This window comes from Neofelis nebulosa, chromosome 3, assembly GCF_028018385.1.
Source record: "Neofelis nebulosa isolate mNeoNeb1 chromosome 3, mNeoNeb1.pri, whole genome shotgun sequence".
Classification (NCBI taxonomy): Eukaryota; Metazoa; Chordata; class Mammalia; order Carnivora; family Felidae; genus Neofelis; species Neofelis nebulosa.
This window is the reverse complement of record NC_080784.1, coordinates 47,375,393-48,528,825: the sequence shown is the minus strand read 5'-3', so window position 1 is coordinate 48,528,825 and position 1,153,433 is coordinate 47,375,393. Positions and strand designations below refer to the sequence as shown.

Sequence of the window (1,153,433 nt, the reverse complement as noted above, 5' to 3'; positions counted from 1 at the left end):
GTGGAATACAGACAAGGTTCTACAGTTTCTTGGCTTCCAAATTAGAGATAAAAAGTAATGTGTTGACTTCTGCTTTCAGCTCAAACATGTAATAAGCTTGAAATCTGGAAAGAGAAGGAAGCCAATAGAGTCTGCTCATAACCAAAGCAAAGGTTTCTGGAGTCAGAACTCCTAGAAACACACAAAGGAAGATATTACTGAGAGCTGTAGTCTTAAAGGAATCCCCAGATTTTGTGGGGTTTACCTCCAATAATCTACTACTTTTCCAAAGTAAAGATCTAAGAAAGATTTTCTCATAGTGCCAAGAGGAAAATAGTCACTGTGAAATATACCTAAGAGTATTGTCCATAACAAAGACTTTCTCCAGGAAAAAAGATCTAACCAAAGCCTTATTTGAAATAAGGGGAAAATATTACTTCCACTCTAGGCCCTCTAGCTTTCCTGTCTCCTCTAAGGGAAGAACAGAGCTATAAAAATGGAGAAATCCTTGTAAAAGTTACAAACCGGAGACCCAGGCCCTTGAAAATGAGATTAAACTATAAGATTATTAAATGCTTTCTCTCCCCTCCTTACCACCACACATAGTCATGATGGAAATTGTCAGCAAAGTAGTAATGGAACAGAATTTCCTCAAGTTGATAAAGAACTTACACACACACACACACACACACACACACACACACACAACCCTACAGCTACCATTACACTTAATAGTGAGGTACTGGATGCTTATCCCACTAAGGTCAGTAACAAGGTAATGATGTCCTCTCTCATTTTTATTCAACATAGTACTGGAAGGCCTAGTTACTGCAATCAGATAAGAAAAAGAAATAAAATGTATTGGCATATTTACAAGGAAGAAGTAAAACTCTCATTATTCCTAGATGACAGGATTGTCTATGTAGAGAATCCCAAGGAATCAACAAATATGCTCCTGAAACTAATATCAAGTATAGCAAGGTTGCAGGATACCATGTTTATATTCTAAAATCAATTGCTTTACCATATGCCACCAATAAACCATTAAAATTTAAAATAAAAGAAAAATACTAAAAATTAACTCTTAAATATAAATCTAACAAAATATGTGAGGATTTATATGTGGAAAGCTATGAAACTCTGATAGAAAAAGAATCAAAAATTTATCTGAATAATTGGAGACATATCTTGTGTTCATGGGTTGGAAGGCTCAATATAATTAGGATGTTGATTTTTCCTAACTTGATACAAAGATTAAATTTAATCTCAGTCAAAATCCCTTTTAGGTATCTTGTAGATATTAACATAAACTGGTTTTAAAGTTTATATGGAAAGTCAAAAGACCTAAAATATCTAGCACAATACTGAAGAAAAAGGACATAGTTGGAAAATTCACAATACCTTGATTCCAAGACTTAGTACAAAGCCACAGTAATCAACACAGTATAATACTGGTGAAATAATAGATACATGGATCAATAGAACAAAATAGAGACCCATCTAAATGTAGTCAACTAATGTTTAGCAAAGAAGCATGGAAAAGTCAATGGAGAAAGAATAGGCATTTTAACAAATGGTGCTGGAACAGTGGATGCCCAAATTAGCAAAAAGAAAGAGAAAGAGAGAGGGAGGGAGACTAGAGAAACATCTTACACCCTTCAAAAATTAAGTCAAAATGGATAAGAGGCCTAAATGCAAAATCCAATACTGTATAACCTGAAGAAAAAACATAGGAGAAAATTTAAGTGACTTTAGACTTGCCAATGAGTTTTTGCATTCAACACCAAAAGCAAGATTGAAGAAAAAAGTAAGTAGGACTTTATTAAAATAAAACAAACAAACAAGAAGAAAACAAAAAACTTAGGTTGTGTGAAAGATACTGTCAAGAGACTGGAAAGATAAGCCACAATCTGGGAGAAAATATTTGCAAAACACATATCTGACAAAGAACTTATATCCAAAATATACAAAGAACTCTTAAAACTCAACAGTAAGAAAACAAACAACCCAATTAAAAAATGGGCAAAAGTCCTGAGCAGACACATCACCAAAGAAGATATACAGATGGCAAATAAACATATGAAAAGATGTTCATCATCGTTTTTGTTAAGAAACTGCAAATTAACACAACAAATGAGATACCACTAAAGCCTATCAAAATGGCTAAAGAAAACAAAGGCAATACCAAATTCTGGCAAGGATGTGCAGTAATAGTAATTCATAGTAACTCTCTCATTTACTACTAGTGGAAATGCAAAATGTACAGTCACTTTGGAAAATAGTTTGGTAATTTCTTACAAAGATAAACACAGCTTTATCATATGATCCAGCAATCATGCTCCTAGATATTTACCTAACTGATATGAAAACTTATGTCCACACTAAAACCTGCACTTGAATGTTCATAGCAGCTTTATTTATAATTACCGAAATCTGGAAGCAAGCAAAATGTGCTTCCATATGTGAATAGATAGGCAAACTGTGGTATACCTGTACAATTGAATGTTATTCAGCAATAATAAGAAATGAGCTATCAAGCCACAGAAAGACATGAATAAATCTTAAGTACATATTGTTTAAGTGAAAGAAGCCAATATGAAAAAGCTACATGCTCTATGATTCTAATTATAAAGACATTCTAGAAAAGCCAAACCAAAAAAAGAAGACAAAACAATAAAAAGATCAGTAGTTCCAGGGGCTTGGGGAATGGGGAGAGAAGGTTAAATAAGTGAAGCACAGGGGAATTTTTAGGGGAGTGAAACTATTCCATGTGATATTGTAATGGTGAATACATGACAATATGCAACTGTCAAAACTCATAGAACCGTACAGCACTTAATATATGCAAATTAAATAAACAACATGTAGGAGGTCAGGAGAATTCCAGGATAGAATGCAAAATGTGACAAAATGATCTAACTCTATTACAAATGTATGAAACAACCTCACTCTAGAGGATGGGGGAGATTGCTGATCTGAGTACCTTTAGAAATGAGTAGAATATGTCAAACTAAAGGCAAAACAGGCTATATGTAAGAATTGTATTCTAGTTGATAAAATTGTTCCATGAGGAGATAGATTAAACATTGATACTTCTTCTTGCATACTAGAATTGAACAGATAAGTAAATGAACAATGATAGTGAGAGCCAGGTTTCTTCACTGTTTGGCTAAGTTACAGACAGATAATGAAGGGGACAGACTAGAATGATCCGTATGAAAATGGATTTAGTTGGAGGTATCAGTTTGTACTCTTGTTAAGGTTAGTATAGATACTGATTGTTACATACAGTAATATTCTTAGCTCTGTGTCTGTCAATACATGGATTAACACACACACATATACTAACTTGTTCTGTCAGCTAAGAGGACCTGGAAGCAAGGACATACCAGCAGCAACAAACACTCCTAGTCTCTACACCTTGGTTTCTAATACTTTTCTCCAATAAAAGGAATGAGGGCAACTTTGAGAAATGGCTGAATCTAGAGATAGGTTAGGTGAAGACAATATGAGCCTGGAGTAACTTGAAGTGCCCAAAGGTAAGGAATTACTAAACACACATACACACACACACACACACACACACACACACACACAACCCCCAAAACACATGAAGGGATATGTCAAAGAGATACCATAGCTATCTGAAAAAAAACTCACAATAGCTAAAGTTCGAACAATTTGAGCAACAAAATAAATGAAATTGTATTATAACCCAAAGTATAAAATAAATACCCATGAGTGCATACTGATATAAATAAATGACAGATTGAATAAATACATAAAGCAGAAGAATTCGAAATAATTTATGTGCGTATTCTCCCTTCAAGGAGATGGAGTATAATTAATTCTCTCTCCTTACATTGGGTTGCATATAGTGACTTTGTTTTCAAAGAGTAAAGTATGGGGGCGGGGCATGGATAATAACTTTGCAGGGGAGAAATCTGACAAACACTACAAGGTTGTGAACAAAGTTCACACCAACAGTAACATCATGTTCCTTGTATGTACCCTTGATATGATGTGATGGAAATAACATTTTATCAGTTGGACAAAGCAAAAATGTCCATGGAGTATGAGGACCCTAGGCTCACCTCATCCCGTGAATACAACTAGATAACTATTATATCATCCTAAATATTCCAGAAATCAATCTGAAGACTAGAAAAACAAACTCCACAACTAAAGGTAGAGCAAAGGCCACACTGAGGAAGGTAGGAAGTATGGAGACATGGCTAGGGAGAGAAACAGATTGTGGCCACTGTGGTGGGGAGGAAGCCACAATCATGGAGAAAGGCAAGAAACGGACTAATATACAGGGATAACAAATCTCCATAACAATTGGCTTGGAAAGCAAGAGGGCCTAAATTTTATGAGTTCTTGCAAACAGCAGGGCTTAAAGCCTGGAGTTTTGAAGGTCAGTGTGCTTGGCTCTAGGAGAGTTCCAAGGACATTGGGCTTCTCTTGGAGAAAAAGCAGGCAAACAGCCCATGGTCATACAGCATTGAAACCATAATCTGAAGAGCACCTGGGTCACATAGTGGGAAGGTTATTTTCTTGTCTTGGAGTATGTCCCAGAGATACAGCATTCACAGAGAATCTCTACCAGGAACAAAGGAATTGGCAGGTGCCATTTACCTTCCCTGTCCTTCAGTATAAGCACAGGACCAACTACAGGAATCAGTGCAGTGCTAACACTTACTATCTAACTTGCTTACACCAAGCCCCACCCACCTGTCATGTTCTGGTGGAACTGCCCCTGCCAGATATGCATAGAAGAGTCAGTAACAAATATAATGGAACTAATTAATAATAATACACTAGTAATAGAGGACTTTAACACCCAGTTACATCAATAGATGGATCATCTAAACAAAATCAGAAAGGAAACAATGGCTTTGAATGACACACTGGACTAGATGGACTTAATCGATATACTCAGAACATTCCATCCTAAAACAGTAGTATACACATTATTTTCAAGTTCACATGGAGCATTCTCCAGAATAGATCACGTATTGGCCCACAAAACTAGCCTCAACAAATTCAACAAAATCATACCATGCATCTTTTCTGGCCACAATGCTGTGAAACTATAAGTCAATCACAACAAAAAATCTGGAAAGACCACAAATACATGGAAGTTAAATAACATGCTGCTAACCAATGAATGGATCAACCAGGAAATCAAAGAAGAAACAAAAAATACATGGAAAAAAATGAAAATGAAAACAATGGTTCAAAATCTTTGAGATGCAGCAAAAGCAGTTCTAAGAGGGAAGGTTTTAGCAATACAGGCCTACCTCAAGAAGCAAGAAACATCTCAAATAAACATCCTAACCTTACACCTAAAGGAGTTAGAAAAAGAACAACAAACAGCCCAAAATCAGCCTAAGGAAGGAAATAATAGTGATTAGAGCAGAAGTAAATGATATAGAAAATTAAAAAACAAACAAACAAACAAACAATGGAAGAGATCAATGAAACCAAGAGCTGGTTCTTTGAATAAAATCAATAAATTTGATAAAGAGAAACAAAGAAACAAAGAAAAAACCCCAAATAAGTAAAATCACAAATGAGAGAAGAGAAATAACCAACACCACAGAAATACAACCAAATATAAGAGATTATGAAAACTATATGCTAATAAATTGGACAACCAAGAAGAAATGGGTAAATTCCTAGAAACATATAACCTACCAAAACTGAAACAGGGAGAATAATAGAAAATTTGAACAAACCAATTACCAGCAAAAAATATTTAATCAGTAATCAAAAAAATCCCCACAAACAAAATTCAGGACCAGATGGCTTCACAGGCAAATTCTACCAAACATTTAAAGAAGAATTAATATGTATTCTTGTCAAACTATTCCAAAAAATAAAAGAGAAAGGAAAACTTCCAAATCCATTCTATGAGATCAGCCTAAACCAGAAAAAGACAACACATAAAAAGAGAACTACAGGCCAATATCTCCAATCAACATACATACAAAAATTTTCAACTAAATACTAGCAAACTGAATCCAACAATACATTAAAAAAATCATAAACCAAGGTAAAGTGGGATTTATTCCTGGGTTACAAAGGTGCCTCAATATTCACAAGTCAATCAATGTGATAGATACATCACATTAAAATGAAAAAGGATAAGAACCATATGACCATTTCAATAGATGTAGAAAAAGGATTTGACAAAGAACAGCATCCATTCATGATAAATGCCCTCAACAAAGTAGGTTTGGATGCAGCACACCTCAACATAATAAAGGATATATATGGGAAAAAAACACATCTAAAATCATTCTCAATGGGGAAAAACTGAGCACTTTTCTTCAATGCTCAGAAACAAGACAGGGATGCCCACTCTCACCAATTTTATTCAACGTAGTACTGGAAGTCCTAGCACAGAAATCAGACAACAAAAAGAAAGAAAAGGTATCAAATCAGTAAAGAAGTAAAACGTTCATTATTTGCAGATGACATTGTACTATATATAGAATGCCCAAAAGATACCACCAAAAATTGCTAGAACTGATACATGAATTTAGTAAAGTCCTAGGATACAAATTCCACCTACAGAAATCTGTTTCATTTCTATACATAAATAATGAAGCAGCAGAAAGAGAAATTAAGAAAACAAGCCCATTTACAATTGCACCAAAAATAATAATATACTTAGGAATAAACCTAACCAAAGAGGTGAAAGGCCTGTACTCTGAAAACTATAAAACGCTGGTGAAAGAAATTGAAGATGACACAAAGAAATGGAAAGACATTCCATACTCATGGATTAGAAAAACAAATAGTGTTAAAATGTCTGTACTATCCAAAGCAATCTGCACATTTAATGCAATCCCTTTGAAAATAGGAACAGAATTTTTTACAGAACTAGAACAAACAACCCTAAAATTTTTATGGAGCCACAAAAGACTCTAAATAGCCAAAGCTATCTTGAAAAAGCAGAGCAAAGCTGGAGGCATCACAAATGTGGACTTCAAGTTCTATTACAAAACTATAGTAACCAAAACAGTATGACACTGGCACAAAAATAGACACAGATCAATAGAAGAGAATAGAAAACTCAGAGACAAACCCACAATTATATGGTTAATTAATCTTTGACAAAGCAGGTAAATATCCAATGGGAAATGAATATTTCCAACAACAAAAGATATTTCCCAAAAAAATGGTCTAGGGAAACCAGACAGCAACATGCAAAAGAATAAAACTGGACCACTTTCTTTCACCATACACAAAAACAAATTCCAAATGGATTAAAGACCTAAATATGAGACCTACAACCATAAAAATCCTAGAAGAGAACATAGTAACTTCTTTGACATTAGTGGTAGTAACTTACTAAATATGTCTCATGAGGCAAGGGAAACAAAAGCAAAAATAAACTGCTTGAACTACATCAAAATATAAAGCACCTGCACAGCAAAGGAAACAGTCAACAAAATTAAAAAGCAATCTACAGAACGGGAGAAGATATTTGCAAATGACATATCTGATACAGGGTTAGCATCCAAAATCTATAAAGAACTTACAAAACTCAACATCCCCAAAATAAATAATCCAATTAAAAATGGACAGAAGATATGAACAGACATTTCTCCAAAGAAGATATACAAATGGCCAATAGACACATGGAAAGATGCTCATCATCATTGATCACTAGAGAAATGCAATTCAAAACTACAATGAGATATCATCTCACACCTGTCAGAATGGTGAAAATCAATAACACAGCAAACAACAGGTGTTGGTGAGGATACGGAGAAAGAGGAGCACTCATGCAATGTTGGTGGGAATGCAAACTGGTGTAGCCACTTTCAATTGTGGAAAACAGTATGAAGGCCCCTCAAAAAGTTAAAAATAGAACTATTCTATGATCCAAGAATTGCACCACTCGGTATTTCCCCAAAAAATACAAAACCACTAATTCAAAGGGATACATATACTCCTATGTTTATAGCGGCATTATTTACAATAGCCAAGATGTGGAAGTAGCCCAAGTGTCCATCAATTGATAAGTGGATAAAGGAGAGGTGATAAATACACACACGCACACACACGCACACATATATATATGTGTGTGTATATATATATGTATATGTATAAATATATATTTATACTTATATATAAAGCATAAAGTATTTATATATATTTATACATATGAAGTATAAAGTATTTATATATATATATTTATACTTATATATAAAGTATAAAGTGTACTTATATATAAATATATATTTATACTTAAAATATTCCATTCTACATATGATGGAATATACTCAGCCATAAAAAAGAATGAAATCTTGCCATTTGCAAAAACATGGATGAAGCTAGAGTATTACAGTAAGCAAAATATAACAGAGAAAGACAAATACCATTTGATTTTACTCATATGTGGAATTTAAGAAACAAAACCACAGAGAAAAGGGGGGAAAGGAGAGAGAGACAGGAAGCAAGAAACAAAGTCTTAAGTATAGAGAATAAACTGATGGGTAGCAGAGAGGAGAGGGGGGTGGGAGGAAGGCTGAAATAGGCAATGGGGATTAGAGTTCACTTGTCGTTTTGAGCACTGGGTGAATAAAATAAAAAAAAACTCTTTTTAGAAAAAGAAATAAAATGTCACTTTATCTCTGTGCCCTTCCTCTCAAAAACCCACACCCCTGTCTAATCATGAGAAAAATACCAAATTCCAATTAAGGTACACTCTACAAAAGACCTGATCCATCCTCCTCAAAACTCCAGGTCATTGAAAAGAAGGAAAATCTGAGAAATTCTTACAGCCAGGAAGAGCTGAAGATCACATGATCTAAACAGAATGTGGTGTATTGGATGGAATCCGGGAATGGAGAAAGAACATTCACAAAAAACAAAAACAAAAACAAAAAACAACTAAAGAAATCTGAAAGTATGGATTTTAGTTAATTATTGCAAGATAAACAAATGATTAATCCTACCAACAAATGGTATAATAAGTTCCACTTCCAAGTGTTTATTCATCCTAATCTCCCAAAATGAAATACCTCTTCCTTCAGTGATTTGAAGTCCATTCTTTAAAATTATGTTAGAAACTACCTTTTTCACCAATCATCTGGCCCTGCTACTCTAAACCTCAATGACCTCCCACACTAAGCACGTAGTGTTAGGGTAGTTTTGAGGCACTTAACCCCTATATGTTATATATCATATATATATATGATATATATATATATATATCATATATATATCATATATATAAATATAACATATATATGTATATATATCATATATATAAATATAACATATATATGTATATATATATATGATATATATATATATATCATATATATATATAACTTTACTCCCTATTCTCTTTGTATCAACATATTGACTCCTTGAATAATTTCAAGTCAAGTGGCTATGTCTACAAACTTCCTTTATACAGCAATTATCTTTTTTTTTAATCTTTTTTAAACGTTTATTTATTTTTGAGACAGAGAGAGACAGATCACGAATGGGGGAGGGTCAGAGAGAGGGAGACACAGAATCCGAAACAGGCTCCAGGCTCTGAGCTGTCAGCACAGAGCCCGACGCGGGGCTCGAACCCGAGGGGCTGGAACCCACAGACCGCGAGATCATGACCTGAGCCGAAGTCAGCTGTACAGCAATCATCTTTGAGTGCAATTCTAAGCTTAAGGTATGTGGCAATTAAAATTTGTTGATAATTCACAAAAATCATAAGTGATGTATCCCAAGATACTTTTTCAAACCCAAGAATGTGTCTATCACTAAGTACCATTTTCCTCTGTGTATGACCTATCAGTTTTGAGATTTACAAGACTGCCAAAGACTAACTGATCTTTTCCTTCAAAGGATTCCGTAGCCTTCCAATGCCTAAAATATGAAATCTCAACTCATCTCTTCACAAACTAAATTTTGCCAACAACTTCGGTCTTAATCCCTGATGTTCTCCACAATTTACATTGTGCTTCAAATAAATAATTCAGTTTATTGGTGGGGGTAAGGAGGATTTTCATGATCTTCTCCACCTCTAAATACTTAGAATTGAACTTCGCTGCTGAAACCATTTCCTCAATAAACTCACTACTAACCCTTCAGCTAGTAAGACTTAGGTACTTTTTCCCTCGCCTTTCTATATTATTTCAAAGTATTGTACCACATTATTTCAAAGTAACTATCACAATACTTATTACATTGATGTAATTATGTTTACCTATCCATCTATCCAACTATACTATGAGACTTTCAGTAATAAGTACTATATTTTCTTCATATTTATATCCCCTGTAACTCAGAGTGGTTGGCACTTAATACATCTTCAAATGAGAACTTATTGAGTAAATGAATAAATAAATATGAACATAGTGTGCAAGAAAATACTATATTCTAGCCAGTATTATTCTCAGTGCCTAAAAAATCCACAGGAAGTTGGCATTGTTGATGTATTTCCTATACATCAGAGAAATCAACCCTTCTAAGAAATACCTTGTGGAAACACCTGCGATCCTTTTCAGTGAAAGATGTGAAGCTTTAAAGCACATATTCCATGGATGATATGCTGTATATATGGCTTTTCTTTATTACTTTACATTGTATATCCTTATAATTCACCTAACCTTTTTTTAAGGACCTATCCTGTGCTGTACACAAATCTTGAACAAACCATCTATTAGAAGCACAGATTACTTCTTTCAAATCTCCCTTTGAAATTTCAAACTCCCTTTGAAATTTCTCTGTAAGAATTTGAACTACCTGAAAATGTGACAAACAAGTAACAGATCATTGCTTTCAAGATGCACTGATTGTCATAGTATGGTAAAGCTGAAAGAAGTCTCCCTTTCTTCAGTTAGCACACATTCGGAGGCAAACTTACTACATGCAGGTGTGATGCTAGTCTCTGGGACATTATAGCTCCAGACCAACAGTTTCATTTCATATGAGTAAAGGCAGAGGTCTAGACAGGTCAATTCTCTGCAGTCACCACGCTAATTATCGACAGAGTAAAGACTAGAAATCAGGTCTCCAAGATTCTCCATTCACTGGTACTTCCTAGACACTTTTCACTGGTGGAGTTCTCCAAAAGGAAACGTCTACCCTTTCTAGAATGCCCTCAGCACTGAAATTCCACCATCCATTCCTTTGGGCCTCTTCTCTTTCAAACTCACCTTGAGAAGTAAGAAATTAATATTAAAATTAATATTTAAGTGTGGGGAAAAATGGAACAGCATGGAAATACTGGGCACCTGGCAGGGAAATAGATAATAATAAAAAAAAAAAAAAAACAAGAATAAGGAGCAGGAAGGAGAGAATATCTGTGTGATGCACCAACAGATGCCAAGTACTCAAAACCACCTCAGGCCAACCTGGCCTGTTTCAGAATGGAGTAATTAGCTTGCTGAAGTCTCAGCCCTTGGTTCCTCTGTCAGAAGGTTTCCCTATGGTTTGTAAGCTTCATCCTTCTGCGTACTCGTAAGCAGACCTAGGGAAAAATCACCTCTGACACAGAGTTTGCTGCTGATTAACAGGATTACTTCAGGACTGCTCACTCTGGAGTCCAAAGAACAGAGTTTCAAGTGTTGATTACAATGCTCTCCCTTCTTGGGGGTCAGAAACATCAGCAGGAAGAAAGAATACTTAAGAAAGGTTTGTTGTTTTTTTTTTAATTGTCAAGACCAGAAGAAATTCCAGTAAGAGCAGAAGCTTTCTGATAAGAGACAGCTAAAAAAAATGACTTAGCCTAGCTGCCTGAATTTTTACCCATAAATTGATTAGGAACAGTAGGTGGACTCTGGATGAAAGCAGAAAAGAACCACTCTGGACAACCCAAAGGTCAAGTTTAATAGGGCTGTGCTTGGGCAGGTGGCCAGATGGGTGAGTGCCTTCTATTTAGAAGAGAGTATCAAAGAGAAGGGAACAGAAAGGCTGATAAATTGCACTTTAGAAAGCCATTTTTCTCCAAGTTTCATACAAAATCCAGCCACTAAAATCCAGGGCCTAAAATGGTAAAAATGAACCTACTCACTTAGCTTGTGGAGGGTCCCGTGAACATCAGAGGGTGCAGCTGTTACTGCCAATGACCCTCTCGGTTGGAAGCATTTGGTATCAGACGTCGTGACTGCAAAAGCATCCTTCACGTGAGGACTTCGCCAAATCAATCTTATGTGGCCTGCACTGTCTTCTTTACTCAGAATCCATTTGAGCGCCAAAAACTCATCCTCAGAAAAAGTCTAAATACATTTAGAAGCCCGATCTCAAAGAGGTCAACAAAATAGATAGATTGGATACCCTTTGATGCTTTTTCATTTAGAAATGAGAACTTGTCTCTCAAAAGAGAAGCACTTGTCAAAGGGGAGAGAAGGTTTAGTCTTTGGTTTGGAATCTATTTGCTGTGGGTTTTCATTAGAAATGAAACACCAGACAACCCTAATTTACAAAAAAGCTACAAAGTGTTTGGCATTCTATTCTTTTGTTTTCTTTTCTATTTTTTCTATTCTTTTCTATTCTATTCCTTTTTCCTGTCTGTCTGTTTCTTTCTTTCTTTTGGCTTTTAATTGTGGGAGAATTCAAACATAAATGTATAGAAAAGAGTGTACATGTGTGCATTCAAGTACCCATCACTGAGATGCAAAATAGCAATTGTTTGCCAACCTTTCCCTTCTCCCTTCTCCCTACATCTGCTGGGTGATTTCAAAGCAAATCTCAGATATTATAGCATTTTGTCATAAATAATTCAATGTAACTTACCTTTATAGAACATGTATTTCTGAAGATGTATTTACCTGGTACAGAATAAGGTAGCTGGTTCTTCTGGGGATCTGATGCTACATCCTTAAAGAGCACTCCCTCTTCTCTGTGCCCAAAAGCTTCCTCCACTGATGGTGATGTGCCAAAGAGCCTCTGATGTGGAAGCTCAGGAGGTACAGTTAGAGACAAAGGGAGACAGCCAGCGATAGCATGGTGACTGCTTCTGCCTGACCCCTTTGAGAGAGTTCAAGTCTCTATGGTTTGAGTAAGGGCAGAAAGTGGATGGAATGATTTCCATGTGAGGCTGAGAGTCTGAGTCTGGGGCTAGCACCTGCAGAGGTTGTTGAGGGGAACATAGAGAACACTCATCAAAACAAATACTCTTTGGGGGCCCAGGTGTGAGATGGGGCTTGGCAGAAAGTCACTCTTCCAACTTTTGCATGGAACTCAGCTGCACTCTGACATTCTGAAATTTATGAAGTAATTGGAAATAACTGCATTGACAGGGTTGTGGGCATTTACACAAGGGGTATGCTCAGCTCTGGCAAGGGCAACTTCACACCATTTGTTCATTGTTTTGTTTTTCCTTTTGTTTTTTTCAAGAGTGTATGAAGCCCCTACTGGGTGCCAGATGCTGTTAATGTTACTGTGATCATAGCAGAGATCAAGATACAAAAATTTGCTCCCATTTTAGAGGGAAAGAGAAACAATATGCCCTAAATATATAATATAGTGTCAGATATATAAATGCCATAAAAAAGTAAAACAAACCAAATTTTTAAAAAGACTAACTTCAGGCTGAGGGTGGTCTTTCACACAGGCAGGCATGGAAGATCTCTATGAAGAGATTTTTTTTTTAATTTATTTTATTTTATTTTTTAAAATTTAATCCAAATTAGTTAGCATACAGTGAAACAATGATTTCAAGAGTAGATTCTTTAATGCCCCTTACCCATTTAGCCCATCCCCCCCCCACAACCTCTCCAGCAACCCTCAGTTTGTTCTCCATATTTATGAGTCTCTTCTGTTTTTTCTCCCTCCCTGTGTTTATATTATTTTTGTTTCCCTTCCCTTATGTTCATCTGTTTTGTCTCTTAAAGTCCTCGTATGAGTGAAGTCATATGATTTTTGTCTTTCTCTGACTAATTTCACTTAGCATAATACCCTCCAGTTCCATCCATGTAGTTGCAAATGGCAAGATTTCATTCTTTTTGATTGCCAAGTAATACTCCATTGTATACGTATACTACATTTTCTTTATCTACTCATCCATCGACAGACATTTGGGCTCTTTCCAAACTTTGGCTATTGTTGATAGTGCTGCTATAAACATGGGGGTGCATGTGTCCCTTCAAAATAGCACACCTGTATCCCGTGGATAAATGCCTAGTAGTTCTATTGCTGGGTGGTAGGGTAGTTCTATTTTTAGTTTTTGAGGAACCTCCATACTGTTTTCCAGAGTGGGTGCACCAGTTTGCATTGCCAAAAACAATGCAAAAGAGATCCTCTTTCTCTGCATCCTCACCAACATCTGTTGTTGCCTGAGTTGTTAATGTGAGCCATTCTGACAGGTGTGTGAGGTGATATCTCATTGTGGTTTTGAGTTGTATTTCCCTGATGATGAGTGATGTTGAGCATTTTTTCATGTGTCGGTTGGCCATCTGGATGTCTTCCTTGGAGAAGTGTCTATTCATGTCTTTTGCCCATTTCTTCACTGGATTATTTGTTTTTTGGTGTTGAGTTTGATAAGTTCTTTATAGATTTTGGATACTAACCCTTTATCTGATATGTCATTTGCAAATATCTTCTCCATTCTGTCGGTTGCCTTTTAGTTTTGCTGATTGTTTCCTTCGTTGTGCAGAAGCTTTTTATTTTGATGAGGTCCCAGTAGTTCATTTTTGCTTTTGTTTCCCTTGCCTCTGGAGACGTGTTGAGTAAGAAGTTGCTGCGGGCAAGATCAAAAAGGTTTTTGCCTACTTTCTCCTCAAGGATTTTGATGGCTTCCTGTCTTACATTAAGGTCTTTCATCCATTTTGAGCTTATTTTTGTGTGTGGTGTAAGAGAGTGGTCCAGGTTCATTCTTTTGCATGTCACTGTCCAGTTTTCCCAGCACCACTTGCTGAAGAGACTGTCTTTATTCCATTGGATCTTCTTTCCTGCTTTGTCAAAGATTAGTTGGCCATACGTTTGTGGGTCCATTTCTGGGTTCTCTATTCTGTTCCACTGATCTGAGTGTCTGTTCTTGTGCCAGTACCATACTGTCTTGATGATTACAGCTTTGTAGTATAGCTTGAAGTCTGGGATTGTGATGCCTCCTGCTTTGGTTTTGTTTTTCAAGATTGCTTTGGCTATTCGGGGCCTTTTCTGGTTCCATATAAATTTTAGGATTATTTGTTCTAGTTCTGTGAAGAACGCTGGTGCTACTTTGATAGGGATTGCGTTGAATATGTAGATTGCTTTGGGTAGTATTGACATTTTAACAATATTTGTTCTTCCTATCCAGGAACACGGAATCTTTTTCTGTTTTTTTCTGACTTCTTCAATTTCTTTCATAAGCTTTCTATTGTTTTCAGTGTATAGATTTTTCACCTCTTTGGTTAGATTTATTCCTAGGTATTTTATGGGTTTTGGTGCAACTGTAAATGGGATCGATTCCTTGATTTCTCTTTCTGTTGCTTCATTGTTGGTATATAGGAATGCAACCCATTTCTGTGCATTGATTTTATATCTGCAACCTTGATGAATTCATTAAGCTGTTCTAGCATTTTTTTTTGTGCAGTCTTTTGGATTTTCCATATAGTGTATCATGTCATGTGCGAAAAGTGAAAGTTTGACCTCCTGGATGATTTGGATGCCTTTTATTTCTCTGTGTTGTCTGATTGCAGAGGCTAAGACTTCCAATACTATGTTGAATAACAGTGGGGGGAGTGGACATCCCTGTCTTGTTCCTGACCTTAGGGGGAAAGATGGCAGTTTTTCCCCATTGAGGATGATATTAGTGTTGGGTCGTTCATACATGGCTTTTATGATCTTAAGGTATGATCCTTCTATTCCTACTTTCTTGAGGGTTTTTATCAAGAAAGGGTGCTGTATTTTGTCAAATGCTTTCTCTGCATTTATTGAGAGGATCATATGGTTCTTGTCCTTTCTTTTATTGATGTGATGAGTCACATTGATTGTTTTGTGGATATTGAGCCAGCCCTGCATCCCAGGTATAAATCTCACTTGGTCGTGGTGAATATTTTTTTAAATGTATTGTTGGATCTGGTTGGCTAATATCTTGTTGAGGATTTTTGCATCCATGTTCATCAGGGAAATCGGTCTATAGTTCTCCTTTTTAGTGGGGTCTCTGTCTGTTTTTGGAATCAGGGTAATGCTGGCTCCATAGAAAGAGTTTGGAAGTTTTCCTTCCATTTCTATTTTTTGGAACAGTTTCAAGAGAATAGGTGTTAACTCTTCCTTAAATGTTTGGTAGACTTCCCCTGGAAAGCCATCTGGCTCTGGACTCTTGTTTTTTGGCAGATTTTTGATTACTAATTTGATTTCCTTACTGGTTATGGGTCTGTTCAAATTTTCTATTTCTTCCTGTTTCAGTTTTGGTAGTGTGTATGTTTCTAGGAGTTTGTCTATTTCTTCCATATTACCCATTTTATTGGCATATAATTGGTCATAATATTCTCTTATTATTGTTTTTATTTCTGTTGTGTTGGTTGTGATCTGTCCTCTTTCATTCTTGATTTTATTTATTTGGGTCCTTTCTTTCTTCTTTTTGATCAAACTGGCTAGTGGTTTATCTATTTTATTAATTCTTTCAAAGAACCAACTTCTGGTTTCATTGATCTGTTCTACTGTTTTTTTTTTGGGGGGGGGTTGATAGCATTAATTTCTGCTCTTATCTTTATTATTTCCTGTATTCTGCTGGTTTGGGGTTTTATTTACTGTTCTTTTCCAGCTCCTTAAGGCGTGTGTATCTGAGATAACCTTTTTGTTTTAAGTTTATTTATTTATTTTAAAAGACAGAGCAGGGAATGGGCAGAGAAGGAGGGAGAGAGAGAATCCCAAGCGGACTCTGCACTGCCAGAGTGCAGAGCCCGATAAAGGGCTCAAACCCACAAACCGTGAGATCATGACCTGAGCAGAAATCAAGAGTTGGACACTTAACTGACTGAGCCACCAAGGCGCCCCAGGCAATAACTTCTGAGAAGAGGCCTGAATAAAATATGAAGACAAGTTGCTCACAGGTGTGGGTGATGAACATCTGAGTCAAAGGCACAGAAAGTATAAGCTGAGATTTAAATAAGCTTGGTGTGACCAAAAAAAAGAAAGACCAGTGTGGCTATTGTGTTGTGATCCAGGTGGAGAGTGATAGGAGAGGAGCCCAAGAAGCCAGTCAGACTCCCCTTGGAGGGCTCTGGAGACCACAATCGTGTATCTTTTTTGTGTGCACTCAGCAGGGACTCTACATTGTTTAATGACAGAACCACCTTTCCCAGCCCCACAGTTGGTCAGGACACAGTCTGCACGAGTACAGGCCATGGGCCTGAGGCTAAGGGTTTCAACTAAGGGAGTAGGTAGCAAGACCTTCTTAGAAATTTAAAAATAAGGCCATGGATTCTATGTAAGCAAGTGATTCAGAGCCGTACAAGAAAAGGTAAGACCTTATAAAAAGCCATTGGGATAATCTGGCAGAGATAACAGGCTAAACCTAACAAGGAGATAGTGAGATATGTGTGGATTTAAGCTGTATTACCAGATGGAGCTGATAGGACTTGCTGATGGATCAGAAGGGTGGGGTGTGGGAGAAAGACACATATCTTGTGTCTGGGCAGCACGATGTGCAGTGTGCACTTTGCTAAGATGGAAAAGAGTAGGTTTATCTCTATAAACACACCTCTAGTTGCTAGCAAACCACCTTTTCTCCTCACTCTCTTTCTTCTGCATCATCAATTTGTCCATTTCTACTGATCATCCCGAGAAGTAAACAAATGTACAGTAACAGTTCCCATCTCATATCTACTCCCTCGGCCTCCCCGGTTCTGTAGTGTCTGGCCCTAACATGCTGCATTCCCCATGCTCACAGGTTAGCTGGCCTCTGCTGGCTGTGGCCAGTGAGAGAAAATGGAGAGAAGATGGTAGGACAAGAGAAATGAGTATCAAGATGCTTCTCCAGACCCTCTCTCTGCCTCTGGTGGAATCACTGGTAGAATCAAGGACTGGTGCCTTTTGCACCTTGACTCTGTTTAGAGTTCAGAAAGGCCAAGAAGATCCAGTAAAATGGACGAAGATGGAGTAACCAATAGAAAATGAGGAACCCCATAAACCAAATGATAAAAGCTTTTCAAAAAGAGAAAGTAATCATCTTTGTTAAATACTGCCAAGAAGTCAAGGAAGATAATGACCAAGAGTTGTCTGTTATATTTCACAACTGATTCTATGAGAACAGTGGGGTTGGATTGGTGAGGGTGAAAGCCTGATGAGGAAAGATTTATGAAATACGTGAGAAGAGGAAGTAGAAACAAATATTACTAAATTTCAAGAAGAACAGAGGAATGTGACCCTAATTTAAGAGAAATTTAGTGTTCGGGAAGGAATTGTCTAAATATGGGAGGTCTATCGGTCAGAGTCCAACCAGTAAAACAGAAATAACTAGAAGCATTTAAAAGAAAAGTAATTTAACCAGATAATGCAGAAGCTGAGATGCCAGTCAAGGCAGATGAAGAAGCCCCAGATTGGTGCCTACAGGCCACTACTCCCTTCTGGCTTAAGAGGACAAAGGAAAGATGTTACTAGACCCAAAGTTTAGGGTCATCTACAGAAACTGGAATCACAGCCATTGTGTCCATTTGGAGTTAGAGCCAGGAAGACTCAGCTTCTATTAGGTACATACTAATCATTCAGGATTCTTCTTGCTGATGGCTCAATATTGAGAATCTTGGAGAATCTTACACTGGACAGTGATTCTCAACAACGTCTGTAAATACAAATCATCTAGGGAGTCTTTAAAAAATACCAGTGCCCAAGATGCATCCCAAGCTAATTAAATCAGAACTTACAAAACGGGGAGCAAAGATTTTAAAAAGATGTTTTAAAAGATAGCCAAATAATTCTACTGTATAGCTAGGGCTGAGAACCACTGCTCAAAATTCTGCATGATAAAACAGGATCGAATGCTTCCTTGCCCAAAACTGCTACCAGTTCTTGAATCTAGTCCTAAGGTATCCATCATAGCAACAAATGGTAAAAGCCCAACTGGTAAAAGCTCCCTGTTATCATCAAATTAATTTTCTTAATGAAATAGGCTGCCTGAGAGTTTCTATCTTTTTAATGCTCTTTTGAGGTTAGAAGAGCAAAAGATGAAAAGCCCAGAAACAACATTCTCTGTGTTTCCTTTCGCCGTAACAGAATAATTAAGTGGTGTGGTTACCCACATGCCACTGAGAGACACATTTTTCAGGATGCGATAGGTCACAACTGATAGAAGCAGAGGGGCTTACGTTAGCCACATGGCATGAGGACTTAACACACCTCATCTGTTTTCAAACCACCAAAATGCATTTCAGAGTGGCTCGTGTTTGTGCTTCTCTAATTTGGAATATACTATGTATCTCATAATTAGGACCTGTCTCTTCCTTGGAAGCTGAAACATTTGTCACTTTTTGTGGAATTGAAATCTTGAGTCTGTGGATCAGAAATAAGCTCCCAGTCTTTTATTGGGAACCCTGCATTTCGGGTTAGTAATTTCCCCAAGCAGCTGGGATTTAGTCAGTGTTCTTAGTTATAATTAAATGATAAATCTTCACATGGAAGGCATCCAACACCAAATATGTCAGTTCCATCAAAGTGGAATAGAGCACAAGATACATTTACCTAGGAAAATGATTCCACTTTGGAAAATTATATTCTCTTGTCAGAAGCCAGATGACAAGCAGTTGCCTGCGAACAGTTGATAACAAAAGGCTCTTTAGTGACTCGTGATGCATCTTTCGGCTCCTGCATCCATGCAGTTTTCTGGAAATAATGAGTGACTCCCTCCCTGTCTGACATTTCCTTATTGGCACCAACATCACCAGTGTCCAGATAGGCTTAGTGCTCAGCATTGATTTAGGAATGCTGTAATGCCCAGCTGGAATGTGAAATATATCACAGCCAGCTCTTCCTGTGGCACGCAGATCATTCTACATTCCGGACTGTTACTTATGTTCCTTCAAATCTCTTCACCAAACAAACATTTGTTAAATACCTACCATGGACAGGGTTTGTACTAGGCAATGTGGGAGTACAACCCTGACTGTGACAGGTTTGATCCACTGGTCCAGTCAGACATCAAGAATTCATTAAAATGGGGGAAGCAGAGAGCTTGGAGTTGATGATTCAAAATTGTCCTTTCCATGTTGACAATGATATGGCTCTGGGACACCTGGGTAGCTCAGTCAGTTAAGCTTCTGACTCTTGACTTTGGCTCAGGTCATGATCTTGTGGTTTGTGAGATCGAGCCACATGTTGGACTCGGAGCCTGCTTGGGATTCTCTCTCTCCCCTTCTCTCTCTGTGCACCCCCCTGCTTATTCTCTCTCTCTCTCTCTCTCTCTCTCTCTCTCTAAATTAATAAACTTAAAAAAATAGAAAATTATATGGCTCTGTTTGCATATGCTTATGTATATGTGTGTGTATATATTTCTCTATGTATATTTATATGTTTAAATATAGTAGTTTAACTTCCTTCTGTATCCTATGTGTCCTAGCACAAGGCACTATAACTACTAAGAATTCAATAAGCCTCTGTTGACAGTGCACTGCATGAATGAGATAATTAATTTTGATCATTAGAAATGCATAGCATAAAAATTTTAAATGGTAACTAACACATAGTTCGCTTACTGTGTGCAGAACACTATTATAAATCATTTAATCCTCAAAATAACCATAGGAGGTAACTATTATTATCATTTTCATTTGGGAGACACGTGGAAATCAAGGAACCCATCCAGGCACACATAACTGGTAAGGGGCAGACAGAGGGTACATACTCAGGCTTTCCGGTGTCATTGCTACACCAACAAAACTACAGTCTAGAGAGCTGTTGTAAGTTAGAGTTTGACCTATGCAACATTGTTTTTCAGAAGTAGAGAAACAGGGGGTCCTAGAAAGATCTTTGTCTTTGGGATCCAATACACTTAGCTCCACACTGAATAGCCATGTGACCTTGGGCAATTTCATGGATGTGTCTGAGCCTCAATTTCCTATTCAAAATTATAAGTGCACCTATTTTGTAAAATAGTAAACAGACTCTGAAACCAGACCCTCTAACTGCATCACTAAGCAAGCTACTTAACCAATCTTGGGCTTCAGTTTCCTTGTTTGTAAAAGGAGCATGGAAATTGTAACTATCTCATATGGTTGTTATAAGGGCAACGTACCTATGTATGAAATGCTTTGAAAAGTGCCTGACATCCAAGTGCACACCATCAATGTCAGTTATGATTATATAGCAATAGATATTACTATTATTATTTGGCTTTACTAGAGATTGACTATTTTTATTGCTACCTAAGGCAAACTCCCAATTTGTAGTAAATCAAACTCTCTCTCTCACCTACCCAAGGGTTCATTCCAGGAATGCCTCCCTCTTTGTCTTATATTATCCTTCCTACTGGATCATTCCAATCAGTATTCAAACTTGCTACGAATTCTCCCATGTTAAAGAAATAACTCATTTTATCCTGTTTCCATCCAGCTATCACCTCGTTTCTGCTCCTTGTTGCAGCAATATTCCTTTTTTTGTATTTTCTTCACATTTTTATTTAAATTCTAGTTAGTTAATATATAGTGTAATATTGTTTTCAGGAGTAGAATTTAGTGACTCATCAGTTACATACAATACCCAGTGCTCATCACAAGTGCCTTCCTTGGTATCCATCACCCATCTGGCCCATCTCCTACCCACCTCCCTCTGCCAACCCATAGTTTGTTCTCTGTCATTAAGAGTCTCTCATGGTTTGGGGGCACCTGGGTGGTTCAGTTGATTAAGCGTCCACCTCTCGATTTTAGCTCAGGTCATGATCTCATGGTTCATAAGATCAAGTCCCGCATTGGCTCTGCACTGGCAGTGCATTGCCTGCTTGGGATTCTCTCTCTCCCTCTCTCTCTGCCCTTCCCCTGCTCATGATCCCTTTGTCTCTCTCAAAATAAATGAACTTAAAAAAAAATAAGAGTTTCTTATGGTTTATTTCCTTCTTTCTTTATTTTCCCCTTCCCATATGTTCCTGTGGTTTGTTTCTTAATGCCACATATGAGTGAAATCATATGGTATTTGTATTTGACTGACTTATTTCACTTAGCATAATACACTCCTTGCTCCATCCACATCATTGCAAATGGCAAGATTTTGTTCCTTTTGATGGCTAAGTAATATCCCATTGTATGTATGTATGTATATATGTATATATGTATATATATACACACACACCACATCTTCTTTATCCATTCATCAGTCGATAGACATTTAGACTCTTTCCATAGTTTGGCTATTGTTGATAATGTTGCTATAAACATCAGGGTACATACACCCCTTCGAATATGTATTTCTGTATCTTTTGGGTAAATACCTAGTAGTATAATTGCTGGGTAGGCTAGTTCTATTTTTAACTTTTTGAGGAACCCTCATACTGTTTTCCACAGTGGCTGCACCAGTTTGCATTCTTACCAACAATGCAAGATGGCTCCCCTTTCTCTAATCCTCACCAACACTTGTTTTTTGTGTTGTTAATTTTAGCCACTCTGACAGATGTGAGCTGCTATCTCATCATGGTTTTGATTTGCATTTCCCTGATGATGAGTGATATTGAGCATCTTTTCATGTGTCTATCAGTCATCTGGATGTCTTGTTTGGAAAAGTGTCTATTCATGTCTTCTGCCCATTTCTTCACTGGATGATTTTTTGGGGTGTTGAGTTTGATAAGTTCTTTATAGATTTTGGATACTAAAATTGTCCAAATTTGTTGCTGCCCATTTTCTCCTCCCATTCTCTCTTTTTAATTTTTGTGGTACGATATATATAACACAAAATTTATCATCTTAATCATTGTAAGTGTACAGTTCAGTAACATTAAGTATATTCATATTGTGCAACCATCATCACCATCCATCTGCAGAACTCTTTTCATATTTCTAAACTGAAACTCTATGTCCTTTAAAGAATAACTCCCTATTTGCCATTCCCCCAATACCAGGAAGCCCCCATTCTATTTGCTGTCTCTATGATTTTGACTACTCTAATTACCTCACATAAGCAGAAGTGTATATAATTCTTGCTCTTTTGTGGTTGGCTTATTTTACTTAGCATACAGTCATCAAGGTTGACCAATGTTGTAGCATATGTCAGCTTCATATATTTGATGTTCTGTTATTAGATGCATGCACATTTATAATTATTGTATCTCTTCACTGTACTGAACCTTTTAATAGTATATAATATCCTTATTCACTTGAGAGATGCTTCAGTGGCTTAGTCGGTTGAGTGTCTAACTCTTGATCTCAGTTCAGGTCTTGATCTCAGGGTTGTGAGTTCAAGCCCTGTGTTAAACTCCATGCTGAGTGTGGAGCCTACAAAAAATACACACACACATACACACACACACACATGTATATATATAAATCCTTTTTCACTTGAAAGTTTGACTTTGAAAGCTTGATTATAATGTGTCATGGTGAGGGTATATTTGGGTTCATCCTTCCACCTATGACACAGTTCAAAGCTGCTTCTACAGTTTCAGGTGTTTATTACAGCAGCATACTGCTCATGAGACCCATTCCTTTCTTAGTACATTTAGGATGCTATAACAAAAATACCATAGATTGGGTGGCTTAAAAAAAGAAAAACATTTATTTCTCACAGTTATAGAGGTTGGGAAGCCCAAGATTAAGGTAAACTGGTGTCCACTTAAGTGTCCAGTGAGAATATGCTTCCTGATTCATAAATGGCCATCTTTTCTGTATCCTTACAAAGCAGAAGGGTGAGGGAACCCTCTGGGTTCCTTTTATAAAGGGACTAATTTCATATACAAGGGTTCCACTTTCATGACAATTACGTCTCAAAGTTCCTGCCTCCTAATGCCATTATAGGGGGTTAGGATTTCAACATAGGAATTGGAGAGGTGGAATACAGACATTAGGTCTACTGCCCTCCACCTTTCCTCTTAAAATGGCTAAGAAAAACAAAACAGGCAATATCAAGTGCTGGTGAAGAAGTGGAGAAACTAGGACTCATACATTGTTGTTGGGTAAGCACAATGGAAAAGAGATTGTAGAAAACCATATGGCAATTTCTTATAAATTTAATCAAATGTTTAGCATGATTAGCCCCAATCTTGCACATTATTATTAGATTCACCTCTTAACATTTAATATTTTTAATAGTATTGTGAAGGTACTTTTTAAATTCCCAGTTGTTACTGCAAACACTTAAAAATGCAAGTTTTTGTTTTTGTTTTTTTTTTAATTTTTTTTCATTTTTTTTAATTTTATTTTTGGGACAGAGAGAGACAGAGCATGAACGGGGGAGGGGCAGAGAGAGAGGGAGACACAGAATCGGAAACAGGCTCCAGGCTCCGAGCCATCAGCCCAGAGCCTGACGCGGGGCTCGAACTCACGGACCGCGAGATCGTGACCTGGCTGAAGTCGGACGCTTAACCGACTGCGCCACCCAGGCGCCCCTGTTTTTGTTTTTATATTAAGCTTGAATCCTGCAACTTTGCAAAACTTACTGACTAGTAGGTTTTGGTGCATTTTATGAGATTTTCTACGTAGGCAATTTTATTGTCTGTGAATAGACATGGTTTTATTTATTTATTTTTATTTATAGTATGTATGGCTTTTATTTCCATTTCTTGCCAATACTGCCCTGGATATGACCTCCAATGTAATGTAGAATAGGATTGCTGAGGACATGCATCCTTGTCTTAACCCAGTGATAAGGAGAAAGCATTGAATCATACACTATTAAGAATTCACCTACAGGGGCACCTGGGTAACTCAGTCAGTGGATATGAGGCCCACATCAGCCTCTGTGCTGACAGATCAGAGCCGGGAGCCTGCTTCAGATTCTGTGTCTCCCTCTCTCTCTCTGCCCTATTGCTTCTCTCACTCTGTCTCTCTCTTTCAGAAATAAATAAACATTAAAAAAAATTTTTTTAAAGAATTCACCTACAGATTTTTCATGAGGAAGTTATATTTAATGTATAGTTTTCCTAGAGTTTTTATCTTGCATGAATTTTGTTTTGTTAAATGCTCCCTTGTTTTGGCAGCATCTGTTGAAATGATTATATTACTTTTCTTGTCTAGCCTATCAATAAAGTTAATTATATTCATTGATTTTCAAATATTGAATCATCTTTTCATTCCTAAGATGAACCCCAGTTAGTCATGATATATTAACCTTTCTATATATTGCCGGATTCAATGTGCTAATATTTTGTTGAGAATTTTGTGTTTATGTTATTGAAGGATATTGATTTATAGTTTTCTTTTAATGTTTTCATCTAATTTTGACATGACGGTAATATGCAGGCCTCATAAAATGAGTTCTGAAGTGTTCCATTTTCTTCTATTATATGGAAGAAATTATGTAGAATTGATAGTTTTTAAATGTTTGTTAAATGTATAAATGAAACCATCAGGGTCTGAAATTTAAGTGTTTCAGTTATCCAAATAGATATATGACAATTCTAGTTATCTATTACTTCTTGTATGAGTTGGAAAGTTTCTACCTTTCCTGCATCTGTCCATTTCACCTAATTTGTTAAATTTATTGACATAAAATGAATTGAATTTTGCCTTTTTTAGCCTTTTAACATCTATAGTACCTCTAGTGATGCTCCTTCTTTTATCTCCAATGTTGTTAATTGATGTTCTTTCTTTCTCTCTCTCTCACTCTCAGAGGTTTCTAAATTTTATTCCTCTTTAAAATTTTTGATCATTGTGTATCATTGATTATAAACAATATGATTGCAAGTGTCTTCCTACTGGTTCCGTCAATTCCTTTGTTTCTTTTCCTTCTTCTTTGATCTGCTTTTGAATTGAGTATTTTTATAATTTTATCTTCTCTCCAAAATTGGTATATTAGGTATACTTATTTTTAAAAATATTTTAGTTGGTTGCCCCTGAACTTATTATATGCAACTTTAGTTATTCACAGTTTGCCTTCAAATAATAGTATACCATTTTATAGAGAGTGCAATAATTTTAAATCGCTATAATTATAACTCACCTGTCTTTTGTTTTTTTCACCGTTCTCATATATTTTGCTTTTACATTTGTTATAAACCCTTAAATATATCATTACCACTTTTGCTTTAGATAGTCGATTGTATTTCTAAGTGATTAAGGATAAGGAACAAAATGACTCTAAATTTACGTCTAGTTTTGTTATTTCCAAAGCTTTTTTTTTTCTTTTCTAGATCTATGTTCTTGTCCAATATAATATTACTTCCACCTGAAGAAGTGCCTTTAATATTTCTTTTAATGTAGATCTGTTCAAAGGTTGTCTCCTATTTTTTTCTGATACAGTTTTTTACTTTCACTTTACAAATACTTTATCCCTGAAATAGAAATCTATGCTGACATGTTTTTGCAGCACTTTGTCTTTTAAAAGTGTATTTATTTATTTTGAGAGAGAAAGAGAGAGTGTGCACATGTGAGTGGGGGCAGAGCAGAAGGAGAGGGAGAGAGAGAATCCCAAGCATGCTCCTTGCTCAGTATGGAGCCTGACACAGGGCTCAATCTCATGACTGTGAAATCATGACCTGAGCAGAACCAAGAGTCAGATGCTTAACAGACTCAGCCATTCAGGCTCCCCTTTCAACCCTTTTAAATGTGTCATTTCATTGTCTTCTGGCTTATAATGAATATTTATCTTTTTTATTTGCATATTTATGAATTTCTCTATAGCTTTAGTTTTCAGAAATTGAGAAATGTGTATGTATAATTACATGTGTATGCATTTTGGTTTTATGTTGTTTTGTATTTCTTTTGTAGATCTCTGGTCTTGGCTCAGTGGTTTGATGTTTTTCGTTATCTTTGGGAAATTCCCATCCTTTATCTTTTTAAATACTTATTGCTCCTGTTCTCTCTCTCTTCTGAGATTCTAAGTACTTGTATATTAGACAATTTGCTACTAGTTCAAATCCTTTGGATGCTCCATTATGTGTTTTCTTTTTCTGCAATTTGGGTGATCTCTATTGATCTATCATTAACTTCACTAATTCTTTCTCAACTATGTCAAGTCTACTAATCAGCGCTTTGAAAGGATACTTCTGATGTTTTTAATTTCCACCGTCCCATTTGTCTATTTTCATAGTATATATCTCTGCCAAAATTCCTCATCTGTTTATGAATATTACCCATGTTTTCTGCTAGATAGATATTTAAGATATGAATCACAGTTATTTTTAAATTGTGGTTTTATAGTTCCAAAATCTGAGACAACTCTAAGTCTAGTTCTGGTGATTACTTTTTATCTTGACAATGGATTGTATTTTTCTTTTAATTTATGTGTATGTCTCATAACTGTTTTTGAATCATAGGCATTTTATGTAGAACAGTAGATACTGGAGCAAATAACATTTATGCCTATATATAGGTATGTCTTTTCTTCTATTGGGCCATTGGAGAAAAGGCCCAATTGAATCAATCCAGCCAGGAGGTGAGCTGTGTATATGCTTTGTTGTTGCTATGGTTATGTTCAGTGTAGAACTAGTTCTAATTTCTCTAATGGAAGACTTCCATTGACTTGTGCTGAGCATCTGGTCTAGGGTCCTGAAGAGTTTTTCTCAGTGTTCCTGCTTAGCCCTTTTTGCCTTTCCTACAGGCCTTGGTAACAGGGAGACTCTCTCCACTCCTCCCCTATCCCAGTGGAGTGGGTGCTTTTTGTCATTCACTGTTTCCTATGCTTGGGGCAGGGCAGGATAGGTGCTTTGTTGTACTAGCCCAGCCTCCATTGTTGGCAAACCCCCTATTGATCACCCTCAGATGTAGAGATTTCTCAGCATTCCTGCTTCTCCTCCCTGTGACAGCCAACTTTGCCTTGGATCTGTGGTAAATCTTGTGCAGAAGAGTTTCATGCCTCTCAGGAGACCTTGAATATAGGATCTTCAACCTAAAACTCTCCTATTCTTTCTGTAGGACTAAAGGTATTTTTCTTCTATCCTTTCCCCAGAAAAAAAAAATTAAGATTCACTGCCCCTTCCCAAGAAGCTTAAAGCTTTTATTTTGTATGAGCAAAGGGGCTTAGGGAAATGTGTGATGTTTTATGCCTGCTCTACAGTGGCAGTCAACTCCTCCTATAGGCCTATAGCCCTGTGGGAGAGGCTCTGGTCTCTTACTCTGCCATTCATCTTTCTACCAAGCATCTGAGTGATGTCCATGAAAAATAGCATGTAAATGGGTATAAAACCCTTTGTGTCTGGGGTTTTTAGGGGATCTATACTGTATACTAGCCTACATTCAACTACTAACTGCTCATTATCATATTTATTGATTTTTTTTCTTACCCATCAAATGACAACTGGTACTTCTCCCTCCCATTCTGTGTTACTTCTCTCTCCTTAGAAGGTCCCGTCCTTGACTTTTAGGCTACTTGGTTGCCCTATACATCAGCTTTGTGATAAGTTGCAAAAATTAATGACTTTGTAATTTATTTTTTTACTGTCTTGGTGGAAATGACACACTTTCTAGCTTGGCACATTCTCATTAAAAGTAAAACTTACCCATTATTTTTTATACTACACCAATTAGGATTTTGCCTTCACCTCTCCACTGACATAGTCAAAGTCATCAGGCATCTCCACACTGCTAAATCTACTAGATAATTCTTAGTACCAATCTTTCTTCATTAGTAACACTAGGCTGAGTTGATCCCTCTCTTATTCTGTGAACATTTTACTTGGTTTCCAATACACAATACACTCCTAGCTTTCCTCTTTCATTTCTGGAAGTTCCTTCTCCATATATTTTGCTGATTCTTCTTCTTTTCAATGTCTTAAAATTGGAGTACCCCTGGGCTCAACCATTGTACCTCTTTCCTTCTCTACCCACACCCATTAGTGATCTCATCCAGTCTTGTGATTTTAAGTGTTAGTCTAACATGAGGGATCTCCATATTTCTGTATCTAGCCCAAACTTTTTCTATTCCACACCCATATTAGTTTATTTCTTGACTTCTCTACTACAATGTCCATTGGCAGTTCAAACATCTTGTCAAAAAATTAATTCCTTATTTTCATATTTTAATCTATAGCAGACACATTCTTCTCCATCTCTCCAGATCATAACCTATTAGTTCATACCCCAAAGACAAAAACAAAAACGTAGCCCTTGCCTTCTTTCTTACATACACATCACACAACTAACTCTTTAGCAACTCATGTTGGCTCCACTTGGAAAAAAATAAAATAAAATAAATTTAAAATTAAAATAAAAAATTCACTTTCTTCTAACCATTTTGATTATTGCACCCAAATAATCATCATGTATTGCCTGGCTTATTGTAAGTATTTTCTATCCAGTGTCCTTCATTCCACTTTTGCTCCAGTATGCTTTCATCATGGGATTAAGAGTGAATTTTGGGAGTATAGGTCAGATCTGTCACCATCCTGCTCCAAATCCTCTAACAACCCCTATTTAAGTCAAAATAAAGACCAAATATATCACAAAAGATCTTTCTCTGGACCTCTCTATCTGAATATCATCTCTTACTGCTCTTCCTCTTACTGCCTAGGATGAATAATAAATTTAGTCTACTAAAATAAAAAATAGGGGTGCCTGGGTGGCTCAGTCGGTTAAGCGACTGACTTTGGCTCAGGTCATGATCTCACAATTTGTGAGTTTGAGCCCCACATCAGGCTCTGTGCTGACAGTTCAGAGCCTGGAGTCTGCTTCAGATTCTGTGTCTCCCTCTCTCTCTCTCCCTCCCCCCGCCCCTCAAAAGCATTAAAAAATAAGGTAAGATAAATAAAATTAAAATAAAATATAATATAATATAATATAATATAATATAATATAATATAATATAATATAATTTCCAACTATACTTGACACTTTACTGTTCTTCAAAGTACCAGATATATTCCCACCCAGAGCTTTTGCACTACATGTTTCCTCTGACTAGAACGCTTTTCTCCTGGATATCTACAGAGCTTACTCCTTCACCTTCAAATATTAACTCAAATGTTATGTTTTCAAAACATTAACTGACCCACTTCCAACAAGGGCTCTCTGTGCTTCTTACTTTGCTTAATTTTTCTTCATAATACCTTTTCCCATAGTATACGATTATCACCTCTACCAAAGTATATAATGTACTTATTTACTGTGCTTAGTGTTATGTTTCCTCACATTAAAATGGAAAACAATAATTTTGTCTTTTTCACCAACGTAACCCCACTGTTTAGAAGAGTATCTAACAAAGAGTAGACAATCACTAAATATTTTGTTAATGTTTATTTATTTATTTTGAGAGAAAGAGAGCACAAGCAGGGGAGGGGAGAGAAAGAGAGAGACAGAATCCCAAGCAGGCTTTTCCTGGTCAGCATGGAACCTGATGCAGGGCTCAAATTCACAAAACATTAGATCATGACCTGAGCCAAAATCAAGAGTTGGTACTCAGCTGACTGAGCCACTCAAGTGTCCCAATTGCTAAATATTTCTTTAATGAATGATCAGGGTTGATTGTATGAATTAAATTAAGTCGGGGCGCCTGGGTGGCGCAGTCGGTTAAGCGTCCGACTTCAGCCAGGTCACGATCTCGCGGTCCGTGAGTTCAAGCCCCGCGTCAGGCTCTGGGCTGATGGCTCGGAGCCTGGAGCCTGTTTCCGATTCTGTGTCTCCCTCTCTCTCTGCCCCTCCCCCGTTCATGCTCTGTCTCTCTCTGTCCCAAAAATAAATTAAAAAAAAAAAAAAACGTTGAAAATAAATAAATAAATAAATAAATAAATAAAGTCACATAGGTAGAACACCTGATATCCAAGAGGATCTTACTAAATACTTTCCATGAATAGTACAAGCAAGGATGAGCACATAAATATTCTTTGATGAACTAGTGTGACTTTTCAGTTTTTAAGTTTTAAATCCCCTGTTCTGAGTGGAAACAAATAATGAATAAGTATATATTTAAAAATTACATTCTTGGGGCACCTGGGTGGTACCGTTGGTTAAGCATCCTACTCTTAATTTCTGCTTAGCTCTCCCTTTCATACAAAACTACTTTTGGCATGTAGTTTTGTGTTGTTGAAGCAAAACTCAGACTTTCAAAAACGTCACACACAAAAAAGATAAAATGCACATTGTTCTCTATTACCTTGACTTTCTCACTTATAAGAATATAACTTTTATTTATTTTTTTTTAATTTTTAATTTAATCATTTATTCAAGGGCGGGGGAAGAGTGTTAAGGAATTGGCTGACATAATTATGGAAGCTGTCAAGTCCAAATCTGCGATGTGGGCCAGCAGTTTAGAAACCCAGGACAACTGATGGTGCAAATAAAATCCAAATGCCATCTGTTGGATAATTCCCTATTGCTTGAGGAAGCCAATACTTTGTTCTGTTCAAACCTTCGACTGACTAGATGAAGCCCACCCACATTATGGAGGGCAATCTGCTTACTCAAATTTTAAATGTGAATCTCATCCAAAAACATTCTCCAAGTTGACACAAAAATTAATTATCACAACAGGTATTTAGGCACACTAAACATACATTAAAAATGTACACAAATGTTTACAGCAGTTTTATTCAGAATAGCTAAGTCTGTAAACCTCATTTGTCCATCAGCAAGAGAATAGACAAACAGTGGTATACTTATAAATTATACCGTAAAAAGAACAAATTCCTTAACCACACACACCAACATAGATTAATCTCAAAAACATTAAGCTGAATGGAAAAAGGCTTACATAAAAGAACACATAATGTATGATACCATTTATATAAAGTTCTAGAACTGGCAAGGCTAATCTACAGTGGAAAAAAGAATCGTATTTGAATCTGAGGGCAGGTGGGTAGGTATTGATGAGCAAAAGGCATAAAGAAATTTCCAAGTGTAATAGAAATTTTCTGTTTCTTAAAGGAATTTTGGTTTTCATGGATGTATGCAGATTCCAAATCTATCAGTCATACACTAATTTTTTTCACATATAGTTATATAAAATTTTTATCTTAAAAACAATAAACAAATGTTGAACCATAGTTAATGCTATGTATGCTTAAGCATTTAGAGGCACCTAAACACTTCAGCATGCATTTCATCAAACAGATTTTAAAATTTATTTATAGTCTACAACCTACTTTAAAATGCATCAAAAAACTTAAATGGATTTGTGGGTAAGCAATGGGACAGATAGTTATGTAAGAAAGCATATATAGTAAAGTTAACCGAAGAACCTATTGGTAGTTATACTGGTATTCACTGTACCCTTCTATGTTTTTCTATGTTTGAAACTTTTTATAATAAAATATTAGGGGAAAAAATAAAATGTAAATAAAATAATTATTTGTAAAAGTATCTCCCATGCACTCAGTATAATTGATCCCTTTTTGGTAAAAATGAAAACCTGTTTTCCTAATTAATTTATATTTAAATAGAAAACATCCACAAGGAAAAACTGAAATAAAGTTTTCATGTAGCTCTTTAAATTATATTTTTTACTGTAGATCAGAAGCAAAGTATAATAAAAACTAAAGCATTGCTTGTCAGGAAATACACATGATTAGTCCCTTCAAGCAGGCATGAAAGGGAGAATTTTATTTTATTTTATTTTATTTTATTTTATTTTATTTTATTTTAACGTTTATTTATTTTTGAGACAGAGAGAGACAGAGCATGAACAGGGGAGGGGCAGAGAGAGAGGGAGACACAGAATCTGAAACAGGCTCCAGGCTCTGAGCTGTCAGCACAAGGCCCGACGTGGGGCTCAAACTCACGGACCGCGAGATCGTGACCTGAGCCGAAGTCGGATGCTTAACCAACTGAGCCACCCAGGCGCCCCTGAAAGGGAGAATTTTAAAGGAGGGTCTCATCTCCCTGTCTAAAGTGTCTTATTATTGCTTTTTCTTTCAGAACTGTAGACCTAAAAGTCATGGACATATTATTGGATACAAAGCATCCTTTGCATTACTGACATTCTCCAGTTGAAGGGTCCTGAGTACTTCCTATAGAAGGCAAATGATACCTATAAACCTTTTACTCTGATCCCTGATTTTAAAAATGAAGGTCTGACTCTTCACCACAGATTTCCTAATAATTCATATAAACCAGTCAGTGCTTTTGCAAACTGAGGTTTGAGAAAAGAAACAGTAACACTTTTAAGTTTCCAATGGCAATATCAGAGGTAAAATAAAACAGCACCTGTGTCTGAATGACTTATATTAAATTAACAACTCTGAACTAATTATGATGAACTTGACCATCGATATTCCCCATTATCATCAAGCAAGGACTCAATGATCTCTTCTAAATGGGAAGCTTTCTGGATCCCCATCCCACTTTTGCCTCCTTCCATTATCCCACTTCCAGAGGGTCCTCACTCAAATACACCTACACTAATGCACATAGACACAGCCTAATAATGTTGAAAAAGTATTTTCCAATATTTATACCTCAATGCCTTCCATTCACATAGTGCCTTACATTTCAATATGCCTTAGTAATAGTAGTCCACTAAGACTTAATAGGAAATGCTGCCTCCAGCTTTAGTTCTCAAATCATTGTTCAAATAGAGCAGCATGAAAATCACTGGTGGCTATTTTAAAACCAGGTTTATGAGACCTACCTTACAACTACTCAAAGAGAAAAAACAGAATTCTGTAAGATGGTGCCCAGAGCTGTGTGTGTGTGTGTGTGTGTGTGTGTGTGTGTGTGTGTACCCTTTCACTCAAAATTTAAGAATCACAGGGTTCTTACCAATTATGCCTATTCTTTGGCATGAGAATCTTGATTGAAATCATTACCTGGGTTCCAGCTAGTTAAGATAGCTATTTATAACAATATATGTAGAACTTTTTAATTGAAAAAAAAAAAGGATTAACTGAAAATTCTTTAATGTCCGTGATGGATTGACTTTACTAGAGCATGTGTGTGTGGAAAAATGAAAGGACAGAAGTGCAGACTGTAGAATAGGCAATACTGAGAGTAATATTTAACATGGTTCTGGTTGTATTGCCTAATCCCTTCTTTGTAGAAATTAGTAATAATCCTAGTCAAATGTCCTTCACAATAGATCTTTGTTTGGTCATAGTCTTTCTTTTCTTTCTATGTTATCCTGGGTCATTCTTCCTTATCCCTGATTTCCAATAGAAAGTGGCTTCATTATGGTGGCCATGAAATTTCAGTTTTGGGAGACAATTATTCATAGGTTTCTTATTTCTGCATATCTTATAAGCAGAGACACTGACTGCTTATTTTTTTGAGCTATATTTTCAACAATGTTTGCATAGCAAGCAGCATTGGAGGATATAGTGTCTTCCTTGAGAGAAACAGGAAGGTTTGCTTGGTATCCAGTATAAAAGATGCATGTTTCCTAAATTCAAGGTTTCTTTCCTGTGATATAACCCAACACATATACAGGTGTCACCCGGCTCTCTTCATATCACCTTGTGGAAACTGGGGTGTAGGGCACCAGTGCAAGAAAACGCTGAGTCTCTGGCTACTATGAGTAATTAATTGTCCTTTGTCTATAACCCAGAGGTTATTTGTCTTCTTTCTGCAGCGGGATAATTTACTAGCTTAAGGGTATGGTAAAATCCCAGGTGCTTCACAGTTTTGATGGTAAATTGCATAACATTTTCCATTTCTCTCTCCTTACAGAAAGTTCAGACTAAGCAATAAACCCTTAAAAACTTTATTTGTATAATTCTAGTTATCTCCATTGTAACTTCCAAAATTTCAAGAGACTCTTTCACTGTGTAGGAAGTGTAGAGAATACTTCTACAAGTAATTTGTAGACCCAGACATGACATCCTTGTTCTAACCAGGCCTACACTGTCATATGTTGTGTCTCCTCAGAAGTCTAATATACATTACGCTGAAGGGAAGGGCTGGCATTTTATCTCACTATGGTCTCCTATATGCAGCAACTTGCAGATCAAATCCAAACTAAAACTGATTTTATGATTGTTTTTCTCAACATGTCTAATAAATCTGACTGTAGCTTCCTGTGCAAGTGGAGAGGAAGGAGTTCCTTACCAATTTTATCTCTGTAGTCATATATAGACTTCAAAGTACTTTTATTTTGTTTTCTGTTTTATGTAAGCACAGTATCATAGACTTAACTTTTAAAGTTGACAAAGATCTTAGAAGTCATCTCTGTGCAACCTCCAAAACAAAGCATATACACAAAATATAAGCAGACATTGCTTAATAATCTATAGTGATTGGAGCTTACAGAATTCACAGGAAAGTGCTTACTTATCATGATTGAGTTTATTTAATATTTAGAAATGTCTTCTTATCCCAATCATCTCTAACCATAGTCCTAGGATCATCTTCTAGAGCTTCCACTGCACTTAACTATCCTCTCGCAGATATCATAAGCAATTTCCTCCCCAAACCAAACTTATCATATTATTTTTTAAATGCCATGACTTCAAAATCTTTGGGTATTCTGGCAAAATCCATACTAAAATGTACTTTATAGCTGCTTCTCCCACAACAGCCTAATAGCAAAACTTAACATTGTTTTGGTCTTTTTTGTGCAGATTAATCATATTGTTGATTTATATTATGTTCATAATTATTTAGAAATGTCAGGTCTTTTTCATATGAATTCCTGACAAACCAAGTTCATCACGTGTTAAATTCATACAATTGATTTTTTTCTCTTATCTAAAATAATCAAAAAAACACTGTGCTAACTTAGTTTGGTGGGCTTTAATCCATTTTCTATCCTCTTAGGATTCTTTTTAAATGTTATTTCTGTAATCAAAAGTATTGGTATCTTTTTCAAGATATGTCATTACAATATCTGAAACAAATGCCTTTAAACCCTTATCTAAGTTATTGATTAAAACATCAGACGGAACAGGACCAGTAACATAACCTTTTGATCTCTAGCTTTCTCTCATAATTGACATGATCCTTAAGATCTACATTTTTTAAGTGTGGTTATTTAAAAGGTTTCACATTTACCTTACTGTATTGTCAGCTAGGATTATTTAGTTATCTCATTCCCAAAGTTACAATGACTTGAAAAAAATGTAATGTGCCTTGCTGAAACTTGGGGAAACTATTTGATTAATCCTTTATTATGAAATGTATAAATATTTCTTGTAGAAAATTGCAGAATCGCATGGGAAATAGTGCAGTTGACCATAGTTTAAAGATGGTTATCAGAATCAGAATAGGTTCACAAAGTCTGCAAAGTAGCAGAGACACAAATGAAGTGCAGATAAAACCACCCTGAAGCTGGGAGAATACTATGGGCTTTAAATTATCTGTATATAGAGAAATCATTATTAAATACCAATACAGCTACTATTAAACTTCTGACTATCACCTCAAGAGATTGTGTCTGGAGAAAAGGGCTAAGTCTGAAGAAACTGCATAGAAAACAGGAAAAGAGAAAAGGGGGCATGGGCATGGACAAAGCAAACCTAAAGTTACCACAGAAAACTCCAACACTGAACACAGATCTGAAACATGATGGGTGAAAGTCCTAGATATAGTAAAAGATTTGAAAATACATAGGTCCTGAGGTGGAAGCCTTGGACAAAGAACATTTCGGGGGGAGAGGCAGGTAAGTAGAATGGAGAAGACATCCATTTAAACTGGTAGTGAAGCCAAAGAAGGAATTAAGAGAAACAAATAGAGCTCTTGAAATTTAAAAAAAAAAAAAAAAAAGACATGAGTCCTTTCCTTCCACCACCACCAACATAAAATATATCCATTTTTAAAAAGTAACTTTATCCTAGTAACAGCAATCAGACAAGAAAAAAAAATAAGGCATCCATATTGGTAAAGAAATTAAACTGTCACTTTGTACAGATGACAAGATACTACACTTAGAAAACCCTAAAAACTCCACCAAAAGACTACGAGAAGTAACAAATGAATTCAGTACATTTGCAGGATACAAAATTAATAGCCAGAAATTGATAGGATTTCTATATACTAATGATGAAGTAGCAGAAAGAGAAATTAAGAAAACAGCTCCATTTACAATTACACAAAAATAATAAAATACCTCTGAATAAATTTAATGAAGGAGGTAAAAGAGCTATACTCTGCAAAATATAAAACACTGATGAAAGAAAGATGGCACAAACAAATGTAAAGATATTCCATGCTTGTGGACTGGAAGAATTAATATTGTTAAAATGTCTACCCAGTGCTCGCTTAGGCAGCACATATACTAAAATTGGAACGATACAGAGATTAGCATGGCCCCTGCACAAGGATGACACGCAAATTCGTGAAGCATTCCATATTAAAAAAAAAAAAGTCTACCCAAAGTAATATACACATTCAATGCAATCCTTATCAAAATACCAACAGAATTTTTCACAGAACTAAAACAAATACTACTAAGATTTGTATGGATTTCTAACCAAAGCAATTTTGAGAAAGAACAGCAAAGATGAAGTTATCACAATTCCAGATTTCAAGATACACTACCAAGCTGCAGTAGTCAAAACAGTATGGTACTGGCACAAAAATAGACACATAGGTGAGTGGAAAAGAACAGAAAGCCCAGAAATAAACCCACACTTACATAGTCAATCTGTGACAAAGGAGACAAGAATATATAATAGCGACAAGACAATTTCTGTAATAAATGATGCTGGGACAACTGAACAGCAAAAGAATGAAACTGAACCACTTACTAACACCATAAGCCAAAATAAACTCAAAATGGTCTCAAGACCTAAATGAAAGACTTGAAACCATAAAAATCTTAGAAGAGAACACAGGCACTAATTTCTCTGACATTAGCCATAGAAACATGTTTCTAGATATGTCTACTCAGGAAAAGAACCAAAAACAAAAGTAAATTATTGGAACTACATCAAATTAAAAAGCTTCTGTGCAGTTTAGGAAACCACCAACAAAACAAAAAGGCAACCTATAAAATGGGAGAAGATGTTTACAAATGATATAACCAGTGATGGGTTAATATCCAAAATATATAAAGAACTTACATAATTCAACACCAAAACCACAAACGATACAGTTTAAAAATGGGCAGAGGACCTGAATACACCTTTTTGCCAAAGAAAACATATAGCCAACAGACACATGAAAAGATGCTCAACATCAGTAATCATCAGACAAATGCAAATTAGAACTACAATGAAATATCACCTCACACCAGCCAGAATGGCTAGTATCAAAAAGTCAAGAAATAACAAGTGTTGAAGAGGATAAGAAGGAAAGTGAACACCCATGCACTGTTGGTGGGAATGTAAATTGGTGCAACCACTGTGGAAAACAGTACAGAGACTCCTCAAAAAATTAAAAGTAACAATGTCTCATGATCCAGTAATTCCACTAGAGGGTATTTATAAAGAAAAATGAAAACACTAATTCCAAAAGATGTATGTATGTTTATTCCAGCAATGTTTACAATAGTCAAGATAAGGAAGCAATCTAAGTGTCCATTAATAGATGAATGAATACTATCTTGTGATATATATACACGATGGAATATTACACCACCATAAAGAACAAGAGGACTTGCCATTTGTGACACCATGGATGGATCTAGAGCATTTTATGCTAACTGGAATAAGTCAGACTGAGAAAGACAAATGCCATATGATTTTCCTCATAAGTGGAATCTAAACAATGAATGAAAAAAACAAAAAGTAGAATCAGACCTATAAATAACAGAGAGCAAACTGATGGTTGCTGGAGGGAAGGGGTATAGGGGATGGATAAAATGGGTAAAGGGGAGTGGTAGCTATAGGCTTCCAGTTATGGAATGAATAAGTCATGGGACTAAAAGGCACAGCATAGAGAATATGGTCAATAATATTATAATAGCATTGTATGTTGACAGATGGTAGTTACACTTGTAGTGAGCATAGCATTACATATAGAAAAGGTGAATCACTGTATTGCACACCTGAAACTAATATAACATTGTCAATTATGCTCAAATTAAAAAATTTTAAATTTAAAAATTAATATACAAAGTAACTTTATTAAACAGAAAAGTGTGCTTTAGAAATAGGAACACTGTTTATAAAATGGGTAAAATAAAATTAGGATATTTCCATGTAAAGCTACTATAAGATAAAAACAGAAAATGACAACAGTATATCTAAGGAAAATTCCTCCAAAAGAACAAATCATGAAGCAGAAATTAGAGTTATAAGACAACACTCAAACTGAATAAAATACCCTAAAATAAGTGTTTGAAGATAATGCTTATACAACAAATTCACATTTTAGGAACAAAATAGACAAATCAGCAAGAAAAGAAATGAGTTGATTGAAATCAACAAGAAAATTAAAGAAAAAGTCATAGGAACTGGTTCCGGAAGATGGCGGCGTAGGAGGACGCTGGGCTCACCGCCCGTCCTGCTGATCACTTAGATTCCACCTACACCTGCCTAAAGAACCCAGAAAACCGCCAGAGGAGTAGCAGAACGGAGTCTCCGGAGCCAAGCGCAGACGAGAGGCCCACGGAAGAGGGTAGGAAGGGCTGCGAGGCGGTGCGCGCTCCACGGACTGGCGGGAGGGAGCCGGGGCGGAGGGGCGGCTCGCCGGCCAAGCAGAGCCCCCGAGTCGGGCTGGCAAAAGCGGAGGGGCCGGACGGACTGTGTTCCGACAGCAAGCGCGACTTAGCGTCTGGGAGGTCAGAAGTTAACAGCTCTGCTCAGAAAGCAGGAAGGCTGGAGGACAAAGGGAGGGAGAGCTGCTGAGCCCCCGGACGGCAGAGCTCAGCTTGGCGGGGAACAAAGGCGCTCGCCAGCGCCATCTCCCCCGCCCATCCCCCAGCCAAAATCCCAAAGAGAACCAGTTCCTGCCAGGGAACTTGCTCGCTCCGCGCAAACACCCAACTCTGTGCTTCTGCGGAGCCAAACCTCCGGCAGCGGATCTGACTCCCTCCCGCTGCCACAGGGCCCCTCCTGAAGTGGATCACCTAAGGAGAAGTGAGCTAAGCCTGCCCCTCCCCCCCCGTGCACCTTGCCTACCCACCCCAGCTAATACGCCAGCTCCCCAGCACCACAAGCCTGGCAGTGTGCAAGTAGACCAGACGGGCCACACCACCCCACAGTGAATCCCGCCCCTAGGAGAGGGGAAGAGAAGGCACACACCAGTCTGACTGTGGCCCCAGCGGTGGGCTGGGGGCAGACATCAGGTCGGACTGCGGCCCCGCCCACCAACTCCAGTTATACACCACAGCACGGGGGAAGTGCCCTGCAGGTCCTCACCACTCCAGGGACTGTCCAAAATGACCAAACGGAAGAATTCCCCTCAGAAGAATCTCCAGGAAATAACAACAGCTAATGAACTGATCAAAAAGGATTTAAATAATATAACAGAAAGTGAATTTAGAATAATAGTCATAAAATTAATCGCTGGGCTTGAAAACAGTATACAGGACAGCAGAGAATCTCTTGCCACAGAGATCAAGGGACTAAGGAACAGTCACGAGGAGCTGAAAAACGCTTTAAATGAAATGCAAAACAAAATGGAAACCACGACGGCTCGGATTGAAGAGGCAGAGGAGAGAATAGGTGAACTAGAAGATAAAGTTATGGAGAAAGAGGAAGCTGAAAGAAAGAGAGATAAAAAAATCCAGGAGTATGAGGGGAAAATTAGAGAACTAAGTGATACACTAAAAAGAAATAATATACGCATAATTGGTATTCCAGAGGAGGAAGAGAGAGGGAAAGGTGCTGAAGGGGTACTTGAAGAAATTATAGCTGAGAACTTCCCTGAACTGGGGAAGGAAAAAGGCATTGAAATCCAAGAGGCACAGAGAACTCCCTTCAGACGTAACTTGAATCGATCTTCTGCACGACATATCATAGTGAAACTGGCAAAATACAAGGATAAAGAGAAAATTCTGAAAGCAGCAAGGGATAAACATGCCCTCACATATAAAGGGAGACCTATAAGACTCGTGACTGATCTCTCCTTTGAAACTTGGCAGGCCAGAAAGGCTTGGCACGATATCTTCAGTGTGCTAAACAGAAAAAATATGCAGCCGAGAATCCTTTATCCAGCAAGTCTGTCATTTAGAATAGAAGGAGAGATAAAGGTCTTCCCAAACAAACAAAAACTGAAGGAATTTGTCACCACGAAACCAGCCCTACAAGAGATCCTAAGGGGGATCCTGTGAGACAAAGTACCAGAGACATCACTACAAGCATAAAACATACAGACATCACAATGACTCTAAACCCGTATCTTTCTATAATAACACTGAATGTAAATGGATTAAATGCGCCAACCAAAAGACATAGGGTATCAGAATGGATAAAAAAACAAGACCCATCTATTTGCTGTCTACAAGAGACTCATTTTAGATCTGAGGACACCTTTAGATTGAGAGTGAGGGGATGGAGAACTATTTATCATGCTACTGGAAGCCAAAAGAAAGCTGGAGTAGCCATACTTATATCAGACAAACTAGACTTTAAATTAAAGGCTGTAACAAGAGATGAAGAAGGGCATTATATAATAATTACAGGGTCTATCCATCAGGAAGAGCTAACAATTATAAATGTCTATGCGCCAAATACCGGAGCCCCCAGATATATAAAACAGTTACTCATAAACATAAGCAACCTTATTGATAAGAATGTGGTCATTGCAGGGGACTTTAACACACCACTTACAGAAATGGATAGATCATCTAGACACACAGTCAATAAAGAAACAAGGGCCCTGAATGATACATTGGATCAGATGGACTTTACAGATATATTTAGAACTCTGCATCCCAAAGCAACAGAATATACTTTCTTCTCGAGTGCACATGGAACATTCTCCAAGATAGATCATATACTGGGTCACAAAACAGCCCTTCATAAGTTTACAAGAATTGAAATTATACCATGCATACTTTCAGACCACAATGCTATGAAGCTTGAAATCAACCACAGGAAAAAGTCTGGAAAACCTCCAAAAGCATGGAGGTTAAAGAACACCCTACTAACGAATGAGTGGGTCAACCAGGCAATTAGAGAAGAAATTAAAAAATATATGGAAACAAACGAAAATGAAAATACAACAATCCAAACGCTTTGGGACGCAGCGAAGGCAGTCCTGAGAGGAAAATACATTGCAATCCAGGCCTATCTCAAGAAACAAGAAAAATCCCAAATACAAAATCTAACAGCACACCTAAAGGAAATAGAGGCAGAACAGCAAAGGCAGCCTAAACCCAGCAGAAGAAGAGAAATCATAAAGATCAGAGCAGAAATAAACAATATAGAATCTAAAAAAACTGTAGAGCAGATCAACGAAACCAAGAGTTGGTTTTTTGAAAAAATAAACAAAATTGACAAACCTCTAGCCAGGCTTCTCAAAAAGAAAAGGGAGATGACCCAAATAGATAAAATCATGAATGAAAATGGAATTATTACAACCAATCCCTCAGAGATACAAACAATTATCAGGGAATACTATGAAAAATTATATGCCAACAAATTGGACAACCTGGAAGAAATGGACAAATTCCTAAACACCCACACTCTTCCAAAACTCAATCAGGAGGAAATAGAAAGCTTGAACAGACCCATAACCAGCGAAGAAATTGAATCGGTTATCAAAAATCTCCCAACAAATAAGAGTCCAGGACCAGATGGCTTCCCAGGGGAGTTCTACCAGACGTTTAAAGCAGAGATAATACCTATCCTTCTCAAGCTATTCCAAGAAATAGAAAGGGAAGGAAAACTTCCAGACTCATTCTATGAAGCCAGTATTACTTTGATTCCTAAACCAGACAGAGACCCAGTAAAAAAAGAGAACTACAGGCCAATATCCCTGATGAATATGGATGCAAAAATTCTCAATAAGATACTAGCAAATCGAATTCAACAGCATATAAAAAGAATTATTCACCATGATCAAGTGGGATTCATTCCTGGGATGCAGGGCTGGTTCAACATTCGCAAATCGATCAACGTGATACATCACATTAACAAAAAAAAAGAGAAGAACCATATGATCCTGTCAATCGATGCAGAAAAGGCCTTTGACAAAATCCAGCACCCTTTCTTAATAAAAACCCTTGAGAAAGTCGGGATAGAAGGAACATACTTAAAGATCATAAAAGCCATTTATGAAAAGCCCACAGCTAACATCATCCTCAATGGGGAAAAACTGAGAGCTTTTTCCCTGAGATCAGGAACACGACAGGGATGCCCACTCTCACCGCTGCTGTTTAATATAGTGCTGGAAGTTCTAGCATCAGCAATCAGACAACAAAAGGAAATCAAAGGCATCCAAATTGGCAAAGATGAAGTCAAGCTTTCGCTTTTTGCAGATGACATGATATTATACATGGAAAATCCGATAGACTCCACCAAAAGTCTGCTAGAACTGATACATGAATTCAGCAAAGTTGCCGGATACAAAATCAATGTACAGAAATCAGTTGCATTCTTATACACTAACAATGAAGCAACAGAAAGACAAATAAAGAAACTGATCCCATTCACAATTGCACCAAGAAGCATAAAATACCTAGGAATAAATCTAACCAAAGATGTAAAAGATCTGTATGCTGAAAACTATAGAAAGCTTATGCAGGTAATTGAAGAAGATATAAAGAAATGGAAAGACATTCCCTGCTCATGGATTGGAAGAATAAATATTGTCAAAATGTCAATACTACCCAAAGCTATCTACACATTCAATGCAATCCCAATCAAAATTACACCAGCATTCTTCTCGAAACTAGAACAAGCAATCCTAAAATTCATATGGAACCACAAAAGGCCCCGAATAGCCAAAGTAATTTTGAAGAAGAAGACCAAAGCAGGAGGCATCACAATCCCAGACTTTAGCCTCTACTACAAAGCTGTCATCATCAAGACAGCATGGTATTGGCATAAAAACAGACACATAGACCAATGGAATCGAATAGAAACCCCAGAACTAGACCCACAAACGTATGGCCAACTCATTTTTGACAAAGCAGGAAAGAACATCCAATGGAAAAAAGACAGTCTCTTTAACAAATGGTGCTGGGAGAACTGGACAGCAACATGCAGAAGGTTGAAACTAGACCACTTTCTCACACCATTCACAAAAATAAACTCAAAATGGATAAAGGACCTGAATGTGAGACAGGAAACCATCAAAACCTTAGAGGAGACAGCAGGAAAAGACCTCTCTGACCTCAGCCGTAGCAATCTCTTACTCGGCACATCCCCAAAGGCAAGGGAATTAAAAGCAAAAGTGAATTACTGGGACCTTATGAAGATAAAAAGCTTCTGCACAGCAAAGGAAACAACCAACAAAACTAAAAGGCAACCAACGGAATGGGAAAAGATATTTGCAAATGACACATCGGACAAAGGGCTAGTATCCAAAATCTATAAAGAGCTCATCAAACTCCACACCCGAAAAACAAATAACCCAGTGAAGAAATGGGGAGAAAACATGAATAGACACTTCTCTAAAGAAGACATCCGGATGGCCAACAGGCACATGAAAAGATGTTCAACGTCGCTCCTCATCAGGGAAATACAAATCAAAACCACACTCAGATACCACCTCACGCCAGTCAGAGTGGCCAAAATGAAGAAATCAGGAGACTATAGATGCTGGAGAGGATGTGGAGAGACGGGAACCCTCTTGCACTGTTGGTGGGAATGCAAATTGGTGCAGCCGCTCTGGAAAGCAGTGTGGAGGTTCCTCAAAAAATTAAAAATAGACCTACCCTATGACCCAGCAATAGCACTGCTAGGAATTTATCTAAGGGATACAGGAGTACTGATGCATAGGGGCACTTGTACCCCAATGTTTATAGCAGCACTCTCAACAATCGCCAAATTATGGAAAGAGCCTAAATGTCCATCAACTGATGAATGGATAAAGAAATTGTGGTTTATATACACAATGGAATACTACGTGGCAATGAGAAAGAATGAAATATGGCCTTTTGTAGCAACGTGGATGGAACTGGAGAGTGTGATGCTAAGTGAAATAAGCCATACAGAGAAAGACAGATACCATATGGTTTCACTCTTATGTGGATCCTGAGAAACGTAACAGAAACCCATGGGGGAGGGGAAGGGAAAAAAAAAAAAAAAAGAGGTTAGAGTGGGAGAGAGCCAAAGCATAAGAGACTGTTAAAAACTGAGAACAAACTGAGGGTTGATGGGGGGTGGGAGGGAGGGCAGGGTGGGTGATGGGTATTGAGGAGGGCACCTTTTGGGATGAGCACTGGGTGTTGTATGGAAACCAATTTGACAGTAAATTTCATATATTAAAAAATAAATAAATAAAAAACAAAAAACAAACAAAAACAAAAAACAAAAAAAAAACAAAAAAAAAAAAAAAAAGAAAAAGTCATAAATGAGGAACAAGGTAAAAACTAATGAGAATTTGTTTTGAAATGAAAATAAGTGAATACAGACAGATTAACAAATAAATGAAATAAAGAAAAAAAGAAAGAAAATTATTAAAATGGAATATAGGCAGAGAAGATCTAATATAAAAATAAATAGAATCCATAAAGAAGATTGTCAAACAATGTATTGTTTGTGTATAAAACTGTAGTCCAGAGAGTTTTACTTTTGGCCCCAATGGGTGAACAAGACCTAGACTTACATTCCAGTCTTAACAACGAGAAAACTGGAGAGAATAAATGACAGTGTTTTCACAATTCATATACTGAAGGAGTGTAATCTGTGTGAGGAGTAAAGCAAATGAGGTGAACCTTATGATTAGCCCTGAATTGGAGTGTTTCTAGAAGAGTCCTATTGTCACAACTGAGTTGAGGAAGCTGACATTAAAATTTGCCTAATATCTTTGCTGACCACAAATTATGGAGACACACACATGAGATTGCCAGATGGAACTTATAAGAGAAAAACTAAGATATCAACTTTTTCACATGTGAGGGAGCCATTTTTTTTAATTTGAACCCAGGTAAGTTAACTGTTAAAATAAAAAGCCAACATTCCTCAGAAGAACCCGACAGAATTCATAGTCACTATAACATATCATCTACATTATCCACTTATCAAAGAAAAATTGTGAGACATGAAAAACAATTAAGAAAAATGTGACTCATACCCAGAAAAAAAGGACAGTCAATTAAAACATAATCTGGGCAGAAGCAGCTCTTCAATATAGCACACAAAGGCTTCGAGGCGTCAATTATAAGTATATTCAAAGAGTTAAAAGAAAAATATACAAAGAACTAGAGGAAAGATGATGAAGGTGAGTGAACAGATAAGGAATATCAATAGAGAAATACAAAAAATTTATCAAAATACATATTATATAACTGAAAAATACAGTAACAGAAAGTTAAAACTCACTAGATGAGAAGTAGCAGCTGACTGGTGGACTTCACTTGACTTTGAGACTTACACTAAAGCAAAGTAAAAAAGAGTAAGGTTTTACCCTAAAGGAAAAAAAGGATATTTACATCAATGGAACAAAAAAAAGGATTCAGAAGCAGGCCTACACATTTATGACCAATTGGTTTCTGACAAAGGCACAGAGGTAATTCCATGAGGGAAAAGATTAATTTTTCAGCCAATGGTGCTTGCATGAATGGATATCCATCCATTTAAAAAGCAGACATCAAGGTTTACTTCACATCATACACAAAACTAATTCAAAATAATGTCTCAATGCACAGACCTATTATAAAAATTAAAACTATACAAATTATAGAAGAAAGCATAGAAAACAACCTTATGATCTTGGACAAGGCAAGACTCGGGTTCCTTAGGACCTAGGAAACAGGGAACATAAAATAAAATAAAATAAAAAGATAAAGTGGATTTCATCAAATTTTAAATGCCCAATCTTCTAAAGGTAATTAATAGGCTGCACAGACTGAGAGAAAAATATTCGTAACACATATATATGATACAGGAGTTGTATGCAGAAAATATTAAAAAAATTACAACTCAATAACATGAAGACAAACAGCTCCCCAAAGCTGGCAAAAGATTTGAACAGAAACCTCACAAACAAGCTATACAAGTGGCCAATAATTACATGAAAAGTTGTTGAACAGCATTAGTCATCAGGGAAATGCTAATTGAAACAATTAGATACCACTACAGACCCACTAGAATAGCTAAAGCAAAAAACAAATGAATAACAAAACACTGAAAAGACAAAGCACTGGCAAGGAAAAAGAGCACCCAGAATACTTATACACTGTTGGTAGTAATGAAAAATGGTTCAAGAACTTTGCAGAACAGTTTGGCAGTTTCTTATAAAATTAAATGTGCACTTACACTTGCAGGATCTAGCAATTCCACTCCTATTTCACACAAGAGAAAGAAAAGCCTATGTTCACACAAAGAATTGTGCACAAGTGTTCATAGAAGGCTTAAAAAAATTTAAATTTTTTAAGGTTTATTTATTTTTGAAAGAGAGAGAGAGACAGAGTGCAAGCAGGGGAGGGCAGAGAAAGAGGGAGACACAGAATCCAAAGCAGGCTCCAGGCTCTGAGCTGTCAGCAAAGAGCCTGACATGGGTCTCGAACTCAGGAACTGTGAGATCATGACCTGAGCTGAAGTCAGACACTTAATGGGCTGAGCCACCCAGGCACCCCTCGGGCTTAGTCTTAATAGCTAAAAAGTGAAACAGCACAAATGTGTATCACTGCGTAAATTCATAAACAAATTGTGATATATACATACAATGGAGTACTACTCATTAATAAGAAGAAACTACAAACACATGTAAAAATATGGATAAATTCTAAAACCACACTGAGGAAGAGAAACAAGATAAAACAGAAACAAGATAAAAACAGAGGCCAGACACAATACAGTTCATACTGTATGATTCCATTTACATGAAATTCTAGAAAAATAAAATTTAATCTCTAGTGACAGAAATCAAATCAGTGCATATTTACAGCCAAGGAATGGAGTATTAGGATGTTGCAGGTATGTTCAGGGGAAGGTGTTGACTAAAGTTGGGGCACAAAATAACTTCCTTGAGTTGTGAGAAAGTCCTACATCTTGGTTGTGATGGCTGTTACATGGGTTATACAAGTGGGTACATTGTCAAAAATCATCAAACTCTACACTTAAAACGGTTGATTGCATTTTGGGGTGTTGGATTTTATGAATTCTTTATATATTTTGGATACTAACCCTTCATCAGATATGTTACTTGCAATTATCTCCTCCCAACACCCAAAAAAACAAATATTCCAATTAAAAGTGGGCAGAAGACATAGATATTTGTCCACAGAAGACATACAGATGTCCAACAAATACATGAAAAAATGCTCAAAATCACTCATCATCAGGGAAATACAAATCTAAACTGCAATATTACCTCACACCTGTCAGAATGGCTAAATCAACAACACAAGGAACAACAGGTGTTGGTGAGGATGTGGAAAAAGGTGAACCCTCTTGCACTGTTTGTTAGACTGTAAACTGGTACAGTCACTGTGGAACACAGTATGGAAGTTCTTCAAAAAGTTAAGAATAGAACTACCCTATGATCCAGCAACTGTACTACTAGGTATGTACCCAAAGAATACAAAAATACTAATTCAAAGAGATACATGCACCCCAATGTTTATATCAACATTATCTACAATAGCCAAAATATGGAAACAGCCCAAGTATCCAATTGCTGAATAGATTATATATATAGCTATATACACGTATAGTTATACATATAGTCATATTTCAATTAATATATATGTTAAACTATATATAAACTATACATATATATAAAATATACATATATATAAAATATATGTATACATAAACTACGTATAATAACCCAGAAAATCACCAGAAGACTAGCAGAACAGACTCTCCAGAGCCAAGCGTAAACAAGAGGCCCAGAGAGAAGGGTAGGAAGGGTGGAGAGGTGCTGCATGCTACACGGACTGGTGGAAGGGAGCCAGGGCAGTGGAGGGGCAGCCCACTGGGCAAGGCAGAGCCCCTTGCAAAAACGGAGGGGCCAGACTGCGTGAGTTCTGACAGCCAGCGGGACTTAACATCTGGAATGTTAAAAGTCAACAGCTCTGCTCCTGGAAAGCAGGGAGGGCAAGAGGACACTAGGAGGGAGAGTTGCTGAGCCCCAGATGACAGAGCTCAGCTCATAGGGGAACAAAGGTGCTGGCAAGCGCCATATCCCTCTCCTACCCCCAGCTGAAATTCCAAAGGGAACTAGTTCACATCACCAGACTTGTTTATACTGCTCAAACACCCAACACTTTGCTTCTGTGGATTCATCTCTCTGTCAGCTCTGCCTCCCTCCCAGTGCTGCAGGGCCCTCCCACAGAGGACCACCCATGGCAAAGTGAGCTAAGCCTGCCCCTCCTGCCCTTCCTGCCCCTGTGCACCTTGCGGATCCACCCCAGCTAATATGCCAGATCCCATTGAAGCAGCACCACAAGCCTGGCAGTGTGCAAGTAGCCCAGACAGGGGCCACACCACTCCACAGTGAGTCCTGCCCCTGGGAGAGGGGAAGATAAGGTACACACCAGTCTGACTGTGGCCCCAGCAGTGGGCTGGGGGCAGACATCAGGTCTGACTGCAGCCTTGCCCACCAACACAAGTTACTCTAGACAGCACAGGGGAGGTGCCCTGCAGTTGGGAGCCACTGCAGGGACTACCCAAAATGACGAAACGGAAAAATTCTCCTCAAAAGAAACTCCAGGAAGTAGCGACAGCTAACGAATTAATCAAAAACTATTTAAGCAATATAACGGAACAAGAATTTAGAATAATAGTCATAAAATTAATCGCTGGGCTTGAAAAAAGCATAGAGGACAGCAGAGAATCTATTGCTACAGAGATCAAGGGACTAAGAAATATTCATGAGGAGCTAAAAAAATGCTATAAATGAGGTGCCAAATAAAATGGAGGCAACCATAGCATGGATTGAAGAGGGAGAGGAGAGAATAGGTGAATTAGAAGATAAGATTATGGAAAAAGAGGAAGCTGAGAAAGAGAGATAAAAAAATCCAGGAGTATGAGGGGAGAAAACTTAAAGAACTAAGTGAAGCAATCAGACGGAACAATATCCATATCATAGGAATTCCAGAAGAGGAAGAGAGAAAGGGGCTGAAGGTGTACTTGAACAAATCATAGCTGAGAACTTCCCTGATCTGGGGAAGGAAAAAGGCATTGAAATCCAAGAGAAGTCCCTTCAGACGTAACTTGAATCGATCTTCTGCATGACATATCATAGTGAAACTGGCAAAATACAAGGATAAAGAGAAAATTCTAAAAGCAGCTAGGGATAAACAGGCTCTAATTTACAAAGGGAGACCCATAAGACTAGTGGCAGACCTATCAACTGAAACTTGGCAGGTGAGAAAGGAATGGCAGGAAATCTTCAATGTGATGAACAGAAAAAATATGCAGCCGAGAATCCTTTATCCAGCAAGTCTGTCATTCAGAATAGAAGGAGAGATAAAGGTCTTCCCAAACAAAAACTGAAGGAATTCATCACCACTAAACCAGCCCTACAAGCAATCCTAAGGGAGATTCTGTGAGTGAAATGTTGCAAGGACCACAAAGTACCAAAGTGTGTCTATATATATATATATATATATATATATATATATATATATATATAAAATATAATATATATAATATATATATATTATATTATATATATAATAGTGTAATATTACTTAGCCATAAAAAAGAATGAAATTTTGCCATTTGCAATGACATGGATGGAGCTAAAGAGTATTATGCTAAGCAAATTAAGCCAGGCAGAGAAAGACAAATATCATATGATTCACTCATATGCAGAATTTAAGAAACAAAACAAATGAGCAATGGGTAAAAAGTGAAAGAGGCAAACCAAGAAACAGACCCTTAACTATAGAGAATAAACTGATAGTTACCAGAAGGGAGGTGGCTGGGGAGATGGTTTAAGTAGATAATGGAGATTAAAGAGTACACTTGTTGTAATGAGCATTGGGTGATGTATGGAATTGTTGAATCGCTGTATTATACACCTGAAACTAATGTATGTTAACTAATTGGAATTTAAATTAAAACTTATTTTGGGTTGAATTTTATATATGTAAAAATATGTAATTATACACCAGAATCAGGAAAAAAGTTTTAATCAAAGAAAACTTTCTTGAAATAAAAAAAAAAAAATGACCTGCATCTACATATTAGAAGGGTCCAGTGAGTTCCTGGAAAGATTGATTTTAAATAAATGGTACACCCTAGTAAAACTATTACAATTTAAAGACAAAAATTTTCAGGATTTACACACTAACAGATCAAAGTAAGAAAATATTATTAAGATCAGACTTCTCAAAATCAACATACAAAGCAAGGCTTCATAGAACAGCATTTTTAAGAAACTCAAGTAAAAGGGAGTATGAGCCAAGGGTGGTCTACCCAAGTAAGCTACTGTTCAACTGTCAAGGCCATTGTCAATGATTTACACCTGAAATAACTCGCACTGTTCTTAAGAGTCTTTCTGGAGGAAACTACCAGGTTGGTCTTCATCCAACCAGAAGATAATGTGAAATCTGGGGCAAAAGGATGGACAGTGAGCAATCAGTATATTTAATTAGAGATGTAAGACTAAATCAAAGATGTGGGAAAAGCTGAAAGAAGAGCATGTAAATATGATCTCACAAAGTACAAAGAATTCCACTTTTAAAATTAATTTTAAAAAGGGAGTGAAAATGGGAAAATAATGTAAACTCACTGATGGTTGTAGTAAAAAAAGATAATCATTTTACTGGAGGGTATTATGCTAAGTGAAATTAGTCAGAGAAAGACAAAAATCATATGACTTCACTCATATGAGGACTTTAAGAGACAAAACAGATGAACATAAGGGAAGGGAAACAAAAAGAATATAAAAACAGGGAGGGGGACAAAACAGAAGAGACTCATAAATATGGAGAACAGACTGAGAGTTACTGGAGGGGTTGTAGGAGAGGGGATGGGCTAAATGGGTAAGGGGCACTATGGAATCTACTCCTGAATTCATTGTTGCACTATATGCTCACTAATTTGGATGTAAATTTTTAAAAATAGAAAACAAAATTAAAAAAAATAGAAAACTAACATGCAAAAATCTGTTCCATTTCTATAGACTAAACAAATTTTCTGAAAAAGAAAAAAAATGATCTCATTTATAATACCATTAAAAAATAAAATACTTAAGGACAAATTTAGCTAGAGAGGTGAAAGATATCTACTATGAAAAGTACAAGGCAATGATAAAGGAAGACAGAAACAAATGGAAAGGTATCCAATGTTCATATATTGGAAGAATTAATATTGTTAAAATGTCAGCACTACTGAAAAACATCTATAGATTCAATACAATCCCTCCCAAGATTCCAACGGCATTTTTACTTCTGTAAAATGATAAAGCAGTCAAGAATACTCAATGGAGAAATGATCATTTCTTTAATAAATGGTGCTTGGAAAATTGGATATTCACATGCAAAGGAATGAAACTGGACACATATACTACATCACTCACGAAAGTTAACTCAAAATAGATTAAAGAGCTAAATATAAGACCCAAAACTATGATACTTCTAGAAGAAAATATAGGAGCAAATCTCTTTAACACGAGTCTGGGTAATTATTACTCCTGAAATCGTTGTTGCACTATATGCTAACTAATTCAGATATAAATTTTAAAAAATTAAAAATTAAAAATTAAATTAAAATGAATGAATGAATAAATAAATAAATAAAAGATAATCATTCTAAACTGACAAGTCAAATAATAAAAGGAAGGTAAGAACAAAAGGGGAGTAAGGGTACTATAAAAGGTAAAAATTTTTAAAGTAATTTAATAATTGGAATTCTTCTAACATACAACAAGAAACTTTTTTTGGAAAATATAATTTTGTGATAAAAAAAGACACTCCTATATAACTTTCCAGAAATAGTGAATGTTGACTAGAATTCTTTCCAACCTTTCCTTCCCCATTCCCTCTCTCCTTTTTTTCATTCAGTCTTGGCTCTCTCTGTGTGAATTATCAGTACACACTTCTGTTGTTGGATTGAATTTTCATTTAATATTTCATCATGAGTATTGTCCATACCAACAAATGTTCACACAAAAACCATGACTTTTAATAGATTCTTATATATTCCATGTAATGGATGAATTTGTATATTTGTTCTGAAATCTTGCTGGCTCATTCTGTATTTGTGATCAAGCATGCATCTATTATTCAATCACTTAACATGCATTTATAGGATGTCTTTTGTATACAATACACCTGTGAGCAGGATAGACATATTCTCTGCACTCCTTGGAGGGGCTGTTAAATAGTTACATGTGTGATTAATGTTAATAATGCAGAAGCCGAGAGAGGTGTGGGAGTTCAGGCTTAGGGGATTTATCTCAATCTGAAGATAAAGTCTTGTCCCAAATTAGCCCCCCCCCCCCACCCCATGGAAGGAAGTGAAGCTTAAAATGAACTATGAATAATGTGAAATGGGCCTGGGGACAGGAGATGGGGACCATTTGGTTAAACTTCCTTAATGTTTCCATTTGTCTATCATTTTTAAAAGTTAAATTTTCTTTGACTTTTTTCCTCTCTCTAAATTAGACTATATTTACTTCTTATTTCTAGAAGCCTTGAATTTTTTTTTTAATTCCAGTATAGTTAACATACAGTGTTATATTAGTTTCCAGCATACAATATAGTGATTCAACAGTTCTGTAGATTACTCATGATATGCTCATCATGATATGTATATTCTTAATATCCTTCACCTATTTCACCCACAGAAGGCTGGAAGTTTTTACAAAGCATGTTGAACCTATTTTTCCCTTCTAATCATGGTGTCTTAACTCTTCCTTGTACTAAGATGAAAAAGTACCTAACGTTCCTTGTTTCCTTTTTGGTTGCTCCTTCTCTATCCGTTTTGTTGTTAGGAGCTGAAATTTTAGATTTGGATTTTATGAATAATAATGTGTATTTTGTAATGTATCTTCTTTAAGAATTGTTTTAGATGTTTGCTATAATTTATAAACATTTTAGTGATGATTAACATTGTGTGTAATTGGTTGTTATTTTATGCCACAACCTGTCCATTTTGAGTTTCTTATGTTGGACTAATGTTTTAGTTTACTAGAGTATTTTAAAAGTTTCCCCCCAGGAAAGTAATACCCTTGTTGATATTTACATATATCTTAGGCAAGGGAAACAAAAGCAAAAATGAACTATTGAGATTTCAAAATAAAAAGCTTCTGCACAGCGAAAAAACAATCAGCAAAACTAATAGACAACTGACAGAATGGGAGAAGATATTTGCAAGTGACATAGCAGATAAAGGGTTAGTGTCCAAGTCTATAAAGAACTTATCACACCCAAAAAAACAAATAATCCAGTTAAGAAATGGGCAGAAGACATGAATAGACACTTTTCCAAAGACACCAGATGGCTAACAGATCCATGAAAAGATGTTCAACATCCCTCATCATCAGTAAAATACAAATCAAAACCATGATGAGATACCATCTCACACCTGTCAGAATGGCTAACATTAAGAACACAAAAACAAGTGTTGGCGAGGATGTGGAGAAAGGGGAACCCTCTTACAGTGTTGTTTGGAATGAACTGTTTGTTGGCATACACCAGTTTTGGTGCAGCTACTGTGCAAGACAGTATGGAGTTTCCTCAAAAAGTTATAAATAGAACTACCATATGATCCAGCAATTGCACTACTAGGTATTTGCCCACAGGATACAAAAATACATATTTAAAGGGGTACATGCACTCCAATGTTTATGGCAGTATTATCAACAATTAACTGTGGAAAGAGCTCAAATGCTGATTGACTGATGAATCGATAAAGAAGATGTGGTATATATATACAATGGAATATTACTCAACCATCAAAGGGAATAAAATCTTGCCATATGTGATGATGTGGCCATGGAGCTAGAGTATAATAAGTGAGATAAGTCAGTCAGAGAAAGACAAATACCATATGATTTCACTCAAATGTGGAACTTAAGAAACAAAACAAATGAATGTATGGGTAGAGGGGGAATAGAGAGAGGGAAACAAAACATAGGAGACTCTTAATGATAAAGAACAAACTGAGGGCTTATGGAGGGGAGATGGGTGGATGGATGGGGTAAATGGGTGATGGGTGTTAAGGGGGACACTTGTCATGATGAGCACTGGGTGTTATATATAAATGATGAATCACCAAATTCTCCTAAAAACAATTTTTAAAAGAATCAGTTTAAATCCCATTTATATGAAATATCCAGAATAGGTAAATCTATAGAGACAGAATAGATTAGTGGTTGCCTGGGCTGAAAGGACTGTGGAGATGAGGTGTGAAGCTAAATGATATGGTGTGAGGTTTCTTTCTGGGATAATGTCAAACTCACTGTGGTGATGGATTCACAACTTTATAAATGCACCAAAGGGCACTGAATTGTACACTTTGAGTGGATTATGGGGTTTGTAAATTATATTTCAATAAAGCTGCACTAAATTAATCAGCATTGTCTTCAGTAGTCTATTATAATTTGCTGAAATTTATCTTCTTTTTTGAAGCCAGGGACATAATTTGCTAATCTCCAAGGTTTTTGGCATCTCTCCTCTTCACTGTGGTTTCAAAATCAAAAGTCTGACCTAGATGAAAATTCAAAGCATCCATAATAATTTCATTCTGACATAGCTGGATATAGTAATATGGATTTAAAAATAATTTTCAATATTTAATTTTCATTCTACTTTTTTTATCTGTGTCTCGGTTGTCTAATGTTCTGTCCTCACACGTTCACCCCTTAGACAAATAACCTATTATGAACGTATCCGATCAACTGTTTTGTGTGTTTGTATAAAGGCTTACACTGTGACCTGGGAAACATCACAATGGCAAAAGCCCTTAAGTCAAACAGCAAAAGTTCTAATGGTGAAGTTTAAGACAACAGTAGAAATTTGAGAAGCATTTGGGAATACAGAGATTTTCAAGTATGGTGAAATCAGGATACGTGCGTTTCTGTGGCCATGTGTCCCACTGAGGCTGACTCTTGAGTGCCCCTGGTTCACACTTCCACCTTGTGCACTAGAATTCTGAAAGCTATTAAGGCTTGTTTTTCTCCAAGGACTTCCTCTCGCCTAACCTGGGATAGGTTTAATGACACCTTTATCCTTAGTTTGGTTTTTTCTCCTCTCCCTCATGATCCTTTCCCTGCCAAATGTAGATGGAAAACATTTAAGACCAATGCCATGAAGAAAGTAGTAAGTTCAAATCATTCTTTTTCATTTATGTTAGTTTATTGAAACCTTTTATAAACCTTGGCTTTTTTTTTTCTTGTCTTTCTCTAAACTAATGCTTCAAATACTTAAAATTTCAGATGAGACATTTATATGAAGCCTTAGAGATAAAAATAAAACTGGGGAAAACGTGCCTTTTAAAGATTACCTGTATTTTCTGGGAATTGTTCTTCTTTTTTTTAATGTCAATTTTTGAGAGAGAGAAACAAAGAGACGGAGGAGGTGAGGGTAGGGGAGAGGCAGACACAGAGGGAGACAGAGGATCCAAACTGGGCTCCATGCTATTAGCAGTGAGCCTGATGCAGGGCTTGAACTCCTGGAACCATGAGATCATGACCTGAGCTGGTCAGAAGCTCAACTGACTGAGACACCCAGGCGCCCTCTTCTGGGAATTTTTCTCGGGAACTAGAGGAGGAGGACAAAAAGCCATATAAGCTATTTTTCAAATTAACTCAGCACCACTCATTGGCATCTGGAGGTCTGTGGAAGTGGAGTCAATAGGGGTGGCCCTTCCCAGTGAGCACCAGCCTCCTTAGGAGCTGAAAAAATGAAGACGGAATCTAGGGCTTTGGAGGAGCTTTCTACAGTCTGACCATTCATTGCCCTCTGCCTCTCTCCAGTAGTGAGAGCTGTACCAACCCCCCCGCTCCCCCCCCCTCCCCAACAATCAGATCCTTTTTTTGGAGAAAAAAAAATGATACTTCAATCCCAGGTAGTCTGCTGCTATTTAACCAACACTAAAAATGAAATTTTTAGCTCTTTTTGGACTATCTTTACATTCCTCAGCTTCAGCATAGCCCATAGCTCTTCCGTCTCCCTTTACTTGTGTACAGTGGAAATGAAAGTTTATCATCCTTTCTGGGTTTCAGTGCTGTTCATTGTGGATTTTCAAACAAAATCATCTATCTTTCTGTTATCTTTACCTTCTTTATCATTTTTTTTCATGTAGGTCATTGGAAAGTTCTAGAATTCTATCTCTAACTCAAGTTGTGGAGTTGAACTGTGTGTCCTCTTCCAGGGTCAGATGCCCTGCTGGCATCATGTCCCAGCACTTCTGAGCTTACAGACCCTCCCTCACATCAGCCTTGCTGCCTAATGGACTCTGTGCATTGTTGACTCTCAGTAGGCTAATAGTCCGCCATGGCCCCTCAGTCTTTCTCCATCTCGTTTGCACACAACTTCCTCCTGCACCGACAAAGTTTGGTTTGACTTAATAAGAAGAACCTTTTCTTTGTTTCCCTTGCCCTTTTGCAGCTTTTTCAGGGAGACACGAGTGTCAGCTGTTGAGGTGGTTTTTAATTACTGACTCATCAACCTTGGCCTTCCCCGGGGGAAAGGGAATATGCTTTTTCACATTTGTGCTATTGAGGTCAATGTCTAAGATATGATAAATAAATAACTGCGCATGATGAATGTCTCATCCTCTGCAGGCCACAAGAGAACACTTCTGTCCAAGCAGCCATGCCTCTTTCTCCTTTTAACAAGGCATCATTGCTGAGGCAACCCCAGATGCTTCTGTGGAACAATAAGCAAGTACTTAATTCTTCCATTTTTCCTGTGCTGGGACAAAGAGGGTGGCAGGCTTCATAAATCCTAAACTGTGGGGCTCGTCTGTTTTCATCCTTTCTTTGGGCCATTTTAAAGGAAGAAGAATGGAAGTGAGGGCTCCTCTCAGGGGACCTACATGTATGTCCTTGCTCATCATTGTGGGACTCTCAGCCACTCCCTGATCTTTGGGTTCCTTACCTAAAAAATAGAAATAACTACTGTGCTCTGTCTACTCTGCATCACTGTTACAAAACCCCAATGGAATGATATGCATGGAAACTATACAAATATAAATGTTTATTAGCAGGGGGTATTTTTCTCTTTCGCTCATTCTTGCATTGGATGAATATTTATTTTAAGGTCTATGAAAGCTGGGCTCTATTTTGCTCACTGCTATTTCTCCAAGACCTAAAATAGTGGTTGACACATGGCAAGCACTCATTAAGTATTTGGCGAATAAATGGATGAAGGAATGAAGAAATGAGTTAGGCTTCTACTATGTAGTTACGGAGGCTGATACTGGCTAATATAAAGGGGACTAAGGTAGGTGTGACTTCTGCCCCAGTGAGATGTATAGATGCTATACAGATCATACATCATAGAAACTATATAGACTACTTAGAGCAAAGATACTGAGTTTCCCCTCAAATTAGACAGACTGGAAAAAAAAGAAACAAGGATAAGGGGGAAAAAATGAAACCAAGTCTAGGTCTAAACTTAACTGAACTTTGGAAGCCAGCAAAGTCCTCTTGAGGATCCAGCTTTTCTCTTGTATGCTCTCAGTGCTCCTCCTTAGCGACCTTCTACCTCGCTGTTCTCCCCTGTGAGATTACCCCCTTATGGTGAATTCTGTTTTCAACTCTTCTTATGAAAAATATACTCGTGATTTTCATAATATTAATGCATTTCTCCAAGTAGTATGCTAGCAGATGTCAATATTTGCTTCTAGGAATGTGGATTTTGGTGTTGAATAGCTCTGGAAAATGGTTGGTTACATGATGTTAAATAGGATGTCGTTTAATCGATAGATGAATTTGGTAGGAAGTGACATGTTTGAATAAGTCTTCCCATCATTGATATATATATATTTCTCCATTTACATTAACCTAGTTTTTTAAGTCATTTTATTTTTTCACAATGATAAGTATATTCTGTAATCTCCATACCCATTTTCACCCATCCCCTGCCCACCTCCCCTCTGATAACCATCAGTTTCATTCTCTATAGTTAAGAATCTGTTTCCTCCTTCCTCTCTCTCTCTCTCTCTCTCTTTCCCTCTTTCCCCCTTTGCTCATTTGTTTTGTTTCTTACATTCTGCATATGATTGAAATCATAGATTTGTCTTTCTCTGACTGACTTATTTCACTTAGCATTAAACTCTCTAGCTCCATCCGTGTTGTTGCAAGATTTTGTTCTGTTTTGTGCTGAGTAATATTCCAGTGTGTGTGTGTGTGTGTGTGTGTGTGTGTGTGTGTATACCACATCTTCTTTATCCACTTATCTATCAGTGGACACTTGGGCTGCTTCTTTATATGGGCTATTGTAAATAATACTGCAGCAAACATCAGGGTGCATGTATCCCTTTGAATGAGTGTTTTTGTATTCTTGGGTCAATACTCAGTAGTGCAATTGCTGGATCATAGGGTGGTTCTATTTTTAACTTGTTGAGGAACCTCCATACTCTTTTCCACAGTGGCTGCACCAGTTTTCAGTCCCACCAACAGGGCACAAGGGTTCCTTTTTGTCCACATCCTCACCAACCTGTTGTTTCTTGTGTTGTTGATTTTCACCATTCTGACAGTTGTGAGATGATGACTGATTGTAGTTTTGATTTGCATCTCCTTAATGACCTGTGAAGGTGAGTATCTTTTGATGTGTCTGTTGATTGTCTGGATGTCTTCTTTAGAGAAATGTCTGTTCATGTCTTCTGCCCATTTTTTTAATTGGATTGTTCATTTGTGGGGGGATTGAGTTTGTTAAGTTCTTTATAGATTTTGGATACTATCCCTGTATCAGATATGTCATTTGCATATAGCTTTCTCATTCCATTGTTTGTCTTTTTGTTTTGTTAATTGTTTCCTTTGCTGTGCAGAAGCTTTTTATTTTGATGTAGTTAGAATATTTTTGCTTTTGTTTCTCTAGCCTCAGGAGATCTATCTAGAAAAAAGTTGCTATGGCCAATTTCAGAGAGATTATTTCCTATGCTCTCTTCAAGGACTTTTATGGTTTCAGGTCTCACATTTAGGTTTTTAATCCATTCTGAGTTTATTTTTATATGTGGTGAAAGAAAGTGGAACAATTTAATTCTTTTGCATGTGGCTGTCCAGTTTTCCCAACACCTTTTGTTGAAGAAACTATCTTTTTCCCATTGGATATTCTTTCCAGTTTGTCAAAGATTAATTGACCATATATTTTCGGGTTTATTACCGAGTTTTCTATTCTTTTTTTTTTAATGTTTATTTATTCTTGAGAGAGAGAGAAAGACAGAGCATGAGCGGGGGAGGGGCAGAGAGAGAGGGAGACACAGAACCCAAAGCAGGCTCCAAGCTCTGAGCAGTCAGCACAGAGCCTGACACAGGGCTCAAACCCACAACCTGTAAGATCATGACCTGAGCCAAAGCCGGAAGCTTAACTGACTGAGCCACCTAGGTGCCCCCCCAAGTTTTCTATTCTATTGCATTGATCTCTGTGTCTGTTTTTATGCTAGTAACATACTGTTTTAATTACTACCACTTCGTAATATGACTTGAAATCTAGAATTGTGATACCTCCAGTTTTGTTTTTCTTGTTCAAGGTTGCTTTGGCTATCATAGGTCTTTTGTGGCTCCAAGCAAATTTTAGGATTGTTTGTTCTAGTTCTGTGAAAAATGCTGTCAATACATAAGTTTGTTTAATTCTATTCAGCAATATTTTGTAGCTTTCAGTGTAGGAGTCTTGCACCATTCTTTTTAAATGTATTCTTGAGTATCTTGGGTTTTTATGTTATTTTAAGTATTATTTTTTAATTAAATTTCAAAGTTTGTTACTAGCATATAGAAATACAATTGATTTTTGTATATTAACATTTAAAATTCTGACTTTAAAAAAATTACTTGCTTCTAGTAGTTTTTGTAGATTTGGGGGATTTTTTTTTTTTTGGCAGATGATCATGTCATCTGAAAATAAAGAAAAATTTTTTTCTTTCTAATAAATGTCTTTTATTTTCCTATATTACCTTATTTCATTGACTCAGACAGCCAATTCCATGCAGAATAAAATTAGCAGGAGTGGACATTATGGACATAATGTACTCAATGTTTTATCTTTATCCTGGTGCTGTGCACTCTTTTCTAGATGCCCTCGGTCAGAATAAGGAAGATTTCTTCTATTCCCAATTTGCTAAAAGTTTTTACTGGAATAAGTGTTGGATTTTGCCAAATACCACTCTGCATCTAATGAGATGGCAGCATGATTTTCCTTCATTCTATTCTATTAATATATCAAATTATATATTGATTGGTTTTTAAATGTTGAAACAATTTTGCTTTTCTGAAATAAGCCTTGCTTGCTCATAATATATGATCATTTTATATATTCCTGGATTTTATTTGCAAATATGTTTTTAAGGTTTTGTGTCTATGTTCATGATGAATATTTGCACATAACACTTTTATTTTTGGAGTATCTTTGGCAGGCTTTGATATCAGTATTTGGCTGACCTAAGAAAAGAACTTGATATTTCCTCCTCTACTCTCTCAAAATATTTGTGTAAGATTGCTAGCATTACATTCTTCAATGTTTGGTAAAATTCACCACTGAAACAAAGTGAACCTGGAATTTTCTTTGTGGAACAATTTTGATAAATATTTGAATTATTTTAATGGGTATATGAGTCTTCAGATTTTGTTTTATCTTGTACCAGTTTTTGGTAAGTTTTAAATTTCAAGGAATTTGATCATTTTGTCTGAATTGTCAGATTTAGTGGCATAAAATTGTTCATAACATTCCCTTAGTACTATTTAATATCTGTATATCTATTCTGTTATACTATATTTCATTATTTATGTTTCTCTCTCTCTCTCTCTCTTTCACACACACACACACACACACACACACACCAGTCTTTGTACAGATATATCAATTCTCTTAATACTTACTTCTAAAAACAGCTTTTTATATTTATGTTATTTTCTATTTTTTCTTTCCCCTCTCATGCATATCTTCTCGAATCCTTATTATTTTCTGGTTGCTAATTACATTGTATTTACCTTGTTCTTCTGCCTTGTTAAGGTGTACCTATGCATCATTGATATTAGGACTTTTCTGTTTTCAAATATAAGAATTTAATGCTATCAAGTGTACTCTAAATTTAATTCCATTCATTCTGATCTTTTATCTTCTCATTATCATTAGGTAAAGAGTAATTTCTAATATCCCTTGTGATTTATTTATTCTTTGGCCCGGAGGTTATATAGCTATCTTTTTGTTACTTAGTTGTAATTTAATTCCATTATGAACAGAGAACATTGTCTATAAAATTTCAGTCTTTTAACCATATTGAAACATTCAAAACTTTTGCCATATCAAAATCTTATAACCCAGGGGTGCCTGGGTGGCTCAGTTGGTTAAGCATCTGACTTTAGCTCAGGTTGTGATCTCCCGTTTCATGGGTTGGAGCCCCGCGTCAGGCTCTATGCTGACAGCTCAGAGCCTAGAGCCTGCTTCAGATTCTGTCTCCCTTTCTCTCTGCCCCTCCCTGCTCTGGAGAATAAATAAACATTTAAAAAAATATTCAAAAGTTTATAACCCAGAGTATGGTCTATTTTGGTCAGTGTACAAAGAACATGAATAGAATATGTATTCTGGTATAGTGTTCTATAAGTTATAATTATTCAAGGATGTGTATAGGGTTCTTCAGAGCACTTATGGGCATACTTTTCTTTGTCCAGTTGTTGTATCAATTACTTAGAGAAAAGTGTTAAAATTTCCAATTGAATGTATAGATTTTAGTATTAACCCTTTCAGTTCAGTCAGTAGTTACATTATGTATTTCAAAACTCTTTTATTAGCCATATACATACTTACGATTGGTATGGCTTCCTGAAATAAATGATATATTCATCATTACAAAACTCCCTTTACCTAATACTCTTTACGTTGACATCTGCCTTATCTGACATCAATATAGCCACTCCAGCTGTCATATGCTTACTGCTAACCTTGTATATTTTCCATTCTTTCTCTTTAACCTCTCCTTTTATTTTTTTTTATGAAGACTTAGTTTTCTTAGAGCAGCTGAAGAAAAATCAATGAGAACGTACAGATTTACCCTCTGCCCCCACAGATGCATAGCCTCCCCCATTATCAACATCACTGACTAGAGTGATGCACTTGTCACCACCAGTGAACCTACACTGACACATCATCATCACCAAGAGTCCATACTTTGCATTACAATTTACTCTTGGTGTCTGTACATTCTATTGTTTCAACAAATTCATAATGTCAAATATTCACCATGATATGACACAAGAGGATGTTCACTGCTCTAGACATCCTCTGTGCTCCTCCTCTTCATCCCTCCCACACTGCAACTCCTAGCAACCACTGATCTATTCACCAATGATTTTTTGTTTCAGTAGTTTTGCCTTTTACATAATGTCATATAATTAGAATTATATAACATATAACCTTTTCAGATTGGCTTCTCTCACTTGCAATATGCATTTAAAGTTCCTCCATGTTTTTTCATGGCTTGATAACTCATTTCTTTTTAGCGCTGGATAATATTTCAGTGTCTGGATATACCACACTTTATATATCCATTGACCCATTGAAGGACATCTTGATTGCTTCCAAGTTTTGATAATTATGAATAAAGCTGCTATAAACATTCATGTGCAGGTTTTTGTGTGGACCTATATTTTCAACTTCTTTGGTTAAATACCAAGGAGTGCAATTGCTGGGTCTTATAGTAAGCATATGAGTAGTTTTATAAGAAAATTCCAGACTGTCTTCCAAAGTGTTTGTACCATTTTGCAACCCACCAGCAATGTATGGCAGTTCCTGTTGCTCCCAATCTTCACCAAGATTTGATATTTTCAATGTTGCAGATTTTGACCATTCTAATCGGTATGTAGCAATATCTTGTCTTAAATTTGCATTTCCTTATGACATATGATGGGGAACACTGCTTACATGCTTATTTACCACCTGTATATCTTCTCTGATGAGTCTCTGTTAAGAACTTCGGCCCATATTTTCATCAAGTTTTTGCTTCCCTATTGTTGAGTTTTAAGAATTCTTCATGTATTTTGTATAACAATCCTTTATCAGAGGTGTGTTTTGCCTAGTCTGTACCTCATCTTCTTATTCTCTTAACACTTTCACAGATTAGAAGTTTTTAACTTTAATGAAGCCCAGCTTATCAATTATTGCTTTCATAGATTGTGCCTTTTTTGTTGTATCTAAAAAGCTATTACTATACCCAAGGTCATCTAGGTTTTCTTCTATGTTGTCTTTCATGAGTTTCATAGCTTTGCATTTCACATATAGGTCTATTATCCTTTGGAGTTAATTTTGTAAAGAGTGTAATGTCTGGCCTTAGTCTTGTTTTTGTTTATTGTGTGGATGTCCAGTTGTTCTAGAACCATTTTCTCAAAAGTCTACCTTTGCTCCATCGTATTGTGTTTGCTCCGTTTTCAAAGATCTTCCAACTTTCTTCTTCTCCTTCAGTCTTGTGTGGGCTATTCTGGGTCTTTTGCTATGTCATATAAACTTCAGAATAAGTTTGTCAATATCTACAAATAACTTGATGAGATGTTTATTAGGATTATATTGAATCTATAGATCAAGGTAAGAGTAAAAGACATCTTTACAATTAGGGTATTCCCATTCATAAACATGGAATATCTCTCCATTTATTAAGCTGTCCTTTGATTTCATTCATCATAGTGTTGTAGTTATCCTCATACAGATCTTGTAAATATTTTGTTAGATTTATTCATGAGAATTTAATATGTGGATGCTAATATAAATGGCATCATGTTTCAATTTCAACATCCACTTGTTAATTGGTGTTAATTGGTGGTATATAGGAAAGCAATTGACTTTTGAATATTAACTTTTTATTCTGTGACCTTACTGTAATTGTTTATTAGTTCCAGGAGGGTTTTTTTGGGTTTTGTTTGTAAATTCTTTCAGATTTTCTCCATAAATGATTGTCATTTGTAAATAAGGATTTTTTTTTATTTCTTCCCTTCAGATTTGTATCCTTTTTATTTTTCCTTTTTATGCCTTATTACATTGGCAAGGACTTCTACTAACATGTTGAAAAGGAGTGGTGAGAAGGGATATTTTTACCTTATACCTGATGTTAGTAGAAAGCTTCAAGTTTCTCACCATTAAATATGATGTTAGCTGTAGGCTTTTTGTAGATATTCTTTATCAAGTTGAGAAAGTTCCTTTCTATTTTTAGATTATAAGGAGTTTTTATTATGAATGGATGTTGAATTTTGTCAAATGCTTTTCTTCATCTATTGACATAATCATGTGAGTTTTCTTCTACAGCCTGTTGATGTGGTGGATTACATTGTTTCTTGAATGTTGAGCCTTGCATACTTGAGATAAATCTGGTCATGTTGTATAATTATTTTTAATATTTAATATTTCAATAATATTTTATTATATCTATATTCATGAAAGCTATTAGTTTGTAGTTTTCTTCCTTTTTTTTTTCTGGTTTGGGTATTAGAATAATGCTGGCCTCATAGAATGAGTTGGGAAGTATTCCCTCTGTTTCTGTGTTCCAAAAGATATTGTAGAGTATTGGAATAATTGTGTCCTTAAATATTTAGTAGAATTCACTAGTAAACCCATCGGAGCATAGTGTTTTACCTTTGGGAAGGTTATTAATTATTGATTCAGTTTCTTGAATAGATATGGACTTAATTAAATTCTCTATATCTTCTAGTGTGAATTTTTGCAAATTCTTTCAATAAATTGGTTCATTTTATCTAGGTTATTAAATGTATGGGCATAAAGTTGTTCATAGTATTTCTTCATTAGTCTCATAATTCCTATGGAATGTGTACTGATGTTCCATCTTTCATTTCTGATATTAGTAGCTTGTGTCCTCTCTCTATTGTGTCCCTAGTTTTCTTAGTCTGGTTAGATGCTGAGGGATTTTATTGATCTTCTCAAAGGACTAGCTTTTAGTTTTATTTATTTTTGCTATTGATTTTCTATTTTTAATTTCATTGCTTTCTGCATTAATTCTTATTATTTCTTTTCTTCTGCTTGCTCTGGATTTATTTTGATCTTCTTTTTCTAGTTTGCTAATGTGGAAGCTTAGATGATTGATTTTAGATCTTCTTTCTAATATATGCACTCGATGCTATAAGTTTTTATCTAAGCAATGCTTTCACTACATCTCACCAGTTTTGGTAAGTTGTGCTTTCGTTCAAAATATATTAGGGGTGGCTCAGTTAAGCGTCTGACTTTGGCTCAGGTCATGATCTTGCAGTTTGTTAGTTTGAGCCCCGCATTGGGCTCTGTACTGATAGCTTAGAGCCTGGAGCCTGCTTTGGATTCTGGGTCTTCCATTCTCTCTGCTCCTCCTCTGCTCATGCCCTGTCTCTCTCTCTAAAAATAAGTAAACATTAAAAATTAAAATATTTTAAGCATTTCTCTTGATTCTTTGTGTTACTTAAAAGTGTGTTGTTTATATCGGACAAAGGGCTAGTATCCAAAATCTATAAAGAGCTCTCCAAACTCCACACCCGAAAAACAAATAACCCAGTGAAGGAATGGGCAGAAAACATGAATAGACACTTCTCTAAAGAAGACATCCGGATGGCCAACAGGCACATGAAAAGATGCTCAGCGCCACTCCTTATCAGGGAAATACAAATCAAAACCACACTCAGATATCACCTCAGGCCAGTCAGAGTGGCCAAAATGAACAAATCAGGACACTATAGATGCTGGAGAGGATGTGGAGAAACGGGAACCCTCTTGCACTGTTGGTGGGAATGCAAATTGGTGCAGCCGCTCTGGAAAGCAGTGTGGAGGTTCCTCAGAAAATTAAAAATAGACCTACCCTATGACCCAGCAATAGCACTGCTAGGAATTTACCCCAGGGACACAGGAGTACTGATGCATAGGCGCACTTGTACCCCAATGTTTATAGCAGCACTCTCAACAATAGCCAAATTATGGAAAGAGCCTAAATGTCCATCAACTGATGAATGGATAAAGAAATTGTGGTTTATATACACAATGGAGTACTACATGGCAATGAGAAAGAATGAAATATGGCCCTTTGTAGCAACGTGGATGGAACTGGAGAGTGTGATGCTAAGTGAAATAAGCCATACAGAGAAAGACAGATACCATATGTTTTGACTCTTATGTGGATCCTGAGAAACTTAACAGAAACCCAGGGAGGAGGGGAAGGGAAAAAAAAAAGAGGTTAGAGTGGAGAGAGCCAAAGCATAAGAGACTGTTAAAAACTGAGAACAAACTGAGGGTTGATGGGGGGTGGGAGGGAGGGGAGGGTGGGTGATGGGTATTGAGGAGGGCACCTTTTGGGATGAGCACTGGGTGTTGTATGGAAACCAATTTGACAATAAATTTCATATATTGAAAAAAAAAACGTTTGGAAATAATAAAAAAAAGTGTGTTGTTTAATCTCCACATATTTGGGGGAATTTTCAGATATCTTTCTGTTACTGATTTCTAATTTAATTTTTTTGTGAATTGAGAGCAGGTATTGTGTGATTTCTATTCTCTCAGATTTGTTAAGGTGTGTTTCATGGCCTGTAATGTGGTCTACATTGGTGAATGTTCCATATGAACTGGAAAAGATGTGTATTGTTGGCGAAAGCAGTATATAAATGTCATATCCAGTGGATTACTGGTGTGTTGAGTTCAACTATCTCTTAACTAATTATCTGGCTGCTGGATTTGTCTATTTCAAATAGAACAATATTGAAGTCTCCAATTAGAGTAAAGAATTTATCTATTTGTCTTTACAGTTCTATTAGTTTTTCTACGTGTAGTTGGATGTTCTAGTGTTAGGTACATACGTGTTAAGAATCGTTGGAAAATTGGGAGCACCTGGGTGGCTCAGTCCTTTGGGCATTCTACTTCGGCTTAGGTCATGATTTCATGGTTCCTGAGTTAAAGCCCCCCATGGGGCTCTGTGCTGACAGCTCGGAGGCTAAAGCCTGCTTCAGATTTTGTGTCTCCTGCTCTCTCTGCCCCTCCCCCGCTCTCTCACACTCTCTCTCTCTCAAAAAATAAACATTAATTTTTTTTTAATTATTAAAAAAAGACTTGTTGGAAAATTGGACCTGTTATATGACAATCCCTATCTTTTAAGTGGTGTATTTAGACCATTGATGTTCACAATGATTATTAATATTGTTGGATTAATATCTACTATATTTGTTACTGTTTTCTATTTGTTGTCCATGTTCTTTGTTCCTGCCTTTCACTCTTTTTCTGCCTTCAATGGTTTTGATTGAATATTTTATGTTTCCATTTTCTCTCCTTTCAGTTAGCATATCAATTATGGTTCCTTTTTTTAACTTTTTTTAAATAGTTGCATTAGGGTTTACAATGCACATCACAAGCAATTCAAATCCAATTTCAAATAACACTATACCAGATGAATGGATAAGAAGAGGTGGTGTATGTATGTGTATGTATGTACATTATTATTCAGCCATAAAAAGGAATGAAATCTTGCCATTCACAACATGGATGGAGCTAGAGAATGTTATGCTAACTAAGCTTTCTCATTTCAGAGACAAATGTCATATGATCTGATTCATATGTAGAATTTAAGAAACAAAAGAGCAAAGTGGAAAAAAAGAAGAAAGAGAGAGGGGATAAACCAAGAAACAGAGTCTTAACAATAGAGAACAAACTGATGGTTACCATAGAGGAGGAGGTGGGGAGGGGGTTCAGTGAAATAGCTGATGGGGATTAAGGAGTGCACTTTTCCTGATGAGCACCAGAAATATATGGAATTGTTGAATCACTATATTGTACACCTAAAACTAATAAAACACTCTATGTTAACTGTATTGGAATTTAATTTAATTTAATTTAATTTAATTTAATTTAATTTAATTTAATTTAATTTAATTTGATTTAATTTAATTTAATTAATAAAAACAGCTAGGGTGCCTGGGTGGCTCAGTTGTTGAACATCTGACTTCAGCTCAGGTCATGATCTCATGGTTCATGAGTTTGAGTCCCAAATTGGGTGAGCACAAACCCCACTTCAGGTAAACAGAAGCCCCCCACTTCAGGTGAGCCCTACTTCTCTCTCTCTCTGTCTCTCTGTCTCTCTGTCTCTCTATCTCTCTCTCCCCCTGTCTGCCCCTCGTGGGATTCTCTCTCTGTCTCTCTCTCTGCCCCTTGCTTACTTGTACCCTCCCTCCCTCCCTCTCTCTCTCTCTCTCTCAAAAAAAAACAAAAACAAAAACAAAAACAAAACACTATACCACTTCACAGGTAGTGTAAGTACCCTATAATACCAAAATAATCCTAATTCTTTTTTCCCAACCTGTTCATTGTCATTTATTTCACTTATATATACGAATATATAGATATGATGCATACATAAGTACACATGGAGTATGTTGCTACTCTTGTTATTTTGAACAAACTTATCTATTAGATCAATTAAGAATAAGAAAAATAAGGGTTTTTTTTACCCTTAATCTTTTAATCCCTTAATCCTTCTTTCATGTTCTTCTTTTTTGTGTGTAGATCCAAGTTTTATATACTTTACATATCTTGTATACATAAAGTACTTTTAACATTTCTTTCAAGGCAATTCTACTAACAACAAATTCCCTCATTTGTTGGTCTGAGAAAATCTTTTCTTCTTCACTTTTAAAGGATATTTGTAGGATACAGAATTTTAGGTTGGTGCTTTTTTTCCTCTTACTATTTTTAATATTTTACCCCACTCTCCTCTTGCTTGCATAGTTTCTGAGGAGAATTCAGATGTATTTATCTTTGTTTTTCTATAAGTAAGGTGTGTTTTCTTCCCTTTGGCATTTTTTATTTGTTGTTTTTGTTTTTTGGTTTTTTTTCTTTGGTAATTTGAAAATTATATTCTTAGTGTAGAATTTGGGGGAATTGTTATTGGCACTTGTGGTGGTGTTTTGTTTTGCTTTTGTTTTGTTTTGTTTTGTTTTGTTGTGTTGTGTTTTGCATTTAGCATTTATCCTACTCTCAGTGTCCTGTATCTCTGGTTCAATGTCTAACATTGATCTGGGGTATTTGTCAGTCATTAGTGATTGAAACATTTCTTCTGTTCCTGTCTCTCTTCCTTCTCCTTTTTATGTTCCCATGTGTGTATGTCCCACCTTCTGTAGTTGTCACACAGTCCTTGGATATACTGTATTGTCTGGTTTGGTTTTTAGTCCTTGTTCTCTTTGCTTTTCAGTTTTTGAAGTTCCAACTGAGATATCTTCAAGCTCAGAGAGTCTCTTTTCAGCTCTATCCATTTCTAAGCCTTTGAAAGGTATTCGTTATTTCTGTTACAGTATTTTTTTTTCACCTTTAGCATTTCTTTTTAGTTCTTAGAATTTCTGTATCTCTGCACACGTTGCCCATTGGTTCCTGCATCTGTCTACTTTATCCACCTGAGCCCGTATCATATTGATCATGGTTGTTTCAAATTCCTCATCTAATAATTCAAACATCCATACCATGTCTAGTTCTCAGGATTGTTCTGTCTCTTCAAACTGTGTTTTTCTGCATTTGGATATGTCTTCAATTTTTTTTCTTTTTTTTGGTAGCCAGACATGCGGTACTGAATAAAAGAAACTGCAGTTCAGTAGGCCTTTAGTCATGTGGTGGTGAGGTGTGAGGGGAGAAAAAGCTCTGTGTAGTTCAATGGTTAGATCTCAGCCTTTTTGTGAGGCTGGGAGTCTGGACCGTGAAATTCACACATGTTTCTCAGTTTATTTACTCTCCTCTTGGGTAGGAGAAGATGGCTAGAGTGGGCTGGAGTTGGGTATTTCCCTTCCCGCAGGTCAATTAGGCCCTGATAAAACACCAGCAGATTAGGTTCTGGTTAATTAGTTTCTCTTGAGGGTAGACCTTGTTAGGAAGGACAGAGTGCTCTCATTATTTCAAAATGGTTCCTTTTCCCTTCTCCCTGCCAGACGCTTGAAGGGTATTTTTCTTTATTATTTACCATGGGAATCTAGTTGAGTTCCTGGAGGTAAATTTCACAGTATTTGGGGGGCCTCCCTATGATTAGGTCCCTGCTAGAGTTTTTAACTCTCAGAATTATGCATACTATGCCTCCAGTAGTTCAATTACAGTTCAAGGTTTCTCTGCCCTGGCACTTATTCCCTGCAGCAGTTTCCACATGAGTCTCTGCTCCAGTAAATTGTTATTCTCTGTATTTGCCTGTCTCTCCAATATTGGGGGCAGTGGTTGTCCTGTGTCTTCCTCTTTTATGGGTCCTAGAAAAGTTGCTGATTTTTCGGTCTGTTCAGATTTTTACTTGTTACCAGGAAGGAGTGGCAACTGCCAAGCTTCCTACCTGAACCCAGAAACCATAATTCATAACTTCCTGTTTTAATGCATCTTTCCCACTCACAGCCACCCATGCTGCCATTCTCTTAACTCGGCATCCCTTTCAGAAATCATTTCTCTCTTCCCCTTTCCAAGAAAACTTGTTTAAAGAGACATTCTCACTGCAGTTATGTTCCTCCCATTTCCCCAGTGTCCCCGCCCCCCACCCAGGAGAGCTTTTTGCCTGCAATACTCTTCTGAAATTGCTCGTATCAGATTCATACAAGCCCTCCATGTTGGTAGGTCTGATGAATAATTCTCAGTTACCTTACTTGATGCAACACTAATACTTTGCATAAGCAATCACTCCTTCCTCTTGAAAATATTTCCTTTGTTTGACTGGAAGGATATCATACTCTCTTTTGCCTTTTCCTTCTCTGGCCTCTGCTTCTCAGTCTCTTCATCTGGTTTTCCCTCATCTCCTTGCCTTCTAGGTAATCTAGGACTCACTCTTTGGACCTCTACCCTTTTGTATTTATTCTCCTCATTACATGATTTCATGCTACCTTTAAATAGCAACTGTATGCCGATGTCTCCCAAATTTGTATGCCAGCTTTGTCTCTCTGAATTCCAGACTTGTAATTCCAACTCCCAATGGTTGCACTCAGCACACCCATCGGTAAATAGGCATTTCAAATGTAACCCATCCCTAGCCGAGCATATGAGCTTCCCCTGTACACATACTCCACTCACAGTCTCCGTTTCCATTGGTGGCAAGTGTGCGCCTCAGGCACCTTAGGAAAATCTGTCAGAGTATTGGTTGGGAAAACCTCTTGTCTCCACCACAATATAAGCCCCCTGCCAAAGCAGCCATTTGATCTTCCCTGAATTATTGACATACTTTTATAACTTGTCTCCATTTTTTCTCTTTGCCAAACCCCAATATGCAGTCAAGCCATCTACATCATGTTACTTCTCTGCTCCAAACCCTCCAATGGCTTTCCTCCCAACTTAAGGTAAAGGTCAGAAATCTTTCAAGAGCCTAGAAGGTCCTACACAATCACCCTCATCCATTACTTCTCAAATCTTATCTCTTACCACCTCTGTTTATTCTGCTGGACTTTTTGATACAGTGTTCCTATTTCCTGGAATATCTTCCTCAGATAGTGGTGTGCCTTGTGTTCCTCATTCAGATTCTTACTTAAATGTATTATCAGTGAGGTCCGCCATGATCATCTTATTTATAACTGGAATCTTTCAACATCTCTAACTCCCTTCTTTATTTTTCATTATGGAACTTAACACCTCCCACTGGGCTATGTGTATCTATTTTTTGTTTCCCCCTCAGTTCTATTTGTGGATAGATTTTTGCTTGTTCCATTCACACATTTAAAACAAATAAGCATTTATGGCCAAGTATTAATTTTTCCAACCAATGGAAGATGGATCTCAAGTATAAGTAATGAGCAATTTTAAATGTTGAATAATTAGAATAACCCTTATGTATTGAGGATTTATAATGTGTCAGCCTCTAGATTAAGAGCTATATACATAGTATCTCTTTTTATTTTCACAACAATCCTTTGAGGTAACATTGGTTTTCCCAGTTTTTCAGGCAAGGAAACTAAAGCAAGAGATGATAATTATCAAATAACATATTGGTGATTTTAGTATTTAAACCCAGGTGTTCTGATTCTAGAACCCATACCCTTAGCCATCACACTAACATCTGACCCAGGGCTGCCTTTCTACCAGGAAGTCCTCCTGAGTTTTGCCTTTGGCTTGCTTTGTATGGGATGTTAGGGATATTTGTGAACAAATGTTGTTTATTTCTTCTATAGATTACAAACGCTTGGTCAGAGATCCTGTCTTAGTCAACTTTGTATATAGTGCGCAGAGTAGGGTCTTTCACACAGAAGGAGCTCATTAAATGTTGGCTTGAGAAATATAAACTGATGTGTGACAGTTTGATGGTTGATTGAAATTAAAATGGTTATTTTGCATTATGAAGCTTCTAGAAACACAGGGAAGCTGTCCCATTTCTATCCTTTTTCTTTCAATTAGTCCTTAGGATCTATTGTATGCTGGGAGATAGAGGCAGTACTTTCTCTGAATGATGCCAAGTTTATCTTCTTTCATATGTTGTAGAACACAGTTTTCTATATAATTCATAAAAATAGAAGGGGTGATGTCACTAAAACTATAATTACACAGGTTAAGGACTTCATAATTAATTAACGGCAAAGCACTCTTGAAGGCTTGTGATATGTAAAAAGATGATATAAGTAAATTTGTCTTTCAATTAACTTGAAAAAATCTAATTGCCAATAAGATAGTTATCTCATCCTAAACATAAATTTTCTTTAAATATTATTAACCAGGAAAATAAAAGCTTACTGTCGTACTTTGAAAGGTTCCCCATGAGTTATGCAATTGTTAAAGTTACATTTTTTCTGTCATGGGCAGCTTTGAATTTACAGCTCTTAAAAACTCCTAAAAGGACACAAATAAAATTTTAATGGGCATTTCAGCGAAGTCTTCCTGAATTTTGTATTAGATTTCCCTTTAGCCTTGGGTAAAGCCATAAAAAAAATTGCCTGCTTAAAAATGTAATCATCACACAGGAACCTTCCTAAAGTCAGCATCAAATAGAATAAAATATATTTTATTAATGATACAATTCACAAAATTACCAGCCCTGCCACTCTCTGCCCTCCAGGGACACCTCCTCCTCCTATTACATGTACACCAGTCACTGGTGTTTGTTCTGTGTAATTTAACCTTCTGATTGCCTTGAATGCTTAATGAACTAGATTAAGTGAAATGATGATTAGGAGTGTTGACTCCTGTTGGTAAAGTGGACCAGTGAAATCCCTTTCTTGAGATACAGCCCAAGCAAGCCCAGTCCTGATGAAAGTACTAGAATCAAGAAAGGACATGCAAGCTTTGTTTTCACTTCCAAAGTGAAATTCAGTAAATAAATGGAGTCCATTTTCAAAGATTCAGTCAGACCTGGGAATCTGGGCCCCTTGGAAGGTGCAGTCACTTTGTTACACTTAAATGCTTTATTTCTTCCTCGACATGTATGTCTAGGACTCATACCAAATTATAACTTCTCTCTCTCTCTCTCTCTCTCCTCAATTTTGTTGGTTTGTTCTTGCCTCAAAATGAAATAAGTTTCTTCATCACATGTGTCTAAGGGCGGGGGGGGGGGTGGTACCACTTTGGGAGACTAGTCCACAAACCTAAGATTTGCTCCATATTGAAGCCAACACCTTACTTTTACAAAGACTCACAGGAAGGTTCTGTGGCTTCTGAGAGAGATATAGAGAAATGCTATTGGTTAATGTTTATCATTTTGTAAGCAAGATTGTAGTGTTTTAATCTGGGATTCATTAAACACTGAATATTATTTGTTAGATATTAAAATTTGATTAGGCTTTGTGGGTGAACCAAAAAAAAAAAAAGATAATTTTCTTAAATAGTTCATAGCCTCAATAACACCAGGTAAATGATGACATAGTAATTTGGAAATAGCAAGTAAAAATTTAAAGTACTATTGACATGCTTGAACTTGAGAATGAAGATACAATATATAAAACCAGGGACATTTACAATAACAATATCCTAATATCCATCATCAGCTTTACTCCTGGAATAGAAGAAATGGTAAAAATGGTATGTTGACTGTTCTGAGAGTAAATTTCTACTGGCTAACTCGAGTTAGAGAGAAAAATAATGTTATTTACTAAACTTATTTAATCCTCAGTGAAATTATATCTCTACTTCAGAGGACATAAGCCAAAGAGAAGGTAAGTTCTTATTTCTGAAGTACCTTAGAGTGGAAGAATAAGCTAGAAGCTTTGTGTGTATGTATGTGGGGACTGCTAAGAGCCAAATATGGCAGCAAAGCCATAGTTATACACTAGAGCTTGTGGGAGTATCATTATTTCCACCCTGTTCAGATAGAGCCCTAAAGACTTGGCTCTGCACATAATAAAATCATGTCAGATTCAGAAGAAGCTTTTAACAAGCATCACATTTGCTGTAAGATACATACTTCACAAGAACAGAATGTCTATATGATAATTCTACCCTTGATATATGGGTGGGAAATTAGGAAATAATTAGCACTACTTTCAATTATCCCTCTATTCAAGTTCCCCAAATAAGGTGGATTGTCCTTACCTTTCACTGAAGGAAATATAAATGCATATTACTAAATGAAAGGAGCCAATCTGATAAGCCTACCTTCTGTATATAACCCAAAAATACAACCTTCTGGAAAAGACAAAACCGTGAAGACAGTAAAAAGTCAGTTGTTGCCAAAGGTTGGGGTGGAGGAAGGATGAATAGATACAACATAGATTTTTAGGAGAGAGAAAATACTCTAAAAAGTATTATAATAATGATACACATCATTATAATATTTGTCAAAATCCATAGAATAGACAACACCAAGAGTAACACCAACTGTAGAGTTTGGGTAATTATATGTCAACATAGGTCAATCAGTTTAATGAATGCACCACTCTGGAGAATGATGTTGGTATGGGGAAAGGGCCAGGGAATCTATGGGAAATTTCTGTACCTTTATCTCAATTTTCGGGTGAATCTAAAATTACTCTAAAATAATTAATTCTGTAAAAAAGTAAAGAAAAGGGCACCTGGGTGGTTCAGTCAGTTAAGTGTCAGACTTTGGCTCACATCACGATAGCGCGGTTTTGGGGTTTGTGCCCCGCATCAGGCTTTCTACTGGCGGCAGAGAGCCTGCTTGGGATCCTCTGTCTCCCTCTCTCTCTGCCCCTCCTCTCTCTCAGAAAATAAAAAAAATTAAAAAAAATAAATTTAAAAATTAAAGAAAAAATAAAATTATTAGTGACTTTGGGTGAGGGTAAATTACCATAGTGATGTCCTTGGGGAGATGAGATGAATTCTAATGTTAGGAGTACCTAGTATGGTAAGTGAAGTGACAGGACATTGTGGAAATTTTATTCTGATTATTTAGATTTACTCAGAGCATTATTAAATAAGCTATAAGCTGAGAGCATTTAAGAGAGAGGAGAAAGTATGAAACATTTTCTAGAAGGGTGTTATTTTTTTCTAATCTTTTAGTAATTATAATAAACTGTCCCGTGTGTAGGTCCTGTCTGCCAAGATAGTTGGTCATCTCAAATTGTCATTTTCTTTCTTTGCTGAGATGATTCAAAGACTCACTTTAGCCATTATACTGGGTGTGGGGGGTTGTTTGTGTTTGTTTTTTTGAGAACAAGGATCATGCCTTTATATCCTTGGCATCTCTTTCAGTGTCTGGCACACAGTGGACATTTATTCAATGCTTACCAAATCAGTGAATCTTTTAGGACCTTTCTACATTTGTGTATATTGATTTTTTTACAGATATATTTTTGAGGGTGTGTGCCATGTTAGTCCTAAATACTTCCGAGCACTAATTATCCAGCTCTATCCAGTATATTCTTTCTTCTAAAATTGGTAAAGAACTATGCTGTCTTTTAGAAAATATTTTAATGGCCCACACTCTAAATATTCACATTAAGAAATAGTCTTGTCACTGATCTGTATGCTAGGGCAGAAATTCCAACTGTATTTAGTGTACTATCAGTATGAAGGATTCTGACATGGAGGAAAGAACATACTGTTTGAAATCAGAAAGATTGTAATTGGAAATTACAGTTCTATTTGGAAAGTTTTTTTAATAGTTTTGTGGCCTGTGTCTACAGATAGGGATCACACGTTAAATGAGATATGGCCCACTTCAAGGTCAGTATATAGTGGGCATTCAATAAATCACAGCTAAAGACTACAGTGTTTGCATATTATATTTCTATTTTCAAGACAAGTTGTCACTGAAAGTTGTCCAAATGGAGATCACATGTTACCTTTAACTGTACTTCGATCAAGGAAGAATAACTCAAGTAGAATCCTATCGTTATATAAATGTAAGAGTCGTAGTCACCTACTGACCCAGGAAAAGAAACTGTGATCAGATTTTTTTATGTAGGCTAAAGGCCAATTACAGTCATTGGATGAGCTTTGGACAAGAAGGCAAGCTAAAGAAAATCAACGGGCAAATGGATTTTTCCTATTGAAAACCACTGAGGCTTCTACAAGTGTTTGGAACAGAAAGAACATCATCATACCAGTGAACAAGATAGCTTCAGATAGCTGTAGATTGGTTGGACCAATACTACACTGATTACTTAGAGTATAAGCCACATCAGTGAAGCAGCCCTCCCGCGGATTTATTATATCCTCCATTGTTTTACCGTGATGCAGAGTAAGCATCATTCGTTTCACAGACAATTCTGCCCTACTGTCAAATGGAGGTTCAAGTCAGTCGTAATCAGAAACATTTTTAAATGTGTAATCTTATTTGAATTAGCCAGCTAATTAGGTTGTGACAATTACATTATTGTTACTAATAACATTCTAATCATTATTAGGTGACAGCTTCACAGAGAAACTCCAAGGGGAAAAGAGAGTGGTCACTGTTTCCCTCTTGTATGTGTCCCTTGAGTATCAAATGTTTCTCTGGAGCTTTTTTTTTTTTTTTTCAATATATGAAGTTTATTGTCAAATTGGTTTCCATACAACACCCAGTGCTCATCCCAAAAGGTGCCCTCCTCAATACCCATCACCCACCCTCCCCTCCCTCCCACCCCCCATCAATCCTCAGTTTGTTCTCACTTTTTAACAGTCTCTTATGCTTTAGCTCTCTCCCACTCTAACCTCTTTTTTTTTTTCTTCCCCTCCTCCCTGGGTTTCTGTTAAGTTTCTCAGGATCCACATAAGAGTGAAACCATATGGTATCTGTCTTTCTCTGTATGGCTTATTTCACTTAGCATCACACTCTCCAGTTCCATCCACGTTGCTACAAAAGGCCATATTTCATTCTTTCTCATTGCCACGTAGTATTCCATTGTGTATATAAACCACAATTTCTTTATCCATTCATCAGTTGATGGACATTTAGGCTCTTTCCATAATTTGGCTATTGTTGAGAGTGCTGCTATAAACATTGGGGTACAAGTGCGCCTATGCATCAGTACTCCTGTGTCCCTGGGGTAAATTCCTAGCAGTGCTATTGCTGGGTCATAGGGTAGGTCTATTTTTAATTTTCTGAGGAACCTCCACACTGCTTTCCAGAGCGGCTGCACCAATTTGCATTCCCACCAACAGTGCAAGAGGGTTCCCGTCTCTCCACATCCTCTCCAGCATCTATAGTGTCCTGATTTGTTCATTTTGGCCACTCTGACTGGCCTGAGGTGATATCTGAGTGTGGTTTTGATTTGTATTTCCCTGATAAGGAGTGACGTTGAACATCTTTTCATGTGCCTGTTGGCCATCCGGATGTCTTCTTTAGAGAAGTGTCTATTCATGTTTTCTGCCCATTTCTTCACTGGGTTATTTGTTTTTTGGGTGTGGAGTTTGGAGAGCTCTTTATAGATTTTGGATACTAGCCCTTTGTCCGATATGTCATTTGCAAATATCTTTTCCCATTCCGTTGGTTGCCTTGTAGTTTTGTTGGTTGTTTCCTTTGCTGTGCAGAAACTTTTTATCTTCATAAGGTCCCAGTAATTCATTTTTGCTTTTAATTCCCTTGCCTTTGGGGATGTGCCGAGTAAGAGATTGCTACGGCTGAGGGCAGAGAGGTCTTTTCCTGCTTTCTCCTCTAGGGTTTTGATGGTTTCCTGTCTCACATTCAGGTCCTTTATCCATTTTGAGTTTATTTTTGTGAATGGTGTGAGAAAGTGGTCTAGTTTTTTTTTTTTTTTTTTTTTTTCAACGTTTTTTTTTTTTTTTTTTTTTTTTTTGGGACAGAGAGAGACAGAGCATGAACGGGGGAGGGGCAGAGAGAGAGGGAGACACAGAATCGGAAACAGGCTCCAGGCTCCGAGCCATCAGCCCAGAGCCTGACGCGGGGCTCGAACTCACGGACCGCGAGATCGTGACCTGGCTGAAGTCGGACGCTTAACCGACTGCGCCACCCAGGCGCCCCGAAAGTGGTCTAGTTTTAAACTTCTGCATGTTGCTGTCCAGTTCTCCCAGCACCGTTTGTTAAAGAGACTGTCTTTTTTCCATTGGATGTTCTTTCCTGCTTTGTCAAAGATGAGTTGGCCATACGTTTGTGGGTCTAGTTCTGGGGTTTCTATTCTATTTCATTGGTCTATGTGTCTGTTTTTGTGCCAATACCATGCTGTCTTGATGATTACAGCTTTGTAGTAGAGGCTAAAGTCTGGGATTGTGATGCCTCCTGCTTTGGTCTTCTTCAAAATTACTTTGGCTATTCGGGGCCTTTTGTGGTTCCATATGAATTTTAGGATTGCTTGTTCTAGTTTCGAGAAGAATGCTGGTGCAAATTTGATTGGGATTGCATTGAATGTGTAGATAGCTTTGGGTAGTATTGACATTTTGACAATATTTATTCTTCCAATCCATGCGCAGGGAATGTCTTTCCATTTCTTTATATCTTCTTCAATTACCTTCATAAGCTTTCTATAGTTTTCAGCATACAGACCTTTTACATCTTTGGTTAGATTTATTCCTAGGTATTTTATGCTTCTTGGTGCAATTGTGAATGGGATCAGTTTCTTTATTTGTCTTTCTGTTGCTTCATTGTTAGTGTATAAGAATGCAACTGATTTCTGTACATTGATTTTGTATCCTGCAACTTTGCTGAATTCATATATTAGTCCTAGCAGATTTTGGTGGAGTCTATCGGATTTTCCATGTATAGTATCATGTCATCTGCAAAAAGTGAAAGCTTGACTTCATCTTTGCCAATTTTGATGCCTTTGATTTCCTTTTGTTGTCTGATTGCTGATGCTAGAACTTCCAACACTATGTTAAACAACAGCAGTGACAGTGGGCATCCCTGTCGTGTTCCTGATCTCAGGGAAAAAGCTCTCAGTTTTTCCCCATTGAGGATGATGTTAGCTGTGGGCTTTTCATAAATGGCTTTTATGATCTTTAAGTATGTTCCTTCTATCCCGACTTTCTCAAGGGTTTTTATTAAGAAAGGGTACTGGATTTTGTCAAAGGCCTTTTCTGCATCAATTGACAGGATCATATGGTTCTTCTCTTTTTTTTTATTAATGTGATGTATCACGTTGATTGATTTGCGAATGTTGAACCAGCCCTGCATCCCAGGAATGAATCCCACTTGATCACGGTGAATAATTCTTTTTATATGCTGTTGAATTCGATTTGCTAGTATCTTACTGAGAATTTTTGCATCCATATTCATCAGGGATATTGGCCTGTAGTTCTCTTTTTTTTACTGGGTCTCTGTCTGGTTTAGGAATCAAAGTAATACTGGCTTCATAGAATGAGTCTGGAAGTTTTCCTTCCCTTTCTATTTCTTGGAATAGCTTGAGAAGGATAGGTATTATCTCTGCTTTAAACGTCTGGTATAACTCCCCTGGGAAGCCATCTGGTCCTGGACTCTTACTTGTTGGGAGATTTTTGATAACTGATTCAATTTCTTTGCTGGTTATGGGTCTGTTCAAGCTTTCTATTTCCTCCTGATTGAGTTTTGGAAGCGTGTGGGTGTTTAGGAATTTGTCCATTTCTTCCAGGTTGTCTAATTTGTTGGCATATAATTTTTCATAGTATTCCCTGATAATTGTTTGTATCTCTGAGGGATTGGTTGTAATAATTCCATTTTCATTCATGATTTTATCTATTTGGGTCATCTCCCTTTTCTTTTTGAGAAGCCTGGCTAGAGGTTTGTCAATTTTGTTTATTTTTTCAAAAAACCAACTCTTGGTTTCGTTGATCTGCTCTACAGTTTTTTTAGATTCTATACTGTTTATTTCTGCTCTGATCTTTATTATTTCTCTTCTGCTGCTGGGTTTAGGCTGCTTTTGCTGTTCTGCTTCTATTTCCTTTAGGTGTGCTGTTAGATTTTGTATTTGGGATTTTTCTTATTTCTTGATATAGGCCTGGATTGCGATGTATTTTCCTCTCAGGACTGCCTTCGCTGCATCCCAAAGCGTCTGGATTGTTGTATTTTCATTTTCATTTGTTTCCATATATTTTTAAATTTCTTCTCTAATTGCCTGGTTGACCCACTCATTCGTTAGTAGGGTGTTCTTTAACCTCCATGCTTTTGGAGGTTTTCCAGACTTTTTCCTGTGGTTGATTTCAAGCTTCATAGCATTGTGGTCTGAAAGTATGCATGGTATAATTTCAATTCTTGTAAACTTATGAAGGGCTGTTTTGTGACCCAGTATATGATCCATCTCGGAGAATGTTCCATGTGCACTCGAGAAGAAAGTATATTCTGTTGCTTTGGGATGCAGAGTTCTAAATAGATCTGTCAAGTCCATCTGATCCAATGTAGCATTCAGGGCCCTTGTTTCTTTATTGACTGTGTGTCTAGATGATCTATCCATTTCTGTAAGTGGAGTGTTAAAGTCCCCTGCAATGACCACATTCTTATCAATAAGGTTGCTTATGTTTATGAGTAATTGTTTTATATATTTGGGGGCTCCGGTATTCAGCGCATAGACATTTATAATTGTTAGCTCTTCCTGATGGATAGACCCTGTAATTATTATATAATGCCCTTCTTCATCTCTTGTTACAGCCTTTAACTTAAAGTCTAGTTTGTCTGATATAAGTATGGCTACTCCAGCTTTCTTTTGGCTTCCAGTAGCATGGTAAATAGTTCTCCATCCCCTCACTCTCAATCTAAAGGTGTCCTCAGATCTCAAATGAGTCTCTTGTAGACAGCAAATAGATGGGTCTTGTTTTTTTATCCATTCTGATACCCTGTGTCTTTTGGTTGGCGCATTTAATCCATTTACATTCAGTGTTATTATAGAAAGATACGGGTTTAGAGTCATTGTGATGTCTGTATGTTTTATGCTTGTAGTGATGTCTCTGGTACTTTCTCTCACATGATCCCCCTTAGGATCTCTTGTAGGGCGGTTTAGTGGTGACAAATTCCTTCAGTTTTTGTTTGTTTGGGAAGACCTTTATCTCTCCTTCTATTCTAAATGACAGACTTGCTGGATAAAGGATTCTCGGCTGCATATTTTTTCTGCTTAGCACACTGAAGATATCATGCCAATCCTTTCTGGCCTGCCAAGTTTCAAAAGAGAGATCAGTCATGAGTCTTATAGGTCTCCCTTTATATGTGAGGGCACGTATATCCCTTGCTGCTTTCAGAATTTTCTCTTTGTCCTTGTATTTTGCCAGTTTCACTATGATATGTCGTGCAGAAGATCGATTCAAGTTACGTCTGAAGGGAGTTCTCTGTGCCTCTTGGATTTCAATGCCTTTTTCCTTCCCCAGTTCAGGGAAGTTCTCAGCTATAATTTCTTCAAGTACCCCTTCAGCACCTTTCCCTCTCTCTTCCTCCTCTGGGATACCAATTATGCGTATATTATTTCTTTTTAGTGTATCACTTAGTTCTCTAAGTTTCCCCTCATACTACTGGATTTTTTTATCTCTCTTTTTCTCAGCTTCCTCTTTTTCCATAACTTTATCTTCTAGTTCACCTATTCTCTCCTCTGCCTCTTCAATCCGAGCCGTCATTGTTTCCATTTTGTTTTGCATTTCGTTTAAAGCGTTTTTCAGCTCCTTGTGACTGTTCCTTAGTCCCTTGATCTCTGTAGCAAGAGATTCTCTGCTGTCCTCTATACTGTTTTCAAGCCCAGCGATTAATTTTATGACTATTATTCTAAATTCACTTTCTGTTATATTATTTAAATCCTTTTTGATCAGTTCATTAGCTGTTGTTATTTCCTGGAGATTCTTCTGAGGGGAATTCTTCCGTTTGGTCATTTTGGATAGTCCCTGGAGTGGTGGGGACTTGCAGGGCACTTCCCCTGTGCTGTGGTGTATAACTGGAGTTGGTGCGCGGGGCCACAGTCAGCCCTGATGTCTGCCCCCAGCCCACCACTGGGGCCACAGTCAGACTGGTGTGTGCCTTTTCTTCCCCTCTCCTAGGGGTGGGATTCACTGTGGGGTGGGGTGGCCCATCTGGGCTACTTGCACACTGCCAGGCTTGTGGTGCTGGGGATCTGGGGTATTAGCTGCGGTGGGTAGGCAAGGTGCACGGGGGCGGGAGGGGCAGGCTTAGCTTCTCCTTAGGTGATCCACTTCAGGAGGGGCCCTGTGGCCGTGGGAGGGAGTCAGATCTGCTGCTGGAGGTTTGGCTCCACAGAAGCACAGAGTTGGGTGTTTGCGCGGAGGAGCGAGCAAGTTCCCTGGCAGGAACTGGTTCCCTTGGGGATTTTGGCTGGGGGATGGGTGAGGGAGATGGCGCTGGCAAGCGCCTTTGTTCCCCACCAAACTGAGCTCTGTCATCCGGGAGCTCAGCAGCTCTCCCTCCCTTTGTCCTCCAGCCTTCCTGCTTTCCGAGCAGAGCTGTTAACTTATGACCTCCCAGACGCTAAGTCGTGCTTGCTGTCGGAACACAGTCCGGCCGGCCCCTCTGCTTTTGCCAGCCAGACTCGGGGGCTCTGCTTGGCCAGCAGGCTGCCCCTCTGCCCCAGCTCCCTCCCGCCAGTCCATGGAGGGTGCACTGCCTCGCTGCCCTTCCTACCCTCTTCTGTGGGGCTCTCATCTGCGCTTGGCTCCGGAGACTCCGTTCTGCTAATCCTCTGGCGGTTTTCTGGGTTATTTAGGCAGGTGTAGGTGGAATCTAAGTGATCAGCAGGACGCGCGGTGAGCCCAGCATCCTCCTATGCTGCCATCTTCCAACCGCCCCCCTGTTTCTTCCTGGAGCTTTTTTTTAATCTCAGTCATCCTAGCTTTTGAACCCAACTTCCTACCCACTTTCAGTGAACTCTTCTACCCCACTTCTTTTCCAGAATACTCCATAGACCGCAAAATATTAAAAAAATAAAAATAAAAAATAAACAGCCAGATATTTTCACTTCCTCTTTGGAGAAAATTTCCATCATGTCTTGCCTTCCTAGAAAAGCCATAAGCTCTTAGTAGATAGGTAGTATTTTATGCTTGATTTGTGGTTGATTCTACATAACATCCAGCACAATGAGTAGATGAATGATTGATGGATTGGTTAGTTGTGAAAACATATTTTCTAGCGGGCAGTGAACCCAGGAATTAAGAAAGCTCTCTGTCACAGCTGGAAGTTCCAATATCCTTGTGGTGCTAATCATGACTTTCCCATTGACTTACTTGTCTGATATATCTGTTTCTCATCAGCATTCACCTAGTGCTACCATTGATGTTTCACCGCTCTTCACATAGACTTTCTTTGCCACCATCCCGTCACCACCACCCCCTAAAAAAGAAAAACACACTGTAGAGATATTTTTAGTGGTATAGTACATATATACTGGTTGCTGTTTATGTAAAATGGCAAGTCTATGAAAATTTAGTTTATACAAAGACCAGAAAGAAAGAAAGAGGGCAGTTGGCATAAAAACTTTACCTGATGAGCCCTTCCCTCCAACACTAACGTTCTCTTTTGAGCCTTTCCTGTTGCTTTTGTTATTCTATTCTGTGACCACAACTACATTAAGTACATTGGCCTATCTTAATTCTTAAAAGCAAAGAAAATGTTGTGTCAAAGGTTAAGCATCATTTAATTACACTTGTTAAAGAATGTTAAAGGCATCGAAAATATTTAACCACCAGGTGAATTTCAGTAAAGTAACAAGGTTAGATAGTACAGTATTTCAATTCAATGAGCAGCAAGCTGGATTTAAAGAATGTAAGTGAATGGAAGAGAAAATCTGATTTAAATGTCAGTCCTGCCAATGGTCAATTATACTTTTCCCAAAAATATAGTAATAGAGTTCTTCTAGCAGTTTATTGTGCCTCTTATCGCCATCATCACCTTTCTTTTATGCACAAGTAAGGCCTCTAATATGATTTCCTAAATAGTTTCTTACTACTGAACAGACCCTAAGTCTTCAAAAATTATGTAATTATTATTTGAAAAGCAGGTGCTTGAATTTTCTCTCCTGGTTTATCTTCCTAATAGGAATTTCAGCCCTAAGACTTTCAGCCACCCAATTATCTGACTCAGACTCCTAATGGACTGAAAAAAAATTGGTGTGGGTGATTGGGTAAATGGAGTAGAAATGACTCTTAAGTGTTGCAGCTGTAGTAGGGGAGGGTAAAAATTGGTATCCAGATGAAGTCCAAGGCACAATGAATGGGTACTCACTCACCACCATACCCTTACTCTGAAGAAGCTTCTCAGATATCAAACAGTAACACAAATAACACCCACCACCCTCATCCATTCTGTTCAAATTCACCAAGTTTATATTTTAAGTCTTTTTTTTATTATCTATTCACTTCAGTCATCCAAAAATACACATGCTTAGCACCCCTCCAAGCCAGTTATCATGTTAGGGAAAATGATTTAAAAACCAGAAGATATTATGCTAAGCGAAAGAAGTCAGACAGAGAAAGACAAATACCGTATGATTTCACTTGTATGTGGAATGTAAGAAAAAAAAATGAGCAAACAAGACGCTTCCAATACAGAGAACTAATGGTTGCCAGAGTTGGGGGAAGGTGTGGATAAAATATATAAAGGGAACAAACTTCCAGTTATACCATAAATAAATCACAAGATGAAAAAAAGCATAGCATAAGGAATATAGTCAATAATATTGTAATTATATGGCAATAGATTATGACTACACTTATGGTGAATGTTGAGTAATGTATAGAATTGTCAGGTCAATATGTTGTACAGCTGAAACTAATATAACACTGTTAATTATACTTCAGTAAAAATAATTAGAATATACAATAGGGAAAAAGAGTCTTTTCAACAAATGCTGCGGGGAAAACCAGACAGCAACAGGCAAAAGATGGAAACTGGGCCACTTTCTTACACCATACACAAAAATAAATTCAAAATGGATTAAAGACCTACATATGAGACCTAAAAACATAAAATTCCTAAAAGAAAACATAGACAGTAATCTCTTGGACATTGCCCTTAGCCATATATTTATGAATATTTCAGGCAAGGGCAACAAAAGCAAAAATAAACTATTGGAACTACACCAAGAAAAAAAGTTTGTGCACAGCAAAGGAAACCATCAGCAAAACAAAGGCAGCCTCGTGACTGGGAGAAGATATTTGCAAATGATATATCCAATATGGGGTTAATATCTAAAATATGTAAAGAACTGATACAACTGAACACCAAGAAAAACAATCCAATTAAAATGGGCAGAGGATGTGAACAGACATTTTTCGAAATGTCAGTTGGCCAACAGACACATGAAAAGGTGCTCAACATCACTACTCATCAGGGAAATGCAGATCAAAACCACAGTGAGATATCACCTCACACCTGTCAGAATGGCTAGTATCAAAAAGACAAGAAATAACAAGGATTGATGTGAATGGGGAGAAAAGGCAACTCTTCTGAACTGCTGGGAATGTAAATTGGTGTAACCAGCGTGGAAAACAGTATGGAAGTTCCCCCCAAAAATTAAAAATAGGAATACCACATAACCCAGTAATTCCACTACTGGGTATTCATTCAAAGAAAACAAAAGCACTAATTCAAAAAGATATATCCACCCATGGGTCACCTGGGTGGTTCAGTCGGTTAAGTGCCAAACGCTTGATTTCAGCTCAGATCATATCTTAGAGTTTGTGAGATCAAGCCCCATATCAGGCTCTGCACTGACAGTGCAGGACCTGCTTAAGATTCTCTCTCTCCTTCTCTCTGTGCACCGCCCCCCACACACAACTTGTGTGCACATGCATGCACTCTCTCAAAATAAATAAATAAATTTTTAAAAAAGGTACCCACCCCTGTGTTTATTGCAGCATTATTTACAATAGTCAAGATATGGAAGCAACTCATTGACCATGACCATGAATAGATGAATCAATAAAGATGTGGTAGATATACACAGCCATAAAGAAAAATGAGATCCTGTCATTTTTGATAATATGGATGGACCTGGAAGGTATTATGTTAGGTGAAAAAAAAGAAGGACAAATACCATATGATTTCACTTATATGTGGAATACAAAAAACAAAACAAATGAACAAACAAAACCAGACTCTTAAATGCAGAGACCAAATTGGTGGTTGCCAGAGGAAAGGTAGAGGGATGATGGGCAAAAGAGATATAGGAGATTAAAAGTACAAACTTCCAGTTATAAAATAAGTCACCAGGATGAAAAGTACATCACAGGGAATATATACTTAATAATACTGTAATAATATTGTGTGGTGACAGATGGTGACTACACTTATCAGGGTGAGCATTGATTAAAAAGAAGAAGAAGAAAGAAAGAAAAAAGAAAGAAAGAAAGAAGTAAGAAATAGCATATGACCTTTTTCCCAAAAGGCTCACACAGTCTTCCTAGGCCAAATTCATGCAAACAAACCAAAGCCTGCACCTAGTGCAATGAAGCATAGAAGAAAGAATACCCAACTCTATGTGGGGTAACCAGCAAAAGCATCACAGATACACAAAGTTTGAGCTTTGACACAATAAATGAAGGATACAGAACACATGCCAGTAAAGAGAATAACAAGAACAAATGCACGATGGTGTGAAAGAAAATGGTACATCCAAGGAAATTCATTTGTTGTGATGGCAGTAGTGTGGGGTGCATAGAGGAAGGGCAGGAATCACAATAACTGAAACTGAAAAACAAAATGTAGGTTGGACACAGACCATAATAAAAGACTGTATCACTGATGGGAAGCTACTGAAGAAGAATTTTGTTAAGGAAATTATGTGATGGTTTAGACAAGACTCAAATCAAGGAAACTAATTAGATAGTCATCCCAATTGTTAAGAAAAGAGAAAATAAAGCCTTTTGTGAAGGCAATGGCAATGGTTATGGAGAAGAGAAAAGAAGTGGAAGAAATATCTGAAGTTAAAATACACATAATTGAGTTATACAAAAAGATGGAAAGGAGACTAGAGGGTCTCCCTGGTTTCTGATGGGCTTCTGGGTAGCATATGGTGTCTTTAATAGAATTGAGGATATAGGAGGATGTGCAAGTTTGAGTGTAAAAGATATCATTCCTGTTTGACCATGTTTATGTTGAGTTATTTGTGGGATTTCCCAGGCATTGGCACCCAGTAGGCAATTAAATATACATGTCTGTAATTCAGGAAAGGGTCCTGGTCTGGAAACTTGAATGTAAGAGTCATCACGAGACAGGCACTAATAGAAGCTGTCTTTGTATGAAAAAGAATTCAAGGTTCTTGCCAACCCACCTCAACCTACAATTCTAACATTATCTATGGTATTTTTCTAATCAATTCCTTTCCTACAGAGAGCATACTCTTTTTACTACCTCAACCCAAATTTTATGCATTTTTACCCCCATGTTCACGTTCATACTATTTCATTTTTCTAAAAAATCCCCTTCTTCCTTCTTGACTCCCAACATGCTATTTTTCCTTTAAAATAAACCTAGGTCCCTCTTAGTCTGGGAACCCATTCCTGGATAATTCAATCAAAATTTTTATCATTCCTTTCTAATCCCTATAGGATAGACTGCCTATCTCAACTATTAGCTAATTATATCCTAGTTAGCTTGAATTTATAGTTACATAATAATTTATATTAATGTTTAATATAACATACTTATTCATAATATAAATATAAATATTTCTGTTTTATAAACTGATTACTTTTGAAAGCAATGAAGTATACCCTTTATGGTTGTATGTAATATATCACATATATAATTGGATGTGCTCCTAGTTTTGTAATACACATGTTGTAACAAGTGTACCACTAATAATGCTTACAAGACCCCCAAAAACCGTTGTGAGGCTCAGGTGAAATTTAGGAAAAGTACTTTGTAACTGTAAGGCATTTTATAAATTTGAGAAAGATTATTAGAACATTACTTAATTGGTAAGTAAAATTACATATATGATTATATCTTCAATGCACAATGAATAATTATAAGAAGTTTGGGATCAGATAATGTAACATCCCAGGCCAGGCCTTGTGAAATATTGCTTCAGAGGCTTAGACCATTGGCCTTTAATAGTAGGACCCCTGTTTTATGATGAGAGAAACATCTGTGTTCTGAGCTAACAAATCAGAAGAAGAGAACCATTCTAAGATCACAGTTGTTCTGGTGAATGTCAAGCTATTTCCCTCTTATACTTCCTTAGAATTACATTTAAAAAAAATGATGTCCATTTGTACACATTCTGTAGAAAGTACAAATGACCCCCCCAAAAAAAAAACTTTTCAAAAGAGAAGAAAGTTGGAAGTTTATACTTCTAGACTTACTGTCGAATTTTAGTAATGAAGACAGTGTAGTATTGACATTAAGATAAGAAACTATAGAGGGGCGCCTGGGTGGCGCAGTCGGTTGGGCGACCGACTTCAGCCAGGTCACGATTTCGCGGTCCGTGAGTTCGAGCCCCGCGTCAGGCTGTGGGCTGATGGCTCGGAGCCTGGAGCCTGTTTCCGATTCTGTGTCTCCCTCTCTCTCTGCCCCTCCCCCATTCATGCTCTGTCTCTCTCTGTCCCAAAAATAAAAAATAAAAAATAAATAAAAAAAGATAAGAAACTATAGAACAATGAGAGCCAATAGAATATCCAAAAATAAACTCACACTCATATAGTCAATTGCTTTTTCATTATGATACCAAGAGAATATATGAGAATAGCTGTCAACAAATGGTGCTGGAACAAATAGATACCCATATGCAGGAAATGAACCTTAATCCTAACCTCACAGCTTAAACAAAAATTAAATTGAAATTGAACATAGGCTTAAATGCAAGATGTTAAAACCTAAAACTTCTAAAAGAAAACAGAGGAGAAAAATCTTAGAGACCTTGGGTCTGGCAACAATTTTTTAAATAGTACACAAAAATGGTGAGATGTAAGTATAACAATCAATAATTTGGACTTTATCAAAATGTTTTAAAATGTTTCTCTTCAAAAGAGACTATGACAAAAGTGAAATAATGAGCCAGAAACTGAGAAACTATTTGCAAACATGTATCTGAGAAAGGCTTTGAGCCTAGACTAAATAAAGAATACTGACAATTCCATGTTAAGTAGATGAGCAGCCCAAGTTTTTTAAATAGGCAAAAATAATAGAACAGACATTTCACAAGGATATGAATGACAAATAAGTCCAAGAAAAGATGTTCAAATAATTAGTCATTAGGAAAATACAAATTCTTATCTCAACTAAATATTACTACATGCCCACCAGAATGTCTAAAATGAAAAGGAATGATCTTATCAGTTCTTGATGAGAACATGGGGCAATTAGAACTCACATTCATTGCTGGTGGGGATGTAAAATGTTTCACCTACTCTGGGAAATGTTTAACACTTTCTTAAAAAGTTAATCCTAGGCATAACATACAAGGCAGATATTCAACTCGTAGATGTTTACCCAAAAGAAGTGAAAATATATATCTACACAATGATTTGTACATGTATGTCCATAGCATTTTTATTTGTAATGGGAAAAAAAACAATGGAAACAAGTAACATATCCATCAATATGTGAAGGAATAATTTACAGTATTTCCATACTATGGATATACTACTCAGCAGTAACAAGGAATAAATTATTGATATATACAACAATGTGAATTTATCTCAAAATAGTTATGCTGATTAAATAAACTAGACAGCAGAGGTCATACTGTGTGTTTCTATTTATATAAAATTGTAGAAAAAAACAAACAGAACTCTAGTGACAGAAATCAAATCAGTTGTCTAGAGGTGGGGTGGGGAAGCAGGGAAGGAAGAGAAAGAAAGGAGTTACAAAGAGGCGTAAAACCATTTTGGAGGGTGATAGATATGTTCATTATCTTGATTGGAAGGTGTACAGATATGTCAAACTTATCAAATTGTACATTTTAAATATAGGAGTTTATCGGATGTCGGTTACACCTCAATAAAACTGTAAAAAAAATACATCACAGGCCAAATGTCTACCTCAAACAAAAAACATGCCTATTTGTATACATTCTTGAGAAAGTAGAAATCACCACCCAAACTTCAGCTATGTTAACCAAAACACCTGCTTTGTTTCGTATTTCTCTTGTTGAGCTTCTGACAAGTCCCATTTTAAATGCTGCATATTGTGTTGGGTGAGTGGAAGAAGAAAGTCCGTATTGTACTTAGGGGTTAGGAAAGTCATGGATCTGTCTCTCCAGCCTCACACTGTCCATCAGTGCCCAGAATCGCACTGTGTTTGGGTGAGAATTTTGCTATCTCTATAAAGCAGGAAAGCTTTCTACTTACCAATATTGATTAATTTCACTGACCAACCCCTTTTGTTTGAGACCAGAACTTTACTGCTGAACACTTAGAAACCACTCAACACAACAGGACCTATACGAGACACTTTTATCATCCCCTTTACAAAGTGAATTCTGAACCTTTTCCTGCCATCTAGAATTCAATTTTATGATATCTGCGTGTTTCCAGGTACATCCACAGATTGTAGAGATGTATCATATTGACCACAATAAGAGTTACAAACATAAAGTTACAATGACAATATGAATTGTCTCTGTAAGCAATCTGAGTTTAGTTCAGTTGAAGATGTTATGTGCTATATATCCAAGAATGAAAGAGCTTAGTCTTCCTTGGAGGAAAAAGATACTTAACCAAAAGAGAGTCAGAATTGGCTACTTGCCTTCACTAGGCTTTTTTGGTCTCATGCACAGAGACGATCACTTGCAGACTGAGTTATGAGTCAACTCTGACCATGAATAGTAGTATATCAAGAGATACCTTCCCACCGGCCAAGAGCAGTGAGTCTAAAATTTCTTTCTTCATTAAATTTGGTGTCAACTTTGAACACTTGTGTAATCACTGAGTTGTAGCTTCCCATCACCCATCTATAAATGGTTTGCCTCGTCCTGAGGTTTGGTTTTCTGAATTGTCTGATTACATTTCAATTCACTTCAGTGAAGAGTCACTAAGTTTTACTCTTAGTAAATTGAATTCTGTTAAATCAAGGGTCCGCAGGGATAAATATTGACTTAAAACTCATCAGTTCATGAAAACAGAAATCTAGGAAATACGTGGACCTTGATCCCAATGAATTCATCTAAAATGGGAACCTAACCATCAAGCTTCCTACTAATCCTGGTCACATACCTATTTATTGACTGGTTCCACACATCTTCCCCTGGGGCCACTTTCTTTTACTCAACCAGAATTCTTGCTACCATACCAAGGACCATCTTGGGCTCCTTGAGTCCTGATCCACTATGTATGTTTTCCAAAAGTTTGGATAATGTGGTTTGAATAATTGGTGAACAATCTTGGGATCATCCCTTCAGTCAATTGTTACTATAGACCATTCCTGCCTTCTTTATCGTCACTACCAGCTTTGCACCCAAGCCTGACATGCTAAGAAACTAGTCAATATTAGCTCCAAATATCATTTTGGCTCACTTTAGTATTCAAACCTTGTCCTTGACTTACCAGAAATTTAGGGAAGGCATCTAAAGTAAGTGCAAATAGCAAGGATCACGAGTTTGAATGCCAGGCAGAGGTAAAAACAAAACAAAACAAAACAAAAACAAAAAACACACACTCAAAAAAAAAAAAACACAAAAAAACATAATTTTATCCAAATGCTACAATAGAATAATTTGGGCATTGTAGAGAATGAACAAGAAAACTCTTAATTTTTCTAGAATAGTGGAATCTGGCCTTGCTCTTTGACACAACAAAAGAAAGGAAGTCATAGACAGGGAGACACTCAAAGAGAGGGTTAATCTACGGAAACTGATGCTAAAGACAAAGAAGGGGTTATGATCAGGTGTACACAAGGAAATTTTGGCAAAGACGAGGGGTACAATTTTATGTGTAGGAAGAGAAGATGACAGGAAGGACACTGATAGGTATTGAGATGTTGAAGAAAGTAAAATAAAACTCAAGTCAGAAGTTTTCAATTCTGCCAGTATCGTAACTGTGTTTAGAACCTTCAGGTGACATGTGTAGGGGTGGCAACCTAAGAAAATTATAATGTGGAATAATGTGGAGCAGTGGCTGTGGGGGATGCTTTGCTGTATCCCCCACATATAAATAAATAGATCAAGGATTACTGCACAGCACGGAAGGCCTGACTGTGTTTACTTAGCATGAAATTGCAGTGGACCCAATTATTTTAGTTTTGTGACTTCTTTATCTACTGCTGGCAGCTCAGCAGAAAGAGTAGAGAATGCTTGATGGGGTTATCCTGGGTTAGGGATCTATAAAGTAGGCTAGACAGAAGGTTGGGAGTGGTGGTGGAGAATTCTAAGATGTTAATGAGATGTCACTGAATTGTCTGACCATAGGTTCCAAGTTTTGTAGCAAGGCAAGTGAATTCAGAGAAAATTGCTGGACTACATACAAGAACTGGGCAAGTTTCAGGGATTGACATTTATGAATAAGGTGAAAAGCATATCAGCAAAAATAAAGGAGTAGAATAAGGGTCTGATAAAAAAGATGAGTTACCAACAACAACAACAACAAAAAATCCCAGAGACCACAAACTTAATGATAATGAGCTCTATTAGACACCCTTATGTTATGTATGCATTATGAAATAGAATGTAAAGTTCAAGGCAACTGCAAAAAAAGAGAGGAAATGTTTAAGTGAGATACTATGTTCATTGTAAAAGATAGAGAAATATCATGGATGTTGATCTATGGTGAACGTTTGGTGAAGGTTGTCAGTCACCTAAAGGATGCTATACTTCCTTTAAACTTCAACAGTAAACAAGTAATTGAGTGAAGCCATAGTCTGGAAGTAGCCATAGCCTGAGGGAAGTTAAAAAAAAAAAAAAAAGTCTGACTCTATCAGCTTGCCTTAAGAATTGTCAAGGCAAGAGAACAAAGAATTTGATAAGGAACCCAGAAAAAGTAAGCCATTGGCAAAAGCCAATTTGCAATTCAAGCTAAGAAACAGAATGAGCACAAACAGAAAAGTCTTAGATCATAGGGAAATTTCCTTGCTTAAAGTACTGCAAAGTTTCCATATAAGAAACTTCAGGAACCTGAACAAAAGTGAGAGTGTGGAAGACAGGAAGGAAAGGATTTGCTCCTGCAACAGAAAGTGTTGATTTTTGGCCTGAAGGAAGTGTTCTTGAAGGATACTTAGCTCTACCCAACTCTTCTTTGCTAAATTCCTTACACTTCCACGTTACTACTTAAAGATAGTACTCCACTATTGAAAAATAAAAGAAACCATTAAAGGTTGATGGAGAAAAAAAGGTTAAAAGTAATGTGAGTAATGTATGTAGAATTCAATCAGTTCTTACAGTAGAGAAAGTGAATTTAATGAAGTTAAACTCCTTCTAACCTGTCTAAACTTCTTCAGCTTAGAACTAGAATTCGCATCTTTTACTCATCTGCCCCTAATTAACTGTCAGTCAAACAGACTCATATTTTTGCCCCATTTATGCTGTTAGCTAGCTTTCATTGCTTTATTTTTAATCACTGCCTGCTCTTTTTCTTTTATTATTATTTTTTATTTTTTTTTAATTTTTTTTCAACGTTTTTTATTTATTTTTGGGACAGAGAGAGACAGAGCATGAACAGGGGAGGGGCAGAGAGAGAGGGAGACACAGAATCGGAAACAGGCTCCAGGCTCCGAGCCATCAGCCCAGAGCCTGATGCGGGGCTCGAACTCACGGACCGCGAGATCGTGACCTGGCTGAAGTCGGACGCTTAACCGACTGCGCCACCCAGGCGCCCCTATTATTATTTTTTAACATAGAAGTCACACAAAAGTGCAGAGTTGCTGGAATATCCTAGGATCTCTTGCTAGTAGGTTGAACTCAACCTGAGGCCATGTGCTAGCAATACTGCATGGAGCTTCATTCCTTTATTCAAGCAGAATGACAGGATGGACTTTTAAATTTGAGTTCCAGATTCTCACATTTCCACTGGCAAGTTTTGCCAAAAATCTTATTTTATTAAAATTTCACACAGCTACAGGGGTCTCATTCTAGGTTGTTCTTTCCCTTTTATTTCTCATACTTTCCATGTGAAATAGTATATAAAACATTAGCAGACATTGCCACGGACAAATGTTTGAACTATATCAAGTCACTTCCTCTTTCTGGGTCTCTGAGTCAGTTTAATGTGAAATAAAGAAGTTGTACCACACTATCCCTCAAGTCATAAAAGCGGATATAAGAATTTGCCAAGATGGGGCGCCTGGGTAGCTCAGTCAGTTAAGTGCTGGACTTTGGCTCAGGTCATATCTCATGGTTCATGAGTTCGAGCCCTGCGTCAGGCTCTGTGCTCAGAGCTCAGAGCCTGGAACCTGCTTCAGATTCTGTGTCTCCCTCTCTCTCTGCCCTTTGCCCACTCACGCTCTGTCTCTGTCTCTGTGTCTGTCTCAAAAATAAACATTAAAAAATTAAAAGAATTTGCCAAGAAACTCTTCATCTTTCCTATTCTCTCTTCCCTTCCCCCACAAAGTTTCAGGATTCTTCCCAATCCCTATGGGTTCAGAAGTCTGTTTAGTTATGAAATGTGTAGCAGACAGAATCTACCCTAATGCAGTGCTGTGGTAACAAATAGCCCCCAAAGTGCAATTTATATCCAAAAGGGCACAAAGTTCCAGCTATGCAAGACCAATAAGTTCTGGCTATCTAACATACAGGGGTATGACTATAGTTGACAGTTCTGCACCGTATACTTGAACTTTGGTAAGAGGTCGTATCTTAAGTAGCCTCACCACAAAAGAAAAAGGTAACTTTGTGAGGGGGTGACTATGTTCATTAGTTTGTGCCAATTACTTCACAATGTATATGACTATCAAAACATCAAGCTGTATGCCTTAACAGTACACAATTTTTATTTGTCAGTTATAACTCAGTAAAGGTGAGGGAGAAGTCGCTCATTCATACAGAATCCACTGTGAGTCTGAGTGAATCCCAGATTAACTTTTTTCCATATGAAAACTCAGCATTCCGGACACCTTGTATCTTGGGGTGCCTCCACCTCAGCATATGCTATCAAGATCTCTGGGTGACTAGCTAGTTCAGCATTGAAAACAAAATGCCTTACAAGAAGGTGACATTCAGTGCTTTTGCTCTCATTATATAGGCCAAAGGAGTCTTATGGCTTTGCAGAATTGCAGGGGGTGGGAATGTGCAACCTTCTGTGTCTCCTGATGAGAGAACCAGTTAATGAGGAATATTTGAAATACCAACTATGGAATGGAAAAATAGCATTCTGGTTCCTTTTTCCCCCACTTAAAGTGCTTATAATAGCTGAAAATCATTCAATATTCTAAGCATTCTTATATTAACATGCTACTAAAATGTTAATGTTATTACACAGGTGCTCATGTCTTAGTTTAAATGTTAGCTAAGGGAAATCGGTTGCTTTTTAAAGGGTTGTAAAGAATATTTGAGACTCATGAACTCTAAATCACAAATCCCATGGATTCAATTCTCTGTATTTTCAAATTCTGGCAGTTTTTGTTATTTGTGAAATTGGGTTTTTCTGTTTGGTTTTTGGTTTTGTTTTTCTTTTGGCCTGTAAAAACATGTAGAATCCCAAAGTCACTTACCCAATATAGATATCTGTTGTATTAAATAATATATTACAATAATATAAAAATAAAATTTTACCCAGCATGTAGTGTCAGTGCTATAGTAAAGAAAATGCTTCTAGAAGTACTGGTAAACAGGGAAATAGGAAAGAATAAATTCACATGGAAAAAGTTTGAATGTCTCACCATCTGTGTGATAAAATTATCCAAAATTGATGCAAAAATAGCAAGGCTAAGATAGGATGTCTGGATCTGTGCTTTGAGATTTTTCCTGAAGGTGCATCTTACCACTGACCTCTTTATTTTCCTTGATGTGTACTTTATCTACGGAGAGATGGACGTATTTACCAAAAGCCTGCCAATGCGTACTGGGTATTTTCTCAGCATGCTTCACGCTACAGTTAGTAGTTAATAAACAATCAATGTATATAGTGTGTATAGTCTCTTTCTCATATCATAGATTCCCATAATAATTACTAAGTGGACAAGTGGGACTTGATTGTGAAACTTTACCCACACTTGATTAGACCAGGGACAAAAGGCCATCTGACCCCCAAGAAAATAACAGAGCGTCTACCTTGAAAATTCTAAGGGCTTTCTGAGTCTGGCTGAGGAACACCCTGAAAAACAGCTATACTTCCCTCTCTGGTTTCCATAAGATAATCACTTTAACTTTGAAAAAAAGAGTGTAATTTTTCATGTATTTGCTTTGCTTAAGGTAGCTTTCAAACTTTTATGTCCCTTTGTAACCAAATTATCCCTGATGGAGACAATAGGCATATGCTTAGGTAATAAGAATTACAATAGCAGGTAATAATTTTGAGAATTTACTATGTTTCATGCACTGAGTACTTTATATATATTAATTCTTCCAATCCTCACAACTGCCTAAGATAGTTATAAATATTATTCCCAGTTTCTGTAAAGAAGCCAAGGCACAGAAAGGTTAAATCACCTGACAAAATCACAGAGATAATCAGTGGCAGAGCCAGGACTCAAACGTATGAAGTCTGACTCTAGAGAGTGTGATTCAGCCACTGTGTTATAATGCCCTGGTAGGTGATAGTGCTGGGTGCCTCTCTGCTTAGGCTTACAGTCATGCTGAAGGCATGAACCTTCAGAGGTGGTGAACCTCTAGAATAAGACATCTGGGAAAGCATTGGGAATGTGAGAGATGATCAGGTCTGGAGATGCCAGGGACTAATGTACAGTTATTAGAAAACTCCATTAATTGCCTGAGAAGTTTGCTGAAATCCTTGCTTAGAGCAACGGTGTGGAGTGGAGTATGAAAGGCATGCCTGGTGGCAGCAAGAGGAATGCTTTTGCTATTGCCTTTGAGCCCCTTAAGTAAGAGTTTATGAATTAAAGCATCAGCTAATATACATGAATCATTTGCTGAGTGACTGGGTTCAGTAAGTTTTTACTTTTCCTGGAAGATAATTGAATCAGATGTATTGACCTATATCCTTTCTATTGCTAATAAATTCAGTACCATAGTGACAGAAAAAAAAAAAACCTTAATTATTGTAAGTTTATAATCAGGTAGCGCCCACAATTGAATTAGTTCCTAGCACTTCATCGCCAAGGCTAACATAGGCTAAGCATCTGCCACCTGAACAGATTTCTGCAAAGGTACAGCCCCATGCTTCTCATTTCCTCCCCCTTGACAAGAGACATCAGGTGTATTATGAAGTGTGGCTGATTTTTATCCACTGTGTTAAGCAAAGCCCCTTTTGTTACCTCAATCATACTCCGTTCCTTCATGGGAAGCACTCAACATGACTCATGGTACCTGATGGTGCTCATTACCTTGGGCTGGGGAAGAAGTGAAATAAAAATGATCAGATTTAAAGGGCCAGCAGTAATAAGGAAGCAGAAGGAGAATCATCTGGAATAAATGGTTTATATGAGGACCTGGCAAGTGCCCAGTAGCTAAGCCTTGGCAGTGCTTCCAGGTCCCCACATCACATAAAGGCAAAACCAAAATTCCTACATTCTAAGCAGTAGGAAACAAATCAGTGACCCTGCAGGGAGAAATGCTCATGATTGCCCTGCTGCTCACATCGAGAAGTGATAAGCAGATGCATCAAAATCGTTGCAGGATATCGAGAATGCTTTACTCCTAACGGGGTGAACATAAAGTGTAGTATCCAGGCTGGGATAAACGAGATAGTGTTAACTAATAGAGCTATATAAAATGGTCACAGATGGAGGCTACGAAGAGATACGATTCACTTGTCTTTTTACCAGGGAAGTCAAAATGCTTTTGAAAAACTGGGAAGCTGAAATTATGGACAAACTACTTGTGGAACAATGCGTCGCTCTCTATACCTTAGAGGTGCAGCTCCAGGAGTCTACATACCTTGCATTCAAATTTGGAAATTTCATAAGTCCGGTGGCCCTTGTTGGAAGACTTTAAATTATTGCAGTAATGGCCTCTTTTCATCTGCTTGGCCTTTTTTTTCTGACAATTCTAGAGGATTATCCATCACTTTCATGGGGAGGGGGAGCAGATGTATCCTATCAGGCAGTTGTACAATCTGCAATTTCCTTATCTGTTAGGCTCTTCTGTCACTGATCGAGGTTAGGGATTCCCAAACATTAGTGAATATAACAATCACTTGGACACATAAAACTTTTATACGAATTCCTGGAATTGCCCCCATAATTTTGGGTGGGGTCTGGAAATCTCAATTTTTTAACAGTGACTCAGCTGATTCCCATGTAGGTGCTCCAAGGACCACACTTTGGGAAACACTTCCCATGAATCACCAAGTCTGCAGGGCCTGTTCCTTGGGAATAACCCTGGCTAGGGCTCTGCTTAATACCTATTTGAAATTGGGTTCAGAGGAGAGCTGGAGAAGAAAAGATAGATCAACAGGAAAGTCTTTTGCAAGCCCATGATGCATCTATCTCCCATGCATGGGCTGATGTCCCTACAATGAGAAGCAAGTCTCATTCTTGATGACTAGAAAAGAACTCAAGAGCAATTTTCTCGGAAAATGGAGTTTCCTAATGTCTTAGACCTATCCATTCTAGTGGTCAGAATCTTACCTGTTTCCAGTAACCGAGATCATTCTGGGAGGTAAAATGATCAGTCTGCTCTCTGAGATCTGTAAACTCAAAAACGGTAGCCCTGCTCCTCTCTGTTTGTGGCTGAAAATCCCAGAGAAGAGTGTCACTTACTGATGCTGTCTTTTGCTTAAGAAAGGCATACCAATACATTTTGACAGAGTTTCGGGGTCATGGCTATCAAATTCCCGAAAGTTCCACTTTTGACCAGCATGATGTCTAAATTCCAAGAGAAAATCTGTGATAGTTCGGTCAGTTGCTGAACAGCTGTATCTCATGTGGCTGAATTTGTTCCCTTCCCCACCTACTTGTGTATACAAAAAAAAAAAAAAAAAAAAAAAAAAAAACTCTACTGCAAAAAAATCAAATAACAATTGATATTTTATAAATGTTTCATGGTAAAAATGGATGAGCAAAACTATTATGTACAATATATCAGTTTAAAAAAAATTCTTTTCCCAAACAATTTGATAAAGCACCAGTTTACACAATCTACTAAAGTCCTCTGATACTAGTATTTAGGAGAACTAAAAGACACTCAAAGGTAAATGAGGAAGTTCTCTTTTAAGAAGTGGACCTTGTAATTTGTTAAGCTTCAAACCCCTGCCTGCCTTTGTGAATTAACAGGAAGATGCTTCGATTCTTATTAACCACGAGCTCCTATACGTTCCATTCCTTTGGAATCTGCAATAAATGAAAATGGGAAATATTTTTGACTCCTGAATTGATTAACTGCTTAACCAACATTTACAGAAGGTATCCATTAGGATCTATGGGAGCAATTTCTTAAAATAAGTACTTATAAGTTGCTTTCTATTTGCCCAAAGTGATCCTTCCCCTTAAAGTATAGTGAGGTGACTGAATGTCAGAGCTATTTCTTTGATGGCTAATAATGAGCTTTGCTCTAAGGGCAGTGGCCTGGTCCATTTTAAATGACATTCCCTAGTAATACATCATGTCTGACACTTAACCCTTTTACAATTCAGTGGAAATACAGGCCCCTGCTGTTTTAATGCCTACAGGAGAATCAAATGTGCTCAGGGATGTAATTGCTCCTTCTTAAGGGAAGTCTTAGCCTTCAAGTAACCTGTTTTTAATGTTTTTCAAAAGCTCACAGCTGAGAGTGGACAAACCTGCCAGTAAATTGCTCATATTAAAGTTTAATTGTATTATTTCTGCAGAACAGTGGGCTACTTCCTGTGAACCGTGGGCTACTTCCAGCGTTTGGCTTTCTCCTACACCAAATATGGGAACACAAGAAGCAGAAGTCACAGAGATAAGAACAGAATCTTGGAATAGTAAAGTGTAATAGGAATTTAGAGATGATAATGTCTCATCTCATTTTACAGATGAGGAAAGTGAGGTCCAGAGAGATCTGTCACTGCTATTCCAACGTGTCACATTTTCTAATGACTCTCTTTTCTCTCTCTTCCTGGAAATCTCAGCTTTCTTTCTTCCATGTGACCAGCTTCTAGATACTCTAAGCAGCAGCTCAATGCTGCAAGTCCATAACATTTTGTTGTTATGATAACCACTACTGAGGGCTAACACTATTTTTTAAATAATTGGCTGCACCTTCATGTCTTTAGGGGCAGTACCTTAATTATCTTTTGCCTCTCAGTTCCAACTATAATGCATTGTACAGAGAAGTTACTAAAAAAAAAAAAAATCACAGTAACTTGCTCAAGTTCACACAAGTAGCCATGAAAAGAGCTACTTTGTTTACTGTGGCTTGATAGTATGGTTTGAAATCAGGATGTGTGATGCCTCCAGGATTGTTCTTCTTTCTCAATATTACTTTGGGTATTAAGGGTCTTTTGTGGTTCCAAACATTTAGGACTTTTTAAAGCAATTTTTTTTTTCAACATTTTTTAAATTTATTTTTGGGACAGAGAGAGACAGAGCATGAACGGGGGAGGGGCAGAGAGAGAGGGAGACACAGAATCGGAAACAGGCTCCAGGCTCCGAGCCATCAGCCCAGAGCCTGACGCGGGGCTCGAACTCACGGACCGCGAGATCGTGACCTGGCTGAAGTCGGACGCTTAACCGACTGCGCCACCCAGGCGCCCCAAAACATTTAGGACTTTTTAAAATATTTCTGTAAAATAATTCCATTGAAACTTGAAGACAACTGCAGTGAATCTATAGAGAGTTCTGAGTAATATGGAGATTTAAACAATATTAATTCTTCTGATCCATGAACATGAGGTATCTTGCCATTTGTTTGGGTCTTCTTCAATTCCTTTTATTTTTTTTTTTATGATCACTTAAGTATTGTTATTTACTAATCAGTTCTTTTTAAATTTTTACTGAAGTATAGTTGACCTATAATATTATATTAGCTTCAAGGGTCAACATAGTGATTCAGTCATTATTTACATTATGAAATGGTCACCACAGTAAGTGTAGTTACCATCCATCACCACGCAAAGTTATTACATTATTGACTATATTACCAATGCTGTACTTTTCACCCTGTGGCTTACTTATTTTATAACAGAGTTTGTACCTCTTAATCCCTTCACCTATTTCACCCCTCCCCCTTCCCCTCTCTTCTCTAGAAACCACAAGTCTGTTCATTCTATTCATGAGTCTATTCCTGCTTATTTGTTTGTTTGTTTATTTTTGCTTGATCATTCATTTTGTTTTCCAGATTCCACATATAAGTGAATTCTATGGCATCATCAAAGTCCTATAGTATTCAGTGTACAGATCTTTCATTTCCTTGGTTAAATATATTCCCAAGTATTTTATTGTTTTTATTGCTATTGTAAACAGGATTGTTTTCTTTATTTCTTTTTCAGGTGTTTTGTTGGTGGTATATAGAAACATGACTGATTTATATGTGATGATTTAGTGTCTTGAAAGTTTACTATATCCGTTGATTAGCTTTAACAGTTTTTTGGTGTTAGTTTAAGATATTCTATATATAAGATCATATAATTTGCAAACAAAAACAGTTTAACTTCTTCCTTTCAATGTGTTTGCCTTTTATTACTTGTTGTTCCCTGGTTGTCCTGGATGTGGGTTTATCATATGGCCTATATTCTGTTGAAGTATGTTACTCCTATACTCAGTTTGTTGAGAATTTTTATTATAAAAGGATGCTTTATTTTGTCAAATGCTTCTTCTGAATCTGTTAAGATGATCATATGATTTCTATCTTTCATTCTATTAATGCTTTTTTTCATTGATTTCTGTATCACATTTATTGATTTGCTTATGTTAAGCTGTCTTTGCATCCCATGAATAATTCCCATTTAACCCTGATATGTCCTACATGAGGACACCAGAAGAAAAGTAAATTATAGAACAATGCCACTGATGATTATCAATGTAAAAATTCTCAACAAAATATTAGTGAACTGAATTCAAGAGCATGTTAAAAAGATTATACACCGGGGGCGCCTGGGTGGCGCAGTCGGTTAAGTGTCTGACTTCAGCCAGGTCACGATCTCACGGTCCGTGAGTTCGAGCCCCGCGTCAGGCTCTGGGCTGATGGCTCGGAGCCTGGAGCCTGTTTCCGATTCTGTGTCTCCCTCTCTCTCTGCCCCTCCCCCGTTCATGCTCTGTCTCTCTCTGTCCCAAAAAAAAAAAAAAAAGATTATACACCGTGTACATCTAGCATGTACAAAAATTATGCCAGGAGTAAGGAGATACAAATTGAATGAAGTACTGATATATCTTTGAGGAACATGAATCAAGGAACCAAAATCTATAGGAGAGAAGGAATAGAAAACAAATAACCTACATGTAAGCAATATAGAGAAAGACATTCCCAAGCTTGAATCCCAGATCTACAAAGTAATAGCTGGTGACATTGAGCTAGTAAATCCATCTTAATCAGAGGTTAAGAATATTCTGAAAAAAATAAATCTTTTTTCATAAGGGTGTTTGGAAGATAAAATTCAAACAAATTTAAATTGACATGGGTGTAGGAAATTATTGTGGGTAAGAACTCGCCTCAGGAGCTTACTGTCTTGGTTCATACTCTACCTCTCTCACCACTAGGTCTGTGACAAGTTATATAATTTGTCAGATTGGATAATTTAGTTATTTTCTTAGTTCTTTCTTAATTTAATCACTTCTGAAATAGAAAAATGGAAAGATCAGAAGACTGGACAGGCTTACAGTGTTACCAAGAGCTCTGATTTATCTACTCTAAGTTTGTTTTTCCTTTAAGAAGTGGTGGGGTTATTGCAGGGAGAATTGTGAGGCAGAGGAGAGGTATAAGTGTAAAGTTTTAGGATTCTATTAAAGTTAAGTTGGGGGCGCCTGGGTGGCTCAGTTGGTTAAGCATCTGACTTTGGCTCAGGTCATGATCTCACAGTTTGTGGGTTCGAGCTCCACATCAGGCTCTGTGCTGACAGCTAGGAGCCTGGAGCCTGCTTCAGATTCTGTGTCTCCCTCTCTCTCTGCCCCTCCCCTGCTTATACTCTGTCTCTCTCTTGCAGATAAATAAAACATTAAAAAAAATAAGTTGTTATCATCTTATAATAAGTGTTTATAAATTGTGATATTTTACATAATCCTAATGGTAACCACAAGAAAAATCTTTGGCAATTACACAAAAGAACATGATAAAGAAGTCAACATATACAAAAAGGTATTAAAACAGGAAAAAAAGATAGCAAGAAACAAGAAACAATGAATCTGCAAACCAACCAAAGAGCAATTGACAAAATGATAATAGTCTTTATCTATAAAAATTACTTTAAATATAAACAGATTAAATTCTTTGATCAAAGACAAAGAATGGCATAAAAAAATACAATGATATGCTGCCTACAGAAGCTTACTTTAGCCTTAAAGACTCACATACACTAAAAGTAAATAGATGGAAAAATTCATTTCAAACAAATGGTAACAACCACAACAAATCAGAGTTAGATATACTTATATCACACAAAATTAACTTTAAATTAAAAATTAAAAAAATAAAAAACAAGAAAAGTCATTACATTATGACAAAGGGATTAATCCATCAAAAAGACATAACAATGGTAAATATGCATGCTCCCAACATCAAACACCTAAATATATAACACAAAAACTAATAGAGCTAAAAGGATAAATAAAAAGTAATGCAGTAATAGCTGGGAACTTTAATATCCTACTCTCAATGATGGATAGATCGTCCGGACAGAGAATCAATAAGGAAATGGCAGATTTGAACAGCACAAAAGACCAAATGGACCAAAGAGACATATACAGAACATTCTCTCCAACAACAACCGAATAAACATTCTTATCAAGAGCACATGGATCGTTTTCTAGCCCAAACCACATGTTACTCCACAAAACAAATCTTAGCAAATTCAAGAAGATTGAAACATCTTCTCTGACCACACAGTATGAAACTAGAAATTAATAACAAAAGGAAACTTGGAGATTGACAAACACATGGAAACTAAACACTCTCTTCAACAACAAATGGATCAAAGAATAAATAAAGAAGAAATAACAAAGTTTCTTAAGACAAAAGCAAATGGAATTACAATGTACCAGAACTTATGGGATGCAGCAAAAGCAATTCTAAGAGGAAAGTATATACCAGTTAATGCCTACAATAAGAAGCCAGAAAGAGTCCAAACAAACTAACTCTGCTTTAAGGAATTAGAAAAAGAAGAACAAACCAAGCAGAGTTGGCAGAAAAAAAAAGGAAATAATAAAGATTAGAAAACAAATAAATAAAATAGAAAACAGAAAAATACAATAGAAAATATTAACCCAACTAAGAGTTGCTCTTCGAAATGATAAATAAAATTGAAAACCTTTAACTAGACTAACCAAGGAAAAAGTGAGAGTACCCAAAGCACAAAAACATAAATGAAAAAGAAGATATTACAATTTCTATCAGAAGGATAAAGGATCATAAGAGGCTCCCATGAACAACCATTTACCAAAAAACTGGACAGCTTAGAAGATATGGAAAAGTTCTTAGAAGAATATAACTTACCATAACTGAATCAGGAAGAAATAGAAAATCTAAACTGATCAATTGTTAGTAAGGAGATTAAATCAATAATCAAAAAACTCTCTCAATGAAGACAACCCCAGGTCCAGAAGGCTTTACTGGTGAAATTTACCAAATATTTAAGGGAGAATTAATACCAATTCTTCTTAAACTTTTCCCAAAAAGATCAAAGAGGAAGGAACACTGCCAAACTACTTTTACAATGCCAGCATTATTCCAGTACTAAAGCCAGAAAAGGACACAACTAGAAAAGAAAACTACAGGCCAATTTCCCTGATGAATATAGATGCAAAAATTTATCAATAAATTACTAGCGAACCAATTTCAGCAGCATATTAAAAGAATCATTCACCATTATCACGTGGGATTCATCATTGGTATGCAAAGATGATTCAACATTTGCAAATTAATCAACACTACATCATATTAATAAAATGAAAAAAGTATCATATGATCTCAATAGATGCAGAAAAAGCACTGGAAAAATTTCAGCATCCATTCATGAGGTTAACATTAATACTCTGAACAAATTAGGCATGAAAGAAACGTATCTTAATATAATACAGGCTATATATGACAACCCCAAATCTAATATAATACTCAATGGTGAAAGGTTGAAATTTTTTCCTCTAAATCAGTAACAACACAAAGATGCTCACTTCTATCACTTCTATTCAATATACTGGAAATCCTAGCTAGAATGGTCAGGCAAGGAAAAGAAATAGTATTATAACTGGAAAGAAAGAAGTAAAATTTTCTCCATTTGCAGATGACATGATTTTATATGTATAAATTCCTAAAGACTCAAGAAAAAATATAAGATCTAATCAATAAATTCAGTAAAGTTGCAGGATACAAAATTAACATACAAAAATCAGTAGTGTTTTATACACTAACAATAATTTTTTTTTGAAAAAGAAAGCAACTTATTTCATTTACAATAGCATCAAAAACTATAATATACGTAGGAATAAATTTAATAAAGGAAATGAAAGATCTCTACTTTCATTTTACTTTCAATCTACTGAAAAAGTTTGAAGAAGATACAAATAAGTGGATATGTATTCCATGTTCATGGATCAGAAAACTTAATATTGTTAATGTGTCAGTACTACCAAAAGCCATCTGTAGATTCAGTTAAATATCTATTAAGTTTTCAATGGGATTTTTACAGAAATGAACACACACTCCTAAAATGTATGCAGACTTGGAATAGCCAAATAAATCATGAGAAAGAAGAACAAAGCAGGAGGCATCACACTTTCTGATTTCAAGCTATAGTAATCAAAAAAGTATGGCATAAAAATAAATAAACCAGTAAAACATAATTAAGAGCCCAGAAATAAAGCTAAGGACATATGGTCAAGAAAGAGTTGACCAGGGTGCCAAGTATACTCAGTAGAAAAATATAGTCTCCTTGATAAATATTGCTGAGATATTTGGATGTTCACATGCAGAAAAATGTAGCTGGACCCCTATCTTCCACAGATCACAATTAACTGAATGGATTAAATGGATTAAAGATTTACTGTAGATATTAAACCATAAAACTCCCGGAAGAACACATAGGAATAACATTTCTTGACATAAATCTTGGCAATGATTTTTTGGATATAATATGTAAAGCAGAAGCAACAAAATCAAAGCTAAACAAGTGGGACTATATCAAACTAAAAAACTATTTTATAGCAAAAATAATATCAAATTGAAAAGTTGACTTATGGCGCAGAAATAAATATTTGTTAACTATATATCTGATACGAGGTTAATATCCAAAATATATAAAGAACTCATACTATTCAATAGCAAAAAGAAACAAATAACCCAACTGAAAACTGAGCAAAGGACCTGAAAAAATGTTTGTTTGTTTTTTTCAAAGAAGGTATATGAAAGACCAACAGGCAAATGGAAAGATGTTCAAGACCACTAGTCATTAGGAAAATGCAAATTAAAACCACAATGAGATATCATTTTATGCCTGCTAGAATGGCCATCATCAAAAAGTCAAGATATAACAAAAGCTAGCATGGATTTGGAGAAAAGAAATTCTTGTGCATTGCTGCTAGGATTGTAAATTGGTATGCCACTATGGAAACCAGTATGGAGGATCCTCACAAAATCAAAAAAAGATCTACCATATGATGCAGCAACTCCACTTCTGGGAATATATCCAAAGTAAATAAAAACATGAACTTGAAAAGTTATCTGTACTCCCATGTTCATAGCAGTGTTATTCACTATGGACAAGACATGGAAACAACCTAAGTGTCCACTGATGGATGAATGGATAAAGAAGTTGACTATATATATGTGTGTGTGTATATATGTATATACACACATATTATATGTATATACACATATATATTTACATATATATACATATGTATGCATACATAACATATATATACACATATGTGTATATACACATACATACGTATGTGTATATATATATGCAATGGAATATTATCCAGCTGCAAAAAATTAGAAAACCCTACCATTTGTAACAACATTAATGGAACTTGAAGAGCTTATCAAAATAAAATAAAATAAAATAAAATAAAATAAAAGTCATATGCTGTATAATCTCACTTATATGTAGAATCTATAAAAACATACGTACATAGACAACATACATACATACCAAGCTCATAGAAAAGGGATCAGACATATGGTTCCCAGAGACAGAAGGTTCAGGAAGGCAGAATTGTGGGAAGGTGATCAAATGGCACTAATTTACAGTTACAAGACAAATAAGTACTAAGAATGTACAATTTGAGGACTATTGATAACACTGCTATATGATATATAGAAGAGTTTTTAAAAGAGTACATCCTTATGATGAGTCCTCATCATAAGGAGAAAATATTTCTCTTCTTTCCTTTCTCTTTATTGTATCTGTATGAGAAGATAATGTTAGCTGAACCTATTGAAATAATCATTCCATAATATATGTAAATCAAACCATCATGCTTTACACCTTAAATGTAGACAGTGCCATTATGTCAATTATTTCTCCTTAAAGCCAAAAAAGAGTCTCTTCACCATCTCGACTGAAAAAAAATTTTTTTCTATTCAAATACAATTTGAATCCTACAGCTGACTTCAAAGACAAGGCCTCTGTATCCACTAAAAGCCAAATGTAGAGATGAGAATCTATCCATTACAGAAAAAAAAATTTTTTGCAACAGCATTAGCTCTTTATGAACTAATTTATATACGAAGTAATTCAAAGCCCTAACAGAAAGTTAAAGTAGCAACAGATACCATTCCTTTAGGAAAATACTAATATCAATACTGATCTCCCCCCCAATTTTTTATTTAAAATGCTAAAAACCATTCAGATATTTTTGATTAGGGATTCTCTGTTCAAAATTTGAATGCCATTAGCATAGACTTCTAAAGAGGTGATCACTTCTCTTCAGGAATACATGGATTTTGCTTTCTTTTAACATTTAGTTACATAAATTACTAAAAGGCCTAGGTAGATGACATAGCAAAAGGAAACTAAACTTTGGAACTTTGTTCTAGGCTTTCATTTCTGAGAAATTTAGCATGTGTAGAGATTGTGGGCTTAGCAGTGCTAGGGCAGAGTTTTTTCCTTTTTTGTTTCATTTCGTAAACCTCCTTTTCTTTATCCTTCCTTGTTTTCTTTTACTCTTCCTTCTTCCTTTTCTGTATTTCTCCTGTCAAACTAAGTGAAGACCAAACAAATGAGAGAGGAGAAAGTTGAATCAGAGTTTGCAATAGCAAGAGAGTCAGCCACCATCACCTGCGTTCTGGCAAAGATGCAAAGGCAGGCAGCAGAAAGAGAAATCCTTAGAATGGAAAAAAGGGAAGTCTCAAGTGGGACCTTACTGGAGGTTGTTGGCATGGGAAGCTATAGAGAGGCAAACTAGAAGTTGATACTACATGATTAGCTATGGGTGCATATTTAGCTTTCTCTGGTTGGTCAAAAGTTGGAAGCAGGGACAAAATTTAGAGAAGTTGTCAGTTATTAATCAAGTCCTGGCCATTTGGCACTAGTTGTTACAGAAGTTATTGTTTCCCTTCCTGGATTGTTATTAAAGATACCAAGACTGGAATACTGGCTGGCACTGGGCATGGACTTCTAACATAGGCAGCCACGAAGCCCAGACCAGAGGCGGCTTCCCTGTGGGGGTCTACACGCTTCCCAAGCCCGAGGGTGGACAGGTGGGTGCCCTGAGCCCACCTACAAATCTGATTTATAGAAGACTGGCTTCCGGAGCTATTCATTATAGATAAAGGGATTGGCTTCCTGAACAAATTGCTGTAGATTGTGGGTCAGATTTTTATTTTTCCATATGTTCTGGCCATTGTTCATTTGCATATTCAGTCTCTCTCTCCTAACTTTTTCATCTCCTTTCTCCAAACCTTTTTTTCATGCTTCTTTATTCTTCTTAATATTTATGCATTTTCTCAGAACTCAGTAACGATTCGGGAAAGGGCAGGTGAAATGTGGACAAGGCCCAGTCTGTAAGGAAACAGTTTGTTCATTCACATCACATTCTGAATAGCTCTTGCCTTAAATAAAGGATGGACAATTTGGGTAATTTTGTGATCCAGAATGTGCAATAAACTTTGTTCTTATGAACAAATATTAAACACCATGCTATTATTTGGCTATTCTCAAACGTAACAGTGAAATGCTTTTCTGTATAAGTTTCCCAGAAAATAGAAACTTAAAATCAGAAAACATGATTCAGTATCTTCTGGAATTGAGATTGAACTGAACACTGTTTATCTTGCCAACACATGGAACTATTTTGAGATGAGACAGCAGAAAAAAATAACATAGCCTTCAATATGTACCTCCAAAATATTTAATTTTTTCATTTAGGGACTATGGAATGAATCTTAAATGTGGCTATTTGGTGCACCATTTCTTCCTATTTGAAGTTGCATTCAATTTAAAAGAAAATAGCTTTGGAAAAAGTGGATGTTTGTTGTCTTTTTGGAATATTGCCAACTGGAGCAGTAAAGCATTAAGTGAGTCAGTGAGAATCAAGAAAGGGAAACTCATTTAAATTAACAGCCAGATCTGATATTTTTATAGGACACCTGCTCCTGTGTGCTGAAGATCTATGATCAAAGTGCTAGGAATATAGAAATATTTTATATTCATTGCAGATTTGCTAAGTTTGTGGATCACACTTTATGGAATTTATTTTTAATGGAACTCCTTCTCTTCTGGATTGTTTAAGCCAATAAGGCATTGATACCTTTAGCTGTGAACATCTATAGCATCCTCTCTTCTCCACTCTTCACCTAGCATAATACTGGATCTTTCCAGGGGAAATTAATGTTGCTGTATGTCTCCAAACCCAAGAAGCAGGGAGATGGTTTAGGCCTCCAGATCATAACAGCCTCCTACTGTACAAATGTGCCCAAGAACAGCATTTTTGAAGGTAATACAGCTGTGCAAGCTGAATCATTGCTCACAGTAATTTTACTAATGCATTCCATCCTAAATTTAAAAAGCCTGATGAGTCACCCTGTATCGCCAACTGCTTACATTATTAAGCAGAACATAAAAGCATTTACATACATTGGCATAATCCATTGCTGGATCAAACACATTAACTCCTACTTTTATAGCCCTTCAAACTTCACATGGACAAAATAAATGGTTCTTTAACCAATAGAACGTGCTGGCAAATATAGAATTAAAATGTCAGCTGTTCTATCTCGTATTTTATATCTATGTTGTTCTTCTGTGAAAGTAGTTAACGAGTACACCTGAATCTGAAGGACAACAAAGGACTAGGTTATGTTGTCTAATGTGCTAAAATGATACCCATGTGAGAATATAGGACATTTAGCTGGCATGGCTTACCAAGGGAGTATCCATACATTAATTTAAAAGAGGCAGAGAGTGGACTAAATTCTCTGTGCAGAGTCCATTGCGTCTAGAAAATTTTCAACTTCAGGAGAATCAGACCTAGATGAGATGTCTTAAAATCCTTTATTCTAAAAAAAGCAATGTTACTGTTTTTTAAAAGAAGAAGCAACCTTTTCCAGGTAACAATAGTGTCTCTGTTCCTGTGGCCATTCTCTACCATTACAGTCATCACTCATCATTTATAGTACATGGCACTTTTGATCTTCAGAACATTTGCGGTATTTTATCAAATTTTCCACACATCACTAGGAGACACAGCTGCTTGTAACAGTAGATATCACAGTGGATATCATACTGTACTTTTGAAAAAGTATCTTGGGATTTTATTTATTGAGTCATTAATGATAGGAACAGAACATCTATATTTATCATCATCTCTAAAAGAACAATCAGTCATTTGTTCAAGACTCTAAAGCATTTGCTTATAGTCTCTAAGGAAAAGATGTGATTGTTTCTCATGCTGTACTTCTTTTGTTCATGTAGTGCTTTCTCATTGTGCCTTTTATATGTTTGTTTCAGTATCCATATCATGTTATCATGCTTTGTCATCAAACACCTAGTATGGTCACTGAACATTTTACACTCAATGTTCTTGAGATAATGATCTCAAATAAACAATACAAGAGTAACAGTGCTAGATAGTATTTATATAGTTTAAAATCATCTTAAAGTTACAGGGATCTTGAAGAATCACTAAGCCGTTTTTACAGATGCTTGAATAGCTCCAACAATGGGTTAACTCACTACCTGAAGCAACTTGAGGAGATGTCAGTTTCCAAACCTAGTACAAGAACTAGATTATCAACATGCATGAAAGAGTAAGAGATAAGCCTTGGCCTTTTCAGGGTACAAAGGTGAAACTGAGATTTCCATATGAAATCAGAACTTTTGTAGAATTACAGACTTAGCACTTAGGTATACTAGAAAAATATCTGGACACCAGTATAGGAAAAATCACAGAAGTTTGTTTTTTTGGGTCTTCTTTCTTTTATTATGGCTTAGATTCTGTGCTTGGAAAGAATCCCTCTCACTAAGAATTTGTATTATATGCATTTGAGACTTAATTTATTATATATGAAGGGTTAAAGAACACCTATCCCAAGCTAATAAAAAAAATAGTCCTTGACCAGTGACAACTCTCGGGGAGCTTAACATAAAACACAAAACCTCTCTTGGGGCGCCTGGGTGGCGCAGTCGGTTAAGCGTCCGACTTCAGCCAGGTCACGATCTCGCGGTCCGTGAGTTCGAGCCCCGCGTCGGGCTCTGGGCTGATGGCTCAGAGCCTGGAGCCTGCTTCTGATTCTGTGTCTCCCTCTCTCTCTGCCCCTCCCCCGTTCATGCTCTGTCTCTCTCTGTCCCAAAAATAAATAAAAAACATTGAAAAAAAAATTAAAAAAAAAAAAACACAAAACCTCTCACATATCTTGAAGCAACCTAGAAATCCCTCCAAAAATCTCAACAGTGAATCATTTCATGAACAAAAAGTATAAAACATATAAATAAATCATCTACTGTAAGTGAGAGAGAGAACTATTGGAATTAAAAAGCCCTAAGATCCTTGTATCTTTCTCAAGGAAGGAGGAGTATACTCTATATTAATTGTTGAATTAAAAAGTCAAGTATGCATGTTAAAAATTTAAGGACACTTATAAAAAATAGAATATATGTTAAATAAGTGGTGGCTCATGGTAAAAAGAATAAATGTTAGAAGACAGAATAAAAAAGGAATCAAAAAGTACCAAAAAGCAAGTAAAACAGATAGCAACAAATAAGATAGAAGAAATAAATCCATGTATATTAAAAATAAGTGTGGGAAATTACATTTCTAAAAAAGAGTATTCCTATTTCCCTTTCCCTCCCACTAAGTACAACTAAAAACTTGGACATTATAAATGAAATAAACATAAGAAGACTCTGAAAGATGGAGAGAAGATAGGTTGGCTGAGAATCTCAGAACATAAGGAACAGCACAACAATGATTTCCCTGAGTTTTCTTATTGTTTTATATAATACATACAGAGAGTTGTGATAGACAGCAGTACAGAACCACCAACACATACAAAGAAAAAGAGCCCCCAAAAACCTTCCTTCTTTTCTCCAAGGACCAGGAAAAACAGAAAACTTTTAGACAAAAACCACTCCATTCCAGTCAAACACCACAAGAAGAAAAAACAAACAAACAACAACAGCAACAAATTGTGACCATATCCCCACCTACATTGGAAAAAGCCAAAAGGAGAGCCTAGATTTGCACTTTCATGACACTATAGGCTGGTATCTCAGTACCCCCACCAAAGTGGTATCAGAGATGACCAAATGGTAGCTTGACTTTGAATCCTTTTGACTAATAACAAGTCCCCACCCATGAAGTATCAGAGGACATTACAGAAGAAACCTGAATTTCAGTACCCAGCCTCCACTGAAGAGGTGCCTCAGTTGGTTTCTGCTAGGGTGGCATCAGAGGAGGCCCAGTCAAGAGTCAGGACTTCCACCATTGCCCACAAGGGGGTTCCTCCAGCCTCAGCTGTCAATGAATGGTGAGTAGGAACCATGGACTTCTAACTCCATCCAGTACTAAGAAGGCAGCATCCAGCCACCCCCAAATCCCCCTGCCAAAGCGGCATCAGACAAAAACAACTAAAATAGAAGGTTTAAATAAGAACCAGAGTCCTGTAATATAATATGAATATGTCCAAGTTTAAATGGAAAATCATTCATCATACCAAATATCACAAGGAACTCAATCAGAATGAAGAAAGGCAGCCAATATATATCAACACTGAGATAACAGAGATGTTATTACCTGACAAAATTTTAAAGCAGCTATTATAATAATGTCTCAATGAAAAATTACAAAAAATGCTAGAAACAAATGGGAAAAAAGTAATAAAGTCTCAGCAAAGGAATAAAAGACATAAAGAAAATGCAAAAGGAAACTTTAGAACTGAAAAATAATCAAAATAAACCTGAATGGGCTCAACAGCAAAATGTAGTAGACAGAAAAAAGAGCCAGTAAACTGGAAAGTAGAAGGAATAGAAATTGCCCAGTTGGAACTACAGTGAGAAAATGGACTAAATAAATAAATAAATGACCTGAAAAGCTAAAATACAGGTGAGACTATAACAAAAGCTTTAACATTCATTCCATTTGAGTGTTGGAAGGATATAAGAAAAAAGGCCAAGTTGAAACAATTCAAAGAATTCTTTGCACAAAACTTTCCAAATTTGCTAAGAGACACAAACCTGCAAATAAAAGAAGTGAATGAGACCTAAGCAGGATAAAACTAAATAAAGCCATGTTAAAACACATAATAAGTAAGCTTTTCAAAACTAAAGAAAAAGAAAAGATCTTGAAAGCAGCACCAAAAAGTGACACCTTGGGTAACCAAGATGACTCAGTAGATTGAGTGTCAGACTCTTGATTTCAGCTCTGGTCACGATCCCAGGGTCATGAGATCAAGCCCCGCATCAGGTTCTGTACTGAGCATGGAACCTGTTTAAGGTTCTCTCTCTCTCTCTCTCTCTCTCTCTCTCTCTCTCTCTCTCTCTCTCCCTCCCTCTGCCCCTCTCCCGTTCCTGCTCTCTCTCTAAAAATAATTTAAAAAACAAAAAGTAAAAATGACACCTTATCTATAGAGGAAAAGCAATTAGAATGACAGTGTATACCTTGTCAGAAGTCTTGGAGGCTAGAAGCAACTGTCACAATATTTTCCAGGTTTTGAAAGAAAAGATCTGTCAACCCAGATTCCTCTACCTCGATAGTATCCTTCAGGAATGAAGGGATAATCAGGGTATTCTCAAGTGAGAAAAACAAAAAGAATTTGTCATCAGCAGACCTTCCCTAAAAGAATGAATAAACAGAAATACAATGACATGAGAAGGAAACTTGCAATATAAGGAAGGAATAACACAGTAAACAAAAATATAGGTAAATACAAAAGGCTTTTCCTACTTCTGAGTATTCTAGATGATATGTGACAATGAAAGCACAAATTATAGCACTGTCAGATGTAAATCTTTGTGGGCAGAGATAAAATATTTAAGATGATCATATTATAAAATGAGAAAGGAATAGGGACATAAAGTAAGGGGTGCTTTCTGCACTTCACTCAAATTGGTAAAATGTTGACATGAATACACTGTGATAAGTTATGTGTATATAATGTAATACCCAGAACAACCACTAAAACAAGCTATCAAAAAGATACAGTCAAAAACACTGTAGATAAAACAAATCAAAATTCTAAAAAACATATTCAAGTAACTTAGAGGAAGACAGAATAAAAAAAAACAGAGAAACAAAACAAATGGAAAACAAAAATTATAATGGCAGACTTAAGTGTTTATCCTAGAGAAATAGATTTGTGTTCACACAAAAAAACCTATATGGGGATATCTATAGCAGCTTTATTAGTAATAGCCAAAAAATGTAAACAACACAGATGCTCTTTAATATGGGAATATTTAAAATATAGTACATACACAACATTGAATACTACTCTAGTGATTAAAAAGGAGCAGCCTATCAATACACACAAACTGGATGAATCTCTAGATAATTTTGTGAATGGAAAAAGCAAATTCCAAAAATTATACATGGTATGATTCCATTTATATAACATTCTTGGAATGACAAAATCATTCCATGACAAAATGACAAAAAGTCTTTGCATCATATATCTTTTTTTTAGTTTATTTATTTATTTTATTTTGAGAAAGAGAGAGCATGAGTGTGGATAGGACAGAGAGAGAGGGCAGAGAGAGTGAATCCCAAGAAGGCTCTGCATTGTGAGCACAGAGCCCAGCTTGGGGCTTGATCACACAAACTGTGAGATCATGACCTGAGCCAAAATCAAGAGTTGGACATTTATCTGACTGAGCCACCCAGGTTCCCCTGCATCATATATCTTTCCTCATCCTCTTACTTTCAACATGTTTGTACCTGTGAATCAAAAATGTGTCTCATGTAGGCAGAATAGGCTATGTCTTTTTATTCACTATGACAATCTCTGTCTTTTAATGGCTGTATTTATACCACTTCTATTTAATGGAACTATTAATGTGTTAGAGCTTAAGTCCACTATTTTATTTTCCATTTTGTGTTCTCTCTTTTTCTTTAAAAAAATTTTTTTTAACATTTATTCATTTTTGAGAGACAGAGAAAGACAGAGTGCAAGTGGGGGTGGGGGAGTGGGGAGCTGAGACAGAGGGAGACACAGAATGTGAAGTAGGCTCCAAGCTTTGAGCTGTCAGTACAGAACCCAACATGGGACGCGAACCAACCAACCATGAGATCATGACCTGAGCCAAAGTCGGATGCTTAACCGTTGAGCCACCCAGGTACCCCTGTGTTCTGTTTATCATTTTTGTTTTCATTTTCTGTGTTTCTGTGAGTTATTTGAATATTTTTTTAGTATTTCATTTTGATTGGTCAATACAGTTTCTGAGTGTATGTTTTTCTATAGCTTTTTAGTAGTTGCTGTATTATATTATATATACATAAATTATCATAGTCTACCAATGTTGACATTTTACCAATTTGAATGAAATGTAGAAATGATGCCTTAACTAACATTTCCCCCTTATAATAGACATGTCAAATATCTCCTCTATATCCATTTAAATGCACATCAGAGTGCTATAATTTTTGTTTCAATCATCAAACATAAATTTAAGATACTCAACTAAGAATAACCTAATATTTTTATATATTGTCACTGACACCACCCTGGTGGTGAATGATTTTTTTTTACTTTTTCCATTATTTATTCTTTCTTTCTTTTTAATTTTTTTTAACATTTATTTATTATTGAGAGACAGAGAATGAGCATGGGAGAGGCAGAGAGAAAAGGAGACACAGAATCTGAAACAGGCTCCAGGCTCTGAGCTGTCAGCAGAGAGCTGGATGTAGGGCTCAAATTCACAAACCGCCAGATCATGACCTCAGCAGAAGTCAACGCTTAACCCACTGAGCCACCTAGGAGCCCCCATTGTTTCTTTTTGATGTTTCCTTCTTTTGTCATTTTCTTTTTGTTTAGGGGACTTCCTTCAGCCATTCTTTTAGTGTAAGTTCACTGGTAACATGTCCCTTAGTCTTCCTTCTGAGGATGTCTTGATTTCCACTCCATTCCTAAAGAATATTTTCACTGAATATAGAGTTGGGGGTTGAAATTCCTTTTCTTTTCACATTTTAAAATGATGTGTTGCTGGTACAGCCACTCTGGCAAACAGTATTGAGGTTCCTCAAAAAACTAAAAATAGAACTACCCTATGACCCAGCAACTGCACTACCAGGCATTTATCCACGGGATACAGGTGTGCTGTTTCGAAGGGACACATGCACCCCAATGTTTATAGCAGCACTATCAGCAGTAGCCAAAGTATGGAAAGAACCCAAATGTCCATCGATGGATGAATGGATAAAGAAGATGTGGTATATATATATATATATATATATATATATATATATATATATATATATACACACACAATGGAGTATTACTCGGCAATCATAAAAAATGAAATCTTGCCATTTGCAACTATGTGGATGGAACTGGAGGGTATTATGCTACGTGAAATTAGTCAAAGAAAGACAAAAATCATATGACTTCACTCATGAGGACTTTAAGAGACAAAACAGATGAACATAAGGGAAGGGAAACAAAAATAATATAAAAACAGGGAGGGGGACAAAACATAGGAGACTCATAAATATGGATAACAAACTGAGGGCTACTGGAGGGGGCATGTGGGGGGGATGGGCTAAATGGTAAGGGGCACTAACAATCTACTCCTGAAATCATTGTTGCACTATATACTAATTTGGATGTAAATAAAAAAAACAAAATTAAAATAAAATAATATAAACTAAACCAAAAGAAAATAGTTAAAAAATTAAAAAATTAAAAAATAAATAAATAAAATTATGTGTTGCTTCTTCCTGGCATCCATGCTCTCTGATAAGTAATCTGCTGTCAGTTGAATTGTTTTTCCCTGTAAGTGGTAAGGTATTGTTCCTTTCTCACTGTTTTCAAGATTTTTTCTTCGTTTTTAATTTCTAGAACTTTGACTGCACTCTGGTTGATGTGAATTTCTTTAAGGTCATAATGTTGGGGTTCTTTCAGCTCCTTGAATCTGCAGGTTTATGTCTTTCACCATATTAGGAAGTTTTCAGCCATTATTTCTTTAATTACTTTTCCTGCCTCACTTTGTCCTCTTCTAGGACTCCAGTGATGCAGATATTTAGTTATAGTCCCATTGGTTGCTAAAGTTCTGTTCTTTTTTTTTTTTTTTGTATATTTTCTCTCTGTTTTAAAGAAATTCCTACTGTTCTATCTTCAAATTTACTGATTCTTCTCAGTTCTGAACTAAGAATGAACACATTCTGCTGTTGTGTTCATTCACTGGTACTTTTCTTTTAGTTAATATATATCTCAGTTCTAAATTCTTTCATTTGATTCTTTTTACATCTTCTATTACTTTGCTGACACTTTCTGCTTCTTTGTTCCATTTTTTTCATTTGTTTTAAGCATTTTTTTAACTACTTGTTGACACATTTTTATGATGGCTGCTTTATCACTAGAGATAATTCTAACTCTGCATCTCATTGTTGGCATTAATTGATTGTCTTTGTCTTTTTTCATGCAAGTTGAGATTTTCTTGGTTATTTTTATGATGAACAGTTATCAATTGAAACCTAGATTTTTTAAAATTTAGTTTTATTTGAGAGAGAGAGAGAGAGAGAGAGAACATGTGAGGGGGGAGACAGGCAGAGGAAGAGAGACAGAATCTTTTTTTTTAATATATGAAATTTATTGTCAAATTGGTTTCCATACAACACCCAGTGCTCATCCCAAAAGATGCCCTCTTCAATGCCCATCACCTACCCTTCCCTCCCCCCCCCCCATCAACCCTCAGTTTGTTCTCAGTTTTTAAGAGTCTTTTATGCTTTGGCTCTCTCCCACTCTAACCTCATTTTTTTTTCTTCCCCTCCCCCATGGGTTTCTGTTAAGTTTCTCAGGATCCACATAAGAGTGAAAATATATGGTATCTGAAGAGAGACAGAATCTTAAGTAAGCTCCTTGCTCAGCATGGAGCCTCACTTGGGGCTCGATTCCATGACCCTGGGATCATGACCTGAGCTAAAATGAGTTGAGTCAGATGCTCAACTGACTAAGCCATCCAGGCTTCCCAAAACCTAGATATTTTCATATTATGTTTTAAAACTCTGGACTTATTTAAAACTTCTTTTTTTTTTTTTTTAAATCTGGCTTTCAATGACACTCTCTTGAAAAGGAAAGGGGGTGTGGGAGTGTGCTGTACTATTGTGGCCATATCAAATAGAAGTCTATGTCTATGATTCTTCGTTGGCATTCAATGACATCCAGTTAGGGGTGGGCAGCTCCTCATTACTGCTGGGCAAAGGTGGGAATTCCAGCTCCCCAGTAGGCCCTTACTGATACCACCCTGGCTGGGACAGGAAGGAGTACTTCATTATTGCTCCCCATGCGGCTTCCACTAATTCACTAAGGGGATGGCTTTGTTACTACTGGATGGTGGGTGGTGAAAGTTCTGATTCCACTAGGCCTGTATTGACACCATTTCAGCAGGAAATGAGTAGGTTTCCTCATTATTGCTGGGCTGAGTAGGGGGAAATGTCCAGGCTTCCTGCATCTTTTCTGCTGCCACCATAAGAGAGGAGGGAGGGATCATTTTACCATCTAAAATGGATAAAACTCTTGGCTTCATACTCAACTTTCTCTGACACCACCACAGTGGTAAAGTGTTAAGGTACCTCATTTCAGCCTGATGAGAATGGAAGCCTAGACTTCTGATTTGGACATTGTAGTTGGGTGGAGATGAAGTATGTTCCGTGCTGTTTGACTGAAAAAGAGTAATTATTGCCTTTAAAAAATTCATTCTGTTATGCTCCTTTCCCTGGGCCTTCATCTAAACAGAGCACTTTTTTTTTTTTGTTCAGGCTGGGTTTTGTTTGTTTGTCTTTTTGTCTTTTTGTTCTGTGCCCATTTTCAAGTTACTGCTCCCATCTGAGACATACGAGGCAAACTGAAAACCTAGGGGATTCACCATGTATTGTTTGTCAACTTGAGAAAGAGAGCCGTTCTACCTCCCCCTGCCCCCGCAGTCTATCTGAATCTCATGGCTGTGTTACACATAATGTTCAACACATTTAGTTGTACCTAATGAGAGGAATAGGAAAAAGTACATATGCTCCATTTTCCTAAATTCAAACTTCTTTAGATTCCTTTGTGAATCTTCTTGTTCCCTGGAATAAAATATATTATAGCCAAGAGAACATAATATTTGTACAGCAGCTTGTTATTCTCTCATACTCTGTTTGCTACACTTGTATTTCTGTTCTCCCATATTTAGCCCAGAGGTCAATATCCAAAATAGAGAAGGAAAAGAAAAAAATTAAAGTTAGGTTGTACTTTCCGTATTATATATCAATATTACATATTGGCAACTTCTCTCAACCTCTAGGCAGCAGGCATATTCCTTTTTTGGTCTTCTGGTTTCTAATGTAATTTTAACATGTGCTTACTCTTCTTAGCAATTTTAGAGGCTTGCATATTTTCAACCCTACATGCTATAATTTTTAATTTTTAAAAATAATTTTTTTCATTTTACACTACCATGTATTTCGTGTCCATTATGTATTTTACCAAGTGGCATGTGTTTTGGCAGGTGGCTGTACTATTGTTAATTTTTAAATGATGTGAATATAGGCTTTAGAGTTATTTATTCATAAAACATATTTATTCATAAAACATACTGACTACACAGAAAAATAAACAGACGTAGTCTTAATCTTCATGGATTTTACAATCTAGTAAGAGAGGGAGAGAGAGATAATTAATAAGTAAGCAAACAAAAATACACAGTAACTGCACGTTGTGGTGAATTTCTAAATGACTTGAAAATACATAGGTGGAGAATAATAGAGTCAAGCAACCTAGAAAGTTGAATCATCAAGGAAGGCTACACTGAGGAGGCCATATTTAAACTAAGCCTTGAAGGAACAAAAAGAAGTCAGCCCTACAGAGCATGAAATAGAGGATGTTCTAGGCAATGAAGGGCAAGAGAAAAAGTAGAATATATCATCAACGGACACAAGAGGTATAGTGAATGGCCCCTGTACATTCCAGGGACCATTTTCAATTTGGCTTTCTTCAACTTTTCAAGATGTTGTTTCTGCCTACCATCTGCTCAAGCAGAAGGTGGTCAAGCCTCAGGGATGTTGGCAGCACCAGTTTCCCTAGAGCTCCAGAAGCCTCTGGTCACTAGCTGATTACCCATTCCATCTGAATTCAAATATCTCAAAACAATAACATTTTCTAATTTATCCAATCTCCAAAGCCCAAGCCACAAGGAAAGAAATTAAATGAAAAGGAGTGTTTGGATGGGACAATTATAGATGGGGAATAGAAGGCCAGAGTTCCAGGGCTCATTCTGCCATGCCTCACTTTTTTTTACATGTACAGTCAATTGCCTTCACTTGACAAATTATTCCTTTCTCCCTGGGAGGATAAAAGTCTTATAGGTAGAAAAGACCTTAGAGATTCAGCAGTATAGCTCTCTTAGCAGCACAACCCGGTATAAACCAACGTTCAACCTTTACATCCGTTGATCTACTTACACCTCACAGCTGTTACACCTAAAACCTGCCTTGTCTGAGTTCCCAGGAATTTAAACTAGGATAAATACTAAGTGATAAGTCTACCTGTGAATGTATGTATACAGTATTGATAAACATAATCTATACGTATTTTTTAACCACAAGTATCAAATAGTTGCACAAATGCTTTGATTTCCTCAGAAGAACAGCTATACATATGCAAGGAAATGGTAATGTTAAAGAAGAAGCCAAGTACATACAGTTTTTCTACCTTGATATGTATTCTTACCTTTATTCTGGTAAAGACAAAGATGGTTAACTAGTAATTGCCTTGGGAAAATGAGACACAGAGAGCATTTTCTCTTTTCAGATAATGCTGAGCATCTTTCCAGAGAAGAATAAGTCTTACAAGAGGGAAAAGCATGGAAGAGACTTGTTTTTAAGGAATCCAAACACCAACTGTCAGCCTCAAAGGAAAATAATATGCAAGACAGAAATAAAAATGAATGATGACTTAATTATGGCATTATTAGAAAGGGCACTGAGAATTTTAACTATTCCACTTATAAATTGTTCTGCTTTCCAGAATCAAGGCACAATCTATGGCCAAAGATGGATCTTGCAAGAATTCGGGTCAACTTTATGTTTCTGAGATTTTAAAATATTTTTCTTTTTTTTTTTTTTTTTTTTAAATTTTTTTTTTTCAACGTTTTTTATTTATTTTTGGGACAGAGAGAGACAGAGCATGAATGGGGGAGGGGCAGAGAGAGAGAGGGAGGCACAGAATCGGAAACAGGCTCCAGGCTCCGAGCCGTCAGCCCAGAGCCTGACGCGGGGCTCGAACTCACGGACCGCGAGATCGTGACCTGGCTGAAGTCGGACGCTTAACCGACTGCGCCACCCAGGCGCCCCTTAAAATATTTTTCTAATTTAGCCATAAGTAATTTCCATAAATACATTTTGATATCAGTGACATCCTCTACCTTATCCATTGCCTACTGAGCTTATCTGACCTGACAATACCCACCCTACCTCTTCCAGGACCAATATCTTCCAAAGAATCTTCTGTGGGTTCCATTAAAGTTTCAAGATGTATCTCAGAAAAAAGATTCTCAGAAAAAATGATTCCATGTGAAGTTAAAGTCAAGACGTATAGAGTGAAACAAAGCTACATGCACATCTTCTTTAGAGATTTTAGCAAAATGAGCTCCATTTCCCATGTCCATCTGAGCAAAGAACACCTCTGTGTATCAAGAAAGAGATTCTAGTGTTCCTTAAAACATAACCTGGGAACAAAACCCGAGGCGCTCTAATCAAGCTGCAATATCAAACCACAATTCATGCTGGCTTCAGCAACACAAGTATTAAAATTGGAATGACAAAGAAAAGATTAGCATGGCACCTGCACAAGGAAAACACACAACACACAACTCATGGCATCCCTGTGTGGGACCAAAAATTATTTCTCCTTTCGTATTGCAAAAATGTTCCATGGGATCTGAATTGTGGTACCACTTGCCACTTAAGGTGCACGGCTTTGTGCTCTTATAACTTTCAGAAGCAGAGAGTGCTTTTCCTTTTTCCCCTTCTAATCTGCCTCAACACCTGGATCCTACAAAATGATTATCTAGTCTAGTTTTGTAGCCCAGAGAAAGCACCAGGGAATTTACCCTCAATATTGTCACCCTTTTTATTTTTTTGTCTTTTATATTATGTATCTTTTACTAGTTATAAAAAACAAATTCATGTTCATTGTGGAAATTTAACCAAAATATAAGAAAATTAAAATCATGTGATTTGATATTGTATAAAAGTATCTTAAAGTGGATGTTTAGTTATAAATACATAAGAATAAAAACATCATAAAACAAAAAAGCAGGAAGAAAGTTAGTATAGGAATTTGCCTAACCAGATATCAAAATATACTAAAAATTCACTTTAATATGGTCAGTGTGATAATGCATAGGAACAGACAAAGAGATTATGAGAACCAAACAGAAAATCCAAAAATAGATCCAAGAAAATATAATAACTTAACATGTGACAAAGGGGTATTTGAATTCAGTGATGAAAGGTGATATATTTTACTTTTTAAAATGTTTATTTTTTGAGAGACAGAGTGCGAGCCAGGGACGGGCAGAGAGAGAGGGAGATAAAGAATCTGAAGCAGGCTCCAGGCTCTGAGCTGTCAGCACAGAGCCTGATATGGGGCTCAAACCCACGAATTATAAATTCATGACCTGAGCCAAAGTCAGACGTTTAACCTCCTGAGCCACCCACGTGCCCCAAGGTGATATATATTTTAAAAGGATACATGGACAACAGGTATACCTTAAAAAGAAAACAAAATTATATCCCTTTCTCACACCATGTACAAAAATAAATTACAAATGGATTATACACTTAAATTTATTTTTTAATGAAAAAATAAAACCCTTTGTAGAAAACCTAGAATATTACGTGTTAAAAATCTAAAGAAAAGAAGACATTCTTTTTTATTTAATTTATTTTTTTCGAGAGAGAGCATGACCAGGGTAGGGGCAGAGAGAGAGAGAGAGAGAGAGAAAGAGAGAGAGAGAATCCCAAGCATGCTCCTTGCTGTAAGCTCAGAGCCTGGCGCAGAACTCGAACTTAACCGGGAGATCATGACCTGAACTGAAACCAAGACTCAGACGTTTAACCAACTTGAGCCACCCAGGTGCCCCTTAACAATTAATTTTTTCAAAAGAAGCATGGATCTCACTAGCAATGAGAAAAACCTGGATCAACTAAAAAATTCTAACTTTTCCTGACCCCAGTAGAGAAGTGTGAGTGACCAGAGATGGACAGGACCCTCCCAGGAGAGACAAAATGGACAGACTGACTTGCTTGTGACAGAGCACAGGGAGAGGAGCTGGCTATTCAAGCTTCTCCTGTGGGTTCATGTGGAGGCTCTTTTGAACTGAACCTCATTAGGTGTTCATAAGAAATACTGGTGACAGGATGGGGGAATAGAATGACCCTCCCCCACACACCTGCTTTGTAGTGCAGATATGCAGGAGGGGATTTGGAGTCTGTAGAAAAGGCCCAGAGCCTCACCAGGCCTAATCCCCTGCCACAGACATTTTTCTCATTTCAAACCAAAGCCTTAAACTTCTAAAAAGGCCTTTAAAATGCTGTTACCTGCAGGGTACACATCAAGACCCATAGTAGCTGGTGAAAGGATATAAGGAAAAACAAAACAATTCCACTGTTCTTAGAAAAACAGAAAAAATTACATGGGGTCCTAGATTCATTACTAATGCCATTAAAGGTTACTTCCACTGAAGAGTAAGTCATAAAATCCCTTCTATGCAAGATTTTCCACAGATACAGAGAAGGCTTTGGTTGCCATGGAGAGGAGACACAAGAGGACCAAGAAAGCCCCACCCTAAGACACACTAGGCCAGCCTATGGGGCTGGAGCAGAACCACCATGATTAGCCTGGAAAAGTACTGAATTGCAAGAACCATAGTCTAGCAGTAGGGGATAGGGGAGAACTTAGAGACAGACCTTCCTCTGAGCAAGTGCAAGCCTATGTAGGATAGAAGGTAAGAGTAGAAAACAAACACCTAGAAAAGTCCTCTGGCACCACAGCTACTGCCCCAAACCCAAGGCAACAATAAATAAACACTTGAGGATTTTCTTTTTGGTAACAGCTTTATTGACATATAACTCACACAACATACAATTAATCAATTTAAAGTGTACAGTTCAATTATTTTTTACTACATTTATAGTGTCGTGCAGCCGTCACCACAATCAATTCTAGAACATTTTTATCTCTCCAAAAAGAAACTTGGTACCATTTAGATATTATCCCCAACTCTTCCATCTCAATGACACCCCCAACACCAGCTCTAACTTACTGTTGCTTCTATGCATTGACCTATTCTGGATATTCCATATAAATGGAGCTATGTAATTTGTGGCAGTTTGTGACTGACTTATTCCACTCAGTGTGTTTTCAAGGTTCGTCTATGTTGCAGCATGTGTCAGTACTTCATTACTATTTATGGCCAAACCATATACCGCGTTTTGTGTATCATTTCATCAGTTGGGAACATAGGCATTGTTCTGACGTTTAGGCTATTATGAATAATGCTGCTATGAATATTCAGCTACAACTTTTTGTGTGGATATATGTTGTTTTGTGGGAGGTATAGACTTAGGAGTGGTATTGCTGAGTAATTCTATGTTTAATTTTTTGAGGAGCTGCTAAACTATTTTCTAAACGCTTCCATTATTTCCATTCCTGTGAGCAGTGTATGGGGCTTCCGATTTATCTACAATCTTGTCGAGATGTATGATCAATCTTTTAGATTGCAGCCATTCTCGTTGATGAGAAATGGCATCTCATTGTGGTTTTGATTTGCATTTCCCTAGTGACTAACGATGCTGAACATCTTTACCTATATTTACTGTCCATTTATATATCTTCATTGGACACATGACTATATAAATCCTTTGCCCATTTTTAATTGGATTATTTGCCTTTTTATTATAGAGTTATAAGAATATTTTATATGTTTTATATATAACTCCCTTATCAGATATATAATTTGCAAACATTTTCTCCTGTTCTGTGGTTTACCTTTCACTCTTTTTCCAGCTTTATTCAAATACAATTTACATGTATATATTGTGAAATGTTTACCCCAATAAGGTTAGTTAACACATCCTTCACCATACATAATTACAATTTTATTGTTGTTGATACAATGGTTAGAACACTAAAGTTCTACTCACATAGCAACTTTCAAATATATATTGCAGTATTGTTAACTAGAGTCCCATGTGGTACCTTAGATCCCCAGAACTTATTCATCTAATAACTGAAAGTTTGTGCCCTGTGACCAATGATCTCATTTCCTCCATTCCTCAGCCCTTGGAAATAACCATTCCATTCTCTGTGTCTGAGTTTGATGTATTTAGATTTCACATTTAAGTGAGATCATATACTTTTCTTTCTCTGTGTGACTCATTTCACTTAGCATAATGCCCACAAGGTCCATCCAAGTTGTCACAAATGGTAGGATTTCCTTTCTTATGACTGCATAATATTCCATTATATAAATATAAATCACTTTTTTTTTTTTTTACCCATTCATCCCATCAATGGACACTCATGTTTCCATGTCTTGGCTATTGTGAATAATGTTGCAGTGAACATGCAGATAATCTCTTTAAGACAGTTATTTCTTTCCTTTCTTTTTTTCTTTTTCCTTTTTTGGGTATATACATAAAAGTGGGATTGCTGGGTCATATGGTAGTTCTATTTTTAACTTTTAGAGGAAACTCCATACTGTTTTTCATAGTGGCTATACCAATTTACATCCCCAAGAACAGTGTACCAGTTTTCCCTTTTCTCAATTTCCTCACCAATGCTTGTTATTGCTTGCGTACATGATGACAGCTATTGTAACAAATTTGAGGTGCTATCTCATTTTTGTTATGGTTTGCATTACCTGAAGATTAGTGACATTGAGCATCTTTTGATAGACTTGTTGGCGTTTATGTGTTTTATTTGGAGAAATGTTTATTCAAACCTTCTGCCCATGTTTTAATATGTTTATTTGTGGGTTTCTATGTTGTTGTTTCATTTTGGTTTCAGGGGGGTTGTTTTGTCTCTGTTTTTGTTTTTGTTTGCTGTTGACTTGCATGAGTTCCTTACGTATTTTGGACATTAAACCTTTATCTTATAAATAGTCTGCAAATATTTTCCTCCATTCTATGACTGCATTTTCATTTTGTTGATATTACTTTTGCTGTGCAGAATATTTCAGTTTCATGTAGTCTCATTTGTTGATTTTTGCTTTTGGTGCTTGTGCTTTGGGTATCATATCCAAGAAAACCATTGCCAAGACCAATGTCAAAAAGCTGTTTCCATGAGTTTTCTCCTAGGAATTTTAGGTACAGGACTTATGTTCAAGTCTTTAATCCATTTCAGATTAATTTTTGTAAGTGGTATAATACAGGGGGCCAATTCCATTCTTTTGCATATGAATATCCAGTTTTCCCGGCATCATTTACTAAGAGACTATCCTTTACCTATTGGGCATTCTTGGCTCCTTTGTCAGATATTAGTTAACCATATATATGTGTCTTTATTTCTAAGCACTCAATTTTGTTCCATTGGATTACATGTCTGTTTTTTTGGCAATACCATATTGTCTTGATTACTATAATTTTGTGATATAATTTGAACCAGGAAGTGTGATACCTCCAGTTTTGTTCTTTCTCAAGATTGCTTTAGCTCTACAGGGTCTTAGGTGGTTCCATGTGAATTTTAGGATTTTTTTTTACATGTATGTGAAAACTTGGAATTTTGATAAGAATTGCATTGAATCTATAGATTCAATGTATGGACATTTTAACAATATTAACTCTTGAGATCCGTGAAGAAAGGATATCATTGAATTTGTGTCAGCTTCAATTTTTTTTTCATCAATGACATAGTTTTCAGTGTGATTGTTCACTTCCTTGGTTAAATTCATTCCAAGTATTTTATGTTTCTTATGTTATTGTAAATGGGATTGTTTTCTTTATTTCTTTTTCAGATAGTTCATTGTTAGTATATTAAAACACAACTGATTTTGTATGTTGATTTTGTATCCTAAAACTATTGAATTTGTTTATTAGTTCTGACAGGATTTTTGGCAGAGTCTTTAGGATTTTCTATATACAATATCATGTCATCATCAAACATACACAATTTTACTTCTTCCTTTTTTATTTGGATACCTGTTGTTGTTGTTGTTGTTGTTGTTGTTGTTGCCTAATTGCTTGGGATAGGGCTTCCAGTACTACATTGAATAGCAGTGGGAAGAGTGGGAACACTTCTCTTATTCCTAATCTCAGAGGGAAAGGTGTCAGCCTTTCACTACTGAGTGTGATGTTAGCGATGGGTTTGTCATATACAGCCTTTATTGTGTTGAGGTATGTTCCTTCTACACCCAATTTACTGACCGTTTACATAATGAATGGATGTTTTATTTTGTCAAATACTTTCTCTGCATCTATTGAGATGGTCATATGATTTTTGGTCCTTCATCTTATTAATGTGATGTATTACATTTATCGATTTGCATATGTTGAACCATCCTTGTGTTCTAGAGATAAGTCCTGCTTGGCCATGGTATATCATCCTTTTAATGTAGCATTAAATATGGTTTGCTAGTAATTCCTTCAGAATTTTTGCATCTGTATTCATCAGGAATATTGACCTGTAGTTTTCTTTTAATAGAGCATATTTATCTAGCTTTTGTATCAGGGAAATGCTGCTCTCATAAAATAAGTTTGTAAGTATGCCCTCCTCTTCAATTGTTTTGAAGAGTTTGAGAAGAATTGGTCATAATTATTTAAATGTTTGGTAGAATTCACCAATAAAGCCATACATACACTCCTGGGCTTTTTTGTTGTTGTTGTAAGACATTTGATTAATGATTCAATCTCTTTACTTTTATTGGTATACTCAGATTTTCTATTTCTTCATGATTCAGACTTGGTAGATTGTAAGTTTTTAAAATCTATGCATTTCTTCTAGGTCATCCAATTTTTTGGCTGATAATTATTTATAGTAATCTCCTATGGTCCTTTGTATTTCTGTGTAATCTGTCTCTTCTTTCATTTAAAACTTTATTTATTTGAGTCTTCTTTTCTTGGTAAGTCTAGCTAAAGATTGTCAGTTTTGTTTATCTTTTCAAAAAAAAGTTTGTTGAACTTTTTATAGTTCTTTATGGTCTTTATTTATTTCCACTTTTATCTTTATTATTCCCATCTCTCTGCTAACTTTGGTTTAGTTTGTTCTTTTTTTTCTAGTTCCTTGAATTATAAAGTTAGAGTTTATCAGTACAAATTTCTCCCTTAGCCCGGTTTTTGCTGCATCTCATAAGTTTTTATACATTGTGTTTTTATTTTCATTGGTTTTAAGATTTTTTTTAATTTTCCTTGTTATTACTTTTTGACACATTGGTTGCTCATAAGGGTGTTGTTTAATTTCCATATATATATATATAATATATATAATATATACATATATATATATATATATATATATATATGTATATATTATATATATATACATGTGTGTGTGTGTGTGTGTGTATGAACAAAGATGTCTATAAACAAAAATAGCTTTATTGGTTCATGCTTGGGGTGCCTGGATGGTTCAGTCAGTTAAGCCTCCGATTCTTGATTTCAGCTCAAGTCATGATCTCACAATACATGGGAGAACTCCACATCAGGCTCTGTACTGACAGTGCTGAGCCTGCTTGGGATTTTCTCTCCCTGTCTCTCTGTCCCTCCCATGCTCTGTGCAAACTCATTCTCTTCCTCCCTCTCTCTCTCAAAATAAATAAATAAACATTTAAAATAAAATTTAACAAAAAGATTTTTCATCTGTGTTCATGAGAGATATTGGTCCATAGTTTTCCTTTTCTGTAATATCTTTGCCTGGCTTTGGTATTAGAGTAATGCTACTCTTATAGGATGAGTTAGGAAGTATTCCCTCTGCTTCTCTTTTCTAAAGGGATTATAGAGAATTGGTATAATTTTTTTCCTTAAATATTTGTTAGAATTCAACAGGGAATCCATCTGGGTCTGGTGCCCTCTTTTTGGAAGTTTATTAATCATTGGCTCATTTTTTTATTCTTACTATTCTTTATTGAGATAAAATTGACATACAATATCATATTACTTTTATATGTATCTACATATACATATATATGATTTAGATTTAGATATATATAGATATAGATAGATAGATATATATATGATATAGATTTCACATATAAGTGAAATATTAGGGTATTTGCCTTTGTCTGCCTTTTTTCACTTAGTATAATATCTTCATGGTCCAATCATGTTGCTGCAAACGGCAAGATTTCTTTATTATGGCTCAATAATATACCATTATATATGTATACCACATTTTCTCTAGCCATCTATCCTTTGATGGACACAGGTTGCTTCCTTATGTTGACTATTGTAAATAATGTTGTGATAAACATGGGAGTGCATATATCTTTCTGAGTTAGTGTTTTTGTTTTCTTTGACTAAATACTCAGAAGTAGAATTGCTAGCCATATGGTAGTTCTCTTTTTAATTTTTTGAGAAACCTCCATAACTGTTTTCCACAGTGGCTACACTGATTTACATTCCTACCAACAATGCACAAGGATTCTCTTTTTCCATATCCTTGTCAATACCTGTTACTTCTTTTTGATAAAAATCATTCTAATGGGTGGGAGGTAATATCTTATGTGGTTTTGATTTGTATTTTCTTGATTATTAGTGACATTAAGCCTATTTTTACATACCTGTTGGCCATCTGCATATCTTCTTTGGAAAAATGTCTCTTCAGGTCCTCTGCTTATTTTTTACATCAGGTTGTTCTGTTGTTGTTGTTTTTGGTTTTTTGTTTTATGCTATTGAATTGTGTGAGTTCTCTATGTATTTTGGATATATATGATTTGCAAACATTTTCTCCCATTCAATAGGCTGTTGTTTAATTTTGTTAATGATTTTCTTGTTGTGTAGGAGCTTTTTAGTTTTATGTGGTCCCATTTGTCTTTTGTGGTTCCATAGAAATTTAGGATTGTTTGTTCTATTTCTGTGAAAAGTGCCATTGTGATTTTGCTAGGGATTACATGGAATCTATAGATTGCTTTGGGTATCATGGTCATTTTAACAATATTACTTTTTCCAATCCATGAGCATGGGATAGTTTTCCACTTATTTATGTCTTCATCAATTTCTTTCAATGTTTTATAGTTTTCAGTGTTCTGGCCTCTAACCTCCTTGGTTACATTTATTCCTAGACATTTTATTCTTTTGGATGCATTTGTAAATAGGATTATTTTCTTAATTTCTCTCTCTGATAGTTCATTAGTGTATAGAAATGCAACCAATTTTTGTATTTTGATTTTATATTCTGAAACTTTACTGCATTTGTTGATTAGTCTGTAGTATTTTGGTAGAGTTTTTACAGTTTCCTATATATACCATTATGTCATCTGCAAATAGTGACAGTTTTACTTCTTCCTTTCCAATTCAGATGCCTTTTTTTTCTTGCCTAATTGCTCTAACTAGGACTTTCAATACTATGTTTCGTACAAGTGCCCAGAGTGAGCATCCTTGTCTTGGTCCTGATCTTGTTTCATCTTTTTGTCATTGGGTATGATGCTAACTGTGGGTTTGGTAGACTCAACTTCTCTACTAGATATAGGCCTATTCAGAATATCTGTTTCTTCTTGTGTAAGTTTTGGTATAATGTGTCATTTAGGAAATTAGTCCATTTCATTTTGATTATCAAATTTGTGGGCATAGAGTTGTTCATAGTATTCCTTTACTATCCTTTTAACATCCGTGGGGACTTTAGTGATGTCTCCTCTTCCTGATATTCATGGTATGTGTTCTCTTTTTTCTTACTTAGCCTTGCTAGAGATTTATTGATTTTACTGATTTTTCAAAGAACTAGTTTTTTTGTTTCATTGATTTTCTCTATTGGTTTCCTATTTTAAATTTTGCAGATTTCTCCTCTCACTTTTATTAACTTTTTTTCTTCTTCCTACTTTGATTCCAATTTGCTCTTCTTTTTCTATTTTCCTAAAGTGGAAGCTTAAATGTTTGATTTTCGATCTTTCTTCTTTTATGCACTTAATGCTATGAATTTGCCTCTAAGCACTGCTTTTGATATACTCCACAAATTTTAGTAAGTTGTACTTTTACCCTCATTTAGTTCAAAATATTTTTAAATTTTATCTGAAATTTCTTCTTTAGTCTGTGTGATATTAAGAGGTCTATTGTTTAATCTTCACATATTTTTTATTTGTTGCCCATTCTTTGTCCCTATTTTTGTCTTTAAGACTTTTTCTGCCTTTTATCATTTTAATTGAGCATTTTATGTTTCACTTTTCCTGCCTTTCTTAGCATATTATTCATGCTTCTTTTTTTTAAGTTTATTTATTCATTTTTAGGGGAGGGGAAGGAGCAGAGAGAGAGAGAGAGAGAGGGAGATAGAGAATCCAAAGCAGGCTCCATACTGTCAGCACAGAGCCCAATACAGGGCTTGAACCCACGAACCACAAGATCATGACCTGAGCCAAAACCAAGGGTCAGATGCTCAATATGACTGAGACACACAGGCACCCCTCTTTTTTTTAAACTATTTTTACTCATTGCCACGTAGTATTCCATTGTGTATATAAACCACAATTTCTTTATCCATTCATCAGTTGATGGACATTTAGGCTCTTTCCATAATTTGGCTATTGTTGAGAGTGCTGCTACAAACATTGGGGTACAAGTGCCCCTATGTATCAGTACTCCTGTATCCCTTGGATAAATTCCTAGCAGTGCTATTGCTGGGTCATAGGGTAGGTCTATTTTTAATTTTCTGAGGAACCTCCACACTGCTTTCCAGAGCGGCTGCACCAATTTGCATTCCCACCAACAGTGCAAGAGGGTTCCCGTCTCTCCACATCCTCTCCAGCATCTATAGTCTCCTGATTTCTTCATTTTGGCCACTCTGACTGGTGTGAGGTGGTATCTGAGTGGGAGAGAGCCAAAGCATAAGAGACTGTTAAAAACTGAGAACAAACTGAGGGTTGATGGGGGGTGGGAGGGAGGGCAGGGTGGGTGATGGGTATTGAGGAGGGCACCTTTTGGGATGAGCACTGGGTGTTGTATGGAAACCAATTTGACAGTAAATTTCATATATTAAAAAATAAATAAATAAAAATAAATAAATAAACTATTTTTAGTGGTTGCCCTAGATTTTGCAATATATATTTACAACTAATCCAACTCCAGTTTCAAATAACACTATACTTCAAAGGTTGTACTAATATTTTATAATAACAGAACAATCCTAATTCCTTCCTGTCTCTTGTGTCATTACTGTTATTCATTTCACTTATACATAGGTGTGTGTATATGTGTGTGTGTGTGTGTGTGTGTGTGTGTGTATTACACCTTTTAAGCTATCTCATAGTTTTATTATAGTCTGCTCTTGTTTTGTAGTCTATTTTCTTTGCTTTTAAGTCTTGGCAATTTCTACTGAGACATCCTCAAGCTCAGAGATTCCTTTTGCAACCATGACCTATCTACTATTAAGCCCATAAAAGGCACTCTTCACTTCTATTACAATGTTTTTGATATCTAGCATTTCTTTTTCTCTTTTTTTCTCACAATTTCACTCTCTCTGCTGAGATTTCCCATCTGTTCTTGCATCCTGTCTACTTTATCTACGAGAGTCCTTTGTATATTAATCATAATTGTTTTGGGGTGCCTGGGTGGCTCAGTCGGTTAAGCGTCCGACTTCGGCGCAGGTCATGATCTCGTGGTTAGTGAATTCAAGCCCCGCGTGGGGCTCTGTGCTGACAGTTCAGAGCCTGGAGCCTGCTTCAGATTCTGTGTCTCCCTCTCTCTTTGACTCTCCCCCATTCATGCTCTGTCTCTCTCGGTCTCAAAAATAAATAAACATTTTTTAAAAATTAAAAAAAATTAAAAAAATCATAATTGTTTTAATTCCAGGTCTATCAATTCCAACATGCCTGGCATATCTGAGTCTGACATTGATGCTTTTCCTGTCTCTTAAAATTATGTTTTTTGCCTTTTGGTATGTCTTATAGTTTCTTCTTGATAGGCAGGCATGATATACTAAGTAGAAGAAACTGTTGTAAATATGTTTTTACTAATGTTGGTAAGGTGTTAGGGTAGGGGAAGTATTCTATAGTCCTATGATTAGGTCCAATTCCTTTAATGAATGTTTGCTTCTGGACTGTGAATCTCACTAATTCTTTTTGGTTTATCCTTTCCTTAGATGGAACAGGATGGCTAGAGTAAGTTGGCTTTGCAAGTCAATTTTTTTTTGTTAATGGAAAAGGATTTGGATAAATATTTCACAAATATTATATACAGATTGAAAATAAACACATGAAAATATGGTCAACACCATTAGCCATTAGGAAAATATAAGTTGAATCTATGAGTTACTACTATATACATTACATGTTACTCCATTTATAAGACATTCCCAAAAAGGCAAAATCAGTAGGACAGAAAACATATCAAGGGTTGGTATGGACTGAAGGGTGGGGAGAGGATTGGCTAGGCTTGATAAAACATTTGTGGTGGTAGAAATGTTCTTGTTTGTAGTGGTGACTATACAACTATGCACTTGTCAAAATTCCTAGAATTAAAGACCAAAAAAGACAAATTTTAGAATATATCATATATATATATAAACTTGACCCTTAAAAAGTAAACATTAATAATTGAAGCCATGTATAATGGAATTTTTGAATAAATTATGTACATACATATGATAGAATAATATTAGTTGATGTAAGATAATTTCCACAAGGCAGTGAATGAGAAAGGCATCATGCAGTAATCAAACATAAGTGAAAATGAAGTTCTTCAAAAGGAACATTAAAATACTGACCAATTTTTTAAAATACTTAAAATAATAATTTAAAAAATAATCCTAGAAATCAAAGAATATTGGAATATACAGAATAATGGGCAAACTATGTCCCAGGAAGATAGTCACAAAATGACCACTTTTGAAACCCATCCCAGTAAGTTTAATAAAATTTCCTAAAATAGCCAGTCAAAAGTCTATTCACTAACAAAGGGGGGAAATAGCAGCTGGCATGAATTTTTTCCAAAGAAATACTCAAAGATAGAAGACAGTAAAGCAAGGCAAAACAGATAGAAATATTGGTAGAAAAAGACATTCTATCTATGATTGATCAACTAGAAAGAAAAAAATGTTACCTTTGGGAGAAGCTAGGTGAAGAATACACAGGGCTGCACTATTTTTACAAATTTTTGAGGATCTGTAATTATGTCAGAGAGGGCAAGGAGACAAGACATTACCTAACCTGAAAAAAGAGAAAAAGTAATGAACTAAAATACACAAAATAAGAAATGATACAGCAGAGATCACCAAATAACTGTAGATACAGGAAAAATTCAAATTCTGAGTGTGGGTTTTTCCATCTTAGGGAAGAGAATGTTGGATGAGATTGAAAATTGGGGCTAGGGGTATAATTTATTGATGCACATCTCAAACCTATGTGGTTTTTTTTCTCCACCAGAAGCCGCTACATTCACGTATGGCACCACCATTTCTTACCTGCACGCTGAGATAGCCTGCCAGTTCAGCTCTCTGATTCTACCCTATACTTCTCAATCACTCTCCACACAATAGCCAAAGTAACCTTTTCAAAATGTCAGCCCTATGGGTCACTTGGGTGTCTCAGTCGGTTAAGCGTATGACTCTTGGTTTCGGCTCAGGTCATGATCTTGCAGTCTGTGACTTTCAGCCCCACATGGGGCTCTGTGCTGACAGTGCAGAGCCTGTTTGGGATTTTCTCTCCCTCCTTCTTTCTCTGCCCCTCCCCTGCTCATGCTCTCTCTCTCTCTCTCTCTCTCCCTCTCTCAATAAATAAATGAACTTAAAAAAAAAATAAATGTCAACCCTATCACATCACAGAAAAAGTCCCTTCCCTATCTGTATTAAATACAAAAAAATAATTCTCCTGAGTTATCTTCTGTTTTTTTATGGTTTATTTTTTTCATTATTTCATTTTCATTATTTTTTAAAAATTTTCATCTTTATGTAAGTTATGGAATCTGGTTTTTTCCCAAACAGTTAACTATTTAAACGTTTAAACAGCTAGCTAGACTCAGGTATTAAATAAAACTTTCTCAACATATTTATTTGTGATGCCAGTTTTATCAAACAGTCAATCCAGTATGCTCTTGTGTATCCTGAGCTCTTTATTCAGTTGATCTTTCAGTTAATTTGTGGGCCATTATCATATTATTTTATTATCTTTTTTTATTTTAATTATAGCATATTAGAATACCTGGTAATAGAAATCTCCCTTATCACTTTTAATATTCAAAATCTTTAACATTAATTTTTGAATACTGAATCAAACATTTTGCAGGGCTGGCAATCATTGTATTTTCACAGAATTCTTTATTCATGCTTTCAAATTCCAAAGAAAAGAACTTTTAAGCTTTTTCAATGCATTTGCATTGAAATATATAAAATTAAGTCAGCAACATCCTTCAAATAATCATCGTCTTGTCCAAGAATGGAATGAGCCTCCTAGATTAATTCCTGATCATTTCAATATTTTGTATTGATGATACTTCCAATACAGAAGCTTTCAGTTACTTGCCCTTTTCTCCTCCAATGGTCTTCCCTTCCTACCTCATTTACTCACTCCTATAAACATATCCTAGGCCTTTTATGCCAATTACATCTCTTCTATATCCTCAATTCCAAGCACCACCTCCTGTCTTTCCAGTTCACTGCCTTTAGAACCCCAACTGCAAAGGCCCTTAAGTCATTAGGTCTTATAATCTTTTCATTTTTCTCCATACTTTTTACACTTTTACTTGTTTCCTTACACAGTTTAGATGCTAGGTTCTTATTATAATGACGATTATTCTCTTGCATAGACCTAGTCAATTCATTTGCCCTTCTCTCCATTGACCCTATTTGCTTGGAAATTTAACCCTGATTAAATTCAATTCTCTTTCTATTCATACCAGTGCCCACGTAGCAGAATGTGGTTGGAGAAAAGCATACACCCTGCTGATTATCCTCATTCTAAATTCATGACCACCATCCACAAAGAGCTCTCAATTCCACCTGAAAGTCCTATTTCATTTCCTCATTCCATTCCATTTCGAAATAGCTTAGTAGCTACTTCATACCTTGGTCACAGCCTCCAATCGTCTTCCCCATTCTCCTCATTTTCAACTGATGATGTTGCTTTACATTTATTAAGAAAATAGGGTTTCCTGGGTGGCTTAGTCAAGTGTCCAACTCTTGATGTTGGCTCAGGTCATGATCCCAGGTCGTGGAATTGAGCCCCACATCAGGCTCCACCCCGAGTGTGGAGCCTGCTTAAGATTCTCTCTCTCTTTCTCTTTCTCTTTCTCTCTCCCTCTCTCCCTCTGCTCCTCTGCCCCTTTCCCCTTCTTGCATGATCTCTTCTGTCCCTAAAATAAAAAAAAAAAAACAAATAAGAAAATAAAAAACAATTAGAAAAGGTGTTTCACAAGCTCCTGTCAGTACAATTTCCAGCTCACCTACATCTGTGCCCATATAGCCTGCCTTCCATTCTATTTCTAGAGTTCAACTCTTTGTGTGGCTTTCTAAGACCACACAGTGGTAATAGAAATCTACCTGTAAACTGAATTCCATTTCTTCTTGCCTACCCAAAGACATTTCTCTAGTATTTGTTCCCTACTTCTCCCATATCACAAAATTTCCTGTCTCTATGTATTTATTCCAATCAGTATACAAACTTTTTCCTATATCAACAAAAAAAGTGTTAGCTCCTAACATGATGTTATATGAACTAAATATTAGAAAACTTCACAAAATTTGACTTTCCATATTGATCGAGCTGAACTTTCTGCCATACAAAATCATTGTAGTTCTATTTCTCCAAGTCATATCACCCATATACTCGTATCTTAAATTATGGACAGGCTTCATCTTCTCCCTGGCATCTATCACTGTTTGTTCATGTGTCCCTGCTTTTCTTCTTTGGACTCCAAAATGTTCAAAATCTTTGCCACAGACTGTGTTGACATCCAAATTTAAACAGAAATATCACTATATTTACAGTCTTTAAAACCTCTATGACGATTCACGATATAAAGTTTCTTTAATAACCACAGGTTTCCTAAATCCAGTTTTACAAAAGATGAAATTTCTTTAACTGATTTTTCCCCTCTCCTTAAACTTTTTAGCTGACACACTAAATTGATGCAAGTCATGTGACGTACTGGAATATGAATCTGCCATCTATCTTGATACATCCCAATTCAATGTGTCAGCTGAATTCATTTTCAAAAGCCCTGCAGCTTCACAGAAATGTGGCTTTTTAAAGTCACATAAAAATAATAAAAGATTGAAGGTTGGATGTTAACTTTCCAAAACACCACAAGCAATAAAAGGGACTCCTCAACGTGATCTCCTCCATGCCGATCCCTCACAATGGTGCACACCACTCCACAATGATATCCAGGATAAGGCTCATCCATCTTAGACTTCTTCATGCTCTGTTTCGACTGTAATCCAAAAGTCTTTATAATAAAGTGATCTCACATGTAGTGTGCAGTCCCACACACAGACATCAAAGCTGGCATAGAATATAACATTTGAGTGTAAGCAAGTATCTTGCTCTCCACTCCTTTGAGTATCAGTATTCTCTCTAGCCATTCCAAATGAGAGATATATAACTGACAAATGTACCTGTCTATATATAATAGAAATAAATTGTGAAATGAGATGTTATACCTTTTTTTTAAAGTTTATTTATTTTGAGAGAGAGCACAAGTGGGGGAAGGGCAGAGAGAGAAACCCAAGCAGGCTCTGCACTGTCAGCACAGAGCCCAACATAGGGCTCAACCTCACGAACCATGAGATCATGACCTGAGCAGAAATCGAGAGTTGCACACTTAACCTACTGAGCAACCTTCAGATGTTGTTACATCTTAAATGTTCATTTACTGGCTCTATATTTGGGTACAAGAGGTCAGTGTCTCTTCTGCCAAAAACAAATGCTCAGAAGAAATGTTCTCATTGTGTGATGGTTAATTTTGTGTGTCTAAACATTATTTTTTTTCTTTTAATTAAAATGGGGTACCTGGGTGGCTCACTCGGTTAAGCATCCAACTTAGTCTCAGGTCATGATCAAGCCCCACATCGGGGCTGCTAATAACTCAGAGCCTGGAGCCCACTTTGGATTCTGTGTCTCCCTCTCTCTCTGCCCTTCTCCCACTCATTCTCTCTCTTTCTCTCTCTCTCTCTCTCTCTTTCTCAAAAATAAACAATTTTTTTTTAATTTGTGTGTGTCATCTTGGCTAGGCCATGATATCCAGATATTCAGTCAAACACTTGTCTAGATATTACAGTCAAAGTATTTTTAAAATGAAATTAACATGTAAATCAGTAAACTTTGAATAAAGCAGATTACCCTCCATAATGTAGGAGGGCCTCTCCCAATTAGGTAAAGGCCTTGAGAGAAAAGATTCATGTCCTCAAAGAAGGGATTTTTTTGCCTGCAGTCTGCCTTTAGACCTAAGAAATATAAGTTGGGTCTCTAGCCTGCTGGCCTATACTAAAAAATTTGGATTTGCCAGCCTCTACAATCACATGAGCCAAGTCCTTAAAATAAATTTCTCTCATGCTCCTCTCTCTCTCTCTCATAAACATATAGTACATATATGATACAATATATATAATATCATACATGCATTATGTATATATATGTATGTATACATCCTATAGGTTCTGTTTTTCTGGAGAACTCTGACAAATTATACATGGCATTTAATACTACTAAGAAAACAATGTTCCAAAATAATATGAAAGAAAGTTAAAACCTGGTTTTGTTTGTTGATCCCCTCTTTCTTAAACTAAATTTGGTATCAGTGAAACAAGGAGCTTATTTCTTTGGTTATTTTTAAGAATCAGTGCTTCTAAGAAGGAAAATATTCCCTAACTTTGAACTAGCAAAAGATTATATGACACTTGACACAATGGTACCTTTCATAGATTTATTTGTTTTTTATTTTGTTTTAATGTTTATTTTTTTTTGAAAGAGAGAGAGAGATAGAAAGAGAAAGAGAGAGGGAGAGAACGAGCAGGGAAGGAGCAGAGAGAGAAGGAGACCCAGAATCTGAAGCAGGCTCCAGGCTCTGAGCCGTCAACACAGAGCCTGACATGGGGCTCACATTCACGAACCACGAGATTATGACCTGAGCCAAAGTTGGACACCTAACCAACTGAGCCACCCAGTTGCCCTTATTTCATAGACATAAATGTTTCTCCTTGCTAATATAGGCTCTTAAGTGTCTTTAACAAAATGGTTTTAGAGAGCACTCCCCTTGGATGACATTTGGAAAATTGTTTGTTTGTTTTTTTAATCAAAGTGTTTGAAACACTGGGCTTAAAATTTATTCTCAACAGTTTTTGGTTTTTTGTTTTTTTTGGTTTTTCCAAAATAACCTAAGTAGGAAAAATAAGCTTATGTCAGAACATGTTTAATATGCTTGAGCCTTAGGGGTGGGGAGAAGTAAATTGTTTATCTGAGTGAAGCACACTGTTTCTTATAATCAGGAATCAAATCTGGCTACCCCTGCTTTGCATTCAGCAAAACTCTATGACCAAAACAATGTGGTAAATTCCTTAAATTTCTTTTTGAGTCACGGTTTAATAAAAACTGTAAGACATCAATATAGTGTGGTGGTTACAACTGTGTCTGAGTTTGAACCCTAATTTTACCACTTAACAGCCATGAAATATGGGGTGAGTTTTAAGCTCTCTGGGCTTCTCTTTCTCATCCGCAAAGAGGGAAAATAATTATATCTTCCCTCCTGTTTTTGTGCTGCTTAAATGAGTTGAACACATGTAAAACCCTTAGAATGTAAGAAACACTCAAACCATGTGGTCTTCATGTATAAATGGAGAGGCTCTAGTTTCTATTTCTGATTGTGTCTACATATAGTACTAGTTGAAACGAAGAGACACATCTGAGTTCAGTATAGCAAACAGTATAACAAAGAGTTAACTAATAATTGATTCTGCAAGTTTTGTTAGCTACAGATTGGGTGGGACCTAAGTGCATCCAATTGCCAGTGTTGTACTTCATCTGTGGATGCAATCCATTGATGGGAGGCCTCAGACTTTTCATCATGATGGCAAGTAATCAGCTCTCTAGGTAGAAGGTATCCTTCTGAGAAATTTTCTGAAAGCCATTCTTTTCTGCTATCTTAGGAACAACCTGTAGGCAAATAATTCATCTTCAAATTCATTTCAAAAATTTTTTCCACGAAATACTCAATTTTTTTCCTTTGTTCATCCACCTTCAGTCTCCTTCCCTTGCCATATTCCTGATGAGTTGCATTCTTTCTTCGCGTTTAGATTTGACATCATAATTTTTGTTTGTTTCTTTTTGATCTGTCATCATAATTTCCTACTGTAAAGGAATGGGATTAAATGCTTACTTTTCATTTTACTTTGGTTTCTTGTTATTGTGTTCACTTTTTCATTTTTTGTGTTGTTGCTCCTTCTGTTTAATGACAGAAAGTAAAACTAAACATCACATTCATATACCACAATATGAATATCTGAAACACAAAATAATCCATTAAACAATTTCCTCCCAAACAAAATAATTGGACCTCAGTTGGCTGTTCAACTCATATATTTTCTATTGTCTCTTTAATCCATAAAATCAGACTAAATTTTTATCCTACCCTCAATTACAAGGGGAAAAAAATCTCTATGTTTTCCCCCACTGTATCATTTTTATGTAAGGTAGTTGCCATATGGACATGTTAAAAATCACATCTAAAATTGTATGTATGCAGATGTTCCACAAATACTGGTTTGGGAGAAATATATTTTTTTCTGAAAATCTGGAACATCAGACATGTTCCATCTTTATTTAATGGAACAGTCTAAACCTTGCTAAAATTATAACTTTCATGATTGATTACATCATTGATCAAACCAAAGCTATTCTGGCATTAACATCTGTTAATCAACCAGATGTTTTCAATGGTCTCAGTGACTAAAGAAGATTCTTTCCCTGCTGGCTATGGACTAGTGGGGAAGTGCTTTTCACAAGGGACATTTCTCAATGCTGAAGAGGAACAATATAAACTCTAAAAAAGAGAGAATGTGTGATAAGTCTCTTTAGATTTGTACTCTGGCACACTGGAGTTGAATATATACAATCTGTGTTCTTCTTTGGGTTAATGAGTCACTTTCTGACATCAAATCCAGTCTTATTTTAAGGGAGTGTATTTTGACTCCTTTTCATTGAAACATCTGCAATACACACACACACACACACACACACAAATAAGCTACTTGTAAACCAAAGATCTTTACCTATTTGATAACTCAATCTCTTACCAATCCTTCGCTTTTCCAAGTGGAATGTCAATACAGAAATTTACCTAGTAGCAGTAATGCTAAGCTCTCAGTGACTGATTCATGATCAGAATCTCCTTAGTGACTGGGGCTCCTGTTTGGCTCAGTAGGTTACACGTCCAACTCTTGATTTCAGCTCAGGTCATGACCTCGTGGTTCGTGGGTTTGTGGGTTCGGGCCCCATGTCGGGCTCTGCACTAGCAGTGCAGAGCCTCCTTGGGGTTCTCTCTCACTCTTTCTGTCCCCCCCCCCACTCATGCTGTTTCTCTCTCGAAATCAATAAATTAAAGCTTAAAAAACTAAGAATCTCTTTAGCAACATCCATGCAGCTTAAAAGAAAATGTCCCAGTGAACTTAACTGTAGCTTTTATATTTAAAAAAGAAAAGAGAGGAAGAAAGAAACAAGGGAAAGAAAAGAAAGATCATGGTTTTTGATTTATCTTATCCCTAAGAATGTCTTAAATTGACATAGGGCCCAAAGTTACCCCTAACAAGTATGAGGTCAGAAGGAAATTTTAATTTTTTTGATCTTCCCTTCTACTTCATTCCATCCCTAATGTCTACATAAGATCTGCTTTAAATAAACCCAAAAGAGCATCAAAAGTTATGGTAAGTTACAAAGCACTTGAGCTTTAGAGGTCTAAGAGTACAGGTAATTCCCAAAACTTAGGATTGGCTTTCATGTTAAAGGAAAGCTCGGAAAATATTTGCAGGATTAAGCCCTGGCTTGCTTTAGCAGTAGTTCACAGATCAGCCTTGGTTCCCTCACCTCCACCTCTCTCCTTGGCCACCCCATGCATGTAATCCCTGTCCGGGTAAGTGGGCCCATGGCAAGGGAAGAAGCAGGACTCAACACACCTACCCAAAGACAATGCAATTAATACCTCACTAGAGCTGTATGATGCCCTAGCTGTCACTGTCACAGTTTTTCCTGTACATCCTCTCGTTTTTGTCCTGACAACAAACCTGTAAGATAAGCATGGTAGCTCTGATTTCGTAACTAAGGGAACTAAGGCTCAGAAAAGTCAAGTGGCCACCCCAGGGTCTACACATACTGAGGGGCAGCTGGAATTCTAACCAGGTCTTCAAATCTCACGTTAGAGAAGTGCTTCCTCTATTCTCCAGAGTAAAGAAGTTGGCTCACTGAAATGACAGAGAAAGGTCAGAAAGGATCAGTGCTGAACAAGTTGCCACCTCTCCTTCCTCTGTATCACTAATTCTCTCAGAATAACAACGTACACGGACCCACAGACACACACTCAGTTGCCTGGATCCCTAATCGGGGGGAGGACATCTCCAGAGGCAGTAGCCCAGCCATGTGTCTCCTGTCTGTCTCTGTATCCATGGAGAATGAAGGAACACTGATGAATTTATGCTCACTAAAAAAACAAGAGCCAAAACAATTCATCTTTGTGAGTGATTCTTGCTGGGTGGGACAATTACTGACCTCTTCCGAAGTCACGCACCCTGTGGAGCTTACATGCATCTGTGTTTCACCTTAGAAAAATCACAGTGAGAATTAATAGCAGCTCTCTTGATGGTAAGAGGGGTGAAGAGACTTTGATTTTACAGCAGGAAGTTGGCAGGACGTTACCATTTTGAGCTTCTCATACAATATTCCAGAGTTAGGAAAAGCTGACTTTTTCAGGAGACAAATCTCTTCCTTTCCCAGCTAAGTAAGTTTCCAGCTGCAGCCAAAATTCACATGGAACATCTCCATTTCTCCATTTTTGCAAACTGACCACAGATTCCTGTGGTATGAAAGAGAAAGAACTCCATGAGGCCAAATGATCTACCTACAGCTGAGAAGTAATAAAAATTGCTTCTAGTTCATAATATGGCCCCTATTCACCTTCCTATCTTCTGTCCAGCATGGGAGAGAATTCTTCAGCTACGTTGCTTCATTTAAAAAAAAAAAAACACAACAATTTTTCTAACTCCCTTAAAACTTTAGAAAAAGCAATTCTGCATAGATCCTATGAAATTCCCAAAGACAAGCTCAGCTAATTGTTGACACAAGATTCAGCCCACCCTTAGTCTCAGTCTCTCCGAAATTAATCCTTTTTTGGGTTGTTTTGTTTTGTTTTTTGGATTTTTTGCCTTTTAGTTTTTGGTATTTTTGTTTGTTTGGTTTGGTTTGGTTTTCTTATGTGGTGACTGATAAGCTATGTAGCTTTGTGATTATAAAATATGCTGACTTGGGATATAAGAGTTTGTGTTCAAATAGCAGCTCTTACCAATTCTTAGCCTCGCTGTTTTCATCTGTGTAGTGGGGATTATGATAACTATCAGGGTGAATATTAAGAGTATGAGAGTAACATATACAAAGCACTTAGCACATTGCCTAGCACATAGCAAGTGCTTAATAAAGAGTAACTCCACAGATAGCATAGGAATATATGGATACTACAAAGAAAATTAAGGAATACATCTCACACACTGAAGAAAGCTAAAGGGGAAAAAAAACCACTAAGTAAAGATTTAAGGCACAATGGAATTTTAATTCTTTTTAGGTCTTTCTGAAGAACTTCAATAGCTTTAAAAATACTGATTGCAGCTATAATACTATATTCCTAGTCTTCCTTATACTTCCTCAATCAGCTCAGTCTCAATCCCCAGCTCCAGCATTAGCCCTTCTAATTGAACTTGTTAATGCTATTGGCTTGAAGGAACAAGGTAATAGCCAATCAGGACATGGAAGGAAAGACTCTCTTACATTGTCCTTTATAATTTAAAGGACTTGAATGCCTTGTATACTCAATGGGCAATTCAGAGCAATGTCAGGTTGATTTCCCAAAGGGTGGAATTCAATGTTATAATCATCACACATACGGAATCCAGCTTCACACACTTGAAAAAGAGCAAAGCTAGAATGTATTCCTTGTTTGAAGTTAATTAAAGTAGTAGTGAAACCACCCATAAAACACTGTCTACAGCCAACTAATTCTATAGCGAGGATGTTGATTTGTCTTGCTTCTGGTGCATATATTTTTTTTTCCAGTTCTGTTCCTCAAATAAACAAGAGTGCCTTTTTTGTGTGTGTGAAAAATTACCAGAGGCATTTAAAAGTGGATATTTCAAGTGCTTACTGCTGGTCTTTTTCAGACTGCCTACTTCAGGCTACACAAAAAAGAAACAAAACTCTTTTCTGGTGTTATTTCCCCTCTGTATTTTAGTAAGCCTTTGAACGCTCATACAATCATTTAGAGAACAAGATTATTCTCCATTGTTTTAAGACCATGTAGGGTAGAAACCAAAGGCAACTTAGACATTTACACTGTATAAATATGGAAACTAGACTTTTCACTCCTTATCTACTTCTCTTTTCTTCCCTGCACCAAGAACAGCCTGAATAGGTTATAAGTCTTCATGAATGTCTGCTGCAAATGCATGTATAAATTTCCAGTCTTGTTTTTTAACCTTGTTAGGCCCACACATGTTCTCTTTGTATAATCAGTAAGAATCAGACAATTCCTAGATGCTACAAGCTGTTCTTTTTCCAAAATTTCATGCCAAGAACCTCCTCTGAATTCACTCTCTCTCACGTCCATCCCAATGGCCTAACTATTCTCCTAGTCTTGCTAGCCCACACATTTAGAATTATTTACTAGATATTTGGCATTATTCTATGCGTATTGTAATCAGTAACTTTTTAAAAGTTTATTTATTTTTGAGGGAGAAAGAGAATACGGAGGAAAGGCAGAGAGAGAGAGAGAGAGAGAGAGAGAGAGAGAGAATCCCAAGCAGACTCCACACTGTCAGCACAAAGCCCAATGTGGGCTCAATCCCACAATCCATGAGATCATGACCTGAGCCAAAATCAAGAGTCAGTCACATAATTGACTGAGCCACCCAGCTGCCTCTAATCAGTAACTTAAAAAAAATTTTTTTAATGTTTACTTATTTTTGAGAGAGAGAGTGTGTATGCACATGTACTAGCTAGGGAGGGGCAGAGAGAACGAGGGAGACACAGAATCCAAAGCAGGCTCTGCACTATCAGTGCAAAGCCTGACATGGGGCTCGAACTCATGAACCGTGAGATCATGACCTGAGCTGAAGTCAGATGCTCAACCGACTGAGCCACTCAGGCTCCCCTGATCAGTAACTTTTTTAAACCTTAAAACACTCCTAAGAGGTAGATGCTATTGTTATCATTTCATAGAGGAGGAAATGAAGGTTAGAGAATTTTAATGATTTGATCAAAGCTGCATCACAGGAATGATACTAAGGCAGAGCTCATTTGTTCATGATTATACTGCATTGCCTTAACTAATAATTCAACTCAAATATGTAAAGAGAGAAGGGTCTTAGAAAACATAGAGTCCAATTGCATCATTTCACATGTGGGGAAACTAATTGAGATTAAATGTTTAACCCAAGGAATCAGGGATCAGCAGATCTAAATTAGAAGCCGTAATCCAAATTCAAGTCGATGCTCTTTTCACATTTCTGGAATCCACCATCTACTGTATAATTCAACAAAAAAACACGCTTTGGCAGTATTTGTGTGCATTGCTAATTAGTGCCATCCTTTTCCTAGTCTCCTGCCCCTTTATCTTCCCTGTACTTTCCAGCAAGTGTGTTAATCTTCACCAATTCCCATTTCTTTGTCTTTCCTCTCCTCAGCCTCTCTCCTGCAGTATGTGATGGCCTGCACTCCTCTCCCTTTTTGCTCTAGACTCCTTTGGCTCCCTTGGCTTCCTTCTCCATTCTTTGTTTCCTCACATTTGACTGCCGTTTTTCAACCTCCTTTGCTTGTTTTATCTTATGTGGCCCCTACCGGTTCATCCATGGTTTTCCCTTTTATTCAATAACAACTTTGTTTATACTACCACCTCTGTACTAATAATTCCCACATCAGAAACTCCACCCTGATATTCAAACTCAAAGTTAGCACAACCTGCAGAATATTTTCAGCAGCACAGAGCAACGCTAAACATGCATGCAATACTAAACATGTTCAACCGTGAACTCTTCTTTGCTTCCCATCAAACTTGCTTTTTAAAATTTTTGGTTCATGCCATTGCTATGTACTGATCATTGTAGCAGAAATGAGCCAATTGTTCACCAATATCCACATTCTATCCCTTCATGTCACACATTTCCTGACTCCCTTGAGGTTAAATGGATTATGCGACTTAGATCGAACTAATGGAATTTGGGTGGAAGGTATGTGAACCCTTGAGTCTGATCCTAAAGCCTTATGAAATATTCCATTCTGTCTTCCTCTCTTACCTCATCTGTTGGCCAAATGCAGAGGCTTCAGTATAGGAATTCAAGATCCTGGGTGTTTGTGGAGCTCCAAATGGAAGGAGCCTGGGCCCCTGAATTATTTCATGGAACAGAACTGATCACTCCTTTGTCAATTCTTCTTAGAATGTAGGTAAAAAAAAATGCATTCTTATTGTGTTCAGTCACACTTTGGGGTTTATCACAGAAACTAGCTTACCCTGACCAACGGCATCTCATAAAGGAGTAACTTTAGTCATTAATCACCCTATAGTTTTAGTTCTTTAATATACCAAATCATTCCCAATTCCCATTACTTGTTCGTATGTAGCATTCTTTTAATCTCTCCATTTTTACTACCATAGTCCCAGTGTAATTGTTCCCATTTATTCCATGCTTCATATCTTCTACTACAACTAATGCACTTTATTCTCAATTGTTCTTTGCTACAAATATCTGGTCAAATTCATTTGTAAACACCAGTCAATATCAAAAATATCAAGACTCAAAATCATTCCAATTCATTGCAAAAAGGGTGAAGTCCAAATTCTCTGTCTTCACGAAAGATTGTTGACAATTTTCTTCTCTATTATTTTGATGCTCCAAATTATTTAGCATCTTACTCAAGCTATTCACACACTTATTCCATCGATTTACTTATTCTATGTATAAGTATGTAATTATAAAGAATTGTAATTCTTCGGGTTTTTTTTTTCTCCACTGTCAAAATTCATCAAGGACCAAAGTCATATCCTCTAGGGTATTTTCTCTAATCCCAAGGTCAGAAATGATTCCTATACCCTTTGTAACTATTCTATCACATTGTTTACCTTAGTTCTGAATATCCTTGTCTCTTCCCTACTTTGAGAGTAATAAAGTATAGCCAAATATCAGTGTCTTTTCATAGTGTTTGTTTTCCAGTTCATTACACCAAGTTTATCCCTAAAGTAAGTTCCCTTTCCCCCAACAATAATAATAATAATAAATAAAGTAACTACCCAATAAAGATTTGGCAATTTGGTGGGGGCAGGGATAAATATAGGTATAAATGCAATATCAAACATACTGCACCTGGGAACCACTTTGCTAGGCATTGGTATTTATTAAAATGACTTTCAAAACAAAGTCTAGTGGTACCAACAAAGATTTGTTATTGTTGCTTCTTATAGTTGTTCATTTAACTCCACTCTTTGAAGAGGTTGGAGTTCAAAGATGCCTTTTAACTTTTTTTTCATTTTTATGACATGTTTTAGGCTTTTTGTGAATCAAGATCAAGATGCATAAAACCACTTACCTTAGAAAATGCATGAGATCAAAGTAAGATATCTCTGGAAAGTACACTTAGGAACTAGGAAAAGGCAGTGATATTACCATATAATCATTTAAATTTATCTATTTCTCAAAGCTAAAAGAATCCTCCTTCACTTTTCTAGACCAGCAGTGACCACTTCTTTCTATAAACACATAGGACATGATGTACCATTCATTTGTTAATGAATTACTGCCTTTTTAACATTCTATGTTGTTGCCTACTACTACTATTATTTTTATGCTATTTAATTTTACTAAGCATACACCTTATTTCTTTGCTAGATTTTAAACTTTTTAAGCATAAAATCTCCCTTGGAATTGAATGGTCTCCATATATTATTCAAATAATAACTCAAATTTTGTTTGGTTTTGTTTTAATCCATAGAACATGCAGTGAAATATTCATGCTTTTTGAGCTTTATTTGGAGAAGGGGGTACATTTCTTTTGCTTAGTTTGGTTAATTTAACTCCATTTTACATGTTTGGACTTTGCTATCTCTTACTTTTGTGATGGTATTCAAGTCACTTAATGCCAATAAAGTCCACTTGGTGTATTTTGATTGAACAGGAGCTATTTGGTGGAATGATATTAAAAGAAATCATTTGTGATTCCTATTCTTTTGCTTAGGGCATGAGTGTTTAAGTATACATGGATCCATGGAAGCAACCAATCCTAGGATTGGTTCTGGGAAATGATGAGAGAGAGAGAGAGGGCAAATTCACTCTGTGTCACTAACAGTGGAACTGAAATGCCAAGTCTGATGTTCACTCATAGTTTCCAGTCCTCTGTGCCCTGGTGCAGTCAGCCATCACTTAACCCATTTCATTGTTTTTGTTTACTACATATACTGTCAGGAAAGAATGTGCTTCCTTAATGGCTAGTTACTTGCCTCAGATTCTTAGATTCATATCTTATTTAAGTGAGGGAGAGTTAAAAGCAAATAGGGGCCTGCAACTGGGTCCTTGACGCTATTTAGTTAAGAAATGAATTATTATGGGAGGTCCTTGGGTGGCTCTGTCGGTGAAGTGTCAGACTTTGGCTCAGGTCATGATCTCACAGTTTGTGAGTTCAAGACCCATGTTGGGCTGTCTTCTGTCAGCATGGAGCCTGCTTCAGATCCTCTATCCCCCTTTCGCTGCTCCTCCCCCCTTCAAAATTACATAAAAACATTTTTTAAAAATGAACATGGGAATCATGTTTATGTGGTGGCGATAAACCTGTTCCAACTTAGGGTATGAGAGCACACCAAAAAGAAGGAGAATAGTGTCTCTGCTCCTTACCATCAGCCTTGACTGGATCCTGCTTAGAACACCAAAGTGGTCCATCTGTCTTCCTTTCCCTTCCATTTTGAACCAGGGAGAAAGAAAGAGGAAGTAGTCAGAAGGAGGGGGAGAAGTAAAGCTTATTAAAAGAAAATTAGACTGAGGCGCCCAAGTGGCTCAGTAGCTTCCGACTTTGGCTCAGGTCATGATCTCACAGTCTGTGAGTTCTAGCCCCACATCAGGTTCTGTGCTGACAGCTCAGAGCCTGGAGGCTGCTTCAGATTCAGTGTCTCCCTCTCTCTCTCCCCCTCCCTTGCTCCTGCTCTGTCAGTCTCTCAAAAATGAATAAACATTAAAAAAAAATTTTTTAAAGAAAAGAAAATGAGAGCACGAGTGTTGCTAAGCATCCCTTTCTTTTCCTCCCCATAACAACAACAAGAAATTGCAAGTGACTCCAGTTACATTTGGAATGAGAAGGTAAAGATGTATTGGTAGTCTGTGTTTTTCTGTCGAGAGGCTCCATTCCAACAGCAACACTGCTATAATGCCTTGCCGAGCACCCACTAAAGTAACCATCTTTCCAACTACCATCACCCTCCCTGGGATGTGGAGGGTGGACAGTTTTATATGTTGGAATGTCACTAGACAACCTGCTTTCCAAGGTCTGTTTGCAGAAAGGAAATCCATTTCATCAAATGTTCAAAGCTCATTACCTCTAAGGAGGTCTGAACTTTATTCCCCCACGACCACCTGACAAATGGGAAAAAAAAAAAAAAAGAGGGAGAGAGAAATTTACTGCCAGTGTCTGACGGATGAAAATCCTTAATATTTGTCAGCAACATGAAGCCTGAAATCCTCAGACAGTATTTCTCTTCATTTAGTCTGCACATCCCCTCACCGTCCTTTTATGTGTAACAGAGTTAATTCCCAGAGCCAGCCCTTAAAATAACACACAATGACAGCTTCTCTTTCAGCCCAGTTTGGCGAACATGTAGTGTCAAGTTCAAAATGGCGGTCCCACTTCCTGCTGCCCTCTGTTCCTTAGCCTTGAGGAGCACGACAGTCAAAGTTCATGAAATCTGCCTTGAAGTCAGTTTGCATTGGTCTGTCCCCTGCCCTTTGTTACCAATAGGTGGAGCTGCTGCAAAGCAGATCAATATATATACAGTGCCTAAGGGATTGTGTTAGACCGACAGCTGCAGAGACGTGTATGCGCTGGAGCATATGCGCTCTAGTGCTCCTTAACAGCAAAGGGACCAGCCTTAATTCGATCACCAAAAATGATAGTTATTCGTTAAGCGGGTGATCATCTACAAATTAAAAGAACATATCTGCACAGGACCCAAACTTTGACCTATATTTAAATAAATCTAGGCTCTCCTTTAATCACTTCTGAATTCTTTTCTTTACATGAGCTTAACAGTGATTTACCTCATTAAAATATTTTAAATATTCATTGCATTACAATTCCCTGAGCAAGTCCTACTGTTAGAGTATTGTTGTCTGTTTTAAACATGAGTAACATGTTTTCATTTTTCTCCCTTTTCCCCCTTACCCAGCACTGTCATTCTTGGCTTGGAGAGAAATAGCATCTGATAATGTCATGGGCCATGGACAAGGAAAGTAAAATCAACACTCAATCAAAGAAGATACACGGACACACACACATACATACCCGTATTTACACATACATATATATGTGCATATGTGTATGTGTGTGTTTATCTTCCCTACAAAATTCATCCACGTTTTATTCATCAATGCTTTTTCATATCTTGTCAGAGAAAATATAGTCATTTTATTAAAATGATGGGCATAAAGTGAGGTTAAAATAACAGCAACATGTAGAAAATCACTCCTAGGCATCTGAAATGATTGGCTAATCACCTAAAGAGAAGCTTCCAGGAAGTAAATGCTAAATAAGGACAAGAGTCCTAGCCGCACTATGCTTGACCGTCTTTCTTTCACAATTGTGGGGATCGTTAGCTGGTGAGTGATATTGGAGCTCTGCTTCTAGAGAATTATGATCCCACAGAGAATGTCATGTGGACCTATACAAACTCTTCCGAACTCACGAGACATCTCTGAATATTTTTGCTCATAATTCTGAGAAAGCATTCATTTCCAATGACACCCAGTATAACTTCCCCTCAAATCATTCCCTTCCCCGAGAGGCTCCTAAACTAAATGGTCTCCAAAAGCCAGCCACATACTTTCTACATCATTAAGTAAGAACAGGCAAATGTTAATTTCATAAGCTGGGAAGAACCGGGAGGGCAATAGTATTCAGAATGCAGAGCAGATATTGAGAGCGATGGTCCCCATATAAGTTACTGAAACTCACTGTTCTCTAGTTGCAACACCAGTGAAGCTTATTTGTCCCTGCCAAGCTCAGCCATTGTAACAAGGGTCATCTCCCCAGAAACAGGTTTAGCACATTCAGCTCAGTGTTCAGTGCATCTGAAGCCTAAGCTGAGCACCATTATGAGTTTCTGGGCATTCTTAGGATATTCTAGTAGCTAAAGTTCCATGATTAATGTTTTAAAATATCTGGTTTCGGGAAGTCTGTTGCTTCCTATATTGGATAACAATGCATATCTACATAAGAGAAGCATGATGGTATCAGGGGAATATCCCTGACACCCTGACCTCTATCCACATAGAAAATTATTGAACCATAAATCCAATATTATGAAAATCAATTGCTAAATCTCCTACAGCTAAACATTAAGTTGTTCCTACTTCCACACATGATACTATATGTCTCTCCAGATGATTTCATAAATTAATTCATAATTTTCTTTATAAAGATATATTGTGGGAGCACCTGGGTGGCTCAGTCGGTTAAGCATCCAACTTGCACTCAGGTCATGATCTCACAGTTCGTGGGTTCGAGCCCTGCGTCAGGCTCTGTGTTGACAGCTCAGAGCCTGGAACCTGCTTTGGATTCTGTGTTTACCACTCTCTTTGCCCCTCACTCACTCTCTCTCTCTCTGTCTCAAAAATAAATAAACATTAAAAAAAATTTTAAGATATATTGTGTCTTACAGTTCTAAAGACACAACACTTGTAACCCAATTGAATTATTTCTCCTTGATAGTAAAGACATTTTTTAAGTCAACTTTCAAAGCAGGGTCTATCTTAGAAGACTGAAGAGAAATTCCCTCTATTTCAGATCTCTCTTCCCCTCTACTCCTCTACTTTTTATTCTCCAAATTACATTTTTAAAAAACAAACAAACAAAAAATGCTTGAGCCTGTTCCAAGAGATCCTTTTCCACTTGATATCCAAGCAAGAGACACTAGGATCAGAAATTCAGCAGAAGATTATAGTTTATTAAATTCCCTTGAACAACACATTTCCAAAGCATCATTTCAGAACACCCATTACACATTCATTGGTGTCTGTGAATTTTTATTAAGTTCTTAGTCAGTGGGGCAAATGAAATTTTAAGGCTCTAATTCCTTGAAGTGATTCATCTCAATCATTGAACAATATTGTTAATGGTACTCATCACTCTTTAAAATTATTTATTTATATGCACATGTATTTTCTCTCTTACAACCAAATTAAATCTTTATTAAAAAACATTTGAAAACTGTTTGATACACAAGGACTCAATAATTATGAATAAGTAAACAATGCCCGTGTTATAGGTGAAAATAATATAAAAAGTTAATTCACCTTCATCCGTTGGTTGTGGGAATGTCAAGTGGTATAGGCAGTTTTGAAACCGGTTTTCCAGTTTCTTATGAAGTTAAACATATACTTGCCATATGACCCAGCGTGTGTGGGACCCAGCAACCCCATTTCTAGGTGTTTACTCAAGTAAATTGAAAACTTGAATTCACAAAAAATCTGTACACCAACGTTTGTAGCAACTTAATTCATAATAGAACTGAAACCTGAACAACCAAAATGTCCTTCAATAGATACACGGCTAAGTGAACTTTGGTGTGTCCATACAATGGAGTATTACTCAGCAATAAAAAAGGAATAAGCTACTAATGAAATTTAAATTCATTCTTGAATTTAAGTGAAAGAATCCATACCCCAAAGGCTACATATGGTATGGTCCATTTATGTGATGACATTCTTGAGAAGGCAAAACTGTAAGGGTGGACAACAGGTAAGTATTTGAGGGATTTTAAGAGGGGGGTGGTGAGTGATGGATTCACAGGGGCTCGCAAGGGGATTTCATGTGATAGATCAGTTCTGTACAGCACTGTGGAAGTTTATAAACGACTTTGTGCATTTGTCAAAACCCATGGAACCGTACACCACAAGTGAACTTTATTCCACGCAAATTAAACAAATAAACAAAAAATGTCGGGAACCCTCGATGGAATGCAACCTCTGGCAGATGACTATAGCTATATTACAGATTTGCAAGAAAATCACTCTGAAGGGACTGGAGTATAAAATGAGCCGACCCAAGTAAATTTGACACACACAGGTTTAACTGTAAAATGGAATTCTGAAGACAAAAAAGAACTATACCTAAGCATTGTACTGTGGTTGGTAAGTTTGTTTTTCAGGAGTACAGTTTAACAGTTCTGGAACTACTTTATATGTGTGCTCTAGTGAGTTTAACACTCAGGAAATGATTTGTAAGTAATGGAAGCCAAGTCTCTCACTGCCAGATAAAGAAGTGGATTAGAGTAAGAGATGTGTGTGTATGTGTATGTTGTGCACGTGTGTGCATCCATGCAGACGTACACGGAGAGAGAGAGAGAGAGAGAGAAGTGGGAAGAGGGAGGGAAGGTGCTGAGATATGGATATGAGGATATACACAGAATAGTATCCGTACAGATATATTTCCTAATTCTGCACAAAGGATCGTAAAACAATGATAGGCCAGTAGCAATAACACACACAGCTAGTGCCCAGATCTTGGTTTCTAAAAGCCATTCTCTGATAATAAGAACCAGGGCTTCTTGGAAAAATAGTCAATTCTAGGGTTCAGGAAATACAAGATGATGCTGGAGCATCTTGAGCTTCCAGAAATTAAAGAAGTGGTCAAAAAAATAAGTAAATAAAATGGAGGCTTGACAAAAATACACGAGCTTCCAAAGGCCAACACTGGAATGAAATAAAGAGCATATTGGATTATAACACAAATAATATAAGCATCTATGATATACTAGTACAAATAAATGATTGAGTAAATGAATAAATGAGGAAATGGACAAATATTCCATATGGAAGAATCCCAAATAATTAATATAGAAGAAATGAGAGAAACAGGAAAGCACCTTTAGACCACCATAGTAATAACTACTTTTTGCAAGATTCACTGATAATGCTAAAGTTAATGAGCAAATGTTAAAAAGAAACAGGATAAATGAAGAACCTCAATGTGTCTTTCCCATAACACTTACTGTCATCATCATCTTTAATATATTCCCAGAAATTCTTTGGTACTCCTTCCTCCAGGAAGTGGACTTTAATTTCCCACCCCTGAAATGTGGGCAAGACTTAGTGACTCACTTCTAATAAATAAAATATGTAAAGGAAAAAAATTGTAACTTAGTAGAGAAACCCAGCAGACAAAACTTAATAAAATGCTCGAGCCTAACTTTACCAGTAATAAGTCACAATGGCACCATGTGCCCTCAGGTATAATGTAAAGTTAAAGACACCTCATCTCTTTGGTATTCTTCTTCAACATCCATAACCTCCATCTTGTCATGAGAAAACCCAAGAAAAATACAAATAGAGGCGTCCTTCAAAAGTGTCAATGTCACACATCAGAAAAAAAAAAGTGTGAGAAACTGTCACATATTGGTGGAGGCAGGATGGCATAATGATGGCATGATGATTAAACGCAACGTGGAATCCTGGATTGGATCCTAGAACAGGAAAAGGTCGTATTAGAAAAAACAGGGAAATCCAGATCAACTCTACAGTTTAGTTAATAGTATTGTACCAAGTGAATGTCTTAGTTTGGATAAATATGCCATGATTACACAAGATGTTAACATTACAGGAAACTGGATGGTGGCCATACAGGACTCTGTATTAGCTTGACCACACTTTCCGCAGATCTACAATCATTTCAAAATGAAAACTTTAAAAAAGAAAAAGCCAATTAATAATACATGCCAAATGAGTAGCAAAGACCAAAACTGAGAAGGGTCATCATCGTGAGCATGAATGTTATTAACATTCATGAATACGATGAGAAGTTGGGTGTTGCAGGGTGGTTAGGATTTGGACGTGGAGAAACTAAGAGGAAGGTGCATCATGAGCACAGTTAGAGCGGGGAAACGCGCAGCTGGCTTAGGGTGGCCATGAATGAGCCATTGCAACTAAATCTCAGGCTGGCTGAGTTAGCAGGGCTCTCCTGTTGTACAAATCATGACTTTGCGGTGTAGAAATTTGATTTAATTGCTTGCAACATTCATTTATCTCATTGAAAATATCTTTACTCTTATTCCTAGATAAAAGGGTGAGTTCCTAAATATAATCCAGACATTATCTCATCAACTTGTGACTAGTAAAGACATAGCATTTGTTGTGATTTGATTTAGGACATTTTTTCAGCTGTCAGTGAATTCCTTATTGGTCCAAATGGCTGGTAAAACATCTGTTTAAAAATTATTTTTGAAGTTTACTTATTTGTTTTTGAGAGAGAGAGAGAGAGAGAGAATGTGAGAAGGGGAGGGGACAGAGAAAGAGAGGGAGACAGAATCCCAAGTAGGCTTCATGCCATCAGCACAGAGCCCGATGTGGGGCTTCAACCCACGAACACTGAGATCATGACCTGAGCCAAAACCAAGAGTCATATGCCTAACCAACTAAGCCACCCAGGCACCCTGATAAAACATCTGTTTAAATCAGTGTCTCAAAAGGAGGTTAGGTGGAAAAATTAAGATCTTTGAGTCTGATTGAACTCTTTACGAATGGGCTACAGCACTTGAAATGATGTGAGCTTCCCTGAATCACTATGTTTTTTATGCAGCTGTCCGTCAAAGACATTTCCAGGGCTCCAGAGTCACTGCCCTCAGATATTGGCTATTTGTCCTCACAAGGAGGTTCCTACCTAAAAGTCTTCCCATCTTTACCAGAAACACAATAGTGCTTCTATACAATTTTACATTTATTATAAGGAGTCTGCCTGGAATGACTATGGCATTGTGTATTTTCACATCCCCTCTGATCCCCATCTAGAAAGCTTCCTATGGCATTCAAGAGCCCTCTGTGGTCTTCTTTAGCATGCAACATCTTTCCACTTTGACATTTTATGGGAGAAATACAAAGCTAGTCCTCTAGGGGACTAGCATGCTGCTTAGCTGAAGTTCAACTAATGATAGGAACTGTAAATAAGACATGGAAGCTAATTCCGGTCACTGTCTTTGTTTCACTGACAATCATTCAATGCTACTGGCAAGATGCTTCCAAGTATCAATCCCGCCATCCAATGCAAACACACATTGACCCTCCTCATTGCCATCAGCCCTTATACACACATGGGCACACCACAGACCGACCCACACACTTTGCTTCCAGCACAGAGAATCAAGCCTGGAAACAATTGTATGCTTCTGAAGAGGAAAATTCTTCCTTTCCTGCTAATAACAGGAAGTGTAAAAATGTGTCCATGAAAATTCTGTCTCCTAGTAATTCACTGCTGCTCGAGCCAAGATCTCACTGGTCACAAATTACGGAGGGGCATTGCGGGGGGAGGGACTTTGGATGTCTAAGGTGTCTTCATCAAATCCCAGGCTAAAGTCTGAATAACTGGTGCCAAAAGAACCCTAGAAAGTGACTATGTATTTTGCACCTCTCCCAAACATGATCAAATATAGATAACTTTTAATAATTCTACTTTTGTTCTTAAAATTAATTATGGGCTAGTCCGGAGAGCACTGAAGATTAGCTCTGCCTGACAAGAGCCTTATTGTAGGGGTTGGCAGGAAAACATTTTCTAGGATATGGACTTAATTAAACTGAAAATACAGAATGTTAACATTAAATCCTTAGTCTCACAGTGTGGTTTGATCCAGCAAGGAAAAAAAATTGCCTTTTAATCCATGCAAAAAATAATGGTGCATAAAAATGTGGATTTGGTGCCAATGAGGGGTTCCAGCCAGAGTTCCAGAGGCCAAAAGAAAACCCAGGTAGTTGTAACCAGGAGCCCTCGCCAGATCCTGGATGTACCATCCTCTTTACAGAACAGCACGATGCTACGTTCAGACTTTGGCATCACTGTGGAGATTCAAACAAACACTTCTTTTTAGAAGTGGTTTTCAGCCTGTGGACACCCCATGGTCTGCAGGGATGGGGCCAGTCCTTCAGTGCTGGTTTTTCCTCACTCTGCTGCACTGATGAATTTACATGATTCTTTTAGCTCTCCTCATGCTCTCAAATCCTTTGTCCTTGGCACACACACACCTGAAATTCATTAAAACTGAGTCCCCAAGAAAACTGAGACACAGGCCTCCTTTTTTTTTTTATGCACGGAGCCAAACAGGAGCAAACACTGCTCCTACTCATAAATTCTGTTTCATTTCAACAAGAAAGCATGCTCTTTCTCTGTCACCGTCTCACACACACACTTGCACACATCGACTCACAGAAGTGTTCTTCCTTTCAGCTCATGATCAGTGGGAGGATACACTGCTCAGGAAAGTTGTGGAGTGGGCTTCCCGCATCTAGAAAGCAAGGGAAAGTCTGGCAAAGCTTTTCCTGGAAGAACCCTCTGAGGGATCAGCACGAAGCCTGATTTCAGTCACCAAGAGAGAAATTGAGTGAGCATTGACCAGGGTGACTGGGTATGCTCCCAGTCACTTCACCAGCTAAACTTGTTACTGGGTGTCCTGACGTGATAGCTTGACATTAGACAAATAGATACGCAGGATAAGAAGTCACTGAGGAAAATAATCGCACCTGGCAGAGCGGGATGGTGTGACATTTCTGAATCCCCAACCGCCTCTTCTAAGAAATCATTCTCCGGCATCAGAAAGTCTCAGAGTTAAAGTCAGAGAAGGTTAAGGGATTTCATTCTCTCTAAAGAAAACAACAACAGTCAAAAAATTTTAATAGGAAAACAATGGCATGGTTTCTTTCTCACCTCAGATGAGAAAGTCAAAAATCAATTTACAAAGGAAGTCTTGCTTTTCTTGTGAATTAGGAACTCTGCAGATGAAAAATTCCCCTCTTTGACTTCAATTTCTGCTGCAAACCTGAGAAGCAGACAGCGGATGTTCTTGAAAGTTCCCCCTGTTGAGGACATATAATATCCAAATTTTTGGATAAAATGACCTTTTCCTGACTTATGCATACACCTTTCCTTTTCTCTGCCTTGGTGGGTCAGAAAATACAAGCCAGACTCTGCATTCAAGAGGACTTTGGGGGTATCTGGGTGGCTCCGTCTGTCAAGCATCCAATTCCTGAATTCTGCTCAAGTCATGATCTCACGGTTCGTGAGTTTAAACCCTGTGTTGGGCTCTATGCTGACCATGTGGAGCCTGCTTGGGATTCTGTCTCCCTCTCTCTCTGCCCCTCCCCTGCTTGCTCTCTATCTCTCTCTCAAAATAAATAAAAATAAACTAAAAAAAAAAAGAGGGCTCTGTCTTCAAGTTCTCTTTAGACATCATGCTGGAGTCAAACATGAAAAATTTCAAATACTGCCTAACGAAATGATTTTCTTTGCTCAAAAAAAAAGGGGGGGAGTCTCAAGCTTTGAAATGTGATAATTTTGTTAGCTCATTACAGTCACCCTCTAAATAATCGGCAATTACCCTCTTTTAACCTTTAGTTTTATCTTGGGCTATAGCTAAAGTTTTCACAAAACTCAGAGGAAAGGGTGTTCTCACTCTCCAGGTAGCAATTTGTTCTCCAATGTGTCTTCCAGAGTGCACTGTCTCATCTGCTGGCACCTTGCTTTCCTTACTTGGGTGGCTTTCGCTTCACTAACATGCTCATTTGTAAAGAATGGTGTTTGTTTTAAAATGAAAAAGTGACTTCCAGAATCAGGAAAACACTACCTCAAGAGGAAGAAAAGAGATATGGAGCACACTCCTACTCTATCATATGTCATTTTGCTTTCTCCTTGTAATAAGCATATGCCAGGCATCACTGATCTCAAGTAGCAAATATGGAGCCTGGGCGTGAAACACACACAGCTCAGCTGAAAGCTGGGACCCCAAGCCAAGCTTCTGTTACTGCTGAGCCTACCTTCCTTCTGCAGCACCGCACTGTGCCCCTCCCCCCGGTCATTTAATAGGCTTGCAAGGGGGCCCCTCAGTGTCTCAGTCTGTTAAGCGTCTGATTTCGAGTCCGGTCATGATCTCAGAGTCCATGGGTTCTAGCCCCACCTTGGGCTCTGTGCTGACAGCTCAGAGCCTGGAGCCTACTTGGAATTCTGTCTCCCAGTCTCTCTGTCCCTCCCCTGCTCACACTCTTGTCTCTCTCACTCTCAAAAATAAACATTAGGGGCGCCTGGGTGGCTCAGTCGGTTAAGCGTCCGACTTCAGCTCAGGTCACGATCTCGCGGTCAGTGAGTTCGAGCCCCGCGTCGGGCTCTGGGCTGATGGCCCAGAGCCTGGAGCCTGCTTCCGGTTCTGTGTCTCCCTCTCTCTCTGCCCCTCCCCCATTCATGCTCTGCCTCTCTCTGTCTCAAAAAAAATAAACGTTAAAAAAAAAATTTAAAAATAAACATTAAAAAAAATTAAATGAGCATGTGAGAATAAACAGAAAAGGCCCAGGACGTTTGAAACTGGGCACTTTTTATTGCCTTGGTTTTCCAATGAAATATTAAATCCTTAACAACTGTATTTATATTGTTTAATCTTTAGTTTAATGGTAATACTGTAAGTTCTTTTTTCTAATGAGCACTAGCAGAAATCAGCTAATGTAAAACAATCTTTAGAAACTAATAAAAGTGTATGTTTTGTTCCAAGAAAAAATAGGGAAAGTTTCACCTCTCTTTAAGCATCTTCTGGATCTTTTTAAAAAATGCCAAGACAAGGAAAATGGCAGTGCTGAAAGCCAGAAACTTAATAGAACGAATCTGGCCCTTTAATTATGCAAGCCGTATGGAATATACAAGCACACCATGAATGGTGAAAAATCTTCTTCCTGTTGGGGAAAGAAATCTATCTTATGTTAGTAAGAACAGCAAGAAAGAGTTTTCAACTCTTTGTGTAAAGCATCTACGATTATACTTAGATCAACAAGCAAAGAATCATTTACCAACTGCAAATATAACGTATACAACTCAATTTATTGACAGTGTGAAGTAAAATGTTGTCTATGCTACAGGAAGAAACCTGAGGAATCATAAATGTGAAAAGCTATATACCAATGACTACATATGAATTTTGTAATTATAATACTTTTCATAGAAAGTCATTATCAGAGTACTATTACAAAGACCAGCTGAATATCATACCAGTATTAGAAATAAATTATATAGGGGCAACTAGGTTACTCAGTCAGTTAAACATTCAACTCTTGATCTCAGCTCAAGTCTTGATCTCAAGGTTGTGAATTCAAGCCCCACATTAAGCTCTGCACTGGGTGTGAAGCCTACTTGAAAGAAGAAAGAAGAAAGAAAGAAAAAGAAAGAAGAAAGAAAGAAAGAAGAAAGAAAGAAGAAGAAAGAAAGAAAAGAAAAGGAAAAGAGAAGAAAAGAAAAGAAAAAGAAAGAAAGAAAGCAATATATAGAAAGTAGAAAGGAAATAGTTACATATTGCACATATCTGGTTTTAAACATATAATGTATATGTGTGCTTGTGTGTGTGTGTGTGTGTGTGTGTGTGTGTGTACTGCTTCTGCATCAGGGGTTGGCAAACTACACTCAAGGGCCAAATCCTGCCCCATTGCCTATTTTTGTAAATAAAGTTTTATTGGAACACAGTCACACTGGTTTGTTAACATATTACCTATTGCTGCTTTCATGCACAAACAATGGCAGAATTGATTAGTTGTAAACAGAGGCAGTCTGGCCTGCAAAGCCTAAAATATCTACTATCTGGCCCTTTACAGAAGTTTGCCAATCCCTAATCTATGTATGACACATAACTACTTATCAATTTTTATGGGATTGAGTTTCATTAAGGATCAAATTGTTTAAGTTGATGAACAGATGAATATATATGTTTGAATAAACTCTGTGACTATTTCTGTTCAACATGATAAAGGTGAAAAATTATTATATCTATAAATTATATATATATAAACATATATTATGATATAAATATATATAATATAAATTATTATGTATAAATATAGATGTTGTTTATAATAAATTTATTATATATAATGTATAAGATTTATTTATATATATAGTATTATGTAAGTAAATATGTACATCTACAGGTAAAAGTTCATATGAACTTTCAAGGAAGATTAAAAGTTGCTCCTTATCAGCTCTGAGACCTTGACCTTTCTAGGCCTCAGTTTCCCCATTGGTAAAATGATGACAATAACAGGCATATTATTGTATGTTAACATAATATTACTGTAAAGATGAAAGCAAACAAGTGCTTGCCCAGCACAGAGTAAGTACTTAATAAATGTGAGTCACTAACATTTTGTTACTGTTATAGCTATTATTAGGAAACTTGGCCCACAAGAAGGCACCTCTATCTCTGAGAGAAGTGTGTAATCTTTCATGTAGGGAAGACTTCAAATCATTATCAAGGAACTTTAGACCTGCCGCTTAGACAAGTATGTAAAGCAGATGGATATGCCTTAATGTGCCAACAGTCTGGATTCCAGATTCTTGACAGAGTTTAATCTAGAGAAGCTCTTATTGAATTTCTGTAAAAAGAAAATTCAGAATTACTGGGATATGCTAAGGGTAATATAAAGAAAATGCTGATCAACCATTCTTACAGGCTTTCTTGAGTTCATTTTGTATAAAGTTTGCTGGTAATTACAACACATACTCTAGGCTATACTCCTTCACCAGGCATCAATTTACCAGGTGCCAGAGAATGCCTTTGGGGCATCACAAACACTAGCCTAGCCTTATAAAAATTACTCTAGATTGGTGGTTTTGTACATCCAATGACATTTGGGGTCTACTTCTTTCTTGTACCCTATCTTTCATCAACTCAACATGATTTTTGAGTTGCTGATGCCCGGTAATAGTTTCTTGGATCCAGCTCTGGTTTCTATCTTACATGGCTTTTATCACCTTCTATATATTCCATCCTCTTTTTACTTTTTACTTAACTACGGAGAATTAATAAAAGTAATTTGCTGCTTCTTCAGCAAAATTTCACGTCTGTTGCTATCACACAAGATATAGTAAGATACTTACACTGAATTAAAAGCTAACATTACAGCCTTGCTTTTATATGGGATTATGATAAGATATGTGTTCATGGGGGAGTCTGGTTGGCATGGGGGTTGGCCTGGTTGGTAGAGCGTGCAACTCTTGATCTCAGGGTTGTGAGTTTGAGCCCCAGGTGGGGTGTAGAGGTTACTAAAAATAAATAATTTTTCTTAAAGAAAGAAAAAAAAAGTGTGTTCATGAAGTAAGTTTTTGCATCTTCTAGCAATTCTCTTTTGAAGGATTTTTCTGTTATTAATCAGGAACTCAAATGGGAGAATTTGTATTAAGTTGTTCTGCACAGAATTTAGTGTCATATATTGTCTCTTCTAAATAACTGAAATGCATGTTTTTTCAGGCTACGAAGGCAGTGCAACCTTTCTGATCTATCTACCTATCTATTTATGGACTATCTGGAATCTCTGACTAAATCTGACACATAAGTGTAATTACTGACTAATCCAAGTTTCTATGAGAATTTTTATTCCATTTTCTGTAAACCCACAGATCTCTTTTGGGGACTTAAGAGCAACATGAAAACAACCCCCCCAAATACATATTTTTTACTGTGAGATTTTTCTGACTTTTTGTTCTTATGATTTGTAGATGAGTTGGATTTAGTATTAATATAGCATATGTTCTCGGTAAGTAATCACTACTTTAAAATATGTTATGATTATGCTTGTATACATGTTTGAAAAAAAGAGTATCCCTTTGTGAAAATGCATGGAGAGAAAACCAGATGGTTTAAAATCTGTGTGTTGTTACGGAGATCCATTGATATAGTATATTGGTATTTGAATTTAATAAAAATATAGAAATACCAGTATACCTATACATAGTGATTGTTGCAAAAGGTAGGATGCTAGGTCTTGGGAAATACAAACCATGAAATAAAGTAACACTTGCTTAAAGGAAACCCTTTTCTGTGGCTTCAAAGAAAAATTCAGTCTGATCCCTCCTGGTTGTGGGAGTTGACCCGGTCCACATGGAGGTTTCACTTAGCGGGCTTTCCCTCGGCTGCAGTTAGATGGTCATGACGCTGGAGTCATCTGGAGGCTTTTTTGCTCATGTGTGGTGCCTGAGTGGGATGTCAGGATATCTGCTTGGGCAGTGTCTTTCCCACTCTCCTGCTTTCTCTCCATGCAGCCTTTCCACATGGGTTCCTTCATGCCATGGCAGCCTCCGAGTCACTGAACTTCTCACCATGGCAACTGGCTTCCCCTAAGCAAGTGTCCCAAGAGCTTAATTTTAAGAGATAAAACAATAGCAATATTAAAAAAAAAAAAATTAAGGGGCACCTGGGTGGCTCAGTCAGTCAAGCGTCCGACTTCGGCTCAGGTCATGATCTCACCATCCATGAGTTCGAGCCTCGCGTCAGGCTCTGTGCTGACAGCTCAGAGCCTAGAGCCCGTTTCAGATCCCGTGTCTCCCTCTCTCTCTGCCCCTCCCCTGTTCATTCTCTGTCTCTCTCTGTCTCAAAAATAAATAAACGTTAAAAAAATTTAAAAAAAAATTAGTGTTGGGGCGCCTGGGTGGCGCAGTCGGTTAAGCATCCGACTTCAGCCAGGTCACGATCTCGCGGTCCATGAGTTCAAGCCCCGCATCAGGCTCTGGGCTGATGGCTCGGAGCCTGGAGCCTGTTTCCGATTCTGTGTCTCCCTCTCTCTCTGCCCCTCCCCCGTTCATGCTCCGTCTCTCTCTGTCCCAAAAATAAATAAAAAACGTTGAAAAAAAAATTTTTAAATAAATTAAAAAAAATAAAAAAAAATTAAAAAAATTAGTGTTTATTTTTGAGAAGGGGGGTGGGGGTTAGAGAGAAAGAGGGAGGCACAGAATCTGAATCAGGCTCCAGGCTCTGAGCTGTCAGCACAGAGCCTGACATGGGACTCAAACTCACGGACTGCGAGATCATGACCTGAGTGGAAGTTGGAAGCTTAACTGACTGAGCCACCCAGGCGCCCCTCAATAGCAGTATTTTAATAAGTTTTTATGCCAGCTATGGTGAATATATTTTTTTATTTTCGTAATAACCTTCGAAGTGAGTACCATGATTTCTCTTTTAAAGATGAGGAAACCGAGGTTCAGAACTGTTACCTAATTGCATCAGTCCACGGTAGCTGTAAAGTAGGCAAACACAGTTGTCCTATCCAGTTGTTTGGTCCAATTTAATCCAGGCTCTTCCCTCACTACAACCCACATCCTTTTTCCTATGCTCATAAAACCATCCAAAGTTAAATGGCACAAGAGAGAAACAGCAGTTCAGTACACAAGACACATGAATCCGGTATGATTAATTGCCAAATTAAAATACAGATAACAAGTACTCTAGGAGTAGAGCAGAGGGAGAATTCCCTATGAACTAGCATTTCAGAGGGACTGTCTTAGATTAAGTGATTGAAGTACCACAAAGTTTTGTTCACAAACTGAAGATAATTTAACAAGGCATGCATGCTGTTTTTTGTTTATCAGATATTTTTGCTTACCTCAAAATTCTGTAGACATATTTTTCCCTTACATAGATATTAAAATTCCAGATCTGTAAAAGGCAGAGCAGATACCATTTACTTTAAGTGTCTTGGATAATAACTCTTGGTCATCTAGATAGTTTTGCTGATTTCCTTTTTACTGTATTAGATTATATGACCATTATTATTTAAGCCTAAAAGAGAGTCCAATCCGCTGATTAAAGCAGGAAGAAAGAACTATTTCATTAGAAGAGGCAGTTGTACTTTCCTTTATAGGGAAAATGATGATCGCAATGCTATACTGGAGGAGTAGTTTCTCTGCTGGTTGCAGAGAGAGAGAGAGAGCAGGCAGGAGGGCAGAGACAGAGAGTCAGAGAGACAGAGACAGGGAGGCCTTGTACAACCCCAAAGTGCTCTTCAAATGCTGCTTCATGCCTGCTGGATGTGTTAGTAACAAGTTTAGTGCTCCAGCTTGTGTTGACTCTGGTTTCCTACCACACCCCTTCTCCCCAGTGAGAGCTCCAATGAGGGTTTGTTCCAACAAATACAGATTCCAAAAAAGAAGGGAGAGAAATGACGCATGCTCATACGAGACCTGCAGCCAATTCATCTTCATGCTGATTAAATTGCCCAAATCAAATAAAGTAGGCCCATGACAAATTAGGCAGTGGAGCCTTTTGATGGGTTTGCAAGCTGGAGTTTCATGGAATTCAGTGTTGCCAGAGGTAGAGATCAGGGGAATAACGTTGCCCCAGGAAAGTCTACATACACGTCTTGTCCAGATCATGGTTTTCTCATGATGCTTTCGATTCCTGGACTTACATATTTTTTTAAGACTTCTGGGGCACCATGCAGACCAGAGTCTTTTGGTTTGGTAAAAAGAATAGTCCCGTGATGCAGTCAGGCACCGAGAGTCTAAGTTGCTGGAGGCAAGAGTGTAGGCATAACAATCAGATCCTTCCAAGCGTCTAAGGTGGCACTTGCCCACATTATATTTGCTTGCAAGTCAACACCCCTTGAACGTCTGCCTGCTTGCACACTTTATACTCAAGTGATATCAAACTCTGTACCTTGTTTATGTCCTTTGCTGTTCTTCCCTTGCCTTCTTCCCACTTAGCTTCACGTTTCAGCTCAGATATCTTCCCCATCCAGAAACTTTCCAAAGCCCCATTCCCCTCCATGCACACTTCTAATCACGTCCCTGAAATAGTCTGTTGGAGGCTTCTGTGTATTATATCTGGCTCCATACGCTCACTGAGAATGAAGATCATTTCTTATTCACCTGCACCTCTGTGCCCAGCTCCCTGCCTGTCTTGTAGCTCGAGCTCAGTGGAATCTGCTGCACTAAAGAACGGGGATGAAACAGGAACTCAGTGAGCCAACCAAGGGAGCTGGGCATCTCAGGGGCCACCAGCGTCTTCCACATCCCTTGGAAAGGGTTTCTTGTGCAGGGGTTTTGTTCAGATGAACTCCATGCTGCCTCACGGAAACACAACTCCCTTATTTTTAACGTTTTAAAACTCAAAACTGCTATTGAAAGCAGAATTTGGGAGGTTCTTGCAATTAATTGAATCTGTCCTCCCTCCCTTAGGAGGGGTGGGAAGACCCGTGAGGAGGAAAGAGGTGGAGTCTGATACAACCAGAGGGGCTCTGTAGGTCTCAGGGCTGGAGTGCGAGATGCTGATTATCACCGGAGAAGCACTGAATCCAGAAAAGCAGACAGAATGGAGTGATCCTGAACTAAAGGGGTATGCCATCCTGGAGGCTCAGGAGAAGGGACAACAAGCCGAAGAGGTTAAGCATAAATGGAAAGGAATTGAAGTTAATTTCCTAGAAGAACTGACACCATTTGAGACTTGCTTGGACCTGCCAGATTTGAAACAGCCACAGGCTGAATGGCTGGTGATGTTGGCTGCCATGCAGTGCTTTCCAGAGATCAGCTGCCTACGCCGGCCTGCTGCTGCTACATCAGATCAGACGGGAGAAAGCGCGGGATGTTGGCCATGCCGTGAAGACTCCCAGTGCCCATCAGGAGATCACAAATCTATTTAAGGCAAGAGGAAACAGAGCAGGTGTCAGGGCCCCCTAAGGCTTCCTGATCAGCTCTCGGGAGGCCAGGCAACCACAGTCCTCCAAAATCAGTGAGCCGTCACTTGCATCTCTTTGGGGAACAGGGGATGGTGCCAACCTGAGAGGGCAGGAGGGCATTTCCATCACTGTCCTGCTGTGAAGATGCTGGGAGCTTAGTCCCAGCATCACTTGCTCCAATGCTATTTGAATGAGCTCTTCTGAAAAAAAAAATGCTGCTTTTGCAAAAGATGGTGCTAATGTTTCTTGTGGAGCTTAAAGAAAAGGCATTAAAGAATTGCTTCATCTTCCTTAGCCTCATCACCAGCAAATGGGATTCATGACCCCGGACGGAGCGAGGTGTGGGTTTCTTCAGGTCAAGTACTGTCCATGAGAGCAAGGCTTGTGGGTTGCCCTGAGCTATTGAGGATGATCCTGAACAGAAGAGAACCATGAATTGCGGTTCCCAACTGCATACTGAATGTTTCCTATTAGCTCACTATCCTTTGCAGTAAATCAACTTAGTCTCCGTTACAATAGATGGCAATAGTGCACTGGTTGTCAGCAACATGCCCCAATAATAAGGCTCTTTCAGGCTGCCTCTCAAATACCGATTGTGATGTCTGTGCAGAAATAGAACTGCTTTTAGAAAGAATATGAGCAATAGCTCTGTAAGAAGGCCAGATCCAGTATTTCAACAGGAGGGTTTCTGAATCTTCTTACATCATGACAAGAAATGTCTTGCAAAGGGCATGATAAAAATTCATTATTTATTTGAAAACTATTTACGAAATTAAGATCCTATTAATTCAGCATCAAAGATATAGCCTCCAAAATGTTCAAAGCCTACAGAGACTACAGGTTATCTGGTGGACTCTGGAATCAGCCAGAAGGATTGGCGTCAAAGCTTGCCTCTACAGCTTACCACCCATGTGACAGTAGGTGGGCTACTTAGACCTCCCCCTAACCTTCTATGTCTAATGGAGGTCATAATAAGACATCTACACAGGACTGTGTGTTAAAAGGGATAACATCTGCCATGTGCTGTAAGAATGCCTGGAACACACATGTCTGATCATTGTGATTCTCTATTATCTTATGCCCAATATTTTAAGTTTCTAACACTGTTAAGACCAGATGCACCATTTAATTCAGGACACCCGATGCCTGCTCCTCATTTCTTGCCGTTCCCTTCATGCCACTATAGATTTGAATTCTCAGAAAATATTCCAGGAGGATTGAATTCTGAGCTTCCCAAAGGAAGAAATAAAGAGCCCAAAGTCAGCTTGTCCCCACTGGGTTGGCATCTGACAAAGATTTGAAGTGGCTCTGAGGCATCACGGAGAATGGCTGAAAATCACAATGTCAGCCTGAAATGCCTCAAAGCTATTTGCTGGCTTGAGCCAGCCCTGGGGAGAATCTCCATTCAGCTTAGTCCGTGCAGGATCACGTTTAGCCCTGGCGGGATGGGAGCTAACCTACCATCCCCTATGGCACCTGGTCTGTAGCAAGCACTTGATGAGAAAGAAGTAATGATAGTAATAACCCCTCTTCACCCACCAACAATACTCAGGGACATCCGTCACCAAGAATGGCACAAATTCTGATATTACTTTGTGCTGCAGAAAACCTGATGAAGCTCTTCACTTTGTCGCTAATAAGGAGGGTATCTTGCCTACGCCGTGAGCACTAAGGAGGTCCACCTGTGGCATCAAGCACACCCACTCTCGGGGGTGTGCTGTTAGCACACACACAGAACTGACACATCTGCTTCAAGTGACTTTTCTTGTGCTTCAGTCCAGTTCATTAGCCAAAATCTTCCTTGCACCTTAGTACAATACAGATTCAGCACCACCCTCGTATTTCCTGTTGGCTGGGTGATGAACGTGCCCCCTCCTACCAGAAACTTTGAGAGAAAGTTACAGCTAGTCCCCGACTAGTCTCTCCTTGCTGCTGTTACACTTGTCATGTGAGGCTTGAATAATTCAGCTTCTTAGCAACCAGGGGTAAGTGTTCCTGGGACAGTGGTTTAGAAGAAATCTGAAATCGCTTTTAGTTTCTTCATAGATTTTTTTTTTATTTTTTTAAATGTTTATTCACTTTTTGAGAGACAGAGACAGAGTGCAAGCAGAACAGGGGCAGAGAGAGAGGGAGACACAGAATCCGAAGCAGCCTCCAGGCTCTGAGCTGTCAGCACACAGCCCGACATGGGGCTCGAACTCACAAACCATGAGATCATGACCTGAGCCGAAGTCAGATGCCTAACCGACTCAGCCACCCAGGCACTCCAGTTTCTTCATAGATTTAAGGTTGTGCTACATTGTGGGCTACCTGTACACAAAATGAAGTGGGTTAATGAAAGAAGGAGGCAGTATTCCAAATTCTTCAGAATTTGACAAACATCAGCCCAAAATAGAGCCCCTTTTTTTTTTCTCGTAATTTTTTAGCAGGTCTTGATATTCTGGTTAGCTAGGAGGAAATAAAATTTCCATGCCTGATTACTTCAAAGCAATAAGCAAGTCAAGGCCCAGGGAAATGTCTTCAATCAAGGCAAACACAATCCACAACGTAAGTGATGAGTGTTAAATCCCTTCCTCCTGTTGCTTTGGCACTGATGTCTTCTGGCAGAGCCTGGTTAGCATCTCTCTTTTTGGTATGTGCTTTTCCTCATGTACTCATCATTTTGCATAAAAGATTGGTCTAATGGTAAAATATTCTGAATCCCCAAATCAGCTATTTTGAATCTAGTTCTTCTGTTTGTCACTTAAAATTGTTAGGATGCATGTGCCCAATTCCATAAAAAAAAATTGATACATCGATAATATATTATTTATTATGTCTATTCCAAAGGGGTCCAAAGGCAAATGTTCTAAAGGCCTGAAAACAAACACTGAGGCTTAGATGAGTGGAGTTATTGCTGACTAGTAAGAGATTGAGTTTCATGCCCTCTTTTCTGTTCCCTGTGTTCAGGTGAACCCTTCCACCCACCCCTCAATTTACCTGTCTTCTGTAAGCCTCCTTTGTCATCTCTAAAATGAGGGAAATAATCTTCCTGTCTCATACAGTTATCATCACGATTAAATGAGCTAATCCACAGATGACATTTAACCTGTGCCTACCACATTAAGTCCTTAGTGAGTGTTACCCATGATGATGATGTGATGATTCTATTTCACTTGGCATTTTACTAAACATTTCCATGTATATGAGCTTATGGGATTTTCTTCCCCATTTCACTTCTTTTGTTCTTCATTACTAAAAGGAGAGGAGTATATGAAAGATGGCCATTATCATCAGGAACAGCTCTTCAATGCCTTGGAAAATGCTCCACTCTAAAGGAGGTGAATATCCAGGGCAAGAGATGAGAAGTTGCAGAGATTTGTTTTTAAGCAAGGATCCTATGAACAGCAGTAGAAAAGGAAGGGGATGGTCTCAACTGGGCAGGGGGTACGCAGAACTGCCTTTCTGGGAGCCCATAAGCCAGTGAACTTGTTAGTGATTAGATGGAGACACAAGAGAAAGAAGATGATATTTACACCATTGCCTCGGCACACAGTCTGTTCCCAATTGGCTGCTAGAAAGAGCACAGTTCTTAGGGAATGGAACCATGTAAACACTTCTCAGATGTTTAGGACACAAAGGCAAGGTTACATAAGTTTTACATCAGTGTTTCAAATGATCACCAGCTTCATTCTCTGAGGGAAGTAGCATTATAATCCACCTTAATAGTGTAGAAGTTCCTTCCTTAACCTCTTTGGGGATCACACTCAGTTTTTAACTGTGATAAAAAGTATAACAAGCGACCTATCCTCTTAACAAACTATGAAGTGTACAGAACGGTACTTAACTATAAAAAAAATGCGATACAGCAGATCTCTAGAACTTTTTCATCTTGCATAACTGAAACATTATGCACAAAGAACGGCAGCTCCCCGTTTCTCCCTCCCTCAACCCCTTAGCAACCATCATTCTATCGTCTGTTTCTAAGAATTTGACTACTTTAGATACCTCACATAAGTGGACTCAAGGCAGTATTTATACCTCCCTGGTCTACTTGACTTTGCATAACGTCCTCAAGGTTCATCTGTATTATTGCATGTGGCAGGATTCCTTTCTTTTTTAAGGCTGAATAATATTCTACTGTATGCATATACCACATTTTCTTTTTCTATTTTGAGACTCTAATAAAAGCTCAGGTATCTTCTTCTTTTTTTTTAATGTTTGTTTATTTTTGAAAGAGAGAGACAGAGCATGAGTGGGGGAGGGGCAGAGAGAGCGAAGGAGACACAGAATCTGAAGCAGGCTCCAGGCTCCAAGCTATCAGCACAGAACCCAATGCCGGGCTCAAACTCACAAACCGCAAGATCATGATGACCTGAGCTGAAGTCAGATGCTTAACTGACTGAGCCACCCAGGCGCCCTTCCAGTATCTTCTTTAGAAAACTTCTCATGCGTGTTAAAATGTTGCATACAAATTTTAATAGTCCAGATGTCACCTAAATCCCATTCATAAAACTCCTCTAGGAATAATGGAAAGAACCAACATTTCTCCCTGACAATGGATGAGCTGCTTGAGCATATGAACTGTGTCTTTTTTATCCATCTCTCCATCATAGCTGCCAGAATGGATATGTGAGAGGTGGTTTTCAATGGAAAAATAAATGAATGAATGTCTATCCAGGCCAAGTGTTTTACAAACATTAGCTCATCTAATCTGCATAGCATCCTATAAAGAAGAGATTATGATCTCTATTTTATAGATGAAGAAACAGGGAAGGATTATATACTTTTTCAAGATCACACACAGATCTTATACATCAGAAATTCAAAATCTGAATGCAGGCCTGACTTAATGCCCATGTGTTTATCTTGTACTGTATTAGCCAGCTCAAGCTGTCATAACAAAATACCACAGGCTGCACAGCTTAAACAATAAAAATTAATTTTCCACAGTTCTGGACTCTGGGAAGCCCAAGATCAAGTGCTGGCTGATTTGGTTCCTCATGAGATCTCTCTTCCTGGTTTGCAGAAGGCTTCTCCCTGTGTCCACACGTGACAGAGGGAGAGAACTCTGGTGTCTCTTCCTCTACTTAGAAACCTTATTTGGTTAGGGTCCCTCCCTTACTATCTCATTTAACCTTTATTACATCCTTATAAGCCTTACCCCCAAATATGGCCACACAGAGGTTGGGGCTTCAACATGTGAATTTTAGGGGAAATAAACATTCTGTCCATAGCATGCACCATTCCACATGTAGAAGTAAGTAGTAAGAAACATTTGGGTTTCTTGTTGTACCAGAATACCGAAGGCTGTACATTTTTTATGCTGCTCAATTTCTGAGAGACATTCTTGGGTAATTTTTGCAAGCTTAAATAGTTGATTTCTTATCAAAAAGAAAAAAAAGGTGGGGGAGGGGAAGAAAAGCCATGCTAGGTTAGTGGTATTCTCTGGATCTGCCAGAGTGGTTTTCTTACGTTCAGTCAGCATGCGGTTTCCTTAGGACAGAACTCTTCACATGCTGCTAATCATATGTCAACGTTGATATACCATAGGAGTTTCAATATCTGGGACTGATGGGGCAAGTGAAGTCTTCCATTTCTATTCCCACTGGATTGACCAGCTTTCACAGGCTGGTGGTTGAGAGTTTATGCTCATGGGACTTTAATGTAACTTTTGATCATAATAAGAACAAGAAGATTCAGAAGCCGTGGGTGGAAGCAGCTGGACCCAAGTCTTTCATTCAACTACCTTTCCACCTTCACCCACCTAACTAGTCTTCAGGCGAGAAAGGAAGTTCACTTACCAGTCTCAGCAGTCAGTAACACTTCCGGAGATTCTCTTTGTTGTTTTGTTTTGTTTTTTAAGTTTATTTATTTTTGAGAGAAAGAGAGAGAGAGAGAAAGACAGAGCATGAGCAGGGGAGAGGCAGAGAGAGAGAAGGAGAGAGACACACAGAATCTGAAGCAGGTTCCAGGCTCTGAGCTGTCAGCATAGAGCCCAAGACAGGGCTCAAACTCACAGACCACAAGATCATGCATGACCTGAGCCGAAGTTGGACACTTAACTGACTGAGCCATCCAGGCAGCCCCAGGAGATCCTTTTTGTAAGTACAATGAGCCACTTTCAAATCCCCAGAAATGGTCATAAGCCACCTCCTCTTCCCAGGGCTGTTTTATGGTGTGTGTAAGTGTGGGGGGGGCGGGGGGGAGTGGGGAGTGGAAGGGGAAAAGCACAATTGCCTCTGATTTCTCAAACTTTTTATGGTTTTTTATTAAAAAATGTTTTTTACATTTATTTATTTTTGAGAGAGAGACAGCGTGAGCAGGGGAGGGGCAGAGAGAGGGGGAGACACAGAATCTGAAGCAGGCTCCAGGCTCTGACCTGTCAGCACAGAGCCCGATGCGGGGCTCGAACCCACGAACCATGAGATCATGACCTGAGCTGAAGTTGGACACTCAACCGACTGAGCCACCCAGGTGCCCAAAACTTTTTTTTTCTAAATATAGAACATATAAATGCTCTTAGTAATTTTTTATTATTTATTTTGCTAAATTAATATTTCTTGTCTGAGGTACAAATTGAAAGATATTCCAGGGCTTAACTGATCTTGAAATAACAGGATTTGAGATGATCCCCTCCATGCCAGACTGCTTATAGCTCCATAATGTGTTTTTTGTTTGTCTTCCAGTTTTATTGACATATAATGGACATATGACATTGTATAAGTTTAAGGTTACATGTGTATATTATGAAATGAGCACCACAATTAGTTTGGTTAACATACGTCACCTCACATAGTTATAATTTTTTTCTTGTGATTAGAGCTTTTAGTATCTACTATCTTTGCAAATTTCAAATATACAATACAGTATTGTTAACTATAAACTCACACATATATAGTAAACAGATATTTGACAAGGAAGCTAAGAATACTCAATGGAGAAATTCTCAATGGAGAAAAGACAGTCTCTTCAATAAACAATGCTGGAAAAATTTGGTATTTGTATGCAAAAGAATGAAACTAGATTCCTATCTTGTACCATTCACAAAAATTAACTTGAAATAGACTAAGCACTTAAATGTAAGACCTGAAACCACAAAACTCCTAGAAAAACATAGACAATGGTCTTAGCAATGATTTTTTTGTGACACCTAAACCACAGGCAATAAAAGCAGAAAAAACAAGCGAGATTACATGTTTTATTAATAACATTAATGATGAACTAACATTTATTTGTCCTTACTATATGTCGGTAATATGCTAAGTACTTAATATGGCTTGTAACATTCAATCTCATAACAGCTCCGTAAGTCGATGCTGAGGAAGTATCATTATTATGTAGATGCAAAAATTAAATTAAGAGAGTTTAATGGCTTGCCAAGTGACAGACAACAAGAGATAGTAAACCTAGATGGGTCCAAACTCCCACTGTTACTTGTAACCACTAGTGTTCAGATGGTACTCCGATCTAACATCCTTCTTGTCACACCTTTCTTCTTCCTTTACTTTATTTCCTTCCCCTACATCTCAACAGTGCTAGCAATTGGAATTAATTGTGGCATAAGGCATTCATTTATTGAACAGATATTTATGATGGCCCATCAGTGTGCAAAAGCGATTGCAACTGGTAGAAAGGAAATAAAGTGGGTACACGAAAAATTATTTTCTGAACTCCCAGATTATTTCTTTGTCCACATGTTCTGTATTAAGTCTAATCTCTCCATTCTGTTCTCTCCTCTAGAGGCTCTGTGGTTTTTTTATACTTAACAACCCCTATTTTAAACTATGCAATGCTGTGCAAAACAATGTATAAGATGTTTTAAAGACCACCTTGGGTAACTTCCCTGCAATGTTTGAATATGAAATATTTTCCCCTAAACCCACAATTTTCCATACAGTCAAGCTGCTAAATTGCCTCTCTGAGACGCAGAAATTACCCTGTTGGTGTGATTTCTTTTGTTTTCTTAAGCAAGTATAAGATATTACCGATTTCTTCTTAATCCTGCCACTATTGCCATGTCTCCCTCCTCACTTTTAAAACTCTAGACAATTCACAATAAGAACTTGTAGAAATACTAACTTTTAAGGGATGAGGAAAAGGTATGTGCTCTAATGTGTTAATCAGCATCCTTAACCCTCTTTAAGAACTTTCCAGCCTGGTGCAAGTCCTTGGGTGGGTGGTTCAGTCAGTCCGACTATTGGTTTTGATCAGGTCATGATCTCAGGGTTCATGACTCCAAGCCCCGCATCGGGCTCTGTGCTGCCGGTGTGGGGTCTGCTTGGGATTCTCTCTCCTTCTCTCTCTCTCTTTCCACCTCTCTCTGCACCCCCTGCTTGTGCACATACTCTCTCTCTCTCGCTCTCTCTCTTAAAAATAAATAAATAAACATTAAAAAAACTAACTTTCTAGCCTGATTTTATTTTTTTAATGTTTATTTATTTTTGAGACAGAGAGAGACAGAGCATGAACAGGGGAGGGTCAGAGAGAGAGAGGGAGACACAGAATCTGAAACAGGCTCCAGGTTCTGAACTGTCAGCACAGAGCCCCACGCGGGGCTTGAATTCACTAACCACGAGATCATGACCTGCGCCGAAGTCGGACGCTTAACCGACTGAGCCACCCAGGCACCCCTCTAGCCTGATTTTAAAACAAAACAGCAACAACAAACAAGCAATCATGGCAGCCAGGAGTCAGCATACGTCTTCTTGTTTCTATGCTTCTATGTCTACTGCTTGTCAAGCTGCTATTGTAAGGCTGCCTTAAAGGTTCCCCTTAAGAACCAGAGGCAGATGTTTTCTGAAAACTTTTCTATGGGCTAATTAGGCAATATGAGAAGATACAGACCTTTGTGTTAAGAAAATTTGTCATAAAGGTGACACTCCTTCTGGTGAAGAAGGAGTTGGACTCTTGTTCTACGTATATCAGAGTTATTTAAAATTAGAAGCAAGCAAGTAGTTAATGACTAGCTTCTTCCACTGAACCTGGATCATGACACAATTAAGTCAAGAGAATATCAAGTAGGGATAATTTCTCTCAGTTACAGAACAAGTAAAGTATTATAAGGATTTATGCCACTTCTTTAAATAACCGAATCCGATGATTCGAGAGCTTGAATTTGATTATGTACTTGTGACCAGAATCCCATTGTACCTACTCTACTGAAAATACAACACCTCCTTATGTTTCTGCTTTGCCTAGAAGTGTCTCCATAGAACTTAGTCAAATTCTGAATGTCTGTTCCCTTTCATTTTAGAATATTTTGCTTATTCACTCTCAGAGTTGGTTTATGAGTGATGCGTAAATTGGCTTTATTCTGTGCCGTCTGATTTGGGATATTTCAGGACTTCAAAGGTAAAGATTTCATCACAGTTTACATGAGATACATACCAGGGAATGAAAGCTTGTGTGCTTCCGTGAATAAACAGACTGCTTAGAATTTTTCTGATTTAAACACACATGCATGTACACACACACAACACAACCTAAATTTGATGCATACCAAAAATTCACTCTCCCAAGAAAATTTTGGCTTTATTCAAGGTAAAATAGAAAGGGCTATAATATGCTGTTGCAATAAAGTGATTATTTTGATGCAGCATGTTTTAACTGGTTTTTATATACCTGAAATGATTTTCATATTGAGATAAATCAGAGCACTTAACTAAGTAATAGAATGAATGCTATTGGTCATGCAGAATTTTAGACTTTAGATAATATTTATGTGGATGCTCATAAGTATGAAAAATAGGCAGAGAAGTTAATTTGCCTTTATCTGCTACCAAACCTTCTTGCATATCATGGTGCAAGTCTGGCTGAATGGAGCTGTGGTGACCTGTTGTATGAAGGAGAGAGCCTCTGGTAGAAGCTGGGGTACTTATCAAGCACAGACCTTGTGGTTACCGCATCAGCACAGCCTTCTGGAGCGTTGTAGAATCTCCCATCGCCCCACGATGGTCTGCCATTCCTGTACCAATTCCCAACTCTGAGCCTTCCATCCTGTGTTCTCCTGATCTTTTAAGTCTCAGCTGCTGAACGTGAGGAGAAAAGTCATGGAAACGTATTCTCTGTCATCTCCTAATTCCTTGTCCCAGCACAATTAGACTGCCTGGACCACCCAGAAGAAACTTTTATTTATCATTTCTTAACTCCTTTAATAGCCCACAGCAGGTGACTCTACATCCTTTTCATAGCCTTTGGATACCCAGGATCATCTCCATATCCCCAACTCTCAAGAGCTGACCTTTTTTCCTCTTTACCTCGTTGAGAAATTCTAGCTCATCCAGCTTCAATTCCTAATCACATTTCTGCTTCACCTGACCATTGCTTCCCATCACTTCAAGGTTCCCCTGAATGTTGCCCTACACTGTCTTCCCTCCTGTCATGGAGAGCAGAACATCTCTGTGTGTGTTACCGACACTATAGTCTTTTGCGCCTCTTGAGAATTTCTATTTCTTTTTCGTAACAATTTTACTTTCTGGCTTTCTGTTGGCTTTTTTCCTTTTTTTTTTCCTCCACTGTGCTCAAGTCTCCTCATGTATAAAAATAACTAGAAGCTAACAAATAAAAAGTGCCCTGGCATGTAATGGCAAGAATTTAAATCAGAATCCACCCCCCGCCCCAACCTTTTTCCTCTAGGAAGTCATAGAAAGAAATAATGGAAAAAATAAGTGCACACAAAAAGATATGCACACTCCACTTACAGGGCAATAAGAAGACAGAAGGCTGCTGAGGCAGGGAGAGAGTTGTCAGGGAGCTGACAAAGTACTTGGAGTCAAGGGCAGCGGTATACCATCAACAAAAGAAAAGGATCTCAATGCAGGAGTCCCCAGAAAGCACTGGCAAAAATAAGTTCCAAAGATAAAGGTCATATCTGAAGGTCCAAACGCTGCATAGGAATGCTGAGAACAGAGCCAGGGTTATCCAGAAGCCTCGGTGAACAAAGATGGAAACAAAACTGACAACAGAGGCTGGAACAAGCAGGGGCTGATGTGAGAAAGCATTTAGTGAAATACCCCTGTAATAGATCCCATGAACACAGCCACTTGGGAACCCAGAGCAGACAGAAGACACTATCCTGTATGAAATTAATTTCAGAAAAGGGTGGATGTCTCTTCAGAAGTCATATAGAGAAGCACACAGAAGTGTCATATTGGAGTAAAAGACAGCCCCTTGAGTTGTAAGGCCTTTTACTTGCCCCGCGCTCCCCTAGCCCCACCTACCATGGAAACTTCCTACAAATGGCTGCTCTGGAAAACTCTAACCCAGTTCACCTTGAATCATAAAAGAACAGTGGCACAGAATCCATTCAAAAATACCATTAAAAATGTGTAAAGGAGCAGTAAAACTTTCCAACAGGAGAATGGTCACAAGAAAAATATTATCAAGTTGTAGCTGAAGATTTAGCCAAAGATCCCACCATTAAAATGAGTTATGAAGCAATCACAGCAAGAAGGAAGACCACAAAGCAGGAAAATGAGAGCATGCAGGAAATGGCCACACGATAGAGACCAGTGAAACAAGAGCCTATGACACTCAGGGAAAGAAGAGAAGGAAGACAAAAGGATTACACAAATGAGGATTATTGGAAAGAGCACAAGGAGAACAGTTACTGTGGCCGTCAGCAGCCCCGAGGGGACAGTAGAAATGATAAAAGAAAAGAAATAAAATGGATGCACTCTTTTAACTCTAAGGAGTGTGGAGGAGAAAGGCAAAGGGCAGGCAACATATTCATATTTGGAATCCTTAACATCCAACAACAGAAACAATGGAACAAAACAAATGTTTTAAAATGTAGCCCAATAAACTTTTCTGAAAATAGAGAAACACAGCCTACATTTTGTTCCAGAAAAAAAACGGATGAGAATAGTCAACTCTATGACTACTAGTAAAGTTACTGAATGCCAAAAACAATGAAAGTATCCTCCAGAGAGGAGACCCCCCCCCAAAAGTCCTAAGAATAAAAACCTCTGTAGACTCAAGCTAACATCAGACTTCTCTCTCTGCCGAAATATCCAACTCCAGAAGACAGAAGGTGGTGAAGTCACACCTAAAAAAATACTAAAGGCAGATAGATTATGAGTCAATTTTATATCTAGCCCAGCTATCTTTTAAGGATATAAGATATAAAGAGCTGTATATAATAACTACAGACAGTTTAAAATGGAAGAATTCCGAGAATACTGTTTCCATAAGCTCTACTTGAAGAACCAGTTTAGGACTTTTACTCAGCAAAGAAATGGCTGCGGAAAGTTTAGCAACAGACTGGTAGTGCACTATGAATGTTTTGCTACAACTGCAATTGAAACAAGTGTGGGGATAAGGGTAACAGCATCATATGGAAATACAAGATGGCTTGGTAACATAGAGAGGAAACAGCTTGCGAAAAGAAGAATAGAAGAGTACAGACCTAGGAAAGAGGAAGCACTGAAACAGAAGAGAGGCATGTATATGGGGTTTTAGAGCACAGAGTCAAGTAGAATCCCAAAGTATGTTCCCTTGACATAAAAGCCTTTATTAGCAAATGGTAGAAGTATCAGGAAATGTACACAAGTTTTTTTCCCCAAAACTTATGATTGGAAGATAAAATTACATTTTATAATTTATTGGTTTTCTGAGTACGTTATGACAGTCACTAGGAAAATATGCTTTGGAGAATCCAATTTTTATCAAGAATGCAGGTGTTAATAGTCTGTGTTCAGTCTATGCCTTTACCCAGCTCAGTAGTTCAGTGTAGTATCTGTTTCAGATGGCAGAATAAAGTTTTAGTCCCTCAAAATAGAGTCTCCAATGATCATAGAGCTTCAGAGGCTCACAAATCAGAGGGTACAGGTGAAATAAACTTGCTGATGCCTCCTTGTGAGTAGTTGGGCAAGAGGTAGCATTGAAAGCTGGCAAATCAAATAACAGAAATATAAGCACAGGGGTGCCCAGGGGGGCTCAGTCAGTTAAGTGTCTCACTCTTGGTTTTGGCTCAAAATCATTTTAGTCATGATCTCGCAGTTTGTGGGTACAACTCACATCAGTTTCCATGCTGACAGGGCAGAGCCTGCTTAGGATTCTCTCTCTCTCCCTCTCTGTGTCTGCTCCTCTGTCCCCCCGCCCTCTACCCCAGCTCTCTCAAAGTAAATAAATAAACTTTGGAAGTGCCTGGGTGGCTCAGTCTGTTAAACATCCAACTTCAGCTCAGGTCATGATCTTGTGGTTCATGGGTTCAAGCCCTGCCATGGAGCTCTCTGCTATCAGCATAGAGCCTGCTTGGGATTCTCTGTCTCCCTCTCTCTCTTTCTTTGCCCCTCTACTGCTTGTGCATGCTCACACACTCTCTTTCTCTCTCTCTTAAAAATAAACATTAAATATATATATATATATATATATATATATATGCATATATATATGTGTATATATATATATATATATATAATAAGTAATTAAATAAATTTTTTAAAAAAGAAATGTAAGGAAAATTACAAATACAATGATAAACATGAAGGGAAAGCACTATTAGGTAACTTTGAGGGAGGAGAAGGTAAAAAAGGGAGAGGAAGGTGGATGAAGAATGCATGAAAATATCAGTTGATTTTCCAATGCTCATAAAAAGGAAAATAATAAATAGTAGGTATGATGATAGTGATAATCTCCTGAAAAATGCAAACTTTTTAAATATCAGAAGGTGTACAATTTTTTAAAAGTAAATATTAAACATAGTAGAGCATACCCTCAGGAAAAAGAGTTAACCAAAGACTAACCAAACTGGGGGAAAGAAATACCCAACTTGAGGCAACTCCAGCCACCCTCCACTACTCCAGGGGAGAGAAAAAAGGCTTAGAAACACTTCTGAGGGCCACAGTCCAAGCCACAGGACTCCCTGAAAGACTGAGCTTTGACCACAGCATTATTGAACGTTCCCCTTTCTCCCACACCTCACTACTAGGTCACTAAAAGCCCACTGACAGCAGTAAACACAATGGATGACAGATATTCATATTTCCTTATATTTGCATGAAGACAAATAAGGACAGAGATTCAAGAAAATGATACACACTGTTGCCTGTTAGAGGCCAACAGGCAAAAACCAGAGTAAATGGGGAATCATCTTAATATTACACTCTTCTCTTGGTTTGGTTTTTCCTTTTACCAGAATGAATATATTACCTGTAAAAATATATATTTATTATTCAAAATAAAAATGTAAAACTTAAAAATTGAATATTTCAAAATAAGATAAATTACCTTCCAAAGGCAAACATTTCATCAAAAAACTGTCCTTTGCTTCTGTTGTACCTTCACACTATCATCCTACTTCCTTTTCATGTACACTCCAACTTCTTAGACGTAATAATAAATATTATTGTAATAAAAGCATAAGTAAATTATATCAGCTTTCTCCACTTCCTCACCATCTTCTACTTACCGCATAAACATTTGCAGTTGACTTCCCAAGGTCACCAATGATCTCACGTGGACAAAGCTATAAAAATTATCATCATTGATATACCTACTTTTACTTAACAGTTTCGTACAATGCTGTTGCTAAGTCAAATGTTGGTGAAGTCAGAATATTAGAGAAGCTTGCTGTTTAAAGAGAAATGACTCTTTTTTTTAGTAAATAATTTTTTTTAATTTTATTTGAGAGAGAGAGAGAGAGAGAGCATGAGCTGGCAGGGAGGGGCAGGAGGAGAGAGAATCCCAAGCAGGCTCCATGCTCAGTGCAGAGCCCAATGCGGGGATTGATCCCATAACCCTGAGATCGTGACCTGAGCCGAAATCAAGAGTCAGGACCTCCACGGACTGAGCCACCTAGGTGCCCCTTGGTAACTGGTTTTAATCTCCTAATGTATTTGTTTCTTACATTGCAATTTTTGATAGTTTCAATTTTATTCAAATATTAGGTGGGATGATTTTGATTTTTGAAATGAGATTTTACTAAGAATATTACTTTTTGACTCTGTTATTTACAAAAGGTTCATGTGTGTGATTAGGTGTGCATTTACACAAGGCTTCACAAAATGTCCACGTTCCCATTCAAGGGCACAGAGTCATGCACTGCAATCCAGCCATCCAGTTCCATACCACAGAGTGTCCACTCACAGAAGCTCCTTAAACACCCACCCCCAGGCCTCTTCTTAGATCTTCCCCACCCACACGCCCACCAGTTCTGAAAATGTTTGTTATCGAAACAAGTTCATTGATAGGGACTCGCTTCCCCTCTGGTTAATGCCAGCACCATCTTCCAGACTTGGTGTGAAGAAAAAGAATCTGAAATTTATTTTTTCTGAAGTAATAAGGGATGACTAATGTTCCTGACACAATTGAAAGAAAATGCATTTTAAAAACAAAGAAAAAGAACATATAACCTGGAAAATGGCCTTTATTTTCCTCTCGGTGCCAGAGTTTACTTCATTATGCTAATTCCAGAGGGCCAGCAAAGGAAAACAGACTTCAATTGAAGAGTAATCCATAGCAAAATTGACTAGTCCAGTTTCGCTTATTACTGGCTCTGTTAAATGCAAAAGTAGTACATTAAATTGAAAATCACAAAAGAGCAAACAGTGTTTCTAAATTGCTAATACATTGGAAAGCCAACATCTTCCTGCACCACGGATGCATGCGGCCTAAGGGACATGTGTACAAACAGGAATTTTGTGACCTGTTTTTATAAAAACCTGCATGAAACTCTATCAGAATTCAAAAGAGTAATCTTCGACTCAGACAAGTCGGAGCATTTTTTATCTGGCAAAACCAGGCACAAATAAAGAAGGTCACGTAAATGGCAATTAAGAATTTCATTAAGAAAAGCCATAAAACAATAGAAATGTTCACTATACTGTGTAAAGAACTTCAGCTTTAACAAATACCCACATCCACACATTCCCCGCTCTCATCACACAACAGCTTCTGGCATGACAGGCTGTCTTCTTAAGTCCTATCTCAATTCCAATTAAAACAGCATTCTCAGAAACATAGGAAAGTGTCTACAGTTTGCCATCATTCATCTAAGGGGGGAAGAGAATGCAAATGTGTGCGTATACATATATATGTGTGTGTGTACATACACACATAATTTGTATGTTTGCTTATATTGTTAAGGGCACCTATTGTGCGTGGGTGAGAATAAGGTAAAGGGAACAATGATTCAAGCTGAACTTCTTTGAATGCACCTTGTTTTATAAATTAGAATTTGAAGTCATGTATATGCACTATATAATTATAAAACAAAATTAAATTTTAAAAATTTTCCAAGAAACAAAAAATAAAATGAAATAAATAATAGCTGTGTAATTCAATTTTTGGCATAGGCAGTCAGACAGGAAATATTTCAAAGGACTCTAAAACACCGTAATTTGGCTGCATGTCCATAGTGGGATCAATCCCAAGGGGGGAAACATTGTAAAATGAAACATGTAGCTGCTTTCAGTAATCATATTGTTGGTGGTAATGTTGGATTATTGTTATGAGACCACTGTATGTATAATGTGAGATAAAGCAAATGAGTAATTACATTGGTGTTATTGAAAACTGAGATTTGGGGCATGGGAAAGTGAAATACTGATATGAGGTCATTGATAATAAGTAAAATCTCTACTCTTGATTTTTTAAAACATTTTTAATGTTTATTTTTGAGAGAGAGAGAGAAGGAGAGAGAGCATGAGAGTGGGAGGGGCAGAGAGAGAGGACAGAGGATCTGAAGCAGGCTCTGAGCTAACAGCAGGGAGCATATGTGGGGCTTGAACCCATGAACCATGAGATCATGATCTGAACCGAAGTCGTACAATTAACTGACTGAGCCACCCAGGTGCCCACCTATAGTCTTGATTTTTAGTTGGAAATGTCAGTATAAATTCACAATACATTTTGGTTATTTTAAAGGTATATTTTCCAATTCTGTCCTTAGAAAAGCCTAAAAACAATGAATAATACCCCTAGTGCCCAGTTGTGGTCTTGACATGCCATCACCAACTGAAAAGAACCAGGAGTCTTTGAAGACATAGCTGTTACCAGGAAGAAAAATATATCTTGGATACTTTTCAGAATAATCAAGGAAGGGAGCCTGGGTGACTCAGTTGGTTAAGCGTCCTACTCTTAATTTCAGCTCAGGTTATGATCTCGCAGTCGTGAAATCAAGCTCCACATTGGGCTCCGCACTGAGTGTAAGCCTGCTTGAGATTCTCTCTTTTCCTCTTTCTCTGCCCCTCCCCAACTTGCACTGAGCTCTCTCTCCTCTAGGAAAGAAAAAAATAATCAAGGAGAGGGTACCTGGGAAAGTGGTAGGAATATGGAAGAAACAAGGGGAGCATTTTACACCAGAAAGCAAGGAATCTGACACAACTAAACTGTGTTAAAAGAACTTGGGAACCAGCTTAAACAGTCTCTTGCTGGTCAGAGATGAGACAATTTGAACATCAATAAAGGTAATGACCATAGTAGCTTGAAAAATACTAAACTGTTTAAATCTATGAGTTCATAACGATACGTAAAAAGTCAGTCATCACCTTTGGAAAATATTAAGACTCACTATTTTGAAAACTCATAAATGGAAGAAAATAACCAAGCATTTAACCTTTAAGAACTATACCTTAGGGCAACCAAAGAGTTGATGAAGTTAGATTTCTGTATATAGAAGTATTCACAGTAATGATTGAAGAAGGAATGATGGAATATTACCCTTCCATAACCTCAAATGAATTAATTCAACTAATTAGTGATTTTCAATTGCTACTACTATCATAACAACAGAGAAAACTAGAAATTAGGTACCTCCTATGGGAAGAACACACCACCACCTGGGAAGCACTCTGGAAAAAAAATATATAACTTGAGTATGATGATTACCAATGTAAATGAAATACAGAAAACAGAGCATGTTAGCGTTATGAATATAAACTCCACAACACAATCTGTAACAAATTCTACAGGAAAAAGGACTGGATTCTGGTTTAACAAGAACAAAAAAAAATGTAAGAAAAAAAGCGAGATTGAGAAGACACTTAAGGAACATGTTAATCACAATGCATGGACCTTGTCTGGATCCCAGTTCATAAACAAAGAGTGGAATTTGTGACAAGTGAGTGATGTATCTGATGCTGACTGCACTTCAGGAGCATTCCCTCAGACTATTCCAGAAACAATAGTTCTCAGGCCTGCCAGACTCTTGCTGCATCTCTGAGGACATTTTTCTGGCCCTGGAAACATTTTCAGTCCCAGGACATAACTCTCAACCAGTGATATGAGACAGAGGATAAATGCCCAGTCTTCTTGACCTTCTGTGGGACAATTCTGACAGGCGCTCCACACAATGTCTCAAGGATCTCCAACAGGATTGGATCCCACTTACACCCAATAGCACCTCTCCAATAGCACACTCTTTATTCACTTTCATTCCCTCGACTTGGCCACTTCCTCCCACTTGGAAGGTGCTTCCTGGTATCACCTCCCAAAGTAGTTCATAGTGGCATCCAAATGTTTCTCTTGGTGTTTGCTGATTTGGGGAAACTTAGGCTAAGGTGCTGGGAATTTTATAGAAATAATGTTATTTTTCAGTAGTGTGATTATAGGGTTGACACATTTTAAAAAGAGGTCCTTTCAGGGGCGCCTGGGTGGCTCAGTCGGTTGAGCGTCCGACTCCAGCTCATGTCATGAGCTCACAGTTCATCAGTTCAAGCCCCGCGTTGGGCTCTGTGCTGATGGCTTGGAGCCGGGAGCCTGCTTCAGATTCTGTGTCTCCTTCTCTCTCTGCCCCTCCCCACTTGCACTCTGTCTTTCTCTGTCTCAAAAATAAAATAAACATTAAAAAAAAATTATGTATTTATTTATTTATTTATTTATTTTTTAATATATGAAATTTACTGTCAAATTGGTTTCCATACAACACCCAGTGCTCATCCCAAAAGGTGCCCTCCTCAATACCCATCACCCACCCTGCCCTCCCTCCCACCCCCCATCAACCCTCAGTTTGTTCTCAGTTTTTAACAGTCTCTTATGCTTTGGCTCTCTCCCACTCTAACCTCTTTTTTTTTTTTTTCCCTTCCCCTCCCCCATGGGTTTCTGTTACGTTTCTCAGGATCCACATAAGAGGGAAACCATATGGTATCTGTCTTTCTCTGTATGGCTTATTTCACTTAGCATCACACTCTCCAGTTCCATCCACGTTGCTACAAAAGGCCATATTTCATTCTTTCTCATTGCCACGTAGTATTCCATTGTGTATATAAACCACAATTTCTTTATCCATTCATCAGTTGATGGACATTTAGGCTCTTTCCATAATTTGGTGATTGTTGAGAGTGCTGCTATAAACATTGGGGTACAAGTGCCCCTATGCATCAGTACTCCTGTATCCCTTGGATAAATTCCTAGCAGTGCTATTGCTGGGTCATAGGGTAGGTCTATTTTTAATTTTCTGAGGAACCTCCACACTGCTTTCCAGAGCAGCTGCACCAATTTGCATTCCCACCAACAGTGCAAGAGGGTTCCCGTCTCTCCACATCCTCTCCAGCATCTATAGTCTCCTGATTTCTTCATTTTGGCCACTCTGACTGGCGTGAGGTGGTATCTGAGTGTGGTTTTGATTTGTATTTCCCTGATGAGGAGCGACGTTGAACATCTTTTCATGTGCCTGTTGGCCATCCGGATGTCTTCTTTAGAGAAGTGTCTATTCATGTTTTCTGCCCATTTCTTCACTGGGTTATTTGTTTTTCGGGTGTGGAGTTTGATGAGCTCTTTATAGATTTTGGATACTAGCCCTTTGTCCGATGTGTCATTTGCAAATATCTTTTCCCATTCCGTTGGTTGCCTTTTAGTTTTGTTGGTTGTTTCCTTTGCTGTGCAGAAGCTTTTTATCTTCATAAGGTCCCAGTAATTCACTTTTGCTTTTAATTCCCTTGCCTTTGGGGATGTGCCGAGTAAGAGATTGCTACGGCTGAGGTCAGAGAGGTCTTTTCCTGCTTTCTCCTCTAAGGTTTTGATGGTTTCCTGTCTCACATTCAGGTCCTTTATCCATTTTGAGTTTATTTTTGTGAATGGTGTGAGAAAGTGGTCTAGTTTCAACCTTCTGCATGTTGCTGTCCAGTTCTCCCAGCACCATTTGTTAAAGAGACTGTCTTTTTTCCATTGGATGTTCTTTCCTGCTTTGTCAAAAATGAGTTGGCCATACGTTTGTGGGTCTAGTTCTGGGGTTTCTATTCGATTCCATTGGTCTATGTGTCTGTTTTTATGCCAATACCATGCTGTCTTGATGGTTACAGCTTTGTAGTAGAGGCTAAAGTCTGGGATTGTGATGCCTCCTGCTTTGGTCTTCTTCTTCAAAATTACTTTGGCTATTCGGGGCCTTTTGTGGTTCCATATGAATTTTAGGATTGCTTGTTCTAGTTTCAAGAAGAATGCTGGTGCAATTTTGATTGGGATTGCATTGAATGTGTAGATAGCTTTGGGTAGTATTGACATTTTGACAATATTTATTCTTCCAATCCATGAGCAGGGAATGTCTTTCCATTTCTTTATATCTTCTTCAATTACCTGCATAAGCTTTCTATAGTTTTCAGCATACAGATCTTTTACATCTTTGGTTAGATTTATTCCTAGGTATTTTATGCTTCTTCGTGCAATTGTGAATGGGATCAGTTTCTTTATTTGTCTTTCTGTTGCTTCATTGTTAGTGTATAAGAATGCAACTGATTTCTGTACATTGATTTTGTATCCTGCAACTTTGCTGAATTCATGTATCAGTTCTAGCACACTTTTGGTGGAGTCTATCGGATTTTCCATGTATAATATCATGTCATCTGCAAAAAGCGAAAGCTTGACTTCATCCTTGCCAATTTTGATGCCTTTGATTTCCTTTTGTTGTCTGATTGCTGATGCTAGAACTTCCAGCACTATATTAAACAACAGCGGTGAGAGTGGGCATCCCTGTCGTGTTCCTGATCTCAGGGAAAAAGCTCTCAGTTTTTCCCCATTGAGGATGATGTTAGCTGTGGGCTTTTCATAAATGGCTTTTATGATCTTTAAGTATGTTCCTTCTATCCCGACTTTCTCAAGGGTTTTTATTAAGAAAGGGTGCTGGATTTTGTCAAAGGCCTTTTCTGCATCGATTGACAGGATCATATGGTTCTTCTCTTTTTTTTTGTTAATGTGATGTATCACGTTGATCGATTTGCGAATGTTGAACCAGCCCTGCATCCCAGGAATGAATCCCACTTGATCATGGTGAATAATTCTTTTTATATGCTGTTGAATTCGATTTGCTAGTATCTTATTGAGAATTTTTGCATCCATATTCATCAGGGATATTGGCCTGTAGTTCTCTTTTTTTACTGGGTCTCTGTCTGGTTTAGGAATCAAAGTAATACTGGCTTCATAGAATGAGTCTGGAAGTTTTCCTTCCCTTTCTATTTCTTGGAATAGCTTGAGAAGGATAGGTATTATCTCTGCTTTAAACGTCTGGTAGAACTCCCCTGGGAAGCCATCTGGTCCTGGACTCTTATTTGTTGGGAGATTTTTGATAACCGATTCAATTTCTTCGCTGGTTATGGGTCTGTTCAAGCTTTCTATTTCCTCCTGGTTGAGTTTTGGAAGAGTGTGGGTGTTTAGGAATTTGTCCATTTCTTCCAGGTTGTCCAATTTGTTGGCATATAATTTTTCATAGTATTCCCTGATAATTCTATCTCTGAGGGATTGGTTGTAATAATTCCATTTTCATTCATGATTTTATCTATTTGGGTCATCTCCCTTTTCTTTTTGAGAAGCCTGGCTAGAGGTTTGTCAATTTTGTTTATTTTTTCAAAAAACCAACTCTTGGTTTCGTTGATCTGCTCTACAGTTTTTTTAGATTCTATATTGTTTATTTCTGCTCTGATCTTTATGATTTCTCTTCTTCTGCTGGGTTTAGGCTGCCTTTGCTGTTCTGCTTCTATTTCCTTTAGGTGTGCTGTTAGATTTTGTATTTGGGATTTTTCTTGTTTCTTGAGATAGGCCTGGATTGCAATGTATTTTCCTCTCAGGACTGCCTTTGCTGCGTCCCAAAGCGTTTGGATTGTTGTATTTTCATTTTCGTTTGTTTCCATATATTTTTTAATTTCTTCTCTAATTGCCTGGTTGACCCACTCATTCGTTAGTAGGGTGTTCTTTAACCTCCATGCTTTTGGAGGTTTTCCAGACTTTTTCCTGTGGTTGATTTCAAGCTTCCTAGCATTGTGGTCTGAAAGTATGCATGGTATAATTTCAATTCTTGTAAACTTATGAAGGGCTGTTTTGTGACCCAGTATATGATCTATCTTGGAGAATGTTCCATGTGCACTCGAGAAGAAAGTATATTCTGTTGCTTTGGGATGCAGAGTTCTAAATATATCTGTCAAGTCCATCTGATCCAATGTATCATTCAGGGCCCTTGTTTCTTTATTGACTGTGTGTCTAGATGATCTATCCATTTCTGTAAGTGGGGTGTTAAAGTCCCCTGCAATGATCACATTCTTATCAATAAGGTTGCTTATGTTTATGAGTAACTGTTTTATATATCTGGGGGCTCCGGTATTTGGCGCATAGACATTTATAATTGTTAGCTCTTCCTGATGGATAGACCCTGTAATTATTATATAATGCCCTTCTTCATCTCTTGTTACAGCCTTTAATTTAAAGTCTAGTTTGTCTGATATAAGTATGGCTACTCCAGCTTTCTTTTGGCTTCCAGTAGCATGATAAATAGTTCTCCATCCCCTCACTCTCAATCTAAAGGTGTCCTCAGATCTCAAATGAGTCTCTTGTAGACAGCAAATAGATGGGTCTTGTTTTTTTATCCATTCTGATACCCTATGTCTTTTGGTTGGCGCATTTAATCCATTTACATTCAGTGTTATTATAGAAAGATACGGGTTTAGAGTCATTGTGATGTCTGTATGTTTTATGCTTGTAGTGATGTCTCTGGTACTTTGTCTCACAGGATCCCCCTTAGGATCTCTTGTAGGGCTGGTTTCGTGGTGACAAATTCCTTCAGTTTTTGTTTGTTTGGGAAGACCTTTATCTCTCCTATTCTAAATGACAGACTTGCTGGATAAAGGATTCTCGGCTGCATATTTTTTCTGTTTAGCACACTGAAGATATCGTGCCAAGCCTTTCTGGCCTGCCAAGTTTCAAAGGAGAGATCAGTCACGAGTCTTATAGGTCTCCCTTTATATGTGAGGGCACGTTTATCCCTTGTTGCTTTCAGAATCTTCTCTTTATCCTTGTATTTTGCCAGTTTCACTATGATATGTCGTGCAGAAGATCGATTCAAGTTACGTCTGAAGGGAGTTCTCTGTGCCTCTTGGATTTCAATGCCTTTTTCCTTCCCCAGTTCAGGGAAGTTCTCAGCTATAATTTCTTCAAGTACCCCTTCAGCACCTTTCCCTCTCTCTTCCTCCTCTGGGATACCAATTATGCGTATATTATTTCTTTTTAGTGTATCACTTAGTTCTCTAATTTTCCCCTCATACTCCTGGATTTTTTTATCTCTCTTTCTTTCAGCTTCCTCTTTCTCCATAACTTTATCTTCTAGTTCACCTATTCTCTCCTCTGCCTCTTCAATCCAAGCCGTCGTGGTTTCCATTTTGTTTTGCATTTCGTTTAAAGCGCTTTTCAGCTCCTCGTGACTGTTCCTTAGTCCCTTGATCTCTGTAGCAAGAGATTCTCTGCTGTCCTGTATACTGTTTTCAAGCCCAGCGATTAATTTTATGACTATTATTCTAAAGTCACTTTCTGTTATATTATTTAAATCCTTTTTGATCAGTTCATTAGCTGTTGTTATTTCCTGGAGATTCTTCTGAGGGGAATTCTTCCGTTTGGTCATTTTGGATAGTCCCTGGAGCGGTGAGGACCTGCAGGGCACTTCCCCCGTGCTGTGGTGTATAACTGGAGTTGGTGGGCGGGGCCGCAGTCCGACCTGATGTCTGCCCCCAGCCCACCGCTGGGGCCACAGTCAGATTGGTGTGTGCCTTCTCTTCCCCTCTCCTAGGGGCGGGATTCACTGTGGGGTGGTGTGGCCCGTCTGGTCTACTTGCACACTGCCAGGCTTGTGGTGCTGGGGAGCTGGCGTATTAGCTGGGGTGGGTAGGCAAGGTGCACGGGGGCGGGAGGGGCAGGCTTAGCTTCTCCTTAGGTGATCCACTTCAGGAGGGGCCCTGTGGCAGCGGGAGGGAGTCAGATCCACTGCCGGAGGTTTGGCTCCGCAGAAGCACAGAGTTGGGTGTTTGCGCGGAGCGAGCAAGTTCCCTGGCAGGAACTGGTTCTCTTTGGGATTTTGGCTGGGGGATGGGCGGGGGAGATGGCGCTGGCGAGCGCCTTTGTTCCCCGCCAAGCTGAGCTCTGCCGTCCGGGGGCTCAGCAGCTCTCCCTCCCTTTGTCCTCCAGCCTTCCCGCTTTCTGAGCAGAGCTGTTAACTTATGACCTCCCAGACGCTAAGTCGCGCTTGGTGTCGGAACACAGTCCGTCCGGCCCCTCCGCTTTTGCCAGCCCGACTCGGGGGCTCTGCTTGGCCGGCGAGCCGCCCCTCCGCCCCGGCTCCCTCCCGCCAGTCCGTGGAGTGCGCACCGCCTCGCCGCCCTTCCTACCCTCTTCCGTGGGCCTCTCGTCTGCGCTTGGCTCTGGAGACTCTGTTCTGCTAATCCTCTGGCGGTTTTCTGGGTTCTTTAGGCAGGTGTAGGTGGAATCTAAGTGATCAGTAGGACGCGCGGTGGGCCCAGCGTCCTCCTACGCCGCCATCTTCCGGAACTTCCTAAAAAAAAAATTTTAAAGTGGTCCTTCCAGAGATGCTTTCTAAAACATTTATAGATAAAATTATATGATGTCTGGATTTGTTTCAAATTAATTTATATGTTGCTGGCAAAGTAGGTGGAGTTTTAGACATACAAGATTCCCTGTGATTTGTTACTTTATGATAAAGTTATACGGTGGGTGTATGGAGGTTTATTATACTGTTATAACTACTTTTAAAGATGTTTAATATTTTCTGTAATAAAAAGTATTATCAGATTCAGTCCACGCTAATGGCATCCCTGGAAGGATTCAAAGAAAATAGGAAAATCAGTTGCCTCTAGTACAGGTCACCAGGAGGTGGGAAAATACAGTGGAAGGGAGATTTTTTTCACTGTATATATTTTTTTAATCTTTTAAAATTTGACTATGAGACAGTATTACATTTTCAAAAAAAAGTTCTATAATATTAAAACTACAGAGTTGAGAAGAGAACATGAAAAGCAGTGAGATGAACACATCAGTTCCTGCTTAAAACACTTCATATGTAGCCCATTGGTATAAGTGTAAAGACTAAAATCTTTAACATGTCCTAAAAGTCCCTGCAGGATGTACACCTCTCAAGTTTTAGCTCCTTATAACTTGGCTCAGTATGCTCCAAACAGGGGTGCCTGGCTGGCTCAGTCAGTGGAGCATACAACTCTTGATCTCAGGGTTGTGAGTTTGAGCCCCATTGTTGGGTGTGGATATTACTTAAAAATAAGACCTTTTAAAAAATGTATGTATATATATATGTGTGTGTGTGTGTGTGTGTGTGCGTGTGTATACATACATACACAAACACACATACATGAACATGGTTTGCTGTTGTTTGTTTTGGTCAATCCTCTTCCTTCCTCAAACACTTTGCCCGAGCAATTCCCTCTTGTAATTGCCTCTTTCTCTTCCTGGGCATTTTCTAATCCCAGACTACATCCTCCTTTCATACATATTCACAGTATCCTAGGCCCCTGATAATCATAATTGTAATTTCATTATTTTTATATTATATATAGAACCCAGCTCGGTAAGAAGAGACATATCTTTATTTAGGACCTCTTTCTCCCCTGTTAGGACTTCATCTTGATGAGAACAGGTACATTACCATGGTCCCTTTGAAAACTCCAGCATGTGGTAGACACTTGCTCAATATTTATTGTATGGAGTATGATGGATGGATGCATGGATGCATGGATGAATTGAAGAACAAATTAGTAAATGAATGGATGCATCCATGAGCAGAATCTTTTGAATTTTGACCATCCTCATTGTTGCCCAAAGATTTGAAGTAACATGTGACTGATCTTTGTATTTCAGAGTTTATAAAACCAAATGAAAGCCTTGGTGGTACACTGTGAATAAGGGGCAAGGGAAGATTCTTGGTTGAAAAGGGTACCTCTAAGTTGAGGCCACCCCACCCCCACAGGTCAGAGTAAGTATCACTCTCTTTCAAGATTTTAATACTACAGGCAGTGCAAAGGGGACTCTGTCTCCTCCACTACAACATCAGAATGCAAAAACCTCTTTGCAACATTATTATGAGTGCCAGTGTGTAATAACATATGTCAAAGAGTTTTGTAAATATCAAGGATTTGAAAACCTAAGTTCGTCTGTACTTTAAATGATGTTAAAGTTTAAAAAAAAACATGAAAGCCATTCTTGGGCAGGAGAATTTTTACAAGAGGCAAAAATGCAGCCATGAAACATATCTGGAAGGGAAGGAGACCATGTTGACTATGGTTTTTCCAAGGGACTTCAGTTGGCAAATTAGTTCTTCTTGTTCGTTACATCTCATCTCTTCAGATCAGCCTGTCCATTGAAAATGTAGCCTTTTCTGAATTCAAGATGAGATCCTCACTGAAGCACCCTTCTGCTTCGTGTTTGTAATGCATTTATTCTGTAACCCAGCCAACATCATTTCATATTGTTGGGAATTTGGACCACCCTGACAGCTTGTTTTCATTACTCCAGCTTTCAGAAGGAATTGACGTGCCTACAAGGGAGGGACTGTGTTTGTAACCTGGAGGGAGACAATTTAGGAACAAAAAGTAGGCACCTACAGACTTCAGACCTGAGTATTTTGTGTTCATACACATCCACATTGCTGATTTACATCACTTCTTTTTCAAATTGTCATGCAAGATCGGACCCCTGTCACCAGGCAGGGGTATTTAAGGGAAGAGAAGTCACAGGCCCTCACCCACACTATTCCACAATAAAGCATTCAGGGCATATAGACACTCTACGTGGGTTGGCATTCCTGAGGACAGTCTCCCTGGTCGATTGCCTCCATCTTTACAGGGCAAGCTTGCAAGCAAGCAACATAGTGAGGGGTACCTACACAGCCTAGACTCCAGACAGCACAGATATGATTGCCGGCAGTTTACAGGGATTGCCTGGAAATGCTCACTGCCCAGAACCTGGGACTCTTTGTTGTGCCATCTTTGCTGTAGGAAAAATTCCATGAATCCCAAGGGAAGCTGACCTGGGATGCAGCCACTCTAGCTTGGGGAACAACTCCCCACCCCAACCTGTCCCGCTAGCTCCTTGTCCACACCACCTGGAGGAAGCCCAGTTTCATTTTTATTTATTTTTTAATATGTTTATTTATTTTTGAGAGAGAGACAGAGCGTGAGTGGAAGAGGGGCAGGGAGAAGGAGACACAGAATCTGAAACAGGCTCCAGGCTCCTAGCTGTCAGCACAGAGCCCTACGTGGGCCTCGAACCCGCAAACCGTGAGATCATGACCTCAGCAGATGTCAGACACTTAACCGACTGAGTCACCCAGGTGCCCCGCCCGCTCCCCAGTTTCATTTGTAAATGCTCTTGCTTCTTGCGTTCACCCAAAGCCACACTAACATCTATTCACATTTGCTGTGAGTTAGCAGGGACATCAAGCACATGAAGCCAAAAGTGGGGCTACCTGTACTGGCAATCAACCAAAAAATATAAACTGACTGAAAAATAAATTTAAATAAGCAGACATTTTCCAGGCTTTCCTACCTATGGATTCAGTTAAAGGGCTCACATAAAAATTCCCTAGTTTTTCTCATGCTTATATAACCCAAGGCCATCTCTTCTCAATTAAAAAATGTGTGTATTCATATGGCCATGAAATGTTCTCTCATTTCTCCCATATAGAAAAGAGGAACGGTGTGCTCAGAAATGATGAAAGATCTTGAACTAAAGATCCAATTTGCTCCACAAATCGGAGCAATAAAGAGCAACCATATATTCGCTGCCAACAGAAGGTATGCCCTGTCTTCAGATGGTTAGCAGAAGTTTTCTATGTTCCAGACCCGTCAGATGAAAGGGAGAACCGGGAAAGGAGCCTGCAACGTGCGAACAGAGGTAAATGTTTCATTACCAATTTCATGCCCATGGTGAATTGCAGTGTGCCCCCAGCAAGGTAAGGGGGCGCTGTGCACTAGGAGGTGGCCACTCTTTGTTCTGCTGGGGTTGCGAAAGGAACAGCTGTTGGCCAGGTAGGAGTTTCAGGCAAAAATGTAAACCCTTTACGGAAACAAAATTATCACAAAAATCACAGAAACAGCATGACCGTTTTGAACATGGCCTCTGGTACTGTGTATACTGTCAAAACCAACTGAAAAAAGACTTAATTTCTAGGCAAAATCTTTGTGGCAATTTCTTTTAAAAAAATGTTTCTTCATTTATTTTGAGAGAGAGAGAGAGAGAGAGAGAGAGAGAGTTCGCGTGCATGAGCAGGGGAGGGGCAGAGGGAGAGGGAGAGAGAGAAAATCCCAAGCAGGGTCCATGCTGTCAGCGTGGAGCCCAAAGCAGGGCTCAGTCTCATGAACTGTGAGATCATGACCTGGGCTGAAACCAAGAATCAGACACTTAACTGACTGAGGCACCCAGGTACCTCTTTCTGGCAAGTTCTTTTCTCCTTTTTTTTTTTAATTTTTTTAATGTTTTATTCATTTTCTGAGAGAGAGAGGGTCAGGGGAGGGCCAGAGAGACAGAGGGAGACACAGAATCCGAAGCATGCTCCACAGCCTGGAGCCTGAAGTGGGGCTCAAACTCACGAACCATGAGATCATGACCTGAGCTGCAGTCAGCCTGCTTAACTGACTGAGCCACCCAGGCACTCCATGTGGCCAGCTTTGGATGGCATAAGATATAATATATGCTCATGGAAAGTATTTTCTTTTAATAGACCCTTAATTTTATTTTTTTAACGAACATAGCAAGTGCAAATTTATCCTCATATACTAAACTATATTTTAAGTTAATTTAAAAAAACTTTCTGAAGAGATTGAATATGTTGATTCCCCTTTCAGCTAGATGTCATGACTCACAGAATCATTCTTTCTCCTTTCCTGTGGCACTAACCCATACACCTGACTCAGCTACAAAATCGGTTGAGTAATCAAGCTGATCTATAATGGCTGCTGGTTCTCATTCATCTTATGATGTTTCTTTGGAGTACCTGACGCCAGACTCTGTGCTTATGGTGTCACTAATGTTTTGTCTCTCCTTCATCTATTTTTACTTATTTATTCAAATGAGGATCTTGACCTTACACCTCAAACAGCTTCTGAAAATTAAATAAGCTTCAAATGACCAAATCCTCAATTCCTTGAGAGTCTGCTAAGATTCTTGACTGTTAGGGTATCCAATTATGTGTGACTTGACTCCTCCCCTTTTACTTGATGGTTCAGGAAGCACAAATAGTGTGAAATTGGTGTTTAAAAATTAAGTGTTGGGGCACCTGGGTGGCTTAGTCGGTCAAGCATCTGACTTCAGCTCAGGTCCTGGTCTCATGGTTTGTGAGTTCGAGCCCTGCGTCAGGCTCTATGTTGGCAGCACAGAGTCTGCTTTGGATCCTCAGTCTCCCTCTCTCTGCTCCTCCCTCACTTGCACTCTTTCTCTCTCTCTCTCAAAAATAAATGAACTAAAAAAAAACTAAAACTTTAAATAAATAGTAGGTACATAAATTTTTAAAAATACAGATTAAGTGTTGTGCAGTGTCCGTTGTCATTGAACTCCATCTACTTCCATTACACAGTCAGATAAGCATGGTGACTGCTATTGTATCTGTGGTTTTGCAGGATGACACGATCCAGACATATGAGAGAGATTTTTCTGTGGAATAACCCACGCCCCAAGTCTTAACGAGAAGATGAACTGAATTCAAACAAGGCCCAGTCACTCCCACATCACTAAAGCACAAGCTGGAGAAACCCCCCACAAAACCAAAGGCAGATCTTTTAGTAACTATACTACCTACCATTCAACTCGGTTCACTCTCCATTGTGCAATGGATTAATTTATCATTTTGACAAGTTTTACACCAGCAATTGTGACTATTCACTAGAGAGTCATGCACACTCATGAATTCTTTGGGCAGAGCTTTGTTTTCCGGTCTTATCTGGATCATGACAATAGTACTGTGAGGGGAAATACACCCAAGATATCAGTTGGTACCAAGGCAGAAAGATATTGCTAAGTGATGGGTTGGTTCAGTGTGGACATTTTTATACCTCTTATTACTCTGGGTCCTAACTCCAATAAGGCAAAGCTCGTCCCTTCCTCTGCATCTAAACTGTGAGGGGAGAAGAAAGAGTCTAGATATAATTTTCTCTCTCTTGTATACATAAGAATATATATATATATATATATATATATATATATATATATATATATATATGAATAGATGAATCTATATGATTTTTGTATCTCATATACATATATACATTCATTATGTATACGTATATACATATGTACCTATATATTTATTGTACATATATGCTCATATGTGCGTTTATCTAACATATATATATTATGGCTTTCTGATAGCCAATCAGTAGACTTGCATTTTTATTGGATTGCTCGATTCTGTAACTGAGCACCTTGGAATACTTTGCATCATTTAATTACATGCTGGTAATTAAATAACTACATTCCGGGAGAAAAAAAACACCACCAGGCAGATGTCGTATACTCAAGGAATGTCATAGTTGCTCTACAGATAAAAATGACTGTATTAATTCAAAGTAGATAGATGTTTAGTGTGGTCTTTCCCATGCTGTGTTTGTGCTTTTTCTCCAACTATATGTACTCTATGCTGGGAGTATTTTTCTATTTCAATCCTAAAAGCCTCTTCCAAGGTGTCAGTAAAGAATCATCCGTTTTCCCTTGTCTGTGGCATGATAAGCAAAGATCTGAATGAGCAGGTCATTTTCACAACCAACACAGACCATTCTTCTGTTTCTTGTTCTGTGATTTGCAGTTCACACTTCTTGAGAAACAGAATCCTCTTACACAAATACTTATGCATCATACGATTCATTTATTTTTACCAGGTGGCTTTGCTCCTACTTGTTTCTCAGTGCTTGAAATGCTGCCTTGTTTATATTTATCTTTCTGGTACATTTTGTTTGTGTCATGGTTATCATAAGAACCCCTAGACGATAAGGACATTGCCTGCCTTGTGTTAAAGAAAAATAAAAACCAATTGGTTAAATTGTCAAGCTTGCTTTCCTGGAATGCAGCAATAGCAGCCTTGACTGTGGCCAAGTTAATGTTGTGATGCACAATGTGTTCATTCTTTGACAGAATATTTGAGCAATATACAATACAACTGCTTTAAGTTATAAGGTAAAGGGCGCCTGGGTGGCGCAGTCGGTTAAGCGTCCGACTTCAGCCAGGTCACGATCTCGCGGTCCGTGAGTTCGAGCCCCGCGTCAGGCTCTGGGCTGATGGCTCGGAGCCTGGAGCCTGTTTCCGATTCTGTGTCTCCCTCTCTCTCTGCCTCTCCCCCGTTCATGCTCTGTCTCTCTCTGTCCCAAAAATAAAATTAAAAAAAAAAAAAACGTTGAAGTTATAAGGTAATAAGCATGTTGACCTGACACAAACAACAAGAACACACAAGTGTTTGTTTCTGAAATGACATTGAGCGTAATGTAATGGTACTAGATACTGCTTTGGTACAAAGCTAACTGTATTTTGTTTTACTGGAATTAATTGCTGTAGGTATATTTTTATAGAGAGTGAAAAGTGCCCTTAAGACTGTATAAAAGGACTCCCCATCCCCACTCAGGAATTCAGTTATAAAGCTGGAAAAGGTTCTACTCTAACATTTTTTTACAAAAGACTCAACATATATATTTTAGGTTAGCCATTCAAAGAACCTTCCAAAAGAAAGTAGTCTAACTGTGGGTGATGACATTTGGGTTATTTCCCCAAATCATTTTGTATGGGGACTCGTAGGAGGCTCAGTTGTTTGAGTATCTGACTCTCGATTTCAGCTAAGGTCATGATCCAGGGTCTTGGGATCAAGCCTTGCATCTGGCTCCATGCTGAGTGTGGAGACTGATTACGATTTTCTCTCTCTCTCTCTCTCCCTCTGCCCCTCCCCTGCTTGTGCTCTCTCTTTTTGTCTCTAAAAATAAAAGAAAAATAATTAAATCATTTTGTATGTACATTATTTCATAGTGTCATAATACCAGAATATTTTTAATATATTTTTTAAAGTTTTTCTTCTTTATTTTGAGAGAGAGAGAGAGAGAGAGAACATGCTGGGGGAGGGGGAGAGAGAGAGAGAGAGTGAGAATCACAAGCTAGCAAGCTTCACACTGACAGCACAGAGCCAGACTCAGGGCTTAAACCCACAAACCATGAGATTGTGACCTGAGCCAAAAACAAGAGTTGGACGCTCAACCAACTGAGCCACCCCAGCACCCTATACCAGAATATTTTCTTGACTCAAACAACAGAAAAACAAAAGAAGCCTGTGAATTACAGGATTTGCCAATGAGGTTTTTTTATATTTTCCAACATAGCCATTGTGGAGGAGGATTCTATTGACCAGACTTCCTTATGTAGCTGAAAGACCCTAGAATGAAGAATGGTAATTTATGATGTTATGCTAATGTATTAGAAGTACCTCTCAGGGTCCTCCCTCACTTCAGTACTATGCCTGTCTACAGAATGGAGTTCACTAATCAGAACTCCAACGTACACATGGAACACTGCAATCTCACAGCAACAGGTAGCATTATTTATTTAGAAATTCCCAGTATTCGTTGTAATAAACAAGCATTCTCATCTATTGGTTTAATATAGACTTGAAATTACAAAGCAGCCAAATCATTTCAGGTCAAACCACCAAGAATAAGTTCTTGAACCCACCAAGGTGAGACAAGACTTTGATTTGCATTGGCAGAAATAAAATGCAGATGATCCTTACAACCATGCTTTAAACTGAATGCATGAATGATGGAACATTCTTTCCATCAATGTAGCCAATTGTTTTAGTCACATCCTAGTTAATAAGCAGTTAAGGGAAATACTTATAAATAATGTTGTTTTTACAAAGCTAAGAATTTAGTTTCTATATCCTTAATTCATTTATTCTAAATTTAAGCATCAATATTCAGAATTTCTCTAATACCCTATATTTCTTTATGATATCAAAATTATCATCATCACATTTGTATAGACAGTAGAGCCACCTCATGATTCCATAGGCAAAGAGAAAACACACTTGCAAAGAAGTAACTCCCTTTGAGGCACCTGGATGGCTCAGTTGGTTGAGCGTCAGACTTTGGCTTAAGTCATGATCTCGTAGTTCCTGAGTTTGCATCCTGGGTTGGGCTCTATTGAGCTGACAGCTCAGAGCCTGAAGCCTGTTCAGATTCTGTGTCTCCCTCTTGTTCTGCCCCTCCCCCACTCATGCTCTGTCTCTCTTTCTCTGTCTCTCAAAAAAATGACTAAACATTAAAAAATACTTTTAAAAAAAGTATTTTCCCTTAAAAAATTCCCTTAAATTTTTTTTAATGTTTATTATTTTTGAGAGAGAGACAGAGAGCAAGCAGGGGAGGAGCAGAAAGAGAGGGAGACACAGAATCTGAAGCAGGATCCAGGCTCTGAGCTGCCAGCACAGAGCCTGACACGGGGCTCAAACTCACAGACTGTGAGGTCATGACCTGAGGTGAAGTTGGCTGCTCAACTGACTGAGCCACTCAGGTGCCCCAAAGTAATTCCCTTTACTGCAATGGAATCAAGGCATTGTTTTCTCTCTAATGGAATGACCACAAGTCCAAGGGTTGGGGTAATTTACCTATGACACAGACTCAAACTTTATATTTTTGGCAATTGAATAATGTTATTTACATAAAAAAATAAAATTCAATTTTTCAAATGACTTTTAATCAAAATATAAATTATGTATCAAACATATTCAGTCTTATTTTGCTTAAGGGGGTTGACCTCCATAGTTCGAGAGTTTTGGGGGGACACCTGGGTAGCTCAGTCAGTTAAGTGTCTGGACTCTTGATTTCAGCTCAGGTCATGATCTCATGGTCATGAGCTTGAGCCCAGCATTGGGCTCTGTGCTGGGTGTGGAGACTACTTAAGATTCTCTCTCTGCCCTTCCCCTGCTTGTGCTCCCTCTCTCTCTCTCTCCTTCTCTCTCTCTCAAAAAAAAAAAAAATTTTGTAGTGTGGAATTCATCTGTGAACTTTTGTCACATGATGTGTTCTGTGAATATTCATACTTTTAAATTACCTAAGAGCACCTGGTTGGCTGAGTCAGTTAAGCATTGGACTCAGGTCAAGCATTTCAGCTCAGGTCATGATCTCACAGTTCTTGAGTTCAAGTCCCATGTCTGGCTCTGCGCTGACAGTGTGGACCCTGCTTGGGATTCTCTCTCTCCCTCTCCCTCTGTCCCTCCCCTGCTCGCACTATCTGTCTCTCTCTCTCTCTCTCAAAATAAATAAACTTTAAAAAAAATAATAAAATAAAAATAAAAAAATAATAATAAAATAAAATAAAATACTTAGGTAATTGGCTGTATCAAAGCATGAAGCACCTCTTTGCCCTGTCAGGAAAGATATAATTGCTTCTTAGGGCTTGAAAGAAATATGTCAGTTGTTGTATTAAAGATTTAAACAATAAAAAAAAAAGGTTTCATCTCCAAATAGTAACCCATGGGAAGGAACTTACAAAAGGTGACCATTTAAGAGAAAAGGAGAATATGAATATGTCTACCTTTCAAATTTATGAATTTACAGGTATGGGGAGCTGGAGTTTCATAAATGTTTTCTATGTTATTTGACATAATATTCTATTATTAATCTTTGAGAACCTGGAGCACTGCAGAAATTATTAAAATACCAACTTGAATTATTTTCATTGGATAAGAAGCAAGAAACCCTGGTATATTCTGAGACCAGAAAGTAAGACTGTAAATGAAACTTACAAACATTTACATGCCAAGTAGTTTGTAGGATAGGGGAGAGCAGAGGGAGACTGTAGGCAAAATCATGCTAAAAAGACATGAGAGCTCTCCCGTGAGAGTTGTATTTTTTGTGACAGTGATAATAAAGGAGACACCAATAATTATTTGTGCATCTTTTATTGAAAATTCAAAAAGGAGTCTTTATTCAGGCATAAAATATGAAAAATTCAGAAACATAAAATTAAAATACATTCTGAATATAGGTAGGATATAAGATAATGGTTAAGGATAGGAGCTGCAAAGTCAAGGAAGCCACTTGCTATTGTTTAAGCAATTTGTTGAGTTTGAAATTTTCTTTACTGGGGCACCTGGGTGGATCAGTCCGTTAAGCATCCACTGTTGATTTTGCTCAGGTCATGATCCCAGGGTCATGAGATCAAGCCCTGCATCAGGTTCTACACTCAGTGTGGAGCCTGCTTAAGATACTCTCTCTCTCTGCCCCTCTCCCCCACTCATGCTCTCTCTCTCTCTCTCTTTCTCAAATAAAAAAATAAATAATTAAAAATTTTAAAAAAAGAAGTTAAAAAAACTTATTAATAAACATAAATTTCTAGAAATTTCATTCAGTCATTTTTAATTTATAATTTATGTAAGACGATCTCCACTTATTTTAAGCATACAATTCAAGATTTTGAGAAAACTTGTGGAGTGGTGTAATCATCATGATGATTCAGTTTTAGAACAATCCCATGACCTCAAAATCTTACCTCATACAAGTTTACAGACCATCTATGCTGTCACCACCCTCTGCAGCCCTAAGACAAAGCTACCTGAGAGTAAAATTGCTAGATTGGATGGTTAAGTGAAGGCTAAATGTTTTAGAAAACTGCCAGTTTTCCAAAGTTAGCTGTACCCACCAGCAATGTATGAGGGTTCTAGCTGCTCCTGTTCTCACCAAAAGTTGATATTGTCAATCTCTTTCACGTTAGCCATTCTAATGGTTACATAGTGTTATCTTCCGTAGTTTTAACTTGCATTTTCCTAATGACAAATAATGTTTAACACATTTCCATATGCTTATTGGTCAGTCACGTATTTTCTTCAGTAAAGGTCTGAACTAAAAATGGACAATGGCCTGACCACATATGACAGTGCATTGACTGACAACTTCTGCTGCAACAAGTCCAAGAAGCCAAATAACAACACTGCACCAATGGGCCCAGAAAGGTCAGGAATTGGTCAATAATTGCCAGCTTTCCTTATTTATGCCTCCACTTTCAACTCAGAACCAAACAGAAGGCCAAATATTCTCCCAAACCAATTACAGTGGCTGCCCGACTTCCAGTTAGCCCCCCTCCAGCTTTTCCATGCCAATAATCTCTCATCAAAACATGTCTGAAACCTTTGCCCTTTTTCACTATAAAAATTTCCCATTCTTTTGCCTGCCTTTAGTCTCTGCCCAAGTCAAATGATGGTGGCTAACACCCTTTGCAGTAGCAAACTCTCCCTATTAGGTGTCTTCTGTGTTGTCTTCATTTATTTTTGAACTGGTGAAGTGACTATTCAAACTTTTGTGCATTCTTAGGGGGAGTTTTGTCCTCTTATTATTAAGTGATAAGTTTTCTTTAATTATTCTGGATATGTCTATAATCAAATACATGATTTGCAACTATTTATCCCACTTTGTAATTTATTTTATTTTCAGATGGTATCTTTTGAAAATCAAGTGTTAAATTTTGATGAAGTCCAAATGTGGTGATTTTTATTTATGAATGATGCTTTTGGTGTTATAGTATGGAAATCTTAATTAATGTATAGTCACAAATTGTTTCTCTATATTTTTAAAGAAATTTTAGTGTTTTAGTTCTTACATTTATTTCTACAGTCCATTTTGAGTTAATTTTACATAAAGTATGAGGAGACAGACCAAGTTTTGTTTGTATGGATATTCAATTAACATAGCACCATTTATTTAAATTATTATCTTTTCCCTATGTAATCTTCTTGGCACCTTGGTCAAAAATGACTTGATCATAAATGTGTGGACATACTTCTGGGCTCTCTATTCTGTTCTGTTTATATGCCAACCTGTATGCCAATGCCATTGCCTTGATTATTGCAACTTTACCTAAACTTTGAAAAATGGAAGTTTAAATTCTCCCAACTTGTTCTTTTAAAAATAGCTTGATTTTTGTAGGTTCTTTTCTTTTCCTATATATTTTAGGATTAGCTTGTTAATTTCTACAAATAAACCTACTGGAATTTTCATAGGGATTGTATTGAATATGTAGATCAATTTGAGGAGAATTCTATTTTTATGTTGTTAATTGATAGCATATAAAAATACAACTTTTTGTGTGTATTAGCCTTGTATCCTGCAACCGTCCTGTACTCACTTATAGTTCTAGCAGATTTTTTTTTGATAGAATCCATAGATTTTTGTGTACAAATTTGTGCATCTGAATGATCCATCCATTCCAATCAGTATGCTTTCTGTCTTCTTTTTCTTTCCTTTTTTTATGTTTTACTTATTTATTTTTGAGAGAGAGAAAGAAAGCAAACAGGGGAGGGGCAGAGAGAGAGGGAGACAGAATCCCAAGCAGGCTCCATGCTGTTAGCACAGAGCCTGATGCAGGACTTGAATTCATGAACCATGAGATCATGACGTGGGCCAAAACCAAGAGTCGGGCACTTAATCAACTGAGCCACCCAGGAACCTCTCTGTCTTCTTTTTCTGTTTTTCTTTTTATTTCACTGACTGTAACCATAACCACAATGGTGAGTACAAATGGTAGAAGTAAATATGCTTATACTACTCCTTATCTTAAGGGGAAAGAGTTGAGTTCTTCACTGTTAGCTATGATGGTAGCTGTAGGTTTTTTTTAGCTGTCCTCTAACCGATTGAAGAAGTTCTCTTCCATTCCTAGAGTGCTGAAATGTCCTCTCATGAATGGCTATTAAAATGTTTAAATGTTTTTGTGGTAAAATATACAAAATATAAAATTTACCTTTTAGCATTTTTACATGTACAAGTAAGCACCACTAAATATATTCATATCGTTATGCAACAATTACTACCATCCATCTCCAGAACTTTTAATTTTCCCAAGCTGAAAGTCCAGACCAATTAAACATTAACTCCCCAATCCCTCTTTCCCTCAGCCCCTGACAACCATTATTGTATTTTCCGTTCTGGGTACCTCATATATGTGAAATTATACAATATTTGTCCTTTGGGTCTGGCCAATTTCACTTAGTGAAATGTCTTCAAGGTTCATCCACGTTATAGCATCTGTCAGAATTTCATTGCTTTTTAAAGTCAAAAAATATTTCATTTTATCACATTTTTTATCCATTCGTCTGTCAATGTACATTTGAGTTGCTTCCACCTTTTCGCTGTTGTGAATAATGTTAACATGAACATAGTAAGCAAATACTCATTTGAGTCTCTGCTTTCAATTCTTTTGGATATATACCCAGAAGTAGAATTGCTGGAGCATATGGTAAGTTTATTTTTAAATTATTGAGGGGCCACTATACTGTTTTCCCTAGAGATTGTACAATTTTACATTCCCACTAGCAATGTATGAGGATTCCAGTCTCTCCACATCTTCACCAACACTTGTTATTTTCTGTTTAGTCTTGTTTTTTGTAATAGCCATCCTAATGAGTGTAAAGAAATAGCTCATTGTGGTTTTGACTTTCTGCATCTATTAAGATGTTCATACTATTTTTATCTTTAATTCAATGCATTAATATAATGAAAGATTAAAATAATACATCAAACTGAAAATCTTTTGCATAGCAAAAGAAACAACAAAATGAAAAGACCACGTATGGAATGGGAGAATTCCATTATCGTAATGACTTGCATTATCCTAATGACTAGTGATATCGAACATCTTTTCATGTTCTTATGAGATATCTGTATATTTTCTTTGGGGAATGTCCATTTCTTTTTCAGAATCATTGAGATGATCATGTGTCATTTTTTCCCCCTCCATTCTCTTAATGTGGTATATATCTCTGATTGGTTTTTCTGTTGAATAATTCTTGCATCCCACTTGGTCATGGTATATACTCCTTTATTATGTTGTTGAATTTAGTTTTCTACTATTGTGTTGAGCATTTTTTTCATCAATATTGATAACATCTTAGGTTGTTTCCATGTTTTAGCTATTGTAAATATTATTTCAATGAATGTGGAGTGCAGATACCTCTTTGAGATAGTGATTTCTTTACCTTCAAATACATACCCAGGAGTGGAATTGCCTGATCATATTCATTACTTAATTTTTAATTTTTTGAGGAACTTCCATTGTTTTTCCACAGTTGCTATACCGATTTACATTCACACAAACAGTGCACAGTGTTTCCTTTTCTCTATCTCCTGGCCAGCACTTGTTATCTCTTGTCTTTTTGATAATAGGCCAGTCTAACAGATGTGAGGTGGTTATCTCACTGTGGTTTTGATCTGCATTTCCCTAATGATTAGACTATTCAGCACATTTTCATGTACTTTTTAGCCATTTGAATATCTTTTTCAGGAAAATCTCTGGACAGGTCCTTTGACTATTCTTAGTTGTATTATTTGTTTTTTGACTATTGTATAAATTCTTTATATTTTTTAATATTAAACACTTATCAGACATGTAGTTTGTAAAATATTCTCCCATTCCATACGTGGTCTTTTCATTTTGTTGTTTCTTTTGCTGTGCAAAAGATTTTCAGTTTGATGTATTATTTTAATCTTTCATTATATTAATGCATTGAATTAAAGATAAAAATAGTATGATCATCTTGATAGATACAGAAAAAAACCACACTTGACAAAATTCAAAATCCATTTATGATAAAAACTCTGAACAAACTGAGTATAGAAGGAATGTACCTCAACATAATAAAGGCCATATATGACAAGTGCATGGGCAACATCATACTCAATGGTAGAAGGTTGAAAGCTTTTCCTCTAAGATCAGGAACAAGTCAAGTTTGCTCACTCTCACCATTCCTATTCAACATAGTGCTTGAAGTCTCCAGAGCAACTGGGCAATAAAAAGAAATAAAAGGTATCCAACTAGTAAAAGAAGAGGAGAAGTTATCCTCATTTGCAGATGGCACAATTTTATATAGAGAAACTCCTGAAATTCTACCAAAAATCTGTTCAATATAATCAACAACTTAAGTACATTTCAGAAAACAAAATCACATAAAAATCAGTAGTCTTTATATACACAACAATAAATTGTATGTAAAATAAATAAGTAAAGCAATCCCATTTATGATAGTATCAAATAATAACATACCTAAAAATAAATTAAACCAATGGAGTGTAAGATCTGTACACAGAATACTACAAAGTGCTTATAAAATAAATTTAAAAAGACACAAATAAATGGAAAGATATCTTGTGTTCATGGGTTGGAAGAATTGATCATATTAAAATGCTTGTACTACCCAAAGCTACCTATAGATTCAATGCAACTCTTAATCAAGATTCCATTAGGTTCTTTTACAGATAGAAAAAACAATCCTAAAATTTGCTTGGAACCACACACACACACACACACACACACACACACAAACAATAAACAAAGCAATCTTGAGAAAAAGGAACTGGGGTATCTGGGTGGCTCAGTCAGTGAAGCGTCCGACTTCATCTCAGGTCATGATCTCTCAGTTCTTGGGTTCAAGCCCAGCATTGGGCTTTGTGCTGACAGCTCAGAGCCTGGAGCCAGCTTTGGATTCTGTGTCTCCCTCTCTCTCTGTCCCTCCCCCACTCGCACTCTGTGTTTCTCTTTTTCAAAAATAAACATTAAAAAATTTGTTTAAAAAAGAAATAATGCTGAAAGTATCACACTTCAATTTCAAAGTATACTACTGATCCATAGTAATCAAAACAGTAAAGTATTGGTATGAAAACAGACATATAGACCAGATCAAATGTCCAAAAATAATCTCAAGTATATACAGTCAACTAATATTTGACAAGGGAGCCAAGAATACTCAACAGAGAAAAGACAGCCTCTTCAATAAATGGTGCTGAAAAAAATTGGATATCCATGCACAAAGGAGTGAAAGTAGACCCTCCTCCGATGCCACTCACACAAATTAAATTGAAATAGAATAAAGACAAATGTAAGACCTGAAACTATAAAACTTCTAGAAGAAAACAGAGGGTAAAATCTCCCTGACTCTGGTGTTTGCAACGAGCTTTTGGATAGGGCACCAAAAACACAAGTAACAAAAGCAAAAATTAGTGAGACTACGTCAAACCAAAACATACACCTTTCTTAAATCATTTTTGTTTGGCTTCAGTAATAGAGTAATGATTTCATAGAATGAGTAAGGAAGCATTCCCTCATCCTCAATTGTTTCGGAGGTATTAGAGAAGGTTCAATGTTAAGTTTTCTTTAAATATTTGATAGGATTTACCAATAAAGCCAGACAGTACTAGGCTTTTCTTTGTTGAGATGCTTTAAATTACTAATTCAGTTTCCCTACTAAAAGGAGATCTATTAAGATTTTCTATTTCTTCATGATTCAGTCTTGATAGATTGTGTTTTTCTAAGACTATGTTTATTTCATGTAAGTTATATAATTTTTTGGTGAATAATAGTTCAGAGCACCCTCTTATAATCCTTTTTTATTTCTGTATAATTGGTTAAAATGTCCTCACTTTCTTTTCTGATTCTAGTTATTTGACTTTTCTCTCTTTTTCTCTTAGTCAGTTTAGCTAAAAGTTTGTCAATTTTGTTGACCTTTTTGAAGAACCACATCTTGGTTTCACTGATTTTTCTCTAATGTTTATTCTCTATTTTGTATCTCCCTGCTGTAGTCTATGTTAACATTACAACTATAAATTTCCCTCATAGAATTGCTTTGGCTGCATCCTATAAGTTTTGGTATATTGTGTTTTTATTTTCCTTTGTCTCAAGATATTTTCTAACTTTATTTATGATTTTTTCTTTGACCCATTATTGGTTTGCATGAGTTCTTAAATTTCCACATACTTGCACTTTTGCAGTTTTCCTTCTTCTATTGATTTGTAGTTTTATTCCACTGTAATCAGAAATTACTTTGTATGATATTAATCTTTTTAAATTATGAAAATTGTTTATGGCCTAATATATGGTCTATCCTGGTGACTGTTCTACATGCACAAGAGAAAAATATATATTTTGCTGTTTTGGGGAGGAGTACTCTGTATATGTTTGTTAGGTTCAGTGTTCATGTCTTCTATTTACTTATTTATCTTCTACCTAGTTGTTCTATCTATTATTGTAAATGGGGTTTTGAAGTTTCCTACTATTATTGTAGAGCTATTTCTCACTTAAATTTTGTCAGTGTTTGCTTCATATATGTTGGAGCTTTGATGTTTGGCACGTATATGTTTATAATTGCTCTTTCTTCTTAGTTAATTGACACTTTAATCAATTTACAATGTTCCTTCTTTGTATTTTATCTTGTAACAGTTTTTGACAGTCTATTTTCTCTGATTTTAGTATAGCTACCTTTACTCTCTTTTGGTTACTATTTACGTGAAATGTCTTTCTCATCCTCGTACTTTTAACTTAGCTCCATTCTTAGACATAAAATGAGTCTCTTGTAGACAACACATAGTTGGATTCTGTGTTTATACCCATTCTACCAATCTAGGTGTTTTGATTGGGAAGTTTAATCCATTTGCAAATTTTAAAGGAATCACTGATGGTAACTTATTTTTGACATTTTGTTATTTTCTGTATGTCTTGTAGAGGCCACTTTTAGGCAACAGGCTTCAGCAATGGAAAAGTGAGTAAGGTAAAAGGTCCCACAGTGACCACAGGGCTGAATGCAAATAGGCCCATTAGTGACCCATAGCCCTAGTTGACCAATGAGCTACTTACAATCAGGCACAGATACCAAAAAAAGAAAATTCCATGTCTCCTCAACTTCCCTCCTTTACTACAGCCTCTAACCACTGCCTCCTGGCAGATAGTCTCTCCTTTGCTCTTGCTCATTGCTTTCTTGCAGTGTATTCAACTAACTTCTATCTCCTTTGTTCTGCTTTGGGTGAATTCTTTAACCACCCATGCCTCCTGACTGTACCTAAGAGTCATGTTTCTATTTCTCCTTTGGCATTCAGTTGCCTCTTTTCTGAGTCAATTTATTGTATTTTAATTTCAGAGCCCTGAAATGGTTCATTTTATCCAGTTTGAATGTTTTTTTTTTCTTTTCTTTTTTGCAGACAGGATTCACAGAATGTCTCTTCTTTGAATACATTTATATGTATTCATATAACTGCTAAAAACTCTGCTAAATCCAACCTCTTGGTCCAGTAAATTGCAATGACTGTCCTTTTTTCTGAGTAAAGGTTACACTTTCCTGTTTCTTTGGGTGCCTCATAACTTTTGTTAAAAAAATGGACTTTTAAAATAATATATTGTAGCAACATCCTGGGTTCTGTTCTGTTTTGTTTTTCCCTTTGTTTTGTTTAGAATATCTTGCCCAGAATGAAACCATGGAATCTGTCTCCCACTCAGTGCAAGTGATGTTTCTTCTCAGTTTTTGATTTTTCTATTTTATGTTCTAGTCTGGTTCCCTAGGGTTTGCCCTTGTGTCTGCATAGCTTAGTGGTTAGGGAGTGATTTGGAAGGAGCTTGTAGCCAAATGCCCGAAGCCCATAAGGCTGCCATCCTATGCATTTAGATCTCTTTGTGGTTTAGGGAGCACATTCAAATTTACAGCCAGTTTTTTCATCTCCTTTGCCTGTCACTTTTTGCTGGATTCTCTCAGGTCTCCTTTGCTCCTACGTGGTTTCCCAGTCACCCAGCTGTGTAGAGAGAACTTATCAGCACTTCTATGGCTTTCACCTTTGCAGAATCTCACATTAATTTCTGCATGATTGCTTGCCACAACTTGGGACCTCAATCTTGGGATGGCACAGGTACAGCTGTTTCCTGTTCATTTCCTATTGAGCTTTTCCACTTAAAGCTGATAAAGCTAGAAGATGTCACCCCTGCTTCAAATTGAGTCTCCCACTCTGGTGGCAAAGCTGCTAGGATGGTTGTCACTCTTATTCTGGCAAAGCTAAAGCTCTTACCAGTCAAGTTAGAAGGAGGGATAGGAGTGTCCGTGACCAGAAGGCCACAGACTCCCACTGTTCTTACCCTCAAACTCTTCTCATTTTGTCTTCTTGGTTTGTCTCACTTCCCCCCACTTTTAGAGCCTTGAAATGGCTTATTCTTAATCCAAAATCTTTTTTTTTTCAGATAGGATTCACAGATACTCAGTGCGTACATAGGCATAGGTTTGTCTTCTTTATCAATTTTGAATACTCTGAAATAGTTGTATTCTGCAGTCCACCAAGGTAAGTTAGATAAAACAATACCTCTATGGATTGTATTCTATTTTGCTTCTTAATTCTATTTTCATAAATTCTGTCTTGCAAACTTCTGTCTTCAGGTATTTGGGGACAGCTATATCAACCAAACTCTTAGCAAACATCCCTATGTACTAATTGTGTGCTGGGTTAAAAACATATGGAGAAGAATGACACATCCTCTGTAATCTTCCTGAGGGAAATCATCTATTTAGTCTTTTTGTAGGACATCTTGTTTCTTGCCCATGTTTTCAATTATGTTATTTCATGAAATCTTATAAAAAGTCTTATTTAAATTGTATAAATGAAATTGCAGTATCTGAATTTTTCTGTAATATGATTCTTCCTTTTGCTGATTTTGTTGATGGACTCTCATTGAAGGTATTTGTCACACATAGAGTAAGTTTATATTTGTCTGGATTTTATGGGAAAAAATCCTGGTGTTCAAAGTTTCTCTTTCCAGAGAGGACATTCTTTTTCTTCTTCCACATACCTTGGGATACTACCCCATCTAGCACCAGTTAGTTTCATGGTTTCAATTTTCTATAACCACCTAGATAATATAATTTTGACCCTCAAACCTACATTAGCAAAGGCCTCATTTAAAATTCTTAGAAACTTTTTTCTTAACCTGGATTTTAGGCCAAGATAGATGAGTCTTTTTGTGGCTTCTTTTTGTTGATAAGTGGATATTTCTGGTCCACATTTTCAGTTTTGCTGAAGTACTTAATGGGTCTCTGGTTTGTATGCAGGTCTCAAATCTGATTCCTTCCTTTTGGAAGACCCAAGAGTTAGCCTCTGGTCCTCAGAATTAGCATTAAAATGCAAGTCCATTGGGGCCCCTAGGTGGCTCAGTCAGTTGAGCTTCTGACTTTGGCTCGGGTCAGGATCTCATGGTTTGTGGGTTCCAGCCCCAGGTCGGGCTCTGTGCTGACAGCTCAGAGCCGGCAGCCTGCTTCAGATTCTCTGTCTCCCTCTCTGCCCCTCCCCCACTCGCACCCTGTCTCTGTCTTTCTCTCAAAAATAAATAAACATTAAAAAAATTAAAAAAAAATGCAAGTCCATAGGCTGTAGACTTTCTTAAAGTCTACAAGACAGCCACAGCCTCAAAGCTTATCATTCTGATTCCCAGGTCTTTATTTTTGGCCTCTGCATTTCCCCCTTAATTAGAAGGGACTTGACCACACACAATAGAAAAGTTTGTGATATTTTATCCAGTATTTCTAGTTTCGTTTTCTTTTTTCCAGGTGCCTGAAGCAGAAATCGCCATAGTGGTTTTAGTAACTTTTAAAGTTTAGTTTCTACTTAGAAAATCATACGTGTATAAATAATGTTTGTTCACTAGTCTCCATTCAAGTAAATATAATTTAAAAAATACAGTTAACCTTTGAACAATACAGGCTTGAACAGTTTGGATCCATTTATATGTGGATATATTTTCAATAAACATATTTTTAAAACTTTTGGAGGCTTGCAGCATTCGAAAAAAGTCTTGCAGAGAAACCGCATTGCCTAAAAATGTTGAAACACGAGTAAAAAGTTATGGCATGAATCCATAAAATGTATGTAGATAGTGGTGCCACCATAAAATATACACAAATCTATTATAAAAAGTTAAAATTTACCAAAACTTACCCACACACTTACAGGCCATCTGTGGCACCATTCATAGCTGAGATAAATGTAAACAAATGTAAGGATTCAGTATTAAATCATAACCATACATAGTACACAACTGTACTACATACTGTACTGTTGTAATTGTGTGGCCACCTCCTGTCACTATTACAGTGAGCTCAAGTGTTGTGAGTATCTGCTTAGAATGTCATGTGGTACTAATCATCTCCGCATGAACAGTTCATGTCTCCAGTAAATGTGTATCACGTAAAAAAGTGATTTCTTGCATTTGTTGTATATTTTTCCTTGTGTTTAGCACGATACTGTAAATTTTGAATAACACCATGGGACCCACACAAAGTGCCACCAGCAATTCTGGAGGTACTCAAGGAAGCAAAGGAAAGTTGCAACATGACAAGAAGAAGTTGAATTGCTTGATATGTACCATAGATTGAGGTCTACAGCTGTGACTGCCCATCATTTCAAGATAATAAATCCAGTATAAGGACCACTGTAAAAATAAATAAAAATAAATAAATAAATAAATAAATAAATAAATAAATAAATGGAACTTTGTGGAGCCATCACTATAGTTAAGCCAACTGGCATGAACACGTGGGACTTTTCGTGTCTTTTTATCTCTTACTGAAAATGCATCATTTAAGTGGGTGTGCGATTGTTATGAGGAAGGCATACCTGTAGACTCTAATGTGATGCGAGAGAAAGCAAAGTCATTATATGACAATTGAAAACAAAAAGAAGGTGAGGGATCTAAAGCTGGAGAATTTACTGGCAGCAAAAGATGGTTTGATAATTTTAGAAAGAAGTTTTGTGGCTAGGTTGACTGGGGTAACACCAGGTCCTGAAGCCTATATCCAGCCTGTCCCCTGGACGTTGCCAGAGGCTCTTGGTCACATAGCAAGAAAGAATTCAAGAGCAGACCAGATACAACATTAAGCAGCGTAAGTAGGAAAGTTGATTAAGGAGAGAGTACGTCCATTATCAAGATGTGAGAGTGGGCAGGCTAGAGAGATGTGCCCAGGGTTTGGGTCTCTATTTCTTATTGACAGTTGTTAACTAGGACGTGGGGTATTTACTGTTAGGGGAGGAGATTTTTTTTGAGATCAGGGTTCACACCTTTTTTTCCCTTACTTGGTCAGGGTTCCTTCCTTTCTTTGTCTTGGGCCTGTCTTGTTTGATCCAGCTTCTTGTGGCTCTGATTTTGGAGAACTGCTAAGACAGGTCTCTAACTTTCCCTATAGTAGGCCATGACTCCTCCTTTGCTGGCCCCCCAGACCTCCTGTTAAAACCTAACTTACTGCCTACTCTAACAGTTTGGCTTAAAACTGCAAGATAACAGGGCGCCTGGATGGCTCAGTTGCTTAGGCCTTGATTTCCACTCAGGTCATGATCCCGATGTCATGGGGTCGAGCCCTGCTTTGGGCTCTGTGCTGAGCTGGGAGCCTACTTAAGATTCTCTCTGTCTCTGCCCCTCCCTCCTGCTCATGCTCTAAAAGAAAAAAAGTAAAATAAAATAAATTGCAAGGTAACAGTAGCAGTAGCTTCTGCCAACCAAGTGGCAGCCAACAAGTTCCTGGGTGCCATTAAGAGAATCATTGAGGACAAAGGATATCTTCCTGAACAGGTTCTTAATGCAGACTATTCTGGGGAAAAAAATGTCACAAAGGACATTTATTAATAAGAGAGAGAAATGAGCACAAGCATTTAAGGTAGGAAGGAATAGGCTAAGTCCAATGTTTTGAGCAAATGCTGTTGGGTTGATGATCAAGACAACCCTTATCTACAATATATAAAGCTGCTGACCCTCCGGCCTTGAGGAGAAAAGATAAACACCAGCTGCCTGTCTTTTGGTTTTACAATAAAGAGGCCTGGACAATGAGAACCTTTTCCTGGATTGGTTATGGTGATGCTTTGTCCCTGAAGCCAGGAAGTACCTTGCCAGTAAGAGACTGCCTTTTGAAGTTCTTTTGATATTAGAGGATGCTCCTGTCACCATGAATTCAACACCAAAGGTATCAAAGTGATCTATTTGCTCTCAAACACAATGTCTGTAATTCAGCTTCTAGATCTGGGGATCATAAGGACCTTTAAGGCATATTATACACAGTAAGTACTGTAAGAAAAGGACGGATTATCAACCCTATGGAAGAGAACCTTGATAGAGAGAACATCATGAGTCTGAAAGGATGACACCATTAAAAATGCCATGAACGTTATTAAAAAAGCCATGAAAGCCATCAAGCCAAAAACAATAGATTCTCACTGGAGAAAACTACATCCAGGTGTTGTATATGACTTCACAGGATTTGCAAAACAAACAATCAAGGAAATCATGAAATGGATTGTGGATATGGCAAAAAAGGTGGGAGTTGAAGGGTTTCAAGACTTGGATTTTAGAGGAATTTAATAGCTAAGAGACACTACACTGGAGGAATTAACTAAAGACAACTTGATGGAGATGAGGGCTTCTGGACTAGTGCCAGATAATGAGGAAGACAAACGCAATGCCAAAAGAACAAACCGACATTAGACAACTTGGCAGAAAGGTTCTGATTGTTCAAGATTCTTTGTGTGTTCTTTTAGAGCATGGACCCTTTTATGATATGGGCACTGAAACTAAGGCAAATAGCAGAAAGATAGGTACCGTAAAGAAATATTTTTAGGGGTGCCTGGGTGGCTCAGTGGGTTGGGCGTCCGACTTCAGCTCAGGTCATGATCTTGTGGTTCATGAGTTTGAGCTTCACATCAGGTTCTGTGCTGAGAGCTTAGAGCCTGGAACCTGCTTTGGATTCTGTGTCTCCCTCTCTCTCTGCCCCTCCCCTGCTCGTGTTCTGTCTTTCTCTCTCTCAAAAATGAACATGAAAACATTTTTAAAAAGGAAACATTTTTAGAGACATGAAAAAGCAGAAAACCCAGGCAGAAATTATGACGTATTTCTGTAAAGTTAACACCGAGAGTGCCTGCCCCTCTCACCTCCCCTTCCGCCTTTGCCACCTCTAAGACAGAAGACCAACCCCTCCTCCCCTTCCTCCTCTTAAACCTGTTCAATGTGAGGACAATGAGGAGGAAGACCTTCACGATAATCCAACTTCCATTTAGTGAATAGTAAATAATGATCATGCCATACAGTTAAAAAAAAAATCTGTTGTATATGTGTGAGTGTCTTTGTGTGAAAAATCTACTAACTGTACAGCAGGAACCATATGAGACATTTTGTGCGATCATCATCATCTAAGTATTCATTGTGGAAAACATGATGTATATGACTCACGTGGAAGCAGATAGCCTGTCTTTACATAGGCATAGGTGAGTGATATTATATAATTAATAATGTGTTCATTTTTTAATGTTTTATAACTTTGCTTTCAAAGAATTATATTACTGGACTGTAGGTCTCTCTCTCCTAATCAGAGAAATTATGTATCGTCCTAGCATCATAGGTAAGTGGTTTTAAAAAATAACTATTTCTCTAAAACTGTATTATGAATGTGACTGTATTACTGTATTTCCTAAAATTTTATAATGATTAGTTCATTAGTGTATAGGCTAGGCTACCATGAAGCAATCATATCGATTGCATAAGGCTGCCATACAATAAACATACTGCTGTTGTTTTATTGGTGCATAAATCGTTATTATACCTGTAAATAAATATGAATTTCTTTTTCACATTATCTTTTCAATTTTATGTCTAGTGTTAGTAATATGTATGACATCTACACTGTTTTGTATTATATAAGACAATATTGATGTAGGTACTGACAGACAATTCATCTTGTAAACAGATGAGGTAAACTTGCGGTATTGATAAATATACTACAGGACTGTGAGTGTATTTTATCTTACTTATGATTTTCTTAACAACATTTTCTTTTCTCTAGCTTCATTTGTTGTAAGAATACAATATATAATACATATAACATATAAAATATGTTTTAATCAACTGTTTATATTATCAGTAAGGCTTCTGGTCAATAGTAGGCTCATGGTAGGTAAGTTTGGGGGTAGTTAAAAGTTATACATGGACTTTTGACTATGTGGGCATTCTATACTTCTTTAAAATTTTTTTTAATGTTTATTTATTTTTGAGAGAGAGAGAGACATAGAGTGTGAGTGGGAGAGGGTCAGAGAGAGAGGAAGACACAGAATCTGAAGCGGGCTCCAGGCTCTGAACTATCAGCACAGAGCCTGCATGAACGGCGAGATCTGATCTGAGCCAAAGTTGGATGCTTAACCAACTGTGTCACCCAGGACCCCCTGGCATTCAATACTTCTAACCCCAGCATTGTTCCAAGGTCAACTTTAATGCATTACAGTGGCTGAATCATCCTGAACCTTGTTAAAAAATTAGAATGATAGCATTGTAGTTCATTCATAGTTTTAATGAGAATGGGCATATTTTGCTTTATAAATTTGGCTCTGAGTTTGGAATAATCAATGATAAGAGTGTCTTCTTCTTTTTAATTACTTTTAGTCAGAATATATATGCAAAGTGTAGCAAACATATTTTTAGCATCTGTAGAGATGACCACAAAATTTCAAGTATTCAAGTACTAGAATATTTTTGTCCAGCAAGTGACAGGTGATATCACCTTCAGGCAAGGAATCTCACTCCACCAGTACCTAGTTCCAGGATGTCAACTCACTCCATGGTTTGATGTGGCAAGAAACACACGAGTCACACAAACATTAGATCAAACGAGGTTTACTCCCAAACACAAGACACAGAGCACATCAACTTAGGCCCCCACACCCAGTAGGTCTCCTCCCAAAGTGACACAGAGTGACGGTCTGTGTGCACCCTTCTCCTGGAAGCAAAGGACCTTGGCCCCTCCCCCATGCAGTCTGAAATTCCGAAAGCTGGGGGGAGCATGGCTTAGGGTCACATGATGCACACCCTTAATCAGAACAAAGAAGCACAAGTCTAGCCATGAACAGGGAAGAATATTCTCAAACAGGGAGATATGCCCAGTACAGAATGTGGGGGTTCCTTATTGTTCCATAAGGAAATGCTTCAGGCCCAAGGCCACTCTTAAACAGCCATGCAGGGTGGAAAGATTGCATGCATGAAAGGAAACAAACTGCCTTTCCCAACAATTTTCTTGTATTGAACCTCTTTGCATTCCTGAAAAATCCCTACTTAGTCATATTTTACATATATGTGGGTGTATATGTAAGTGTATATATTTTAAATACATATTTTATTATATTTACACACACATATACATGTATAATACATTTGCTTTAATTTAGAGCTTTGTAGGTATATTCATATAGAATTTATTTGATATGTAATTTTCTGTTTCTGGTACATACTGTACATTTCAGTGAATTATGCTAGTTTCATAACTAGAAAGGAAGTTTTTCTTAAACTTCTTTGTCAAATTTTGAATTTCAAAAGAAATACATGCTCAGGTGCCTGGGTGGCTCTGTCGGTTGAACTTCCCACATCAGCTGAGGTCATGATCTCACAGTTCACGAGTTTGAGCCCCGCGCCAGGCTCTGTGCTGACAGCTCAGAGCCTGGAGTTTGCTTTGGGTTTTGTGTCTCCCTCTGTCTTCCCCTCCCCAGCTCGTGCTTTGTCTCTCCTTCAAAAATAAATAAAAACATTTAAAGAAATAAAAAAATAAAGAAATACATACATGAGTATTTTATCTAGTGGAATAATGCAAAGATGAATAAAATAAAGTTAGCAATCTCTTCCCACAATCAAAGCTTTCCCCACTTTATTTGTACGTTTTTCAGTTTATAAAAATACATAAATACTTTACATCTTTAAATTTTCTTGTTTTTTTTTTGTTTTGGTGCTTTCTTGTTCTTATTAAAATGGAATCCATACTATTCATGACTTACTTTCCTCACCTGATGACATTGGATATACTGGGTATTTCTTCTTATACACATGTATAGACGGAGCACACGTTTTTTAATGGTTACACAATATTCACAATATGGATGAACTGCAATTTATTCACATTTTCCTCCAGTTGATGAATATCCAGATAGGATTTACAAAGAATTTGTTATTGTTTTGTTTTTATTTGCCTCTATAAAAAATAAACATCTTTGTATATATAAGTTATATATGAGGATTTTCAAGTTTATAAGATAAATTTATCGAAGTGCCACTATAGTTCAATATATATTCTCAGAAAAGTTTCCCAAAAGGTTTAGTAACTCACACTCATCAGTAAAATATGAGTGAACATTTCTTCTTCATATCATGTTTTGTATAGTATGTTATAGGTGAACAGTAGAGTAACATTGTATATTAAAATTTTTTTTACATTTATTCATTTTTGAGAGACAGAGACAGAGAGAGAGAGAGAGACAGAGTGTGAGCGAGGGAGGGGCAGAAAGAGAGGGAGACACAGAATCAGAAGCAGGTACCAGGCTCCAAGCTGTCAGCACAGAGCCCAACGTGGGACTCGAACCCATGAACCCCGGGATCATGACCTGAGCCGAAATCGGACGCTTAACCAACTAGGGTTAAGCCACCCAGGCGCCCCTTTATATTTAATTGGCTTTTCCCAGACTACTAATGAGATTGATCACTTCATGTATGTATTTTCCATTGGATTTTCTCCTTTAGATAATTGCCTTTCTTGGGCTATAATATTATCAAATTCCTTTCAGCTATCAATATACAGAAGCATGTTATTATTAGAAATAGGAACTTTTTTGTCATTTAAGTTTCCCATTTTACTGTTTGTTTTTTGATGTTATGAAGTTACAGTGTTTGGACATAATTTTTTACATGATTTTGTGTATAACTTACATAGAGAAAAAGGCACAAATCACAATTGTATAAATAATTCATCACAAAATGAACACAGCCATGAACCCATCACCCAGATTAAGAAATAAGACAACATCAGCAGCCAAAATTCTCCCGTGTCTCCTTTATTCATCATGATCTCCCTCATGCCTCACTTTTAACAACATGATTTAGTTTTGCCCATTATCAAAATGTATATATGTAAACATATTTTTTAAGTTTATTTATTTATTTTGAGAGAGAGAGAGAGAGAGAGAGAGAGAGAGAGAGAGAGAGAATCTCAAGCAGGCTCCACGCTGTTAGCACAGAGTTCTATGTAGGGCTCAAACCCACAAACCGTGAGATCACGACCTGAGCCAAAACCAAGACTGGGACACTTAAACATATGTACACATATTTTGAACACATTATAATTTCATTGTTAGGTACAATTTTCATGTTACTAACATTTTCATCTTTTTATTGCTTTTCTTCTCTGTTTTCATATTTGTCCTTTCATATGGTTTCTTTTTCCTTCTTCCTGAAGAACTCCCCCTGTTAGCACTTCTATTAAATTGTATGTGCTGATGATAAATTGTCTCAATTTTTATTTGTTTAAAAAAAAAGTGTACTCACGTTACTTTCATTTTGAAGGGCTTTTTCACTGAATATAGAATTTAAGTTGGCCTATTTTTCATTTTTTTGATGATACTTCTCCACTGTCTCATAACTTCTTCCATTGTGTTGAGATAGGAGCAATGATTATTATCATTACCCTGCCATTCTTTTGTTTTTACTGCTTCCTTCTAAAAAAATTTTTAGGCATTCTTTTTTTCCCTTCTTCTTTGAACGGTTTTCTTTGCTATGGTGTGGTTTTATTTTGTATTTTTCTTCAGCTTTTTGACAGTTTTGAATCTTTTTCTTAATGAGTTTCATTGATTTTATCAAATTTCCATGCATTATCTTTTCAATATTGCACCTGTCCTTTCTTTGTTCTTGTCTTCTACTACAGAAATTCCAAATCAGAGCTTTCTAGAATTTAACATGTGTCTTATACTCTTTTCTCCATTTATTTTTGTTTGTTTCTCAGTGCTTAATTTTGGATATTTTCTTCTGATCTCTCTTTCACATCACCAATTATCTTTTTCTCTGTGTCTATTATAATGTTACCCACTCAATAAATTCTTAATTTCAATTACTATATTCTTTAGATCTAGAATTTCTATTGGATTATTTTAACTTTTCTAGTTCACTGATTAAATTTTCCATATTTTCATGTAATTTGCTAAAAATATCAATCATATCAACATATTGATCTGTGTCTCTTAATCTTTTATGCATAAAAAAATCACTTAAAATATTCTATACTATAAATTAAATTAATTACATTACATAGATACTTATTTCAGACTGATATTCTGATGATATCATTCCATGGATTTTGGCACCCACAATGGCTGATGTTAAATCTGTTTCTTTCCATGTAATATGTATTTTTTTAAGTTTTTTTTTAATCCCAGAAAATTTTCATTTTCTGTATCCCAGAAAGATATTTCTCCACCATTTCCTTTGTGATAATTTTCTGTAACTTTACTTTTTTTTTTTTATTTTAGAGAGAGAGGGAGAGAGAGAGAGCATGTGCGAGTAAGGGAGATAGAGAAATTATCTTAAGCAAGCTCCACACTCAGTACAGAGCACGAAGCAGGGCTCTATCCCATGACTCTGGGATCATGACCTGAACCCAAATCAAGAGTCTGATGATCACCCAACTCAAGCCACCCAGGTGCCCCAAATTCCTGTAACTCTTATATTTGTTAGAGTATCTCAATCTAGCCTCAAAGTCTCTTAAGGTTGCTTAAATTTTGAAATTAGACTTGCATTTTCTTCTATATTTGATGTCTCTTCAGTATTATTTTCAAATTAACTAATTGTGTCTTCATCTTTGCCAGTCTTGAGCCTTGAGTTTATTATTTTTTCATTACTTGACCATAACATCCAATTCCTTAGATTTATATTTTTTCTTAGTTACCAATACTTGTTTGATTTTGTTTGCTTGAATTCACTTATTATTCATTTTTTTTCTATTTTTGTAATAAATGTAGTTCTTTCTTTTTTACTTGGAGCATCCCAGAAAAATACATTTTAAGTTCTATGATGATTTTTTTTTCTATAAAGTGTGAACTGATGTTCAAATATTGTTTTAATTTTTCTGTATTTTTTAACCTTATGTTATCTGCAAGTGTGTTAGGACACTGGTTAGTATGCTCATTTTAAGGGAATGAATTATTTTTCTCTCCCCTCCCCACTATCATTTCTCTCCTTCTGGGATTACCACTCTTTGAATTGCAGATTTGTGGCTACCTCCACCTAAACCCAAGGAAATCTAGGTCTTATAAAAGTCATTCAGGACATCTGAGTTACAATATTGTTGAGAAATATGGTCATCCCTTGAGTCAGAGTGCCGTTAGGTTCGGTTCCTAGTGAAGAAGCTGTGTCTTTGTTGCTTCCTTAAATAGCAGTCTTAGACTGGCTGAGTATTTTTTTCAGGCAATCCCCTCAAGTTGGGGGATTCCCTGCCAATCTCTTCTTTAAGGTGTGCAACTGGCTCTGATGTCTCATTTGTCATGGAGCCATTTATTCCCTATGACAGTGCATTATTTAGACTTCCATATACCACTGCCTGCTTCTAGAGCCAGGATTTGGAAAGTACATGGATTTAACCCACTCAGCATTTAGCAGTTTTGTTCTATTGATGATCCACACAGATATTTATCCCGATTTTGAGCCAGGTTATGTGTCTTCCATATTCTTTTTGATATGCAGCCTCATTCTTTTGTGTCTAGAGCAGAGAAGCGTTAAGTAAAATTATGAGGGGCACCTGGGTGGCTCAGTTGTTAAAATGTCTGACGTTGACTCAGGTCATAATCTCACAGTTCATGAACGGGCTCTCTGCCGTCATTGAGGAGCCCACTTTGGATTCTCTGTCCCGCCCCTCTCTGCCCTGCCCTGCTTGTGCTCTCTTTTTTTCTTTCTCTCTCCAAACTAAACATTAAAAAAAAATTGTGAGGTTGTCTTAGTAAGAAGTCATCTCCTTTTCTGAAAAAGTCTTAAAAAATACTTTGAAATATATCAGTCCTGTTTTCACACACACACACACACACACACACACACTCACACACACACACATACCCCACGCTCTAGGTAGATATGCCAGTTCATTCATATACACACATACACATGTATGTATATATGTGTGTTCACATATGTGATATACATCCATGTGTGTAGAGATAGAATTCATTCATCTATATACACACAGTTCATTCATGTATACATATTTATAAACATTTATTCATATATATATAAATGAAATAGCACATCTACTCATAGTATGTATGTATGTATGTGTGTGTGTGTGTGTGTAATTTGCTTTCTCTTCTCAGTAGAGAAGTATGTTGTCAGTAGGTTGAGTGCAGGAAAATCAAAGGAGTTCTTGTCTGATTTTTTTGTTTGGATTAGTTTCTCACCAAAGCAGTAATAATGACCATGGTCTTCTAGCGATCCCCCCAAATCTACTCTAGAACTAGATCATCTGTCTCTAGAGAAATTGGTACTGGAATTGGGATGAAGTCATCCTTATACCTGACAAGACGAGTGGAACATGTGGTTGAATTAAATTGCAAATGGTACTCTCTTAAATTTTATTTTCAGTAAAATACTACTTAACATGTAAAGCAGATCCTTTCTCCTTCCAAATGCATGACAGCCATTTACTAATGAATGCTTTTAAATCTACTGCCTGAGCCTTAAGATATAACAAATTATAAATTCATAGGGTTTTGTGGGGGGTGGGCTTTAAAGATGGAGACGGGAAGCAGGTATGGTAGAAGTTGGGCCATGAAAGTCAAAGCTACTTGAAAATTGGAAACAATTCTGTTTGTTAAGGTATCATTTTCTCTTTGCACATCTTCGGTTGGAATCATGTAACAGTTATTTAAGTCCTATTTTAAAGAATCTACTAGAGTTGTCATCCTCCTAGTGACAGGGATTAATTTATAATATCTTATTCCAGATGAGTAGTCAAGGAAAGTGAAGGAAAAGGGAGAAGGCAAGCAGAAAATAAAAACTAAAATGGAAGAAAATTTGTTGCTCTTCTTCTCCTTCTTCCTCTACCTCTTCTCTCTCTTCCTCCTCCTCCTCCTCCTTCTCTTCTTCTTCTCCTTCTTCTTCTACCTTTCAGAGAGCCATTCCTTTCTTTTCTTAGTGATTTCTAGTTAGCACTTGTTCAAATGGCTTATTATGGTTCCAACTTTTAGATCAATTCCTTTGATAGTACAAGCTACACCTAAATGTGCACACTAACATTCTGTTTGTCAGATTTTGTTCCAGAGGTCAGAGACCTCTTTTGGTTTCAGTACTCTGAACAGGTGCATATTCCCTTCTACTCTCCAATTCTGACATACAGATATTCTCCTGTTTCTATCTGTTCCTTACCCCTTTTCTGGGAGAAAAATGGGTACCTTTAGTTGAAATAGATATCTGCTGACCCTAGTCATGTCTGGATACCGGAACCTGCATCTAACCCTACTTTCCCACAACAATTTGCTCTGGGTGTTATGCCAGAACCAGGAAAATCAAACACCCCTAGATCTCATAATGTTCATGAGGGGATGGGAAGGTTGGAATATGAGTGTGTTCAACTTGTTACATTTTTGACTCTTGACTCGATTCTTTTTTTTTTAATTTTTTTAATGTTTATTCATTTTTGAGAGATGGAGAGAGACAGAGCATGAGTGGGGGAGGGGCAGAGAGAGGGAGACACAGAATCTGAAGCAGGCTCCAGGCTCTGAGCTGTCAGCACAGAGACCGATGTGGGGCTTGAACCCACAGACTGTGTGATCATGACCTGAGCTGAAGTTGGACACTTAACCGACTGAGCCACCCAGGCGCCCCACTTGACTTTATCCTTGACCAGAATAGGGCAAGCATCACCTCCAGCCTCAAGCCTTTTGATTGGAGATAGCTGTGTGGTTGACCTGTGTGTTCTGGTCAAGACTACATGGCAGCTATGACTTTCAACTATAAACCTACCTTATCTTTGGATGTCTCTTCCTTTGCCTCCTCCAGCAGGCACATGGCCTACTCTACTCTAGATAAAGAGGAACAAATGAATGAATAGTTAATTGATGTCCCAAGGCAGGGCATGAAAGGAACAGAGTTGAAACTGAGCAGGAAAAAATCTGTCCCAAATACACACCCCACAAAGGTTTGGCAGCACCTTCCACTTGACAGGAAGAGCCATGGCATTTTCTCCCAATGTGGGAAGCTATCAGGCTGTCCCTCCGCTACCCCTAAGTGGTGGGATGTGTAAATTGTCACATTTCTGATGCTAACTGCCAAGGTCAGGTAACTCAGGGGCCGCTTGTTGTGCTGTCGTCCGAGGCTACATCTTTTATGAGTTAATACATCTCATCTTTCCTCCCCAGTTTATTATTTTTTTAAGCGCTAACACATTAATTTTACTGCCAAAGAATTGTGTTTCTTGTTATTATTTTTAAGTTCTTTCATTCGTCTGTGTCAGCAGCTGAAGCTGAAACTCCAGGATGCACGATTCCAGGAAGAATTCCCTGGGTACCAAACAGAGAAGGCACACTTACAATGTCAGGAAAAAACTTGTTTAGTTAGACTCTTATCTCGGTGCCCTGCTGCCCTTTTTAAACAAATGTATTGGATTTTTGCACTTTATTGCTGCTTCATAGCCCAATATCTAAAATGGACTTCTCTCATTTTGTGTGAGAGGGTTTACTTAACAAACGATCCCATATTGCTTTTAACAGGGCAGACCGTTAACCTGGATTATTGTGCACCGATAGAACATGATGTGTGAAGAACTCCCAGCTCCCGGCTTTGAACATCCTTTTCTCCCCATGCTTCCAGCAGGTTCGTGAATCCTGAGCTGGGCCGTGAGCACGCGGTGCCAAATAAAATTTAACATGTTCTCTGAAAGTCGCATGCATTTCTAAAATGTGCTGCTCCGATTGAACAAGACCTTCCTGGGGAAATGACTGGCACAGAATATTCCCAATGGAAATATCACTCGTAGAATATCTCATTTACTTGTCTCGCCAAGTTCACCCGTTGAAGCTGGCAGCTGTTGCCCTTTAGTCCAGTTGATTTTTGGTCTTCCCTATTTATGATCATAATTGTATGATTCATAGAAATAGTGGCTTTTATCAGAAACGTCCGGCATTGGCAGAGCTAGAAATAAGTTGGGTCTTCAGAAACAGTAGTCAGGTTCTGGGAGGATGGAAGAAGCTAACATGTTAACATCCCAAATGTGGGAAGACCGTCCTCTCTCTGTAACCCATGCCTATGAAAGGAGGGGAAGACTGCTCTCTCTCTTTCTATCATCATGCTTAGTAGAAAAGGATCCGCATGCAGCATAGAAAGGTCCGAAAAACACTAAGAGAAATTCTCAGAGCAGTTATAACTAAAATTTGCCCATTTAGTTCAGAAAGTTAGATAAAAGCACGGTGCAGAAATATATTGTGGAATTTCTTTCCAGCTCTTCTTTCCCTTAGTCGTTGGGGAACGTTCCTAAGCCCATTTCCTCTCCGTTTCAGCTGCAGCTGTGTTCTGTTCCCAAGGGTCTGGATCTCACTGACTTCTGACACCTTGCTTTTGTTCAGATTTTAAATGAGGCACTTCCTGCTCCTAAAAGAATCCAGGTCTGTGGTTTAGGAAAGCCCAAAAATATCTCCATACTTTTCAAAAGCTTCCATGTCTGGGGTCCTTTTTCTCTCTCCTGAGTGTCTGTTAGGTCTGCAGTAATCTAGATGCAAACTATAGTCTCTTTGCCATTTTTTCATAAAGCCACTTGTCTCCATATCCTTAGTGATGATTTGGAGCTCCCAGGAGAAAGGCCACATCTTAGCAGACATGGCTTTCCACCAACTCCTGGGCTCCCCTCTTCCTTCCCCAAACCCTAGAACAACACATTCTCCCTTACTCATGTAGAATATTTCTACTTTCTTTAACTTCCCCTCGAGGTTTACTGTTACACCAACCAAGTAGGTTGGTTAAAAATCCTTAAATATTTTTTTCCAGGCAAAGACAGAACTTTTCCTAAGGAATTGTAAGCTATTAAAAAAAATTTCATTATATTTGGAAGGATGTATGCCCGGTCTCTATTTCTCCTTCTCCAAGTTTGACTTGACTCAAACATTTTCTATTTTTAGACTCGTTGGGCTAACGATGACCAAAAGGCAATGGAAGTAGAAATGTTCTACCTCTTTATCTTTGTGTATAAAGTGAGAGGCATGGTGCATTCAAACAACAAAGAATGGATAAAAAAACTTTACCAAGTCTGTTCATGGAGTTAATATTTCCTGGTTACATCTAATACCTTTAGGGTGGCTGGAGTCCCAAGTAACCTGGTCTGGAACATATTTTGCATTTGTTATATAATTGCCCCAATTCCAGAATAGGTGGCTTAATTTCTGATTTGTTTGTACTGAGTATTCAAAATCATAATGTGGTATAGTTGAAAATGATGGCTCTTAAAAAGGATTGATCTTAAAGTCATCTAGTCAAATACTCTCATCTTTCAGATGAGGAAACTGACACTAGGCAATGTTGACTTGCCCCAGGCTACACAGCCAGTCCCTGGCAGTGTCACTGGCCTGGTCCTTTGGTGTCCTGAGTCTCAGGCTAGTTCTTCTACTATTCTTTGCTCCTGTTCCTTGGCTGGAGACATTGATTTTGGGCAGTGACTATTCAGTTTATTTATCCAAATGGAATGGAATACAATTCACGCCTGTTTTAAAATAGCCAGAATTAGATTAATACAGGGTGTACTAATATATAGAACTTAATACATGGTATATAATTCATACCTGGTATATAATATGTGGAGGTAATGCTGAAGATCCACTGTCTCCCAACCCAGTATTTAAATCGTACTGAGAAGAATGAGGTAGAATGTCTATTTCTGGACACCTGATTGAAAGGACAGTACCTCAGCCTTCATCTTGGGTTTACAGTCACACAGACTGGTGTCTCATTTTTGATGTTTAGCCACTTCCCTATGTGATCTTGGGAAAATCACTTTTATACTCAGCCTGACTTTCTTTGCCAAACAGGGATAATAATACCTACATTCTTGGGTTTGGTTCGGCTATGAAAACAAAGTATGTATGTGAAAGATCCAATCCTTAAACAGGGTATGCACTTAGAGCTTCTTGGTTTCTCTCCTTCTGTCTCATTTGTCATTGCAAGTTGACTTGAATTATTAATTAATATTAGCTCATCTATTTCCTACATACTTAAAAAAATAAAATTGTTTTTACTATTGCTCTCCTCTGGGGACAGTAGTAATACTTCAATACTATCTTGGAAACATAGTAATTCTTTTCTCTTTTTTTTTTTCTCTTTTCTTTTTTCTTTTTTAGAAAATACTCATTTGTGACAGAGCTGCCACATAGTCTTGAAGAATAAGGAAAGTCAGAGGATGAATGACTATTTTCCAGAAGACAGGTAAAGCATATTTGGTAGATTAATTCTCAATTCACCTTCTCAGAGGAAAAGGACAAAACACTCATTTACCAAGATTCTAAAGAGATTTTCCGGCAAGTCCCTAGCCGGCCCCACATTAGTCTTTGCTTTGAAGCATTCATTCCCCAGAGCTTGGGCTTCTTGACCAGGACCCACACCTTTTATTGAGCTACAAGAAGACTGGAGGAGACAACTGGCTCCTTGCCCCGGACATTCACACGCCTGGTGGCACTCGGGAGAGGGACTGCACACGTGCCTATCGGGGAATCAATCCTTCTGCCTACCATCTTCTTTTTCTTTAGAAGAAAGCAAGTTAACGCAATTACCTCATCCAGAACAATTACCACACTAAACTGTTTATTCTCCAGAGAAAGGTGTTTGGGAGCAGGGAGCACTTTGTCAAGACAGAGATGGATTTTTTAGAAGTACTACTTGTATCAATATCGAGTGTGGGCAGTGAGGGAACTGTTGGGAAGGTTTTCTTGCAAGCCAAGACTTCAGTTGCTGTTGGGGTCACCCAGGCCAAAGGGGACCCATATTCTAAATAGTTGAGTTGTGGCACCATTTGGGGGCCCCAACATTGTGAGACATGATGCGTGCTCTGCCTGTGGAGTTTTGGACTCAGGGCCAATTCCTCAGGTGCGTTCTTTGCTCTGAAACTGTGTGGCCTAAGGCAATCTCTCTTAAGTTACTACAGCGGAGGGAAGAATACGAGGCAACCATGAGGTACTTTTAAAAGCAGTTAAATAAAGCTTTGACAGTTTATTCAAAATAAACCACACTTTTAAGAAAAAGTCTTCTTTCTTTCTTGTTACAAAGGCCAGCACGACTCTCCTTTCCTTGATACTTAGAAGAAAGGCGATTCCCAGGTCCCAGATGAAAACAAACAAAACCAGGAGGCATCAGAAATACGGACGCTTTCAGAAAAGTTAAAAAAAAAAAAAAGTAGAAAAAAAATCTGTCACACACCCCTCAACGCACCCCTGACTGTAATTTCCTCCACCTCTTTATTTATATGCATACATATTTCGCCTAGTTACAGTAATGGGTTTATTCTACTGTTATTTCCCCCACTTGGCGTCTAAGTCTTTTTCCTTTTGCTTTGACTATTTTAGGCGTGCTGTCTGATCGGATGTTAAAAAATGGAAGAAGGAGGGGCAGGACTGAGAAAGGGCTCGAAGTTGAACGAAACAGAGGTTTCCGGGAAGCAGCCGACCCCGAGTCGCCCGCATCTTTCTGCGCCGGGTTCGCCTCGGAGAGGCCCGCAGGCGCTGCTCGCTCGCGCCCATAGGCGTGCGCTCGCGTCCCCGAACTGGCCCCGGGCCCCGCAGCCCAGATCCGCGAGCGGGGGCTATTTGCCGAGAGCGGAGATACCCGGGAGCGCGTGCGGCGGCAGCGGCGGGGCTCACCTGCGCCCCCCGGCCTCCCGCCCCGCGCGGCCCGCCGCCGCCCCGCCCCGGCCCGGCTCATTGGCTGCAGCTCGGAGGGGAGGAGAAGGGGCGGCCGCGGGCATCTCATTAGCGATGCGGACTCGCTCCTCCGCCCCGTAGTCCCGAACCCGGCAGCGGCGGGAGCGCGGCGAGCGGTGCTGCGGGAACGACGCGCGACTCCGGTGGCGGCCGCGGCGGCAGCGGTCGCCCCGCCGCGGGAAGCTATGGGGGCGCGTGCAGGCTCCCGGTGCCCGGCCAGCGGCGGCTCGGAGCGCGCTGCCCCGAGGCTGTAGGGAGCCGCCGTGGATCAGTCACTCGCTGAAGACCTCCGGGATCCGCTCGTCTCGGCCCCCGGCTCGCCGTGCCTCTCCCGGGCACCCGGGGCGTGGAAGAGGAGCCGGACTCCGAGCGGGGCGAGGAGCATGGGGAAAGCGGCAGCCGCAGGAGGAGGCGCTGGAGGGGCGCGCCGGTGGCTCCCGTGGCTGGGGCTCTGCTTCTGGGCGGCGGGGGCTGCGGCTGCCCGAGGTAAGCGCGGGGCAGAGCGGGCGGCGGGGCCGGGGGCGAGGCGAGGGGGCGCCGGCGAGACTGAGCGGGACCCGCGCCCGCGGCGTTGTCTTCGCAAGTTACGCCCCGCGCCTTTCCGCGCGCGGACCCGACAGGGTGGGAATCGGGCGGAGGACCTCCGAGGGGACCCCTGCCTTCCACCCCAAGTTTGCGATCAGCCGCAATCCTACAGGTTGCTGTGACCGGGGCCCCTACCCTTGACGCGCATCGCCTGCTCCATTTTTCCGATCCCTCCGCAATTGCTGCAGACCCGAGTACCCACCTCTTCGCTCCAATCTCTCTCCCCTGCCCTCTCCACTTGTCTCCAAGGCGAGAGAGATCATGGGTGGGCGCGCAGAGCAGTGTCCGAGAGTTCCTGCGAGAGGGGCGGGGTGATAGAGGTCTCCCTCCGTAGGGTGGGCTTGAATGGAGAGGGCGCCTTTTCCTTTTGGGGAGCAACACCCAAGCTAAAGTCCGCTGAGCGTGACACTCCTAGGGCGACACTCGCTAGAGGACCTAGACAGCACTGGGTTTTCTTTCGAGGAGGCCGCGTGCGTGCGGGAGCCCCGGAGAGCCTTGTGCACCACTCGCGTTAGCTGCGCCTACGGTGCGGAGCCGGGATAAGCATTTGGCCCGAGGCCGGCTCACCCGGCGCCTCCTCTTGCTACCAGGTGCCCACTCCAGCTAGGGAGCTAGCGAGCGCGGGGCTCCACCGAGCCGCGGGGAAACGCCGCTCCTTGCTGACTTTGAAACGTAAACCCCATTTTCCTGGATCCTCCGGACTCCAGTAGAGTGAAATTTTGCAACTGATTTCACCTGCACCGTGAGCGAGAACCGGGAGCATCAAGTTAGAGATAAATCCCGCCGACTTGTTTTGAAGATGATCAGAGACAGTTTCAGACGTAGCTTGAGTATTGTGGCTTTACCTTGGAAATAATCCCGAAGCTTCTCCTTCCCGCCCGTCTTTAGCTTTCTCCTTCCCCGTGTGCCATCCATTAGGTTTAGAATATGTAATTGCGTTGAATGATTTACTTAACGCTCCTCCAGCTGGAAGCGGGGACTGAACTGACCACCTCACGTTCTGCTCTCTGGCTATCCTGAACATAATGCGTTAGCCGGGAGTGTGGAAGGGGTTCAGGATGATCACACAAGAACCTCTGTAATCTAATTTTTATGAAAGCTAACGGTGTGTTAAAAACAGTCTGGGTGCCTAGAATGAAGAATTAGAAAAAGGAAAAGAGGTGGATAGAGGCTTTCTGCTTTATGATCCTGTTCAGTGACTATTTGCTTTTCATTTCCTGAAAACTTTTTTTTTTTTTTGCTTTTTTTTTTTCTTCCTTTGGTGAAGCAGGCTCTTTAAAAAGCAGCAAAGGTTTAAAAATGAGCCTCAGTGATTGCACACACCGGGTTATGGTGAAGTATAGTTGTTTCCCTTGCTGGAAGAAGCACAGGCTTCAGCCATCTAATTTACTATGGAGAATGCCTCCTTGCAAAGTCAGCTCAGTTGTTTTAAATATACTGTTATGGAGAAAAGCCGGCTTGTTCTCAGTTATCTAAATGTCTGAATTCCCACCTGCTATTTGGTGTGGAATACCCAAGAGTGACTGGCTCCCTGTCCTGACCCCTTGGAATTTGGTTGGTGGAGTTGTCTTGAAGCCAGCTCCAAACAAGAGGTGGGGATCTGCCAGAAGCCTCTTGGATGGAGTTTTGCTGGCTGTAAAACTAAGGCTAGCACCTCTTGTCTGCAAGCTGTTCCTTAAAGGTCTCCTAGAAAACATACTGTACACTCTGCAGGCTTATTTACAACAAAATGTCTTGCACGGATCATAGTAATGTTCAAGACACATGGTGCGGAGCAGTAAATCTGACTAATATTTCCCTTGTAGTATGTTACGTTTTGGGGTGTGAAGCCCATTACCCTTAGCATCTGTCAGAGATTCTGTAAGAAATGAGTAGTAAGCCAGGCTCTGGAATCTGTGAAGCTACATGCACCTGGCTTTGGACAAGTGGGCTCAATTGTAGTTTTCAGAACAAAGGGTGGGTTTCAATGTTACCTAAGTTCTGCCTGCTTGGGCAGGTGCCCCTTCATTAAAAGCAAGAAGAGGTGCGCTCTCGTGGCATGTTTGCTGAGTAGTCTGACCAGCCTCCATACGATTGGCCCTAGGTGGTGGTTCTTTATCCAAAGAAATAGTTTTGTTTTGTTTTTTTTTTTTTTGTTTCCCTGCAAGCCTTTCCATGTTGATTTGAACCAAGGTGTTCTCCCTTCCCTAAACAACAGGCTATATAGAATTATGCTTTTGCTTTGATGATTTAGGAATATTTAACAATTCAGTAGCATTTTCTTTACAGTTATTTATCCTTTGTTTCTAAGATGATTGCACCAACTTTTTTTTTTTTTCCCTTTTCTTCTCCATACCTAATGTAAAACCCACTAAAAATCAGAGGGGGGGGGTGGTTTCAGGTGATTGGCTTTAAGTGAATGTACTCAAAGAGGAAGATACTTGGGGCAGGACACTGCCTGTAGAAACTAGTAGTGAGTAGCCCAAGGAGCAGTGTTCTGGTTCCTTCCTTTGCAAACAGGACTGACTTCTTCAGATTTATGTTCCTGACTTCTGGCATACTGTGAGGAAGGCACTTTGGTGCCATGATTACTGTATATTTTAACACTTTCCAACTTAAAAGAAGGTTGTTTAAAAGTTATTCATGACCTGCCAAGTGCAAATTGAATCCACATCATGTTGTCATGTTGATTTGTTTTGTTCTTTGAAAAACTGGAGTGGCGCTCCAGATCTGATTGCGATTCCTGTATTAGATACTGTACCTAAGATACCCTCATCTAAAGGCAGGGAGGAGATGATCTTAGATAGGCTAAACTTACAGTTCCTTGCTTTAAAAAATTTCCTGGACAATGAAATCTTCCTAATAATAGCTATAGAAATGCATTAAGGGCATGAGTGGTACATGTTCATTATCTAGGCATAATAGGGTCAGATGGTTTACACATACTTAAAATCCATTTGTCTATCTGGTTCATACATCTTAAATTCTATCTTAATTTCCTCCCTAGTGACCATTATATGCACCCACCCCCACCTTTTTCATTCTGTTCCTTTTCCTCAAAAAATTGTCCCTCCATAGTGCTATCAGGAAAGAGTGTTTTCTCCCAATTTTCTGCCAGGTTGGTCTTATTCTAACTCTTGGGTTGTGCTCGCAGCTTGAGCAGTCCAATGGCACCTTCTTTTCCTACCCAACAAAGTGTGTTCAAGGAGTGTCTTAAGTATCTCAGCCCTTAACAAGAGGTTAGTTGTTCTGATCTGGCCCTTAAGAAAAGCGCTTGTTGTCCTTTTTCATTGTCTTACTATGAAAAATAAATGTCCTTCCTCACTCTTTGAGTGACCTGTGTGTGCTTTTGTAAGCGGTGCCCCTTAGGGTGGGAGAAGTTAGGGGGCCAGGAATCCTCCGGGAGGTCTCTGAACTGTAGCGGGAAGATTCCAGACCTTGCTGTCTTACTAGATAGGGAAGCCCTTTTCTGTCTGTATCGCCTCAATGACTTTGTCTTCCTTCTACCATATATAGAACCTAATTTAAAATACCGCCAACTCTAAAGATTTCTCGAGGAATTTGTTGTAGAGGAGATAGTATTTGATACCACTCCCTTGTGCCTTTTGTTCTTTAATATGAAGGCTAGAGACTCAGACCATATGCGTTAAAATCGAATCCCAAAGGCAGGTGTCCATCCAAAGAAAGATTTGTGCTGTAACATCCCCTTAAGGAAGGTCATAGTGGGAGTAGAGGCATCCTCTTAATGGACAGGCACACACGTTTGCAGAAAGCCCTGATGGGGATGCTTCTTGATTGCACTTTGGCCCTGAATCTTGATTGTCTCATCCTCAGGGAAGTGCCACTTGACCAGCCATGGCATTGTCTTCTCATTCTGATGCCTTCGTGAACTACTGACTTACCTGAATACCTAGCGGGAACTTTCCTGTAGTGACAGCCGCAAATTCTAGGTGAAGACACTGACCAGCTCACCCCCTCATTTGCTAAGTGGCCGCTGTTGGCATGAAAACTACCGTTGTGTTGCTACCGCTCCTTATATCATACCTGTTCCTTAAGAGAAGGCATTTTTGTAGCCTTGAGCGAGAAATAATAATAGCGATTATTGTATTTAGCGTGTGCCATTGATTATTCCAAATGCTTCACGTATGTTAACTCATTTAGTCCTTAAAATAACACTGTGAGGTAAGTGATATTCTCATTTTTAACATAGGGAAACAAGGTCAAACAAGGGTTAAATAACTTGTTCAAGGCCATAGAGGTAGTATATGGAGGGGCCTGGATTCAAACCTGCCCTGTCCTCCTCCAGAGCCTTAAACAAGGACTGTTTTCTAAACTATGCCAAAAATAACGTGACCCTTACATTTTGGTGACAAAAGCGCTAAAATGATTTCTCTGTAACTGTGAGAGTTGTAGAGGCATTTAGAGTAGCTTCAATAAATCTATAAATATATTCAGATAAATCTCAGAGATTTATGTTGTATGAAAACAACCACCCTCTCACCATTCAGCTTAATATACTTTGGGATTGGATTCACACTTAAAATTCTGAACGCCCGTTTCTAATGTGATAGCTTGCTTTTTTTTTTTTCAATTTTGAATTTCAACAGAAAATATTACTCTGATTGAATACGCCATCCATGGAATGGCAGATCCCAAGAGACTATTTGTTGCATGTCTTGTATTTTTAGCCTTGTTTGCCGGGGAAATGTGGAGCATGAGATTGGAGAGTAGATTGTTAACACCAGAGGCTGCTGTTTCTGCTGTTTTGGGTACTCCTGCTGCTGCTCTTTCAAGGCAGATGGCTAGATTCATTTATAGAAAATAGATATTCGTTCTATTTTGCATTTCCACTTTGAAAAGAACTTCTAATTGTTTGGGCCACATTGCCTCGTATGGTCTCATTGTGCGCATACACATGCTGTGCGTAGATAATTTTCAGAATTAGGTGGATGTTAATGGATCCACTTTGGACTGTATTAGAAATCCACTGTGAACTCCGTTGTGCTTCTGGAGTATTTCTCCCGAAAGTGGGTGTGTGTGCAGTACAGGGTGTATCACGGATTTTGTGCTCAGCACCTACCCCTCCCCACCGACTTTGCTGACCCAGAAATTAGGGGCAGAAGTACTGGGTTGTGTTTCTGGGGCTAGAGGAGAAACAACACTCCCATATTATGCTTCTCAGCTACATCAGACTACTGCAGGACTGAAAAACACTTCCTGATACTGTTTCCAAAAGACCAGAGTAAGGTGAGGCCTGAATTCTTCCCCTGTGAGCAGTTCCTTCCTTCATAAATAAGGAACTCGGAAAGCCAAAAGCTGCCTTTCGAGTGAGGTCAATGACAGCTTCACTTAATGCAGATGTTGACTGTCTGTCCCCAAATTTCTAGTTCGTAAAGTGCAAAAGAGCCTTCCTTTCCAGAAAGAGAGACCTCGGCAGGTGTATTCCACCGACCCAACCTGGTCTTGTAAGGTTAAGAGGAATCATGGGGGAAAACGTCACTGCAGCCATGTGGAGAATGAATTTGGCAGGTGTTTTGTTGTCATCTAAAATCAAATGTTTGTGATTTCTCCATCAGGTAAGTCCAGGGGAAAATGATGTTGCAGAAATTCCAGAAGGTAGGTGATTGGTGGGCAGGCATAGGAAGAAATCATCCCGAATTCTTCAGAGGCTCAACTAACGCTGGCACAGCTATGTTTTGTGTAATATCATTCACAGATTTTGATAACTTACTATAAAAGCAAATTTATTTTCTAAATATTGGATGAGAGATCTGCCTGTGAATATATTTGTGCGCGTGTTGCTGGGAGTGGTGTGAAAGTGATTGGTGGCTTCTGCTAGCAACAGCACTTATTCAGGAGTTACCATCTTCATTTGAATTTAATTTAATAAAATCCAGGAGAGGAGGGGAAACTGAAACGCTCATAGGTTATGGGAGCTATGCTGGTGATGTCTTTGAAACTCCCAAGTCAGTGCTCTTCAGATGTTAGTGCACATTTCAGTCACTGCAGATCTTGTTAAACTGCACCTTCTGATCTAGTAAACCTGGGGAGGGGCCTGGGATTCTGCATTTCTGACGGGCTCCTGGATGACCCTATCCATGGACCACACTTTGAGTAGCAGGGCCATAGATGAGTGTAATTCGGGGTTTTTTATTTGCAGTATTGTTTTTCACTTGCAAGTCTGTATGAAGTGGAATTCAGTGCGAGGCTGTTTTTAAAATGCCAATAGAAGAATAGGTAAACACAAATGTCAGTTTAAACTCAGGCAAACATACAGCCAGTCGTAAAACTAACACATTCAGGAGCACTGCTCTGAGATGAGATAATGTCTTGTTTCTAGCATCTGTAAACAGTATTTGAAAAGTCTTTCTATTGTGAAGTGATTGAGGACTTATGTTTGCATCTAATTAATTGCAGGTAATAAAGACGAAACTGAGTCCCTAGGAAGTTGAACAGTTTGCCCAAAGTCAGATTTTTAACTAGGAAGCTTTTCTACTCATCTTGATCACTTCTTCCTTTTATTGTATGTGTCGACTGCACCTGCACTTCAAATGATGCGGAGTTCAGGATAATGAGAGGACGGGGCTATCGTTAAGTAAGAGGTAGAGAAAATCAGTCGGTTCAGAAAAACAGTGCTGTTCATACAGGGTACTGAGGCTCCCCAACCTGATGGATTGTGGTTGTCACAACATGGTGTATGAGCTGGTGCTGGGGTCTGTTGTATCTGCTGCAAGATAGTTCTCTGCACCTGACAGGATCCATTGTGCTTACTATTAACTCTTACCCAGTACCTGATACTTCTTGTCCAATAGCATATGCCAACTAGTATTTTTTTTTTTTTTTAGTTTGTTTATTTTGAGAGAGCGTACAAACACAAGTGGGGAAGGGTCAGAGAGAAGGAGGGAGAGAGAATCTCAAGCAGTCTCCATGCTATCAGCACAGAGGCTGATGAGGGGCTCGAACTCATGAACTGTGAGATCATGACCTGAGCCAAAACCAAGAGTTGGATGCTTAACTGACTGAGCCACCCAGGCTCCCACCAACTAGTATTTTTTACTCCAGCTTTATAATGTAAGGTATAAATACTGCTGAGACTAAACTTTCTGAAACGTATTTGATCCTGTGATAAAATACTCGGGGAAATTTAATTGCCAGAGGAAGAATTAAAGAATTATAAGATAGTTATGTATGTATTTTTTTAAGTTTATTTTATTTTTTTATTTTGAGAGCGTGAGCAAGCAGGGGAGGGGCAGAGAGAAGGGGAGAGAGAATCCCAAGCAGGCTCTGTGCTCTCAGCTTGCAGCCCAGTGTGGGGCTCGAATCTACCAGCCCTGAGATCATGACTTGAGCTGAAATCAAGAGTCAGACGTTTAACCAACTGAGCCACCCAGGCACCCCTATATTTTTTTCCTTAATAGATTGTAAAGCCTATATTCCTTTTTTTTTTTTTTTTTAATGTTTTAATGTTTTATTTATTTTTGAGAGTGAGGGAGAGAATGTCCTAGGGGAGGGACAGAGAGGGAGACACAGAGTCCGAAGCAGGCCCCAGTCTCTGAGCTGTCAGCACAGAGCCTGATGCAGGGCTCAAACTCACACAGTGTGAGGTCATGACTTGAGCCAAAGTTGGACACTTAACCGATGGACCCACCCAGGCACCCCAAAGCCTACATTACTAGATAGCCTATTCTAGGAAGATGGTTAAGTAGAAGAAGGACACTATCATGGATGGCTGTTATGAGTAATAATTCATTTGCATGGAACTTGATACTTTTAAGGTATGTTCACAAGTATGATTGCTTTGTATTTTCACCTCCACCCTGATATCGAACAGATGATAAAATTAGATGTAGAGATTTTTCAACCAAGGCGACACAGGCAGCAATAAGGAGTACCAGGACTCAAAGCTGAGTCTCCAAATGGCTTCTGGGTTTTGGACTTATTTACCATGTACTTCTGTTTTCTGGCCCGATAGAGTCATTAGACCTGAGCTGAGTGATAAAGCATTTTGCTCACATTATATTTGAGACCAGGCTCTGGATGCGTGAGCACGTGTGATGGAGGAGAGTAACTGAATAAAAATTTTGAGTGATACCTGTGTTGCCTTCTTGGTCTGTTGGTATTATGTTCTCATGGTTATAAGCAGAGATGCCCCTATGTGGGAAATGTGTCGGAAGTGATTGGAGGGAAGTAAAACTGTGACTAGATCTCTCATGGCAGACTGTGGTATGGAATAAGCTGTATGTCAAACATTCGGAGGAACTTGCTAAGCAATAATATTTTCTTAATCAAAGGAATTAAAGTGTTCATTAAAGTAAGTAAAATCACAAATTAGTTCTCCGGCTTTATTTTTAAAGATGCCATTACAAACCAGACAGTTTTTAGAAATAGAATACTAGCTCCTCAGTCTGCATGGCTTTCTAAATACCTTGTCTTTATTTTTTTTTTAAGTTTATTTTTTATTTTGAGAGAGAGAGGGAGAGAATCAAAAGCGGGCTCCGTGCTGTCAGTGCACAGCCCAGCATGGGGCTCAATTTCACCAACTGCGAGATCAAGAGTCAGTCGCTTAACTGACTGAGCCACCCAGGCACCCCTCTGCCTTGTCTTCATTATTAATTTTGCCTGTGCTTTATTTTTTCTTTATGTGTACACTTGTAAAACAAGATTAAAGTCTTTAAATTTGTGTTTGGAAGTATTGCCATGGCTCAGTGCAAACGGACTTCCAATAACAGTTTTCATTATGTCTTTGAGAATTATCCAACCTATTTGGGGTGGCTGAGTCAGAGTCTGACTTCAGCTCAGGTCATGATCTCGGGGTTCGTGAGATCGAGCCCTGTGTTGGGCTTTGTGTTGATGGCATAGAGCCTGCTTCAGGTTCTGTGTCTCCCTGCCCCTGCCCCACTTGCACTCACCCTCGCTCTTTCTAAAATAAACATTAAAACAAAATTATCCAACCTATCTTAGAAAGAGATTCGGAAAAAATACAGACCATCAAATAAGATTCTTTGCCAGGCAAATTTTAAGTGTGTGATAAGCCCTTTGAAAGGGGCTGGGAGGAGTTGACTGCATCTAAATCGACAGCCCTTGTATCCCCTTCAGTCTTGGGGCCAGAAGCTACACTGATTGCCAGTAGCCTGCATCAGATTTCCAAAGTTGTTTTCCTTAAGACAAAACCAAAAACAATCAGGAGATTCACAGGTTTTGTCCAGGTGAGGTATGTGGGTGGGATGTAAGTGTTTCTGGGGTTTGCTTTAAGGATGTAAAGCTGAAAAAAATGTGTCATTAATTTTTTTTTTTTTACATTGGGGCAAAAAGAAAGCAAGAAAACACACAACCCATTTGATATTTTCTCAAATTTAGCAGACAGCTTGAGATGCATTTCAGCCTCTGCAATGGCAGTGTGAAAAGACAGCTGTATCGTATCACATCCTGCAGCAGAAAAGACCATCACCTGTAGAGCCCATTATTAACAGTTGTGAAGGTGATAAGTGCTTTAATGCATGGGTATCTGTGTATGTATTATATATTAGTAGAATGTCATATATCATCATTATAGCAAACTTAGATCATTAAAGTTCTACACTATTAATTTAAAAGGCATTAATAACACACTTGAGATGTGGATACCATTTTGACTTGAAAGTCAGCTTCTTAATTCACATATTCCCATTTCTCTCTTTCTCCATGGTATCTCTCATTTAACCCCCAAATCTTTGTTTCTTCCTCAAAGTCACTCCCTTCTCAGAAATTCCCTTCTCATTTAAGCAGTGTGGTGAGCCTGGGGAGTTCGAGACCACGTGTCCTTCAACCTATTACTTTGTTCTCTGATACTTTGTATCTATCTGTCTTGTCTATTATTTTGTCTTTTTTTTTTTTTTTTTGAGAAAGAGAAGATAGGAGAGGGAGGGAGGCGGGAGAGAGAGAGAGAGAGAGAGAGAGAGAGAGAGAGAGAGAGAGAGAGAGAGAGAGAATATGAATGAATGAATATGTACGCCTATAATGTGGAGCCTGACTTGGGGTTGGAGGCTACATCTCACCAACAGATCATAACCTGAGCCTTTTCAAGAGTCTCATGCTTAACCGACTGAGCCATCCAGGTGCTCCTGGTTCTTTTTATTCATAAAGTGAGAAGAAAGGACTAAATTATTTTTTTCTTTTCTTTTTTGAGAGAGAAAGAGCGCACAAGTCAGAGAGGGAGAGAGAAATCCCAAGCAGCTCTGTGCTTTCAGTGCAGAGCCCTGTGGGGGACTCGAACTCAAACCATGAGATCATGACCTGAGCCAAGATCAAGAGTAGGACAGACACTTAACTGAGCCACCCCGGTGCCCCTGGTTGTTTTTATTCCTAATGTGAGAAGAAATGCCTAAATTGTCTTTAAAGCTCCTGCATGCTCTCACATTCTGTGATGCTCTGCTTTGTTTTCAGTACCTTTCATCCTCAGTATGAATAGGACGCCCCTTCTCCGCCATAGCTCATGTTTGCTCACTTGGGTGTGGGGCCCATGGATGCTTACTTTCCCTTTCTAATAGAAACCAGACTTATGATATTTTCTGTCTCTATATTAGAAGTCTCCGAACACTGTGTTAATAACACACTCGTGATAAAACTCACTGTGTGTTAGAACACTCCGCTTTCAAGTTTGCCTCCGTGACTTTGGTGCATTTTGTAAAGAGATTTAACAGATCTGGGAGCTGGTCAATCCTCGTTTTCAATACTTGTCTTTGTGCTGTGCTTCTAAAGCTTCTAGCTTTGTGGAGGGGCATTGTCTAAAAGCAGAAGATAGCATCTATGTGGCCTTCCGTTTAACATTTGATGAACACTGATTTGATCACTGAGTTTCTATGTATTTGTTTCCCATTTGTAGAGGAAAATTGTACAATTATGTTGCTGAAGAGAATCCTAATATTTTTAGGGTAAGACCCACATCTTAACATGAACAACCAAAGTCTAGAGAAGCAATGTAGCTTTCTTGGCTTCTGTAGGTCATTTCTGTCGGTGCCTGCCCATGAATCCAGATCTTCTCTCAATGTCACTCTTCCCTCTTTTCCTTTCCAGGCCTCTAATAACAAACATAATCAATAGAGGCACAAAGAAATTCAAAAGAAATGATACCAGAAGACTAAAGACTATTGATCATTGTTTTTCTCTGTTAAAGGATGTTTTCGTTTTATTTAAAATGTTTACATTTTTCTAAATACCTTTGAAATAATAGAGATTTCTTGGCTTAGTTCTTAATCATTGAATGTTGGGGTTTTGATTTGAGGCACTCAAGCTAGTTCAGTGTAGCAGAGCTAATTAATTTTGTAAAAGGGGTCTACATTATAGATTTGTGTTGGGATGAAATCTGGAGTGTTTTTTTTTTAATTTTTTTCTTTTAACATTTATTTATTTTTGAGAGAGAGCATGAGCAGGGGAGGGGCAGAGAGAGGAAACACAGAATCTGAAGCAGGCTTCAGGGTCCAAGCTGTCAGCACAGAGCCTGACGCGGAGCTAGAACTCACAAACCGCGAGATCATGACCTGAGCCGAAGTCGGATGCTCAACCGACTGAGCCACCCAGGCGCCCCTCTGGAGTGAGTCTTAAGCTTTTGTCCCAATTACTTCTGCATCCTTGTACTAAATGTGTGCAGTATGAACGAACACATACTGAACTAGCATTAAGACTCTACTACAAACACCAGTACATCCTAAATACTTGTTAAGTGTAATTATTTAAAAAACCTGTACATAGGAAAGAGTATATTAACTTTATTTCCACTAACACTATGTGATGTTAGTGCCGTGCATTATACTTTACCCAAAGGATACAGTTTTAGAATGGTATTTGCCACATACCTACTTACCTGGGCAAGTAAATTATTTCCAACTTGCATTTTTCCGTGTTTAAATCTGTGTATTCAGGTGTGGTGAGAAGGGAACCCTTTCCAATTTGAATGGTCAGCTGGGCCTGTTAGGTGGTGTTATTCAATTGCTCATGATGGTGGACACACTGAGGACACAAGCTGGAGCAGATTTCAAATGTGCATAAGCGTTTAACTGGTGCTGCTTCTTACAAGGCTTTCGATGCTGGCAACAGTATGCTGGTGATACCCTCAAAAGGCTATAAATCTACATTCAGAGTCAGTGACTGGATGTAATTTTAAAAGCTTCAGTTGCTTCTTCTCATGCAGCCCCTATTGTTCCTTATTTTAAAGTGAATTCTGCCCCTCTGAAGGCCACGAGAACTTGCAAAAAGCAAACCCTGTGGTTAAGTTGGAGCTTGGAAACTCCGGTGACTGGATCTTGATGATGATTCATGGCAAAGCCAGCTCGCTGGAAAAGTGTTAAACACGTAGGGTGTTGAAGACTTCTGATTCTTGGAGATTAGGTGTCAGAGCTTTCGGGGTTTGATTATTTTTAGTAATAATCAGTGAAGGATCTTGCTCCTGGAAATGGTGGTCGGGTTTTGGATGTGCAAATGGCTGGTCATCACCTGGCGCCATTCCCACCCCCCTCCCCAAACTCAGCAGAAAGTCGAACATCTCTAGCATTGTCAGCCAGGATGGGGGAGACCATCATATGCAGGTACTTAGAATGTGTGTGGCCATTAACTCTTTTTTTGAGCTGAAAAGTGATGTTTAACAGTTTAAAGTATGTTTAAGTGGTTTTATTGAAACACAATAGATCGAAAGATGAGCACCAAATGTGTAGCGTGACCTGGGTGTGTAGGAATCTACGTGTGTGATTTAAATGATGAGGATCAACAGTGTAATTCTGATGTTCTCCGCTGTTGGCAGGGCCTCTACTCGGAGCAAGCACATCGGAATCCCCTGGGGGATGACCCACTGGTATTTCTTTAAGTTCCCCAGGAGATTCTCAGCTTGAGAACATAAGATTGAGAACCGTTGATTTAATGGGTGCGCCGATTGTGTATAAATGTAGATTCTGATCGTGTTTTGAAATTTAGCAAGGTAATTTGAAAATCACTGTCCTCGCAAAAGTAAGGGATCGAAGGTGACTGATCCTAGTTTGCTTCCGCTTCCATGTTAGGCCTCCTCCTTCCACATGGTGTCCCAGGTGACTTGGATGAGTGAAATTGGATGATGGCACAAAACATTTCAGCCTTTGGGGGCTAGACGTCTCCTGCTTGGGAACAGCTGAGGTATTACTAAAAGGAATGAGAATCGTTGACAGTGGTTATGTATAAGGGCTGGAGACTTCTAAGAACCCAGGTTTGGAGGTTGTACCATGTTTCCCTTCTGGACACAAGCCCAGGACCCACAGATGTAGATTCCTATCCTCTTAACACATCATCCAGCTTCTAGGCCCAGGATGTAAATGATAAGTATTGATCTTTCCGAGTGGATTAATGTCATCATCCTGGTCTTCATGTCTGAAGGATAGAAGCAGTGTAGAGCCTTCCTATAGTGTCGGGCAGGGTCCCGGGTACCAGCAGTGTTGCTGACCAAGAGGGGTAGGTGGGGACATCGTTGCCGCAGCCATGGCAAGAGTTTTTCTTTCTATCTTTCTCTCTCTTTCTTTCTCTCTTTCCTTTCTTCCTTCCTTCCTTATTTAATTTTCTTCAGTGTTCACCTGTGTTTGAGGAAAGAGACTGTGTGAGCCGGGACGGGGCAGAGAGGGAGGGAGACATGGAATCCTAAGCAGGCTCCAGGCTCTGAGCTGTCAGCACAGAGGCCGACACGGCACTCAAACCCATGAACCTTGAGATCATGACCTGAGCCAAAGTCAGACACTTGACCCACTGAGCCACCCAGGTGCCCCACAAGGGTTTCTAACACTACTGCCCTGTTTACAACTGCCAGCGGTTTCTTATTTGTCTGTGAAATCAAATCCAAACTGTAAGACATTTTGTGATGGTATTGTTGCGGATGAATAAGTAGTTTTTTAAACATGAAACTAAAATGGGTATTTGTGTGCTTAACCACCGCACGTAAGAAGTGGAGCATTCTCAACACTTGACTCTGGTGCGTTTCTCCCGTAGTGCACCGCTGCGATTCTCCTTTAGAAGTAATCATGCTCACATTCTGCGCTCGTCATTTCCTTGTTTTTAACAAACCGTTTAAACAAATATGTATGTACTTCTACACAGTTTACTTTTACTTCCTTTGGAGATGTATTTAAATTAGAGTCTACGTATTTCTCAGCAGTTGTTGCTTGTCACGACCAAGATTGTGTTCTATCTCTGTTATTAACATGTGCCGTTGTTGATTCACTTCCCTCAGATACAATATTCAGTGGTGTGACTCAACCATAATTACGTTGCTGTCGGTGAAATTTGGGTTTGTTCAGATTTTTTTCTGTTCCAAAAAGTGCTAACTAGGAGCGTTGTTACGAGTGTCTAATGGTACCCATTTTCAAGTGTTTCTTACATACCTAAGACAGTTCTGAGACCTCGAACACCAGCATGTTGAATATTCCAGATGGCGCCAAATCATTTTCAGCAATTTATAAGCTCTCGTCATTTCACGTTGGCCGACATTTGGTGTTTCTGGGCCTGGAGGTTTCTGCTGCTTTTTCGTGGTTTGAACGTGATGATCTCTGCATGGACTTAATTTCCATATTTCTGATTACTAATGAAATTAAAACATTTTTTTCATATACCTCGTTGCCAATTGTATTTCTTCTGTGAAACACTCAAGTATTTTGTTCATTTTTTATTATCTTATTGAATTATAGTAGCTTTAAGTATATATGTGTCAAAAATATTTTATAGAAGCCTTAATGTGTTAGGTGTGCTTGATATTTCTCCTAGTGTTTTATTTTTATTTATTGTTTTACTTTACAGTATTTCTTGATGACTTGGATATTTTACCTTATTTTCTCATGAACTTAAGTTTCAATTTTAGTGTTACCATTTTATGCTTAGCTCTTTGGTGTTGTGCTTAGGAAATCCTTCCTAAATGCAATTGAATATTCTCCTATATTCTAAATTGTATAATTTGATCTTTCCTATTTTGGCCTTTAATCCACCTAGAATACATTTCATATTTTTCTGCATAGAGTTTGAGTTGGAAGTTTCACTTCTTTCTTTCATGTGAATAACCAGTTGTCCCAGAACCATTTACTGAGAAGTCCCTCTTCTTTCTCTGATGATCTGTGATGTCACCTTTGTAATGTATGAACATTTCCATTTTTTTTTAATGTCTATTTATTTTTGAAAGAGCGAGTGTGAGCAGAGGAGGGGCAGAGAGAGAGGGGGACAGAGGATGCAGAGTGGAATCAGGGCTTATAATGGTGAGCCCAGTGTGGGGCTTGAACCCATGAACCTTGAGATCATGACCTGAGCTCAAGTCAGACAGTCAACTGACTCAGCCTCCCAGGTGCCCCTGTATGAACATTTCATACCTACATGGACATTGTTTAGTGTGGCATAAAATGTTCTTCAGAACACTTCCAGCAAACCTTTGTAGGGTTTTTTGTTTGTTTTTAATTCCTACTGTTTCTTCGTGTACCTTCTACTTAAGTAGACTCCTTTCTGTGCCTCAAAACTACCCCACAACTTCCTTTGTCTTGTGCATTTTGTGCTTACACTTCTGCAATGTTGCCTTGAGTATTGTTTTAGGTATATTTATTTCTCTCTTGCTCCCTGTTATGTGGAAACTTCTGAAAACAGGCATGGTGTTTTAATCATCTTTCATACCTTTGGACGGAATATGTTCTTTTACTGAATAGATATTTGATAAACCATTGAATGAAACTGGGATTTGTAAATGAAGGGCTGTAGGAGATTATCCAGTTAATCTCATTGTATTATCCTCCCCATGATGACTAAGATTTGTGGACCACACAAATCTTAGACGGTCAGGTGGTCCCTGACCCTATTTTTTTCTTGAGCTTATTCCAGAACACCTTTCATTATCCATTCCACAGGCAAAGAACTAACCTATTAGACATTGTCCAGAAGTATGAACTAATGTGAAGATACTGCGATCAAGGTAAAGAGATGTATGTGGCAGGTTCGAGATTCTTAGACTGGTTGAGTCCATTGCCAACAATGACATTCACTTCACATCCAGACACTGGGTATTTCCCTAGCATGCTGTGTGGACTCACATCTCTGTGCCATTGTTCCTGCCCCTTGTTGAACAAATCTGCCTTTACAGACCACTATCCTCGAATCTTCCCCCCTCCTAGAGGTTAAATTCTTCTTGTTGAATGCTGTATTTCCATACCTTGACATCACTTCTGGTGCTGCACCAATCATACCATGTTCTAGTTCTTTTTTTATAAGTGTTTCTCGCTCCTGATTTTTCCCACCCAAGGTCAGAGATAATTTTTTGTTTTAGTGTACCTTCTCAACACCTGGCACAGGGCCGTGTTTGGTATAAGTTGGGTTTTAAGGTGTTTTAACTGCAAAACCACTATTTAGGTGTATAATGTGTTTTGGTGAAATCATTGTACTACCCCATCTAATAAAATACAAAACCTATGGGAATGATAACACACTTCCACAATATTCGCTGTTATCTTGGTAGCCTAAATTAGCCAAAGAACTTGGAACAAGTGTTTAGTGGTCCCATGTTAGGGAAGTTTTGCTAGGTTGAAAGCATGCTGGTTTTCTGATTGAATGAGCCTGGATAGTTGGGAATTTGTTTTATCAGAAGAGAACTTAAGGATCCTGGGTATTTGAGTTGAGGGTTCAAAAACGGGAAATGATAGGAAAAAGACTGGAGATAAGAGGGTACCAGCTATACATAATAACTCTTTGGCCCAAGGCCCTGTGATGGTTACAGTTCTGGAGGAAGCATCCCGACTTGCTCTTTGATGCAAGTCATTGAGGTGAACTCTCAGTGCCCCCTTCACTCAACTGTTTACTGCTGGGAGCTTCCAGATGGGAGAACATCAGGAAGCCCAGTCAGTGAGCCAGCAGGCCTGGCAGTGGGAGTTTTAGGAGCTGGCATTCTTGTTTCCGTCCCAAAAGTCATGAATAGGCTAAATGGTTAAGTTCATGCGACTAAGCGCAGGGAAGTTTAATTGTATTTCCTCTAAGTAGTTCTTTTAGGTGAAAGTACTTTTTTTTCCCTTCATTTGGAAAATACTATGTGTTTATTCTAAGAAATTTGAAAAGACAGGAAAGTATGAGAGAATAGAAAATAGAGAATAGAAAATCCCAGGAGATACCCAACCACTCAGAGGAGTTCTCCAGGTAGAAGCCATATTCCTCACGGTGACTCTGTTAGCCTGTACATCCCCATTGGTTCCTCTTTGTCTCTACCATTTTGAGAGAGGAACAACAAATTATCTGGGTATGAACCAAAAACTTGAGTTCTTCTATTTTTTCAGAGTGTTACCTTCTTGGTAGCAGATTCTGAGTATATCCCTGTGACATCTCTTCAGTGCTTTGGACAAGTGTGAAAATAGCACATATTTGTTATTTTTCAACAACCGCACAGGGCTAGTGGTCGCACCCATTGTGGCTGTAGTGCCCCATGACCGCTGGCAGTGAGCTCTTCAGAGAACTTCTATAGTAGCTCTTTGAGTTCATTGAGCTGACTAGATAAAAGACACCCAGTCTTTTTTTTTTTTTTTTTTTTTAATCTCTCAGTAGGAGGATGGTGTGTGGTTACCATTTTGAAATTCAGAATGCTTGTTTTGGTTCATTTTTTTTTTTTTTTTTGAATACTCCCAAGACAACTTTGAAGGAATGCGCTTCTTTCTTTAATTTATTTTTATTTTTATTTTTGAGAGACAGAGTGAGTGGGAGAGGGGCAGAGAGAGGGGGAGACAGAGAATCCCAAGCAGGCTCTGCACTGTCAGTACAGAGCCCAATGCGGGGCTTGAACCCAGGAATGTGGCAAGATTATGACCTGAGCCGAAACCAAGAGTTGGACGCTTAACCGACTGAGCCACCCAGGCGCCCCTGAAGAGGGGTTTTTCTATACCTGGTCTGTTACCATGTACGGATTTCATCTCAGCATCAGAATGAATCAGACCTCGGCTAGAATGAGCTATTCTAACTATTGTGGGCTTAGATAAGTAGGGATACACTTACTTAGAATATTTACTTTTCATATGTGGGTGCAGGCTGTCTCAGCTGTGGTGAAGTCGTCTCTAGTTAGCCAAGAGCAATCATCATTACATACACTCCTATTCTGTATTTTTTTTTTTCTTGGATGGAAGCAAACAATTACAGGGAATTTTCATAGGCAAAATTAATTAAGATTAGAGCAGTTAGTCTTTGCCAAGTCTCCTTCCCACCTTCTTCTTAAACTGATTTATTAATGAAATGCATCTGAAGTAATTAAGATGCAGAAAATAAAAATCTGAAGACCATATTTGTTGGCAATCTGTGTGACTTAACATGTTCTCAATTCATCTGTTCCTTCACCACCACCAGCACCTCTCTTAGCTAAAGTCCTCACCTCCAGAATGAAAGCTTCTACAATTCCTAATCTACAAAAGTGTTTGCCCCATGTGTGCATCTCTGTAATGGCATCAGTTTCATAGCTGGAAGTCATCTGTGTAGTGAGTTGAATGCCTGTTTATGTTTCTTTATAAAACACCTTGATGACAGGCGTGTTGTTTCCTGAATCATTGCATACTTGTTGTTGGGCACATTTTAGTAATTCAAGGAATTAACGAGTAGATGAATGGATGGATAGTTATCAGCTACAATGAATATTTGTGTGCTGAGCTATGGCTTGCTAATTATATGTGACCATGTGAATGTCTGCTATGTGCCATTCATCATGGTAGATGCTTGACATACATATGCTTTACTTCCTACACTAACTGTGTAAGATAGGCATTATTATCTGTCTTATACATAAGGAAATTAAAACTTGGATATTCTGTCCCAAGGCCATCCTTACCTGTAGTAGTGGAAGGGGAGGATTTGAAGCACAGGTCCATTTACCTCCATTTCATATATTCTTTTCTGTGTCATACCAAGGTGCCTTCCAACTTTATAATGGAGATTCACATGAGTATCCAGGATTCTTTGGGTAGAATACTCCCTTTAGACCCAGCTATAGTAAGTGCCCCAGAGTGGCTTTCCCGGCCACCTTAGTTACCAGGTTTGCTCGTGGTTCCCTAAGCCAATGTGTGTTGGAATCTATCCTTTGGTTCTGTCCTTGGCTGTGGTCTCTGGTATCAGCAGTTGATCGATTACAATGTTTCCTAATGTGTAAATGCCCTTGAACACCAGCTCTGTTTTCCCCTGTGGTAAAACAGTGGAGGAAGCAAGCTCAGAAATGATGAACTCTGGCTCTCTGGGGCTTTGGTGAGCCAGTGAGTCCCCCTCACTGGTCTTGCACTGGCTGGTGACCAGGCCGTAACTTGTATGGTCTTTGCTGTTTCGGGGGCTAACTTATGCTTCCTGTACATCAGGGAAAAATTGCAACAGTAAGCCTTCTGCCATGGAGTCGGTGTTATGTATGACTGACCTTGCTTTGGGCAAAGATTATGCATGAGTTGATGTAGGAACTGATAATAGTTGGTAATATTAATTATAGGCCAAATAATCACCTCAGGTAAAAAATAAGTTACCTGCATTTCTAACTGGGCTTTTATTGCCGGAGACTCACCAAGAGATTTAGTCCCATTAATGGGTATTTAGGTAGGAGAATTAACATGAATTTAACACATCCATGCATGGGGCTAGCCAGATTATAGGGCCTTTTTTTAACTTAGCCTCAAAAGGAAGAAATAGAGATTGCAGAGAAGGAAATAAAATTGGAAGATGTATGATCCGAAACGAGTTACTTTAACATCTTGTAAATGATCTGAATTTTTTTCTTCCAAAAAACATTTGAGTATATTGATTGTGTATATATTTTTGAAAGGCAGTGGAGAATAGTTCCTATAACCTCAGACTATTTGAGTTAGAACTCAGTTTTTAGCACTAATTATGTGGCCATAGGAAAATTGCTTAACACCTCTGTGTTTCTGTCTCCTTACCTGTAAAATGGGGATAAGTAATAGTACCTACTGCAAGGAGATATTTTGCGGATTAATCAATACATGCAAACTACTTAAAATCATTCTGATACGAAGTTATATTTCATTCTACTGTGTTTGAGTCACTGTGTTAGAAACTAGGTTCTAGAAATACAAGCTGCAACTACCATCAGGGATCTTACAGTCTACTGAGGGACATGCCAGAATAAACCTTACAAGGCATTGTGGGAAATGCAGGGAAGGAGATATCACAGGGTGCTCTGGCCCCACAGAGAGCAACCTCCTCTCCCCTCCCTCAGCCGTCCAAATCTTGGAAGTGGGAGTTTACCCAGAGGAAATGATCCCCAAACTTAGTGATGAATTTTGGATAGGAATGTTTAGGGGATAGGACAGTCAACACTGCACAAATAAGAGCAAAACTCCTTACCCTAAGAAATACTTTTCTCCCTTGCTGGCTAGGCCTGAGATTGTGCATTTAACAGAAGACAAAACCTTTATTTCACAGAGAAAGGAAAAACACAAATGTCCTTGGGAGAGGTAACTGTTGGTTTGTTCTGAGAGGTTAAGTTCTGAAGTCCAGCTCTGTAAGTAATTTTTAATATTAAAAATTTTTTTATGTTTATTTTTGAGAGAGAGACAGATGGTGAGTGGGGGAGGGGCAGAGAGAGAGGGAGACACAGAAGCAGAAGCCGGCTCCAGGTTCTGAGCTGTCAGCACAGAGCCTGACGTGGGGCTTGAACTCATGAACAAGATCATGGACACTTAACGGACTGAACCACCTGGGTGCCCCCTTTTCTTAAAAAATATTTTTAAGTTTACTTATTTTGAGAGAGAGGGAGAGAGAGCAAGCGAGCGCAGGAGTACGTGCGTGGGAGGGGCAGAGAGGGAGAGAGAATCCCAAGTAAGCTCTACACTGTCATTGTGGAGCCCAGTGTGGAGCTTGAACTCATGAACTGTAACATCATGACTTGACCTAAAATCAAGTCAGATGCTTAACTGACTGAGCCACCTGGGCTCCCCAGTAATTTCTTTCTTTCTTTTTTTAATTTATTTTAGAGAGAGAGAGAGAGGAAGAGAGAGCAGGGGAGGGGCAGGGAGAGAGGGAGAGAGATTATCCCAAGCAGGCTCTGCAATGTCAGCGTGGAACCAGGCAGGGGTCCATCCCATGAACCGTGGGATCATGACCTGAGCCGAAATCAAGAGTCGGGTGCTGAACTGACTGAGTCACTCAGGTGCCCCTAGAGTCATGTCTAATAGTGGGATGGGGAAGGTGGAGAGAAGAAGCCATGTATTAAGGAAAGACTGGACTTCAGAAAGACAACCCGCACACCAGGGATGAGCCTTCATAAGGAGAGCAGGTGGTTGACGGCAGCTGGCTGGGGGTAAGGGTGAGAGGGTGTAGGGACTGGGCACAGGTTTTACCCACACTGAAGCATCATCCAGGGTGGGAGTTAATACTGGCCAGGTGTTCATCATTGCGATAGTAGTTAGGGAAGCGTTGCTTCCTTTAGAAACGGACACCACAAAGGCATGAGCGGAGGCAATGGCTGGTGTTTTGTTTTCCAGCCCTGGACTCCTGAGTGCTTTTTCTCTATAACTCCAGGCTCCATAGCTACTTCTCATCACATCGGTGGTTCGTTTTTGCCTTTTCCAAGTGAACACTGTAGGCAGACTGATTTACTTTTTTCCTCGTCTCTGAAATCGAGAAGTGCTCTTTAGCACTTTTACCCTTTGAAAATATAAAATCACTCAAGGGCTTTCATATTTTCAAAGGGCAGAAGCAACTTTAGCGCAAGAGAAGGGTGCAAAAAGCTGACTGATCTTTTTTTTTTTTTTTTTTTTTTTAAGTGCTATAATGAAAACATGTATAAGACATATCCTCCGGGCCCGGGTGTGTGGATGCTGGTGAAAAGGTAGAGGAGGTAAGGAAGAGGGAGGAGAGAGGAATGCATATTGGAAGAGTTAACGACCGCTTTCTCTGTGGCTGGGGTTTTCTTTTCTTTTTCCCTTTTAAACTTATTGGAGAAGAAACAGCCCTTATCCCTGTCTGTGCCAAACCCTTGCTAAGATAAAATAAATGGTTGTCCCTCAAGATTTTAATTAAAAAAACAAAAACAAAAACAAAAAAACACCGCTTCCCTCCTCGGCATCGATTTGTGAAATGCCTGACCCCTGAGAATGAAATCCTAACCATCAGGAATTTGGCAGTGGTATTCCTGAGTGCGCTTTGCCTTCGGAGTGACAGGTGTAGTTATGTCTCCTCGAAAATGCAGACAGAACAGTTCACCTGTCAGGTGAGAAACAAATAACTAAGCTACCAGCCAGGCCCATTATCTTCGCCCTGCACCACACCTGTGCTTGGGAGACACCTCTGGTGCGTCCATCATTCGAAAGGGCCATATTTTACCCAATGAGATGCTTCCTACGTGCAGCTATAGAAATGATCTACTAACTTGGCTTCGTTGGCAGTGCTGAATGTTGGCATTCTGTGCTCGATGGGCTGTTTGCCTTCTCCCAAAGCACGTACAACAAAGTATTATTTGCAGGCAGGATTTTTACTTATTTATGTTTATTAAATACAAACGCAAACAGTGGCATATGAAGTTTGTGGCCGTTGAGATTCTTACATGCTATTTGCTAGGAATGGTGTCTTCCTTGGGGTACCCAGGGGTCCACAGCATCAGTCAGTGTCATAGGCTCTGGGTCTGGAGTTCTCTCTAGTCCAGCAAGAGAGTGGGACCCAGGATTAAAATGTGAGAGAGGACAATGTCTGGTAGGAGACAGGAGCCCCTGAGTAACGGTCCTTGCTCTGTTTTTATTAGTATCAGAAGGCTTATAAGGGTGATGGGCGTGCAAAAAGAGACAGTGAAACCGTTAACATCAAACTCATGGAGCATGGGAAAAGGGGGTTTTGTAGATATGCGGTGTTAGGGGTTTGGGTCAAGACAAAACACAATTCTGGTGCTTGGGGGGAAGATTGTTTACAGCAAGTGGGGCGCCACCTCTGTTTACCTGAACTGGTCTAGGGGACAAGAAAGAGCATGCTTCCTGAGGGTCAACAGAGCACCTTTATTTTGCTAATTAGCTCCACTCTAGGCAACTTCTCCCTGCTGTGGTCTAAAGTCCTGTTTTCCTGTGAAAGCAGCTTTCTGCTATTGTACTAAGTTGGGGGGCATTTCTGCCCTGAATACCTAACCTTGTTTACCTCCTCTTGGATCCTTTCATCTTGAGATTTCCTAATCCTATACCTTTGTCCTATACTGGGGGCCTTTGCCCTGTTTAACTAATCTTGTTTACCCAAACTTGGCTGTGTTCATCCTATGGCTTTCTAATTCTTTATGCCTTGTTAACCCACTGCTGCAAGCTCAGGGAGTTCCTAAGCTTATTCCCTACAAGTCAGCAGGCTAAGGGACTGCCCCAGATCCTCATTCTAAGAATACACCCAGGACATCACTGGCTGTTTCCAGAATGAGTTGGGTTGGGGTTTGCTAACATCTAAAGCTGATGAGGAACATACTTTGCTATTTCAGTGACTCACTAGTATCATAATGTCTCTCTCTCTCTCTCTCTCTCTCTCACTCTCAGCGTAGTCAGGGGACAGGGAGAATGTTCTGAGTAGTAGAATTATACTCTTCCTTGAGTTTACTACAGAGAAGCAATTAATTGTGAAACCCTGTAAGAGTTTATGATCCTGTTTCAGATGGACTTGCCCATCAAAGGGCCCCTTAAAATTCATGCAGAGTAGCAACTGTGAAGGAATACCTAAGACTCATAAATAAAGCAAACCTATCTTAATTTATTGCCAGTACCTTCTATACCCATTGAGCTATTCAGAACCCTGCACAATTGATGTTTCTTTCCTCCAGTTATTTCAGTAAAAAATGAACTCTATTTTATGCCACACAAGCATACTAATAAACCAGTGTTTTGCTGCTTATAAAGGCAAACTGTCACCTGTTAAAATATGTAACTGTCATGGAAAGATAAAAAAGGATCATTTAATAATGATGAACAATGTGCATGTGGCATAAATAGAATCCAAAAGGTAAACAGCAGTTTATTATGCTATAGCCAGTCAGAGCTATTCCTCAGTGGAGGGCTCTCTCTGCTCATCTCTGTACCCTTCCTTTTAAGGGAAATAGAACCTGGCTTAACAGTGACTTGCGCGTACACCCCCCCCCCCCGTGTGTGTGTGTGTGTGTGTGTGTGTGTGTGTGTGTGTGTGTGTGTGTGTGTTTAGCGTAGGCTTATTACTGGTGCAAAATATGGATTGCTGCTCTTACTACAGGGGGAAAATGTTTTTCAGACATATTTTCTTAACTCTGATGGGAACAATCCTAAGTGCTCTGTGTTATTGTTTTCTAGTGCTATATAATAGGGAGTGTTAAGAAATTAGATTTTGCTGGTAGGTTTGGGAAGGAGGATGTTTTTAATTAAGCTCTTCAGCTACTCCCCGCCCCCCTGGCCCAGTGTTGGAAGCCAAATATATCTCTATAAGAATGTATCTGATGCTACTAAATAAAACCAGTGCTAGCAAAAATAAAAATGGGCTCATTATAGCTACCTGGGTTTCTTGATCTCTTTTTATTGACCTGTGCAAATAATATCTCCAAGGTACAATGTTGAAAACGCTCCAGATTTCCTTTGTGATGTAAGGGGATCATTGTTGGCAGTGGTACCATGTTAAACTGATGCACCTGCACAGTAAATTTTAACAGTCCTGGTTGGGGGGAGGAGGGTCTGGGTTGGTGCAACTATGAAGAGGTTATAATGGAACTTTTTAAATTAAAAAATACTTAAGTTGTAATATATTGAACTCCAGGGAAATAAAACCAGAAGAGTTACCAGGATAAGAGCTGTTTCTCTTCTGGAGTCCATTTCTAGCCCCCTATTTCCAGTTAGCATGTATTTACATTGACTGATGTCTTAGAAACGACAATTAAGGCTGGGTGAATAAATATTGAATGTTTTAAAGATTGTGTAAATATTTGCCTAGTAGACAGCCCTGGCTTCTTAAATATTTGGCCTTTTATATTAGGTCCAATTTTAAATGATTTAAAAGCTTACTTAACTATTGAACACAGGGATACCAGCATAAAAAGGAAAAAAAAAAAAGTGCCCTTTCAAGCATAGTTAAATTTAAAGCATTGTCTTGGGTAGGAAATAGAATTTTACCCAAATCAGAGGAGCCAAGATTGTATTGAAAGAATTAAGAAGGGCTTCATTGGAAAGCCACAATCAGCTACTTCCTGGGATTGGGAATCACCGTGGCTTGCTTCCCAGCTCCACACTACGGTGCTCCCCTCACAGTATAAGGTTTCTTGATCTGGAAATTTCATTTCTCAGCAAAGTGCTTAAAATAACTGTGTTGTTTGCCAAAGTGATTTATAGACCTAGGAAAAACAATCGCTTCATAAATTCAAGGTAGAATCTCGTAATACTAGGTACTAGAGCAAGATTGGGCTACCTTCCTGCATCCCATAGTCCAGTTAATCTTTCTACCAGAAATCTCCTTCTCAAATTTTTAAAAGTATTTTTAAGTTTGTTTATTTTGTGAGAGAGAGAGAGAGAGAGACAGCTTGAGTAGGGGAGGGACAGAGAGAGAGGGAGAGAGAGAACCCCAAGCAGGCTCCGCACTGTCAGCGCAGAGCCTGACGTGGGGCTTGAACCCATGAACTGTGACATCATGACCTGAACTGAAATCAAGAGTTGGACACTTAACTGACTGAGTCACCTGGGTGCCCCAGAAATCTATTTCTAAAAGCCTCATTTTTATTATTCTCCCCAAGTTGACTGCAGTTCTGTTGCCTTTAAGCTGAAGTACACATTCCTTGATAATGTAATTTGGCCTAGTGTCCTCTTCCAGTTTCATCCGGCAGCACGATCCACTGTGTTCCTTACACTTCAATCACAAAAACATGCCATGAACTTTTCACAGCTCTGCAGTTATGCATATTCCAGGACACCAACTTGCCTGCCCTTTCTATCAGGCTGCTGAACTCCTACTTTGTCTTCTAAGCCCATTTCAAAGGTGGGACCCACTGGAGATTCTTCTAGTGATTCCATTGAGCAGAATAAATCTCTCCTCTCTGAAGCCAGTATTTAAATAGGCATTTGCTGTATTAAGTTGCAATTAATAGAGTGCCTATTTCTGTAAATTTGTATGCAACTTTAAGGGATTGTTTTTTTTTTAAAATTTATTTGTATAGCACATCATAGATAGTTAATAAATTATTATTTTTCTTTTTAACTGATAATGGACTTTTTCATTCAACCTAATGGTGTCAAAACTCCAAATCTATGGCTTTGTATCTATACACTGTGACTTTAGGCTTTAAAAGAGCATTTGAATATTAAGCCTCTCTAATAGTAGAGTAGATGTAAGAACGCAAACCAAAGAAGTGAACTGACCTTAGGTGTGAGAAGTACGTGACTGATGTTTTTAGTTCTTCCCATCCTCCTGGACGATCCATATTTAACCACTGACTTGCCTTATGACTGTCAACAAATGTCCTAGCCTGTAACATTATCATTTGAAAATTGAGAGTAAACAATATTATTCTTTTATACCACTGGAAACAACTCCAGTGGTATAAAATTGTCACAAATTTATCTGAAAATAATGTGACTTTTTTTTTGTGCTATAATTAATACCAGCATTCAATTTAATACACTTCCCAGAAGAAAACCAAACCATTTTGTATTGTTTGAGATAAAGCTTACCTGGGTCATCTTTTATTTGGTTCAGGGAAAAACGTAATCATACTAGGTCATGTGATTTATAAGGTGTAGTGACATTTTGAGGAGTGAAACATGGGCCCATTTATATCCAACCACAGAATATACAGACTAAATTTACAGCACAAGCTGTAGCTTATCAATTCATTGATCTATTTGCTTGGGCACTGCAGATGTTTTAAGTGTAAATGAATAGAGTGATAAAATTCCTGCACAGACCTTCAAAGTGGGGTTTGCAATATGGATCTCTTGAGGGTGCAGAGCAAAATGTTTTTCTGTGAAATGTTTCAAGTATACAAAAAGACACAGAAAATACTAGTGATTATCCATGGTGCCTGCACTCAGCATCATCAAATATCTAAATTTGTATCTAGAAAATAATAAAAGACATAAAGCCTTTAAAATATGTAAAATGCAAATTGACACATGTGCATGTTCAGGCTACAGGCAGAACCATCCCGTGGTGCATGAGAGGCTGGGAAAAGTAGGGTCAACACAACGCAAAGGGCTTGCAGGGGGCTGTTGAGTGATGTTTTGGTTTTAACTGGTCTATGTAAGATGGGTCCTAGCTGTTCTGCAAACAAATTGTACATTGAAAATAGCCCTCGGGCGCCTGGGTGGCTCAGTTGATTGAGCATCAGACTTCGGCTCAGGTCATGATCTCACTGCTTGCTCGTGAGTTCGAGCCCCACGTCGGGCTCTGTGCCGACAGCTCGGAGCCTGGAGCCTGCTCCAGATTCTGTGTCTCCCTCTTTCTGCCCCTCCCCTGCTTGCATGCTCTCTGCCTCTCTCTCTCTCTCAAATATCAAATAAAACATAAAAAAAAAAGCCTTCATGAGGCAAGCACAGATGAAACCAGAAGACAACCGCAGAGATGCACTTCTTCAGGTCTCCCTGCATGCTCCCCGTTTTCTATATTGTGAGGAAAAACAGTAACAATCAAATCCGGTTTGACAGATCCTTTTAAAGTGCCCTGATTTGACTGCAGTTAATTATAAATTCTACCTTTTAGTTTGTACTAAAACTCTTACCCAATCATAGTGTGAAGCTATTACCGTGATCATATTACCATATTACCAATGTAAGTATGGAACTATTATAACGAGCAAGGCAGTTTATGTTACTATTTTAAAAAAAATTCTTTATCTTTTACAGCAGAGGTTGGCAAGCTTTTCCTGAATAAGAGCCAGATAGTAAAATTTGGCTTCACCATACTTAGGCTGGGGCCATAGATTCTCTCCCAACTACTCAACTCTGTCGGCGAAAGCATCCATAGACCATGACTGAATGGTTGAGTGTGGCTGTGTTCCAATAAAAGTTTATTTATAATAGGCAGCTGGCTGGATTTGACCTGCAACCTGTAGTTTGCTGACCCCTGTGTTAGAGATGCATATAGAAATGCTTATGGAAATGATATGATGTCTGGGATTAGCATCAGAATACCCTGGAAGTTTGGAGAGATCTCGATTAGGAAAGATAGGCCTTGTGATGATAATTGTTGAAGTTGAGTGATGGATGTATGAAGGTTAATTACATATTTTTGACAGTATGTGTTCCAACTTTTCATAAGAAAACAAGCCTTCAGAACTATAAAACAGACCTCCAATTTTTTCCCTCTCAGAACGTTTAAAATCAGCATTCAGTCCAGTACTTCATAAAACTTCACTATTTTTGATGATGAATGCTTAGAAGCTTATTTGAGGCTTCTGTAAGCCAAAGGTATTTGGCTGTATACCACTGGAAGAAAAGTTTATTTCCCTTTCTCTGGTAAAAATGGCCACGTAATATGCTCCAAACATTATGACATTCAATTGAAATGCATTCCTTTGCTGGCAAATACTGTTGGAAAGCAGATAGTAAAAAATACTGAAGCTTTCAAGGAACAAGTGTTTGAAGAAACTGTACCTCATGGGAAGTTTGTCTCATAGTTAGGTAAAAGTACAGAAGTTTCAACATCTCAGAACTTATGTTGTTTGTTAGATTATATTCTTTTTTTTTTTTTTTAACGTTTGCTTATTTTTGAGAGACAGCATGAGTAGGGGTGGGGCAGAAAGATGGGGACAGAAGATCCCAAGCAGGCTCTGCATTGACAGCACAGAGCCCAATGTAGAGCTCAAACTTATGAACCAGGAGATCATGACCCAAGCTGAAGTCAGGCACTTAACCGACTGAGCCTCCCAGGCATTCCTAGATTATGTTCTGATAGTGAAATCTATAAAGATCTGTTCCAGTGACCACTGTATAATAAACCATCCCCAATTTAGTGGCATAATACAACCACCATTTTATTATGCTCTTGGATTCTCTGGGTCAGGAACTGAGCAAGGTGCAGTAGGGGTGGCTTGTCTCTTCTTCATGATGTCTGGGGCCTCAGCAGGGACAACTGGGAATACTTATGACAAGAATGGTTGGGGCTGGAATCATCTGGATATTTCTACACTCATGTGACTGGTATGTTGGAAGCACCTCCACATGGTCTCTTTGGGTGGCTTAGCTTGTCACAATAAGGCAGCTAGGTTCTGAGAGGAAGCATTCCAAGATGGAGCCCTTGGAGAGTGAGTGTTCCAAGAGAATCAGACAAAGGAACCCCACCGAAGACAGAATTTTATGACCTAACCTCAGAAGTCACTTTTGTCATACTGTATAGATTAAAGCCATCATCAGCCCACCTGGATTGAAAGGAAGGGGACCTAGACCTCACTTTTAGATGAGAAGAGTGTCACAGTATAGGGGAACATGGGCAAATCTGCCACAAGGACTGAATTTTTCTTTCGATGAGCCCTTAATGGAGAATCAGAGTAGATAGATTTATGGCTTATAGTTGAGAATTTATGTGAGTGTAATCACTGAGGAGCAGCCGTTTTGATGGGGATACAAATAATTTTTCAGGGTAAGTTTAATGAGAAACCACCAATAGGAAGTTTATTTCTCTAGCCTTCAAGACTGAGCTCTTTAAAAGTTGAGAACCTTATACCAGAGACATTGACCAGCATGTTGCATTGATATATCTTATTTTATGAAAGAATAGATACTTGTTAAATTATTGTAGAATCTTGACAGTATTTTGTGATGCATTTGGAAATGACAGTGAATGTTTTCTGAGCCATGTGGAGATTCTTTGGTTATCTTGAGCAAAGTAACCTGAAGACTTGTCAAACTTAAAAATGAATATCCTATCTTTCTTTTCTAAGAACAAGATGGTTCCAAGTTTGCTGACCTTTTCTGTAGTGACAAGAGAGTAACCACTAGATTCCCAGCAGTTATTTTGAAAAATATTAGATGTTTCTCATCATTCTAAAAAGGAGTGAAAACAGAAGTGATTTTAAAAATAAACTTCTACAACATACAGAACATTTGGAAATGAGGCTTTGGAAATGAATTTATTAATTGATAGTTTGTCACCAAATACTATTTATGTTTCCTAGAAATTCTATATTCATTTAGATAACAGAGAAACAGAATTTTACAAACCTACTTTTAAAGTCTTTCAAATGATAACACTTTCAGTGGCTTTCCACCTTTTGTTAAAAATAGAAAATTTTGGTGGGGCACTTTGGGTGGCTCAGTTGGTTGAGTGTTCATGGTTGATCTCCCAGTTCATGGATTTGAGCCCCTCTGATGAGTTGGGAAATGTGCTGACAGTTCAGAGCCTAGAGCCTATTTGGGATTCTTTGTCTCCCTCTCTCTGACCCTCCCCCCACTTGTGTGCTCTCTCTCTTTCAAAAATAAACAAGCATTTTAAAAATATATATATAATTATAGTATCTTCTGATTCATTTTAAGAACTGAATGACACCAGCAAAAATGAAAATTTCCTGGATGAAACTGACAAAAAATTACTGAAAGACAGGTAGATGAAACTGAACGGTGATTCAACTACTTGGTGAGGGCATGTGGAAATGTAACTCTGCTTTTTGGTCTCCTTGTTTTCCTTGGGGATCTGTCATGACTCTAATGGCTATTGTCCAGTTAGTGATAAACAGAATTTAGAACCAGAGCCATGAATTCCTTCATTACTAAGTTTGGGGATATATTTTACAATACCATCATAATAGCTAACTTGTATTTAGAACTTCACTAGATTCTGGGCACTGTTCTAAAAATGTTGCTTATGTGAACTCATTTAATCCTCATAATACCCCATGAAAAAAGATGCTGTCATTATCTCTACTTTGGAAATTGAAGCATGCAGAAATATCTGTTGCAAGGTCCCACAGCTAAACTATGTAGATAATAGTGAAATATCACTGTATACATCTTATTTTATTTACTTAAAATTTTCAAAAAAATTATTCATTTTTGAGAGAGGGCATGAGCAGGGGAGGGGCAGAGAGAGAGGGAGACACAGAATCCGAAGCAGGTTCCAGGTTCTGAGCTGTCAGCAAAGAGCCTGACACGGGGCTTTCTCACGAACTGTGAGATCATGACCTGAGCTGAAGTCAGACGCTTAACCGACTGAGTCACCCAGGGACCCCTCAAATGCCCCCTTCTCCATACTGTCCACTCCACCCCCACACTGACCACCTTTGCAAAATTCATGATTCCCATGTGCACTGTTTCCACTTTATGTATTGTAAACGTATTCCTGTATTTATTTATCCATTTGCTTACCTTTCTCATTTATCTTTCCCAACAGAATATAGTTCCACAGACGAAGAACCATGGCAGTTAGATTTTTTAGTCCTCACTGGTTGGTACGATGCCAGTCACACATCCTGTCATGGTCTCTACCACTGCGGGACTGGTACTCCTCTTCCGGATGCTGATTTATTTATCGAGCTCTGTGTGTTCAGCACTTGAATAGATAATTTCATTGAATTTGAATGATAACCCAATATGGTAGGGCTCATGGGAGCCTGAGTCACCCAGGTAGATGAGGAGATTGAAACTCAGGCCAGTGAGAGTGAAGTACTGGCCCTCACTGACCGTGCTCGATAAAATCCTGTGTTCAGTACAATGTTGATGACACCTTCCAACCACCAAAGTTTGAGAAGTCTTTACTGGTACAGAGTAGGATTGTAAAGCTTGGGGTAGGATGGGAGGAGAGATTCTTTCCAGCCATTTTAGTCCGAATGTTTTCTCTTCTGGATGGCGTAAGAAAATTGAGGATAGGGGTTAAGAACTGAAATGGAGGCAGACTGAGAGGTGGACTTGCCTTTCCAACAGCCTTGGGATCTAGCCTAGTTTCCCTCATAAAAACATCTCCTCATTTTCTTCCTGTTGTTTTTCTGTCTGATTCGATGCTAGAGGATGACCAGGTAAACTCATTATGGGGTAAAGCAGTGCATTTCTCAAGCTCTAGATACAACACTGCATGCAGTTGTAGCTCTTTGTACAATTAGGCGCTAGATACTGCCGCACCTGCTACCCTCAAACCATTGATTTAATTCAACGAGTGGCCATCCTTTAAAGAGAAGCAGTTTCTGTTCCTTTTCTCAGTAGACCAGCTTTATGACCAGCAATTTTCCCATTCTGGCTCTGGTTATATTGAATTAGTTTTAAGCCTTATTCACCCAGCTTTTGCCTTTTTCTTCTGAGTAACTTTAATAATAATCATAACAATACAACAGGCTGTCTTACTTAGTTGCTATGACAAAGTGATAGACTGTAATTATCTTTATAGTAGTGGTTGGTGCCATTTATATATTCTTCAAATTAAAAGTAAAACCATGTGTCCTGTCAGATCTTAAATTATAAGATCTAAGACAGAGCTCCACTGTTCATTTATATTTTTATGAACCTCTTAGCTTTGTGCAAGTCTCTAGCAGACACCTGCTTCGTGGCCATTTAAAACAGTGCTCATAACATATAGTAAATTTATAGGCAGTCATTTCTTGCATTTGCCAACTTCTGATACTGTACTTGTGACAGCAATAAAAAAAATCACTATTTATTTCTTTAACTTTTAACATTGAAATGTGCCTCTAAGGTACATGATGGATATGTTACTTTATTACTGGGGATGGCCTCCTGCCATTCTCCAAGAGCAGAGCACATCTGTTTGAGTGAGCTTTGTTTTTAAAATACACACATGTCACAATAATCACAACTGATCTTATAAAAGAGATGAATGAATTCTGTCCTGTACTTAGATTTCAGAAAAGTAACCATCCTTAAAGACAGTGTGAAAACTGGATTTCAGAGATTCTTGTATTCAACAATAGATACAGCTATCGAATTCCTATAATTTGCTATGCATCGCTGTAGGCACTAGGGTAAGACGGACAAGTTTCTTCCACATGGGGCTTCCCTTTGCGTGGGTATGTTTAAAATAAATTGTATCTCTAAGGGTAGCTTTTTAGAAGTCCTTTGTGTCATTGCTATAGATAAAATTATCATGGAAAACACAAGATCGAGGCTCTTTTTAGCTACATGTGCAGTGTCGCGTCAGTGAGGTGTAACATATGGACAGTCTGCCCACCACTGAAATAATTCCAAAGGATCCCAGCAGCTGTGGAATGGAGTTAATGCAGTGCTGGTTTTCATATTGTTGGAATTTGAGGGAAAAAAGGGAGGTTAAATTGCTGGGTGTTTATGCAGCCCCAAACAAAACTCAGAAATGATATAGAAAAATAAATACTACTTAAAGTAAGATTTCAGTTGTCTAGCTGGAGAGGGTAGCATTCTCCTGCGTTTGTGAATGTTTCATCTTAAGTGACTGTCACAGGTTCGGTTTCCTGACATGTGCACGGAGTGGTGCAGACCAGCATGCAGGAGATTCGTTGTGGAACATTCTGGGAGTCACCTCAGGGCAGAGAGGAGGGACAGGACTGGCAGAGGGAGAAGCTGAAAGGCAGTGTGGTTGCTACCGAGGCCTCCGATGCTTCCTGGGAGCTCGGAAACTGGAATAACCCCTTAAAATTGTCCCAAACTGATGCAGGTGCTTATGACTTTAAGTATACTCCTTTGTCCTATTTCTGCCCCAAACAGTCACCAGCTCTGGTCTGCCCATGGAGAAGGGGGTGCTCCTTTGAGTGCATGAGACCCTATGAGTGACAAATCACCCCAAGGACTGGTTTTCAAACTGCCCCTAAGTGCCCACGGCTCTCTAGTGGATTCACAGGGACTCTGCAGGAACTATGAGCTTGAGAGAGTTCTCAGTTCCCATGCTGGATTGCAGTTGTCCTTTCAAAGCTGGTTTCAGCAGTCAGTATGGAAAAAAGCCAGTACCATGTGAGAAACGATGCCGAACAGCAAACGAAGGTAGTAGTGTCCAGCTGTTGAAAGTTCGAGAAGTGTAGTGCCCAGTGGGCGCTAAGTCATTAAGACATGAATGTGTGGGGCGCCTGGGTGGCGCAGTCGGTTAAGCGTCCGACTTCAGCCAGGTCACGATCTCGCGGTCCGTGAGTTCGAGCCCCGCGTCAGGCTCTGGGCTGATGGCTCAGAGCCTGGAGCCTGTTTCCGATTCTGTGTCTCCCTCTCTCTCTGCCCCTCCCCCGTTCATGCTCTGTCTCTGTCTGTCCCAAAAATAAATAAAAAACGTTGAAAAAAAAATTAAAAAAAAAAAAAAAAGACATGAATGTGTGTTAAGTTGTTTGACCTACTTCTAAATGGCAGGGTAGGCATCTCTCTTAATTTGAGGGGTGCCATGAAAGGCACATTTGAGGGACTCTGGATCAGTGCTGGGAGAGGAGGGCTCAGCTGCAAGCCATCAGCCACCAGTGATCCCAGTAGCTGGGGAACACATGCTTCTGTCCTAAAGATGGAATCTGGTCACAACACATGGCATTCGTTATAAGGACAAAGAATCTCATGTCTCCTAACCTTCCTGCCAGACACATCTTGCAAGTCTACAGACACAAAGTCAAACGAGACACTGCTGCTTCTATTAATCAGCTAGAGCCAACTGGAACACTTAGGAAGGTGTGGTGACACACTGTGTATCTTCTGATCTCGTGGATGCTCTCCATCATGTGAACGTATGCAGACACGGAGTGGTGAGGAAACACGGAGATGTTTCGGGATGGAATCAGAAGGTATGATACAAGTACTGAAGTTCCTTACCCCAACTTCGTGCTTTGGATCTCCACGTTGGATCTTGTTAGGATGGGAAGCTGAGGGCCAGGCCTCTTTTGGACTGACGGTAACCCCCCTTCCCTCAGCGGGGGTGTCTCTGAGTTCTGGGAAATGGGGTAAAGAGTCTCTGGTATGTTTGGAAAGCTCCCCAGAAGGTTGACTTCAGAATTATTTTTCTCCAGGGAATTTAGACAAAAAGAATAGCAAAAAGTCAGCAAAAACATACTCAACTTGATTATGATAATTTTACTTTCATATCCTGACCATTTCAGGTTGGTAGATATTTAAAAACTTGCCATGTGACTGATGGTGTTAATTGGTTTCCCAAATCCAGTTGCTTTTCCATTGTAAGAGTGAGTCAGAAAAGTGTCCACAGAGCCTGGAAAGGTTTGTTAAATATAAATCTCAGATTCTCCCCATTAATTTTATTTGTAACTCTGGGAGAAATATAGCGCTTAACCACCCAAAGCATTTCATTTTTTCCCCTAGGTTTCCTAGTGTCATTTTTAAGCCTATTATGAACTTTTAATTCATTGTGGAGTTAAAAAAAAACAAAAAAAAAACCCAACTTTCTCAGGAAGGAGGACTCATTTGTCTACTTTAACTGACTGCACATAATTAGGGTTTGAATGGAGCCCATTGTAACCTTTGAGAATCTCAAATCTTGTCTCTGTAAAGTTCAAAAGAGCTTGCTGGTTACCAGCTGGCATTTAAAGAGTAAAATCTTTTCTTAGTCATCATAATATTATGTAGGTTTTCCCGGATGGTGATGTGAATGCGAGGCTTTAAATATACCACGACGCAAAAGGGCTAGCTGGGTGAAAAGCCAAGAGTGAAATGCTTTCTTCAGATGATTTAGCAAATCTCCAGGAAGGATTTGTCTTAAGAACCAACCCATTGCGTCAGTCCTGCACAGCAGCAATCACGTTCTCAGAAACTAAACTGCCTCAAAAGGGAGAGAAAATGATTCTCCAGCTGACTTGACTCTGTAATCTGTTTACCCAGCAAATATTGGATGAGGTCCAGCACCTCTGGGGGTTTGGTGTGTGTGTGTGTGTGTGTGTGTGTGTGCATGCGCGCGTGTGTGTACAGGTGTGCGCGTGTCTGGCTCAAATGGTTATGACAGGTGGTTTCATGACAAGCAGTTTAATCAGCCTGGAAGAGAACCTTCAAACCTCAGTGCTTTATGATACACCCCATGGTGTCCTTTGGTGGCAGAGTTTAACAACATTAATTCATTATTTATTCTCTCACACAGGTGCGCTAAGCAACAGTTTTATCATTTCAAAGTTTGTGTCTTTGTGTCTGAAATATTGACTATGTATTTTAATCATAGGTCACCACAGCCAGAGGAAATTTTAGTAGGTAAAGTGACTTAATATATTGTGAAAGCGGTTTAGATTGATCAATTCTAAGGATCTTCTTTTGATTAGAACATAACAAAATAAGAAAATAAATCTGTACTTCTGTTTCCCTGCTCTCCCTCATCTACCTTCTGTATTTTGACCAAATTTCTCTTCATACTGTTCCTCTGATACCTTTTTTTCTTACCACCCCTCCTCCCAAAGACCTCGGGCAGAAGGAATCTAACATTTTTAGATTAAAAGTTGATAACGTATGTCAGCATCTGTTATCAGTAAATTTGTGTGTGCTAATTTCAGGCAAAGCGCATTGAAAAAAATAGTTTTACAAATACAAATCAATATTGTGACAAATCGATGTGGCAAAACATGTCTTTTCTATAGAGGAACCTGACTTTTCTTTTGTCTGGGACAATATAATTGAAAATTAGTATTCGTTTTCTTAGGTATGTTTTTTTTTCCCTCTGTTGATGTTCAGCTCCTTGAAATGATGCTTATTTGTCTTCATTATTTTTGAAATCCAGCTGATATTTTGACAACCAGTGTGAAGTTCAGAATCTGGCATGTGTAGAATCTAATCTCTACCGTTTACTGTGTGACCTGGAGGCAGTGTCCAATGGTCTCTTCATCTGTAAAATTGGCATTATGATAACTTCCCTCCTAGAGCTTGAGATCGTACATAAAGTACTATTGATTTGCCTCTAATTGCAGTTTTGTTCGTATGCCCTTTTATATATCTGATCTCTGTATGATATCTGGTTTTCATTTGTAGTTCTGAATTTTTTCTCACAGCACCATGCCCTTTTGTTTTAAAAAAAAATTTTTTTTAACGTTTATTTATTTTTGAGACAGAGAGAGACAGAGCATGAACAGGGGAGGGTCAGAGAGAGAGGGAGACACAGAATCGGAAGCAGGCTCCAGGCTCTGAGCCGTCAGCCCAGAGCCCGACGCGGGGCTTGAACTCACGGACCGCGAGATCGTGACCTGAGCTGAAGTCGGATGCTTAACCGACTGAGCCACCCAGGCGCCCTGTACCATGCCCTTTTGTGAACAAAATAATTGTAAATCTCTGAGGGATTAGGGGCATGTGGCCAGAGAAATGGGCTGTGTGCAAGTTCTGATTTTACTTTTTGGAAGATGGGTGGATAGAGAGGTAAAATTCCCTTTGTGGTTTAATAGGTGATCAGTTTTTTGTTAGTGATTCATGGAAATTGAAAATAAAATATCTGTTTTTTTTTAATAGGCAGGTTATAAAGCTTTCAATGCATAGCCATCTAATAACCCTTCACAAGTTTTTTTTCAAATTCTTAAGTTGCCGGTACAGGGGTTTATACTGATTTGCCTCATAACAACGGAGTTATAATGGCAGTAAGTTTGTCCTCTGTTAAATTGAAAACTGACATGTAACAGATCAAAGGTCAAATATTTGGGTGGCTCTCTACCTACTTACCTGTCTATCATCTATCATCTGTCTATCATCTATCATCTGTCTATCATCTGTCTATCATCTATCATCTATCTATCATCATCTATCATCTATCTATATCATCTATCTATATCTATCTATATCATCTATATCATCTATCTATATCTATATCATCTATCTGTATCTATATCATCTATATATCATCTATCTATATCTGTATCATCTATCTATATCTATATCATCTATCTATATCATCTGTCTATATCTATCATCTATATATCTATCATCTGTCTATCGCCTATCGCCTATCTATCTACTGCCTATCTACCGCTTATCTATCGCCTATCTACTATCTATCTATCTATCTATCTATCTATCTATCTATCTATATCTATCGCCTATCTATCACCTATCTATCATCTATCTATCTGAGTTGCTTCTGGGCCAGAAAGATTTGGTTTTGACTGATTGATTGAATTAACATAATAACCCATTTAAGTGTCCATCAGACTCCAGTGCATGAACATGTGACATTAAGGAGCTCCTCGTGACCAGTGTCAGTACAAGCATTCCAAGTTAGAGTAAGCTTTTCCTGGTGGATTTGAGTGTTTTTGAGCCATTAGTATGGCGCTATATAGATATTAGATGGCTGTATTCAATTACCTTAAGAGGATACTATTAAAGTTTTGATTTATCCATTTCCACTTGTTTTGGTCCCACACTACTGACTGAGCAGTGTTTTAAGTTATGCTACAGTTCCCTGTATAGGTCTGTGTACATGGAGAATCCAGGTAAATTTTGCATGATACAGTGCTTGGGACAGTTATTTATCACTGTTAGTTAATAAATCAATATTGGAAATATTGGTTCATTAGTTGGCATGAATATATTCTTAGGGCAATATTTTAAAGACTGGTAAGTGGTTTGCCTCCCTCCCTCTCTAGGGCTGAGAACAGACTGAGGGTTGATGGGGGTAGGGGAGAGGGGAAAGTGGGTGATGGGCATGGAGGAGCGCACTTGTTGGGATGAGCACTGGGTGTTATATGGAAACCAATTTGACAATAAATTATATTTAAAAAATAAAAATAGAAATATTTGGGAATTAAAAAAACACAAATTTTATGCTCTAATTTCTGGATTATTCATTAAAATTTTCAAATGAAAACTGAAAAAAATAAAGACTGGTAAATGGATAGTGTATCTTCAGAGCTTTTTGTCAGGAAAGACAGGTTTTCAATTACTTATTCCTTTGATAAATCTGTTCTGATGTCGGCTCTGTTCTCTGGCCAGTGTTCCTATAATGTCTGCTAGCCAAGCCTGTGCCTGCCTTCATTGTCCTTTAGCTTTTATTTTTAAATTTTCATCTCTGGGTGGGTCAGTCAGTTAAGCATCCAACTTTGGCTCAGGTCATGATCTTGTGGTTCATGAGTTAAAGCTCCACATTGGGCTCTTTGCTGACAGCTCAGAGCCTGGAGCCTGCTTCAGATTCTGTGTGTCCTTCTCTCTGCCCCTTCCCTGCTTATGCTCTGTCTCTGTCTCTGTCTCTCTCTCTCTCAAAAATAAAAATTAAAAAAAAAATAGAATAGCAGGGAGCTCTGATGTCCTGCTCAGAGTGCCTTCCAGCCACTTGTGCCCCCAAGATGCACTAGGAAAGTTACGTGTGCTTCTTGCCACACCCACACTCCTCTTCAGCCCTGCCATCGCTATCTATTGGGCATTAGCAACATTAATTTTTGGGGATCATTTCTGCAACCATCCCAGGTATCTACTTCCTTCACATGTAAGTTTCTTTAATTTTGAATATATCTGCATTATATCTAGAGGAAACTCCTTGAAGTGTCTGGTGTGAAAACTATTAGCAGATTATTCCTTATTTTAAAATACCCAGTTGTGGGTCATTTAAGTGGGTGTCTGAATTAGGGAATGGATCTTTGTGTGTTTGAGGCTGTATATAACCTAGAGAATGAAATACCTTTTAAAGACAATCCACTAAATGGTCAATTCTGTGCAGCATGGTAGATACCAGTTCCTGTCACCAGTAGTGAGTGAGCATCTTCTATAAGAAAGATGCAGGGTTTAAATAAACCCAGCCCAATCCTGGGCTCCCTGCTGTGAGCCCTAGACCAGAAGAATCTGTAGAGCCCCAGTAGAACCTCCCTCACCCTACAGGAAGGGTGAGGAAGAGGAGGAGTGTCTCCTGAGTGGTCATGATGCTGTGTGGACCCCACATCTATGTGCACATTCATTTTGTACAGAGTGACTGATGCTTACAGAGTTGAGGTGTTATTCCCTGTTTTCCAAAAAGGAAGAAAAATCCATGTAAAAGGAATATGTGGAACTTCACTCAATTGTCCACCTGTACCTTGGTGCGTTTGTATTTATTTCAGGGGGCGGATGATGTTGGGAATAATAGCCTGATCTCTATGAGCTATAGTGATGAACTTGTAAGCTATTTGGAGAACATGAACATAATATAAATTTTATGTGGGTGGCAAATTGCTCCCAAGCTGGCTGACCCTTTGCAGTGAAGAAGAAACTTGTCAGCATTGTATTTTTGTCGTGGGTCAAGCTGGTGATTAATGAATGCAGATCCCAAATGTAAAATGTGGAGGAATTAGTCCTCCATGGCCAGTTGATAACCAAGTCTACCACCATAGTAAACCTCAAGGGATGACCGTGGTTTCCCTCTTACCTTCACCGCAGCGCCCTCCACGCACGTATCTACATGCTCTGATGAGAAACCCTTCTGAAATGACCTGGCTTTGTTTCAGAGAGACATTGGGGCAGAGATGGGCTCAGGCTGTAGTTGCTGTTGGCTCTCCCATAGGCGAAAGATCCCCAGTTTCCAATTAGCTAGAGCAGGTCGAGCCGAAACAGAAGATAGAATTTACGTGGCCTTGTAAAATCAAAAAACATTCAGAATTCTAAGTGCTGTCGTAGAGGAAACGGAACATAATCTTTTCAGTTGTGCGGTTAAAGACTCGAACAACCTACTAGTCTGTACGAGGGGATGCTGCCTTTTCTTTGTAGGGGATCATCTGTAACTCCCCCACTCTGCAAAAATACCTGGGCTGGAAGATATTTTTGAGAAGATAGTAGTGAGGTCTTGGTATTTCATCATTTAGTACTGGATGAGAGAGTCCAACTGTGTCCAGTGTTCTATATTAGGTCAGAGTTGACCTTCCCAATAATATCTTTATTCCCACATCTGCATGAACCTGTGAAATTGTGTGTGAAATGTGTGTTGGGGGTGGGGAGACTGTTAATATGAGGATGCTGCACAGAGTAACAGGAATACTCCCTCCATTTGGCAACTCCTCCTCCCTGCTATCAGCCAAAATGGAGTTCATTGGCTTGATGATACTTGCGATATGCCCTGATGCTTCGCAGAACAAATTAGGAGACTGTGTATTCTGACTCAGAGCTGTGCCACCGTTTCGTTCTCATTGCTGCTTAGCTCTGTCTTGCCCAGAAGAGGGTGTACGAGTGGGCGTCCATGCTTGGCGCCATCTTGCACTGGTTCATTCTGTACTGGGTTGCCAGGTTCCTCTTCCTACTGTTGTACCCTGTGGCTGTCTCTCCCTTCTCAGGTTCCCTCTCTGTTTCCCCATTGCCTAGCGAATGAAGTTCCAGCATGATACTTCACTAAAGCATATGTGTGCCTGTCTCCCAACTCATTATATCTCACAGCTTGATTCCTTTTACCTGTCACGGCAGGCACAAAGCCTCCTCTCTGCTCCCCCAGCCAGAGCTCACTCGGCTCCTCACCAGCTCACCTGGCCTGTGCTGTGCCTCAGATCTCTACTCTGTGATCACATCTCTGTGTATCTTCTCCCTGTGGGCAAACTCCTCTTTATGCTGAAGCCCTTTTTTCAGATACTCTTTCGAGTCCTGGCCCTCATGAAAATTTACCTCTTTCCCAACAGTGCTGCGTTCCCCTGTTTTCTCTTTGCCCTCCTTGCCCTGATTCAGTGAAGGAGAGATGTTTCCAATGCTTGCTCCCTGGCTGCATGGGGTCCAGGACAGTCACCACTTACTAAAGAATGGATCTTTCATCCCTGGTCTCTGTGTGTGAATGTTTCTTGTAGTAAATGAGTACTTATGAGTAATTACAGCTCTTTCTCTCCAGTACTTTCTGTCACACTCTACTTTTTGAAATTCTAACATAGCCATACCTCCTTTCCAGAAAACACTCTTATGGGCCGTGTAAAGGATTCTTGTAGGATGTTCTCCTGTGAACATGCCTTAGGGCTGATGTCTAGGGCAGCCTCGTTTGGCTGTCCACATGGGCTGCATCTTCATTAGTATGGGAAATAAATCCTCTCATGCCTCTGATGCTTCTTAGTAGACGTTGCTGTCTCCACTTCTAGCCTACATCCTTGTTTTCATTTGGTGAATCGTGTCAGAATAATATCCTGAATCTAGGTAACCTTCTCAGCTTCTGTATTCTCTGTTTTGTGAATTACTTTTTTTTAAATGTTTATTTTTGGGGGAGAGAGAGCATGGGGGAGGGCCAGAGAGAGAGGGAGACACAGAATCCAAAGCACCCTGCAGGCTCTGAGCTGTCAACACAGAGTCCAATGCGGGGCTTGAACGCACAAACTGTGAGATCACGACCTGAGCCAAAGTCCGACGCTTAACCGACTGAGCCACCCAGGCATCTCAGTTTTGTGAATTACTTTTATATCACTTCTTGAATATCCATGTTTAGTGACTTGCCCCTTTACATGTACTTCGTTATTCTTTTAGCTACTAAAATATTGGGTATTTTGTATCACTTAATAGCCTTCTACACAGGATTCAGTTGGAAAGAACAGTTCTCAATCTCCAAAGGCTCAGAGGAATTTGCAGAGGCAGAAATTTGGTCTAATTTTTTTTTCTTTTCTTAAAATAAGAAGGAAAAAAAAAAAAACTAGTGCTCAATGGCCTCTTTTTATAAACAACTCATGAAACAGTGGTCGCTCTCTGAATACCGCTGTCGATGTTACCACAGCATCCAAGACCACAGAACAGCATGCTCTTGGCTTGTTGGCTACCAGCCCTTAGAACAACCTAGCATAGTTTCCCTTCCTTTTTACCTGTTTCCTGCTAAAATTTAGTTGCAAATTGTGTAAATGTAGTCCAGTAACTCCCTCTCTTCTTATAAGAGACAGTAAACCAAATATAGCTCCCAGACCCCCCCACCCCCACCTATACCAGTTGTAATTACTTCTGTAAATGCATTATCAGAAGTTTTGTCACACGTGAGGTCTCTTTAACAAGGAGGAGAGGTTATCAGGGAGAGGATAGGATTTCTGTAGTTTTGTCCCATGTGTATAACTTTGCATAGACCCTTCTAAATTCCTGAAGTTGATATATGAGAGTTTATAAAACTTGGCACCATAATTTCCGAGGTAAAAATACTTCCCTTTTTTTTTTAAGATGTCGTTTCTGTGCTGAACTTTATTTTGCTACTCTGACAGGTCGGAAAACAAATGACCTATTTCCATCTCAATGTTCCTCCTTAGAGCAGTAGTATTCATCACCTAACATAAAGTCAGCTACTTCAAATAATACTAATGCCACCTTCCAAATATATTGATTATGGATTTTTAGTTTTCAAATCTAGAGTGAAGCATTTTATAAAGGATTACCCCTTTTTTAAGCAAATCTTGCCTTCTATGAGAACATCAGTTTATCTGAACAGACTTTCAGTCTTGGCAAACACTTCTGATGTTTTAAGAACTCTCAGGTTGGCCAAGACTAATACTATCCATGTACACGTGGTTTGCACCAACATCATTCACTTGGTGATTTAATGCTCTTTGGAGGTTATTTAGAGAGGGTTTCACTCTTGAGATTGTCTGTTGTAGAGAATCTAATATGTTTGTCACAAGAAAATGGAATAGGCTGCGGTTAAGATTGAGTAAGGTACAGTGGAGAAAGCTCTGTGAGTCTTTCAAATATTTTTCTTTTTTTTTAATGTTTATTCTGAGAGAGAGAGAGGAACACGAACTACTAGGGGAGAGGGGCAGAGAGAGAGAGAGGGAGAGAGAATTCCAAGTGGGCTCCACACTGTCAGTGCAGAGCCCGATGTGGGGTTCATTCCCACAACATTGAGATTATGACCTGAGCCGAAATCAAGAGTTAGATGCTTAACCAGCTGAGCCACTGAGGAGCCCCTCAAAGGGAAAACTGCTTTATAAACAAAAAAATGCTAAATGGAAGTTCAAAATACTTTTAGTGACATGTTTATGGAGATAGTTTTAACACATTAAAAGTAAAAATACCTCATCATGTACAAGGGACGATAACTTAATTGGAGAAGATTTGCTCAGGTAGTGATGTTCTTTCTCCCCCTCTCCCTTTTTTTTTTTTTTTAAACTATTTGATGTTTATTTTTGAGAGACAGAGTGCAAGCTGGGGAGGGGCAGAGAGAGAGGGAGACACAGAATCGGAAGTAGGCTCCAGACTCTCGGCTGTCGACACAGAGCCCAACATGGGGGCCCAAGCTCATGGGACTGCAAGATCATGACCTGAGCCGAAGTCAGATGCTCAGCTGACTGAGCCACCTAGGCGACCCTTTTCTTTTCCTTTTTTAAATAGAGTATTATCTATTGGGGTCTTTCTGATTCCCTTTGTCCCCCAAATATAAATAAAAGACTTGATTTCTAAGTATTCCTAGTAGAGTCAGTGACCAGCATCAGCCCTTAGCAGTGTGCTGTCTCTGTGAAGATGCCTGGAGATAGTGAGATGTGCCATGTTAAGTCAGCATTTAGCCTGTGGAAGAAGTTCCCAGATGTGGGCTGAAATCACTTGGGGAGGTTTAAATATACGGATGCCCAGTTTCCAACATCAGAGTTCTTATATAGTTTATCATAGAATGGGGCCCAAGGATAAGTATTTCTTAAGAGTTTTCCAAATAATGCTAGCAGATCCAAGGTTGAGAACTACTTATATCAAGAATCGTTCAAGTACCTAGATTCTTCAAAAAGATCGTGAAACCTTTTCATGTGAGTAATTTCTATAGGTATAGAAAGGGACTCTTACTGGGAAGGAATTCATTTTAGATTGAGGAATGATTTAGTGAGAATACCAACAAAAAATCTTGGTCAGATCTGGAAACAAATAGAAAAAGATAAGGAATACATGAAGCTATATCAAAGTATATTATGCTTATGTATACTTTTTGTTGAGATAATTACACTGAGTGTAGAAATTATATATATGAACCAGTTACAGACTCAGAGGGCATATGTGGCAATTATTAAACTAATAGCAAATACTTATTTTTTAAAACCGACAGGTTGTAAAACCGTTTTTTAAACTTAATTTTAAAAATTGCTGCTTTTGTGGACACCTGGGTGGCTCAGTCGGTTAAGCCTCCAGCTGCAGCTCAGGTCATGATCTCGCAATTCATGAGTTTGAGCCCCGTGTCAGGTTTTGTGCTGACAGATTGGAGCCTGGAACCTACTTCGGATTCTGTGTGTCCCTCTCTCTCTCTCTCTCTGCTCCTCCTCTGCTTGTGTGTGTGCACGTGCGCGCTCGCTCTCTCTCTCTCTCAAAAATAAACATTTTTTAAAAATTGCTGCTTTTGGAGCACCTGGGTGGCTCAGTCAGTTGCGTGTACTACTCTTGATTATGGCTCAGGTTGTGATCTTGTGGTTCCTCGGATCGAGCCCCGAGGTGGGCTCTGTGCTGACAGTGTGGAACCTGCTTGGGATTCTCTCTCTCTGTGTTCCTCCCTCACTCATGTGCATACTCTCTCTCACAAAATAAAGTTAAAAAATTGCTACTCTTGCTGACAGGGATTTACTTTGCACACGAATGTCAAAAATATCGCCTTCCAGGGCACCTGGGTGGCTCAGTCAGTTGGGCGTCCAATTTTGGCTCAGGTCATGATCTCACAGTTTGTGGGTTCAAGCCCCACGTCGGGCTCTGTGCTGACAGCTCAGAGCCTGGAACCTGCTTTGGATTCTGTGTCTCCCTTTCTCTCTTCCCCTCCCCTATTCAGGTTCTGTCTTTCTCTCTCAAAAATAAATAAACATTAAAAAAAATATAAAAATATCACCTTCCGTTGCCACCTCCAACACTATTCCATCTAAACTCCCAATTCATGCAGTGAGTTGGAGGTATATTACATCCTGAAAATTTCAGTGATCTGTAGTATTTATCTCTGGTAAAGAAACCACATCTATTTTTGATTTAGCATTAAAGAAAAATCTGGGAAAAATTATTTAACAATTTAATGTGTATTTTCTATAAGTAAATCCTTTCTTGATCTGAGTTATATACTGTATAGTATAGTTGTTTTAATCATTTTGCCTTCATTGACCTAGAGTGCATTTTTCCTTTTTGTTGCCCTTTTGACTTGTGATTTTAAAACAGACTCCTTCTGGTTGGCTTTGAGATACTTGTTAGCACCTAAATGATAGTCTCACTACATGGCAACACTCATTTCTGGTGTTTTTTTAAGCTTATGCAGTCATACAGTATTGTATAATTGGAAGACTTTAGCTTCTGTGGCCTACAAACCCAAACTGTAGCGGGACAGGTGTGCAGATGTGTGACAGTGATGAGAGGCTCATTGTTAGGTTCATGGATGAGGAAAAGGCCTGTGGGTTTCCCCAGCCCATTCTGTGAAGGCCAAACACCTTTCCCTAGGTCTTCCTAGGAGAATGATAACATTTGTTATAGGACACTCTGTAGCACAGGGAAGATACCCATATAATATGTAGTATATATATTACATATATACCATAGAACTATAATATTGCTTAGAAGTAGTAACTGGTTTTAGATGAAGCTTCAAGTGAATTTGATTTCTAGGGTCCTATGAATCTGTAAATAAAATTAAATTTATTCTTAGGGATAATCAATCTGAGTGAACCTTCTGGGGAGCATTTACTTTGCTATTATATGAGATGAAAGGGAAGAAAAGATCAAGTTGATTTATCAATTACAGTTACTTAGTGATTTGGGGTAAACCGTTTGATCCAGAGCACAGAATGGTAAAGAAACTGTTTCACGTCATGTTAAACTTCTTATTGAAAAAAACTTCCTTGGTAAGACCCAGCAAAAGTGTTTCACTTGGAGAAAAGTTACCCCACAGAGGACTGGGGGAATCCATAGATCTATTTGCTCACCCATGTACCTGACAATGAGGCAGTCAACATTGTCTGGTTTCACATCTGTTTACCTGTAGTTTGGAGTTTGCAAGCCATAGATGTGAAAGTCTGGTGATGATGTAGTTAATAAGTTTTATATGACACTACAAATTATAACATTAGAAATGGAAACATTAGAAATAAACCATGATGAGCACTGGGTGATATACGGAATTGTTGAATCATTATATTGTAAACCTGTAACTAATATAGTGCTGTATGTTAACTATACTGGCACTAAAATAAAGTTTAAAATAGACTTAGAAAGGGGCACCTGGGTGGCTCAGTTGGTTAATTGTTTGACTTCAGCTCAGGTCATGATCTCGCAACTCATGAGTTAGAGTCCTGTGTCAGGCTCTGTGCTGACAGCTTGGAGCCTGGAGCCTGTTTCTCTCTCTCTCTCTCTCTCTCTCTCGCTCTCGCTCTCTTTCTCTGCCCCTCCCTTGCTCTCTCTCAAAAATGAATAAACTTTAAAAAATAAAAAAAAAAGATTTGGAAACAAATTAAAAAATAAAATTTAGACCAGCACTCAAAAAAAAAAAATGAACAATTGAGCGAGCATATCATTTCTAAGGAAGCAATTCAAAATAATAACTATTCATGGGGCCCCAAGTTTTATATAAAGATGAAAAAGCTGTTTGGGAATTATGAATTACTGTAGCCTTCTTTTAAATCTGTCTTGACAACTGTTAAAAGGCATTATCATCAAAAATAGGGCTGTGTTTCACTCTGTCAAATATAACCAACATATGGGACTTTAAGAAAGTGTGACTAGAAGGTGTTTCAAAGCAATTGGAAGAAATAACCAAAGATCAGCTCTTCTCACTACTGTTGGGGAGAGGCTTTAGAATAAAACCCCTAAACCAATGCCCAGTACCCTAAGTGAAAATTCAGTTGTTCAGAATTATCATTAGTAAGCTAAGAGAAAATAGAATGTAGGAATTTGAAATCACTTCTGTATTGTATGAGTCAGCCAACCAACTAGTCTAGAAGTAAGTACCATCAAGATAACGTCTGTACAAGTTCACAGGGCAGTTATGACCCACCATGTACAGGGGCCTTTGGAACTGCTTGTGGCTGAACAGGCCACTTCTGAAGTGGGAAAGCATTGAACTGGAAAACTCAAGACTTGATTCTGGACCCAACTTGCCCTGTCTCTACAGTTGGCTCTTAGATAATTGGGGTACTTCTGGGCTCTGCTTCTTTATGCTTAAATGGAGTGTATTCTGTGACCTTTAAGGCCATTCCATGTCTGAGATGCCTTAATACTAAATTCGGTTTCTTCCATTTCTACCTCTTGCATTGTTGAACTTCAGCTACTATGTAAATAGTAGCTTGTAAATATCAGCTAATATAAATGCTAAATATTGTATATTAAATATTCAGTATAATCTTTATCCTATGAATATTATGTATTAAATATTAGCTTGTTAAATATTAAATACATTAGAAGTATATAATCTTAAATAATATAAACATAATTATATATTAAATAGTAATATAATATATACTTATAATATTATAAATAGTTACATTTTTATATATATAAAATTTTAAAAATCAGTGCCTGGTCAAACTTGAAACTGAATTTCATCTTTAGAGGAAATGATGTCTCTCTGAGCTACATCCGTATCTGGTTAGTTGAGGTTCAGTAATGCAAAAGGTATATGTTTAATGTATTAAATATAAATATTATTTATATAGCAATGTATAACTAGTATTTATACTATATCTTACACTATATTATTATACTGTATATTATAAATAGTATAATATATACAGTATATATAGTGTATATATTATATACTATACATTATACTGTTATACTAGATCATGGAATATAAAAATGTGTACTATAATGTATAGTAAATATATTATAATTATATAATACGTAAAGTATAATTATATCATTAAAGGTATAAATCAAATAATATATATTGTATATAATAATGCTCCATGTAATGAACCAAATTGATTCTTCATATACTTACCTGAAATGTTTGCTGTTAGTTATGAGAAGATAGGTGTAACCGTGTCAAAAAGGATACGTTTTTCCCTTAGGCATTCACCCACTGTTTTTTTCTAGTTCTTGAGACCACCAGTTGTCTTTCCCCATTTTGATAACCTAACTAAAGTTAGGCTGTTTTCTAAGTGGAGAGATTCATAGGTGGAAGCTGGCCATTTTCTTGGGAAATTTTGGAAAGTCAGAATAGCTGGAAGGAGTTTTAACAATTTGCAAACTCCAAATCCCTTTGTGATTGATACGGTTCAGTTTTTTTCTTATTCTTTTCTTGATTTGTTATATTTCCTCTCTTCACTAGTTTCCCATTTTTGAGGGGGATCTAAAGTGTCCGAATTCCATGCAGTGCATTTAAAAAGAATTTGTTCTGCATCTCTAATTACCTTTATTATGTTAGGATTTTACTCATTTTGCCAAATTGCCTTGCTACAAAGCCCATTAGAGATTTTAAAGACCAGGATTAGTGCATGCTGCATATTCAGAACTTAAGTTATTAATTCATTTCTAGGGAAATTTTTTGTTCTAATTATTATAGCATTGCAATATAGGACATGGTCAAAGTTTCCAGAGATGGTTAAAGCAACTTGAATTTATTTGAAAACAAACTAATTGGTTATATTCAAGGGTCAAAAATATCATACCAGTCCCTCATACCACATAGTGTCTATTGTGTGATACTCACATTTAAAAAAAAATTTTAATGTTTATTTTTGAGAGAGAAAAAGAGAGTGTATGCCCAGGAAGGGCAGAGAGAGGGAGACAGAGGATCCAAGTAGGCTCTGCGCTGTCAGCACAGAGCCTGATGTGGGGCTCAAACCCACGAACCATGAAATCATGACCTGAGCCGAAGTCAGACACTTAACTGACTGAGCCACCCAGGCACCCCAGTAATACTCATATTTTTAAGTTGAAGGGCATTCAGCAAATACCGTCATGCCAGTCTGTGATTTTCACAGTCAGCCATGTAATAGCATTGGTATTGGTGGATTCCTTAGAGTTGAAACTCCTACATATGAAATTAGTTGAGTTAAAGACACTTGTAAAAGCAATTTTGTAAGTTGTGGGAGAAACCGATGTTTAAGCAATGAACATCGGTGGGAAGCTTATGTTTGTCTCCATTCATTTGAATCAACACGATTGACCCCAGGCAAAATAGTACTCTGTGTGACCATTTTTTGATGCCTCTCAAAGAGTAAATGTTTTGCATCTCTCACTTTCCTTCTCTACTTAGAAAAATTTCTCATAACTAGTTCTACAGATACTCCTTGACTGATTTAAGAAAACAGTTTATTCTAAATTGTGGCTTAATCAGCTTTCTCATTTTTCAATAAATAAGCATCTAGATATCAGTAAAATAGTTTGATAGGGTGGAGGTGTTTCTGAAATGTTGTGTCCATTTTCTTGGACCTTCATTTCTAGTGATAAGAGTGGCAGAGGGTGGAAGGATTTATATAATGGAGTCACATCCCTTTAGGAGATTGTTCTCCTAAATAAGTTGGCTGAGGCCACACTGGGCAGTTGAAGAGCCAGAGGGAGCTAGAGTTCACTCCAGCAGTTCCCACTAGGGCATAGGCCCAGCCTGTCCTCCAGTGGACCTTATCTTAACTTCCTTCATCACTACTTTGGAGGATTATTGATGAAACTGCATAGAAAAGTTTTAGGCCTTTCCATATTAGCATTTATTAGGTGATAGCTGTGACAGGTGTGAACTGTGTTTTCTAAACTCTTCTCTATGATCTTTTTTTTTAAATTTTAATAAGTTGAACAGGTGCAGTATCTACACTCAGCAAGGTAGTAAGAATACTAAGACCCCAGACTTGTTTAAATTTGGCAGAATCCCTTGACTTCCATTGGGTGGGTTAAGAACTGGGGACATCTTTGGTGGTGACAGCTGAGGGTAGGAGCCTGGTCTTTGGCCAGTGGCATTCTCCCTTAGCTTTACAGTCAGCACTGGCGTTCTTTGTGGTCAGTCTCAGAGATGCTACTCCTGGGCTGCTCTCCTTGGGGTGAGACCATAGGCTTAGCCACAGGGGCCTCTTTTGCTGCTCTGGAAGGTCACCTCTAGGCAACAATATCTGCTAACTCTCTAGAGCCTTTCCCCACTGATTTGAGCTCTGCATACAAACAGGATCCAGGACTGTTACAGAAACACCTTCCCTGGATCCTTCCTAGTCCCAGAAAAGCCAGTCTTTTCTCCCCAGTTGAGCCATTCTTGCCTTCTTCCACCCTTGGACATTACCATCCCGTCTCACCCCTAAACTTTGGCTCCATGGCCTCCTTGAATGCGTTTTTTTTAATCTTTTTTTTTCTTTTTTAATGTTTGTTTATTTTTGAGAGAGAGGGAGAGAGAGAATCTAAGCAGGCTTCACCCAGCCAGAGCAGAGCCCGATATGGGGCTCAAACCCATAAACCTGTGAGATCATGACCTGAGCTGAAATCAAGATTTGGACGCCCACATGACTGAGCCACCCAGGCGCCCCTGAGTGTGTATTTTAAAAAACAACTGTTTTAATTCTCACTTGGGAAAAGAGAAGTCCACTTCTCAGTTCCAAGGGCTTAAGTGGTCTTTTGAGAATGTGTGTTGGAGGTGGGGTTGGAGATGGGAATGGAGTACTCCTATGGCACCAGAACAAAACACAAATTAAAATCTTAGTCAATTATAGTCTTCCCTAATTCTTTGTTAGAATGAAGAATAATTACTTAGACTTTTATATTTTTGATTGCCCTACTTTCTTTGGATATTACCAGGTGGAGGAAAGGAGGGAAGCTGATGAGCAAATGTGTGTCGAATAGGTTTCAGACACGTGCATTCAGTGGCCCCAAGGGTTGCTTTAAGAAAATAAAACAAAGAATGGGGTGCCTGGGTGGCTTAGTCGGTTGAGTGTCTGACTTTGGCTCAGGTCATGATCTCGCAGTTCGTGAGTTTGAGCCCCGCATCGGGCTCTGTGCTGACAGCTCAGAGCCTGGAGCCTGCTTCAGATTCTGTGTCTCCCTCTCTCTCTGCCTTTCCTTTGCGCGCGCTCTCTCTCTCTCTCTCTCTCTCTCTCTCTCTCTCTCTCTCTCTCTCTCTCTAGCGCTCTCTCTCTCTCAAGAATAAATAAACATTAAAAAAAAAATAAAGTGAAGAAAATAGTGCAAATATCCAAATACTGTCAGGAAAATTCTTGGAAGGACATGTATCGGGCAGTTCTGGATATAAGCATTGGTGTTGGCTCCTTCAGAGAATGATTATCAAGAGAAGGGACACTTGAACATTAATAAAACTCTTAGACTAGAAGACATGTGAGAAAGTTATGTATGCTTTTGAGTAAGAAGCTGTGTTCTTTTCATGTCTTATTCATGTTTATCCATTTGAAAATTTGTATGCAGTATTGAGCTTCAGAGTTGAGTAAGATAACATCCCCAATGGTTGAAGACTGAACCCTTGTACAAAGAAGTCAGATTTGCTGGGAGCCAACCACAACACAGTGGGTTCAGTACAGTCAAGATGGTGTGAATGGAGCATTTCTGGAACGCTGAGGAATGGGTACAATGCAAACCTGTTCTGGGGGAGCAGGACTGACCTTTGATCTTGTAGGGTGAATGGGTGTGAAGTATATCAGATAAATAGTAATAGATGGAGATGTGGAACTCCAATAAAAGGAAGAGTGTGAGCAAAGCGAATAAAATTATGACCTGATTATGGAATGTTTGAGGAATGGCAGGTCCCTGGTAGAGTGAGTGTCAGGAAAAAGTTGCTGAAGATGAGGCTAGCCTCAGATCTAGAGTCTTGTAGGAACTTTTAAAAGCATGAATGCTTCATTTCACAGACACTAGCAAGTCATCAGTTATTTATTATTATTATTATTATTATTATTATTATTTATGTTTATTTATTTTTGACAGAGACAGAGCATGAGCGGGAGAGGGGCAGAGAGAGAGGGAGACACAGAATCTGAAACAGGCTCCAGACTCTGAGCTGTCAGCACAGAGCCCGACGCGGGACTCGAACTCACCGTGAGATCATGACCTGAGCTGAAGTTGGACGCTCAATTGACTGAGCCACCCAGGCACCCCAATCAGTTATTTTTAAGCTGGAGAGTGATATGTTCAGATTTCTGTGTCAGTACTTTCTTCTTTCTTTTCTTCCTCCCTTTTTTCTTTCTAGGTGATTCAGGTGCCTTGTAGAGAATGTAGGAGAACAAAAATTAAAAACAAAAAACATACATGGAGCCTGGCACTGTCATACATTGCTGGTAGGAATGCAAACTAGTACAGCTCTACTGAGGGAAAAGTTGGCAATATATAACAAAACTACATATGCACTTAGGATCCCACTTCTAGGAATTTATGCGAAAGAACCACCTCCAACAATCTGAATAAGATTATTTATTGCAGTATTGTTTGTAAGTGCCAAATGCTAGAAACAACCTAAATTTATACACATGGGAGAATGATTGAATAAGGTATATCTACACAATGAAGTACTACACAGCTATAAAAAGTGAGAGGGATTTCTGTGAACTGATTGCTATTGAGTTGTTTCCAGAGTATGTATACTGTTAGGTGAAGTACAAATAAATTTCTATATGCTACGTTTTATGTAAGAAAAACAGTGTTTGAAAATATGCACGTAACTGCTAATTTGTACTAAAGAAATTGAGGAAGCATAAGTCAAACTAATGAGATCAGTATTAGGAGGGGGATGAGGAAAGACTAGAAGGAAGAAGGGAGCAGGAATAAGGTGCTCTGATTACAATACTTTTGTATTCTCTGATTACATACATGAGTGTATGTAATACATACATACTTCTTCTGATTACAGAACAATACTTCTCTGATTACATACATGAGTGTTGTACTGCCTTTTAGAACCAGAATAATGTTTTATATGTTTAAAAAGATAATTAGTTAAAATTTACTGGGATGTGAGTGGAAGCCAAAGGGAATACAAGCAATATAAAAGCTCCTAACTGTATCATAAGTGAGTTAAATAACCATCTGAAGGAAGAAGAACTAACCTAAGTAACTTTGGAGAATAGCATTTTGACTATTTACTGTAAGACCAAAGGTAAAAAAGTCTTCTCAAATGCCATATTTTACTTAGTAAATTTGTTTCCCACAGAGGTATAGGTTAGCAATTGTGTAACTGCATTGGGTATTTCAGGATTGAACAAATGGGTAAATATTTTTTAGATAATCATTGGATTTTTCACTATTGGAAAATAATTTACGAATAAGGAGAGGATGAGGTATAGAATAATTGGTCTTTAATATACAGACAGATATCTACAGAAGTATAGGGGTGTGTGTGCTTGTGTGTACATGTACCCACCTTACTCTCTAACTTCGTCTAAGGGGGACCAGAGGCAGTGACAACCCAGTAGCAATGAGCACACCTGACAGCCAGATCCTGGTTTCTAAATACCATTCTCTAATAAAAAAGGAACTACACTTCCTTGGAAAACTGATTCCAGAACTGTAGCAGAGACAATATGAGTCAGAGTTATTTTGTAGTGCCAGGAACTGTTTAAAAAAACAATCGTGGGAATATTTTGAAAGGACACAGAAGCCAACCTGAAAGAACTCTCAAGGGCCTAAGCTGGAACAAGTTGGGCAAATAAATGAATAATTAAGACAGTTTACATTATAACCCATAGGATAAATGTCCATAAGTCCATACTGATACAAATATTTGAAAAAGCAAATAAATGGGGGAGGAGGGACTATATTCTTTAGAGAATTCCATTTGATGAATGTAGAATGAGGGAAATAGAAAATCACCACTGGACATACAGCCCTATAACAAGTATTACAGGCCAGATCCAATGATGGAGGCTAAGATTTATGAGTGAAAATTTGAATAGAAACAGGATATTTGCAAAGTCACAAGGTATCTCCTCCAAAGTATTCACTAAATTACAGAGGAAAGCATAGAAAACTTTGGAGAAATCCTGAAGGTGTCACTTCCATGAAGTGATCAAAGTTAGTATCAGCAATAATAAGACATTAGCATTGTGTTCTTAATATGATGCACTGAGAGGGACCAACCATCATTTTTGTGGTTTTCTTGCTAAAAAATACATAGCCTCAAATCTAATTTTGAGAAAACATCAGGGAAACATTGAGGGACATTCACAAAGTCACTGACCAATTTTTTTTTTCTCCAAAAGTGTCAAGGTTGTGAACTATAAGGGAAGCCTGAGAACGTCTATAAACTGAAGGAGAATAAGGAGCCATGACAGCTCAGTACAATGTGGGATCCTGGATTGGATCCTGTAACAGAAAAAAGACACTCATGGGAAACTGCTGGAATTTCAGTAAGATCTGTAGTTTCAGTAAATTGCATTGTACCAACATTAATTCCCTTGGTTTCATAATTATATAATGATGTTATAAGCTATTAACATTAGAGGAAGATGAGCAAAGTGTGTAAAGGAATTCTTGGTACGACGTGAGCCTAAAATTATCAGAGACCTAGTGGGAGAGAGACAGATAAGGAGGCTGGGACATGATCTGAAAATTTCGGCAACGGTTGAAGAGCGATGGGTTTGAGAAACATAAAATTTTGTGCCTGATGAAATGGAGTGAGAGATAGTGGAGGCTGAGAGGAGGGAGAAAGGGTAGAATTTGACTCTTGTTAATCCAGTTTGGATAAATTCCGCAGCTAACCCTTCTCCTTGAAATATTTATTTAGCATTGAGCGGCTCAGTGGTGCCATTGGGTTTTGAGGAATGAGAGAAACTCCAAATCTCCAAATGGAGATGGGCCAGGAGCCAAATCTAGAAAATACTTCCATGGGAGAAATTCAATCTCTCCACTCTTCCTTCCCTTAGGGTTCTGGATGTTTTCTGCATAATAAAAAAGGAAAGCTACACCAAATGCAACTCAAGTGCCCTGCAACAAAATGACCTTATTACCAAATGGAAGAATTGCATGTCTCTTTACATATTTTTTTTTTCCTCTGATGCTGTGCAATATCAGGACTTTCAGGATTTTCAGAAGCTTCTTTAAAGAACCTTCTTTCCAGGACCAGGGTTTGTGTGTGTGTGTGCGCGTGCATGCACGCATGTACACACAAGGTAGAACAAAGAGCAAGAATTTTGAAGGGATACTATATGAAGGCAGGATAAAAGATGAGATTTTAAAAAATTCTTTGGAGAACACATATTAAGCATTAATGAAGATCTTGTATTTGTAAAGTATTAAAAAATACTAATGATTGAGGAAATTTAGATATTTAGGATTTTAAGGTATTAAATGTTCACGATAAATAGGCCATCCTCTGTACTGGGTAGTAAAATTAATAGAAATTACCATTTATTGAGTGGCATGCCAGACACCAGGGAATATTTTTAAATATGTGCATTTTAATTTTTGTAAAACCCTACAGTGTAGTTATTTGACAGGTGAACAATCTAATATTTGGAGCAGCTTTGCCCAAAAGAAACATAATGCAAGTCATAAATGGAAGCCATATATGTAATTTTTAAATTTTTTTCAAGATTTTACTTTTAAGTAATTGCTTCACCGAATGTGGGCTCCAACTCACAACACCGAAGTCAAGAGTTTCCACCAACTGGTGCCCCTGTGTTTTAACTTTTAGTAGCCACATTTAAAAACCTAAAAAGAAAGCAAGTGAAATTAATTTTCGTAATATGTATGATTTAACTCAGTTCATCCAAAATACTTCAATATGTAATCATACAAACATTACTAATGAGATATTTTACATTTTTGTAGTATATTTTTAAATTGGAACCTATTTATACATAGAAGACATCTCGGTTCAGATGCACAATTTTCATTGGAAATACTTGATCTATATTTAGATTTTATAAGATATTTAGATTTTATAAAATGTACAGTTGAAACATTTACATACTCAAGTTGTTCCAACATGCTTAAAGTTGTTGCAATAATTGAATAAAGTTGTCTGGTTTTAAATTTAGATTTTAATCAATGAAAATGAAATAAAACTTAAAATTCAGCTCCATTGTCACACTTGCCACGTTTGACGTGCACAGTAGCAACGTGTGGCTAAATGGCTATCACGTGGGACAGGACAAGTTTAGAGAATGACAATTAATTCCCCAAGACTTCCGAGTTCATCGGTGCTGGAAGTGACATTTAGTCTGAATTAACATAACTCAAAATTTCATGGTCTTTATTCTAACTTCTTGCATGAAAATATGGTTGCTTAGCAGAAGTTGGGTAGTCATGAGAGCTCACTTAGTCAAATGCATGCTCCCCTCTGCTTTTTGATAATTGTACTTCGGCTGATGGGCTGGATGCCTACAATCGATTGTCCACTGTGGGGCAGCTTGTTTATAAGCATGAACAGGCAGGCCTTCAGAGAGAAGCAAGCAAACACACTTCACAGGCAGAAATGCTAATGTATTTCTTAGTTAATCTCCGTTATTGCCACAGTGAAAGAACAAAAATGCAAAGGGTTAGCTGAAACCATTTCACTGGGGAGGCTGGTTCTCTTTTACCATGGTTTTCTAGTTGTACTTCATTAAGAGTCTGAGTTGATTGTCCTTGTCATACTGCTTTTAATTTTGTATATTTGGGGGCTTTTTCATGTTACAAAACGAAGGCTATTAGATTCCTCTTCTCGAGGGACTCACATTGATCTCCCCAGCGAGGAGTTGTGGCTTCTAAAACAAGGGAAATCTAGACAGACTCCTTTAATTGGCAGAGAAAATTGCCAAGGACTTGATTTTTCCCCCCACTCAGCATCATTAGAGAATCATTTTGAGGTTTCCTATGTTTCACTATTAATAATATTTTTTTAAAACCCTGCAAATGCACTGGTTTCATTTCTGGATGCTGGTCTATTACAGACATGGGTCCTAGGATAGATGCTTGTTAGTGATTTGCATTTTGACAACAGGTTTTCCTTAGGGGGGAAAATGTGCTGGGCAGTGAAAGCATGAAACCCTGTTTCTTGACTGTGGCCATTCTTCAGATGGTGGATAATTGTTTTTGTACAAAGAGAAGGAGAAGCGTAAAAGAAGAGAAATTGAATGACATGCAGGCGACTTTAATTTCATAATAACTTAATCTACGTCAGACAAAATAAAATGAATCACAACCTAAAAGGAAATGACTTTCTAATGAAAATTATTCAGGCATGTCATTTACACTGTGTATGTGTGTGTGTGTGTGTGTGTGTGTGTATTCCTATTTCAAACAGAAAAGCCATTAAACAGGACAAAAAAAAAAGTGAATATTAAAGCCTGTAGTAATTTTGTAAGCCAGGGTTTTGTTTTTCTCTTTAGTTTTCTATATGAAATGTTGGATGCAAATTATATGGGATAAAATAATTGTTCTCTCCGTGAACTATAGTCACAGGGTGACCTATTGGGTTTGCTCTATTTACTGCGTCTGCAGAATAATTATGAAGACTTAGCTATTCTCCCAAATAGTTACAGATGTGGGAGAAAAATAAATTACTTTTGCATGCTAGCCCTGGAAGTCGTGCTGTTGTAATATAATGTAATCGGCCATGAACAAAAGGAAGTTATTATATTCATTTATATTAGTTTGAAAGCCAAAGAAATGTATTATATTATTTTAGGCTGAAGAATTGAAGCAGTGCCATTGATGATTTTCCCCTCCTGATCATCCAGCTTGACTCTCAAGGTCATCTTCACGACCTGTGGTAATTTCAGCCTTTCATGTTACTTAAGATAGAAGCAAATCATGATAGCTGTCATGACATATTTGAAGACTTCTGAGAGGGGTTATATTTGTTCTGTATGACTTCAGGTGGGAGAAACTGGATCAATGGCTAAAAGTGACAACAGGACAGAGTTTAATTAATTGAGTGTAAGGAAGACCTGATCGTGGTCAGAACTATCTAAAGGTAGAATTGAATTCCTTGAGAGCTGCGAGTTCCCAGTTTCTTAATGTCCTTGAAGATCTTTTCCTTTAAGGCTAGAGATTCTCCAGAAGTAGATAATCAGACAGGTGGATTTAGAAACAGCAACAAAAAAGCATCTAAAGTCCTTTTACTTCCAACCCCAAAACCCATGGAATCAGACCTCTAGAGGGAGCCTGGGTTTGTAGCAAAAGATCATAGGATTGTGAATGAGCCACTTGGATATCATGACTTTGGGAAGATTGCTCCTACCTCTGTCTTCCTATATGTATATGAATCAGATATTTAGAAGATGTAAGTAGGAGGAATTTTAATATATAAATATATAAATTTTAATATCTATTTAAAAATGTAAATATATTTAAAAAGAGGGTAATGATACTTTTTTCCTTCACATGAAGAAATACAATTAGCGTGGCTTTCTGTGATATATATATAGATCTATTTGCTAAATTTTAAATAAACAGCACTTTAACAAAGATAGTGAAGTGTTTCACGCTTCACCTGAAATGGCAAAAGAATAACAGGAAGTTCATTTGAACTGCACAGGGGAGCATGTAAATGATGCAAGGTAGGCAAAAAATAGTTATGAACTTTGAAAGAGGTGGCAGATTTTTTCCATTTAAAAAAAAATTATTTAAAAGATGTATTCAGTATGTTCTCACCTAATGATCACCCTTTGACTTACTGGCTTAAAAATATCCAGTTTTTCTCAGTTTTCTCAAGGTTACCAGTTATGTTTTCAGGTTTGAAATACACTTATAAACCTAATCTTAGTCATTTTTTAAAATCACTCCTTTTTAAAGGGGCAGATGCTGTAAGTGGTGTCATTTTGTCTGAATACTATGGAAAATATTTATTGAGACATATACACAGAGAGCGAGAGGCAGAGACAGAAATACCTGTCCCTTCTAAGGGGTTATTTTGAGTGAGCTTTCTTCATTATTTAGGTCTTATTTATTTTTTGTTTATCTTTTATTTTTTAGAGCGTGTGAGTGGGGGGGAGAGGAGCAAAGGGAGAGAGAATCTTTTTTCTTTTTTTTTAAAGTTTATTTACTTATTTAGAGAGAGAGCGCAAACGAGGGAGGGGCAGACAGGGAGAGTCCCAAGCAGGCTCTGCACTGTAAGCATGGAGCCCTATGAGGGACTCAATCTCATGAACTGAACCATGAGATTATGACCTAAGCCAAAAAATCCAGAGTCCTGTTCAACGACTGAACCACCCAGGCGTTGAGACATCTTTAAATTCTTAGCAAAATGTTGGTAATTCTTGGTTGCTAATCAGCTTGGTAACACTTATGAACTACCTCTGGAAGGGGATTACTTTAGATTTATTTAGTAGCATTAGAGGAAGAAGACCTTCCATCATAAATCATCACCATAATGAATCATCTCTGAAATGTGACATCTCAGTTGTTTTTTTTTCTTACATAATTTAGCGAAGTTGGGATTCACTTCGGGGGTGAAGAGACATTTTTTTTTTCTAAGTCTGAAGTTCTATTTATGTTTGAAATAGTGTAAAAACGGGAAAGTTGAAACATTGATTACATTCTATTGTGTGGTTTGTTGTTGTTGTTGTTTGTCATTTGGGATTTCCAGTTGAAAGACAATTTGGCAGATGTCAAATTTTGTTAGGAAAAGGTATTCACCGTTGGGGAAACAGAAAACAGTACCATAGCTTAAAATTCAAGGGCAGGACTTAATGTTGAGTAATGATACACTTTGCATTGTCTCATTACTACTTACTGGTTCTAGGTCATCTTCAGATTTGTTATCTACCTGGTGTTGTCATTCCGCTCTTTCCCAAGGGATTCAGGTGAGGGGGTATCATTAAACTAAGCAGCTGGTATTCAATATCTCCTGAGATGGTTGCCACCCAGCCATTTGCCTGGTTGTAGTTACTAATGGGACGGTGAGAAGACTTACAAGTTATTCTTTGGTTAAGTGAGCAGAGATTCAAGAGAGAGTGAGAAGGGATGAGTAGGGGAAAGGGAAGTCCCCTTAGTACAAAATCATTTCAGTTGCCTTAGATTGCAACAAGTTGGGAATAGAAGGAAAAGGCAATGCATCCTCATTTGCAGTGTTCCTGGTTTAATTAACCTTGCATTTCCACTTGTGTAGACTTTTGGGTAGGTGAGGAGAGAATGCTCTGGGATAAAATTGACCTTGCTCTCCTACACATGCATATGGAAATGCCATGCAGGGACTTTACAATTAATATTGATTCAATGTCAGAAGCACAACATTGATTGCAATGGAAAAGACTGTGGGAGGGAACCTCCTGAAATTTTCATTTGGAATGTATGAAAGTGTAAGCCCCAATTATTGACTTATGTGGAGATATTGAGGGTACATGCTGAGGCCTGTGATAATCCACTTCTCCTTTGCTACAGAGGCAGCTTTTTCATACCACTTTATGTCTTATGTATTTCTTACTAAAAAGAAGGAAATGTTTGCAACAGAAGCAATAGAGTTACTTTAGCTTTTTCCATATAATGACATACATGTGTCTGTAAGTAGCAGCTTAGAGGGCAGATTTTACTCTAGCAGTGATTTTTGTGTATCATGGGTCTCCGTCAAAAAGATGTCCTGTTAGTAAGTAATTAACAAAGCCTTACATGGAGTAGACACCGCCAAATTTTTACCAGTTAATACAATGCCATTCTCACCTGGGACACCATTCTGTGACATGAATCCAAGGACATTCTTACAGTGAGACTGTAGACACGTGAACATGTTTTATGACCAAACAGACCTGGGTTAACAACTACCAAGGGGAAGTCCAATTAACAAATTTATTCATTTGGGCCCTATTTACACTTCTGCTGTCAACTCTAATTACTTATTTTTGAAATAAAAACTTTGGCCTTCACTGTGGTCTCCGGTGCCTGTCAGTGAATGATAATCTGTTTGAATCTTCTCAACCATATTAGAATTTCACAGGTCGGCCATCTGGTCGTAGGAACCAAAGCTCAATCAATATGTATACATAGAAAATGACAGCTCCTGAGAAGGGGTAGTTTCAACTTCAGTGAACGCATGGTTAATGTTTACACTAGAATTACATACATAGTTGTGATTTGTGAATCAGTAATTATGATTGCATGCCATGGATGTTTTAGTCTTCCTTTCTCTCTTTTCCTTCCTTCCTTCCTTCCTTCCTTCCTTCCTTCCTTCCTTCCTTCCTTCCTTCCTTCCTTCCTTCCTTCGAGGTCGCAATTGAGCAAGGGGCAGAGAGAAAAAGAGAGAAAGGGAAAGAAGCAGGGCTCACCTGAAGCACGGCTTGGGTTTTACCTGAAGCAGGGCTGGAGCTTACCGGATGCAGGGCTTGAAGTCATGAATCATGATCATGACCTGAGCTGAAGTCACATGCTTAATGACGGAGCCACCCAGGCGCCCTGGTTTAGTCTTTAATAGGAAAGGGCCATTATGCTATTAAACTTAGAGGACCTGAAGCCTGTGCCTTGACTGCTTGAAGGCAGGAGAAGGGAAGAGAGAGAGCCCAGTTGGATAGATGATTTGCCTACAGCAACCCTGGGGATCCTGATGGCAAGATTGCCATGCTACTTACTTATCATTTGCTTTATACTTGGTGCCTTCCCTACAAACTGCTGTCCACAAGAACACTGACTGAGAGCCCATCCCAGCTCAACTGGGCTTTTTCTCATTCCTCAACAGTGAACAATTCTGGAACCTTTAAATGCTTGGGAACTTCTCTCACAATTTTGGTAACAACAGACGATGATGTTTGCTGATGCGTAGAGCTCTGTTTCAGCCTGTGGGTTTAGAAATGGAAACATGGCTTGGATGAATGACCTTGCCACCCAAAGGCCCAGAATCCCAGAGTAGCAGGGATTGGCAGTGATTGCTAGCCCTGCACGCTCCTGTTGACACGCGACACTGAGGTGCGTAGGAGTTCAGCTGATGTGAGACGGCATGGTCACAGCCTCATGGCTCAGGGACGACACCAGAGTTGCCTCCTGTCCAGTCTTTCAGCCTGGTTGCTTTTTCAGGTTCCTAGTTCTCGTGGATCTTTGACTGTGTTAAAGGAGAATTATGTGTCTGGAAACAGAACTTTTCTTTGTCAATGTACATATTGTTTAAGGGTGAGTCCACTTGGAAACAAATTAACACTAAAGCATAAACATTAGTTCCACAGGTTAATTGTGGGTAGTTATTTTTTAGTGGCTTTCATAGCTTATTCTATGCTAAAATATAGAATTCCTCTGAATCATCTCACATTTTTGTCAATAAAGCTACTGTTTCCCCCTAATAATCTAGAATGTTCTCAAACTTTAAAAGGCGGAAGCTTTCCCTGGGAAGTTTATGTAAATTGCAGATTCTGAGGTTACAGCCCCCAGAGATTGCTACTGGGTGGTTCCGGAATGGGGCTGGAGACACTGCTTGTTCAACTGGCGTTCCAGGTAGTTTTGTTACAGAAAGTCAAAGAGACATTTTGGAAATCGTCAACCAAGTGTGCTGGTTTTGAATTTTGATGATTTTTAAATTTTAGTCGTCATTTTTTGAGAAATTATGAATTACAGTATTGCCTTGAAATGAAATACATCTAAGTGTTTCATAACTTGGTGCTATTCAAGATTCTTCATGTGTTACCTTCTATTCTGGTAATTTGATTTGTAGACTTAGACACTTTACTCAAATACTCCTTGAAGTTCTGTGTCTTTTTTTTTTTTTTTTTTTTTTTAGAAAGACCACAGTGCCATAACAGTTAACATGTTACCTTTTTAATTTTGTGTGTGTTTTAGTGTATAATCCAATGTGAATGTGAAATCCTATTTGTTTTTATGGCTTTCTAAAAGAAATATCCCAATAAATAGAATAAATGAAAGATGTGGAACAAAGTGGGGGCTATCCTTAAAATTTTCTGAAATTATTAGGCCTTTAGGAATTTACAGCTGATTTACAGAGTTCTCTAGGGGAAAAGGCATTATATATGCAGCAGTTAGAACGGTGTTCTTCACAGAACTTTATATATTTTTTAAGTTTATTTATTTATTTTGAGAGAGAGAGAGAGAGAGAGCGTGTGCAGGGGAGGGGCAGAGAGAGGGAGAAAGACAATCCCCAAGCAGGTTCCTCACTGTCAGTGCAGGGCCTAATGTGGGGCTTGAACTCACTAAGCCAAAATCAAGAGTCGGATGTTTAACCGACTGAGCCACCCAGTCACCCCATCACAGAGTTCTAAGAATAATTTAGAAAAAGAGGGAACAAAGGATGAAAAAAGGAAGTAAAAGGGAAAAGAAGGAAAAGTACTGAATACTTATACTGTAAATGTATTTGCATACTGGTGTGGCTCTTGCTGTATATGGAGTATGTCATGAATTCTTTTCTAATTTATCTCACCAAGCGTAAAGTGTCTTCTGTGTATGGGACAAACTATCCTAGATGCATTCGTTTGCTAGGGCTGCCGTAACAAAGTGCCAGAGACTGAAATGAATTTTTGTGAAGTTTTGGAGACTGGAAAATACCTTCAGGGTTGGTTTCTCCTGAAGCCGCTCTCCTTAGCTTGCAGGCTGTTCTCTGCTCCCTATATTCTCACACATGGGCCCACACCCCCTGGTGTCCCTCTCTGAGTTCTAATTATCTCTTCTTAGCAGTTGGGTTACATTAGGGTACCACCTTTATGATCTCCCTTAACCTTAGTTACCTCCTGACAGGCACTATGAATCAGTCATCTTGGGGATTAGGAATTAAACAGTAAATTTGGGGAGTGTGCATAGTTCAGCCTAACAGTGAATGCAAATCTTAGAGGATGACAGAGTAACAGGTCTTAAGATACAAAATTTAGTGGGCAGATTGAGCTATCCTACTGTAATGTGAATGATAAGGTGATGATTTTAAATAGAGCCTATGAAAGCCTAGAGAAGAACAAAGCTGTCATAGGGCCCGGTCAGGAGAACTTAGTGGAGGGGGTTATATTTGAAAAAGGTCTGTGGAGCCAGATATAGTTTTGTAAAAGGAAGGGGGGGGCGTGCAGAGTATTGAGGCAGGGTACATGGCAGGGGGGTTGCTTTTTTGGGCATCTACAAGTAGAAGCAGTGAAAGTGAGAAAGTGTACAGGGAAATGATGGGTCACAAAGCTCTTTCAGAGAACATTAGAAAAGGTCTTGACACTGTGCCGGTGATTTGGACCGTGGATGACAGGTGTTCGTTTTGCGCAGAGGAGTCATGTGATCACAGGGTTGTAGCTCCTGTAGGAAGAGTCGGAAGTTCAGACTCAGAAGCAGGGTTTTGCATGATCTTGACTGGGTAAATTAACCTCAGAAAACCGTAGATTCCTCATCCGTAAAGTAGAGATAACACCTCCCCACCTTCATGAGGCTCTCGTGAGGACTGAATGAGAGAATGTATATAATGTGCTTGCCTACGGCAAACACTCAAAGCTAGAGAGGAGATCTTTGGTTTTATTCAGCAAATACCTATATGCCAGGCATGGTGCTCCAGCTGGGGTTTAATAATATGAAAATGATTAACATCGTATAGGATTTAAGATACAATGTTAGACCCTCAGCACCTACATTCAAAGCAAGTAGTTTGAGGACTTGATGGAGGAAGGAGTTGGGAGAGGTGCTGGAGGCAAAGGAAACAGATCAGAGCTATTTTTGAAATGTACAAGGAAGGGGTGCCTGGGTGGCTCAGTTGGTTAAGGGTCTGACTTCGCCTCAGGTCATTATCTCGCGGTCCGTGAGTTCGAGCCCCGCGTCGGGCTCTGTGCTGACAGCTCAGAGCCTGGAGCCTGTTTCAGATTCTGTGTCTCCCTCTCTCTCTGCCCCTCCCCTGTTCATGCTCTGTCTCTCTCTGTCTCAAAAATAAATAAACGTTAAAAAAAAAAGTACAAGGAAGAGAAATCCGATCCTCAAGAATTAGTGGGATGTGTTTTGGGGCACCTGGGTGAGCCTCGGTTGAGCGTCTGACTTTGGCTCAGGTCATGATCTCATGGTTCGTGAGTTTGAGCCCCACATCAGGCTCTCTGGTGTCAGCACACAAAGCCTGCTTCAGGTCCTCTGTCCCCTCTCTCTCTGCCCCACCCCCACTTGTGCTTGCTGTCTGTGTCTGTCTCTTTCTCTCTCAAAAATACTTAAAAAAAAAAAAAAGATGCTTCATTCCTGTTTAAATCTAAAGAATTCTAATTTACCAGTAAACAAGTGACAACATTTGTACAACAATTCGTTGTTGTTGTGAGTTCAAGCCCCTATCAGGCTCTGTGCTGATGGCTCAGGGCCTACCTCAAATTCTGTCTCCCTTTCTGTCTCTGCTCTTTCCTCAATTGTGCGCATGTTCCCTCTCTTCTTCTGTCTCCTTCTCTCTCTCTCCCTTTCTGAAAAATAAACATTAAAAAAAAAATTAGTGGGATGTGTTGTAACCTGTCTGATCTGCAATCCTTGTATCAACACTCCTGATTCCACACTGGCGTGATACATTTCCATCTGTTTCCTAGAGAAAGGGGGGGGGGATCTTCTTGTTTTTTTAATTTCCCCATTCTTTTTAAATTCTGGGCTTTTATGCTCACGCTGTACTCCATTCAATCAGTATTTCATTCTCGGAGGTAAAGTCATGTTTCCCAAACTAACATTATTTTTCAATTAATTAAAATCAGTTAAGAACAATTTAATTGAATGCTGTCACAAGCACCATAAATCACTGTGATGCTTGCTGTCATCACCCGCTTCTGGAAGCACCTCTCGTGGCAACATCCGACACAGCTTATAGTAATATCCAAAATGTTTAACCAGGATGACATAATTGTCTAATATGTAATTGTGCTTTTACTGCCTGTAGCATTCACTACCATTTGAAAATGTCAGGAATTACTACTGCAGGCAAGTTGAACATTTAAATATATGTCCAGAATACATCCTCTGCCAAGATAAAGCATCCCTTCTCCTTGGTAACTTTAAAGTTTAATGTCCTGTGTATCAATAAGCATCTTCCCGTGTGTTCACATGACATTTCAAGTTTGGGAAGAATGGAGCATCGTCCAGCCCCGACTGTGTGACCAAGAATTATTAGATGTGGAAATGGGATAAAAGGATCTTTTGATGGCAATAAAGATGGGTTTGTCATACTGGGTAATATTTTAAAATGAATTTTGACATGTTCAATAGACTTCCTAACAAATGATTAGCATCTCCGAATACTTACAGACTATAGTGACATCAACTGTCTCAGGATGGTTGTCAGATCATAGCACAGAGTCGCTGGAATCAAAGGAAGTGTTGAAATTGTGTGGAATCTCCTCCTCTGTATTAGCAGTTCCTGTTTCAGCTTAGGACCGTATTCCCGAAAATAAACTCGCACTAAGCTGTCACTGTGGTCTAACATTTATTTGCTCTTTGGCCTCATAACAAAAATCGTCAAATTAGTGCCCTCTTGCCAGCCTCCTCCTGGACCAGCAGAGTAGCTAACTGTATCAATGCGCACTTAATTGACAATTTAAAAAAAAATTTTTTTTAACGTTTATTTACTTTTGAGACAGAGAGAGAGCATGAATGGGGGGAGGGTCAGAGAGAGAGGGAGACACAGAATCTGAAACAGGCTCCAGGCTCCGAGCTGTCAGCACAGAGCCCAACGCGGGGCTCGAACTCGTGAACCACGAGATCATGACCTGAGCCGAAGTCGGACACTTAACTGACTGAGCCACCTAGGCGTCCCTTACTTGACAATTTTGTATCAGATGGCAGAACAATTCTAACAGCTGAGTAAGCACATGAAAATAATTCAACAGGTCCTTTGAAAGGAACAATCAGTTCACATTCTTTGGAAACGGCTACTTAAAGGGAGTATAACAGTTACAACCAGAATAGATACCAGTCCACGTTTATTTTATCAGACTTCACCCATGATATGTCATTAGTATGGACAGCACTTTTTGTTTTTTTTACAGTACAAGAAGTGCAAGCCATGTAAATTGCAAATATGCATCCATTTAGATACTTATCTAGAGGGATACAGTTCCTGGAAATCTTTTCTTTGTCATTGAGTACAATAATGCTCTTTAATATCATGGTGCTTTGTTTCTGTGATGCTGCATTTGACTGTGCTGAACTGTGGCGCAGAAAACATTTGAGCATATTGTAGACTGCTTATCAAATTTTCTCTTCCATGAAATGAAATAGAGCCATGTCCCAAGTGATAGAAAATTACTATAATTATTCCATTCTACATGGAAGTTTTGTCATTATTGCAGAAAGAAAATCCAAGGATCCTTCAAGCCAGCAATGGGCAGACTCTTTTGAACATGGCTTTTTGAACTCTTTTGACATGGCTTCCAAGTGAGGTAAGGCAGGTGGGAGGCTTGAGGGATCACATCAGTCATCAGAGACTTGAGTTGTCTTTTTGTTGTCTCCATTGTAATTAAGAGGATGGACACAGCATGGGGCCACCGGGGTCCAAATACTGACTCTGCCCCCTGGGAGCTATGTGATTTTGGCAGTTTACAACCTTTTTATAATGCAGTTTCTTCATCCCTTACAGAGACACAGTAGTAGTACAACCCTATAGGATTGTTTCCAAGATTGAATGAGTTTATGTATCTTTATATCTTGAAGAAATGCCTGACACATAGTAAGAACTCAGTAAATTTAGCCATTATTATTATAACTTCTGTTAATATGAATTGATGTGTTGAAGTTAAGTACTGTTCAATTTTTTGATGCTTCGTTGAGCACGAGAAAGGTGTCAGGAGAATGGAAATGTTCTAATTTTCTAAATTGATGGAACATTTGGATTCTGAAAATAATAGATTGTTACAGTTCCTCCTTTGAAAAATTCTAGTCAAAATTACTAAACAGATGGTTCATGAGTGCTCAGAAGAAAACTGTGGTGGTCACTAACCATCATAGTGTGTTAATTAAAAGCAAGTCATTTCAAACTAGCCTAATCTCATTTTTTGGAAAGAGTTACTGGGTTGTCAGAATAAGAGATGCCTTACTGGGATTTCTGCAAGGTATATGGATTCTTTCATTACATATTTTGATCAAAATGAAAAAAAACCCGTAAGAGTGATTAAGTAGAGTTACTATTTTTGTAGGTAGAATACTGTAAGAATGACTTTTATTCTCAAGGGAGGTGTCTTGGCTTAAAAACTATAGTTATTTTGCCCATTTTCATTCAGTATTTTTATCTCTGGCTTCTGTGAAGACTTGGAAAACATGTGCATTATGCAAGTGACACACATTTTGGAAAGGTAGCTAATGTCGATGACAAAAGCAAATTTCAAAAAAAAAGTGATAACAGTGGTTGATACAAATGAGGTAATGTTTAATGGAAACGTAAAATTATTATTTTATGTTTATTTGTTTATAAGTTTTGCCAGCTGGCACTCAGTGATCCTACTGGACATTATTTATTTTTTAAATGTTTATTTATTTTTGAGAGAAGGAGAGAGTGTGTGTGCAAGCGGGGGGGGGGGGGAGAGAGAGAGAGAGAGAGAGAGAGAGAGAGAGAGAGAGAGAGAGAGAGAGAGAAGGAGACAGAATCAAAGCAGACTTCAGGCTCCGAGCTGTCAGTGTAGGGCCCAATGTGGAGCTCAAACTCACCAACTGAACTGTGAAATCATGACCTGTGCTGAAGTCAGATGCTGAACCGACTGAGCCACCCAAGCGCCCCATTAATTTATTTAAAAAACACAATACTAAAGTGGTCTAGGCTTAATAGAAATTTATTTGAAAACACTTCGAACCTTTAAATGCAAATAATTTTCTTTTGCAGAGTCAACTCTCATTGGTTGACCTAAGTAAAACAGTAGCTAATATCCAGTAGTGACAGAATCCCTACTTTCCAGGAGCTTATAAAAAAGTATGGGTGAGGGGCGCCTGAGTGGCTCAGTTGGTTGAGCGCCGACTTCGGCTCAGGTCACGATCTCACGGTCCGTGAGTTCGAGCCCCGCATTGGGCCCCTGTGCTGACAGCTCAGAGCCCGGAGCCTGTTTCAATTCTGTGTCTCCCTCTCTCTGACCCTCCCCCATTCATGCTCTGTCTCTCTCTGTCTCAAAAATAAATAAACGTTAAAAAAAATTAAAAAAAAAAAAGGTATGGGTGACAAGACTACAAGTAGTAACAGTACGGAATAGAAATACCACAGAGGGGTACGCATAGCATTTGAGAATTCACAAAAACGACATTTAACACCACATGAAGGTGTCTGCAAATGATCCTCAAAAGAGGATATAATTAAACTCAGAGGGTTAGGAGTTTGTGAATTTAGGGTAGGGGCATTGGTATTCTAGGTTGATAAACTATAGAAAGGGCCAAAGATGTGAGCACATGTGTATTCCAGGATTGTAAGTACCAGTGGTCCAAGTAACCATAGAATGGGAGGTAGAGACCACTGAGTTTTTAAAATTTTTTTTTTCAACGTTTTTTATTTATTTTTGGGACAGAGAGAGACAGAGCATGAACGGGGGAGGGGCAGAGAGAGAGGGAGACACAGAATCTGAAACAGGCTCCAGGCTCTGAGCCATCAGCCCAGAGCCCGACGCGGGGCTCGAACTCACGGACCGCGAGATCGTGACCTGGCTGAAGTCGGACGCTTAACCGACTGCGCCACCCAGGCGCCCCGAGACCACTGAGTTTTAACAGCTTATATTCATGTATGCTTGGTACTTGTAAAAGTGTATTTTACTGTATTAACTCATGACTATAATATAGTAACGAGCGTTGTGTCCACAAGCTTTTGCTGCATAACAGATAAACCCACAGGTTAGAGACTTAAAACAATCACTGTGATTCATGGGTTTCAGATTCAGCAGGGTAATTGTGCCGGTATGGGTCAGGCTTGGATCGCCTTGGCTGGATTTGCCAGAGATTCATCTCTGCTCAGCTGGTTGTTCATCTAGTAGATAGTCTAGAAAGTTCTCTCATGTCTAGCGATCGCTTTGGTTTTGGCTGGGGTAGTGGAAGAGACCTGACCCCATGTCTCTGGTCATTGAGTGGCAAGCCAGACTTCTTCACGTGACAATCAAAAGGTTCCAGGGTCAGCAAGGAGACCGATCTCAACGCTCAAGGCACCTTAAAGCCCCTGCTCATGTCCAGAGCAAGTCACAGGGTCAGCCGAGATCAAAGGGAGTGAGAAATGGGACTCTGCATCTTGAGAAGAGTGAAAACATGTAGGAACAGTTTTGTAATCTGCTACAATTTAACTCACCTTGAGGTAGGCGTTTTTATTGTCAACTCCAATGACCTTTGAGGTACAGGGAATATTTAACTTGGTCAAGGTCACATAAGTATCAAGGGCAGGTCCGGGATTTGGCAACAGGGCAGTCTGTGTCTTGATTCTTACCCACTGTAGTCTGCTGGCTCTTGAGGGAAGAGGTAGGATAGGTCCAAGACTATGAAGAACAATGTATGGTGTTATGAGAAGTTGGGTTTTTATCCTGAGGGAAGAATGATCAGAAAGAAGTCTGACACGGTCCCCTTGACAGCTTGGAAAGATCAATTGAGCTGCGTGATGGCGAATGCATTGTCTGAAGGAAGTATTGAAAATTGACAAGTTGACTCCTTAGTACATTAGTCTACCATGATGCTGATGAAGACTGACCTAAGGTAGTAGTAGTTGGATAGCTATATAGTTTTAGCTAAATTAAGGAAATGCCATGTTAAAAATAATCATGTGTGTGTGTGTGTATATATATATGTATATATATATATACATATGTACATATATACATATACATATATATACATATGTATATCATATACATATGTATATATATGTATATGTGTATATATATATATATATATATATATATATATATATATATATATGACACTATTGACTGGATGTTAGCAGCTTGGGAAACTGGAATCATGGATTTATAACACATTTAGAGAAGTACAATTATTTTGTCATTTGTTAGTCAATAATGAGTCATCAAGGCAAAAGATTTTAGTTGATATAAGTAAGTGATTGGAGTTGACAGTAGAGGTGTGAAAAGGATGTCTGTGAATACATTTGCTAATTTGCTTTGTAAAGTTGTAAGTCCCCAGTCTGTCTATAAGTGAAACATATAGGTGGTACTTATTCAGTGAACACAAAACTCCTTTGTGATTGTCCATCTGCCAAATGAACTCACAAGGTGTGAACGTATATTTGTACAGAAGACTGACTTACTGTCCTAGAAAAATCATACATTGACCTACCTACTTGAGAATGAAAGAGGGATTTTGTTATCTGATTTCATTTAGTGATTCCGAGTCTCTTGATTTCTGGGATGGCTCGTGAGCCTGAATGAAAATGATTACAGATTTAATCGAGAGTATAATTATTTAGGTTAAATTTGTATCGAGCCTGCATTTTGGTATGATGAGTAAGTAAGGTCAGAGATAATGCAGAGACTATGGAGATTAGTTTTCTTCATTGCCTATATTATATTGCACTTTCAGGAAATATACTGTCAGATGGGTTGGCAATATTAGGGGCCACCAGAGGACATTCATTTAATCACTGAGAGCAGCCGTAACAGCCAAAGAGCCAATATTTGAAAGAAAATGAAGTCATTTCAGCATAAAATAAATGCTCTGACTTGTATAGGATCAGCTAACATTTCATCTTAAAACTTCGAGCTTTGGTAGGGACCTTGGACAGCACATTTTCAATATCTCCATTTACAGACAAAGCTATTGAGGCTCAGAACACTTAAATAACATTTCCAAGGTTCTGTAGCTAATTAGCAGCCTGGTTAGGAAAATAATCCAACTTTCTAGTTCTTGTCCAATGCATATTCCATTATCATTTGCTATTTCAGTGGCCCATAATAGTTGGGATTAATTTATCCCCGAATATCATGTTCGAAAGAGTGTGTGCCCATTACCACTAAAATAGAGAACTTGTGGCCATTTGCTGTTAGAGAACATCTCTTCTTGAATAGTTACAGGAGTTGTGACGATATTTAAAAGCAGGCACTTTGAGTTGTTTTGGTTAGCTGACCTCACTGGCTACAAAGACTTTGTAACAGTATCTAAGTTTGTCATGGTTAAAGGTGTAATATTTTACTTATCTGTCAAAAAATTAAATGACGGTATATCAGGATGTGCTCTGACTAAAGGATGCTAAATCCCATTAGCAACACCTCAAAGACACAGGTGGAAAGCAGAGTGTCCATCTCATTACGTTACAATGAGAGATGTAACCATCAGTCAAAGTAGACATTCTTTTGGACCTACTGTGTGCACTCTCCTGCTAACAGCGACCTGGGAAAACAGATTACTTGGCAAACTCAGAATCAGGCTGAGAGTAGGTGTTGATAATGGTCAAATACTTCACAGGTCCAAGCTAATACTGCCTCTTAACATCTGTGCTCACTACCTTCTGCCAGGACAGGAGAGCTTGGTTTGGTGACATGGATAACACATCTTCCTGTCTGTATGAGGATCAGCATGGCCAAAGCTTATTCTAGTGACCATGTTCCCATTTGCTCAAGTTCTAAACTGTCATCCTTTCTGGTTGATACTCCTGCCTCACCCCAACCACCACATATACTAATACTTCAAAATTTTTTTATATGTTTTTGTTTATTTTTGAGAGAGAGAAAGAAGGAGCAAGGCAGGGGCAGAGAGAGAAGGAGACACAGAATTTGAAGCAGGCTCCAGGCTCTGAGCTGTCAGCACAGAGTCTGACACGGGGCTCGAACTCACAAGCTGTGAGATCATGACCTGGAATGAAGTTGGATGCTTAACTGACTGAGCCACCCAGGCACCCTATATTAATACTTTTTCAAGTCTAGTTGGGCATCAGAGATCTCTCTGAAAGGGGACTTTACATATCTCTGATCTCATTTTATTATTTAACTTTTGGAAGGCAACCTGATTCCTTTTACTTCCCAATTCTTGGGCAATACCACATCACCTCATTGTCATTTCTGTGTTCTGCCTGTAGCCCCACCTAGGTTGGAGTCCAGATTCTACATAAATGTTGAAATACTTTGCCAGGTTTAGCTGGGCTAATATGTAAAGATCGGTTACCTTCCCGGTGCTCAGCAAAGCTCTGTAAGTAAATTCTCACTTACCTATGAATAGTAATGAAGCTGACAGATTGTTTCTTGTAAGCAGTATAAAAAGTAAGCACATGATAAATACATGAATCCCTAAGGAAGGTACAGAAAGGATAGACTAGGAAAGCATACACTGGGTTTGAAGCAGGCCTCACTGCTTAACAACTCTGACCTGAGCAGGTATCTTTACATCTGATTCTGTTTTATCATACATAACATCTTAATGATACCTGCCTTTTAGGGTTGTTTTAAGATTTAAAGCAGTGTGTACATTAAAGGTTTTATTAATATGGCTACCACATAGGTGTTTAGTAATTCTAGATTTTTCCATCTGAGAACTGTAGATTATTGATATTTAAAGATGGAAAAAGTAACTTCACACTGGTTATTATCCTTAGCGCAGTCAGAACAGCCTGAACACCCATCAGGCAGTGCGTTAGTGCATCACGTTCTCGGTTATGTTAACATTAAAAATAAAACTGATATTTTACCAGTAAAATGGGTTCATCATAAAACAGCGGAGAATTGCAATTCGCGACATGCAAGCTGTGGTAAAACCATAGGCAAATCCAGCAAAGGAGAAGAGCATTATTTTATGGAGAAGGAGGAGGAAGTTGGGAGGAGTTGTTTTGAATGACAGTCCGTTGGAGAAAAGCAAATGTTCAGGATACAGACGGTTTCTCATTGGCTGAGTTGCAGGGGTAGTCAGTTCCTTATAGGGGAGGCAACGTGCATCTTTTCCTGTTGGGTCCTGTAATTGATGATTTTTTTTTTTCCTATTGAGGATTCTTCTGTTGGGGTCTGTAATTGACAACTTTCTGTAATTGACGTCTGGTTCCTCTCCCCCTTGTGGCCTCCTGGCTCCATTTTAGTGAGGTTTCCTTCATTAATTTTTACCTTTCCCCCTTTTGGTGAAGATCTTTCTCTGAAAGCACCACTAATCAAGAGTTAGGTTTTCTTAACTCTGTGGTCTTTTGGCCCTTAGTGCCAGGAAGGACCTTTCTGGGGTGTCCTGTTTCATGTTGGAAGAAAATTGTATAGATTGCAAACCAACTGAGGTCGCATTTGAGTAACAAGGAGGAGTAGCAGGGAGGACTGTCAGGCACTTCCCAGTATACTCCGTATTTATCAAGTTAATAAGCATTGGAGATCATTTTATGATTGGGGTACGTTGTTGTTTTTCTTTTTTTCTTTTTTTTTAAAGGTTTGACAGGCAGCAAGTACAGAATGAAAAGTGACATGATCCAAACTATATGACGGTTCTAAACCAAGGCCCTTGATCTGAATGTAGCCAACCAGAGATACGTTTTTGGCCTTATTGTGACTTATGAGAGCAAAAGGTCTCTTAACTGAGGCCAACTTAGAGTCCCGTGTGCCCTTAGGAAATCATCGCTTAGTGTCCATGGAAGCAGAGTAGTGAAGGCTGCAAGAATACACTGAAAGAACAAACCAAGTGCGTTTGGGAAGATACGGTACAGATAGAAACATGAAGCAGTAGTTGATGAACATTTCACCTAACAACAAAACCTCAAAGATGTTTTGAAACAGTTTTATGGGTGTGCCCGGGGGGCTCAGTTTGTTAAGTGTTTGGCTCTTGATTTCGGCTCTGGTCATGATCTCACAGTTGGTGAGTTCGAGCCCCATGTCGGTTTCGTGCTGACAGTGCAGAGCCTGCTTAGGATTCTCTGTCTCCTTCTCTCTCTCTCTGCCTCTCCCCTGTTTGTGTGTGTGCTCGCTTGCTCTTGCTTAAAAAAAAAAAAAGGCATTAAAAAAATAAAAATAAATAAAAAATAAAAAAAATGAATTGCAAAAGAGCTGTTTGGAACCGAACGTGTATCAATAATACAGTCTGTAAAATTATAAATTTAGAAACCATGAATTTGGATAAAAATCCAAAGTCAGTTAATAGTTTAGATGAAAAGGAGACTTTTGTGAATCCAGAATTACAGAACCTTGTAACCCTTCAGAAAAAGCAAGGGAAGAGATTAATTTGTCACGAGATCATGATGAGGCTGTTTCTGAAATGCCATAATCAAAAGAAGAGGTTTCCCCCTTTCACAAGGGTTTGGGAAACATGAACAAAGACATTGCCTTTCCACAAAAGAGAGAAAAGAAGCAACAGTAAGAAAAGGGAACATAGGCTGGGCTGGACATCCTGGGAAGGTTTTCTTACCACACACCATCTGCTTCAATTCCAGGTAATTGTTACTTTCATGTCCTTGGATGGTGAGGTACAGTCAGGGTTTGGTGCTTTCTTTAGATGTGCCACAGGAATTCAAGAGTTTACTTCCTGGAGTTTGGCAGCACAAGGGCTGGTTAGCAGTACCTCATAAGAGTCCAGCGAGATTGAAGAGTCTTTCTGGAAGTATCTTTTCCAATAGAGGAAATCTTCGGGTTGCCAGGTGTGATTCTTAAGGTCCTCATCTCTGGGAGTGCACTGTGAAAAGATGGTTCTACCAAAGCATGGTAATTTTTTAATCGAAGCTGTTGTACGTTTGCAGTATCGATGTGTATCCCTTCTTATCCCCTGTGGGCCAGAGGAGAAAGGGTCCGAGTATATTGGACATCTTGCAACTATCTTAACAGGGTAAGAGTTTATAAATTACAGAAGAGGTGGGTCTGAGATTTAGGACTGCCAGCAATGCTTCCAGCCAGGGTAGTTGAAGAGTCTCTACGTATTTTGCCAAGTGCGTCTTGATAGTGCCCACATCGCATTCCTAACCCTGAGGATGGAAGATAGCATGCGGTCTGGAAGTGTTATAAGGATTTGTTGAAACACATGCTGAGTAAAACGGGTTCCTCGATCACTGTGAAATTCGAGAGTGGCTCCCCAGGTAGGGATGATCTTTTCTAACAGAATTATAACCATAAAAGAAGCAGTGTGGCCTGTCAACAAGAGTAAACTTCACTCCAGTGAGTCAACACAAGCCATGACTAAAACATGTTTATATCCATGAGATACAGGGGAAGCTGTAGGAAATCCATTTGTATGCACACATTTCCCTGGTATGTGCTTTGGACAGGTGGGACAAGTAAGGTAGGCACTTTTGGTGGCCTTATTATCATTTCCCTGCCACTTTTGGTTTATGAACGCTATGGTTTTGTCAGTAGACCAGTGGTTTAATGCACATACAGGGGTAAGTAGTGGGAATTTTAGAATTTGGGGGAGGGCTGGATTATTTGGTCCAAACCAGAGTTCTCTCTTTTTGTGGAACAAGCAGTTCTTAGGTTTTCTGTATCGCCTTTCTTTTCCTAGGGCCAATTGTTGGGCATCTCTGGTCAGTTTTTCCAAATTATCATTTGGGAGAGCATCTTTTTGGATCATGACAGAAGTTTGGCTGTTGGTTTCCTTGAGAGCAGCATTTTTGGCAGAAATATCAGTGAGGTAGATTACTTTGGTCTCCAGGGAGTTGAGTCTGGAATGCCCAAGAACCTTAATAATTGCCAGAGCAGCTGGCAAAAGTATGGCATTTAATATATTTTGGACATGGAAACCTTTTCTAATGTTATCCCCATTGGAGGTAAGGAAAGTCCAATTTCCATAACATTTTAAAGTCATGACCTACCTCAAAGGCATAATGACTATTGGTATAAATATTTATGTTCTTATTTTTGGCTAAGGTACATGGCTGGGTACAGGGGATCCCATGATTATTTCTCCAGTGGCCTTAACTAAAAGGGCAGTGGCAGGCATAGTTCTGAGGCAACAGGAATATTCCTGTGCCACAGGGTCTAGTCGTTGGCTATGTTACCCGATGGGGCCATGATGGTCCCCATGTTTTTGGTAGGTACTCCCAGGGCATTTGCTTCCCTCTCATATACAAAGAGAAAAGAGGGAGCCCCTGGGTGGCTCAGTCAGGTAAGTGTTTGACTCTTTATTTTGGCTCAGGTCACAATTTCACGGTTTGCGAGTGTGAGCCCACATCAGGCTCTGTGCTGAGAGCACAGAGTCTGCTTGGGATTCTCTCCCCGCCCCCCCGCCTCCCGCCGCCACCTCTCAAATAGAATAAAACTTTAAAAAATAATAGAGGAGGGAAGTTAATAATTAGGATGTCCAAGATTAGGGGCCTTTATTAGGGTTTTCTGTAAGGTCCCCAAAGCTGTGTCTTCTTGATCTTTCCAAATACTAGGGTCAGGTTTGTTGTTTTTTTTTTTTTTTTTAATAAAGCATATTGCGATTGAGGCATAAGAGACAAGTTTGGAATCTAATTTCAACAGTAGCCAACCAGTACAGGAAAACTTTGTAATTGGTGCTTAGTTTTAGGCTTTGGGAAGTTAAGGCTGCCATGAAGTCTGTCTGGATTCAGATGTGATCCTTGTTCTGAGATCACGTGTCCTAAGTATCAAACCTCAGATGGAATGAACTGCAATTTTTGTTTGGAGACTTTATATCCTTTTTCTTTTTTTAAGGCTTATTTATTTATTTTGAGAGAGAGAGGGAGGGAGAGAGAATCCCAAGCAAGCTCTACTCTATCAGTGCATAGCCCAACTCCGGGCGTGATCTCATGCACTATGAGATGACCTGAGCTGAAAACAAGTCAGCTGGACTGACTGAGCTACCAAGGTGCCCTGAATTCATGTCCTTTTAAGGCCAGAAGTTTTAACAGGTGGATGCTGGCTTCCTGTGAAGAGGTTAGAAAAGGTTTTGCTTTGCAGAGAAGCAAATCATCTACCACTGTAACAAAATAGAGCTTGCATAAAACTTTCTATCACCCAAATAAGTCTTTAAGTTTTGTGAAAAGTGAGAAGGACTCTGTATAACCCTGGGGCATTACTGTGCAGGTGTATTGTTCTTCCCAAGTGAAAGCAAAAAGATATTGGCTGTCTTCATCAACTGAAATATTTTTTAAAAATGCAATGCATACATCAGTTATAGTAAAAATGCTTTCATTGAGAATGGATGTCATGGAAATTAGGGACAAGAGGATGCCAAGGGATAATAATGTTATTTACTGCTCAGAGGTCCTGGGAAAACCTTTGTCGTCTGCCATCAGGTTTTCTTACAGGTAAAATAGGGTTTTTACAGCGACTAGTTGGGGGATAATGAGACCCTGAGCCTTGGAATATTCTATTGTAGGCTTGATGCTTTGAAGGACTTCTTTATTTACAGGATATTGATTAATTTGGTGGAGAGCTTTTGAGAGATCTGTTTGAATCTTGATCAGAGGTACACTGTGAGTTCTCCCAATATCAGTTGAAGATTTCACCCCTAAAGAGGATGGTAGCTAATCCCATTGGGACCAGTGATCAGTGTCCCCAGACTCAGCCATAGTGCCATGAGTCAGAGCAAATAAAAGATGCTCAGGAGTCATTTAATCGCTCTGGTTGGCTATTTTGAGTACTACTCTCAAATTCTAGAGTTATTTTCACCTTTTGGGAGAAAGCTAATTCTGGCGTATTTTTCTAAGAAATGTTAGCCCAATAAGTAAATAAGAACAGAGAAACTAAAGAAAAAAGAGTGGGTGTCTCTCAAAGGGCTCAACCCAAAGGGAATAAGTTCTGAGACAGGAACTTGTTGCGATAGTTTATCAGAGATCCCCAGTATTTGAGATATTTTGGTACCTCAAGGCAGAGGCTGCTTTATGGCAATGGGGTTGAGCATCCAGAGGGTAGTTCTGGTGTCAACAAGGACAGAGTGAAAGCTCCCCAATGTGGAGAGTGGTTTTTCTGAGCTGATTAGGAGGGAGGATTGGGAAGAGCCCTTGTAGTTCTTGGAGCCTCCTCATTGGGAATTAGAAAGACATTGGAAAGACTGAGTAGGGGGCCGAAGGCACTCAGTGAGGTGCTTAATGTTGTAACTGTCTCTAAATGTCCTGGCCCTTTGCAATAATAACAGGTACTAGGAGGTTTTTGGTTTCATTTGCCAAAGTTGAAAATTAAGAATTTTAGAGGTCTTTCTTGGACTCATCTAAGGTGTGAACAACCTGGTTTGCCAAATGAATTAAGTCTGAAGTGGACATAGTTTCTCATTCTATCCTGGTCCCTTTAAGGAGAAAGATCCTGTTTCAGCCCATTAATAACCATAGAGGGGTAAAGAAGACCAGAATTTTCTTTAAACACAATTTAGAAGTGATTGTAATAGTAATGAACAGATTCACTGGGCTTTGGTGTGCAAGCCTGAATTTTGTTCCAATCAGTAGGCTTAGGAAGAGCTCCTGTAGTTGCTCAGTGGAGATTTCCAGTGAGTGTTCTAGCATATTGCCAAAAGATAGGCATAGTTTCTCTAAACCCCTTTTAGGATGTTCCCACTGGGCTGGTTTCATCCAGTGTTTGGCCTGACCCTCACCAACAAGCATGTGGACTAAAAGATCTAAATCTGAGAAACCAGGCTGGTAAGGCTGCTAAGTTTGAATATGCTAAATTTTTCTGAAGACCTGTGTGGGCCCTCAGTCACATTGGGAAACTCTAACTATGGTCCACAATTCAGCTTTAGTCTTGGGAACAAAAGAAATTTGGGGTTTCCTTGGATCTTAAGGAGACGTCATTTTTATTTTGTTTTTTAATTTGTAATTAACACACAGCATCTTTTCATGTGTTGTTTGCCATCTGTATATAGAATACTTGAGTTCATGGAGAGAATTAGAATGGGGAAACTGAGGGCGTAGAGGAGGTGGAGACATGCAGAAATGAAGGAGGAACGTGGTAGCAAAGGTGGAGCCTGAACAGCAGGTGGCCAAGAAAATGGGGGAGGGAAGAGAGGAGTCTTTTTGACTTTTTCTTTGATTGTTTATTTGCCTCAGTCCAGTAATTGTATTTCTCAGAGAGCCAGTTTTAGATTCGTAATAACATTTGGAACCTTCAAAATACCAATCAAAATGGGCATCTCATTCAGTTTTTTCAAAGAAATATTCATTCATTCATTCATTTTTGAGCTGTGACTTTCTAATTTAATTTTTAGGAAAACAAAATTGGAGATTTCAATCAGAGAGATTGAAAGGTCCCTATATGGCCATTGAAGTTCTAAATGATGTTTGGTTGAATCGGCCCATTTAATTAGAAATGTGCATGAGGAGGGACCACAGTTTTTAAACATAAAAACTGGCCAGGGTCGCAGGCGGGGTGTGTACCCTCAAAACATGTTGATGACAAGGATCTCATTTCTTAGAGATTTTTCCTCTAGAGCAAAGAGAAAAATTCCTAAACTGCTCAGTTGCACACAGGAAGGGCCTGTTTCCAAAGTAATTGGATGAAAGGCTGGCACAGTTTTGTAGGAATAGTCTGGTTCTAGAAACGAGTTGGACCAAAGTCCTAACGAGTGCTTTTGGAAAGGACAAAGCCTTAAAATGTAGCCCAAGTAAAGCTTGGAGGGCTCAAAACTCAAGGAGGGTGGAGCTTGGACTCTGGGAGAAACTTCCCTGGAAACTCCAGGGTCAGCAACAAAGCAAAGCACTCATTGGGCCTTAGGGACACTGGCACCTGTTTGCTTACCAGCCTTGGAATTGTTGGCCGTCTTCTCTGGATTCTGCTGCTCTGACACCAAGTCATGCTGATCTTAAAAATAGTTATTTTTATCAGCAAAATAGGTTTCTTCAGGAATAGCAGATTTACAATTCACAATAAGCAAGGAACAGCAAAACCATAGGCAAATCCAGCACCCAAAGGAGGGAAGTGTTACTTGATGGAGAAGAAGGAGGAAGTTGGGAGGGGGTGTTTGGAATGAAAGTTGATTGGAGAAAAGCAACGGTCGAGGGTGATAATAGTTTCTCATTGGCTGAGTTGCATGGGCAGTCGATTCCATGTGGGACATACAATGTGCATCTTTTCCAGGTGGGTCCTGTAGCTGAGGATTTTTTTTTCCTGTTGAGGATTCTTCTGTTGGGGTCTGTAATCGACAGTTCTTTGTATAATTGATGTTGAGGGGCACTGCTCCCACTTCTGTCCTCCCAACTCCATGTTCCTGAGGTTTCCCTTTCCTAATTTCTGCAGTAAGAATATAAATTTTGACTGCAGGCCTTTGGACACCTAAACTGCAAATATGGGAGTTTCTGGAATAGCTGCAACTTACCCATTCTGGGTGTACCAGAGTGTATCCTTATAACACACAAAAATTAATACTCACTTAGGAGTTTCCTATAACAGCTAATCTGCCTAAGTACATAACATCTTAGAGAAAGACCTCATCAACATTTCCCTGAACAAGAGTCCTCTGTTCTCCTTTCAAGTCTTTAGGAAAAGAAAGGATTCTATGATCCCCCATGGTAGCATTCATAACCATATGTTGTCTGTTTAGTACTTAGCTGACAAGGCATCTTCGAGCTCAGCTGCACAAGTGTGGTGATAAAGTTTGGATTTTTTCTCCCTTGTATGAAGTGTACAACTACATTATAACTTCCTATTAAAACATACCCTTCAGGCCGACTTAACATCTCATTTTTGGAAAAATGAAACATATCTCCCTCTGCCTCTCCTCCCACTGGCCTCAACAGTTTTGACTTGCTACAGTGTTTAGAATACATTTTTAATTTGCTCTTCTATTTGTCAGTTTTTGTTGTTGCATAAGCAGCAGCCTGAGAATCTTTAAGGGCTGCATGCAAGGCTGCCTGAATCCTTGATACAGTGTGCACTTGGATAAAGGTCAGATTCATCTTGTATTCCTTAATAAGATTGTCTATTTCCCTATGATATAGAATAGGTTTTATCTCTCGGAAATGTGTATTTCGGTTACTACCACTTTCCTGTCAACTTACTTTCCATGAGCTCCTGCCTTTTTCTCCTTGAAAGTGGTGGTTAGCTAAGGGAGCCACCAGTCTGAGATAAATTGATTTCAACTTACATAGTGAAGAAGCCAGAAGAGAAAGAACAAGACTATATTTTGGCCATAACGTTGTGGTATGATTGAAACGTTGTAAAGCAACCAAAGGTATGCCTTCATAAGTCTCATGTTCTTCTAGGATATGTCTGTAGCATCTGGAGACCAAAGAGAAGTGGGGACTGTCTGTTCCTTGCACCATGACTTGCTTTTGGGCAGTGGGCTACAGTGATTGTAGGTCTTAAACCAGATTCTGTTCAACACACAAACTTCTGTTATGAGGCAACCCAAAGCTATCGCACAGTCTTTCTGTAAGCTCACGTAGGACCTCATCAACAGTCCTCATGACTGCAGCAGGCATTGGGCTTGGAAGGTTAACTCTGTAGCAGGTTCAGTAACATGCAGATGCTAGGACCAGGCAACCACATTAGCAGATCAGAGACCAGAGTCTCCCTTGAAGTTGGGGTCCCGGGGTAACCAGTGTTTAATATTGTAGGTGCCGTCTCTAAGCTGCTAGGAGGCTGCTGGCTTTCTGTGCTGTGATCACCTCTCATTTCACCATCCCTTAAACTGATTAACAAATGCCGTGATATAAATTTTAAGGAAGCCTTTTGAATTGCTAAGTGGATGTTTGTATCTGTCTTGTAGGCAGGAAACAAAAACCCACAGTACTTGCATCACAGGGTTTCTTGGGAATGCATTAGGAATATATATGTGAAGTGCTGAGGGTGGTGGTGCCTTCAACATAGTAGATGTTTGCTTTCTTATCATCCACGTGGTCGATCATTGGTCGTAGGAGGAAAACTATTTTTAATAACTGCTATGAACCTAGGACATAATATTGTCATATGAGCAGATTCTAGTGTTAAGAGTTAGCCAGAGTGAAGGGTTGTTTGTTTACTTGGTTAAGGATTTTTTTCTTCGTCCCTCCCTCCCATCCCTCTTTTTTTTTTTTTAATTTTTTTTTTTAACGTTTATTTTACTTTTGAGACAGAGACAGAGCATGAACGGGGGAGGGTCAGAGAGAGAGGGAGACACAGAATCGGAAGCAGGCTCCAGGCTCTGAGCCATCAGCCCAGAGCCCAACTCGGGGCTCGAAGTCACAGACCGTGAGATCGTGACCTGGGCTGAAGTCGGACGCTTAACCGACTGAGCCACCCAGGTGCCCCTCCCATCCTTCTTTGAATGGCACATACTAATATTTATTACCTGCTCATTTCTCAGACTAAATTTCAATACTTAATGCTTCTTAGTCTTTACATAAAGAATTGAAAAGTGTCCCTTCCCTCCCTCCCTTCCTTCCTTTCTCCCCCCCCACCCCCATCTCAGTTCCTTTAAATTAGAAAACATTGTGTTTTCTGCTAGAGTACCTCATAAATCGACTAAGACAAAACATGTGTAAATCTTCATTTTACATACTCACCTTCTTAGTTTCTTGGGATTAGCATCTGTTTTGGATACATCCCTTTCCTTGTGGTCACATATTCCCTGTGTCAATCTGTTGCATTCACACAGTGATACAGTTTTGGATTCCCCCAGGGGACTAAATGGAACATTGTGCTTTAATCCCCTCCCTGACCCTGCCTCCTCAAGAGGATTTAATCATGATGTGAATAGGGAATAACTGTATGTGAATGTCCCTCATTTGCAATGCATGTTGTGTCTGCCTCTTTAAATAAAGTAAAGGTTAATATGTTGATTTCCTATTTATAGGTAACTTAATGCTTCTAATTTTTCCTAATCATGGCGCAAGGTTTTGGCTCAGTACTACGATTTCTTAAATGATCTTTCTAAATCATTATAATGATTTGATGAGTTTACTACTCTCCGAAGAGGTCGGATTGACAGGTTTAAAGAGACAAATCATACAGTACTTTTTTTTGCCACATAATATCTAGTTACACCAGCAGGTCCTTCTATTAAGCAAACCATATTTCTGGTTGATGTGTCTTCCGGCTTTTTCTTTTGAGCCCAGACTTTTCTTCTTTGGCAATCCAGTTTAACAGTAGTGCTCATATGACCTTCACATATATCAGAAGAGAATCGCACAATATTTAATCTGAAAGCTGAACTAATACTATCCATCAGAGAAAGTAGATATTAATTCATTACATCATTTCCCTTTCTGACATTAGAAAAAAAGCAACTTGACATTTTACTGCTTTTTCTTCCTTCTTTCCTTTTGCACATGAATTAAACTTTAGAAAAAAGCCTGTCTTCAGACAGTATGAGACCTGGAACCATCTTGAGGAGCTAACCAGTTACTAATCTTTGCCTCAACAGACTAGGAACAGGCTACCTAATTAGTATCTTTTTGGTTTTGTTCTGTTTATTTGACATAGCCTTTCTGGGTCAGTTGGCCTGTAAGGCAATGCAACCAGTGCACCATCCGTAATGAGCTGCAAAATTACTCATCTGCCCACCTTCTAGTCCTTTATTAATTTTGAGTTGTTCTAGACAATGTAAACTATGAAAAGAAACAGTTTTTCCAGGTAGAATCAAGTCTGGAGGATCATTCACTTAACAAATGTAACTTTAGCAGCTCTTTGTGACAAAAATATATTGGGCACTGGAAATAGTGCTACCACTAACTCCAGACACGTATGGGATGTCTATAGTGTGTGAAGCAGAGTTCCATGCATTTTTACATATATTAATTCTAGTTTTCCTGGAACATCCATATGGGGCAGGTACTATTATCATTTCCATATTAGCAGTAAATAAATGGAAGCACAGGAAGCTTGTTACTTCTCCAGGGTGGAGCTGAATCTGTACCTAAGCAGTTGGTCTCTGGAATCTACCCTTTTAAACTTGTCAAAAAGTAAAATTTAACCGGTAAACTCGAAGATCTAATTGGCTTTATTCAGCAAGGCTTGAATTCTGCAGCATCCAGTCTAGCAAGTAGAAAGGAGCTCCTAGGAGCTGTCTAAGGTGGAAGGTTTTTAAGGATGTTCTTAGCAAAAGAGAAGAAGGGATTGTTTCTGGCAAGGTAACTTTTCCTCAGGGGGGAAGAGCAGAGGTTTTATCATGCAGATTAAGGCACCATCCTTTGGGGGCTAGAGAACTGCATCATTGTGACAGATTACTTCTTTGGTAGGGACCTGAAAATTCCTGACTGGTTAAAACTCCGTTTTGGGGGTAGGTTGAAACTGCAGTTAGGTTAGGTATGAAGCCTGCTTTTCTGCCACTTAGCAGAAGTGACTGCCTTTTGAGCCTGTGGTTTTCTTTTTGACAAATTCATTGGACAGTTAACCACTTGCACATGGGTGATTGATGGCAAAGTCACTGCCTTCATCCGGCTCATGGGTTGGGCTGGCAAGGTGTCCAGTTTTGTTAGGTACAGTCCTCTGTTCACTGCTCCCGAGAACATGCCGTGTGTATACAGGTTCTGTGCACACATAAGAATAATGGTTGAGTCATTCCATTCTCTCTTCGTTAAATGGATGTTTATTGAGTACTTACTATGTACCAAGTACAGTATAAGACCCTGGGAGCCATAAAGAGGAATAATAAAAATCTTTTCCCCAATTTCATACGTAGCTTCAGTTGTTCATTACATCATTTTCATCTTTCATTTTCCTGCTGCTTTAAAGTACTTAAAAAGGATAATGTAGATAATGTAGATATTAAAGAGCATTCCATAAATTCCAAACCGCTGTGCAAATGTTAGGTTTTATTTTTATCATTGCTTGTTTTATTGAACAACATTTCATGTGCCCTTCTCATAGGTGACTTTAGCCATTTGTTAATTCCATTTATATTCTTTCCTAATGATTAAACTTGGTGTTTGTGGTTACTGGGTAAAAGACACATAGTCAATTAAAATTTCAAAACTAATATTCAGTATGAGATGGCCATGTCGCTAAATGAAAATGCATTTTATATGATGAAGGGAAGCTGCAAATTTACTTGGATTTTTCTATCAAATTAGCAGCTTGCTTGTTACCGAAGATGAATGCTAATTAGTTCTCTGTTCTGCCAGAGGCATCCCATCCCTGCCCCGGGACGGTGTTTGTAAAGCAGTCTCCATTCTGCAAGGATTATTCTTGCCCTCTTTTTTGCTGGCTCTGACATGAAGAAAGGGCAGGAGAGAATTATTGTCGTGTGCCAGGAGCTGTGTTTAATGATAACCACTCATCACCACATTTATTGGCATGACTGAACCTGAGATAGTCCTGTCTTCCAAAGTAGAAGCCAGCCTTGGAAAGCCCGGGGGTTCCAAATGAAATGGGCTGTTCCCTGCCAGGGAAACCCTGAAACCGATAAAGGCCAACAGATGAGGGGACTCTTGGATTCAGGGCTAAGACAGGCAAGTGGAATCCAGTAGGGAAATGATAAAGCAGTCTTTATTGTTGAGTAAAGTATTTTGGGCTTTGGGGTCAGTGGCAAAGCAGTGAACTTTCATTTATTTATTTATTTATTTATTTATTCATTCATTCATTCATTCATTCATTCAATATATGAAATTTATTGTCAAATTGGTTTCCGTACCACACCCAGTGCTCATCCCGAAAGGTGCCCTCCTCAATACCCATCACCCACCCTTCCCTCCCTCCCACTCCCCATCAACCCTCAGTTTGTTCTCAGTTTTTAAGAGTCTCTTATGCTTTGGCTCTCTCCCACTCTAACGTCTTTTTTTTTTTTTCCTTCCCCTCCCCCATGGGTTTCTGTTAAGTTTCTCAGGATCCCCATAAGAGTGAAAATGTATGGTATCTGTCTTTCTCTGTATGGCTGATTTCACTTAGCATAACACTCTCCAGTTCCATTCACGTTGCTACAAAGGGCCGTATTTCATTCTTTCTCGTTGCCACGTAATACTCCATTTCTTTATCAATTCATCAGTTGATGGACATTTAGGCTCTTTCCATAATTTGGCTATTGTTGAGAGTGAAAGCAGCTAACTTTCAAAACAGATCCTTAAAGCACAGTTAAGAGGCTGGGGGTTCATCTGGGTGGAGCAGTCACTTAAGTGTCTGACTTTGGCTCAGGTCATGATCTCATGGTTCGTGAATTCTAGCCCTACATTGGACTCTGCGCTGACACTGTGGAACCTGTTTGGGATGTTCTCTCTCTCTCTCTCTGCCCCTCCCCTGCATGTGCTCTCTCTTTCTTAGGAAAAAAAATTCTAAAAAATAAAAACCCAGATTGACCTGTTGCAGAATTCTCACACAGAGAGTCATGACAACAGGCTTTTCTTTCCAGGAAGCAACTTATTTTGTGCCAGCACAGCTCAGTTGGGTTCCTGCCAGAAGAACTGAGCCCCTAATGCCATGTGGAGTAGTTTTTTATACAATTTCTTTCTCTTTGTCTCCCATACTGGTAACACACAAACATGCAGTCTGATTGAGTGGTCTCCTGTTGCAAGGTCGTGAGCAATGTCACCTATGCTCTATAGCCAGGTTGCCTTGAGGTTTTGTCTTTTTTTTTTTTTCATTCCTTAAGGGACCCTACCACAGGGTGTCCAAGTGTGGTAGCACATCGGAAATGATGGAGGGAAACTGAAGGCGGGAAGACAAAAGACAGGTCAAGGCAGACAGTGAGAAACCAGAAGACACTTTTATTTTTAATTTTTTTAAATTAAAAAAAAATTTTCGATGTTTATTTTTGAGACACACACACACACACACACACACACACACACACACACACACACACAGTGTGAGTGGAGGAGGTGCAGAGAGAGAGGGACACACAGAATCCAAAGCAGGCTCCAGGCTCTGAGCTGTCAGCACTCAGCCCAATGCGGGGCTTGAATCTGCAAACTGCGTGATCGTGACCTGAGCCAAAGTTGGATGCTTACCTGACTGAGCCACCCAGGCACCCCAAGAAGACACTTATAAAAGGCGAGGCAGGGAGGGCCCAGATAATGGTTAAAGAGCACAAGATCCACAGGAACCCCAAGAGCAGGGTTTCACATGGAGGAGAAATAAGAAACAGGCCATCAGTGGGCCCCTGTGTGCTGGGAGGTGCAATTCTGCAGAGTCAGCAATCCCCAGCGACACATGCCACATGAGCCTATGTGTAGTACGGGGTCCTGGATGGTCCTAACTATATAAATGTGTTGGACATCCAGGGGTGGCATCATTTTGTTTTCAGGTGCAACTGCGATGAACTCATAGTGGACGTTGCCCCCAACCAGTTTGACTTGTGGAGGGAAGGGGATGTCTGTGGATTGGTGGGGGTGCGCAGATGCATAGTTGTATGAGGGGAGCATTGCCCAAGGTGCGTTACCCAAGTGTCTTGGCAGAGAGATGAACAGGAAGATAATTGCCTGTTAAAATCAGACGCCCGCGGAGTTCTGAAACCCGTAGCTCTAATGGTACTTTTTAAATCGTGTTTCCCAAAGGATATTTCAGTCATGAGCACACAGCTCACTTACTTGAAACTATGTAAATCGTATCAGTTAATTTTTACATGGACTAAATGGCCTTTTCAGATGATTGTAGCAGTGCTCTTTGCTCTGGAATGCATTTTCTGCAGGTATGCGTCCCATGCAGTGTGTCTGCTGACCCATCTGCTGTCAGTGACCTGTGCACACCTGGTTCATCTCAACATCCCAAAATCTAAGAATTCCCAACTTACAGCAAATGCCATGTGGTGCGTATTTGGCAGGAAGACCATTTTCCTCCTTCCAGAGTTCTGTGACTCTAGGGGAGGATTGACAGGGCTTCTTTGCCAGAACCCTTGTCTTCTGCGTTGACCGTACAAATGTCTCCTTTGAACAAGGCGCTTATCTTTTATAGGGGGAATGTGGAAAGTTGGTTCCTAAACTGCTTAATTGACTACAACTGCTCTTTGTGAGCTTAGCCCGGTCTGCGGTTGTTGAACTATGACTGCCTGGCGATCCACAGTGACGGATTGAAGGTGACAGTCTGAGTTAAAGTTCTGAGCTCCCAGCTGGTCAGTTGATTTCACAAGTACAGTGTTGGAAGAGTCATTTATCAGAAGCGTGAACCCAGAGATTTGAATGTTTGAGGTGACAGCTGTTAGACACACTGCTTAGAGAAATAACTCACAGAAGATTAGGATAAGACAGTCTTTGATAGAAGACAGTTGGGTACATTTGTTCATTTTTGGTCTCTGTGACTGGGAAATTGTGGTAAGGAAAGATCGCCGTGGATATTTCTGCTATTTCAATGCCAGAGTGGTGGGTGAGCCAAATTTCGGTTGCCATAACCCTTATATAATGTGTGTGTATGAATTTGTAGAAAAATGTTAAACCCTGAGGAAGAGATAACACGGAAATCATTTTTAAAGAACGACTTATTTTTGTGTGTGTGTGCCTAATGCTCTATTAGTGGTGAGTTGATAATTTGTTTGAATTTAAATTTTTTAAAAAGTTCATGTGTTTTGAGAGAGAGACAGTGCAGGGAAGGGGCAGAGAGAGACGAGGGGAATCTGAAGCAGGCTCCCCGATAAAGCCAGACTTGGGGCTCGAACTTATTAACCATGAGATCATGACCTGAGCCGAAATCAAGAGCCAGACACTTAAACGACTGAGCCACCCAGGCAACCTGATATTCCCTTTGAAAAGACATATAACATTGGTTCAAATCCTTTTTAATCAGAGGTGATGACAGCTGTGCTCTTCAGACTGTGAACCCTTTCCTCCTCCCAGGGAAGTAAAATTAAATCATCATTTGCCATGCTGGGTTTTTTGTTTGTTTGTTTGTTTTCATTGTCAAGTTGAAACATTGGCCTCTAGCAAGACTTTTGACATTAATTTCCTGGCAGGGACCTAGGATCATTTTATTTTTGTGAGATAGTAGCTCCAGTCACAGCAGAAGCTCAAACTCTTTCTTCCCTCCATAATAATGATGCAAATTACACTTCAAAAAGTGTGTCTATGGATCACCCTTCTTGTAAACTTCAGTTGGTATCAGGCCTCCTGATATAACATATTAGGCCTTCCGATGCCAGTCTCCAAGGCAGCTAGGACTTGAATTTGAGAGACAATTTTAATATATCAGCTGAGACATCACATATAAATTTAATAAAGTCAGATTGGCCCAACGTGTAAATGCTTCTTCCAAGGTAGTCAGTCTGCATCAGGAGCTGCATTTACTCTTTGAGGCCACAGGGGTATCATTGGGCTTATTACCCATATGAACTGGTTCTTTCATGATACATTTTGGAAGTATTCTATTGTTTCTTCCCAAAACACATGCTCATTACACTATTTGTCTTTCTCTGTTTTTTTTTTAATTTTTTAATTTTAAAAAATTTTTTTTTGCATCTCTTTGCCCCATATCCCTGTTTTAAAACACATTCCTGCATGATTTTATGATCTCAATCTTATGCTCTGAGATTCTAATGAGTGATTGAGTTCCAGAGTTCTTTTAGTTATAAAGTCATCTTTTTCTCCAGGTTTTTTTTTTTTTAATTTAATTTTGTGGAGTATAACCTTTTGGTTTTTTTCTGTTTTTGGTCTGTTTAATCTCCGATGTGTATTATACCTGCTACTCATCACTGGCACCTATAAAATAGATATGATTTCTCTCTTGTCCAGGAAATTGCACTCAGGTTGAATTACTTTCTGGAAGTCAGAGCCAAAGTTTGATTTTGGAATTGTTCACTTCTAAAATCCATTCCCCACCCCCACCGCCATGCAGTAGTCCCCAGTGCTGATACCCTTTTTCTGTAGATAAGAAGATTACGTATTGCTGATCAAAAAAGAAAAAGATAAGCATCTTTCAGCATATGAAAGTAGTTTAAGTAGAGAATATTCCCCATTTCCTGGTTTTTATTCAGGTGACATATCTAGAAAATGAAAGAGAAATTAGATGTCAGTCCCAAAAGCAATAAATTAGATTGGAGTTCCAATGAGACTAGAGAATAGATAAGCACCAGAAACCTGGTTATTAACTTTTGTTAGGAATAGCTAAAGTCTCATTCATTTTTTCAGTTGTGTTTTGGTATTTCCTCTTTCGTGACACCTTTCCATACGTTAGGCTAGGGTCAGATTTGCTAGAAAGTTGAACCAGTAAAAACAAAGCCCCCAAAACTAACTAATAAAAATAAAGAAGTCCGTAACTGGGGCCTAGCCCAGTGTACCTGAAGATGCCTCACCCTAACCAGGGTCAATGACACCTGTGCCCTTGGCTTTTGCCTCCAGGATTGTTCTGAACTCACTCCCCTATGTTATTTACCGCTTCTCTGCTGTTCTCTAGACTTGTACTTATGGCCCTTAAAGCAGGTATGGGCACTGCTTTATTCACCTTGTAACAATAATAGCTAACATTTAATGCCCCCTTAATACATTCCAGGCACTGTGCTGAACACTTCAGCTGCATTATCTCATTTAATTGTTCGCACTTACAAAGGAGAGAATAACTATGGAATAACCTTTGGAAATTTAGTAACTTGTCTAGCATTTCGCAGCTGCTAAGTTATTTGCCAGAAGTCACAGAGATAGTACGTAGGCAAGTCAGGTTCCAACTCTTAATTCTTCTGACTCCACAGCCTTGGTCCTTGGCGGTAGTTGGTATTAGGTTACCGTTAACTAACACAGTTTTTGTCACATATTGGTTGCTCACAAGGGCTTCTTGAATTGACAAGAGCGAGACTGTATTCTACTGAAACAAATTGAGGCTTCTAATTAGAAGATTAAGGTTTGAATTGCATTTATGCCACCGTTGGCTTTGAGACCCCAGTAATTCACATCATCTCTCTGGACTCTTTTCTGAATCAGCCGTAAAATGTGGTGGAAGGGGTTAAATGAGCGCTAAGATCTCTTCTAAACTCTGATGAATAAAATCAGAAGTGGTGACTAGAAAAATCATCCAAAACCGCCAGCTGGTGCACCAGTTATTGGGCAAATAGCTATTGCTTTATTCCAGTTGGTCGTCACTTCGTCTGTCGTGGTATAATTCCATTTAGATCCAATCTAGATACGTTTTTGCAGGGCCTCTATCATTTTTCAGAATGTTTGAAAAACAAAATACATTTGGGCTTCTAACCTTAGTTTGGAAATCTGAAATATACATAAGATGATATGAACGAGGCTGACTTTGATTACCGTATAGTGACATAGCTGGGGGCTGCAATAAAAAAAAAGAAACTAATAAAATTGAACTCGATATGAACCATGACAGGCCTCCTTAATGCACGGATGCTTTGGCTTTCAAGTGTATTCTTTCACTGCATTATACGAAATGTGGATAAAGTGATAAGTGAGTTTAAAAATGATTGTATAAGTGAAGTGCACTGTCACACTGTAAAGCATTTTGCCCTAGGGAGACCAAAAAATGTAAGGCAACCTCATTTCCTTTCTTTTAAGTATTTTCTGGGTTGCTTAGGGTTGCCAGTGATGGGTTGGTTGGTTTGTGGTTTGCTAAATTAAGATAATCTTAGTCTTGAAAAAAAAAATTTTTTTTAAGGAATTGTTATCCAAAGGGGATTTTTTGAGAGGCAGAAAACATAAATGCAGAAAGACTGAGAAAGATAAGGGCTGAAAAAAAGAGAAAAGAGCCAGAGAGAGAAATAGATATTAATTCATAAGCCTATATATAGATAATTGAAACTGTATAAAGGCACAGGGTTTATACCTTGGGGAGGCCACTGGGTTTAAGTCCAATGATTCAAAAAAGTGAAAACAACCAAGGTTGATGATTACGGTCGTTCCCTTCTCTAGCAGTTTATCAGTCCCTGAGCTTGGCATTGCCTCTCCCCAGCCTGAGTGCCGTGAATGGGCCACACAAACTCCTTTGCTCCTCTTGTATGGTAGCCGGTTCCATCTGTCATGGTAGCAGTGACCACAGGGCTTCAAGAGGACCTGCAGGCTGGTGGAGCGGGTGCGAGCTGTGTTTGCCTGTCTTGTCCTCAGGTCCTCTGTTATTTGCACTTCTTGTCTGGTTGCTCAGTACTTATTGACCAGAGAGAAAGCAACTCGAGTTTTTATTACCAGTCTTTGGACATGGAACAACCTTTGAGGTCAGGCCTAACTTACATACAGTTTTGTATAATGTTTTCTTTCCATTGCAAACGGGTGCTTCTCACCAGGAGGGATAATGCACAGGACGTGAACATGGTCGAACTGCCTGAAACAAAATAAGAATGAGGTTTGGATTCTGCCTTACATCCATCCTCTATTACTACTAACTGTAGGGTATTTGCCAAGGGCTTCTACCTGTATGTCTCATCTGAAAAGGGGATTACAGTGTGTCCTTGGCCCAGATCTTAGGAGAGTGCACTTAGGGTGCACTTACCTATAAGGCAAAATTCCTTGCATGTAGGTCATGTTCGGTATTTGGTAGTCATTATTATTTTGATTGTACTTATTTTCTCTCTTGCCTGAAGGGAGTAGACTCTTGTTTTGATATAGGGAGGCCTTGCAGTTGAACCATCTACTGTATGTTCTGACTTCAGAATAACTCGGTGAGGACCCTCTGTTGAGGGATAAGATCATAAGTTTGCTGATCCAGGCCAAAAGAGGCTAAAATTAGGGTAGGCCTGAAGCTAGGAGCGTGCTCACCTGGCAGTGTTTAAATGTGATAATATCAGAAACAGGGTTAGCTTTCAGTCTGGACCCATTTTGGAATCTTACTATTCTGTAATATTGCAGAACAGGTATATTAAAAGCTCAGTCTCGAAGTTCCTGGCATTCTCAAATGCAAATCTTCCAAGTGAAGAGGGTGGCAGCCCCACCCCCACCCCCACCACGCCGGTGTCTTTCTTTAATTGTCTCATAATAACCTTACGTATTTTTCAAAATGCGAAGACTTCATCGGAACTCTTGTTAAATTTAGGCAGCTCTTTTGTGTTAGTGGTTGCAGTTACATACTTTGAGTACTGACGTCATATCACTGTTGCCAACAATATTATACCGTTTTAAAACATAAAACAGTGGTAATTAAACACTGTAGTTATACACAATCAGCTTGCAGTTCTGTAGGGGCAGACCAGTCCTGATTAAGACCAAGCAAGTTCTAGGCCTTTCACTTCGGGGCTAAGAAATCTGATAATGGGCCCGCTGCTGGTGAGCGCTGAATGCCCCCCTCTGTCCGGCCTGGCCTGGTGACTGCAGTGGGGTCAGAGTGTGGTTTAGTTTGAGGTCTGGACAGCTGCAGCATTGGGACCAGCTGGTCCTCATTCTGGCACTGACTGAAGTCGGGTAGGCTCCCCTCAGAGCTCCAACTCCTTAACAACTCTGAGTGTGGTTAACACACGGCTCTGTCAAGTGCTTGCTGCCAGTATTCCCGCCCAGTTGGGGTGAGGAACTTGTTGCAGTTGTCCTTCCAAATAAGCTGCTCCGGGGCACCTGGGTAGCTCAGTTGGTAGAGGTCTGACCCTTGATTTCAGCTCCAGTCATCGTGGGGTTGGGGGACTGAGCCCCGTATCCAGCCTCTGCACTGAGAATGGAGCCTGCTTAGGATTCTCTCTCTGTGTCCCTCTGCCCCTGCCCCATGTACATTCTCTATCTCTCTCTCTCTTAAAATAATAAGAATAAAAAATATAATAATAATTTTAAAAAGCCACTCTGAGGTCAAAGATGGATTTCCCATGCAGCTAAAGACATTTAAGCATTATACCTCTTACTTGTATGGGGCTGGTTCCACGAATCCTGACAAAATTTTGCATTTTTTATTTTGTAATCCTAATGCGGCCCCCTCAAATGGTGTAACTTTTAGGTCTCTCTGAATGGGGGGAATGAGTATTTATTTTAATCGTTATTTGGAGGTAAACCTCATACTACAAAGTTAAGTTAGAACATAGAGTGCTTTACTACAGCATTTTAAAGTGGTAAAATAATACTGTAACTTGTGTCAGTTATCACTTACCTAAATGTTCAGATCTGGGAAACTTTGGGAGGGCCTCAAGTTCAGATCTAAGTATGCTAAGTGAATCAGCCATCAGCATCAATAAAACTCCTCGAACAGAGCATTTTCCTATGTAGATAAGGTGTGGCAGACAGTCTCCTTCAGCACAGATCCAATTTGATGGTTTTTTCACTTAATTTTATATGCAGTGTGTGCTTCTCATTTTTACATAACTTCACAACCCCGGGGACTGGAATAGCGGACACCGAGGAAAATAGATGAAAAGAGAAAGTTAAAAAAAACAAAAAACAAAAAACAAAAACGCACGTAGACCAGCAGAACTGCAGAGATCACAGACAGCTGGGAAAGATAGGCAGCATCAGTGAGAAATGGAGTTGATCAAAACTGAGGTTGTCCCTGGGGATTTCACTTGCAGGGAGGTAACAGAATCGCACATTAGAACAACAGGCATTAGTTATCCCTTTATATCTTATAGGGGAAAATAAGTGGTGTTGCACCAAGTAAAACTGAATTAAAGTCAGTATACTTCTTCGAAGTAGAAATTTTATCATACGTGAGGCTGCAGGCTGTGTTGGCTGAGGCACAAACATTGGAGTTGGAATGCCAGATTTTTTTATTGAGATATAATTACTGTACAGTAAACTGTACATACTTAAAGTGCACAGTGTGATGAATTTTGACCTATATAGTCCTGTGTGAAACTGTCACCCTAATGAAAATAATAAACGTAACCATCACCCTGAATGAAACATTTCCTCGTACCCTTATGAGTCCCGCCCTGCCTCTTCTGTACTCTCCTTCCAGGCATCCACTGATAGGCTTTGTGTTGCTACAGATTAGTTTGCATTTTCTAAAAGTTTGTATAAATGGAATTATATGTGTTCTGTTTGTGTGTGTGTGTGTGTGTGTGTGTGTGTGTGTGTGTGTGTGTCAAAATTCTGACTCAGATCAATTGTTTTGAGATTCACGCATGCTGTTGTAGTTGCTTTTTATTGCTGAATATTTGGTTGCGTGTACATGTGACAGTGTTTATCCATTTACCTGTTGATGGACATTTAGATTGTCTTTACTATTTGGCTGTTACAGATAAACCTGCTGTGAGCCTTCGTGTGCCGGTCTTTGGCCATGCATTCCATTTCTTGGTTAAATACCTAGGAGGGAAGTGACTGGGTCATATGCTAGATGCACATTGACTACTTGGATTTAAATCTCTGTTGTACCACCCAGAGCTTATGACATGGAGTTACTCATTTAATCTGTTGGTATGTAAGGGACAGGTCTGTTAGAAGGATTAAATAATATAATTCATGTGAGGCATTTAGCAATGTGCCTACCGTGTAGTAAGCATCTATCATCTTGCATGTAATTTTTTTAACTTTAAATATTTTAAAGCTTTAGAAAGTTTCAGTGTTGAAATTTCTTAGCTTTGCTTCTCGGGAAAATTCATTCAAGAGGAAAGGGATTATTCCATCAAGCTGCATCATGGTGGGACTGATAAATACTCTATTTAAAAGATAGGTTTACTTGTAACAGGAGGTATGTGCATGGTTATTATCTAATGAAATACAAAGAATGCTTACCAGGCTGGCAGCCTTTGAGATGAGAGATTGAAATGAGAGATTTCAGTCTCTGGAAAGCTATCCATATATTAAAATTCACAGAATGTGTAACCAGTTTAATGAGAGTTAATAATAAATATCCATTATATATGAAGACTCAATGATAAAAGAGCTAAGATAAAGAAAATGCAGTTCTGAAGCTTCTCTTTTAGTTCGTGTGTAGTAATTGAGGAGTGATTTCCAGGTTGAATGTGAATCCACTTTCCTTATTAGCTGTGTTGCTTTGGGGACATCATTTAACCTCTCTGCCACTTAGAAGAATTAGCCTCCAGCTCCAAAGTCTATGATTCTGTGACACATTATATGACATGATACTTCTTTAACCATTCTGGCACTCCCTAAAATCTAAACATTGAGTTGGAATCATTTTTTAATTATGCCCATGGAGAGTTTTATGATTGCTTAAGGAGAGGTGTAGATATTAATGCATTTATGCAGGAGTCCTCACTAGGTGTCCTGATTCAGTGCTGTTATCTTTCTGGTCTGCATGCCAAAAACAAGCAACGTATCACAAGAGACATAGCTGAGCTCCCCAGTTTGATCACCACTGACCGAGGGGTCAGAGCCTGGCAGCGCCCTCTCTCCAAGTTTGTCTGAAAGTCGCCTAGACCTGAGCATTACACAGAAATTTGTCTTTGCTCGCAACTGTGGAGCAGTACGTGAAGAAAGGACCCTCTTCTGAGGATGTGGTTTTTGAAACACCAAGCCCAGATAGACACAAGGAAATGGTGATTCTTCTGTTTGATTTTGAATTTTCCTGTTGTTTGGATACTCTTTTCTTTTCAGCACTGCCTTCTATGAAATTAACCATAACGCCGCACTTAAATCGACACCTGCTCTCTGTCTTCTCAACTAGCAGCTGGATGAACAGATGCCAGTGAGGAATTGCTGTCCAATAACCATCCTGCCCTGTTTTGTCAGGACTGTTATTTGCATTTTTCACGTTTATTTATTTATACGTATAGCTGCTTTTTCCTGAGTAATATTCAAAATGCTGACCCCATTGTGGGAGAGTAATGATTTAGAAATACTGCAGTGGTTATAAATTCTGATACAATATATCATAGACCTGAACTGCAGAATGATCTTCATCCTGTCTTTTTCAGATGTGCACTTGAGGAGGCATCAGCGTCTCTCATAAATTTCAGCCTCCCTGCCCCCCACATCTCAACATGACCCCCAGAGCATATGTAGGAGACGATATTTGATAGGAGTTTCCAAGGTTGCTGCTAATATCGCTTCAATTAAAAATTGGTTACTTTTGAGGTATCCTCAAAGGCAGGAGAAACTTACGTGGCCATAACTTATTTAGATCTTGCTTTTGAGCAGAATGATTTCTTTCCATTCTGACATAAGGAAATAATGTTTTGGGTCACTACTGACATTCTATTCATGCAGGTAGCCTATTCAGTGGGTCTATTCATGCAGGTAGCCTATTCAGTGGGTCTGCTGGGACTGAGCGCATGCATGGACTTCAGCTTGCAGTCATCAAGAAAGCAGTCGGCTTTTGCTACTGAGTTCAGAGACTGTGCCCCAATTTGTGGGCAGTTTCTCTTAGCATTCCAGTGTGGTACACAGCATACGTTGAATTTTGCTTCCTTCAGTAACTCGCTAGAATATTTTCTCTCAAACAAACTCAACTTCTGATCATGTTTGTTGGAAAAACTATGTAAAAGCCTCATTCTATGCAAATATGGAAAAACTGTATTTCCTTTCCCTATTCTGCGGCTAAAAACAAAAAGCAAAATCAGATAGTCAAGAAAGTCAACTGTTGGTTTAATTTCAATATTTCCACAGTGGTAATCATATTTTTAGTTATTACTGTCAAAGTTATAAATTATTAAAGGTCTGTGTTTGTGATATTTTTTCACTGCTGCATTATCCAAATTGATTGGCATGCGGTAAAAATTTAATTTGCCTTTTGCTTTCTCATTGCTTTAAAATGTTTTCAGAATGCAAATGATCGTATTAAAATTGTTGTACACTATTCATAATCAGTGTGCTAGTTCAGTGTTTTAAAAGGATCCTCAAAATGAAACCTTTCAACATTCATCCATTGATCTTCTTGAATGTCTGTATTTTTTCAACCTAATTTCTGGGGAATTAAATGATCATTTAACACAAAGGTAATATATTCTCCTTTAGAATGTAGCAACTTCACTAGAATACATTTGCATAGGATAGTTTGCCCAATGCCAGTCTCCCTAAGAGGAGATGTGTCTAAATTTTCAAATTTGCTATTCTTAAGGGTTTTTTTTAAAGGTTGAGCAACTAATAACTGTGGCATAAGGCATTTGTGTCTAAAATTCAGTGATACCTTTAGCAATATTCATTCAATCAAGTTTGGCTGTGTGTGTGTGTGTGTGTGTGTGTGTGTGTGTGTATAAAAAAGAACCATGAGATGATTTACCAAAAAGCAATGTTTGATTCCCTAGGATAGGCTTAAGAGCTAGATCATTTGAGCCAAAGAGCAGTGGGTACAATACCTCATATTCAGAGTTTCCAGTGACCATGGAGATTTTCTGTTAGAGACCATTGCAGGATTGGCTTTGGGCCACTGGGGAAGGTCTGTTCCCATCTCTGACTTCAATATACTTTTTCCCTGCCTCAATTTTTTTGACATGCCAGTTTCTCCTCTGCCTTCCTACCTGCTTACTTTCCTTCTGGTCTGTGACCCTTTCCAGGGTGCATTTAATAAGGCAGGAAGACAGGACTAGTGGAAGATTTTCAAAGGCACCCTCGCACACCCTGTGCTCACAAAAGTGCGCAAAATCATTTTATCCCTATAGTATGGAATACTTCTCTGTCCCATAGCAGGAATATATGTTCCTAAATACAGATAGATATTCTTGGGAATGCCTCTGTTTGGGATCATGGAGGAATATTGTAAACTACTGAATGACACATGCATCACCATAGCCCATCGTTGTGTGTGGACCAGAGCTGTTCTTAGTCTGTGGTGTTTAATTTAGTGACTGACTGCTTTATTTGCAATATAGCTACTAGTTTGGTGTGTTTGAGGGTTTATGTGGGCATTAAAAACTGTAGATAAAAAAATAAGGCAGCCAATCAGGTTGGAGAAAGTGTTTATCTCTTCACGGTCAGTGGGATGATTTGGCGTCTTCCATTTACAATTTACAGAAAATTTATCTCCTTTGTCTCTGGCACCCAGGTTCAGAATTCTCTGCTCCCCGTGTCACAGTGTATTTGAGTATATGGGATGTCACACTGGGAGAAAAACCAGAACATGTATATACCAGCGTGCAAAGCTTGGATAACACATTGGACTCTGACTTGGTGGCCCTGCTGTTGAGATTTACATAGGGGACATAAACAGTTGTTGATTTATTCCAGCCTCGAAGCTCAGAAGTCACGTGTTTCTAGTGATAGGTTAGGTGGTTAGAAAGTATTTTGGTCACAAATCTATTCCTTTGATACCTGCCTTCCTGAAAGTGGAAGATATTTACAGGAGAATAGAATGGTTTTCTCAATCGAATCTTCCATAGTTTAAAAATTACTGGTTTGAGAACCTGGGATCATGCCCTGACCTATGACTATTATTTGTGATTATTCGCTTAAAATTTGTGATTATTCTGTGTTAACACAACTAAACCACAACAATACCAATTTTTGAGAGCTGTAACTAACAGAGCAAAATCCCTGGAATTTTCTGCCATATAAGTTATATTGCAGTAATTCAGCATCTTTCCATTTTAACCTAGAAATGATTTTTGTAAATACTCAAAACTAAATGTGTGAAAGATAAGATGTCACCCATATTTGATATATAAGGTGAAAAAATAACAAAAGGCAGGGCTTTAGATGATTCTCTTTGAGTGAAGTTCCATGTTATATGGGTTTTAATTCTGACTTATTCATTGCACAGCTAGTCTTCCAGGTAGAAAGGTAGTAAGAAAGACAAGCCAAAACCAAAATTGGGACAGGAGTATGAGGGAGAAGCTTTTGTTTTTAGAGGGGACAGATTTGCAGTTGATTGAACTGATCCTTGGATATGCTAACAGCCACTGAATTTACTGCTTCCTCCTTTGGAAACATCTTGGCTTGTCATCTTGTTATAACCTTTGCACAAGTACTCAGAAGAAAGTCAAGATCCTTAATAATCATGTAAATTAGGCAGAACAGACACATCTTTGATGGGAGAAGGAACTAATACCGAAACATGTTATTAACAAATGGCCAGTGATGTGACAAATATTTTGTACACATGGAATTAATAGTGAAACATGCAGCCGCCAGCTAATAGTTTTAAAATGAGAAAATCATAGTTAATTCAACTTTATGAGACAAACATATTGAAAAAGATGTTGTATAAATGGCTTCAGTAACATGTGCTATTTTCCCCCCGTTATTTATATTTAGGAGAATAGGGTAAAATGTTGGACACTGTAATTTTCCAGTGGCCTAAATGCCATGCTTCATGGTATCAATATTATAGAATATAGGTTTTGCCCTGCCCCCACCCCCATCATCAAGACTTTCTTGGTTCTCAATCTTGTAACATTCTGAAAAATTTAACTTACCATTGATGTAATAATTGAAGTGATTTCTTCCCAGTGTGATTTGTGGTCTAAAAAAAAAAAAAAAGTCCTCCGTGGAATTTTTAGGGCTCGGTGGAGCTCACGGATAGGGGTCTTGTGAATAAAATAAAACTCAGTGAGGCATGTCTGTGAATTCTGATTATTCCCTGTGACCTGAGAATCCCAAGTAGATCAGATTTCGTCTGGTGGATGGGCAGAAAGAAGGAAGGTTTCTCTTGTACCCTGGTACTCATTCATTGTGTGGGACTGACTTGATCTTCTATCGAGTGACCATGTGAGGAGTTTATAAAATTGCTTGCCATGTGTCCTGATTCAAAACACATTGACTGTGATCCTCTGTGATACATACAGGAAAATAGGAACCATCAGGAGAATTATTGGTAACCCACTGTGTGCAGCTAATGGGACTGTGGGCAAGAGAAACACCCCCGTAAAACCATCCACAGGTTTGGACCGTTAAATATAAGTTGCTTGTATCTTCAGGGGAAGATGACTGCTCTGCCAAATCCACTGTTTACCAAGAAATAGGAAAGGTGTCTGGAGCAGTGTTTTTTAACTGTGTTTTTTAGAGTCATATAAGCCATCATCCTAAGGAAAAGACAGGATACTTGGTAAAAACCTGATTCCTGAGTACAGATCTATTGTAACACAGTCTCTGGGAAGACTGCATGTCATATACTCTCCATTGGTGATTCCATGGTTGTTAGAATTTGCCAGATTTCCTTTCTATCTCTTCTTACATCTAATGCTGTTGTTCATCTATCTAATGTTGTTGTCCTATTTCAAAGTAAGCTGCAGACAATGTGATACTTCATCTCTAATGGCTGTGAGTGCCATGACATTTCATCTCTAACTGCTGGGGCTGGGGGTGACCAAACATTTTACGTAAATTTCTGCAGCAACATGTTCTACAAGCTACAATTTGAAACCAGTCTTCTGAGGAGTGGTTCCCCAGCTTGAGCATGTATAAGAATCTCCTGGAGGTCTTGTTACAGAGTTTCTGGCAAGTTTAGTGGGTCTGGGCTGAGGGCTAGAAATGTGTGGTTCCAACAAACTACTAGGTGAGACTGACACAGCCGGTCTGGGAACACTTGGAGAGGAGAATCTCTGTTGTAGTGTGTTGAGACACAAATTGTTTTTAATGAGGAGTCAAAAACCACTGTTTCTCATCCAGACTGTCAAGTTCCTCTTTTAAAAAAAAAAAAATTAATGTTTGTTTATCTTTGAGACAGAGGGAGACAGAGCACGAGTGGGGGAGGAGCAGAGAGAGAGAGGGAGACACAGAATCTGAAACAGGCTCCAGGCTCTGAGCTGTCAGCACAGAGCCCAATGCGGGGCTGGAACTCACAGACCATGAGATCATGACCTGAGCCGAAGTAGGATGCTTAACCGACTGAGCCACCCAGGCGCCCCTGTCAAGTTCCTCTTTTTGTTTCCTCCCTCAAATGTCTATAATCTGCTGAAAATGGAATCACACTTTAAATTACACCATATATTTATATTCTCATTGTTTCTCATCCAGACTGTCAAGTTCCTCTTTTAAAAAAAAAAAAAATTAATGTTTGTTTATCTTTGAGACAGAGGGAGACAGAGCACGAGTGGGGGAGGAGCAGAGAGAGAGAGGGAGACACAGAATCTGAAACAGGCTCCAGGCTCTGAGCTGTCAGCACAGAGCCCAATGTGGGGCTGGAACTCACAGACCATGAGATCATGACCTGAGCCGAAGTAGGATGCTTAACCGACTGAGCCACCCAGGCGCCCCTGTCAAGTTCCTCTTTTTGTTTCCTCCCTCAAATGTCTATAATCTGCTGAAAATGGAATCACACTTTAAATTACACCATATATTTATATTCTCATTGAATGTCTTTTTTTGTTTGTTCACTAAGTTCATTGCTAAGAACTAAATATCCTGGGTGAGAAGAGGTAAAGATGAAGTACAGTGGACAGTGTTCTCATGGTGGGTTTCTCTCCATGGGCTTGCATTCTAAGGACATTAGATCTAGGTAGGACTCAGATGTATTAGGTAAGATTGGTGTTACCTTTAACATTTCTTATTCAGTCTGTGTGCTACCATGGGGAGGGTGTAGGAGAGGAGGGAACTTTAAAAATAATGTATAACATTGTCACTATGTAGCTGACACTCCATTATCTACCCAGAAAGATTGGGGCTACTCTTGGGCACTCTGGTGGGCTTTCTCTGGCTGACCGTGCTGGACCTGAGTGTGGGTATGTTAGAAATGGAATTAGTCCCAGAGAACTGGTGGATAAATAGCTCTGAAGGTATCTGACAGCATCTCTCCAAGGTCCCCAGGAGGGTTGGGCCCCATGGTACAGAGTAACCTGCTCAGATCTATACCCTGTATTGCCCTTCTTCCCTTCCCTCTCCCTTTGGATCACTCTACCTACAGGCTTTGCTATTATCCAATCACGTGCCAGCGCTTCCTAGCAATACATCCCAAAGAAACCAACTTTCACTTACATCCCTGTCTCGTAGGTGATTTGGGTGTGGGGAGGAAAAACTTACTGCCAGGAAACTAGAAAGAGTGCCCAAGAACATTTGAATAGCAACTCAGGTTTTTAATAACTCTTTGTGAACTATACCTATTTTATTAGCAATGGACGTTCATTATCAAAGAACCAGAAATTTCATGTCCCAAAGCTTGAATGTTTAAGTCACATAGTAGCAGGAAGTGAACGTGGGTGTCAAATCACGCACCGTCTCGTACCCCTCACCAGGACCCCCAGGGTCTAGTCTCAGTGCAGTGTTCTGTTCAGAAGGACATATCCATCAATGGCGATGAAATTTAAGTAGCAGAAATCCTTTAATTGTATTTCTTGGCATATTTAAAGGTTAAGTATGTGAAACATAGTAATTCACCTCTCACATACCCTTTTGTTCTGTCCACACCTGTCAAATGCTACTGTAGCTCCTGCACTTTTTTTTTTTAAGTACAACTTTGATTAAAACTCTCCAAAAAAAAAAAAAAAAAACAAAAAACAAAAAAAAACGCTACCCAGAATCAGATTGGTGTCACGTAGCTGCCACTCCCTTCGGTTTTCTTCCTGAATTTACGTGATATTAGAAATCTGAAAGAAAGCGTCTGCGTGTCTGGGTCCCTCCTTAGAAGGTTGGGAGAGAAGTAGCTGCAGAAGCAGATTCCTAGTCTCTCTTAGCAGGTTGGGCGGGGCTGGGACCACCTGACGACATTAATTAATATGTGTTCTATTACACAGCTATTTATAGTGTGCCTTACTTTTCTGTGACAAGTTTTTTTTGCACTTGCGATGCATTATATACTTTCCTTTTTGATAATTATGTGTGCACAGTCATTTCTACTGGACTTCATAGGTTCAATGAAAGACTATAATTTATTTGCCTAGTTGCATACTAGGCATGGTTGGTATTTCCATTTTTTTCTCCTGTAATAAGTTGTGCTGCACACATATTTATGAACTGACTTGCTAATTTCCTTGGGATCATTTGTATGAATGGAATTACTAGGTTGGAGATTGCAGTTTTCAAATATTCTGATACATGTTGCCGAGTAATCTTCCTGCAGTACATGTATGGCTGTGGTGTTTTTGCCAGGACCTCAGAAACCTAAGAAGTCATCATTCTGTCTTAATCTTTGTCACTCTGATAGGTAAATAAATAAATCAGTAAACAGTGTCTTGTAAAACTTGGTGTTTTTTTGTTTTTTTTTTTTTTGATCACAATATTGACACTTCTTTTGGTGTGTTAGAAAAATCTCTTTTCACTGGGCAAATTGCTTTTCTATCTGTGGCTCACTTTTTCAGTGAGATATTGTTAGTCTTGATGTTTTGTGTTGGAGTGCTTAATAGATAAAAGAAGTTACCTCTTTTTCTGGGCAATATTTCCCAGTTTGGCATTTTCTTCTTTGCACGTTAAGCTTTTACACTGGCTACTTGAAGACATACTTTAAAAAAAAATAATTTATTTTGAGGGGGTGGGGGGGAGAAGGGGCAGAAACAGGGAGGAGAGAGAGAATCTCAAGCAGGCTCTATGCTGTCAGCACAGAGCCTGACACGGGGCTCGAACCCACAAACTGTGAGATTGTGACCTGAGCCAAAGTTGGACGCTTAAGCAGCTAAACCACCCAGGCGCCCCCCCCCCCCGGATTTACACATTTAATAAACAAATTAACAGTCTTCTTTTCTGATTGATTCCCTTTTACCCTGTGATTGCTACAGGCTTCAGTTTTAGTCAAAGCAGCAGGAATACCTTGTTGTCTATGGTGGCCATTGTTTTCTTCAGAGCCTCAGAAACAGGAAGGCACTTATAATGCTGTAGTGTTGCTCTTACACACGTAAATGAATGTGTTTACAAATTCCAGTTAAAGAAAACTTTTAACATTCTCCTGGCTTAAAGTTACTCATGTACATAGGGATGTCATAAGGGGTCCATCAGAGGGTACAGCAGATTGCGTATCAAGATTGGTGTTACAAATGTGAGAGGGTTTGAGAGAAGGCGGTGACCATTGTCAGCGGGGGCTGTAGCTTCTCGCCCAAGCAGTGGCCTGAAATGGCTCTGTTGGGGTTTCAGTAGGTAGAGTAGTAGAAAAGGCAATTTTGAGTCTGGTTCTATTTTTCCTTTAGCAAGTGTGAAAATAAAGGAAACCGCATTTAAAATGGAGTTGAGGCGGGGGGTGGGGGGGGTGCCTGGGTGGCTCAGTTGGTTAAGCATCTGACTTCTGCTCCGGTCATGATCTCATGGTTCAAGAGTTAGAGTCCCGTGTAGGGCACTGTGCTGACAGCTCGGAGCCTGGAGCCTGCTTCGCATTCTGTGTCTCCCTCTCTCTCTTCCTCTCCCCCACTCACACTCTGTCTCTCTCTCTCTCTCAAAAATAAATTAACATTAAAATTTTTTTTTTTAAATGGAGTCGGGAATCCCCGAAGGGGGTGCTCTCATGCACATGCCAGTCATTGCAGCCAGCATAACCAGCAGAAGGAAGGAAGATAAGAATTATCTTGACAAGGGAGGACATTTTTCACATAGGAATATCATCCCTGCTTTTAAGAAGAAAGAAGGAAGAAGATCCTTCCCTGCCTCAGCAACAATGCACTCACCATTACACTTGTACCCAGTGAGATACCACCACCCCAAACTCCTGGTCTTCTACACTGAATTTTATTTAAGACAACCTTCCTTGACTTCCTCCTAAAACCTAATAAAAACTGACCTCTCTTTTGCCTCTTTGGACTTGCCTGTGGTTCACAATATCTTGCATGTCCCTAATTGTAATTCCTCTGCTATTCCTGAATAAAGTCATTTTGCTCATAAAATAACCATTTGGTTTATTTTTAAGGTTGACACAAGAAAGGCCTCTTTCAGTATGAAGCAAATAAATAAAAATAAATGGGAATGCCAGTCCAGGGGCCAGCTGTTCATCCACAATTGAGTTGCCCAGTAGCAAGATCCTGCTGCCTGCGTAAGGTCAGATGACCTTCTGGGCTACTCTCCACATAAAAGCACATGATGGCCTTGAGTCTTGGGTCAACGTTGGCAGTAAAAATACATGATTTCCACGATTCTGCTTGGAGAGGATTGTGCCCTCTTCTCTGTCTTTATTTTGGGTTCACATGCATTGGCTCAGATAATCATACTGTGTAACCATAGAACACTGTGAATGATATTCCTGATATGCTGAATAGCTGTGCAGGAATATAAATGATATTTATGAGCAAGTTGGGAGTGCTTTAAATATTGTGAAAATGCTGACTTTGACACATTGGGGATAATGATGCAGAAACAGTAGGCTCTTTGTAAACTGTTTAATGGCAACAATTTTCTAAATCAAAGCAATCTACCCTTCTCCATTTACAATTTCGTCTCCAACTACTACAGTCTCATAAAGAGGTTTAGTGCACAGAATCTTTTGCTTTTCTGAATGGTTATCTGGTACTCTGATGTTTCGAACCACTTAGATTTCGTCTTTCAACAACTTAGAAATGTTACTTGGGGGCTCGAGGGGTTTGTCATTGTGGCCAGAACATGGTGTTGTTAATAGATACAAATTTACTTAAGAAGTACAAGTTTCAAAATGTGAGATGATGTCCTCATGTTAGTGTTTAACATCCTAGGTAAATATAAATACTTACATAAGTAGGTTTGTGTGATTGTATAGAAATAACAAAATGGTAATGTACATATGTCTCTAGCCTATTGAGAAAGCGTTTGCAGTAGTCAATGCCAGAAGGGTTTTACAGTGCAACTCAGTTTCATTTAATGTTTCCAATATGGCAAAGTTTAATCTGTATATTAGCTTTTAAATTTGCTAGGTCATATTTACCTTAAAATGCATATTTTTTCCATGTGGGAGCTGAAAAGAATTCTTGTAATCTAATTATATGTGTATCCAGTGCTGTTTACATTTCATAATGCCTACATTTATTCCTGACCTATTGTATCTTTATTTCATGAGTTTTCATTGAGAATTTTCCGTGACCCCTTTGCTTACATCAGAAGAGAAAATAAGTTGATGTAAAATAGCAGAAGTAGCAGAGAAGAATACCGGCTAGAAAACACTTAAACCTTTCCAAGGGAACCCGGAGAGAACTTTCCTACTGCGTGGTTCTTGTCATGTGGAGCCTTTCTAGAGACAAAAACTCTGCTGTACTCTGCCTTAGGTACACTGGGATAACACATCTCAATCTTAGTAAGTTTCCTCTGGTTCCACTTTCATTTTCATTTAAAGAGAGAGATTTCTTTTATTTAGGGAAGGAATTTTCATCATCTTTGACAGCGTAAGGCATGGGAAGAAAAGTAAACGTAGCTGTGTGCTCAGAAACACAATATGCCAAGTTTATATCTCTGGGACTTTGCTATAAACTTTTATTTTAAATGTTCTTCTGTGTGCTCACAAAAATTTAGAGGATATGAAACATATATTAGATTTTTTTTTTACCTCAAACACTGAATAAAAACTCATGCATGAAAGTGCCTAATAAAATGGATAATGTCCAAAGGAAGGAACAAGGATTTTATGATTTTAATACAGACCTGACAGAAAAAAAATTAAGTTAAAAAGCAGAGTCCTCTCTCTGTGAGGTGTATCACCAACGAGTGGAAAGATAAAGAAGATTTGCACATTTAATTTCTGGGGGTCTTTAGTGTCTCTCTGTAGTCTATTTGGACTTTTGGGGTCATGGTACATATTTTCCATGGAGGGGTTCCAAGTCATTCTTACCCTGTTGGAATTCTTAAAAGAGAAAAAAAATATTCTGTAGGTCCAAAAAAAAAAAAAAAAAAAAAAAGCTTTGCTTACCTGATGCTCCTCTATTTTGTATATTCTCCTGGGGTGGGAGAGAAGGGAAATGAGCTGTAGCTTGATGTAAAGTAGACAGAAACCATCAGTAGCAGCCATGATATCACCATTATTTAGACTAGTAGGAACTGACAGAGGAGCCTTGTGGAAACAGTCATTGGCTTTGTGTGGAAGTGCAAAATCAGATTAGAGGCTTCCAGTGATAATGACTAATTAAATATATATTTATGTAGAAAGTCATGAAAACTGATGAGGACTGCAAAGATTTGAAGAATCAGAAAATACTGGGGATATATGGAATTTCAAGATGTATTTCCATCTTCAGTCATATGTGCTGTTTGCTGCTTTTTTTCAACATACAGTTGCACAGTGTGTGCATTCTAGTCAGAGCAGGCTTAATGGTCAAAAGAAATTGGAAAGCGAATATAGCAGAGGATTTCCAATGAACATCTTAACTTCAGGAAAAATACAAAACCATAAAATAAATATATAAAAATATATACATATATATAATACAGATATTAGGTTATATTTGTATATACGTGTAAATATTGTATTATGTCTTCATAGAAACAAGAGTTTTTTTTAATGTTTATTTTTGAGAGAGCGTGAGCAGGGAAGGGGCAGAGAAAGAAAGGGAGACACAGAATCCAAAGCAGGCTCTAGGCGCTGAGCTGTCAGCACAGAGCCCAACGTGGTGCTCGATCCCACGAACCACAAGATCATGACCTGAGCCGAAGTCAGACGCTTAACCAACTAATCCACCCAGGTGCCCAGAACCAAGAATTTTTAAGCTTATATATTAAGTATTTGATACAATAAAGAATCAGATAAATTTTTTTTTTGTTTTGAATACACAATGGAATCAGTTGCTCACTTAGATACTGGAGTGTCACTGTTCTAAATATTAATCTATTAGAATTACAATGAGTGTGCATATTCTCAGAAGTTAGCCTTCACTACTCCTTCACGTGCACATCTTTTTAATTTTTCTTCCCTCCTAATGGTTCTGTGTGTCGAATGTTGGCATCCACAGCAATGATTTTCTCTTTTTGTTTTGTGTTTGTTTCTGTGAAACCACATTGGGTCTCTTCAGAGTAACACAATACATCAATGTAGACAAGACAATGTATACATTAGAGCACAATAGCCACTATTCTTTAGGTTAATGGAAGCTTGGCAGAAGTTGAACTGAAATTAAGCAAATATAAGAGAGGAATGCTTGCCATCATTAAAAGGATCGTGAAGAACAACTTAATGTTTTGGAAAATGGCCTTGGAGGCTTGTAATGTGAGTGTGGTCAACAGATCACAGCAATTGACAAGTAAGAAAAGTTGACTCATTTGGACCAGAAATAGGTTCTATGTCACAAAAACCTAAATGGAGGCTGATTCCATGAGCAGCAACTGTGTTGGGTCATGAGCTACAAATCTACCCATGTAGTAGGTTTTTGTAGGGTGTATTTAGTCATGGTCCTCAGAGGCTTTGTAACCCATGCTTCCTTTTCACTTTTTAGGAGATTGCTTACATTGTGTGATGGAACTAAGGCAGTGACCATCTTTAGTCTATTATGTGGTCTCTTGAGTTGCAGCTGATGTGCATTTTCTGGAATGAAGTGAGAATTCTCTGAAGAATACTGATGCCAGAGGCACCTGTGTGGCTCAGTCGGTTAAGCATCCGACTCCTGAACTTGGCTCAGGTCATCATCTCACAGTTTGTGGGAATGAGCCCCGTGCCAGTCTCTGTGCTGACGGCATGGAGCCTGCTTGGGATTCTTTTCTCTCTCCCTCTGCCCTTCTCCTCCGCTCATGTGCACACGTGCGCGCACACACACACACACGCTTTATATCTCTCTCGAAAATAAGCAAACTTAAATAATACTGATGCAAAATTTTTGCAAAGATCGTCATAACTGGCATCACACCCTGTGCACCCCCCTCTCCCCCGGGGAATACTTAGAACTCATTCTTTTAAACCTGTGACTCAATTCTTTTAGGGTTTGGTTGGAGGATATTTGAGTGCCATCACATCCTTCCTTGCTAAGTCCACTCCTGTGAGCACGGTATGGTCACAGGTAAGAAAGAGAGAACGTGACCTGGCCTCAAGATCAGTGCTCCTTGCACTTTATGCTTTTCCTCCTGATTGTTGTATGATTTTAATTGTAGAATGCTTTAGAATTCAATTTACGTTTATACTGTATATCCAGGGGAGCCTGGGTGACTCAGTCAGTTAGGCATCCAACTTCGGCTCAGGTCATGATCTCGTGGTTCCCAAGTCCCACATTGGGCTCTGTGCTGACAGCTCAGAACCTGGATCCTGCTTAGGATTCTTTGTCTCCCTCTCTCTCTTCCCCTGCCCTACTCGTGCTTTGTCTCTCTGTCTCTCTCAAAAATAAACATAAAAAAAAAATAATTACTTTCATTAATATTACTACTGATGCCACCTGAAAAGTCTTTGGGTATTAGGAAAGTGTAAGGTTCACCATGAAAAGTAAAAGTCTTCAAAAATTCTAATTTTCTTATTTTTTTAATAGTTATTTATTTTGAGGGAGAGAGAGAATGGAGAGAGAGAATCCCAAACAGGCTCCACCCTGTCAGTGCAGAGCCAGATATAGGACTTGATCCTAGGGACTTCAGATCATGATCTGAGTCAAAATCAAGAGTCAGATACTTAACTGGCTGAACCACCAGGCACCCCCAAAATTCTAATTTTCAAAGGAGAACACACATTTAGTTACAAGCAATGAGTCCTGTCAGTTTTTCTTTTGAAATGGCAATCTTTTTATGTTTATGAAAATGTCTGCTAAATACCCAGTTTGAATAATTTTTTAATCTTTCTTTCAAGTCGAATGTGGGGTTCCATGAGAAAAAACAAAAAACTTTCACTTATAACTGAGTGACACAAGAGCTTTTCCTGTAGACGGGCCTCCTGGTCTGGTATGCACCAGAAGGGATTTATGCGTAATTGTTGTTATTAAAACAAATATGCACTCAAGGGTGAAGACCTAATAAAATTAATGAATTTTTAAAAGTTTATCCATTTCTGAGAGAGAGCACGCATGTGTGCTCACACACAGTGGGGGAGAGGCAGAGAGAGAAGGAGAGAAAGTGAATCCCAAGCAAGCTCCACACAGTCAGCACAGAGCCCAAAGCAGGGCTCAAACGCATGAACCGTGAGATCATGATCTGCATCGAAACCAAGAGTCAGACACCTAACGGACTGAGCCACCCGGGCGCCCCTACAAAATTAATGAATTTTGGCGCCCCTGGGTGGCTCAGTTAGTTAAGTGTTTAACTTCTGCTCAGGTCATGATCTCATGGCTCATGAGTTCGAGCCCTGTGTCAGGCTCTGTGCTGACAGCTCGGAGCCTGGAGCCTGCTTCGGATTCTGTCTCCCTCTCTCTGTGCCCCTCCCTAGCTCACACTCAAATTCTCTCTCTCTCTGTCAAAAATCAATAAACTTAACAAAAAAGTTAATGAATTTTTACTACTTCCTTAAGAACTTGAGGCTGGCACTTACTTTGGCTGCGGGTGTGTAGCAATGAAAAGTAGAGCAGCCGTGGGGCACCTGGTTGGCTCAGTCTGTTGAGTGTCCGACTTCTGCTTCAGGTCATGATCTTGCTGTTGATGAGTTCGGGCCCAGTGTCGGGCTCTGTGCTGACAGGTCAGAGCCTGGAGCCTGCTTCGGATTCTGTGTCTCCCCCTCTCTCTCTGCCCCTCCCCTGCACATGCTCTGTTTCTCTCTGTCTCAAAAATAAATAAATATTAAAAAACAAAAAAGAGCAACCATACTAGACTGGTAGCTTTGGTGCTGCTGTTTTAATTCTGCTAAGGTGCTTGAAGTTTAAACCACCATTGATTTTATACCATAAGGGCAATGTCCGTGCAGTGAAAGAAGAAAATCATATTTTAGTAGTATAGTGGAATCGTTTTCTCTTCCTGGATCCCCTCAAAGAGTGTTGGAACCCGTGGCATTGTGTGGACCACATTTGGAGAATAACGGCTTTGGAAAACCTGGCACGTATCTACCAATGTATTAGTACAAGTATGTTTACCATTCCATTGTGTGTAATAGAGAAATAGAAATAACCCTATTGCCCATTAGCTGGGGGATGGATAAATAAACTGTAGTATAGTCATAGCACGGGGTTCTATCTGTAGAGCACGTTAGTTGAAAAAGATTGCAGCAGGTGATGTGGTCTCCATGAGGGCGGGTATCTCTGTCTGTTTCATTCATGCTTGCATCTTAAATGAGTTCAAGTGCCCAGTACATACTAGGCACTCAGTAGTTTTTAACAAGCCAATAGTTCCCGTTAATAAAATTCAAGAGTGTGCAAAAGTAAGCAATAGAAAACACTGAGGAAATAATAAACTCCCTCACCCCTCCCCACTTCGGATTCCATAAGTCACTTCTGGCTTTAAAATGGACTCTGACAGTGAGTTCGTATTTTCCAAAGGATTGTTTTTGGCATAATTATTAGAAACAGTCAAATTCCCTATCTTCCATCTTCCAAGTCTTCATGGAAGTGACATTTATAGTTCATTCAGTAAACCAGGGGTGGGGGAGTTATGTTGAGAAAAATGTGTAAGAACATCCTGTTTTCTGTGTTTGAGTTTGTTTTGATTTACAATCTGTACACCCTCTTTCGTGACCACGAAGTGCTTGCGGACTGTTGAGTTTGCTGTTGCTTTTGTTGTTTTGATACAGTTCCCTATATTCATTACATGAAAAGTGTTGAGATTTTATTTAGTGGGGAAATGGTGGATTCTGAAAAAAAGAAAAACCTTCTTTTAAATAGGAGCTTCTGTCCTGAGGCTCCATGTTATTCTGGTGAGGAGATTTCTTTCTATGTGTGTGTATGTGCATGTGTGTGTGTGTGTGTGTGGTTAAGCTTTATAAATAGCCAACTTGAACACACTAGCATAAACCTGCTTCATCTTTCGACAGCTGAAAATGAGCTGCAGGAGTCCACATGTGTGCAAGTACCTTGTAACAGAGGCCCCATTTCCAAAGACATGAAAACCTTTTTTTCTCCTAATAGATCATTGAAAATTCTTATCTTTTTTCTTTCTTTTACTGAGCTAGTCCCCACGTGGCTCATGAAACTTTTAAACCAATACAGCTTTTAAAAGTTAGAGGTGATCTTCTAGAGAGATTTCTAAAATATTCCTCATAGTGGCATTTAAAGCAGCTGCACTCAGAATATTAAATAAATCTATACATTTTGCAGAGCTGGACAGGTTGACATATGCCAGTGCAAATATTTTTCATGTCTCCTATATTATGGCAGTGGCACCATCAGGGTGGCATCTTCCCTGCTGAATTATAGTTGGGGCCATTCTACCTATGGTAATCTCGAAGATCACTGAACCAAACAGCTGCTGTTCTGCACGTGAAGACAAGGAATTATCCCCGAGGAAAGAAAACATTGATGCCATTAAGTAACTACAACCCACAGAAGTGAAGCTTACTAACTTCATTGTCCCTACCTGGCATTCATTTGGCTATTGCCTAATACAAGAAATGGTTTGTGTGAGTGGACTTAGAAATGATAAAGCTTTAATTTTATCTTTAAAATTATTGATAATTTGGGGTACCTGGGTGGCTTAGTCGGTTGGGTGTCTGACTTCGGCTCAGGTCATGATCTCGCAATTTGTGAGTTCAAGCCCCGTGTTGGGCTCTGTGCTGACAGCTTGGATCCTGGAGCTTGCTTCGGATTCTGTATCTCCCTCTCTCTCTGCCCCTTCCCTGTTCATGCTCACTTGTGTGCATGCGCGCTCTCTCTCTCTCTCTCTCTCTCTCTCTCTCTCTCTCAAAAACAAACATTTTAAAAAAATAAAATAAAAAATAAAATTATTGATAATTAAAAAAAATGCAAGTTAAAATAGGAAAGTACCATTGTTTCCCCTCTTAAGATTAACAAAGGATTAAAAGTTTGATGATAACCAGTGCTGTTATTGGCCTGGACATGTTCTTGGCACATGCATGCACTGGGAAATTGGTACCGGACGATGGTCGTGATGGTGATTTCTCATTATCCAAATTCCGTAAAAGTGATTCATGTATTCCCTTTTATGAAATTTTTGTAATAGAAGATAATAGTGTAAATATACAAAGATGTTTTTACATAAGGACACATCCAAATATTTCTAGTATTTGTAAAAATTAAAAAATAAGCTAACTCCAACATTAGGGGGTTGGAAAAATATATAAATTGAGAGGGTATTGCATCACCATTAAAATAAGTATATAATTCTAGAGTTACTGATATAGAAGGATGTTTTTACAATGTTAAACGAAGCAGTCAGTTTCAATTCTTATTAAAAATTATATATACACGTGCAGGAAAGATTTACACATAAGTGATAACCGTCTTTCTGATTGCAGTGATGTCCAGCAATTTTGGATTGATTTGCTTGGTCCATACTCTCTTTTCAGGCTTTTCCTGTTAATCATTTGTTGTGTATATAATTTTTTCCCAACATACTGACTCATATGTATACACATATTTTAGAATGATTACCAACATGGAGATCATTAACACGTTTATCACCTCACATAGTTAACTTTTTATTTTTTTGTGCTAAGAACACTTTAGATTTACTCTTCAGCAACTTTCGAGTATATAATACGATATTTTAAATTATAGTCACTGTGCTGTATCCTCAAAACTTAATCTTCTTACAACTGAAAGTTTTGTACTTTCACCTGTATCTCATTTCCCTTTCACCCCAGCCCCTGGCAACCACCAGTTCATTCTCTGTTTCTGTAGAATCAGATATTTTTTTAAAAAGTTAACGTTTATTTTTGAGGGGGAGAGTAAAAGAGCAGAAGAGGGGTAAAGAGAGGGAGACACAGAATGTGAAACAGACTCCAGGCTCTGAGCTGTCAGTACAGTGCCTGATGCGGGGTTCGAACTCACGAACCGCGAGATCATGACCAGAGCTGAAGTCAGATGCTTAAATCTGCTAAACCACCCAGGCGCCCCAAAATCAAATTTTTAAAAATTATTTTTGAAGATTGTACCTATAAGTAATAACAGACATTATTTGTGCTTGTTTATTTCACTTTGTGTAACATCCACCAGTTTCCTGTAAAGTCTCAAATGTTGGAATTTCTATCTTCTCTTTATAGCTGTGTGTCACATTCCACTGGGGGTGTGTTCGTAAGTGTCTATGTGTGTGTACGTATATCACATTTTCTTCACCTATTCATCTGTCAAAGGGAATTTAGGTTGTTTCTGTATTTTGATTATTGTGAAGAATGCCACGGTGACACGGGAGTGCAGGTAGCTCTTTGAGTTGATTTCATTTCCTTCACATATATACCCAGTAGTGGAATTACTGGGTCTTACGATGTTTTATAGTTTTAGTTTTTTGAGAAACCTCCATACTGTTTCCCACAGTTGCTGCACGAGTTTGCATTCCCACCGCTAGTCCTCAAGGTGTCCCTTTTCTGCATATCCTCACCAGCACTTGTTCCTTCACGTTTGGTTTTTGTTTTTTCATAGGAGCCATTGTAACAGGTGTGAGGTGATAATTTACTGTGGTTTTGTCAGTCTCTTTACATTTATTAATTTTTTTAAATTTTGTTTATTTATTTTGAGAGAGACAGAGCATGAGCAGGGGAGGGGCAGACACAGAATCCGAAGCAGGCTCCAGGCTCTGAGCTGTCAGCCCAGAGTCCAACCTGGGGCTTGAACCCATGAACCGTGAGATCATGATCTGAGCTGAAGTTGGATGCTTAACCAATTGAACCACCCAGGTGCCCCTAAATTTATTTAGTATATGATGGTATACTAGTACATAATATAGATAATAAATGATCTGTCCTGAAGAATGTTCTGTGTGTGCTTGAGAAAAACATATACTTCTGTGAGATGGAATGTTCTGCATGTGTCAATTAGGTACATCTGGTCTAAAGTGTGGTTCAAGTCCATTATTTCCTTATTGACTTTCTGGATGACCTATTCGTTGTTGAAACTGGGGGTATTAAAGTCCCCTACTGTTATTGCACTACTGTCTATTTCTACCTTCAGATTCGTTAATAATAATTTACTGTATTTAGGTGTTCTGATATTGAGTGTATATATATTTACAGTTATGTTCTCTAAGTAAGTTAACCCCTTTATCATTATACGATGACCTTCTTTGTTTCTTATTACGATTTAATGCTGATAAATTTGATGTTAGCCTTATCAAGTTTCCATTGTACATGATCAGTCTTTTTTCTCTTGCTGCCTTCAAAACTCTCATTTGTCTTTAATTTTTGAAAGTTTGATTATATTGTGTCTGGGTGAAGATTTCCTTAGGTTGATTCCATTTGGAGATCTTTGAGCTTCATGTGCCTGGATGGCCATACATCTCCCCAGGGTTGGGAAGTTTTCAGCCATGATTTTTTGGAATAAATGTTTGATCCCATTCTTTTTCTGGGACTCCCATATTGCTCATATTGTTTCTTTGGTGGTATCCCTTAATTCATGCAAGGTTTTTCTCTCTTTCATTCTTCTTTTTTTTTTTTTTTAACATTTTTATTTATTTTTGAGAGAGACAGAGCACAAGCAGCAGAAGGGCAGAGAGAGAGAGAGCAGGAGACACAGAATCCCAAGCAGGCTCCAGGCTCTGAGCTGTCAGCATAGAGCCTGATGTGGGGCTCGAGCCCGTCAATGGTGAGATCATGACCTGAGCTGAAGTTAGACGCTTAACCAATGGAGCCACCCAGGCACCTCATTCTTTCTTTTCTCCTGATTAACATTGAGATTTCCGCTTCACGTTTTCTCTTCTGATTGATTGAATCTGCTGTGGTAGTTCTCTATTACATTTATCATTTTATTCATTATATTGTTCAGTTCTATAATTTCTGTTTGGTGTGTCTTGGGGTGCAGAACAGCAGCAGTGTTCCTCAGTAATGACTGGTCAAAGCCACAACTTACAACCCTTGGGGCGGGGCACAGACCTACAGTGATGCACCCCAAGGATGGCAGGTCAAAGCCAAGATTGAGGACCTACCGTGAGCAGTTGCAGAAGAGCAGTGGCATGGCCCTGGTGATGGCCCATTAATACCTCCTGTTGGGCCCCTCAGGTTGGAATGCGGAGTAGCAACAGGGTACGAGTGATCACAAGTCAGAGCAGTGACATAAGATCTAGGGTCCCCGTGCAAAGCAGCATGACTACAGCTCTGGTTTTGGTGGGTCAGAACTCGTATTTGGGACCCAGAGTGTGAGGATACAGTGGAAAGAGTGGGAGATCAGTCAGGTTATGGTGGATCAGAATCCCAACTTGGACCATGATGGTGGGGTGCAGGGACGTAGTATTTCCTGTCCTGGGGAAGAGACCTACTGTCTGGACTCTGGGCAGCTCCATCATCCATGTTTGGTGTTGGCGAAGACTCTGGGTCTTCGGTAGCAGAGAGTGCAAACATTTATGGTGGTGAGGCTTGCTGAGTGTCTTCTCTCCTTTTCGTGGTGGGGTAAAATCCTCCTGAGGGGATCCTTCCTAGTGCCACATTGCTCTGGATTCTGGAATGGGGTGATTCAGGAAAAATACTCTCTAGGTTTTTCTATGTGGGCATCCTTGGTTTTGGGGCTCTACAGGGTTTCCGCGGGTTTGTTACAGTCCTAAACTTTCCCAAAACCATTTTCATAAGTTTGTGGTTGTGTACTTGCTGTTTTTGTTGTTTTGGCAGGAGAAGTGAGCTTTGGGACCCTCTAGCCCCCCATCTTGCTAGTATCACCTCCTCAATAATTTTAAAAGTAAAACACTGTCAACATCAAAAATTACAGAAAATTCTGTTGTCTAGTGAAAACCAAGAAGATGTCTCCATTGTTTTTTTTTAATTGCTCCATAAATGCATTGATTCAAATGTTGCTAGAAAGAAATGATTCATTAACAAGGAGATTAGAAGACTTTTGTTATATAAAGATGTTCTCAATGATGGCATTTCCTAATGACCCTTGACTAATATCTGTTTGCTTTTTATAGAGCAGGATAGTGGATGCATTAAAGCCAATTAAGTGAAAAAAGTAATCTTTGCAACTATGACCTTAGATGGACAGGCTCCTAGGAAAAAAATTGATAAATACAACTACATTTTAAAAATTCTCACAGCAAAACCCTCATAAGCAAATTTAGAAGACAATTTGGGAAAATGAGTTTTGGAACTTCTATCACAACTAAATGGCTAATTCCTGTAAAATAAAGAATTCCTAGAAATCAATGGGAAGATGACCAGTAGCTCAGTAGGAAAACAGCAAGAGAATATGAACCAAGGGCTCACAGAATAGAAAGCACAAAGGGATTTCATACATAAACAATCAACAGAATTGTAAAACAGAACTCCAAAATACCAAATTTTTATCTGTCAAGTTGGCAAAAATCTAACCACTTAATAAGACTGTTGTCAGGTCTGTGGATACAGATAACCATTGCCTTTGGGATTGTAACTTTATACAGTCTCTGTGCAGGCAAAATTGTCTGTAGTTTTCTAAGTTATAAATACAGATAGAGTTTACCCTTTAACAATGCCATCTGCCCGCCTGTGCAGTTGAAGATCTTTGTATAACTTTATACTCTCAAAAAACTACTTCTCGCCTACTGTTGACCAGAAGCCTTACCAGTAACATAAACAGTTGATTAATACATTGTGTGTATGTTTTATATGCTGTATTCTTACAACAAAGTAGGCCGTAGAAAAGAAAATGTTATGAAAGTTGTAAGGAAGAGAAAATACATTTCCAGTACTCTTCTGTATTTATTGGGAAAAAAAACCACATGTTAAGTGGATTTGCACAGTTCAAATCTGTGTACAAGGGTCAACTTTATGTACCTTTTCACCCAGAAGCTTCACATCTTAGAAATGCTAGAGATTTTGCATGTTAGCAAATGATGTACATAAGAGGTCATTCATCATAGCATTGCTGGCAAGGTGCACAGATTGCTGGCATCTAATGTTCATCAAGGGCTCTGATTAAATATAGAGCAGTGTGTTATGTATTATTACACCAGAAATGAACAAGATACCTCTCTCTATATATTAATATCAGAAAATCTCCCAAAAATGTATTGGAAAAGGGAAGGTCTAGGACATTGTATGATGAATGTGTAGAAAAGGGGGAATGTTAAAAGGGGGAACATAAAATTTTTATATAATATGTATATGTGTATATACCCCCCACAAATGTATATGAATGTGTGTGATATCACTATATAAAAGCAAATGTGTTTTCATTGAATAATGTATTTCTAGAAATATGCACAGGAAACGGAATATATTTGTTGTCTCCAGAGAATGGCACTGTGTGACTGGAGATAGGGTAGAGAGAGTGACTTTTCTCTCTATTCCCTTTACAGACTTTAAAGTTTGAATAATATACATATATTACTTGGCCTGAAAGTAAAGGAAACATATATATTTAAATATAAATGAGATATTAATATGCCTGCCTGCAGTTTGTTTCAGGTTTGTTCGGTAATTACTCGCAAGGTTGTATTGAATACAGGAAAATTTATGGGAATCCCTGAGTGCTATTATCTCTTTTTCCTGTCTCAAAAGTCTTTTTTTTTTTTTTTTTTTTTAGGCACAAGTGACAAATATATTTCTTTTTATTGTTATTAAAGTTTTCTCCAATGTATTTCAGTAAATGAGTATTTTATTTTATTTTATTTTATTTTATTCCACTGTTGGTCATAGTTTGAGCCCTACACACTCCCTTCCCTTTCACCTCAAAGGGAACTCCTTTGTATGTAGCCACACACTCATCATTAGTGCAGAGATCTGGCTGGATCTGCTCCCAAATCTTCTTCTTAGGATTTAGCTCCTTGTCAGGCTCTCCAGGAAAAGCATCAAAAACAATTCTGTCTCCAGGAACAGACCCAGTAGGAGGTGCCAAGATTTCAACCTTCTCAGGTGAACTAGCACACATTACCATTGCCTGAGATATTACTCCCCTCATCTTTGCAGGTTTCAGGTTACAAAGTAAAATCACCATCCGATTTTGCATCTGTTCAAGAGGAACATGATTCACCAGGCCACTGACAACTGTTCTTGGGGCTGTTTCTCCAACATCTATTTCTTCTACATATAAAGAATCTGCATCAGGATGTTTTCTGGCAGTAATGATACAACCAACTCGAAGATCCAGACGAGAAACATCTATTGGCTTAGAGTCAGCACTTCCTGCTATTGATTGTTTTTTCTCCTTTTTCTCTTTCATTTCAATTTTCTCTTTCATCTTTTCTTCTGCTCTTCCTCCTGTTATCTGTTCTTTGGCACCAGAAGATACAGTTGTTATTGGTATAGACTGTATCACTTTTTCGGAAACCGTGGAATTAGCTTGCAGTGGAGTACCAGATGGGAATGGTATTTGTTTCACTCCGTTTTGAATTTCTGCCTGAATTAGCTCTTGTTTCAATTCTTCAATTTCTTTCTTTAATTTAGCATTTTCAACTCGAAGTTTCTTCTCTTCTCTCAAAGTTGCCTGCAAAATTGCTTTCTCCTTAAGAAGAGCAACTTGCTGCTTTAAATATTCAATAATTTGATCTGCTTCTGCACCCTTCTGTTCCAGTCTCTTCAGAACAGCACCATTAGTTGCCATTTTTTTAAAGATACGGCAGAAAATCATAAATCGGTGGACAGAGCAACCTGGAGAGCCTCACCGGGTAGCCTCAGTCTTCAGCAATTAGGGGCACCGTCTCAAAAGTCTTAATTATGCAAGCAGGATAAAAAAAAATAAGTGGGTCGCTTCTTTCTGGGCCATGGGTTTATTCTTTTTTCTTACCCCTGTTCTCGTCTTTTCTTTCTTCTGATATAGTAGGCAAAGCAGGGACAGTGCTCAAGTACATGAATGACAGCCTGTCATTGGAAGAGTTCATTGTGGGAATTTTTATGAGTTTATGACATCTTTGTTAATAAGCACTTAAAATTATCATCTTACAGGATGTTAACAGAGGGGTGTTGTGAACTTCAATGCAACTTGAGCTGTTTTATATGCACGTGTTTTCAAGGTGACAGAGGGTTTTTTTTTGTGGTTATGCATAATTTTTTCTATTTTGCTTTAGTCTATGTAGTAACTACCATCATTGGCCTGGTCACTTTTTATGTTGCTAGTATACTTTCACTGAGAAGAGGGAGAGGCTCTTTGATACCAAAGAAACAATTTTTAAACTTAGGATCCTAAAAAGGTGGCCTTGTTTTCTTAGTTCACTTATAATTTTGTCCCACTTATCCTGAGATAATTGCTGCATAAGAAACTACCTCAAAACTTACAGGCCTACCATTTTATATAGCTCACAGTTTTCCTTTGGGTAGGGATGTTAGGAAGGGCCTGACTCTGTGGATTCATTTTCATCCGTGCCTGGGGCTGGAGGATCCATTTCTAAGATGGTGTCTTGGCTCAAATGTGAGGCATCTCAATTTTCTGTGACTTCTCTGTCCACACAGCATGTTGTCCTACACGGGCCTTTCTGTGTGGCTTGAGATTCTCACAGTAGGGTGGTATCAAGATAGTCCCTTTTCTTCCATGAGAGATGGCTTCCTAGAGCGAGTTTTCCAAGAGACAGGCAATGAGAGCTTCCAGGGTCTTTAGGATGGACTTGGAAACTGGGCCGAATCACTTCTGCTATAATTCTTCTAGTCAGTGCAGTCTGAGGGTCGACTCTGGTTCAAGAGAAGGAGACCTAGACAGCCTGCTGGTGGGTGGCATGTCAGAGGATTTGTGACCAATTTTAATCCATCCCCACTTTTTCTTCCTTCCTTCCTTCCTTCCTTCCTTCCTTCCTTCCTTCCTTCCTTCCTTCCTAATAACTTGGACAAGATCCTAAGGACTTTATTGGAAAGTTTTAAAATGCCCTCATTGAGCTCAAACCCCAAAGTGCACCTTCCTTCCATGTTAGCAATTAGCCTGTGCTTCTGTGCCAAGTCAAAGCAACTTAATGTTCTTTACCTCATTAGGAAATACCTGCCTAGATGGGAGTCGTGAATAGTGAGCTCAGCTTCTGTTCTTTGTCTTAATCCTAGCAGTCTGTAACCTGACCCTTAGCTCCAAAGCTGTGCTGCTTCTTCCTTCTTCCTTGGTCTGCCATCTTGGTACGTCTGACAGATTGAAGTGGCTGCTGAGAACTTGTTATGCAGTCCCATCATTAACAAGACACTGGGGCTTATTTCCGGTTCTTCAGCTGTCATTTAACCACTGCTGTGGACCCCGGGAGTATGTAAGAGTAGGCTAAGCATCTTGTTTGTGTGTGTTTCCCCAGCCCTAAGAGGCTCTTGGAGTATGGCCAGTGCTCAATATAGCTACAGAAATGAATGGTGAATTTCATGAACCTACTCCCCACCCTTTTTGTCCCTCCTCTTCACGGTTACCTCTCTTTTGGCCACTCTTCTATATCTCATTCATCTGAAGTCTACGAGTTGATTTCCCTGATACCAGTCTTGTCCCTTTTCTGTTTTATTTTTTTCACATTGCAGCTGAAGTGATCCTCCTAATGTGAAAATCTAATGATGTGATATCCCTGCTTAAATTTCTTTAATGGCTCTGTTGCCACTAGAGTGAAATAATCTCGATGCCTCTCAGTGATTGGCTCTTGGTTTCCTCAGGCCTCACTGTGACCCAGATTCCCCTTCTTACTTGATGTTCTATCTGTTTGAACTACTCTTGGTCCTCTCCCATGCCTTGCTTATTCTTAACTTTAGGTCATGTGCTTGGTGTCTCTGCCTGTGTCCTCTCCCCCTTCCCTTTTCTTTCCCTCACCCTTCCACTTCTTAGGTCTCAGGCTGGAGATAGTTCCTTCAAGGGATCTTCCTTGACCTACCAAAGCCGGGTCTCCACTGCTGTCAAATGCTTCTCATTCACCCTCTTATTTTCTCCATGGTACATATCATTGCATGTGGCTGTGTTGGCTTTGCTCATTTGCTAGTCTCATATCTTCTCATAGACTGGAAGCTTGCAGGGCTGGAGACTGGACATTTTTGTCTGTTTTGTTGTTGTTTTGTTTTGTTTTTAAATTTGAGAATTGTTGACACACAACACTACATTAGTTTCAGGGGCAAGAGACTGGAGTTTTTTGAGTGCTATATTGCCACTGCTTTGAACAGTACCTGGTATATCCTAGGCCCCACATAAAGATCCCCTCCCTCCTTCTCTTCCTCCTTCCCTTCCTCCTTTCCTTCCTCCTTCCCTTCCTCCTTTCCTTCCTCCTTTCCTTCCTTCCTTCCTTCCTTTTTGTTGTGTTTTAATCTAGATAGTTGACATTTCCATATGTCCGACTTCCAGATGAGTGGGAAGTTACTATAATTTATAACAGCATCTTTCCATATTTATATCAAATTTGGAGCACTGGGAAATTCTTCTTTGGCCTCCAGATCTTTGCTTTCTCTCCAGATATTTTAGATCCAAGTGCTCTGTTCTAGTATCTGCTATATCATGTTTGCAATCACAGTTCAATATTCATCTCTTCTTTTTTTAAATGTTTATTTTTGAGAGACAGAGACTGAGTGCAAATGGGGGAGGGGCACAGAGAGGGAGACACAGAACCCAAAGCATGCTCCAGGCTCTGAGCTGTCAGCACAGAGCCCTGATGCAGGACTCGAACCCATGAACAGTGAGATCATGGCCTGAGCTGAAGTCGGACGCTTAACCGGCTAAGCCACCCACGCGCCCCCAATATTCATCTCTTCTTCATGAGATCTCTTTTAACCCTTGAGCGATTCCATTCCAACTACCTCCATCCTTAGGAAGCATCCTTAGATTTGTGATACACACAGTTTTGTCCAGTGACAGTTATTCATGATTTCCTATTTAGAAAATTTTAGGAACTAGTGGAGCTGATACCATAAGCCTTTGTTAGGTTAACTGAAAACTGGATTTTTATATGAGTAAGTTAAGAATTAACCTATTTAAAATCATGATTACTTGTGAAGATGTAAGATACAGGTGGAAAATGGACCTAGAGATTATAAGCCTTTTAAAGAAGACATTGTATTTGTTTTTGAAGGGACATATTTTTGTTTGGTTTTATTACATTGTTGCTTTTTTACACTTAGCAAAAGCCCTGAACACTTCTGTGACCTGTGGTTTTTCTTTTCTTTTCTTTTCTTTTCTTTTCTTTTCTTTTCTTTTCTTTTCTTTTCTTTTCTTTTCTTTTCTTTTCTTTTTTCTTTTCTTTCTTTTTCTTTTGCACATGAACTATCGACACTCTCAAAACAGAAATTCTTTACACAGCTACCAGCCTCCATATGGTTGCTAAATCATGGGATGAGAAGGCATCATTCCTTTAGAATATACATCCCTTTGTATATATCTTTATGTGTGGACATTTACAGTATTATCAAAATCTATGTGTGAGAGGATTGTGGTTCATGTGGCAATCCACGTGAACCCTGTATTCCTTGGCCTGTGGTATTCTGGTTGATTGAATATCTGATTAATGAAGGTACCATTTATACCCTACATGGATTGCCTAGTGTTGAAAATATGTTGTAATATCTCTAGTCTCCTATTCCTTTTGATACCTGCATTATGACTTGCATTTTCTGGTCTCTCAGCATTGAGTATAGGAGCTTCTTCAAAGGATACTCGGTTGGGGCGCCTCGGTGGCTCTGTAGGTTAAGCACCGACTTTGGCTCAGGTCATGATCTTGTGATTAGTGTCTTCGAGCCCTGCGTTGGGCTCTGTGCTGACAGCTCAGAGCCTGGAGCCTGCTTCGGATTCTGTATCTCCCTCTCACTCTGCTCCTTCCCCACTCATTCTCCCTCTCTCTCTCTCTCTCTCTCAAAAATAAACATTAAAATTTTTTTTTAAAAAAAGGATAGTTTGTGTTGTGTTCATTAAGGAGATATTTCTGACCATTTTCTATGATGATTCAGAAAGTGGTATAGGATCTAAAATTATGAAAACCAATTATCATTCTACCATAAAAGCTTGGAAGTGAGGGTTAATGGAGAGTTTCTGTGCATTAGCTGACACTGTGATCACTTTCCATTTTGCTCTGAATTAGTTGAAATTATTGTACTTAGTGTACAAACTCAAGAATGAACTAGAAATTTGGTTTTTGTTAGGGTTCCCCCCCCCCATGTCCCTGGGCCATCCCCAGTTTCTTTCCCTGTGCTTGAAGGCTCTTCCTGCAACACATTAATCAAGTGTGGGTCACATGTTGTGCTCATCTCCTCCTGCCTCTACATCAGCCTCCTGTCTTCTGTCACGTGTGAATGTGAATAGCTCTTCGAATGGTTGTGATGGGTTGAATTCCTGTAATTCACACATCTCTTCTATAGGGAGCGCTTCCATTAGAGAATCTCTATACTCTTAATTTTGTCAAATGCTTCTTCCTTTAAAGCAGCTTTTGTGAACTTCATTAAGTCAGAGTTACAGAAGATGCGGTCTCTGATCTCGGGCTTTGCCGAGCTGCTGACTGGCCTGATGTGCTACTCAGCATATTCTCTGGAATGCTGAGTGTGTTCCAGGATTCTGTGCTCTGCTTTGTTTAGTGCACTGCCTATAGGTTACCAGTCATTACTTGGAAAGAAAATTGTCTTCTCTGTTCCATGCATCTGAATTTTAACTGCAGCTGTGCTCTAAGTCAAATGTGTGCATTTCTGAATTCAATCTATTAATTCCTGCTCTCTGACAATGTATTCAGGAGTATGGGGTTGGTGGTAGGTTTAAAGTATGGCTGTATTCATAGGGACATATATATTCCAAGGGGCGATATGAAATTGGCAATATGTTTTTTAAAAATAGACACCACAGCTACTGACAATAGTTGAAAAGTCCTCCTGTGTTTTTTTTAGTTGGTCTCCCCAGGTGAGAGTTGTGATTGGAATCCCATTACAAAATCGCTGTTGCTTTAGATAGGTTTATTTTTATACAACTTGCTTTTAAAAAGATTTTTAAAAAAAGTACATACCCTCAAACTTTAAAACCACGTCTTGATTCATTTTTGAAAAAGAAAATAGGTTTAAAGAATGCGAAAATATCTGAAAACAAGCATGCTTTGCCAGGATTGTGATGATGGTATGTGGGTAGTGGACGAGTTTCAGGGTGGATGCAAATATTAAGTGAGGTTCAATCTTCTGTATGATGAAATGGAATGCCTGCCGGACCAGGAGTGAGAACACTGGGTTCTGGTCCAGGCTCTGCACCGGTCTCCTGTACTGCCTTTCTTTTTTTTTTTAAACGTTTATTTATTTTTGAGACAGAGACGGAGCATGAACAGGGGAGGGGCAGAGAGAGAGGGAGACACAGAATCCGAAACAGGCTCCAGGCTCTGAGCGGTCAGCACAGAGCCTGACGCGGGGCTCGAACTCACTGACCGTGAGATCATGACCTGAGCCGAAGTTGGACACTCAACCGACCGAGCCACCCAGGCGCCCCTGTTCTGCCTTTCTTTATGCAAATATTCTCACCTCTCTGCTTCAGTTTCCTCCTTTGTAGAATGAAGGAGTGAGACTAGACCGTATCTAAGACCAGATTGTGAAATCTCCTGGCTGCCCTTGACTTTAACATGGATAACAAACAAATAAGGGCATGCATAGGGCAATTTGACAGTAAATTGTCAGACTGTACAGCCTCTCCAGAACAACAAATATTCAGGACTAAAGTCACAAAAAATTAGCCACTTGTTGCAGTGTCTTCAAGAGGCCAACTCTGAACGTGTAGAAATACGGATCCTGGACTGGTTTCTTTCAGGTGGAATATTGACTGTCACGGATACGGGCAGCAGAGCACTCATAGAAATGCAGGGATGTGTGAGGAGGTCATTAGTTTGCAGCCAGCAGAGGCTGCGCAGGAGGTAATTTGGGTTCCCAGAATCGCTTGCGCAGCTTCTTTCGTGCGTCAGAGCTGAAATTTTCCAGTGTTGACCAGCATTCCCATTAGTGTGAATCTTAGCAACGGCTTTAACTGGCCATCTGCTTCAGTTGTTATTTTCTTTGCTAAGGCAGACCTGGAGTACCATTCTGCATAGAGCAGTCCAGATTGGTAAAGGTAAAAGGTACCTCCCAGAATGCATATTGATCACGTATCAAGTACATGTTGTATATTGTAATTCATTCAAAGGTACACATTTTACTAGTTTTGAATTTGGAAGTACTTAAAATTGATGGCATCTTCCACGTAAACTTGGCAAAACCTTTTTTTCTTCGTGGTCTGTAAAATACTGGTGCATCTTACAATCAGTGATACTTTGGATTGGGTGGGATTATGAGATTCACCTGTCTCACCAACAAGGCTATGAGTCTCTTTATTCAAACAATATTCACTGTAGAGACAGAAAACCTCCAGGATATGTTTGGGATGTTGAGATGAAGGAATTGTGCTAAAGATAACCTTTTCAACGAGGTGCCCTTGATGGCCCTCATGCCACTCCTCTGTAGCTTTTGCTTGCTTACTTTAGTGTCTAGTAAAAAGTGTTTTTATGGGATTAGAAATCTCTCAGTAAATGGATTTTCCTTTTGCAAATGCACTTCCTTACAAGAAGATAGGTGTTAAGCACTTAGCCCAGAGCCTGACACAGAATAAATGGCAACCATAAAGTGCCTTCTGGGTAAGAGCACTTTCTGGCTGGGTGCATGGATGTTGCATTCCCATACTTAGCATCCTGTAAAAGTAGCCATCTCTTACCAGAGGCGACCAAGGGTCGAAGTGTAGTGTAATAAGCCAAGGAAGAATCCATCTGACATGTGAACCACTCTGACAATGGAAATAACTAGACCCCAAGGTATAGATTATTTTTGAATTTTTCATTTTGAAATATTTTCGGACAGATTTCAAAACAGTTGTGAAAACAGATTCCTGTAAACCCTTCTCTCAGATTCCTCACACTGACCTTTTCAAGAACTACAGTGAAGTGACTAAAATCATGAAGTTAACATTATTTTCTTCTTTTAAAAGTTTATTCATTTATCTTGAGCATGGGGAGAAAGGGCAGAGAGAGACACGCAGACAGACAGACACAATCTTAAGCAGGGGCTTGAATTCACCAACTGTGAGATCATGACTTGAGCGGAAATCAAGAGTTTGACACTTAACCAACTGAGCCACCCAGGTGTCCCAATTCAGTAGTACCATTTTCTCATCCAGAGATGAGCACGCTTTTTCTGTAAAGGGCCAAAGAATAAGTATTTTTGGCCTTAGTGGCCTTGAGGTCTTGGTAGCCACTGCTCATCTCTGTTGTAGTTTAAGAACATCTGTGGATGATACTGAGATGAACAGTAATGGCTGTGTTTCAGAAACTTAAATCATAAATAATAGGTGACCAGTTGGCCTTAGTTTTCCAACCTGTGAAACTAAGACCTTTTTTGAAATGCATCCATTTTCTTGCTCGTATCCTTTCTTGGGCCCAGAGTCCAGTCCCAGGTGCCGTGTTACATGACCTCATGTCTCCTCTTGTTTTTGGGGGGAACAGTTTCTCAGTCTCCTTTTACATTTTGTGACTTTAAAACTTCTGAAGCATATTGGCCACGTATGTTTTAGGTTGTATGTCAGTTTGGGCTTTTCTGATATTTCTGCATGGTTGTATTTAGATTGTACGTTTTTGTTAATAGCACAGAGATGACACTGACCTTCCCTGTACACTCGCTCAGGAAGCACACTGTTTATTTGCCCCCTTATTGGTGATGCTAATATGGGTGATTTGAATGGTGTGGTATCTGCCAGGTGTTTCCACTGTAAAGTTACTCTCCTTCCATTTTCAATTTAAATGTTACGGGCCGTCTGGCTGGCTCAGTCAGTAAAGCATGCCACTCTTGACGTCGGGTTGTAGGTTCGAGCCGTATGTTGGGTGTGGGGGTTACTTAAAAATAAAAATCTTGGGAAAAAAGTTAGTTTTTCCCTTTGCAATGATCATACTTTGTGGCTATGTGTATGAGACTACGTATTCCTAGTTTTGTCCCTTAATTTTATTTTTTAGTCTTCCCTTAAACAGATAATACCATATTATTTGTCAGAAGGTGCCCTTGTAGTTTCCATATTCCCTTTTCATTTATTGGTTAGAATTTCACCATAAGGACCTGCTTTCCCTTATTCCTTGTTTGTTTTTATTAGTAAGAGTTCACAGATTGTTATTTTGTACATTGGGCTAAGTCATTTTGTTTCTCGAAACATCACAGATTTGGCTGCTGGGAGGCCCCTCCAGTTGGCTCTGTATCCTTTTGAATGTCCCCATCACTTTGTAAGTGCTTCCTTATGTTCTGGAGCCACAAGATGTTCCAGGTTCATCTTGTGCTTTGCTTACTCCGGCCCTGAATCAGGGCATTTTACTAAGAATTGCCAACGTGTAATATTAAGTAATCATATTTAGAAACAAGAAAGAGAGGAGTTAGGTATTCTGTTGTTACTCGAGTACCATAGGCTTTATGCCCTTTAAGTGAATAGAGCCATAAAATATATACATAAATGTACACACACACACACCACCCATTTGTCTGTGTCTGTATTTGTCAGTGTATATATTAAAATTCACACCAATACCTCTTTTTAAAAAATGTGTATTCATTTTTGAGAGAGAGTGTGCATGCCAGTGGGAGAGGGACAGGGGCAGATGGGGGGTGGGTTACAGAGGATCCAAAGAGGGCTCTGCACTGACAGCAGAGAGCCAGATGTAGGGCTTGAACTCAGGAACTGTGAGATTGTGTCCTGAGCAGAGGTCGGATGCTTAACCAGCTGAGCCACCCAGGTGCCTCCCAGTACCTTTAATTTCAGTCCAACATATGGGGAGTCCAGACTTTCCCTATTCCTTATTTATAATTGCCTTCCATTCCAGTAAGAAAGCTGGCTCCCATTATGCAAGATATACTTATTTCTACAATCGTGGAATAAAACAAGGTACTTTTGAAATTGCTACCCTATTCTTTTATGAAACACACTATGAAAAACACTTTCTTTTATGAAAGACACTTTTATGAAACTACCCTATACTTTTATGAAAGACTGTGTGTGTGTGTGTGTGTGTGTGTGTGTGTGTGTGTTTTGCCTTAGCCTTAGATGATGTAGTCAGTATATTATTTTCCAGGGTTACCTAGGGTACTCTCCTTCAGTGTAGCTATGCTGTCCATTTCTAGTGAAGTTAATTTCATTTCTTAGTGTTTGTGTACCATCTTCCCATATTTATTTATTTTAATTGCTTATTATATAATGTACAAAACCTTACCATAGTTCTAAAGTGAGAAATACATGAAAAGTTATAGTCAGAGAAATGTCACTCTTTCTGTCATTTCTGTCCCTGTCCCATTTATACATTTTTTTTTTCGTTCTGCCCCCACTTATCCCTTGGGTATAACTAATCTCCTTAGTGCCTAGTATATGCTATGATACATTGTATACAAGTGAGCCAGATACAGGCATGCTTTTATACATTCTTCTGTATCCAGCCACAGGAATGCATATGTGTAAAGTATTTTTATTGTAGCGTTGTTTGCAATGGCAAAATATTGTAACCAATCTAAATGTCCACATATAGAAGAAAGGTTGAATTAACTATTTTACATTATACACCCATAGGATGGAGTGCTGTGTAGCCATAAGAAGATCTCTTTGAACTTATTTGGAGATGATTCCAGGGTATATTATAAAATTAAAACAACAACAACAAAAAAGTACTTAAGGAATAGCTTTAAGAGAAGGTCCCAACTGGAAATCCTTATACCATGTACCTTCCTGAAGTTGTTTCCCTGCTGCTCTTTGTCTAAAACTGTCTTCAATGGAGGATTTTTTTCTCTTTAGCTGCAGTTTTTATAAAAAAAAAAAAAAAAGGGGGTGGGGTGGCGTGGGGTGGGGTGGGAGTTGAGGAGGAATAATGAAGTAACTCAGAATTACCAGTCATCTCTTACAGCAGGGGAGATGAAGCATTTGAGAACTTCCTTGGTCAGAGATGGCAGGCACTGGGAGAAGTGGGGAAGGGCATCACTGAATGGGCTATAATTGAGTTAGTGGAGGTAACAACTCACTGCAGATCTCTTGACTTAAATGGTCCTAGTAATTATGTTATTGCAGAACCTGTCTTTGAGCCTGTCATGTCTACACTACTCTCCCCTGTGAACCTCGCAGAGAATACAGTGTATGGCATTTCCCCAGTGACTGTGGAACACTCTTTCTTCTTTTTCTTTCTCCCTACAACTAAGCATCTTGTAGAACTAGCGATTCATATTTTTCACCCTTTGTCTCTCTGTCCCTCGTTCTCCCTCCTCCATCCCCCCCCCCCCTGCCTGTTGACAGAACGATTACATCTTTTTAAGTCTTCACTGTCCTCGTGCTTTCTTGACCTTCCACAATTCCTGTTTGCCTTTAAACTTGTTTTGTTTTTCTAATTTTCTACTCCCTGTATTAAAAAAAAAAAGTAAGATTTCAGACATATTAGACTTTCTCACTTTGGCAGGAACCCTGCCCTCCACAGATGATAATCTGATCATAAATGAATCATGTTGGGGACCCATGTGTTGGGGGTGGATGGGAGAATGTGTCCTTACACCTTCACAGAGGGAGAAACATCCCTTAAGTACTAGAAACAAGATAGAACTATCGAATGTGCTTATCTCAATTCTGTACAGTCTGAAAATACTTGAACTCTGAATCTATGATAGTATAAAACAGCAGATATAAAAATAGTGACGTCAGCAATTAAAACAAAAAACATGGCATTAGCTACAGACCTCTGTAAAAGAAAATAGGCAAGAAGAGAAAATTGATAATGAACCATCTATCATTCTTTGAGCTGAGGGAGCCATGAAGTTTGTTTTTACAGGCTTGTTTGAACAGATGAGCCAAACAGTTAAACCTTCTGTGTGGTGTGGGACCTAACAAGAAGGTTGTTGGTACATAATTCATGTGCAATTCCCCTTGTTCCCTCCTTTCTCCCTGCCTTTCTTGTTTCTCTATGCTCTCTTCTCTCTCTCTTCTCTATACTTTTGTATACTTCGCTATACCTCTATTTTAAGTTTATTCACAAGATTTCCTTTAAGGTGTGCTCTTGCACACAGGTGTAATCTGCTTTGGGTTTTCATTGGAAGTTGTGGTTTCATAATGTGGCAGAAGGTTATGGGGGAACAGAACAGATCAAGTGAGGTCCATTTTTTTTTAAGTTTTTTTTTTTTTAATTTTTTAACGTTTACTTAGTTTTGAGACAGAGAGAGACAGAGCATGAACAGGGGAGGGGCATAGAGAGAGGGAGACACAGAATCCGTAACAGGCTCCAGGTTCTGAGCTGTCAGCACAGAGCCCAACGCGGGGCTCAAACTCACAGATTGCGAGATCATGACCTGAGCCGAAGTCGGACGCTCAACCGACCGAGCCACCCAGGCGCCCCGTAAGTTTTTAAATGTTTACTTATTTTTGAGAGAAAGAGAGAGAGCGCACAAGTGTGGGAGGGGCAGAGAGAGAGAGAGGGAGACACAGAATCTGAAGCAGGGTCCAGGCCCTGAGCTGTCAGCATGGAGTCCAGCACGGGGCTCAAACTCACAAACCGGGGGATCATGATCAGAGCCACTGAGGCACCCCAGATGATAGATCGTAATCCTACTTTAATTACATTATATCTAGCAATGTAAGGGATTACTTTGCAGAAGAACAGCGTTGGTGATTAGCATATGGTGATGACAAGACGGGCCTCTTCAGTTGTCTCTGTCCTTAGGAGTGAGCTTCTAAAGGTGAAGAATCAGGTGGAATTGGGGATTCACATACTATTCATCTTCGTATTTTCAGCATCGAGATAATGTGGAGTGGAATGCAGAAAACATGGCAAGTAGGGCTATCCCGTGAATTCATTTTATTTAAATTAACGAGTACAATGATCTTCCTTTCAACAGTCAGGTTTTAGAGCCTCAGAGGTTTAGTGATGGTGCTTTTATAGTCGGGTGGAAAACACTAATGGAGATACTTATTTTCGACAGCTGAGTTGATTTAATTGGCTGTGTTCCTCCATAGATGTGTCCTATAGACCTCCTTTTTTGTGGCAAGTGGCTCCCCGCGGAATAGGCGTGTTGGTTGTTCTGGGATGGTATGGAGACAATTCTAGGTTTTCTCTCCATTTTTTTGTTTTCTTCATTTTCCCTCCTAATAGATGATCATGAGCAGACCTACATCTCAGGAGCTTTTGTTCCGTAAGGATTTTATGAGATCTTTCTCTCCCATACTTTCCCTGTGTATCCAATAATCATATCGTCGGTGGCATAAGGAATGGAAAGGTAAACCTGCTCACTTGTTTTCTGGGCTGCAGTTTTCTTTTTTCTTAAAAAAAAATTAATGTTTATTTTTGACAGAGAGAGAGAGAGATAGAGCATGAGTAGGGGAGGGGCAGAGAGAGAGGGAGACACAGAATCTGAAGCAGGCTCCAGGCTCTGAGCTGTCAGCACAGAGCCTGACGCAGGGCTCGAACTCACAAACCGCGAGATCATGACCTGAGCCTAAGTCAGACCCTCAATGGACTGAGCCACCCAGGTGCCCCTGGGCTGCAGTTTTCTGTCTTTTTGCTTTTGGCATCTCTTTCCTTCCTGCTTTCTTGTTTCCCACTCTTAGGGATATTCTAGCTGTCTTTTCCTTTATTCTTTTTTAAAAAAATTTTTTAATGTTTGCTTATGACTGAGAGAGAGTGAGAGGGAGGGAAGGGGGAGGGGCAGAGAGAGGGAGACACAGAATCTGAAGTAGGTTCCAGTCTCTGAGCTGTCAGCACAGAGCCTGATGCGGGGTTCGAACTCGCAAGCCCTGAGATCAGACCTGAGACAGATGCTCAACCGACTGAGCCACCCAGGTGCACCTCCTTTCTTCTTTTCTTTATTTCTCTTACTCCTTGAGAGAATTTAGTGATGAACATTTTATCCACAGTGTCTAAGAAGCTAACATACCTTTGGTGGGGGGATGGGATTTTTCTAATTAAATTCTATCTGTGGTCTTTCTCACTTAACCTAGTGAAATATGACTCTGTGATAATCTATAGTGCAGAGTAAATGCCATATACTAACCGTGGCTATTCATTTCTAAGGAAGGTTTTCAAATGGAAAATTAAAAAAAAAAAAGCTTGGGTGCTCTGCTATGGCATATGGCAAGGCTAAGATAAAGAAAGAATATAGTTTGTAGTAACAGATGGATTTGAACCACACTTGGATCTGTTGAATACTTTTTAATATTTAATTTACAATGAATCTTTAATATAACATTTAACTAAGTGTTCTGTCATATTCTTTTTAAATGTATGAAGCCTTTTCTGTGTAATTGTGTCTAGAAGATTTCATAAGAATATTGAATGTTTAAAACTGTCGTTGGAGGAAAAAAACAGTAATTTTCCCAAGATTTTTACGGTTCACTTTTATTTGTGCAGTTTAGAATGTTGTATATTTTTTAAATAGTCTGTCAACTTCTTTATTTCCTGTTAGCTGCAAAAAAAAAAAAACTGGGACAAAATAATAAAAGTAACTTTAGTCATGAAAATGAAACATACATGAAAGCCATGCTGAGGCCATTGAATCCATTGTATTTGTTGGTATGGAGCCAAGTACCACAGTAGTTTTCTAACAATATAAGAAATTATGGTTGTAGCATAATGAGGATTGTTACCCTTTGTGGAGATGAGCTGAAAAATAAAGTCACCAGGGAAGTGGTAAAACAGCTTTGTCAATCACATCTAACGAAACCTAAGGAAAGTTTCTGTTGAATTATGTGTACCTGTTAAAACATTTCATACAAAATTGATTTTTTAAATTTTTTCTTTTTTTTTTAACGTTTATTTATTTTTGAGACAGAGACAGAACATGAACGGGGGAGGATCAGAGAGAGAGAGGGAGACACAGAATCTGAAACAGGCTCCAGGCTCTGAGCCATCAGCACAGAGCCCGATGCGGGGCTTGAACTCACGAACAGCAAGATCATGACCTGAGCCGAAGTCAGACGCTTAACCGACTGAGCCACCCAGGCGCCCCTTAATTTTTTTCTAAAAGCATATTAGGCAGTGGGGATGGGGAAGTGTAGTTGTAAGATGTGTTCTGATTTATGCCTCATGCTGCTTTGCTGTTGGATGGCTGTATCTTTGTTGTGCTCTTAACACCCGGGTCCCATTAATGTGGACGAGAGAAAAGTAAACTAGTGTTGCTATTTCCAGGCCAGTAGGTATTAAATACCCCCCTCCCTTGTGTTCGATGATGTTTTCTGTTTTGGCACAGGTGAAGTTAGGAGATGTTAAAGGAACGCAAAGCTCATCGAGGATCATGGCTGGGTGTCAAGCTTTTGTCCAGTAAATAGCGGGTATGAGAAAGGAATACCACTGACTGAACGTCTGCCTTTCCTGGCTTGGTAAAAGGAACTTGAACCCTTTTACCATTTCTTAACTGTTGACAGCCGTCAGCACTTCCCAGGACACTCCTACTGGAAAGAAAAGTCGGTCGGGTCAGAATTCTGGAAGTCTTTATCTCTGGACACTCATTGTACAACCTTTTACAATTCTGAGTTCTAGAGCTTTCTTATTTGGTTCTAGTTTTACTTGCCTCACTGTATATTAGGGTAACTATGTCTACATAGTGTCCCACCAGGAAGTTTAGACATTTAGATGTTTAGGATGTTTAGAATTAGGGTGTTCTACAGTGTTCTTGGTTAGGACCTACGCGCTTAGGTCCTTTTGAACAGATCGAGTATGGAGACGAATAGTTGTCTAATTGGGTGGGTTATGGAGATGTCCTGGTGATGTGTATCATCTAGTCTTTGGTTCTTTGATCTTAGCCTCTGATCGGAGTCTTGCTCTTGCTTTCACTTCCCCCACTCACACACTCACCTTTGCCAATGACCTGAGAAGATGCATTGCTTGATGTGGCTCGTCACTAGTTTTTGGTCTGCATTGATCTTGTATATTATTAGGAGTCAATATACTTTTGCAGAAGAATCAGACTGGCTTATCTACCAAAGCCATTGCCTGATAGGTGAAGCTGGAGCTTCAGAATGAAGAGGAGTAATTTCATAATGGGTCAGACAGTCGAATACTTTAATTCACCCATTTCATTCACATTCCCTTTGACCGAATCATCCTTTTGTCCACCCCAGTGAGTGCCAGAATACTATTCAATTCAGGGCCAGTGGTTTGCCTTATTTTGTATGCCAGATAAACAGCCTCTCCGTTCTCCGCCCGGTCCTCTCCCATCTCACGCATTGGCTAATTTAGATATCCTTTCCAGAAGGATAGCCTTTCCTCTTATGTTTCTTCAGTGGCTTCCTACATGGAAAAGAATAGCTTCATGAATGCTCAGCCTTTCCTGACTCTGAAGGACCTCAAATGGCAGCATTCTCAAAATAGTTTTACTTTCTAAACAAATAAGAGTACAAAGTGAAATGAATTGTGAGTTATTCGTGCCCCGCTGTTCAGTGACATTACCGCACCATATGGTGCTACACTGAATGATTTCAAACATACTGGGAAATGCTACCTACTCCACGGTACAATAGGCATTTCTTTAAAAAAAATACATGTAGCAATAAAACATGGCCATATTTATCTTTCTCTTGTGTCAGGCACATTTTTTTTTAACACAGCTTTTATTTTTTAGTTAATAAGCATCACATAATAGGAAGCTGCATGCTTGTTCTACTCTGCACTGGGACATATGAGTGAGCCTGGTGAAGGTTTAATTACTATCTCTGGTGCAATAAAGCCACAGTTCGTGCAGCCAAGGGGCCCCCTGATAAGGCAGATGATGTTGTTATTTTGGATTTACCCTGTCTTGAGAACTTATCAGCAATGCATTTAGGATTGCTTACCCTGGAAGGTGGATAGGGAATTGGGAGGAGAGGCGAGAATCAACCATCTGCAGTTGTACACTGTGTGAACATTTACACCCCAGAGTTAGCTCAGACAGAATTCATGAGTCTAAAGTCATCTTCACTTTTTGATACCATTATATGAAAAAAATGTGGATGAATACATCAGTGTAGATACTTCCCTATCTCATTTGAACACCAGGATTCTAGAGATCAAACTGGTCTTTCTTTGGTATGCTTTGTTTTCCAAGATGGGTTGGGAACTGTTTGGTCTTAAGGGAAGAGGTGAGCAAGTGAGTGAATGATGTGCATTTAAAAGGCTATGTTTTTAATGCAGTGGATTAGCTTCAGGGAATACCACAACTTTGCAGAAGAACCATGGTTTTTGTTGTTGTTGTTTGTTTTCTTTTGTTTTTTGTTTTGTTTTTGGTGACATCCTAGTAGTTTTATGTACATCTTAAATGTGTATTGATGATATTGCATTTTGGTTGGAGAAATTACCGCTGTGTTTCACTTTGCTTTCACCATAAATGGTTCCTTTGCTGTTTAGTACAAGAAGTAATTCACTTAAATGATGACAGAACGTATATGTTTCAAATAGAGTTCGTCTGCTGTTCCCAGCCAGGTGTCCAAAGATGATGATGTCATGGTAAGGGTTTAAAGTTGCACTGATCCAAAAGCAGTTGGAGGAAAGAAATCCTAAGGAGAATGGCTTTTCAAGGAGTATTCACCCATTTCTGGGTAGGATGAGAAGCTTCCATGAGAACAGTCTCCTGTGGGGTTACAAGAAAGGTAACACAGCTTGGAGAATGCACAAAGCATCTGTGTGTGAAGAACGGACTAGGTCTGGTAGAGCTAGGTTGAGTCCATCACGAGACCAAACCCAAAGTAGCCTATTAGGAATTAGTAGCTCCCTTGCTCCCTCCCCACTCCTTCTATCCACATTCACCTCCATGTTGAACATGAAGCAGGCTCCCAAATGGTTCTGTTACTGTCTCAAAAAAAAAACAACCCTCAATATTCCTTTCAATTATACATAATCTTCCTCTGCTTCCTAACAGAGGTCCCAAACGTACATCCAGTGTCTCCATTGATTCAGACCCTTTGTGACACGAGTGGATTTGGTGGCCATTTTGGATTGCAGAATCTAAAAACTGAAGCACATTTTATTGCTGGTTAATACATTGAGCATTAAATGCTCACAGTTTTGCCTGAGATTCTTTGAAGGTCTGCTTTAATAAGGAGGTAAGGTGAGTTGTAATTAGCTTTCACAGGTCAAATTTTCATATATAAATGAACTGTCAGGCAATGAGAAAATCCATCCTGTTATAAGGCGCTAAATGTTCTTTTTACAACCTTTTCCTTATTATTTATTGGCCTAGTTTTTAAAATCATGTATAGTATAAAGGTGGAATTCAGCAAGAATTATATTCAAATTACTGGAGACTATAATAAATGGTTGACAGTAGTGAGATTGTTTCATAGGGGACAATATGTGAAATTTAATGTAGAATCGGGAAAAAAATTACATGTGAGTTTCTGTCATCTCTCTCACGTTGGAAGGCGAGGGGAAGAAAAAGCTCTGTACGTTGGCCTCCTATGAAAGACTGTCCACAGAACAACAAAGTATTTGAAGCAGAAAGTGTCTGTTGCCAACGCTTTGTTAAAGGGCCAAGGAATTTAGTATGAATTACTGAACTATGCCTTCCTAAATAGTTCCTACACTGATAATTGTCGTACTGGCTGGTGCTGGGGAAGGAGAGAGGAGAAAGAAAGTGGGCAAGACCACTTCTACCTATAGGGATTAGAGTTGGTTAAGAAACCCTCCACCTGCTGTCGAGCTCTTATCTAATAAAAAAGACAACATGCACACCAAACATAAATGTGAGTTACAGTTCAGACCACGCGCAATGATGGCAAACCAATCCTCATACAATAACAATAGCAACAAATAAGATTAATGGTGGTGGCTTTACAATCTATATTTAATTTTAACAGTGGGAATCCCATTTGTTAGAAATCGCTAACATCTTAGAGCAGTAGAATAAATAAAGGTCATTGAGAATTTTCTTCTCTAATCCAAACTATTGATTTCAGCGGAGTTTCATGGAGTCTGCAGTTCCTAATGCTATAGAGGATTTGCCGGGCAACTGAATTTGTCCCATTAGTTCAATTGCTTTTTTGAAAAGAGGAATTACATTTTTAATCCCTTTAGGATAGGAACCCAGGTGGTATTTGGAATCCCAAATGCTGATCATTTTTAGATTCTTTCAATATGAAAATTCAAGGTAAAGATACCTCTCTGTACTTTTTGTACCTCTGAATCTCAGAAGAAATGTGAGACAAACCCAGAAATTGGTTTTTGCAGACTGCAGTCCATATCTCATTGCGCTAAAGAAGTTCTTATATTGTGCATTTAAATTTTTTTTTCTTAGGGAATGCAAGTGGGGGAGGGGCAGAAAGAGGGAGACACAGAATCTGAAGCAGGATCCAGGCTCTGAGCTGTCAGCACAGTGCCTGATGTGGGGCTCAAATCTACAAATAGTGAGATCATGAGCTGAGCCAAAGTTGGATGCTTAAACAACTGAGCCACCCAGTTTTTTTTTTAGTCACAGAGAATCTTACCAGTTTCTATCTTTAGTAAAATTGATATTTCAAAAATGCACTCCTGTGGAGCTGAAGTATGAGTAAAGCACACTGAGTATTGTCTTCTTGGGGGAACCCCTTTGATTTGTGCTTCTTCATCAACACTTGTATTGTGTGTCTTTGATTCTGGTCATCCTGGTGGGTGTGAAGGGGCAGCTCACTGTCGTTTTGATTTGCATTTCCGTGGTGAATAATGCAAAGACCAATCCAGGGCAGGTTAGGATAGAGAAACAGATTGGTGGCATACAACTCACGGTCTAGAAGTCGACACTCATACTTAACGGTCAATTGATTATCAACAAGGGTACTTTGTATCATGCACTTTCTTTTGCACTAGCAAGCACGTAAGCACCAGCAACAGAAGCAACGGACAGGCACATAGGCATTTTAAGCCTCTCCCAAAAGACCTTTGCTTAACAGGTTTTTCTTATCATAACTTTGAACAATAGTCCAGAGAGAATTTCTGCACAGAAAAGTATTTGGTAAGGAAAACGATGGTGGCTTACGGGTGTCCTTGGTGAGGCAGAAAAAATACAAGGTGTGGTTGGTCAGTGAGTAAAACCCACGGAATGGTGGCTGCTTAGCTGGGTTGCAAAGAGCTCTGGGCTAAAAATCCTCAAGTTCTATGTGTGTGGGTGACCGTGGGTATTTGGAAGGAGGAAAAAGCAGATGCTTTTTTGCTCCTGGTATCTGCCATTGATAAAGAGTTGATAAGAATATGTGGGAAGACTTGTCCTCCAATCCTGTGACTCCTTTCGTTCTTCTTGGAAGTCAGTCTCCCACTCCAAAACGTTTAGTGGCTCCTCATGCCTGATAATGGAGTCTCTTCAGAGGCTTCTCCAATGTAGTCCTACCCTCCTCCTTCAATATCCAAGTGCTCCCTGATGTGACGTCTGTGCTGTGTAACCGGCCCTGTCTTCCTTCTTCCCTCTGCTCATGGGATTCCATTAGCCAGGAGCCATTGCCCCAGCCCACCATGGCACACATGCCTACCATTGTCACGGGCAGCAAAAATCATAACTTTCTCATAAAAATGTCCTTGACTGCCTCATCTCATGATGCTTGTTCTCTTTTTGACTTGCCTTTGGTAAACTGGGGTTGCCATCCGTGAGTCCTTACGTCTCCTTAGATATTTGTGGATATGTCATCTTCTTCAGTTGGATATGAGGCTTTTCCACAAAACTCCATGAGGTGTTTCATTTTGTCTCCTTCTCAGACCAGACGCCGTGGAGTGCCTTGTTGCTTAGCACATATTTTTTTTTTTGTCTGGCCATATGGATCATTGCAGACCTTCGGGACAAAACTGCCTTTGGATGTCCGACCTGATCTGGGGCACAGTAGCCCTCTTGCCTTTGTAACAGGGTGACACTTTCTGGTGGAACCCTATCCTGGCTCAGGTGCAGAATGACTGCTGTCCTGTCATGTGGAGCATAGGTCTCTTATCTGCATTTTAAATCTTTCAGGAGCCCCTGGCTCCCACGGTGCACAGCCTTCTGCAGGGCACAGCGGGAGCACAAGGGCAGAGAGGGTTGAGTGCCGTGTGTCTCTGCACGTCCTGGGTTTGGGGTTATTAAAACAGAGTGTTTCCGTAAGTGTGGCACAGTGGGAAAGCTCCCCACATCACCTTCTTGTCTGCTGACCCCTGCTTCCTGCTGTGCAGCCTGGGAATATATTAGTAAGCCTCTATAGGACTGCAGGGACAGCTTGAATTCCTTTGATTCATCTGCCCTTTTCCCTCTAGTTTATCTGTGTTTACATAGAAAGGTGGTGGTATATATTAGAAGAGTCTCCAGGTGAGCCACGAGGAAGACATTCATATATGTGGACACTGCTGGGTCACTGGGACACCCTGGGTCACTTTTCTGAAGGATTTAGCAAAAGGGTCACATCTGCACTTTTTTGTTTGGCTTGTTTTATGTGCTCTTCTTCCGAGTCTGTCCATTTGCTCTGAGCGTCCAGTTAGTTTTCCTCCTGAGACAAGTTGTCCTTTTTTTTTTAGTTATTATATATACTTTATTTCTGTTTTCCTTTTTATGAGGTTCAATCGTTATCCTCCTACCTTATTATGTACATTCCATCGTCATCCAGGGCCTTTGCTGCCTTTGTGTGATCTTCCCTGGAACTGATTGTGTGACACTTGGTGTCCAGTGATTACGTGATTACAAATCACTTGTAGCTACCACGTCTCATGATTCACCTCCTGTCCATCTTGACCTCCATCCAAATTTTTAGCGTATGTCTGTATGCAAGCCTATATGTACGTATTTATTTAATTTGAGAGAGAGGACACGTGCACGAGTGGAGGAGGGGGCAGAGGGAGAGAAGGAGAGCGAGAAAGAGCATCTCAAGCAGGCTCCATGCTCACTATGGAGCCCAGTATGGGGCTTGATCCCACGACCCTGGGATCATGACCTGAGCCAAAGTCAAGAGTCAGATGCTCAACAACTGAGCCACCCAGGCACTCCTAAATTTTTAGTGTTTTTTTAAAATTCTGTGAGGATAAACATTCTGGCTTCTTAACTCCTATGCCCTGTCTCCTTGCTTCCAGTGTCTTGTGACAGCCCTTCCTATAGAATCATAAACATAGGGTCCTTAAATACATCTCTTGTCAGAGAGAGAGACCTGATGAGTGCTGTTTTCTGCTCACAGAGGAAATTTTAGCTTGGGATTCCCTTTGCATTTGGCCTCAACCCTCCAGAACTCTTGTAGTGTTTCTCTGGAGCTTCCAGTCTCCTGCATGGGTTCCAGGCAGAGCAAAAGGGTTTGAAGAAATTGGCCCAGTTCTGAAGAGTCTGGCCAGCCTTCTGTTCCATGTCCCACTGAAAAGGATGTATCACATGACATTTGAAGCAGAGGCTCCTGTCCTCCAGAATCAGTAGCCAGGCCCTGGGTGTCCTCTTTGTCTCAGGTCCCCTTGCCTGATAATTCCTGTGACCCAGATTGTGGTCTGACCTTCCTCTTTGACACTGACCCCTGCTCATGCCCCAAAACTACAGGCCTAGATGGTGTCGGGGGGTCTACCTCCTCCTGTTCGGCCAAATCCAAGACTGTGCCCTACCCTGTGAGTTGATATGTTCAGGTGTCTCCTGCTAGTAGTGTGAAGCATCCTCCATCAACGACAGTATACGCCTTCCTGCCATTGATAAGAATACCTGGGAAGACTCATCCTCCAGTCCTGTGACTCCTTCATTCTTCTTCGAAGTCATTCTCCGACTCTGAAACCTTCAGTACCTCCTCCCCTGAAGGGATAATGGAGTCCCTTCAACACCTTCTCCAGTGTAGTCCTACCCTCCCTCTGCAATATCCAAGTGCTCCCTGATGGACTGTGTAACCGGCCAAGGTCTTCCTGCCATATGTTTTTGGCTGCACCTGCCTGATCTTGGCCTGGTTTCTGGTTCTCACCCTTCCTGGAAGTAAGCCATATGTCCACCCAGGACGTGGTGCTTCAGCATCAGTCTTTTAGCCTAACCCCTGGGTTGTGAAAGCTCCGTGGGGTGACACGGCACCATGGAAAGAAGAAAGAGGAATAGAAGAGGTGGACCCTGCAGTTGTGGTGGGCTAGAAATTCCTCCAGTGACCCCAGTCCGATTACCTTCTCATTATGCTCCTTTTGTGCCAGTAAAAAGCAGAAGGCCAAGTCCATGGTCGTGTCGGGTCCCAAGTGTGTGGAGGTGTCCCAGCAGGTGTCCTTGATTATTCTGAAAGCCCCGGAAAGAAGAAGGTTAGCAGAAAATTCTCTGATTTTTTTTTTTTTTATAGCTACTGCCCATGTCAAGGAGAATAGATGTTTCTTTTGATTTCCTATATTGCTGATTGGGGAAATAGGAGCAATAACACTAGAGTTGTAGTCTCCTGAGATGAGGAAAGAATAAAAGTCCTCTAATTTAGTCTGCTCATTTGACAGGAGATAACTGAAGCCTAGGATGATTTACGTGTCCTGCCAAGGTCACAGCTGCTCGGCGAGGGTACCTGAGTCCCTCTGCAGTGTTCTGCCCATTTTCTGTGACACCGTCCACATTGTTTACTTAAATTTCAGCTCATTTCCCACCAACAGTTTATCTTCTTCTTTTCCTTCTTTGTGCAAATGGCATCACACCAGCTCCTCAGTCTTCCAAGCTGGAGCTCTTAACATCCTCTTTACCCTTTCTCTTGACCTCTGTCCGTCACTAGCACTGGTGGGTTCTACCGTCTCCAGATCTGTTCTTGTCCTCTTCCTTCCATTATCTTTGTCTTCTTTGGACTTGGCACTTGTGTCCACCTGACTCTTTTCCAGAACAAATCCACTAGGGACTGCAGTGGGTTTTCCTGACTTTCTGGGGTATCCTGCCCACTCCCAGATCTACCTACCAAATGCATGGCTCCCTTTTTCTCTCTTTTGCATCCCCTATCATCCAAGTCTCCCTGGACTCTCAATTGCCTTAGAGCATCTGGGACCCTGAGTTAGGAAACCCAGTGACTTAATGTGGAGAAAGCAAACCACAGCTCACGTATATGCAAAGGCTTATGTGAGGAGACAAAGAGGGCATACCGGTGCTTCTCAAGGTTAGCTTGCCCTCGTCTTGTAGCCTAAACAGTGTGCACTTTGCCATGTTAGGCTGCCATTTTTATATACATTTGTCGGATAGACTTGTATGCATTTATGTACACGCATGCTCAAACACAAGTATGTACGAATATGTTTGAATGTATGCAAGTAAGGGCACATGGACTCTCTATTATGCTGGAGAGAATGATGTTGCCTCTAAAGCATGATCTTTTATTTAGGTGAAGTTTAAATCTCTTCATGAGGAATACAAGGTAAGAATTTCGGGGATATGGTTTTTACTCCTGTTGATTATACTTTTTAATTATAATTTCATGCTGTTAAGAGTGGTTTCTGGATCAGAAAGTTGAATGTAAGGCTCTTTTGATCTTGATCTCACAAAGCAGAGGAAGCAAACAGTTTATTGTACACTTACAAATTAGATGAAGAAAATGTGGGATCTTACACAGGAACAATGTACACTGATAATTATGGGAGTATGTCAATCTGTGTATATTGTGCGGAAACTGATAGTATGTATACATTCTAGTCATAGTTCTTAAACCTGTAGCAGCGTTCATATCTTCTCTCTAGAGAAATAGAACATTCCTGAAGATGAAGTGCTTTGTCTAACAGTGTGGTCTCCAGGGCTCTGCTTCCCATCCTCTTGCTCTAAGTGTTAACCTTCTAATTAACCGAAAAACGTTCGCCAAATAACCAGTAGAATGGGAACGTATTATGGCAGACCCCGTGGATAGATACTAGGATATGTGAGCATGCATGCACATGTGTGTGTATGAGTGAGAAAATTCTACCAGGAAGAATTACCGATTTGGTGAGATACATAAGGTAGCCAAATTAATATAATCAGCATTAAAAATCAGCTTCCTAAATGTTCCAGATGAGTGGAAGAGGGAACTCCTAGGAATTGGAATGAGATCTGTGTGGGTTGACTGGGGTGATCATGAAAGCTTTTATGGAGCAAATGACACTTAAATTTTGCCTTTAGAGTCCAAATAATTTATCTTGTTCTTTTTACCTCTGCCTTTTCCATGGCCCTGAATCCTGGGTGACTTGTAACTGTAGATGTTCACGCTGGAGAGAAGCTGGGCCAGCTGTGGCTCGGTTAACAGATCCCTTCCAGCTGTTGAATTACACAAGCCCCCCAGTCAGGGATTCAGCTTTAGTGAGATCCTAGCCTCCTCACCAGCTCTGTGGTGGGATCTCGCACAGCCCTTGGCTGTGGGCCATCATTATGTTTCCTAACTGTTATTATTTAGACTGAGTAATTTAATTCAAGCAAAGATGATCTATATTCATTTAAGTTTCATTAAGTGGTCATTAGAATGCTTAATCTCATGCATCTTTTTTTTTCCAGTCTGAAGCACTGCCATTAGTTTAGATAGCACTTATTAAATTTTTAGCCCCACCAAGCCACTACGGTAACGTGAAATATTGAAGTTTTGCTCCTTTGATTCGAGCAGAAAGCCTTATCACAAAGCGTATAGTCCCCCTGCGCAGCGCACATTTGCCTGGGTTTGATTTAACAGAGCCCCCCGCTTCCTTTCCTCTTCATGCTTTCTTGTCACAGATTTCGGCTGCTTTTGTTTTGTGCCAGAGTTTTCATTTCATTTGAAATCTTCATTAACTTAAAAGGTGGGTGGATGTGAGTACGCAGCACTGCCAGGATCACCTGTTTGAAGGTTGGATGTGATCTCAAAAGTGAGTGTTGCAGCATTTTGAAAGAATTCTTTGGCCTTTTGGGATTTTAAAGTAACTTTGTAATTATGGATTATTTCAGTGCAAATGCATTTTTAAGTAACAAGCGCCTGAAAATCTTGACCCCGTAGACCCAGCATAAAGCAATCTCGAATAACCTTGATGAGCTCTTGGCAGTTCTGCCCAGAAGGAGATAAAATCTGTCAAGGTGAGTTGAAAGGCATCTAGAAGCCTGGAGTTTGAGGTTCTGTATTTTCCCCTACAGCAGTTGATGACATTTTTTGATATGTAACTTGGGCCAGACAACTGTATTTCTTACCCTCCTTTATGTGCCTGTGATGTCCTTAAACAGAAGAGAAAAGAAACAAAACAAAACAAAAAAAAACAAAACAAAACCCAAAAAACACTGGAGAGCCTTTCAGAATTGTCTCAAGTCACTTTTTCTAAGAGAAAACTGAACGTGAGTCCTCAGCATACAAAACTGTGAACAGAGATGCCCCTTTTTATTTTTTTATTTTTTGACTTAAAAAAAATGCGATGCTCCCTTTTGCTGATTTGGGATTTTACGGATATTTTATTTATTTAAAAAATACAGTTTTTTATTCACCTTAGTGTTTACTGGCTAAAGTACTTTATCTTTTGTATTGTCTTGAGGCTAAGCTTTAATATTTCATTGGTGATAAATTCCAAAAGATGAATAAGAATTGCAAAGGAGATTTTTGCTTTGTAGATTTACAGTGGCTGTGTCTGCGCCTCGTTCCTGCTATTACATCTTGAGGAGGACATTCACGCCCGCCAGTGTAACATTGCTTGTTTACGGAGCTCAGCATGCTGGTGAGGGTGTTCGTGCCCCCGGACTGTGACCTTGGCTTTGATGTTTCTGTGAGAGTTTGTGTCTCACGTTCATATCCTTGATCAGAACCACTTCACCCATTTATAGATGCTGCTGACATTTTGTTAATACTTTCATCATCTACTTTTGGTTGAAAGTCCCGGAAGTTCTGTGCTATGAGACTGCACGGGCTCAGTAACCTTTAAGTGTTAGATGGAACCTTGCTTAAAACATTCCCTTGTGAGAAGTATGAGGGAAGAACCTGTGTTTCATGGTAACTTGACAGCCCATTACGGTGTAAGGAACACGTTCATATCAGTGATCAGATTTAAGCAATTCAATAGGAGGGCGATTTAACTTCCTGATTTTGGAGAGAAGGAAACTTCCTCATGATGGCAATTGAGCAGGGTGTCCAGGAGCTCACCCACTGGTAAAACCAGAGTATATTTCCGGGCCATACTAGCTTCACTGATCTGTGTCATTTCCTGTAGCACCTGTCACAAACAAGTGTTCCAGTTAAACATCCTAGTTGAATGTTAGGAATACCTGTATACGTATTACATTAAATAGACCATGCCCTTGAGGAGTCCGTAGTCACATGGAAATGGTGAACATTGCAAGGCAAGTTGAGAATTGCTATTAATATTAGATAATTATAATAGAGGTTCCTGGGTGGCTCAGTTGGCTGAGTGTCCGACTCTTGATTTTGGCCCAGATCACGAGCCCAGGGTCTAGGGATTGAGCCCCAGGTTGGCCTCTCCACTGAGCTTGCAGACTTGGTTAAGATTTTCTCTCTCTCTCTCTCTCTCTCTCCCTCTGCCCCTCTCCCCTGCTTGCACATGTGTGCTCTCTGTCTCTAATAAAATAAAATAAAATAAAATAAAATAAAATAAAATAAAATAATAAAAATAAAGTAAAATAAAGTAAAAAAGATAATTATATACCCATTCTTTTGAGTTCTCAGGGGGAAAAACTGATTTTATCTGAGAGATTTCCAGGAGTAAAGATTGTTCTCTAGGGGCTTGAAGGATAAATAAGTAGGTGAGGTGCATCTTAGGTTAGGGGGCATGGTGTAGGCAAAAGCATTGTGGTGTGAATGAGTGTGGTTTATGGTAGAGCATAGGAAGAAATAGTAGCCACTGAGACTGAACAGGTGGGTTTTTTTTTTTTAATTTTTTTAAGCTGTATTTATTTTGAGAGAGAGAGAGAGAGAGCGCGCGAGCGTGAGCAGGGGAGGGGCACAGAGGAGAGAGAAAGAATCCCAAGCAGGCTTCATATTACCAGCATGGAGCCCAGTGTGGGGCTCATACCCACGAGCTTGTGAGATCATGACCTGAGCCGAAACCAAGAGTCAGATGCCTAACCTACTGAACCACTGAGGTGCTCCTGAACAGGTGGGGTTTAAAATAAAGTTTAGACTTAGGCTCAGCTTCCATTTCGACCTTGTTTTGTAGTTGAAATGTCCTTAGTTATTTTTTTTTAATGTTTATTTTTGAGAGAAAGAGAGACCAAGTGTGAGCAGGGGAGGGGCAGAGAGAGAGAGAGAGAGAGAGAGAGACATGCAGAATCTGAAGCAGGCTCCAGGCTCTGAGCTGTCAGCACGTAGCCCAACATGGGGCTCAAACTCACGAACTATGAGATCATGACCTGAGCTGAGGAGGCTTAACCAACTGAGCCACCCAGGCGCCCCGAAATGTCCTTATTTTTAAAATAAAGCTAAGTTCATTGCACATAAATGTGTGACAGCAGTAAAAGAAAAATAACAACAACAACAATTAAGATAATAAGGTCTTAGAAAATTTTTGGTGTATTTATGAACTCTGTCTCTCACAGGATTTAGAATAGGCTGTGCACATAGAATAGGGTCCCAGTGGAGACTTGATTTGCCACATGAATGCACTTAAAATGTGGGTGCATCGGTATATGTGCATTCTGACACGCCTGGTCTTTGGTTCCAGTTTCCCTCTCCTTCCCCAGTTAAGTTGGAAGTACTTTGCATCTTTCAAGTCCATGCTGATGGAGTCAGCCCTCTAAAAGCACCTTCTGTTGTTAATGCCTATTTATTCGGTGGAACTTTACTTCCAAAAGAGTCTGTTTGTTCCCCTAAACACTTTTGGCCGCTTAGTAAAATGCCAGACTCTTAATCAAAGTTACAGATGGTAGCACTTGCACAAACCCAAACTGGGACGCGGAAAAGAAAGAGGTGAGCCGTTGACCCACATCTACAGATTGTGCTAATTAATTAGCAGGTGAAAGGTACACTTTACTTCATTATCATTTTTTAATGTGACAGGCTGAGTGGAGATTTTGCCCCCCGGCACCCCCGAAGGAAGGTTTATCTGTGGCCCATGAGTGTAGCCCTAGGATTCTATAGGACTAAAGGTTTACATATTTTTAGGTCTGGGCAGCAGCCAGGGAGCGTCCAGGCACCTTGGAAGGCGTGGGGACGTAACTTTGGAATCTGCACGAAAGGATAGTAAATTACGTGGGAGCCCTCTGGGAACAGGCACTACAGTTGAGGTGGTAAACAGAGTCTAAACCCTTCATGTCATGTGTTGAAAATGTACCCCACGTGGTATTCTGAGAATGGCAGTGTAAAGTCACAGGAGTTTGGCAAGAAGCCACTGCTGGAAGCACACTGCTTCCTTAGTGAAATTCCCTTGGCTTGGCTAGTGCTGTGACATCATAGAAATTAAGACGGGAATGGTCTTTGATGTCATCAACCCCTTCCCTCTCTGCCAGCCTGGGGATCGTCCCGTACAGTTGAGTCTCTAGTTCTTTGTCTAGTCCACTTTGAACTGACGCAAGTGATAAGGTATTGATCTTTCCCGGTGGTGAATTTCTTTCGATTTGTCCAAGCTGTCATTCTGCACACAAACTCTTGTAGCTCCTCGTTAAGATTCCTGCACCGCCTGAAACCTACATGCCACCAGGCTTTCAATGGGATGGTTACTCTATTAGACAGGGTCACGCTAGTGACTTTGTTCTCACCTCCTTCTGCTTCTTCTCAACAAAGACAGCAGGAGAGGCACCCTCTTCAGATATACGCAAAAGGGGGAGTTGCCTTTTTAGCCAGAAATTTCTCTTACGTTTCACAATAATTTTTGACATCTCTAGCCATATGCAGGCAGTGATTCTGCGTTTGGTGGTAGTCGATTGCCTGCAGTTTCCCTTCTGACCCTGATCCAATGTTGTCTGTAATTGTCAATTCAGTTCTCAGGCATGTCTTGTGGCGTGGAACAATTATATATACTCAGAATTATAAAGGAGGTTATTCTCTATTTGAAATGTCAACATTCATGCCTAATTTGATTTTTTTTTCACTTCTTTCCCCCAGTTTCTCTTTTTTTTTTAGTAAAAAATTCTGAAGCAAAGTCAGCTGTGTATCCCAAACTCTGTAAGCACCAAGTGCTTAAATTTAAAGATAGACTTTTCAATCAGGAAATAGTAAAACTATCAGTTAAGAGCAGAAATATGGTGTATCTTTCTTTTTAAAGGGAGACATACACACATATACACAAACACACGCCATTTAAGGAAATCGCTCAGCTCCAGAGCCTGTAAATCTATTGCTAGCCTTTTTAACAATAGTACCTCATTGTTTTTTAACTGAAAGATTGAGTGATTTCTTCTGTTAATTATTTTTTTTGTAAAAGGACACTCAGTGCTATGCAAGGGAAATCACCGAAAAGCCTGAGGAGGGAAAAATGTGTAGGTTATAATTTTAGAAGAGCTATCTCTGTATTGGTAACCAAACTCCAGCTGCATCAGGTGCGCCGAATCTCTGACCTATGAAAAATTGTTTGGATTCCCCCCATTTATCTTGTTTGAGCAGTAAAGAAAATATAATTGAAGAAATGGCATTGAAGAGTGTCCGGGGTTATTTGTTATCAAAAGTGGCATGCAGGAGGCTTTCCACATTAAATTTAAACTCAAGAAGTGGCTAAATCTGTGACTATAGGAAGGAACAATTTGAGTTTACCTTTTTTTTGAAAGCTCTGGAAGAAAATGATATACACAGGGCTTCCTTTTTTTTATTTTTTTTTTCTTATTTACAACTGAGACTTTTCTGAAGGTGATAATGAGAGGGACTCGAAGAATGAAAATGAGAAGTGACTTATGAAATGTGATTATTGTAATTTGCAAATGATGGATGGTGAGAACGACTCTCCCTGCCCCCTCCCCATAGTGGCAGCCTACGCATCATCTGGGTACTTAGTAGAAATGCAAATTCCCAGGCCCTCCAGGTCCATCCGACACACTGAAGTATGAGACCTTCGGGTCTAAGCAGTTTTCATAGATGAGCCCTTCTCTAGTCTCCAAATGACTTGCTTTGCCTGCTCAAAATACTTCCCTCTGTTGGCTACTGTGGAATTCTTTAACATTGATTGAATAAATGAAAGGTCCTCAGGAGACCAATAGGATTGAGATCCTGTGTCAACCATGAACCACTTTGCGTGTCTTCATGGGTAGGATCGGGATGACACGGGAATCATTATTACATTATCCATCGTCACAGATTTTTTGAGTATCTGTATGTTTAGAGACAGTGCCTGGGACCTAGTAAGTATGTGGTACAAATTACCGATTAGTTTAATTATGACTAACAATAAAAATAAGGGGTGATCTGTGTATTTAGTATTATGAAAATGTGTCAGTGAATGCTGTCTGGCTCTTTTCTGAAAGCAGGTTTTGATGGGATAATCAATTAATTGGGGGAAATAATATCAAATTTCCAAAAGAACAGTATATGAGGAAAGGATCAAGAATGGGTAAAGAGTAATACTGTGAAGAGGTATTTCCTTAAGTCCTGTTCAGGGATCAGCCATTGGTTAAGAAGGAAGATTTGAAAATGGAAGCTATTCCAGAGGCCTTAACACTGCCTTCTTTTCCCTATATTACTGAGCACTGAATGTTCATTTCACCACACTTCGAGCACATGTGACATTTTCTTAAAAAGGCAGTGTGTTTTCTTGTTTTCTCAGCTTCACAGATTTAAATCAGGATATTCTACAGTTTTGTAGCCAAAATAACATAGAAGGGTTGTAAAGTCAGATTGCTGGCAAGCGTGTGGGGCAAGTATAGATTTTCAGTGAGGGCTAGTACTAATACCAATCAATAGACATGTTTTCAGTCAATTCAGTTAACTGCAGGCATTCTGTGAAATCCCCATGCTCAACACTATAGATATAAATGTGTACAAAAGATAGTCCATGCTATCAAGAGTCCAACGCGGTGTTTTCCTAAGTGCAAATGGCTCTTCTCTTTTGTTTTTCTGATTTTTGAATTGAGAGCCACGGATAAGTTCCAGAATGTATTTGAATTAATTATCTTTTGAGGTAAAATGTGAGCATTGATAAGGAAGTCAACATTTAGAGATGAAAAAATTGCAGTTCATGTACACTATGATTTCTCAGCTTAGTAAAATGAGTAAGATTTTTTTTCCCCCAAGAGACTCCAGCATCTCTTGGAGTGAATGGAGTGGTTCCTTTTACTGAACTCATTCAGAGTTCATTGTATGGCTTTTTATGCATCTTTCTTGCACTTCAGAGTTGACAAATAGACTGAGGAATGTTTGGGAGGGTGTGTGTGTATGTATGTGTATGTGTAGTTATTTCTTAACTGGATGGAAACAAGATTCTTTTATACCTTTGCCTGTGGTTTTCAACCCTAACTACATCAGAACCACCTGTGTGCAATTTTCTTTAAAAATACACACTCTTAGGGAGCACCTGGGTGGCTTGGTCAGTTGAGCATCCGATTTCTGCTCTGGTCCTGATCTCGAGGTTTGTGAGTTTGAGCCCCACGTCGGGCTTGCATCTGTCAGTGTGTGGCCCACTTCAGATCCTCTGTCCCCTCTCTCTGCCCCTCCCTGACTCATTCTCTCTCTCTCTCTCTCTGCCCTCCCCCCAATAAATAATATTTAAAAAAATACAGAGCTTGGAGTCCATTTCTAGAGATTGTGACTCTGAAGGTCATTCTACCCTGGTGTCTAATGGGCAGCTAGTGTCAGGGGCCCTGCATTTATTCTTGACTCCTGGCACAGGTGTTCTCAAGTTAGAAGAGAAAAAATAAGTCTAGGTCATTGCTCTCATATTTTAATGTGCATGCAAATCACCTGGGTATTTTGTTCAACTGGGGGTAGGGCCTGGGGCTCTGCATTTCTGAGAAGTTGGGGGTGATGCAGACACCGTAGGTTTTTGGCCCATGCCTTAAGTCATAAAGAACTAGATCACGATCTACACTTCAAACAAACAATGGCATACTGTGACTCTAATTATGACAGTCCTGACTCCCATGTTCTCCCCCTGCCTGTTTTATAACAATAGAAAAGAATATTATGACTTGCTAAATAACTTGCCCTTTCTTTCTTTACATGATTAAATGTATATTACCAAGCCTGAAAATGACTTTGTAGTATAGAAAGGATTTTGTAAGCACGGTTCACCTCCTTAATGGAATTATAGAAGTTAATGTTCTGACTGATAAAAAAGCCAGTCTTTGGGGGCAGTATATAGAAGTAATGAGAAGTTAAAAGGAAATGAGAGAGAATATGTACATGGATATCCAGATGCAGTTATAACTACATAATTATAATCATCATTGCCTATTAAGAGAAGACACTTGTTATACCTACCTGTTAAGAGCATTAGTTTAAAATATTTTTGGTTTGAAAAGCTCGGTGTACGTAGTAAATTCTCAGTAAGTATCAGTTATTGTCATCATTCTTGTTGTTAACATCATCATTGCTGGTGGCAATGCTCATTTTTCATAAGGCCCTTTAAGAGAACTCTCACAGTGTTGGTTACAATATAAGAAGAAAAGAACAATTCTGAAGGGAATCATTCTGAGAATCAAAATTGTTATGGGTTAGGATAAAACTGAAATATCAAAACTTAGGGAAAAAAGAGCAAAAGTGCTTTTTTTGTGAAGTAAACATCCTAAAGAAAGATTTTTTCCTGTTCATTGGTAATATTCTGGCATGTCATTAATCCTAGCAAAGTCTCTCAATTTACTGATGCGTGGATTCTGTTTTCAAATATCGCATTAGTTCCTCTTTATGGACTACACGTTCGTGTTCACTAGCGAACACCCAGTTCAAGGCACAGGTGTAATTTGGATGTAGTGGAGGATAGCTCTTCCTCCTTGTCCTTTGAACTGGTTAAACCATCATACCAGTCTGCTTTCCTTATTGTTCTCAGTTTAAAAAAAAAACAAAAAACAAAAAAAACAAATCAAAACCAGGATGGGATACCACCTCATACCTGTCAGAGTGGCTAAAATTAACAACATAAGAAACAACAGGTGTTGGTGAGGATGAGAGGAAAGGGGAACCCTCTTGCACTGTTTGTTGCTGGGAATGCAAACTGGTGCAGCCATGCTGGAGAACAGTATGGAGGTCCACAGAAGACTAAAAATAGAAGTAGCCGATGAACCAGCATTGCACTATTGGGTATTTAAACAAAGGATAGAAAAATGCAGGAGTGAAGTGTATACATGCACTCTGATATTTATAGCAGTATTATCAACAATAGTCAAAGTATGGAAAGAGCTCACATGTCCATCAAGTGACAAATGGATAAAGAAGATGCAAGATACACACACACACACACACACACACACACACGCAATATTATTCAACCATCAAAAAATGAGATCTTGCTACTTGCAGCGACGTGGATGGAGCTAGAATGTATTATGCTAAGCGAAGTAAGTCAATCAGAGAAAGACAAGTACCGTATGATTTCACTCATATGTGGAATTTAAGAAACAAAACAGATGAACATATGGGGGGGGAAGAGAAGAGACTCTTAAAGATAGAGAGAAACTGAGGGTTGATGGAGGGAGGTGGGTGGAAGATGGGCTAGATGGGTGGTGGATATTAAGGAGGGTGCTTGTTGTGATGAGCCCTCCGTGTGGCATGTAAGTGATGAATCACTGAATTCTACTCCTGAAACCATTGCACTGTATATTAACTAAAACTTAAAAAGATTTAAAAAGTAAGAATAAGAGTCAAAGCTAAATTAAGTGTGCCCCAAGGCATTTGCTTTTAGTGTTGATGTGGGAAAGCTTCATGGTGTTCTGTGAGCCTTTGTGTGAGGTTGGAGCTTGTGGGAGCTAAGTTCCTGACCTGCCATCTGTCACAGACCACCAGGCATGTGCTGGGATGGGGTTGGGGGGATAAAAGCCCGATGTCCTATGTGTTAGGCATAGGTGGAAGAGTCTTGATGAAGAAGGTTGTGGCTGGGATGATTCTGTTGAGGTGGCACATTTGATATGTCTTTGTGTTGTGAAATAACATGGTTATAAAGTGGGGGAAAAGCTAAAAAAAAAATAATAAAAAATTTATAAAAAAAAAAAAAGGGGGGGGGCGCCTGGGTGGCTCAGTCGGTTAAGCGTCCGACTTCAGCTCAGGTCACTATCTCGCGGTCCGTGAGTTCGAGCCCCGCGTCGGGCTCTGGGCTGATGGCTCAGAGCCTGGAGCCTGCTTCCGATTCTGTGTCTCCCTCTCTCTCTGCCCCTCCCCCATTCATGCTCTGTCTCTCTCTGTCTCAAAAATAAATAAACGTTAAAAAATAAATTATAAAGTGGGGGAAAAGCTGTCTCTTTTGTTTTCCCTGGGTAGATTCGTAGACCTCTTCTTCCCCATCGTCAGTCCTCAGCTCCGTATTGAATTGTTCAGTTCAGTCTGAGCCAAGCAAATTACCTGTTGGGATGGACTTACCTATCTCCATGTAAAATTGGGGTGTATCATTTAAAAAAATAAAAATGAAACCACGTAGTCTTCAATGCACGTTTTCATTTCTATAATCCCATTGTTACGTTTCAGTCAAAAGTATACTTTGGCTCTGTATACCTTCACCTTTTATAGTTAGGCAAAGAAATTTTCGGTTATGCCAGTGGAAGAAATGTCCATGTTGTGTGTGACCTCCCCTCGAACAGGAAATGCTGTTGATTAAGAAAAGTAAGTTCAGTAGACTTATTGCAATAAGGAAGAATACCAATTTGAGGAGTCATAGTAGTCTTGCAACAGGAGGAAAATGAGGGAGGAGGTTTATGAGATAAAAAGCCTGGGTGGGCGAGTTTGAGGCACGTCTTGGCAAATGAGGAGCCAGTTAGGACTGTGGAGTTCTTTGCATAAAAAAACAGGTCTGGAGGGTAGTATTGGTGAGCCAGGCTTTAGTCTGCTAATAAGTTACCTATTTTACTTGGTTTACAGTCCTAGCTTCCAGAGACAAAACAAACAAAACCCACAAAATATTTCCTTTTGCCTGGTTCCAGTATTCCTTACCACAGGAACTGGAGTGTGTGGTAGTTTCAGTTCTCAAACTTCATTATGGAGAAAGGGTATGTATTAATGTCGCATTGCTACCAAAAATTACCAGAATCATAGTGGCTTAAAACAGCACATGTATATTTACTCTGTATATACATGTATATACAGAGCACATGTATCTCTCTGTCAGTGAGAATTCCCACATGGGGCACACTGGGCTCACATCATGGTGTCGGTAGGGCTATGTTCCTCTTTGGTGTTTTCCAGGGAGACTCTGTTTCCCTGAACTTCTCAGCTTCTAGAGGTTACCCACACACCTTGACTAGTGGCCCCTTCCTCTACCTTTAAAGCCAGCAAACTTGCATCCCTCTGACCCTTTTTTTTAAAATGTTTATTCATTTTTGAGAGAGAATGGGGGAGGGGTAGAGAGAGAAGGGGTCAGAGGATCCAAAGTAGGCTATGAGCAGACAGCAGTGTCTCTCTGACCCTTTTTTTTTTTTTAATTTTTTGTTTATTTATTTTTGAGAGACAGAGACCACAAGCAGGAGAAGGGAAGAGAGGGAGAGGGAGACAAAGAGTCCGAAGCAGGCACCAGGCTCTAGATTGTCAGCATAGAGCTCAATGCAGGTCTGGAACTCACAAACAGTGAGATCATGACCTGAGTCGAAGTCGGAAACTTAACTGACTGAGCCACCCAGGCAGCCCTCTGACCTTTCCTGAAGTTATGTGCATGCCTTACACTTTGAAGGACACTTATGATTGCATCGGGTCCACTTGGGTGACCCAAGATATCCCTCCCAGTGCAAGGTCACATCCCCAAAGTCCCTGTTGCCATGTAAGATAACATATTTACACATTCTGGAGATGAGGATGAGGATATCTGGAGGAGTGGGGATGTTGCAGTATTTGGCCTACCACATGTGTGATAGATTGCCCAGAAATTGGGTAAAGCTTATCTATCCTCTGGCAGCCTTTGGCTATCAGAATGACCTCATGGTACAGAGAATTCTTTGGTAATTCTTGGAGTGTTTATTTATGTTCATAAAAAGCAAGGATTGTAGGACTTCTTCCTGTAATGAGATGGATGTCAGCGAGATCTGTTGGATAACATTCATGTATTCTGCTCTTTTAAAAAAAAATTATGTGGTGTTTTTTAGAGGAAACTACCATTCTGTTCTCTGTGTGCTAGTTAGCCCCAGGAGAACATAGGATACCTACTTGAGATGATTATGCAAATAGAGCTAAATATCTGAATACCGATTCCTACATTTTATCCTCTGTAATCTAGTGACTCCCTTGGTACAATACGATTTCACATTATCTTCAGTAAGAAATGGCTTGCATTTAGCTTTTTATATCGTACGTCCTATAGATCCTCTCAGTATTGTTTTGCATACATTAGGAATCCTCCTTTGTTTGAGACGCACTGGAGATAGGATTCCCCAACTTAAAGGCATCAACAGCACAGACTTGGCCTCATTTGAAAAGCATCAATGACACACATACATTTGAGTGTCCTACTTCAGAAACTGATCAGGAAAAGCACCTGTGATTCAGGAAAAGACTCCTTTTCCCCATGAGTTGGTGTAAGGTCTCTTAGCCATGGAAAGTATCCCTACTAAGCCTCAAGCCACTTCATGACTACCCTGTGACTCCTATGTGAGGTCTGTTTGAAGGCAAGGGGAAAGAAGTAGCTTTGTTAAGCTGTCAAAATTGGCCTTTTTCTCATGTTCATTTGGAATTAGATTGGGATAACCCAATCTGTCATGGACCCAACAAGGTTTGTGCTATGAGAGAGGCTACTTTCAAGCAGAAGAGAATTCTCTGCATTAGAATATTTATTACGTGATTCTGCACATGATGAAGAATTGGAAATTACTTAAATGCCTACCAGATAGAGTTAAGTTACATAATCTGTGAAAGCAATGCATGTTAGTGAATATTGGCAGACATGGAAAGTTGAAGACGGTAGCATCCCGTTTGTGGTATATTTACAATATTTCTTTGTCTGGGGACCCAATACAGAGGTATGAAAATACAGAGTGTGTGCAGGAATGATATGTGCACTTTGGTGTATATACAATTTATTTTAATAATATTAAAAGCTATGTATATTTATGCTGAGATAGAAGCATGCGAAAGGATATATTAAAACTTAACAGGATTCAGGGTGCCTGGGTGGCTCAGTCGGTTGAGAGTCCGACTCTTGACTTCCCATTCGGTCATGATCTCACAGTTCATGAGCTCGAGCCCTGTGTCCGGCTCTGCCCTCGTGATGCGGACCCTGCTGGGGATTATCTCTCTCCCCTCTCTCTCTGCTCCTACCCCATTGCACTTTTCTCTCAAAAATAAGTAAATAAACTTAAATAAAAAAAAACAAAACAAAGACTTAACAAGATTAGAGTAGTGTTGGCGCTTTCACTTCCTGCTTCATACACATCTGGATAGTTTGAAATTAATGACCAGCATTTATTTTTACTGCCTAGAGAAAGAAATAAAAATTAAGGAGACTAGTGAATTTGCGGTATGTAACACCGCTTAGTAAAACTGTTTAAAGCAAATGGAAGATCAAAAACTATAAGATGCCACGACTATGAAACGAAATCGTGCAAACTAATGCTAGCTTCCATGTCCTCCAGATAGCAAGAAAATTAAGAAAATGGGATGAGAATTTCTATGTGTATATGAAGAGGTATTATTTTTCTTATTGCCAGAAATCTTGTTATTACAATTGTCAGGTCCCATTAGCAGTGAGAGCTGCACAAGGGCCAAGCTTTAGATCCAGGATAGTAATGTACATTGGGTTTCATACTCTTTTTTAAATCTCTAGAATCTGGCAGAGAACCTGGTACTTGTTGCCAAATCCATTTGTTGATGAGTAGATGGACAGAGTAGTGGGAACACCTCTGCCTACCTCACCTTTCTATGGCAAACGGTGATTGGTTTTCCCTTTGTAGTGCCTTGAGTAGTTACATTTAAAAAGTAAAAACAAAGACAAAAAACCCCCAAAACCATAGGGCTCTTCTCTTTTCTTAATGGAACTGGGGGGAAATTACATGGATAGTGTATCTTCAGTGCTTTGGGAACCTCAGGTCAACAACTTTTATTCCAAGCAGTAGTGGTGGTACAATGTTAGAATCTTAAAGAGCAGGGACTGTTGCAATTTTTATTACTTTTCTGCCAGGATCCAGCACTGTACTTGAGTATTTGGATGGTTGATACTGCTGTTTAATTATAAAAATGAAGAGGTAAATATTGTTTTTCCATAAATATGTGACCATCAAAATAGAGGGCCTAACCGAATCAGGTGTTGGCACATCTGATAGAGTAAAAGGCAACACTCACTTGAGCAGACTTTTCACCATCATTTAAAAGAAGAGAAAAAGTTGGGGTGCCTGGGGAGCTCATTTGGTTGAGCATCTAACTCTTGAATTCAGCTCGGGTTATGATCTCAGGGTCCTGGGATCGAGCCCCACATCAGGCTCTGCACTGAGTGTGGAGCCTTAAGATTCTCTCTCCCTCCCTCTCTCTCTCTCCCTTCCTCTCTCTCCCTCTCTCCCTCCCTCTCTCTCTCTCCCTTCCTCTCTCTCCCTCCTCTCCCTCCCTCTCCCTCCCTCCCTCTCCCTCCCTCCCTCTCCCTCCCTCTCCCTCCCTCCCTCTCCCTCCCTCTCCCTCCCTCCCTCTCCCTCCCTCTCCCTCCCTCTCTCTCCCTCTCTCTCCCTCCCTGTCTCTCCCTCCCTCCCTCCCTCCCTCTCTCTCTCCCTCTCTTCCTCCCACCCTCTCCCTCCCTGTCTCTCCCTCCCTCCCTCCCTCTCTCTCTCTCCCTCTCTTCCTCCCGCCCTCCCCCTCCCTCTGCCGCTCTCTCCTGCTTGCTCTGTCTTTAAAATAAATAAATGATAAGAAGAAGAAAAAAGGGAAAGCTAGCCAGAAGAGACTGTGGGGTAGAGTTAATGTTATAATTATCCTAAAGTTTATTTGGATTCTCTTTTGCCTATATTGCTAGAATTGTTATTTTGTATTTAAAGAAGTTTTTCTCCGAAGAACTTATTTTTAGATGTAATACTAGAGAGTAAATCATTTCAGATGCATGGAGAAGTCATGAATAATTAACATAGCAGCACCAAACCTGCTCAAAATTCCCATCTCTATGTTTAGTCCCTGTTCTTTTCCATCCAGATAGGCAGGCGATGGCTAACTCTATATTTCACAAGATAACAAAGCATCTCTTATTCAGGAAAAAAAAATCCACAGGCACTTCCTCAGCCTCTGATACTATTTTCCTCAGACATCAGCAAGCCCCTCCTTCCCTCTGTCACAGCCCCCAAGTGTCCTGTGTGGCCCACAGCTGCAGAATTTAAACTTGATTCTTCAACACAGTGGAGAGCCTGGGTACTGGGATACTGGCAAATTTAACCTGAATGTCAAGAGAATACTGTTATCGGTAATTTCTTTTCTGGGTATGGTGACTTTATCTCCCTGGGGAGAGGAAGGAAACTCCCCAGAGCATGAGCCGTGTAAACATCAGTTTGGAGCGCATTTAGCATTTGGTATTTATTAGACTCAGTAGTTCCTGAAGTCCTCCTGTCTCTGATATATTTATTCTGTATTGTTCACGTCCCTTCTTTATCTTCTATTGTCTGTTAATGTCGAAATCTCCATTTTGGCATTTGATCATTGCGCCAGAGGTCTGCAGGGTCACCCTTGGGTTTGGTGGTTCATCACTAGGGGGACTCAGGACCATGGTGTATTAAAGGTACAGAGCAAAGTCCACAAAGGGAAAAGGCACACAGGCGAAATCCAAGGAAGATAAGACACAAACATCCAAGGGTCCTTTCTCAATGGAGTCACACAGGAGGCACTTAATCCCTACCCCCCAAAATTGTCATCATACATGTGAGATGCTGCCAGTCAGGCAAGCTCATCAGACACTCTGCCCAAGGTTTTTGTTAGGGGCTGGTAAGTTAGGCCCCCTCTGCCTGGCATGAGCCCAGATTCCATACACCCATAAGGAAAGTAGATGTTCAACACAAACCATGTTGATGTAGACGGGTCAGTCACAATGCACCATTCTTACCAGTTCTCGTAAGAATGTAATAAATAGGGGGCTGAAAACCCTCTTGAAATCGAAATTTGCGGAGTTCAGTTAAGAACCGACCTTGTAAACAGGCCCTTGAACGATAATCATGTGGCCTGCTGTGCTAACCCTTTTCTGCACGATCTGTGTATTAACCTCTAATCTTGTCAACTTCTTTGTCAGAGATTCTGAAGCTTTATGTGGAGTAGGCGCTGGTTGAAAACTCTGATTATATCCCACCATTTTGCTGAACTCTTAGTAGGTGCTTTATTCCTCTCTCCCCTGTCCCAGCATACAATCCTCTTAAGTTCTGTGTCCTCTGCATCCGGTAAAATATATCCAGAGTCCACCCAGTTTCTTTCTTTTGTCCTGTCCTAGTTCAAGCCAGTCATCTCTTGATAAGACTATTGCAGTGGACTTCAGACAGCTGCTCTCTTTTCAACATTTGACTTCATTAATCCACATGGCACAGAGCAGCCCAAGACTGTTTCTTAAAACTATTGCAGTGGACTTCAGACAGCTGCTCTCTTTTCAACATTTGACTTCATTAATCCACATGGCACAGAGCAGCCCAAGACTGTTTCTTAAAACTGGATAACATGACACCTTTACTTAAAGTTCTTCCAGGATCTCACATTACTCTTAAGATGAATTACAAAGACTGTAATGGGACCTCAACTAGCCCTGACCCATCCAGCCCCATCTAGGACCATTCTGTCTCTTATTTTGCAGTGACACCAGCCTTCTCGGATTTCTCCAAATGCCCCAAGCTCACTCTGTCAGGCTTCCCATAAGCTCATCCATATACCTGGAACACTAGTTTTCTTTCTTATTCTTAGACTAATACCCGCCTATTGTTTACAGCTTACTTTAAGGGTAGGGCAACCACATAATTTATCATCATATTTTTTGGATGATAAATTCTCTTTAGAGGATAAGGGAATGTTGTTTGTAATTCTTCCAGGTCAACAGGTGTAACCTTGACAATGCTGTCATCCTAGTAATCGGTCTCTTCCTTGAAGAGCTCTTTCTTGAACCATCCTTTTAAACTGGATGACTGTCTTCCCCTCTGTGATAACCTATCATTTTCCTTTATACTACTCATGCCGTAATCATTATATACTACTATATGTGCTGATTTGTTTAACATTTTTTATCTCGACTGTGCTCTGAAGTGTCACAGGTTTGTGGGCATTGTAGCCAGCAACCAGCAGCTGCCCCAGTGGACATGTTATAAATAGTCCCTAAATTCATAATTACATAATGGCAGTGCTTCCAATGAGGTATTTTTTGATCTGTCTTTTCTTCATTCCCCTGCTTTATTTTTTCTCCCAGATTGTATTTGGGAGCTCTTCATAAAATTCTTGGATTTTTCTTCCAGTTTTTGTCTTAATGAGCATGGAAAAGAATCCATTTGGTTATGTGTTGACATTTCACCTCTGCAAAAACTCTCAGGCATATTGGTTTGCTTGTGATTTGTGTGCATTTGAAATGGGCATGCTCCAAATCTCATTCCATTCATTTTGTCTAAACAGGAATACTATTCAATGAAAAATGGTCCTCTTCATATCAATTAATTCATCTCACCTTTGTAGGTATGAATTTGCTCTGATCTCCTGGAACCGGTCAAGCACAAAATTGGTTTCTCTGAACAAAGCGATGTACTCCAAATGCTAGGAAAACTCTCTAACATTTCCCAACCTCTTAGGTGGTGATCCAGGCCAGACTGCCTTGCTTTACTTCAAAGGTCTAAACAAGTCAAATAGGCCTACAGTTGTGGGTAGAAATAAAAATTTGGCCCAGCTGCTGTCATCCTCCTCATCTGATACCTTCTTCTCTAGAGAGTGAGAGCTTTTATTTCGTTTCAGATTCAACCCAGAGTGAAGGGTTTGTGTATCAATTTTCAAGCCACGTACTTTGCACTATCCTTGGAAATGTGTTTATATACTGATTTCTGCATCTGGGCATCACAAATTCCCATGCATATATATGTCAAAAGTTAGTATATTTAACATCTGTGTCTTTTTAAGGGATAAGAAAAAAATTGAGAATTGGAATTGAGACTGCTTTAATTACAGAATAAAAGCTTTTCATTGATCTTAATTCGATACAACAGTTTAAATTTTGATTGTGAAAGCTGGCTGTGGACACAGTTGATTGCCTACCCACTAGGGTTCCTCTTTGCCAGCAAGCTGCCTTCAACTCTAGGGCTAAAAAATACAATACTCACTTCTTCTGAAGCCCCAGCAGCCAGGAAATAGGCAAATGTCACAGTGAGACCAGAGCGGAAGTCTGACAGTGTGTCCAAATGTAGTCAGCTTGGAAACTCCTGGAAATGCTCCCCTCATAATGAAGACAGCTATGTGTGGAGAAACTGCTTTTTTTTTCTTTTTTGCCTTTGGATAAGGTCAATAAGCATGTGATGCCTGGAGCAATGGCAGCCATCTTTTGACCATGAAAAGCCAAGCTTGATGATGCCCAGGTTGAAAAAAGAAAAGAGATGCACCTGTAATGACATTATTGGGCAGTTGCATCAACCTTGGAAGCATCAAGTGTCCTCCAACACTTAAGCATGTGAAATAATACATGTCCTTGTAGTTTAAGCCACTTTTAGTGGAGATTCTGTTTCTTAAAAAAGGAAACAAAACATTTCTAGATACACTGGGAAAATTAGTTTAAAAGTTCAAATGCATTATAATAAATTTATCCTTAAGATGCCCATTTGGCATGTGTGTGTCTGTGTGTTTGGGTGAAATACTTTAGTCAGTACCTGAGTTTGGGCAATAGATATTTTACCACTGGGCTTAACAATCAAGCTGTTCGTTATCCTGGATTATATTAACAACAATTCAGGCAAAATTTTGTTAGCAAGGGACACTCTCTCCTTTACTGGCCTCTTCTCTTCCTTATAGGCCTGATCACAGGCATAGATTTCCTTTTTTTTCATTCATAAAACAAAACCCTACATTCGTCTCTCCTAGCTTTGTTCTCCTTCAGGTTGTTAGAGCAACAGAAATATCAACATGGTGCCTTGGTTTTTATCAGCGCAGGCATTGTTTGACTAGTTGATGAAAGTGATACATTTCTAGACCAGATTATGGAAAGTGCTACATTTTAACAAAGGTTTGTAGATATTCCACCATGGTCCTTCTCTCCCCCCACTTTCACAATGCAGTTACCATGGATTACACTCCTCCCGGCTCAGTTCACCTGTTAGGGAGAATTAGGAGAAGAGGAGTTAGAAAGTCTGTAACTGCCACTGTTGGTCTTACTTCAGCTGTTTCTCTTACCGAGTCATGTGTGTGCGTATCCACGGTGGACGGGGTTATATGTGTAAATGATCCATAATGCCTGCTCATTAATGCTAGAAGAATCCCCTGGAAGCAGTCCATTTTATTGTAATCTTGGCTCCAGTAACACAGTTTACATTTGTAACGTTTTCTAGAATTATCAGAAATAAACAGAATTGCATGATCTCAAGAAATCCGCCCAGATGAGCTATACCCCTTTTGTAAAGGAAGATAAAATACTCATAATATGGAGTGAGCAGAGTCCACTTAATGACAAAGATACTTCTAAAAAAGAAAATGAGGGCAAGAAGCTGGGGAAAAAATATTAGGTTAATAATTAGCTTAATACTGATCTTAATTTGGCCTCGTGACTTACAGATTTAACCTGGAAAGCTTTTGTTCACTTGTGTGCCCATGTACTCTCTGATCAGTCTTTGTATGAATCCTTTTCTGCTCCATTATTCACGGGTCCAGTTAGGTCATTGAAATGTCCTGAATTTCTGAATGTTCAATCTAATCTACAAGGCGTTTGGATGGTTTAAGTTCTGTTGAGTGGCTTACGGAAAACTGAATATTGATCTAATGTGTCTGTCATTATCTCTTTTCCTCCTAAGTAGGAATTTGAAATTTATGCAAACTCTGTGTTCTCACGAGACATGAGGACATTGGTTTCTTTAGACTGTTGACCAACTTGATGACCAATTAAGCTGTCTGACATTGACTTCTCACCTTGACCCTCCAATGGAGGAGGCATTAGGATTCTCCGTTAGGAGCTTGATAACCTTTCTCTTCTGAACATCTTTATTATCCTTATGCCCTCTTCCTTATTGGCCCCAAAATAATAGCGAGAGGTTGAGAACTGTGACCCTGAAGGGGATTGGGAACTGTTTGATGTCCCTCAGACCATCCTATACTTGGTTCATTTATGGGTTCATATATGTAGTCCCTTTGTGTTCTAATGGTCCAGGGTTCATTTCTAGTGCTACCCCAATCTTTGAAAGCCAGACCCGCATCAACATTCATTTCTCCTCAGAGACCTCTTCTTTCCTTCTTGTGTCACAGTCAGATCCTGCTAGATCATTGCAAAACAGGCATTTTCATGTCCTGAAAGTCAGGGAGTATGTGAGTTAATATTTGCTACCTTGGTAGCTGTTTCTACCCCCTGCCACCTGATATGTATTAATCAAGCTCAGCCATCACATTACATGGTGTAAATCATGGAAGTGAAGGCATAAGCTCTTTGTAATGATCTCACCTTCTGATGAAGGTTGCTGGCCAGCAGTCTCTGGGCCCTGTGTCACATTTATAAAAGCCACATTCAGGTCACCCCCTCAGCAAAGATGCTGTGGGTTAACACCTTCATGTTGCCTATTCTGGATGCTCAGGACACGTGGGAGAGGATGTTTCTATATCCAGCCTGAGCCCTGCTCCTTAGACCTGAAATCCTCTTTATCATCCCAGGCGCCGTCCTGTGGCATCTACTGCATGGAAGATGCCAAACTAGGCACTGGGGACATAAACAGTCTGGAGAGGTCCCTGGAGTAGAAGGAAGTGTCCAATACCTCAGTGCCTAGAGTTGACTTACAGTAAGAAAATTCTGCTGTGGAGGCGGAGAATTATCTCAGAAAGAGATAATCGTCATCTTCTTCAGCTGTCCTCTGATTGACTAGACCAAACTAAATCCAGTTAGTCACTCCCTGCAGGGTATAGTGCCCTGTCCCTGGATTGTGCCTCCCTGACCATCTTGCCCTCTGTTCCTTCCTCTGACTTTTTTCTGTTCCTCTCGCCAAATCCTTTGTGATGCCAGCTCTCCAGTTGCCTGTGTGGAGATCACAGCGTGGGTGTGGACATGTGCTGTCTGCACTTGCTCTGCTAGCCCGAGGTCCTGCAGATGGTGTTCCCTTCTCCAGTCTCACCTCCCTGGGGGCCTGAGACAGCCCTGTTAGAGGACATGAAGTGCCTGTAGTCTTTCTAGGGTTGAAAACAAAAAGTCATTCTGATAAATGGTAACTTCTGCTGGGTCTGTTAGAAAACACAAGAATGTGTGGTAATGGGATGGAAGAGAGGATTTGCCTAGCATCGTTAGGTATTTCTGGAAGAATAGGCCTCTTAATGGTTTGGGAAGAGGCCAGGAGAGTCATTCAAGATGGAGTGCCCACTGTGAGATACACGGTGTCGTCCTGATGCCCAGCGGTGAATTTGAGAAGGAAGAAAATAAAATAGATATTATTTATGAAGGCAGTGAGGCTCTGGGGTGCTAGGACTCTGAAAAAACTGGGGCTCAAATAGAGACAATTTTACTTCTTCATTTTCAATTCTGATGCCTTTTATCTCTTTTCTTGCCTCATTGCTCTAGCTAGGACTTCTAGTACTGTGTTGAATAAGAGTGGCGACAGTGGGCACCCTTGTCTTGTTTCTCAGGTGATTCTTAGGCACATTCAAGCTTGATAAGCATTGGTCTAAGCCGCTAACAGTAGGCTTTTGGTGTTTTAGTGTCCATATCTACAGAATGAGGATTTTCAGTACCTATCTCACTATTGTAAATATTTTATAAATAATTACGTATTAGCACTTAGAAAAGCATAAGCAGTTTTTAGGATAATATGTAAACAGAGCTGTCAAGAGTTCAGAGACTTTGCACAAAGAAGCTCATTTGAGCAGCAGCAGTTGCAACCCACGTGATTGTAGCTGTTCTCACCTAGATGTTGGAGAAAGTGGGAGGAGCTGGAAGTGAAGGTTGGGGTAGTATATTGGGTTGTTGGTGTTGCATACTGGCTCCCAGTGAAAATGAATCCTATACCCTAATTAATATGTTACAGTATTCTGAAATTCTAGAAATCTGGTAGACAAAATATCAGAGATACTTGTGAGTTCAAGCCAAGCCTGTGGTTCACATAGTGCCTTGTGTCTGATTTGACCAATTACACAGAAAGCTTGCCTGGTGATGATGTTATATATATTGGCTGATAATTGAAAAAATTTAGCCAGTGTTAAATGTGGAAGGAGAAGTTAAAAATAATCAATCCCCCCACATTCTTTATTTTCAGAAAACTTCATGTTCATTTGGTAATGAAGTTTCCTCTAATGTTATACTGTTTTCAGGAGTTAACATTCTCTAGTCACAACTTTTTGTTTTTATAGGTTCTGAAATCACATTATCACAGTTGATTCATTTTCTAATTTTCAACTTCATTTCTAGTTACGACTCTGACCAGCTTTTAGCACTTCCTTCCTGTAGGAAAATATTACTACATGTGACTATAAATTTGATGTGCTGAACTGGAGTATGTAAAAATAATATCTATATGAATATAATTTACTGAATTTAGAATCCTGACATATGTAACTCAAAGACTTAGCTGCAATCTGTTTGTAGATTTAAATGGGCTAAAAGGAAAAGAAATGCAAGCATACATGTTTCTGAGGACTCTATATTTATTAATATAACATTCAGATTAATTGTCAAGTACAAATAATGCAATGTGTTTTGTGAGATCTCACCTCTCCTTCCATTTTATCCCATTTTGGGCTTGATGGTGAAATAGTGCCTCAAATAAGATGGACTAGAGATAACCAAAGGTTCTCCAGATTATAATTACCTTTTATTATTTTTTAAAAAGCAATAACTGAATCCTCTCCCATGATGTATGTTGAAGGCCATACCAAAAGATAACAGTAATCGGTAAACCTTGTTTATTTTTACCTTACATACTGAGGTGTGGACAAGTTACATATTTTTAAGAATTATGAGTAATATTGCTTTTCAAGGACACCTTTACCTTGATAAAACTTGGCTAGTTTAATTTTCCAAGACTGTGCTTTATCACAGTCATAATGGGCTGGTCCTAAAAGATCATCGTAGACAGTTGTTTGCTCTAAAAAAAGTTTTAATAGTGAAAGAGACTGGTAGCCTCAGCCTCTGAGAGTATATTTCCCTGAGAGAATTTGATACTGAGGGATATGGAGGACAGGCCAGGCAGGGGAAAGAAATAGGAGCCAATTAAGTTCCCTTGAAGGGCTTCCTTAGGACTCTGATAAAATTTTAGAACTTGAAGTGACCTTCTAGATTTAGGAAACTAAAGGTGAAGGAAAACAAATACCTTTTCCAAGGTCCCATGCTTAGGATTATAGTCTCCTCATGTATTGTCTTATATTCTAGGAGTATTTTCTTTCTTTTTTTAAAAAAAAATATTTATTTTGAGAGCATGAGTGGGGGAGGGGGCAGAGAGAGACACACGCGCGCGCGCGCACACACACACACACACACACACACACACACACACACACAGAATCTGAAGCAGGATCCGGGCTCCTAGCTGTCAGCACAGCCCAACGCCAGGCTTGAACTCATGAACCATGGGATCATGACCTGAGCTGAAGTCAGACATGTAACCTACTAAGCCACCCAGGTGCCCCTCCATCAGTATTTTCATTGCACAATGAACTCAAACATCCAGAATTACATATACATGTAATATGGTATATGTATATATATGTATGTATATGTATACTTGTTTGTATGTATATGTATAAATGAAAAGTATATACATGTGTATATATGTATAAGCAAACAACACTGGATAATAATATTTTTGAGCATACACTATTTTTTGATTGTCCAGTAATATACTTTCAGATAGGCACACACACTATTACACTGAATTTGATCGTGTCTCTCTCTCTCTTTTTTTTTTTAATTTGATTACTTTCTGAAAAAATGCCGAAGGCCATATTATAGAAATGTCAGTTTTAAAATGGAAGAGTAAACTATAGTTATTTTTGTACTTTTAGTTCATTTGGGATTACCTCTCTGTTCAGGAAAATTTGTCATCAACTCATAAAATTTCAGGTAGGTACTTTTTATAAAAAATGTTTGTAAAATTAGTCATTTGTTAATAATTATTTGATTTCATGATATTGTTTTAAGTTGACACAGCATTTCAAAATTAAATACGTCTTTGGTTCACTTTCCTTCTTTTTTTTTTTTTATTTTTTTTAATTTTTAAAAAATTTTTTTTTCAACGTTTTTTATTTATTTTTGGGACAGAGAGAGACAGAGCATGAACGGGGGAGGGGCAGAGAGAGAGGGAGACACAGAAGCGGAAACAGGCTCCAGGCTCCGAGCCATCAGCCCAGAGCCTGACGCGGGGCTCGAACTCACGGACCGCGAGATCATGACCTGGCTGAAGTCGGACGCTTAACCGACTGCGCCACCCAGGCGCCCCTCACTTTCCTTCTTTTTTTTTTTTTTTTTTTTTTTTTTTTTTAAATTTTTTTTTTTAACATTTATTTATTTTTGAGACAGAGAGAGACAGAGCATGAACGGGGGAGGGTCAGAGAGAGGGAGACACAGAATCTGAAGCAGGCTCCGGGCTCTGAGCCGTCAGCACAGAGCGCGACGCGGGGCTCGAACCCACGGACCGCGAGATCGTGACCTGAGCCGAAGTCGGCCGCTTAACCGACTGAGCCACCCAGGCGCCCCTCACTTTCCTTCTTTATAATTGCTTGTATCCCTAAAAATTCTTTCCATTTTATTTTTTAATTATGACATATCAATGACAATCATGGAATAAGCATCCTTATTTTAATACTAATAGGGACTTGGGGTGCTTGGGTGGCTCAGTAGGTTGAGCTTCAGACTCTCGATTTTGGCTTAGGTCATGAAATAGCAGTTTCTTGAGTTCAAGCCCTACCTTGGGTTCCGAGCTGTGAAGAGTCTACTTTAGGATTCTCACTCTTTTGGGCGTGCGCTCGCTAGCGCTCTCTCTCTCTCGCTCTCGCTCTCGCTCTCTGTCTCTCCCTCCTTCTCCCCTGCCTTGCTCACAGTGTCTCTCTCTGAAAATAAATGAAATTTTAAAATAAACTTAAAAAAAAACACCCAATAGCGTCTTAACTCATAATTAGGCAAAATAAAAGGACAGAATATAAAGGTGATTAGGGTAACCACTGGGTAACCACTGGCGTGTGTGTGTGTGTGTGTGTGTGTGTGTGTGTGTGTGTCTGAGATTTTGTCACATGTTGAACTAGGATTACATGGGGAGCAAAATCCAGACAGCTCCAATGATATTCCTTTCTCCTAATATTTGACTGTTCATTTACATGGCTGTCAGAGCATGGCTAAAATGTATTATTTAACAGGGGGAAAAAAACAAAAGGAATGTTTCCTGTATTAAATCCAAAGTGTGCTCATAAATATTACACGCTTCAATGCCAGCACAATTTAAAACTCATATTCACCTGTAAAATTTTAGGAAAAAAAATTCCACAGTGTAACTACACGTTGAGATTCGTAGGTAGTTAGAGATAAAAATAGAGGTACAAAAATCTGTATTTATGGCTGTCACATATTCCCATGTATTTAAGTTGGTTCCAGTATATTTTTAATTACAAACAGTAAAGTGCCTACATATTTCCTTGAGTCTTGACAAAGGTGTACTCTTGTAATCACCGTGATGTTCAAGATTAGAGCACTTCTGTTATCCCCCAAACATCTCCCTCTGGCCATCTTTTTGTAGTTGAACACACTCTCCACCCTTAGCTGCTAACAACCGCCGATCCCCCTGCAGTTTTGCATTTTTTCAAAATATCCAGTAAATAGAGTATGTAGCTTTGAAGTCTGGTTTATTGCCCTTTGCTTAATGCCTTACTATTTCATCCATATTGTTGCATGTACCCATGGTTAGTTCCTTTCATTTCTGAGTGGCATCCCACTGTAGGAATGTATTACTGTTTGCTTATCCAGTCACCAGTTGAGAGCCATTTAAATTGTGTACAGTTTTGGACAGTTGTGATTAAAGATGCTTTAAAAATTCTCGTACAGGTTTTTGTGTGCACCTAAGTTCATTTCTCATGGCTCGGTATCTAGAAGTGGGAATGCTAAGTCATATGGTAAGTACATATTAAATTTATTTAAAACAAAAACCAAAACCCGAAAACCTTCCTGAGTCTTTTCAGAGTGGTGTAGCTACTTAGCATTTTGTGTTCCTATGCATAGCTTCTGAGCACCGTAGTGCCTCGTTGTTTGTTTTAGTCTTAGCCTTCTAACAGGTAGAAACTGGTATCTCATTATGGTTTTAGTTTTTCTAAATGCTTTTTTTGATACATATAGATCTTTTTTGGTAATGTGTCTATTCAGATCTTTTGCCCAGTTTTAAAGTGGAATTTTTGTTTTCTTGTTAAGCTTTGAGAGTTCTAAAATATGTGCGTGTGTGTGTATGTACAAGTTTCTTTAATTGAATATGTGATATGCAAACATTTTCTCCCAGTCTCTGTCGTGTCTTTATTTTCTCCGTGTTTAGCAAAACAAAGATTCTGAGTCTTGATAAAGCCTGATTTGTCAAGTCTTTCTTTTGTGATAATGCTTTTGATGTCCTATCTAACATCAAAATCAGCATCACCAAACCTGAGGCCATATGGATTTTCTCCTGTTTTCTTCTAGAAATGTTATAGCTTTACATTTTACATGTAGGTCTATAATCCATTTTGAATCAATTTTTGTATGAAGTAGGATTTATGTTTTTAGGTTCTTTTTTTATTTACATAGAATATCCAGCTGTTAAAGCACCATTTGTTGAAAAAGTATCTTTTCTCCATTCACTTGCATTTGTACTTTGTCAAAAATCAGTGGACTGTATTTGTTGTGATTCTATTTCTTGGTTCCCTTTCATGTTCCATTAGTCTGTATCTCTGTGCTTTCACCAGTGGTGCTTTCTCTTCTCTATTTCTCTTTAAATTTGAGTACAGTTGACATACAATGCTATGTTAGTTTCAGGTGTACAATGTAGTGATTCGACAAGTTTATACATTATATACTGTGTTCACCACAAGTGACCTACCATCCGTCCCAATATACCCCTATTACGATATCATTGACTAAATTCCTTATGGTATGCTTTTTATCCCCATAACTTCTTCATTCCATTACTGGAAACCTGATAGACTGCCTTCTCTTGATCACTGCCATTTATTATAAGTCTCGAAATTGGGCTGTGTGTCCTCCGGCTCTCTTCTTCAGAATTGTTGACTATTTAGTGCCTTTGCCTTTCCATATAAATTTTAGATTCACCTGGTCAGTGTCTCCAAAAAAGTTGCTGGGATTGGGATTTTGTCGAATCTATAAATAAATTTGGTTGGGAAGAATTGACATTTTAACAATCCGTGAGCACAAGTAACTCCATTTGTTTAGGTGCGGGGTTTATATTTAACTGAGGATTGTGCTCTAACTTGAGAACATCTAGTTAACTCCCAAGAGTAACTAGTGTCTAGTAAGTATGCAGTAAGCATTCAATAAATATTTATTAGATAAAGCAGCAGCTTAGTAAAGATGCTGTTGATTTTGTCTTTGCTCCTCATTCACTTTATTCAAGGGAAACCTTTAGGGGTAAAGGAGACTACACAATTTTTTTGGAAAAAAAAAAAGACAAAAGAAGCCATGGGCTCTTTCATTGCAGTGGTTACTGTGCTCAGTTGCCAAATGAAATCTTGGTGGTATCATGGTAGTACCTTCTTGTATCCTTGAAAAGTAGAAAGTGGCATGTGGCTTTGTAAGACCAGATAAGGATTTGGTTCTCAGAAAGGTTCCCCCTCCTCTGCCCAGCTATGACCTCAAGTCTGAGAGGTCTTAGAAATCCTGGTACTGTAGAGTAGAAAGAGGCTTCCGAGGATATCTCTTCCAGCGATTATCACATTGTTTTTCTTTTCTTTTTTTTTTTTTTTCATTAGGGCACATGTATTTCAAATGAAATCTTACTCAGAAATATAGTCAAAATAGATAAAAGCAGAACTGCTCCTGTTGAACTGGACTCTGAGGAGGTATTTGAAAGCCTCATATTATTAATGCAGCAAGGAGAGGAATGAGCCTCAAAGAGATTATGTAACTTGCCCAAGGTTGCACAGCACGCTGTTGCAAAAGCATAAATAGAGTTCCCATCTCCTGATTCTTAGGACAAAGCTCCAAATGACTGCCTTTTCAGATTTTCCTGAAGCTGGATTGTGTGTTTCTATGGAAACTCTGTTTTTTGTTTTCTTTGTATGTTATAGTCAGAAATGTGACTGGACTTTATCTTAGCTTGAATGTTTGATTTGAGAGAAGGATGTCTTGGGGCCCCTCCTCTGTAGTAAGGAGCCCTAGTCGGTAGCTAAGTCTCCATGATCAAGATTTCATTACTTTGTTATGCCTGTAATCAGGTGGGAAACACTGACAGACAATAGACTTGAGAGAGAGATCACCAAAAACTAGGTGTCAGGTTAGTTTAATGAGGCTTCCTGGCATAGGATGGTTACTTTTCCAGCCATGACTCATGGCCCATGGGTTACTTAGGGCACATGAATCATTCATGTGCTTTAGGACCTCAAAAGTTTGCTTTCACCTTGGAGTTAAATGTGTCTTGTTGTCTCAGAATACATGAAAGTCCATATTGAGATTTTATAGGTAAGCTCTTTAAACCTGTTGTATTTATGATTTCTTAAATATGTGAGTTTGATTTGCTGCATAGAGAAGAAACAAGAATCTAGAACATAAATTGCATGAGTCATATATAAAACTACAAATGCTGTGCCTAATTTCAGAACGGCATTATCATATCTTTCCTTTCCTACCTCTAAATATTTCTTACGGAGCAGATTCCTAATGTCTGCCAAACATCCAGAATAGTGCTGGGCATGTAGTAGACACTGACCCAATTTTTTATGAATTGAAAGACTGAGTAAATGAAATATTTCTCATTTAGACCTCAAGTTGAATGTCACCTACTTGGAGAAGTCCATCTTGGCCACCTTATCTACATACATAGCCCCTGTCACTCGTGATTCCGTTAGCCAACTTTATTTTCTTTTAATCTCTTATTATAAATAACACTCACATTATATTACATATATACTTACTTTCTCTCTTCCTCCTCTTGAATGTAGTTTCCAGGATGGCAGAGGTTGTGTTTGCTTTGTTTACCAGTATATCTTTAGTATGGCCCTTTGCATATTATATTAAAAAGTGTTCCATAAGTGTTCCTTGACTAAATGAATAAAATGATTCTTACCTGCTTTTAATAGTTCTATTAAAAATGAAAGGATAGATCATATATCACCTTATGTCCTGTCCTGCCCCTGTGGCACTAGGGAAGTATTAAAGAGAGGAGGGACTTTCACAATGAACAGAACATCTTTTATTGAAAAAGATTTCTTATCTGCAGTGGTTTATGTCCTTGTGTTTCCTGATAGGTTTTATCCCTTTGTTATTTATTGGTGTCCGAACTGCCTCTGGTAAATGTCTGGTGTTCTCCTTTACACCCCCTTTGGTGTGAATGCTTCAGATGTATCTTGAATGTGGTATTTTTTAAAAATATAATTTATTGTCAAATTGGCTTCCATACAGCACCCAGTGCTCATCCCAACAGGTGCCCTCCTCAGTGCCCAGCACCCACTTTCCCCTCTTGAATGCAGTATTGACTGTTAGGTTCTTTGAGCTCCTGCCTCTTGTCCTATTTTTAGAACCACCCTCCAATGGGCACCAGTTAGGAATATCCTTAAATTGTCCACACTGACAGTAATAGGGATAAAGTGTTCTGCACAGATGGGTGGTATTGGCTCTTCTGATTCGATCTTATCCTAAAAATATACCCACTATCAGGTTAAGTAAAAACAAATGATTTGGCAGATACCTCAGAGATGTTCCCTTGGGCTAAGGATGCTCACCATTTGCACTGCTTAGGTCCTTTGTAATGACGGGAGGCGTGGGGAACATGAACCACAAATCAGAAAGATATGACTTCTTTTTTTTTTTAACTTTTTTTTAATGTTTATTTTTGACAGAGAGACAGAGCACAAGTGGGGGAGGGGTAGAGAGAGAGAGAGGGAGACACAGAATCTGAAGCAGGCTCCAAGCTGTCAGCACAGAGCCTGATGTGGGGCTCAAACTCACGGGCCATGAGATCATGCCCCAGGCCGAAGTAGGACGCTTAACTGACTGAGCAACCCAGGCACCCCAGAAAGATATGACTATCACTTCTGATTTCAAATACTGTAGAGTCTTTTTATGACCTCAGGCAGAGTATGTAACCTCTCCCTGCCATGAATTTATCATCTTTAGCGTGACAAAATGGTGTCTTCCTTTTTAGAAATGGAAGTCTTAAAAAAAAAATGAATCAATACATGTAAATAAAGCACTCAGCCTTTTTGGAAAGGAAATTCTCACAGTAAGAGAAGACAGTGTCGGATTTGCCATTCAGCTCATTGTTGTGATGAGCCTTTCCTAGTGAGTATGAGTAGACCGCTGAGTAGACTTGTTATCAGTACCCTGGTGCACTCCTGTCTATCATGCACAACTAGTTAGGTGTTTATTCCAACTCCCAGGACTAGTAATCTAGAAACAGAACCACAGTTCCATGGAGAGCTGCAGAAAATTCTTTTGAGAGAGAGGTGGATGTGCAGTCTACGTAGAAGGAGCTTCGTAACACACGTGTGGGTCTCCCTGGCTTCCTTTTCAGCATATAAAGTGACCTGGTTCTATTGAATTTCACTAGTCAGGTAGTTTCTTGTTTACATTGAGTGGCCATGAGTGCACCATGTAGTGGATTAATGCTAGGTGCTGCATACAGAGTTTGCCAGCATTGGGCTGTTTATTTTGAAGAACAGCCATGAATTACACTGTGCAGTCAGTGCAAAACAAATCTATATTAGCTGTATTCCATCTCCCTGAATTTTAGATTTCTAAAGATACCCCTCTCAGGTTTTCTAATTAGGGGGTTTGATTTATTCCCCCCACTTCTTTGCAGTCCTAGGCAAATTGGGGATGGACATCTGGACTCTGCAACAAAACAAAACATTCAGCTGTTTGTTCTCTCCCCTCTTAAACTCATTAAGAATATAGCCAGAAGCCTGATGATACCAAGAGCCTTTTACTACTGCATTCTAAATGTGAAAATAGCAGCTATCGGCACACTGCTGGCAGGCTCTAAATGGAATGGTGATGGGGAGGAGGATGGTGGTGATGGTGATGATCGTGATTGCCCTTTGACTTTCTGCCATCATCTAAGTCACATGACAGAATGTAGAATGAGACAATTTGATCTTGATGAAAGGGTCTCTCTACCACCCAGGGAACGTGTAATAATGTGCAAAGCCCAAAATACTTATTTCAAATTCCTCAAATCATCCATTCAACTCAAAGAATGGCTAAGATCTTTTCAAATGCCCTGTGAAAGTAGTGAGACTGGCCTAGGAAATCATAAAAAGTGAAGGAAAGAGGAGCTACTCTAATCCATCTCTTAAATTGGTAGCGGAAAGGTTTTTTCCCCTTAATAGAATAGGTCTACAGATTTTCTTTCGTATAGAATTTCAGGAGTATAGACTCACCATCAATGGGTCTTAATGCTGGCTGCACATTAGAAACATCTTGAGAGCTTTTAAAAATTACCAGTGTCCTGGAGCCGTCCTCCAATTCTTTTTTTTTTTTTTTTTTGGTTTTTATTTTTTTTTTTATTTATTTATTTTTTAATATATGAAATTTACTGTCAAATTGGTTTCCATACAACACCCAGTGCTCATCCCAAAAGGTGCCCTCCTCAATACCCATCACCCACCCTGCCCTCCCTCCCACCCCCCATCAACCCTCAGTTTGTTCTCAGTTTTTAACAGTCTCTTATGCTTTGGCTCTCTCCCACTCTAACCTCTTTTTTTTTTTTTTTTTCCCTTCCCCTCCCCCATGGGTTTCTGTTACGTTTCTCAGGATCCACATAAGAGTGAAACCATATGGTATCTGTCTTTCTCTGTATGGCTTATTTCACTTAGCATCACACTCTCCAGTTCCATCCACGTTGCTACAAAAGGCCATATTTCATTCTTTCTCATTGCCACGTAGTATTCCATTGTGTATATAAACCACAATTTCTTTATCCATTCATCAGTTGATGGACATTTAGGCTCTTTCCATAATTTGGCGATTGTTGAGAGTGCTGCTATAAACATTGGGGTACAAGTGCCCCTATGCATCAGTACTCCTGTATCCCTTGGATAAATTCCTAGCAGTGCTATTGCTGGCAGTGTGGAGGTTCCTCAGAAAATTAAAAATAGACCTACCCTACGTCCTCCAATTCTTGATTGGAATGGGACCCAACTCTCAATGGGTTACGTGTTTGTAAAGTTTCCTAAGTTGTTTCAAAGTGCTGTTAACGTTGTGAATCTCCTGTTGTAGGCATTAATTGATCCTACTAGCTCAGTTTCCCCCAGCTCTATTATATTAATCTTACCATAAGGTATGCAGTCTTGATTCCCACGGAAACCCAAAAGAAATTCAAAAACCCCTGTTGAAATTGTGAATATAAGTTAATCAAGGGCAGGAACTGTGTGTTTTCTTCACATTCTCTTGAATATTTATGTTGTACATCTTAATGTAGGATTTTTAGTTGCCATTCATGTTTAAAAGTTATGTGGATTACCTTGTTTTCACATAGTTCTAACACATGGTATCTTATCCATTCTCCAATTGTAGCCTTCTTTTTCTACCTTTAATATAGTCTTCTTACAATATTCCTTTGTCTTATTTAACAAATCTTCTAGCCCAGTTGTTAGTCCTTATTTATCGGTCTAAAACTCCACAATGGGAGCGCCTGGGTAGCTCAGTTGGTTGACTGTCAAATTCTTGATTTCAGCTCAGGTCATGATCTCCTGGGATCTCATGTGATCGAGTCCCACTCTGGCTCCTTGCTGGTGTGGAGCTTGCTTAGGATTCTCTCTCTCCCTCTGCTCCTCCTTCACTTGCATTCTCTCTCTCTCTCTCTCTCTCTCTCTCTCTCTCTCTCTCTCTCTCAAATAAATAAATAAATAAATAAATAAATAAATAAATCAATCTCGGGGCGCCTGGGTGGCGCAGTCGGTTAAGCGTCCGACTTCAGCCAGGTCACGATCTCGCGGTCCGTGAGTTCGAGCCCCGCGTCAGGCTCTGGGCTGATGGCTCGGAGCCTGGAGCCTGTTTCCGATTCTGTGTCTCCCTCTCTCTCTGCCCCTCCCCTGTTCATGCTCTGTCTCTCTCTGTCCCAAAAATAAATAAAAAACGTTGAAAAAAAAATTTAAAAAAAAAAAAAAATAAATCTCCACAATGAAAACAAAAGCTACGATTTACATCAGGATAATTTCACTTTTGAAAAGAGAGATTTAAGAACCAAAATATTAAAAAGGACACAATTTTTGTAACATTTTACCACTGACTAATGCAAATTCTGTTGTGTTTGGAGGTTTTGGAATTCACTTTTGAAGATACTCTCTTGTTTATCTCAGTGGTTGCTCCATTCATTCGTAGTTTTCCTTCGACTCTTTTTGGGTCAGTTTTCCAAATCATAATAAACTTGATCTCTTTTTCCCATCTCAGTAGTGAGCATGGAAATAATGCATTGGGGCTTGAATAGGAAGACTTATTATTTTGCTTCATCTTTTATCATTCATTAGAAAATATTCTTGGGGTGCCTGGGTGGCTCTATCAGTTGAGTGTTTGACTCTTAATTTGGCCCCAGGTCATGATCCCAGGGTTGTAGGATCGAGCCCCACATTGGGCTCTGCACTGAGGGTGGAGTGTCTTTAAGATATTCTCTCTCTCTCCCTCTCTCTCCCTCTTTCTCCCTCTCTCTCCCTCTCTCTCCCTCTCTCTCCCTCTCTCTCCCTCTCTCTCCCTCTCTCTCCACTCTCCCTCTCTCACTCTCTCGCTCTGTCTCCCCTCTCTCCCCCTCTCTCCTTCTCTCCTCCTATACCCTCTCTCTCACTCATGCTCTCTCTCTAAAATAAAAAACAGAAAAGAAAAAAGTGTGTAATAACTACCACTGTGTTTAAGAGAACACTGCCTAGTTAGCAGTGTGAATCCACATCATCTACAGAATTACCTTAAGGCATATGGCTAGACCTCATCTCAGACCCACTAAATCAGAATTTTGTTTGGAGGAGGGGAGGTCTGGGACCTAGGTGACTGAACTAAAACAAAATTGCTAGGTGATTCTACTTAAAAAATTTTGCGTCTCCCACCCAATATTAGTACAAAAAATTATTGTAGATTTTCTGCTAGTTGTTTTATAGTTTTAATTTCTAAATACGTAACTGATCTTGACATAATTGTGTATGGTTAGGGTCTGACAAACCTCAGGATCTTGGTTTATTTTTTTCTAAGTGAATAGCTAAGTGACTCAGTGTGACTCAATAATACTGATGTGAAGTCAGGGTTGAAAAGCAGATTTCCAGACCCTCTATGACAATGCATTCCATCTGGCTTCTTTTCTTTTTTCTTTTCTTTATTTATGTATTAAAGGACCTATAGATGCACATGTTGAATTGTTTAAAATCTATTCAGGGTTAGAGACCCCTCTTCTTTCCTTGGCCACTTAATCTTCCCCTACGTCCCAGAGCAATCACTCTTCAGTTTCCTGAATATTCCCCATATGACTTTTTTCTACTGGGTACCTATACACTCCTTTTACATGTTGACCATGGAGGGTGCATACAGTGCCCCCCACTTGCTTATGGGTAATTATCTAGGTTGTTCTTTTTAATTTCCAGTCACCAGTTGTTTCTGCTACTTTCCTGATGTGTGTGTCCACTGTTAGTTATATCCTTTTGAGTATTGAGTATTTCCAAAATTACACCAGCAGTTATGAAACCCATGATAGCCCCCCTTCTAGACTCCCTACTTTCCTATTGTCAACTGTGTAAACTACTTAAAATGTGGAGTTGTTTTTTTTTAATGTTTATTTATTTTTGAGAGAGCATAAGCAGGGGAAGGGCAGGGAGAGAGAGTGGGGAGAGAGGATATGGAGTGGGCTCTGGACTGCCAGCAACAAGCCCGATATGGGACTTGAACTCACGAACCGTAAGATCATGACCTGAGTCAAAGTTGGACGCTCAACTGACTGAGCCACCCAGGTATCCCAAAATTTGTAGTTTTTTTATGCTTCAGAAAAGTGGACCATGCTAGATTGGGAAGATGACTGAGTTTCTATTAAAACATTTGGATTTAAAAAAAAAGAAAAATAATAAAGGTCTGGATTTGATTTCCTCTGGGAATGCACCTTGCAAACGGTAAAGTACTGAACAGAGTAAAATTTTGCTATTGCTAATCACTGTTGCTATCTCCCTTATATGATGAAAGATTCCAAGGTACCAAGAAGGGTCAGGCATAACCATAGGAAGAATTGACTTCCTCTAGGGATTGTATCTGCTGGCTACTTTGTTAAATTAATCACTGAATTAGAAAAGGGGAATAAGATTTCAGGCACAGAAAGGAGATGAAGGGATAAGATGAAAAAAAGAAGCAGATAGCTCAGCCAAAACAAAAACAAAAACAAAAACAAAAAACAAAAAAAAACAAAACAAAAAACAAAAAAACAGAAAAAAAAACAGAAAAATTGAAACTAGCTTTTGTATTGCACTGATTTTTTTTGTTTGTTTTCACTTAAAAATGACTGAGAGCATATTCAAATCTGGCATTTGTTTTAACTGGTATTTCATAAATCAGTTGATTTATAAAACCTTGGACAATGTAAATTAAAAAACAAAAAACAAAACCCTTAGCCAGTCCTAAGACGGAAAATTGAAGATAACCCTAAAAATATCTAATTGGATAAATGTGTGAAGAAGATACAGGTGGCCTCACTGTCTCTCACTTTTGTTGTGTTGTAGCAAGTATTTGAGGTTATAGCATTTCCTTTCTCATCGTAAGAATCAAGTCAGCAGTAACTGTTGTGATTTTTCCATCTGGGAGAGAGGAAAGCGGGAGTGACAATAACGTGCCACATACAGTTTTGCCTCAGTTGCAGACTAACTTCACCTGAAAAGCAGCAGATAAATATCCGGCAATAATTGTGCAGCGTTTAGTGTCCGTGGTCTAACTGCAAGCTCAGTTATGGAGATGGAACTTGGCAATCAGAGCGTTCTTTACAAGGAGCCATTTGAATGTGGGGTGTGCTATTAAGAGTTAACATCTAGAAGTTGGTCAAGAAAAGGATGTGTGGAGTGATTTTTATATCAGATTCGGTGGTGCAGGATGAGCTTGGGTACTTGCATTAGGTTTGGATATACATTTTAAGTAGGATTGATGTGGCTAAGGAGTGGATTGTACAAATGATTTATTTTCTCCAACAGAGCCATTTGAAAAAAGTTAGTGTGCAGAAAAGCAATATAACATGGAATGAATCAGCCAGTACAGCACTCTATTCTTATTTTGCTTGAAGTAACAGGTCAAACGTATAGATTTTTTTTTTAAATGACACAAGTCTACGTGTTACGCAAATAATTTTTTCCCTTTAAACATGCTAATGCCTTTTCATTTGCTTATTTATTATGACATGTACTCACCTTTTGGTTATTGAATTTCTCTGTTGAAATGGAAATTGTCTTTCTTTTAAAAGTGATTGCCAAAGAGACCCCTGGGCATGTTTTATTTCTGCTTCCATATTTCTGAGCAGACCAACAAAAGAGTCATTATCCCAGACTCACAGATGTGAGAACATCCAAGGCAGAGTATTTGTGTCACACATAAATCAGTGGAGTGAAGACAATGGGACTTTTGACTCTGATTTCCCGATTTTAACCATGCTCATTTTCAACTCCACTGAACAGTGCTGAGGTGAGGTAGTTTAAATCCGGTGAGTGCATTCATTTCTCATAGAAAGTCCTGAGATATCCTCCTTCCATGCCCTGAGTTCGCTACAGAGTGAGTGCCTGGTTTTGAAAATAGAGATGGGGATAGAATCACCTTGGAGCTAATTGGTTTTAAATATAACTTTTACTTAATTAAAAAAAAAAGTCTGGGGACGCCTGGGTGGCTCAGTCGGTTGAGCATCCGACTCTTGGTTTCTGCTCAGGTCATGATCTCATGGTTCGTGGGTTCCCTCCCCCTTTCTGTCTCTGCACTTACAGCACGGAGCCTGCTTGGGATTCATTCTCATATTTCTCTCTCTCTCTCTCTCTCTCTCTCTCTCTCTCTCTCTCTCTCTCTCTCTCTCTCTCTCTCTCTCAAATAAATATTAAAGAAAAAAGTTTTCCCTGCTCCTCTTTGAGTCTTACTGCCCAGGTCCTCTGTCAGTGGTGTTCAGAAATAATCTCAGCGCTTGGTTATGGTATCCTCTCCCCACCTTGGTTTGCAAGGAGCCAGCTCACAGCCTTGTAGGGGAGCAGTTGTTACCAGATACTCATCCTGTTCCCTCACAGGGCTGTGGAGCTGTTGCCAGCATTTCATTGCATTGTCTTTCCATCTGCAGGTGCCAGAAGCTTACTTCATAGTTGACATGTAAAGGCATTTAGGACATATTGTTGTTCATTTCAGTGTACGTTAATGATGATTTTAAAGTCCTTGTTGCCTTCCCACTTTCCCACCTGCTTTAGAGTGCTGTTCTAGGCTGATTAAACACAGAAGTACCTCTGTTGAATTGAACAAATGCTAAGAAATTTGCTTTCCTGTCTTCAAAATACATCAGGATGCCATTCAAAGTCTGGTCAGAGTTCCTGATTGGGATGCAGGAAACACAAATTAAAAAAAAAAAAAAAAGAAAAGTTGGAAATTAATTGGAAGGACCATGTAAAGGAAAGCCTTACCACATTACTACTGCATATCTCATTAATAGTATCATGTTCTGCAGAAAACAATATGGTGGAATAGGTTTATTCTCACCTCAGACCCTGGCACATTCCCTTTGACCCTACTGTATCTTAAAAGAAATGTCCTGGGGCGCCTGGGTGGCTCAGTCAGGTGGCTCAGTCAGCACAGAGCCTGCTTCAGATCCTCTGTTCCCCTCTCTCTCTGCCCCTCACCAGCTCATGTACTGTCTTGCTCACTCTCTCAAAAATAAATAAATAAAAATTAAAAATACACAAATAAAAGATATGTCCAAAACTGTTCAGCACAAACTCCAAGAATCTTCACTGTTGAGTCAGGGACGTATTTTGAGGGTTGCAAGGATGGAGTGGTATAAGTTTTGTATGGAAACAGCCTGAGAACTCACAGCATGGTCCCTGACTTCAGCTGGTCATTGGGACTTTGGAAGTGGGACCAAACTATTAGGGTGGCTGAAGCAGCCAGAAATCTTCAAGAATTGCTTATTAGTGGAAAAAATTCACAGTTCTCCATGGTTCCCCAAAATACCGCCATGGGTATCATTAGCACCTACTTTTAAACCGCTGCATTCCTTCAGTGGCATCACTGCCTTGCAGTAAGTAGGATACAAATTGCATGTGGATTTCGGTGCAGCAAGAATGCTGTAGTATCACAAGTCATGCTAATTAAACAGCTGACTGGACTGGACTTCCCTCAGGGAGACATCCTTGCATCTTTGTGGGCAGCTAATGAAGAATCATTGGAGGAAGTATTTTTCCTTTTCCTCTTTTTTATAAGAAAAGAATATAAAATTAAAGAGCTGCCTCGTAGAAGCTGTAAAGCTTTTATTAATATATTTATAATCAAATAAACAAACCTGCTGAACAGCTCATAAGCATCCTCTTGATTAGAGATTTGAGAACAAGATCTGACCTTCTAGGAAACTTCTCATTAGAATCAACTAACATAGGGGCGCCTGGGTGGCTCAGTCGGTCAAGCATCTAACCTCGGCTCAGGCCATGATCTCACAGTTTGTGGGTTCGAGCCCCACATTGGGCTTTGTGCTGACAGCTTAGAGCCTGCTTGGGATCCTCTCTCCCTCTCTGTCTGCCCCTCCCCAGCTCACATGCATACACTCTCTCTCAAAACTAAATAAACATTAAATTTTTTTGGAAAAAAAAAAAGAACTAACACAGCATTTTCTCTTTTTACCAATTTCCCCTGCACTGATGCCTTTCTCACTGTTTGTAAAGGTAATTGTTAATGTGATACTGTATGAGCTGCCCTGTGATTATCTTGAAGGAAGATGTGAGAACGGAGCTCACGATAAAGTGCCTACTGCCTCCATTAATTGGACTCCGATTAGTCTGGAGTCTGTGGAAGCCACAACTCAAGAGTAGTCTAGCAGATGCGTTTGTGAAGACACCGGTTCCCCCGCAGGGAGCCAGATGTGCTTCCTGTCCTCTTCCTCCCTTGAGCCTATAGTTAAGGGGTTAAGTGAGTGCAAAAGTCATACTGATGCTGTATTAATAAAGTACATGGATACCATGGCTTTTTCTGGAGAGACTGCTATTTCAGTATGTTGGAAGGGAATGTGTCTGTTTCCCTCATACCTTCGTATAGAAAGGGTAGACCCCAGAGAGCTATAAAAATCACCATTATATAAAGTGTCTGACAAGTCAAGTAGGATACAGGTCAGAAATGATGTGTGACTCCTCTGTTCTGGCATTACCAGAGACTTTGACTTCAGTTATAGCTTGGCCGCTCGTATCTTCCTCTGCAAGGCTGGGCCTAGGCTACTTTGCGAAGGTGTAAAGGGCCCCCTTTTCTTGCCCTGTGGTGTGTCTTTCTCCCTTTGCATCTTCTCCCCCCGTTTAGGGACTCTGTGTCTCAAAACACTACTTCTTCCACCTCTCCCCCAACCCCAGTTAAAGTTTGATTTCCAGAAGGGTTCTGGCATTAGTCTTCATCTGATCACGTGTCACTTCTCTCAGATGCACAGTCTCTCTCAGTAGGTGAGAGAGCTGTGGCATTTGGGGGCCAAGTGTGGCATCCCTGCACAGCTGAGATGGCACAGGCAGAAATGCAGTCTCGTAGAACCCTGTACTTGGAGAGGAGACAGGCCCTCTCTTTACCAGCCTTGCCTGACGAGCTAGCCATGGCCTTGGCCTCAAGACCTCACCTAATAACTGTATGGGGGAGAGGAGAAGAACATTATGAGTACTGTGGAATAAACATAATTTAGGGAGGAAGGATTTCTATTGTTGACAAATATGTATCAGATCCCTATCGAAGAGATTTGGTGCCTAAGTACAGCTCTTGTTTTTGGAGACTTTTAAATTATGCGTTAATAATGGGAATTGTTTGTAATGCATCTGCTTGTTATTTGGCAGCAACGTTGTATATAAATTAGTGTTATAATTTATACACTTCAGTATTGATTGCATTAGTTCTTTTTTATGAGCTTGTATTTTTATAGCCATAAAATATTTATATATCAAATATATGTGTGTATATGTGTGTGTGTATATCCAAAAACCCCACCCTTCAGGTGTTAGGTTTCTTTTGACCAATCTAAACCTTTCTTTATATCATTGTTTACCTTTTTAAAAATAGTGAAAAGGAAAACTTAAACTGGACACTACATATCCCATATATTCTGCAGTGGGCCTTTCTGAATAAATAAATTTTCATTGGTGTCCCCCTAACACAAGATAAAAACTGAATTTTGAGTAGGGCAATATACATTCTTCCTTCTTCTTGTCCATTAATGGAACACTTTTTCAACAATGACTTTTGGGCTGTTTTAGCTCTGAAGTGATTATTTGTGTGTGGTTAGCTGATTGTATATGCACCAGGGTCGCTGGAGCCGTGTCAAGTATGCAGAAACCCTTATGTTCTCCAAGTTGCGGCCAGTTGTAGCAGACCTCAATATGGCTCCTTTCCTGTGAGCTGATGGCATGTGATAATGGCAACAGTTGATGGCTGTTCATGGGACTCTACAGGGATGGCAAAACAGATGACTATGCTCATAAAAGTGTGTGTGCCTAGAAAAGTTGGAGAAGACTGAGTTTCATTGGGAGACCATTCTCTCAGTTACTCTTTGTTTTGCTGAGCGGAAGATGTTTGAATCAGTCCTGGTGTGCGAGAGGGTTTGATTGTCCTGTGAAGAAACAATCTTCTTTCATTGTCAGTGAAGGTCTAGAAATAGTCACCATGCCTAGCAGGAGAACCAGTCCTTGGATCCAAGCATTAATGAGCAGAAGAATTGCCTCCACAATATAACAAGACAAAAGGTGACACATTTTCCCGTGAATACTGCAGTCTATTTCCCCAAAAATTTCAATATTTATGCACAAAGAGAATTATTATTTTTTTGTATTTGACTAAAATGAGTGCTGGTTTTGGGCGCATAAAAATTTGAATATGGCTTGACAGCACTTGAAATAATAATGGGGAGAATGGCCCTATCATGTATTGAACTCCTACTACGTGCCAGGTGCTTTCCATAAATGATCCCATTTAATTTTTGTAACAACTGTGAGATACGTGGCAATTTCTTTCTTTTAAAATTTGAAAGCTGGGATTGAGAGATACTAATGGTAAGTCTTCAAAATCCATGCTTCTTCTGGTCTACCACGTTGCGATCATAGTAAATTAAAGGTGGGAAAGGGTGCCGATGTCTTACTTGAGGTTCTCAAACAAGCATCTCATCGAAGAGGACACAAAGCCCCCATATTCTATTGACTTGCCTCAGGTAATACAGTTACTACTTGCAGAGCTGGTGGCGGAATACCGATCCCTCTCAAGTGGAAATTACCCTTTTGCTTTTGAGAGACAGATGCAGTGCAATTTAGCCAGTGGTTTGATGGCCAATATGGCATGACATTATTCCATTTGCATGGGGAACAGTGTTTATAACTCAGTTGGTGAGGCAAGAAGATGTAAGATGATTGTTTTGAATAGGGCACCTCTTCAGAACTTACCCCCTCACATACACACATCATGAGCCTCTGTCACCACTTGTGTCTTTAAGCACCTTCCTAGGAGACCTGCTGGCCATGTGTGCCCCACAAATGCCGCCCTTATGGCTGTCTTCAGATCTTCACTAATGACATTTTTCCTCTCTGACATGTCCCTCTCTTTCTGCCAAGTCAGCTGTTCATACTCCAGGTGTGGGTTATAGACACACATGAGTAGTAGTAGTCTTTTTCCCTAATGAGACTTTCTTTAGGTTAAAAACCATACCCCTTATTTCATTTTTATCCCTCACGTGATTAGTAGACACATGGGCATAGAAATTGACTCAGTTTTGCAATGCTTGGGCTCAGTAGGAAAATGGCAGACACTTGAGCCATCACCATTTTTGGCAAGTAACCATTGATCGCCAAATATGTAATTATGACTATGGTTTTGGATGGGTGCCATGTTTTGAGGATAAAGTCATTGGAAACATATCTCCCAAAGGATGGCAAACTAAGGATAACATCATTTCTACAGAAGTATGAAGGGTGACTACCACTGACGTGAATCGAAACCAAAGAGTTGAAAAGAAGCTGGAGTGAATTAAGACCTGAAATAGCGGTGATGGGTTTGTAAACTAAAAGGTGTTCATAAAGAGTATAGTTCTGAATGAGCTCACGTGATTGCCTTCTGCTGAGCTTTTGTATGAGACTATGTATGAGGAAGAGTATGCTTTGAAGCTATGACCATCTGTAGAAATGTGAGAGGTAATTAATGAGTTCCTATAGGTCACATATGTAAGTTTTAACATTCTGTTTATCACATTAAAACAATAAAGGGGAACAGGAGGAAGGTACTTTTAATGATGCAGCTTATTTAACATGATACATCCAAAGTAATACCATTTAAAATGCAGTCATTGGGAATCGGGTGTGTTGTCTACATGTGCAGCACATCTCCCCTTGGATGAGGCATGTTTCAAGTGCTCAGTGACTCATGTGCCTCCTGTACTAGACAAGGCAGATCTAGGGTAGTGGGTAGGAATGATGCACAAACCCTGTTCTTGTGTGAGTTGCAAAATTCTCTAGAAAGCTTTTTTAAAAAAAAAAAAGGTGTTCTATACCCTCTTCATAGCGGTTTTGCCTTGGTGAGTCTGGGGTGAGGTCTCTGCATCCGTTTTTGGAGCTCTTTAGGTGATTTTGAGGAGCCTCTGAGCTTCAGTTCCTCACACCAACCTCCCAAGGCTGGACTCAGGCTTCAGGCCTCTGTTCGGTTCTAATGGCTCTGCTTTTCAAAAGGTAACTCCTCACATAACAACTTTGTCTTCATGTAAGCAAGGGGTTGACTCACTGGAAGCTGACACTCAAATATCAATCTTAAAGGAATGCTAACCTCTTCTTCTCTTTGTTTAACCCTTGGTTGTGGGATAGTCGTGGGGGCTATTTGTTTTTAGTTTTAATGTTTATTCATTTTTTTAGAGAGACACAGCACAAAGGGGGAGGGGCAGAAAGAGAGGGAGACACAGAATCCCAAGCAGGCTCCAGGCTCTGAGCTGTCAGCACAGAGCCCGACGCGGGGCTAGAACTCCCAAACTGTGAGATCATGACCTGAGCTGAAGTCGGGCTCTTAACCGGCTGAGCCACCCTGGCGCCACGAGGGCTGTTTGTTAATGTGGATGGGCAAGTGGAGAGTTGAAAGTGTCTCTCTTCCAGCAAAGGTGAGTGCCGGGGAAGTTGTCTTCACTCTGTTTGCAGCCTGGCTCAGATGCCCAGTACTTGTTAATGCTCTGTGTAGAAACAGAGTCAGTAAAAAGGCAGAAATGTGGGAAGGTTCTGTTTCAGCCTGTGGCTAAATGCATTATTCTTTTAGCTACCCTTTTAGTTTCTTGATGCTTCTGTTTATCCAGCCACAAAATGTGGTAAATGCTGATGTATAAGCCCTCAGAGACCCCCAGGTGAAAACACTGCTGTGCTCAGTATACTGTGTCACCTTAGGATTATGGTAAGCTACACAGCATGCCTGTAAGTTAAGTGAGTGTTTATAGAAATTTGAACAAAGCTGTACTTTGGAAGGTCAGATTGACTTGCTCAAGGACAATACATTTCTCAAGGGCTCTGATTCTTCTCCCTCAGAGCCAATTGACTTTCTCCTATTTAGTGCTCAAGTCTTCTGGCTTCTCTGCCTGCCCTTCAGAGGGGGTAGATTGGCAGGCTTTGGGTTGGTGAAGGTTTGCTTTTTGGTGACATAATAGTGACCTGTTTTCTAACCCTCTCAGGGTTGGAGCAAACCTAAAAACTATCTAGTTTAACCCCTTATATGATATTTTGAGCATCCTTTTTAATATCCTGACATTTCCCCCTCTATTTTATTTTTTAACCACACAAGTGATAGGAATTTCACCACCTCCTAAGATAGTCCATGTCACGTATTTTCTCTTTTAATTTAGCTGAAATACTATTCCTGTAACTTCCCTCCTTTGAAGCTGTGTAGGACGCCTAAACATGACAACCCTTCAAGTATTTGAAAATAAGGATCTTGGCTGTGATTCCTCGCCCCTCCATCAATATATGCCACCTTCCTTTTCTTCTTTGGGCTGTGTGATCCTGAGTTCTTTCAAGCGCTCCTCCTAAAACATGGTTCTAAGTTTCCTTATTCTCCTCTGAATGGACTTCAAGGACTATGGAGTGAAGGTGGTACTTTACATATAATCTGACAAAGGCAGATTCATAAAAAGATGGAAGAAATAAGGAAAATAAAGGAGCAGCAGAAACCTATGTGAGGGTTTTCTTTTTTGAATAATCATAGAATTCACAATTTAGAAAATACTCATGGGGGCGCCTGGGTGGCGCAGTCGGTTAAGCGTCCGACTTCAGCCAGGTCACGATCTCGCGGTCCGTGAGTTTGAGCCCCGCGTCAGGCTTTGGGCTGATGGCTCGGAGCCTGGAGCCTGTTTCCGATTCTGTGTCTCCCTCTCTCTGCCCCTCCCCCGTTCATGTTCTGTCTGTCTCTCTCTGTCCCAAAAATAAAAAATAAAAACCGTTGGGAAAAAAAAAAATTAAAAAAAAAAAAAAAAAAAGAAAATACTCATGCATTCCACTGCTTGCATTACTTTTGTGAAACCAAGTAGGAAGACAGTAGTCATCTTTCCTTTGCTAACTCTCCTTTCTAGTATTACACTAGGAGAGTTGTTTTGAGGTTAACTTAATATGATTAGTAAAATATCTTGTGATGATGTTGCATAGGCATCTATCTACTCCTGTTTCTTAACTTGAAAGCATAGATCTCTTGTATCCTTGGCAAACTTTAAACTATTAAAAGGGTGGTATTTTTAGCTTCAGAGTTGCCCCCATATGCCCCTTTTGAGTGTTTGAAATTAAACAGCAGGGAGATTTAGGCGGAATGTTCCAGGACCATTATAGTTAGCTAGACCTCTGAGATGCATTCAGCTTTGCAGAACTAACAGAGTACTTAATCCACGTCATTGCCAGGACTCTAGGGTGCGCGCCCATTGGAAGGCATTTATTTACCAAATTAAAAGCACAGCAAGTAAAAGCCAAGGTATTATTTAAGCACATTTATCGACTCCTATTCTGCTGCTATTTACTAAATTTCTCACTGATGGAAGATGATGAACGAGTTGATTCGTGCAATCACTTGGCTCCACTAAAGGTGAAATACATCTTCCTTGATTTATTCCTCTTGCATTGACAAAACAGCTTTTGGGAGAATTGGAGGATCTACGGTATGTAGTTCCAGCTGGATACAGTATGTAGAATTCAGGGTTTCTTTTTTCCTCTTTGGAATCAATTCCCCATTGAATTTTTTGCTGGATAAAATCACCCATAAGGAGATGTAGACATGCCTGGGACTGAGGGACAGTTTTCACCTCTGTCTACCTAAGCCCCTACTTTTGCTTCTTCCAGCGAATGTTCACACACACATAGGTGAGTGTACACACACACACACACACACACACACACACAAGTGTGCATACGTGCACAGGTAAATGCAGATCTTCATAAATTCACCTGTGGCTACGCCAGGCAGCATCTACCCAGACACAAAAACGGAATGAGAAGTCCAGAAATTTTTCATACTACTACTATACGAAATTCTCTTTGCTGAACTGCTTCTGGGATCAAATAATTCCTCGTGCTTTAGTAGGATGGATGCCAAACAGAGCTTGATATCTTTGTCCACTATCAGCCTTGAGAGACAGGCTGCTTTTTAAATAATGGGTAGCCATATATAGTAGATACAGGGGTAACAAAGTGTGGGTGAAGTAGGGATGAATTGTTGATTGTAGGTTATTTCATTAGGGTATTTCCTGTTCTATGATCCTTAGATCATAGAGGAGGATCCTATGATCCTTTGTCCCTTTTTGTACACTGACCAGACTAGACTAGCTTTTATTTTTGGTTCTCTTGGACAGTTTTGCCCTCCCTGATCATCTCCAGCATGAAGTCAACCTGATCAGACTAAGGTTTGCTCTGAAAGGCTCATTTATATGTCACAAGCTTCTGGGGAATATTTTCCTTTTTCTGCTAATAAAATGGCAAGGTGCTCTGTGTCAAGGCAGCTGAGAGCCTATGCATCTAAAACTCATTGATGCAGTGGGTCTGGTGAGTGTTAATAGAGTTGTAGTTTACAAACACTTATCAGCAAAAATTTTTTTTCAAACTAGATCTTGTCTGGAAGCCCAATATTCGAAACAGATAAATGGCATAGTTCTCAGGTTGAAGCGAGGATGGCGAGTCCAGAAGCCTAGGGCACTGATAGGCTGAAAACCTTGCTCATGTGACCTACCCTCTTTCACTGACATGAGTCTGGGGAACTCAACAGTATGTCACCCCACATTTTTAATTCTACTTCTTGTAAAATATGGATGGTGTTTCTTGGCTCTCTTCTGCCCCACTTAGGATGCATTTTGCATTGTGCAACATAAGGACACTATGCTTGTTTTCAGAAACTATGACGTACACAAACACATAGAATGCACACACACACGCACTATAATTCTTGTTGGATATCCGTACATCTTAATGAATACTTGAGATTAATTAACGAGTCAGTGTTGAATCCTTGACCAGCAAAGGACTCCTCTCTCAGAGTTTTCTATCACAGCTTAGCTTGGGGAAAAACAATTCTGCAGTAGTAAGGAAGAGACAGCTCACTAATGAAAAACAGCAAACCATTCCTCACTGAGGGGGATAGTGGTTGCTCTCCTGAGCGTTTTTGCTTTTTATTAAAGGTGTTCCAGTCTTCAAATAAATAGTAAATAATCACTGGAATAGTAGACAATTTACAAAGAAATTTAATATGGTAATTGATCAGTCATTGAGAGGATGGGAGTTGTTGCTAGGCTGGAGCAAATCCATCTCTTTGCCCCAGTTTGCTAGTTAAATGGAAAATATGGTAGCGATGAAAGTGAAATCTGTTGGTTATTTTCTGCTTCATTTACATTGTATACAGCACACATCATAGTTGATTGTCAGCATGAATATGGACTGTGCTTTTCAAAAACTGCATTTGTCCCCTTTTATCTCTTTTTTGATAAGGCAGAACGGGGTGCAGTGGGGTTAGTATCTTTAAAAGGTCAAGAAGTGTCGGCCAGAGATTTTGAACGTATAGGTTTTTCATAGAGATACCAATGAACTGAGGTTGTAAATTAAGCACTGGATTAGATGTTTTACCATGTGACCTGTTTTCCCATATGAATATTTCAGTGGATAGAGTATCACTAACTTAGTGTTTTATCTCTGTGGTGGAAACCAAAGCAAGTTTGTTCAACCACATCTGTTATTTACAATGTCAGCCTCAAAACTCTAGATATATGTGCCACAACATCTTTAATGCCTTGAATCCAAATTCTTTTTGATTATATTATTGTTGTTATTGTTTTTGTTTTTTGTTTTTATTTTTATATTATATTTTATTATTGTTTTTGCTATTATTGTTATTGTTAAAATATTGTTATTCCTTAACCTTTCAGGTTTGAAAATATCCCTTGGGCAAATGAGTTTCATAAGTGTATTCTGCATGGTATAAAATAACACGTATTTCCCAATTTTATCAGTGTTATCACAGTGCAACTTATGCATAATAAACTATCTATTTAAAGGGTACTCTTTGATGAGTTTTGACACCATCCTAATTAAGATACAGAACATTTCCATTACTTCCAGAAATTTCTTGATATCCCATTGTGGTCTTGCCTTGCCCCAGCCCCACCCTATGACAACTATTGATCTTACATTCTGTGTTTATGTAGAGTCTAATATTTTGTTACAATTTGCCCTGGAACTACCTTTTAAAATTTCAAGACCTAATTTTTTGCTTTTGGCAAACAATGGTAGAATGAAAAATAGAGTAAAGATTATACTCAGTTTTGCTTTTCATTTTTGGGGTGTAAAGACTCTGTTATGTCATCATTTACATTAATAAAACACAAACATTATATGTTTATGCCAAAAGGGTTTTTTATGAATAAAATCTAAAAAAAACCCTCAGAATATATCTGTCAAGATATTCGTCATGGAATCCTGATTTTGTAGTGTACCCTCTGTGTAACCTTGGGAAAGTTATTTAACCTCAGTGTAATTGTAAAACAGGGAAAGTAATGCCAACTACATCATAGTGTTATTGGGAGGGTTAAACCGGTTTAGCCACAAATAATATTTAAAACAGTATCAGGCAGATGGAATGACCTCTTGTTGTTATTATTATTATTATTATTATTATTATTATTATTATTATCACCGTCCCTCCCCAAAATATTTCTTAATTCTCCTATGTCATTAAAAGATAATATATTATTATGACAGTTAAATAAATCAGAAAAACTTGGGAAACACTCAGCTGAAAGATATCTAATTTTCGTTGACTTGTTTCATGAAATAGTTTCTCCCTTTCTGGCCCTGTGGTACTGTCCAAAGTTCTGAAAAGACCCATACACTTTTACTGTTACTGTTACCCTTTATACTGAATATTTTAATTCTGACTAGAATCACTTGGGTTAGAACATCAAGGTTAGGCATAATTCTATGAAATTAATGTTGTCTGCTCAGTGGCAGAAAAGCACGAGAAAAGTGTTTGATGATGGAAATACTTGGGAAAGTGGGTTGCGTGTCAGTTAAATAACAAACCATCCCTTATCTTTCTTGCACCGAAATAGCATTTTGTGTATTTTTCGTATTTGCATAAGAGTAAAGGTTTCCAATTTCTCAATTCAGTTCGCCAAATAGTTGGCTGTCCTGCCTGAGTACCTTTGGTCTGCAATCACTTTGAAGGCCAAGGCAACTTTGTTTAGTGCCAGGAACAATTAACTTACCGAAACTCTAATAAAGAGTGTTTTATTTAGTTATGCAGGTAAATAGTGAATTTGTAGTTAAACAGAAAGGATACTCATAAATTTGTGAGATTTCTGGAGGTCAAGGTCTGTGTCATATACAACATTATGTCCTTGACAGTTAATAGTGTTGACACATATTAGGCGCATAAATTGTTATGTAATTGAATTGAATACTTAACAGATTTCCAAGGCTGAGTCTGAAAGCTAAAATTTCTCTTCATTGACCATCATATTTTTGAAGACTTGGATGATAAGTTTCCATTGGTATGCCAAATTTCTCTAAAAATAGCAAGAATCAAATTATAGGATGGATAATCTAATGTAGTGGTTAGGGCCCAAGATGAGATAGGTCCACCTGGTCTGTGATACGCACAGGTACCTTGAAATCTCCCTTTGCATCTCAAAATCTTTATGTCCTTGGTCCATTTACAAAGAATAGAATATTGAGTCTGAAATTAAATAGAATATCCTCTATCTGGATTTTCTAAAATTACTTTCTTTGATACTGGAAATAGAAGAAAAACTCACGAGTAACTCATAAAAAAAAGCAATTGTAGTTTATATGAGTTTAAATGAACTAATTTCTATCTCAGCCCCCCAACAAAATGTAATCATAAAACTTTAATCAATTCTGTTTTGAAAGAGTACTGTTAAAAATAATTGTATATTTTACTAGCATAGAATACAAACAAAAATGAATAGAATAGTCTTGGACAGTATATTTATATTTAATTTTTATATCTTTTTAATAAACCATCAATACTCATAAGCCATAATAATAAAGTACTATTGTAAATATTATAATGTAAAATAATTCTTAGCTTCATGTTAATGAAAAGGACAACTTTTAGTGATAATCACCCTGCGTTCTAATTTATATCAGTTAAATGATGATGCTATCAAGTTACCTTTTTCTGCTTCCTAGTCTCTTTTGTGATATATGATTGTAGTATATTTTATTATTCTTACCTTGTTTAGAATGTAACTTTTAAAGTTGCATTTTTTTTAAATGAAGGAGTCAAAATATGTAACATCATGATAAGTCTTGGGATAAAACACTAAAATCTATTACTTGAAAAGTAAGGGAAGTAAGAATTTTAGACTTTATTGAAAAGTCTGGTGGATTTTATGAAATCTTATGCTAGACTTGACATTAAATTAAATATAATCAATTTCATATGGATTTTTATATATTAGCTCATTTATAATACTGAAATATAGAAATAAATTTGGTAACATTTTAGTGAAAAGGTAGCAAGTTCTAATAAGTGGTTTAGGGGTGTCTGGGCAGCTCAGTCGGTTAAGCATCCAACTTCGGCTGAGGTCATGAGCTCATGGTTCGTGGGGTCAAGCCTCATGTTGGGCTCTGTGCTGACAGCTCAGAGCCTGGAGCTGTTTTAGATTCTGTGTCTCCCTCTCTTTTCTGCCTCTTACCTGCTCACGCTCTGTTTCTCTCTCTCTCTCTCTCTCTCTCTCTCTCTCTCTCTCTCTCTCTCTCTCAAAAATAAACATTAAAAAATTTTTAAAAAGAATAAGTGGTTTAATTTTAGATTTCAAAAGATATAAATTGTTGCATTAGAATTTCTATGAAATTATTTTTTTTATTGGGTGTTGGAAAAGGAAAGGTTTTTACTTAAAAATTTTTTCTAAGGTTTAGTTATTTTTGAGAGAGAGAGACAGAGACAGAGACAGAGTGCGAGCAAGCATGAGTGGGGGAGAGGCAGAGGGAGAGGGAGACAGAGAATCCAAAGCAGGCTCCAGTTTCTGAGCTGTCAGCACAGAGCCTGACGTGGGGCTCGAACTCACGAATCGCAGGATCATGACCTGAGCCGAAGTCAGATGCTTAACCGACTGAGCCACCCAGGCTCCCCAGAAGGAGCGGTTTTTAAATTATTTTAAGTAATAGCTATGTAACAACAGAAACAATATCTTTTTAACTTCTGACATGGAAATGTGGAACATTTGTTTTAACTTTTTATACAGTATTAACTTATTTTGATAAGACACTTTCCCACAAATAAAATTAGCATTTTTCTTGCTCCTCTTCATTTTCCCTCCTCTCCCTCCTTGCATATTTGTTATTCACTTGCTATAAATTTTGAGTGATTACTACCGTGGTACATTTAATGTAGAAGTGGCTCATATACCATTCATCAGGAAGATTGTATTTCTAAAGATACACCAAAATTTAAGTGAGTTAGGTGCCTGAAAACTGTCATGAGAGTTCTTTACTAGATCAAGTTTCAAATTTGAAAAATCCTATAATTTATGTTGTAAGAATTAAACTATATTCTTTGGCAAACGATAGACCCAGAGCAATGATGCTGTCAATTATTAATTTAAGGATAGGAATCAGTCCTTGGTCTTTTATTATTCAAGTTGTGTGTGTGTAAGAGCGAGACACACACACACAGAGAAAGAGAGGTTTTTTGTTTTGTTTTGTTTTGTTTTACATTAGCTAGTGCTAATTTTTATTTTTAATTGTTAGCGTTGTTATGACTGGAGTGAGTGTGGAGTATGATTTTCTGAAAGGGGTTAAGTGATTATAAGGGGTCAAAAACAATGATCTTTTATTTGGTTATATGAGAGTTTCACCAAGTCTTTTCATCTTTATTTCATATGTGACTATCTGGAATTTTGTTTTGTGATGTCTTAACACGAAAAACAGATTAATTCAGGAATACTTATGAAGAATTAAATATGACCCATATACTAATACGTTAAGGATTGCATTTCACTTCAGGAATAAGAGGAAAGGCTACCATGTAACTTTATAATAGCATGAAAACATTCTCTGTCTTCATTCTTAAATTCTCATCATTTCTGCCATTAATTTCTAGGGAAAACTGAAAAAATAAATTGCTGTCTAGAGTGTGACTGACTTGATGATACAGAAAGGCTCTACTTTCTGAGGACTGCAGTTCATAGGTAGAATGGCCATGAAAGTGGTAACCATATAGTACAACAGAACCACCTGTTAGCCATAATCCAATTGGATGTATTATTACAACGTTTCTAAGCATATGAACTAAGGGGAAAAAACATTTTTTGGAGATGAAGTGAAAATTTTCTTAACGGCAAAGAAATGTAAGATCTAATCAACTGAGATATCTTAGTGGGGGGTGGGGAGATATACTATAAAACTTGAGTTTCAGGTGTTAGAACCTGGGTCTTTTGGGGTATTGCCACATAGCCTATAAAGAGTATTCAGACTTCCCTCTAAGGATAACTCAAAAATGCAGTCAACCTCTGAGCTTGAATTTCTGGTCATTTTGGGAATTGTGGAACACTGGGAAATCAATTCCAAAGTTACTTTGGAAGGTTACACTGTGGTGGTCGAAACGCTTATTTCCTTGGGAGTAAGCATTTGTTAAAGTCTTAAAAACTTATAATATGAGGTAAAGTAGAATTGGATCTCACTGTTTTAATATTTATATAAAAAAGGTTTAAAAAACTTGTGGTTATAATATTCAAAAATATTTGAACTGCTAGAAAAAGTAGATTAGCCTGTAACTACAGTTTTAACTTATTCAAATTTATAATTTGAATAATTAAGTTATAACCATGATTTTAAATTGAGTCTTAGTAAGATTGTAAACATTATTGGAACACTTAACTTATAAATTTTGCATTTCTTTACATTATATTTTAAATATATTGATTTTAATATTAATTTAATTACTCACTAAGGCCTATATGACAAAATTCTAAATGTATAAATGCAGTTTCAAATGTTTGAAGATGTTTAAATTTATAATGAAAGAAAACATTATTCAAAGCACCCTTAAAATAAGTTTATTAGATTTGGAAATAGCAAATTGATTTAGTTTAAAAATTTAAGGAAGAGTTTCAGCTTATATATTTTTTAAAAATTGAATTTTATAACAGAAACTAAAGTAAAGCTCTCAATAGACTTTCTGTTCTCAAAAATTATTATTCAGGGCACCCAAAACCATATACTTAGCTGAGAAAGTTTCTGGTATTTTCAGCAATTGGCATTCAGTTTTGTTAACTGATGAAGTCATCTTGAAGTCTTTGGAACTAACATTAGATTTTACCATATAAATGCTAAAAAGCACTCCATTCAGGGGTCACCATAGGAGAGAATCAGAATGTGATCATTGGATCATGAGGCAGAGGTTCCTGGTAACTCCTGAACTCTTTAGGGACTATAACTTGTTAGATTCCCTACTGTGGGTCCAGTATGGGGTGGGGGGAAGCCTGGAGCCTTTTTTAAAATGAAACATTTAGCGCTAATTAGCATATGATTCTACGTTGGGGAAAAAAGGAAAATATCTACAAACTATTTTAAATGCATCTTTAAATTTTTTTTTCAATGTTTTTAATTTATTTTTGGGACAGAGAGAGACAGAGCATGAACGGGGGAGGGGCAGAGAGAGAGGGAGACACAGAATTGGAAACAGGCTCCAGGCTCAGAGCCATCAGCCCAGAGCCTGACGCGGGGCTCGAACTCACGGACCGCGAGATCGTGACCTGGCTGAAGTCGGACGCTTAACCGACTGCGCCACCCAGGCGCCCCTTAAATGCATCTTTAATAGCAATACTGGGATGTTCAATTTACTACTATAATGAAACTTCATTAAAACCTCTCATTTTCATGTTTGGTTATTCTAAGGGACAAAGTATGCTTTCATGTTCTTAGCTCAGATACTGCATTTCTCATTTTCATTATAAAAATCTAAACATATGGCATGACTCGTGTTTCCTTGAAAATCCTCGTATTTTGCCCATATCATTGACTTCTTGATTTACCAATGTGTGACATTTTTTTTTCTTTAGCATGGAATGAGTAGATGATACATATGTAAAATAAAGCTACAATGAAAAAGATATATAATCCCTCTGATCTGTGTAGAATGGTCAGCAAATTTCTCTTCTGGCAATACAGACTTTCCCCCCTGTATGTCACAGTGTTAAGCTGAATGTAACAACATCTGTAGGTGATTGCCAGATGAATACCCATTAAATAAGTGATAATATCTATTCCAGAATTAAGGCCAACTAACATTCACACCCTGAGTTGTGTTTTATTAGCTTATTGTAACATCACTGTGTCTTCTCCATCCTGACTCCCTCTCTTCTGACTTATGCTTTGCAGTGGTGCCATTAACTACTATCAAAGGACACTATAGAAAAGTGACCTTTAGAATTTTTTAAGTTTAATTTGAGAGAGGGGAGAGAGAGTGGGGGAGGGACAGAGAGACAGGACAGGGAGAGAGAGAATCCAAAGCAGGCTCTACACTGTCAGTGCAGAACCAAACATGGGGCTCAAACCATGAGCCAAAGTCTTTTGCTTAACTGACTGAGCCACCCAGGACCCCCTAGAATATTTTTAGGTTTACTGTACAGATATTGTTACGATTTTTGTTCATTGGGTACAATGTCCCTTTTATGAGTGCTCTTTTTTAAAAGTGTGTGTGTGTGTGTATGTATATATACATGTATATATACACACACGTTTTTATGTATTTTTTTTTAATTTTTTTTTCAACGTTTTTTAATTTATTTTTGGACAGAGAGACAGAGCATGAACGGGGGAGGGGCAGAGAGAGAGGGAGACACAGAATCGGAAACAGGCTCCAGGCTCCGAGCCATCAGCCCAGAGCCTGACGCGGGGCTCGAACTCACGGACCGCGAGATCGTGACCTGGCTGAAGTCGGACGCTTAACCGACTGCGCCACCCAGGCGCCCCATATGTATTTTTTTTGAGAGAGAGTGAGCGTGAGCATATGCACAAGCCCTAGAGGTGCAGAGGAAGAGAGAGAGAGAATTCTAAGCTCAGTGCAGAGCCTAAGCAGGGGGCTGGATCCCACCTCCCTGGCATCATGATCTGAGCCACAATTAAGAGTCAGATGCTCAACCAAATGAGCCACTCAGGAACCCCTTACAGGTGCTCATAAGGTGAATTGGTTTGCAGCTTTCTGGACTTACTACCAGCAACAGGTTTCTTCTCATCAGTTGATTTTTTTTTCTCTTCTTGTTGATCTTTTGTAAACTGAATAGCTTTTTCTCATGTGAAGCCAGAATACTGAGTCATGTGTTGAATGATTCAGTATTTTAGTTCTGTCTCCATTTTAAGTCTCTGTTTTCTAGCATTTTAATTCCCGTTTCTTCTGATTTATATTTTCTTGGTATATTTTATATCTAATTGTAAACCACTTTACATCTACGTTCAAAAAGACCAAAAAGAAAAAAAAATGCACTGGACAGGCAGACAGACAAACTGGTGTTCCAGAGGTTCTTAAGAAAGCCCTGTTTGAAAATGGTATGACACAGGAAGAAGGCCGCCTGGAGTCTTGCTTCAGAACGACCTGGGTTTGAATTTTCCCTCCATTTAGAAGTCGTGTCTTTGAATCAGCTAATTTAAGCTGATTTTCATTTAACTCATCTATCTAATGGGAATAAAGTTATCTATATGTTCAAGCTTATGTGAAAATTAAAATTACATTCATTTGTAGAGTGCCTCACAGTGTCTCAATAGTGAACATGATTAGGATAACCTTAAAGTTTATCATTCAAACAGACTGCTTTGAGGGTTAAAAGGGGATACTATTACTAATTATTCAGGACAGTCAGCATGAAATCAGGCCTGGTCTAGGCAGAGACGTATGGTCACCTTGTATATAGGAAACTATAAATGCCTTTACATTCACACATGCTATCAAGGATCACTATTTATGGTAATATATATACATATATACGTGTACATATATGTACGTATGTATGTATTTCAAAGACCATTTAACATAAGACAAACATATCACCTTTAGTGGAAGGTTTGTGTTCATCTTGGCTTTCACATAATTTGTTTGCTTTGGCAAAATCTGCCTCAGATTGCAAGAACTAAAATACAAGTTTGAAGTTCAGGCTAAAACTTCCGTTACGGGCGCCTGGGTGGCTCAGTTGGTTAAGCATCTGACTTAAGCTCAGGTCATGATCTTAAGGTTCCTGAGTTCGAGCTCCGTGTTGGGCTCTGTGCTGACAGCTCAGAGCCTGGGGCCTGCTTCAGATTCTGTGTCTCCCTGACCCTCTTTGCCCCTCTCCCACTCATGCTATCTTTCTCTCTCTCTCTCTCTCTCAAAAATAAACATTAGAAAAACACCAAAAACCTTCCATTAATGAAAGATCAAGAACATGTAACGTAGAGAATCGGTGCTAGAGAATTTAGAATATCAGCTTAGCCAGGAGCAGGGAACACTTATCAGAAGCCCATTTACTATAATTAGGGTATGAGGTTATAATGAAATGTCAGGTAATTCAGAGGTCAGATCTGGCTTCAGGGACAACAGGGGTAAACCTGTATATGGGAATAAAAGGACTTGTGTGTGAGGGATAGAACGATACCGAGGCTGGAAATCTGTCTAATAAATTAGACAAGTATGGTTCAAATATTCATTTTGCCAAGCTGAGTGTGTATAAGCAAGCTTTTAAAACTCTCTGAGCCCTCTTTCTAGATCTTCTAAGTGCGTAAGAATACCCACCTCACAGATCGCTTTGAAGATCTGAAAAGTACTTAAAATAGTGCCTGCTGCCCGTTAGGCTGTCAGTAAATGGTAATTATCATTGTTCCCCGGTGCAGTGGCTGCCTTCCACGGGCAGACCCAGTGTGTGCCACTGTTAATAAAATAGCATGAAGGTAGCCTCGTTCTTCATTCGCGGGAAACCTGAATATGGTTGCGATATTCTCAATTGACGGTTTCTCTGAGATCGATGTCTTTACCCTTTGGTGTTTACCGCTCCTTGCCTGCCGGTGGGCAGCAACAGATGACAAAACAAATGAATGAGCAGTATCAATATTTCATGCTGTTCTTCCCAAATCAACAAATTCCAAGTGTTTCACTACTTGGGCAACTTTAAGAACCACTGTCAGCTTCAGAACGCCGTTTGTCCGACATAATGAATGCTTGCTTTAGAAATCTTGGAGGCCATGGAACAGCAACTTCCTCATTTCTCAGGCTTCAGCTTTCCTTCCACCAAAGGGATGGTTGGACAAAACTGGATCCGAGTTTCCTGTCACTCCCAGAAAGTGTCATTTTCTAGCTATGGAAGTATCTTTTCCTAGGACAGTTTGCAGAAGAGAGAAATAATCCACACCCTTTACTGACTTCCTGCTTGAATCGAAGTGTCAAAAAAATCTCTCAGACTGGCATAATTCATGTTTTAAAGGTAAATGAGATAGGAAAATGATTTTCAGTTACAAGATGATGTATTCAGTTGTACTATGTAGGGATCTAACACAAAGCAGGTACTTGGAGATTTGGTATCCCCCCCCCCCCCCACAACTTGCTTACTAATTCTGTTTTCTTCCCACAATTGTCCTAAAGTTCAACTTTGCCACTCTAGTGACCTGTATCCCTGAGCAGTAGCAATAGGTCCCTGGTGGTTCTAACTAACTCCATCCTTTTGTTTCGGAGAAATGTTTCTTCATAGGTAAGAAACTAAGCATCGCCATCTGGGCTTATCTAAGATCCTAAAAGTCCTCCGAATGTGTGTTGATGGTCTCATTTTAGAGTCCCCAGTGCATCATTGGAGCACATCACAGGAACACAAATCACTTTTAGAGAGTGCATTCTTCCAAACTCAGTTTGTGTCTCTCAGAAAATACATCCACTTCCGGCAGCTTTTCATGAAGCACGACTTGGGAGGGGAAAAAATTAAAGCATGAATTTTAAGATTTTAATTTTTCTGTTTTGTGTGTGTGCGTGCATGTGCAGGCCTGCATGTTTGTGTTTTTTAATTTGATCCAGTATCTGCATAGACACATAGTATAGTGACTACTTCTTTTGGGTCTTTCTCCTGCATTCTGGCCCGTTGTTAAACTTGAACCACACTGAACTTGAAAACCCTTCAAATCTCACTTTCTCCACACAGCCTGCCTTGGCTGCTCTTGTCTTGATTAAAAGCAAGGAATATTAATGCACGTGGAAGTGCTATGCAAATATTAGTTACTGTCGCCAATTTTTATCTTCCCTAAACAACTCTGCCACATAAAACATTTGTCACAAATTAATTTGTATATATTCTTTGATTAATGAGTGTTATTTTTGTCTTCCTAGTACTGTCCCTGATTCATGTGTTTTCAAATATATTGTTCGATGATTCATACATGGTGATCTTATCTCCATGACTAGACTATTAATGTTTTAAGATGAAGGCAAGGACCAGATATTATCTGTTCTGTTCCCTTAACTGTGCTTAATAAAGGTCTGCTGTTTAGATATTTGCTAAAATGCTGGCTGGTGAAAGATTTGCAGGTCTTTGGGGCATGCAGTTTCCTGTTGGTGTACCTAACTCCCCATTCTCTGCCATAACATTTGGTCTTCTTGTACCGTAAGATCTTTATTTTTTCAAACACCTTGTTGAGGTGTGATGGGCATGTAAATAGCTGTGTATGTTTAATGTGTAAACCTGATGAGTTTGGAGTATCATCACTGATGGCGAAACCAACACTGAGAGCAAAGCCACAGACATATTCAGCACTACTGTTTGCTTGCCTTCCTTTCCTTTATTATTATTGATATATTGTATATGTGAGTCTGAGTGTGGATCTTAACATACGATTTACCTGTGTCGCAAAGTTTCCGTATACAGTATTGTTAGACATAGGCACTATGCTGTTGAGTGGATACCTGTTGTTTATCTTGTCTAACTGAATCTTTGTACCCTTTGCCCACCCTTTCCCCATTTTCTCTTCCCCTCAGCAACTGGTAAAACTCTGCTCCTATGAGTGTAACTATTTTATTTTATTGTTTTTTAAAGATTATTTATGTGTGTATGTATGTATGTATGTATTTTAACATTTATTGATTTTAAGAGACAGAAAGCACAAGCAGAGGAGGGGCAGAGACAGAGGAGGCAGACAATCCCACGCATGCTCCGCACTCCCGGTGCAGAGCCCACTGTGGGGCTCGGGCTCATGAACTGTGAGATTGTGACCTGAGCCAAAATTAAGAGTCAGACACTTAACCGACTAAGCCACCCAGGTGCTCCAAAATGAGAGAGAGCGAGCGCCAGGAGAGGCAGACTGCTAAGGAGAGAGAGAATCCCAAGCAGGCTCCACTCTGTCAGCACAGAGCCTGATGTGGGACTCAAACCCACGAACTGTGAGATCATGACCTGAGCTGAGATCAAGAGCAATTGGCCTGTGTGCCCATCGAAGAGTGAATGGATGGAAAATGTGGTCTTTTTATGTCTGTCTTATTTCATATGGCGTAAGGTCCTGCATATCCATTCATTTTTGTTGCAAATGGTATGGTTTTCTTCTTTTTTAAGGCTGAATAATATTCTGTTGTGCGTAGACACCACATTTACTACCCATTCACTCTTTGATGGGCATACAGGCCAATTACATATCTTGGGTATTGTGAGTAACAGCAGTGGGCCTGGGGGTGCAAATACTTCTCTGAGATTCTGATTTCAGTTCCTTTGGGTAATAATCAAAAGTGAGATTGGTGAACCCTATGTTAGTTCTATTTTTATTTTTTTGAGTCATCACCATACTGATTTGTATAATAGCTGTACCAGTTAACATTTTCTCACCCACACTTGATGTTTTGACTTTTTAGGGGCGCCTGGGTGGCTCAGTAGGTTGAGTGTCCGACTTCAGCTCAGGTCATGATCTCATGGTCTGTGAGTTCGAGACCTGTGTCGGGCTCTGTGCTGACAGCTCAGAGCCTGGAGCCTGCTTTGGATTCTGTGTCTCCCTCTCTGCCCCCCCCTCCCTCGTGCTCTGTCTCTCTCTTAAAAATAAACATTAAAAAAAAACCTGATTTTTTAATAATAGCCGTCCTAATTGGTGTGAGGTGCTATCTCATTACGGTTTTGATTTGCATTTTCCTGATGATTAATGGTTTGAACACCCTTTTATATACCTGTTGGCCTTTTGTATGTCTTCTTCAGAGAAATGTCTGTTCAGAACCTCTTCTTACTTAATTGGGTTGTTTTTCTTGCTGTTGAGTTGTAGCAGTTCCTTAAATATTTTGGATATTAATCCCCTATCAGATATATGGCTTGCAAATATGTCCTCCCATTCCCTTGGTTGACTTTTTATTTTGTTGATTATTTGCTTTGTCGTGAAGAAGCTTTTTAGCTTGGTGTTGTGCTACTTGTTAACTTCTGTTTTTGTTGTCTGTGCTTTTAGTGTTATAGCCAAAAAAATCATTGTCAAGACCAATGTTTAGGAGCTTTTTCCTTATGTTTTCTTCTAGGAGTTTTACAGTTTCAAGTCTTACATTAATTCATGAATCCACTTTGAGTTGGTTTTTGTAATATGGTGTGAGATAGGAGTCCAGTTTCATTCTTTTGCACGTGGATATTTAGTTTTCTCAATAACATTTATTGAAGAGACATTCCTTTTTCCACTGTATATTTTTGGCACCTTTAATAAAACTAATTTACCATGAAAATGTGAGTATATTTCTGGGCTCTCTATTGTGTTCCCCTGGTGGATATGTCTATTTTTATTCCAGTACCCTATGGTTTGCAAGCCTCATTTTACTCTACTTTGTAATATTGTGCTTCACAGATACAGCACTTTTACAAACTGAAGGTTTGTGGCAACCTTGCATTGAGTAAGTCTTAACAGCACCGTTTTCCCAATAGCACTTGCTCTGTGTTTCTGTGTGCTATTTTGGTAATTCTCACAAAATTACAAACTTCTTAATTCTTATATTTATTATGATCTGTGATTAGTGATTATGACTTAGTGAAAGCTCATATGATGGTTAACATTTCTTAGCAATAAAATATTTTTAATTAAGGTACATAGATTTTTTAAATAAATAATGTTATTGCATACTTAATAGACTACAGTATAGTGTAAACATAAATTTTATATGCACTGGGAGACCAAAAAATTCATTTGAGTCACTTTATTCATTTTATTTTATTGCAGTGGTCTAGAACTGAGTTGGCAGTATCTCGGAAGTATGTCTGAATAGCTTTGGGATATAATTTGAAATCAGAATATGTGATGCCTCCAACCTTGTTTCTTCTTCTTCAAGATTGCCTTGGATATTTGTGTTCTTATGGGATTTTTTTTTTCTCTTACTATGAAAAACACCATTGACGTTTTTGTTAGGGATTGCCTTAAATCTGTAGAATGCTTTGGATACTATCGACATTTATTCCATATTGTTATGCAATGTTAATTCTTCCAACTTACGAACATGGGATACCTTTCCATTTATTTGTGTCTTCAGTTTCTTTCAATGATTTCTTTCCGCGTTTTGTAGTTTTTAGTGTATAGATCTTTAACCTTCTTGGTAAATTTATTAAGTATTCTATTTTTTCAGTTCTATTATAAACAGGATTGTTTCTTAATTTCTTTTTCAAATGGGTCATTGTTAGTGTATAAAAACATAAGTGATTTTTATATGTTTATTTTGTATCCTGCATCTTTACTGAATTCATTTATTAGCTCTAAACTTTTTTTGATGGGGTCTTCAGGGTTTTCTATATAAAGAATCATGTCATCTATAAACAAAGAGTTTCTGATTTGAGTGTTTTCTGTTTTTTATTTTTGCCTAATTGCACTGGCTAGGATTTCCACTACCACACTCAATATAAGTGGTGAGAGTGTGCATTCTTGTTCTTGATTTTATAAGAAAACCTTTCAGCTTTTTACCTTTGCGTATGATATTATCTTGTCATTATGACCTCTATTATGTTTAGGCATATTCCTTTTGTGTCTAATTTGTTGAGTTTTTATCATGAAAAATGTTTTATTTTGTCAAATGCTTTTTCTGCACCTATTGATGTAATCATATGCTTTTATCTTTCATTCTACTAATATGGTATATCACATGTGTTGATTTGTGTGTTGAACCATCCTTGCATCCCAGGGATAAATGCCACTTGATAATTTTGTGTGATTTCTTTAATGAGCTTTTGAACTTGGTGCCCTAGCGTTTTGTTGAGGATGTTGGCATCTATGTTAGTTCATTAGGAAATTGGCCCATAATATTCTTTTCTTACAATGTCTTTATATGATTTTGGTATCAGAGTAATGCTTCCCTCATAGAGTTTTACTGTGTCATTCCTCTTTAATTTTTGGAAAAGATTGAGCAAGATTGGCAGTAAATCTTCTTCAGACGTTTGGTAGAATTCACTTATGAAGCCATCTGCTTCTTTTTGTTTGTTTGTTTTTGTGGGAAGATTTTTTTAATTAAAATTTTTTTAATGTTTGTTTATTCTGAGAGAGAGAGCAAGAGAGCGCATGCATACACGAGCAGGGAAGGGGCAGAGACAGAGAGGGAGAGAGAGAATTGTGGGAAGATTTTTGATTCCTGAGTCAGTCTTCTTCCTCATTATTGATCCGTTTAGATTTTCTGTCACTTCATGATTCAGTCTTGGTAAGTTTTATTTTTCTAGGAATACATGCATTTCTATGTTATTTAGCGGTGTTTATTGTATCAGTTATAATGCCTCCTCTTCCATTTATAATTTCTTTTATTTTCATTTTTCTTAGTAAAGAGTTTGACGATGTTGTTTATCCTTTAAGAAAGCAACTCTTAGATTTGCTAATATTTTCTGTTGCTTTTCTTATCTCGATTTTATTTATTTCTGTCTTGATCTCTATTTCCTTCCTTCTGCTAAATTTGGGTTTATTTTTTCATTTCTGGTTCTTTGAGGTGTAAAATTAGGGTGTTTGAGATCATTCTTTAATATTAATGCATATTAGTTGTTCATCACGATACACTTCGTTCAGCCTTGCTGTTGCTGCATCCTAAGTGTTTTGGTATGTTGTCTTTCCATTTTTGTTTGTAACAAGATATTTTTTGATTTCTCCTTTGATTTCTTATTAGATCTATTGGTTGTTCAGGAGTGTGTCATTTTTATACCTACTTATGAATTTCCCAATTTTTCCTCCTCTTGATTTCCACTTTCATATCATTGTGGTTGGAAAAAGATATTTGTTATGATTTTGTCCTTATTAAGTTTAAAGACTTTTTTTGTATCCTCATCTATGATATATCCTGGAGAATATCCATGTGCAGTTTAGACAAAAATTGCATTTTACTACCATTAGAAGGACTGTCCTGTATATGTCTGTTAGGTACATTTGCTCAATAGTATTAAGTCCACTCTTAATAACTTTCTGTCTGGATGATCTATCCATTGTTGAAAGTGGGGTATTGAAGTCTCCTTTGGGTGTACAGCCTAGTGGTTTGAGTTTTGTGTACGTTATGAAATGATCACAACAGTAAGACTAGTTACCATCTCTCACCATACAAAATTATTGCACTGTTATTGTCTGTATTCCCAGTACTATATTTTGCATCCCACAATTTATTTGTTTATAACTGAAAGTTGGTATCTCTTAATCCCCTTTACCTATTTCACCCATTTGCTACTCTCATTCCCTCTGGCAACCCCCAGTTCTCTGTATTTATGAGTTTGTTTCCATGTTTTTATTTACTTTATTTTTTTAGATTCCACATACAAGGGTATTTGCCTTTCTTAGTCTGACTTGTTTCATTTTGTTTAATACTTTCTCTAGATGGATCCATGTTGCTGTAAAATGAACTATTCTTTTTTGTGGCTGAGTAATATTTAAATGTGTGATTATATCACGTTTTTATTTAATAATCTATTGATGGAAACTTAGGTTGTTCTTATCTTGACTATTATAAATAACACTGCAGTGAACATAAGGGTGCATATATCTTCTCAAGTCATTGTTTTTGTTTTCTTTTAATAAATACTCAGAAGTGGAATTGCTGGATAGTGTAATAGTTGTATTTTTAATTTTTTTGAGGAACCGCCATACTATTTTCCATAGTGACTATACCAATTTACATTTCCACTAATAGTGAACAAGGGTTTCCTTTTTCCACATCCTCACCAACTCTTTATTATTTCTTATCTTTTTGATACTAGCTAGTCTGACTGGTATTAGGTGATATCTCATTATGGTTTTGATTTGCATTTCCTTGATGATTATCATGTTGAGCATTTTTCTATGTGTCTGTTGGCCATCTGTATGTCTTTGGGAAAATGTCTATTCTGGTCTTCTGTGCATTTTTTAATCAGATTGTTTTAGTTTTTTGGTGTTAACTTGTAGGAGTTATTTTTATATTTGAGTATTAACTTCTAACTGAATGGGTCATTTGCAAATATCTCCTTCCATTCAGTAGGTTGCATTGTTTAATTGATGGTTTCCTTCATTTTCAAAAGCTGTTTAGCTTGATGTAGTCCTAATTGTTTATTTTTGCTGTTGTTGCCCTTGCTTGTAGAGATAGATTAAAAAACATATTGCTAAAACCTTTGTCCAAGTGTTTCCTGTCAATGTTTCCTGTCAGTGTAAGGTTTCAGGTCTTACATTTAGGTCTTTACTCCACTTTGAGTTTATTTTTGTATATGGTGTTAGAAAATGGTCCAGTCTCATGCTTTTTCTTGTAGTTGTCCAGTTTTTCTAATGTCATTTATTGTAGAGACTGTCTTTTCTTTATTGTACATTGTTGCCTCCTCAGTCATAGATTAATTAACCATGTAAGCCTGAGTTTATTTCTTAGTTCTCTTTTCTTTTGATCTATGTGTCTCTTTTTGTGCCAATACCATATTGTTTCACTTGTTTTAGCTTTGTGGTATAGTTTGAAATCTGGGAACATAATACCTCCAGCCTGTTCTTCCTCAGTTGCTTTGGACATCTGGGGTCTTTTGTGATTCTTCATATATTTTAGGATTATCTGTTCTAGTTTTGTGAAAAAATCCCCCCCCCCCAAAAAAATACCAGTGGGTATTTTGATAGGTATTCAATTGAATCTATAAATTGTCTTGGGTAATAGTGACATTTTGACAATACTAACTTCTCTAATCCATGGTCATGATTTATTTTTCCATTTATTTGTGTCATCTTCCGTTTATTTCATCTGTGTCTTAAACAGTTTTCAGAGTATAGAAATTTTACCTCCTTTGTTAAATTGTATTCCTAAAATTTGTTGATGCACTCATAAATGGGGTTGTTTTCTTAATTTCTCTTTCTGATAATTCATCTTAGTGTATAGAAACCAAACAGATTTCTCTATATTAATTTTATAGTCTATAATTTTACTAAATTCATTCTTTAGAATGAGAAAGAATGAGAGCGTATGTGTGTGTATGTGTGTGTGCTTTATGGTAGAGTCGTCAGGGTTTTCTGTGTATAGTATCATGTCATCTACACATAGTGACAGTTTTACTTCTTTCTTACCAATTTGGGTGCCTTTTCTTTGTCCTTTTGATTGTTTGCAACCAATACTTCCAATACTGTGTTGAATAAAGGTTTGTTAATATTTTTGTGGTGATGTATTCTGAGTATTTTCTCTTTCTGTTTTGGGTGTCTACTACAGAAAAGGTTTTTTCTTTGTAATTATCATGAGATTTACACAAAATATAATATAGTTGTAAGTCTATTTTAATATGACAACTACTTCAGTCATACGTAAACACTCCATAATTTTACTTCACTCCTCCATATGTTTTATGTTATTGATGTCACAATTTGTATCATTTTTTTATATTGATGCCACAATTTACATATTTTCACATTTCAGCATATTATATACTGAGATATTAAGTAGGGAAGATATTTGGGTCAGTGTGGGGCAACATAATAGGTTAATGAGTGATGCTGATTGAAAAGTCTATACTAGGTGTTACCTGTGAGAGGCAAGGGAGAATCGTTTCCATATGCAACAGAATCCAGTTTTTGATCATGTATCATTATCATTCGTCTAAGATCAAGAAGGGAGCAACCAACAAGAAGGAGATATTCTTCAAATAGGGACCAGTAATTTGCCAATAAAATCCTGATTCTAGGACCTATTTGGTTTACACAATAACATACTAACTTTTTAGTGTTGTCTTTGTACATCACCTGTTGTCCTTACCAAAGCCTATGCATCCTGTTGATCTTGTGTATCCCAGTAAAATACAATTATTATTTTTACTTATTTTCCCTATATTTTGTAAATTAACTGAACCAAATTTGGTTATTCATAATCATTAAGTGGTTTTGGTGCTGATTTATTATTTTTCTTTGCTTTTTAATGAGCAGTCATTGGAGGTAGGGAAAGTTTCATGTATCTTCCTTCATACACTAGTTGCCATATGCCAAAGTATATTTTGGACCAAACCGTCCTACAAAAACCAATATTTATTGGAATAAAAATGTGAAATTAGTCATAATCGTGTTAACTCAATAGCGATATGCTATTCTTTTAACAGCGATATGCTGTTCTTTTAAGAGTTCCACCTACAACTTGTATAAAAAAGTTGACTACAGCAAACACAACAGCTATTCTAGAGGCAAGAATTATTGAATATTATAATTGGTCTTCATAATCAGAATCTTCTGTAATTGTGGTGAGGTTCAATGCTGTTTAAAAACCAAATCTCAGGTGCCATTTCAATGATACAGAATTTGTGTAACTAGTTCAGTCAAGGAGATATATAATATTTCTAGCCTATCCACACAATTTGAAATTGCACCACAAAATTTGCCAATGAAAACCCATTTCAAAAATCTTTTATGCTATTTAATAAAAATCTCTTTTTCTGATCAGAGATAAAGATAACTGGAATGTTTTAGTAGCTACTATATCCTTTAGATTATCTGAGAGCCAACCCAGTTAAGACAAGTAACTACCCTTGGTTGTAAATTAAAGCTCTGCTTATCATATATTCACACACAAATGCATGCGTGTGCGCGTGCACACACACACACACACACACACACACACCTGACTATCCTTAAATATTTTAGCATATATTACAGATATTACAACATCATTTTATAATGAGGGCCATTAGGCTCAGAGAGGTTAATCAACTTGACTCTGAATTTACAAATAGTAACTGGAAAAAGAGAGTGTTGACCCCTCTCTTATGTTCTTAAAAAGAACATTCATGCATGTTCTTTATAACCCATTATTCCTCATGAGCTTATTCTATCTCTGGGTGCTAAAATTCAAATGGCCCTATTTATTCCACTAAGCATGATATACTCCTTGGTACCAAGAAGGAAATGCTAAGGACGGCTGTAAAATATTTATCTGTTCCAACTTATTTCTTGGGGCACATAGCGACTTCTGTGTTAGTCAATTTGCTGTGGATGACAATGAGGTACCGTATCTGGGGAGGAGCATGGAGATGATTCAGTAGGAGTTAGTATCAACAGGTCAGTAAATTACTGCTGGCAGGGGGAAGCAAGCCACAGAAGCCAGCATGCCCAGATTGAACTAAATGGGAAAAAGTAAGAGAGATGGGAGTGGAAAAGCTCCCAGCTAGATACTGTATAGAAAAGGTGTGTTCTGACTCCATGTGGATGCAACTTGGGTAAATGATGTTGGTTTAGTTCTTTGGTGATTTCCAAAAGATAAACTATGGATTCCAATGAGAATGTGATAAATATCTAGTTGTAATCAAGAAGAACAGCACTGTATTATTTCTGCTCCATATCTTTTCCTGCTGATGGTAATAACTTCACACTACAAAGAATTCTCTTTTCTAACAAACCATGGTTAAAAGTGTTAAGATTTCTTTTTAATGAAGTGGTGCTTTCTGAAGTCATTCCCTTGAGGTCTGATTGCTGCCATAAAGTTAGCACCTGAGATACAATATAGAATTTGATTTACATACAGAATTCTATATGTTAATGTATCTGAAAGTGATATATTAGGTCAAAGTATTTGATCATCTTTCATCATGGGAACAGAAACAGGAATTGTATGTTCTATGTTGATCCTCTTAGATACCTAAGAAAGGGCCACTTTCTTCCCTGCTTCTAATATGGAAATTGATGATATTTATGTGCTTTCTGTGGCTTATTTTTAAACATATATTTTGGTTGAAAAAATGAAATTCTGTGATATAGCCTAATAAGATAATTTGGTATTATTTCTTATCCAATTTTCAAAGGCATTTGTGAGGGGACTTTTGTTTATTTTTTGCTATGTATAAATTTGGTTTTACTTTTAATTAAGGTTTAGTTGACATAATATTATATTAGATTCAGGTGTATAGCCTAGTGACTCAACAATTACATGCCTTAAAAAATTCTCACTGTGACACATGTTAACTACACTTCATGAGGGGACGTTTTCTTAACTTCTTTCTGAATCTTCATTCTCCTGACAGCAGATGACCGAGTTTGCAGTCTTTAGTGGAACAAACATCAAGGTCCCTATCGCCTTTCTGTCCTATTGAACTGTATATGTGTTACAGTGCTTGGTTTTATGCTTTACTTCATACCTTTTGTACATTCTGCTAGTTCTTTCTACTAACTCAAGTGATAAGCTGTTTCGGGGACTTGGCTAGATTCAGTTTGGAAGCATATTTAATCCAAGATTACTGGAAATGTTTAGAAAATGTTTACCTCCTAGAAAGTAATCAGTCAGATTTTTCCCTGGTCTTTGTGGAAGGACCTGATCGGTTTTCTTTTCTCTTTTAATGTAACACATAGAATGAGAGAGAGAGAGAGAGTGTGTGTGTGTATGTTTGTAATGCGTGTGTATGTGATGATGAATACATATACACACACACTTTTCCCAAATTCATTCATCTGCTAAAATCATACCAGAGAAGGAAAAACTCTTGTTTGTAAGTAATGCTCACCTTAGGAAAGTCAACAGCAACAGAAATTATAGGTTACACTTTTCTGACCTGGGCCATCTTGAATACAGGTCTCTTTGACTCCAAGGTTTCTATTCTTTCAATGATATCATGCTTCCTTCTAGAACTGTATCTGAATCCCAACAGCCCGAGGTAATACAAATCTGGTAAGAATTATCATTGTTGACTGTAAGAAAAGGATAATTTTGATGAGTAATTGTGATATTAAAGGAACGGGAAACTATGGCTAGAAGTCTTATTTATAATTTCTGGTCCATTGTAATAATTCATATTACCTCCCTTTCTTCACTTTTAAAGTGTCCCAATTTGGATGAGAAATTACAAAGTCACTTTAGCTGTGGGTGATGTTTTTATCCTGGGATCCAATTCATTGTTTGTTTGTTTCTTCCTTCCTTCCTTCCTTCCTTCCTTCCTTCCTTCCTTCCTTCCTTCCTTCCTTCCTTCCTTCCTTCCTTCCTTCCTCTGTCTCTCTGTCTCTCTCTGTCTCTCTCTCTTTGAGGGAGAGGGAGAGAGAGCTGGGGAGGGGCAGCGAGAGAAAGAGAGAATCACAACTAATCTCCTCACTGTCAGAGCGGAGCCCAATACAGGGCTCTAACTCACAAACCCTGAGATCATGACCTGAGCTGAAATCAAGAGTCAGATGCCTAACCAACGGACTTTTGGTCAGTTGAGCCACCCAGGTGCCTCATTTTCACTTTTTTTAATTCTTTAAAAGTTCCTAGTAAAAGAGTATTTTTCTAAGACATATTGTGAGTCTTAAAGGACATTTAAATTAGTTAAAAATGTGTCTGCTGATTGGGCTGTAGTGCCCAATAAATGGTCAGTTGCATTAAAACAGAAGGTAATTTGGGTGAGCTAAGTCGGACACATCACATCGTAAGAGGAAACATAACCTGGGGGGGATTTATTGTTCATTCCCTTCTCTCCATCTAGTGTAGAGAATTTCAGAAAACTTAACTCCAAGTTATTCTTCATCTTCTCCTTTGGAGTCTGTTGCTATAATTACAGTGTTAAAACAGTCACAGGAGAACTTCAGAAGGTCTGGAAATTCCACCATATTCTATCAGGAAATAATACTCCCCTGTCTTGAAAGTTTTCGAAATTTTCCTTCAAAAAATCCTGTCGTTTTTGAGGCTCTTTTCCAGTATTTTCCAAAATTCCCCCTCCCACCACTTCCTTTCTTGCTCCTTGTAGAATTTTTAGCTGCAGCAGCAACACATTTTCTCATTCATTTGAAATTAATCTCTTTTAATAAACTGACTGGCATAAAGAAAGAAGGAAGGCAACAAGGAAGGAAAGGAAAGGAAAAGAAAAGCCATTACTATGGAAATTCCATTGCATTCTGCCTCCATCAGATTAGGCTGATTGTTGTTCCATATGCTTTTTGACTCCTGGAGTTTTATTAGTTATTGTATTAAGGCCATTAGAGAATGTTTTAAAGACCTGCACTGAGGAAAGGACTTAAGTGAAGGATTAATTCATTTGCCTTAAATTTGGCGGTGGTGATCATGAGTTGTTTGGAAAGCTGAAACATAATGCCTTATTTTTCCTTAATAAATGTTTTCTCCCCAGCCCTAATTACTTTCCTAGATAGACTCACCTGACCCAGATTCCTTGCTCTGCAAGTTCATAACCCTGTAGAGCAGTGCTGCTGAAAACGTGGAGGGAGGACAGGCAGCGTCAGCAGCATCTTTCAAATTCTCAGAACTGTAATAAATCCAGTAAAGTTGCAAGAAGCAAAATCGACATGCAAAAATCAGTTTCATTTCTAGACATGAACAGTGAAATGTCTGAAGAAGAAATAAACTATCTTATTTACAGTAGCATCTCAAACAATACAATATTTAGAAATATGTTTAAGGAAGGTGAAAGATCTGTACACTGAAAACTGACTTTGCTGAAAAAAAGAAGACGAAGAGGAAAGACATTTTATGTTCTTGCATCAGAAGAATTAGGGTTGGTAAAACGTCTATACCAGTTAAAGCCATCCACAGATTGGGTGCGATCCCTATCAAAATTCCAATCTCATTTTTCACAGAAACAGAACAAATGATCCTAAAACTCAAATGGAACCATAAAAGATCCTGAGTAGCCAAAGCAATCTTGAAGAACACATAGTTGAAAGCGTCCCATTTTCTGGTTTCAAATTACACTACAAATCAATAGTTACAAAATCAGTGTAGGACCAGCATAAATATGGACACATCAACCAATGGAACAGAATCGGAAGCCCAAAAATAAAGCCATATGTATACAGTCAACTAATATTTGACAAGGGGGCCAAGAATACTCAATGGGGAAAGGATAGTCTTTTGAATAAGTAGTGGTGAGAAAACAGATTATTCACATGCAAAAGAATAAAATTAGATCCCTCTTTTATACCCTTCACGAAAATTAACTCAAAATGCATTAAAGATTTAAGTGTAAGACCTGAAACAGTAAAACTCCAAGAAGAAAATAGAGGCAATAAGCTCTTGGATGTTGGTCTTGGCAATGCGTTTTTGGATAGGACTGGTACAGGGAGGGTACCTTTCACATGGGGGATTTATTTAAGGGCAACAAGGGTCAGAGGGTCCTTCTTGCATGGCTATGTGTGCAATCCCTTTAATTCAAGATAATTAATATGCCAAAGTGGCATATTATGGGGTGACATAGTCTGTCCCCCTTCAACTTCTAGTGACTAGCGTTTGTTAGTATGGAGACTTCAAAACTTTCTAATTCCAAGTTGTTGCTAACTGTGTTGAACTGCTCGTCATTACTGGACCAAAGTCCAGATTTTCCTCTGTCCCCCACTCTCAGGTTTTTCCCTCATTGGGCCCTTCCACTGGTACATTACATCTCCACTCTGCTCTGTCACCGAAATCTGCCCATTTTCCAGGACGCTGTATGCGTGGTAGCTCATTCATGAAGCATTTCCTGACTCTCAGACTCCCCCTCTAGAATACTGGTATGTGCCCCCACGTTCGTCTAAAATATCTTATATCTCCTTGATATTTCTTCATTAAACAAATATTTACTGAGTGTCTGCTTTGCCAACAAAGTAAGAAAACAGATTTAGTTCCTGCCCTTATGGAGCTTATATTTTCTGTGCTTGGGAACTAGAATTTTTCTCATGTAATTTAACTCATTTCACATCATGTTGTCAGTATTTTTCCTTCTTTTATGTGTTTAACTGTATTGAAAGCTCCATGAGATCATCCTGCCTCTCTTTAGCTTGCTGTTGTTTATACATAGTAGTTCAGTATATTTTAGTTCCGTTGAGGACCTCTCTATATTATAACTAAAGGGACTCTATCTAACATGTGTTGTGATTGCCAGTTTTTGACCTTTTGCCTGCAGCGTTGATCTGTTTAGCCTGACCTTTGTAACTGTTCTATGCATTTCTGCCTTTCAGGAATCTATTCCCATTTGTGATGTTGTGATTTATAATAGGTAACATATATTTAGTCTTTGACCCCTTTTCTGGCACTGAACTCCTAAAACGCTTGGAATTTCCAGAAATGAGAGTAATAAAGGTGTTTTTGTCATGTTAAAGAGGCTTTCCAAAAGCACCTAAGGATGGGGGCTGGTTGCCTGGAGAATGGATCCCAGGATTGGAGGATTGGAACTTTCAGGCACCCCTCCCCCACAAGAGGGGCTGAGGGTTGAGGACAATTGCTAATGAGCAAATATTTCAATCAATTATGCCTAAGTAATGAAGCCTCCGTAAAAACCAAAGAGGATGAGCTTCCAGGAGCTTCTAGGTTAGTGCCTACAATGCTTCCATGTGCCACCATGCTGGGCTGTAGACTCCCATGAGGACAGAAGCTCCTTTGTTCACTACCTCACCATATGTAACTCAGCATCTGGCTGTTGATTCTTATCCTTTTATGCCCTTTGTAACAAGTTGGTAATCTAGGGAGTAAGCTAGTTTGCTGAGTTCTGTGAGCCTCTCTAGAAAATTAATTGAATGCAAGAAGAGGTACCCCTGATTTATAGCTCATTGGTCAGAAGCAGAAGGTAAGAACCTGGACTTCCGATTGGCATATGAAGAAGGGACAGTCTTGTGGGACTGAGCCCTCAGAATAGATAGAGTCAGAATTGAAGTGAATTGTAAGACACCCAGCTCCTGGGGGAGAATTGCCTAGTGGTACAGGGGGAAAACTTGCAGGCATCTGAATTGGTCCTAGAACCTTACTATTTATCTTCCTGCTCCAGAAAGCCTTTTTAGACCATGTGGACCCATAATGTTTCCTTATAAAATCCTCTACTCTGGATATTACTCTGGATTTTTCTGGAACTGTTTAGTGACACATTTTTGTTAAGTTTATGTTATACTAGACGTGATACCTCAGCTAAATGTTAAACTCCTCGAAGGCCAAAAATACAAATGTAACCTGTTTAGCACTTAGTAATATGTCTTGTCCAGGAGTGCTGAATAAATCTAGATTGAGGGCACGTATGCTAATCCACGCCCACATGGCTCAGTAAAATTTCATCCTTGTCACTTCTGGTGACCATTAGCTTGCATGCCCTGTGCCTTGCCCATAGCAGGGGTATTACTGTCCTCTACCAATAAAGAAAATATCCTCCACGAGATAGCCAGCCATACGCTTATCTGCGTTTTCTATTCTGGCCTACTCTCAGTTATTAATTACCCTGAGATCTATAATAATCTGCAGATTGGTTCTTTACATTGAGACTTAGGAAGGCAAAAGGGCTTTTGAGTTTGTATAATGATAAAGTAATAATCCATGTGACACCTTTTGACACAGGTTCTGTCATCTACATTATATGGGGAGAGCTATGTACTGTTTATAAAATATACTCACGAACAAATGAAAATTAACTACAGTAGTTTCTGAAAGCCATTTTCATCCCCTTCAGTAAGAAATTAGTAATATTTTTTTTTATAATCTAGGTGGCTAATTGAGTTGTTCATTTACTAGCCAATCCTTGGCACTAGGTGCCAAGCATGTTAAGTTTTGTATATGTATTCCTTTAATTTTTAAAAAGTTGTTAGAGAAAGAGAGCATGGGAGTGGGCGAGAGGGGCAGAGAGAGAGATAGAGAGAGAGAGAGAGAGAGAATCTTAAGGAGGGTGCGTGCTGATGTGGGGCTCATTCCCACTGCCCTGGGATTATGATGTGAGCCGAAATCAAGAGTTGCCAGCTCAGGCACCCTGTGGTTGGAACTATTATTATCTCAGTTTTACAAATGAAGAAACAGGTGTGGAGAGGTAAGATGTGCTCACCCAAAGGTGTTGAGCTAAGGTTTCAACTCTGGAAGAAATGGTCTGGAGTTTTATAATCTTGTCATACTCTTAAACTGTATGCTCTGTTGAAACTTTGGCTCTAACATATTCTTATCTGTGTATCTGTGTGGGCCTTGCTGGGACACTTCTTTCCTCTGTCACCAAATGGAAGTCAGTTTCAGTTTGCACTTGTTCCTAAAAGTCCGTTAGCTCTGTCGCTAAGCCTTCACTGCCTTTGGTCTTTCTCATAGTTCTTTCTTCAAGTTGATGTTGTGTTGCATACTGTGATTGTGAGGAGAGATTTGAGGTTCCTTTGATAAGGGAAAGTCACTTCCTGTTGGGAAACAAACCTAAACTAGAACTTTCTTTTGTGAGGCCCCCGTACTTCCTATGAATCCCCTTTCTTCACTCCCCACGCTCATGCAATGAGCAGGCATTTGACATATTTGTTTAATGAAAGAGTTACATAGATTCTTTTCCATAAAAGGTGTTTGGACTAGCAGTACCTGTCCAATTCGAAGTGCGGTACTTGAGGTGTCTGGGTGGCTCACTGGGTTAAGCGTCCAACTCTTGATTTTGACTCAGGTCACCATCTCACAGTGTGTGGGATGGAGCCCCATGGTGGACTCTGTGCTGACAGCTCGGATTCTCTGTCTCCTCTCTCTTTGCCCCTCACTCACCCGTCCCCTCTTCCTCTCTAAATAAATAAACATAAAAAAAAAATAATTAAAAAAAACCCCACAAACCAGTAGCAACCACTTAACAAATTCTTAGTGTGTGAATGGATGTTGAGTCACAAGTGCACTATGCAAATCTGTTAACTTAATTGAGATTCAGTGTGTGTGTGTGTGTGTGTGTGTGTGTGTGTGTGTGTGTGTAGAAAAGAGAATTCCAATTTCCTTCATTAACAAACATTATCAAGCCCCAAATCCACATGATGCTATCTTAGTTGCCACCCAAAATTAGCTTAAAGGAGACACAGTAGAGGCCTTTTTTGAATTCTTTAGGATTTAAAGCACAAAAACAGTGTTGCTGATGAATTTGCACGAGGCATGCAGACAAAGAAGGGCATTACATAGAAAAATAAATGGATATTACTGACTACCATTCCATGAGCCGCAGGTATGTATTGTCCAAATGGACTTATGTGAAAGGTTTCTAATGGAAAGATAACAGATGTAAGGCCTCTTCAGATGGAGACATTAGTATTCTGATCCAAGAGCATCAGAGGCATTAGTTTACTTTGAATATTTTCATATCTTTTTACCACTGGGGCCTTTAGTATTGGAACAAATTGATGTCTAGAGTCCAAAAAAGCTGTTTAGTATGTGATAGTAGAAAATTAAATAATGCATTTGTCCTGCAGGCTTCTGGCTCTCACACTTATGCAAAATCGGTAGAATACCCACAGCCTCTTTTTTGAATGTCAGATGTCTTCATTGGAATGGGAGGCAGTCTATTTAATTGCTGACCTCAAATGAATGGCAGGAGGATGAGGTTGCATTTCTACATCTGAGTTTCTGTGCCTGTCTCCAATAGCATTTGCTGACACTGAGGAAATGAATTATCATCCTCACATTCAGAAGTTTTTTTCTAGTCATTACCAGTGGTGCCCATTCTGTACACCATCTCCATCGATGTGGAGATTTAAGATTTAGGAAGTGAATGTATTGTATTTTGTCAGCCTTGAAAAATGGATGCATTAGGAAGGATATCCAAGGCAAAGTTAACTTGGAAGTGGGTGGCATTAACCATCCAAGTTCAAATTTCTGGCAACTCTTGGTCACACTAATCTAAATGATTGTAACTTGAGGGATGACCAGAATCTACCTTGTCAACAGAGTTCTAAGAGCAGTTAGGAGTAAAACAAATCAAATAAGAGAATCATTCTGTTTTTTTTTTTTTAATGTTTATTTTTGAGGGGAGGGGCAGAGAGAGGGAGACACAGAATCAAAGCAGGCTCCAGGCTCTGAGCTGTCAGCACATAGCCTGACACGGGGCTCGAGCTCAAGAGCTGTGAGATCATGATCTGAGCCGAAGTCAGATGCTCAAGGGACTGCGACACCCAGGCGCTCCTTGTTCTGTTTCTGTAACAGTTGGTTTTAAATTTGTTTCTGTGGGAACGGAAAAGAGGGTATAAAGTCCTCTGGCATTTTCTGGGTTAATGTCTCCTCCTAATTGCTGTTTGGCCTAGTTCTTTTTTTGTCTGTGTTCCTTCCTTGCAGGTCTCCTGGCTGCTTTGCATCTCAAGGGGGTAGCATATTCAGGACTCCACTTTCCAATGTGGGTTTCCAAAAGGCAGAGTGAGACATCTGCCACCCACCCACTCTCCTGCCTACCAGGACATTCCTCATTCTCCTTTAGCTGGAGTGTAAAATTAACCTCCTGCCCACACTCAGTGGAAGGGGCTGACTTTGGTTTTTGTAAGCCATCGTTTTCTTTCCTCTCCTCCCCCCACCTCCCCACACAGCATATCTCCTAATGGCAGAAAAATACAGAATCAGAGAAATAGATGAAAGCATTAAGAAAGAAAGATAGGGGCACCTGAGTGGCTCAGTCGGTTGAGCGTCTGACTTTGGCTCAGGTCTGTGAGTTCGAGCCCCGCATTGGGCTCTGTGCTGACAGCTCAGAGCCTGGAGCCTGCTTTGGATTCTGTGTCTCGCTCTCTCTCTGCTCCTCCCCTGCTCACACTCTGTCTCAAAAATAAATAAAACATTTAAAAAAAATTTAAAGCAAAAAAAATATTAATACTTGACTGTTTCCATTGCATAGCGTATTAAATTGCACAATACACTGGGTATTGGGGTCTTGGGTTTATGACCCACCATTATGATCTACCAACATCTCTCTTGCCCAGTTTCTTTATATTATATAGAAGTGAATGGAGGGTTGCCTGGGTGGTTCATTCGTTGGACCAAAGTGTGGGACTCTTGATTTCAGCTCAGGTCATGATCTCTCGGTTCGTGAGATCGAGCCCTGTGTTGGGCTCTGTGCTGACAGCACGGAGCCTGCTTGGGATTTTCTCTCTCTCCTTCTCTCTTTGTCCCTCCCCCGTTCTCTCTCTCTTCCTCTCTCTCTCAATAAATAAATAGACTTAAAAAAAAAACATGAAAGAAACGCATGGAAGGGGGAAAATAACCTGTGGCCATGACTGTTGTAGTAGTGGTTCTTAAACCTCTTGGCCTGGATAGGTAGAGATCCAGAGCTTACAGGAGGTCACAGCACACCAGAAGAGACATGTGAGAAAATGCAAGCAGACGTTTTTTTGTTTTTGGTTTTTTTTTTCACTGATTCAGAGATTCAGGAGTTACTGGTGAAGGGGATCAGAATATACCACCTCAAAATATGCCACTCTGTCACAGGGGTTATTTTGAGCCAAAAGCACTTGAGGGAAAGCAAACCCAAGAAGAGACCTCTGCTTTCTCCTTCTTTGCCTAAAAGCAGGGCATCATTTTTTTTTTCCAGTGGTGAATGCACCCTCCCCCCTTTTCCTGTGCTGGTAGAAAGAAAACAACCTCCGAAGCACCAGAGGTAGAAAGTTTGCCCTGAGAGACGTCTGTGCAAACTGATGTTACTAAAATAACCCTTATCTTTCATTAGTTTCCAAGCATGGTCACTTTCTCAGTTTCCAGCTTGTGAGAGCTCAAGCCCCTTTGCCTTTGTACAGTCCTTTCTCCACAACTTACCACCCTTTATTAAGATGATAGGTGAATTCTCAAGCCTAATGATTTAATTGGGTTTTTGCTTGTTTACTGTGAACCTACCCATACTCATAAAAATGAAAAACACTGAAATATATTTACCTTTTTTCCTGTTAACCTGGAGTTTTGTCTGTTCCATTCACCAACCCCAGTGACACGCCTAAGAGTGTAGGGGACAAGTTTATCCTCTCCTACACTGGTGAAGAACTGTTTCTTATTTATCCTCTTTCTAGACTCAGAAAAAACTTCTCTAGAGCTCATTTATAACTCCTAGCTTCAAATGAAAAATATCCCATGCCATGAATTTCCTCCTTTTTTTTTCTTGAATATTTTTTAGTGTTTATTTACTTTTGCGAGAGAGAAGGAAAGGGAGAGAGAGAGAGAGGGAGAGGCGTGAGTAGGGGAGGGACAGAGAGAGAGAGAGAGAATCCAAAGCAGTCTCCATTCTCTGTGCTGTCAGCACAGAGCCTGATACAGGGCTTGAACCCACGGACCGCAAGATCATGACCTGAGCCAAAGTCAGATGCTTAAGGAACTGAGCCACCCAGGTGCCCCATGAATTTTCTCCTTTTATCCAACAAACATTTATTGAACCCCTTCATTAGTAAGGCTTACTTCTTGCTCTCGTGTGGCTGACAGTCTAGCAGAGATGATTTTTTAGGGTGCATAGAGAGTTTAGATTTGTTCCGGTAAAAATTACCATATAGATGGAAGGTACCATGCTATCTAAACCCATCATGCATCTATCTATCTGTTAGTCATTCATCCATCTTTCAGTCCATCTATTTACATTGTTGTGCTTTCAGATATGGACTATATAAAGTAGTAACCATAGTAAAATAATGTTTTAAACTTTTAAATACTTAAAATTAAAAAAAAAATTAAATTAGAAATGGGTGTTCTAATATCATGTAAAAACTACAGATGACAGCTGTGAAACAAAATACAAAATGGCCAGGAATTTAGAGACTGTACTTTCTATTTAAGGTAAACCTAATGGCCTGAATAACTCAGATATTTAAGTATTATTTTAAGGAGAGAATCCATTTATCCAGAGAGGCAAGCATATTGCGGATTCCATATGCTGTGAGGAATCTCATTGGAATGTTACCTAGCATCATAATTCGTTGGCGCTTCTGATTTTTTCCCTCATGGTGGAACGTGGGTCACTAGGCTGCTATTGTCTTTAGGCCAGTCATTGTAAACTGGTATCAGAGTCACCTGGAGGGCTTGCTAGATGTGAAAACACAGATCGGCTGGGTACCGTCCCCAGGCTCCATTTAGTTTTTTCAAGCCTTGGATTGGAGGCCCTCCCACGTTAAAGATTGGTGAACTTCAAATTTTGACTCTGTGGGGGTGGATGATTCCAGGGATGGGGCCTGGAATCTGCATTTGCAGGTCCGGCTCATGTTGCTGGTCATGGAAATGCACCTTGAGATCCAGCCCTCAGGGACACAGCAGGTCACCAAAATTAGAAAAGCTTGGGTGAGATTAACCCCTCTTTGTGGATGTTTAGTGGACAGTTGGGGATCATCACGTGCACCTATTGTGTCCTTACTGCCCTGTGAGCCTAGGGTGATAATCACAGCATCACTTTGCTTAAAGTAGAAATGTGTTTGGTGAGGCAGGACCTGCCTGACCACAATGGGCCACGGGAGAAAGAGTTATTGATGGAATTGACCTTATCTGTCAGATTATTTGTTAAAAGTCAAGAGTTATTAGATCCAATAGTGCTTCCCATCATTACATAGGCATCTGGGTCTTAATGCTGCATTTCTTAGTAATGTTATCTGGCTTGTTAGGAAAGGACAATGGGAAACACAATTTGTGGGCTCACTAAACATGTATCTCACTCAAGTTTCTTAGCAGCTGTGGTCTTTGAGATACATAGATGATACTATGCTGTTACCTATTTGACTTGGAGTGCATTTAGACAAGATTTTGTCTTGGCTCAGAGATTTATTAATGGATGCCCTGGAGCAGATTTTCTTATTGTTTCCAACTGGGCCACATTTCCTCCTCTGCTGAGGGGATACTGGTACCTAGCCTTAATTAGGGCTGCTTCAAAGATGAAATCTTACAGCCTGTGAAATGAGTGACATGTAATAAATACTTAATTCTTTCCCTTTCTTTGTATGTCATTTGCTTAATATTAAAAATTTTAAAAATTAATTGAAATTCCCGATTTCAGACATAATTGGAAAGATTTTTTGGTCTCAGGACGTTTCTGTGTTCTTTAAGACTCAGACTGGAGGCCTCCCAGTCAAAGACTGAGCAACTTCAGATTCTGGCCACCTGCTCCCCTTCCTGTCTTTCCTCCTCTGTCTGAACAGGGTGGCAGTGGCCAAGGTCTAACTGTGTCCAGCTAGTCCATTCTTGCCATACTATTTATCATCCCTAAGGTGGCAAGTTTGAATATGTCTTTACACTTCTGATAGCTACTGATAACTTACCAATTTCCATCGTAATAGAGCCAAGTAGGTCCCTTTCAAAGGAGTCTGTCAGGCTGTTTGAAATATGTCTATCCTTTTGTCTTGGGAGCTCCCTGCAGGCAGGGATATAGAACCTGGCTCTAAGTGGGCAAGAAAGCTTGGAATGGCATCTAATACCCCAAATCCATGAGGCAGGGACATGTCTAAGGGCAGTGCTCTGCTGCTTTACTAATTTTCCAGGGCCCTCGTTCCCTGAGTCCCTTAGGAAACTAATGGGCAGAATGTCTTTGAGGACACGGTCTTGTTTACTCTTTATCCTTGTGCTTGGTGCGGTGTCCACACAGTATGGGCTCCATCACGATTTTTGAATAAAAGGAAGTAATAAAAGAATTTCTGTGTGATCCCAAGTCATCCAAGAATCTCATGAAAGATTGGCAAGCACCTTTTTAAAAGACCCATTCAAATTGGCAGTGAAGCAGGAAGCATCCTATTAAGGCCTTGTGAAACTGTATTAGTTTTCAGCTCTTTGGTGGACTGCTTTGCACCTTAATAATGTAGCTGCAGGACCGTCCCCGCTCCTACAGAACAGAATGTTGGAGCCGTTTCTTAGAGATTGCCCAGGGCAGTCCCCTCATCGTACAGAGGAGGAAACTCACCGCCCTTCTGGGGAGACTGTTTTCTGGCACAGAAATGCCTACCGATACCTTTTCCTACCTTGTAGTGAACCCAGAAATGAGTTGTGTAATTTAATACGAATGACCATCAGGATACGTTCCACAGAGAAGCCCTGCTAATGGTGGTTATTGACCCTGTCAGTTGCTTGCTGCTGAGGGCTCACCTTGATTGGTAGTTGAAGAGTGCTACCATTTTCCGAGGCCACCAGCACTGACCTGTTGGCCATGGGATTCAGTCCCTCTTCACTCCAACAAAGAATCTTTAATTAATAGCATCTAAAGGAAAACAAATAAGAGAACGGGGCTGCCATGGAAAGCCCTCACTTAGGCCACCAAGGAAAACCAAGAGGCTGATCTTAAGTAACGAGACACTTCCAGGTGGATGAAAACAGGTGCACCAAGAGCAGAGCCCAGGGATACTGGAAATTGTTGGGACACGTCCAGGGTCAGAGACATGATCCAAAAGGAAAGCAATGAAATATTCTAAGCAGCCTTTTTAAGGCCAGGGGGACTTCATGCAAGCTTCAGATTTTATAGGGTTTTCCTGTTATTTCTTATTTTTATCCAAACAAGTAGCATTTTCACTAGGTAAACAAATCACTCTCCTCTGTTTTGTGTTCTCCTCCCTTTTTTCCTTTTTTGGTCTCTGCTACCATGCATGTGTGGTTAAAACATCTCAGTAGGCCTGTGAGCCAGTAGATATCTCAATGGAAATTGTTGATTGATATATATTAATAATTTTTCCTCGTTGTTTTTTAGGGTGTGGTATGGCCAGAAGGAGGGTAATATTAAAGAGGCTGATTGATTTGATTTCATAAGTAGTTCTTGCTCCCTATTGATGACAACCTTTTGTACCCTGGTGCAAGCAAGAGACTGCTGCCTTCATTCATTTGGGGTGTCTCAGTTAGGTGATGCTAGAGAATTTCCAGCCACAATGCAAAGTCTTTAACTAGAAATGATAGTATTGCCAATAACAAGGAGAAGCAGGCTAATAACATTTCAATTTTTACATTCTTGGCCCCGTTTTTCTTTCACGCTGAAATGTTATTGAAGTATAACTGCTTGTTGAACACACATTAATTCTGGAATTTGTGGTGAATCCAATCACACATAGCTGAATTCACCAGCTCACTGCATAAGCCTTTTGACATTTGAGGCCAAATGTTCAAATCACAAAGCTGAAGGTCGTGGTGTGTATTAGACAAGGAAGAATTAAGAAGATGCATAGCCCCCACGATCTCTTGCACAGTCTTTTCAAACCTGTCACCATCGCCAATGCTTTACTTATTAGATTAGGTGAAGGAAATGCTTTCATTTATTTGTTTGTTTGTTTATTTATACAGGGCTTAGTTGTGGTGGTGGGTGGAGTCCACTGGTACTAACAGTCAAATGGGAAAGCCTCTTATTTCAACTGTAGACCCTTCCTGTTAAACTAATGAGCCTTCTGCTTTGATTTCTTCCGTGGTATTGTATATATTTTTAGGGTTGATTTTATGCCATTGGACACTCCTTCTATAACTGGCAAACATTTGCATGAACACGGCTCATTAAGTATTTTTAGATCTGCCCTGGCCTTTGCAGAATGTGACTGAACTGGAGAGTTCTATCGCACGGGATTCAGCTCCCTAAACACGGGAAGTGGTGACAGCTGCTTGTGAGGGGGTCAGCCAGCTCCTTTGAGCAGGAGAGCCGGTCCCTAACTGGTCTGGAAGTTTGGCGTGAAGGGAAAGGGAAAATAAGCTCACTTTTGCATAAAGTTAGAAAGCTTGGATTTTCAAATTTTATTTCCTCCTGGAACATTAGAAAGACTCTGCACTAGGCAGTGACATGGCAGTTGCTAGCGTGGCTGCTTTCGGAGCAACAGAGCGGGAAGCGTTCCCTTTGCAAAACGTTGCTGAGGCTTGCTTTCCCTAAAAGAGGTTATAATCTCCCCAGGGGGACTGCCTTCGACAGTTTGAGAGATGCTAGTTTGGAGCAACTCAAGACACCTCATGGAAATGCAGGTTAAAACCAAGTCCACATCAGGAAATGGACCAGGGGCTGTAACATGAAATGCAAAGGTTGAACTTGAGCACTTGCAGTTACACCAGGACCACAAAACCTCTGAAACACACGTGGCGTCATCAACGGACTCAGAATCCCCTGGGTGGATAGGGTTTGAACCAAGGAAATGCGGTGGCCACAGTGCTAAACCACAATGCCAATTAATTTTTATCCATTGATTTTTTGACAGTATGTTTTATTTATCACGCCTGCATCTTTCTCCCTCTTTGTTTAGAGTGATGCAGGAGCCTTTAAAGGTTTGCAAGCTGCCTGAAGCCTTTGCTCGCATGTTGGGGACAATTTTCCTGATCGGTCTGTTTTTCTAGGTGTTTTTCTCTGTTTCTCACTCTGTTCTGTGCATATGCCCTTCAAGCTAATTTGGATCGCCCTGTCCTTTAATCCAGCGCAGTTAGAAGGCTCACTTGCCCTTGCCATCAGCGGCAGTGATTCATTCTATTTATATTTTCGGACTTTGTCCATCCAGTGGTCTGTTTATTTGGAAAGCAAAACAGGAAATGTGGTTAGGATGATTCTCATTATTGGCTCCTGAGCGGATCCTTACCCAATTATGATTCCACTTCTGCATATAGGCAAGTGAGGCAGACTAGATTCTGGTGCTTGGGGTTGCTGGATGTGACAGGGTTTTGAGTGTGAGATGGGATTGACATGATGATGTTGTTCCCTGAGTCGTTAGAATAAAGTTACAGTGCATTATACCCTTTGACAGGAGAGGTGATGGGGGAGCTGGTAGAGAATGGACATTTACTGAAGGGTGATTGTTGAGAGATTCCATGTTCCGTAGGTGGGCTAGGGTCTTTCAGTTCCGGGGCTCCCTGTTTCTGGTTTATATCTCAGGCTTCAACATTGCTTGCATTTCGAAGCTCCTACTTCTGTGCTATGTTCCGAGGGAAAGAGGAGTGTTGAGGCTTGTGTCTGGAAAGATTCCATAAGCAGAAGCAAAGCGGAGCTGTGTCAGGTGGTGGAGAGCCCATCCATGACCTGAAGGAGGTGAGAAAATCCAGTGTACACAACCATTAATGGATCGTAGCATGTAATGAGAGCAATTCCATTGCAGTTTGGAGAAGAGATGCATCCATCCCACTCTTTGAATGTTGTTAGAACTGGAGGAGCAAATGAGAGAACAGGAAGTGGTTATAAGCATGTCTTGGCGAGATGCAGCCTCTACATGAATGAAGAAACACTACTTCCTTAGTCCTCATGGCACCCCAGTGAGCAGGGCCTGGGAAGTCTGCTTCTTGGGCAGGTGAGGGTGGGAAACCCTTTGCTTAAGGTCATAACTATGTTTCTGGAATAAAACTGAAATTGGATCCAGTCGCCCTTTGGAGAAGGCTGTAAGTGGGATCAACAATGAATAACAGGGGCGCCTGGGTGGCGCAGTCGGTTGGGCGTCCGACTTCAGCCAGGTCACGATCTCGCGGTCCGTGGGTTCGAGCCCCGCGTCAGGCTCTGGGCTGATGGCTCAGAGCCTGGAGCCTGTTTCCGATTCTGTGTCTCCCTCTCTCTCTGCCCCTCCCCCGTTCATGCTCTGTCTCTCTCTGTCCCAAAAATAAATAAATGTTGAAAAAAAAAATTAAAAAAAAAAAAAAAAAAAAAAAAAAAAACAATGAATAACAAACTGCCCACTGGGCCAGATACAAGACCTTCGGCTCTCTCTATGGAGCTGGCGGATGTTAGAGGTTCTTGAACCCAGGCCTTTCATAATCAGTGAGGAGACAGATACCCTGGGTAATCACATGATACCTGTGTGAGCTTTCTGGTGTTCTTAAATGTGATTTTAATCCCTAGAAAAACTATTTAAGGGCTACTTTCATTTTGAGTAAGAACATTTGCTTTATTAAAATTAGATTCAAAAATTGAGTTCTTTCTTAAGCTTTGGGTTCAATTTACAAATCTAATTATTTTACTAAATCTGGCAACTTTAGCAATCACTTTCAAAGGGTTTTTTTTTTCCCACAACCTAGTTAATTAAATCACTTAAATATTTTAAACTGCACTTATAAATTTAAGATACTCGATTTTCTTTTTAAGCACTTAAATTGTCTAACAAACTTTCTCATGTGCTTAAATAACACTTGTAAATCCTATAAATTAAAGTTGTAAATATGGTGGGTCTTAATTCTTCTGCACATTACAAGATTATTTAAAACTTTAAGTTGGTAGCTATAAGAAAATTTTCCTAAAGTTTTAAAAGTTAGGGGTACCTGGCTGGCTCAGTCGTTAGAGCATGTGACTTGTTTATCTCGGGGTCATGAGTTTAAGCCCCACACTGGGTGTGGTACCTACTTAAAAATAAAAAAGACAAAAGTTATTCAGTTATGCCTTATTTAAAACTTGAATAATACACATGATTTCTTAGGTATTCTATGTTGAATTCTCTTAAACAATACAATAGTGTATTTAAAATATCAGCTGCATGGGGTGTCTGGGTGGCTCAGTTGACTAAGCATTTGACTTCAGCTCAAGTCACGATCTCATGTTTCATGAGTTTAAGCCCCACGTGAAGCCTGCTTCACATTCTCTCTCTCTCTGCCCCTCCCCTACTTGGTTCTCTCTCTCAGAGATAAATAAATAAGCATAAAAATAAAAAAAAAATCAATTGCACACAGAATATTATTAAATTTAACAAATATAATAATAGGCTAAGACTGATTGAATTTATAATTTTTGTACTTTTTTTTAGTGTTTATTTTTATTCTTGAGAAAGAGAGAGAGGGAGAGACATGTGTGCGTGCACATGCAAGCAGGGGAGGAACAGGGAGAGGGGGAGGTAGAGAATCCTAAGCTGGCTCCACACTCAGCTTGGAGCCTGATGTGGGGCTCAATCTCACAACCATGAGATCATGATCTGAGCCAAAATCAAGAGTCACACACTTAACTGACTGATCCACCCAGGAGTCTCTGTACTTTTTTTTTTTTTTTCTAAATTTCCCTAGGATTAAATGACACCCACACCCAATGAGAAGAAGAAAATGTCATACCAAGGGGAATGGGGTTCTTGTCCTAGCATAGGTGAGCTATAGACCCAAAATAACAGGATGGAGCAAACAACTTGGTTTTTGCCAAAGACATTGCCCTAATGTTGGGTGCAATAAAGTAGAACTTTAAAAGGGGTTTGATCTCATAGCTCTGCATCTCCAGTTTAAGCAATTTCGGAATCTCCTCACAAAGTTGTAACCGCCTCTAGGCATGTAGCTCACAAGGCAGAGTTTTCATTGTTGCTACTTTTTTCTTTAAGCCTGAGAGAGAGAACGCCCACCAGCGGGGGAGGGGGAGAGAGAGGGAGAGGGAGGATCCAAAGCAGCAGAGCCTGACGTGGGGCTCTATCCCAGGAACTGTGAGTGAGATCAGGACCTGAGCCAAAATCAGCAGTTGGATGCTTAACTAACTGAGCCACCCAGGCTCCCCCGTTGTTTGTACTTTCTTAAGTCTTCCCCTCTGGAGCATCACATCCTTATGTAATGTTTCTGATACCTCTTCGGAGTGGATGAAGGTTGACTCTGTATTCTCAACAAATGTTTTCTTCCTGGCACAACCACAACTTGTTTGGGTAGATGCTAAAAGCATTTCCAATTGGATTTGCATGTGTCACAGCCTTGCCTGAATGTGTTCCCACAGACTGAAGTGATGTCCCGTTTCTCCCACATAGCATCCACCCCACTATACTGCTGCGTGCTGAATCCCAGGATGTGTTTCCTTTATTGATCTAGCCCTCGGAATTTTAACAGTACTTACAAAAGACAGAGCAAGAAGGCAAATGGGAGTATGTATGCAAACCTGGAAAGTCACCCATGCTAATGTGAAATACAGCTATTTTTAAAAGTATGTTAGGCATAGCTTCTTTACATGGGGCGCTAATGATCTCAAGGGAGGCAATACCTGCAGCACTTACTCTGAAGCCAGACCACCTGGCTTTGCCTCCAGCTCTGTCTCTCATGGCTGTGTCTGTAATACCTGCTTCTCTGGTGGCTCGTCTAGAAAACGGTAGTAGCAAGTCCTGTCCCAGAGCCCTGGAACGGAAGCTTCGAGAACACCAACAGTTGCATCTGTTTGATGATCGGTGTCTCTTCCGCACCTGCAGTAGCACCTGGATATGATATTTGTTCATTTAGCTAAACGTGAAGTGCTTCAAACGGTGACCGGCATGTAGAAAGTTTCCAAATGCAAGTGGGTTATGATCATGTTTTGGGGACCACATGCCTACAGCCTAATCTCACACTGCTCTACAGGGAAACAGTTGACGATGATTCCCATGCCAGCAGTTTCGTGCCTGTATTGATTTGTGGTATGTGCTGTTAATTTCACCTGGAGAAAACCCTTAGTAAGCTGAATTACTCCAGCGCTGGGGTGCCCGGGTTAGTTTTAACTTCTGGGGTCCTTGGGTCTTCGGCTCAGCATGTGTGCAGTGTTCGTTTTTCCCTGTTCTCTTTTTTTCTTTAAACTGTCTTGTCCGTCAGTCTTCTTTCACTCTCAGCCTTTTTCCTGTTTTCTTCTTTCGTGCGCCCTTCACTTGGAGGCAGTCGCTGAAGGCCGTTTCTCGGCAATTTAGTTTCATATTTTATCTAGTCTTCCTGGCCCATCTTACAGACCCCTATCCCTGACCATTTCCTAAATCATAACCCTCCCCCCTCGCATAATGTCTACCGTGTTCCCAAGCTCTGATAGCAGAATAGTATTTTTCTCACACTTGAGACTTTAGTGGTGTTAGAGTCCTCCATTCTCTCCCCCAGAACCCCAATGGCAGTCAGTGTCCTGTCTGTCCTCCCTCATACAGTGGTCTCCACATCTGCTACTCACACGATCACCGTATCTGTTCAGACCCTTATTGTTACCATCGGCGCTCTTCTCACTGGCCTCCCTACCTCCGTCAGACACTTCCTCACCCACTTGCATGGTGCTGCTAGAGTTGTGTTCTTCATAACAAAATCGTATAATATTTCTCCATGCTCAGAAGCCTCTGGAGAGTCTCTGTTCTCTCATTCCCAGCTTGACTTCCCCTTACATCCTTCCCATATACCTTTGATTCTTTATGTGACACCCAGTGTACCCACCATCTCTTACGTGGTCTTGTCCCACTGTGACAGGCACAATAATACCCTCCACCCTGTTCTAATTTCTAGAACCTGAGAAGATGTTAGGATGCCTGGGAAAGGGGAGTTAAGATGCAGCTGGATTGAGGGTAATAATCAGTCAATCTTAAAATAGGGAAAGCATCCTGGGTTACTCAGGTGGGCCCAGTGTAATCACAGGTATTCTTAAAAGTGGAGGACAAGGGCAGGAGAGAGAGTCTGGGGAGGGTGTGACTTCAGAAGAAGATATGTGTGAGATGAACTCCCCTCTGCCGTTGCTGGCTTCGAAGGTAGAGGAAGGTTCCCCAAGCCAAGGCATGTGAGTAGCTTCCGGAAGTCGGAAAGGGCCGAGACGAAGAACCTCCCTTAGGGCCTCCAGAAAGAAACATCACACCTTGAGTTAGCCTAGTGAGATGCATGTCAGACTTCTACAGAACTGTAAGGTAATGAATTTGCGTTTTCGGCCACTATGCGTTCAGGAAGTAATTTGTTACAGCAGCGATAGGAAACTACCATACCCACCTTCATGCTTCTACTCGAGCTGATCATATTGTTGAAGGCAAGCTTCCCCTTCCACTGACTTCTTGAAACCAGACAGACTGCGGGGTCTAGTGTAAATCTTACCTGCTCCCAGACTTCCTAGATACTTGTAGTCAAAATCCACGTCTGTAACCCTACCATGCTTACCTAAAACCTTGTGTCCTCCCTCTGTCAGCATTTTCTCTCTTTTATTAGATACGTGTGTGCACCTCTCTAACCTTGGATTGTGAATGTCTGGAAGGTAGGATTCATACATTATTTATTTTTGTATCCCTTCACCGAAGCTTTACATTCAAGCCAGTGCTTTTTTTTTTTTTTTTTTTGCATCAAATTGTAAAAATGCAACACACTGTATACGGTGCTAAACGTGAGTCCTGAATGCCCACAAGATGGAGATATTTCCTTAAAAAAATAATTTCCTTATCCCGTGAGACCATTTCTCTTTGACCCATTTTGGAAATGGAAACTCATTTCTTTTTGGTTGAAAATGAAAACATTGGCATTTCAATAGTCTTGTATTTGTAATTGTAGCTTACGACTAAAAAATAAATAAAATGAAAATTTCATTGACTATTTTAAAATAAAGGTTGGTCTGCACATACATTGGAATTAAATATATTTACCTAAGAGGACTTCTGTAAACAGCAAGGGAACATGTTCACCAGTGCAGTGTGGCTGATGGTGGACCGTCTCATTGAGAATTGTTGTGTTACATAGTACATTTTCTGTGTTCTAGTTAGGAAGAGGTCAGGAGAAAATGAGGAAACTGTCTTGCTACAATTTAATTTCAGGTTTTCCATTGGAATACAAATTAAAGTCAAGGATGCTCTCTCCCAGGGACTCTTTGATAAGGGGCAAAGTTCCAGGTTGTGTGAACATACACAGCTGTAAAAAGATGAGAATGAGCACACTCGGGATGTCTTCTGAATCTTCTCCTGATAGGCAGGTTTTGGATATTTGCGTTGAGAAATTCATACGCCCTCATCAGTTTTTAAGATACCTGCTAAGTAATGGATGGCTAGTTTCTAATGTCCAATGCCCTTTTCTGAGAACTCAGCTGAAGCTACCTGTTCTCTTTCCAATGCCAAATTCATCCCAGAACTGTGTTCTGGAAAGATGAGAAGGAATGTGGGAGGGTGTGTGGACGTGCCGAATTAGTTGGTTTCAGAGTGGGTGGACTGACAGTTTGAAAGCACAAGATAAGCCATGAAGGCAGGATGGGAATAATTTAAATTCAGTTGAGATAACATGAGATTGTCGGATCCATCCCCTTAGATATGCAGCACTAATGTTCAGAGTAATCCAGGGCCATTATTTTATATCTGAACACATCCTAGCCATAATGACACTAAGACTGGCAAAAAAAGAAACTTCAGGCTTGTTTGAGTAACCTGTCAGTAATGGTCTCCAAATATTCAAAGAACTTGCAGATGGAGAAGGAAGAAAATTATCTCATTTAGTGTGGCATGTAGGGCAAAACTATAGAACCAATGGACAGATGTTGGAGGGAGGTAGAGTTTGTTTACTCTTACAAAGCATTGTCTTACACCAAGAGCTGTGTCATCATGGAGCACACTTACAGTAACCAAAAGCTTTCCCCAAAAGTCTAGATGGTCACGTTTTAGGGAAAGGTTGGGTGGCAAGTGATCTTGGATGACCTTCTTGATTTTTTTCCTACCAAGACTAAAATTCTGTGGTGTTCTCAAAAAGACACACACATACACACTCTTTATGAGTTTTGTAAGTCTCTGTAAAAGAAATAATAACCGAAATTAAAATGACTACTAGAACAGACTTTACTAGCTGTTGACTTTTGTCAGATAAATGAAGATGGCAAACCCAATGCAGTGGTTGTTGGAACCAACTTAAGCTGGAAGCATCTTTCTGGTATTGGGTTTGCCAATGCTAGAGGTTATGAATGAACCCTGGGAACAATGTGAGATGAAGCCTCAGGTAAATAGGGATAGGAAAGTGCTGGTGAAAGAGCTCACCAGCCCTTGTTAGCAGCTGATACCTCTCCGTTTTGCCTGCACTCTTTGAAATACTAAAATTCTCCTTCATGTTGGGTAGAATAACTGATTGCAGTGAGAGTTGTACTTCAGTGCTCTTTTTTTCCCCCCTGTGAAGGAGGAATGAGTTGTCAACCATGGGTACCAAATCCTAAGCTTTCCTTTGCACAGCTCTGGCCCCCATGTTGGTAGGGGCTTCTAAGGCCTCTGTCTCCTTGAGGGGTTGTATTATGGGGGTCAAGATTCTCTATTCTTTCAAGTTCTGTCACAGCCTGGATGGTTTCCAACACTAACTGGATTATCACCTGGCCAGTGGCAGCAAATTGCTCGGGGACTTTGAATCTTGCAGAATGCCTGGAGTCCCATTCTGCTGTCGCTAAATACCTCCTGGCAATGAAGGTGTGATTTCCTTGGGGCAGTGCTGAGGACTTTTTAATTAGGATTCTTCTTTTTAGCGTGCTACCTTAATAGGTGGGTTAGAAAAATAAATGAGGCTGTGGGAGAGCTTGGGAAATGGGAGAGCTCTTGTTAATTGGTGTTAGAAATGGGAGAGAAGTGGCCAGAGAAGGCTCTGCAATGTGGAAGGTGGGAGGTGATGAGGGTGGTAGCTGATAATAGGAAATAATCTATGATTACACCTTTTTTCAGCAAGTTAAAAATGTTCTAGTGATGTGACAGGAGCTATTAGACTGTTCTGATCAAACAAAAAGCAAGTTTTATGGATGACGTTTGTTATCAGACTAGCATAGGTAAAAGCTGCTAATTATCAAGAGGACATATACTTAGTTAAAACTTGGAGCCAACTAGATTCGACTTAAACTTAGACCGTTCATTTAGGCTCCATGAGGCTCATTTTCTTCATCTTTAAAGCTTGCACAATAATGCTTGCCTAATCCTATTATCTTGCAAGTTAAAGGAAATGAAATAATGCAGTGAAAGTGTTTGGGCTGGTATCCACCCAGAGGTAGTATTCAAGAATTAGAATTAAATGGCATTTTCAGGACCCAAGCTAAGGAACATATAAGTTCCCAAAAATACTGCCCCCCTTTCCTGGAACAGCCCATATTGAGTGCATATATTTGCAGGGGTGGGGGTGGGTGGGTAAGAAACTGCAGCCTTTAGTTAATAACTCATAGTGCTTCAGGAGACCTATTTAATCACACGTCTGTGCTTTAATTTCTCGACCATTCCATGAGTTTCATAACACTAACTGCTCCTTTCTCACAGAGAAGCCACAAAGGTAGATATTACGAATCTATGCAATATTTTCATTGTACCAAAGAAGGGCATTTGAAGGAAACTGTAATGTGTTTCCTCAAGACCTGAGTGATCAATATGAGGTTTTCAGCTCAAAATCAGATCTCCTGACCGCATTATTACATTTATGCCTGACATACATCAGTTTTTATACCTTAAGAGAAGAAGAAATCTCAAAATATGATAGAGATTTAGGGATATGGCAAAGGCTTTTTTGTTGTTGTTGTTGTTTTGTTTTGAGTACAGGAAATTCTCTGAGTGAAGGAAAGAATTGTTGGAACTCTTTGTCCTTCCTGAATGCCTGATGGACACCACATAATGGCTAAGCTGCTTCTTCCTTGTCAACTGAGTACCAGGGGTGAAGGACATTGTAAACATGGTATTGGGCAAAACACTGGTCCTGGTAACTGCTTTTCAGATTTGATTTCTGAATGATTTTCCAGTAGAAAGTTAAGTAGAATCATGAACAAGTATTCAGCCAGGAGCTAAGGATTAAAAAGTAGATACGACTAGTAATTGAGGAGACAATCATGCGTAAATACTTCCAATTAACTGAGACCTGTATTGATGTAGCTCTGCTCAAAATTGGTTTGGAAACACCCCAGGATGGTGTGGGGGATTGTACGGAAAGACTCTCCTCTTTGAGAAAGCTCTTGTGGCCGTAGCATAACATGATACAATTCTATGTAATTTATTCATTAACACAACAAACGTGTTGAGCATCTTCTGGTCCTGGAGATTTGTTGGTTTGTGGAAAATCAATTGTGCATTCTGTCATTAAGGAGGTGATGGTCTAACTGAGAAAGGAGAACCTACACATACACACTCAGTGTGAGAATTAGCATAGGATTGCTTTGCCTTGACTGGTAGAGCACAGCTTAGCATCAGTGGGTGACAACCTACCACCCACCCCCCATCACCACCAAGGCTTTCAATTTTTATTACCTATATTAAAACACACTTTCCTAGAGATTAGCTTATTTAAGCTTTGTAACAACCCTTTGAGGTTGACTTCCTGTTTTGTAACTACAAAAACTGACTCTGAGCTTTAAAGGGTAGTCTTAAGTTCACATCGCATGTTATTATAGATTCCAGTACTTGAACCTAGATTTCCTAATTCTAGTATCTTGCAGCTAATTCCTTGATCATAAGCTGTCTGCCCACCCGCTACCTTTTGTTCAGATCCATTGCCTGAGGACTATTTGATGACCTTGCTCTGTATCTAGGGATGACGGATAATGTTTACCCACTAACACCTTGATCACCTCAACATTTATTTAAAACCCCCAATATCCAGGGAATCACCACTCTAAGATATTCCTTAAGTAAATAATCTCTCTTGATTGGATATATGCTGTAGAAGGTTTGATTAAAAGATTTCACAAGTCGGGTGCCTGGCTATCTCTGTCATTAGAGCATGAGACTCTTGACCTCTAGGTTGTGTATCTGATCCCCCTTTGGGTGTACAGATTACTTAAAAAAATAGGGGCACTGGGCTTGCTCCATCAGTAGAGCATGTGACTCTTGATCTTGAGGTTGTAAATCCGAGCCCCATGTTGGGTATGGAGATTGCTTAAAATCTTAAAAATTAAAAAGACTCCATAGGAATAGAGAATGGTGGAATGTCTTCCCCAACCCTGCAGCTGGAAGGCATGGCATAAAACTCATCCTGTTCTAGCTAAGAACAAATTCATTGAAGGCTCTCATAATTGGAGTGAATTGCAACACCTTGCAAACCAACATATAAAATACTGGGAAAAACACTGAATTTTTTCCTGTGTTAATTCAAGTTCCCTAGTGGACTTTAAAGCAATTGATACCAAAAGTAGTGAAAACATCTAACTATTGCTTTAGCATATTCTGTCATATTACATCTTTCTCTTGTTGCTGTATATCCTTGTTCTTCTTCATAGCAAAGACTTAATTAATACTCTGAGATCTGGTAATGTTTTCATGATGCGATAGACCACAACTACTTTTTTTTTTTAATATATTTTACTTAATGAATTAAGCAAGCACATACTGGTAGGCACATCTTTTGCCTGATGGCTATTGTAGAATGTGGTGTTTGGTGAGTATTTAAAGATCCATTGAGTTATTAAAAGAGGAAGCTGCCATTACCACGAGATATATTGATGCTTTATTGTGGATTACTGCCAACCAGTTAATGGCTACATAAATTAAAACAAAACAAAGCAAGCAAATACTTCACTGTTTGCTTTGTGATTCAGTACTGGTCAAAGTAAAGCTGTTGAATTTTCTTAGTCCCTGTCTAAGGAATTAAGACAACAAGAATAAAATGAATAAGCAAACAAACAGCAGAATCAGACCTATAAATACAGAGAAAAAGCTGGTGGTTGTCAGAGGGAAGGGGGATGGGGGAATGGGCAAAGTGGGTGAGGGGAAGTGGAAGATACTGGCTTCTAGTTATGCAACAGATAAGTCATGGGAAATTAAGGGGACAGCATAGGGAATATAGTCAATGGTATCGTAATAGTGCTGTATGGAGACAGATGGTAGCCATACTCATGGTGAGCCTAGCATAACAGCATTGTGGAATCACTATGTTGTATGCCTGAAACCAATGTCCACTATACCCCCCCCCAAAAAAAATAAAGTGGAAAAAGACAAGACAGGCCTCAAATACATAGTGTTTAAATGAAGTTTTCCATGAGGCAGAAACTAGGGATTGAATCCATTATAAAATAGCAAAAGGAAACTTGAGATTTGTATAGTTAGATAAGATCTCCTCAAAAGAACACCTACCTCGCCCATAGGTCAGAACAAACTTCCTGGTGAAGGAGCATGTATGTGTAGGGGTTTGGGGTGTAGACAGGGGAATGCTGCCCATGCAGGAGTGAGCAGTAGTAGTTTCAAAGCTACATGGAAAAGAGGTAGAGAAGCTTTGGTGAGCGCTGGACTAGGAGAGCTGCCCATAAAGCAGGTGATGGTGAGTGATTTCTAGAGCCATGAGTGGGTTGTCAGGATGAGCGGGAGGTTGATACGTGGTCTCAAGCTGAGATGGATGGTTGAGTGGGTAGAAGTTAAAAAAAAAACAACAAAAAAAAAAAACAAGGACTATTTGGGAAAACTTTGAGAAAAGTGTGAGGCTTTTGATCTGAATGTGAAATGCCCTGGTAAGCAAGCAGATGAACTGTAACCTTGTGTTTTTAATGGAAATTAAGATGCGGTCTGACAAGAATGATGGCATACTTATGGGAAAGGATGTGGGAAATAGAGACCATTCCAGGAAAATAAAAATTAAAATAGGCCATATAGTCACTATCACCATAAAGCCCCTTGGTAAATAAAAGGGGGGAGAAATGATCTTTGCTCAGATACTCTGACCCAAGAATCTTCTTGAAGTACAAAAGAGGAAAAGTGACTTGCTTAAAATTCCAAGAAGTATTTGGTTGGCCAGATTAGTATGGGACCCAAATGTCCTCTTGGACTGGATTTTTCCAAGATATGTGGCTTGTCCTGACTTGAGGAATAATGAGAAAGTGTGAGAGATACAAAACAAGGATTTGGGAGGTGGAAAGCCTCACATAATGGTGGGATGTTGGAAGCCGACTTTTTCATGGGGGTTTAATGGCTCAGGTGTGGGAATACCAAAAGCACGTCAGAGAGGCAAACCAGAATTGTTGTCCTATAGGCTGACTGAGCAGTGAACCAGGCAAAATAGAATGTGAAAATAATATTCGAGTTGTCAGTTGTAGAGTGTAAGGTTTCTTTCAACGCGATGGCCCTGACAGTAGGTGACAAAACTTCCAAGAAACGAGTGAGCGGATGACCTCTATTACAAAGAAGGTGTCAACCTCAGTTGACAACATGGGAGAACTGAGAGATGGTGTAGTATCTGGAAATAGACCAATCAAGTTCATCTTGGGGGGTGGGGAATAAAAGGAAGACTGAAGAAAACAACCAACTAGAAAAAAAAATACATTGTAAACTGGGAAATGCAGTTATTCTAGAAGGTGAGTTCCATGAAGGCACATATTTTTTTGTAAGCTCTGTTCACTGCTGTGTCCTCAAGCTTCAGATTAGTGCCAGACACATGGGAGGAATCCAGTGTTTGTTGAATGTTTGGATGATAAGCACATCCCTCTGATACTTTTCTCCCCCAAACTTTGCATATGAATTGGTGCTCACACTGAATTAAAAGATCCCTGTTAAAAATACTTTTTATTTAAGTTGAAAGAATTCCCTTTACAAACTCAAGAGCCCCCTGCAGCTCTAAGAATGATGTGAAGGACATCTCTTCCTCTTAAATCAGTGTGGTCAACCAGGGGCATTGAATGGTAATGGGTAGAGACCACTATGATGATACTTAGATTCCATTTGCTTGGGGACGTGAATCATGAACTTGCCATATGTCCACACAACTGACAATGCAAGGGTGTTATTTTGCGGTGTGTGTATGTACGTGTATGTGTACCACAGGATGTTTACATTCAGAGCCAAACCAAGGAGGTAAAACCAATTGTGGTTTATTTTTGCCCTTTATTTTATTCACCCCTCTCCTGATGATTTCCCACAGTTCATTCCTCTCCTTGTCTATTTTTTGATCCTTACTATGCCAAAACAAAACAAGAATTTTTGTTTGACAACGTTTTGTTTTGTTTGTTTTTAATCATTTTCAGTCTACTTGTCTACCTTGTTAGAACTCCAGAAGAAAATGTTTCCCAGCTTTCAAACCCAGGAAAAAACAACTTTTGAGAGGTGGACACTATGGGAATATAGGGGAAAAGATCCTTCTAGATATGACATATATGCTAATATTGTATGTGAATAATAATTATTGCTGTCATAGCAGAGATTGTACTCACTAAATAGTTCATGAGCTTCCTTTTTTTTTTTTTTTTTTTTTTTTTTTGCTGGTCTCCTGAAACTAGAGTGAAGCCATGGGACTAGTTCTGGCCACTGAACAGAAATGTGATGCGTTACTCTGGGGCAGAGGTCGTTAAAAGCCAGCATGATGCTTTGTCTCTCCTTTTTGCTGCTTCAGCAACCCTGAAGGCCACGTGTTGAGACATGAAGGTGGCATCACAAGATGGCAGGGTTAAGGGTCCCTGAGTCTTGGATGGGGGTGGTCCCCCATTGACCTGCTTCAGATTTTATGTGAGCAAGGAATAACCCTTTATTGTATTAGGCCACTGGGATTTCATTGCTTGTTGCACTAAGCTAAATTATCCTGCCTAATAAAGTTTTATATAAGGTTTTAGTGAACTGAACCACTTTATAGTGGTGGAAAGGAGGCCCACCAGAGGAGTGAATCATAAAGATCTCCTTAGGTGGGTGGGGCTGATAATCGGAGCCTCAGTAGGTGAGATCTTTCATTATGTAAATCACTTAAATACAGGGGATTGAATTGTGAGAAGGAAACAGCAGCTGAGGTCACTGTCCTTCCCAGAGGATTCTGGGAGGATTAACCTGGACTTTTAACATTTGGGGGAATAGGAAAGAATATTCCGGGAGTAAGGGGAATGTTCTTTGCTTGTTTGGTTTTGCTTTTGCATTGCTTGTATTTTTCTTAAACTTTAACAAAAATGTTAAACAAGAAGGAGTTTAATTCAGAAATCCTTAATGGTATCAGTGACCATCAAAATGAGAGCACCCCAGTGTGATGGTGAGGCAAAGAAAGCTGAGTCTGGGATCACTGCCAGTCTGTTTTTCTCCACCCTGTCTTTGTTTGCTAGATATGCCTACACAGCAGTCACATTCAGACTCCAGAGGTGACTTAAAAGCAGCTACAACCACTTAGAAACTGGCCACCTTCTTCCCTGTGCTGGCTTTGTCCCAGGACATGAACTTTGGGCAAGCTGTTCTTTTGCATGTGATCTGTAGGACCTTTAGCCTTCTAAAGTACTGCAAGCTTATCTTGTGCCTCCAGCTCTGAGCAGCCCTTCCTAGTGAGCCCCCAAGGGACCCAACCAACCATAGTGTAGGTCTGACCCCTGTGAACAGGTATGTGGGAGGAGAAGGGGGAAGGGAGGCAAATTTGTCACCTTCCTAGAGAATTATTTGTCCCCAGAACCTTCTGTTTTGTATTTTGTTTAAACAAGAAGGTGGGGGCAAATTAGTCTGTATTCTAATTCTTGGTCTGAAGTTTTTAAAAATTGTGGCATTGATACATGCACTTGACACACCATGACCATTAATGCCCTTTTGTGCATTAATGCTTTTTGTGTTCTGGGTATATGTGAGGAGCCGGCCATCTACACCATTTTGGAGAGGTGTCATTTCTTCATACTCTTGAGCATCTGTTGATTAGCAACTGGCAGGTTCTAGCATCCTCCCTGTCAACTTGATCTACAAAGCATCCATTGGGTGCTTGCCCTGAAATAAGCAGTTCAGTGACTATATCCATGAACACTCTTTGAGGGCAGTGTTTTGTTATCATTGATTTCCATCATGGAGCAGTACCTTGCATACAGAGAGACCTCAATGAATGTCTCTCGCACTGGATTTCAGGTAGTGCTGCTGTGTGAGAGTTGGAATAATTATTTGTAGCTTGGCCCTGTGTATTGTCAACTCTTGATATTGGGTTAGGACCAGTGTCCCGGGATCACTTTTTAATAAGTCTCCTAAAGACACTGCTGCAGACACCTGTTTTAGGAACCAGTGAGTTGGGTCATGGACCCTTGAAAGTATGCTGGAATAGCAGAACATCAGCCTTGAGGAACAGATGCCTGGGGTCTAGGCCTGGCTCCGCTGTGACATTTCACCTCTCTGGGTATTGCTTTATTCATGTAGCTCTAAAGGTGTGCTACTAAATGCCTGCAAAGTTTCCTCCCAGCTCTACAATTTGAATTCTTTTATTCATATCTGCATTTTCCCAGGAGTGCAGTTTGGGTGTTGTGTATGAAGACTGATAAGGAGAAAGGGACATCTTCTGTGACAGACAACATGAACGCTCCCTGGCCTTGACTTGGCCCTCACGATACAGGCTCAGAGCAGTAAATGCCTGTCCTCAATACCACCACTGACAAATAGCTTCCTGAAGTTTATTTCCAAGCCAGGTTTCCCTTCTCTGTTGTTTCCTGCCCTGACTTCTACAAGGCCATTTGTCCTAGATTATCCTCAAGTGCAGTACAGACCTCTGCAGAAAATAAGATGGCCTCTCTCTACAGTCTTCCTGTTTGTTTTTCTCCTGCAAACTCAGGCTGGAAAAAGAAACCAAGGATTATGCATATGTATCTTAGTATTTCTTTCAAGCTTCATGGCCCAGGGTCTGGAGGTTGAGTTGTGATGCTTTGATCACCCATTCTGGCATTAATACTTATTTCCATTCTGTTCTCTCTCTCCCTCTTTTTCCCCCCACCTCTTCCCTTGCTCCTGGAATTAGGCCCTTCTCTTCAATGTCTGCATCTCATTCCTTTTGTTATCATTATAGCAGGGCACGCGTTTGAATGTTGAGCAACAGCCATTTCATTTATCAGGCAGCTAGCCCCCTTGTGGGTCCTTCTGGTTTATCTGATGTGTTGCACTTGAAAAGACCCTCCGTCTAATCTTCTAAGGTAATTTCTTTTGTACTGTAAAAGACATTTGCCTGCTTTTGAGATTCATTTCACTTAATTTTGAAGTTATTCCAGGGTTTAGTTTTAATGCATTCAAAACTTAGAACATAGTCCTTTTCTTTCTCTCTCTTTGATTAGTTTAAGAATTCATTTTCATTTTTTATAATAATTATTCCTACTGTACATATTGCTTCCACAAGCCCAAGACTCATGATTGCATTTTACCTTTCCTTGTTTTGTTTTGGTTTTTTGTTTCTTTCTCATCCATTGCATATCATTTGGGTATTTACCTGCATGAGTCTGTATCACATCATTGAAAATCAGCTTCTTTTCTCTTCACAGAGGATTTTTATGATGCTCATTGTTAAAAGACGCCACTGCTAATGATGGTTTTTTGTACCAGAAAAAAATTTCTTGAATTTGTGCGTATGGAGAAAATTTGAACCGAGCACAGACTATTCTGACACCCAACCCAAGACAATCATGTGTGGCTATTAAGCAACACTGAAAGAAGAACAATAGTAAAAACTAAAAACTAGCTACATCCAGAGTCTCCTGTACAAGAAACTTAATGCTGTGTTATTATTCTGCACGTTCTAGTTATTATTCTGCGCATTCTACCAAATACTCATTAATCAACACTCAGTGGTTGCATCTGGATACACAGTACAACTTACAAAAAATTACAAAAATCCTGCCATGTCTTGAATGCTTGCAAGTAATCACACAGACAAAAGTAATGAACCACTTCAATTGAGTTTCTATTTCTATTTTCATTATCAAAACCAGTGACTTAAGTTGGAAGATACTCTTTGAACATGATCATCGGTACATGCAAGTAAATATTCATAAAGAATTTTTAATTCCATGCTAGGGAACTGTCATCACGAATGAAGATGGATAAAAGGCCTTCTATTAATCAATAGATTATTTCATTTTAAGAAACTGCATGCAGATATAATCTTGCTCTTACCAGTGCTCTTCCTTTCCATTGCCCTTAGATAGTGACACATCTTAGGTATTCAGAAGCTATCGTGAAAGAAGATAAAAATCCAGACTAATCAAATACAGATGGGTTGGCTACTTCAAAAAAGTTTTTTGACTTTTTATTTTGCTTATTTCATTATGTGACAAACCTATGTGAGCTCCCTTGAGATAGTTAACACAGTGACCTTAGCTTAAATGTTACCATACTGACTTTGGTTCTTTCAAACTGGTGACCAAAATGACTTGGAAGTGGACTTCAACAGTCCATAGGTTAGAAGCACGCCATACAACAGCTCTTTATCCTTCAGTAGCTCTTATGGAAGTAAGCAACTTGTTATCATAAGGCTGTAACCTTATACTCTAATATTATGATAAAGACATGTAAGCGGACTTGGCTTTTGCGATTTCTTCTAAGATTCATATTTCAAAACCCTGTGTTCCACCAACCCGCATGCTTGGTACAAAAGTTAGTTGTTCATAAAGGAACCAAATTTCAAGCAGAAGACCATGTTTTACCTACAGGTATATATCCATCTCTGGAAGGAGAAATCAACACTGAGTTCCGATCCTTAATTTCGGTTTTATTTTAAATGTTTTTGAATCTCAGATCTGAAGCTGATGGTATTGAAATGTGTTAATAACATTAAACATTCTATGCTTTTTGATCAAGTGTGAGGTATCCGAGGAAGCAAAAAGTCAAGTACAACATTCTTTAACCTGCTTTTAATTAGATCATTAGGGATTTAAGGCTCGATTGGTTGAATTACACTGCAGTTCCTCACTCTTAGCTATTGAGTTTATTTAAATTACATTTCAAACTAGTCATTATAGAAGAAGGTTTTAGAAAATTTTCTGGGCGAAATAAAGGACAACTCTTTGGAGAGCATGATGTCTTTTTAGACTAAAGAGACTTAAAGAAATGTCATTTGTCTTTGGAGCTCAGAAATAGGAAGGTAGTTTATAGAAACATCTTCAGTCCTGGATTGCTTCATTTTTGTGTCTCATCATACTGTTTGCTTTGAGGGGCTTTGAAGAACATTTATTCCTGCCTTTTGATGGTGTGGACACACGCAGAAGTACTAAGTCTACTTGCTTCACATGGGGCAGAAAGTCACCTGGAATTTTGAATAAATTATTTGTTAACCTTTGAGAGGCCTTTGATTCTTTATGAAGGTAAAGAATTACCTTTATCAGAAAGGAAGTGCAAAGAAATTAAAATCAGTAATTGCTGGGGCGCCTGGGTGGCTCAGTCGGTTAAGCGTCCGACTTCAGCTCAGGTCACAATCTCGCGGTCTGTGAGTTCGAGCCCCACGTCAGGCTCTGGGTTGATGGCTCAGAGCCTGGAGCCTGCTTCTGATTCTGTGTCTCCCTCTCTCTCTGCCCCTCTCCCATTCATGCTCTGTCTCAAAAATAAATAAACGTTTAAAAAAAATTTAAAAAATCAGTAATTGCTGTTCTCTATGTATCTGATTCCAGGGGCAAAAGTGTCAATCCTAGGACTGCGGAGCCATCCATTAACAATATATGCATTGAAATTTGGAGAATCCATCGCTGTGTCCTTTGGGTGACACTACTGACCTATCTCTACCATGTGGTTCTAATGATGATCCCCTGATAACTACTATCTTTTTGAGTTAGCAATGAAATGCTAGAAATCTATTCAAGATCATTTTAGTTTCCATTTATTGTGTTGTGTTTCAGTAAGAAATTAGTGATTTAGATGTAGTATATTAAACACATAGTCTTTACTGATGGCATATTTTCCTGTATTTGTTCTTAAATGTATGTGATTGCACTATTACAACATGATTCTTCCAAGGAATAGGGAAACAAAAGTCATAAGTAGCAATACACACTAAAATTAAAAAACAAAACAAAACACTAAGCTAAAAAAAAAAAAAAAGAAACTAAACAAAACAGCCCTGAGGCATTTTAGAATATCTAGAAGAAAGGCTTTGTTTTATCAGAAGAGTTGTCAATGAGATTAAGAAGTCACTATATTTTGAGAATTATTTTGTTTAGGAATTACAGGGATCTGATCTTTTTTTTTTTTCTTTGGGGTTCCTGAAGTATCTTAAAGAGATTCCTTAGTAGAGAAAGATGAAGACAAAGTATTTGTCATTGTTCAATTCTGGTTGGTATGGTGAAACAAAAATAAATATTATTGAGGGCCTACTGTATGTAAGGGTCTGTTCTAGCTTGTTGGGATACATCAGTAATTAGAAGACACACATCTCTGTTCCAGGGCTTACATTCTGGCAGGAGTGGAACAAGAAATATATAATAAGCCTTATAACTAAGTGAATTCTATAGAAGACTAGTAGGTGGTAGGAGCTGTGAGAGAAAAACAGAATAAGATAAAGGAAGTTGGGAAAGGTTGCCACTTATCAGGAGTAGTTAGCATGGTCCTTATTGAAAAGATAGCCTTTGAAATTAAAAAAAGGGAAGTTGCAGACATCATTGGGGTGCCTGGCTGACTCAGTTGAGCATCCGACTTCGGCTCAGGTCATGATCTCGCAGTCTGTGGGTTCAAGCCCTGTGTAGGGCTCTGTGCTGACAGTTCATGGCCTGGAGCCTGCTTCAGATTCTTATGTTTCCCTCTCTCTCTGCCTCTTCCCCACTGTGTGCGCGTACTCACTCACTCCCTCTCTCTCCCTCTCTCTCTCTCTCTCTCTCTGTCTCTCTCAATAAAAAATGTAGATGTTGTTAGGAAAATTTTACTCTATCTTTCAAGTTTCTTCTAGCTGGTCTAAGAATTATATTTACTTGAAACAAATTAATGGGGGAGGGGGGAACCAAACACTTCACACATACGGAGGCCCAGTAATAGAGTTGGAACCCAAAGAAATGGCCAAGGCATGCACCTTTAACACATCTTAAAGAAACATAAATTTGTAAGGAATTGATGGAACAAAGAAATCTTATGTTTAGGAGCTTCAAATAGTAAGGAAAAGTAGCAGTATTTATATTGGCTTCTTTGGACCTGAATTCTCTATTTCTGATCATAAGGATGTCTCTTTTTTCTGGTTTAGGGAGGGTACTTTTGACATGGGAGTTTTATTTCCAACTTTCTGGAGACAGAGGAGTCTCAGAGTGTTCCTCTCCCACTGGTTGTTTCTTAAGTAACTTTAATTTAAAAAAAAATCAATATGCTTACCTCAGGCCCCTACAATATCAAATAAGAACATTGTAGGCAGAGGGAAAAGCCCAAGCACACCCTCTACAGTGGAAGAAGCCACTGGGATTGTACAAGAATGCATGTATATTTGACAAGGAAAATATATGGGAATGAGGAGTCATGTGAGGGTTCTGATCAAAGCATGAAATGATGTGACTTACACTTTCCAAGCCATCACTCTGGTTTCCATCACGAGCCCAAGGAGAAAATAGTTGTGAGGCTAGTAAATTATTTGTACCCGCAAGATATTGTGTTTGCTTTGATCATTCTAGTAGCAGTGGCTGTATTAACAAACAGGTCTAATTTGAATATATCCTGGAAGGAGAGCCACCAGGATTTCTGGATAAGTTGAATTTGGGATGTGAGAAAAGTCTGTCAACAATGACTCCAGTCTTCTTGATCTGGCTTCCTAGAACGATAAAGTTGCCCTTAACTAAGGTTGAAGAGAATTTGGTTAGAATGAGTAAAGGGTAGGGATTGTGTGTAGTTGAAGATGACAGTTAAGACTCCTAAGTGGAGAGATGCCAAGTTGAGATGTGGAGTTGCATCTGAACATCTGTCATTGGTGAACTAAGTGAGAAACTGAGAAGGTAATAGGTCTTTTTGCAAAGGGTCTCTGTGCTACACACTCTTCGTTGATTCTGTGGATGAAATAATCATTGGTCAAGCCAACTGACTTTATTTGCTTTTTAGCATGTAAAGCTGTGCACATACTTTATCCAGCAAACATTTCCTACCAGAGGAAATACTTGACCTTTAACATTGAATAAAGTGCTCACATCCCATCCAACGGGCAGAGGATTAGAGCACAGAAGGCAGAAAGGTGATATCATTCCTGTTCTTATCAGTGCTGAGGCAGTGTGTATTTGCTCTTAGTAGTGCATTTAGTGAGTGGATAACAACCACACACACACACACACACAAAATAAGTAAAACCAAACCTCATCATATACAATGGATTTGTATTGGCTCTCTAACCCCCACATACCTATCATTTGATGACATATTTCTCTAACATAAATACCCAACGAATAAATACTCTTCATTGAGAGTACTTTCTTGTCCACCACTGGGTTCAGGTGTAAGGGTTATCCTTATAGAAAGTGTAATACTGAAAAAGGGTTAAAACAACAGATATGTAAATCTCAAACTGCTCACAATCTCCTGATCTCCTGAAGTCAGTGGTTTCATTAAAAAAATGTCACTTTCTAATTATGGTCCATAGGCATATGTGATGTTTGGATGTTATGCGAATATGGGTAGAATTTGATATTTAAAATTTTTCACTTAGCTTTATAAGATGCTGAATGCTTTATGTTCATTTGGGTTTTGGTTTTTGTCTTTTTTTGTTTGGTTTGGTTTTAAATATCCCATTCCAACACCCATGAATTTTCTAGGTAACCAATGTGAACAACCTGATGGTTAGTCCACTGCACCTTTGTGTGTGGTGTTTGTTATATATTAAAGAGCACATCAAAAGAATTTTCTCAAAAACTAGATTTGAAATGTGATAGAAATACCCCCAGAGTATACATAATGTGTGTCCTTTTAGGATCTTAACACATTTCTCTGTAGCTAGACTGAATAGTGAGTATCTCTCCAGGCCTACAGATACAGGTGTCATCGTTCTTTTTAAGATCTACACAATATTCTTTGTTATTAATTTATCATGACTTTTAGTTTTTCCTCTACTGATGGACAATCAAGATGGTTTTACTTTTTTGTAACGTCATTTTATACTGACGTTTTTGTACTGCTCACTAAGCACTTTATGCAGTGTGTGGCATAGACTAACCACACAGTAAATGCTAGCTATTATTGACAGATTTGGCATGATAAGTGCCGAAATTGGAGACCATTTCTCTCTATCTCCTAAGCCTGTACTCCAACATGGTTGCTAGAACGCCCCCCATCCCCCCACAACTTCCCCCTTCTCTTTCTCCTCCTCACTCTCCATTCCTCCTTCAGTAACAGCTAGAATGCTTCTGAGTCTTAAGCTCCTCTTTGAATTTGAGACCAATGTCTGACCTTATGATGGATGTTTCCATATATATAATATTTCACTCTAAACTTTTGATTTGAAACACAAATTTGAGTTGTTCCTCCAGTGCTAGTTCTTCCCTAAATTAAAAGATAATTGTATCAATATTACCAATATTCCTTTACTCATTTGTGCCTAGAACTCACCATCCTGTACCCTTTTAATGCCTTCACCTCCACATCCAGTTAATCACAATAATATGTGGATTGGATTCCTCCTTTGTCCCTCAGATACCTTTTTTCCCCCCATTTATCCTCATTTTTTCCTAATTAAAATACTTATGACCTCAAACCTAATGACATGCTTCTGTCTGTATCCTGTCAAATACATCCTACTGTATACCAAATTAAGATGTTAGAACATGCTTTATGAGTATCATTTTCTATCTAAAACAAGCCAAAATTCACCTTTTAATCTACAGATTGGAAGTCACCAAATCATGGCATTTTTTGAGGAAGAGACATTACACTAGAACAAGGCATCTCTTCTGTGGAATTCAACATGGCCGTGGTCTTTAAGTGGTGGTTTGGGTACATCTGACAGTGTGATCTTCACTTCTTCCCAAGGGAGATGTTTAAGTCTTAGATCACTTAGATTTTGAGTATGTTCTTCCCAAACTTGTGTTAAACATTCTATCCACAGATTTTTCTTAATTTTTCCTTTTGAAATACCAGAATAAGTCTCATTTCTCTGAAATACAATTTTCAAGTCCATGCAGAATACTACTGTATCATGGATCCCATTCTTGGATGCAACTTCTGACTTTTATGTTGCTAATATAACAAACTTTCTAGTTCCTTGCCATTCTTGGTCAGCCCATTATGAATGTAGTAAAAATCCTCTTAAAATATAGACTTGAGCATTGAAAACAGTTGTCTAATTGAGAAATAATTCATTAATTCACCAGTATCTGTTTGAATACTGTTAAAAATTTATTTGAGTAAATTTTAAAGATCTTATTGGCTTTATTCAAAGATTTATGAATCAGGCAGCATCCAATCTAGCAGATAAAAAGGAGCTCTAAGAAGCTGTACAAAATGAAAGGTGTGAGTTAGTAGGCAGAAGGGAGTATGAACAAAGAAATTACACTAGACAAAAAAGCTGGTTGGCTATTTCAAGGTCACATTCCCTTAGGGGATAATAGGGATCTATCAGAGAGATTACCTAACTCATGCTGATTAGGTGCTATTTATTTATTTATTTATTCATTCATTCATTCATTCATTCATTTATTTATTTTTAAGGAGGCTCCACACCCAGCACAGGGTCCACGGGGCTTGAACTGAAGACCCTTGAGGTCAAGAGTCATATGCTTAACGAACTGAGCCGCCCAGGCATCCCTGAATAGGTGGTTCTTGATTGACTGGTTTAAAATGCCATTTCTGGGAGAACCAAAACTAAGTCTCAGTTTCGTGGCTTGGTGCTTAGCTTAGTGACTCTATTTTGAGCCTGGTGTCTTGTATTTAATGGTACTTACCTTGTACAGATTTGGTATGTCAAATGAATAAAGAAACACAAGTACTAACGTTCTGAAACTTAGGAGAGACTACAAATATAGATGTTAAATCTAAAAATGGATATAGTTTGCAAAGTAACTACAATTGTCATTAAAGAGATCCTTCCAGGGGCACCTGGGTGGCTCAGTCGGTTGAGCGTCCGACTTCAGCTCAGGTCATGATCTCGCAATTTGTGAGTTCGAGCCCTATGTCGGGCTCTGTGCTGACGGCTCGAAACCTGGAGCCTGCTTCGAATTCTGTGTCTGCTTCTCTCTCTGCCCCTCCTCCACTTATGCTCTCTCTCTCCATCAAAAATAAGTAAAATATTTTTTTTTAATTTAAAAAAAAGAGATCCTTCCAGTTTTAGTTTCATGAAGAGATTCTTTAGTTTCATGTGTGCTGTTCAGTCCCACATGAAATAGGAGCGAGACTTCTCAGCAGAAGTTTTAGTTCTTGGTGGACAGGCCTCCACATTTTAGATCCAACTGTTGGCAGCACAAGGTGATACATATTTCTCTAATCATGAGCTATGTAAGTTAGAGAAGATTCCTTCTTGCTAATTCAGAATGACTTCTCACCACCAACTGTTAGAGTTGTCTACTGATGGTGGTGAATGGGAACAGAATTTGTCACCCAAAAATATGCCTCTTTGGCATAAGATTCTTTTAGGCTGATCATTTTTTTTTAATTTTTTTTAATGTTTATTTATTTTTGAGACAGGGAGAGACAGAGCATGAACAGGGGAGGGTCAGAGAGAGGGAGACACAGAATATGAAGCAGGCTCCAGGCTCTGAGCTGTCAGCACAGAGCCCGACGCGGGGCTAGAACTCACGGACCGCAAGATCATGACCTGAGCCGAAGTCGGCCGCCCAACCGACTGAGCCACCCAGGCGCCCCAAGGCTGATCATTTTTTTAACAAACAGCTCAGAAAATGGAAAAGTTACCTTTTTGTAAGAGACATTTATGCTTAAAAGGGAAATCTCCATTTGTGAGGGTGTTTCCTTCTCTGTACCAGGAAGGGAAGGATGACTTAAATCTCTATAAACTCTGATCTATGTAGAAGACAATAACAGAAATCTGTATAACAACCTTACTCCTGTTCAGTGTGTTTTTCCTGGTAACCTCCCATAACTGTGTCGTCCCCCCCTACTTCCAATATCTTTTTGTCTTTAGCTAAAGATGTTGTTTATGGGCGTAGCTTGGGCCATTTTGGAGAGTTGCTCAGTTTTCCTGAGTCTCTCCCATGTGTATAGGAGCTCTACACGTTGTTAAACTTGTGTTTGTTTGTTTTTTTTTTCTCCTGTTAATCTTTTTATTACAAGGGTGTCTTAGTCAAGAACTTGAAACAGTAGAGCAAGTTATTCTTCTTCCCCCACAGTGGCCAGGTTGGATGAATTTATGTATCTGCTAAGTTTACTGGCCATAGATGATTCAAGATACGTAATTGGTATTCATCATCAGTTACCAATGGGGCGTGTGTGAGAGGTAGGTTGGTCACATTCGGTACTGCCACCAGACTAGTCTCCCTGAAGCACAGATTGAGTTGGGTCACTCATAAGGGTGGTTTACATGGAGCAGAATTTGGCTGGAGAGGTGGAAACTTATCGAAGAACTGGAGCATTTTAATTTTTTTTATGTCTTTGTAGCAATATGATTCTTCCTCCAGTGTTGAACTCCCTCTCAGAGTGATCCAAGAATTTATTTTTCTCCATTATTATAAGAGACAGTTGTTAAGACACAAAACTAAGGGTTTTTCTTTACCCACCCACCCCCCAACCTAGAAGATCCTAGAAGATACTGATTCAAAAACACCACTCATAGGAGCCATGGTTGAATTAATCAATTAGTGTAGGATGAGACATAGGAACAGAAACAAACATTTTAATTATCTTCTTCTTTAGGCAGTCAGACTTTTTCTGACATCTGAGGCTCAAAGTGTAGTGAACACAGGGTTGCTGCGAGTAGAGATTCAGACTGGTTATTTGTGCTGCATCCAAATGTGGGGAGAGTGGGAGGGTTTTGTGAACACTGGCCAATCGATCGGCTGCCTCTAGAGACCTGGCTTCAGTTCACAATATAATCATATCTAGATAATGACCCTTAAGGGAAAGCTGAGTTCCTTTATCTTTGCCTGTAATAAATTACGCATATTTATATTTAATCACCAAGACATCAATGTCAAGTTCCTTGTCAAAAACCTGCTAAGGCGGGGGGTGGGGGGGGGGAGGAAAGAAAAAAAAAAAGGATATCTCTGGAAACCCCCACAGAACCTTTCTACTCCAATTTTGTGTGAACCTTCCCAAAGAGCCAAAGTTTGGTGTGGCTTCTGCTCATTGTCTAGGCTTCCCCTGGGCCATCCAGCATACTCTTTAAGCCAGAATCTCTGGTCAGTCCTCTTTTCCTAACTCTCCCTCAGTCTGTCATCAGAAAGGTGTGGTTTTTTGTTTTATCAAAGTTTTATCACTTATGCATCAACATCTATTTCTATTCCCATCATTTTCTCCATCCTCACTACCAGTTTCTTGCGTTGGGCACCATTTCATGGCTCGTGTCACTGAAACAGCCTCCGGACTGGTCTCCCAGCACTCACTCTGGCACATTGAAGGGCATTCTTCATCTGGAAGAGTGATCTTCTTAGAAGTAACTTGGGAGGCACCGCTCCCCTGCTTAGACTTTCTGGTGGCTTCCTGCTGACTTTGCAGTGAAATTAATACCACATTCTTCAGGGGCCTCCAAGGGCTCCCCTCATGCCCTGTGGCTCTTCTTAGGTCTTTCTTCTTCCTTCTCACTTTGGTTGTCCAGTGCTTGGAACACACTGATCTCTGTCCTGCCTCAGGACCAGAGTGGTCTTTTCTCTGCTTTGAATATCCTTCCCTAACTGTGCGTAGCAGTTTCCCTCTGCACTATTTTGCAGGTCTCAGATAGAGGCCACCATTTCAGAGAGGTGGTTCTGATCAGCCTATTTAAAATAGGTCTTTCCAATACTTTTGACCCTGTTCGCCTCTATCTCGTTTGTTTCCTTCAGGTAATACATCACAAACTAATTAATTTTTTATCTACTTTTGTTTTGGTCTTTCTCCCATGATAGAATATATATTTCATGAGATAAGGGACCATGCCAGTCTTGTTCGTTGTTTTCCCAAGCAGCCAGCTTGGTGTCTGAGCACTGTTAGTGCCCAATAAATAAACATTTATTGGTAATCATTACCACTGAAGTAGTCTTTCTATGCCTTTACCTGTAGGTTGGAGCCAGAGATGAGACTGAATTTAATGGTATGCCCCTATGAGAAAGCAGGGCTCTGTGGTGCAATCCTAGTACAGTTTCTTTTTTTTTTTTTAATATTTTTAAAAGTTTATTGATGTTTGAGAGAGAGGGAGACAGCATGAGCAGGGGAGGGACAGAGAGAGAGATTACACAGAATCCAAAGGAGACTCCAGGCTTGGAGCTTTCAGCGAAGAACCCGACACAGGGCTTAAATTCCAGAACTGCGAGATCATGACTGGAGCTGAAGTCGGATGCTTAACCGATGGAGCCACCCAGGTGCCCCCTAGTACAGTTTCTTATGCAGATGTCACATGCTGCATGTTCAGCCACAGTCTGCTTGGTGGATAGGTGGTGCCAGTATGGCATGATTTGTACAAGGATCATCCCAGTACTCGTAACGGTTTTCCTTGACTTAATTGATATGGGTTCTAGCATTCCAAAAACAAAAATGTATCGAGATACTATGTGTGTTTCACCATGCCAAGTTCTTTGCCTCCTTTATAACCACCCTTTGGGAATGGTATTATTATCACCATCTTCGTGGAGAAGGTGAGGCTGACAGAGGTTGGATAGTTTGCCCAGTGTTGATGTAGCCAGCAGATCCTGGATTATAATCGGCCATTCTGATGTCAGTTCTCGCTATCTTAATGCTAATACATACATTTGGTATAAATAAAGGGCCTCCCCTTTTGTTGTATTTTATTACTATTTTTTAATTTTTTTAAGTTTATGAGATAGAGAGCCAGCATGAATGGGGGAGGGGCAAAGGGAGAGAGAGAGAAAGACACACACAGAATCCAAAGCAGGCTCCAGGCTCTGAGCTGTCATTACAGAGCCCAGCTCGGGGCTCAAACTCACAAACCATGAGATCATGACCTGAGCTGAAGTTGGACATTTAACTGACTGAGTCACCCAGGTGCCCTAAGAACCTACCCTTTTAAATTGTTTTATTTTCACTGAGGCAGGGGTGTTGTGGTAGTAACATTCTCAGTCACCACACAATATTTCAATAATTTCATTGGTTCACTCTCCTCTGTGACAGAGAAATACATTGAGAAGAGACAAACCCTGGGGCCCCTGGGTGGCTCAGTTGGTTAAGCGTCCAACTTCAGCTCAGGTTATGATCTCACGGTTCATGAGTTCAAGCCCCATGTCAGGCTCTCATGCAGAGCCTGCTTTGGATCCTCAGTCTCCCTTTGTCTCTGCCCTTCCCCTGCTTGCTTGCATGCTCTCTTTCTCCCTCAAAAATAAACATTTAAGGTTAAAAAAAAAACAAAACAAAAACAAAAAACCTGAGAAGGTGAATGCAGAGAAAGCAGGCTAGGTGGGAAGGTAGGTAATGCCGTGATGGGTAAAATCTCCTATCATCTATTTTACTGTCAGCCTTAATGTTCATTTTGGTGGTTATGAACTTAACAGTAATAATTGCCCCTGTATCCCTAGGACAGAACCAATATTTGTTTCCGGAATACCTTCAAAATGAGTTTCCTGAGAGATGGACAAGATAGCTGGTATATGTTTTCCTTAAATTTAGTACTATTTTCGGAATTCAGTGAAATAAGCCTTCTGGTGTATCATACGTAGGTATGTGCTACACACGGTGACTTTATACGGAGAGCTTCTCATTTAATCTCCATAACATAAGGTAGGTAACTGTTACTCCATTATAGAGTGATGCGGTCAGATTCACATAAAAATTTAGGCAATTGGATATTCCAGAGCATACGTTAATATCCAGCAAGGTAACCTGCTTGCCCTGCTGCTTTGTGGTGCTCCCCATGAAAATACCGCTGATCTCCTCAGTAGCACTGTGGTGGGGCCAGTGAAAAACGACAAAGGTGTTGAAGACCCACACTTTGCTTGCCTGTCCTTGTTCACCCTTTTACTAGCAGTGAGACCCTGACACAGTTGTACTTCTGCGGTGGCTGAGGCTTCTGATGATAAAGTGGAGATCATCAGAATCTAAGAGCGGTTCCAAGAACCAAATGAAATAGCATGTGTAAAACCACGGTACGCCAAGGGGAGGTGATCAAACGGTGTTTCCTCACCATGGTCTCCACTGTTGGCATTGATATCTCAGGTAGGAGTTGCTCATGGCCTCCCCTGGCTCTGGTCCTTCCTGCTGCTGCTGTCCCTCATGCCTTTCTGCAGCTTGGGGATCGCACGGGGGACCAGCTGACTATTTCTCAATGCTTCAAATGTCATTCTGCTGCTTTTTCTAGGCAGTAATTTACCTTTGACAGTGATGGATTATTATTCAGCTTTGATTCATAGCAGGGTTGCCTTATAAGGACGGAGTGGCATATCAATGAGGAGTGCTGCTGTTTTAAATATGGGAAATATTTTCAGTAATTTCCTAATTAGCATGAGTAGATAGAAAAGCCATTTGCTGAGCTCGGTGAGGAGCACGTTCTAAGTCCTGTATGCATACATGTGGTTCAAATTCCTCTGCGGTAGTGATTCATCCAGCAGACACTGTCTAATGGGATCCATCCCCTAAATACATAACCTAGTGCCCGGGTTGAGGACAGTGAGCTACAGGTTCCATCCAGGTACAGGTGCTGACTGTGAGTGTGGCCCAAAGAGACGTTTGAAATCTTTGTCTGAGTGTCTCTTTTTGATAAATGTGAAAATGGTCTTTGACCTTTCCTACTCCATGGGAAACTTACAAGGATTCGACTCTGAAAAAAATCCGAACTTAGAGTCAAAGTATAACATTATTTACTTGGTTTTAGTTTAATCATCGTTAACTGGCTTTGGTCTCATGCAGCAAACCAGTCATAGTCAGAATGTGTGTGATGTGTCGTGAGGGAATTGGGTAAGGAAATCTAATTAAATAATATGTCTATCTTTAAAGCTAGAAAATAAATGCAAAAACTAGGGGAAACAAAAAGGAACCCAACCCCGTACTTCAGTGAATTCAGTGTCATTATTCATATGTAAGTATCACACATTGCCAATTTGTCCAGGAAGAGGGTGCCCAGAGTGTTGTCCTTCTATCGAAGGAAGAATCCTTATCTTCTAATGTATCCTGTGACTGCACAGTTTAGGGAACCAAGGCCAAGAGATGTGGAGTGACTTTCCCTGGATCATACAACTGACTGTTCATAAGGTTGGATCCTGAGTCTTAAGACTCCTGCTTACAACTGGACAGTGGCAGAATCCTAGTCATACTGTCCAACCTCAGGTCATAATGTCATAACTGAGATTTAGGAGATGATTTTTATTATGCTTAATGCCTTAAGCGATTTTGGTCCAATTACTCCTCTTATCAGAAGGTAAGCATTTTCAGAGTCTGTGGAACCTCGCCATTGCTGCCCCTCTTGTAGCGGACCGCTGCACAACATCTGATGCGTATACCTTTTGAAACTAAAATGGTACTTGGCATCATGAGTAATTTTATGTGTCAATGTGGCTGGACAATGGTGCCCAGATATTTGGTCAAACGTTATTCTTGATATTTCAGTGAAGGTGTTTGTTTTTTGGAATGTGATTAACATTTATTTATTTGTTTTTAATTTTTGAAGTTTATTTACTTATTTTGAGAGAGTGAGCAAGAGTGAGCAAGAGCGAGCATGCATGAGCTGGTGAGAGGCAGAGAGAAGGAGATAGAATTCCAAGCAGGCTCCATGCCATCAGCACAGAGCTCGAACTCACAAATTGTGAGATCATGACCTGAACCAAAATCAAGAGGCAGACCTCAACCTGATTGTGTCACCCAGGGGCTCCTGGGATTAACATTTAAACTGATGGACTTGGAGTAAAGCAGATTAACCACTGTAATGTGGGTGGACCTCATCAAATCAGTTGAAGGCATTCATTAAACTAAGCCTGTTCCCCAAGCAAGAAAGAATTCTGCCAGTAGATGGCCTTTAAACTCAAACTCTTCCCTGAGTCTTCAGTCTGCTGGCCATCCCTGTACATTTTGGATTTACCACACCTCCACAAACATGGGAGCCAATGATAAATCTCTCAATCCTACTTATCTCTTTGCATATAGTGTCATACCTCATGAAACTTAGCAGAAACCACATTATTTTTTTTATGTGTGGCCACAGGGACATTTTTTTAAATTTATTTTTTATTTTTTAAAATTTACATCCAAATTAGTTAGCATATAGTGCAACAGTGATTTCGGGAGTAGATTCCTTAATGTCCCTTACCCATTTAGCTCATCCCCCCTCCCACACCCCCTCCAGTAACCCTCTGTTTGTTCTCCATATTTATGAGTCTCTTCTGTTCTGTCCCCCTCCCTGTTTTTATATATTTTTTTGCTTCCCTTCCCTTATGTTCATCTGTTTTGTCTCTTAAAGTCCTCATTCGAGTGAAGTCATATGATTTTTGTCTTTCTCTGACTAATTTCACTTAGCATAATACCCTCCAGTTCCATCCACATAGTTGCAAATGGCAAGATTTCATTCTTTTTGATTGCCAAATAATACTCCATTGTATATATACACCACATCTTTATCCACGCATCCATCGATGGACATTTGGGCTCTTTCCAGACTTTGGCTATTGTTGATAGTGCTGCTATAAACATGGGGGTGCATGTGTCCCTTTGAAATAGCACATCTGTATCCCGTGGATAAATGCCTAGTAGTGCAATTGCTGGGTCGTAGGGTAGTTCTATTTTTAGTTTTTTGAGGAACCTCCATACTGTTTTCCAGAGTGACTGCACCAGTTTGCATTCTCACCAGCAGTGCAAAAGAGATCCTCTTTCTTTGCATCCTCGCCAACATCTGTTGTTGCCTAAGTTGTTAATGTTAGCCATTCTGACAGGTGTGAGGTGGTATCTCATTGTGGTTTTGATTTGTATTTCCCTGATGCTGAGTGATGTTGAGCATTTTTTCATGTGTTGGTTGGCCATCTGGATATCTTCTTTGGAGAAGTGTCTATTCATGTCTTTTTCCCATTTCTTCACTGGATTATTTGTTTTGTCGGTGTAGAGTTTGATAAGTTCTTTATAGATTTTGGATATTAACTCTTTATCTGATATGTCATTTGCAAATATCTTCTCCCATTCTGTCGGTTTCCTTTTAGTTTTGCTGATTGTTTCCTTCGCTGTGCAGAAGTTTTTATTTTGATGAGATCCCAGTAGTTCATTTTTGGTTTTGTTTCCCTTGCTTCCGGAGACGTGTTGAGTAAGAAGTTGATGCGGCCAAGATCAAAGACGTTTTTGCCTGCTTTCTTCTCGAGGATTTTGATGGCTTCTTGTTGTACATTTAAGTCTTTCATCCATTTTGAGATTATTTTTGTGTATGGTGTAAGCAAGTGGCAGAGACCACATTATTCTTTCTCCAATTGATCCCTGATTAATATAGATGATGGTATTGGGAAGTCGTTGTTGCTATAACAAATACCTAAAAATGTGGACATGGCTTTGGAACCAGGTAATGGGCAGAGGCTGGAAGATTCTTGAGGTACTTGTTAGAAAAGGCCTAGATTGCCTTGGAGACCTGGTTGGTAGAAATTCAGATGTTAAAGGTTTTGTGGTAGATAGAATTTGTAAGTAATGAAGTTGGATGTTTCATTGAGTGAATTTCTAAGCAAAATGTTGAAGGTGTACCTGGGTTTTTGCTTTTTGCTTAGAGTAAAATGCCAATGGAGAGAGATAAATTAAAGGAGTTGTTAAAAAGAAACCAGAACTGGAACATTTATAAAATTCTCAGCCTATCCACATTGTAAAAAAAATGAGAAAGCTTTTCTGGAGAGAACTGCAAAGGTGGGCAATCATTTAGTAAAGAGATTTAGGGTGTGACTCATGGATCCAGTCAGCCGTGTCAGCAGAAGACAGGAATAGAGATGGGGTTATACCAGCAGAAACACTGCCAGTTTGGAATAAAGGGAAAGAAATAAGATGAAATCAAAGCAGACTGTCAGATATCTGGGCTTCTATGGGATGGAACAGTAGAGTTGTCTGGCAGTGCCCATGCCTTGTCCTTCAAGGAAAGGGAAGAATGACCCAGAAGGAAATTGAGAGATTGACAAAGCTATCATTGCCACCCGGGGCTCAGAGGGCACAGGTTTGGGAGTCAAGATCGTCTCTGCCTTGGTTTCAGAAGGCAGGTCACTTCCTAGGTCTCAGTGGGACAGCTTGCTACTCAGGACCACAGGGGCTGCACTGCCAACCCATGGGAAGGCAAGGGCCATCACCCTCAAGGGTGCAGAGGACAAAGCATCAAACCAAAGTGGATTATTCTTGAGCCTCAGAGTCAAATGGACTTTGCCCTGCTGGGTTTCAGACTCACTTGAGACCCATGATTCTTTTCTCCTTTCCTGTTTTTCCCTTTTGAAAGGAGACTGTCTACCTGATGCCTGTCCCACCCACCACTGTGTTTTGGAAGCATATACTGTGTCCAGTTTCACAGTTCACAGCTGGAGGGGAATCTTGCCTCAAAATAAATCTTACCTTAAGTCACACCTGTGCGTGATTTACATAAGATCTGGGACTTTCTGTTGATGCTGGTTTAAACTTTGGGAATTATTGGGAAGGGGGGTGAGTGTATTTTGTGTGTGACAAGGACATGGATTTTGGGGGGCCAGAGGATGGAGTATTATGAGCTGAACCGTGTCCCCCCCCCACATTTCATATGTTGAAGCCCAAAAGCCCAGTACCTCAGAATGTGACTGTGTTTAGGGATAGGACTTTTAGAGAGGTGATTAAGTTAAGATGATGCCATTAGGTTGGGCCCTAATCCAACCTGAGTAGTGTCATCATAAGAGGAAATTTGGCACACAAAGACATTGGGGATGACAACACACAGAGAGAAAGGCCATGTGAGGACATAGTGAGAAGGTGGCCATCTGCGAGCCAAGGAGTGTCTCAGGATAAGACAAAGTTGTCCATACCTTGATCTTAGCCGTAGAGTCTTCACATCTGCAAGGAATTAAATTTCTGTTCTTTAAGCCACGTACTTTGCAATACTGTGTTATGGCAGTCTTTTATTTTTTTAATTTTTTAAGTTTATTTATTTTTTAGGGAGAGTATGTGTGCCAGTGGAATAGGGGCGGAGGGAAAGAGGAGATAGAGAGAATCCCAAGCAGACTCCATGCTGCCAGCACAGAGCCTGATGCAGGGCTCCATCTCATGAACTGTGAGATGATGACCTGAGCCCAAATCAACAGTCTAATGCTTAATGGACTGAGCCACCCAGGGGCCCCTGTTATGGCAGTCTTAGAAAACAAATACACTTGGCAAACTTTTCTTGAGTATATCATTCTCAACTGTTCACTTGTTAAGGTCAGCTGTATCTGAGGTTTCCTTCCATATACATGATGCTTTGGGTTAGTTATTGTAAAAGTTAAACATTGCAGCCCAGGGTATTCTACCTATTTTGCAATCCTGAGACACTGTCTGGTCTAGGTCCAACAAAAATTTATACTGAATCACAATTACATTCAGCTTTAATTGTATGCATATGTTGTTTGTTCATGTCGAAGATCATTTTTCAGTTTCCACAGTTAATAAAACATCGCCCATTTAAAAGCGAGAGCTAATCACTATTCATACACAAACTTTGACTTCACTTACATAAAGCCCCAGTGGGAAGGATACATTGTAAAGATAGCATATTTATTATAATATATTTTCTTCTTAAAATTGTGTTAGTTGTTATTTATAACCAGATCTTTCCTTATTTAGCAGTTCCATTTTCTCTCTTTTGGCAGCCATTAGAAACAGCAGTACAGAATTGCCTTACTTATTTGGCTTTATTGAGGATTTCAGAGGCTTGTGGAAGGGAAATGTCTAGATAACCAAAGTTGTCTTTTGTGTTCCCAAACTGAAACAAACACCCTAATAATCTTGGATGGAGATGTCTTGAAGCACATTATATAATGCCTTCGCTTGGTACATCAGATAGAGTGGACCTGCGTTAAGTATTTTTGATTTAGGATTTTTGTTATGAACATTATTATTCTTCTGACCTCTGGGAGACAGGGGAGCTGAGGAGATACTAACGACTTTGGTGCTGGTTGTCATTTCACCAAACGGCTTCCGTTTCCTCTGTGCTTTGGGCTCTTGGGGATAGTTTTAGGATTTTTACTTTTTTATCAAAATCTTTCATAACTGTATCTGGTAGTTTCATTTTCTTCCTCTTCACATTTGTCTATGGCATTCCTTCTCCCCACTCCTTATTTTCTTTTTTAAAAACCACTGCGTGCTTATATAATTGAACTGCCTACCGTTGTTTGCAAAAGTAAGCACAGACAGGCTGTGATTATAGGCCTAATTTATAGCACTTGAACTTCACAGTATTAACATCCATCTTTAAGGGATTACCAGTGCTTTCCATTTGCTTGTCTATGTTCAGGTAGTTGAGGCTGCTGAGCTGAGCTTTAGGGAAAGAAAGTATTTTTATAACAGATATCATCAAGCAAGGACCTCTTCCAGAAAGTATCTCTTCCTGCTGTTTTAAGTTTTTGTGCAAGTGAAATGTAAATGCTTTGTTTTAGAGAACATATCATTCATTTACCATGCAGTAACTTTTCACAACAAACATTAATGGAGTTCTGAAGATCTTGGCTTTTAAATGTGACTGTTAATGTGACAGACCTAAGTCTTTAAACAATAGGCCTACGTTTGATAAATTAGACTCCACTTGACTTACATCAGAGATGTCCTTATTTAAGGGTATCATAATACGAGAGCCTTACATTACCATGTACTTTAACTGATTTTTACAAACTAGATGTTTTAGATGCTTCGTTTCTGTAAATGAGGAACCCAAGCATTATTATCTGTGGTAGCTAGCAACATACTAAAAAACAGATCTCAAGAAGAAGGGAGCACTTGAGAAATTGTTTCCCTGTGGGAGGAGATCCACAACTCAAAATATTTTTTTTTCTTTCAGCTTCTAGGAACTGTCTTTAGGGATTGAGAAAATGGTACTCTGTGACACATGTATCCTTTTGGTTTGATTTACTTTTCCCATCCCCTGCCATATGCTTCTGATATTGAAACTGCATTTTCTTATTTATTCTCCGCTCGGACCTCGATCTGCCAGAAACCATCAACTACGGGTGTTACTGTCATTTGTTTCTGTAGGAATACTTAACCAGATCATGTGCTTTTGTGGTCTGCGTGTTTTTTGTCTCGGGGTGGAGAGGGTGTTTTCTATTTTTTGTTTTGTTTTGTTTTGTTTGACTCTGTTCTTCTCTGTCTTAAGAGGACCAGTGCACCTTTGAACTTGGGCAGACCATGTTGCATGAGACATGCATCTGATAAACAATAATTACCTCATCTCAAATATTTAACTAGTTAATTGTCTTTCTTTTCTATTGCTTCCCGAATGCTGCACTTTTCTTCTTTGCGCTCTTTCCGAGAGTCTAAATGTGAGCCTGCATTTCCGGCCTTCATTTCCTTAAGCAAAGAATGAGCTTCAACTTGTGGTCAAATGAAACAGATAGCTGCATTATTCCTCAGTTTGCAGGGCTTACAGATTGATTTCTCCTCTCTTTCACCTGTTTTCTTTTTATCTTAACTATGACACGATGTGACTTAGACGAGATAACTCTGTCAGTGGGGAATGCGGCTGCATCAGTGTGCAAAAGGCAGAGAACTGGAAGGTGTCTACCAGCATATTCGTCCTGAATCGAGGAAATGATGGAGTTAGCCATCAGCGGTTGAGAACTTGGGTCTCAGAAGCCATCACATGCATTATGACACTAAACATCCCCTTGTATCTGTACTTTAACTTTATTAACAATTGAGATTTGCTTCAGTGAAGCCTGTGACAAAAACCAGTTGACTTTGTAGTTAAGCATCTGTTTCTAGTCTTGAAAATAGGCAGCCTGTTACCATGTGGCTGAGAGGGAGTGTCAAGGTTGTATGTGTTTTTTAAATGTTGTGTCACAGAGAGTCTGGAAGCCAATTGGCTTAAAACTCCATTGTGTTTCCTTATGTTGTTGGTCCTATGTTTATAAATACTAAATTTACTTTTCCAGTCGGCACATAATATAAAGGGAGCTTTAGGTTGTTTAGATCATGGAATTAAAAAAAAAAAAAGTGAACCATCAAAAAAAAAAATACAAACCCAGAAATGGGATTAAAACAAAACACAAACAGTTGCTGTTATAAATATGAAACAAAACAAATCTAATATTGAGTATTTGAAATTGTTTGAATTAAAGAGAATATTGAGGTTTCGATGTAAAGTTTGGTTTGTAGCATGCTTTATAATGGGTTTTAATGGATACTTTATTTTCTTTAATTGAAAAACTGCCCACAATATTTCTATGAGCAGGAGACTTTGCATTTCTAGGCTTTACTAAAATATGTCCAGGAGAAAGTTACTGAAATTGATAGGTGGATTTTTCTCTTAAGCAAATAGAACATCTTTGAAAATATTTTTAAATTAATTTTATTTTTCATAATTTTGAGATGACTAACATTTGAGCACAAGGAGAGAGGGCTTAAATCGTCTTTTACTAGTAGATGGATCCCTTTGATAAAATGGATGCCAACTGAAGAGTCAAATTCTCAACATGATCTTTCTCATTGTCCTGTCATGCTTGTCTCCATTTTTAAAAAATTTTTATTTATTTTTGAGAGAGAGAGAGAGAGAGAGCAAGCAAGCACAAGCTGAGTAGGGGCAGAGAGAGGGAGATGCAGAATCCAAAGCAGGCTCCAGGCTCTGAGCTGTCAGCGCAGAGCCCAATGTGGGGCTTGAACCCATGATTCATGAGATCCTGACCTGAGCCAAAGTTGGACACTTAACTGACTGAGCCACCCAGGCGCCCCTTTGCTTGACTCTTCTAAATATTTACCCATCATGCTTGTCCCTTCTAAATGTTTACCCATCATGCTTGTCTCTTCTGAGTGTTTACACTTTCCTTTTAGTTGGCTCTCCTTGTCCCAAACACTATGCAAATACACAAACTACCTTCTCTGTGAGATTATTGGCACTTAGTGCTTTAGTTAAACTGCATCATTTTATGTTTAAGTTGCAATAATGGAGTGTCTGATTAAATCTTTACCATCTCTGCAGAACAGTTCCTAAGTGCATAGTGCAAAATGTTTCTGAAGAAAATGAAATAATGTATTAAACAGTGTTTTGCATTATAATGAACTTTTGGGGACATCTTAGGATAATTAACCTTAACAGAAGTATGATAATATAATAACATCTTTCCTAACCCTAGAACCTTTACTTTTACTGCAGTATTTTTGATACTGTTTAGGAAAATCCTGTGTGTGAAAGCCAAGTATTATTATACTCATGTTACAGATAGAAAATCTATAACCTCTAGAAAGAATTGATTTCCTAAGAATTACAGATAGATGGTGACCATTTATGAAAAGCCCTACTCTCCATTCAATTGTTTCCTATTCAAACTATTTGTACACACTGGTAGAATTCTAATTTTTAAAGTGTGTGCCTTGCATAAGTTGAGCCAAATGTTTGGAATATTTATTCAGATGCAATTGTCCAGAATAATTGTGACAGATGAGAAATTTGTCCCCATCTACATCAAAAATTGTCAGTTATCATTTTTGTAATTTAGTTCAAGTGCATTTTAATTGTTTTACATATATATTTTTAAGATGTTATTATTTTTTTCAAGTAATCTCTACACCCAACATGGGGCTTGAGCTCACAACCCCAAGATCAAGAGTCACATGGCTCTACTGACTGAGCCAGCCAGGTGCCCCAATTCTGTTTTACAAAAAGGGACTTTCCTTTGCCCTGCTTTAGAAATCTCATTTTAACACTTTTTTTACCCACAGTTTCAGATTTATTTCCCCTAGGCATGGTCTTTAGGGTTCTGGGTTTGGATTAAGGAATGATACGCAGGAGAGGGGCTCTAGTGAGTCTTGGGGCTTACAAAGGAGTGATGGGGTGGGACCGGACACCTGACAGCTAACCTTATTGCCAAGTGATGGTTGGGAACTTATTTTCAATCACAGGAAAAAGCCAGAGAGGCTGAAGAATCTGGACTTGCCGTAGGTGCTGTCATAGCTCAGAGCAGAGGTGCAGGGAGAAGTCAGTGTATACAGAGATAAGGAGAGGATGTCAAAACATTTTTTTTTCCCCAGCAAAATTTTGGAGGAGTGTGAACATTTCTATTTGGCTGGCAGAGGCTCCTTCTATAGGAGAAAAGCCATGATTCTGAAACAAGCTTTGTAATAATTTCTGCCTGATCTTTAAGGAGGTAGAACTTTGCCATATTTGCATTCTGGCTGCTCCCCTGGGAGCTCAGAGACCAGCCAGCTTGTTCATTTCAGTCCTCAGTTTACCTGGGTACAGTGGAGAAAAGGATGCTAGGTTATTTACCAGGTATATTAAAGACTGTGTGTGTATGTCCGTGTGAAAATTTAATACTAAATAACAGCAACAATCTCCTATCCTTTGGCCCATCAAGAAAGGAATTTAATATTCCTTCATAAAAGGCATTGCTATTAACTCTTCCCAGCAGAGGAGTTATTCTTTGAACAATGTTTATTTATTTATTTGTTATTATTTTAAGTTTATTTATTTATTTACTTTTTTAATGTTTTGTTTATTTTGAGACAGAGAGCATGAGTGAGGGAGGGGCAGAGAGAGAGGGAGACACAGAATCCGAAGCAGGCGCCAGGCTCTGAACTATCAGCACAGAGCCCGATGTGGGGCTCGAATTCACAAACTGTGAGATCTGAGCCGAAGTTGGATGCTTAACCAACTGAGCCACCCAGATGCCCCTATTTATTTATTTTTGACAGAGAGAGAGACAGACAGAGAGAGAGAGGGAGTGAATGAGCAGGGGAGGGGCAGAGAGAGAGGAGAGGAGAGAGGAGAGAGACAGTGGGACTCTGTCTCACGAATGGTGAGATCATGACGTGAGCCAAAATCAAGAGTGAGTCGCTTAAACAACTGAGCCACCCAGGAGCCTCTGGAGAATTATTTACAGTCAGGTACCAGTCCAGGTGCTGAAGATGGGCAAAAGGGCAGAAGCACATGCATTCTCTGCTTGTGCAACTTACATGGGTGGAAGGAAGGGTGGTTATTAACCCGAGTCATATGGTGGTGAAGGTTTAGTTACAAACTGTGTTTTTCTGAAGGCAAGAATTGTTGTTCTATAAGACCAATAGCCAATGGGGCAGATTTAGGCTGAGGGGTCAGGGTCATTCCCCTCATGCTGATTCTTGGGCTCCCACCCAAGGGGGAATAGAAATGGAGCAGGTGAAGATGGGGTGGAAGAGGGTTGTAGGCGAGAATGTCACTGACCCAGGAGAGGTGTGGGGAGGGAGGGATGGGTGAGGGGGTCAGCAGGCCAGTCATGCTGGGTCTTTTATGTTAATTTAGGAATGTGGAGTTGATGTAAAGACTTTTGGAAGCCAATAAAGGGTTTTTAAGCAGAAAAGATCTTTCTGGCTGAAGTGTGGAGAAGAGTATGTTGTGGGTACCAGAGCTGATGGGCACAATGGTGAAAGCTGTTGCTTTCCAGAAAGATGATGCTATTTTATCTATTTATTTTTTAATGTTTATTTTTGAGAGAGAGTGAAGAGAAGAGAAGAGGAGGGGAGGGGCAGAGGGAGAGCGAGACTGAGGATCTGAACCAGGCTCTATGCAGTCAGCATACAGCCTGATGCGGGGCTCGAACTCATGGAATGCAAGATCATGACCAGAGCCAAAGTTGGACGCTTAACCAACTGAGCTACCCAGGTGCCTAACATGGTGCTACTTTAAAGCAGAGCAAAAAGTTGGGTGAATTGAAATATTTTGGTAGTCTTATTGGCAGAACTTAGGAATAGGTTGAAAATAGAGATGAGAGAGAGGAGGGAGGGAATCAGCATGACTCCTATCTATGTGATTTTTGAAAACTATTTCATTGTGAATCAATTGACACACCACAAAATTCACCCATTTTTAAATGTACAACTCTGTAGATTTTAGCATAGTTGTAGAGTTCCATTGCCAACATCACAGTATAGTTTTAAAAAATTGAGTATCATTGATACACAATGTCACATTAGTTTCAGGTATACAACAGTGATTCAGTTTCTCTGTACGTTAAGCTAGGCTAACCGCAGTGTAACTATCTCCCACCCCATACAGCACTATGACAGTACCACCGACTATATTTTCTATGCTCTGCCTTTTATTCTCGTGACTTACTCATTCCATAACTGGAAGCCTGTATCTCTCTTTCCCCTTCACCTATTTTGCCCAACCCCCTATTCCCCGCTCTTCTCTGGCAACCGTCATTTTATTCAGTCTAATTTTAAAATGCTTTCATCACCCTAAAAAAGGAACTCAAGCCCATTTTTAGTCCCATTTTAGCCCATTCCCATCTCTAGCCCAAGGCAACAGCTAGTCTTTTTTTTTTTTGAAGTTTATTTATTTTAAGAGAGAGAGAGAGAAAGAGAGAATGAGCAGGAGAGGGGCAGAGAAAGAGATAGAGAGTACCAAGTAGGCTCCCCACTGTCAGCACGGAGCCTGATGTGGGACTCGAACTCAAAAACCTTGAGATCATGACCTGAGCTGAAACCAAGAGTCAGATGCTTAACCGACTGAGCCATCCAGGCGCCGCAAAACAACAGCTAATCTACTTTTGTCCTCTATAGACTTGCCTTTTCTGGACATTTCATATTAATGGAACCACACAGTGTGTTTTCTGTCTGGCTTTTTTTTTTTTAATTTTTTTTCAACGTTTTTTATTTATTTTTGGGACAGAGAGAGACGGAGCATGAACAGGGGAGGGGCAGAGAGAGAGGGAGACACAGAATCGGAAACAGGCTCCAGGCTCCGAGCCATCAGCCCAGAGCCTGACGCGGGGCTCGAACTCACGGACCGCGAGATCGTGACCTGGCTGACGTCGGACGCTTAACCGACTGCGCCACCCAGGTGCCCCTGTCTGGCTTTTTTTACTCAACGGTATATTTGAGGAGCATCTATGTTGTAGTTTAACCATGCAGTTTGAAACCTAGTGGGTCCTTTCTTTTATAGAGGTAGCACCAGAATAGAGACAGGATCGACAGTGAAGAAGGGAGAGGTGATGAGTTAGGTTTTAGATATATCAAGAGTAAGGTGCCTCTTAGATATCCAATGGGATTATCTAATTTATAGATGGTAATCAAAACTCTGAGCATGGATTAAAAAGCAAAAGAAAAAAAGAAAAAAAAAAGTAGCCTAGGACTGGACCTTGGGGAGTCCGTCATGTTAATAGTTGAGTATAGGATGAATTTGAAAGAAGCCAAGAGGAAATATTCTTTGAGATAAGAGGACAACAGCAAAGTGATGAGAACATTTCTAGGACAAGGGAGTCGTTAAATGTGTCAAATGATACAGGTATGTCACTTAAGTTGGGTGCTGAAAATTTCCATTCGTTGATTGTCATGAAAGCCATTGGTGATGTTGGTGAGAGTTATGTGGATTGGATGATTTTGGTTTGAGTAGGTTAAAGGTTGGGTTACAAGGAAAAGTGAGTGTAGGGCCACCTTTTGTGAAGGAGAAGAAAGATACTGGAAGATAGATCTGAATACTGTGTTTTGGTAACATGATAGAGATTTTAGTGCAACTAAATATTGACCAGGAGAATCAGTGCAGGAAAACTGAAAAGCTGTGTGTAAGAAAGAAAGGCAACATGGTAGGTGAGCCTCCTAGGAAAGTGGAAGAATAGGATCAAAGGCATACTTGCAGGAAAGGGAAGATGGATGGCCTTCCAATACACCAGGATGAAAATGTAGGACTGGGGGTAGAGCTGTGAGTAGATTTATGGTTGGGTTTAGGACTTCCGTTGCCGCCCTGTTGATACCTTTGCGTTGATATGGCTGGCCTGTTTCCTTAGGGGCGGTTGGCTGGATTTAGTCATGAGGCATGATCACATAGCCATGTGTATAGAGGAGCCACAAACTTGGCTTCATTAGGTCGAAACTCATCATCACTATATGGAACATTCGAACCCTATATAGCTGACAAGAGCAGAGTTTTTCAGAACTTACCCTATATATTTCCATGACTTTCAGTCCCTACGCCCTTCTTTCTTTCCCTGGGTAGATCCTGCTCCCTAACATTGGCTTTCAAGCATTCAGCAATTTTTTGAAATTTCTTTGCTTGGAAACAGGAACTCTACCAGCTTAGTCCAAAGCAGGATGCGAATAACACTGCGGTAAGCACCTCTAACGTTTGAATCAGCAGTTGGCTCCTTGGAATCTCTGTACTTTAATCACAACAATTGATCTGCAAATCAAGTTGAGGGAAGAGCTTGGGGATTGGTTCAGACCAATAGCTTCAGTAAATGAAATGTTTCTCCAGCTAAGAATACACAGCACACCACAGGTGCAATTATGACGGGGAGCAAGATTCAGTTTCATTTATTCCTGTCCTCCTGCCAGTTTGTAAGTCCATGCGTTAGCAAACAGTTCAGACCAGAGGCCTTATAAGCATCTACCTTAGGTCAGTAATTGCACTTGGGAGGAATCTTGGTTTATTTAGTCCCCTCCTCTGTGTAAGATGGAGTGGTAGCCCTGCTCTGGGTTAGTTCTCCCTCATGGACATTTGTCTCTTTGATTCATTATAACTTAATTGACCAGAATGGCAGAAATCTTCCCACCAGGAAGACCACACGTGATTCAGTGACTGCATCAGGTTCTCTTGTTGGGAAAACTTTGTTCTCTGGGGCCAAGACTTTTAAACAAATGTTGTAAATAAATTTTAATTATGCCTGGTCCAGCTTCATTGAGCCACAGGAAGCAATTTTTGAGGAACTTATTGAATCGCCCTTGAAAGTTCTGGTTTTAATGTTGGAAGGCTTTTGAGTAGGGCAGCTTGGAGGGAGAGGGGGGGAGGTAGGGGAGATGTTACAGGCTTTTTGTAAGGCACGTAAAAAAGGCCCATCTTTGGGGCACCTGGGTGGCTCAGTTGGTTAAGCATCCAGCTTCAGCTCAGGTCATGATATCATAGTTTGTGAGTTTGGGCCCCACGTTGGGCTCTGTGCTAACAGCTCAGAGCCTGGAGCCTGCTTTGGATTCTTTGTCTCCATCTTTCTCTGCCTCTCCCCTGTGCTCTCTCTCTCTCTCTCTCAAAAATAAACATTAAAAAAAATTTTTTAAAAAGAGGCCCATCTTTATTTCCAAGCAGGGCATCATTAATCTGTAATGGGTAATGCCCTATCTTGCTTCTTGGTTATTGCTTATTAGTTGGAACATTGCATGATACAGAAAAACCTCCATGAATCATGCACATTCAGATATCTCACCACCCCCCCTCAATGTTAGTGTTCATGCTAGAAATGGAAAACATAGGATATTCTCATCAGATTTTGTGCAAATGAAAATATCACACTGGGAATGGGTAAATGTTACCTTATCCCCACTCAAACCCTAGACAGCATCCAGCAGCAACAAAAACAAATTGGTACCATCACCTTTCATTTTAGATAATTTATTTCATATTTGAATGGCATCAAGCCATATATTCTATTACTTAGTTTTCAAGGAGATTTGTTTTTACCTCTTTTACTGACTCTGCTAGGCTTATGTTAAATGCTTCTGTTAACTTCCTATGTGACTAGTCAAGCTGTGTGTACAATGACTTAAGTATTTCCTCCTCGGGAAAGTCCATTTGACATCTCTTTTCTGAGCTTGCCGTTATAGTACACATCAAATCATGTGCCCTGGGAGCGTTTCCACCTTGCCTACTAGACTGTGAACATCTTGAGGGCTAGTTCTTCTGAGGCTTTGCAAACCATGGATGATCAGTAAGGAGTGGGGTTAATTCCATGCATATGAATGAATATTAGGGCAATAGATTAGGCCAGATAATTGGGAAACTCACAAGATGTTGTCCACTCTGAGGGGTGGGTGTGGGTAAATGTGACATTTAAGAAATTGGTTAAGGGGCACCTGGGTGGCTCAGTTGGTTAAGCTCAGGTCGTGATCTCACAGCTCGTGATTTCAAGCCCCGCTCAGCTTAGAGCCTGTTTGGGATGTCCCCCTCCCTCTTTTTATGCCCCTCCCCAGTTTGCTAGCTCTCGCTGTCTCGCTCTCTTTCAAAAAATAAACATAATTTTTTAATTGGTTAAAAGTATAACCAAAACTATCCTGTAATAGGGGTTCATAAAACTGTTATAATTATTAAGTAAAATTATAAGGCAATAAGTGAAGAAAAAGTAGCAAGGAAGGTTTCTTTAGGCATTTAGAATACCACAGTTCTTAGCGGTTCCTCTCTGGGTGCACTGTGAGCCTGGTGACATCAGGGAATGTGTCCGAGTTGTGCACCACTGCCTGGCACATTCCCTGATGTATAGTAGGTGCTAAGTAAAAATCTGATGTCTGATGATCAAAAACAGATGGACAGTCAGCCATGAGAGTGGTCTGTGGAAAGGTTCACACAGGTCACAAAATGTGATGACCAGGGCAGTCGATAGAAGCCTCTCTGTATAGAGAGGCTTTAGTGTCAGAAATAAATTCTCATAAGAATTCCATCACTTCCAGGTGCTTCCTGACCAAGGTTAAAAGCAAAAACAGACTAAAGTGGCCAGCCTAGAGCTTGCTAGTCCCCTAGGTCTGGCTTTTGTGCTGGTGGCTGCTTTCTGTTAGGTTTCTGTACAAAGCATCCTAAGAAAGCAGGAAGAGAGCTCTCATGTGCAGATCACCTGGGACCCAGTCAGTGCTGGGAGGGAGAGAAAAGGCTTCTGGGAAATGTTCTCAAGTTACCCAGAGCCAAAGCCTAACTTTGGCATCTGTCTTTCTGGGGTTGTTGATGTCTCTGTGCAAGGGCAGGTGGACAGATTCTGTAAACCAAGCATGCCAGGAAACCTCTCTAGTTCTGAGTAGTTAGCATCTTAAAAAAAAAAAAAAAGAAGGAAGGAAGAAACAAAAGTTTAAAATCACTGCTCTCTCATTCAGAATTGAAATAATTATTTAGATTACATTACCCCACACTTAGTAATTACCCCCATTGAATTACCTGTCTTACCATCATGAGATCATATTTAATGAATACAGATTTCCTTGAGCCTTATATACTTCCTGCTCTTTCATTTTACCTGTGAGCAAATAACTATCTTCTGCTTTATTTGATGTATTAACAAATAAAGCTTTGTGTGTGTTTGAGGGACTAATTCATGTTTATTCAATATGGTTTCCTTTTTTTTTTAAGTTTATTTAGTTTGAGAGAGATTGAGACAGTGTGAGTGGGGGAGGGACAGAGAGAGAGGGAGAGAGAGAATCCCAAGTAGGCTCTACCCCGCCAGCACAGAGCCCCATATGGGGCTCGAACCCACAAAACCATGAGATCATGACCTGAGCCGAAACCAAGAGTCGGATGCCCAACCAGCTGAGCCACCCAGGCACCCCACATGTGGTTTCCTTTCTTAATCTCTGCATTAAATAAGTGTGGTAGGTGTTGTTATAACTTGCATTCTACTTAATATTTAAAATTTGTGTGGTGTGTATGTATTTTATATGTAAAAATGAGAATTTAAAATGCAGAAGAAACTGCATTGTGATGACGCTACTTTTCAGCTACCACTAAGGTTTTGTTTTTTTTTTTTTATAAACGTTTTATTTATTTTTGAAACAGGGAGAGATAGAGCATGAACAGGGAGGGTCAGAGAGAGGGAGACACAGAATCTGAAACAGGCTCCAGGCTCTGAGCTGTCAGCACAGAGCCCGACGCGGGGCTTGAACCCACGGACCGCGAGATCATGACCTGAGCCGAAGTCGGCCGCTTAACCGACTGAGCCACCCAGGTGCCCCTACCTCTAAGGTTTTATGAGCGTATTAGTCCTCTTTGGTAGATATAAATGTGTTTGTCTCCTGGAGCCAATTATCGACATGGTTTACGGAAAGTTACCCCCCTCTTAATTTCTGCACAGTCTCCCTACGGGTAAGCACCTCCTAGAAGAGCTTACCTCAAGCACACACAGAACAGGGTGGGGTGAACTTAGAGATGAGGGCTGCCCAAAAAGTTATCCTTCCTACTGGCCAGAGTCCTCTCTAATATAAGAACAGGTACTATGCAGAAGCAAGCAGAGTGGTTTTGGCTATCTGTGAGCAGGCTCAGGTTTCAGGGCTGTCCTTACTACCCTGGATGAAAGCTCACTGAACTTCAGTCCTGATATTTAATAACTAGCTTTTATTAACATATAGTATCTCAAAGGGCCCCCTAGTGCTTTCTAAGACTGTGTACTAAGTACTTTATGTGGATTTTCTCATTTAATCCTCAAGAAGACTCTGTGATGTAAACACTGCTATTTTTTTTTTAGATACTGCTATTTTCAATTTATATTTTAAGAGACAAGGAAACTGTGCTTCTCAAAGCGTGGTCCATAAGCCATGAGCTTCAGTATCACTTCAGAATTTGTTAGAAATACAATATGCCGTACCTTTCCCCCAAATGACTTAATCAGAGCCTACATTTTAACAGCATTCCCAGGTGGGATGCCTGGGTGGTTCAGTAGGTTAAGCATCCAACTCTTGATTCTGGCTCAGGTCACAATCTCAGGATTCATGAGATCGAGCCCCTTGTTGGGCTCTGTGCTGACAGTGGAGCCTGCTTGGGATTCTCTTTCTGCCTCTCTCTCTCAAAATAAATAAACTTTAAAAACAGCAACAACATTCTCCTGTGATTTGCATTTGCAGCATTCCCCAAATTCACACAGCTAATACTGTGGCAAGTCCAGGACTCAGAGGCATTATTGGTACCAGCCTTCACATCCAGGTAAAATGACTTGCCCAAGATCACAAGCTGGCAAGTGTCAGATAGGATTTGACAACCCCCCCCCCCCCACCAAGACTCTGCATAGTTCACTCTCTGTGCTACAGTTGTATTCACTTATGGAGAAATTAAGACTAAGGAGAGCATGAGTTTTTGTTAATTAAAATGCTTAAAAGCTGTGCGGGAAGTTTTCTTAATAGGAAGGGAGTTAGAATTTTTATTCCCACTCTCACCCCTGGTGTTCCTCCCTCCCTCTGAATCATCACCCTGGAAGAGTGTATATTAAAAGTGCCTCCTTGTGTCTCGTGCTATCTTAAGATCTAAAGAAAGCGAGTGGGACAGTGAGAAGAACATTAAATATAGCTACATGCTATGCATGCTAGCTGTGTGCTGGCCCAGTGCTTATTACCATTTACATATCATTTCAATTTCAAGAAACCTATAAAGTAGGGAATATTATCTCCTATGATTTGAACCCATGAAATGGTTGCCATGTTTGGCTGACCTTAATTTACAATGGGTCTTAAAGGATGAGTGAGAGGCAGGAAGATAAGGAAGGTATGGGGGTATCCCAGTTGGGGGAAAGTAGGAGATTGAGTTTAGAGAGAGGGAGTGTCACATTCTTGGGACTTTCTGGTTGGAGTGAGGCAATAATTACTAATAACTTGTCACTTCGTTCTGGCATTGAAGTACTGTTGTTAAAGGGCACTGACTCTGGAACCACAGGGCCAGGATCGAATCTTGGATCAGGCGTGATCAACTGTGCGACCTTAGGCACGTTATGTAACCTTTCTGGTTTTATCTTTGCAGTGTGGAAGGAAGAGCACTGTGGAGAGTTCATACACACGAGTGCTTAGGCATTGCCTGCCATGAGTGCTTTTTCAGTGTCAGCTCTTCGTATTCAAGCCACTTTGGGAATGCAAAGAAGTATTAGACAGAGTCCCTGTAAATACAGCTAGGGAACTATCAATCTACTTGTGAAAGAGTGCAGAAATGTCTAAGTGGGATGTAGTTCGTTGATTGTGTGAGAACAAAAGACGGAAGACAGGTTTGCCCCAGGCTTAAATAAGTATCTTACTATCTTAGAGTGTTTACACACCATTCAAACCCTCTACTTTGTTGGCTCCTTTGTTCTTTCTGGCCATTATGATAGAGTCCCAGATTTTAATGTGCATCACAATGTTCTGGGGAATGGTTTAAAATGCATATCCTTGAGCCTTGTCTCTAAAAGCCTTGTGTAAAGTCTGGTGTAGGACTCAGACATCTGAGCTCTCAAAAGTCCCTCATTTGGTAATGGTGGTTCTATGATGGCTTTTTCCCTTATAGGAAAACAGAATCCATCTTTGTTTTTCACTGCCCAACAACCTGTCTCAACCCTCAGGTTCCCTCTGTAAATGGAGGAACGACTAGGACAGACATCCCCACATGCCAGAAAGATAAAGGAACCATGGTTCTGGACTGGGTACACTTTGATAGTATGAGCTTGCTGAGGGTGATTTGGATCAAATTGGGAACAATGGGTAAGGATGTCAGCAAGTTACAGGAATACTTCGAAGATTGGGGGAAAAAGAAGGATCCCAGTACAACTGAATGTCAGAAGCTACTCTGGTAGGCTGGCTTGAAGAAGTAGAATCGGGTGTTGAAGAAATAACATGGGGGTCTGAGGAGGGGCACGCAGTATTGGAAGCTTGTGATGGAAGGGAAGTTAGCCTTGAGAATCAGGTGTTAAGTTGGGCTAATTTGAGACCAGCTGTAGGATAGGGATGTAGGCCATCCTTATACCATTGGGCGGTTCGTGGTGAGGGTCAGTGTGAATAATAAACTCAAAAATACAAATCCTAAGGGGACAAGAATATGCAATTCCAGTGGGGGAGTAGCTAGCTGCCTGATAGTATAGGACGCAAATGGAACATATCGTTGTTATTACAAAATTAGCCACATATTTGAAATCCTTCAGCTTTACATTAAGAATGGTCTAGGCAGATTTATTTTTAACACTAAGTCTGTTACCCCTTATGACATAGTGTATACAAGTTGGGGAAGAGGTTTTCACAGTGTTGGCTCTGGACCCAGACCTGTCTGTGCTCAAATGCCTGATTTTCTGCTCCCCCATTGGGTGAACGGAACAGGTTATATAACCTGTCTGTGCTGTTTCCTCAGATCCAGAGGATCATTGAGATAAGTTAATATAGTGAAGTGTTTCAAATAATACTTGACACTGAGAAATTTCATGATGTTAGATAGTGTCATTATGTTTTTTTAATCAGCTTCAAGTGGTATAAAAAAGGCCTAACTTAGATCATTTAAATTATATGGATGTTTATTATTTGATGCAACATAAGGTATTACTTTAGCAGTTCAGTAAGGATATCAGACAACCAAGTTCTTTTGAACTTTATACTCTGTAATCCCCAGTGAATTGAGGGCAGCCTCAGGCTGGCTCCACCACTGGTAACTAGATCACTATAGTAGTTCTAGCCCTCACATCCAGACACAACATTGTCTAGTAGAAGAAAAAAGGTCTTTTCTTCTTGGGTGTATCTTTTTAAGTCCCAGAGTCTCCCAGCATACTGTGATTCATATCTCAATGGTCAAAATTGCTTCCTGTGCCTATTACTGGCAAAGCAAATGGTTTGGAATTTTCCTGATTGACGTAAGAGATTGCAGGGCATCATTAAGGAGAGGACTAGATAGGCTTTTTCTTCAAAAGGAGGAAGACATTAGTAAGCAGTAGTATCCATTAGAGATACAGGTAGAGTCATTCAGCATCGTAAACAAAGAATCTGAGCTTCAAAAATTTAATAGTTTGCTGAAGATCACACAGTTAGAACATGATGAACCAGTTTTTGAACTAGAGTGTTTGACTCTAAAGCTCATGATTTAAAAACTCTTCCTTACAATGTGATTCATAGATCTATTTGCTTTGAGTCGCACATACATCTTTTTGGAGTCTGAGAGCACCGATGAAGTCATTGCAGGGGATATTATGAAATGGAGTGTTCAGAGCAGGGCAGCTGTGTGTCCAGCATGGGCCCGTGACTCTGCAGGCGTCTAAGGATTGTGAGTTGGAAGTGACCTGTGAATCCAGAATGGGGCACACATGACTTTGTGGGTCAGGGATCTTGGAAAAGAGTTGTCAGCCATCCAGGACTAAATGAGATGGACCATATTGCCTTAACTGATTTATTTAATGTCATGTTGGCTTTTCAGAGTCATGTTTGACATATTAATTCATACTCTTGAGGGGTGTTTTGGAGGGGTGTTTTGGAGGTGTTTTGGAGGGGTGAAGTCTTTGGGGGCACATCTCTATCATGGCTTCCCTTCTTATCAGCCCCTGTTGACAGACCCACAGTGTGGGTGAAACACTGTGGCTATTGATTCCATTAAAGGAAGTGTACCCTTCGCTCTGTGTAATTAAGAATGGCTTCATGGCGAAGGTGCTGGAGGACAATGACGATAGAATATGGTAGATGGAGTAATTGTCAGGGGTCCCTGGTTACTGATCAGAGAGGATTCCAGAAAAATCATAGAAACCTTGCTCTTAGAACTGAGTAGGTTGCAAAAGCTCCAGTTTAATGGAACAATGCTGGACACAGAGTCAGAAGCCCTCGCTCTGTCGCTCCCTGGTCCTGATTCAACTCCCAGAGTTCTTCTAAGAAATGAAAGGGTTGAATGCATGTAGGAACAGTTTAAAAGTTAGACACTGCCACCTAGGAACCTCCTGTCATCCGGACACTCTGTCACCTCACTGTTGAGACATCAGTGCATTCTCAGTGCAGTGACTTTGGAGGTTCTTTTGTCTGTTCTATTTAAATTTTCAGATGCAGCTGGGGAGAAAAGTGAAAACTCTGACCTCGGTCTAGATCATTTCAATTTTTTAAATTATCCTCATTTACTGAGGGCCTGACATTTTGACTTTGTCAGAGCACTGGGAATTTTCTAAGGAAAAAGATTGCATTTCTCTCTGGAGACCAGTGGGAAACAAAGACAGGGGTGGTTTGCACCAGGCTGATACATTGGGGTCTCCTCTTTTCATGACAAAATAGGCAAGTCTAGAGTGAGGCCTCCAAAAGGACAAACCTCACCCTCTTTGAAGTACTGCGGGGAAGTAGAGACTGGCTTCACATCTTTCCCAACTTTCTCCTCAGAAAGAGGATTCTAGAGAAGGCACTGACACAATGGCAGAAAACCAATTTTGACAGAAGGCCAGGTGGCAGGAGGGTAGGGGCTGTGTCTCTCAGAACGCTGTTGAAGCACTAAGCCTCTTAATTACACAGGCTGGTGATAAGCTTACGCAGAGCCGAGAGGGGGAGCATTGGAAAATAAAGATGTAGGGGTTTGTTTGCAATCTAGGAACGAGCTGGAGATATTTGGCAGAATCCTGTCGCCTTCAGAAAATGGAAGTGAGCAGGGTGCATACCTCAGGTGTGATTTCGTGAGCCTGTTTTCAAAACTTAAAATAATCGTTTGAATTTATTATTAATAGCTAATGTCTAATGAAAATGTAAAACTCGTTTATCTTCTTGGAGCACGGCTGCCACTCCTCAAGGCAGATTGTATAAATCGCATCTTAATAGATAAGCCCCTCAGGAGTCGACATGTCTCCTGAGAAGCTGATACTTGGCACATTCAGGTGTGGCTGGTTGCCGGCACATGCTGTCTTCCCATGGTTTCTGCTGTGTCCTAGGATAAAGGTCTGTACTCTGAAATTGGGTAGACACCAGAAGTAGTACGTGGTGGATGGAGTTTGGGGCAGCGGGGAGTAGCAGCATCACAGGAGGAGCACCTTGTTTTCTTTCCTGTGGCTCCATCAGGGACAGTGCATGTATTGTCACATCAAGGTAGTAGCAATAAGGGCGAGAGGCCTGGACTCAGCCCTTCCTGGGAGGTGCATCAGCGCAGAGAAGGGAGAAGGGAGGTCCAGGAATGGGGACTGATTCCTAGGGTCTCTGCAGTTGGGATGGGAACCCAAGGCCCACATAGATCCCATTTAAAGATCTTCAGCTTAGGGGGCACCTGGGTGGCTCAGTCGGTTAAGCGTCCCACTTCCTCTCAGGTCGTGATCTTATGGTTCATGAGTTCAAGCCCCACATCAGGCTCTGTGCTGACAGCTCAGAGCCTAGAGTCTGCTTCAGATTTGGTGTCTCACTCTCTCTCTGCCCCTACCCCAATTGTTCCTTCTCTCTCCCTCTCTCTCCTCTCTTTCTCTCCAAAAAAAAAAAAAAAAAATTAAAAAAAAATAAATGTTTAAGAAGAATAAAGATCTTTGGCTTGTTGGGGGTAACTTTTATTGATTGATTGACTGATTGATTGTGGCTTACATAGGTGTCATGAAAGTTCTCCTGATCACCTTCCCTGCTCTGTGCTCTTGTCACCGTGAAGGACTTAACAGGAAAATTGATGTGTGCTAAAGATACTAAAGATGACATGAATAAATCAATGTCTGGTATTTATATAATGTCATACTTAAATTATTAATTCATTCTTGACAGTAACAAATGTACAGTAAAATTTACTAATTTAGACTAATTGAGGGAAAGGCCAATTATGGAGCAAAGCCTCCATTACCTGGAATCCAACTAACAAGACCAAATCAATCAATTCCGGGTCTTGCGGCATTTGTAAGCGAATTCACAACTCTTAGGAAAATCAAGCTTTCAGGGCCTTTCCCCCTCAAAAGAAATTTCTAGATTGTGTCTTAGGGTCAATGCAAGAGTACTGACTCTTTCACTGAAATCCGGTCTTTCCCTCTACTTACCTACGTGAAATGCTACAAAATCCCAAGAAATGCCAAGAAAATACCCAAATGAAGTCTTGGGTAATTCTGATTAACATGATCTCTAGCTCGCCCTCAGCAGCTCAGGACCAGTATGCAGAACCAAGTTAATGACAATAATAACAACAATGCAGATTTCAATATAGTTAACTCAATAACCAGCATTTTCTGTGGTTTAAGTCTTAATTTTCACAACTACCCTTGGAAGAAAGTTCTGTGTTTACCCCTCTTTTACCTATAAGAAAATGGATGTTCAGAGGGGTTGAGTTAATTACTAAAGGTCATACTTGTATGTGGTAGCAGGGATCTGAATCCATGCTATCTGACCTCAGAGCTGGTTCACTTAGCCACCGCCAGAACCTTCTGAGCATCAGGCTATTGGAAAGAGAGATGGTCTTCAGAGGCAGTGATGGACTGCATCATCAGATGTGCTCCAACAGGAGATGGACAATACGCTGATGAGAGTTCAAACATTTAAAGTATATTGAGATGAGGGGCGCCTGAGTGGCTCAGTCAGTTGAGCATCCGACTTCTGCTCAGGTCATGAACTAATGTTTGTGGGTTCGAGCCCGATCAGTCTGTGTGTGCTGACAGCTTGGAGCCTGGAGCCTGCTTGGGATTCTGTGTCTCTTTCTCTGCTCAATCACTCGTGCTGTCGCAAAAATAAGTATTAAAAAATAATAAAGTATATTGAGATGAGATTATATTTAAATCTTATTCCAGCTCTGAGCTACTATAATTCTAACCAGGAAATATACCTGGCCAAACACCTTATCCCCATAGGTGATAATGGGGTTATCAACTAGGGTTGATATCAGCTAATGGATATCAACTAGGGTATGACACATTACATATATAAAGTATAAATTAAAAAATTTGGTAAATTTCCCGTTCATATAGCCATGCAGTTAATGAGCTCTCCAACTAGATTACTGAGTGGACATACTTGGACTCCATATGGAATGGAGTCTTCTGGAGTCCTTGAAAAACACAAATCTTGTCACTAGTTTCAAATTTTTTCCTTCCCTGGTCTTATTTACATTTTTAATTGACTTGGTGAACTTAGAGGTGTATCAGGATAAAATATCATCATCCCAATGTTTTTTTTTTATGTTTATTTATTTTTGAGAGAGAGAGTGAGTGAGCACAAGCAGGGGGAAGGTAGAGAGAGAGACAGAGGATCCAAAGCAGGATCCGCACGATGTGTCAGCACAGAGCCCCACCGCGGGGCTCATACCCGTGAACCACAACATGACCTGAGCCAGAAGTCAGATGCTTAACCTACTGAGCCACCCAGGCACCCCAAAAGATGATCGCTTAAAATTAGGGTATAAATTAAGAATACTTTACTATAAACTGTTTATAGCCATTAAGTTACTGTACTTGAGGCCAGGTTTTGATGTCTTTGTTACACTGTACTGCGATTTAGCGTGCATTCTGAGGTCTATTACCCAAAGACACATACATAGGGAAAAAAAATGAATATGGGAAGGAGGTCTGTCTTCACATATTAAGACACTAAAAGAGCAATCTGGCCTGCAGTTGCCTTCATTAGTTACCTGACTTCATTCTCGTTGGCTCTTAGAAAGTTTTACCATTATCTATAACAAAACTAATTAGGTTTGCTAAGAAGAATTTAAATTACATTTCTTCCCTTGCCAATTATTACATAGAATTCTAATAAAAGAGCAATTTCTTGAACTTGGGAGGGTATAACAATCTTGAAGAGAAACACTGGCAAATATTTTAGTTACCTTCTCCCAGAGACTTACTCCAGGTAAGGACTCTCTCTCTCCTTCTGCCCTTTCTCTTCTCCTACCTCATAAAGAAAGGTGATAAATAACTATTCTTTTTAGTACCCACTTGCTCACAATTTTCCCTTTAGTATTCAAGATACAGAAGTTTTTTAAGAGCTGTTCTGAAATCCTTCTTAGCATTTTAAAGACCTACTTGCATCACCCAGAACAACTGACAGGATTCACCGCCTTACTGAGCACCTACTGAGTGCCAGGGACTTGTGGAGCTGCTCGGGATTCATCTGTGGGCCAACTGGATACAAGTCCCCACCTTGGTATATCAGATATTTCTAGTAGAGGAGACTGGAGTAAACCACATACATTATAAATTAGAAAAAGATCTAAGAAGTTAGAAGGGGTAAAGCATGATGGGATAAGAAGTGAGTATTTTAGAGTATGAAGAATTGAGATTGAAGACCGGCACAGGTTGTTATTAAATAGAGTTGTCGGGGTGCCTGGGTGGCTCAGTCAGTTGAGCGTCCGACTTCAGCTCAGGTCATGATCTCACAGCTCGTGGTTTCGAGCCCCGCATTGGGCTCTGTGCTGACAGCTCGGAGCCTGGAGCCTGCTTTGGATTCTGTGTCTTCCTCTCTCTCTGCCCCTAAGCCACTCGCATTCTGTCTCTGTCTCTCTCAAAAATAAATAAACATTAAAAAAAATAAAAAAAAATAGAGTTGTCAAGGTAGGCCTCAGAGAAAAGGTAATATCTGAACTGATGAGAAGGAAGTGAGATCATGACCTCTCTTGTCAAGAAACTCCAAAGGTTTATCACCTCACTCAGACTCAGATTCCCATGTCCTGAAAGGCCCCATGTGTGTGCTGGGCCTTCTGCCCTTTATTTTCATCTCCTCCTCATCCCATGCACACCTGGCTCCATATTGCTTCCTTTGGTTCTTCTGGTATTGCAGCCATGCTCCCACCTGAGGACCTTTGCACTTGCTGTTTTGAGTACTTGAAATATACTTGGCTAGATATCTGTATGTTACCTCACCTCCTCTGCTTCCTTAAACCCTCCTTAACTGTGCTATCTTAAGTTGCAATTCCCTCTGACCCAAGAGCTTCAAGCCCTCTTACCTGCTCTCTTTTTCTCTTTAGCACATTACCGTCATCAAATATGCTATACACTTAAAATCAGTAAAAATGTATATATTGTCTATCTCCTCCCAAGAATGTCAACCTGAAGGGGAAGGATTTTGACCTCGTAGATCACTGAGTATTCCACTCATAGCACAGTGTCTGGCACTGAGAAGGCATCACAGATACTGTTTTGGAATGACTGAATCACGTGTACGTGGCAGTTGTTGGCTTGTTAAATAGGTTCTTTCAAAATCTGGGAGAAGAGTTTGCTTTTTAAAACCAAATAATGCATTAAACTGGTCATTTTGTTCACATCCTTTAACATTTTTAAGCCGTTACAAAAATACACTTCCTGAGTGGATTGCATAAAAGTCCCGACTAAGTAAATTGGAATCCATTGGTTATCGTTACAAACACAAGCCACATAAAAAAGCCGTTCATATAAAGTCCAGGGAGGGGAATGTCTTCCAAATAAAAGAAAATAGATTACATTAAATTGTTCAGTACAGTGTTTTAATAGTAGAATCCTTATTGCCCTCCTGTTATCCAACTGGATCCATTTTATCTCTTAGCAGCCACATGAACTAACATGCATGAGCCCTACCCAGGGAAGCCTGGTTGAACAGTTCATGCATAAGACTGAAGACACACAATGCTTGTTTGCAATCCTCTCTCTGTCATTAACTGGCTGCAAACCCGTTTAGCCCCCTCATGCCATCACATACCCGTCTGCCGGGCTCTTCTCTAGTTAGGGAGTGAGCAAATGAGGGCTTTTGAGGGAAATCTTTAAAAGAAACATTATCAGGATGCGTGTGATCTATCTCTGCCTCCCAGAGCAGAAGGAAGTCACTCTAACCAACCAGAAAGAGTCAAAGCCCAACATATATTGGCAGGCTGGCTTGTGTACAGTGTTCTAATCTGAGGGGATAATCTCACAGTTTCTAGGAATGAGGTGATGGCAGAAAATGGTCTTTTTGTCCTTTGCATCCAGACCTCAGAGATGCCACAAACCCCTTACAGCTTTTAACGTGGCTTTATTTTGTTCGAATTGAGCGTTTCCTTGGCTCTTTATGTCTGGAAATATTCTCTCTTTCCTTAGTGGCAATTCAAACACAAAGAGAAATCAACATTTTAAAAATTCAGATAAGCAGGAGTTAGTTTACAGTTAGAGATTGTGAGCACACTGCTTTTGTGTGATAATATTTGAAATTTATTTCCACAAGTTATTGCACATTCATTTCTGGAGTTTTCATTGCAGAAAATTGCCAGAAGGAATGGATTTTGTCTTCTTCAGCTGGCAGAACAATTTTCCACCTGTCGCCCAAATATTTGATGAGAAGGATTATGTTGCCGGCTCTGAAAGTTTATACTGTGGATCCTTTGGAAGTGAGAGGTCCCTAATGAAACTACTAACCTGATATCAGGGTCCAGCTTGCTAAGGCATCTATGGAGCTGTGGAGGGATTTCTGGTGGTTGGGGCAATTTCCAAAAGACTAGTTTCAGGGACAGAAACGTACGTGTGTTTGTGCGCACTTTCTCAACTGGCTGCATGGCAGCTGATGTTTTTCTTCTTTTGCGTTGTATTCTTGTATTCAGCAAAACTCCCGTGGCCTTGCCAAAGATCTGAATTAATTGCCTGAAATTATCGTTATTCATCTTCCTGGTAAATGGAACCAAAGAGAAGCAGTGGTGCATGGGTACAAATGAAATTGTCATTTGATTTCAGGTTCATGTAATTGACTGTGTCCATTGAGTTTTATATTCCTGTGTAGTTTGTTAGGTATATAGCCAGCATAGTCTGTGCAATCAACAAAAACAGATTTCAAAAATCCATGCATAATGGCAGCAACCTTTTAAACTGTCAGAATAAATATAAAACTGTTTTTCCCTTGTTTCTTCAAACACTTTATGGACATTGTAAGTAATAATAATATCGCTGCTGTCAGAAGAATTTTTCTGAAGCATGGATTTTACCGTGCTGTATCAGGATTGTTCAGTTAACTTAGAGGAAGGGCTCACATTCGTCGGCTGACTGTCCCTGGATAATGAGACCCTGATTTGGATTTTCTATCTTATTTTCCCCTATCCTTTGTATCTTACAAGCCAGTCAAACCCAACAGTTGTTTCCTGCATACTCCTTGCAAATGACCCAAATTGCCGTACTTTAGTTGTTTCTCATCCTATTTATCAAATTTAAGTTTTAAATACCCATTATGACTTAAGACAAATTCTGCTCTTTCCAAAAATACTTCTATGAAGCATGTAGCTGGAAAAAATGCCTTACTTTGTGAACTCAGATCACTTCATAGACCTTGTTTATGGAATCTTTCCGCTTCTATTTTTTTATTTCCATCGATTGCGTACAAATCTACAATAAGATAGATTCTATTATTAAGAGCATTTCGTTAGGTTGTTGACATGGACATGATAACCTCGCTTCAAACTGAGTTGTGTGTATTTTCTTCTGAAAACCTGCTCCCAGTTTGTACAGGATGTTTATGCTTTGCATAGCTCATTAGTGTCACCTGGCTTGTCATTTGGTGTTGGTCCACCCCTGGCAGAGCCACCCCAGTGTGCTGAGGGCTTCACCAAACTGCTAGAAGCTAGTGCTGATCATAATCTGTCCTTGTGTCATGTTGTCAACTGATGGAAGCACAACAACATTCACACTAGGTGTACCCAAGACACGGAATGGAAGAGCTGACCATACATCCTTAGCTTTCCTTCTCTCTGTGTTCCCTCCCAGATGTACCTTCCCAGACCTTTCCCTCCAGGCTCACCTCTGAGCTCCTCCTTCTTAGGGCACAAATCAACGAATATCTTTGCTTCCCTACGTTGTGCTTCTCAAGGAGAACTGTATCATGCTGGGTCCAGACAGTGTGCAAATGTACAAGGAATCCACATGCAACATCCTTTTGGAGTGTTAATTTTACTTGCATATATGGGGTCATTTTGTTTTGTTTTGTTTTCATTAACTAGATATATCATAAAATTCAAAATTTACCTGGATGTTAAGATGAAATAGTTGATAGCAAAAAAATGCCTTGTATGTGGTCACATGGTTCGCTCATAAGAGATCTGTGATGCTCATAAGAGATCTATGTGCTTCTCTGCCTTTAGGATTATTTCAATACAATAATTTAAAAACATTAGGATTAGAATGTTTGTAGCTGATAGATTTTGTTCCCTCTCATTACCTTCTTTTTCAAGACTTTGCCTTCTCTTCTCCCCAAAAACCAACTGTTTCTGCCCTATCTTCAGGAATGTGCCTCTCTTTGATTTCTCTGACCAGGACAGCTGGAAGGTTGATTGAACAACTAGACTGTCGTGCAGTCTTAGTCAAAGAATTTGGGAACCAGATATATGGGTAGAGAAGAATGGAAAAGTAGGAACTGGTTCCTGCCAGTGGCATGGTGGTTCTTCAACAAAGCAAATCTTAACATGGAGGATTAATTTAAAATAAGTGGTGTTTTTGTTGTTTCATTTTATTTTTATTTTATTTTTTTTAATGTTTATGTATTTATTTTGGAAGAAAGCAGGGGAGGGGCAGAGAGAGAGGGAGAGAGTGAATCCCAAGTAGGCTCCATGCTGTCAGTGCTGAGCCTGATGGGCTCAAACTCATGAACCATGAGATCATGACCTGAGCCGAAATCAAGAGTTGAAGGCTTAACCCACTGAGCCATCCTGGTACCCTGTTTGCTTCCATTTGTAAAGGGAGGGAAATGAGATTAGGAAGGTCTGTCTACTCATATACTTATGCACTCATGTCACTCAGCACACTATACCTGTGCTGTTCTAGAGCTATAAGATATTTCAGCAAGCTGTTGCCACCTCCTTGACTTAAACCTGGGATGCCACAGGGTTACAGAGCAGTTGGGGAAAGCCCACTATTTCCAGCATTTCACAAAGCCTAATGAAAAAATGTGCATTTATTCATAACACATTTTTCTGATTTGGGCTGGAACTTTTGAAATTCAGTTGGGTTATGTTGGAAATAATGGATTAATCAGAGATTCTGATTATTTGTTGTCTGACAATTTAAAAAAAGTACAGTAAAAAAACCACATATACCTATCTTTAACCCTGGTTATTTTTAATTATTATTTATTATGAAGTGATACTATTTTTCTGTATCTACTTGGTATTTTTTTTTTAAGAGAGAATACCTGAGTCAGGGAGGGGGCAGAGAGAGAGAGAGAGAGAGAGAGAGAGAGAGGGTGAAACAGAGAGAGAGAGAATCTTAAGCAGACTTCACGCTCAGTGTGGAGCCAGATGGCGGGGCTTGATCCTGCAACCCTGGTATCGTGACCTAAGCTGAAATCAAGACTCAGATGCTCAGCCAACTGAGCCATCCAGGCACCCCTTCTTGGTATATTTTTAACACAAGAAATAAACAGTATAGATAAAATCAAAGTACTTTTTCTTTCATACCTCTTTCCATAATTTTTCTCTATTTTCCCAGCCACAGCTCCTCTTGATAATTTAATATCCTTATATTTTATTTTTATATCTTAGCATACATTTATGTACTTGTGAGTAATATTTATTACATTGCTTTATGCCTATGCTTTATAAAATTTTATGAACATGGAATCCTACAGATACATTCTGTAATGTGTTCTTTTTCTTATAAGTTGAGATTTATCCATGTTGGTAGATTGATCGATGGTTCCTTCTTATTGCAGTATAGTATTCTATTCCACAAATATGTTTTACTTGATTTATTCTGTTCATAGTATAGAGGGATATTGATTTTACTTTTTGTCTAGAAAACATCTAGAACATATTTATGCATGCTTATTTTGGCTCATGTCCTGGTAGAAATTTCTGTATGTCTCTAATTAAAAAGCAGTGGGTGAAATTATTACTTAAAAAATACTGGTTGGTAAGCAGAATCTTTTAAATGATATACTCCAAAGGAAGGAGTGCTCAAAGGCATCAAAAGTCATTGACATAATGTACCCCTCTCTCTATGAATAGGGTTGAATTTAAGTCATCTCAGAAATTATCTTTTTACCCTTTGAAAAAATACTGGACTAATGATGCTGGATGGGCTAAAGCCCTATGAAGGGAGGCCTCATGCCCCTCACCAAGAGGGTTCTTGGCTTTGCATGAGAAAGAATTTAAAAGGAGGCCATTTGAGAAAAGGTAAAAGATTTAAGTTGAGGAGTAAGAAAGGAGCTAATTCATAGACAAAGTAGCAGTGTCTCTTCTCAGATGGGGAAGAGGAACCCTCCCTCTTTGCCTCTAATGAAGGATTTTATAAGTTTTCTTTTGTTTTTGTGGTTGTCTTTTTGTTTGTTTTGGTTGTGTTTTGTTTTGTTTAGCTAACTGTATAGGAATGCCCAATCTATATGGCCTTTACTGCCTGAGGAAGTAAAGTCTTGTTGTTTTCTTTGAGTCAGATCTTGTGACTCCTTTTATGACTTGCTGACCTTCAGGTTAAGGGTCATCCTAAAACCAAAATGACTTTACTTTGGTCATATTGTCTCTCTTGTGTCTCTTCCCTCCTACATCAGTAGGACCCCACAAATCCCTTGGTTACATATTTTAGTATCTCAGAACACTAGAGTTAGGAAATTTTTCATAACATTTGACCTAAAATCTTACTTATCTAATTAAAGTCCCATTTTCTCTTACTTTTCTTTGGAAGTAATGAAGACCATCTTTACCTCTGTCCGTAAAATAACCATGTGTTCTCATATGCTGACTGACTGGAAGTGTTTTGTTTTTGTTTTTTCCTTCTGCCTGCATAAGTCCAGTCTCTTAAGTTGTTCTCCTAGGATTTCTTGCCTTAGGTCATGTGTGTAGTTCTAATCAAGGCTTTTTCAGATTGATTCATATCTTACTTAGTTTACAGGGCTCAAAACTTAAAAAAAAAAAAAAAAACAAGAAGAAGCAAACAAACCAAAAAAAATCTTACAATTGCCTTGAACATGGATGACTCTATTCCCTCTTAGGTTTTATGTATGACTTTCTGTATTTATACTTATGTGTAGATATGTATATATCTGTCCCTTTATTCAGGGGAAAAAAAAAAAAATATATATATATATATATATATATATATATATATATATATATATATATCATGTTCCTTCTTCTTAGCAAGCTTTTAAAATTTATAACGAATATATATACTCGGCACACATCACACACTGACAGTACTGGGTGGCTGGATTATATTTAGCATGTAGCCTATTAGGTTGACCAGTTATTCCTTTTGATATGTTACACAGAGTCAGTTTTCACTATTAGACATTTATTTAGTTGATAAAAGGTGGAGGATATGATTTTTTATCTACTAGAAGCTATGTAAGGAAAGTAACTAGCAGGATTGTTTTCAATAGCAGAGCAAAACAACACAAAGTAAAATGGCTGCTAAGAGAATGGGTAAGTAAATCATGATATATTCACACAATAGAATACTGCAGTGAAATGCACGAACTCTAACCATGTGACAAGGATGGATTTTAAAAACAATGTTGATAAGAGACTCTTAAAAACTGAGAACAAACTGAGGGTTGATGGGGGGTGGGAAGGAGGGGAGGGTGGGTGATGGGTATTAAAGAGGGCATCTTTTGGGATGAGCACTGGGTGTTGTATGGAAACCAATTTGGCAATAAATTTCATATATTAAAAACAAAACAAAACAATGTTGAGTGCAAATAGCAATCAGAAGACCCGAAATGTCCAATAAACATATGAAAAGGTGCTCAACATCAGTAGCCATTAGGGAAATACAAATCAAAGTCATACTGAGATACTACTTCACACTCATACTAGGATGGCTGTAACCAAAAAGAAAGATTGTAAGTTTTGAAGAGGATGTGGAGAAATTTGAACCTTTGAATGTGGTTGGTGGGAATGTGAAATGGTATAGGTAGTATGCAAGAGTTGGCTATTTCTCAAAGAGTTAAGCATAGCTACCATATGACCCATCAGTTTTATTCCTAGGAGTATATACCCAAAAGGAATTGTATATCCACACAAAAAACAGTGCTTGTGAATATCCATAGCAATGTTATTCATAATAGTGAAAGTTTCCCCAATGCCCATGAACTGACGAATGGATAAACAAACCATGGTATGTTATTGGATAATATTACTTGATAATAAAAAGGAAGGAAGCCCTGAGATATGCTACAATATGAACCTTGAAAACATTCTGCTCAGAGAAGCCAATTACAATCCGTGTTATATGATTTCATTTATATGGAACGTCCAGAATAGGCCAATCTGTAGAGACAGAAGTGTATTAATGGTTGCTAGGGCCGGGTGGGGGTGAAGGAAGACTAACTACTAATGGATACAAAATTTCTTTTTGGGGTGATGAAAATGTTCTAAAGTTTGTGGGTGTGCCTGGCTGGCTCAGTCGGTAGAGTATGCGACTCTTAATCTCAGGGTCATGAGTTTGATCCCCAATGTTGGGCCTGAAGCCTGGTTAAAAAAATAAGCTTATATTGTAGTGATGATTACATAACTGTGAATATGCTAGAACCATTGATTTAGACACTTGAAGTGGGGAAATTTTATGGTATAGAATTGTATCTCAAAGATCTATATTTTTAAAAGCAATCAGAAAAATCCATGTAGTCTATTGCAATTTTGATGAAGCTCAGAAACAATCAACTAAAGAATATGTTGTCTATAGTTATATACCCATAGGGTGAAACCCTAAACATAAAGAAGGAAGTGATCTTAACAAACGAAAAGAAGAAGTAAAAATATAGCATAGGGTGGTGGTGGTTAACAGTGGGTTCCAGACAGGACATCCTATCAGGGGGGAACTATGGAGCCATGGTGTTGGGAATGTTCTGTTTCCTTAGGATGAGTGGAGAGTTCCTTGGGTTACCATGCTTCATTCCTTATGTATTTACATTATGTATATCGTTTTAACCATTGCTTACTACGAAAATGTTTATATGCGTCAAGGACTTTATAATAAAAATTGGAATGCAGCCTTCTCTACCTTTTGAAGGAGATAGTGCCCCTGATATTACTAGAGCTGTAGATGTTTATACCATTTCTAGACCATCAGACAAAGCATGAGACAAAGGGTGACGTCCAGTAGAGGTGGCCCGTTGCATAGGCAGCATGTTAATGAGTTTCCAGTTGTATAAATCTGAATTGTTTTGAATTAGAAAATGGAGGGAATACATTTTTTTCCCCTAAAGGAAGGGGTTTTTTTGTTTGTTTGTTTTACTCTTAGAGAGTAGCACAGGAGGAATAGGTAAGCGTGAGAGGTAAGGTAGTAGAAAAAGGTTGAAACTACACGGGGAAGTGGAAAAATTCCTTTTATGAAAATGACTATTGGAAACCAATTGTGATTGTTTTCCTGTCACAGAAGAGGAATTGCATCAGTGACATAAAGAGACAGTAGATAAACTGAACTAGCATAGAAAGGGAGAAAAATATAGGAGCTAAGAAATGCTTCGTCTGCCAGACTTCTCCCATTGACTCCTTGCCGAGATTAGGAAGAGTTGATCCTCATGCTGAGATTTCCAACCCCACGAATGGTTTGGTTGGTGAGAATTTCATTTGAAATCCCATTTGAATCTTAAAATAGAAACAAACATATATATCCTTGGGTTGTAAGATTATTCTACCCTCTGGACCATCCCTATTGACTTTTTTTTTTTTCTTTTTTAACATTTATGTATTGTTGAGAGACAGAGACAGAGCATGAACAAGGGAGGGGCAGAGAGAGGGAGACACAGAATCTGAAGCCGGCTCCAGACTCCAAGCTGTCAGCACAGAGCCCGATGTGGGGTTCGAACTCATTGACTGTGAGATCATGACCTGAGCTGAAATCAGATGCTTAACTGACTAAGCCACCCAGGCGCCCGTTGACTTTTTAAAATGTCTTTCTCCTTGTGTCTATGTCCATTTTTCAAATTTGTAAAAGTAATCTGGTATTTTTTAAGCAGCTGCTCTGAGGTTGTTACACACTTATTTAAATTGGGTTTCATCAGCACCTTAATGAACAAACTCTCTCTAACCCAGCCTTAATCAAAATGTTTTTTAAAATTAAAGCAATGAGCAGCTCTATGTGCCTCCCTTAGATATTAAAACTTGAGATGCCTTGAAGAACCACCCACGTGATTGTTCGAATATCCAAAGTCTGAGGTTTTACGAGCTCATAATACCCAGCCCCACCAACATTGCACACGACACCCTTTACTAATCCTAATATCCTCGAGTAATACCTGTTAATTCTAAAAGTGAACACTTAAATATGTTTATTTTGCTCTCAGACTATTTTTGGAATGAATTCTGTGACAAGTGGTGTCACACTTGGATGTCTAAAACCAGATTTTAGAAATCATTTTTCTAATCAGTTGTGCACCCACTTGGCAGTAATCTGATCTAAACTCAATTCTCTTAGTCTTTGATGAGCTCTCATGTGGAGCCAAATCTAAATTCCCTCAAAGAGCAATGTTTCACTTGCCCTTTTTCTGATCAGTGGAGCCCTCCCAGAACTCCACAAGCTTGCTAAGATGATTACAATGAGCTCTGCGATTTCAACCAATTCCTGAAATGCCTTGGCATATTTTTACCCTGCAAGATGTTTATGCAAAGAGAGGTGGTTTCATCTAGGAGGAAAGAAAAACTTCAAGGTAACTTTGGGTTTAAATGTCAGATTTTTTCACTTGAATCTTGGTTTCATGTGGCAGAAAGAACTCTATTAAGAGATGTGTTTCTAGTTCCCTAGTCTGGACTCCATCACTAGCTAGTTGAGTAAACTTGGCCAAGTCACTTAGGTTCTATGATTGGCACTTTTCTTGTCTGTGAAATGAGTTAAATCGTTTGACTTCAATAGTACCTGCTATCATTAGCACACAAAGTTTCCAAAGGTGACTTTGGACAACCTGCCCCTTTCTGCCTTTTGCATAACAAGGACACCCCAAATGTCCATATAAAGTATTTTTTCTTAAGCACATGTCTCCAAAATACAGCATAATGTTGACTTTTGCCCTTGCTCTGAATACTTGCCTCAGAAACCTGATTAACAGTGTTTACCAATTAGTGATTATCTTTGCTATCTACTAACTTTGCTTAAAACAGATCTATAGGAAACAAATTGCATTAAACAGATCTAGAATTGTTTCCTCCTTTAAGTCCTTTGGTGATTTAAGACCTATTTTTACTCCCACTTGCAATGGTATTGTTGTGTAGGCTTATCTAAAATATTACTTTGCGATCAAAAAAGCAAGTATGAAGACATAATGCTATATCAGTAGATAATTTTTGAGAAACTGCAGATCTGATTATTCACTTGGACAGACACATGGATAAAATTAGAGTTTCAGAACAACTTAAAATTCCTTTTAGAACCTCTGAAATTAAGAATGCACTCTTTTGACTCTTTAACTTTTTTTTTTTGTTTTAATTGGGCAGAAAAGCAATGTATTACTTCAAAGATATTCAGTCATAGTAAAAATCCAGTGCAGCTATTAAAAAGAAAATCTTCTTTTCTCTCCCTGCCCTAGAGTGTTCATAAAGAGTCTACAGATATGGTCTGTTATTTTGTGTGTGTCCCAAATATAACTGGCATAATTATCTTCATATTTGGCTCATTAAGCATTACATTCTTCTGTGAATCACTGCTGTGTGACAATGGCCCAGGAGTGAAATGGTTTCCTGTGAGACAAAGGGGAAAAAAGCACGATTCTGTTCTCGTAGTTTTACCTTTAAGTCTACTGTTGTCAATTGAGAACATTGCTTTGATGTATAATTAATCTAACTGAAGTCTAGTGTTCTGCACTTACTAATAGAAAACCAGTAATCTGCATTTTCGGCAAGCCCAGACCTTCAACCAAACCGGGAGCCCACATTTATCTTGCAGGTTTGTGTTGTTCCCTGCAGTCATAGGGAGAGAAGCACATTCTTCAGAAAGCAACTCCTTGAGTCCTTGGACACCAGAGTTATAATAAGAGGGGAAGCTTGCCTCATCAATCTCGTCTGGGTCTGTAACACACACGCGGCCTCAGAAGCATGGAGTTTCTTGGAAGCCAAGTGGATTCCCATATCTCCTCCATTTTTGTGGTTTTCCTGGTGGTTTCTTCTGGGATTCATGTGAGGTGGGGACTACAGATGTAGGCTAAAATGGAAGACAAGTGAATTGTTTTGTTCTTTGCAGTGTCAGCATTTTGATCTCTACGGGATTGTGTCCAAGAACTTTAAATGTTGAGAGATGAAGGCTTATTTATTTTATTTTTTCCCATATGAAGGAAATCGCGTTTCTGCCATCGAAGAAAAGGGAAGTATCCAAGAGGAATAAATGTTTTTGTCACCTGTACTGGTTTCCTCTGAGTATTCAATGGCCCCCAATTTCCAATAATTTCTAACGACCTGTGAATGCCCGTTTTGCTCTATTAAGTGCCTATTGGCATATCTGATCTTTCAGTACCCTCCATAATGACATTTGTTCAGGCCCCAGAGCCAGGCACACTGCCCGTGTATGAGCAAATGATTACTGGTATTTATTATGGGTCAAAACTTTGTGTGCCCTTACTTCTGTTTTTATCACATTTTATTGTGGGCAGGTAAGGAAAAGTCACTTGGACAAAAAAAATTAAATGAAAACACTTTGTAAGTTGCACTCAGACATTAATGAGTAAACAATTATAGGATCCTTTGTTGCTTTTTTTTCCTCTTTGTTCTGAATTGAGACTTTCAGGATCTTCCCTTATTCTTTTGCCCAAAGGACCCTTGTCTTGCTAGTGGCATTACCTATAGCAGGTAAACAAGAGGTGTTGTTTTGATTGGAATCCCTTATATGTGGTGGTTAATCATTGTGTTCCAGAGGCCCCTTCCCGAAAGATGGGCAATGTCCAGTCAGATTTACTGTGACTTCTAAAATCAACTGGTCATTTTTATAGACAATGTAATATATTACGATCCAGTGGGAAAATGCATTTTTAAGTCCTCAGTTTACTTTTATAGTTTGCATCCTAGGGATTATATAATAGGGATGGAAGGGTAATATAGCATGCATCTAGGGGGGTTTTTAGTGAGCAGATTCTACTGCCATTCTCGTTAGCTCTCTCCAGGACTTTTGTGCTGCCATATTAAACCTCATACTGTCAACTTCAAGTACCGTCGTACGCTGATTTTTAATGCCTTGACTTTGTTTTCTTCTGATAAAAGTACTTAGTGTGTTTTCTGTCCACTTTGCAGTGAATGTGTTAAATTTTAATTCTAACCAACTATAACCTCCGGTGTTGACCTCCTGTTTGAGGGCCCTTAGGTTGATGATTCTAGAGTTACCTAAAGATCAATTCCAAACAAGTGTTAAGTTAAACCATTTAGATGAAATTGTACCTGAAGAGGATACAGTTCTGTTTTGAAAGTAAGGATACCAGAAAATATTTCCTTCCCCAGATTTTCCAGTGCCATTGCTTCTGTAAATTAATATTGGAAATGGTCACAGAAACCGTTATTTGACTAGGTGAGTATTGTAGTCCAGCTTGCTTTAATGTGTATTTCGGCTTCCAAACAGACTCTGAGACAGGAGAAGTAGAAGATTGATAATGTAGTGATATCAGCATCCATTCTTTCTTTTCCCCTCTTAACCTAATAAGAAAATTTTGATTGTTTCCTGGACTCCCCACATCTTTGCCCTGGAATTTACCTCTAAATGTTAGGAAGTGTTTCATTCCTTCTAGGACACATAGATCCTTTTGATTGATGGTTTAATATCTCCCCCCAAAGTACCAACTAGTATTGGTTGTTTCTTTAAATTTCAAAACCTGTTCAGTAGTAACACAGGTCATTACTGATCTCCTGACCCAGACCCTAGGTGCCAAAAAATGAAATGCTTGCTCTAAGCCATGGATCGCTCCAAGGTTTCAACCTAGTGATGACAGGTAGCAACTGGAATGGTGATATGGACGTGTTGTCTGATTCATATTCATTTATATATAGAGGTGGAGTGCTGAGATAGCTAAATAATTAAATCACATCATGTAATTAAACTTACTCTGTTAGAGTGCTCTCTTTCCTTCCATTGTTCTTGCTGACAGCATGCATACCAGGTTTCACCCCAGTGCAATTAAGCTGATTAGGTAATACTAAGCCGCTCAAGTATGTAGTAGGCTTTTCTATTGTTGCTTTTTTTTCCCCCCTTTCCCCTTAAGCTCCATAAGTCAAATGCCAGATTCTCGATGTACAACTTCGGGTTTTCAGATGATGTACATAAAGCTCTTTACTAAACACATTAAAACAAAGGCTGGTGGCCTTAATCCTCAGAGAATATTCATGTTCCCAGAATTGGTCACTGGGTTGTGATCTTAGACATTGTTTTCTTTTTTTTTCTTTTTCTTTTTTTTTTAATTTATTTTGAGAGAGAGACAGCAGGGAAAGGGCAGGGAGAGAGAGAGAGAGAGAGAGAGAGAGAGAGAGAGAGAGAAAATCCCAAGCAGGCTCCATGAGGTCAGCACAGAGCCTGATGCAGGGCTCCAACTCACGAACCGTGAGATCATGACCTGAGCCGAAATCAAGAGTCAGATGCATAACTGAATGAGCCACCCAAGTGACCCAATACTGTTTTCTTAGGGAAGGAAAACTTTTACTTTTCCCTTCTAGGTTCTTTGGCTGGTATAATAATTAAACTGACACAAGGCAGGGTTACAGGAGGAAAAAAACAAACAAACAAAAACATAGAAATTTAATTGTATACATATGGGAACCCCAAAGGTCTGGGGTTACCAGGCAGGTAGAATATTGAGGTTTATATGTCATTCTGAGCTAAGAAGAAGAAGGGTTTCGGGTCTGGAACTTCAAGGCAGGGGGAGATAATTCATAAGATGGGAGGAACAAGCGTTTGGTTAAAAAAATCGTATCTAACTATATGATAGAGATATCTATATATAGATACGATTTTTTAACATATTTTTTTCCACAGGAATAAGTGTTTCTGGTATAAAAAGTTATCTATGGTATTAGTTCTCTTCATGGTATAGGCTCTCTATCCAAATTCTTTTAGGCAGTTCAGAGAGAGGTGTAAAAAAACAAAAACCTCTCACTGAGTATTTTAGGTCTTGATTGCCTTGAGCTTACAATAATCCACATGTCAAAGGGTCATATTTTGGGGTCATGTATTCTCCTCCTTATGAATCCCACCTTTGAAACTTCCCCAAGAAATTTCACAGTCCAGAAGTTGAGTTGGTAGATTGCTGTCTTTGAACCAGTCTCTTTGTCCTGATACTAGGTCAGTCCAATTAAAATCCTTTCAAGCAAGCAGTCAAGTATTTATTAAGAGGCAGATCTATAGAAACAGAAGAAAAACAGGAATTGATGATTGGAGCAGACTCTAGTCCTGGTTTCCGAGTTCTGAGGAGAGCCAGTCAAGAAGATTTCTAACTGTCACCCTCGAGTCATCTTCAGATAGAAGGAAGGTGAGCATTGGCAATCGTACACATTTTCCTGGTTTGCAGTTTGAATGTCTCGGGTGATCTGAGTGGCCTACACAGCTGTAGGCGCAAAGATTGTCTATACATACATAACCTGTTGTGATTTCTTTGAAGTATATATCACGTCTAACTTTAGCTTGCATTGCTTCAGTAAAAGGACAGTGTCATTTCTCAAGGATTTCAAATCAGAAGGTTGGAGAATAATTGGAGGGGTTAATTTGCAGAGTTATAGCCAAAAATTGGAGAAAACTACAATAATCTAGGGTACAACCCTGCTTACAAGTGGAAATAAAACCTCAAAGACAATGAAAAGAATGAGAATCTGATTTCCATAAGTGTGTATTCTACTGAAGCGTAATTTTTCTCTCCATGATCCACCCCCATTTCTATCGAAGATAACCATAGTAAGACTGATTTGTTTACCAGTTCAGTCTAGTTTCAGTGAAGTTGGCTTGATTACTTACATAAGGGAAGCAAGAATAGTGATTGACCATAGAGAATCTTTTAATCTGTTTTGCTGGAACTTTTTATAAGGAATCTCAGATTAGACTTAAAAGCTTTTCAAGGCTTTCAGATACCCTGAGCATCTTGTACCCATTGCCTGTCAGGACATGACCTTCCTTACCCTGTAAGGCTGCTGGGAACCCTATAAACAAAGTGGCAGGCCAAGGTTCCAAGGGACCTTATTGGCTCCATAAAGTCAACCGAAGTTCCTTCAAGTTGTCTGGCTTGTATCCAACTCTGTGCATGATTCTCCCAAATATTTCATTCTAACCAAAGCGTTGGTACTATGACTAATGTTTTCACTTGTGTCCTGTTACAAGGAAAATAGATTCTTAAGGAACGTTTGCAAATAATTACATTACCATGAAAATAAGAATACAAAGAGTTTCTGAATTCTGGAGGTGAATTCTGAAGGGATCAGGTCCAGGAGAAAAAGACATTTCAGTCCTGCTTATATTACAAAGGTATATTTTACCAAACTGCTGTCATTGTTCACTTAAGAGGAAAGGTTTCCTTATATCTGGAAAACAAAATACTAACCAGCAGTGTTTCAAACAAAAAGTCGTAATAATAATTATCCTCATCACCTTTTTCAACCCCTTGTAATTCTTGTTGATCATGATATTTGGTTAGCAATTTTATGAAGCCATCAGTGTTTTTTTTTTCCCGTTAAAGTTCTGTAATTTCATATCCAGTTCAGTGATAGAACCTGAAAGTCATTAGAAAGCTCTGTCATAGAGTACTTGTCACAATCCTTTCCATGAATGTCTCCAAAAATGAAAGCGAATCAGGCAGGAGCAGTGTTGCAGAAGCATCTGGGTAAAACAGCTAACTTCCTGTGAATGACAAACTTAAAAATCATAGTCACTGAAGATCAGGGAATCGTTCATCATTGCTAAGAAAATTTGGTTATTTCTGTGGTGCACAGCATAACGTTATACCATGACATACCAGATTTGTAGAAATTTCATGCAATTTGTAGGACATTCATATTAATAATATTTACCTATATAATCTAAGAAGCTTTTTTTTTTAAGTTTTAATTTATTTAAGTAATTTCTTCCTCCAATGTGGGACTTGAACTCATGACCCTAAGATCAAGAGTCAGATGCTCTTTAGACAAAGCCAGCCAGACACCCCAAATATGACCTAAGAAGATTTATTACCATTTGTTTGACAATATTTCCCATGGAATTAATAGACCAAATAAGCCCAATTAGTGTAACTTACCTCTTTCTCTTTTTCCCTCCCCCCCTTTTTAATATGCAGGGAGAACAAATCTTTTGAGACATTTCACGGGTTCCTAAAAGTTAGTTTGAGGCCAAAAAGACTTCATTTAGAAACTGAATTTTGGGAATTTTGTCTGAAATACCAAAAAGCTTTAGACATTTTACTAGGATTACAGATAACTATGAAAAATACTGAATTCTCCGTTTAACCAAACTGACAAAAAGATTTCAGAGACAAGTATAGAAGGGTACTTAGTCTAAGCCAGACTCCACTCTTTTAGTATCAGAATATTTGGGTTTACTTAAGTAATCAAAGAACCTGATGATAAAGATAATATGAAGCACAGGTAATTAATTTGATAAAACATTAAATATTTGTTTCTAAGTGAATTACTTAAAAGGTAAAAACCTTTCACAAATCTTATCAAGAGCCGACTGATAGTCCAAGAAACTTTGTCCTTCCAGCAGATTTAGATTTATATGAGCACACTATTGGTATTAAAGCTTAATTTTAAAACTCATAATAATTCAATTTGTAGCCAACTCTATCATTCAAGATTACTTTTTTTTTTTTTTTCCTAACTTCCTGGTCAACTTTCTTTGCCCATAGTTGGTGCTTCATTTTCCTCCTTCCCATTCTGAAATAACCATTTAGGCAAAATCACCTTCCTGCCCTCCCCTCCCTTTCATGTTTATTTTTGAGAGAGAGAGAGAAACAGGCAGAACACTAGCAGGGGAGGCACAGAGAGAGGGAAACAGAATCTGAAGCAACTGAACTGTCAGCACAGAGCCCGACTCAGGGATTGAACCCATGAACCGCAAGATCATGGCCTGAGCCAAAGTTGAAAGCTTAATTGACTGAGCCACTCAAGTGCCCCTCACTTTCATTTTCTTGCACAAAAATGCATCTCTGTACCTTGTACCTTTTCTAACGACAATTTTACTTACATGTAGAATTTTCCTTACATACAGAATTTTTTGCCCCATTATTTTTAGTAGCTTTAATTGTACATTAGAATTCTTAACCCTTAGAAACTTCAATTTCTAGTTAAAACCAAGCGCTTGCGAACTGTCATAGCAACATTCTTTAAATTGGCAAATTTGTGGGGCACCTGGCTGGCTCAGGTGTTTAAGCATCTATCTGACTTGGGCTCAGGTCATGATTTTGCATTTGGTGGGTTCAAGCCTTGTGTCAGGGTCTGTGCTGACAGCTCAGACCCTGGAGCCTGCTGGGGATTCTGTGTCTCTCCCTCTCCCCTTCCCTCAGTGTCTCTCTCTCTCTCTCTCTCTCTCTCTCTCTCTCTCTCTCAAAAATAAATATTAAAATAAATTGGCAAATTTGTGAATTTATTTCAAAATTTCTTTGAAGCATACACTTTCTCATAGTACAGTTTATTTTGTATGTGGCACCAGACATTTTTAGTGATAGATTCTATATATCTTTAGTTTGTCTGTAATAAGAAGCCCGAAGTGGAAAAACTTGCATTCAGTAACCATTGTTCCTGTGTTTTATTTGCAAATGATCTAGATAGTCCACGAAATGCCATTTTTTAAACCTAGGACAACTTTACCAGTGGAAGTCAAAGAAATTTAGCTATTTTTAAGTAAACATGGCATAAAACAATCATTGTTGAAAAGTTTCCCTAAAAATTCTCATCCTACTTATATCTATTTAACACACCTTTTTAACTTTTTTTTTTCAATATATGAAGTTTATTGTCAAATTGGTTTCCATACAACACCCAGTGCTCATCCCAAAAGGTGCCCTCCTCAATACCCATCACCCTCCCTCCCACCCCCCATCAACCCTCAGTTTGTTCTCAGTTTTTAACAGTCTCTTATGCTTTGGCTCTCTCCCACTCTTTTTAACAACAATTTTTAGATTCCTTTTGAAGATCACATGAGACACTAAAGCAGTTAGCCATCATCTTATCTTTCTTAAGTTATTTTAAGTTACCTTGACAAGTTTTGTAACAGAGATAGCTTGAGTTTGACTTTTAGTAAACACAGAATATAAATAATTGTACTTAATGCTGATAACTCTAAAAGATATGTCTGTATTTAATAAACCAAGATAATCAGGGGGCACCTGGGTGGCTCAGTCAGTTGAGAATCAGACTTCAGCTCAGGTCATGATCTCGTGGTTCATGATTTCAAGCCCCACGTTGGGCTCTGTGATGACAGCTCAGAGCCTGGAGCCTGCTTCGGATTCTGTGTCTCCCTCTCTCTCTGCCCCTTCCCCACTCATGTTCTGTCTCTGTCTCTCAAAAATAAATAAGTAAATAAAATAAAAATAAGTAAATAAAACATTTTAAAAATAAACCAAAAAATTAAACTAGCTTTTATTTACCAGAAAACTCATATGAGATCTTGTGAACTTAACATTTGAGTTAATTTCCATTATATTTGTGAGATTTAGAATTATTGAATGTGATAAGCATTTATTTGTCTTTCAGCCAATTAAATAGAGCTCTTCACAAATTAATTTTGGCAATAACATCTGGAGGTAGAAAATGTCATGTATATATAACATATGTCCACCAACAAATATAAAAAGGCAGACACAGAGACTCCATAACTTCCGTTATAAAATTCTAGCTATAAATCAGGTGCAATACAAAACTCACTGGTTTATGAATCCTGGTGTCTCTGGCAGGTGGAACAAGATAAAGTTACCCACTTAAGTGGTTCAAGGTTTTTACTAATATTCATGGAGAAGTCTTTTCTTTTTTTAATGTTTGTTTATTTTTGAGAGAGAAAGAAAGTGTTGGGGAGGGGGTGGGCAGAGAGAGGATCCAAAGTGGACGCTGTGCTGATAGCAGGGAGCCCCAAGCGCAGCTCCAACTCAAGAGCCATGAGATCATGACCTGAGCCAAAGTCCGATGTTTAACCAACTGAGCCATCCCTGTGGAGAAGTCTTTTAAGATTTGTATTTGCCCTTGACAGGTGATCTTATGAAGGCTGTGGGCCAGATTTGGTAAAAGGAGCTTTTGTAACAATCTCTCCTCCTTTTTTTTTTTTTTTTTTTTTTTTTTTTTTTTTTAAAGTCTTAGGGTATAGTTTTAATTCCTCCTGGGATGTTTACACTTCAGAGACATGGTTAGATTTACATCTTCGAGGGACAGATAAGAAAGAATGCATGTTTTCTCCTAGGATGTTTGGAGTGTGTTTGCCTCTGAAATCTAGGGTAATTTTTCCTTTTTTCTTAAGTGCATGACTATTGTGCTTCCAGTGTCCTGATTTTTACAGTATCTTCACATGTATGAAGGCAAACAGGAAAGGGTGGGTGGACTTGGAGTTGCTCTTTGAATTAGCATTTTGTGTCTCTCAAGATTGAGTTGTAACTCAGAAATTGTTGATTCTAACTCTTGTTTGCTTGTTTCTTTTGGTTTGCTTTCATTTGGCTTACATTCCTGCAAGCTATGTTGAAAGAATTGAGTGGCCTTTTCCGTTGTAAAAATCCATTATTTATAGAGTTTGCTAGCCCACCCAAGCACACGATTTTGAATTTGCCCTTTTATATCAGGGAGAGTAGTGTCTATTAATACATAAATTCCAAGGTTTTTGTGTTCTGAAGCTGCTGGGTTTAGAGCAGTGTGCCTTTGAAAGATCTGTGTAAGGCGTCCAGCAAAGGCCTTTGGATGTTCTCCTGCTTTTTGAGTGCCAAATTTAACCTTAGATCAATTCACCTTAGGGGATAAAGCCTCTCCTTATGTTTGGTTTAGCCCTTGAATATCAGCCTCTAGCTGGACCATTTCCTGGTCACGTGTAGGAGGGCCCAGGGGATTTCTGTCCATCTGTTGCCTCTTTGAGGGAGGTTTCATATGAGGGGGTTGGGGTGCTGGCTTGTGTGGTAACTACAGTATTATCCTGGTTGGAAAGAGCAACCGTTAGTAGCCAAACAAGTTCCCTGTGAGTGGGGTTGTGAATAACCATTAAGCTTTTTTTTTTTTTTTTAATATTTTGGGCAATCTTTTTTAAAATTTTTTTTGAATTTATTTATTTTCAGAGAGAGAGAGTGCTTGCACAAGCAGGGGAGGGGCAGAAAGGAGAGACAGAATCCCAAGCAGGCTCTGCACCATCGGCACAGAGCCTGATGCAGGGCTCAGAGTCACAAACCGTGGGATCATGACCTGAGCTGAGACCAAGAGTCGGATGCCCAACCAACTGAGCCAGCGGGCACCCCTGACCATTAATCTTTTTAATTCTCCTTTAAAACTGATAGATTCTTCTAAAAGTAGGGATAAAGGGCTCTATAAATGACATCTGCTGCTGTTCAGGGAACTTGAGTTCTTTGAGTGGAAGACCATGATATGTGTATAAAAGCCATTGCTTAGGAAGCACTGAAGCTGGTAGAGGCTGATTATGGAGCCCAGCAGGCTGGGCTCAGAGGCTGATATGGAGGCTTACTGTTTATCTGAGATAAACTTCTGGGATAAATTTACCCCGGATATACTTCTGATAAATATGCTCCCTGGCCTTCTGCATTTACGTGAGCAACGTCTACATTTTGGGCCTAGAGATAAGGCTGGAGTGCTCTGTAAATCTTGGAGGAAAAGGGAAGCTAAAGCAGGCAGCTGAGCGTTTAACCTATTTTCTGGGGAAGGTGGAGGTGTTTGGGAGGTAAGGGAATTTGGGGGAGGCAGTAGTGCCAGGTCTCAAAGGGAAATATATGTTGGCTGTGGACTTTAGTTTTTTTCTAAGTCTAATTTCTGTTCTTTCATCTTATTAAGGGAGTCACTAAGGCTAGCCATTACATTTCTTTGTATCTCCTTTTTTAATTTGGTCTTTCACTAGGAAGCAGTAAGACAATTTCTTTAGGATGAAAGCTCTCTAATTTTTTTTTTTTTTTTTTTTTTTTTACCAAATACAGTTTTCTTAATTCAAAGAATCTCGCTATTGACGAGTAAGATCTCTTATTCTTCATAGCTACTCAAACCAATAAACATTTTTATGGCTTAACCAAAGATGCAAGAGGCATCCTAAAGAAGCCCTTATCCAGGGCGTTCACTACAGAGTTAGCCTAAGAAAACAGAGACCTTAGGGTCATGGGTGGTAAGAATGGTGTAGTGGAAATGGTGTCTGTGGTCTCTCACAGGATCATGGAAAACCTCTAGTCACAGACCCACCAATTTGTGACACCAGGAAGGCACTACTGGAATGAGACTTTTCCAGCACTAACAAGGCAATGGAGATTGAGATGACAAAGGCCCTTGTTAGACTGGGACCCATATGAAAAAATTTCTCTGGGGGCTGGCATTGCTGGACAACAAGAGTGCTCTTGTGAACCTCGGTCTTAGAATGTCAGTCTACTCAATGGGCCACACAACACACACCTGCACTTGCCCCATTCTGCTGGCAGAAACCTGAGAGAATATTCTCACTGGTCACAAAACCAGGCTCTCAGGACATAAAACAAGATGAAAGGAAAACCTATCTGGTTTTTACATAGCAGGCCCACAGCAAAGTTTAAACAGTTTAAACATGGGTCCAGGAACTCACCAGTCTGTGAGGCCATCTGGAAATGTCGCCTAATAGAACCTATGCCTGTGTTCTACCCTGTGGTTTTCTCTCTTAGGACAATGACATAAAAGACTAAAACAGTGGCCATTGCTTGGAGGAAAGGGATCTATAGTAAACAAGGGTACTCTTAAGAGATTTTTACCAGCGTCACTATACCAAAGGAACTAGTTCACACAAATATTTTCTCCTACTAGTCTGAATTTGGAAAAAAATAAAAGGACTTTCACCACTTTCACTTCCACCAGATCCTATAGGCAGAGATCCTGGTGACTGTCGTGGGAAAAATTCTTATCTTCTCCTGGCCCCTGTCAGAGGTCCCAGGATGTCTCAGCTGTAGCAGTTCTGGGGTGAGCAGTGCCTAGTAAGTGGAGGGCTCCATGTTGGTGCATGAGATCTGCAGGGGAGGAACACTTTTCCCTTCTCCATTCTAGGTTCTTTGGCTGGACTCATAATTAAATTGGTATAAGACAGGTTAACAGGAGAAAAAATGGTTAATTTCCTGCAACCCCAGAGAGTTGAGGCTCCCAGATAGGCAGTTGGGGCTTATATGCCATCCTGAGCTGAGGAGAAGAGGTGAGGCTATGAGACTTCAAAGGGGAGGGCAATAATTCATAGGAAGGTGGGAGAAGCAAATGCTCCATCAACAAATGTTTGCCTTGTCATGTGAATCAGCCTTTGTGGTGTAAAAAGTTATCTCTGGTATTAGCTCTGCTCCTGGTCCACACTCTCTAAATTCTTTTAGACAGTTAAGGGAGAAGTAAAAAGCTCTTCTTGAGGCTGTTGGCCTGATTGTCTTCATCTTAAAATAATCCACATGTCAACGTGGTATATTTTTGGGTCACGTATTCTTCTCCCTCTCACTTTGTAAGGAAAAAATACACAAAATTCTTAGGCATTTTTTGTAGTGCTGAGTACTCAGGGTTCTTGCTGTGGCAAATTTTTTTTCCTCACAAACAAAATAATCTATTGGATGGAAGTCCACATTAGTCTTTTTCCTATCCTTCCATCTCTGAATTTTCATTTAATAATTAATAATACGCTAATTATTCTACTATATATTGAGTGCTTATTATATGCCATATAATAACTTGGTAAACTTAACCTTCTTGAATATATATAATGTTTGCAGTACTATAGTATTCTTTTTCTATGTGGAAGGATTTGGAGGATAAAGTAGGTTAGATATCTTGCCTAAGATCTTATAACTAATTGTAAGAGAGACTTAATTTGACTCAAGCTCTAACTCCAAACCCACTTTTGTTCCCTTGTCTCAAGCTGCCTCTTGATAAAAAAAATACTAGAAGGAACAGTATTTGGGGTTTCTAAAACAACTTGGTATAAATCTGTTTCTGACAGTGTCTGACATCCTCTCTAAGGAGAATAAGGAAACTAAGCCCCCTCTCTTGTACATATTCCACCTCCCAATCAGATGACTGTCACATCAAATCAGGACACACTCTGTTGCTGGTCACTAGTGGCGCATTGTCAGTCCTTACCAAATACCACATCTCGGCAGGCTCAGCTAAATCTGTGTATTAGGAAAAATAACAAGGGAATTAAAGGATTTCATCTGAGCATCAAAACTTCATCCTCATATCAACATCTTCTGTGATTTCCAGAAGAAAGATTTTGTTGTGCAAAGAAGTTCATCTCATTAAGAAATGGAAGACAAATCTTGTGCCTTTTACTTTTCTTTATGAATCCTCCTCATAAAATATTGATTTTTTTTAAAAATATAAGTTCTTCCCTGCATAAGACCCTTTTTGTCTAGGGCTAACCTTTTTAGTCAAAATTCTGTTGCTTGTGGAATAGCATACCTGATCTTTTGATATCTGTAACTCAAAATTGGTGATAAATGAAGGAGTTAATGGATTGGAAGAAATAACGTGTAAGTAAGGTGTAATTAGCATGATTAGGCACTTGATACTGAAACAATGGAATCTATGCATTTAAATTACCTTGTACTTATTTTTAGAGATCTGTAGCTACATTTTTCTTGAAACTGTAAAACAGTTAAAATGGTACAAATGTGAATAGGCAGTTTATAAAAGGGTAAATGAAAACAGTTGATAAACATGCTTTAATATTTAGCTTGGCTGGCAACCAAGAAGTATATGTTAATTAATATTCATTTTACCCATCAATGAACAAGTACCACAGAATGTTTAGTGCTGGTCAGCATGAGGAAAATTGGTAAAGTTCTACAATGTTGGTGGTGATGTCAATTTGCAAAGTCTTTTTGAAAATAAATGTAGCCGCACATCATATGCATTTAATACATATTTGGTACAAAGAGAATGGTGACAGAGTTTCATCAGGGCTTGATTTATCTGTTTATTTAGATTTTCTTATTCTTTACCTTCATGAGACCGACAGTCTAAAGGAAGGTACATTGGTAGGCATGAATGATGATAGAGTAGTACAAAGTATCATGGAAGGATGCAGAAGAGGAATGTATCCCAGAATTTTTGTTATTCCAGCAGGACTTCACATATGACGTATTAACTGAACAGAGCCTGAGGGATGAGAACAGGCTCTAAGAAAACAGGGAGAAATTAATAATGTAGGCAGAAGGAAAGTCATGGTGCAGATAGATCCCATGTGAAGAGCATTGAATCTCTGGAAGAATTGACCATCCCTGTGGTCAGCCTCCTGGTGGTGACGTGATTAGGTGTGAAGGGAAACAAGCAGATGAAGTCTGGATCAATGGTAGTAATTCAGATAACAGTGGTAATGATTAGATGCAGGGCATTAGGAATAGGGATGAGAAGCAGTTAGTGAATTAGGAAGATATTTAGGAGATAGAACTAGAAGGGCTTAGTGATAAATTGGATGTGGGTGCTGAGCAGGAGAAAAGTAGGTGATGTGCAGCCCTGAGAAACTTGGGGAACCCAGTGACTGCTAAGGTCACCTTTCATATAAAGAACTTAGACCAAAGAACAAATCTGAGGGGCCAAGTATTAAGCTGTGTTTTAGGCATAAGAACTTTGAGGGGTTTGTGGGGACATTTATGTGAATATATCCGTAGGTGTTTTCTTGTACATATTTGAATGTCCAGAGAGAGAAATGGACTGAAGTTACACATTTGAGTCTAATTGGAATATAGATGAGTGGAGCATTATAATATCAATGTAAAATTAAAGTTTGGAAATAACGCTTATATAGTAAGGAAATGGCAAGATCAAAACTGATGTATTTACTCTCAATCATTAAAAATCTGGTTAAAAAATCAGGTTAATGAAAAATGATACCATGACAAAATGAAATAACATCTCACGAATATGCATAGAAAGCCCAAATATTCAATAGACGTCTGATAAAGAAAGATACGGGAATGAAATATAACAAACTATGAATACTGATAGTCTTTGGGAATTGGGTGACAATGGATAACAATGTTTTGGGGAATATATATATTTAGTGATTTTTTTTTCTGTAATTTTACATCTCATAATAAGACATACTTTGCAATAGAAAACATACCATAAAATGTTAAAAGACTACGCTTTTTGTGTTTGATTTTACTAGAACATTGTCAAGTTACAGGGTTATCATGAAAGAGATTTTACAAGATTATATTCTGGGTAAAATTTCTCAGTAGATGATAACACAAGACTTAGTTGTAAATGTTGTCTTTTGTATCCTGTCCAAATGAAAGCAGCATAGCATAATGGGGAGAATATTATTGTAGATGTCAACAGAGAGATTTCAACTTAAGTTTGCTCCTTGTAGCTCTTTGACAAGTTGTTTCACCTCTGTGGGCCTGAGATAAGATTGGCCCAGATTTTATCTAAGATGAACTACCACTCTGTTTTGCCTGAGTCCAGTGTACATACAAAAAAAAAAAAGTATCAAACCATGTTGCAGTCAAATTGGCCCATATTAAAATTTTGAGATCTGTGATTTATGAATCACCATCTGAGTTTTTCAAATGTGACCTGACATGTAATGGAACTGTGTTTATTTCAAAGGGAATTTAGTGTTTGTTCCTTATGCTTTTGTTTCCCACCTTTTGTTTCTTCTTTTTGTCATAAAAAGATTGAAAGTCTCTGCCGTATTCGTGTGCAGAACATAAAACACAAAGCTCTTCCTGAAAGGTAATTTTCCAAGAATGAAAAATATGAGAATAGTGTTTGATTGTTTGGTTTTCTGTCATTCAACGTTGCATTAAAACAACCATTTTTCCATAACTATGAATGGCCTCACTCTTGAAAACTGTCAGTTACAAATGAAAAGCGATAACACTTTGAAAAGCAAAGCCTTTCCCAAATCCCGCTAGGTTTTCGGAAGAATTTGAAAACTAGTCAGTGATACACATTCATACACAAATGTATCCATTGTTGGGGGGAAAAATTAAGAAACAATTTCTAAGCTTCATCTTATCTACTATTCTCAGCGAAATATTACTACATTTTATAATGAGTAAGTTTTAGAAATCTTATAATCTAACCCTTTACATTTTTTCCTAGGGACAGATTTGTTAGTTTTTCCCTGATTTATGAATTTGAATACAATACAAGTTAGACACTATGAAGTAAAATCTGGAAGTTGCCATAGTTTACGGAGCCTTTTATATTCCTTCACAGGAACAAAGAATTGTTTATGTATATATTCACACACCTACAACATATGTGTTTACATATTTATATAGGTATATAATTCTATTTGTATGTATATATATATATATATATATATATATATATATACATACAAATAGAATTTATATATATATAATTCTATATATTCTATATATATATTCTATATATATTATATATATATATATATAATATATATAGAATAGAATATATATATATATATTCTATATATATATATTCTATATATATATATATAATTTTCTTTTTTTAATGTTTATTTTAGAGCTCGTTTAAAAAGTGTAGTGAGGGGCGCCTGGGTGGCGCAGTCGGTTAAGCATCCGACTTCAGCCAGGTCACGATCTCACGGTCCGTGAGTTCGAGCCCCACGTCAGGCTCTGGGCTGATGGCTCGGAGCCTGGAGCCTGTTTCCGATTCTGTGTCTCCCTCTCTCTCTGCCCCTCCCCCGTTCATGCTCTGTCTCTCTCTGTCCCAAAAATAAATAAAAAACGTTGAAAAAAAAATTTAAAAAAGTGTAGTGAAAGCAAACAAAAATTTAAATCCCACTAATCTCATCAAACATATAGAACCACTGGACCACATTTGGCCTCTTATTTCAGAGTCCCTTTGGAAAAACTCTTATCACGGGAACAAGTGTCTCATGCTGAATCTGATTGTACACTGAGTGTTTCTATTAAGGAATAAGGCCTGCCATCAGGCATACTACAAAACCTCTTGACTTAGACGCAATGTCAGAAGTCTGTTTTTCGTATAGGTCAAGTGAGAACCCAAGTGGTGGTCACTTTAAAAACAGAAACAAAACCTTTCCCCGTGGCCTTGGGAGATAGACTACTTTTGTTGGTGTGGCTGAAAGAATAACTCCATCCCATGGATCAGAGCAAATGTGGTTTCTCCCTCATTCATAGTGTACACAAAGAATTAGTTTAACCTGGCTTCGGGGCCCATGTTGTTAAACCAAGAATGTTCTCTTTCTGTAATTTGGAGGCTACTCTGTGTCTACATCTCAGAAAGCTCTTAGTCAAAGACACATAGAAACAGAGATGTTAGAGCCGATTAGGGCCACTGATTTAGCACAGGTATCAAAGCAAACTCTTCAAAATGTGAGTTCTTTTCTTTTTTAGTTTTTTTAATGTTTATTTTTATTTTTTAAAGCTTTATTTTATTTATTTTGAGAGAGAGAGTGAGAAGGGGAAGGGCAAAGAGAGAGGGAGAGAATCCCAAGCAGTCTCCATATTGTCAGCACGGAGCCCAACATGGGGCTCAAACTCACGAGCTGTGAGGTGAGCTGAAGCTGAGCTGAAGTCAGACACTTAACCAACTGAGCCATCCAGGTGCCCCCAAAATGTGAGTTCTAATGAAGATATATTTAATTGTCCCTAAGTTTCTAACTTGCATTCCATGGTAGATGCCATGACCTCAGTTGGAATGCCTTCTCCCATTTGTTTCCCTGTTTAATTCCTGTGTCCCAACTGTGCTGAAATGTTTTCTTCCTCGTAATGTTTGCCACAAACCCTCCCAAGGCAAGTTGGGCTGCCTTTCCACAGTGCTCCTCTCACATTGTGTGTATACTTCCAATATACTGTTTGCATGTTTGTTGTTGCTCTCTAATTTTTTGTGTCTAATTTAGTGTGTGAGCTCCTTGAGTAAATTAACTGTGTCCTATTCATCTTTGGATCTCCAGAGAACATTGGCTGACCTTAGTAGGCATGGACACATATGTCAACTTAAAAGAAATTAATATATTAAGGTAAACTATGAAAATTTAGGGAGCAGTGAATGTGCTTTTCTAAGCTCTCCGGAAATCTAAAGTTTCTCATTCGAGGGACCAAGAACAGAGAAACTCTCCATGTTTCTTTGTGTTGTAAAGATCTTGTACAATCTTCCACTCTGCAAAATTTAAGATCTGCTCAATGCAATAATATCTTAGACTGACAGTATAGAAGAGTGACACAGGTAAGGTGAACCATGCAAATGCAGGGAAATGTAAAACATTGCAATTTTATTAGATGTTGGGAAGAAGGTGGAATAGTTTGAGTTTGAAAAAGAAATCTCTTATTGAGGCCTAGGGAAAGAGTCTGTGTTTCATAAATCGCATTAAATATTTGGTATGTAAAATTCTGGCTTTGCTCTTTCACTCTGTGGGTGCCGTGCATCCCCAATCTAATTAAATAACCATATGGAGACAAGCCACATTTCTGTAAATGAAAGCAAAGAACCCCGGCTCCATTTTGTTGTCTTAGATTATGTAACTTGGTTTCCCTCGTCTGGCTTTCTGCTCCGACTCGCGCATTGTGGACCAGTATGTTCACAGACATTGAGTGGAATTTAAAGAGCAATTTCGAAGGTGCCTTCGTTTACATATTGCAGTGACAGGGGCTCTGGAATGCTATGACATCTCCTGTGGTTAATAAGTGCCTGCCTATTAAAAGGAAATGGTTTGGGGATCTGGCCAGCAGAAGATCCATTGTGATGTCACACTGCTTTGCATGGCAACCAAGTGCCTGGTGTATGGTATACACATTTGCTACATGTTTATTGAATAAATGCTTCGCAGCATGTTTTCATGGGTTTTGACCTAACAGAGTTATGCTAACATACATGTGGGTACCAAATAGTAAAAACAGGTTACAACCAGCAGTTCCTATCATGAGGGCTCCAGATGAAAATAATAGTCATCATCACGAAGCTGAAATATGAATATTAGTACAAATATTAGGATACTGAGCTTGGGAATGGAAATCATAGAGATCGTAATTATAAATATGTTTCTTTTTTGTAAAAGTTTATTTATTAGAGAGAGGGAGGGAGAGCACTTGGGGGGAGGGGCAGAGGGAGAGAGAGAATCCCAAGCAGGCTCTGGCTGTCAGTGCAGAGCCAGACGCAGTGCTTGATCTCATGAACTGTGAGATCATGACCTGAGCTGAAATCGAGAGTTGGACGCTTAACCAACTGAGCCAGCCAGGCACCCCATAAGTGTCTTCCTTTTGTTTTCTGCTCTTTATCGAGACAATGATGTTAATGGTGGTGGTAGTGGTGGCATATTTTATTTATATAACATTTAGCCATTTACTGTGTACTTTTAATCTATGTTATCTCACTTGTAACATCACAAAACACTAATAAACTTTTTTCACTAAAGAATTTTTTTTTTTTTTTTTTTTTTTTTAATTTTTTTTTTCAGCGTTTTTTATTTTTGGGACAGAGAGAGACAGAGCATGAACGGGGGAGGGGCAGAGAGAGAGGGAGACACAGAATCGGAAACAGGCTCCAGGCTCCGAGCCATCAGCCCAGAGCCTGACGCGGGGCTCGAACTCACGGACCGCGAGATCGTGACCTGGCTGAAGTCGGACGCTTAACCGACTGCGCCACCCAGGCGCCCCTTCACTAAAGAATTTTAATCACTCATTTTTTGTTTGTTTTTGACAGAGAGAGGGAGGATATAGGGGAGGGTAAGAGAGAGAATCTTAAGCAGCCTCCACACTCGGTATGAAGCCTGATTCTGGGCTGGATCCCGCTACCTTGAGATCATGACCTGAGCCAAAATCAAGAGTCAGATGCTTAATTCACTGAGCCGTCCAGGTGCCTCTAATCACTCATTTTTAAATTTTTTTTAATTTTTTTTAATTTTTTTTTTCAACGTTTTTTATTTATTTCTGGGACAGAGAGAGACAGAGCATGAACAGGGGAGGGGCAGAGAGAGAGGGAGACACAGAGTCGGAAACAGGCTCCAGGCTCCGAGCCATCAGCCCAGAGCCTGACGCGGGGCTCGAACTCACGGACCGTGAGATCGTGACCTGGCTGAAGTCGGACGCTTAACCGACTGCGCCACCCAGGCGCCCCTAAATTTTTTTTTAATGTTTGTTTATTTTTGGGAGAGAGAAAGAGACAGTGTGCACAGGGGAGGAGAAGAGAGAGGGAGACACAGAATCTGAAGCAGGCTCCAGGCTCTGAACTGTCAGCACAGAGCCTGACGTAGGGCTCGAACCCATGGACCGCAAGATCATGACCTGAGCTGAAGTCAGACGCTTAACTGACTGAGCCATCCAGGTGCCCCATCACTCATTTTTATGAATGAGACAAATAGAACCTCATAATTAAGTTCTTCAAGGTTACAGAGGTACCTCAAAGTCAGATTATTTAATTCTAAACTTCCTCGCTTTTGCCAGATGTAGCCTTTGTTTTATGGTAGGTTTATTGGGTGGACATTGAAACAAATATGAATGTTTTGTACCAGGGAGAATATAGGCATACTTTGAAGCTAGAAGAGGGGGAAAAAAAAATGAAGTGCATTGCAAATTACTCTTGGAAAAAAAAAATGAAAATAATTTAGAATTTCTCAAGGCCCATTAAAGCTCAGCTTCATTTATACTCTAACGCCGTGCAATGCCGTGCTGATAGTCCAGGGTCTTATGAATCCCACTTTGGAATGACTCTGGCCTCCAGTATGCCCAATCCTGTTACAGATTGAAAGATCAACCAGTGGACTGTTGGCCGTTTTGTAGGGTTAAACATGATAGAATGGCAATCCCCTGACCCCAGTCTCTTTTTCTTTCTGAGGTTCACTGTCTCCTTTTATACTCCTTGTTATTTTGAGTTTTAGTGGTTAAATATTCCTGCTTAGAGATGAAACTTTTTCCAGATGACACATTGAAAAAGCTTTCTCATTACTTTATTCTCTAGCACTTACTCTTTGCCTTCTTTGTTTTCTGAGCTTAGTGAGGATGGCTAGTCATTTGATTTTAATTAGTTAAGCACTCACTGTGTTGTCCTCTCAAAAATATTTTTCTTGGGGCACCTGGGTGGCTCAGTTGGTTAAGTGTCCAGCTTCGGCTCAGGTCATGATCTCATGGTTCATGAGTTCAAGCCCCACATCAGGCTCTGTGCTGGTCATGTAGAGCCTGCTTCTCATTCTCTTTCTCTGTTCCTACCCTGCTCATGCTCTCTGTCTCTGTCTCTCTCTCTTTCTCTCAAAAATATATAAAATTAAATAAAAATATTTCTTTTCTCAAGACCCCCTCTAGACTGTGTCCATAATATACCCTTTCTGACCTGGAATCACAGTCCTGCTAACAGGATAACTGTGAGTGATCTTTAAGATGTATATTATACTTAATGCAAGCTGTGAGTTAACACACAGATAATATTTTATATCTACTCTTGGTTTTACCAACTGCATGCTACTGCCATAAGGCACTCACTCAACATATCAGACTAGAATGAAGTTGTGAGGTGATTGGAGTACAAGAACTGAGTTAAAATGTGGAGCCCCATTTACCAGCTGTATGACCTTAGATGAGGCACATAATTGAAGCATTTTTGCAAATGAAAAACCGGATACTTACCATCCCACCACAGAGTTTGTATGAAGCTTAAGTGACCTAATCCATGAAGAAGGCATATCACAATTATCTGCAATTATTCAGTAAATGGCAGCTCTTACTTTTGCTCTCTGCTATCCTAGTTCCCATATTTTTTAGCTCTCCAAAATTCTTTTTAAGTTTATGTATTTATTTTGAGAGAGAGCACAAGCAGGGAAGGGGCAGAGAGAGAGCAAAAGAGAGAATCCCAAGCAGGCTCCAAGGTGTCTGTGCAGAGCCTGATGAGGGGTTCAATGTCACAAATGCAGAGATTGTGACATGAGCCTAAATCAGGGGTTGGAACTTAACCCATTGAGCCATGCAGACGCTCCTGTCCCAAATTCTTTAACACTGAGAGTGTTGGATTTCAATAAAGTGAAGCTTGGAGCTCTGGCTTTGTTTAAAAAGGAAGATCTTGGGGCACCTGGGTGGCTCAGTTGGTTAAGCGACCGACTTTGGCTCAGGTCATGATCTCACAGTTTGTGAGTTCGAGCCCCGTGTTGGGTTCTGTGCTGACAGCTCAGAGCCTGGAGCCTACTTCAGATTCTATGTCTCCTCCTCTTTCTCCCCCTCCCCTGCTCATGCTCTGTGTCTCTCTGTCTCTGAATAATAATTGTTAAAAAAATAATTAAAAAATAATTAAAAATAAGTAAATTTTAAAAAGGAAGATCTCATTGTAGCAATGAAGATTATTTTCTGCAAAAACAAGAAAATCTTACTATTAGTAGCTTAAATAAGTAAATATTTTAAAAAATTTTTCTGGAGGTGGATGCCTCATGGTGTTATTTCCACCTGTATGTTGTCGGAGCTGGTGGTAGCTCTGTGCTCCTCTGGGATTTTTTTTCCTCTTGATCTTCCCTAGTTAAGGCAGGGACAAAAGGGAGAAGGGACAGTACCCACCATACCCATTTCTTTTATTAGGAAAATAAAAGCTTTCTCAGATATTTTTCTGTTTATGACTCATTTGCTAGATGGTTGTTACATTACCATTCCTACCTGCAAAGAAGTAAACTGAGTTTATGATTTCTCTAACCTCTACTGTAAAAGCAGTATGGGAAAAGGCAGTTAACTGGGTCATATGGTCACCAGCATTTGTCACACCAGGTTTGAAACATTTCTCTGAATTAGAAAGCAGTGGCAGATGTATTGAGATTATAAGAACATTTACCCTGGAGCCCAAAAGTATTCATGCAGTCTTCTATAAAACCATTTATTAAAATAAGTTGCTGCCTCCCACCCCCTTCAAAGAACAGGTGCTGTCAGCAACTTCCAAGCGCCTGAAAAGTGCCCACTTCACCTCCTTTTTTCCCCATCACATCCTTTTGGCTTGATGAATCCCCTGAGAATTTCCTGAGCAATTTAGTTCTAAGCCACTAGGTGGTGTTGAGCATGGCAGGTCTCTCCAGTGCAAGAAGGAGGTAGATGACCCTCAGCCTTGTGGGGTAAGGAAGTGGTATCTTCCTGGAGGTAAGCCTGCTGGGAAAATCCAGCTTTCTAGCATCACAGAAGCCATCTGAAGAGCAGGAATTTGATCCTGAGCCCAGTGAGGAACTTGGAGGAGGGAAGTGGAGCTTGGGAACAGTGTTAGGTAAACACCACTCCCAACACTTCACTATAGAAAACTAAATAAATCAATCACACTTATTTCATTTCTTTGTTGGAAGGATACAAATAAATGGTGATACATATGCAAATATACCTGTGATCTCACCTTCCCACTGCCACCCCTTTTCTCTTTGTTTCTTGTTTTCATGGATCCTGGCCCTTTTCCTATGCATACATGACTTTGACATGGCTTCAATAATAATTAAGATGTACTGTTATAGTCTGCCTTTTTTGCTTTTTTCCCCTTGTCTGAACATTAAGATTGATCGATTCTTAATGGAGATAGCCAGGACACTTACCTACCTACTTTTCTATTCCACTCTTCTGCTTTGTTTCACATAAAAGCCGAACTTGTTACTTTATTTAAAGGGTATTTATTAAAATAGCGGGAGGGTAGCCTAATTGCACTCAGATCTCTGTTCTGTGAATTGGATGGTGTGAGCTTGATGTATTTTGTGATCTAGTGCCTTTGTCATTTTATTTATTCTGAATAAAGGTGGCCTTTCTATTTATTTAGAGACAGTTATTTATGATGCTCCCTGCCCCCGTTTTAGGAGTTACTTTGGAAATTCGTGCATTGTTACTAGTTAAGTTAAAACGCATCATTCAAAATGTATGCCGGTGGCTATTCATTCAGGCTCCCACCACAAGGTTTGGGTATTCCTTATCAGGTGACCCTTTTCTGCAGCAATGAATTACTTTGGACAGAACGCAAGGCCCTGGTGGGAGTGGAACCTGTTTGATGTCCATATAAAATCTCTTAATATCTTTGTCATTTCCTCTAATGCATGGATTTACAAAAGCCTGAGGGGACTTATTATGTATTGAAGATGGAAATTGGCATGAGCAGTCAGTAACGAAATGAATTAATATATGATCTATTTTATGAAGCCTATTGAAAATATAATTTAAAACTTTAAGAAGAAAAAAAAAATATACCTCTCAGATTCTGTCCTGACCCTTCTTATTCCATACGGCCTAGACACATTTTATTTTCTGAGTGAGTTCATTGTACTTTTAAGACATAAACTGTTTGTTCTCTTGCTATTTAGGGTACATGCTTTATGATGAATTTTTGAGACTTCCACTTACTTACACATGAGCTGGCTTTTCTATTGCAAATACATTTGGAAGGTCATAGTATCCGAAACTCTTTGGTGTGTGAGGTTTTTTGCCCTTAAGTTGATGTATTTAGTGGGAAAAAATAATTTGGAGAATCAAACTCTTGTTTTCATTCATCATGGTGGCGCACATGGTGTTTGTTCCCCCTGGCAAGACATATTTTTCACAACTCGGTGTCTTTTGTTTTCTTCTTCACACAGAAATATAATTATAGGCAGTAACACCTCTTATGTCCTAGCCCCTTACCCTTTATTTGCATTTGAGAATGCCCTCTAAAACTTAAAGTCTTACCCCCCTAATATTGTGGCTTCTGTTTACCTTTGACAATGCATACTGATGTAGGTTGTTGACTTGAGTGTAAATAGTAAGAGGGCTGTTTGTTGTCCTGAATTACACTGAAGGTGCACAGAGAGCCAGGTTAGGTCCCTGGATGCACCCTACCTCCTAGGCTCCCTCCTGATGAATTGGATTATTCTCCCAGTGCTTTTTCTCGGTCCCTTTTTCCAGCTTCATCCTGGAGACTGGTTTGCTCTGAATGTGAATAACCCTTTCCAGGGCACAGCTGATCTGGGTACTGAAATTCTTGCTTTCTTCATTCTTTCCCTGGAATGGCCATTGAAGGCACACTTGTTCCCCCTGGTCATTTCCACAATGCTCAGTGTTCAGATCTTGCTTTCGTTGACTTTGTGCTAATTTCCTGGGACTTAAGTCCTTGAGAAGTGTAGTGAAGAGGGAGTGAATCAAAATCTTGGCTTCTGTTTTTTTTTTTTTTTTCCTTTTTATTTTGCTTCTCTCATCAGTTCCCTAAATTTAGGGGAGAGTCATGTCCATTTTTTATCTTTGAAGAAATGTAATTATGGGTCCAAAAGTAGAAGCTTATGGCTGTTTTAGTGATTTGTTTAGTTCATAGCCTTGAAAGTGAGATTCACAGTATATGGAGGGGGGTGTTGAGGGCAGAGTATTTTTTAGCCATGGGCAAGCAGGAAAAAAGTACATTCCTTTTAGAATGTTCAGTAAATTGGTGGGGTTTTGGAGAAAACCCTAAGATAGAATGCCAGCCAATCTCCAGTTTTATACATAGAGAAAGCATTTGTTTTTTGTTTGTTTGTTTTTAACATGTCTTATGACTGAGTACCCTCCGACAACATCGTCATTATCCACACTCATTTATAGGAGAACAAAAGCTATTTCCACCATCATTTTGAAGTTTTGAGGCAGCTTGGGGCCGGTGTTGAGGTAACCACTCACCAGACTGGATGTTCAGAATAAGTCTCTCACCCTACAGATACTTGACTCTGTTCTTTCAGCAAAGACCTGCAGACTCACAACTGTGGTTTGAGGGAGTCTCCTATTCCTTATTTTCATTTGTCCCGTGACCCTGAGGGTATGTCTGGATAATGGTACCATGTTATATAGTTCAGCCTCTAGATGAGAAGTCATCTGCACGGGCCTTAGGAGCATACTGTATTCATATGATGCAGTGTTTTTCAGGACAGATTCTTAGAGCCAGTGTGGGCTGTGCTTTGCATCCTGATGTGTGTGCTGTCAGTATGGGCAGCCTTCTAACGGCCTCTTCAATTTCGCAGGAGCTGACAATGGCGAAGCCCTCCCCGAGTCCATCCCCTCAGCTCCTGGGACACTGCCTCATTTCATAGAGGAGCCAGATGATGCTTATATCATCAAGAGCAACCCCATCGCACTGAGGTGCAAAGCGAGACCAGCCATGCAAATATTCTTCAAATGCAATGGCGAGTGGGTACATCAAAATGAGCACGTCTCTGAGGAGAGTCTGGATGAGAGTTCAGGTAAGAATGGGAAGCAATGGGAGCAGATCCTCACGTTGTTACATTGCTGAGGAAAAGTGTGAAAGGCACCCACCAGTTCTTTATTTGAATGAGGTCATATTAACATCATCCAGGAATATAAGATAAAGTGCAATCGTGTGTTTAAATGACTCCACAGCTCCTTGGCTAGTCTACTCCTCTATGGTACATGGGCATCTTTTTATCCTGCTCTATATAACTTTAACACCCAGTTTGGGATGGAAGTGAATATTCTCACTGGAAATAAAGCCAACCGGTCACTGCTTTCATTGTCTTAATTCTAAATATTTTTGGAGGCAGATCTACTGAACACGTTTTTAAACAGCGTAATTTTAGTTGCTCTGATCTTCCCCCCTAGATATTATTCTTGGGTACTTCATTCCCCATGGTTGGTGGTTTCTGAGCCTTCTTTAGGTTCTTTTGGTAACTGGTAGAGACCACATTTGATTACCAGATTTGAATGGGATCTCCAGTATGAGAGAATTTAGGGACCTTCTTTATTAATTTGGCTAATATGGCTGATGAGTGGTGATAAGAATAATGATTACCAGCTGGTGTTTACTGAGCACTTACTGTGTACCAGGTCTCATGTAAACATTTGACACACATTATCTCACTGTCATCACAACAGCCCTCAGGGGTAAATCACACCATCATTACCTTCTTATAGATAAGGAAACTGAGACTCAAAGACATTAGGTAAACTACTGTAGGCTTGTGCTAGAACTGAAAGCAAAATCATTGGACTTAAAAGTTCCAAAATTTGTAAATTGTTAAATTTTAGTGTATAACAGAAACTGTATATGCTTTTGAATTTTGGCTGCTCGGACTACCTGAAAATGTAGCCTCACCCTAAATCCAAACTGCTCTCACCCTAAATTACTGACTTTGTTAGTCCTGAGTCACTCTCTAGATGACAGATTTTGAATAAGTCAAATAGCCTGAGTATAATTAGGAAGTTGCAAGTCAGCTTAATTTATTAACTATATACCACTGCTCTTCTATATGCTAATGGCCTTTCAGAGTGTTCAAAGTAGGCTAAGATACAAACACTAACCTCTGAGGCTTGATTCCTGCTGATAAGTGGAAGTCCATTATGCCCATAAGTGCACTTATCCTATGGGGGATTAAAAAAAAAAGATTATGCCTAATTAGGATTATCAGGAAAGGTGTGGAAGCATTCACATTTGAAAGGGACATTGATGACTAGGTAACTTAATTAGGTGTAATAGATGCTACACTAAAGGAAGAGAGAGGGGTCTCAGTAGCCTGGAAGTCAACATTAGTAAATGAAAGAAAGCTTAGTATCTCTTCAGCTGGAAGTTTGATCTGGTTGAGATAGAATATTGGTGTGGAATAGCAGCTGATGGCTGGCAAACTTCATTCATTAGAGGGCTCAAAAGACCTCAAATATGAAGTGAAGAGTACCTTACTTTTATGAGTATCTTGGTGGTGGTGGGGATTGATTATATTGACGTTTGAGAACGCGATGGCTGGAGCTCTGCTTTGTGAAATGAGTCTGCACAGGTGTTTGGAATGGTAAAAAGCAAGAATGGATGAGTCAGGAGACTTGGATATTTCATTTGGGGGAAAGAAAGGTCTGCTTCGAGTGGTGGCCACAGAACTAAGAACTGGACTTCTGATGTGAGAAGCACTTTAACAAATCAGACTTAATAGCTGACTGACGGGGGTGTCTGGGTAGCTGGCTCAGTTTGTTAAGTGTCGGATTCTGGGTTCCAGCTCAGGTCATGATCTCTTGGTTTGTGGGTTCGAGCCCCTGAGAGCATGGAGCCTGCTTGGCATTTTCTCTTCTCTCTCTCTCTCTGTTTCTCTCTCTCTCTCTCTCTCTTTCTCTCTCTCTCTCACTCTCTCTCTCTCTCTTTCTCTTTCTCTTTCTCTTTCTCTTTCTCTTTCTCTCTGTCTCTCTCTCTCTGTCTTCTCTCTCCCCCCACCGCCCCACGTCTCTCTCTCAAAACAAATAAATAAATTTAAAAAAATAGCTAACTGATGGAATCAATGAAGAAGATGGAATATTAATCTGAAAAGCAGAAGGGGGTGGGTGCTATTGCTGTGAGTGATTACATTAGCAAGGAGAAAAGGCTGAGATCATTGGACAAGCTGAATTTGAAATACTTAGGAGAGATCATTAAGAGCTGTAGATCTGGAGCTTGTAGAGTTCAGAGCTAGAACAGTAGACGTGGTGGTCATCCAGAAATAACGAAGCCATGGAAATGAGTTGTCCACAGGCAGTAAGGAATATGAAAAGGAAATGGATCCAGAGAGTGACTTCCTTAGGAGTCAGGAAGAGGAGTATCAACAGGTAACAAACAAGCAACCAGATTACACTCTGTTCCAAAGCAAGAAGTGAAACTTAGTTCCAAAAGATCTTCAGGTAATACTCTGTTGCTGCCTGGGGATCAATAAAGAAGACAGATTACTAAACGTGTTTTTGTTTTTTTGTTTTTTTGTTTTTTTTTGTGTGTGTGTGTGTATGTATATATATACACACACACGCACATATGTATATATATATATACACACACACGTATATATACACACATATATATACACATATACGCACACACATATGTATATATATGTTAAACCTTATAGAATTCTGAACTCATTTGGGACTGCAGTATAAATGCATAACTTCAAAAGGTAGAGAAACACCTAAAACTTTATCACAATTTCCTCTTGCAGTTTGGAACCAATATGAGGAAGGAAAAAAAAAATGGGTCTGCTTTAGAGATGTTGTTGTTCTGACCAAAAGCATGCTTGGAATTCTGGAATCTAGATCTGAGAGCTGGAAAGGACCTTAGTAATAACCTAGCAGCCCTGTTTTACAAAATACAAATCTTTAGTTCCAAGAGCTACAACTAGTTTATGGCATAGCTCTTTCTAGAACCCAGATCTCCTGGTTTCTACTTCAGATATATTTCCTCCACACTATAAGCCATCTTTACATACAGATTCCTGTGCTTTCCTTCCTAATAAGAATTTTCACAAATTCCCTTACTGACGTAAGGATGGCTTTTAGCCCATGGCTCATCATTTTCCATCGTGAAGCTTTTTCATATTTCCATTTCCCAAGTTTATAATCCCACAGTTATTCCTTTGGGATTTCTTTATCCTTCATCATTTCTGCCATCTCTGTGAGAGCCAATCCTTTTTCCTATGTCATGTTTCTGGTAGACAAGAGTTTATAGCAACTGAAGATACAGAGAAATTTCTAGGATTGCAAATATATAGTATCTTTCTTCAAATGATTTAACATAATTCAGGCAAAAGAGGAAGACAGAGCCAACCTCAGTGTCAGCAAAATGTCTGCATTTGTGACCCCAGGATTGGGATCTTAGATACTCCATGCATTGGGAGAGACTGAGTCATGAGCAGAGCAGCCCCATTTATCTTGGTGTGTACACTTGAAAGGAAGATTCTGAAATCTGGGAGAGGGCAACAAAGGGAAGAGCATTTGCCATGTGAGCAAAAGCCTGTAAAACAATGGGAGAATGTGAAAGGCTTATATATCTTATATTCAATTAGTCCAACTGGAAAGGACTCAAATACCAGTGGCTCAATGAGGCTGTGTTTTATCGTCCGATGTTTCTGGCCTAGATTCTGTCCAGTAATGAACTCACAATAGCAGAATCCCATTGGGTAAACTGCTCCAAATGAAAGATGGGAAGAACATTGAAAATGGCCAGGTATTTTTTTTATACCAGTCCTAGAAAATCCTATATCCATTCTCATTGGAAGACCTCTTGGTAAGTATTGCAAGCCAATTTAACACTGCACCCTCTTGTAATTTCACAACATTCTGTTTTGTTATTGCTTCCCCCTTTTAATTCCCCTAGCATTGCTAGGCAACTCCATGTCTTGCAAATAGCAGCGTTGATTACATTCTCTGTTTCCATGTAAAAGTCTCTTCTCTCCACTTAAAGAAAAAAAGAAAAAAAAAGACCAATAAAAAGTCACGAATTTCAAAGGAACTGGGAAGAACAAAAAAAAAAATCATAAATGACAAAACCTGAAGAGATTATATACCAATTTTTTGTTGAGAAAAAATTTAAATTTTAACAGCTACCTTTTTGGAAAGAATTTAATAAGTACAACCTTTTCTTCCAAGTCATTTTGATTGAATCAATAGGAAAAAAAAAAATGTCTCTCCCTAAACAGTTTTCTTCTGTGTAGTTAATGAAAATCGCTGTCTACTGCACACTGCAATTATGTTTCCTAAGCTCTGTATTAATAGAAGAATAGTGGAAATCGGAGCAAGATGAGTGCAGATGGTGTATGCCGAGCCAATACATAAGTGCAATTAAGGTTGGAAGCAAAATGGCCTCAGGTATTGAAAAATAGATGCATTACTTCCCTTGGGTTCTTCAGTGTGGAGCTCCAGCACAGGGCTTGACTACCTTTACAGACTTAATGGCTTTTGATTGGGTCTGTAAGACAATTCCTGCTGGTCCAGGAGGAGGGAAGGACGCCAAGAGGACAAGGAAGTAGGACCGCATTTGAGCAGAGGTAGAGAATTGTTCATGTTCTTTTAAGAAGTCAGAAGTAACCGCTTATCTATCATTGGCCAACATAGTCTCCATCTGAACGCTCCCAGAGAACCTTGATATTCTCTACTTAACATTTTCTTTCTTCAAAGTCCTACTGGGAAATGCATAAGACCGGGAGTGTTTGGAGTAGACACAGAATCTTTTGTATTTTCCAAATTGGAAGCAATAAGTCCTTTCAGTTGTTAAAGGCTGCAAACTGCCTTTGGTCTTTCTGGTAATTTGGCCCCGTCATCTAAGAGTTCAAATAAGAAGAAAAAGGATTGTGTGTTTTCACACAATTTAGCTCAGAAAACCCAGAGCTAGAGTTCTTTCCTGCAAAAGGCACAATTTATTTGACATGAGTTACTGTGTTTGCACAGACATGGCCATACCTCTTAGTAATGTACACTTTCAGTTCTCTGCACAAGCCAAGGGGTCCTCTTTTGTTTTGCCTCATTTCATTTGGAAATATGAGAACTCTTCTTCCTTGTGATTTTCCTCTGTTAACATCTGGAGTTGAGAGGTAATCCCTACCTAGGAATCACGCCCCTGAGAAATGGCCAGAGTGCTCAGTAACAGAGAAATTAAGAGATTTAATGTAGTAAACAGGCAGACACACACACACGCACGCACATACACACACACACACACACACACACACACACAGAAAAGAAACAACAAGAACCAGGAAAACCCATCCCTGGCAATGAAGGTAATGTAGCCTGTGGGAAGCTTGAGTTATCAATAAGCTAAACCACTTCTTTATTGTTCAATAAAAACAGAAGTTCCCTTAACAATGCTCTGTGGCTCTTATCTTATTCTACCTTGGAGATATTGAACTCTAATGAGTGAAATAATGTGTATTCCAATGTGTTATGGGAAAAGTCTCAACTCCAGTAAACTAATATTTTTCTTCTTAAAGAATATCATTTCAGGGCTTTCATTGTGTGTGATTTCCTTTTTAAACAACTGGAGTCCCTCTCTGGGGATAAAAGGTTAATGGATTGTGTTGAGAAAAGGGAGAAGAGTAGAAATAAAAATGTATTAAATCTTTAAAGTTTGTATCTAAGAACTTTGCTGTGCTGGTGATGGGGATTTGAATATAGTTTCTTCCAGAAAACCATTAATTTGAAGTTGCCTTCAATGATTCACAAATCACCAACGTACATTTGGGAAGCATATATTTTAGTCCACATAACACAGAAATAATCAATCTCTCAAGTGTTCCATTGACAGTTTGTGGGTTTAAAACTCACTTTTATAGAAATGTTCTCCCATCCCACCCTGGATTTCATCTTGCTCATCCTTGTGCTTTTCAGAGAGGACTGACATATTCTTAAAAGGTTTTCACGAAAATGCTATATGCATTCTTTCCATAACCTTGTGACAGAGTATAGAAGACCTGGTCTCTCGTGTCCAGTTGAACCATACCTACAAAAAAATTGGCGGCCACTTACACTCACTCCATCCTTAGCAGAGAGAGACAGCAGCTCACCATTTATGTAATTTAATAACAATTCCTGACAGGGACCAGAGATTTGTTGTACATACTAAATTCTTTACCGGTGCTTTTGGACATTTTCAGTTTTTTCTGTTCATACGACACTCAGAAGTATATTTATTTGAAGTAGGAATTACAAGAATCGAAAAGAAACCCTGAAGACCATGTAGTGGTTAAGAGCATGGGTATCAGTGTTAGACGATACCAGGTTTGTTTGGAATCTGGCCCTCACTTTACAAGCTTTGAGGTACATATGTTACCTAGCTTCCTTCAACCTCAGTTTCCCCAGATGTAAAATAGCTATAATTATGTCTATCACATAGAACTGCTGTGAGGCATGCAGAGTCCCAGGGCCCAGTGTATATACAGCAAGTGCTCAATCAAGGGTAGCCTTGAAAGGGATAAATCTGAAATTGCTCATTATTATTATTATTTTTTAATGGGGCAAGCGGCTGTTGATTACTCTTCCAAAAACAAACAGAAAGTTGCGAACTTTTATAATTTCAAATAGACAAAAGGGCCAGTATTATTCACATGCAAGTAACTGTCTTGCATAGAATAACCTCTCACTGGCTGGTGATTCATTCCTTCAGTTTACATTCACGCTGTATGTAATTCTCCCAGCCATTGGTAGCGCTGTGAGAGGTAGAAGCTGTATGATATATGCCTTGCCCTCAGGGCATGATCTACTCCCCGGAGGTAATTTGAGTGACCTCAGGAAACAGAAGTCACTTATTGAGGCAGCTGGGTTGGAAGTCACAATTGTTGCCCACCAAGCTATGCGTGTGATGTCCCAGTGAGTCATCTGCAGGGTGATGTCCTCTAAATAACCCTACTTTGTCTACTCCTGGCTCTAGAGTTTCCCTCTCTCTGCTATCAGACAACACTATCCAGTTAATTTGCTTTCCTCTGCCAGACACCTCTGTGCTGATTAATTCTAATCTCTGGTGTGGAAGAAACTGGAGAGCTTGAGTGTATTCTTGGTTTCTGTACTTAACTCTGAACTTGTGCTTCTGAGGAATACGTGTAGTGGTTATTATCTAGGGGAAACTAAAGAGTATTCATTAGGCATCGCACGCATTCAAAGGATGACTATTTTTTTTTATCAAAATACATTTTAATCTTGTTGCTAGGATGGAGTGGCAAAAGACATTTAGCCCTAATTAAGCATCTGCCAGGAAAATGAAATACAGTTCTACCTTTTAATTATCTACATTTAACTTACTATTTTCAATAGCATGTTGGCCTGAAGATATCTAAGGTCCCCAAAGTAATGGAGGCATGCTTCCGTGAAAATGCTTCCGTAATATGTAAGACTTCTGAAACTTTAAATATGTGTCCCATCTGTGTGTCCTTCCCAGAGCCTTACTTGAGACGTCAAGCTGACTGGGTAAGGAGACAGCCTTCATGTCCCCGGTAGAATGGCATCCACCCCCAGAAGCTCTTGCTGCATGGAGGGGTGAGCAGCCCCTCTTGTGTGGTCCCATAGCGCTTCTCCTGTCATGGCAGTTCCCATGCCGCCTTGTTGGGGTAGGTTGAAATGTCTCCCCCCTTTAACCTGTAAGCTCCTTGAGGGCAAGAATCTTGCTCATCTGCTTTGTCACAGTATCCTCAGCACCTGGTGTAGTGGCAGGCACAGTATGATGACTCACTTATTTTGTTCAAATAATGTACATTACAAACTGTATAACATCTCTGATGTTTTGCCTATAATAGGGGACCTGCAGCAAGGTATGCATAGAGACAATAATAACATGATGTTAAGATGAAATCAGATACTACATGTGGTTACCTTAATAATAAAAGTAAAGGGCTATAAAAGGGTACAATAATCAGCAATGATAATAATGCTATTCAAAATATGGGGAAGCTTCTCATTTTTCAAACATCTTTTTTTAAATGTTTACTTATTTTGAGAGAGAGACAGAAAGCACAAGTGAGGGAAGGGCAAAGAGAGAGGGAAAGAGAGAATCCCAAGCAGGCTTCATGCTCAGCACAGAGCCCGATGCAGGGTTCAATCCCAGGACCATGAGATCATGACTTGAGCCAAAATCAAGAGTCAGACTCTCGAGCGACTAAGCTACCCAGGTGCCCTGAAGCATGTTTTCTAGGCTCTAGCTCTGGACTAGTAAGAGGCACATGAAAAATATTCCCTTGTGGAAGTGGTGGGCTTTCTGCCTCCTGATGTGTGAGTTGTTTTCTGTCTTCTCCAGGGACCATGGGTAAGGAAGGACAATCTCACAGCCGAATGCAGGCATTGGAGGGGACTGAGAAACCTAAGTAGGCAATGGTTCATTGGAGAAGGCTCTTGAATATGAGACTGTTGCTTTTCAAGAGGAGTTTCATTTTTCCTTTTTCTTTCCCAAAGAATTGAGGGAGGAGGGCCCTGTGCTACTCATGAAGTTGTATTGGAAATAGTTGTTTGGAGCTTTGTCTCTGGAGAGCAGTTTACTCATTCTCTCGGTTAATCCCCAATTGTGAGCCATTACAATGTGGAAAATAAAGCACAGAGTTGGTGAAACGCAGAGCTAAGCTGGCCCAAGGAGAGGGTACAGAGCATCAGTTGAGAAAACAATTCGCCAAAACCCAGTTTGCTGGTTTTTTACTTCTTCTGTGTGGCTTTGGGATATGAAAGATACGCCAAGGAGGAAGAGGGATCCTTGACTTCCCTTCTTGAAACTTAGTTATTCAGCTTAGTAAAGCTAAGCATCCTGCTACAGAGAACTTCCAAAAGATTGAGGGACATGAAGCTAGGAGGGGTGGGAAGCATCAGGGAATGATGTCAAATTCCTCCCCAGGTGCCCATCACCAGGTGTATCTGAGAGCAGGCTGGCAACAATAACCATGGCAGGATGCTCCCTTTGGGATTTGTGGAATTACGATAATGAGCAGTAGATAAAAGGTGTGGGACAGCTATTAGGCCCTGGGCTGCAGTGGGTGTGGTGCTGAATGCGAAATACTATTCCAGAATTCTTTCTTTGCTAGGGAACAAGTCAAGACTAAGACTCAAAGCCCTTTTCATAAACAGTAGCCAAGAATAAATGATTTGCCTTCTTTTTCTCTCACCGTTGCCTTCCCGCTGTCTTCTGTATTTCTCTTCTTGGAACACTAACACGTATACCTTCAATTAGTTTGAAAATTCTGTAACTTTCAGTCTCCCACCAGGATTAGACCTGCTAAGAGTAACTAGTGTTTTCTATCTGATAAATAAGGGGATTACAGCAATAACTGCTGTCAGCATTTTTCTCATTTAAACAAATAAAGCTGACAAATGATGAAGGTCTGTGCTGTTCTGTTATGTTTAGAACATGCAGAGCAATTATTCATCTGCTGCCAACATTAGTCTCCGTACAACCGAAACATCCAACAGCGTCGAAAGCTTATTAGCATATCAGTCCCATAGTCATATTTTTATATATTCTGTAAGACGCCAGTCCATTACAAAGGCTGATGGTTATAATTTACACAGTAATTTAAAGGGTTGGACTTTTCTGTGCTTATTAGAGTTACACAAGTCATCAGGTGCAGTGCTGCTCTTATTTATGAGATGTCACCTTCTGTGTGCCTGGGATTTTTGCTCCTCTGTAGTATTTCCCGTGAACAAGTTAGCTGCCATCTCTCAAGGTGGGGAAGTAGATGGCCATCCCTGCAATGCTGTTGGATGAACTTCAGCGGAGGGGTGTGGGCAGTGGTTTCCTTAAATAGAGCCGCTTTCCCTGGATGTTTGGTCATGCTCACACGTGTGTGTGTGTGTGTGTGTGTGTGTGTGTGTGTGTATCACTAGACAGCGCTATAATGGAGATTTGAGAGAGAATATACTATTTAAAACTTTTTTTATTCAATAGAATTATTTCTTGTTATGGTAGAGATAAGCATAATAGATCCACAATGGTCATGATTTTCTAAGAGGTCTCCTAGAGGGAATGATGTGACAAGACTGAAGACTTCATGTTAGAAGAAAGGTCTAATCCAGACAGTGTATTTGGCCAGACGGGGGTGGAGGTCATGTCACTTGTGGCCTTTTATTTTTATTTTTTTTAATCTATTTATCTATTTTGAGAGAGAGAGAGAGAAACAGCATGCACGTGTAGGTGCAAGTGGAGGAGGGACAGAGAGAGAGAGAGGTAGAGAGAGAATCCCAAGCAGGCTCCACGCTATCAGTGCTGAGCCTGATGTGGCGCTTGATCTCACGGACCTTAAGATCATGACCTGAACCAAAATCAAAAGTCAGATGCTTAACCTGCTGAGCCGCCCAGGCGCCCCACTTGTGGCCTTTGCAAGGAGCCTGCCACCCTGATGCAGCCTGCAGGAAAAATACACTGTGTTTGCAAATAGTTGGTTTATATTCGTTTGGCTGCTTCAATCTGATGGGAAAGCCCCGGTGAAGAACTTGTAAATGAGCTGTCCCAGTGTTGCAATTGTGACTTTAGCATTAGTCTGAAGGAAGGGTTGCAGACTTCTGGACACGGGGTAAGGTAAGGTCGGACCTTCATGGTGATGGTCCCCGGTCTATGGTTTATGCTTCCCCAAAACAAATATGCAGCTGTCTGTTCATGTGTCCACATTTAGTTTCTGTATGGGATGCACTGACATGTTGGGGTCTTACTCACCCTGGAGGGATGTCCTGCCAGAGGGTGCTGCCTGATTCCTGGAGAGAGCAGATAACTTGCCTGTAAGAGTGCCTTTTATATGCAAACAAACTATCCAGAGCCCAGACCCTGAGCTACTACTTTTATTAAGCTCTTACACTTCAGGGCAATATTCACTTATGCTCATTTCAGGACCAGCTACCTGACAACTGGGGACAGCCATTATGTTCCTGAGCCCACTGAAAAGATTCAAACTCGACAATTTTACACCTGTTTACCAGGTCCCGTGTCTTCCCATGGAAACCACAATAAAGGCTCTTGCCCCCATTTTCCTGTGCCCCTTCTGCCTCCTAGCTTCCCCAGGTGGCCCTGCATGGTGTAATTTGCCTCTTGTTTCTGGGGATTTGTGAGAGTAAATTGTTCCCCATCAGCTTGAACCCATTTCTGACCTCTCAAGCCTATAGAATGCTTCTCTGATGAAACCCCTGATTCCTAAATGGTAGGCATATTCTGTCTCCGCATGTCTCTGCACTGTGACAGAGTATCTCTGACCTCTGGGTGCATTGATTTGATGTTCTGTCTCATCCCTTTCACTATTCAAAGTAGGGTCATCCACCGTTTGCCTCAAATAAAAGAGAAAAATATAACACAAGCCCTCATCCCTGCAATCTCGTTCCTTAGTTTTGTTTATTTCACATTATTTTCGAATCCCCTGCATGGGCGGCCACACTCCGCTCTGCTTTCTGTCCTAACCATCCTGTTTTGTTCTCTGCTTCGTTTTTATTCTCCTTTTCTCTTCACCTCCCAACTCTGCCTCCTCCTCGCCCTCATCCTTCCACTCACACTTTTTGTTTCTTTAAGTGCGAAGACAAAAACACCACCATCAATAAAAACACCTGTAGGGCTTTTTTTTCCTATTCCCTGTGGAACTCAGCTTTTGAGACCCTTACATCTCTGCGGGGTGGGGGGGGGGGGGAGAGTGTACTTTTGCACTTGGCACAAAAACAGGGAAACATAGATTATCAACTGTCATGAAGATGATTTTCTATGTGTGATACCTTCTAAAATGTGAGGAAGTATAACTCCAACTGTACGTGGTGATTTATGTGGTCATAAAACTCTCTCCATCACACGCCGTCAATAACATGTTATTGATTGGATAGAAAGGAATGTCTCCCAAGCCTTGACTGATGGCACACCTCTGTTCTTGTTCTTTAAATCCTACCACCACCCAAGATAAAATCACATTCCACCTCCTCCATCAAGAGCCCCTGGTTCATTGGATTGTACTGATGATTCTGTCCCATGAATTCCTTTTGAATTTAAAGGAAAAAGCATAATTATGCACTTCTTGTTTCTTTAAATGTTCCCTGTGTTAGTCTTATTTCCATAATTAAGTATAAGTACCTAAAATACAGGGACAGAATTTTAATTTTTGAGAAGGATGTGCACGTGGTGCTGGTTTTGCTGTAAGACAGATCTAGGTTCAGACCCCAGATCTTCCATTAAGAGACTGTGTAACTGCAGACAAATGACTTCGTCTCTCTCAAGACGGTTCTTTTGTCTGCATAGTGGGGATGCCATAGTTCCTACCGCGTTAGTCTGTTGTGAAAATGTAGTGAGTAGGTTGAAGGCTTATATGATGCTAGTACATAAGTGCAATTCAATAGGCATGGTCTCTTTTTCTCCCACACTGCCTGTCCCAGAGAAAGGCACAGCCTCAGCATGTCCGGTGAATGGAGAGAGCTTGCTGACTGTCAGGGCTGCTGTCCTGCCCGTGATGATTGAACTGATATGGCTAGTGATGCGTGTCCCCTTTCATCCTTGGCACTCTATGCAAGGTGACTGTTCTTCCCAAAGAAAGAAAGGCCGATTGTCCTTGGTCAGAGGTTTGGAAGAAACTCACGCTCCCCAGTAAGAAGTACCAAGCACATTTTCTAACCCTTGGGAGGATGCAAAGCAATTAATAATGATAATAAATATTGAGAGGTGGCTGTCTCAGTTTTATCTTATTTTGCAGGGGTAGCCTTAGCTCCTCTTTCAATAAGAGCCTCTCCTTCCTTTACCTCCTCACACCATTGCTACAGTGGCCTTGTTGGGCTCTCTCCTCAGGGCTTTGAGACTCACGTAGTTCAAATTGTCTGCATTGTATTTGTTGTCTGAAGCCTTTGAAGCTGAGGCAGGGCCCTTCCCTGGTTTCCCGGCCTGTTCACACACATTCACTGTTCCCTCTTTCTCCTGAGCCACACTGCTAGATCCTTGCCCACTGCCATACCCAGGGATAGGGCCATTTAGAACCACCTGGAACTACATCTCTGTGGTCTGTGTGCTGAGGCCTCGTTAGCCTCTAGAATCCCAGCAGTTAATTGTGGTACTGCATTCCTCACCGTAGGCTTTACACCAAGCAAGACAAAGAAAAAGCATCAAGTCGAGTTACTGTGAAAATTATTGTATGGTATTGGAGCCACATTGGTTGGTAATACTTTGCACTCATTCTTTCTAGCTTACTCAGCTGTTGGAATTTAATTAGCAGCAATATATTATTGTCAGAGTAATTAAAACCTCGCCTTGATTAAAAACAGAATTGTTTAATTAACAAGAGAAGGTTTGGCTATCCTTAACTTTTGGTTTGAAAAATACAGCGGCCTCAGTTGATTTGCTCTGTCTCCCCATCAGGCTTGAAGGTCCGGGAGGTGTTTATCAACGTCACCAGGCAGCAGGTAGAGGACTTCCACGGGCCAGAGGACTACTGGTGCCAGTGTGTGGCATGGAGCCACCTGGGGACCTCCAAAAGCAGGAAGGCCTCCGTGCGCATAGCTTGTGAGTACATTCGGTGATGTTCTTGTCTGGTGTGAACACGGGCCGGAGTTCATCGGAGCTGAAGAGGGGGCTTTGGAGGTGCCAGGTGCTTCTGCAGAATATCGATCAGAGGACATCCAGGAGGCATCACAACTGTCTCTGTCTCTACCAAATTTACTCTTTAAAGTTGTGTTTTAAATGTTGAAAATTGCTTCTGGAGTACAATCTGCAAATCAGGTTGGCTCCGAGATTCTGCCGAGATTGTCAGATCGCAGGTGTCTTGACAATGCCGGGGGTGGGGAGGGGAACGGTTTCTGAGAGAAAGAAACCCGTGTAAATGGGTTCTACTATTCGTTATCAATGACAAAGTTCAAGGGGGCATTGATGGGAAAGGTGAGCAGTGACTATTTACTGCACTTTCCAGCAGATCTGCAAAAATAAGACATTAGAGATTAAGGGATTTGTAATAGCCTGCTGTTCAGCCTCTTGCTTCTGTATCTTAAAACATGGAAATGGGCTTTAAAACTGCATTTGTTTGACCCACGTGGAACTCCAAAAAAGAAAAAGGGGGGTGGGGGAAGAAGAAGAAAATTGCTTTTCAGGAGAGTCCAAGATGTTTTTATCATATTTCAGCATCAATGTTTTCATCATCTCAAACAGACTTAGAAGGACAGAAACTTCCTTCCTCCTCCCTTAAAATGTCTTCATTCCCCTACCACCATTATCCCACCGTGATGGGTCCCCATAAAATCTCTTTTGTGAGCCCAGGAGTGTAAAAGCTCCTCCAGAAAGAAATTGAGAGAAGGAGGACAGACTTGGTTATTGTTGTTTTATTCAAATGCTGCCTTTTGAGAGTGCCATAAAGAATACGGGACAAGGGGGATTTATTTGAGGACTCAAGGAATTCATAGCAGATGTCGATGGTTTTAGGAATTGAGAATAGGAATGAATTGCTATTTGCAGAGACATTTATGTTTCTTGGGAAATGAAATCTTCTTCTCAAAATACGCATTTCACCTTCACTCTCCTGGCAATTTGAGAGGCCCTCTCCTGCATGTTGACTGGGCCCTAGTAGTCCAAGGAGAAGAGGTCTTTTTGTAAGCTGTGCTCTTTGATGTAAGAGCCACAGGAAACCGTTGTCCTGTAGTTATTTAGTTAATTTTAGCCAACAAATACTTTTTGACTCTAAAGTAGCAGGTCAGCTGACAGAGGGGATATGTTTGGTTTTACCTTAACACAACCAGCTCTGTGATCCCTGCACGGCTTCGGCCAGGCTAGTCGGCGCATTTGACCCTTGTCAGGTCAAATTTCCCAGTCTCTCTCTGGGAAAAAAAGAGAGAACAAGCAGCACAGGGATTTCAACATGGCCTTCCTCAATTTGTGGCTTTTCCACATCACTTTTCCTCCTCTTCCTCTATGTCTCTGAGGTCCAGGTGACCTATTCTGTGATTTATTATAAATAACACCACACTGATCTGTCACCTCCAGTCTCTCTCACCTCCATACTTGCTCATTTAATTTCTGATTGTCACCTGCTTGCTAGAAAGCTCCGGGTTTTCCCCTGGCTTACAAAGTTTAGCAAAGAATGGCTCCCAGCTCACCTTTGTTCATTTCCCATAACCTTCGATCATGTGCGCTATATCCTTCCAAGCAGTTGGCTGTTCTGCAAATCACCGTCGCTTCTCTGACATGTGCCTTTGCTCCCGCAGTTTCCTCTTTGACCATGTGGACCATGGTGGTTAAGACCCCAGGAGACACAGCAGCCTTGCTGGTTACTGGTTCCAGCTCTACTCCTTAGTTTTGTGATGGCAGACAGTTTACCCATGTCTCTGTGTCTTCATGTCTCCAGTGATGAAAGGGTGCCTACTTCATAGAATTATCGCAAGACTTACAGGGACTGATAACTAGAAAGTATTTCAGATTGTACCTGGCACAGAGTTAGGGTTATCAGTCATGAGCTATTTGAGCCTCCATAGAACCAGCATCACTCTTTAGGAGGCGTGTTAATACTTACTAAAACTAATTGCACTGAATTAAAATTGTAGCGCCTCAGTCAATTTTATGCAGATTATGGCTAATACAGTCTCTTAAAAATCCATGCTAGGGCAGCCCTAGGATCTAACTCTTCCAAGCATGATAGGATCAAAGGATGTTACAAATGGAGAAACCTTTTCCATCATTTCTTGACTTTTTTAGAGGCATCTGATACTTTTGTGGTAACAATTACACCAATCTCTTCAGGGTTCAAAACATCGTTTTGACATTCTTGCATATGATATGCACATATGAATGTGATGAAGATGTGATTTTTAAGTAAAAAAATTACCATTAAACCCTATGTTATGCAATTAATGGTATCTCCTATATTTGTAACATATTTTTAGTTTCCTCCTATGTCGCAAGTGACAGATTTTTTAATTGATTTAAAATTATTTATGCAAGTCAAGACATGGTTCGTCATTAAATATTGCATTTGACTTGGGGACCAGTGTACATTAAAATGTAAATTGAAATTTAACTATGTTTAATGCCATTAAGCATCAAAAGTGGAGGGAAAAAAACTGCCTTTAGGACCTTGCTTGAAATTCTTTTCATTTGCTTGTAGGAAAAAAAAAAAAAAAAGCACTTTTTTTTTTTTTTTTAATAACTTCATGTTTTGTTGAAATAAGATTTCTGGCTGCTATTTGCAAGTACTTCCCAGCAAATAACACATTGCACATGAGGATAGTCTTTATTCCCAGTAAATGAAAAGCCAAATTGGATATAATTGTCACTATGTTTCTCCTTTTTGAGATTGGTTTTTGAAGTACTAAAGACATCTTAATGTGCTAAATAAGGATTTTGATAGATGAATGTAGCTTATGAATCTGATGACAATTGTCTTGAGGGGACTTTGCAAAATTAGTATCATTTTTATATTATTCATTAAATTATTGTAGTTCAATATCAGAGCTCCTTATGCTTCCTACATTTAGCCAGTGATGCATTAAGAATTTAACAATTTTGAAACCACAGCCAGCAGACCTTCCCGGGCAGCTGGCGCCTCCCACCAAGGGGTGTATGTATCGACTGCGGTGACTTGACATGATCGCACTAGGTAATCACTGGCATGATATCACCTCGACATCATTCAACTTTAAAGGGAAACAGGATAAATACAAGTACTTTATTTATTTAACTCATATTTTTCTTGACACGGCCTCACCCGCATTTTCGGTTAGATATGCAGATGCCTGGCTTCCACCCCAGGCCTGTTGGGTCAGATTCTGACCCATGACTCAGTAAGTCCGGTGCAAGGTCTGAGGTTCTATTATTTTCAAGAGCTCCTAGATGATGCTGATGTTGCCAGCCGGTCTGTGGGCCATACATGGAGTAGTAGCAAGACCATAAAAACAAACAAACGAACAGAACCTTTATGACACACGATTTGGGAAATACTGATTTAACCCATTCATCCATGTAATAACTGAATATATTGATAAGGCGTCATCATTTAATAGCTGAATAAATGATGTTCAGAAGAGTTAGGTGGCTTGACCAAAGGTCACCCAGCAGATGGTGCTTTGCTACTAAACCTTGTTGACTTCTTTCTATCAACTGGAATTTGAGAACCGTCCTAGCAAGAAAGGTTCACGTGCACGTAAGTTGTTTCCTTGAGGGAAGCAGTGATTGCTTTTCCATTCCGTTGCTGAGGAAATTCCTCCTCATGGTGAAGTTCCTGCATATGTTGAATATATTTCAGTGCATATAAGTTACACGCGTTGTACATGTACATGAAGTCAAACGCATCACTGCCTTCGTGTCCCAAAACCAGTACAGGCTTTGTTTTAGTAACCAAAGTGCCTGTCATCTTAAACTATTGTCTTCTCCTTAATAATTCCACAGTGTGTCAGAGAGATGTTGGCCGCCTTCCAAATGCCCGGGGCTGGAAATAGCCGAGGCCCTGTCTCAAAAACGATTTTCTAAAAGTAAAAATAAATAAATAAAGCCAACCCACACATACCCCCATCAGGTTGGCAGAAGCCCGTCTCCAGGGAGGGACTCCCACAGGCCTTCTCTCGTTTGTCTGATTCTATCCAGCTGGAGGTGGTCGGGCCGCTGTAGCATCTGTTGGTTCTGCTGCTGGACGGTTGTCAAAACCAGGAATATTCAATTATTCGGGGTTGTTTATTTTCATGTGTGAACATTTGGCTGCTTAGCTATTGCTTTTCTTTCCCACTTTTCTCCCTCTTCTTCATCTGCTTACACAATGTTTTGCCTGTATCATTAACTCTTGATCAATCACTCGCTTCTTGAGACTTGGGCCTTTTTTCCCAGTAGAAGAGCTGGGGCTGGAGAGATGGGAGCCTGTGCTTGTTAGAGTCACATAGCAAGTTGGCCGCTTAGAATGAAACACAGCAGGAAACCACTGTTTGCTCGATTTATTTTACTTCAGTTTTTCATTTTTTTTTATGTTTATTTATTTTTGAGGGAGAGCAAGAGAGAGAGCATGAGAGACAGATAGAGGGAGACACAAAGGAGGCTCCAGGCTCTGAGCTGTCAGCACAGAGCCTGACATAGGGCTCGAACTCCTGGACCATGAGATCATGCGTGATCTGAGCTGAAATCAGACGCTCAACCCACTGAGCCACCCAGGCGCCCCTTTGTTGATTTTTTTTTTTTTAAAGAAAAGATCTATAAAGTATACAGCCTGAATATCGTTTAAATAGGCTGCTTTTTTGAGGCACGCCTAAAATACCTATGCAGTTGTGCCAAGAATGAGTGAAGAGTTTAAAGGAGAACCTCATTTAAAAGCTGTGAAATTCTCTACCTCATTTTCCAGGCACACATTAAAACAGTATTATTTTTATTTGTTTCTTTTTGGAGGGTAGTGGTATCTTTTTGAAAACTATAGAAGAGAGACATCCAATTAAGCCTCCATTATGGATCTCAGCTTCATGGCTCTGATAAATAACTTCACCTGCTAAAAACTGCCGATGACCCCCTCCTGACAGCAAATTAAATAATAAGAATAAATGTAGGCACATCTGCCTGATATTCAAATGCAGCCTTAACCTACTTTTGTAGCTTTGTCTCCCACTACATCCCTGCAAGCGTGCTGAGATCCCACTACGGTAGCACAGCTTAGACTCTGGGACATGAGACTCACTTTTCCCCCCTGTGATGTGCTCATATTCTTTCTCTTCCCTGGAGCATATTCTCAGCCCCACTGTGCACCATCCTGCAGCTTCCCACCTAATTCCTACATCCGAGGCCCGTCTCATATGCTGTCTCCTTTATGAAACCTAGTTGAACAAATCCCTTAATACTAATTGACCTCAGCAGCTGACACACCAACTGAGCCATCGACAAGATACCTCCCCTGTGGTATCTCCAGCTTCAAAACTGAAAAATCTAAATACCCACCTCTCTGAGTTCTCATAGCATTTATTTAGCACTTATCCCATGGTATTTATTATAATTTGCATAGAGTCACAGGTACTGTGAACTTGCTGGTGGATTTGTTCCCTTTCTTAGAATGTAATCTGATGTGAGATTCGACTGCATTACCCTCATTGTCTTGACCCCTGAGCCTACTGCAGAGACTTCTATATGACCCTTGTATTAGGAATGTTTGGTTTGAAAAGGCAACCTTATCAATGCCAGATATGATTCTCTGAAAGGGCATTTGTTAGTTATCTTGATTGGGCCACGGTGCCGACATGGTGTCTGGCTTCTTAGTGAATCTGTAGCTTACCGGGACATTATTATAAGGATCATATTTGTTCTCCCTGCCTTGTGCACTACTCCTAATAATCTTTACTGCCATAAAGAGAGGGTCAACAGGGATTTGGGAGCAGGTGAATCATTACAATCATACAACTCTGTGATACGCAGTATACGCTCTGAAGGAGACCTTGGCCGCCAGCTCCACCTGCTCTGTTCCCTTCCTCCCTTTCCAGAACATGGAATTTACTCACAGGTTATGGGGAAAACTTGTCCAGACCTCTCTGTACTTGGTGGCGATTGCACAAAACCTTGAAACCCTCCTTCCTTCCCCTCTTCGTGGAAGAATGTGGCCAAAGTGAAGAAAAGATATGATTTTACTCTGTCAACGGTCAGTCCTTTCCTTTAGACTGAAATTAATTTGCAGTTGACCCTTGAACAACATGGGAGTTAGGAGCGCTGACCTCCTCCCATGCAGTCAGAAATCCACCAACTTTTGACTCCCAGTGACTTAACTGCTAATACCCTATTGTTGACTGGAAGCCTTACCTATAACACTAACGATTAACAAATATTTTGTATGCTGTGTATATTATATACTGCACTCTCAAATAAAGCAAGCTAGAGAAAAGGAAATGCTATTAAGAAAATCATAAGGAAGATGGGGCGCCTGGGTGGCTCAGTCGATTAAATGTCTTTACTCTTGGTTTCTGCTCAGGTCATGATCTTACAGTTTGTGAGTTCAAGTCCCGCATCTGGCTCTGCACTGACAACGTGGAGCCTGCTTGGGGTTTTCTCTCTCCCCCTCCCATGCTCTCTCTCTTTCTCAAAATAAATTAATTTAAAAATCCAAAATCATAAGGAAGAGAAAATACATGTTCATTACTGTCCAGTACGTGTAGAAAAAAATCCACACAGATGTGTACCTACACAGTTCAAACCTGTGTTGTCCAAGTATCAACTGTATGTGAAAATTACTGAAGGATATGAGAGTCTGGGCCTCTAGATGAAGCTGTGCACTGTGTAAGGGCATCTAGCCATGGAAGGGAATGGGGAGGCTGAGAAGCATCCCACACGCCAGCAGCCAGGATGTGTACCTGGCACATGGTTGCAACCGCCTGAGGGAAGGGTCTGGTTTTCCTACGCACAGAGGTGGTATTTTCAAGCCTGTGTTTGCGTGTGTCTGATTTACACAAAGGTGTCACATTGGCTTGTAGCCACAGGACTAGGTACATAATTTGTGGTACCGAGTGCAAAATAACAACGTGGGATCCCTTGTTCAAAAATTAAGAATTTGAGGCCATCGAGCAGTTGAGCATGGGGCCCTGGGGAAGCCCACTGGTCCCATGCCCGTGAAGCTGGATGTCAGTGGCAGTGATGCGATGGTTCAGGAAATCACCTCCTACAAGGTAACATCGTAGGGTCTGAGTTTTAAAATGCATGTTTGGGGTCAAGCTGGTAACTAGATATGCCCATTGGCACATTATTCTTTTGGCCACGTCCTCCTGTAAACTGTGCCTAGCTAGGCAAGTAAGGGGTGCATGCCTGTTGGCGATTCTCTAGAAGGAATAACTGCATGACGTGAGCAGGTGAAATACACACTAATAGAGGTTTTAATTTTTTTTTTAATTTTGACATAATTTCAGACTTCAGAAAAGTTGCAGTGTGTAGTACAAAGAATTCCCCAAAGTCTTCTGAGAATCATCAAATGTTGCTTTGGAGTTCTCTTTCTGTGTTGATAATATGCTTTCATATGTAGATTATTGTGGTTTGTTTTCTGACACGTTTAAGATTAAATTGCAGACAGGATGCCCCCTTTCCCTTAAATACTTAATCGTGTATGCTTTTTAAAGAACAAGGATGTTTTTTGACATAACTAGTAGTATAATTATGAAGAAATTAACACTGATACAATACTATTATCTAGTCCTGAGACCTTATTCATATTTCACCCATGGTTCAGTAATCTCCTTTGTTACAATAACAACAAAAATTCTAGATCATGGGTTACATTCAGCTGAGAGGTCACTTTAGTTTTCTTTAATCCGGGTAATTTCTCAGTCCTCTTTTGTCATTCATGACATTGAGTTTTTGAAGTGTAAATGTCACTTACTTTGTACAATGTCCTTTCATTTGAACATGTAAAAGGAAATAGCAGCCACCGAAAAAGGACTCTCATTGGTCACATCTGGGACAATTTGAGTATCAAAATGATTGAGAGAGATGGATTATAACTCAGCAAATAAGAACCCGAAATCCATACTGGTATTCTGAAAAACATGACTGAATGAACATATGAATAATGGAGGGCAAAGGGAGAGCCCTCCCTCATGGTAGAGTAAATGGATCAGTGTGAAAGGAATGATGGAAATGGAAAATCATAGTGGCACCATTAGAATATTAGAATATTAATTGATTCAGACAAGTATCACGGATGCTTTAAAACTAGAGGGTAAAAGTTTCAGGAGTAACAGGATGTTTGTATATCCTCAAAGTATCTCTCCACAAGATATTTCTTAATAATTACCAACGGGAAATGAGTAGCTTTTCAGTGGAAAATCCAGCCCTATACCATCTTAATCAAGTGATCAGTGTTGACGACAGCAATGGGACCTGTCGGCAGTGTATGTCTCCAAATGTGATGGACAGAGCGGACTGAATCACTTAGTGATGTTTCTTCCAAAAATGTCTGATCTATATTTAACCGGAGGGAAACGTTGGACAAACCTAAATTGAGGAACGTTTTACATAATAGGTCATTTTTAACTTCACATGTCTCTCAAAATGCCAGCCCTGTGTGTAAAACCGCAGGGATGTTCTGGGGATACAAGAAACTTCAAGATAGACATGCTACATCTTTCTGTAGCATCAGTTATCATTCCCCTTTTAGGTCAGTCAAGTATAAACATGGATACAAGGGGTAGAAGGCAATATGTCCTTAAATTGTGAAAATGCAACTTCATTCTTCAAAGCCACTTTGTGTGGGACGCCTGAGTGGCTTAGTTGGTTAAACGTCCGACTCTTAATTTCGGCTCAGGTCATGATCTCATGGGTTTGTAGGTATGAGCTCTTCATCGGGTTCTGCACTGACAGAGAGGAGCCTGCTTGGCTGGGATTCTCCCTCTCTCTCTCTCTGCCCCTCCCCACCTCTTCTCTTTCAAAAACAAAACAAAACAAAACAAATTTGTTCATGTCAGGTCTTCTTAGGCTCCACCCATAAATGCAGTAGAGGTAGGAATTTGTTCTCTTCTGCCAGCAGGGGGCACTTCAGTAGAAAGTGTGAGAAATACTGTACAATAAGAGATTGTGATTCTATGAACAGAGTAGAATGATTTGTATGGAATTGATATAAATCGTGCTACTTTTGCTTCACGTGTGCACAATTGAAAACACCCACCTTAAAAATGGGTATTCCCAGTTAGCAGCACTTTGCTTTACAACATACCCCACTGTGGATGATGGGGCAGGGGGAACCCTCCCCAAATAATATTCCTTCATGCTGCTTATTGCCAACCATTATTTGACCAAGAAGAATTTGCAAAAAAAAAAAAAAAAAAAAAAACACAGCCTCCACCTTTTTGGGAAATAAAGGCTTGATTCAGTCTGCTGCTCTTGTGGTAATTAATAAACCTTAAACTTCCAAGAAAATGGACGTGTCTATAAACACTTCAGTAAAAGTTTATCAGGGAAGAGGATATAGGTTTTATTTCATCCCTTATTTTCTCTACTAAAGAAACCTTCTGACGGAGAAGCAAAACAGAAATAAAACTTTGTTAAATCTTTGAGGACTCTGAACCTAGTGACAGTATTCTTAAATTAGTTTTGCATCTGTCTACCAGAATAAGAACATTCCAGAAATTTGATAAGTAGCAAAGGAATGCTAACTTAGATGAGGCAGTGTTAGCTATCTATGCGTAATTAAGTATCGACCATGTTCTAGATAGCACAACCATAAATAAAATTCCATCCCTTCCCTTGAAGAGTTTACAGTCTAGCGATGGGCCATACTTAAAAACAAGTATTTTCAGTGGTTCGTGGCCCGTGGTAAACTCCACATGTTTTAGGAGCCCATAGGAGGGACAATTTGCTGCTTGTCAAGATCTATGATATACTTCCTCCGTTAATATCTGAGCTAATTCCCAAGGAAGAAGGAGCATTAATAATTAAAAAAAACCAAACAAACAGATCTTCAGGCTAAAGACAGAGCTTGGGTAAAGGCACAGAAGGTGGAACAGTAGGAACTACCACATGGGAAACAAGGAGATGCAGCTACCAGCTAGAAGTAGAGAGATCACATTATGGAGGGTGTTTGAATTCTCTGCTGGGTTTACATTCATCCAGGATGTGGTCTGGTGCCATCGAAGTGTCATAAGAAGGACAATGATGTGGCCTTATTTTCTAAATCCCCTGCCATCCCATTCACTAGAGACAGAGTTAAGGGGAACAAGATCCGAGCAGCAGTCCAGGAGTGAAATTATGTAAATGGTTAAGGGATGAACAGAGGAAGAGCCATGAAGAAGACTGAAGATGGGAAAGAAAAGTTGAAGAGGCCCTGGAATGTGCAAGAGGGGGTGCAGACTTCTTTGAAGGAATAAATGGTCCTCAGTGTCCATGCCATCCAAAGATCAAGTGAGCAGGGTCAGTGACATTTGAGAACATAAAGGTTTCCGTGGATCTGGGCAAAGCGGTGTAATGAGAGGAGGGGTTAGAAGATCATAGTGGATCTAAGAATCCATAGGAGCTGAGAAAGCAGAGGCAGTATGAACATCCCATTCCAAAAATTTGACTGAAGAGAAAAGCTAGAGAAAGAGCTAGAGTTAACCATTTGAAGAATAGACTGCAATTTAATACAAGCATGAATATTAGAAGAGCTCATATTCTAAAAGCTCATGGGAATGGGAGCAGCAGAACACATGAAGAAGGAGATGCCAGAAGAGCTGGGTTTGTGTTCTGGACTCAACTGACTGGCTTTGCGCTCTCGCATAGAGTCCCCCAAACCTGCTGCGTGTGAGATTCACAGGAGAAGCACTTTAGGATTAAGATGACTGGACCTCACTCAAGACGCATGGAATCAGAATCTCTGGGAGGGGGGCCCACGCTTATTTCTTGTAACTTTTGCTGTCTTCTCCTTCTCCCTGTCCACAACTCAGTTTCTCCTGCAGGTTTCTCCTTCTCTTCCCACCTCTAAATATTGTAGTGTTTTAGCTCTCCCTCTTGAAATCTCTCCTTAAGCCACAGACTCTCCCCAGGTGAAATCTTACATTCCATGGCTTCAGGTCCTGTCTGTTGACTGCTGATGACTCTCAGCCCTGACCTTGCACCTCATCTCCTGACTTCTCTATTCACTCCTGATAGATCACTGGATCTATCTAGTAGGCATTTTAAACATATGCCAAAGAAAATTCTCTTCGTTTTTATTCCATCAACACTGCTGCAAATCTGTGTTTATTCTCTGGTTGTTCCTGGTTCAGAATTGGTTCTTCAGGTGCTCCTGACGAGGCCTGGGAGTCATCTTTGTCTCCTCTGTTTCTTTCAGCCACATCCCATCCAGTAGCAGCTTTATCTCCAGAACATACCCTGAATCTATCCACTCCTCTCCATTGGTACTAACAATTGTTATTTCTTTACCGTGATAATCGCCTCCCTCCTTCTAGTCTTAACATCTTAAAACCCATTCTCCACACTGAAGCCAGAATGGTTATTTAAAAAAAAAAAAATACAAGGGTGCCTGGATGGCTCAGTGGTTTAAAGCGTCTGACTCTTGGTTTCAGCTCAGGTCGTGATCTCACTGCTCATGAGTTCAAGCCCCAAGTCAGGCTCTGTACTGGCAGTACTGAGCCTGCTTAGGATTTGCTCTTTCTGTCTCTCTGTCCCTACCCTGCTTGCACTGCCTTTGTCTCTCTCAAAATAATTAAATAAACTTAAAAAAAAAAAGTACAACCCAGATCATGTCGTTCCCTTGGCCATACTTCTCCCGCTGGCTCCATGGGAATTAACCAGCTCCTCTTACTTACCCTTATACCACAATGCTTTCTTCCACTGCCCCAAACACTGGGACTATGTTTCTTCTTCAAATATCCATGATTGTCCCTATTTCATAGCCTTTTGCCATTCGCTTTTCCTGGAAAACTCCCCCAGACCTCTAGGGGGCCAGCTCTTTCATGTCAACTTTAGTCCCTCCACATTTTTTGTTAGGTCTCTTTATAAAACTTAATCTAAAACATGGACTTTGCTACCAAAAAAGTGAACAATTTGTGCTGACGTGGCGTCTTAGATCCTTCCTGTTCTGGCAAGATTGATTTAAGGGAGGGGCGCCTGGGTGGCGCAGTCGGTTAAGCGTCCGACTTCAGCCAGGTCACGATCTCGCGGTCCGTGAGTTCGAGCCCCGCGTCAGGCTCTGGGCTGATGGCTCGGAGCCTGGAGCCTGTTTCCGATTCTGTGTCTCCCCCTCTCTCTGCCCCTCCCCCGTTCATGCTCTGTCTCTCTCTGTCCCAAAAATAAATAAAAAACGTTGAAAAAAAAATTAAAAAAAAAAAAGATTGATTTAAGGGAAAGCAAAATACAGTGTTCCTTTCTTCCACTCAGTTGCTATATGGGGCCAAGCAGAAGACAGGGTTGCTAGATGTTTGTGGTATATTCCAGTGTTTATGTGCTCCAGACACTGGCCACATCCTGTCCTGATCGACCTTCCCAGCCTCGGGGAGACCTGGAGTGGGAGAAGAATCGAAAAAGCTAACATTGCAGGTTAAAAAAATGTATTCTTCTCACTGTTAGGTTGGCTTTTTCTTTTTGACTCTCTTTCCCCTCCTGTTATTCCCCACCCCCATCTCAGCAGTACTAGTACTGAATTGTAATGAGATGGTGAGTATTGAAAGCCTAAGGTTACTTTTGGGTCATTTCTTTTTAACCTCATTGCTCATTCACATCCTTCTAATCTGTGGAGGGCTGCAGGGCACTGAAAAAGTCAGGAATGATTCTTCATGTCTTTGTTGTTCTTAAAACTCTGATCAGCCATGGAGTCGTTTTGCATTAACTATAAGTGAACACTGGTGTGGCTTTGTGGGGCGGAGCGGCGTGGGGGTGTGTGGCTAAGCGACATCGTGGACAGGGAATCCGGACAGTAGAAAGATGAGCAGTGGGACCTTTCGTTACACTTCTTCAGAGCTGGGCACCCTAGTCTTGTCAATGATTCCTGGGACTGCACTATTTTTTTTTCCTCCATCAAAAGGACTTTGATTCAGTGTCTCTCTCTGTGTTCATCTAAGACTCAGTGTCCCCATTCGCACAGCAAGTAGACCAGTCATACTCTCAAACCCATAAGATATGGAGCTTTATAAGTATGTTGTCCCTAGAGCATTCAGTGGAACATGATATAAAGATATAATGTGTGATTTATTAGCTTTATTTTAATTTAGTATTTTAAAAACAAGGGAGCACCGAGTGTCTATATTTTCACCTAATAACTTTTCCCTATTGAAGATTGTTAAGATCTGCTATTTAGGTCAAACTTTAGCCATCCTTTACATACTGATACAGCCAAATCAATATAATTGATACACAGAAGGTGCCTTTACCGGAACTTGGAGTCAAAGCCAACCTCAGAAAGCCTTCTATAGGCATGGTCCCTTGTATGGAGTCCTACCCATAGTCCTTTGCTGTGGGAAGCAGTGTTGGTCAGCCTGGGTGGCCATGCTGTGTACCTGTCACGTCCATGGGACCAAGAATGTACACCTGAGTTTGCTGCATAGGAGTAAATCCAGTCTGAGAGACCCTCTCAAGAAAGATTAATGTGATTATGTACTTCTAGATTCTTGCTTTTCTGTGTATGACTTGATCCTGAAGAAGAATCAGTTGTTGGCAGAGGCAACAGAAGAAGGCAAAGAAGCATGTTGTGGCCCTCAGACATGAGAAGGCATGAGTGAGTGCAAGCAACAGATAAGTAGGGGCCATTAAGACAATAGACAGGAGGCAATTGATTAGGAGGGGCAGAAGTGACAGGCTGTCTGTGTGCTAGGAGGACTATGCAGTCACCCATTTAGTAGAATAACACTGGATCTCCACGTCCTCTCGCTGGGCCTTGTTAGGGTCTCTTTAAGACCTACTTGTCTGTGATGCTTACTCTTTCTCTCAAGCCTAGTCTGTGGTCTTTCTTGGTTTCCAGTCAGCCCTGGACTCAAAATTAACATTCTTGTCCTTCTAATTTTCAGTAAATACTCAATTTTTGATGGAATCTGAATGAATTTTGCTTCCTTGTAAACAAGAGGCCAAATGCAATGGAATGTATTGCATTGGGAATAGCTCAATAGAGAGCAAGTTAAATTAGTGCTCAAAGCATTTTGTAAAATCACAGCTGCTTTGCTCCACCATAATGTGTCTCTGTTGCCAAACGCTGCCTTCGCAACACCACTGTTTGCCTGACAGACTGTGCCACTTGGTGTGCAAGGGGTCGTGACACACAGTACTACTTATAAAGTGATTTATGGATAAAAGCGATTGGACATCAGAGGGATTGCAGAGCACAGGGGATCTAGCAAAGCCCCAGAGTTCTTCCGTGGCCCTGAAAAACAGCCTTGAGGAGTCTCTGCATGACAGGATCCCTGGCATCAGTCAAATGCCTTACTGTCCCAATCAAGAGAGCCTGCTCATTGCTTGGCACCGGGATGGGATCAGGGACAATGCAGAGAGGCCCATGGGACTCAACTATGGCCAGAGGGGTCACCCCTTTGCAATTGCTGCAAGCTTTCACTCGGCAGGAGGTAAGCCTACAGTATTCAACAATTTTAGGAAAGAGAAACGCACATGTGGAATTGGGCTTTGGTGCCAGTTGTCCCGCAAGGAGACACGGCGAAATCAGAACTAAAAGATCCAGAGCAAAGACAAGAAGTGAAAGATAGGAACAGCCTGGCATCAGTATGGATCAGTGGTCAAGAAATGTGCAGAGTTCATTGATCTCAGTAAGGCAGAGGGCTTAAGACAGGCTGGCAAGGAAAGCCCATACAGAGGAAGGAATTGGCCTGACAGGAAGCCTTTTATATACTTCCTCTGGGAACTAGAGTTGGTAGCTGACTTCTCAGGCCATAAGCATCTAGGGCTGGAGGACTGAGGCAGAACCAAATGGGGGCACTGGGCCTTGACTTTCATTTTGCTGGCATCCATCTGTTCTGCACTTGGACCAGCTTTTTTATTCCAACAAATGATCTGTATTTGACTAAGTTACAAATTCCTTTTATGTGTGACAAACAGGATTTGCTGTTCCTTCAGAAAAGTATGGGTGGGAAAGATTGAGAGCTGATTTGCATATTGGTGTTGCTGGACACTAATGGGACATCGTACTGTCCTCCTGAAATCTTAACAAATGACTAGGACTATGGCTATTAAAAAAATGACTATGATTTTTCACTGCCTGATTTGGTTGGAATGAGTAAATTATTTTTATTTCATTGCATTAACTGCCAGAACATTGAATGAGCCGATAACTCCCTGGTGTTGCTGAGCCGCAAAGAACTATTATTCGGAATTGAATTTTTATTGATTTTCTTGTGCTACAATGACTTTTCTAACATAGTAGCATGAAAGAAAAATGAGAAAAAGGCCAAGTAGGGCATAGGGTGAGGAAGGGGAGGCTGCCGCTTCCCATGGCCTCACCCCGATGGACTACTTATTGGCAGGCACCGCTGACTCGGGGTGATCTTGTTGCCGATGAGATGATTTACAGGTTAGCCAAGCACCTGGCGTCATCACCTTGCCCTCCTCTTCCCTTCTGCTGTCTTTGTTTCCAGTCGCTTTGGGCCTTGTTGGCATTCTGCTGTAGACAGGAACAGGGCAGTGGGGTGAAGGAGGAGCAGAAGTAGAGAGGGTAATGTTCCACACCGGTCAGTGCTGATGTCTGTTAGCACCTTAACGCGTGCATACATGGGCGCACACACGGGCAGCATGAGTCAGTGTTACTTTAGCATCATTATAGTACCTTCATCTCTTCGTGGTTTTGCTTTTTCTAGTTATCTTGACTCCTGGAGACCTAGTTGTATATTAAGTTTATAACAGTCATTCACGTGAGTTGAAATGGAAATGCGTTCACTCATTCAACAAATATTTATTGATGGCTCCTGTGTAGTCCAGACACTAGAGGCAAGGCGGTGAACAAAACAAATGAAAAATGTTGTCCTTGTGCACAGATTCCTATGAGTAAAATTAATATTTTAGAATTCACAAAAGATTGAAAAATAACAGTCCTTTTGGTCTCCTTTAAAAAAAAAACTTATTTTGAGAGAGACAGAGTGCAAGTGGGGGAGGGGCACAGAGAGAGAGGGAGAGGGAGAATCCTGAGCTGATTCTGCACTGCCAGAGCAGAGTCTGATGCGGGGCTCGAACCCACAAAGCCATGAGATCATGACCTGAGCTGAAACCAAGAGTCGGTTGCTTAACCGACTAAGCCACCCAGGTGCCCCACTTCCTTCTTTAACAGACCTGAGAGGAGTGAAACTTGCTACAATAAATGGAAACAAAATGGACTTCTTCCCTGGTTTCTGATCTAGTTTAGAGAATCTTGACAACTCCTAGGAAAGAGTGGCTTTTTTGGGGCATTATTTTTTCTGGCTATAAAAATAATCCATGCTCATTATGGAAAGTTTAGAAAATGCAGAAACAAATGAAGTAGAGAATTAGTATACCCATATTCACCCTGTAGCAAGTCTTTGAAATGTTGAGTTTCTCCTCTGTAGGGCTTTTCCTATAGCATATATAGTAATCCCACACCAGTTGCTATTTTAGAATTTTAAAACCTTCAGTCTTGATGTGTATGTATGCAGTTTGGTTCAGTTCCCTTATACAAAGTAATGTGAAAATTATTATTTCTCTTCTTCCCAGAGACCCATATGAGCATGATTGTAAGTGAGATCAGAAGGTGGAAATCTATTTATATTCCACCCTCTCAATATATATGAATAGAAGACCAAGTCTAATAAAAGAGTGTCCTTATGTGATGTGATAACTTCTGGAAAGAGAGGTAGCTAGGCAGGCATTTTGCAAGAGATTTGCAAGAAAGAAACAAGAGCATATGTATGCAAGAAGAATGTTCTAAGCCAGCAAAGCCCGATTGGAATAGTAAAAGTGGTACAGTGTGTATTATGTAGGCTGTGTGAGGCTCTACCTCTGTTTAGACCTATAACTTTTCTGAGGAACTTTCCTGGAATCACTCGATTAAGTTGGGTCCCACTGTGATAGATTTTTACTGAACTTACTACTTCTCTATCTCGTCACTCATGAATACACATTTTTAATGTTTGTTTATTCATTTGGAGAGAGAGCACATAAGCACGGGAGGGGCAGAGAGAGAGAGGGAGAGAGAAAGATTCGAAGGAGGCTCCATGCTGCTGGCACAGAGCCTGGCGTGGAGCTCAAACTCAGGAATGGTGAGGTCATGACCTGAGCCAAAATCAAGAGTCGGATGCTCAGCCGACTTAGCCATCCAGGCGCCCCCATTAATCTTAATCTCTTGTTTAATTTCTGTTCTTCCTGTTAGCGTGTATGCTGTGGGAGTATTGGGACGGTCTGTGTGAGGTTGACTAATGCACTCCACTGCCCATGGTCAACAGCATGAGTGAATGAAGGAAGCTGTTGCACATATACTGAAAACCTGAAGGCAAAGTAGGAGAAGGCCTGCCAACCAAAGCAGGTTTTTAATGCAGATGTACCTACTTTTATTTGGAAGTAGATGCATTCTATAAGAAATGTATTACATTTTGAGGAGGCCAGTTCTCACATATTAGAAAATATATATAAACGATAGACACCATTCACTCCATGCTCTTTTATCTTATGTAGCAATTTATTCAAACATTTACTTGCAATGTAAATATTCTTTGAGCTTTATAACGTCTGTGTAGTATTCCATTGTAGGAACGCACCAAAAGATATTAGCCATTCTTATATTATTGGACATTTAGATTGTTAGCAACTGTTCAGCATTATAAGTGGAGAATTGAGCAATGTCACCCTTCCACATTTTTCTAGGTAGCTGTGTAATCGTTTTCCTAGAAAATTTTAGAAATAGGTTGCTTGAATTATATAAATGAATCCTTTTAAATAATAACTTTATTGAGATATAATCCATAATACCCTGCAGCCAATACATCTACTTAAAGTATACAATTTAATAGGTCTTTTAAAATTGTATTTATTTATTTATTTATTTATTTATTTACTTATTTATTTTTAGAGATAGGGAGCATAAGCAGGGGGAGAGGGGCAGAGTGAGCGAGAGAGAGAATCTTAAGCAGGTTCCATGCTCAGCGTGGAGCCCAACGCAGGGCTTGATTCCACCACTGTGGGATCGTGACTTGAGCCGAAATCAATATTCAGATGCTCAACCGAGTCACACAGGCGCCCCTACAATTTGATAGTTTTTGGTACATTCTCAGAGTTGTGCAACCATGTTCAGAGTCTATTTTAGGACACTTCCATCACGCCGAAAAGTAAAACCGTTCCCATTAGCCGTAACATTCCCCTCGCCCCTTGCCCTGACACCTGCAGTGCTTGGCCATCACGAATCTTTCTGGCTGTATGGATTTGTCTCTTCAGGACATTTCATATACGTGGGATCATACAATATGTAGTCTTTTGTGTCTGGCCTCTTTTACCGAGCATATTCCTTTCAAAATTCATCTGTGTTGCAGAAAGTACTCCAGTATTTTATTTCTTTGTATTGTCAAATAATATCCCACGGTATGGGATTATTGTCAAATAATATCCCACATGTTGTGCATTTATTCATTAGAAAGTGAACATATAAATGAACTGTTAAAGTAATTTTGACACATCCTCTAGCTTGCCCTTCATGTTGACCTGTTTTCACACTATCTAGCAGTGTTTAAGACTATCTAGTTTTCCATCCTCTTTCCAACACTGGGAATTAGTACTTAAAGAAACTAATAAAACCAAGCCTCTGTGGAAAAGTTAAAGAGACATATTGATGCTTTTTAAATGGGCATTTCTTTCATGATTAGGGATATTGGCCTTATGATTGTCTCTATTAGTTGTTTCTCTCTTATGAATGTTGCCTAAATGCCCCTTTGCCATTTTGTTTTAGGGTATTTATCTTTTTTGTTTGTTGTAATAATGCCGTTTGTGTATTAAGGCTGTCCAGCCTCTGCCCATAATGTTGCTTGTAATGTTTGAGATTGAGGCCATTTTTTTTTTCCTTCCCGGATTTTATTTAAATTCAAGTTTGTTAGCATATAGTGTAGTATTGGTTTTAGGAGTAGAATTCGGTGATTCATCATTTCCATATGACACCCCGTGTTCATCACAACAAGTGCCCTCCTTAATGCCCATCACTCATTTAGCCCCATTCCCTGCCCCCCTCCCCTCCAGCAACCCTCAGTTTGTTCTCTGTGGTTAATAGTCTCTTATGGTTTGCCTCCCTCTCTGTTTTTATCTTATTTGATTTTCCTTTCCTTCTCCTATGTTCATCTGTTTTGTTTCTTAAATTCCATATGAGTGAAATCGTGTGATATTTGTGTGTCTCTGTTACTTCGCGTAGCATGATACCATCTATCCATCCACATCTTTGCAGATGGAAAGATTTCATTCTTTTCGATGGCTGAGTAATATTCAATTGTGTGTGTCTGTGTGTGTGTGCATATGTATGTATACATACCACACCTTCTTTGTCCATTCATCAGTCGATGGACATTTGGGGTCTTTCCATTATTTGGCTATGTTGTTAGGGCTGCTATAAACTTTGGGGTGCACGTGCCCCTTCAAGATTGAAACAGTTTTTAGTTTGATATGTCTACCAAACATTATCTACCAATCATTTCCTTAAGGATTCTTCTTTTAATTTTCTTTAGAAGGGCTTTCCCTATCCTAAGATCCAAATAAGTATCTTGTGACTGCTATGGTTTTATCATATATTAATTTATACTTTTCATTTGAGAGTCTTTGAAAAATTTTCCAGTTTATAATTAATATGTATATCTGATTTATGAAAAAGCCTCCTCCTTTTAATCATTGCAGCCTTATAATAGGATTTAGTAATTGTGACCTTTATTAAGCTGTGTTATGTACCCAGTGCTCTTAAGACAATTTTACACGTATTAGCATTTAATGCCCACAAAAACTATATGTGATGAAAATTATTATCTGCATTTGGCAGATGAGGAACCTGAGGCAAAGAGAGATAAAAATACTTACCAAGTCAAGGTTCTAGTAGGTGGCAGACCCAGAATTCAAATGGATGCTCAGTCTCCAGCCCCACCTTCTTCAAAAGTGTGCAGTCTTACTAGTCGAGTTCTAGAACAAATGACCTAGGAGTTTAAATCCTTATCATTACTTAACATGCATGCTTATGAGGTGTTATGCATTTATTTTTCCAGAGTTTTTGGATAATTACACGAATATTCCTTGCTATATCGTAAAAAAGTTAGATTTGAACATTTTCAAGTGTGTTTTATTGCCCACTGCCAAGTGCTTTGAAACCACAACTTCCAAGTACTTACTAATTCATTACTTTGAGCCTCATTTTTAAAAAAGGTAATTGTTTTTTCAGGAAGGGGGTGCAGCTGATTAAAATCTCTCTTGTCTCTGCTGTGTCTGAGACTGTATTGTTGTTAGTTTGCTCATGTATAATAACTTGTTTGGGAAGAAAAATTTAGTACCTGTGGTCTTTTGTTTTTTTCTTTTCCTCAAAAATAAAAACATAGGGGTGCCTGGGTGGCTCAGTTGGTTAAAGCATCCGACTTCGGCTCAGGTCATGATCTCATGGTTTGTGGGTTTGAGCCCCACATCCGGCTCTGTGGTGACAGCTCAGAGCCTGGATCCTGCTTCAGATTCTGTGTCTCCCTCTTTCTCTGCCCGTCTCCAACTCATGCTCTGTCTTTCTCTCTCTCTCTCTCAAAAATAAATAATAAACATTAAAAAAATAAATAAATAGGTATGATTAATTATACCCTGGTATATGCTAATATAGGAAAAAGTTCTAATCCTAGCCTGATTTTTGTTTCATTGTCAATCACTTCTTTTTTAAAAAAAATATTTATGTAGCTTTATTGAGATATACCTAACCAATAACCTTGTGTAACTTACAATTTGCCATGATTTGGTATCCTTTTTTGTTGTGGAATGATTATCACAGTAAGGTTAGTCAACACATCCATCACCTCACATAGCTACATTTTTTCTTTTTTTTTTTAAATTTACTCTCTCAGTAACTTTTAGGTAAACAGCACAATATTGTCAACTATATTCACCATGCTGTATGTTAGGTCCGCAGAACTTACTCATGTTTTCACTGGAAGTTGTACCCTTTGACCTCCATCCTTTCCCTCACTTGCCAGCTCCTGGCAACCACTAGTCTTCTCCTTGTTTGTGAGTTCAGCTTTTTTGTATTCTATATATAAGTGAGATCATACAGTATTTGTCTGACTTACTTCATTTAGCGTAATGCCCTCAAAGTCCCATCTGTGTTGTCTCAAATGGCAGGATTTGGTTCTTTATTTTTATTTTATTTTTTAAATGTTTGTTTGAGAGAGAGAGGGAGAAAGAGAGCATGAGCAGGGGAGGGGCAGAGAGAGGGAGAGAGAGAGACAATCCCCAGCAGGCTCCATGCTGTGAGCACAGAGCCCAATGCAGGGCTTGATCTCATGGTTGGTGAGAACTTGAGCTGAACCAAAATCAACAGTCAGATGCTTAACTGACTGAGCTACCTGGGTGCCCCTGTTTTTTTGTTTTTGTTTTTTAAGCTGAATAACACTCCATTTTGTGTGTGTGTATGTGTGTGCACATACACGTCTATGTAAACACACATGCACACACACACACACCCCACTCCATCCATTCATGCGTTGATGTACACTTAGGTTGTTTTCATGTTTTTCTGAATAGTGTTGCAGTGAGCTTAGGATATAGACATCTTTTCGAGATGGTGATTTTATTTCTTTTTGAATGGGTTTGCTGCATCTTATGGTTGTTCTATATTTAATCTGGGGTGGGGGGAGGAGTCTTCATATTGTTTTTCATAGTGGCTCCTCCAATTCACTGCCCCTCCACCAGTGCACAATGCTTCCCTTTTCTCCACATTGTCATCCACACTTATCTCTTGTCTTTTTGACGATAGCAATTCTAACAGGAGCAAGGTGGTATCTCCCTGTGGGTTGGATTTGCATTTATCTGATGATTAATGATGTTGAGCACCTTTTCAAGTACATGGTGGACATTTGTGTGTTGTCTTTGGAATAACGTTTATCTGGGTCCTTTCCCCATTTTTTTTTTAATAGATTGTTTGTTCTTTTGCTGTTGAGTTGAATGAATTCTTTGGATATTTTGAAGATTAGCCCCTTATTAGAAATATGGTTTGCAAATATTTCCTCCCATTCCATAAGTTGCCTTTCACTTTGTTGATCATTTCTTCTGCTGCACAAGAACTTTTTGACATAGTCCTAATTGTTTATTTTTGCTTTTGTTACTTGTGTTTTCTGTTGTCATGTCCAAAAAGTTGTTGTCAAGGCCAGTGTCAAGAAGCTTTTTCCCTAGAGTTTCTTTTAGTCGTCTTATGGTTTCAGGTCATACAATTAGGTCTTTAATACATCTTGAGTTAATTTTTGTGTTACAAGGTAGGGGTCCAAGGTAATTCTTTTGCATGTGGTTTTCCAGTTTTCCCACCACCATTTATTGAAGAGATACCCTTTCCTCATTTAGAATAATTGTAAATCTGTCAAATATTAGATATCTGTATATGTGGGGTTTTATTTCTGGGGTCTCCATTCTGCCCCACTGATCCATGTGTCTGTTTCTATGCTGATAATGTATTGTTTTGGTTACTGTAGCTGTGTAGTGTAGTTTGAAATCAGGAAGTATGATGCCTCTAGCTTTGTTCTTTTTTTTTTTTTTTATTTCAAGGTTGCTTTGGGCCTTCAATGTCTTTTGTGGTTCCCTGTGAATTATAGGATTGTGTTTTCTATTTCATTAAATAATGCCACTGGAATTTGTATAGAGATTGCATTGAATCCATTGATGACTTTGGATAGTATAGAAATGTTAACAATATTAATTATTCTAGTCCATGAAATTGTTAGTTACATCAGTTTGTTTACTCCTGAGATACTTATAAAATTATTATGTTTCTAATTTTCTTAATTTTGTTAAAATTCAAAATTTTTAACTATGACATATTTAGGATCTTTTTTTTTTCTCTCTAATACTATTTTGCCTTGTATCCAGTGAGCTCTTTTGCAAACTCAAGTCCTTTTTCACCTCAGAGAAGAATTATTATCATTCTTAAATAGGTTGTCATTTATTTTCTTTCTTGTTTCTTTCTAAAATTCCTATTCTATTTAATACTATTTTTCTCTATCTCAACATTATCTTTTGTTATTTATTTTGTTCTTTTGCTGGAAAATTTATTATCATTTTATAATTTTCCTCTTAGCACATGCATTCAACATATATTTGTTAAGGACATGCTCTGTATCAGGTGTTCAGTAGCCCTGAGAGTATGAGGGCAACCATCTCAGATATAAAGCCCCCCCTTTACAGAAATGAGGAGAAAAGTGAGGAGTAAGAAATTTTAAGAGCCCTACTAGAGGAAGCCTCATAAACTGGGTTTTGTTGGTTACATAGCTGTTGTCTCTTGCCTCTAAGACCACTGGTATATAGTTTGTAAAGCTGGAGCAGGTACCTCTTTGCCAGATCCTGGCTCCCTGTAAGGCTCCACCAGTAGGGGGCGGGGGAGGAGACTAAACAGTAGAAGAGGGAGGAAGTCTACTTGTTAATTTTCTGTCCCTGTCAGCATCACCCTAGTAGAGTTTCTTCATCCTGGAAGTGGCAGTTGCTTCTTGTTTCCAGCTTATTATTTTGTTTCAAGTACTAACAGAACCAGCTTTGTTAGGACCCACAGAGATTCCAGCACCAGATTGATGGACAGTCTTTCTTCAGAGGTCTTGGTCTTGATTTCTTAAATCCCTCTTCCACGTTCCTGAGGTGCCAGCACCCATGCCCAGTGCTTCACAGCTCTGTAACCCCAACCTCTTCTTTTGGCCCCCTCCAACCCCTCTGCTTTTTTTCCTTTTCCTGCCTGGATCCTGACTGGATCCTCACTAGTTTAGTTTTCTGCAATATTCAGGATGCTGTTTACGGTCTCCATGGTATGTATATTTCTAATTCAGCACTTAGGTTGTTTTTTTCTTCCCCCTGCATAGTGGCAGTTTTCTTGATCTCAGATGTTATCCTATTTATAACTCCCTACTCTAGATTCTCAGTTGCTATTTCGTTTTGACTTTAAAAAGCTCAAATTAGAAGTTCTATAAAAATGTCTCTTGTTTCTTGTCTTAGAGGAAGCCATTGAATCTAATTTCTATGGTTTGCCTCCTTTATTTGTAGAATTCTTTTTATATGGCTGGGGATATTTTCTCTACTACTGGAAGTTGCATGGGTTCCTATCTAAATCTTTCAAGCCTCAGAACTAACATAGGTAATCAAAGTATGTAACTTTGCCAATTAAGAAACTAATCAGGTTAGATGACCTGCGGTGGGAATCAGAGGTAGAGCTGGAAGCATGTACCTCTGTGTCTAAGGGTTTATTTCCATGATTTTTAGTATATTTCATAGCCAGCTGGAATTTGGTCTGTTTTCTCTCCTTAGGAGTCAGAAATACCAAAGTTCTACCATTAGCCTCAGGTATGGGGCAGGACTCGGTGATGCTTGTGTTTCTTACTTGGTGTGCTATCTGGTGTGTGGCTGGCTGCTTGTTATGAGCTGGATCCTGATACATGACATCATACTTTTCCCCTGACCCCCTACTCCATCGCTGATTTGCCTTTCATCTTTGTCTCTCCTTACTGAGGAGTATTAATATGCTTCTGGCTGGAACCCTGCCAGTGATTCCCAATGTCACTTGGGGAGAAGCAAGAGGTTGGGTAGGTCCCTCCTGTAGTTTGATCCTGGCTGGATGAGACCCACTAGGTGTTTCTTCTTTATAGACATTACCCTTTCCTACATCCCAGTGGGAATGCAGGGCTTCCTTTTTTAGCTGCATGTTTACCTATTTTATGGAGCTGTTGGGAATGGGGAAGTATATTGGATGTTTTCATCCCAACTTTCCTTTCACCTGCCAGTGTATTAGAGTAGTGGAGTGAGGAGCTAACCATAAACTATGCGTTTGGTTACCATTTCCATTTCTCCTGAGCAAAGAAAGGAAATAGAGCTGGAAGACAAAACAGAAAGTCCCACTCTCTGTTTTATGTGCTTCATCTGGTTGAATACAGATTATGTGGTGTTGTCAAAGCAGCAACCATTATTCAGCAGCACCAAGGGAGGCTTCATTTGGAAAACAAAGCAATCAAGAAAAACAAAATGGCAAACAAACCAAACAAAAATAGCCACAAAAACTCAACCCTTTCCTTTAGCAAACTGAGTGTTCACAAAACTCCTGTTGAAGTCATGCTCACACTCTGTGCTACACTGGTTTCAGTCCAGTCCTGATGAGTGAATGAATCAGAAGGAGGAAGGATTTTTGACTCACAGCTCCCCTGGGGGAAAGCAAAGGAAACTTTGTGGTCAAATTGTGCAGGAAACTGGAGATTTTTCACTCTAGGGTTTATTCACAGTTCTTCACTCATGGTTTTATCAGCAGTCAGGTAACCCTTATCATACTTGCAGTCAGAAATTCTGAATCAGACTCTTAAATACAGTAAACAAACTGAGGGTGAATTAAAAAAAAAAAGAAAGAAAAATAATAATAATAAAAAAAAGAAATTCTGAATCATAAGTGCTATGGCAGTTTATGGATCTGGAATAGAAGGAATCTGGCTTCATGATTTGGGGGGCAGGAGAGAAATGAGAAGAAGGATGTGCCCCCTGCCTGCAACGCAAGTCCTTTTAAGATCTGTTGCCTCGTATATACTCATGAAGATCCCTGAATATATAGCACTACTGACAAAAGGCGTCAGTTGCCTCTGGGAGGGAAAACATTAAGACTAGAATTGGTAAGAAAGTGAATACATGGATGGTTCTGCTTGTTATTCATCCAGTGTTTCTGACTTGCTAAAAGCAAGTTTAATGTATTTATACAATTTGTAAAGATGTAACTGATTCTGGAGCTCTGCTCTTTACAGGGAACATATTTCATGTTAGTGTAAGCACTAAAGAAAATTAAATCAATAAATCCACAGCCTGTAATTTGAGATACTCAATTGAAGAAAAATACATTGTCTGGGAGGGAGGGGGAACCGTTCACATCGAGAAAGACTTGTAAAAGCCGCCTTTGTTTTACTAGTGCAGGATTTCAGGTGATGGCAAGAGTTAAGCCTGTGCTGTAAAATCATCAGTGCTTTGTGACACCTCGCAACAAGCGGAGACCCGCTCACACTTTGGTTCTTGAAGCAAGCGCTCAACTGGAAAGCCACTCAAGCCATGCTTTCTCTCTGAACTCTCTGGGTCCTTCTCCCTAAGAAAGTTTTTGCTGGCTGTAGCAGGCAGAGACCGGATGTCAGGAAGCTCTGTGCAGTTTTTCCCCCTCGCTGGCATCGATGTTCTCCATGACCACTGGCAAGCCAATTAACCTCCCCGGGCATCGCCCTTCCATGTGTAAAAGGTTAATAGTGCAGCTTGTTTGCAAAGTGCCTCGAGCCTTCCATGAAGGGCACTACCCAGATACGCAGCATTGCTGTTTGACTGGAGGGCGTTGTATTTTTTAATTTTATGTTTGGTTGGATGGGTTATAGATTTCGTGGTGGTTGAATGTTGCCCCATTCTCCCTGGTTACACATAAAGACTAGTAGGCAATCTCACCCTATTACCATCTTCTAGAGCCCCCTAGAGGGTTAAGGAAAAGGCAGAGGTTACAGATTAATAATGCATTCTTTAGTTAATAAAAAAAAAAATCATGTGCATCTCAACTGCACAATTATGGCTGTGGATGGCAACTTATTAGGTCAAGTGTGTCATCAGATGCTAAGCAGATTATGTTGGCAAAGACTCAGGAAATGAGTTGTTTTTTGTTTGTTTTCTCTCTGCGCCCCAGTAAACCTTTCCTCCTTCACGGCAGCATGGAGCATAGGAAGTTCTGTTATGGTTTATTTCAAATATTTGGGAAAACGATTTTCTTATGTCTGGAACTCCTAAAAACGGTGACTCTCTGTGTCGACCCAGTTTGTGACATTAAGCTCACTATTTTATTGTATTTGGACCACATGTGAAGAATATTGGCCCTAGAGCAAATTGTCCTATACCTCACACTTTTGTTGTTGTTGTTGTTTGTTTGTTTGTTTTGCAGATTTAAGGAAAAACTTCGAACAAGATCCACAGGGAAGGGAGGTGCCCATTGAAGGCATGATAGTGCTGCATTGCCGGCCACCCGAGGGAGTCCCTGCTGCTGAGGTAAGACACCAGCCCTGGTCCCAGGAGGGAGAGCAGAGTCCTATGTGGTCATAAGTGAAGTGAAAGAGTCTGTGTCTGGCATTCTTGCTCTCTGGACCCAGTTGCTAAAGGTGAAGATACTGCGAAGGAAGTAAGTTGGAAGAGGAGGTTGTCTCTTGCCTACTTTGTTGTTGACACAAAGCTCTTGTGAGGTAGCCTGAGTAGGATTTTGGTCTGTGTTCTTGATTTCAGTGACCTTGGATCTCACAGGTGGCATCCTCTATGTCCTCAGTCAGTCGCCTGGGACACTCTGACATACACCTTGGGTCATGGCTCAACCTGTCACGTGAAAAAGTGCCCAGGGAAGGACATGACCCTAGTGCCACAAGTTTCACTAATGTTTGTACTTAGTCTCCATTTACTTACAGAACAAACATCCACTGAGTGTTTATTATGCTGTAGGCACTGTGCTGGGCATGGGGAATATAAAAAGTGATGAAGCCACAGGTCTCCTTCACGGTGGGAGTCTAGAGTCCAGAGTCACTCTTGGTTTTTGCCCTTTCATGTTTTCTAGGACTTCTCCTATACTATTAGAATCTAATTGTCAATGATGACACATTGTGGTCATGGCAAAGGCTTCCTAAACCTTTCAGGCCCTCTTAAAAGATGTTCTCATAGATGAGTAATACAGTCATGAAGGTAATACTGAGGGTGAAGGGGGGAAGTAGAAGGAAAGCTTAATAGAATGATAAGTTTATAAATGAAGGCCCGAGTTGAGCAGTAGATAGTTCAGTTGTGGATCTTCTGTGGGAAGCTAGGAAAATGTCTTTAGAGCCGTGGTTTGTTTATTCACTGAGAGGTAGAGATTTAACAAAAAAGAAGAAGAAGCCTTTACCTCACATTTTCGCTAAAATTGCTGTGGGATTTTGTAATTGGAAGGACAAAGGAATCGAGAAAATAAAAGGGAGCGGAAAAACACACACACTTGCATGTTTAGACAGAAAGCATGCTGGGTGGGCACTATTGAAAGCTCAAATGGTTCACAGAAATGAAGCAAACGGACTTGAAAATTAAAGTGAACATTCCATGCATGATAGGAAATGATTAGAAAGGAAAATGCTTATTTTTAGATTGTTATTTAATGTGAAACAGGAAGGTTTTTGGTCCTTCTCTTGCTACCTTTCCGTTTCTTGCAGAGTGTGCTGTAGTTTCCAGAGCAGGGTGAGAGGCCGCAGGGCGTTCAGTGCAGAGGGGAATGCATCACTCTCATTCAGGACACCCTACTGCTCCCAGGAGTCTAGCGTGGGCATCAGCAGTTTGCTATAAGCACCACCTACCTCTCAAAATCCTGATTTACAAATGTCCATGTGGGGGGTGCCTGGGTGGCTCAGTCAGTTAAGTCAGTCAACTCGGGTCATGATCTCAAGGTTTGTGAGTTTGAGCCCCATGTCAGTCTCTGGGCTAACAGCTTGGAGCCTGGAGCCTGCTTGGATTCTCTCTGCACCTCCGCTGCTCTCACCCTCCCCTTCCTCTCAAAAATAAATAAACCTTAAAAACAAACAAACAAACAGCCAACCAGCCAAACAAAAAAAAACAAATGTCTGTGTGGACAGGAAATTTGGGGGGGGGGGGGAGGGGTGATCCCTGTTCAGCTCCCTACACCTTCCTATTCTCCCTTTGACAACAAATGACACTTTATTTTAATCATGTTTATGTTATTAGGAATAAATCTCAGAGCCAGGCTGGCTGATATTAAATGAGGGCCATCCCAAGGAGTAAGCCAGGGCTACAGGATGGTTGAAAACAGACATTCTGAGCTGAGAATGAGGGAGAGCTGTGTTTTCTACATTTTGTGTTATAGGATGGATCTGGAGAGTGTTTCGGCTACATTGTGGGTTAATGGGCTATTATGAGCCCTGATAAGCATTTATAGCATCATCTTAATGCAAGAAAGCATCTCAAATCCAAACACCAGGGTTTCCTTGGAATTTATGTGTTGGTTACTACCTATATCTGCACACCAGTATTTACAGCTCTCTTAGTGTGTGCAATAGCTTACATGGTTGGTATTACCATCGACATCTGTGTTTTTGCTGATGGGCGGGCAGAATGACAGAAGAAATCAAAAAGGGTAGAGAAGGAAAGGGAAAATGTACATACCCTTCCCCGGTCAGGGTCTCCCATGATGAAGATGTCTGCAGTGCCCGTCATGCGGTCTCCAGGTCTGCAAAAGTGCACCACTGTGCTTTCTGACTTCACAGTCAAGTGAGGATCCTGTAGTTAGCTAACGACTCTCCAGGGTGGCAGTGATAGGAACTGTGTTTGGAAATTGATCAGTAATGTCATTGTCACTGTGAGACACCTTCCATTATCTTCCTTGCGCGGGAATGTTCCTCCCTCTCCACCACGTGGTTCCCTTGCTGCCCACCTCCTGTGGGGCCATGGGGTCATCACTGGAAGGGGTTGTGGCTAGCAGGGCCACTGGTATCTCAGCAGGTTTTGCCCTGCAGTGGCCTAGGAGGTCTCCTCCTTGACACATCGAGAGGCATCTTGGGGGCAGGTCCAAGTCGTGTTTTCCTAAGACATGTACAATTGTCTTCTGTCTGTAAGGTAGAACTTCCCTGGCAACTAATTCATCTGTTGACCACAGAAGGTGGTTTGTGTAAGCTCAGGAAGAGCTACCCTTTATAGAATGTCCCCATGTGCCAGGTACTGTGTTAAGTGCCTTCGCTGTTGTTTCTCTTGTTTTTATGTTTATTTATTTATTTTTGAGAGAGAAAGAGAGGCAGAGAGAGATGGAGACTGAGAATCCAAGCAGGCTCCACACTTTCAGCGAGGAGCCCGACATGGAGCTCGAACTCCTGAACTGTGAGGTCATGACCTGAGCCGAAATCAAGAGTTGGACACTTAAGAGACTGAGCCACCCAGGACTCCCTTCTCTATGTCATTTCACTTGATTTGCAAGTGAGATGGTAAAAGGTTACAGGTATTTTCATGTCCATCTTATAGGAACTTGTCCAAGCTCTTGGATCACTAGAAAGTTATTCTAACCTTAAAGCTCAGATCATTTTTTCTTCTCTAATATTTTTTTTTGTTTTTCATGAGACTCTGGGTTCATTTAGTTTTCCCCAAGCTTTTTGAAGCTTGAGAGCCCAGAGGCCAGTGGTAACATATCTGTTTGCTATGCTCCAGACCTTCCACCATTAGAAATAGAGATTAAAATTTCTTCTAGCTAATATGCCAATCCTAAACTTTCTGTAAATTCTTTGTTCTTTTGTTTCAAATAAGTAATCTGCTGGCAAAACGACGAATAGAGCAGTGATAAAAATAGAGGTGTTGGGAGCTCAGGAGGATGAGGAGCCTGGAGTGGGGCATGTCTAGAACCTCTGTGCTCCCAAGGGCCAGGAGCCTTGGTTTGATGCTGTCCTAGGTGATAGGAAGGTACGGGATTTCCAGAGTTACAAGAAGGAGGCCATGGAGAAGAAAAGGAGACATATGAAAGGGGAGACAAGAGACCCCAGGGTGATCTCTACCCTTACTACAATTTTTCCTACATCTGGCTGTAGCCATGACAGAGTTCATTGTCCTGAAGTGTCAAACACTGACTAGCACTTCCCAATGCTGTGACTGATAGCAATTTACTAGCCACCCTGAACCTCCGATTCCTCATCTGGAAATAGGAATGATATTTTCCTTGTAGGATTGCTGGGAGACAAAGAAAGGTGGGGGGTGGGGAAACAAGAACATTCAAAACAGTCTTTAGTATCAAATAGTAGAAATTATTGTGGTTTATCTTCTTCCTTTTTAGCCTAGTCTTTCATAAAGCTTCACAAACCTTTAATTCTCAGCAAAGATGGAGGGCAGCCTGGTGGTCGGAGAACCAGATTAAAACAGAGACTCTTGTGATATCTGACGCATTTTCAACCCTATGAAAAAACAATGTGCTTCTCAGACCATCCCCCCTCACCCCAGACTGTACGTGAGCTCTGCCCCTCCAGCCTGGGCCCCCTGTTCTTCCTTCACAAGCTCATCCAAGGACAAAGACCCTTATCAAAAGCTCTCTGCTTCCCTCTCTTTTAATCTGTCACATGGAAGAAATAAATGGTTATTGACAGAAGCTGGTGAGTATCTGTGTTTCTGTACCTTGCTTACCCCATTGAAGAGTCTTATGAATGGTAGTCGCAGGAGTAGTAAATACACTTTCTCAAAAGTAGCATATGAATTTGAAGATTCTTACCAGACTCGTTTGCATGCTGGTTTGGATGAAATAACAGGTCACACACTCTTTCCAAAATACCTACAGTTTGAACAGATGATAATTGAACCTTTCCTAAACTCCACGAGCTCCTATTGCTGGATGTATTAGAGCATTTTGTCACTGCAGTTACTGTTAACCTTAGCCTTGGGACAGTTCTAACTAAAGATAGCAACTTTAGTGTTTGACACTTGTTGTTTAGCTAAAACCAATTGGCTCTTTTCAAAACAATTCATTATCCCACACTGCACTTTTTTATACTCCCCAATTAAATGGAAAATCTATCTTTCATAAAAGTTAGAAATTATGTCCAATGAAAATCCGACATTTTAATGGTTTTCCACAGATTAAAATTGTAGAGTTCTCAATAAACCCTGATTTACTGATGTTGGCCGTAAAATGGTTATTGCTGTTAATAAAGCCTGTAAATCTTAACAGGTTATATTTGCCTTGGACAATAAAACTTGCCATAAAGGCTTAGTGTCTAAGGCTAATTCTGCTCACATCAAGGTAAACAGCCTACTCAAAATAATTCAATGTCTTTGAGAGTTAAGGCCCCAAAGCTAAGCGACTGACAGATTCCAGCCTTGAGCCATTGCCTGCCAGGCACTGTTCTTGTTTTAATCTCACTGAAGAGTCATGACCTGCTGGAATTAGAAAACTTAAGAAGGTCAGAGGCCTTAGTCAATGCACTGTGGGTAAGGAGAAGGTTCCCTTCTTTCTGCGGGACACCAAATCAGTTCTGTCATTGACTGATCACTTGGTTGGAATGCTTGTATAGCAAGGGGAGGTTCCAAGAGTGGAGTGAAGGGATGTATTTTCTGTTTCATAAAGTGTGTCATGCAAGTATTAGAAGCCATATTATTGTTGAGGGTTGTTGTGAGGGGGGCGGGGAATAAGGACAGGAGTTTGGGGGAAAGGGATCCTTTCCAGATGCCCAGGTGGAAATCAAGTTGTTTGAGAAGCTTTAATTTTGGTACACTTGGTGGACCATTTGACATGCTTTTTAATGTTTGTGGAATTGTGTGTGTGTGTGTGTGTGTGTCCCTTTTCTAAGGTAAAAGCCAAAAAAAAAAAAAAAGATTGTTTAGTCTTTGTGATTAAGCCCTATTAGCCTGGCGTTCTTACATAGATGGGGTGGAGAAGTGAGCAGTGTCATGATTTTTGAACTGACAGGGTATTGACAAGTGACTGTCCCTTTCCCTATGGTGTGGTTGAACATTGTACCTGGCTGCTTGCCAGCCTGGCCTGGCTCTTTGATCTTCCTGGAGGTTTTGGGTACTACTAATATTTTTTAATAAAATCCTTTCCTGCATGAACAAGCCAGAGCAGGGTTTATTATTTGCATTCAAGAATCCCCACATGCATCCACCATGTCTTACTACTTTAAGAATGCCTTTGAACAATACCTCAAAGTGGCCTTTGGAACAAAGCAAGTCACTATGAAGTGACATTATGGAATGTTATGTTTTTTCTTTGCCTGTAGAACAAGGAGGGGCACTAGAAAACCCTAAGGCCCCTTTCATATCTCTAATTATCGCTGATGTATAAACAGTAGAATCCACCTGCTATCTATGGCTTGTTTTAATAATTCTGCCCAGACTGGTGCCAGACAGTTTTTTAAGTCAGAAGCCCTTTGCCCCTTATCCCCAGTGAGGGTATTCTTAATGAAAGGTTCATTTGTTTCAAATGTGTTCATTGGCATAAAACCCAGGAGAGAATCTTATGACATTGAACTGTTTAATACAAGAATCACTAGACTATTGTGTTTAACCTCAATCAAACAGACTATGAAATGAGAACTTTATTTTAAAAATAAGACTCTTAATAATTCACAAGAGAAATGTTAAGTGAGGTGCCCAAGTTCTGAAGCAGTGGACCTCAGGTATAAATAATTGATCTAATTTGGTGCAGCCAAAGCGGAGAGAATGTCTAATAGTCCAGATAAACTTTGCTTTGAGGAGACTGACAATGAGGACCTTTGCAGAAAGCCACATTTGATTAGAATGTATAATATTGTAATAGAAACTTAATGGACTCTTAAGAAAAGAGAATGTTGAATTGGTTAAATACTAGTAATTAAGTGCCAGTAAATTACTTCTCTAAAAACATTTCTACCAAAAAAAAAAAAAAAAAAAAAAAGAATCGCTATCATAGGAGAGATGGGAAAATGAAGTTAATGTAAGTTATTTAAAAAGTGAGTTTCAGCCCAAATACCCTCATCATTAATACTGGTCCTTAAGTAAATCTTATCAATGTACTGACTTTCACCTTATCCTTATCTGGGAAGCTCTCTTTCCTTACTGAGGATGAAAATGATAGAAGATATCTGAAGCTTCTGATTTATATTTCTTTTCTTTTCTCTTCTTGTTTTCTATTCCTTGGTGGGTAGAACATGGAAGTTAGAATTACATTGCTCAAAGCCAAGGACAGGGACCCAAGATGAGATTACAAAAGTTGCTTAGCTGCTTTTTTTTCCCCCCTCTTCGTCTCCCATGTTATCTCTACACATTCAGTGTTTTTCATTCCAAGCACTAGTCTCTGTTATTTCCAGTCCTATCTCTGTGTCTCCCCAATTTCCCCTTGCCTGGAATGCTCTTGACCTCCAACATCTACCTGTGGCATGCACCGTCTGGGAGGATCCGTTTTCACCCAGCCCGTTTCCCCACTTCTCCCTTGGCCACCCCAGCTGACCCTGGTCTCTCTTTCTTAGAGACCCCTAATCTAATTGGTGTGGACTGCTCAGGGAAGGATGGCATTTTCTCCCTCCCCTGAAGACTTTCATAGCACATTGCTTGGAATGTTTTGTTTTGTTCTTCTCCCATCTTCTTCTTGTGTTTAACTTTTCATGATTGTATGTCCTATTTCCTCAAGGTAATTCCCCTCATGATAGCAAATGCAAATTACACTTTTCAGTGTCCTTTCCCACCCCCCTTAGCAGATAACACAAATGTACCTGGGGATGTAGTAGGTACCTGGCAAGCATTTGTGACTTAATGGATGAATATTCACACAACTGCTGTGTGGTACACAGAGTAATAAACTCTTAAATTTATCACTTTGAATTTTACATAGATTTTCATGTATGTTGACTCATTGGATTCTTAAAGCTACAATTTGTAGGTAGGCAAATAAAGCAATATCTCTGTTATTATTGAACTGTAGTTGGCCTACAATATTCTGTTGGTTTCAGGTATACAACATAGTGATTCAACATTTATATACATTAGGAAGTGATTGCTACCGTAAATGTAGCTGCCATCTGTCACCATACAAAGGTGTTATATATTATTGACTATATTCCCTATGCTGTACATTGTGTCCCTGTGCCTTATTTATTTTATAACTGGAAGTTTGTATCTTTTAATCCCCTTCCTTTATTATGCCTTTCCCCTCCGCCAACCCATGCCACCTGGCAAACACCAGACTATTCCCTGTATCTGTGAGTCTGTTTCTGTTTTGTTTGTTCATTTGGTTTTTTGTTTGTTCGTTTTAGATTCCACACCTAAGTGAAATCATAACAGCAATAGTCCTTCTCTATCTGAATTATCTGGCTTAGCATAATACCTTCTGGGTCCATCTATGTTATCACAGATAGCAAGGTTTCATTTAATGGCTGAGTAATATTCCATTGGATACATATACCACATCTTCTCTATCCATTTATCTACTGGTGGACCTTAGGTTGCCACCTTATCTTGGCTACTGTGAATGCTGCCGTGAACACAGAAATGCATATATCTTTTCAAATAAGGGTGGTTTTTCTTTTTTTTTCATTTTCTTTGGATAAATACCCACAAGTAGAATTACTGGATGATATGGTAGTTCTATTTTTCTGAGAATTTTCTGAGAAGCCTCCATACTGTTTTTCCTAGCCATTGTACCATTTTTCCTTCCTACCAACAGTAGTGAGTGTTGTCTTTTCTCTACATCGTTGCCAATACTTGTTATCTCTTGTCTTTCTAAATAATACCCTTTCTAAGAGGCATGAGGTGATACCTCATTGTGGTTTTGATTTGCATTGATTAGTGGTGTGAAGCATCTTTTCATGGGCCTGTTGGCCATCTTTGTTTCCTTTGGAGAAAGGTCTTACGCAGGTCCTCTTGTCAATATTTTTAATTGGATTGGTTTTTTGGTTTTATTTTTCTTTGTTTGATGTTGAATTGTGTGAGTTCTTTATATATTTTGGATATTAACCCCTTATCAGCTATATTGTTTGCAAACATGTTCTCTCATTCAGTAGGTTGTCTTTTCATTTTCGCTCACAGTTTCCTTTGTGGTGCAAAAGCTTTTTGGTTTGATGTAGTTCCATTTGTTTATTTTTGTTTTTTATTGCCATTGCTTGAGGAGACAGATCCAAAAAAATATCGCTTCGACTGATGTCCAAGAGCTTGCTGCCTAGGTTTTATTCTAGGAGTTTTATGGCTTTTGGTCTTTAATCCATTTTGAGTTGATATTTGTGTATGATATAGGACAGTAGTCCAGTTCCATTCTTTTGCATGTAGTTGTCTAGTTTTCTCAACATCATTTATTGAAGAGACTGTCTTTTTCCTATTGTATATCTTTGCTATTTTGATGAATATTGACAATGTAAGTTTGGGTTCATTTTTGGACTCTCTATTCCATTGATCTGTGTGTCTGTTTTTGTGCTAGTTTTGATTGCTGTAGTTTTGTAGTATAGTTTGAAATCTGGAAGTGTGATGCCTCCAGCTTCATTTTTCTTTCTCAAGATTGCTTTGGCTGTTTGAGATCTTTTGGTGTTCCATACAAGTTGTAGGATTATATATTCTAGCCCTGTGAAAAATGCCATTGGTATTTTGAGAGGGATTGCAGTGTATCTGTAGATTGCTTTGAGTAGTATGGACATCTTAACAGTATTAATTCTTCCAATCCATGATCATCATATATTTTCCATTTATTTGTGTCATCTTCGGTTTCTTATATCAGTGTCATAGTTATCAGAGTACAGGTCTTTCCCCTCCTTGGTTAAGTTTACTTCTAGCCATTATACTTTTTTTTTTTAATTCAATGGAAAACGAGACTATTTTCTTAATTTGTCTTTCTGAGAGTTCATAGTGCAATAACTCTTATTTATAGAGTCCTTTATTCCATATGTAAATGAATGCAGAAACTACAAGATAGCTAACACTCATTGCATATGCACTCTGTGCCAGACACTGTTCAGTGAATCCTCCAGACAGATCTCTGAGGTAGATGGTAATCACCTGTCAGTTTTGTAAATAAGGCGACTGAGGCACAGCCAGGTGAAGCACATGTGTACTTGAGGGCACATTTACTGGATGATTGAGCCAATGATTGAACCCAGATAACCTGGCCTCGGAGCCTATTCTCTTAAAATTCACCCAATGAAGCTTCTTTATGTGTCAGACATTGCATGCTGAGTACCAACGGAGTGACATACATGCCTGTCATTAACTAGTCCACCATCTTGTTTCATGCATATACATATACCTATACATGTAAGTATTAAAGTAAGATAATGGCATTTATAAACATACAGGACTGTGTGTGCACACATGCAAACCTACTGTATGTCCTCCATTTTATCACTCATGTCTCTGAGTACAGGTCTGACTTTATTGCTCCCCATTTGCAGTTAAACCCTATCACTTGATGGCATTGGCATCTGCATTGTGTTCAAGTTCAGAGATGGTTTTGCAGAGCAGCTCAGTGCCAGTGACAACTTGGGAGGGGACTTTGATGGGATACAGAAAGACTGCTGACAGAATATCTCTTTAACCTGCTCTCCATTTTTTTTTCCCTGATAGGAAATGACATCCTTTATCCTTTCAAAAAAATAAAATAAAATCTGCATATTGTGTTTAAGGTTTCTCAAATTGAGAGAGGAAGCAAACGGATCACAAGGGAAAGCAGTTTGGAGAAAAAAAACAGAAGACTAGCAGTCAATCAATCAGTAGTAAAAAATTTAAAGAAAAACACATAAGGCAAGGAAATGTATGATTTCTAAATTAACCTAATGAAGGCATAGAGCTATTTCTCTGTCCTGTGCCTTTTTTTCACAGTTTAGCGGCAATAAACAGTCTTTATATCTTGAATTATGCAGAAGCAAAAGCAGTCTGGGAGGCCTCCACATAAAGAGCTGCAGTTCTGTAATTCAGCAGTAATGCTCCATGGGCATGAATCAAGAACTCCATCCCGATCCTGCTGAGACAGCATGGATTTTAATGTTTCTGTGAAGCACACCACACACCCTCCTGATTCACTTAGTAAATGCTTTTGTTTTGTAAGCAGACCTTATTAAAACAGAAACGACCTACCACTACCGTAACAGCTTGTACTGGTCATCTTTTGCAGTGATACCCAAATCCTAACTGCTGTCCGTACAGTCTGTTGGGGAGGAAAATGCCACCTTCTGGAATGCCTTTTGTTTGTAGTTAACTGTGGGTGACTAGAAGGTGCATCAGCACCATGGGCAGTTCTTCGCGTAACTGCTAGTGAAATAGAGCATGCCCATTTCGGCTTCATGGGGTAAAGACCTGCAGACTAAGCACCTGCCTGCAGGTACTATTGAGATCCACCAGCTGATATTATTGCAGTTTAGCTTCAGTTCCAGACTCTGTGCCTGCTGAAAGAATCCTAGGTAGGCCTTTTTCATTGCACCACACAGCTCTCAAACTTCTCCACTTTGTAACATCGAAAGGAGCTGTGATCTCTCCCCTGGAGCCACCTTAGATTCAGTGCAGTAACTGCTAGTGAAAGCGTGACTTACTGAAACTCCCAGAACTTCGGTTTGTGTGAATCGCAGTGGCTTACACACCACAGATTCCAGGCTCACCACCCTGTCTTAGCAGCTGCACGGCTCAAATCCACACAGAACTCAGATTCCCTTGGCTATATCAGTTAAGCTTCCAGAAAGGAAGGAAGAAAGAGAAAGAGAGGAAGGAAGGAAGGAAGGAAGGAAGGAAGGAAGGAAGGAAGGAAGGAAGGAAGGAAGGAAGATGGATGGAGGGAGGGAGGGAGGGAGGGAGGGAGGGAGGGAGGAAGGAAGGAAGGAAGGAAGGAAGGAAGGAAGGAAGGAAGGAAGGAAACTCCTCTGCCATGAATTCTGGTTTAAGTATAACAGAGTCTTTCTTGACTCTGCTTTAGTTACATTGGAACTGTTCTTTTAATTGTTGATTCAGTATTGACCTAGAGACCTGGCTGTCAGTCCTTGCAACAGAATCTCTATAGGTGTGTTTACTAATCGTGTGCAATATTCCTCACTCCTGCATGCACTGGCTCCTCCTAGTTACAAGTGATGGTTTAAACCTTGATATCTGTGTGCAGGGAAAGTCAGACTGATGATTCATGTGTTGGTTCCACAGTATCATTTGGAGATCACCTTCAGGAAGCAGCTCTGGCATGCCACTTCAGGGAAACGAAAGAACAGATCTGTGTAATCACCCCCCATATTTGATAGGCATCACTCTGGTGCATCAATTGTGTGTGAGGCTGGTGGTTCGTTTAATCTTTCCTTTTGACATAGTCGTCAATGCACTGCCTGAAATACTGCCTGAAAATCTGGTATGTTTAGAAGGAGTAAAGTATTATGTGATAATGGACATTGTATATTTCCCTGGAAAAATGTTGTCTCTTGATGGCCAGGGGACTCAGATTCTCATTTTTACTTACTTTTATTTATCTATTTTTTATGTTTATTTTGAGAGAGAGAGAGAGAGACAGCATACATGAGCGTGGGAGGGATAGAGAGAGGAGAGAGAATCCCAACCAGGCTTCACACTATCACCACGGAGCCCGACTCGAGGATTTATCTCAGGAACCAAGAGATTATGACCTGAGCCAAAATCAAGAATCAGATGCTTAACTGACTGAGCCACCCAGGCTCTCCAACATTCTCGTTCTTAATTAAATCATTCAAATAATAGGCAGCATGAATTGGTGCTCTGGAGAGATAACAGGAAAAAAGGATAACAAAGCTAACGGGAGAAGAAACCTCAAAGTAGAGATGGGAGTTGAACCTCAAAGTAGAGATGGGATTGTGTTTATATGCCATTTTGCTCCATCTTGTGATTTTCCAAGATAATAGACTCCCCATTAATGGGCGTCGTTGTTGGTTATCATATATTGAGGACTACAAGCCAGGCTGTAGGCACTCACCATATGTCGTCGATTTCAGTCTCTCAGATGAATCATCATTTCCCTTTTACAGGTGTGGAAACTGAGGCTTTGGTGAAATAAATTCCCCAAAGTCCCTTAGGAAGTGAGAGGACTAGTTCTCTTTGGTTTCAAAGCCCAAATCTTAAGATAAACCAACAGAGTCTCTTGTTATTTACCATATACCATGCACTTGGGAAGCAAGGAAATCAAGATTCCAGCAGAGATATATCTGATTCCGATGTTGAGTCTTTTCTGTACCATCACAGTACCCACCCACTGGTGCTGGGTCAGCTTCGTTGTATCGGATATCAGAGCATGACTTAAAGACAATTCATGGACGGTCTCTAGGGTGGTCTAATACAGCTTTAATCTGTTGTTACTTTAATAGATGGCATACAACAATAAATGAGAGATGATCTTTATTCCTGACTAGCTCAAGCATCCAATAAATGGAATAAATATGTAAATAACTATCTAAGACAGTGTGCTACCTATAACACTAACAACAATAAAAGAGGAGGTATATAATTATTTTTGTTGACCAGAGTGGTCAACCAGGACTTTGCAAACTACAATCCCCACACAGGTCTTTGAAGGACGAGTAAGAGAGCATTGCAGTGTAAAGTCCTACAGAAGTCTCAAGGTGCAAGATCAGCGTGGTCAAAAGCACACAGCTATGAAACGGCATGGTTGGCCAGGAAGTAGTTACTGTTGTTTTGAGAGAGCCTAAGGAACAAGTAGAAGAAACACTGATGTGGAGACTGTACATGGTAGGCAGGGGTCAGATCCGAGGAAGCCTCGTCTGCCATCCTGAAAAACTGATTTTTTGCTCATAAGTGGTAGGGAACCACTGAAGGATTTGAATCGGAGAAGGGAGATAGCAGATTGATTTGCCTGTTTCTTCAGTGTCCGTATTGTTTTTTAGTTCAAGGACCCGGTAATGAGACTGTAACAGGAAAGCCTAGAGGAGGTTTTAAATACATATGTCTGTGTCATTGTTGGCACTTTTTAAAAGCCACTTACTTAGAAATAATTGTGAACTTGCAGAATAGTCTCGAGAGTGAGAATAGGAAATCGACAGCAGAAGCCTGCTTTCCACGGCATGCGCTGCCACGCGCCCTGACCGCTGTCACTGCCTCCGTCGCCCCGGCAAGTGGCCGACCTGGCTTTCCAAACCCTTTTGTCGTTTCTGCTGATGGGAGGAAGTGTCGGTGATGTGTGTGTCCCGGCCTTGGTGCCGAGGCCTCCAAGCACAATAGCCTGGACTCACTTCATTCTCGCAACACAGCTTTCCTAAAGGGTGCCCTCCCCTTCCCTGACTGAGAACAAAAGTAGCTGTGGAAGAGAGGGGTCAAAGATCTTGATATCAGTAGATGCCCCAGCACTAGCCCTTCACCTCTGTGTTCAGCCTGGGCTTCCCGAACTATGTGACAGAGCCTTTGAGGTGGCCTTTCCCTCCTCTGTGCTTCCTCCACATTTTCCTTCAAACGTGAGATCCTTCCATTTGCCAGTGACTTTGAGCCCATCAGAGGCATGTGCGAAAGTCGGGCTTTTCAAGCTGTACCACGTTGTTAGGGTATTTCACTAAAGCCTGGGTCCCTGGGTCTGGGGCAGACAAAGGACAGTGGAGTGTTGTCATTATTGTTTCCAGGAGGCAGGATCTTTTCATCCAGATAATGTGGATATCCTCTCAAAGGTTCTTTGGAACCACAGTCGTGGAAAGAGCTTTTGTTTTCTCTCAGATTACCTCTGCAACTCATCATGTGGAGTTTCTCCTCACATCCTACCCTTTCCCCATTGTCTCAATTACCCTTTGCATTTGATTTCACCCTGTACTCATTTGTTCAGTTGGGCGTATTCAGTCAAGTCTCCTCGTGCTATTATGGTTTGCCTTACCTCCTGCATTGAGAGTGCAGGGACCATTATTCCTTTGATTTGCCTGCTTTAAAGTCTAAAATCTGCCTTGCATTCACTTCTATACCTGTGCATAATCATGCTCTTATTACTGGGTTTTCATCACTGAGTTTTCTGGTTTCTATTGACTTTCTGGCTCCCAGAAGCCGCGATAGATCCCCGAAGCAATTGAGGACAGCTTCTATCAGAGATCATTCCTTTCTCTTTTCTGATGCTGGTCACTCAGTACTTAACTCTGACTTGGACCCAGAGGAGCATAGAACAGAGCAGCGTTCTGAACCTAATCACTCTTCACACTTGGGGCCTCATACTCCTCTGCTGGGGGGCCGCCTTGCTCTGTGCAGGATGTTTAGGGGCATTCTTGGCCTCTACCCATTAGAATCTAGCAGCACCTCCACCCTCACACCCCATTTGGTGACAACCAGAAGTGTCTCCAGACATTGCCAAATGTCGCTCTTAGTCGAGAATCCCTGAGACACAGGCTCCTTGGTGTAGTTTACAATCTCCCCAAGATACTATGTGCAGTGTCTAATACACTGGCTGTCATAGAGCAGCTACTCAATAATTTTTTGTTGGATTGAGCCCCACATCAACCGATAGCTGTTAACATATGCCTGCTGGCCTGTGATGACATTTAGGCAGTGGAAACCATGTCATATTCATATCTTTATAGCCAGCCCCTCGCACAGAACCTGGCATGTAATAGGCACTCAGAAAATATATGTCAAGGGAATGCTGAAATGAGAGGAGTAGGCAGGAAGCTCTAGTGAAAATGATTGTTAGATTTTGCTGATTAATCAAGGAGTTACATGTATTGGGTGGGCATGAGCTGGACTGTGAAGGATGAAATGAATATGTACAAGAGACGGATGAACAGAAAATTGGTATGAGAAACACAGTGGTCAGGCAGGTATAAGTTCTGTTCCCTACAGAGTGGTCTCGGTCTTTACTCTGCCTCTACTCCTCCACATGAAAAAAAAAAAAAAAGCCACATCGCATAACTGTAGACTACATCCAGGGTCTTAAACTGGTGGGTCAACAATACACCATGGATGAATCCCATTGGGCCACCACCATGCAGAGGAAGTCAGCTCAAAGCAGGGAGCCTGCTGACAACCCCAAAAGGTGGACAGCGGGGAGAACAACATATTCCTGGAGTGTGTGCCTCAGTTTCCGCTGGGGGTGGGTGGGTGGGTGGTTGGTTCCCTTCAAAACCCAGAATGTCCATACTCCCCCATAGCTCCACTTGCCATGACTGCAGAGGAGATGTGACATGTTGAAGGCAGGAGACCTGGGTCCCTCCCAGATCCCCCTTCTCAACCTCATAACTAGGAAAGTTAAAGTCCTTTGGAGTTTCTTTAAATGGAGCTGTTAACCTTTCCTACTTGAAAGGCAAGGTTTTGGATAAAACAGTCTTTTGAAGGTCTCTCAATATCCGAGGGAGGCATCATTTACTATCAACATGTTACTAAAAACGTGTATTTTGGAATCTTAAGTAAGGTTGGTGTGGTTCAATCCAAGCCCCTCCTTTTAGTAGCTACACGATCTTGGGCTAATTCTGTAACCTTTCTGAGCTTCAGGGCCCTCATATGCAAAATGGGATGATAATGCCTCATGAGGTTACTGTGAAGATTGACTCAACCTAGTTAATACCTTTTTTTTTTAATGTTTATTTATTTTGAGAGAGAGAGGGAGGGAGGGAGAGGGAGCCTGAGAGCGGGAGGAGCAGAGAGAGGGAGAGAGAGAGAATCCCAAGCAGGCAACGCACTGTCAGCACAGAGCCCTATGCGGTGCTCAGTCTCACAAACCATGAGATCATGACGTGAGCTGAAACCAAGAGTCACAGGCTTAACCAACTGAGCCACCTAGGAGCCCACACTTAGATAATCTCTTAAAGCGTTTACTTTGATTCTTAGCACATAGCACAGTAAATGGCTGTTGTTATTAGTTATCAGCTATCGTTGGATTAGACAATGGAATCTATTAATGCTTTAATTTTCCTCTCTGTCCATAGCATCCCACTAGCAAGTTTGAGCAACATTCTGTGGCTCCGTGTTACTCTCCCACGGTGTGTAACATGTTGCGGACATGAGGTCATGTTGAGGTTTGCCTCCATTTCCCCTCTTCCTAAAACCGTGTGGTTCAACTTCATCCCAACGGTAATAGCTCATCATTTCCAATCAGGGCTAATTCATTCTTTCCAAGCGATCACGATCTCTCTCGATTTTAGGGACATAGCAACCGTTGGGACCATGTTTTCTCAGTGACAAATCCATTTACTTTCAAAAAAAAAAACAGTGAAGAATGTGAACAACTTGATTTTGTCATTGGAGATGCTCTGTACCAGTCAAGGTGGAAGATCCAGAATCAATATGACTAATGGATCCAAGCTCTAAGTGATAGAGTCAGCAAAAAGGATAAATTATTGCTTCCCCCATGCCTCCTGGATGGTAATTTCTTCTTGCTGCCTGTTCGGTGATAGCCAGTGCCGTGTTCTCCATGGTGGCTGTCAGACCAATCACAACCCAAGGCTGGGAAGCACTTGGTCAATACATCCAGCGTGTCAAGCTTTGAGTCATTTTTATGTTTGTTTGTTCCTGTTATTACTTTCTTTGGCTGAGTAAAATCTCTATTACTTTGGGCTCAGGAACGGAGAATGTGCTGTGAACACCCAAGGCATGCATTTTATTTTATTTTTATTATTTTTTTGTGATGACTTCATTATTCCCTCATGCCTGAGTTTTTCCAAAATTGTTTTTCTCCCTTCCTCTCTCTTTCAGCATCCTCTTCTTTGCTTTCACCGTGTATTCATTTGAGCTGCACAGTAGTGAGCTCATGCCATGCCTTGGCCTTTCTCCTTCAGATCAGTGAATGGTTCCCAGACTTCTAAATTCACAGACTTCGTAAAATTACTCCCTTCACCCTTCCCTAAGAAGAGGGAGTGACTGCTGACCACTTTTAACTGTTTTTTTTTTTTTTTTGGGGGGGGGGGTGGCGCGGTCAGGGAAGGATGTGAAGATATAATAACAGCCATTTTCCGTAACCATAATTCCATTGGGAAAAGGACATTTAAAAACAACACACAATCTAAGAATTGCACATTTTAAATAAACATTGCTTTATAATAAATTCATCGTATTATTCTCATTTTGCAAAACTAAAAAAAAAAGTCATTACGGACAATGCATTTTGTGAATGAATGATGTTGGTCGCCATCCTCAAGAAACGCTGGTGGAGAACAGTGGCAGAGACCATCTAGAGTTGACTCAGAAGTTGAAGATTCCTTTAGTTCTTTGACCAGTTCCTATGCATTACTCTCATTTTCAGGAATACCTCTCTCAACATTTTGTTGACGCGCTTGCAATGAAATCATCACTGCCCAGGAGAGAAATAATTTTATATTTGCCTTAAAAGCTGCACATCGGAGTTTGTGTAGATATCCATGAGAACGTCACATGGAGCAGAGCCCACGAACATGTCAAGCCCTTTGGTAAACACACGCGTTACATGAGTGAACTGTGAATTGCCTTTAAGATTGACAGCGTGTATCACTCATTCACGACATGCATGACCCGTAATGTTTGCTTTGCTTTTGCATTTGACATAGGAGGTCTGAGTTTTGGGAATCAACAGACAAGAATTCAAACCCTCCTTCTGACAGTCACTGGCTGTGTGATCTTGGACAAATTCCTTTCCCTAAGCTGATTTCTTTACCGGCAGGAATGAAAGTAGTGATGATGCCCCCATCTGGATTGTTCTAGGATTTGAATGAAAGGAAGTATGTAAAAATGACTGGTACACTGCTTGGCACATAGCTTTATGGGATATCCACGCATTCCCTTATTCACTGCAAGCACGTTTCTTTAAGGGAAAACCTGGGCGTCTTAAAACCATTCACAGTATCTCCAAATTAACTAATTGCTGTGGTTCCTCCCTCTCCACAGTCAGCCAGCTGTTTTGAGTCACATCCCATATATGTATTTGCCTTAAACCTCCTTGTTAATTTATTCTTTAAAATAGGGCCTTTTCAATTACGGGAATGTTAATTATTATTTATCACTCCTTAATTATTGTAATCGACTACACACTTATTTTGAGTACGCGTGTGTGTTTCAAGCCAACCGTCTGTGAACTTCAGTCTCTGGTAGTCGTCTGTTTTCTACCATCACCATTTCCTTTCCAGCCCTGATGTGTGCTGTGCAGCTGCTTTACTGACAAACATAAACTTCTCTTGATTTTTGAGTGTTCTGCAGAGGTCGGTACAGTATTATAAAATATCTTTAAAACTCTATCACTTGAAAAAAATGTTAGGAATGTGCCTTTCAGATACTCTTTTATCAAATGTTTAACACAGGGTTTGGCACTTTAATGGGCTCTCCTCGGTGTTCTAGTGGATATCTACATAAACTCTGATGGTTTATTTACTACTGTAGCTTTTAATGGAAATGTAAAATAATTTCTCTTCTGGGCAGTACCGATTTCATTGCAAACACATCAACAAAATGTGAAATCCACATAAAAAAGCAAAGTTGGAAGGAAGTATCACTAAAGCGGAGAGAGTCATTGCTACATATTTCAGATGGGCTGGTGTATTTATGGTTCTCCTACACATACTGTAAAATGTAATGTGGCAAGATTGCTATATTGTAATAAAACAATGTGGTGCTTGCTGGAGGAAAAAAAAGGGGGGTGGTGGTGAATTATAGTAGTCATTGTACCTTGTTTCCCGTTATTGAAAATGGAGTATGATTATTGAATGCGTGCAGTGTGCATTTTACACACTTAGTTATAGATCTTGGTTTTTATGTGTGCCTGGAATATCAATATTTGCTTTACTTTTAAGGAACATTAGTTACAAATACAATAAGTGTGTTTCATTTTTCATTGAAGACATACCAGCTTCACTTTTCAAGTCAGAGTGTGCAATATATGTCTCAATGATTATTGATCTAAAAGCCCCGTTGAAAGTAAGCAAGGCTCATTTTGTAATAAGCAAACACGCGTGTTGCTGCTATTCTCTGAAACCCATGAAGCTGGAGTGAATGGCAATAAATAAGAGTTTAATTAAATTGCTCCTTGGCAGATAGCAGGGCTGTCTTTCAGCTGTGGTTTAGAACCTGTGGAGTCTCTTTTTCCTCTTGATGTATGTGTGGCATTCTCATTAATACTAATGGGAACCGTATGCAGTAAGGGGGCAGCTGACCCCATGTTCCATCGTGTCTGCAAAATACCACGTGGAATTTCCTCCCTTGGGCTACTCAGAAAAAAAAAAAAAAAAGAAAGAAAGAAAGAAGGAAATCTCCATGTTTAAGAAAGTCTCAAGGCATAAACTCTAGGCATTACTTTCCGTAGCATCCAGGTGCCAAAATAACCATAATATCTTAGAAATCCTCAAAAAATGTCCATTTGTGTTTCGCATAGGACTTAGTTTCAAATTGTAATTATAACCGAAAGATTAAAATAGAGCCTCCCGTTGGAATTTGACTCTGATTAGCTATATGCATATATGTGATTATGGTGCTTGGTAAACCATGGAAACCATGCTCCTAGGCTAGAAATGAATGAAAATGATTAATTAGATTCTGTAAGGTGTTGCGTTTATAGCAGGGCACATGTAGCCTTCAGCTCATTTGGGTTCAAAGCCATCTGAAAGATAGGAGTGCTTGAAAATGATTAAAGCAGAGCTAGCAAGGTACAATTTCCACTTGCTGTGCTGCTATTACTTTCCCTAGAGCACCGACTACGAATATGTATCATCCAGACATCCTCAGTGTGCTAGCAAGAGATATTTCATTATTGCTTTGTACGAGTTCAAACACTTTCAGGATAATACTATCAGGCAAACCTACGTATACATGTAGAGCCCAGATCTGTATATGACATTGCCTGCCTGGTTTGTAATTTCTGGTGTGTTTGCCCAGACATCTGACCTGTTGGTACTAGAGATATAACTCACTTAGTAAGATTCTACAGACTGGTGCTTAGCATGTTGGCGAACACTCAGTGCTCATAACCTAGTGTGTGCTAACTCTAAGTTTCCATGGAAACTGATGCCCCACTCTCACTTACCCTCCGACACCCATCCACTAGGAAATGGTTAGAAAGACAATAACTGTGTTCATATTTCTAAATTAAGTGCAGCTGTGAACAAATTTTTTTGGGTATTTTTAAACCCAAAATAAAAAGAAGTGAAAAAAAAGCTCTCCATAAGTTCTATCATGTTAGCCTCTTCCTCCCTAATTCGTCTTACCAGCTTTATACACACCCTCTAGAGTAAAACCCAATGACCTTTAAGGTAGAGTTACGGGTACCGAACAATAACGTTCAGACATAATCACCTGTCTTAATTAATCTAGTAATTTCTGCCCTAATTTGTTTGATTCATCACCTTGCAGTGACAGAGGAGCAAAGGGTTTGCAGATTCTTAACATACCTGGGACATCTTTATTGTATTAATTCGTCAGCATGCCCCTCCTAGCATTCATGCAGTCTTTTGCCCTGGTGAATAATTTATAGTACGTGGGTCGTCTTCTGCCTGAGAAGGCAGCCATCTTTACTTAGCAAAATCCAGCCCTTTTGTTTCTGTGGAAAATAACCCAAGATTTTAAAATCATCATCATTGAAGGAAGTTGCAAATGCCATTCTCCAGTTGATAATACTTTATAAAAATAATATACTCTCCTTTTGTATTTACTGTCACTCTCCCTCTTTTTTTTTTTTTTTTGGAAGAAAGGTGTGCATTTGGTCTTTATGTGACAGGTAATACCATATTTCATAGACATTAAGGTGACATCAGCTGTAACAAGAACCATTACTTTATATACCACTGAAAAAAGGGCACTTTTTAATTTTAAGATGTTATCAACTATAAAACCTGTCCTGATTTCAAGGTGTCAAAATGAAAAGTGTACATGTACGTTGTAGAATCAGAGAAATGTGTACTGTGTCTGCTCTCTGACTTTTCTCTTTCTGTTTTCTTAGTACAGAAGCTTAGAAACTTTGCAGCTCCACAAGCAGTTGTCTTGAAAACCAGAAAACAAAACTCTGTCCATAGTGTTCTTGGAAATGGATTAGATATTAAAATACTAGGTACTACATAACCCTAGAGCAGTAGGTTTTATAGGTTCAAAAATAAGTTAGGTTTATGAAGGGAATAAAGAACAAGATTGTTATCATAAGCACTGTGAGAGCTGGCTTAACGTTCTATCACAGTATGAGCCTTATTCTTGGTGATAGAATAATTAGAAATTTCCAACAGGGTTGCCCCTTCCAGAGATTATCTGTATATCTCCTAGCACTGGGGATTGTCAAATCTGGATAGAATTATAATAATTATTCAGAGTTTTCCAACCTCCACTCTACAGATGGGGTAATCAATCTCAGATGCAAACACAGTCAGGTTCCTGTCTGGTGCTCTATCCTCCATGTGGGGATTCTTAGGGGTCTCTTTGGTACAGAGATAGGGAGCAGACCTGTGGTAGAGTTTCCATCCAGAGCTTCTAACCTGTGCCTTTTGTGTTTGCCATTTTTCTCCCAAACTCCCAGCACCCTTTCAATAGCGAACCATTTTTTTTTCTACTAAATAATGGCAGCAGTGTTTTCTGTTGTTTTAAATCAAAGAGTAGAAAGCTACTTGAACACGAGCACTTTCCTACATTTTGAGTTGTTCATTCTTCCCATAATTAGAAAAGGGAATGCTTTAGTTTCACAAAAGTGAATACAAATTCTAGCACACAGCTTTGACCTCTGTGCACTAGTGGATTGTCCATTTATCACAGTCTTCAGCTAGTTCCCCTCTGAGTTGTAAAAGTGTTGAGATCATTATAGAAGGTAATCATACGATGCCTGGACTGAGTTGTGTTGTCTTTTGGGGTAATCATAAGCTTTTTTCTTTTCCTTTTCATTTCCTTTTTAAAATTGAATGATTTATTTAGAATTTTTTCTTACCGGGTAACCTTGGTGGGGGCGCCTGGATGATTCAGTCAGTTAAGCGTCCGACTTCAGCTCAGGTCATGATCTCACAGTTCATGAGTTCGAGGTCCACATTGGGCTCTGTGCCGACAGCTCTAAGCCTGGAACCTGCTTCAGATTCTGTGTCTCCCTCTCTCTCTGCCCCTCCCCTGCTTGCACTATGTCTCTCCTGTCTCTCAAAAATGAATAAATGTAAAAAAAATTAAAAAATAAATAAAAAACATGTAATGGATATTTATATGTGGAAAGGCTTTAATTTGGTCTGTTATTTTCTGGGCTAAAATTGATTAATCCAGTGAAATAAGTTTAATAAACTGCTTCCCTGACAATAGATGGACTCTGAACTTTTTATACTGGACTTGCCCTACTTCACACAGGAAATGCTTTTTTATGAAAATGGATTTGGTGGTAAAGTTTTTATTTCAGCAACTTGGACCATATACAGACACTCTTATGTTTATTGATTTGCAGATTTTATTTTTCCCTTACTTGCAGTTGCTTTGTTAATTTTTTTTAATGTTTGATTATTTTTGAGAGAGACACAGAGTGTGAGCAAGGAAGGGGAAGAGAGAGGAAGACATAGAATTCGAAGCAGGCTCTAGGCTCCAAGTTGTCAGCACAGAGTCCGATGCTGCTCGAACCCACAAACCGTGAGCTCATGACCTGAGCCAAAGTCAGATGCTTAACTGACTGAGCCACCCAGGTGCCCCATACTTTCAGTTGCTTTGTATGTCAGTATATGATCGGGGATTAGTAGTCACTCATACACATTCTGAGTGGCCCTAATCTAAGAAAATAAGACTTACTTCATAGATAGTGTTCCTTTGACACTGACCTGAGTTGTCCAAACTGGTTATACCTGGAGCAGAGGATAAGGCAAAGCTAAGTCATGTTAGCACACAAGAAACAGTGATGTCTTTTTTCTGTTTCTGTATTGTCCAGCCAGGAATATTATGGCAGTTAAGCGTGTTTGATAGTGGTCTGGCTCTCTCTCTCGAGGGGCCACACTGCAAATTCTTGTCTTACGTAATTTCCTGGGATTCTTGCTAGAATTTTAGGACTGCACCATCTAATCCAATTTCTCGCTCTCCCCTGCTAGTTCCTAGAGAATAAAAAAAGGTGGTTAGTTAAATCTCCCCCATCTAATTCAGTTAACTGGTTTAAAGTACTACCAGAGCTATTAGGATTAATTCAGAGCCAGAATGGGTGGCGGTGGGGGTGGGGCAGGGGATGGAAATCTGCCAGAAGTTTGCAAACTTCCTCCCTAATATAAGGTAGGCTTAAATTATGGAAAGAGCCTAAATGTCCATCAACTGATAAATGGATAAAGAAATTGTGGTTTATATACACAATGGAGTACTACATGGCAACGAGGAAGAACGAAATATGGCCCTTTGTAGCAACGTGGATGGAAGTGGAGAGTGTGATGCTAAGTGAAATAAGCCATACAGAGAAAGACAGATACCATATGGTTTCACTCTTATGTGGATCCTGAGAAACTTAACAGAAACCCATGGGGGAGGGGAAGGAAAAAATAAAAAAAACAGGTTAGAGTGGGAGAGAGCCAAAGCATAAGAGACTCTTAAAAACTGAGAACAAACTGAGAGTTGATGGGGGGTGGGAGGGAGGGGAGGGTGGGTGATGGGTATTGAAGAGGGCACCTTTTGGGATGAGCACTGGGTGTTGTATGGAAACCAATTTGACAATAAATTTCGTATATTGAAAAAAAAAATAAAGAGATTTCATTAAGAGAAAAAAAAATGAAAAAAAAATGAAAAAAAAAAATAAGGTAGGCTTCACCCAAGGGCGTAATTGTGGGTCTCAGGGATTTAAGACAGTGTGCTGGTGTCTGTGTGCACAGCGATCATTTGTGAAGGAAAGCAGTTCATCTGGATGAGAGTCTGTGACCTCTGCTTTGTGGAAACCTGGAATGATTTGAGCTGGAAGGAGTCTTCGAGATCATTTCACCATACCGCCTCATCTTATGGAAGGTGAAATGAGGTCCAGAGAGGTCTGACAATTTATGCAAAGTCAGCTCTGCTGGGTGGCTGCACCTGTCCACTCTTGGTGTTGACCCAGTTCCCTCCGATTAGCAAGTGGCAAGCCTCTTGTGTCTTGGTCCCTCCAACACATGCATGGAGTAGGAGAATTACAGTTTCTTGAAGCACAAAAGTGCCCAAGGTGTTCACTTCCACAGCAGTAACCTGTGTCTGAACAAAGTAGGTGAAGAAAGAACTTCCTCTCATTCTTCCTCTCATTCTCTCAATGTATTTTGCCTTCCAGTGCCTTGGTTCCATGCTTGAAATATGAGGATATTGACCGTGGTGACCCTTAGGGTCGACCTTCTGTGATTATGTATATGGATTATTTACAGTGGTCCTAGAGTTTTGGGATCCGTGTTCCATCAGCCTTGCCCTTTCTCTAGGATGTGTTTTAACATGACTAACATTTCATGTTTATTATGATATTATATTAGCCAAACAATAATTCCTATGCATCATTTATCCAATACTTTAAGGAAAAGATGAATTCTAACGGGGGTCCATACAGGCACATGCACTCTGCATGTGCCTATGTGCCTGGCCTCACTCACACCCTGTCAGGCTCAGCCCTGCCGCACTTTCCAGATGTAGGCACAGAAATCGGCTGCGTTCCCACAGAGCAGCCAGAACCAAAGTGTTTACTCTGATATGTGCATGTGTGAGATGGGGCCAGTGGCAAATCTGTAACCCTGCTGCCCCTAGATCTGCCCCTGGAGAATGGAGTTTTCCATTTCTCCTGTCCGGGGTGAAATTCAGTCCTTTGTCCACTCATGCTTCCTTGTCAAGATGTGAGTGAGGAAATCCTGCATTATTTGGAGAATGGATCTCTTTCCCGTGGCGTTGATTCCCTCCGTGGCCTGGAACTGAAAACCGAGCTCCTTTTACTGGGCCTGTTATACAGGATGACACAGACATGTCTTCCTTGTGAACACAGTGACCACCACGATTAGAAAGTTGAGGAAGGGGGCCTGGGATCCCTGAAGGCTGAGGGTCATTTGACCTCAAATCCATGTAATTGTCCTCTGGTACGGGTCCCCTCTAATCCAAGGGGATGAGAGAACTTTCTACCAGCTGGGGCCTCGTCCCTGTGCTGCTGTGGCTGCTGCATTCACAGGTAAGAGGGGAAACGGAGTTCTCTGAAGGTCCCATTCCTGAGGTCAGGGCTGGCCCCTCTTTTCACTGTCTTGTCCACTGCAGGACAGGGCACGTGGTCCATGCAACGTCACACGTCGCAGGGCCAGTCTGCTCCTCCCAGTGGTTAGGTTCATTCCCTCCCTCGCCACCAGGGGGGTGTGGTCCAGCCAGTTCCAATAGTCCTCTGTCTCTCAGCTGCTGACATGGTGTCTTTAGGGCCCCTTTCCTAGTCCCAAACTACCCCTTGACAGCCCACATCACCACAGACTGCCTGCTGATAGGTTTCCACCTCCTCTGTTTGGACCCTGCTTTTAAGCCACTCCATCCTTCCAGAAGGTAAGTTGGTTCTCCAGTACAACTTGCAGATCCGCAAGTCTTGGTAATTCTCACCAAGTCAGTGGGCCTGGGGTCTGTTCTGAAAGGCTGTCTGCCTTCCTCGGACAGCGGAGCCTGCAGCCACGCTGCCCCAGATAGTTCCTGCTCTTGAGGTCCTGTGCTCCCCTGGGGATAAGATTTAGCATGTGACATGTTGGGATCACAGCTCCACCGTGTTTAGGTAAATCGGCAGTCTCTGACCTTCTTGTTAACTTGCCACCAGATTCAAAACCTAACTGCTTCCTTGCAGGTGGGCCTCTGTGTCCCGCCTGTTCCTGATTTATAAACACTTTTTCTAAACCACAGTGGATAATTTTAGGGGTATGTATACCTTCTAGTCCCATATTGAGCAATTTCTTTTAACCTCTCTTTGTTCTGTGGAATAAAGAAATAATCATTCTCTGTTTGGATCCCAGGTGCAGCCTCTAAAATATCTGGTCAGAATGACTAGAGCTGCAGTTTCTTTTTCTGCTTTTTTTAAATTTTTTTATTTTTTTTTAATGTTTCTTCTTGAGAGAGAGAGAAAGAGAGCGAGCGCACACACGAATGGGGGAGGGGAAGAGAGCGAGGGAGACACAGAATCCAAAGCAGGCTCAAGGCTCTGAGCTGTCAGCACAGAGCCTGACGTGGGGCTTCAACCCACGAACCGTGAGATTATGACCCGAGCCAAAGTCGGACACTTAATCGACTGAGCCACACGGGCACCCCCAGATACGCAATTTCTGTAGTCCAACACAAACATCCAGTCATGCGGAGACCCACATCAGTGGGATTCAGGCACAGTGTGGCATCACAGAGCCTGGGTTAGGCATGAGGCAGAAAGTCACTTACCTGCAGGCCAGAGTCCATGGAGCCACGAATGGTCATGCGGAAGGTAGAAGAATCTTGGCAAGAAACCAGATCAGAGCCCAGAAATGGTCCAAACCAGTCACCCGTGAGAGTTTACAAAGAAGAACACAGTTGGGTTTTTTTGTTTTGTTTTGTTTTGTTTTGTTTTAGTAAAACCAAAGAAACAACTGGCCTTTGAATTTTAACTGGACTACTCATTAACCTATACTATCTTAAGGTTTCTGAATCTCGGTCCAGATAATAATACCCACATCCCTTGGTTGTTGGTAAAGCATAAAGGCAAAATTGTTTGAAAAGTGGTTTATAAACTCATTGCGCCTTTCCCCAGAATCACGTAGAATTTCCATTCAGTCAAGGCAAGCTATCATGGTGCTCTTCCCTAAGAACCAAGAAGCTAACACATTTTTGCTTCTGTGTTAAACCGTAAACGAAACAAGGCAGCGCGCAGAGGAGTAACAAAGGTTACAGAAATGAAATGCTGGAGCAAACACATCCCCACTAATGGGAGCGCTCAAATGAGACAGATTTGCATCACCATGTCCTCTGGCCCTGACTAGATAGCTCCTGTTAGAGCTGTGTGAATTCATTTCCTGGGCCCAGGGTGACCTAAATGGATCTGTTTGATAGAATTAAGAGCATTAGAAGAAGTATACTGAGTTCCAGGGTACAGAGAGACAAGTTATTTAGTTCTGAAAGGTTACAAACACTGATGCAGGGGAAGAAAAATAGATGATGTGATGGTGCATATTGATTTTAAAGGGCTGGCTGGGCATTTGTAACACAAATAAAAGGAACAGTTCTTATGGTGGGTTTGGTTTTGTTTTTTGTTTTTTTTCCTCTCTGATTTTTCTTATTTTTTTTAAAGTTTTATTTTTTTTTTTATTTTATTTTATTTTTTTGAGACAGAGAGAGGCAGAGCATGAAAAGGGGAGGGGCAGAGAGAGAGGGAGACACAGAATCCGAAACAGGCTCCAGGCTCTGAGCTGTCAGCACAGAGCCCGACGCGGGGCTCAAACTCCCAGACTGTGAGATCATGACCTGGGCCGAAGTCGGACGCTTAACCAACCAAGCCACCCAGGCGCCCCATTCCTCTCTGATTTTTCTACAAAGTTACCCAGGACAGATACAGAGTTCTTAGAAGGGTCTGTTAGGGTTTTATTCCTCTCCTTATCCCTACCCCCACCCCCCGTCCCCGCTACCCTTTAGCACCATCATCCCCATCCTGTTGTGAGGAGAATGTACCCTGCATTTTTCCCTCCTGACTCCCATCCCTGCCCCAGCTCAGAGGTCTCATATTAAGTATTTGCATCCAAGCGTTTCCTTTGGGTTACGGTGATAAACCTGTAGAGTGATTCCTTGGATTGCTGTCACACAGCACGTCTGTACACAACAAAATCTTGACTTTGAAAGGCATGTACAGTTGATCTTAACCCCTTGAGTGTCTGTCTTCTGCTTTTCCTGTCATTCATCCAAGGTCTACTCACCTACCCGGGAAACTGGTTCTGGCTCTGAGGCAGTTCAGCTCTTAATAAGAAGTTGAACAGAAGTTATAATAACTCATTGCCTTGCCTGCTTGGAAAACATGATAATGCTCCTTAGTTGTAAGAAATCATTTTAACAACACTGACTGGTGGCAGTTCATTGATGAAGGCTATGTGAAACCTGCTATAAATAGCACATGATGCATGTAGTAAAGGGTTCTTCTGTGTGGCATTTATTTATTTGTAATTTATGCCCTGCCTACTTTCACAAAAGGATTTGAGCTGGCTGACAATAAAAGACACATATACAATAAGATTGTTATGTATGTAGAAATGGAAGATCAAAAATCATATGGAATGGAGAAAGGAAAAGAGTTATGTTTGTAGTGTTTTCCTCCTCATCAAGGCAGTAGAAGATTATGGTCTCAGCCTGGCCTCTCGCAGACTCACTGAGGTGCACTGAAGAGGAGACGTGTAATTCACACCCTCACAGAAATAAAACAAGTAAAATTACTATGGTGGATGTAGGGGAGGAAGCTATATTTAGAAACAAAGTAGAAATCTTGGAAGATCTTATTTTGGGCTGAGAGGAGGTATAGCGGTGAAGGCAAAACTACATAGTGATTATATTTTTCCTAATCATTTAGAGTTCTGATTACCTCCTGCCCAGTTCTATATTGCACTTGCCCGGCATTATGCAGGAGCTATTGATTTGTTCTGTACTCATTTGTGTAAATCAATTTCATGGAGGGGGGGATAAAGCAAACAGAGTCTAACAATAGGTTTGATACCTACAAGGAATCATTTTTAGTAACTGAGCATCCGTCACAAAGGAGATGGTGAATGACCTAGAATTAAATAAGTAAAGGATACATTCTTTGGATTTAGATCAGGCAGTGTTGACATTTGGGGCCCCTATCACAGGAGCTGGCCTGTGAATTGTAGGAAGTTTACTGACATCCCTGGACTTCACCCATTTGATGCCCATAGAATCCCTAACCTGCCTCACTTGTGTCAATCAGAAATGGCTCCAGACATTGCCCAATGCCCTGGCTGAGTGGTGGGCAAAATTGCCCCCAGTGTAACCATTGGTTTAGGTAAAGACCTGTGCACAGACTGCTTCATGGGACAGGTGACACTAAAGAATCTTCTCCTGGATCTCTCATCCCCAATGAGGGAGTTCATCTGCCAAGGAAATGCCTACTGGTGTGGAAATTCCCACTGGGTCCTCTAGAAGCATATCCTTCCCTCCTGTCCTCATGAGGTCTTTGTGTATCTTGCCTATGCGAAAATTTTGGAAACTGCATTCCTGCATGCTTAGCAGATACATGTAACTCCAGTACCATGCAAAATAACCATTGCTATGTTTACTGACAGTCAGTAAATCATAAGTCAGTGTCACAGGTACGTTCCCACGTGGGAACAGTTCTTCATTTCTGCCTGAGGTCTGTCCTTGCACTCATTCTGACTTCCAATGGAGAAAATGCTAATAAATCCTCCTCTAATTCAACCGAGAAGAACTGTTGGAAACCTAGAAAGTTGAATTTCAGTATGATCATATGCCCAAGCACGTAGTGCAATTAATTGCTGTTAGTTTTCCAAGTGGAGAGCCAATCGCCAATTTCCTAAAGTGGTTCCCAATTTAGGAGTACACATTGTTTATATGTTAAGTCCATAGACAGATTTGTGCTCCGAAGAGCTTTACCTCTTTTGTCTTTTTTTTTTTTTTAATCACCCCACCTTTTCTTGGTGACTGAGTCACAAGTATACTTTAGCTCAGCTCAGGTTCAGTGGTTACACCAATAGAAAATACTGTCTTATTTGGATGTCATGTGGAGGCCAAGCTTCCCAGGTGCATAGAATAAATTAATCTCTGTCTAGTTCTCTTCTTTCCATCTAAAGTCTTCAAGGCACTGTGGAGTATCTTGACAATTACCTTTACAATCCCTCTATAAAATGGAGACGGAGCTGGGGGTGATGAACCCGTTTCAGGGTCGGATGGGATTAGAATTCACATTTTCATAGGCCTCTCTAAATGGGCTAGGTTAGTCTGGGGCTGGACAGTATCCGTATATTACATCCTGATGGTGAAATAAACACTTGGTGGTAATATCTGAACACAGTTCAGCCTACTCGGTTGGCATGGGTGTCTCTTGGAGTTGATTGGGATTGTTCACGGATTAAAATCAAAGGGGTAAAAACATGGTGTGCTCTGTTTCCTAAGAGAGGGTTTCTTCATCCCTGCCTGGTAATGAGGATGCTTGCAAGAGACGCTCGCCCTCTGATATTATTCAAGAGCCGCGTTTTGAACTGTGGGTCTTGCTGACCCTGCTCTTTAGTCCCCATGCACCAGCCAACGAGTGTGCAACATGATAGATGATGTCCTTTTATTATGTTTCTAATTTGGGTCCGGCTGTCACTACTGGCCCTCACTGTCCAGTGTCTTGTCTCCAAGACAAGGTTTCTGGGTCTTAAGAAGGATGGAAAGGAAAAAAATGAATATGTCTATGGCACATCCTCGCATGGCACCTTTTCTTCACGCTTTTATCCTGAGAACTGTGTGTATACCAATTAAAGATATTTCACACTTTCTCATCTGTAAGGAAAGGCAGTTATTCGCTGTTTAACCCAAAACAGTGAAAAAAGGTATTTCATCTGTATTTCCTGCACATATTTTTGTTATGAGAATAAACACTTGTGTCGTATTGATTAAACCATAAGGCATAGGAGCTTAGATGCTTTGCTTTGAGAAGGGTGATAACGAGAGCCAACAAAAATAGGTACAGTGTATACGTGTGAAGACTGGGTTGGGTTCAGAAAGAATTTCCCTGAATAAGAGTTTAGTGCCTGAAACTAGTGTCTGGCACATAATAGATGTAGTTTGAATCAGTGAATGATTTTTTTTTCTAATTAACATTTGTTAAGTCTCCTATAGGTCAGATTCAGGAAAGGTGCTTTAGATATCATGATAAGTATACCTTTTTCTCTTTGAATTACCGAGGCAGGTAACCATAATTGAAACTGAGGTATATGGAGATTGAGGAATCACGTCTCCAAGAAGAGAGCAAAACTATAGGTTACCTAATTTATCTCTATCATTTATCTGTATATATCGAGAGGTTTACAGATTTTTGGAGATTTAGATGAAAAATTGCCTCCATCAAAGATTAATGAAATTATGAACTCCAGGAGGTAAAAAGAAAAGCAATCAGAGTAAACTAAGTCATTGAAATGTGGACAATGCTAAATAGTCACAACCCTATAAACCTTGAGTATTAATGTAATCGAAAGCATAAAATATTTATTGGTGGGATGATTAGGGAACATCCTGCTGAGGGGTAGTGTAATATTAAATCCTCATCCTCAGTAGTGATTAGTAAATAGATAAATTTGGAATCTAAAATCTTATTGATAACCAGAGGAGCATATTATTTGAAAAATATTGATATAAATACTAAAAGATAAAACTCAAAGGCAGGAAGGAGTAGGGGAGGGAAACTGCTCTTTTTCTTTTAAGTCGTGTAAAATCTGGCTTTTAAAGTTCTGTGCGTTTATCTCATTTTATCCTTCTGAAAAATACTTAAGGTATCTCCTATGGACCCTCATCAAATGTAAAAAGAAAAATCTAAAGAAAGTGAAAACGGTGTTTTCTACCAATTATAAAAGCTTACACTTTTATTCCTACTTTATGTGTCATGAGGTGAAACCCAAACTAGGTCAAATATATTCTAGCTCTCAAAGTTCCTTGCTTATTCAAAATGGAGGGTTCATTCACTCCCTGGCCTTAAACTTTCATATCCTGATCAAAATGTATCTCTGCACTGAGGATTATGGAATGAAGCACACAGCCCTTCAAGAGTTCACATGAACCCAGAAGAATGCAACTCACAATAAGCATGTGCTCACCACTACTTATTTTTTCTTTCTTGATGTGATGCTCGATGGACTGAGTGGCTTTAATTCAGGCTCTGGAGTCTGAGCGTTAGACGATGACATGAAGGTCCCATGAGTGACTCAACACAAGCAAGAAGCCCTGTGTTAGGAATCTCTGGCATCTTCCATTATCACAGACCTGCCTGCAAAAGATAACCTAAAAGAATACTATAGTCAAAGGTGGTTAAACAACACGTTCTGCCCTGATTCTAAATAACCGTATCTTCTAAAATCTAAACTCCCTGGAAGCTCAGAGATGTTTTCACATTTGTCAACTGTCAGGTTTTTTGAATTCTTATCTATCGAGCAGTTCTTATTTAACAGATGACAGATTTTAAAATATGCCAGAGTCCCTCTATGTGAGCAAGGGAATACTTCCGGTGGAATCGATACTGTAGAATTTTTGTCCTGTTTTTCTTTCAATCTGGCTCTCTGACCCCGCCCCTCATCTCTGTCTCCTTTACTCTGTTCTCTCTAATAATTCTCTGGGTGCAACTTTTAACACCCAAGAGACTGTCCCCTCTTTGGTTTCTTTTCACGTGTAGGATAGCCTTTGGGCCCAATCAAAGCCTAGAACTATAAATTGTTTAACATATATGTTCACCAAGTATGGATTAGGATTGGGATGGTGTCTCAAAGAGACAAACATCTGACATTTCTCTGACCTATATAGACTAATGTGTGAATTTTTTTGTTTTTTGTTTTGTTTTTTTTTTGTTCCTATGCTCCTATTCATCTTGTTTGATACAAAAGCAAAGTCTACTAAGTGGTATTTTACAGCTGCTGAAAGTTCCTAAAGCATTCACTGTCTTCTCAGTTTTAGGCCAGCAGAATATGGCTGTATAACATATCTTACTGCCAACCAGGAAGAAAAAAGGAGTCTACAACATTTGGGGAGGCAGAGGTCACTGGATGGTGGGCCTGATGAGATCTTTGCCAGCTGCTGACTTAAAGTCAGGCCTGCAGGGCCCTAATGACCTTTCCCTCTGTGAGAACACATCTAACCTTCATTTCAAAAGTAATACTAGTCTTCATTAGAGATTGAGTCATATTTTCCAATTTGTAATGTTTTATGACAGTGGGACATATTCCGTAGCATTTCACTGGCAGAAAAAAAGGAAAGCAGAAACCAGGACTCAGATTCATGGGCTCCACTCACAGAGCCTGCGCAAAATACTGCTGTTTCAAGGTCACTTGAGGAAATAGTACTGCAGGACCTCTAAGTAGATGGACCTCGAGAACAGTATCATTTATGTGAAACCCTGCGCTCATGGCTCTCTATTCCAAATGCTGTCTGAGACTTTTATAATCTAAATATAAAGGGCTGGCACAATATCACAGGGACCTTATTTCCCCAGGTCACAACTTAAAACCCTGAAAATCCCAGACACTCCAAGACATCGGTTAAGAGCAAGGAGCTGAAATGTCTCTGTGAAGCCTCTTGCTGTCCGTTTACATTTTCAGTCTGAGACTCTGAATTGTCCCATGGCTCACTGGCCTTAGGAGTAACCTCTCCTCTGGGTGACACTCCCCCAGTACTCTTGTTACACTTGATTTTACTCTTGCAGGTGTACCGATAGGGCAGATCTTAACGCAATAATCTCACATTGATGCAAGATTTGACTGTAGTGCTGGTGTCCTCACCTCCTCTCATTGCTATAGATTAAGCATATAATTTCTGGGTCCTGAGTGTTGACGAAAGCAGTATTAGATCCTGGGTCCTGGGATGGAGAGATTTTTCTTTTACTGCATCTTTCCTTTGTCCTTATTTTATTATTTTATTTTACTTACTTACTTACTTACTTACTTACTTACTTATTTATTTATTTATTTATTTATTTATTTATTTATTTGAGTGGGGTGGGGGGGGTGGTGCAAGTGAGCCAGGGCACAGACGGAGAGAGAATCCCAGGAGGGGCAGAGGGAGGTAGAGAGAGAGGAAAGAGAGGGAAGCAGGGCTTGTGCTCACCAGTGTGAGACTCAAACTCACAAACCGTGAGATCATGACCTGAGCCAAAGTCAGATGCTTAACGACTAAGCCACCCAGGCATCCCATATTTTATTAATCGCATATAGTATATCCTATTTCTGAGTTTTTGCAGGTCTCTTCTCACAAAAGGGATGGGAACAACAGGAGAAAGTATGTTTTCTTTTGGAGGTTTTCCATCCTTCTCTTACCCCATTCTTCTCTTTCCCTGGGCAAGCTATCGTTGTACATCTAAGTTTACACTCAGGCTTTAACCAGAGGGTGTGTATTTTCCCTGATAAGCCACATGTCACTGGCTAACGGCGCTCCTCTGAACCCTACCAAGTGCAAGACAGCGCAGACTACTTATCAAAACAGGCGAGAGAGGAAGCATATCAACAGATTGCTCTCCTAGCTGGCTTCTTGGCTAATCTCAGAGCATTTGCTAAATTTAATTAGTACATACTCCAAAGATTACTGGAAAGTACTGTTTTTTTGGCAGGTACAGATTTAATTTTAATGAGGCATTAAGCACCTATAAGACATTTTAATGATGCACTAAGCTCACAGAAGGTACATTTTTGCATAATTACAAATTACTTTTTTTTCCCCTCTATCTTTAGTTCCAAGAATTGTTTTCCTCTTCTCCCTGTCCCACTCTAAATCTGGCTAAACATGTGTCCTTTGTTGAATAGTTAACACCCACTGAGTGGTTTATTATCTCTGGCTTAGAAACATGCCAGGAAGTCATCCCTAGTGGAAGGGACACAATATCTTCTGGTCATCCTGCAAATTCTGTCTCCAGGAAAGTCGGAGTTATTCATCTCCCTAAATCAAGGACATTTGGGACCAGATAACCCTTTGTTGTGAGGGTCTATCCTGTGCACAGTAGGGTGTATAAGAGCATCCCTGGCTTCTACCCACTAGAAGCCACTACGACCTCCCTCCAGTTGTGACCACTAAAAATGTCTTCAGACATTACCAAATATTCCTGACACAGGGTGAGGGTGTGGGGCCAGGTGTCACCCCTCAGTTGATAGCACTGCTCTGATTCTGTCTTCAACTCCTGAGTCTCCTTCACGTGATCCATCTCTGTTTTGAAAGCTCTACAATTGAGGTTTACAAAACAGATCAGTCCTTCCATGACTTTGACATCATTTAGTGGTTTCTAAATGTCTCAAAGTGTTGCAGAATGCCAATGGGTCAACAAAGAGAATGGAGAAGGGAATGAAATCTGGACAGGTGGCTTTTCCATTCTAATTAAGCTGTATCAGCAAAACCGAAATAGCATAAAGAATAAAGCCCCAGTCTTCATCAGGCTAATAGCCCAAGACTCTCCGCATTTCCCAGCCTCACATGCAGCCCATCATTTCTCTCCTATCCACAGGTCACAAGGGGAGAACAGTAAAGCTGTTGTAGGTGTTGGGCCATCAGCTATATAGCTCACCAGTTTCAAGATTCATTTCTGCCCATGGTTTCCCTGGGCACTTTCCCCATTTGTCCCTCCACAAAATTAGAAATTATAGTGTATCATGGGCATTTGTAATTGTTAGCACGTAGTCAAAAATACAGGGTCTTCTGCGTTGAAACTGAGGCTTCTATGGAGTCCAGGTTTGTTTTTGTTTTTGTTTTTGTCTTTAATTAATTATTATTATTTTTTTAAGTTGGAAGGCTAAGACTTCGTTTTTTTAATATAATTTATTGCCAGATTGACTTGCATACAACACCCAGTGCTCATCCCAACAAGTGCCCTCATCAGTGCCCATCACCCACTTTCCCCTCTCCCCCACCCCCGCATCAACCCTCAGTTTGTTCTCTGTATTTAAGAGTCTCCTATGGTTTATCTCCCTCTCTGTCTGTTTGTAAGTATTTTTTCCCCTTCCCTCCCCTCCATGGTCTTCTGTTAAGTTTATCAAGATTCACATGTGAGTGAAAATATATGATATCTGTCCTTCTCTGACTGACTTATTTCACTTAGCATAATACCTTCCAGTTCCATCCATGTTCCTGCAAATGGCGTGATTTCATTCTTTCTCATTGCCAAGTAGTATCCCATTGTATATCTAAACCATGTATATCTTTATCCATTCATCAGTTGATGGACATTTAGGGTCTTTCCATAATTTGGCTATTGTTGAAAGCGCTGCTGTAAACATTGGGGTACAAGTGCCCCTATGCATCAGCACTCCTGTATCCCTTGGGTAAATTCCTAGTAGTGCTATTGCTGGGTTATAGGGTAGTTCTATTTTTAACTTTTTAAGGAACCTCCACACTGTTTTCCAGAGCGGCTGCACCAGTTTGCATTCCACCAACAGTGCAAGAGGGTTCCTGTTTCTCCACATCCTCGCCAGCATCTATAGTTTCCTGATTTGTTGTTCATTTTAGCCACTCTGACTGGTGTGGGGTGGTATCTCATTGTGGTTTTGATTTGTATTTCCCTGATGATGAGTGACATTGAGCATCTTTTCATGTGTCTGTTAGCCATCTGGATGTCTTCTTTGGCAAAGTGTCTATTCATGTCTTTTTCCCATTTCTTCCAGGTTTTTGATCTGATCCTTTTTAGTAAGAATAGATTGGAAGGAAAGGTTTGGGGTATTAGCGGTTAATAGAGAAAGGGAGAGTGGGATTTCCCTTGCACCTATTGCAGTCATGTCCTTGGCCATGCTTTGAGTATTTAAAGGAAACCCTGATTTCTCATTAACACCACTGATGCCAGTAATCCATCAACAGGGGACCAAGAGGCCCGCTTTCAATCCTGTGGCTGTGTTCATTTCACTGTGGCTGTGTTGATTTGTGCGGATTCCACATCTTCCCTCTCCCTCCATCACCCCAGATACTTGTAAGATCTTGAGCATTAAAGTTGACTGTGGGTCTCAGAACAGAAAGTTTCTCATCACACTCAGTTCTTGGGTCTACAACCTAGCATGCTTTTGAGCATCTTCAAAGCTCTCTGGACTATTGTATCAGACTGAAAATAAATCAGTGAGCACTAAGCTTGCTCCTGCTATAACCTTCACCCAGGTTCTCCTCGCATTGCTGCTTATTTCTACCCTCATTAATAAAGAGCATCTAAGATTCTATTTCAAGAATTCATACCATTTTATCCCTTCATGGGAAAATTCTCTGATCATCTTGAAGGATTATGGTTAATCACATTTGTGCCTAACTGGGAGAAATACATGCAGACACTCAGATTCCTTGAACCCACAGGCAACCTTTCCCTATCCCCTCAAAAAAACATATTTTTAAGTGAACTCTGACTTGTTTATGGTATTTCCACTCTTCTTTTCATACATAATCCAAATGAGGTGAAATCACTAAGAGATGTTTTAGAACCAGAATTTCTTTTTTTTTTTTAATGTTTATTTTTGAGAGAGAGAATGTGAGCAGGGGAGAGGGGAGAGGCAGAGAGAGGGCAAGGGACAGAGGATTCAAAGCAGGCTCTGTGCTGACAGCAGACATCCCTGTGCAGGGCTGGAACTCATGAACCACAAGATCATGACCTGAGCCAAAATCGGACAGAGATCATGACCTGAGCCAAAGTTGGGCACTTATCCGACTGAGCCACCCAAGCATCCCTAGAACTGGAATTTCAGTTGACATAGACGCACACTGAACAGTAAGATTTGGAGCAGTGACAAGTGGGATTCTGGGATTGATTCTTTTCAGAATAGCTGATATAAATGTAATAATATCTAGGATTCTAAAGGTCTTTGTCTCTCCATCCCACAGATCTGTTTTCTCTTGGACAAAGGGAGCTGCAATATTCCATGTTTATCGGCTCCCATTTCTGGCACTTTGAGAGTGCACACACGTGCACACACATACTCTGCAACCTGCCCGTGACCCACGTCTTCTTTCTGCACAAATCTGATTTTGTTGTCTTAATATAAATATCTCTTTGATGTACCCTGGAAATCTTGCACGAGCTTCCCTGAGCTAGCTACACAGAGGAATTTCCTCTGGATGGGTGGCAGAACCCTTATTTGGCTTAATATGCTGCTTTTGAGGAAGCTGAAGCAGCAGCCTGGTCTCCTAATTAATCAATTATTGAGTCCATTGGGCATGCATTGTGTTCTGTTCAGAAGATGCACTCAGGCTGCCTGGTTTGCAGTTTTAGCCTCTAGGTGACCCTTTCCCGGAACAATGCAAGAAACTAGAGGAAAAAGTTGCATGCAAACCATAAGATCCTTTTACCCACTTGCAACATTTCTCCATCGTGTGTGTGTGTGTGTGTGTGTGTGTGTGTGTGTATACACATACACATACACTTTTTTTTTTGAGTGAGTTATCACTTGTGTCGAGTACTGCCACTCTCTTTTTCAGCAAATGTAATCTAAGTGAGGTGTTTTCCTGGGCAGAAAATCTGGAGCCTCGCTTTCTTGCAGTAGCAGAGAGGAACTAGGACAGTTTCAAGTAGATGTGGGTGTGTTTCAGAAATTACATTATAATGCTGAGAGTTTTGTTCTCTTTTCTGCCCTCTTAGACTCTTGGGGGTCCAGGTCAAGACAAATGAGACATTTAAGTCAGAGAATGATGACTGAGACCCAACTTTCTTTTGTCTTTCTTTTGTCTTTTGTCTTTCTTGTCTTTCTTTCTTAGACTATTTATTGGTCCTTGATAAGAGTGAGGTCTGTGTTCTTTTAGGGCTTAAATTCTCTAAAAACATTTTATTTTTAAGTTTTGTTTTTAAAAGATATGTAAATACATCTTCTATACTCAAGAGATTGTGCTAAGGTGTTCCAAAATGAAACCAATACCAGAAATAACAGCAAATTCCCAAATAAAACCAGTAATAACTTACTTTTTAACATTTTTTAAAATTTTATTTTAGAGAGCGAGAGAGTACGAGTGGAAGAAAGGGGCAGAGGGAGAGAATTTTAAGTAGGCTGTGGAGCCTCAGTACGGAGCCTGATGTGGGCTTGATCCCACAACCTTGGGATCATAACCTGAGCCAAAATCAAGAGTCAGACACTGAACCTACTAAGCCACTTAAATGCCCCCAAAGCAATAACAACTTCTGTCTGTTGAGTTCAGCGAGACTATTGACCCATGGAGTAATATGTGACATGAGAACATCTGAAAAAAAAAAGAAGAATATTAAATAAAGTTTTTATTTAATGCAGGGAACTGGCGCATACAGTTGAGCACATTTAACATATTCTGAGTACTTAAAATGTGTCAGGTGTTATGCTGGTTCCGGAACAGGCAGATAAAATACAATCTCTGCTTTAAATGTGTAGATAATTAAGGAGCAAGTGAAGTTGAGAAGCAAGGGTTACCTATTTAGATGTGGAAAAATCAAATAGAAACACACTTCACTTTAAAGAGATAAAACTTGTTTTTAAAAAAAAAAAAGTCGTGACATGTCAGAAGCCATTGGAGTCAAAGACTTCAGAATGGAGCAGAGAGAGCCCTGGGAAGAACACTGGGAAGTGCTCATGAGCCCATGAAAATCCGCTTACCATTATCTGTCTCTGTTCCTTATGTTGTCTTTGGTTTGGACATTATTACCACTAACTACAGTGCTTCAACATGGTCATTGAAACACTTAGGATTGTAAATTATGGACATTGGTGGCATGATTGATATTTGTCAGTAATGTGTTGGGGGAGGTGGAAATTAAATGACAGTATTGTAGTACTTAAAGATTCGTGCCTCTGTATGTCCATATACCTTTCCCTCTGCTCCAAATAGGAGTATGTGTATACATATAAATCAGATGTGCATCTACAATATAAGACAGATAGCAAAGACACCAAAATTATAACAGTGTTTATAAACAGTGTTTATCACTGAATGATGGAATCGTTGATGAGTATTTGTTCTTTGTTTTCTACGGTTTTTATAATAAATGTGTTATCTGTGAAAAAGAACAGTGTTAATTTTAAAACAGTAACTCTGACTTGATAAATATATTTAACATAATATAAATGTGTATTTGCTTAGGTGAAAATGGAATGTTGCCATCGATGTACTTTTTTTTTCTTTAATATAACAGACCCTGTGCTTGCTCGTAGTTAGTATTCATCCAGCCCTACCACCTAAATGTAACACATTTGTTAACCAATAATTATATTTCTTCAAACATAGATGCAGCATTGAGTTCAAACGCTTATTCCCAGTGCAAATAGGAGGATGATTCATTAGCAGATCTTAATGATGTTTCTATCTGTCTGCCTTCACCTGCATCTTATAAACAAACAAAAAATGTACTCTTTGAAAGTAACTGTTTATCAAGAGAAAATGTCTTATATCTGCAGCCTTCCTGGTTAACTATAACTCTAAACATAATCACATGTAGACTCTATTGCTTTTTATACACAGTGCAGAAATATTCAAGTTGCTGTTGTAATCAAAAACAAGGACCACACAAGCCAGCAGTGGAACATAATTTATTTTTTCTGACCATGGTACATTTATCAAGATGCTTCATTAACATTAAAGATCCTAGTTTTGAGCTCCTATGGTGTGTGTGTGTTTATCTGAGAAAGAGAGAGAGAGAACCTGTCCATTTATGCGCATCGATTATGTTTCTTTTGGAACCTCCAACATTATACAAGTATTACATTTTTTTTAGTAAATTTTACTCAGTCTTTTTAATATTTAATCTTCATGTTAAGGGACAGGAGGTATGCAATAACTTTATTGATTTACTGCATTAGTTTTCTATATTTTCCAGATCCTGATCTTTGAAATGAATGCTATATAGACAAATGCTCTCTTAGTAGATTATGCAAAAATACAGTTGCCACATTTTATCTGTAGTTGTCCTTTTTCACAGTATATCTATTGGCAATGTGCAGGCACTTCCTGGTTAATTATAAATGAAGACAAACTAGAAATAAGTTTAGACAATGGCTTTGGACTTCTTTTATCTGTTGATCTAGATTTGAGAAATCTGCTTACATAAGCATTGTAGAAAGCAAGGCTTTGTGTTTCTCTTCATCTTTACTCCCCAGGTTAGCAAGATAAAGTACTATTCAAAAGACAACTCACATAATTTGCTGTTCTCATTCCCATGAACAATAGTCAAGGGATCCAGAGTTTCAGCAATAGTCAGGTCATTTATTTCTTACTAGAGAGTAAGGGAAGTCAACTGATCCCTCTGTTGTGTATCACTTGAAAGTGTACCACAGACATGTACTGAACTATCTGAACTATCTGTAGTCCCTTGTGTCAACAGTGAATCATCGTACAGCATCTGCAGTAAGGAAGGACTGAGTGAGTGTTCCAATTAAAACGGAGGGGTTGGGGGGGGGAGGGAACCAAGTTGCTCTTCCTTATAGAATGTGGTCTCCCATTAGTCATTTGATCACATCTTTAAAGTACACAGTCATGATGTAATTATATGGCCTAGATCTAGGGCCTGAACCACATACTCTGCAATAATGTTCATCATGTGACTGTTAACATCATTAACAAATGGAACGTGGGCATCCACTCTCACAATATCCTCACAGGCCTGAATCGTTAAAGAAATTAAAGATCCCCAGCTCCTTCTAAAGTCAATAGTGAGAGAAGCTGCAAAGAACAAGTGTTAAAGTGAGAACTGTGGGCGATATTTAAGTTAAGAACTAATAATGTAAAGCTATGTCATTGACAGTTGGAGTTCATTATACTTTGGCAGGGTGTGTCCCAGAAGTCTACTGGACAGGGCAAGTACCACCTCGTCAAGTGACGATCATGTAAAATACCTCACACTGATTTCACTATGCAAGCTACTGGATAGGCTCTAGTGAGGCAATGCAATGTCAAGAACAAGAATTATCCGCAGGAGATGATATTGCATTTTTGTCACATATGAAGACTTAGCTTGTCACTGAAATTACATTCTTAGAGAAAGAACAAAGGAAAGGAATCTTGTCACATTTCCATAATCACATTTATAAATCAGATTTTTAGAATCATTGGATGAGAATATTTCTAGAATGGGGAAAACTTCTCAAAATAATATAGGAACACTGTTATATTGAACAGACCAGGGAAGTTGCAAACCCTCAGCTCAGACCATGAAGACGGGGATTAAGAAAAGCAACTACAGGGGCGCCTGGGTGGCTCAGTCGGTTAAGCGTCCGACTTCAGCTCAGGTCACGATCTCGCGGTCTGTGAGTTCGAGCCCCGCGTCAGGCTCTGGGCTGATGGCTCAGAGCCTGGAGCCTGCTTCCAATTCTGTGTCTCCCTCTCTCTCTGCCCCTCCCCCGTTCGTGCTCTGTCTCTCTCTGTCCCAAAAATAAATAAACGTTAAAAAAATAATTAAAAAAAAAAAAAGAAAAAGAAAAGCAACTACAGTGACCCATATCTGGCAAATAATTCCACAGCACCAGGAATTGAGAACAGAGAGTAGTTGATGATTAAGGCTCTGGCTTCTGCTCTGTAAGTGACTTGGTGTGAATCTTGTGGTCATTTATCCCCTGGCTCTCCCTGCTTCCTCTCTGAGGTCATACTAACTTCCTGTGGGTTGTCAGGAGCCTGCATTAGTCTTGATGAAGCCATTTCTGATATGATTGATTGTTGAGAGCAGGAATATTTTTCACTCTTCTTAATGGTCAGTACCCTGGATTACAAAGTGGAGGCACTGTGGGAATGGTTGCTATTTTTTGATGTAGGACTGGACCCACAGTTGCAGGAAAAGAGCCAGGGCACTAGAATTTGCAACTGCTAATGAGCATCTATGCAAGTCCTGATGATTTTCAACGAGAAAGAGATACTTTATCAAGAATTAGGCTTTTTAAAATAATTTGTTCCTTAACAATCCCTTCAAGGTCTTATATTCTCAGTAGCTTGCCAGGGGGTTGGCTCTGTGGGCATGTGCTAGGCTCTGCACATAGAACTTTCCGCATCTATCGGAGATCGTGCTATGTTCATGTTGTGTGGCCCCTGTTGTATCGCTTGATACAACAGAGTTAGTGTGGTTTAAATGACGACCTTGAGTGGGGAGTAAAGACACACAACCTTCATATTTTCTGAAATCTATACATAAATTGGGTCAGTCCAGCTAGGATTTTTTTTTTTTTTTTCCGGAAACTGTGTATGTGAATAGGAGTTCGCGAGGGCCAGGCCGGAACAGGAAGGTTGTATGTAAATATAGGGAGCCAAAGAAAAAGAAGAAAAGCCTACCTGGAGAGACCCAAGGTTAGAAGCTAAGAGTCACCATAGAAGATATATAAATGAAGAGAACACAGAAGCAGGAAGTGAAGTCAGTTGAGAGCCAAGTTTGCAGATCAGACATTTTGAGAAATCAAAATCTGGGTATGTGGCATGAATCAAGTTATGCTTTACTTTTTTTTTTTTTTTAATGGGAACTATAAAGCCTATATGTAACTTACAGTTTCAGCTTAAATAAGAATAAGGAAATTCACTGAAACAGTTTAAAAAATAAAACTTCTGGGGACACCTAGGTGGCTCAGTCAGTTAAGCATCCGACTTCAGCTCAAGTCATGATCTCACGGTTTGTGAGTTTGAGCCCTGCATCGGGCTCTGTACTGTCAGCTCAGAGCCTGGAGTCTGCTTCAGATTCTGTGTCTCCTTCTCTCCCTGCCCTTCCCCCACTTGTGCTCTCTCTCTGTCTCTCAAAAATAAATAAATGTAAAAAAAATTTTAAAGATAAATAAATAAAACTTCTGGGTGACCAACCCCTCCAGTCCCATCCCTGCCTTGCAGCTTATTTCTCTTCCTACTAAAGATCACTTACATTTTGAAATTTGAGCTATTCATTCCTTTATTTTCTGGAGTTTTTTGTTCTGCTTTACATATAGGATACATCCCTAAATTTTGTCTAATTTTGAATTTTATGTAGGTGAAGTTGCACTCTTCGGGGTCTTTGTTCATAAAATTGTGTATGATTGAGATCCATCTAAGTTGATATAAATGAGTCTGGTTCATTCATATTCACTGCTATACACTGTTCTGCTAGGTAAATATGCCACAGTTTATGGAGTCATTCTCCTACTTAAGAACCTTTGAAAAGCAATGCTGGAAGCATCGTAATTCTGGACTTCAAGTTATATAATAAAGCTGTAGTAATCAAAGCGGTATGGCACTGACACAAACAGACAAATAGATCAATAGAACAGGATAGAAACCCCAGAAATGAACCCATGACTATATGCCCAATTGATCTTTGACAAAGGAGGAAAGAATATGCAACGGAAAAAAGACAGTGTCTTCAACAGATGATGTTGGGAAAACTGTGTGGCATAAGAATGAAACTGGACTACTTTCTTATACCATACACAAAAAGAAATTCAAAGTGGATGAAAGACTTCAATGTGAAACCTGAAACCATTAAATCCTAGAGGAAAACACAGGTGGTGAGCTCTTAGACATTGGCTATAGCAACTTCTTTTTATATATGTCTCCAGAGCAAGGGAAACAAAAGCAAAAATAAACTCTTGGAACTATATCAAATTACAAGCTGCTGCACAGCGACAGAAATGACCAACAAAACTGAAAGGCAGCCTATAGAATGGGAAAAGATCTTTGCAAATGACATATCTGATTAAAGGTTAGTATACAAAATATGTAAAGAACTTATATAACTCAGCAGCCCCCAAAATGAATAATCCAATTTAAAATGGGCAGAAAACCTGAGTAGATATTTTTCCAAGAAGACATCCAGATGGCCAATAGACACATGAAAAGATGCTCCTCATCACTGATCATCCAGGAAATCTAAAACTACAATGAGCTATCATTTCACAAACCTGTCAGAATGGCTACAATCAACACAAGAAGCAACAGGTGTTGGGCGAGGAGGCGGAGTAAGTGCAACCCTCTCGCACTGTTGGTAGGAGTGCAAACTGGTACAGCCAGTTTGGAAAGCAGTGTGGAGGTTCCTCAAAGGGTAAAGACAGAACTACCCTACGATCCAGCAGTCGCACTACTAGATATTACCCAAAGAATGCAAAAATACTAATTCAAAGAAATACACTTCAGTGTTTATAGCGCCATTATCTACGATAGCCAAATTATGGAAACAGCCCACATGTCCATCGACTGATGAATAAAAAGAGGTGGTATGTATGTGTGTGTATCTATCTATATATATATATGTATATATATGTAGACACACACATATATAGATATCGATATATATATATATATAATGGAATATTACTCGACATAAAATGAAATCTTGCCATTTGCAACAACATGTATGGAGTTAGAGGGTACTAGGCTAAGCGAAATAAGTCAGAGAAAGACAAATACCATGTGATTTCACTCATATGTGGAACTGAGGAAAACAAATGAACAAAGGGGAGAGAAACCAAGAAACAGACTCTTTTTTTTTAAATTTTCTTAAATATTTATTTATTTTTGAGACAGAGACAGAGCATGTGCAGGGGAGGGTCAGAGAGGGAGGGAGACACAGAATCTGAAGCAGGCTCCAGGCTCTGAGCTGTCAGCACAGAGCCCGACGCGGGGCCCGAACTTGTCAACCGCTAGGTCGTGACCTGAGCAGAAGTCAGACACTCAACCGATTGGGCCAGCCACCCAGGCACCCCGAGACAGACTCTTAATTATACAGAACAAACTCATGGTTACCAGACAGAGGGGGGTGGGGGGATGGGTTAAACTGTTGATGGGGATTAAGGAGTGCACTTGTGAGGAGCACCAGGTGTTGTATGGAACTGTTGAACCACTGTGAAGTGATTGACACACCTGAAACTAATGATACTATTCTGTATGTTGACTACCTGGAATTTAAGTAAAAACTTAAAACAAAAAATCCTTTGGATCATATCCAGGCTTTATATGCAAGCAGTGCTATTATTTCCACTCTTGACATGTTTCCTGCACAGATATACCTAGAGTTTCTCTAGGGAACATACCTAAGAATAAGCTGGTTCCTATTTCTCCATATCCTCGCCAGCACATACGGTCTCTTGATTTGTTCATTTCAGCCACTCTGACCGGCGTGAGGTGATATCTCATTGTAGTTTTGATTTGTATTGATGCATAGGAGCACTTGTACCCCAATGTTTATAACAGCACTTTCAACAATAGCCAAATTATGGAAAGAGCCTAAATGTCCATCAACTGATGAACGGATAAAGAAGATGTGGTTTAGATATGTAATGGAATACTACTTGGCAAGGAGAAAGAATGAAATTGGCCATTTATAGCAACGTGGATGGAACTGGAGAGTGTTATGCTAAGTGAAATAAGTCATACAGAGAAAGACAGATACCATATGTTTTCACTCATAGGTGGATCTTGAGAAACTTAACAGGAAACTATGGGGGAGGGGAAGGGGGGAAAAAGTTACAGAGAGGGATGGAGGCAAACCATAAGAGACTCTTAAGGACTGAGAACAAACTAAGGGTAGATGGGGGTTAGGGGGATGGGAAAGTGGGTGATGGGCAGGGAAGAGGGCACTTGTTGGGATGAGCACTGGGTGTTGTATGGAAACCAATTTGACAATAAATTATATTAAACAACAAAAAAAAATAAGCTGGCTAACCAAGTTTGTGCCTATCCAACTTTGCCATGCCATGCCATGCCAAATTCTTTTTCAAAGTGGTTATACAAAAGTAAACTCTTAACCAGCCATGACTGATCCTTATGGCCTCACTCAGCAACACTTTGTTTTCAGACTTCCAACTTTTTGCTAGTAAGCAGGAAGGTAATATGGCATGTTATGAAAGTTAAGTTTGTATTTAAAGAATCAACTGGTTGAAGAAAGCTTGCTAAAAAAGTGAAACCTATTTATTGCTCTACAGAATCAACTACTTACCATTTAAGGTTTTTTTTGGTGGGTTTTTTTTTTTTTTGGCATTTCTATCCCTGTTTCAACTACTGTGTCTTAATTTCTCAAATTGAGTTACCACTCACTGTATCGCTCATAGAAAATGAGGATTTACCTTCCTTTTCCCTGTTGGCCCTCATTACGCCATGATGCACACTTTCCAGTGCCTGTCTTCCCAATATGGTTGTACTATGTTAGGTCATTATATGATCGTTTATATCAGGAGTATATAAAAGCTGTTCACAGATAAGTATAGCAGGATTACTTTTATTGCACAATATATTGTTTTCCTAACCTTATTTTTTTTTTCATTTTCTTACCTTGCTATGTGATATCAAACATTCAACCCCTACGATTTTTAGCAGGTATGAAAATTTTCTTTTTATATATTCCAGCATGTTAGGTATTGAGCGTCCAGTGAATGTTACCATCTTAAAGAAATCTTTCCTCTAGGCCTCTCATCTTCTTTTATCTGGACTGATCTCTCTCTAGGCCAGACTGTCTTCTTATGATTTCCTGTGACTCTACATCGAATTTCTTCACTGACCGTTTTTAAGATCTTGTTGTTGTCTTTGGTGTTTTATTATTATTTTTTTTAATTTTTATTTTTACTGTAAGTGTGGATTTCTTTTTATTTATCCTGTTCAGGATGAATTGAACTTCTTGAGTCAACACAACTCCTTGAGGGTTGGTGTCATTAATTAATTTAATACATTTTCGACCATATAGGTCCATATTGTGTCTTGAGAATATGCTGATGCCAGTGTTGTTAGTCTGGGGACCACATTTGGACCAAACTGTGTTAGACCTTATTCTCTTTCCCCACTCCTCTTAACCACTTGATTATATATGCCTTATTTCCTGTCTCTTTTGCTGCTTCTTTGCATGTAATTTCTTGATCTGTGTGTGTCAGTTTACAGAATTTCTCTTCTCCTGCCAAATTTTTTATTTTCAATTTATTCATGAGTCTTAAATTTGAATACTTTGCATTTCTGTAAGCTGTTTCTATTTCAGAATTTCCTGATCAATTTTAATAGGCTTGTTTTCATGTATTATACTTTCATATATTCTTTTATTTAAATATATTGAGACTATATTATTTTCTGTACTTATTCATTATATATAATCGGTCTTGCAAATCAAATCTTTTTTTTTTTCATTTGTTTCTGCCGATTCATTTATAGGACTTCTTTATGATGAGCTCATGTTTGTTGAAATTCATCTGTAGGAATTCTTTGTGGCCTGTGCTTAGAATGTGTTTCTCTAGATAATATTTGTAAACTGTTTCTTTGAGGTACTTAGGGATGCTTCTCATTTGATGCTTCCTGAGATTTTTCTTATCCTACGAATCCTGGCTTCACTCTTTGGAAAATGGACTTTGGGTAAGAAGTTTCTCAGGAGAGACCTGTTGTTTTTGTTTCACTTCGTGTCAGCTCCAACTGTGGTTTTTTTTTCTGGTGAACCTTCAATGAGGTGTTGCCCTTTGTCAGCACCTGCTTTATGCCAGGGTCTCTGATGGCCTCCTACTCTACCTGGATGTCAGGCTTCGTCCCATCCTGGATGCGTGTCTCACTACCCCAGGGGCTAGAAAGCATATCGATGGAAAATGCCTGTTCCTAGCCTCACTTACCCAGAAAACACTTTGCGATACCTGGTTTCTAATTGTTTATCTTACTTTATCTCCAGGCTAGTTATGCTTTCAAATGCTTTTTCATATTTTATCTAGCTTTTTAGTTACTCTGTACTAATAAGGGGTTCCCTGTATGTCCACTTTGTCATAGAACCAGCATTCCCAGCTTTTTTCTTTTTCCTTTTCTTTTTTGGCAGAGCTTGGTATGTCTTTCCATGACGCGAGTGGCTAACTTTGATTAATATGCTAGGCCAGCAATTACAGATTAGTCATGTGACTTCAAGTAACTTGTGTCGCTCCTTTGCCCCTAGGTTTCTCAGATCAAAAGCAAGGGGACTAAGCTAGATAAACTCTACCCTGGCTAGATGGCTCTACCACCTCTGAAATCCTATGACTCAAGGTGATGAAAATGGAGCGCAAGATGTCCTTTGTGACATAGAAGGTCGATTAAATGGATTGACTGTGCCAGGGTGTTTAACAGAAATAAGTGACTAGGTATATAGCATGCTTGCTTATAAAATTCAACTATTCAGTTTTTCTTTTCTTTTTTTTTTTTGATAACAAAAATAGTAATAATATTACAGAAGTTTCTTCATAGCGTAATTTTTTTAGGGTTCATGAGATTACCAGTTACTCCACGTGGATCCTAAAACTGCTTAAACTCTCTCTATTATTAAGTTTTTCTTGTTCATCTGGTGTTAGCCAATTATCACTTGGATATTAGCCAAAAAGAGTGTCATCTTCTCTTATTGAGATCTAAGTCGTCTGGTTCTGTAATGAGTATTCATATACATTGTCTTCTCAATTGGTGGTATTGGGTGAATGCCCATTTCTTTAGGTATTTAATTGGTATCTAAGGAGCTGTGCATGGAAATAATGGACTGTATAACCATCTCTCTAACTCCTTTTTATTTCAGCTGCGCTGTTAGAAGGATGGTAATCATTTTGCATTTATTCACAAAATGAAGCAATGGGGTCATCATTTTAATAATAACTGCAGCATAATAAACAATAGTTAGATATTGGAAACCCCAGAGATACACTTCATTCCTTTGCAGAATTTCCAGTTTAGTTGAGGAAACAGAATTTATGAAAAAGTAATTAATAATATAAGATAAAAGATAACAAGTCCCAGTTGAAGGTGTGGAGAATAAGTGCTCTAGGAATTTTGCAGAGGAAGGGACAAATCATTACAAGGAGAATAACTCAATTAGATAGCATGGTATACACAACCAAAGCAAAAAAAAAAAAAATTTGAATAGGGCCAGTTAAAAATTATTTTCCTCATCATTCAAGGTAAGTGGATCAAGAGTTAATCACTTCACAGGGCTTCCCTTCTTAAACATAGCCTAATTCCTATCTTTCCTTGCTTTCCCTCCCTATCATTAAGTCAGACTATAGACTTACTTCTTTTGAACTTCCATAATGTAAACCTTAACCCTTTTTGGGGTGCTTGACCCCAAAGCTCTATCACTGTTAGGTTTGGTCTCAGTCCCAGAATCCATCTCTCTTTCCCCTTACTTTTGCAATCCCAGGAACATAAGTGCCAGTCACAGTACATTTCTCAAAGTCTGAGTTATTCAGTTTAGACTGCACACAGAGAAGATTTAGCAACAGTCTAGAGTAGAATTTGCTATCGTTTGTTAACCTATAGAAGGAAAAGTGCACACATGCCTTCTCATTCTTCCCATCTTCCAGCAGCTTTAAAAAAATACAATAGGCAGACACACATACATACATGCACATACCCTCCTCCCAAAACAAGTATATATTCTATATAATATTATATATAACCAGTTGTTCTTTAATGCCCATTCTCTGTCTACACATAGATCTTGTTGAAAGTTTGAAATAGCTTGGAATTTTTTGTTGTTTTTTTTGCACCTTTGGTCAGACCAGGTACGGTATATATTTATATTAATGTCCATATGCAAAAGGGGGCAGTATAAAGATTTATAGTTTTTATCCAAATAACCTGAAGGGCTATGTTCCAGTTATAAATTAGAATTCTTGATTATTTCTGGCATTTTGCCTGAGATTGTGTTATTTTATAGTCTTTAAAATTTAGCAGATCTTCTATACATTTGAAATCAAGAGAAGAGGAATTTTTCATTTTCAAAATATTAGTGGACCAACCAGACACACTATTAAAACTTCATAAGTAAAATGAAAATTTATTTTTTTTAATTTTTTTTTTTTAACGTTTATTTACTTTTGAGACAGGGAGAGACAGAGCATGAACGGGGGAGGGTCAGAGAGAGAGAGGGAGACACAGAATCTGAAACAGGCTCCAGGCTCTGAGCTGTCGGCACAGAGCCTGACGTGGGGCTCGAACTCACGAGCCGTGAGATCATGACCTGAGCCAAAGTCGGACGCTTAACCGACTGAGCCACCCAGGCGCCCCAGTAAAACAAAAATTTAAATGAGCTTGGAAAAGTCCATCATCAAGACAAGAGGTTTGAATAATATGCTCTGTAACTTGTTATCAAAGACATAATGACTACATATGTGTGACACAAGATTGCATCTTAACATTATGTGTGAGGCAACAAATACATTTTTTAATATTTTTTTCATCTGTAGTAAATTCACATCTGCTTAGGTCGATATTGATCCTCTTTGGACATAAGACATGTGTTCTTGATAGACTAATGTTTTTTTTTTAGGGGTCACAATATTATAAAATGGAGAAACAGGGGTGCCTGGGTGGCTCAGTTGGTTAAGTGTCTAACTCTTGGTTTTGGCTCAGGTCATGATCTCACAGTTTGTGAGTTTGATCCCCGCATCAGGCTCTGCACTGACAGTGGGATTCTCTCTGTCTGCCTCTCCCTCTGCCCATTCCCCACTCATACTCTTAAAAATAATTAAACATTTTTAAAAATGGAGAAACAACTTCATTTTATCTATACAAGAAATTATTTTTTTAAGTTTATTTCTTTTGAGAGAGACAGAGACAGTGGGAGTGGGGGCGGGGCAGAGAGAGAGGGTGAGAGAGAATCTCATGCAGGCTCCACACTGCCACTGCAGAGCCCATTTGGGGGCTCCAACCCACAAAGCCGGGAGATCATGACCTGAGCCAAAACCAAGAGTCAGCCACTTAACCAACGGAGCCACCCAGGCGCCCCAGGAAGTTATTTGTTTTCAAACTCTTTAAAAAATTTTTAGGCAGAAGTCTCTTGCGCCACATAATTTATTTTATAAGTGATGTCTGTTCATTGTAGGTATGTCAGCCTGTACATACCAGTGTTTCAAACCCCTCTTTACTTGGGATTAAAATTATGATACTTTTTTTCCCCCCAAAATGTATTACATCACCTTTGAAGCCAGGGAATACATCTTCTACTTCTCCATCCCATTTAACAGCAGGCGAAATGCAAGACATGTCATAGATGCTCTGTAAATAGATACGTTCGTGGTCTGAGAGTGCCTAGACGTTGCATGACATCATATATATGTGTATTAAAAAAAAAAAAAGGTGAATAGCTGATGTGATCAGATGGTAGGGGGAGTTAGGAAGTGACCTTTTGGGAAGATTAATGAGTGAAATATTGTCTGATTTCATAGAAAAGTGGAAGTCCATGTGATAGTCCACGTGGCAGTACGACAAGGATAAATCAACAATGAAAGTAAGAAGTGCAGCAGCAAGGGAGTATTATCTGAACGGCTCAAATTATGTTATGCTTTGCATTTTTATCACACTTTGTTGCTCCCCGCCCCCTTTTCTTGGGCCTTAGGAATAGAAGTAGAAGCTGATTTATGAGTGAGAGTCAGTGCAGAGTGTCAGGTTTCTATAATGAGATTATATATTAAATCTAATGAAGGGAAAATATGCTTACCCAAACCAAATGACAGTGCCACGATTAAACAGCTCAAGATCCCTCCGTGGATTTGTTTAGACAATATCACAGGTAAAGTGACCTCCTCTTACCCTAGGTTTGTGATCAATTCTGTGAAATGAAGATTTATGTCTTTTATTATTCTGATGACATAACAATATGATCACAGAAGCATACACGCACAAAGTGGAACTAGTAAACGAGAGGATGCATTATGGGTATTGTGGAGGTCTGCTGAGATTAATCACCTGTGTTGCATTTTATGGGGACTGCGGACTTCCTTGTGGTGATGCAGTTATGAGCCTGTATTTACCCTTTAATTTAAATCTTCAAGGTACAGTTTTGTAAACACACACAGGCGTGCATGTGCTCATACCCCCATACACACACGCACAAAATTATGACCTTATGGGGGAAGAAAACTTTGTCCTTCTTCCCTTCTAGGTTCCTTTGGCTGAAATAATAATGGAATTGATAGAACAGAGATTAACAAGAGAAAAACAAGTTTAATGTTTTCTAAGTTGACTTGTTTATTTTGAGAGAGCGAGAGAGAGCGAGCATGAGCAAGCAAGGAAGGGGCAGAGAGAGAGGGAGAAAGAATTCCAAGCAGGCTCTGCACTATCATCATAGAACCCGATGCGGGGCTCAAACTCATGAGCTATGAGATCATGATCTGAGCCGAAACCAAGAGCCTGAGCTTTCTTAACTGACTGAGCCACCGAGGTGCCCCAAGAAAAACAAATTTAATTATGTACATACAAGGGCCCCACAAAGAAATGAGCAGCCCCCCAACAGTCAAGCAATTCAGCTTTGCATACCATCTTGAGCCAAGGAGAAACCAAGTAATGGTCTGGGAGTTCAAAAGGGGAGGAAGACCATTTATAGGAGGATGGGAGGATCAAATGCCTGGTAAACAAATGTTTGCCATGGCATGCAGGTAAGTCTGACATAAAATGCTATCTCAGAGATGAGCCATCTTTCTGGTGCAGGCTCCCTATCTAAATTATTTTAGGCAGTTAAAGGAGAGGTAAAAAGCTTTTCTTGAGTCTGTTGGCTTTGATTTTCTTCAGCTTGAAATAATCTGCCTACTAGGATGGAACATTCTGGGCTCCGGCTTTGAACCCCATCATTTACCTCCTCTGAAACTTTTTCCCTAGAAATTACACATACTGAAAGCTGAGCTGTTAGTTTGCTCCGGTATTTCATTGAGTTAATCTTTTAGTCATGAAAATTAATCTTTTAGTCAGTTCAGTTAAACAGTTGTGTCTCGTTTTAGGAAGTGATACACAGCTGGGCTCCCAAAGTTAGGCCTATATTGTGAGCAATCAGGTGTTTAATAAGGAAATTTTATGGAAACAAAAACAATGATCCGTGATTGGAGCAAATTATAAACCAGTTTTTGAGTTCTGAGGAGAGCCAGTCAAGAAGATTTCTCGATGTCAAACTCAAACCCTCTTCAGACAGAGTGAGGGTTGGCAGTAGCAGTCTGACAGATTTTCCTGGTTTACAGTTTGAACATCTCCGGTGACCTTTCTGAGTGGCCCACACAGCAACAGGCATGAAGATTATCTATACATGACCTGTTGTGATTTCTCTGAAGTTTATATCAAGTGGACCAACTTTAGTTGGCATGATTTTGAAACAGACAAACAAAAAAAACAGTTTCAGTTCTCAGTTAATGCCAAGTCATAAGGGTGGGATAAAAATTGAAAGTGTTAGTTTGGAGAGTTGTAGCCAAATATTGGAGGAAACAGTAAGAATTTAGGATTCAGTTCAGTGTACAGGTAAAAAACGAAACCTCAAGGACAATTAACAGAACTAGAATCTAATATCCACAAGTATGTATTGTTACAGGGTCTACTGAAACATATTTTTTCTCGCTACAATCTCCCCCATTTCTATCAAAGATAACCAGGAAGACTGATTGGTTTGCCATTGCATCATTTCAATGAGGTCGGCTTGATTATTTACATAAGGGCAGCAAGAATAACAATTGGCCATACAGAATCTTTTAATCCACTTTGCTGGAACTTTTTGCAAGGAATCTCCACTTGAACTTTCAAACGCTTCTTGAGGATAGGAAGCCATACCAAGAACTTGCCATCAAATTACACCTGCAGTTCATATATATATTTGGGTTAATTTGTCTCTTCTCAAGGTCCCCAAAATATCCTGAGGTTCTTGCACCTGCCAGAAAGTGACCTTCGTCACTCACCTGATAAGACTGGTGAGTACCCTGTAAACAAGGTACCAGGCCAGTTTTTCCAGAGGATCTTCTTGACTCCATAAAGTCAACCTGAGTTCCTTAAAAGCTGTCTGGGTACATCTGAATCTTTGTACATTTCTTTCATTCTAAATATGACGTTCTAGCCAAAGCTTCGGTAATATAATCAATGTTTCCAATTGTGTTCTATTAGAAGGAGGACGTGTTCTTAGTGGACATCTGTCACCATGCAGTGCTTTTACAATACCATTGACTTTATTCCCTATGCTGAACTCTGTATTCCCATGACTTACTCATTCCATGACTGGAAGCCTGTATCTCCCACACCCCTTCACCCATTCTTCCCATCCCTCACCCCCTCTCTTCTGGTAACCATCAGTTCTCTGTATTTTTTTTTTTTTAATTTTTTTCAACGTTTTTTATTTATTTTTGGGACAGAGAGAGACAGAGCATGAACGGGGAAGGGGCAGAGAGAGAGGGAGACACACAGAATTGGAAACAGGCTCCAGGCTCCGAGCCATCAGCCCAGAGCCTGACGCGGGGCTCGAACTCACGGACCGCGAGATCGTGACCTGGCTGAAGTCGGACGCTTAACCGACTGCGCCACCCAGGCGCCCCTAGTTCTCTGTATTTATGAGACCCAGGCTTCTTAAATAATCAAAGACTTGATATGAAACACAGGAAATGATTTTGTCAAGAAACAAAATCTTTGTTTTAGGCACATTACTTAAAATGCAAAGGAAAACATTACCGAATATCAAGAGCAGATCGTTTGTCCAAGAAAACTTTGTCCTTTTAGCAGATGAAGTAAAATTAAGCTTCAGTTTTGCATAAAGACACTATTGTGATTAAAACTTAATTATAAAACTTATAATAACAATTCAGTTTTTAGCCAACGTGACCACACAATTTCATCTTTTGCTTTCTCATCAACCTTCTGTATCCATAGTTTATTCTTTATTTTCCTCCCTTCTATTCAAAATTAACCAGCTTCAGGGCGCCTGGGTGGCGCAGTCGGTTAAGCGTCCGACTTCAGCCAGGTCACGATCTCGCGGTCTGTGAGTTCGAGCCCCGCGTCAGGCTCTGGGCTGATGGCTCGGAGCCTGGAGCCTGTTTCCGATTCTGTGTCTCCCTCTCTCTCTGCCCCTCCCCCGTTCATGCTCTGTCTCTCTCTGTCCCAAAAATAAATAAAAAATGTTGAAAAAAAAAAACAAAACAAAATTAACCAGCTTCATTTTAGGGCAAAGTATTTTTTTTATTTCTCTCAAAAAAAATGCATATCCATACTTCTAACCTTTTCTAACCAAAAAAACCCCAAAAACCAAGAAACAAAACCCCACATAATTTTGATTTTGTTTCCCTTGCCTCAGGAAACATATCTAGGAAGATGGTGCTAGGGCCAGTGTCAGAGAAATTACTGCCTATCCTCTCTTCTAGGATTTTTATGGTGTAAGGTCTCATATTTAGGTACTTAATCAATTTTAAGTTCATTTTCATGGACATATACAAAAGTGGTCCAGTTTCATTCTTTTGCATGTAACTGTCCAGTTTTCCCAGCACGGTTTGCTGAAGAAACTGCCTTTTTCCCATTGGATACTGTTTCCTCCTTTGTTGAAGGTTAGTTGACTCTATAATCATGGGTTGATTTCTTGCCTTTCTATTCTCTTCCACTGATCTTTGTGTCTATTTTTGTGTCAGTGCCATACTGTTTAGATTACTACATGTTTGTAATATATCTTGACATCTGGAATTGTGATACCTCCAGTTTTGTTTTCCATTTTCATGATTGCTTTAGCTATTGTGTTATTTTGTTATTCCATGTAGATTTTAGGATTATTTGTTCTAGTTCCATGAAAAATGTTGGTATTTAGATAGAGACTGCATTAAACCTGTAAATGGCTTGAGGCAGAATGGACATTTTAACAATATTGGTTCTTTCAGTTGATGAGCATGGAGTATCTTTCTATTTGGGTCATCTTCAATTTCTTTCATTAGTGTTTTATAGTTTTTGGAGTACAAATATTTCACCTTTTTGGTTAAGTTTACTCCTAGGTATTTTATTCTTTTTGGTGCAATCGTAAATAAGACTGTTTTCTTAATTTCTCTTTGTGCTGCTTCTTTATTGGCATATAGAAATGCAACAGATTTCTATATGTTAATTTTGTGACTTTACTGAATTCATTTATAAGCTACTTTATAATATAATTATGATATAATTATAATATAATTACATAATACTGTAAATTCATTTATAAGTCTACTGGCAGAGCCTTTAGGGTTTTCTATATATAGTACCATGTCATCTGTAAATAATGAAAGTTTTACTTCTTCCTTACTGATTTAGATGCCTTTTCTTTTTGTTGTCTGATTGCTATGACTAGGACTTCTGGTACTGTGTTAAATAAAAGTGGTGAGAGTGGAAATCCTTGTCTTATTCCTGACTTTAGGGTAAAAGCTCTAGATTTTCCCCATTGAGTATGTCAGCTGAAGGCTTTTTGGTTTTTGTTTTTTGTTTTTTTTAACATAAGGCCATTATTATGTGGAGGTGTATTCCCTCTAAACCTACTTTGTTGAGAACTTTTATTATAAATGGATGTTGTATTTTGTCAAAGGCTTTTTCTGCATCTATGATCATGTTCTTACCCTTCCTCTTATAGATATGATGTATCGCATTGATCGATTTGTGAACATTGAACCATGTTTACTACCCAGAAGTTAATCCCACTTGATCATGATAAACCATTTTCTCTTAATGTATGGTTGGATTTCATTTGCCAATATTTTGTTGAGAATTTTTACCTCTATGTTCATCAGAGATATCTGTCTGCAGTTCTCTTTTTGTAGTTGCTTTATCTGGTTTTGGTATCAGAGTAATGCTGGCCTCATAAAATGAATTTGGAAGTTGTACTACCTCTTCTGTATTTTGGAAAGGTTTTAGAATAACAGGTATTAATTCTCCTTTAAATGTTTGATATAAGTCATCTGTGAAGCCCTTTGTTGGGAGTTTTTTGACTACTGATTCAATTGCATCACTAGCAATTGGTCTGTTCAGTCGCATTGCTAGTAATTGGTCTGTTCAAATTTTCTATTTGTTCCTGCTTCAGATTCGGTAGTTTATATGTTTCAAGGAATTTATCCATTTCTTCTAGAATGTCCAATTTGTTGCCATGTAGCTTTTCATAATGTTATCTTACAGTCCTTTGTACTTTTTCTTACCATTTGTTATTTCTTCTCTTTTATCTGTGATTTTGTTTGAGTCCTTTCTCTCTCTCTCTGTCTTTTTCTTTCTGATGAATCTGGCTAGAGGTTTATCAGTATTGTTCGTCTTTTCAAAGAACCATATCCTGGTTTCATTGATCCAGTCCATTGTTGTTTTTGTTTGTTTGTTTTTTTAATTTCTATATCCTTTGTTTCTGCTCTAATCATTATTGTTTCCTTCCTTCTGTTGGTTTGGGATTTTATTTGTTCTTCTTTTTCTAGCTCCTTTAGGGGGTAGGTTAGGTTGTTTATTTGAGATTTTGGGTTTTTTTTTTGTTTTGTTTTGTTTTTGCTTTTTTTACAGCTCTTTTACAGGTAGTACTGTATTACTATAAACTTGCCTTTTAGAACTGCTTTTGCTGCATCCCAAACATTTTGTACATTGTATTTTGATTTTCTTTCCTTTTTTTAAAAAATCTTTATTCATATTTGAGAGAGAGAAAAACAGAACACAAGTTGGGGAGGGGCAGAGTAAAAGGTAGACACAGAAACTGAAGCATGCTCTGGGTTCTATCAGCATGGAGCCCAATGTAGGGCTTGAACGCATGAACCGTGATATCATGAGCTGAGCCAAAGTCAGATGCTTAACCAACTGAGCCACCCAGGTGCCTCTGTATTTTGATTTTCATTTCTCTCTGGGTAATTTTTTATTCTTTGATTTCTTGGTTGACCCATTCATTGTTTAGTAGCATGTTACTTAGCCTCCATGTATTTATAGTCTGTCCAGATTTTTTCTTATGGTTGATTTCTAGTTTAAGTGTTATGGTCAGAAAAGGTACATGGCAGGGGAGGTGCCTGGGTGGTGCATTTGGTTGAGTGTCTGACTTCAGCTCAGGGCATGACCTCAGTTCCTGAGTTCAAGTCCCAAGTTGGGCTCTACACTGACAGCTCAGAGCCTAGGGCCTGCTTCAGATTCTGTGTCTCCCTCTCTCTGCCCCTCCCCTGCTGCTGCTCCCTGGCTTGCGCTCTGTCTCTTTCTCTCAAAAACAAACAAACATTACAAAACGAAAAAAGAAAAGGTACATGGTATGACTTCAGACTTTGTGAATTTATTGAGGCTTGTTTTGTGGTCTAATATATGATCTATTCTGGAGGCTGTTTCATGTACAATCAAAAAGAATGTGTGTTCTGCTTTAGGATGCAAAGTTCTGAATATATCAGTTAAATCCTTGTGGTCTAGTGTGTCATTTAAAGTCACTGTTTCTTTGTTGATTTTCTGTAGGGATAATCTGTCCATTGATGTAAGTGGGGTGTTAAAGTTCTCTACTATTGCTGTATTCCTATCAATTAGTTTTTGTTGTTGTTATTGTTGTTGTCGTCATCATTAAATGTTTTCTATATTTGGGTGCTTTCATGTTGAGTACATAAATATTTACACTTGTTACATCTTCTTGGTGGATTGTCCCCTTTATTATAGTTTCCTTCTTTGTCTCTTGGTATAGTCTTTGTCTTGTCTGATGTTAAGTATCACTAGCCTAGATTTCTTTTTTAATTTTTTTTTTTAACGTTTGTTTATTTTTGAGACAGAGAGAGACAGAGCATGAACGGGGGAGGGTCAGAGAGAGGGAGACACAGAATCTGAAACAGGCTCCAGGCTCTGAGCTGTCAGCACAGAGCCCGACACGGGGCTTGAACTCACGGATCGCGAGATCATGACCTGAGCCGAAGTCGGCCGCTTAACCGACTGAGCCACCCAGGCGCCCCTAGCCTAGATTTCTTTTGACATCTGTTTGCATGATACATGTTTCTCCATCACCTCACTTTCAATCTGCATATCTTTAGGTCTAAAATGAGTCTCTTCAGATAGCATACAAAAGGATCTTGCTTTTTTTATCGATTTAATTACCTGTGTCTTTTGATGGGAGCATTTAGTCCATTTATATTCAATTTAATCACTGATAGGTATGTGCCTATTGCCATTTTGTTACTTGTTTTTAGTTGTTTTTACCTTGCTCCCTCTCTTGTTGTTTGCTGGCTTTCATTAGCGATACACTTGGATTCCTTTGACTTTATTTTTTGTATACCTGTTCCTGTTTTTTGATTTGTGGTTACCATTAAGTTTGTATATAACCTTTTCTATATAGTAGTATATATTAAGTTGATGGTTGCTTATTTGGACACATTCTTTACTTTTCTCCACCCTTCATATTATAGGCATATGGTGTTATACTTTATGTCCTTTTATTTTGTGAGTCCCTTGAGTGAGTCTTACAGATATGATACTTTTACTGCTTTTATGCTTCCTACTTGTCTTAATGTTACTTCCATTAACATTTGCTGTAGAGCTCATTTAGTGGTCATGGACTCCTTCAGCTTTTGTTTGTCTGGGAAACTCTTTATCTCTCCTTCTATTCTGAATGATAGCCTTGCTTGATAATAGAGTATTCTTGGCTGCAGGCTTTTTGGTTTTGGTTTTGGTTTCTTTTTAGCATTTTGAGTATATCATGTCTTCTTGCCTTCAAAGTTTCTACTGAAAAATCGGCTGATAGCTTTATAGGGATTCCCTGGTATGAAACAGCCTTCTTTTCTTTTCCTGTTTTTAAAATCCTTCCTTAATTGCTATTTTTTGCCATTTTAATTACTATGTGTCATGGTTTAGACCTCCTTGGTTTAATTTTGTTGGGAGATCTCTGTTTCTCCTGGATCTGGATATCTGTTTTCTTCCCCAGATTAGGGAACTTGTTAGCTATTATTTTTTCGAATAAATTCTCTGCCCCCTCTTCTCTCTCTTCTTCTTCTGGTATCCCAATAATGTGAATGTTATCACAGTTAATGGAATCACTGAGCTACCTAAGTCTGTTCTCATTTTGCATATATATATATATATATATATATTTTTTTTTTTTTTTTTTTTTTTTTTCTCTCACCTGGTCAGCTTCATTAGTTTGTGTTACTCTGTCCTCCAGGTTGTTAATTCATTCCTGTGCTTCCTGTAGCCTGCTACTTATTTCATCTAGTATATTTTAAATTTCATTTATTGTGTTCTTCATCTCTGATTTTTGTTTTCTATGTCTTTGTTACAAGTTTTATGGATGTCTGCCATTCTTTTCTCAAGTCCATTGAGAATCTTTATGATCATTATATTAAATTCTCCATAAGGCATATCATTTATATCTGTTTCACTTAGGTCTCTTGCTTTGGTTTTGTCCTGTTCTTTTATTGGGAACAGAGTCCTTTGCTTCCTCGTTTTGCCTAACTCTTTGTGTCTCTTTCTGTCTGTTAGGAAAGTCAGCTACATCTTCTGCTTTGGAAAGTAGTAGCCTTGTGAAGAGGAACAGGCAGTGTCCCCTGTTCACCAGAACCTGGCACTTCAGGGGCGCTTCCTTTGTGTGCACTCTGCTGTTGTGTCTTGTCCACTTTGTCCTTCAGTCCTGTTGTCTTCAGTGGCTCTTGTTATATCTTGTGGGCAGTGTTTGGTCCCCGTGGTGTTAGGGGACCAGTTTGGAGCTTGAGTTGAGTCGATCAGGCATTTGCTAGAAACGTAGTAGCTCCAAACCCCAGGGCACTTTCCCTGTGTTGTCCTTTGATAAGTTTTCATTGGTGGGTGGGGCCTGCAATCAGACCAACTGTCTGCCTCCAAGACATTGCCGGCTGGCATCGACTGGTGTGTGTGGTTCTCTCCCCCTCACCCAGGGAAGGAGTCACTCTGGAGTGGTGCTGGCTTCTGTAGGAGCTGCTTGCGCACGCAGTGCTCGTGGCACCAATTTGGATGAGCTGCATCTGAGGGTGTATAGGAGAGGATGTGTGCTACCCCAGGAGTGGGCTGGTATGGGATACATGGTTGATGGAGTAGATGCTGGTCTGCTTACCAAGTGAGATCTGCTGCTGGGCTGTTGGGGCCAGGTTGGCCTGGGTGGTGCACACTCCACGTGGGCAGCAGGCACAATGTTAACAAGGTACATACTGGTCTTCCGCGGCCTGGCCGTCACTGCAGCTAAGAATGAGGCCACGCAAAGCATGCGGGTGGGGAGATGTGTTGGCAAGGTTTGTGCTGGTCTTTTTGGGGAGGGGACCCACAGCTCAGGGACTGAGCCCCACATTGTTGGGAAGGGTGGATCCAATGGCTTGTTGGAAACAAGTTACGTCGTGAATGCAGTCATATGGCTGGTTCCCACAGGTGGCCTTGTGTTGATGCTGGCTGTGGAGGAAGCAGATGGCACCTGCCAGCTCCTCTGTTCCCAGGGGCGTCTTCCTATGATCCCTGTCTCTCCAGGATCTACATAGACTTACATAAACACGCAGATGAACAGAGATCTTGTAAGCTTCCATTTTAAAATTTTAACCATGAACAGGTATAACAATATAAAACTCACTAATGTATAAATAATAGTTGGAGTAAGTTATCTGCTCAGATGAGTAAAGTTTTTTACTACTTGTGGAGAAAACTTTCAGGATTTGTGTTTGTCCTTGACATGGTAATCTTAATGAGGCTGTGGTCTAGAGTTTGGGCAAAAGAGACTTTTTGGCAGTTTGTATTAATGCATGTATGTATGTTGTCGTTGTTGTTTACTTGAAAATGGTCTCTTTATTCTTTTTTTGTCATAGCAGCGCTGTGACTTTGGGCAAGCTAATTAACCTCTCAGTCCTTACTTGTGAATTGAAGATAATTATATACCCCTTACAGTATTGTTGAGTGTGAAAACATATATGTAAGTACTCATATTGAGTGCACATAGTGACCATCAGTAAGCTTTGCTATTGTTTATCATTTTAACGGGTCTCTTTTCTAATTCGTTTTCTCCTCCCTCTCCTCCTCCCCCTCCCCCTCCTCCTTCTCAACCACCACCACCTCCACTACCCCCTTTTAGTTTCAAGCAAGTGTTAGTTACCTCCTGGGGTGTTTACATGTCAAAGACATGGTAAGATTTACATGTTCAAGGGACAGAAAAACACTGTCTACCCTGGGCCTAGAGATGAGGCTGGAGTGCTCTGTAAATCTTGTAGGGAAAGGGAAGCTGAAACAGGCAACTGATTGTTTAAGGAATTTCCTGGGGAAGGTAGAGAAGTTTGGGAATGGAAGAGATGTGATTGGATTTTACGAAGGGGAATTTATGTTGAATATAGACTTGAATTATGTTCTAAGTTTAATTTTTGTTTTTTCCTCTTATTATGGGAGTGCCCAAGGGTAGCCGTTATGCTCCTTTATATCTACCTTTTAATTGAGTATCATAGGTACCAATAGGACAGTTGTTTAGAATACTCTAATTTTTTTTTTTTTTAATACTGAAGTTTTTCTATTTCAAAAGAAACCTCTGGCTATTGATGCACAGGATCTATTAATCTCTATAGCAACTCAAACCAGTAAGCCTTATTTTTTTTAAGTTTATTCATTTCTGAGAGAGAAAGGGAGAGAATGGAGGAGGGGCAGAGAGAGGGGGGAGAGAGAATCCCAAGCAGGCTCCACACTGTCAGCACAGACTGATGTGGGGCTTGAACTCACAAATCGTGAGATCATGACCTGAGCTGAAAGCAAGAGTCAGAGGCTCAACTAACTGAGCCACCCTGGCACCCCTACCAGTAACAGTAAGCCTTTTTTATCATGTAACTAAAGATGCAAGAAGCATCCTAAAGAGGAGTGCAAATAATGCAGCCCTTATCCAGAGAGTTCACTCCAGAGTTAGCCTCAGAAAGCAGAGACCTTCAGGTCATGGTTGGTAAAAATGGTATAGTAGAAACAGTGTCTGTGATCCCTCATGGGGTCATGAGACACCTCTGGTCATAGACCCACCCATCTGTGGCAACCAGGTAGGCACTACTGGAATGAGACTTTTCCAGCACTAACAAGGCAATGGAGATTGAGATGACAAAGGCCCTTAATAGACTGGGACCCGTATGACAAAGTTTCCCTGGGGGTTGGTATGGCTGGACAATGAGAGTGCTGTTGTGAACCTCAGTCTTAAAACATCAGTCTACTCAATGGGCCACACAATTTGTGCATTTCTGCTGGCAGAAACCCGAGAGAATATTCTCACTGGTCACAAAACCAGGCTCTCAGGACATAAAACAAGATGAAAGGAAAACCTATCTGGTTTTTACGTAGCAGACCCACAGCAAAGTTTAAACAGACACCGGTCCAGTAAGAACTGTGAATTGGCCAGTCTGTGAGGCCAGCTGGAAATGTCGGCTAATCGGACCTATGCCTGTGTTCTACCCTGTGGTTTTCTCTTTTAGGACAATGACACAAAAGACTTAGATAGACTGTAGCCATCCCTTGGAGGAAAAGGATCTATAGGAAACAAGGGTACTCTTAAGAGATTTTTACCGGAATTGCTCTACTGAAGGAACTAGTTCACACAAGTATTTTCTCCTGCTAATGTGAATTCGGAAAAAAAGAAAAGGACTTTCACCACTTTCACTTCCACCAGATCTGCCAGCGGAGATCCAGGTGACTGTAAGAATTCTTACCTTCTCCTGGCCCCTGTCAGAGGTCCCAGGATCTCTCAGCTGTAGCACCTCTGGGGTGAGCAGGGTCCAGTGAGTGTGGAACTCCATGTTGGTGCATGAAATCTGCAGGGGAGAAGCACTTTTCCCTTCTCCATTCTAGGTTCTTTGGTTGGACTCATAATCAAATTGATAGAAAACAGTGTAACAAGAGAAAAACAAATTTAATTATGTATATTCAGGAGTCCCACAGAGGCATGAGGAGCCCCCTGACAGTCAGGCAATTGAGGTTTATATGCCGCTGTGCCCTAAGGAGAAAGGGGAAAGAGGTTGTGACTTCAAAGAGGAAGAAGACAATTCAACAAAGATGGGAGGGGCAAATGTTTGGTAATCAATTGCTTGATTGAATAAAACACTAAAAGTTCTTTGGTAACCACTTACTTCCTGATACAGGTCATCTCTCTAGATTATTTTAGGCAGTTAAGAGAGAAGTAAAAAGCTCCTCTTGAATTTGATTGTCTTGAGCTTGAAATAATCTGCATACCAAAGCGGCACATTCTGGAGTGGCTTTCCCTGTGAACCCTATCAACCTCATCTTCATTCTTGTAGGTCACAGCAGTTTAAATGGGTATTGTCCTCACTGCAAGTGCTTGCTCAACCAGAATGATTTCTGTGACGCCTCAGCTTTGCTGGAGCAAAGGCAGGAGTGGTAACTGGACCTTCACAGGGTCAACACTTGAAAAGCCTGATAAATCCAAGCTCAAGCACCCTACCACCATCACCCCACCCATTCTTAGAAGGGAAAACAATACAGAGAGAGTAGCAGTCAGCCCTGTAGAAAATAATTTGTATGAATGAAGAAAACCATTTATAGGCTATAATTTAAAGAAGATGTAATTTACCAAAATGTCCATCCATTTCCAGCTAGCCTTCGTTTTCTCATTCTTGCTGAGAGTTCACCATTAGAGAGTCATTTGTTAGATTAAACCTTTTGTCCCAATTTAAATGCAGATGTCAGAGACTATATCATTTTTGTAACCTCCAAATAGTTATTTTTAGATTCTATCTCTGTGGACAGAACATGATAGAAATGGAATGATTAAGGAGCATGGAAAGAAGAGAGAACAGGTAAAGCAATGTATCAAAAAGGAAAAGTTTTATGTCAATTGTGGTTTTGCCAAGAGGGGTCCATACAACAGGAAGTAAGCCTGATGAATGTGGTTTTCTCTTAGTCACTTCCTCCAGTCACTTTTAGCTGTTCCACTGCTGTTTTCTTCTTTAATATTCATGTATTTGAGTTCTGTGATCTGTAACCGAGACTTCATGGTATTTAGCATTGCCACATGCAGATACTTTTAAGAGTGACTCCATTAAAGATCATTTTCTCCTGGAGCATTTTGTACTCTCCAGTGGTATTTATCACCCAGCATTTAGTTTTGATCCTTGTAATGTATGCAGAACCAAAGACACCCCTTCATCACTCTCATTCTGCTGGGAGTTAGTTTATGTTATAAAACAGGGGAAATGGGAAAAAAGGAAGCCAGAGGGAAGCAGAGTTGTGTGTGTATGTATGTGTGTGTGTGCACTGAGATAAAGTTATGGCGCTAGACAATTAGGGAGTAGGGTTGGGAATAAATGGATTCCCTCCCTTCAGGGCTGCCTATTTACAGCAAATTCCGGCAGACAACAACCAACCCCCTACTGCCTGATTCTGCCTGGGTTCTGATTTCTCTTCTTCCAAGAACAGAGCTTAGAACAAGCTACCTTCTCACTCTCTTCCATACACCTGCAGGCCTAAGGTGTGTGTTTAGGGGTTCTGATTACTTGGTGAGGGTCCGAGGCAAGTGAGGATGGTAGAAAGATGGCATGTAAGTTTCTGTGGCTCCTTTCAGAGGAAATACCGCAAGACACAGCACTTTTGCATAGGGTGCCTCAGGCAAGAATGCTTATGAAATTCATTGCTGTGGAAAGGAGCTTGTTTGCAAGGTACTATTGTCTACGTTGCTTGTTTCAAATGGTTAACATCCTAAGGCATCTTCGGCTGAGGATAGAGAAGATTCAGGATCTGGAACCCAAGATTTGGATTAGGCATGCCCATGTTACTGCCTTCCTTGTTTCTGTTTAAAAATCAATTTCATTTTTTGGGGCGCCTGGGTGGCTCAGTCGGTTAAGCGTCCGACTTCGGCTCAGGTCATGATCTCACGGTCCGTGAGTTCGAGCCCCGCGTCGGGCTCTGTGCTGACCGTTCAGAGCCTGGAGCCTGTTTTGGATTCTGTGTCTCCCTCTTTCTCTGACCCTCCCCTGTTCATGCTCTCTCTCTGTCTCAAAAATAAATAAATGTTAAAAAAATTTAAAAAATAAATAAAATAAAAATCAATTTCATTTTTTAAAAAATTCAGAATATATTTTTTAAGATATTGTTCCCTGGTGTAATTTCTAACTTCGTTTCTGGTTTAATCTTGGTTCTGGTTTAAAATCCCCATGGGAGAATTTTGGGAAGGAAGGCCTTGGGAATGAGCCCTGTATTGGCAGAGTTTGTTGGAAAGAAGCCATACAAAGAGAACATATACTAATTACCACTTACATCCATTATTAGCTTTCCTTCTGCCTTTACACTGCTTTAGACTTCATGCTTAGGACCCTTAGCCCCACCCTAGGTTGGTCTTTGATGTCAGATTCTAGAACCCATCCTCTGCAAGATTCAGGAAATCCGAGGAGCCCTGGGCCAATCTATTAGACACATCAGGACACATCAGCCTTTTGATGAGCCGTAAGTAAAGCTTCTATCCGTTATCCACCCTGTCTTACCATATTTTATCACTTCCGGGTAATCACATCAGTCACAGGTGAAGTAGATTTCATTGACTAAACAAACCCATAACTGTATCTGTTTAGTTAGTGTATGATTTTCTCTTCAGGTTTCTTGTCTGCGACTCCTGAGTGGACCCCAGCCCTGATCTCGAGGCACTTCTGTTCTAAGAGGGTGCATTCACCTCACTTTCAGCTCCAGATTCTGTGGCTGAGGACCTAGCATCATGTTGCCAATATTATCTTCTCATAGGAAATAGGACAATGGGTTGCAAAGCACATTTGCTGCTGCCAGGACTGATTACTCCCATAAACAGGCATCAGTTCCAGCACCGTCTCTGTATGAACTGGATAGGACGCGTGCTTCTTTGAGTCTCTTGCTTTTAGCAGTATCGAAAAAGAAACAAAAGCTTAGAAAAAATAAAACTGTACACAGTATAGACTGATGTCCGTGAAACCTGGTTCTGTAATAAGATGTGGTCTGGCAGCCCCATCTGTAGTCAGAGTTACAGACTAGACTGGTAGAGTCAAGGCAGGCCCTGTGCTCTAGCGAAGTGTAGCAGTTCGTAAAGCAGACAATGCCCTCTGGTGATATTGCGTTACCGCCAAGGTTGATAGGGATTGCAGACGCGTGGATGAGAAAGTGAACAACCACACTCACTCGGTGATTTGTGTAAAAAATATGAACTTGTGGGAGATGCGTCTTGGTTCAAAGCAAAGGAAATGCTTGTAAGGAAAGGGAAAGGCTCGTAGGGCTCCAGGGTCCTGAGGGGAAGGGAAAATGCTGAACCCAGGTACCTCCCCCCTATAAACTGACCACACCTCTGCTGATATTTTCACACAAGCAAATCCAGGCTAAAAATGAACAGCCCTGAAAAAGGAAACACAGTCCTAAACGGCTGTAAGTTTGCTGTTACCATACATCTCTTTCAGGGCCTCACTGAGGAGATTTACTTATTACTAACCATTGTGTATGTATACACCTGGGTATTCTTGGTACTGATATGTGCCAGATACAGTGCTCAGGGAGGAGGCAAACGGCCAGCCCATTCCATGGCTTCAGGCAGCCCAGAGCCTCCTAGAAAACGGTTGATCTTTTTAGCACCTCTCAGCCAACCAGCCTCCCTGCCCTTATTCCGATTCATTGTATTCTAAAGACAAATCCAATCAGCTCACATTTTTGCCCTTCTTAAGCACTAGTCAGATTGACACTATTGATTGCAGTGGCAGCTGTAGTGCATTTTTGATGATTTGAGCCTTTTGGCCTAAAGGTGACGTAAGTATTCATGATAAGCTAAGAATCCACAGGAAAATAAGGAAGGGACTCATTTTCAGTAATCATGTCTGTCTAGATCGCTCAGGGTGATGAGGGGTAGTGAGGAGGGGGGTGGGTAGTGGTTAGGGTAAATATGTCTAGATGTGTGGGAGAGAGAAAGACACAGAGGGAGAGAGAATGTTTTCAAAATGGGAGAAAGAGTTTGATCCTAATTATTCCCAAACATAATGCCCTCATTTGTATCCCAGGTACTGTGGCACTTTGTGAAATGAGTACAAAAAATATTCAGTAGTTGTTTATTTTGATGTATCCCACTTACACTAGAAAATGCCGATGAGAAGTGGCTGGTTTAAAAATAAAGGGTAAGGGCACCTGGGTGGCTCGGTCGGTTAAGCGTTCTATTTCAGATCAGGTCATGATCTCAGAGTTCATGAATTCGAGCCCCACGTCAGGCTCTGCGCTGACAGCTCAGCCTGGAGCCCACTTCAGATTCTGTGTCTCCTTCTCTGTCTGTCCTTCCCCTCCTTGTGTTCTCTCCCTCTCTCTCTGAAAAATAAATAAACATTTAAAAATAAAATAACAAGAATGCAGGCTTATAAACCAAAAAGAACAGTCAATGAGAAAATGAGTCGTGACCACCAGCCAGATGTTGACCTTTTTTTATTTTGTACTGGATACAGTTTTATCTTGCATCCAGAAAATGATTGATTGCTGTCTTCAAGGAGTGCTGACATTCTGGATGCGATATCTCTGATGTTTGTATACTCCACTTATTGACTACAGTCGAAAAGTCAGACGTATTTAAAGGGCAGAGTAGCCTCCTCGTAACTCAAGAATTATAAAGTTATTTTATGGTTTGACCTATAACATGAACACCACCAACTCAAAGCCCACAAAGAATCATTGCTTTTATTGATGATGATTCCACAGCACTTGGTGCAAGCATACTTTATTTTTCAGCCAGAAACCCTGATTGTTGCGTGTTGCTGGGATGTCTGTTTAGCTGGATGAGTCCCATTGCTTGTTGATGATCAGTTCTTGAAAGTGTCCAGCAGTGTAAGAAACATGTACAAAGCAGGTACTTGACCTTGAAAATCTGGGACCCCTTGTCTTGCTTATGGATACAAGTTGCCCAAGGTAGGGACTTCTGAATTATGCACATTTTCTCAGGTCCTTCACTCACCCCTTCTCTGATTTTCAATTACCACTACTTCTCAGTTGTATTTATTCTCCATTGCATCTTCCCTGTCTTTACTGATCGCCTCATTTGGGGATCTTCATCGTGTCTCTCCCTTGGTGAAGTAGTAACTCCCTATCTGGCATCTCTAATCCAGCATCACTTGGCCCCTTCTGCATTGATACCAGAATGATGTTTTTCTTAACCAAAGCTCTTTTGGTTAAAACCCATCAGAGGCTGCTTAGTGCCTTCAGGGTCGAGTTCAGATTCCTTGAGTGGCATGCCGGGGCACGTATTCTACCTGCTGTTGTCTGGTCTCATCCTTTTGAACCATTGACTTTGTATCCTGAGTGAAGCCACCTGACCATCTGTTCTGGAATCTGCTACCACGTTACATTAATTTATTGCTTTACACTTGTACAAAAATCCCTTCGTCCATACTTTATTTTCAACCTCCCAAGGGCCCTGTGAGTAGGGGAAAGAAAGGGATTTTTTTTTTTTTTTCACTTAACAGAGGAGTAATGGGGCATTAACTCCACACTGATTTAACAGGTAAATACTACACAGAATCAACTCTGGATAATCTTTATGTAGATTGTAGAATTTGTGAGTTATCAGTAGAGAAAGTGCAATGTATATTTTTATGGTCTAGCATACTAGACTACTGGTCTTCTGAGCCTTATATTCAGCTAAGTCTTTAAGAACAATGTACTCACTTAAGATACACATATGTACATTTACTTTTCCCAAAATGATCAAATATTTAATTCCAAAGTAGATTATACTTTAATTTTTTCAACAGTTTTGATCATTTGATCATCGATTAATTTTGATAATATGGAAAGGTAGAATTTTTAAGGCAGATAAACTGCTAAATATGTTATATGCAGATATAAAATATATATAATACATGTCACAGAACAATGAAGGAGACGAGAGGAGAGAATTATAGATTAACCTGTACACTGCATAGGAAAAAAGTCTCCCCCCTAGTGATATTAATGGAGTATTGTAAGCTCATTTTAGTACCAAAATTTAAATTAAAAAGGAAGGAGGAGGCTATGGAATAGAGGTTGTTGAAAAATCTCATTTTCAGCAAATTTGAAAAAAAAAAATCACGGAGGCAATTTAGTTTATTTTCTAAACATTCCCTGTAGTGTCGTGATGACCAAACAGCAGCTTTGAGCTAGTTCATAAAAACCAGAATGCAAAGAAAAGAGGGATAAACTGGGAAGAAACAAATAGGAAACCGTCCGATTTAATTGACCAGGCTGATTAGAATGGAAAATGTAAATGCCCTCCCCAAATGAGAAAATGGTGGATGTGCAAAGTCACTTCTTTGTGTATGTTTGGAATGTTTGTAACCCATGAAACTACCTGTGTTTTTAAGAAAGTCAATAAATAAAAACAGAATTGGAAAAAACCCAATTTTGTTAATGAAATTGTATAGTTAACTGAAGTAACCATGACATGTAAAAGTAATATAATTTCATGTAAATTCTCCTCCGTGGATTTAGGGGTTAGAGTTTTAACGCAGTGACTCACTACCCATGATTTGCACCGTGTAAGAATTGTGCAGAAATCAAGGAGTCACCTCAAATAACCAGGTAAGGACACCTATGAAGATAAAATGCGATGTGGGACACCCTCCCTTGGCCTGCTAGCCATCTAGAAATGGATTGCTTTTTTAGTTAATGTATTAGTTTGTGGCAGGGGAAAAGATATGCGATTTAAGATAATTTGTTTACCTCTTACAGACCAGGAGTGTTACAAACATTTTGAGGAACATAACTTGGTTTAATGAAAATAGCTTTTTCCTTCTGTTTAAAAACATAACATAGATTGCAGAAAATAAGGTAAACTAGATTATGATAAAGTAACAACCAACCTAGAAATCTCAATAGCCTTAAAACAACAAAGATTGATTTCTCTCTTGTGTTACTTGGCCGTCACATGTCATCTAGGAGCTCAGCTTCATGATGCTCTTTCTGCAGCTCCAAGGTTAATGGAATAGCCATTCTCAAAAACACTGTGAGCTGCTGTGGCAGAGGGAGAAAGAGAAGTCAAAAGAGTCTCAAAGCAGGAAATTAAACACTCAGGCCTGAAACTGACAAGTGACTTCTGCAAACTCATTGACCAGAACTAGTCACATGACCTCACCAAACGAAAAAAGGACCAGGCGCTAAGACCATACTTTTAAAAAAGAGAGCCAGAAATTTTGTTGACTAGCTCATACTGAAAATTTCAGCAGTGTAGGTATTTATAAAGAAGGAAATGGGGCACCTGGCTGGCTCAGCCAGTTAATCGTCCGACTCTGGATTTCAGCTCAGGTTGTGATCTCAGGATCGTGGGATCAAGCTCCATGTTGGGCTCCCCACTGACAGCTCAGAGCCTGCTTGGGGTTCTCTCTCTCCACCCCTCCCCTGTTCACTCTCTGGCTCTTTCTCCCTCTCTCTCTCAAAATAAATAAATAAACCCAAAAAAAAAAAAAAAAAGAAAAGAAATTTTGATCACTGAAAATTCTATCACCCAAATAACATTTGGTGAACTACCTTCCATTTATTCATGATTTTAGTTGAGTATTTTAAGAATTGCATCATTCTTTTTGATATTTCCATAGTATTCCAGTGAATAAATGCTCATAATTGATTTAACCTGTTAGTGACCAATTAAGTTTCCAGTTTCTTCATTATTATAAACAAGGCTAAAATTATCATCTTAGTCCATATCTCTGGATTTTAACTGATGATTTTCCCACTGAAACCAGTGGAAATTTACATCAAACAATGTCAGTATGTTCAGTTTTGGTAAAAATGACAGATGGTCCCACAAAAGTGATGTACTAATTTAGACCATTGCCTAACTAAATGAAAACATGTATTTCTCTACAATTTTGATAACCCTGCATATTTTCAGGATTTGCCATGATATTAAGCTAACAGTAATATTTTCATTTGCATTATTAGAGACTTTTTATATGTGAGTTTCCATGTATGTTTTTCTCCTCTAAATAATCTATTCAAATTCTTATCTCATTTTCTGTAGAAATTTATGTTTCCTACTGATTTTATTTTTTTAATGTTTATTTATTTATTTTGAGAGAGAGTGAGTGAGAGAGAGAGAATCCCAAGCAGACTCTGTGCTGTCAGCACAGAGCCCAGTGCAGGGCTCGTTCTCACAAACTGAGCTCATGACCTGAGCCGAAATCAAGAGTCAGATGCTTAACCAGCTGAGCCACCCAGACATGATCCATGTATATTACAAAGCAGGCTGATATTTATTCAGTACATACTGGTATATCATACTATCCAGCATCCATTTTTATTGGAGGCATCATGCTTTCCAAATTTCAAAACAAATTTAATATCTCCGTTGATTTCAGTATTATAACACTGTGTCATATGTTTGAAACATCTTTTTATGTTTATCTTTAAGGCATTTTTTAGATATGTTGAACTTCTAAATTTGAATAGTCTTTGTGGCTTTTGCTTTTATACCATGCAGGAAACCCTTTTCTAGTCTAAAATCACCAGAATATTCACCGATGCTTTCTTGCGGTACTTTTGTGGCTTCTCTTACTATATTTTTAATATTTTATATACCTGGGGTTTGTTTTACTGTAAGGAGTGAGATAGAGATACCATTTGATTTTTCAAGTGGCCAGTTAACTTTGGCGAAATTTGAGGGAATGATGAGGAAAGTGAACAGAGGAGGAAAACATTATTCTTATCATAATTATTGTTATTTACATTAACAAAGGTAGAGTAATGTTCTTTAGTTAACATGCTAAAGGAGGGGCTTCATGTTGAAATGGAGCCTGGGATTTTTCTCTCCTTACCTTTTACTTCAGTGGTAATTTTTAAGTGCTACTTAAAATGTTTTCTTTCTTGGTTTCCATGATGCGTATATTTCTGATTTCTGTCTTACCTTAATATCAACGATGCATTTTTGCAGTCTCTTCTTCCCTTTTGTGATCTTAAAATGCTGCTTTTCTTCATGGTTGTATCTTAACTCCCCTCCCCTTGCCCCCGCCCCCCACATCTTACACTTTCTGCTTGATTTTATATATGCCTATAGGCTTGGATACAATTTATCCCTAAGCCTGTGAAGTAAATATGCACCAGTTGACTATGTTGGTCTGAAGCTGAAGAGAGATCCGGGTTTATGTTTATTTCAGGGGTGCCTGGGTGCCTCAGCCGATTAAGTGTCCGACTTTGACTCAGGTCATGATCTGGCAGTTTGTCAGTTTGAGCCCCACATAGGGCTCTGTGCTGACAGCTCAGAGCCTGGAGCTTGCTTTGGATTCTGTGTCTCCGTCTCTCTCTGCCTGCCTCTCTCTCTCTCTCTCTCTCTCTCTCTCTCTCTCTCTCTCTCTCTTTCAAAAGTAAACATTTAAAAAAATTTTTAATGTTTATTTCAATGCCTTATTTGCATCATAAACTTAACTGTGTCACTGCATTAATTATTTAAGTACTCAGCTTATTTTTCTGTTACCATGTTTGTTTGTCTGTTTCTTTCTGATTTGAGAGTACTCTTTGTATATTAGGACCAAGGTGATATTCAGTCAACGCCTATCAGTACAGCATCTAAAGATGCCCTTATCATCTGTTGTTCCCTATATCACTTGTCCAAGTCAGAAATACAGGTGCCATATTTTGACTGCCACCTCTTTAAGTCTTACATCAAATCAGTCACAAATTTCTATTCATTCAGTTTTACCCCTTCACTTCTTATCAGGGCTCCTAGTGCATACCCATCATAGTCTTTGAAGGGTTTCTCTGCCCTAGCTTTGCCTGGCCTTCCTTGTGTCATATATTCTATACATTATATCAAGTATGCTTTTTAATGTGAAATTATTATGTCACCAACCCTCCCAATTTTTTTCAGTGAATCTGTACTTTCAGATGGTAAGGTTCAAATATTGTAATGTCAAACACGTAAAGAAATCTTCTGCCTTTTTCTTACTTTTGCAAGAAAAAAAATTTCAAATCCAGTTCCACAGGTTGAACTTAAAGTATCTTCGAAGCACACACAAATAGATGCTGAATAGGCATTTGAATAGAAGAGGCTATAGCTCAAGGTCAGTGAACTGAAGGTACTGATTTGGAAATGTCCAGTGTATATCCATGAAAGACACAGGAGTCTGGTGATATGATATGCAAAGACGCTGCACAGTGAGGTGTGGAGAGGGCCCTAATCCTGAGGGCTATAAAAAAAAAAATAAATGCAATATGTTTGGATAGAGGAGAAGCCAACAAAAGAGACAGGACAGGATTGGCCAGAAGGGTAGGAAGAGAGAACATGTGGCATTATTTAAAAAAAACAAAAAAACAAAAAAGGAAGAGAAATTGCGAGAATGTTCGCATCCCTGAAAGTTAAGTAAGGATGCAAAACAGTGTGCATTCAGTGAATGTAGCAACTTGGAGACCACTGGTGGTCTTAGCAGGAGCAACTCCAGTGAGTTGGTGGGGGTGGAAGGAAGCTCGTAATGACTTAGAAATGAGTATTTGCCAAAGAATTCAAGAGAGGAAGGAGTTTTTGTTTTCTTGCTGATCAAGATGCCAGAATTTTGAGCATGTTTGAATATTTCAGTTCTTGACTGCTTAGTTATTTTCTAACTGTAAAAACATACTTAAAGATGTCCCACTCGCCAACTGGCGTAAGATGTAGAAGATCCTAGAATGGTCTAATACATAGCAGACCATCAGTATGAGTAAAGTGTCATTAGTCTCCCTTCCCTTTCCTTCCTTCCTCTTTTCCCTCCTCCAGCTCCCCTGGGCTCACCATCCTTTGTAACAGTACAACCCACTGTATGTAGTCACTGTGGAAATACCTTTCTGTCTCTGTAATCCGCCGTCTCTTGAGTTAACTCTTTAATGTCTGTTCCCCTAAGTGCTGGGCACATTCTAATAGATACGTATAATCTCAGCTAATTAGATTGACTTGTGTTTTCAGCTCTAAAATTTGGAGACTAAATCTGTTGCCCTCTTTATAAAATAGGTTTGACTCTCCTGTAGTCTTTGTAGGTTGGGAGTGGTTAACAAGGCCATTTAGGATTTCCATCATTTTTGCAGAGTGAAAACAGTATGAACAGCAGTGGAGTGACCCAAGCAAAACAGCACCACGTTTCTGCACCAAGAACTTTTGTTTAGAGCAGATGATGACAGGTTTAGTCACAGCTCTATTCCTAATCAATATTTTGGGGAGAACACAAAGGAGGTGATGGGAATTACAGTCTACAGTTGAAAAAGCACTAGCTGAAACCACTGATCTAGAGAAATTATCCATACAAGGCTCTGGACTTTACAGTGGTGTTATTATATTAGGCATGATTTATTTTTTCTTACAGCATGTATTTTTTTTTCTTCTTTCATAGTGGCTTTGTGTCTGTCAGCTAGAAAGGAACTTGTATGGAGTGTATAGTAATCAAAGAGATGAAAGATGAATGAGTGTAGAGCTTTTTTTTTTTTTTTTAAGCACTATTAACTCAGTGGCGTCTACCTGGAATGTAGATGCACTTTGGTGATTTCATTTTGATAATGCTGTAGCTGGTCTCTGATAATTGCCTTCTGTAATTGGAACAAATTTATGATTATGCTAATTCCTTCTCAGCCACCCAGTATACGGAAGCTGAGCTAATCCATACCTGTCCATGCATTTCCTTTGTAGATCATTACATGATTAGCCTTTCACTGTGGCTGATGGAGACATTTTTATTCTGAGCAGACTTGATTTCTCAAATGGTGTGTATATATGTGTAAGTGATACGTGTTGGTGTATCTTTATCCAATTGTATGTAACTAGATACCAGCTTTTAAAACCAGTTTATGATATGAACATTTGGAGCCTTTAATGCTTTAATCCTTAAAACACTGGCTATTTTCTCAGCACTTGAGTATACATTACATGGTAGCAAAGAACAGAAAAAGGGAACTGTTAATTACTGTCTTGCAGCCACCACCTTTATTTTTTTTCAATATATGAAGTTTATTGTCAAATTGGTTTCCATACAACACCCAGTGCTCATCCCAAAACGTGCCCTCCTCAATATCCATCACCCACCCTCCCTTCCCTCCCACCCCCCATCAACCCTCAGTTTGTTCTCAGTTTTTAAGAGTCTCTTATGCTTTGGCTCTCTCCCACTCTAACCTCTTTTTTTTTTTTCCTTCCCCTCCCCCATGGGTTTCTGTTAAGTTTCTCAGGATCCACATAAGAGTGAAACCATATGGTATCTGTCTTTCTCTGTATGGCTTATTTCACTTAGCATAACACTCCCCAGTTCCATCCATGTTGCTACAAAGGGCCATATTTCATTCTTTCTCATTGCCACGTAGTACTCCATTGTGTATATAAACCACAATTTCTTTATCCATTCATCAGTTGATGGACATTTAGGCTCTTTCCATAATTTGGCTATTGTTGAGAGTGTCGCAGCCACCACCTTTAAACCTTATTTACATACCAGAAATTATGGGAGGAAATGTGAAGACGGAAACAGTTTTGAGTCTCTCTGAATGCCAGCTCTTTGTAATCTTGTTAGAGAGTTCTTGCCATCCTAAAATAGTCTTTTAAAATGAGATGGCACGTTACACTATGTTTCGGATCACTCCTTGGGATATCATGCTTTGGAAGCATCTTCTAGATGTTGCATTATCAATGGTTCAAACCCAGAATTCCTTTTTCCCTAGCAGATGGGAATGAGCAAAGGTAGAATTAGCAAAAAGTAGGATGGACTGCACTATCGAAAACACAGCTGAAAAGCAAACAGTAGCATATGCCTTCCCTTACAAATCACCTGCCCATTGTGTCTCCCTCCCTGTTCTTCTATTGGCCAAGTGTGTTCAGTGTTGTCTTCTGCCTCTGATCATCATTCTTGTAAATGTTTTACATTAATATGTACAAGGCTCATTCTTCCCTCGTGACAGTGTTACAGTGTCAGTAAACAGTGGATCAGGGTGTTCACTTTCTCAAAGACCATTTACCTGTCAAAATGAATTAAAAAAAATAACATGAGACTGTGGCTGACTTTCATAACTAAGGGGAAGTTGAAGGACGATACTGATCTGACAGGAGACCTACAATGTCAAAACATGAAACTCCATCATCAGAATTCAGGTTTCTACACAGGTACACACATCTGTCGTTTCATTCAGCATCAGTGAGTGCCATTCAATCTGTGATCATTAGGTTTCTATCATTTGCCTGGTTCGGCTGCTGTGTTTTCACAATTAAGCTGAATTCCTGCTTCCTTTTGTGATGCATAATCAGATAAGTGGAGTTAAATTGAAGACATTGCAGCATAGGTGGCTTTAGAATCAATCTATACAGCCTGGCAAGTAAAGGAAGACAAAGGGGGAAACCTAATAGTACTGTTATAAATAACTTGAAGGAAGTCTTATCAAGGAGAGAGGGGAAGACAGGTGACATCTAATCTGAAAGTAGCAAAGCAAGTAATGGCCTAACCTAGCCTTAGAAGACCATACGCTCCATTATGAGCTGAGGAATGTCACTCTACACAATAGGAGAGTCCCAGTTAAGACTTATTAATCAAGAATGCCAAGTCAAATTGTGGGAAATGTTAAAGAGCGGTACTTTTATGTGATCAATAAAAGATATCAGAAAATGGCCAATGTTTTGTGGCAGAATAAGTATTTGAAGGCTATGGTTCTGGGGTTCTGGTTCTATTTTCCTAGGATGTTCTGTTAGGCAAATTCTGTAACCTGTGGAATGGGAAGAAAAGGTTTTCTTTGCCTACCTTGGAGTTCTGAGGATCAAATGAGATAATGTATTAGATCTCAGTGTGTTCACTTGTGAATAAAAAGACCATGACCAAGACTTCTGTGAGTTCCTGCCTTTTCTTCAGGGTCACAAGATGGCTGTCATGTCTTTAGAATCCCATTCGTGGCCAAACAGGGAAAAGGCCAGAAGTACCTAGCCCTTTTCTCAGGAAAGCGAATGCTTTTCTACACGTCACCCAACAGACTTAGATACAGCTGGCCTTGTTAAATATTTTAAGACTGCAGGCTGTATCGTCACAGCCTGATTTCATGGACTATGTGCTCCACTCACTTCTGCTTATGGCCATAAAAGCAAATAAAACACCAGATCGCTTTGAGAGGGCTAACCATAACTTTTCTTGAGTTATATACATGGACAAATACTGAGTAATTTTTGATGTCAGAATAATTCCGGCCACATTCTGACCTGTGAGTATAATATAACCAGAATGTACACAGTCAAATGAGAGCTGTCCTTTAAATCAGCCCTCTAGGAGACAATACACTCTAACAATGTGGCTTTTATCAAGAAAATATTTGCAGCTCTTCCTTAGGAATGATCATGAAATCCTGACATATATTTTCAAAATTATCTTCCATGGTGGCAATCCTCTATGTTTTGATGTAATTTTGCAAATAGCATATGGTCATTCTACTGAAATCTTGAAATGATATGGATGACAGCACAGTGGTTGCAGGCAATTCTGGGATTCCAGTTCTGGCCTTGCCATTGACTACCCTGTATCACCCTGGGCAAGGTACTTAACATCTCTGTTTTTATATCTGTAAAATGGAGGTGATAAAAATGTTGGTCATATCATGAAGACCTTCTGAGGATTATATCAACACATGTATAGTGTTAGTGATTGCAGAAGAAATGCCTGGGAAATACTCACTGATGAATGTGACTTAAAGTAAATGAGAAATTTACTGGCTAGACCAATTTCCTAAGAGGTGGAAGTCCAGAGCCTTCCCTTTAGTTCCTATGGAACCCTGTCCTTACCTCTGTCTGCTCTACTCTCTTCCACCTCTCTATCCTTAGATGCCATCTCAATTTAGCCCCTTACCAGCTAGAATGAATTCCTTTGCTTTCTGTTCATTTTCTCACAGAAGTCATCACGCTTGTCATTTTGTAAGATGGTAACTTCACAGAAAGTTTGAGAGGTTACGAAGGGAATGAACGCGTTGGAAGCTGCTCCAGCCATCCAGTATTTCGTTGGCTCTGTGTCTTCTACTCCCTAAGGTAGTCTGTCTCTCCACCCTGTCTTATTGGACAAGGTTGCCTTCCCAAGCCATCTTTAGATGTAGTAAGGAGGAAAGAAACATTGATTCCTCTGATGTAATCCATACTTCGGAGCAAATACCTGAAATTCGATGTAAGACCATATGTAGCAATTATCAAGTGGCTCCCAGAATATATTTAAGAACAACTACACCAAAAATGTCTCTCTAGATCATGTCTGTGTTCAACCCTGGGATCTAAAACAAGGCTATTCTTCTCTTTTGACCCTACTCCACGATGTAGTTTGAAGTTTTATGTGTGTATGCGAATCACACCACTCTCTAAATTTGTAGGCACATCAGTTTGAGCTAGAAAATGTGTTCAATAGGTGCCATTGAACATCCTCAGGAGAAAGTTCTATGCAAGACGTAAGAATATTTAAAACATTGTTCATGTTCTTAGAGTGCCACTGTGTAGTATTGTTAAGAAAATGATCACAGGCAATGAATAGCTGAATGGAGAACCTTCAAAGGTCATAAATCTGAGGTTACATCTATAGTTTATATGAGCAACTCGATTTCGTAACCAGTCTAGCAAATCCTGAGAGAGATGGCTGGAATTGGAGGATAGGAATACTTGGTAGATGCTATCAACAAATGGGTCCTCATTGGCATTTTCTCTGGGATATGAAGGAAAAGTGTCAGGTTGATGCTATCTAGAATTCAAAGGAGAAGAGGTTTGGGATCCTGTCTGGGAAGAGAGCTTGACTATTAAAATGGATTTTTTTCTTTCTGGTCTGGTTTTCTTTTTTTTTTTTTTCCTTTTTTTTACATTTCTTAAAGGTTAATAAAACTGCCTTCTCATTCTCTTATGGAATATTAAGAAGAAGAACACGAGCATTAGAATTCTAACATACTGTCTGATGGAAATAAACATTTAAGTATAAGGTTTATGTGTGTATATACATAGATGTCTTTGACAAAGGTCAGAAGAGGTGCAATGTTAGGTCTCATGCAGCCATTTTCACCTATAACCCAGGTCTCGAATAAGATTAACTTCCCACAAAGCCTCAATCCATTACTCTTCCAAAAGAGGTCCCTTCCCCATCCAATTACTCCTTGCTGCCTATTGTTGAGAACATCTGTAGGCTTGTCGATTCCATACCTTGGGTCCCTGGCTAACCGGAATGATTGATCAGGAACCTGCTATCTGGCATGAAATCTAATTGTCTTTGATGGTCTGCTTTTCCAGATTTGTTTATAAACTGGAAAAATCTGCAAATTGCAGGCCATCTGTACATAACACTATGCTAATAGATGCGGGCATCCTGCAAATCCATAAGCTCATTACGTCTAAGTAACTAGTTTCTTCACACACTCCTAACTGGGATTATCCATCTATACCAAATAAGGAGAAGCATGTGAAGAATTGTTTCTCTGAGGGGTGAGTGCCTCCAGTAACCTTCTGTACTGGTAAGCCTCTCTGTCAAAGAGATGACCTCTTAGCATGAGGTCATTTGACTTTAGTGATACAAATGTCCCTTAGCCTCAAGGTAGTCAATGTATTGATCCCATAATGCTAATTTGAAAATTTGTGTGGCTTTCGTTAAGCGCATAATTAGGGCCCTCCAGCGCTGGCAAGCTCTTGCAAAATAATCTGACTCAATATTCATGCCCTTATGATACTTGTCAGACATTTTTCTGAGAAAGCCTTGAGAGTGGCCTCTGATACATCTGAACCATAACATGTTAGAATGATGGGGGAGGCAGAGTTAATGAAATAGAATGAACTTGAGTGACGGAGATTGAACTCCTCTTTGTGGTAATGTGCACGAGGGGCCAGAAAGCTGGTGTGTATCCATGGAGAAGAGGGAGTGAGTCTAGTTCATGAATATATTTTGTTTGGCCCTCACAATATATTTTGAGGCATCATGTTAGAATCAAGAAATAATACATGAGTGAGGCACCTGGGTGGCTCAGTCAGTTGTGTGTCTGACTGCCGCTCAGGTCATGATCTCATGGTTCACGGGTTCGAGCCCCACGTCCCTGTCTGGGATTCTCTCTCTGCATCTCTCTCTACCCTTCCTCCCCTCTTTCAAAGTAAATAAACTTTTTAAAAAATCTTTAAAAAAAAAAGAAAGAAAGAAGTAATACATTAGAATATACATCCCCATTTTTCCCTGAAAATTTGAAGCCCTGGTTACACTGGTTGCAACAGTCTGAACGTGACTGGTGGCTGCACCTTTGCTTGGGTCATGTAATCTACATTTTGTCATAAATGGGCACCACTTCCCCATACATCCTGACACTCAGACGAAATACTCCAGAAATTTGACCTCTACCGTGATACGTTAAAAGCGAGAGATTTTTTTTTAAATTTTTCTTCTTAAAAAAATTTTTTTTAATGTTTATTTATTTCTGAGACAGAGACACAGCATGAGTGGGGGAGGGGCAGAGAGAGAGGGAGACACAGAATCAGAAGCAGGCTCCAGTCTCTGAGCTGTCAGCCTAGAGCCCGATGCGGGGCTTGAACTCACAAACCGTGAGATCATGACCTGAACCAAAGTCGGTCGCTCAACCAACTGAGCCACCCAGGCACCCCTTAATTTTTTAACGTTTATTTGTGTGTGTGTGTGTGTGTGTGTGTGTGTGAAAGAGAGAGAGAGAGAGAGGGGGGGGGTAGGGAGGGGCAGACAGAGAGGGAGACACAGAATGCAAAGCAGGCTCCAGGCTCTGAGATTTCAGCATAGAGCCCAACGCGGGGCTCAAACCCATGAGCTGTGAGATCATGATCTGAGCCAAAGTTGGACGCTTAATCGACCGAACCACTCAGACACCCCAAAAGCAAGAGATTTTTAAGCAAAAATGAGGTCATTGTCATTTTTACTGCACTCGTTTTATTATTATCATCTTTTAAATATCCATGTCTCTCCCTAAAGTGGGAAAACAAAAGGAGACAGAAAGAAATAACATTTTTTAAGACAAATGAGCATGAGCTCATCCCTTCGTGGAAATGAAGAACAGCCCCTTGTCTTTAATATGCAAGCAATGCGCATGGATGTCTTGCACCCAGGGCCACTTCAGTAATTTATGTTCCCTCCTTGGCCCCTAGGAACATTTGAGTTTGCAACTTCTGGTGTAGGGAGTGCTTTTTCTATCTTATTTATTAAACTATTTTCCATTTAGGAGCACTTAGCTCATCAAAAATGTTTTAAAATTTCTTTAAGTGACAAAAGCATAAATCCAAAAGCAATTTGTCATTTTTATAAGCCCGGAAAACACCAAACTGATTTCCTCATAAAGATCTTGCCGTCCGTTTAATGGATAAACTATTAGTTTACAGATAAAAAACGGGCCCACAGTTAGAAGTCTACTAATGCACTGCTTATTTATAAACATAATTGGATTGAGGGACCTCAGTCATGACACCATAAACACTAAGTACACCACAACGTGTATATGTAACTATGATCCCTAATTCCTCCCTTGTCAGTGTTTTTCAAGCTATGACGTGGGGAGTCCCAGCAGCAGACCATTGTATACGTCCATAGTACATGTGGGTGGGTGGGTGGGTAGGGGGTCGATTGTATGGGGGGGTTCAACTTATATGGTGGTACACTGAACATCTCTACAGGGCATGATTGTCGTAGGGAAGGACATGAATGATCTCTCCTGGAGTTCTGCAAACAGTGGTCTGGGAATGGCCATGTTAAAACAGCTAAGGGTCCCTCACATCTGTGGCTCTTCATCAGTTATAAGAAATTTCCTTATCTGTTTTTCATCTTGTGCTTTCATAGGAGCATTGAACTGAGGAAACATTCCAGGGTTAAATATAAATTTGAAAACCACTGTGCCACATGGTAATTAAATGAGACTTTTTTTAAGCTAACGTGATTTTTTTTCAGATCACTAAATAGCTTTTCGTTGAATGTGCCACAATTAACCACCAGGAAGAAAAGAACGGTTACCTGTAGTATTCTCCTAAAGCACCTGTAAACACACTACATTTTCTTCCAGTCATTTTTTTTAAGTATATGTATGTTTGTTTTATAACTTTGTGGTAACACTAAACATCTAATTTTGACTCTTCATATATGAGGAGCTTTTTCTTTCACTAGTTAAAATCATGACTTTTCATGTCTATGTAACATGAAATCATGTTTTTGAATCATAATTAATTTAAACAAAGTTCTATTTGATGTGTGGCTTTGGCACACGTTTTTCTTTTTTCCTCTTCCTTCCCTCTCCCCCTCCCTCCCTTTCTCCACCAAAAACAATTTATGGTGTTTAAATCCTTGTTTGTACAGAGAGGGAGGGAGGCAGACCATAAGAGACTCTAAAATACAGAGAACAGACTGAGGGTAGATGGGAGGGGGGAAGAGCGGAGAATGGGTGATGGGTATTGAGGAGAGCACTTATTGGGATGAGCACTGGGTGTTGTATATAAGCGATGAACCACAGGAATCTACCCCCAAAACCAAGAGCACACCTTACACACTGTATGTTACCAATTTGACGATAGATTATATAAGAAAGAAAGAAAGAAAGAAAGAAAGAAAGAAAGAAAGAAAGAAAGAAAGAAAGAAGAAAGAAGGAAAGAAAGAGAAAGAAAATTTGCAATAATGAGAAAAAATAAATAACTAAATCCTCATTTGTAGCCCCAATACTTTCCTAGTAAATTCCTGGGATCATAATTATGAGAACATATAAAACATTACTATCTTTAAGATTATCAGATTGAGGGACGCCTGGGTGGCTCAGTTGGTTAAGCATCCAACTCTTGCTTTCAGCTCAGGTCATGATCTTGCGGCTTCGTGAGTTTGAGCCCTGTGTTGGGCTCATTGCTGACAGTAGGGAGCCTGCTTGAGGTTCTCTCTCTCCCTCTCTCTCTGCCCCTTCCCCACTCATACTATCTCTGTCTCTCCCCAAATAAATAAATAAATAAACTTAAAAAAAAAAGACTATCAGATGGAGATAAATATTAGGAAGAAGATTGAAGTGGACAGGGCGAGCAGTAGAGAGGAGAGGGGGGTTACTATAATAAAAAGGACTGCTAGGCAAGACCTGAGGAGGTAACTTTGCTCTGAGACCTGAATGGAAAGTGAGATTGAGCCATGGGGTGCCTGTGGGAAAGCCCTTCCAGGCAGAGGAATCCGCACGTGTTAAGGCCCTGAGTTGGGAACTTGCTTTGAGCATTCTAGGACATGAAGGATTTCAGTAGGGCTGGAGTGGAGTGAGCAGGGGCTACTTGGGGATTCTGAGGTGGAGAACTGATTGGGGGGCCAGACGGAGAAGGACTTTGTTAGCCTTGGTGTAAGGATTTGCGATTTTGTTCTAAGTGGGATTCAAGACCATTGAAAGATTTAGACCCAGAAAGTGACATGATCTGATCCCTTTGTGGACAATCAACTGTGGAGGCAAGTATGGAAGCAGCAGACAGCCCAGGTAGAGGCTGCTACTGAAAGGGGTTGCTAAGAAAGGGGATAATGGTAGAGAAGCAATAGCAGAAATGCCCCATTCTCTGCAAGGTGAGCAAAGATCAAACCACAAAAATAAAAACTATATGTATGTGTGTGTCTATGTATGTGTGTATAATTTTACTCTTTGGCATTTTGGTAGGAAAACTTCATTACATTGTCTAACTTTTCTATTAGTTGTGTAGGATAATTACTCAATTTCTAATTGCCATGTATCTCTTTTTTCCTTTATCTTTATGCTGTATTACCAAGGATGGAAATACAGGAAAAAAAGGAAAAATACAGAAAAAAAAAGGAAAAAAAATCCTTTTTACCAAGGAAAAAAATTTTTATCAATTTATGAGAGCTCGAGCTATTGAGATTAAGGTTCCTTGGATCATATTTTTTTCCTTTCTTCCAGACTTTTAGCAAATATTTTCCTAGTCTGTTGGCTATTTACTTTTGTGTATGGTTTATTTTTATATAAGTTTTCAATTTGAAGCCAAACGTCTACTTGGTTATGGTGGTTTTAATTTCCTCTGAGCTGAAATTCCTTCAGGAAGGCTTTCTTTGATGGGGTGCCTAGGTGGCTCAGTCGGTTATGCATCCAACTTCAGCTTAGGTCATAATCTTGGGATTCGTGAGTTCAAGCCCTGCATTGGGCTCTGTGCTGACAGCTCAGAGCCTAGAGCCTGCTTTGGATTCTGTGTCCCCCTCTCTGTCTGCCCATCCCCCACTTGTGCTCTGTCTCTCCCTCTCAAAAATAAATAAATGTTATTATTAAAAAAAAAAAAAGGCTTTCTTTTATTTTCGGGTGCTGGGACTCTTTTGGTTTTGGTCTCCAGAGCCCTTTCTGGCTGTTTACTCTCTGGAAGTAATTTGCTTATGGATCAGATTTGCCCAACATACTGACCAGCTATTTGTGGGGATCTCTGGTAAATGAAGACGTGGGTGGGGACATGAGAGAGCAGCTTTCTAGGTACCACAAATAGCAAGAGTAAGGCAATTAGCAATCAGAAAACCAGGCAGTTTACACTCAGAGTTTCTGAACTAGGAGAGTAGAGTGGAACAGAAGCTCCCAGACCTAATTTAAGCAGACCAGTTTGTTCTTTCCAGTGTCATAGCCATGATGGCGATTTTAAAAGTCCATTCCTCTTGGCCTTACAGTAACCATTTCATCCCAGATATTGGTGACAGTGTTACTCCCAGCTCTTATTTTCTGGTGGCGATGTAGATTGACTTCTTTATTTCCATCTTACCCATTAACCATAAGATCCATGTAAGAAGAGGCAATGAGGGTTTTGTTGATCTCATTTTACCCAATTCTCAAGACCTCCTCTGACATTCAGTATGTGTTTGAATATTCATCAGATAAATAAATGAATGACTGCAAAATTGAGTGTCAGTGGGTAATGGAGGGCATTTTGCCACAGACTGGTGGTCATGTGTTTTTTAAAATCCATTCCACTGTCCTGCTTTGTCACACTGAGCAGTGCTTTTGGGCTTGGGGTCATTATTAGCACCTTCCCATCCAGGCTGGAACATGGCTGAGCCCTCCAGGAACTCCTGGGGGTGGTGATCAGGCTTTCTTCTTTACTTCATGGTTGGCCCTGCACCACATTCCTTTTTCATCCCCTCTTGATAGTAAAAGCTGTTCTGAGACTTCTTTTGGCTGTTGTGTGCCATTTTATTTTCTAAAATTGACCTCTTCAAGGGTAGCTTTTGGATGGTGGTGATTTTAGGTATTCTAAACTCTCATTAATGGAGCGGTACTTGGGGTAAATTTCATTATAAAGATCATAATAGGTTTTCTTCTTTCTTTTTAATGTTTATTTATTTTTGAGAGAGAGACAGAGACACAGCATGAATGGGGGAGGGGCAGAGAGAGAGGGAGACACAGAATCCAAAGCAGGCTCCAGGCTCCAAGCTGTCAGCATAGAGCCCAGTGCGGGGCTCCAACTCATGAACCGCTAGATCATGACCTGAGCCAAAGTCAGAAGTTTAACCGACTGAGCCACCCAGGCGCCCCATAATAGGTTTTCTTATGACAGGTAAATCCCTTTTTATTACAGACTGACAACAAATTGTTCTACAACTGTTGCCCCTTGTTTATTGGTAAATTAGAATTCTTTGGATTTAAACAGGAATGAGGTATCTTTTTATTTTTTTTAATATTCATTTTTGAGAGCAAGGGAACGTGAGCGGGGGTGGAGCAGAGAGAGAGGGGACAGAGGGTCTGAAGCAGGCTCTGTGCCGACACTAGAGTGACTGATGCGGGGCTCAAACCCACAAACAGTGAGTGAGATCATGACCTGAGCCAAAGTCGGACGCTCAACTGACTGAGCCTCCCAGACAACCAGGAATGAGGCATCTTACACTAAAACCAACTTTCAGTTATCTTTGCCAGTGATGGGCAGGGTATGATGCAAAGTCCCCCAGTGCATATGCTTCCTTCTGTGTGATGTCTCTTTGGTGTAGCCACCACTCTTGCTTTCTGGGTTAAATTATGGTTATAATGCGTCTGTTCGATGTCTGCGTATATACCACATGCTGGTAGCTGGAGCTAAATGTTTATTGTCAAATGAGATACATGTAGTGCTACCAAGATGACACTAGGAAGTGGAGATGTTTGGATGTGGAAGCAGAGGACAGAATGAGGAAGGAAGGCGGTCTGTTCTGGGTGAAACTGGCTTGCCTGATAAAATAGGGGCACTAAGTGTGGAACACCCCAGCTGGGCGAGGATGAGAGGCTAGAGGAGCAGTAGGTTCCATCTGTGTCTTCTCTAGGTGCTGAAGGAAAGTGAAGGGGTGATATGACTGCCCCAATTAAACGTCGATGCAGAAAAAGCAAGTCCTTATGAGTGCGGATTTGACCCGATAGGATCAGCCCACCTGCCTTTCTCCATCCAATTTTTCCTAGTTGCCATTGCATTATCATCATTTGACCTGGAAATAGCTCTCCTCCTGCCTCTACCCTGAGCCTCACAGGCAAATAACCTATCAACCATGCTTACCATGGCAGTTCTATTAATTTCACTGTTAGCCATAAGTCTAGCCTCTGAATGAACACAAAAAGGACTAGAATGGACTGAATATGATAATTAAAGTCAAGTGATTTCGACTCATTAGATTATGGTTAGTACTATAATTATCAAATATCTATAGTGTATATCTTCCTGGCCTTCATCATATCCGTTATAGGACTGCTATTATACCATTCTCACCTAATATCATCCCTTCTGTGCCTAGAAGGGAAGATAATATCTAGGCATAGAAGGGATGATATTATCTCTATCATAATAACTGTAGTAATGTTAAATAATCACTTTATACTAGCTAGTATAACGCCAAGGGTAGGATAAAAGTGGAACTAGAAAGAGGAAAACAGGTTATCCAGGAGTGATCTAGAGAAAATAAATCAAGGTGGAAGTAGCTTGTGCCCAGAGGGTATTAAAAGTCCTCTCCTCCAGAAGAGAGGCTGGGCATTAAATGTGCCGGGCATCTAACCCACTGTCTGTTGCATCATTGAAAGAGTAACGCAATTGATCACCAAAGAAATGTATCTCCAAAACTAGAGAACACTGAGATTTGAATTTAATTGCCTGTGATTGCCCAAATGTGTATTACATTGGCCTTTATACATTATCACACCTTTCTTAAAATTTGTTCAAATGCAAACATGGACATGAAACCTTGTCTGACAGCATAATATCCTCTCAGCACAAAGTACAAGTTCTGCATGGATGTGTTGATTTTGTGAGCTGCATTTTGGGCTTGTTATAGACACGTAGTCATTACCATCAGAGTTTGCACTAAGATGAAATATAATGAAATGACCTAATTGTAGTCACCTCTTTTCTCTCTTCCACCACGTTTCTTAAAAATGGGTCAAAGTCAGTAGGTATTTATGTTCCTTTCCTGACTCCAGTTTATTAACTTGAGTGTTCATTTCCTGAATATACCATATTTGCTAAATAAAAGGGATGGGAAATGGAATAAAGAGAAATAAAAAATCACTGCTGTGGCTCTAGAGGTTAGGAACGTCTGTCTCCCTCCCATACGCCAGAACTACCCACCTTCCAATTCCAGAAAAGAGGTTTGTTGGGTTTTTTGCTTGTTTTGTTTTGTTTACAAATGACTGGTAAAGGGAACATTCCTTTCTTCTTATAGGTGGAATGGTTGAAAAATGAGGAGCCCATTGACTCCGAGCAAGATGAAAACATTGATACCAGGGCTGACCACAACCTCATTATCCGGCAGGCGCGCCTCTCCGACTCCGGCAATTACACCTGCATGGCAGCCAACATCGTGGCCAAGAGGAGGAGCCTGTCAGCCACGGTGGTGGTTTATGGTAAGACCAGCCCAAACGCCAGGAATGGATAGGGAGGACGGAAAGCAAAGTAGAGGGATTTCAGTGTGTAGAGCTGAAAGGACTTCAGGGGTCATCCACTACTGTGCTCTCTCCTGCCTCTCTCATTTGGTAGGTGAGAACACGTCCCTATTGCTAGTACTGTGTTTGCTCTCACCTCTAGTATGGGACGTCCACGAGATAATGACATTCCCGATCCCTCCGACAGTGACATTTCCAATCCCTGTCTTTTAAAACTAATCTTAAAAGTTTCTTTTCTCCCACTGTGTTTATATTTGAAAAGAATTGAGGTGGACAACTTCTGCTTCCCATCCCTCCCAAACCCAGCATCCACCCCCAGCCTCCCCAGACCTGCTGTGGGCAGTTTTCTCTCCTGGCATAGGAAATGCCTCAAAAGCACACATCACTATTTGCTGAATGTTTCAGGTATTACATTAAAAAACAAAACAAAACAAAACTTCCCGGCTATTTAAGTAAAGTCATTCCCCTCCACAGTCGAAGAGTCCTGGGATTGGGTTTTGAAACATTTTAAGTAATAGAAATTCAAATGCTGATATTTTCTGCCTGTACTCTAGATTTTCAAGTGCTTTAGAGATAGGTTGATGAATTCATCCTATTTTTCCTAATTCCCCACAAAGAAAATCCTGTGTCCCTCTTGTGTCAGATGAGTAGACTGAGGGACAGAGATGAGGTAAGCCCCACTGTTGCCCCATGATCGAGTGGCCAGTGTGGGTCTGTAGGGTCTCTTGGTCCCTGGATGCCAAACTCACAACACCTTGGCACAGTGGCTAGCACATAGTAGGCAATCAGTAAAAACCTCTCTCCTTTTTTTCTCCCCTCCCCATTTTTCTCTCTCAGTGAATGGAGGCTGGTCTTCCTGGACAGAGTGGTCAGCCTGCAATGTTCGCTGTGGTAGAGGATGGCAGAAACGTTCCCGGACCTGCACCAACCCAGCTCCTCTCAATGGTGGGGCCTTTTGTGAGGGAATGTCAGTGCAGAAAATAACGTGCACTTCTCTTTGTCCCGGTGAGATATGTGTAGATTCCCTTTTCCCTTCTCATCCACCAACACGATTAAGCTGGTGTGAAGCACTGAATATAACCTTCCTTCCCAAAGTTATCCTCTCCCACGTTCTCAGAATGCAGCCTTTGTCCAAAGTGCTAATGTGGAACTCACTATAATAGCAAGAACGTGGGTGAAATACCTCCACTGGGGGACATATATATAGATGATCCTGGACACTCACCATCAGTAAGCCATCATGCTCTGAAGTGTCTCTTTACTAGCCGTGTTTGGTGGGGCTGAGCCATCTGCTTCTCTCCTTGGGTTCTCCCATCTGATGGCACAATAACTAGCAGGGATTGAGTTGTCTGTGAGCACAAAACAGGTGGCAGACATCTGACCCTTTATCATCAATTACCAATCAACTCACCTTATCAGCTTTGTATTTGTTGACAGTAAAACCAGCAGAGATTGTACAGTATCACAGAGTTGCTATTTTGCATTTGGCCTATGTTTGCCTTCCTTTCTGAATAGACACTTCCTTTACCAAATATGGCTTTTATAAGCTCTTTTGTTCATCTCTTCCTGGCTCTAGCCCAGTTTATACGATGAAGAGTAGATGAAATGGAGATGACTTTCTTTATGGAAAGCATGTCCTCCCACTGAGAAACAAATTGATCCTAGGCCTCCCGTGCATTATAAAACATTAACTCCAAGGATGCTAGGCTAGAGCCTCGGGTCTTTAAAATTTCAGATCTACTTCCACTGAAAGCTAAGCTGAGGCTCTCACCAACAGCTTATTCCTGGAGTTTCCTTCCAAACTCCTATTCAGTCAACATTTATTGAGTGCTTACTATGTGCCAGGTACTGTGCAAGCTACTTTTATAAATGCGATGTCATTTAACTCTGTGTTGTGAGTTTTCTTATCCCCCAGTTGACAGAAATAGTAAAGTAAGTCAAAGGGATTGCTGAGGAGCCAATAAGTGAACACAATCAAGACAAGTTCTTGGACATTTTGCTTTCAAGTTCAGTATTTTTTTTTTTTTTTGTTACCCTGTTCTTGACTAATTGCTCTCGATTAAAAATTTTACGATCTTAACCCACATAAGCATGGTTGGACTATTCCTAGGAGGTAAAGGGACAATTGCCTCAAACAGCTGCCATTATCTCTAGGGTCAATTTTTAGTGGAATTAAAATTAGTTTGTTCGTTTCTACATACAGCAGCAATCCATGACCCATGAAATTCTATTTATGTTAAGTCCTGGTATCTTGGGGCTTTGACTGACCTGTTTTACTTTAATACTGTCAAAATACATATAGGTTTAACTTTTTATTGTTTAGGGCTTTTAGGGCTTAAAGATAGTTCCTACTACTGTCTAGTTCTAAACTGTCAACCCACAAGGAAGCGGCGATTACTAGTGGTTACTGCACATACTTTACCCGTCCATCTAAGACACAGCTGGGCATTAAAGACTGAGAATGGAATGGGTAATGACATTATTAGCCAATCCAAGAACACTGATAATGTGAAAGCTTGCCTAAATTCAGTAACTGGTCTCCTGAAATAGCAAGAGAATTACACCACCGCTTTTGTTAGCCTCCGTCTTTAGGAAGGAAATCACGGAGAGAAGATAAGCAGAATTATTTTGTTTTTTATGGTGGTGGTGATTTCTTTAAACTCCAGCTTTAAGGACAACAGCAGTCCTGGGGTGAGTCTCCTGACAGCTGCCCAATTCATTCTAACAAGGCTTCCATTTGTTTCCCTTAAAGTGGATGGGAGCTGGGAAGTATGGAGTGAATGGTCAGTCTGCAGCCCAGAGTGCGAGCATTTGCGGATCCGGGAGTGCACGGCACCACCCCCAAGAAACGGGGGCAAATTCTGTGAAGGGCTCAGCCAGGAATCTGAAAACTGCACAGATGGTCTCTGCATTCTAGGTAACACCTTCTGCTTCACATCTTCAATGTTTGTCCACAATATGAAAGGAAACATGGTGACCATTCATTTGCTTAAATATGTTAGCAGAAAGCAAAGTCATTTGCCAAGAGCAAAAAGGAAATGAGTGAAAAGAGTAGAAACGTAGACAAATACATTTGTAGTAGAGATGGGGTCATTTTAAATATTTTCTCACTAGAACTTCCATAAGCAAGTGTACTTATTAATTGAACCAGTAACTTTTTTAGAGAACTCATTTAAGAAAATGTTTAAAATTACCTTTTAGATTAGCAATTCTTTTAGTACCCACCATTTTTAAGTTTGATGAAATTCTGTTACTGATCACCATATGCTTTTATTTCTTCCAAGAGTTTCACCGCACCATAAAGCATTTATAATATATATATGCATATATGTAAAGAGGTGTGTGTATGTTTGTGTGTGTATATGTATAATTTTAATAATCTCCAGAGACCATGGTTCTATGGTCCAGGATATGTGTTGTGACTGTTACCTTACAAATGGAGGGAAAAAAAACGACACTTGCAAAGATGGGTGACTTTGCATCAAAATAGAATGTTGGGTTCAAAACTCCCAAGCTTTGCTTGGTTCCTGAGGTTATATTATTACCGTCTGCGAGTGACAGTCTGCCTGAGTAAGACAGTATGGGAAGATCGAGTCATCACATAGGTTTTAATTTGGTGCTGTCCCTTACTAGCTTTGTGACCTGAACAAATCAGCTAACTGCTTAACTCCTTTATGTGAGTACTGAAAACCTGATTACTGTCAAGGCTCAATGAGAAAAGAATATACATGAATATTTCATGGCACAGAGTAGGTGCTCAGTAAATATTAATCCCTTTTTCACTTGCCTACCCAGATGAGCTACTTGGTTTCGCTGAGGCCCTTAAAAAAACAAGAGATTCAGGACACATGTGTTCTCTGGAACTAAATAGCTGTCTTGGAAAATAGCTGGCAAAAAATAATATAGCTCAGTAGTTTGTCATCTTTTCAGGAATATGTGTTGCTTTTTATTTGGAAACATGACAGTATGAAGGGATTATCTAAGTTGGATTTATTTTTCTGCATCAATATGACTGGATAGCCTTGAAAGCCAGCATATTCAAACATGCTAACTGTTGTATTTTCACAATAAATCTAGATGGCTAAAACATTAGTTAAAAGGATAATACATTGAAGTGACCACTTACTGATAGCCCATAGCGCCTTCATTTTCTCAGTGCAAGTGCTGAGGACCCTAAATGTGTCAGATATACCGCAGAGACTGTGACAGAAGACAACCTTGCCACCAGTTTCTGTGATGGCAGGGCCATGCTCTCTAATATTCCAACCATCTGCCTTCCTTAGAAGGCCATCTCTCTTCCAAAATGTAAGGAAACTTAACACAAGCAATAGCATGAAGTTTAAGGAAATGTGTTTTTGACCACCCTTGACTGCCACATTTTTTCTGAAACACTTTTGAGGTGTGACTTTTTTTTTTTAACACGGAGCCATATATTTTGATACAATGAGGCCTGCAAATCTTGGCTGTGTTCTAAGAAACCATCAACAATATAACTATTTGGCTACTGGCTGAATTTTAGATGATCGTGATAATAATCTTTATTCGTCATCGTTTGGATTAACACCTGGGGAAAATCTGAGGCTATCAGGCTTCAACCATAGTTGACTAAAACTTAAGTCTTAGAGGTGCTAATGGAAGAAGACAGACGACGGTTAGCTCTTAAGAAAGAATGATCAAATATATGAATGCTACTTATTCCCACTTGTACTGTGGTACACAGGCATTTGTCACTGGAGTAAGAGTTCTGTTCAGGGCCAAAAGGAGTTCCCAGCACTGAAAGTGTACTAGGTCAGCCTAGATCTCAAGTCTAAAATTAGAGAGCTGTTTTAAGTTTTATATATACATAAGGTGTATGTGTGTGTGTGTGTGTATGTGTATATATATATATATATATATATATATATATATATATACATATACATATATAGAAGTATACTTATATCTATCTATATATGATATATATTAATTATTTATAAGGAAATGACTCATGTGATTATGAAAGCTGGCAAGTCCAAAATCTTTAGGGCCCAAGTGTCTATTCAAAGACTGTTTGGCAGGAGAATTCTCTTACTCAGGGGACGGTTATGCCTGAAACGGCTTGGACGAGGCCCACCCACATCATGGGGGACGCTCTGCTTTTCTCCGTCTGCCAGTGTAAATGTTGGTTTCATCTGAAAACACTCTCACAGAATGATTTTCAACGAAATATTTGGGTACCTGATGACCTAGTCGAGTTGACACGTAGGCATATGTGCTTGTGAAGTTCCAAAGCTTAGCTCTTTCCTTAGAGCCAGCCATGGCCATAGTTCCGGCAGTTGCCCTGGGCAGTTTGTTAGTAAACTGAGCGAACCTCTCTGTGGATCTTGGCCATGTATGGTTTTAGTCACACGTGTGTAATTCAGTGGCTGTTCGGTATCCATTTTTCTGTAGTGGAAATAAAATAGAGGACGAGGAGGTTTGGACTATGTGTGGCACTGGAGCCAAGATCTCTGTTAAATCCCTCCATGAATTTAAAATGCTGTGTGAGCCTTTCCTCTCTCTCTCCATTCCTCTATTTCCTTTCCTCCTGAAGCATGGTTTTTCTAGCATCCTTTGCTTCCCTAGTACGCATATTGAGATGTCTGTCAGCTATGATCAGAGACCCTTGATGGCAACAGTGACTCAGCTTTTTGAGGGAAAAAGAGTGAAGCCTATGAAACCATGGAGGTGTATGAGGTCTGTTTTTATATCAGTGGGAAAGGGATGTGTTTGTAAGAGCCCAACAGCAGAACATGTTCTGCCCTTTTAGACAGAACGGCTACCAATACCAACAGAAATGAATTACATTTTACCATCTCTGCAGGAAGCGACGAACCGCAGTCTGGTTAAATAGTGCCAACATCACTGCACTTGTCACTGGTACTCTGCCAAAGTGCTCTTGCTAAAACTAGCTGCATCAGGATAGTGCTCCAGTGAAGGCTGGGTTTGATTAAAATAGCAGTGGGCGACAGCTTTATGGGAACAAGAGCTTTGTGAAGGATCTAGGTCATGTTATAATTTGGGAATTTCCATCCTAATTTTTTTCCTTTTGTGCCAAACATGACCCTGAAGCAGTTCCTCAATTCCTAACTTCTTTTGGTGGTTTAACAATGACATTGCTTGACTCTCGGATGACCTACAATTCTTAGATTTTATTTAGCTTTGAACAGAATAGCTGGATTTCCTTGGTTGTCCCCAAGGGTTGCATTTCTCCTGGAAATGCAGCCGCCAGCTCTGAATGATTGCTTTAATATTTGGGTGTGATTGTTGCTTGGTCAGTTGTGACTGGAGCACAGAACCTCAGTGTTCTGCTATCACAGATGGCCACACCTAAATGCTCTCCCCAAGAAAATAAATGCCCCAAGACTAGTGTGAATAAGATTCGGCAGTCTTTGCCAATAACAGTCCAAGGATCGAAATTACTAAACATCCAACGCTTTTATGCCAGAACATTTATCTTCCAGAAAGATAATTATGTGGTATGATTGTCAAGAAACTTTTCTAAGCTTAAAAACCAGAGTCCGGTAGTTTTCTGACCACTGCCCTTTCTACTTGCTGTGAACCTAGTGGCTTCTGTCCTCTGAGGATCACAGCCAGGGGTCAATAGCAGGTGCATGCCTCATTGACAGGAACAGAAGGGTGAAACTGGTGGGGTGTTCAGCCTGAAGCTGAGGAATAAGAGAAGCCCTCTCCCTCTCCCTCTCCCGTTATTCTAGCAGATATAAAACTAAGGGCTGCGGTTTGAGAAGATTAAATCAGTCTGCTTCAGAGGGGATTAGTTACCTAGATGTGTCATGAGACTGAAGCCAGAGAAATGCCACAGGGGTCTGAAGGAGAGAGGAAATCTTTGAGGCTGAGCTACCTGATAGCTAATCCATCCTTCTTGTCAAGATAGGTCAGTTCAACATCCACAGTTCAACAACCAAAATATCAGTTGAATGCTGGTTTGTTCTCATTTCTGATGGGTACATTGATAAGAGAAGGCTGAATAGGCAGTTGGGAAACTAAATCAAGGGTAAAGACACCTATACAATAGCAGGTTCCAATCAACATCCCCAGGCTACATCTAATAATCTAACCACATTGTCTATTGAATGATCTACTTAAATGACCTAAAGGAAACACCTGAAAAGGTGAGCCTGTAATCACATCAAAGTAAAGGTTGCCTTGGTAAGCATTTTCTCTTGGACACTCTAAGCTTCATTGTTATCCATTACAGTGATTACCTGGGTCCCTTCCCTGTCTTTCCTGGGGCACCGAAGAAGACAATTTTCATTCTGGTTTAGCTCAGTGCATCTATTGCAACCCTTTCTGCTGGTGGTTTACAGGACGCCTACTTCTTATACATAGGGTTATAAAGGGCAAGTTTCCGTTTACCAAAGCAAAATCCGTCCTTTCCTTTCTCTGGGTAAAGGAGTCAGGAATACCTGCTTGACTCATTCTTAAATGTTTTGTTGGGTAAGTTCATATTTCAGAGCCAGCTGTACAGCACAATTGCTTAATTATAGCATAAACTCTGCATAGCAAAATGAAAATGGCAACAGCAGGATAGCATGCTAGTGCAAAGCATTCTTAAGTTGTCATGCAGTTTATTACTGCTTGCTAATCCTCCCAAGTAGTTTTAATATTAAAAACCCATTTCCATTCCATTGATAGTACATAGTAGGTGCTCCTTTTTCCACAAAGATTTTTCCTAGAAATACCCAACAGCCGCCTTTCTGAGTAACAGTTGATCAATTCAGAGTCGCCATCATGGACACTGCATGGCAGAAATGGATATAATATTGCAGACCCACGGGAGTAATAAGAATGTAGATTTGGACACATATGGTATCATTAGCAGCTCAGCAACAATCTCTCCCCCATGCCCCAATAAACACTTTCCCATTATGGGACCCAATCACAAAGCCTGTGAGTCACAAGCTTTAATGAGACAGAGTGGAGTGGCTCATGACTAAAGTTTCCATTGTGCTTAATTAAAAAAGAAAATAAAGCAGAGATATTGCAATACTCATGTGTTTAAATGAAAGCATTTTTTTTTTTTTAGTTGTACAAGGCTAAAACTGTCATTTTTTTTGTGCCATGCCCTGAGTGGAATGGAGCATAAAGAGGATAAAGAATAAACCATATTCAACAAATTGCCACAAAATCTCTCCCCTTTGTCATCCACCCATTGTAGACTTCTCTACTTGTAGCCTTGTTAATAAAAAAGATAAAGACATTGGATCGTTTTTTGAACATAATCCTTCCAAGTAAGGACTGGCTTTCATCCACTGGTCTGTGACAGATGTGTATTTCATAAGTTATTGAAAATCTATGGCCCTCCTTATCAACCAGCTCTGAAACACTTAAGATGCCTTTTCCTGTCCAGGAAATTCTGTCACCACTTTCTCTTTACTTCCTCATAGACCCGGGTGCTCTACCTACACTGTCATGACAGATGAATCTAGGGAAGAATTTCTGTCTCAGCTCATTGAAATCAAGGCAATTATTGTGCCCATCTCTCTCTTCCATCCACTGTTTCCTATTCCTATCCACTCCCTGCCCACGTATTTCAATATGTCCTTTTATACTAGGCTTACGTTCTTCTGGTGGAATTGGACAGAATGTGCTAAGTCGTGCTTCAGAAACATGATCTCTGGAAGACTGTTTATCTCAGGCACATCTTGTTAACTTTGTTCATTTTATGAGCAGAATTGAAATAAAACACCTCCACTGTAAATAGGAAGGACTTTAAAATTAAATTTGGGCAGCTGGAGAGCAGGATACATTACCTCCTGATCATATTACTTAAATTGGAAAAAACAAAAACCCAAGAAAAGTAAACAGACAAATAAGAACAGATCCCCATGACAATGTGAACTCAAGACAGCCCATTAGAAAGCTTAAAAGCATTTCTTAAGGAAGTAAAATGTCAGCTGTAGAACCAGAGAGTTGATGGGAACACATGTCTATTACAAAGAAGAGAGAAATATTTTTTAGATGCCGTACCCAGGAAGCACAGGGAAGGCATCAGTAGGAAGGTACAGAAGTTGAGCTCAAGGGCGGGGTTGGCTGGCCCAGGAGGCTTACTAGATCTAGCATTCAGAGCAAAGACTGACTAGCTTTCAAAGGTCCTCTGTGATTCTGAGTTGACACTGGTTATTCTCTCTCTTTTTTAAAGATTATTTAATTTCAAGAGAGAGAGAGTAAGGAAGGGATAGAGACCGAAGGAGAGAGAGAACCCCAGGCAGACTCTGCACAGAGCCTGACGCAGGGCTCAAACTCACGAACAATGAGATCATGGCCTGAGCCAAAACCAAGGGTCGGACGCTTAACCAACTGAGCTACCCAGACGCCCTGATTATTCTCTTTTTGAAAGGTTAGAAACGGACCTGGACCTAGAAATGAATGAGCTGAGCCTTGAGGATTCGAACATTCATCCCATAGATGAAGAATCAAAGCTCTGGGGTCAGATTGCTTGAGTTTGAATTGTTTTTGCAATCCTATGACCAAGTTTCTTAACTTCTCTAAGCCTAAATTTATTCATCTATAAGATAAAAGTTCTAATAGTGCCTATTAGAAAGGGTTCTTTTTGAGGAGGAAATTATTCACGCAAGGCATTTAGCATCCATAATAAGCACTCCTTTTGAGTAAATAATTATTCTGTGTGTATGTGTGTGTGTGAGTGTGTGTATGTTCTAGTAAAGGGATTCCTGTGGCAGAAAAAGTATGTTTTCCATATTCTGCAAAGTATTGACACTGTGATGCTTTAGATATTTTCTTAAAACATTTCCTAATGCATCTGATGAATATAGTGTATCTAACGAAATAAAAGGTACTTGTCAGGAAAATTTTTAAGAGACACAAATTGTGTTCTTTATACCAGCCAGTTCCGATTCATAGTTGTTGGAAAACAGAGTTTAGAAATCAGGCTGATTCGTAAGACTTTGTGTCGAACCGAAGTTTCAGTATCCTTTCTCAGAACTTCTGAGTGGCTGAACAAATAGCTCTTGATCTGCCAATCGTCCTTTGCAGTGGGATTTGGTCCCACAGGAGACAGGTGATTTATGAGGTCCCAGCTAGTATTAAAAATTGTATGATTCTCACCACTAATTAAAAGTCACTCAAGGGGAAGGCCCCAGAGAGGGACCTAGGTGATCCCCAAGGGAGACCACCAGTCCTCACAATACCGACTCGGCGATTATATAGGTTTCCTTCATGCTATAAAATACACATGTTCTGACCACCTCATCAGAATAACCATTTTTTAAATTTTTTTAATGTTTATTATTTGAGAATAGTAAATTAATAAATAAAATAATTTTTTTAAATGTTTATTATTTTGAGAAAGAGAGCAAGCAGGGGAGGGGCAGAGAGAGAGGGAGACACATAATCCAAAGCAGGCTCCAGGCTCTGAGCTGCCAGCACAGAGCCCGATGCGGGGCTCAAACCCACAGACCCCTGCGAGATCATGACCTGAGCCAAAGTCGGCCGCCTAACTGACTGAGCCACCCATGCGCCCCCAGAAAATCCACTTTTATAAAGCAAGTCCTCATGTCTCCAACACAAATTCAAAACTTCTTTTTCTCTGGAAAAAAAATTCAACATACACATTATTATACTGTATAGCAACCTACAGTTTCCAGTATTACCCATCTGTTGCCAGTCATCCTAGATTAATGATATTTGTTACCCGTCTGGTACCTCCCCGGTTGTACATTCCCATATCTGAAAATTAGCAATTTTGCCATATTTTCCCATACTTAAAAAAATGCTTATTAAATTTGGTTGTCAGTAACTATGGATATCCAAGTTCCTTTTTGGAAGTTCTCCCAAATTAGGCTTTCTGCATATAAAACGAACTATGTCCATTTCATTAGTTCTGAGAATCCAGATTCTGCATTTGCAGTATATCTAATCAGGATTCAACAGTACACAACCCTGGGTAAGAAATATTAGTCTAGACTAGAGAAAGATTTAATGCCTGAGATCATAGAGTGGTCCAGCTATAAAAGAAATGGCAAGAACCCAATCAAGGAAGTGATTTAAAACTGAGTAAAGGATTCAGCGGCCTCTGGGGTGTACTGAGCAAAGTGAATTAATAGAGAGGAAACCTCTTTGTGTTGATCCTACCATTTCTCCTTAAATTACAAATGCATGTGTCTCTTCAAGATCATGGAGAAAGGTGGTACCTAAAATGAAGATATTAACATCATCAATAGACATCAACATCACCCTGGCCTTCCCCTCTCTCCAGAGAAGTGTCAGTATTACAGTAAGAAAAAAACCTGGCTTTGCGCACATGTGTTTGGCAGAGGACAGTGTTAGTGCTCAGTGGAATGGAAAATTGCCATGATCATTTAGAAAGAGACCATGGGGTAGCAAAAAGGGCTCTGCACCAGGAATCAGGAGTCCTGGGTCTTAGTTCAGTTGTTTCATTAACTAATGCTTGACCTTGAGCAAATCTCTCCAGATCCTGTGCCTTGTATGTTCATATCTATTAAAAAGAGCAGGTTGGGCAAGCTGATTTCTAGGTTTCATCCCACTAAACAAACAAACAAACAAACATGAAATTATTATATTTTAAAAGTAGCTTGCATATATATGTGTATGCATATATATTTCATAGGTTATTTTGAATAACATAGTTAATACATGTGTACATGTAAAATATGAAAATAACACCACTGATATGTCAGTGCTTTCAGACATTTGCTTTTTAGCCAATTTTGAGGAGTAATTTTAATTCGTTCCCACCCAAAATTAACCATTTGGACAATTATTATATGCAGCGTGAGGAAGGACAACTTTTAGATTAAAAAAAAAAAAAACATAAAACCATGCTAGTCTTACCTAGGAAATGAATCATCACATTAGGCCTTTAGCATTCCATTTCAATCCCTTCATTGAGAAACTACACCATCCTAGGAATTTGTACAGACTGTAGGAAATTTATGGACCCTGATTTTGTATTCAACACAAACTTGGATAAGTATTCAACAAGTACTATATTCCATTTACTGTTCTAGGGACTTAGAATAGGTGGAAAACACATAAATAGACCTTATATGCAAGTAGCTCAATCTATAATGTAGGTAAGGTAGCTTCGAGACTGATGAAGCTTAAAAAAAATGTACAAGTCAAAGGATTCATCATAATTTCTCTTTAAGCAATTTTTTAAAAAACTTTTTTTTTTAATGTTGATTTATTTTTGAGACAGAGAGAGACAAAGCATGAGCGGGGGAGGGTCGGAGAGAGAGGGAGACACAGAATCCGAAGCAGGCTCCAGGCTCTGAGCTGTCAGCACAGAGCCCGATGCAGGGCTCAAACCCACAGACCGTGAGATCATGACCTGAGCTGAAGTCGGAGGCTCAACTAACTGAGCCACCCAAGCGTCCCTAAAAAACTTTTAAGTGCTATTAACTTAAGTAATCTCTACACCCAACATGGGGCTCGAACTCACAACCCCAAAATCAAGAGTTGCACACTCTTCCAACTGAGCCAGCCAGGCACCCCTCTTTAAGCAATTTTTTTTTTTAAGGCAAGACTGATATCCTTTGTATTTCAGTGGTTAAGTATTTTCTTAGCAATTGTAAATAGTCATTATAATAACCACCCTTCTGAATCTCACCATCCCCATCTATTCCCTACCCAGACTTTCCTATGATCCAGCAACAAAAGGGACAAGTCTAGACACATCGGGAGCCACCATAACCCTATGTCAAGTCTGGATTTTCTTTCTTTTTTTTTTTTAAGTTTATTTATTTTGAAAGAGAGAGAGAGAGAGAGTGTGTGTGTGTGTGTGTGTGTGTGTGTGTGTGTGCACGTGTGCACACGCGTGTGCGTAAATTGGGGAGTGGCAGAAAGGGAGACAGAGGATCTGAAGCGGGTTCTGTGCTGACCAGAGCGCCCAATGCAGAGCTCAAACTCACAAACTGTGAGATCATGACCTAAGCCCAAAGTCAGATGCTTAACCAGCTGAGCCACCCAGATGCCCCAAAAGCTGTTACATTTTTAAAGAATTTGGGTATCACTCGTACCATAAGGTTAAAAAAGTAATCCTCTGGATGTTAACCAATAAATGATTCCCTTAATTCTTTAAATTATATAATCTAATCATTGTTTAGTTTTGAACGTGTATGTGTTTCTATTGTGGTTGGAAGGGAGGGAATCAAAGAAAATTAATTTATTGGATAGAAAAAGGATTTTAATAGACAATTTTCCTTGGAGCAGAGTTAGAAACATTGCATTTTATCACTTTGAGGCCAATTTCTGATGAAGTCTTTGTGGACCCGTTCTTAAAAGTGTTTGCAATGACCCAAGAGCATAGTTTACCCTGTTAATCTATCAGAGAAAGAAACCAACACATAAAGAACCAGTGAGAATGGATAGAACTTTGTAATAGAGATGGTATGAATTCTAGAAATTCAAATGATTTAGCTCAAAAATGAAATATGCAAATGTTCCTTGTGAACATGGAGACACTGACTTGTCTCAGTTTAGGATATGCAAAGGACATTCCTATAGAGAGACCTTGGATTTGAAAGCGGGGGATCTTCTATCTCCTGATGCACACTAATCGTGTTGTGACTGAGGGGCAATTCTGGAAAGTCATTGTCATCAGAAGTGACACCCATAAGTTCCCTGTTGTAGTAACTGCCTGACTTTCCCTAATAAACATGATGGGACAAGGGTGGGAGGGATTCATGAGGAACCAAGAATTGAAGTAATGTGCATCGTAAATCCACCCTCTAAAAAGTAATTTCTGAGCAGGAGCTTTGAAACGTGAACAAAAAGAAAAATACAATAAGGAAAAAAAACTGGAGGTGTGATATGTTTTATGCTCTTTGGGTTTTTCTGTGGTTTTGATCATTGGAAGTGTTTGAGAAACACAAGAGCTGGTGATGATGTGTCTGTGGGTTCTACTGCCTAAAGGAACTTTCAGCACCGAGAGGAGAAGAGAATAGAATTCCCACTTGTCATCTTCAGGGTCTGCCTGACATATTCAATCACAGTGGTGTTGCCAATGCAAAGCAGGCCTTGTGTTTATCTAATTATCTGCCAGAGCTGATACAAGGCAGATTGGCCAGGCCCTGGGATTTCCTGCAGCCTTGGATAGCATTCAGAGAGCATAACACTGGTCCTTAATTATTTCTAGTTATGAGGGAGAGGGAAAGCAGGAATTAATGAAACACATTGGTAATCAATAATGGCAATTTCTTTTCTACCAATCAGTAAATAATCAAGCAAATAACTTTTAATTTCATTTTTCCTGTTTTTTTCTTGCTGTGATTCTCTGGTTGCTGTGCCACTTATTCATGAGCTAATCATTTAAATATGATTTATATGTTAGGGACCCATAACTGACACTGATTAAAAAGTATGAAATAAATCAAATGAACAGTTCTGAAGTAATACATTTGAAAACAAAATCCACATTGTATATAGTTTTAAGGAACCCCTAGCACAATGAGCTCTATGAATTCATGACCCTGAGATCAAGTCTCATGCTCTACCGACTAAGCCAGCCAAGCACCTCGTCCCCGACATCGTATTGTAGTGACTATAAGTAAGATAAACTATCCAGAGAGGTGAGACATTCCTGTGAGCCAAGTCAGGACCAAAAAGTTCATGAAGGAGTCAGAAACTTGTATATGCCTTGGAAACAGGATATCTTTATACAGGAGGGAGAAGGGCATCCCATGGAAGGCAATATGGTGGGCAACAGCACTGAGGTGAGCCTGAAGAATTCAGGGATCAATCAGACTAGAGCTTGGATTTGTGTTGAGGTGCTATAGAAACTAAGTCATTTTTGAGATGATGGGACCAGTTCCTAGAAGACTGGAAAGGCAGGCAGAGCAGTTGGCTATGACTTGCAGGCAATGTGGAATCATCGTAGACCCTCCTGTGTGCCGATGCTAGAGAATGATTTCAATGAATAAAAGAATAGAGAATGGGCAAGAAAGAAGACTGACTATTCTACCGACTTCAGAATCCGTTCTTAAATACTTTAAGATTACAAAGAATATGGAGAGTCAAAACAATCAACACATATCTTTTTTCTTGGGCAGGGGAGGATGATGAAAAGGATTTCAAAGCATAGGACCTATGAAGGAAATAATAATAAAAATGGTCTTTGGAGATGAAAAAATGGGACATGACTGGTTTAGTGAAATTAAAGAATGGTAATAATCACTAACTATAGTGACATATGTAAATTACTGCCTTGGAGGAGAGTTGCTGTCTGGGCTCACTGTCCTGGTGGGTATTTAGTCATACTGAGTGGGCTCTGTGCCTGAATTAAAAAAAAAAAAAAATTGGGACATAGACTATGGTATCAAACATACCTGTGTAGTCTTTAAAAGGCATAGGAGCGGATTTCAGATAATCACCCACAGGTTTTGAGGAACAGTCTCTTGCCCAGTCTGTGAGTTGGAGTTGAAACCATCTGTCCTCATGTCCAATGTCTCCTCAGGCCTGCTCTCTTTACAACCCTAGGGTATAGGCTAGGCTATAGGTAGCTGGCCACACTTGTTTCCTAGCAGAGAAAGGATAAGGGTGGGTGTGGGTGGGAAGGGAGGGGTACAGCTATAAATAGCTTCTAAGAACAATGGATACCATGGAAATGCTTTGGGAGCATCTCCTATAACAAAGGAAGCAAGAGAAGTAGAGATGAGAAAGAAATGAATCATTTCCAAAAATGAAAATCTAGATTGTCCTTTTTCACTTTTTCTTGTATATAAATATGTATACTTCTATAAACACACACACACAGCACAAAGGCAGATTGCAAAACAATATATAAAAGACTACTCCATGTCTTTATAGTAAAAGTGATCAATTAGTATTGATCTTCCATAGTTTCCTGCAAATATATATGTATATACATATGCATGCATAAATCTTAAGGGGGAAAAAGCCTGCACTTTGTATATATAACTTAATATTAATGATAGTTATCTCTTGGTTTGGAATTATGGGTTGGGTTTTTTTTGTGTGTGTGTATACACACACACACACACACATTTATTTATTTATTTGGATACACTGTATAGTGACTGTGTAAATATTAAAAAGGATTTTTAAAGAAAACATGACAATTTAAGATATACTTCTGCATTTTTCACTTGCAAATACACACAATCATTATAAGACTGAATTATAATGACATCAATTTCCATTTACCCAGAAGGTACCTCTCGGTGCATAAGTTAGACCCTAGGCGAATTAGTGATTCTCCCAAACTACAACTCAGCTGCCACTCGCTCAAAATTATATTTCTCTGCCTGCAAGATACAGAAGGGATGCTTCTGGGTCCATGTGTATACTACAGCTACCCCAAAGCTTCTCAGGGAGGCAATGACTAACTGAAGTTGGGTACATACAGCCCCAGATTTGTGGTCAGGAAGTGGTGTGCACTTGGTAATCACAAAAACACAGATCCCAGTTAGTCATAAGGTCTTGGACTGGGGCCCAGGTATGGGTATTTGTTTAAAAAGCTCCCCAGGTGATTCTAATGTGCAGCCAAGATCAAGAACCATGGCCCTAATGGATTAATTTACTAAGGGGTTATTTGAATATGGCCTTCGAGAGAGGTAAAACAAAAGCAGAGAGGATGCGGTTGACCAGGGCCAAGGGGATGCATGGCCCTAGGCCTTGTGAAAATATGATTTTGCAGACAGAATAAAAGAACATGGAGTGTGGGGTGGGCAGTTCTTTCAAAAGATAGTGAATGGTGAATGGGTGGCCCTCTCCCTCAAGTTCACAGTAGAATAATCTCTGATCAGATATTTCAAACTGGGGAAAATGTTTAATGATAGCAACTTGTTGTCAGGATACTGGTATCTCACAAAATCCGGCAGAACCCAATTTTGATGCTGATGCCAGGGTACTGAAGTTCTCTTGGCACCAGAGGCTTCCAGACTTTTCCATTAGAGAATACACAGTGACCCACTAGACCTCAGCATAACAAATCCCACAGTAGAGCAGTGGCCCTTTGAATCATTTTACTCTGCTTTGGGAACTCATTCCACATGGATTTCTGTGGAACTTCTTCGGTGGTTTTCTGTAGATTTATAGTGGGCCAAAGCTAGGGACCCCGCAGGGATCAATCTTCTGGTCATTGCCTTTCTTTTTTCCTACCAGGAAACTGATGGGTTTCATAAAGCAGAGACTAGGACTTGAACACAAGTTTCTTAACTCCCTTCAAGTACTCCTGAAATTCACTACTATTTCTGATTTGGAGATATGACTTGCCTCCCTGTACTGGCATAAAGGGTCATGTTTTTACTCTGAACCAGTGATAATGTTGATTTTATTCATAGTGTGTTGAAATTATATTATTTATTGATATGGATCATGTGCTAACCCTAAGCTATTGGCTTTGTATTTATCATGTTTAATCTCAGTAGCAATGTTCAAGGATGGTATTATTCCCATCGTACTGTGGCGAACACTGTGGTCACACAGAGGGAATGAAGACCATTCAGGACTGAAATCCTGTTCTAATGCTGAGTGTCTGCACAAATTCCACTGTGCCATTGCCAATAACGACACCAGACCTGAGTCACAGGGGGAAATGCCCCACCTCTCCTGCCTTATGAGCCCTTGTGGCCTGAGTGTTTCTCATTACCCTAGTTAGCCCTGGCTTTTCTCTTTTCTTTGATACTTTTAGATAGAGCAAGCTGGGGAAGAGCAGAGAGAGAGAGAGAGAGAGAGAGAGGGAGAGAGAGAGAATCCCAAGCAGGCGCCACACTGTGAGCACAAAGCCCCATGCAGGGCTCGAACTTATGAACTATGAGATCATGACCTGAGCTGAAACCAGGAGTTGGAGGCTTAACTGACTGAGCCACCCAGGCACCCAGCCCTGGCTTTTTAGCCCCATTCGCTCTGTTCCTTTAGAGCTGTACCTGGAAGAACTCTCACTCCCGTTTTTTTAATAGCCTGACTGTTATTTAATTTATTTTCTGAGAAGTGGTTCTGTATCTCACCTGTTTTTAATGGAGTTTCATTTTGCTACCCAGCATAATCTTTGTTCCTGTGGTTTAGAAGGAAGAAAATGCTGTTAAACTCAGCCAGAGTCCTAAACAGATGTTCTGCATGTCCCTGTGTGTTGTGTTAGCAATGCATCACTTCCAGACGTCTCGGCCTGGCCTGCCGGCGTCCTGCGCCCATGCCAAATGCTTTCGGATAGCCTGCAATAAGCAAAACCCGAAGTCAGGTTAAAACCACCAAAGTCACTGGATTCTACTCCTTGAGTGCATTAGCATCTGGACTTGGGGAGGCGCCAACCTGCTCTCAGAAAAAGTAGCAGCACTGAATCTGTGCAGAGAGGGGGGTGCAGGCGTTGTCTGTTTTAAGACACCTGACTGTAAAAATCTGAATGCGATCATGCCCACTTGAGCAAATAATTATCTTTTATGAAGATTTTTCATTTAAAGAGAGATTTGCCAGAAATCATCCTTCGCCAGTTAACTTTCTCCTTATAATGAGAAAAAAACAAAAATGGCGGTCCATTTGCAAAAGTGTGACCTACAACTTTGAGAAGCTACTTCCATAACAAATCAGACGGCAGGACACACAAGAGCTGGGTTTAGTAAAGCACACCACAAAGGTTTTCTGTCAAAATTGGTATTAAGTGCAGGAGTGGGTTAGGGGGACACATATCTGGTAGAGGATTCAGAATATAGCTGGGTCTGTCTGCTTGGGAGGGGCTATGGTTCAGTCAGAGAGTATTTATGAAGTTCTCCAGTATATACCAGGCTGTATTTGATTCCGTGAAAAACATAATCCACATTGACAGTGTTCCACCCCCCACCCCCACTTGGCTCACCTTCAGGCTGGTGGAGGTAAGGGACCCTGCAAGGTGACCTCTCAGGGTCCCCCTACCGTAGTGTGATTCTGTGAATGATGAGCAGCAGCCTCGAAGCTTGTCATCTGATCATGTTCCATCTAAGTCGGAAGAGGGGGACTGATTAAAGGGAGGTCACCCCATGCAAATCTTCTAGAATCTTGCATTGGTGACCAAAGCACAGTCTTCTCAGGTTTCTGTGTCATGGTGGCATTGTGTTGGCCTGGGACAGCCAGGAAATGGGGACTGGGAAGTAGAAAGACTATAGTCGAAGGCAAAGTTAGCCACAGGCACCAAGTCCCAGAGTGATTTACAAGGTTATGCAGTGATGGCAGACAGGGCAGGAGAGAGTGGCTGGAGGGCAGTGGGGAGAAAGGATAAAAAGATCTCACCTGAGGGGCACCTGGGTGGCTCAGTCGGTTGAGTGTCTGGCTTTGGCTCAGGTCATGATCTCACGGTTTGTGAGTTCGAGCCCCGCATCAGGCTCTGTGCTGAGCCTGGAACCTGTTTCAGATTCTGTGTCTCCCTTTCTCTCTGCTCCTCCCCTGCTCGTGCTCTGTCTCTTTCTCTCTCTCTCAAAAATAAATAAACATTAAAAAAAATTTTTTTAAAAATCTCACCTGAGCCTGAAATGTTTTTTTCTCTGTCCACTTCCTGTGCTTGCTGCTGTGATTACAGAATGACACTGTAATGAAGAGAGATCGTACAAATAGTAACATAACAGAGCAAGGAAGCAAAAAAGCGATTTATTAAAAGCCTCCAACAAGCTCATAATATTGCACCCATACTCCACAAGAATGGACAAATGGCGTGGTTCAGACCTTTTTATCCAGGCTATGATAACTGCTAAGCCAACGTAGGATCCCTTTAAATGTGTATTCACCGGCTCACTTTTCAATCATCACATACAGTGAAATAGCATCCCTTCCTTACCTGAGCAGTCTTCTGGCTGTAGAGAAACAAGGGGACATGTTGCCAGCTCAGTGCTCTCATCATGCTGATAAGAATCTAGCAAATGCAACAGAGAGAAACTCTAGTAAGCCTGAGGAGAAATTTAAAAAAAAAAAAAAGAGAGAGAATGAAGCAATCACCCTGGAAAAATATTGCAAAGGAGAAAAATAAGAAATTAGAAAGGAAAGGAAAAATACGGACAACATAATCCAAATTGTCTGCAAAAAACAGAGAAAATGTTTCTTGTATAGAGGTGGACGTAAAGTGATATAGGAAATCTATCTGCTCCATGTAAATTTATTAAATGAAACTCTCTTTTTCTCTTTCTTTTAGATAAAAAACCTCTTCATGAAATAAAACCCCAAAGTAAGTTATTTTTCCTCTTGTGAATATAATTTATTCTCATATTTGCTGCCTTACTGTTGTATTTGTTTAGGAGCCAAAGAGAATGGGAGGTTGTAGGAAAAGACCCAGGGTTTTCAGGGCACCTCCTCCTTGGGTTTGGGTCACAGATCAGAGGTTGAAATCGAAAGGACATATATACACCCCTCCCTCAGAGTAGGAGTAAATCTCCCGTGATGCTGCCTGCCTCAAAGTCCATTTCTCTGCAAATGCCGTCTAGGATTCTTATTGCTGAGCAGATTGGTAGCATTAAAGTTAATAAATATTTGTCAGTACAAGCTTTCATGAGAGCAGTGTTGGGCAAGAGCCGAGACTGACTCCGAGCCTCTGCACCTAGGAGGAGACGGGGGCGCCTAACACGCAACCGAGAAATCCATGGCAACTTGGTAGATTAGAAACCAGGATTGCACAGTGAAATCAGCAGAAACTGAAAATGTTGGTGGCCGTGCCAGTTTGAGCTCCCCACACGCAGGCTTGGTTCCTGGGAAGGCCTGCCTTTGCATTATCTCTATCTTACACATCCAGTAGATTTGGGCATAACAGCACAGTGAGAATGGTTAGCATCTCGGCATTTGACCCTAAGGTTTTCAGTCATGGCTGAACTTTAGAGCCACCCGGAGGCCTTTTAAAAACCCCAGTTATCAGGCTGTACCCCCAGACCAATGGAATCAGAATTGGGGTGGGTTAGAATCCCTATATTTTTGTTTAGGATTTTAAAACTTTAATGCATAGTTCAATATGTAGGATTTTTTTTCTTTCTTTTTCCTTGAAGTATATATGATTATGTTCGTTTGGGGGTATACAACATAGTAATTCAACTTTTACGTACATTAGGAAGTGATCACCATGATTAAGTCTAGTTACCGTCTATCACCATACATAGTTACGACAATATTATTGATGATATTCTTTATGCTGTACTTTATATCCTGTGACTTATTTATTTTATAACGGGCAGTTTGTGCCTCTTAATCTGCTTCACCTATTTTGCCCATTCCCCACCCCTCTGGCAACCACCAGCTTGTTCTCTGTATTTATAAGTCTGTTTCCGTTTTATCTGTTCATTTGTTTTGTTTTTTTAGATTCCATGTATAAGGGTAGGAATGCTTATTTTTAAAAGATCCTCAGACTCCAATGTGCAGGTTGGGTTGAGAGTAACTATCTTAGAAAAATGTTTCTCAGAAAGCAGATCAGCAACCATGTGCATCGGAATCTTGGGGTTTGGTGGGAGCTTGTTAAATACACCCCATCTCGGGGCGCCTGGGTGGCTCAGTCGGTTAAGCGTCCGACTTCGCTCAGGTCATGATCTCACGGTCCGTGAGTTCGAGCCCCACGTCGGGCTCTGTGCTGACAGCTCAGAGCCTGGAGCCTGCTTCAGATTCTGTGTCTCCCTTTCTGTCTGACCCTCCCCCGTTCATGCTCTGTCTCTCTCTGTCTCAAAAACAAATAAACATTAAAAAAAAATAGAAAAAAAAATAAATAAATACACCCCATCTCAGAATAGGACAAATGAATTCGAATCCTCGGCATACGGGGTGGGAGGGGGGAGGGGGTGGCGGGGCAGGGGATGTGCCTGAGAATCTACATTTTCATATGTTCCCCAAATGATTCTGAAGCTCTCAGAAGTATGTACAGCATCCTAGGGAAACCTCCAGATAGAAGGGCCTCAGCAACACAGCTCTTAGCAATAGAAGAGTTACTGAGCTGCCCGGTTGGTTTATAAATAAACTTGTAGAAGGTGTCCTGGCCGGTTATCTCCCATTTTCATATAAAATGAATGGCTTTTGATCTTTTAAATCCTAGGGTATTATAATTCAGATAGCTTGGGAGAGCTAATAGCTTTTATTAGCTAACTTCTTGGAAGGAAAAGGATTCCTTCTTGTGAGGTTAGATGGAAATAGGAGCTTTGGGACAGGGGTCAGGAGACATGAAGAAAGATCCAGGAAAGCCATTGTTCATACTTTGTTACGTTGCTTCAGGCAGGCTTGAGATACAACAGTGCCATTACCCGCAGAGTCTGAGAACTTTGCAGAACACCCAAAAACAAATATCCTTTTTTTTTTCCCCTGAGGTCCACTGCCCATAAAGTCATTATTGGTACTTAGCTAGTGGTCCGCTGACCTCCTGCATGCCTGATTTTGAATTCAGAGAGGTTGGAGGTGGGGAAACCTGGTTGTAGATGTATGTGTACGAGTGTACGTTGAGGGAGGGAGGAAGCAATCGGGTCGGTGAATATTTGGTGTGTGCCTCTGTCCAGATCTCAGGGTGAGAGCTGGAGTAAATAGACTCCCAGCTGCCTCCTGGTGACATAGCCAAGCCACCCACTGATCCTCACGTATGGCACCAGCAAGATCATGAGTATCCATGTGGTGGCCACCGTGAGAGTTACTTAGAAATGTGTTTTTTAAAAATTAATTTCATGCTTAGTTTGTGAGTCCTGTGCCATTCTAATTTGGTTACATCTGTACTTCCAGCCATAAACCCCACACTAGCTATTTCTAGCCCTCAGGGACTCCTGAATTAGTTTTTGCTTGGGGTTCTCGCTCATGAACACCATGCTTAATTGCTGGATACTGCCACGGAATCGCTTAAACTGTTTTAATTTGTGATTTCCTAAAAATAAAACCTGAACAGAATCAATGTGATTGCAAAAGGCTCCCAGAGGAGTCCAGCCGGGGTTCTGTAAAATGCATGGTTAGGAGTGCGTTATACAAATTCAGGCTGTGGTTGTTCAGTGAAAGAGGGGCTTAGTTTAAGACTACATGAATCATCACTGATGCAAAATCAAAGTCAATTATGAAGATAATTGAGAAACAACCTGTTCCTGTATATAGCTGTGCACATGATTCTCCACAAGGCCTGGTGGATAGAAAACATCACCCAGAGCCTCGCACGCAGTCCTCCGTGAACGGGTGGGCCAAGGAGCGAGCTTTGAGTTGCAGGAAGGTGTAAGGAGAAAGTGAAGTCTTAGGATATCTGCTGGCAAGTCATAATGACAAACTGGGGGAAATATGTGCGCCGCATAGCTCATGAAAGCACTTATTGTAAATGAGATAATTTAATCAATTATGTTTCCTAATGTACTAAACCGAATGTTTCATTTTCTGCTTCTGCACATCTTAAATTATCTTCAGGTGCTTTATGAGATTTAATCATAGTTAATAGAAACTTCATTACCATCAAATGTGCTTTCAATAAATGTTGTGTAACAATGTCAGGAGGTGCAGTAAAATATAGTAGGTTCTGAATGGCAAACACGCACCCCCAGAGTCAGACTGAAAAATGGTTGCGTTCAGACAATGGGGCTCCTTGGAGGCTTGGGGCCGCGGCTTTCCGAGAGGCAGTGGCTTCCTGAGGAGTGACTCATCCAGCACGTTCACCTTAGGGCTGAAAAGGATTTCTTTGTCCCCTAAAGAAGTAACCCAGGACCACACACACAGCCTTCTCTTCATCTCCTTCCCGTATAGTTGTTTTGCACCGGGTACCGATGCACGCACGCTAAGCACAAATCCAGCAAACACTTGCAGAGTCAGCCATTTCCAGGACGGCTCCAGATGAGTGTCTCCCAATTACTTGAATCTTAACTGTTTCAGAATTGAATTTCTCCTTCTCCACCCCTGTCCTTAATCCTGTCCTGTTTCCCATCTTCTCTAGTTCGCTCAGTACCTCACCATCTCTTCACTTTGTCCACGTGTGAAACTTGGGCGCCCTCCGAGAGCCCTCTTTTTCCTTTCTCCTACTCGTTACTCATTATGTCCTTACAGTCTGTTATCCCATCCAAATGGAGTTCATGTTCATCACCGACTCTCCGTTTTCACACTGCCCCTCTCTGTCCCTCCATTCACTCAACAGCTGTTGATGGAGCGCTTACCATGCTGTAGGAAGCAGTTGTAGAGAAGCGGCCCTGAGAGGGACAGGTACAGATTCTGCTTCCCCAGAGCATACAGTTTGAGTAGAGATGGATGGATGTAGGCAAACCAGAAAACATATAGTGCTAATGGTCAGTGTTGTGAAGAGAAATAAAGCAGGGTGAGACACTCCAGTGGGTCTGAAGGGAACGTTGCTTTTTTGGTAGAAGGTGTTCAGAGCAGATCTCTGTATTAAAATTGCATTTAAGAAGAGACCTCGGGGGGCACCTGGGTGGCTGGGTCGGTTGAGCATCTGACTCTTGGTTTCAGCTCAGGCCGTGATCTCACCGTTTGTGAGATCAAACCCCACATCCGGCTTCTCCCTGACAGCCGGAGCCTTCTTGGGATTCTCACTCCCCCTCTCTCTCTCTGCCCCTCCCCTGCTCGTGCTCACTCTCTCTTAAAATAAATAAACTTAAAAAAAAAGGAGACCTAGAAAAAAAAAACCCAAAAACAGAAAAAACAAACATTCTGGATGTCTGGGGAGAGAGCGTTCCAGACAAAGGGAACACCAGATGAAAAGGCTGTGAGATGTGAACGTAATTGGAATGTCTGAGGAACAGCAGGCAGGACACCTGGAGCAGAGTGGCAGAGGGAAAGGTCCTAATAGTTAAGACCAGAGAAGTAGGATGAGAGAGGAAACTGCCACACGGATTATAGGCCGTTGTCATGACTCTGACCTTTACTCTGAACCCCTCTGAGGATTTTTTGTCATAGTGACATGACTTAGTATTTTCAAGGATAAACTCTACCTGCTGTGTTGAGTATAAATATATAGGGGATCAGAGCGGAAGCAAGACCTGTTACAGTGATGCGTTGTAACAGTAATCAGTAAGAGTAATCTAGGCTATTACAATACCTAGGCTCTTCCAGTAGCAAAGTCCAAGATGATTGTGGCTTGGGGTAGACACAGGGCATTAGACATTGTAAAAATGGGTCATCTTGGCATATCTATTGAAGGCGGAAAGGATTTGTTGTTGGGTTGGATATTGAGCATGAGAGAAAGAAAGGTATCAGGCATGATTTCCAAAGTTTGGCTTTGCAGCTAGAAAGATGGGGTTGCCATTGCTGATCCAGAGAGAATATGGTATAGCAAATCTACATGGAGGATCAGGAGTTCAGTGTTCCTGACGCTAACTTTGAGATACCTATTAAACATCTAAATGGAGAGGTTGAGCAGGCAGTGGAATTATAGGAGTCTGGAGGTCCGAGTCCTGGCTGGTGACATAAATCTGGGGCTTGTCAGTGTCCAGATGATATTTAAAGCCGTTAGGTTGAAAAAGATCCCCGGATAATGAGCGTGCATGGAGAAGGGACGATAGCGGACGACTGAGCCCTGAAGGGCATCAACATTTAGATGCAGAGGAGGTCAGAAGTCACTGCAGAGAAGACAGAAAAGTTACAGCCAGCATAGTAAGAGAAAAACCAAAAGAAAATGGTGTCCCAGAAGAAAATTTAAAAAGTTGAGGCCATCTGCATTCCTAATTAGGATTTCTGCAGTTGCCTCCCTGTTTCTAGTCTTGCCCTACACCAATTTATCTGATCTTTCTAAACACGGATTCTAGCCATACCACCTGCAATATTTAAAGCTCTTCAATTGCTTGGGAGCGCCTGGGTGGCTCAATCGGTTAAGCATCCGACTCTTGACTTCAGCTTAGGTCATGATCTCACGGTTTGTGAGTTCCAGCCCTTGTAAGGCTCTCCACTGACGGTGCAGAGCCTGCTTGGGATTTTGTCTCCCTCACTCTCTGCCCCTCTTCTGCTTGCTCTCTCTCAAACTAAATTAAAAGAAATAAACTTAAAAAAAAAAACCAAACAACTCTTCATTTGCTCACTAGTATTTATAAAATAAAGCCCAAGGTACTGACTACGTATATGATCTGGTCTCAACTTTCTTAATCCTATCAGCTTCTCTCAGTTTAATCATTAGGTAAATTCCTGCCTGCTCTCCAGTTCCTGTCTTCTTCAGTCAAATAAAGCTTCTGAGCCTTCAGAATACCCTCTGCCCATTTTGGCATATAGTGCCTATTACTTATACATTCTGTTACTTCTCCCTGAAAACTCTTTTTCTCCACCGAATCCTTGTTAGACGCATTCTTCCTTCCAATTTCAGCTTGCGTTTTACTTCCTCTGCAAGGCCTTCCCCCCACCAAGGCTGCATTGGTGACTCCTGAAATGTACCCAGGATCAAAGTATTTTCCTAATTCTGTGCTATATTTTCATTGCCCTTGTACTGGTCTGGATTCCCTTTCTTATAGACATCATCTCTGCCTGTAGGCAGACACTATAGAGTCTTACTTACTCTTCCACCTGTAGCATTAACCACTGGCCTAGTATTAGATGTTCAAAAACCACTTGAGTTAATGCCTTACATACTCCTGAAAACTCCTCACTGGGCCTTTTACTGTTCAGGTGAAAATAAAGTCTTTGCTTCTAAATATTTATTTTTACTCATTCATATGCTAGCTGTTTATTATGCAGTTCTATATAAATAGTCTTGTCCCAGTGAAATGTGAGGGAAAAAAATTAATGTTTCTTCTCCACGACTCCAATACAAGTTAGAAGATGATAAATGACTTGAGAAAAGGGGAAGAAAGGAAGCAATCTTTAATAAGCCTTTGTTCTGTACCAGATAGGAAGTTAAAGCCTAAAAGGTGTTACTTCCCAGAATCCTGTCCATCAAAGAATGGCCCAAATGTGTCCTTAAAGTCTAAAAACTAAGTATGCGCTTCTCACCAACACCCATCCCATTCTGCATCTTTTCCAAAAATACACTGGTTTCATCCACAGTGGAATCATGTGGAATCTACATCCTTTGTGATCTTCACAAAGGTTAGGGAATACCTCAGAAGACGTGTGGCCCACACTACATTTGGACATTCTTCTTTCAGGCTGTGAGGACTTGAATAGTGTCTTGATCCCATCGGACTGTTTGCAACTTTGGGACATACCTTTACATCCTCAACAGACTTCTAGGCTCTTCTAAACTAACGTTAGGCTACTGGCATCAATGCTCATCTTCTAGCAATGCTTTAAACATTTTTTTTTCCTAATCATTTTGCTTCATCTGATTATTTTCTATTGCATACATAGAGCACTTTTTGCAAACTGCATGACTTACTTTGTCCTTCAGGTCACCCCCTACTGTGAATCAATCCAACCCATCTTTATAGGCAACATTTGTCATTTTCTTACCATCTCCAATGTCCTTATTATCCAATTTTCATCCTATCATAAGTATGTGCCTTTTCTTACTACCGTGTTCAATGACATTGTTGACTCTGCCCTTAATGTGACAGGATTTTGTTCATCATTTACCTCAGAACTGTGCAGAGACAGGAAAGTAGCTGGTTGACCAATGTGTTCTTCAGCATCAGAATAACCCGGGTCCCTTGTTAAAATGTGAATTCACAGGCTCCGTCTCTCCACCTGTGTGTATTTTCAAAGTTGATAGAGTTTGTGGCTTCAGTTTTTAGGATAGGAAATTAAATAAGGTGAAGTCATTTTCTCAAAAGCTGGAGTTCAAATCCTATTTTTTTCTTTACTCTAACCATTACCTTAACCCGGTCTTCCTATCTGATGGGAAAAAGCACAGATACTTTGTAGCCAAATGTAGAGTTACCAGACAAAACAGAGGACCCCTAGTTAAATTTGAATTTCAGATAAATAAATTTTTAGCATAAGCATATCTAGATATTGCATGGGAGATACACTAAAATTATTCATTGATCTGAAATTCAAGTTTAACTGCGTCATATCTTTATTTGCTAAATCTGGCAGCTTTGCTTAAAAGGAGAAATGTGCATATCAAGAAACATTTTATGAAATAGGCTCCCTAATTGTCAATCTTGGAAGAATGGTTAAAATTGAAAGAGATATTGGAAGGGAGAGCCTATCAGTAGGAGCAAAACCTCTGAACCAAAAAAGAAAGGAAGGAAGGAAGGAAGGAAGGAAGGAAGGAAGGAAGGAAGGAAGGAAGGAAGGAAGGGAGGGAGGGAGGGAGGGAGGGAGGGAGGGAGGGAGGAAGGAAGGAAGGAAGGAAGGAAGGAAGGAAGGAAGGAAGGAAGGAAGGAAGGAAAACAGGAAGGAAAACTTGCCTGAAGTACAAGGTCTACTTGAAAAAATGAGTAATCAGACTTGGCCAGAGAGTAGGGTCCATATGGATGAGAAATGGGCAAAAGTTGTTGAAAACTGGGGTGATGTAGAGCATAAAGTGTCTTGAGCCATAAGATAAATCCCTTTTGGAGTGGAATCACTTCATACTAGAGAGTTGTCTAAAGATGTTAGAGTGGCAGTACCAGAAGTGTGGTTAAGAAGAGTAATCCAGTGGAAAATGGCTCTGAGTGACCAAAGACTGTGTACTAGGTAAGATGAGACTGTACAATGTGAGCACCAAGTAGGTGTCTCCTATGGAAATGGAGATGCGAGAGGCACTAGAGATGTAATGAGTAAGGCATGTGAGTGGTTTGGGGAAGAATCAATGGGGACAGAATGAAAGATGACTCTCCATTCTCACTCATGGTGTCACATTACCTGAAAAAGGGACTTCAAGAGGAGAAAATATTTGAAGAGATAAGAATGACAAATCTGTAAGTCAGATGACCAATTTGAGATGTTAGCACAACATGCACCTGAGGTGGTTTCGTCCACTGAGCAGGAAGGAGATATGGGATTAGGTCTGCTCACAGGAGTCGAGGCAAGACATCTCCAATGGAGAGTGTTAGGCATCAAGGAAATAGCACTGTGAACAATTATCCCATTTTTTTGGCAAGGAGACAGGAAGAGGGCTAAGAACTGAGCTTTGAAGTCTGTTTATAGAATGTTGAGAGTGAAGGGTAGTTACTAAACAATAAGGAAGAAGGGAGGTGAATCCAGTTTAAGGAACTTTTTTTTTCCTCTCTGGAAAGAGGGTTGGCTTGGCTTGTCTACTGCTAGAGAGTAGTGGAAAGGAATAAGACAAAGAACATTACTATTGATGCAGTAGTTATAAACAACCGTCAAGAAGGAACAGTGATTTGGGGGAAAGGCAGACTTTAAAGGGTAAGAGAATAATCAAAGGACATAGAAATACTGGACTAATTCAATTATCTGCAGCCTGACAACAGGCCAGGCAAATGTAAAAAGAAATGAAGTCAGTCTATAGATTCTGATAGGAAATACCTACAAAATATTGTATGTAGAAAACAAAACAAAGTATAGTAAAGGAAATATAATATGGAGGCTTTAGGGTTAAAATAAATAAATAAATAAATAAATGAAGGATATTTACTTTTCTTTTTTTTCCCAAAAGGTCTCAAAGATATTGTCAAGAGTGATTATTTCTGAAGAAAGGGTAGTTGGAGAATGTGTTTTCTCCTTGAATACTGTCCCTTTTTATACTTACTAAACATTTCCTCATCTTAAATATGTATTTCATTCTTTTTTTCTAAATGTTTGTTTATTTTTGAGAGAGAGAGAGTGCGAGCCGGGGAGGGGCAGATAGAGAGGGGGACACAGAATCCGAAGCATGCTCCAGGCTCCAAGCTGCCAACACAGAGCCTGACATGGGGCTCAAACTCATGAACCACAAGATCATGACCTGAGCTGAAATATGATGCTTAACCCACTGAGCCACCCAGGCGCCTTTCTTTATTCTTTTAACAGGGACAGCAGCCAACCGGTTAGGGCAATTATGTATTAAGAAAACATGCATTAAGAAATGTTGAATGTTAAAAACCAATGCTTTGAGTTCTTTTAAAGGAAGAGCTAAGGGGGCGCCTGGGTGGCTTGGTCGGTTAAGCGTCCGACTTCGGCTCAGGTCATGATCTCACGGTCCGTGAGTTCAAGCCCTGCGTGGGGCCCTGTGCTGGCAGCTCAGAGCCTGGAGCCTGTTTCAGATTCTGTGTCTCCCTCTCTCTCTGCTCCTCCCCTGTTCATCCTCTGTCTCTCTGTCTCAAAAATAAATAAACGTTAAAAAAAAAAAATTAAAAAAAAAAGCTAAGAACATGGGTGTAGGGAAGACCACATCTTTGAGAAGTTTATCTGAGAGGAAGTTGGGGGGAAGATTTGGGGAGATGTGATTAAGAAGACCAGACTGTGTTTGGAGGCAGAGGGCAAGGCTCAGGTGCAGAGGAAAAGTTTGAAGATGTAAGACCAAAAGGGAATAATGAATGAGGCCAAGTCCCTGTGGAGGCAGGAGGGGACGGGATCATAGCTGACTTGATACAGAAGAGCAGCTCTTCCGGGAACAGAGAAAAAGGAGGAAACACTTGTGAAGGAGCAGAGAAATCCTGAGTGGTAGGAGAGTGCGCTCACATAGGACAGCCTCCCTTTTTTCAGCTAGAAAGAAGGGCAGGTGAGAAGGAGGGCTGCCATTGAACTAGAACAGCGCCTGGCACATAGTAAGCACTATTCAAAAATGTGCTACTTTTGTCCTTCATTACAACAGTAAATCAACAATCACAGTAACAATAATGAGGTTTTTGACAGATTAGAAAAGCTGAGGTGTTGATGGGTTACGGGGTTGTAAGACCCCAAGCACTGCAAATATAATTGGAATTGTTCACCATGTTTGGCCACGGCTGACCATCCAAAAGCTATTTTTTGATGTGGTATTAAAAAAAAAAAGTTGCTTCTCAATGACAGCAAGTATAAACAGTATCTTCTATTATATCGTATTTCAACATCTAATTAAATATTTTGGCACGTGAGTCTGTATCCACAACACCGCCTGTGCAAGGGGCCAGGGGCAGGTCCTGAGATGGCTGGGTACTGGCCGTCTATGGGAGTTCAGCACAGCAACAGCTTCTTTAGTCTTCCATTTGTTTTGTCTCTCCTAGGCCTCTGTGTGAATTTTGATTGTGTGGATTCCTTAGCAATTCACTGTCTCTAGTATATGTCCATTCAAGTTATTGGTTTTTCTCCTGAAGGGGTAGCAATGGCCGTTCTGCAGTATTTAATAGGAGATAGAATATTCTGTGTTAGAAAGGCATTTGCTATGCTCCTTTGTTAATTTTCTGTAGCTATCTAATCCTATAAGATAGATTTCAATGTGATAATATACTTAATCTCATAACATGAGACTTGAGTTATATTCCCATTAATTAGTGGCAAGAATCGGTCTTTCTGAGGGGAATCATGTGAAGAGAGAAAGGCAAACCATGTAAACAGCCCTTGTATTTAGTCCTTTGGGGACATCAGTTCCTCACAACTAGGTGTGATGACAATTCATAAAGACATCGAACTTATTGATCCCTGTCCCTTGAACTACGAAATTCAAAGGGGCTGTGAAAGGCCATTTAGACCATCTCACCAGCTTTGACCAAAAATAAATAAAATGACTGCAGACTATTGTAAAGTTATGCTGCTTCTGTTTTTTTTTTTTTTTTTTTTTTTTTAGAGGGAGACTTTCTGAAAGGAAGTGTCACAATCTCCCTCAGAACTACAAGTTTTTTTTTTTTTTAACAACCCTCATTGTAGAAAAGGTCATTTTAATATCTAACCAGAGTCCCAATGGCTGTCATAAAAGGCCACATCCTCCTTTTCAGTCCTTGTTAGAGATGGCAAAGAGTTGGTTACTAGCATCATCGTAAAGGAAGAGTCATTGAGTTCCTACCATAGACCTGCTCTCCTCTTGTGACAACCCTCTCCGCATTAAAGATCACCTCCAGTCACTTTACAGCTCTGCCTTCTCTGGGCCAAGGGAACCCATAAACATTTCCTCTCCGGGGTCCTAATTTCCGCAGAGCTCTATTAATCTGTGCGGACCTGTCTCTGCAGATATCCTGCACTCCTTTCCAGCAATGAACGTATTCCTCAGTAGTTCCTGAGTAATTTGGAATACAAGAAATTTCTCCGTCAGCTCTAGCTGGAGATTTTATGCAACAGTTTTTTTGTTTGTTTGTTTGTTTTGTACCTCACGTTGGGTTCTTCCATGCTTACCTAGAGCTTTTGTGACTCTCGGTTCAAGGAAAATAGGGATGAAAACATAGGAAAGACATCGATAACACATTGATCTGTAAAGCTTCGTCTGTGAAACAAAGACCTGTGCCCACAGAAAACAGAATAGTATTATCAGTCATGGGGTAATCAGTGCTTTTGTTCAAATTAACTTGGAGCAAACAAACCAGCAACACATGTGTGTATGGGAGCCAGCAGACAGGTATAAACATATATGTGTGTTAACATAAAAAGAGTCCTTGCAGCAAGAATTCTGTAATCAACCTCAGACTGTGATTTCTTTAATACTTGTCTTCCCACAGTTGGAGACCAGGCGAGCGATCATAAATAGTTGCAATGGTGTGCGGATTTCTGTGGGAAATTATGGAGATATTACTGCTTTTGAAGTGTTTAAAGCAGTTAGGGAGAATGCATTGGCGCTCAGATAATTAAACAATAAAAAGAATGATCCAAAATGAGTTCTAGGAACCCTAAGTGATCTGGGAGTTTAGAAGATCGTGGTTGGGAGGGTTGGCTGGATTGGCAAGGACAGGGGTTTGGTTTTGTTTTGTTTACTTTTTTTTTTTTAAGTTTGTTTATTTTGAGAGAGAGAGAGAGAGCACAAGTGGAGGAGGAACAGAGAAAGAGGGAGAGAGAATCTCAAGCAGACTCTGCACTGTCATCCAGAGCCTGATGCGGGGCTCGAACTCATGAACCGTGAGATCATGACCTGAGCTGAAATCAAGAGTCAGATGCTTAACCGACTAAGCCACCCGGGCGCCCCTGGACAGGGCTACCTTCTTGAAGGTGGGGGACCTTGAGCTGGCACGCGACCAAGGGTTTATTTTACAATGACCTGTCATACAGGCTATTCACTAACAGGCATCCATCTGGCAGGTAAATTACAGTTGAATTCGGGGTGTGAGGCAGTGCTGCAGAGTGGAGCATGAGCATTGAAATGGACACCGAGAAGCCATCAGGGCCTGGGTAGTGCCTGCACCACGCGTTCATGTCCTTAGAACGACTCCCCTGGGAAGGACCAGTGGTGGGTGGCTTCTAACGTTTGGACAAGTGATGACTGTGCACACGCATGTATGCAGTGACTCTGCAGCAGCTCCCCCTAGGTGCCTGCGTGCTCACGGACAGGCTTACACCCAGTGTCCTCCCTTCTCCCATGAAATTGTGGTGGCAAATATGGAACGAAATCTCAGATTCTTCTGGACCCAGTCCTGAACACACAAGAAAAGTGAATTGATTATGTTTATAAGCACTCAGGTATCCTTACAGGGAAAACCACTCTACTGTCCTGGAGGATGGATTAGAAAAGAGTGAGGCAGAGTGAGGAAAAGAAAGGAAGGAGGTGAAGTAAAAACAGTAGATAGAAGAGCAAAAAAAAAAAAAAAGAAGTACTGTGGCCCAACTTTGGAAGGGCTTGAGCTGTTGGTAAGGATGTCTCTTGAGATGTATACATGTGGCTTCGAGTATTTGTGTCTCCCTGTCAGGATCTCACCACTTGTCTTTTACCACCGTTAGAACCGTTAGACAAGAAACAACTAAGAATATGTTAATTCCTCCATGCACCCTCATTTCCATTGCATGGTTGGCCCTCAACAAATGTTTGTGGAATAAATGAAATTATTAGATTCTGAAGGTTTTAATTCCCAGGACAGATTGTTCTTGTAAAGTAAACACCACTTTGCTTATCTTCCTGTAGGAGTCGATTGACTTTTGTCTTTTAGATTAGACTGTCCCACCAAATGCCAGGGTGAGCCTTATAAGGACGCCATGCTCTCCATACAGGTCTCTCCCCTTTCTCTCTCACCCCCCAGCTCCACAGTCCCCATACTCATTTTTTTTTAATTCTATAATTCAGTATTTCATTCTCTTAAGTCAAATAGATTCTGCAAATATTCCTGGGAAACGCACTGAACCATATCAAACACTTAAATCTCAGTCTGAAGGCCTATGTAGGGTCCTTTCCTAAAGGCGGGGTTTGTGTCTGAGAGAAGGGAGATTCTGCGTGTGTGGGAAGCAGGAGGGTGGAAACCTAGAAAACAAGACAAAAATACAGAGGAACTCACCCAACTGGTTCCCGCTACTGTTTGGGCTCAGGATGTTCCCGTCTGGGGATGTCCATTTCCAGAAGTATGGTGCCCTGATCATCCCCCTGGCCTCGGCTCCTGCCTATTTTTAGTACCTGGGAAGCGAAAGGGGTCTTTGGCTCTACTTTGCCAACTCAGCAGCTGCACTCAGTATGCCGCCAGGCTGTTTCTCTGTGTGTGCTCGGTTGCTGGGCAGGTGTGTTCTCCCCAGATACACCTTTTAAAATGATAGTGTCATCAGTCAGTAGTGCCCGAGGAACTGGTGGGAAGCAGGGGTGGTGGGGGGGAAGGCTAATTGGTTTCAATCCAAAGTTCTCTCCCTACTCCCGGTACCCTGGCTTGCTGCCTCTGCCGTGTGTGTCCTCTCTGCTCTGAGTACAGCGACTCCCTTCACGGAACTGAATTGGGTAGAGGGAGGGAGGGAGGGAACATCAGTGAGAGCCCAGCTGCCCTTCCCTTTCCCTGTGGGACACAGGCAGACACTGGAACTTTGGGGCCGGTGCTAGTCACCACGCGCATGGTTCTGGGTGGCCAGAGCCGACCACACAGATGCCTCCATCCCTGTCCCTCTCCCGTGGGGACCATCATGACATTGGAACTAAAACCTAAGTCCCAGACTGTTTCTCAACACCTCCTAGGCCGCTGTGGTTATTGAAAATGTCTTACAACCCTCTCACCTTTCAAATAACGTTTCTTGAGGATGGTTTCGCTCCCTTGTGAATTATTTGTGTGTGTTTACTGCCCTATTGCTGAACCAGTTCTGCTTGGTTTCCTTGTTCACTCTTTAATTTGGTGGCGCCTTATTTTACAGTCCACTAACTTTGTTGAAAATAAATTCATTTTACTTAGGTGGTTAGTAGTACTCCTGTGATAAGTACTGTATTAGGCTGCAGTGAATGCATAGTAAGCACCATGCAATTACCAGGTGAATATATGATAGCTCTGTTTTAGCCTCTAAACCTAATACAGGGTGACAGAGCAAGTACCTCTGGACCTATTATGTGTACTCACCCCATAATCTGTAAGGAGATGGATAACCTAGCTGGCACTTGCCACCTTCTCTTTCCACATACTTTGCAAGATTATGCCTCTTGTAGGGTCGCGTGGCCTTGGATCAATCTCATGCCGAACTGCAGTAGCCATGATGAAGGTCTTCAGGAACGAACCACACGCAAAGTACAACTAGCAGACGAGTTGGGAAACAGCTGCAACCTATCTTGGGGGTTGGGAAGACACCCACATTCTCAATTCAAACTAACGCTTTTATTTTTGCTTTGCCTATGCATTCAATAGGATGGAGTAGGAGAGGTATGGGAGAAACAGCATGTGCCCTTTTAGAGACCAGTCCTCTTTCTCAAAAATGTATTAAGTCTAGCATTTAATGGTGCTGGAAAACGTTGACCGTGGACATCGGAGCACCTAGGACCAAAATCTCCATATCTCACAACAGAAATTCTCTCATGATGATTGTAAATACGCTAACCTGATGTTGTCAATGTTCTCTTAAACTGAATGATTTGTGCCAAAGCTAAAATGCCTATTTGTGAGCTCTGGTCTTCTCTCTCTTGACTCCTAGACTGTGTCTGACCTTCTCACCCTAGCCCACTCTCTGTGAATGCATGTGCCCCACATCATATATAAGCAGAACAGTTCACCCATATTTTGTCATTGTATGTGGATCTCATGTCCTCCCTCAAATAAAAATAAGATGCAAAAAAAAAAATGCTTTGCAGGTAAATATGACTTTCTAAACCAAGTAAATTAAGGAGTTGTCTGCTTTTACTTGAAAAATATTACATTCTTTGCAAAATTGATTGTCTTTAAGATTTTATTATGTGGTAAGCTGCCCTATTGCAGTCAAGATATTTGACTAGCATCCCTCTGATTTATACAGGGTATTTTAGAAACATGATTATGTGTGAAAGAGAGTATAACTTATGGCTAGCTGCATATGTCATTTTCTCTGAAAAGTAGCTCCAAAAATCCAATAGCATTTCATTTTGTATCCCAGGGTGGTTCTTCGGCTCTGTGCCCATGCTGGCCATTTAGGATTTCTCTTGTGTCTTTCAGGCATTGAGAATGCCAGCGACATTGCTTTGTACTCGGGCTTGGGCGCTGCCGTGGTGGCCGTTGCAGTCCTGGTCATTGGTGTCACCCTTTATAGACGGAGCCAGAGTGACTATGGCGTGGACGTCATCGACTCTTCTGCATTGACAGGTGGCTTCCAGACCTTCAACTTCAAAACAGTCCGTCAAGGTCAGCGGCGTAGGGCCCCCCAACACCTCGTCCTCAGGACCATAGAGACTACACTCACACAGGACCCCCAGTGTTCTTTGGCCCTGTGTGAAGGTAGCTCTTGGCACTGGGAGCCGCTAACCTAGTTGTCTTCACACATTAGGAAGCCAGGCCCGGTCTTGTAGTCTGCCCAAGTCCTTGGCTACTATGAGAATGAATGGATCTCAGTTTCCCATTCATTCACAACATATTTAATGAGGCACTTCCATCTTTGATATGTAGTAAACTTAGCACGTTATTTTATCTCAGATTAGCCAACGTTCTGTTTTAACAAGCCTGCTCTGAGGATATTTAGTTAACTAAAATGCTGATTATTCAAGTCTGAAAACCAACCACTTTACTATAACCTCCCATGCATAGGTATTATATACTATGTACTAGGTGGAGTTATTTGGGTTACTTCTATCTTATATAAGTTAAAAGGACTTTAGATAATATACGATAGGTCAGTTAGCCAGTGGGGGAGGGGAGGGATGAAGTTCCCAGCCTTAACGACTCTCACCTGCTGCCCAGTGGAGGCAATCTTTTGTTGGAGGGAGAAGGAAATCTGTCATGTCAAACTATGGCAGTACTCCTTTTCCAAACAGAGCCGTTTAATTCTCTTATGTGAACCAAATCCGTTTCTGATTGCAAGATGGAGATGAGCCATACGTGGTTTCTGGTTTCGGGCTTAGAAAAAAAATGAAGCTGTCTCCCTTCAGAAAGGGTGAAGTGTTCCACCTTGACCCTTACTGTCGATATTGTCACCTTTATTTCTATTTATTGTGCGTAACTAGCGCCAGTAGCCCCGGACAAGAAGTCTCGCTGCATGGCCGTGATTGAGTAGCAGTCGGGTTCTGAAGTGGAACCCAAGCATGTGAGAAACGGGGAAATGTCTGGCAGAGACAAAATGCTTTCCTGCTTGCCACTCACTTCTGGGCACCGAAGTTTCAGGGCTGAGTCTGCTTGGCCTCAGAAAGGGACACATCCCCTTGACTTGTTTCATTAGAAATAAATCTAATGAAAACAGATTTGTTTTTTTCTTGTTAACCTTTATATTTTGAGGGACAGAGAGAGTGCATGATCAAGGGAGGGGAAGAGAGAGAGGGAGACACATAATCCAAAGCAGGCTCCAGGCTCTGAGCTGTGGGGCTCGAACTCACAAACCGCGAGGTCATGACCTGAGCCGAAGTCGGACGCTTAACCCGCTGAGTCACCCAGGTGCCCCAAGAACTTATTTTTATACTACATGAGAAACTAGAAATCTTTCCATCAAATAAGAAACCAGTGTCTTAGACAATAACATTGTAAAACAGAAGAACGACAGTAGTATGTGAGACAAAGTCTTTGAAGTCAGGGAGAGTGAATCCAAAATTGCCATATGACCTAGTTAATTATTCTGTCTCAGTTTTTACAGCTTTAATCCACCTCAAAGGGTTCTTGTGAGGACTAAACTACTTGGAATGACAAGGATTAAAAGCCCTTGGTTTATGGAAGGTGCTCAACGAATGTAGCGAGTATCAGTCTAGAAGCTAGTGGTTTCCTCTTACTTTGGCACAGGATGCTAGTGTGTTCCATAGAGCAGCAGGTGAGGGGGTGGTTCCCTCGCCGAAGCATTTGGAGAATGCTGACTTGGGTAAGCTCAAACACATCTCCATCTTGCGGGTCTCCTTAGAGCTTGCATGTATTGTGACTCTCGAAAAGAATATATAGCCTTTCCAAACTTCCTTTACCATTTTGTTTTTATTTTCAACCAAGAATATCCCAAAGCTAGTGATAAAAGCAAAAATCCTTTATTCAAATTCTACTCTATCCTACGTTCATTGTGATGATGCACCTCACCTTGATGCTCCGATGATTTGCACCCCGCATTGTTGTAGAGACCTCCCTTTCTGGGCACATAGAGCTGGAACCCCAGGAAGGTGAACAGACTTTTAAACAGAAGGCCATGGAGTTGACCAGGAAGTTTCAAAAGGATTTCCAAAATGAACTGTGGGGTGATCAGGTCGTTGTCCCTGATACGCCGACTCTCTTCAACCATGGACTTTTATCATATGTACATACTTTTATAATCAGGCATTTTCTCCTTAAGTTAGACTTCATTGTAACTCTAGGCAATATTTTTGCTGCTTGGCTTCCCATAAACTTGGAGGGTCTTTTCCATAAGCTGGGAGGGTCTTTTAAGAGTGGCCAAAAGCTAAACTTCAGAAGGTGAAGGTTTGAGATAAAATAGCCATGAGCCTCAGGGATGCGATTTTTCAGGTCTCAGCGGAAGGGCCTGAGACCTGAATGCTTTTCAGTTGTGATACGGTTCTTACGTCCCCTGCCTTGCCTGGGAAAACCAAAACAAGAACAAGGCTGATGCCTGTAGAATTCAGTGCAGTTCCATTAAAAAGCTCAGCTCCTTGATTGTGCCTATGTCTTGACACGAGAACCTCCAGCATGGGGGGGGGGGGGGGGAAGCCTCATCAAGGAGCCTTTAGATCTACAAAGTCCTCTCTGACTTTGGATTCTTCGAGCATCAGAACAAGAGGTTGGGAAAGTCAGGGTTATAGATTTCCTACTGGCATTGCTACAAATTATGAAGATGGAAAAACAATACAATATGGCCTGGAATTGCAACATTTTCAAAAATATACTTTAAACATTTTGTCAGGCCCCCAAAGGAAAATTGTTTAATATGGTTTGGGTTTCAATTTGAGAAGTCACATTGACGGACTGATATGGGTGGGAGGTTTGGGACTGAGGGTTATTTCGTTATTCACTAATAAATGGGATTATTTCATCACAAGAAAATATCACAGCATTTCTTTTTAATATTAGGCTGAGAAAAAGATCGGTGAGCCCCAGCCGATGAAAGTCCAATTTCTCATGGTTTTGTAAAGATTTTTTTTTTCGTTTGTTTCGAGACAGAAAGGAAGCCCTTCTAAGCTGCTCCCCACGTAGAATCGGAGCCTCGCTGTCCCCATGTGGTGCCTCCTTTCCCTCTCAGAGTGACATATACTCAGACATGGAGTGATATGATCCGCATGGTCCCCTGACCCTTTTGTTCTGAGGACACATCATTTCCTCTCCCGGCTCCACAAACTGCCCAGAATTCCACGTGAGACGGGCTGTCACCAACGCCTCTCTGGTTATAAACAGCACTACCTCGTCACCGTGCTGTGTCACCTTTTACCATTTAAAATGAACAGATGTTATTTTTGCTCCAAACTGGATTGCAAAACATTTTTCCCTTTTTTTTTCTTGAAGCTTCTCTCTGCCAGTTAAAATAATCACATAAACAATAATACCGTAGTCAGTTGCCTGACACAGTGCCAGAAATACTTGTTTTGAAAAGATGGCATGCCAGGAACTCTGGAGAATGAGTGATTGTGGTCAGCGGCATTCAGAGAACCCGCTGTGAGAGCCAGAGCTCCCCATTCCAAGGCTCTGGTCACTGTTGACTGGCCTGTGAGAGCTGCCGTAGACACTCAGCATGGGCCTGAAGGGCGGCTGGCAAGCTCACAGGCGGTTGTGCAGTTAGTAGAGGCAGAGGCGAGGGGGTAACTGTGATGCCTTTTCGTTTCCGAGTGACAGATCGATTTTCTTTCACCAGGGAACCCCCTGCTTCTGAATTCCTCCATGCAACCAGACCTCACGGTCAGCCGAACATACAGCGGGCCCATCTGCCTACAGGACCCACTGGACAAAGAACTCATGACAGAGTCTTCGCTCTTCAACCCTTTGTCCGACATCAAAGTCAAAGTTCAGAGCTCATTCATGGTTTCCCTGGGAGTGTCTGAAAGAGCTGAGTACCATGGCAAGAATCATTCCGGGACTTTTCCCCATGGAAACAACCGTAGCTTTAGTACAATGCACCCCAGAAATAAAACACCCTACATCCAGAATCTATCATCACTTCCCACAAGGACAGAACTGAGGACCACTGGTGTCTTTGGCCACTTGGGAGGACGCTTAGTCATGCCAAATACAGGTGGGTGGTAAGTGTGTGTTTGTGTCTTTCCGATCTGTTTCAGCATTTTAAATTTGCACAATTATGTCCCATAAGTTCCATTTTTTAAGATGTTTACCATCCTTGTGTCATAGCTACAAATCCGGTGATTCCAGAAGTCTACTCGATTTACAGTAACTGACCCAATACATAGTATCAGTGTCCATAGACCTTGCTGTGATGTTACTTTATGACAAGCAATGATAAAGGTTCATTATGGAGTTGCCCTTTTGAACGCAAACTTCAGTTCCAAGGCTATACCATGCCTTGGTACATTAGTACAATGTCTTGGTACATTAGTACAATGTACATTGTAATTGTACAATGTACAATGAGTACAATTAGTTCTCAAGAATTTTCTTCTTCCTTTTGGTTAGAGGGGAGAGTTTCTTAATGTTTTGACAAGGCTACTTAAGGTGTACAGGCCAGTGCATTTTAACATGACATCCTATCAATGGATTAGTTTCCATCTGAGACCTAACTGTCTGGCAGAAGAGGGTAATGTTTCCTCTGATTTCTAAGCAACAAGAGTTAGGTAGTGCAATGAATCATCGCCGTTGGCCACTGACAGGAAAGAGGATTCTGCATCTGTGTTCTAGAACCACCAGACCGCACTGAGTCAGGAACATCGGGGGCCTCGACAGACTTCTCCCTGAGGTCCAGCTGACCGCCCGCTCCAAATCAGTCATTTTGTCCTCTAAAATGAAATCTGTACGAGGACTAGCCCGTAGCCACCATTCCAGCTAACTGGCCTGATGGTAGCTTAGTGACTTGACACCATGTTTTACGTTGATAAGTGTTGTCTTGTTCTCCTACATCAGTTGCTTCCTTAAAAAGCGCCCTCAAATGCAGCCCTACTCATGATTTTCTTTTCTAGACTTGGAATTCTCGAAATCTTCTTTGGTCAGTGGTTTAAGACATAGTAAGAATCTCCATTTAAATATGGAGAACGATTACGTCATTGTGTGATGTAATCCTCCCTGGTCATAATTGGCAGTCAGGAGCCTCAATGCAGAAGGAGTTGGTCAGCCCTACTTACCAAGCACTCTTCTTGGAGGAATCTATAAACTGGAAGCGTGGGTTCTGAAGAAAGAAAATGATGCAACCCCCTCCCTAAGGATAGGAAATATTCATCAGAATCATAGAAAATTGCATTTTGTCTTATCTTCACTTCCTAACCTAGTAGGTGGCACTTGGGAGGCCCCAGGTAGTTATTGGTTCAATCAGTCGGCCCACACCCTTCCTCTCTCTTCCCATCATTGTGTTTGTTTACACATATGTGGAGGGTGGGCCAAGATCAACCCATTCATTGGCTTTAATGTTCATCAAAGAAAGTGCGATAAAATCATAAAACAGATTTTTCTTTTTCTTCCCCTTTGACTTGAGAAGCACTTGTGTTGAAAACTGAAAGTTCTTTTCTTTAAAAAAAAAATGTTGACTTGTTTTGAGAGTGAGAGAGAGAAAGAGCAGGAAAGGGGCAGAGAGGGAGAGGGAGAATCCCAGTTAGGCTCCACACTGTCAGCACAGAGCCCAATGTGGGACTCAAACCCATGAACTGCGAGATCATGACCCGAACCAAAACCAAGAGTCCAATGCTTAACCAACTGAGCCCCGCAGGTACCCTGAAAACTAAAAGTTCTGATAGCACTGTCTGATTCCCAAACATTTCCTCTGTGAAGAGGCATTTTCAGAGTTTCACAAGGAAGCCCTGGACAAGATTGAAGCTGTTCACTGGGAATGAGTTTGAGGAAAAATAAGTGTGGGGAATTGAAACATATGCTCTGTTATTTGCAGAACATAAATGCAAAATATGCCCTAGGGGACTAAAGTGTAAAGAAGCAAGACATAGCAATTAAATTGTTCTAATGCCATCCATCCTGAATTATTGTATGGTGCCTGGCAATGATTTTTCAAAAAGGTTGGGATGGTCCCCTCGCTGTAGAAATCATTTATTATGCAAAATATGAAATGAGAAACTCAGGTGGTTCTGTTGTCATATCAAATAAAACGCTGTTGGGGGAGCAGGCGGAGTTTGGGGGAGAGTATTTTTTTGTAATCAGAGATAACTGGTGAGTGACGTACTGAAAATGGGCACTCCTTGGGTCAGTTGGGTGGCCCCATCAGGCTTCCAACTCTTGACCTCAGCTCATGTCATAATCTCACGAGTTGTGAGCTCAAGCCCTTCCTTGGGCTCTGCACTGACAGCACAGAGCCTGCTTAGGATTTTCTCTCTCCCTTTCTTTCTCTCTCTGTCAAAAAGAAATAAACTTAAAAAAGGAAAGAAAGAAAGAAAATGTACACAGACATAAAGATTCCCCACCATGCCTCTCCTTCTTAAGGTAAAACTTACCACCAACCACAACCCTGCCTCTGTGTATGACTGTCTTCTATCTCCATTGACAGTTTGCATGTTTAAGTAGGAGAAGTATGTTTGAAAGATAATCATACAATTTCTGATTGAAGGATAGATGACATAGTTTAAAGTGCTAAGGATCCTGTAGACTCAGGTCGTATTTAGGAGTATCATGAATAATGTTTCAATCTGAACACTTGAATGAGATACGATCTGTTCATCCCTTTCTCAAAAGTCCACACACATAGTTATTCTGATTTGATCTGGGAGTTGACCGTCAGGCACTGATGAGCTCAAGAAAAGATTATGTCTCAGAATCTGGCTTAAAAAAATAAAAACAATTTTTTTTTTGAGAGAGAGAGAGCATGAGCAGAAGAGGGACAGTGAGGGAGGGGCACAGAGAGAAGGAGAGAATCCCAAGCAGGTTCTTGTCATCAGCAAAGAGCCCCACACAGGGCTCAATCTCACGAACCGAGAATGAGCTGAGCCCATATCAAGAGCTGGATGCCCAACTGACTGAGCCACCCAAGTGCCTCCTGGCTTTTTTTAAAAAACAGTTCTGGATCCTAATCCCTCATATATTCAGGATTTGTGTTTCAAATGCCTACTTTGTGCCAGGCAGTGTGCAACGTTATTGATGTAATAAGCCATCATTGCTTTTTTATTTTAAACACACTATAGGATTTATTTCAAAGTTTAGAAAAAGGCGAATTAATCAACGTGTCAGAAAACACAAAGTGATTATTTGGGGTGGCAGTCGAAGAATTGACTATACAGGGGCACAAGGCAACCCTGGACAGAGGCAGCGTTCTGTATCTTGATTATGGTGGTGATTACATGACAGTATTCATGTCAGAAACTCATCAGTTTGTACTCTCACAATGGGTACAATTTATTGCATGGGAACTGTACTTCACTAAAGGAGAAAACAGGACAAGAAAAATGAGAACACAATGAAGTTCATCTTTGCGGTCAATTGCCTAAGGTGGCATCATTGCTTGAGGATAGCCACCCTTGCCTCTGTATCTAAAGAATAAGGGCTGAATGTCTCTGTTGCCATAAGGGCCTAGATAAGCCAAAAGGGAGGCACCTGAGAACAAGTGCTGTGTCAGACTGAGGGAGAATACAGAATGTCTAGGGTGTATATTCAGACTGACAGCCACACACACTGAGTAGCCTGTGCATTACAACTTCTGCTCAGCAGAAGAGAAAGATATCCTGGAGTCCACTTCATTTAGCAACTGCATTTGAAAAAAGGATGAGAAATAAAAGAGGAACCTGATCAGAGGCTTCTAAGTATGGCAATTACAGTTCCATGGACATCAAAGCCCAGCATATAAATGGATACTCTTGCTGAAAAGCTGTAAGCAAGATTTAAACGTGCCTCATTCTTAGTGCTGGCAAAAGATACTGATGATAACTAGCATGTTACTGAATAATGCTCATAAATGTTCATCACAAATAACTTGTTTTGCAACGCGTCCTTGCATTCCTTGATTCTGCCGCGGCTAACAGGCACACAGAAGGCTATCAGGAAAGACTGCCATCTCTGGATGTAAATTACCATCGGCAACCTGAAAGCTTTCTGTGCAATTACATTAGCTCTAATGAAGGGCGAGAAAGTGAGAACTGCATTATTCAAAGAATAGGAGGATGCCCTGAGATTTTATTTTGTGATCTTATTGTGCCCCTATTTCATTTCTTTTTATAAACAAGAAGCTACGTTAAAGAGATTCTCTGCCTTCTTGGGACTCCCCTCTCTCGGCCAGTGTGAAATAGTGACTTCGCAGGAGGCAAGTGGAGAGAAGAGGCCCTTTCAAGTGCAGTGTGATGTGCCTTCCTGGGCCTGGGTGATGGGATTTTACTGAAGTTAGGCTACTGAGTCTTTTCCGATTTGACACCAGTGTGAATACGGTTACGTCGCCTTTTACCTGTCATCTATTTTAGCTTCTGTTTGCAAACATAGGATCAAATACTGCCTATACAACAACCTACGGGGTCCCTAAGTTTATCCATGCTTTTTTTCCTTTTTCCTGCAGTTTTCTTAACAAAAGGTAGTACTCCGTTGATCGCCTCTTTAAACTTACTTTAAGGTGCATAATTCTAAGACAGTTTCATACCAGGCCTTCGCAAAGCATTAGATGGCTCGCCTATCATCTCAGACACCTTTTTAGGAAGTGACTGGATAGAGACACGACATAGCAATACCTTTGTAAATTTAGCAACGGATTAACTGATACACTGATAAACTCTTACATTCTCAGATACTTTTGCTCGTGCCTGGTCTCTGGACACCCAGTCTTTTAAGATAATTTTTAAAAACGCTTGGAAGGCCCTAACGAAAAAACTAACTTGACTACACAGACGAATAACATGGTCCTCTTTTATGTCACTGTTAGAAAACCACAATTTCTCCATTTAAACTTCCCAAGGACGATCAGGATTTCATAAATTGCTGTGATATTTGTGTGCTGTGTGTCTGTATGAGCACCTCACAGTGCTCAGCTGAGTGCTTCAGGATAATCGGAAACTCTGCAGATAACCTCTTGGCTTTTTCTGTTTTAGGGGTGAGTTTGCTCATACCACATGGCGCCATCCCAGAAGAGAATTCTTGGGAGATTTATATGTCCATCAACCAAGGTGAACCCAGGTGAGAGACAGAAAAGGGCGGCATATTCATGACATCTTAAATGTGGGCCGGAGGGGTTGCTGAAAATCTGGAGTTTGTTAAGATAATCTGACAAGGAGAGCTATAGCTGAGATTTGCATTACTTGACCATATGGAGGGAAAAACCAGTTGCACAACTATTGGCCAAAATGAAAACACCCATAGCCAGTTCCACAATTTTGGGTAGCTAATCTAGCTCACCGACATCTAGACCGCAGACGCCAAATATAAAACAGTGAATCGGTGGGCAGGTCATTAGCAGGGTGTCTCCATAAACACTGACCACCTCGCATACTCCTCTTCTCAAAACAAAACAAAAAACATTCCAGGAGGTGCTCTTCGGTGGCAGACCTTGTGCACATCCTGAAAATGACGGACCTGTCACCTCTTCAGGTCAGCAGAAGCCCTGCTCCAGGCTGAGAGAGGATGTCTCAGCTAATTTTCCTCCAGTAAAAATACCGTCTGCGTTGCAATAGCTTTCAGATCTGACAGATTTCAGCAGCATTAAATTCAATTACATGAACAAATACAAATCTTGTCGCAGTCTTTTAATGAAAGTAGTGGGTTGTTTTCTTGGCGCAAGTATAATATTTGTGGAAATGTTGCTTGCCTCCACACAAGAGAAACTTCACTCCTCTTTAGAAAGCAATTTCTCTCCTAAACTGGATATATATACCTCTGGCATTTTCAGTCTTAACATCTTGATTATTTTAGACTAGATTTTTGTTGTTGTTGTTGTGAGAAAAGAACACATGAAGGAAAAACACTGGAAGGAAAAACAGCCAGAGAAGCAGATGGTTTGAACAGATTCTGATAGCTGTCTCCATAAAAGGATTTGTTGGTGCCCAGTGGTTTTAACTTTCTGCTCGAGAGAGCTTGGGCGGAATGGAAGAAAAGGTTCTGCTAGCTGGCTATTGGCAAGGCTCTCAAGAGGGTTCTCGAATAGGCCTTGCTATTTCCTCAGTCCTGTAGAACTAGATCCCTTGCCTGCACACCTGAAGGCATGCTGTGGTCTAAACATCTCCATGTGCAAACAGGGGCAACCAAGGAGCAGAAGGGAGTGGGAGAGTTTATTTAGAATCTCAGTTAAGCAAACCTAGAAATGGGAGTTTCCTGGATAAGAATCACCTCTTTTTTATCCCTTTGGTTGGTTTATAGAAGAAATCATACTTGTTTAAAAGTTTAGGTCAGGGTCCCTTATACATATATCAAGGATGAGGCAGGATCCAGTCAGCCTGCCTGAAACACGGCCTTATGCAAACCTTCACCTCCTGTTCCCTTCTCCTTACAGTCCATGCACTGAGTCTGCGTTCAGATCTGTCTTCTCAAACCCAGTGTACTTCTACCTCATGACATGAGAAGCAACCTAGGGCTAGTGCACATTTTCAAAGGCACCCAATTTACAATTCACCTCAATCCCCATCTCTTACCAGAAACTGCCGCTTAGGAGGTCAGAGCCAGAATGTGCCAACAGGCATTAAACAGACAAGGACTTATGTGGGAAATACCACTTGAGGTATCTTGCAATTGAAAAGTAGGAAGGAGAAATACATTAAAAACATGCCAGACCCCACAGACCTGGAAAGACAGGTTTGGCCTGAGGTGGTCATTTCCTGGACCACACCACTAGCTTTGTGAAGGTAACCAGTTTGGTTTCTCCATCTGGAACTAAGGTGTGTGTTTATTACTGCTGTCCAGGAAGATAGAAGCAGGAACAGCTAGTTCATCCAAGACTTCCGATCTAGGAGGTGTGCCTTTTCCTAGTAAACTGAGGATAAAATGCAATTGTAAGCAGCACATGTTCCTTTTCATGTTGCTAAAACCTTCCCAGATGTTCCTGCCTCTTAAGAAAATGGCCAATCTCCAGGCTACTGCTCATTTGTCCTCACTCCCTTTTGAGAAGCTCCAAACAACTCACAAAAAACAAAACAAACAAAAAACTCCACTAAAAATAGTAAATTCCTTTCTACAACTTTTCTTAAACTTGGTGAATTTTTTCCATCCCTGCCAGGATGCTGCTTGGCTCTAAGTTCTTCAGCTTTTAATCCTGTGATTCATCAGAAGGCCACTTACATAGCTATCTAGTGTCATCTTTCCTTTGTAATGTCACTTAAAAACTCATTTTCATCTTACGCTGCCTTTCTGTCATTCTGAACCTGTGCTCAGAGTGGCCTGGTTTTCTCAAAGTCCACAGACCTGGAACAGCACTGCTCTGTCTCCTTAACCTCTGACTTTCTGACTTTCCATCACTTGCACACACAGAATTGCAGTCAAATATTCCCAACTTTGTGCCATATTTAAAATCTATTCCATTTTCCTATTGAGGAGATATATCTGTTGCTTTTTTCTGAGTTACATCCCTGGCATAACAGGTTGATGATTTAGTGGAACTGTCACTGATCCCATTGATCCAAATTCAGTACCAGATTCCCAGAGACGGGGCTGTGTGGAATGAATCACAGGCTTAAAATAACTCCCTGTATTCAAATAGGCTCCGATGGTTATCTTTTGAAATTTGGGTAGGTTTTAAGTAAGGTGGTTCACTGTATGAACTGAATGTACCCGGTCTCTCTTGGGAGGTCCTACTTCTATTGCTGGGAAGCCTCCAAGATCACTTTGTACTTTCTGCTAAATGGAATGATGTCACTCTTCCTCAATGTCCCTGCTCTGTCTATACTTTCAGACTTGAACAATCATTCTAATGAATCGTTTCCAACCCCCAGCAGCAATCTGGACCTTTGGTTGCTCATAATGCTTAGGAAATTAACTCTGTTGACTTTTTGTGCATATATACGTATTAAATGGTGTGCTGGCCAAAGACTTTGCATTCCTGGAAAAGTAATAATTACCTCTGTTTCATTGTAACTTGCAAAGTGCTCTCCCATGCGTTGACTCATTTGGTTTTTAATGTTCAAAGGAAGAGGATTTTGTACCAATTTTAGAGATGAGGGGAAAAATAAAATCTAAAAAAATGAAGGTTCCAAGAAGCAGAGAAGATTTCCAAGGGCGTGTTACCTTACCGGCTGAGCTGGGATTTGACTTCCAGATATCGGACCACAATTCCAGTGCTCACAAACTAAAGGATGCCGTCTCTTCCTGATGTGTGAGACTTTACGGAAACCACTTTCTGACTTTGCACTCCACTTCTTGGCCCCTGTAAAGAGGCATCCTCTGGAATTGGTCTGTATGAGTGTGGAAAATTAGGAGAGGCAGAAAGGCAGGATCAAGTTGAACTTTCCTGAGAAGTACATTGGGTAAATTGCTTTGTTGCATTATAGAATTGAGAGAACAAAGACTGGAAACAGGTTCCACTAAATTGCTGAATCTGTTTCCTGAGCTCAGTGGCTAGGCGTGTGAGCTCAGGCATCAGAAGCCGTGGGTTCAGATCTAAGTTTCACTATCCACATGACCTTAGGTAAGTTCATAAGACTCTTTGTAACTCAGATGTGTCCTCGTCTGAAAAACAGTTGATCTCTGCCTTATAGGGATGTTGTGGGATTGCACGTTACACAGAGATACAAAAATCTAAACGATGACAAAATACGTATTCTTTTCCTAATTGCTACACGTAACATTTGACAAAGCATTCTACCTACAGTATGTGCTCTAATCGTCACCCCAGTCCTTTATGGCAAACAATTATAGAAGTATCTGAACTTTAATAGATTTGAAAATGAACACCAAGAAAAGTCAGTAAGCTTGACTTAGGGTGTAGATTGTCTGGCTTATCATGTGTTTTGATATGACGGCACAATTAGGTATATTATCCATGAATCTAGTAAGGCATGTTTGGAGAGAGATGAGGCTTATGCCTAATAATGGAAATACACCATGAAACGGACAGGGAGGGGCCCAAATTTGGGAAGACAGGATGACTTTGCAACTCAGTGTGGGATCTCATAGAAAACAATGGGAAAAAAAGAAAAAGAAAATGACCCCTAATCTAGTCTAAGGATTTACAAATGGGGTGTGAAGGGAGTGGATTCCCAGAGATGTCACTTGACCTGATTCTAAAACATCAGTAGAAATTAGCCAGGCAAGGAAAGGTGTAAGGGCAGTACCTCAATGATTTCCAGGCCCAGGATACATTTTCCATTATTGCTATAGTATAAGAGGGGTAGGGGAGAAGTCTGTAAGAGTGACTAAATCAGATATTTTTCCCTGCTTTGAAGTCATTACCTTAAGCAGCTTCCTTCCAGCTGTACCTGGCATAGATAGGACAAAGAGGTTTCACACACTGCCCCGTTCACAGATTAGAGGATGCTTAGTGATGTCACAGGAACAGGAATTAGACTAGCCTCGCAGAAAGGCAATGGCATGAAGTTGGGGCTGCCAGAACTATTTTCTGGTAGAACCCCTTGGGCTCCTCCTCCAGGATCAAGGGTATTTAAGCAGCTGGCTCAGTGCTAGACTTAACCTCCTTTACTGTTGACTCCCTTCGGAGGGCAGGAAACCAGCACTGATCATTCTCAGAAAGCATGTCTCTTTTCCCAAACTTCAATTTGAAAGAAATTTGGGGTTCTTGTTGTTGTTACATTTCTACAGGAGCTTTCTGGGGGACCTTTTTTTTCATCCTCTCTGATCAGGTTTTGATAATTTTTTATAAAGTCTAGGTGCTCCAGGGGTACTTGGGAGGCTCGTTCGGTTGAGCGTCTTGACTCTTGATTTTGGCTCAGGTCATGATCTCATGGTTCGAGGTATTGAGCCGCATGTAGGGCTCTGTGCTGACAGCATGGAGCCTGCTTGGAATTCTCTCCCTCTCTCTCTGCCCCTCTCCCACTCGTGAGCACCCTCACTCTGTCTCAAAATTAATAAACTTTAAAAAAATGAAGCTGTTTCGGCAAGGGAATCAAAATGTCATTTCAGAGACTCCCCCCCCCCACATATATTGCAATAAGAAAATGATGTGGATGTGGCACAGCCTTCCCTCTGCCCCTCCCCCAGCGCCTGCACCCCTCCCCACCCCTTAGTCGGAGAGTAGAGAACTGGACCAGAAAATTATTATATGGAGCTTTCTTCCAAGAAGCAATAAAATGAAACCAAAGGCAAACACTCATCTCTTTTTCCAATTACACTGCCATGTGAATATCCCTGACCAAATGCTTAAACTGGAATTGGAAATATAAGTAATCTTACCCAAGAATTTACAAAAGGACACATATTTTGGCATGTGAGCTCACCCCAGATAGAGTATTTCAACGATTTTTTTCTTCTGTTTTTTGTTTGTTTGCTTTGTTTGAATGGTATGGCGCCATGGGTGCTTTTGGGGTGAAGATCAGAAAGTGGACATGGTGGTGTAATGACACGTTACCTGTTTTTAGGATGCCTCGACAGTTCAGTGGTTTTAGTAGCAAAAGCGTGAGGTAAGACCAAATGCGAGACTAGGAGGACACAAAAAGTCACCCTGGGAAATGAAGAGAATTTCTTTCCCCTAGTAATGGCTCACAATTAAACACGGCGGTGGAGGCCACTCCCAAGGAACGACTTCCTGTAGCTTTGCCTCCCTGATAGCAAGGACAGCGCGCGCACACACACACACAAACACACGCCCTCACGCATCGTGCCTGACAGGAGATATAAGCACTCAGAAACACCTGTAGGCTGTTTGACCTCATTTCTAGAAGAGTAAAAAGAAAACCTGGATATGTATGGCCATACTTGCAATATTGAAATTTTAAAGAAATGAGTCTGTAGTAGACCAGTGTTTGTGTTAAAGCAGGCATTTGAGGCCATTCTAAAACCTCTCGCCCCAGTGAAAGGGGAAGCCCCATTCACTTTTCCTGGGGCTCCCCGGTGCTCTGATTTCTCACAAGGTAAGGAACCCCTGCCACCAGGCTCCTGCAATTAGTGAGGCGGTCCCCGGAACAAGAGCTTTGGCTCTGCCCTGACTGACACCAGGTGACTGCCCTGCCCCAGGGGAGAAAACCTGGCTCAAAGCTTCTGGGTGGATTTGCACTTCTATTCACCTTCTCCAGCTTGGGGGACTTCCTCACTGGGTTCTGTGTCAAGCCGTCCACAGCTCAAGCAAAAAAACACGGCACCTTCTCACTGCAAAAAAGTTGGGGACTTCTGGAAGTTTTCACAGTGATTATTAGAGCTTAGTGTAGTCGGTGACTATTAAGCCCCCAGTGTCTCTGGTACAGCGGAGCAGGATAAAATACAATCCCTTCTCTAAGGAGTTTATTTCTGCTGGAGGTGGATGGTTGTGGAGGACAAAGGTTGTATATATGTAGCAGAATGATGTTTGGGAGTACAGTGGACTTTTTCTGGATTTCTAAAATTGGCAAGAGTCAGAGCTGATTTATAAAAAGAGAGAGAGAAGTGCCCCCAACATTCTAATTTCAGAGCTATTCCAGCTATAATGCCAAGAGCTAATTTTCCCACCTCCTTGTGGAACCTTCCAAGAAGCAGCATTTCATCAGCATGGATACCACCGCTCCCCGACCCACTCACGCACCATGTCCTCTCTCTTCCTATTGATAGAAGAATGGGAATGTCACATTTTGCAGGACTACAGGTATCAAATAATAAGAAAATAGGAAGTCACATTTTGCAGGAGTACAGGTATCAGAAATGGCTGGGTCCGCTCCCACCAAAGTCAAAGAGAGTAGCCCCAAGAGAATTACTCCTAACATTTGGATCATCTGCAGGAGCACTGGGCACACTAACACTTGATTTCCTCATTGTTTATGTTTGCTGACTTGTTCCATGCTGCTAACGCCAAGGAGAGAGGGGCATCATTCCCAGGTTGCCATATTCCCAAAGGATGGAAAGGATTAACCCTAGCCAGGGAGGGTACGTGGATTGAAAACAGGTTTGCCAGGGGCCACTTCAGTGTGAGGCAAAGAAGTCAGAGAGCAGGGTCAAGATGCTGCCAGATGGCGGGCAGGTGGCAGAAGTAACTGGAACCCACAAGGAACTGCAGATCCGTAACAGTAACTGTTTGCAATCCCATCACCCGCACCCTCTGTCGGGGAGGTCTTTTGGAGTATAGTCACCACCCCTACCTGTACTGAAGCCATTAAGGATTATCTTAAGTCATCCAAGAAAATACCAACACCTTGCCACACAGAGTTATGTAAGGAGATGGTGTGTGTTTTCCCCTCCCTCCTTTCTACCCTAATGCCTCATGGATAAACTTATGGAGGAGGGAACACAGGAGGGAGCAGACAGCCTGCTCCCTAGTTCCAGACCAAGTTCTAGAGCCCTGTGTATGTGCGTGTGCATGAGTGTGTGGACACGTGTGTCTGTGCGCATGGGTACTGGAGGGTGCGGGTGGAATTTTGATTCCGATATAAGATTAACTTTTTAAAATGGTTTTCGGGTTTCATCGGTTTAGTAAATAAAACATTTAATAGTTACAGAATCAAAATGAGAGGTCTTCAAGGGACCCTGCTACCACGAGCGGTTCTACTAAGCATACTTGTTAGCAATTATAGCTGACCCCTTGACATGGGTTTGAACTGTGCGGGTCCACTTACATGCTGATTCTTTTTCTATAAGTACAGTACTGTAAATGTATCTTCTCTTATGATTTTCTTAACATATTATTTTCTCCAGCTTACTTTATGGTAAGAGTACAGTATATAACACATGTAACATACAAAATACAGATGAATCAGCTGTCTATGTAATTGGTAAGGCTTCCCAGTCAATACTTTGGCTATTAAGTTTTGGGGGAGTCAGACTTCTACAGAGATTTTCAACTGTGTGAGGGTCAGCACCCCCCAACCTCTGCATTGCCCAAGCATCAACTTGTACTAGGAAAACTAGGGCCCCCTAATATCATAATAGATGAAGCCCCCAAAGCAAATCCACGTAATCAAGTCACTGATGATACTGCAGTGTGATTGATGCCTGGGGTAACAAAGATAAATGGTAACCAGGAATAAAGGGATAGACTCTGTTTAAAGGCTCAGGGAAGGTTTCCAAGAGGAAGTAACAATTGACCTAAAAACCAAAAGTGAGTAAAAGACATTCCAGTCAAAGGGAATAGAATAGTGCCTTTGCACAGCATCGTTTATTTTGGAACTAAGCAAATCTCAACAAAATTTGAAAGGAAGAGTAATAAAGACTAGACCACGTAGAGGGTTACTTGCTGCTGAGGGGAAACTGACATTTACCTGGCACATAGGTATTGAGGCAGCTTAAACTTCAGGAGACCTGCTCATATTTACATTTCCCGTATATTATCTTCAGCTTTATTTCCACCACCACTCCCCAAGTTCAAGTCTTCCTTCTATCAGTACCCTCCTTGCAAGCACAGTGAAAATATGCCTCGTTTTGCCTGCACAGTTATTAATAACGCCCTCCTTCATCCTCAAAAGTATCTGAGTTTGGACAATAAATTGTAGTCACTCTACTTTTGAGTGTCCTTGTCTTTGTTGTGCACAAGAGATTGTGGAGGGGGGTGGTGGTGTTAACGTGAAAGAGATAAAGGTGTTGAAGATAATTCTCAGAATTCTGCCTCGGGAACTGATGATTAACTAGTTGAGAGAGATTTGCCAGCTGAAGGTCACCTGAGAGTTTGCGATAATAGTTACACCAGGAGCCACTTTGGATTTCTTTCCAGGGAGTAAACACAGCCCTTTGACGTACAGGAACGGGGGGGTAGAAAGGAAATTAAAGAATAAATCAATGAAAGGCAAAAATACTATTTATAACCAAGAAAAAAGACAATTGCTGAACAGAAAAGTCCCATGTGGAGCTTTGGGCCAGACCATGTGGCAGCAAAATGTGACAATAGTGGGCATAGACTATGCCTGCCTGCTGCGTGCAGAGCACAGTCTTCTGCTTGCCTTTGTTTTCTTTGCCCCCCTGGCTGGGTAAGAATCCACCAATCCTGGAGTCCACTGAGGTGAACTGATAACATGCATAACTTGTCAGGAAACATGTACAGACTCACTCATTAGCATCACCTGAGAGATAAAGACTGTTTCGAAAGGCGATGATGGAGGAGAGTGAGAACACAGGGGTTCCCAAGGCCGAAGTTCCCACCCCGCCATGCCATCTACAGCCTGCATGGCTGTGAGCAAGTCATTTTCTTTCTCTGGGCCTCAATTTATCATCTAGAGGTCTTGCATATTATTAGCAGCATTCCAGGATTTTGGTGAGGACAATAAAGTGACATCATATATGAGAAGTCCCATGTGAAATATAAAGTGCCATACAGATGCTACATTTTGATATTTTCTTTAATATAGCCTTATTTTTTTAATGTTTATTATTTTGAGAGGGAGAGAGAGAATTCCCAGCAGGCTCCACAATGCCCGTGCAGAGTCTGACATGGGGCTCGATCTCCCCAAATGCAAGATCATGACCTGAGCTGAAATCAAGAGTCAGACACCTAACTGAGCCACCCAGGCGCCCCTAACCTTATTATTATTATTTTTTTAATTACACAGATACCAAGTTCTCTAGAGTCCATGGCATTTGCTTTAGTCTGTCGCAGTGATGCTGGGCTCTTCTCTTTTGAATGCTACCACATTTCTAGACTCAGAAGAAAGATTAATTCGGTGAAACAAACATATTAACTGCTCACTTTAAAACCAGAGCCTTATGAAGATACAAAGGACTCTCTGCATCAATTCCTTTGAGTCTACCTCTCTCATTGTGACCTGTGACTTCTACCTCAGAGGCATATGATATGGGTCCAACATTGGAATCCAGGGGGCTGGTGTTCATATTAGGAGATCAGTGACCAGTCAAGCTGGACAGGCGGCTGATGCCACATTGAATGAGCTTTGTCAGGCTTTTCTTGCTAGATAGTGATGGATAGAAGCAAACAAATTGTTTCTGTCACCATTTGTGTTCAATACCCGGGCATAGACTGGAATCCTGCCTGTTGCTTCAAGTGAGTTTTAGAAATTTATATTAGAAGAATCAGAATGGCAAACATCTATCCCTTGAAGGGGATTTGGCAATAATGAACCCTCTATCAGGCAGAGGGAGCTGCTGAGGAGGGAAGGCTTTTTAAGTAACAAGAAAAGGTACTCCTGACCACTAGTGCAAGGGGGAGCAAATTGCAGCCATTTGGGAAACACATTAATTCTTTCAGGTTACCAGTGCCATGCAGTGTGATCAAAGGGGCAATTAATCAAATGGTGTCTTGAAGGGTTAATGCACCTTTAGCCAAAGACTGTGCTCTTGACTGCACTGAAATCACAGTGGCTTCTTCACAGAGTCATTTAGGTTAGAATATCATGCCATTACCCCCAAAACAAGAGGATGGGAAGAGAAGAATTGAGACAGAGGGAAGAGGGAGAATTCTCACGTTGTCATTTTATGGTCTGCTTTTTTTTTGGAGAGAATTTCCCCCTATGATGCTCATTACCGTTCCTTCCACGTCACGCCCCCTTGGTCCACAAACAAATACGCATAAATAAAAATTGCCATCACTTTCATCAAAGTATATTTGAAGCCCCTGTGAGCTCACAATGTGAAGTGATTAGAACGGTCTAGAGGAGTCTTTAATTAAAGATGCCATTGACAAGATAACAATGGTTTGTGAATGTTGTTAATAGATCTGAATGGAAGGTGGACCCTAATTCAATAAGAGGAAAGTCATCGGTTCATGAGTTTGATTGCGCATTGTAAAGGAACACCACATACTGTAATTATTTTTATTTGTATGTGTCATCATCTCTTTTATTGCCCATGCTGGAAGTAGAAATAACCTGTCCTATTAAGATATTTAATATATATCATCCTTTCCACTTCACTTAGTTATAGCCTCATAAAAATGCTGGGAAAACACACCAGCCCACACTGAGGCTGCCCTCTGTGCTTTCTAAGACAATCCACACACCCTTTAAAAAACCTGAATGATGAACCTCCTAAGTCCCTCAGTTCTAATCTCTGAGCCAAACCAGTAGTAACTTCCTAGGACTCCATAAAGCTGTAGGCAGACATGGAGTCTCATTCCGGAAATAAGGACGGGCATGCTGGTGGCTGACACAGTGGAGATAACCCAAAGGTCAAGTGATACCTTGGTCCAGTGGTGTGGTGTCTTGGAGACCACAGGGGACCAGGAAGCAGAAGCAGAGAGATCCCTAGGTTCTGACTTTAAAGTGAACAAGCCACGAAAAGCCAGGTGGTAGACCGAAGAATGCTCCCCTCACCCACCCAAAGATGTCCACGTTCTAATCCCTGGAGCCTGTGAATGTTATCCTACATGGTAAAAGGGACTTTATGGGTGTGATTAAGGTTAAGGACCTTGAAAAGGAGAAATTACTGTGCAGGTGGGCTCATGGAAGGGTCCTTATAAGAGGAAGGCGGGAGGGGCGCCTGGGTGGCTCAGTCAGTTGAGCTTCCGACTTCAGCCCAGGTCATGGTCTCACGGTCTGTGAGTTCAAGCCCCGCATCGGGTTCTGTGCTGACAGCTCGGAACCTGGAGCCTGCTTCGGATTCTGTGTCTCCCTCTCTCTCTCTGCCCCTCCCCTGCTCATGCTCTGTCTCAAAAATAAAAACATTAAAAAAAAATTAAGAGGAAAGCAGGAGTATCAGAGACAGGTAAGAAACATGTAGGGCAGGTGGAACAGGGGTCTCCAGCTAAAAAATGTGAGTGGCCTCTAGAAGCTGGAAGAGGCAAGGACATGGATTCCTCTCTAGCACCTCAAAAAGGAACACAACCTCTCTGACACCTTCACTTGAGCTCAGTGAGCTTCCGACCTGCAGAACTGTATGATAAAACATCTGTGTTGTTTTAAGCAAGTCTGTGGTACAGCAACAATGGAAACTACCACAAGCTTCTGTTGCAACCAGTGTACCTCAGTGCCCTGCTTTCCTAAGGCTCAGTCCCTACAAATATCCCCTCCTAACTCTCATGCCAGTGTTTTACCTTAGAAATGCCAGGTTTGGGGGAATGTGTCCCGAGGAACATCTGTTCCTTCGACTGCCTGCCTCTGCACATAACCCTCAACCACCACCACTAACAGGAAGGGAGATTCTAGTCCCCTGCTCTATCTCAAGTGAGGTGTGACTTTGGCCATGTCACTCCACCCCATGTTATGCCCTGTGTTTCCTCATCTGCACAATGATGGTATGGGGGCTGACAACTTGTAGGTCCTTTCCCAGCCTCAAATAAAATGATCCTAGAAATAGGACTCAGGGTTTGGTCCAGAGGAGTCTGGTTCCCCCATTCGAAATGTAAATGAACTGGGGGCACCTGGGTGGCTCGGTTGGTTAAGCGTCTGACTTCGCCTCAGGTCATGATCTCGTGGTTTGTGAGTTCGAGCCCCGCATCGGGCTCTGTGCTGACAGCTCAGAGCCTGGAGCCTGCTTTGGATTCTGTGCCTCCTTCTCTCTCTGCCCCTCCCCCATTCATGCTCTGTCTCTCTCAATAATAAACATTAAAAATGTTTTTTTAATAGTAAGTGTAAATGAACAGAAAAGTAGGTATAAAACTATCCTAGCCATGTGCTGCATAGACCCACACCCCAACTGTCACTGTAAAGTGTCTCAATGAGCTGTCATTCCACTTCTCCTGGTAAACAAGCTGAACACAAGCCCGACACTGCATGAAAGATGAGGCTTAAATTGTATCTAGGAACTGGTGGTTTACAGGTGATTTGTGATTCCTTTAGTATATTAATTGGTAAACACCTATACACGTGTGGGTAAACTAGAGCCGTTTAACATATGCAAACACTTTAATCTCTCAGTGTGGTTTTGCTCACATCGCAGCAAACTCAGATACGCACTCTGGTGCCAATTGTAATTCCCCTCCTACCCCATCCCCCCTCATGCCATCTCCCCTCCTGTGATCCTATTTCAGATAATGCCATGTGGGTGACCAAATCTTTAAACCCTTACCTGGTTGAGCCTTATGCTTCTATCCTCAGTGAATTGTGCTTGTCGCTTGTTGTAATCCACTGTTCTGACTGCTCCTTTCCCCACCCCAACTAATGGAATATAATGACTGGATGAGCTATAGCATTATTTCCATTTATTTATTTATTTTAATGTTTATTTTTGAGAGAGACAGAGACAGAATGCGAGTGGGTTAGGGGCAGAGAGAAAGACACACAGAAGCAGAAGCAGGTTCTGAGCTGTCAGCACAGAGCCCGACGTAGGGCTTGAACCCATGAGCTGTGAGATCATGACCTGAGCCGAAGTCGGACACTCAACCGACTGAGCCACCCAGGCACCCTGATAACATTATTTTCAGTCACTGCTAATCAACCCTCCCAACCCGACATCCTTGCTTATCAATCCACACGCTGTTTAGAGACAGGAGAGGTAGGACAGTCCCTGTGTGGTTGTCTTTTCTAACACCATAGCATCATCCAAGGCCTTAAGATTGAGTATTTAACCTTGACAAGCCTCCAACCTGCATTTCAGAAACCTTCCCTCTCTATATTTGACAGCTGCCAAGCCCCCACTGTGTGAGGTGTAGCTCTGGCTATTTTCTCAAGATCTACACAACTTTTCTCAAACGTTCATGCCAGGGCTACCTTGCATGTGAGGAAGAAAGGAAAAAGCGTTGGTTCCTGGGCCCTGTCCCAGAAATATGGAATTGAACTCTTAATTGCTGGTGTCCACAAGTATAATTTTAAATAGCTTCCCAAAGATTTATGGACCACTTTATAGTTTCAGGACCATTTAAACACCTTCAAGAAATCTACTGTGATAAAGAGAATATTTTGCTTAACTTCTCTCTTTTTCCCCTGTTCTGCTCCTCACCCCCTATTCTCCCTTTCCAAAAGTCTTTTCTTAAATGGCAGTTTTGGAACAAAAATCCTCAGGTGACCTGACTGGGGTTGAGTGATGAGCCACGCTGGCTTTCAGGGGCCCATTTCTGTAGGAGGTTCTATGATGTCATTTTCCTGGGGCTCATCTGAAAGGTCTGGTCAGAGCTGGAGAATGAGACAGGTGTCTAATTCAAAACAGCAGAAATAAGAAACCCAAACCCTGTGATTTTCATCCACAGCAATGTTAACATTCAGGTCAATATAGGAGGATTTTAATGAAAAGAGAGAAAGAGAATAATAGTTAACAGTGTGTACCTTCTTGGGTAGGAAACTTAGGAAGCTGGAGCTCCCTTGTTTTCTGAGCTCTAATTTTAAGACTAAGTACAGCTTCCATCTATCTGCCCTTTATGTCTATTCCATTAAAATATGATTTAATTATGTATCGACCCAGGGTCTGGCATAGTAAAACTATCATTACTCTCCTGCCTGCATTCCTGAGTGATACTCTGGGTAAAGGTGATCAAACCTACATTAATCTATAATATAGACCATAAGGAGGAAAGGTGGGAACCGTAATTACCAAGCACAGCATGGCAGACAACAACAACAATGAAAATCTCATCTCGAAATCTGGAGCTGGTTGTTTCCCTTGAAGAGAGTGACGCATTCCCAGCCCAGAATCGAGTCAAGTAACGTCGAGAGCAAAAGCAAAATGTGCGCAGATCCACCTCCAGACCTGCAGTGGTTAGCAGCTGCCACCTCGGAGCCGACCTTGTTCAGCGCGACCTTCGTGGCCAGTGGTGTGCAGGTGGGCGCTGCCGAATGACAGTCACTACGTGGCTGGCTGGTGTGGCCAGCGTGGCCAAGCTTGGACCAGCTTTGCACTGCCAGCAGCAGCACCCCTCACCCTCCAGCACACGTTTATGCAGAAGTCAGTGACCCCGCTGATTTCATTATAAGAAGTCTAGAAAAATTTTCCCTGGGCCCCTATCTCCATTCATTCATTCATTCATTCATTAAAAAAAAAACAACCTATTTTTGACACAACTTCAAATTTAAAGGTTGCAAGAATAATACCACTTCCAGCCATCCCATACCCATATTCACCAGTGTTGACATCTTACCAGTTGGCTGTATTCTGCTCTCTTCTCTCCATATGTGTACTTGTGTGCATATATGCACAAAATACATATCTACAAACACACAAGTATACATATGTATTCTTGTAACCGTTATGAACAAGATGTCCTTTGATCCCTGGGTACTTGATTGTATATATCCGAAAAAGGAATTATCTTACATAACCGCAGCACAATTTTCAAAATCAGGAAGTTAACAGTGAGACAGTTCTATGATCTATCCCACCAACCTTACTCAGATTTCGCCTGTTATCTGAATAACGTCCTTTATATCTACCGTCATATGCCTTTTAGTCTCCTGTAATGTGGAGCAGTTCCTAAGTCTGTCTCTATTTTATGACATGGACAGTTTTAATTTAAGAGTGCAGATCAGTTCTTTTGCACAATGTCCCTCAATTGGGGCTTGTCTGATTCATAGTTTCCTGTAGCTAGACTCTGATTATATGTTATTGGCAGGAATGTTACAGATGGATGCTACGTTCTTTTCACTGTGTCATATCGGGAGTGATATTCTCTGTCCGTCCATCCCATCGCTGCCAATGTTGACTTTGATAACTTTGGGTAGGTGCTGTCCATCAAGGTTTTGCGCTGTAAAGTAGTATTTTACACTTTGTGATTAGTAAGTACTAATAAGTACTCAGTACTAAGTACGTACTTACTAGGTAAGTACTAAGTGGGAAGATACTTTCAAACCCTATGAAGAGTTCTTTATTACTTTCCAAGTGTTCACCAAGTAGATTAACATCCATTCATAATTCTTGACTGAATCAAGTATTAATGTGGTTGGTTACCAAATGACTTCCAACATTTATTAGCTGGCTTTCTGTTGCATAGGACAATTTTCCCTCATTCATTCATATCCATAGATCTCATGAGTTACGTTATTCAATGGGTTACAATCCTATACTACCATTATTTACTTTAATACTCAAAATGTTCCAATTTGGGGCCAGTAGGAACCACTTCAAGCTGGCTCCTCCATTCTTCTCAAGAAATATTTCTGAGTGCTTACAAGTGGCATTATAGACAATGATGAAAGGGAAAAAAAAATCCTTGGCCTCATAGAGCTTACATTCTTGTTTGCGGGAGACAAAAATAAATATGCAAACGGTATATTGCACTAGAGGACAGTAAGTGTTGTGGAGACAAGTGAAGACCAGCTTTGGTGTTGGGAAAGGTCAGGGAATGCCTCGCTAGAAGGCATCATTTGAACAAAGACCTGAAGGGCATGAGGGAGCTGGTGATGTGGCTGGAGGAAAATTTCCAGACAGCACCCAGCACTCCAGAACAGCAGAACAGCTGTGATTCCTGGAGGTGGGAACACGGTGGCATTTTCAGTGGGATCCTGCTGGTTGCCGGTTGAGGACTGACTGTGGGAGGTAAGGGTGGATGCATTGCCAATGTGCCTTAAATTCCCTTAAATAGCGCACATCTCTAAGGCCACGAAATTTTTGTTAAAGCGTATCTCGTTATAATGACAATTTATCGACTTACTTAGCCATCTTCAAAAGCACAGTGCCTGTGAAAATAAGACTCTTAAGGAGGAAGGAAAGGTGGGCATTCAGGGTTGGAGAAGCAGAAAATCTCCACCCGCTGAGCACATATTAGGTGATTTTTAGTTTTATTATTTATTTTTTTTTTTTTAACTCTCATCAATCTTAGAGTCCATGTTATTTTGCACATAAGGGAAGTGAGGCTCAGAAAGACCTGGCTTTCTCTTCTGCCACGAGGGATGTTGTCTCCAGCACAATGCTGTGAAGAGCACAGGGAGGACACAAGTGGGATCTTAGCATGTTCTTTTATTCACTTTTCTAATGTTCTCTGCAACAACTCTTCTCATGGTTTCCCTTTCTGGAACTGAAAAAAAGTTGCAATATGAGTCTTTCTGTCTTACCAGATTACCGGGCAAAATGCTCTTGTGGCCATTGGAAGCACCCTTTCCCGCCATGAGTATTTGTGGTTGGGGGCATCATCTCTGCAAAGCTGGCAGAGTTTTCCCCAGAACCCTCAGCTGCACTGTGTAAGCAGAAATTTGAATTCAACAGCCTTGTTTCCATACACTTGCCCAACAAGCCACCTGGCTACACAGTACTAGCTCTTAAATTATTGATCTTTTTATATCCGTAAGTGTTCATAAATATGCATGGCATATGGTAGGCTGGATGGATGGATGGATGCGTGGGTAGGCGGGTGGATGGATGGATGCATGGGTGGATGGATGTGTGGGTGGGTGGGTGGATATGTGCGTGGGTGGGTGGGCGGATGGATGGATGGATGGATGGGTCAAACACAAGGAAAAAGACAAGTAGCAAAAGTCGAACAGAACCAGACTTTCCCATGTACACTAGAGTGTGTGATGCACCATGGTGATTCATATGATGGCTTTGAAGTCACTGCTGTTATTCACAGTTATCATTAGCTCACAGCAATTTTAGAAACCTGTGTTGCCTTTTTTTTTTTTTTTTTTTTTTTTTTGCTTAGCAAGAGCATGGAACCTTTCTTGTCATAGGTACTATGGGAAAACTGAAATGCCATCCATACTGTCCTTATGAATCTTTATTTTGCTCAGACCCAGTTAAAGGCTTCTGTCCCCAGACTTCTGTCCTCAAATGTCCTAAGTCTGTATCCATGACTACACTTGGACTCCATCCCCACCACCCCCCATCTTTACTTGGGATGTCACAAGAGCCAGCAATTGGACCAGAAATCTGCTAGTGGTTACAGGGAAGGGAAGTGCATCTGGTCACAGAGGGCAGGAGCCCACGTGGAGTCAGAAATTTCGGGTATATTTTGCAGCTCCATCACTTTGAAGACTTCTCTGTGACTTTATGCTGTTAACACCTGCCTCCACAGGTGTGTGAAGAGCTTTAATTAATATTGGTAAATCTCCCTGATTGCCATAGGTAGAAGATGGCAGAAAGGGATAAATGATTATTAATCTTGGGGAAGAAAAACGGTGAGATTTAAGTTTTGCTCCTTCCCCAGAGACCTACACCCACAGACACTGTTTTCACGGTAGGAGGATTAGATATAAATCTTTATTTACTTCCTTTGCACTTGTGGAAATGCCCAGTGCCTGTTTAATGCAAAGCTCCTGTTCCCTGCTCTGCCGAAGACTCGCCGTGCTCTGCCTCTGATTCCTAATGCTGTTTAAGTTGTTACGGAGAGGAGCCTTGCTATTCACGAGTGTGAGAGTTCATCTAATTAGCTGATTTCAGTTCATTTGGCATTAAATAATTCCCCAAATTCCCATATGTTTGAACAATATGTTCAACAAGGGGGATGATTCTCTGAAAGCAATTAAATCGTTCTTTTAGGAGAGCTTGTCATCGGTCACTCATAAGCATCCCTGCCTTTCCTGCCTGTGATGAATGCAAACAGCAATTACACGGAAAGCGCTTAACCTTCTCTAATGGCCGCTGGCAGGCATCCACATGCAGGCTGCTGCTTCTGGCGGCTTGTAGCTTGCGCTGGAATTTTACATTCCCCCCCCTCCCCGAACCTCAAGTATATCGTTCTAGGCTGTTCAGAGAGTGTTTGTTCTTGCTAATACACTACTTTCCAACCCCGCCCGCCTTGCTTGCCTGCTCTGCTTAAAGGTGCATGCAGACATATTTTCAGTGCACCTGTAGCCCTGGTTGTACGGGAGGAACTGTCCACTTTGGACTACGGTTGCCTAGGTAGAAGACGGAATGTTTTAAGTCTGTCTTCAGGGCTTCCTGGAGAAGGAAGGGGATAGTGTATTCACATTCAGGGCTGTTTTAGATAGAAGATGCTCCCGCCCATTTATTCACCTGGACTTCTTTTGCAGAGCATATTAGGAATCGTAAGCTATAGGATGGCCGTTCCTATCTTGAGAGAGAACAAGCAGTGTCAACTAAAGCAATTCAGAAATTAATAACATGTTAGATATACTCCCAGAAAAACTGTGTGTTTATACAAGACCATGGAAAAGGGGGTATCTTTTAGTGCTAAATTCCATCTTCTATCTTGCTCAAGGGGTTGCTTTCTTGATGAGGGATGACATATTTAAATGCCCTTCCTAAGTCGGGTAAGAGAAAACTTCAGTAATAAATAACACCAATCAAAGCTCTCATGTAGCATTGTCCATCTGAGAGTCTTAAATTGCTTTGTTGTCTATATTCTGTAACACTGTATTCTTACAAGTGAAAAATACAGCCCTCTCCCCAGGGGAAAAAAAAAGCTTGTTCAAAAACACATAAGCAGTTGGGGGAAGAATGAGCAGACTTTGGGGTTCTTCGCATCATTTGAGGGCAGAGATTAAAACCAAAAGACAGGAAAATGAAAGAAACGTTCAATGAGGTGATATCATTTCCCTTTAGTTAAATTTCCCTTTCTTTTGTTTCATGACTATTCCCACTGTCAATAATTCACAGTCCAGAGAAATGTGAACACTAGGTTTAGATGAAATGACTTTGACTTTAGAACTAAAATAGGAAAGAATTGAAAGATATACATTTATGTATTTGATGGCGCACATTTATAACTGTCTCCTGCGCGATCACTATATAACCTGTGTGTTTATGCATTGGCAGAAAACAAAGGTTTTCGAAAGCAGAAGTGACACACTCAATCTGGGCATATTTGACACATTGCTTTGTTCCCTAATAAGTTGTTTTATCACTTACTAGCATTAAAAATATTTGTAGATTGTGTTGTTGGGAGAAAGGGATCAGTCGTTCCTATAAAGCTCTCGGCTTCGGTCGTTGACAACGTCATCAACAAGAATTCAGCAGCCAGCGTGTGGCATACCAACCAGGTGTTTGCTGTATTCTATTCTGCCTATATTTCTGAAGAAGCACTTCTCATTTCATCACAACCTAGATTTGAAACCTAAGCTAAACTCGGTCCATGTGCTTGAGTGGTTCAGAATAAATGGCTGTTGCCCAGACCAGCCATGTGCATGTAAGGTGCCGTCCAGGAGAGAATCCTGGGAAACAGTTTTGCTCAACCTGAAGAAAACCCCAGTCTGTAACTAACTTCTCATTGAAACGTACCCCCTTCTTTACATGCTTCTTGAATCCTTTCCCAACCATCAAGCCTCCAGTCAGATGGATCTGAGGTGCTCCTGAGTCCTGAAGTCACCTGTGGCCCCCCAGACATGACCGTCACCACACCCTTTGCATTGACCATACCACACTGTGCGGACGTCAGTTCTGAGCACTGGAACATCCATTTAAAGAAGAGGACGCAGCAGGGCAAGTGGGAGGTGAGACCCTATTCTTCCTTTATAAAAAATGAGATTTGGTTTTCACCTATGGAATACATTTAACCTTATGTTCTCTTAACACGAGTCTGCTGTGAAATCTGTAAGCATTTTCTTGTTTTTTCAAAGGGTTGATGGTGTGTGTTTTACAACATCCTCAAGGTACTGGCTAGTGTTTTTCCATGATAATGGAAAAGAGGAGGAAGGGAGGATCTGGGGCTTTTCTGTTTGGTTTTAGAATACATCACTCGTATGTATTTACTCACACAGGCATGTTACCTTTATGTGCCCATCCTTGGTCCATAAAACCGTTACTTCTGTCCTTCCTCCCAGACCATGTGTCCCTGTCTGAATTGACTTTCCCTGTCATCTCTGTGGAGACAGAGAGGAGGCTCAGGGCACACAGGTGGTGTTCATAAAAGAAACTTCTGTCTGACTTTACCATCATAGGGATTATAACATGTTGAAATGTTCAGCAACACAGTAGTTGGCTAACTGTATTTTGATGCATTAATGAATGCACTGAAAATGATTGAGCGTCTGTCTCCCTGTGGATATGAGTACATTTGAAAGAGATACAGCACAAGGAGAGAACAGAAGAGAGGGGCAATAAAACGAGAAAGCATGTGAGGAAGGTAACAATAAGAGACGGATACAACAGAGATTGCAGTGGAATTGCTATTTTTATGTGAAACCTCTGATTTATTTGATAGGGATTCCTTTTCTGTCTGTCTGAAGTCAGTTTGCATGAAAGCAGGTGAATTATCTTGCTGGAACACAGTGACCTGCTCCCGCTAGCCTTGGGATCTTACCTCCCAGGAGGTGCTCCCAGCAAAAGGAGTAAAAGGAAAATCTTGTTTCTTTAGGAGAAGAAAATTCCCAGTTGCTGCAAATGGATTACATTTACCCATTGCCCAGCTATCTCTGAACTGGCCTGTACTCTTTGCTGAAAATGCATTCTGCTATTTATTCGGTCCTGGTACAACCAGGGGCACATTTCCTGGGCATGATAGCCCATGGGCTATTTATTCCATGGGCTTCATAAAGGGGCCAGATTTTGCTCTTTTTTCCATTATGTTTTGCTTTGCCTTGATTTTTACCATTTCAGTTTTTCTGTTGAGCACTTCCTCACAAGCTTTTCATCCAGATGGTGTTATATTTATGCTCTCCCCAACCAGTCACACACACCAAAGTTCTTATCAAGAACGGGGAAGTATTCTAGCCCATCTTATTGAAACCATTTATTTAATGGTCCCTCACGAATGAATCCAGTAGAAAGAGGATAAAATATTTGAGAGAAAAGAAGTATTACCTTCACGATATTGGAAGAGATCTTCAGAAATAGACCTTTTTCAAAACCAAGTTTGCTTTCGACTGTTACAGATTTTCATAAATTGGGCACTGAACAAATCACTGAAAAAAGGAGAACTTTGGAAATGAAGTTTGTTGTAACCTATAGAATTTCAATTAACTTAATATAACTCTCTTGTAAGTTCCCTACATGAGCAGTTACAATGTATTTTGATAGAAAAAAGAGCATTCAATGTCAAGAAAAACAGGACAGTAAAAATATTCTGAAAAAAATCATGTATGTCCATGCAAAGTCATTGTTAAATCACATATTCTTTCCAAGCTGAGAGAATTTAAAACACCTTTTCCCAACAGGAAGTGATGTCAGTGGAGGATGAGTCCACATCCTGTTACTGCCTTTTGGACCCCTTTGCATGTCATGTGCTCCTGGACAGCTTTGGGACCTACGCCCTCACCGGAGAACCAATCACAGACTGTGCCGTGAAGCAACTCAAGGTGGCGGTTTTTGGCTGCATGTCCTGTAACTCTTTGGATTACAACTTGAGAGTCTACTGTGTGGACAATACCCCTTGGGCATTTCAGGTCAGCCTTTTCTCTAGAATTCTTTTTTTTTTTTTTTAATGTCTATTCATTTTTGAGAGACAGAGAGAAAGAGACAGAGCATGAGTGGGGAAGGGGCAGAGAGAGAGGGAGATACAGAATCCGAAGCAGGCTCCAGGCTCTGGGCTGTCAGCACAGAGCCCGATGTGGGGCTCGAACTCAGGAACTGAGAGATCATGACTCGAGCAGAAGTCAGACGCTCAACCGACTGAGTCACCCAGGCGCCCCTAGAATTCTCCTTTTGGTGTCATGAAAGCCTGAGGTCTCCCAAAGATCAGTATCAATAGAGAATTCTGTTGCTGAGGGTCTGCAAAATGAAGCCACCTCACTGGCTTGGTGGGGATACCCATCTTGAAGCAAGAGTTGTGTTACTATACATCTAACAATGCTGAGTTCCAAGGACATGAGGTGGCTGGCACTGAAGAAGAGACAAGGGTTAAATAAACACATATAGAGAACATCGTGTGCCGAATGATAAACTGACTACAGGAGTAATCAGAATTCAGAAAACAGAGACTCCAGGGTGCGTGGGTGGCTCAGTCAGTTAAGTGTCTGACTTGGGCTCAGGTCATGATCTCATTGTGTATGAATTTGTGCCCTGCATTGGGTTCTGTGCTGACAGCTCAGTGCCTGGAGTCTGCTTCTGATCCTGTGTCTCCTTCTCCCTCTGCCCCTCCCCGACTCATGCTCCCACTCTCTCTCCATCTCAAAAATAAATAAATATTTTTAAAAAAGGAACAGAAAAGAAAACAGAGACCCAATTGCAATAGAGATATTGGAGAACAGTCTCTGCGAGCCCTTAGTCAACCTTCATGAATGGGTGTGACTTAGTAGCAAAAGAGAAAGGGCCACCATGTCAAGAAAGTAGAATGGCATGAGCCCCAGGAACAGTAAGAGTTACTTGATGTGCAGAAGGCAGTGAGAAAATCGCTTAAACTATCTAAAAGTTGTAGTTAGGGAACAACAATTATAAATCATACCTATCAGCAGGCAGTCGTATTATATCCTGGATACACAATCTATTAATAATTAGGGCTACTAGGGCAGAGATAGTTCAAGTTTCCTTTCCATTTTGGGTACTTTCAATCACGTAAAATTCATTTTAAATTAGCTACTCGCGAAGAGTGCGAGGTTATTAATAGCAAGGATAATGCAGGAGTGCCTATGTAAGCTTTGTCCATATATAAATAGCCTAGCTCTCCTGACACACCTCATCCCAGATCCCTGCTATTCCAGTCCTGGATCATTAAGTCCATTATGCAGAGCATTTCCTCAGTAACTAGCTTTTAAGACACTGAACTGGAAAACTCATGTTTACCAATAGAAGAGCTACAACGACCTGAATCCTGAGCATAAGCCAGTAAAGGTGACGCAGTGCCACCTGTGTTCCTGAACCTTCCCTGACTATCTCTTAAGTAGCACAGGGCATTTTTGAAAGGCACACTTAGGGGCACCTGGGTGGCTTAGTCAGTTAACGTCTGACTTCAGCCCAGGTCATGATCTTGCATTTTGTGAGTTCAAGCCCTACATCAGGCTCTGTGCTGACAGCTCAGAGCCTGGAGCCTGCTTCTGATTCTGTGTCTCCCTTTCTCTCTGCCCCTCCCCTGCTTGTACGCTCTCACTTGCTCGCTCGCTCTCTCAAAAATAAACATTAAAAAAATTTGTTTTAAAAAGGCACACTTAATATATGGCTGCATAAAAGGGCCTTTTATCAGAGGGGTGCCATTTTTTAGAGGAAAGAACTTCAGTGTAAGTAGTTAAATCTCATCATATGATAGCTATTTGATAATCTTCATCTTCTCTTGCCACCCCTAATAAGAACATTTTTCGAAAATAAAATACTTAACAGATGTTTGGCAATCAAAAACAAAGAGTGAGGGGCTCCTGGGTGGCTCCGTTGGTTAAGTATCCGACACTTGGTTTCAGCTCAGGTCACGATCTCCCAGTTCATCAGTTCGAGCTTCGCACTGGGGTCTGTGCTGATAGCTTGGAACCTGCTCAGGATTCTCTCTTTCCTTCTCTCTCTGCTCCTCCCTTTCTCTTTCTCTCTCTCTCTCTCTCTCTCTCAAAATAAATAAATACATAAAGAAACATTAACAATTAAAAAGAAAAAAAAGAATATGGGGCACCTGGATGGCTCAGTCAGTTAAGCATCCAACTCTTGATTTCGCCTCAGTTCATGATCTCATGGTTCGTGAGATTGAGCCCCATGTCAGGCTCAGAGCTGGGAGTGGAGCCTGCTTGAGATTCTCCCTCTTTCTGCCCCTCCCCTGCTCACACCCTCTCCATCAAAACACAAAACAAAACAAAGAATGAACTGAGACCCTTGCTACCACTGAATAGTTGTAAAATGCATCATGACCCAAGTTTGATGTTTAGTAATTCAGCTGGATTTTGAAGGCTGAGTAAACTAAAGGGAACATGGGGTGCCTTGGAGCATTTCCAGCCCCCAGGCTCATAGGGGTAACCTACTGCCAACCAGTGTGCCCGTGAGGACCCATTCATCACATTGGCCTTGGAAGTCAGCCCTCATAACCAGTTTGGTCTCGCTTTGAATAATGCTCATGTATATTATATACCAGTGAGTTAGACATTTGCCTAAAGAAAAAAACTAAGTGACTTTCAGATCATCTATTTTCATTCCTGGTGACTGCTACCAGATTCTACAACAGCTCAACTGTTCACAGATGACTGTGAACTTCAGTGGAAGTCACGAAAATGAGGCCCTAAACACAGCTTTTCAAACCACTATCCTTTCCTATGGGTAATATACAACTTCTTCATCAGTGCTGGGGAAAATGGCGTTCTGCGTCTAAATTGAATCCAAATATCTTTATGTCATCACTTAGGGATACGTTTTAAAGCACGTTAATTTTGCTTTAGAGAGATGTTTTCCAGTAGAAATTCTTTTGACCCCATTTGTCATCATCTATTTACCTCCAGTGATTCTCTTTCCTATTATGTCAAATAAAGCTGATTTTAAAGTTGGCTTTGGTTGTACTTGTTATTGACAGGATGTATGTGACAGCTGTCATGAGCAGCAAAGGCCATGCTTCCCCCTGGGGTTGTGAGAGAGTGTCAGCCTTGGTTGAATAACTCTTCTGGCCCACAGAAAGATTAAAACGTAACTTGTAGCTTTTTAGAACACAGTCATTTACTCTGCAGCCTTAGCGTCTGGGTTTTCTGTTTCGGAAAGCATCTGGCTTTCTGGATTCTTCCCTTACCAGGTAAACATGTTCGAGACCTTCTACACAGGTTCATTTAAAGCACCTTAATATCCCAGGTCATCTGTGTCACATTTTTCATGGCATCATCTGTGGCATTTAATTGGAGGAGAAAATTCTATAGTTACTAACCCATTAAAACCATTCCATTTTAGGAAAGCCTTAGCAACAGTTTACTTTTTGAACCTCTAGCAGACTTCACACATTGATATTAGTTCCCCCAACTTATGTGGTGAGAGCTGAATATACTAGATACAGTGATGATTCATGGTCTGTAACTCTGATGGAACCCTGACTTCTTAATCAAAAGTAACGTCATTTTTCCAGAAGCAATTCTGCCGCAATTGCCTATTCTGGAATTAGCCTCTGTTATCACTGTGATAAAAATGTTTTGTTGTGATTTGGAAATAGATACAAGCTTGGTCGCGATCGTTGCTATATTTATTTCAGTGCATCTTCCGTAGCTCAAAGAAAGAACACCTATGGGCCCAACTAGGACTGTCCTCCTCACCAAGAAAGAAGCCTGGTTGAAGATCATGGGGACATCTTTCATTCATAGCTCAATGGGAAGTTACGTCCAATAAAATACTGAAAATTTCCCCCCTCACTGGAACCCTTGGAAGGAAGACAGTTTCCAGACCCAAGTCTTCTGTCCTCTTAGAACAAAGCAAGGGTCTGGCAACATTATGGTCCCACCAAACAGTATTCCTTCAGAAGATTTTAGTACTCAGACATGTCCCTTTCCAGACATGCCCTTGTCCCCTATACCTCCTGCAGGCCTGCTACGCTGGCTTCTCCTTTGCTCCTGGGCTATATCATCTGAACAATAGTACCAGTTTCTCTGAATGTGAAAAACAAAATACCTCATACAACTCAGTGAGACATAATTTAGTTTCAGGTTTTTGAAGATCTGTTTTGATAAATACATTTACAGCTATCTCTAGGAAATTAAATCGGCTCAGATATGTTTCTGTTGTGTTGTGTTTTGTTTTGTTTTAATAAAAATCTGCCCTAAGGTGAGAGGAGAGTAAGAGAACAAGCAATGACTTCTGTCCTTCCTGCCCCAATGTTTCTGTGATGATTAGAGCTGCCATTTTATATGTGTGTGTTTGACATCGCCCCCTTTCAAACCAAGGGTTGAGGAATGATGGCATATTTACGAAGCAGCAACATTTTACGACCTAGGTTTTTGTTATCGTGTTTTATCTCTTTCCCTCTCCCTCACCACACGCGTATGCACACACAGCTCAAACAAACCTTGACACAGGGAAAGCAAGGAATTAAGCACTTGCCCCATCTTAGACAGAAAAAAGGAAAAACGACTCGTTTTCTTCTCCACTGCTCCCAGCTCTCCTATTCAGTACCTCTCGGTACTCATTACTTACTTGGCATTAATGTGGATTTAGAATCTAATTTCAAAGGATTTCCTCCAGATGTAGTTCTTGTGTTTATCAATAATGCAACCTTGGGAAATATTGTTCATGTAAAGCATTTAAAGGAAAACACCACAGCGACACAATTTCTGTGTGTGTGTGTTTGTGTGCACATGCTTAAGTTCAAACAGTTTTGTCTCATAAATATGTAAATTCAGCCTGCCTGTTTTAGTATCCCTGAAGCACACCTGAATATTGCTGCCTGTCTCATTAAATCAACATAAAGAGCTCACTGAGGCACAAAGCCCAGGTTTCTCCTGGCCACAACTCCGGGAACTGGATAACTAACAGCCCCCAGTGTGAAATGAGGAGGCAGACAGACTAGAACCAGCACCAACCCTCGCCTTTGGGTACACTTTATAGACAAGAAACTGGCCAGAACCTATTTTCGAGTTTAATTAATGCAGATATCAATTTAACAATAGAACCAGAGATTTACCATAAGGTCCTTGCCATATAGGAAGCAGAGAGAAAAAAATCAAATGAGGATCACGCCTCACACTCAGGGTAATATATCCACTGAATGAATGACTCACAACCCGCTCAGCAGAACTGTTTGTATCACTGATTCTCTAACTTATCTGGGCATCAGAATCATCTTTAAAAATACAGAGGTCAAGGCCCAGCCCCAAGGGGACTGCAATAGGTTGTGGGCAAAACTGGGAACTCTGTGCTAAGTATAATTTATTATATTTGGGGAGTGTTTTAAAACGTTTACTCAGGAGTTTATTTCTTTAACTCTGAAGCCAGTTGTGCCTTGAAAAATAGATAAATATGATGATTAGTTCATTATTGGGCTTCTTCATCTTAATAACTGCTTGTTTTGTTACAGAAGAACTATAATTGCTTATTATTCTCTGCAAAATCGTGAGACCCCATTAGTTGTAGGTAGTTGGTTCAATGGGTGGAGAGGAAAGCAAGCTAAAAACAGCAAAAATAAATTATGGTTGTATTTAAATTAGGGGCCCTAAAGCAGAAATTTTTAAAAGGTACCATTTTCCTCTGTGATAATTATAAGTAGACATCTATTAAATTTCTAATGTTCTCCATTCTGCATTTCAAGGAATGCTTAGACAGTATGTGTAACAGTAGTGCAAATACAGACGAATTTATGTTATCTTTATATATATCTTGCACCATTGAAAAATTATCTATGGGGGCCCCTGGGTGGCTCAGTCAGTTAAGCGGCTGACTTCAGCTCAGGTCATGATCTCACCATTGGTGAGTTCGAGCCCCATGTTAGGCTGTGTGTTGACAGCTCAGAGCCTGGAGCCTGCTTCCGATTCTGTGTCTCCCTCTCTCTCTGTCCCTTCCCTGCTCATGCTGTCTCCCCCTCAAAAATAAACAAACTCTCTCAAAAATAAATAAACATTAGAAAAATTATTTATGGGATAGAGTTCATAATAGTCTGACCTTCACATGACTCTAAAAAAAAAAAATTGAGCATAGCATAGAAAAAGGCAGGGAAATGTAGAAGAAATACTGGACCATAGTCAGGTTGCCCTGTTTTAGTCTTAGCTCTGTCACTAACCCTATAGCTTTAGGAAGATGGCTGTCTTTGGGACTGGGAGTGGGCTCCATATTTTCATCTGTACATAAGGTACATGGTGATTTAAAACCGAAGTCCTCTTCTACTGTGATGAGGCTGTGTAGTTTCCAAATGTGAAAACAGCCTAGCTCTCCACTAAGGAATGTGTGAACTTGCACAAGGCCCTTCATCTTCTGACCTCAGTTTACTTCTCTGTACATGCAGGCAAGTTAGATTTTTAAAGGAAAGGGGTATTAGAGATCCTAGTCAAATATACTTTGAGGAGTCCACACTGTTGTTATTCTGTGGCTTTAATGTGGTTTTAATAAGCACACTTCTTATTCGTGATTGTTTCTAACCTCACACCAGAATTTGCAGAAAAGAGGTTAACATACGGTCACATGCTGACTATTTTGCTTGGCCATGAATAAGCCCAGCTAAGGAGTAGAAGCCTAAAGAAAATAAGTAACTTGCCCAAGATCACATGGAAAATTGATTGGAATCGTGTGCCTCCACGTTCAGTTTATAAGATTCATACTCCTCCCAGTGTATGTAGTCTCAGAAGATTCTTATGCTCCTTAAAATCTAAATATCAATGATCTACAATAAACTACAAAGCCCTTAGCACAGCAAGCGAGAATTCATGATTTGGTCACTGCCCTACATTTGCATCATCTTCAGCCACTCGCTGTCTACCCTGATCTATCCCATCTCTGTCTCATCTCCGTCCTTTTGGGCCTATCCTGCTCACTGCCCGGAGTGCACACCCCCTTCCTTTTTCTATAGCTTGCTCTGATTTACTTCCAGGCTCAGCTTGAATATCACTTCTTCTGTTGATTTCCCAGTTCCTTTCCTGGCCTCTCCTCCCATTTGACAAGGCTATACCCTCTGCCTTCCCTTAACCTCCAAGGCATCCCTGTATTTGTAAGAGTCAGATACTATATCATAATCCGATGCCTGCTATTCTGTCACTAGACTGTGAGCTGCCTGGTGGCAGACACAGTTTTCTTTCTATAAACTTAGAGCCCCCATCAAACATAGCTCTCCAGTGGACACTCATTAAATCTCAACAAGGAACCGGTGACCAGCATCTGTAAAAGGCCTCAAGTCAGCATTAGGAATGGATTCCCTCTCCTCCCCACCCTACCATGTTCCATCCACTTTTTATGACCCCCAACAGATGCCGGCCACCATGTTGTCCCACCCAACTCCTAGACCCACAATGTTAGGAATTACCCAGCACTGCGCTGTTCAGCACAGTAACAACTAACCACATGTGGATACTTAAATTTAACTTGATGTAAAGGACAAATTCAGGTCTCTACTCGCGGTAGCCATATTTCAAGTGCTTAATAGCCACGTGGCCAGTGGCCACCACATTGAGCAGCACACACACAGAACACTGCCAACATCACGGACAGTTCAGTGCTGGCTTAAGAGCCCCCAAGAAACACCCCTCTCACTAAAATGAAGAACTGGAGACAATGACCTTGCAATTGAATCGTTTAGTCCTGAGAAAAAGATACTAGCAACCAATTAAGAGTTGCATATATGTGATGGATAAAAGCTGGACAGCTGCATCTTAGTAAGAAAGGCTTTTATTATGTTATTCTGTACATAGGCAAGAGTCGGACAAGATAACCTCTGTAGCTGCTTTTACTCACTGATAATTGAAATGTAAGTTTTATTGTATTTATAAGCCTATTTGCCTGACTTCTCACAATCTCTTTTTAGAATCTGGGAAGATTATAGGACAGAATTAAAGGATCTCAGTTTTCTTATTTATGGTAATGCTGCAAGGGAATTATAAGTCAATTAATGGTGATTTTAAGAAATAGATTTAGGGAGATCTCTCTTATCTCCAGGAACACTAACAGCCTCACCCCAGTTGGGAGTTTAACCTTTTACAGAATTGATGTCTGTTATTTTATTTGGCTTGTCATCTCTCTAGTGATGATTCTAAGCACCACAGATTCAGGATGAATTAAATGGTTTGCTCAATGGAATGGAGGTGAATTGCGTTTGTGTTAAATGTAATTATAAAGATTTCTCAGCAAAAGATAATAGGAGTGTTTATCTTCAGGAACCGGGTTTCTTTTTTCTGAGCTAAACCGAACTTGGTAAACAACTTACTTTCTCTTGGCCTTTTGGCCCAACTTTTATTAACATTATTATAAATACAAATGATACACACACCCTGTAACATTTGTTCTGAAGAATAAGCGTTACATAATGCCTGTGTTCGTGACCACCACATGACAGGGCAGAGGGGGCACTGCTCCTACTGTCGGTGTGAAATGTGAACCCATCCCTTGATTATGGTCCTGGCAAATGAAATTCACACAGCCCTAGAAACCCCACAGTATAACTGTTTGCTAGCGGTAGGGGAGGTCTTTGAGTTTTAAAGAAAGGTATGGCATGTTTAGAAGCCTAAGCAATGCAAATAATGGAAAGCAACCATTTCTTCCTGCCCAGATCCTTCGTAGCAGCTTTTCATCCTTAGTCCTGACCTTGCAAGGCTAGAGGGGTATACAAGAAGTGTGTGTCTTTCATGCTGTCTATTTCTGGGAGACACCTGGGAGTGAGCATGCCTACCTATGGAAAGAAATGTGGCAGAAATTGGTTACTTCACTGTTGTGCCTCTTTTCTCTTCTCTGCCCTATAGGAAGTGGTTTCAGATGAAAGGCATCAAGGTGGACAGCTTCTGGAAGAACCAAAGTTGCTACATTTCAAAGGGAATACCTTTAGTCTTCAGATCTCTGTCCTTGACATCCCCCCGTTCCTCTGGAGGATTAAACCCTTCACTGCATGCCAGGTACTGGCCAGATGGGCTGCTAACAGAAATGGCTCTGCTTTAACCCACAAGCATGTCACAAACCCTGGCGAGGGTACTCCTAACTAACCTCCTCCTTTAAAAGTATGGGTTTAACCTCAAAACTGTCACAGAAATGCAGCAGTTTGGACTACACACAGGGAATTAATCATATTGTCATAAGTTCACGGGTTTCTAACGGGGGACGGGGGAGGTACATGATGCCACGTAATGGAAATTTTCTCCCACTTAAGGGAGGTTGGTTTATGAAAACCAGTTCATTACGAGACATTGTTTTCATCCTGGTCAGCAGTGAACGATCTGGAGGTCGATGCTTTTAAGGGTGACAGTTTTGAGATGTAGGGAGCTGGGCTGGCCAGGTAGGAACAAGAGATTTTGTCCTGAATATGTGAAGTCCTTGCTGTCATGTATGTTGGGCAAGGTGGGAAGAAGAAATTATGAACTGAGAGGCTAAGAAAGAATGCCTCTTAGAATCCCTTTACAAACATATAAAGATATTTCTATATTATTGTTCACATATCTCCATATCAGAGAATTTTTAAATGTTGCAAAATGGCTTAGAGTCTTCTCAGATGACTTTTAGGGAATTTGAGTAATTGCTTAGCATAGAAAGATCTCTTATCCATGTGGGACCCTGCCACCGATTTCTCTAGAAATTCCTAGTGATGGGTACCATCAGCAGCAGCAGCTGGCTGGTCCACAAGAGTTGCTTAAGCCAAAGTCATCTGTGCTTCAGGTGACAGGACATGTCCTTAGCTTTGGAAAAGCTTCTGGTGGGCTCATATTGATCTGGAATCACAGGAGGCTTTCACACATCTTTGTTGTGTCTGTCAACATAGCCTGCAGAGCCCTGGAGGGTTTTAACCTTTCCATCCATGCAGCATTAAAAGAAAGAAAGAAAGAAAGAAAGAAAGAAAGAAAGAAAGAAAGAAAGAAAGAAAGAAAGAAAGAAAGAAAGAAAGAAAGAAAGAAAGAAAGAAAGAAAGAAAGAAAGAAAGAAAGAAAGGAGGGAGGGAGGGAGGGAGGGAGGGAGGGAGGGAGGGAGGGAGGGAGGAAGGAAGGAAGGAAGGAAGGAAGGAAGGAAGGAAGGAAGGAAGGAAGGAAGGAAGGAAGAAAGAAAGGAGAAACTTGCACCAGGTAAACCAGCTTGTCAGAATGGGAACGAGGCCAATCACGGAGAGAAAAACCTTGGCTGAGCCACAAGCGTTAGAAAAGAGTTGAACCACCAACGCTCTCGCCTTCGAAAATTCACCGTTTTTAAATTGGACAAGGTTGTATTTTCCTGTTTACTTTACAGGCTTCTCATTACCTGAGGGATTGCCCCTCTGTGTACTCTTTCAGGACATTCAGGGCAATTAGAGCATCTCTCGTGGCTCCAAACAACTTTTTTTGGGCACGTTCCCTACGGCAATAGGTTTTCTGTGAATAAATGTATTGTTTATGATGTTCTGAGACCTAGGTGTTTCTGTATCTGGGAAAGCAGTATTCAAAGTTTCCAGTCCAAATTGAACTTTAGGGCACTGTTACAAATCCTGATAGTCCTGTAAACTCCTCTGTACTAATCTTTGTAGGCTTAAAGGCAGCATTCCACTGGATCTAATGCAAGTGGCTCAGTCCAAAGTAACTATCAAGTTTAATGTTTAGAGATAAAAAAATCAGATGAAAGAACCATCATCTTGCATGAGCACTTAAACAATAATTCCAACACCAGGGATGCCACGGGGAGCCCAGGGCAGGAAAGGCATGGGGGTGCTAAGAGCCTGTGGACCTCAGAGGATACAACAGGGCCAGCCAAAGCCAAAGGGCATTGGCTCACAAGGAAACCCAACACGCTTTATTGCCAGGATGGGTTGGATTGCCCGGACGTTGGGAACTCGGATAAATATTTGCCTTCTGTAATTGACCATAATTTGCAAGAGTCTTGGAAGGCTGAGAAATAATTTAATTTTCTCTGCACCAGGAGGTTTGCCACTGAGTTTTCATTTCCACTCCATTTTACTTACCCACAAATGGCTTTCTGCTCCATTCCTTTTTTTTCTCCCCCCTCACCACCTCAGCCTCCAGTTTTCTTGCCCCTGCCATCATCACTGAAATCCCCTTGCTTATGTGAATACATATTGTGCTGGTCTTAATGGCCATGCTGTGTTTGCTCCAGGCATCAGATGTCAGCACTTTGGGGAGGGTGTGTGTTCATCCTGCTTGAACATCATGTAGAACATGATGTGTACTGACAAACTTGGCATGGATGATAGAGAATGGCTTTTCATTAGGGCTTAGTGGATGGGAACTAACCAAGAGCTATTACGGAGGCAGAAAATCTCACTCTTCCTGACATCACTTATAGGTCTCTCCTTCAACTGGTAAATCTCCCTGTCATCTTCTGCCATCTTCCAACTCAGCACGCAGAAGACCACTGGGCTTCCTCTCCCCCTTTCTCTAACTTCAAGCCAGGAATCTGAGAAGCGACATATTCCAATTGGTACCCAACGCCTACTCTCATAAGAAACCTTACTTTCTTCTTCTCAGAAAGGTAGAGTTTACCAAGAATTTCCAGGCCTGGGAGATATGCACTGCCTAGAATATTTGCCCTATCGGACATCAATCAACTGCATGAGAAATGTTTTTAGAACAGTGTGAATTGAGGTTGGATCCAGAGCTGTGTGAGGAGACCCTGTGTATAGGCAGACCAACTAGCTTTGAAATCTTGTTGTGTTAGATTCTGGAGGATTACAGTTAACGAAATACTGTACTACAACCCTTATTGCCCATGGGGCCAGCTGTGCTGGGTGGGCTCCAGGAAGGCTACATGAGTTCTTAGGAGAGCTGGTTACAGCAGCACCCGTTGACTTTGATCCAAAGGAAAGAGTCTAGTCTTCCCCCTGCAAAAATACCAGTATCCCTTCTCTTCTTCTCAGGTTTTTAAGACTTGACCCCAGTGAGAGATATGCTATTGTCCCCTCCACAGATTTAGCAGACCTTGTCTAGGAGGTCAATAACTCTGCTCTCAATCGGTTAGCAGGACCTAGGTGCTACTTAATCACACATTCCGCTATTTCTTGCTGACTGTAGGGTACAGAAGCTGCAATAAACAGTATACAATATTATTTTTTTTAATCCTACAAAACACAAAGTCAGGCTTTCACCTCCCTAGGATAAAAGCAGCTGTCTCTTCAGCATGCTTTGTGTCTTGGGCAACCCAGTGTCTGTCTCCTGCTAGGATGTGATTTACATTCTCTCCATCTGCTAGGAACCTAATTATAATGGGAATCAAAATGAAAACATTTCCGGAATTCTTTAAACACCCATAACTTTGCTACACTTGGTCCTCCCATATTACTTGCGACAGCATTCCTCTTAGCTCAGTGAGCATCTTGATAGTTTTTTTTTAATAAATAAATAAAAGCAAAGATGATTGCCCTGAAAACACACTAATTTCAGTACTTCTAATTCCATTACCTTGAAACGTTCTGTCGAGCACTATCGGCAGTGGCTACTCGAGCCAACAATTAAAAATATATATATTATTTTTGATACAGTCTTAAAATCAGGTTTTTAAAATGTTTTCACTGTGTGCAGTGGAACGTAAAGAGAAAAGAGAGGATTTTGTGTGTGTGCTGATTCTCATGTCTCTCTGCGAGGAAAGATGATCTCTACAAGTGGGCATTATTGTATTACCTTTCTTGCAATGTTTACTGGAGAAAATATAAGAAAGGTAGCAAATGATACCAGAGAGGACACTTTTCAGTAATAAATGGTCAGTGCCGTTGTTGTTGTTTAGGAAGGTAAGCATTATCAAGTGTTCAAATCCACTGCAGAAAATGCAGGGGTTGGGGGGAGGCAGTTTAAGAGCAGGACCTTGAATTCAGCTCTGTCTGGCCCTGAAGCCCAACAACTTTTACTATGCTGTAACTACTCAAATTTCAGTTAAAAAACCAAAAACCTTCTTAGTGTTCTTAATTAGGCAAAAGCACCTATTAACCATAGAGCCCCGCGTTATATTACTTTCATGAAAGGGGACGGTGCAAAGTAACTCTATAAAAAGTGTACTGGCTTGAAGCAGAGTCCATCTGAGGGCTATTAAAATGAAATGGGACTGTAGATAATGGACGCCCTTGAGACTGTTTAATATGGCGGGCATCAGGGGGCCATACAGGGCCCCCATGCAAAGGATTTTTGTAATGAAAACAGAATTCCCAGGCGATCTGGTAATGCTAGTGTCCCCCACTCGTGATTAGAGGTAAAAAAGATACTGCAATGCTATTTCCTGAAGAACGCCAATCCGCTGCTTCCTGTTTCCCTCTACGGTCAAGCCCTAACCCCCTCATTAGCTCAGTATGGTAGAGACTGAAGGCAGGAGACTGGGGAGTGGGTCACTACAGTTAGCTCTAATGAGGAGAGATGAGGATCCTTAATGGGGATAGGAAAATTGGAGAAGGACAACGACAGTGAACGGTGATAGTCAGTTTTGAAGATAGTAAAGGCCAAATAAAATGATTTGTAGTGACGAAGAGTATAATGTCGGTGATGGATAATAATGAGATAAATTCCAGACACGTAGCTCTTGCGAGTTCTCCACAGAGAGGTGGCAGTGGGCATCTGTGAGCACACAGGACCTTAAAAGTTCAGGAAGCAGACACAGAAGTGTGGGAGGCTGAGATACGAAGTAAGGATTGCCCACAGTTTACAAAATGGAAGAAGCCTTAGGAGGAGAAGCATGAAAAGAGTTGGGTTGGACAAGAAGAAGAAATGGTAGAACTTGTAAACACATATCATTATTTCTTTTATCTGGTGTGGGATTTGGTGCAGGTGAAAAGTCACTTTCACATGTTGTTGGGAAAATGACTTCCTCCAAAGATTGCCGGGGGGCCTCCCCAACTGGACCTTCTCTCAGTCCTTGTCTCTGCTTCTTGAGACAAAACCCCACTGCCTCTCCCTTGGCTCAGGATGAAGAACAAAGGAAACAAAGCCACAAAGCCCTTATGCTTCTTGCCGGGATGTGTGGTAGGGGTTAGTGCGCGACTTTCTTCTCTCAGACTGCCCCAAGCGAGCGCTCTGCTCTTCGAGTGGGCAAAAATCAAAGCCCGCCCCTCCTTGCTGGTTCCCCCAGGGAGCATCCCAAATCCAGATCCGTGAGACTTCCAGCAGAGAAAATTAGGAACCAGTGTGCACATCAGAGCTCACAAAAAACGAGGTGACTCCCAGTTCCTCAAAGTGAGCAAATTGAATTTTAATCATGGCCCCTGGTTTTATAATCCGTGATGGCTTCATCACCAGTCACACTAAAGAGTATCAAACGTCCAAACTTGAGGCATCTTTTGCCACCCGTCAGTGTCAATATTGGAAGAAATTATATTAATAGCAGCAGGTAAAAAGCACATTCATGAGATGAGAAAAAGAAAAAAGATGGAGATGAACGTTATCAGAGGCTGGGCCCCTGTACTCATTGCCAAGAATCTCAGCTTGATTTGAGTAGGAGGGAGAGACCTTTTAGATGAAAGAATATCAATGACTGACCTCTGCTTCGCATTATTGTAAAGCCACGTGCCTGAGCAGCACTGGCTAGCACTGGCAAGTAAGGGGTCGGGGGGAAAGGGTGGTGTATGTAGATTTTATTATGTTCCCCCTCATTTAGTAAAAATTGCTTTTGCCACACTCAATTATCTGTAGGTCCCATGACAGTAGAGAATGAACCTCATTTCTTACCGTTTATCTTCTACAGCGTCTGGTCATTAGCGGGCACTATACACATAATTGTTGGCAGTTGAATTGTGTGAATGAGGAGTTGGCAAACAAGATTGCTGTGGGCAGCCCAGTGTGTTTGTGTCTCTCTCTGGGATGTGTGTCTGTGTGTATGTGATTGGCATTGGGTGAAATTCTTTTGCTGGTTACATTAGCAGTATTGTGGCCTGTTTATACAGTTGTATGAGTTTGTGGTGTTGGGGTAAGTTCTGATCGGTGTGTTCTTTAGAATAATGTTCATTAAGGTGAAAAGCTATCATCCTACTCCAGGCTTAGGGAGAAGGACGGACCACTGGAGTCTTCTAAAGAATGTTTTTTTTTCTTTTTTTTTTTTTTTAGTGGAAAAACATGAGGATTAATTTTTGATAGTATTCTCATTGTGTGTGTCACCAAATGAAATCTGAGTGCTTGCGCTGTGGTTTTGGAATTCAAATGTTATCAATTGGAATTGACATTAATTACTTTTTGTGCTGCTTGGCATATGCTGGAACATTATTTCTACAACAATTCCACCAAAGTCGCTTAGGCAATTATCTCTGCTGCAATCACTGTCATCATCCTCATAATTATCGCTCTTAAGTCTCTCCTATTCGCCAGCCATCTCTGCCGGGCTCTGCTCGCCACACGCCTCTTCTTCCCCCCCTTTCCCCGCAGGAGGTACCGTTCTCCCGCGTGTGGTGCAGTAACCAACAGCCCCTGCACTGTGCCTTCTCCCTGGAGCGCTACACACCCACCACCACCCAGCTGTCCTGCAAAATCTGCATCCGGCAGCTCAAAGGCCATGAACAGATCCTCCAAGTGCAGACATCGATCCTAGAGGTGAGTCCTCGGTCTGCAGGACCACTTGACTCCATTTCTAAAGGACAGTAAGATTAATGCGCCCGTTTCAATCGTGCTACACAGGTTGTAAAAGAGCTTCCAAATGCACTCGCTCTTAACCCTCATCACCGACCAGGGCAAATAAACTTTTTCTCAGGCTCAGGAGTGAGCTGAGCTCCCCGATGGGCAAAACAACTCAACGCGTCAGAGCTTCGGCTCTGTGGAGACCCTTTTGGGGAAAGAACTGGTACAGGGCTTTTTATACACAAAACCACAAACAATCTAATCATCCACTGCGGGCTTGGACCGAAGAGTTATCATTGGCTGATGGTACGTTATGGCAGATACATACCATGAAGAAGCACAAGGTCACCACTGGGTGGTTTTTCTGCTGGTTCTCTCTAGTCTTCCAGAAATCATATTCAGGGGATTGGTTCCCTACTGCCTTACAGTTTCTCACATCCTCCAGGTTCAGGGTTCTGCAGAGCCCCATTTCCATTAAATCTAGATTCATCGATGCTATAACATACAACAGAGTCGATAGAAGTTTCTTTCTACAAAGTAAGGCAATGGAACTGCAGAGAGGGAAAGGGTATTGTCCAAGGTCGTGTCACTATTGAAGGGCAGAGTTAGAATGGGAGTCAGGGGGGCATTCACTTGGGAGTTTTTGCACAAAGACACCTGATGTCTGCCATGGCTCTGATTTACCTAAATCACTGAATGGCTTTGTGGCTGTAGACTTGGGCTTCTAGAGTAGACACCGGCATTCCCTCCTGAATGGTTATTTGAGGGGAGAGGGAGAGAGTAGCTGAGAGGCAGAATGAAGAGAGACATGGAATGCTTTTCTGAGCAACTCTTAAGATAATCCCTGGCTAGTGGAGACGAGCACATTCTATTGTTCAGCAGTAGAATATGTACATATGTGTGTGTGTGTGTGTGTGTGTGTGTACAGACACACATATGTATAAATATATACATAATATATATTTATTCATTCGGGCTTGGCAAAAGGCGTGAATAGTTTTAAATACGTACAACTCAATTTCGTAGCCTTACAAAATCATCACTTCTCTCCATTCTCATTTTAATTCATTGTTTATGCAAGATGAGTCTTGCTAATTCCCCAAATAGGTTTTCTGAAGAGTGGATGGCTTTCCAAAGGATTGCACCTCAAAATTGATAGCTGTCTTAACTGACATGTTTGTACAGTATTTGCATTCATTATTGCCAATTAGCATTATGTGCTAAAGCAGTTTTGATAGGAAAGGTAGATCCAGAAAGGTAGGGTAGGATATTTTTAGAATCTCTTTCTTGAACAGTCATGGCATCTTGAACATAATACATTTCAAAGTAAAATGAAAAATTTTAGGAAAGTTTTAACATAAACACAAAAGGAAAGCCCAAGCAGATTTTCCTTCTCGTATTCAGAAGCAAGTGTGAAAAGACAGGACATGAAGATGCCTCTGATGCAAATTGCCCTAAACGTCTATTCACAGGTCAATGAAACAATTCCACGTTTAAGGGGCTTTTATTCTTTAAGGCCCTCACGATATTGCAGACCAACTTCTGCTATTACAGGAAATCTTTATGTAAAAGGAATGTGATAGGCTCCATACATCATGGTACCTCTGCTCCTTGCTTAAACAAATTTTTGGAGTGCAAAGTGCATGGAAGGAAAGTGAGCTAATAAACACAATCATGACCTTTACTCTCCATCTCCTTGTCTAATGCTTCGCAAGCTTACAATCACTTTGCAATGCCTTGAAAAAGATGACATCACAGTATCTCTTGATAATAAGAGGCCAGCCTCAGAAAAATACTTAGTCACCGTTGGGCTACCACGATCCATTGTGTATATGCCTTTTAGAAGCTTTATTACCCTTTTGGTCCTGGAAGGATCACATTATTAATCACTTCAAGTGTTACTGCTTGCATTTGGCCCAGCACATCCCCATCTCTTTGTAATAAACCATAGTTCTTAGGCAAATCTGTTCTTTTCTGTGTCAGAAGAAAATTAAGAACTTTTGAAAGCCTCTGTATTTCAGGTACCATTTCATGTGCTTTCACATATAACCACCCTAACTCTGTGTGGATTAAATACCATACTATCACAATTTGACATGATGTAACATTCTCAGAGAGGTCAACCTTCTTGTCCAAGATGATAAAATGAATAATGGGGAGCCAGAGTTCCCAACGGAGATACCGGCCTTCAAGGTCAAAGTCTGGATTTCCATACTAGACAGTATACTTCAGGATCTCAGTCAAGGAAGTCTAATTTAGCAGTCCTGAGTGTGGGCCTTGTCCATAACATAAGCCTTTGTTTTAGTGGCCTTAGGCACTAGTGACAAAAATGACACCATTAAAATTTTATCTCTAAGTATGCAAATAGGTGAAAATTGGGAGGTTCTTTCCTCAAGACTGTAGAAGGATGGCATGGGATGGAATAAGTGATCATTTGATAAGTCTTCAAGAACAGAATAGATTTCTCACATGGCAGTCCTCCTGCAAAGAAGGGTCTTGAGCAAACGATCACGCATGATCCTTCCAACCCTAGAATTGTTTCACTCTTGGCAGAAGCATACATCTGGTAATAGATCCAGTTGAATACAAAGCATCCCCTTCTCCCTAAAAATGTCTTGGATTTTTGTGACAGATGATCCCAGAAAAAAAGAAGATACATAAAGTGCTACAAAATCGGGATTACCTACGGTGGAGACAAGATACATTCTAGACATGACCCTCTATCGATCGGGGAGGTGGGAATAATAGATCAAGTGTGAAAGTGCATATTTTATAACCTCTAGGCCAAAGGTGCTTTTAATAAGCTAGTGATTAGGTGCTTTTAAGAAACTAGTAACTAGGGTTTTGTTGATTAAAAATAGCAATATTAACAATAATAAAGAAATAAATATTTTGAAGCTTTCAGTAGATACCTGAATTTTTTTTTTTTAATTATCTGCCCTTCATCCCCCAAAACAAATCCCTGCATGTTTAAGCACAGGGCCCTCAGCTCCTTCCTAAATTTAATGGATGTCCTAGTGTCTGTTTCATGGGTTTAACAATGGAGGTAATTTAACAGGAGAGGTAAAAGAGATACATATATACGTGTATCATTATCTGTAAAATATTTATTTTAAATATCTAAATCAGCGCAATGATTATCCTCTTTGAAGGCCTGTGGTTCTTAGTGTTCAGCCTCATATCCATCATATTCTTCCATGCCTCTCATATAAATGGCTTTCCACATGAATATAATCATTCATGCCATTCTCAGACTTAAAAATTATTTCAGTGATCAAGAAAATGTATTTTTTTTCTGTTCTTTAGAGTGCCCATTATTGGGTCAATCTGTAGAAGCAGGTTGATTTTCTTTAAATGTAACCTCACTGAATTACCTAACGATGATCACCAACTGATTAGTCTGTAAAAGCAACAGTATCACCGATCTAAAAATTGGGGACTGAAGCAAAATAATTTTACTAAACGTGAAGAGAAGGAAGGAATCGCTAAGTAATTTACTACATCCTTCCTTATTGATGTAATAATATTGAAGAATACCGTTTTGGGGAGAGAAAGAACTTATATGGGAACTTACAATTTTCCCTTCAAGCAATTCTCTTATCTTTCTTCCAAAAGTGGTGGAAGGTTGGGGGATGATTTTTCTGTTACAAAATAGACATAATACTTGGAATTTCTCGTTGATTTACAACTCCCCAGCTAGCCAAGTAGCAGCCGCTTATCTCAGATGTGCAGAGCATGGAAATCTGCTGTTCCTTTGCATATTTAATTTAAACAATCAGAAAATGTGATGTATCTACAGGATTCTTATTACGTGGCCCAGATGTCTTTGAGAACGCACCGTAAATGTTACATAAAGTGTCATCCTTGTGCATGGCAAATATTGAAATTTGGAAACTTTACGAGAGAAAGGGGGGCCCACTTATTAAAGTGTAGGAAAGAGAAAAAATCCTGAAGAGTCAGTCTTCTGTAACATTTTTTCACTTTGAAGTCATAACCACCTCTGTCCTGAAGACTATGTATCAGGGTGGCCTTTCCCCTGCCAACAGTAACGTCAGAGCTTGGTCAGCTTGATCAACTCAATGAGGCCATAAAAGCTCCCCAAAGCCCATTCTATTGCAGTCCTTTGTCATGGACACATACAGTGTTTTCAGTTTTCATTGGCAAGCCACATTTTCACAGGTTAACACTGTTTGGTGCCCTTTCCCAGTGACAGCTACCATGTTATCTTGCATAGAATCCCTTTTTTTTTCCTCTCTAGTTTCTACCATCGTTTTTAAGGACATCGGCCTGCCTTCAGTCAGGAAATTTAAGGAAACTATTTTTACTTGATTTACATTTTTAAAGGCTAAAAGAAATTTTACAAACCATGATTCAAAATGATGTTCCTCATAACCTCTTTTGTTCAGTAAGAAGCCTGAGTTGGTTCATTTTATAACCGTCCAACATATCAGAAAAGAATCACTCATTTTGCCTAAAATAATGAGTTACCCACTCAATTTCTTTTCAATCAGTGACTACTCATCCTTCAAGGCCAACCCAAATGTCTCCTCCAGGAAGCTGTCAGGAATGAGGTACACACTTTCTTGCCGGCTGTTGGACTGGGGTCACTCTCAGCTTCTAGGGGGTGCCCTCAGGTCCTAGCCCCATGTCCCACTCTATAAGCATTTCACAGCCTGGCTATTTGCTTTCCTCCAGGCCAGCAGAAGAGATGCCTCCAGATAATAGCTGCTGCTTCTCTCTTCTAAGGGCCACCTGATTAGGTCAAGCCCACCCAGAAAAAAATACCTCTTGTTCAGGACATAGTCAACTGATTAGAGACCTTAATTACATCTGTAGAATCCCTTGTGTCTTGTAACACATCATAATCACAGGCGTGATTCAGTTAGATACTTTTCAGGTTTTAAAATTCTGTTGGTTCATATAAATTTATCAGCAGATATTGCAATCTCCTGGATGTCTGCATGGTCTCATGTTGGATACGATTGCTGGTATGTATGGAAATAACCAATCCTCATCAGAGAGCTCTAAATCAGAAGCGGGTTGGGCAGACAGCAGGCAGAAGCTTTCCAGCCGGCACCAGTCCTCAGGCTAGTCTAGACCTCATCACTGACCATGTATTACCAAAGCAATGTCATGCTGAAACAAGACCAAAATATTTACTATGGAATCACACACTTCTCGACTCAGACGGGGCAACACAAACTTTGAGATGATCAATATACAATCAGTTCCCCTTTGTAGCTTTCGTGACAGGTACCTGCCCAGCTAGCTCCTTTGATTAGCCCGTTCATCTTAGGTCAGCTCTGTCAAAGAGTCATTCCTTACATTGAACTAAAATCTGTCACTTCGGGGCTTCTTCCTACTGATTCTAGATCTATCTCTGAGAGACAAAGGAAAAAAAGAAAAGAAAAAAGGTTTAATTCTGCTGTCACCTGACATCTCTTTGGATGTAGAAGGCTGATGATTATGACTCCCCTGATTGGAAGCCACATTGTAAATCTCCAGTACGTGATTCACCAGACTACTAGAGAAGTTATTTACAGTTTTAGAAGAAAGGGGAACATGTCAGTGTATTTTATAGAGCCCATCACTATAGGCAAGCGTTTTGTGCATGGTGTTAATAGATTTTCATAAAAAAAATAACGGTGTCAATCAGTCATGCTTCCCTTCAGACCTGACCATGCTTTCTTTGTTTGTAGAGCGAAAGAGAAACCATCACTTTCTTTGCACAAGAGGACAGCACTTTCCCTGCACAGACTGGCCCCAAAGCCTTCAAAATTCCCTACTCCATCAGACAGCGGATTTGTGCTACGTTCGATACCCCTAATGCCAAAGGCAAGGACTGGCAGATGTTAGCACAGAAAAACAGCATCAACAGGTAATTGGGGGCAACTTCTGAAAGAGGATGTCACTGAGAGTTTTGAAAAACAAAGTGGGTTGGGTGTATCCATGCGGTTTCCAGGCCCTGATATCTTTGTAGATTCCTCTGGTCGTATTTCATGTGAGGCCTGCCTTCGTATGTGGGGAAAGAACAAGAACAGGAGACTGTGTGGCATTTCCTTCCACCCACTCTGCCTTGAGCGACACAATAGAAAAGTCTTAACTTTGGTCCTGGTCCCGTCTTTAGGTTGGCTAACTGGGCCACCCACATGGAGTACAGACTCTGTCTTCTTGGTGCTTGTGGGAGATCCCAGCACAGTCTTGAACCAGTGGTCTAGAAACAAAGAAGAAAGCTTCTCACACCTCCCATCATGAGGTCACCTTAAGTGTTACGTAACCCTTAACGGGGACATGTCAGCCTGAAAAGCGGGTGCCTCAGTATTAAACGTTTGAGGATGATAGCTCCCAGATCGGAAGGCAGAGGACTTAAAACAAGCAGGTGGCCCAGGCACGTGAATGTGGCCTGCTGCTTCACCAGACCCTCGACTCTGTGCTAACCTTGTGGGTGAGAGCAGAGCAGTAGAGAGTAGGGCTTTATTAGTTGCGATGAGAAGGAGCAAGAGTGATGCCATTTCTACGAGCACTGACGGGCGGGCAGCTTTGGCTTGGCTTGAAAGATAATCAACAGGGAGAAGGCAATACCTCTCTCTCTCCCCCATCACTCCTCTCTCCCCCCACCGCCCCTCCAGCCCCAGAATGAATAGAAAACAGACCAAGTTTTGCCAGAACCATTTTCTTTCTCTTTTTCTCTGGTACTATTTTTTTTTCTTTTGAGACAAAGCCTTCCTTTCTTACTCTTTGGCTTGCTTTGTCATTTCCATGGTTTGTTCTTTATTTTCACAGCCATCCTACCTGACTTTCTTCTCTGAAAGGGAGGTAGGTGTTTGCCAAGAAATGATAGAGTGCCACTCCCCAGTTTAAAAGGGATCCAGAATCCAAGAAGGGAGGACCCAACTAGAAAGCAGTCAGGCTGAGAGAGGAAAATCAAGAGAGGAGGCATTGCTGCTAAAAGCAAACGGAATTTGCAGTGACAGGCAAGCCCAGAAAGAATAGATACATTCTTGAAAGGCATATATTGAAAATGAAAGAATACAGAAATGTATGAATGTACAGGGAAGAAAAAAATTAGGTTGAATATTTCCCAGCAATTTTGACAAAGGAGGAGATGTCGCGCTTATAACCCATGCACACCATGACTATGTCAAGCTCACTTTCTGATCAACACAGGGGCAAGAATGAAAAACCAGCCCAGAGAACAGAATTTGGTTCACAAAGGAAAAAAAGGGGGGACGTGGGCCTTGGACTCACAGGGTATCCCTGGTTCTATTACCTGTACCAATCTGCCAAAGCACACCGCTTACCAACCCTGTTCCTTTTTCTACAAATGCAGATCATACAGTTTGAACTATATCAATTCCCTAATCCATTCTGAACATAAGAGTTGATGATTTTTACTTTCTTAATTTTGATACATATAATTTTAAAGTTTGGTTTTTTTTTATATTGAGAAAAGGAGAGAGAGCACGAAGAGGGGAGAGGCAGAGAGAGAGGGAGACAGAGAATCCCAAGCAGGCTCCGTGCTGTCAGCACAGAGCCCGATGCAGGGCTAGAACTCATGAACCATGAGATCACTAGCTGAGCTGAAATCAAGAGTCGGATGCTTAACCGACTGATCCACCCAGGCACCCCGAGAATTGATGACTTTTAATTCACCATTCACATGAAAATAATTGCCACAAAATATCTATGATGCTGTCATTCGTTTGCTGAATATGCACATGTTCCATTTCATGTTATTCTCCACTTATAGGATACCTACGAGAGGTACAGGGAGTGCCCCAAAGTCATCAGTCTGGGCCCTTCCACAGTAGGGAAAATGCATTTCAAAATGGGAGACTGAGGTAAACAACCTTTTGTGTCTGGGCTCTAATGAGCAGGAAGTGGCCGCACAGGGGCACACTGTCCCTCCGGTGTCCAGGATCATCCAATGTGAACACTTGGTGTGTCTGTTTCCTTGCTTTGGGTTTGCCCTAAGAGCCCTTCTCCAGGAAAGCCTAAATTTCCTTGACATAGGGGTGCCTGGGTGGCTCAGTCAGTTGGGCGTCCGACTTCAGCTCAGGTCATGATCTCGCGGTCCGTGAGTTCCAGCCCCGCGTCGGGCTCCGTGCTGACCGCTCGGAGCCTGGAGCCTGTTTCGGATTCTGTGTCTCCCTCTCTCTGACCCTCCCCCGCTCACACTCTGTCTCGCTCTCTCTCTCAAAAATAAATAAACATTAAAAAAATAAATTTCCTTGACATAAGGAATACAAATAACCTACTTTATGGAAAGTTTCTAACACGGTGACCAGAAAAGGTTGGTTTTCAATCAGTGTCACTTTTTGCAGTTTTCACTAATAGCAAATTAGGATGGCATGGGTCGATACAATTTACTATCTTTACATCTTCTTTGGTGAATATATTCAACTTCAGTGAATGGCATGTCCTGCCTACCTCTTTACCCTCAAGCTTAACCTTCCAAAAGTAGTCTAACTATGGAACGAGAATGGTTTAAATTGAGAATCAGCAAAATTGTATTGTTAAAAAACCAGAGAGCAAATAGTTTAGGCCATATAGGGTCTGTTGTAATTACTCAGCACCCTTTGGCTCTGCTTCTGCAGTGAGAATCAGCCAGAGAAAATACGTGCAACACAGCTAGGCCGACTTGTCTAACGAACTTCATTTATAAAAACAGGCAACCTAACGGAGTTTGCTCACCTCTTATTTAAGTAAATCTGCTCTCATTTAGTAAAACTTCTACAGGATCCTGTCGCTTCAGTCAGAGTGACACCCGGAGATGAGGCTTCTCAGCTCTGTCAGCTCAGCAACCAAGTTTGAGGGGAGCGTGAGGGGGCAGACACAGCATAGAATCTTTTTCTGCAGACTGGTTGGTTCCAGCAGAAAGGCCACCAACATATTCACAGAAGCAGAATAAAGAAAAGACTACTGAAAATCACCTTGTACCATGTTATTAGCTCATTCTCACTTTGCAGAAATTGTCAAGCTCCTTTTAGGTTTTCATTATTATACCAAAAAATATATCTTCTCCTACATGGGAAGAAATCTACGTGACAGAGAGGAACGGGATTTTCAGATGTCATTTGTCACAACTTCCTGCTGCATAATCCCAAGTCACTGGCCTCTCTTAGGGTTGCAAACAATATAGCGTGGAACTGATCATTAATGTGTGTTAAAACACAAAAATCTGACATTGTCAATATGTGCCAGTATTACTGAGAGCTGTCCCATAGCACACAGACTTTCTGTTCGAGAATTCACCGTCCTTGATCTTGTGACAGCACTTTTTACCTGACTCTCCCCCTCCTTTCAACTTCCAGAAGTATCGAAAAGCTAGCAAGGCAGTCGCCCTCAAATCATGAAAGAAAAGTTTTCAAAGGGAGGGGAGGGAGACATTCGCTTTTATTTTATTGCCAGTGAAAATGCTCTTGTACCCTCCTTTTGCTAAAATGCAAATGTCACTGATGATAATCTGCCTTTTTGCCAAACAAGTTTCTACTTTGATCTGAATGGGGGGTGGGGGGGAAGACTGGGAATATAAAGCGAAAGGCTTAGCAATCGCCGAGAATGGGAGAAATGTCAGTAGTGTGTGCTATGAGGCAGCAACACAGGTGGCCTTGCGACTTGCCTGGCATACGGATCACGCTAAATAAGCCACACCGCCGAGCAAAGAATGTCAGAGATAAAAGTTGCAATTACAGATTCTGTGAGCAAACTTTGACGATTACTCAGGGTCCATACTCGCTGCATTTCAAAGCTGAGGTGGCACATTTGTTCTCTACATTCAGCTGCAGTAACCCTGTGCTTCAGGGCTCTTGGCCCCCTGGGATTGCTAGGTGGGTAGCGCGGCGAAATGGAGAATTGGTCACAGGAAAGGAAGTAGACGGTGGGCAGAATCGCTGAACAGATGCCGAACAGATTAGGAACGGAAACTAGCTGCTTCAGCCAGAAGTATCCTCCTGTGTCTAAACTTCGGTAGCACTTTGTATTGTCACAACGCTTTTTAAAAATTTTTTTAAAAATATTAGACAGTGAGCAAGAGCATACACGAGTGGGGGAGGGGCAGAGAGAGAGGGAGAGGGAGACAGAGAATCCGAAGCAGGCTCTGCGTGGGGCTCAAACCCACGAACCATGACATCATGACCTGAACCAAAATCAGATGCTCAACCGACTGAGCCACCCAGATACCCCTGTAACGACACTTTTTTTTTTTTTTTTTATAAGTTACAGTTAAACCCACCAAGACCATACTGTCTACTTAGGGGAAACTCAGTAATCCTTCCTTGAATGAAGGACATGAACTTCTTCATCGGATACTAACTATACTTGACCTCAAAAACTTCCTTCCTAATGAACAGACTTGACAGGAATAAGAATGGGTCTCAAAGGAAGACAGTTTGCACGGCTGATGTGAGGGAGGATTCCTGTCTTTTCCCTCAGCTCTGCCGCAGTAGCTGAAATTCTACCATTAGATCATTCGTCTTTAAGGCCTCATGATTTTCATATTCCAGAAACTCTTGTGAAAACATAGCCAGCTTGACCATGTTGCTATGGGAACAGATGCTGGATAAAGTGCAGGAGACACGAGAGTGTGAGCGGAGGGGAGGCAGGCGAGTTGGAAGAAAGGGTGCCAAGATGGAGAGAAGCACATAATTACACCTTATTAACGGTTTTTCATAGTAGTACACAGCTGAATCTTGAACAACACAGTTGAACCCTTGAACTGCGCAGGCCTGCTTATATAGGATTTTTTTCAGTAAATACAGTCTAGCACTATGAATGTATTTTCTCTTCCTTAGGATTTTCTTAATAACGTTTTCTTTTCTCTAGCTGACTTCATTATAAGAATAATCTAATGAACGTTAACATTCAAAGTATGTGTTAACTCACTGTTTATATGTTATCAGTAAGGCTTCTCGTCTACCATAGGCTATTGGTAGTTGAGTTTTAGGGGAGTCAAAAGTTATACTCGATTTTCAACTGTGGGGGGGGGGCGACCAACTCCCCACATTTCTCAAGGGTCAACTAAAACATATTTCTCATGCAGAGGTTAGAATAGTTCATCTGGAATGTTAACGTTCATGGGTGACGGTGTAGCAATTGTGAGCAAATGAAATTCCTCAAACCTCATGGCTGATAAGCAGTGCTGTATAACTAGTTTTTCCACCAGGACATCTAATGAGAAACAGAATCTTCTCATATTGAGGTCATCTCCTTTTATTCCTCTGTCCACACGTTTAATTGGACGCACAGGAACAGTGAAATGGCCAGAGGGCAGTGAAAAAGGACAGATGAAGGTCGCAAAGCAGCTTCCTAATCTATCTTGAAATAACTGTCGAGAATTCACTACAAGTAGAATGGTCACAGTGCCAGCTACCACTTGGGGTGAGGGGAGAAGAGAACAAAATCCTTATGGGATGCCTGCTTCACAGGCAGGCCACTGAGGATGGCCACGCAGTGACCACTGAGACTAGATGTTCTCATTCCTGTGGTTTGGGATTTACCTTGATGAAACCAAACTCAGCTTTCTTGGTTCTGCAGGCTAGAGGCCAGCAAACACATCGTGACCTTCGAGTAATAAAAATGGATGTGAGGGGCACCTGGGTGGCTCGGTTGGTTAAGTACCCACCTCTTGAGACCCACTCAGGTTATGGTCTCACGGTCATGAGATCGAGCCCAGCATCAGGTTCTGCACTGAGCATGGAGCCTGAGATTCTCTGTGTCCCTCTGCCCCTCCCTTGTGTGCATGCTCTCTCTCTCAAAAAAAAAATTTAAAAATAATGAAAATAAATGGATGTGAGGCTGTCATTTCCAAAAAAATCACCTGTAGGACTCTTCCAAGGAAAGTGAATATATAGGGGGATAGCATTACACAGGTCCTTGGAGGCAAGAGACGGTGAGCCAAATCAGATTTTTCTGATTCTGGCCCAGGAGACTTCTGCAGGGTCTGAAATGTGAAGAGCCCTTACAGTGAAGCCAGAAGGACCCAACACAGCAAAGTGGTGGATGTTTGGGCTTCATTCCACGGAAGTCAATGACTCATGAAGATGCCCACTAATATGAAGCTGAAGCAGACAACCTGGGACCAGTGTAGCCATGAACAAGCTGTATATGGTTTATAAGTGGCAGGTGTTCATCCTAAAGGCAATATGGAAAAGAAGCTTCTCGGGTCCCTCCCAGAGAACCAAAGCCATGCTCCCTCTAGCCCCAGGGGTTGGTGATAAGGGCATTGCATTCCTTCTTAGGCAAGTGGCGAGTTTGTGCTGGTGCCCTGAAGGAATAGGCTCTCCTCCTTTATGCTAATAGAGTTTTCAGAAAATATGACCATGCCAAGGCCCCTTTATAGCCTCAATTATCCAGTTCATAAGAGTGGTCTCAAACAGCACTGAAAAAGCTTGGCAGCATCAGTATGCCTGAAGATGATGTTTTCATTATTTGAGAAAATTAAATTCTACAAAGAATTTTAACCCAATTCATTAGAGTATCCTTTAGGGATTAACTGTTTCTTTTCAATGATTTGTGAGGCGTCATCGAAACACATATTGAGTATTACCATAAAGAGAGAAGTGTAAATATTTCACTCTTCCCTCATCCGGCATTAGCGCAGTGGTCTTTCCTCTCGAAACAAATGGTGGTCATTCTCTTTCACCCTCAGGATGCTTAAAATGGCTCAGGGTTATCGAGTGCAGAAAATCAGTTTAAATGAGACCCATTTTTCCTTGATATATCCCAATGTAAAGAAAACTAGAAATTTGATTTGGTAGTTTTCATGGCCTTTCACTTCCAAACATGACACACTGTCATAGACAATTTCATCCTGTCAGGAATGAAACTGGAGAATCAAAACCAGGGTCTGCAACTGCCCTGATTCTCGTTGGGCAGCTCACTGGTGGCCCCGAGAGCTCCAGGTCTTTAAATGTTTGGCAAAGAAGGGAAGAAAGATCCTTGCCGTTCCCCCTTCAAGAACCAGGTAACAGAACTGGCAGAAGGAAACCCCAAGAGGAATTTCAGAATTTCATCATCAGATTAATGGCCCTAAAAGAATTGATGCACCAGCCTGAGGGCAAGACAGAGTGGAACTCACCATGTTGGTTTGTTGGTTTTAATTGCCTGTATCCTGTCCTCGTGGGTTTCCCACAATTTCGCTTTTTTTTGAAGGCACAGGGGGCAATAGACAGAGGTTTCATCATGGAGTCCATCTTTTACTTATTCTTGGAAAAGGAAACACCCACCTGCTTTATCCTGAAAGCTGCTTTGCTGTTTGTTGAGTACCCACTGAGGCTGAAGTTTGGGGATGAGAGCTCGATAGATGAGACAAATGCTTGTGTGGTGCCCAATTACTGCCATTCAGTGTGAATGGCTTTGCTGTTTGCATTGAAAGAACCATATGGAGGGTTGGTTTTGGTCACATAAGAGGCTTTCATTAAATGAGACAATTAGGATGATAGCATGGTTATTAATATTTTTTCATTAGGACTGTGTTCCAATTCCCTCCTTGTCACTAGCAGTAGGATTCTACGCTGTTCCTGTAATGATGGCTCCCAATTTATTATAGGCAGCTTAACTTAGTTTTCACTTTTTGTACTACAAGCCCACTTGGAAAGAAGATAGATTTATTTTTAAAGGTTTTTTTTTTTTTTTTTAAGTTTATTTCTTTTGAGAGAGAGTGAGGAAGCTAGTGCGGGGCAGGGGGGAGTTGCAGGGGTGGAGAGAAAGGGGGAGAGAGAGAATCCCAAGCAGGCTCCATACCATCAGCAGAGAACCCAACGTGGGGCCTGAACCCATGAACCATGAGATCATGACCTGAGCCGAAACCAAGAGTTGGGCATTTAACCGACTGAGCCATCCAGGCACCCCGATATTTTTAAAATAGGCTTTTTAAAAGCTAAAAACCTTCAGTTGACTTAGATGTAAATGGCAAGTTTGTAGAATATAAACATATTTGGTGCCCTCTTGTTACAGGTGCATTTGCCCCCTTCTGCTTAAAAAGGTGTTGGGTGAAATCCTAAATTCTGAATGCATTTACGGCATGCACCTGGTATGAGATGTCTTCTGTGCTAAAGACATTAAGCGGCAGCAGCTCTAATGTGGTCCCCAACTATATTTCAGTAGGAAATCCATTCACAAGAAGAGCTTACAGCTTGCAGATAGGTAGATCGGCCCCATGGTAGCAGGATTCTGAGAAACTGAAAGTTTGTCATCTGCAGTTCAGAATGAAAGGGCCACACACAGACAGAAGAACACCGAGCCAGGCCAACCCCAGCATCAGTACAGTTTGCCCTTCAGTGCGTTTCCCCAGGGCTAAGATTGAGCCTCAGACCCTCACCTCCCTCTATCACTGTTATCTCTTTGCTAACTGATTGAAGATTTAGAGGTTACTATTCCCAAAGACATTTACATTTGAATGCTGCTTTCAAGTACTTTTATTTATTCTCTAAATTCATACCAAATGGATGCCTAGCCACTTTTCCTTTTCAAAAAACTAGCCCAAGTTATAATAGTATATAAAGACATTGGAGGGCAGAATTTTAGCAGGGGCCCTTAATTCTTCCCCAAAAGAAGAAAACAGAAGGCACGAGTCACTATTTCCAGAAATCCTCAAATTTAACCTAATTTCCATTATTAGTTTAACATGGTCATGAGTTTAAAGATGTGTTTTGAAAACTGGGATTCTGTGTAAAAATTCAGTTTTTGACTATATACATCAATCACTATGGGTCGGCCTGTGTCTAGCTAGTGAAATTGCTAAGATAGATTCATGCTCCCAATTCTCTCCTGGCTTCCACATAAAGCATGGGATTCTAATTGGGGATAAGGGATGGGAACAGCAAAGTCTTAGAAAGATGAAATTAATCATGGTAATAAACTAACTGCCCCCACCAACTGGGAACTCAGGTAAATAGTAGGCATATAGGCTCAACAAAACAAAATTGAATTTCATAAGCCATTACTACTCAATGAACTTACATGGATAAACTTATCCGGCTGTCTCAGCATGAGTTTTTTATAGTTTCTCTCTGCTCTTTTTGGTGGGAGTTACAACAGAAAAGATAAAGTCATTGAATCTACAAGGCTTAAGACAAATGAACTGACCTGAAGACATAGAAAGATTCTAAAGTAAATTCCTAAAATTTAGAGAGTAATCTCACCTGCATAGTATGCAGCATCTTTAGGACACCACAAAAAAATTTTTTTTTAATTTTTTTTCAAAATTACCTCAGTCTATCAAAATTCAAAAAGGCTACCACAAAACGTCACCCAAAGTTCAGAGCATAAAAAAGTAACAATTGGAAACATCTGAGACCAGCATAATAAACGTTCACCTCTGTAAACAGTTTTCAAAGAGAAAGTAAAAACACTGTTTTATTTTGAGGCATCCACCTAAATTCAGGGCTACCACTTTACTACTTTTGCTAAATATTCTGGTTTCAAAGACACTCACAAAATTACTTAATACCAACTGTTGCTATGAACTCTGTTCTCTGGTATTAATATTATTCCCTGAATTGTGTGTGAATTTACCTACTGGTGTCCAAATGTACCACCATTATGAAGACAAATGGGTCACACAGACTGGGATCCGAATAATTGCAAAAGGGCAGTATGGAAAAAAACCCAGTAGATGCATGGTATACCAACTTTCAAAACAAAACAAACGGAAAAAAAAAACAGCGCGTTTGCACATATGTAAATAGTTAAAATAACCCGCCTATCTTTGAGAAACAGCCTACTGCATTGGGACTTTAGGGTCTTTTATATACTAACTGTTCCCGGTGTAGACTGGGAAATGCCTACCCTACAAATCAGGACATGTGAGAACCAAATGGCCGGCAGGAGTCCTTCTCCAGCTCTGCCCCTCGTCCTCTAGGCAGGTAGAACACCTTCCCACTCCCACCCCCACCACAGATCCATGGAAATTTTTAATATTGTGTTAGGACAAAGATTTATCCCAACCTCCAAAACACATTCTGCATGCCTCTCCCAAAATTTCATTATTGCATTTTTATAGCCGGGTCTTCCTGGCAGGTCTTAAAATGTCAAAGGTCCCTGAACATTTACTGAGCACAAAGCTCTCAAAGTGCTTGAGGCAGGATGTGTGACTTGTGGTTTCAATGACTTTGGCACTCTGGATGCTTATTTTCAAATGCAGCACAAAACAAAAACTTCAGTCCAATCTTCTCTCAAAGAGCTACTGGAAATCTAGCTTATGGTGTAAAACATAGCACAGGGATCAGCACTATGGCCTAATGGCCAAATTTGGCCCACCACCTGCTTGCCTATAGCCCAGGAGCTAGAATGGTTTCAGGATTTTGAAATGGTCAGGAAAAAATTTTTTTAAAAATCAAAAGAAGAGAAATATTGTGTGATATGAGAAAACTGCAGGACATTCACATTTTAGGGTCTCTCGAAAAAGTTTTATTGCAACACAGCCATGCTCATTCATATGTATTGTCTGTGGCTGCTTTCACACCACCATAGTAAAGTCGGGTAGCTGCTTTAGGGACCATGTGTGGCCCCTAAAGTCAAAAAGATTTACCATCTGGTCTTTACAGAAACATTGGTCAACCCCTGGTATTGAATAAAGCTTAATTTGGGGGTGATAGGATCACAAGATTCTAGTCTGTCCCACAGGACACTGGTCCATTGTTTTTCAAGGGAAACTACAAACTATAAGCCCTCAATAGAATGATAAAAAATTTGTCCTTTTGTTGTTGTTCTTGCTGTTCTTTCTCTTTTTGAAACAACATTGGAGAGAAATTTACCCATTCCAGAAACAAGTGTATGTTTATGGTCATCAGTCTCAAAAAGGACATGGGAAGAGTTTGTCACACAAGTCCGCCCAAGAGTTCACTCACACCTAGTCTCTCAGTTTGCCTTCTTCTCCGCTAGTCCTCCAGTTCATGTTCTGCCTGAATGTTGGGAGGGGTGTACCAATTTACTTCCAGACCTGGAGATATGGCAGCTTTCTCTGCAAACACTGGCCCATGACCAGGTAGAAGGGACAGTATTCAAAACAAAATTCTTAAGAGGAACTGGGATCCCTTCAACTACCCACACAGGGTTTGGTTTGCCATTTCTATTAGTGCAGAAATAACTATATTTGAAGAAGAAACCAGAGAGAATAGTTTTAAGCTGGCCTTCTCCCTTTCTCAATTAAGGATTCAGATGTAGTAGAAAGTATATATAGCACCCCGATAAAATAATGCCACATGGCAACCAACTAGCTTTAAGCAGTCCCTTAAGATCTTTGAGTAGCCCTTTATTCACTCGGAATTACTGGATGTGTGTGTGGTGCTTGTAAATGGTAATGTGCCCTTAAAAGCTGGTCTTCTCTTCCAAGTGCTCTTAGCTACATGATATGCTGAATGTGGTGATAGAAAATTGTGCCATCCTCAAAACGGGCAATTCGTGGTTGACTCTCAAAAATCTGTTCAACTTATCAAAATTTCTCCAGAGGTGACATTTCTATCTGTGCTGTAAAAGTGCCTACGAAAAACTGTGACCTTTAATCTTTTGTGTTGTCTTAGTCTTCACCATAGCAAAGTCATTGTCCAAAAGGTTACCATTTGTTTTCACTGGAGATCTCTTGTCACCTGGAAAAAGCTCATAGCAATCAATTACTCAGACAATGGATATTGAGTAAACACCTGTCATCGTATTAGGATAAGGACTGTTACAGAATCAGAAGATTATCAGCTATGATCCTCTCTCTTCAGGTGTCCGTAATCATGCTGGGTAGTCAAAACTCACATGAAATATATCAGCACTTTGTTCATATGAAAATTTAAGCACAGTGACAGAATTCAGAGAAGAAATAAAGCATTTTGAGCAGAGTAGAGAAGTGAACCAGGCATTGCAGGGGTGTAAGATTTTGATAAACAGAGAGTAAAGACAGGAAGTGGGTATTCCAAATGGAGAGAATCGATTGAATAAAAGCAAGAAGCAAAGTATTACCTAAGTCAGCATTAATGGCTCAGAGGGGAAAGGAAGATTGAATAAAAATATATATTGCCATACCTAGGTGGGGCCAGACAGAGGAAGGCATCGAAAACAAGGAGAGTAATACCTGATCATTGAAAAAATAGAATGCAGGATATATTAGAAACTTTACAGGCATAAAGATCTACAAGGATTTTGCTGTGATTCAGGCAAAAAATGATAGAGCATCAATTACATATACATAGCATGAATGTAGAGGAAATGTGAGCTGATGTGTATGTCAAAAAGAAAGCAACAATATAAAGGGAAGAGTCAAAAATAAATGTCCCAGTGTGAGAGATTAGAAGGACATTTGTAATTACTAGGATACCTGTTATAGTTTAAAAGGGGCCCAATTCGGAGGCATGGAGAGGATACCAATTTCTGATGCATTGAGTTTGAGGAGGTGGAGAGATAGCTAATCCAGGCACTCTCAAGGTCATTTGGAGATCTGTAACTAGCTGACATTAACCTGTAAGATTGGAGGTGACAATTTACACTGTCTGCTTGGAGTTGATAACTACTCCACTTAGTATATGAGCTCACCTTGGAAGGAAAGAAGAAATCAAAGATAAAACCTTGACAGTCCTCTGTTTACCAAGAGATAAAGGGGTCAGATATTTTGGAAAATAGGAATGAGTTATGTCATTGTGTAAGTTAATGGACGAACTTTTTCAAGCAGGTGGTCAAGAGGGAAACACACGCACGCACACACGCGCACACACACACACACACACCCGTCCAGGGAGGTGAGGACCTGGGAGATAAGAAGGTCATTGGCAACATTCCACAGTTGAGCTTTCAGGTTCAGTGCCTCCAGACCTGCCATAGTGGAGCCTCCTATTCCTATTGTAGTAATATCCATTGCAATTCATTTTTAATTCCCTTATAGTGATTTTTATTTGTTCCTTTATTTCTATTTTCATTTTTTGTTATTCTTTTTGTTTCTTCAAATCTGTCTAGGAATTTATCTTATTTTGCTACACAAAGTAGTCCATCCGCTGTCATTTTGAACCTGTGGGAAGCTCGTCATCAGCACGATGGTGATCTTGACTCCCTGGCCTGTGCCCTTGAAGAGATTGGGCGGACACACACGAAACTCTCAAACATTACAGAATCCCAACTCGATGAAGCCGACTTCAACTACAGCAGGCAAAATGGACTCTAGTCCACTATCGTTCATGAGACAGTGACGGCCAGCTTCGGGACATTTGCTTTAAATGGGAAAGAGGCAGCTTTCGGCCCAGTGGCACTTGGGGAATTCAGCCTTCATTTACACTCAGTGAGAATCCCTGGTTGAAGAAACTGCATTTTATATGGGTGTAATATGTTAATAGGGAGAAGTACAAGCTCTCTTAAATATAAGAGGGTTCTACTGTCTCGTCTGAATCCACACTCGGGTTAACACTTTATGAACTTTCTCAGATTTGGAGTGGCGAGAATAAAAGTGAGGGCACAGCTAGATAAAAGGAACTGTGGAAAAAGATGAGCTACAATAAAGCTGGGAAGGCAGAGATTGAATAGTGCATGTTTTGAAACAGGTTTTTAATGATGTGCCCCAAAGGGCCAGCTGATTCTGGTACCAGATTGTCAGGGTTCTCTACCAACTGGCATCTGTGATGTCAGCAATCATTGTAACGTTGGCTTTTAGAAGTGAAACGGGGTTGCCAACCCATTTATTTGTAGGACTTCAATAACGTCGAGGAGGGCATTTAGAATTTAGAATCTGAGTACATCACACCAGCACAGTTCCCCATTTATCCTAGCCACTTAGTGGAAACAAGACCAGAAGGTAAGATAGACCACAAACTAGTTCTTGCCATGACCACCTTCATTTTCTCCCAGAGACAAATCTACCCACATTTCCCCCCTCCTCTTCCTTACCCATTACATAGGAGTGGTTTCAAGGAGCATAACTAAACTGCTCAATATGGAAACTTATGTCTTCTAAGTCAACGAAGCAGAGCTGTCTCTCTTCCCAGCTAAGCCGCTCAAATTGCAGAGTGCTGTTAGAACACGACATATTACATGGATTTGGAGAGGAGGTCAAATCGAGCCCAAGGAAATACATGAACTACAGATGCCACACGCCTTTGAGAAGCTATCACTCTGGGATGGAGGATGAAGGTGTTGACTCAGTTGCCCAACATTGATATAAGGGGCTGAGGGGTTCTGCTACACTTTTCAATCCAGGTTCTTGAAACTTTCTAGTCTGTGTTATCACAAAACCTCCCCATAGGGCTATAGGGCATCCTCCTTTGCCTCTCCGAAAATCAGCAGATAGTCTTTGGTCTAAATGATAGGGGTCAGTAGACCTGAGGAATATGTCGACCACAATGTCCCAGAAACCACATGCGTTGTTCAGGAAGTTTCAACATCTGGTTGCTCAGCCTTACCAAGTAGGCTTTTTCTACAAGACCATTAACACAGGACTATTGCTTTCGGATTCTTTTTTGAAAAAAAGAAGCAATGGTATTGTGGAAAACTGAAGTCCACAGATAATTCGTGACCCCCCCCCATCTTAACATGACTCCATCTTTTACACTATTAAGTCATTTTGATAAGCTGTCCTGGTAGACTAAAGATGAACAGATCTGTTTCTGCTCCGGTTGATGTTTTAATTAGCTGTCCACAATCAGGACAAGCAAGGTCAAGGACCTAGATCAACCACAGGGCTGATCAGCTACTTAGAATTTGGCTTCATTAGAATAAAAATAGGGAAATTAGGGACTATTTGGCAGTGGGATATGGTCATTAAAAAAAAAACGTTTTTATAAGTCCCATGTAGGAAGAAAAAATGTAAATCCCCACGAAGTAAAAAAGAACTAGAGATAGGTGGAATTTATGATACCATGGGTAAGGCATTAAGAACTCTTAAATGTGTTAGCCATTTTCTCTAACTAAAGTGTGGTATATACAGTCCCCTGTATTGGATGAAAGGCTTTGCTACATGAAATCCAAAAGCATCTTTCTTTTCTCAGGAACCAAAGGCATCTTATACAGAACGAGCAAATCCTCTTAGAACTGCTGAGCATATTTTCAAAATACCATCTCTAGATAAGGAAAACGCCCTTTTACTAATGTCCTCTACTTGTTTATTCCTTCTGGGGAGCAACAGAGAGAAGGGCATGAGAGTGTAAATCATCTGACACCCTTGCTATCATTTCTGAAGGAGCAAGAAATTGAAGTAGATGGTCCGTCACCCAAAATGAACTAGAGAGTTGATTGGCATGGTGGTATACAGAAAGAATCTGCATTGACTGTTGGATAATAACTTGCAGAAAACACCTTAGAGAGAACTTTTGTTAGTTTCCATCTTGGAGATGTTAATAGGGATTTAAAAATCATCCTGCCTTCCCCCCCTCCCCCCCGCCTTTCCTTCTAATTGGCCTTATAATCGCTTTCTATATTCCATGCATTCAAACAGATTCTTTTTATTTTTTTTTTTTTTTATTTTTTTTTTTTTTTATTAATGTTTTTTATTTATTTTTGGGACAGAGAGAGACAGAGCATGAACGGGGGAGGGGCAGAGAGAGAGAGGGAGACACAGAATCGGAAACAGGCTCCAGGCTCCGAGCCATCAGCCCAGAGCCTGACGCGGGGCTCGAACTCACGGACCGCGAGATCGTGACCTGGCTGAAGTCGGACGCTCAACCGACTGCGCCACCCAGGCGCCCCAAACAGATTCTTTTTAGACCGGATACTTTTTTTATATATTAAATGAAAAATTTTAATGTTTTCTCTAGAATCTAAATTATTTTAAGAAAAGAGATTATCATCAATCCCTCAATGTCTAGAATTTCCTCCTATGGACTTTTTTCTTTTCTTGGCCTGGGTTTTTTTTATAAATGCTCATGATCATCATACCATATTGAGTAACTAAGGATGTCAATGAGCATGATTCACCTCTGACTTCTTCCTAAGGTTCAAATCCATCTGTCAGTCCATTCTGCTCCCTTTTCCTTTCTCTTATTTCTGTTAGAATTCTGCATAGGATTTCTGCAGAAATGTATGAAATTCTGTGGCTGTCACATGGCAGGATTGTATGGTATTTTACAATAGAATTCCAAAGAGAACCCACGTTCATGAAATTCACAGACACGGCTGGGGTGTGTCAGGGAGGAGTGGAAAATGCAGACCAGATAGACTTAACTGACACTGGAACTTGTGGTTACTCACTGTGACCTAAACCCTTGTTCTATTTTAACATTTTCCTATCACAACACAAACGCCGCCCCTCTAGAAACAGAGTCCCTGGTCAGTGCAAGTGCTTACCTCAGAAGTGTTATTGTCCCAGTGCAAAACGAGCCAAGAAATTAAAAGTGGGCTGTGATACCTGGTAGGTTACTTAGAATTTTCACAAGATATCCCACTTAAGGACACATCTGTCAGTCCTCAAAAGCATTTAAGTCTAACGGTCATGCTTTAAACAGGACTTCAAATTATGCCACCAAAAGGGTGTAGTTCCCAGCTGCACCAGACTGCTGCATCATAAAGTTAATTTACAGTTTTTACAACATTGCTTGTGCAGTCTTACTGGTTTACATTAAAATCCTTTAAGCCAAAGGGAAGCTCACTCTATGGATTTCAATGCAAACTTCATTTACCCGTGCAGAAAGTCTCATAAAACTCAGATGTACGCCCACAAAAATTTTATTGGCCTTTTTGTAAGAGATGAATAGGAATTGACTCAGTTCTGTTTAAAGAGGAGAAATTTTTCTCCCTTTTTATTATTTTTATCTCCAGCTGCAGGTGTTATCCTTTGCCATGGTCCCTACATTTTTCTTTCAGTTGACTTTGAGAGGGGTTATTAAGTCAGATAACTAAAACCGGGTTCTCTTTGGATTAAAAAGTTCTGGATTTATTTTCCTTGACAAAAATTCTCCACATCGCAACTGATAAGCGAAGGCAGAATATTACAGTGGTGTACAGATCTTCCTTGACTTATGAGAGGGTTATGTCCCCATAAACCCATCGTAAGTTGAAAATATTATAACTCGAAAAAAACACTTAATACACCTAACCTGTCGAACACCATAGCTTAGCCTAGGGTAACTTCAATGTGCTCAGACCACTTCCGTTAGCCTTAGCCTACATTTGGGCAAAATCATCCAACACAGAGTCTAGTTTACAATGGAAGTGTTGAAAGTCTCATGTGATTAACTGAATACCATACTGAAAGTGAACAACAGAATGGTTACCGGTGTATTGGTTGTTCACCCCTGCGATGGTGTGGCGGAGGGGGGCTGCGGCTGCCCATGCCCAAACATCATCAGAGAGTCCTCCTACATATGGCTAGCCCCAGAGAAGATCCAAATTCAGAGTTTCTAGTACAGTTCTACTGAATGCCTATCACCTTCGTACCATCGTAAAGTCAGAAGACAGTCAGTGGAACTGCTGTGAGTTGAGGACCATCTATAATTGGTTTTAGATAGTACTCTACACTTGCCAAACTTCTGGCAAATCTGTGGATTTCAAATGTTATAAAAATCTTTTAATGTGCTTGTTTTTCCTTTTCACCATTTTTGCTGCGATTTCTTAGTCCTTCCCCAAAGGTGTGGAATAGTAACTATCAGATGTGTTGAAGGTGAAGTTCCTCAGAGGTCTTTGTTCCAGATCTGTGAAAGTCACAGGAACCTGAAGTTGCTGAGAAATGTGCTTCTGTGGCCCATGGCATGGCCCATTTCCATTACTTTTTCTCATGAAACATTGCAGAGTTCTGAATCCTGGTACCTCCCATTGACCGGACTAGGGGTCACATCCATAGCAAATGGGAGAGTAAAATGTTGTCCTACAGATAGTGACAAAATTTTATGAGCCCTTCGGTGTTAGTTACCATAGCAGTGTATTTGAAAAATCGATGTTTTCGCCAAAAGCTGAACGGCCACCCTTCCCGCAGCTTCCACTGTTTTGTCTGCATAGAATTTTCCTGAACTACAAAGCAAAAATGTATTTTGTCAAATGTCACAAAGTGAAAATGTTGCTAATCTTAGATGTGTTACATATTTTGTGTTTTTACTTTCCACACTCTTTCAAAAGCTGCAGTTATAAAGCTGTTTGGCTGTATTGACAGCATGTGGTGTTTTTTGCAAAAGCAGTTCTAGGAGAGCCAGCGTCTACCACGGACTCCTCACATCCCCCTCCAGGGTCGTCAGCAAAAATCGAAATGGCAATTTGTGTGCTGTGTTTTTTCAAAAGACAAAAGGGGATGGAAATCAGACCTGGCCGTTAGTCACTAGTGTGTAGTACTGTGATCTGAAGTAGGAAATTTAACTCACATAGAATAATTGTGGTTTTTGAAGCAGCTACTTTGCTTTTTCCTTTTGCTGTGAAGATCACGGATTTGGAATGTCCTCATGAAGTGGGCCTAAGACGGTGACAGTGAACTGTGCGTCTTAGCGCCCACCCTCCATCTGAACCCAAAGATTAAAAAGGCAGTAAGCTTCATGTTTAGGCCTGAGCTTAACAATGTCCTCCTCCACCTTTAAGATTAAGTTGGACAGAGGATACATCCTCTTTTCCAAAAAGGTATAGCCCTGAATTACAAAATTGATCACTAAATTTCGTAAGGTAACTCTTTGCGTGAGTGGAAATGTGTCTCAACTACTTTTACAAAAGGCATGATTACAACAAAAATGTCCTTTTGCCTCAAATCTTTCTTAACCCCCAAGAGTATTTCACTATTGCAAGCATTACTTCCGTACAAATTCCAAAATTGGATAAATGCTACAAGTCCCTTAAAATTAAACAGATATGGAAGATAGACATTTAACTATGGTTCTTTTGAATCATGAGAATATCAGGAGGGAGTTTGTAAGCAGAATATCTTGCCTTATCACCTCCATTATTGAAACAGACATTACAATCAGAAAGAGATCTAATAATTCCAATATCCCTCATTAGCAAGCTCTGATGATGCCTGAAATAAGAGCACCCCTTATCAAGAGGCTTTTATCTAAGCCTTATCAGAATTAGCTAAAAAATTTCAATCAGAAACACTCTCTACAGTCCAGCCTAGATTATGAAGGCCCTTCCCATTCAACACGTCTCAAGAAGATGAAAAAAAATTCAGTGTGGGAATTTTCTGGTGAGGAAAACAATATTCTCCTTTCCCAAGTTGGAATCAAGACGGATCTTAAGATTTCCCGTTCTTCACAATTGTTTCTAATTGGTACACACAATGTGGTATGTGTTGACCTAGAAATACTGCAAATACAAGCAGTTAGAGGATTAACTGGTTGCTCCTTCTAACCCAGACTCAAAAAATATGAGTAATTGTTTACCACCATTTCTGTATGGAAAAATTTTAAAGCAGATTTCATTTTGTCCTGTTTATTTTGGGAAGGTGTGTGGGGGGGTGGTTTTTTCAAGTGATTCATATTTCAAACCCATACCACTCTCAACTTTCATTTGATGTGTTCAAAGCCAAAAAAACAAAAAACAAAAAAAAACAAAAAGCAGAACTGAACACTTAGTTTGACATGAAGCTGAAGGACTGAGCAAAGCCAGAGGAGAGTTTGAATAAAGCATGGCCTTGGCTTCATACCATACTTTCTGTGCCTTGTATTATCAATGTAAATTCTGAATGTTGTACAGTAAATACTTGGATGGACTTCTTAGAAAAGACTGCACTGGCTTCTTTTTCAGCACATGTACATATCTATATATATATATATATACATATATATTTGGTAATGCCAAACAGCTGTGTTATATTGTACTGAACAAAATGGACCGTTTGGATGTTTTATGTAGAGTTTGCAAAAAAAAAACAAAAAAAACAAAAAAAAAACAAAAACAAAAAAAAAACTGGATGGTTACAGACTTTTCGAGCTCAATGTACAGACGTAAATGACCGCATATCAGTTATTTATGAATAAAGAGTCTTTTATTGACATTTTAGGATACTCCATGAGTGGAAATTTGAAATGCCAATAAGGACCCCATCTATACACCCTCCTGCCACATCCTAGCAGGAACAGAATGCCCTCCACATCAAGGACAATTTCCAGATACCTGTTAATATATTGAACCTAATTTCTCCTTCTGGCCTCAAGAATGAGACACCCAGAGGCTACTGGAAACAAAGATGAGACTATCTTCTACCTTTCTCAACCCACCCACCACGCACATACACATAAGTACCCTTCGGTTATAGTTTTACCAACTGTGAGAGAATCCAGCCCTACACCGTAATTGGGGTATCATTCATTCACTTTAGTCCTCAAAATGCTTGGGTTATTTTTTTATAGACAGTATAGAAATTCTCTGCCTCTCCATGGGAGAAAAAATGTTACCAAAATAAGTATGGCGTTGCACGTTTCAAATGCAGCTTCCCTGAATCTGTTCAAATGGTTTTAAAAATGCTGAGTGCTCTCAGGAATTTAATCATAACTACTTAGAGCCGATCAGAGTCAGACCCAGTTTAAACAGTATGATCTACTCAAAGATGATTTCTAGGCTATTAAGTTAGATCGTTACAAATTAAAGAGGTCAAAATTCCAAAATTTCCAAAATTCATATTTAAACGTTTATTCCTTTTTGAAAGAGAGAGCGAGTGTGCATGCGAGCAGGGCAAGGGCAGAGAGGGGGCTGGCGGGCAGAGGATCCCAAGCAGGCCCTATACTGACGCAGAGAGCCCAACGTGGGGCTTGAACCCAGGAACCATGAGATCAGGATCTGAGCCGAAGTTGGATGCTTAACTTGACTGAGCCACCCAGGCACCGGTGAAAATCATCTTTAAACAAAATATAATCTGCATAGTAAGATAACAGATTTTGGACCCCCCTACCCCTCAAATTAAGTTTGGAAAACTATGGCATTAAATGACACCACATTCTCTAGATTTCTGAAAACCATTAGGTGTATGATGGAGCTAATGTAAAGGGTGGATCTCTAAAAGAGGAGTATATGCAACATTTTCTAAACATTTTGGACCACGTCATTCTTTTCATGGATCATCTTATAGGACTAGTAGGGATGGGTAGGAATATCCACAAAGTGGCTGTGAGTCATTCCAGTGCTTTAAAGCTAATTAAAATATATTTAAGTTACTGGTGGAAGGAGAATTAATTTCGTTAACTAGGTAAATCAGTAGGATTAGGCCGAACCAAGCCAAAAATTTCAGAACTATTTGCTGGCATGCTTGTTTATTTTTGTTTTTGTTTTAGAGGGAGAGAAAGAAAGCACAAGCAGGGAAGAGGGGCAGAGTGAGAGAGAGAGAGAGAGAGAGAGAGAGAGAGAGAGAGAGAGAGAATCTTCAGCAGGCTCCTTGCTCAGCACGGATCCTGAAGTGGGGCTCGATCCCAGGAACTGTGAGATTATGACCTGAGCTGAAATCAAGAGTCAGACACTCAACCAACTGAGCCACCCAGGTGCCCCTAGAACTTTTTTTTTTTAACGTTTATTCATTTTTGAGAGACCTAGAGAGACAGAGAGTGAGCAGAGAGAGGGAGACCTAGAATGCGAAGCAGGCTCCAGGCTCTGAGCTGTCAGCACAGAGCCCAGTATGGGGCTTGAACCCCAAAACCCTGAGATCATGACCTGAGCTGAAGTCAGACGTTTACCTAACTGAGCCACCCAGGTGCCCTACAACTATTTTAATAGAGCAAACAAGTCCAATCTGAGTTGGTCAGGTGGAAGAATGCTGTGGCCAGCAGAGAGATTCAGATAAAACTACCTCATTTTCACAAAAATGGAAACTATCAGCTTGAGTCTATAATTAGCTGTTCAAAATCCTTTTTTTTTTTTTTTTAGGTTTTATCTAAAAAATATTTTGTCTACCTAGGAGCTGATTCTGAGTGGATTAACCTACTTTGGGCTAATGTTTATTCTCTGTAGCCAACATGTGTTAGAATTTGATCAAACTTATTCTGATAGGATTGACTTATTCATTCAAAAATATATATTTAGATTGACTACATGATAACAAAGCCTGGGTTCAAATCCTGCCTCTCTCATTTAGCATTTAATATCAGACAAAATACTTACTGTTTCTACTTGGTAATACTTCATAATAGAATTTTAGATTGTTTCCAAAGTGTGAAGATTAAGTGAAAGAAAAAAAAAAACACACACACACAGATACATGTAAAGTCCTTAGCACACTATATGGTCCTTAGTGAGCAACTAATGAGTGATTTTACCTTACTTTAGAAAGACATTATGTATGCATGGTAGCTAACAAAATGTGTTTGAGATCAACATAGTAATGCTGAGTCAGCCATTCTCTGGACACATGACTTGGCCAAGAAACTACCTTTGAAAGGAGATAATCCTATCAAGTTCACTGGGTACAAAGTCAATGTTCAAGAAATAGTATAATGACTATACACATCTCTAGCTCTCTCTGGCTGGTCCTGCTTCTGAGCAGAGGTATCTTAGAGTGTTCGTTATATAAACATTGTAAAGTAACAGGGCCAGAGATGTACTTGATTTTCATCTTTCTGATAGCTAGCTCAGTTACTTAAGGCAAAAAAAAAAAAAGTCTTAAACCCTGAAATAAGTGAAATATAAAGGTTAATCCTTAATACATTAAGCTTAAAAAATACTCTAATAAGGTCCACTATATCCACCTACATAAAATGATTTTAGGAAAGAAAGAATTGGAGTCAGATGATAAGGCAAATACATACTTAAAATCTATCTATGGGGGTTCCTGGATGGCTTAGCTGTTAAGCATTTGACTTCAGCTCAGGTAATTATCTCACAGTTGGTGAGCTCAAGTCCCACTTCGAGTGAGCCCCACTTCTGTCTCTGTCTGTCTGTCTCTCCCTTCCTCCTTCTCTCTGCCCCTCATGGGATTCTCTCTCTTCTCTCTCTCTGCCCCTCACACACTTGCTCCCTCTCTTTCTCTCAAAAATAAATAAAATTAAATAAAATTAATAAAATAAACCTGTCACTAAGACCAGTAACATTTTGTTTAAAATACTGATCTTGGGGCGCCTGGGTGGCGCAGTCGGTTAAGCGTCCGACTTCAGCCAGGTCACGATCTCGCGGTCCGTGAGTTCGAGCCCCGCGTCAGGCTCTGGGCTGATGGCTCGGAGCCTGGAGCCTGTTTCCGATTCTGTGTGTCTCCCTCTCTCTCTCTGCCCCTCCCCCGTTCATGCTCTGTCTCTCTCTGTCCCAAAAATAAATAAAAAACGTTGAAAAAAAAAATTAAAAAAAAAAATAAAATACTGATCTTGCATAGAGTAGATGCTCCATTAATGAGATGACCCATTTTCTGGTTTTCAGACAACACAAAGTCCTTAAAATCATAAGAGTGAACACAAATTAAAGAGTAGCTTGGACGTAATTAGTCTCTATATGCCAGACCCTCTACTCTAAGGTGGGCATTCATAAATTAAAAAAAAAATCAACTCAACCTTCAAGAAGCTTACTCTCTATCAAGAGGTTATCATACCATCAAACAAGTGCTACAAAAGAGGTGAGCACAGACTGTGAAGGGAGAATAGACAGGTAAAACCAGGTGGTGTTGTAGGAGGGAAAAGAACATAGACACGTGGTCATTGGGCTAAGATTTCAAGATGGTATATTAACATAGAGCTATTTCTATAATAACACTCTGCAATAAGCCCCATAATTTGTGACTTAAAGTAACCATTTATCATTCCTACAAATTTATGGGTCAGCAGGGAGGTCCTCTTGATCTGAGCCCTGCTTGCCTATCTCAGCTGAATTCATTCCTGTATGTGTTGTTATTCTGGGGGTCAGCTGGGCTGGCTCTTCCAGACTAGGCTCCTTACATGTCAAAGGGCTAGACCAGTAGGACAAAGCTCTGCCCCATAGGTCTTAGGATGCAATAGGTTAGGCTGGGTATGTTCTCCTGGTAAAGGCAGAGGAAGAAAGCATGTAGAGTGTTTTGAAGAACAGTCTTGGAACACCATCATTTCTGTGATATTCTACTGGCCAACATAACCCTGAGATCAGCTCATTCAAGACATAGAGAAATAAAATCCAACTCTTGATGGGAATTGCTGCAAAAATCGCAGTGCTTTAAAGGGTATGGATGCAGGAAGGATGGAGAATTTGGGTCATGGTTTCAGTTTCTCCATCAGAGAAGAGTAAGAATTTGTCAGATGAAAATAAAGGAGGAAAAGCATTCAAACAAGAATATTAATATGGATAACTAGATTCCTAAGTATTTTATTCAGGAGAGCCTACCATATTGCTTTTCATGCTTCTAATCTTTATGATCCACTGGATCTTCCACAATAGCATTTTCCAAACTTCTACGCTAGGTTATTAGGTACTGATCCTTATGTTTAGCCATATTTGGGAAATGCTTACTCACATTCTTCTTTATTGTAGGAATTCTCAAAGGGTTTGCAATACTTTTCGAATACTTTCAATCTGCTAGGTACCTAGCATGGATTCACCCACGTAATCCCCTGGCAACCATATGAAGCCAGTGCTATCATTACTAACATTTTGTAAATAGGACAGCTAAAAAAAGAATTGTGCTAATAGGAATTTTTAATCCTTTAGCCAAGGCTACAGTGTCTACAACATTTTCCAAATATTTATCACTTCCTCCTACTTAATGAGCATGTAGTAACATCTCACAGTTAACATTTTGGGATTCGCTTTTGTAAAGATGTAGAAGAGATAGGGCGGGTCCTCCATTCTAAATTAATTCAGTCTAGGTTTTCTTCAACTTTTTTTTTCTCATCTACCAACCCATTTCTTTGCAGTTTGCAAAATTTCTCATCTGTGAGCATGTGCTAAGCCCATGGCAACCTTTCTAACATTTTAGTTCTTGGCCGTGAACATTTGATTGAGCCACATTCCTCGATAGTTAAGTTAAAAATACACACTTAAAACTGAGAAGAATGAGCTGCGAATATTTTGCCCCACCTTATAAAGACTACTTTAAAGCCTGGACGCCTCTTTACAATTAAATGACTTGTATCAAATAAACTTGCTTTTTGTAAGCTCAGAGGAAACGCCAACACATCCTTCCTTTTAAAGGGTTGAGTGTTAGGTGTCCAGTCACCTGGCAGCTGAAGAAGATGCTGCCCAGTTAAATAGAAAGAGCCCAGAGTAGGTTAAGAAGGCATTAACTAACGAAGGCTCTAATCTTAGCTGTCATGCCTACCAATGGAGTCTCGGACAATTCATTTTACTTTTTGAGTCTCAATTGCTTCAACTCTAAAATCAGCATCATGCATGCCCTCTCCTACTTCCTATATCTGTCTACAGCCAAAAGAAGATATTACAGATCAAAATATTAGACCAAATTGCTAGACATGCGGGTAAGAGATTTTAAGTGACAGACATGTTCATCTCCTCGGATCCCTAGGTTGAAAAATTTGGGTAGAGTACCCAGAAAAATAGAGATGGTCTTCTTCTAGCACCTGAGCTCTAAACATCCACATACTTTGAGAAAGATCATCATTAGGAGGGTATGCTTGACAATATCAGAAGCAAAAGCTTACATAAATGCTTAGGTCAGCTACAGATTTATCATCACCAAAAGAGCTGAGGAGTTAATACTTCTGGCTTTTAGGGACCCAAACTATCAATCCTTTTTGTCATCCTTTACACTCTTAGAAAAAAACAGAAACAATTTAGCATTTAAGTGTGCCTTCTCTTGACTCACCCCTTTACCCAGGTGTTTAGTTTATTAAAAAAAAAAAATAATAGTTATTGTCTTCTTTGGGGGAAGCAGCCTATGAACAAAGGGAACAAAAACTATCCCACTCACAGAGATTTCATTCTTCTGAAGGAAGACTGAGAATAAGGACTAAATAAGGAAGATCTAGAGTGAATTAGACAAAGGATAGAAGAATGGAGTGTGTGATTCGGGTTGTATTTTTTAAATAGGGCTGTCAGGCAAAATCTTACCAAGATTGGCACTAGTGACATTTAGGGCCAGATAATTCTTTTTAGCGAAGGGCTTTCTGTGCTTTGTACAATAGTCAGCAGCATCCCTGATCTGTACCTACAAAATGCCAATAGTTCCTACCAACTACGACAGCCCCAAAACACCTCCAGACATTTCCAAAGATCTTCTACGGAGCAACCAAAGCTGAGAACCACTGGTCTAGAAGATGTTGCTAGGTCACAGTAAGCAGCTGAGCTAGGATCAAAGATCAAATCATTGGAGAATCAAAATTCGAGGAATTAGAGCAGGGAAGTAGAAGAATCATCTATATGTATACTCAAAAATCCAAAAATTTAAATGGGAATGTGTTGCAGACGATGACAGTAAGTCAGAAGCCAGCACTTCCGTGAATAACAGGAATGGATTTGGGCATCTGTAGATTATTACAACCAGCAGAGATCGTGGTTGATATTATCTCAAAATAGGAGTATCAGACCGTGGAAAATATTAGGGAGAAGAGAGAGAGGTGGTCTGGAAATGGCCATGAGAAGGAAAGAGAACTCTCCCCCCACTTCTGGTGGTACAGAAGGTATAGGCGAGAAAACAGCGATCACAGAAAAGATCACAGGGCAAGTAGTTTAAGAGCCAGGCTTCACTAACAGCAAGAAAAAGAAGGAAATGTTCAGAGACATGATATGCAAAGGAGGAAGAATTCTCCTCTACTCTCATTGGGTCCCTGGCTGGGCCTAGCAAACTGACACAGGGGCACCCAGGTGTCTCAGGAGGTTAAGCATCCGACTTCCGCTCAGGTCACGATCTCACGGTTCATGAGTTGGAACCGCACTTCTGGCTCTGTGCAGACAGCTCAGAGCCTGGAGCCTGCTTCGGATTCTGTGTCTCCCTCCCTCTCTGCCCCTCCGCTACTTGCACTCTGTCTCTCTTTCAAAGATAAACAAACATTAAAAAAAAATTTTTAACTGATACAAAACACGTGAACGGGAGGAAAGCATGCACATTCTATTGAATTTTCACATGTGCAGGGGAGCCTTCCCAAGCCACTGAAGTGACCAGAACGGGAAACTTTTATACCCTTTGGACAAGGAAACAATAAATTGGTGAAGAATTCACAAGATGAAGGGATTTGGGTGCAGGGTAGTAAATGGTGAAGAAGTAACAGGGCCTGTTTATACAGCCTTCTTAGCCCTACATTCCCTGTCTCTGGTGATAAGGATGTCTTCCTTCCTCCCCGTACAGGGAGGATCCCTTCCGCAGGGGACACGTAGCTCCTGCCTTCAGGGAAGAAGGGGGAGAGGAGAGGTCAGGGTGGTTTCCTGTTTCCGCCATTTTCTCAAGCTCCGTCAGCTTAAGATATTCAATATGCCAAGGTGTCCTGAACCCTAAAATACGGCACCTTGGCATATTAAATAATGTAAGGCATTTTGGTGATGACGGAAAGCACCAGGGAAAGGTTTCACAAGTTGTGAAAGTGGGAAATAGGTCAGACGTACAACCCCTCACAAGACTCATGGTCCAACGGACAGCCTCTGGTGGCTCACCTCAGCAGGGATGAAGGACGTGGTAAGAGTAGTCATTAAAACTGAATAAATTAATTAAGCAATTGATTGATTAAAAGTTCACTAGGTTTACCTATTTAGACATTATCTGTTTTGTGTCTAGAAACTTTCTTCGAAGTCCTGTGAGGTAGATAATTATACGCTTATTCAAACAAAACAGGAATAGAAGGGAAATACAGCGCTTGGCAAAAAAATTACAAAGCTAGTCGGTGGCAGAGTTTAAACCAGGTCTTCTGGAGTGCTATTTCTCCAAAACAAATAAAGTTTTTGTTTTTAGCCACACTATGTGTAGAACAGAAAGTCTTAATTCAAGGGCAGACTGCAGGGTTTCTAACAGAATGAATCACCCAGGCACACAGTTAAAGAATTCAACTAGCTGAAGCTTCTGGGGTCCGTAAGGGTGCCCTCCTGCATGGGCTTCCCATCAGGTGCTGCTCACAAGAGGCTTCTGGAAGCCCAGTGCTTCTGTTTTAAGGAGAGATCAGCAGCCCTGACAGATTGGAAATCATCAGAAGACACAAGATTTGGTCAAGACATGTTAGCACCGTCCTGAGGCTTCCTTTCTTCCTGGTGCAATCAGAAGAAATGAATACATTAAAAAAAAAAAGTGTTCTGGAAAGGAATGTATTCATATATCTGAAAGATTATCTTTGTAGTGAATATATTTATGTAATTCTTTGTATTGTGAAAAGAAAATGTTTCTCACAAAGTTAAAAACACGCAAACACAACATGAACGTATGTCAAAGATATACTTAACTGATTAATGAAGAAACTGGTTAATATTAGTTCAAAGGAGACCCTGAAGAACGCATATACACATATGTACACACATACATGTATATGCGCATGGGAATTCTGAAAGAAAATGCTAATAGATGCAAAACCAGTTAATGTCTCATGCCCTATAGGACGTTGGCCAATTTTGTGGCCAATATATATTAACATCCCGTAGTACAAAAAACATATACTGTTTGTGGTTATCTTCTCTGCGAAGTATAACTCAGTTGTATCTGGACAAAATTCATTTGCATTACTCTCAGCTTGCTATAGTTTAACTTCTCCCCCTACAGACCTATAATGTAAGCAAGTCAACAGGGGTCTAAAGCTACACACCCCTGCAGAAGCAAACAGTCCCCAGCTGGCCAGCTGAACACCACCCAGCACTTCACTGAAGAGACACTCAGTACATCCTTTTGTCCGTGTTCAAGTCTTTGACAAGTTGTTCTTGACAAGACTCAGTGTGTCTTGAAAAATCTCCTGGGAGACTTTTATTCGTGCAGCATCTCTCAACAACTTTCCAAGTCACTACTGTGCTTTGTTTTGTGTGTGTGTGTTTTTTCCTTCCATTGCCCCAAGAATTGGCAGGTCTGTTTCTCCTCTTTGCCACCAACATCAGTAACTCAACATCTGAAGCCCTTGGGGGAAGACAGAAGTCACATGGCTTCTCCTACTATCATGTCCATCTTTGTGGAAATCGAAACAATTGCCAATCCTGAACTTGTTTGAGAACGGTTTTTCTTAGTTACTGGAAAGCAGTGAGCCTGTGGGGGAGGAGGGGGAAGGGGTGGACAGACTCTGTTTTGATGTGTGAGGCTTCATCCATCACTGCCATGTACCAGTGCCCCTCTTTTTCTTTCTTTCCTGTTTCCCCCCATTTTCAATATAATTAGACTCTGGGGGACTTGATATTGTCTTCAAATATTTGAAAATCTGTCATATGGAAGACAGATTACACTAGTCCTGCCTGGTCCCAAGTGGAAGAACTCGAGCCAATTCTGCAGAAATTACAAGATTTTTTCCTTTTCTTTTTTTTTTTTTTTTTTACCACCCCCTTATAGGAGGCACAATTTTCACAGAGCTGTTCAAATCTGGGATGAGCTTTTAAGGAATCTGAAAATCTTCTGGTCATTTTGATCTACAGCATTCATTGAAGTATGCAAATAGTGCCTATACTCTCTTTATTGACATTTTTTTCAGTTTTGAATAAGTCCTTCCATCCCAAGACATTACTAAAGACTCTCTTCTCTTTCCCTTCAAATTGAGATTCTTTGTTCCTCCTCCTAACCAGATCTACATTCACTAGTTTAGGGATGAGAAACTGTTTTGATAAGGGCAGAGTGTAAACATTAGGGGCTACAAGGTCTCCATTGAAACTATTCAACTCTGCCACTGTCACAAGAGAGCAGTCATAGACCATATATAAACTAGTGAGAGGGGCTGGGTTGCAATAAAACTTTATTTATAGACACTGAAATTTGCTTTCCATACAATTTTTATGTGTCACATAACATCACTTGATTTTTTTTCAAGAATTTAAAACATTTTAAACTATTCTTATCTAAAATAAGCAGATAGCAGCCTGGGGTTGGCCCGGGGGCCATAGTTTGCCAACCTCTGCCCTAGCCTCTCATTACCTTCAGGACGGACAACTTGTCCAAAGAACAAAATTAAACTCATTGACTTCTCAAAAATGACTCTGCAGGTTGAGAATCTGCTGAGGTTTAGGGAAAAGAAGTCTTCATGTATTGATGCTTTTTATCTAAGTGGGCAGTTTCAGAAAGTGGTTTCAGTTGAAGATGTAATGATAGGGATGTGTGTGTGTGTGTGTGTGTGTGTTGAACACAATACCTGGTGTAAAAATCAGAAACTCCATTAGGGAAGTAGGAGGCACAACTGTATTTGTTAACACAACTCTTTCTGTGGCCAATCCCAGCTCAAGTTGTTGGTTCTACGCTTGTCAGAGAGCTTCTTTGGGATAAACTACTCCGTAGTCTGGCTCACAATAAAGTTTGACTGCTCAGACACCACGTTATTGCCTTGTAAAACCAGAGCATTCCTTTCTATTATTATCCATTTCAGGCTTAAATATAATAGATTACAATAAAGACTGTCTTCATAAGATAGGTTTAAAAATTATCTCCCAGTCCATTTGGTAGCACTTATGTTAATACCATCAAGCAGATCCCCAAAAGGTAGGAACAAAAAATTTCCATAGCACTTACAAGATTTTTTTCAAAGGGAGGTTCTGCTGGAGGAACCAGGAGACGGGCAAGTTTTAAGGTATTTCATTCTGTTTTTTACCTGTTTGTCTCGATAGATGAGGTTTCATCCATCACTGCTGTGTACCAATTCCCCTCCTTTTCTTTTCTTTTTTTTTTTTTTTCATTTTCAATATAATTAGACTCAGGGGGCCTTGATATTTGTCTTCAAATATTTGGAAGTCTGTCATATGGAAAAGGGATTAGACTTGCTTTCCCCATTCCCAAGCGGTAGAACCACAACCAGTTCTGAAGAAACTACCAGGGAGAACTTTTTTTTTTTACTTCCAGTTCAAAGATCCTGAGTCAGTGAATTGTTGCCATTATGTAATAATAGCAACAGCATTATTGGATGGTTTACTATTGTCATGTACTCTCCAGAAAGCTACATACTTAATACGACAATACGGTGTGTACTACTGGTATTTAAATTTTACAAATGATATCAAGGCCTGAGAGGTTAAGTAACTTGCCCTAAATTACAGAGCTAGCAAATGAGAGATTCTAGATTTGAATCCAGGTTTTTAAAATTTATGCTGCTTGGGGCACCTGGGTGGCTCAGTCAGTTGAGGTCCAACTCCTGGTTTCGGCTCAGGTCATGATCTCACGGTTTCCGAGTTCAAGCTCCACGTTGGACTCTGTGCTCATGGCATGGAACCTGCTTGGGATTCTCTCTCTTGCCCTCTCTCTCTGCCCCTCCCTCACTCTCGCTTCACTCTCACCAAATAAATACACTTAAAAACATTAAAATAGAACTATGCTGCTTCTTTGTAGTGGTAGTGTGCAGTGAACTTTATGGACGCAATTTGTGTCCCATGACACATTTTAATCTAAAATAGAAGTAAAAGATGTAGAATATATGCTTGGAATGCCTGACAGCTGTTAAGTGAATGCATCCACATGTATACATCATGAATATGTATAATGTATAATGTATAATAGGACACTATTTACATAGAATTTCAAACACGTAAAATAAAACTAGAAATTACTTAGGGCTACATACGTGGACGTTAAGATATCCACATGGATGGGAATAAAATATATCAAATGAAGTAGCTACCTCTGAGGAGTGAAGGGAAAGAAACAAATTGCAGAAAGTTAAGAGAAGCTTTACTCATACATCTCTGAAATATTTTGGTTCTTTAAAAATGGGAGAAGATAGAGTGAGCACACGAGTGACAGAGCATGACAGGAGCAGGGATAGAGACTAAGACAAAGATGAATTTGAAGCAAAGAGGACTAAAATGAAAAGCCTTTTTTGAAGCAGGTGTGGATACATATGTTATTTTGTTTTTTATACTTCCTATACTTTCTTGATGCATGAAAATTTTCATTTAAAATATATGTAATTACAACAAAATTCGAGCAGAAAATCTTTCATGGAGCTCTGTGACACATTAAGTCTTCATCTCTTCCATCTCTGCTGCTTACAAAAATGGCACAAAGGGATGAAAATGGCTAAAAAAAAAAAATACACAGTCCATAAGCCCACAAAGACAGGATGAATGGAAAAGAATCAAATAGCAGTAGGGAGAAATTAATTTGGGTACAGGAGTGTAATTGAAGTAGCTTATCTGAGTAGGCTGAACCCCAGACCTGCAGGGTAGGAGTCTACAGTAAGGCATTCACGATGCTTAGCAATCAGCCAAATTATAAATCATTCATTAGTTCCACAAATATTTATTGAGGGCCTCATATGTGCCCAGTGCTGTTCTAAGTGGGGATAAGTAGCAACCAAATGGTGAAGGGGGTGGGGGGAAGCAGAGTCACTCAGCAAGCAGGATTCATTTTCAATAATCCTGTGAAATAGGCTTTAACAATTGCAGAGAGACTCCCAGATCCTTCCCCCATCACACCAGGTGGCTGCCCTGTGTGGACTGTGGAGTTGTTTAGTTTGTAGAAGCTGAAAGAAAGAAGCTGTAGAGAAAAGAGTTCAGGTACAACTACAGAAAGGAATGTGTGCCATCCTTAGGACCATGAGAGTGACAAGGGATACATTGAACAGTGAGACCATGGTACACCCTTCCCACACCTCTTGTCTCAGACAATGCTTGTACCACTCATGCAGGAAACTGGTGGATTCTTCTGTGAGGAAATAAACACCCCTGAGAGAGAACATTGGATACTGCTGTTTGGAGGTCCTCAAACAAGACAGGCAGGGTCAACCTAATTACCCAACCATGAAGCTTATCAGTTGACAAGCCCTGCCCAGCCACAGAGTTTTTGAATAGGGGTCTGCTTATGTTCTTCATTTTAAAATATGAATAGAAGGCCAATGACGACCAGACATTTGAGGAGAGCCTCAAGAAGCCAAAAGGATATCAAAATAGAAAGAGAATAAAATAACTGAGGAAAGTAAAGACAATAGAAGATTAAAATAAAAATCAAATACAAAACAACAAAAAAATACTTAAAAATATCTGTGGTTACTATTCTTAGAGGGATAAGATATACAAGTATAGAACATGAAAATAACGTATTTATAAAAGTATCAGAAAACTAAAAAGAGCTTGGAGAACCAAAAATAGGACAACAAAATTGTAAAATAATTCCACAGAGGGGTGCCTGGATAGCTCAGTTGGCTAAGCACCTGACTCTGGATTTCAGCTCAGGTCACGATCCCACGGTTCATGGAATCAAGCCCCACATCAGGCTCCATGCTGACAGTGCAGAGCCTGCTTGGGATTCTCTCTCTCCCCCCGCCTTTCTCTGCCCCTCCACTGCTCAAGCATCCTGTCTCTCTTTTTCAAAATAAATAAATAATTCCTTAGAAATATTTGTGGTTTCAACCTAATGGTTGAGGAAAACTCCTAAACTTAGAACAAAAGACATGAAAATTAGACAAGAAAACATAAGTAAATTAAGTAATTAAATTTGGAAACTAGTATTCATATAATCGCAATTCAAGAAACATTGAACATTTAAAAAGAATGTTAAATACTTCTAACGTTTAAAAGACATTGTCCCCCAAAAAACAAAACAGACAAAACTCAAATGACAGGGCATGACATACATTGAGAATGCTTGTAAAATACAGAATGAAAGAAAATAAAAGATCCACAATAAGACATGTTACTTTAAAATTTCACAACACCCCTAACAGAAGTTCTTAAATGTTACTAGAGTAAAAAACACAAAAGAACATGAAGAAGGTTATCATTGGTCTTCTCTATTCAAAGGGAAATGATTTGCAATCTGGAATTCTATACCTAACCAAGCTATCACTAAGTTAGGGGGACACACAACAAAAGGCCTTTTCAGACAGGAAAGGTCTCAACATTTTCTTTTCTTAGGGAACTCCGGGAAGATCCACACATGAAAACGAGGGAGAAAACTCGGAAGAGAAAAATCTGGAACCCAGAAAATGGAGATGCAAAACAAAAGAGAAGCAAAAGGGATTCCCAGGATGATGGGTTCTGAGATGGCTGCTGTGCTTCAAGCTTAGAGGGTAACCAATCCAAATTGGAGCGGAAAGTATCTGGGTTCTGTGAGCAAGATCTCCAGCAAGAAAATAAAACAGAACACCTGATATGTTTGAATATATTCAGGTGATATCTTCAAAACTGTTAGAGGCTCTGGAGATAGATTTATGAGTTATACAGAGATCACTAAGCAAAATTAAAACGTGATCATGGGGTTCCTGGGTGGCTCAGTGGGTTAAGCATCTGACTTTGTCTCAGGTCATGATCTTGCGGTTGGTGAATTCGAGCCCCCCATCTGCCTTCTGCTGTCAGCATGCAACCTGCTTCAGATCATCTATCCCCCTCTTTCTCTGTCCTTCCCCGACTCATTCTCTCATAAATAAACAAATGAATAAATGAATGAATGAATGAATAAATAAATAAATAAATAAATAAAATATCATGAGGGCCACCAGGAAGGACCTAACATTTTACCAGAAAATGTGATTGTAATGTACTGCATGGATCAGCCGTGAATGACTATTTCCTAGTCTTGACAATATAAACACATAATAGTAATTTAACAAGAAATGAGCTAGAACTTCATCAGAAGAAGAGAATAACTAGATTGAGAGATATTTATGAGTGAATGTAGTTGTGTTGTGTGACTTTGTGTATGTATGTATGTGAGTGGGCATGCTAAGTACTTAAGAAAATTAGGTTCTCATCCTTGCTAATTGGTATTTTATGGAGAATATATAAAGCTTAAAGAAAATTCAAGAAAGTAGTACAGGAATAGTATTTACAAATACAGAAGTAAGTGTGAAAGAGTAGCCACAAATTGAAAGAGGTTTCCTCAGGGGAGCATGAATTAGGAGTGAATGGCATAGAGGAGAAAACTGCTAATTTTCAGGGTAAGCTTAGAGGTACCATTTAACGGTTTAAAATTTTTATGTGTATTTTACTGTAATAAAGGCAGAAACAAACTACTATGCAACTAGACAATGGGGGTATTTTCATAAAAACAAAAGGATTTCCATGGCAAAGGCAATTCATGGTCGAAGGAAAGAAGAAGTGCCCACATGAAGTGGAATGCCCCCAACATGCATTTGTTCACTTTAAACTGCAGGACGGATTAAAAAAAGAAACTTTATCAATCATGTCAATGCACTTAAAAAACCGCAACTGAGTGGAGCAGAAACCAGCAGGAGGCCACTGGTTAACCCTGTGATTGTTGTTTCTGTGAAGTTTTACAGTTCCCTCACCACCTTCAGTACCAAGCACACTTTTACAGATGCAATTAAAATTATAATTATCCTCAGGCCACATGGTGTTCTTAGGGGTTGTTATGTGTATTAAACCTGATTAAAAATATACCACGAGTAGATGTCTTTTCTGACACATAGAAGATTCAATCCAAGTCAGATCAATGATGTAACATCACTTCAGGCTGTGGGAGCTGAGACAGGTCAGTGCTACAGTGGCAGCAAGAAAGATAAATTGCCTACCAGAAACACAAACAACCAAATATCTCATCAGACATCAAACATCTCTCTGTGCCGAATTAAAAAGAAAAAAAAAGTATTTCAAGCCCTAGAAAGCGAATGCTCAGCATAGTTTGATCAGGAAACATGAGCTATACAAGGAATTAGATCATTCAACAAAAATCGACTATATCCTTCCCATTGGGCTAGGTTCTTTGTGAAATACAAAGGAAGTGTAAGATATGGTTCTCGCTCTCAAGAGGTAGGCCATTTGTTGGGGATTCATGACTGGCATCTGTGAAATGTAAAGGCAAGATTTGGAAACTCTTAGGATGAATAATAAGTAACCAAAGCTAAAGGCAAAGGTGGAGAATACAGGACTCAGAACAAGGGAATTAGGGGCAAGAGGGTTCATAGGGAAAATGGCCTTCAGTGAAACTTTGGGAAATGGGTAGGGGTTTGGGCTGGTGACTGGACAAGGTTTGAATTATTTATACTTTAGAAACTTAAGTTGGAAGCAATCACACTGTGTTTAGGGTTGGGGGGTGGGTGGAGGGGAGCAAGAGGAAAGTGGTCAGAGTGTATCATGTTTGCTTTTTATGAATTTGCTCTAAATTCTGGCTTTAGTTCCCTTCCAGTCCTTTAACTTTTTCTTTGGGAGACTATGCCAGCATCAAGTTACCTAATACCCACATGGTAAAAAACATTTTTCAGTGTTGTCTTACTTTTAAATTTCCTTTGTTGCAACAGTGGTTTTTTTATATTAAAGTCATTTTCCTAGTAAAATTATTGCTGACTGCAAATACTGTCTTGAACACACCATTGAACGTTTCGTCTAGCATAAAGTTGGGGATCAGGAAGTGAAAAATGCATTTGAAAGTGATTGGCCATTCATTTTAAACAAAATGGGGGAAACTAACAACAAGTTGGGAGTTTAGCTTTTCTGCAGCCAAGGTATTTCCATCAGCAACCTGTGCCACTGCTCCCCCGAGGGCCTTTTGGGAAATATTCTGTAGAAACTAGATCTTTAAGACTGACAGATGCCAGTGGACCACTAGGACATCCCCTAAATTCCCACTGTTCACTTTGCAGATAGCTAGAAGAAATCATGGAGACCTACAGACCTAAAATCACGGGCCATTCTAAATTCAGATCAATCAGAAAAACTGAGTAAAGAGGGGAAAGATGGATCTTTCTCTTAACTATTTCAGTCCAGTTGTTCTCAGATTCTGTATGTTGGTTGGTTAAGCCATCTATATACTTAATTAAGAAAGGATTGCTGCTAAATAGGAAAAAAAAGTTAATTTCTACTAATCTGATACTAGACTATCCATAATAGAGATTCAGAGTCTGCTTTCTGTCACATCCAATTTTATGATATTTGCAAAAATATCTTACAAGATATTGGCAAGAATTAGTCAAGTGATAAAAATGGCTTCATATAACTTCCCTAATGGCTGGAAAGAAATGTCTCTGGAAAGAGGCATCCTTTCTCTTCTTACTTCTGGGTGAATAGATCTTGGCTGTATGGACACTTGCCTGGACTTTATTGTTGTTCTAGTTTTATATTGACCTCTCTCAACTCCACTGTTCCTCAAACAGCCTCTCAGGGTAAGGACCTTCATCCCTGTCTTTGCCCAGGTAAGGTTAATAATCTAATTTAGCCATGACCCTTCTGAGCCTATTTAAGTTTTCTGATCTGCTTTAAGATCAGAGGCATTAAATGTTAATAAGATTCAGACTACAACTCCTACCTTAAAGGGAAAATTGTATACATGGAGTTTCTTTAAATGTGAGCCTCTCATCCCTGGAAATTCTTATGACAGGATGATGATTATTGCTTTAATTATTAAATGTAAAAGGCCAAAGGAAGCTGGGCGGGGGCGTGGGAAGCAGGGAAAGAAAGTATTTTTAAAGTATTTAATACTGTCTGCAGTGTCGTAGGCAAAATCCAGTAATACAAATCACCTAAGCAAGAGTGACAGAGAAGGAGCCCAACACTAAGCCAGCAATATAAATAATACTCAAAATATGCAAGATACAAAATACACAAAATGCCCAGCAAGGAGAGATATTCAATTCTGACACCAAGTTCAATGTATAATTCTTCACCCCCACCCCCCACGCCACCAAGCAACCCTCCAATGCTGCTGGGTATCATACAATATAACTCAGTTATGACATTATCAAGAGATACCATCAGACCCAAAAAGTTGAGGGCTCAGTCCCAAAGGGCTGTGGCCCCCCTCTATAGATATCAACTACAAACTGAAATTGTCACCTGTGCTTCTGACCCACTGACTATAGATAGGAGGATCCCACAGCCCCTCCTTGGGTTTAGTTACTTTGCTAGAACAGCTCTCAGAACTCAGAGAAACATTTTACTTACTAGCTTGTTGCTTTCTTCAGAAATAGCCAGATGGGGTATCAGTTAGGATGGACGTTGCTTTTGAAGTTGGTGTTGAGGAGACTTCAGTGCTCTGATGAAATCTCAGAGATGAGGCCTTCTGGCTAAGCATCTGCGATTTCATATTGTTGGAGCATTTGCTGTGTCCCTTGGGGTTGCAGCTTTCTTGAAGTTTGCTGTGGCCAAACCAGGAAAGAATGCATATGCAGATTTCTACAGAAATTATGATTCCATGAAAGATTTTGAGAAGATGAAGAAGGCTGGTATCTTTCAGAGTGCAAAGTGATTTTGGAATATAAGGAATTTCTTTGGTTTGAGTTCCATGGAAGTTTGTTACTGACCTGTGTTCCTGAACAATGAAACATGAATCCTGGGTTATGGAGTAGTTTCTCTTGATAAATAAACTAACAAATATTGTGGACAGTAAAAACAAAACAAAACAAAACAAAAAACAAAACAAAAAAGAAAGAAAGAAAGAAAGAAAAAGAAACAGCCAGATGGAAAAATGCATAGGGTAAGCTACCATGATTCAGGCAGCCACTCTTCTCCAGCCGCCATATCTTCATCAACACAAAAGCTCTCCGACCCCCGTCCTTTTGGGTTTATGGAAGCTGCCATTACAGGGTCTTGGCAGGTCAAATCATTGGTGATTGAACTCCACCTCAAGCCCCTCTCCCCTCCCCTGAGGTCAGAGGTGGGACTGAAAGTTCCAACCCTTTAATCACCTGTTTGGCTTTACTGGCAGCCCCACCCTCAGGTGCTTTCCAATAGTTTCCTCATTAATGTAACAAAAGACACCTGTACCACTCTCATCACTGGAAATTCCAAAGGTTTTAGGAGCCCTATGCCAGAAATGGGAACAAAGATCAAATATATACTTATTATAAAGTATAATATCACAAGGAGTAAAGTAAGCAGGTTCCCATTTTATCTCAGTAACCACTTAACAGGACTAGATCAGTCCAGAGTAAAGAATGTAAATGAAGGAGTACTGAAACTCTAGAGAGTGAGTTTGGAGGTAGCTGGTCTCCTGAAAACATCTTAACTGTGTTTTCTTTGGGTTTTGTAGAGCCAAGCCCATGAAGATTAGATGATTGCCTCAACCAAGCAGAGAATCAAGACTAAGCTCAGAATGTTTAACAGAGAATTTTAGACTAAATAGCATCTTTAGTGGAGAGGCTGTTCATGGAAATAGGTAGGGAAAACTAGAAATTAGTGTTCAAAGATTCTGAGGTTTGGAATTGGAAAAACCTGGATCTGAGTTCCCATTTCATCCCTTTTACTAGTTGTCTGACCTTGGGTGAGTTACTCGACCTTTCTAAAAGTCATATGTCTCTTCTGTAATTTGGGGAAAATAATAGTAGATACTTCAGTGAGGTTTTGTTTTATTTGAAGACTGAATAAGAGAATGTATAAGAAAGTCACTAGCACAGTGACTTGGCACGTAGCAAATGTTCCATAACTGTTAGTGGTTGTTATTATTAGGTCCAGGAATTAGATTGTGTTTATCTTTCCCTGCTTGCTGGCTCCCTAAGTATGATGGAAAGATCATATTCCATCTATGATGTAAAGGCAGAGCTTTCTAACAGAATTCTGTCCTTAATAATATAGAATTGAACAGCATTTGGGGGTCAAATTAGGGCTATGACTATAAAGAATTTGTTCTAGATCTTCCATTGTATGCAGAGACCACACTTGCTCCAAGCAGGATCCTGTAGCTAGAGGCCAAAGAACCTGGATTCCTGTCACAGCCAGGTAGGTACCCCAACACCCACATAATCTTGTAAAATCTAAAGTTTCTAGTGCCTCAACTTCTCCATCAGCATACATGGACTGCCAAGAATCCTACCTTGCCTATGGACTGCTTTAAGGACTTATTATTAACAGTATATGCAAAGGTGACCTGAGAATACATGAACTGCTGAACACAGCTGGAAGTACTATGATGGTGTATAAAAAACAATTAAACTTTATGAAATGCCTGCGACATATCAAAAGCTATTAAAACATTTAGATACATCATTGGTATCACCATTATCATTGCATAATAGACAACTAGGAGGGAAAGAACATTCAAGAGAGGATCAAAGACATTAACACAGCCATATAATATACACAGAAGATCATTTCTGTTTGTTAAAAGGGATGCAGTATATCTGATAATGAAAGGAGCATTCCTATAGACCTCATAGAACAGAATTATTTACAGAGTATATTGTGCTTAGATTCCTCTCTACTAAAAAAAAATGTCATTCTTGGGGCGCCTGGGTGGCGCAGTCGGTTGGGCGTCCGACTTCAGCCAGGTCACGATCTCGCGGTCCGTGAGTTCGAGCCCCGCGTCAGGCTCTGGGCTGATGGCTCGGAGCCTGGAGCCTGTTTCCGATTCTGTGTCTCCCTCTCTCTCTGCCCCTCCCCCGTTCATGCTCTGTCTCTCTCTGTCCCAAAAATAAATTAAAAAAAAAAAAAAATGTCATTCTTCTGTTACAGATGGTTGATGATGCCTGAAATCTGATTTCCTGATAAGTAGGGCATTGCCCACATTGTTTTTGCTATTAATATTGATACTGAATGAGGTGGAGTACAATGAGGTGAATTTCTTGGCTGTCCTCCATTTAAAGTTTTATATTGGGACAATTCATTCCATCAGGTTCTCACTCTCTTTAAACTATGTTGTCACAGACTGGAATGACTTGAAAAATATTCATGATGTTAAGGAAAAAACAAAAACAGTTTACCAATTATTATTCCAGTTTTACCCTATACCCAAGGGTTAAATGACCAGAAAGGAAATTCCTCGATATGTTAATACCATTAATGGGGTCACCTCTGGGTAGTGGGATTTTTAGTGCTTTTAATATACTTCCTGATACTCTTCAGTATTCTCTAATTTTTTTTCAATAAATGTGCATTATTGCTTTTTTCCCAGCATTATTGAGATAATATTAACACATAACTTAGATAAGTTTAACATGTACAACTTGATGATTTGACACACACATATATATTGTGAAATGATTATCACAATACGGTTAGTTAACACCTTGATACTATATAATTATGTTTGTGTGTGTGTTCATGTGTGTATGGTGATAATATTTAAGATTTCTCTCGACAACTTTCAGGTATATAATACAGTACTGTTAATTATGTTCAGCATGCTGTAAATTAGATCCCCAGAACTTATCCATTTTTTACTAGAATTTGTATCCTTTGCCCAGTACCTTACCATCTCTCCACCCCAGCCCCTGGCAACCACCATTCTACTATTTCTATCAGTTTAGGTTTTCTAGAGTCTACATGAAAGTGAGAACTTACAGTCTTTGTCTTTCTATGTCGAACTTATTTCTCTTGGCATATGCTATCGAGGTCCATCCACATTGTCACAAAAGGCAGGATTTCCTTCTTATAGTTGCCTAATATATATAATCACATTTTCTTTATTCATCCATCTGATGATGAACACATATATATGATGCTGCAATGAACATAGGAATGCAGATATATTTCCAAGGTAGTGATTTCATTTCCTTAGGATACAACCAGGAATAGGAGGCTGAATCTGATGGTAATTCTATTTTTAATTTTTAAAAAGATTTTGTTTTTAAGTGATCTCCACACCCAGCATGGGGCTTGGACTTACAACGCTGAGATCAAGAATGGCAGTTTCCACCGACTGAGCCAGCCAGGCACTCCTAATTTCTTGAGTGATCTCCACACTATTTTCCACAGTGGTTGCACTAATTATATTCCTACCAACAGTAGGAATAAGGGTTCCCTTTCCTCCATAGCATCAGAGTTCCCTTTCCTCCGCATCCTTGACAATACTTGTTACCTCTTGTAATTTTGATGATGGCCATTATAACACATGTGAGGTGATATCTCATGTGATTTGATTTGTATTTCCATGATGATAAATGATGGTGAGCATTTTTCTCATGTGTCTGTTGGCCATGTGTATGTCTTCTCTGGAAAAATGTCTGTACAAGTCTTCTGTCCATGTTTTAAAGATATTATCGACATCATCATCATCATCATCATCATTGCTATTGAGTTGTATGAGTTCCTTAAATATTTTGAATATTAATTCCTTATCAGATAGATGGCTTATAAATATGTTTTCCCATTATATATACTAGAGAATGTAGTCAATGGTATTGCAATAGTGTTGTATGGTGACACATAGTGGCTGCACTTATGGTGACCATCACGCAAGGCATAGAGTTGTCCAATCACAATGTTGTACAGCTGAAATTAATGTAACATGGTGTGTCAAGTATACTTCAATAGAAAAATAGCAGAGAAATAAAATTTTCCCTGTAGAAATACCAAAGCTTAATTTTCAGAACACTGACCTTGGTTTTGAAGTATTAAATCTTGAATAGCAGTTACAATTTTTCCTGAAATTTAGATAATGGATCTGACTTTGTTGCTACTGAGTATTATTCTTGTTAGCAAATGGAAAAAGGATAACTTTGGGGGGGGAAAATGAACTTTGAAGTATTACCTTCTCTTCAATCTTTTGGAAGAGTTGAAAAGTTTTATCAATTCTGCAAAAATTTGGTAGACTTTGCCAGTAAACCGTTTGATCCAGGCCTTTTCTTTGTTGGAAAGTTCTGGATTACAGTTTAAATCTCCCTACTCATTATTGGTCTATTGAAATTTTCTATTTCCTTATGATTCAGTTTTGATAGGTTGTATGATTCTAGGAGCCTATGTGTGTTCTTAAACCTGAAGTGAGTCAATTGTAGGTAGCATATAGTTGGGTCTTGTTTTTTTAGCCATCCATCCACTATAATGTTTTCTGACTGGAAAATTCGATCCACTTACATTTACAGTAATTACTGATAGGTAAGGACTTAGTATTGCCTTCTTATTGTGTTCTGGCTGTTGTCTAGTTCTCTTGTTCCTTTTTTACTCATTTACACTGCTAACCATTTAACCTTGATTGCATATAAAACACCAACTTTATATTATAATCCACTCCTCCATATTTTACATTTTTGATGACATAACCCAGCTCTTTTTATAATGTGTATCCATTAACAAATTATTATAGCTATAGTTAGTAGTACTTTTTAAAAAATGTTTATTTTTGAGAGAGAGAGAGAGAGAGAGAGAGCATGCATGCTAGTGGGGGAGGGGCAGAAAGAGAGGGAGACAGAGGATCTGAAGACACGGCTCTGCACTGACAGCAGTGAGCTGGATTCAGGGCTGGCACTCAAAAGCCAAGAGGTCATGGCCTGAGCTGAAGTCAGACACTTAACTTACTGAGCCACCCAGGTGCCCCTATTATTAATACTCGTGCTTTTTTATTTTTGTTTTTATTTTTTAAAGTTTATTTATTTGGAGAGAGAGAGATAGTGTATGTGCACATGAATGTGGCAGAGGAGCAGAGAGAGTGGGAGAGAGAGAGAATCCCAAGCAAGCTCCACACTCTCAGTGCAGAGCCTGATGCAGGGTTCAAACCCCCAAACTATGAGATCATGACCTGAGCTGAAATCAAGAGTTGGATGCATATGGGGCGCCTGGGTGGCTCAGTCGGTTAAGCGGCCGACTTCAGCTCAGGTCATGATCTCGCGGTCCATGAGGGCTGTGAGTTCGAGCCCCGCATCGGGCTCTGTGCTGACAGCTCGGAGCCTGGAGCCTGTTTCAGATTCTGTGTCTCCCTCTCTCTGATCCTCCCCTGTTCATGCTCTGTCTCTCTCTGTCTCAAAAATAAATAAATGTTAAAAAAAAAAAATTAAAAAAAAAAAGAGTTGGATGCTTAATGACTGAGCCACCCAGGTATTCCATTACTTTTGATTTTAGATCTTTATACTAGAGTTAAGTGATTAACACGTTAGTATTAGATTAACACTACAGTGTTAGAATATTCTGAATCTGACTATATATTTACTTTTATCAGTGTATTCTATATTTTTCTACATGCTACTAATTAGCATCCTTTCATTTTAGCTTGAAGAACTCCTTACAGTATTTCTTATAAGGCAGGTGTAGTGATGATGAAATCCCTCAGCTTTTTTTCTTTCAGAAAGTTTCAATCTCTCCTTTATTCCTGAAAGATAACTTTGCCAGATAAAGTTTTCTTGGTTGATGGATTTTGTTTTTTTTCTTTCAGCATTTTGAATGTATCATCCCACTTTCTCCTGGACTGCAAGGTTTCTGCTGAGAAATCTACTGATAGTTCAATAGGGATTTCCTTAAGATATGAGAAAACATTTTTCCTCTTGTTACTTTAAAAATTCTCCTTTTTTCTTTGATTTTAGACTGTTATGTATCTTGGGGAAAATTGTTTTGGGTTGAATTGTGAGGTGATCTGTTAAAATCATGAATTGGATGTCCAAACCTCTTCTCAGATTTGGGGAGTTCTTAGCTATTGTTTCTTTAAATAAATTTTTTCTCACCTCTCTCCCTCTCCTTTCTTTCTGGGATCACAATAATTCATAGATTGTTTCTTTTACTGATATCCTATAATTCACATAGTCTTTCTTCAACCTTTTTCATTTTTTCTTCTTTTTCTCCTCTGGATGATATCAACTGACCTATAAATTCTATAGGTCTATAAACTATATATAAACTATAAACTATTATAGTTCACTAATAGTTTCTCACCCTCATAAAGTCTGTTGTTGAAGGATTTATTGAATTCTTCAGTTCAGCCATTGTGTTCTTCAAATCTAGGATTTCTGGATTTAATTTTTAAGAGTTTCTACTCCTTTGTTGAATTTCTCATTTTGTTTATGCAATCTTTCATAATTTCCTTTCGTTGTTCATTTGTATTTTCTTGTACTTCATTGAATTTCTTTAACAGGATTATCCTGAATTCTTCCTTAGACATAGTTCTTCATTCTTTTAGTTTCAGTCATGGGAGTTTTATTAGTTTCCTTTGGTGGTGTCGTGTTTCCTTGATTATTCATGATCCTTGTGGTCTTAGTTGGTGTCTGCACATTTGAGGAAATAAGCACCCTTTCCAGTCTTTACACTCTGGCTTCAGCAGAGAAAGCCCTTCACCACTCAGCCCAGCCAGAGATTCTGTTTGGGCCATCTGGAGGTGTCTGTGGGAAGCTTTAGCAAGTAAATCTGTTGCCTGGGTCAAAAGCTGGGAAGTCCTGGTATATGGGTATGTGGAACTAGCTTGGTGCCTGGGTATGTTGGGGCAGCCTTGAACCCTGTATTCAATGAGGCAGACCTGGTGCTTGAGTCTGGTGATGGGCCTGGGATCTGAGTCTGTCTGGGGGGATCTGGATGCTGGGTTCTCCAGGGCCAGCCAGAAACTGGGGACTACTGGGGTGAACCTGATATCTGGGTCTGCAGAAACTGGTTCAGTAGGGGGATGGGCAAGGAGTCTGGCTTCACAGAAAACCTGGAAGCTGGGGCCTTTGGGGACCTGCCTAGCTAGCCTATTACCTGAGGTTTGGGGGCCAGATTGATGTTGGATCTAAGAGGGCCATTCTGATGTTGGGGTGGCCAGGTGCTGGGGTGGGTCAAAATCATGGGTCCATGATAACCATCCTCATCCTGAACCTGGCCAGGGTCCTGGGTTTTTTAGGTGACCATTTGGACCTTAGATTTGTAGGAGTTTGTTAGGATCCTGGGGCCACAGCATCAGCCCAGGGCCATGGAAACCCACAAGTGCTGGGATGTGCTGAGAGCCTAGGCACACATGACCCTGCCAGGAGCCTGTCATGCTATCTCTTTAGTTGTCACTAGAGTAGCAGCCTCAGGAGCAAATTCTATCATGTACCTTTCTCTCCATTCTAAGAAGAAATTATTTCAAATGAACATCATGAAAAAAATAAATAAAATGAACATCATGTTATATTTTATATCCTCAGAATTTTATGTATATTATAATTGAAAGTTTATAACTTTTGACCACCTTCCCCCAATTTTCCCATCCTCCACCCATGCCCCCTACCTCTGGCAACCACAAATCTAAGATGTTTCTGGGTTTGGAATTTTTAGATTTCCCATATAAGTGAAGTGAAACAATATCTGTCTTTCTCCATCTGACTTGTTTCATTTAGCTTAATGCCTTTCATGGTCTATCCATATTGTCACAAATGGTAGGATTCCTTCTTTTAATGGCTGAATAGTACAGTATTCCTGTGTGTGTGTGTGTGTGTGTGTGTGTGTGTACATACACCACATTTTCTTAAGTTCTCATCACAAGAAAAAAATTGTAACTATGTGACATGTGGATTTTAACTAAACTTATTATAGTAATCATTTTGCTATATGTATATATAGATGTATATATGTATAAATATATATGTATATATTTGCTATTATGTATGTGTATATATATAAAATCTTTCTATTGTACACCTTAAACTTATATAGTGCTATATCTCCATTATATCTTAATAAAACTGGAAAAATCTCAGAGCCTTCTTGAAAAAGTTAATAGCAATATGTAGCCCAAACACTCTATGCATAAAGAGTAGGGGCAGATCACTCATTTGGCCTTGGAGAAGAAGGATCAGGAATTATTATTAATAATAATAATATCTAGCAGGCATTGGACATTCCCATGTGGGGACACTGGGTTACCCAACTCCAGGCTGAGTCATTCACATCATAACAGTTGTTAATGTAGCCCCCCTAGTTAGTTCAGCAGTGGTACTGCTGCTCTTTCCCTGCAGTTTCTTGAACGCTGTGTGTGCTTTATTTCACCTAATCTTGAAAGCAACACTGAAGTAAGACTCATATAATATGTGATAAGCATTTATTTGATAATCATTGTGTGCTAAAAATTATGATACATTAATTACATAATTCAATCGTCACAATAGTTCTGTACATTTGGGGCTATTATCATTTCTTTTCTCATTTTAAAAATGAAAAAACTGGAGATTAACGTATCTAATTTACTCAATCAATAGCTATTAATTTACAGAGTCAAGGTATAGGGATATGTCTTGATCTTCCAAGATTGGAGCTGCCCAAACTTGAGCCTGTTACCAAAAATCTACCTTGTATCAGGTAACTGTTAAGCATACCTTCAAGTTAATACTAACTGGCTATATTTAAGTATCTCACATGAGATACTGAGCACACCTGCATGAGTTATAGACTGCATTGACTAAGTTTATAAGATGTCCATAAGCCATGCAATGCATTACACAACTATATTGGACAGGCCTAGTCCTTTAGGAAATATGATTTAGAGCAAAGCACTATCTGGAAGTGTGTGGTTTGTTAGAGTCAAGCCCCCCTCTTGGTACATATCACAGATGTGTAGTTTAAAGTTCTTTACATACTTCAAGCTGTTGGTGAACTAAAATTACTTGTTGTCAGACTCCTGTGACTGTTTAACTCAATACTAAGAACCAATCCATAATGAGGAATAAAAGCAGATCCTTTCGTAAAAACTAGATAAAAGTCAGTAACACATAGTTACAGATGTAGGTGCATCAGTATTATGTATGTGACACTTTTACTTCATCATGTACATAAACCTAACTCCCATAAACATCAAGTCCTGATTTGCTCACATTTATAAGATCCCAAATATGTCTTATTCCTATAGCCTTTTATTATTCCTCCAGTGATTTAAAACAAAAACAAAAGGCAAAGCAATAGAGGATGGGTCTTACAAAAATTGTTTTGTGTGACAACAGACACTTTTGGTTGACCACCCAACCAACCCAGTTCTGATCTTCCTTACTGGTAGAGCATCTGTTGTGTTTGGGTGTTCTTCCTCCACTCATCATATGACTCAGGGTTAATTTCTGATTTGTCCAAGTTACGGTATCTCATTTCTTTGTCAGCAGTTGGTTTAAGGATGGGTATCTAACCAGCTCCAGATACTGTGATATGAGGTGAGATCTTGCTGGGAGATTTTGGGGGAGAAGTTTCCTCATTCTTAAAGAGGGACAGACAAGGAAAATATAGTCCCTTTCTTCTATTGGTCTGGATTCCTGGAACTACAACATATCTTGTAAAATGGGAACTCTTGATTTCCCTGTCTTGGGGCTTTTAAAAAACATTTTTGTTTTTTATTTTTATCAAAATACATGTACTTACTTGAAAAATATCAAATGATCTACAATATTTATTCTAATGATAATTAGCAGCCCCCTGTACCCATTCCCAATCATTCATTCAACAGAGGTAGATGCTATTAACTCTTTAATTTTCTTCTATCTACTTCCATGTTTTTAAGTAACATTGCTATTTCTTAGATTTTTAGATTTAGACATTTAATTTTTTTCTTTTTTTCTATTTTTTTTTATCATTTATTTATTTTTGAGAGAGAGAGAGAGAGCAGGGGAGGGGCAGAGAAAGAGGGAGACATAAAATCAGAGCAGGCTCCACATTCCAAGCTGTCAGCACAGACCCTGCCATTGGGCTTGAACTCACAGACTGCGAGATCATGACCTGAGCTGAAGCTGGACGCTTAACCGACTAAGCCACCCAGGCAACTCACGTTTAAAAATTTTTCTTGATAAAAGATGAAGATTTAACTCTTACACTACAACTTCCACATAACTTAAAAAAATTTTTTTTTGATGTTTATTTATTTTTGAGAGAGAGAAAGAGAGACAGAGTACAAGCAGGGGAGGGGCAGAGAGAGAGGGAGACAGAATCCGAAGCAGGCTCCAGGTTCTGAGCTGTCAGCACAGAGCCTGACGCAGGGCTTGAACTCATGAACCATGAGATCATGACCTAAGCAGAAGTTGGACGCTTAACCAACTGAGCCACCCAGGCACCCCTCCACATAACTTTTATTGCTCTATCCTCCCAACATACTTATTAAATAACTATTCAGTGTTTACAGTTGAGCCAAGTGGGGTAATATATTGTCTTCATGTACCATTTGTTTTCCTTGGAGTTAACATTTGCCTCAATTTTTTTTCTTTTGTATAGTTTTAGGATATATGCTGTGGCTTCTCTCTAAGCTTCCTACACAAACTGGAAAACTTCTGTCAGTAAAGCTAAACTCACAGTCTATGACTTCCATTTTTTTACATGTAACTTATCAATGTTGGGAGAGGAATAGATAGCCTACATAGTAGAATTTGGAGGAATGGCAGCATATCTTTCTCTACTCCCCTTTAAACATCTACCCCACTGTCTTTACTGATATTTTGGATTTTACTTTCAACAATTTATTTCCTTCTTTTTAGTTATTAGGTTATCCTGATACCCTTTTGTGAAAATGTATATGCTTACTAGAAGGAGGTTGATTACCAGAGTAACCAATGTGGTAGTGTGACCAGATAGTGCATATATTTTTTCCTATGGCAGAGAGAAACAGAGAGTGGCATTGAAAGGCTAATAAAGGGAAGACAGCAATAGTAAAGAAGTTTTTCTTGTTTTACAGATTTACCCTGCCCACCTCTGCCATAGGATTCTTTATGTTTGTTGAACCACCAAAGGAGAGAGCATTAGCTGGGTTTGAGATAGTAACATACATACCCTATCATCCCTTGGAATGTATAATAAATGGGCCTTGCCTTTAAAGGCCATAACTATTAGTCTAATCTCTCTTTGAAGATTTTTCTTCAAAGGTGAATGGAAATGATGATTAGCATACCCACACACTCTCACACACATGTGTGTGCGTGCACACACACACACACACACACACATCTATACACAGAAAGCCACCTAAAGAAGAATGAAATAGACTATGGGGCTTGATTTTGGCCTGCTGAGTAAGAACTCCCGCTGTATCGGTCTTTTTCCTTCTACAGCAGTGTTGTTTCCAACAGTGAGTGAGTAGAATAACAAAACCAAAAGAGTCTAACATGAAAACAGTTTTGCTTTGCTGGCATCCACAAAGATACCTTCAGACAGATTAAACAGTTTGAACTGCAGGTGATGTATAGAATAGAAAACCAGTATTTTCCTTATTCACATGTTTTGGTTACATTTGACAAGTTTGAGAATGCAATTTCTCCATGGGCAATATTGACACGATCATTAGGTTGAGGTTTAACAGCATGCAGCTAACATTCATTTCCTCTTGTGTAGCTTGGATCTTAATGTATCATTTAGTGAATGTCCAGCTACATCAGTTAATGTCAGGGCTAGTTAGCTCCAGATTTACTCAGTTTCTTTCATTTGCTTTTCTTCTCATCCTTCTCCCATCTGTTAGTAGTTTCAGCTAAATGCAGCTCAATCTAGCATATGCAGGAATGTGAGTTTAAGAAATCATTTTATTAATCCCCACCCCTAAGAATAACCACATTCGATGATTTGCCTTGAATTGAGGCAACCGATGGGTAAGAACGTAAACCCTGACCACTACAGGGATTCAGAGTAGTACAGATATTTGTGAGGAACTGAATAGAGCCTGATAGAAACTGGACTGCAGGGAGGAACTATCAGGCTTTGAGCAAAAATATCAGCATAAAGAGGGAAGGAGTCCAGCCCAATAATATGGCATAAAGTGGAGGGAAGGGTATTTCTGTGTACATTGAAGCTATGTTTGAATGCATCTCAATTCAGTACCCTACGGGGAACACAGCTCCCTTGGGAGGAGAGGTCTGGGTGCTAAACTTGTACTGACTGCATTTTTTGCAGGTGGTGGCAAGAGCCTGTGTTGGGATATGCCTTATGGCTATAACCATCCCACCACCTCCTCAGTAAATTTTATGATTCTAAAAGTAAAGGGGGAAAGAATTTCCCTACAAGCAAGAGAGAGAGACAGAGACAGTGAGAGACCTGCGCATCAGGCATCTGGAGGTAAGGTGGGAATTCCAAACAGTGAGGGAGTTCAGAAGCCCAGAGCCAGTGAATAAGGGGTATATGTGCAGCAGGGGTTGAGGGACAGAAAGTAATATTAGCACAATCCATTTTGAGCAGGGGTAGGTGATATCAACTAGGGCAAGCACTAGAAGATACTGGGGTGGCAAGAAGAGCAGAGTCTGGGGCCCAACCAAATGTAAAACAAACTTCCATGTCCTTTTCATAACTCTCTTTGAATGCCTGGAGAAATACAATGAACTTCTGCTATTCAGCAGAAGATTATCAATATTATGGATGTAGGGTCTAATGATTACAGGGATCTGACTTAGGACCCATAAGGTGGTGAGCTTGGTGGGCATTAAGAAGCTTTATAAGGTTGGGGCACCTGGGTGGCTCAGTCGGTTGGGCATCCAACTTCGGCTCAGGTCATGATCTAACAATCCGTGAGTTCGAGCCCTGCGTCGGGCTCTGTGCTGACGGCTCGGAGCCTGGAACCTGCTTTGGATTCTGTGTCTCCCCTTCTCTCTGCCCCTCCCCTGCTCATGCTCTGTCTCTCTCTGCTCAAAAATAAATAAAAACACTGAAAAAAATTAAAAAAAGAAATTTTATATGGTTAACATATACATATAGACACATAAATGAATATATATGTATATTATCTGCGTATTGTCTATAATAAAAATGGCACAGCTTTATATATGAGCCTCATCTGAAACAAAGGCTAGGGGCACCTGGGTGGCTCAGTGGGTTGAGCATGGGACTTCAGCTCAGGTCATGATCTCATAGTACATGTGTTTGAGCCCATACTGGTCTCTCTGCGGTCAGTACAGAGCCCACTTCAGCCTCTGTCTCCCTCTCTGCCCCTCCCCGCTAGTGTTTTCTCTCTCTCTCAAAATAAATAAATAAATAAATAAATAAAATAATAAACATTAAGAAAAAAAAACAAAGACTAGTTTGCTTTACAACTAAAAAACTCAGAGAACTCTGAGAAGTGATAAGATGTGCGCATAACTATCAAGTATATTATTTTTCTCTTACGAATAAACCACATCCAAGAGGCAACCAAATGCATGTATTTCTTGAGTGGAAAATGGTAGTGATACCTTTCTTCTGGAAGCTTTCAGGTGCTATGTTTTCATAGTTAATACGAAACTGAAATATTGGGAGGGAGAATCTTGGTTTGGCTCTTCCCAGCCCCTCTGGCCCCTCAGCGATATGGCTTTAGGCCACCGCTCAGTCAAATAGTTCCCACCATATGGTGCTAACAAAACACTGCTATTTCCATTCTCAATGAAGTGGCTACAAAGAACTGACAAACCGCTAAAAGCCTAAATAGCTAACAGTTCATTAACTCTGTGTGGTATTTGGGTCATGCACACGAACTCCTGGGTTCTCTTCCCGGTCCCAGTCAGGAGATCTGAGGGCCACTAATTGTTCCCACGGGGCGGCTTTCGGGCTACAATGTCACCATGCACCAGCGAGCGCCGGGCATCTGTCGTCTGCGGCGTCGCCCCTTTGTAATTGGGTCCATCTTGAGGAAAGCTGCGAAGCTCTGGCTACAGATCCCCCCCTTCCGTTTTGGTGAGATAACCAGCTCATTAAATCTCAATGTGAAGGGCATTTTATTACGAAGAGTCAAATCCAAAGATTTACTTGCCCATTTGTCACCTGCTTCCCCCTTCTGCTTATTCCTTTGTATTCGCTAATGGCCTTTCTCGAAGTTATATAATCCTGTCACGGGTATAAAAATATCACTCCAAGGCGGCTCATTTGGCCTAAATCATTCAGCCGTTAGCGATGACAGGGCGGGTGTATGAACCACACTGGAGGCATGAGGACAGCTGTCCCCAACTCTACTCGTTGTCACCAGGCTAAGAAACGCGGAGGTTTTAATAAGATCATAAAGTAGAGTGACATGGATTGGGATGATGGGTAGTTTTCATTTGCATGCCGAATGCCCAGGATAATAAATTAGAGCAATTGAGCAGAAATGGGCAATTTGATTATTCAACATTTTTCACCACCGGCCCAAGCAGCTGGCCCAGGAACGGTTGTGTTGACTTTTCTCCCCGCGCCAGCAGGCTGGCGGGGCCCAGGTGAGGGCAGAGCTGTCACTGTCTCCAACCCAGGCTCTGGGAGCCAGACCCAGGCTTGGCGGGTGTGAACTGATGACCCGGAGGAGGAAGGCTTCATGTGTCTTTGCAGCCGAGGTGGCCGAGGGGGGCTGGCTGACTTTCTTTTACTGCAACAGGCCCACGCTGATGGAGAGAACACCGGTGCAAAGCACCCTGAATGCAGCAATTTACATTCCTGCCAGAGGGGCTCTCAGTCAGCAGGGTTTTCCTGCAGAAACTCGAATATAGTGTGAGACTGGTCTTTAATTGATTCACTCTGGCCAGGGAGCTCCAGGCCAACTCTTCCACAGTGTTACCAAACTATATATATCATATAATATATTATATATAAATATATATTATTTTATGTATATGTTAATTCTATATATTCTATAAATTATATATTAAACAAATATATAAAAATATATTATATTTATAGACTTATTTAATATTATATTATAATATTTATTTAATAATTTATATAATATAAAAATTATAAATATATTTATATATAACATATGAAATATATAATATATATTATATATATAAATTATAAACCTTGTGTATAAGTTGATTAGATAGGGCAGAAACATAAGTAATTATGAAATTTTATGTTTAATATGACACAGGATCATCTGAACCGCTATAAAATTCTTACTGTTCATTTGGGCTTCATGCTCTTTTTTTTTTAATTGATATTTCATTAAAAATAACTTTCAATGTAAGCTTTTTGTTAAGAAGAAGGTGGATGATGAAGTTTATCAGCATTGATGAATGCAGAATGACTTCCTTACAGATTCTCATAGGTGCCTTTAAAGCAGTTTAAAGTTATGTTCAGAGCTACCCCATGGCTTTATGCGTACCTGATTGATAGCCTTCTGTTTAGACATCTTGTTTTCTTCATACGGCAGTATCTTACGGTAAAACTAAGTGTTAGACATCATGTGGCTTGACTGCTCTTGAAAAAAAGCCTTTTGGTTTTCTTGATTTGTCACTTCATTAATGTTAGATACTTGGCCTCGCACCATGGTGTCATGGAGGGGTCTCATACTTTTAACTTATATAGTACAAGAACTCCAAATTGTTCAGCACTAAAATTGATTTTGATGTCACAACATAAAAAACAGCAGTTCAACCACTGAGACTCTACTTTATTGATGTATAACAGAGGATTATTACCATTCTTAGGTGCCTTTTAGGGTGGGGTATTAGTGTGTATATATATATTGACATTTGTGTGCATGTTTGGGTATGCACACATTTGTACATAAACACATACACACACATTTGCATTTACATGAAAATTCATTTTGCTTTTGAATTAGCTCAGTGAAGAAACTACTCACCCATCCAGTGACCATGCAAACACATTTGGAACTACTCTTCACAGATATTTTCATAGTTATATTAGAAAAATTAGCATTATTACTTTAAGTTAGACAGCATCCTATATTAACCAAATATTTGCTTCCTGTTTTTCTCCTCTCCTTTCTTTTTGTTAGCTCTGCTTCCTTTTGCCGTCTCAGTTCCTCTGTCAGCAGCCTAGAGAGACTCACAAAAAGGATATACCGGAGCAGTACAAAACCCAAGAGTTTTGGGTTTCAGGCTGAGGGTCCTACCTGAGGCTGTGACACACAAAAGCTTACAGGGCAACAGCATAGTCAGGCTCGCATTGGAATAGCAAAGGCATGGGCTCTGAAGTTCAGAGTCGAGTTCAAATCCTCATACAGGTACTTATAGCAGTGTGACATTTGACTGGGTTGTCCTCTGGGCATTGGTTTTCTTATCTATAAATCAGGGCTACTCACTGAGTTACATCATGAGACTAGTTGTGAGGATTAATTATGTGTGACGCGCTTAAAATGGCCCAGCGTTCAGTATTTAGACCTCTTCTCCTCTGTCTACACTCACTCCCTTGGCGGTCTCATGGAGTCTCAGAGGACTTCAAATGTCTGTAATGCTGATGACTCCCCACTCTATTTCTCCAATACTGACCTCCCTCCTGAACTGCAGACTCGTGTATCAAACTGTCTACCTGATGCCTCCTCTGGGATGTCTAACAGGCATCCGAAACACATCTCCAACTGCACTCTGCACCCCCTGTCTCTTCATCATCTCTTTTCTTCTCGGACCCCCCCTTCCCATTCCTTAGGCTGACGTCCTTGGAGGCACCCAGGACTCCTCACTTTCTCTCAAACTCCAGATCTAACTCATTTGTAGTCCTTTGGGGTCTAACTTCAAAATAATTCCCGAATGCAGTCATTCCTCACTATCTCCTCTGCTAACAATCAGCCTGACATAGCTGACATTTATAGACTACCCCGCCAAACAATAGGAAAGTGCACGTGCCCTTCAGTTGCTCCTGAAACATTTACCAAGATAGACCACATCCGGGACATAAAGCACATCTCGGCCATCATTACCTCATTCCCAAGGCGCTAGAGAGCTTCCATTCGCCCCCTCCGATCCACCATCTACCACGCTTTCTCTCTCGTCCTCTGGAGGCAAACTGGTGTGGGCAATTAGGCATCAACAAACCTTTTCTGCAAAGTAAATATTCAGGGCTTTGCAGTCCAAATGGTCTCCGTTGCAGATACTCAGTGCTGCTATGGTGTGGAAACAGCTGTAGATAATAAGAAAATGAAGGAGCACGATTCTGTTCCAATAAAACTTTCTTAACAAAAAACAGGCAGTGGGCTGGATTCGGCCTGGGGGCCAACACCTGGACTCCATCAGGGTCTCGCTTGCCCTGTGGACCCTACAGGGTTTGGTCAGTGGGGGAACACTAGCCAGGAATGAGAGGGAGAGAGAATGTTGGCACACTATTCCACAGGCACCTGCAGGGTCACGGCAGCCTGGCTATGTCCCTCAACCAACAGCTCGGCTTCCATTAAGCAGCCCACTCCATCGGGTACTCACTCTCTCTGGGTTTTTACGACCATTTTCCCCTCACCTTTTCAGCCTTTGGGGTGGTAACAGTAAATGCTCCATTCCTTGCGGGTTCCCGGCATCCTGCCCGTTGTTTGGTAATAGTCCCTTTGCTAAACTGTTCCTCAAATTACCCACTTTAGTGTGCCAGTGTTTCAGCTGGGACCCTGACTGATACACTCAGATTATAGCAATAGCCTTGTGCCCACCCTCCCCCCACTCCCCAGTCTATTTTTAACACAGCAGCTAGAATGATCCTGCTAGGACTGGTAGTGCTGGGTCATGTCACTCATCTGCTCAAACTCGTGGCTGTGTATTTTCTCAAAGTAAATGCTAAAGTTCTTACTCTGGTCTATAGGCTCTGCACATTTGCCTTCTACCACCCAGTATGTCCCATTTCATTTATTTCTATTGCCCTGTCACGCCACTCCTGAGTCATTAGCTTCCTTGCTGATGCTGGAACACATCAGGCTCACTCGTACCTCAGGGCCCTTGCACTGGCTACTCCCCCACTGCCAGAAATGTTCTCCCGAATACCTGCAGGGCTTCCTCCCCACCACTTGGCTGACTCCCTGGCGTTTGCTCAAAAACAGCGAGGACCTCATTTCACATTTTATGTGACCTCTCCTCCTCCACTCCTGGCTGCTTTCCCAGGTCTATTTTATTTTCTGGAACACTTACCAGGTTCTAACATACTCTACAACTTACTGATTGCTCGTTAATCTCTCTCCCCGCTCTAAGTAAGCTCCATGAGGGCAGGGATTTCTATGGCTTGCCATCCATAGTGACATAGGCATTCAGTACAGACTTAATAAGTGACTTACTAAAATTAGGACTAAAACTAAAGTTTTAATAAATAAATAATTTGATAAATTAAAGTGATTTGTGGAAAGTACTCTGGATTTCTAGTTGGAAAGCCTGGTCTGGAATCCAAGTTCTGCTTAATTTGTCCATCATTCCTTTCCTCCCTCTCTTTGTCGTTCCCTTCTTCTGAGAGCTGTTGAAATAAGTGTTTGTCTTTAAAGTTGCACAGATACTAACAGAAACCTTTACTTAAAAAAAAAATCACACAGTATTCTCACCTCCTAAGCCTTTCAATGTTGATTTCAATAGCCAATGTTCCTTTCCAACCATTGTTCATGCATAGATATAATCTTAAAATGATAAGCATAACATAGGTACTGCTTCTGAATTTTATGTTTTCACTTAATTTTTCCACAATGAAAATGGCTCTCCTCCCACCCCTCCCAACTCCAGTTATTCTCCTTGAGAAAGAAATGAACAGCACATAAAATATGAAAAGAAAAATAAGAGATACTAAAATCTCACCACCTAAAATACCACTATCAGTATTATGCTAAATCATCCTTACGGGCATCTCTTCAGGCATTTGTGTATGTGTGTGTATACACACACACACACACACACACATACCTATATATATATATATATACACATATACATATACACACATACATACACATAGGTATGCACATACATACACACATATACATGCATATATACATATATACATGCATACATACATACACACATATACACACGCATATACACATATACCTACATGCATACTTATATACACATACATATATACACACATATACATACATATATATACACATATATGCATATGTATATATATTCAACAAAAAAAGGACAGCACTAATGCTATTTTTAGTCACCGAATCTATTCAAAAATAAATAACAATGCAGCATCTCTAACCAGGATATTAGAGGGATGTACAATATTTTATCCATAACTTTCTCCAGTTTGTTTCACTTTCAAGTTGGAATTTCAACGTTTGTTTGTTTTCCGAAGTTAAGCAGTGTGATCTCTCTCAAACTTGAGTATTTTGGATCATTTTAAAGTCAAAATAAGGTTATTGTAAACCCTGAGTACTGACTTTGGTTATTTTGTGAAAACGTTACTTAATATATACTAACATATAACTCAATGCTTCCTATGTTTACAGTTCTCAAGTAAAACCAAAGCAAGTTTACAAATTAAATATAAAAACAACACTATAAAATCAATAAAATCCAAATTAATAACGTTAATATGATGCATGGTACTATTTTGATGACATTAAATTACTAATGTTTGGTTTAACGATTGAATGATACAGCCTCAAATTTGAGCCTATATTTAATTTCTCTCAGTATTTTTACTTCAATAATACAGAAAATGTTAATTTGTAATTGTGTTTTACAAATGAGTGTTAATACCTTTAAGGCATTGCTGGCTAGTTCAAGTTAATCATACCACCTACTTAATCAAAATTGCCACCCATCAATTCATGATAGCAAATTTTAATGAAGTTTCATTCTGTAAAGTTGTTTTGTTCAATTAAAGATACTGGTAATCTTAGCATTGCTGCATTATTGAAGTCTGCTTTCAAATGGCCAATTTTCAGTAGAATTAGGAATGGCAATAGTAACCACTTAATTTTCACTGCAGCTTCCTATTACTGTGCTGATCCACCCAGAGACGGGCACCTTTGCAGGATGGCGACCAGCAATCTGCCTGTGGCCCTGACAGCTTTGGTCCCACTTTAGTTGCCTGAGGTTGCATGGCTTGGGGTGGCTCCATTTTCTTACTCCATTTCTCTAGTTAAGTCGTGGAAGGGGTGCCTAGGTGGCTCAGTTAAGCTTCTGACTTTGGCTCAAGTCAAGATCTGACTTCGGCTCAGGTCAAGATCTCATGGTTTGTGAGTTTGAGCCCCACATTGGGCTCTCTGCTGTCAGTGCAGAGCTCACTTTGGATCCTCTGTCACCCCCCTCTGTCCCTCCCCCTACTCTCATGCACACACTCTCTGTCTCTCAAAAAAAAAAAAAATTGGGGCGCCTGGGTGGCGCAGTCGGTTAAGCGTCCGACTTCAGCCAGGTCACGATCTCGCGGTCCGTGAGTTCGAGCCCCGCGTCAGGCTCTGGGCTGATGGCTCGGAGCCTGGAGCCTGTTTCCGATTCTGTGTCTCCCTCTCTCTCTGCCCCTCCCCCGTTCATGCTCTGTCTCTCTCTGTCCCAAAAATAAATAAAAAATGTTGAAAAAAAAAAATTAAAAAAAAAAAAATTAAATCATAGTAAAATACTGATTTGTAAGGTGTTCCCCTGACATTATTTGGTTATCACTTGGATGAAATATACTCACAAACACAAACTCAGACTTTTAAATGATGTGGTTACTACATGGTTACATTTGGTTAAAAGATGGTCAAAGAGGGGCGCCTGGGTGGCTCAGTAGGTTAAGCATCCAGCTCGGCTCAGGTCATGATCTGAGACAGAGCCCCGCGTCAGGTTCTGTGCTGACAGCTCAAAGCCTGGAGCCTGCTTCAGATTCCGTGTCTCCCTCTCTCTCTGCCCCTCCCCTGCTTGCAGTCTGTCTCTATCTGAAAAATAAATAGACATTAAAAATAAATAAATAAATAAATAAATAAATAAGATGGTCAAAGTGATGGTAAAGGTGCTTTTGTTTTTCATATCGGGGACCACTATGACTAAGTACAACATGAGCACATTTTCTTAAAGTTCTCACTGGCCCGAGGGCGCAGGAGTCTGCATTATAGATTGAGAAACATAGACATATGGGTTTCTACATGGTTCTGAGCTCAAATGATAGCTTCACAACGTATAAACTATGCAAACTTGGGCAGTTTACTTAACTTGTCTGCACCCCACTTTTTTTTAAGTTTGTTTATTTTGAGAGAGAGAGAGAGAGAGAGAGAGAGAGAGGATCCCAAGCAGGCTCCACAATCAGCGTGGAGGCCCCCCCCCACCTGGGGCTTGATCTCACTAACTGTGGGATCATGACCTGAGCTGAAATCAAGAGTCAGACGCTTAACTGACTGAGCTGCCCAGATGCGCCATCATTTTCCCTATTTGTAAGATGATGATCATTCTCACTGGTCACATGAGAAGAATCAACGTTGGGGAGCTGTAGTGAGAGGATTTAATGAATTGTGACAGACCCTGTGCGCGGCCAGAGCACAGTGTTTGGGAACTCTTTGTTGCCCTTACAAATAGTACAGCTGATGGAGCCTCTAGCCCTGGGGAAAAAGCTTTAGCAGTTCATTTGCGGAGTTCCTAAATCATTGCACTGAGTGGGTGATTATAGACTTCATCACCAGCCAGATATTAAGACCCAGTTTTACAGCCACAACATTACATAATTTTCCAACAAGCAAGGGGATAATCATTTTACATGTGACCAGTCCCTGATCTAAAAGAAGCATTTTTCTTTTCTAAGGTTAAAACCCAAACTCAGTCCGGAGATGGCAGGCCAGTTAAATATGCATCTGAATTATGGGTTGCAATACTTTTAAGGAGCAGCGTTCAGGTAAGAGGAACTATAAGGCAATTAAAAAAACTTTTGTGGATGATTAAGTGTTTGAACAGCTTTTCCCATCTGATGGCAATAAAGATAAGAACTGGGGTTGATTTTGATGGCTTCCATCTAAAGAGTAGCTTTTTTTTTTTTTTAATTTGAGAGAGAGAGAGAGAATGCACACAAGTGAGTAGGGGAAGGGCAGAGAGAGAAGGGGAGAGTGAATCTTAAGCTGGCTCTGTGTGGAGCCCAAGGTGGGGCTCAATCCCACCACTCCGGGATCATGATCTGACCCCAAATCAAGAGTCAGATGCTCAACCGACTGAACCACCCAGGAGCCCCTAAAGAGGAGCCTTTAACTCATTTTGTAGATATTTCTCCAGACTTATTGCTTCTTCTGGAACTCCATGGAGGAGAAGGTAGTATACTGGAACAGACCATTCGTAGACACACAAGTGCGAGACATCCTCTATTACCAATATCTACCTACTGAGAGATAAAGCAAATCTTTTATTTTTATTTATTCACCTGTACACTATTTGAAGCATAGTGCACTTACTACCTTCCCGGACAACGTGCATTTTCTCATAGATCAAAGTTAGGTGAATAATTGCTTTATGCTGGCGTCCACTGTGATGCCTGGTAAGATTCACCTGTAGATGGGCCATGATAAGTTGAAGATCACATAGTGACCGGGACCTAACACTGAGCTCAGAAAAGAACCCGCTCTCCTTCCTTCATGACAACGCAGAGTTCGTTTTTGTCCGGAGTCAGTGCGGGGGATGAGCCAGTTTTTAAAAAACCTCTATCTAGTTGGTGGATTTAAAACAAACAAACAGGCATATAAGGGAGCTGAATATAAGTGACCAGGGGAGGCTGGAAACCTAGAAATGACACTACTGTGTCACCCCTGAAGTAACGGGGGCCTCTAAGCCTGGTACCGACTGACAACAGCGTGCTGTAAGCCAGGGATTAGATCCAGTGCCAGAGCAAAGAAATATTCCTTTCTCTCCCCACTGGAGCCCTGGCCACCTTCCATCATTATTTCCATTATCTCTTCTTCCATGAGGCCACCTGGCCACTGCCAAGCGTTTCTCAGCTGACACTGTTGATTGTGTTTATTCAAAGTCCTCTGCGGGTCTCGCTCTGCCTCGGCGTTCCCCCCACTGGGCGGTGTGGGGCTGTGGAGTTCTATAACTTTCCTTTCAACAGCTGGCAGCTACAAATTAACTTTTTGACTTCATTAGGCTAATATGCTGAATTATCCCTAATTTGGAGCACCTGAGGCACTCCCCACCGCCTCCCTCTCCCCTCCAACCGCCTCCTCTCATCAATCAGGGGCCGAGTAGCAAGGAAGCAGCATATGGAGCCAAAGGCCAGCTTGGGCAAAGCCTACATGTGTTTTTCTACCCTGGCCGAAGAACAGAAAGGCCTAGACCTTTGCAATCACCACATCCTGCGGTCAGGGCTGGCGTGAATACAAGACACAGCTGCACTGCAGAACTAGTGAATGTGACCAGACAGGTCAATCATCCCCCTGCCTTTGGGGCATGCGTCGGTCCTCCAGCAAGTCCCATCCTGGATGGTGGGACTCAGAGCTGCCTTCAGCAGCAGGGATAACTTATTATGATTGCCTCCGGCATTCCCAGAAGTCAGACTAAGCGGGAGAGCATTCCCTTTTACCCCTCCCCGTTTTCCCAGCAGTCAGAAGGCCGAACGCTTTTACCTTACACAATCAGTGAGACATAGGGCAAAAAAAAACACACCAAAAAACAAAAACAAAACAATCCAAGACCAACCCTGCCCTCCCCCCGCCCCAAGTTTTATAGTCTTTCTCAAGTCATACCTGCATTTCCTGGCAGGGGATCCTGGCTTGCTTCCTTCCAGCTGGATTTCCTTAAAGCCCCAAAATAGTTCAACACAGTCTATAAAGTTGAACAAAGATCTTCCCACTATCCTGTCAGGCTCAAGTGCCAATTTTCTTCCCAGAGAGTTTTCCCTAGAGGGCACTGAAGGAAAACCAGCACAAACAGAACTCTTAAAATCTCTTTCGGATCCATGGTGCACTGCTCCCTGCAGTTTTAGCGGATAAAACTCTTTTCATCATATGGCTCTCCTGGAACCTTCCCTCCCTAAAAGCTTGGCCTGAGAATGAGGCTGGGGAGACGGAAAAAGGCAGATAAACAAGATTTGCTGGAACAAAAAAGCCAAAACATCCCTGACTTAAATCTTATAAGGGGAGTTACACTTTGTAAAAGCAATTCAGAGGCACTTTGTACATGGAGCAGTCATGGAAATAGTTTCTTAGAGATAGAATTGGAGCATAGGAAGTGAACGTCGATGCCTGGAATCTTAAATTGGATATTACTTGGTTTTACTCCCCTTAGGGTTTGTTTTCTGCAAGCTTTTGTTTTTATAGTTTATGGTTCAGGCAACCCTATGTCCTAATTTTCCTAGGACAATCCTTGTTTACACTTGTGATCCTAATGAAATTTTCAAAAGGGTCTTCTACTTTCAAGAATATTCCAATTAGAAAAATAAGTTACAGGCTCACCGTCTGACCTGTGAACTTCCCAGTGACCATTTGTCCGATCTCCCGACTCAAGATGATAGAGTGGATCGGCTGCTTTTTGAGAATTTAAATTAACATCATGAGAGAAAAGCTAGCATTTCAAAACACATTTCCTCTCTGTCACCTTTTCCTCCTCATACAGGGCAAAAAAGTGATCGAGAAGCCATGTGTTGGAAGGAGTGTAGAATTTGGAATGGTAGGGGCTTGGGTTTTAATTCACCTGGTGACACTTTGAACTTCGGTCAAGTAAGTTTAGCTCTGTACCTCATTGTCTTTGTCTAAAAGATGAAACTATATAAAAGATAACTGAAAGTGTTACATAGCGATGCTATGCTTATGGAACCAGCACAGAGGCTGGGAGAGGCAGCCCGAGCAGGCTGTAAGTAGATGCAGGTGGAACAGCCTCGGAGTAGCAGAAGAAAGGCTCGAGGTTTGGGTCAGATGATCTCCGGTTGAGTATTTCCTATGTAAGCAAATAGCTATGTAAGCTTGGACAAGCCCGCCAATTTCCTTCCCTCAGTTTCATCTAGGTCTGGCCTAACTTGCACTTTCTTTCTTTTAGTGGTAAAATGAAGTAATGCTTATGACAAACTTTATAAACTGTAAAGTTTGTATTGATATCAACTATCATTTCCTGATGCTGTTTTGGAAAATATTCTTATATGTTATGAGAAGGTGGTTCACGTTACAGTCTGAGCACGGGAAAGTGCGCCAGACTTGAGAATGAGAGTCCTGATTTCTGAAGCCCCGAGGTCTGCCTGGAGTGGGCTGTGAGCTGAAGTCAATGGGTGAAGGCGTGTAGAGGCGAATCAGTCGTCAATGAAAGAAACACCTTAATGATCCTAGTGGTTGGAGATACTTTGTCCACTCTGTTTGGCTGACACAATTCATTCCTTACCCAAGAATCCCCTTCTCTTATTTTCTGGTAACAGACCCCTAATTTTAAGGTAGAAAAAGATTCTCTATCCCAGTGGAAGTTGGGATAGACTTCTGTTCCTAGTCCTCTGTTCCTAGTCCCAGTGGGTGAACTATGCTTGGTTTCAGTTGGATGCGTGATCCTGTTCACTCGTGCCAGAGATCGTCTTAAGCATGAGCTCAAGTTTCAATTTTGGCCAATGAGGCATAAAATGAAAGTGTGAGAGATGGAATTTCTCTTCCAGTATAAAAAGACAGACCCTTCCAGTATAAAAAGACAGACAGTCCTTGCCTTGACTTCATCACAGAAGGACTTTGGTGGCTGCCACGCAATCAAGAGATGCTGCCTTGAGTGTCCAGCTCTTGGCTTCAGCTCAGGTCATGATCTTGCTGTTCATGGGATTGACCCCCACATTGGGCTCTGCGTTGAGTATGAAGCCTGCTTAAGATTCTCTCTTTCTCTCCCTCTGCCCCTTTCCCTGCTTGCTCTCTCTCTCTCTCTCTCTCTCAAAGAAAAAGAAACAAACAAAACACAAGGAGAGACCACATGCATGAGGATGAGCAGCCAAAAGGTGAGGACAGTCTCACTGCCATTGCTGAACCATTGATCACCTCAGGAGTGTCTACCATTAGATCACTTAGAGGAGATCATGAATGTATATGTACTGTTTGTTCCACTCTTAGACATACAGCCAGACGAATTCCTAACTGACACATCCCTATAAGATACAATTGGATAAGTGAATCCAGTTTCATTTTTTTCCGGTGTTTTCTTTCAACTGTCTTTGGCGATTAACAGTTTGGCTGAATATTTTGCTTGGGTCATGAAAAGAAGACAAAATATCAGCTGCAGATACAGTTCTCTTATTTCATTTTTTTAAAATGTATTCCTACATATTTGCAAAGATAAATGTGGAAATTACAGGGTAGCAAGAGGATGTTGTTTTCTAAAAGGAAAGGATTTTTAGACTCCCAATCAGTGGATGCATAAATTCTTCTGTGATGAAGCCATGAAATGTAACTCATTCAAATGGTCTAAACATTTCGAATTTGTATTTTTGGAGCCTGGAATCCTTTATGTCTTCAGACCACATAATACGTGTGTAAAAACTGAGTAAAAAATAATAAAAATAAGATTTGAAAAACCACATTGGGCTTCCTTGTCAGCAGTGGTTCCATTCTTATGTGTCAGAATTAATGTTTCACACATAGCAGCTCATTAAAAAAAGTAACCTTGGAACACAAGGTCAGGTAGAGATTTTTTTTAAGATGTGCTAGAAATTACGCAGCCATAAAAAGCATTCCCACTAATTATCTTGGCACTCACGTTATGCTGACCATTTTGTCACCAAGTTGGAGGTGGCAGAGTAGAGAACCCCCTCCATGCTGTCTCATGCATTGCTTTGCTCAATTTTCTCTCAAACTCATTTACTCAATGTGCATATTTATGCAAGAGAGGGTAATGAGGTAGCCAAAGGTTATAGGGGGTGCAAAGGGCTTTTGGATGAGGAGAGCATTGGTAACTAGCGAGGCCAGCCTCGGGCTGTCTGAAATTGAAATTTGGGGCTAAATTAATAACTCAACCTGAGCACATGCAGTTTTACAGTAAGTCTGTCTCCTCTATGGTTGACACTATGTAGTTTGACATAAAAGGATCTCTAGATATGATAGAAAAAATTAAGTTCAATACTATTCCATTGAAAGTAGTGCCTTTTTTTGGGGAAGAAGACAAACCAAAAGGGGTGGTGGGACACCTACTATTTAAACTTTCTCCAGAATGTGCTTTCTTTTTTTTTTTTAAGTTTATTTATTTTGAGAGATAGCATGTGCATGTGCACGCATACAATAAGGGAAGGCACAGAGAGAGGGAGAGAGAGAATCCCAAGCAGGCTCCATGCTGTCAGTGCGGGTCCCCATGTGGGGCTCGATGTCCTGAATCATGAGATCATGACCTGAGCTGAAATTAAGAGTCAGATGCTTAACTGACTGAGCCACCCAGGCGCCCCTAGAATGTGCTTTCATATTTTGGTCTGTAGAATGTGTTCGCCTGTGTGTAGACATCAGTTATGATCTTGCACATAATTATATGCACAAACAGGCATCTGTTCTACAGTTAACGCTCATCACGATTCCCTGCAAAGTCAGTATCAACTAGGGTCTAGGTAAAGCTCAGGGGCAGGGCAAGATGTTGATTGGATTCATGTCAGTGCTTTTCTTTTATTTAATTTCTTTGCATTTCAGGACCAGGAACATTGAGATAATTTCCCAGAGTTATAGATATGGTGGGGTATTTATCCATATTTTCAGTATGGAAAATGCCCCCTTCAGGGGAATGCTCCCAGGGGGAAAAATGTCAAAAGTGACTATGAATAAACAAGAAAAGGATACCTGGGAGACATTATAGATTGGCCACTGAAGACATTAACTTACAGCTATTCTGTAGACCGAAAGACAGTCACAATCTGAGGCATCACTGAAGCAGATTAGGATGAAAATAGAAAAGAGAATCCTACCCTTGTCCCAAATCGTGTTTGCCTTCCCAGTATTGGATGATATACTTGATTATGTTTCAAAATAGATGTAACCTCTTGATAGGATCTAGAAAAGGACACACTGATTGCAAGGGGAAAGGAGTTTGCTATAGGATGGTCAATGAACATTCTCTGAACTATATACTGTGGGAAGCCATGGCCAAAGCATGACTGGCTGGTGGCTTTGTTGGAGATAGAAATAGCATTTAGCAAAACTTGCAATTTAAAGTCCTCCAAAATTGGACAAATCAAAGGATTCTTTCAAAAAATTTTTTTAACGTTTATTTATTGAGAGACAGAGAGAGACAGAGAGTGAGCAGGCAAGGGGCAGAGAGAGACACACACACAGAATCTGAAGCAGGCTCCAGGCTGTGAGCTGTCAGCACAGAGCCCAATGTGGGGCTTGAACCCATAAACTGCAAGATCATGACCCGAGCCGAAGTCAGATGTTGAATCTACTGAGCCACCCAGGCGCCCCTGGGATTCTTTGGTATAAACAAGGAATCCAGGATTTAAGTGATCATTTTAATGTCATCCAGAAGCCACACTGGAACCGTGATGTTGTGATGAATGCTGCAGTGGGTTTTAACTTCCTACCAGTTCTTTGTGAGCTGGGATATGAGGTAAATAAATGACATGATCTCCAAACTCTGTTCTGGCGATCTGGTGTTATGGTGCCATCTGATCATCCGTGACAGACCATTGATAAGGGCCGTCTCTGGTCACTGATAATGCACAGATTGTGAAGCAGTCTATGTACTTTTTCAGCAAGAGGTACTCTGTGATTTCCTTTATTCCAAGAATTGATTCTCTCACCAGTCCAGGAGTAGCCCAGGGTGAAAGGCAAGACCTTTTCCTCTCCTTTAGCACAACCAAGAATAAAGGTGTTTAAAAAGTCTCTTTTATTTAACTTAAAAAAGGTACCTCCTAGCTACCTGTTCTTTTCTCACTTTTTCTCCAATAATTCAGCCAGAAGCTGAATGACAGGCATGCTAAGCTTTATAACCAGTGCCCCCTACAATTTGGCCCCAATTTCTGCTCCCAATCTAATTTCCCACAACTCAAACCCCAAGTCAAACTGAACTGCATTGTTCTTTCCAAAGATGCCCATTTTCATGTTCTTCAAACCTCCCACAGTGGCCTCTTTTTCTAACTTCCTTTTTTACCGTCAAGAATGATCTGGTCTCCAATTTCACATAGAACCACAAGTACAACCTCAACTTAACCATGGCTGAATCTTCAAACCCTATGCCCAGGGCTCATCTTCTCTTGTTTTTCTGTGTTTGTCTGTTTGTTTTTAAAATTTTTTTAAATGTTTTTTATTTATTTTTGAGACAGAGAGAGACAGAGCATGAGCAGGGGAGGGGCAGAGAGAGAGGGAGACACAGAATCCAAAGCAGGCTCCAGGTTCCGAGCTGTCAGCACAGAGCCCGATGCGGGGCTCGAACTCACAGACTGTGAGATCATGACCTGAGCTGAAGTCAGACGCCTAACCAACTGAGCCACGCAGGCGCCCCTGTCTGTTTGTTTTTAAACTTGTTCTTTCGCTTGTATCTTTCCTTTATCTCCTAGATCCCTGCTGCCAGGACTAGAATATGCTCACATCTCATCCACTGTAAAAATACCCTCTCTCACTGTCACTCCCCAGTGACATTGCTCTTACCAATAATACCTAGTACCTGATACTAAAGACATTGCTCTTACCAATAATATCTAGTACCTCTACAGTTATAAGCATATAATAATGATATAATTCACTATATAATGTTTTTCTTTCCTCTTGATGAAAGTGTTATGGGTTTGTTTAACTCACTACTGAGCAGCTAATGCCTAGCGCCATGTCTAAGCTGTAGTAAGGAGGTATTCAATAACTTTTTGATGACTGATTAATAACATGAGCGAATGAAGGAATGGATGAATAATGTTCTTTTTCGGCTTTTTGCTCATATTGTTCCTTCTGTGTATCAGAATGCTCTTTCCTGTCCCTATTTCTCTTACCCAAACCCTACAGTCCATCAGTTGATATTCAAATGAACCATACCGTATTGCCCACTTTCTCCCACCCTGGCAGGATTTCCTGATGTCTCTAAGTGAAAATAGCTGTTCCCTCCTCAAAATGCTCATCGTTCGAAGCTTCTGGTACGTACAGTCTAGGAACTTGTGTTCATGACTCTTCTTCAGTAAAATAGTGAGTGCTTATTGAGGACAGGTTCCAATACAGCGACATCATGTATCCCCCACAAGAACACGGCTTTGTACAGGAAAAGGGCTCAACAAGACCTAAGCTAATCAAATCATTCATTTGCTCCTTCACTCAACTATTTATTGAGCTTCCATTAAAACCCAGATAAATGTGCCAGAAATAAAATGATGAACAAGACATAGTCTCTGTCTTTTTTTAAGTTTATTTTATTTATTCTGAAAGAGAGAGAGCATGTGTGCAAGTGGGGGAGAGGCAGAGAGACGGAGAGAGAGAGAATCCCAAGCAAGGTCCTCACTGTCATCACAGAGCCCAACATGGGCCTCGATCTCCCAAATCATGAGATCATGACCTAAGCTGAAACCAACAGTTGGACTCTTAACTGACGAGCTGTGCAGGCATGCCTAGTCTCTGTCTTTACAAAACTTATGGTAGGGGAGAGAGAAGTATTCACAGGAAACCGTATTAATGTGGTAGGTATTAATGGTAAGGATAACTGTGAAAAGGGGCACAGAGGGCAGCTTGTTGGATTCAGAGAAATCTCTTCAGAGAAAGGTAGACCTGAGTTGAGTCCTAGGATGAGCCAAAATTGGCCTAGGCTGAGGGTGCAGAAGGAGGCACATGTGAACAACTTCAACGGTGAGCCCAAGAATGGCAAACTCGGGGAACCAAGGGTCTGGTGTGAGGCTAGGGGGGCAGGTGGAGGGGAAACCACAGCTAGATCTCCATGACCTTTATTTAAAGACAAAAGGGAACCACTGAACTGGAGAATCATATGACTGGGTTTGTGTGTTAGGAAGTTCTCTCTCTGGCTGTCAGAGATGCACATGCGCTCACACTCACAGACAGACAGACAGACACACACACACACACACACACACACACACACACAATGGGGACTTCCTCGGTAGAAGTTAAACTCCCTCATCTTTGATTTCCCTCTCTCCGTATACATTTTCTGGGATTTACCATTTGCCCCTGAGGTAAAGTGTGTTGTGCATCTTGTCCTTTGGTCAATTTTTTCTGTGAGACTTTAATAGTCTTCTCAGGTTGTTCAGAATTAATGAGGCAAATGTCCTCAATCAAGAAGCAATTTAAGAACATGCTGCTAATTTCAATGAGTTCTGTAAATGAACTAATTTAATACCAGTTGACCTTTTTATTTGGGGAGAATGATTTGTGGCTCTGTTTTCCTGATTTGTGCCTACAAGCCCTGGCAGTCTGAATGGGCATTTTGAGCCCAGGGGTAAATATTAATCATGGAACCAGGATGGCGTACTTCTAAGTGGAGTGTGGAACATTCACCTCAGTGAGGAGGTGGAGGGTATCTTTTAAGAGGAAGTTCTTGACCATGTTTATTAAAATGGAAGGCCGTTTATTAAAACGGAAGGCCTTTTATTTCATTAAAATGAAATAAAGAATCCTATAATTCTCAGGTGATATAGCCCAGGCAGAAAGAGGCTGATGATGTTGAGATTTTAACCATGTCCTACGGATTTCGGTACCCTATTCTTTTTAATTTTTTTCACCTCTTTCAAGCTGGGCTGGTACGAATTGCTTTTTAAAATATTTTTCTTTATTACCATAGAGGAAAATCTTACCTCCTGAATACGACTGAGGCACACTACGTGATACTTTGGTGATCTTTCCATTACCTCTGTCTTTTACCACGTCATCTAGTAAAGGACCAACATCTCTGCAGCATTTCCTCTAAGATCAAGCTATCAGTAGGAATGTATCTGTTGCTGATGACTTTGTGTGAAAGGTTTTGCCTTAAACCAGCAGATCTACAGGTCTACAAACAATGAGAAGATTTGACCATGCCATCATACCAATACAAGGATGAAATATTGTTTCTTTCACTGAAGCCGTTTCCATTTAATGGGAAAGTATTGTTCTAAGTATGGTTTAACGTTGTTGAATCAAGGCTGAATCAGCAGCTTTGAATGCCTGGTAAACTCAATCTTCTTTGAAAACCAAGGGGGAGGAAAATTGAACTGATAAAATCAGGATAGAGTAGAATTTCTTTTAGAAGTGGTTAAAAGCACTAACCACAAAGGAAATGATTAATAAAGTGACTACATTAGATCCAAGAACTCCTATTCATAAAAAAGAAAAAAGATAGTATGAACCAAACAAAAAGGGAAGCCACAGAGTGGGAAAAGATATTTGCCACACATATCACCATTAAGGGGCTTGTATCAAGTATGAAAATAGAGCTCTTGCAACCATATAGAAAACTGGCCAGAAGTCTTGAATAAGCATTTTGGGCAAGAGGAAATCCAATGGTCAATGAATATTTGAAAAAGAGCTCAAGTTCCTCAGCAATCAAGGCCATGCAAATTAAATTATTGGATGTCATTATCTGCCCATCAGACTGGCAAAAATTAACAAATTGAACAATCCATCTTGGTTGGTCCCGACCAAGAAAAACAGGAACTCTCACATACTGCCGGTAGGAGCAAAACTATGAAGTCTGCAATGAAAGACACGTTGACATTGCCTAGAAGAGCTGAAGATACACGTCCTCTGTGATTCAGCATTTCCACTTGAAAGTGAGAAAGTCACACACTTATTTGGTAACAGGTTGTTCCACTTTAAGAATCTGGAAGAGAATTTGTTTGGTTTTGTTTGGATGTGAGAGAGACTCTGAAGCAAGTGTAGGATAATAGAGAATTAGGGAGTACATAAAGGGACGTTTGCACAACAAGATAGGAAGGAAGGAAACAGAGTGGAGCAAAGAAGGAAGAAAGGAAACATGCAACAAAGGAAGTGGGGGAGGGAGGAAAAGAGGAAGAAGGGAAGCAGGCAGGAGAGAAGGGAGGGAGAGAAGGAGTAAGGGAAGATGTTTTCTGAGACTTTTGGCAAAATGAGTTCTTGATGAAGAAACTGAAAAATGTTTAGATTTTGATGTTCTGCAGACCAGATAATTTTCCTTAATTTGTATGGGATAGTGACTAGGATAAAGAAACCATTTCTTAAATTAGACGCTATGGCCTTAACTTTTTTTTAATGTTTATTTACTTTTGAGAGAGGGAGAGTACTTGCATTACATCTACATTCTACCCCAAAAGACTGATTTCACATAATCGCTATTTATGTAGATTTATCCACATTTTTGTCTTCCAGTTGTTCTGCATTTGTCCTGAAATCCACGTTTTTGTCTGGGACTGCCTTCCTCTGGCCTGAAGTATTTAATAATTCTTTTTGTGCACATCTACTGGTGAAAAGCATCACTTGGTTTTGCTTGTTTGGAAACTTTTTATTTTGTACTCATTTTTGAAGTATATTTTTACTGGATATAAAATTCTTTGTTGGTAGTTATCCACCCTGCCCCCCACCATCATTTTTGTACTTTTTTAGTATTTATTTTTGAGAGAGAGAGAGACAGAGAGAGACAGAGTGTGAGCAGGGGAGAGACACACACACACACACACAGAGAGAGATGTAGAATCCGAAGAGGGCTCCAAGCTCTGAGCTGTCAGCACAGAGCCTGATGCGGGGCTCGAACCCACGAGCTGTGAGATCATGATCTGAGCCAAAGTCAGATGCTTAACCTACTGAGCCACCAGTGCACCCCTAGCTGGATACTTTAGATCCCAGGCCCCACCTCACCCAAAAACGGCAGAAAAATGTCTTTTTTTGTTATTTATGAAAGTAATAGCTCTCAGGCATTACCACTCCTATCTTCTCCTCTGTTTAGTGATGTTGGGGGAAGGCATCATTGTTGCCTATGGAGGATGAGGAAAACAAATGAGCAGCTGGCTTGGCCCTGTCGCCCCTTTCTATGATTCTATGATTCTTACCTTTTGTTTTATCACCTCTGTGCTTCCTCAGGTGGAGCGGAAACATAGGAGGAATTCATCATTGTCAGGCTGCGTAGCTTATCTTCAGGAATTAGGGATACTTACTGAGGTGTATAAAGCAGGTTAATGTAAAAGTTTCTGAGCTTTTAAAACTATGTATACATATATCATATGTATATCCCTATCCTATGTGATATAGGATATCAGGTCTCTTGGGTTAATTTTTACTAGTTCCATTAGTCCCTTCTAGATCCTACCTGCGTGTTACATGCTGTGTAGCTCCAGCAAAGCGTGTATTTGGCCATGGTACGGTCAGGCTGGGACCCACAACTTCCGAAGGGGAATGACGCCTATCTCAGCCAGTTGGTGAAATCTTATCCAGGACTATGTTGGACACTCAGCCAAAACCTTTTTTTTTTTCTTGATTTGATGTCAACAAGTTTATTTACTATGCCCAGTTTGCTCATTTACCCATATTTTCTGATCTCGAATTGGTTCAAGACACTGTGCTATGTCTTATGGGAAATATAGATATAGGGAAGATGTGGTCCCTGTCCTTTGGAAGCACTCAAATGAGGAACTAACTGTGGCATTTTTGGTACTATGTTAAGCAGATGTCTACAGAATATGAAGGTCTTTGCAAGCTGGAAGCCAACTTTGGTGAAGATGCAAAATTTACACACTGAGCACCAATTTAATGCCACCAATTTTTTTTTCTTCTATTGGGTAATTCATCCAACCTTAAGTAACACCCAACACTCAAACAAAAAGCAGTAACTATTATCAGTGACAGAAAGTAGTTAGCGACATCATTTTAACTACCTGATACAACTCTGGGAAACCGAAGAAATCTAATGCATGCCTTTAACCAAGGAGTGTGTGTGCCAAGTGGGTTATTTGAAGATGCATTTTACTTCTTCAGTAGCATGAATGGAAACTTTTCAAGGGAAATTCATCTGGTCTCTCTGTCTTAATATGCTCTGTTTATTCATGTTGAGTCTGAGCTACATGGGAACAGAAACATCTCGGTTACTGGTGTTCTCCGTCTTGAGCAAAGTCTCACAAGTGCATATACTCCAGAGTTAGTAACATCTAAAGAACAAAAACAAAGGGAGGGCATAGGAGTATAGAATAAAAAGCATAAGGTATCTTTTATTCTAGGATCTTAACATATATTGCCTGAGGCCTGAGACTGATCTTCTTCTGAAAGGTAATTTCACAAAGAAGATAGAAAATGACACATTGGTGACTTTATTAATTTATATTTTATCCAGTTTTTACTTAGGCTTCCAAGGTTTGAGTGATTTCTATTCCTCCAAATTCTTTTTTTTTTCTTTCACTGACTTCTAGCATAATTTGATTCCTATGTATCTCATTGATCACTATTAATCAAATAGAAAGAGTAATATCCATTTTTCTATTTCCAAAGGAAATTGTTATGGATATCAATGATGAAATAGAATTACATCAATACACTAATATCCTGAGCCCGTTAGGGGGGAAAAAAAAAACCACTTTACAAGTAGTCTTCGCTTTTTGATAGCTTTAAATTTTGATGATATACTTATCTAAAAAAATGCTTACAACGCACTTATATTTAGTATTTATTACAGGCAGCATTCTGAATATCTGTCACTTTTCCTTAATGTGGGGGAAAATCTAAGTGAACACTTGGCGGCGGAAGGCCATCTGGTGTTAATGAGGAGTAACTACGGGTTTCTGTGAAAGCTTAGGAAATGTGTGTCCTACCTCTTTGTGTTTTCCATTGTGCGTTTTGAAACACACGCCACACATCCAGACAGGCTGTACAGGAGGCCTTTCATTATCACTGCAGACTGGGAGCAGTTATGGCGCCTTTTTGGTACTGGTTTTACTACGTTATGGTTTCATTTTCATACGTTTCAGATTTGGCTTCAGAAGACATTTGAACTACCATTTGACGATGAAAATGTGGGATAATTTGAGATTTTATAAGATAGTACTACAATCCTGCATAAAGTTCCGACTCAGAAGACTCTAGAAAGTAGTTTCATTTTCCTGCTGAGTCCTTCGGCTCTGCTCTTCCTTTCTGTTCCACTTTGCACAAAGCAGGGACAGTATCACCTCTGAGATTAATATAAAGCTCTCCAGCCAGCCCATTCTTGCCTGTGCAGCTCTGCCATTCTTTGGGTCATGAGGTCACAATCGTGTCACTTGGGGCATCTGGCTTTTCCAACTCCTTGGGCCTATAGGAAAAATGGAAGGACTGTGTGCTTTAAAAAGAACCCAAGTGTCTAAATTTCTAGGGATAGAAACTCGCAGTTAAGGACCTAAATGCAATAATTGCGGGAGGCAAGTCACAGGTGAGAATATCATGGTTATTTTACATATTTTAATCTGGTCAATACTGGAGACAGAGAAAAGATAAAAGTCATCCTTTACCCTTGGTGAAAAGTTTCAAAACAGAAATTTCAGAAATGATAACTGTAGAACTTATCATATTTGATTGTTTGATATGAGAACAAATAGACTCATTCCGTTGCTTTCGTCTCATCTCATTTGTTTGTTTATAAGCCCAAAAGGACTCACTCGGGATGGATTCCTCTAAAGAAGTGACTTGGAATTTAAATGGACCTGAAATTAACGTTGTTCTCTTTGGCAATTGCTTTCTCTCTCGCAGTATAATGGATGATGTTGTCAATGATTCACTCAGTTTTGGGAAATAACTTTTGTCACCTAACCTGTTCATTTCAATGCTTTATGTTTCAGGCTGATGAAGGCTGAAAAGATAATGGAGGTGTCTCCTGATAGGAGACTAGATTTGGGAACGTCTCTCTTTTTTCCTTTCTCCTCCCATGGAGAGTTCTGGAAACTAAGTGGATCAATTTCTGGTGGATAATTTAAGGTGTAGGGCAGACTAAAATTAGTGGGGATGGAAGGTCCAATCTCTCCCTTTTTGGATGATGTCGTTAAACTTCTCAGTGCCTCAGATTTACCTGCGAAGCGGGAGATAAAATGTGAAGTGGGCAAATAATAAAAAATATATATTTTAAAATTGTGGCTATTCTCTAAGGGCTGGTGCTGCTTGAAGTGAAGCATTTTGCTATGAAAATGGATGGGATGCTTTTTGCCTTGCTTGGATGTCAGCAAGTGTAATTCATTAGTGGTCTGAAAAGTGCTTTGAGCTAATGGAATGAGAGGCACTGGAGAAATTTGAACTAATATTATTAAAAATGAAAAATTGCAACAGAGAAACTTATTTTCCCCAGAACACAGACATCAATATTGAGTCTAATATTGCCAAAAACACCAGGTTGAGAAGGGAAAAACACCAGTCACTCATCTGGACATTTTGTCTACACATTTCCAAATTACCAGTTTGACTGATTTTGTTTTCCCACCAAATTGTATAAATTCAGGGTTTCTCTGAGAGCTGAGATTCTTGTTCATTTTGGGGGTACCACCGATTGAAATCTACACTATCTGCTATAAATTCCTCCATCACACGACCTTGTTTTATTCTCCATAACTCTATGTTGAGCTGTAAGGTCACATTTATTCTTCTCAGCCTTTCTCCATACAACCCTCGAAAGTCATATTTCAAATCAGTGCATGTCCTCATCTTGAGAGACTGTCGTATTCATCATATTACCGTAGTAATTAAGATGGGACATTCTGAAGCCAGTGTAAGGGGTAGTGCAGATTTCTGAGAATATGAGGGACATTATTGCTTTATTCACATTTAGTTTTCCCACTATAATGTTGAGTTGGGTATTAATGAACACAATTAGGGCTTTTTGATAGGGTAAACCTTGGAAACTATTCATTATTCTGTTAACAGAGCCTTGCTAATTTTCTTCTAAATTAAAGTACTCCTGTTGAGATGTAGATTATGTTTTATAAGGCAACACAGTTGGCTCTCACTTTCCTCCCTTTGTTTATTGATTTCTGTTTTGTTGTTGTTGTTGTTTTTCGTGGAGTCATTCAGGTGAGTTAAAAATAACTTTGAATAATCTTTTAGGGAAGAAACATACTTTATCTAAATGGTAATGATTTTTATCACTGCATTTCCCTTTTGATGTATTATCCAAATACAAAGACCGAAACAATTAATAATATGTATTTTAAGATGTACCTGCTAAGGCCTTTTTGAAAGAGGAGCCTAACTTCCTCCTTCCTTTGAAAATTATACTTCATGCCTTCCATCAAGAATCTTAACACAACTCGTATTTTGTCATTACTTCGTAATGCAATGTAAAGTGCCAGCAGCAACCACAGAAAGTGAACATTACAGAGTCTAGACATATATTATGTAGATGCTTCTAGCCTAATTACCAAATAACTCTGCACAGAGAATGGAAGGTAGCAAAGGTTAAGTGTTTGCCTTTCAATAAATTTTAAGCCAGGATGAACTACTCTGAGCCTTAATGCAGAAGCAAGGTTAGCTCAGCTAATTCACAAAAATATGTGTTAACACAATATTTTATTGTTATTTTATCATATTCCTCAGCTGCAGACAGAAGCGGCTCTTTCTCATTAATAGCCCTGAAAATCAGAATTGGAGGGAACTCAAGCAGTGAATGACTGCTTAAGCCGTCCTTTTAGTGGGAGACAGGGAGGCATCAGACTTGGCCTTCCCAAGGGATGCTTTCTTTATTCTCATTCACTCTTTTGCATGTGAAAAAAAAACTTATCGTTTACACATTGGCCATTTTCTTTCCTTTTTTATCTCTTGTCTTGTCTCTGTTTCTCTCTCCCTCTTTCCCTCCTTTCCTGTCTTCCTTCCATCTTTTTTTCTTGGGTGAGGAAAACTAAGACAGGATAAAATTACCTGCCCCACGAGAATTCACATAAATGCAGAAGGTGAAAGCCACCAAGTTCAAACCTTGAGAAACCTTTGCCAGAATGTGCTCCGCAGTGGTTTTCAAACAGCTAGGTTTTGTGTGTGCGTATGTGTGTGCCCAATCCATTTTAGACAGCTTTAATGTCCTGGGATGTCCTACGCCTAATCAAGTTGGAGTTCAGTCTAATAGAAAAGTCCACAGAGGATTAAGTTTAATGCACTCTAATAGGTTACTGAGCTTTTGTTAGTGCACATTTTATAAATGTGACTCTTAGTAAGGACCCAGAAAATTAGGTTTACAAGCGTCTTGGAATGTTTACTTATGGCCTTTTGCATCCTTTCTTTTATGTGGTGATCTCCAAAGAGACCATATGAATGTTGGAAATACCAAGTGAAGAGTCAGAGAGGGCAGGGAGTAAGAGACTTTGAAGCCTGGTGTCTTGAAGCCGTTGTTTCAAGAGGCTGATGGTGAGATTAAATTGAATTGATTTACACAAAAATTGGTTACAGAGCACCAAGTAAAATGTCAAATGCAAGGGAAGAATTACAAAATGTGTAAGCATGATAATTATGCAAAAGAATAATAATGGTTTTCACAGCAAGGGGCTAAGTGTGTCTGACTAGCTTATTTACCTCTGTGGCAGAACAGAAATTAAGGACCGGTGAAGGAAGTGTGTCACCTCATGTTATATCTGGTAACCAGAAAAACTACCAGAGCTTTGCTGAGCAAAAAAGCCAACAGGCCAATGGGCTTACAGAAATACCATGATACCCTGCATGTGTTTGGAGTTTTACACTGAAAATTTTCAAGGAACCTCACTTTCATGTTTTTAATTAACATTCCCAATTATTTTGAAATGCAGGTAACATAGGTATCCCATTTCAACAGAAGAGAACATTAACACATGGGAAAATCACAAAAACAAGGGTATTTTATTTTTTTACTTGACTGATACAACTGTGTAACCGTGTTATTCAATTGTGTTCATTTACTGTTCATGAACTTGAACTTTACACCTCCGGACGATGGGGACCACCGAAGATTTCTAAAGACAGAGATATCAAGATTAGAATTGTGTTTGGGGGGAAGAAAAAAAGAATTGTGTTTGGGGGAACTATCTAGAATGCTTCGGAGGGGGTGGGAGGCAGTCCCCAGGAGGGACAAGAGACCATATTAGTGAAATATTAAATGAAAAAAGAGGGGATGATTTTGAAGGGACTCTGAAGGAGAAATCTCAAGTGTGCTGGAGAAGAGCTTTCTCAGGGAGAAGGCTCAGCACTGGGAAATCTCCACGTTGGCAGAGATGCCATATTTTTTTGCAGGATCCCACATTTTCCAAACTCATTTTTCATAAGTTCAGAGAATTAAATCTTACATTAGTAATTGTCACGATGGAATCTAAACTCTATTCCTCCAGAAACAAATAATCTTGGAGACGGAATAAGTACTCTAAAAAACCACAGTTTTACTAATTTGAAATCTGTACTCACTTGAACAGGCTCTATTAGTTGAAAATTCTCTACCATCTGTAGAAAATAATTACTCCTTCAGCAGATTACTAATAAAGGGAGGCCAGCATTGTCCTCAAAATCTCAAAGAAATTAACTGTTTTCCTGTATTCTGAAACCACTTGAACAATAGTCACCCGCATATGATTAATGTTAAAAAATAGAAAAGTTTCATTAATATTGCAACTGGAGTATTTCACAGCCTCCTGTTCGAAGTAGTTTAATTACATAATTCATTATACATATATATATATATATGTGTGTTTAAAATAACGTTAACATTTCTATATTCTGGATATTTCACTTCTGTCTAATGATCCTAAATTAACGTGAGTTTACTGACACTGCAAATCTATGTATCAGATTCATAAAATATTTTTGTTTTTTCTAATATTCCTCATGCTCACAGAGTCCTATGTTTAGACATAATTAATCAAATTTAAATAAGGTCAGATTAGCTCCAGACAGTTTTGACTTGAGTCCAATTTACCTAGACATGTTTTGTGTTAGGGGGTGATATCGACAGAAAGTAAAGCAAGCTGTGGAACTTTAGGGTTGTTGAATCCATTTCACCATTCCTAATTCTGCTCCCCAAATACAATGTAGGTCCCAGTGAACATTAAGGCCTTGTTGATTTGCTCTCCCATAGGGCCTGTGGACGTATGGGCTGCCTAGGGGTCAGCAGCAAATCACTGTGAGGTCACCCCACTTATCAATGGATTCCTGTTTCCATGTATGCCCAACTTGGTTCAAAGGAACATCAACCACCTTTTCGTTTGGTGATGCCGCCGGGTTATAGGGACTAATTTTATACATATGTCATAGGAAGGTATTTGAAATGCAGCTCTTTCCTCCAGTGATATGCAAGGTGGTGGCTCCAATTCACTATGCCCATCATGTGGACATTCTTAATTTAGCTGCCTCTAATCTCTGCTACGTTTGTATTAAAAAACACAATGCAGTTGGTTTCTGTTACAGGAATTTGGTGTTAGAAGGGGTAGGCATTTCTACATTAAAAAATAATGTTGACTTGATTCTTCAGGCTTATAACCAGCTTTTGACTGAATGCCATCCTTATGCTAAGGCATTGGAGGCTAGTTTTATTTTCTTATATTATTTTTACTTCAAGTTTGATTCAGGCAGCCTCTTTTGGTCTGATCCTGAAAACAGTTTGCATATATAATCATGTGGAGGTTCACACTAGATGTCCGTTGTTCATTGAAGAACTTAAAATGGAATTCCATTTACTCTGGCTTAACTTTTTGCCTTATTTTAATTGTACCCAAGAATTTTTATGAAACCATGTCATGTTGTCAGAAATGGCCTCCATATCAAACTTTGCCTTGTCAAAATAATTTTATCATTCATAAATATTTCAGTGAAAACCAAAGACTGCTTATAAATGATTGATTCTGTAGAGTTCACTGACCTTTCCTGTGAAGGTTTTTATTAAAATTAGAGTATCCCATCCGAAATCTGACCATTAATTGTTAATAACGTGGTGATTGAAACCTAGGTTTCTCTAAAACATGAGAAATTAAATTGGTAGTTATAATGATATACTGAAATTAAAGAGGGTCATTGTAGTTCAGAGCTCACTCTCAAGCTTAGTTCTAAGCTAAAGTGTATTTTAGTTCCCAAATTAAATCAGAAAAGCTTTGTACCTGGAAGTAGTCTATATTATCCAGAGAAGTCCAGAAGCAACAAGGTAAAGAAAGCTTTGAGATACTGGAGATTAACATGGATGGGTTACGTGTGTCATCTGTTCAACCTTAACCATTTCTTTTATTTATTGAGAGGTGGCACTGCTGGCAATGAGAAAGAATGAAATCTGGCCTTTTGTAGCAACGTGGATGGAACTGGAAGGTATTATGCTAAGTGAAGTAAGTCATAGTGAGAAAGACAGATACCATAAGTTTTCACTCTCATGTGGATCCTGAGAAACTTAACAGAAGACCATGGGGGAGGGGAAGGAAAAAAAAAAGTTAAGAGAGGGAGGGAGCCAAACCACAAGAGACCCTTAAAAACTGAGAATTAACTGAGGGTTGATGGGGGTGGGAGGGAGGGGAAAGTGGGTGATGGGCATTGAGGAGGGCACCTGTTGGAATGAGCACTGGGTGTTGTATGGAAACCAGTTTGACAATAAATTTCATACTTAAAAAAAAAAGAAAGGTGGCACTGCTATTTTGCTATTTGAGGTGGGTGTATAAGAATAATTAACACTTAGGGGCGCCTGGGTGGCTCAGTCAGTTGGGCGGCCGACTTCGGCTCGGGTCATGATCTCGCGGTCCGTGAGTTCGAGCCCCGCGTCAGGCTCTATGCTGACAGCTCAGAGCCTGGAGCCTGTTTCGGATTCTGTGTCTCCCTCTCTCTGACCCTCCCCCATTCATGCTCTGTCTCTCTCTATCTCAAAAATAAATAAACGTTAAAAAAATTTTAAAAAAAAGAATAATTAACACTTAAAAATTACCACGTGACCTAAGAGTTGAAACATTCTGATATTATACAGATCCAATCACGGATGTAGGGCTGTTTGATTTGAAGAAGGAGGCAGTTTTCTTGCTTTCATCATTATAAGCAAAGTAGATTTTTAAAGATTCCTGATTTGGGGAGCTGGGTGGCTCAGTCTGTTAAGCATCCGATTCAGGTCATGATCTCATGGTTGTGAGACTGAGCCCCTCATCAGGCTCCATGCTGAGCCTGGAGCCTGCTTAAGATTCTCTCTCTCCTTCTGTCCTTTTCCCCCCACTCGTGTGTGTTCTTTCTCTTTCTCTATAAAATAAAAATTAAATTCCTCTTTTTATGCTTTCCAAACTCTCTAAAAAAGCACATATTATTTTTATGACAAACAAAAGTTAAAAATAAAAGAAAGCAAAAGCAAAAACAAAAGCAGGAAACAATTCCGCCAGCCGTAGATGCCATTTTAAAAAGCATGTCTCCTTTTAGTTTTTCTATACTTAATTTTTTGCAGTTCATCCAAAGAAACAAGTATTTGTGGAATATTGATGTGTGCTAGGCACTGAGAGTGGAATAGAATAAGACAGAGGCTCTATTCTGCAGAAATTCTACAGCTATAGAACCGAAAAGGGTGCTATAGGTTCTGAATAGGTGGCAGAGACAATACTGTCATGGGAAGAGTTTGAAGATGAGGATGCTTGTCTGTGGTGACTGGGGGACCTTGATGCAGGCAGTAGGATTGGGTGTGTTCGGCATGGTGTCCCCACCCCTCCAGTGGCCTCTGTAGATTAAAGCAGCAAGCTATAGGTTGGATATATAACACAATACAGGGTCCTCTGGTGCTTCTGTATCTACCGAAGGGCTGGAGCAATTAACTTCCTTCATGGCAGATGTTCTTGGTGCGCCCACTCCTCCCACTGTCCTTGCCATTTTTATGCAAGCTGGCTGACTTCCAAGGCCAAACACCTGCTCTTTTTACCTGAGGATGCTCTTTGGCCATCCAAGCCAACTCTGCCACCCGTGGTGTAGACCAGAAATATTGGGTAATTAATGTCCCAGTTGAAGTGGTTTTCAACAAATGACTGATGGGAGGTGGTGGGTAAACACTCAGGTACCTTGGCTCTATACAGAATATCTCTGGGGCTAACCTACACGATCTCCCAGTATTCACCAGTTGGATTGAGGGTTAGTTTACCACTATGGTAACTAATAGCTAATTAATAACACACTCTTCACTGGGTCTCACTCTTATCTCTCTCACTTCCCTATACCTCTATGATTTTTTCCCTAGAATAACCTCCCAGCTAAACAACTTGTATGTGAATCTCTGGCTAAGGATCAGCTCTGGGGAACCCAAACAAAGACAGCGATCTTACCAACTTTCTACCATCTGGTTATTTTCTGCCTTTTGAAGCTTATTGGAGAACATGCAAAAGATATAAACCAAGATCATTCAGTAATATCCCTGTCTGATAAATAAGGTTTCACCAATTGAAGGCATATTAGAGGTTATCTAAACCAATTACCTCCTGGCAGATGCTGTAGATACCCTGCTTGCATCTCCATGGCCCACCCTGGAGATGGTTTTCCCTACGCACAGGTGGTTTCCTGCAGCTCTCTCAACTCTGGAAATGGAAGCACACTTGGTCCACATGAGATAGAACTAAGCGTCTCAGGAGCCACGGGCAAGCGATAAAGGGCAGGTGTCGATGAATAAGCACCATCGTGGGCAATTCTGAGAAGTCATCATCTCAGAGCATCTTCGGCAGGATTTATCTCCAGTTCTCCATAGGGTTAACTCATCGATTAACGCTTTTTCTTTTCTGAATCTCATTTCCTCACTCTTCACTGTGCCTCTTGGAGTCATTGCCCTAACAAACTACTTGTACCCAAACCCTTATTCAGGGTGTGCACAGGAGGAGGTCAAACTGGGGCACTTCTCGTTATAGAGAAGAGGAGGGAACTGAGACCAAGAAAGTGAACGTCACTTGCCGGTAGCTCTGGGAAGGTTTGTTAGACAGTAGAGTTCATGGTACATGTGCAGTGTGTGTCATTCTCTTGTCACTTAATTGTTTTCATAGTACTTGAATATTGAAAATTATAATCCATCATGTCAGAGAAACACAATTTACTTTACCTAGTCCCTCACGGTGGGCATTTGGGTTGATGCATCTGTTGAAGGAATCATGGAAACTCATTGTGGGAAAAACTGCTTTGCCAGAGAAGCTCCCGATTCCACCTGAACTGAAGATATTCTTCAGTTGCATTTATAAATGTCAAAGTCCACCCTCCTCTGAATGTATTTATGAATACCAGATGGGCTTTTTTTGAATGATAGCACAGTAAAATAATGGCAACCCATTAAGGTCATTAAGGGAGGACTGTGTGGAATCTGTAATCAGTGGGCTGCCATTTATGCAACCAAGTAGGATCCATAAACTACAAGATAATCTGACGTTGATTTGATTTCTGATCTGAGTGAATGCGTAGGAACTTCTACATCTGTAGACATGCGGTGTTTTCCAAGCTCTTTTCCAATGCTGTCTGTTTTTGTCCCATCGATTATCATTTCCACTGCATTATTCAGGGATAAAATTAATTGCTAACTGCTAGGTTTCCTGAGCACAGTTAATGCATAAGCCTGTTTACTGCGTGCCAGATGGTTCCGCAGTTACTTGGGAAGGGACAAATACCGACAGAAGAGTGTCTTCGGTATAAAACGGTGCCACCAAAATAGATCCACACAATGGATATCTGAAGCTAGAGGACCTGGAGAAAAAGAAAAAAAAAAAACATTCCAAGTGGTTGCAGATTCTTTCTCTCTCTGAAAAATAATCAGGACTGCAAATGCCTTATTCTGTAGCCCGAGAGCTCTGTGTGACAAAGAACAACAAACGTCTTCTCTTTAAACTGGGTCCTGCTCCCCTGCTGGTGTTAAGATGATAGAGAATGAGGGGTAAAGGGGATGACACTAGGAAGTTCACAACGTGGGGAAGGGTCAAGGCAGCAGCAAATGAACCCCTGGAGATATTTCTGTTCTTAGCCCCAGCAATGTTTGGGCTAGAGCCCTTGAACAGCACCTGCTCTTCTGAATCCTCCTTCCCCTGCCGTAGACGACTACCAGAAGGAAGGTGCTTTTCTGTGTTTGGGGTGGGGCACTCACACCTTTCACTGGACACAGTGACTGAGGGGCAGTTGGCAGTGCTGTCAGAGTGACAAATCCATCTCAACTTCCTCCAGTTGTGGTTCGGGGGAGCTGATGTGTTAGTCCAGACGCTGTCACCCGGACAGGATCCTTCTGCTGCTCACGGTGGACTCACTGTCGCAGAATCATTTTGAGAAGTCAGTTATTGATTTTCCATATTTCAGGAAAAAGGATGTGGGGAGAAGTTGCTCTTCCTGCAGGTGGCTGGAGGCTCTATTAAAATCAGAAAATACCGTCTCGAGAATGTTAGGTTTCTCCTTTGGATTAAAGCCCTGGAAGCCGCAGCCGAAATGCCAAGTATATAAGCATGTTGCCTGGGAGGGGAACACAGGAAGCTCTTATAAACCATTCATATGTGCATGCAAATTAGGTTACTACAACGGCTGCAGCATCGCAACGAGATGTTTTGGGAAGAGAGGAAGGAGAGGAGAACACAGAGGGAGTTCCAGCAGGCTCTGGGTACTAGCAGGCAGTGGGAAGACACTCCAGGGGAGGAGACCCTAATCCAGGTAGAATGGGGGCAGGAGCAGAGGGTCCGTAAGGGCACACACTTTACTTCCTTCATAATGCTGCCCTTACAAGGACTGCTGTTTCTGCACACCAACAGGGCTCCGCTCGGTGTCTCAAAAATTATAGATGTGTCTATGAATATTGATGAATGATGATGAAGCAGGTATAAAATGTTACAGGATCTCTGGAGAGATTTGAAGAGCCATTTCTTGATCAGATTAGGAAATAAAAGGCCCATTAACATTATCACTTCGGAATTACCTTTTAGACAAAACACTAGCATTAGTTCGAATGAAAGTTCTCCTTCTGCATTTATAATTTGAATAGTTCTGTCAATTTAGAAAACAAAAGAACATTTGTCATCCTTTAGCCACTAAATAAACGAAGCTTATAGGTGTAGCTTGTAAGACCTTAACCATCATCTTAATAGTTCTGCTGAACCCGGCACTAGAAATCCATCTACATTCTAAGGCTTGATTGCAGAGCATTAATTTCATCAGTGTAAGCCGAACAGTTTAAGAAGAGGGTTGAGTTCAATGTTGCACCCGGCTTGTCAGTTCTGACACTTGAAAACCTGGTGGATACAAACAGAATTAATTGATCACCCTTTCTTTTCTACCTTCTTCTACATCCCTTTGTCCCTCCCTCCCTCCCTTCCTTACAATGATAAGTTCTACCTTCTCATGACACACAAGCTTTCCTTCAGGTAAATGATTTTATGCGTCCTGCTTTCTCATGCATACATCTTCTTTTTGAAGGGAGATGGCGGACAGGGGATGTACGTGACAATCAGAAACGGCCTCTTTGAAGAACTGGCAATTCCTCTGTTTTGATTTTAGTCACAAGCAGAAGTCTTGTGCCTTAGTTGAAATGGTTTCAATGTTATCTTTAAAAAATCTGCTTTCCGGGGAAAAAATTTACTGAGAAAATCAATCTGCTGGGCTCAAAGAGTTGACTGGAAAAAAAACCTTGACTTTTAGGGCTTAAGGTGACAGTTTCAAAATTTGACAAACGAGAGTTGTACCAAGTAAACAGTGTTTATTGCTTCATGATTTTTATTGCTTTTCAGGGTCCCTGAAAATCAACAAGTTCTATCTGTTGTGGCTAATGGCCGCAAAGGAGAAGACCAGTTGGGACAAGCTAGAAGTGTTATCCCTGAGCTCTCTTTTCATACCACTCTCTGTGATTTTACAGCAACTGGTGATTCAGAAGTGGGAGTTTCTCTAATCAGGCACTTTCCAAAAAAGTGTCAGAGTTTTAAGTTTCATATGACCTTGCTGATTTAAATGTGGGGCGAATGTAGTGGTATATGTAAATAGTTTGTGAAGAACCGAGTCAAGGGGTTCATAATATCTGAGAGTTATAGTTTGTTTGTTTTGTGTGTGTGTGTGTGTGTGTGTGTGTGTGTTCTAACTCAGGGCACAGTTGCTTCTCCAGCACCTGAAGAAATAGATCTTAATTGCTCTTTGGTATTATACTTATTCCAACTAAATAAATGTCAAAGGTGTGTTAGTTGGTAATGTTGAGGGTCATTAGCTCTGACAATTGCAACATGTCCCTGTGATTACATTCGCCTTGATTAGCTGTATATAGCATATAAACACAGCCAGGCAGATACTCACAGAAAGGCTCTGGCCTTGAGATTCAATACTGAAAAGTGCTTCGGCCCATCATGGTCAAAAGTCAAAGAATAAACATGCTTATGAGGAGTCCAATTTAAAAATTATCTGCAGTTTTAATAGTCTTCATATCTATTGCAAAAATATTTATTTCCTCCACCAGTGGTGTCAAATGCAGAATGCAATTTCTAAAGATGTCCAAGAGAGTCAGTAATTTCTTCGGCAGAAGAACACAAGTTCGGTAATATTGTGAAGCTTGAATCAGGTAACAGGAATTGGTTATGAATAGAGATCACATCTCTAGCAGTCGGTTGTTCTTGCTGGGAAACTTAGTGAGGAAAGAAAAAGGAAACACATTGTTTTCTTAAGACCCATATGGTTAAAAAAATATTCTACCACTAGAAGCTTAGTTGTATGCCATTGTTAGTTTCCTTGAGGTCTGGAATTCTGTTATGATGCTTCATACCATAAGTCTCAATATATTTATGATGATATAAATGGGGGCAAAACAGAGAATGAATAGTTATTGAATATGCTGCCTATAACTTTTAAAATAACAAGTGAATTCTTGTGGCAATACCTTAGAATTGGTATTATCATCAGTCTCTTATAGATATGAGAAACTAAGGTTTGGAAAAGCTCACAAGGGTTCTATGTAGAGGAGCTTAGATCTGAAGCGGTGATGTCACTTCATTCCACTGCAGTGAGTGAGCTTACTGATGATTCAGGACACCCATGGTGGGACCCACCTCCATATCTTCATTGCTGTTGTGATGCGTTTGGAGTGAAAACCAAGGATATGCTCTATAGCAAATACGTGGAGAGGGAGGAGCAGATCCAGAGGACAGACATTTCTTGGCAGCCTGTGGAACAACTAAAGATATGGGACATCAGTCCAGGATTCTCCAAGACAGACAAAGACATGATTAAATAACTGAATGGAGGAAAAGTTTAGGCCAGTCTGTCAAGGCCACAGGCAGCTGTTGGGTTGATTTGTGGGCACAGTGTAGGGCATCAAACCCTCCCAGTGTGGTTCCATTCCACAAAGAATATGATTCTTTCATCTTTTGGTCCTATAAGGCTCTGGAGGCAGAAAGAAACTAAAACTATCCCTGGAGTATGTTAAATGGGTTCAGAAGAAAGCAAGGAACTAGAATGGAGTTGAGTGCCCCGAGTCTTTCCATTAGGACCATTTTACCAGAAAGATCTAAGGAGGGAAGTGGTAGTAAAGGGTTACCAGATACAAACTAACATCATGTTGTGTTAAAATGGGCTACCAGATGATTTTAGGGAACAAACGTGTTTGAATACCATTGCCTTTCCAAGTGGATTTCGTATGTATTATAGACATACTACTTCAGATCCCTTGTCTGACAGGAGTGAAAAATAGACAAGTACCATCTTACTATTATGATAAAATTCTCTGAGCATGAGAAATTATTACCAAAGCCTACAACAATGACGAGCTCCATCAACCTCTTCTAGGCTGAATTTAGAAAACTAGGTGAAAGATCCAAATATTTGTGGTAGGTGACAGAATCTTTTTTCTTTATCCTTAGAAAAATAAGAAGAGAAAGGGAGGAAAGGATATAGTGCTGTTATCATGTTACAGATCGTGTCTGACATGGAAAACACAGTCCCGCGACATAGCCATTAAGTGCTAGGATCAGAGGCAAGATTCATGTATTCTGCAAAATGGCTTAGTTCAGTCATTCAGTGAGTCAACACATTCCCTTAAGACACAAAGCAGTTGGCAGATGAAGTGAGCTCTTTGCTGCTGTCTTTGCCTGTAGCATTCATGGTAATCTTGTCAACAATGTGAGTATAACAAATTGCATCTGCTTATTTTTGCTGTTTTCTAAAGGTGAGAGAAGATATTTAACTTGAGGTCCATCCTCCCTTCCTTGCTCAGCCTGCAAACATTTTCTGTGTGGTTCTCAGATCAAGGTACTTATAGAAGGTCTTGGGCATTGCAAAACGTGCTGGGCAAAGAAAATGGGTGTCTCAGAAGAGAGCTGTGGAGAAAAAGAAATATATAAGCAAATAAAATATGAATTCAGATTCCTTCAGGTGGGGAAAGCAATTTTCTTTGAAATTTTTACCTTGCCATCACTTTTCCTTTTAAGTGTGTGTGCATATGAGATTGGTGTGCATGTGTGTGAGAGAGAGAAAAAGAAAGAGAGGAAGAGGCCCCCTGCTACTCAGACTTCTAGTCAATTTTAAATGGCATACCACTTCTCTCAAAATCAAGCTGCCTCTTGGCCCCCAAACTCTGCAACAGACATGAAGGGCAGGAGAACCGGGTGAGAAAGAAGGCAGGAGGTAGGAATACTTTAATCTGTTAGCATGAAGTTTTTGGAAAAAGTCTAAAGTTGAAATGAAATGAAATGAAAGTAAGAAATGAAAAATGTTGTAAAAAAAAAAGAGAGAGAGAGAGAAATAGCCATGGTTAGAGGCACGGCGAGTATTTCCAACAGGGGTATATCCAAAAAGAAGGGGGTGTGAATTCAGAGGTGTTAAATGACTTCCCAACTCAAAAGATGTCTACCTGCCCCTGTCAGAAATGACACTGTTGTTGTTCCAGATGGGTGGGGTGGTTTCTTTCATTCTGCTAGACCACAGCATTTTGGAGCTGAGAGAAATTAGGGGGAATCCATATGAAAGTACTGAGCTGTTTTGACTATCCCTGGGCACCTGAGGGAGAGATGCTCATGAGTCATGGCGACTCATTAAAACAGCAATTCATGTGTGTGTGTGTGTGTGTGTGTGTGTGTGTGTGTGTGTGAGGTTATATGAAAAGAGTCCAAGGGGCATTTCAGAATGCCTGAGGTTTAAAGATTTGTGATTTGAAAATATTCTCCAGGTACTGATTGGTGATTTTCTTTCTCGACCCCTGAACACGTAATGAACAGTAGTTTTCAGATTCAGCCTGCATCAGACTCATGAGGAGGGCTTGTTAAATAAAACAGATCGCTGGCCTCTGTTTCCAGAGTTTCTGATTCCTGGGTCTGTGGTGCGCCTAGGAATTTACTTTTCTATCAGGTTCACAGGGGATGCTGATTCTGCAAGCTGGGAGTCAGTTATCTAGGACAACTGGATCATTACCTGGTATGTATTTATTTTCTCTCCACATTTTATAGATGAGAAATTGGAAGCCTCAACACAGTAAGTGGCTCCAGGAGTTTAGATTCCAATTCCAGGCTACCTGATGCAAATCAAAATGGTGTTTAGAAAGATCTTTCTCCAGATTGGCCCTAAGAGTCCTGTCAATCACTCATGGCCAACCAGAACTTGGGTCAATGCATTCCAGTCCCGAGACATCCCAGGATTTGATTAATAGGCCCCTCTTATTGATGTTTTCTACCTCAAATAGCTCTGGCATGCTGAGAAACTTGTTACGTTAGCCAGTTTTTTCCCCCTCCATTTTCATCACTTACAGTAAAGGTTTAATTTTTTCATCTTAAAAATAGCATTTGTGCCTGTTGGAAATCCAGTAGCAGGGTAAAGAAGAAAATGGTAACCTTTAATTTGTCACCCAGAAATAATTGTGGTCAATAATTTAAAGGTTTTGAGGTTAAGTTTTGTTTAAAAGAGTTGTATGAGGTTTTGCTTTTTCCTCAAGACTTTTCTTAAAGCAGGCTTGTTGATTCATATATTCATACGAAAATATAATTCACATAATGTACAATTTGCCCATTGTACGACTTTTTCCATATACTCATATTTCTAGAAGCATCAGCACAATCAACTTAAGACTTCCATCATGCAAAACAAAGCCTTGCTTTAGCCATCGGGTGATGGCTCCCCTCCCCCTCCTTCCCATCTCCCAGCCCTGGGAAATTACTCATCTACTTTCTGGTTCTATGGATTGTCCTACTCTGGATGTTTTATATAAATGGGATCATATAAAATGTGCACTTTTGTGACTGGCTTCTTTCACTTAGCATAATGTGTTCAACGTTCATCTTTGTTGTAGCACATATGGGTACTTCATTACCTTTTATTATTGAATAATACTCCATTGGCATACACCATTTTTATTTATCCATTCATCAGTTGATGAACTGATTTGAGTTGTTTCCACTTCTTGGCCATTATAAGTAGCGCTGCTCTAAACATTTGTGTGCAACTCTTCATGTGGATGTATGTTCTCTATTCTCTTAGGTATATACCTAGAAGTGGAATTATTGTAGCATATTGTTATTCTGTTTTTAACTTTTAAAATAAATATTTATTTATTTTTGAGAGAGAGAGCACAAGTGGGGAAGGGGCAGAGAGAGAGGGGTACAGAATATCTGAAGTGGGTTCTGCACTGACAGCAGCCAGCTCAACGGAGAGCTTGAACTCACGAGCTGTGAGATCATGACCTGAGCTGAAGGCAGATGCTCAACCGACTGAACCACCCAGGTGCCCCCAAACTTTTAAAAAAAGTTTATTTATTTAGAGAGAGAGCACACAGCACACAAGTGGAGGAATAGCAGAGAGAAAGGGAGAGAATCCCAAGCAGGCTCTGGTTGCCAACGCAGAGCCCGATGTGGGGCTCCATTTCACAAACTGTGAGATCATGACCTGAGCTGAAATCAAGAGTCAGATGCTTAACTGACTGAGCCACCCTGTCACCCCTATTTTTAACTTTTTAAGGAGCTGTCCAGCTATTTTCTAAAACTGCACCATTTTACACCCTCATACACTGAGTAATGTATGAAGGTTCTAATTTCTCTACAACCTTGCCAACACTTGTCATCTGACTTTTTGATTACGGACATCCTAGTGGATATGGAGTGGTATCTCATTTTGGTTTTGATTGCATTTTCCTAATAACTAATGATGTCGAGCATCAATTCATATGCTTATTGATGATTTATAGCTTCTTTGGAGAAATGCACAGTCAGATCCTTTGTCTCTTTTTAAATTTGTTATGTATCCTTTTATGAATGAATTGTAGAAGTTCTTTTTATACTCTGGATAGAATTCTCTTATCAGTTAAATGATTTGTAAACATTGTCTCCCATTTTATGGTGTATCTTTTCACTTTCTTGAAAGTTGGTTTCACTTTCTTTGAAGCACAAATGTTTTTTACTTTGATGAGGTTCAGGTAACCCATTTTATTCTTTTCTCTCTTGTGCTTTGGGTAACATATCAAAGGAGGCTTTGCCTAATCGAAGATCATGAAAGCTTATTCCCATGTTTTCTTCTAAAGATTTCAAAGTTTTAACTTTTACATTTTAGTCTGTGATTCATTTAGAGTTAATTTTTGCTTACAATGTAAGGAAAGGGCTCAATTTCATTTGTTTGCATGTGGTTATCCAATTGTCCCAGCACATTTATTAAGAAGACTCTTCTCCACTGACTTGGCTAGGTACGTTGTGTATAATTTTCTTTTTTAAATTTTTTTAAAGTTTATTTATTTTCAAAGAGAAGGAGAAAGCACAAGCAGGAGAGGGGCAGAGAGAGAAGGAGAGAGAGAGAATCCCAAGCAGGCTCTGCACTGTCAGCACAGAGCCTGACGCAGGGGTCAAACTCACAAACCGTGAGATCATGACCTGAGTCCAAATCAGGTCGGACGCTTAACCAACTGAGCCACCCAGGTGCCCGTATCATGTATTTACAGCAAATTTTAGGAATATTTCTTGATTGTTTTAGATATATTCCCCTATATGTTTTGATTTTATTGTCCTTTGGTAGATGTATCTTCCTACCTAAACTCAGGAATTAGGAAATTGTCCTTCCTACTGCCTGAACTGACCGAGGTATCCTGTGCAGATCATGTGACCTCCAATCATGTGGTCACAGCTGATTGGACTAAGGTGTTGGGTTTTAGGGAGGTCTCTGCTTCACAAGTTCAAAACCACTGGAAAGACAGAAGCAGGAAATGGGCAGATGTTAGTTTTATTATCGATAATATGATTGTAAAATGTGACTCTGAGACATTGGTCAAAATAGCTAACATTCCTCTCTTACTCTTGCCCAAAGTCCAGACCTTAGGAAAGTCAGCCTGAGTGAAGGATTGGTTCCATAGAGCAAGACCTCTTACAGATTGAAGTAAGACAGAGAAATAGAAGGAACGTACAGCTGGTTCTTACTCTCCCACTTGAGAATATAGACAAATGAATGTCACCTCTATGGGGAAAGATAACATGAGAGGAAAGAGGCCAGGACTGTCAGTCCAGTGCAGTGATTTTCAGATTGTAGCATGCAACAGAATCAACTGCAAGGACTGCTACAGTCATTTATCTGATGACTTTTTATTTTGAAATCATTTTAGACTTACAGAAAAGATGCAAAAATAGTTCCCACATACCCTCCATCCAGTTTTCTTTAATCACAGTGTAATTTACCAATACCAGGAAACTAACACTGATACAGTAATAGTCCTAATTTATGAACCTTTTTCAAATCTCACCAGTTTTCCCAGTTATATTCCTTTTTATCTTTTTGCCTTCTCAGGATATAATTCAGTGTCTCACATTGGATTTAGTTGGTATTCTGCTTAGTATTTCCCAGCGCTATGAGAACGCTTCAGTCTTTTTTTCATAACCTATTTTTCACAACCTTGACACTTCCAAAGAGTATTGGTCAGGCATTTTGCAGAATGTCCCTCACTCTGCAAACAGAGATCATTTTCCTTTTAACCCTCTTCTTATGCCTCTGATTTTTTTTTCTTGTCCAACTGAACTGATTAATATCTTAACTACAACACTGAAAAGCAGCAGAAATAGTAAGCATCCTTCACTTGTTTCTGACTCTAGTGGGAATGCCTCTAATATTTTTGCCCGTTAAGTAGAATACTGGCTTTAGAATGAGGTATATGTATTTTGCCATTTTATGGAAATAGCCTTCAATTCCTATTTTTTTGGATGCATTAATCATGGGTGAGTGTCAAATTTTGTTCAAGGAGTTTTCAGCACATACAGAAATAATTACATAATTGTTTCTTTAGATATATTATGTACAATATCAGTGGACTTTCTAATATTAAATCTACATGGCATTCCTAGAATATGTCTCACTTAGTAATAGAGTTACTTTCTTCTTATGGTGTTGAATTCTCTTTGTTAATAATTTAATCTAGTAGTTTTGCATCAGTATTCATAAATGATTATGATATTAGTCTGTATTTTTCTTTTTCTTTTTGTATTGTCTCTGCCAGCTTTAGGTATTAATATTAAAGGTGCTTGATAAGAATAACTAGGGAGTCTTTCTTCAGTTTGAATGTTCTTGAGCTATATGTAGAACACTGGAACTATCTTTTTTAAAGATTTGGTAAAATTCCAATATGAACCCATCTGAACCTGGTGCTTTTTGTAGCATAGTTCCTTAATAAATTTCTCAGTTTTTTTTTTTAATGGAAATTAGTCTGGTTGATCTTTCTACTAAAATTTCTAATTCTAATGGGCTCAAGTTTGGCAATCTTTATTTTCCTAAGAAATTATCTGTTTCATCTAGGTTTTCGGATTTACTTGTAAAAGCATCTGCAAAGTAGTATCTTATGAATTTATTTTTAAATTTCTGTGTTTGTGTCTCCATTTCATATTTTACATACTGTGATTGCCTTCTTTTTTTTTTTTCCTTCCAAGTTGGCTAGTGGTTTGTCTATTCTTTTGTATTTTTATTTTTTAAACAGGGATTTTGATTTGTTGGTTTGGTCTATTCTACCTCATTGATTTCTGTTTTTATCTTTATTCCTTCCTCTCGTTCTTTCTTTTGGTTTATTGTATTTTTTTTTTCATTTCTTGATCTGGTAATTGAATTCATTTATTTTCATTCTTTTATTTTATTGATGAAAACGCTTAGTACTATAAAGATTACTCTGATCATTGTTTTAAATACATTCCATAAATTCTGGTGTGTAGTGTTTTAATTTTCATTATTTAAAAAAATTTCTATGATTTCAGTTTATATTATTTAAGAGTTATATAATAGTTTTTAAAATAATTTCCAGTATAAGGGATGTTCTGTGTTTTTGTTCATAGCTCCTAATTTTACTGTGCTGTCATACGAGAGTGTTTGTAATATTCCTACTATATGAAATTACAAATTTTTTGTTACCTAATATTTGTTAATTCTTGTGAATGTTCCATGAGTCCTTGAGAAGTTTCTTTATGTATTATCATATTGTAGAGATTTTATATATACCCAAAAGTTTTACCTTATTGATTGTGTTGTTTAAGTATTCTGTCTCTTTAGTTTTTATTTGCTCGATCCAACTTATACTGTGAATGATTACATAAATTGTATATTTTTAGTGGGTTTTTATCCACATCTCTTTGTACCTTCTGTATTTTTTGCTTCATAAAGATGGTTACTGTGTTATTTGGTGCATAATTATTCAGCAGTTTTATATTTCTTTTGTGAACTGTCTTGTTTAGCATTAAAAAGTGTCCTTACTTATCATCTGTTTTGGCTTGACTTCTGCTTTGTCTGATGCCAGGATCATTACTTTTACCAGGATCTTTTTTCCTTTCCATTTGTCTGGTATGCCTTTGAATATCACTCATTTTTCTGCTTATTTTTCTTGTTTTAGATTTGGTTCTTATATCCAGAGTATACTTGGCATTTATTTATGAGACAGATTGCAAATCCCCTTCTATTAATATGTGTGTTAAGTCTGTTTTTTTATTGATATGACTAATATGTTTGGTTTTAGTATTTTGAAATTATGCATGTTTCATTATATTTCCAATTTTTTACCTCTACAATATTTGTGTCCTCTATCCTGTAATTTACAAAAATTGGTATTGGATATATTTGTACTTTTATTTTAGTTTTGTTCTTATCTATATTTTTTAAGTTTATTTATTTATTTTTGAGAGAGAAAGAGCATGAGTTGGGGAGTGGCAGAGAGAGAGGAAATAGAGAATCCCAAGCAGGTTCCTCACTGCTGGTGCAGAGCCCAGTGCAGGGATCAATCCCACAAATCATGAGATCATGACCTGAGCCAAAATCAAGAGCCAGATGCTTGACTGACTGAGTCACTCAGGCGCCCTGTGCCTGTACTTTTTAAATCACTTAGTCCATTGTTGTACTATTTTATATTTTATCAGGTTTTTATTGGTATCCTTTAACTTCTACCTGTTGTCTATATGGCAACCAATTATTTTATTTTATTTCTCTATTATTCGACTTTGTCAAAATATAGAATATTGTCCATTAGTCTTCCGTTCCCATCCCTACTGATATTTTAATCTCAGATGTATTATCAGTGGTTCTTAACTGAGGATAATTTAGCCTCTCTGCAGACCTTTGGCAATGTCTGGAGATATTTTTGATTGTGACAGTGCATGGGGGGTAGTGTTGCTCCTGGCATCTAACAAATATTAGGACAGGGATGCTGCTAGATATCCTTGAATTTATAGGAAAATCCTCCCAACAAAATGTCAATGGGCACAAAGTTGAAAAACTCTGACATATTCTGAATTTATAGTGTTCACCATCAGACCTCTTGCTGAAGTTTTAAAAGTCATACCCCTAATAGGTAAAGCACAGAATTCAAGTTCTTGCACGTGGAAAATGGTTTCATGTCCGCACATGCCTGCTTGAGTATACCTAGTTCCAGTTAGAGTGTCATTTTGCAGTTTTCTTCTGTTTCATGATTGTTTCTTTGCGGGGGAGGGGGGTAGTATTTACCTTTTGAAATGGATGTCTACTGACTTTTTGCAATACTGCTGAAAGGACCTGTTGATTTTCTTGTTTAGCTGTTTTTTTTCTTCTCTTTGTAGTATTGAGTATTTTATAAGAATCCTAGTTCAACTACTGCTCTTCTGTCGGATTCTTCAGTGGAGTTTTGTTTGGTGATAAAGGATGAGTTGTAAGAGGTGTGTGTGTGTGTGTGTGTGTGTGTGTGTGTGTGTTTCCTGTCTTCGTTAAGGCTTTCCTCCAACAGTCTATTTAGTGCCTAAACTGAGTGCTGTGGTAGTCTTTGCCTTAGCCCACTACACACTTTCCTTAGGCTTCTCCTTTCTCGATGAATGACCTCTCTTCCCTCCCCCTTTATGTAGACTTTCTCTTTGAAAGATAATAATCACTATAGTACCAGTGATTAATTTTGGATACCACTGTCAAGGCTTTTCAGATGATAACTCTAGCTTATGTCATTTCTCAGTTCTCAGATTCCTTTGCACCTATTTTTTTTACTGGACATTGGACACTTTTTTTTATGTGTATTTATTTTTGAGAGAGACAGAGACAGAACGTGAGTGGGGGAGGAGCAAAGAGAGAGGGGGACACAGAATCTGAAGCATGCTCCAGGCTCTGAGCTGTCAGCACAGAGCCGGACGCAGGGTTTGAACTCACCAGCTGTGAGATCATGACCTGAGCAGAAGTCAGACTCTCAACTGACTGAGCCACTCAGGCACCCTGGACATCGGACACTTTTTAATAGACAGTTTCAGTCTCCAGTTCTTTCTATTGTCATATTTAGTGTTGTTTTGTTTACTCATTTCTCTTGGTTTTCCAACCAGAAACCCAGACTGGGAAGACAACATGGGTAAGGTCTCAGTATTTTCTATCTCAGTAATGCTTAGTGCAGTGCCAGGAATATATAGTAGGCATTCAATAAACGCTTGCTGCTTGGTAAGAAATGGAAGCCTAATTTTAGTTAGGAAAGGAGAAAAATATGTGAAGCAAAGCCAAACAATTAAGTCAATGTAACTCCCCCTCCAGCTGCATTTGACACATGTCCCCTAGCAGCTGAACAGGGGAGAGATGTTTGGGACAGGCTGTGTTACGAAAAGCTAATGAACAGCGGGAGGAAAAGAATTTATCAGCAGTGCTCTGTTCACACCACTTTCCAGTGTAATCACTACTGGAAAATAGAAAGGTGAGAGACATACTTCCTCTTTTGCCCAAAGATAAGTGAACAAGCCCATCTTCCCCAGTTCCATGGTTTGGCCTAGCCCGCCTGGTCCTAAGCTTAATGTAAATGTACAGATTAAGGAGCTGGCATAGTAGAAAAAGCCAGGTAGTTAACTTCAACTACTATCTTTACCAGTTTATTAGCAAGCAAGTTAGTATCAGCAAATTGTATAGTCTCTGACCTTGTCTGATCACCTGCAAAATGAGGAATATTAATAATGACCCCATAAGATTGTTGGGAAGATTGCATGAGAAGAAGGTGGCAAAACAGTGTATTTGACTGCCTGAATCTGAATCTGTGATTTGGGGCAAGTTATTTCACCTCTCCTGCTTTAACTCTTCATTTGTTATACCAGGAGGTTAATATTGTGTACATTCAAGGGCTTTAGTGAAAATTAAATAAATCGATACATGGACAGTCACTTAGGACAGTGCCTAGCATATAAGGCCCCAGTTAAGTTTTATTTTTGACTGTGATGATCATAGGTACTCATTGAATTTAGCTCTCATTAATTCATTATTTAATAATAATTATTAAGAAGATTGTTGTCCCCAACAACAATTCTTTAGGGAGCAAACATTCTTCTTCTCTAAAGCACTGGAAAGGATATAGGAGATGGGGATTCTAATAGCCATACAGCCTTTAACCATGACCTTGTTAATTACTCAGTTCTCTGGGCCTTAGTTTATTTCAGCTGTAAAATAAAGTATTTAGGAGATGGTCTCAAAGCTTGCTTGCAAGTTGAAAACTTCCCTGGTTCTAAAAATAATGTCTTTCTGCCCACTTATACCTTGTGGAATAGGCCTGAGTTAGCTTGGGGCTGGAGCAGTAATTCTCAAAGTGTGATCTTCAGACAAGTAGCATCAGTATCACCTGGAAATGTGTTAGAGATGCAGATCATGGGGCTCCACCTCTAAACTCCTGAATTAGAAACACTGAGGACGGGGCCCAACACCTGTTTAGTAAGTCTCCCAGATGATTCTGATGCTCATTTAAGTTTGCAGAACCCTGAGCTGGAGTACCAGAAGACATTTAATGAAAAAGAGGATCTTAGTGGCCAACGAGATTCTAAAGATAAACAGTGGTTCTCAACCCATTCTGTTCATCAGAACTACCTAGGGAAAATATTCCAAGCACCAAAGTTTGGCTTCAGTTTCAGAAATTCTGATTTGTTTGGTATGAGATGAGCCCGAGGAATCAGCATCTTTAAGAAAACCTCAGGAGATTCCTATTGATGTCCACAACTTGTTAAACAATCTCATTATGCAAATGAAAGAAGGGGGGGGGGGTCCTCTGAGAAATGAAATTCCTCACCAAGGTCATAGAACTAATTTGAACTCTAACTCAGGTGTCCTAATCCTTCAGCCAGTATTAATCATTTTTATTTTGTTGTATTTTTATTAATTAAGTTCTATAATCATCCCCTCTTGGAAAACTCAGGGTCAAAATGTTCCAATTATTTAGTTGTCTAATATTTGCCCAAAGAATGTCCAAATCTTTCCATATTAGGAAGTTATTGGTGTTTTTCTTTTCATTTTATCAGTGGTTGTCCATATATCTTCTTACATGTGCACACACGCACACGCACACACACACACACACACACACACAGACACACACCATCCAGAGTTCCAGTTTCCTATACAAACATGTACGTAAGCTAATTCAAACAGGATATTAAATATAGTCTCTTATAAATTAACATTTAACAGAATTATAGCAATGGAAAGTTGAAAATAGCAATCTCCATATTGGCAAATTTCCAAGAAGAGTGTCTCAGAGGGAGATAGGATAGAACCTATGATTGATGTTTTCTGGACATCTAGTAGACGCATTAGTTATTGATGGCTTTTGGAGTTACTACCTAACCAGGATAATTTTAAAAAGTGAATTAATATCTCTGAAGGTACTTTGCTCTTAAAGAAACTGGAGAAAGACTTTTTTTTTTATACTGCAAGGATGTTAAACTAGTACAGCGAGTGCTTTACAGAAACTTATTAAGTGAAATACAGCAAGATATAGCAATATAGCAATATAGGCTGTGACTTTCAAACTATGTTTATTCCTCAGAGGTGTTTATAGGTTCTACAAATGATTTAAATCTCCTTTTTATACTTTATTTCAAATTATTTTAAAAGCTGAATTAAAAATAAAGTATGCATATTCAAATGTGTTATATGACACTTAACACATTGAGGATGACCAATCAATAGCTTTATTTATTGATTAGCTTTACCAGTATATGTGATAAGCTTGAATTTAGTTAATATTTGTAAATTTAAAATACATGAATAAACGTGCTTTTATTTGTTTTATTTATCGGGAGTTTGTGTGCATTTCATTAAATACACATGATTCTATGTCTACAAATTTTGAAAATCACTGTAATTTTTCTAGTAAAATAGGAGTGTATAAAAAGCATCAGAGCTACTGGCTAAAATCTAGATAAAATAGCTACCTGGAAAGAAATATTTTTATGTGTCTGAGGGCATACTGACATCTACTAATTTATTTGGATAGATTAGTAGATTAAAGTCACATGTATGTATGTATCTCTGTGTATATGTGTGTGTATGTATTATGGATTTTATAAAACTTATCCAGGATCTCTATTAGAATTAAATTCTATAGATCACTGCTTCTTTTCCTTTTTATAGGGTCATGGGTTGAGGATATTTCCCTGCTCCCCACCCTCAGAGTGGTCTGTAAATAAAGCCCTTATTAAACTTGTTTAGAAAATAAAATTATAACCCCTCCCTCACCAAGAAAGAGAAAGAAAGAAAAGAAAGTGATCCTTTTACAAAGTTTCTTTTCTTCACCAGATATAATCTATATACAAAGACTGAAAGTAGAAATATGTTCAGAAATAGTAAATCCATAATGGCAAAATTATGAATATTTAAGAAATGTTTGTACTCTCTTAGAAATATTGTATCACAGGGGCGCCTGGGTGGCGCAGTCGGTTAAGCGTCCGACTTCAGCCAGGTCACGATCTCGCGGTCCGTGAGTTCGAGCCCCGCGTCAGGCTCTGGGCTGACGGCTCGGAGCCTGGAGCCTGTTTCCGATTCTGTGTCTCCCTCTCTCTCTGCCCCTCCCCCGTTCATGCTCTGTCTCTCTCTGTCCCAAAAATAAATAAAAAATGTTGAAAAAAAAAATTAAAAAGAAATATTGTATCACAGATTTCGACACCTATAATCTCCTGCAAACCACAAGAGCAAGCCATTGCCTACGTGAACCAAGGTTTTGTTTAAAAGTACCAAGTCCAGGGGCGCCTGGGTGGCGCAGTCGGTTAAGCGTCAGACTTCAGCCAGGTCACGATCTCGCGGTCTGTGAGTTCGAGCCCCGCGTCAAGCTCTGGGCTGATGGCTCGGAGCCTGGAGCCTGTTTCTGATTCTGTGTCTCCCTCTCTCTCTGCCCCTCCCCGTTCATGCTCTGTCTCTCTCTGTCCCAAAAATAAATAAAAAACGTTGAAAAAAAAATTAAAAAAAAAAATAAAAGTACCAAGTCCTATGTCAGAGGTAAATTAACCATACCTGATGTCTTCTGTCACTTCTTGTGCTCACCACTGGCTCAGCCAGGCCCACATTTTAAGATCTAGAACTTTCATCTTATTTTAGGCAAACTCTGGGTTTCTATATTTGTGCCAACTATAAAGGATCTGCTGAAAGAGAATGGTCTGTAATAGAAAAGCCTTGTGCGGTGCACCTTCTTAGCCATGAAGAATAACAGACAAGGGAAATTCTTCCAAAGAATAAAACTGAAGGTGGCCAGGTTACTTCAATAGGAAGTCTGTGCTTTTCCTAGAAAGGCAGGTATGGTATGAGATATTCCCCTCTATGTTCTGCTTTTCAATACTGGGATTAAAATTTATTTTTTTAATTTTATTTTTTAAATTTACATCCAAGTTAGTTAGCATATAGTGCAACAATGATTTCAGGAGAAGATTCCTTAATGCCCCTTACCCATTTAGCCCATCCCTCCTCCCACAACCCCTCTAGTAACCCTCTGTTTGTTCTCCATATTTAAGTGTTTTTTATGTTTTGTCCCCCTTCCTGTTTTTTATTATTTTTGCTTCCCTTCCCTTGTGTTCATCTGTTCTGTGTCTTAAAGTCCTCATATGAGTGAAGTCATATGATATTTGTCTCTCTGACTAATACCCTCTAGTTCCATCCACGTAGTTGTAAACGGCAAGATTTCATTCTTTTTGATTGCCATGTAATACTTCATTGTGTGTGTGTGTGAGTATATATATATATGTATATATATATATATATACATATATATATATATATATCATATCTTCTTTATCCATTCATCCATCGATGGACATTTGGGTTCTTTCCATACTTTGGCTATTGTCAATAGTGCTGCTATAAACATGGGGGTGCATGTGTCCCTTCGAAACAGCACACCTGTATCCCGTGGATAAACACCTAGTGGTGCAATTGCTGGGTCGTAGGGTAGTTTTATTTTTGGTTTTTTTGAGGAACCTCCATACTGTTCTCCAGAGTGGCTGCACCAGCTTGCATTCCCACCAGCAATGCAAAAGAGATCCTCTCTCTCCGCATCCTCACCAACATCTGTTGTTGCCTGAGTTGTTAGTGTTAGCCATTCTGACAGGTGTGAGGTGGTTATCTCATTGTGGTTTTGATTTGTAGTTCCCTGATGACGAGTGATGTTGAGCATTTTTTCACCTGTCAGTTGGCCATCTGGATGTCTTCTTTGGAGAAGTGTCTATTCGTGTCTTTTGCCCATTTCTTCACTGGATTATTTGTTTTGTGGGTGTTGAGTTTGATAAGTTCTTTATAGATTTTGGATACTAACCCTTTATCTGATAGGTCATTTACAAATATCTTCTTCCATTCTGTCAGTTGCCTTTTAGTTTTGCTGATTGTTTCCTTCGCTGTGCAGAAGCTTTTTATATGATGAAGTCCCAATAGTTTACTTTTTCTTTTGTTTCCCTTGCCTCTGGAGATGTGTTGAGTAAGAAGTTGCTGAGGCCTAGATCAAAGAGGATTTTGCCTGCTTTCTCCTTGAGGATTGTGATGGCTTCCTGTCTTACATTTAGGTCTTTCATCCATTTTGAGTTTATTTTTGTGTATGGTGTAAGAAAGTGGTCCAGGTTCATTCTTCTGCATGAACCTGTCCATTCTTCTGTCCAGTTTTCCCAGCACTACTTGCTAAAGAGACTGTCTTTATTCCATTGGATATTCTTTCCTGCTTTGTCAAAGATTAGTTGGCCATATGTTTGTGGGTCCATTTCCAGGTTCTCTTTTCTGTCCCATTGATCTGAGTGTCTGTTCTTATGCCCGTACCATACTGCCTTGTTGATTACAGCTTTGTAGTATAGCTTGAAGTCTGGGATTGTGATGCCTTCTGCTTTGGTTGTCTTTTTCAAGATCACTTTGGCTATTTGGGGCCTTTTCTGGTTCCATACAAATTTTAGGATTATTTGTTCTAGCTCTGTGAATAATGCTGGTGTTACTTTGATAGGGATGGCATTGAATATGTAGATTGCTTTGGGTAGTATCAACATTTTAACAATATTTGTTCTTCCTATCCAGGAGCATGGGATCTTTTTCCATTTTTTTGTGTCTTCTTCAATTTCTTTCATAAGCTTTCTATAGTTTTCAGTGTATAGTTTTTTCACCTCTTTGGTTAGATTTATTCCTAGGTATTTTATGGTTTTTTTGTGCAACTGTAAATGGGATCAATTCCTTGAATTCTTTTTCTGTTGCTTCATTGTTGGTGTATAAGAATGCAACCCATTTCTGTGCATTGATTTTATACCCTAAAACTTTGCTGAATTCATGAATCAGTTGTAGCAGGTTTTTTTTTGGAATCTTTTGGGTTTTCCATATAGAGTATCATGTCATCTGCGAAGGGTGAAATTTTGACCTCCTCCTGGCTGACTTGGATGCCTTTTATTTCTTTGTGTTGTCTGATTGCAGAGGCTAAGACTTCCAATACTATGTTGAATAACAGTGATGAGAGTGCACATCCCTGTCTTGTTCCCGACCTTAGGGGGAAAGCTCTCAGTTTTTCCCTATTGAGGATGATATTAGTGCTGGGTGGTTCATATATGGTTTTTATGATCTCGAGGTATGCTCCTTCTATCCCGACTTTCTTGAGGGTTTTTATCAAGAAAGGATGCTGTATTTTGTCAAATGTTTTCTCTGCATCTATTGAGAGGATCATATGGATCTTGCCTTTCTTTTATTGATGTGATGAGTCACATTGATTGTTTTGCAGATATTGAAGCAGCCCTGCATCCCAGGTATAAATCCCACTTGGTTGTGGTGAATAATTTTTTTAATGTATTGTTGGATCTGGTTGGCTAATATCTTGTTGAGGATTTTTGCATCCATATTCATCAGGGAAATTGGTCTATAGTTCTCCTTTTTAGTGGGTCTCTGTCTGGTTTTGGAATCAGGGTAATGCTGGCTTCATAGAAAGAGTTTGGAAGTTTCGTTTCCATTTCTATTTTTTGGAACAGCTTCAAGGGAATAGGTGTTAACTCTTCCTTAAATGTTTGGTAGAATTCCCCTGGAAAGCCATCTGGCCCCGGACTCTTGTGTTTGGGGAGGTTTTTGATTACTAATTTGATTTCTTTACTGGTTATGGGTCTGTTCAAATTTTCTATTTCTTCCTGTTTCAGTTTTGGTAGCGTATATGTTTCTAGGAATTTGTCCCTTTCTTCCAGATTACCATTTTATTGGGATATAATTGCTCATAATATTCTCTTATTATTGTTTTTATTTCTGTTGTGTTGGTTGTGACCTCTCCTCTTTAATTCTTGATTTTATTTATTTGGGCCCTTTCCTTTTTTTCTTGGTCAAACTGGCTAGTGGTTTCCCAATTTTTTAAATTCTTTCAAAGAACCAGCTTCTGGTTTCATTGATCTGTTCTACTGGGGTTTTTTGTTTTGTTTTGTTTTGTTTCAATAGCATTAATTTCTGCTCTAATCTTTATTATTTCCTGTCTTCTGCTAGTTTCAAGTTTCATTTGCTATGCTTTCTCCAACTCTTTAAGGTGTAAGGTTAAGTTGTGTATCTGAGATCTTTCTTCCTTCTTTAGGAAGGCCTGGATTGCTATATACTTTCCTCTTAGGACCACCTTTCCTGTATCGCAGAGGTTTTGGGTTGTGGTGTTATCATTTTCATTAGCTTCTGTGAACTTTTAAATTTCCTCTTTAACTTCTTGGTTGGCCCATTCATTCTTTAGTAGGATGTTCTTTAGTCTCCAAGTATTTGTTAACTTTCCAAGTTTTTTCTTGTGGTTGATTTCGAGCTTCATAGCATTGTGGTCTGAAAATATGCATGGTATGATCTTGATCTTTTTGTACTTACTTGGGGCTGATTTGTTTCCCAGTATATGGTCTAATCTGGAGAATGTTCCATGTGCACTGGAGAAGAATGTATACTCTGCTGCTTGAGGATGAAACGTTCTGAATATATCTGTTAAGTGCATCTGGTCCAGTATGTCATTCAAAGCCATTTTTTCCTTGTTGATTTTTTGATTAGATGATCTGTCCATTGCTGTGAGTGGGGTGTTGAAGTCCCCTACTATTATAGCTTCTTTATATTTGTGACTAATGGATTTATATATTGGGTGCTTCCACATTTGATGCATAAATGTCTACAATTGTTAGGTCTTCTTGGTGGATAGACCCCTTGATTATGATATAATGCCCTTCTGCATCTCTTGATACAGTCTTTATATTAAAATCTAGATTGTCTGGTCTAAGTATGGCTACTCTGGCTTTCTTTTGTTGACCATTAACATGATAGATGGTTCTCGATCTCCTGACTTTCAATCTGAAGGTGTCTTTAGGTCTAAAGTGGGTCTCTTGTAAACAGCATATAGATGGATCTTGTTTTCTTATCTATTCTGTTACCCTATGTCTTTTGATCAGAGCATTAAGTCCATTGACGTTTAGAGTGAGTACTGAAAGATACGAATTTATTGCCATTATGATGCTTGTAGAGTTGGAGTTTCTGGTGCTGTTCTCTGGTCCTTTCTAATCTTTGTTGATTTTGGTATTTATTTATATATATATATATATATTTTTTTTCATCTTTTCTCCCCTCAGAGAGTTCCCCTTAAAATTTCTTGCAGGGCTGGTTTAGTGGTCACAAACTCCTTTAATTTTTGTTCGTTTGGGAAACTTTTTATCTCTCCTTCTATTTTGAATGACAGTCTTGCTGGATAAAGAATTCTTGGCTGCATATTTTTCTGATTCAGCACATTTAATATATCTTGCCACTCCTTTCTGGCCTGCCAGGTTTATGTGGATAGGTCTGCTGCAAACCTGATCTGTCTTCCCTTGTACGTTAGGGGCTTTTTTTTCCCTTGCTGCTTTCATGATTCTCTCCTTGCCTGAGTATTTTGTGAATTTGACTATGATATGCCTTGTTGATGGTTGGTTTTTGTTAAATCTAATGGGGGTCCTCTGTGCTTCCTGGATTTTGATGTCTGTGTCTTTCCCCAGGTTAGGAAAGTTTTCTGCTGTGATTTGCTCACATAACCCTCCTACCTCGATTTCACTCTCTTTCTCTTCAGGGACCCCTAGGATTCTGATGTTGTTCCTTTTTAATGAGTCACTGATTTCTCTAATTCTGAAATCATGCTCTTTTGCCTTAATCTACCTCTTTTTTCTGCTTCATTATTCTCCATAAGTTTGTCTTCTATATCGCTGATTCTCTGTTCTGCCTCATCCATCCCTGGGGCCATAGCATCCATTGGAGTTTGCATCTCAGTTATAGCATTTTTTATTTCATCCTGACTAGGTTTTACTTCTTTTATCTCCGCAGAAAGGGATTTTAATCTATTTTCGACTTCAGCTAGTATTCTTACTATTGTGATTCTAAATTCTGGCTCTTGCTTGTATCTGTGTTGGTTAAGTCCCTGGCTGTCGTTTCTTCCTGCTCTTTCTTTTGGGGTGAATTCCTTCGTTTTGTCATTTTGAAGGGAGAAAAGGAATTAATGAGGTAAAAAAAATTAAAATTTAAAAAATTAAAATTTAAAAAATATTAAAATTAAAAAATTAAAAACACACACACAAATCGAATAAATTATGCTAGGTCCTAGGTGTGTTTTGGTCTGGGTGTTGAAGGGGGCTTGATAGATTAGAGAAAAAAGGGGAAAGAAAAAAAAAGGAAATTGTTTGAAAATTTGAAAAACTGAATACACTAAATAGAATAAAATGAAATGATGGAAGTAAAATAGAATTTGAAAAAAATTACACAAAAGTAGAAAATATAGTAGAAAAAAATTAAAGAAAAATATTTTTAATAAAAATTGAAAATGAAAATGAATTTCTTCTCTTTCTGTAGTCAAGAAAAAGAAAAGAAATGAAAAAGAGAAAAAAGAAAAGAGAAAAGAAAGAAAGAAAATTGAAGAGATGGACCAGCAAACAGACTGAAATATGACTGAAATTACTTTGTTTTCCCCTGAAGTCAAACTATTAAGTGCTTTATAGTCCATAAATTAAGCAGGGGGAGAGACTTGTGTTCCTGAAGAGCGAGATTGGCCCAGTTGCGTGGGGCTTAGTGTAATGGGTCCGTTCTCTGCTAGATGGCACTGCTTAGTTTACTGGGGTGGATTGTTGTGGCTCTCGTAGATGCGTATGCACATACATGGGAGCGGTGAAAATAGCGTCACCCAGCTACCTAGTATCTAGTATCGGAACTCTGTTCTCCTCCATCAGCAATCGCCCACCTGTCCTTTGTCTCTGGCTACCATCTACTCCCCACTTTTACACAAACCGTGACCAAGCCCCATGTAGTACCTCCCTCCTGAATTTTGTCTCAGATGCGACTGTTTTTCCCGATCCCTTACCTCTGAGAGACTGTGGTTTTGACCCATTCTGCCCCTCTGTGGATGGTCTCACTGAGCAATGGCTGGGTGCCAGCCACACCCAGGAACATTTGTGGGATTGTGCTGCTGCTGATACCCAGAGACTGCAGCCAGGTGCCAGCCTGCCCCAGAAATAGTTTGGGAGACAGTGTAGCAGCAGCATTTCAGGGATTATGGAAAATCACAACACATACCTGGCACCAGGCTTCACCCTTAACGATGTTGTTCCAGCACCAGTGGATGTGGCTGTTCTCCTTGATCCACTGTGGCCTTGCCTTTGGGGGGAACCACACAGCTTCTACCAGGTGTCCTCCCAGCAGGGGAACTGCCTCTCCTCTTGTGGCCTGAAGAATCCCAGACTCCGCTCTGCTCCTGGAGATTCTCTCTTCCCACCAGAGCACTGCCAAATATTGAGCTGTGGAGCTTCAGACTCTGCGCTCCTCCTGTTTATAGAGTCTTAATGGAATTTAAATCCTCTCTTTTCTCCTTTCTCCCTTTTTAGTTCAGTCCCTGCAGCTGTTTCCACTTTTACACTTTCTCTCCAGCTGCTTTTGGCAGGGGGTGCTTTTCCCGTATTCTCCCCCACCCCGTCTCTGTCCTTTCTCTGCACGCAAATGTGGCTCCTGCCCTCTGGGGCTTTTCTCTCCCCCAGTTCACCTCTCTGCACCGTGTACATGCTGAGTTCTGTGGTTCAGGTTGTGCAGATTGTTGTGTTAATCCTCAGATCAGTTTTCCAGGTGGGCAGGATGGTTTAGTGTTGGTCTTGCTGTATTTCATGGACGCGAGACACACAAAAAACTTCTGTGCTGTTCCACCATCTTGACTCCCTGCCCCCAAAGTTTTTTTAATGTTTAATTTATTTTTTAGAGAGAGAAAGAGAGAGAGAGAGGTCACGGGAAGCAGAGGTGTAGAAAGAGAGGGAGATACAGAATCCAAAGAAAGTTCCAGGTTCCAGGCTTGAAGCTATCAGCACAGAGCCTGACACAGGGCTTAAACTCACAAACTGGGAGATAGTGACCTGAGTTGAAGTCAGACGCTTAACTGACTGGGCCACCCAGGCTCCCCCAATACTGGAATTTTTAATGTGATGATCTTTTTTTTATATCTTGTGAACTGAAATTATTAAAGATGTTTGCCATTTTAGTTCACAAATGGAAAAACTCTTGGGAAAGTATATAAGGTCTGATTATACTTGAAAATGGGATGCAGAAGGTAGACATAGCTCTGGCTGTTCTCTAGTGAGGAAGATCAATATATTTGTGGTTGTATATAATACATCGTATTATGAAAAGCAAGAACATTTTTCAAATTGTATGTATAGGAAAGGGTGTGTGTGTGCATGTACTTGTGTGTTTGTACACTCACGAACACACCAAGAAGAGATACAATGTATTAGGTACAAACTGGGGTGACTATCTGGCTTCCAACACATCCCCAGTAGCTGTTTCTATGGTGTTCTACCCCCCTCCTTCAGATAGGAACCTAATTCTTTTGCCACAGTAATTGATTTAGCAATGAGTATATGGACCAATTAGGTTTCCAATTCCAGGATTTTTCAGGCAAGATCTAGTGGAAAAGATACATTTTGGCCTTTGCTCATAGAGCTATGAAAATGTCAATTCAAAGTTGTCATTTTTATTATTTACATTCCCACTTATTTTTATTTATACAAATATTTGTTTGTGTGTGCTCTTTGCTTATACATCTATTTATACAAATCACAAGCTGTCTGCCTCCCTGCCCAACCTCACTTCTGTACCACTTCCTTTCCTTTCCATAATCCTATATTATTTTCTTCATTGCCTTTCTCAGTAAAAATATGGACATGTATGAGTCTCATCCTCTGTCCCTTCCCTTTGTATGTCTGTTCTCTCAGACTCTGAGTTCTGATAATAGCACTTTCATGGCCTCACTACTAAGACTCCATCTTTAGTTACTATTTCAGTTAAGCTCCATCTTCTACAGCCATGACTTCATAGTTTAAATTTCTAAGATAATTTGATCTTATTTTTTTTTCTGAAGTCATGTTAGATGGATGCAATCAGGTTAAGTGTAATGTAATCTGGGGTCAGGTGCACACTCCTCCCTCATGAAGGACAGTCCTTTCTTCTTGCTTCATTTCCTCATGTGGCTGGTTTTGTACCAAAAAAGTAATTTCAATGTGTGGTTCTTAGACCACCAGCATTAACGATCACTTAGGAATTTGTAAGATATATAAATTAGCAGGCACCACCCTTGACCTACTGAATCAGAAACTCTGGAAGTGCTTTAATAATCCATATTTCAATCCATATTTTAATTAACTTTCTAGGCCTTTCAGGCTGAAGCAATGGGGATTGCTTACCTTCCCATCTCCCAATATTTCCTCCAGAAAACAATGCAGAATAATAAACAGGGAAAGGCAAGCTGACAACAAAACAATGCCTCAGCATAACTTAAAGACAGGGCGTGCCCAAACTTCAAAATAACTGTAGAGAAAAATGACCAAATTTTAGTGCACTATTTCTCAGATTCCTACCCCACCTCTCCTCCACAGCAGGCTTCTTGGCATTCAAAGACAGGCTAAGAAAAACTGCAGGGAAGACAGAAAAGGAAAGACAGTGAAGGATCCGGGGGTCAATCTTAACACACCACTAGAGAGACTGAGTCTACCTTAAGTGTAAAATTGCTCAGAAAGTATACAAGTGGATCAGAGCACAGACTGTAGCAAAATAACTTAAAAAATATGTGTAGTTTGAAGGTTCAGTCTTCAAACGTATAGACATATAGATTCTGGGAGAGAGAATAAAAGGAAGACTCAATAAAACTTGGGGGGAGAAAGGAAGAAAAAAAGCACCTTTTAATGATAGGAAAAGAAGCAAAGAGGAAAAATGCAGTGTCCTGAAATTCAAAAGGTGACTACAAACAATAAGGAAATAAGCAACCCAATTACAAATGAGCCAAAGGCCTTAACAGCTACCTTAGCAAAGAAGATATAGTGATGGCAAATAAACACACGAAAGGATGCTCCACATCATATGTCATGAGTGAAATGAAAATTGAAACAATGAAATACCTACTCCACGCCTATTGGAATGGTAAAAATGTGGAACACTGACAGTACCAAATACTGGTGAGGATATGGAGCAACAGGAACTCTCATTCATTGTTGGAGGGGATGCAAAATGGTATGGACACTTTGGAATACAGTTTGGTGTCTTCTTACAAAACTAAACATGCTCTTACCATATAGTCTAGCAGTTGCACTCCTTGGTATTTACCAAAGGAGGTGAAAACTTCTGTCCATATGAAAACCTATGCACACAAGGTTTACAACAACTTTATCCATAATTGGCCAAACTTGGAAGCAATCAAGATATCCTTCAGGAGGTATATGGGTAAATAAAGTTTGCACATCTGGACAATGGAATCTTATTCAGTACTAAAAGGAAATCAAGGCATGAAGAGACATGGAAGAAACTTAAATCAATATCACCTAATGAAAGAAGTCAAACTGAAAAGGCTACATAACATATGATTACAATTATGTGACATTCTGAAGAAGGGAAAACTATGGAGACAATAAAATCAGTGGAGGACAAAGGACTTAACGTAGCGAAAATACTCTGTATGATATTATAATGATGGATTTGTCATAAGACATTTGTTCAAACCCATAAGACCGTACAGTACCAGGAATGAAACCTAAGATAAACTATGATATTCGGGTCATTATAATGTATCCATGTAGATTCATCCTTGGTAAAAAAAAAAAAAAAAAAAAAAAAAAAAAAAAAAAGTACTTTTCTGGTGAGTGATATTGGTGATGGAGGAGGTTATGCATGCACGGGGGCAAAAGGTATATGAGAAATCTTTGCATCTCCCTCTCAATTTTGCTGTAAGCCTAAAACTTCTCAAAAAAAATAATGCCTTGAAAAAATCCGCAACACGCATTCACCCACACACATACACACACACACACACACACACACGCACGCCTCTCTCACAGCCCCTCCTTTACCACCAAAGATCCATTAGAGTGTCTTTCAGAAGAGGGGTTGTTAAACTAGGACTTTTTTAAAACATAGAATCCCACAAAAAATCACTTGGTTTAAGCACTGAATAAGCTTTGTTGGAGAAACTTACAAGAAAAAAAAATAAACAAAATAGAGTGTATGGCCCCATACCCTACTGCTATTCTGTGGAGTCACGCTTGATGTTTTTACAAAAAAAGCTTAGGGAAGATCCCACTAGCAGGAGAAAAACACTTCTGAACTTTGGCAATTGCTGCTTGTTGAGAGAAGATTCTTTGTGTCTCTCACATTTCTACACATTGACCAGTCTTTGTTCAAATTATCTTGTTAAAGATGCTTATATAGTGAACAGCTTTAGAAGATAGAGATGATGTCTTCCTCTGGAGCAAAAGGCAGGTTGGATTAAAGCCTTGGAAGGTAGAGAGGATGTTTCCTTCCAGAACAAGGGGTAAACATGCTTATGCCCATTACAGAAGGGTGGGATTCCAAAGCTCTGGGTTTTACACATGGAATGCAATCCACTGCTGGTGAAGATCTCACAGCTTCTCAAGATCTCTTTGTATCACCAGGTAGGAACAAATGCTGTTATTCTGATCAGTGCTATTTCTGTGAGTAACAAATTGTCCTTGGTCTCTGATTTAGAGGTTTCATGTCTTCTGCCAGCTTCCATGAAAATGCAGGAGGTTAACTCGTTAGCTTGTAAGTAAGGTAACATTTCATGCCCTTAACAGTTATAGGGATATGCATCTATGCAATCATGACATTTAGAGCCATTATAGTCAGAATCCAGGCAATTTGTTAGAATACTGGCTGACTCTCTTGGTTGGGAAGGACATGTAACACTTGTGAAGGAAGAAAGGTAACAGCAAGGTCATCTTATGGCTGCAGCCTGTTATGCAAACCTTACGTCTATTTGAAGATGGTAACAAAAAGTCTCAGAGTTTTTTACAGTAGAACCTGGCAGCTCTAAGAGTGTTTAGCTCCGTGGGGAGATTTCCTCAAAAGAGACAAAATCCTGTGGAAAATCATAGAAAAGGCAGCGAATTATACTTGGCTCTTATTGCCCCAGGAGTGTTTTAATGCTGATGAAGTGACCCATTGGAGAATGAGAAACTGTCCCAAAGGAATTCAAATATATCCTTGTGATCAGCCCCATTGTCCTAGAAAACTCTCTTATTCCTAGTATTGAAGTCAGACAAGAATTTATAAGATCTCACCATGACAGTAAGGGAGCAATGCTTGGGATTAAGATGGACTCCTCAAAAAAGAGCGCTACTGTGGCATAAGAATAGATGTATAGGTCAATGAAATAGAATTTAAAAAATCTAGAAATAAACCCTTACATTCATGATCAATTGATTTTCAACATGGATAATAAGACAATTCAATTTTAAAAAGTGCTGGGACAACTGCCATACATGTGTAAAAAAATGGAACTGGACCCCTTCCTTACACATACACAAAAATAACTCAAAATGGATCATAAACCTAAATGTAAGAGTTAGAATTTTGAAACTCTTAGAAGAAATTATAGTAGTAAATCTTCATGGCCTTGGATCAGGCAAAGATTTCTTTGATAAGACATCTCAAGAAAAAGAAAAAAGATAAATTGAATGTCATCAAAATTAAAATCTTTTGTGCCTCAAAGGACATCATCAAGAAAATGGAAAAAAACCTGGATAAATTGGATTTAATATTGGAATTGGATAAAATATTTGCAAATCATATATCTGATAAGGAATTTGCATATAAAACATATAGAGAATGTCTAGCTCAATAATAAACTGGTAAACACTCCAATTAAAAAATGAGCAATGAACATTAGTGGACATTTCTCCAAAGAAGACGTATAAGCATAACTAAGCATGCAATCATGCTCAATATCATTAATCATTTTAAAAATGCAAGTCAAAATCACGATATGATATCACACACATTAGGATGGCTATAATCAAAAAGATAATAACAAGTATGGGTGAACATGAGAAATTAGAATCCTGGTATATCATTGGTGGGATGGTAAAACCACTTACTTGGAAAATAGTTTGGCAGCTCCTTCAAGAGTTAAACATTAGGTTACCACATGACTCAACATTTCCACACCTAGCCATATACCCAAGAATATTGAAAATAGATGTCCACACAAAAATGGGTACATGAATGTTAATAGCAGCCTTATGCATAATAGCTAAAAAGTGGAAAAAAACTGAAATGTCCATCAGCTAATTAATGGATAAATAAAACATGGTATTCACATAATGGAACATTTCATAAGAAAAAAAATGGAGCACCGACACATGGTATAACACAGTTGAATCTTGCCAGAGGGTAGAAGCAATGGAGAATCACTAACAAGTACACAGCTTCCCTTTGGGGTGATGGAAATATTTTGGAATTAGATAGTGGTGATAGATGCACAACATTGGGAATATACTAAAACCACTGAATCGTATGCTTTAAAAATGGTGAAGTTTATGTTGTGTGAATTATATCTCGATAGTAAAATACTGCAAAAAACACACAAAAGGGCACATATTGTCAAATTCTGTTTACAGGTTTCCCTTGTATTCTGAAAGCTTGCTTTATGCCACATTGCTTTCATAAAAGACCCATGTTAGATTCTGTTGTCGTTAACTGGAAGAAATATGAAGAGGATTTTCACTTTCATGCAGTGGTAATTGCTTCTTTGCTTTAGGCCATTTTGGCTTACGAAACTTTCATAGGGACATTCTACTTTTGGAGAGTGAGTGAAACCTGCGTAGGAAATGTCCAGAATAGGCAAGCCCATACAGACAGAAAGTAGATTAGTGATTGTCAGGTGCTGGGGTGGGGGTGGGAGTGGTGGTGAATGGGTAGGGACTGCCAATGTGTATGAGATTTCTTTTGGGGGTGAAGAAAATGTTTTAAAATTGATTGTGGTGGCGGATGCAGAACTCTATGAAATGCATGAAAATCCACTGAACTGTATACTTTAAAAAGGTAAACCTTATGGCATGTGAATTATATATCAACAAAACTGTCATAAAAAGAACAAAAATTTTATCTGCTTAAGAAGTAGAAAATTATGCAGTACCCATAAATAAGGAAATTGTTCAATAAATCTTTATATCCTATTATCTGTATATAAAAAAGGGTGCTACGATGCATGTCAAGCCCAAGTTCACAAAAAATGTAAACCCCAACGTCCTAGGCAGAATATCCTGCTCCTAAGGCTGCTGAGTCAAAGGATTCCCAAAGCTGAAATAGATGGGCTTTGAGTGGATTTCATTTGGTTGAGTCTCAAGCTGCCACCCCATTTCTCAAAACTGAAAAGTAAGCAGACCTTGTGATTAGTGCCACCTAAACTCTCCCCCCCCCCACTCCAAACCCAGCTGTTTTAAGGAGAAGATGATTAGAAGTAGGACTGAGGTTTCCCTGTTCTTAATGACTACCGAAGGCCATATATACCAGTCCGTAGCAGTCTGGGTATGGTAGGGAACTTCTCGATGGGTCAAGACTTAAACTCCTCTGGTTCTACTGATACAAGCATCCAAGTCAAATTCTCCTAAATTTTTCTCCTAAATGATTGGGCCTGGTTAACAGATGACTTGGCTAAGCCCTTCTACTCACTCTCTTGAAAGAAGGGTCCAACTCAAGGGTTTTGGGCAAGAATAGTGAAAAAGGAAAGCTAATATGACCTTGTGGGTGGGGCTTTGAGAGGATTCAATGTACTGATGTTTCTACAATAGTGAATGCATTGGAAGAACTTTGTGTTATATGCCTTTTCTTCTCTGTCCCATAAATGACAGAGAGGATTATTTTGATTAGGAATTGTTACATGTAGAGAGATACTCATACCTTTGGGGTCCCTTAACTCTAAAGATCCCTTAACTCAAAATACTTTGAATTACAAGTCTCTGTGACTTACAAATTTACCAATTGGAGCATCCTGCAGTGAGAGCCAGCCTCTGCCTGGAAGCATTTTGGATTCGTAGCCTCCCTTTTGAAAAGCAGCTATTAGTTTACTGTTGGACTTTTGTCAAAACCAAACCCTAACTTATAGGGGATTTGATACTCTACAGCTTGATGTTTCTATTTTGCAGTGGATCAATTCATACTTAATGACTGATAAGGTGGGAGGGGTCCAAGGAGACTTGCTTTTCTTTTTTTTTTAATATATTTTTTAATGTTTATTTATTTTTGAGAGAGACAGAGAAAGAGCTTGAGCAGGGGAGGGGCAGAGAGAGAGGGAGACACAGAATCTGAAGCAGGCTCCAGGCTCTGAGCTGTCAGCACAGAGCCCAACACGGGTCTCGAACCCATGGACCGTGAGATCATGACCTGAGCTGACGTCAGACGCCCAACTGACTGAGCCACCCAGGTGCCCCAGAGACTTGCTTTTCAATTGGAAATGACATATTCAAGAATATAGAGGGCCTGGCTCTTCCAGTATCTCAGTTTTCATAAAAAGTGACAGCTATTCCATTTGTGGGAAATTTCACTCCCAACTCCACTGTCTGTAGCAAAGTCACTGCCTCAATGGGACTCTCAATTTCCAGGGGTTCTCCTAAATGATTGGGCCTGGTTAACAGATGACTTGGCTAAACTGACACTTGATGACATTCACTGTGCTGCTGCATCAGCTATATAACAGGGAAAACGTAAGTGCTTGTTCCATTCTAAACCCTTCTACACCAGTGGACAGGACAAATGTTGTTCTCATAGCTTTGGCCAATACCTGCCTTTATGAATTTATTATATTTTTACCAATTCGTGAGCTGCTGCCAGACAGCTAGCTGTTTGGTCTGGCTGTTTGGTCTGCCTCTTGGAAAACCAGAGGCAGACAGATTAAAGACACCCTTTGGGGCAAATTAAAGGCACCCTTTGGAGCAGATTAAAGGCACTTTTGGGACTGCTGATTGAACCATCTGTATCACTCACAAGAAGCTTGTGGTAAGGTTCTGTTCTCTGATAAGAACAACTGTAATCAAGCTATTCATGGAGCCTGAACTACACAAATCACCAAATCTGCCTGGGTCTATTGTCATCCATACACAGCGATGCATCTTCCACTGTAGACTGGGTGCAAAAGACTGTAATGTAGCTGATTCAGGTGACCGTGTGGCTGTGCCAGTCCAACCAGCTGACCTGGGCCTCACCATGTGGTCTTTGAAACTAATCATGCCATGTTTTCAGGTTTTCAGATAATTTTCGGACTAAAAATATGATGCAGTGGGACACATATTATTGCAACAACCGCTCAACAATGGTTATTAGTAAAGATATTTGATGGACTTTCCACATTCCTTGTCATACATGGGCACCTGCTATCATTGAGCTTGGGATGGCCTCCTCAAAAGTTGACTCAAAAAGATTTCTGACTCTACCTCCTTTATCTGCTCTCTACCTTAGTAAAGCTGTGTGGTCCTTGCGTGAGTTCTCCCTAGAGAGAGATTGTTTTCTCTTAGCTATTTTATGAGTAATGTTGAAGATGAATAAAATAGGAAATAATACAGACCTATTTTGAAAATTTGAGATTCTCCCATGACCATTGTTGGGAATGTTGCTTTTTTCTCTTCCCTAATGAAATACCCAGGTCCAGTTAGCACACTCACTGGATGACAGCCCAACCAAAAGGGGACCCAGAAGACTGAAATTTAGTTCTGGTTCATGCCTTCGGACTCTCTTGTTTGGTTGACTGGGTCCAAGAGCATAAAGATAATAACCAGTTGGTTGAGTACATTGCTTGCAGAATTCCTATATGGAGGCCCCCATGGGCCAAAATTTGGGGATATAATGGGTCGATGTAAGATTTATAAACATTTACTTTTCCCCCTTGCACTTGGCCCTTCTAGACAAAAGTTCTGAGTTCATGTAGGGAATAGGTTACATTATTGTGGCAATGGAGTGAGAACAAGTCTTGACATCTGGGAGGGAACATCTTAGATGCTGAGAGATATTGGGGGGTGGCAAATGTTAATGATCTCTGTCTTTCAGAGTTGTCTCTGGAGCTTTCTTCATTAAAAAACAAAACAAACAAACAAAAACCCTGTTGCTCTGCTCCCAAACTATTCAAGTGAGCTGAATGTTGGGTCTGCCATTCCCAATGAGATAATCCTGACCAGAATTTGATCATATTTCCTCTTAAACTTCTGACATGTCTATCAGGGTACTGATAACAGCAAGGGATGGCCCTAGTTTCTACCTGTCATCATTTTCTGATGTCTTCTCCACCCTGTTCTCAGTCATTCATTGTGGCATGGATAAACAGGACAGATTGAACTGACTGCCCTTTGTATGTCCCTCCAAAAAAGACTTATTCAAATTGAAATGGAAAACCTAAGATTTGCCATCTGACTGGGAGGCTATCCTGGAGGTATTTTCAACCTCTGCCATCAGACTGATATGGAGTCCACTTGGCAGGCCCTAATAATAATTGTGAACTCTTTCAAATGGTACTATTTGTGCCCTCAAGATTGTACTTCTTGTGAAGAAGTCAGACATTTCAATAATTTGCCTCTCTCCAAAAATATGGTGATGGACACCATGTTGGCAATCATGAGAGACTGTCAAGTATTTAAGGAAACACCAAAAATAGATCATGAAGCCCTTAAGTGACTACAAAATCTCTCTAAAGTAAAGCTACCCTTAGGCATCAGAAGGAAATTCTTGGAGGGGTAAATGGCTCATTACTTATGCGTACCTTGTACACAGTTATCTGTATGATGGACAGTTTTCCATATGATAGATGCCATTCAATTAGAAAAAGTGGTAAGAAATTTGTCTCAATTACACAAACGTTACCCTAGAAAGCATCCCGTTTAGCTCCAATTCTCTGGTAAGAGTTGTTATGGACTATGAAATTGTTCTAGACTTCCTTCTTATGGACCAACACACAGAATCTGGGAACATGCAAATGTATCATGCAGTACATGAATTAATGTTTCAGGTCAAGTGGAAAAGTCAATATAGAAACTTAAAGAGAAAGTCACATGACTTTCTAAAGTAAACTCTGATGGCTTATGTGGTTTGTTCAGCTGGCTGAATCTGGGATCCTGGGAAGCATGGTTGAGGTTATGACTGTAGGTTGGCCTCATTTTGCTGCTTGGAGTCCTGTTGATAGTAGCCTTTATTAAATACTATATGAGACAAATTGAATGGATTTGGTCCCAGCCTCTACTGGTCAGATTAATCAGAGTAGGCACTGGAGTGAGAGACTCATGGGAAAATTCTCTAGAAACAGGGATGACACAGGAGTAAAAGGTACATTTTGTTAGGAGACAATTCTCTCGGAGTCTCTTGTATTTGTACGTAACTTGAGAAACAAGGCATTGACTGGCCTTTACTTTAGCATTGGATGGTAGAGGTCATGTTTCCCTCCACAGAAGGACAGATTTATTTACAGTCTTAGAAGATAGAAGTGAAGTCTCCTTCTGGAGCAAAAAGTAGGCCTGATTTTGGACCATGATAAGAGATTCCAGTTCCCTAAGCTCAGGACCCCTTTCCTATAATGGAACCTCCTGCGTGTGATGGTTTCATTAGGACCTCTTTGTGTCACTGTCTCAGAAAACCAGCATAAATGCTAATACTCTGGCACTTACCGTTGCTGTGAGTAATAAATGTCCTTTTCTCTGACATAGGAGCTGTCTGTTTTCTACCAGAAAACCCATGAAACTGTGGCAGGCTAACCTGTTAGCTTGCAAGTGGAGTAAAATTTCACAGTTCTTGATTCTGTTCACAGGAGTTACATGCCAGAACTAGAAATAACACCAATCACACTGAAGATGCTGAGACCATTGCAGGTATTTCTCTTGCTGGGATGAGAGGAAGAGGAATCGGCAGGGGAGCAGCATAGAGCAAACCCACAAAAGAAACAAAAGTCCATTGTCTACATTGGGTTATCACATTAGGTAACAATGTGATCACTACTGAAGATCATCATGCCAGAAAAAGTAGGAGGAAAGCAGCTTGTTAAGGCACATTAATCTGTTAGCATTTTGCAAAACGGACTGTGAATCAATGAAACCAATTCAATTCAACTAACATATTGAACACCTACTATGTACAAAGCCACTATGCTTTCTACAAATTTCTAAAAATGATGCAGAGGTGAACAAGAGGAGAAATAAGAGACGACTTATAATCTGGTTGGGAAAAATTTTGTATAAAATCATAGTGCAGACGTGAATAAAGTAAATTAAATATATTGTATAAATAAAGAGTTAGAAGCCACAAAGGATTCAAAATTCTGGAGGAAGAGAGTTAGGTGACTTTGCTCTATTTCAGCCTGGCTCCATATGTGTGATTTCCATGTCTCTGGTTCGCCTACCCATTTCCAAGAAAAGCTAATGGAAAATCCTGTAGAAGGTTGGAGCAGGGACCCGAGAGAGCATTCATTATAGGATCTACTCAACACCATGAAGCTTTCATGGCACTGATCTGGGTTTACTCAACTCAAGTCTTAGAATTAGGTTCACTCATGAGTCACTGAGTGGAACATTATTAGAGATGGGAAGAGAGCAGAGATTCAAGGGAAGAGGAGATATATGAAGAAAAAAATACCCTTCATCTTCTTACTTAGGGATCTACTTCCAGAGACCCAGAACCTAGATTGTTACTTATAGCTCCATGATTGCTCACAGCCAGTACGAAGGCATCTCCAAGTATATCCTTCACTGGAACACACCATGGTGGCTTTTCTCCTCAAGCACCTGCACATGTGGGATGTACAAAGTAAGCCTCTGATAAAGTGATGTCTATTAAAGTTTATACTTTTGGGCGTTTTAATGTTTGTTTTTTGTTGTTGTTGTTGTTGTTGTTTTTTGAGAGAGTGCACTGGTGGGACAGGAGCAGGGAGAGAATCTGAAGGGGGTTCTATGCTGCCGGCCGCAAACCCGATGTGGGGCTAGAACTCAGGAACTGTGAGATCATGACCTGAGCCGAAGTCAGATGCTCAACCAACTGAGCCACCCAAGCACCCCTAAGATTTATACTTTGGAATAAAACATTTGAAGAGTTACCTTTATTTGCTGGCAAATTTTAAACTCAAAATTTATAGTCTTACTCTGGCAATAAACTCATTTGGGACCATTTACAGGGTGGCAGTGAGGATTAACCGGAGTTAATATATGTGGAAAACACTCGGTAACCAGTAAAATGGTGGTGAATTTTAGAGTTTCTTTATTTGTTCATCTGAAGCTTTGCTTCAGGAAGAGGTTAAGCCCTATTACTTATATTTCTATTAACAGCTGGTCATGGACTTTTTGGCTGGGAGCAAAGCAACTCAGATATCTTTAAACATTTATTCTGACTCTACCATCGCTCCCCAGAGTTCCTATGCTGGAAAACTCCTTCCTTCCTAGGGTAGGTGTGCCTTTGGGAAGACTAAAAGAAAAAAAATACATATGTGTTTTATATTATGGTATTTATTTATATTTATAATACACATTTTATATGACTCCTTTTTTTCCTCATTATACATTTCCATTTCAGAATATTTATAAAATGGAAGGCAGCTGGAAAATAAATGAAAATTGCCCTCAGAGACAGCTATTGTTGATGATATTGTACACACTTTACATCTTTTTTCTAAAGATCATACGCATTGTTTGAGAACCTATTTTTAAGTGTTTTTCACTTAAGGCTTTATAAACATTTTCTCATGTTAATAATATTCTTCAGAATCATAGTTTTTCAATTGTAAATATTGTATCAAGTTCCATTTGGAGACAGCACCATTCATTCATTTAATTATTGTTTTTTTTTTCATTTAGGGGGTATCAAAATTTATTCACTTAATAATTAGACATACACCTACCACATGATTGATAAGCCAGTCTATTGCTTAGAGAGGTACCCAAGAGAAAGGAAACATCTGTCCATACAAAGAGTCATTTATGAATATTGGGTAATACCTTAAACTGAAAGTGACCAGAATGTCCATCCACAGGTGAATGTATACACAAAATGTGGTATGTACATACAATGTAATACTACTTAGCAATAAAAAGGAATGGACTATTGACACATGTAGCCAAAGAGTGATTCTCAAAATCATTGTGCAGACTGAAAGAACTGAGACAAAAAATAATGTGCTCGTCATTCCACTTACAAACAATTTCGTAGAATACAAAGTGCTTTATAGTGGCAGCAGTCGCCTGAGAACAAGAGTGAGGGAGGGTTGGATTCCCAAGGGGGATGAGAAAGCTTTTGGAGGTGATGGAAATGTTCAGAATCTTGATTTTTCTGATTGTTTCATGGGTAAAAACATGAATCAAAATTCATTGAGTTGTGCACTTTAATTATATATTGTTTAGTATACACAAATGAAACTTCAGTAAAAGTAATTTAAAAATTACAGTTTGGTATAAAAATAATGTGTTGATATGTGATGACCAAATGAGTCATAAATACATTTTTACAAGACTCTGTTTTGTCTCATTTTGTTTTTATTTATTTTTTTTTTTTTATTTTTTTTTTTTAACATTTTTTATTTATTTTTGGGACAGAGAGAGACAGAGCATGAACGGGGGAGGGGCAGAGAGAGAGGGAGACACAGAATCGGAAACAGGCTCCAGGCTCCGAGCCATCAGCCCAGAGCCTGACGCGGGGCTCGAACTCACGGACCGCGAGATCGTGACCTGGCTGAAGTCGGACGCTTAACCGACTGCGCCACCCAGGCGCCCCTCATTTTGTTTTTAAATATATTTATAGATGTTATTTTCTTGGGGAAAATCGTATGAATATTTTAGGGCTTTGGGCAAATATTGTGCAACTGCCCTTGAAATCGATGTTAATATTTAGAGTCTCACTAGTAGTGTAAATGTAGGTCCATCTTTTGACCCCTGGGGGAGGGGGCTACTTGTATCTGCACATTCTTTTAAACAGTATGAGTTAAACTCACTTTGTAGTCTATACAATTCTTTTCTGGGTAAATTATTAGAGTAGAACCAATTTCTTCCCAAATTGGACAGTGTCTGTTTCCAAGAATGCATGCTTATGGAACTGAAGACAGGAGAAAAGATTCATTTGTAGGACTGCCTGTTATTCACTCTTGGTCAGAACCTTACCAAAGAGAAGCTTCTCAGTATTATCTAGATTGCCACCTAACACAAACTACCCAGTCTTATGGGTAGACCAGGAACCTGAACACATCCATGTAGGCATGGAGTTCAGCACAGAATTCCACATGTGCACTTGATCAGGTGAAGAGACTGAGAATGGGAACATGGGGGACGCATGGGGGGCTCAGTCGGTTTAGCCTCCAACTCTTGGTTTTGGCTCAGGTCATGATCTCATGGTTTGTGAGTTTGAGCCCTGCATCGGGCTCTGAGCTGATGGCATGGAACTTGCTAGAGATTCTCTCTTCTTCTCTCTCTGCCCCTCTGCTGCTTGTGCTTTCTCTCTCTCTCACAGAATAAATAAATAAACTTAAAAAAGAAAAAAAAAAATAAAGAGAACCCGGGCTAACGACCCAGCATATCTCCATGGTCCATGAAATCCCACTTGGCCCTCTCCATTGCTGACTTCACTAACATCCTAATGTATGAGGACCGCTGAAATACAGATACCCTCTGACTCCTCAGCTGTGATCCCTTTTCTTTATTCCTGCAGAAAATATTTGTAATAAATATCAGTCCGTGTGATTTAGTGGAAGGGCCAGGTGTTGGAGCTGGCTTCAAATATGTGACTTAGGACAAGTTATTAATTTCTCTGAGGCTGATTTGGGCAGTGAAATTTATCTTGCAAGTTTGTTTTGAGTAAAAGTAAGATAATACATATAAAAATTTACAATGCCTAGTGCTATGTTAAATATTAGCGTCCTTCCCAACATGTGCGAGTCTCATCTCCCCACATAGATCGTTACTGCATCTTGTACTAGCCGATCTGCTGTTGGAAAGAAAGCATGGACAACTATACAAATGTTTCATAAACTGTAGAAAGCCATACATATCTGAAATGCCAGTTATCTTTGCCTTTAAATCCTATAACACCTGGATCAAAGTTAGCTCGTCTGAAATGAACAGAGAGTCTGTAGTGGTTGATTGATAAAGAGTACAGAGCCTAGTGTTCGGACACTTCAACCAATGCCAGGATGCTAAACTACTATTTTTTTTTTAATATAAAAGAAAAGCCCTGTGCTGACTATGTCCACTGGATAGTTACCTTGAGGATGCCAGTGTCTGCTGTTGGCAGTGGTTTGGAGTCATTGTGAAGAACCTGGAGTTAAGCCAGGCAATTTTATTTAAGGGAGAAGAGTTGTTGATGAAATCCAGTCACAAAAACAGTAATGGCTCTGGTTTCTAACAAAGGGGAGACTTCAAGAAAACTAGGCTTGAAAAAAAAAAGCATTTTCTTATCCTTGATAACGAGGTCTATGTTGATAGCCACTGTGAATTTGGAACAGCTGACCTGCTGTTAACAAAACGCTTACACAGACCGCAAAGCTAGGAGGAAAACCGGAGAGCCTGTTTCCTAAGGGGCAATGAGAGAGACCACACGCTCGCTTCAAACTTTATGACAGCTTGGGAAATCTCTGAAGTTACCTTGTATTTTTGGAAAGTGGGAAGCCAAAAAAAAAAAAAAATCCTGGGAAACCATCCAAGTTTTAAAAACATCTTTTCCCTTCCTGGACCTCCTGCTGTTATTTCAACTCTCCCAAAGAAGGACAATCAATAGTTATTTTTAGATATTTAACACACCATGAGATTGGTAATTAACCAAGGCAGTGTTTCTGAAAATAGCTTGCTTCTATATGTGAAGGTAATATTTGCATGAGGGTTTTCCTCCCCTACAGCAAACGTTTGTTAGCTCATTGCAGACTTTAATCCCTGCCAGTCATGCACAAAGGTCATGATTATCTGTCTTGCTGCAAATTGTTTTCCTACCTTGTACTAAACCCAATATAACAGAATGAAAGGGAAGAGATCGAAAAAAATCAGAACAAGTGATGGCTAAGAGAAGGTGTCTGGAAGCACCAGATCATTGTTTCCTCTTTAAAAAGGTAAAAGATGAAGGAAAATCTAAAAGACTGAAGTAATACATAAAGGAAAAAAGAGGTAATAGCTGGTAAGCTGTTCCGATAGCAGGTGAAAGAAAAATAAGATAATGTTATGGGCCATTACATTTCAGAACAATACAAAAGAGGAAGCTCTCAAGCAAGAAAATCATGTTTATTTTATTCTAAACAAGGGTATAGGAAATAACAAAGATGATTATTCCATGTTTAATAAGCAGCAAGCGGATTCCTTGTTTCCATCTTCTTTGAAGATGCAATATTTTAAAATAGTGTGTATATATATATATATATATATATTTTTTTTTTTCCCCATCAAGAGTGGGAGGTGGTCTTTCCACAAGTCTCCATGTTCTCTGGCAGAGCCATGCCATTTTCTTATAATTGTAAGATCTGCTTCAGAAGCATGACATCCATGGGAGAGAGATGCCAGGACATTAGCACATTGTGAACATCTGACCTCTGATTTGGGGAAATGATGAAAAATTAATGGGTGCAGATGTGCTCATCCTGCAGTGGACAGATGTTCTCTTTACACACCATTTAGAATCCCCTGGTGTGTCTGACTAGGGGATGATGAATACAACAGCTAAATGATGTGAGGATCAGCAAAAGTGCTCGGAAAACCAAAGTTTATGCTACAGGATGGCCACACGGTTCTCCACCAATGGGCGGTGCTATACCTGAGAGCATGCTGTGGGGATGGAGGCGGCTTCACCTGGGGGCAGACAGGTATCACACTCACACTGACTCGAATACAGTGACTCATACCCTGGTCTCAGCAGAAGATAAAGTAAGGACATACAGTTCTTGATCCAAACTCAGCGTGCAAAGCTCAGCAACTTAGAGGTGGACTCAAATCACGGCCTCATCCAAGGATTCAGATCGTATCCAGGACTCCTTGCAACAGGATTATTCCCCAGGCTTCAATAGTCTGTGTGCCTCCCTTGATACGGCACCAACAGATTGAAGTTTGAGTTGAGGAAGTGCTTTATCATTTCACTGCACTGCTCAAAAATGTTCAATGGTCTCTCATTGCCAAAGACACTTAAAAGTGACTCGTGCTTTATCCAAATGGAACACTCTTACATAGCAAGGTAGACTACCTGAAGTGTCTCAGAAGAGGTCTCTTTAGAAAAACCAAAGCTTGGAAAATAGTGACTATGTGTAAAGGTTAAATAAAAAAAAATAAAGAAGACTATCTGAAGAAAAGAAACCTTGCTGCTCAGATAATAATAGTTTTTAGGTCTTCTACTAATACTGGGAGAACAGTATAGATGCTTACATTAAACAATACAGGAAAGGGGACCAAAGTAGAAATGTCATGACTAAAGACATTTAGAACCCAAGAATGCCATAGAAACACTACTTGGAATCCACTTCCTTTAAAATAGGGCAAACCTGGGGCACCTGGGTGGCGCAGTCGGTTAAGCGTCCGACTTCAGCCAGGTCACGATCTCGCGGTCCATGAGTTCGAGCCCCGCGTCAGGCTCTGGGCTGATGGCTCGGAGCCTGGAGCCTGTTTCCGATTCTGTGTCTCCCTCTCTCTCTGCCCCTCACCCGCTCATGCTCTGTCTCTCTCTGTCCCAAAAATAAAATAAAATACATTAAAAAAAATAAAATAAAATAAAATAGGGCAAACCTTCCTCTAACAGGAAAGGTTTATGAGCAAAACTGTCTAAAGAGAGAAAAGTGGAATGAATCAAAGACTGGAGACTCCTTCCAGAAATGAAATTTTACAAGACTAAGGAACAGGGGCACCCGCTAAAGCCCACATTACAGTTACTTCTTTGATTTCTTCTCAGATTACAAAATCGAAAGTGTTCCCCAGTCTCACGTCTCTTGCCAATATCTCAGAACATCCTCCTTTATTTCTTCTCGGCTGTTACACCAATCTGACATTAACTAGTGTATTTCATTTGGTTACTAGTATAGTGCCTTTTCCCCTCCTAAGAATGTATAATGCATGAGGATGGAGACCTCCCCATTTCTTCCCTTGTTTTGTATGTAGTAGGTACTCAATAAAAATTTGTGGAAAATAAAACGACACATGCAGTCACCAGAGTGATGGGGGAAATGACCTAGGATGGGCTCAGAAAACAGAATCCTCTCTTTCTCTTAGTGTCTACACTATTTACATCAGAACATACTTTTTGGAATTACTTCAATTTGCTGCTTTTTGCAACAGGATGGAGGGCAGGCTGGCAGCGAAGGTTCCCCTGATTGAAAACGCAGGCAGTGCATAGGTTAGCCCTTTTTCAGGTTTCTTGAAGATCATTAGGTACCTCCTGGTCTGATTCCTTTTGCTCGAGGAGTTGGCTGCCTTTCCTGAAATTATTATTTTTTTCTCTTCTATTATGCTTGTTCGATGTGGCACTTATACTTTAATGCCTTGTAGATAAAATGATCTCTGTCAGTCTGCACTTCTCATGCCTGGAGAAAGTTTTACTGCTTCATAAAATCCTGTAATGCCCCAGTGTTTAAAAAAGATCTATCACTCTATCAGTGGGTCTTTATGGGCTCTGTGTACTTTTTTTTTTTTTTTTTTTTTTTTTTTTTTGGCAATGCAAGGTTGGTTTTTGAAGCAAAAAAAAAAAAAAAAAAAAAAGACAGAGATATATGGACCTGTGTGTGCAAATGAATGTCAAGAATTCAGCTCAATTTATACTGAGGTGGTATTAAATAGCTAAAGCAAATTGTGAAATATCTCGGATGCAACTGCATTAAGCATCACGAAGGAACTGTAATACAAAATTTCTCCTTCGTAAGTGGTTATACTATGACTTTTTTATTCACTGGTTTGGGCTAGGGCGTCTGAATGGTTACAGATTCTATTTTTCCCTTCCCGACAGATGCTCAGAGGCCCGACGCCTGTTGGGTTCTGTTTGCAGACAGGAGACAACAGGCATGACCTTCCTCCTGCCACCTGCTCGACACCCGTCCTCACCATGTGCCCTATAAAATCTCTTAAGGGTATTTTTTCAAGGTGTAAGCCACAGGGAGATCTGTCGGATTTCAGGCATGAGACGTAGCTCCCCAATGTGTCGGTTTAGCACTGGCTGGTTTCTGTCAAGGATACTGACATGTGTGTGGGCACGTGCACGCGCTCATGGTCACGCACCTGGACCTGTGGCCGCGGGGCTGTGTCTGTGTGTGTGCAGGTGGCCCAGACTGGCCCGGTAGGAAGGGGTGTCACCGGGAGTGCTAGGAGTTCTAACTTGCTTCTTGCCTCTGCAGTGCTGCCTGGCTCCCTGCCGGCTCCCTGTCCTGGGTGTGGACACAGCCTCTGTCTCCCAGGGTCGCAGGTGTCTGCAGGGCAAAGAGGAAGACAGCATCACTAGCTGGGCGGCCAGGCGGAGGGAATGAGCTGATCACCTGTTGCTGGGTGCGGGGCCAACTGGGCCTGCAGGTCCCCTGCCTGTCCCTCGGCCGAAGTAGCCACCCCTGTCGCCGTCCCTGGATCGCGCTGCACCGAACCCTGCGTCCGGAAGCTGCCAGGGAGTGAAGGAGTATGCGCTTCTGCACTTCAGGACAGTTCCTGGTGTTAGGCTCAGAAAGCACTTACGAAGTAGATTGTGCTGTGTGCTTTGGTAACAACTACGATGAAACACATGCAGCGGTAGTAACTGAGAGTGGGAGCCGACACAGGAGCACTTGGGCACTGCAAACCGAATAATGCAAACAAATCACCGCCAGGTGGTAAGCAGGAAGCAGGCAGCAGCCCCACCGAGGTGCCCCTGAGAGCCACCCTGCTGCGCACACTTTCTGCACCTCCGCGGCCCCACGATAGCGTGTTGGGCAAATGAATACCCAGCACCAACGGCTTGTCCTACCTGCCCCGGGGGGATCAACCGCAAAGCACGACACAAAACCCTGCTGAGAGAGTTTGCTTTTGACCTTCAAAGATGTGATTTTTGTTTTGTTTTATTTTATTTATTTATTTATTTTTATTTATTTTTATTTATTTTTAATTTAATTTTATTTATTTTATTTTATTTTACTTTATTTTATTTATTTTTAAGAGAGGGCGAGCACTAGCGGGGGAAGGTTAGAGAGAGAGAGAGAGGGAGACACAGAATCCGAAGCAGGCTCCGGGCTCTGAGCTGTCAGCACAGAGCCGGATATGGGACTTGAACCCACAAACCAGGAGATCCTGACCCCCTTTACCAACTGAGCCACCCAGGCCCCCCTAAAGAGGTGATTTTAGAAGGGAGAAGAAAGGGGTGGTTTGTCAGAGCCGGGTCAGAAACCCCATTCACATTCCCACTGTAACCCATGAAAAAAAACCTCGTAAAAGACCAGTAGCCTGGGAAGGAGAAGGCAACGGCGAGGAGGGGCTATCTGGGAGGAGAGACAGATTCTGGTCACACAGCTTCCACACTCCTTGGGTTAATATGACCTTGTTCTTTCAGTCTCAGTTTCCTGGGCTGGGAAAATAATGTGTAAGGGAGGAGAGGATAAGAAAAGGTTATCTTATGGACTTCTCAGGGTTGTTGTATCACGAAAGATGTCTCATGTGCAAGGGCTTTGTGAACTGGGTTATGCTGCACCAGGTAGTGATTAATCATGACGGGGGAGGAGGGTCCGCACGGATGACAGGTGGGAACTTGGCACAGGAGCAAAGGACGCCGGCGGGAGGAGTGCTGAGGAGGAAAATCTCCATTCCGTGGGCACAGGTTGGGGGCTACTGAATCTTATGTCCCTTGCCCACAGCCCTCCCTGCCCCTCAAAGCACTGGCATCCAGTAGGACCCCAATAAAAGATACTTTTTTTTTTTTTACTATTTTTAATATTGTTAACATTGCAGTTCTAATAAATACCTTGCAACCTCCCCAAAACGGCATCAGACCTCAGCTGAGGGTCACTCTGTAATATTACAGAACCAATGACTTCGGAATAAAAGCATTAATTTATAGGCCACTAGAGGTCCAGTGCAACCATGGATGATGTGAACCGAAAAGCAGATACTGCTCTTTTTACGCCAAACCATCTGGGTGCGGGAGGGCTTTTCTTGACCTGTGTGAATATGTTCAATTTCGGTTGCTATATGTCAAAGAAGATACGACACAGCCGGAGTGTCAATCCTTGCCTGAGGACCAGCTGTCACAGAGAAGGATCAGATGTCTGTAGTCCTGAGTGTGAATCAGTAAGTGCTGAGCACGGCATCCTGTTACAATGGAGTCTGATTGATCTGCAGTCTGGGTAGAGTCTTTCTAGAGATGGCCCTTCCCTCTACCCTGGAGGAGTCCAGTCTGTGTGCCTGGGTTTCTGTGCCGGCTGCGCTGGCTTCCTTGAGGGACTAAAGCCTAGTTGAATTCATTGATTTGGCCCTTCTCTCTCTCTCCCTCTCTGCAGGGGGTAGAGCCTGCTCACAGAACCTTAAGCTTAGGTAGGGACCCAGTTTCATTCAAACAATTCTCCAGGTAACGCAATGATCCTGTTCTGGAAACTAACTTTTTTTCTTGAATTCTTGATGAGCAAACTCTAAAACCTGTGTTGCTTAAAAGCTTCAAGAGAATGTTCTGCCTTTTCACATGTCGAGGTCTGATTTTTTTTTTCTGTATAACTAAAAACTCATGTATTATAATTTCTCCCATACAAAGACTCTGCTAAAATAACGATGTTTAGAATTCTGATTCTAAACAAGACACAAAAGATTGGCATCTTGGGGAGATCGTGTTCTTTGAGGAAAAGCTCATTAATGTAAGCTGAAGGATAAGAAGGAAAATTGACATATAATTCTAATTGTCCTTCTGGCCCATCGGACTGAGTTGGGAACTATATGATTAAGAGACAAGGTCTGTTGGTTGTAAAATTATTTATGGGAAAATTTTTGGGTCTCTATTCTTTTTTTTTTTTTTAATTTTTATTTTTGAGAGAGAGAGACAGAGACAAAGTGTGAGCAGGGGAGGGGAAGAGAGAAGGACACACGGAATCTGAAGCAGGCTCCAGGCTCTGAGCTGTCAGCAACGAGCCCAATGTGGGGCTTGAACTCATGAACCACAAGATCATGACCTGAGTCAAAGTTGGATGCTTAACTGACTGAGCCACCCAGGCACCCCTGTGTGTCTCTATTCTTAAGCAAAACTGCTTTAGATACCAGATGACAAAATGCAGCTCAGAGCTAGAAAGAAAGATGCTCTCCCCACTTTTGCACAGAACCTAGCATGCTTTGGCAGCTTTGGGACCACCACAGGCTATATCCCTGTGTCGTGTATTGTGACTCTCATTATAGTCTGCCTGAGCAATGGTGGCAGGGAGACTTCATGGATGTGACAGTGGAAGCCAGAGTCAAAGAGGGCATATGTCATGTGGTGCTTATAACCAAATGATTGGTCTTTGGGCACATGTCAAATGCCATTTTGGAAACCACTGGAAGAGGAAAACCCTAATGACACCAGAGGGGACAAATGTCATGCAATTATGCATTTGGAGGTTATCGGGCTAAGAGAACTTGAATTGCTCCTGAGCCACAGTTCCGTCACCTATCTGAAGAAAAAGGCTCGCTATTCAGTGAATCCCACTGCTTATTAGAGAGGACATTTAGATCATCGGCATGAATTTTTATCTACCTGCGGACATTGGTTGGGCCTGCTGATAAGCACTTCTATGGGATTATTCCTTAAAGCATAAACAAATTTACTCCCTTTTCTGGGGTCAAAAACTATAGACTCATGATATGAAGAAACTTGGTGAGAGAATATGAAATACCCAAGAGATTATAGGTTTGGGAACTGCTACATGAAGGGAGATTAATGGCGAAGATCTTAAGTATAAAAAGATAAGGCCCAATGGGATAGAATACCATATCCACAAAAAAGCAAGGGGCATAGATACAATAGACATATGTTTACCAAAGCATAGGATGAAAAAATTAGGGATCTTCATTTAAAAGTTCCAAGAAGGCAAATAAGGGAAAATAGTGTTTCATTAGCAAGTTGATACAGGAAGTAATAAATAATTAGCTAAACCCTTTATACAGCTTCTAGCCATTATTATTTTTTGCCAGTTTTGAAAATATATTTTAAAAGTTTTGAGGAAATGAGTTAGTGTAGAAGTTTATGATCTGGGATGTCTTTAACATCCTAGGTAGATGCCACAGAAGACGACCATTTTCTCTCCACGTGACAGATCATCTTAGACATAAGCTTGGTTCCTGATGCCATCATCTTAGGCATAACACAGGTTGGATGAACCATACAATCAGAGTTGATGTTTATAATTATTTAACTTTTTACAGCATTATTTTATTTTATTTTATTTTATTTTATTTTATTTTTTAGAGAGGTCGGGGCAGAAAGAGAGGTAGAGAGAGAATTTTAAGCAGGCTCCATGCATGGCATGGAGCCTGACATGGGGCTTGATCTCACAAAGCTGGGGCCGTGAGCTGAAATCAAGCGGTGGACACTTAACCAACTGATCCATCCAGGCACCCTTCAACACCATTTTAATAATCCATGAACTCAATCAGAATCTTTCTGATAACAAAAGGATTAACTTTTTTATAACTCAGTAAAATTGGTTGAAACAAAGCCCTACAGAGTTAAGCAAAATATATTGGTTACATTAATTCAACTGGTTTATTCCTCAAACATGCTTCTAAATTTCCTAGAAATAAACATGTTTAGTGTACTTTAAAAAAAAAGGTTGGAATTTCAATCCAAGTAGCACCTCCTACAGGTGCTAAAAATTTATAGCTGAAAAAGACAGGGCGCTTACCCTTAGGACACTTAGAGTCTTTGACGCTAGAGAAAATGCTCAGAATTGTTTTAATGCCCCCGTTGAGTGAGCTTTCTAATGTTCTCTTGAGAGATCTAGAAATATAGAAATACAGAGTTGACATTATAGACTCTTGAGGCAATTTTTTTAAATTTAATTTGAACTTTAATTTTTGAGAGAGAAAGAGAGCAGAGAGAGAAGGAGACACAGTATCAGAAGCAGGCTCCAGGCTCTGAGCTGTCAGCACAGAGCCCTATATGGGGCTCAAACTCATGAATATGAGATCATAACCTGGGCAGAAATGGGACCCTTAAACAACTGAGCCACCCAGGTGCTCTGAGACAATTTTATGAAATGCTTTCACCTCCAACTCTTTGTCTACTCTTTTGGAAAGGCTTGTACCATCACCTTAGCAGGTCTTTACAGTCAGAAGACCTAAACTGCTATCATTGCTGCTTAAAGAATGTCAGTTGAGCTGTATTCCTGTCTGGAATGGGGCAGCATAGGGAGAGTTTGAGATGCAGTCCCGGAGAGGGGATAAGAAAAACAATTCTCTGTCAAAGAAGGAAGGGGGGAAAGAAAGACAAACAAGCTAGATATTCTGTGTGTTGTACAGACCCTGGGAGTCAGCAACATGTAATAAGAACAACCTTCAGAACTTTCTATGTTCTTAGTAAAAGTCAATTTAGATGCTGACTCTAAAATGAGAATCTAAGTTAGAGAAGCAACCTAATGTCATGACCAAGAAATACCAACAATATTTGTACTGTTAAATTGGTATCTAATATCTTGTGCAAATATCCTATGTGGACTCCCTAAGGAAAACAACAACAACAACAACAACAACAAAACAGGGCACCTGGGTGGCTCTTGATTTCAGCTCAGGTCATGATCTCATGGTTCATGGGATGGAGCCCTGTGTCGATTCTGTCTCTTGCTCTCTCTCCACCCCTCCCCTGCTCTCTCTTTCTCTCTCTAAAAAAAAAATTAAATAAACTTAAAAAAAAAACAAAAAAAAGAGAAAAAAACAACCAAACTCATAGATATGGAGAACAGATCAGTGGTTGTCAGAGGCGGGGGGTGGGCAGGATTGGGGGGTGGGGTTGGCCAACATGGGTGAAGTGAGTCAAGAGCTACAAACACAGTTATAAAATAAATGCTATGTGGATGTAAATGTACAACATGGTGACTATAGTTAATAATTCTGTATTGCATATTTGAAAGCTGCTGAGAGTAGATCTTAAAAGTTCATATCACAAGAAAAAAATTATACCTATGTATGGTGACAAATGTTAAGTAGGCTTATTGTGATGATTTGTTTGAAGAGGTCAAGAGGACATGACACCCAGTTGACCTTCAAGTTGGATGTAGGCAACTGGAGGTTCCTTCCCCTTCCCCTGTGCTCTCTTCCCTCCATTGGGAGACATTTTCAAGGAGCAATGGGCTGTTGAGAATTTTTGGACACTATACATGACTGAATCTTGTTAAAGCCTCTTAATAAACCTTTTTAAGATTCTGGAGGGTGGGTATGGAGATATGCTTCTGAAGTGGTCTGCCTTCTTTTGGTCTCTCCTTGCCCCCCATACAGGGGCCAATTTGTGAACTAACTTGATCATCTTGCAATGTATACAAATATCAAATCATTATGTTTTATACATGTATGTATGAAACTAATATAGTTTTACATGTCAATAATCCCTCAATAAAAAAAATAAAACTATCAGTGTCAGTAAAAAATTAAGACTGTGAATGCATTTCAGAATTTAAAATATGAAAGGAGGGAAAGTATATTTACAACTGAGACTAGCTTACATAAAAAGAAGTTCTGTCAAGTTTCTGGTAAAAACTTGTTAATCCTGTTAAGATTCAGGAGGTCTCAAAATAGTGTATATATAACTTTTAAATTTATTTATTTATTTTGAGAGAGACAGACAGCACGAGCAGGGGAGGGGCAGAGAGAGAGAGGGAGAGAGAGAGAATCTGAAGCAGGCTCTGTGCCATCAGTTCAGAGCTTGACGTGGGGCTTGAACTCATGAACCATGAGATCATGACCTGAGACAAAATCAAGAGTTGGCGGCTTAACCAACTGAGCCACCTAGGCACCCCCACAATAATGTATATTGGCATTTAATAAAATTGAACCGATTTTTATTAGATGTTCTTATATGATAAAGAGTAAAATTATGTTAAGAGGAAAATGAAATTGAAAAGTGATCAGAGATAGGACTGTTAATTAACCATTCCTAGGATCTTTGTACTAGTTCCAACTTGTAAATCACTGAGACGATAGTTTGGAATCCCCATTGTGTCCTAGGGCTATAATACTTTTAGCCAAGAGGGGAAGAAGGTGGTTTCTTCAGTTAGCATCGTATAGCTTGGAAGGAAATGGGATAACCCTGGAGTGTATTTTCTAGATAACTGAATTGAGGGGCACTCATATTGTTATTTCAAGGAGTAATTCCTAGAGCCTCTACCAGCTCTAACATTCAAGGTGCACTTTCATAAAATAAACTGCTATTAGTGAAAGAACTCCTTATAAGCAGCTCACGTGAATTTTCCTACTCTACCTTGCTGCCCACTCTTCCCCACATCCCCCAATCTAGGTGTACAAGGCTTACCTACACATGCTGAGTATTATTTCTTGAGAACCAGCTGAAAATCCAGTCTAGCTGCCTGAAAATGTCAAATGCCAGGCGTGTCTCAGAAAAAGGAAACCTCGACACGTCACACACGTCCCCCATTTCATCTATTTCAGAAGAAGGGTGGGGCTGGATTCTGTGCAAACCAAGTGAGTTGGGTGGGGTGTCTTGTTTTGATGTAAAGGCAGAGTCTCTCTTATTCCTTCTTCCAAGGCCTCTTCAGAGGAAAGGTGGTGATAGCCAGGGCAGATGTGGGAATGCCTAGGCTTTTGATTTAGATCAGTTTCCCTAGGGCTGAACTTCCACCTTGGTGCTAATACGTGAGTGACCGTGAGCAATTTGCTTTATGTAGCAGGGCCTCGGCTTGCATAACTCTGAATGAGGTTCAGAGCATTGACCTCACAGGGATCTTATAAAGATGAAGTGAAGTAGCCTATATGATACACTTGGACAAATGACAGACTCATTAAGCATTCGATAAATTATATATATATATATATATATATATATATATATATATATAAAACATATAATATGTAATATTATATATATGATAGCTTCTATATTTTCTAATGTGAAATAAATATTAATTGCCTGAGATATTTTTTAAACAAGTGGATGAGCTCATTTTTGGTTCTGGGCAAGGTTTATCATAGGGCAAAACCAATTTTAACACAAATATTCTTACAGTCTTTTGTGCCACAAGCTAGTTTATGAAAAGAACACGAATGTGGAGGGGCCCCAGAGGGTGGTTTCACCAGCTTTGTCACTAAATTCAGTGTGGGCACAATCATGCCTCACCCCACAGGGGCTTGGGATTCAGGCCAGAAATCACCAGTGAGTACCAGTGCTGGCTGAAAGGGTTTAATCAACATTAATCCTTTAATATTACTTATAGAGTTTATGGGGAAGAAAATGTGATTAAACCACACAAAAAGAAAAAAAAATAACCCATTTCTCAACCAAGGGGGAAAATTCCTTTGAGCATAAACAGATTGCACTATTTATACATGAAATATTTTCTGCATCTATAAACTTACCATGCTCAAGTATTCTAATTAATCGTGGTGGTTGCCAGGGAAACCAAACTAACTCAATTATAGGTCTGCAGGAAGGTACAGAGTATTTATGACTATGAAGCAGGTAGTTTTCTGTGCAAAAACTAAAACTGAGCAGATGCCTAAAGATTTTAAATGTTTTAGAGAACACGGCGTTATCTGGATGGATTTCTGGAAAGAATGTCTTGATTTTCTTTCTTCATGACAACTTGGCTTGGTGACATGGCCCATCAATGTGATAGATTGAGAGGAGGTAATTAGGAACATGATCAGTAATAAAACCATAGGAAATGACTGAATTAGGAGGGTGTGATTCCCACTGAAAGAGGCTTAATTGTCTATACTATTTGTTGTTTGGCTACTTTTTTTTTTTTTTAAGTAGGCTTCAGGCCCGATGTGGATCCCAACATGAGGCTTGAACTCAACCCTGAACTCAAGGCCTGAACTGAGATCAAGAGTTGGACTCTTAACCAACATACCGACATGCCCCAGTTTGGCTACCTTCTTATACAAATACCTGAGGTCCAAAGAGTACAAGAAATAAGAGGAAAGCAGCCAGCATTGGAAATAATAATAATAGTAATAATTACAATGTTAAACATAAAACCAATAAGTTTGGTTGAAGTAAAATGTAGGAGATTGATGGCATTTGGCTAGAAGACCCAGGGGTGTCCACATTTTCCTTTCTAACAACGTATTTTCCCATGAAGGTCCCCAGAAGGTGTATACAAAGAACTAGCTGCAAATGAAATAAATAGAAAAGGAAGGGGCAAGTTCAATCAGGCTTGAGGAAGTTTCTATCCTGCCATACTCATTAAGGAAAAGCATTATAATTATTTAAGCCTATTGTTTTATTTTCATAAATAAGATATCCCTGGGATGGCCTTACTACATTATTAAAATCTATAATTAGAGTTTTACAAATACGTGAGTTATGTCATCATTGTCCAGATACAGTATCATCTTATTTAAACAAAACATAATGCTTTCCTGAGACTGAGACTGATTATCCATCTATCTGTCCCTGTATTTATCCATCCAACCATTTATTCAGTTAAAAGTTATTTATTGAGTTCCTACTCTGTGCTTGGCTCTCTACGAGAACTGGGGTATACACTAACGAATAGAATTGCTACCCTTAGTGAATTTGTAATATGACGAGGGACACAACTGATAACCTGATAATTACAGAAACAATGTTCAATAAATTATGACTTTGTGAACTCTTGAAAAGCTTGACAGGAACCCAAAGCTCAATCTACTCCTCTATCTTCATAAAAAATCCATTCTTTGGGTAAACTGCCACTTTTGCCATTAATTTCAATATTTACAGTAATACTCCCTGCTTTCAAGTCTGCCTTTTTATACTATTGACCTGCCCTAGTTATTTTTTAATGACTGTTAAATTCTTTCTGTATATTTTTGTTAATTTAAGGGATCTCTCTGATAAGTAGCATATGATTAAATATATTTTAAAAGCTAGTCTGGTAATCTTAGTTTTTTAACTGGAATATTTATTTTATTTAAATGTAATGTAATTACTGATGTGTTTGGTTTTAAATATACCATCTAAATATTTGTTTTCTTTTTATCTTCCCTCTTTTCCTGTTCTTCTCACCTATTTTTTTTAATTTAATTTTTTTATTTTTTAAAAACTACATCCAAATTAGCATATAGTGCAACAATGATTTCAGGAGTGGATTCCTTAATGTCCCTTCCTCATTTAGCCCATCCTCCCTCCCACAAACCCTCCAGTAACACTCAGTTTGTTCTCCATATTTAAGAGTCTCTTGTGTTTTGTCCCCCTCCCTGTTTTCATATTCTTTTTGCTTCCCTTCCCTTATGTTCATCTGCTTTGTCTCTTGAAGTCCTCATATGAGAGAAGTCATATGGTATGTCTTTCTCTGACTAATTTCACTTAGGATAATACCCTCCAGTTCCATCCACGTAGTTGCAAATGGCAAGATTTCATTCTTTTTGACAGCTGAGTAATACTCAATTGTATATGTATACCACATCTTCTTTATCCATTCATCCATCGATGGACATTTGGGCTCTTTCCATACTTTGGCTATTGTTGATAGTGCTGCTATAAACATGGGGGTGTATGTGTCCCTTCAAAACAGCACACCTGTATCCCGTGGATAAATGCCTAGTAGTGCAATTGCTGGGTGGTAGGGTAGTTCTATTTTTAGTTTTTTTTGAGAAACCTCCATACTGTTTTCCAGAGTGGCTGCACCAGCTTTCATTCCCATCCTTCTCACCTATTTTTGAGTCAGTTAGTATTCTTATTATTCAGTTTTCCACTCTACTAATGTGTAAGTTATATTTTTAAAATTCATTTTGTGTTAGTTTTGAGATGAAAAAATGAATCCATGACTTATTAAATATGGCATAAGATGAAGTAGATACCATTTTCTAGACAATGCAGGAACCCCGGAATACTTAATTCTCTTAACTCTCCATATCTTTTATGCAATTTTGTTATGGCTTGCATTACATCTACATCCTACTCCAAAAGACTGATTTCACATAATTGGTATTTATGTAGATTTATCCACATTTTTACTCTTCTAATAGTTCTTCATTTCCCCTGAAATCCATGTTTTTGACTGGGACTGTCTTACTCTGACCTGAAATATTTAATAATTCCTTTTGTGCACATCTACTGGTGAAAAGCATCACTTGATTTTGCTTGTTTGGAAACTTTTTTTTTTGGTACTCATTTTGAAGTATATTTTTACTGGATATTTTATTTTTTTATTATTTTTTTTAATGTTTGTTTTTGAGAGAGAGAGAGAGAGAGAGACAGAGCGCGAGCAGGGGAGGAGCAGAGTGAGGGGGAGACACAGAATCCGAAGCAGCTCCAGGCTCTGAGCTGTCAGTGCAAAGCTTGACACAGGGCTCGAACCCACAGACTGTGAGATTATGACTTGAGCCAAAGTCAGATGCTCAATCTACTGAACCACCCAGGGGCCCCCCCCACCTTTGTTTTAAATATTCCCTTGCATTGACTTGCTTTTCTAAAGGGTAGATGTCTATTTGTTTGGTTTGTTTCTCCCTTGGGCACTTATAAAATTTTCCCTTTTTTCTTTGGTCTTCAGAAGTTTTAATATGATATGGTGGGGTACGCTTTTTTTTTTTTTGGTAATTAACCTACTTACGGAGAGTAGAGGGCTTATTCCTTCTGTGCCCTAATTTTTAAAAAAATAAGTTTAGAAAAAAATCCTTGTTGATATTATTGTTTTTTTCCTTTGTTCCTCTCCAATTACACATGTATCACATCTTTTCATTGTGTCCTCTAGTTCTCTTACATTATTTCTTTTTTTCTAGGTGCCTCTCTTGTTCTAGCTTGAGTTCCCTCCTCTTCTGCTCCCTGTAATCTATTTTAAACACACTTATTAAGTTCTAAATTTTAATAATTTTTTTTCAGATCTAGAATTTCCACTGGATGCCCTTTACAGATTTCCAGTTTTCTGGTGAATTTCTCCATGGTGTTCTATTACCTTGAACATATTAAGAACAATTACTTTATCTCATATCTGAGAAGTATAATATCTGGATCACCAAGAATCTGTTTTCCTGAATATTTTTTTTTACCTTCTTCAATCAGTTGGTACATGCTCCTGCCATATCTAATAGTTTTTGACTGAATGCCAAACGTTATTATGAAAAATTGAATAGATATCTTGATGCTCTGGCTCAGGTTGTCATTCTCCTAAGAAGACTGACTTTCGTTTTGGGACAGGCAGGTAGAGTTTAGGACTGTGTGGTTTCAAGTTAAGGTTGTAGAATTTGTGACCCTGGGTCTATTTTTAGTTGTCTTTACTTCTAGGATATAGCCCTTCTGGATCCTAACTAGCAGTCTGTAATGTTTACAAGGCCCCTACCACTTGGTGTGCCCTGAAATATATTTGTGTTACTCTGTTCCCAAAAGACCACCAAAAGTTGTGCTTAGTTTCCCAACCTCTTAGCCATTGGCTTCTCCTGATCTTTCTGTCTTGTTGTCCTGCATCTTTGATAAAAGCCTGATGGGAAAAACATTTGTCTCAAAGTCTTTTCCTCTGGAATCCCAAGCCTTCAAATCCTGACTGCCATGGTAATGCCACAATACCTTCCAACACGAGTTCTAAAAATTGGCCAGCTTTTCTAGTTTTTATTAGATGGACAGTTGGTTTGCAGGAAATGCCACTATTACCATAAGGGGAAACTTCATTGTATTGTTTTCGTTTTCTTTAAATTTCCACATTTATGTAACCTTCACAGACAGGTCAGGACCATACACATTTTTTTTTTCCTAACCAACCCCACCCCCAACCAACTTTGTGTTATTTTCTTTAAGAGAAGCTGTAACTTTTACGACATTTTTTTTGTTTTATCAAGAGTCATCATTTGTTAATCTGTTGGCAAAAGTATTTTTTTGTCAGTCTTAATTCAGCGCCTCCTAAGGTAGCTTTTGGATCCATTTTCATAGTGAGCTAGTTCATTGAACTAAAAAAAATAATTTTGGTTCTAGCTTTTACATGGATGTCTTTTATTCAAAGTCGCTTGATAATTACTATATTTCTCTTGAATCTTTACACTGCCTTTATCCCAGAACATGTTAACTATACTTCTGCTCCCACCCAAGCAGATCTTGGCAGGCTGTGGAAGGCCATCCTTGACAAATGCGCGCATCTACCTCATTGCAGGACAGTTTTCCATTGTGCAGCTGCCTCACTTGTAAAACAAGTGAACTGTTCAATAGAGAAAATAACAAATGAGCTTGAGCAACTTCTTGGCGCTGACTCTCTGGATCCTCAGAAGGATTTCTCTGGTGAATCTTCTTAAAGGAAGAGAGATGAAAATGAATCCCAGACATTTCTGGCATCTGGTGTGACAACTGGAATGCCTATGAGATGCTCCTTATTCCAAGAACAGTGTCCAGAAAAGAGACTGTATTCCATGCAGCCTGACCAACCTGGCTTGACAAGTCATCACACAGTGCCTTTGATAGCACCAAGGATTGGAAAATGGAATTGCAGCTATCAGGCATCAAGTTATGTTTTAACATTTTAGTTATAAAGGCCATGTCATGCCCTCAGAGATGCAGCAAGAGTATCAGGTCTGACATTTTGAATTCCAAATGCAAATTGGGAAATCCAACCCAAACTAGGAAAAGTCAATGCGTGTAAATGGACTGACTTCAGTATTCAGAAGTGGATCCTGGATTAGGAGAGTCAAATCTTCCAAAGGCTTTTGTTTTGCTCTGTCACCCATGTAACTGAAGATTAGGTTCAATTAATATGTCCAAATAATATCTTAAGAGCACCCCCTGAGTCTCTTATTTGCCAGAGATTATTGGAAAATTGTATGTAAATGGCACAAGTAAATTATGCCACACTAATCTAATTTGTACCACAACTAGATTATGGCACAGATTTTTTTCACTTTTTTTGTGAACTACTGGTCGTCAAAATCTCCCAGTAATGGTACCCCTAGTAATAGATTTATATTTTCTAAAGCCCTTAAGTTAACTTGTTATCACAATTTTTTAAGAGTACTTAAGTGACGGGCCCGTTTTGAGAAAGTAATAGAATTGAGGTTTGCACCTGTCTGTCTGATTTCCATTTCATTGCTTTTGCTCCCACTTCAGTACACTGTATGACTTGCATGCCACACACAAAATAGTTAAGATGAGAAATGGAGAAGACACATTGTTTAGTTGAAACATGAGTCCTTTCCTTTCTGTTTAATAAGCACAGGTGTGTGCATAGGAGGTGAGCACTGGCCAATAGATGCATGGCTTTCACGGTGGGCCACAGGCCCTAGAAACTTATTGCATTCCCAGTGCTCTTTCTGAAACACAAAACTGATGATTTGTGTTTCCTTAAACCCTTAAGGGCTCCCATGGCCAAGGATAAAGGCCCACTTCCATAGCGCAGCTTACAACTGCTTGATCTCCTCCCCTCCCTCTTGCAGGTCTTTGAATGTTCCATGCTCTTTTCACATCTGGATCTGCGAATTTGCTGGCCCGTCTATTTGGAAAACTCCTTCTCTTTCCCTTTGCCTGGCTAATTCCTTCTTGGTCATTTGGTTTCAGCTGCTGTTACTTCCTCTAAGAAACATTTGCCTGTCTCAGATCTAAATTAGATTCACCTTCTCTGTTTTTAGGCACCCAGTACTTGTCTTATCATAGGCATTATAATAGGCACTGAAGCTGTCTATTTGTTGGTCTTTATTATCCATTATTCCCTATGCACCATGTTTAAGACCTGTATCTATCTTGTTCTTCATTTTATTTCTGGCATTTAGCACCCTGCCCGGCATATACCAGACACTCTATATATTGGAAGAATTAATGAATAAAAACCATCTGACAGTTTGAGAAAGGCTTTCAATGGGCAAAGACTTTCACAAGGACAAATGCCACACTGATTTATTATCTATTATGTACCAGCTATTTTCTATATGTTATCTCTCATTTAGTACTATTTTTATGGAAAAAAACAACAAAGACCTTGTGATAGATTGTTTTATTGGCTAATATTCAGTGCCCTTCTCTAATGGTACACATCCCTGCCCTGCTGAACTCTGTATGGGCATATGACGTGGGAGAAGTGACAAGTGTGGCTTTTGTTCAGTATCTTTGCCAAGTGGTTCACGGTGGCTTGCTTGTAATTGATCACTGATATGTTTCAAAAAGAAATTTCCTTCAACTAAAAACACAGATGCTGTGGAACAGAGCCCCAGTTAACTTGAACTGAGTGAGAAATAGAAACGGTGGTTATTGTAAACCATGAGTAGCATGTGTGAGAAGTAGAAATATTTGTTCTTGTAAAGCACTGTGATTTTCGTGTGCCTTACAACCGCAAACTTCAGTCTATCCTGATGGATGGAGATCCATTCAACCCAGTTCAAATGAAGGGGAGCTTAGTGAAAATATTTGACAGGGATGACAGGGACTCTTAGGCACATTGTAGATGAGAACCAAAGAACACTTAGGTTTCACTGCAACAGAAAACTGAAAAACCAGAAACGGGTGCTATTTTATTCATATTTAAAAGCTGCGCGGACTCACATTTCTGCTTCTCTCTGCTTGCCTGCTACTTGTTCTTCCAACTTCAATAAACTTTATATATTTACTAACCATAAATTTAACCTACATGAATATGATCTGCCGCTCTTGTTTTTATATGATTTCCCATCTCAGAACCCACTACCAACTGCTGCCTCTTTCTGAGTCTCTTGGTTTATATTCTTGAGGGATATAATTATGGTTTTAGCGCATCTTTTTGAACAGGTTACAAGGCAGATGCCACTGGCCAATCAGCGTTACTGGTTACCGGTCTGAAGCCTGTCCAATCGGTTGTGCTTCTGTATGAGTGTGTTGGGGAGGGTGGTAACATGCCATTTGGTACAAAACATGGCAGTGTGGGACCGCAAAGACTATGCGGTAGGATTTAGTGTGCTAAACAGTATATATAGAGAAATATCTTCATATATATTAATATACTACAGTTACATTGGTTTTATGAAGAAAGTCTGGTTATTAATAATCTCATTATTACAAAATTTCAGATTATGAAACTAAAAGCAACAGGGTAACGGGTAAAATTGCATACAAATACATGAAAGGCGGAAGAGATCTAAAATGTCAACTTTGGTGGGTTTAGCTGACCTCAGATTTCATGCTCTGCAATGTATTAAATCATCTAAAAGATTTGAACTCTCCCTATCAGTGAAACAAGTATGAATAACATTACAGCAAAAAAAGAAATAAAATAAAAATTACGTAATGGTGTAACCTATGGGATTATTTTAGAGAAGAGTGGTATAATTGCTGTATACTGAAGGGAAGAGTTTCAGAACCCCGAAGAGGTTTTCTTTCTAAACTCAATTTTTTCCCAATATTTGATCATGAAACATTTGAATATATAGAACTTGAGAGTGAGAAGCCATCTACCCACCTCTTAAAATTTATATTTGGTATATTCTCGCTTTGTCACAGTCCTATGTATCCATCCATGAACCTTCTTGTTTTGAATGCATTTCTAGGTGAATCGCTTGGCCCCTTATCTTTTTAAAATACTTATTTTTTATTTTTAACTGAAGTAGAGTTTGCATATAATCTTATATTAGTTTCAGGTGTACAGAATAGTGATTCAGCAATTCTATGCACTACTAAACGCTCATTACAGTTAGTCACTATCTGTCACCATACAACATTGTTACAATAGTACTGACTGTATTCTCTATGCTGTGCTTTTCGTCCTTGTGACTTATGGGTTTTATAACTGGAACTTTGTACCTTTTAATCCACTTCACCTGTTTTTCCTATTCCCATAGCCTCCTCCCCTCTGGGTACCACTAGCTGATTCTCCCTATTTAGGAGTCTGCTTCTCTTTTTGTTGTCGTTAGTGTTGTTTGTTTTGGGTTTTTTTGGGTTCCACACTGAAGTGAAATCATATGGTATTTGTCTTTCTCTGTCTGACTTATTTCACTTACCATAACACCCTCAAACTCCATTCATGTTGTTGCAAATCATATCATTCTTCTTTATGACTGAATAATGTTCCATTGTGTACATGTACCACAAGGCCCCTTATCTTTAGAGATTAAGTGAGCTTGGTGGAGTCTGGCAAACATATTTTCTTAAAAGCACTCTAAGTCCTTGCTACTCAAAATATGTCCCGTGACCACCAGGAAGTATTTTCATCACCTGAAACTTTGTTAGAAATGTAGAATCTTGGGCCCTACTCCAGATCTACTGAATCATATTCTACATTTTACTAAGATCCCCCAGGTGATTTGTGGGTACAGTAAGTGTTGAGAAAGACTGATATGTATGATTCCAACAGACACTGAGGGTTGAGAAGCGCTACATTAGTTAAGTAGTTGTATTATGTGTTTCTTCCACTTATCAACAGTATGATCTTAGACAATAACTTGTTTGAATCTTAAGATTTTTATCTGTGGTATGGGAAGAACAATACCTATTTTTCAGAGTAGTTACATAAGATGGATATGACTATTAACGGAGCAGGGCTCTGGCACATTCCTTGTTACTTCCATAAGCAGATGTATATCTATGTGGGCATGTAAGCAATAGCATCCAATTTAAGAGCTTCCCAAACACATAATTGTTCCAGCTTAGTCTTGTATTATTATCCAATTTTATAGATAATGGTGGAAAAAGTAATCTGGCACAGGCCTAAAGAGAACATATGGAATGAGACTTGAAGTAAGTTAGATAAAAACTGATTAAAGGCCTGAATGCCTATAAGCAGGAGTCTGGGCTACATGTGGAGGGAGAAAATGGAGGCTTGAGTGAGTCTTGGGGGTAAGAGAAGTGAGAAAGGCACATTTTTTGTCATTTGCAGTTAAGATCTCCTGAGATGGAGAAGGACAATATGGCAGGGCCACTGTTTCAGAGATGTCAAGAGTTCATAGAACAGGTAAAAAATGATCACATGATTTGATAGTGGGATTTATTGGAAATTATCAAACATTCATTGATGAATAGTAACCATCACACTGAGCACAAGTTATTTGCTGATAAAGAATGCTGGGGAATCACAAATACAAGGAGAGGAGGCAAAAGATAGCAAGTCTGAATTGTGAGACAGAAATGAGAGAAAAGAGAAACAAATCCCAAATCCCAAGAGCTCAGAGCATAAAGAAGAGAGATACACAGGGCAGAATAACAAAATTCAAAAGACAAACAAAACAACCCTCTGAGTGTTTCTGTGGCAAATACACGCATAGGGGTACCGCCATATTCAGTAGCCCGAAACAAAATCACCATAGAGTTTTATAGTATTACTACAAAAATTCTGTATTATGCCTGCAACCTCTTGGGTCTTCAGAACTTATACTTGAGCCTCTAGAATTGGACCAAAGTCCTTCCAGTGATTGATTTCCTCTTACCTAACCTCCTTGTTGAGTTCCCAGTTACCCTTTCTTTGTGAGTCTCTCTCCCTGTCTCTCTGTCTCTCTTTAATTTTGTTTGAAGTAAAGGTACAAATGAAGACAGGGAAAGCCCTTCACAAGTAGAAAGTCCCAATACAGCACTTACATTTAACCCTAAAGATTATATGAGTAATGCTAAATTTTTGTCTGTTTCCTTCTCCAGCTTCTCAGGGTATGGTTATGATGTCCTAAATGCTTTAGGCACCTTCTCAAAAGTGTCACCTGATAAATGCGTTCTTTCTACCAGATGTTCCTCTTTCTCATCAGCAGTTATGGATGCTATTTTTAGCCAGGGCTGAGTTTTTGCTTCCCACAGCAAGGCTGTTGCTTCGGTTCCCTTTATTTCACTTGCTTCCATTTGTTGTTGTTGTTTTTTTAAAGACTCATTTCAAAAATTTCCAAAGATGCCTTCAGCAAATTTCAATGCTATTTCTTTCTAGTCAGTTAAATAGAACAGGCCAAAGAATGTAGCCTTTAGACATTCTCTTAAAGGTTAGTATTTGATTTGGGAAAAACAGTCTGAACTGTAATAATTTAAAGTAAAGAAAAATCCGAACTCTCCAAGGACTGAGTATTTTTATTTTAAAGGAAGGAAATGAGTGATCAACAGGTAAGGGGAAGAGAAAGTTAGAGATACAAACTTTCCAGCATAAATGAGACTTGTTTTCTCCAGCAAATGTATGCTAATTTCAAAGTCACACTTTCTTTCTATCCCACCCCACAAGTTATTGCAAGCGATAGAAGGTAAAAGCAGATGCCCTGGATAGTTGTCATTTTCCTCTCCAGATTCACGCTCCAACCTTTCCTACCCTGCTCTGTGTTTGCATGCTGTCTGTGCAAGACTGTATTGCTAGGCTGCCTTGTGCCCTGACCTGCAGATGAGTTTGGCTAATGGGAAAAATAGCAGGATATATGAGGGCGAAAGGGGGAAGGGGTCTGTGTACTTGTCTTCTAAGCTCTTTGATCAGTGGCATCCTTCTACTGAAGTCTATAGCTTCTCTTAGGCAGTTTTCTTATAGTTATTCTCTTCATATTTTGGCATCTGATTCCTTTCCTTGCTCCTTTATGTACAGGGGTAACAATACCACCCCACTGTTCCTGGCTCCTGGGTGTTTCACTATCCTTATTGGCCCCTTCCAAACCTGTCCATACTTTTGTAAATAAGAGCTTTAAACTTTGCTGAAACTTCCCTATTTGAATTTCCCATGTGCTCTTTGTGGGTGCCCTGACTGATCCAGAAGAGTTTAGCATTATTAATTAATTCATTAATTCATTCACCCATCCATCTATTCCTTTACAGATTCATTTATTTAACAAATATTGAATATCTACTGTGTGCTGTGTACTATTCTGGACCCTAGGAATATAAATGATGAATGAAACAGCAAGAAATTTCTGCCTATGAACATGTAGTCCAGTCAGGTGAGACAGACAATACATAAAAGAAGTAGCTGAATCATACCTGCTAGAAGGTGGAAAGTGCTATGAAGATAAAATAAAGGAGGGGGAGGAGATAGAAATCACATGTTGTAGGACATGTGTGATTTTAGATAATGTGGTAAGGGAAGGTTTCACTGAAAAGGTAGAAGTTGGGTAAAGATTGTAGGAGATGAGAAACAAAAAAGCAGATACATAAGGGATATCTTTGCACCGGCAAAGGCCTACGGTTAGGGGATATGTATGGATGTTTGAGGACAATATAGCTAGCATAAAATAACAGAGAGGAAATTTCTATAAAATGATTTCAGAGAGCCAAGGGGGTGTCAGGACATATAGATCAAGTAGATCATTTAGAAGGACTTTGACTTCTCTACTGGGTAAGGCATGGAGCCATTGGGAGGTACAGAAGAATAACATTAAAATTTATGTTTTAACAGGATTACTCTGGTGATGGAATTGAGAATGGACTATAAGGTAGTGAGAGTGTGGGATCAGGGAGATCAATTTGGAGACTCTTGCAATAATCAAGCAGAGAGATTATGTTGACTTGGAGCAGGCAGGTGGCAGAGAAGATGAAAAGTGGTCAGCTTCTGGATACACTCCAAAATAAAGACCCAATAACCACTTGACAGACTTAGTGATAGGATGGGTGCAGCATGTGCCATAGAGTGAATATTTACGTCTTCACAAAATTCATATTTTTAAACCTTAAACCTCAGGAGGTGGAGTATTTGGATGGTGATTAGGCATTGAGAGTGGAGCTCTCATGAACAGGGCTAGTGCCCCAATGAAAGAGATCCCTGAGAGCTTCCTGGTCCCTTCCACCATGTGAGAACTTTGCAAGAAGAGGGTTGTATGTGAACAAGGAAGCAGGCTTTCACCAGACACTGTATCTACTGGTGCCTGATCTTGGAAATTCCAGCTTCCAGAACTGTGAGAAATAAGTTTCTGTTGTTTATAAGCCACTCAGTCTGTACTAGTTTTTAATAGTCACCCAAGCTGACTAAGACACCGTATGAATGAGTGTATTCCATAATAACTCCAGTGTTTTTAGATTAGAAAGATGGAGTAGCCATTAACCTGGATGGGTGGACTGGTTTGGAGAAGGTTTGGGAGTGAAGAACTGTACTTTAGGTTTGGACATATGAAATCTGAGATGAATATTAGATATTCAAGTGTAGATATTGCACAGGTAGTTGGATGTATGAGTCTGGAGTTCAGAGGAAAGTGTTGGGTAAAAAATACTGATGCAATAGTCAATAGGTTTTATCTTGTTTTGGGGGCCATAAGATTGGATGAATTTATTGAGGGAGGAAGCCTCAAAAAAGAAGAGACAAGGTCAAAGAACTGAATCTTAGGCTGCTCCAACAGTAAGACATTATGAAGAAGAGGGGAAAATTGGTAGAACAGAGTAAGTGTCCAATGAGGTAGAAAGACATCCAGAACAATATGGAGTCCTGGAAGCCAAGTGAATACATTGTTTCAGGAAAGAGAGAGTACTTAAATGTATCAAATGCTCCTGACATTACAAGATGAAGATTAAGTATTGTCTGTTGGATTTAGTAACATGGTGGTCATTGATGACCTTTGAAAGATTAGTTTCTACAAAGTGGAGAAGGTAAAAGCCTTATTGGAATGGGTTGAAGAAGGAATGTGAAGTGGTGAGTTAAGGAAGGAATATAGACAAACATCTTGAGGAACTTTGCTTTAAAAAAGAAGAGAAAATTAAGCAGCAACAGAATGATAAAATGGTGTTGAGAGACAAAAACAGCATTATGGTTGTGTGGATACAGGGAATATCTAACAGAGAGGCAAAACAGTATAAGGTAGCGAAATCAGAATTTCTGGAGCAGTGTCGTTGAGGAAAGCAAATGGAACAAAATTTTACTCCTGTGGGAAGTGGCACTGGGCAGTAGCAGGACTGGTATGAATACTAACAAGGACAAATGCAGGCAGGTGAGATATCAAGATGGTAGGAGTAGTGGGGTTTCCATCATTAATGCTTCTGTTTTGTCATTAACCTAAAAGCAAGATTGTCAGCTGAAAGTGAGAATGGAGAGGACATGTTGGAGATTTGCAAAGAGAAGGAAAGACATGAAATAGTGTAAAAGAGCATTAATAGCCATCAGACAAAGAAAATATGGTAAGATTTCTGGGCAGCAGTGAGGGTCTGTTTGAGGTCAGTGAGCATGAAAGCCAAATGGGACCAGTTAGCACTGCTGTGTGTTTTTTTGTCATCATGATCAACTTCACGGATATAAATAAGGAGTGAGAAGAGCATTGTATTCAACCAGCATATGGTTTAGCCGAATGTCATAGGTTATGTTCCTTGGGGAAGTAGACTCAGAGGCAGACATTTGCATACAGATGGTTTTGAACTTTTGGGAAAGACTACTAAGAAAGTAAGGGAAGCAGATTTGAGGAGAGGGAGCAGCTGAACTGATCCCAGTTCTAGCCCCTCAGGATTCCTCAGGATTCTGACATTGGAATGACTCTTGAAAGACGTCTCAGTTGAGAAAAAGGAGCAAAGAGCCTTTATACCCCCATATCAACAAGTCATTAGATGTAGGCTACCCTTTCGGATGGAGGGCAACTTCTGGCTGAAGGTCTCAGTCCTACAGGTGCAAGGAAATAAATTCTGCCAGCCAACTTAGTGAGCTTGGAAGCTAACTATTCTCCAGTCAAGTAAGAGGGCACTAGCCTTTAACAGAAAGGAATGGCCATGTCTGCAGCCCCAGAATATTCAGGAGAATCTGGACATTGAAAATTTTCAAATGCTCATACATTTCCATCTCAAGTCTCAGAGTCACATTACTTGTCTATCTGGGTCCCAGCTTCGGTATAACAGGCTTTTCAGGTTGCAGAACTCAAGCTTAATGTGGCATTGCACTGCCAATTAAGTCCTGGATCTGATCTTTGGTTTTCTTTTATTCCCTCCAGCTGTAGCAAGTGAGAGATTCTTTCCACATTGCCAAGGATACTTTGACTATTTTGCCTTATGTTGATGATTTAATCACCCTTGGCCTTTCACTATCTTTCCACAGTATTTTAACAACCCCTTGTAACAGGTGTCCAATTCTACAGTGTGTATGATTAGTATTTTCCTGTATCTTTCAAATGCTTGAGACATCATATCTCAGTGTATTCTTGTCCATGCTTAAGTTTACCACAATCACACCCCTGCAACACACCAGAAGCTATCATAATTCCACTCCCACCTGTGATGTGGTCCTTAGTGCTGACTTGGAGACAGATGATCCCATTCCAAAATCTGACTTTAGCATCTACTCTTTTGTTCCACTGATCATTCTGTTTAAGTCTCCATCCCAGATTTCAACACGGAGATTTGTGTGCAGGTGTTTTATAGGGCAGCAATCTGGGGAGTAAACCTGCATGGAGTAAGGAAAATAGAATCAACCATAGGGAGAAGTTGAAATGCAGTGAGGTTGTAACAGAGAAGAGTCTTTAGTTGATCCTAGCAGGAGAACAGAGCTGGGGTGGCCCTTCAGAGATGTATCTGATTGAGGCAAAAAAAAAAAAAATCTGGCTCTTTGTACCCAGCTCTTTGATGTAGCTGATGTACCCTACATCAACCAGTCATTGAGAGTAAGATCCTTCTGGGGAGGAGATGTAATCTTGGGCAATCTGGTTCCCTTTGGTGGAGGGCAATTGCAGAGACTCAGAAATGAGCCAAAGATAGCCAATAGCCTTGTCATTTGGGTGAATGGATGCTTCTGTCCTGAATTGAGGCTATATAGTGATGCACTATATAGCAAGTGATGTTAGGGAGGGCGGGGTAGCTTAGAGAGACCATGGAATTTAGATAGGTGATGGGAAAAAGATGGATATGAGAGGTGATGAGGCGGTAGGTCAATGGATGGTGGGTTTTTGGAGTCAGCATTTGGAAAGTGGGATGATTATAACTGAGATTTTGGAAAGCTTCATTCTCAGATCCTTACATGACTACTTATTCTAAAGACTGAATCACTCAATCAGAATGTTTTGACATATATCAAATTACTTGCCAAATGAAAGCTTTTCTACATATACCAGTGTACAATTCTATTAGAATTGTATGCATTTAAACACACCCACATATATAATCTCAAGACTGTGAAGGCTACAATCATTTTTGCTCTGGTGCTGGCAACAAATTACGTTGAAAAGTTTCATGGTAACTAGTTAGGCAGTTTTCAAATTATCTCAGTGGAAATAAATGGTGTTTTTGCATCAGAAGTCCCTATCACCATTTCCTCCCGCCCCAAATCTGGTTAAAAAGTGGATATTAAAACACAAGTAATCAAACATTCTTCTTTGTCTATCTATACTTCAAAACCAATTCTCTTACTGACCTTTGAAATTCTTTTTATAACAACTGAAAAGCAGAGGTTTCTTGTAAGGAAGGTTTGGGAAAAAAAATAAAAGTCTGTAGACTTCAAATGCCAAAATGAGAGTTTGCAGTCTTTTGAACTCCAACTAAAATATCCTTCATTAGGAACTTCAGTTTTTCATTTATTTCCAGAAGAAACTCACTATCCTCCACTAAATTTTGAAGGCTGCCAGCATAATTCAGGATGAAATGGCTACTTGCACATGGACATAAGGCAATGATGTGAACTTTAATCAAAATTGTAGATTAAAAAGAATATTTGAACTATTACTTCCCTGGGGGTAGATATGTCCTACAGTCCAATAAATTTTTATTTTAAAAAATTCTACCTCTAATTCTGCAGTTGTACTTACACACACACAGACACACACACAGACACACACAGACACACACAGACACACATCTGTAAATGAGCAGCTCTATTGTGGATTCAATCAGGAAAACCCCAACTGCTTGATGTTTTTCAGAGCCCCTTGAATGTTTCTCTTAATATTCATGACTGATTTTTCCATATGTATTGAGGAAATATTGTGTATTTCAGAGCTGAGGCCCCAAATGGCATGACCAAGAAGGGCAGACAATCTCACAAATGCGTGTTGAATACATAATAGGCAAGAGGAATAAAAAGAGAATCTGCATAAGCACAAAACCAATAATGAGAAAAAAATCAAATTAAATTAATGAGTTTAGATCAATTGTATCATCATCTTATCGGGATAGGATTCTCATTCTACCATTAAACCTTCCTTCACAGACTTTTTGAGAACACCTGTCCAAAGATGGTTGAGTGGTTTGGATCAGTATGAGTAGCCAATCAGATCACTTTTGAGACTGCTTCAAAATTACTTTCACCCCTCCTATCCTTTATATACAATAGAATGTTATTAAGGTTTTTTTTTAATTTTTAGTGTTTATTTATCTTTGAGAGACAGAGAGAGACAGAGCATGAGTGGGGAAGGAGCAGAGAGAGAGAGGGAGACACAGAATCCGAAGCAGGCTCCAAGCTCCGAGCTGTCAGCACAGAGCCCAATGAGGAGCTCGAACTCATGAACCGTGAGATCATGACCTGAGCCAAAGTCGGTGCTTAACCGACTGAGCCACCCAGGTGCCCTGTTATTCAGGTTTATTTTGAGTGGCATCTGATTAAACCCATATGTAAGGGATTTTTTTTATGAAAAAAATTGAGTGGCTCAATGAACCAGAAAAAGGTACACATTGATTTTGTTTTCATAGAAAAAAAAGATAAAATTGTATCCAGTTAGGGAGCACTAAAATACATAAAGAATATTTCCTAGATCCCCAAAAAAGGCTGGGATTGGAGGAAGGGTAAACAAGGGCTTCAGCTTTATTATTCTAGTTATTTAAAAATAATCAAAAGAAAATATATCACTTTATTAATACAATATTTTACAAATCTAGGTGAAAGTTAAATGGGTGTCCATCATAATAGTGCTTTTTTTCTGTATGTTTTCAATATAATAAAATATTATAGAATATGCTTATATAAAGAATTATAATATTGAGTTATATGGAATTAATTGTATTCAATTGTGTTTGACCCATGAAAAATGAAAATTTCATATGGGTTCAACCTCACATTGTAGACATTTGAAATATCTGCTCCATGCTATTGTTCATGGAACTCATTTTTCTTGATATTTAATCTTTCAAATTGGTCCAAGGAAGGAAAATATGTTCACAAGGTTGTATGTTACATTATTAATCCAGAAATACAGTTTCTCTAATGTCTTATTTATTTTATAACCAGTCTAGTGTATCTGTATTACTCTAAATAGAAAATCTCATAATATATGTTAGCTGTATTCCTTAATATCAGTGTGGTTTTAATGTTTGTTTTCTGGGGTGAAGAGTTTTTAGTCTATTCTAAACAGATGAAATGAAAACAAAATCAGTTGAAATGTATGGTAAGTTGAATAATGGCCCTCCCAAAATGTCAAAATCCTAATCTCCAAAAATCTGTGACTAGGTTACCTTACATGGCAAAGGGAATGTGCACATGTAGTTAAATTAAGGAACTTGAGATGGGAAATTACCTGGATGGTTCTAAGGTAATCACAAGAGTCCTTATAAGAGGGAGGCAGGAGGGTAGGAGTCAAGGGAGATTTTTTGACACAGGAAGCGGTGGGGGGAAGGAGAGGTGGTGAAAGAAAGTGATGTGGAGCCGCAAGCCAGGAGTATGAACATCCTCTACAAGCTGGAAAAGGCAAAGAAATAGATTCTTCCCTAGAGCGTCCTGAAGGAACACATTCTTGCTGGCTTGTTTTGGATTTCTGACCTCAAAAAAACTGTAGGAATATAAATTTGTGTTGTTTTCAAGCCATGAAATTTGCCATGATTCGTTATAGCAGCAATAAGAAACTAATGCAAAGTATTTTTAAAAAGGAAGAATTTGTGATGCTTCTTTTAAACCTACGTAGGCCTCATATACTATTGGTTAAAAAAAAGTCTATTTATATTTCTGTTAGACCCATTTCTGGAAGTATAGACTTTAAAGAGACTTTAAAGATCTTTTCAACCAACAAAACTTCTGATGCTTGAATTTCCCCGTCTTTGTCCATCATTGAGGAAAGCAAGTCTGAAAATTCTTTAGGAACTTTTATACAACTGTATGAAAAATGCTCTTTTTCTCTGTGGGTTTTTCCCATTGGTCTTAGATCTACCTTTTGAACTTATACTAAATAAGGCCCATTTACATTTCACCAAATTGTTGTAAGACAGCTATTGGGACTATCCTCTTTGTAACAGAGTGGCCCATCCTCTCTGTAACATCACACACACACACACACACACACACACACACACAAATACTTTGATTTCTGGCTCAACAACCATTCCTTATTTCCCCCTAACGTTATTTAGATATTGGGTTGCATCAATATTTAAGAACTTCCCAGTCCTTGGAAATGATTCATGATTGTTCCAAGCTGGTCATGGTTGTTTTGTTCCCTCAGATCAGATTATTCTAGGGTAGGAATGTGACAAGTTCTGACAAGGGCACTATTATTTCCCAGTTAAAAAAATAAAGGCACAAATCAAGAAAACCACCTTCTGGATATATGTGTGTGTGAAGGAAAAATGCAGGAGCCATCTTGCCATCATGAGGGGTCAAGCATGAAAAACAAAAGGTTGAGGATAATGGAGCAGAATGATAGAATGAATTTGGGTCCTTGGTAACATCATGACAACTGAAACAATGCTTGAACTACCAACTTCTATTCTTTAAAAAATTTTTTTTAATATTTTTATTTATTTTTGAAGGAGAGAGAGAGACAGAGCACGAGCAGGGGAGGAGCAGAGAGAGAGGGAGACACAGAATCTGAAACAAGCACCAGGCTCTGAGATGTCAGCACAGAGCTGACACAGGGCTCGAACCCACAAACTGTGAGATCATGACCCGAGCTGAAGCCGGACGCTCAACCAACTGGGCCACCCAGGCGCCCCTACCAACTTCTATTCTTGTTTTCTGAGAGAGTGAAACAACATTCTTGTCATCAGCTTGGGTTGCTATAATAAAATAACATAGATTGGTGACTTAACAGAAATTTATTTTTTAACAGTTCTGGAGACTGGCAGTCTGAGATCAGAGTGCTAGGGTAGTCAGGTTCTGACAAGAACCCTCTTCCTGATTTGCAGACAGCTACCTTCTGTGTTCTCACACAGAGGAGAGAGTTCTGGTCTCTTCCTGTTCTTAAAAGTACACAAATCCCATTATGGAGTCTCCATCCTCCTGGTCTTATCTAAACCTAATTAGGGCCTGGAGGCACTACCTGATTTACTATCATATTAGAGGTTACGGCTTTAAGATATGAATTTGGGGGGATACAAATGTTTAGTCTATGATAGTTTAAGCCACTTTTAGTTGAGCATTCTGTTACTCTCAACAAAAAGAATACTAACACTTGCATTTCTACCTCAGTTCTTTGAGTATTCTCCACCTAAATTGGGTGCCAAACTCTTCACTGCCTTGGTTAATTTACATTTGCTTTTCTCACATTTATCTATATATTTTTTCATGAATGAGGGCATGAATAGAAGGCTTTAGTCTAGGTTTAGTCTGACAAGACAGAGTGACATTATGCCAACATTAATTTTACATTTTATGGTTCTATTAATTCATAATGTAACTTATGGGTTTTTTTAAATTTATTTTTGGTAACCTCAACCCTTAGTTGACTCTACATGAGTTCATCATTGACTCCCTAGGGTTTGCTAAGCAATGACTCACCTGTCACGTACTTATGCAGTTGACTGCTGGGACCCAAGTGTATGTATGATCTTAGACTTGTCTTAGACCTATTTGATTTTCTTAAGATTTGTTTTATTTTCTAGTATGTTGTGATATTCTTAAATTTTGATTTTAATTGTTGCAAATGTGCAATCTCCCTTCCGGTCTCAGATGATCCATAGATGCAATGGCTGCTTACCTTTTATCTTTAAAATTTTTTTAATTTATTTTTGAGAGACAGAGACAGAGCATGAGCAGGGTAGAGGCAGAGAGAGAGGGAGACACAGAATCTGAAGCGGGTTCCAGGCTCTGAGCCTTCAGCACAGAGCCTGGTGCAGGGCTCAAAATCACAAACCATGAGATCATGATCTGAACTAAGTCAGACGCTTAACCGACTGAGCCACCCAGGCGGCCCTTATCTTTTTCTTTTGAAATCAAGTCACTGTAGAAGATAGAGCTTTGTGTTATTCCGTGTGAATTCTCCCTTCAAGTTCATAATGGTCCAGTCATTCAACTTTAGTAACTGCACAAGAATCTCCATTAGAGTGTGATTACCTTTATAAGAGGGACCAGAATTTATTCATCTTTACCATGTATTGGATGTGCAGCATCTGGTTTCTGGTAGGGATGGAAAACATGTTTAATGCATTGATCCTCCATCCTGTCTGCATATTAGCATACCCTGTGAAGCCTTTATAAAATACAGTCTCACCCTAGTCCAACTGAGGCAGAAACTTTGAGTGTTAGGCCTAGACACTGATATTTTAGAAAATACCCTCAGGCAATTTTGATGAACTGTTATAGTTTCAAGCCATTGATTTATTGAATAATTGTTGCCTGACTCTGGCTTAAATTTTTTTATCACGTACATTAAGTTATCACACATTAGATAATACTTTTTGCCACTTTTCCTTTATCACATTTTGTTCTTATTAATAAGGCATGTAAAGGTCTCTCTCGTCTTTTATGTGGTAAGTTACTTAGGGTCTCAGACCATTGTTTCTTCTATGTAACAAAGAGTACAGTGCATTCCACATAATAGCTACTCTATAGAGACTGAAAAATGATGTTTACAAGCAAGGATTGCAAGTGATTTGTCTGTTCTTAGAAGCAGTCGCCTGAATGCTGTATTCTTTATTTTGCTTTTGATGATAATACACTATTTTTGGAACTTATTTCCTTGTTGGTTTTTTAGATGGCCTTCCATTAGAGGTTTTGTTTTGTTTTGCTTATTTGTTTGCTTGTGTTCCCAGTCTCTTGCTAAACTGATGAGTGGAGAACAGAGATTAGCCAGTGTTTGGCAGAGAAAATTTTAAGATAGAGAATATCACCATGTGTTTGCCATATGCATGTCTGTTGTTTACATAATGGATATTCTATGAAAGAATCAAGATTATGTACTCATTGAGAATCCTTCTTGGCTCTGGAAATTATGTATATTAGGATATTTGAAGGCGTAGAAGACAGGAAGAAATGATATAGGAATGTATCAGAATGCTAGAGTGACTTAGAACAGGTTAAGTCTAGAGCACATTTCTTTTCAGTAATTGAGTCAAACAGTGTTGAAGCCCTGCTTGGTTTCTGTATTTTGTTAATAACTGACCTAAACATCCAATTATTATGCTTAGATGCTCTTGAATAGATAATCTGGCTAAAAATGTGGAGTAAAGTAAATTCTACATATTTCTGACAATCAGTTGAAAGTTGCCCACATGTTGGAACTAAATAAGCCCCCTAATTACAGGAACGGCTTTGGTACCTATTGCAGATTGTGACATCATCAAGGTTGGTTTCTTGGATTTACATACTGAGAGGATTTTTATTTTACCATAAGAAACCAGAATAATAAAGTTAAAAGACACCATTTAACCTCTCTGATCCCAATTTTCCCCATTAAAATGAAGGACATCAACCAGGTAAGCGACTTGTCTGGAGTCACAAACCTGCTCAAAAGCACTGTTAGAATTAAATCTGGATTTTTAGACTCTCTCCATCTACATTATCTGGTTTACTTTTAGAAAAGCAAAAGGCTTTAAAGAACATACATAATACTCTGTTTATTTTATGAAATCCTCTTATAATGCCATATTGATATAATTTACCCTACTTTGCCTAGATTTGACATTTGATTAATTTGTGAGATTGTTGAAAATATCCTTATCTCCAGCACAGAAGTTCATTTATACAAAGGAAATCAGTCACATGGAAAAAACTCTGTTTCTTCTGTTTTTGGGTTTCTATGCATATCATCCCTAAAATTGTAGTGGTTTCTGGAATGGCATATTTTCAGATCATGGGTTGCAACTAAAGCCATGACAATCTTTTCCTCAGAAAGTTTACTAGACACAGTAAATAGCCAAAAAGATTTTAAATAAATCACTGTCAAGATGATTTCTGAGCTTTAATCAATCATAATAAGAAAAATTATAATTATGCAATGTAAAATATCCATGTGGGACAAAATTTCCATGCCTGCTAGTGAAATACTGAACCATCTGATTTGAGTCAAGGTTACATTCTTCTTGAAGGCACCGTGATAACAGCAGAAAGACCAAGAAATTTGAAGTCTGACTGGATTTTAGGGATCAAAATGTATACTGCCACTTTCTAGCTATATGATACTGGGATCACTGCTTGCCTTTTCCAAACTGTTTTTCTTTATGTGTAAACTAAGGATAATAATACTAGGGTTATTTTCATTTTTTATTTTTTTAATTAAAAAATGTTTTATTTATTTATTTTGAGAGAGGGAGAAAGAAAGAGAAAGAGAGAGACAGAGAAGAGGGAGAGAGAGAGTATCCAAAGCATGTTCCTCACTGTCAGTGTGGAGCCTGATGCTGGGCTCGAACTAATGAACTGTGAGATCATGACCTGAGCTGAAACTGAGAGTCAGATGCTTAACCAACTGAACTACCCAGGTGCCCCTACCAGGGTTATTTTTAAAGTGAAAAGAATATATGAAAATGTATTATGCTATCATATGGCAAACTTAATGTTTCCCAAGAGTTAATAGATTCATATTGACTATATAATCAACTTCCAGGAAAAGAGCTAACATCAGGTTCTGGTAAGTTTCCATGTAGGTTTCCTGGATACCTTTTTATGTTCAGTAGGCTCAAGAGTTATTTTACTTAGCAAAACAGTGGCTTCTTGCCCATTGGGAAGTTCAGTGAATGAATTGTTCTAATCGCAACTTATGTTTTGTCCATGTCCCTGTTATGTCACACATAGGTTTGCTGTCAGAACAAGTTTTGTAACTGAGAAGAGGTGAACGAAGGATAGACTAAGTGTTATGTAAAGCTTAGTCCTCTCTTCATGAAACTAGGCTGACTACAAATGTATTTTATGTTTAAGAAAGTTGAGAAGAAAGCATCTTCTTAAGAATTAATGATGTTTTACAGTGCCACCTAACTCAAAGAATAGATTTACTATTTATAATGGAGTTACTTAAGTAATTTGAAAATGCACTGAGAGAGAATGCCTGCATTCCCTAAATTGTTGGCTTAGCACACAAGACCACAAACATTTGCCCTAGAACATATCTGTGCTGGTGGAGAGGACTGTAGGAAGTTCAAATTATGGACAAAAAGTGTAGTTACACAGTAGAGGAAACTCTCAACTCCCTTGTCTGCCCTAATGTCTATGGTCATGAAGAATAAAATAAATACATATTGCTAAAAAAAAAAAACCACATGCCAAATATTTCTACTTCTGGACAAGATGAAGTGACAAGAACCATGAGATCATGATCTGAGTCAAAATCAAGAATTGGACACTTAACTAACTGAACCACCGAGGGGCCTCTGCATTACATATGTTCTAGGAGTTAAATAGAGTCATGGAAGATACAACAAAGACTCATAATAGATTTATAAACATTAAAAAGTTTAATGTGTGAAATAAAATATACATAGGACAGGATTAATAGCAAATCAGACATTCCAGGAAAACAATATCAGTAAATTTAAATACATAAAATAGAAGTTATTAAATTGAAACAGACAAAAGATAATATTAAGAAAAAATAATAAACAGACCATCAGTAAGCTGTGAAATACTTCAAGCAATCTACTATGCTATAATCAAATTTCACCAAAGAGAGAACAGGTGGGTAGGTGGGCAAGCAGAAGAAACATAATTAAAAAAATATGGCCCAAGTTTTCCATTTTTTATGAAAACTACAGACACATAGATCCAAGAAGCTTAATAAATGCCAAGACAAGAAACATGAATAAAAGTAAACTGAAACAGATCATCATCAAATAGCAGAAAACCAGTGATACAAAGAAAGTTTTAAAATGAATCAGAGAAAAATGATGTTATATGAAAAATAACAAAGGTAAGGATGACTGCAGATTTCACATTGGAGGCAGTATAAGTGAGATAGCAGTAAAGCAACGTCTTTTAAAAAAGAAAGAAAGAAAGAAAGAGAGAGAAAAAGCAAGCTATCTATTAACCTAGAATTTTATACCCAGCACAATTTTCTTTCAAAAACAATGGCAAAACAATATATTTAGACATGCCAAAGCTAAAAGAAATTACCCCCAGAAGACTACTACTATAGATACTTCAAAGGAAGTCCTTCAGGGAGAAAGAAAAATGATATGCCATAGAAATGTGATTTTCAAACAAAGAAAAAGGCACTTAAAATGATTATGACATGGATAAATATAAAATATTTTATTACTAAATAAATGTCTTTTAAGATATTTTAAAAATTTAAATCCAAGTTAGGTAACATATAACATACTAACAATTTCAGGAATAAAATTTAGTGATTTACCACTTACATATAACACCCAGTGCTCACCCCAAGAATTGTCGTCCTTAATGTACCTCACCCATTTAGCCCTTCTCTCTACCCAACAACCTCTAGCAATCCTCACTTTGTTCTCTGAATTTAAGAGTTTCTTGTGGTTTGTCTCCCTCGCTATTTTTATGTTATTTTTGCTTCCCTTCCCTTATGTTCATCTGTTTTGTGTCTTAAATTCCACATGAGTAAAACCATATATTTGTATTTCTCTGACTTATTTCGCTTAGCATAATACACTCTAGTTCCACATGTTGTTGCAAATGGCAAGATTTGATCACCAAGTAATATTCCTTTATATATATAATATATATAATAATATAATATAATTATATAATATATTATTATAAAATATAATATATACTTTATATATATAATATATTATATATATAAATATAATATATATTTATAATTATAAAATATATTATTATATATAGATATATATAATATATAATATATATAATATATAATATTATATATATAATATTATATAATATATATATTATAATATATTATTATAAAAATAATCTATATAAAGATATATTATATATAGATTATATATGGATTATATATATAAATCTAATATATAATATAATATATATCAGATAATATAATATAATATATTATATATAGATTATAAAATATAATATATATTTTATATATATTATATATATATTATATATATATTATATATATAAATATAATATATATTTATAATTATAAAATATATTATTATATATAGATTATATATTATTATATATTATATTCCTTTATATATATATGTATAAAGACATGAACAGACACTTTTCCAAAGTGACAAGAATATATATATATATATATATATATATATATATATATACCACATCTTTTCTATCCATTCATCAGTAAATAGGCATTTTTTAGGTTCTTTCCATACTTTGGCTATTGTCAACAGTGTTGCTATAAACATTGGGGTGCATGTGCCCCTTTGAATCAGCACTCCTGTATCCTCTGGATATATACCTAGTAGTGCAATTGCTGGGTTGTAGGGTAGTTCTAACTTTAATTTTTTGAGGAACCTCCATACTGTTTTCCAGAGTGGCTGCACCAGATTGCATCCCCACTAGCAGTGCAAAAGAGTTCCCCTTCCTCTACATCCTTGCCAACATCTGTCATTGCCTAAGTTGTTAATTTTAGCCATTCTGACAAGTGTGAGATGTTATCTCATTCTGGTTTTGATTTGTTGATTATGAATGATGTTGAGCATTTTTTTCATGTCTGTTAGTCATTTGAATGTCTTCTTTGGAAAAGTGTTTGTTCATGTCTTTTGCCCATTTCTTCACTGACTTATTTGTTTTTTGGTTGTTGAGTTTGATAAGTTCTTTATAGATTTTGGATACTAATCCTTTATTTAATATGTCATTTGCAAAGATCTCCTATTCTGTCCTTTGCCTTTTAGTTTTGCTGTTTTTTTCCTTCCCTGTGCAGAAGCTTTTTATCTTAATGAGGTCCCGATAGTTCATTTTTGCTTTTATTTCCCTTGCCTCTGTAGACAAGTCAAGTCGCTGTGGCTGAGGTCAAAGAGGTTGTCACCTCTTTTATCCTCTAGGATTTAGATGGTTTCCTGTCTTATGTTTAGGTCTTTCATCCATTTTGAGTTTATTTTTGTGTATGGTGTATGAAAGTGGTCCAGGTTCATTCTTCTGCATGTCTCTGTCAAGTTTTCCCAACACCATTTGCTGAAGAGACAGTCTTTTTTTCCATTGGGTATTCTTTCTACCTTTGTCAGTTTAGTTAACTATATTTGTGGGTCTATTTCTGGGCTCTCTATTCTTTTGTATTGATCTATGTGTCTGTTCTTGTGCTAGTACCATAGTGTCTTGAGTACAGCTTTGTAATACAGCTTGAAGTCCGTAATTATAATGCCTCCTGCTTTGGCTTTCTTTTTCAGGATTGCTTTGGCTATTTAGGGTCTTTTCTGGTTCCATACAAATTTTAGGATTGTTTTTTCTAGCTCTGTGAAGAATGCTGGTGTTATTTTGATAAGGATTGAAATGAATATGTACATTGCTTTGGGTAGTATTGACATTTTAACAATATTTGTTCTTCCAATCCATGAGCATAAAATGTTTTTCCATTTTCTTGTGTCTTCTTCAATTTTTTCATAAGGTTTCTATAGTTTTCAGTGTATAGATTTTTCACCTCTTTGGTTAGGTTTATTCCTAGGTATTTTATGTTTTTTTAGTGCAATTGTAAATGAGATTAATGCCTTGATTTCTCTTTCTGATATTTCATTATTGGTGTATAAAATGCAACCTATACCTGTGCATTGATTTTATATCCTGTGATCTTGCCTAATTCACGTACCAGCTCTAACAGTTTTTTGGTGGAGTCTTTTGGGTTTTCCACATAGGACATCATGTTGTATGCAAAGAGTGAAAGGTTGACTTCCTCCTTGTTGATTAGGTGCTTTTTATTCCTTTGTGTTGTCTGATTGCAGAAGCTAGGAATTCCAACATGATGTTGAATAACAGTGGTGAGCATGGACATCCTTATCATATTCCTGACCTTAGGGGGAAAGCTCAGTTTTTCCCCATTGAGGATGATATTAGCGTGGTCTTTCATATACTGCCTTTATGATCTTGAGGTATGATCCTTCTATCTATCCCTACTTTCTTGAGGGTTTTCGTCAAGAAAAGATATTATATTTTGTCAAATGCTTTTTCAGCATCTATTGAGAGGATCATGTGGTTCTTGTCCTTTCTTTTATTAATGTGATATATCACATTGATTGATTTGTGGGTATTGAACCAGCCCTGCATTCTAGGAATAAATCCCACTTGAGTGTGGTGAATAATTTTTTTAATGTATTGTTGGATCTGGTTTGCTAGAATTCCTCTGGAAACTCATCCAGTCCCAGACTCTTGTTTTTCGGAGAGTTTTGATTACTGATTCAATTTTTTACTGACTATGTGTCTGTTAAAAATTTCTATTTCTTCCTGTTTCAGTTTTGGTAGTTTATATGTTTCTAGGAATTTGTCCATTTCTTCAAGTCTGCCCAGTTTGTTGGCAGACTTATTGTCATAATATTCTCTTATTGTAGTTTGTATTTCTGCAGTGTTGGTTGTGATCTCTCCTCCTTCATTTGTTATTTTATATATTTGGGTATTTTCCTTCTTCATTTTTATCAGTCTGGCTACAGGTATATCAACTTTGTTAATTCTCTCAAAGAACAAGCTGCTGGTTTCATTGACTTGTCATGTTGGGTTTTTTGTTTTGTTTTGTTTTGATTTCGACATTATTGATTTCTGCTCTAATCTTCATTATTTCCCTTCTTCTGCTGTTTTTAGGCCTTATTTGCTGGTTTTTTCCCCTCCTTTTTTAGCTGTAAGGTTAGGTTGTGTATTTGAGAGATTTCTTCCTTCTTTAGGAAGGCCTGAATTGCTATATACTTCCCTCTTATGACTGCCTTTGATGTATCCCAAAGATTTTGGACTGTTATGTTTTCATTTTCATTGGCTTCCATGTACCTCTTAATTTCTCCTTCAATTTCTTGGTTAACCCATTCAGTCTTTAGCAGGATGTTCTTTAATCTCCAAGTATTCATGGTCTTTCCAAATTTTCTCCTGTGGTTTATTTTGAGTTTCATAATGTTGTGGTCTGAAAATATGCAAGGTATGACATCAATATTTTTGTATTTGTTGATGGCTGATTTATGACCCAGTATGTGATCTGTTCTGGAGAATGTTCCAGGTGCACTCAAGAAGAATGTGTATTCTGTTCCTTTTTAAATTTTTAAATGTTTATTTTTGAGATAGAGACAGAGTGTGAGGGGAGAGGGGCAGAGAGACAGGGAGACACAGAATTAGAAACAGGCTCCAGACTCTGAGCTGTCAGCACAGAGCCTGACATGAGGCTTGAATCCATGAACCTTGATATCATGACCTGAGCTGAAGTCAGACGCTTAACCAACTAAGCCACCCAGGCACCCCATGCTGCTTTAGTATGAAATGTTCTGAATATATCTGTTAAGTCCATCTGGTCCAGTGTGTCATTCAAAGCCACTGTTTCCTTGTTGATTTTCTGATTATATGATCTGTCCATTGTTGTAAGTGGGGTATTGAATGAAGTCCTCTCCTATTATGGTATAATTATCAATGAGTTTCTTTATGTTTGTGACTAATTGATTTATATATTTGTGTGTTTCAAGTTGGAGCATAAATAATTACAATTGTTCGATCTTCTTCATTGGTAGACCCCTTAATTACTATATAATGCCCTTCTTCATCTCTTATTACAGTCTTTATTTTAAAATCTAGTTTGTCCGATATAAGTATGGCTACACCAGCTTTCTTTTGCTGACCATTAGCATGATATATCGTTCCCCATCCCCTTACTTTCAATCTTATGGTGTCTTTAGGTCTAAAATGGGTTTCTTGTAAACAGCATATAGAAAGGTCTTGTTTTCTTATCCATTCTGATACCCTATATCTTCTGATCGGAGCGTTTAGCCCATTGACATTTAGAATGAGTTTTGAAATATATGAATTTAGTGCTATTGTGTTGCCTGTTGAGTTGGTGTTTCTGGTGATGTTCTCTGGCCCTTTCTAGTCTGTTACTTTTGGTCTTTTTTGTTTTGTTTTGTTTTGTTTTGTCTTTTCTCCTACTCAAAGGGCTCCCTTAAATTTCTTTCAGGGCTGGTTTAGTGGTCACAAACTCTGGGACTTTGTTTCTCTGGGAAGCTCTTTATCTCTCCTATTTTGAATTACAGCCTTGTTGGATAAAGAATTCTTTTCTGCATATTTTTCTGATTCAGCACATTGAATGTATCTTACTGCTCCTTTTTGGCCTTCCACGTGTCTGTGGATAGGTCTGTTATGAACCTGGTCTGTCTTCCCTTATAGGTTAAGGAGTTTTTTTCCCTTGCTGCTTTCATAATTCTTTCCTTGTCTGTGTATTTTGTGAATTTGACTATGATATGCCTCGGTGATGGTCAGTTTTTGTTGAATCTAATGGGAGTTGTCTGTGCTTCTTGGATTTTGATGTCTATGTCCTTCCCCACATTAGGAGTTTTCTGCTATAATTTGCTCACATAAACCTCCTGCCCCTTTTTCTCTCTCTTCATCTTCTGGGACTCCTATGATTCAGATGTTATTCCTTTTTAATAAGTCACTGAATTCTCTAAGTCTGTATCATGATCTTTTGCCTTTGTTTCCCTCTTTTTTCTGCTTCATTATTCTCTATAACTTTATCTTCTAAATAGATGATTTGATGCTCTTCTTTCTGCATCCTTGCCATCATGGCATCCATTTGAGATTGCATCTCGGTTATAGCATTTTTAATTTCGTCCTGACTAGATTTTATTTCTTTTATCTCTGCAAAAAGGGATTCTATGCTTTTTTCAACCCCAGCTAGTATTCTTATTACCACGGTTCTAAATTCTAGTTCAGACATCTTGCTTATATCTGTGTTAATTGAGCCTTGGCTGTCATTTCTTCCTTTTCTTTATTTTGGGGTAAATTCCTTTATTTTGTCTTTTTGGAGGAACAAAAAAATGAATAAAGTAAAAAATTAAAATTAAAACATTTAAAAAAATCAAATGAAGAAAGCTAGATCCTCAGTGGGTTTTGATGTGCTTATTGAAAGAAGCTTGATAGAACATAGAAACAAGGGAAAAGAAAAAAAAAAGGTACAAAAATTTTTAAAAATTAAAAATATATATAATGTAATAAAATATAATAAAATGAAATAAAAATGAAATAGAGTAAAAAATTTAAAAAATAAAAAATAAAGTAAGGAAAATAAAAATAAAAAGAATTTTTTTTCTTTCTGTATCCAAGAATGAGGAAGAAAAGAAAGAAAAAAAAGGAAAAAGGAAACAATTTAAGCAACAACAGAGGCAAATAAAATGAATAAATGAACCAGCACACAGAATGACACCTGAATGAAGTTGCATCCAGTTTCCGCTAGAACTGAAATAATAAAGCCTTCTATAGTCCATACACTAAGCAGGTGGAGGGACTTGTGCTGGTCTTCTAGGGGACATGCTTGGTATAATGGCTCCATTCTCCACTAGGTGGCTCTGCTTAGTTTACTGGGGTGGATCAGTGTGGCATGTATGCTCCTCCACAGGAAAGGTGGAAATGGCTTCACCCACCTCCCTAGTCTCAGGCACAGGAACTTCGTGCTCTCACCAACCAGTGATAAAACACCCCTCCTTTGTCTCAGGCCTCCATCAACTCCATGCCTCTTCCCTGTCATATCCAAGCTGTCCACCTGCCAGGTGATGCCTCCCTCTAGAGTTTTATCTCAGATAGGGTTGTGCTTCAAAACCCCATACTCAGAGACCCTTGCAGCTTGGACCCAAACCAACTTCCCAGGAGAGGGTCTCACTGAGCAATGGCCAGGTGCCAGCTTGCCCCAAAAAACGTTTGTGCAATCACGAAGTGGCAGAGGTTCAGAGATTATGGCAAACCACAACACACAGCCACCACCAGGTTTCACCGCACTCTAGTATCTTTGTCTCAACACCAGCAAACATGGTTACTCATAGGTCTGCTGAGACCTTTTCTGTATGGCCTCTACCAAATGCACACCGTTTCTCCCCATAGGGCACATGGACCTCTCAGACCCCGCTGCTGGGATTCGCCCTACTTCCTCACCAGAGCACTGCCAGTCATTGAGCTCCAGGATTTCAAACTCTGCACTTCACTGTTTATAGAATCCTGGTGGTATCAAAACCCTTTCCTTACTTCCTGTCAATGGTTTTGAGGAACAGATTTCTTGTTCAGTCCCCTGCTAGTGTTTTCACTCTTTCTTTCCAGCTACTTTCTGGGGAGTGCTTTTCTTGCACAATCCCAGTACACCGCACTCTCCCCCTTTTCCCTTTCTCCACAAAAACAGCTCCTTTCCCTCCATGGTTTTTCTCTTCCCCAGTTCACCTCTCTGCACCATGTACCTGCAAAGTTCTGTGGTTCAAGTTATGCAGATTGTTGTCTTAATTCTCAGATCAATTTCCTGGGTATACAAAATGGTTTGGTGCTGACCTACCTGCATTTCAGGGACAAGACAAGCTCAGTGTCTCTTTGTTGTTCTGCCATCTTAACTCCTCTCCTCCCACATAAATATCTTTTAAAGATAGTTTTAGACTGTTCTAACAAAATAAACGTAGTGCATGGTTTATAATGTGTGTAAAATTAAAATATGTGACTATAATAGTGCAAAAGTCAGAAACGAGCTGGAAGTCTGAAATAGTAAGATTTTTATACTATAGGTCAAGTGTTATAATATCACTTGAAGTTAGACTGTGATACTCTGAAGCTGTACACCAAAAGGCAATCTATGAAATAAGATATGGAATAATATATGTGATAAAGGGTGAGCATCCAAATTATATAAAGAACCATACAACTCAATAGCAAAACACACACACACACACACACACACACACACCCCACACAAAATCCAACAAACTCTGATTTGAAAAAATAGAGAAATCGAATAGATATTTTTCCAAAGAGGACATACACATGGCCAACAGGTTTATAAAAAGGTGTTCAGCATCACTAACCAATCACTAATTATGAACACAATGCAAATCAAAACCATAATGAGATATCACCTCACACCTATTAGAATGGCTATTATCAGAAAGAGAAGAGATAACAAGTGTTGGTGAGGATGTGAAGAAAAGGGAACCCTTGTGCATTATTGGTGGGAATGAAAATTGGTGCAGCTACTAGGGAAAATAATATGGCGTTTCTCCAAAAATTAAAAGTAGAGCTGCCGATGATCCAGCAATCCACTTCTGAGTATATATCCAAAGGAAATGAAGACAGGTTATCAAAGAGATATCTACACTTCCATGTTTATTGTAGCACTATACACAATAGCCAAAATATGGAAACAATCTAAGTGTCCATCAAAAAATGGATGAATGGATAATGAAGATGTGGTATGTGTATTCATGTATACGTGGCATGTATCAACAACAGAAAGAAATCCTGCTATTTGTGACAACATGTATTAGCCTTGAAGGTATTGTGCTAAGTGAAATGAGACAGAGAAAGACAAACACAGCATAGTATCATTTATATGTGAAATCTAAAAAAAAATAGGTCAAACTCATAGGAAAATGGTTGTTGGTGCTGGGGGTGGTGGAAATAGGGAGAAGTTGGTAAAATGGTACAAACTTTCAGTTGTAATATGAATAAGGTCTGAGGATCTAATACAAAACATGGTGACTATAGTTGATAACACTGTATTGTATAACTGAAATTTTCTAGTAGAACTTAAATGTTCTCATCGAAAGAAAAAGTGAGGTGTTAAATGTGTTAATCAGCTAAATGAGGAATATCTTTTCATAATGTATTTGTACACCAACTCATCACAATGTACACTTTAAATATCATGGGGCACCCAAGAGACTTAGTTGGTTGAGCGTCCAACTTTGGCTCAGGTCATGATTTTGCAGTTCAGTGAATTTGAGCCCTGCGTTGGGCTCTGTGTTGACAGCCTGGAGCCTGCTTCAGATTCTGTGTCTCCCTCTCTCTCTGCCCCTCTCGTGTTCATGCTCTGTCTGTCTCCCTCAAAAACAAATATTAAAAAACAAATTTAAATATCTATCAATTTTTGTCAATTAAACTTCAGCATAGCTGAAATTTAAAAAATAAATGTATGCCATAAACCCTACAAAACCAATAAAATGGGATTTCTAGCTAATAAGTCAACAATGGAGATGAAATAAACTTTAAAAAATCAAAAGGAGACAGAAAAAAGGGAAAAATAAAATAAAGAATAAATAAATAGAACACAAATAACAAACTATTCAATTTTAAACTCATACATATAATTAATAACATTAGATGTAAGTGGTCTAAATATACAAATTAAGAGGCAGAGTTATCAGACAGGATAAAAACAGCAAGATCCAATTACATGCTGCCTGGAAGAAATGCACTTCAAATATAAAGACAAAAATAGCTTGAAAGTAAAGGATAAGAAAAATGTCTACCATTATAACATCATAAAAGAAATCTGGAGTGACCATATTCATATTGAGATTTCAGAGCAAAGAATATTACTAGATAAAAAGAAGATTATTTTATAATGATGAAGGAATTAATTCATCAAGAAGATATAATATTCCTAAATGCTTATGCATTTGAAAACTGAGCTATAAAATACATGAAGTTAAAACTAATTCAACTTCAAGGAGAAATAAAAAATTTATAATGCCAGTAGGTGATTTTAATATCCATCTTGATAATTTATAGAACAAGTATGTATATAGAAAAAGTATGTATATAGAACAAGGAATGTATATTGGAACAGCTTCATCCACAACTTTCTCTAATTGGAATTTATGTAACACTCCACTTAGGGGAATACACATGCTTTTTCTGTGCACAGAAACATTTGTGAAAGTAGACTATAATCTGGGCAATAAAACAAGTTTCAATAAATTTAAAATAATATAAGTAATAAAAACTATGCCCTCTCACCAAAATGGAATTAAATTCCAAATCAATCACAGAAGTAATATCTAGAGTCTAAAAATCATATGGAACTAAAAGGATTTAGAATTGCCAAAACAACTTTGAGAAAGATCAAAAGTGGAAAACTAACACTGCATGCTTCTGAGCATTATAAACCTACATTAATGAAAACAGCGTGATATGGGTATAAAGACAAGACATACAACTCGAAACAATAGAATAGATTTGGGAAATAGACCCATGCATATATGTCTCACTAATTTTCAACAAAGGTAAGAAAATAATTCAGTAGAATAGAAAAAGTCTTTTCAATACACAATAGTAAAACAATTAGATATCTATATACAAAAAAATAAGAAAGGGAAAGAAAAAATATTATCGTCTCATACCTCACATCATATACAAAACATTAACTAAAACTCAATCCTAAACCGAGATGCAAGACTTAAAATGATCAAATTTTGCGCTGCCCATGTACTCTTGGCACATTTCAATAAAATTATTTGGAAAATAATAAGAAATAGGGGCCCTTGGGTGGCTTAGTTAAATGTTTGACTTCAACTCATGTCATGACCTCATAGCTTGTGAGTTCAAGCCCCACGTCTGGCTCTGTGCTGACAGCTCAGAGCCTGAGCCTGCTTCGGATTCTGTGTCTCTGGCTCTCTCTGCTCCTCCCCTGCTCATGCTCTCTCTTTCTCTCTCTCTCTCTCGCAAAAATAAAATAAACATAAAAAATGTTTAATAAATAAATGAAATGATACAATTTCTCAAAGAAAGCATAGAAGAAAACGTTTGTGACCTTGGGATATGCGAATAGTTTTTAGACGTGACACCAGATGCATGATCCATAAAATAGTAAATTTATATATAGGATTTCCTCAAAATTAAAAGCTTCTGTTCTGTGAAAGGCATTAAGAGAAATAAAAGACAGAAACTGCACTTGTGGTGAGCACGGTGTAACATATAAACTTGTTGAATCACTACATTGTCAACTGGAAATGAACATAACATTGCGTGTCAACTATGCTCTGTTTAAAAAAAAATTAAAAAAGCGAAGTTAGAAACTGGGAAAAATACTTGCAAAGCATATCTTTGATGGACGATCTATCTCCAAAACACACAAACATAATAATAAGAAAACAAATCCCTATTAGAAAATAGGCAAAAGAAATGAACAGATGCTTCAACAAAGATTAAAGAGCTGGCAAATAACACATAGAATATCATTAGTTTTTTGGGAAATGCGTATTAAAACCACAATGACATTGTACTATATCTATTAGAGTAGCTAAAATTGCAGAATGACCGTATCAAATGTTAACAATGAAGTGAGAGAATTACAACTCCTATACACTGCTGACGGTAGTGTATAATCACTTTGGAAAAGGTAAGTATTTTTTAAAAATCTAGGTGCATCCCTACTGTATAGACCCAGTCATTTAGCTCCTAGGTATTTCTATAAGAAAAATGAAAGCATACGTCCATTGCAGCTTTCTTTGTAATAGGCAAAAACTGGAAACAACTCAAATGTCCATTATACACATGTCCATCAACATGTGTATAAATAAACTTTGGTATCTACGTACAATGGAATACTACTCAGCAATGAAGAGAAATGAACTATTGATACCCACAACAACATGGATGAATCTCAAAATAATTATGTTGAAAGAATCCTGACAAAAAAGACGACATATAGTATAATTCTATTTATATAAAATTCTAGAAAATGCAAACTAATCTATAGTGACAGAAAGATCAGTGTTTGCCTGGGGAGAGCAAAGCAGAGAGGATAGAAGATATAGATAGATGTGTATACATAAATATATATAAATACATATATAGAACATATATATAGATAGATGTGTGTGTATAGTAAAAACCTGATTTGAAAGCATAATTCATTCCAGAAACATGCTTGTAATCCAAAGCATTTTATATCAAAGCAAATTTCCCCATAAGAAATAATGGAAACTCAGAGGATTCATTCCACAACCTAAAATATTCATATAAAAATGATTACAATACTGCAATAGAATAATAAAATAATAAATAAAATACAAAATGTAAAGAAAAATAAATTAACCTGCACTTACCTTTGAAAACTTTCATGGCTGGTGTGAGGGAGACAAGAGAGAGGAGGGTTATTGTGTAGGATGACTTTCACTATCACTAACGGAATCATTGCCATCTATTGTCTCAAAAGAATCTTTTTCTTTTCATGCAACTTTAACAAGGAACCTATCCAGTGAGACTTGCTTTTACCTCCTTTTGAGGATTTCATGGAAATGTCACATTGCATTGTCATTAAAGATTCAGTGCTCCCATTGCTACAGCCTTATTTGGGTGGTGTTTTTCTACAAAATTTTGCAGTGTTTCTCACATTTTACATATCTCCCTAATCTCATTTGAAGTGAGGGATTCCTCCACCTTTTTCTCCTCCTCTTCTATAGGCAAGATGCAAGTGTAGAGTTCTTATAAAATCTTGCAATTTCAGCCACTTGAATACCTCGCTTGTACTTCTCGATGATATCCTTCTTAACTTCCACCGTAATCATCTTCTTCTTACTGCCCTTCTTTTCAACATTTTTCTGCATGAGGGTCAATGTATACACTAGCATGGATGTGGATTACAGTACAGTATTAATAAACTTTTGTCATATAGTTATTTAATGTAACTGGCAATAAGGCAGCAAAGGAAAGAACCTATATCTGCAGACAGCCTAACCTAGAATGAAGCAAGCATTTCTAAGCTTACTCTTGTATGGAAAAGCAAAGGACAGCCCGTAGGTGCTTTGAAGTGACAAAAAATACACTAGTGCCAGTTGTGGGCACCTTCCAAACGTTCTGAAAAATCACTGATTTCTACCAAACACTGACATGAAGAGACACTTCTCCAAAGAAGACATCCAGATGGCCAACTGACACATGAAAAAATGCTCAACACCACTCATCATCAGGGAAATACAAATCAAAACCACAATGAGATATCACCTTACACCTGTCAGAATGACTAACATTAACAACTCAGGCAACAACAGATGTTGGCGAGGATGCGGAGAAAGAGGATCTCTTTTGCACTGCTGGTGGGAATGCAAACTGGTGCAGCCACTCTGGAAAACAGTATGGAGGTTCCTCAAAAAACTAAAAATAGAACTACGCTACGACCCACCAATTGCACTACTAGGTATTTATCCAAGGGATACAGGTGTGCTGTTTCAAAGAGACACATGCACCCCCATGTTTTTACAGCACTATCAACAATAGCCAAAGTATGGAAAGAGCCCAAATGTCCATCGATGGATGAATGGATAAAGAAGATGTGGTATATATATATACAATGGAGTATTACTCGGCAATCAAAGAGAATGAAATCTTGCCATTTGCAACTACGTGGATGGAACTGGAGGGTATTATGCTAAGTGAAATTAGAGAAAGGCAAAAATCATATGACTTCACTCATATGAGGAATTTGAGACAAAACAGATGAACATAAGAGAAGGGAAACAAAAAATAATATAAACAGGGAGGACAAAACAGAAGAGGCTCGTAAATATAGAGAACAAACTGAGGGTTACTGGAGGGGTGGTGGGAGGGGGGATGGGCTAAATGGGAAAGGGGCACTAAGGAACCTACTCCTGAAATCATTGTTGCACTATATGCTAACTAATTTGGATGTAAATTTTAAAAAATAAAAAATAAAAATAAAAATATATCAACTTGATTAAATTTATGAAGGAAAGAATATGCTGATTATGAAGGGATTTGGCCACCAACAGAAGTCTAGGCAAAGGAACGTCTTGGAGGTATCTTTTGCCATTGACCACTAAGTGCTATCCAGGAGAGAGAGTACCCCAGAATGTGATCTATCCTATTGTTATGGCACATGTACCCTTGTTAGGAGGATAGATTCTGAGTATGTTGTATTCAGTTATCTAGAATCAGATAATTAAATGTTCTGTATATTCAGAAAACACCCTTCTAATAGTAATCTGGCTTCCCACAGACTCTGCCTTCAAGGAGATAGCGTGCTGACAGAGAAGTCCAGGGCACTTTGGTAGTTATAGTTTTCATTTTAAATTAAGCATAGGCTTTCAGGAGATACACCTCAGTCTCTGTGTGCATGGCTCATGTGAAGTGTCACTGGAAAAGATCAAGCCATTCCTGTCACTGAGCCTGCAAGGTAGAGATGGGGAATGAGGCTTTGTAACGCTGGCCATAACAATACCACTCCATGGGGACCTTGCCACAGCACTCCAACAGCCTTTCCATCAAAATTTCTTTGGCTATTTTCCTCCAATTTTAGAACTTCTATAATTAGATGTTGTTATAGCCATTTCACAGATGAAAAAACCAGGCTCAGTGATGTTATATTTCTTGTTCAAGTCTACCCAACTGGTAAAAGAGAAAGCTTGGAATCCTATCCAGGGCTTCTGACTCCAAGTTCAAAGTGCTCTTCATTGCTTCCTTCTGTAGTCAATATCAAGAGATGTAACTTTGAGACACCTGCAGGCTCTCTGTAGGTGCTGGTTCAAGACCTGGGGGTTGGTGATGCAGGTGGAGCAGGGAGAAAAGATTTCTTAAAAATGCACCTGCAATTCTTAAAAATGAGCGTAAGTAAAGTGCATTTAAAAATGCACTTAAATAAAGGCATTTAAGTCCTAAGTGGTCAGTCTAAACCCTGCCTTTCTAACAGCAAAAGGATCCATTGCTGAGATTCAGCTTCATGGCAGCTATTGACTTGTTCAGACTCAGAAGGTCTTTGCTTTGACTCAGGAATAATGTGCCGTCCGTGTGTGTGCTCCGTCTGCTCCATGTATGCAAGTGGATGTGACTAGGTGAGTGTTCATGATTATCTTTAGACATTGTTGGTAATTGGAAATGATTTCACTTCAGCAGCAAATGCTGAGCTGGAATGTGATTGGGAATTAGCCCATGCCTCACCCGCATAGGTAAATCTCAAGGGCTGGGATTATCAGGCTTAGTTTAGCAGCTAGTTCCATTAGAGTTCATTATCTGTGACTGGTTGTCTCAGGGGGCCTGCAGCGCCCTGCTAAGACATTCAGGAGATATCAACTTAGAGGGTTTATATGTGAAAAGGCCATTTTTTTCTTCATTGTGCTAAAGCTGAGGTAATTAAAAATGACATAGCTAATCTGTTGTTAGGATCAGTATGGCGGTTGGTTATTTCTGCACATTTTAGGATGACAGACTCACCTCCGACAGTCTTCTTCCCAAATGGAAGAGTCAGCATTTACCTATCTTGCCAAATAAAATGCTCTGTACAGATCTGTAATGTCTCTGTACAGATCTCCCACTGTCCAAGGGAGGTGAGGGGCTGGTATTTTGTAGGGAAGTGGCAACTGGAATGTCAAAGTCTTTCGTGAAAGGAAAGAAACAATTCTCAAAGTCATTAGAATTGACAGTGGAATTGGGGTCTAAATTCCTTTAGGCAAGAACGGTATTCTTTTCATTTTGTATCCTAAAAGAGTTACTGGCACATGGTAGGTGCTAAAAAAAATAGGAAGTGCTTCACTAAAGCATTATTTCACAAAGAAAGCCAGATCACAATTCAGGATTGTAAGAATTTTGTTTCAACCCAATTCTATCCTGCCTCCCTATGGTTTAATACCCACAGTCCTGTTGAATTGACAATAGCAAGTTTATTCTGGGTGGCTACATATACTTATACACATTTATTTGTGTTACTTTTTGTTTATATATTTTTACTTACTTACATATTTTATTTACATAAATATGAATTTATATATTCATTGATAAATACTTATTTACATTTGGGTTTATAAAACAAAGCGGGGGGCAAAGCAATGCAAATCAAAGAAGAAATATGTTTTGGGAGGATCTCTTATGATGTGAATAATTTCCAATTTATTAAGAAGCCTGGAAGATAATACAACAATTACAAAGTAGTAGAATTGGTTTTATGTCTTAAGACCATCCTTCTGGGTCTCTTCTTTGTGTTTATTACAAAATTCTATAAAATAAACAAAGAAAAGTTAGTCCCCTAGCCTTCTTAACTATTTAGCTTAGATTCTTTGTACATTATCTATTACTTTTCTTAGAGAGTTTTATTTTATTTTATGCCATTTTTCATAATACTTTAGTATCACAGTTAAACTGATAATTTTTAATAATAATCCTTACAAGATAAGTTGTTTTACTTAAACATTCATGTTCTCATATTTTTATATTCTTGAGCTGATCATTACCATCAATTATAATTACATCTGTGCTATATAATTACATACAAGTATATAGGGTGATTCTAATATTTTGTTATATTTTAAAGTGTTTATCAGTTAAGTCATTTGTGATGCCTTAAATAATGATCACATTATAGTATATGTCTATATATGTGCACATGTGTATATAATATATAAATATATTCAATATTTATTTTAAAAATAATCTGTAAGAATGAATGATCTGAGCATCACTATAAACTTTTGAATATGGGATTCCAGGGACATAGAATACCTTACAGAGAAGAAAGTAGGTAAAAAAACAAAACTACTTATTTGTCTGACACTTAAGAGAGAGACGAGGCAAACTTATATTTGTTTCTGGGCTTGAGAGTAGCTAATAACTTTGAATATTTAAGTTTGAATTGTTGAAATTTGAAGGGAATACATCAGGTATGTCTCTACATATATTTCCATCTGGAGGCAATATGAATAATTTCTAAAAATGTGTATTTAAATGGTTTTAAATTTTGTCTAAGCTGATTCATCAATCAACACATTTATCAAATACCAACTATGTGGAAATCACTACGGCAAGCAGAGAAAGGCAGATTATCTGTTTTTACAGAGCTAACAGTTCATTTTGGGGGAAATAGTTTATGCTACCTAATTTTCTTTGCTCCTTGTTTTGCACTACGACATAGAAGGTACGGAGGGAGGTGTTTTTATGGCCATAAAAAAAGATTAAAACATAGACCTCAACTCAAAAGGCTATTGCCTAGTGGAGAGATAAAATAAGCATATAAACATATTTGGTGATAGAGTATGAAATTTATTATAAGAGAGATCTAAATACAGTGTTATGAAATTCAAACAGCAAAGAAAGCATACATAATGTCAGGGGTTTCATTGAGCACGTGGCCTTTCGAATAAAGTTTGACAGATATAAAATACCAATTGCTTTCTAGTCACCTTCAATATTTCTAAGATGCGAAAGAGAGTTTGGCACTCTCTCCATATCTCTTAGCAGTTATAATTCCAGATGGCTCAGGAGAGAAGTCATGATAGAATGTGACACGTGCATGTGTGTGTGTTGGGTATGACATGGAGAAATGTGACCTTATAGAATATATACAGATGATATCTACTTTTGCAATCTTTTCCATGACTTTAAATAACCACATGTATATTAATAACCAACTGACCTGTATCTTTAGCCCAGATCTGAGCTCCTAGTCCCACAAAGCCAACTGTCTATTTAACATATTTCTTGGAATATTTTCAAGCTGCCTCAAACTCAGGTCTATGGTTAAACTTTCAATGTTCCCCTCAATCCTGGGGGTAGTAGTCATCAGTGCTGTTTCTGGATCTCTTCTTTGGGGTAGATTTTACTTCTTTGTGCCCTTGAAGCTTGGTGTAGTCACATGACTTGCTTTGGTCAACAAAATATGGGCAGAAGTGACATGTATCACTTCTGAGTTTAAGCTTTTAAGAGCGGCTGTGAAATTTGTCACACTCCCTTCCTTTCTGACAAAGAAATCAACACTTGAGGTGGTGGAAATGTCATCAACTTCGTTTCCTAAACAAGTATGCCATGGAAGAGAGCCCCTGTCTCACCTGAAATGGACATGTAGTGTGAATGAGAAATGAATCGCAGTTTTTATGGCTTTATCAAGGTATTTCACAGATCATGAAATTATTTCAGTGGTTACACAACCATCATAACATTCCATAATTTGGAAAGTTTTCAATACCCCCCAAAGAAATTCTGTAAACATTGGTGGTCATTGCTCATTCCCACTTACCCCAATCCCTACCATCAGCTCTGGAAGACTGCCAATCTACCCTTAGTCTTTGAACTTCTATTGTTTACATCAGCAATAATTGGAGGAGGCTAGTTTTAGCATAGCTTAGCTCATACATTGGCTTTCTCCAAGTGTTCTCTATCTTAGTAAGTGACACCTCCTGTCACAAGAATCAGAAGCTTAGAAGTTATTCTTAACACCCTACCTTAATTTCCTACATCCAGCTAATCTACAACTTCTGTGGATTTTACTTCCTAGGTATTTCACTTTGTCTATTTTGCTCCAATTTCATTGCTACCACTATAGTTCAAGATACTGCCATCTCTTTAATGCCCTTTTGCTAATGTTTTCAAATTTCTGAGAGATATTCAATGTCAGGACTTGGGCATGTGAAGTCAGAATTCCAGAGGATGTTTTGGAAATACTGAAGTTCTAAACTATTCTGTATTCTTCATAACTACTTACGCAGTTTGTGGTGGTAGAATTGTAACAATAATTTTTAACAATATTTACCTATACATATTTATGTTCATTAAAAATAACAAATGGGTGTAATAATAAAGCATGCATCATTTTTTCTGTGACAGGACTGTACTAGAAGTTTGAGATTTTCTGTAACAATATAATTTAAATGCATGCTTTCTTATTATCATGAACCAACATACTCTGACAAAATTCTATATTTCAATAATAGAAGTGATCTCTGCCTGATAAAGACATTTGGTATCAAAAAACATTAAATAAAGGAAAAATTAATACAAAATAAATGCCAAAATATAAGTCACTTAAAAATTGAAACCTGAAACACCAAATATTTAAAAATTATTCTTAAAAATAAGATGGAAAAACACACAAAGTATTAATTGCTCTAATCTTCTTGATGTTTGTTTCATGACAAGTATTGCATAGCAAAATTTCTTATATTGTTCATTGGCAGTCAGATGTTTTTAATTTTTTAGTTTTTATTCTCTTTATTTAGTTTTAACTGATGTAACCTTACCTCTACTTACCTCTTTAATCAGATATTCTGTATGTATTGTAGTTGCATACATGTAGTATAAATATTTTTAATACTGTTTTAGATTCAATAGGCCTTTTTCTTTAATTTTTTTTGGAAGTATACTTGACACACGATGTTACATTAGTTTCAGGTGTACAACATAGTGATTGGACAATTCTGTATGTTTTGCTATGCACAATGTAGCTATATGACAAATATAGCTGCCATCTGGTACCATAGCACACCATTACAGTATCATTGAGTATATTCCCTATGCTGTACTTTTATCTCTTTGTGGCTTATTCATTCCATAACTGAAACCCTGAACATCCCACTCCTCATCACCCAATTTGCCCACCTCCCATCCTTCTGGCAACCGTCAGTTTGTAGTTATGGGTCTTTTTATGCTTTTCATTTGTGTATTTATTTGTTTTGTTTTTTAGATTCCACATATAAGTGAAATCATATGGTCTTTCTCTGACTTATTTCACTTAGCACAATAACCTCTAGATCCATCCATATTGTTGCAAATGGCAATATTTCATCCTTTTTAATGGCTGAATAATATTTCATTATATATTCCCCACGTCTTTATCATCCACCTGGTTTGCTTTTATATCTTGGTTATTGTAAATAATAGGGTAATAAATATAGCAGTGCATGTATCTTTTTGAGTTGGTGTTTTTGTTTACTTTGGGTAAATGCCCAGAAGTGGAATTACTGGATTGCAGGGTATTTCTGTTTTTAATTTTTTGAGGAAACTCCATACTGTTTCCATCGTGACTGCACCAGCTTGCATTCCCACCAACAGCACATGAGGATTCCTTTTTCTTCACATCCTCATCAACACTTGTTATTTTTTGTCTTTTTGATTTTAGCCATTCTGACAGGTGTAAGGCAATATCTCATTGTGATTTTGATTTGTATGTCCCTGATAATTAGTGATATTGAGATCTTTCATATGGCCAATTTTTTTTTAATTTTAAAAATGTATTATTTATTTTATTTTTAATTTTTTATTAAAATTTTTTTGTTTTATTTTATATTTGAGATAGAGAGGGAGAGAGAGACAGAGAGACAGAGAGAGACAGAGTGTGAGCAGGGGAGGGGCAGAGAGAGAGGGAGACAAAGAATCTGAAGCAGGCTCCAGGTTCCCATCTGTCAGCACAGAGCCCGATATGGGGCTCCAACTCTTGAACCGCGAGATCATGACCTGAGCTGAAGTGGATGCTCAACCGACTGAGCCACCCAGGTGCCCCATCCAGAGTCATTTTTAATCTGAGCATTAAGGTACATACTACTTCGTATAAGCTCATTTTGCAAAAAATCGATAAAAGTATTCTGTCCACTCGCCCCAATTTTGGTTTTGCCATGAAATCCACAGTGCTTTCACCAATTCAGATTTCAGATCAGTTTTTAATTTTGTGTTGAAGTGTCCACAATGAAATCCTCTTCTCTTTGCATTTCTTCTGTTCAAGTGTTTACATTGAACTGTAGCTCGCAGTAAATATTCAAGCACCAGACAACACCAGTGAATAATTTAGTGAAAAGTATTAAAATAACATGACTTCAGATCCTCTAACAAGCTTAAAAACACTACTCAGAATCAGATGTCCAACTGTCAAATTAGGTACGTTGCATCCAATCCTTGTTGTGTTTTGGAGCATCAAACATAGGATTTGTATGAAGTTTACTCATGTGAATACATTTATTAATTGTCTCTATTTGTAGGAACAACTACCTTATCGGCATGGGGGGGGGCACAGAGATACCTTGCAATGTGACAAGAGCTGACTGATTTGATTGTGAACACTTCTCTGCTATGTGTTCTTGTCTTGATTCTTGGAAATGTTGATCTTGGCCTTCTGTTCCATGTGTCTGTCAGCATTTCCTGCCCTGGCCCGTCACTCCATGTCAGTGGATTCCTTCAAACCATCAGTCTCTGTGTGGATTGTGGAGCTTTGATTCTTACAGGAGGATTATGTCACTTTTTCCTGTTTTTCTGAGCTCTTGCTTGATTTTTCTTGGGATTCTGAAAAACAAATTTCCTGAGACATGCGGGAAGGAATTCCCATATGGAGACCCCAATTCTTAGAATAGCCTCCTTATGCCCATTCTGGTCTTTCTTTTGTCCTTTAACATATTCAGGGTTATTTTCTGAAAACACAGATCTGATGAGGTCTCCCCCAGGTTGAAATGTCTTTGGTGCTTCCTCGTTGCTCCTAAGTTAAAAAGCAAATCCTTAAAATGGCTTCTAAGGCACCTGCAAACCTCTCTCCTCTCATTACACTATTCTTTTTCTCAGGGCTTGTGTAACACTTGGACTTCCCAAGCTCCCTTTTAATTCCATGCTTTCCTCATCACAGGATCTTTGCAGGTACTGTATCCTGCACCTGAAAATTCTCCTCACTACTCATCCTTCTGATCTCATCTCAAATGACATTTCTTCAATTAAGTTTTGCCTACCTTGACTTATGTCAGGCATCTTTATAAAGTATTCTTTAAATCTATATTCTTTTCTAAAAAATGCTTAGCTCAATTCATAATTATACAGTAATTTGTGTGGGGTTATCTGTGTAAGAGTATGCATAGCATACGGAAGGCACTTAAAAATGTATGTTGAATGAATGCTAAATGAATAAAACTCATGGTTCAGGAATAGGCAGAATAGATGTGTAAAATCTAAAGTCCAATTATAAAAAAATGTCTTGTAGTCAATATTCAAAAATACAATTGAGTACTTATCTGTACCAATTTCTGGAACAAAAATGAACAAACCAACAACAAAAATCCCATCCCATTCCTTTACACATTCTGGTAGGAGGAGACCTCAATGTGCAAAATTAGTAAGTATATATAATATGGTAGATGGTGATAAGTACTATGGAGACAAATCAGGGAGGCAAGATAGCAAATTCTGGGGGGTGAGAATTTCACACTTATAAAGGTTGCCCAGGAAAGCCTCAGTGAAGTCGTCAAGGGTGCAAAGTCCTAAAAGAGGTGAGGGAATAGTGTGGTATAGATATCTGGGAAGAGTGTATTCCAGGTGTGACCCTGGGGTGAGAGGATGCCTGGCATCTTCAAATAATAGCAAGAAAGCCGTGTAGCTAGAGAAGAGTGAATGTGGAGGAGAGATAGAGGAGATCAGTTTAGAGGTGATGGGGGAGGGGTGCAGATAGTATAGGACCCTATTGCCAGTTCTTTGGCTTTTACTATAAGTGAAACTATTGGAAGGACTTGAGTATAGATGTGACATAACCTGACTTATATTTTAACATGAAAACATTGGTACCTTTGTTGAGAATGGATGGTAATGGGTTAAAGACAGAAGCAGGTTGATTAGGAGACTATCACAAAAATCTCAGTAATAGTTCATGGCTAATGGAGAAAGAATCAGTACGGTAGCAGGGAAGGAGGTGAGAAGTGGTTGGATTCTGGATATATTTTGAAATTGAACCAATAGGATACGCTTTTAGATGGGATGTAGGGTGTGAGAACAAGATAAGAATCAAGAATGACTCCAAATTTGTAGGTGTACTTTTGATAGAAGGATGAAGATATTATTACTGGAATGGGGGTGGAGTGGGGATTTGTGGAATTGTAGGTTTGGCCTGAGAGAGACCGGGAACCTAGGTTAGAACTTATTAGGTCTGAGATGCCAAGAATCAACCCAAGTGAAGACGTTGAATAAGTAATAGGGTAAATTTGAAGTTCAAGAAAAGGAATGGGGCTGGAGATATTAATTTTGGAGATATTAGTGTATAGATTGTGTTTGTAGCCATGAGACTAGATGATGTACCCAATAGAGTGACTAATATTGAAAAGAAAGGAAATCTAAGGACAGAGACCCAGGCATTTTAATTATATAGATTGTGGAGATGAAAAAAACAAAAGCCAACAAAGTGTTCTGAGTAGTGACCAAAGGGGTGGGAGAAAAACCTGGAAAGTGATTGAAGGTCTCTACAACACAAAAGTCTAACTCTGAGTGTAGGCACTTAGCTAGCTGGCAAAGTAGCAATCTTATGTCAAGTGCACAGACGACTTCTTGATTCCTTCTGATGGAAGCTTCAATGCGGAGAGGAATGGTACTACGTTGAGTACATGGGTTACCACTTGACCCACAGTAATGAATTCTAGAAGAGAGGCAGCTCACTCTGAGACTGGTTGTTTCCTTCTAAGCTCTGTTGATGATGGTATCGAGAATAGTCAAGAGGTGGCTTTACTTAATATGAGACACAAATAGGTATTTGTAAGAATGTGATGGGATGATTTACAAGAGAATTGCTGAACATACACTCTGTTATCCTGTGCTGATTAGACAATATTACTGTTTAAAATTAGCTTCCTTTTTTTGAAGGAAGAGGAGTAAAGAAAGCAATTAGGACGTTAGGTCTTGGGCAAAAACTCCTCTCATTGGGGCTGGCTGGTGACATCAAACAATAACAGGGCTACTCTTCTCTCAAACCATGTCGTGTGATCATGAGACACCTCAGTGTAGTTTTATATGGTGTTCAGATTTTTTTCAGGTGCTTCTTGTAGGCAAACTATGATAATCATTGTAAATTGAAGATGAGGTATAGAAACTACCTTTCCTTTGGCTAAAGATAAAACTCTAAATTACTCCAGGGTCATGATGATGTTAGCACATAGCTGTTAAAATGAGGACAGAAGATGCTTTAAAGTTTTAGCCCTATTAGATCAACAACCTCAAGTGAATGCACTAATCTTCCTTAGGACTCTAAGGAACCTAGTGTTAAGCTTACCTTGGGCAAGTCACTTAATGTCTCTGAGCCTGGGTCATCGTTCGTAATATAAAATAACATCTCTCTCATAGTTTTTTTTTAATTTCTTTTTTTTATTGAGGATAAAGGAACATGCTATAAGTGAAGTTACCTAGCATGAAGCAGGCACTGAAAAGTTGAATATGTGTAAGGTGAGGTCAGTTCCAGCCATGCTGCCTAGGGAATATTTAATTCTGTGATTTTACAGTCAGTCACTTCCTGCAGGGAAGGTAGAGCACACAGAATGCAGGTGGTCAGGAAGGGAAGAAAACTGCACAGGGAACTGAACAGCAGGTGTAGGGGGAGTGTATGAGGAGCCACCCCCAAATAAATATTACTAATTGGCCAAAAATAATTAACAGTAATGACAACTAGCAGTTATCCCTGAAGCCTACATTCATTGTATAATTACCCTGTTTTATATGTGTTAGTGCCCTCATTTTGCAGACGAGAAAAGTTAAACCCAGGGTTTCAGTGCTAAATCAAGGTTACTCAAGGTAAAAAAAGAAGAAAAAAAGAAAGAAAGAAAAAGAAAAAGAAAAAAAAAAAAGAAAGCAGTAGAGCCGACTGTAGAAGCTAGGAAGGGCTTACACTTTTTATTTCAGAACTGATTTAAAAAAGAAGCAGCAGAATGGCATTAAAAGGAGAAGAATGCCAAGTCGATGCTTGACAATTGAATAAGCACAGTAGTTTAGGAATATATAAACATTTCTTGTAGAACAGTCATTGAAAATATGCTAAGGGCACAAGGCCAGCTGTAGCTGTCTGCAAAACAACAGCGAAAATAATTTTGAAAAAAGGGTACAGTACCATCAAGGCCTATATGATGATTAACACTTATTTGCCTCTGCCTGAAGAATAGAGCAGTGAGAAAGAAAAAAAAAGCTTACAGAGAATGAATATGTGTCTTATTCACAATCAAATGAAATGGTTTGGGCACAGAGCCAAAAAAATATTCTGTGATTGAATTTTTTTTCAGATGCCTAAAATTAACTTGCTCAATTTTATTTTCCCTTCATATCCTTCATCATCTACAAAATGAGGGCTTTTGACCAAATAATCTCTAACTCTTTTCCAGTGCTTAAATTTCATGACTATTCAATTTGTTAGTTAAAAGGGGAAAAGAGAGACTTTAACTTTTAGTAGGAAATTTCTATTTCATCAGAGAGATAAAGTAACATGTCTTTGACTTAGTAATTCTTTATATAAAATAGTTTTCTCTTGTATTTTATGCTTAACACATCAGGAAAAGAAGATGTCAAAAAAACCATTTTAGACCTGATAGAGATGGGAGTATCATAAATATAAAAGATATGACATCTACTCTCAGAATCCTAATCCTAGACTGGAAAGATTCTTAACCATATTTGAAAAGTAGGAATCAATGGAAATTTCTACATAATGAAAATTATTGAAATTCATTATCTTGAATGGTTTGTTTAATGTGGCTATTCTAATAGTTTGCTGTGTGGAATAGTTGATTGATTGCACTACAGAATTAATAGATTAACAGCATCAAATCTATAAATATAAAAAAATGTTACAAACATTTTGAATAGAGGTTTAAAGTCCTATGAGTATTTTAATGGCAATATACACTATTATCTAGATATAAAAAGTCAAAGACAAGTTCATCATGTGAAATGCTAGCATTGAGGTCTCAAATTCTTGTCAGTTTGTCAAATACCTTACCTTTAACAAAATGTAATATAATCCTCCTATCAAGCTACAGAAAATTGAGAAGGAAATAAAATATGTTTATAGGATTCCCATTACTAAAGCAAGAGTGAAATGTGTTATTGATAATATCAGCAGGTTAATTAAGAATTATTAGGCGTAAGAAAATAGGTTCTTTTAAAAATCTTATACCACTGAAAACATTTATCAGATACTCGTTCAATAATAATACAGAATAATCTTAATGTGAAAAGTTTCATAATCTAAGGCCACTATATTATTTTGTGTAAATAAATTAAGTTCTTTTGGACTCCATTTATTCATCTGTAAAAGAAGTTAAGATTGGATTAATCTTCTCCATGAAGGCACATAATAATAGTAAATGTTTATATATATTAACTATATGTCAGGAATTGTTTTAAGTATGTCTACATATATAAATTCATTGACTCTTTAAAAGAATAGTATGAGGTATTTACTAATATTGCATTTCTGATTTTACAGATTACAAAACTGAGGCACAGAGAGTTTCAACAATTTGTTTGAGATTTCACAGCTTGTGAGTGGCAAATGTGGGATTTGAAGTCGCCATCTAGCACCAGAGTCCATGGTCTTAACTATGATGTAATACTGCTTATTTTTCAAATAACACATACTACTATACTCTGCTCTTACTTGAGAACACTACCTGTGGTGCACAGAATAATGCCCCTCCTCCCCCCAAAAGAAGTCCTAAATCCTAATGTCTGAAATTTGTGCAAATATCACCTTATGTTGCGAAAGTTACTTTGCAGATGGGATAAAGGTAGGGAAGCTAAAATGGGCAGGTTATTCTGGATTATCTGGGTGGGCCTAATGTAGTTACAAGTCCCCTTATAAGAGGGAGGCAAGAGTTTCTGAGTCAGGCAAGGAGAGGTCCAAGTAGGTCCAAGTGTTATGATTACTGGAAGGGGGCACCAAGCCAAAGAACGCAGGTGGGAATCCTCTAGAAGTTGGAAGAGACAAGGAATGGATTCTTCCCTAGCATCTCCAGAGGGAATGTAACACTCTTAACATCTTTATTTTATTTTATTTTATTTTATTATTTATTTTATTTTATTTTATTATTTATTTTTCTTTATTTTTTTAAATATGAAATTTATTGTCAAACTGGTTTCCATACAACACCCAGTGCTCATCCCAACAGGTGCCCTCCTCAATACCCATCACCCACCCTCCCCTCCCTCCCACCCCCCATCAACCCTCAGTTTGTTCTCAGTTTCTAAGAGTCTTTTATGTTTTGGCTCCCTCCCTCTCTAACCTTTTTTTTTCTCCTTCCCCTCCTCCATGGTCTTCTGTTAAGTTTCTCAGGATCCACATAAGAGTGAAAACATATGGTATCTGTCTTTCTCTGTATGGCTTATTTCACTTAGCATAACACTCTCCAGTTCCATCCACGTTGCTGCAAAAGGTCATATTTCATTCTTTCTCATTGCCACGTAGTATTCCATTGTGTATATAAACCACAATTTCTTTATCCATTCATCAGTTGATGGACATTTAGGCTCTTTCCATAATTTGGCTGTTATTGAAAGTGCTGCTATAAAAATTGGGGTACAAGTACCCCTATGCATCAGCACCCCTGTATCCCTTGGATAAATTCCTAGCAGTGCTATTGCTGGGTCATAGGGTAGGTCTATTTTTAATTTTTTGAGGAACCTCCACACTGCTTTCCAGAGCGGCTGCACCAATTTGCATTCCCACCAACAGTGCAACAGGGTTCCCGTTTCTCCACATCCTTGCCAGCATCTATAGTCTCCTGATTTGTTCATTTTTGCCACTCTGACTGGCGTGAGGTGATATCTGAGTGTGGTTTTGATTTGTATTTCCCTGATGAGGAGCAACGTTGAGCATCTTTTCATGTGCCTGTTGGCCATCTGGATCAACATCTTTATTTTAGCTCTAGGAGACTCATTTTAGACCTCTGACATGTGGAACTACGTGACAATAGGTTTGTGTTGTTTTCAAATGGTAGATTCATGGTAATTTGTCACAGCAGCAATAGGAAACTAATACACCACCATGGTGGGTTTCTGTTAAAGACCAACTTGTGTCTCAGGTATGCTGAGTGAAAGGTCATAAATCCTTGGATTCGGTACCTCTAGTGTCTGTTTAGCTGTGATTTCCCACACATATATATGATAGGTGTTTTGTAGCTACGTGCAGTAAATTCCTATCTTAACAGTTAGCCTTTAATGTGATACTTTAGTAATGGCTCATAAAAATAAGAGCAACAGATTATAATTATATGTATGAGACAATTTTATAACAGTAACATTTAAGTGATATATGGTGTCAATATGTTTCATGTTGTCATATATTCTGCAAAATTATTTAAAACACTAAATTGACAAGTGTTTCAACATAATACAACAGATTAATGAATTTCGTTTATGAGAAAAAAGTATCTAGTTGAGTTTATTTACAAATAAGAGTTCTGAACTAGAGTCAGATGCTGTTAGAAGGAATCTTAATTCTATATTTGAATATAGTTGAGAAACCCTTTGTTTTCCTTTTAAAATATTAATTTTCTTCTTCCAAGAAAAGTTAGTCACAAACTGTAATTAATATTCCTGATCCAGTATTTAGACTTTATGTGTACATGTATGTCTTCCCCTAAGAAGACTGATTACAACCAAAGTGGATATGTATGGTATCTAAGGGGGATGAAAATGAACTGACTGAGACCGTTCCAACCTATCTCATTTCTAAGAAAAATCTGAATCATTATACAAGGAGATTAATTTAAAAGAAAGTAGAGGATTGTGTTAAATTCCCAGAGGGGAAAAAATCTATGTGCATAATTCTTGTCTATTCATTTGATGAGCTTCTCCAAAATTTTCAACTCTCAGAAAATTTAGAGTTGTTCTTATGACACTATTGAGCTGACATAAGTGACTTTGATATTGTCTTATACTCAGGTTGCATACGAAGGGATTTTTTTCACTTACCTGCAGGGATATCAGAAGCAGGTTCTGAAATGAACTAATTGGTGAACACTTTAAGAGGCACTTGCTCAGTAGCATATAAATTACAGTGTTTTATAATGCCTTACAGAATGCTGGAATAATTTAGAGTATCATGACAAGAAGCTAAATCTCAGTGGAGCTCTTAACAATATTTTTAACATCTAAGGATTTCCAGTCCATGTGGAAAAATGGATTCCATTTCCTAAAGAGAATATAATAAGTGTGTGAGTATTAGACCACAGTTGCTTGTGTAGCTCAGCTGGTTTTACCTGAAACTTATTACTGTATAAATTGAAAATGATTGTATGCATTTTCAAAAACACTGTGTTGCCCTAAAGAAGCATCTTCCATCAGCTGTGTGAGGTTAGGAAGTTCATTTCATTGGAATAGCAGTTGTTTATGAAGCAGGGAGTTATAAAGTGCGTGTTGTGTAATTACGAGGGGTCAAAAGAGTAGTTCAAAAAAAAGGGAAGTGAATATGGTTTCTCATGCATCTATTAGACAAAAAAAGAATATATGAGCAAAATGGAGAAAAATGGATCACACAAATATACAATAATGTGACCTGGGCTGTGACCATGAGGGCTGAGAAAAGTCAAAGGGAAGATCGATGGAAGCCTCAATTAGTGAGAAAGACTCCTGGAGAAGACACTGTTGACCACCTAGGCTGAGGAGTTAATTCAGGATTTAGAGCGTCTAAGGATAGAAAGAAAAGAATTCCAGGAACATAAGAATAAAGAAACTAATGAAAAATTCATTTATTCATTTGAAAAACATTGACTGATACATATGTGTCAAAAGTAGTCCCATGAGCTGACAATACAGGAGTGAATAAGGCAATTAAAAAAAATTCACCTTCCACATAGTTTACATTCCAAAAAAATAAGTAAAATGAATGGTTACACAATGATAAGTACTATGGAGAAAATAAAACAGAAAAGATGACTTGGAACTACGGGGGGGGGGCAACTTTAAATGAAGTATTTAGTAGTGGTAGTAGTTATAGTAATAAAGAAGGTCTTACTTAGACTGCAACATTTGAGGAAGGTCTAAAGGAAGTGAGGGAGCAAATTCTGGGGAGATCTAAGACCAGAATATTGAGGCAGGAGGATCAGGCCTTGAGGCAAAACCATACCTGCTATGTTTGCCAAGAGTGGGCAGGGGAATGTGGCTGGAGCAGGATAAGCAGAAGGGAGAACTGTAGGCAATGACATCAAGTCAGTGACAAAAGCCAGATGGTGTAGGACCACCTGGGTCATGTTAAGGATTCAGACTCTTACTCTGAGTGGAAAAGGAGGCACTGGAGAGTTAACATGGGGGAAGAATATGGACTGCTTTACATTTAGCAGGATTACTCTGGACAATGTGATCAGAATAGAGTACAAGGGCAGGAGTGGAGATGAATCATGGGTAGAAATGAGCTGCTGTAGTAATCGAAGAGACATAGTAATGCCTTGGGCCATAGTGGTAGTTGCAGAGCTTGTGAAAAGTGGTTCAAGTTTGAATTTATTTTGTAGGCAGAACAAATTTTTCAGATGGACTGAAAGTGTCACAGGAATAAGGAAGGAAATGAGGGAAGGAGAGGGAGAGAGAATATAAATGAGAAAAAAATCCCAACCAACTGGAAGAATAAAGTGGTCATTCGCTAAAATGGGGAAGATTAATACACATTAAATTTGAGGTAAAGATCAAATACTCAGTTTAGGGAAGGTTAAGTTGATGATACTTATTAGACATTTAAGTGGAGATGAGGTTGGGTATGAGTCTAGAGTTGAGGAAGGGTTACATGAGGGATATATAAATTAGACAGTTATATGTGCACATTGTATTTAAATTCTTGGGATAGCATTAGGTCACCAAAAAACTTGGGTGCAGATAGAAAAGAGAGGTTTAAGGAATGAACTCTGGGGTTCCAACATTATGAGATTCGAGAGATGAGAAGAGAGTGGTACATGAGATGGAAAGCAAACAGCTAGTTCTTGGCAGAAGAAAGACAAGGAGGGTGTGGTGCTCTAGAAGCCAAATGAAGAAACTTTCAAAGAGTAAACAGTGATGCCCAATGTTACTGAAAGGTGAAGTCAGGTGAGAACTGAGATTTGTTCATTAGATTTAGCTATGTAGGGTTTATTCATAGCTGAAAGTGGCAGATTTAATTTTTTTGAAGTTTATTTAAGTTTATTTATTTAGAGAGAGAGAAAGAACAGGAACAGGGGAGGGACAGAGGGAAAGGGAGAGAAAGAATCCCAAGCAGGCTCCATACTGCCAGGACAAAGCCCAATGTGAGGCTTGATCCCATGACCAGGAGACCAGGAGATCACGATCTGAGCCAAAATCAAGGGTCGCACACTTAACCAACTGAGCCACCCAGGCACCCCAGGAAATTTTGATTGTTAAATGTAGTCATCATTTTCCTAGGCTATATCTCCCTTGGGTACAATATAGTTTCAATACAAATTATAGAATAGTTTCGGGTTTTTGATGGTTGGAAAATATGATTACCAATTCTTTCATACACTCATCCTCAAAACATGGAGCTCAATACACATCCTTTTGAGTTGGGGTCTGGACTTAATGTCTTGCTTCTAATATATGCAATGGAAATGAAAGCATGTGATGTCAATTAGGACCTAAAATATTGAGGCTGGATTTGACTGCAGCCTCAGGAGGTACTGTGGGCCAGAATTTTCCAGTTACAGGCACTCCCAAATTTATGACTCCCAGAAACTGTGAGATAATAAAGGTTTACTTTTTTTTTTTTTTTAAGTCTTGGGATAGCTTGTTATGTGGAAATAGATAACCAATACACATTTTAGTATCTGGAAGTGAGGTGCTGTCATAACAAATACCCCAAAAATGTGGAGTGGCTTTGGAACTAAGTAATGTGCAGATACTAGAAAGATTTTGAAGACAGTGTTAGTGAAAGCTTATGAACTATTAGTAGAAGTTGAGACTTTTAAGGGGATTGTCAGTGAGGCTCAAAGCAAAGTGAGGTCTACCTTACTGGAAACTGGAAGGAAGAAGTCTTTGTTCTGCAGTGGCACACAGGTTAACAACATTGTCACCTGCAATAATACGGTAGTGGAAAATGACTTGAACTGTGAACAAGCTAAGGTAATTTCTCCGCAGAATGTTGCAGATACTACTTGGTTTCTTCCTACTTACAGTAAAATGTGAGAGGAGAGATAAGCTTGTGGAAGTTCTGCTAAATGAAAAGAAGCTAATGCTTTGGCTTGAAAAATTCCATAGCCTCTCCACATGGTGAAAGATGCTAAAATTAAGAAATAGCTTCTGTACAAAGATCAAATCAGGGGTTCTGCCAGGCCTAACTTTGAAGCTGAGGGTGTGGCTATGAAATCTCTTATTAAGACTTCAGAGAAATCAATGGTGCTGCCTCAAAATACCATTTAGTCAGAAAAAAGAGCCCTCTGAAGATCCATATGTCTCAGGCTTTCCCTCAATCAAACAATATGGCTACTAAGAAGCTTATGGATATTGTCCCTCAGCAGAAGCCCTAGATAGAGAAGAGCTTATCTTGATTTATAGGTGTAGATTTATCTAATGAATTGGAGCCCAACAACATTCACAGGAGACCCACAAAGTTTTAAAAACAGAATTATATCAGCAGAAACACTGTCAGCTTCGACTGAAAGCTCAGAGACAGCACTAAATAAAAAAGACACCTTTGGAATTCCCCCTCCCCATGCCCAACCCCAATTCTACTAACAGGAATCAGGCTCAGAAAACTACTGATCTACAAACACATGTTACCTTTCATGACAAAAGAGGGATGACTCAGAAGGTAAAAACAAGAGCAGGGCCAAGAGCCATGGAGAATTATTTCCGGGCCTTGAGTCCCAGTCAAGAGACTGCCAACCATGCTCGATTGCATTTCAGAATTGGTATGGACCAGTGACTCCTGGGAATCTTCCATGTCTATAGAGGTTATCTTGTGCCTCTCCCACCACTGAATGTAAGGTGTGGAGGGAGCAAATAACATGTCTCTTTAGTTCACAGGTCTTTAGGTCAAGGGGCACTGTACTCAAGGAACTATATCTGAAAATATTAATTCATGTCTTGATCTCATTTATGTGACAACATCTTGGATTTCAAGCTAATATGGTATTGGGGTTCTTGGGAGGGGCGGTGAATGTATTTTGCCTGTAGGTCACACATAAATAAATGTGGCCAGAATACAAATTGCAGTGGTTTTAAAATATGTCTATGAATTTTCCTTTTAAATATGTCTTATTTAAAAAATTATAATACATATTTATCAATTATAAATTAAAAATGTACAATACACATTTAAAATAGGCACTATTTAAAAATATGTCTATGAATTGTCTTTAAGATGTAGAGCTTCATACTCCTCCCCTTGCGCGTGGGCTGGACTTAGTGACTCATTTCTAAGGAAAACAGTTAGATAGAAGTGACAGAATGTGACTTCTGTGATGAGGGTATAAAAGACATTGTAGCTTCTTCCTTTCTCTCTCTCTCGGATTGCTTGCCTGGGGAAAGCCAACTGCCACATCTTAAGGACACTTGAGCAGCTTTATGGAGTGAGACCTGAGCCTCTGGCCAAACACTGCTGCCTGAGCTCAGAAGCAGATCACCCAGCTCTAGTCAAGACTTCAGATGGCTGAAGCCCCAACTGCCATTTTCATTTCCACTTCATGCGAGACCCTGAGCCTGAGTCTGAGCCACTCAAATTCATGACCCACGGAAACTGGGAAAATACATATTTCTTGTGGTATGCCACAGAGTTTTGGGGAAAATTGTTATGCAGCCATAGATAACCAATCCAAGACTCCTCGCTCTCTAACAGAATCTCTGGGACACCAGCCTCCTAAATTCCTCTAGAGGGGCATGTGCATGTGTGGGAAGGGATAAGGTAGAATTTGAGGGTTCATGAATGATGCTCTTTCTCATTCTTCCATCTGGAAAAGCCCATGGGAGGCCTTGTCCTCTGCCACTTGTCTGTGTACTTCTGTCGTGGTGATACTCTTATCTTGTGCAGCCCTCATGCTGAGCTGGAAAAGTTGCCTTCTCCTCACCTGTGCTACAGTCTATCCCTGGAGCCACAAAAGATAATTTCTTTTTTTTTATATATATATATTTAGTTTCTAGACTGGCCTCTAAAAATGTCACTCTTTTATTGGCCTGCTTTGGGTTTCAGCCCCTGTTTTTCCTAGAAAGCTAACACAGTTTGTTATTCGGGTGCCAGGCTGAAGACAATCTGAGAGACAACACATCGGAGGCACTCAACATCCTCTCTACCCTTCCATGACCAACCACTCTAGTCATAATATACAGCTGTATATATACAGCTCCAGTGTCTGTATATTACTTCCCTGAGTAATCCAATTAAGCGTGTGTTATCTGCAAGCTCACTGCATGCACAACAATATCACTATGACAGTAAAGAAAGATCTTTAAGAACTTAATAAATAGTGATAGTACCTAAGATATTTTACTAGATGATTTCATCATAAGGTATATAAAGTTTAGCATTGCCATAAATGATAATTTATAATGACATAAAATGTCCTTCCTCAGCAGAAATTGCCCTGAAGGGACCAATAGGCTGATAGACGCTCAGAGTTTCATGGATAGATCTCTTTAATACAATCTCCAAGCAATAAGAGCACAATGACAAGCTTTTAACTGTCCTAGGCAAGATGACCAAAGTGACTCCTTACATACAGATTGCCAAACTTTGGGCCTTTTGACTTTGCCACCCTGACCACCAAGGATTATCCTACAGGGTGAAGTTCTGCATAAACAATTACCTACAGAGGCTGCCCAGAAGCCTATAACGTGGCTTGGCATGAAAAGCCTACTCAGTTTGGATGGTGTAGACTAGACTATGACTAAATCTTCTAGGAGAGGATCTAATTTTATCGGTTTTTCTGAGATACAAAGATAGATGGTAGAGTGCTAATGGAAAGCACGTATTCAGGAGCAGGAGGGAGTTGAAAGAGGGATTGGTGACTGTGTAGGAGAGCAATTGGCTACAGTGCAGAAGCCAAGCAGAGAGCAGAGTTGGGGAAGATGGATCCTTAGACTCTGTCGAGAGACTGGGGCTTGAGGGGCGTCTGAAACTTCCGGTTCTTTAAGAGGCTCTATTGCACTTCCAATGACACTGATTCCCCTCCTTTTTTGCTTTCTATGTGGATTTATGCTAAACTACTGTCACTGAAGACAACCTGATTATTTGGTTCTTTTACATGATATGGATGAAGTACAGCAGTCCCAGCCATTAACCTCATATCCAGTCAGTCTTCCTGTGAGCTTCATCCTCAGGTCCTCATAAATATGATATGACCCCTGGCTGACAGTCCTCTCTACCTCCACGTCCCAAGAATAACAGTGGATGCCAGTCATTGAGTGAGGCATTGTTTTCACCCCAGTCTTACACTGACCTGAGCATTTCATTCACTGAGTTAACCAATATTTATTGTAGGATTTCTGATCACCATTTTAAAAATGAGGAAATTGAAATTCGAAAAGATGAAGGACCAGCCCAAGGTCACACAGGTAATACTTGCCAGAGCTGGCATTCAAACCAAGCATTATCTGGTACCAAAATTCCACCCACTAATGCAATGGTTTTCAAACCTGGCATCAGGCAAGAGTTTGTTTCCTCAGCCAGTAAATATTGAGCAACCAATATGTGCTAGTCACTGGTGGAGGCACTGCAGATTTAGCCATGAACAAAAGACACAAAGAGCCTATCCTCTAAAAGATGGAGACAACCAACAAATAAAATGGCTAAATGTTGGGCTTAAAAACAAAGAATCCCAGGTGTTAGCTCCAAAGATCATGCTTTTGTAGGTGAGAGGGTTGGGCTAGGTAGTCTATATTTCCAGGGAGCATCCCAGTAATCTTTCAGTACTTAGTTTTGACTTGACTCCATGGTACCAGAGAATGTTGACTCCTAAACATGAGTAAATTCATTGTGGCTGTGATGAGTCCTCATTCCTGCATACTTCTACATAGTGTTTCTTTAAAAGCACATTGTAGGAGAAATGGTAAGATTCTCTTAAAATTAGAGGTTAATCTGGATAGTGCAATGTATGCTGATTGATAATAGGGATCCTGCAAAGCATGCATTTCTAAATATTTGATTAGGATTGGAGAGAGACTTAACCTTACAAATCCACCAGCAAAGAAAACAGTGATTTTAAAGGTACAATGCTGCGGTTTTTACAAATGGATCTCTATTGGGGTTATTGATTATTAATTTATAAGTTTGAGTTTTATAGGATGTCATCTAAAGAAGAATTAATGTGATTTAAAGACCTGACCTTGGAAACTCTAAACCTCTAGGTGAGGCATGGGGGAGGGGAAGAGAGAAGGACAATTGGGAACATTTGTTAGAGGCCACAATTTGCTGACATGTGCTTTGATTTAATATAGGAAGTGATAGGGAGTCCTTTCATTCCAAACCCGGAAGGAGGAAATAGGCAATTAGAGCACATGGCTGGTCTGGGGAGAGAAAGAGCAACTGCCAAATTAATTCATTTGCTCAGGGAATGAGGGACTGCTGGTGAGTCACTGGCTCTAAGTAGGACCTGCTTTGTTGTAAAGAGGTAATTTCAAGGCCCAGAGTTGAAGACATGGGCCTTTAAGAACAACCTCGCCCATCTGTTAATGTTGTTTCCTACATTTCTTAGGTCTCCAGCCTTCCCTGATTAGGCTGGTATTATAGAAATGTGCTTGGCCTCTTCTAACTGGACTTGTCTATGAGGCAGAACACTGGGATGCTCAAATTAGGGCAGTGCCATGAAAGACTATTCTCAAAACCCAGATACTAAAAGGCAAGCTGCATTTCTCATTGTTTTCCTCTCCTTCAGTCAGGACTCTAGAGTACATGTTGAATAATAACCATACAAGAAATTACCAGCATGAGTCCGCCTTATTACAGATGAACAGTTCATCGCTAATGTATTTAACTCAAGTTCTTCTTATTCTAATGAATTAACTGCACTTAAGTGGCCTGCAGCTGAGAACTTGTTTGGGGAAAATGGCTCAGATACGAATCCCATCTGTAACCACCCCCTTTAAAACACTTAATACTTGTGCAATATTTAAATCAAAGATTCTTTCCAATTCCATTGTCAGACATCTTAAAGGAATGTAAACATCTTGTGATTTTTTAAATATGGAAATATGCATGTAGATAACCATTAGGAATAAGTAAAAACAAATATAAAAGACTTCTATAATTGAGATCTCTTTTCTCCTTCAGGATGTAAGTGCTGTATTCCTGTGTAACTTAACTACTTTACCAGAGACAGTTCCAGCTGATGACTTTATCTACACGGCACAAAATCCTATTGTAGCTCAGTTCTAAATTCTGTGAAGTCAAACAACCATTATTGGATTTATCCACAGTTTGTAGAAAAGGAGATACACATGTCAAAAGTGATTCTTGGAAGTTAATATCAGAAGTGCCATAAGATCACGTAATGTGTAGTTCATCATGTGGTGATTTGAGCAGCATTTGGGGCCTCCTGTCACTTCATCAAAGGAAAACCTATAAATAAACACTGTTTAAAGTGCTTTGCCTATGAGCTAACAATGTCAATAATGTCTAGAGAGAGCCACAGTCCAAGAACCCACGGCAATTTCCTTTGGTTAGCGAGCACAGATATGGAGTCCTCACTTGCACTCTTCTGGTCATTAGAGGGTTTAGCTAGGCTATAGTGACCTTGAGCATGAAAAGGACTCAGTATCAAACTCGGAAGCTTTAATAAGACACAGAAACATAGATGCTATTCCATGATTGGCCAAGACCTTAACATAACACTGTACCAGGTTTAATTTCACTATGTTAAAAGAGATGTCTGGAAATTGGATGGAGTCCAGAGACGAAAATAAGAGAGATGATTAAATGGTAGGGGAAATAATAGTTTCTAAAAAAGTCTGAAGGGATTGGAATGTTTTATTCTGAACGAGATGGGAGCTAGAAAGTTTTTTAAAAATCATGTTCCTTTTTATATCAAAATATTATAAAGGTAAATTGAGAAGTTGTACACGGAGATAGCACATAATATATATGAGTTGATATAGAGCATAAGCAAAATGTGTTCTCTGATTTGAAAGTTTTTCAAATGTAGGCAAAGGTCATGGAGGCTGATAAGGGTACCTCTTTTCCCCTATTATTTGAAAATCACTGGTCTCAGAAGAAGGATTGGAGCTCCCTGGGCTATCTCCACAGTTAACTTTTGGGTTTATTTCAGTTTTGGTACAATTTATTCAGACTCTTATTCACGGTCCCTACCAGAGACTTAGTGATTGTGATTTTTATTTCTAGTCCTGTCTGGAGGACTATTTTTTCTGCTTTTATTTACTTAACATATCAGGTTCAAAATATCTGATACAGCTTTATAAAGTATGGTACTCTGAAATTCTGCATAGTTACTCTTTCTTGCTTGGTCCAAATCATCTATTTCTTAACACCAACCTGCTTCATTTTACATATCGCAGACTAACAACAAGTATCTTTAACTTGCTGACCAACTAAATTTCCTTTCTAACTACTCTTGCCAAGGAGATAGATACACAGACTGTAAAAGTATTAGTAATTAATTCAGCCTACCCTGCATAATTAAACTCTCACCTAGGTAGAGGTCATTTGACAAGACCATTATATAATGGAATTAGTCAAATAGCCTCTATAAATGAGGAAAAAGAGGATTAATTTCTCTCTCTCTGGATGAAAGGTGTGTCACGATCATTCTGAATAAAAGATAGGTATTTATAAAACATTTTCTGAATGAATGAATGACGAATGAATGAAGTGCATTTTAAAAGTTGTGTCTTAAATACACAAATTACTCTCAAATCACACACCATGGTGAAAATTTCATATTGACTATTGTCCTGATTTCTGCCTATTCTCAGTGGGTCACCAGAGCATTCTTCAGTTCAGTAAAGACATTTTTTCCATCTTGAATTGACAATAACTCCACCTTCCTTTTACCCATAACCATGAGCCACAGCAGTCAAGAATATATATCTAGCACTGAAAAATCACTCTATAGTGATAGCTCAAGTGTAATTTCATAAATAATGAATCAAAGACTCCCACTGTATCCCTTGTACCTTATTGAATCATTGCACACTTTAAATGGCTCTGTGGTGTGTTTAACAAATCTTTAACCATGTCCCAGAGTATTACTCATAATTTAGTCTGAAACACTTAGCAATTTCATAAAGTTTTGCATTCTGGCTCTAAAGTGAACCTTTAGAACAGAACTGAAATGTTAAATGTGTTTTATGTAAGTAGAAGTGATGTGAATTCATACATTACTAAACGTTTTTATACTTCTTTCCATTTAACCATTAATGCTTTCTTCCTGCATGGCCATTAATTTTTGTTGTAGCCAACAGATATTAAGCCCCTTTCTGTTCACTTATAATGAAGCCTGTAGACAGGAGAGAATAAAAGAAAATGGAAGAAGCTTTTATTCAGACTGATTTGGTGTCCTGGAATGGCTGAATGTTACTGTTAATAACCTTGCAGGGGTAGAACTCAGAATGTGAAGGAAATTTTACTGGCACTGCTTGCCGGCGAGTCAAGCTCTCCCACACAGGTTGGAAAGATACATTATTTTAGAGAAGAGGGCAAATGCCAGAAGCCATCATGAAATCCTGGGCTGATCCTCTCTTCTGCTTCCTTCTCCCTGTTTCCTTTACTACCACCTTCTTTTTCATTCTCAGCCAACTTCCCATCTTCTTTTATTCCCCACCTCGCCCAGCTTCCTTTCCTGATGTGTTGATTGTCAGCAGATCCAGCCCCTCTGACTGGACGCACCTGTTCCTTTTGTTTCTGCTCTGTGCAGACAAGGTGACTAAAGAGGAGTAGGGGTGGAGAGAATTATGCCTGAGATCTGTCCCATTGTTCTGTACCATCTATTGCACAGCTTGCTTCTCATGCTCTAATCTACAATCTTAATTTGGAAACCATCTCATGTTTGCTTCTGTGAATGCAAGTTTAAGGCAAAAAATTTTTTTTGAAACTTTTTTATAGCATGTTACACGAGGTTTATGAAAACACTTTAGTCTCTTAACATAAGGTGATATATTTAACATAGTATATTCGTTTTCTCTTGCTGCATAACAATTACATTTACCATGTCACAGTTTTTGTGGGTAAGGAGTCTGAGCCTCTCTTAGCTGGGCCCTTTGCTCAGGATCTCAGAATGCTACAATCAAGGGGTCAGCCAGAGTTGGGGGGGGGGTCTTATCTTCCAAACTTATGTGATGGTTGGCAGAATTCTTTTCCTTGTGATTGTAGGAATTAGGCCCTTACCTCCTAAAGACTACCCATTTTCCTCCCCAGTTGGAAATTCACCACATGGCTTTGACTTGTTAATGGCCAGCCAGAGAGCCTTTCTCTGATTTCTCCCTTCTGTGACCTGGGGACTCACTTTTAATGGCTCACCTGAAAAGGGCAGGCTCACCCAGAATAATCTCCTGCTTGATTAACTTAAAGTCAATTGATTAGGGGTCTTAATTACATCTGCAAAATCCCTTACCTATGCCATGTAACATAACAGAATTGTGGGAATGATATCCCATTACTTTGGGACATTCTGTTGGCCTGAAGCAAGTTATAACAGGGGGGATTCTACACTCAAGAGGGGGTATTCTACAGGGTGTGGGTCGTTGAAGGTCATTTTACAGTTCTGCCAACCACAAGGAGGAGTCAACACATTGATAAGTTCCTTTTTTTGAAAAAGTTTATTTTGAGAGAGAGAGACACACACAGCACACTCCTATATTTTCCTACTACCATGGCTCTAGCTCATGATCACATCATTCATTGAGTCTACAGAAATAACACCCTAACCGAACTCCCTGTATTTGCCATTGCCAGAATACTGCATATAAACTCAAAATATCACCATGTCACTGCTTAAAGACCTTCAATAATTCCCCTTGGCTTCCAACACAGAGGTACATCTTTAGCATCACATACAGCATCTCCTAGATCCTGGTTTCCATACAGTGCTCTAGTATTATTTCCACCATTCCTGTCCCCTCACTTTATATTCTACCACTACTAAACGTCACCCTTCAGCTTAAATTTCATGGGAGATGGCAGTATTTGTTCAAAATAAGTGTTGTATTTCCTTGTGAGAAGATGATACTTTCCTATTCCACTATGTGAGGCTTGATCATATCATTTTCTTTAGCTAACAGAATGTGGGTGAGAGTGACAATTGCCACTAGACAACAGAACCTTTAAGAGCCACCATCTCATGTAACCATTCATTCTTTCCCCTTCTGCCATTAGGCTGGCATGTCCCAGATAGGGGATGCTCCTTCAAGCCTGGGTCCGTAAATAAAGAGTATGTAGCCATACTCCATTAACAATGAACATTAATGTAAGTGAGAGACTCTTATTGTTGAGAGCCATTAAAGTGTGGAAGTTGTTTATTATTGTAGCATTATCTAGGGAAATTTGACTAATATGAAAATGGGTGCCTCCATTAAAAAAAGAACTAAAATATGTAGCTTTGGCCACATAGTGGTGGAACTGAGAAAACATGTTTTATCACTATTCTTGCAGCCTCTGTTTTGTAAAACAATCACCTATAATAACTCAGAAGGCAAAAAATGTATCTCATAAACTTGCGGCTTTAGGGAAATAAAGAGAAAAAAAAGAATGTTGGTGACATGATTGCTATTGGCTGTATTTGACAAAATACTGTAGGAAAGGATGAGCTCATAAAAGAACTCATTGATTTGCACTTAATTGAAAAGAATAGAGAAAATCCAGAAATTATGAGACTTACAGAGTTTGAATATGCAACTGACTGCCATTTCCAACTAGTAAGGTACAAAATCTAGAAGATCTGTGGATATCGAGGGCCAATTAAAACAGCCCAATGGCACAGTCTAAATTTAGGATACTGCCAACAAGGTTTCTACTGAAATTTCTGAATTGATATGGAGAATATAGTTAATCTTGGGCCCCAAAGATTTTACAAATAGGAGGCAGGCTTAGATGCTCTTGAGCCGCTAAGAAAACCACACTCTCCCAGTATCATCTTCAGATGAAACCAGTGAGGAAAAAAGAAAGAAAAAGAACTTTCCAAAGATGTCACAGACAGGATGAACTGCAAAGCTATTCCTAGGTTGTAGAACTTGGGCAAAATTTTAATAAGTTTCAGATCTCCAGGGTATGGATCACATACAACATGTGCCCTATGGAAGTTTTGGATTGCTGTAAATGAGACACTGATGAGTGCCTTCTTTCTTCCCCTTTCCAAATGGGAGGGTTTATTTTAGTTACAATTTCCCTGTTCTACTACTGCATAGTGGATATGAGAGGAAATATAACTTATCTCTTTTTTTAACGTTTATTTTTGAGAGAGAGCATGAGCGGGGAAGGTGCAGAGAGAGAGGGAGACACAGAATCTGAAACAGGCTTCAGGCTCTGAGCTGTCAGCACAGAGCCCAATGCGGTGTTCGAGCCTGGAATGGTGAGATCATTACCAGAGCCAAAGTCGGATGCTTAACCAACTGAGCCATCCAGGCACCCCTATAATCTATCTCTAAGTTCACAGGTCACTAAATCAAGAAGAACCATTAGCAGATTTGATACAGAGACTACCAAAAGACCCTAGATTTCAAGACTGAATGAGACTTTTTGGTTGTCTCCCTCGGAAGGAGAGATAGTGAAGGAGCTTAGTGTACAAAAGGGAGAAAAGAGAATATTTGTGATCAAGACACCATTATTTTATTTGCCTGAAATATTTGTTATCCCTCCATGTAGATGTTTATACAGCCCTGCTTCACTGAAGTCAGACTTGGCCATGTGACTCTTTTGTCTATAAAATATGAGAGGAAATGAATTCCATAATTTTCCCAAGTATGTTTAAAAGCCATTGTGTCATTTGGCTATTTTCCCTTTTCATCTCCTTTGGGGCATGTTATGTCTGACGGGAGGACTGCTTTTAAAGTCTGGGACTTGGAATGAAGATTAAAAAGAGGAATGCAGCCAAATACAATGGACATCAGTGTAAGGAAAGCAAATCTATGTTAAGACTTTGCAATTCATCATAGCATATTCTAATGAACACTGACTTATATACTTTCTCTGTGTCTTCACATTGATGCTTTCTTTGCAACTCATTTCCTATCATTCTGTGCGTCCTTATTTCATGTGTATTATTTAAGACTTAACTGAGTCTAGGAAGTTTTCTTTAAACTCTCAGGCTGGGGGGGCGCCTGGGTGGCTCAGTCGGTTAAGCGGCCGACTTCAACTCAGGTCACGATCTTGCGGTCCGTGAGTTCTAGCCCCGTGTCGGGCTCTGGGCTGATGGCTCAGAGCCTGGAGCCTGCTTCCGATTCTGTGTCTCCCTCTCTCTCTGCCCCTCCCCCGTTCATGCTCTGTCTCTGTCTCAAAAATAAATAAAACGTTAAAAAAAAAAATTTAAACTCTCAGGCTGGCAAAACAGCCTGTCTTGGCTTCCATAGCACCTGTGTATATCTTTACTTTTAAAACTTTCAGAAATATGAAAAATTGTCAGTTATGCAAAAACAAGAAAAATGGCTTTAATCTTCACATCACTCCTCCCAAATAGCACAAAGCCTGTGATGGCTTTGTGATGTGTCACCTGGGCTAGGGCGAACTGCATTTTCCAGAATTTGCTTTTTTGGTATATTTCCTATTAGGATGGGGGCTACGAGGGAGATTCCTGGCAAGTGTGGAAGGCAGTAGAGATGTAGCAGCCACCATGCCGCTTAAACATGTTGCTGATCTGCTGGTTTCCCTTGTTGGCATGAAATAGCAGTTGGTCCTGTAATTGTTCTGCCATCTCTCAATCCTCCTTCAGCCTCTTTGACTCCTGGGCCGGGGGTGAGTGTGTGGAGCTCTGTAATGAAGGGTGCTGACTTCTGTAAGGTACTATCTCACCAGGGTCAGAGGGATAAGAACAAATAGGGGATTAAGTCAGTTGTTATGGGGATCTAGCTCTTCATGCTTACGCATTCCAGTCTGCTTGTAATCTTCCCTTACGGTTTGTCCAATAGACTTCAAGTTCCAGCATCAGATACAGAGACAACATTCTTTCTAATTTTTCAATTTTTTATTCAAGTATAATTAACATATGGTATTATGTTAGCTTCAGGCATCCAAGATAATAATTCAATTATTCTCAGTGCTCATCCAGAGAAATGTACTCTTAATCCCCTTCATCTATTTCACCCACCCCCTCACTCACCTCCCATCTGGCAACCGCCATTTGTTCTCTGTCTTGAAGAGTCTGTTTTGTTTTGTTGGTTTGTTTTATTTCTTAAATTCCACATATGAGTGAAATCATATGGTATTTGTCTATCCCTGACTGACTTATTTCTCTTAGTATTATACCACCTAGGTCCATCCAGGTTGTCGCTAATGGCAAAATTTCATTCTGGCTGAGTACTATTCCACTACACACACACACACACACACACACACACACACATCAACCCCACACCTTCTTTATGCATTCATTTATAGATGGACACTTGGGCTGTTTCCATATCTTGCCTATTGTAAATAATGTTGCAATGAACATAGAGATGCCTATATATTTTTTTTGAATTAGCGTTTTTGTTTTCTTTGGATAAATACCCAGGAGTGGAGTTACTGGATAATATGGTAATTCTATTTTTAATTTTCTGAGGAGCCTCCATACTGTTTTCCACAAGGGCTGCACCAATTTGCATTCCCACCAACAGTACACAAGGGTTCCATTTTCTCCACATCTTCACCAACACTTGGTGTTTGTCTTTTTTTTTTTTTAACGTTTATTTATTTTTGAGACAGAGAGAGACACAGCGTGAACGGGGAGGGTCAGAGAGAGGGAGACACAGATTCTGAAACAGGCTCCAGGCTCTGAGCTGTCAGCACAGAGCCCGACGCGGGGCTCAAACTCACAGACCTCGAGATCATGACCTGAGCCAAAGTCGGCCGCTTAACCGACTGAGCCACCCAGGCGCACCAGTGTTTGTCTTTTTTATTTTAGCCATTCTGACAGGTGTGAGGTGGTATCTCACTGTTGTTTTGATTTGCAATTCCATGATGATTGGTGATGTTATGCATCTTTTCATGTGTCTATTGGCCATCTGTATGTTTTCTTTGGAAAGATGTCTATTCAGGTCCTCTACCCATTTTTAATTGTATTATTTGTGTTTTTGGTGTTGATTTGTATAAGTTATTTACTTACTTTAGATATTAATTTCTCATCAGATATATCATTTGCAAATACATTCATCCATTCTGTAGTTTGCCTTTTTGTTTTTCTGATGGTTTCCTTTGCTGTGTAAAAGCTTTTTATTTTGGCATATTCCCAATGGTTTATGTAATTTTACTTCTGTTTCTCTTGCCTCAGGAGACATATCTAGAAAAATGCATCTATGGCGAATGTCAAAGAAATTACTGCCTATGTTTTCTTCTAAGAGTTTTATGGTTTCACATCTCACATTTAGGTCTTCAATACATTTTGAGTTTATTTTTGTGTATGGTGTAAGAAAGGGGTCCAGTTTCATTCTTTTGCATGTAGCTGTCCAGTTTTCCCAATACCATTTGTTGAAGAGGCTGTCTTTTTTCCATTATATATTCTTACCCCCTTTGTTGTAGATTAATTGACCATAAACAAATGGATTTATTTCTGGACTCTCTATTCTGTTTATTGATTTATGTATCTGTTTTTGTGCCAGTGCCATACTGTTTGGATTACTACAGCTTTGCAGTATGTCTTAAACTCTGGGATAATGATGCCTCCAGCTTTGTACAAATAGCTTTGGCTATTTGGGGTCTTTTGTACAAATTTTAGGATTTTTTCTGTTTCTATGCTAAATATTGGTATTTGGATAGGGATTGCATTAAACCTGTAGATTGATTTGGGTTGTAGGGGACATTTTAACACCTGGCTCTTCGAATTCATGAGCATGGAATATTTGTATACTTTTTTATGTCACCTCAAATTTCTTTCATCAGGTTTTGGAATACAAATATTTTACCATCTTAGTTAAATTTATTTCTTGACATTTTATTCTTTTTGGTGCAATTGTAAATGAGATTATTTTCTTAATTTCTCTTTCTGCTGCTTCATTACTGGTGTAAGAAATGCAGCAGATTTCTGCATAATAACTTTGTAGCCTGTGACTTGATTGAATTCATCTATCAGTTATGATAGTTTCTTGGTTGAGTTTTTGGATTTTCTACATATGGTATCATGTCATCTGCAAATAGTGAAAATTTTGCTTCTTTCTTACTGATTTGGATGCCTTTTATTTCTTTTTGTTGTCTGATTGCTGTGGCTAGGGCTTCCAGTACTATGTTGAATAAAAATTATAAGAGTGGACACCTTGTCTTGTTTCTGATCTTATGGGAAAAGGTATGTTTTTCACCATTGAATATGATGCTAGCTATGGGTTTTTCATATATGGCCTTTATTGTGTTGAAGTATGTTCCTCTAAACCTTCTTTGTCAAAAGTTTTTATCATGAATGGATGTAGCACTTTGTCAAATGTTTTTGCTGCATTTATCAAAATGATCGTATGGTTTTTATCTTTTCTCTCATTGATATGATGTATTACATTGATTGATTTGCAGATATTGAACCACCCTTGCATCCCAGGAATAAATCCCATTTGATTGTGGTGAATAATTTTTTTTAATGTATTGTTGAATGAAGTTTGCTAACATTTTGTTGAAGATTTTTGCATCTATGTTCACCAGAGATATTGACCTGTAGAGTTCTTGTTTGGAGTGTCTTTATCCGGTTTTTGTATTAGGGGGTAATGCTGGCCTCATAGAATGAATTTGGAAGCATTCTTTCTTCTCTTTTTTGGAATAGTTTGAGAAGAATAGATACTAACTCTTCTTTAAATGTTGGGTAGAATTCACCTCTGAAGCCATCTGGTCCTGAACTTTTGTGTTTTGGAGGGTTTTGATTACTGATTCAATTTCATTGCTAGTAATCAGTCTATTCAAATTTTCAATTACAGAAACAACAGTGGGGTTTTTGTTGTTGTTATTGTTGTTGTTAAGTTTATTTGTTTTTGAGAGGGACAGAGATAGTGCAAGTAGGGGAGGAGCAGAGAGAGAGGGAGAGAGAGAATCCCAAGCTGACTTCACACCATCAGCATAGAGCCTGATGGAGAATGTGAACTCATGGATGTGAGATCATGACCTGAGTTGAAACCAAGAGTCAGACACTCAACTGATTGAGCCACTCAGGGGCCCCTACAGACACAACAGTCTTATAGAGACTTGATTGCTTAACCAATTCCTCAAATTCTACTAGCTAATTTCCTATAACACACACTACACACACACACACATACACACACACACACACACGATATCTAGATGTATCTTCTACTGGTTTTGCTTCTCTGGTTGAACTGTAACTGGAACATAGATACTTATTTGTCAACTTAACTTGAATGTTTAAAAGATAACTCAAATTTATGGTCTGTAAATTTTTATTATCCACCTAAATTTGGTCATCTTGGTGAATGGTACTACCAGTTATCTTATCATAAAACTTAAAAAATAGATGTCTTCCTTGCTATCTCCTTTTCCTCTACCCTCTATATGTGGTTGATAACTAAATTCTATCAACTATTACTCGTAATTGTCTCTCAAATATCCATCACTCTTTATCTCTACTACTAACAACTTGACCTATGCTACTGTTGTCTCTTGAGTGCATTACCTCAAGAGTCACCTATTTCTTTGATTTATACAAACTCTGCTAGTCTATAACCAGTAATTTATTTTGCAATACAGTGATGTTTTCTAAAAACATCTATGGGTATATGGACTTCCTACTTAAAACACTATAATGCCTTTCTACTGGTCTTAACAAGAAAAACCAAAATCTTTAACACATTTAATAAAGCCATTTGTAGGCTTCCCCATTTGCACCTTTCCATCTGAAGCTTGATTGTATTTTATTCTCCCCCTTTTCCCAGCTCTCTGAATATTTTACATTTCCCAGACCAACTAACCCGGGGCCACCATACATGTTATTTCATTTGTCTGTAATATATATCCACACCCTAGTAAATTTCTATTCTTCCTTCAAAAATCAACCTAGTCACCACTTTTGATTGTTAGATAGCATATCAAATTTTGGAAAAAGTGAGAAATTCACATTACTGTTCCCAATACGTGTTGACATTACAAAATTATTCTTTATGAAATTGTTTATGAAGCACCTATTTTGGATTTAAATTCAGATAGTTCAGTTGGATTCATGGCTTTAAATTTAGCCAGTTCCTCTTTTGGATTTAAATTCAGATGTGTACAGGACTCTCCTAAAATTTAGCCATTGTTTATTATTATATTCTTATCCATGATTTTTTTGTGAAAGAGATTTTAAGGAATTGAGCTTAGAGATAAAAACCACATAACTGATCATATGCATAATACTTTAACCTGAACAAAGTGATTCAAGATTTATGTTTTCTTACACTCCATAAGCTCCTTGAGGGCAGGAACTTTATTTTGTTACTTATTTCTGTGTTCTGAAAGCATCTAGTACATTGTTTTGCACACAATAGATATTCAATAAATGTTGGCACACTCAGTTTATTTCCATTACAGTATGTATCACAGTCTGTATTGTTTTTAGTTATTTGCTTACTTGTTTGCTCTTTGCCTCCCACAAATAGAAGGCAAGTTCCATGAAGGGAAGGAACTTGTCTGCCCTGTTTACAATGATGTCAATTGGTTCTGTGAACAGTGTCTGGCACTTAACAGATATTTGTTAAATGAATACATGTCATATATAAAAATATATGGCATACAGTAAGTACTTAATGAATTTAAAATGCCTTTGAGATATGTGTAAGTTCAAAGTGAGAGAGAACTCAGTTCATTTCCTTTCAAATCAGCTTCTCTTCCCATTTACAGAGAAGAAAATTCCATGCAAGAGGAATTCATTTTAGGACTTGAGCAACATCCACCAGAAAAAGTTGCACAGGCATTGCTATTTCACTCCAGCCTTTTTAAAAAACCTAATGCAGCATTATGTCTGCTTGAATGACACAAAGCATTATCCGAAGCACAGGGGGTGTCTAGAAGGTAGGTTTAGACATACTGTAATATGATTACATTGTTTTGAAGTTTCATTACTTTTTCATCTGAATGAATATGAAACCTAGAATATTAATACAATGAAGATTGGCAGTTGATGACCCTACTGAGGCTGCTCCAAGCTGCTGATAAAACATGGACTGTGGTACTTCCAAATCTCAGAGTCATTTGTAGGTGTCTTGTCTGTAATCAGGATTTGCAAGTGATGGCGCGTGAACTGTTCTCTGGTCATTGTTATTCAATGCCATCACCTGCCATTGTCTGTAATCTTAAGTGGGCTGTCTCATCTATCAAATCTCTCCTTCCTCTACTCACTGGTGTCTGAAGGATCAACAAAGCATGTAAAATCAGCACTTTACTGGATTCTTGAGAGGGTGCTGTTTCTGACTCCAGAGAGTTTTTCCTTTCCCCACCACTCCCCATGACAATTTATAGCCCACTCTGCATTTGACTTTTGCAAATATCTTCCCTCTGATATAATGAGACCCCCTGGGCCGAAAGGTGAAAGGGGTTCTGAGTAATGCCATTTCCTTTTTTTTGTTGTTGTTGCCTGAGTGCCTGAGTGCCATGTGGAAGATTTAATAGCAACTCTATTCCTCTGATGCATATGACAATATAATATCCTCTAATTGCATCTGTTATGTCTTTGTACAAGGAAGAAAAATATTCTTTACAGCAGGACTACAAAATCGCTCACATTACAACTGAATATTCAGGTATTAAAATAGGTTTTCCTGCTTGTTAGGGAAAAGAAACTGGAAACTGTTTTTGTTTTTATTTGGCATTTTATACACCATGGACCTGAAGGACGTGGATGGGTAATTTTACACGGCTGGGTGTTTTAGGATACACGGCTCATGGATATTTGATAGGAGTACCTTGGGATGGTAATGCCAAAGTTCTTTCAAGTAAACAATGGAATAAATCCATGTTATCATTTTTAGAGCTACTAAGGAGAAAGTTAAAGGGTGATTGAATTGCCTTAAAAAAACCCCAACAAAACAGCATCTGTTTGCTTTTTACCATCTTTAGCCATCCAGAGTTGTGCTCAATCCATGTAGTATTTAGTCGGTGCATTTTGCCAGTATATGCAACTGCCTGGCTGCATATCTGTCCAGATTTGACCATTTGTAAGAACTGTGTCATTTGCAGAATGCCAGCACCCCATGGCCACTAAGTAAACATAAACTAAATGCAACTGAAAGTTGTTCTCAATCATTAAGACATAAAACCATTTATTAAACATCCACTTGTCTTTCTCCTGTGCTGACTCATTTCCTTTATTCCTTCTTCTAAAGAATTCATCATTTTCAGTAGCCAGTAATGGCACAGACCCGCTGATAAATGACAACGGACATATAAACAAACAAAAAATTTTTGTTTAAAGGTAGTGTTGCCACGATCCTGAGACACGTCCTGGTAATACCCACTCCTGAACAATAGTCCCTGCAGAAAGACAAATGACAACACTTGTGTCTTGATTCTTGAATCAGAATTGGATCCGTCTAAAACTGGCCACTGCAGATGGGAATACAGCCTTGGTCTCACACCATGTTCTGAATCAACAAACCCAGTTATGGGAGTGGCTGCACATACTCCTTTTCTTCCCCAGTTCTGATGATTAACATCTTGTATCTGGTTATACAAAAAGCCTATTAACTTGTATCTTTGAATAAACAACACATTGATGCTCAACATTACTTAACCATCAGGGAAATGCAAATCAAAACACAATGAGATATCACCTCATACCTGTTAAAATGGCCATTTGTCTTAAGAAAGACAAGAGATAACAAGTGTTGGTGAGGATGTGGAGAAAGGGGAACCCTCTTGCAATCTTTGTGGGAATGTACATTGGTTCAGTCACTATAGAAAACATTCTGGAGGTTCCTCACAAAAGTAAAAATAGAATAGCTCTATGATCCAGCAATCCTTCTTTTGGGTATTTATCTGAGGAAAACAAAAACACTAACTGGAAAAGTTATCTCTACCTCCCATGTTCACTGCAGCATTAGTTACAATAGCCAAGATATGGGAACAACCTAAGTGAATGGATAAAGAAGATGCGATGTGTATATCTAATGGAATATTATTCAGGCTTAAAAAAGAATGAAATCTTGCCATTTGCAACAAGATGAATGGATCTCGAGGACATTTTGCTAAGTGAAATAAGTCAGAGAGAGATAAATGTCACAGGATCTCACTTGTATGTGGAATCTATACAAAACAAAAACAATAAAACCAACCCAAAACCACAAACTCAGCGAACAGATTGGTGGTTGCTGAGGGGGGTGGGAATGGAGGGAGGGCACAAAATAGATGAAGGTGGTCAAGAGGTACAAACTTCTAGTTATAAAGTAAATAAGTACTGGGGATGTAATGTGTAGCTTGGTAACAGTAGTTAATAATACTGCATTGCATACTTCGGTGTTGCTAATAGAGTAAATCTTAAAATTCTCATCACAAGAAAAAAATTTTGTAACTACATACGGTGATGGGTGTTAAATGGACTTACAACTGGTATTTTCATAATACATACAAATATTGAATCATTATGTAGGACATCTGAAAGGAATATGTTATATGTCAATTACACCTCAATAACACAAGAATACATGTACAATGTAAATAAAGAAACAAGCAATAGCTACCATCTCACTTTGTTATTGAGTTCACTGTCAGTGCTTAGAACTACACAGAAATATACAATATGCTTGAGAAGGAAAAAAAATGGAATTTGGTTTCTTTGTATCCTTTCAGTCCTGAGAGACCTTATCAATAATGGTATATGCAGAGCTCTAACATATTTCTCTTGGGCTTAACGTGAAGCATTAGGATAGAACTAAGTGACAGAAAGAAATGTAAAATGTAACAAGTTTTACAAGCAATAATTAAAATCATGGTTTCTGAGTCTGTGATGGGTAAGAACATCAATTAGTACTTTCAGAAAAACAGGGTACAATTACTTCACCTAACCTTACTCCTTTCCCTCATCTTTCTTGGCCATAGCTAAAAAGTGATTAAATAGCAAATTAAGAGCTTTCACACTCAAAATCAATAATTAACTCTGTTATACAGTCCATTTGAAATTGTCAGAAATTAATTGGTCTCCCTGTGTTCACCAGTCAGATTATATCTATGGTATCTACAATGAAAATCTATGTCATCGTGTGAAACCCATCAACGCTATCCTTTTTGCCTCAAAACTAAAAGCACAAGATTATTTACATAGTGTACAAGGCCTAATACACGTTCCTACCAGAATCCACCTCCCGATTGTCAATTTGCTCCTTTATGAGATAAGTACAAAGACTGAAGTTCCTGCTTGAAGTTTTCATGTCTCCCACTCTAACCAGGCCCATAAAGTTAATATGTCCTTATGCTCTCTTTCCTTCCTGAGTCCCACTCGAGATAGTTTCCCATCACCCAGGTTCACTCGTTCCATAATGAAGTCCTCACTGTTAGCTGTCAATCTGACACAATGACAGGGACTAAAAGGACCAAAGGCTTTTTAGAGCCAGAAGAGAATTTAGAGCCTATCAGGCCCTCATTTTCAGAGGAGGTTACCGAAGTCTAGAGTGCTAATGACAGCTAGCAGCAAAGTTAAGATGAGAAACTGTGTTTCCCGACTCCAGGATCCAGGTGGCATCTGTTAAACCATGCAGTCACATATGATCCAGTGTGACAGTAGGGCTAAGTGCTCCCACTAATTTTACTAAGTCAAAAGAATTTAGCATTTAGCTTTGTTCTATTCTAGACTACTGATCTGTCTGAGCACATCTGTATTGGTCTTCGGAATATTAAACATCCCACTCTCTGCTAATAAAGTTCTGAATTGCCCGTCTGCTATCATTTCTTTTATTCAATCAATAGATAACAAATGCCCACCCAAAAGTGTACTAGGTACTGAAAATAAACAAACAAGTTGTACACTTTGTATTCTGAGATAGCTTGGAAGAAGACAAAGACAGGAGATGCCTCAGATAAGTTTGGAGCTAAGGAGGTAAGGAACTGAAATAATTTATGCCTGATGGAATCAATTTCACTGTTCATTTTTGTGATAGAAAACATACAGTCTTCTGCAGAGCATGAAGTTTATAGCTGGAGGCTTGAGGAAAGAAGAGGATATGTTTTTGAAGAATGAGGAAGGGCACATTAGAGATGAATTAAAGGATTACCAAGTGGAGCTGTGCTCTCTCCCCGAAATAGGGTAAGAAAAAAAGAACACTGTCGTTGTGAATACCATTACATTGACATTGTGAGTCCAAATGGATTGCCAAGTAAGTCCAATGTACCGTCATGTAACAAAGGAATCTTTTCAAAGCTTGTGAGAGTGCATTGAAATATCTAGTCATGACTTCCACGCAGATGAGAGAGGAAATGGCATTGAGATGATTTATCAGGAAGTAGGAGAAAAAGGACTCAGGGTCTGAAATCAATAAGCGCTTCAAGGAAAGAATCAGTACGCATTGAGCCCGGGGTGTGGTAGAGAGATAGGTAATTGTTGTCTAAGAGAGGAGGATTTTAGAAGTTTAAGATGATGGCAAATTACAGTTCTCAGAATGGCTCATGGAGACAGAGTAATGGTGAAATACATTGAAGAAGAGGAATTTCGTGGAACTGTACAACGGGGAACTGAATAGGCCATTAACGTGACCTGGACACACACTCAGAGCAGTGGGAGCACAATGAGTGACCTGGATGCTGGTGAATGTCAACACAGGGGACAGGAAGGACAGGAAGAATGTGTACTTATCCATGCCCTGTCCAGAGCCCTGCAATTCGAGGTAAATGAGAGCTACGTTCTAGTAATAGATGCATAAATAAATGAACAACATATTTTAAGGTAGTGACGACTGTTTTAAAAATAAAGCAAGGTAGTGAAGGTAAGGATGCCCAGATGGAGGACACATCAGTAAAGGCACATGATGTTTGGTCTGAGGTATGAGAAGCCAGCAGTGCTAGGAGCTGGGGAAAAACATTTTAAGCAGAGGTAAAAATGTGCACAAAATCCCTGAGGCAGGAAAGAGTCTGATGTGTTTCAGAAACAAGCCGGTGTGACCGACATGGACTGAACGAGGCAGAGACTGTAAGGAGGTAAGGATCGAGAGGTGAGGATCAGAGGTTTGAGGGTGTGATTACTCCTGATAAGGAATTTAAATGTCATTCTAGGTATGACTGGAAGGCACTAGTGGCTTCCAGGGAACGGAGTAACTCCACAGTTGTAAGGATTATTAAACAGAAGTGAAACAATCATATTCTCAGGACGACAAGCAAAAGCCAAGAGAATGCTGTGCCTCTCGTTGGCCCCAAGATGTCGAGGGAAGGAGAAGAGGGACGAAGAGGGGCACACCGGAGAATTAGGAGTCAGGACTAGTTTCCCATAACCTTCTTGGATGTTGAAGGTCAAAAAAAAAATCAGTAATAATCACAGTGAGGGCAGGAAACTAAAGGAAATGCTGAGTGCCTGGTGTTCCATTTCCCTCCACAGAACAGCAATGGGCAAGGGTCAGGCAGAAGCAGTGCAGACAAGGAGAATCACCGCACTGCTGAGGAGCCACAAACAAAAGGATCCTGCCTCTATTAGGGGGCTCATGCCCTGGGGGCAGGGCTGGGAGCAGAAATGTAGTGAGCCAAAGTGGAGAAAAGTGCCTCAGTCCCTGGGCTAGGAACATAGAGATGCAAATGAGCATGGCAGGGCCCTGACTGGCTGTGGAGGTGGGCGGCCAGTCCCTGACACATATCCCTCCAGAAAACTACAATGCACTGGCTGTGCGCCATGTCTGACGCTCCTCCCCATGCGGGCTGATGGACAAAGCCTCGTTCGGCCTCAATATCACACAGGTTTTGTTCTGGACCAGACTCCTCAGAGAGAAATCTATTTAGTTAAGGTGGAAAAACAAATCTGAGCCAGGAGAGTGAGAAGGAAGAAAGGAATTAATTATCTAAGGATATGTTGGTATGATGGCTTCTCTGAAATGTACCTTTCTGAGAGAGAAAAGGTGGCTATTTCTTTCAAGTCCAAGGATCTATTGGGTGTGGGAATGGGGCTTCTTGTGATGGCCCAATTAAGTTTCCAGATTTTGGGGAAGGGACTTCTTTGTCTCTGGTGCCTGACTCATGACGAATGCTCAAATTCATATAAAGGAGTCACAAATTATGACTTTGGCCTCTGTACCATTGTTCTACAGAGAAGTCTTTAAGATGACAGGGGCGCCTGGGTGGCTCAGTTGGTTGAGCTTCTGACTTCGGCTCACGTCATGATCTCATGGTTCGTGGGTTCGAGCCCTACTTCGGGCTCTGTGCTGACAGTGCCCAGAGCCTGCTTTGGATTCTGTGTCCCCCTCTGTCTCTGCCCCACCCCTGCTTGTGCTCTATCTCTATGTCTTTCAAGAATGAATAAACATAAAAAGAAATAAAATAAAGTGACATTAGCAGGGTCACAAACTCAAATGCCTTCAATAACCAGTCAGCAGGTAAGGTAATGTGTAAATCAGCCAATTACAAGAAGAATGAGGAGCAGTAGCCGCCTAATGGCATTTATTTATTTGTTTGTTTGTTTGTTTATGTCTGCACACACATGAGTGGAGGAGGGGCAGAGACAGTGGGAGTGAGAGAATCCCAAGGAGGTTCTACACCCAGGGGAAGCATCACAGGGCTTGATCCCATGACTGTGAAATCATGACCTGAGCCAAAATCAAGAGTGGACCACTCAACGGACTGAGCCACTCAGGTCCCCCTCCTAATGGCATTTAAATTCAATGAAAGCAGCAACAATCCTATTGTGCCAGCAAAAGAAGATGCTTTTGCTTATCTTTTCGATCTGGAAGCTGCCACTGCAGAACTCATTGCCCTAAAGTACAGAGAACATCGGGAAAACAAAGATTTGCCAAAATCCCAAGGTCCACTAAGCTTTTCCTCTGTTCATTAACTTCTCATTCATCCATTCACTCATTTATTCACTTAATAGCTATTTTTTGAGTGTCTATCAGGTATTTTTCTGAGTGCAGGAGGTACCACCACACACCAAACAGACAAAAATCTCCACCCTCACAGAAGTTACATTCTAGAGAGGTGAGACAGGCAACTAACAAAATAAATAATAGACAACACTAGATGTTGACAAGGAGAATGGAGAAAAATACAGCACAGAAGGGTAGATAGGAAATGTGAGGCAGGCCAGATAGGACAGGTTTCCATTTCAAATGTAGTTGTTGTGAATAACTCACTGAGAGGGTGACTTCAGAGAAAAGGCCAGAGGAGCGGAAACAAGCTACGAGACTGCCCAGGAGAAAGCTCACCGGATAGAGGGAAGGACAAGTGTACAGTGTTTAAGGATGGCAGAGTGGGTGGCATGGTTAAGCAGCAGAAGAAAGGCCAGTAGGAGGGAAGCTGAGTGAGGGAGGTATAGAGGAATAGCAGATGAAGTTGGAAAGGAGAGACAGCAACAGATCGGGTGTGGTTTCATGGGCTGTTGTAAGTACCTTGGCTTTGATCTAAGAGGGCTGGGAAATGCTGAAGGGTTTTGAGCAGCAAGAGATGATGAGATCTGACCTATGTCTTAACAGAAGTATTCTGGTTGGGGATAATAGATGGATGGGGACAAAAGTAGTCGCAGAAAGATGGATAAAGAAGCTATTTAAAAAATCGAAGCAAGAGAAGAGGGTGGTTTGGATTGTGGTAGTGATGATAAAAGCCAGGCAGACTTGGGATCTATGCTGAAGGTACAGTTGACAAGATTTGCTAACAGATTAGATGTGGAGTATATACAGGACAAATCTAAACCGTGTGTGTGTGTGTGTGTGTGTGTGTGTGTGTTCTTTGCAATATTGCTGTTTGACATTAACCAAGATGGGGAAGATCTAGGTGAAGCAAGTTTGGGAAGGAAGATAGATAAGGCAGTCTACTTAGAACATTTTTAGTTTGAGTATACACACGGCCTTCCATTACAGGATTCATCTGCAGTGATGTGGCCATGTCTTTGGAACTTTAGCCTGTAGCAGCCAAAAGCCAAGAGACAACATCATTCATTGTGTCTCACGTCCTGCATCTACCAACCAATGGTGTAATTCTATCCCAACTGTTCTATTCCAATCTCATTCTATTCTAGCTGCCTCTCGATGGCTGATTTAAAGGCTAACTGTCAAACAAATCTGACACTTATACCTTGATATTTTTTATGATGTGACTCTTACTGAGTATGAACTTTTCCATTTATATAGGGTAAATTTGTTCTGTATAATGTTCATCTGTACTGAAGGTAGGAGGAAATGTATGGTAGCTCTTTTTCCTTACATCTACTGCTTCTTCTCCCCCAGAGAGTGAACAACTGTATATGATGACATATACTACACTCAGGGCCATAGATGATGCTCTGGTATTTGTAGGTGCAGAAACAATATCTGCAAACTCAAGGATAAAGAATACAGTTTTTATTCTTGCTTTTCATAATATTACTACTCTCTGGATAGCAGACAATGCAGTGAGGTAATGCGTATTCTGGATAAGGAATCAGAAGATCTGGATGCTGGTGCTGATTGTAAAACACTGCTCAAAGTATCTTGGGTCACATATGCAAAAGGGAGAAGAAAGAATTAGATACATTTTCAGATCTTTTAGCCTTAATCATCTGGGAATAGGCTTGAGTTTGAGTCTTCCCAAAGATACCCCACACATTTCAACAGGGGACCCATGGAATCAAAACCCCCATTGGGCATATTTGGAGCCAACATAGGAAACACTTTGGGAGCTAAGTGTACTTTTATGCTTTCATCAAATTTAATCACAAAGGTTCCCACTTCATTCACTCACTGTTGTGGCTGGCTCTCCTTCTGTTTCTTCCAGATGCTTGCTCTTGGTTAAGATCAGGTGGTGGCCTTTGTCCTGCTAGTCCAGAGTCCTGGCAGCAGCTGGAGACCTTCCAGAGAAAGTTTCCCCACTGGAAAATATGTCTTGGAAATGTTTCTGGGTCAGCAATAGTGTCCTTGTTACCTGTCTGGAGTAATCTGCTTTCATACTTGTTTGTCCTTCTCAAAAAACAAAACAAAACAAAACAAAAAAAACAAGAGCAAAAACAAAACAAAATAAAACAAAAACCCTTAAAATCAAATCAAATAAAAACCTGCTGTCAGGAAGGAATCTGGTGAATTCCTTCACCATTAAGTATCACCACAGGCACGAAAAGTGACTGAGCAGAGATTCCTGTCTCCTAACTATGTTTGGGAATCGACTGCTCCCACTGCAGAGAAGAGTCTGGGCTGCATGTGAAGCATGCTGGGATGGCAAATGGAAGAGTAGAAATGTTGGACATGAGGAGATGGTGCTGGGGTACAATAAATATGTCAGAGCAATGATGCCTTCTATTATACTTTGCATGTTTCAAATCTTTGATATTTATATCCTTTCACTTGCTACTTCCCTAAACTGTGCTAATGAGAATGGCAGATAGCAGCTGCTATTTCTAGATGAAGCAACTGAAGCCACAAGATTTAAGCTAAGAGCACTCAATCTGATTAGGGTACATGATGTAACCTGGGCTAACACACCCTTAAATCCAAGCAGTTCAAGAAATAAAAATTTCACCCTCACACAGAGTCCGATGTATGTGTTTGCAGTCAGGGAGAGAGGATTCTATGTGCATCCAGGGGTCCAGCATCCGTCATGTGATGACACCCTTCTCCAGATGCCTCCACAATATCTTCTTCATTCTGCCAGTCCATCAAGGAAAGGAACCATTCATTTTCATGAGCCAGGCATGGAAATGGGAAATATCACTTCTGCTCTCATCCCATCAGTCAGCACTCTGTCGTTTGGTCAGACTTAACGGCAAAGGAGGCTGGCAAATGTAGTGTAGCTTGTGCCCATGAGGAACATGAGGCCAGCTTTGGCATGCACATGGCAGTCTCTGTCACAGTCATGGGACATGCCACCACCTGGGTGCTCTTTACAGTGGACCGCTGGTCTCTCCCAGCCCGAGTTTCAGATTTAGTTTGTTCAATTCCTCATCACAGAAAGCATCCCTAGGAGAGAGGGCATAGTCACAAATTCCATTGACTTTACTGTCCACCAAGCCATTCAAAAAGTCACACTTTCTCTCAAGAGGATTTAAGAAACAGCCAGATAACAGAGAAGTAAAATGAGCTTTGACCGTATCTGGGAATTTGAATTCTGACAGGGACACCTCAATGCCATGAGTTTGTCATTACTCTATTAAATTTTGTGATAATCATTTAACACAAATTCTAGCAAGGTATTTTGCCCAGTTCTGTGATTTGTGGATAGGAAGTGGAGCAGGTGGAGGGGGGCGGGAAGGCCCCTTTGCCATTTCAATCCCAATACCCACTTGCTGCCAGGGATGTGCAGAAAACTCACAAAGGCAGCCCCAGAGCACCTGATTCACTGTGTTTCTCACCCTCCTTGGGTTCCATGTTCCTCACACTATTCCTAAACTGGAGTATTCACTCATCTGCTTTTAGTTTCATGCCTCATGCAGGTGTGTGTAATTTTACCCAAGGCTTTCTCTAAACAGAACAGAAATTTCTCCTAATTTGCTATTTGGCTAACCTGTGTGTGTGTGTGTGTGTGTGTGTGTGTGTGTGTCTTTCCACTGGTTTTTAAGGAGCTCTGGGACTCAAAGAATGAAAATAGGGTATTCAGATGAGAAATAGGATACCCAGCCACAGGGGGAAAATTCACATGTTTATTTAAATATTTTTCAGGAGGAACCATCTTGTTTTTCCCAATAGTGAGGACCATGTTAATTTTCACTAGCCTTGGGTAGCTGGGTAAGTAATTATTTGCAAAGACCAATAAGATTTAAGGAAATGGCCGTGTGTGTGTGTGTGTGTGTGCACGCGCGTGCATGGCAGAGCCTTGATTCCTGCCCTGGCATTGTTCTCTATTATACACGTAAGAGGGGAGAGAACATTTCCCCCTGCCACCATGCACGGAGCAAAAGGAGTCTCCATCTGCTCTTGGGACTCTGCTCTTTATGGGGTCTGTCAGGCTGTTTCCATTTTGACTGACTTAAATGACATTAGTCTTTTTTTTTAATTAATATGAGAAACAACAGTCTCAAATCCTTTTCATTATTTTTTTTATAAGTTCTAGGATTTAGTCTTCTTGTTGCTGTAGCATCTGATGTTAAAATAACATTTACCCTGAAGCTTTCATCAAATTTTCAGAACATCTTTATTATTTTTAATCCATTGCCAGTGACACCTCCTTTGGCTTGCCATGTTGGGGCTGAAGCAAAACATATACATATATATCAGTACTTCTAAATGCGGGTGGAATTTTACCATTTACTTTCTCATCCGAAATTAGAACAGTCTGCTGGACGCTGTCAGGTTAAAGAAACAACCTTGACATTGTGGTGCTTAAAACAATTTTTTTCTTGCCTGTTGTCCTTTCCTAACTGGCTAGAGGCAGATTTGTGAAGCAAATGTATCTTTAGTCTTCCCTCAGCAGTTGTTAAGGGCCCATCATGTTGTTTCTGAGTTATTCACCCTTGTCCTCACAACACATTTCTCAAATCTCTGTAAATTAGTCAGTCCTTTCCCTAAAGTGTCATTCATTCATTTTCATTCATTCATTCATGGACATTTATTGAGTGCCTTCTATACGCTGGGCATGTTTCTTTGTATGAGGGATATAAATATCCCTATCGTTCCTAAATTTCAAAATCTGAAAGCCTACCGAGAAAAGACAGACTCTGAAACAATTGCACAGGTATCAAGGACTCACTTCAAGGGGCCATGAGAGCCAGTACAGCTAACTCTGCCTGGAGTAGGCATTCCAGAGTGGAGACAGATACTTAAAGAGCTCAGCCAGATACTTAAAGATGAATGGGAAAAGCACAAAAGGACATTCCAGATGAGGGAACAGCATGTGTGTGGTTATATACAAAGAGTGCAAAGTACTCAGGGGAAAAAAATCTAAAATTCTACCTTCTAAAAAATCTCACTCAACAAAATACATCTTCTTTAATACAGACCAGTAGTTCTCAATGTTATTTTATAGCCCTGACATTCCGAGAGATACAATGAGCTGTCATTGGTAAAAGTAACTGTGATTTGAAGCATATCAGAGCGTATCTGCATCTCTGCAGGAGGAAGAATCATGGGGCATAGTTCAGAAAAATCCCCAGGAGTGACTGTGACATACTCTGGTTAAGAATCATAGGCACAGACGCTCGTAGGCAAGAGTGACCAGGATGTCTTATCTTTCCTTGGTAAATTTATAATTAAAAAAATTGTGATACAATAGAAATAAACATTTCAAAAGAGTAAAAGGTGAAAACTTTTCAAGAGGGAGAGGAATCAGGATAGGTAGTTTTCTTTTTATACTCTTTAAAATATACTCTTAGAAATAAACACGGACTCTACTAATAGTCTCTATGAGTAATTATTTTTCCAAAATGGACCTCTAGAGCACATTCTGTGGGGTAGCACACTTAAAACCTGTGGCATGAACAATGGGTATTAGAAATATTTTAAGGTTAATTATAATAATAAAATAATGGGTAAGGTACAAAACAATATTCCAGAGGATTCAGCTTGGTATCATTCTCAGTTGAAGATTCTCCCTTACTTGCTTCAAGTCTGTGGAAAAAAAAAATCACACAGGAGATTCATTACCATATGGAAGAGTTGGGGTAGAGGGGAACAGTGAGAGTAGGATAGATAAAGATGTTCCAAAATATGAAGGTCTCTGAAACAGTCCTTTTTTATGTTGTCTTCTAGCACGATGAATGTAGGAGCTACAAAGTGATCAGACGGTAAATTTAGAGCCAATAAAAAGGAGACACTTCACAGGGCATGTAGCTTGCTTGTGGAAATCTCTGACATGGAAGGTCAAGGAATTAAATACTGGAATTGAATTTATACTAGAGCTGACTGTTTTTATGGCCAATACAACATTTATTGGTATGCTAGGATAAAGTTAATCAAGTCTTGTGCTTCATGGTGGGGAAGCAAAGATTACCTCTGGAGAGTAAGGAAAGGATCTTTTCCAGAATACCATAGTAAATACACTGGCACAATCATTTTGTTTTTTCTCCACTCTGGAGGTTATTAGAAGTTCAGGTACAATGTGACAAGCCCACAGTCTCTTAAGAAAAATTGAACATTACTCTGAAACTGTTCACATTTTCTGGGGTGCACTATCCAAGCTGTTTTTCACAGTTAAACAATTTCTCACAAGGCATAATGTAAACCTTAATTCTGTTCCTAATTCTTTGTATAGTCAAAAACCAATACCCCAAATTCTCTAATTCCATTTTCTTCTTTAAAATTGGCTTTCATATGTTTTAGGGGTGAAGCTAAGATTTAGAAATTGTTGTTCTTGAAGTGTATTCTGTAGTCTAGTTCTCAATTATTAATGACCATTTTAGTATTTACTTATTACTTTTTTTAATGTAAGCTCTAGCCCAGCATGGGGATCCAACTCACGACCCTGAGATCATGAGTTGTATGCTCTACTGACTCAGTTCCAGGGGCCCCTATTAACGTCCACTTAGCAGTGTTAGTGCGATGTCAGATTGGCAACTAGCAACACCAGTAGCTCTGTGTTTGGGGAACGCACAATGAATTTATATTTTGGAATTTCACAAAGAGATTAAAAAGTAGCATCAAATGGTTAATTAACTCATTAGTCTGAGACCAATGCTTCAGAGCTTGAGTTAACTGGATTAGAAACAGTTGACGGTTGAAGAGTTGTAGGGCAGCCACTAATGAGCAGCTTAATGTCATGAAAAAATACCCAGGGTTCAAATCCTGGCTCTGCCAATCAGTGTCCATGTGAGCTTGATCAATCATTCACCTTCTCTTGACCTCAGTATCTTTCTCTGTAAATTGGGGATATTAAAAGCTGTCTGAAATGCTGTGGTAAAGATGAGCCCCAATAAGTGATTCTTAATGGGGACAATTTTGTCCCCCAGGGAGGATTTGATAATGTCTGGAGGCAATTTTTGTTGCCACTACTGGGGGAGGAAGTGCAACTGACATCTAACAGGTAGAATGGAGGGATGATATTGAACACACTACAATGTACAGGACAGCCTCCTACTCACCCTAACAAAGAATTAGTTTGTCCAAATGTCAATAGTGTTGTGTTTGAGAAATCCTGCACTCAATTTGTATTAAGTGACTAGAATCATATCTGACAGAAAAAAAATAATATTGATTGTTATAGGTGGAATTGTTTTCTCCAAAATTTATATATTGAAGCCCTAGCACCCCCTCCCCAGTACCCCCTAATGTAACTGTATTTAAAGATAAGGTCTTTAAAGAGGTGATAAAATTAAAATGAGGTGTTTAGGGTTGGCCCCTAACCCACAATGACTAGAGATTAGAACACAGAGACACCAGGGGCACTTGCTCCCGAAGAAAAACCACAGTGAGGATGCAGTGAGAGGGCACCTGAGTAGCTCAGTAGGTTAAGCATCTGACTCTTGATTTTGGCTCAGGTCATGATTTCACAGGTCATGAGTTTGAGCCCCATGTCGGGCTCTGTGCTGATGGTGTGGAGAGTGCTTGGGGTTCTCTCTTCTCCCTTTCTCTCTCAAAAATACACAGTAAAACATTAAAAAAAAATACAGGGAGAAAGTGGCCATCTGCAAGCCATGGAGAGAGGGCTTAGAAGAAACCAATCCTGTTGACACCTTGATGGTAGACTTGTAGCCTTGTAACTGTAAGAAAATATATTTCTGTGGTTTGAGCCATTCTATTTTGTTATGGTAGCCTCAGTAGACTAACACAGTAACAGTTCTTCTTCTCATTCTTCCCTCCTCCTCCTCCCCTTCTTCTTCTTCTTCTTCTTCTTCTTCTTCTTCTTCTTCTTCTCCTTCCCCTCCTCCTCCTCCTCCTCCTCCTTCTTCTTGAAAAGTAACTACTTGATTTTGAAAGACAAAATGACCACAAAACTCGGAAATAGAATATGAACTCTGTATTGGCATTCAAATAGCTTGTATCCCTGTAAGCAAAAGAGTAACTTGAAGTGGTAAAAGCAAATTAAAAAATGGAAATGCTTAGCCCATGGATGTGACAAAGTTTAGCATTAGCAGGGATCCTAGCAGTAAGACATTGCTCGAACAGAGTCTATGCAGGTAAGTCCAAATATTTATTTATATTACTTGGGCCCAAACTGGCCAGGATCTGACACTGTGAAGCCTATATGTAGGTGTCTTCTGATGTCACAGATTCTTAAGTGAAATGTTCATAGGGCACAAAGCCAGCAAATAAATATTCTTATTAAAAGCTGGTCTTCTGGTCCCACGCACCGTGTGGAACCCGAATCTGAAGTGCCTGGCTGGGCATCTGCTGAGGTCTGAGGATTATTTGTGTGTTGCCCTTCTAAAGCATCCCCACCTACCACCAAAAACAGACCTCTTCATGCTCTTCTCCCCTAACTCATACCTTCATTTGAAATGATAAGGTCTTACTCCTTTGATGAGGAGAAGGCAGAAGACACTAAGGCATGGTGTGTTTCTCCTGAGACCTAGAACAGAAGTTGCCTGACCAATGTTTCCCTAAACATTCCCCTCAGACTTTTCTCTTGACTTTAACCTCAGACATCAGGTTTAAGCGGGGAGGATGTCACTAACAACGAGTGAACATTGGGTGATATTTTTATGAGGGTGAAGCATTGCTGCTGTCACCATATGCTTGTACTCAATTAGAAGGCAATGATCATTACATGAATCCATAGTTCAGGAGGAGAGCATAAAACTTGTACAGGCTTCACTCCCAGATTATGGGAGACAATGAGTAGAGACCATTAAAGTCAATAATACAAAGGCTAACCATACAGAAATTTATGAGAATTTAAAAAGGCATTTCTTTTGGTAGGTCCAGGGAGCATTCATATTCTTATTGACAGTGGGTTCTTGGGGCGCCTGGGTGGCTCAGTCGGTTGAGCTCAGGTCATGATCTTGCGGTCTGTGAGTTCGAGCCCCACAATGGGCTCTGTGCTGACAGCTCAGAGCCTGGAGCCTGTTTCAGATTCTGTGTCTCCTTCTCTCTCTGCCCCTCCCCGCTCATGCTCTGTCTCTCTTTCTATGTCAAAAATAAATAAACATTAAAAAAAAAATGGAAAGTGGCCTCTTACAAGTTTGGAAAAGACAGCACTTTGTTCCAGCAGGTAGAGTCCAACTTGTAAGGCTGGTTGAATTTTAGTCCCAGACGTCCCCTCCTCCAGGTGTCCTCATGCACTGAATCAGAATGCTGGAATGCTTCATATCCAAGGTTGCTTACAACTCGAACATTCTTGGTTTATTAGTGAAGAAACTGAAGTCTAGCGAAGTAAAGTGATGTACCAATTTCAGAAAACTGGTCAGTCATGCAAGGAGCCTCAGGGTATAAGAGTTCCTGTTTTCTGGGACCCAGATCTTGCCCTTACCATGTGTGCAAGGATCTCACCCTGGAGGATCTTCCCAAGGAAGGGTGAAGATATAAAAAACCGCCAAAATTACATATCCATTCTAGTCCATTCTCATTGTTCTCATCTTCCTAATTATATCTACCTGTGTTTTGGACCTTTATGTCTACCCGCTCCTAGACTCTAGTGAATTCATGAAGGTTGGATAATAGCCAGGAAATATTTTCAGCATGAAATATATCCATAGTACAGGTTACCATGTACGTTTTGGTTTCAGTCTTTACTAACTAGCAACTCTCAAATTTTCTTTTAATAAAAAAAAACACTAATAGATTATATAGATGCAGTAATAAAGTCAAATGAGATGTTGAAAAGAGATAGAGAAATCAAGATCCTAAAATTGGATGACAGAATTTCATAACTATGAAAATAAAGAAATAAATATATCAAATAGGAGTAAAAGAAGAGAAAGATTTGGGGTCATACAAATCCTGGTCCAAAGCTGGTCTTTTTTGGACCAGGATTTGTATTTTAATTGCAAATATTATATTATTTTATTTATTTATTTATTTATTTATTTATTTATTTATTATATTGTTATTTATTACAAATATTGTATTTATTATTCATGATCTTGGACAAGCTACTTAGTCTCTCTAAACTTTGGTTTCTTCAACTCTAAAATAGAAAAGCTATATTTAACCAGCTGGGTTCTTCCAACAATTGGTGAAAATGTATGTAAGTTATCTACATGGTCATATGTACTATAGGAATACTGAGTTTTATTGAACTTTGCAAATACATTGTTTTTTATAAATTGAAGATTTGCAGCAACCACTTATCAAGCAAGTTAATTGAAGTTATTTTCCCAACAGCATTTGCTCACCTTGTGTCTGTCACACTTTGGTAATTCTTGCAATATTTCAAGTTTTTTCATTACTGTTATTTTTGTTATGATGATCTATGATCAGTGATTACAACTCACTGAAAGTTCAGAGACAATTAGCATTTTGTAGCAATAGAATTTGTTTTCATTAAGGTATATATGTTGTTTTCTTCTACATATGCTATTGCACACTTAACAGACTCATTATAACATAAACATGAGTTTTATATACACGGGAAAACCAACAAATTCATTTGACTCACCTTATTATGATATTCACCTTATTGCAGTGGTCTGGAACCAAACACGTGATATCTCTGAGGTGTGCTTGTACTGATCGTGAGATAGATTGCAAAAAAGGCCCCTCTTTGTAGCCACACATTTTTCTTTTCTTTTTTTTTTAAGTTTATTTATTTATTCTGAGAGAATTAGTGAGAGCAGGGGAGGGGCACAGAGAGAGGGAGAGAAAGAGAACCCCTAGCAGGCTCTGCACTGTCAGTGCAGAGCCCGATGTGGGGCTCGAACTCACAAACCAAGAGATCATGACCTGAGCTGAAATCAAGAGTCAGACACTTAACCCACTTGAGCCACCCAGGCACCTCTGTATCCACATCCTTTTCAAGGCGGCAATGGCAGCTCCTTCCACAATCCATGGGGTCTAATTCCCTACCTAATGAATTGAGCCTCATCCTGTGACTTGCTTTGGGTTAATAAATAGTGCACCAGTTTGGAGTCAAGGCCCTCTGCTTGCCTTCTTGGACCGTTGTGAGCACATCAACATGCTCAGGCTAGCCTTCTGGAAGAGGAGAGCAATGCCACTCAGTTGTCATCATCCCTCTAGCTGATAGCCATATAACACTAACAGCCACGGTGCCTAGCTGGCATGCATTTGCTACACAGAAAGCCCCGCCAAGGCCAGAAGGACCCCCTCGTAATAAAAGCAGCTTCAATTTCCACCCCATGGGAATGTGAACTAAGTAAATGCATGTTGTTTTAATCAGCTACGTTTTGGGATTATCTATTATGTTGCAGTAATAAACCAACCCAGGTAGTATTTTTATTAGAGTGTGGAAATCATCAAGGATATTACTGTAAGTTTCAGCTGCTCTCGGCTTCCTAAATTCCTCACACACACAAAGGTGATCTGCAGAATTTTCTTTCCCAGAGCCTTCTCACACAAAATTTTTAATTTGGCTCTGAAGACACCGGTTTTGTCCAAAACGTCAGGAAGAAATTTGAGCAAAGGATGGTGGCAAAGAGCAGGTACAAATGATAACAAAATAGACTAGGAGTCCATGTTGTTTCTCGCAAAAATAGTTATTTTTAAAAAAGATTTGAAGAAGGGTTTCAAGGAAGAGGAGAATTTTTATAGAATGATTTGATGGTAGTTTCTAGCTTTTGGTTATTAGTTACATACTCATGTCCCCCCCCATCCCCCCCACCCCCCCACACTTCTCCTTTGCTTTTTCCAAGGGCAGCTGGTAGATGACTGTACTCTTTACCCTTCTTCTCCAGAAAACGGCATCAGCCTCAGGCCACCCATTGTCCCAAAATGTTTTCTGTTTGGTCCTCATGTCAGAAACCGGTTCATTTATCCCACGCGACACTGACCTCTGCATCTTCTGATGAGTTCTGACAGAGTGCAGCTTGGCCCCCATCTCAGAATGAGGTTCCACGAGGAAGCTGTGCTGTGGTGCCCATGCCAGATGTCTGCCTAATGGGCAAACTGGGTATGGCTTGCAAACAGACAGAAGATGGAGACTCTTGAAAGCAGTTTGCTTTGGCTCTTGCTGGGGAACAAGGGTCCAGACATCACAGAGGATTGAAAATCAGGTCACATGTGATGAGAACTTGAACAGAGGCAACTGTTGCTTTTTATATCTGTGTTTATAGATTTTTTTTCCTGTAGAAATAGCTTTTCAAGAGCAGCAGGCGTGAGGAAGGTTGGCAGAAGAGAAAGTTTCTTTTCAGCAAATTGCTCCTGGATGTATCTCTGGCTGGATGCCGGACGAAAGGCAACCTGCCAGTTCCACCTCAGGTTTTGATAAAGAAATTGAGTCATGAAAGACAGTGTGGTGCTATATATCATCTCACACTCACATCCAAGTAATCCACATAAGAGAGATCAAAGGAACCCATTTTTCTCCAATTATTCTACATAATCATGAAGATTTCACTAAAAAATTAAATTACATTTACTCTGAGGGAGCCAAATAGAAAAGATCAGGGATTTAAAACATTTAGGTATTGAATAGGTCTTAAAGATCCTAGCATTTTACAGATGAAGAAACTGAGGTCCAAATAGTTACAGCTGCCAAGCAAATACCTTCCCCTAGAAAAGCAGATGAATTTAGACATCTGGGGTTGGAGAAAGTTACTTATGCAAATGGCAGCACAGCACATTAATTTCTCAACTAATTTCTTAGAGGACTTGGCAAATGCATTTCCTCAGTTGTGGAATAACATCTCAATTTTCTCTCCTCACCAACTTTTTACTTCAAGCAATGCCTGAGTATTCTGAATATTCAATATCTAATTCTAACTTAACTAGTAGACTATGCAGAAGCCAACCCTCCACCCCATAATGTTCTACACGTGTGTGCATGTCACTAGTCCCTGCTTTCAGACTCCAAAGTTGAAATTCTTCAATTATTAGTAAGATTACTTACCTACAACTTCTAATATTATCATGTCCTGAAAATTTCCACAAAGCTATGGGGGGGGGGGGCTGTGGGGGTAGCCCTCTTCTAAATTCACAGAATGAGCATAGAATGGCTGCAGGTGAGGATTTTTTTCCCCAAACTGATCATGACAGTCGAGTACTGGGCCCCATGTGCTCCTGACTTCATCCACATTTCCAGCCTTACTTCTTGTTACTGTACTACAAGAACACTGGCCTTGCTTCAGTTCCCAGAGCCCACCACGCTCAAGCCTCAGGGCCTTTGCACCTGTTACCTCTGCAACCTAGAAAGCTCTTCTCCACCAACATCAGGAGACTGGCTTCTTCTCAGTTTCCAGGGGACAGCTTGTATACCGCCTCCTCAGGGCAGCTTTCTCAGGGAGCCCTGTCTAAATCTTCCCTGGCTAGTATTTCTTATCATAGCAACCTTATTTATTTATTTATTTATTTATTTATTTATGTATTTATTTATGAGAGAGAGAGAGAGAGAGAGAGAGAGAATCCTAACCAGGCTCCATACTGTCAGCACAGAGCCCCACATGGAGCTCCATCTCAGGAACTGCGAGATCATGACCTGAACTGAAATCAAGAGTCAGACATTTAACCTACTGAGCCATCCAGGCACCCCCTGTTATTTTTTAATTTTTTTAATTTTTATTTTTTTTTCGACCTGAAAACAGTTGATTCTCAACCAGGTGTGCTTCTGCCCTCCAGAATCCGTTTGACAGTATCTGGAGACATTTTTTCATTAGGAGGGGAGGGCTAGCTACTGGTATCTGCTGGATGGAAGCCTGAGAAGCTGCTAAACACCCACAGTGAACAAGAGAGCCCCCCCAGCAAAGTATTTTCTGGCCCAAAGCATCAGTGGTGTGAGATTGTGAAACATTCCTTGAAATGTAGGCTCTGTCCACCATCCCTGGAGCCAGAGCCATTTTCAAGGAGGCAATCTTTTGATTTGTTTTTAATGTTTTATTTATTTTTGACAGAGAGACAGAGTGTGAGTTGGGGAGGGGCAGAGAGAGAGAGAGAGGGGGACACAGAATCCGAAGCAGGCTCCAGGCTCTGAGCTGTCAACACAGAGCCTGACGCTGGGCTCGAACTCATGAACCATGAGATCACGACCTGAGCTAAAGTCAGACAATTAACCGACTAAGCCACCCAGGTGCCCCAAGAAGGCAGTCTTGAGAGAGCAGTATGTTGTTCAGACCATCTGACAGTGTACATGACTGAAACCCAGTAGGGCCTCCACATACATTTAAAGTTCTGGCTGGAGGGTGTGGAGATCCCCTCGGCTGTGGTCACCAACACAAGTCTTGGAGGTGAGTTCTCTCGCTTTTGAAATCTGCCACCTACTGATCTGGGGGAGGGGTGCTGCTCCATTCTTCCATCTCTCCTTGCTTCAGGTGCTGGGAGGCCAGTTTTAGACTTCACTCAGGCAGGTCTTGGGGTTTGCAAACCAACAGCTGTGAGCCAGCTCTAAGACTAGAGATCACAGAAATGGGCTTTGGGGTGGGGCATCCACAGGGGAAATCCAGGGGTGGCCACTGACCTCTACGGGGCCCTGTGTTACATGCTTGTGGATCACCACGTGAATGTGGGACCTCGAAAACACCAGTTGGCCTAATGTACCTGTTTGAGAAACGGTGCAGAACATCGCTGCAAGGAAGGGAGTGTAGCAGGTGGTCAGTAAATATTTATTGAAGGAAAGTATGATCTGGCCACATTTAAGGACAAAGCTATGTCTGACAGCTTATCCAGGCAAAAACAGGAAAAGGCCATAGAGAAAAGATACATTCCAAATTAAGCAAGAGGCAGTATTCTATGAGGCATTATGGGCAGGATTCTTCTCATTAAAATCAAAAGGTTTTCCACAGGATTTGATACATAATCCGTTCTGGTCAGGAGAAGACTTGTGAACAAAATGCCAAGCAGATCAATACTGGTTCAAGGGACAGATTAATCAAGGTGACTCAGCCTACAGAGCCAATGCACCTGCAGTGGTCACTAAAACCAGAAGAGGAACTCCAGCATGAGTGCTTTAACGTTGATCGTGGACAAATGTTATTAACTAGTTTTGAATAGGCATGCCACTGAATGCACACATATTTATTCATAAGTTGCATACATACATGACTGCCATTAGCTTACATCATAAGTGTCATAATTTAGTTAGGCTGGAGTCCATTAGGAAACACAGCCAAGTGACATCCATTGATTGGATAAAAACCCATATTTTAAATGATTTTCTTACTAATTTCTAAAAATTCTGGCAACTTTGTGCAAACCCTCATTACATTGCTTTGTTCTCCCCTTGTGAAATTTACAAAGAGAATATGCAGGAAAGGTACACTGTCAACTTCATCAACTTTTGTTGTCCTTTTGTACCTGAGCTATCATCTTTAATCAGCAGTGTTTTCATTCAGGAATATATTAAGACAGTTGTGCATTTCTGAGGGTTAGTTTAGAACTAGACAGTACAATTTACAGATGCACTTAAGTGGGCAAATGTAAACTGCACGGTATTGTGTCACTCTAAAAGCAAAAAAGGACATCGCTGTGGCGATGCCATCCATGTGGCAGACCCCTCTTCTTTCTTCTGGGCACTTTGTACACTGCCTATGACATATGATTCCAAAAGTAGGGGGAAAAAAGGAGAATGAGCTCAGATGAATCCATAATTTCTTTCCTTTCTCTGAATTTAAATAAGATATGAAGGAAAGTCCTAATAGTTTCTTCCTATACTCCAGGTGGTTATCTTCCACAATCCAGGAGACGTATACACCTCTCTTTGTGTGTGATGCAGAGGACAGACGAGATGACCAGGATGCCCTTTGACCAAGAATGGAGCTCCTACAGGAGCAGAGCTCACAGGAAGCACAGCCCTCGGGCTGATGTGGGATACCTTGACATTCAGTGTACCTATTTTCAGCTCTGAGGGTGAGGAAAATGACCTATTCCTTTCTGAGACTGTGGAAGCCGACCCTGAAGGAACTCAGTTAATACTCCTCAAATGAATGAATGGATAAATGACCACACAGAGAGAAAAGGCCTCAGAACATAGCCTTATCAATCACAGAAAAAGGGGCAAAACTATCTCATGTGAGAGGAGCAGAATCTAGTATGATGATCCTCGGGCTTCAAATACAAGCTAAAGTATCTGGAGCCAGCAACCTTTGAGGCCAAGGAAGTATCTACCACCCGCCCCCACAAATATACAAATTAGTGTAGGGAGAGACAAGAAAGAAATGACAGAGCTTTTCTTTTGCTTCCTTTTATTTATATCTACCTATCTCTGCCTATATATATGGCTTCCATAAGTCTCTTAGACCATCTCACATAGGAAATGAAGAAAAAATTGAAAAATGATTAACATCTTTATGAACTGCAAGAACTATGGTTTAATAAAACAGAAAAAAAAATCACAATAGCCTGGTAATTTCCAGTAAATCCTGGCCCCAGAATATTTTTATTTCTAGAATTCTTTATGTCTTCTTAATTGAGATAACACAATGAACTAATAGTTAAATTTCTGCTCATCTTAAGAGTAAATAAACCAATGAACATTCAAACCTTGCTTCTGAGATTAACAATTTTGGGAAAGATGGGGCAGGCAAAGTATTTTGAAGAGAACAAGCCACAAATCATAAAATGGAAGTATTATAGTTGGGATAATCACAGGCTTTTTTTTCCTTTTTTTTTTCAACACAGTATCTTGACATTCTGACCTTTTCTTTTTAAAAGTCTCACCTGGGCCACCTGTGTGGCCCAGTCAGTTGAGTGTCTGACTTTGGCTCAGGTCATGGTCTCACAGTTCGTGAGTGCGAGCCCCTTGTCGGGCTCTGTGCTGACAGCTCAGAGCCTGGAACCTGCTTTGGATTCTGTGTCTCCCTCTCTCTCCGCCCCTCCCCTGCTCATGCTCTGTCTCTCTCTGTCTCTCAAAAATAAATAAACATTAAAAAAAAATTAAAAGTCTCACCAAAAATCTAGCACAATCATAGTCTAGCACAATCTGTAGTGGAGAGGGATTACTATTTTCAATCTACCACCAGCCACATCTACCTTAAAGGAAACACATGACCTTTTAAGCAATCTGTTCAAGGGTCAGCATGGAGGGGGAGGATTATGCAGTCACTCCATTTCACCTTTGTCCTTTGCTACCCTCAAATAAGCCTCTTGTCCTAGTGGTGAGGGCCTGGTGTAAAGAGTGCTTAGTATGACAAGCCGATTGGATGAGGTCGGGAGGAAGGAGATAAGTAATCCCTCTGTCTTCTCTCTAACCCAAGGCCGATAGGGGTATTATGAAAAATGTTAAATATATCAGCATTTTAAGTACCCTAATAATGCACGCGCCCCCCACCCCCGACACTTTGTTTGCAAACACAGTGAAACCTTGGTTTGCCAGCATAAATTCATTCCGGAAACATGCCCATAATCCCAAGCACTTGTATATCAAAGTGAATTTCAACAATCATTGGCTCAGTTGTGACTGTGTGATGTTTGGTGTCACGTACCACGAGTATTGCAAGACATCGCTCATTTATCAAGCTAAAATTTATTAGAAATGTTTGCTCATCTTGTGGAACACTCTCAGAACAAGTGACTTGCAATCCAAGGTTTTACTGTACTTCATTTCTGCTCTTTACTCAAGCTTCAAGCTACAGAACACTTTTCTACATGTTTAGCCAGAATTTCCTTGACCTAGAGGACCTACCATATGAAGGCTCTGCCATGGTTCCCCTTCAGGACCACTGCACACCTGTCACCCTGACAGAGGCGACTGCCATTTAGTACCAGGACGGACCTGTCATGGAACTGGTTATGTCCCTGTGATGTTATGCTTATGTATGGGAATTGCACATTATTTATGTATGGTTCACATTCTGATGGGAAATTGTGTCTAGTTGGTAACACCTGTGTTATGCACAAAAGACTTACAGTCTTGATCAATGAAGTATCCACAGATGCTCTGAAATTCCATACTCAGTAGGTGATTCCTCTTATCCTCCACAAATAGAAATTGTCAAACACAAGATCATTAAAAGATATAAAAGATTTGATTCCGTGAACTACCACCTGGAGGAATCAGAATGTGTGTTTGGGAGGTGGGGAGCAGGGAGAATATAAGGTAGAAATTCTTAAATGTAAGAAAATGACAGCAATTTCTGTCTTAACCTCTTCAGCTCTGGTTGCTAAGTTACCATGACATACCACTGTGTGTGCTTTTCAGTTTTTGGTCTTGGGCCTGACAGTTTGATTAATTCTCTGGAGTGCAAAATCTGCACATTGCACATTTAAAAATTACACACGCATGCACACACACACACACACACACACACACCCACTCACCCAGCACCCCATTATTGCTTCTGATTTATAAAATCTGTTTTATAATTAAATTGACATATGTAGGTGGAAACCTAAAACGATGCTTCATTTGGGGAAGAGAAAAATGCTCTACTATGTGATGTTTCTTGAAAGTTTCCTTTAATGGAACCACAATTCACTCGTCCCTAATAGCAGGCATTTCCCCCTTTTTAAAAGCCCTTGACTTTGTGCCTAAGAAAAGTAGAAAAAGAAGACAAGTGTTATTTAACCATCGTCACTGTTTTCCCTTCTTCTGTAGGTCTTACTTGCTGTGTGATTGAGTTCAAAGGTGTTCATAAATATTACCATAAGCTGGATGACTAGTGAGCTTTGGGTTGTCAGATGTGTCTATAAGAGAAAATGTCAGTGTCAGCTAGCCAGACCAGTCATGGCTCAAAATCCCAGGACATTGCATTGAAGATAACGCAATAGACATTTTTTTAAAGTATACCAGAAAACAGCTTTCAAGCCATGCTGTCGTCTTGTGCTTCAGCAGTTTGGTGTAAAGGTTCTGTAGTTAAAGGACATATTGTATTCCTAACCCACCCCCACCCCCACCCCCATCTGTGTGTGTGCCTCCCTATTTTTAGACTTTTAAAACAAAAGTGACAACTTAAAATCCTTATCGCCAAAACGAGTTTTTAAACACTGATAAGAAAGGATCACCATAGTGGCAGGTGTACAATATGTGAGGAAATGCAAGCAAACTATTCCAGATGCTGAACAGAATTTACCGTTTACTCCCACTGCTGCATTGTTATCCAAAAATCTGACCTCCAGAGAACATACATCCTGAGACGTTAGAAGCTAGGGCTCTGCTGATCAGTTGGTTTAGTCTTCGACTTTGTTATCTCAAGTTTTGCAGTGCAGAATTAGGACTTATTTGCTCTTCTGAGCAACCCCAAGGAGGTGTTGGTAAAGTCTAGAATTGTTCTGGAAGACTATAAAGTTACCTGCATCCATACTTCTTCCTTGTTCTTCCTACCACAATAGCTAAAGGTTCCCTTCTGTTGTCAAAATGCAATCCCTCGTTTGTACTCTGGAGTTCATTCCTTCTCAACTTCCCAGGGATACTACTCTTACCAATCACCTCTCTTTGGATTGCATCTTTTTCCCTTCTAGACGATCGTTACGATCAGCTGATGAACATGCTCCAGAATCTCCCATCTTTTAAAAACCCTCAGTGATACCGTCCTTGAGATTTTTCCCCATTTTTTTCGCCCCCTTCAGAGACAAAGATCTTAACACAGTTATCTGCACATGCTATCTCCACTTGCCTAATTGCAATTCACTATTTTATCCCCCTTCATTTTATATCAATTTTTAATTTGACACTTTTCTCTAGCCCCCTCTCTCTCCTCCTCCTTCAACTCCCACCATTCAGACAAAATTGCACTTGTCAAGATGGCTAATGACCTTTGTGATTTCAAATTTTGAAGATGTATCTTCCTCAACCTCTTAGCAGCTCCAATACATGTGACTGCTCCTGCTTCCTGAAAACTTTCCTTTTCTGGCTTTCATCTAACTATGCTACACTAGTTTTCTTTTTTCTTTCTTTTCTTTTTTCTTTTCTTTTCTTTCTTTTCTTTTCTTTCTTGTCTTTCTCTTTCTTTCTTTCTTTCTTTCTTTCTTTCTTTCTTTCTTTCTTTCTTTCTTTCTCTTTCCCTTATTGTCCTCTCACGTTTAGTCTCCTCTGATGACTCCTCCTATTCTATCCATCTGCAAAATATTCATGTTGCCAAGGACTTTCTTATCTACTCTCTCTTTGTAGGTGATAGGTTTCATTAATATGACTGAAATTTAAAAAATTTGTCTAATGTCTATTCATTTTTGAGACACAGAGACAGAGCACAAGCAAAGAAGGAACAGAGAGAGAGAGGGAGATACAGAATCTGAAAGAGGCTTCAGGCTCTGAGCTGTCAGCAGAGAGCCCGATGCGGGGCTCTAACCCAAACCGTGAGATCATGACCTGACCCAAAGTCGGACACTTAACCGACTGTATCACCCAGGCACCCCTCATATGACTGAATTCTATATATATATGTGTAGAACTCCTGAAGTTAAAGACTTCCCCAAAGTATCATGTCCAAATGTGAACTCTTTCCCCTATCAATTTGCTCCTCTCCCAATCTTTCACATATTAGTAAGAGGTATTGTCATCCACTCCACTGCTCAAGCAAGAGCACAAAAGGCATTCCTTGTTACTCCCACCATTTACATCTGGCATCTAAACTAGTAGCAAGCCCTACTGATTTCACCTGTATAATGTATTTCTAATGGGTCCGCTTCTGGTGCAGATATTGTCATCACCTGAACGGTCTTCTTGCTTTTACTCTTGCCCTACATCCTCTCCATTCCCCATTCCAGAACCATGTTTTTGAAATATATCACATCAAAATGTCACGTCACTATTTAAAATCATTCAGTGGTTCCCCACAGTATTTAGAATTTTGCCCATATTCCTTCCCTCAGAAATCAGTATGTCGTGGTTTATGCCCACCTCTCCAAATCTCACATTATGGCTCCATTCCCATTATCCACCAATGGCTCTCCTGATTTCTACCTCAGGGCCCTCCTACTTGCAATTCTGCCTGGACACAGATTGTCACCTTCTCACTCCTTCACAAAACTGCCGCCTTCTCATTTTTCTCAACTTAGAGAATAAGTCTCCAGCCAGCTTATTTAAAGTATTTCCCTCTGCATTCTCTACCACAGCTCACAGTTGACTCTCTTCATAGTAAGTAACATAACTTTTATAATTATTTCTTTATCTGTTCATTTACTTGTTTATTGGCTTTCTTCTCATTGGACTACACATTTTATAAGAGCAAGGACTATATTTGTGTAATTCATAATCATATCTCCAGTACCTAACATAGAGCCTGGTAAATAACATTTGTTGAACAAATGAATGAATGAATGATTGTTGGTACTAACAGGCATGGGAAATAATAGGGAGGTGAAAGGGATACAGAATGACATGAATTAGCTGGGGAACCAGAGGTTTAGTTGATCAGTGAGCCCCTCTTGTATATCCTCTGCTGAGACAATATTCAGATATCACTTTTGATGGTGAATACGGTCCCTTTTTCTTTAAAGGGGGAGGCATATTACTAAGGCAAAGAGAATCTGTACAAATACATGCATTTGCTTGACCAAGCCTCTCAGAGTACTATGTGTGGCAAAATTAAGAATTTGCCTCTTCTCCAATCTCATCTTATCATTGAGAAAAGACAGAAAAGTATGCACATTTTCAATAGTAAGAATAGTCTGGGTCTCAGACTGTAGGAAATGCAGCTTTAATGAGGAATGTCCACGTACCATAGCTTAGATGATGTCCTGAAGTGGAATGACGAGCCACATGGAGAAAAAGTTGACAAAATGTTCAATCCATCAAATACCTGTATATACATACCTCAGAGAAGAGAAATCTTCATTTTGAAAGGGAAGAAAGCCAATTTTTATTGAGCAGGGCTGACTCAGTACTTCCTTTCTCCCTCATCTGACATGATTTTACCAAAGCATTTTACAACATGAAATATAATTGATGATTGTAATGGCAAGGGCATGGAACTTTATAAGTTAGACCTCAAGTTTTTAAGGCAAAGGGCTGAAAGTTGCAGGAGAATTACATACGAAAAACATATGAATTACATATGAAAAAAATGATATGAATAAACATCATTTCTGATAAAGAAGCACAGATTGCTTCAGATTATACAGATTAAACTTGCCCCCAACAGGAAGGTAATCAAGTCAAATAGAAAACACTCTTCCAGCCCGCCATTCTGAATGAAAGGCTGCGTAACACACTAGAAGCAGGTGTGGGTCTGTGTACCTTAATTAACTTTCCTGTTTGTTACCTAAGAGGAGTCAGAAAGCAATCAGTAGTAAGAACCAACCAAAATTTACCCCCCTTGCTTAAGTGAATGGATCTCTTTTTCCTGAAAAAGGAAGGAAGCAATGAAAGAAGAATGGGAAAAAAAAGAAAAAACAAACAAAATGTAGCCCATAAAAAATCTACCATATAAATGAGAATTTAAACTACAGAAGAAAAAAGTACTTCTGAAAATTATTTATAATTAGAGAAGTAAATTTCATGAAGTATGTGGTTTATATGCTCAAGAAAATTCATAAAAACAGACTCCAAAATAAGATGTGAGAGCTGACAAAAAGCAGTAACAGATAACTGAAATGGAAAAGATGCCGGTTGAAAGGCAGAAAAAAAAAGAGCTGAAAGACAAAGCAACACTACATCATAAGTAAAAATATAATAGGATAATTAAATCAGTATTAATTGCAGTAAAGAGCAGAAACAATGCTGGCTTATACTGAATTGTGGATGACATATTGAAAATATCCTCTCGGGCGCCTGGGTGGCACAGTCGGTTAAGCGTCCGACTTCAGCCAGGTCACGATCTCGTGGTCCGTGAGTTCGAGCCCCGCGTCAGGCTCTGGGCTGATGGCTCGGAGCCTGGAGCCTGTTTCCGATTCTGTGTCTCCCTCTCTCTCTGCCCCTCCCCCGTTCATGCTCTGTCTCTCTCTGTCCCAAAAATAAAAAAAAAATTAAAAAAAACGTTGAAAAAAAAAAAGTATTTTGAAAATATTCTCTCAACATATGGAGAGAAATAGTAAGAGTTAACTAATATACCTGTGGAAGACAGAGACTTAAGATCCAAGACGCAGATAACTGTTGTCCTCTAAGAACACACCAGAATAGGGGCGCCTGGGAGGCTCAGTTGGTTAAGCGTCCAACTTCGGCTCAGGTCATGATCTGGCCGTTTATGAGTTCAAGCCCTGTGTCAGGCTCTGCACTGATGGTATGGAGCCTGCTTGGGATTCTTGCCCTCTCCTCCCTCTCTCTGCCCCTCCCCCCGCTTGGGCTTTCTCTCTGTCTCAAAATAAACAAGTAAACTTAAAAAAAAAGAAGATACCAGAATATATAAATATATAAATAAGAAGAAATAAAGTAAATCTTCCTAAGTTTGAGGGACTTAAAACCAAAAATCAAAATAGCTATCAAGCACAGTTAATAAAATAAAATGTATAGGTAAAAGTATCTTGTAAAAGTACTGAACTGGAAAGCAATCAGCTTCCTTCCCCCCACCTCCAAGTTTCCTCTCCCAGACAAACTCCCTGGCTATAGGATTCTTTAATTCGCCTTCTTTGCATTCTCTTTTCATCTACTAATTTAAATGCCCCAGGAAATGAGAAAGGGAAGGGACAATGAGAGAGAAAAGAGGAGAAAAGGGAGAAGGGGAAGCCCTAACTCTGAAAGACTTTCTGGAATTTAAAAGTGCCTCCCTTCCACCCACCATCTTGGTTTGAAAACCAATCTGCCAGTTGCAGAGCCAACCAGAGCCCCGCCCACCACCACATTGCTAAATTTAGCCTAAGTCATCCAGGGACTCCAGGAGGAACACTTGCCTCAGGAAGCAATAAAAGACTCCAAAGCTGCTCATTGACCAAATGAACCAGGAATCCAGAGAGGCTTAATGGTTTTAGTCACAGGGAGTTTGAGGACCTAGGTTCCCTGCTCAGTGCCGGGAGCCTCAGAGTGGAAAGGTAACTGGCAAATTTGAGTTGCCAAGTGAGCCTAGGTATAATTTGGGGAAGATCATCTTATGGCTGACATGGAAATTGGAATTCTGATAAAGCAGAAGTGCCCATGATGCCCCAGACAGAACTGATGATACTCCCACCTTGCAGGCATGGTGATAGCTTCACAGGTACTATGCTCCTCATGATGCAAAGCAGATCAGATGGCCCACAATGGTTTATTGATCACTTAATTAGCTCCAGTTGCTTCCACAAGTTGGGCAGCAGAAACTGGAAAGGGCTTTAAATCACCATAAGCCTAGATAGAAAGGCATTTGGTAGCAGGTACCATTCAGATGAAGACTATAGAGGCAAAGGAAGTACAATACTGTAGATGGAACGATGCCATGGAATTCATAAGACAATTACTCCTCTAGATGATTTTAGATTTGTCCATAAAGACCCCAGCCCCATGCATGACCCAAAGTGAATCTGAGGCCTGGAGTACACTTAAAGGAAAAGATGCCAGGGGGCACCTGGGTGGCTCAGTTGGGTAAACCTGGGACTTCAGCTTATGTCATGATCTCATGGTTTGTGAGTTTGAGTCCCCTGTGGGGCTCTGTGCTGAGCCTGGAGCCTCCTTTGGATTCTGTGCCTCCCTCTCTCTCTGCCCCTCCCCCATTCGTGCGCGCGTTCGCTCTCTCTCCCTCAAAAATAAATAAACATTAAAAATGTTTTTAAAAAAATAAAGGAAAAGATGCCTGTACCTTCCAGGGCTTCCCAGTCTAGCTGAGCCTCCTCTATTTTGGGAAAAAAAAAAAAAAAGACACTTTGGGGAAAGTGCTGATTTGGCTGCGAAGGCATTAAAAGCAGGAAAGTAGCTACAAAAGGAACAAGAGAAATGGCAACATATGCTGGAGTAACCAAAATTAGGAAGATGGTGTGGAAGGCGCTCAAGCTGGCAGAACAAAACCCCAGGAAACTAAGCAGTCAAAGCCTGGAAGTGAGTTGGAGCAGTTTGACAGTTCAGTCTCTACAAAAAGGACGAAAACCACCAGAAGGCTGTTTTGTGCAGGTCTCTGCCTATTGATCTAATGCTATGGGTTAGAAACGCCTGGGGGCCCTCACCTGGGCCCTGGGGGACTTCCCACAGACAACTTCCCCATCTAAACCAGTGGTTGTACTGGACTGACCCTGGTGGTTCTTATTATGATTGCATGTTGCCCTTCAGCAATAACCATTAGAAAACTTGGAAGGAAAAAAGAGTTTATTACTTAACAGCCCTGGAGCATACAAGGCATTCCGGAGGTACGCAGTGAAGTCTCTGGAAGAGAACAAGTGCATGCGCACAAGCGCCTGGGATTCTGTTCCTGTGGGTCCAGGGTGGGGGCCTAGGGTTACCTTGGCTCACTGTTGGTGAATTTAAAACAAAAGCAGTATTTTAAAGCCAAGGGAGAAGCAAAGAGAAGTGGCCCAAATGAGTATCAAAATCACCGAAGATCTGTAAAACAAAGCATCCTCCACTGGGGGGAGGAGGCCGGTCTCCAGTTGTGGGGCTCCAAATGCGTTTGTTGGAGATAGACTTCCTTGAAGTAATGCCTGTTTGAAGTGGATGCCTCCGCAGTCAAAGCTTAAATCAGGCACTTGCATTACAAAAAGAAAAGGCAACTGTTGGGGCTTAAACACTACAAAGGCAGAGTGAGGAGGCTAGAAAATCAACCCTTGAACAAGTAGGAAGATTCTCTTCAGCTGAAGAAACTGACAGCCCTTCTGTCAAATAGAACTCTTGCGTGAAGCAAAACCCAAGCTCTTGCCCTCCAGGATGCTCTTATACAGCAGTTAAATACAATACCGGTGGGAAAATGGCTCTAGTCTTGCAGGCTGAGGAAAAGGAAGCTAGGGAAGAAAATAGAGAAGTGAGCGGCACCAAAGTGGGAGCTTTGCCGGTGGTCCAAGGCAATGGAGCAAAGACTACTGGAAGGAAAAGTAGCAAAAAGCAGGATTCCAGATCTACACTCCAGCCAAAGAAATCTGAGGAAAATCTGGTTTCTTCAAGGAGGAGAGAGTTAATTGGGAAGATAAAAACAAGGCGAGAACTTTCATAGATCTGAATTCCCCTTCTCCCTCATGATCCTGGAATATTCTGGAGCTGCACAATCCAGCATGGTCATCATGACCACTCACATACAATTATTTATATGTAGTTAAAATGTGAGAAAAGTGGGGTGCCTGGGTGGCTCAGTTGGTTAAGCGTCGGACTTTGGCTCACGTCATGATCTCACAGTTAGTGAGTTCAAGTCTCACCTCAGGCTCTGTGCTGACAGCTTGGAGCCTGGAGTCTGCCTTGGATTCCATGTCTTCCTCTCTCTCTCTGCCCCTCCCCTGCTTGCCCTCTGTCTTTCTCTCTCTTGAAAATAAATAAACATTAACTAAAAAAATAAAATGTAAGAAAAGTAATTTGCAGTATCTACATTTCAGCCACATGTGGCTGATTGCTACTGTATTGGACAGCACAGATACAGGACATTTTCATCATCACGGAAAATTCTATTGGATACCTCTGTCCTAGACCAAATCCAACCTCTATCCAGACTAGAGAAATGAAAATTCCGTATGCATGCAGGAATGGGAATCACAAGTAAATACAAAGGAACACATAAATACCCCAACGTCAGTCTTCTCTCACACAAACCTGATCAGAAGGAAAATCAGTTATAATTCACTTGAAGGCAAGAGTAAGAATTGTCATGTGGACATGAGCAGAAAGTACACTACTTAGATGGATTTATTTTCCCGGGGAGAAAAATATTTAAACAGGTCTTCTGGATAAACTTAGAGGTAAATGAAAACAAAGAACTCAAGAAGGGGAAAATCGTGGTATAAAAGCTATAGGTAAGCCTTGAAACTAGTTAAATGGAAAAGTAACACTAAAGAATTATTGTAAATTTGAATAAAATCAACACTAAAATTGCAGGAAAAATTATTGATGAGGGAGACCCTAATGTAAATGACATTGGGTACCTATACTCTGGTTTGACAGTCTTGGATTTTTCACTCTCAGGTGTGTGCAGGGGATTGCTAGAGAGGGAGTTGGGAGAGTAGAAATGCACTATTTTCCTAATATTGCATAGGTGGGAAGCAATAAATGATTTCTTTTGTTATATCGATGTTTTGAGAAAGTTTAAGACCATAAATATTTGAGAGTATATACTCTTAAAATGCAATGTGTATTTCCTAACTTATTAGGGAAACAGAAGAAAAACAAGCAAAAGACACTGGTAAGATACCATATAGCAGAGAAAACAAAAAGAAGCATAAAAACTAAAAGAAATATTTTTGATGTACCATCTTTTAGAGGCCAAAGGCTCATACTAGTTAAGACAACCAAAACACAAAACTTACATAGTTTTTTACAAGAAACACAACTGTGGGAGAATAGTTAAAAATTGGAACAAAGGTTTAGCAGACAATATCAAGGAAAAGAAGGCCAGAGCTACCCCCTGCATCAAAATTGAAGTCTATTCCAAAAGAAATAAGTAGACAATGATGATGATTTAATTTTGATGGAAAACTCTACAAGGAAGATCCAACAGTTACAAACCTTGATACACCAAATAATGCAGAATAGAAATATACCCAACGAATGCTTTTAAACATGCAAGGAACTTTTGACATAGCCACAGTAGGGGAGGATTTTTAACACATCTTTCATTTTTGAGAGATCATTTAGGGAAAAGGGATAAATGGAAATAATTATTAATTCATTGAATTACAAATATTTTGTGAGTATGCCTGGCTTTGTGCCAGTCCCTAATGACAGGATAGGGAAGGGAAAAATATAGTCCTTGTACTTGGGTGCTCAGTGAATATAGAAAAGCTAATTGGTGAGGATGCATATGTATTAAGAATGTGTATTCAGAATGTACATACAAATATTTGTATCCTCTGGAAAATATATTACCTTTTAAATAGTCATGGAAAATTATTTAAAATGAAGATAACTGAGGAAAATAGGGAGATGTCAGTTATTATACAGGTCAGATTCCATCACCATCGTGACCTAAACATAGAAATTGGTTACAAAAAATTAGAGATGAAGCTTTATTGATCTGGAAAAAAATAAGCTCTCTTCAATAGCTAAAATAAAATATGATAGTTTCAACCTCATTTAGGAATAAAGGACAAGAAGAGCTCTATGATCTGTATGATAATTTATAGCATATGATCAAATCTATGTTTAGAGAAAAATCTATATTCTGAAAAGCCTATTATAAATAAATTAGACAATAATTTTATTCTAAGTTCTAGAAAGAGACCAAGAAAATATGCTAGAGAATTTAAAGTCAAAAATATATATTAGTGAATTAATTACAAAACAAAAAGTATAACAGTGATGTATAATAGCAATATATAATATCACAACTAGGTATACTTTTGGAAAGGTATGTACAGAAACTATATAAAGAAATATATATGTGTGTGCTTATATATACACTCATACATAAATATCTATGTAAAATGTTATTAAAGAAATATTAAGGAATATCTTTATATATTAGAAATAAATCTGATAATTCATATATAATAACTATATGAATAAAGCTGCAAAGAAGACATAAACCATGACGATGTATATAAATAGAGAGATACATCATGTTTCTGAAAGGAAAAATTCAATACTGGAAAAATATTAATTCTCACCACATTATTCTGTACTTTTAAGAAAATGAAAAGTTCCAACGGGATTTTGGGGGGTTGGGTGGTGAGGGTTCAGGGACTATTGGCAGAGTTATTTTAAAATTCATCTGGGAACAGATTAAAGAGAAGAGTGAACTAAAATATAATTTTAATTTTGTTAAGATTACAGATGTCAGTGCTCTCCAGCCAAAGACTTCAGCAATACACCCATAATTCAGTGTTGAGTTTATAACTCATTTCACGGGACATCGTACAACCTGGGGAACAAAGAGTTGCCTCAGTAAGAAGATGTTGTAAAGGACCTATTATGAGCTGTGGGCTTCGGGTGAGTGATTTGAGGGATGGTCTAGGAAAAAAAGGAGGTTTATTCTGGATTAAGTGCTATCAGAAAATGGGGACAATTTTCTAACTTGTCTTAAAATATCTTAGCTATAGGGAGGGCCAGCTAGAGTCAGACAAAAGTGTGGCAAGAAAAAAGTAAGGAACGTTCACTCACATTAGCCAGGAGAGGGGGTGTTTGGTATTTTGTGGGTTGCACAGTGACAGTGACTATGTTTAGACAGTATTATGAAGTCATCTTGTTTTGTCTCACTTAATCATGGCCTCATAGCAACTTTGTCTGAAGTTGGAGTTCTGGGAGATGCCTTACATCCAACAGAAGAACCACATGGCCTAGCTTGGAGGGGCAGGCCTACTTCTCCTAACTCTGAGTCTGCTTAGAATTGTCAGGCTATTTCTTGGATCTCAAACACTGTGGTTATTCTTTTTCCCAACCCTATTTGGACTTAATTCTAACATTTTATTTTTCTCATTTTTTTAAAACCAGTTTTAAACTTTCTTGCTTTCCTTTTTTAAAAAATGTTTTTAATGTTTATTTATTTTTGAGAGAGAGAGAGACAGAGTGCAAATGGGGGAAGTGCAGAGAGGGAGGGAGACACATAACTTGAAGCGGGCTCTAAGCTCTGAGCTGTCAGCACAGAGCCCAACGTGGGGCTTGAACTCATGGACCGTGAGATCATGACCTGAGCTGAAGTCGGCAGCCCAACCGACTGAGCCACCCAGGCGCCCCTCTTGCTTTCCTTTTTTCTGACTTCCTGAAGTTTTATAATTTGTTTCTGTTCTTTTAGTGGTTACATTTAAACCCTTTAACATCCTTTTCCTAAAAATCTAGTCATCCAACAGTCTCTATTTTTTTGTAGACTCGTACACAAGCTTTGAAATATTTTAACTTGGATTTACCTTCATGACCCATGTTTTTGCTTCTCTTTTAGTTTCATCTTTTTTCTTAAACATAACAAATTACATTGTTGGTATATTGTGAACAGTCAATCACACAGTTGGTTAAATTCTACCAACATATTTTTAAAAATTCTTTATTCACACTTTTTGTGTCCTTCTGCTTTCTTCTGGTTCCGTTTTCTTCCCTATTAAATGAAATAGATCTTTTTAGAAGTTCTTTTACTTGGAGTTTGTATTGTGTAGATTATCTTCTTGTTGTTGTTATTTCTGATAGTCAGAAAATATTTTTATTTTGTTTTTTACTCTTTCATGATAACCTACCAGTGTACAGACTTTCAGGTTGAAAGCAACTTTATTTTTCTTGGCAGTTTGGAGATAGTGTTCTATTGTCTTTGTGAATCTGTTAGTACTGATGTGAAGTCTGCTGTACAGAAAAAGTCCTGTCATTTGTTTGGGTTGCTTTTAAGATTTTGTTACTTTTGATGATTTCTTATTCCTGTAAGTGTTTTAACATTTGTAAACTAAAGATTTTATAATATGCTAGCAAACCTGGATGACCCCAAAGATTATACATTTATTTGTTCAACAAACATTTATCAAAAGCCCACTACCTGCCAGGCAGTATTTCTATGTACTTTGATTACATACTAACAAATGCTCAATGTATAAAATATTATCTATGAAATGGTTTAACTAAAGAGAATGTTCCTGCTATCTATTTGTTTGGCCTTAAAAAGATGAGAACAGTAATCACCAGATGACCTCTGCAAGAGAATGCTAAGGCTTTGGAAGACAGTTGCATGATTCTTAGACTATCAATTATCTCTAGCTTTTATAAAATAAAGCTATTAATTCATTAGAGGTTTGGATATTGGCACAGAATTTATTCTTAGAGAGTTGTTAGAGTCCTCAAGGTAGGGGTAGGATAAGCTCTCAGAGAAAGTGACACATGTCCCCTGGAATTTGAGGGATCCAGAGATTAATGGCTCACAGATATAAAAGCTTAAAAATTATCAACAAGCTGGTTGCTTGTTGATACTAAAGCCATACTTTAGTCTGCAAATCCAAATGATTTCTCTTCTTTTACCTTGTAAAACTTTAGTGAAGATCTAATGATTTGCTGCTGGGTCTCAAACACTCCCTAGCCCAAATGGAGAGTAACAGTGCCTAGATTTATCTTCTCACCTGAAACAGAAAAATCCAAGCACAATAAAGGAAACAATAGTTTTTATAGCATTTACTATTATGTAATAGAGGACAGTAGTCTTTGAGAGATGGGGAAATAAGTGAAGTGAACCTATAAATGACCCTGTGATTGCCTGGAGACGTTACAGGTGATGGTGCAGATTGGGGAGCCCCAGGTGGCACCTCGGCTTCTCTGACTAAAGGACATGGAGCTGGGAGCCCAGAGAGACCAAAGAGGTAGAGTTCACAGTGTGGAGTATCAGAGAAGAGATTCAAAGAGAGCAAGTTTTCAAGATCTATAGAGGATCCCCCTCTAGTCTTTAGCTGAAAACTGACCAGCTCGTGCATGTAGGAAGATATTTATCCAGTGAAACAAATAGCTTCAAAATTAGATGAAACATTTCTGGGCACCTGGGTGGCTCAGTTGGTTAAGTGTCTACTCATGGTTTCAACTCAGGTCATGATCTCACAGTTCGTGGGTGTGAGCCCTACATCAGGCTCTGTGCTGACAGTGCGGAGTCTGCTTGGGATTCTCTCTCTCCCCCTCTTTCTCTGCCCCTCCCCCACTCTCACTGTCTCTGTCTCTCTCAAAATAAATGAATACACTTTTAAAAAAAATTAGATGAAGTATTTCCTATAACTCAGCCAGGGTCAGGGATGATTTGCACCAAAGTGGAAAACTGCATAATTCATGGGATAATGGGTAGTTGGAAGGATCTTTTATAAGTAGTAGTGCAAAATTAGTTCTACAACACCCCAAATCAGATTGTTTTCATTTAATTTAAATGAATTTCAAAACAAAGCTCAAAATATTTGTAGTTAAATAAACATATCAAACACCTAAAAAGGCAACATTTAGAAAGCATGGCATCAAATAAGAAATCACCAGGGATGAAAAAAAGCAGAAAAATGTGACACATAATGAATATAAAAAAAATATTACATCACAACAGATCCAGAAATCACATTTATGATAAAATTAGTGGAAGGAGACATCAAAACAACAACTGCAATTGTCTTCTGTATGTTAAGAAGCGAGAGGAAAGATCGAGCACCGTAAATAGGGACTTAAAATATGTAAAAAATAGGGGCACGTGGGTGGCTCAGCTGGTTGAGTGTCCAACTTTGGCTCAAGTCATGATCTCGTGGCTTGTGAGTTTGAGCCCCGCATTGGGCTTGCTGTTGTCAGTGTGGAGCCTGTTTCAGGATCCTCTGCCCCCTACCTTGGCCCCTCCCCCACTCATTCTCTCCCCCCACCTCAAAAATGAATAAAACATTTTAAAAACATGTAAAAAATTCAAAAACCAAATCAAGTGAAAACCCAATGAAATGTCAGGAAGTGAAAACTACAAAATATGAGATACAAAACATACTAGATGATCAAGAGAATGAGAAGATAAGCCACACACTAGGGAAAAAAATAATTGCTCCTATTGAAAGAAGTTGAAAACTTACATCTGCACAAAAGCATGCATATATGTATTTATAGAAGGTTTATTCATAATTTTGGTAAAATATGTAAGCAACCAGGATGTCCTTCAATAGGTGATTGGATAAGTAACTCTGGTGCATCCATACAATGGAATATTATTCAGCCCTAAAAAGAAATAAGCCATCAAACTGTGAAAGATATGGATGAACTTAAATGCATATTACTAAGTGAAGGAAGCCAATCCGAAAAGCCTCAATATTATTTGATTCGAACTAGACAACATTCTGGAAAAGGCAAAACTGTGGAGAGAGTAAAGAGTTCAATAGTTGCTAACAACTTGGCAGAAAGGGGTGAATAGGGAAAATAGAGCACAGGGGAGCTTTAGGGAAGTAAAACTATTCTGTATGATACCATAAGTGGGGATACATATTGCTGTATATTTGTCAAAAATGATAGAAAGTACAATATAAAGAATGTATTATAATATAAACTATGGATTTTGGTTGATAATAATGTGTCAATGTTGGTTCATTGATTGTTAACAAATGTGCCACACTGGTGAGGGATATTGATGGTGGGGAGGCTGTATGGGGGAAGGGGCATGTAGGGACTCCATGTACTTTCTGCTCAATATATTCTGCAGTGAATATAAAACTGCTATAAAATTCAGTTCTAAAATTTCTACATTTGTTACACTAGATGAGATAATATCAGATTAGTCATTGTGGAAGAAACAATTCGCGAACCTGAAGACATAAGTTTTTAAAATTTTTTTTAAATGTTTATTTATTTTTGAGAGAGAAGAGTGTGAGTCTAGGAGGGGCAGAGAGGGAGAGGGACAGAATCTGAAGTGGGCTTCAGACTCTAAGCTGTCAGCACAGAGCCCGATGTAGGGCTCGAACCCACAAACCATGAGATCATGACCTGAACTGAAGTCAGATGCTTAACCAACTGAGCCAACCAGGTGCCCTGAAGACATAGCAGGTTTTAACTTTTGGTTAATGTATTCTCAGTTCTAAAATTTCTATTTGGTTTACATAATATTTCTTTGCTGAGATTTTCTATTTCTTTGTGGAAACTTTGTGCTGTTTCTTTTGTTTCAAGCACGTTTGGAATGCTCATTGGAGTAGTTTAATGATGGCTGTGTTAAAAATCTTTGTTAGATCATTCTAACATCTCTGTCATCTTAGTGGTGGCATTTATCAATTGTCCTTTCATCCACAGTAAAATTTTCCTGACTCCTCCTATGACAAGTGAGTTTTTAATTTGAAAGCTGGGTAGTTTGGGTAGTTTGAGTATTATGTTATGAAATTCTGAGTCTCACTGAAGCTTTCTGTTTTAGCTGGCTTTTTCAGATATGGATCCAGGGAAAGCATGGAAGTTATGAGTCACTACTTGTACTGGGTATAGAAGTTCAGTTTCTAAACCGGTCTCCATTGACCTCCAGCAAGGGTGGGAAAAAGAACTCTTGACTTTTTTCTTGGTGGGGGTGGGGGAAGTTCTTGCTCCACACTAAGCCTCTGCTGATACCACCTTGGCTGGGAGGAGTAGGAGTGTCTTCTTACTGCTCCTCATATGGCTTCAGTACCGGTGGGGGCTGGGGAAGGTTTTCCCTCTCGAAGAGGTCTCCTCTGACAGCCTTCAAAGGGGAGGAGAAGAGTCATCTCATTACCTCCTGGATAGGGGAGAAGCCTAGGCAACACGTGTGGTGTCCACTGATACCCTGGGGGAGCCTTGTGACTGCTTGATGATGATGAAGTAGTGATGCCCTACTTGACATCACACTGACAGAGCTGTTGGGACATCCTGTAACAGATCCATCCAGTGGGGATTCCATGTTCCGCCTGAGCCTTTGATGACGTGGGAGTGGTACACAGTTGTTTATTTTTTCTTTTTTTGTCGGCTTTGGAGTAAGTTATTTATAAAAAGTTTCTGTCTTTTTATGCTATCTTTTTCCTGATCCTTTTATTAGAAAGAGTCGGCTTTTGTTTTGTTGTTGTAGTTGCTGTTGAAGTGTTCACAAGTTGGTGTTTCTGGGTTGCCGGCTTTTTCAACTATAAATCTGGGGTATATGATGCAAATAGAAAACGCAGGGAATGCCTCACCATGTCAGTCCTTGGGTCCCAATGTCCCTGTAGAGTGCCTTCTTCATCCTTCAGAGTCTCCTTAGATTTATTCTGTTTATAATGTTCAAGGTTTTTCAGTTGTACCTAGTGGGAGGAATAGGGAAAATTTCATCTACTCCATTTTTCCCAGGAGTGAAAGTGATGATGATTTTATATACCCCTAAACCTTCCCATATGATAGTCATGATCTGTTTCTTTTTTTTTTGTTTTCCCAAGTTTGCTAATAATAATAAAAAAAACCTATTGTACCAATCAAGTTACCATCTTTTAATTCAATTAGATTTGTTCTTTAACGTTTTACATTTCTCCCAGGCATACTCTGTTCTTTTCTCCCTAAGTCACATGTGTTTATTGAAGAGTGTATTCATCTAACAACTCACAGTGTCTTTTTCTTTTTTCCAGCTTTATTGAGCTATAATTGGTATATAACAGTGTGTAAGTTGTGCAGTGCTCATACTATCTTTATGATTGTGTTCCATGGCTGCGGTGCTTAACTACCAAAGTCAGCAAAATCCACAAAATTCTCTTGGCTAATTGGGGAGAGCATGTAAATGCAAGCGCATAGTAATAGCTTCTGACATCTTGAGGTGGAAGCCACATAGCAGAATCAAATAGCAAAAATGATTTTTCACTTCTGGTGCTATCAGGATTACTATTCTCTAGTTCTTTTGCCATAACTTAAAAATGCCCATAGGGACTTGCCTCCACAGTGATAATAATCTCCTTATTTATAAATACAAGGAGATATAGTGAAAAATATGAACTCATCTTTCATGGCTTTATCTTCTTCCAGAGTAGATACTAGCTGAATACCACCTAAAAGAAGGAACACGGTAGCTACTTTGGACAAATTTCACAGAAAATTTACCTTGGAAAAGAAAACCAGAGTAGCAACTTCTTTTTCCTCCTTTACTTTCTCCCAAACCACTTCACATTTCTTGGATAATGTAGACAATGTCGGGTTCCTCACAGGTCTCACAAAGGCAAGATCGTTTCCTGAGATGCTATAATTCTGACTGAAAAAGTTGCAGAGGACGATCTGAAAATCTCCCCTCCTCTCTCTCCCTCCAGCAGTGGAACAGAGGGCCTGCGGGTCTGGGAGCCTCCAGGGCACAAGTTCTTGTTTCATAGATCGTCAAGCCATGAGTGTGAACTTTTACCATCATTATTGGTATTTGGCACTTTCTACACTTCTGAGTAGAAACAGCGCATCTTCATCAAATACATGAAATTCTACTTAGACGTAGATGCAGACACAATTATGTCACCTTCCAAGATTGTAAGCAAATGCCTGACACTGTCTTGAGCACCTCTAATAGGTAGAAGTAGAGACCATATGTAACCTTTTTTTCTATCATTCAGGGGGTAGCTACAGGTTTTAAGGTACTTGACACTTATACAATTGAGGAGACCTCTGTCAGAAAACCAAGACAAAAATAGGTATTAGATTTAATGTTTATTTAGAAACAGGAAAGATCACAACAAATGCAATCATGGTATTAATTATTGTCTTTATCAATAATTTAGTTTCTCATCTACCATGATTGATCAGTATATGCATAAAGGTGTAGAAAAGTGACCTTTTTTTTTTGCTTCACAGTTCATTATACTAATGTCATATAAAATTTTTAATGGTGTAGCCAAAAATTTTAAAAACTTTTATCAAGTTTATTTCGTTTATGAGCTATGATAGACATGCTTCTTACTATTTTTTAGTATTCCTATAGTTTTTTGTTCTACAATAACAGGAATGCAGATAAATGCTATTTTGAATGATTACCATGTAAAAATGAAAATGTATGGTGCTTTTATAATTTTATGTTGCATTATTGAGTATATTCCTGTTTTGACTAGACATTGATGGGAATTAAGTTCCCCGCTTATAATTTTACATGTCTAATGACTGAAAGAATTTCATATAGATGAGCTTCTAGCTCCCTATTTGCAAATATTCTTCTTCCATTAGTCACAGAGTTTTGTGCCAGGTGTTGTATGACATATTTATATTGTGATACAGCCTCTATTTTTGCATTTTAATGCCACAGTGGTGGCTGAGTCAGTAAAGTAGCCAGAGATAGAATTCCTGAAGCTGTTTTTTTTTGTGAAATAGCTAACTATAAATTAACTTTACTGAGAAATACTTATAAACAGTATAAGTATATCCCACTAAACCCAACGAATGCCCAATCCAGCTTGTTCTTAGTAATATTCCACAATATTCCCATAGCCACTTTAATCTTAGCCGTCATTGGAGAAAATGTGATAGAGGGGAAGTCACAGTGGAAAGAGATATTTGTCTTACTTTTGCAAATTTACAAACACCTTTGCCCTTGCGCACATATTTCTCCTGCCTGAGATCCTAAAAGGAGATTATATAAGCAAGGGTCCTTGCAGCTTACGATCCATGGGTTCATAGCAAATCCATCGTTGGTATCATTCTTCTGTCTGAAGTAGCATTGTAGTTAGATTCTTCTACATCTTGACACTAATCGGCTGGGGGCAGTACATCTTCAACAAGAGGTCAAATGCTTTCCTTAAAATGGAAACGAAAAGTAACCTTTGGGTTGTTTAGCTTCTCAAATAAGTTATTTTCAAACTATTTCAACATATTAAGCATGGAACAAAAGTAGGATTAAGGATTCAGAAGCTACATTATGCCACCTTTCATTTTGTTTTGTTTCCTAGCTTGTTGGCTACATGGAGAACCCACAGGCATGTAGGCATATTTGAAAGAAGATCTTACTTCCTTCTAGGGTCTTAAAAAAGAGCATTCACTGATCATGCCACCAGCATATGAGCAATTTTGACTTGAGATAAGAAGTATGATTAACCAAAGACAAAGAGAAATAATAGCATCAAAAAGCTAGATGTAACCTTTATGATAATTACTACCATTTTTGAGCACTTATAAAAACAAGGCAGTATATTGAAGACGTAATATATTATATCATTTTGAGCCTCTGCAGGAAAGACATGGCACACTCAAACAGGGTAATTAAGGAGAGATTAATAAAGATATTATTTAGGTTTAAGAGAAACCAATCAAAGATGGTGGAGTACCCTGAGACTATCAACCTCAGTGAGTGGTTAGCACCCCTAGACCTGGAGGGGCTGAAAATATGGATGGAACTGATGCTGTAACCGTAGTTGTAGGGGAAGGCCATGTGAGAAGGGTGATGGAATTCATTGGATGAATGCAATTGCTGGCCAGACTATTATGAGAAAGCTGGGGAATAAATATTCTAACCACACTCTCTTCCTGCCCTGCAATTTACGGTCCATCTCTTCTGAATGAACTGGAAGCCAGATGGCAAGGGAGTTATTCATGCAGCTCTGTCTCTTTGGACACTGAGCAGAGTTCATGTCATAATGTATAGACTGGGTCTAGAAGGGCAAATCAATATCAGCAAACATATTAGGTTGAGGTATGTGAAATTGCCAGTGTTTGACCATGTTTAACCTATAACAACAACAATTTACATGGTTCAATCTACTATTATTGCATTTAAACTTCTCAACAAACTTGCAAGTTCTAAATTATGATCCTCAATTTACTGTGACAATACTGAGGTTCCAAGAAGTTGAGACTGAGATAAGAGGAAAATTCCAAAGAAGAAATTGTCAACATCATCTAAAAATAGACTTTGCTGCCACCTAACTTATTTTGTTCATAAGGAATAAGAGTTTCAAAGCTCTTTTCCAAATGTTATCTAACTTAAAACTCACAAAAGAAGAAAAATGGTATGGTAATTCCTCAAAAAGTTAAATATAGAATTACCATATAATCCAGCAACTCTCCTTCTGGGAATATATTCAAAAATTGAAAGCAGGGATTCTAATAGATATTTGTATACCCATTTTCTCAGTAGCATTATTCACGAGAGCCAAAATGTTGAAACAATCCAGATGTCCACGAACAAATGAATGGATAAACAAAATGTGGCATGTAACCATACAACAGAATATTATTCAGTCTTAAAAAGGAAGGAAGTTTTGACACATGGTACTACATGGATGAATCTTGAAGACATTAAGCTAAGGGAAATAAGCTGGTCACTAAAGGGCAGATTTTGTCTGGTGCCTTTTATATGAAGTTCCTATGGCAGGCAAATTTATAGAAACAGAGTAGCATGGTAGCGTCTAGGGGCTGGAATAGGGGACATTTGGGAGTTATTGTTTAATTGGGAGGGTTTCAGTTGGGGAAGATGAAAAAGTTCTGGAGATAGATGGTGCTGATGGTCACACACCATTGTGAATATATTTAATGCCGTAGATCCGTATGGATAAAATGGTCAAAATAATATATCTTGTGTATATTTTACCACAATAAAAAGTACTAAAAAGTTCACAAAAGTGTAGTCAGATTGATAGAGCAGTTATTATTAGTATTTTTAATAACTTCTAAATATATGGAAATGCCAAGACACAGAGAGGTTAAATATCTTGCACACTATTATAGGGTTAATGAACATAGAGACTAAGCTTGAACCCATGCTTTCTGATCAAAACTCTAGTTTTTTTTCTAGAAATTAAACATTTTATAAACTCACCAGAATGATCCTGGGCCCAGAATGATCCTGGGTTTATCATTTCTAGAGTTATTGAGTTAGGCAAGTGATGGTTTAGTGAAGAAAATCAAATCCATTTCCATGACTAAGTAATGTGTTTGTCAAGAACTTGCCTAATTGGTGAAATCCATAATTCCCGAAGGTAACTATTAAGGATCTGATGCGTAGTATTTTTTTTCTTTATTAAACTGTGTTGTTCTGTGGTATGATCTCGAGTGTTTGTTCTCAGTGTTGAGAACAATTCTGGATGCCTCTTCCATCATCAACCAAAGTATGGAAACAGAGGAACTGCTTTTGTGTTTTTGCTGCTTTTTAATATTATCTTCTGTTTAGAACAGTATATGGAGTTTGAAAAATATATATGTTTGGGGAGGGTTGTGGTGTGTGTGTGTGTGTGTGTGTGTGTATGTGTGTAGGGAGACAGGGTTGTGGTGTGTGTGTGTGTGTGTGTGTGTGTGTAGACAGGGAGAAGGGAAAAAAGAAATGAGGAAGGGTGAGTATGTTGAATTAGTTTTGGTTTGAGAGTTGCCTTACAACATAGACTTTATATTGCACTTGGCTAGAGAAATGCTGACAAATATTCAAAGCAAAAAGGAAAAGTAAGAAAACAGAGTATGCTTATCTTTCAATTATGAAGGAATAGAATTTCTAAGTTTAACTGTAAATTTATGTGTCCAGAGCTAGAAGGTATTGGTTGGGTTACTGACTGTGTCTCCACCATTCAGATACCACACCATTCAGGTGTGGAAAACCTCAAGCTTTCATGTGACAAACACAATACAGCTGAAGGCAAAATACTTTAATTGCAATAAAAAACGACCCTTGTTAGAGATCAGGTTTATACATCTATTGCCAAAATTACTAAATATTTTTCTTTAATGCAGACATTGACTTATGTGTGAACTCTAACCCTGATACTGCCCCACCTCATTAGGCAAAGCAGACAAAAAAGGAAAATAATTCAATTCAAATCACTATCAATGAAGACTATAGGCCTATCAACTTTAGGCAATGTACTTAGTGTCCTTTTTGGAGCTCAGCCTCAGTTTTTTATGCCCTGTAGGGTGGAATAGGACCTGGTGATCAAGCAGATCCAAAGGTTATGTAGGACTTAATCTTGACATCATTCAAAATCAGAATACTGATGTTGATACCTATGGTTACTCTTAAGGTCAGAAACTTGGTTATTTTCTCTCTCTGGGTCTAGTGCCAAATAGATACTCAGTAAATGTTTGGAAGGAAGGAAGAGAAGAAGGAATCAGAACTTAACTCTAAAGCTGACAGATTTATTAGTGTGAAAAAGGAAAATCTATGTAGGTGAAGATAATGTAGAACAATAAACAGACACAGGCAAATAGGCTGGTGGCATGTGTAGAGATTTAGAGCAGATATTGGGGAACTTAAGGTTTAGGGACAAAATATAGACATTGGTAGTCAGGGGGCTAAGGTACCAACTTTATCATCCTAAGTGGGAGCAAGGCATGAAACCAATTATTGGGAACTTTAACAGCAAGGTCAGAAAGACTCCATAGTAAGACCAACCTTGAGGTTGAGCTGGTGAGTAACTACCACACTCAAGCAATTCATAGATGTTCCACATTTGGAGTGAAGATTAGTCCCAGAGTCTGGGTAGAAGATGGCTCTCTTGGCAGGCTTTCAGTAAGCATATTGAGGTTACTATTATAGAAGTGAGGAGCTGTATGGAAATCACAAAGGCCAGAGAGGGAAAAGTGCCCATCCTCTGGTGATCTAAGCAGGTTGCAGTTTGGTTTGTGAGTTTTCAATTTCCCAGCTTTCCAAGAGTGAGCTCTGCCTTTTCTGAGCGCTTCAGATCTTAGCTGCAGTGGGGGAGGGGTTTTTCAGTTCTAGGGAGCCATCTTTCGAGACTCAGAAACACACTTGTCTAGGAGAGAAAGAAAGAATATTTTTCAATATGAATTTAAAAAATTTGACAGGTCTGGATGCCTATTTCCTTGAGTGACTCTTAATTTTCCCTAGCTTCTCTGAAGTGTGTACTATTCTTACATATTCCAGCTTGGATTTTCATGTTTCAACAGCTAACATAAGCCACTGAACTTGTGGGTATTTATCGAAGATCTGGTAAGTGAACATTTGGAGGTTTGCTCACAAGTCGTTTTCACTGAAATCTTTTCTGGGCACTGATTTGGGCTGAGCACACAAAGTACAAATTGGCTCTTGGGATAGAGATGCCAGGCTGAAGCTGATAAAAGATTTACTGCAGAGTGTTTAGAATCACTGAGCTTTGTTATGGAATTATTGTAGCCTTTTCCATCGGGATGCAATGATTTATAACCTACCAACAGACAAGCGTGTTTAACTCTGTTCCCATTAATTGATTGAACAATTTACTTTCTGCTTTGTGCTCACACCTGCTCTTGATCAAAGCTGGTTCACAGTCTGCTCTTGGCTATTGCATGATGTTGTATTAATGGTTTATGGGTTCCACTGTGCCTATAACACAGCAGAGTTTATGGTGTTTAATAAAATGACACATCTAAATAGTCTCTTGGCTTTGTATTGTCTTTTTATCAAATTAATATCATGATGTGGGTTTTCCCCATACTTCAGAATTGCAAATTTCTGCAACAATCTCCCACACAACACTTTAGATATTTGAACATTATTCTTGCAATAAATGAGACAGGGAGAAAGTACTTTCTTATTAATTAGCGTTCTTTGCCATTTACTTCTGTCACTTCAGAGACTCTAGGAGTGGTATCCTGGGAGGGGGGACCTGGATAAATTAAGACAATTTTATGCATGTTCTATATCTCCTTCTCCTTGAAATCAGGTAGTTTTAGGAGAGAGTGAAAGGGTGCTTCACCCTGAGGAGTACATGAGGGAAGGTGAAGCCTTTTTCTGAAACAAAAGAGTCAGAAAACCTCTGAAAGTACACAGCAAAATAAAAGTTCCATGGCAGCTGAGTTAGTTTGGCCTCCTTCTCTAAGGAAACCGTGGTTACTTGGACTATCTTCTCTTAGGATTATTAAGGATCATGTGGGAGGTTGGGATCTCCACTTCTTGGAATGATAAGTGATCACTTTTAAAGAGTGATACCCTTTATCACTATGCTATTCTGATTCTAGTAATAGTAAACATATTGAAATCTTTCTAGAGATTATGCACTACATGAAGAATTAAGAGCATGATTTCTGGAGTCAAGCTACTTGGGGAAAACTGCAGCTCCACAAATCTGAGGCATACGTGGCCCCAAATTCCTCTGTGAATTGGGTAAAATAATATCTAGTTTTGATTGTTGAGGTTTAAATGAGCTTCAGTTAGTAAAGCTCAACAAAATACTTGGCATTTAATAAACGGTCGACAAATGTTAGAAGTTATGATTATAATAATGTTAAGTCATAGATATTTCCACTCTGCCTTATAGATGAAAACAAACTGCCTGGGATGTAGAAGGAAGGAGGAGAAGATGGAGGAGGTGAATATATAGCAGCAGAAGCTTCCTTGATGGCAACCGTTTAGATCAGGTTACTTGTTCAGAGATAGAGAGCATGTGCATGAGCATGGGTGCGTGAGTGGGGGAGGGGCAGAGGGAGAGGGAGAGAGTATCTTAGGAGGGCTCCCTGCAATTCAGGGCTTGAACCTATGGCCATGAAAACACTACCTGAGCTGAAATCAAGAGTCAGATGCTTAGCCCACTGAGCCACCCAGGTGTCCCTATTGTTCCATACAATTGTTCAGATTAATTGTTCAGTTTAATACATTGGCTTATTTTTAGCAAATGCTCAACAAGTGGTAGTAATTGTCATGAAAATTACTTCCTAATTTTTTGTTATATCACTTTTCTCTGTCCTTGATTTATAGGAGGTCAGTGAGCTAGGTTATGTGATCCAAAATTGTATTCCTAACATCAGCAAAAAGCTCTGGAAATGTGTGCTTGAGGGAGAAAGCAAGGAGACTAGGTCATCACCAGTGGAAAAACAAATCATGCAAAACACAGACTCTGCTAATGAAAATTATATTCATCTACAAAGAACTTCATGATTTTTAATTGTAAGAATATAATGTCAAAACAAACAAACCAAAAATAAAAGTGGATAATGTCAAGCACATGCTTTTCCTCCTTCCTGGAGTGTTCTTATTCTGGCTCTCCAAATGACTGGCTCTCATTTATCCTCAACTTAAATGTCACTTCATCAAAATGGTCTTATCTGTCTTTCTTTTCAAAAGTACCTCCCGCTTTCAGGGCCTCCACTAGTCTGCATGGTGTCTTTGGGAAAGTTGGAAACGAAACAAAACAAAACAAAACAAAACAAAGCAAAACAGTTCTTCCTCAAGACTCTTAGATTGTCTGAAAATGATCTGACTATACCAATTTAGGGGTGCCTGGGTGGCTCAATCAGCTAAGTGTGTGACTGTTGATTTTGGCTCAGGTCATGATCTTGCTGTTCATGGGATCAAGCCCCATGTTGGGCTCTGCACTGGCCACATGGAGCCTTCTTGGGATTCCCTGCTCTCTCATTCACTCTCCCTCCAAAATAAATAAACATTATATATATATATATATATATATATGTGTGTGTGTGTAACAATTTATTTAAACAAGACACTTTACTGCCATCTGTCGGAAAATTTTTGCAATAAATACATAAATATGCAGTGTCAAGGACATGAATAGCACATCATAGGGTTGTGTGTGTGTGTAAAACATGCTTGACTGTATGCTGCCCTCCAATAGCCCTTTAGCCTTTATGACAGCATCCAATTTGTTTTATTCACAGTATTTGCTGCATGATGAAATTATTTGTTATTTATTTACATCTTATTCCTCAACTAGTTGAGATGCTCCAGGAAGGCAGGGACCAGGTCTACCTTATTTAGTGCTGTATATCATCAGCACACAAAACACTGCACATTTCATTGTAGGTGCTCAAATAATATTTGTTAAATACATGAATAAATGATTACATAAATGCTTATGTCTGTTTAATCTTTTAGTCCACGTATCTTCATGTAGCTGAATGTAATACATAGTAGGAAATCTGATTTAAATCTCATTGGCTGTAGAAGTACACAGCATAGTGTCTTGAATGCAGTAGATAATTAATAACTATGCATTGACTGGCATTGACAACCTTGTTCCAGACTCTGCAAGGATTATGAATCATATAAAAAATGGATCTTGCCATTTTAAAATCAACATCTACTTTGAATGATCACAACCACTTAATTCTCTTTGGTTTTCAAGGTAAGAATGGGGATACTGGAAGTAAGTATAGGCTAGTGTTGAAGCCCTTCTTTGATGGGAATCTGGTTTTGGAAGTCAAGAGTCACAAGTATTTTGAGGCTACCCTTTGGCCATAGAAAAGCTTTCTAGCCATCTTGGGCCTCAGTTAATACATTTATAAAATTTTGGGGTGAGAATTATCAGGTATTTTAGGTTAAGTGCCAATATAACATCCACCTATTATCCTGAGCTGAGAACCCTGTTTAATATGATCTCTTTAAGATTCCTTGGATAATAGGAGTCAATGAATATGATACCTTGTTGTGACTTAGTTTTTGCATCAAAGAAGAAGGAGCTAATGTCACATCTTTTTCTCTATCTAGTTATGAATTTAGTGGATATATGTAGTGACATGCTGGTACATGCTAAGCAATTTTGAGTTTCTCTGGCTAATTTAACTATCACTGTAATTTTCAGAGTCATAGAGTCACAATCTGTCAATTGTTTCAAATAAGGGTATTGTCCTTATACTCCTGGTGACATTAATGAAATAATCAACTCACGCTTGTGTGAGTAAAAGATGGCTGTAAATTTGTAATTTGAAACATGAAGAGTTATATTAGTCAGGATCTATTTACTAAACAGTATTTAGAGTATTTAGAACAGAAAGACTTAAATACAGGCAATTGATTGTATAGATGAGAGAAGAACTGAGAAGCCAAGAACTGGTAGTAAGCCCAATCAGAAAGTCAGGACAACAGAGATAGATTTCAATGCTTTTTATTTCTTTCTCTTGCCTAATTTCACTGGCTAGCTTTTAGGACTATGTAAAATAAAGGTGGCAAGAATAGGCATCCTTGTTCCTGATTTTAAAGGAAAAGTTTTCAGCTCTTCACCATTGAGTAAGATATTAGCTCTGGCCTTGTCATTTATGGCCTTTTTTATGTTGATGTACCCAGTTTGTTAAGGGTTTTAATCATGAAGGGATGCTGAATTTTTTCAAATGCTTTTTCTGTGTCTATTGAGATGATCATATGATTTTTATCCTTTATTTTGTTAAAATGGTGTACATGTTTATTGATTTGCTGATACTGAGCCATATTTTAATTCCCTAAGGGAAATCCCTCTTGATCATGGTGAATGATTTTTTTACCATATTGTTGAATTTGGTTTGCTAATATTTTCATGAGGATATTTTCATCTATGTTCTTCAGGGATAGTGGCCTATAATTTTCTTTTTGTAGTGTCCTTGTCTGGTTTTCATATTAGTGTAATGCTGGCCTTGTTTGAGTTTAGCAGTTTTGCCTCTTGTAATTCATGGAAAAGTTTGAGAAGTATAGGCATTAATTCCTCTATAAATGTTTGGTAGAATTAACCAGTGAGGCCATTTGGTCCTGACTTATTTACTGGAAAGTTTTGATTATTGATTCAACCTATTTATTATCAATTGGTGTGTTCAGATTTTCTATTTCTTCATGATTCAGTTTTAGTAAGTTGTATGTTTCTAGGAATTCATTTCTTCTAGGTTATCCAATTTGTTAGCTTAAATTGTACATAGTAGCCTCTTATGGATCCTTCGTATTTACGTATCAGGTGTAATGTCCCCTCTTTCATTTATAATTGTAGTTATTTGAGTTCTATCTCTCATTTTTATATTCAGTCTAGCAAAATATTTGTCAGTTTTATTTATCTTTTTGAAAAACCAGTTGTTAGTTTCATTGATAGTTTCTATCATCTTTTTAGTCTCTATTTCATTTATTTCTGCTTGGTTCTTTCTTATTCCCTTCCTTCAACTAATTTTGGACTTACTTTGTTCTTTTTTTCCTAATTCCTTGATGTGTAAAGTTAGGTTGCTTATTTGAAATCTTCTTTTTTTTTTTAAATGTAGTTAATTGTCACTTTGAACTTCCTCCTTAGAACTGATTTTGCTATACTCCAGAGGCTTAGTATATTGTGTTTCCATTTTTGTTTACTTCAAGGTTGAAAAAAAAATTTCCCTTGATTTCTTCTTTGATTCATTGGTTAAGAGTGTGTTGTTTAATTTTACATTTTTGTGAATTTTCCAGTTTTCCTTTGTTGATGATTTCTACTTCATGTCATCTTGGTTGGAAAGGATACCTAATGTGATTTCAATCTAAATTTGCTAAGATCTATGATCTAACCGGGAGACCATTCCATGTGCACTTTGAGAACATGTATTCTGCTGCTGTTGGATGGAATGTTCCACATATCTCTTAGATACTTTTGGTCTGAAGTACAGTTCAAGTCCAAGGCTTTCTTATAGATTTTCTGTCTGAATGATCTATCCATTGCTCAAAGTAGGGTATAGAATTCCCTATTCTTACTGTATTTTAGTCTATTTCTCCTTCACATCTGTTAGTATTTGCTTAATATACTTAGGTGCTCGAATGCTGGCTACAAATATATTTAGGGTGATTTTATCCACTTGGTGAATTCACCTCTTTATCATTACATAATGTTTTTCTTTGTCTCTTTTACAGCTTTTCGGTTTAAGTTTATTTTGTCTGCTATAAGTAGAGGTAATCCTTTTGGTTTCCACTTAGATGTAGTATCTTTTTCCATTCTTTCCTTTTCAGCCTAGGTGTGACCCTAAATTTGTGGTGAATCTCTTATAGGCAGCATATAGTTGAATCTTGTTCTCTTTGTTCATTCAGCCACAGTGTGCTTTTTGATTGGAAAATTTAATCTATTTACATTTAGAGTAATTACTGATAGATAAGGACTTACTAACACCATTTCTGTCTTCCTCTCTAAATTGATGATTTTCCATAGTGGTTTGCTTAGATGCTCTTCTCTTTATCTTTTGTGTGTCTTCTGTGTAGGTTTGTGTGCGTGTGTGTGTGTGTGTGTGTGTGTATTTTTTATGTATCTTTTGTGTAGGTTTTTGCTCTGTGGTTACCATGAGGTTTACATAAAACATCTTATCAGTATATCAGTCTATTTTATGCTGATAACAATTTAACTGAGTACAAAAGCTCTACCCTTTCTTTTGTTTTTGGTGTCACAATTTACCTTTTTTCAAATATTTTGTATCCACTGACAAATTATTGTAGCTACAGTTATTTTTAAACACTTTTGTCTTTTAATCTTTTCACTAGGGTTAAGTGATTAACATGCTACAATGTTACAGTATTAGAGTATTGTGGATTTGACTACATACTTAACTTTCAGGGTATTGTATATTTTCATATGCTTTCACATTAATAATTAGTGTTCTTTCATTTTAGCTTCTAGGACTCCTTTCAGCATTTCTTGTAAGGCAAATATAGTTATAGTGTACTCTCTCAGCTTTTGTTAGTCTGGAAATATCTTTATGGATCCTTAATTTTGGAAGGAGAATTTTTCCTGATGAAATATTGTTGGTTGGCCTTTGTTTTTTTGCTCTCATGTGATATATTTATCCATTTCTTTATGTTCATAAAATTTCACTCAAAAATATGGTGTACTATTTTAGTTTATAAACTCTGCATATTTCAGGAGATATTTTACTAGGCATTTAATGTTTTAAAAATCTATTATATATGGTATATTTTAAATTCTTTTATTTATTTATTTTTGTTTGTATAGAGAAATAAAACTGATTTTTAAATATTGATCTAGTAGCTATGGCCTTGCTAAATTCACCTATTAATTGCACTATTGTTTTGAAAGTATGTATGACAGATTTTATATACATAATCACATAGTCTGCCAGTAATGATAGCTTTAGCTCTTTCTTTCTAACCATTTGCCTTTTGTTTATTTTCTTACTTTATCACACTGCTTAGGACTTCAAATACACTGTTGAACAGCATGGTCTACAGTGAGCATCCTTGTCTTGTTTCTAATCTCAGAAGCAAAATCTCATATAGTTCACTATTGAGTATGAAATTTGCTATAAAATTTTTAAAAGACATCCTTTTGATAAATTTTGGTCCTAATTTAATAATTTTTTTAAAAAATCATGATAGATTTTGAATTATTAGACTTTTTATATATTTATTTGGATGATCCTATGATTATTTCAATTACTTTATTACTGCAGTAAATTAGATTAATTTTTGATTTTAAAATTATATTGCACTCCTGGAATTCTTGAGTGTGTTGCAGTGCATTATATCTAAAAAACTGTATTATATACCATTAGGTTTGATTTGCTAATATTTGTCTAAGATTTTGCATCCATAATTATATGAGATACTGGTCTGTAATTTTCCTTTCTTGTAATGTTCTTTGAAAGATTTTAGAATCAAGATGTATGTTAGACTTATAAATACAGGAAGAATATTCACTTTTTTAATATTTTTCTGCAAGGGTTTGTACAAGATTGGTATAACTTATTCCTTAAATATTCAGAAGAATTCACCAGGGAAGCCATCCTCACAACACCAGAATTTAGCAAGTGTCTCATAAGGAAAACTGGTCAGCCATTTTTGTTCTCACCCAATTTAGCCCAAAATTTACTGTAGTTTTTAAAACACTTCCTCCCCCCACCTCCTGCTCCTCCCCAAACAAGGGGCTCTCAGCAAGTACTCTTGTCAGCCCAAGCACAGAATTGACAAATGCTCCTAAGATGAAGATAGAGGCTAGGCATAATCAGGTTACCTTGGATATACTCCATGCTTCTGGAGTTTTAGATCATCTACTTCTCTGATGCCTTAAAATATGTGGGTTTTGGTGTGTAACTCACTTTTTCTAGTTATTACAGAAGCCCTAGTCTGCTATTATGCACTGCATTCTACCCATGTGCAGAAGTGTAGCCTGCCTTAGTTTATTAAACAGATGGTAGGCTTTCACTTGTCTGGAGTCGAGGTTCTAGAAAGCTCATAAAAGTTATGTCTTTTTAGTGTTTATGAATGTCAATCACTTATTGATATTTTTTCAATTCAGAAAACAGTATCTGCTGACTTTATGTATATGATAGCCATTGTGCTCATAAAAATTCTCAAACTGGGCTAGAATAAAAAAAATGCTTTTGTTCTTGTTTAAAATAAGATTAAAGATAAAGGGATTCAGTCCTGGAAATTCTCCCAAATGACTGAGTGGGAACCTAGGAATCTATAGTTTTAATATACTTCCTAGGCAATTCTGATGCAGTCCATTCACACAAAGGCATTTGGAAACTACTGAACTAAACAGGAAGTGATTAGAAAGTAATGTTGTGAGTCGCTATTTTTTATGACAATGAAAAAACTTTCATGGACTGTAAATAGGCAGGAGATCAATTTTTAGTTCCCACTCCTAGTAGGTGTGGAACTATAGATTTCTAGAAGTTTAAAATAACCTCCTAACATCACAGTACATAAAGTAGTGGCAATAGAAAGAATGTAAAGGCCAGAATTAGAAAATTCTGACCCTAAAGGTAGAGCACTGTCTCTCACCTGAGGCTGCAAAGAGATTTCCTAGAGACTGAAAAGCCATTTCTAGTATTGTCTAGAAGAGACCAAGAACTTTGGGGGATTAGAATAAGAATCCTGAAATAAGAAGCAAATAATTCTGATCGGACCATGTTATCTGGGACAAGAACAACGTACATCACATGGAAGTGGGTTCACACTGGGCCAAAAGTATCTTTGTAGCCCTGCTATTGGATATTGTAACCAATATTTCAGTGAAAAGGAACTAGAATTTGATGTTAAAACCTTAACTATTTTTTGTAAGTTAATAATACAATAAAAATCTGTTAATATGAAATCTCATTTCAAAATATAGCTTTTGTTATTTCCAATAAATCATTTTATTATCTCATAGTTCCAAAGTTAAAATATCTTTTAAGGTATTATTTTTAAAAACACAGTTACTTGGTAATGCTACTTACCTACTGAGATCAAAAGTTTGGTACTTTTGCCAAGTTTGAAATCTTTGCCAAGTTCTGTCTAATAAAACCTTATCTGTATGTGCCACACATTAGGTGACACACTGGATATGCAGTCAGTAATTTAAAGGGTCCAGGATGAAAACAAGAATACTTAATACAATGTAACCAGAGTGTTGTCAATGTATATGTAGGATACTAAATAAGTACAGAAAAATGAGCACCCGATTCTCTTTGTTGGAAGAAGCAGGGTCAAGGAAGTTCGACCAAAGATATGATCTTTAACATATTTAAAAGACTAAGTATGAATAATATAGGTGGATAAGTACATGTCATGGGGCTCAGACATAGGAGACAGTATATAATAGGAAATGGCCACATGTAACAGTATGGTGTGCTCTGAGAAGTACAATAGTCACTTGGACTAATGGTATGAGTTAAGGTACAGTTGGGGAATGAGTTTAGTTTAAGGAATATGTGACTTCAAGTGATATTTTAAACAATGGTAATAAATTTGGACTTTATTCTGATTACAGTCATTCAAAGATGTTATCAAGAGAGTAGAGTGAACAACTCTGTTTTAAGAAGATCACTTGGGCAGTATGTAATTTGGTCTAAGAAGGGGAGATTCTAAGGGCAGAATAACAATCACAATTACTTTCCAAGACTTCAACTGTGAGTATGCAGAGCAAGAGATGGATTTTAGAGACGTATTAAAGATATAATTTATTATTTTTTAATCTTTTAATTTTTTTAAATATCTATTTATTCATTTATTTTGAGAAAGACAGGGGAGGGGCAAATAAAGAGGGAGAGAGAGAATCCCAAGTAGGCTCTGTGCAGAGCACAATGTAGGGCTCAATCACTCATCACTGCGAGATCATGACCTGAGCTGTAATCAAGAGTGGGCGCTTAACCAACTGAGCCACCCAGGTCCCCATGAAGATCTAATTTATAAAACTGGATTACCAGTTAGTGAGTAGTAGTGAAAAAAAATGAAAAATTAAGAATTACCCCAGGTTTTGGCTTTATTAGCATTTTGGTAGAAAGAACAAAGAAGTCATGAGGAGAGGCAGATTTATAGGGGAAAATGAGCTGAGATATAGACTTGAGAAGTTAGAGATTTCTATTGAGATTTCTATTCCATGAAAATGCAAACTACTATGATATGATATATTGATTTATGAGAAATATATTTGGTCTTTGTTGCTGTTCCTGGCACAGAGTACATAAAGCCCTTGGAATTTCTCAAGTGATGAGAACAACAAAAGTATTTTTTGTTATATCCATGAAGTGACTTTTGAACTCCATATAAGGATGGGGTCTGGGAGCCAATGGAAACAACCATGTAATTAAAGGGTTGGAACTTTCAGTCTCATCCCCTTGACCTCCAAGGAGGGGGGAAGGTCTGAAGATTGAATCAAAGACCAATGGCCAGTGATTCAATAAATTACATCTTTGTAATGAAGCTTCCATAAAATCCCAAAAGGGTGGGGTTTGGAGAGCTTCCAGGCTGGTGAACACATGGAGATTTCCAGGAGAATGGCATGTTCAGAGAAGGCATGGAAGTTCCACCTCCTTTCCCCATACCTTACCCTATGTATTTCTTCCATATGGCTGTTCTTGTGTTATATGTTTTTATAATAAACCAGTAATCTAGTAAGTTAAATGTTATCTCTGAGTTCTGGGAGCTATTCTAGCAAATTAATCAAACTCAGTGAGGATTTCATGGAAACTCCTGATTTATAATGAGTTTGTCAGAAGCACAGGTAAAAAGCTAGGCTTGTGGGGCGCCTGGGTGGCGCAGTCGGTTAAGCGTCCGACTTCAGCCAGGTCACAATCTCGCGGTCCGTGAGTTCGAGCCCCGCGTCAGGCTCTGGGCTGATGGCTCGGAGCCTGGAGCCTGTTTCCGATTCTGTGTCTCCCTCTCTCTCTGACCCTCCCCCGTTCATGCTCTGTCTCTCTCTGTCCCAAAAATAAATAATAAAAAAAAAAAAAAGCTAGGCTTGTGACCAGTGTCTGAAGTGGGTGCAGTCTTATAGGACTGAATCCTTCACCTGTGGAATATGACATCATGTCTGGGTAGATAGTGTCAAAATTGAGTTGAATTATTGGATACCCTACTGATGCCCAAGAATTACTTGTTAGTGGTGTGGAAAACCTCCCCTCCCCATCCACAAGTTGGAATTGGGTCGAGAAACCCAAAATTGATGACAAATCAATTCTGATCTTCTAATAGAGGACTTGGGTTCCAGTAAAGAAGTTGGAAACATATATGTAGTAGTTAAAAACCAAATAGAACATGCAGGAATCATAAATAGAATAAAAGAAACAAGAAGTCCAAGGACAAACACTGGGGAATATCAACATTTTGTGGTGGAGAGAAGAAGGAAAGCCACCATAGTGGAAATTTCTGAAAACTAATCATAGAAAACTAATCATGTAGAAGAACTACATGAAGTGGATACTGAATAAGGGCATCGATGGGGACAAATAATGCTGAGGGGGTTAAGTAAGGTAAGGTTTGGTAATTGGCACCTGTGTTACAGACTGCTCATTATCTTCCAATACTTAGTCTCCTGTTCTTCATGGTGATAAAATGGCTGCCTAGACTTAGCACTACATGCTTTAATTTCACTGCTTCTAGCTATGGCCAAATGACTATGTTCTTGCCAAGGAGACATAAGAATACTTGTTATATCAAAATTTCCATAATTTTTTTAAAGTAGCTAATGGAGACCTTTTGTCTTTTCTTCTTTCTTCCATCCTTCTTTCCTCTGTTTGAAATAGAGACCTGATTTCTGGAGATGGAGCAGTCATCTTGGACTATAGTATCATCCTGTGAATGGTGATCATTCAGTATATTGGTGATCATTCAGTACATTTTACTCATCTTGAGTAAAAAATAAATTTATGTATCATATATGCCCTTTTGTTTTATTTTCTAGTGCTACTTGCTATTGAAACTGATTCTTGGTATGAGATCATTAATGAATTTTGTTGAAGCATTTTTCATGAAATAACAGGCATTAGCCCTATCACTCTGCATGATTCAGTGAATGGTATATGAGTAAGCAAATATAGTCAGGAACATCTATTGTTTCAAGAAATTTGATGATAAAACCATAGTATATTTTCTCTACATTGTGCAGTCCTTTTAATGTTTATTTATTTATGAGAGAGAGAGACAGAGAGTGAGTGAGGGAGGGATAGAGAGAGGGAGACATGGAAGTCAAAGCAGGCTCCAGGCTCTGAACTGTCAGCACAAAGCCCAATGTGGGGCTCAAACTCATGAACTGTGAGATCATGACCTGAGCTGAAGTCAGACACCTAACTGACTGAGCCACCCAGGCACCCCATAGATTGTGCAGTCCATTTCATTCATGCTTAAGTAGTATAATAACAAGGAAAATTCTTTATGATACAGGGTTATTTGGGAAAGCAGGGTATACATTTGCATACACTACATAAATACAATAGCATAAAATTACCCTTTCATTGGGGCAAAAGACCTAAAGAATACATCAAACTATTAAAAATAATGGTTTTTGAAGAAAGGGTCTATATATAGTGTTTCTATTTTTTAAGTTTATTTATTTATTTTGAGAGAGACAGGAAGGGTGTGAGTGTGGGAGAAACAGAAAGAGAGGGAGAAGAGAGAATCTTAAGCAGGCTCTGTGTTGTCAGTGCAGAGCCTGATGTGGGGCTCAATCCCATGAACCATGAAACCATGACCTGAGCCAAAATCAAGAGTCAGATGCTCAACCAACTGAGTCACCCAGGTACCCCAACTTTTTTATAGTATTCTATATTTCAGAGTTTATTTGATATTATTTTTATTTAATATGGAATTACTATTGAAGGTTTTGAGAGAGAAAGAACACTGACAAAGAAAAAAAAATCAAAGTTTTCTAGTAAGAAGTATTTTTTATGAGGAAAAAATAAAACTTTTCTGGCTTACAATCGAGGCATGAATGTTTAGTGCCACCAAGCCAACATATGGCAGAATAATCTTAAGTATTGTTCTGTAGCCCTGGTACAGGGACAGAGAAGTCTAGAGGCTGGAGTGACCCGGCCTGTGGTTTTTCAGGAGGGTGTGGTGGAGGAGGAGAAGGGTGAGGAAGTTGTGTCTGAAATGATGGACCTTTAGGGTTTGACCAAGCAAGGAAGTAAGTGAAGCCAGAAGACCAATTTAATTCTTTGGGACTCTAGTCCTCCCAAGACTACGATCAGGTATAATGTGGGTAAAGAAGCAAGACTTGAAAGGGTTGTAATAAGAGTATTTCTTCAAATTTAAGATGTCAAAGGTGCATGAGTTGTGATGATTACACTCGGTGGTTGTGCCCCTGAGCCAGGCTACCAAAGTGGAGTGCTGCATTGAGGTCGTTGGAGATCTGTCAAGTTCATTAACTTAATGATTAGTCATAATATTTCAAGAAGGCTTATAATTTCTTTACACTAATGGGAATCCAAATCAAGTGATAGCATCATAAATATGAAGAGATATTTGAGAATAGTTGTCATATCTAATAACTTTCAGCCTATTTCCTAAGGAATAATTAATCATTTATCATTGGTTATTAATTGAAAATGGAAAGAGAACATTCAATTATGAAGATTCTTTTTTAAGAAGAATTGAGAAAGTGTTTCTAAAGGGAAACCCAAGGTACACAATGAAGATGTGAAAACCCCACTTCAGAAACTCCACTTATACCCTCAGCCAGCCTAATACCCACACTCGTCTCAAACAGCACCCACATTTTTCTACTTACCATATATCAAATATATTTATTTGTCTACATATGTTCTCTTAAACAGATTGTGAAATCCTAGACTTCAAAGATTATGCTTTTTTTCTTTTAAGTAGGCTCCATGCCCAATGTGGGGCTTGAACTCACAACCCTGAGATCAAGAGTCATGTGTTCTACCGACTGAGCCAGCCAGGCACCCCAAATATTTTGCTTTTATACTGTCAAAATATTTCACAATGTTTGGCACATTATGGGTATTCAGTACATTCCTGTTTTTCCTTAAATGTTGCTAAAAATATATATACCTATAGCTTGCAAACTGAGGCCAGTCATTCAAAATGAATGGTCTCACATTTGCAATCATGTACTATGCTAAAGCCTAAGTAGAGGGCTTACTAGTTAGGAATAGGAAGAGCACACAGACAACAGGTTGGGAACAATATGGTTTTACACGCTCCTTCCATGCTTATAGATTCTCTGAGTCTATAACCTCTAGTTGCTTGCTTCCCTTTATGGGTTAATATGGTCATGGAACTCCTGTAAGTTGTACAGCTGGAAAACGTATCAATTACCAGTAGTATATCTTATGATACAGTTATAGAACCTCAAGGTTCAAAGTAATATTACATGTCACGTCATCTAAGAGCCCATCTGCTTGAAAACCTCCAAGTGACACAAGTGGAATTCTAGACACAGGACAAATAAAGTTAACTACTTCTCAATTCCGTCACTTTGTTCTCAACATTATTAGGTTATCTGGTTCTTACAAATAACCCATTTTATCCCCTCCCATGCTCATTAGGTATTGATACATAGCAACAAACAAATGGAGAGGAAAATGATATATTGTTAACTAGAGACAACAGCTTCAGATGGCTGGTCATAATGGACATCCTATGACTCACCCCTGAATTGCACTTCTTCCCCCCGACAGAAAGTCTGCCTTCTGAAGGCAGAATCTGAATTTCTAAACATATCACATGGTGGGGACCATACCACAGTGCATTTTCTCTGCAGGCAGACAGAAGCTGAACATGAAGAGTCTGAGTGGAACATGTTCCAGGTTTTCTTCTAAATATACCCATAACACAGGTGACTCCTCCTTTGTGGAGAAGTACGAGTGAGAGGTTTTCCCACATATTTTTCCCTTGTGGTGACTAGAGTAGAAATCCTCTCCTACTATGAGTACCATCCTTCTCCATACACAACACCCAATGCTCAGTCATTGTCCTAGGTGGCAACAGATTTCACAAGATCACCCTATCCAATATTGTCTTTGCTAAGAATACCTAATGGTCTCCTTCTTCCCCTCTCACCTTCCCCATTTCCTTGTGGCTCTGCTCTACATGCAACCACAGTAATGGTTGATTTGGGGTAGTGTGTTCCACCCTTCATAAATAAGGTATTATATTGTACCTCTGGAGTTTTTCCTTCAAGGCTCTGAGAGGCTGTTGTGGAAGACATTTAGGGGAAGAAATTCATAATAAATGCCCTCAGCTCATACATCAAGGCAACAGATTCCATTGGGGAATCAACCCCACCAGGCAAGATGCTCTTTTGGATAGTTGTGGCTGTACATTGTAGTTGTGATATGTTTATTATGAACACACTCTTTTCAAGAGGTTTTTTTTCCCTTCCCCAACAAAAGATACTTACTTAGGTATACAAATTCTTACAGCCCATTCACATCAACTCATCTCATTGATGAGTATATGATTCCTCATAGCTAGGAATTCCTAAATCAGAGGTCACAAACTCAAATATCTACAGAGGCTAAGAAAATACTATAAATGAGCAAAACAGAAAGCTTGAATTTATGAACAAATACTGGGAACCATGGCAAATAAAAAGTACATACCCCACGTAAAGAGGTAGCTGCTAATCTGAACTATGGTTTGTCAGCGTTTTATGTGGTAGACTAGTTGTGCTTCTCTATCTTCCAAGTTTTAAAAGGAAGCTGAGAAACTCAGACTTTTTTGTGAAGTCCTTTGAATGGGAAATATGTGAAACTAATTTAAAATACAGAATAAACTTTTCACCATCCTAACACAAAACAAATAGTAACAAAATAAAATAAAACCCCACACTAAAATGCTCGGATTCTGTATATAGCCCATAAGCTATACATTTACAGTTATTCCTCTGTATTAAGTCATTTGACTGTCAACCCACCTGCTCTTCCGTTACTCTGTTAACCAGGTAGGGTCCAAGCATGCCCCTCCTAGCTGGTCTTCCCTGCCCTATACCCATGTTACAGCCCCTTCCCTGTACCTGGAAATTGTAGCCACAAAGCCTAGCTCCCCATATGGCTTACTCTCAGAATTCCTGGATCAGAATCAGAATCAGAATCTTTTTCAAACTGGAGTTTGGCTTTTAAAGACAATATACATTTTCACAATGTGAACCAGGGAATGTCATTGAAGATTTCTTTCTTTTCCATTGGAAATGGCACAGGCATAGAAAGGATTCAGGTTAGCTTTGGGAATATGACATAGTGAAAAAATCCTTGGTGAAAAGTCTGAGGAATACAGCTTCTAATCTTGTCTCTGCCATTTCTTAGCAGCATGAACTTGTCCAAGTCCCTCAGCTCTATGGAGTTTTCATTTTCTCATATGCCAAATGGAGATACTAATGAAGGATTGTTACAAGGATTAAATGGGATAGTATATAAGACAGTACCAAGAAACCCATAAAAGTGTTATTGAAACATAGAGCATTATTATGATTGATGCTTTTAATATTTAAATATAAACTTGTCTTGAATTTCTTTTGTTTTATTGAAATCACTTACTTTTTATTTTTCTAGAATGCAATCAGCAAAAGGCCATATTAAAAGGGGAATAACTAAATCACATGGCAAGGTTTTAATGGAATATATTGATCTGATACAATATGTTCCTCAACATTTCATTCTTAGAACAGATATTTATTGAGTACTTACTATGGGGCAGAAATCGTTCTAGCGCCAGGGATGAACAAGAAACTTGCTCTCTTGGAATTTATATTTCGAAATAGGGAGACAGATCATAAAGCCTTAGGCAAATAAATATATAATTTAATGTGGTTTAAGTGATTTAAGGTAAAAGATGAATCAGGATATGGAAATAAAAAGTGACATTAGGAAAAAGAGGAACTCTTTGATTTATTATTAAAAAAAATTGTTTTTTAATGTTTATTTTTGAGAGAGGGAGAGAGAGACAGGAGGGAGGCGCAGAGACAGGGAGAGAGGGAGACACAGGATCCGAGGCAGGCTCCAGGCTCCGAGCTGTCAGCACAGAGCCTGATGTCGGGCTTGAACCCACAAACTGTGAGATCATGACCTGGGCCGAAGTCGGACGCTTTACCGACTGAACCACAGGCACCTCAGGACCTCTTTTAAATAATATTGTCAGAAAAAGCCTCTCAGAACAAGGGACATTGGAGCCGACGTGTAAGTGCAGGAAGAAGTCATGCGGGTGCCTGAGGGAAAAGTGTTCCGGGCAGAGGAAGTGATCAATTCAAAGCATCAAAAGTCAGAATAAGCTTGGTACAGTCAGCAAATGGAAAAAAGACCACTGCTACTAGAACAAAGTGAGAGAAAAGCAGATGAAGTCTAAGAGTTGGGAAGGGCTGGGTCATGGGGAGCCCTATGGGTCACAGTGTGGATGAGGGTCAGTCGTGTGCATTTTGTTCTCAACATGGTTAGGTCTGACACGGAGTCAGATCACTCAGCCGCTAATGGACAAATGGTTTTCAGGCAAGAGGAGTGAAGCAAAGGAGAGCAGTTGCACAGAGATGTGCTGCTGGTTCTGAGGGGTTGTGGCGAGCAGTGCCTCGGGGAGTGGTGAGATTCTGAGTGTCCTGGGCACGTGGAGGTGACAGGACTTGCTGGTGTATCAACGTGGGAGCGGAAGTTTAAAGTATCAGTCACGGCTTACAGGTTTGTGGCCTGACCTACTGGGTGAGTGCTGTTGCCATTTAATGGGATGGGAAAGAACAGGGAAAAGGCAAATAGGATGGGGATGGGGGGTGAGGTTAAAAAGGTCTGTTCCAGAGGCTCCTGGGTGGCTCAGTCAGTTAAGGTCGTGTTTGCACCTAGATGTTTGCACCTAGAACTGAAGAGGAAGGCCAGGGCTGGTGATGCAGAGAGTATTTAAACCTCAGGACTGATGGAATCATATAGAGAGTGAGGGTACTTACAGAGGAGAAAACAAAGACCCTTGAGCACCACAACATTAGGTGGTCAGGAAGAGGAGGAAGGGTGGGGGGAAGGGGTGGGGGGAAGGGGCAGCCCGGGTGGGAAGAGAAAAGTTTTAAGAAGTAGATTGTTTTAGAAGCACAAAGAAAACTAAGTAATCAAATATGTCAAAAGCCTTTCACAGGTGAGGTAAGATAAAGCCAGAAGACTGACATTGCATTGGCAACATGGAGGCTGTTAGAGACTTTTTAGTAGGAGTTTTAATGCAGTGCTGGCATAAAGTCCGTTTGGAGTGGAGCAAAGAGAGAATGAATGGGAGAAAAATCACATCAGTGACTATACACAACTTCTTGGGGCTTTCCCTGCCCCCCCCAGTAAACACAAGCAGAGAAATAGGCAGTACCTGAAAGGCTAAGCAGGGTCTGTGGAGTTTCTATGTAGACACGGAGAGTGAATAAAAGAGATAGGACAGGGAACTATCAAGGGTGTGATGAAATTGATGAGGAAGAATTATAACAGGAATTTCAGAACACTCAGTTTCATGAGACAAAATGGGATTTTGAACCTATGTTAATCGGCAAGGGTGATCCATCCTATTTTAAACTTAAATGGAAGATTTGAGTGCTTCCTCCATGGGCAGGTGGTCTGTATGAGAACCACAGTTATCTGAAGCTTATCAAAGTCCCTGCTTGTTCCTGAATTTCGAGGCAAACCATCCAGTCTTTTACCACTAAGTATGATGTTACCTGTAGGCTTTTTGTCATACCGTTTACAAGTTGAGAAAGTTCCCTTCTATAACTAGTTTGGTGAGAAATGTTATCTTAAAAGGGTGTTGGATTTTGTTAAATGCTTTTCACCCATCTATTGTGGTAACTCAATGGTTCTGCTCTTTAAATTTTAATATGGTGAATATATCAATTGATTTTTAAATGTTAAAGCAACCTTTCAGTCCCGAGGTAAATCCCATAATGTATTACCCTTTTTAATGTATTATTGAATTGATTTGCTAGAATTTTTTTAAGCATCTTTGCCCTTATATTTATGAATGATATTGGTAGGCAGTTTTGTTTTTTCTTATGATGTTTTTCTCTGGTTTTGGTGTCAGAGGGGAATGGCTTCATGGAATGAGCTAGAAATTATTTTTTATTTTAATATTTTCCCCAAAGGTTTTATGTAGAATTGGTATTGTTTATTTCTTAAATATTTGATAAAATTCCTCCAGTGAAGCTACCTGGGTCTGGAGGTTTTTTTGTGTGTGTGTGTGAGAATATTTTTAACTATAAATTCAATTTGTTCGATAGATGCAGAGCTATTCAAGTTAGCCATTTCTTCTCGAGCCAGCTTCTTTAGTTTGGATCTTTGCAGTCATTTGCTATTTAATTTAAGCTGTCAAAGTTGTTGACATATTGTTTTTTCATAATGTTTCCTTAGTATTCTCTTAATACCTGAAGGATCTGTAGTAATGCCACCTTTCTCATTCCTGATATTGACAACTTGTAGCTTCTCTCCTTTTCTGGGTCATTCTGTCTGGCTAGAGGTCTAGCCTTTGTATTTATCTGCACAAGTAACTACCTCCCAGTTTTATTGTTATTTTTTTTTCTCATGTTCTGCTGTTTTCTATTACAGTGGTTTTTGTTCAGGCCTTTATTACTATCATTACTATTATTTTTATTATTTTTTTTTACTGTGGAAGCCGAGGTCATTAGGTTGAAGCCATTCTTCTTTTCTAATATAGTTTTAAGCTATACATTTCCCTCTAAGTACTGTTTTATATGCATCCCACAAATTTTGATACATTGTGCTTTCATTTTCACTCAGGGAAAATGCTTTCTAATTTCCCTATTGATTTATTCTTTGACCAACATACTATCCATTTTCCAAATATTGGGGGATTTTCCAGATACCTTTCTGCCATTTATTTCTAATTTAAATCCATTTTGGTGGGGTCCATTTTGTATGCAAGTAACCTGAGACTCAGAAAATATTCAATATGTCCTTCTTTTGTCCCTGATGACAAATTCTTTACTATCCACTTTGATTTGTGCCTTGGAAGTCTACCTGTATAGATTACAACAATGAACACTCTCTTGCTTTTGCATTTCCTTTTGCCTTGCTTTTTGTTTTTCAGTGGGGAGCACTGCCAGGAGACTGATGGGAAGAAGGTGAGGTATATGTGGCCACTGTACTAATTTCCCTAGTACTCTCCTTTCAGAGACACTCTTCTTAGATGATTCTTTTGGAAAGGGATCAATCAGCATGCTCCAGAAAGCTTTCTCTCCTTCTGACTTAACAATGACTGCTCTCTCTTCTAGCCTTTAGAAGTAGTCAAGGAATCATCAGCCCTATAATTACTAGTCCCTGAATACTCCACTATCCCTTAGGGGTTGTAAATAGTCCCTTTACTAAATTTCCTCAAATTATCCCAGTTTGAATGTGCCATCTGCTTCTTCCAGGACCCTGACTGATACAGAGAGGACTTTGAAAGGTGAAAGAGCTGTTCTTGGGGAGCTAAGAGGAGAAACAAGCCATACATTCTACAACCTATTGTTAATTGTCTTTAATGTAGCTGTAAGTAAGTGCCAAGTGAGTGAAATAGATGGTAACAGCTATAGGGATTCCAGCATGGGAAAGAGCACTCCAAATAACAAATCCATTTGAAGTTTATGTCCGATTTGGGAATACTTTTCCATATTTTTCTAAGCAGAGAAAGCACTAATCCAAATTCTGAACAAAGAAATAAGAAGATTTTCTGTAAGAGGTGGAATTCAGCCAGGCAGTTAAAACATGCAGTGTATGAATAGGCAGAAATACAGCGTGAAGACATATGCTAACCTGAGAATCTTCTCTGATTATTTAATGTATGTTCTTTGTTTCTCCCAACCTGCATATTTTTCTGAAAAAGCTTATAATAGTGCTCTTTCACTTGTTTCTTCCATCAGAAGATGGGGCAAGGATGTTGGGAAAGCCAGGCATTTGATTTAGTGCTAGGGTAGGATGTTTTGGCCCTGTTTCTAGGGAACAGGATCAAAATTACTCTGGAAAGTAGGATGGGAATGAAGAGAAATTACAATCACAATTGACACAGATAATCAAATATCTGAGCAGTGATATCATCCTTATGTTCAAGAGGAGGATTTAAATCAACTGACAAGCAACAAAATGTTAAGGCAAGAGCAGAGAAGATCAATAATATTTGGCAGTACAGTATAGGGTACCATGAATTAAAAGAATTCAGGAAATATGTGGTGAGAAAAGGAAAACTTTTGAGTATTTATTATTACTGAGTACCATCAAGAAGCCTTGAAATGACACTTTAATAAATATCAATGAGGTAGATGAAACACTGGTTAAGTGAATACTTCTATAGACAACATGTAAATTTCTACAAGAGAACACTTATGGACTGAAATGAATTAATGTGCTCAGGCTCTCAGACATTGAGACTACAGGGAGATAAGGTTCAGGGGTGAAGACAGATACATATATATGTCAGTGATGAATGGTTCTCTGGAAAAACACTGAAATGTAGACCCAAGCAAATGAGTTGTGACTTTATTAACTGCTATGAGGCAAAAACAGAGCAAAGTGTATGAGTGCTTCTCATAAGCTAATAATTTTGCATCTTTTTTAAAGGTTATTTATTTTGAGAGGAGAGAGAGAGAGAGAGAGAGCATGAGCATGAGCTGGGGAAGGGGAAGGGCACAGAGAGAGAGAGAGAGCATGAGCAGGGGAAGGGCAGAGAGAGAGAAAGAGAGAGAGAATCCCACTCAGGCTCCCCAATGTCAGCTCAGAACACCATATGGGGCTTAAAGCCATGGACCGTGATATGACCTGAGCCGAAATCAAAAGTTGGATGCTTAACCAACTGAGCCACCCGGGTGCCCCTGTTTTGCATCTTTTAAAACTTAGTTGACATTTTGTTTTTGTTTTTGAAGAAAAGAATGTGAATACTGTGAGGGGAAGGGCCTAAAAAGATAACTGCTGGAGTTAGAACTCAGCTTCTCCCTTTGCCCTCATGGGTTCAGCTTTAGTTTCAAATGGTATCTCCTACTCACCAGTCCAAAAGCTTCCCATTAACCAGCCTCATTCTTTTCGAAAGGAAAATAGGGACTCCTGTTATTATTCAAGCATGTCTCTTAGAGATCTTAATCCAGCCCCCTTATGACATTCAGACTTTTCTCAAAAAGAGACTTCCAGGAGCTTGTTATTAATGAAGACAAGCCTGAGAGCTTTGAAGTACCACTTTAATAAATACCAATTGATTATAGAAGTGGCATTAAACCAATTCCCACCCACAGGCATTGTGAGTAACAACTTTATAGTTTCATTTTTACAATAATCCACTTTTCCACATTGACCTGCTATGCTACTTGTATCATCTTTCAAAATTCCATGGGTATGTTTGTCTTTTTATGGGCTCTTTGTTATACTCTATACCACTTGTCAATTTGTCTGTGTCTTCATTAATGCACACGGTCTCAATTACCGTAGCTTCATCATAAATCCGGTTATATGACATTTCTTCTCTCTTAGCTGTTTTTAGACATCCTGATTAATATTGGCCCTTTACACCTTCGCAAAAATTTAAGAATAAGCCTTGTCCAAAGGCAGGTAGGACTTGGGTTGGAGTTGCAGTGAATCTACAGATCAGTTTGGGGTATATTAGCATCTCCATGATATGTTTCTGCCACAAACACGATCCTCTTTCCAGTTATTTAGGTCTTCTTGAATGTCTCTCAGTGGAATTTTATACTTTTTTACCCCTAGGTCTTATACATCTTTGGTTAGATTTATTCCTAAATATTTTACAGTGTTATTTGCTATGTGATATCTTTAAAATTTTACCTTCTCTTATTATTTGCTACTGATATATTTCTATATATCTGTATTATATATATATATATATAATATATATGTAATATATATATTATATATATAATATGTATATATATTTCTATGTATCTGTATTATTTCTATATATCTGTATTCTTTATATCTGATATATATGTGTATATATCAGTATTTCTATATATCTGTAAGTTAAGTGTCCAACTCTTGGTTTTGGCTCAGGTCATGATCTCACAGTTCATGAGATTGAGCCTCGTGTTGGGCCCTGAGCTGACAGCACAGAGCCTGCTTGGGATTCTCTCTCTCTCTCTCTCTTTCTCTCTCCCTCTCAGTCTGCCCCTCCCTGGCTCATACTTATCTCCTCTCTCTCTCTCAAAATAAATAAATAAACTGAAAAAAAAGAAATACATTAAGATTTTATATTTTTCCCTTTAAAAGTTTCTCAATTCTCCTGTTATTTATAATATTTATCATGTTTATGTATTTTAAAATATATTTTATCATAATTCTCTGTTGAATCTTTAGGGTTTTCCCTGTAAATAATCATATCATCTATTTTTTTTCTCCCTTTTCAAGTCTTATAGTTTACTTCTTTTTCTTGTCTTATTCTATTGGCTAGGAAATTGGATATCTATTTCATACCATACAAAAAAAAACTAGCTTCAGATGCACCAAAGATTCAATTATCAAAAGTAAAATTTTCTTAGATAATCCAGGTAAGGAACGTTTTCTTCAACAAGATATCAAAACTATTAACCATAAAAGAAAAGATATATAAATTTGTGTATATTAAAATGAAAAATTCTGATAATCAAAAGACAACCTAAAGAAAGCGGGGCGGGAGGGGGGAAACCCAATAAGCTATAAATAGGAAAGATTATAAATGTCATGCCTACAATTGACAAAGATTAGTCACTCTCTGTTTAGTGGATAAAGAACTTCTATAATACAATGTTAAAAAGGAAAATTATTATTTGAGAGAAGAAAATATGTTTATGGCCAATAACCATATTTAGAAATCTTCAACTTGATCAGTGATGAGGGGAGTGCAAAGTAAGAGCATGATGGCATAACACATTTCACTCCTGCTCTTGATAAAAATGTTAGATGTCTAACAATGCTATGCATTAAAGAGTGTGCAGATCAATAAGATCTTTTACTAGTTGCTAGTAGGAGTATAAATTGGTATAATATCTTTGGAAAATAAGGCATTATCTTGGAAAACTGAACAGTTGCACACCTTAAAATCCAGCAATTCAACTTTTTGGTATATACCCCAGAGAAGCCATTGCACAGAACTACCAGAAGATGTCACATTATCATTATCCATAATAGTAAAAACCTGGAAATGGCTTTAAGAGAGTACAAAATTCTATATTCAAACAATGGAATACTACAGAGCAGTGAACTAAATCAACCCCATGTATTCACTAGGACATGAATGAATCTTACTAGTTTAATGGAAATGAAAAAATCAAATTCCAAAAGACTATAAACAGCATAATATTCTGTCACAAAATTCAAAACAAGTAAACTAAATAATATATTGTTCAGCCATACATATATAGTTCTAAAGCTATTAGATATTAAGGAGAATGGGTAATACAAAATTTGGGATTGCATTTATTTTGGAGTTCCAGAAGGGCAGGATTAGGATGAATATATAAATAGACAGAAGTTATGGTCAGAGTTTTAATTACTGGGTTTCATGGTGTGTTATTACTTATTATATTATGAAAATTACTAGAAAACTAAATTTCATATATGGATTACTGATGATAGGTGATCATGAGCTAAGGATTACAAGTGATCCAATTCTGTATGCCTGAACTTCTTTAAAATCATACATATATAACAAGACCACTTAGGCTCTGCTCTCCAGGCCCTCTGAGAGAGCAGAACAAAGGATGAAGAGAAAAGAGAAGTACATTAGTAACAAGTACCATGGAAAGGCTCTGATGCCTGAATAACTACACTGCCTCTCAAGCAAACTGTGGGATGTGTTTTTCTTGGTCACTGGGATAATATTAACCCAAATCATTAGTTTTCTATTCAAAGGCTCACAGAATTTGACTGCTAATATGGATCCTAGATTTCATTTTTCCAGTGATTAAAAAGATTCTCAGATAGTTCTTTATAGTTGTTTGACTTGTGTGACCTTTACTTTTAACCTAGCTATTATAAGGTTGTCTTTTCTTGGACCGATCTTGTTTTTTGTTTTGTTTTGTTTTGTGTGTGTTTTTGAGGCTTGCTCTTATTGCAATATATAATTTAACTTAGAAGTGGGGTGGTACTGCCTTAGGGATCCCCTGGTTAATTTTATTAGTGAAGCTGTGCCTGCATATTTTTTTTAGTTAAGTGCACCACCATCCCTGTTCCTCTCAGCGCCATACAGCACTTGTCAGAGCCACAGTGCTGAGGGCAGGGAAAAGAATCAGGGGAAGGGGACAGGAGAGGGCATCCAGACATAACAGAGAGAGTTAAGGAATGTTTGGGGTGGAAAGGACAGTGGAAGTCTTATAAATGAGAAAACTGAAGCAGGGAGAGATGAAAACAGTTACTTAAGATTACTCAGTTGATTAAGTGATTAATTCAAAGGTATTGCTGTGGCTAGTAGAAGGGGCAGAAAAGAAACCCATTTCTCTTGGCTTTGAAATAATGCACTTCTTATTTCGCCATGCTGCTCTTCATCACCAGCTTGTATCCAGAGAGGGGGGCAACTATGTTTCCTGTTTTATTTATACCTGCAAGTATCTAATGTATAGCCTCTTAATACTTGAGATTGCACTACACAGGAGAGGTATCAGGTTGCTTTAAAATTTCCTATGGAATCTCTTCATAGCCTGAAAGAAAGCGATAGCTCATTTCTTGCTGCCAAGAGACACAAGAAGGGTTATCACCAGGTGCCATACACAGAGTCCCAAAGGAGGTCCCGAACCTCCTGAGTTACTGCCAGTGGTGAGAGGAGGGGGCTATGGAAGGTGCAAGGTGGAGATGGGGGTGGTAGACAATTAAAACCCCCAGTTTTTTGGAATTCTGTAGGCAGAATATGAGAGGTCTGTGGTGCTTCCTCCTCCCATGAGTTTGTCTGTCTATAGCCTAAGATGCAGATAATAAACTGAGTATCTAGAATATTCCATTTTATTGCATAGTCACTTGAACTTGTTTTCTTTGAACTCTATCTTCCTTTTAGGTTTTTTTTTTTTTTTTTTTTTTTTTGCAGATTGCCTTTTAATTAAACTCCTAATATATCTAGTTAAGACCTCCCCAGACTGATTAATCAAGTGCACCAGGAAACTGAAATTCCATCATAAAACAGTTCCTAATGTGTGAGGGGGGATTATTAAATTGCTGTTTTATTACCAAAATTGACAAAGATCAGTGATGAAGAGTGAGCATCCTGGAGTCGCGTGGCAACACGCTCATCTAATTAATGAAGTGACAGTTTTATGCTGTGAAGTGGCAAAAGGACTTGACAAGACTCATGGCTTTTCTCATTGACGCTAGCAGCTGGAATGATGTTTCTTAACGTTTTCACAGGTTTGGCAGTAATATATTACCCTTGTCACACTTAAAGAAAGAGGAGGGGTGATTAAATTCTTTTTCCACTGTTGGTGAATCCCAGTAGGAAGACAATGCTGAGAGCTGAATGCTCCCTGGGCTCCCATCTTATCTAACTACCAACGCCCACCCCCTCCACCATTCACAACACAATCAGGTATCTCTATTATGAATCTTCTGAGTTTTTGTTTTTGGGTTTTGTTTTTTTTTTTGTTTTTGTTTTTGTTTTTTTTTTTTTTTTTTTTTGGTACCTTTTCTGGGGGAAGATGGAGAAATCAACAGAGACTGACATTAATTTTCCCAGGGAGAAAAGAAAATAAAAGCATAAGGCACTGACACATAGTTAATGATTCTGAATTCATAAACCAAGGGGATCGAAAACAGAAAACTGGGACTTATTCTGAATTAATCAGACATGAATAATAACGATGAATGTTTTCAGTGACAATAAAGTCTGTGTCTATGTCAGAAGAAAAGGCAAGTTATTTAATCTTTTTAGTTGGTTTTTTGTTTTGTTTTGTTTTTTAGGTATCTGTTGCCTGGCTACTTCTGTTATTTGGCCAAATATCTGGAGCTCTGTGTATTTTGATTCTGCTCAGATGGGCAAAGGGGATCAGATGGATTTGAGAACTGTGTCTCTCTTGAGTCCGCAAGAGTCCTCTGGAGATCAGATGAAAAACAATCTGCTCATTTCTGGGATTACAAAATTTCAGAAAAACAGGGTACATGGTACTATTAAAGCAATCCTGCTTCTGATATTTTAGCTGTTCTATTCTTTTAGTATTTCCCCTACAAACATCCTCTATTATTGAGAAAGAAAAAAAAGCTGTCTTTCTCTTACAAGGTTTTCCTTGGTTGATATGGGTGGGTCCAGCCTCAGGACTCAACCAGATCTAACCCCAAGGTTATGTGTGTGAAGCTTGGTCCTGAAAACTAACTTTATTTTGAAGATAAATGATTATACATGTAAATTTCAACTTCCTGTGGGGCTGCTTGGCTGAGAAGGATTTCTGGGCTTGGCACAGCGCAGTGGTAATTATCTAGACTTGAACACAGTTTTTGTTTCAAGGGGAAAGACATCTGGCAGCAGCTCCTGCAGCCTCGAAAAGGCCACATCGTGTTTTCCCTGGGATGCCAAAACCTCTAATTTCCAGGCATAAAATGTTAATGCTCTTCTCTCACCCATATCCTGGTCACCCCCCCAGCTCTGAGGAACAGGTATGGCTTTTTCTGGAACGCTCGCATCACAGGAAATGACAGAGCTTACAACCTGGCAGAATTCCTCTCAGTGCCAGTGTATCATTTAGGCCAGTCCATGTCGGATGGCTTTCAAATCTTCACAGCCAAACATGTGTCTCACTTGAAGGGATAAACCAGAGTTACTCAAGCAAATGATATGTAAGCTTTTTGTACAATCTGCTGAAAGGATTCATCTCTTTTTCTTCTTGAGACAGCAAGAGGAGCAACAAAAGCAACTTTTTAAAGCATCAGGTATATGCCAAGCATTGTGAAAACCAATGCAAGAGAGATCCCAAACTGGAAGACACGGTTTGACTTTTAAAGCTCTGTGATCTGTTTGGGCAATAATACCAAAACCAGCAGGGTATGTTTCCAAGGCCTTGCATGAGCAATGAAAAACTAGTGTGTGTGTGTGTGTGTGTGTGTGTGTGTATGTGACACAAAGAGAGAGAGAGAGAGAGAGAGAGAGAGAGAGAAATTGAATGAGAGGAAGAGTATGTAGTATATTCATTTATTATTCCAACAAACACAGCATATAAAGAGGACTAATATCTTCAAGGAGCCCACAGATGATGGAGACAGCATTGTACAAACAGATCATTGTTTCAACACATATTTACTGTGTACTTACTATAAGCCAGGCACTCTACTGTATGATGGGGCGATAATGCTGAGGCTCATTATGGTTCTTGCTTTTATGGGTTTTATAATCATGCACTCATTTAAAAAAAAATTCAGAGTGCTGAATATAAAACTGTAGATGGGCTTTGAAGTAAAAATCACCCTATGTTCAAATCTTACTTCTTTAATATACTGCCTATAAGACTAGATAAGTTAGTAAACCTCTTTAAGCTTTGCTTTCCACTTCCGGATAATAGGTATAACAGTACATACTACACAGGTGTTATAGTGATTAAAAGAGGTAATATAAGTACACCACCTATTGTTGTGTCTGCTATATCATAGGTACTCAATAAACAGTACTTATTTATAGATATAACTGGAGATTGTCTTTTAAAAAGCAAGTGATGGTGGTATGTGGGTTGGTCATTCAAGTTCAATGAGGGGTACAGGTGATCTGAGCTGGCCTTTAAGAACGAGAGGAATTAAGGAGTGGAGAAGCAGGGCATAAAGGCCCAGAAAGCAGGATGTTGCCCCAGGCTGGAGATAGAGGGCTAGGGGTAGAGGAAAGTAGTGGTGAAGGATTAAGTCAAACAGGAAATCTGGAACCTGACCATGAAGGACCTAGTATTTCTTGCCAAGAAGTCTGGATTTTCCCAAACACAAAAGCTGAGGAACTTCATTACCACCAGGCCTGCCCTACAAGAAATGCTAAAGAGATTCTCTTGAAAGAAAGCAAAAGAAAGCTAATTACACCATAAAAACACACAAGGTAGTGTAAATGTCATTTGTAATGGTAAATATATAGTCATAGTTAGATTCTTCAGTATGGTAACAGTGGTGCATAATTTACTTACTACTCTAGTTGAGAAGTTTAAAAAAGTGAACATAGTAAAAATAACCATAACTACAATAATCTGTTATTAGTTACACAATATAAAAACATGTAAAATGTAATAGCAATGACTTAAAATGTGAGGGGGAGGAGAAATAAAATTGAGAGTTTATGAATTCTATTGATTGCTTCTCAGCCCTTTGGCTAAGATCAAGTGTGAATTCTATTGAAATTAAGTTGTTATCAGTTTAAAATAAGATGTTGTATGTTTAAGATATTTTCTGTGAGTTTGATGGTTACCACAAGGGAAAATCCTGTAGTAATTATGTAAAAGAACATGATACAGAAGTGAAAACAAAAGACCATCAAAATACCAAAAGGCATCAAAACACACAAAAAAGACAGCAGGAAACAAGGAACAAACAAGGAACAAAGAAACATTAGAAACAAGGAACAAAGAACCTACAAAACAACCAGAAATCAATTAATAAAATGGCAATATGAAGTTCTTACCTATCAATGATTACTTTAAACATAAACAGGTTAAATTCTCCAATCAAAAGACAGAAAATGGCTGACTGGATTAAAAAAAAAAAAAACAGCAAGACCCAACAATATGTTGCCTATAAGAGCCTCAATTTAGCCTTAAAGACACACATAGACTAAAAGTTGAAGGGATGGAAAAGAGGTATCAAACAAATAGTAACCAAAAAGAAAAAAAAAAAAAAGAAAAATAGGAGTAGCTATACCTATATCAGATAAAATAGACTTTAATGGTTTTTTGTTTAATTTATTTATTTTTGAGACAGAGAGAGACAGAGCATGAGCAGGGGAGGGGCAGAGCACAGAATCCAAAGCAGGCTCCAGGCTCTGAGCTGTCAGCACAGAGCCCGACCCGGGGCTCAAACTCACGGACTGTGAGATCATGACCTGAGCCGAAGTCAGACGCTTAACCGACTGAGCCACCTAGGCGCCCCATGACAAAATAGACGTTAAACTAAAATTGGTAAAAAAAGAAAAAGAAAGACATTATGTAATGATGAGGGGGTCGAATCATCAAGAAGCTATAATAATTGTAAACATTTATGCACCCAGCATTGGAACACCTAAGTACATAAAGCAAAAACTAAGAGAGCTAAAAAGAGAAATAAATAGTAATACAGTAATAGTTGCGGACATTAATACCCCACTCTGGACAGTGGATTGATCCTTCAGACAGAGAATCCATAAGGAAACAGCATATTTGAACGAAACAATAGACCAAATGGACCTACCAGATATGTACAGACATGCTATGCAACAGAAGCAGAATACACACTTTTCTCAAGTACACATGAGACATTTTCTAGGACAGGCATTATGTTAGGCCACAAAGCAAGTCTTAGCATATTCAAGAAGATTGAAATCATGCCATTAACTTCTCTGATCATGGTGGCATGAAACCAGAAATTGATAACAAGAGGAAAACTGGAAAATTCATGAACACATGAAAATTACACAATGCCTTCCTGAGCAACCAATGTATTAAAGGAGAAATTAAAGGGAAATTAGAAAAAGTGTTTTGAGACAAATGAAAATGGAATCACAACATACTAGGACCTGTGGGATGCAACAAAAGCTCTTCTAAGAGGAAAGCTCAAAATAATAAATGCTTACATTAGGAAGAAAGAAGGATCACAAATAAGCAACCTCATTCTATACCTTAAGGAATTAGGGGAAAAAAAGAGTAAACTGAACCCAAAATTAGCAGAAGAAAGGAAATAATAAATATTAGAGCATAAATAAAATAAAGAACAGAAAACCAATAGAAATGATTAACCAAGCTAAGAATTGGTTCTTTGAAAAGATAAACAAATTTGACAAACTGTTAGCTAGACTAATTAAGGAAAAAGAGAAAGGACTCAAATAAACAAAATCATAAATTAAAAATGAGACATTATAACTTATACCACAGAAATTCAAAGGATCGTAAGAAGCTACTATGAAGAGTTATAGGCCAACAAACTGGACCACCGAGAAGTGGAAGAATTCTTAGAAACATACAACTTACTAAGACTTAATCAGGAAGAAAGAGAAGCTCTGAATAGACATACTACTAGTTTTTTTTTTAACATTTATTCATTATTTGAGAAAGAGAGAGAGAGAGAGAGCACGTGTAGGGGAGGGGCAGAGAGAGAGGGAGACACAAAATCTGCAGCAGGCTCTAGGCTCTGAGCTGTCAGCACAGAGCCTGATATGGGACTTAAACCCACAAACCATGAGATCATGAACTGAGTTGACCTCAGACTTAGCCAACTGAGCCACCCAGGTTTCCCTAGATAAATTACTAGTAAGCAGATTGACTCAGTAATCAAAAATCTCTCAATAACTTTAAAAAAGCCCATATGACTTTACTGGCAAATTTTACCAAACATTTAAAGAAGAATTAACTCCAATCATTCTCAAGCTCTTCCAAAATGTTGAAGAGGAGTGAACACTTTCAAACTTATTTATGAGGCTAGCATTATCCTCATACCAAAATCAAAAAAGGATACTACTAGAAAAGAAAACTGAAAGTATCCTTAATGAATACAGATGAAAAATAGCAAACCAAATTCAGCAGCACTGAAATAATCATTTACCATGATCAAGTGGGATTTATCTCTGGGATGTAAGGATGGTTCAGCATATGCAAATGAATCAGTATGATATATCACATTAATAGAATGAAAGAAGAGAATTATATGGTCATCTCAATAGATGCAGAAAAAAGGTTTGACAAAATTCAATATCAATTCATGATAAAAACTCTTAATAAATTAGATATTGAAGAAACACATTTCAACATAATAAAGGCCATATGTGATAAGTTCACAGCTAACATCATATACAATGGTGAGAGGCTGAAACCTTTCCTCTGAGATCAGGAACAAGGAAAGGGTGCCAATTCTCACTACTCCTATTCAACATAGTACTGGATGTCCTACTAGAGCGATCAGGCAGGTAAAGGAAATAGAAGGTATAAGAATTGGAAAGGAAGAAGTATAATTGTTTCTATTGCAGGTGACATGATTTTATATACAGAAAATCCTAAAGACTCAGCCAAAAACTTAGATCCAATCAATCAATTCAGTAAAGTTGCAGGATACAAAACTAACATGCAGCATGGAAGTTTTTTGTGTGTCTCATGTCCATGAAATACAACCAGACCAACACTAAACCATCCTACACACCTAGAAAACTGATTGGAGGATTAACACAACATCTGCACAACCTGAACCACAGAATTCAGCAGGTATGTGGTGCAGACAGGTGAATTTGGGGAGCAAGAAGGCGCAGGAAGGGGGGTGCTTTTGTGAGTGGAGAGAGGACGGAGATGGGGGGAGAATATGGGAAAAGCACTCCTCCCCAAAAGCAGCTGGAGAGAAAGTGGAAAATTGGAAACAGCCACAGGGATTAAACTAAAAAGGGAGAAAGGAGAAAGGAGAGGGTTTAAATTCCATTAAGACTATAAACAAGGGGAGCACAAAGGTTGCAACTCCACAGCTTGATACCTGGCAGTATGCTGGTGGGAAGGGCAAATCTCCAGGACAGAGTGGGATTCGGGAGGTTCTTGGGCCACATGGGGAAAACTGGTTCCATTGTTGGAAGGGCATTTGGTAGAGACTGTTGTGGCCACCTGGTCCCAGCAGACCCCAGAGAATATCCACATTTGCTGGTGCTGAAACAAAGTCATTAAGGGTGAAGCCTGGTGCCCGATGTGTGTTGTGATTTTCCATAATCCCTGAAACGCTGCTGCTACACTGCCTCTCAAACTTTTTCTGGGGTGGGCTGGCACCTGGCCACAGTCTCAGGGCACCGGCAGCAGCAGGGTCCAGCAAGCGTTCCTGGGTGCAGCCAACATCTGGCCATTGCTTGGTGAGACCCTCCCACAGAGGGGCAGAACAGGTCAAAGCCACAGTGCTTCAGAAGTAAGGGGCCAGGGAAAACAGCTACATCTGAGACAAAACTTGGGAGAGAGGTACTGCCTGGGGCCTGGTCACAGAGAGTGGAAAAGCAGGGAGTGGACGAAAGCTGAGGACAGAGGACGGGTGCGCAATTGCTGATCCAGGAGAACAGACTGGGTAGCTGGGTGGCGCCATTTTCACCGCTGCCACGCATGCGCATATGCACCTACGAGCACTGCAACAATCCACCCCAGTAGGCTAGCAGCGCCATCTAGTGGAGAGCGGAGCTGTTACACTGACCCCCACCCAACTGGGTCAACTTCGCTCTTCAAGAACACAAGCCTCACTGCCAGCTTAATTTATGGACTGTAAAGCGATACATAGACTGACTTCTAGGGGAGAACTAAATAATTTCAGTCTGACTTCAATCTCTTAGCAAGTTCATCTATTCAATTTACTTTCTTTTTTTTGTCTTTTTCTTGAATACAAAAAGAGAAAAAATTCATTTTTATTTTCAATTTTTATTAAAAACATTTTTCTTTAATTTTTATTACTATATTTTTTACATTTGTGTAAATTTTTTCAGATTCTATTTTACTTCCATCATTTTATTTTAGTCTACTTCAATGTATTCACCTTTTCAAATTTTCAAACAATTTCCTTTTTATTTTATTTCTTTATTTTTCTTTTTTCTCTTTCATTTCTTTTTCTTGAATGCAGAAAGAGTAAAACTTCATTTTTATTTTCAATTTATATTAAAAATATTTTTATTTATTTTTTTTACTGTTTTTAGCTTTTATGTAAATTTTTTCAATTACTTCCATCATTTTTAGTCTACTACTGTGTATTCACTTTTTCAAATTTTCAGACGAATCCTTTTTGTTCTCTTTTTTCTCTTTTTCTCTGTTTTGTCTCTTCTTTTTCTTGTATACAAAAAAAGAAAAGCAATCATATTTATTTTTAATTTTTATTAAAAAAATTTTCTTTATTTTTTCTAATATATTCTTTATTTTTGTGTATACTTTTTCAAATTCTATTTTAGCCCCATCATCTCATTTTAGTCTATGTCAGTGTATTCATTTTTTCAAATTCTCATCAAATGATTTATTTTTTTTCCTCCGTCCCCATTTTTCTCGAATCTGTCAAACCACTTTCAACACCCAGACCAAAACACACCTAGGGTCTAGCATCATCTATTTGATTTGTCTATGTGTGTGTGTTTAACTTTTAATTTTAATATTTTTTATTTTAATTTTTTTTAATTTCAATTTTTCTACCTCATTAATTCCTTTTCTCCCTTCAAAATGACAAAACGAAGGAATTCACCCTAAAATAAAGAGGATGAAGAAACGACAGCTAGGGATTTAACCAACAAAGATACAAGCAAGATGTCTGAACCAGAATTTAGAATCATGACAATAAGAATACTAGCTGGAGTCGAAAACAGATCTGCAGAGATAAAAGAAGTAAAAAACAGCCAGAATGAAATTAAAAATGCTATAACTGAGCTGCAATCATGGATGGATGCAGCGGCGGCAAGGATGGATGAGGCAGAACAGAGAATCAGCCATAGAGAAGACAAACTTATAGAGAATAATGAAGCAGAAAAAAGAGGGAGATGAAGGCAAAAGAGCACTATTTAAGAATTAGAGAAATCAGTGACTCATTAAAAAGGAACAACATCAGAATCATAGGGGTCCCAGAAGAGGAAAGGAGAGAAATAGGGGTAGAAGGGTTATGTGAGCAAATCATAGTGGAAAACTTTCCTAACCTGGGGAAAGACACAGATATCAAAATCCAGGAAGCACAGAGGACCCCCATTAGATTCAACAAAAAACAACCATCAACAAGGCATATCATAGTCAAATTCACAAAATACTCAGGCAAGGAGAGAATCATGAGAGCATGAAGGGAAAAAAAGTCCCTAACCTACAAGGGAAGGCAGATCAGGTTTACAGCAGACCTATCCACAGAAATTCGGCAGGCCAGAAAGGAGTGGCAGGATATATTCAATATGCTGAATCAGAAAAATGTGCAGCCAAGAATTCTTTATCCAGCAAGGCTGTCATTCAAAATAGAAGGAGAGATAAAAAGTTTCCCAGACAAACAAAAATTAAAGGGGTTTGTGGCCACTAAACCAGCCCTGCAAGAAATTTTAAGGGGGACTTTCTGAGGGGAGAAAAGATGAAAATATATATATAAAAATAAACAAATACCAAAAGCAAAAAAAGTTAGAAAGGACCAGAGAACACCACCAGAAGCTCCAACTCTACAAGCATCATAATGGCAATAAATTCATATCTTTCAGTACTCACTCTAAACATCAGTGGACTCAATGCTCCAATAAAAAAACATAGGGTAACAGAATGGATAAGAAAACAAGATCCATCTATATGCTGTTTACAAGAGACCCACTTTAGACCTAAAGACACCTTCAGATTGAAAATAAGGGGATGGAGAACCATCTCTCATGCTAATGGTCAACTACGACAACAACAACAAAAAAGCCAGAGTAGCCATACTTATATCAGAAAACTTAGACTTGAAAATAAAGACTGTATTAAGAGATGCAGAAGGGCATTATATTATAATCAAGGGCTCTATAGACCAAGAAGACCTAACAATTGTAAACATTTATGCACCAAATGTGACAGCACCCAAATATATAAATCAATTAATCATAAACATAAAGAAACTCATTGATAGTAATACCATAATAGTGAGAGACTTCAACACCCCACTCACAGCAATGGACAGATCATCTAATCAAAAAATCAACAAGGAAACAATGGGTTGAATGACACACTGGACCAGATGGACTTAACAGATATATTCAGAACATTTCATTCTATAGCAGCAAAATATACACTCTTCTCCAGTGCACATGGATGTTCTCCATAATAGACCATATACTGGGAGACAAATCAGCCCTAAGTAAGTACAAAAAAAAATCGACATCATACCATGCATATTTTCAGACCACAACATTATGAAACTCGGAATCAACCACAAGAAAAAATTTGGAAAGGTAGCAAATACTTGGAGACTGAAAAACATCCTACTAAAGAATGAATGGGCTAACTAAGCAGTTAAAGAGGAAATTAAAAAGTATATGAAAGTCAATGAAAATGATAACACCACAACCCAAAACCTCTGGGACACAGCAAAGGCGGTCATAAGAGGAAAGTATATAGCAATCCAGGCCTTCCTAAAGAAGGAAGAAAGATCTCAGATACACAACCTAACCTTATGCCTTAAGGAGCTGGAAAAAGAACAGCAAATAATACCCCAAACCAGCAGAAGACAGGAAATAATAAAGATTAGAGCAGAAATTAATGCTTTCAAAACCAAAAAACAAACAAACAAACAAACAAACAAAACAAAACAAAAGAAAACAGTAGAACAGATCAATGAAATTAGAAGCTGGTTCTTTGAGAGAATTATCAAAATTGGTAAACCACTAGCCAGTCTGATCAAAAAGAAAAAGGAAAGAACCCAAACAAATAAAATCAAGAATGAAAGGGGAGAGGTTGCAACCAACACTACAGAAATAAAAACAATAATAATAGAATATTGTGAGCAATTATATGCCAATATAATGGGTAATCTGGAAGAAATGGACAAATTCCTAGGAATATATACACTACCAAAACTGAAACAGGAAGAAATAGAAAATTGGAACAGACCCATAACCAGTAAGGAAATTGAATTTGTAATAAAAAATCTGCCAAAAAACAAGAGTCCAGGACCAGATGGCTTTCCAGGGGGAATTCTACCAAACATTTAAGGAAGAGTTAACACCTATTCTCTTGAAGCTGTTCCAAACAATAGAAGCGGAAGGAAAACTTCCAAACTCTGTGAAGCCAGCATTACCTTGATTCCAAAACCAGACAGCGATTAAAAAGGAGAACTATAGACCAATTTCCCTGATGAACATGGATGCAAAAATCCTCAACAAGATATTAGCCAACCAGATCCAACAATACATTAAAAAAATTATTTGCGGGGCGCCTGGGTGGCGCAGTCGGTTAAGCGTCCGACTTCAGCCAGGTCACGATCTCGCGGTCCGTGAGTTCGAGCCCCGCGTCAGGCTCTGGGCTGATGGCTCGGAGCCTGGAGCCTGTTTCCGATTCTGTGTCTCCCTCTCTCTCTGCCCCTCCCCCGTTCATGCTCTGTCTCTCTCTGTCCCAAAAATAAATTAAAAATGTTGAAAAAAAAAAATTTAAAAAAAAATAAAAAAAAAAATTATTTGCCACGACAGAGTGGGATTTATACCTGGGATGCAAGGCTGGTTGAATATCTGCAAAACGATTAACGTGATTCATCACATCAATAAAAGAAAGGACAAGAACCATATGATCCTCTCAATAGATGCAGAGAAAGCATTTGACAAAATACAGCATCCTTTCTTGATAAAAACCCTCAAGAAAGTAGGGATAGAAGGAGCATACCTCGAGATCATAAAAGCCATATATGAATGACCCAACACTAATATAATCCTCAATGGGGAAAAACTACGATGTTTCCCCCTAAAGTCAGGAACAAGACAGGGATGCCCACTCTCACCACTGTTATTCAACATAGTGTTGGAAGTCTTAGCCTCTACAATCACACAACACAAAGAAATAAAAGGCATCCAAATTGGCCAGGAGGAGGTCAAACTTTCACTCTTCGCAGATGACATGATACTCTATATGGAAAACCCAAAAGATTCCACCAAAAAAACTGCTAGAACTGATTCATGAATTCAGCAAAGTGGCAGGATATAAATCAATGCACAGAAATTGGTTGCATTCCTATACACCAACGATGAAGTGACAGAAAAAGAAATCAAGGAATTGATCCCATTTAGTTGTACAAAAAAACGTAAAATACCTAGGAATAAATCTTACCAAAGAGGTGAAAAATCTATACACCGAAAATTATAGAAAGCTTAGAAAGAAATTGAAGAAGACACAAAAAAATGGAAATAGATTGCATACTCCTGGATAGGAAGAACAAATATTGTTAAAATGTCGATACTACCCAAAGCAATCTACATATTCAATGCAATCCCTATCAAAATAACATCAGCATTCTTCACAGAGCTAGAACAAATAATCCTAAAATTGTATGGATCCAGAAAAGATCCCAAATAGCCAAAGCGATCTTGAAAAAGAAAACCAAAGCAGGAGGCATCACAATGCCAGACTTCAAGCTATACTACAAAGCTGTAATCATCAAGGCAGTATGGTACTGGCACAAGAACAGACACTCAGATCAATGGGACAGAATAGAGAACCCGGAAATGGACCCACAAACGTATGGCCAACTAGTCTTTGACAAAGTAGGAAAGAATATCCAATGGAAAAATGACAGTCTCTTCAGCAAGTGGTGCTGGGAAAACTGGACAGCGACATGCAGAAGAATGAACCTGGACCACTTTCTTACACCATACACTAAAATAAACTCAAAATGGATGAAAGACCTAAATGCAAGACAGGAAGCCATCAAAATCCTCGAGGAGAAAACAGGCAAAAACTTCTTTGATCTTGGCCGCAGCAACTTCTTAGTCAATGTGTCTCTAGAGGCAAGGGAAACAAAAGCGAAAATGAATTACTGGGACCTCATCAAAATAAAATGCCTCTGCACCACAAAGGAAGCAATCAGCAAAACTAAAAGGCAACCAACAGAATGGGAGAAGATATTTTCAAATGACCTATCAGATAAAAGGTTAGTATCCAAAATGTATAAAGAACTTATAAACCTCAACACCCCCCAAAAAAATAATCCATTGAAGAAATGGGCAAAAGACACGAATAGACACTTCTCCAAAGAAGACATCCAGATGACCAACAGACACATGAAAAAATGCTTCACATCACTCATCGTCAGGGAAATACATATCAAAACCACAATGAAATACCACCCCAGACCTGTCAGAATGGCTAACATTAACAACTCAGGCAACAACAGATGTTGGCGAGGTTGTGGAGAAAGAGCATCTCTTTTGCACTGCTGGTGGCAATGCAAGCCGATGCAGCCACTCTGAAAAACAGTATGGAGGTTCCTCAAAAAAATTAAAATAGAACTACCCTATGACCCAGCAATTGCACCACTAGGCATTTATCCACGGGATACAGGTGTGCTGTTTTGAAGGGACACATGCACCCCCATGTTTATAGCAGCACTATCAACAGTAGCCAAAGTACAGAAAGAGCCCAATGTCCATCAATGGATGAATGGATAAAGAAGATGTGGTATATATATACAATGGAGTATTACTCAGCAATCAAAAAGAATGAAATCTTGCCATTTGCAACTACATGGATAGAACTGGAGGGTATTATGCTAAGTGAAATTAGTCAGAGAAAGACAAAAATCATATGACTTCACTCATATGAGGACTTTAAGAGACAAAACAGATGAACATAAGGGAAGGGAAACAAAAAGAATATAAAAACAGAGAGGGGGACAAAACAGAAGAGACTCATAAATATGGAGAACAGACTGAGAGTTACTGGAGGGGTTGTGGGAGAGGGGATGGGCTAAATGGGTAAGGGGCACTATGGAATCTACTCCTGAAATCATTGTTGCACTATATGCTAACTAATTTGGATGTAAATTTTTAAAAATAAAAAACAAAATAAAAAAAATAGAAAACTAACATGCAAAAATCTGTTTCATTTCTATAGACTAAACAAATTTTCTGAAAAAGAAAAAAATGATCTCATTTATAGTACCATTAAAAAATAAAATACTTGAGGACAAATTTAGCTAGAGAGGTGAAAGATATCTACTATGAAAAGTACAAGGCAATGATAAAGGAAGACAGAAACAAATGGAAAGGTATCCAATGTTCATATATTGGAAGAATTAATATTGTTAAAATGTCAGCACTACTGAAAAACATCTATAGATTCAATACAATCCCTCCCAAGATTCCAACGGCATTTTTACTTCTGTAAAATGATAAAGCAGTCAAGAATACTCAATGGAGAAATGACCGTTTCTTTAATAAATGGTGCTTGGAAAATTGGATATTCACATGCAAGGGAATGAAACTGGACACATATACTACACCACTCACGAAAGTTAACTCAAAATAGATTAAAGAGCTAAATATAAGACCCAAAACTATGATACTTCTAGAAGAAAATATAGGAGCAAATCTCCTTAACATGAGTCTGGGTAATTATTTCCTGAATATGGCACTTAAAGCACAATAAATAAATAAATAAATAATAAATAAATAAATAGATAAATAAATAAGTGAGACTAGATTAAACTAAAAAGCTTCTGCACAGCAAAAGAAACCATCAACAAAGAGAAAAGAAAACCTATGAAGTAGGAAAAAATACTTGCAAATCATATATCTGATAAGGGGTTAATATCTGAAATACATAAAGAACTCATACAACTCAATAGCAAAAACCCAAATAACTCAATAAAAAATGGGCAAAGTACTTAAAAAGAGATTTCTCCAAAGAAGATATATGAAAAGCCAACAGTTGCATGAAAAAATGCTCAACATCACTAGTCCTTAGGGAAATGCAAGTTAAAACCACAATGAGATATCACTTCATGCCTGTTAGATTTGCCATTGTCAATTAACAAGAGATAACAAATGCTCACATGGATATGGAAAAAAGAAAATCTTCGTGCACTTTTGGTGGGATTGTAAATTGATATAGCCACTATGAACATTATGAAATATCCTCAAAAAATTAAAAATAGAACTACCGTATGATCCAGCAATTCCACTTCTGGGAATATATCCAAAGGAAACAAAAACACTAATTTGAAAATATATCATATATTAATTATAATTATTATATATTATTATTAATTATTATCTATGTAACTTATTCCAAAGATAAGTCCTGAAAGAACTTTTAAAAATTATTTTTATTATAGTTTTTTTTGCTTCAGTCATGCATAATTTTCTCTTATCTCTGTAAAGATCTTATATTCTTTAAAAAATTATTCTGCTCTCCACTTTGCCTTTTTTTCTCTGATTGTCCTTTTCCTGTTTGACTTGGCCTTTATCTTTCATGATGATGGTGATCCTCGAATGTTGTGAGATCTTAAATATGAATTAACACCATGGAGTTGGAAAGGATGTCTGTAAGTCAAATTCCCCTTTGTTCATCCTTAAAGTAATCGTACCTTTGACCTCACTTCCCCTCATGGCTGTCTGAGGGATCTGGGGCCTCCAATTCCTGAGGTGTCTCAGTGTTCTTTGCATGGGTCTGCTTGCTGCTTGCTGCTTTCTTTCTCTGTACTCGCCCAGGGTCCAGCTTTCTCTGCAATGCAAAGGCATTTCCCATCAGTGACCATTTTTCATCTTCCAGAAAACTATCAACCTCCCTCTCTTCCAAAATTTTTATTTTTGTGGGTTTATGACTTACTGGACTTCAGAAGGGAGAAGACAGTTTACCTTATTTAAGTAGAGGGTGTTATTGTTGTAAAGACTTACAAATATTTGGATTTAAAATCATGAAATAATTTATTGTTGCAGAAAGATACTCCTCTGAGACTAGTGTTCGATGTTTAAACTTTTGAAGCTTGTAGATAGGGGCAATGTGATCATTTGATTAGTGGCAGAAATTTGCTGTCTGTGGTTTCAAAGGCATAATGGGAAATTTATCTTTAGGACAGTCTCTTCTTTATTCTGTGATAGAATCATTTTGGTTGGGTTTCTTATTCATGTAGTGTTTCATTTTGTTCTGTTTAGGGTAGTTCTACATGATTTTGAAGCAAACAAAGACACAAATGCTTTACTCATTCATTCATTCATTCATTCACAACTCAACCATTCCTTCATCTGTTAATTTTCTTATACAATAGCTATTATCAACCCCCTACTTAATGCCTTGCCTAAACCTCAGGGTAGGAGGCAGACATAATAGCTGTCCACATGTTGTTTTGTCTAACGATGTAAAAAGCTATGTCAAGAGGTTGGAGGATGGGGGTAGCTGTAAAGTAGTTGTTCTTCTCCAAGATTGGTGTCTTGACCAGCATCAGCAACACCTGGGAATTTGTTAGAAATGTCAATTCTCAGGCCCTATCCCAAATAAACTGAATCATTAACTCAGCTGGTTTGAAAAAAGACCTTCAGATGACTCCAATGCACCCGAAGGGGTTAAAACCACTTCTCTTTTAAAAAAAAAGTTTTAATTAAAAAAATAAAGTCAGGTTCTGTATGGGAACCAGAAAATAAAGCTGTGGAGTGTTGTGGTTCTGCAAAAAGGGGAGAGGCCATGGAAGAAAGGGCTCTGAGATAATGGGATTTCCAGTGGTTTATTTATTTTTTTAATTTTTATTAAAAAAATCTTTCCAGCGTTTATTTATTATTGAGAGACAGAGAGACACAGAGTGTGAGCAGGGGAGGGGGCAGAGAGAGGGGGAGACACAGAATCCAAAGCAGGCTCCAGGTTCCAAGCTGTCAGCACAGAGCCCGATGCGGGGCTCGAACTCACAAACTGCAAGATCATGACCTGAGCCGAAGTCAGTTGCCTAACCAACTGAGCCACCTAGGCGCCCCTCCAGTGGTTTATTTTTTAAAATATGTTCATTCTATATTCAGACTTTCTTTTTTAAACAAGGACATGCTACTGTATGTCTTATTGAAGGTTTCCATGATTATTCTTTTGGTTTATTTTATGTATTTTGGAAACCATTTGCTGGATGGATATTGGAGTAAGATTCTTCTATTTTGGTATTTCTGTTAAAACCATAGGCATCCCTGGATGCCAACAGAAGGAGCACATCAGTTGTGAATATTGTCCCTACCACTATAAGCTTTGCTAGTTCCAGGGTAACCTTTGTCAATGCCACACCAGGGCCAATACTGCTCTCAATGTTCCATTGATATTTTATTAAATTCATCCTGTAGCTTTTATTTTTTCCTGGGATGTGAGTGTTAGTTAATAAGAACTGAATTTTCTTAGTAATAACTTAGTATTTTCAACTCTACCTACTCCTTTCAATAATGGCCTAGTATGTATGAATTGATTTTCCCATACCTTCTTTTCCTTTTGGTTATATTTTTATCAGAAGGCTTCTTCTGTGCGCCTATAAATAGATGCCTGGGGGACTTGTCCCCAGTCCTTTATTCATGTTCGGACTGCCTTTATGTTTAGATTAAAGCTGTCATTCTATTACACAGATTACTCAACTGGGTTTGTTAATTACATGCAATGACAGCAGCTGCAGTTGATGCTTTTCATTTCTTTTATGCCTGGGGAGGCATTATTGCATAATGGAAAGAGCATTGGATTTCATGTCAGAGCTGGATCTGAAGTCTGATTCCAGCAAAGTCACATGGCTAAAGTAAAAACTTTTACCTCTTTTTGTCACATTTGCAAAATGTTGGTATCACCTTATCTCTAAGGATCTTCCATCGCTAACACCCTGTCATTCTATGATACAGAGGTTCACAATCTGTACATAAACATTTTTTTTCTGGGGATTTCAGCCATGAATACCATTCCTATTTGGGAATCAGAAGTATGAGTGGGTGTGGAGGATTGGGAACATGTTTGAAGGGGGAGATTTAAAGTCAGTTCTTTACCCACCCCCAAGTCCCAAAAGTTTTTCTAGAAATCCATTTCCTAAAAAATTACCAGTATAGAATATCAGGTTCTCACCATTAAGCTCATTGTTACGTGGATGAGTGTGGATTCCCCTGTTGCTTCTCTGTCATATTCGCATACACTTTCAACCATTAAGATTTTCTGAATCAGTACAACTCTCGATTTCCATTCCCTATTCTTGAGATGCAAATAACATCTCATCATTTATGTCTGTAAGCACATTCTTTTTTTTTTTTTAACGTGTATTTATTTTTGAGACAGAGAGAGACAGAGCATGAACGGGGTAGGGGCAGAGAGAGAGGGAGACACAGAATCGGAAGCAGGCTCCAGGCTCTGAGCCATCAGCCCAGAGCCCGAAGCGGGGCTGGGACTCACGGACCGCGAGATCGTGACCTGAGCTGAAGTCGGATGCTTAACCGACTGAGCCACCCAGGCACCCCCGTAAACACATTCTTGAAAATATTCATTATGTGTATACTTGTCTTATCTCTCATACTACACTGCGGGTCCCATCCTAGAAATTGAGCCTTGATCATTTTGGAGACCCTTGTATTTAACACAATACCTGATACTAAGTATTTACTGAATAAATGGAAGATTCTTTTTTCAGTAAAAGGGTCATTTGGGTGGTGGTCTGTAGACTGGTGCCTGTCTATGAATTTTTTGTTACCAATCCATAATGAAAAAAGTACAAAAATTGAGAATAAGTGATAGAAATTGTATAAAAATTTGACATTGCTACATCATCAAAATATGCTGAATAGGGTATACAGTACATTTTATATATTAACCAAGAATCCTACAAAGTTGCTAAAATAACTTATCATTTCTAGTTGTTTCATGGTAAACTTACGGGGATTCACTGATGGACATTAGCAAATAAAGAAAGATTGATTTCCTCCTTTCCAATCTGTGTGTTTTGTTTTTTTCACCATCTTAGATCTCTAGGGTAATGTTGAATATAAATGACAAGATGAGGTATCCTTGCTTCATTCTCAATCTAGAGAAAAATAATTTAGGTTTTCACCATTTATTATCATGTTATCTATAGGTTTTACCATAAATGTCCTTTATCAGATTAAGGAGCACAAGTCCCTTGTATTCCAAGTTTACTGATAATTATTATTTATGAATGGGTGTTGAATTTTGCTCTTTGCTTTTCCTTAAAATCATATGGTTGCTCTTTTTTGATTGTCAACATAATGAATCACATTGATTGATTTTCAAATGTTAAACCAATTTTACATTCTTGGGATTTGCCCCAACTGGTCATGATGCATATATTGCTGGATTTGATTTGCTAAAAATTACGTTAGGAATTTTTGTATCTGTATTTATGAGGGTTATTGATAGGTAGTTTCTCTTACTGAAGAATCTTAGAACTGGGGTAATACTAGGTTTATAAAATCAGTTAGGGAGGGTTGACCTTCTCCTTCGTTCTACAATAGTTTTTGTAATTGGTGTTATTTCTTCCTTAAATGTTGCATAAAATTCACCCATGAAGCTATCTAGTTCAGAAGTTTTCTTTGTAGAATATTTTAGTCTGTGATTTCAGTTTTAAAAATTAAATGTAGAAGTGTTCATCTGTTTTTCTTTAGTAAGCTTTTGGTAGCTTATGTCTTGTACAGAATTTTTTTATAATACATCATCAATGATATTTCCTTTTTCATAAGGTTATTCATAACAGCCTGTTACATTTTTAACATTTTTAGGACCTGTAGTAATGGGTTCTCTTCCACTCCTGATTTTGATTATTAGTGTTATTCCTATTTTCTTGATTAGTCTGGCTAGTGTTCCCAATTGTGCTAATCTTTAAATAAAAACAATGTGATTTGATATGCATTACTGTGTTTATGTTCCCTATTCCATGGATTATGCTATTATTTTTATTATTTCTCTTCTTCGCTATTGTTTCACTTGGTATAATTATTTTTGTTTTTTTGTGGTTGCTCTAGTACTTACAAAATACATCTTTAACGTATCGCAGTTTACTTTCATATCAAATTATGCTACTTCGTGTATAATCAAGAACCTTAAAACAGTAAGCTTCTATATGCTCCATGTTTTCATCTACATATATTCTAAATCCCATGATATATTATTATTTTTGTTATGCTATCAATTATATTTCAATGGGATTAAAATTTTTTAGAAACTTTTTTTTTCTATTTATCCATATCTCTGGTACTCTATTCCTTTGAGTAGATCCACATTTATATCTGGTATTATTTTTCCTTTTGCCTGAAGACATTTCCTTATAATTTTTTGTAGTGTAGATCTGCTGGAGATATATATTTTTCAGCTTATGTGTCTGAAAAGTCTTGATTTCACCTTTCTTTCTGAAAGACGTTTTTTTTCTGAGTATGGAATTTTGGGTATTTTTTTTTTCTTTTAGCTCTTAAAGGTGTTGCTGCATTGTCTTATAGCTTGCAGTTTCTCATGAGAAGTCCGGTAAAATTCTTTTTGTTTTTTTGATTTATTTGTGTGTTTGTTTATTTATTTATTAATACCTCTGAAAGACTTTCAGATTTTATATTTATTGTAGGTTTTCAGCAATTTGATTATGAGATACATTGATATGGTCTTTTTTTTTTTACATTTATTTATTTATTATTGAGAGACAGAGAGAGACAGAGCATGAGCAGGAGAGGGGCAGAGAGAGGAAGACACAGAATCTGAAACAGGCTCCAGGCTCTGAGCTGTCAGCACAAAGCCCGACACGGGGCTCGAACTCACAAACCGCAAGATCGTGACCTGAGCAGAAGTCAGACGCTTAACCGACTGAGCCACCCAGGCACCCAATTATGGTCTTGTTTTGTTTATTCTGTTTGGATTTTATTGAGATTTTTGGTTCAGTGGGTTGTAAGTGTTTATCAATTTTGAAAAAAATGTTAAGCACTATTTTATCAATTTTTTTTCTGCCCTTCCCTTCTGTCCTCCTGAAATTCCAAATATGTATATCTTAGATCCTTTGAAATTGCCCAGCACGTTATTGCTCTTCTATTCATTTTGTCCATTCAGTCGTTTTTCTCCTGTGCTTCATTTTGGATAATTTTTATTGTTATGTCTTCAAATTCACTAATCTTTCCTTTGTAGTATACAAGCCACTGTTAATTACATTCAATGTGGTTTTTTTTTTTTTATCTTACTTTATAAACTCTAGAGATTTCATTTGGGGTTACTTTTACATACTCCATTTCTTTCCACATTATATTCATATTTTCCTTGACTTTATTGGTCTTCTGAAACATATTTATGATAGCCACTTAGGCATCTTGTCTGCTAACTTCATTATCTATGCCATTTGGCGGTCTGCTTTGGTTGATTGGTTTTCAACTGGTTTTAGGTCATATTCTCATGCTTCTTGGTATACCTAGTAATTTTTATTGGATAATAGATATTTGGATAGATAGATATTTGGGAGCCATATTTTCTTGAATTTCTTTAAATAGTGTACGTTGTTCTGGCACTTGGTTAAGTTACTTAGGAGCAGGTAGATCCTTCTAAAGATTGCTTTTAAGTTTTTTTTAGAGTAGCTCCAGAACATCTGTTAGTCTCGGGCTAATTTATATCCACTACTAAGGTGATAGTCATCTGAGCATTTGACCTGATGTTTATTATGTAGTTTTTTAAACTACTTCTGGCTAGTGGGAAGAAAAACTATTCACAGCCCTCTTTGGGAATTCTTTTTTGGTCTCTTTGTTCGGGTGGTTCTTTTTCCATCCTTGGGTAGTTTTCTGTCATTCATGTATAGACCGGTAATGAGCTGAAGATATGGAAGAACCCCTCTATAAACATTTGGATCTCTCTCAACATACAGTCACTTTTGTCGGTACTGCACCTCACACAATTCACCATTGTTGACCTCCCTTTACTCTGTGTCCTCAACAGAGACTCATGGAAACTTCTAGGCTGTGTTTAGATTTTTCTCCCCTGAGGCTTACAAACTGTCACTGAGCATAAAGTGGGTCAATCATAGAACTCACCTCTCTTTGTTTCACAGTTGTCAGTTCTGTGCTGCCTCTTTAACAAAGCCTGAAAATGCAAAATATATTTTATGTATTTTTTTCCAGTTTTCTTGTTGTTTAAGACCAAAGGATAAATATGGCTCTTGTTACCTCACTACAGCCATAAAAGAAATTCTTAAATAGAGTATAGATTAAAAAAGTGTGATATTTTAGAAAAACAAAATAATGACCTTCACCATTATAATAGCTAGTCCTTCACCATAGAATAGCATTGGTCAAAAAACTAAGTTAATGGAAATGTTCTATATTTGCGATATCCTCTGCAATAACCATTAGCAGACTTGCGACTATTTCAAGACATATCGAGCAGTTGAAATGTGGCTAGTATGTCTCAGGAACAGAATTTTTAATTATATTTAATTCTAACACATTAAATAGTAACATGTGGCTATTGGCTACTCTATAAGAGTCAACTAGAAAAATTATAGGTAGTCTGGTACAGAAAGAATGTCAGCAAAAAGAACAAGGCTAGACCAAAGACAAGCGATGACTGTTTATCTTTTTAGGTAGAAACAAGTTGGGTAATGTGTGCTTATGGTTAATGCTTAAGAAGAAGATAGGACAATTAGAGAAGACATTATGACATAATATAGTCAGAATAAAATCAACTAACATTTCCCAAATACTTCGGAGAAGATAATGAAGGACTCATGTTAGCCATTGCTGCTAATATTATTTCCCTAGTGATCTGAGGTTAAGGTGAGAAATTGGAAAATAGATATTACAAATGAGTAGGAATATCTGTCTTAATTTCAGCTTCACTTCCATTTAGCTCTCATAGGAATTTTTAATCCCAAAAAGACAGGATGGTTTATAATGTCTCTGCTATGCCCTAAGGTATACAAGGAAGGATTAGTTGAATTGATCAAGAATAGCACCTCTTCCAGAATGTTAAGAGACCCGACACTTTTTCTAACATAGAGCAGAGAAGACAAGGGGTAGCTGCCATTGAACTTGCCTTCATATTTATCTACTGTCTAGAGTGATCATTCATAATGACTTCAATTTCTGGAAGTCGTTTTACTGATTCTCAAATTTTGAGAGGCGAGCATGTCAGGAACCCTTCTTTGTGCGAAATTCTCATGATAATTGATGGCTTAAAATGTACAGAAATCTTTATAAGTTGTACATGTCTGTAGTCACTTCAGAGTGAAAAGGTCTATTCTTCCCTTTGGATGTTGAATTACATTTGAGTGTCTATATGGAAGTTTTATTTCCAGATTATCATTTCAAGAAAGCCTTTTCATGATCGACCTAATTTTATGGGACAGACCATTAAAGGAAATAGAAGATAAATTACATTGTTTGCCATCTGTACCTACAGTGTAGCATATATAATTCGCTAAAACACACAAACTTCTATTAGTCATTGTCAGGATATCTAACAGCTTCGCTTGCTTATACCTAGCCCATCATAAATTTTAATCAGAAATATGGTGTAGTTGTGTATTTTTAAATACTTGTCTTTAACATAGAATAAGTTGGACAATAGATCAGTTACTGGGTTGTAAGAGAACATTAGAGACTCTAGGGTCATTCAAAGCAGGTCACAAGGGTAATGGTGGTAGGATGAAAACATTGCAATAAATTCATTCACAGAAGGAACATGTAAAAATCACAAGGAGCTCTTAAACCAGGAAAGCTGGGATGGTAGGTTTGGTGGAACTGGGCCGATGCATAGTAGAGATGGAGAATGAGGTCTCTCTCAGATCCCGTGGCACAGTGCCAGGAGCATGAGCTCAGACTGAGGGTCAATTCCTGGCTCTAATTCCTAGCTTTGGGTTACTGATTCTGTGACCTTGGGCTGGCATCTGAAAGATGGAAGCAATACTTTCTATCCCTCACAGTTTTGTAAAGATCAAATGAATTAAAGTTTGTGTAAGCACAAGCCTATAAATTCGGATTAGCGTTCAGATGTGGCTAGTGAGGGAGGGTAACTCATTCTAAGGCAAGGGAGAAACTTAGATGACAAATTTTGTTTACGGACATGACACAAGTGCTGGAGTGGAGATGTGTTGGGAACAATATATTTCCTATCAGAGCCCATCTGAGCCTGTTTGTGAGTCTTAGGAGATGGACCACAGTGAACAAAGAAAAGCCTAGTTTCCCTAGATAGATACTGAGAGTGAATGATGCTTTGTTGTAATGATATGTTGTGCTCATGCCAATGAAGAGTATTTCCCGGTTTTTGGATTCCTACTGGAATATGATGTGATATAGAAAAATATAGCATCTTGATTCATGACAGACACCAATGCATATGTGGCAACACCAAAAAGATGTCATGCTGTGGTGGCTTCACAGTCTGCATCATGTCAGCTGAGTTAGGAGAGATAAGATGATTTTCAATACCTGCAGTAAGAGAAGAGGAAAATGGTGGGGCATCACTCAGCAGCTGTGAATATGTTAATAGCAGAAGTGAGACATCCCACAGGATATCCAATATTGAGATAGGAGCAGGGATTTTGAGGACATCTGGATTTACCATTATGGTGGGAAAAAGCACTTACTTTCTCTGGTCTCTCGATGTAGGTTGGTGAAGCTTGGAGAATGTGAGGCCATGAAGGGCATAGTAAGGACTACATAGTAAGAACCCAGTAACTGTTATGTCCTTTCTCTTTTCTCTTCTTCCTGGGAACAGAGACACTTACACATGGGTAGTAAAGACGGAGGCAAAGACATATTCTTCTAATTCCTGTTCTGCTGCTTAGGCTGCCCCCAAGATCTCCCTGCAGAGAAGTTGAAGTAGTTACTCTTGTCTGAGAACTTGCCAACTTGAAACAAATCAGCAAGCCAAGCAGAAGAAGTCTGGTAAGAACAGTAATGTGGAATTGGGAGTTTTGAGACTTTAATTCTTCTCCTGTCATTACCTAGTTGTACAACCTTGAGCAAGTTATTGAATCTCTCAGGACTCCATTTTCTTGACTGTAAAAGAGGGCAAAATGATCTCCAAAATCCCTTCTCTCCCTGACATTCTGTGAATTCCTCTGTGTTCTAAATTCTCTGATTCTATCAGGGCCTCCTCAATAAGTGCCAGAGCGAGTGAGCATGAAGGTTATGGTGGTCACAGAAAGCTTCTCAGTTTACATGGGAAATAAATGGAGTACAGGAGTACATTATGGAGACCAGTCTGAATGAAATTGAGTGGTCATTGGGATATTAGTAAGAAGAGATAAGACTAAAAATATGGGCTGGGGTCCAAAGGTGATCCAAGACCAGCTAGAACTCTCTCTTCACCTTGATTTCCTTTATATTTATCTGAGTTGAGACTAGGGCTTGTCCCAAGGAATCCACCTACCACTGTGAGGCAAAGCAAGCAACAATTGTGTGTTTTACTTCTGTGGAGAGTAGATGGTTAGCACTTCTACAGAATGACAATAATGGTCATAATTACCATTTGCTGAGTGCTTGCCTAAGCCAGTCACTAGTCCAAAATGCTTTGCATTCATTTTCTCATTTAATTATGATAGAACCCTGTGAAGTTGGATTCATTGTATTAGCCATTTTACAAATGACAAAACCACAGCTCAGAGATGTTTACTGTCAAAATTCACATAACTGGTAAGTAATGGAGCCAATATTTGAATCTCAGTCTGCTTTGACCCCCAATGCTGGGCTTTTATGTTGACTCCTCCAAGGCAGGGACTGTATAGCAACATGCTGGCTAGGCATACAGGGCAGAGCACATCAAAGTCTTTGGGCAGTTTAATGGTAAATGAATTAATCAAAAATAATTAAACATCACGAGCATATTAAACACAAAATAAGTAGGACATGGTTGGATCTCCACATGAATTCCTCTTGATGAAGCACTTTCTGCTGTGACAGAAATAAAATAAAGTTTCTCGGTAATTCGAAGCATATACAGCAATTAATTCTACATTTATATGGTCTTTTTTTTAGAACAGTATTTTAATTTTTTAAAGTGCCATTTTAATATCTGTGCTGTAACTGATAATTATTTTGGGAAGGGGGCAGGAGCAAGAGGATTTCAGTAGCAGCACAAATAATTTTTAATGCAACAGCTGCAAGGCTTAAATTGACCATGTGCCAAGAGCCCTATAGTCTGTCAGAGAGAAGAGAGTCTACAGCCAGTGCTTCCCACTTCAAGGTCACTGGTTTGAACCTAATCAAAGTCAAATGTGGCTGAAGATCACCTCTCCTTGATAGCTCCTTGGTGGCCTCAGTAAATGAGATAGTGGACTTACCCAATTTCCTCCTGGGCAACTACCCAGGACTATTTCTGAAAGCTCTTATACAAATAGAAAGACCAACCTTGTCATAGACACCTCATCATTATGTGCCCTCAAGGTCTAGGCCGTGGCTAATTCTGATTATCATTGTTGTTGCTGTTGTTATTATTATCTATCCACTGAGAGGCATCTAGCAGAATACCAGTGTGGGGAAAAAAAATAAAAAATTAAAAACAAGCACATTAGCTCCAGGATGACTGGAGGTGAGGACAGGGACGAGTATGAAGTTCATTACTCCTATTCTGCCCTTCTTCTAACCATACTTCAAAGTCCATCTCGAGACTCAGCCCACCCCAAAGCTGTTCAGGAGGACCATGCCCATGAAGCCCCATGAATTCCAACTGCCTCTGCTTGCCTATGGATACTCTTATGGATATTATCATTCATGGCTTCAAGTTATTTTATACTCTCATTTTGGATGCTCTAATGGGAAATAGCAGGCAGGACATTAAAATCTTCCACAAGTTCATTGACTCATGAACCTTGGGTTAATATAAGCTTTCAGATGTCCTAATTTGTGCAACACTAGTTTCCTCCAAGGAGTCCTTCCCTGAATGCTGTCCTAATCTATCAGGCTGCCTACAGCAGCCATACACGACCTGCATCCTTATTCCTAGAATATATAAAGCAACATAGAAGAAGTGGGTACAAATTCTCCCAAGCTACCTCCTGAATGATCTTACCCTGCTTATGCCCTATGATTCTTATGTTTTTTTTAGACAAGTAGAACATTAATTAGCTAATTAGCTAATTAGCTTAATATGTAGTATAATCTCTTGTATACTTTCTCATAATACTACTGTTTTAATCACTTAATTCAGAATAGATGTTTGCTTTTAATTTATTAGGATTTTGGTTTTTCCTGTGTTGCAAACTTTCTGTCTTAGATATGAATCCCTGGACCTGTGTGTTCAATCAAGTCCTGTGTTCTACCTGAACCAAAACCAAACAAACAAACAAACAAGCAAACAAACAGTAACAAACAAAAACCTCCCATGCTTCATTGTCTCTCCCATAGGTGACCCTTCAATCTGAAACAACATGTCCTTGTAGGAGGGACCTGGGCCTATGGAATGCAAGGGCAAGACTATCACAGCCATGAATGAGTTCACTTTGCTTAATAAATAAATATGTGTGGGATTGATTGAATTAATCAATGACCCTTCAGTGCTTGTAACCAATCCCCTCCATTCCTTCCCATTTGACTCCCTGGGCCCTGAGGAAATCCCAGGTCACTAAGAACTCCAATCTCACATGGTTACCGATTCAACCACCTGGTCATAGACTCAACTGCCACCTGTCTAACAATTACTTTAGTGATACAAACACAAGCTCTTAGTTGCTTGTATAGTACATATGATTTTGTATCTGTGCACCTGACTATAAGAAATGCCATACTGTTGGGGCACCTGGGTGGCTCAGTCAGTTAAATGTCTGACTATAGCTCAGGTCATGATCTCATGGTTCGTGAGTTAGAGCCTACATCAGGCTTTGGACCGTGGAAACTGCTTCGGATTCTGTGTCTCCCTCTCTCTCTCTCTCTGCCCCTCCCCTGCTCTCTCTCTCTCAGAAAATGAATAAAACATTAAAAAAAAAAAAGAAAGGTCATACTGTTTAATTTTTCTAAATCAAATTAGTTCCAAATTTGTGCCCATCCTAGTCATGGTTGGGAGAAATTTAAACTCAGTAATAGCTTTGGAAACAGGTGGTTTATATGAATATCCAGAAACTGAAGAAATGTTCTCTAGTCTTCAGTCTACTGTGGTCATGTCTGATAGGTTCGCTGTTCAAGTCCCTGTGATCCATTCACAATGCATAGACCTGTTACTATTCCAGCTTGGGTGCAGGGGGATTAATGCAATTTAGGTCCTAAGTATCTGTTGTCCAACCTCAATAGACATACCAGGCAGGCCTAGGGTGCTGTGAGGGAATTGGCCAAAATTCTGTTTCCTTTCCAGTCTTTATAACTCTCTTCTTTTCCTAGGACCAGACATTCTGTCTTTAACTGTCCAAGTATTTCCTCTCTATTCTTCTTTTTGGGGAAGACCTTGCCAGGTAATGTGACCATGTAGTATGCCATCCAGATCAGGACACTTCTAAGGGTGAAAGGAAGCATTAGTAATAACAACGTTGAGAAAATGGGTATAACTGGTGTGTATGATTATCCTATGTGTAGGCCTTCCTAAGTGAGTCTTTAGAAACACAATGTTGATTTATTTTTTCTAAACTCTCTTTTTTAAATGTTTTTAACCTTTTAATTTATTTTTGAGAGACAGAGACAGAGCATGAGCAGGAGAGGGGCAGAGAGAGAGGGAAACACAGAAACCAAAGCAGGCTCCAGACCCTGAGCTGTCAGCACAGAGCCTGACATGGGGCTTGAACTCACAAACCGAGAGATCATGACCTGAGCCAAAGTGGGCTGCTCAACCGACTGAGCCACCCAGGCACCCCTGGTTTGTTTTTTCTACACTTGATCTTAGCCAAAAGGCCAAGAAGCAATTGATTTATTTTTTCTAGAGGTGCCAACAGAGAAAGTAGATGCAGCATTGGTTAGCCTTTTCTGTCAACTTCTTTTATTATATTTGTGTATTGTAGATCAAAAACCAATCTTCTTTCTGGGAAGGTATTTCTCCCTGGCAGTGTGTGTGTGAAAACACAGAGAGAGACTCTAAATGTCCTCCTGATCACCACAATCTACCAAAACTACCTTAGAGGATATTAAGATAAAATGTCTCAGAACAGATTACCAAATGGGTATAAGCCTAGAACGTCGATTTATCATGTCCAATGGCTGCCATTTCCCTTTGCTTCATGCTATGAACAGAGAATTAGAGCTTGTGCTGTGCAGTGAAGCCGCTATTTAAATACAAGTCTAGATACAGCTCAGCTGAGGTGCTCCTGTGATTCAGAGCTTTCCGACGCAGGAGATGCAGAAGGCCTCTATCTCCAAAAGCCATTAAGGGACAGTTGCAGGCACTCAAGCTTTCACTTTAACAGCAAAAAACCTCCATCTCAGGAGCTTAAATCTGTCTCCAAGGTGAACCTAGGAAGGTGGCAGAAGTGTAGCTATTATTATAGCAATTTGTTTCCTACAAACAGTAGCCCCCAGGTAGAGAAGTGTGAGTAAACTTGCTTTTTTCCTCCTAGATTATTTTTTTTTCCCGAGTCCCGGTGGTGCCACCTCTGAGTGGGCAGAGCAGCCTTTTCCTGCCCTCCTGTCATACCGAGGACAGTTCAACATCTATTGCTTGCTGCTGGAGCCTAGACTCTCCCCGATGGACAATTAGACATTTTGAGAGCAGAGAAGGTCAATCCTCACTCAAAAGACACAGGAAACCCAATTATCCTACAAAGAGAACAGAAGGAAAAGTCAGCACCCAGATCCCTTTCTTCCACAGGTTTACAGAGGGACACTTTCTGACTCTCTCTGGTGACACTTTTGAGGTGAAGAGTTGGTTCTGTTGCTTTTGTGAATCTAGATTTTATTATTTTCTTAATCTTTTTGGGGTCTGACAGTATGGCTATATTTCTTTTGTTCATAGGCTGAAAAAAATCAGATAGTCTCCCATATTGACTGAGAGATGAAAAATATATTCTGTTTTTGCTTTCAATATCCAGGCCTCCCCCAAATCGTATTTTTCTCAAATTCTTATGTGGGGCTTACTTACTTTTTTTTTTTTCCTTCTCATCTCTAACAGAGGAAAAAAAAAGATAAAGTACATTAAGAGGAAAGTTTTACTCATTTGTAATTAAATATATTCAAGAGGAATTTTCCACATTTCAAAGAAAAAATGTTCAATCTGAGCTAGGGGTGGGGGGCAGTGCTGGGCTTTATTTCCCTAGCCTGTAACAAGGAGTATGAAAAATATTGATTTGCTCCTGAGAGATGCTGGAGCAACTTAATTAAAGTTGTTTAAGTACTTTGGAATCTTTTGATGGAAAGGAGCATATAAACGTGTAATGTGCTTTAATTTAATTTGAACTTTTCAGAAACCAGAAGGAAGCCTTGTCACACCCCATCCCACTTCAAAACAATATGCTGGCAATGATATCTTTTCAATACCCACGTATATTTGGTTGTGATAAATATAGTCCCTGACCTTTAACAGATGTAAAAGTGAAAACACAGACAAATTGGACATGCTATGATGGCTATCGCCTGTTTTATAGAGCCTCTCAGCATATTGATTAGCCCGAAGACACTTCTGAGAGCTGGTATATGACTCTTAATAAATCCACTCCACTGGGGAGGAGTGTGTGTGCTTCTAAGACCCTACAAAGATAAGTCACAGGAAACAAAGACTAGAATAGTCAATAAACCTAACTTTGTGACAAGAAGCTAGCAGGGAGCTCTTCATGACTTTCATGTGGGGTAGCCAATCTCCCCCACCCTCCTGCTCAGTTGTCTGCACTTTATACAGCACATATGTTTCCCTAATAAGAGGTTCTGAAGGGATCCCCTTAGCTAATGCCTCCGGGAACACACTGGTCTTCTGTCAACAAAGTCAGTACGAAATTAAGCTGGTAAGACCGTGAATTCTATCATCCTTGTCAAGGATCTCACTGACCTACTTTTCCCTCTTACAGCCTCCCTGAGTTCTCTCCCTGGCATGTATCTGCTCAATCAAGTTGTTGTTGAAGTTCTATGTTTTAACCTTTCCCCATGGGACACTTGCCCACATTTCCTTTCATTCCAGGCTTTCTTTCCTGCAAGCCAGGCCCTGACTATGACTTCTTGGTTGGGTGATAGTAGCAAGCTGTGATTGGTGCTTTAGCAAGGGTGGCCTACTTCTTGGGAGACACCCTGTATTATGTGCTATCAGGGAAAAATGGAGTAAGGGATTTGTCAGGGAAAAGGAAGATTTACTTGAATACCTCTTGACATTGAATTGACCTGGGAGAAGCTATAGTATCTGGAGTTAAACACCGGCCTGGAGACAGAATAAGGGAAGTGAATTCCACCATTAGGAGTCCTTTCCTTCCTTGGCCTCTCTCCTAATGAATGGAAACACCCTTCCTTCCTTCCTTCCTTCCTTCCTTCCTTCCTTCCTTCCATCCATTTGTTACCATTGTTGTCTAAGCACAACAACCTTTGAATAATTCTTTTTTCTATTTATATATTTTAAATGTAAATTATATATATTTAAGGTGTACAACATGATGATTAGATCTATATATTGAAATGATTGCTATAATCAAGTTAATTAACATATCTCTTTACATAATTACCATGTTTTTTGATGATTAAGCACGAGAAATCTACTCTTCTAGCATATTCCCATTGTTCAAAACAGGATTGGTAACTATAATCGTCACACTTATATATTAGATGTCTAGAATTATTCATCCTACATGCCTGTAACTTTGTATCCTCTAATTAATATCTCTTCCTCCTCCCACCACTCTTCCACTTTGTGCTTCTATAAGTTTGACTTTTTTTTTTTTTTTTTTTTAGATTCCACAAGTGAGATAATACAGCGTTTGCCTTTCTCTGTCTGGTTTATTTCACTTATAATGTCTTCTAGATGCATTCATGTTGTTACAAATGGCAGAATTTCCTTCTTTGTCATGGCTGAGTAATATTCCATTGCATATAGGTAGATGTCACATCTTTATGCATTCACCCATTGACAGACACTTGGGTTGTTTCCTTATCTTGGCTACTGTGAGTAATGCTTAATATGGGAATGTAGATATCCCTTCAAGATTCTGATATCATTTCCTTGGGATATATACATAGAATTGGGATGGTTGGCTCATATATAGCTTTAGTTTTAGTTTTTTCAAGACCCTCCATACTGTTTTCTATAGTAGCCACTATGTAAATACCATGTTTTACCAATTTACACTCCCAATTTACATTCCCAATTTACAAAACACCAATGTAAATACCAATTTACATTCCCACCAAGAGTACACAAGGGGTCCTTTTTTTCCATATCCTCACCAATATTTGTTATCTCTAGTCTACTCATAATAGCCATTCTAACAGGCACTGAGTGGTATCCTATTATGGTTTTGATTTCAATTTCCCTGATGATTTGTGATGTTGAGCATCTTTTCATATATCTCTTGGTCATATATCTTCTTTTTTAAAAAAAAAATAATGTTTATTTATTTTTGAGAGACACAGAGAGACAGAGCATGAGGGGGAAAGGAACAGAGAGAGAGGGAGACACAAAATCCAAAGCAGGCTCCAGGCTCTGAGCTGTCAGCACAGAGCCCAATGCAGGGCTCAAACTCACAAACCACAAGATCATGACCTGAGCTGAAGTTGCTTAACTGACTGAGCCACCCAGGAGCCCCTGTTTGTATGTCTTCTTGTGAAAAATGTCTATTTCCATCCTTTGCTAATTTTGTAATTAAGTATATGTTCTCTTGTTATTGAGTTGAGTTTTTTTTATATATTTTGGATATTAACCTCTTATCAGATAGATGATTTACAAATATTTTCTCCCATTTCATGGATTGTATCTTCACTCTGTTGATTATTTTCTATGCTGTGCAGAAACTTTTCAGATTGATACTGTTTTGTCTATTTTTGCTTTTGCCACCTGTGCTTTTGGAGTCATATCCAAAATATCATTGCCCAAATCAATGTCAAGAAGATTTTTCCCTGTTTTCTTTTAACAGTATTACAGTTTCAAGGTCTTATATTTAAGGCTTTAATCCATTTTAATTTGATTTTTATATATGGAGTGAGATAAGTGTCCAATTTTATTCTTCTACATGTGGAAAACCAGTTTTCCCACCACAACTTATTGAAGAGGCTGCCCTTTCTCTACTGTATGTTCTTGGCACCTTTGCCAAAGATCAATTAAACATAAATGTGTGATTTATTTCTGGGATCACTATTCTGTTCCATTGATTTACATGTCTGATTTTATGCCAGTACCATGCTACTTTGGTTACTATAGTTTTGTAGTATATTTTAAAATCAGGTATTGTGAGGTCTCCTACTTTGTTCTTTTTGCTTATGATTGCTTTGGCTACTTGTAGTCTTTGGTGGTTTCATATGAATTTTAGGATGTTTTTTAATTGTGTGAAAAATGCCATTGGAATTTTGATAGCTGCATTGAATAAGTAGATCACTTTAGGTAGAGTGATTAATTCTTCTGATCTATGAACATGGGATATCCTTTCTTTCATTTATTTGTATCTTCTTCAATTTCTTTCATCAGTGTTTTATAGTTTTCAGTATACAGATTTTTCACCTCCTAGTTACATTTATTGTTATGCATTTAATTTTATTTTTGATGCTATTGTAAATAGGATTTTTTTCTTAATTTCTTTTTGGAGTAGTGTATTATTATTACATAGAAATACAACTGGTTTTTATATGTTGACTTGGTATGCTGCCAATTTACTGATTTTCTTTATTAGTTTTATGAGTTTTTTGTGGACTCTACAGTTTTTAAAATATAATATCATGGTATCTGCAAATAGAAGAAATTTCTGTTTTTGTTTGTTTGTTTGTTTGTCTTTGCCTAATTTCTAGGTCCAGGACTTCTATTTTGAATGAAAGTGGTGAGAGTGGTCATGCTTGTCTTATTCCTGACCTGAGAGAAAAAGATTTCAGGTTTTCGTTGTTGAATATATTGAGAGCTGTGGGCTTGTCATGTATGGCCTTATTATTTTGAGGTATGTTCTCTCTATACCCAGTTTGTTGAAAGTTTTTATTATGAAAGGATGTTGAATTTTGTCAAATGCTTTTTCTGCATTTATTGAGATGATCATTATTATGTTCTTTGTCTGTTACTATATTGATGTCGTTTATCACATTTCTTGATTTGTACATGTAGAACCATTCTTACATCCCAGGGATAAATCCCATCTGATCATTATATGTGATTCTTTTAATATGCTGTTGAATTTGGCTTGTTGATATTTTGTTGAGAATTTTTTCATCCATGTTCATCAGAGATATTGGCCTATATATGTTTTTCCTTGTAGTGTTCTTGGTGTCTGTCTTTGGTATCAGAGTAATCATGGCCTTGTAAAATGAGTTTGGGAGTGTTCCTTCATCTCCAATTTTTGTAAGTGTTTGAGAAAGACTGGCGTTAATTTTTCTTTAAGAGTTTGGTAGAGTTCACCAGTGAAGCCATGAAGTCTTGGCTTTTTTATATTGGGAGAGCTTTGATTACTGATTCAATCTCCTCACTGGTTGGTTATTCATCTATTCAGATTTTGTAGTTTTCTTGATTGTGCATTGCTAAGTTGTATGTCTCTAGGATCTTGCCATCTTTGCTCTGTTATTGAATTTGTTGGCATGGCAAATGTTCAGAGTAATCTCTTATGATCCTTTTATTTATTTATTTTTTTGTTGTCATCTGTAATGTTTCTTCTTTCACTTATAATTTGATTTATTTGAAACTTCTTTTTTCTTAGTTAAGCTAGCTAAAGAATTGTCCATTTTGATTATCGTTTCAGAAAGCCAGCTCATTTTCACTGATTTTTTTCTATTTTTCTAGTCTCCATTTCACTTATTTCTGTTCTGATCTTTATTATTTCCTTCCTTCTGCTAACATTAGGTTTAGTTTGTTCTTTTTCCCCCTAATTTCTTGAGTTATCTGGAATCCTTCATTTAATTAATATAGGCATTTATTGCTATGAATTTCCTTCTTAAAACTGCCTTTGCTGCATCCCATAGGTTTTGGTACATATGTTGTGTTTCACTTTCATTTGTTTCAAGATTTTTAAATTTTCCTTGATTTCTTCTTTTACCCATTGGTTGTTCAGGAGTGTGTTGATTAGTATTTGTAAATTTGTAAATATATTTGTAAATTTTCCAACTTTCCTCCTGTTATTGATTTCTTGTTTCATACTATTGTGGTCAGAAAAAATACTTGATATAATTTCAATCGTAAAATTGTTAAGAGTTGTTTTGTGGTCTAACATGCGATCTACTATGGAGAATGTACCATGTGCATTTGAAAAGAATGTGTATTCTATTGCTGTAGGATGGAATATTTTGCATATGTCTGTTAGGTCCAATTCTGCTCTTTCCTCACTGATTTTATTTCTGGATGATGATTCCATTGTTGAAAGTTGGGTATTGAAGTCCCCTACTCTTACTCTATTGCTTCTATTTCTCTCTTCAGTTCTGATTGTATTTGCTTTATGTACTTTGCACTACATATACTGTGTACTTTATATAGGTACTGTATACAGTAGGTGCACATATATTTACAATTATTACATCCTCTGAATGAATTGACCCCTTTGTGATTAATTACATAGCTGCATTTTTTGGTCTCTTGTGACAGTTTCTATTTTGTGTGATATAAGCACACCTTCCCTTACTCTCTTTGTTTACCATTTACATGAGATATGTTTTTCTATCCCTTTACTTTCAGCCTGCATGCAGCCAATCTATGTATGTTGTAGAAAATCTTGGGGTACCTGGGTAGCTCAGTTGGTTAAGCATCCAACTTCGGCTCAGGTCATGATCTCGTGGTTTGTGGGTTCAAGCCCCACATCAGGCTTTGTGCTGACAGCTCAGAGCCTGGAGCCTGTTTTGGATTCTGTGTCTCCTCCTTTCTCTCTGCCCCCTTGTCCCCACCCATGCTCATGCTCTGTCTCTCAATAATAAATAAACATTAAAAAAAAAGAAAAAATAAGAAAATGTAATCCATTTGCATTTAAAGAAAATATTGATATATGAGGAATTACTCTTGCCATTTAAAAAATTGTTTTCAGACTACTTTGTAGTTCCTGTGTTTCTTTCCTCTTTTCTTCTTTTGTGATTTGATGATTTATTTGTTGCGATATGATTAGATTCCTTCATTTTTGGTGTATCTACTACAGGTGTCTTTATATTTGTGGTTACCATCAGATGCACTTAAAACATCTTATTATAAAAGTTAATTTTAATCTGATAACAACTTAACTTTGACTACATGCAAAATCTCTACCGTTGAGCTTCTCCTCTTCTCACATTTCATGTTATTGATGTCACTGTTTATATCTTGTATATATATGGTGTCACCATTAGCAAATTATTATAGTTATAGTTATTTTTTATGCTTTTTCCTTTTAACTTTTATGACAGAGTTAAAAGTGATTTATATACCACCGGACATTCTGGTGGTATATGAAATATTCTGAATTTTACTACATTTTTACTTTTATAGTGAATTTTATACTTCCACGTGTTTTCACATTGGTAGCATTGGTAGCATTTTCACATTGGTAGCACTTGAAGAACTCTGAGAAGCATTTCTTATAAGGCAGTTGATAGTAGTAATAAACTCCTGCAGGTTTTGTTTGTCTAAGAGAATATTTATCTCTTTTCCATTTTTGAAGGACAACCTTAAATGGTATAGTATTCTTGGTTGGTAGTTTTTTTCCCCCGCTTGCAGCCCTTTGAATATACCATCCTACTTTCTCCTGTCCTGCAAAGCTTCTGTTGGGAAATTCATTGATAGTCTTATGGGGATTACCCTGTATATGATACTATTTTTCTCTTGCTTCTTTTAAAATTCTCTCTTTGTCTTTGACCTCTGAGGCTTTATAATGTGTCTCTGTAAAGATCTCTTTATATTTAATCTATTTGGGGTCTTTGGGCTTCATGGATCTGAATGTTCATTTCCTTCCCTCCAGAGAAAGTTTTCTGTTATTTATAAATAAGATTTCTCTTTCTCTGTTCCTTTTGGACTACCATAATGTGTGTGTGTGTGTGTGTGTGTGTGTGTGTGTGTGTATGTGTATTTAATAGTATTTGTAAAGTTACATAAGCCTGATGCTAAAGCAGACTAGTAGCCTAGGTCTGTGGGAGCCAACCTGGCATCTGGGTCTGTGAGGGCTGACCTGGTGTTCACACAGGCTTTGACTGTGGGGATGGTTCTGGATCTTGGGTCTATTGGTACTGGACTGGAACCTAAGATTATGAGTGCTGACCTGGAGCTTGGAGGAATCCTGGTGTTAGGGTGAACTAGGATCCTACATCTTTGTTATCCAGAATGGAGACTGGGTCTGTGGGAGCTGGCTTTGGCACTGGGGCAGGCTGGGAGCCTGGGATAACAAGGACCAGTTTGGAAGCTGGGGCTACAGGTGCCATTTTGGAGATTGGGCCCATGAGTCTGGCCAGGTTCTGGGGGCGAATGGGGGCCTGGGTCCACTGGAGCTGGTCTGGCACTATGTTGAGCTTGGAGCCTGGAGCTTTGGGTGCTGATTTAGGGCCTAGAACTGTGGGGGCCCTTGGCACTGAGGCATACCTGGAAGCTAGATCCACAGGTCCTCAGACCACAGGGGCTGGCCTGGTGCTGACATTCACAGGGGTGGGTCTGGTTCAGGGTTTGCATTGAAGTAAGGTGCTCATATTACTCTCCTTTTCAAGTGTGGATAGTTACTCAAATTAATATTTCTTCTAGAGGAAGGATGCTGGAAACACATATCCTGTGATCTTGCTGATATCAATTTTTTTTTTTCTACTGCTCTGTAGTCTGGGTTTATACCAACAATGGGTATAATAGTGAAGAGCAGCTTGGGTCAGGCAGAGAGAAAGTGAACAAGGAATTCTTTGGGGTTATTCAAGGTCCAATCTGTCCAGAAGGCTTTCCATAGGGCTTGCTCGGTGGGATGACTTGGTGAGTGATGGGTGGCCTCATCCAGAATCCAAAGGAGGTTAAGACAAAGACCTACAGACAGAAGCTATAGCAGAGAGACCTGCAGGAATACTGCTGAAGCATGGAGAGGCCATAAGGCCCACACAGAGCCAAGGAGAGAGAAGCCACGGTTCTATGAGCCACAGAGGTTAAATAAAGACACTAGAAGAATGTACATACCTCAGCTAGCAGATGGTGCACACCCAGGTGCCCATGGGAAGCCAGAGGTTCCCCTTTTGTCCAATGTCACACAGTTATGAAGGTTCTCCCCATACCACAGATGCCAACTGAAGAGCCAGGGGGCTGGGGAAGAAATGAAAATGTCGAGTAATTATCACAGAGAATATATAGTTATACCTAGAGAAACTGTTTACATTAGTGGGTCTTCGTATATTTTAAATAAAGTTGGACTGAACCAAATCTTTCAGCTCCTGTTACTTATTCATTAGGGGCTGAAATAGAGGTCAAGGAGCTTTGGACAAATGAAGAAAACCTGAGGAAATTTGTTAGTTTGTTACAATGGGAATTTTTCTCTTTTTAATAATAAAGATGAGGCTGTATACAGGTTTCTGGAAAATTCTTTTAAATAAGTTAGGATTGAATCTTTTTTTTTTTTTTGAGAAAGTGCAAGCAGGGGAGAGGGGCAGAGGGAGAGAGAGAACCCCAAGCAGGCTCCATTCTCAGCATGAAACTCTACATGGGCTCAATACCACAACCATGAGATCATGACCTGAGCCCAAATCAAAGTCAGCTGCTTAACCCACTGAGCCAGCCAATAGCCACATGGTTGAATCCTTTTATGCCTAGCTTGTTTTGAATGTTTACAGAGAATGAGAGTTGAATTAAAAATATATATATGTATATACATATACATATATATATATATATATCTTCTATTGTTTTTCTCTTTTATAAGTTTATGTGGTGAGATATACCATTAGGTCGCCTAATGTCAAATTATCCTACATTCCTATGATGAAGACTTTTTCTAAATACCAACGAACTTTGTTTCTTAATGAATTGATCCAAAGCCATCTACTCTTTTCTTCTAGAAGTCATCAAAGTTGCTATTGGCACACTTTCTTGACTTTAAATGCTGGTAGAATTTGTTTTTCTTTTATATATTTTTGGTCATTTCTAGAAATTTTCAGTAGAAATGAAGCTAGGTATATTTACAGAATCTTGATCAGATCTCATCTATTTTAATACGTAAATAACTCCCCCCTCCAAGTACCTAGTAATATTGGCATTCCAAGAGGCCACACCACAATCATCTAGGTAACCGATATTTATTGATGTGTTTTCTTGCTTATAATTTCTTCCTGGAAAACTCCATCCTTCTTCTTCCCCACCAATACAACAGAAGAGATGGGTCTTCATAACATGATTCACTGACCTCAGCTTTTGTGAGATTATTGCATTTGAGGTAAATAGCTGACCCTTGAGGTTTTTTTCTAATTCTCTTCCTCTTGAAAAATTAATCAGCACTTGGTTCGTGGTTATCTTTGGAGACAGGAGATCAGGTAGACTCTGGGTCCACAATGGCCATTGTTGGGTCATGTATGCTGGTAAGCAAACCAAGCTTCACAGAAAAGAGAAGTCCTAGAAAGCAGTGGAGATGTCCCCCTAACCTATTGTGATCCTTTTGTAATAGGATAAACAGTTCATTATAAAGAACCCTACCTCGGGGGTGCCTGGATGGCTCAGTTGGTTGAGTGTCTGATTCTTGATTTCAGCTTAGGACATGATCTCACGGTTTGTAGGTTCGAGCCCTGTGTCAGAGCGTGCTTGGGATTCACTGTCTCCCTTTCTCTTTACCCCTCCCCTGCTCTGTCTCTCTCAAAATTAAATAAACATTTAAAAAAAAAAAGAACCTTACCTTGCCTTTCTTAGATAAGATCTACCTCTGGCTTTCCTCAATGACTCTTTTTGTTTTATAAAATCCCAAGTTTTCTCCACTTTCCTTAAGATGTTCCTCATTAATGAGTGTTTTTTCTATGACAATATCCTGAATAAAATCACCTTAGTTGTCCAGTGCATTTTGTCTTTCACATAGAAAAAAAGAACAAATGCATGGACAAAAATGCCCCTGCAAGTGATTTGATAAAATCAGGGAGATAAGGAGACAGGGAGAGAAACTTCCTTCATCCTTGACAGCTTCCAGAGTCTTCCAAAGTCCAGTCCTCCTTCCACATTGGGGCCTGTCTGTGTTTTCTGCTTTGGGATCCTGTGATTTCTGTGTCCTTATAACTGGCTTACACTTAAGCCAATTTGAAACAATTTTTGTCTCTTGTGACCAAATCGCCCCTTGCTAAGAATCCATAGCTATGCACATTCCTGGTGCACTGTGTCTGTAAAAATATGAGTGTAACAGGAAAAACAATGAAAACAAAAAAGGTAGAATACCTGGATTAAATTCTAATTCTTATGCTTTGTGACAAAAAGTAAAATCAGCCTGGAAAACTGTATTCATTATGTTGTTTTACAATTGTCCCCATTCCTGACCAATTGTTTATAAAGTACCATGACTCTGTTAATGACAAAGGCTATACCTCTTTATGGTTTTATTTAAAGGGCTTAGAATACACCTAGCACATAATAGCCTCTTAGAAGCCTTGGCAGAACAATCAGTGACTGAAGTGGTATAAAGGATTATGTGCTCATTTTTGTTGTGCCTTAAGCCACCTACGTGACCTTGAATATGTCGCTTTATATTTCTCAGCTTTTCTACATGTCTGTTCACCTGTAGGGATCAAGATAAATACGAGGTAAAGGACCCCAAACAAACACTTTGAAAACTTAGTGCCATAGAAACATGGGTAAAAATTATTGGCGTAAAAACGTGCCAGGTCTTTAGGCAATTTTTTCTATTATAAGACAAGGAGAACCTTAATCCAATATATAGCCAAACTGGAATTTGGGGAAGAAAATAAGACTTCATATGATGGTCCTAGTTTTCTTGTTCAGCATTGACTATACGGAGGTTTTACTCATGGTAGCAGAGGCTCTCTTTCCATGGAAAAAATGCCTGGTCCCACATGTAAATGGCAGCCAATATGAGAGAAGACATTCTTAGCTGCACCCCTATTTGAGACTTACTAGATATTTGCAGTGCATAGGAATGAATACGTAGGTTGGCTGTTGTATGACATTGTTGGGTCAATAAACAAACACAAATCTGGGGGAAGATTCTGTCAGGAAATACACTCAGTTCTGATGGACATCGCTGCAAACCATTAATAAAAAAAATGTGAACTGTGGCAAGGAAAGGAAGTGAGTACCTTATTTACAAAAAAAAAAAAAAAAAACCTAAACATTCATTGCTGTTGAAGCCATAATTAAATTTTTCTGCAGAATAGTTCCATTTTCCTCACAGTTAATGTCGTAACTAAATAGAACAATTGCTGTCTCTTGGGATTTAAAATCTGTGAACTATATTAGGCTTACCTTGAGTTAAAAAAAATAAAATGAAAGTCTAAAAAATCGGGAACTTTCAGATGAGCAAAAGAATTTTATTTTACTTGTATGTGGTCTGGTAATTTGATTTTAAAAACAAAGAAATCAGATATTTGGAGAAAAAAGTAGGCAATTATCAGTAGTAAATATATGTACAGACATTTCTATTATTGTGTACTATGGAGCAAATATGTTTGTAAATTGGATTTATCTTGAACCTCATCCACTTACATTTATGTTCCTCTATTTATTGGGTATAGACTGCTTAGGACATGCTGTGCTATATGCCCAGAATACAAAAATATGTAAGGTGTTTAGAGTATGTGAATTCTAGTATACAAATCCGGGTGAATAAAAAATGGAACACTTTTTAAAAAATGCTTATTTATTTTTGAGATAGAAAGAAAGAGAGAGTAGGGGAGGGGCAGAGAGAGGGGGATGGGGGTACAGAGGATCTGAAGTGGGCTCTGTGCTGACATCACACAGCCCGATGCGGGGCTGCAACTCACAAACTGCAAGATCATGATCAGAGCTGAAGTCAGACACTTACCCGACTGAGCCACCCAGGTGCCCCAAGAAATGGGCATTTTTAACTATCTCTGAATCAATGTAATTTCTCTCTTGAGTCCTATTCCTGCTATGTCGGTGAGAGGTTCAAGGTCAGCACATCTGGGGTTCCTCATTTTCCTGTACCTGGAGGTCAGGCCGTATGCCATTCCAGGGCATCCAGGAGCCCCTATTTATTAGATATCTGTGGTGATGAGATATATCTCTCCCATTTGCATGGTATCTTTAGGTTCTTCTTCCTCCTGCCTGGAAGGGAAGAATCTTACAAGGTTGGGTACTCTGTGCCTAAGTGCTTGTCTGTGCTGCTAGGCTTTTTCGGGAATCTGCTCCCGCAACTCCATGAGCCACAGACCCCTTTCTCCCTACAGTCCAGGGGAACACTTCTTATAGTCTGTAGAAATATTTCTCTCCCTACTTCCCCCTCCCATTTGCTTCCCACAAACTCTATAAGGTATTATGTGGGGTTAGGCTATTGGAAACAACAGCCACGATGTAGGCTACCTCTGCTTCTTGGCCCATCCACGCCTCCCCAAAGGCAACAATAATGAGTCCCCTCTTTTCTACACCCATGGTCTTTAGATCAGCACAGTGCTTCAGGAACTGTTATAACTACTTCCTAATTTCCTTCATCCCTTCCTCTCTTCCCCCCTTCTTCCCTTCCTCCCTTCCTTCCTTCCTTCCTCCCTTCCTTCTCTTCTACTCTAAAACATTCCATACATGGCCACCAACTTACACTTCCCTAAGGTTAGCTCTAATCTTGTGATCTCCCGTTCAAAAATCTTCCTTTCCTATTTTCCCATTGCCAATAAAATTAAGTCCTCATATCCCACGTACTTGAAACCTTCCAGGTTAATCCTAACATAACTGCTAAAGTTTTCTCTCCCTTGTGTCTCTTGTGTGTCCTTTATGCTCCAGCCGATCTGCAAAACAACTTAACACATATGCTTCCCCCTTTTCTGTCTTGGTTCATGATGTTTCTTCTGCACGAAAGGCCGTCTTGTCCCTTGTGGCCTTCTTGCCACACCGATTTCTACATGACCACGTTCAATCTGGGCAGTAAGCATGCTTATCTTACTCGGTAGTTTCCAGATGAAATGGTGATGTTCTGAAGCTAGCAGGTATTATTTAGTATTATTACTATTTTAGCTGATCTAAATAGGATGACGTATAGAAACGAGGGAACTCACTCTTGTTGTCTCCAGGGAGGTGTGGCTGGGCCAAGAAGTAGAGGCAGCCTACCTCTTGGCTTTTGTGTCCAATAGCCTAACCCCACAGATTTCAAGGGCCAGATGCCACGGGTTTCTTCAGGAAGCCTTTCCCTATTCTCAGAGACCACTAGCTGCAGGAAAAGAAATAACAAAACCAGAAACCAAGATTCATTTATGGCTGGTACCAAACGAGCAGAACGGAAAGTTAGTCCAGGAAAAAAAAGGTAAACATGTAAGGAGAAACCATTATCACATAACAGATACCAGGATGTGAATTGACTCAGTAAATTGATTTGGAACCTGAGTGAGGAGTTACACAAGACTGAGTGGTGACTGAGCCCATCAGGGCCTGTATCTCTTTTGTGACACTAAAATTAATAATAAAACAAGGTCATTATTTATCTGTCGTGTCTCCACTACTGGATGATAGCCCCTCAAGACGGGGCTCTCACCTCCTTCACCTTGGCGTCTACTAAAGCACCTGGCACAGGACCCTGCACATAATTCCTGGAACATCCATTTTAAAAATGGAAGCATCTGGGCATTGGGACCCAGGATGATGTCCAGACCATGAAAGCATTAACACAACAGTGAATTCAAAGACTGACAAGTCTAGTTCAATAAACATGCTTATTGTACTTGGTAGAGTCTCCAGATGAAATGGTGAAGTGCCGAAGCTATTAGATATTATTTATCAATACAGGGCAATGCCAATGAGCGAGTTCTAGCATGTCTTTTTTCAGTTCTGAGTGTACCTGAGACTGCAGATGTTAAAGTCAAGCCTGAAGGGCCCAACTCTGGCATATCACCCAATGCCTGGAGGTGTAATTGGCACGAAGCAGGAATTTTCCATGAGACCTAAGACATCCCAACACTAAGGATGAATACAGTCATTATATTTACTTTCGTGAAAGAAGAACCAAAGGGAAAAAATAGTACTGCTATAAAATACTGAGGCTACATTAAATGGAAAAACCTTCCCCATCAGCTAACCTGTGAGCAATCTTGATTTGCTTCATAAATGAGACATCTGGGATGGATCTGGGCAGAAGCAACATGGTAAAGGGACTCACTTTGTCAACTAAAAAGCATGTATTTATGGGGCGCCTGCGTGGCTCAGTCGTTTGAGCATCCAACTTTGGCTCAGGTCATGATCTCACGGTTGCTGGGTTCGAACCTTGCGTGGAGCTGTGTGCTGACAGCTCGGAGCCTGGAACCTGCTTCAGATTCTGTGTCTCCCTCTCTCTGCCCCTCGTCCCTCTGTGCTCTGTCTCTGTCTCTCAAAATTAATAAAAACATTTAAAGAAATTTAAATATACATATATATGTACATACATATATATATTTATATATATACATACATATATATATGGGTTACTATATATATATAGTATACTATATATATACACTATATACTATACTATAGTATATACTATACGTATAGTATATATATACATATATATGTATGTATATATATATATATAGTATAGTATATATATATAACTATACTATATATATATACTATACTATATATATATATATATAGTATATATAGTAGACTATACTATATATATACATATATATATAGTGTATGTATATATATATATACTATATATATACCCTATATATATATACATATACATATATATATAACTATACTATATATATATACTATACTATACTATATATATACATATACTATACTATACTATATATATATAGTATATATAGTAGACTATACTATATATATACATATATATATAGTGTATGTATATATATATATACTATATATATACCCTATATATATATACACATACATATATATATATTTAAATATACATATATATGTAAATATACATATATATATATATATATATATTTTTTTTTGTCTGTTTTCAATTTTCCTTCATTTATCTGTTGGCCCTTTCCCTTACAGGGACACTCTACCTCTTCACAAAAGGAGACCTGGAGGGGCAGCATGGGTGGCTCAGTTGGTTAAGGGTCTGACTTCAGCACAGGTCATGACCTCAGCGTTAGTGGGTTCAAGCCCCACGTCGGGCTCTGTGCAGACGGCTCAGAGCCTGGAGCTTGCTTCGGATTCTGTCTCCCTCTTTCTCTGACCCTCCCCCACTCACACTTTGCCTCTCTCTGTCTCTGAAAAATGAATAAAACTTAAAAAAAATTAAAAAAAAAAAAAAGGACACGTGGGCCCAAACCATTCAGGCACGTGGTACTTCTAGCAGGTCTTCTTTGTGCTCCAGAGTCCTCCCAAGGAGGTCTTTGAAAGCACCTTTCTAGAAATGTCTCCTTCCTCACACGGGACCCTGAGACGCACTGGGATTTAAATTTACTTTCATTCTGTCCTCTTTTGGTAAAACCTTTTCTCCTTGCTTGGGAATGAAATGTTGCAACGTTCTTGGACATCATGGATCCCAACAGTTTCCATAGATCATTAGCCCATCGGGCCAAATTGAGTAATGAGTGCTTCAATCCTGGAATAGTATCCCCTCTGCTTTATCACCTGCCCCCCTGCCTGAAAGATTTAGGGGGAATGGAGACGCTTGGAAAAAAGGGTGGGCCAGCGATACATTGTTTGCTTTCCTGCCTTCTCTTGGGCTAAATGCTACGCTGATGGTAACACTTGCAGGATCTCCACATTCAGCCAGGTAAGTTGAACATACAAGATCTGATATTCAACTTGCAGGGAAGGAGCCTGGATCTTCCTCGCTCTTTTTTTTCTCCCTGTGCATTTGCTGAAATGGGAAGTGTCATAACCAGCTTGTCTGTTTACTTTCAGCTCGTTGTTTTGGGAAGAATAAAGAGGAAACTGACTGGCATTCAGAAACAGCAGTCAGGAAAAGCACACATCTTTCTTCTTATATATCAACTTGTTTAATCAGAGCATTTGTACTTTGATGTATTATTATTATTTCTCTCTATGGGAATTGATTTGTAATGTTACCTAATCAGTGTGGTTCCAATTTTAATCTCAGAGCTGAGTAATAAATATGACATTAATTTCCATAAACCATATATATTTGAAAGCTTCATTTACATAGTGAGCAATTTAGGCCTATAAATTCTAATGTGTTTCTATTCTTTTTGGGTTACTGTTTGCATAACCTTTTTATAGCTCTGGCAAACCATAACGCTGCCCACTGCTGACAAATTTCTTGCTGTTGCCCAGTGCATAAAAATGTGTTTTAAGTAACTCTCTAACACTCTCTCCGTAATTTTTCTTCTTTCTCACTCACCAGTGAGGGTAATTCCCTTTTAGGAGCTGAAAAATTCCATTTATTTTCCCTACCAATTTCAGAATCTCATGGGGCAGTTTTCTCTGGGCTCGTATAGGGTTCTGGTAGAGCTGGTTCCAGGATGGCCCCATCGATCGCAGGCAGAGCAACTTGACTTTCACAGAAGCACAGACTCAGGGTGAGTAATAGCACCTTGTCTCTACGAGGCTGGCTGGAGCATGAGATCCAGGGTCACCGGGCACCCCTAGCATGGACACTGAGCACTTTTCAAGGTTTGTAAAAATGGATTGGAGATGTTAGAATGGATCATCTCATTTCATAGTAATATACACCCATGAAAGAGAGAGACGGCGAGCAGAGACAGACAGAGACAGAGACAGGGAGACAGACACAGAGGTAGAGAGAGAGAGACAGGGAGACAGAGAGACAGAGACAGAGACATAGGGTGTGAGAGGAGAAAATATATTCAGCTCCTGACCGTTCATCTCTAGTAATTTCTACATGCTGAAAGCTTCAAACAGTTATTATTATTATTATTATTGCTTTTTATAGACAACTACATCCAGCCTAATCTAGTAGCATCATAAGTATGGATAGCACCTTGTAGCGCACTTTTGTGTATATTATCACACTTGATCTTTACAATATTTCCATGAGGTGTTGCTATATTCATGTTAAAGATAAGGAATCTAAGGACCAAGCATCTTTACTACTATATAGACACAAAGAGAATATTTATTGGGTTTATCTGGCTAAAGGAAGAACTAAAATACACACCTTTTCACACACAAATAGTCATGAAGACATTGACACCTTGTAAGAAGACCACAGTAAATATTTCCCGGACCCCCCAGAGCCTCCTGAGCCTGGGGGCAGTTGGATTCCAGCCTAACCAGAGGCGCACTGGCTCACCCCCCCAACTGTGTTCTCCTGGGATTCCACCTACACGGCCTTCCCTGAATCTAGTCCAGTGGGTACTGAACCGAAACCATTAGCTACTGTTCCATCAACAAGGTGAAATAAATCAGGGGTCTCAGCTCCGAACCTAAAAACAAGAGTTTATGTCACCCTTCCTACCTCTCTGTTCGGCAGTCTTAGAGGTGAGAGATTAATTGGTACATGAGAAAGGTGTTCACTGCTCTCCCTGGAACCAGGCAGACGGTTGGACGCTGGACAGACTGCTGGTTCTGTGTTGTGGCAACAGCAGAGGTGGCGCAGCTCAGAGGAGAAACAAAGGGCTTACGGTGCGGATGCTTCAGTTCCGCCCACAGCACCACCCGTTGACTCCGTGTTTCTCCGGATGAGCTGAGGGAGGGAAGCAGGGGGTTGGAGTCAGCACACCTGGGTTACAATCCGTGCTGCCCCACTTAGCAGCAGTGGGAGACAGCGAGTGTGGCCTCAGCCTCTCGAGGAGACCTATTGGGTATTAAGTGCGTACTAGTTTTCTACTGCTGCATAACAAATTGCCACCAATTTAATACCCGTTTATTATCTCGCAGTGTCTGCAGATCAAGAATCCTGGGGCTCCTGGGTGGCTCAGTCAGTTATGCATAGACTCTTACTTTCAGCTCAGGTCATAGTCTCACAAGCTCATGAGTTCAAGCCCTGCACAGAGCCTGTTTAGGATTCTGTCTCTCTCTTTCTCTTCCTTTCCCCTGCTCTCTCTCTCTCTCTCTCTCTCTCAAAAATAAATAAATAAACATAAAAAAAAAATCGAGACACAGAATGGTTGGAAACTCTGCTCAGGGTTTCACGGGACTGAAACCAAGGTGTTGGCGAGGACCGTGGTTTTCATCTGGCACTTACGATCTTCTTCCAAGCTGTGGGCAGAATTCATTTCCTTACAGTTGTAGCATAGGGGGTCCTCATTTTCTTGCCAGCTTTTGGTCAGGAACTGCTTTCAGCAGCTAGAAGCCGCCTGTAGTACCTCACCATGTGGTTCCCACGGGCAGTTCGCGAGATGGATGTTTGCGTTTGTCCAGGCCAGAAGGAACACATTTCCCTGATTTCCTCTTTTGCCACCAGTCAGAGAAACGTCTCTGCTTTTAATTGGTTCCTGTGTTTAGATCACGCCCACCTATGTTGAGGCCAACTGTGCCATCCAACATAACCTTATCGTGGGAGTGAAATCTATCATATTCAGGCCCAGGATTATGCACAGCATGTACATCACCGACAGGAAATCTTGGGGACACGTTAGAATGCAACCTATCACGAAGTGATACAGTTTATGTGAAAATCACTCAGTTCTAGGCAAATACTTGGCATTCCATAGATAGTAATTCTTCATAAGATGGGGCTAAGACTTGATAGATTTTTAAGGGTACGATAATTCTGGTAACCATTTTGTGCATTTGTCTCCCGTGAAGAGAAAACTTCCACGTAAATTACAGATTTTTTTTTTAATCAACCATACTGCCTTACTCACCACCAAGCACGTAATACGTACTTAATGAAAACTTGTTTAAATGACATGTGGTATGGAGGATTGGATTATTTTTTCATAATAAGGAATTGTCTTGACTTTGAAGACTGTGCACCATGATTTAACACTTTCTCAGGGCATCCATATACATACTTAAGGTTTTAACCAATATGCATTTATTAACAACTCACAAATTTTTATTCACAGACTTTCCCACTGTCAGCTCTTAGACTTCTATCTACAGCTACATACTGGTCATTGCCACTTGTGTGTTACCTAAACATCCCAAATTAAACATATTGCAAATAATTTCCTCTTTTTATAAGTTCTGTCTCAATAGATGTACCACATCCTCTCCAATCTCCAAAGCCAGAGACCTGAGAATCATTCATCTCAGACTCTCCTCAATCTTAACTCCTTTATCTAATGACTAAATCACGGCAATCCTGTCTCCTGAGTACTTTATTCTTTCTTTTCTCTGTCTGTGCTAACCATGCCCTTATTTGCTACCTGTGCTTCTACAATAGTGGATTCTTTTTTTTTTTTTTAACGTTTTTTTAATTTATTTTTGAGACAGGGAGAGACAGAGCATGAACAGGGGAGGGTCAGAAAGAAGGAGACACAGAATTGGAAACAGGCTCCAGGCTCTGAGCTGTCAGCACAGAACCCAACGCGGGGCTCGAACTCACGGACCGCGAGATCATGACCTGAGCCGAAGTTGGCCGCTTAACCGACTGAGCCACCCAGGCGCCCCTACAATACTGGATTCTTATTCAGATTTCCTGTTCTCGGGCTCTCCAATCCATTCTATACTCTATTGTCCAAGTTATTCTTCAAAGGTACAAATCTGATTCTGTCTCTTTCCAGTTTTCAGTGACTCTGAGTTGATGGCTAAGAAAAAATCTGGCTGTGCAGCTTCTATTTACACTGCCTGGATATACATGGATCTTCATACAGCGGGAAAAGTTTTCTGTTAAAAATATTTCTTGAAGCATAATTTACAGAGGATGAAACACAGGTATGGTATATGTTTTGATGAGTTTGGGTGAATGTATATATTTGCGAAGCCACCATCCAATTAAGACACAAAACATCAAAGTCATCTTTGTAGAACATAAACCATGTTATGGACTTGACATAACTCTCAAAAGTTTCCCATCACAGAATGAAATTCAATTTCCCTTCTCACTGTACAATTGCAGAAGGGGACCCTGCCCACTTCTCGAACCTTCCTCCCATGACCCAGCTCCTTCTTCACTCATACAGCTCATGCCTTGTGGTCTTTCCTAGTTGTCTCAAATATCCCAAACTCATCCCTGCCTCTGCCTAGAGCATTCTCATGGCTTTTCCACTTCCTTCCTCAGGTCTGTCAAATGCTACTTCTTCGGAGCTCTATAAACCCTTGTTTATTTTATTTTGTTTTTTTTTATTTTATTATTAATTAATTAATTAATTATAAACAGTACAAATAATTTTAGATGTTTTATATATTTTTTGAGAGTGTGATTGGGGAAGGGGCAGAGAAAGACAGGAGGACATAGGATCTGAAGCAGACTCTGTGCTGACAGGCTGACAGCAGCAAGCCTGATGAGGGGCTCAAACTCATGAAATGTGAGATCAGGAGCCAAAAGTGAGCCCACAAAAGTGTCCCACTGAGCCAAAGTGGGACAGTCAACAGACTGAGCCACCCAGGTGCCCCAATAAACTCTTGTTTAAATGACTCATGTTTTGGGGAGCTTTCTTGATCATCCTATTTATTTTTATTTTTTTAGGGGGTGAGGGGCAGAGAGAGAAGGAGTGAGAATCCACACTGAGCATGGAACCCGGCCGGGGGCTCCATCCCACAACCCTGGGTTCATGGCCTGAGCTGAAATCAAGAGTTGGATGCTCAACCAACTGAGCCACCCAGGGGCCCTGGTTGATCATCCCATTTAAAACAGCATCCCCCTCTCAGGCCTTCCTCTTACAGGTACCACCATCTGACACAACTATATACATGTGTTTGTTGATGCATTTACACTGAAACGTAAAAGGACTCTGGATGTCTTGTTGACTGCCATATTGCCAGTGTTTCAAATGGTGTCTGAGAATAGGCTCTCAATTAATATTTGTGAATGGAGGGGATGGAATCTAAAGTCTACAATGTGATATGATCTGGCCTTTGCCTTATTTCTCGCTTATGTTTTCCATGTCCCACAAGCTTCAGTCAGTTTTAACTGCTTTCAGTTCCCTAAGGATGCCAGATTCCCCTTCACCCTTGAGCACATATCCTTACTGTCCCCGGGGTGTCGCTTCCTTTTTTGTACCTTTCAAGTGCTGTCCTTTCTCGTTTTGAGTTTCTTCCTCTGAGAAGCTCCCTACTCCATGCTTCCTCCTTCACATGCCTTTTCTCCTTTGGAGAGCTCCTAGCATGTCCAGAAAACAGTTATATTTCAGCAGTATTTTCCTGCCAATTCTTGGATCCTTTGAGGATATTGATATTTCTTCTCATCCTCGTATCAGTAGTACTCAGCCAGCGTACTGTATGATGTGAGCACAATCATTTTTTAAATTTTTGTTAAAAAAAGATAACAGGAAATAAAAGAGGAAAGAGAGAGAAGAGGTAGGTAAGAAGAGAGAAAGAAAAGGGAAAAGCTGGAAAAGAAAAATAAAATAAATGTTTAGATAATGAAATGTAAAGATTTGAATTCAGTCCCTCAAATGCTGGGTCCAAGGACCCAGCAAAATGTTCTAGAGTTAATTCATGCTTATCTTCAGTTATAAAATCTAAGGCTTATGCTCTGGTTTCTCTTCAAATCGCATAAATCTTTCGCCTTTTAAAATCTAAGGCTTATTTACATCTAGGATTTCCAAATTTTTCTTCCTTGGTGTGTGTGTGTGTGTGTGTGTGTGTGTGTGTGTGTGTAAGAGAGAAAAAGAAGGAGAGAGAGAGAGAGAAGCTTTGTTTCTGAAGAGAAAGAAGATTATATAGAAGATACATTAAGTAGTGGTTTGCATATAAACCCACAACAGGTTTATATACTAGCAAATGGTAGCATTACACATGGAACCAATTTCTTAATATTTTAATGTAATTCTTGAGGAACACATTCACAACATAGTCAAGTGTGAAAAGAGTTGTCTTAGTATGATGTATGACACCCAATAAAACCTCTGATTTGTCATTGCAGTCTGGTTCCTTCCTTGACCAATCTTTCCTTTTGAAGCTGAACAGGCCAAGACGAAGAAAGAGAGAGAGAGAGAGAGAGAGAGAGAGAGAGAGAGAGTAGTTGTATTAATCATGTTTTTTTTTTTAATTTTCTATATTTTATGATGCTTGGACATCTTGGTGCCTTGCAGGCTGGGAGAGACTGCCCCTCCCCAGGGCTGGTTAATTCCAAGACAGAAAGCAACTCTCCTGGGAGCATAGTTTTCCTATGTAAGCCAATTAATCCAAAGCCCACTCCTTAATACCTCCTTTATGTAACTCTCAAGGAATCAATGTTTCTCCTGCCCTTGATCACCCCAAAGTCAGGTGCTGCATAATCAGAGACCACCCTATAGCTCAGAGCCTGCTGAAATTAAACTGTCCAATCCTGAACGTGTTCAAGCTTGCTCATCCAATCTCCCCCGTTCTTTCCCTAGAAACCACAACAGAGCTCTGGAAAACAGTTTCTCCTTCGCTTTTTCTGACTCCTGACCAAACTCTGTTTCCCCACATAGACCTGCATGGTGTGGCATATTCCCTTCTCTTGGGAACTATGAGTTATAAAGCTTCTTTAAATGGCATTGATGTCTCTGTGTCATCACCTCCGTACATTAAAGTCAGTTCTAGTAATTAAATTCCAGATACAATCACAACAATGATTCAATGTAGATAAAAATAAGAACTAGTCGAGAATCTTGAACAATTGGATTAATTCTAATCATCAGCACTCTTCATGGCCCTTTCCCCCCAAGAATTGCCTGTACTTATAATCACACTAGAAAAATCAAGAATTTCCTGTAATATTGAGCACAGTAGAACGCAAGGAGCTATGAGGAAAATAAATGGAGGAATCCCTGGGAAGCATGGCAGTACATGTTCACATCACTCTCTGGAACAATATTTGGGACAAAAATCCATTTAACTTATTCTCAACCATCATGGTTGTTTTCCTGAATCATAAAATCCCTATTATGAAATAAACCCTGACATCAACATGATTAGTATGATCAAAAACCTTAACAGCAACATGCAGGCTTTAAATTGCAGGGTTTTTTTTAGGCCACAATTATAGATTCCATGATTTCCCCTACCTACTAAGTAATTGAATATTATTTCAATGCAGCACCGATTGTTGGCAGTACTTTTTTCCATGTGTGTAAAAGAAACATAGGTTTAAAGCCATGACACAAGGTTTTGGGGAGCTCAGTGGTAATGTATTAAGCGATCATTTTGTGGATTAATTTTGGATTCAATTAAAAAGAAACCAAACCTATGTGTAGTTTCTGCTTATGAAGTTATATACTCCTATTTACGTATAACTTTATTTGAGCCTTTATATGTATGGGCACATCTCTATAATTGTTTTATTAAAATTTTTTAATGTTTATTTATTTTTTGAGAGAGAAATAGAGAGAGAGAAGACAGCGCACAAGCAGGGGAAGGGCAGAGAGAGAGGGAGACACAGAATCCAAAGCAGGCTCCAGGCTCTGAGTTGTCAGCACAGAGCCCGACACGGGACTTGAACTCACCAGCCATGAGATCATGACCTGAGCTGAATTCAGAGGCTTAACTGACTAGACCACCCAAGAGCCTCTAACTCTTTTTAAGTTTGTTTATTTATTTATTTTGAGAGAGACAGAGACTGCGTGAATTGGGGAGGAGCAGAGAAAGAGGGAGACAGAATCCCAAGCAGGCTCCATGCTGCCAGTGCAGAGCCCAGCGTGAGGCTTGAACTCACAAAATCCCGAGATCATTACCTGAATTGAAACCAAGAGTCGGACGCTTAACTGACTGAGTCACTCATGCACCCCTTGGCACATCTATAGGTACATGACTAATTCGTTCTATAATTTGGATATGTTTTTAGAGAGAGCTTTCTCTTGTAAACTAAAAGCTTTATAGTGAATCTCTCCCTTTACATGGACTTATTTGGACCACATTGTATAAATTTCATAAAATAAAATAAATATTCATCGATAGCCTGTGTTAAATGGGTTGCTGCCAGAGGATACTCTCTGGGCATTAGTATAGAGACAGAGGCTTGGAATTCAGGTCTTTGTACCTGGCTTGGTCTTATTTCTGAGGGTAAAGGAGGTTGCAGCCAATGACCAGACACAGACAATAACAGTGCTCAGAATTTCCGTTCACAATGAAATCCATCGACTTTACCCCCCAGTTTGGATTTCAGCGTTGCCAGTATTTAATTATGAGTGAACTTGAGTCTATCACTTGACCTCTATAATCTGTATTTTCATCATCTGTAAAGGGAGAGCTTGAAATTAATGATCTTTTTCACCTGCCAACCTAACAAAAGTATAAAGTGTAAAGAGTTGCGTAACATAAAAATCTAGATTGCACATGTAAACAGAGACGGAAGGTAATAGTACCAATTACTGTGTTATTCATACACATTCATTCACTAATTCATCCACTAAGTCACTCTTTTATTGCACACACTCTTGTTAAGTGTCTATTAGATAGAAAGGAAAAATCAGATGGACTTCTTGGTTCGGGAATGACATCTCTCTTTCTCCCTGTCAAGAGGGTCATTAAAGAAATACTGTTTTAATCTTTGCCATGGCCAGATTATTTGCTTTAAATCCTGGCTCCTCAGATAACATACATAAAGAAATTGTTGAATAACTAGTCATCTTGGTGAGATTAGAAAAGCTGTAACTGATGTTAAAAATCATCTTTTGAGTTTTTGTCATTCAACTTGGGAAGTGTGACCATGAAAACTAAAGAGAAGACATGTTTCACAATTTGTTTTTATGTAGAATTGGTTTTGTGGTAAAGATAGTTGAACAGTCAAATCAGATTCCAAGCTAAATGATCATTTTTGTTTTACAGTTTCAAAGACAGACTTCATTGTCAGTGGTCTGAAATGGAGATGCTCTCATAGAGGCTGTTAATATGAACTAAGTGATCATGCTTAAAATAGTAATAATGATGACAATAATAATAAATATCCTGCTCCCTGATACACCACAGTTCAAAATCAGTTCAAAGATGCAGCCATCGAACTAATGAATAGGACGAGGAAAGAGGACTAAAAACGTCTTATTTATAGATCACAAACAGAACTTCAGGAGCCCCATTCTCATTCACTGAGAGAAGATATCCCTTAGTGAACCTCTTTAATGATTAAAAATCAAAGCTGAAATAACATGACACCAACCTTGTTGCTTTGTCCATTCTTTTGGGACTCATTCTTCTATCATATTCCTTGGCTGTTTACACACATACACACGCACACACACACACACACACACACACACACAATAAAACAAGGTGCAAATCAAGCAGAGAGTGGCCTGACTGTTGCCCATTAACATATGACAAAGGCCTGTAACACAATGCCCAGTGGGAAGAAGTCTAAGCTAACAGACTCACTAAATATTCACTGTGCTCCAAAATCCTGATTATCAGGACAAGAGCTAGAATAGCTAATGCACAAGCAGGCTCAATTAACCCTAATTAGCTCAGAGTCAGACTACAAAAGACTTAATTAGCAGTTATTAGGTGCCGCTCAGAAACGGAGCGTAAATTATGGTTGGTAGCAAGCTGTGTTTAAGGGTCTCCTGGCTAAGTGACACCAAAAAAAAAAAAAAAAAAAAGGAAATAAATGTTCCTCCATTGGGGATTAAGTGTAAAATAATAATACGGGTCTTGACTTAAGTTTCATTTATTCAGAGTGTATCATTGATTTAATTTTTTTCTGCATGACTCAGATGCTTTAAGAGAAGGGTTCGAAAGTTTAATTCTAATGGTGTGATGGCTATGCTCTACCATGAAGAGGCTGGGACCAGCTCTGATTGGTCCAAACTTGACTCCTGGCTGCCCATGAAACTGGCAACCTTTCAGTCAGCACAAACTCTCCTCCTTTTTTCCTTGTCTCATTTATTCACCAACACATTTCCAACAGGAGCTGAAAGTTAAGGACCCCTCTGACATTACAGTAAAATTATTTTCATCAAAAATACATAGTGACCAGAGTAAGATTTAAAAAAAAACCAAACAAACAGACGTAGGGGCTCCTGGGTGGCTCAAGGGGTTGAGCGTCGGACTCCAGTGTTGCTCAGGTCATTAACCCAGGTCCTGGGATCGGGCCCTGCTAGGAACGGAGTATGATTAAGATTCTCTCTTCCCCTCTCTCCTGCTTGTGCTCTCTCTCTCTATCTCAAACTAAAAAAGAAAAAAAGAGGTAAAGGAATATAATATACCCCTCCCCACCAGCCTTGTTCTCTCCCTGTCTCCCTTATTTTTTAGAATAAACATGACTGTCAGAGAGGTAGAAAATTATAATATTTTTCTTACGTTTTATAATATCCTGCACAAAATATGGGCTTGACATGAGTGAGGCCAAGAATTTGTTTTAGAACACCATAGGATTCTTATATCTAATGCATATTTGATTATCTTTATTTAACATGACTATAAATGTTACGGCTCATTAAACTATTCAGACTTGTCATAAATTACTTCATAGAAGAATGCTGTTTATAGGTGTATGTAAACCCAGAAAAGCTGTATTTTAAGAGTCTACTTTAACCAACCATTAATTTCATGCAGTAACTGGTTTCCTCTTAAAAAGAAATAATGCCAAAGGACCACTTAGGAAGAATGGAGGTGTATTAGTTTTCTATTGCTGTGTAACAAATTACCACAAACTGAATATCTTAAAGCAATGCCCCTTTATTAGCTCACAGTTCTGTATGTCAGAAGCCCAGGCTGATTTGGCTGAACTCTTGGAAGGTCAAAATCAAAGTCAGACTGAGCTTTTACCTGCAGACTGTTGAGAAAGAATCTTTTTCCAACATCATTCCGGTTGTTTCCAGAATCCAGGTGCTTGTGGCTATAGGTCTGGTGCCTTGGTTTCCTTTCAGACTGTTAGGCAAGGCTGTTCTTTGCTCCCAGAGGCCTCCGCCCTGACCCCCTGACATTCCTTCTTGTTTGGTTCCTACTATCTACAATTTAGCAACATTACACTAAGTCCTTCTCACACTTTGAAAGTCTCCGATTTCTCCTTCTGCTCCTAGCTAGAGAAAACTCACTGCTTTTAAAAGTCCCATGACAGGGGTGCCTGGGTGGCTCAGTTGGTAAAGTGTCCGACCTCAACTCAGGTCATGATCTCACAGTTCATAGGTCGACTTTGGCTCAGATTATGATCTCACAGTTCGTGGGTCAGGCTCTGTGCTGACAGCTCAAAGCCTGGAACCTGCTTCAGTTTCTGTGTCTCTCTCCCTCTCTGCCTCTCCCCTGCTCACCCTCTGTCTCTCTCTCTCTTGAAAAATAAATTAATTAATTAAAACAAAGTCCCATGAGATTAGATTGGGCCCACTTAAATGATCCCCCTTTGGATTAACTCAAGGTGAACTGATTAGCATCTTTAATTTTCTCTCAAAATCCTTTTTGCCAGGTAGCATAACTTAATCAGAGGCACAATATCTCACTAGATTTATAGGAATTAGGGCTCAACCTTCCCTGCATCCACACCCAGGCCCCCACGAGGAGCAGAGGGTGGCAATGGTCACTGTGCAGATGCAGGAGAGAGAAGCCAGCACGGTACCCAAGTGCCAAGGGGTGGGAAAGAAGGAGACTGAGCACATATCCTAGAGACTTCAGGGACAGTGGGAGGGGGTACTGCATGTGGGCTGGGTCTCCAGGCCTCCAGAACATTCTCCATTGTTCTGTCCCACTGGTCTTTAGAATCAAAGATAAGATTATGAAGGATTTTAAGATGACAATTGCACAATATTAAACCCCAGTGGGGGGGGGGGTCTTCCTTCTGAACACTAGGAGGCTATGCTAACCACATATGCAGGAAGCTGGCCCTGGAAATAAGCAATATATAAGTGTTTGCTGTTATTTTTTTAGTGATAGTAGGAGTATTTTGCAGGTATCAGACACTTAAGTAGACAAAATACTTAGTTGTTTCAAGATACTTGTCTAATTATTATTTTGTACAAATGTACCTATGAAATCAGGCCTGATATAGAGGCATCTTATATTCAATGAGGCTACTCCAAAGGACTGTCTACAAGAACTCCAAACCATTGATTTAAAGTATTTCTGCTCATGGAGGAAGTGGTATTGACGTTTTATACAGAATATGCAAAGCTCCCTTCTTTATTTACTTTTTCTGTTGTTCTGGGTATGGTCCTAACCCCCCAAGCCTAACATCTGGCTTGTTTCACCATCACCGAAATTAATTAAAAAATAAATCAACTTGAACTTACATTCACTTTAGGTCTTTCTTTTTTCTTTCTTTTTTTTTAGCTTATCACACAATTCATTTCAAATTTTATTCTATTAAGAATAAGTTATGAAAATTGCACACAGTTTTCCCCTTCTTTTCTTCCTTTTCTGTCAAAACTACTGTAGATGGTATGAGCTTAATCCCAAGGAAACTAATAAAGTGAATTGTTCACACAATTACATATTATTTTCCTGTTATGTACAATTCTCTCTGGGCGCCCAATGCTCAGTGATTGACTGATCTATGAAACCAGAATCCTGTCTGATTTTAAGCTTTGAGTATTCCACCACCTCTAAAATTTTTGACAAGTCTGTTTAAAGAATGGTGTGATTCAATCATAAGACCGCTCAAAAAAACTGCAACATATGCTTTGTTCTGTGTGGGGAAAATTTTTCCATCATCCACCAAAGGAGGAAGGGAGAATAAAACACAATAGAATTTTATCAGAGTGGTAAACTGAAGCAAAGATGATACATACTGGAGAGAGATGGACCTGGGCTCTTGGCTAATATAAAATGAGGAATCAGAGGGCAACAGTGACGGCAGACAGTGGGTCTAATTATCTCCAGAGGGGGGCATTAAGATGTTCTGACTCCAGCTGTCAAGCAGCCGTAAACTTCTCCAGGCTAGTGTTTTGAGTTTTCAGAGTGCAACACCAGACCTCAATTTCACTAAAAGACCAGAGTGTCAATGCAGAGCCAAGCCAATCCCAGTCTTCAGTGCTGGGAGAATTGCTTACACAAATCTTGTTACCTTGCCAGATGAATGGCTTGGCTCTAAAACCTGAAATACTTGTAGTGGTACCTTTGAGACTTCCAAACAGTAAGCAGGTTCTGGTTCTAATACTTGTGAGATGGTTGATCAACACCATTGAATTTGATTCTAACATTTATCGAACACTTTATATGGGGAAGACATTATGTTGAGGAGACAGCATCATGTGGTAATTCACAGGGGACTTTTCCACTTGTGTTACCTGGGACAAGTAACCTAATCTCTCTACGCAAGGTATTTTCCATGTGTTTTATGGCAAGAATAATGATCTAGATAGAGATGGTCTTATTTTGTGTTTCCTTGGACACAGGCTCCCAAATAAAGATTGAGTACAAATAGTTTACTTGCAAGATGACCTCAGATGGTAAGGGAGCAAGGGAGGAAGGGAAGAAAAGACAATCAATGAAAGATAGGCTAAGAAGCAAGTTATCATTGTGGTACCTGAAACAAAGACAGACTCTCAAAGGATGGTTCATGGCTGACCAGTGTCAGCATCACCCAGGCACTGGTGAGACATACAAATTCTTGGGGCACCTGGGTGGCTTGGTTGGATAAGTGTCCAACTCTTGGATTTGGCTCAGGTCATGATGTGGTGGTTTCATGGGTTTGAGCCCAGCGTCAAGCTCTGTGCTCACAGTGCAGAGCCTGCTTGGGATTCTCTCTTTCTCCCTCTCTCTCTGCCGCTCACACTGTCTCTGACTCTCAAAATAGATAAATAAACTTAAAAACCAATAAAACAAAAAAATGCAAACTCTCAGGTCCCACTCCAAATCTACTGAATCAAAAGATCTGCATGTGGGACCAGCAACCTGGTCTAACAAAGCCTGTCAGTGATTTTGATGCTCCCTCAAGTTAGGGAACTGTGGCAGCAGATGGATGGAGGACAACTGTCTCAGAGTTATTTTATCTCGGGGTGGGTAGAAGGTAGCTGGGAAATTTATATACCAGTTTCCATCAGTTATTACTGAGGACTGTTGGGGAAGAGGGTTTTGGAAATAAATAGTGATTCTCTGGCACTTTCACCTGTAGTACTAGTGGGCTGAGTGGATTCTGGAGCAAACTCTTTTTTTTTTAATTTTTTTTTTTTTCAACATTTTTTTATTTATTTTTGGGACAGAGAGAGACAGAGCATGAACGGGGGAGGGGCAGAGAGAGAGGGAGACACAGAATCGGAAACAGGCTCCAGGCTCCGAGCCATCAGCCCAGAGCCTGACGCGGGGCTCGAACTCACGGACCGCGAGATCGTGACCTGGCTGAAGTCGGACGCTTAACCGACTGCGCCACCCAGGCGCCCCATCTGGAGCAAACTCTTGACAACTAGATGCTGATTCTGGCATCTAGAGGTCCTAGGAGGATGAAATTTCCAAGCCCAAGAACATATGGGTGGGACACCAATAGCTATTGTCATGGTGTCTTAAGGACTGAGAAAATGCACTAAAGGGCACAAAACAGTGCCCATCACCAACACCCATGTACATTAAAATCTTTGGGTAGGTAATCCAAGATTAACAAACTATCATCCCTGCCTTCAGAGAATAGACAGTTTACAAAGGGAGCTAGGATGCAGACTCATAAGCAGAGTGTAAGGCAAGATGCAATAAACATCAGAAGTGATTGAGGGGTGGGAGGGGAAGGCATAACCTGATTTGAGGAGGAAAAAAAGATGCACCTATCTCCGTGGTATCTGAGACAGAAGGGGTAGACTGGCAGGCTGAGATGAAACAAGAGGGGTGATTGAAGTGTGGAGAGCACAGACAGCTATATCAGCTGCCCATCATCACTGGAATTCAAGTGTCTATTACATTGAGATGCCTGAGCTGTGTGTATTCGTTAACAAAATGGGGGTAACTTCCATGACTAACAAATTTGAAATGTATGGGTGCTAAAGTTGAGTATATCTTGGCCATGTCCAATCTCCGACAATCTCACCAGTGATTTTATGGGAAAGAATTAAGGTTTAAAGGTTTGAAAAACACAAGGTAAGATGTTTCAGGCAGCGGCACAAATGAGCTGCTTTCCTGAGACTTGATGGAAATAAGAAAGGACTGAGTTAATTTTTTTCAGTAGCGTTATTACCATTACTACATAACCTTTGTAGTCCTAGGAGGCACTGTCAATATGTACCATGCAAATTTTGCACATATAAGTTGAAAAAAAAATCAGTTCTGAGGAGGAGGGTGGGATAGAGAGAAGAGATAAGTTGAGTAGAACAAAGCCTGTATTTTTGAGGATTTTGTAACTAGAATCTCAGAGCTCATAGCAAAATGTATCCCCCTACTCTGCTCCCCTACATCATAGATTTCCTTGGTGCCCACCCCTTCTAAAGCCACTGCTATGGACTGAATGCTTGTGGCCCCCTGCCAAATGCAATTATTGAAGCCCTAATCCCCCAGCGTGAAGGTTTTTGGAGGGGGGGGAGTTGTGGGGGGAGTTGGGACGTGAGGGTGGAGACCTCATAAATGGGATTAGTTCTCTCATAGGAGGTTTGCACCTATGCAAGGCTTGCATTCAGACCAGAAAAAGGATTCTCACCAGACAGCAAATCTACTGGCACCTTGATCTTGGACTTCTCAGTTGCCAGTAGTGAGAAATAAATGTTTGTTATTTAAGCCTCAGTCGATGGTATTTTGCTCTAGCAGCTCAAAGCAGACTGACACAGCCATCAGCGTCTTAGGGTTTCAATTCTTCTTCATACGAACTAACTGTATTTGCCTCCCTGATGCCTCCCTCTCTTTTCCCACCTGTAGGCTCAGTGGAAAAATGGTCCATAATTAAGCATATATTGGGGTTCTCCTACTTTTTAATGAAGAGTGCTTCTTTTTCTTAATTTCCTTTTTTCCTTTTCCTGAATCCTTCAGATACTAGTGAAAATAGTCTGGAGAGAAGAAAGAAGAGATACTAATGAGGTGCTTAAGGAAGGGGGAACAGAAGAAGGTTTTGAGAGGAGAGAAGACTTCACTGCCCACTGGGATATCCTCACCACTGTGTTTCCATCACACTGTGGAAAGCAGAGTGTGTGTGTACGTGTGTGTGTCACACGTAATATGAAATCTATTAGTAGAATGCGGTAGAATTTGTTCAAGTAGTTGGAGACCTCTTGAAGGATTTCCTATTTCAAAATTTTAAATGTTGAAATGTTTAGCAGAGGTGTGGCTATGTGATGCCTGAGGTATTGCACAGCACATGTCTACACTGTATTATTTCTTGGCAGAAGGCTTTCCAGCACTGTATGAAACAAATTCTCCAAATCATGGGCAGATAAACATTCTTGTGTTATAAACTGAGAGACCAAGTTCTAGGAATATTTTAGAGGATGCTGCAAAACACCTTCTTCATCTCCACGCTCAAGATTAAACATTATGCCAAGATTCTTTTTTAAGTGTATATAAAGCAGGTAAATGTGAATGGTTTGGCTCACTGAGTTAATATTTTATGAAGGGTTGAATACTTGCATGTGACTTTGTAAATTATTTCACCAAAGTTTTTGCTAAGGGAGGACTTTACCACAGATAAAACATCAGGGTGTTAAGAGTATTTGTTACCTAAGTCAAGCCAAGAGGTGAGCTATGAGTAGTGAGTCTGGTGGTAATCACAGGTCTATTACAGGATTAAAATCAATGTTTTTTTTTGTTTTTTTGTTTTTTTTGCAAAGAAATCAGGGTTTTTCATATATTGGGTAAAATTTGAGAATAGGGTATAGAGCTCAGCAGGCAAATCAGAGATTAAGGATAAAGCAATCAAAGTATATCAACAGGGGCGCCTGGGTGGCGCAGTCGGTTGAGCGTCCGACTTCAGCTCAGGTCACGATCTCGCTGTTCGTGAGTTCGAGCCCCACGTCAGGCTCTGGACTGATGGCTCAGAGCCTGGAGCCTGTTTCCGATTCTGTGTCTCCCTCTCTCTCTGCCCCTCCCCTGTTCATGCTCTGTCTCTCTCTGTTCCAAAAATAAATAAACGTTGAAAAAAAAATGATGTTTTAAAAAAAAAAAAAAAAAAAAAAAAGTATATCAACAATCCTAGGGGCACCTGGCTGGCTCAGTTGGCGGAGTGTGTGACTCTTGATCTCAGGGTTGTGAGTTCGAGTCCCATGTTGGGTATAAAGATTACGAAAAATAAAATCTTAAGAAAGTATATATATATATATATATATATATATATGTGTGTGTGTGTGTGTGCGTGTGTGTGTGTGTGTGTATAAACATATATCTCAATAATCTTGTAAGTATCTCAGTCTATAAAAAAATGCAGCATTTTTCTTTTTTTCTTTTTTTTAATTTTTTTTTTGTTTTTTTTTAAATGCAGCATTTTTCAAATGTACCATGCATTCATTCCATTTCTTCATTTGGTAAATATTTATTGAAGATGTTCTATTATACAAAAATAGACCCTGTGTAAGATACAAAAGGAAATTAATTAATGACCTTTACCAGAGACCACCAAAATGGCATCACAGACCCCAACAAATATAAACAATCAGACAGCAATCCATGACCAGACACGGCTCTGGAAGAACTCTGGAGTCTACTCATGAATTTTTGGCAACAGAATAGAACAAAAAACCTGAGAATAACCACACAAGAAGAAGTGAGACAGCTTAATTTTGCCTGCAACACCCCATTCCCCAAGACAGCATTTCTCAGTGCAAGAGGCAACTTTTCAGCTAGGAGGAGTACCTCTTGCCAGAGAAGGAAAAACTTGGAGATCAGCCAGGTTGCCTAGCCCTTTGAGGACTAAGGTCCTGCTTTGGTTTTACCTCAACCAAATTTGCAAAGCTCAGATGTATAGAGAGACTAGTAATAAGGAAGAAAAGCAAGGGCCACCACTAGCAGAGAGGCAGTGGAAATGATTGTGGTTCACAGTGATCTGTTCTGCACCCAAACCCAGCAGATTCCACCACTGAAGGAATCAAACAGACAGCACAGCCATCTTGGGCCCCATGCAGATTTCACCAGCTTCCATTCCACGGGTGTTCATGGTTGCTAATGCTAGTTGCTGAAGCCTCTCTTCACTCCCTCCCCACCCCTGTCCCTGCCAGAAACTGCCAGAGCCCAGAAACTGCAACCAGCTCAGGCCTCTGTAGCTGTGGGAATACAAGATGCCAGCCCAGACCTCTGCAGTTGACCCTCTCTGCCACATGCATGCTTAGGTCTCGCCCCTCTTGCTGTTCACAGGTACACAACTGCTCTATCTTGTGCACATACCAAGGGGGAAACTGTGTAGCTATGGGAGAACCCACCAATAGCCAGAGCCCCTGCAGCGGCTTGTGGGCCTGGATCAGACCTTGTCTTCTGTCACTGGCCTGCCCCTCCATGTTCACCCACAGCTAGTCTCTCCAGCTGTACTTTTGCACACCACCAGCCCGACCCCATCACTTGCCTCCTCTGCAGTGCATATGCCTAGAAGGAGATTGTGTAGCTCTAGAACAGCATGCTGGCATCCAGGAATCTTAAGTCACCAATGAACCCATACTTGGCTCCAGTCCTGGAGGCCAACTGCCTGCCTTCCCTGGGCCCCACCACAATGTATGTGCCTGCTGAGTGTGCTCACACCACTGGATCCAGCTACCAGTGCTACCTGTCCTGGTCCTGAACTTGGAGGTGCCGCTGTGGAACCCAACAGCACTTGCAGTCCTGTTAAGAACACTACCCCCCCCCCCAATCAATACTGGCAAAGGACCACAAAGTTATTGATGCCATGGGCTCAAACAGCCTGAACCAAAGAGACATCATACCCCCACCTCAATGCAGTGCCAGCACATGTCCCCATACTTGGTGCCCTGCACCACTAGACCCAAGGTCAGAGCAAGTTCCACTGTGCCCTCCTTGCAGGTGAAAATTTTCCCTTGTTGAAGTTAACCCATAAAGTCTAGAAGAGGGGTCTTTTTCTTTAAATGTGCAAATCTTGGGGCCCTTGGGTGGCTCAGCCGGTTGAGCATCCAACTTCAGCCCAGGTCATGATCTCACAGTTCATGAGTTTGAGACTGGTGTTGGGCTCTGTGCTGACAGCTTAGAGCCTGGAACCTGCTTTGGATTCTGTGTCTCCCTCTCTCTGCCCCTTCCCCGCTCATGCTCTGTCTCTCTCTGCCTCTCAAAAATGAATAAACGTTAAAAAAAATTAATGTGCAAATCTACAGGAATTACAAGGAATCAGAAACATGACTCCACCAGAGGAATATAGAAAACCTTCAGTACCTGGCCCCAAAGAAATTGAGATACAATTATTTCCTGACAAGGAATTCAAAATAATTGTTTTAAAGATGCTTAGGGAGCTAAAAGAGAACACAGATAAAAAAAAAAACAATATCAAGAAAGAAAATACAGGAACATAATGAGAAATTCAACAAAAATATAGAAAACATAAAAAAAGAATGAAACATGAATTTTGGAGCTGAAGAACACAATGATTGAAGTGAAGAATTCAATAGAGCTTCAATAGTAGACTTGTTCAAGCAGAAGAAAGAATCAGTGAGTGAGAAAATGGATAGATTGAAATTATGCAATCAGAAGAACAAAGAGAATGAAAAGGAACCAAGAAAGCCTGCATGACTTATGGGGCACCATTGAGAGGAACAACGTATGCATCATTGGAGTCCCATGAGAAAAGATGAAAACAGGGATAGAAAAATCATATTTAAAGAAATAATGGCTGACCTCTTTCTAAACTTGTGGAGCTACTTGAACATCCAAGTTCATGAAGCTAGTAAGTGCCCCAAAGTTTCAATCCAAAATGAATTTCTCCAAGACCCACTAAAATGAAACTCTCTAAAACCAAAGACAAAGAGAGAATTTTTAAAGGATCAAGAGAAGAAAAAAAATCTCTCCTATAAAAGAACTTCCATAAGGCTTTCCATGCTTTTCTCATAGACTTTGCAGGCCCACATAGAATGGGATGATGCATTCAAAGTGTCTAGAGGAGGGAAAATGTCATCCAATGATACTTTATCCAACAGTGATGTCTTTCAGAAGTGAAGATGAGATAAAGAATTTTCCTAACAAACAAAAGTTGGGGAATTTATCACCATGGGAACTGCCTTACTAGAAATGATGAGTGGAATTCTACAAGCTGAAATAAAAGGATGCTAGTTGGCCACATGAAAACATATGAAACTATATAAAACAATAGCAAAGTCAGGCATACAGTCAGATTCCGAATACTTCATACTGTATTATGATGGTATGTTAACTACTTAACTCTAGGATAAAGGTTAAAGGTAAAATTATTAAAAATAACTGCAGCTAAGTCTATCAACAGTAGCCAAATTATGGAAAGAGGGCAAAAGTTCATCGACTGATGAATGGATAAAGAAGATGTGGTATATATATATAAAATGGAATACTACATGGTGATCAAAAAGGATGAAATTTTTCCATTTGCAACAATGTGAGTGGAACCAGAGTGTACTATGCTAAGCGAAAAAAGTCAGAGAAAGATAAATATCCCATGATTTTACTGATATGTGGAATTTATGAAACACAACAGATACAGGGGAAGGAAAGGAAAATATAATAAAAATAAAATAAATATAATAAAAATAAAATATAATAAAAACAGAGAGGGAGGCAAACCATAAGAGACTCTTAAATACAGAGAATAAATTGGGGGTTGCTGGAGGGGTAGGGGAGGGGCGATGGGTTAAAGGGGTGATGGGCATTAAGGAGGACACTTGTTGGGATGAGCACTGAGTGTTGTTAGTGACGAATCACTGGGTTCTACTCCTAAAAGCAAAACTACCCTGTATGTTAACTAACTTGAATTTAAATAAATGAACTAAAAAAAATACAGCTACAACAATTTGTTAAAAGATACAGAATATTAAAAAAATGTAAATTTTCAAAAACTTCAAAAACATAAAAGAGAAGGAGTAAAAAGGTAGAGTTGTATGCAATTGAAGTTAAAATTGTTAACAGTGTAAACTAGACATACTTATATATAAACATAAGTATATATTGCAATGTTTTATGTGAGCCTCATGTTAACCACAAAGCAGAAACCTATGTAGATTTACAAAAGACATAGAGAATCAAAACATAATACTATAATATCATCAATTCACAAAAGAAGGGGTGAGAGTGGAAGAAAAGAATAAGAAAATTAGAAAAAAGCCAGAAAATAACTGATAAGATGACATTAGTAAATCTTTACCTATTAATAATTACTCTAACTATACATAGATTGAATTGTCCAATCAAAAGATATAGAGTGGCTGGATGGATTAAAAACGAAACCAAAATAAACAAAACAAGACTTACTTCAATTTTAAGGATACATATAGACTCAAAGTGAGGGGAAAAGATATTCCATTCAAGTGGAAACCAAAAGATGGCAGGAGCAGCTATAATTATATCAGACAAAATAGACTTTAACAAGAGAAAAGAAGGTCATTCATATAATGATAATCATTATATCATTATATCATCAGGAAAAATACAACAATCATAAAAGCATATGTACCCAACTTTCAAGTACCTAAATATATTGGGCAAATACTAATAGATCTGAAGGGATAAATAGACAAAAATACAGTAATAGTAGGGGACTTCAGCATTCCATTTCCAACAATGTATAGATCATCCAATAAGGAAACATTGGAGTTAAATTATACTTCAGAATATATGAAACTAAAAGACATAGAACATTCCATACAACAGAAGCAGGATACACATTGTATTCAAGTGAAATATTTTTCAGGATTGATCATATAATAGGTATAGAACAAGTCTTAACAAATTTAAGAATATTGAAATTATACCAACTATTTATTCTGACCACAATGGCATGAAACTAGAAATTAATAACAGGAAGAAAGCTAAAAAATTCACAAACACATGGAAATTAAGCATCACACTTCTCAACACCAATGGGTCAAAAAGAAGTGAAAAGAGAAATTAAAAAAAATATTTTGGACAAACAAAAATGGAAACATATCAAAAGCTATGGGATACTGGAAAAGAAGTTGTAAGAGATGATAAACACCACAAATAAGTAAAAAGATCTCAAATAGAAAACCTAACTTTACACTTTAAGGAACTACACAAAGAGAATAATGTAAGCTCAGGGTTAGCAGAGGGAAAGAAATAACAAAGATCACCACAACAGAAATAAATGAAATACAGACCAGAAGAACAATAGAAAAAATTAACAAAATTAAAAAAAATTAAAAGCTGGTGTATTTAAAAGATAAAATTGTTGACTTTTAACTGTACTAAGAAAAAAAGAGAGGAGTCAAATAGAATAATAAATAAAAAAGAAGTCATTACAACTGAAACCACAGAAATACAAAAAATCACAAGAGACTACTATCAACCAATACATACCAAAAAATTGGACAACCTAGAAGAAATGGATACATTTCTAGAAAAATACAACCTACCAAGACTGAATCATGAAGAAATAAAAAGCCTGAACAAACCAATAATAACTAGGGAGATTGAATCAGTAACCAAAAACCTTTCAACACAGAAAAGCTCAGGACCAGATGGCTTCCCTGGTGAAATTTATCAAATTTTTAAAGAGGAATCAATGTCATCCTTCTCAAACCCTTCCAAAAAAATTGAAGAAGAGGGAACATTCCCAAACTTATTTTACACTCTCATCATTATCCTGATACCAAAGTCAGCTAAGGACACTACAAGAAAACTATAGACCGATAGCCCTAATGAACGCAAATGTAAAACTTCTTAGCAAAATATTAGGAAACCTAATTCAAAACACATTAGAAGGATCACGAACCATGATCAAATGAATTTATCTCTGGGATACAAGGATGGTTCTACATATGCAAATCAATAAATGTCATATACCACATTAATAGATTGAAGAAAAAAATCCTATGATCATCTCAATAGAAGCAGAAAAAGCATTTGACAAAATACAACACACACTCATGATAAAAATGCTCAGCAAATTGGGTATGGGAGGAACATACTTCAACACAATAAAAAGCATGTATGACACATGCACACCTACCATTATACTGAATAATGAAAGATTGAAAGCTTTTCCTCTAAGATTAGGAACAAAGCAAGAGTGCTCCCCCTCTTGCCACGCTTACTCAACATAGTACTAGAAGTCCTATGTGGGGCAATTACACATGAAACAGAAATAAAACTCCTCTAAATTGGAAAGGAAGATGTGAAATTGTCTCTTTGCAGATATATGATCTTATATATAGTAAATGCTAAAGACTCCATCAAAAGATGTTAGAACGAATAGATAAATTTGGTAAAGTTGCAGGATACAAAATCAACATACAGAAATAGTTGTGTTTCTTTACACGAACAATGAAATATCTGAAAAAGAAACATGGCAACCTTATTCACAGTAGCATCTAAAACAATAAAATATGGAGGAATAAATTTAACCAAGGACACAAAAGATTTGCGCACTGACATCTATACACCCAAAGTGATCTTCAGTTTCAATGAAATCCCTATGAAATGCCAGTGGTATTATTCACGGAAATAGAAGAAAAACATCGTAAAATTTGTATTAACTCTGGATAACCAAAGCAATTCTGAAAAAGAAGAACAAAGCTGAAGGTATTCTTCTTGATTTCAAACTATATTAAAAAAAACTATAGTAATCAAAATAGTATGGAACTGGCATAAAAACAAACCTGTAGAATACATTGAGAGTCCAGAAATAAATCCTGTCGTATATGGTTAACTAATATTTGACAAGGGAGCCTAGAATACTCAGTGGGAAACCGATAGTTTCTTAAGCAAATGATTTTGAGAAAGCTGGATAACCTACTGCAGGAGAAATTGGATTCCTATCTTCCACCACTCACAAAAATTAATTCGAAATGGATTAAAGACTTAAATATAAAAATTGAAACTGTGAAACTTGAGTAATAAGACATAGGGATAAGTTTTTCTTAATGTTGGTCTTGGCCGTGACTTTTTGGACATGATAACGAAAGCACAGGCGACAAAAGCAAAAATTAGTAAGTGGCACGACATCAAACTAAAAAGCTTCTGCACCGCAAATGAAAAAAATCCCATAAAATGAAAACAAAGAAACCAATCTATGGAATGGAATAAAATATTTTCAAATCATCTATCTTATAAGTGGTTAGTATTTAAAATATATAAAGAACTCATAAAAATCAATAGAAAAAAAAAAAAGAAAATCTGATTTACAAATGGGCAGAGGAACTAAATAGACATTTTTCCAAAGAAGATATACAAATAGCCAACAAATACACAAAAAAGTGAACATGCTTAATCATCACAGAATGCGGATCAAAGGCATAGTGAGGTATCACCTCACACCTGCTATAATGGCTATTATCAAAAAGGCAAGAGATAACAAGTGCTAGCAAAGACGTGAAGAAAATGGAAACTGTGCACTTAGTATACTGTTGGTGGGAAACTGGTACAGCCACTATGGAAAATAGTATGGAGGTTCCTCAAAGAAAAAAAAAAGTATTACTACCATCTGAACCAGCAATCCACTTGTGGGTATATATTTAAAAGAATTGAAATCAGGATCTTGATGAGATATCTGCACTCCCATGTTTCTTGTAGCCTTATTCACAGTAGCCAGGATATGGAAACAACTTAAGTGCCCAACAACTTATGGTTGAATGGATAAAAAAAGATGATAGATGGGGCGCCTGGGTGGCTCAGTCGGTTAAGCGGGCGACTTCGGCTCAGGTCATGATCTCGTGGTCCGTGAGTGCGAGCCCCGCTTCGGGCTCTGTGCTGACCACTCAGAGCCTGGAGCCTGTTTCGGATTCTGTGTCTCCCTCTCTCTGACCCTCCCCTGTTCATGCTGTGTCTCTCCCTGTCTCAGAAATAAATTTAAAAAAAGTTTAAAAAAATTTAAAAAAAGAAAGATGATAGATAGATGATAGATGATAGATAGATATAGATATAGATATAGATATAGATATAGATATAGACATAGATCATTCCATTTGCAACAACATGGATGGACCTTGAGGGCATTATGCTAAGTGAAATATATCAGAGAAAGGCATATACTGTATGTTCTCATTTGTATGTGAAGTCTAAAAAACTGAAGTCATACAAACTTAGAGCGCTAGCCACCAGAGGCTATGGGTCGGGGGAAATGGAAATACTTTGGTCAAAGGGTACAAACTTCCAGTTATAAAATGAATAAATTCTGGGATCTAATGTACAGCATAGTGATTATAGTTAATAATACTTTATTATATATGTAAATTTGCTAAAAGACTAGATATTAAATGTTCTCACCACAAAACAGAAATGGCAATTAGGCAATGTGATAAAGGTGTTAGGTAATGCTATGGTGGTAATCACCTTACCATATATGAGTGTATCAAATCAAAATGGTGTACACATTTAACTTCTACAATGTCAGGTATATCTCACTAAAGCTTGAATAAGAAATGATTTTGCCTATAAATACACAATGCCCATTTAGTTGCATATAGGAGAAAGCTAGCATGTATGCTACGTGATAAATGGTAAGTACATCTCGTCTACTATATATCAGAGGAGGGAGGTAAAGATGAAAGAAAACACTTTAATATAAAAGTTTTTGCAGTGTCAGGAATATGACAAATACTAGGCTGTCTTATGCTAACTAGAAGGGTTTCCCAGGGGTCACAGGGAAAGCCCCTGTCTGAAAGGTGCAATATGTGTCTACCTGGCTCCCTGAACAGGCAGTTGTGTGAGAATTGTGCCAGACTTCATGATACAAGTCTTCATAGCCTTACGGAAGTAGCACCAGTCACTTTCCTTAGGCCGTATTAGAAACTGTTTCACTTAATGTACAGTGTAACTCAAGTTACAAAATTTTTCAACAGGGTACAAGTTTTATCCTGTTTTTCTTTTCAGGGACACTCATAAAGATATTCCCTTTGCTGGTGTAGGCATTTCCACCTCAACTGAAATAGGCAGTAGGCACACTGCCTGCCATGCAAATTTAGTTTTTATACTTACACCAAGAGCACTTAGAGTCCACATTTAAGCAGCACTAATGTGTTGCTAAATCTAACAAAAGGAAAGGAGTTATACGTAGACCTGACCCTTCTCCTTTAGCTCATTATATTATATTTAGGTGCCATGACTTATGCTCAACATATGGGATAGACACCTTTACACCCTGACCTATTGATATAGTCATCTATTGCTATGTAGCAAACTACCCCATTTGTAGTGACTTAAAACAACAATGTATTATTGTTGCTCACTGTTTTCTGAGGGACAGAGCTCACCTGGACCTTTCTTGCCTGAGGTCATTCACATGATTTCAGTCCTATGGTAGATGGTAGAAGGACCCTAACTAAAGGCCCCGCTGGGCTGAATGTGCATGATAGCTTTTTAATTCACAAGTTTTGTCCCTCACCTGGGAAGCCCAGAAGAGTTGGGGGTTGACTGGGTATTGCTCTGTATTCATAGTCTCTCTATTCAGCCAGATAGTTTGGACTTAACTTACAGCATGAAGGTTTCATTATAGACTTCTTAGATGGTGGCTGGTTTTCCCTTGAGCACATATTCTAAGAGACCAATGTAGAAACTTCATGGTTTTTTAGGACCTATTCTTGAAATTAACACAATGTCACTTTGTGAAATTCACTTTGCGAAAGATGTGAAAATCTATCTTTGAAGAATAGTGACCACATTTGTCATGAATAACTTATTGAAGTTTGATGATGCCTAGCTCTGGTAGACTTTTGTTATACTCAAATCAATCTGAGAGTGAGAAAGTATTAAGCATTCACTTTTAGAAGAGTACCTAGAATGGTCATTTAAAATCTGCATCAGAGCTTTTAACGTTTAACAAATTATTTAATTAATGATTATTAATTTCCTGTGCCAGAGACTGTGCTGGATACTGGTGAATACTTGTAGGTAATTGGGGTAGACACATGAGGAGACTAAAGCTCAGAAGACTTGCATAGGAGCAAGAGTGGCTACTCCAAAGGCAGCAGGATCCGGTGCCTGACAATGCAGGTGCAGTGGGAATACTTACTGACATAGGAAATTAGACAAAGACAAATAAAACAAAGTCTTGCACTGCATTTTTATAATTAAGACATAAGGTATATGCTATAATGTGCTCCGTAGATTGACACTGAAAACTTGAGAGGTGGATTTCTAATGTGTAGTAAAAAAAAATCGCCAAAATTGTCTCTTAAAATATACCTCAACCGAACACACATTTACCAAATGTCATGCTAAATGACAGGAGTTTTCAAATGTTAGAGAGCCTCAGAATCACCTGGAGGGCTGGTTAACATGGATTGCTGGGCTCCATCCCCAGAGTTTCTGATTCAGGATGTCTAAGGTAGGACCCAAGCATTTGCATTTCTATCAAGTAGTGATTTGTTTAAGGGACTAGGCTTTGAGAACCACTATGGTGTAGAACAGTGGTTCAAAGCACAGATGTGGAGTCATAAACCACACAGGGGTGGATCTTAGACATGTTACTTAATCTTTCTAGCTTGTTTTCCTAATCTTTATAATGGAAATAATTAACAATAGCTATCCCATTGGATTGTTGAGTCGATGGAATGATATATAGCAAGAGTTCAATAAATATTAACCATACCAATAATTATAATTCTATAAAAGACATAATCCAATTCTCATATATCAATTCTTATAGATCACATATATTCTCATATGTTGTATGCTTTATGTAATGGTATATCTGTTTTCCCTGCAATCATTTTCCAGATTTCCTGCAATCATCTTCCAACTACATAGCCAACCACTGTGAGCCTTGTGCTTTTCCCTGTCCCCTTCAGAAGACAAGAAACAATAGAGCTTTCTTAGCATCCATTTTTCTCCCTTGTATGCAGTATATAAAATCTAGCAACCAGTATTTAAAATAAGCTACAAACTCAAAAATAAATCTTACTGTTTTCAAGTTAAACACTTCCTGGGATTGATATTAAAGGAGAATTAAGTTTGCATTAGTTGAGCTTTGCAGGATGCCCTGATAATGCCTCAGCAATCAAAATGTAATTATAAAGTAAGGATGTTTCAACTGCAGAATTTTTTTTTCTATTCAGTGTGAGCTATAACAGTCAAGCATATAGTTACATTAAGGTTAAGATAACAAACTAAGTTCCAGACCACTTATCAAGCTATATGGTCAAATACAGGGCATTGTTTAACAACAAAGAGACCAATAATAAATGAATCACAATATATTTCTTTGACTGTTAAAGGTCATAACCCTTACTTCTCTAATAACATGATCATGTTGCCCTTCTTTTTACTTTGCCATTGTTTCATCCATTGGGCCACACTCTTTCTTTCTGTGCCTCAGTTTATTTATCCAAACTAGATCAATATTTTTCAACATATTGTTTATAGAATACTAGCCAAGCGTGACACTCAGTAGGAAGAGTTTTCTGTAGTCAGAAAAGTTCTGGAAGCTTTTAAGCTCTGCCTTCTTCAAGAAGCAAGATACATAATAGCATTTGAAAGATTCTGAGAATCCCTATTGTAAAGAAACCAGTTTTCCAACTATCATAGACCATGGATATTCCATAGCAACTGAATCTCCAAAGGGTATGCTTCTTTGGGGAATGCTGCCTCAAGTCCTAATTGCCTCATACTTAGTGGGTTGTACACATTCATGAACTGTCAATCAAGGATTCTTTATCCTGCAAAACTATCCTTCAAAAATGAGGCAAAAAAAAAAAAAAAAGGAATTCTTAGGTAACCAAAACCCAAGAGAATTTTTTGCTAGCACATCTGTCTTACAAAGACACCCTTTAGGCTGAAAGGAAATGACAACTAAGTATGAAATCAGATACACAAGAAGGAATAGAGAGCAAGGAAATGATAAATATGTGGGTATATATAAAATACCCTTACTGTATATATTTTGGTTTCTCTTAATTTCTTAAAAATACCCATAAGATTGTTTAATTCTGTTCCCCATAAGATTGTTTAAAGCAATGATTATAACACTTTCACTGTGCTTAGAGCATATATGGATGTAATATATATGACAGTATTAGCACCAAAGAAGGGGAATGGAGCTATATTTTACTAGAAGTATGTCAGTCAAATTGGAAACAGACAGCAATAAATTAAGGTGGGAGGTGGGGAAAATTGGGAGATGTTGATCAAAGGATATAAAGTTAGAGTTTTTTAGGATGAATAAGTCTAGACATGGAATGTGCATTAATGTTCAATATAGTGTAATAACTGTATTGAATTCTAGAAATCTGTGAACACAGTAGATCTTAGGTGTTCCCACCACACACACACAAAATTGCAACTATGTGAGGTGATGGGGGATGTTAATTAGCTTGGCTGTAGTGATTATTCACTGTGTATATGTATATTAAAACATCATACTGTACACCTGAAATATATACAATTTTTAGCAAAAGAAAATGCACGTTGTAACCCCAAGTGTAAACCTTTTTGAAAGTTAAAAAAAATCAAAGCTAAAATCTGAACAGAGTAATTTAAAATTTTTTACTAAAAAATACTGGTTTAATACCAAAAAAGGCAGTAGTGACAATAAAAATACATGAGAGATATAGAAAACAAATAGAAAAATGACAGATATATAAGTCTAACTGCATCAATAATTATATTAAATATCAGTGCACTAAAGACACCAATCCAAAAGCACAAATCATCAGTCTGGACAAGAAAAAGCAAGATTTAATTATATGCACTGTACAACAGACATAGTTTAGATTCAAAGACATAGGTGGGTTGAGAATTAAAGAATGGAAAAAGATACACCAGGCAAATAACAGCCAGAAGAGAGCTAAAGTACTTCTTTGAAGAGGGTAATAGAAAAGTTTTATTTAAAAATATGTATTTATAAAATGCTAGAAAGTATTTTTTTGGCAAATATTTAAACATCTTCAAAATCTAGATGTCCTTTTAAAATGTACAAGGGGATACAATATTTTTTCAATGTTGTTAAGGGCTGTGGAAGTAAAAATATTTGGAGTCTGATCTTTTACAGACAAATAAATTTTCATGGGGTTCTGACTTATCCAAAATCACCCAGCTTATAGCAAAGTCAATATTAGAAACTGTACTCTTTTTCTTGGTCCTGTATTTCTTGCCCATTTTAGAGAGCCACCATAGAATAATGATTAAGTCCACGGAGTTTGGAGCTACATTTTAAAAATTCTAACTCCAAACTTTGTTGGCTTTGTGACTGTAGAGTTTTCTCAACCTCCCTGTGCCTCAATGACCTTGTCTGTAAAATGGGGATAATAATGGTGTATATCCCACAAGAATTTTGTGAGGAATACTTGTGTGGAATACTTGGATCGACACCTGGTACAAAGCAAATACTCCATAAATGTGAGTTATTTTTGTTCGGGGCTTCAGAATGTTCCAATAAATGTGCTACAGATAAATCACTATCGCATCTGCCAGCACATTTCCACAATGCTGAACAGATTTTCAAGCTCCTGACTCAGATGTTGAATCTACATCTGGACATCAAGCCATTTTAGCAGTCAGCATTAGAGAGATTGAATTGCAAAAAGGCAGCACTGAAGGGAAAACCTTGCTAACAAGATAATTTGTGCTGAACTCAGCAGTTTTGTCTGTTAGTGCTGATAAAGGGGAGACAGTGCAAAATCGGAGATGTGGGACACTCCCAGGAAAGTCTGTATGATTCACATAATTTATTGCTGTCTTGGACGACTAGAAATGGCCAGATGGCAACTCACTGACCTCAGAAATTCTCTTCATAAAGAACAACTTATTTTCTAGCCCTCTGCTCTCTATTTTTCTTCCTGAACTCCATGTGCCTGGCTCTCACAGACACAAGCTGGGTTCTCTTGCCTCTGTGCCTTTGTTCATTTGGGTCACTGATTCTAGAATGTCTCCTACCCACTTGGTACTTTTCCTCTCCTATTTTTTGCAGCATGTTTAATAGAGTGCAGTTCATTTGTCTGAGCACTTAGTATGCCCTGAATACTAGGATGAGCACTGAGGATACAAATTTATACATGTATAGAATAAACATGTGAGAGAGTGCACTCATCACACTTAGTTATGATTGTCTGCAATAGAAGTAGGTGCAGGTGTTCTGAGAGCACGGACAAGGTGTCTCATTCAGGCTGGAGATATGGGCAACCACCTGCTGAATGGTTTAGTGGGTTGCAGTTAACTCTATAAAAAAAAGAGAAGAAACAAAGGCAATAACACATGCACAGGTCAGAGAGGACAGTGTGGCAGGTTCATTATGGCTGGAGAATAGGACACTTGGTGGGCAAGTGAGTAAAAATGAAACTGAAAGTTACAAGTGGGTCAGATCATGAAGGAACTGAGAATGACAAATGCCTTGCATTTATCATTTAGATTTGACTGCGACCATCATGGGAAGCTACCAAAGGATTCGAAGCAGTACAAAAATTTGAGCAGATTTGCACTTCAGAAAGACCACTTGGACAGAAGTATGAAGAATGGATGGATTAAAAGAGTGAGGGCAAAATTGAGTGATTAATTTAGTTGGGGGCTATTGGAACACATCAGTAGGGAAAATGAGGACCCAGCCTAAAGCAGTGATGGTGCGTAAGAGAAAAAAGGATCAATCTGAGGGTCACCCAGGCAAGAAATCAGTGTTTCCTGAAATCTAATTGGATATATGAGATGTAGAGAGGGTGAGATAGGATGACTCATGAATTGTTGGCTTTGGTGCCTGCAGAGATGGTCTTCTACACCTAAGAAGACAAAGAAGAAATGGGATAAGGTGATAAGACTGTATTTGAACATGTTAACTTTAAGATTCATTTATGTATTCACTTAAAAATATTTGCAGACACCTCACCTACTAGATGCCAGACACTACTCTTAGTTCTGGATGTATGTAGTGAATGAAACAAACAAATTCCTGCCTTTGGGGAGCTCACATCCAGTGGGGTATCTATGGATCTCCCAGTGAGTGATTGATTTGATTTTGGAGCTTACATGAAATGTGTAGTCCAGAAATGTTGATACAAGGGAGAACAGCTTATAGGTAACAGTTGAAACTATGTAACTATAGTTATATAGGCTATAGAGGCTATAACTCTAAGTTTCTGTACTGGGAAAAAAAAGTTTTACTACACACACAAAAAAGATGTAACTTAGCAGAAACATTTAGTGTAGTAGGGGTATTTAGGCTAATGTGGGTCAAAAATTAATACAACCCTCCAAAAAAGCTAATGCTGATAGATACTGCATTAGTGGATATACAGCCCTGGAATTCAGGAGGTGATAAGAGTACTCTGTATCTTCAGAAGGCTGCAAGCCATGCTTTAAGTGGGAGATAAACAGACTATAGGGCATTTAGGGAAGAGTGACTGTGAGCTAGAAGAATTCAAACTGTGTCTAGTGAGGAATGGTTAGATCAAATGGACATAGTGAGCCTGTAGAAGGTGATCACGGCAATTGTCTTCATATAATTAATTTTGTTACAGCCATAAAGAGGGTAGCCAGTATTGATGGGAGGAAGTTACAGAGAAAGTTTCAATAAGATCTTTGCCATCCCCTGCATGTCCTCAGATGCTTTCAGTGGTGTGCCAGTTAGTCTCATACAGAGAAACATAACCAATAGGGTGTGTGTGTGTGTGTGTGTGTGTGTGTGTGTGTGTGGCTCCTGTGATAAAGAGGCTGGCAAGTCCCAAGGTCTGCAGGGTGAATTAGCAAGCGGGAGTCCTAGGAGAGATAATGGTATAATTCCAGTCCAAAGGTCAGCAGGTACAAAATCCAAAAAGAGCTGATGTTTCAGTTTGAGTCTAAAGGCAGGTAAAATTCTGATGCCCTAGTTTGAAGACCATCAGGCAGAAGGAATTTTCTCTTAATTAGGGGAGAATCAGCCCTTTTGTTCTATGCAGGTCTTCAACTAATTAGATGTGGCCCACCCACATTAGGGGAGGTAATCTGCTTTACTCATCTACTGAATTAAACATTAATCTCATCCCCCCACCAAAATTCTAACAGAAAATTTTGAGCCTGAGTGGCTCAGTCGGTTGGGAGTCTGACTTCAAGTCAGGTCATGATCTTGCAGCTTGTTGAGTTCGAGCCCCATGTCAGGCTCTGTGCTGACAGCTCAGAGCCTTGAGTCTGCTCCGGATTCTGTGTCTCCCTCTCTCTGTGTCCCTCCCCTGCTTGCACTCTGTCTCTCTCTCTCTCTCTCTCAAAAATAAAGATTAAAAATTTTTTGAAAAACCCAGAATAATGGTAGACCAAATATCTGGACACCCTGTGGCATAATCAAGTTGACACATAAAATTAATCATTATAAGTAAGAATTATTCCTACCTGGAGATTGGTAGATCTCCACCAAGGAAAAGACCAAATGGTCAAGATTTTTAGAACAACTAAACAAATTCATTTGGAGGTGTTTATTCAAAGACTTCGTTCAAACAACCTCTAGATTCTTAAAAATCAAGGAAAGTCTCACCAGGCTCACGGGTCTCTGTTATCCTCAAAGCATGATGAAGCCCGGGTGGCCATGCGGTTGGTCCAAGTTAGAAATGGCACGCTGCATTCCACAGTCTTGCCCAACCCATTTCCTGAACCAAGAATATCAGCCAAAGGCAAACTCTCCTCTCATCCGTTCAAAGTTCTACTTGCCTAGTTTGGGTCTCTCCTACTGTTTCTTCTCAACAACCAAACCCAACAAACAGAAGAAAAGAGAATGTGAGCATGTAAAGTGTATTTTTAATTAGAGGATTTTGATCTGATCCAAAGCACTGTAACTCGGCAAGCTCTGATGGTGCCCTCATTTCCACTTAATCTTCATTTCTCTATTTCTCGTCAGCTGTGCGTGCAGATGCCGAAATCTTATTTGTTTATCATGGGGCCAAGAAGATTTATGGCTGGGTGCGTGTTCGGCTGCCTTGCCTGCTCTCCTGGCACAGCCTCTGAGCCGCACAGCACGGGGGACACTTCAACACGCTTAATAGGGAAGTCGTTCCCACATGTTCCCTGTACTTCTCATCTGGTTATTTTTCAGCTTGTGCTTTGGTTGAAGTTAAGGTAATTACAAAGTTATTATTTGTCATTTCCATTATCTTTGAGGTCAAAAAGAGATCTGTTGAAAGTTAGCATCATCTGTCACTGATGCCAGCTGGTGGTCAGCACCTGAGTGGACGTAAAAAATGAGGAAGGCGCTGGGTGTACGTGCTGCTGTGTGTGTGTGTGTGTGTGTGTGTGTGTACAACAGAACCCAACCCTGATGTGAAATCTCAGAAAGTCTGTGCCTTCTTGCAACACCAGTAATGCTGAGCTAAAAGGAAGCATGAGTCCTGTCCATGATATTCTCAGGGTTTTCAAGTTATCGATGGGGAGAAAAGTACGGGTATCAATGGAAGTATTCTGAATTTCCTTCCTGCTGGGCTATTTATTTCCTTCCCTAACATGCTGCACATGGTTTTCTTTGCAGAGTGAAAATGAGAAAATGGTCTAGGATTTGAAATGCTTCATTATTCAATGAAAAAATAGTGATGTATATGATCAGTGTTGCAAACATTAATGTTTACAAGTTCAGAGTTATCAGCTGATCCTTTCTGGTCACAGTTAGCAAACTTTTTCAGAAAAGTGTCAGATAGGAAAATGTTTTAGGCTATATGGGCCATACAATATCTATCGTAACTACTAAAAGCTGCTGAGGTAGCACCAAAACATCCATAGGCAATGTGCAAATGAAGGACCATGGCTATGTTCCAATAAAACTTTACATACAAAACCAGGCATTGGGCCAGATTTGGCTGATGGGCCATAGTTTGCCAACTCCTGCATTCATTGGCATGCCACTAAATGCATGGAGTAGAGGCTTGAGATGGGATTGCAGAGTCAGAAGGAAGAAGAGGAAAGGAGTCCTATACCAAATTGTGTGCTTCCCTCAGCACTGAGCCCCTCACTCCATCCCAAATGTTCTCTGAGCAACATATTTACCCCCACTCCCTTTCCAAAACTTCTATCTATAGAGGCCAACCAATCTTCCTTTAGCATTATGTTCTACAGATCTAATTTTGTCTTGCATGCTCTGAAGAGATAAAATTTTGGTACATTTCTTCTTAGTTCCATGGCAATATGGGTGATGCTCAAAATTCTCTAGGGCTGAGCATTTGGATACTCAGAATATGACTACAATTTCAGCATCAGCCATGGATGGTTCTTGTTCGCAAGTCACATCATTTACCAAAAAGAAAACAGACAATTGTGGGATGTGTTAATATCCTGCTCCTTTGTTAGATGGGAAGAATTTCACTTAATCTTCAAAGAGGAAAATGAAATCTTTAAAGATCAGTGAAGTTAGTTCAAATGTCAGTTCAGAGAATGAAAATACACCAAACCAAAGACCACAGCTTAGCCTTTAGTGTGCTGAGCGCTCACTGGGCTTTAGAATATGGGAGATTGACTTTAAGTTCAGTTTCACTAATGCCTTTCCCTTTTCTCATAGGTTCATTTCAATTTGATAAGTTTAGGGGATCTTGTTATGTTCTTCTGGATTTGTTCTACCAAAGAAGTTCTTAACAGAAATAGGAAGCCAGGACCAACTTGAACTTTCAGATGGAAATTAAACTAAAACCAAAGCAGTGTACTTGGATTCTAAAAATTATGAGGCAAGAATTGAAAAAAGTGGTAAAATTTGCTAAAATTCAAGAATAAAGTTAAGCATGGCCCACTTTCAGTGTCTGTGTTTCTTGTTTTTGTGTTTGTTTTTTCGGTGAGAAATCAGTACTCAGGAACCTTCTCTTCCTCTGAGGATAGAAAGCAGGTAGCATGAGAGACCTGTGGTCAGATGCAATGTCCTTTAAACAAAACACACGAGCCAGTGTGGACACATGCTGATCAGATTTTCCAGGTATATGGAGTGGCTGAAGGTTTATGCAGACAAGCTGGAAAGGTTCCTTCAATGTCTTCATGGACATCTGCTACTGTCAAACTCAGCCGCTCGTTAAGAAGGTTGTGGACAGACTTGAAAGGGCTATAAAAGTAACAACGATCCTCATCCATTTGGGATTGGGGATAAATTGCTTTGGATAGTATATAAATGTGTTCAATTTATAAGAATCAGGAAAAAAGAAGAAATATGTGTATTTGGGGGTCTAAAAATCCCTTAACAAGCTGTTTGAAGATATTGCCTTTAACATCAATTAGCTTTATTTAGTACAAACCCATATAGAATGACTTATTATTTAAAAAGTCTTAACTCTTATCTCTGACCATATTCCTTCAGATAGTGCTCTAATAAATTACATACATAGACAGATATTGAGAAGCCAATATAAACGTAAGTAAAAGTGCAATTATTCTTACTACTGAGTGAGAGGCTTTGCCTGCAGTAAACATTTGGTACTAGCAACTGGCTGATTACTACAGGACGAGTAATTGGTATAAATGTCATATATTTGCATTAATTGAAATCACACATAAAAATGCAGATTTAAAATAAAATTCAAGCTGATAAAAAAGTAAAAAACTCTGACATTTTGGAAATGGAACAATGTGCATACATTTCAAAAGTATATCGAATTCTTTTTTTTTGTATGCCAAAATTAAAATTGCCAGAAATCGCTGCTAAAAGATGTGTATTTAAAATATAGTCCCCATTTTAAGCAAAAAACAAGAAATGAAGCCTGAATGTTTATGCTCTTCGCTACTGAGAACAATCTGACCAATAAGTGTAGCATTCAGGAAAATGCGGCCTCAGTAACACTTATCACTTATAAGACAAATAAGAAAGGAAGCCTTCATGTAGTATGGGCTCACTTGCTATTTTACAGGGCTTATTACCAAAAGTGTACACAGACATGAGGAGATAGTCGTTAAAAGCTTTCTTCGCTAGGGGCACTTGGGGGGGCCCAGGTGGTTATGGGACCAACTTTTGATTTTGGTTCAGGTCATGATCTCACGGTTTATGAGTTCAAGCCCCCCCCCCCTCAGTCTCTGCACTCAGAGTGTGGACCTTGTTTAGGATTCTTTCTCTCCCCATCTCTCTCTGTCCGTCCCTCACTTATATGTGTGTAAATGATCTCTCCCTCTCTCTCAATATAAATACACTTAAAAAATAAACCTTTTTTTTTTATTTTTTAAAATTTACATCCAAATTAGTGAGCATATAGTGAAACAATGACTTCAGGAGTAGATTCTTTAGTGCCCCTTGCCCCTTTAGCCCATCCCCCCTCCCACACCCCCTCCAGTAACCCTCTGTTTGTTCTCCATATTTATGAGTCTCTTCTGTTTTGTCCCCCTCCCTGTTTTTATATTCTTTTTGCTTCCCTTCCCTTATGTTCATCTGTTTTGTCTCTTAAAGTCCTCATATGAGTGAAGTCATAAGATTTTTGTCTTTCTCTGACTGACTAATTTCACTTAGCATAATACCCTCCAGTTCCATCCACGTGGTTGCAAATGGCAAGATTTCATTCTTTTTGATTGTTGAGTAACACTCCATTGTGTATATATACCACATCTTCTTTATCCATTCATCCATCCATGGACATTTGGGCTCTTTCCATACTTTGGCTATTGTTGATAGTGCTGCTATAAACATTGGGATGCATGTGTCCCTTTGACATAGCACACCTGTATCCCGTGGATAAATGCCTAGTAGTGGAATTGCTGAGTCAGAGGGTAGTTCTATTTTTAGTTTTTTGAGGAAAATCCGTACTGTTTTCCAGAGTGGCTGCACCAGCTTGCATTGCCACCAACAATGCAAGAAGAGATCCTCTTTCTCCGCATCCTCATCAACATCAGTTGTTGCCTGAGTTGTTAATGTTAGCCATCTTGCCAGGTGTCAGGTGGTATCTCATTGTGGTTTTGATTTGTAGTTCCTAGATGATGAGTGATGTGGAGCATTTTTTCATGCGTCACTTGGCCATCTGGATGTCGTCCTTGGAGAAGTGTCTATTAGTGTCTTTTGCCAATTTCTTCACTGGATTATTTGTTTTGTGGGTGTTGAGTTTGATAAGTTCTTTATACATTTTGGATACTAACCTTTTATCTGATAGGTCATTTACAAATATCTTCTCCCATTCTGTTGGCTGCCTTTTAGTTTTGCTGATTGCTTCCTTTGCGGTCAGAAACGTTTTATTTTGATGAGGTCCCCGTAATTCATTTTTGCATTTGTTTCCCTTGCCTCCGGAGATGTGTTGACTAAGAAGTTGCTGCGGCCAAGATCAAAAAGGTTTTTGCCTGCTTTCACCTTGAGGATTTTGATGGCTTCCTGTCTTACATTAAGGTATTCCGTCCATTTTGAGTTTATTTTTTGTGTATGGTGTAAGAAAGTGGTCCAGGTTCATTCTTCACATGTCACTGTCCAGTTTTCCCAGCACCACTTGCTGAAGAGACTATCTTTATTCCATTGGCTAATCTTTCCTGCTTTGTCAAAGATTAGTTGGCCATATGTTTGTGGGTCCATTTCCAGGTTCTCTTTTCTGTCCCATTGATCTGAATGTCTGTTCTTGTGCCTGTACTGTACTGCCTTGATGATTACAGCTTTGTAGTATAGCTTGAAGTCTGGGATTGTGATGCCTCCTGCTTTGGTTGTCTTTTTCAAATCGCTTTGGCTATTCAGGGTCTTTTCTGGTTCCATACAATTTTAGGATTATTTGTTCTAGCTCTGTGAAGAATGCTGGTGTTACTTTGATAGGGATTGCATTGAGTATGTAGATTGTTTTGGGTAGTATCAACATTTTAACAATATTTGTTCTTCCTATCCAGGAGCATGGAATCTTTTTCCATTTTTTTGTGTCTTCTTCAATTTCTCTCATAAACTTTCTATAGTTTTAGTGTATAGATATTTCACCTCTTTGGTTAGATCTATTCCTAGGTATTTTATGGTTTTTTGTGCAACTATAAACGGGATCGATTCCTTGATTTCTCTTTCTGTCTCTTCATTGTTGGTGTATAGGAATGCAACCAATTTCTGTGCATTGATTTTATATCCTGCCACTTTGCTGAATTCATGAATCAGTTCTAGCAGTTTTTTGGTGGAATCTTTTGGGTTTTCCATATACAGTATCATGTCATCTGCAAAGAGTGAAAGTTTGAACTCTTCCTGGCCCAATTTAGATGCCTTTTATTTCTTTGTGTTGTCTGATTGCAGAGGCTAAGACTTCCCAATACTATGTTGAATAACAGTGGTGAGAATGGACATCCCTGTCTTGTTCCTGACCTTAGGGGGAAAGCTCTGTTTGTCCCCATTGAGGATGATATTAGTGTTGGGTCATTCATATATGGCTTTTATGATCTCGAGGTATGCTCCTTCTATCCCTACTTTCTTGAGGGTTTTTATCAAGAAAGGATGCTGTATTTTGTCAAATGCTTTCTCTGCATCTATTGAGAGGATCATATGGATCTTGTCCTTTATTTTATTGATGTGATGAATCACGTTAATTGTTTTGCAGATATTGAACCAGCCCTGCATCCCAGGTATAAATCCCACTTGGTTGTGGTGAGTAATTTTTTAGTGTATTGTTGGAGCGGGTTGGCTAATATCTTGTTGAGGATTTTTGCATCCATGTTCATCAGGGAAATTGGTCTATAGTTCTCTTTTTTAGTGGGGTCTCTGGTTTTGGAATCAAGGTAATGTTGACTTCACAGAAAGAGTTTGAAAGTTTTCCTTCCATTTCTATTTTTTGGAAGTCCTTCAAGAGAATAGGTGTTAACTCTTCCTTAAATGTTCGGTAGAATTCCCCTGGAAAGCCATCTGGCCCTGGACTCTTGTTTTTTGGCAGATTTTTTATTACAAATTCGATTTCCTTACTGGTTATGGGTCTGTTCCAATTTTCTGTTTCTTCCTGTTTCAGTTTGGGTAGTGTATATGTTTCTAGGAATATGTCCATTTCTTCCAGATTGCCCATTTTATTGGCATATAATTGCTCATAATATTCTCTTATCATTGTTTTTACTTCTGCTGTGTTGGTTGTGATCTCTTCTCTTTCATTCTTGATTTTACTTATTTGGGTCCTTTCCTTTTTCTTTTTGATCAAACTGGCTAGTGGTTTTTCAATTTTATTAATTCTTTCAAAGAACCAGCTTCTGGATTCATTGGTCTGTTCTACTGTTTTTTTGTTTGTTTGTTTGTTTTGTTTTGTTTTTTATTTTTGATAGCATTAATTTCTGCTCTAATCTTTATTGTTGACTGTCTTCTGCTGGTTTGGGATTTTATTTGCTGTTCTTTTTCCAGCTCCTTAAGGCATAAGGTTAGGTTGTGTATCTGAGATCTTTTCTTCCTTCTTTAGGAAGGCCTGGATTGCTATATACTTTCCTCTTATGACCACCTTTGCTGCGTCCCAGAGGTTTTGGGTTGTGGTGTTATCATTTTCATTGACTTTCATATACTTTTTAATTTCTTCTTTAACTGCTTGGTTAGCCCATTCACTCTTTAGTAGGATATTCTTCACTCTCCAGTATTTGCTACCTTTCCAAATTTTTTCTTGTGGTTGATTTCGAGTTTCATAGTGTTTGTGGTCTGAAAATATGCACGGTATGATCTCGATCTTTTTGTACTTACTTAGGGCTGATTTGTTTCCCAGTATATGGTCTAATCTGGAGAATGTTCCATGTGCACTGGAGAAGAATGTATACTCTGCTGCTATAGAATGAAATGTTCTGAATATATCTGTTAAGTCCATCTGGTCCAGTATGTCATTCAAAGCCATTGTTTCCTTGTTGATTTTTTGATTAGATGATCTGTCCATTGCTGTGAGTGGGGTGTTGAAGTCTCCTACTATTATGGTATTAGTAGTGATAAATTTCTTTATGTTTGTGATTAATGGATTTATATATTTGGGTGCTGCCACATTTGGCACATAAATGTTTACAATTGTTAGGTCTTCTTGGTGGATACACCCCTTGATTATGATATAATGCCCTGCATCTCTTAACAGTCTTTATTTTAAAGTCTAAGTTTTCTGATATAAGTATGTCTACTCCAGCTTTCTTTTGTTGACCATTAACATGATAGATGGTTCTCCACCCCCTGTTTTCAATCTGAAGGTGTCTTTAGGTCTAAAGTGGGTCTCTTGTAAACAGCATATAGATGGATTTTGTTTTCTTATCCATTCTGTTACCCTATGTCTTTTGATTGGAGCATTGAGTCCACTGACGTTTAGAGTGAGTACTGAAAGATATGAACTTACTGCCATTATGATGCTTGTAGAGTAGGAGTTACTAGTGGTGTTCTCTGGTCCTTTCTAATCTTTTGTTGCTTTTGGTATATATATATATATATATATATATATATATATATATATATATGTTATATTTTCATTTTTTCTCTCCTCAGAGAGCCCCCCCTTAACATTTCTTGCGGGGCTGGTTTAGTGGCCACAAACTCCTTTAATTTTTGTTTGTCTGGGAAACTTTTATCTCTCCTTCTATTTTGAATGACAGCCTTGCTGGACAAAGAATTCTTGGTTGCATATTTTTCTGATTCAGCACACTGAATATATCCTGCCACTCTTTTCTGGCCTGCCGCGTTTCCATGGATAGGTCTGCTGCAAACCTGATCTGTCTTCCCTTGTAGGTTAGGGACTTTTTCCCTTGCTGCTTTCATGATTGTCTCCTTGCCTGAGTATTTTGTGAATTTGACTATGATATGCCTTGTTGATGGTCAGTTTTTGTTGAATCTAATGGGGGTCCTCTGTGCTTCCTGGATTTTGATGCCTGTGTCTTTCCCCAGGTTAGGAAAGTTTTCCACTATGATTTGCTCACATAACCCTTCTACCCCTATTTCTCTCCCTTCCTCTTCTGGGACCCCTATGATTCTGATGTTGTTCCTTTTTAATGAGTCACTGATTTCTCTAATTCTCACATTGTGCTCTTTTGCCTTAACCTCCCCTCTTTTTTTCTGCTTCATTATTCTCTATAAGTTTGTCCTCTATATTGCTGATTCTCTGTTCTGCCTCATCCATCCTTGCTGATGCTGTGTCCATCTGTGATTGCAGCTCAATTATAGCATTTTTAATTTCATTCTGGCTATTTTTTTACTTCTTTTATCTCTTCAAAAAGGGATTCTAATCTGTTTTCGACTCCAGCTAGTATTCTTATTATCATGATTCTAAATTCTGGTTCAGACATCTTGCTTGTATCTTTGTTGGGTAAATCCCTAGGTGTCATTTTTTGTGCTCTTTCTTTTGGGGTGAATTCCTTCTTTTTTTCATTTTGAAGGGAGAAAAGGAATTAATGAGGTAGAAAAATTTAAACTAAAAAAATTAAAATTAAAAAATATTAAAATTAAAAGTTAAACACACACATACACAAATCGAATAAAAGATGCTAGATCCTAGGTGTGTTTTGGTCTGGGTGTTGAAAGTGGTTTGGTGCATTAGAGAAAAAAAGGGGGGGGAAGAAGGAAATCGTTTGAGAATTTGAAAAAATGAATAACTGAAGTAGACTAAGATGCGATGATGGAGTAAAATAGAATTTGAAAAAGTATACACAAAAGTTAAGAATATAGTAGAAAAAAATAAAATATTTTTAATAAAAATTAAAAATAAGGGGCGCCTGGGTGGCGCAGTCGGTTGAGCGTCCGACTTCAGCCAGGTCACGATCTCGTGGTCCGTGAGTTCGAGCCCCGCGTCAGGCTCTGGGCTGATGGCTCGGAGCCTGGAGCCTGTTTCCGATTCTGTGTCTCCCTCTCTCTCTGCCCCTCCCCCGTTCATGCTCTGTCTCTCTCTCTGTCCCAAAAATAAATAAAAAACGTTGAAAAAAAAATTAAAAAAAAATATGAATTTATTCTTTTTCTGTATTCAAGAAAAAAGAAAAGAATCAAAAAAGAGAAAAAAGGATGTAAAAAAGAAAGAAAAAAAGGAAATCGTTTGAAAATTTGAAAAAGTGAATACATGGTAGTAGACTTAAAATAAAATGATGGAAGTAAAATAGAATTTGAAAAATTTACATAAAAGCAAAAAATATAGTAAAAAAAGAAATAAATTATTTTTAATAGAAATTGAAAGTAAAAATGAAGTTTTTCTCTTTCTGCATTCAAGAAAAAGAAAAGAAATGAAAAATAAAAAAAATAAAAAGTAAGAAATAAAAAGGAAATTGTTTGAAAATTTGTAAAGGCGAATACACTGAAGTAGACTAAAATAAAATGACAGAAGTAAAATAGAATTTGAAAAAATTTACACAAAAGTAAAAAATACAGTAGCAAAAATTAAAGAAAAATATTTTTAATAAAAATTGAAAATAAAAATGAATTTTTTCTCTTTCCGTATTCAAAAAAAAGATGTGTAAAAGAGTAAAAGAAAAAAAAGAAATAAAATTGAATAGATGAACCTGCTAACAGATTGAAGTAGGACTGAAATTACTTCATTTTCCCCTATAAGTCAGTCTATGTAGTGCTTTATAGTCCATAAACTAAGCTGGTGGTGAGACTTGGGCTCTTGAAGAGCAAAGTTGGCCCAGTTGGGCGGGGCTCAGTGTAACGGCTCCACTCTCCACTAGATGGTGCTGCTAGTCTACTGGGGTGGAGTGTTGTGGTGCTTGTAGGTGTGTATGTGCATGTGCGGGAGGGATGAAAATGGAGCCACCCAGCTACCCAGTCTGTTCTCCCGGATCAGCAATTGCACACGCTTCCTCTGTCTTCGTTTGTCCATTCCCTGCTTTTTTCACTCTCCGTGACCAGGCTCCAGGCAGTACCTCTCTCCTGACTTTTGTCTCAGATGCGGCTATTTTCCCTGGCCCCTTACTTCCAAAGGACTGCAGCTTTGACCTGTTCTGCCCCTCTGTTGGAGGGTCTCACCGAGCAATGGCTGAATGAGCAATGGCCAAATGTCAGTTGCACCCAGGAACGCCTGCTGGACCCTGCTGCTGCCGGTACCCCCGAGACTACGGCCAGGTGACAGCCCACCCCAGAAAATGTTAGTGAGACAGTGTAGCAGCAGCATTTCAGGGATTATGGAAAATCACAACACACATCTGTCACCAGTCTTCACCCTTAACGACCTTGCCCCAGCACCAGCGAATGTGGCTGTCTTCTGGGATCTGCTGGGACCAGGTGGCTTCAACAGTTTCTACCAAATGTCCTTCCAGCAGTGGAACCACTTTTCTCTGTGTGGCCAGAGAACCTCCCAGACCTCACTCTGTTCCTGGGGATTCGCCCTTCCCACCAGAGCATCGCCAGTTATCAAGATGCAGAGTTGCAGCCTTTGTGCTCCCCTTGTTTACAGTCTTAATGGAATTTAAACCCTCTCCTTTCTCCCTTTTTAGTTTAGTCCCTGTGGCTGTTTCCAATTTTCCACTTTCTCTCCAGCTGCTTTTCCCATATTCTCCCCCGGTCTCTGGGTCTTTCCCCAGTCTCTACTCTCTCTGCCCACAAAAGCAGTTCCCTACCCTCAGCAGCTTCTTGCTCCCCGAGTTCACCTCTCCGCACTGTGTACCTGCTGAATTCTGTGGTTCAGGTTGTGCAGATTGTTGTGTTAATCCTCCAATCAGTTTTCTAGGTGTGTAAGATGGTTTAGTGTTGGTCTGGCTGTATTTCATGGATGCGAGACACAAAAAACTTCCATCCTGTTCTGCCATCTTGGCTCCTCCCTCAAAACCTTTTCTGACACAGAATTTCAATGCTGACCAGTTGTGATGTAAATACTTTAATGAAACAACTACTAGTGAAAAATATAAAAGGCCAATATTATATGGACTGACTACTAATTTATTAAACAATGATTGCTTGCATAATGCTTATTGTGTATGCTATATTGTACTGGGAGCTACAGAGGTCATCAGTAAAACACATGTTAGGGTACAATTTTATCTTCAGGATCTGGGACTTATTCCTCTTTGCATCACCCATAATGGCTTGAATAGTCTTGGTAATAACCACCCGTAGTGATTAGTGTTTCTCACTACAAATGCAGGGACTCTGCTGGAAATACATCTTGTATAAATAAAAAAAGAAAAAAGCCTAAGGCATTAATATTAAAATGATCCACTGATCTTTAAAGTAGAAAATTGGGCTAAATACTATATATATATATATAATAAGATGATAGGGGATGTACACTATGCTTGCCCTCTGGCACCAAAGAACACTGTCAAGGGTTTTAATGTGCTTTATGTACTAATTGATCACTTAATTCTGTCCATCTCAAAGACCACAGGGAAATGTGCTATTTGTCACTTCCAAAAAGGAATAACATGTGTCACTCCTCATTATTTTACAACAGATTTCAAATTTCTAGCTACAAGAGTTCCTTGTGCTCTGGCTCTGCATGGCTTTAAGGACACATGTCTAAAAGGTTGTGACAAAATGATAAGGATCTTGGAAGTGATAGGCCATGCACACAAATATATCCCACAGCAGATATTCCAAGCATAAAAAGACACACCCAATAGTCTCAGTGTAACTTGAACCTTACCTTACATAGGGTAATGGCCCTTCATTTTTCCCTTTGTCCTTATTGAGATGACCGTATTTCTTAGGCTTTTATCATCTCTTCTGTGGCAAGACTTCAAAGTCCTCCATAAATAACAGTGCATGTAATTGCAGGACACTCAGAATGTCTAGATTACAGGGACATAGAACACAGTTTTTCATTTATATGCCCATGAGGGCTGCATGTCCTAGAGTGTGACAGGAAAGAATGTAGTATAATGGCCAGATCAGTGACCTGGGTGTCAAGATAAGTGTGTCCCAGTGTTAGCTTTGCAACTTGTCACCTTTGGACCTTGAGCAAATCCCTTAATTTCTTTGAGCTTCAGTTATGTAATCTATAAAATCACATGTTTGCCCATGCTGATATCTTTGTTTCTGTTTCTTTTTTTTTTAAGTTTACTGATTTATTTTGAGAAAGAGAGAGAGAGATGGAGGGAGCATGCGCATGAGCAGGGGAGGGGTAGAAAGAGGGAGAGAGAGAGAGAGAGAGAGAGAGAGAGAATCCCAAGCAGTCTCCACACTGTCAGCACAGAGCTTGATGAGGGGCTCAAAGTCACAAAACTCTAGATCATGACCTGAGCCAACGTCTGACACTCAACCGGCTGAGCCACTCAGGTATCCCCAAATCTTCATTTCTAATATCATTCTCCAATAAAAGGAGCTAGGGCTGCTCAGAAAGAAAAAGTCTGATATGAGGACTGAGGCAGGGAATATACCAGATGATCCTGGAATGTCTTGCAGTGTCAGAAAGTGGGAAAGAGCTCCCAAAACAATATGCCAGGACACAGGAGCCAACCGAAAGAGCTCCCAATGGTGAAGCTAGAAAACTTGAGCAACAAAGTATATAAATATGGTATTGGATTATAACTCAAAGTATAATCCAAAATATGAAATACCATCCAAGAATTCATATGGATATAAATAAGTAAGTAAGTAAATAAGGGGTAAAAGACAAATCTTCCATACAGAAATAATTCTAAATAATTGGTATACATTCAACTCCCCCACTCCCCCAAGGAAGTGGAACATAACTCCTCACTCCTTAAATGAGGGCTACACTCTGTGACTTGCTCTCAAAGAGTACAGCCTGGAAAGTAGAACAAAACAAATATCTTTACAGGAAAGAGAAGCCTGGGTGGCTCAGTCAGTTAAGCATCTGACTCTTGATTTTGGCTCCGGTCATGATCTTGCAGTTTGTGAGATCGAGTCCCGAGAGTCAGGCTGTGCACTGACAGTGTGGAGCCTGCTTGGGATTCTCTCTATCATTTCTCTGTCCCTCCCCTGATTGGGCATACACATATGCTTGCTCTCTCTCTCTCTCTCAAAAAAAAAGTCACTTTACAGTAGAGAAACCTGGCAGACAATGGAAGTTAGGACCCAGATCATCAGTGATAATAATATTGGTAGCCTGCATCCTTGATGTGTTATGATGACAGGACACATTACTTTTGTAGTCTTCCTGCCCAAACTTTGTAACCCAAGCCTGACCATGAGGGAAACATCAGACAAGCCCAAGCTGAGAGACATACTACAATCTACCTCACCAAAATTGCTCAAAACTGTCAGGGCCATGAAAAACAAGGAAAGTCTGAGAAACTGTCATAGCCAAGAGAAGCCTAAGAAGACATAACAGCTAACTGAAATGTGGTATGTTGGATGGGATCCCACACCAGAAAAAGGCAGTTAGAGAAATGTTAATGAAATCCAAATAAAGAATAAATTTCGTGAATAATACTGTATCAGTATTAGTTTATTATTTGTGACAAATGGACCATAATAATATAAAAAGTTAATAGGAAAAATTTGGTGTGGGGTATATGGGAATGCTCTGTACTCTCCTTGTATCTTTTCTGTAAATTTAACACTATCTAACATAAAAAGTTTATTTATATATTTTAAAAATGACATGGTTAGACTAGATTTTACATATTGATTTTATATTTTTCTTTTTGAAAATTTTTTAATGTTTATTCATTTTTTGAGAGAGAGAGACAGACAGAGTATGTGCAAGGGGAAGGGCAGAGAGAGAGGGAGACACAGAATCTGAAGCAGACTCCAGGCTCCAAGCTGTGAGCACAGAGCCCGGTGCAGGGCTTGAACTCATGGACCGCAAGCTCATGACCTGAGCCAAAGTCAAGACACCCAACGGACTGAGCCACCCAGGCGCCCCATAGCTTTTTATTGTTCTATGGCTGGGTGTTGAAATATTATTCCTTTGTGAGTTTGGGCCAGAAGAAACCCATTTGTTATAGCATGGCTCATGATAGAAGATGCTGGAAAATCTCATGTCCCACACTGCCTTCATCAGTTTCCCTGGCATCAAACACAGATCTCTCAATACATGTTGATTACGTAGGGGAAAAAATGATCATGATTATCTTTCCCCCTGATAAACAAGTAGAAACAAATCCTCACTCAGGAATGAAAGTCTTATTTTTTCTACAAGTACAGCCTTTTAATCCTTGATAACCACATCCCCCCCAAATAAGCAAATGTAAAATATTTCGATGTATAGTGCATACTCTCACGTTTATAAGTCTATTCATATTTTTGCATTACAGTAATTGGGTACCAATACCCTATACTCAATAACTATAGTTAACTGGAAGTATCAAAAAAAGTAAGCAAATTAGGGGCACCTGGTAGCTCAGTCAGTTGAGCATCCAGCCTCAGCTCAGGTCATGATACCACGGTTCGTGAGTTCGAGCGCCACGTCGGACTCGCTGCTGTCAGTCCAGACCCCACTGTGGATCCTCTACCTTCCTCTCTCTCTCTGCCCCTGCCCTGCGCTCTCTCTCTCTCAAAAATAAATAAACATTTGGAAAAAATAAGTAAGCAAATTTGTTCATGGTCCTTTGGCATTTGAGTAGCTCATTCCAGCAAGTAGCAGTTTGTGAGGTATAAAATTTCTGCAAATCCAGATACCAGCATTACTTCAAGAGTTAAACCAGGCTAGGTCTGTGTTAGCAGAAATGGATCTGCCAGTTTCTTTGAAGGCAGAAACTCAAGAAGGGGGGAAGGGCTTCTCAGATACTCTCCCACAGATCAATCCTCCAAATAAAAAATGGTATAATGTGAATCTCCCTTTCCATTCCTAAATGATTATGAATAGGAAGAGGATCCTAGAGAGAATATATTTAGAAGTATAATTCGACCTTGAAAATATTTCGGCATTTCTGATTCCTTGTGGTGGATTTGCTTTGTGACATTCCATTGTGCTGTCTTCCCCTGTCAACTCTTTATCCATATGGATCTCTGATTTCTCTACTCCAGGGCATGATTAGCCAAACTCTGTCTTCTCTCCTGAAGTGTTGCAAGGATGAGTAAGTGAGGAGCTGTCAGGGGCCTTGGGAGATAAGATCTATTTAAATGTGAGGATATTACTGAAATCATCACCACCTGGTTGGCGAAAGGCTAAATCTCAGAGCAGCAGCCATATTTGCCAATCATGTCAGAGAGATTGAAATGTGATGCCCAGTGAAGCAGGACACTTGCTTTAACTACAAGACGAGAGCAAGAAAAGAAATATGAAAAAGGAAAGCACTTCCCAACTGATTTGGAAAGCCAACTGTTATTTTGTTGGAAAGATAAAAGGGGTATTTAAGGCACATATTTGATTATCAGTTTATTCTTTCTTTCATGACATCTCTTGTCACTAAATTTTTTTTTAAGTTTATTTATTTATTTTGAGAGAGAGAGAGAGAGAGAGAGAGAGAGAGAGAAAGGGGCAGAAAGGGAGAGAGAGAATCCCAAAAGCAGGCTCCAGGTTGTCAACACAGAACCCCACGCAGCGCTCGAATTCACAAAATGTGAGGTCATGACCTGAGCTGAAACCAAGATTCAGATGCTTAACTGACTGAGCCGGCCCCTATTTTGTTTTGAGTTAATACTTTTCTTTGGTAAAATTGTTAAATCATACTGCATGGACTCAGAATTGGTCACAAATGGAGTAAGAGTAGCTTTAATTTACCTTGACATTGTCTCCATGTTTTTTATTTGCTTTTTAAAAAAGTCTATGTATCTTTATTAGATTGTACAAAAAGGTCCAAACTAGTTAAGACAGTAAGATCTTTGTAAGAAGTATCAAATGTTTTTGAAATTCCCAATACTAATCTGAATTTCAGTGTTTGTTTTGAGTTATTTAGACTTTGCAGATTTTCATTTTGTTTCTGTAATCCAAATTGTTATAAGTACCGACACATAACATCAATTTGAAAATATCCTCAAGGGCAGCCCTTTAACGTTTCAAATTCACCTTGTCCAAAAGTAGTTGTATTTGTGCAGTGTGTGTGTGTATGTGTGTGCACGCGTGCGCGTGCACGTGTGTGTGTGTGTGTGTGTGTGTGTGTGTGTGTATGTTACATGCTGGGGTACTGCTCACATGGTTATGTTTTACCCCTTTGGAACTCTTAGGGTTTTGTGTTGTAATGGCTGGCATGGTAGCCAAAAACGTTTTACTTCACCAGAGACCATTTTTGTGGTCGAAATGCACATTCCTTTTCCTGCTTGAGAACCCAGTCTGCCTGATGTCATCACTTGACCCTCCATGGAGTTGGGTGTGTTAGTCAAAGAAAGGGTGAAAGCAACAGTTAGGTCCGTAATGATGAGACTACTGGCTTGGTTGGGAGGATCCTTAGTCATCACCTGCCTCTTCATTTTACTGATGAAAAAATTAAGCTCAAAAACAAAACAAAGCAAAACAAAACAAAACACATAACATATTCAAGCTCCTGGACAATGGAAAGTGGAGCAAAAGAATACCGGTCAGGGGTGCCTGGGCGGCTCAGTCAGTTAAACGTCTGACTGTGGCTCAGGTCATGATCTCACAGTTTATGAGTTTGAGCCCCATGTTGGCCTCTGTGCTGACAGCTCAGAACCTGGAACCTGCTTCAGATTCTGTGTCTCCCTCCTTCTCTCTGACAACCTCTCTCACTCTCTCTCTCTCTCTCTCTCTCTCTCAAAAATAAACATTAAATTTTTTCTAAAGTACCAGTCAGGTGCATCTGAACCCGGATTTTCCACAAACATCTCCATGAGCTGTTGGTGCCACTCATGAACTCAGTGGGAGCCATCCCTGAGCTCTTTTTTGCCATTCATTAATGGTGTCACTGTTTAAAAGGTATCTCTCAAGGATAAGTTGCTCTCAGAGAATGACACTTCTCTCTGGAGTCTCCTCATAGAGTGAGAAGTTCTATTGTTTAATCCTAGGGAGCTTAAATTTCATTTAAACTTAAGTTTCCCTCCCATCCAGAATGAACACATGAAAAAAGTTGTCCTGTTACTTCTGGCCCCTGGGTTCCTCTGTGGAGCTACTCCCATGGGGCTGCTCCAACCTTTGGTCAAACCTTTTCATTCTCAAGGGAGGAATAGTAGCAGAAGAGAAATCATCAAGACATATGCATATCAAACCACTGTTTTCAATTGACCCGTATCCTCATTTTGCTCATGAAGGAAATAGGTCAGAAAAATATTGCCCAAAATCCAGCTCGGTTGCTTTTTGAGACAAGCAAAAGAGGGAGACCTCACTTCTCTCTCTCCCCAATTTTAGTTTTTACTTTATTTTATTTTCATTCTCAAGTTAGTTAACATACAGTGTAGTCCTGGCCTCCGGAGTAGAACCAGTGGTTCATCACTTATATACAACACCCAGTGCTCATCCCAACAGGTGCCCTCCTTAGTGCCCATTATCCATTTCCCCATCCCTGTCAACCCTCAGTTTGTTCTCTGTATTTAAAAGTCTCTTATGGTTTGCCTCCCTGTCTGTTTTTATCTTTTTTTCCCCTTTCTTTCCCCTGTGATCCCCTATGATCATCTGTGAAGTTTCTCAAATTCCACATAAGAGAGAGATCATGTGATTATCTGTCTTTCTCTGACTGACGTATTTTGCTTGGCATAATACCCTCCAGTTCCATCCACGTTGTTGCAAATGGCAAGATTTAATTCTTTTTCATTGGTGAGTAGTATTCCATCATCTTAATCCATTCATCAGTTGATGTACATTTGGGCTCTTACCATAATTTGGCCATTTTAACCCTGAGGAAATTAAGGTCCAGAGAATTTGGATCACTTTTATACATCTCTGCTGTTGTCTAGACGGTATCTCTTTAGCTCAGTTTAAAAAGATGAACTTTGGGGGCGCCTGGGTGGCTCAGTCAGTTAAGCATCTGACTTCGATTCAGGTCATGATCTCATGGTTCATGAGTTTGAGCCCCACATCAGGCTCTACGCAGATAGCTCAGAGCCTGGAGCCTGCTTCAGGTTCTGTGTCTCCCTCTCTCTCTCTACCCTCCCCTACTCACACCTGTCTCTCTCTCTCTCAAAAATAAATAAACGTGAAAAAAATTTAAAAAAAAAAAAAAAAAAAAAAAAAAAAAAAAAAAAAAAAAGATGAACTTTGAACTCTGAGGTTAGATTATAAGAAATATTGGTGCCTAAAGAAACCTATTTTAAAAGATATCATCAACCTTCCCTAATTTAGACCAAACTCATCATGATAATCTGGATTTTCAAAATAAAGACTCTATGCATTTAGGAGAATTACATTACGGCTAAGCCCTCAGGTGTCACACTGCACAATTCACCCAATGAGTCACTATCTTCTTCTGTTCATTCTCCATGATTTTCCCTCCCAAAGCTGAGAGCTTGTTTAAAGATGGCAGACTTCTCTTCATGGAGAATCATATGTAATTAGGAATATAAATGCAGTGTCAATTCCCTCCTAAAGCCTGCACATCAGCATCTAAGTGCTATTTATTAAAGTTCATAGGAAACAAATTAGAGCTGAGAACATTTTAGATCTATGTTAATATAGTCAATTCTCATTTATGTGTGGTAAACTTATAAACTTTGAGAAGAGGTGGAACGTAATTCTATTAGAAACATACACTTTCTAATTTTGTAATAGCACACTTTCAACTACTCACCAACTTTTTTGTTTTTCTTTCCCATCGGCAGTACTGAAATATGGCCAAGTGAATTCCACTCAAACATTATGCAACCTTTATGTCCAGGTTACCAGCTCTTTTCCCAATTGCTTAGCTATACGGTGGTTTATAGCAGTTCTGAGAGTGTAGCCTGTAGCCTTGTGTTTCCTGTGTGGGCTACTTTATTACCTCTTAAATGAAGTAACGATTAGAAAACATTGATTTACATAGCAGGGTGGCTCTCAGATAAAGAAGCAATAAAACACAATCATCATCGGTATGAAAACTGAGCTTACAGGTCATGTTGGAAAAGGCCTGAAGCATGAACAGCAACCACATGCTCCAATTTCATGAAAGCATAGTCATGGAAATTGACGATAATAGCACAGGATTAAAGAAAAAAAAATTAAGTCTGGAACATCATCATGCCATGAACTTATACCCTAATATTTCTGTAGTGAGGACAATTTTTGGAAGTATTTTACTGATTACCAATTCATGTTTTTCTTTCCTCTGTTTTGTTCCCACCATTAAAGCTAGGGCATGAAGATTGTCGACCCAAGGGAATGGATAACAATATATTTTTTTAAAAGGTCTATAACTAGAGAAGAGAAAAATCTGATAGAACCGGAGGTAAAGGAGGAAGAGGTAAAAAATGTCTAGTAGTGAGAGGGGAAGTGGGGAAGGAGCACAAGGAGCAAGATGTCAGACTTGAGTTCTCTGCTTTTGTCTTGAGATCAAACACCTTTAGAATAAAGGGAATAGAATATCTAGGTTGTCCTGAGAAAGTTCCAGTGGATGATCTTACTTCTCACTTCTTGGGGCATATGGGATTGAGAGGAAGATTAAATCAGCCCTAGACCATAGTTTCATCCTCACCACTGTCATCGCTATTTTCATGAGTGGAACGCCATTCATTTCAACTTGCTACATTCCTGCAATAGACAAGACAAAGCAAACAGTGTAGCTGATGGTTTTAGGCTAATACCTCATGTGGATATTAACAGTGACTTTTTTGGTTTACTCCATGAACAATTTAAAAATATATATCTGGGGCACCTGAGTGGCTCAGTCAATGGCCAACTCTTGATTTAGGTTCAGGTCATCACCTCATGGTTCATGAGTTCGAGCCCCGTGTTGGGCCCTGCACTGACAATGAAGAGCCTGCTTGGGATTCTGTCTTCCTCTCTCTCTGCCCCTCCACTGCTCTCTCTCTCTCTCTCTCTGTCTCTCAAAAGTAAATAATCAAACATTTAAAAATATACATAAAAATAAAATTATATATCTACTTTTCTTCTCAGAAACAATTCATGTGCTGTACAAATTAATAAGTTAAATGGCAACGTGGATTGAGAGCTAAGTGTACATATAAGCACTTTTCAATTAATGCACCTATTATGGAAAGCAGCCAAAGCAGAGAATCCACAAGAGAATCTCTTTATAACCTGAGGCTCTGCCAAAAGGGGGTCTGACATTTTGTTCATGCTTTGACATCTGTTCATCCACTGGCTAGCTTGGTGCT

General features: G+C 39.3%; 2 protein-coding genes, 1 long non-coding RNA gene and 2 other non-coding genes across 16 annotated transcripts; 3 read left to right on the top strand and 2 right to left on the bottom strand.

The window, feature by feature from the left end:
- Positions 1 to 37,113: 37,113 nt before the first annotated feature.
- Positions 37,114 to 37,217, top strand: LOC131508164 (U6 spliceosomal RNA). Its single transcript, XR_009259875.1, has one exon. It is a non-coding gene; the product is annotated as a U6 spliceosomal RNA (small nuclear RNA).
- An 86,497-nt stretch (positions 37,218 to 123,714) lies between these two features.
- LOC131508231 (U6 spliceosomal RNA) lies at positions 123,715 to 123,822 on the top strand. Its single transcript, XR_009259937.1, has one exon. It is a non-coding gene; the product is annotated as a U6 spliceosomal RNA (small nuclear RNA).
- A 108,038-nt stretch (positions 123,823 to 231,860) lies between these two features.
- Positions 231,861 to 805,937, top strand: UNC5D (unc-5 netrin receptor D). 11 transcript variants are annotated; one of them, XM_058720722.1, is made up of 19 exons: positions 239,979 to 240,087; positions 252,713 to 252,791; positions 254,056 to 254,129; positions 553,083 to 553,301; positions 566,633 to 566,776; positions 593,730 to 593,833; positions 682,837 to 683,017; positions 683,894 to 684,061; positions 685,809 to 685,973; positions 703,191 to 703,223; positions 719,257 to 719,442; positions 723,059 to 723,436; positions 728,373 to 728,457; positions 748,367 to 748,535; positions 750,198 to 750,425; positions 759,294 to 759,443; positions 765,855 to 766,019; positions 771,743 to 771,921; positions 784,980 to 785,537. In XM_058720722.1, exons 4-19 carry the CDS (start codon positions 553,220 to 553,222, stop codon positions 785,182 to 785,184), a joined length of 2,622 nt encoding a protein of 873 aa, XP_058576705.1. In that variant the 5' UTR covers positions 239,979 to 240,087; positions 252,713 to 252,791; positions 254,056 to 254,129; positions 553,083 to 553,219; the 3' UTR covers positions 785,185 to 785,537. The 11 variants fall into 11 exon arrangements, with proteins under 11 accessions (XP_058576700.1, XP_058576699.1, XP_058576697.1 ...); XM_058720724.1 differs by lacking the exon at positions 254,056 to 254,129; XM_058720717.1 differs by lacking the exons at positions 239,979 to 240,087; positions 252,713 to 252,791; positions 254,056 to 254,129; positions 784,980 to 785,537 and adding exons at positions 231,861 to 232,234; positions 805,755 to 805,937.
- Positions 352,361 to 353,462, bottom strand: LOC131506763 (aminoacyl tRNA synthase complex-interacting multifunctional protein 1-like). Its single transcript, XM_058720726.1, has one exon. It carries the CDS (start codon positions 353,395 to 353,397, stop codon positions 352,441 to 352,443), a length of 957 nt encoding a protein of 318 aa, XP_058576709.1. The 5' UTR covers positions 353,398 to 353,462; the 3' UTR covers positions 352,361 to 352,440.
- Positions 805,938 to 1,082,504: 276,567 nt separating the features above from the next.
- LOC131506090 (uncharacterized) lies at positions 1,082,505 to 1,110,771 on the bottom strand. Of its 2 annotated transcripts, XR_009258726.1 has the most exons (5): positions 1,110,434 to 1,110,771; positions 1,104,768 to 1,104,981; positions 1,101,114 to 1,101,341; positions 1,091,732 to 1,091,854; positions 1,082,505 to 1,083,291 (listed from the first exon to the last, which is right to left on the bottom strand). It is a non-coding gene; the product is annotated as an uncharacterized LOC131506090 (long non-coding RNA). The 2 variants fall into 2 exon arrangements; XR_009258727.1 differs by lacking the exon at positions 1,101,114 to 1,101,341.
- Between the last annotated feature and the right edge of the window lie 42,662 nt (positions 1,110,772 to 1,153,433).

What these genes read in the sequence shown, in the direction of transcription:
- UNC5D (XM_058720714.1), top strand. Translation starts at nt 232,132, where the DNA reads ATGGGGAAAGCGGCAGCCGCAGGAGGAGGCGCTGGAGGGGCGCGCCGG. An exon ending in AGATGGTCTCTGCATTCTAG is followed by an intron (nt 685,974 to 703,190) that starts GTAACACCTTCT and finishes TCTTTCTTTTAG; the next exon opens with ATAAAAAACCTCTTCATGAA. An exon ending in TCATGAAATAAAACCCCAAA is followed by an intron (nt 703,224 to 719,256) that starts GTAAGTTATTTT and finishes TGTGTCTTTCAG; the next exon opens with GCATTGAGAATGCCAGCGAC.
- LOC131506763 (XM_058720726.1), bottom strand. Translation starts at nt 353,397, where the DNA reads ATGATTTTCTGCCGTATCTTTAAAAAAATGGCAACTAATGGTGCTGTT.